The sequence below is a fragment of the Cotesia glomerata genome, linkage group LG4 (genome assembly GCF_020080835.1).
Source record: "Cotesia glomerata isolate CgM1 linkage group LG4, MPM_Cglom_v2.3, whole genome shotgun sequence".
Taxonomy (NCBI): domain Eukaryota; kingdom Metazoa; phylum Arthropoda; class Insecta; order Hymenoptera; family Braconidae; genus Cotesia; species Cotesia glomerata.
This window is the reverse complement of record NC_058161.1, coordinates 20346749-21181109: the sequence shown is the minus strand read 5'-3', so window position 1 is coordinate 21181109 and position 834361 is coordinate 20346749. Positions and strand designations below refer to the sequence as shown.

Below are 834361 nucleotides of genomic sequence, written 5' to 3'. Positions count from 1 at the left end.
TTAAGTGGTAATTCAATTTATAAAAATTATAAAAAAATCTAGGTATTTATTTTATAAATTTAGTGCGTCACGAAATTCTTAAGGAATTTGCGCGCTCAAAATGGACGCCGTTACTGCGTAGTTAGCTTGACCTCGGGTACTGATGCTTGACCAAATCGTGAGTTGCTGACTGAATATTTCTCGATGTTCAGAAATTATATTAATAATTTATTAATAAAAAATGAATTTATTAAAAGCCAATCAAGGTGTTAATTATTATTAACCAGCTGAATTAATATTTTAGATACTCACGACCTAAACCCTGGAGGTCTGGAACGTTCCTCGGGTGTAACAATCCCCTGGAGGAATTGTTCTCAAAGCTAGCAGATTAAACAATTAATTATTATTAACGAAATATAAAACGAATTGAATTACCATTAATTAATTAATGAGAAGTAGTTTGGAAATTGAGCCGGGTGTAAACCCCCCTTGGCTCATCAAGGAAATAAAAGTTAGAATACCTTAGCAAATTTTATTTCTCGCTGAAAGAAAACTCTGGATTGTGCGTGACTTCTCTCCTTGGTTGCTTCCTGCTCCTTGGCGAGGCCACTTAGTTGAACACCTAACTACTTCTGTTTTTCCGCTAGTACTTTACTAGCGAAGAAACCTAAAATTCCCCTCTCTCTTAACTCTAGTCGGGTCTAGTCGGGTCCCGAAGACCGAGACACCAGTGCTGTGTCGAATTATTACCGCGTGTGATCGATTTTATCGATCAAGGGCAAATCGCCCTGTTACAATATATGAAAATAAATCAAAAATACATATGGGTACTCAAATGAAAGCTCTTGATGAGTGTAACATCGGGATGAGCTTATATCTTTAAAATATGTATTATATATGGATATATGAAAAATGTCAATAGTTTACCAGATACAAGGTCATTTCTTCATTATGTATCTAGACACAGAGCATTTTCGAATGTAGCCTAAATTCTTATAATAAATTGACTATTGGTGAGAATGATATGAAACCTTGAAAAAGCACAACTCCAAGCGAAAACCCATTTTATCACATAAATACACTGGCCACAAAATTTTCCTTATTCCCTTTATAATATAGATTGTTATTATTATTATTATTATTATTATTATTATTATTATTATTTAATTATTATTGTTGTTGTTTAAACTATTATTGTCTACAACATGAAAATTATGTGGCTGCCCCAATTTTTTTTTTCCGTGTATATATTATAGGAATCATTTCGAACTCACTCCGCACGAAGATTTCATATTTATTTTATTTTGAGAATGATGCCCATAATGGTATAGAAATAATTCCTATAATATTCTAGGAATCCTTCCTATACCATGTAACGGGTACTTTTTGACGTATTGTTACCCCCGGCTCGATTTAAGCTCGCTGGAGTCCAGGATTCTAACGAGGGTAAATCTAAATTAATTAAACTCAAAAATTTAATTATAATTATCAAAAAAAAAAAGAACCTCTTTATTATAATAAACAAAACATTAAATTTATACGTTTTACAATAACGGCGATTAATTAAACAAAACCCATACATACACGGCGTTTACTAATATCATTACCGATTTCGGTAATATCATACTCCCGTTGTTTACAAAAACGCGTTGCTAATTGTTCGGTGAACAAGGCCCAGTAGCGATTAACTTTCGCTCTGGGGACACCCAAATTCAAGAGACGCACCTGTCCACTGCTAGTTCCCGCAAAAATCGAACCGCCAATAGAAAATCAGCCTCTCGATCACGTCATGAATCGACCGCTTTATTGGCTGATCGCTCCCACTAGACATGCGCAATAGCCTTCTTCCCCAACTCAACGAGGAAGAAGACGGACTATTGTTATTATCTTTCGCTTCTACGCTTTCGCTGCATCAAGTCGCCATTAGTATTTCTTTACTTTCGCTTTTTGTTAATAAACCGCATTTTGCTAATTTTATAATTTAAACCGCTTAAATTAACCGCTAATAATTCGCTTTAGTTTGTTATAGGTAATTTGTGTTAACAGTGCATTTATTTCACCGCTTTTTCAGTGCCGGCAAAGTGTTCAACCACGTGTCAACCGGCTTCGCTTTTGCAAACCACGCTGTAATTTACAAATCCGCTTTTATCTTAACAATCCGCTATTAAAAATATTAAATATTGAGTGTAATTAATGTAAATAAATTACTAGTGTTATTTTTGATAATAAATTACGCGTTTTAATTGAGATATCCAACACTAAACCTGATCCCCGCTTTTCCGCTCTTTCTGTAATTATTCACTAATCCCCTTCCGTCGGCCCTCTGAAGAATATATGGTGAGGCTTTCGCCTACCTTCAAAGAGGCCGTTTCCTGGGCTCAAAAGAGCTATACACGCACGTATATTTGTCCTACTCCCACCATAGCGAGAACACAGCCTAGTTCGCGGACAAGGAAAAACCGCCGTTCTCTTGTGCTTATACACATTCATTGAACAGCTGCAAGAGTTGCGTATAATTGTAAGTGTGTGCAACTCTCATCGACTCCTCTGGCAACTCATTCCCTGTAGGCACATCGAGATGTACCCACAGGATATGAGCAGTATCCAGCAGAGACCACGGGGAAGCGGAGTTTTATACTGTCCTCACAATTGTGTGGAGCATATCGCTTGTGCCTAGGCGCTCCGACTCTACCTAGGTGGATGTCTGTTGAGTCTCGTCCCTAGTCGCGTTTTCATTAGCTAGTGGATTTGGAGTTTGCAGCACATTACTACCTTACTGAAACCTTTTAAAAGCTTGAAGTTACTTTGGGATGTGGCAATCGCACGCGCAACGCTCGCCCACTCCGCGTTCCCACCCCATATGTCCTTGAGCACCTCACGTTGAGGCTCGTACTCATGGCATTCAAGCATTAAGTGCTCCACGTTGTCGACCCTTTCTCCTAACCCATTTTCCCTACACTCGTCGCAGAATCTACTATCCGTATGTTCGTACTTGTATTGGTATTCTCTAAAGCAACCGTGGCCGGTTAGGATTTGGGTCAACCAGAAGTTAGGGCTGATCCATTTGTTTGTTAGACGCTCTGCTACGTCTGGAAAGAAGACTTTAGTTTCGCGGCCGTTCTCTGATGTATCCCATTGTTCTTGCCACCGACGTATGGTTTCAGTTCTAAGGGTGACAAGGCTGTAACGGGTGTTTTAATTCCCGCTCATTTGACTCTAAGTAAAAATTTAACAACAACAATATATTCAACAATTGACTCTAAAATTTACCAGGGCGCCACCAGGATTATTTTCTCGGTTCCTGGAACCGGACACCAGAGCTGATTCTATTAATCTACAGGGAAGAGAGAATTGGGGGAAGGTGGTTCTGAAAATGAATAAATTTTTATTTAACAACGGTACCAAAATTTATTAACAAAAGAATTTAACAACTCGTGCGCTTGCACGTACACACACTCACTTACAACTAACTCACTTAATGCTACAACTTATTACTACTCTCCTCAACTCCACGCTACCGCTTTGTCACCCCGCAAAGAGACTAATCGTATGCAAAGGCTCGTTAACTCGGCTTCCGAAAGTAGTTGACCCAGTGACTAAACGTAGACCGATGTCCTCCCGTGAGCTTACAAAAAATTGCTTAATTCCACAGTACCCTCTTATGAAGCGACTATACCGTGGTTGCTACCTTACTACCGCTGTACCCCACTTGGCGTCTATACAACGGCTTCTACGCCAGCGAAACACCTCGCAAAAGAGACTAATCGTATGCGAAGGAACGCTGGTAGCACTCACCCACTCACAACCCACTCTTCTCCACACACACTGACTCTACTTTACTTTTGACTAATTAAAATTTTACAAAATTAACTCCAAAAATTTACAACGTTGACCCTCACTAAAAACTTATCAGTCATTAGCTTACAATAAAACTCATGAATTATCCTCACGATTAATAAATTTACATCTTAAAAATTTTCGGCTTAAAACCGACGCTTCTTTTATTCCAAATTTAACACGAGCTTAACTCTGCGCATTAACTTAAATTCTTTCGAAGAACATTCTTTATAAAATTAACTAAATTTTTACTCGGACGTAATCCACACTGACAAATAGTTTTTATAAATAATTCCAATAAAATAATAATTTTAGTCTTCGATAGTTCAATGTATTAATGACCACGTGGAATTTTCGATTTATAAATAATTAATAAAACAATTTGTCTCAATATAAAATAAATTCACGAAAAATTATCCACGGTTAATTCGATCTCAATTGCGTCGAAACTCAGTAGCCAATACTCAATAAATTATTTTAAATAAATAATACTTTTTTGTAACAAATAATATTATTAAATGATAATTCAATTGTTATAATTTATAATAATAGTCCAGTTGTTAATATTGTAAAATTTACTGCGTCACAAAAATTCTCAAGGAATTTGCGCGCTCAAAATGGACTCCGTTGTTCGTTACAGCGTACTAAGCTCGACCTCGGGTACCGAAGCTTGACCAGTCGTGAGTTGCTGATTGGAATAATTCTCGATGTTCAGAAATTAATTAAATTTGATTAATCAAAAGATGAATTTAATTTAGCCAATCTTAAGATGTTAATAAGTATTAACCAGCTGAATTAACAATTTAGATACTCACGACCCTAAACCCAGGAGGTCTAGAACATTCCTCGGGTGTAAAATCCCCAGGAGGAATTGTTCACAAGCTAACAAATTAAATTGATTAAAATAATTAATTATTATTAAGCAAAATTATTAAACAATTGAATTATCCAAACTTGAATAAATAAAATGAGAAGTAGTGTGTTTGATGAGCCGGGTATATGGCCCCAAGGCTCATCATTACCAAAGTCCAATACCTGGTGTAAATTTGGTTGAAGAAACTCTATGGTTGATACTCGCTTCCTTCTTTGGACTTCTTGATGTTACTCGTTCCAACACTTTACTATTTCTCCGGACACCACGCATGGCTCGTCTATATAACGACCCCAAAAATACCCCCTCCTGCTCTCTCTCTAGGCCCGAAGATCGATGCGCTCAAATGCTAGTCGAAAAGTTATCGATCTCTGGCGACTTATCGATTAAGGGTAATTTACCCTGTTATAAGGCGATCCGTCGGCCCTCTGGTGCCCGATTCCTGACGGGTGACTAGTGCCGCCCCGCAGGCCCTACTTCGCGATTCCCAAGGGGAGAGTGAATAAAATCCACCTCGCCCCACCTAATCGGCTGTGGTTGCCACCTTTTGGCTGAAGTCCTCCAGGTGGAGAGTCGCCTTTTCTCGTAGGAGATCAAGTTCACTTACCTGTGGTAGTCCGCACCAGGTAGAGTGGACCCTCTTCTAATTCCTCGGCCAGAAGTATCTAGACGAAAAATTAACCCCAGAAAAGGTTGCTCAACGGCGGATAATTTTCGGGCTTTATCAACCCGAAAATTATTACTAACAGCGAAAATTATTGGCGAATTATCGCCACCTATCGCTCGCTGTCGAACTTCGGAAAATCCCCGAAAGTTTCTAAGTTTTTATTTAAATTTCCGAATTTAAATATTTAATTCATTCAATTAATTTAACAGATTTCATAAATTCCAATCAAAATACATTTCCATATAAATTTATCCACGACACTTAGAAAATAATCTTCATACAAAATAAATAATTTTCGTAAAATTATTTTCCCATACTAAATAGTCACTGGGACTTAGAAATTAATTATTAATTGGATATTTCGAATTTATTCGAAATATTTTAATCAATTATTAATTTCAGATAAAGTCAATTTTTGTTCTTTGAAAGAACAAAATTATCACGACTGCGGTTTCGCTTATATTAGCTCGGCGATTTTACTGCGAGCGAACAAACGGTCGAGGTGACCGCTGTCGTAATTGCTAAGGGATTGACGTGAGATGGACTATGTTTGTCTCTGAGGTACGAGTAGACGGCGCTGTGAATGGTCTCCGGTTCCAGAGGTGATCAGGATCTCTTCTAACAGGCGTGCTTCTTCTTCCACCATTTTTGTCGGTGGCTGTTGCTTCCTCGGCTGAGTCCATACGAAACCAGGGGTTGGTTGGATCTTACGGCTCGGGGGCTGGTACTATCCGGATCTTTCCGGGCAGCATTCGGTTTTCTACGATTGAGATCTTTGGTCGTCGAAGTCTCTTCGTCTTGGATTCTTGTCTGGTTCTTTCACTTGGTTTGTCGAGGCCCTTCCACTGACGTGGACCTGGATCGGCTGAGTCGAATAGCTCCAATATTTTCTTGCAGCGTTGTCGAGCGAGTCGAACTCGTCGAACGTCGTGACTTGCGATTATGGTAGCGGTGGGGACGTGGGGGTCGTTCTTCAGAACTTCCTCGAGACGTCGAACTTCTTCTTGAAATTCGCTGATCTTCAACGGCTCCATCGTCTACGAGTTCGTCGAAAAAATGTCTTACAGCTATAGGTATTCAACATACTTTATCATACCCGCGTTATTAAAATAAAGAGGTTTAATGAATCTAGGAACTTACTATTTTAATTGACCTTTTTACTCTTTTCGTCGCGTTCGGCTAATTTCAAATCGGAGCCCACGACTCTACAACTAATTTCGCTAATCCGCGCTTTGTTCTCGACCGAGTTACGCGAGCATTCTCGTCGGGTTCTTCGGTCGTCTCGATTGGCTCAATAACCTGGGGTTCTTGGTGATCTTTGACCTGCAGACTACCCTCATGGCAAGGTTTTAGATCCTTAATGTGCACTGTATACGTTTTTCCGTTTTTTTCTAGTTCGTACACCGACGGTCCTACTACTTTTGAAACCACGAAGGGGAAAACTTATTGGCCAGCTTGGCTGAAAAGTTGTCTCCTGCGAAAGACAGGTGGTGTTCTCTTCGACTTACCAAGTCTCCGACTTCAGGTTGCCACGATCCTCGTTTCTTATCGTAGTATTTAGCCTGTCGCTCATATGCCTGTGCTAGGTTAACATTTACTAATTCCATCATTTCTTTTAAGGATTTCGCTGCCTTATGCGGGTCATGCTGCGTGTTTGTTCCTTTGTCGCTCAATGCCCTTACTGATAAAGGTGGCATGATCTCGCGTCCGTAATTTAAATACGCCGGTGAGAACTGCGTTGCGTCATGTTTCGCCGTATTATACGCGAACATTAATTCCGGTAGCAGTTTATCCCACGTTTTCTGACTTTTTTCGACGAATTGGGCAATCATTGTCCCAATTACGCGATTCGTGCGTTCTACAGGGTTGCACTGGGGTGAGTATGGTGGGGTTTTTACGTGTTGGATATGGTATCCTTGTAATAGCGAAGTGAACTCTTTGGTTACGAATGGGGTTCCATTATCCGTGATGACCGTATCGACTTGTCCAAAGCGCAGTAAAACTTTATCTTTTAAGACTTTACTAATCGCGTCAGCCTTTTGATGGCGTAACGGGTGTGCCTCGACCAATTTCGTGTATTTGTCTTGAAATACCACGATATACGCCATTCTGCTGGACGACCTAGGTTTTGGGCCGATGATATCCGCTGATACCACCGCCCGGGGTTTAGTAGCCGGTATAGTACCCATCGGTGCAGACTGGGGTTGCTGTGACGGCTTAAATTCTTGACATTTGATACATTGACGGACGTACTCAGTAATCTCGGCGCGCATTTTTGGCCAATAATAACTACGTAAGATCCTCGCGATGGTCTTTTGCAATACATCCGTGTCCACCGGTCGGAGCGTCGTGATTCTCGTGCAGAACTTGTCATCTGCCTGCATCCGGGATGCATAACTTCCAAACGTCTCCTCGATCCGTGTAATCCAGACTGTGATACGCGTGTTGGTACAAAAGACCATTCTTTAAACAGTATTCTGGATACTTCTGTGGGTCATTTTCAACGCCCTTTTAACGCGTTCGTACCACGAATCTCCTAGTATTAAAAGCGTCGATCGCGAGCTCGGCTTCATGATCATCGGCTTCTTCGATGACGGCATTTTCTGGTTGGCTACGTGACAAGGCGTCGGCCACCTTGTTCCATTTTCCTTTCCGATATACGACGTTAAAATCGTATTGTTGCAAATACATATTCCACCTAGCTACTCTACCGCTCGGGCTCTCCATCGTCTGCACGACTGGTGATCAGTGATTACCGTAAACTCCATAACCCTCGAGATACGGCCTCATTTTCTGAATCGCCCACACGACGGCTAGGCACTCTTTCTCAGTCACGGAGTAATTTCGCTCCGCTTTATTCATCCCTCGGCTAGCGTACGCGATAACTTGTTCTTTACCGTTGTCTTCCTGCGTCAACACCGCGCCAAGTCCTTCGTTACTCGCGTTGGTTTGCAGCGTAAATTTCTTATTAAAATCCGGGGAAGTTAGCACCAGCGTGGATTTTAAATGATTTTTCAAAGTTTCGAAAGCCGTTTGCTCTACTTCTGTCCATCTCCATCGTTTATTTTTCTGGAGTAAAGAAGTGAGTGACTTAGTTCGGTCTGCACAGTTCGGGATGAATCGTCAGTACCATGAGACCATTCCCAAAAACTGGCGTAATTCTTTCGTCGTTCGTGGTGGAGCAATCTCGCTTATTGCTTTCACCTTTTCTGGGTCCGTGTGAATCCTATGTTCATCGATAACGTGCCCGAGATAGACAACCGACGTTTCTAGGAAGCGACTTTTTTCGTGATTAATCTTCAAATTCGCGGCTCTGAGGCGTTCTAGCACCTTTTGTAATATCTCCATGTGGTGCTCGAGAGTTTCACCGAGTACAATTATATCATCTAAATACACTACGACGTACGGTTCTAGTTCGGTTTCTAAGGCTTCTTGCATGGCTCGTTGAAGTGTCGCGGGTGCTAAATGTAACCCGAAAGGCATCACGCGGAATTGGAATAAGCTACGTCCGGGAATTGTGAAGGCAGTAATTGGTTTACTCTCTTTGTCCACTGGTATTTGCCAATACCCGCTCTTTAAGTCGATTACGCTCTTATACTTAGATCCTCGCAATTTGTCTAGTGAAGCATTAACCTGAGGAATCAGGAATGCATCTTTCTCGGAGACGTTATTTACGTGTCGTAGGTCAACGCAAAAACGATATTATTGGTCCTTTTTCCGTACTATCACTATCGGCGAGCTCCAAGGACTGCTAGACGGTTCTATTATGTCGTCTTCGAGCATTTTGTCTACTTCGTCGTTCATAATCTTTTTGCATTTTCGGATTTTTCGGATAATATCGTGATTTAATCGGTTGTGGGCCGGGTTTCAACTTAATTCTATGAGTCGCACAACGAGTTGGACCTTTTACTCCCTTCATCGAGCTTGAGTAAGGCTTTGATTTCTCGGCGGGCGGTCTCAAGATTGTATTGTACGTCGAGGGTATAACACTCGAACGTATCCTGCTTTCGTAGTAACCGATAACCCATTTTGCTCAGGTTATCGACCCCCAAGAGCATATCATTTCTATACGAAGGAATAATATGAAACGGTAACGTGTAAACTCGACTTAACTCTATTATCACGATTCACGCGGTACCGGTAGTTTGCACCACGTGGCTTCCTAAGATTGATCCTTGTTTCGGCGTTGGATCATACTTTTTAAATAGCCCGTTATTTTGTACGAAAGTCCATGAGGCTGGTGAAATTATGGACGCCGTCGCGCCAGTATCCATTAACGCGTGGATATTTCTTCCGCCAAGCTCGATTTTGGCGAAAAGACGTTTATCTCCTACTCTTACTGCTGAGGGGTTGTACTGCTGCTGGGTTCCGACGCGTTCGTTGTCACGGCGTTGTCCCTTTGATTCGTCTGAGGCTTGGCTCTCGATATTTGTGAGTCTTGACGGTCTCCGGGTCGACTCTGGGAGCTGGTGTCGACCCTCGCGGCGTTTCCCCGCCACGGGCAGCAATCGTAGGTCCACGAGCCCATTTTACCGCACCGTGAACAGAATTTAACTCGTTGGTTTGTGCATTGGGGTTATCGGTGACCTTTCTGCCGACAGCGCCAACAATGCTCTCGCCAATCGTACTATAAAATCTCTAACGACGCGGCTGGTTTCATCGTTTTTACTGTAGCCGGCTTCCCGGTGTTAGTTTTCCCAACTGCAGACTTATTAGTAGTCTGCGGTTGCGCGTTTTCCTGAGTCACGAGTTGCTCAAACTCGCCTGTCAGACGCAACAGCTCCGGAACGTTGGTGAACTCGGTTCGCTTAATATACCGACGGTATTAGGGTCTCAAATTTTGATACAATCGCGCTAACTTGGCCTGCGGAGTCATTTGACCGTGTCGGCGCATAAGTGTCTGTAGACTTGTCGCATACTCTTTTGCTACCTCGGTCTCCTTCTACACCCGGTTCCTAATTTATTCTTCGAGTTCGATCTCCCGGCCCGGTGGCAGGAAGAAAGATTTTAAATCTGACGTGAAGTCTTCCCGCGACACCCAGTCTCTCTTGTTGTTTCGGTACCAGTGTATGGCTTTCTCGCGGAGAAGCATGGGAATGCAGTGGACTAGCTTGTCCTTCTGGAACCCGTAACTCTCGGTTAGCTCGTCGATACGCTCGATGAAGTCTAAGACGTCGCGTTCACCGTTGAAAGTAACGCCCCACTTGCGCACTAAGTCTCTCGTTCGGAATTCGTCGTTCTCTCTCGGCAATGCCGCGGGTACAATCATGCCCGGGTTTTGTGCTACCAGATTGGCTTGCCTGTCTAATTCTATTTCACGTCGTACTTATTCTGTGATTTCTCGTCTCAAACGTACTCGAGTTTCAAGCTCCTCCTGTTCTCTTTGCTCACGTTCGCGTCGTTCTCGTTCTCGTCTCGCCTGTACCTCTTGTTCTGTCTCCGGTCCCGCGATCTCCAGGTCGGGTACCCTTCTCGCCTCTATTTCTCGTCTTACTTGTTCCGTAATCTCGCGTCTTAATCGTTCTCGCAGTTCTCGTTCCTCCCTCTCGCGTGTTTTGCGCTCCACTCTTTCTCTTCCTTCGCGTTCCTCACGTTCGCGTTTCTCTCGCTCTTCCCGCTCTTTTTTTTCTCGATCCTGGGCCTCAGGTTTCTCTCTTTCTTTTTCTCGAACCTCTTGTTCTCGTTTTCTCTTTTCCTCGAGTTCCCGTTGTTCGCGCTCGACTCAACGCTTTTCGCGGTTCTCTCACTCTATCTTCTCCCTTTCCTTCTTTTCCAACTCCTCTCGAACTTCGCTCTCAAGTTCCCGACGTAACTCAGCTTCTCTATCTTCTTGTTCCCGGGTTGCCTTCGATTGAGCGTCTCCTTGAGTAGGATCGTCGTCTAGCGGCCGTATTTCTTTGTCTGAATCGCTTTCCCCCTCATTTTCCTCTACTTCTAGCTCGGACCGATCAAGATCGTCCAACAATAGGTCGTATTTGCCTTCTCGACCCGCATTCGCGATCTTTTTTTTATTTAACTGGGCTCTCAGCAAGATTCGTAACTCTGTTAGAGTCGCCCTCGATTCGAATGATACGTTGTACTTTTCCAACTTCTCGATAACGTCGGCATTTTGTAACGACCAAAGCCACGTTTGGGAACCCGCCGCCGCTCCCGAAGCCATCTTAAAAAAAATAAATTTTCCAAAACTTATAATTTGAAAGAAATTCTACTCAAACTCCGTTTGAAAATAGCCGTTCGCATTGCGGTTACTAAACTCGTACCCCGTTACCAGAAAAACAAAACCTGTCCCTGTTCGAGCGCCATAAAAATTTGTAACGGGTACTTTTTGACGTATATTTACCCCCGGCTCGATTTAAGCTCGCCGGAGTCCAGGATTCTAACGAGGGTAAATCTAAATTAATTAAACTCAAGAATTTAATTATAATTATCAAAAAAAAAAAAAAAAGAACCTCTTTATTATAATAAACAAAACATTAAATTTATACGTTTTACAATACTAAATAAATAAATAATTTATTATTACCTGAAATACAGATATTTGAAAAAATACATAATAAGTGTACAATACAAAAATATCGGCGATTAATTAAACAAAACCCATACATACACGGCGTTTACTAATATCATTACCGATTTCGGTAATATCATACTCCCGTTGTTTACAAAAACGCGTTGCAAATCCCCTTCCGTCGGCCCTCTGGTGCCCGATTCCTGACGGGTGACTAGTGCCGCCCCGCAGGCCCTACTTCGCGATTCCCAAGGGGAGAGTGAATAAAATCCACCTCGCCCCACCGAATTAGCTGTGGTTGCCACCTTTTGGCTGAAGTCCTCCAGGTGGAGAGTCGCCTTTTCTCGGAGGAAATCAAGTCCACTTACCTGTGGTAGTCCGCACCAGGTAGAGTGGACCCTCTTCTAATTCCTCGGCCAGAAGTCTCTAAACGAGAAATTAACCCCAGAGAAAAAGTGCCCAACGGCGGATAATTTTCGGGCTATATCAACCCGAAAATTATTACTAACAGCGAAAATTATTGGCGAATTATCGCCACCTATCGCTCGCCGTCGAACTTCAGGAAATCCCCGAAAGTTTCTAAGTTTTTATTTAAATTTCTGAAATTAAATATTTAATTCATTCAATTAATTTAACAGATTTCATAAATTCCAATCAAAATACATTTCCATACAAATTTATCCACGACACTTAAAAAATAATCTTCATACAAAATAAATAATTTTCTTAAAATTATTTTCCCATACTAAATAGTCGCTGGGACTTAGAAATTAATTATTAATTAGATATTTCGAATTTATTCGAAATATTTTAATCAATTATTAATTTCAGATAAAGTCAATTTTTGTTCTTTGAAAGAACAAAAATTATCACGACGCGGTTTCGCTTATATTAGCTCGGCGATTTTTACTGCGAGCAAACAAGCGACGCCATCTATCGCGGCGATGGCAAACTAACAAATTCTTTTTTTACTTTTCAACGTCGTTTCCAATGATTATTAATAATTAATTAATAACAAATAAAAATAATAATAACCAATAATAATTAATAATTAACAAAATAATTCAACTCATAAACAAAACTAAAACTAAATACATAAATGCCGTAGCACGGGCAGTCGACGCGGTCGCGGTAGCGGTAGCTTGCTCGATCCGTCGATGAGGCCCGCGGTGCCGTCGCTCGTCACACCCCTCCGCCTCCCCGCTTATAATACCTTATTCACAACCATTATGGGAATAGTTCCCATAATGATATAGGAACCATTACTATATCATTATGGGAACATTTTCCATAATATTATGGGAATGGTTCCTATAATTGTATAGGAATCATTCCTATAATTATAGTTACCATTCCTATACCATTATGGGAACCATTCCCATCATTATGGGAAATTTTCCCATAATTCTGAGAAAATTTCTTATAATTATGGGAACAGTTCTCATAATTCATGGAAACAGTTCCTATAATTGCCTGGGAACTGTTCCCATGAAACTATGAGAATAGTTCCCATATTTTTCTTTCCGTGTAAGACAGTTATTTTTCTTGGTATACATTAGATATGAATTCAGATTCACTAGATACTTTATGATCCATGCAGAATGTCCTAATCAATTTCTTTATAAAAATGGGTTCATTAAAAACAATTGAGGTCTTGGTCAATTTTTGTTCTATTTGGATTATTTCTTAAGTTGTTCACTTTAATAAGTAATAACCATTTCTTTTAGTTTATTAATCGTGGTTTTTTAAGTTACTCTTCTACAATCGGCAATAGATACAGTAATAATTAGCTTCTAGAGTTACACTATTGGAAAGGAAGAAGAGATTTTCATGCATGGAATTGATAGCATATACGTGCCTCGATTTTATTGATTATTGTTTACTTTATTTTTTCATATAAATAGAGAAAACATTTATTTTAATAAAAATTGGAAAATATCTGTCTTAATGTAACTTTTTTATTTTTAAAATTTTATTAAGTATGGATATGGATTCATCCATTGGTCGGTTGTCTATGAAGTTTTTTGTTTTTTACCGCGTCCCTTTTTATGTTTGTTTTTGATCCTGCAATTGAATCTCAACTGTTTGCTTTATTAACACGTCCAAAATCTTATACCATCGAGAGTCTTAAAGATTTGCACGATCATCAGTACCATGTTTATTTTTATAAAGGAATTAAGGTTGTTCGGACACTAATGCACTTGTAAAAATCAAAAGCTAATTTTTTGATATGTTATAAATTGCTATTTTATACGTCTAAATTAATTTTTTGGAATAGATCTGAAGAAGGGTTATCGTTTAATAAATTATTAAAAAATTGAAATTTAACATGTAGCCTATACCCAGGGAAAAAGGTTTAGATCTGATAAGATATAATTATATCTGGTCAGATCTATTTATATCTGATCAGCTATGGGATTGGAGACATAATCAGATCTAGTCATATCTGATCAGATCTAAACAGATATAACTACACGGGAAAAAATTTCTGGGAAAATTTACGATATAACTATTGTAAAGCTGGACTATACTTTTATTACTATTAATTGTCAAATATTTTAGAAGAAAAAATACTATTTATTAATGAAAAAAATACGATATTACTATTGTAAAAAGTAAGAGATGAAAATTTCCAGTGCTGCCTCTGTATCTATCCAATAAAACTATAGCAAATTTTACAATAGTTGAATTGGAATGTTTCTCAATTAGTGTGAGTGATGGCCGGGCACGGCGCTAGACTCCGAGTTTATGTAAATGTTAAAGAATATGGGTCTTAGTTTACCTCGGATAGCGTAGAGGGAGAGTCTCTGGCTGCCAACACAGAGTTCTGGGTTTGATTCCCAGATAGCATGAAAAAGTCGGTTTCTTTTTTCGATTACTGTACAGGTACCAATTAGTCCAACCTTCTATCTCTCTCCCTCCCTAATATTTCTTTTAAAAAAACCAACTGTGAATTTTTACAATAGTTGAATTGTAAAGTTCACAAACACATATTGTATAATTTGCTCTATAGTATTCGACTTTTTAAGACTCTTGCTAGTCTTATTTTTTGGATAAAATTTACAATAGTAGATCGTAAAAATTACTAAATGAGAAGTATAGTCCACTGTTACTATTTTATTTAGTAAAAATTACAATAGTAAAATAGTAAAAACTCCTTCAATTTTCTTTTCATGTACATCGGAGTTGAAAAATACATCAGACATGAACAGATCTAGTCATATCTGATCAAATCTAAATAGATATAACTATATCTGAGTTGATAAATACATCCCTGAATAAAAAAAAGTATTGAGACAAAGAAAAAAACATTGAAAAGTATTGGATTGACTAGAAAACCAATACCTTCCAATAATTTTTTCTTTGTCTCAATACTTTTTTTTTATCAGGGATTAGACGTGATCAGATCTAGTCATATCTGATCAGATCTAAACAGATATAACTATATTTGAGTGGAAAAATACATCAAACATGATCAGATCTAGTCATATCTGATCAGATCTAAACATATATAACTCTATCTGGGTTGAAAAATACATCAGACTTAGAAAGATTTTATTATATCTGGCCAGATATAACTACATTTGTTAACTATTAATAAATACTTATAATCAATTTTAATAAATATACTTTCTTCCCACATAAATATTTATTGAATGTTAAAAAATATTTATTAGAATTCAATAAATTAAATAATTGTCTTCGAATAAATTAATTTGTTAATAGTTAATAAATCTTTCTACCAGCGTATATTGATAATTAATAATTTGCAAATTTGATAAAAAACTTTGTTCATTATGCATCGACCATGGACACGATTCACATTACTTGTAGTTATTATAAACTCTACTCTTCAAGTAAGCCTCGTAGGTAAACAGGTAATGAATTAGTCTTTCAAGCGTCAGGTCCCAGGTTCGGTTCCCGCGCGCGTCGACTTTTTTTTATGAAAATAATTCTATATAATTATATAGGTCCATTTTTCGTATATAATTATGTATGAGTATATATAATTATATATAATCTTTTTTACCCGGGCAATTTAAAGATCTGACCAGATCTGATTATATCTGGCCAGATCTCGTCAGATAGAGACAATTTAAAGATCTGGCCAAATCTGTTTATATATGGCCAGATCTAATCCGTTTTTCCCGGGTAGAGATTATTGGCGGATTGCACATATATCGATTTATGTGACTAAGGTAAAAGCCCCAATATATGATCATATACTGGTACATGATCATATATTGGGCCTTTTACCTTACCTCATAGGAAGATTAAAAAACAAAAAACTTCTATTTCAGTCAATCAACTTTCGTAGAATACGTCAAAAATAAAATGAAAATTTTCTGACGAAGGCTTTTAAAGATATTTTAATGCAAAAGATGAGAAATTCACGAAAATTTCAATCCGACATATTTAAAAATAAATAAACCATACGATTCAGCGCAGTGTGGCAACGTTGCACAGAATATAACGCGCGAATTTTGAATTGTAATAATTCCTATGTATTTTTACGGGTTATGTTTTTCAACTTAACACTACACGGTGGGATAAATATAAACAGCTGTTAAGCGCAGTGTTGCCAGGTCCACGTTTTGTGAAAAAATACTTGAGTCAAATGTTGACTATTTATTGTTTCTGTTAATTCAATTATTTAATTTTTTTTATTAATAATAATGTTATGTAACGGTTAAATTATTGTAATGAACTTTCGTATTCAAACTTTTAATAGGTTGGCAATAGCCTAGTCGGCTCGGTGCCCGCTTTTCGAAAGAGTGGGACCCGGGTTCGATCCCGGCACGCACCAATATTTTTCAGTGATTATAGATAAAAATATGTGCGTTACGTTGCCAGCCTCTGAACGTGGCAGAGATAGCCGGGCAGCACACGTCTGACTTGAGCGATCACCCATTTTAAGCAACAACTTGAATGAGTGACCGCTCTAGTCAGCGTTGGCTAGCGCGAGGGATCTCTGTACACTAGGAGATGGGCCTAATGCTTCAGTGGTCGATAAAGAAGAGTTTTCTTATCAATCACTGTAGACTTAGCCCAGCTCCGACTGTACTATCATGGGTTTTCTCTGTGGTTTCCCCATGATTCTGTTCCAACAGCCTGAGAGGCAAGGTGCAGGGTAAATACGGTACAGAAAGCACAAGTCGGACCACAGCCGCAAAAATAAAAGCAGGGAATTCGATAATAAAAAATAAAGCAGGAAAATACAGGTTGAGGATATAAACAATTGTAAAATGTAACAGAGTTATTAATATAACTGTACATCTTGAAAAAAAAAAAAAAAAAAAAAAAAAAAAACTTTTAATTTTAATGAAAAAAAAATTTAGATTCTATTATGACTTACGGAGTACTGTCCGTGCAACCTTAAGAACGTGTAGGATAGAGAATATTCAAATTTTGGACAAAATACTGAAACACTTTTTGACCAAGTAATTTTTGAACAAAAAATCATTAAACTTGGCAGAAATATGTTAATAATAGTCCTTCATAAATTGATTCTTCTATTTTTAAATTTGATCATTGAAAAAAAATAATAAAATGATAAATAAATAGGAAGAGTTCGCGCGTAAAACTGCCTTATCTCCGGGCCCATCACGTATTCAAGTAAATAAACTTTACTATAAAGAAATTACTCATACACTTACAACCAATATAATCTTTGAGATTGATTTAATTTTTTTGGTTAATCTTTACTTTAGTTTAGATTACTTATAAGACAGAATTATCAAAATGCAGCTAGGTTTGGATAGAAAACTAATTATCAACAAAAAATTTCATTTACTATAGTAAATAAACTAGAATTTAATTTTTTTGAACAGTGTTGGGAGTATTGACAATCTGCCTGATAATTTTCAGTGCATTTTATGTGTTTCAAATAAACAATCCGATGTATTCAATTGGCATTTGTTATCACTAGTCCAAACTGAATTACCGACAACAGACTGTATTACATGCTCTTAAGCAAAATTTTATAAACGAGCAATTGTGGACGCAACCGTTGAGGATATGAAATATCTTCACCTGTTAAAGGAATACAATCCCGATGATTGTCTGGAGCTAGCTAGTAAAAATAAGACTGTAGCCTGCGTATTTCAATCTAGTCATACTTTAAATAAAGCTGTAAATAAAAATCTACATGTCTCCAGCAAGTTTAGCGTAACAAATGATTTTGTTTGGTCCCGGAGAGACTGGGCTTTGAACGATCGAGTCTATGAAAGAATGTTAAATAAGGTCGAATCTGGTTTTGAAGATTAAATTCTAAGAGATGAAGAACGTAATGTATTAAAGACAATTAAAGCCAATTAAAGACAATATTGTCACCAATACATAAAAATTTTCATAAATATAACAGGTAACAATATTAAAATTAATCTTATAAAAGTCAAAATTAAATAAATATTTATTAATTAAATAATGTGAATTTATAATTTAAATACATAAATTAATCTAGTTTTGGCACATGGTCCAGATAAATTATTTCTCTGTTTCGTATTTCTTGAGTAAGAAGCTTAGTTTCCGGACAATTGATCGGATGAAGTTGCAAATTGTAACAAACTCGAATTTCCTTCAAGTAATTCTCATTTTTAGCCTGTAATAAACAAAATACATAAATGAAGTTAATTATTCAATTTTTAATTTGTTTCTAATTAAATTAAATTTTCAATTTATTTATATTTTTTTTTTTTTAATAAATACAATATATTAATGATAATTATTCAATCCTTAACCCTCTAACAATAATAAAATCTTCCAAATAATATCTTAAAATTTCGTCTGTTAATTCAACTATAAAAATTTGAATTTCGCGCCTTACAATTATCCGAAATGACGTCACTGCCTCTAGCGCCATTTCTCGGATTTCTCGAGTACTTACTTGTAAAATTTTCTTTATCAACCGAATTTATAATAACTTACCAAAAGTAAAAAGAAGAAATATTTCAAAAAATAAATAAATAAAAAACTAACCTTATTTTCAAAAACTTCAACTCTAGCCCTAATTCCAATGGTATCATTGACAATATCAACAATTTCTCCATAAGTCAATTTATCTCCAACTTTGAATCCGCTGTTTATAAAAATCCCCGCCACGTTGACTCTGTCCATCATATTAACCGCCATTTTGAAGTACCCAAGATCGGAAGAAATGAGACTAGAGCGCGAAGCACAGGTGCCATGTTTAGAGAACTCGCGGTCCCAGAAATTGGTCATAGAACAGCCGTGCTGCTTATAAGAACAAATATTGAACCACTTGTTCTCCAAACTGGTCCTGAGTCCTTTTTCTCGCTGGAATCGGTGCTGGTTGAAAGAGACAGATTTCCGCTTCTTGCAATTTTCGGGAACAGCTCCGGTGTAAGAACTGGGCCACAATCCGTGGATCGACCACTTTAGCCGGTTTATGTTATCATTTACCGGCTTGTTCTTGGACAGGTACTGATAGCCTAGAGCCGGGGGCCAAAAAATGCTGAAGGTGAAGAAATTGAAGCATTGCTCTGCTGGTGAGCTGTCTTCCTTGCAAGTCTGGTCATTGACGGCGACTGATGCATCTGGTATCAGAGGAAGATCACTCAGCTTTCTGGTTCGACCTAGACCTGGACTGGACAAGCTGGAATTCATGGAACTGAAGGAACCGCTGGGACTTTGGCTTAGACTTGGACTTCTTCCGAGGCCTGAAGAGCTAGTTAATGAAGACCATGAAGTTCCTGGGCTGGATCTGGGGCTCAGGTTTGAGCCGACGCTTCCTCCGCGGATGAAGTGGGGAGTTTTGTGTTTGGGGATTCGCAGACTGATGGAACGCTCCATTGGTGGGGGGAAGAAACTTTGCAGTGGGCTTTTGCTGCTACGGAGTGCAGGATATTCTTCTAGAAATTATTATTAATATTATTACTATTATTTTAATAATTAATAAAAAAATAATTGTTAATTTGTAATAGCGCCTCAATAATTACTACAATACTATCGTAGTACGTAGTTTGGGTGGGGAGAATAAAAAGAAGGGAAAAGTAAGTAAAGTATCGAGAGTATAAGAATGGACTGAGAAAGGTGGATGGTGGAAGGGGCCCGGTAGCTTAACTGGTAGAGCTCCTGACATGTTATCAGGGAGATCCAGGTTCGATTCCTGGCTTGGTAACCTACCCCATTTATTTTTTCAAAGTTTATCTTTGCTCTCATGAAGTTTCTTTCATTTTCTTTCATTTGTTTAACATCTTTACAACTCGAACAGATACCACAAAACTTCCAGCTTTACTAGTATTCAAGTTCGATGGACCCCATAGAACTAATGCAAAGAGAGAATGTCTTTCGACCAATAGTGCAGATGGAATGTCCATCGCTTGGCTTGAATAAGATTCACTAGTCACTTGACCAGTAGGCATGAAAAAAACTTTAATTGTAATTAATGTTATTATTACCATTATTAAAAGTAGCAGAACTGGATTTCTTCAAACTAAGACGCTCCCCAAAATTATTAATTGGACTAATGCTACTCCTCAATGCTGGATATTCTTCCTTAGAATTTTTTTCAGGAGGAGGTATTTTTACAGTAAGATGTTTTCCTAATTTTTTCAGCTGACTAATACTGTGCTGTTGAACAGGAACATTATCTACTGGCTTATCTCCAGTTTCACCAGCTTCGATATTTATTCTAGGTCTGCTGGGCAATCTCGCAAAACGATTCTTCTGTAAAATAGAATCTATTGGAGCAGAAGAAGAAGAAGAGGAAGATGAAGATGGTTCAGGTGAATTTTTCTGTACCGCTGCTGCTGATTGTTGGGAGCTTTGACCCCAGGATAACGTTGATATTTTGTAAGATTCAGTAGATCTGAAAAATTATAAAAAATTAGGAAAATGGTTGACCCTGAAGGCCATCCCTGCAACTTCCCGCTAATTCCATACCTAGGCGCTTAAAATTGCAATTATGATGTTTTTGAGCTCTTCGAGCTCAAACGAACAATTTATGTGTTGTTTTGAGCTCTCCGAGCTCAGAGAGATAGCTATTTAATGCTTTTAAGCTCTTCGAGCTTAAAAGTCTGATGACATTTTCATAGAACACAATTTTTTGATTTTTCAAACCGCAATAACTTTTGAATGAATCAACTTATTTTTTCGCGGTTTACAATATTCAACGCAATTTTTCTAGTTCTTTTAAAAATCTTAAAGTGCAAACTGGTCAGACTAAAAATTTCATAAAAATTTTGAAAAAAACACTTTTTTCGGTTTTCTTTAGTTTGAGATACCTCTCGGACGAATTTATCAATTTAGATCAGACCGGTGGCGATCAACGTGGTTTTTTGAGGTTAAGAGTTGATCAGTTTTTTGGCAACGATCCGTAAAACCGTTAAAAAGTTATTAAAAAAAAAAAAACAGTTTTTCAAATCTTTGATTTTTGAGATTTCTCAAAATCTACTGGTCCGAATTGGTTCAAATTTTCAGGAAATTCAAGCTTGGCGAAACCCTTCAGAATACCGTTTAGTTTATTCCAATCGGTCAAGCCCTTCAAAAGTTATAAGAGGGTCACATACATGCATATAATACAAAAAACACTATTTTTTGAATTTTCAAACCGTAATAACTTTTGAATGAATAAACCGATTTTCACGCAATTGGCAGCATTCGACACAGTTTTTCAAGCCTCATAAAGAATCTTTATGTTTAAATTGATCGAACTGAAAATTTCGAAGTAATTCCAAAAAAACACTTTTTTTTGGTTTTCTGTCGACAATGATAACTCACGAACGAATCAACCGATTTTGACCGGCGTGGTGGCGATCGACGTGGTTTTTCGATGTTAGGAGCTGATTAGTTTTTGGAATCGATCGGTAAAGCCGTTTAAAAATTATTCCAAAAAACAAATTTGGAAAAATTTTTTTTTGCAGTTTTTTTGAGATTTCTTAAAATCTACTTGTTTGAATCGGTCCAAATTGTATTCAAAATCTAAGTTCAGTCAAGCCCTTTCAAATGAGGCCAACCACGATGAAATCGGTAGAGCCGTTCAAAAGTTATGAGAGGTTCACGTACTCTCACAATACACACACATACACACACATCGCGACCCAAATGCCAAAAGGGCGTATACCAATTTATACGCCCTTTTGGCTTTGCAGTGCCAAAAGAACGTATAGATTTTTTTTTTACTAATCGCTTCATTAACACTTTCTAAGTCTAAAAATAAAAAAATAAATTTCCAAAGCCAAAAGGGCGTATGTTTTAACTTATACGACCTTTTAGCTTTAGAGCATTGAAAATTTAGTGACCTAAAGCCAAAAGGGCGCATAATTTTTTTTGCCAATTGCTTTGAATTGCGATTTATGTTACTAATTTTGCTGCAGGATTGAAAATATATATTGATTATTAAATTACCAATGGGTATTTTCAAAGGTTATTAAGGTAAAAGACCCAGTTATTGACACTTGCAATTTTATTTTAATTAAAAAAAAAACAAATCAACTCTAATAAATTAATAAATATAATTTTTAATTATAAATTTTAAGAAAAATGGTTTTTTGAGAATATTTGATTTTTTTAATTAGAATAAAATTGCAAGTGTCAAACAACTAGGTCTGTTATCTTGTTACAATTTTAATACGAATTCTCTTTATAATTTTAATTAAAAAAAAAAAAAGGGTTGCGATATTCAACATGTCTGCTGGGTCAGAGGTGCGAAATTCAACAATATTAAATGATCTGGATTTATTTTTTGGAGTTAAATTTTATATTTCAGAGCAAAATTGAAAGTTTTTTTATACGCCCTTTTGGCTTGAGGCTAAACTTTTTCTAAAGCTAAAAGGGCGTATGTCTTGAGATATGACCTTTTGGCATTAGTACATTGAAAAATTTTTTTTGACAAATCTTTACGTTTTGAGCAGTTCTAAGTTGAATGGCGAAAAAAAAATTTTTTATACGCCCTTTTGGCATAAAAAACTATCCGGCTGCTGTAATACGCCCTTTTGGCATTTGGGTCGCGACATACATTCAGACATAGTGACAACATCGTGGGAATAGTCAGCGAAACTTCCTGTGACCTTAAAGGTAGTTTGGTAGTTTGGTCGTCGTAATCCGAGGTCAAACTAATAGATATTTTTTTTTCTTTTTTGCAAGTAATCACTCGAAAAATAGCATAAAATATAAAATTATTTCTAATCAGAATTTAATTGAATATTCAATTCATAATTATGGTCAAATAAATAAATAAATATAATAATATAACTATTAAAATATCAACTGACAAGTACTGGGCTATCACAAAACAATAACAACTGTTATAGGTTATGTAAGGTCGGTACCCGAGAAAAAATATTTATATATAATTATATATATTTATATATAAATTGGTTATATATGATTATAAATGAAAAATGGCCAAATATAATCATATATAATTATATATAACAATATTTAATTATATATTTATTACATCTAATTAATTATTGAGTTAATTTTATGGATATAGTATTTAATATGGTCCTACGCAATTCTCTGTAACCAATTATAATGCAAAAAAAAATATCTAGCTATAATTTTACGGCTATAACACCAGCGGTCACCCATCCAACTATTAACCCTGCTCAATGCTGCTTAACTTTAGTGATCTCCGTGCGTCTTGAAGTTTCTGTCTGCTGTGCTGCTGTCTTAGATGACAATGATTCTATGATCTACATAATGTATCATATGAGTTTATCATAAATATAATATAAAAATTGATTTTATAATATATTTGAATAGTCATAATTCATAATTTATTTATTTGACCGAATCTCATTATAATATAAGACTTATTTAAATAATAAAATAAATAATGATTTTACTATTAGGTCGTAACAGAGCAGACCAAAACATCTCATAGGAAATGTAACAAATTTTGTATTTAAGAATTATTTAAACGTAATTATAAACATCATTTTACACTTTTCGTGATTACCAAAAAAAAATTTTTTTTCAAAGAAAAAATTTTTATATATGTTAATTATATATGGGATTATATATAATCTTGGATGGTTGTATATTGCTCCATATATAGTCATTTATAATTATATATGATTATATATGACCTCATATACAATTCCATATATAATCATGTATGGTTATATATAATTATATATGGATCTATATAATCTTGCTTGGTTTTATCTTGCTCCATATATAGTCATACATAATTATATATGATTATATATAACCTCATATACAATTCGGTATATAATCATGTATGATTATATATAATTATATATACTTATATATAATTGTATATGGAACTATATATAATCCTGCATGGCTGTATATTGCTCCATATATAGTCATATATAATTATATATAATCTTATATACAATTCCATATATAATCATGTATGATTATATATAATTATATATGATGATTATATATAATTATATATGTGATTCCATATATAATCATATATAGTCATATATGATTATATACAATTATATATGATTATATATCTATTGGAAAGTTTTTTTTATGGGGTCAAGCTCGCCGATTTTTTATAAATCCCCCATTTCCGGAGTTATTGAACAAGGACACTCATAAGAGATCGTTTATTTTTGCAAAACTTTAATTGATTATATCTCTTAAACGGTGTAGTAAAAAAATCTGATTTTTTTTCTGTAGATGTATTAAGTCATAATCTTTCGAATGAATATAAAGAAATATGGGGTCAAGTTGAAGTCATTTGGCACCCAAACTACCTTAAAACGTCTAGATCTGACGAAAACTCGATTTTCGAAAAACGGGGTGAAACCAATAACTTTCCAACTGTTGAAAATTTTCAATTTTCTAAGCGGGAAATTAAAAATATCAATAATATATTCTTCTAAAAAATTTTATTTAAAAAAAATATACTTACTTTTTATTAGAGAAAAATTTTTTCCCTCCCGCATTTAAAAATTCAGGAGAGATAATTAATATTAACAAAAATTGAAATTTGAGATACATTTTTGTTAATAGTAATATTTCCTCTTTTGTTTATATTTTTTAAAATTCTTCTTCGTTGTCGCAGTCAAAAAACTTTACTAGATCAATAAACTTAAGCTTACCTCTTTATATATTTTTTTGTTCTATATAAATTTTATGTCACTGTATTTGTTAATTAAAAAATAATTCAAATTATTAATAAACCGAATGATGATTGATATTTTTTTTCTTTTTTTGAGTTAATGGAGGTAATACGCAATACTTGATAATAAAAGTAATTGTTTTTAATAAAAATAGATAACTCAAAATTAAAAAAAAAATTTTTTTTCAATATTTTTAATTTTCTTATAATTTTATTTGAATTTTAATTTTAGAATTTTTTAACAAAACAAATTCAAAAATTTTATTAAAAAACATAAATTTTTTATTTTTAATAAACTGAAAATTAAAGAAGAAATAAAAATGACAATTTATTTTTTTTTTTAATTAATTGAGTCATAATAAAAATTTTTTCAAGATAATTAGAAAATTTTTACGTAATAATTTTAAATGTCAAGCAATTAAAATTGTTTTTGTTAAATTAATTGTATTTAATTAGCCGCTGATTAAACTTTTTTTTTCTTTAATTTTATAAAATCAGATAAGAAATTATTTAATTTTTAATTGTCGACTATTGCGATGTACCAATAATAGGTTTATGTTATATAATTCTATTACAAAAATAATTTGGAAATTCCTGGTAATTAATTTGATAAAAAAAGTAATTTAATTTTAAATCACAGGAGAAATATTTACGAAATCCAGATTGACCAAGATCTAATTAGATCAATATATTAATATATTATTATCCTCGATATATTTTTCCATCTGTGTCTTCACAAGTTGTTCTAAAATTTGTTCAAGGATTGGAAGTGTATTAATTGGCCTAAAGTGTTCAACGTTATGCGGTTGTGGCTATTCACACCGTTGTTGCGCGCGCAACTTGTATGTTAAATTCTATACCACACTATATTACCTCAATTTTGAAAAAATCTGTATGGTATAGTGTGGTATAGAATTGAACATGCAAGTTGCGCGTGCATCAATGGTGTGAATAGCCTTAGCCCAACATTATTGCTATTTTTAGTAGATTTCATAGAAATCTAACTATTGCATTGGTACTCATGCCGGAATTTTTGAAAAATTATGCTATATATCAATTCAGCTTGTCAAGCGGATTTAGAAAATACGTATGGTTCAAAAGCTTATATATGTATGTATTTATCGCGTTTCCGATGCCATAAGGGCGTTTAATAGCCCAAAAAAACGTTAAAAACCCATAAGAGCGTATAATAAATTTTTAACTTCCCCCTAAGAAAATCGAAGATTTAAAAAAATCAAGAAGTTATTGGTTTTACCACGGCGCCAACCGATTTCATCGCGGTTGGCGCCATTCGAAAGGGATTGACCAAACTTAGATTTTGAATACAATTTGGACTGACTCGGACTAGTAGATTTTGAAAAATCTCAAAAAATTTTACTAGTATAAAAATCTCGAGATTTTACTAGAATCAAAAAATTAGGAAAACGGTTGACCCTAAAGGCCATCCCTGCAACTTCCCGCTACCTTCATACCTTAGCGCTCAACAATTAACTTATTTTTTGAGCTCTTCGAGCTCAAAAGGCTGATAGAAGTTTCATAGAACACTATTTTTGGAATTTTCAAACCGCAATAACTTTTGAATGAATTAACCGATTTTTTCGCAGTTTACGGCATTCAACGCAGGTTTTTTTAGTTCTTTACAGAATCTTTAAGCACAAATTGGTCAGACTAAAAATTTCATAAAAATTCTAAAAAAAAACATTTTTTTCAATTTTTTTCGACAACGATATCTCACGAACTAATCAACCGATTTTGACCGGGCTGGTGGCGATCGATGTGGTTTTTTGAGGTCAAGAGCTGATTAGTTTTTGAAATCGATCGGTTAAGCCGTTTAAAAGATATTTCAAAAAAACGAATTTTTGGAAATTTTGTTTTTGAGATTTCTCAAAATTCATCGACTCAAATTCTGTAAACTAGTATTAGAATTCTAAAGGCAAAGGAACTCTTTGGAACGCCGCTTATTTTGATCGAATCGGATGATGCGTTCAAAAGTTATGAAAGATTTACATACATACATACACTCACACACACACACACACACACACACTCACACACACACACACACCAGATGGAAGGGTGGAACGAAGAAGTATTGCCTGGTGGCGACCCTAGACATCAGAAATGCCTTCAACTCCGCCAATTGGGAATGCATCATGCAGGCCCTCCAAGAGAAGAATGTACCAGAATACCTTCTTAAGATCGTAGCAAGCTACTTTGAAAACAGGGTCCTGAAGTATGACACGAAGAACGGTCCAAGGGAGTATGCTATTTCTGGAGGTGTACCACAAGGTTCAGTTCTAGGCCCGCTCCTGTGGAATATTATGTATGACGGCCTATTAAGACTAACTCTGCCAAGAAACGTCAAACTCGTAGCATATGCAGACGACGTAGCCGTAGTGATCGTTGCCAAACATCTTGACGAGATAAACCATGTGTTCGATCTCACTTTCGAGCGCGTTAACCGGTGGATGGACGCAGTGAACCTGCAACTGGCGCAACATAAAACTGAGGCAGTGCTTATTACCAGCAGGAAAGTGGTAGAGACAATTAAGCTGAAAGTCGCCGAACAAGAAATCACATCACAACCTTATATTCGATATTTAGGAGTGATGCTTGATGCCCGACTCAACTTTAAGCAGCAGGTAGAACACGTCAGTGTCAAGGCGTCAGCAGTGGGAACAAGTCTAGCACGACTGATGCCGAACATCGGAGGCAAGCAGAGCAGAAGGGTACTGTTATCATCTGTAGTCACATCGGTGCTTACATATGGTATATCTATTTGGACCAACGCTCTCGAGATGCAAGAATCATGGAGGAAGGCTGGACCAGTATACCGACGGTGTGCCTTAAGAGTCGCCAGCGCCTTCCGCACAATATCCGAGGAAGCAGTGCGTTATTTCCGAACTCTGCCTCTCACAGTCCTCTCTGAGGAAAGACGGAACCTTTATCATCGTAAAAGGTCAACTACACTAAGCGCTGAAGAGCTGAGAACTGAAGAACGGCAAAACAGCTCGCACCGATGGCAGCTCCAGTGGGACGCTGCAGAAAAAGGAAGATGGACGTATCGTCTTATACCGAGGATCGACGACTGGCTGAACCGGAGTCATGGAGAGGTTAACTACTACCTTACGCAGATGTTGTCAGGACACGGCTGCTTCCGAGCCTATCTTCACCGCTTTAAGCACGACGATTCTCCGGAGTGCCCATCCTGCCCAGGTGTCGCTGAAGACGTGGAGCACGTGATCTTTGCATGTCCTCGTTTTAACCAACAGCGCGATGAATTAGAGAAGATTCTGAAAGAGGGTATTCGAGCGGAGACACTAGTAGAAGAAATGGTGTCATCAGAAGCTGTCGCGAACGACACGAGCACCTTTGCCACTGAAGTGCTTACAGGTTGTTGATACGGTCCATCGAGAGCAAAAGAGCAGAAAAACAGAAACTAGAAGGGAGATAGAAATAAAAAACATCTTAGCCACCAGAAGGAAGAGCGGCAGCTAATTTCACTCCCCTGCGAAGAAATGCCTACGGCGGTACCATGGGGATCAGAGGATAGAAGAGAAAGGGGTTTAGGGCTTGGTGGTAGGGGCGTTAGTGTCGAGTTAGTATGACGCTGCGTCGAGTCGCCACATATCAAAACACACACACACACACACACACACACACACACACACACACACACACACACACAACCAGATGGAAAGGTGGAACGAAGAAGTATTGCCTGGTGGCGACACTAGACATCAGAAACGCCTTCAACTCCGCCAATTGGAAATGCATCATGCAGGCCCTCCAAGAGAAGAATGTACCAGAATACCTTCTTAAAATCGTAGCAAGCTACTTTGAAAACAGGGTCCTGAAGTATGACACGAAAAACGGTCCGAGGGAGTATGATATTACTGGAGGGGTACCACAAGGTTCAGTTCTAGGCCCGCTCCTGTGGAACATTATGTATGACGGTCTATTAAGACTAACTCTGCCAAGAAACGTCAAACTCGTAGCATATGCAGATGACGTAGCCGTAGTGATCGTTGCCAAACACCTTGACGAGATAAATCATATGTTCGATCTCACTTTTGAGCACGTTAACCGGTGGATGGACGCAGTGAACCTGCAACTGGCGCAACACAAGACTGAGGCAGTACTTATTACCAGCAGAAAAGTGGTAGAGACCATTAAGCTGAAAGTCGGCGAACAAGAAATCACATCACAACCTTATATCCGATATTTGGGAGTGATGCTTGATGCCCGACTCAACTTTAAGCAGCAAGTGGAACATGTCAGTGCCAAAGCGTCAGTAGTGAGGGCTAGTCTCGCACGACTGATGCCGAACGTCGGAGGCCCAAAACAGAGCAGGAGGCTATTATTGTCATCAGTAGTCATATCGGTGCTCACTTACGGAATATCCATTTAGGCCAACGCATTAAAGACACAAGAATCATGGAGAAAGGCTGGACCAGTATATCGACTGAGTGCCCTACGAGTAGCTAGTGCCTTCCGCACTATATCAGAAGAAGCAGTGTGCGTCATTGCTGGAACCCTACCTCTTAGAGTTCTAGCAGAGGAAAGACGGGCCCTTTACCAACGAAAAGGGTCAACTGCACTGATCCCTGAAGAACTTAGAATTGAAGAACGGCAGAAGAGCATAGGCCGATGGCAACTACAATGGGATGCTGCAGAGAAGGGTAGGTGGACGCACCGTCTCATACCTCGGATCGACATTTGGCTTAACCGGAATCACGGTGAGGTCAATTACTATCTTACGCAGATGTTGTCAGGACATGGGTGTTTTCGAGAGTATCTACACCGCTTTAAGCACGATGACTCTTCGGAGTGCCCGTCCTGCCCAGGAGCTGCTGAAGACGCGGAGCACGTCTTCTTTGTATGTCCTCGTTTCGATCCACAGCGTGAAGAACTGGAGAGGATCCTGAACCAGAGAATGCAACCAGATTCACTAGTAGAAGCAATGTTGTCATCAGAAGCTGCCTGAAACGCTACCAACACGTTTGCAACAGAAGTCCTTAAAGACTTGCGTTCCACCGAAAGAAAAAGAGCAAATAGCAGAAGATAGAAGGAAGGTAGTTAACACCTTAGCCACCAGAAGGAAGAGCAGTAGCTAGATCCTCCCTTCACGAAGTAATGCCTGACGGCGGTTTCCATGAGGGATTAGAGGAAAGAAGGAAAAGGGGTTTAGGGTTTAGTGGGTAGGGGCGTTAGTGTCGAGTTTTAGTATGACGCTGCGTCGAGTCGCCACATATCCAGGCCAAACAGCTATGCCTAGAATCCGTAAAAAGGATTCCCCCCCCCCCCTTATAACAAAAAAAAAAAAACATACACACACACATACACACTAGAGTAGGTCAAAAAAATCGATTATTTTTTTTTAACTTCTAACATTTAAAAGTTGGTTCTCAGGCACCTCTAGAAAATTCTCACCAAATTTGAGCTCTTAACATTGATAGGAAGCTTATCCGCATCACAGTTTTATATTTTTTGTTAGTCTCTTATAAAAAAGACCATATCTCACTATTGATCAATTTTTTAATGAAATCTTTATACATGTTTTTGTAGAAAATTTAATGGTCTACAAAAAAGACTTGATATGTGTAAGCGATTACACTAACCATTTCAAAGATATCCGAGGTCAAAGTTCAAAAAATTTATCAAAAAAAAATTTTTTTTTTTAAATTTCCTACCACATTGGAAAATAATAGTTGTCAAATAAATATGCCATATTTTTGTAGGAAATTTAACGCTCTACAAAATAGGTCTGATATGTTAAATTGATTACTGCAACCGTTTAAAAGATATTCGTAACCGAACCCCAATGCTTTCTGATTTCAATAATTTTCTAATAACTTTTTCAAATATATCCATTAAATTCATGAATTATAGATATTTTCATAAAAATTTTAGCTCATATTGCTAGAATGATAGTTTTTAACTATTTTTTACCCTATTCATGAATGTAAGGAAGCTTTACTTTTGGACAAAGAGAATGATATACGTCCGTTTTTATTGCTTACAAGGAAAGGTTCCCAGGTTTCCAGCTCCGTAATTTCACAGTGAATATTACCTCCATCTCCAAATGCGAAACTCACAGGATTTTGCGTTTGAATTTGAATTTATTTGGTTTTGTCTCAACGTAACTTTTGAACCAAGAATATTGAAATTTCATTGAAATTATTGAAATTTTATTATTTTAATCGATTATAAAAATAACATATTTCAATGGCATCAAAATCGGAGCTGGAAACCTGGGAAACTTTCCTTGTTAGTAATAAAAACGGACGTATTATTCTCTTTGTCCAAAAGTAAAGCTTCCTTACATTTGTGAATAGGGTAAAAAATAGTTAAAAACTATCATTCTAGCAATATGAGCTAAAATTTTTATGAAAATATCTACAATTCATGAATTTAATGGATATATTTGAAAAAGTTATTAGAAAATTATTGAAATCAGAAAGCATTGGGGTTCGGTTACGAATATCTCTTAAACGGTTGCAGTAATCAATTTAACATATTCAATGTTTTTTGTAGAGCGTTGAATTTCCTACAAATATATGGCATATTCATTTGAAAACTATTATTTTCCAATGTGGTAGGAAATTTAAAAAAAAAAATTTTTTTTTGATAAATTTTTTGAACTTTGACCTCGGATATCTTTGAAATGGTTAATGTAATCGCTTACACATATCAAATCTTTTTTATAGATCATTAAATTTTCTATAAAAACATGTATAAAGATTTGATTAAAAAATTGATCAACAGTGACATATGATCTTTTTTATAAGAGACTAACAAAAAATATAAAACTGTGATGCGGATAAGCTTCCTATCAATATTAAGAGCTCAAATTTGGTGAGAATTTTCTAGAGGTGCCTGAGAACCAACTTTTCAATGTTAGAAGTTAAAAAAAAATAATCGATTTTTTTGACCCACCCTAACACACACATACATACTGTGACGTTATTTTTTCGACCGGGGTCTATTTAAAATGAACGTCACTAGCGCCAACGGATTTTTTGTGATTCTAAGTCGATATTCCAAGGCCAAAATTTTATAGAAAATAATTGAGAGGATTAAAAGTGAGTCTTTAGCGAACCTTCAGTGAGTTCTTAGCGAGTCTTTAGTGAGTAGAGTCCGAGTGTAGATGCCGAGTAACGAGGAGCTACAGTTTTAGTGTGAATTTAGAGTTACAGTTACAGTTGAGATTTTGAGAATTTTGAGATTAGAGTCAGTTTTAGAGTAAAGTTTTGGAAAATATTGAGGTTGAGTCATTTAAGGTTTTTATTGAGTTATTTTGAGTTTTGAGTTTCGAATTTTAAGTTTTGGGTTTTGAGGTTGCAAAGTATGTGGGTAAATCAGCGTTACCGTGGAGCGGGACTATAAGTCACCCGGTTTCGTTTGATGTGAGACGTTGGTCTAACCCTTTGAGACTTCCGGGTGGAATGCCTAGGTCTGGTTGAGCCGCCAGCGCTCCAATGTAGAGGAACATGACGAAAGCATATGGGATCAGTTTGAGTTACGTTTACGTTTACGTTTTTCGTTAAGTTTTTGTTACGTTTAAGTTACGTTTTTGATATTTTAATTTTGAGTTTAAGTTACGTTTTGAGTTACGTTTTTGGTTTCGATCCCAGCAGTAGTCAGTTCCCGGAGAGCATCCACTAAAGGAATATCCGTACTCCGAGCCTCAATTGTTTGATTTAGAGATTAAAATGTTTATGGGGATTAATTGAATATAGAAAATTTAGTTGAGTTTGAGATGTCGTTAAGAACAGTCGAGTTTTAGATTTCGGTAAGAAGAGTTGAGTCTTAGACCTCGTAGAGGACAGTCGAGTTGGAGAGTCGCCTCTGATCACTTCAAGTGATCGGATGTGCGTATTATTGCAGCTACAGGTTAAGAGTTTAGTCTCTTGCATTTTAGTTTACGTTACAGAAATGAATATAGTTATGAGGTTTATTTAAGTTAGTATGAAAAGTTACTCAGCATCGGCATTGTTTATATCAGGTATGATTTTAGTTTATTTATTGTAATTTGAGCGTTAATAATTTAGTTTTTGGTCTTGAGATCTCGGATAGTCTCGTTTATAGTAAACTTTTGTATTATAAAGAATTTAGAGTTTTGTTGATAGATTTAATTGAGATTGTTATTCGAGTCATTAAGATTTATTTATTTATTCGTTTTATTTCATAAGAATAAGGTACTGTAACTTGGCTATAGCGTTGATATTGTTAGCTATATCGTTCTAGTAATTTTATATAGATTTGAGATTGAGTTTGTTAATTAAGTTTACGGTTTACTGAATAAATACCGATTTTGTTTTAATGATAAATTTTTAGTGTTGCGTATAAAATTATAATAATTATTACAATTATGGATCCTCTCTAACCGAACCACCCCCTCTCTCTACAAACCAGCACACTGAGCGACCCCGAGGTATTCCGTTGTCCTTCTGATTTTTGGTCTTTATTTTGTTAAGTTTTCTGTATTTTCGATTCAGTTTACGTTTTAGCTAGTTTGATAATTTCTAGCGAATGAAAATTATCTAATTACGTTTGAGTTTAAGTTTGAGTTCTGATATTGTTTGAGTTTGCGTTTAAGTTTAGCTAGTTTGAGAATTCCTAGCGAATAAAAATTCTTTACGTTCCGTGTTCACTAGTTTGGTAATTCTAGTGATTAAAAATTACCTGGCGTCCTATTTTATCGAGACTAGAGACCAAGAATCGGAAAGATAACGAAGTATAATCCAGATTTTATTTTTAGAATTAAGTTTAGTTAAGTTCCCGTATACCCCCCTTGAAAATTTGGTTATAATACATACATACAGACACGGTGAGATCATTGCGGGAATAGCCGGGGAAGCTTCCTAGGACCTTAAAACGTCGAGATCTGATGAAAACTCGATTTTTGAAAAACGGGGTGAAAACAATATCTTCCCAATTTTTAAAAATTTTCAATTTTTTTAGCGGGAAGTTAAACATTAGGAAAACGATTGACCCTGAAGGCCATTTCTGCAACTTCCCGCCAATTCTATACCTAAACGCTTGAAATTGCACTTATGACGTTTTTGAGCTCTTCGAGCTCAAAAGTTTAATAAAACCCTATTTTTTGAATTTTCAAATCGCAATAACTTTTGAATGAATAAACCGATTTCACGCGGTTGGTGGCATTCGACGCAGTTTTTTAAGCTTCATAAAGAATCTAAAAGTTTTAATTGATAGAACAAGAAATTTCGGAGTAATTCCGAAAAAATACTTTTTTCGGATGTCTTTCGTCAACGATAACTCACAAACGAATCAACCGATTTTGACCGGACCGGCGGCGATCAATGTCGTTTTTTTATGTTAAGAGCTGATTAGTTTTTGGAATTGATCGGTAAAGCCGTTGAATAGTTATTCCAAAAAACCTCACGTGAAAAAATTTTTTTTTGTAATTTTTTTGAGATTTCTCAAAATCTACCGGTTAGAATCGTTCCAAAGTATATTAAAAATCTAAGTTCAGTCAAACCCTTTTAAATGGCACCAACACGATTAAATCGGTCAAGCCGTTCAAAAGTTATAAGAGGTTTACATACATCCACACACACACACACACACACACACACACACACACACACACACACACACACACACACACACACACACACACACACACACACACACACACACACACACACACTTGGGGCAGAGGAGAAACTGCTACCAGGCGCGTCTCCCCGTAGCGGATGGGAGAACGCTCGCTGTACCTGGTACAAAGGGTAGGAGCCAAATAAAATACGTTCCCGTGGACAAAACTCCCCTTTAATGGGTTGGTCACACTAACTGACCTAACAAGACGATCGTTCCCTGCTGTGACCCACTGGGAGTGACCGGAACCTCGTGTCGTAGTTTCCGACGATGCAGGCCACGGCTGATGTGAGCTTGCTCTGCCGAGGTGTAAGTTGCAGCAGTGGATCAGGAGCCAGCCACTTCGGGCCTTGATCAGGAAGTACGCAGTGAGTGTTAGAGATCGGAATCTTCACCGCTCCGAGCGAGTCTAGTCCGTCCGTGTATTCCGGGACTGGCTAAGTGTCGGCTAGGCTTCAGGGAACTGGGGTAGGAGTACTATCTCCGAGGGTACACCCGTTCCTAGTTATGACAACCCGCTCCACTCCGTACGATGCGCTGGTGAATTTAAAAGTATGAGTAAAATTCAGGAAAACAACAATAGTGAAAACGGGCCTCATGCCCAACAAGCAGTGATTGAAGCAAGCGCTGAAATGAAGCGGTCGCAAGCGTTTGAACGCCTTGAAAAGCTGACCAGTGAGCTAAATGACTTCATCCAATCTAAGGTCAATATCCACAAGGAGATTAAGACCAAGACGACCAGCGTAGCCAATGCCCTCCAGAGATTCAAGAAACTTGATGAAGAATGGTGTTTAACAGTACGACGCACTTCTCGCACTACACCGGAGAGAAGCATTCAAGCAACTATCGTGAATGAAGAAGCAATGGACACTGGAGCCGAAGGTGACGGTGAATCAGTCGCGGAAGACAGAATCAGAACTAGCAGCAAGTCAACTAAGAGAAAAGATCGATCTTCTCCCGACCCAACGATCTGCCAAGTTGTGAAGAAAAAGGACCTGAAACCAAGCCCTCCGAAAAACACGGCAGTACAGAACGCCGGAAAAAAAGAGGTGACTGAATGGCAGAAGGTCCAATCCAAGAAGGAGAAGAAGGAGCAAGCGAGAGAGCGGTTACCAAAACAACCGGTGAACAAATCTCGGCCAGAGCCTAAGCGGGAAAAACCGCGAAAATTCACCAAACCAGATGCCTTAATTATTCGACCCGTTGAGAAGGCAAAATATGCCGAGATACTGCGTCGGATTAAAAAAGATGTCCCACCAGATCAGACCCGTGACGTCGTTGACAAGGTTCAAAAGACGAATGATGGGAATATGCTCATTACGCTTTCCAGAAAGACCGCAGACAAAGGACAAGCTTTGCTGAAGACCATCAAGAGCATCCTTAAAGAAGAAGCGCAAGTCATCTGTATAGGCCCAGAGGAACAGCTTGAAATCCGGGACATTGACGACGAAATAACTAAAGACGATGTCCGGAAGGCCTTACAAGAGGCAGCTGGAAATGACTACGAAATACCTGAAGATGTCATTAAAATTCGTCCGGCCTACAGAGGTACTCAAACTGCTTCGGTACGATTGCCAGCAGCAATAGTGCAGAAGATACTTGGAAAGACAGGCAAAATAAGGATTGGCTGGGTAAATTGCCGTGTCAGAGCAATTAAGACACCACTACGATGCTATAAGTGCTGGCACTTTGGGCACACTACTGCCCAATGTAAAAGCGAAGTCGACCGATCTGGGCTTTGCATCAAATGTGGGCAAACAGGTCATCAAGCTGCTCAATGCCAAAATAAAGTGAAATGTGCGTTATGTGCGGAAAAACCTGGCTCTCAGGACACTGCTCACCGGTCTGGTTCTGGCCGATGTCCAGTCTTCCAAGAAGCACTCCAGAAGCTGACAAATAAACGAACATGAGGATACTGCAGCTTAACATCAATCACTGCGAAGCTGCGCATGACCTGCTTATGCAGACAGTAAGGGAATTAAAGCTCGACGTTGTGCTTTTATCGGAGCCATATAAACATTTAGCTGGACAACCTTGGGAGACGGATATCACCACGAAAGCTGTGATCTGGGCTTGTGGTAAGCTCCCTTTCCAGAGTGTAGCTACCAATGGCAGCGCTGGCTTTGTAGCAGCATCAGTAGATGGCATCCGTTTTTACAGCTGCTACGCACCACCTAGCCTCTCAATTGCTGAGTTTACTGACTTCTTGGATCGACTGACCGAGGACGCGAAGCAACATCATCCAGTGGCGATAGCCGGGGACTCTAACGCCTGGGCAGTGGACTGGGGCAGTAAGCAGACTAATGCACGAGGAAGAGAGCTGCTAGAAGCTCTTTCTACACTAGATGTAGTCTTGCTCAACAGTGGTGATACGCCGACCTACACCAAAGGTGACGCAAGCTCGATTGTAGACGTCACTTTTGTCAGTACCAGCCTTGCTAAAGGTAACACTAACTGGAAGGTACTGGACATCTACACTGCCAGTGACCATCATGCGATACTCTGGGAAACGTCAAACGACCAGAACCTCCGGGGGCCTATCAAGCAATTTAACACCGTCGGTTGGAAGGTGAAAACTCTTGACCCAGAAGTATTGCTAACAGCCCTCGATAGTGATCCGATAGAGACTGGATGTGCAGAAGAACATACTAAGGCTCTGATGATGCGAGTAACACAAGCTTGTGATGCCACTATGCCTCGCAAACGTGTTATGAATTCAAGACCTGCGGTACACTGGTGGAATGATCATATCAGCAACCTCCGTAAAGAGTGTCATCGAAAGAGAAGAATATCACAGCGTGGCTATCAACGACCTTACTCTGCAGTGCTGATCGCAGAGTACAAAAAAGCTCGTCGTGAACTTAATAAGGCCATAAAAGAGAGCAAAGGAAGATGCTGGAAAGAGCTCATATACGAGGTCGACAAAGACGTGTGGGGTCGGCCGTATAAGGTGGTCATGACGCACCTGAAGAAACAACAAATGCCGTCACCTACGTGTCCCCAACTCCTTCAGAAAATCGTCACTGCGCTGTTTCTACAGCAACACAGTCTCAATTATCAGTCAACGCAAGATGAACTGGACGACATTCCACCTGTCACTGAAGAAGAATTGTTGGAGGCCTGTTATCGGGTAGGAAATAATAAAGCGCCGGGATTGGACGGAATCCCTAATATAGCCTTGAAAACCATCATAAAGGCAGCACCAACATTATTTCTAGACGCTTACAAAGCATGCCTCAAGGAGGGGACTTTTCCTCGTAAGTGGAAACAGCAACGGTTAGTACTTTTACCTAAAGGAAAGAAACCGCCAGAAGAACCGTCATCTTACCGACCACTCTGCATGCTAGATACGGCGGGTAAGATATTTGAGCGTATCATCCATCAGCAAATAGATGCAGTAGTCGACCCACTCTTGGCAGACAACCAGTATGGATTCCGGAAAGGACGATCAACCTCCTGGTTGTTAATACGGCCAAAGAGGCAATCGCAGGAACTAGATGGAAGGGTGGAACGAAGAAGTACTGCCTGGTGGCTGCCTTGGACATCAAAAATGCTTTCAATTCCGCTAATTGGGACTGCATCATGCAAGCTCTCGACGAGAAGAACGTGCCAACATATCTTCGCAGACTAGTGATTAGCTATTTTACAGATAGAGTGCTGAAATACGATACAAAGAATGGTCCGAAAGAGTATGATATAACCGGTGGTGTGCCACAGGGCTCTGTTCTTGGTCCACTTCTGTGGAATATCATGTATGACGGGCTCCTGAGACTGAAGCTTCCAAGATGCTTCAAACTGGTAGCGTATGCGGATGATGTTGCCGCAGTGATCGTCGCCAAACACCTCGACGAGATTCAACATCTGTTTGACATCACCTGTACTATATCACTGTGTACTTTCATCATAATAAACCTCCGTGTTGTATCTGTAAACCTAAAAATGTCTGATACGATAAACAAAAATCATCTGGTTTACCGTCTGGAGTGAAATGTCGCGGCTGCTCCCAAGGAGTCGCAAAAGAGTATGTACAATGCACTGGCTGTCAAGCCTACTATCATCCAAGCTGCGCTGAACGTGCTGGATCTCTGCCCAATGGGCTTATTCAACGTTGCTGTGGCCGACGTGGGTCTTCCTCCACAGAAGATATTCGTGACATTATTAAGCAAGAAATAAGTGCTCTGCGTAACAGCTTTAAAAATGATGTTACGTTACTGCGTAATGATATCAAGACGGATGTCAATAATGATGTCACATCACTACGTAATGACATCAAAAATGATGTCAAAAATGAGGTAGAACCTGTCATCTCTAGTGTAAATGACCTTAAATCACAGGTAAAACAGTTTACAGAGCAATTTCAAAATAGAATCTGTGCTGTGGAAGAAAAACTTATGAATAATGAAGTGCGCATAACGGCCAATGCTAAGATTATAACCTCCAATGTTCAGAAAATTGCGGATCTCCACAACTTAGTTACTGACATACATACTCAGGCTGATAATAGTGTTATTCTGCGTGAAGTAGACGATCGTCTGGCCAGAAGAAACAATGCCCTTTTTTTAGGCATTGTTGAATCTCAAAAATCTACTCCTATTGAGCGTCAAGAGGATGACCTCTCCAGAGTCCAAGGTATTTGCTATACTCTTGCAAATAATGTCTCAATCTCCTCCTGTACAAGACTGGGTAAATATTCGTCAAACTCACTCCATCCTAGGCCAATTAAGGTTACTTTCGTTAACCATGTCTCTGTTGATCAGATCATAACCGGATTGATAAGAGCAAAGAAAGCCAAGGACTCTCTCCTGTCAGTGGAGAATCTTTCGATAGTCCACGACAAAACAAATCTCCAGAGGAACGAACAAAAGATATTACGTCAACAACTCCAGGAACGGACAGCAGCAGGGGAACGGAATTTGAGGATTGTAACTCGTGCTGGTCAACCGAGGATAATCAAGGACCATCGGAATATTTTAGCCTCGACTCCCAAAAACTCAGCTTCTTAAACTCCACCTCATCCTGTCTGACATTATATTATCAGAATGTCAGGGGACTAAATACCAAATTAGATAGTATATTTTATAAAACTAGTATGGCTGAGTATGATTTTTATGCTTTTTCTGAAACCTGGCTCAAAACAGGTGTATTTAATAATGAAATTTTTAGTAATGAATATTCTGTTTTTAGGTGCGACAGACGTTAGGAGTTCAGGAGGTCGGGTGGAGGTGTGCTGATTGCATGCAGGAGTACACTTAATGCAATACCCATAAAATTTGATGATATACTATTGCTCTTTCCTCAGATTGAAATTGTGGGTGTATTTTTTATCAATCTGGGTATAAAAACTCATCTAATTAACATCTATATTCCTCCTGACCTGCATGCACACATTTACTCTGACCTCCTTGACCAACTCTCGTCTCACTCGGCCATGGATGCTGGTGCATTGGTATTGCTGGGCGATTTCAACTCGCCGCATTTTGTTAACTCCCCTGCTGGGGGCTTGGACATTAAGGCGGATCAGTTAATTAACTTCTCTATACTTAACATTACCCAATATAATGAAGTTCTCAACACACATGGTAAGATACTTGATCTAGTTTTTTCGTCAATTAATTGTTTGGTTGATGAAGATAATTCTCCATTGGTTAAAATTGATACCTATCATCCTGCACTGAGGATTACAGCTGAAATGAATTTAATAAGACCAAAACTAACTATAAAAAAACCGCTGGGTAACTATAATTTTCACAAACTTGATAAATCACGACATATTGCCGAGCTTGGACTTATAAGTTGGGAACCGCTGTATGGCTTTGAGTCTCCTGATGACATGTGCAACTACCTATATACCCAACTTGACCTGGCATTTGCTAAATCGATACCTAAAACTAAATCAAGTTCTTATAAACCCTCTAAATATCCACCATGGTTTACCTCAGAAATAATATATGACTGTAAGATTAAAGAATCTCTTCGCCGGAAGTATAAAGAAAGCATGGGAAAGTCATCTTACATCCTGAGTCAAAATTTAAAGCGTATTTCAAGCGTCTCAGGCGTTTAAAACGTATCTCAAGCGTCTCAGGCGTTTAAAGCGTATCTCAGGCGTCTCAGGCGTTTAAAACGTATCTCAGGCGTCTCAGGCGTTTAAAACGTATTTCAAGCGTCTCAGGCGTTGTAAGCGTGATTAAAACGTTTTAGGCATTAGAAACGCGGATAAAACAAAATTATCTTGTTGGAATTGACGTATTTCTTCCTAATACATGCAAAAATTAATAAATCTGTAAAGGTTGACCTTGCAGGCTGTTTTTAAAACTTCTCGTTGTGTATGAGCTCAAAATGCTCGAAAAATTTTCTATTTAAAAGTTTTGAGCTCTTCATTGCGAAAAGGTAAAAAAAAATATTTTGTCTAAATGAAATTTTTTTTGGACTTGAAAAAAAATTAAATATTTTTGGAGTTACACACGATCTCCGACGATGCTAAAAAAAAAGGTCTTCCACTGCTGCAATGATTCAGGCCTTCTCCGTGGATAAAACCAAAAAAAAAATTCTCGTTGAACTAGAAAATATTTTCCGTACAATGACCTACGGCCGAAAAAAAATGACAAAAATTGAGAAAATGGCGGCGTTTAAAAAAAAAAAAGTTGAATTTTACCTCAAATTTTGGTCGTTTTTGGCCTGCCAAAATTCGATTTTTGATCAGATCAAAAAATTGATAGATCATTGTATGGAGAACTATATACAAAACTTGCAGAAAAAAATTTGATAGAGATTGGATCATTAATCTCCGAGTAATCGCTGCAGCAAATTCGAAAAATGCTGTTTCGGGAAAAACGCGTTTAAAGATAAAATGATCTCATTCTAACTGCCGAGTGGCTACTTTTCAAGTGGCTGTAACTTGAAAACTATTTGAGATATCGATTAAAAATTTTAGTATGTTATTTTCAAAGGTTTTTAAAGTTTTATCTTTGCTTCCCTAGGGAAGAAACTGATCTGTGATTAGTTTCTCCCTACAGGCATTTACATAGACTTCAAATCGTCTTGGTTGGGCTAACTAAACAGGTAATGCAACTTCAAGTCTCTCACTCGCAACCGACAGATTACAAGCGGTGACAGTACAAAAACAAATAAAAATAGAAAATTACAGTTTCTGTAGTAAATAGCGTCGCTTCGAAAATAAAACTGAAAAAATTATAGGTTGAAAAAACTTTTTTATGAATTCAATTTTGAATGTCAAGTTTTACATAGTTTCAAATGTAATTTAAAATTCTTAGAAGTGTAATTCTTACAGAATTTGTAAAAATAACACGGAAAAAAATAACCTATCGAAATATGAAACAAAAAAAAAATAGATTTTTTTTAATTTCACATTCGGTGTGCCCCTCAAACACGCTCTTAACGCTTGAGACGTTTTAAACGTGCTTTCATCGCCTGAGACGCCTGAGAAACGTTTTAAACGCCTGAGACGCTTGAGATACGTTTTAACCGCCTGAGGCGCCTGAGATACGTTTTAAACGCCTGAGACGCCTGAGATACGCTTTAAACGCCTGAGACGCCTGAGATACGTTTTAAACGCCTGAGACGCTTGAGATACGCTTTAAATTTCGACTCGGGATTTTAGATCAATACAAGCATCATAGAAAAGCTCTTAAAGCTAAGATAAAAATTGCATATAATAACTACATTAAGATGACTGAAAATAAACTCTTTACTGATCCTAAATCTTTTTGGAGTCATGTTAAGTCAGAAAAAGGAAATAATCAATTTCCTAGCAGCTTTCTAATCTCAGGCAAATATACTGATGACTCTCAATTAATTTCTAATACTTTTGCAAGACATTTCAGTAATGTTTTTGAACAACTTGACGACAATGTATTCTCTCATCTTACAGTCTGTAATAATGAGCACTTAGGGGGTATTGAACTTCCATCTGATCTAGACATTTTGAGATGCATCAAGAAATTACCCAACAAAATGTCAGCTGGCATTGATGGTATTCCTTGTAAAATAATTAAAGAATGCTCTGATCAACTTTTACTACCGTTAAAAATAATTTTTCATAAATGCCTAAATAAAGATGTCTTCCTCACAATTTGGAAGACTGCTAAAATCTGTCCAATACACAAGTCAGGCGATAATACTATTATTGTAAACTATAGACCCATCTCAATCATACCTGCATTTGCTAGAATATTTGAGATGTTAATTTATGATATATTACTGCTTTACTTTGCTCCAAACATCACCTCATCTCAACATGGCTTTTTAAAGAAAAGATCAGTTGTCACCAATCTGTTGCCATACACACAATATATTGCTGACAATATATCTTGTGGGAAACAGACTGATGTCATCCATACAGACTTCTCAAAAGCTTTTGACAAAGTAGACATTGCAATACTCGTTGACAAAATAATAAATTTAGGCATACCCGAACTATTAGCTAACCTGATGATTTCTTACCTAACAAATAGAAAAAAAATTGTATTTTATAATGGTTTTCTATCTCCAGTCTTTTACTCAACATCAGGAGTACCTCAAGGATCCAATCTTGGACCACTATTATTTATTATCTATGTCAACGATGTTGGATTGTTACTATCAGTGCACTTGGATTTATTTGCTGATGACGCAAAATTATATCACTCTATAAATAGTGCATGTGACTGTACTGTTCTGCAGGATAACCTGGTTACATTTGCGGAATGGTGCAGTAGCAATAAACTGTTATTAAATCGAACTAAGTGCAAGATAATAACGTTTCACAAGTCTAAAAACCCTATCATATACGACTATTCCATAGATGGGACGATTCTGGACAGAGTCTCCATAGTAAATGATCTTGGAATAACATTTGACTCTCAACTTACGTTCACTGATCACTATACTAACATTATAAGATCGTCTATGAGAACACTGGGTTTTATCATACGTACTACTAAAAAATTTAAGAACTATAATGTTGTCAAAGCCCTGTATGTTGCACTTGTTAGGCCTAAACTCGAGTACTCATCAGTAGTATGGTCACCAACATATAAGATCCATACTAACAACATTGAGAAAATACAGCGTAAATTCCTTAAATATTTCTCATTTAAAAAGTTTGGCATATACCCGGACCGTGGATATGATTATCTTACCATGTGTGTGGATGCGAACTTACTGACTCTTGAAGAGCGCAGAATTTGTGCATCAATATTATTAGTATCCGGACTACTATCCAATGAAATTGATTGTCCCAGATTTCTGGAACGGATTCCAATATTAGTACCGCAAAGATGCTTAAGATCTGATCAGCCTTTCTATCCACCTCGGCAGAGGAGCAACTTCATCCTTAAATCACCTATTAATAGACTGATTAACGCCTGTAATTATATAGTTCAACAGAATAGTGATATTGACCTGCTTGGCTATCAAACGCGCTGCAGCGCCAATGTTCTAGCATCCATCATAATTAACTCTAGACAATTAAATTAGCAAAAGCATATGATCATGCTCCACTGCCTTAATAATAATTATATTTATTGTATTGAGCTTATATATACTATTTTATTGTAATAATAAGTATAAATATGCGAATATTTTATTATATAAATCAAATTTAAACACCTGTACTTTTAGTTAATAGTTTTAAAAATATGTTTCTTTTATAATTGCTCATTGCAACATGTGTAATATACCTTCTAAAATACATTAATGTATCTTTTTGTATCCTCATAATTGGCCATACAGGCTGTCAGGATTTATTAATAAAGAAAATAAATAAAATAAATAAATAAATCACTTTTGAGAAGATCAACCAGTGGATGGATACAGTGAACCTACAACTGGCCAAGCAGAAGACCGAAGCAGTGCTTATTACCAGCCGAAAAGAAGTTGAAACAATTAAGATAAATGTTGGTGACCGAGAAATCACATCACAACCTCATATACGATATCTGGGAGTGATGCTTGATGCCCGACTCAACTTCAAGCAGCAAGTGGAACACGTCTGCACGAAAGCGTCAGTAGTGAGAGCTAGTCTCGCACGATTGATGCCGAACGTCGGAGGCCCAAAGCAGAGCAGGAGGCTACTATTGTCATCAGTAGTCACATCGGTGCTCACCTACGGAATATCAATTTGGGCTGACGCACTAGAGGTGCAAGATTCATGGAGAAAAACTGGACCAATATATCGTATGAGTGCCCTACGAGTTGCAAGCGCCTTTCGAACAATATCAGAGGAAGCAGTGTGTGTCATTTCCGGAACTTTGCCGCTCAGAGTCCTAGTTGAGGAAAGACGGAACCTTTACCAACGAAAGAGGACAACCACACAAAGTGCCGAGGAACTCAGAGCTGAAGAACGGCAGAACAGCATCGCACGATGGCAATCGCAGTGGGACGCCGCGACAACAGGGAGATGGACACACCGTCTCATACCGAAGATCGACGTTTGGCTAAACCGAAGTCATGGCGAGGTCAATTACTATCTGACGCAGTTGTTGTCAGGACATGGATGTTTTCGGACGTATCTTTACCGCTTCAAGCATGATGATTCACCGGAGTTCCCGTCCTGCCCAGGAATCAATGAAGACGCGGAGCACGTTTTCTTTGAGTGCCCACGATTTTACCCACAGCGAGATGAGCTGGAGATGATCCTAAAGAAGAAAATCCAACCAGAGACAATAGTAGAAGCAATGTTGTCATCAAGAGCCTCCTGGAACGCCATCAGCACATTTGCAACAGAAGTCCTTATAGACTTGCGTTCCATCGAAAGAAGAAGAGCAAATGACAACAACTAGAAGAAAGGTAAAATAACACCTTAGCTACAAGAAGAAAGAGCAGTAGCTAGATCCTCCCCTCACGAAGTAATGCCTAACGGCGGTTTCCATGAGGGATTAGGGGAAAGAGGAAAAGGGGTTTAGGGTTTAGTGGGTAGGGGCACTAGCGTCGAGTTTTAGTATGACACTGCGTCGAGTCGCCACATATCCAGGCCAAACAACTATGCCTAGAATCCGTAAAAAGGATTCCCCCCCCCCTTATAACAAAAAAAAAAAAACATACACACACACATACGTACATACATACAGACATATAGACACCATCGCAAGAATAGTCAGGGAAGCTTCCTACACTGATAGAAGGATTTAGTACAGAGTACTAAATTGATTTAGTAACAAAATTTTTATTCATTTATTTGAGAGAAACAAATATTTTGTACACATTAATATTATTTGTTACAGCTTAATAAATGATCACTTTATATGAACAAAGCCTTATTACATGGAAATAAATATTTAGTTCCACCAAATAATATTTAGTTACAGGTACTAAATATTTCTTTGGCAAGTATTGCCGGTAGATGGCTATGCTTTAATTCCAATGTTTATGTGATACATAACCTATTCACTAACTTAGATTATTTTATTCAGCTCGATTTTGGGAGATTTATTTAACCTTTAAAAACACACATACTTCCAATAAATATCTTCTATTTATGTCTTTTCTCAGTGGACCGGGGTCAAAAAATTTAGTCTGTTTTATGATTAATAAAAATTTTTAATATTTTTCATTCAATTTAATTTCATTATGTGTATCTATTTTATATAAGAATTTAATCTGTTTTTGCCCGTACTATTCCCAATTCAGACCAATTTCAGATTATTTTTAATGTCATAATAAAATTGTTTTCTATTGTTTCAAGACCAAAATCGGGAATATGTCATTGTCCCAGCTGAGCAATGTCCCAGTTGATCAATGTCCCATTTTTTACTGTCCCAGTCAGCGAAAACCAAACTAGCGGCCTCTGGTAATTAAAAAAATAACTATAAAAATTTAATTTTCGTTATCGGAGAAATTTTTTTTACAGATGGCGCTGATTTGCGGAAAAATGAAAATATTGAAATAAATATATCTGAGTGATTTTCTTCATAGCTTTTGACTTTTAATACTGGTGCTTGAAACTTTTGGAGGTATCCACATTACACTGGTACTTTGGACGAACTTCGAATTTTTATTCCAGTTCTTTTTCTCCATAGGTTTTATTGTGATTACTACCAGTGGATTTTTTAATCAACCCTAAATGCACCGACGACCTTTTCGAATTGATACCTCTACACCAGGTCCTTGCCTCCATGGGTTTTTGTTTTAAATACTACCGGTGGATTTCTTAATCAACCCTAAATGTACCAACGACCTTACCGAGTTAATACGTTAACTCGAGGTGCTTACCTTCATAGGTTTTTATTTTAAATACTACTAGTGGCTTTCTTAATCAACCCCAAATGTACCAACGACCTTACTGAATTGATACCTCCACTCCAGATCTTTGCCTCCATAGGTTTTTATTATAAATACTACAGGTGGATTTCTTAATCAACCCTAAATGTACCAACGACCTTACCGAATTGATATCTCCATTCCAGGTCTTTGCCTCCATAGGTTTTTATTTTAAATACTACAGGTGGATTTTTTAATCAACCCTAAATCTACCAATGATCTTACCAAATTGATACCTCCACTCCAGGTCTTTGTCTCCATAGGTTTTTATTTTTAATACTACAGGTGGATTTCTTAATCAACCCTAAATGTACCAATGACCTTACCGAATTGATACCTCCATTCCAGGTCTTTGCCTCCATAGGTTTTTATTTTAAATACTACAGGTGGATTTTTTAATCAACCCTAAATCTACCAATGACCTTACTAAATTGATACCTCCACTCCAGGTCTTTGTCTCCATAGGTTTTGATTTTTAATACTACAGGTGGATTTCTTAATCAACCCTAAATGTACCAATGACCTTACCGAATTGATACCTCCATTCCAGGTCTTTGCCTCCATAGGTTTTATTTTAAATACTACAGGTGGATTTCTCAATCAACCCTAAATCTACCAGTGACCTGACCAACTTGATACCTCCACTCCAGGTCTTTGCCTCCATAGGTTTTTATTTTAAATACTACAGGTGGATTTCTTAATCAACCCTAAATCTACCAATGACCTTACCTAATTGATACCTTCACTCCAGGTCTTAGTCGCCATAGGTTTTATTTTAAATACTACTGGTGGTTTTCTTAATCGACCCTCATATATATATATATATATATATATATATATATATATATATATATATATATATATATATATATATATATATATATATTTATTTATTTATTTACCGAAGTCAAGTTTGAAGATACTATATTTATCATATGTGTCGTCTTAAAATTATTTAGATATGCCAATATTCGAAAAGTTTCAAAATTATAAAAACTTATATTTCTCACTTTCTAACTCTAATAACTTTGGAATGGTAAAACTTATTGAATCTCTGATAGTTGAATCTTAAAGCTCTTTAAATAAGCTTCAATTTGAGTACCATATCATATGTGTAGTCTTAAAAGTAAGTCCTATTCCGCTATGCTAAATATGAAATTTGCTGTTGCACTCATTTTTATTTATAATGAAATCTACTTCCATTTCGGCTGTCGAATGGCACTTTTTAAATACTACCGGTGATTTTGTTAACCAACCGTAAATGCACTAATGAAACTGATACGTTTACTCCATGTGTCTATTTTGATAGGTTCCCATTTTAAATAATATAGATTAATTTCTTAATGAACTCCAAATATATTGACGACTTGACCGAGTTCATACGTCTACTTCAAGTGTTTCTGATACTTCATCCTATTAATTATTATGTTTATAGTAAGTTTTAGTTTAAATTTATTGAAGTTAAGATGTTGAAAATTCAGGATTACATTACGTATATTGTTTTCATTTTGTTTTTCCCTGCAGGTTTATATTTGGAGTTTTACTTTTATGTAAGTGGCAGAGTTAGCCGAGCGGCACACGTTTGATTTAGGCGATCACCCAGGTAAGCAGCATTAAGCGTGGTTATTACTTGGATGTGCGACATAGGTTTTTATTTTAAATACTACTGGTGGCTTTCTTAATCAACCCCAAATGTACCAACGACCTTACTGAATTGATACCTCTACTCCAGATCTTTGCCTCCATAGGTTTTATTATAAATACTACAGTTGGATTTATTAATCAACCCTAAATGTACCAATGACCTTACCGAATTGATACCTCCATTCCAGGTCTTTGCCTCCATAGGTTTTATTTTAAATACTACAGGTGGATTTTTAATCAACCCTAAATCTACCAATGCCCTTACTAAATTGATACCTCCACCCCAGGTCTTTGTCTCCATGGTTTTTTATTTTTAATACTACAGGTGGATTTCTTAATCAACCTAAATGTACCAATGACCTTACCGAATTGATACCTCCATTCCAGGTCTTTGCCTCCATAGGTTTTTATTTTAAATACTACAGGTGGATTTTTTAATCAACATAAATCTACCAATGACCTTACTAAATTGATACCTCCACTCCAGGTCTTTGTCGCCATAGATTTTTATTTCTAATACTACAGGTGGATTTCTTAATCAACCCTAAATGTACCAACGACCTTACCGAGCTAATACGTTAACTCCAGGTGCTTACCTTCATAGGTTTTTATTTTAAATACTACTAGTGGCTTTCTTAATCAACCCCAAATGTACCAACGACCTTACTGAATTGATACCTCCACTCCAGATCTTTGCCTCCATAGGTTTTATTATAAATACTACAGGTGGATTTATTAATCAACCCTAAATGTACCAACGACCTTACCGAATTGATATCTCCATTCCAGGTCTTTGCCTCCATAGGTTTTATTTTAAATACTACAGGTAGATTTTTTTAATCAACCCTAAATCTACCAATGATCTTACCAAATTGATACCTCCACTCCAGGTCTTTGTCTCCATAGGTTTTATTATTAATACTACAGGTGGATTTCTTAATCAACCCTAAATGTACCAATGACCTTACCGAATTGATACCTCCATTCCAGGTCTTTGCCTCCATAGGTTTTTATTTTAAATACTACAGGTGGATTTTTAATCAACCCTAAATCTACCAATGACCTTACTAAATTGATACCTCCACTCCAGGTCTTTGTCTCCATAGGTTTTGATTTTTAATACTACAGGTGGATTTCTTAATCAACCCTAAATGTACCAATGACCTTACCGAATTGATACCTCCATTCCAGGTCTTTGCCTCCATAGGTTTTTATTTTAAATACTACAGGTGGATTTCTCAATCAACCCTAAATCTACCAGTGACCTTACCAAATTGATACCTCCACTCCAGGTCTTTGCCTCCATAGGTTTTATTTTAAATACTACAGGTGGATTTCTTAATCAACCCTAAATCTACCAATGACCTTACCTAATTGATACCTTTACTCCAGGTCTTAGTCGCCATAGGTTTTATTTTTAAATTGTGACAGGGAATTTGAATTCCCGCGGGACTTAATTTTGATTATCGTGCCGCGGTGGTAGGGCTTCTCTTTACCTTCGGAGCGCGATGAAGTAGTTGTACGACTCGTCACCGGGTCGTATGTATCGCGGAGTCCCCACCGCTGTCCCCGGAAAATGAAGCGCGGGAGCGAAGTTGGAGAGCACGAGCAGAGGTTATAAAACGCCGGGTGTTGTGTCAAGACTCTCTTTCTTCCTGCAATTTTTGCGAGTACGTTAACGAACTGTGTTCCAGCGTGGGATAATTTTCTAAGACAAGATAAATTGATCGAGGATAAGATCGGGAGTTGGGTGTAATTTGGAGATACGAGTTTCTGGAGCCTTGGAAGTCAGTAAGCACAGTGAAGCCGATTCCGTCATTTTCTTTCTACTGGGAAAAGATTTCATCGCTGGAGTACCGGGTTCAGTTGTCAGGTATTCTAAGTTATTTTAGGCCAAACTAATTAATAATCTAATTAAGAGGCCAAAATAATTAAATTTAATTTCTTGAGCGGTCATCTTAGTATTAGCAAGTTTTGTACTTTAGAAATTCATGCGCCAAGGTCATTTAGCTAGTTTTTGTTATTGGACATTTATTCTAAAAGAATGAGATTAATAGTTATTTGTGAATTTACTGTAGATAAATTAATCAGTAATTTATTATAGGCCTGCTGGCTATAATAAGTTAATTTAGTTAATAATTTTCGAGATATAAAGAAAAAGTAAATTGGAATAAGAAATAAAATGCGTAATTAAGTCAGTGAAGGTCATTCTAGAGAGTTCTATGGCTGAGAAATTTTGTTAAGACGCTTAGGATTATAACAGTTGATATTTAGAATTTTTTGGGAAATTAAAGTAGTTAATTTAGCGAATGAATTTATTAAGAAATCTATTGAGTTTAAGAATAATTGATTAGAGAAATTAGCTAAGAAGAATTGATGAATCTAGTAAATTTAGAAGATGAGTAATGAACTTTGTCAATAAAAGTATTTAGTGGATTTTGTAAAGATTATTAGTGGAGATTGAGAAAAATAAATTAGTGAGTTTAGTAGAATAAATTGATTGATAATTTTAGTTGGAAATTTAGTTAAGTAAGTTAAAAATGAATTTAGTTAAGTAAGATGGATTAATGAATTTAATGAATTAAAATTGAAGGTCGGAATTTTGTATTAAGAAATTGTTGGCAGTAATTTTGGTAAATTTGGAGAATACGAAGTTTGGGATATAGTTTTATTGGTAATTAAGATGTATGAATAATAAGAGAATTTTAAGAAATGAAGTTAACGTCCGGTGAATGATTTTATATGAAATTTAGTAAGATTATATGGTATTCCGTCAGTTGGACGAGGGTTAAGGAATTAATAATCTAGATGCGTAATGGTCTATGATTAATTTTAGAAATTAAGTAAGAAGATAGATGCGTAATGATCTATAGTTGAAAGAATTTTAAGATATTTAGTTGTAAGTTTTGGCAAGTGCCTGCGTAGGTGAGAGGTCCTCACAATTAAGTAATTGATAAGTTAACTTTAAGGGTAATATTATTAAGGAATTTTGTTAAAATTAAATTGGTTAAATTAAATAAATAATTGAATTGTAATCGTTTCTCAGTATTAGTTTTTCAGCCTTTCTCAACTTCTCACGACCCGATCTTTCCTTCTCATGCTCCCCGGTTTCTGGGACACCAGTAGAAAATCCCAGTGGCGCCCTTTTCAAAGAGGAAAGGGGTGACCAATTGGACAGGGCTAACCACCCCGTTACAAAATACTACTGGTGGTTTTCTTAATCGACCCCTCATATATATATATATATATATATATATATATATATATATATATATATATATATATATATATATATATTTATTTATTTATTTATTTACCGAAGTCAAGTTTGAAGATACTATATTTATCATATGTGTCGTCTTAAAATTATTTAGATATGCCAATATTCGAAAAGTTTCAAAATTATAAAAACTTATATTTCTCACTTTCTAACTCAAATAACTTTGGAATGGTAAAACTTATTGAATCTCTGATAGTTGAATCTTAAACATCTTTAAATAAGTTTCAATTGGAGTACCATATCATATGTGTAGTCTTAAAAGTAAGTCTATTCCGCTATGCTAAATATGAAATTTGCTGTTGCACTCATTTTTATTTATAATGAAATCTACTTCCATTTCGGCTGTCGAATGGCACTTTTTAAATACTACCGGTGATTTTGTTAACCAACCGTAAATGCACTAATGAAACTGATACGTTTACTCCATGTGTCTATTTTGATAGGTTCCCATTTTAAATAATATAGATTAATTTCTTAATGAACTCCAAATATATTGACGACTTGACCGAGTTCATACGTCTACTTCAAGTGTTTCTGATACTTCATCCTATTAATTATTATGTTTATAGTAAGTTTTAGTTTAAATTTATTGAAGTTAAGATGTTGAAAATTCAGGATTACATTACGTATATTGTTTTCATTTTGTTTTCCCTGCAGGTTTATATTTGGAATTTTACTTTTATGTAAGTGGCAGAGTTAGCCGAGCGGCACACGTTTGATTTGGGCGATCACCCAGGTAAGCAGCATTGAGCGTGGTCGCACATCCAAGTAATAACCACGCTTAATGCTGCTTACCTGGGTGTTCGCCCAAATCAAACGTGTGCCGCTCGGCTGACTCTGCCAGTTACATAAACGTAAGATTGCTACTATAATCCTGCAGGGAAAAACCAATATATGTAAATTTTCAGCATCTTAACTTCAATAAACTAAAACTTACTATAAACATAATAATTAATAGGATGAAGTATCAGCGCAGAAATCAGCTCGGAGTTCGTCATTAAGCATCAAATGAACCAAATAGACACATAGTAAACGTATCAGTTTCTCGGTGATAAATCACCGGTAGTAAAAGTGCCATTCGAAATGGAAGTAGCATAAATAAAAATGAGTGCAACTGGCAGCTGCTGTTCGCTACACATATGATATGGCAAATTGAAGCTTATTTAAAGACTAACTATCAGAAGATTCAATAAGATTTACCATCACAAAGTTATCAGAGTCAGAAAGTGAGAAATACAAGTTTCTATAATTTTGAAACTTTTCGAATATTGGCATATCTAAATAATTTTAAGACGACACATATGATAAATATAGTATCTTCAAACTTGACTTCGGTAAATAAATAAATATATATATATATATATATATATATATATATATATATATATATATATATATATGAGGGTCGATTAAGAAAACCACCAGTAGTATTTAAAATAAAAACCTATGGCGACTAAGACCTGGAGTGAAGGTATCAATTAGGTAAGGTCATTGGTAGATTTAGGGTTGATTAAGAAATCCACCTGTAGTATTTAAAATAAAAACCTATGGAGGCAAAGACCTGGAGTGGAGGTATCAATTTGGTAAGGTCACTGGTAGATTTAGGGTTGATTGAGAAATCCACCTGTAGTATTTAAAATAAAAACCTATGGAGGCAAAGACCTGGAATGGAGGTATCAATTCGGTAAGGTCATTGGTACATTTAGGGTTGATTAAGAAATCCACCTGTAGTATTAAAAATCAAAACCTATGGAGACAAAGACCTGGAGTGGAGGTATCAATTTAGTAAGGTCATTGGTAGATTTAGGGTTGATTAAAAAATCCACCTGTAGTATTTAAAATAAAAACCTATGGAGGCAAAGACCTGGAATGGAGGTATCAATTCGGTAAGGTCATTGGTACATTTAGGGTTGATTAAGAAATCCACCTGTAGTATTAATAATAAAAACCTATGGAGACAAAGACCTGGAGTGGAGGTATCAATTTGGTAAGATCATTGGTAGATTTAGGGTTGATTAAAAAATCTACCTGTAGTATTTAAAATAAAAACCTATGGAGGCAAAGACCTGGAATGGAGATATCAATTCGGTAAGGTCGTTGGTACATTTAGGGTTGATTAATAAATCCACCTGTAGTATTTATAATAAAAACCTATGGAGGCAAAGATCTGGAGTGGAGGTATCAATTCAGTAAGGTCGTTGGTACATTTGGGGTTGATTAAGAAAGCCACTAGTAGTATTTAAAATAAAAACCTATGAAGGTAAGCACCTGGAGTTAACGTATTAACTCGGTAAGGTCGTTGGTACATTTAGGGTTGATTAAGAAATCCACCTGTAGTATTAAAAATAAAAATCTATGGAGACAAAGACCTGGAGTGGAGGTATCAATTTAGTAAGGTCATTGGTAGATTTAGGGTTGATTAAAAAATCCACCTGTAGTATTTAAAATAAAAACCTATGGAGGCAAAGACCTGGAATGGAGGTATCAATTCGGTAAGGTCATTGGTACATTTAGGGTTGATTAAGAAATCCACCTGTAGTATTAAAAATAAAAATCTATGGAGACAAAGACCTGGAGTGGAGGTATCAATTTAGTAAGGTCATTGGTAGATTTAGGGTTGATTAAAAATCCACCTGTAGTATTTAAAAATAAAACCTATGGAGGCAAAGACCTGGAATGGAGGTATCAATTCGGTAAGGTCATTGGTACATTTAGGGTTGATTAAGAAATCCACCTGTAGTATTAATAATAAAAACCTATGGAAACAAAGACCTGGAGTGGAGGTATCAATTTGGTAAGATCATTGGTAGATTTAGGGTTGATTAAAAAATCTACCTGTAGTATTTAAAATAAAAACCTATGGAGGCAAAGACCTGGAATGGAGATATCAATTCGGTAAGGTCGTTGGTACATTTGGGGTTGATTAAGAAAGCCACTAGTAGTATTTAAAATAAAAACCTATGAAGGTAAGCACCTCGAGTTAACGTATTAACTCGTTAAGGTCGTTGGTACATTTAGGGTTGATTAAGAAATCCACCGGTAGTATTTAAAACAAAACACCATGGAGGCAAGGACCTGGTGTAGAGGTATAAATGCGAAAAGGTCGTTGGTGCATTTAGGGTTGATTAAAAAATCCACTGGTAGTAATTACAATAAAAACCTATGGAGGGAAAGACCTGGAATAAACATTCGAAGTTCGTCCAAAGTACCAGTGTACTGTGGATACCTCTAAAAGTTTCAAGCACCAGTATTAAAAGTCAAAAGCTATGAAGAAAATCACTCAGATATATTTATTTCAATATTTTCATTTTTCCGCAAATCAGCGCCATCTGTAAAAATTTCTCCGGTAACGAAAATTAAATTTTTATAGTTATTTTTTAATTACTAGAGACCGCTAGTTTGATTTTCGCTGACTGGGACAATAAAAATGGGGCATTGATCAATTGGGACATTGCTCAGCTGGGACAATGACATATTCCCCAAAATCAGTCTTTTTTGTCCCAATAATTTAACTGGTTTTGATCGCATAAAGGTCAAAAACAGACCAAAACGTTGCATAATTTTTAGTCAGTTTTTAATCGCCTGTAGATCAAAAACAGACCTTTTTACGAATTAGATAATAATAATAATAATAATATATTTATTTATTTATTATTATTTTATTCATTTCCTCGAAGATCCTTTACAGGGCACAGATTTTCATTCTCTGAAACTGAAATAGTGAAAAGCACAACCTCACGCGCTTCGCGCTATGAGGCGTGCAATATGGGGTCTGGTTGAATTTATCTGACACTAACTACCTTGAAATATTTAAATTATTTCGAAAATTTTTCTTTAATAGTTTCGAAGTAAATTACAACCTTACTATTATTTTTTAAATTCAATAAATTTAATTTTCAAAAATTCATTTAAAAAATTTTTTTGGAAAAAAAAAATTTTTAATAAAATAATTAAAAATTTTTACGTAATAAATAATAATCATATATTTTTTAACAATTAAAAGAGTTATTATCTAATTTAATTGATAATAGCAAAGTCATTATACAATTAATTATATAATTATTTTCAAAGAGTTCGTTGGCATGAAATAAAAAAAAAGGTAATTTGGAAATTTCCAATAATTAATATTGTTAAAAATTTTTTAATAAAAACTAAATTCTAAAAATAACAAACTAAAAAATTATTTATTATTATCATCAATCTTTATTAACCAATCTTATAATCAGTTACATCATAATAGTCTCAATAAAAAAAATATTCGTTTACAAAAATTATCGTCTACTTTAATGCTGTTATCATAAATATTTTTTTTTTATAAAAAGTAAAAAAAAGTAATAGATTACAGATTATTTCTAGCTTATCTTTTGTCTTATTATTAACTAATACAAATTTCCCTCGTTTAAAAAAAAAAAAATTTTTTTTTTTTTTAATAAAGCAAAAAGATTTTTTATTAAAATAAATTATTTTAAATAAAAAAATTTTTTTCAATAAAAAAATTTTTTTTAGTAAAAAAATTTTTTTATAATAATACAAAATAAATTTTGTAGAAAAAAAAATTATTTTTTTATATTTAATAAAATTAAGTAAAATAACGAGGGTAGTATCAAAATAATTGAAAATAAATATTTATCAAAAAGAATAAGAGTTAATGTAATAAATAATAATTAGTGGGAAGAAAAAAAATTATTATTATTAAATAAGGCCTGCTTTCTTGAGCTCAGCTGTTACTTCAGGGAGCTCAATCGTCCACTCGTCGTCTTCGTACATGACAATGCGGATGTCGAATGATTGGTTGGGTATTAAAAGCTCCTTGAGTCGGGCCAATAATTGCGGTGATGGGTTTGAATTCTGAGGCGCGATGTCTGAAATTAATTAAAATTATATTGTTAATTAGTTAATAGAGTAAATTTATTGTAAATAGAATTTAATATAAAATAATTTATTTATATAAATTATCATTACTTTAAATTTATAAGTAAGATAAAAGCACTTGAAATTATTAATTATAAGTATTTAGGCTGCATTTGAAAATCATCTCTAGATACATAATTAAGAAATGACCTTGTATCTTGTGAACTATTGACATTTTTAAAGATATAAGCTCATCCCGATGTTACACTCATTGAGACCTTTCATTTGAGTACCCACATCAATTTTTCATATATTTTATATATTTATATATATTATACTAGCTGTTACCCGCCCGCTCCGCTGGGCACTTCATAGAATTGTATTTTTAGAGATCTAAACTTGAAATTTAATGGGAGTATTGTTTAGATTTGTACAGATTTCAAATTTCATCAGATTGGCCCGTACCTTTTATCCCTGTGATTATTCTAGCTAATATTCATTGTAAATTTTAATGTGCAATCACTATGACATTCCAGTGGTTTTTTTCCAAAAATGAATAATGACTGAAACGAAGAAAAAAATTTGAAATGATCATTGAAAGTTTCAGTTAAAGTGATTGCGCGTCTCATAAGTGAAGTTGAAATTTGGCTAGCTTAAAGCGTGACGAATTTTGCCGTTAATTTAAATTTCCTCCGTGACATCAATTTTTCATAGAAACTTATTTGTACATGTTTTTAACGAATTCTCTTAGAATAAATAGCCAAATTCCTTTTTCACATCTCAAGTGCTTAGAAAATGCATTCATTTCAATCTGTTACGTTCCCGCGATCCGGTAATAAGAACAATTCATGGGTTATGTGATCAGCAAAAATAAAATGTATGTAAAATTCTTAGTCCGTTGAGTGAATAGCTATATGTAAAGTTAAATTTTGGAAACCTTACAATGACTTTTTTTGCCGCTGCCAAAGAGACGATTGTTGTGAGAAAATATAATTATTAAAAAAGGAAAATATTTAAATCCGTTGGCCTTGGAGGCCATTCCCGTAAGTTCCTGTTTCTTTTGCGATTCTATCAAATTCTATATCTGTAGGAACTGTATTTGAAAAGTATACATTTTTTGACAATTATCACTCCCACACTCTTATATGGGAGAGGAATTTCATAAGATCCTATTCGAGAAAATTTATACATTATAAACAAAAGGTTTCAACAAAACTTCAAGTCCATAGAAACTTCTGTTTGGAAATGATAGATTTTCATTTTTAACACCCCCCGCAATCCCTTCTAAATCCATTCTTAGCTGAACTTGACATCATACACGAAGATTCTCACTAAATTTAGAGTCTGTAGAAGTTACAGTTTGGAAATTAAAATTTTAGATTTTAGCACCCATCCCCGCAATTCCTATCGGAAATAGTCTTTATTGAAGTTCATTGTGAGATGATCTCTACATGAGAAATAAAAGATTTTTACCAAATTTAGAGTTTTTAGAAGCTATATTTTGGAAATCCTCATTTAGATCACTTCTACATCACACATAGAAGACTCTCACCGAATTTGGAGTCTGTAGAAGCTATAGCTCGGAAATTTAAAATTGTAATTGTTAACACCCAGCCCCGAAATCCATATTTGGAGTAGGTTATCATTAAATACGCTCTTAGATCATTTCTACCTCAAATATAGCAGATTCTTACCAAATTTAGAGCCTATGGGAGCTTTAGCTTAGAAATTTAAAATTTTCATTGTTAGCACCCACCCCCGCAATCCATATTTGGAAGAGGTTGTTATAAAATCCACTATTAGATCATTTCTGGATCACATATAAATGATTCCTACCAAATTTGAAACCTATAGGAGCTATAGTTTAGAAATTTTTTATTTTCATTGTTAACCCCTACCCCGCAATCTTTATTGGGGATGAATTATCATAAAATCCGCTCATAGATAATTTCTACATCACATATAGGAGATTCCTACTAAATTTGGAGTAGATAGGAGCTATAGTTTAAAAATGGGAATTTTCCATTGTCAACGCCCCCGCAACCCCCTTGTGAGTGGAATTTCGTAAAATCCGTTCTTAGCTGACCTCTACTCGGCGAAAGGAATATTCCTACAAAATTTCAAATCTCTACGCCTTATGGTTCCAGAGATATCGTGATGAGTCAATATATAGGTGGAAATCTCATATATATATATAGATAGATAGATAGATTTATTGGCACCAGATGTACAGCTTGTCTAACAAACTCTGATACATCTTTCGCTTAAATCTACTTTTCTTACACTAATTTTATAATTTATTATTTTATTTTAGTATTCCAACTTGATAGTTAATCTATATTTCAATCTATAACGCTAGTAATTACTTTCTTCGACTTTGGGTCGTTTCCTTAGTTTCAGTTTATCGCAAATAGCAGATTCTTTTTCAAATTTGGAGCTTATAGGAGCTACAGCTCGAAAATTTAAAATTTTAATTGTTAAAACCCACCCCCGCACCCCCCTGTGGGGAGGGATATCGTAAAATTTGTTCATAAATTATTTTTACATTACTTACAGAAAATTCATACAAAATTATGAGTCTGTCAGAGCTGTAGCTCGGAAATTTAAAATTTTCATTGTTAACGCCCACCCCCGCAATCCATATTGGGGGTAGGCTGTCATTAAATCCGCTCTTGAATCATTTCTACATCCCATAGAACAGATTCTTACCAAATTTGGAGCCTATAGGAGCTACAGCTCGGAAATTTAAAATTTTCATTGTTAAGACCCACCCCCGCACTCCTCTGTGGAGTGGGATATCGTAAAATTCGTTCATAAATTATTTTTACATCACTTACACAAAATTCATACAAAATTGGGAGTCTGTAGGAGCTAAAAGTCGAAAATTTTTAATTTTCATTGTTAACGTCCACCCCCGCAATTCATATTGGGAGAAGATTGTCATAAAATCGACTCTTAGATCATTTCTACCTCGCATATAGCAGATTCTTTTCAAATTTGGAGCTTATAGGAGCTACAGCTCGAAAATTTAAAATTTTAATTGTTAAAACCCACCCCCGCACCCCCCTGTGGGGAGGGATATCGTAAAATTTGTTCATAAATTATTTTTACATTACTTACAGAAAATTCATACAAAATTAGGAGTCTGTAGGAGCTAGAAGTCGGAAATTTTTAATTTTCATTGTTAACGTCCACTCCCGCAATCCATATTGGGAGTAGATTGTCGTAAAATCCGCTCATAGATCATTTCTACATCACATATAGGAGATTCCTACTAAATTTGAAGTCGATAGGAGCTATAGGTAAAAAATGGGAATTTTCTATTGTTAACGCCCCCGCAACCCCCCTTGTGGGTGGAATTTCGTAAAATCCGTTCTTAGCTGACCTCTACTCGGCGAAAGGAATATTCCTACAAAATTTCAAATCTCTACGCCTTATGGTTCCAGAGATATCGTGATGAGTCAATATATAGGTGGGAATCTCTTATATATATATAGATATATGTATATATGAAAAATATATCAAAAATGCATGTGGGTATTCAAATGAAAGCTCTTGACGAGTGTAACATCAGGATAAGCTTATATCTTGAAAAATATCAACAGTTAAGAAAGTACTGAGTATTTTAATAAATATCTTGTGAACTATTGACCTTTTTAAATATATCAGCTCATTCCGATGTTACACTCATCGAGACCTTTCATTTGAGTACCCACATCAATTTTTCATATATTTATATATATGTATATATGAAAAATATATCAAAAATGTATGTGGGTACTCAAATGAAAGCTCTTGATGAGTATAACATCAAAATGAGTTTATATCTTAAAAAATGTCAATAATTAAGAAATGACCTTGTATCTTGTAAACTATTGACATTTTTAAGGATATATCTTATAAGCTTATAAGCTCATTCCGATGTTACACTCATCGAGACCTTTCATTTGAGTACCCACATTAATTTTTTATATATTTCATATATTTATATATTATATATATGAATATATGAAAAATATATCAAAAATGCATGTGGGTACTCAAATGAAAGCTCTTGAAGAGTATAACACCAGGATGAGCTTATATCTTAAAAAACATCAATATTTAAGAAAGTAAAGTTCAATTTTAGAAAAGAATAAAACTTACCAACAACATTGCAAATGCACCCAAGCGCGCAAGGCTTCATAAACTCCTCTGGCATTTTCCTCAGATCCTCATGTTTAACCGGCGCAATATTTCCATAATCCATAAAATAAATCTCCGCTGTACCTTCCTTCGCCGTAGGATTAAAGCAGCACCCACGACACCACTCCCCTTCAAAAAGCGCAACGCAGAGTTCATTGAACCTCGGAATATAATACTCAGTTTTCTCAGCATACTCCATCAGCTGAGCAGGCATGACCGTCGACAGATGAGCGATCAGCTCTCTGTCCATCGGTGCAAAAATATATTTATACCCCGGCTCAAGGACTCCAAGACACAACGCAGTAGTATTAGCCCCAACACTGCCCAATTTTCCCATCTCAATATCAGTGAGCTTAAAAATCTCTTCTTGCTCCTCAAACTTCGGCTTCAAAAATTTATTTATCTTATCATTGACCCTAACGCCATCTCTCGCGGTCAAGACAACTTCATCCTGAACTTTGGAGTCATAACTCAGAATAAAAGGCGTGTCCTGGTCAGCAATTGTCCCTAGATACGCTGATGCTTCCGGAGTCAGTGGCAATTTTTCAATTCCCTTCAACACAACTTTAACACAGCCGTCTTCTTGCTGCTTCAAAACCTCCGGCATCTCCTTAAGCCTTTCTATCTCCGTCACTTCCTGGTTACCGAAGTCTAAGTACGCGACTTTAACCTCCTGACCGTTCACATCGACAACAATTGCACGGTAGTAATTATCATCAAGTTTAAATTGCGCCAAAACTTTGTCTCCAATAGATACTTTAGAAACTTTTGCCGCTGTTTGAGCCAGTCTTGCTGCTTCCTGGACAACATTTAAATATCTTTCAACCTCTTTAGTCTCTAAAGATCTAACAAATACAATAGACGCGTCTCTAAAAGCTTGAATCGCAACAGAAGAATTATTTTTAATTATTTGTTGAATTTCTTTAAATTCATTTTGAATTTTCCCGCCAATTTCATTTTTGGCGCCAATTTCAAATTTCCCGCCAATTTCAATTTTGGCGCCACTTTCTCCTAAGCGGCCATTTTGATGTTCCCCTCCGCCATTTTGGGCCTTAAAACTTTCAATCGATAAAATCCAAGGTTTAAGTTCGAATTTTAACTTCGTTTCAACGAATTCACCTTCTAGAGACCCATTAGCTTGATTAATAACCAGAATATAAGCAGTAGAGTGAATTTGAAGGGGAAAATCATCAGAAGTTAGTATCAAACAAGCGAAAATAGGTATGTCAGCGTATTTAGAAACCATCGGGATGGTTTTTACAACTTCGCAGATGATCCCTTCGTCTAAAGAAGCGACCTTGAGCTTGGGAGTGACTGCTAAGACACGTCCTCTGACCCAGAAGCCGTCTTCCTTAAGCCCACAGACGACCTCGTTGACCTTAGGGGTGAAGGTATTAAACTCTGGAGCAGTTTTATCGCAGTCTTCCTTAAGGGGCATCAGGAGCTTGTCGTAGGACTCCAGGAGGTCTTCGGTAAGGACGACGCAGATCGCGGAGGTTCCGTCGATCACGTGGGTAACTTCTACGGTGGCCAGGGCGCCGTTGGGGAGGCGGGTTATCACACTAGGAAGCTCTGGCGCTGGAGAAGGTCCGGTAGGTTCCTTGGAAGCGATTTTAGGAGGGCGCATTTTAGAAACTGACTCCACGCTTGGAGTTTTGCGAGGCTGAGGGAGACTTTTGGGCTCCTTGGGCTCCTTTTCGAAGACCTGGACGTTGATGATGCCCTCCGGGTCATGGGTGACCATCTTCACGAGCATCTTCCGCTCCGGGCCGAGGGTGGAGTACTCAGGGCTGCTGGGGAGCACTGTGGGAACTCGGATTAAGCAAGCAAACCGAGGAACCTCGGAGAGGGCGCCGATGTCGCGCAATTCAAGGTCCAGGGTCGCGTCCACGATGGTCCCGTAGTCCACGTAATCTAATTTAGGCTTGGATCCGAGGATCAGCTTGACTCGGTGCCAGATTCCGTCGAAGAGGGCGCCGTAGAATTTTTCTGAGATTATTTCAGAGACTTTCGGGCACTTGGTGATGTTCTCGTTTAAATCCTTCATCAGCTCGGTTAACTTTGGCAGGTCTGAGGTCTTTTGCACGCTGAAGATGCTTGGAGCGTGGACGTCTACGATCTGGACCTCGGTGAAGCCTCCGGAGGATAGGAAAGGTTTTTGGAAGGCAAAGTCCTGGTCGAGGTTCAGGTTTGGAAGGCGGCTCTTTTCAAGGCGAGCGTTTAGGTCCAGTTTCTTCTCCGGGGCGGATGACTGACGGGAAAAGTCCTGGCGGCGGTGCTCCTCTGGGTGAGACTTTGAACGCTTAAGGGCGTCTCGAGGATCCTCGGGAGCCTTTTGATGAGAAGGGAGCTTTTCTGGGATTGGGCTAGATTTAGCTGCTGGAATTTCGGGGGTGGAAATTACTGGGGATTTTTTCGGAGGATCAGCGGTGACGTTAGCTAGGTCAGGATTTATTATAGGTTTTGAAATCGGGCTCTTTAATTTTGGAGATGCAACAGTTGAATCTGGAAGTAAAAAATTTTGTTAATTATGATCTTGGTTAAATATTTTTTTTTCAGGATTTTTAAAAATTAATTTTGGAAAATTTGAGAGATGTTTAGTAATTAAATTGATTAAGAAATATAATTTTTGTTAAAAAAATTGAGTTTTTTAAAATACTTTGAAAAAAAATATTTAAAAAATTGTTAATTTTTAATTTTATTTTGTAAATAAATCTGGACTAGATAAATTAATTTAGGAAATTTTTTATTCATAGTTTTTTGTTATTTTTGTAGTGTTATTATTTTAATTTGTATAATTTTATGATTTTTTTTTTGAGAAAAAAAATGACAAAATTGCTGATTTTAGAAAATTGTTTTTTTTTTTTTTTTTTTTTTTTCAAGTAAAATTTTAAGTCACAATTCAAAATATTAGTAGTAATTTATTTAAAAAAAAAAAAAAAAAAAAATCATCAATTTTGGTAAGATTTTTTCTACTAAAATTAGTAATTTTAGCCAAGACCAGTGATTGCAGTTTCAATCGGCTTAGCGAAACGAATGGAAATTTTGAAAAAATTTTTTTAGAGATAATAGATAATTTAATCAACTATTTCACCACAAAGCGTTTTTTTTTCAAAAATTTCATTCGTTTCGTGAAACCAATCGAAACTGCAATTGCTCTGCTGTTGGGAGTGCGACAGAGATAGTTCCGTTGAATTCCGTGAGAGCAAAGCGAGAAAAAGATGGTCTCGCCTGTTAAAAAACGAAGTAATTTGTAAAAATTAATTAGTATAACTGATTTTTTCAAGCGATATTAGCAATTACTTGGTTGTAAAAAAAAAAAACCAGATTTTGGGATTGATCTTTACTGAATTTTTAGTTTTTATAAAAATTTTCTCAATTTAATCGCTGGAATTTTTTAGTACTGAGTGATTTATATTTAAATTAATCAAGTAATTTATTTTTTATTTAAATATAATAAGGTAAAAGCCCCAATAGATGATCACGTACCAGTATATGATCACTCCATGTATTTGTATATCTATATTCACAAATATAGGTATACAAATACATGGAGTGATCATATACTGGTACATGATCATATATTGGGGCTTTTACCTTACTACCAATGACATTTGAAAATAAAAAAATTAGAAAAACAGTAGACCCTGGCCATCCGTGCAACTTCCCGCTAATTCCATACCTAGGTGCATAAAACTGCACAAATGACGCTTTTGAGCTCTTCGAGCTCAAAAATACAATTTTTGTGTTATTTTGAGCTCTTCGAGCTCAAAAGTCTGATAGGAGTATCATAGAACAATATTTTTTAAATTTTCAAACCTCACTAACTTTTAAATGAATCAACCAATTTTCACGCGGTTGGCAGTACTTGACGCAATTTTTTTAGTTTCATGAAGAATCTTCAAGTTTGAAATGATAAAACTAGGAAATTTGGAGTGATTCCAAAAAAACACTTTTTTTGGTTTTCTTTCGTTCATGATATTTCTTGAACGAATTGACCAATTTTGACCGGCTTGACGGAGATCGACGTAATTTTTTCATGATAATAGCTGATTAGTTTTTTAAATTGATCATTGTATCCGTTTAAAAGTTATTCCAAAAAATGTCAGAGTTATGTTAAAAAAACACTTGTTTCCAAATATTTTATCGAGGATGATACAATCTCTCGAACCAATCAACCGATTTCCAGGTTTTTGGCGACGATCGACGCGGTTTTTTAAGCTCTGAAATTATTCTATATCATCAAAAACGATCCGAGAAGAAATTACGAAGTTATGTCAAAAAAAACACTTTTTTCGGTTTTCTTTCATTCACGATATCTCTCGAACGAATGAACCGATTTTGACCGGATTAGCGACGATCGGCGTGATTTTTCAAGCTTAAGGGCAGATTAGTTTTAAAAGTTGATCGATAGAGCCGTTGAAAAGATATTCCAAAAAAACCACTTTCAAAAATGATTTTTTCTGATCTGATGAAAACTCGATTTTTGCAAAACGGGGTGAAAACAATAACTTCCCGATTTATGAAAATCTTCGATTTTCTTAGCGGGAAGTTAAAAATAGTTTACTTATTTCTAAAGAAAAAAAAATCCTCAAGTATTTTTTATTTTATTAAATAGATTCAACTATCAAATTACATTCAAAAAAATTTTTCTTTATAGTTTAATCATTTTGAATTGTAATTTTTTTTTTCATGATTTTTTATGAGATCAAAATGAAGTTACTTGACAATTTTTGGATTTTTAACTTCCCGCTAAGAAAATTGAAAATTTTCAAAAATCGAGAAGTTATTGGTTTTACCCCGTTTTTCGAAAAGCGAGTTTTCATCAGATCTTGACGTTTTGAGGTCCTAGGAAGCTTTCCTGACTATTCCCGCGAGGGTGTCGCTATGTGAGTGAGTGAGTGAGTGAGTGAGTGTGTGTGTGTGTGTGTGTGTGTAAACCTCTTATAACTTTTGAACGGTTGAACCGATTTCATCGCGGTTGGTGCCATTCGAAAGGGCTTCGTCAAACTTAGATTTTCCGAGGAATTGAATCGATTCGGACCGATAGATTTTGAGAAATTTGGAGAAATCTCAAAAAAAATAGGAAAAAAAATTCTTTCAGAAGTGGTTTTTTTGGGATAATTTTTAAACGGCTTTACCGATCGATTCCAAAAACTAATTAGCTCTCAACCTTGAAAAACTTCGTCGATCGCTACCAATCCGGTCAAAATCGGTTGATTCGTTCGAGAGATATCGTAAACGAAAGAAAACCGAAAAGTGTTTTTTCGAAGTTACTTCGAAATTTCTAGTTTGACCAATTAAAACTTAGAAATTCTTCATAAGGCTTAAAAAACTGCGTAGAATGCCGCCAACCGCATAAAAATCGGTTCATTTATTCAAAAGTTATTGCGATTTGAAAATTCAAAAAATAGTGTTCTATGAAACTTCTATCAGACTTTTGAGCTCAAAGAGCTCAAAAGCATAGAAAAGGTATCTTTTTGAGCTCGGAGAGCTCAAAACAACACACAGATTGTAAAAAAGCGGCCGGGATTAACGGAATTAGCGGGAAATTGCAGAGATTGCCTTTAGGGTCAACCGTTTTCCTAATTTTTTTTTAATAATAAATTAGATCCAGAAAATTATTAAAAAACAAATTGTATTTATGATTTTTTAGAGCTTCTAAAAATGAAATCAATTTTACTATCTGTAATTTTTTTGTTAAAAAATTTATAAAAAATTGATTTGTAACTTTTGAGATCTACTAAAAATAGAAGAAATGTTACTAGCTATGATTTTTTTGTGAAAAAATTTATAAGAATTGGATTTATAATTATTTACAGCTTCTAAAAATGAAATAAATTTATCTAGCTATAATTTTTTTGTTAAAAAATTTATAAAAATTCTAAAAAATTCCATTTATAATTTTTCAAAGCTTCTAAAAATGAAAAAAAATTTTCTAGCTATTATTTTTGTGTTAAAAAATTTTTTTAAATTTAATTTTTAAAAATTTATAAAAATTGCATTTATAAGTTTTTAGAGCGTTTAAAAATGAAATAAATTTGTCTAAGCTATAATTTTTTGTTAAAAAATTGATAAGCATTTTTTAAAAATTGCATTTGATTTTTTAGTTTCTAAAAATTAGAAATAAATTTTTCTAGCTATAATTTTTTTGTTAAAAAATTGCATTTATAATTTTTGAGAGCTTCTAAAAATCATATAAATTTGTCTACCTAAAATTTTTATGTTAAAAAATTTATAAAAATTGCATTTATAATTTTTTAGAATTCCTAAAAATGGAATAAATTTTTTTGTTAAAAAATTTACAAAAATTCTAAAAAATTGCATTTATAATTTTTTAGAGCTCCTAAAAATGAAATGAATTTATCTAGCTATATTTTGTATTAAAAATTTTTTAAAATTGCACTTATGATTTTTTTACATCTTCTAAAAATGAGATAAATTTTTCTAGCTATAATTTTTTTGTTAAAAAATTGCAATTATAATTTTTTAGAACTTTTGAAAATGAAATAAATTTTTCTAGCTATCATTTTTGTGTTAAAAATTTTTTTTAAATTAAATTTATAATTTTTTCGAGCTTCTAAAAATGAAATAAATTATTTTGTTAAAAAATTTATAAAAACTTAGAAACATTTTTATTTAATTCCTAAAATTCATCAAACACAGTTAATAACAGTATCAAAAAAATAAAAAACCTCAAAAATAAACTTACCATTATCGTGAACTCCATTAGCGACCTTGAACTTCTCCACCAACGGCGGAACATTGGAGCACTCATTCTTATGCCTGGGCCAGTCCCGAAACTGGCATTCGCGACTGCAGTAACTAGAAGCGCAATTAGCGCAGCAGTGAACAGCATCCCTATGACAAGCGATGCACTTGTCAACGAGATGACCAAGCTGATCCGCACCTACAGCAAACCGCCCCGGACTTCTCATCTCCAGAACCTTGTTAGCCCGCGAAACAGTGGCAAGATTCGGGTCAGGGATCGCGTAGTAGACGTAGCCTCGTCCCCCAGAGACTTTCCTCTGCCCTAAAGTGTCCAGAGTGAGCTGTCCTCTGGTCCAGAGCGAGCTGGACTCCGGGTACTCTAGCTCGTCGAAGTACTTGTACAGCTCGGGGTTGATCGGGTAGTGGCGAGCGTTCATCTCGTAGCGGGTCGCTGACATAGGAGCTGGAGGCAAGGTCAGAGGAGTTCTTCCGTGGTAAGGAAGCCCTGACTCATTAAAGCGGTAGTCTCGCTCTCCAATTGGAGTCGCTGGTGATCCAGGTAGCTTTGATCCTGGAGTCACTGGAGTCAGAAGTCCCTCCGGGATCATCTTTGAGTTCGCTGACCTGCTGCTGAACTTCACTCGCATGAACATCGGCTTCTGCTGGTTTAAATTCGCGATCGCTGACTCTGCCTCCGCGTAGGTCTTGTAGGAGACGAATGCAAACTTGTTGTCCGGTGCTACCAAGGATGTTACTATTCCGTACTGACGGAACACTCTTTCCAATCCATCCTGGAAAAAAAATTTGTTAGAATTTTTTTATAATATAAAATTATTTTTATTGGGAAAAATTTGATAATTTATATTGTTTTGTGGCTAGTGTATTTTTTAAATACAAAATTAAGGAATGACCTTATATTATGTGAACTATTGACATCTTTAAAGATATAAGCTCATCCCGATGTTACACTCATACAGACCTTTCATTTGAGTACCCACATCAATTTTTTATATATTTATATACATCATATATATGTATATATGAAAAATATATCAAAAATTCATGTGGATACTCAAATGAAAGCTCTTGATGAGTGTGACTTCGGGATGAACTTATGTCTTTAAAAATGACAATAATTAAGAAATAATTTTGTATCTGGTCAACTGTAGATATTTTTAAAGTTATAAGCTCATTGTGATATTACACTCATCAAGACCTTTCATTTGAGTACCCACATCAATTTTTCATATATTTTATATATTTATATATATCATATATATGTACATATGAAAAATATATCAAAAATGCATACATTTTTAAAGCTTATAACTTTAAAAATGTCTACAGTTGACAAGATACAAAATTATTTCTTAATTATTGACATTTTTAAAGATATAAGCTCATCCCGAAGTCACACTCATCAAGAGCTTTCATTTGAGTATCCACATGAATTTTTGATATATATATATATATATATATATATATATATATATATATATATATATATATATATATATATATATAAAGATATAAATATATGAAAAATTGATGTGGGTACTCAAATGAAAGGTCTCGATTAGTGTAACATCGGGATGAGCTTATATCTTCAAAAATGTCAATAGTTCACAAGATATAAGGTCATTTCTTAATTAATGAAAATTAATTTAGCATACATTCAATAATTTTAGAAAATTTATGCCAAACAAATGTTTAAAAATGAAAAAATGCAATTTTTTTAAATAATTTTTTTTTTTTTAATTTAATAACATTAAATATTGATATATTTTTAATATATCCATATATATAATACATATTTTAAAGATATAAGCTCATTTTGATATTACACTCATCGAGACCTTTCATTTGAATACCCACATCAATTTTTCATATATATGATATATATATATTTATACATGATAAATATATCAAAAATGCATGTGGGTACTCAAATGAAAGCTCTTGATGAGTGTAACATAAGCAAAATTTTAAACATTTATAGTTTACAAATCACGGCAGTCACATAGTGACTGCAAGGTTACTAGTATAAAATTAATTAACGAAATTTTCAAGTTGAGTAATAAAAATTTTTTATTGAACTTTTATAAAGAAAAATTTGATAATTTATATTAAAAAAAAAAAAAAATCATGATAAAAAAATTTTTGAACAAGTATAATTTTTTTAATTAGATAATTTGGACATTTAAAATTATTTTTGAATTTAAAAATGGAATTTTTCGAGTTTTGTTGAATTTTTTTGGGTGAAATTTAATTAAAAAAAAAAAAAAAAAAAAAAAAAAAAAAAAAAAATTATGTAAGGTAAAATATAGTATCTATATTCATAAATATAGGTATACAAATACATGGAGTGATTATATACTGGTACATGATCATCTATTGGGGCTTGGACTTTAAGAACTTTTTTATTTTTGTTTATTTATTTAAATTTCTTTAATGCCAAGGCAATGGCCGAATGTCAAACATATATAATGATAGTTTATCTAAATTACACGTAAAAGATTTTGTATTTAATTTTGAAAAATAATTTTTTTCTAATTAGAAAATTTGAACATTAAAAATTATTTTAAATTTTAAAAAGGAATTTCTTGATTCTTTGAAGAAACTTTTAAAGATTAATTTTTTTTTAACTTTTCTTAATTGGAAAATTTGGACTTCACAAACTATTTTGAATTTTAAAAAAGAATTTTTTAATTTTTGTCAAATTTTTTTAGATTTAAATTTGATCATTTTTGTTTAAATAACAAAAATTATAATTTAAAAAATTTTAGAAAGGAATAATTTGATTTTTATTTTTTTAATCAAAAAATTTGGACATTAAAAATTATTTTTGAATTTAAAATAGAATTTTTTGATTTTTGTTAAATTTTTTTGGAATGAAATTTAATAATTTTTCAAATAAAAAATAATTTTATGTAAGAACTATTGAAGAATAATTTTTTTAATTAGATAATTTGGAGATTAAAAATTAGTTGGAATTTTAAAAAGGAATTTATAGATTTTTGTTCATTTTTTTGGTTTAAATTTGATCATTTTTGTTTGAATAAAAAAAATTATAATGTAAAAAATTTTAAAAAGGAATAATTTGATTTTTATTTTTTTAATTGAAAAATTTGAACATTAAAAATTATTTCTAATTTCAAAAATGAATTTCTTTATTTTTTTTGAATTTTTTTGACTGTAATTTCATTATTTAGACTGATGGGTCTATTATAAGAAGAAATAATTAATTAAAAGGGTGTAAAAATCAATAAAACAAAAGTAAAATAAATGAAAAATGAAATTCTAAAAAAAAATAATTAATTAAAAATGTAGCTTTTTTTAAAATTATAGATTCAAATAAATTGATTGAAAAAATATTAAATTTAAAATTGAATACAAATTATTGAATACAAAAACAAATGATTTAAAATTTTAATAGAGTATAAGTATACATACTGCGTCTAATTCTTCAGGAATGTTGCTCACGTGAAGAACAAACTCATCGAGATCACTGAAAAATTACAATAATTGTTAATTAATTATCAATACATAAAATATAAAATATTATCTGTAAATTTATTGTTAAGCTTAGTCTTTTTCTTTATTTTAATAAGGATTATTTTAAATTTTTAACTGCAAAATATTATTTATATATTTATATTTTTATATTTATATTTATATTTATATATTTGTCAAAATTATAAACAAAATATATTTATAAATTTAAATTTGTAAAAATTAAAAATGAAGATATATTTATATAAATAAATGGTTTAAATTGTAATATTAAATTTATTTTGTAAAAATTTGAAATTTAAAGATAAAAAATGAATTTTAATATTTAAAAAAAAAATAAACAAATTTTACCATGAATTTGTAAAAAATTTTGAATGTTTATTTAAATAAATGAACTTTCTTTAAAGTTAATGGTATAAAATAATTTGTATAAATGTGTAAATTTAAAATTTAAAAAAGTATTTTTTTTTTATTTCAAGAATGTAATGCAAACATTAATAAATTTTTATTTTTTATTTTAAAATATTTAATATTTTAAAATTAAAAATTAATAAAAAAAAAAAAAAACAACGTGTGCAAAAATCCTTTGAGAAAAAAAAAAAAATTTTTTTCAGGACTCTTTACAATAAAAATCATAAAATTAAAATTATAAAACCCTTAACCAGGTCAAAAATAAACCCACCAGCTTAACCTTAAGAGGTCATAAACAACATTATCATCTTCTACCCTGCTAACTATTGTCTGGTCATACTCATCTGTTCATTTTTTTTCAAGTAATAAAATTAAAGAAAAAAAAAAGTAGAATAGTATAAAATATAGTTTAAATCGGTCATAAAATTAAAATTCGGCTTACTGATGCTGATTTTAATCCTTGCATTGAGTAAAAAGGTCTAAGAAAAACCCAGGAAATTTTTACTAGTAGAAAATTTTCTCGGGGAACTTTAACAAAACAAAAAAAAACCCGACCACGTGCTTCGATAATAAAACTAAAAATTGTTATGAATACTTGAAATTTTGAAGTGAAAAAAAAATTTTTTGACAATAGAAACAAAAAAAAAGCCTACTATATCTAAAACTATAATTAAGAAATGACCTTGTATCTTGTAAACTATTGACATTTTTAAAGATATAAACTCATCCCGATGTAACACTCATCGAGACCTTTCATTTAAGTACCCACATCATTTTTTCATATATACATATATATATATATATATATATATATATATATATATATATATATATATATATATATATATATATATATATATATATATATGTGTGTATATGAAAAATATGTAAAGAATGCATGTGGGTACTCTAATGAAAGCTCTTGATGAGTGTAACATCGGGACGAGCTTAGATCTTTAAAAACATCAATATTTAAGAAAGTACGGTGCAATTTAACAAATATGTTGTGAACTATTGAAATTTTTAAAGATATGAGCTCATCCCGATGTTACACTCATCGACACCTATCATTTGAGTACCCACATCAATTTTTCATATATTTATATATATTATATATATGTGTATATGAAAAATATATAAAGAATGCATGTGAGTACTCTAATGAAAGCTCTTGATGAGTGTAACATCGGGACGAGCTTAGATCTTTAAAAACATCAATATTTAAGAAAGTACAGTGGAATTTAAAAAGTCATTATTTAATAAAGGAAAATTTTATATATATATATATATATATATATATATATACATATATATATATATAGTTCACAAGCCACATAGTGACTGCAAAGTTGCTAGTTGAAAATTAATTAAAAAAGTTTAAAAATTACCTTGAACTCTTTAGATCAGACATTCTGATTTTTAAAATAAAAAATCCGGTAGTATTTAGTACTCAGTAACTTGTAAGTAATCTCAAAGGTTTTCAAGTACTTGACCTCAGATATTTAATGTCCAATTTACTTCCTAGAAACAGAAAAATATTTATTAGTACTTTATTACACATAAAAAAAAAAATAAAAATAAACATATCAATTTAATCAAGTGTAATAGAATCTTTTCTTAATCTCTATTATGTAAATGTTTACAAACTTGATTTTATAATAAAGAAAAAATAAGAAGTTTAAAAATTTTGATGAAAATAAATTTAGCAGATATTTAATAATTTTTAGAATTTTTTTTTTAATCAAATTATGTCAAAAAAAAATTGACATGTAGAAATTTAAAAAAATAAAAAATCCAATTTTTGAAAAGTAATTTTTTTGAACAAATTTGTTTGTTAAAAAAAATTATAAATTATCTAGTGACTGCTAACTTTATTTTCATAAATTTTGTTGAAAATTCATTTTCAATTTTATTATTTAAAAATTTTTCAACAAAAAAGAAATTTTTTTACACTAAATAAAAGCAGTAGTTATAACTTAATAATATCTTTTATAAATTTTACGATATTAAAATTAAGCATCTGACAATTTTATTAAAAGTAGCCGACATTTTTAATTTTTTAATTATTAAATTAGAACTAAAAATTTTCACGTATTTTTTTTTCAAGTTTTTTACAAATGAAAATTATTTTTTTTTTTTGCAATCATTTTTTCAGTAAAAAAAAAATTCTAAAAATTTTAATATGTCGGCTAACTTAATTTTGACGACAATTTATTGAAATTATATCAAATAATTTTTTTTTTTAATTTAAATATTTTAATTTATGAAAAAAATAATTTACTTAAAAATTGACTTTAATTTAAAAAATTGGAATTTTTTTAAAATTCAATGAAAAAATTAAATTTTACATATTAAAAATGAATTTTTAGGTAAGAAAATAATAATAAGTACCGGGTGTTAAAAATAAAAACAATAATACAAAGGAATTATTGACTTAATGCCGATAGAGCGACAGCCGAAACTCAATTGTTACATTATAGCATTACCCGTAAGCCGAAGAGAGACACTAAGACACTATGCGAGGCCACGCGACTCTGGACTTACAACCCACAAACAAAAGAGCGAGGAATTTTACTGTAAACAAATTTCTTTCTTTCTTTTTATTTTAGGTTTGTAATTTGTAATGGCGGCGATGCATTAAATTAATACTAGCCGGTATATATTTTATTATTTTATGACTTTGAAATTAGAATTTTAATTAAAATAATATAATAAATTAATTACAATTATAAAAAAAAAAAAAAATATTTTTTTCCAATTAATTTAAACTTGTAATTTTTTATCTTAAAATTTCTCACGTGGAATTTTTTTAGTTAATTATTTTTTTTATAATAATTTACTGTAAAAATCTCTCTTAATTTTTCAATACTTTTGTTTTAATATTGTTATTAAAAAATATTAACTAATAAATTATCTTAAAAAAATTTTTTTAGTAAATTTAATTAGAGAAAAAGTTTTTTGTTTTAATTAATTTAAACTTGTAATTTTTTTTCTTAAAATTTCTCACGTGGAATTTTTTCAGTATATTTTTTTTTTTATAATAATTTATTGTAAAAATCTCTCTTAATTTTTAAATATATTTTAAAAAATATTAACTAATAAATTATCTTCAAAAAAAATTTTTTTAGTAAATTTAATTAGAAAAAAATAATTAAAAATTTTATAAAAAAAAAAAATAAAAACTTGTACTTCTTAAAAAAACTAAGAGATTTTTTTAATATTAAAATAAGTAATAATTATTTGTTAAAATAAATAAATTATAAAAAAAAATTACATCGATAATTTTTCTAAGTTTTGTAATTAAAAAGAAAATTTTTTTAAGATTTTAGTTGTAAAAATTTAAAATATATTTAAAAAAAAGAATTTTTATAATTGTACTTACAATTTAACAGATTTTTAAACAAATCTTTGAAGATTGGAGACGATAAATAATTAAAAAATTATTATATGGAGTTTTAATTAAAGAAAATGAATTTTTGGGACGATTGTAAAAAAACATGAACTATCTACTTGCGCGTCACGCGGCTCAACTGTAAGCTTAACTGAAAAAGTAAAAACTGAAACCAAATTACCAAATAGTGCTTTCGAGAAATTTTATCGAGCATCGAGATCGAGCTATCGAGTTTAAATTGCAAGTAGTGGAAACAAAATGGAGGATCTAAAAAACTTGAGAGTGGGGAAAGTTAAAAAGTAGTAACGCGCATGTGCGGTAATTATTTTTTAGAAAACTTGGAAGAAAGTAATTTAATATTAAAGTATTATTTAATAAAATGATAAAAATAAAGTTAGCTGACATATAAAAATTTTTATTATTTTTTTTATTAAAAAATTATTACAAAAAAATAAAAAAAATTTTTTCATTTGTTAAAAACTTCAAAAACTATAAGTGCAATTTTTTAAAAATATTTTTTAGTTATATAATTTAATAAATTAAGCAAAATAAAAAAATCAAAAATGTCGGCTAACTTTATTATTATAATAAAATGACATTAAAGTTAGCAGTCACTAGAAAATTTTTTAATTTTTTTAAATAAATAAATTTGTTCAAATAAATTACTTTTAAAAAATTGCATTTTTTATGTTTCTTAAAATTTCTACGTCAATTTTTTTTTCTATAATTAATTGAAAAAAAAAACCTAAAATTGATTAAATATCTTTTAAATTTATTATCATTTTATTAAATTATTAATAATAAAAATATGATGCTAAAATTAGAGCAGACACTTGATAGCTTTCCGGATAATTTTTTATTTTTCTTGCAATTACAATTTAATTAGATGTAAAGAAAATTATTTTTAAAAAATTAAATTTATTATTATTATAAGTTTTAAAAAAAAATTTTTTTTGCTAAATTTATTATTTGTTAAAATAATTCTAAAAATTATTAGATGTTTGTTAGTTTAAGTATCATTAAAAATTTATTAATTTAATTAAAACTAGAAAAATATTTTTATTTGCAATTTTTAAATCTTGATGTAAAATTTTTATTCTAATTTTTTTAATAATACATCGATAATAAAATTCATAAAAAATATCAAATCTTTGGTATAATTTAATTTTGATAAAAATTTTATCTTTAAATCAGCAAAAATTATAAAAAACTTGTCAATTTAAAAATTTTTCTTGCAATTGCAATTTAATTAGATGTAAAGAAATTTATTAGAAAAAAAAATTGGATCTATTATTATTTGTAAATTTTTGGAAATAAAATTTTTTTGCTAAATTTAATTGTTAAAATAATTCTAAAAATTATCAGATGTTTTTTAGTTTCAGTATCATTAAAAATTTATGAATATTTTTCATTTATTTAATCAAAACTAGAAAAATATTTTTAAAAAAATTTTAATTTGCAATTTTTAAATCTTGATGTAAAATATTTATTCTAATTTTTTCAATTATAAAATTCATAAAGAATATCAAATGTTTGGTATAAAATTTTGATAAAAATTTTAAACTTAACTATAGCAAACGCTTACAAAACTTAGGAATTTTTTTATTTATTAAATTAAAATAAGAAAAATATTTTTTTAAAATTGTAATTACAATTTTTTAAATCTGCTACATGTAGAATTTTTAATTTAATTTTTTTATAATGATTTTTTCAATTGATAAAATTTCAGATTGCTAATTTAATTTTGATAAAATTTTATCTTTAAATCAGCGAACGTTTAAAAATTTTAAGAATTTCTTTTATTTATTAAATTATAAAATGAGAAAAATAATTTTAAAAAAATTCTACTTATTGTTTTTTAAATCTGCTACATGTAGAATTTTTAATTTAATTTTTTTATAATAATTTTTTCAATTGATAAAATGTCAGATTTCTGCTTATTTTATTTATACAAAAATTTTATATTGAAATTGAGACACCTGATATTATTTTAATAAATAAATTATAACAAAAAAAATTTATTAAAAAAATTCCATCTGTAGATCTAAAAATTTATAACAATTTTTTGATAAAAATTTTTTAAATCTAAACTATTTTTCAAGAAGAATCAAAAAATTGTCAAACGTCTGCTAATTCAATTTTCATAAACATTAAAAAAAATTTATGTTTAATTTTAAAAATTTTTCTTGCAATAAATTGAGATTTATTAAAAAATTTTAATTCATTAGCTGTTACTTTCTCACATTATATTATTTTTATTATTTTATAATTACAAACATAAAATATTAAAAAATAATAAGCTTTTCAATTTTTAAAAAAGAAAAAATTAAATTTTACAAATTTTCAACTTTTAAAACTAAATTTCTAAATTATTAAAAAATCTTCTATTAATTTATTAATAATCAATTGATTAATTAAATTAATCAAATTAACACCTAATTAATCGCATAAATAAAAAAAACCAATGAAAAAAATTTTAATAAAAAATCTCTAATTTTTAAAGAAGAAAAAATTAAATTCTACAAATTTTCAACTTTTAACACTAAATTTCTAAATTATTAAAAAATTTTCTATTAATGTATTAATAATTAATTAATTAAATTAATCTAATTAACGCCTGATTAATCGCATTAATAAAAAAAACCAATTAAAAAAATTTTAATAAAAAATCTCTAATTTCTAAAGAAGAAAAAATTAAATTCTACAAATTTTCAACTTTTGAAACAAAATTTCTAAATTATTAAAAAATCTTCTATTAATTTATTAATAATTAATTAATTAATCAATTAAATTAATCAAATTAACGCTTAATTAATCGCAATAATAAAAAAAAACCAATTAAAAAAAATTTAATAAAAAATCTTTAATTTTAAAATTTTAAATTTCGCGCTTTTTATAAATTTCAAATTTTTCGCGGCAAAATTTAAAAAATAAATAAAAAAAGGATTAATTAAACAAAAATAATAATTAAATTAATAAAAAAAAATCTAAATTTTACAATTTTTAATCCAAAAAAATAAAAAACTAAAAAAAACCAACTTCCTGTTGAAACTACACTCGCGCATGCGCAGTAGCGCAAAAGTTCCCTTCGCGCATGCGCAGTAGTTTAAAACTGTAGCAAAATAGATAGTGTACAAAATGTATATTTAAATAAAAGTAATCGTGCCACGTCCGCCGTGACTTTAAAATATCAGCTGCGCAAACTCTGCAATGTTCTCTGGTTAGGAAGTCGATGCTTCTCTTAGTCATTAAAACACCTAAGCGTTGTCCCAACTACGTCCTAAGCTTCTTGTTTCTCTTTTTTAACACCTTTCGAGGAGTTGTGTTTATCAGTACGTGCTGCAGAGTAAGTTTTTAAATAAATCTACAATAATAATAAAAATAATAATTGTTATTTTATTAAAATTTATTTAATTAAAAAAATTTTTAAGATTTTAACTTTTTTGTAAGAAAAACTCGAAGCTGCCGGGTGAAAAAATAATGAACAATAGTCTCGGTGAAAAAAAGTTTAACTAGGTTTTGAGATCGGCCATCGTGGCCTTTCTTAACCTCAGAGACCTAAAATAGTAATATTTTGTACAGCGCACAAAATTATCTTAAGCTTTTGTTTATTTATTTGTTTTATAAGTTTTATGTATTAATTATTTTACAAGGATTTTTTTCATTACCAAATATTATTTTAAAGTCGGTTTATGATTCAAGCTACGCAAGGTCAGATGTCATGAACGCGTGCCTTCGCGGTTTTTTTAATAATATTTTTTATTATTTTATTTTATTTAATATTTATTTTTCACTTTTTTTTATTAATACGAATGTTTTTTTATTTTTCAGACGGTTGTTGTATGAGTCAAAAAATAGAAAAGCCAGTGCTATCAGGTCAACGCATAAAGACCCGAAAAAGAGGTAATTTTTTTTTTGGTATTTTGGTAATATTTATAGAAAAAATTTTTTTAGTTCAAAAAAAATTTTTTTTTGTATTTTTAAAAAATTAATTGTCATTTTTTAATAATTTTTACTAGCAACTTTGGAGTTACTACGTGAGTGCAATTACTTGTGAGCTGAAAAATTAAAATGAGCTTAAAAATTAAAAATTGCACTGTACTTTCTTAAATATTGACGATTTTAAAGATATAAGCTCATCTTAATGTTACACTCATCAAGAGCTTTCATTTGAGTACCCACATGCATTTTTATATATATTTTTTATATATACATATATATGATATATATAAATATATAAAATATATATGATATATATAAATATATGAAAAATTGATGTGGGTACTCAAACAAAAGGTCTTGATGAGTGTAATATCGGGGTGAGCTTATATCTTTAAAAATGTCAATAGTTTACGTATCTTAATTTGAAATAAGTATTAAAAAAATGAAATTCTAATTTTTGTTAAATTGTACTGTATTTTTTTAAATATTGACGTTTTTAAAGATATAAGCTCATCTTAATGTTACACTCATTAAGATCTTTCATTCAAGTACCCACATGCATTTTTATATATATTTTTCATATATACATATATATAATATATAGAAATATATAAAATATATGAAAAATTGATGTGGGTACTTAAATGAAAGGTCTCGATGAGTGTAACATTAAGATGGGCTTATATCTTTAAAAATGTTAATAGTTCACAAGATACCAGGTCATTACTAAATTATTGACATTTTTTAAGATATAAACTCATCTTGATGTTATACTCATCAAGAGCTTTCGTTTGAGTACCCACATGCATTTTTGATATATTTTTCAGATATAAATATATATTATTTATATAATATATATAAATATATGAAAAATTGATGTTGGTACTCAAATGAAAGGTCTCGATGAGTGTAACATCGGGATGAGTTTATATCTTTAAAAATGTTGATAGTTCACAAGATACCAGGTCATTTATTAATTATTGACATTTTTTAAGATATAAACTCATTTTGATGTTATACTCATCAAGAGCTTTCGTTTGAGTACCCACATGCATTTTTGATATATTTTTCATAGATACATTTATATGATATATATAAATATGAAAAATTGATGTGGGTACTCAAATGAAAGGTCTCGATGAGTGTAAGATCATGAAGAGCTTATATCTTTAAAAATGTCAATAATTTTGAAATTATATTCTATTTTTCAACTTATGATATTTTTAAAGATATAAACTCATCATGATGTTAACTCATCATTATATCATATATAATATATATAAATATATGAAAAATTGATGTGGGTACTCAAATGAAAGGTCTTAACGAGTGTAACGTCGGGGTGGGATAAGGTCTTTAAAAATGTTAATATTTCACAAAATAAAAGGTAATTTCTTAATTAATGAAAATTAATTTAGCATATATTTAATAGTTTCAAAAGATTTATAACAAAAAAATAATGACAAAAAAATCTTTTAGAATAAAAAAATGCAATTTTTTTTATAAATATTTTTTTTTTTATTTAATAACATTAAGTTTTGATATATTTTTCATATATACATATAGATAATATATATTTTAAAGATATAAGCTCATCATGATGTTACACTCATCAAGAGCTTTTCATTTAAGTACCCACATGTATTTTTATATATTTTTAATATATACATATGTATAAATATATAAAAAATTGATGTGGGTACTCAAATGAAAGGTCTCGATGAGTGTAATATCATGATGAGCTTATATTTTAAAAAATGTCAAAATTTCACAATATAAAAGGTCATTTATTAATTAGGTACCTAGAGATAGAGCATTTTCGAATGCAACCAAAATACTTTTAATAAATATCAGTGAGAATGAAATAAAACCTGGAAAGAGCACAAAGTCAAGTCAAGACCTTTGCGATGACAGTAAATTTCACTAAAAAAAACCGATTTTATTACGTGACTATCCTGGAAAGAAAATTTTTCTTATTCTCTTAATAGATTAATCAAAATTGATTAAAAAAATTCATATTCAATTATGATTTTAAAATAGCGCACTCAAATTTTTTTTTCTTTTTTAATTTGAGGAACTTACTCAAAGAAAATTTAAATTGTCAAAATACTATTGCTTACTTTATTATTTTTTCAAATTTTTCTATTTTAATATAAAATTTGATAGAATTTTTATATTTAGAAGTTTTTTGATATTAATTTTTTTTATTTAATTATGACACTTAAATTATTTTAATTTTTTGTATTATTTTAAAAATATTTACAAAAAAAATTTTTTGGATGCTGAAAATAGCAGGCACTTGAAAAAAAATTTTTTTTTTTATTTTTAAAAAATCAATTAAAAAAATTTTCATTCTAAAATTGACAATTCTTAATTTGCTATTTTTTTCTAATTTTTTTTCATCTATTTTTATGAAAAACTACTAGAATTTTTAGTTCTAAATCTGAAAAGTTTAAATTTGATAAAAAAAAAATCATATTTCATTCTTATACTGAAAAATTTTTCTGTGTAAATTTTTTTAAATTGTGATATTGAAATAATTTATTTTTAGTTTTGAATTAAATAATTAAAAAAATAATAATCATTAAAAAAATATCATGATTAATTTTTATTATTTTTTGACTTCTTGATAATTTATTTTTCAAGGCTGTGATGAATTGCTACATTATAATCACAATTATCGCCTTCAAAAAACAATAATAAATAATTCATAACCAATACAATTAAAGAAAATTTAAATTGCAAAATAAACAAACTAAAAATATAAAAAATTGTCTGCAATGTAAAACAAACATATTAAAATGATTAATTTATAATAAAAATTCTAAGAAATTTGTCCAAATTTTACAAATTTTATAAATTTAGCCACAGTTAAATTTGTATATACCTACTCAATCCTCGTGGGTTTTAATAAAAAATAACTTGAATTATTAAGTTAACATCAATATGTGCAATGACCTTTTTCGTGTATAGTAGTAATACCACACCGAATTCTCTTAACTCAAGCGCTTAAACTTGTTCTCATATTTTTTATATATGAGTTTTATTATTAAATTATTTCTGGAATTATTTTTAAATTCTAGAATTGATCTCTAATTGTTAAATTTAATTTAAATTAATTTTATTTAAAATAAATTGAATTAATTAGAATTATTTCTGGATTTTAAAGTTGACAATGTATTTAAAAATTAATTATCTATTGAATTTAAATATCAAACTTTTAGTTGCTTAATTAAATTATTAAATCTACTTGAATTTTATTAAAAACTTTTTAAAAAATTATTTAATTTTTTATTAATTGTATTAATTTTTCCAAATAATCAAACTTTAATAATTGATTAATTTTTTTATTTATTTTAAATAATTAAAATTTATTTATTTATCAAGAATATTTAAATTTTTTTAGAAAACTATTTTTTTATATCGCGTTACAGATAAGGGCGTATAAAATTAGATAAACAATAACTAAGGTAATATATAAAGGCACCAATTAGTGACAGGGATCCAATTATTGACACCCTATTTTATTTTAAATCTTATTTATTTACAATATTAATAACAATTTTTTTTATACACTAAGAATTAAAAAAAAATTAATGAGAAAAATATATTCATTAATTAAAATAATAAAGTTCAGTATTCTGAAACTTGTAAAATAAACTATTTTGAAGTAAGCACTAAAATTTCCAGATTTTTAATTATTTTTTAAACTAATCAAATTAAACATTTTTTTTAATAAATAAATTAAGTATTAAAAATTAACAATATCGGATTTTACATTCAACTGAATGGTTATTAATTATAAAATAATTGGTGTCAATAATTGGTACACAAAATATATAGATCTGATATTGACAGGTGAGTTTATACCAAGCTGTAACCTCTCCAATCTGACTTTACTTATTGTATTTAGATCAGATTAATGGTGACAAGTAAGCATTAAGGGAGTCAATAATTGGTGCAACGGTATGTCACTAGTTGGATCAATCGATTTATCAGCCTGTCAATAATTGGTGCATCCGGATGATTGACTTTGTCGATTTAAATTAATTATTAAACTTGAGAAAATATTATTAAAAAGCATTAATTTTGTTTCTCAAAAGATTAATTAATATAAAGTAAAACAAAAAATTGGACAATCAATTTAAAATATCTTTAAAAAAATGTCATCCTAATTTTTGTTAAATTGCACGTTACTTTCTTAACTATTGACATTTTTAAAGATATAAGCTCATCCCGATGTTACACTCAGCAAAAGCTTTCATATGAGTACCCACATGCATTTTTGATATATTTTTCATATATACATATATATAAACATATAAAATATATGAAAAATTGATGTGGGTACTCAAATGAAAGGTCTCGATGTGTATAATGTCAGGGTGAACGTATATCTTTACAAATGTCAATAATTCACAAGATATATGGTCATTTTTTAATTAATAAAAATTAATTTAGCATATATTTAATAATTTTAAAAAATTTATAACGAAAAAATTCTTAAAAAAGAAAAAATGCAATTTTTTAAAAATAACTTTTTTTTAAATTTAATAACATTAAATTTTGATATATTTTTCATGTATACTTATTTATAATATATATTTTAAAGAAATAAGTTGATCCCGATGTTACACTCATCAAGAGCTTTCATTTGAGTACCCTCATGCATTTTTGATATATTTTTCATATATACATATATATAATATATATAAATATATGAAAAATTGATGTGAGAACTCAAATGAAAGGTCTCGATGAGTGTGATATCAGGGTAAGCTTATATGTTTAAAATCGTCAATAGTTTAACCTTGATAATTAAAAATTTACAGATGAAAAAGAGAAGTACGATCCTACCGGATTCCGAGATGCAGTGTTACTGGGTCTGGAGAAGGCTGACAACGACTTAGACGCAGTATCGAAGTACCTCGACACCGCAGGCTCTAAACTGGACTACCGCCGGTATGGCGAGGCTCTATTCGACATCCTGATCGCCGGCGGGCTTCTCGTCCCCGGAGGATCCGTCGCCCAGGATGGAGACAAGCTCTGCAAAACAAAGGCCTGCGTGTTTGAGCAGCCGATGGACATGGAGTCGCTGAAGAACTTCGAGCAGGTGTTCATAAAATTGATGCGCCGGTACAAGTACCTGGAGAAAATGTTCGAGGAGGAGATGAAGAAGGTACGTGTAAATTAAAATAAAATTAAAAAAAAAAAAAAAAAGTTTTATAAAATAAAATTAATTAAAAAAAATTTCATAATATAAAATTAATTAAAAAAAAAAAAAAAAAAAAAAAAAAATAATAAAAAAAATCAATTTAAAAAAAAAATTTCATAAAATAAATTTAATTTAAAAAAAAAAACAAAAATTTCACAAAATAAAATTAATTAAAAACAAATAACAAAAATATAATAAAATAAAATTAATTAAAAAAAAAAATTTATAAAATAAAATTAATTAAAAAAAAAAAAAATTCATAAAATAATTAATTTATAAACAAAAAATTTCATATAATAAAATTAATTAAAAAAAAAAAATTCATATAAGGTAAAAGCCCCAATATATGATCATGTACCAGTATATGATCATATACTGGGGCTTTTACCTTAATAAAATTAATTTTAATAAAAAATCTCTTAAACAAATTAAAAAAAATTTTTTTTTTTTTTTCTAGGTACTCGTTTTTATAAAGGGGTTCACGACCCAGGAGCGCATCAAGCTCGCCAGGATGACGGCCCTCTGGATCTCGAACGGTGCCGTGCCCCCTACGGTCCTCGGCGTCCTGATCAACGAACATCTCGTCAAAGACAATCTGGCTCTTGACTTCCTTCTTGAGGTCTTCGTCACCTGGAAGAATGAAAAGGGCCTGCCGAGTCTTATGACCGCTCTCAAGCGTGGTGGCATCGAGGGACGGCTCATGGAGTTCGTGCCCCCGAACAAGCGCACCGAGGAGTACTTCCGCTCCGTCTTCGAGTCTGTTGGGCTGACTGACATCGTTAAGCTCCACAAGAACCAGGCCAGTCAGGAGGCCAAGCGTGATCTCCAGCAACTCCTTGTTGAGGACCTCGCCGACAATCGCGCCATTAAGGACATTGTGCTTGATGTCAAGGAAATGGCTTTGAAGTGTGCTATTCCTGAGCATGAAGTCATTGGACTGGTATGAATTATTTTTTTTTATAATTATTTTATTTAATTTAATTTAAAAAAATTTTTTTAAAGATTTAGAATTTAATTTTATAAACTTTTTATTTAATTTTAATATCTAAATTTGATTAATTTACTAGAATTTTATTTTGAGATTTAAAATTACTAAAATTACAATTTTTTATGTCATCAAATATTATATAATTTTTTTTTTTTAACTTTTGAAATTGTATAATTATTTTAAAATTGATGAATTTTCTAAAAATTTAATTTAAATTTATTAAATTTATTAGAGCTCTATTTTCAAATTTAAATTTACTAAAGTTGAATTTTTTTTATATCATCAAATTTTATAAAAATTTTTTTTTACTTTTAAAATTGATGAATTTTGAAAAAATTTTGACTTAATTTAATTTAAAATTCATATATTTACTAGAACTTAATTTTCAGACTTGAATTTAGTAAAATTGAATTTTTTTATATCAAATTTTATAAAATTGTTTAAATTTTAAGATTGTTTAATTATTTTGAATTTTATGTATTTTTTATATATATTGTTATTGAATTTTAATCTCTAAAATTAATAAATTTATTAGAATTTTACTTTCAGAATTGAATTTGCTAAAATTAAATTTTTTGATATCAAATTTTATAAAATTTTTTTTACTTTTAAAATTTTACAATTATTTTTGAATTGGTAAATTTTGAGATTATTTAATTTACTTAATTTAATTTAAATTCACTAGAACTCTATTTTTAAAGTTGAATTTTTTTTTTTATCAAATTTTATAAAATTTTTCTTACTTTTAAAATTGATGAATTTTGAGAAAGTTTTGACTTGATTTAATTAAAAATTTTTAAATTTACTAGAACTTTGTTTTCAAACTTCAATTTACTAAAATTAAATTTTGTTTATACCATCAAATTTTACAAATTTTTTTTTTATTTTAAAAATTGATGAATTTTGAGAAAATATTGACTTAATTTAGTTCAAAATTCTTAAATTTATTAGAACTTAATTTTCAGATTTGAATTAACTAAAATTGAATTATTTGATATCAAATTTTATAAAATTTCTTTTTACTTTTAAAATTGTATAATTATTTTAAATTTTATGAATTTTGATATTTATTTTTATTGAATTTTATTATCTAAAATTTACTAGAATTTTATTTTCAGACTTGAATTTACTAAAATCAAAATTTTCTATGTTATAATTTTCTTGTCAAATTTTATATCATTTTTTTTTACTTTCAAAATTGTTTAATTATTTTAAAATGGATGAACTTTGAAATAATTTTTATTTAATTAAATTTAAAATTCTAAAATTTACTAGAACTTAATTTTCAGACTTTAATTTACTAAAACTAAATTTTTTTATCAAAATTTTTTTTTTTACTTTTAAAATTGTATAATTATTTTTGAATTGTCGGATTTTAAGATAATTTAATTTACTTAATTTGATTTAAATTTCTTGATTTTACTAGAACTTATTTTTTTGACTTAAATTTACTAAAATTAAATTTTTTTATATCGTCGAATTTTATAAAATTTTTTTTTCTTTTAAAATTGTATAATTATTTTTTAATTGATAAATTTTGAAATAATTTTTACTTAATTCAGTTTAAAACTCTTAAATTTACTAGAACTTTATTGTCAATCTTGAATTTAATAAAATAAAATTTTTTTTGTCATCGAATTTTATAAAATTTTCATTTACATATTTTTAATGAATTTTAATATCTAAAATTAGTAAATTTTCTAGAATTTTAATTTCAGACTTAAATTTGCTAAAATTAAATTTTTTGTTATCAAATTTTGTAAAAATTTTGTTTTTACTTAAAAATTGTGTAATTATATTTAAATTCTTAAATTTACTAAAACTTTATTTTTAAACTGAAACTTGCTACAACTTTTTTTTTATCATGTTATTTAATTTGATAAAATTATTATTGAAATTTTAGAATTCAATTATTTAAAAATTGATGAATTTTAAGAAAATTATTATTAAATTTGAAAATTTTGAATTAATCTCGAATCATTAAAATTACCAGAACTTAACTTTCATACTTAAATTTTCTAGAATTTAATTTTTTTGTTATTAAATTAAAAAATTTTGTTTTCTAGTCTTATTGTTAGAATTAAATAATTATTTCAAAATTTATAAATTTTTATTAAATTTTAGTATTTAAAATTATTCTAAAATTTTCTACTATTTTTTACAATTTTTCTAGGCTTATTTCTTAGCTACAAATTAATAATAATTATTTTCAAATGAATGAATTTTTTCTAATAATTGAAAGCTTAAATATTACATTTTTTTTTTTTTAATTTAATTTTTTTAATCAAAATTTCTAGAATTTTTTTTATAGCTTATAAATTAAAAAATCATTTAAAAACTTAAAAATTTTCTAAAATTTGTGTAAAAATAAATATTTAAAACTCATTTTAATTAATAGAAATGAAATAAAATTTTTTTTATAATTTTTTCTTAATTCAAAACGATAAAATTTATTTTTAAAATAACTTAAGAACTAAAAATATTTTCTATAAGTTAATATTTTTTTTTTTAATTTAAGATCTGGACTGTTGTAATGGGACTCGCTGAATGGAATAAAAAAGAAGAACTAGTTGCCGAACAAGCATTGAAACATTTAAAAATATACACACCATTGTTTGGGGCATTTACTACCACTGCCAAATCAGAACTCGCTCTAATTTTAAAAGTCCAAGAGTTCTGTTATGAAAATATGAATTTTATGAAAGTCTTCCAGAAAATCGTCTTACTATTTTACAAAAGTAAGCAACAATAAATTTTATCATTATCAATCTTATCTACAAATAAAAATTAATAATTTTTTTTATTCAACAGCGGACGTAATTTCTGAGGAGGTTATATTAAAATGGTACAAGGAGGGCCATTCGCTCAAAGGTAAAATTCTTTTCTTGGACCAAATGAAAAAGTTTATTGAATGGCTGCAAAATGCTGAGGAAGAATCTGAATCAGGAGAAGAGGAGGATTAAATTTAATTATAACCAATAATCCGTTTATTGAAACTCAACACTAAATTACAAAGAAAATAATATTATCAATTTAATCTCTGACAAAAAAAAAAAAACATTTTTTCCGATTTATTGAACCTACAAAAGTTACAACAATAATTGAAATTATAAGTCTGTCCAAATTTTTACTCTATTTATTTTTTTATGCTCATTTATTAATTTTTAGGTTTAATTTTTTGTTTAGAAAATTTTACCATGATTTACAAAAATATTTTTACGGTGTCGGTGACAAAATTTCAATGTTAATGATAAAGAGATCAATTTTGTTGAAATTAATAATTTCATTGTGCTGCATGGTAAAAATAATAATTTTATTGTACTGCATGGTAAAAATGTAACCATCGTTGTGTCAAGGTTAAATTGTGAAAAGTTTTATAAATAATAAAAATTTTTACAGTGCATCTGACAAAAAAAATTGTTTCCATGATTTTTTGTTAAAATATGGAAAAAATTTTTGTGGAGTGTATGTACGGTAAAAATTTTTTTAGAATAATTTATTAAGCTAGAGATTAATTTTGCCATGTAAGCATAGAAATTTTTTCCATGCAATTTTTTTTATATAAAAATCTAAAAATATTCTTATGCACATAGAATTTTTTTTGCATTTGATAATAAAAATTTTACCATACAGCTAATTAAAAATGTTTACATTTATACAATAAAAAAATTTTACCTTGCAAAAAAAATTTTTCCATGTGCAAAAAATTTTACCGTGCAAAAAAATTTTTTTTTCAAAAAATTAAAAAAAATTTTAACGTACAGAAAATTTTTTTATGCATTATAAAAATTTTTTATCGATGCAGCTAATTAAAAATGTCAAAATTTTTAAAAAATTAAGAAAATTCTAATATAAAAAAAATTATTGCATTATAAAAAAATTTTTTCCATGCTGCTGAAAAAAAAATTAAAATTTTTTAATAAAATAAATTGAGCATAAAAAAATAAACCCAAACTATAAATTTAAAAAATTGACTAAACTGAGATCAACTGATGTATGTATGGGTGACGGGTGAATAAAATAATTGTGCGTATGAAAAACTACCAGCAAAATAAAAATCAATTAACTAGAAGCCAATTAAAATTAGACCGTGTACACTGGAGTAATAATATTAAAAAAATAAAACAAAAATTAAAGAATTAAACAAAAAATATGAAATTTATTTTTTTTTATTACAAATATCTTCCTTTAATTTTTTGTTACAACTTTACACCGTTTAATTCAATTGAAGGACGATTTTTTAAAAATTTACATTTTATTTTTTATTTGTTTACCGTAGGCTTTTGATAATAAAATTTTTGAGATATTTGTAATTAAAAAAAATGAATTTTAAAATTAAAAAAAAAAAAAGTATTGAAATCAGAACTGTTGATTGTAAATTTATAAAATTGTATGAGTTAATTTAAGAATAAAAAAATATTTTGTTCTACAATTTTTTATCCGTAGATCAATAAACATTAACAGTATAGTAATTAATGATAATTATAATAATACTATTAATAATAATGATGGTGAATATAATAATGAGGATTGAGTAATTAATGGACATAATTTGTTGAATAGAAATAATTGTAAACTAAAAAGAAGTGATTTATTCTCCTGTGTACGTACGACTTTCGGATACCCCATCTTATTTTGTACGATAATTAAATTTAAAAGTGGAAACAATTGTAATTCATTTATAGAAAACAAATACAAATATATTATATATACTACGGAAATCTTTTTTGATAACAAAATAATCATTTTTTATTAAGAATATTTTTTTTACCTGTTTTGTATTTTAAATTATAAAACTTGACAAATGCTTTTGTTAAATTGCACTGTATTTTTTTAACTATTGATGTTTTTAAAGATATAAACTTATTTTGATGTTATACTCATCAAGAGCTTTCATTTGAGTACCCACATGCATTTTTGATATGTTTGTCATATATATATATATATATATATATATATATATATATATATATATATATATATATATATATAAATATATGAAAAATTGATGTTGGTACTCAAATGAAAGGTCTCGATGAGTGTAACATCGGGATGAGCTGATATATTTAAAAATGTCAATAGTTCGGAAGATATTTATTAAAATACCCTGTACTTTCTTAACTATTGTCGTTTTTAAAGATATAAGCTCATTTTTATGTTACACTAATCAAGAGCTTTCATTTGAGTACCCACATGCATTTTTGATATATTTTTCATATAAAAATATATTTTGATATATTTTTCATAATAGTATATATAAAAATATGAAAAATTGATGTGGGTACTCAAATGAAAGGTCTCGATGAGTGTAACGTCAGGGTGAGCTTATATCTTTAAAAATGTCAATAGTTAACAAGTTAAAAGATCATTTCTTAATTATGTATCTAGAGATAGAGAATTTTCGAATGCAGCCTGAATACTTATAAAAATAAATTGACTGTCGGTAAGAGTGATATGAAATTTGAAAAAGGCACAAATCCAAATTAAGACCTTTGCAATGACACTAAATTTCACTTAAAAAAAACCGATTTTATATGACTATCCTGGAGGCAAAATTTATCTTATTCTCTTAATAATATAGATTATATAAAATATGTAATTGTATGTCTTAACTATTCAATTTCTTCTCTTTTTTTAATCTTAGGGCTCGTTTTTGTCATAATAAAACAATTTTCTATCTATATAATTAAGATAATAATATAAAAAAATTTTGTCTTTAAAATTTTAATATGACAAAATAAGTTTTTTAATTAAATTTAGTATCATTACAAAGGTTTTGACCTTAATAATTTATCCAGGTTAAGTTTTTAATTATAAATCATTTTTTAAATTTGAATTTTGGCGGGAACGTGACGTAGTCTGTATCCGGTGCGCAACGCCATCTTACAGAAAAGTTGAAGAATTTTGCCAAGCCCGGGAACTTTTAAATGTTTAATTTAATTTAATATGAAATTTAAATATAATTTTTTATGCAAAATTCAATATTATCTTTAAAAATACAAAAAAATACAAAATATGACCATATAAAATTTATTATAACATATATATTTTTATACAATTTAAAAAACTTTGTTAATTCTGGGAACTCTTAATAGTTTAATTTAATTTAATAAGCTGTTTTTATAAATTTGAAAAATTTAAATGATAAAAATATTATCAGAGCAATTTTTAATTTTATTTAACAAATTATTTTTTAATAATTACATTAATAATTATTTTTTTAATTCCTGCATGTATAATTTTTTATTTCAAAGTTTTCTTATGTTATAATTCATTTAAAAAAAAAAACTTCCAGAATATCTCTTAAATTAATTATTCTATTATTATTAATTTAATTACTCCAAATTTTTAATAAAAAATTTCTGCACAATTTACTACAAATATTACCTCTAAATTTTATTAATATTTTTCATACATAAAAAACAATTAACAAAGAGTCAATTATCTGCTTTTAAACTTGTAAGTCCTCATCTCTCCGACATTTTGTGTCTCAATAATTTTTTTTCCGTTCATAAACGGCACCAGAACTTCAGGAACTTCAATGTTTCCATTATTTAATTGATGAGTCTCGCAGATGGCAATGAGAGTTCTTGGAACCGCGCAAGCGGTTCCATTGAGAGTATGCACGTACTTAGCTTCATTATTATTATTATTATCTTTGTATTTAATATTCAGACGCCGGGATTGGAAGTCTGTACAATTGCTGCAACTGGATAATTCACCGTAAGCGTTTTTTCCAGGTAACCAGCCTTCAATATCAATTTTCCTGATTTTTTAATAAAATATATATTAATATTTGAATGGAAAATTGTAATAGATGACTATCAATCGACTAATTGTCAGTAATTACCTGTAAGCTGGTGCTCCTAATTCGTGAGAAGGCATATCAATAATTTTGAATCCAAGACCTAGGTCCTGGAAGATATTTTCTTGGATCTCCAGCAATTCTTCAAGGAATTTTGAAGATTTATCTTCTGATGTACAAGCAAACATTTCTACTTTTGTAAATTGATGAACTCTGAAAAAAATATTCTGGATTTTTAACTCGAAAAGCTCAAAAATCAGTCAACTAGAAAATTAGGAGCGTTTTTCAAAAAAGGCGGGAAATTTCAAAAAAGGTCGGAAGAGTGACCGTTTTCTTGATCCGAACAAAAACAGTTTCACTGTAAAAAACCGCGCCAAGTCCACGTTCATAAGACTTTGAAAAAAAATAATCGCTTTTTACAAAAAAATATGAAACCAAGAAACTCCAAGTACTGTTTATAACCTTATTAAAAATATGAAAAAAAGTTAGTAGCAAGTTTAAAACTTAATGAAAATCTTTTAATGTACTTGGCGTGTGTCTTTGGGTACCTCAAATTTTTAGAACTTAAGACATTAACGTTTTCTATATGTTTGTGCACATGAAATTAAATATCGCTCACGAAAAAATTTGGGGTACTCAATGACGTACGCCAAGTACATTAAAAAAGATTTTCATTAAGTTTTAAACTTGCTACTAACTTTTTTTCATATTTTTAATGAGGTTATAAACAGTACTTGGAGTTTTTTTGATTTCATATTTTTTTGTAAAAAAAGATTATTTTTTTTCGAAGTCTTATGAACGTGGACTTGGCGCAGTTTTTTACAGTGAAACTGTTTTTGTTCGGATTTCACATCTTTTTGTAAAGTGCCAATGTTATTCAAATGAGTCTTATGAATGTGGACACATCCTTAAATTATTATTATAAATATATTTTTTATGAAATATAATAATTTTAATCTTGTATAGAAAAATCTGGCCCTTAATGACCGAAACAGATAATCCCATAGTTACGTCTGGCATTCTAAAACTTGGTGCCGAAAGTTTACTTATCCAGTTACTACAGTGTATGTAAAATTTCTCTCGTCGCACTCTAGTGTGTAGAAATAGAAACTGTTAAAACTTAATTTTAGAATGGAGTTTCCGGTCTACCTATGAAATTACTGCACATAAGCATTTTTTATAGTCTATGAATGTCAGATTTTGCACCGAAAAAAGTTTTAAAACTAAAAATTTACGTTGCTATAGTTTGTGCTGCTTAAATTTATTAATTAACAATAGAATTCATTAAAAAGTATGTAAAAAGTAAATGATTAACAGTTTATTAAGATGTAGTCTATTATTAAAAAACATAACTTTTATTATAATTATTATAATAAATATATGAAATTTTCTAACCCTAAAATCAGGCTCTGCTTACGGTATAGTACTCGGTAGGCTGGCGTTTGAACGGTACTTGGCGCCAGACTTCTACCGAGTCTGTAGATTTTTTATTTATTTCTTTACCTACTTAAGGAAGTCCTTTCGCTCCAGTTGAGTCATAACAACTGTAGTAGTAAATTTTAAATAAATTAAAATACAAAACCCATAAAAATTCCTAAAATTAAAAAATAAATAGTATATGAGGCATTAATCGTTGAAATTTTGAAAATTAAAAAAAAAATAGTTAAATACAAAAATTAATTTGACTGTTGTAAATCAGCTGTTAGTAACCTGTCCGTGATTTGGCAACGCTTTATTTCGGTTGTTTGCATTTTTATTTGCACAATATAACCTTAACCGTGTTTAACTTTTTGCAGTCAGTGTAAATAAATAAATTAATTAAAAATGTTTAGTCACAAAACCATAACATTCTAATGTCTCATGGCCGGAATGCTAGTATTTTTTAATTATTGTTTTATTTTTCAATTATGAATTATGAAAATTTGTTAACAATAAATTAACTAATAAGTATGCATGAAAAACATAAGCGCATTAAAGTTTAGTTTGAATTTATTGAATGGTCTGAAGCTCGCGCGCTACGCAACGTTGCCAAATCTTTTGACTCCATTTTATTGTAGGTAACTTGAGAATTTTTTGTGATTTTTAAATATTAATTTCTCAATAAATATCTCGGTAACTGATATATTTTATTGCAAAAAAAGAAACCTGAATATTTCGAAAATCTGATTTTTAGTTTTTTTTTACTTCATCTAATCCATGACTGATAGTATAATTCGAAAAATACTGCAAACGTCTGATTTTCTCGTAAGACTCTGAACAAATACTAGCATTTAAAAATTTTATTTTTTCAAAAATTTGTCCGGTAAAGTATAATTTAAACCTCACTATAAGATAAATAAGGACCTTAACTATTAGAAAAAAATTAAATTTACTCATAATCTAATATTTTTTATTTTACATTGGCGGCGAAAGGACCTCCTTAAGGTAGTTTGGTCGTCGCAATCCGAGGTCAAATTAATAGATATTTTTTTTCTATTTTGCAAGTGATCACTCGAAAAATAGCATAAAATATAAAATTATTTCTAATCAGAATTTAATTGAATAAATTCAATTCATAATTATGGTTAAATAATTATAATAATATAACTATTAAAATATCAACTGACAAGTACTGGGCTGTCACAAAACAATAACAACTGTTATAGGTTATGTAAGGTCGGTACTTAAAACAGTTGCTCACGGTATTCATTTATTGTTTAAATTTGTAAATATCACTTCAATATGTTAAATCTGCTATAATTTACGTGAACTTTTAATGTATGTTTAATAACAATTTATTTTAATGCAAAAAAACTTTATGATTATATTTCAATTTCAAATTTGCCGCGCATCGAGAAGTCGCCATTTTTCCCCTGATAAAGATGGGGGAGTAATGTCTCCGACAAACAACAAAGATAGAAACCAATTTTTGATATTAAAAAATTAATTAAATTAAAACTATGTGGTAAATCGTTATCAAATTTTGATAGAATATGTATGAAACATTGTTCTATCTATTGAGAAGTTTTTTTTAATGGGGTCAAGTTGGCCGATTTTTTATAAATCCTCCATTTCCGGAGTTATTGAACAAGGACACTCATAAGAGATCGTGTATTTTTGCAAAACTTTAATTAACTATATTACCTATATCTCTTAAACGGTGTGGTAAAAAAATCTGATTTTTTCTCTATAGATGTATTGAATCATAGTCTTTCGAAGGAATATAAAAAAATATGGGGTCAAGTTGAAGTCATTTCGCACTCAAACTATCTTAATAAATCGACACGTTGGTTGCACCAAATAAAAATACCTGACGGTCAAGTTAGTAATGTATGATATTATTTGCTTACTGATGGAAGATTAGTGAAACGAAAGAGCCAAGGCACAGCTCCCGGGCAATTTTTGATCGATAGTTTCTACAGCACCAGTAGTTCTTGTGGAGGCTACAGCCAGTTTTATGGTAGCAATAAAACTTCCTTTTTCCAGAACCAAGTATTAGATGACCTAGTTGACGTGTCTTTTCCACGAAGCTCCGCACTAACTTTGACGATGTTTTACTACATTGTGAGCTGCAGTTGTCATTAGCAACAATTCGATACAAAGTCACACATATTGCAAAGCATTAAGTCGGCAACTTTACTTTAAACTGCTCAGTCTCTAGCTCGTCAGACGAATCGTCGTCGCTTTTTTAAATACGTCAAAGACTTTTAAAGTTTCAAAACATTTCCGATTAATTCTGAAGGATTCATTTTCTAAATTAATCATCAACAGATAAATAATACGGCTGATTAGAATTATTTTATGCTGCCTTTGCGTATTTACTGGTCACTTTTCAAATGGAAGCAATATTCGCAGTTCAGAAATCAAATCACAACTTATCAATCATACGGTAAGTTGATTATTTTGCACGCCTTGAGCTCGAGCGTGACCAAAAATTTTTCTTAAATTTAAATAACAGTTGATTGTTATTACAATCACTTATTTTTCTTGCAGATGGAATTGATTGATAGAGGTTTTGCAAATAATTCTAACCCACTGGTAATATCTTCTGACTTAGTTGATGATCAAGTGGCAAGCGGGAGTATTGATAATGGAAGTCCGCTGATTGTCATAAATGGTGATCAGAAATGGAAGCAAGTCGGAGGGTTTCTTCCTAGCTATCCTACGTACATCCTCAAATTTGAATCTCCGCAGAAACTTGAACCACTCATCTTTGGGTTCATGGGCTCAACAATTTGGAACATTAAGTCGCCAATTTTTATTCTCGAAATTTCTGAAAGGACGCATGATATAAAAGCTAGTAGAGCTCTTGCATTCCTTGGAAGTTTCGATATTTTAATATCATACTATGTGTGTTATGATGACAAAAAAGATTCAACCATGGTCTACACTCTGAACTCTTACACGCAATACGCTCCGTCACCTTGGAATCAAGTTAAATTTGGAAATGCCAATGGCAATAGTAAAACAAAAGTGACACTATACAGTCTGCAATATCCGAAAGGTAATCATCAAATTTAACAATATCATTTACGTTAAAAATTCAATGCATCGCTGATCTAATTACAGTGAACTCTCTCAAAAGTTGCTCACTCTGAAGGTTCTTGTTTTCCAAAGATTGCAGGATAGATTAGTGAAATATGCGTACTTATTCTTCCACCCTGTTTCTGAAATGGTGTATTAGAATTGAGAGGCAGAGCATACTTTTAAAATGTATGTCGAAGCTTGTATTATTATCGCGCATTCAGAATGCGAGTCGGGGAATAAGTATACGCATAGTGCAGATCAGGAGAAAGAGCACCTTTAGAGGGATTATATGCGGAAAAAAAATTTCCTTGCATCAAGTGAATAATTTTGAAGAACTTTATCTTCTTGATTTGAGTAGAAAAATTCTCAACTTAAAAATTTTTTCTGGGTTTAGATAAATTTAACTTGATTCAAGTTAATTTTTATTCACAATACGGCAATCCTTTAAGAGAAAAAAAATCGAGTAAGATCTATAAGGTATAAGCTTATTTAATTTTGTCAATTGATTTTCAGATTTGAATAACAACTATAAAAATATCTATTTCGACAAAACTGAGCACTTAGATGGTCATGAAATGAAATTAATGGTCTCCATCATTGACAAAAATTTACCCGAACAATACAACCAGAGACGTAGTGTTGAGTACATGAAATCTTTTGAAAAGTATAAAGATCAGGTATTGTATTCATTACCTGATTATATGAAAGTAACAACGTCACTTCAAATTCTCGAAATAAATTCCGGTTTAAAAATGATAAAATACGGTTTCGATGAAAGACTTTACAGTGGTCAGTATGATGCAATTAACGCCATGGACCAATTAGCTGATACAAATTTTAAATTTACTGATTTTGTGACGCAGTATCGTGAAATGCACTATTCAATTTTGACAAAGAAAACAGATTATCTGACGACACTTACCAAAATTGACATAAATTTTCAGTTCATCTTCACCACACTCTTGGTGTTGTTCTTGATTACAGTAATCATTATCATGAATAATAAATTTAACGTAAGCAGAGAAATCATGGACATTTTGAGCTTGTCACTGAACATGGGGGGTAATATCTCCAATGGGACGTCTCTCGATGAACATCATTTATTTTTTCGGATTTTTATTTATTTTCGTAGTGATACCCGAATTCCAAGGACAAATTTCGGCCATTTTATCCCAACCTGCAAGACGCAATGTCGAAACCCTGAAGGACTTATTTGACAACAAATGCCACGTGTTTTACGATACTTTATTGTGAAAAGACATGATTAATACAAAATTGTGGGTGACCGAAGAGGACCAGAAATACTTGCATCCATCGAGTCGTCGGGAACTGATCAAATGTGCTCAAGAAGCTCAACAAAATTCGACCATCGCTTGCATCGACTTTACTATGAACCATTTGAACCACGCCTTAAATCTTCAAAATCTCCATGTATCAAAAGAAATCACGTTCAAGAAATATTTTGTGTTTTGGACAAAGAAGAACTGGGCGCTGAAGGACAAAATTGATAAAGTTCGTTCGATACTAGTGGAAACAGGATTAATTTACCATTACGATGGAGAGATAACGAAAAACCTATGGAGAAAAATAGAGAAAATGAAGAAAATTAAAGAAGCTGAAAACTATGAACGAATCGACTTTGATAACTTGGTGTTTTATTTAATTGTCTTTGCGGCTACTTTGATGTGGAGCTTGGTCATTTTTGGAATTGAACTTATTATCTACCGCATTCACTCTAAATATCTAAAACAGGAAAAGGAGCGACGACAGTTCATTGAGAGATTAAGAGCACAACCACGGATTATTTTACCCTGGGTCGAATAGTTCTGTTAAATACTCATGAGTGATTCAAATGGAGGAAAAGTCAACCATCTAATTAGCAGATAAGTTTTGTTTTGCAATTTTAATACTGATTATTGTGATTGATCTGTGAACGTTTTGTCTTTAGCGTGTGATTTTATATTTTCTACACAGAAATAAAAGATTTCACGCCCCGAGAAATTTTTTTTCGGCTTTAAAAAATGTTGTGCATTTTGGATCGGAAACGGAAATTTTAGCGGGGCAAGAAAATAATCTTTGAGAATTTTATTACTTAGTCTTGAAATTTTCAATTAATACACCAACAACATTTCATACTGTTGTTGAGATCATTTTATCTCATCTTAATAATATAGTTTATTGAACTAAGAGATGTTTTCCGTCTATTAAGATTCTTAAATTTTAGCTAAAACAATTATTTAATCTCGAGCCATAATTATTTCTGTTCTAAGAAAATAGCAGTATGCTATAGGGAGAGAGCTACAAATTTTCTCGGCTCAAGTGAGTAGATACTAGATAGTACTTGATAGTACGCCTGAGCAGTGTCTAGTTAACCATAAAAGTATTTTGAATTGAAATATAATTGATGTGTTATGTTTTATGGAAATTACTTTGAGTTTACAAGCTTTAATATGTAAAAAGTGTAAATTAGTTAGTATTTTAAATCAAGTCATAATGTATGCTATTTTGTGGTATTAAATAAATCGATTGCAAAATATTATTGCATATTTGTTATAAAATATATAAGGTAAAGTACCCAGTAGTTGAACAGGTTTCAAAGTTAAACGTATTTGATCCTACTTTTAATATATAAAGATGTAATTATTAGTTCAAATTAGTGATTTTCACGAAAATATAAACGATCTTAAATTGATTGAAGCGCAAAATAACAAAGATAATTGAATATATTTATTTTTTGAAAACGTTTTTAAGATAGACTATCAAAAGAGTACACAGTAAAAAATTTTTCGTCAAATTTAACATAAAAATTTGTGTTGATGACTTTTTTTACACAATCTGTGTTGAATCAACACTCTATTGTGTTGAATCAACACACTAAATTGTTAAATTCTACACAAACATTTTTACACTTTACACAATGACGAAAAATTTATTACTGTGTAGTAGTTGAACAATCAATTCCGCAAACCGCAGTAGTTGAACACTCCGGGAGCAGTATTTGAACTAATAAAATAAATGGCAATAGGCACACCAAAAATTTTCAACTTTTTATTGAAATATCTAAAGCATTAAGGTAAAGCCCCAATATATGATCATGTACCAGTATATGATCACTCCATGTATTTGTATACCTATATCCGAACAAAAACAGTTTCACTGTAAAAAAATCGCGCCAAGTCCACGTTCATAAGACTATTAGGAAAAAAAAAAATTTTTTTTTCTTTACAAAAAGATACAAAATAAAAAAATTAAAAAATCTAAGTAACCGATATGATTGTTTATGATTTTCGAAAATTAAAAAAAATCTTATTGTAAATTTAAAAATTAAATAAAAATTTTAGAACGTATTTAGTGTGCGTGGTTGCAAAATATTTTACTTTTAATGAAATTCGTAAAATCTATTTATTAGGACTTAAAAAAAATTGAAATGCACAATGACGCACACCAATTACGTTCTAAAATTTTTTTTTTTAATTTTTAAATTTACAATAAGATTTTTTTTAATTTCCGAAAATCATAAACAATCATATCGGTTACTTAGATTTTTAATTTTTATTTTGTATCTTTTGTAAAGAAAAAAATTTTTTTTTCCTAATAGTCTTATGAACGTGGACTTGGCGCGATTTTTTACAGTGAAACTGTTTTTGTTCGGATTTTAGTATTTTTGTAATTATAATGAAAATTTACAATTGGTACCAACTTAAATCTCGCGTTGGCAGCATTTTTACTGCAAACTATCCCCTTGAAGCTACAGCTTATCTAGATATAATTTCAGTGCACCCTGGCGGCCGTAAATGTAAGCTGTGAATTACTTTTTAACTATAGTTGCGTATCTATAGGAGGATTACTACACATTTTTATTTTATCTAGTCTGTGGCGCTGACCTTTCTCCATCAAAAAGTCTGGATCGAAATTTCTGAGCGAGCTATAGTATGTGATGATAAAATTTAATAATTTCAAGTAAATAAATTGTTATAAGTGAATATAATTAATTAATACGGTTAAATAAATTATGAATCACTGTTATGATAAACGAATTGGGTAAAAAAAAGTACCGTAGAATTAAATAAAATTTCGCAACCTCAAAAAACCGTTCTGCTTACAGTAAACATAGTCGGTAGTCTGGCGCTCCGTTTACAACGGATTTGAACGGAACTTGGCGCCAGATTCTACCGAATCTGTGCATTTGTGAATATAGATATACAAATACATGGAGTGATCATATACTGGTACGTGATCATCTATTGGGGCTTTTACCTTATAACATATTATTGATTAATATTAAAAATAATATTATCAATATTTAATATGTTCATTTAAAATGAGAAATATTTGTATTTAATTTTTAATTACATTTTTTATGAACGACAAAGCAAATTTTCAATTATAAATAAAAAACTCAATTCAAAACGTTCAATAATTTTTAGCTACACTAATTTTTAGCTATAAAACTTATTTAATTTGCAGTAATTAATACAAATGATAATTCTGATCACTAGTCTATAAACCTAATAGAGATTATAGTACTGTTAAAATTATACGGGCCCAGCTTATTCAAGTTCCGGTACCGCTTTTAAAATTTTGAGGTATAGTTAGACGCTAAAATTTAATATCAAAATTATAGTTTATATTTTTGCAAAAATATGTATTATTTAGAAAAGACTATTTCATTGGGTGGTACAATTTTTAACTTCCCGCTAAGAAAATCGAAGATTTTCAAAAATCGGGAAGTTATTGTTTTTACCCCGTTTTACAAAAATCGAGTTTTTATCAGATTTCGACATTTGAAGGTCATAGGAAGCTTCCTGACTATCCTCGCGAGGTTGTCACTGTGTGTGTGTGTGCGTGTTTGTGTGTGTGTGTGTGTGTGTGTGTGTGTGTGTGTGTGTGTGTGTGTGTGTGTGTGTGTGTGTGTGTGTGTGTGTGTGTGTCCTCCTCTCGTTTCCCTATATATGTTACAGGGAAGACTGGATCAGGACCGCGTTAGCATTACTTCAATCCAGTCCATGTTGTGCCTCGCGACACCTACTTCTTGTTATAACTGGTTTCTAATCCCTTTCTGCGATTTTTTCTTTCAAGAGACGCTGCGCGTAGGCTACTACAGCTGTCCAGTTTTCTTCTTTTTTGATCATGCAGGTTACCAAGCTCTCAGGGGAGAGCGCGCTGCCCATTGTTTCTTCGGTGCAGATTCTATCGTCCTTCCATCGATCACACTCGAAAAACGTGTGCTCGGCGTTGTCAATTTTGTCTGGACAGTATTTGCACGTTGGTGTGCTGTGCAAACCCATCTTGAATAGATAGGCATTGAACTGCCCATGTCCCGTCAGTAGCTGGGTCAGAAAGAAGTCCGTGTCCCCGTGCTTCCGAGAAAGCCAGACGTTGATGTTTGGGATCAGTCGCGCTGTCCATCTGCCTGTCTCTCCCGACGTCCATCGGTCCTGCCACTCTTGCTGCGTTTCCGTTTTTATCCTCGTTCTTGCCTCCTTCATGTTTCGCCACCGATTTTAGCGTCGTAGAGTCTTGCTCTCTCGAACGCTAATAGGTCGATGGGCGCAGCGCCCACAATGACCGTGTGTGTGTGTGTGTGTGTGTGTGTGTGTGTGTGTGTGTGTGTGTGTGTGTGTGTAAGTATATGAACCGCTTATAACTTTTGAACGGCTCATCCGATTTTATTGCGGTTGGTCTCGATTTTATCGAGATTATTTAATCTCGAGCCATAATTATTTCTGTTCTAAGAAAATAGCAGTATGCTATTTGAAAGGGCTTGGCCAAACTTAGATTTTGAGTATAATTTGGACCGATTCGGATCAGTAGATTTTGAGAAATCTTAAAAACTAAGAAAAAAATTTTTCAAATGTGGTTTTTGGATAACTTAAACGGCTCCACCGATCGATTCCAAAAACTAATCAGCTCTAGACAGTAAAAAACCACGTCGATCGCCACCAAGCTGGTCGAAATCGGTTAATTCGTTCTAGAGATGTCGTGAACGAAAGAAAACCGAAAAAAAGGTGTTTTTTCGAAATTACTCGGAAACTTTTGGTTCGATCAATTAAAACCCGAAAATTCTTTATGAGGCTGATAAAACTGCGTCGAATGCCGCCAACCGCGTGAAAATCGGTTGATCTATTCAAAAGTTATTGCGGTTTGAAAATTCCAAAAGTAGTGTTCTATGAAACTTCTATCAGACTTTTGAGCTCGAAGAGCTCAAATGCATAGAAATACTATCTCTTTGAGCTCAGCGAGCTCAAAATATCACATAAATTATATTTTGAGCTCAAAAATTTCATAAACGTCATTAGTACAATTTTAAGCGCCCAGGTATGGAATTAGCGGGAAGTTGCAGGGATGGCCTTTAGGGTGAACCGTTTTACTAATTTTTTTTACTTAAAATGATATACCGTTTTTTTATTGATTTTTCAGTTTACGGTTTAGTACCTTTTTCATGAAAAAAATGGCGTTTATCGGCTATTCTCGACATGTCAACTTTTACGTTAACAAAAATATAATTGTTTTGATTTATAATTGAAAAAACTTACAGAAATCAATTACTGTATCATTGAATAATTATAACATGCGCATATTACTCATAATAAATATACGGATTTTGTATTACAACAATTCAAAAAGTATGTTCAAGTACTGGTCCCATTTTTATAAGTATTCAAGTATTGGGTACTTTATTTTATTTCAAAATTTTTCCTTAAAAAAAAGTACAAACCTATAAATCCCAGCTTCTTCAACATTATTAGAAGCTTCTGCTCTGAAGCACCGACTAACCGCTGCCAATTTAACCGGCAAGCTATCACCATCTATCACCTTGTTCATCATTTTCATCGCCAGCGCCATTTCCGCCGTTCCCGAAAGACAAACATCTCCATAAGCTTTATTAAGGGTGTAAATAAGATGGTGTTCTCCATCCATCACCATTCCACACCTTTCAATCACCGTCGTAGGTAAAATATCAGGGACACTGACCAACTTGAACCCTTGCTTCAGCAGCTTCCTCACCGAAAACTGAACCAGTGCTTCTTCCATCTGGGCAAGGTCGCCCAATAAAATGTAACTTTTGGGGCCAGACACTGGCCCTAAATTCTCGATCCTGATCAACTTTAGGTTCTTCACCAGGTCCATAAAACTCTTGGGTTTAAAGTTGTAAGACCTGGTGCTGGTTTCTTTCAGAACCTTACCCTGGTCACCGTATTCTAGTACTCGCGGGTCAGTTCTGTTGGGAATTTTTGATAATTCTTTTAGGAATTCATCTTGTTTTGATGGATCTGAAGATAATTTTAGAACTTTGTCAATATCTCCGACTCCTTTTCGGTGGGATATGTTATTGGCTATTGACAGACGGTTTTTTGGATCACATATGTATGATGTGTCTAAGTCTGGGGCGGGAATTTTTATACTTGATATTGATCTTAAGTGATTAATCTGAAAAAAAAATTTGAATAATAAAAATAATAACTACGACGGTCTAATTAGCAATTGGTCTAACTCCTTATTTTTTAGGTGATTTTTTAACATTTTGATGCAGTAATAGTTCAATTATAAATTATTTAAATGATCTAAACTAAAACATTGTACCTCTATTAGATATTAAGTGGTTTTTTAAAGTGATAATAAATTTTGAACTAATATGAAGTTATACAATTTGCTAATTAGAACGTCAACTAGCAACCTTGCAGTCATTATGTGACTGCAGTGAATTGTGACCTATAAGTAAGTAAAATTTTGCTTTATTAAATAATGACTTTTGTTAAATTGCACTGTAGGGGAGAAGGGGGTCAATTAAACGACGGGGCAATTGAACCACTCGACTTAAAAAATCGAAAAAATTGAAAAAACGCTTCTTGCTCTTAGAATTAGATTCTAATGTGTTAAACTCAGATATGATCAAAATTTGAAATCATTGCAATTAATAAATTTTGAAAAATTGAGATTTTCTTATTTTTAGGCATGTAAACTTTTTTCGGCTGGTGACAAATTGTTTAATATTATTTCAATTTTTGAATTAATTGATAAAATTTGAATTGTAGTAGTTGTATATACTTATACTTTATAATCCTCAACTTTGTTCATAGTGATATAATAGTTTATTTATTTATTATTTACTATTAATTGTAATATTATATGGGGTCAATTTAGTGATGTGAAGCAAAGCATGTGCTCGTCAAATGCTCGTCAATTGCTCGTCATTTGACGTCAATTGACCAACTAAAAAAAATGACCGCCGGTTATTTTTCGAATTAAATGACGATACAATTTAAAAGCTATAAATTAAAAAAATTTTAAAACTTGACCAAAAAATGACCGCAAAATTTTTGACGGTCATTTTCCATCTAAGTAGTTGAGCAAGCCAAATTTGTTTATTACCGTCAGAATTTTCAGACAAATTTCGTTTTAAATATTTAAAATATTGAGGTTCCATATGGAATAGATTGGTTTGATTTTTTTTTTAGGGGAATTTTAGTAAAAAGAAAAAAAAATGCTCATGAATTTTTGTGACTGACCAAAAAAAAAATGACGTCAATTGACGAGCATTTGCTCGTGATTTAACCAAAGTTGAAAATGACCGTCATTTCGCATCACTAGGTCAATTGAACCAGCAGTCCCGAGGACGATTGAACCGTACGGAGAAGCATGAGACATGCGCTTGCATCTTGATTCTACGTGAAAAATACTCAGGGAAATAACCTAACAATTTGATGAACTAAATTTATAATGAAAATTATTTTTTAATTTATTTAATATATCTGTGCATTAAAAATGTGCAACAGTAATATTAGCAAGTAACAATTAGTATATTATTTATTAAAAATTCGGGTTTGAGTTTTAAATATTATTGGTTCAATTGACCCCAAGCAGTGGTTCAATTGCCCCCGAGCGGGGGGTCAATTGAACCATTCGACGCGTTTGGATAAATTAATAATTTTTAAAAATTCACGTTGTTTATTGACTAATTTATGTGTTGATAATGATAGTAGACTTAATAAGCTACCATTCCAAGAAAAAAAAAAATTATTTTTTAGTCTTAATTCGAATAGTAAAAAATTACTAAACTTTTTTTGATTCAATTGACCCCCTTCTCCCCTAATTTCTTAACTATTGATGTTTTTAAAGATATAAGCTCATCTTGATGTTGCACTCATCAAGAGCTTTCATTTGAGTACCCACATGCATTTTTAATATATTTTTCATATATACATATTATAACCCAAATTTTCAAGGGGGGTATACGGGAACTTAACTAAACTTAATTCTAAAAATAAAATCTGGATTATACTTCGTTATCTTTCCGATTCTTGGTCTCTAGTCTCGATAAAATAGGGCGCCAGGTAATTTTTAATCACTAGAATTACCCAACTAGTGAACACGGAACGTAAAGAATTTTTATTCGCTAGGAATTCTCAAACTAGCTAAACTTAAACGCAAACTCAAACAATATCAGAACTCAAACTTAAACTCAAACGTAATTAGATAATTTTCATTCGCTAGAAATTATCAAACTAGCTAAAACGTAAACTAAATCGAAAATACAGAAAACTTAACAAAATAAAGACCAAAAATCAGAAAGACAACGGAATACCTCGGGGTCGCTCAGTGTGCTGGTTTGTGGAGAGAGGGGGTGGTTCAGGTAGAGAGGATCCATAATTGTAATAATTTTACACGCAACACTAAAAATTTATCATTAAAACAAAATCGGTATTTATTCAATAAACCGTAAACTTAATTAACAAACTTAATCTCAAATCCATATAAAATTACTAGAACGATATAGCTAACAATATCAACGCTATATAATAGCCAAGTTACAGTACCTTATTCTTATAAAATAAAACAAATAAATAAATAAATCTTAATGTGGGTGAGCTTATATCTTTAAAAATGTCAATAGTTTACAAGATATAAGGTAATTTTTTAATTAATGAAAATTAATTTAACATATAGTTAATAATTTAAAAAAATTAAAAAATTTTAATATTAAAAAATTTATAACAAATAAATAATGGCAAAAAAAATTTTTACAAATGAAAAAATGCAATTTTTTTTAAACATTTTTTTTTTAATTTAATAACATATTAAATTTTGATATATTTTCCATATATAATATATATTTTGAAGATATAAGCTCATCCTGATGTTACACTCATTAAGAGCTTTCATTAGAGTACCCACATGCATTTTTGATATATTTTTCATGTATACATATAATAATACAAAAAGTTTGCCGACATTTTAAATTATTTAATTTCTTTTTAATCATATAATTAAAACTAATAAATATTTTTTTTTATTTACATGTGTAGTCTTTAAAATTTTTTGCAAATTAAAATTTTTTCAATAAAAAAAAATTCTTAAAATTTTTAGATGTCAACTAACTTAATTTTCATTTTTTTCGCCACAATTTGTGAAAAAAATTTTTTTAATTATCAAATATCTGCTAAATTAATTTTCATACAAAATTTTAATATCACTTAAGCATCTAATATTTCTTTATTTTTTATTTTTAAACATAAATTATAAAATAAATTTTTGCATGCAGAAATTATAAAAAATTATAAAATATTTTTTAGTCAATTTATCTTTAAAAAAAAAAAAATTAAAATTTTTTAAGAGTCAGCTGATTTTAATATAAAATTTTAATAACAATAAATTTTTAAAATTTTTAATTATCATCAAACATATTTTTAAATATGTTAAAATAATAATAATGTATAATTTTTCACATTTATTATTAACGACATTTCTTTAAAATAAGTACAATAATAATAATAAATTTCAAGAGATTATTGTTTTTATTATTATTAAATTTATGAGAATCAATTTAGCAGATAATTAACAATTTTTAGAATTTTTTTAACAAATAAATTATGGCAAAAAAAATGAGAACATAAAATTGACATAGAGAAATTTTAAGAAATTATAAATGCAATTTTTAAAAAATAATTTTTTGGGGCAAATTTATTTAGTACAAAAAATTAAAAAATTATCAAGTGACAACTGAGTTTAATGTCATACTAGAAATTTGAATAGCGCGCTACGCGCGCCCCTAAATTTCAACCAATAATGAATCGTGGCCCGTTTTTTGCGAGTTTCGACCTTTGACTAACTTCAAGACTTTCATCTATTTTATAATATAGGATTAAATTTATGAAAATTAAATTAGCCGACATTAAAAAACTTTTGGATTTTTTTTATTGAAAAAATTGTTACAAAAAAAAGAAAATAAAAAATTTCATCTGTAAAAAACTTTAAAAACTATAAGTGCAATTTAAAAAAAATATTTTTTAGTTCTTATTTAATAAATGAAAAAAAAATTAAAAACGTCGGCTAACTTTAGTATTATATTAAATTTAAATACTTACAAATAATTTATTAAAAATTCTAACCCCACTTTTAAATTTATTTAATTTCATCATAAAAAAATTTTTTTTCACTCTAAAATTTCTCACTTTAAACCTTCAAAATTATTTACAAAAACAAAATAACTTTTAAATTTCCATAAATTATAAAACAAATCAAATTACTTATTAATAAATCATCTCAAAATGTCAAATAAAAAAAGTAAACAAACATTCTACTACTGTGCATATATTTCAAAACTTAAAACTTCTGCGCAGTTGCAGCGCGCAGAAATCTCACGCATGCGCAAAGCCATTTTTTACGAAATCACGTGACAAATCGCGCGATCAGTCACGCGCATGTCAATTACCTTTTTATATTTATTGTATATAAATATATAATATATCAAATGTAATGTAATGTGTACACACACTCCGTTTGATACATAAGTAGTGATGATATATAATAATATGTAATAAAAATAGATAAAAATAATCTTAATTATTTACATCCTAAAATATAACAGTGTTACGTCATCTGAGTTTTTTAAAATCTCTTCTATTCATATGTCACGTAATTGACCTTTTTTATTTTTTTTATTACCGTTAAACAATATTTAGGTATTTATTTTTTTTTTTTTACTTATTATTATTGTTAATAACAACAATAATATAATTTAAATAATTTATTTTTTGAAAATTAAAAAAAAATTGATTTAAATTCACTCCAAAATTTGGAGGTTATTAATTAACTGTCTAAATAATTTATTAATTATTGGTGATCATGACGTGTGAAAAGTAATTGTTAAAAAAAAAATGAAGTTTTAATTTTATTAATGTTTTCAGGGTTTCATCATGACAGGTACTTTATTTATTTATTTTATTTTAATTTTTTAGTTATTATTTATAAATAAGAATTTTTTTTTTTTCACGGTCAAGTTTTTTTAGATCAAGAATTTAAAAACGAGTTTGTTTTTAATTTAAAAATTTATTTTATTTTTAATAAGTAAGCTTTTTAATTTTTAGTGTTTTAAATAATTGTAAATTTTTTTTTTATTTTTAAAAATTGTCTATTAAAATTTTTTAAAAATTCACTTAAACTTTGTTTTTAATTAATAAATTCATTTTTTTAACGTAAAATTTGTTTTTATTTTTAAAAATTGTCTATTAAAATTATTTAGACAAATTTTTTAAAAATTTATTTAAATTTTGAATTATTTTATGTCAATTTAATTTTTTTAATTTATTGGTTGAGAATTTTTAAATTTATTTAATTAATAATTTTTTTTTTTTTAATATTTTAATATGAAAATAAAGTTAGCTGACATTTAAAAATTTTTATGATTTTTTTTATTAAAAAATAAAAAAAAAAATTTTTTCATTTTTAAAAACTTCAAAACTATAAGTGCAATTTTTTAAAAATATTTTTTAGTTTTAATTTAATCGATTAAACAAAATAAAAAAATAGAAAATGTCGGCTAACTTTATTATTATTATTTTAATGCTTAAATTTTTTTTTAATTTATTTAAATTTTGAATTATTTTTATATGTCAACTTTTTTTTAATTTATTGGTTCAGAATTGTTAAATTTATTTAATTAATAATTTTTTATTTTTTTTAATTTAATATTTTAATGAGGAAACAATATTCTCCTATTTAATGATTCAAACTTTTATCTTCCGACCTGACAAACTTATATTATCTTTTTTTATCAGTATCATCCGATTTAAAGAAAGGGAAATCGAAAAATATTCTACCTAGAATAATTTTTTTTAGTTTTATTTATATTATTAAAACACAAAAATAGTTTTTATTAAAAAGTAAGCATTTTTTTTTTCAATATTAATACTGTTGCAAAAAAAAATTACTTTAATTCAAGAGAAAAATTCTTGAACATTAAAAATTTTTCTTTTGAGTTAATTTCATTTTTTTTTAATTAAAACAAAAAAATTTTTTTACTATAAAAAATTTTATTTTAATTTTTTAACTGTTTGTCAAAATTTTATTAATTTAATTTAAAATTCTAAAATAATAATTTTTCTAAATTTTAAATATTTATAATCAAAAGTTGAAAATTTTTTCTAAGCAGAAAATTAAAAAACAATTATTTTTCTTAAATCAAAAAAATTTTTTTTTTTCAAGTTTTTTGTAAGTTTTTACACTTTTAAAATTCCTAAATTTATTTTAGCAAAATAAAAATTTTTCATTCGCTTTTTTTGATCTAAAATAGAAAAATTTTTTAACCAAAAAAGAAAATGAGTGTTAAATTGTTTCAAATTTAAACAATTGAAATTTATTAATTAAAAAAATTATCATAAAACTCTTCAAAAAAATTTTTTATTCAAGGATTTGTTTCTTGGATGGAGTTGTAAAGGGTGGATTTATCCTCCTGTTTGTTTATTTATAAATCAATTATAGATTCATGAAATCGATGGGCCAACTTATCCACGATAATGCAATTAAATATCAAATTCATCGGACATCCGCTATCGAGTCAGCTCAGTTTGAATTTTTTCACCAGTTAATTTTTTTTTAATTATTTTATAATACATTTTTTTCAAAACAAAATTTTCTAAATTTAATTTTTTATAAAATTGTTATTTAAAAATTATTGAATTTTCCAAAAAAATTAAAAAACTCAATTTTAACAAATTGATATTATTTTTTTTTAATTGAAAATTTTTATTAAAAAAATTTTGATAATTTTTCTTTTGCTTGGTTTGAATTTTTTCACCAGTTAATATTTTTTAATTATTTTAGAATAATTTTTTTCAAAACAAAATTTTCCAAATTTAATTTTTTATAAAATTTTAATTTATAAAAATATTAAATTTTCCAAAAAAATTAAAAAACTCAATTTTAACAAATTAATATTATTATTTTTTAATTGAAAACTTTTATTAAAAAAATTTTAATAATTTTTCTTTGGATGGTTTGAATTTTTTCACCAGTTAATTTTTTTTAATTATTTTATAATACATTCTTTCCAAAATAAAATTTTCCAAATTTAATTTCTTATAAAATTGTAATTTAAAATTTATTAAATTTTCCAAAAAAATTAAAAAACTCAATTTTAATAAATTGATATTGTTATTTTTTAATTAAAAATTTTGATTAAAAAAATTTTCAAATAATTTTGATAGTTTTTCTTTTGCTCGGTTTGAACTTTTTCACCAGTTAATTTTTTAATTATTTTATAATACATTTTTTCCAAAACAAAATTTTCCAAATTTAATTTTTTATAAAATTTTAATTTAGAAAATTTTTAAATTTCCCAAAAAATTAAAAAACTCAATTTTAACAAATTGATATTATTTTTTTTTTTTTAATTGAAGATTTTTATTAAAAAAATTTTGATAATTTATTTTTGCTTGGTTTGAATTTTTTCACCAGTTAATTTTTTTTAATTATTTTAGAATAATTTTTTTCAAAAGAAAATTTTCCAAATTCAATTTTTTATAAAATTTTAATTTAAAATTTATTAAATTTTCCAAAAAAATTAAAAAACTCAATTTTAACAAATTGATATTATTTTTTAATTAAAAATTTTTATTAAAATAATTTTGACAATTTCTCTTTTAAAAAATTCCCAAAAACTTTTTTCTTATTATTAATAATGTATTTTTTATTAAAAATGCAGATTTTAATAAAAATAATTCAATAAAAAAATAAATAATAAAAAATAAAAATATAAATCAATAAATAATAATAAAAATTTTTTTAATTGCTCTAAACAATAAAAATATTATTAAAAAAATATTTTTTTAATTCTCAGCTGACATTCACGTGTTTTATAACTTCCTGTTGATTGTTATGAATAATTCATTATTAACAGTGATCTTTGACACTCAGTTGTATTTATATTTATAAAATCTTCTTTATTATTAAATATTGTTTTTTAAAATAACTCTGCACGAGTTTTAAACTTTTTAGACGCAACAAATTATCTAATCGTCTGTTTAATTCTTATACATCACATATAACAACATCTATCATTTGACAAACAATTTTTTGTTGCCTCAATACAATAAAAAACAATTTTTTTCTTCTTCTATTAAATTTGCAGTGATAATAATTTAATGTAAGATTATAAAATCATTCTTGATAATAACTTTGTTTACTTTAATATAATATTAACTAAAAATTTCAATAAATTTTTTTATCTGTTTAATTGTAATTAATGTTGCAAATAAAATAATTTTTATTTCCCAAGTAGGTGGGAAGGAAATAAAAGAGATAAATTGAATGATGAGTCCAAATAAATACAAAAATAATACAAACTCATCAATGGCGTCTAACGGATACTCAGCGACTTCCAAGCAAACCAAGGGCTTCAATCCACCACCTTGTGAGTCGGTGAACTGTATGTGTGTCTAGATTAGTTTTTTTTTATTATTTTATTTATTAATTTAAATATTTTTAGTAGACTTTATTTTTTGAATCATTAATAAGGGATCCGATGATTAATGATTTTTTTACACAGAAACTATTATAGATATTAATATAAAATTCAGCTCAACAAATAGACTCTTGAATAACACTGAAAATATCTAAATTTATTTTTTTAATATTTTTTATATGAACAAACAACGGGAGAACGGAGCTCTGACAAAACGTTGGTATAAAGCTCACGTACATGATAACTTGATAACGTCTCATCTAAAACACTAAAACCAAAATTATTTACCTTCAATATATAAGTAGTTATTGCACTAGCTACGGAGATTAATATTTATTGATAAATAACAAAGTGGCGGACAATTTAAAAAAAAAACTGAAAACTGAGGCTTTTTTTCACAGTTTTTAGTCCTAAAAAAATAGTAAAAATAAAAATTTTGATTTGGTTGTAGCTGATGCAATAGCTACTACTATGCAGAATATGTCGTTTAAATTTCATTAAGATCGGGTCAGTGGTTCCGGAGATATCATGTACGTCAACCAGAAAAACATACTTCTGAGATAAACGCGCTTAAAGTTTTTTTAATTAAAAAAAACAAAATCTTACCTAAAGTCAATCAGCGACGCCGGGACCATTCAAAATTCCCTTCAGCCTTTTCAAAAATTTGAATTTCTTCCACTCGAACGTCCAAATAAACATCGTTAAATAATCTAGATACAGTGGTCCGATCACTTAGAAATTTTAACACAATACTTTTAGATTTATGTACTTTCGAAAAATGTAAGACAAAATTTTTTTTGAAAGTTACAAATCAGAATAATCCTTTAAGTTCTTCGAAAGTATAATATGTTCTTAGACGATTTTTTCATCCTTCTTTAATCGCCTAAAAAATAATATTTTTAAGCAAAAAATATTTTATCAAAACAAACCCGAAAATTTTTATAACTGGACCCATAACCTTTTAAAAAAATTCAAATGTTTCAAAAAGTTTGGAAAATCCAAAAGTGCACGACTCATAATGCTCATTTAATTATGAAATATAAAAAAAAAAAAAAAAAAAACTTAAGTCGTTCAAAATTAATTGCCGAAAAAACAGCTGTAGTAGGAAGGTATTGCACAAGCGCCCCTGGTGGAATAAAATGTACATAATATCTATAGATATTGATATATCACCATCCATGTTAATTTTACATGGATATATATATAGATATACAGTCTTGTAGTTTTCGTTTTTTATTAATTGTAATTAAACGACACTGAATTAATTAACCATTCGCATTCAGTGGCCTACAATCGTCGATTAGAATTAAAAAAAAAAAAAATTTAACTCAAATAATTGATTTTTTCACAAGCTACAGTGTTTCCGGGGTTTCATACATGACGGACAGGAAAATTTTTTGACCTATTTTGATGTTTTTTTCCGTTTCTATCGCAGTAAATCAATTTTTAGAAAGTATGGAATTAATCTCCATTAAATTATCTCGACAATAGTATGCAAAATATCTTGATTCCGTGAACTTACAAGGCTATAATACTAAAAATAGTTGCTAAAATGAGGCGAAAAAAATTTTTCGATCGTAAAGCACTCTCTGATGCTTCGTATCATGAGTCGTGCAATTTTTAAGTTTAAAATTTTTCTCAAGCTTTTTAGTAATGCTTTCAGTTTGGTTTCAATTTTTATCAGAGAATTATAATTTCCTATGTAAATTATTTCCTGCATTAGAAAAAAATTTTTTTCCAAAGTTACAAACCAGAATGATCCCTTAACTCAAAAGTTTTTATATCTATGTATTTATATTTCTTATAACCGGGTTTTCTACTAAAACTCACACGATTCTTATCGGATCTCCGTACTTGTTTTCTGAAAGATTTCCAAGGCTTGAATGCGCATGCTAATTTTTAAATAAAAAATCATTTGTTCGCTTAGCTGTAGAATAATTAATAAATAGATTAATTGATTATTTGATTGAGAATTTTTGTTGTTTAGCGATGCCATGGTTCGGTATGGACATCGGTGGTACCCTTTGCAAACTGGTGTACTTTGAGCCAAAAGATATCACGAGGGACGAAGCCGATGCAGAAGTTGAAACTTTGAAAAATATTAGGAGATATTTGACGAAAAATTCAGCCTACGGGAAAACTGGACATCGAGATACTCATCTTCAGGTAAATATTTTTTTTTATAATTTAATACAATTATATCGCGTAATAAATTCCAAAACGTCATAAAAAAAATTTTACTATTATAACCGAAAAGAGCCAAAAGAGTGAAAAGGAAAGAAATCAAATAGTTAAGGCATATAATTACATATTCTACAAAATTATATTTCAATTTCATATGAAAAGCTTATGAAACATTGAAAAGGCACTAATTTAGATCTCGACCTATTCAATAATACTCAATTTAATTTTAAAAAACTTTTTTCGTCATATTAATACGCAAAAGATAAAATTTTCCTTATTCTCTTAATTATATAGATAATCTGAAATAAATAAAAATTTTTAAACACTTATTAAATTAAATTGAACATTAAAATTTTTCCCGGTTTTATGAAAGTTTTTCAAATTTTCTGTAAGATGGTGTTGCGCACCGGATACAGAACTACGTCACTCTCCCGCCAAAATTCAAATTTAAAAATTAGTTTTTAATTAAAAACTTACCTGGACCAATTAATAAGGTCAAAAGCTTTTTAATGATACTAAATTTAACTAAAAAAACTTATTTTATCATATTAATACTTTGGGGGCAAAGTTTTCTTTATTATCTTAATTATATAGATATTCTAAAATAAATAAAAATTTTAAACACTTATTAAATTAAATTAAACATTTAAACTTTCCCGGTTTTATGAAAGTTTTTCAAATTCTCTGTAAGATGACGTTACGTAACGGATAAGGTACTACGTCACTCTCCCGCCAAAATTCAAATTTAAAAAATAATTTCTAATTAAAAACTTACCTGGACCAATTAATAAGGTCAAAAGCTTTTTAATGATACTAAATTTAATTCAAAAACTTATTTTATCATATTAATACTTTGGAGATAGAATTTTCCTTATAATCTATTTAAATTTGTATTTGAATAACGCGCTTACAAGTTTGTAACTGTACTATATAAGTTTTTAGAGTAAAACACAGTATTTTATTTTGTATATATGTAGCAGCATTGGGACTACCCAATGGCCACCTTTTTGTTATTTTTTTCCAATTAAAAAAAAAAAAAATATAGAGTAAAAGACCCCATAAGTGGTGGGGATCCTATTAATGACATTTTCTTTGATTTTATTTATTTATTAGGTACAAACGCCAATCGGCAATATACAACATTATACATTTTAACAGTATAAGTTTAACAGCCGAGACCAGTGATTGCAGTTTCAATCGGCTTAGCGAAACGAATGGAAATTTTGAAAAAACGTTTTTAGTGATAATAGATAGTTTAATAAACTATTTCACCACAAAGCGTTTTTTTCAAAAATTTCATTCGTTTCGTGAAACCAATCGAAACTGCAATTGCTCTGCTGTTGAAAGTGCGACAGAGATAGTTCCGTTGAACTCCGTGAGAGCAAAGCGAGAAAAAGATGGTCTCGCCTGTTAAGTGTAAGAGATAATCCGAACAAAAACAGTTTCACTGTAAAAAAATCGCGCCAAGTCCACGTTCATAAGACTATTAAGGTAGTTGTTGCATGATAAGCATTTCAACAGAAAATTATGAAATTTTTTTTATTGAAAGATAAATATATCAATAAGTTACTACCAAAATTTCAGATCAATTGACCGCACCGTTTTTGAGTAATTAATTTTCGAAATCGCATCTTTTACACGCAAAGGTATAGAGAGATGGTAAAGTTAGTATGAAATCTTCCGTACCACTCGAGTAGGCCAAATAATTTCAGAAAAAAATTTTGGAACGTATTTAGTGTGCGTGGTTGCAAAATATTTTACTTTTAATGAAATTCGTAAAATCTATTTACTAGGACTTTAAAAAAATTGAAATAGACAATGACGCACACCAAGTACGTTCTAAAATTTTTTTTTTAATTTTTAAATTTACAATAAAATTTTTTTTAATTTCCGAAAATCAAAAACAATCATATCGGTTACTTGGATTTTTTAATTTTTTAATTTTGTATCTTTTTTTAAAGAAAAAAAAAAAATTTTTTTTTCCTAATAGTCTTATGAACGTGGACTTGGCGCGACTTTTTTACAGTGAAACTGTTTTTGTTCGGATTTTAGTATTTTTTGTAATTATAATGAAAATTTACAATCGGTACCAACTTAAATCTCGTGTTGACTGCATTTTTTACTGCAAACTATCCCCTTGAAGCTACAGTTTATGTAGATGTAATTCCAGTGCACTCTGGCGGCCGTAAATGTAAGCTGTGAATTACTTTTTTTAACTGTAGTTGCTTATCTATAGGAGGATTACTACACATTTTTATTTTATCTAGTCTGTGGCGCTGACCTTTCTCCATAAAAAAAAGTCAGGATCGAAATTTGTGAGCGAGCTATAGTATGTGCTGATAAAATTTAATAATTTCAAGTAAATAAATTGTTATAAGTGAATATAATTAATTAATACGGTGAAGTAAATTATGAATTACTGTTATGATAAACAAATTGGATAAAAAAAGTACCGCAGAATTAAATAAAATTTCGCAGCCTCAAAAAACCGTTCTGCTTACAGTAAACACAGTCGGTAGTCTGGCGCTCCGTTTACAACGGATTTGAACGGAACTTGGCGCCAGATTCTACCGAATCTGTGGATAGAGGTTTAGGTATTAATTTATTTAAATATAATTGAAATTCAGTTAAATTTGTTATACGCATAAAGAAAGATAAAAAAGAAAATGAAAAACAAGATTTTTGATGTTTAACATGGAGAATACTCAGCAATAAGTAAATAGCACATTCTTGATAGTTGTTATCCGAACAAAAACAGTTTCACTGTAAAAAAATCGCGCCAAGCCCACGTTCATAAGACTATTAAGTAAAAAAAATTTTATTTCTTTACAAAAAGATATAAAATAAAAAATTAAAAAATCCAAGTAACCGATATGGTTGTATATGATTTTCGGAAATTAAAAAAAATTTTGTTGTAAATTTAAAAATTAAAAGAAACAATTTTGGAACGTACTTGGTGTGCGTCATTGTGTACTTCAATTTTTTTTTAAAGTCCTAGTACAGTGCGCGTCATTGATTCGTACCGGTTGAAAAATTTTAAGGTAAAATAGAAAAATCAAAATTTCGACATCTGTAAATAAAGAAATCAATAAAAAGAAAATCTTTATAAGCATCAATTTGAACGAAATTGAAAAAATAATTTACTGAAAATAAATAACTCAAAATATCAATCACGATTAAAATATAAATTAAAAATATTAGTAATTAAAATAATCACACACTTTATAAAATAAATAAAAGTAAAATTATAACATTAAAAAAAAAGACAACGATATAATTAGATAATTTTAAAATTTATCAAATATAAATATAGGCATTGGATAAAATAAAATGAACTAAATTCAGAGAAGTCAGTAAAAAGACATTTGAATATTTATATTTATAAAAATATTGATAGTTATCTATATATATATAAGAGATTTCCACCTATATATTGATTCATCACGATATCTCTGGAAACATAAGGCGTAGAGATTTGAAATTTTGTAGGAATATTCCTTTCGCCGAGTAGAGGTCAGCTAAGAACGGATTTTACAAAATTCCACCCACAAGGGGGGTTGCGGGGGCGTTGACAATGGAAAATTCCCATTTTTAAACTATAGCTCCTATCGACTCCAAATTTAGTAGAGGTCTTCTATATGTGATATAAAAATGATCTAATAATGGATTTTACAACGAATCAACTCCAATAATGATCGTGGGGGTGAGTGTTAACCATAAAAAATCTTAATTTCCAAAATATAGCTTCTAAAAACTCTAAATTTGGTATAAATTTTTTATCTCTTATGTAGAGATCACCTCAAAATGGATTTCAATAAAGTCTACTTCCGATAGGAATTGCGGAGGTGGGTGTTAAAATCTAAAATTTTCATTTCCAAACTGTAACTTCTACAGACTCCAAATTCGGTGAGAATCTTCGTGTATGATGTCTATTTCAGTTAAGGGATTGCGGGGGCATTGATAATGAAAATTTCCCGTTTGTAAAATATAGTAAAATGACGATTTCACTGGTGGAATCAGTGTATTTCCACTGATTTAACCAGTGGACATAAAAGCGCGTATGCGCGCAGATATTTTGTTCACTGATTCAACCAGTGAACTTCACTGATTCACCAGTGAAATTGCATTCACTGGTTGGAATCAGTGAAGTTCCACTGGTGAACGAGTGAAATTCCACTGATTTCTTTTAAGAGAGTAGGTTATTATTCGGAGCGCGGGGAATCTTACCGCTGCCTGATCCGCAACCTCCTGGAGAACGAATCCGTAAACCTCCATGAATAGCTAACTCTGATAAATACGACACTTGCTATTTTAAAAATGTCTAGGTTATTTTTTTGGAGCGCGGGGAATCCCGCCGCTGCCTAATCCGCAACCTCCTAGAGAACCGACTCCGTAAACATTCAAGGGTTGTGGTCTAGTGCTCTAGAGCCTCATAGAAATTCTATTTCAATTTTTTATTAGCTCGTAAATTGCAAGCAATTATATATTTAATTGTATTTTTATTTGAATTTATGAATTAATATAAATAAAAATTTACAGATGTCTAAAATCACGGGTTTCTAAATTGTCTAGTCTATATTTATAGATGTCTATTGTTTAAGAATTTATATATTAATAACTATCAATATTTTTATAAATATAAACATTCAAATGTCTTTTTACTGACTTCTCTGAATTTAGTTCATTTTATTTTATCCAATGCCTATATTTATATTTGATAAATTTTAAAATTATCTAATTATATCGTTGTCTTTTTTTTTAATGTTATAATTTTACTTTTATTTATTTTATAAAGTGTGTGATTATTTTAATTACTAATATTTTTAATTTATATTTTAATCGTGATTGATATTTTGAGTTATTTATTTTCAGTAAATTATTTTTTCAATTTCGTTCAAATTGATGCTTATAAAGATTTTCTTTTTATTGATTTCTTTACTTACAGATGTCGAAATTTTGATTTTTCTATTTTACCTTAAAATTTTTCAACCGGTACGAATCAATGACGCGCACTGTACTAGGACTTTAAAAAAAAATTGAAGTACACAATGACGCACACCAAGTACGTTCCAAAATTGTTGCTTTTAATTTTTAAATTTACAACAAAATTTTTTTTAATTTCCGAAAATCATATACAACCATATCAGTTACTTGGATTTTTTAATTTTTTATTTTATATCTTTTTGTAAAGAAATAAAATTTTTTTTACTTAATAGTCTTATGAACGTGGGCTTGGCGTGATTTTTTTACAGTGAAACTGTTTTTGTTCGGATTCCAGTATTTTTTGTAATTATAATAAAAATTGACAATTTTAATTTAATACATTTCCGGTGGCAAACTATCCCCTTTAAGTTATAGTTCATGTAAAAATTATTCTTGCGCCGCCTGGCGTGTGTAATTGCAAGCTGTCAAATATCTTTTTTTCACTGTAGTTTCCCATCTATTATAAGATTAGCATGCATCCTTACATTATTTAGTCTCTGGCCGTCCGCTTTTTACATAAGAAAAAAGTTAAAATATAAAAATCTGTGTCGCTATAGTTTGTGCTGATTATTTTTAATAATTTTAAATAAAAATTATAAAGATAATTGATAATAATCAAGTAATACGCGTAATAAAAAGCATGAACTACTATTATAAAATATCATATAAAAAAAAAATCAAAATAAATTTGAAAATAAATTTGTAACCTCAAAAAATCGTTCTGCTTACGGTATATACACACTCGGTAGTCAAGCGACATAATGGCTGAGCGGACTAAGTCATTATCCCAATAATAGTTCGTTCGTGCGTCATGTCGTAAGGCGAGGGTTCGAGCCCCGACGGTTGTTCAAATAGTTTCAACACCCATCGTCGGGGGTCGCTCCGGTAGCCGAACTGTACTGGCATGGGTTTTCTCTGTGGTTTCCCCATCGCCACTATTCCAACAACCGATAGAAAGGGGTGAGGAATAGGGTAAATGCAGTACAGAAAGCACAAGTCGGTCCACAGCCGCATTGGAATAAAATTATATGTACGAAAATTATATGTTGATTATAAAAAGTGGAGAACATGTTGATAATAAAAAGTGAAGAACATGTTGAGTATAAAAAAGAGTGGAGAATATGTTGATAATAAAAAAGGGTTGAAAAACTGAGTTGATAATATAGAGCGGAAAGTAACCTTGTAAAAACCAGAAAACGGTATACAAGTAAAACTAATAATAATAATAATAATAATAATAATAATAATACACACTCGGTAGTCTGGCTTGAGAACGGAACTTGGCGCCAAACTCTATCGAGTCTGTTGAAAAAGTTATCGAAGGTTCCACTGTAGAAGTCCACTCAATTTTGGTACTTATTCAATTAATGAAATCATTAATTTCTACTATGAATATATTATTTCTAATCTTTGAGAGCTTTAGATCAAAAAAATTTTGAATTTTTATTCCAAGTAGAACATTTTTTCATTGAAAGAAAGTGTGCCACTAATAGGTCTTAGAGGTGTCACTGATGGGGTCTTTTACCTTACAATTATTTTTCTAGATGGACAACGTTGAAATTCGCGGCAGAAGAGGAACCCTTCACTTCATAAGATTTCCCACCAGTGAAATGGGAAACTTCCTAGCACTGGCGAAGTCCAAGGGTATGGCGAACTTAGTAACAACAGTCTGCGCGACAGGAGGAGGTGCTTTCAAATTCGAGGAAAATTTCAAGCGAGAGGTGAACATGAGTCTCGCTAAATTCGACGAATTGCACAGTTTAATCCGCGGGATGCTCTATATCGAGACGACGAATCCTCACGAGTGCTACTACTGGGCAAATCCTACTGATGACACACTTTGCCATAAAGTTCCTTTTGATTTTTCTGAGCCTTATCCGTTTATAGTGAGTTTCTCTGTAATTAATTCAATAATCAATTAAATCAATTATTAACGCTTCTGAAAAACTTCCAGCTGGTAAATATTGGATCCGGAGTCAGCATACTAGCGGTGTACGGCCCAGACAACTTCAAAAGAATATCCGGCACCAGTTTAGGAGGTGGTACATTTCTGGGACTCTGTTGTTTGCTAACTGGCTGCAATACTTTCGAAGAAGCCATTGAATTGGCGACAGGAGGCGACAACACTCGGGTGGATAAGTTGGTTAAGGATATTTACGGTGGCGATTATGGTCCTTTCTGTCTTCCGGGTGATCTGGTCGCGAGCAGGTATTTTTTCTTTATTTTGCTCTCTTGGAATTTATTGCTTTTTTTTTTAGGAGACGAAGTTCAAGTTTAAATAATTGTTAAGACACTGAAAAACAAAAAAAAATTATAAATTATACTCTACCGATTGAACTACTCAAGATTTAGTATTTAAGTTTATAAATTAAGTGTAGGTAACTAAGTATGAATTAAAAAAATTTTTTTTTTAATTTTCGAATTTTTTTTTTGTCATTTTTTTTATATAAATTTACTGATAAGCCGATGCAAAATTGAAAGCAAAACCAAAAAAAAAAAATAAATTTTTAATTTTCATGAAGATTATGCCACAATAATGGATAAAATCTTATTCCTTTAATTTTTTCAAAATTTTGGATACTTGGGGCGGGGAAACTGCTCAATGGATCGATCTGAAAATTTACAGGGTTTTTAGGGCTACATTGAGGTGTAAAAATTCCTGCATGTCTAGCTTCACCGTCGATATTTATTAAGATACAGTCGATTAACCAAAATAAGAGAAAAAGTCACTTTTTCAATTTTTTCAAGCTGGTATCGTACATCGATAAGATTTTTTCTGGAATTGTTTTATAGGATTTTATTGAGAATTTCTTCCAATTTCCAAAACTGTCCTTTTTTTTTGCTGTACAATTATTGGTTGCAAAGATATTGACGGTTCAAGACATAAGCGGCTTTTTTTTTTTAATCTCGAATATTTCCGCGACAAATGGTCGTATCAAGCTAAATAAAAAATGAAATTGAAGCTGAATAAATAGGCTATCTGTTCCATAAGATCGCTTTGTCTGAAAAAATTTTTCCAAGTCCGTAGAGCGAAAAAAAAAGATCAAAAATTTTGAAAATTTTTTTTTCGCTCTATTTCTTCGGATCATGTTAAAAACGTAATTCCTAAAAAATTTTGACCTTAGGGGCATTCCATAGTGACTGGTGGGACATTTGACTTTGAGATTCCATGAATTGTAAGCTATAATTATGTGACTGAAACTTAGTTACGGCTTAAAAGTTAGTTACTAGGAGAGAAAATTCGATTTCCCTATTGATTAAATAAAATTTTCTTTACAAATTCGTAAAATATAAACTTTTAATAGGGCATTCTATAGTGACTGGTGGGACATTCGACTCTGGAATTACATTAATTAGAAAATTATGTGACTAAAACTTATACTATAGTAAAATTTATCTTATAATATAGAAGAATAACTAATTAACAACATCCCTTTGTCAAAAACCTCGAATACTTTTTAAGTTTCTCGAAATTATCATTTGACTGAGAGTGACTGGTGGGACTAAGAAAAATCCTTCTCTCTTACCCAAGGTATACTTAAAGTCCAATTTCAGTTCGACCACTAAACTTTTAAAAAATACTTCCCTCTCAATACAAAATTTATTCTACAAATATTCAATATTATGAAGAATTAGACTGATTACCTACGTAGAAACAATTAAAAAAATTTTTTTTATTGTGACTGGTGGGACAGGCATTTGCTACTGATGGGACAAGTACAAAATGTCTACATAAAGCTGTTTATTAAAAAGACTTTTATATTATTTCAACGTTAGAAACATTATTGTTTATATATTTAACTATAAATTATTTAGGATAATTAAAAAAAACTAAAAAATACAAATAAAGGATTTAGCATGCTGACAACACGATCTTGATAAACTTAGGTGTTAATTAATAACGAACATAAAAAAATTTGTTCTAAAAACTATAATAATAAATATGTTAGTTAATAACAAACATAAAATGAATTTGTTCTAAAAACTACTAAAACATTTGACTCGAATACAAGTTAGTTCGGCTGAAAAGTTATTAGGAGAGAAAAATGGGTTTTCTTATTGATTAAAAAAAATTTTCTTTACAAATTGGTAAATTATAAACTTTTAATAATAAATTAGGACTAAATTAGAATGAATTAGAGAAATTTTTAAATTTTAGTCTTTTTCCCATTTCGCATGGAATGCCCCCCTTAAGATCTAAAAACTAGAGTCTTAGAGCTTTAAAATGAATTTTTTATTTTTGAAATAAAATTTGAATTTTTTTTTTATTCCCTTAATTTTTGTAAGTAGTGTAAATAAATTATAAATTTTTTTTCAGTGTAAACTTATTTAAATTGAACAAGTCTTTATTTTATTTCTATTTATAAATAAATTCCTTCACACTTCTGTTATAAATTCTCTCACAAATAAAATTATAAAAAAAAAACGGTGTATGTCTAAGTTTCCTACAATTGTGCAGTTTCGGCCAAATGAACTCTAAAGACCGGAGGCAAGCTGTTAATAAAGAGGACTTAGCACGCGCGACACTCGTTACCATTACCAACAACATAGGGTCCATTGCACGGATGTGTGCCGTTAATGAAAAAATTGAGCGGGTAAGTTTTCAAAAATTCATCAAATTAATTACAAAATTATTCTAGAATAAAAAATCAATATTCTAAAAAAAAAAAAAAAAAATCAGTCACCAAGATTCGAACCCTGAATTTTCCGAGTAGCTCAGTTTTGACTTTGTTTCTTCGCCAATGCTAAAATTTTCATATTCACCAAATTGAAAATTTTTTTTTATTTTCTAAACTTTAAACAAAAATAAATCAAATTAGACTAAAAATTATTTAATAATAAATTTTTTTTTTATAAAAAAATTACAGGTAGTATTTGCTGGTAATTTTTTGCGGGTGAATCCAATTTCCATGAAATTGTTGGCCTATGCTATGGATTATTGGTCTAAGGGAACACTAAAGGCTCTATTTTTAGAGCACGAGGTAATTAGTTAATTAATTAATTAATTTATTTATAAATGATAAATTTTTAATAATTTAATTTCTTTTTTTTTTTTTTTTTTTTAGGGTTACTTTGGTGCAGTGGGATGCCTATTGCAATTCAACGGAGAAACAATTTAGATAATTTTAATAAAATAGGAAAAAATTAAATTAATTAGCATTCCAATTAAATTATTGTTTTATAATTTAAGGGAATTTTTTTCATTCCTTATTTATTTATTATAATTATTTTTTAAAAGGGTTTGATTTATATTTAAAAGATTTTAATTTTAAATTTTGAAAAAAAAAATAATTTTTATTTAAAATAATTTAATTTAGCGGGGTAAATTATTATCAAAAAAATAAATATGAAAAAAAAATTTTTTAATTATTAAAAATGCACAAGAAAGTAAAAACACAAAAAAAAATTGTTTTTTAATTGTTAATTTGTTTTTTTTATGCACACTATGGTTTATTAATTAATTTTATGGGAGAAAGCTATTAAATTTATAAATTAGAATATCTAATTAATAAGCATAATAATTGAATGAATTGAATAATTAAATTGACTGTAATTATTAATTATAAATTATATTTTTGTATCATTTCCTACGATCAAATTATATTTGCAAAAAAAAAATTATGTCTACAAATTATGTTAAAAATAGAATAAATAAATAATTGTAATTAATGTATTAATTATTATGCATTTGTTTATAACTTTTATTATTTAGTATTAAAAATATTGAGGGATTTTATTGAAAAATTATTTAATTAACAAATAGACATAAATGAAAATGTGAATTGATAAATAATAAATTTTTTTAATTGTTATAAATAATTTTATTATTTTTTCCCTGACATTTCAAAAATTAATTAAAATTTTTCTATCTATATATTGCAAGTGTATGAAGTGTGTTCATTAACGTTGCCTAGCAACCGAATCAAAACATTATCGGACATATGTGTTTTATTTTAGTCTTATATTTTTATTCTAGTGATGTTCCTTAAAAAATTCAATAAAACAATTAAAATAAATTTTTGTAGTTAATTAAGTTGAAAAAAAAAATTTTTTGTGAATCTAGTGTTATCTTATTTATTTATTTAAAAAAAAAAAAAAATTTTAACTACAAAATAAAATGGTAATTAATTTTTTAATTATTTTACAAGTAATTAAATTTAATTTTTTAAAATAATTCTATTTAATAAATATAAAAAAAGTCAATTTAAAAGTTTTTAGTAGCAAGAAAAATTTTAAAGTGTCAATATTTTAATTAATAATTAATAAATTGACTTTATTCTTTTTTTAATTTGTAAAAGAAGGTAAAAAGAAGGTCCTTACAAAAAATTGGGGCTCAAAATTATTTTATTTGAGAGTAATTAACAAAAAACTCTTAAAACTAGGTATAAAACAGCTGTTTAGACAAATCTCCGCCATGTTAATTTAATTTTGAATTTTGAAAGGCCTTTGGCGCGAAATTTGAAATTTTGTTTTTTTAAGGGGCCGAAAAAAGCAAAAGCGAAAACTTCAGACACTGTAGACGGAGTAGATACTTCAAAAATGTCAAGGGAACAATTGGAGTTGTACAGTCACAAAATTTTGGAAGAAATGGAGCGCGAGCGGGAAGAAAGAAATTTTTTTCAGCTAGAGCGTGATAAATTGAGGACTTTTTGGGAGATTACCAGGAACCAATTGGACGAGGCGAGAGCTACTATTAGGTAAGAGGAAAATTAAAAAAGTTTGGAAAATTCAAAAGTGCACGCCTCATAACGCTCATTCATTTCTTAAGAAAAAAATAAATTGTGTAATTGATTTAAAAAAAAAAAAAATCGTAATTAAGGTAGTTTGGGTGTCAAATACCTTCAACTTGACCCCATACTTTTTTATATTTATTCGAAAGATTATGATTTAATACGTCTATAGAAAAAAAATCAGATTTTTTTACTACACCGTTTAAGAGATATAATTAATTAAAGTTTTGTAAAAATACACGATCTCTTATGAGTGTCCTTGTTCAACAACTCCGGAAATGGAGGATTTATAAAAAGTCGGCCAACTTGACACCATAAAAAAAACTTTCCAATAGATAGAACAATGTTTCATACATATTCTATCAAAATTTGATAACGATTTACCACATAGTTTTAATTTAATTAATTTTTTAATATCAAAAATTGGTTTCTATCTTTGTTGTTTGTCGGAGACATTATTCCTCCATCTTTATCAGGGGAAAAATGGCGACTTCTCGGTGCGCGGCAAATTTGAAATTGAAATATAATCATAAAGTTTTTTTGCATTAAAATAAATTGTTATTAATCATACATTAAAAGTCCACGTAAATTATAGCAGATTTAACATATTGAAGTGATATTTGCAAATTGAAACAATAAATGAACACCGTGAGCAACTGTTTTAAGTACCGACCTTACATAATCTATAACAGTTGTTATTGTTTTGTGACAGCCCAGTACTTGTCAGTTGATATTATAATAGTTATATTATTATAATTATTTAACCATAATTATAAATTGAATTTATTCAATTGAATTTTGATTAGAAATAATTTTATATTTTATGCAATTTTTCGAGTGATCACTTGCAAAAAAAAAATATCTATTAATTTGACTTCGGATTGCGACGACCAAACTACCTTAAGCGTGGAATTTTTGTAGGAACAAGGAACGAGAAAAGGAAGAATTGGCGGAGAAACATGATGAAGAAATAAAATTGTACAAGCAGAAGGTTAAGCACTTGATGTATGAGCACCATACTAATTTGTCCGAAACGAAAGCTGAGCATATGGTGGCCCTGAAGCTTGCTCAAGATGATCATAATGATCAGGAAAATGAGCTGATAAAGGATAAGAAAGAGCTGAGGAAAATTCAAAAGGAAAATGAACTCGCGCATATTAATGAAATTCGATTGCTAAAATTGGTAAGTTGATTTTTATAATTTTTGGGAATTGGAATTTCTAGTTATGTAAAATTATATGTCGCAGAAAATCATATATATAATTTTAGAATAATTAATTTTTTTAATAATCATTTAATAAGGAGAAGTCATATAATTTTACTTCTTCTAAAAATTCATATTTTTTATATAATTTTATAAATTATGAAAGATTTACGTGAAGCTGTATAAAATTATATGAAGTTGTATTGGATTATGTAAAGTTTTGTAAAATTATAAAAAGTTGTTGAGAAACTCTATAAAATTGTGGAAAATTTTATGAAGTTATAGAAAAATATATGAAGTTGTATAAAATTATACGAAGTTATGTAAACTTATATGAAGTTTTGTAATTTGACATGAAGTTGCTTGACATTCTATAAATTTATTTTAAAATTCTAAAAGTTGTTTAAAGGTATATAAAATTTGAAATTATATGAAGCTTTATGAAATTCTATGAAGTTATATATAATTTATGATATAATTATATGAAGTGGCACGTAAGTATATGAAGTTGTATAATATCTCATGAAGTTATCTAGAATTATATAAAATTACATGGAGTTTTATAAAATTATATGAAGTTGAGGAAAAAATATATGAAGTTGTATAAAATTATATTAGGTTGGATGAAGTTATGTAGATTTATACATGAGATTATAAAAAACTATTCGAAATAATATGAACTTAGGTTGAATTATATGTAGTTATATACAATAATTTAGGAAGTGGTATAAAATTATATGAAGCATGAAGTAATATCAACTTATATGATTATATGAAGACATATGAAGTCATTAAAAGTTATGTAGAATTATATGAAGTTGAATGAAAATATAATTAGTTTTATGCAACAATACATGAAGTTGTATGAAATTATATGAAGTGTGAAATTATATTAACTCATTTAAAATTATATGAAGTTATGGAAGACATTATGAAGTTGTATAAAATTATATAAAGACATATGAAGTCATATAAAGTTATATAAAATTATATCAAGTTGTATAAAATTATATGAAGTTTTCTAGAACATTACATAAAGCTATATAAAAATATATGAAGTATGAAATTCATCGAGAATATAAAAAATTATGTAATATTATATGAAATTATTGCAAATTATGTGAAGTTAAAATTATATGTAAATGTAATTTATTTTTTTACAGAAAAATGCTGAAGAAATGAGTGATATGATTAAAAAATTTGAGTCCGAGGCCATGGAAATGGAGCAGAAATACGAGCAAAAATTAACTAGTCAATACGAATCGTTGAATTTGAAACACAGAATGGAAATTTCCGAGATTGAAGAAAGGAAAAATATGCAGATCGCTAACTTGATAAAAAATCACGAAAAAGCTTTTCTTGACATGAAGAACTATTACAATGATATTACGATAAACAATTTGTCGCTTATACAAAGTCTCAAGGTAAATTTAACCTAAATTATTTTATACTTTTCAATCAAGTCCAATGATTAATATTTACTTGATTAATGTTTCAAAGGAACAAATGGAAGTAATGAAAAGCAGTGAAGAAAGAACGAAGAAACAAGCCCGAGAGTCGATAACTGAAAACAAGAAGCTGACAACTGACTTGAAGTCATCGACGGAACAAGTTGGTGAATTGACCCGGCAGTTAACCAATTATGAAAAGGACAAGCTTTGTCTTTCAGTAATTAGTAATTTTATTTTTTCTTAAGACTAATTAAACAGAAGAAAGTAATTAATTGGAAATCTTTTAGAATACAAAGAAAAAATTGGCGGCCGTTTCGAAAGACTACGACAATTTAAAATGGGAGAACGAAGTTCTTGAAATGAGGTTCGAAAAGTGCCAAAAGGAACGAGACGAACTGCACTCGAGATTCGTATCCTCCATTTTGGAACTGCAGCAAAAAACTGGACTGAAGAACGTTTTGCTGGAGAAGAAATTGGATAAGCTTTCTGAAATCTTGGAACAAAGAGAAGCGCAGATTGGAGAAGTTTTAGCGGCTGCACAGTTGGATCCTGCTACAACAGGGCAAATTAATCAGAAATTTGAGGTTAAAAAATTTTTTATTAAATTTATGCTATAAAATGTAACATAGTAAAATGAATTAAGGTAAAGGCACCAATTAATGACAGGGATCCAATTACCCAGGTAACATGTGCTTGAGCAAGATTTAGGTGCCAGTGTCTTGAGCAAAACCCCTAGCTGCTAGTGTCTTTTTCTACATATGGGTCTTGTTCAAGTTCATGTAGAAAGAACTGGTTCAAGATTTATGTATAACTAGCTCAAGACATTTTGTACAAGAATATGAGACAAGTCTAATGTAAGGTGCATCGAAAAACTTTCTGACGGATTTTTTGAATCAGAAACTCTCAACAGACCCTAACCCATGACTTGTTCAAGATTTGCTCAAGATCCGTAATTTTCAGTAATTTGTTCATTTCTAAAGCATTTGTCAACCAAAAACTAACAGCAAATGTTGAAGCGTGACTTGTTCAAGATTTGCTCAAGATGCATCATGTATTATATATTTTATAGCACTTTTTCCCCTCCACTATTTGAAAATGTGTTGATTCAGTGGTGCTCATTTTAAAATAATTCTGTCTTGATCGATAAAACAGTAGGTTTATACTCTAAAAGGTTAAGCTGAATGAGATCCACTGATCCTATAGTAAATATAGAAGGGGTAGAATGATGCGAACGTTCATTTGAAAACATTTGATCTTGAGCAAGTCTTGCACAAGTATATTCAGCATGCTTCTGGTGTCGGTCGTTCTCAAGAATTGACATAGTTACCCAGGTAACTTGTGCTTGAGCAAGATTTAGGTGCCAGTGTCTTAAGCAAAACCTCTAGTTGCTAGTGTCTTTTTTTACATACGGGTCTTGCTCAAGTTTATGTAGAAAGAACTGGTTCAAGATTTAAATATAACTAGCTCAACACATTTTGTGCAAGAATGTGAGACAAGTCTAATGTAAGGTGCATCGAAAAACTTTCTGACGCATTTTTTGAATCAGAAACTCACAATAGACACTTACCCATGACTTGCTCAAGATTAGCTCAAGATCCGTAATTCTCAGTAATTTTTTCATTTCTAATGCATTTGCCAATCAATAACTAACAGCAAATGTTGAAGCCTGACTTGCTCAAGATTTTCTCAAAATGCATCATATATTATATATTTTATAGCACTTTTTCCCCTCCACTACTTGAAGATATGTTGATTCAGTGGTACTCATTTTAAAATAATTCTGTCTTGATCGATAAAACAGTAAGTCTATACTCTAAAAGGTTAAGCTGAATGAGATTTACTGATCCTATAGTAAATATAGGAGGGGTAGAAGTCAGTCTTTCTCAAGAATTGATATAGTTAGTTTATCGATAAGCATCTTCAGATTTTCTCAATTTTCTTACACAATTCTTGAGCTATAATCTGGCCCAAAGTTCTTGTGCAAGGCTTGTTCAAGACCAGTTAATTGAATTTGGTACAAGTATCTGGAGCAAGACCCATAGGTAAAAAAAGACACTAACAACTATCGAAATTGAGACCAGATTTGCTTAAGCCTTGAAAAAGATTGCTATATGGGATAGAATTCACAAATTTATTATATAGACCCTTGTAAATTTTTCAGTCTAAATTAAACTTTTCTTGACTTTCTTAGTAATAGTGGACAGTTCCATTGTAATCTAGGAATATAATGCACCCATCGTAAAATTAAATGGAAATTTTATTTCTTCAGGATATTTTGAACCGGAAAAACACGGCAATACAAGATTTACAATACGATCTAGCCAAAGCTTGCAAAGCGCACGACGATCTTCTTATGAACTACGAAAACAAACTTCAGGAGTACGGAATTGCGGATTCGCCTTTAGGACAACCTCTAAGGTCGATAAGGAAGAAAAGGAACAATCGAACGGATAAAATTCTTTCAAACTTATAGTTTAATTTATTTTTTTTGTTTATATATTTATATTTGTATGACAAATGAGTTACAGTTTATTGAAAAGGCAAAATAATTAAATTTTTAAAAAATAATATACAGACCAAACTTTCTCTTCATTTTTTTTTTCATTCATAATTTAATTTTTATCACAGAGATACAATAGACAGTATTTTATAAATTTCTTTTTTTAGTACCTGAAATTTTTGTGGTTTATTCAAAGTCTTACTTTCCATTTGTTTTATACAATAAAATTTTAAAAAATAAAAATTATTTTATTTAAAAAAAATTAAATTGAAAAAAATTCATGTAAATTTGGCTTATTTTGATTATCTTAAAAAGTTAAAAAAAAAATAACACTGAATTTATGTTTAAATATGACATTAATCTAAACTACATAATATCAATTCAAATATATATATTTTTTATAAATATGATCAGGTCACAAGGCTTCCATTTTTGTTAATTATCTTTGAACATCAAAACAATTGTGAAGTCTACATAATATATAATATTATATTTTTTATATTTATATATGAAGATATATTAATAAATAGGTATATTTATTTATTTTTTCATAATGCAACTTTCCATTGATTCCAATTAAAGCAACAACTTTTACTGGCAAATTAGATAAATAATTAGTTTTCTGTGAAATTTTTAGTTATTTTTCGTATTAACAATCTTGTAAACGCTTTTTGAATTCTGGGGGAGGAGCAAATCCCCACAAAGTCAATTTTGAGCCGACTAGGCGTGGTTAATCCCCACTACGAGGCTGTTTTTTAGCCAAGTGGAAGGAGCTTATCCCCGCTTCGTAATTATTTTGAGTAATATAGGCAAAATTTTGACTTCAAAAATTGAATTTTTTTTTTTATTAATGACACTAATTTAAGTCGGATGGGTGGAGCAAATCCCCACCAAGTCAATTTTAAGCCGAGCAGGCGTGGCTAAACCCCACTAGGAGATTGTTTTGAACCAAATGGGCGGAGCTTATCCCCCCTCCGCAGTTATTTTGAATAAAATAGTTAAACTTTATAGTTTTGTGATCCCAATTTGAGTCAGAATAGCCGATTCTATATTTCTTACCATCAATTTTGACACAAAAAAGTAAACTTCATCATTAATGACACTAATTTGAGTCATAAGGGCGGAGTTTATCTCCACTCCGTGTTTATTTTGAATCAAATAGGCAAACTTTATAGCTTTGGAATAACAATCTGAGTAATAATAGCCGATTTTATATCTTTTATCATCAATTTTGACTGAAAAAGTCAGCAAATCCCTATCAAATCATTTTTTGTTTACTTTCACTCTGTAGTTATTTTGAGTAAAATTGGCCAATTTTATAGCTTTGTACTGTTGATTTGAAACAAAATAGCCGATTTTATATTCTCAATAATCAATTTTTAGAGCCTGACAAGATTACTTAATTCAAAAAATTTAATTTTTTTCATTAGTGACACTAATTTAAGTCATAAAGGCGGAGCAAATTCCCACCAACTCAATTTTTAACCAATTAGGCGTGTTTTATTCCCACTACGAGAGATTGTTTTGAATCAAATGGGCGGAGCTTATCCCCTCTCTACAGTTAATTTTTGTAAAGAAGGCAAATTTTGTAGCTTTGTAATGTTAATTTGTAACAAAATAGCCGATTCTATATTTCCTATCATCAATTTTCAGAGTCTGATAAGATTCTTTAGCTCAAAAAATTATATTTCTTTTATTAGTGGCACTAATTTAGTCAAAGGGGCGGAGCAAATCCCTACTAGACCCAACTTTGAGCCAAGTGGGCGGAGTTTATCCCCACTTTTACCCTTTCCACTCAAAAAGACGTCCTCTAACTCTTTTTTAACCCTATTTTGAGTCAAAATAGCCGAACACATTTCTTCTATATCAACTTCAAAAGTTTGATAAGACTATTGAAATTGAATTTGTAAACTTTAATTTTGTTTTTCACAAAAATTAGAGTCAAGGGGCGGAGCGAATCTTTATTCATCTTAATTTGGAGCCAATTAGTAGGAGTTTATCCCTATTTAACTCAAATTTGAATCAAACTGACGCAATATTTTCTTTTTTGACTACCAAGTGTTGCTATTCAGTAAATTTGGAACAAATTTACTATTTATTTACAAGATTGTTAATAAAAAACGTAACTTTCATAAAACTTCATGTTCAATAAATATTTTTGATTCTAGATATACAAGATAAATATTGAAAATTTATATTTTTTTGGCACAATAAGAAAGAGAATCACAGATTAAATCATTGTACACGAGTATATATAATATTCCGATTGTTATATTTCTTAACAAGAAAAGTCCACTTTTAAATCTCAAACTTCCCGCGGAAAAAATTGCGCGCGCATGGGCGCCATTTTGTCAACTGACGTCCATTTTGTCAAGCTATCCAGAAAAAAGAGAACTTTTGCGATTTCCTTTGAAATAAAGGGACTTTTTTCGGAAAAAAAAAATAGTTTCATCAATAAAACATTTCAGTGGACCTTTATGGTTAATAATAGAAGTTTTTTGTCAGGTAATTAATGAATTAATCGATAAAATAACTGAAACTAACTCATCACCTGCCAATTTGGCAAAACCTCAGCAATCATAGTAGAAAAATAGGCGGTGACATTATAAACAATGGTCTCACCGGCAGACAGAAGAGCCGCGAATGATCCGTAAGTACCGTAATCGATAATACTGTGATTACACGATGATAATACCGCTAAATCTTTACCGGGGGCGTGAGCGTCGCGGTCAGAAATAAATGCAATTCTGTATTTCTGATTGTTGAGGTGGTTTTTGCACCATGAAATACTGTCGCTGGCGACGACAAACACGACGTTCTTGTACTTGTTGGAAAAGTAGTTCATCGCCGAGAGGTAGTACCGCGCAGGTGCGGGTTTAACCTTCAATTTCTGCCATAAATAGTCTACGTAGTCGGTTCTGCGAACATGGATTCCGACGTAAGTTGGTTCCCGGATGTTGAAGCGCACTGACAGATTTCTTAGCAACATTGAAGCGTATTGTTTGAGAAATGGCTTGAATGTAAACTCACGGCGGACGTCGTCTGGCCAAATTAGGATCAGGCTCCAGTAGGCTGCGTGTCTGAAATATTTTTTAATAGATTAGATTCAAATTTTAAAATTAGGTGAATTTTTTTTAGGTTGGATCAATCCCTCACAAGATTTAGGTGCCAGTGTCTTGAGCAAAACCCCTAGTTGCTAGTGTCTTTTTCTATATATGGGTCTTGCTCAAGTTCATGTAGAAAGAATTGGTTCAAGATTTATATATAACTAGCTCAAGATATCTTGTAAAAAAATATGAGACAAGTCTAATGCGAGGTGCATATTGAAAAACTTTCTGACGCATTTTTTGAATCAGAAACTCACAACAGACACTTACCCATGCCTTGCTCAAGATTTGCTCAAGATCCGTAATTCTCAGTAATTTGTTCATTTCTAAAGCATTTGTCAACAAAAAACTAACATCAAATGTTAAAGCGTGACTTGCTCAAGATTTGCTCAAGATGCATCATGCATTATATATTTTATAGCACTTTTTCCCCTCCACTAATTGAAGATGTATTGATTCAGTGGTGCTCATTTTAAAATAAGTATGTCTTGATCGATAAAACAGTAGGTCTATCTATACTCTATAAGGTTAAGCTGAATCCTATAGTAAATATAGGAGGGGTAGAATGATGCGAACGGTCATTCGAAAACATTTGATCTTGAGCAGATCTTGAGCAAGTCTTGCACAAATATGTTCAGCGTGCTTCTGGTGTCAGTCTTTCTCAAGAATTGATATAGTTAGTTTATCGATAAGCATCTTCAGATTTTCTCAATTTTCTTACACAATTCTTGAGCTATAATCTGGCTAAAAGTTCTTGTACAAGGCTTGTTCAAGACTTGACAATTGAATTTGCTACAAGTATCTGGAGTAAGACCCATAGGTAGAAAAAAACATTAACAACTATCGAAATTGAGACCAGAATTGCTCAAGCCTTGAAAAAGATTGCTATATCGAATCTTTGCGGCATTTCCAAAACTTGGATTGGATCCTAAAATTGGATCCTAATCACGTAATAATTACCGTAACTCCTATTCTTTCCCGCTTCACAGCATTATTTATATTTGTAAAAATGCTTGCCGTAAGATGGACGGTGTGGCTTAATGTATATAGAATAAGCGAATGGAAATTTAGTATAGACCGGATAGCTCAAATGGTAGAGTAGCCGACATGTCTTCGGAAGGTTCTGCGTTCGAATCCCAGTCCGAGCTATCTAATAATTTTTTCTCGCATATTCTATAAACTCACATTAAGATGATCCTCTCCACATTCCTTTCTCAATCCTTTCCTACCTATATCCTGTTACGTGAATGTGGAACGCTTCACGTAATAATTACCGTAACTCCTATTCTTTCCCGCATCACAGCATTATTTATATTTTGTATAAAATATAGTCACCATATAGCCATAATTTATAGCTAAATTTGTCATTAAAGACAAATTTGGGAACTGGGGAAATAAAGGATAAAGGGGGGAGGAGAGACCTTACTCAGTAGGAATTTTTCGGTAACCGAAAAAATAATTCAGACAGCCCAGACCGGGACTCGAACCCGGATCATTTGGTTACGCGCCAAAGGCTCGTAAAAATAAAAACTCTAAAGAATCCAGTCCTAAAAATTAAATAAAATTGAATATTACTCGCCTGGGAATAATAATAGTTTGCTGGGTACTATTCCACTGCCCCAAAGAATTGACAACTTGACCAGCATCTAGCGTACATCTTCCAATATAACTCAACGGCGGGATGCTCAAATTATCAAAATGTTCCTGAAGAGTCTTCAGAATACACCTGGGCATAAAGGGGTCCAACCCAGTTCGTCTAGCAGTTGCCCAAACAGAAGCATACTCCCAGATCTGGTTCCCCAATCTTCCACCCTGGGCTGCTGATACGATTCCATACCTGGGACAGGAGTTTCTGGACCAGCCGTCATCTTCCTCATAACCATCCTCGCTCCGGTGCCTCTGCATCTTAAAACTGGTCTTTTTAAAGCTGGTGCGACACAAAGCTTGCTCGTAAGCCAGGACCTTGGTCAATCTTAGCTGCGGAGTTGGCGTGTACATCGGGAACAGGAAGACATGGATTCCGCAGACCACCAACAAGGCCAGGACTATTGCGCTAGCTAGCACGTGTTGTTGTGCGTGGCTCATTTTTATTAATAGTTTCTTTGGTTCAATTTTTATCTAGGTTCTAGTTTTTGGGTTCTCTTCTAGATCATTTAATTTAATTGATTGCTTAATCGGGCATTCTTGAACTTCCGTGACCCGTCCTTGGTCTTTTAATCATCTAGAAATTTAAAAAATTAGCTATAATTATTTTAGGCGTTTAATTGATTCCGAGACATTACTATTCTACAAATATTTTATGAACAATTAAATTATATTTAAATAGAAGAATAATTATCAAGTAACATCAATCTAACCTTCATAAAATTAAAATTCAGTTGGATAATTAATAAAATAATTTTAAATTTGTAAAATTATTTTTTATAGTACTTAATAACGATTTAGAAAATTTAATAAATTTTTTAAAACATATTTTAAGTTCTTGTAATTCAAGTACAATTAATTTCCCAATAAATATTTTTATCATTATTATTAATTTCTTCAATGGAGCATTCAGGTTATAATTACAATTATTAATTTTATATTACATGAAAGATACTAAATTGTTAAATTTATTAATTCGGAAAGCTGAATCAACAAATTAGTAACCTAAAAAAATAAAAAGATTTCTGTGAGAGACACAATTGCGCAAACTCCGCGATCTTCCAGCCGATTACGATCCATCGTATAGCCAATTTAGCTATACAGATCCTCGCGTTGACTAAACAGTTGCCTCTACTAAGAAAATTGCGTATGCTTACGAGAGCTATTTGTTGTATAAGGTAGAGTACCCAGTACTTGAACACTTATAAAAATAGGACCAGTATTTGAACAGACTTTTCGAATTGTTGTAATATAAAATGCGTATATTTATTATGAGTAATATGCGCAGATGTTATAATTATTCAATGATACAGTAATTGATTTCTGTAAGTTTTTTCAATTATAAATCAAAACAATTTTCTTGCTCCACCCGCCGAATGTACGCTCTTTCTGGCCGCATTTTACGCCAGAATGAGCGACTTTTCATGGCCTGCTCGAGCTGCAGCGCGCTTTTACAGGCTACGAGATTTTCTGGCCGCTACCATAGAAATTGTTTTTGTTAATATAGCAATAGTATATTACATACCTAGGCCAGTAAAATAAGAAAAGTCTCAGATCACATGTAATTGTTGGCCGAGGCGAAGCCGAGGTTGACAAACATGTGATCTGAGGCTTTCTTATTTACTGGCCAAGGATTGTATACTATTTTTCTGCTCGACGTAGCCGGAATGTGGCAACTTTGTTTAGCGCAGCGGCCAGAAAGTTGCCACTTTCCGGCCAGAGAGCAGAAATAGTCATTGTTTACAATAACACAACCACAAAAGTCATTATGACAGAACTGTTAAACGTTAAACTACGATTATTTTCGTGTAATAATAATATCCTAAAATTATAATAAATTAAATAGCAAAAATTTCATAATAAATTTATAATAAGTGCTTAATAAGTTTAATATAAAGTTCAACACTATTTCAAACATTTATTAGTTAAAATAAATTAAAATAAAATTAACTCCAAAAAATAAATACAAAAAAATGGACTCTTCGTCTGAAGGCTCCACTGATGAAGAAGAAGTGCTGCGATTATTTGATAAAGAAGCTAAAGTTATTGTGCAGAGTGAAACGTTACCAAAGAAATCAGCTGATCGATACATGCAAAATTATAATGCCTACAAAAACTGGAAGGAAAAAAATAAAAATTCCCTCTCGACGTCAGAAGAAAACAATTTAATTGTTTATTTTAAAGATTTAAAAAAAAGGTTAAGTCCATTAACTCTATGGAGCGTGTGGAGTATGCTAAAAAAGACATTAAATACCAATGATGATATACAGATAAATAATTTCTTAAATTTAAAAAGTATGATTAAACGAAATGCTAAAGGACACAGACCGAAGAAATCTTTTATTTTAACATGGGAACAAATTAAAAAATTTATTGATGAAGCTCCTGACTCAGAATATTTAGCAGTGAAGGTAACAAAAGATTATTTCCGCACTTAATTATTACTATTTAATTACATTTGTCATATTTAATCATAATTTTTACAGGTTGTATTAATATTTGGAATATGTGGCTGCTTACGATGTTTAGAATTAACAAACATGAAAGTTGGAGACGTAGAAGATTTGAATGGGAGGTACTTAATATCTATCAATGACAATAAAAATGATTGCCCTGGCCAATTTATTATTGGGAATCTCTTCTACGCTAAAGTTAAAACTTATATTTCCAAGAGACCATCTGGTAATTTCAATGACAGGTTTTTCATCCAATACACGAAAGACAGATGTACTCGAACTCCTATAGGACGTCATACTATAGGAGGAATGCCGAAAAAAATTGCGACTTATTTGGATCTGCCTAACATCAATAATTATACCGGCCACTGCTTTAGAAGATCATCTGCAACGCTTCTCTCGAACTCCGGCGCGAACATGCAGATGATCAAACAGCTAGGGAGATGGCGTTCAGATGTGATCGCCCAGGGCTACGTTGAAAATTCCTTACACAACAGGCAGATGATTTTCAATGAAATAATCCAGAATGAGACCAAGGTAATTCCTGAACCCCGACCATCAACCAGCACAGCAGAACCCGACATTTTATACCCTCAATCCGTAATTAATAATGCTCAAGACGCAACCATTGATTCCCAAGAAGAAACCATCAACGCTCATGAAGAAACTGTTAACCCCGAAAATTCAACGATTAATCCCGAAGAAGCGAATGTTAACACCGAACAAGAAACCCACGAGTTTGAATCAGCACTTATCGATTTAAATTGGTCAGATTTTGAGGATGATTTTACTGAAACGGACCCTAAACAAACTTCAAGTAAAAATGACAATACTTGTTTAACAAAATACGTTTATATCCCAATTTCAAATTCACGTTTTATTTTTCAGTTCCAACCGTCGTACCCACTGGTTTTACTACAGCGAATCAAAAGCCACTTTTTGTGCCACAGAAGACTCAAAACCAACTAATAATGAATAATAATACTAATACTAATAATAATAATAATAATAATAATAATAATAATAATAATAATAATAATAATAATAATAATAATAATAATAATAATAACAATAAAAATAATAAGTATAAATTACCATTCACGACTAAATCAGGGATTAAATTATCTTTTTTAAATCATCAGACAACGAGCAAACCTCCGCCAATCAAGAGAAAAAGACATACTGAGAATTTAAATAACCAAAATAATAACAATCTAGATTTAACAACGAAAGATCATGCCTTTAAATTTGAAAACTGTACGTTCAATAATTGCGTTTTTAATTTGACAAAATGTGATTGTGATAAAGAAAATATTTCTTAAAGTATTATTTTCCCAATTGGAATACTATATGATTTATTGAGTTTAACTATTCTATTTTTAAAATTAAATTATGTTGAAGTTACTGACAATTTATGTTACTACTTTTGGTTACTGAAATAAAGTGGTATTTAAAGTGTAAATTTCCTAAATTTCCTACTTTTAATTGTGTTATTGACCTTCGTTACAATCGTTTAATTTCAATTTTCATATATTTTTGATACGCGCCCCGACCAGCAAAACCTCGGCTTCGCCTCGGTTTTGCAAAATACACGTGCTGTGATGATCAGTTCTTGTGATAATATTGAGACGAATGGTCAGAAGCTAATAGTAATCTTTATTATTATTATTGTTAAACGTAATTTCGGCGGGGGAGCAAGAAAAATAGTATACGACCTACGGCCAAAATGTTGGATGCTCTGGCGTATGTGATATGATGGCCTCGGCTTCGCCTCGGCCATCATATCACATACGCCAGGAAATCCAACTTTCTGGCCTAGGGACGTAATATACTATATATTTTTATTAACTGAAAAGTTGACATGTCGAGAAAAGCCAATAGATGCTATTTTTTTCATGAAGAAGGCACTAATCCGTTAACCGAACAATCAGTAAAAAAAAACGGTTCATCATTTTAAGTAAAAAAAATTGTACCACCCAATGAAATAGTCTTTTCTGAATAATACATATTTTTTGCAAAGACGTAAACTATAATTTTTATATTAAATTTTAGCGTCTAACTATACCTCGAAATTTTAAAAGCGGTACCCAGAACTTGAACAAGCTGGGGCCGTATAATTTTAACAGCACTCTAATCTCTAATAGGTTTATATACAAGTGATCAAAATTATGATTTGTATTAATTACTGCAAATTAAATAAGTTTCATAGCTAAAAATTAGTGTAGTTAAAAATTATTGACCGTTTTGAATTAAGTTTTTTTGATTTATAATTGAAAATTTGCTTTATTATTCATAAAAAATGTAATTAAAAAATTAAATACAAAAATATTTTTCATTTTTAAATGAACATTAAATATTGATGGTATTATTTTTAATATTAATTAATAATATGTTATTTTTCTTTAGATATTTCAATGAACCGTTAAAAATTGTTGGTGTGCCTATTGGCATATATTTTATTAGTTCAACTACTGCTCCCGGAGTGTTCAACTACTAAGGCTTGTCAGAATTGATTGATCAACTACTACTCCTTTGATAGTCTACCTTAAAAACGTCAAAATATAAATATTCAATTATCTTTATTATTTTCTAATCAATTGAAAATTGTTCATATTTTCATGAAAATTACTAATTTGAACTAATAATTACATCTATATACATTAAAAGTAGGGTCAAAAAGTTTGGAAAATCCAAAAGTGCACGCCTCATAATGCTCATTCATTTTTTAAGAAAAAAATTAATTGTGTAATTGATTAAAAAAAAAAAAAATTTCGATTCTTGAAATTTAAAAAAATTTGGAGCAACCTTATAAAAATTTTTTTTTGAGCCGTTCTTTGGAGAGGGCTCTAAAAACATAAAAAACTGACATTTTTTCACTCGAGACTCAAAAAAAAAAAATTAGGAAAACGGTTGACCCTGAGGCCATCCCTGCAACTTCCCGCTAATTCCATACCTGGGCGCTTAAAATTGCATTTACGACGTTTTTGAGCTCTTCAAAAGCTCTTCAAAAGCTCAAAAATACAATTTATATGTTGTTTTAAGCTCTTCGAGCTCAAAAAGATAACTTTTCTATGTTTTTGAGCTTTTCAAGCTCAAAAGTTTGATAGAAGATTGATAAAACACTATTTTTTGAGTTTTCAAACCGCAGTAACTTTTGAATGAATGAACCGATTTTTACGCGGTTGGCGGCATTCGACGTAGTTTTTTAAGTCTTATAAAAAATTTGTAAGTTTATTTATCAAACTAGAAATTTCGGAGTAATTCCGAAAAAACACTTTTTTGGGTTTTCTTTCCTGCACGATATCTCTCGAACGAATTTACCGATTTTGACCGGATTAGCGGCGATCGACGTGGTTTTTCAAGGTTAAGAGCTGATTAGTTTTTGGAGTTGATCTATAGAGCCGTTCAAAAGTTATTCCAAAAAAACCACTTTTGAAAAAATTTTTTTTTGTAGTTTTTTTTAGATTTTTCGAAATCTATCGGTCCGAATCGATCCAAATTGTATCCAAAACCTAAGTTTGGACAAGCCCTTTCGAATGGCGTCAACCGCGATCGAATCGGTGAAGCCATTCAATAGTTATGAGAGGTTTACATACTTACACACACACACACACACACACACACACACACGCGCGCGCGCGCGCGCACACACATACATACAGACATAGTGACACCCTCACGGGGATAGTCAGGGAAGCTTCCTGTGACCCTGAAACGTCGAGATCTGATGAAAACTCGATTTTTGTAAAACAGGGTAAAACCAATAACTTCCCGATTTTTGAAAATCTGAAATTTTCTTAGCGGGAAGTTAAAAATTATAATTAAGTAATTTCTTACAGAGTATTTTTTATTTTTTTTTAAATATCGGCGCTCTTTTTTATTGTCATATGGCACGCAGTCTGAAAAAAACTAGCTTGATCAAGTGGCGCCATAGTTTTCACGTGACAAATAAGAAAAGTTCGTTTGGCTTTATACGGTTGTATTGTAGTGAATTTTAATAAGAATTCAATTTTTAAAAAAATACGTAAACTAGGCCACTGATATGAAATACGGACCCAGTTCATCGAATTCTTAAACTAATAAAAAAGGTCCGGTCTTGAAATATCAATTTGTTCAGGAGTAATCGTTAGTACATCAAAAATGGGGTGACATCCAGACGTCCACGTAAAATTTTTTTCAAAACGTTTTTTTTTTTTTTTTTTTTCAAAATAGCAACATGAAATGATTTTAGAAAGTAAAAGATGGTTTAATTTAAGTGTTTTTTTGGTGTACATCTACTTATATTATTGTATAAGTGTAATATGGTTGTGATAGAGGCATTTAAAGATCACACAATTGCTTGACCTTGACGAGTCGAGTATAAAGCACAACCTCACGCGCTTCGCGCTATTAGGCGTGCAATAAGTTTTACTTTGAAACCTGTTTAACTACTGGGTACTTTACCTTAGTTACCCTAACAAAAATTTTCTTTTTTGTAAAAACATCTACAACTTATAAAATTTTACTGCGCATGCGCTGGAACAGGTCTCGCGCATGCGCGAGACCTGTTCCAGCGCATGCGCATTGAAACTTCAATTATAATTTTTAATAATAAACTACCCTTTTATTAAAATAATATGTTTGTCACTCTTTTAAAGACTAATAAATTTTTTCTTTAAATGTTAATAAACTGCGCAATAATAAAAAACACTAGTACTAATAATAATAATATTTTATAAAAACTTACCTTGTCCACTAAAGTTAAGTTTCGATTGTTCATATTGCCTCCATTTTGTTCTAAAAATTAAAAATTTTATTAATAAAACACGATAAAAAATATTAAAGATAAAATAAAGTAAGAAAAATTGAAGGTTAAATTACTATAGTCACTGTTATTGTTTTAGAATCATTAAATAATTAGAAAAATAATTGATTACTTAGCGTACATATTATAAAAAATAAAAAAATAACAGAAATAAATGTAATATTTACCAAATAGTTAAAACAAATAGAACTTGTTGTGGAATGACGTCATATTGTGACGGCTGATCACTGACTGGCTGATGCACGTTCACGTTGTATGGATTTTTTAGCGGAAAATATACAACTGTAGATTCGTAGATGTGTGTTGTATATATGTGTATAAAGAGTAATAATAATAACAAGAATAAGAATAATAATAAGGATAACAAACAAGTGACGCACAATTCAATGAACTGTTCGCGCGTGTCTAGATGATAGTTATCGTTTTTTGTTTACATTGCTTAAAATTCTAGGGAGAGGGAAGCTTATCGATCCGGTGTATCTGAGACTAGCGCGCGCAATTTAAAATATGTCAGAATAAACAATAAATTTATGAGAAAGATGATCAGATCTGGATAAATGTAATTAGACGATCTAGTAGATGTATTTAAATCTTTAAATAGTTTTTGAAAAACAAAATTTACTTGGATATGTTAAATTTGATCAGATCTATCTGATTTGTTAGATCTGATCTGATATAATCGATATTATCAGATTTTTTATATCCAATCTTATGAGATTAGATTTTATATATCTGATCTTATTAGATTAGATCTTATATATCCGATCTAAGTAGATCAGAACTTATATCCCGATTTTATCAAATCCGATCTGACACAGTTGATCTCATAATATCAGATCTGATACAATTGATCTTATCATAATTGATCTGATTAATAAAACTTAGTCAGATCTAATATGGTAGATCCGATCTTAACAGATCTTACATTTCCGATCTGATCGAATCTTAACCATCAGCTCTTATCACATTTTATACATCAGATCTTGTCAGATTTTATCTGATACATCAGATCTTGTCAGATTTGATCTGATACATCAGATCTTGTCAGATCTGATCTTATTTATCAGATCTTGTTAGATTTGATCTTTTATATGAGATCTCAGATCTGATGTTTTATATCAAATCTGATCTGATATAGTCGATCTTGTCAGATCAGATATATATTCGATCTTATTAAATTTACCAGTTATACCAAATCTGATCAAACATAATCTTTTTCTCTTGATAAATAAATGATTACTCCTTAAAAATAATATTTACATAACTTTATTACAATAATCATACAATTTTCTTAAAATATCTACTCTCTATCCGGAAACAATTCGTCATAAGTAAAGTGTTTAGTTATTTGATTAGAAATTTCAAGAATCTTTGCAGATATAACTTTTTCAATATGTGGAGTTATAGTATCTATTATTTCCTGCCGATTTCCGTTTAACACAGCATTTATCGCTTCAGACAAAGCAGCAGTCGTATTATTTGGCACAAATTTCACCGTATAATCACCAATTTTGAGTTTGCTCTTAGCACTGGTGAAAAATAACTGCTGGCCTTTCTTTGTGTTCAGTAATTTAAACTGTACTGTTGAGTTTGATTCAATATTCACTGAAATAAATCAAAATTATTTATAAATCTTCAGATTTTTGAACCAAAAAATTTAAAATTACTTACTTCCGACGCTTTCAATCGGCCCAGAAGCTTCAATTGGAACGAGAATTTTCACTTTAACGTCATAGTCGTTTTCGAACCTCATTTTTTTGAAGAAGAGATTGATATCAACTTTCTGATTTTTCATATCAGCATTGAATTTTTTTACTTCAAAGTCCAGCGAATCGTAAACTTTGATGTTCGACGCTGCAACTTTGAAGTCCGCAGTGTCCGAAATAGTGACGCGTTCATTTATAAGAAGAGGATCCACTGGTGGAACATCAAACTCGGGAATTCCTTCGCGTAATTTCGGTCGCAATTGGGCGACGCTTTTGATGATACAATCGTTTAAGTTCGGGTCTCGTCGGCCGCATATTGGGATGTATGATGCTGAAATTATTAATATATCACTGTTAAAATTTTTTGTTAAATTACAATTATATAACAAAACAAATAATAAGTAAAATTACAAATCAGTGTTTAGCAATGTGATATAAAATACAATTCATGTAATTTTCCAACACCTGTGAGGATATCTACTAAGATGTATTGTAATTTTACAATCTTCATGTATAAACCTAACACACATTGTAATATTATAGAACTGTTGGTCAATTTTTAAGAAAAAGCTTTTTAATTTTGCAAACATTATTTGTGATCTGACTCGGCATAATTGTATGTAAAATCACAAAAAAATATTGTAATTTATAATACAATAATCTCATAAAAAATTTAAAAAGCTTTTTTTTATTTTTACAATTTTCATTGTAAAATTACAAAGTGCAATGTAATGTTACCAGACAATTTTAATTATATTACACGAATTGTAATTCTACTTCACTGTTTTCCAATTTTAAAAACAATACTTTTCAGTTTTACAACAATGAGACTAATGTATCAAAAAACAACAATGTCCTTCATATTTATTTTTACTAATTTTTAGTCTATGGTTGTTTATTTGTAATAATAAATTCGAGGCATCACTTATCTTTTATAAATTTTAATATTACGCTCAAACGATCATTTCGAAATCGATATATTTGAATGAGTATATGGTAGACTTTAATTTTTATAATATTCAATGAATTATAAATAATGTAAAAGTTAGTTATTTTCCATCAATAAACAGTATCAAATAACACAAATAATGTAAATAATAAATAATAAGCCGTAAAGCTCAATCACCACATAGGATTAGCTTATAAGAATAATAAGATGTTACATCACCTATCGGTCATACGGCGTAGGACGTTAGGTATCGGTCTGGCAAGCGCGCGGCTCGCGTTCGATTCTTAGTTAGGTTAAATATTATTTTCACTTTATATCATCAGAGTTGTAAAAATTAGGTATACGTGAGATGTAAAATCTAGTCAACGCTTCATAAAAATAAAATGACCACAACTATTAAATCAAATCTTTCTTGTTTATTATTTCAATTAAAGTAAAATTCAAGGAAAGTATTGTAATTTTACAAACTTAGCTAATCTAAAAATATTTATAAAATTACAAAACCTTGTAAAATCAGTAACCTCACATCTATAGATGTTTTGTAATATTACTATACCCTATTGTAATTTTAAATAAATGTTTTGCCTATTAGCTTCCAATACATTTCTTGTAAAATTACAATAGAAATTTTTACCAGTGCACCATAAATAAACTATTTGTTTTACGCGATTAAATCACTCAAATATATTTTATATTTACCAAAAATAAATATTTATTTGGCCATAACCAAATATCATATCTTTGGCACAAATAAATCTTATTTCGATCAAATATTTCATTTTTAATTGAACAAAATTATTTTAATTAATACAAAATTACTATTGTTAGGACAACGGATTAATTTATTAACGTAACGAACTAGTTTGTTATTACAACTTGACTAATTTTTTTGGTATCTAATAAATTAGCAATAAGAATACTAATTTATTACTACAACATATTTTCCAATCACATCTTTTGTTATTTAATCAAAATTTTTTTTTGCATATACTATTAATGACAACTTACGAACTTCAGCAGATGCAAATAACACGAAACTCAACACAAAACACAATAAAAGTAATCTTATCATGGTACTAATCTAATACATGCAAAACAACGTTTCGATAGATCGTTTAAAAAACAACTGGAGGAACTTGATCGACAAAAATTAATTTATATCCTTGCAATAGTCCTACAATTGATGCTGAATCATAGAATAATTAATTCAAAATTGCAATCTATCCAGATTCTCGTCTCTTCTCGCCATGAATAATTAATCTTGAGTACGCGGAAAAACATCGCCGTTTTTTCAGTCATCGGAATGATAGCAATTCGTTATTTACAAGTTTTTTTATGCAGTACTACTAGGTCTTACATTCGTTATCGGTCTGCGTGTGCTCTAAGTGGTATTGAATAAATTAATGCTGACCTTCGTTGCGTAAAAGTCAGTGCGAAGATTCTAGGTTGATCAAAAGTGAACATATAATGGGTTTAACCTTCACGGGAAAAATTTATATCGCGTTACTAATGCCAGAAGGGCGCATCTCAACATCTACGCCCTTTTGGCTTTACAGAGCCAAAAGGGCGTATAAAAAAAATTTTTTTCACTCCAACTAACCTAAAAATGTTTATAACATTTAGATCTGTAAGAAAAGTGAATAAAAATTTTTTTTTGTATGCGCCCTTTTGGCTCTAAGACAAAAAAATTCTAAAGCCATAAGGGCGTATCATTTTTTTTCAATCATAATTGATTATTAGCCTTAAAAAAAAAAAAAGAAAAGTTATAACACTGGTAAAAGAAACAAAAATATCAATTTAGCTCGGCACGACTCCGATGCCGTCTCCATTATCATTATCTTCTGCTTCTGAAAGTAAAAAATAATAAATATGGGGCATTCCATGCCAAATTGACCACTTTTGAACCCGAACCTTTTCGATTTTTCTGAAATTTTGGTATCTTTCTCCACCCTATTGAAAACAATTTTCAAAATTTTTTTTAAATTTTTTTACCCAATCAAAAAAAAGTTACGAGTTATTTAAAACAAACAGCTTTTTTTTTTGTTAAATAACCATAACTTTTTTGAAAATTAACTTATTGGGATGATTTTTTTTTTAATTTCTGTTTTTAAATGTACTTTTTAGAAAAGAAAATAAAAATAATAATTCGCATTCATATTCAACGTTTTTTTTTTTTAAATTTTGGGAAAAAACGAAAATTTCGGGATGATTGACATTTTTGAATTTTGATTTTTTTTTTCATTTTTCGATTTTCGATTTTTCTTCAAACAGAATGTTACTGTTTTTTTGGTTTTTTTAAAATTCAAATCCATATTTTTTTTTTGAATAAAATGAGTTGAAAAGTTATTATTTTTACCGGTGTTATAACTTTGTTTTTTTTTTTTTAAGGCTTATAATTAACTAGCCGTTACCCGCCCGCTTCGCGTGGCATAAAATACATGCCAAGTGAAAGAAATATTAAATTATGTTATCTAGCTGCCTAATTATTTATCATGAACGGATTTTACGAAATTAAGACACCCTTAACTACTTAGGGTCTTATCGATTTATATGAGTTAAAATAATAAATAACACGGCTTTCCACATCACCATGGAGGTACTGTGTCGTACGATGCTTTCCCATTATTTTACATGGCGGGATCCCCAGTAGGCCTACACCATGGATCGACGTGAGTGTCAATGCCATCAAGTTTAGAATTTGTTACACATATCAAATCTATATAAATATAGATTGGATATAAACAACTTAAACCTAGGCATCAATACTCTGTCGTGCTAAATAAAAAGACAGTAATTTAACTTATATCTTTTTTATTAACTAATTCTAAATGAACAATGGTTATAAATTTAAAACTATGAACTTTTTACCATATTGCTATCATTTTCTATTTTATCATTGTTCTTATTTTTATACTGTTATTATTTTCATAGTTTTAAAATTTTTTTGATCACTAATTTTGTATATTAGAAACGTAAATTAAAATCCAAAAAACACATTGTTCATAGTTTTAGCTTTACAATAAACCTGAAAACTATTAAAATATATTATTTATTATATCTATTCGTTTTCAATCTATAAATGTATCCAATCAATTAACACTAAACAAAATTGAAAGGTTGATAAACATTTGTTTTGTAACAGTAAAAAGAAATTATTATATAGATAAAATATTTAAAATAATTGAATTAAAACCATTCTAGCGGTAGATCCAAAAATATTTTTAAATTTTAATATTTATTGATTGGATTACTGTTTATTTTCTGATTCTATCGATCTAATTTAAAGAAATTATTAATATAGTCAAAAATAGAAAATTAAATACTTAAAACTTCTTTATATACAACATTCTTTCGTTTTTCCTATTGGTTGAAGAATGACCAAGCTGTCAGGTGAACTTACTCTTGAGCATGCCACGTATAGTTGGCCATGAGAGAAACAGTCATTTCTTAAATCAATACCAGTCATCTTTAAACTCTGCCCTTGTGCCTTGTTAATCGTCATGGCATAACAAACTTTGACAGGAAATTGCAGACGTTTAAATTCGAAGTGGTAATCTGATGGAATCAGAGGGATCCTTGGAATGAATACAGTTTCTCCTTCATATTTTCCGGTGAAAATCATGGCTTCAATGACATTTTTGTGTAAGACCTTGACTTGAAGCCTGGTACCATTACATAATTTTGGCGGATATGGTTGGGGGAGCAACATTATTGGAGTGCCAATCTTGAGTTGAAGAACATGAGGTGGTATCCCTGGTGGATTGAGTGTGTGTAAGAATTCAACAGGATAGTGGACAGCTTCTTCATCCTCCAGTACTTTGTCCACCGATTCATATCTTACTTGCTCAGTTGGCAGTTTCTCCAGCAAAAGTTGTTAATACAATTGACTTGTTCATTGGTTGGTGTGAGGATGGCTCTCTCCTTTAACCATGAACTACAATTATCGCCAGCTTTGTCAATATTCGGGTATATTTTGTCAGTCAAGGTGATTAAATCTGGGACAGTTTCACAATTAATATAGGACACGTTTATTCTTCCGTCTTCTTCCGGAATTTGGCCATCACCTATATCAATCAGTATTTTTGAAAACTCTTCTGCTTTCGAATTTGGCTGAAGATGAACACGCATATTGATAGTCAAAGATAAAACTTTGACCGAAGGCCATAAAATTGATGACTTAATACAGGCTTTAACTTCATCTGCACGTGTTCCTCGTGGCACAACAGGCAAAGTTTGTCTAAAATCACCGGCCAAGAGAACAATTACTCCTCCCATAATTCGGTCGCAACCTCTAATATCTTTGAGCAATCTGTTTAGAGCTTCAATACCATTTTTGTGAGCCATAGTGCATTCGTCCCAGATAATAATTTTTGTTTCTCGCAGCACATGAGCCATATCACTCTGTTTAGAGATGTTACAAAGTGGAGACTCAGAATAACCTAAATTGAGAGGTAATTTAAAGGCAGAGTGAGCTGTTTTACCTCCGTCTATCAAAGTCGCAGCAATTCCTGAAGAAGCAACGGCTATAGCGATGTTTTTTTCACTCCTGATTTTCGCAAGCAGTAAATTGATTAAAAACGTTTTTCCAGTACCACCTGAGCATCAAGAAAATACAACTGCCCAGAATCAGATATAATCGAATTTAAAATTTCATTGTAAACTTTTCTCTGTTCTAGATTTAATTTAGGAACATTTTCAGCTACAACTTTAGTTAAATAGACGGTGTCGTAAGCCAATTCACGCAAATATTGACGATTAGTGACAATAAACCTTTCATCTCGGGTTGGAGAGTGGAGGCCGAACTGAAGAAGTGTTTTTCCAGACATTGATATAACAATATCTTCAAGTAGTATGAGACATTTGTTGTAAATAACGTCAAGTAACAGCTCAACATTTCCACCGTCTCGTTCTACCTCTCTTTTAATATCTTCTGAAAAATAATCTCGATATTTCTCCCATAATTTCGATGGGTCGTCAACATGACAAAAAACTAACATAATGGCAAACAGCTCACGGATCTTGTAGGGCGAATCAGAGATGCAAGCTTCATCCAGAGTGCGATACCAATTAGCGTCATCTTCTAGAAGACCAAGTGCTCTACATGCTGCTTGAAATGTTGGATGAATCACTCCATCAACAGTTTTCAAAGCAGAAAATGATGTAGGACCTCGAATCTCATGTAGGAGAAGACGCAGGTGATAACATTCAGTATTTCCGGGATGCACGGTATAAACTCTACCTAAAACTTGATCTTTCTTGACTCCTAAATAACCTGAAACAACCTTACCTTTTTTTCTTCTATCAAAGCGGTTATTTTTCCATACGTAATAAGCTGGAACTTCAACATACAAAAGAGTTTTTGCAAAGTCATCAACTTGGCAAAGCTCAAAAAAAGCCATTAGTGTTGTTTTTTTTGGATTAATTACTTTGTCAATCACATCTTGCTCAGTAAAATAAATTCTTTGACCATTTTCAAGATGTACAGCAAGATGCATCACCGAAGGAAACCTGTCATGAATAGGAAAACGAAATATTCGCCAGACTGCTTCAGAGCTACTGATGTAACGTCCCGCCTGGTACTTCGTCACCTCATCAAAATCCTGAACGGTAAACGATGCTTGGTCAGATCCTTTATTTAAATAATTACAGATGTATTTTATGGCTTTTACGGAGTTACAACTCTCAACATTAACATGAGTCCCGAAGGTATGGGATAGAACGGGATTGTACGGCACTATCCATCGGTTGTCGATTTCAACTCCGTTAAGTTTGAAAGTTTTTCCTCCGTCTGCTGGTGATCGTCTACGATACTTGGGATATCCGTCATCTCCTGTTTGAGTTTCTTTTAAAAATTCCTTTGGTAAATGTTGTGTGCACTTACCATCAACCATACAGGGTGATTTTAAGTTGAAAGATCCACATGGACCGTGAACCATGGTTGTCTTGATAATTTGATAAAGATCTGGATTTATGTCTGGATCAGGTAACTCAGCGCAGATAATTTGGTCAATAGACTCTGGTCTCATTTTCTCTTCTAACCATAATAGAATATGAACATGAGGGAGTCCACGTTTTTGCCATTCTATGGTGTACATGTGACACCTTGTGTCACCAAAGATACGACCTACTGTAAGAAGTTTTATCATATGTTTCACTTTCACATTGAAAACCCTCGCTACGATGTCATGTCTATCATAAGACTGTTGACCTTCACTCAAAAGCTGCGTTATTTCCGGCCACTTAGGATTGCAGGTGAATGTTATAAATAAATCTGGCCGTCCATAATGACGTACATAGGTCATTGCATCTTGAGTTCGCTCATGCATGTAACGGGGTCCTCCAGTAAAAGAAGAAGGCAACACAACCATTTTTCCCATTGTTGATAATTGTTCATCATTTTTTGACAAAGCATCTTTCAAGTGAACGTATTCCTCACTTCTCAGTTTTTTTTGGTTGTTACGAATATAGTTAAGTCTTTCAGTCTCAATTTTTGCGTACATGTCAACTAAAAATTGATTTAAAAGATTGCGGAATCGCAATAAATAGCACACTTCATTCTCACGCTCCATAATCCTAAAGCTGTAAAATTCTGAAGCAGATACTGTCTTATCGAGAGGCAGTTTAGTCGTCTCGTCACGCTTAGATATATTGATGTGATAGCCATCTTCTCCATAACAGAACATCAAAGGATATTGTAAAGCATCATATGAGCGGTGTGTTTCACTAATTCGCATCAACTTATTGTCTCTACTGTGAAGAACAATGTCTCTTTTTTCGAAATCCTGTCCGACAATGAGAACTGCAACTTCTTTTGCCTGAGGAGCATTAAAACGGCCCTTATGTTCTCCAGCCGGTTTTCTGTCAGCATTAATTATTACTTTGAAGTCTTTTTGATCTTTAGGAATTGAATCTATTGCAGCCTTAAAATCCTTAAGATATTTGTTATGCTGATATAACAACTTCTGCAATTGATGAACTAATTCCGGATAAACGCCAGGATAAATTCCACAACGGATGTCTCTTTCATGACATTCATCACCAACAAAGTATATTTGAAGAAAAGAAGGCTTTTGGTTAGGTTCAGACATCAAGCTGCCTATTCTGTGATAAACCTGCCCTTGAACTTTGAAAGTTGGCATAAAATTTCCTTCTCTTACCTCTTTGGCTCCAAAAGATGTCATTTGGAAACATCCATTATACTTACGGGTATTTTTAGAAAATGTTCTGACAATGGATCCTGATGAGTCAATAAGCTGTGTAAAGGTTCAGGATGGAGGCCAAGCTTAGAAAGTTGAACTTTACCACTACTGCAGCACATTCCTTGAGTCTCATCTTTCCATTTCAAAGCATTACACCATTGGCAAGGAGAACGGGGACCAAGATTGACAATTTTGTCATTGGAATAATCAATTTGACAATTGTATTTAAAACCAGATAAACACTTAGAAGTCCAGGGCAATAATTTAGTCCTTGTTGTTTTTTTATGGTATTTAGCTGTAGCTGCTTTATTAACATGCGGATTTCTAGTCTGATAATCTTTTTGAGCTTTATTAATAACTTCAGGATGATTATTAACATACGTTTGAACTGCTTTTTTTTGGATCTCAGGATGATTTTTTTTTGTATTTTTAACAGCCTTTCTCTGAACTTCTTTATGATTTACCGCATATTTTGAAGCAGCTTTTCTAAGTTGTTTAGACCTAATTGTACCTGAAAATCTTTTTCGCCGTTTTTGTCCTCTCCTTGATGAAAGTGATGGTTGAGTGAAAGATGCTTGAACGTTATCAATACTTTCCGATTGAGAAACACCGTTATTGATGGGTTCAGTCAATGGAAGTAAAACGTCAAAGTGACCTTTATTAAAATTCCCAGTAAACCTTAATCTTTTAATTCCATTTGTTGCTTCTCCAAACGCAACTATTAGATGACCATGTTGGTACACTTGAAACTCATATGTAAATAATTCTGCCGCCGCTTTGATTTCACAAAGAGTTCCATACGTGTTGGGCCTCGACATGTCATCAAAGTACGAATGTTTATTACTATAAGGTTCTCCATTTAACTGATTGGTAAAGCATTGGAATCTCTGCCAGTTTTTAAACACGTAAAGCACAATTTCACTTCTTATTTGATCACTAAAGGACACTGTGTTATACAATAAAACGATAATGAAGAAAAAAGACACGCGCCGTCGCCGGGAATTTCAATAATTTCGAAAGAAATGCTCGATTCCATTAGTGTGCAGTAAAAATTTGTATGGGTAAAAGAAATTGTGAAAAGTAAATTATGATATGTAACCGGTAAGTATAAAATATTAATAGAATAATTAATTTAAACTAAATTATGATCATTATCCAAATAATATCAATCAATCAATAATAACCTATTAAATATGATGAAGAGATTGTGAAAAGTAAATAATGTAATACAATTAGTAAGAATTGAATGATAACAGAATAATTAATTCAAAATAAAGTATTATAATAAACAAAATAATATCAATCAATGAATTAATAATCGATTAAATACCGAAAGAAAATTCATGCAACTGGAAAATTTTAAATGATTATAACAGAATAATTCATTCAAATTAAAATATCATCATAAATAAAATAATATTAATCAAATCAAATAATAACTTACTAAATATTAAAAAAACCTTTCAAGAAATGACCTTTGATCAATGAGTTTAGTATTATCTAATTATTATATTCAAATAAAAATTGGATGAACGCTATATCAACTAATAAATTTTTTTTTATTTATGATAATAAATTAATTTCTGGAAAATCCCAAGCAGCAATGAAAATATTTAAATATTCAAGAAAATATTAATTAATGAAAAACTTATCATTCGATGATCATTTCACATGATGTATCGATAGTCCAGATGTTGATTAAAGTCACTAAATTATTCGTGATGATAATTTCACTGAACAATTTTAATCAATTTTAGTAAATGATCATTTCACATGATAATATTAATTAATTTCACTTTAACTATCAATTAAATCACTTTTAGAAAATAATTCGTTTGACAGCTATCTGTTTTCTCTTTAAAACTTTGACACATTAAAAAAATATTAATGAAGTTAAATAATTCATTTGTTTTGGAGATAACTTCAAGGCTATTTCAAAAATAAATAAATAAAATAGAAATATAAATAAAAAACATAAATATATATCAAAAATAAATATTAAATCAACAAAATCAATAAAAAATAAATATTTAATCTATAAATCATTACACAACGATAAAAATTATAAAAAATAATGAATCTTGATAATTTAAATTTAGAAACATTAATTATACATGGAGACATGGCTTTTACGAATGATAATTGGTCGCACGAACTCAAGAAGCAGATAATTGGTAAGTCAAAATTAAAATGTATACACTTCTCAGATAATTTTTAATTAAAATTTTGAATAAGAAAAAAGTTCTTAGTTAAATTAAAAAAGAAATTGCTTTAAAAAATCAAAAATTGAAAATTATATTAAATAATTTTTTGTTTTATCACAGACTACGTTGAAGAAGTCAATGGAACATACATTGTTGGTTGTACAACCGTTGTAAAGGTTTTCTTGAGAGATGGGCGGACTCATGAAGCTATGTCATTCAAAGAATCTCGTAGCGAATCAATTGGCGCAGCTTATGATGAAGCACGAAATGTAATTATTTACAATATTATTTACATGTATTTTTTACATTATTATTTACAGTATTATTTATAATTCATTTTAATAACTTAATCTATTTTTTTTATTTTATGACAGAAATCTTTCCATCGAGCCTTGTATGACGCCTTTACGTTTTTTTGGGAATTTATGAAGATAATGGAGAAGCTGAGTAATGAAAAGGTGCAAAGAATGGTCAAGCAGCAACAGTTAAAAGCCGAATGGAATAATAAAAATATTGTAAAAAATTAATTAGTCATATTATTTTAAAGTCAAAATTAAAATTTACCTTTTTATTAAAAAAAAAAAAAAAACACTAACGTATAAATTTATAAGTATTTATTCTTGGTTGTTTAACAGGACGAAATAAAAAATCGTTTCAAGTTTTGATCTATTGCAGCTATTAATTAAATATTTTGACTTTTTTTTTATTTTTATTTTACACCATGCATTTTTTCTAAGGGCATTATTCCCGAACTCTATTCCAGCCTAGTTTCAGAGTTCTAAAAGCTATAGATTGGAATACACATTTTTTTTTTAATTTTTAACGCCCTCGCACAACCCTCTTGGAGTTGAATATCATAAAATTAATTCTTGATAAACTCAAACATGCCAAAAAAAATATTTTGGCCAAGTTTTAAAGTTCTTAAAGCAATAGATTGGAAGATACAAATTTTTAATATTTTTAACGCCCTCGCACAACCCCCTTAGGGTTTAATATCATAAAATTAGTTCTTAGTAAATTCAAACATGCCAAAAGAAATATTCTGGCCAAGTTCCAGAGTTTCAAAAGCTATAGATTGGAAAAAACAATTTTTTTAATTTTTAACGCCCCCGCACTCCCTCTAGGGGTGAAATATCATAAAATTAGTTGTTAGTAAACTCAAAGATGCTAAAAAAAATTTTTTGGTCAAGTTTCAGAGTTCTAAAAGCTATAGATTGGAAGATAAAAATTTTTTTTTAATTTTCAACGCCCCCGCATTCCCTTCTGGGGGTGGAATATCATAAAATTAGTTCTTAGTAAATTCAAACATGCCAAAAAGAATATCCTGACTAAGTTTAATACCTATAAGAGCTGTATTTTTCAAATGTGAATTTTTTTCAATTAACACCCCCGCAACCCCTCTTGGGGGTGGAATTTCGTAAAATCCGTTCTTAGCTGACCTCTACTCGGTGAAAAGAATATTCCTACCAAATTTCAAGTCTTTAGCTCTAATGGTTCCAGAGATATCGTGATGAGTGACTATATAGGTGGAAATCTCTTATATATATATAGATTATGATTAAAAAAAATTATACGCCCTTTTGGCTTTAAAATTTTTTTGTCTTAGAGTGATTTAAAATGATAGAAAAAGAATTGTAAAATATCGAGATTTTTTACTTTTCGCATTAAGTAGACAAGCAAGCACACAAAATCTTTATATTATTTTTACTTCATTAATTTTTGCAAAAAGTGTGATTTTCAGTAAAGTTTGGTTAAAAGTTTTTGGATGCTGCGGTCAAAAAGCAGTATAAAAAAAATCACAGGAAAAAAGATTTGCGATTTTTATGTTTTTTTACTTCATGATCTTTCAAGAATATATCGAGCTATGAACATTTTTAAAAGTACGATGTTTTAATAATTTACAGATCCACCATTCCGTTCATACTGAATACAAGCCATATCCACCACAGGTATAGATCTCTAACACTCAAAATGGTTTGCCACTGTATACCATATACAGAAAACTTGTGTACCACCATAGTATCCAACTATGTACACCTTAAGCCCCCGCCACATTGTCAACCACGTATGACACATGTAGTGCAGCTTACAACATCTCTGGCCCCCGCCATCTCACCAGCTGGCCTTCGCGCCCTGACAATTTTGATAAACAAAATTGATTCAAACTACCCTGAGTTTAGAGTTGCGACTACAGACTGGCGCAGATAGTGCGGTCAACAGATTTTTTTTGTCCCCGCCACTTCACCAACTGGCCTGTCATATCCTAGCCAAATCACTCTAGATTTGCTTGTACGACCTACAGCTTGGAGCAAATGGTGCGACCTCACATCTACCATTAGTGCTGAGTCTCTCCCCTGGTGGTTTCTGACTCTGTCTCAGAGTCTTCATTGATCTCCTGATCAACAACTTCTTGATCATCAGAGGCATCCAACTCACTAGGAATATGGGACTCAGGCATTTTTCTCAGGTTTTCGTGACAGTATTTATATGTTCTATTACCCATTAAAGACTTTAAAGTATAACAATTACCGTCGAGAATTTTGATCACCACGAATGGACCTCTGAACTTCGGATCAAGCTTTGTTTGGTGTCTTTCTTCATTTTTAATTAATACAAATCTCCTACTTTAAATGAAACTATCTTTGCTTTATTCTTATCAAATCTAAACTTATCATATTTTTCATTAACTTCTATGTTATCAATCGCTTTTTGTCGTACGTCAGAGATATCAATTTCTTTATCGTCTTGATCAACTATCATACCAAAAGGTCTAACTACTCTGTCAATTAGCAATTCTAACGGACTAGCTTTAGTAACTCGATTAGTAGTAAAATTAATTGCTAATTGAATTTCGTTTACAACTGCTTGCCAAGAGTTTACACTCGTTTCGGCTGCAGTAAACATACTTTTTAGGGTACTCATTACGCATTCTACCTGGCCATTAGCCTGACTTGAACCCGTAGCTACAAGATGTAATTTTGAGTTTTATGAGGTACAATACTCTTGAAATTCTTTACTTGTGAAACATCTACCTTGATCTGCAGTTATACGGGTCGGTGGGCCAAACAATGATATAGCATTTTTCAGAGACTTAATAGTATTGAAACTATCTATTTTTCGAGTATGACATAATAAAACAAATTTGGTAAATGCATCTATCAAAATAATAACGTATTCTTTGAAATTGTTTTTACCCGTTAATTTACCTGTAATATCTATGTGCACAGTATGTCAAGGGATGCTGGTCTTAGGAATAGGATGCTCTGCTTGTACTTTGCCTTGAGCTTGACTTGGAAACTTTACAGTTATCAATGAATTTACGAACATACTTCGTAATTCCTTCAAACTAATAATACTCGCAAACCTTGTCAAGTGTTTTCTCCCATCCTAAGTGCATAATTGACTCGTGCACATGATTTATTACCGACCACCTAAAAGCACATGGAACAATAGGTAAACATAATGTTTTACCTCGCCTATGGATTTTTCGGTGGAATAATCCCTGCCGTACTTCATAGGTTTTAACAAGATCGGACGCGATTTCATCATATTATAAATCAATTATTATCTTACTAATTTCTGGGTCGCGCCGCTGCTCAACAAGGAGCCAATGATTGGAAATTTCCGTCAAATTTATGCGTTCCTGTAAAATTTTATCTGAATTGCTACGCAATTGTTCCGTAATAGAATTACGCGAAAAGAAATCAGCGTGAGCCATTCGTTTACCTTCTCTATACACGATATCAAATTTAAAAATCTGTAAGAAATCCCACCAACGGTGAACCCTTGGTGTTAAGTCAGCCTTTTTCTGAGAAGCTTTTAACGAATTACAATCCGTAATTACTAGGAACAGTCGGCCATGCAAATAATAGCGGAAAACTTTACTCCGTTAAATACAACTAGAGTCTCTATTCATATGAATAATATCGCGACTCAGCTGAACTAGTAGCTTTGCTATAATACTCGATAACTCTATTTGAACCATTAAATTTTTGCATTAATATAACCCCATAGCCTTCAGAGCTAGCATCTGTATGCAACTCTATAGGAAAGTTCGGATTGAAGATCAATAGTACAGGCTCACTAGTCAATACAGAGATTACCTTCTGACGGATATTTTCATGTACCTCAGTCCATTCAATATTTCTTTTGCTACCTGAGGTCAGAGGGTATAAGGGTTTCGTTACCTGTGGGTTTTGAGAAACGAGTATTTCGAAAAATTATAAGAGAATACGGATTTAATGAAAATAACAACTAATTTTTGAAGTCTGTCTAACGCTTCCTCGATAGTTGAAGCTATAATCATAATACCATCCATATACACAATGACGTATGTATACGCAAATTATCCGAGGGATCTTACAACAGCGCGTTAAAAGATAGACGGTGCGTTCTTTAAGCCAAATGACATGGTCAAATATTCATATTTTCTATCAGACGTTACGAACACCGTTTGTTCAATCGATTTTGTCTCAACAGGGACTTGGTGGAATCTGCTAGCTATGTCTCAGCACGTGAAATATTTTACATTAGAATTTCGAGCTATCTGATCGGCAATAAGGGGTAATAAAAGTTTATCGTTAATTGTATTATCATTTAATAGTTTACTTTTAATTAAGCATACACGAACAATGACGGCAGAAAAATCTATAGTATATCGAGAATTTGTATGGTTTAATGAACTACCGAAAATGATAAAAGAACAAAAATCAATTAATGTATTTAAGAGATTATTGAAAAATCAAGCTAAAACAATGTATTTATAAAAAATATATCCTTAAACTTTTGTACCAAAGAAATAGAGAATTATAATTGTAAAGAATGTAGCAAATGCTAAATAAACAACTCATTATTATTATTATTTAATGAATGATAATCAACATATAGATGATCCAAAACATTTTTCTTTTTAACCAATAATATAGGGCTTGCAAAAGATGAACGATTGGTACTTATAACATTTGCTTTCAATAGTTCATCTACTCTTTCTTTTACTACCTGCCTTTCCTCAATACTAAGACAATACGGTCGCCCTTGTACAGTTACATTAGGGTCAACTAAACGTATTTTAAGTACCCCAGTATTAACCCCTGAATAAATTAATCTGTATATTCTTTTAAGATCAAAATAAGTTTCTCTTTATCATCTCTAATTACGTCAGTATCAATATCATTAACATGTATTTTACTAATAGATTCGAGTTTATTACACGCATTAACCTGATTACTTTTAGATAAGTTAAATTATTTGAAGTTATATTTACATCAAATCCTTGCCCAAGAATTTTACGACTAATAAATATGTCACATTTTAAATAATCATGTGCAATAGTATGAAAAAGTATCTTTAACTTATGGCTTTTAATAGCTATGTCAAACAAAATTTGTATAGTACAGTTCACGCTAACATTTCCAATACCCTTCAGAATTGTTAAATTATTTTTCCTTTTTCCTGCGATCCTAGTCGCAATACTTTCTTTAACCAATGAGCATTCCGCTCCTGAATTTTACCAAAATGAAAACGACTCACCACGATGTATTACAAAACCTGGCAGAGTTGTCACGGTGCGGGAATTGATTCGCCACTCAATAGATCCCTTGAAAAGCGTCGATTGCTGCAATAATTAATGAACTGTCTCCCAGAAGACATTCCACCAAACACACATTCACTGTCGCACACCAAGTAAACGAATCGCCCGACTAGAAATTTTAATGTAAGACCTATTGGGCCCTCGTTGGGTTTCCTAATAGGGACCCCACATGGGGATGTCACGCAAAGTCCTATGCGTCCCTCATTGGGCAATCCCTCTCAGGTCCCAATGGGGAAATCCCCATCAGAGCCTAATCTAAATTTTGAAAGAAAAAATATTGTGATTTTCGAAAAGATTAAAAATAATTTAGAACCATATACTCATATTACATTATGATCTAGTTAGTAATTTTAATTTGAATTGAAATGAAATCGTTGATAGAAAAAATCCTTGTCGTGAGTTGGGCTCGAACTTGCGTCCTTTGGGTCCTCAGTCCTTGACGTTACCGCTGGTCCAAGCAGGAGTGCTGATGAGAAAATTTCCTATCTCGTATACATGAACTTTACCGGTTGACTGAGACATTATTAATGCTATGTTCAAGCTTTAAGAAACTGTTTTTTTTTTTTTATTCATCCACTTTACTGACGTGAAAATAAAATTTTTGTAGAAATTAAATAAAAAATTTAAAAATAAAAAAAAAAACGACTGAAAAATGTAAAAAAATTGAAAAAATAAAAAATAAAATTCCTTAAAAATGTCCGATTAAATTTGGAATCCCCCTTATACTAACACAAAATTTTTTTGAAATGCAAGTTATTTTTTAAAATTTTATTGTATGGATAAAAATTTAATTATGAAAAAGTTTAATTTTTTTTACAATATAAATTCTTTTGCAAATGTGAATCCTCAAAAGTTGGATATTTTTCAAAAATCGAATTTCTACATACTAATAATAAAAATTATCTTTATATAAAATTTTTTTTATACTGAGAAGAAAAAATTCGGAGTATGAATCTTGTTTCAGCAACATCAAAATGTATTTCAGTCTAAAAACTCACACAGAAAGAGAAATTTCTTGACTGGAGAACAAAATTCCTGGCTCAAGAAAATTTTCGGGTGCCTGAAGGAAGACCGAAGTTGTGTTGGCCGAAGTAAAAATTTTTCTTGAAATTCTATTCTCGGTGGAAGTAATTTTTTCTTAATTCAAATTATTATAAGTACTTGATACAATAAATTTTTATATTTGATCAAGATTTTTAGGTACTTTAGAGAAGCAGCGCTACCTACTTCAGCTGAGAAAAAAATTTTCTCTTGAATATTTGACACCCATTTTATATTATTTTAGCGTGCAATTATACATATTAAATGAAAAAAAAAAGATTCAATATTATATGATCTTCCCATTTGACATGTTGATCAATAAAAATATTAATGAAAATTTACTTCTATCGAGATATTTAATTTTTTGGAGCAAGAGAGAAATTTTCTCAAGGTAAGAAAATTTACTTCTATCAAGAACTAAATTTTTTGGAGCAAGAGACTAAATTTTTTCAAAACAACAAGATTTTCTTAACTTAAATAAATTTTCTTGGATCAAGATACTTATTTCTTTAATAAGCAAGAAAATTAATTTTATTGGAATAAGTGAAATTTCTTGTGCCAAAAAAATTTTTTTTTTCGCTCAAGAAAATAATTAGAAAGAAAAATATTTTCTTGGCTTAAGTGAACCTTTTTTTCTGTGGAGTACTTGAATTTAATCTTGAATTGATCCCAAATTAATCTGGAATAACTCCGCTAAAAAAACTTCGGATTCACTCTATACGCGAATCGTTTAATTACTTTACTCCAAAACTCCGAGTAATGGGATTAAATTTTAATTTGGATTAAAATTTACTCCAAATTCATCCCGATTTTTTAGAATGTATTTTTAATCTCGTAAAATTAAATTTTTCAAAATGTAAAATTTGATAAATCTAAATTTTGTAGTTTTTATTTAACAATGTTGGATGAATTTTTTTCCTAATTATTTTCTATACTTAACGGCTAATTTTTATTTTTATTTCTAATTAATTTACAATGAATATATGCTAAGAATATAAGCTCACCAGATCTTTGAGTGATTGATTTTTTATATAAATAAACGATTGTCTAAATTTAAAGATTATTTATTCATGTATCTACTCTCAGGTTGGGTTATTCCAATTGGATCCTACTACGAGCCCAGTTAGGAAAACCCATCGATGCCTTATTTACATTACGTTGGGAAAATCGTCTCCGGTCCAACACCGATCCCACTTAGGAAAACTTAGCAATTTTATTTTTATTTTTCGTTGGGTTATCCCTCTTAGGTCCCACACAGTTCCCACTGGGGAAAATTTAGAAATTTTATTTTTTTTTCCGTTGGGTTATCCCTCTTAGGTCCCACACAGGACCCTATTGAGAAAAACTGAATAAAAATTTTTAATTTTACGTTGGGATTTCCCATTTAGGTCCCACACAGGGCCCTATTGGGAAAAACTGAATGAAGCTACTCATTTTGCATTGGGATTTCCATTTGGGTCCCACGCAGGGGCCCTATCGGGAAAAACTGAATAAAATTTTTACTTTACGTTGGGATTGCCCAATTGGGGGCATTCAGGCCCTTATAAGGGATTTCCCAATTGGGCGTGCCTCTTCGGGACCCAATCAGGTCCAGATGTATACGCTGGGTAATTCAAAAGTAGTTTCTAGTCGGGTCCGCGTTTGAATTTCCCGGGTTAAATTTCGGTAGTGAAATACTACGATTCAGTGATGCCGGTTTCGTGATAGCCTTCATTAACTTCACAAGACTTTTGCTTTGCATTTCCAAAAACAGTTTTAAATTGCTCAGAGGAGAATGCAGCAAATGATTCTGATCTCACTTTTGATGTCGGAAAAGCATTATTAGGGGCGATAGTACAGTCCATTGGATTCGTTTGTTCAATTATTTATTAATTTAGAATAATTAAAATATACGCTAACTTGTATAAACAATACTACGATTAATTATCCAAATATAATTAATATACAAGGCAAAAGCGCTGGGGAATGAGACCGAGAACGAATCCGGGGTCAGCAGGATGTATGCGATCTTTACTTGATCAATGCTCAACGAGAACTATTCGTCTCAGTACCCTTAGTACTTCTTCTCTCAAAAAATATTTCGACAGCCCTCATTGTCTGTCGATATCTTTAACTGTATACTTTTTACTTCTATCCTGTGACCTCGGCTACGTTTGGTGACCATTGTCACTCCGGACTCAAGCCCATCGCCATAACCATAAAAATTATAATCGGCTTAAGTTATAAATAATTATTAAATATTCTATGCTTTACAATTTTGCTTAAAACTAACAGACAAACTAAAATATTGGGAATTTTCCTATCTCTAGGAAAACCCAGCTCGATATTATCTCCGACATATATATACATATTATATATATGAATATATGAAAAATATATAAAAAATGCATGTGGGTATTCAAATGAAAGCTCTTGATGAGTGTAATGTCAAAATGAGCTTATCTCTTTAAAAATGTCAGTAATTAAGAGATGACCTTGTATCTTGTGAACTATTGACATTTTTAAAGATATAAGCTCACCCTGATGATATACTCATTGAGACCTTTCATTTGAGTACCCACATCAATTTTTCATATATTTTATATTTTATATCTATCTTCTAATATATAAAATTCTCGTGTCACAGTTTTCGTTGCCATACTCCTCCGAAACGGCTTGACCGATTTTGATGAAATTTTTTGTGCTTATCCGGTATCTATGAGAATCGGCCAACATCTATTTTTCATCCCCCTAAATGTTAGGGGTAGTCCACCCCTAAATTTTTTTTTTTATTTTTTAGACAAAATTTTTAATTTCTATTTTTTTATGATACAACATACAAAAATACATACAATCCTCAATTTTCACCCTTCTACGATCAACCCTTATTTTTTAATAGCCATTTTAGTAATTTAATCATTTTTCCTCTCCGGTCGAAAACTGATCAATCGACATTTAATTAGTTATCCCCGCCAGATGTCTACAGGTGTCACTTCTGACCCAGTAAACAGCACGGAGTAGGGATGAGAACGAAGCCGGTCTCCATTCTTTCTCACTCCCTACACAGTTGTCGGCCATCATTATTGTTTATGCATCAAGTGTAGTAGTAACGTTGACAATTATTATTTTGCTATCTCAGTGTAACTCTCATATTAACTTTTAATCATTCCTATTTTATCAATAATAATTAAATTATCAATTTTGAGTGTATTTTGCACGATTAGTAAATCAAGTGATTTTATAACCTCAAAAGTACTCAACACGTGACACGAGCTTCCAATAACAACGGATTTTGTGTTGTAAGTATACTTTTTTTTATTTATATCGAAAATGTTGTTGATCTTATAAAAATGTAATTTTAATTTAATTTTATTAAAAATGTAATTGAACAATTAAGATTTTCATAGTTTCCAAAAATCAATCATTATGAATCTTTATTTTGAAATGTCAATGGAAATATTGGTTGTATGAAAAATTATAAGAGACAATGTTTTCATAAAATTTAATTTTTACTTTTGTTTGAAAAATTTTTCCATAAAACTTATATTTTTGTTATAATTTCATAAATTAAAACTAATCATTTCAAAACTGCGGCAAAAATCCTGGCCCTAATTATACTTTTAACATTTTTCATCATTAAATAATTTCATTAATTCTATTTATGTATGTTTTGTACAGTGAGCAATGCCAAGAAAACGCAAAGGGGCTGATTTGAGCCGCAGTACAAGTAAAGCTCGAAACTTGCGAAATAGCAGATCCGAAAGAACAGAAGAACAAATCCAGCAACAAAATACTGATGCACGTGTCAGAATGGCGCAATTGCATCAAGAAGAGCCAGAAGATACACGAGTTGAACGCAATGAAGTCAGAAGATTAGAACAACGACAATCACGCCGTTTCACAGTCAATAGACGAAGAACAAATGACCAACAACGACAACAGGTACATCGAGCATTTATATCTGATTCATTCCTGCGACATGTACGCGAAGATTGAGAGCGAACGACTACGATACTTACGATATAATCAACAAAAGCTGCGCGCGGAAGAGTACATTCATTTGCGAGACGCTATCAACAACAACGCCGACGTCGCCGAAATTGGTAACCATGTCATTTTACCATCATCGTACGTAGGCAGTCCACGTCATATGCAAGAATATATACAGGATGCTCTGACTTTCGTGCGCGAATATGGACGACCATGTTTATTTATCACGTTCACATGTAATCCAAAATGGCCAGAGATTACATCTTTGCTACTGCCTGGCCAAAATGCAATACATCGCCATGACATTACAGCACGTGTGTTCAGACAAAAGTTGAAGTCTTTAATAAGTTTCATTACTAAATCACATGTATTTGGTCCCACACGTTGCTGGATGTATTCGGTTGAGTGGCAAAAGCGAGGATTACCTCATGCACACATTTTGGTTTGGTTCATCGACAAAATCCGTCCTGAAGAAATCGATAGTATCATTTCTGCGGAAATTCCAGATCCATCCACTGACCAACTGCTGTTTGATATTGTTACAACAAAAATGATTCATGGTCCATGTGGTACTCTTAATAGTTCATCGTCTTGCATGGCTGATGGAAAATGTACTAAAAATTTCCCTAAAGATTTTACCAATGATACGGTCACAAATGTCGACGGATACCCAATATATCGTCGAAGAAATCCTGAAAATGGCGGACAATCATTTATTAAAAATATCATCAACACAGACATTGATATTGACAATCGTTGGGTGGTGCCATATTCGCCTCTGCTGAGCAAGACATATAATGCTCATATGAATGTTGAGTTCTGCAGTTCTGTGAAGAGCATCAAATACATTTGCAAGTATGTCCATAAAGGCAGTGATATGGCTGTGTTTAGAGTGGAAAATACTAATGTGAATGCTCCTCCAGTGAATAAAAACGATGAAATAACGCTCTACCAAATTGGTCGGTACATCAGCTCCAATGAAGCTGCTTGGCGTATCTTTGGTTTTCCAATTCATGAACGGGATCCAGCAGTTGTTCAGTTAGCCATCCATCTTGAAAACGGTCAGCGTGTATTTTTCACGAACGAGACAGCGATTGATCGTGCAATAAATCCACCTAAAACTACACTCACTGCATTTTTTGAATTGTGTAATCGTGCGGATGATTTTGGTGCCTTTGCACGAAAATTACTCTATTCACAATTACCACGCTATTTCACATGGACTCAAACAAAAACATGGATGCCCCGCAAGCAAGGCTCACCAGTTGCTGCATGTCTCAATTTATTTAAATCAAACGCCTTGGGGCGATTATTTACAGTCAATCCAAGACACACGGAGTGCTTTTATCTTCGACTGTTGTTGGTTAATGTTACTGGCCCATTATCATTTCAAGATATACGTAAAATGAATGGGCAACAATATCCAACGTATAAAGATGCATGCCTTGCACTCGGCTTGCTGGAAGACGACAACCAGTGGGAATGCATGCTTGCTGAAGCTGCATTGAACTGTACAGCAATACAAATTCGTCTACTATTCGCTATAGTGTTGACTACATGTTTCCCAGCCCGAGCACAGATATTATGGGAAAATCACAAAGATTCAATGACTGATGATATATTGCATCAACATCGTATACGGTGCCACGATCTAACCATAACATTCAGCGACGAAATGTACAATGAAGCATTGATTGCTATTGAGGATCTTTGCATTGTCATTGCCAACTTACCACTTAGTAATTTCGGTATGAATTCACCAAATCGAACTGCATCTGATTTAATGAATACTGAAATGAATCGTGAACTGCAGTACAGTACTGTAGAAATGGAAGCGATTGTTGCCCGCAATATCCCACTAATGAATGAGGAACAAAAAACCATTTATGATCGCGTTATGCTCGCAGTTTCAGCTGGACAAGGTGGGTTCTTCTTTTTGGATGCACCGGGTGGAACTGGCAAAACATTCGTTATTTCGCTAATTCTTGCTGAAATACGATCAAATAATGGCATCGCATTGGCCGTTGCATCATCGGGCATTGCAGCAACTTTATTGGATGGAGGTAGAACAGCTCATTCAGTATTTAAGCTGCCACTAAATATTCAGAATAACCCTGACGCAGTATGCAACATTAAGAAACAATCGTCCATGGCCACTGTGCTGAAACGGTGTAAAATTATAATTTGGGATGAATGTACTATGGCACTCAAACATTCACTTGAGGCGTTGAACAGGACATTGAAAGATATTAAAAACAGTGACAAACTATTTGGCGGAACTCTGTTGGTCCTTTAAGGTGATTTCAGACAAACACTTCCAGTCATTCCATGTTCAACATACGCTGATGAGATCAACGCTTGCTTAAAATCATCTCCATTGTGACGTAATGTTGAAAAATTACAGCTAAAAATAAATATACGCGTTCAAATGCTTCATGATCCATCCGCTGAAACATTTTCAAAACAACTCTTAGATATCGGTGATGGAAAAGTTGCTATAGATGAAACTGGATACGTAAAATTACCGACCGATTTGTGCACAATCGCTGATTCGCAAGATACTCTCATTGAACAAATATTTCCCGATGTACACACACAGTACATAAATCATGAGTGGCTTGCAGAAAGAGCAATTTTAGCGGCAAAAAATGTAGACGTTGACAATTTAAATCTGAAGATACAAATGTTGTTGCCAGGGAACTTGGTATCATATAAATCTATTGATACAGTTTGCGACGACAGTGAAGCAGTAAATTTTCCCACAGAGTTTTTGAACTCACTGGATTTGCCAGGCATGCCACCGCATAATTTACAATTAAAGGTTGGATCTCCAATTATCTTGCTTCGTAATTTGAATCCGCCCCGGCTGTGCAACGGTACGCGATTAGTCATTCAAAAATTAATGAAAAACGTGATCGAAGCCAGGATTTTAAATGGCAAGTTCAGAGGTGAAAATATACTCATACCACGGATTCCTATTATACCTACAGATGTGCCAATTCAATTCAAACGTATTCAGTTTCCGATTAGATTGGCATTTGCAATGACTATCAACAAATCCCAAGGTCAAACGATGTCTGTTTGTGGATTAGATTTGAGAACACCATGTTTTTCACACGGACAATTATACATGGCATGCTCTCGAGTAGGTAAACCATCCAGTTTGTTTGTGTTAGCTAAAGATGGACTAACAAAAAATATTGTTCACGCTATAGCATTAAGAGATTGATATTGTTTAATAGTGTTACTGTCGTAATTGTTTAATTAATGATATATAATTTTAAGGAATAAATTATAATAACTTAAAAATAATGTTTGCATTTTGTTATTTTTATATTCCCTCATCGTTCACAGCGCTCCATGCTTATTTCACGCATATACCACATTCTTACATACATACAATATACACATTCTAACATACATACATACTTACAATAAGTAAGCTATTTTTTGTCTACACTAGAAATTACTAGGAAATTATTTATATGGCAAAACAACGTTTGCCGGGTCAGCTAGTTTATATATATTATATATATAAATATATGAAAAATATATAATAAAGGCATTTGGGTACTCAAATGAAAGCTCTTGATGAGTTTAACATCGGGATGACCTTATATTTTTAAAAATGTCAGTAATTTAGAAATGACCTTGTATTTCGTAAACTATTGACATTTTTAAAGATATAAGCTCACTCTGTCATTACACTCATCGAGACCTTTCATTTGAGTACCCACATCAATTTTTCATAAATTTATATATATATATACATACTAGCTGTTACCCACCCGCTCCGCTGGGCACTTCATAGAATTGTATTTTTAGAGATCTAGACTTGAAATTTAATGGGAGTATTGCTTAGATTTGTACAGATTTCAAATTTCTTCAGATTGGCCCGTACCTTTTATCCCTGTGATTATTCTAGCTAATATTCATTATAAATTTTAATGTGCAATCACTATGACATTCCAGTGGTTTTTTTCCAAAAATGAATAATGACTGAAACGAAGAAAAAAATTTGAAATGATCATTGAAAGTTTCAGTTAAAGTAATTGCGCGTCTCATAAGTGAAGTTGAAATTTGGCTAGCTTAAAGCGTGACGAATTTTGCCGTTAATTTAAATTTCCTCCGTGACATCAATTTTTCATAGAAACTTATTTGTACATGTTTTTAACGAATTCTCTTAAAATAAATAGCCAAATTCCTTTTTCACATCTCAAGTGCTTAGAAAATGCATTCATTTCAATCTGTTACGTTCCCGCGATCCGGTAATAAGAACAATTCATGGGTTATGTGATCAGCAAAAATAAAATGTATGTGAAATTCTTAGTCCGTTGAGTGAATAGCTACATGTAAAGTTAAATTTTGGAAACCTTACAATTACTTTTTTTGCCGCTGCCAAAGAGACGATTGTTGTGAGAAAATATAATTATTAAAAAAGGAAAATATTTAAATCCGTTGGCCTTGGAGGCCATTCCCGTAAGTTCCTGTTTCTCTTGAGATTCTATCAAATTCTATATCTGTAGGAACTGTATTTGAAAAGTATACATTTTTTGACAATTATCACTCCCACACTCTTATATGGGAGAGGAATTTCATAAGATCCTATTCGAGAAAATTTCTACATTATAAACAAAAGGTTTCAACAAAACTTCAAGTCCATAGAAACTTTTGTTTGGAAATGAGAGATTTTCATTGTTAACACCCCCGCAATCCCTTCTAGGGTTAGAATTCGAGAAAATTCATTCTTAGCTGAACTTGACATCATACACGAAGATTCTCACCAAATTTAGAGACTGTAGAAGTTACAGTTTGGAAATTAAAATTTTAGATTTTAGCACCCATCTCCGCAATTCCTATCGGAAATAGTCTTTATTGAAGTTCATTGTGAGATGATCTCTACATGAGAAATAAAAGATTTTTACCAAATTTAGAGTTTTTAGAAGCTATATTTTGGAAATTAAGATTTTTTATTGTTAACACCCACCCCCGCGATCCTTATTGGAGGTAATTCGTTGTAAAGTCCGTTCTTAAATAATTTCTATATTATATGTAGAAGACTCTTACTAAATTTGGGGTCTGTAGAAGCTATAGCTTGGAAAATAAAAATTTTATTTGTTAACAACTACCCCCACAAACCCCTGTGAGGTGAACCATCGTGAAATTCGTTCGTATATTATTTCTACATTTCTTACAGAAAATTCTTACCCAATTTGGAATATATGGGAGCTGTAGTTTACAAACGGGAATTTTTTATTGTTAACGCCCCCGCAATTCTCTTTGAGGTAGAATATCGTAGAATTCATTCATAAATTATTTTTCCATCACTTACAGAAAGTTCCTAAAAAATTTGGAGTCTGTAAGAGGTACAACTTTAAAATTCAAAATTTTCATTGTTTATACCCATCCCCGCAACCCCTGTGGGGTGAGATATCGTAAAATTCGTTTATAGATTATTTCTATATCTCTTACAGAAGATTCCTACCAAATTTGGAGTCGATAGGAACTATAGTTTAAGAACGGGAATTTTTCATTGTTAACGCCGTCGCAAACCCCTTTGGGGGAGGAATTTAATAAAATCCATTCTTAGCTGAACTTGACAGGAAAATTATACCGGAAGATTTCTATCAAATTTAGAGTCTATAAAAGTTACAATTTGGAAATTGAAATTGAAAATTCTAACACTCACCCCCGCAATCGCTATTGAAGGTAGAATTTATTGAAATCCTCATTTAGATCACTTCTACATCACACATAGAAGACTCTCACCGAATTTGGAGTCTGTAGGAGCTATAGCTCGGAAATTTAAAATTGTAATTGTTAACACCCACCCCCGAAATCCATATTTGGAGTACGTTATCATTAAATACGCTCTTAGATCATTTATACCTCAAATATAGCAGATTCTTACCAAATTTAGAGCCTATGGGAGCTTTAGCTTAGAAATTTAAAATTTTCATTGTTAGCACCCACCCCCGCAATCCATATTTGGAGGAGGTTGTTATAAAATCCACTATTAGATCATTTCTGGATCACATATAAATGATTCCTACCAAATTTGAAACCTATAGGAACTATAGTTTAGAAATTTTTTATTTTCATTGTTAACCCCTACCCCGCAATCTTTATTGGGGATGAGTTATCATAAAATCCGCTCATAGATCATTTCTACATCACATATAGGAGATTCCTACTAAATTTGGAGTAGATAGGAGCTATAGTTTAAAAATGGGAATTTCCCATTTTCAACGGCCCCGCAACCCCCCTTGTGAGTGGAATTTCGTAAAATCCGTTCTTAGCTGACCTCTACTCGGCGAAAGGAATATTCCTACAAAATTTCAAATCTCTACGCCTTATGGTTCCAGAGATATCGTGATGAGTCAATATATAGGTGGAAATCTCATATATATATATATATATATATATATAGATTCTTTTCAAATTTGGAGCTTATAGGAGCTACAGCTCGAAAATTTAAAATTTTAATTGTTAAAACCCACCCCCGCACCCCCCTGTGGGGAGGGATATCGTAAAATTCGTTCATAAATTATTTTTACATTACTTACAGAAAATTCATACAAAATTATGAGTCTGTCGGAGCTGTAGCTCGGAAATTTAAAATTTTCATTGTTAACGCCCACCCCCGCAATCCATATTGGGGGTAGGCTGCCATTAAATCCGCTCTTGAATCATTTCTACATCCCATAGAACAGATTCTTACCAAATTTGGAGCCTATAGGAGCTACAGCTCGGAAATTTAAAATTTTCATTGTTAAGACCCACCCCCGCACTCCTCTGTGGAGTGGGATATCGTAAAATTCGTTCATAAATTATTTTTACATCACTTACAAAAAATTCATACAAAATTAGGAGTCTGTAAGAGCTAAAAGTCGAAAATTTTTAATTTTCATTGTTAACGTCCACCCCCGCAATCCATATTGGGAGTAGATTGTCATAAAATCCACTCTTAGATCATTTCTACCTCGCATATAGCAGATATTTATCAAATTTTGAGCCTTTAGGAGCTACAGCTAAAAAATTTAAAATTTTCATTGTTAAGACCCACCCCCGCATTCTTCTGTGGAGTGGGATATCGTAAAATTCGTTCATAAATTATTTTTACATCACTTACACAAAATTCATACAAAATTAGGAGTCTGTAGGAGCTAGAAGTCGGAAATTTTTAATTTTCATTGTTAACGTCCACCCCCGCAATCCATATTGGGAGTAGATTGTCGTAAAATCCGCTCTTAGATCATTTCTACATCACATATAGGAGATTCCTACCAAATTTGAAGTCGATAGGAGCTATAGGTTAAAAATGGGAATTTTCTATTGTTAACGCCCCCGCAACCCCCCTTGTGGGTGGAATTTCGTAAAATCCGTTCTTAGCTGACCTCTACTCGGCGAAAGGAATATTCCTACCAAATTTCAAGTCAATCGGCCTTATAGCTTCAGAGATATCGTGATCAGTGAGTTCAAAAATTTGATCTCTTATATATATATATATATATATAGATAAGCGAAATACCACTGACTCATCACCAGATCTCCGAAACTATTGGACCGATTCATTTAAAATTTGGCATAGGTATTTCTTTTTCATCGTAGACGAGAGATAAGAAGGGATTTTGCGCAATTCCTAGCCAAAATGAATTTTTCGATAACCGTCACGCATGCTATCTCCTCCCCTCCCTCTAATTCTTCCCCTCCCCTCCCGTGCCTTCTTGCCCCTTCCCTATCTCTCTCTCTTTTGGGGAGAAATTTTTTGGGGGAAAAATATCATATTACTTCTCCAATCTAAGAAACCATCAGTGACACCTATCAATTATAGAACTCAACCCCACTCTACCCTCCCCCACAACCGTTTTAATGGTTACCGTTGCCATGGTTACTGTTGCCATGGTTACCGTTGCTATGGTTACCGTAGCCATGGTTACCGTTGCCGTGGTTACCGTTGCCGTGGTTACCGTTGCCGTGGTTACCGTTGCCATGGTTACCGTTGCCATAGTTACCGTTGCCATAGTTACCGTTGCTATGGTTACCATTGCCATGGTTACCATTGCCATGGTTACCGTTGCCATGATTACCGTTACTATGGTTACCGTTACTATGGTTACCGTTACCATGGTTACCGTTGCTATAATAACTGTCAGAATAAATAAACTGTAATTATAAATTCGATTGTCAAATAAATTCAGAGGAATCATTAGAATAAAAGTAGAAAGTTAGGAAGGATCAGTTACGAACGATTGTACCATATTCTACTCAAAAAATGATTGTGCGCGGCAACAATAAAAAATTTACATTTTCGAATTAGTGTTTCAACTGACCTAAAAATTAGATTTTTAATTTCTGTCAAATTTTTCTGTTGTTTAAATAAATAAAATCATTAAGTGTACGCAAATACATAACCATTAAAATTTTTTAACATTAATGAATTAAGTAAATCTATATAAGTAAAGGAGATTCCCATCTATATAGTCACTCATCACGACATCTTGGATACTATAGGACCTAGTTTAGTTAAAGTCATTGCAAGTCTCATAAGTAAAGTTGAAATCTGTCTAGCTTCAATTGCGAAGAATTTTTTTGTTATTTAAAATTTTCTCAGTGACATCAATATTTTATAGAAAATAAATTTAACATGTTTTTTACGAATTCTATTTAAATAAGTAGCCAAATTTATTTTTCACACACCCAGTGTTTGGAAAATGCATTCATTTTATTCAGATACATTCCCGCGATCCTGCAATAAGAACAATTTATAAGTTATGTAATCACCAAAAATAACATGTATATAAAATTCTTAATCTGTTGACCGAATTACTACATGTAATGTTAAGTTTTGGAAACCTAGCAATTACTTTTTTCCCGCTGCTAAAGAGACGTTTGCTGTAAGGAAATTTTTAGTAAATGTTATTAAATCTCAATAGATATGGTTGAAATTTCATGTTTCAAAAAGTTCTAGTTTATAAACAACAACATTTTCAGTAGATTTCATAGATATCTAACTATTTTATTTCATGAAACTAATTAATTTTCAGATAATGATCATAACCAAACATACGATCAGCATATAAACATAAATTTTCGACACTTAGTTCACCAAAAATAATTAGCTTCTTTTTAAATCAATCAAATATCAAGGTTATGTAATAAAAACAAAAAATAATCGTATTAAAAACAAATGAATAAAAAATGAGAGTCTTTTGTTTTTCTTAGCAGAAAAAAATGTATGTAAAAGTAAATCGTAAAAAAAATGAGAAATGGTTGATAAAATCCAAAAAATAAGTAGCCCATAGCCATCTACGGAAAATTCTGCGTCGAATGGTAGCAGTCCCATCCCGATAGCTTCAGTAGTTTCGACGGCAACTTTAGTCATAGAAACCCTATTTCGCTTATATATATTACACCCACGCATCCGCCCACGCATTCACCCACGCGTTGGTAGATGGAACTAAATTATCAAAAAAAAACGTAATACCCTTCATGCCTAAATGAAATAATTAGTGAAATTTTCCACCCACGCATCCGCCCTTACATCTGCCTACGCATCCACCCACGCGATGGTAGATGGAACTAACTTCTCAAAAAAAAAAAAAAAAAAAACGTAATACCCTTCATGCCGATAAAAAAAACAAATAAATTGAAGAAAAATGCTTGTCTTTTGTTTTTATCGGCGGGAAAAAATGTTTATCAAAGTTAAATAGAAATAAAATGGTGAAGGAATGATGGAATTAAAAAAATAAGTAGCTTATAACCATCTACAATTCATTCCGCGTCGAATGGTCTCAGTCCCATGTCAATACGTTCAGTAGTTTTTGCGTGATTGACGGTCTACGAAACCCACTTTCCCTATATATATATAGATATATATTTATATATATATAAATACATACATATATAAACTTTTGAACTATATATATTTTCTGACTCAGCTCGACAAACAGAGTCAGAAAATGACTAAATTTTTTAAAAGTTGCGCCATGAGGACGGCTGTAATAGTTAGATTTTTATGAAATCTACTAAAAGTCATTATTTAATAAAGAAAAATTTTGTTTATTTATGATTCACAAGTTACGGCAATCACATAGTGACTGCAAGGTTGCTAGTTAATTATAAATCTTAATTTATTAAATTACAGTGACAATATTAGTAGTATAAAAAAATCATAAGACAATTTTTCTATACAATAAAATTTTGAACTCTTGTTCTAAAAATTATTTTCATTGCCCAATATTTTTGCCGTAATATAAAAAATTAACTCAATTTTTAAAAAATCTTGGCCTTATTGACGGTAAATAATTAAACAGCTGATAATTTTTTATCTAAAACAGTAATATATATTTATTCTTAACAGGATATTGTACAAATTAGGCCTTTAAATGGGCTGATCTAAACGGTATAAATATCGAAAATTAAAAATAATTAAAACTACACCTAAAGTATCACTTAGCAATAACAACAATCCTAGGAATAATTTTTTTATTACAGTTAAAAACCAAAGCCGGTTGTTAAATCAGCGTGTCCTCGTCTTGGGGCTGGAAGACCATCAAAAGAGAGTGTTGAGAAGCGGTGCGCTGTCTAGAACTCAGAAGAGCTGCCTTCTCACCTCCTGGATTGTTGCCGTTGAGAGAGTCGTCGGGAGAGCTGCCGTCGAAGGCCATGTTGGTGGTGGTGCTGCTGGTGGAGGGCTCATTCAAGTCCGGAGAAGCTAGAGTAGGTGGGTGGGCCTCCCGGCCCTCCATCGTCACCAGCTGGATGCTGTAGGACTCGCGGTAGCCCGACGTGCTCGAGGTGTCCTCGTCGTAAGACACGTCCGAAGCTGGGTGCAGAAGATTTACTGGCGCGGGCGATAGGTTCATTGTTGGGAGACGTTCCAGGTCTCCGGGGCGCACGGAATAGCTCCTGCGCGTGCGCACTGGCTCTGTTACTGATAAAGTGACGCTACCGTCTGATGTCGCTGCTGACGCTGGCGGCGTTTGGGAGGTTGGCACTACTGGTTGAGGCTCTTGTTCTAGTTTTAAGTGAGGGATCTAGAAATATTTATAAATATATAAATTAAAGATTGAGATTTTAGTTCCTGGTTTAAAGATATTTTAAAGAAGTTTAAGATATTTTTAAAGGTTTTAAGAAGTTTTAAGTTACTCAATTTTTATAGAGAAAATTAATTAATTTAGAAATTTTAAAATTGCACTGTACTTTCTTAAGTATTGAAGTTTTTAAAGATATAAGTTCATCTTGATGTTACACTCATCGAGAGCTTTCATTTGAGTACCCACATGCATTTTTGATATATTTTTCATATATATATATATATATATATATATATATATATATATATAAAATATATGAAAAATTGATGTGGGTATTCAAATTAAAGATCTTGATGAATGTAACATCGAGATAAGCTTATATCTTTAAAAATGTCAGTAATTAAGGAATGATCTTGTATCTTGAGAACTATTGACATTTTTAAAGATATAAGCTCATTTTGATGTTACACTCATCGAGACCTTTCATTTGAATACCCACATCAATTTTTCATATATTTATATATATGTATTAGGGTGGCCCAAAAAAACCGACTATTTTTTTTTCTTAGTCTCGAGTGAAAAAATGTTAGTTTTTGATGTTTTAAGAGCCCTCACCAAAGGATAGCTTAAAAAAAAATTTTTAAGGTCACTCCAAATTTTTTAAAATTTCAAAAATCGTCAAAAATCGAATTTTTTTTTTTTTTAATTTTTTTTTCTCGTTACGGTATAATTTTATAGACCAAAAAAAATAAGTTTCTGATAATTTCAGTTCAAAATTTAAATTTTGAAAGGTCGCTCATAATTTTTTTTTTTTTTCTTTAATTAGTCATATCGCTGACTTTAACTGTTGGAAGTGGTACGTTGGGGTCTTTTTGGTTTGTAAAAATCTTAACCTACGCGGCAAGGTCAAATCTCAACCAAGCTGGTTTCTAAGACCAGCTTGGGATTCGAACCCACGCCTGGCAGTTGATTAAATAAAATTATTAAATTAAAAAAAAATTATATTTTCTATGTTGTGCTTGATTTTTAGTTCATCTCGTGATGTATTTTTATCGATTATGGTAATAAATAAAAAAAAAAAAAATGCATGGAATTTTAATTTGAATAGTAAAACGTCGCTCGAAAAAATCTAAACTAATGCACTAATAAATTGAAAAAAATTATGAGCAACCTTTTAAAATTTTAACTTTGAACTGAAATTTTCAGAAAATTATTTTTTTTTTAGTTTATAAAATTATACCGTAACGAGAAAAAAAATTAGAAAAACGGTTGACCCTGAAGGCCATCCCTGCAACTTCCCGCTAATTCCATACTTAGGCGCTTAAAATTGCACCAATGACGTTTTTGAGCTCTTCGAGCTCAAAATATACAATTTATGGGTTATTTTGAGCTCTCCAAGCTCAAAGAGATTGCTTTCCTATGCTTTTGAGCTCTTCGAGCTCAAAAGTCTGATAGGGATTTGATGACACTATTTTTTGAATTTTTAAACCGCAATAACTTTTGAATGAATAAACCGATTTTCACGCGGTTGGCAGCATTCAACGCAGTTTTTCAAGCCTCACAAAGAATCTTAAATTTTGAATTGATCGCGCTAGGAATTTTGGAGTTATTCCGAAATAACACTTTTTTCGGTTTTCTTTCGTTCACGATATCTCTCGAACGAACCAACCGATTTTGACCGGACTGGTGGCGATCGACGTGGTTTTTTGAGGTTAAGAGCTGATTAGTTTTTGGAATTGAACCATCAAGCCGTTTAAAAGTTATTCCAAAAAAACCACATTTGAAAAAAATTTTTTTTTCAGTTTTTTGAAGATTTCTCAAAATCTATTGAACTGAATCGGTCCAAATAGTTTTCAAAATCTAAGTTTGGTCAAGCCCTTTCGAATGGCACCAACCGAGATGAAGTCGGTCAAGCCGTTCAAAAGTTATAAGCGGTTCACATACTTTCACACACACACACACACATACACACACACACACACACACAGGGCGGACGCACTAGAAAAGCAAAAATCATGGAGAAAGGCTGGGCCAGTCTACCGTCTGAGTGCCTTAAGAGTAGCAAGTGCCTTCCGCACAATATCTATGGAAGCAGTGTGTGTCATCTCCGGAACTTTGCCTCTCAGAGTCTTAGCTGAGGAAAGACGGATCCTTTACCAACGAAAGAAGTCGACCACACTAAGCGCTGAGGAGCTTGGAACAGAAGAGCGGCAGAGGAGCATAAGTAGATGGCAACTACAGTGGGATGCCACAGTGAAGGGTAGGTGGACGCATCGTCTCATACCAAGGATCAACGTTTGGCTGAACCGGAGTCACGGTGAGGTCAACTATTATCTTACACAGATGTTATCAGGACACGGCTGTTTCCGGGCGTATCTCCACCGCTTCAAGCATGATGATTCCCCGGAGTGCCCGTCCTGCTCAGGAGTCAATGAAGATGCAGAGCACGTTTTCTTTGAGTGCCCACGTTTTTACCCACAGCGAGATGAGCTGGAGAATATCCTGAAGAGGAAAATCCAACCAGAGACAATAGTAGCAGCAATGCTGTCATCAGAAGCTGTCTGGAACGCTACCAACACGTTTGCAACAGAAGTCCTTAAAGACTTGCGTTCCACCGAAAGAAAAAGAGCAAATAGCAGAAGATAGAAGGAAGGTAGTTAACACCTTAGCCACCAGAAGGAAGAGCAGTAGCTAGATCCTCCCTTCACGAAGTAATGCCTGACGGCGGTTTCCATGAGGGATTAGAGGAAAGAAGGAAAAGGGGTTTAGGGTTTAGTGGGTAGGGGCGTTAGTGTCGAGTTTTAGTATGACGCTGCGTCGAGTCGCCACATATCCAGGCCAAACAGCTATGCCTAGAATCCGTAAAAAGGATTCCCCCACCCTAAAAACACACACACACACACACACACACACACACACACACACACACACACACACACACACACACACACACACATACAGATACCGTGACAACCTCGCGGGGATAGTCAGGGAAGCTTCCTGTGACCTTCAAACGTCGAGATCTGATGAAAACTCGGTTTTTGCAAAACGGGGTGAAAATAACTTCCCGATTTTTGAAAATCTTCGATTTTCGTAGCGGGAAGTTAAAAATTAAAAAAAAAAAGTTCGATTTTTAAAGATTTTTGAAATTTTAAAAAATTTGGAGTGACCTCTTAAAAATTTTTTTTTGAACTGTCTTCTGGAGAGGGCTCTTAAAACATCAAAAACTAACATTTTTTCACTCGAGACTCAAAAAAAAAAAATAGTCAGTTTTTTTGGGCCACCCTAATATGTATATATGAAAATGCATGTGGGTACTCGAGTGAAAGGTCTCGATGAGTGTAATGTCAAAATGAGCTTATATCTTTAAAAATATCAATAATTAATAAATGAACTTGTATCTTGAGAATTATTGACATTTTTAAAGATATAAGCTCATCCTGATGATATACTTATCGAGACCTTTCATTTGAGTACCCACATCAATTTTTCATATATTTTATATATATATATATATATATATATATATATATATATATATATATATATATATATATATATATATATATATATATATATATCAAAAAGGCATGTGGGTACTCAAATGAAAGCTCTTGATGAGTGTGACATCGAGATGAGCTTATAACTTCAAAATCGTCAATGTTTAAAAAAGTACGGTTACAATTATTTCTATAACTTTCATTGAACTTAAAAAAAAATTAAATAACTTGCAAGTTCTCTATTAATAATAAAAAATTAAACTAACTTCAATATGAGTCCGTCGACTTTTTCTTAACCGAAAAGTCTTTTTGCTTTGGCCCATCGAACGCTGCAATCGTGGCTTGTCTTGTCGGGATTCCCCGGAACTGTCTTCTATCGGGCTGTTTGGGCTCAGTTGACTCGTCACCGTTTCTCCTGGTCGTTTAAATAAAATTACACAAATTAATAATTACTTTTTATAAGTTACAATCTAATTACTGGACTACCGAAGCTTATTTTTAGTTTAGTATATTAAAAATGAAAAAGTTACCTCTCAACACAGACCATGCTGACATTTAACGATCAAAGCAAAAATATAATAAAAATAACAATAACAATAGTAACAATAGTGGTGATAATAATGTGGATGATAAATGTTGACAAATGAAAATTACCTGAAGCGCGTCTAAATTCTACAGAAGGTATTGCAAAGCTCAGTCGTTTGGCTTTTTGATGAGTAAACAACGGATGAAGCAGATGATGCTTACGTTCATCAATTTTATCTGAAACATGCGACAATCACAGCAAATATCTAGAGAAGCACACAAATTCATTACAACACATCTAAAGTGAAGGTAACTGACATTTAAAATTATTATCAAAATAATTGACAGCTATCAGCTGACTTCAGTATTATTAAATATTAAGACACTGAAGTTAACTTACATTAAAAATTGCTTATTAATTTTATAAAAAATAAATTTTTATTATAAAAAATTCAATAAAAAAATTTAGCACGTAATAATTATATAAGAATTATTAGTGAAAATATTTTTAAAGAATTTATTTTAAAAATTAAAATAATTGACAGCTATCAGCTGACTTCAGTATCATTAAATATGAAGACACTGAAGTTAGCTGAAAAATGTTTTTTAATAATTTTATAACAATTAAATTATTACTAAAAAAAAATCAAGTGAAAATTAAAAAAAAAAAAACAATTTTTAAAATGACTGTTTTTATTTTGATAAAATTAAAAAAAAAATGGCGTCAGTCAACTGACTTCAGTATCATTAAATAAAGACACTAAATTCAGTTAACTTAAGTTAACTAAAAAAAAATTTTTTTTAATTTTAAAAAATTGAATTATGATTAAAAACTTTAATTAAAAAATTCAACAAGTGAAAATTAAAAAAAGAATTTTAAAAAATACTTTGTTTTATTTTTATAATATAAAACCATAATGGCGACTGTCAGCTGATTTCAGTATAGTTAAATAAAGACACAAGTTAATTGAGAAAAATTTTTTTTTCTAATTTTATAAGAATTATATTTTTATTTAAAAAATTTAAGTGAAAATTAAAGAAACAATTTTTAAAATGACTTTTTTTATTTTTGTAAAATAAAAAAAAAATGGCGGTTGTCAGCTGACTTCAGTATAATTAAATAAAGTCACTGAAGTTAATTGAAAAAAAAATTTTTTTTAATTTAATAATAATTAAATTATTATTAAAAAAATTTAATAAAAAAATTCAACAACTGAATATTAAAAAAAACAATTTTTAAAATGACTTTTTTTATTTTTATAAAATAAAAACAAAATGGCGACTGTCAGCTGACTTCAGTATCGTTAAATAAAAACAAAGAAGTTAATTAAAAAAATTTTTTTTTAATTTTATAAAAATTAAATTATTAAAAAAATTCAACAAGTGAAAATTAAAAAAAAACAATTTTTGAAATTACTTTTTTTATTTTTATAAAATAAAAAAAAATGGCGGCTGTCAGCTAACTTCAGTATCATTAAATAAAAACAAAGAAGTTAATTAAAAAAAATTTTTTTTTTAATTTATAACGATTAAATTATTATTAAAAAAATTTAATAAAAAAATTCAACAAGTGAAAATTAGAATAAATAATTTTTAAAATAACTTTTTTTATTTTTATAAAAAAAAAAATGGCGATTGTCAGCTGACTTCAGTATCATCATCATTAAATAAAGACACTAAAGTTAATTGACAAAACTTTTTTAATAATTTTTTAACAATTAAATTATTATTAAAAAATTTAACAAGTGAAAATTAAAAAAACATTTTTTTTTATTTTTATAAAATAAAAAAAAAATAATTTTTAAAATTACTTTTTTTATTTTTATAAAATAAAAACAAAATGGCGATTGTCAGCTGACTTCAGTACCATTAAATAAAAACAAAGAAGTTAATTAAAAAAAATTTTTTTTTAATTTTATAACAATTAAATTATTATTAAAAAAATTCAACAAGTGAAAATTAATAAAAGAAAATTACATTATTATTTTTATTAAATTAAAAAAAAAACAATTTTTAAAATTACTTTTTTTATTTTTATAAAATAAAAACAAAATGGGGATTGTCAGCTGACTTCAGTATCATTAAATAAAGACACTAAAATTAAATGAAAATTAAGTTAGCCGACATTTTTAATTTTTTGATTTTTTTTTAATAATTAATTACAAAAAAATAAAAAAAAATTTTCACTTGTGAAAAACTTCAAAAACTGTAAGTGTAATTTTTTTTAAATATTTTTTTGTTTTAATTTAATTATTAAAAACAAATCAAAAAATTAAAAATGTCGGCTAACTTTAGTATTATTAAAATTAATTGACAAAAATTTTCTTAATAATTTTTTAACAATGAAATTATTATTTAAAAAATTAAAAAACAATTTTTAACAATACTTTTTTCTATTTTTATAAAATAAAAAAAAATGGCGGTTGTCAGTTACTTCAGTACAATAAAAAGTGAGGTTATGAACATGAGTATGCACAAAAATTGATCAGCTGTCAAAATAATAGCGCTGTAAAAATTAACAAGTGCTGAAAAAAAGCATCAAAATATTATCATTAAAAATAAAAATAGAAACAGAAAGACAATAAGCAATTACACAGTTAACAGTTATGTAGTATGTGCGTATTGAGTCTATGCAACAAGAGAAAGTAGGGGTACCAACTGTTGGACATTACCATTGTCTAAAATACTGCTAGTACGAATAACTCGTTGGTGTTCATTTTAATACTCTTAAATAAATAAATAAATGTGATATATAATAAATGTCACAAATAATTGTGGTAATTGACAGATTAATAGACAGGTGTTTTTATTTATATTTAAGTAGTAATAATAATTAAAAATAAATAAAAAAATATTTATGAAGAAAAGGAGTGAATGGAAGATAGTGGAGAAGGCTCGTTGCTTAACCAGTTAAAATAAGCTGAGGACACACAAGGAACACAGATTAAGTAAGTTTATTAATAATTAAATAAATTAGTATTAAAAAATAATTTTAATAAAAATAATTCTGATTTTATCGAGCTGCTTACCTTTGGTCCCTAGCTAGCATTGGAAGCAATTCAATTATCAGTTGATTTTAATTTTATTTATCAGTATAAATCATTTATTTTATTAATTAAAGGCAGTGCTCTTGACAATGGCTCGTTCCAACTGTGGTAAATTCTTTTATTTTTTATTCTTATTTATTAATTAAACGAAGATTTGACAGTTTCTTTAGAATTGTTAATCTCAAAATGGCTTTCACACTTTTTGATTGTTTGTTAGAGGCAGGTATGAAAATAAAATTAGCGACATTTGGAGATTTTTGATTTTTTTACTACTCGATGAGTGTAACATCGAAATGAGTTTATATCTTAAAAAAATTTCATTAATTAAGAAATGACATTGTATATTTTGTCAACTAATGATATTTTTAAAGAGATATGTTAACCCTGTCATTACACTCATCGAGACCTTTCATTTGAGTACCCACATCAATTTTTCATATATTTCATATATTTATATATATATATGTATATATAAAAAATATATAAAAAATGCATGTGGGTACTCAAATGGAAGCTCTCGATAAAGTATAACATCATGATGAGCTTATATCTTTCAAATCGTCAATATTCTAGAAAATACAGTGCAATGTAACAAGAATCATTCTTTAATAACGCAAAATTTTATTAAATTAAAAAAATGTAAAAATTTTTTGATGTCAGCTAATTAAATTTTCATCCGGCTATTTTTATTACCTCAAATTTTTACCAAAAAAAAAATAAATAAAAAACTTATCTGAATATTTTCTAAAAAAATAACACACATACTTGTCATTAAAACAAATGGTGGGCAAAAAAACCAGCACTTAACATTTAAAAACCATCATCAATTATAAATAACCAGATCATTGTATAAAACAATAATCTTAACTTATTTAAAAAAAATAAAATAAAATAAAATAAATAAATACCTGTCGGCTCGTTGGGTAGATTTTCGTCAGACTTAACCTGATTAGCATTATCAGGAGCATGAGTGTCCTTAAGAGTAGAGGACCCACCACTGGAGACCGATCCTAGGACCGACAATTTGAGATACGGAGCAGTCAAGGTGACAACCCCATCAATGTTTCTTCTCATGGCTTTGTTTTTTGTGTAAATGATAATGAAAGTAAAAAAAGGGTGGCTAATGACAGCGAATGCCTTGGAGTGGGCAAAGTGATTCGTGGATGTGTTGTTCATGATTCATTTTATTTATTTTATTAATTAAATAATTAATAATGATTTTACCTCTGGTGGCGCCGTTCGGAGCGGAGCCTTGGCTGGGCATTGAAGACCGAGCGCTTCCGGAGTTAAGCGACTGCTGGATCGAGTGGAGAGTTGTTGAATGGGAACCTGGAGTTTCTGCAGGAGTTCTATTGATGTGGGCTTTGGAAGCTAGGTCGCCGCTCCACAGGTCGTTAAGGAGAGACGGGCGCTGGGTTCGCGGCTGACCGTCGGCATTTGGAGCTCCTGGGTGCATGTCTACCACGCTTCTCTTTGGCTCTGGTTGCATTTCGTCTGTTTAAATAACAAATTAATTAATTAATTAGTTAATTAATTAGTTAGTTAGTTAATTAATTAATTAATTAGTTAATTAAATACTTAGTTAATTAAATAATTAGTTAATTAGTTAATTAAATAATTAATTAATTAGTTAATTAAATAATTAATTAATTAGTTAGTTAATTAATTAATTTATGGAAAAGATTGTTGCATTTTCGAAATATATAAATAATTAATATTGGGCTTAAAAAAAAAGTTTTGAAACAAAAGTTCAAAATTTAATTTTATAAAAAAAAATTCATGATTTTTTTACAACTAATTAAATATTTTCACTAGAATTTTAAGAATTGAAATTCATAATTAATAATTTAATTTTTTGGTAATTATCAAAATTTTAATTTTGAAATTAAGGCTTTTTGATTGGTCCTAAAAGAAAATTATAAGACATTTTTTTTTTTTAATTAAATTTTGAACATTTTTTTTTCTCTAAATATTTTTTTATACGATCAATATTTTTGCCGTAATATCAAAAGTTAAGGTTCATAATTAATAATTCAATTTTTTGGTAATTAAATGAATTTTAATTTTGAAATTATGGCTTTCTTATTGGTCCTAGGAGAAGATTGTAAAAGACATTTTTTTTAAAAAAATTTAATTTTGAACAACTTTTCTTATGATTTTTCTATACTATACAATATAATATTTTCACTGTAATTAAAAAAAAAATAAAGATTCACCATAAATAATTCAAGTTTTTCGGTAATTATTTTGGAAAATTTTAATTTTGAAATTATAGCTTTCTGATTAGTCCTAAGAAAAAATCATAAGAGATATTTTTTTTATAAAATTTAATTTTGAACAACTTTAGTTTCAAATAATTTTTTATACGACCAATAATTTTGCCCTATTGTCAAAAATTAAGATTCATAAAAAATAATTTAATTTTTTGGTGAAAAAAGGACTTACCAAATTTACGATCTTCAATTTCTTCCTTCATATCTCGTAACTCGTGAAGTAAGTCTCCAAGAAGTGTTCCCCGGGATTTAGGATAGGCTAGAGTATCACCGTTGATTTTTCCACGAATTATTGTTTGCATATTGCGCTCATGCTCTGAAATTGGAGGCTGGCCAATTTTGTGGACGATGAACGGGAGCATTTGGATGTAGAGAGCCGTTCGGTGGGTCACTACAAACTCAAGGAAATTCCAGAGGTGGATTGACGCTTCGTTTCTTTTGTTAAGTAGTCTCATTGTTCGGAGGATTTTTGTCCATTCGGTTTTTAATTCAGTCTCAAAGCAGATTATCATTATTTTTAGTGCTGAAATTATTAATTAGCTTTTAGAAAATTATAGAGCTTAAAGCTAGAAAAACGCATAAAAATAATTTAATTTTTGTCCACTTTTTTTGAGTTTTTCGAATTTTTTAAAAATCGTAAATATTTAAATTTGGAGATAAGGATAGCTTATGCGATAGAGAAGCTTATAAAAGAAGATTTACACCAAATTTCAAGTAATTAGGTTCAGTAGAACTTGAGAAAACGTGGGTATCATTTAAAAAAGAAAAAATTTCAAGAAAAATGCGTTTAAGGACGTTCCAAGAAAAAACCGTTTTTTGAAATTTTTAATACTTATACTCATAAGTATCTTCTATCCGCAGAAATTTTTTTAAATAGTCTTTGCGGCATTAAATTTTGAAATATTAGAATTTAAAATTTGAACACTGAAAAAAAAAAAATCAACTTGATTCGAGAGAAAAATTCTTTAATCAAGTAAAATTTCCTTCAATCAAGAAAAATTAATTAGTTTAAAAATTTTTCTACTCAAATCAAGAAGATTAAGTATTTTTTATCAAAAATAACATAAAAGCGCGATATTCATTTTTAATACAATAATTTTATAAAAAAAGTTACGAAAAAAAAAACCGTCTAGTAGACAAATTTAATTTATTATAAAAAGGATATTTATAATAAATTAAAATTAATTAATAAAAACTGTATGCAAAAAAAAAATGACGAATCAAGTCAATAATTTTAAAGAATTTCATTTTCTCGATTTGAGTAGAAAAATTTTTAAACTAATAAATTTTCCATACTCTGAGTAAATTTTACTTGATTCAAGAATTTTTGGTTATGATTCAAGATAATAAAACTCTTAAAAATTATTTTTTTGGTTCAGAATTTTTTCTCTTGATTCAAGTTAATTTTTTTTTCCAGTGTATAAAAAATATCAAAAGTAAAATACTTACCCAAAAAAGCAACTTGATATAAAGACATGGACAATTTAGTAGAAATTTTAGTATCTCTTGCAGCAAAAGTAAGACTTCCTGCCCTCATATCAGTAGTAGCTTTCAAATTCTGCATAGCCATGGGCATAGTTTTAGTCCCGGTGGGCCACAAAGTGTTCAAAACAGCAATCAAAGCGAAGCTAAGATCCGCCGGGCGTAATTTCGGAACATCTTTGCGGCCGGTTCCAACCCTCAAAAAAAGAGGAATCAAAAGATTGAGTAACATATTCTCCGTGCGTGTTTGAGAAGCAAACATAGTCGAGCCTCCACAGACATTTTCTAAAGAGTATCCATCCCCTAGAGAGATGACGTGCAAGGCGATCAGCCTCAGAACCGTCGAGCAAAAGTGCTGAGGCGGAATCTTGCTCATCAGAGCCGCTGAGGCTCCGGATGTCACTTCTACTAGGCCGGTGTCGCCGACTATCAGAGCTTGACAGGTGCTCAGCAGGGTTTTAAAATATTGAAAGTGCGCGATGTAAGGGTACCGAGATAGAGTCTCGTAAATTCCTTTCAATAAATCGCTGGCAGCTTCCCAGTCTGTGTTGCGACGGACTGAAGCCTTTTTGTAGATTTTGCTGAAGGTTTTGTCAAGTCGGCGCAGAATTATTGTTAAAGCAGGACGCATGTCGTCGTTTGACCACTCTGTTGATGGGAGAACGTCGTTCATGTACCTTCTTAGCCCTCGGCAGCCCATCGTTTCGGGGTCATATGGCGCTACCTTCAGCAAACTGTGTGCTACATCTGCTAAGCGCTGGGGAAATAATAATTTTAGTTATTATTAATTAGGCACTAGAAATATTATTATCTTGTGAACTATTGACATTTTTAAAGATATAAGCTCATCTTGATGTTACACTCATCAAAAGCTTTCATTTGAGTACCCACATTAATTTCTCATATATTTATATAGATTATATATATGTATATATGAAAAGTATATCAAAAATGCATGTGAGTACTCAAATGAAAGCGCTTGATGAGTGTAACATCAGGATGAGCTTATGTCTTTAAAATGTCAGTAATTAAGAAATGACCTCGTGTCTTGAGAACTATTGACATTTTTAAAGATATAAGCTCACTCCGACGTTACTCTCATCGAGACCTTTCATTTGAGTACCCACATCAATTTTTCATATATTTTATATATTTATGTATATTATATATATGTATATATGAAAAATATATCAAAAAGGCATGTGGGTACTTAAATTCAAGCGCTTCATGAGTGTAACATCAAGATGAGCTTATTATCTTATTATCTATATTATCTTCAAAAAGGTTAAAATTTAAAGAAATACAGTGCAATTTAATAAAAGTCATTATTTAATAAAGCAAAATTTTATTAATTTATAGTTCACAAGTCACAGCAGTCACATAGTGACTGCAAGGTTGCTAGTATTAATTATTTTAAATCTAGTAAAAAGTAATTTTTTACTTATTTTTTTTAATTTTACCAAAAAGATTAAAAATATTAAAAAACTTCTTATCAATATCTTTGCTGTGATATCAAAAATTAAGAACAAAAATTTTTAATTAATTCTTTTTTATTAAAAATATCATTTTAAATAATGAAAGAAATTTTTTAATAATTAATTTATGTTAATGTTAATTGTAAATAAATTAATAGAAAAAGACTCTTACAAATTTTCTTAAATTAATAATGAAATGAAAAAACTCACCACATGACACTTGGAGTCCAACAACTCGATAGTTTTCCCATCCTGAGACTTTTTATTAAGCTCAGCGAGTCTAACAGAAGTTCTGGCGACAAAATCCCCGACAATGTTGAGCAAAGTGTCTCTGGGTCGCCTGAATTCATTCTTATGAGAACTCTCAGCGTCATCATTGTCCCGCTCGTAGAAAGTTCTCACTTTTGTGTGTTCTAGATACTTTGTCGTGTGAGTTTCGTCCTCGTACTCGAATCCGGGGGAGTAAGGTCCCTTGCCGTAGTTCCTCTGACTGGAGCCTTTGTGCTCCGGACTGGACTTTTGCGGGCCGTTGTAGTACTTTGTCAAAGCCTCGGAATTATTGACAAGAGTTTTAACAGCAATTGCAAGCTGGTTTATTATCTCCTTCTCGGTTTTTCCTTCACGGTTGTAAGTCGGGAGTTGAATTTGCTGGACGTAGCAAGGCAAAATGGCTTCCAGGATAGTCTAGAATTTTTTTATAATTATATTTATTTAATATGATAATCATATCCAGGACTTTTGAATTAATTTTAGAAATATTAATAATTAATAGTGTTCAATTTTTGATATTACGGCGAATATATTAGTTGTAAAAAAATTTTTTTAAATAAAAGTTGTTCAAAATTTAATTGTATAAAAAAATATGTCTTATAACTTTCTCCTAAGACCAATCAGAAAGCCGTGAATTCAAAATAAAGATTTTTATCATTATCAAAAAATTGAATTATTTATATTACTAAAAGAATAAGAAAAATTTTGTCTCCAGGATACATAATTAAAAAATGACCTTGTATCTTGTGAACTATAGATATTTTTAAAAGTATAAGCTCATCCCGATGTTATACTCATCAAGACCTTTCATTTGAGTACCCACATCAATTTTTCATATATTTTATATATTTATATATATTATACATATGTATATATGAAAAATATATCAAAAATGCATGTGGGTACTCAAATGAAAGCTCTTGATGAGTGTAACGTCAAGATGAGCTTACATCTTTAAAAATATTAATAATTAAGAAATGACCTTGTATCTTGTGAACTATTGACGTTTTTCAAGAAATAAGCTCATCCCGACATAACACTCATCGAGACCTTTCATTTGAGTACCCACATCAATTTTTCATGTATTTTATATATTTATATATATGTATATATGAAAAATGCATGTGGGTACTCAAATGAAAGCTCTTGATAAGTGTAATATCGGAATGAGCTTATCTTAAAAATGTCAATAATTAAGAAATGACCTTGTATCTTGAGAATTATTGACATTTTTAAAGATATAAGCTCATCTTGATGATATACTCATTAAGACCTTTCATTTGAGTACCCACATCAATTTTTCATGTATTTTATATATTTATATATATGTATATATGAAAAATGCATGTGGGTACTCAAATGAAAGCTCTTGATAAGTGTAATATCGGAATGAGCTTATATTTTTAAGAAAGTACAGTGCAATTTAACAAAAGTTATTATTTATTTTTGTATAAAAAAATAAGAGACATTTTTTTTTCTAAAATAAAATTTTAAACTTTTGTTCCTAAAATGTTTTTTCTAAGCCTAATATTTCCTCCGTAATATCAAAAATTAATTAATATCTAAAAAGCAAAATTTCTTGCCTTAATTTTTAATTAACTAATAATTTAATTATTATTCATTTCTTACCAACATTTGCTGTCCGCGGATAGAATCAGCTGCATAAGCAATCACCATAACACATAGCGAGATGCAATCTAGCACAGAAACCATTTCAGTTTCATCATGATAGCAAAAATCAATAGCCTTGAGAGGTTTTTCCTCCTTGACAAGCTCGCCGATGTTGAGCGGGTCAGGCGAGGGTGTCTCTAAGCTCATCAGGAGGTTGAAGAGGCATATCGAAGGGACTTTGTGAGCTTCTCCGTGAGTGCTGGTCTCGTCAGTGTCCAAAATAGTGGAAACGCTGCCGAACATCTGGAGGATGAACGGCTTGCGGTTCATCAGGTAGAACTGCTTCACTGCGTACTCGACGGTCGTGGTGACCAGCTTGTTGGTCTGGTGAGTCGAGTACAGTTGCAACAGAGTCGGCATTATTAGCAAGTACCCGTTTGTCGAGAATATATTCTTGAAATTGTGGGCCGCGTTTATGTAAGTCGCTACTACGTAGCGCAAGATGCAGGAATCTTCACTATGGAGGATGATCGCTCCGTTCAGGACGTTCAGGAATAGGTGGATGTCTCCGGAGTAGGCGAAGTTCCCTGCCATCGCTTCAAACATTCGAGCTATTAGTCTCACCCACATGAATTTGTGCATTACGTCCAAGCCCAGCAATTCCTTTAAAGAATTTTAATGAAAATTAATTTAGCAGATATTTTATTATTTTAAAAATTTTTTGGACAATTAAATTATGTCAAAGAAAATTAGAAAAAAAAAAATGACATTTAGAAAATTAAATAAATAAAAAATGCAATTTTTTTTTTTAGAAATAATTTTTCGGAGCAAATTTATTTATTAAATGAAATTAAAAAATTATCAAGTGACTGTTAACTTTAATTTCATTGAATTTTAATATTAATAGATAATTTTGATTAATTTTTTATTTTAAAAAATTTATTTGGAGTTTTTTTTTAATTAATTAAAGATTTAGTTTAAAAAAAAAAAAAACATGAATTATTAATTTTATTGTAAAAATTAAAAAAATTAATGTTCAAATATCAGAACCAAAATTTTATAATTATTATCTAAAAATTTTAAAGCTATCAAAAATAATAAACTTTTTTTTCTTATAGAAAATTTTTGGAGGCTTAAGAATTTTTGAAATTAAGTAAATTTTCAATATTATTAATTGAAACTATTTAAATTAACTAAAAAAATAAAAAAGTTCGGAAAATCCAAAAATGCACACGCTCATTCATTTTTGATTAATTAAAAAAAAAAAATTATAATTAAGTAATTTCTTATTTTTTTTTTTTTTTTAAATATCGGTGCCTCATTTTCTTGTCATATGCGTATACAGTATAAAAAATCTAGCTTGATCAAGTGGCACCATAGTTTTCACGTGACAAATAAGAAAAGTTCGTTTGTCTTTTTACGGTTGTATGGTTGTATCGTAGTGAATTTTAATAAAAATTTAATTTAAAAAAAAAAAATACGTAAACTAGGCTACTGATATTAAATACAGACCCAGTTTATTGAATTCTTGAACTAATAAAAACAGTCCGGTATTGAAATATCAATTTGTTCGGGAGTAATCGTTGGTACATCCAAAATATTTTATTTTAGAAAGTAAAATATGGTTTAATTTAAGTGTTTTTTCAGTGTACATCTACTTATATCGCATGCTTAAAGGTAAAAGGACTTATAGCTAAGGGTTAATAGGGATTTGTGCTGAAAGGGCGTATAAAAACATTTTTTTTTGCCATTCGGTTTGAAATTGTCTGAAACGTAAAAATCTGTGAAAAAAAAAAAGTTGGTATCCTAAAGCTGAAAGGGCGTATCTCAAGACATACTTCCTTTCACCTTTAAGAAAAGTACTACTTAAAGATAAAAGAGCGTGTAAAAAAAAATTGTATTTTGTATACCAAATGGTCAATAATAGTTTCACAAGACAAGTTATACTCAAATACCAGCCTCGTATACAAAGTTTGATATAAACAAATAGAAAATAAATCAATCAAAAACAAATTACGTAAAAATTAAGTAATAAAAAAAATCACAATGACAGAGAACATTCAAATATTTTGAAGTTTCCTGCTTTAATCGTCGTATTGAATATACCCAAGCGGCACAAATTTTTTTTCTTCCCTCCGAGCGGAAAGCGTCAATTTCCCTCCCGCTGCGCTAAACGAAAATGCCGCTTTCCGCCTCCGTTGAGGAGAAAAATAGTTTTTGTTAATGTTTTGTTGAATTTAAGTTGACGATTATTAATTTTTCAACTTCTTGTTGAGTGAAATCTATCAAAAAGTCAACATTTTTTTTGTGACGCTTGGGTAACTACTGGTGCCGTTCACACAACAGTTGTTTCATCATGATCAACAATCCAGGATCCAAATTTTATAATAACTATTTCTTAAAATAAAAAGCGAGAAAATAATCACGCGTAATTTATTGTTTTTTTGGATATATTTTCTTTTTTAACTTTAAAAAGTTGTATAGTTGAGGTTTTACGCCGCTACTACAACAGAAAGTTTTTTTTTTCACATTTTTAAACTACAAATATGTTCTTTTGTAAACTGGCCGAAAAAAAAATTATACACCCTTTCACCTTTAGATCTCCAAAATTTCAAATTTTCAAAAGTAAAAGGGCGTATAATTAAAGACATACGCCCTTTTACGTTTGTAATTTTTTTTTCAATTTTAAGCGCAGAATGTGTCTACTACTCGATTGGCAATAAAAAAAAAATATGCGCCCTTTTACCTTTGAAAAGGTAAAAGGGCGCATAAATTGTTATAAGTCCTTTTACCTTTAGGCACGCGATATTATTGTAGCGCTTCGCGCTATGAGGCGTGCAATTTTAAGATATCAGTATAAAATTTTTAGATAATTAAATACGGTCAAATTTTACTAGATTTAAAAATCTAAATTTTAGAAAAATCCCCTGAAAAAATCACTTGTTCCCTTCTATTACATTTATCTTAGTAACTTTCATAATTACCCTGCCGATTTCTCCGCCTTTGTAAAGATCCAAGTCCGCCTCGAGAGCCTTTCGCGGAAACGCCGGGAGTTTCATCAATTCTTCATGAAGAAAAACAACCCTTTGAACCACCATATCGACGTTCTTCAAAATCGCCCAGGTTAGCAGGACTTTACCAATTTCCACAAACTTGTGAACAAGTTCCTGCCGCTGTAGAGCATTAAAGGCATCCTCTGGCTTCATATGGATCAGCTCCAGCTGAGGGTACTGCGACCTTTTGAAGAAATAGTAGTCTCTGACGTAGGATGAGGGGTTGTGGATCTGGTCTGCAATTTTTTTTATAATTATTTATTTATTTAGCAACCTAGAGTTTCATTTTTTAAAGTGGATGAAAATAGTTACGGGAAGTGGATAAAAATACTTACGGGTCTTGTAGTCTACCAGGAAGTACTCTTTGTGCTTATGTTCCTCGATCCCGAAGAAATCCAATGACTCCCGTAGAATCTGACAAAACTGAGTGTCTTCCTGGACAGGAAACTGCGAAGGAATACCTCCAGCGTCAGGGTCTTGAGGACCATGTACGATAATCTTCTTCGCGGAGGGAACATTAGCTGTTAGTAATATTGACGCGTCACACTGCTCTTTTCGTAATATTTGCTTTAAGTCTTTGAACATTATTCCGTGGACACTATGGACAACCTGGACAAAAAATTACTTTATTTTTAAAAAATGTATTTTTTTAAATTTAAAGAATTTTTAAGTCAATTTTTTTTGCTATAATTTATTTATTAAATAATTTTTTAAATGATAAAACATCTAAATTACACGGAAAAAAGGAAACTGTAATAAATAACAGTTGATTTATAGTAAGTAATGATCAACTGCTAAAGATTACCATTTCAAACAGTAATATCGTGATTTTACTATTCACTTTATAATATTTACCATTTAAACGTTACAATTTACACTTTTCATGAAAGAAAATACTATTTCAAACAGTAATATTCGCTATGTAAATGTCTAAAATGTTTAAGTATAATAATTAACAATTCAGACTTTGATATTTATCATTTCGTACCTAAAAAATGATCGCAATGATATGTAAAAAGTATAAAATAAAGTTAGTAAATTTCTAATACAAGCAACGTCAATATTTACAAAGTAAAATGGTAAATTTTAAACGTAACTCTAAAAATCAAACTGTAATTATTGACTTGCTTGAACTGGTAAAATGTATGTTTTAAAAGTATAATTTTTACTGTTTAAAATGTTAAATTCTCCCAGAGTGAGACCCCCTTCTCTTTCATCTGAGTTCCGCTTCTCTTCATAATATCGACTATATATTGAAATGGCAATTTTTAATGTTTGAAACTGTAATTTTTTAATTAAGATGAAAAAGTCGTTATTTACTATAGTGACAGCTACTAATCCCTTATTTTGGATATTAAATTATAAATTGTGGGTTTTATACTTTCTACATTAAGTTCTGTAATATTTATATTTTTGGCACCCCGATGTCCGCTTTACTGTTTGAAACTATAAAAATTAACCGTAATTCGAGTGAATATCCACAGATTCGGTAGAATCTGGCGCCAAGTTCCGTTCAAATCCGTTGTAAACGGAGCGCCAGACTACCGATCCACAGATTCGGTAGAATCTGGCACCAAGTTCCGTTCAAATCCGTTGTAAACGGAGCGCCAGATTACCGACTGTGTTTACTGTAAGCAGGACGGTTTTTTGAGGTTGCGAAATTTTATTTAATTATACGGTACTTTTTTTACCCAATTTGTTTATCATAACAGTAATTCATAATTTATTTCACCGTATTAATTAATTATATTCACTTATAACAATTTATTTACTTGAAATTATTAAATTTTATCAGCACATACTATAGCTCGCTCACAAATTTCGATCCTGACTTTTTTTTTTATGGAGAAAGGTCAGCGCCACAGACTAGATAAAATAAAAATGTGTAGTAATCCTCCTATAGATACGCAACTACAGTTAAAAAAAGTAATTCACAGCTTACATTTACGGCCGCCAGGGTGCACTGGAATTATATCTATATAAACTGTAGCTTCAAGGGGATAGTTTGTAGTAAAAAATGCTGCCAACGCGAGATTTAAGTTGGTACCAATTGTAAATTTTCATTATAATTACAAAAAATACTAAAATCCGAACAAAAACAGTTTCACTGTAAAAAAATCACGCCAAGTCCACGTTCACTTGGTGTGCGTCATTGTGTATTTCAATTTTTTTAAAGTCTTAGTAAATAGATTTTACGAATTTAATTAAAAGTAAAATATTTTGCAACCACGCACACTAAATACGTTCTAAAATTTTTTTTTTAATTTTTAAATTTACAATAAGATTTTTTTTAATTTCCGAAAATCATAAACAATCATATCGGTTACTTGGATTTTTTAATTTTTTTATTTTGTATCTTTTTGCAAAGAAAAAAAAAATTTTTTTTTTCCTAATAGTCTTATGAACGTGGACTTGGCGTGATTTTTATACAGTAAAACTGTTTTTGTTCGGATTACAGTTTACTTTTTTCCGTATAATTTTTAAAAAATTGGAATTGACAAATAACGCCATCTGTTGGAAAAAAATTAACTATTTGTAAATAGAGGGGGGGGGAAGTCAGCTGAAACTGTTGGCGCAACGAGCAAAGAGTGTGTGATTACACACGAGTATCAAAAGTTTTATTAATTATTTTTAAATAAAAATAAAATTATCTTTAATAATTATTAAATTTAAATGATTTTCAATAATTACTATTTTATTAATTACTTTTAAATAAAAATAATTAATAAGAATAAAACTGTTTCTAATAAATATTGAATTTGAATTATTTTCAATAATAATTATTTTATTAATTATTCTTAAATAGAATTATTTGATAAACGCTTTTAAAATGATTTTTATAATAAAAATTGTAATATAAATTAATAAAAAAAAAAATCTTACCATCCAAAGAATGGACAAAGCAGTTCCAATATGTTTCTGTCCTTCTTCATGTGGCGACCTCACGTAGAACATAACATAACCTATGATGTAATTATACAATGCAAAAGCGGCTTGCTGAGGAAGCTTGGGTACAAATCTGATGAGATGCCTTAAAATCTTGAACATGAGCTCCTGTTTCTCACGAGTGAGCCGCTCGAGGACGTACCGAAGAAAGAGGGCGCTGTCTTCAACCAGGCAGCTCCAGATGACCTGGTAGGCAACCTCGTAGACGGCGTTGCCGTCGTCGGAGACGGCGGCGTCGTCGAGGAGGTTGATGATCTGGACGATCGCGGAGCAGAGTGAGGAGGGAAAGAGCGAGAGCGCGGACTGTCCGTGATGAGTCGTGTTCCTCGGCTGGGTCTCACCGCCCTCGTCATCGGCATTGCCTTCGTCGTGGTCGTCCCCCACGGGACTCGGCTCGTACGCAGCCTGGACTGTGATCGGTATTGTTGTTATCAAAAAATTCTCTCGCTCCTCGCGCTTCTTATCATCCTGTGCCTGTAATGCCTTCTTTATCAACTCTGTTTGTTGTTTTTTTCTAGTCTTAGTAGCTGTCACTAATGATCGCTAGTAAAACAAAATCAATCAGAAACAATAATTTTTCTCGAAGCGTTCTAGTTACTACGTTCTAATTATTTATTGGCTTACGCTAAGTGCTTTAACGGGCAAGCAAGGAATTATTTTATTTAAAATTTTAGAACTAGTGACGTCATTAGAATTGTAGAGTAGCGCCACCACACGACGAAATTTTCAAATATTTATGTTGGCGTTGTCAGTTTTAAAAACAAAAATATACAGACGTTTTACTAAATTTAGGTTGTAATTAATCCTCCATCAGACATATTATAATTATTTAAATGTCTATTCATTTTAAAATACCTATATAATAAATAATAATTAGTTTTTACTCCCAGATAATGCTTATTTTTGAGGTTAGCTATTAAACTGAGGTTGTTATTTAAGGTGGCGCTGTCTACAGAAAATACAACGTCTATAACGTCATTTTAATTGGCTCTCACCTTCAAAATATATTATTACGTCACAACCAATCATGTCCTTTTTTTACACGGCAAAATTATCGAGTTTTTATAAAATAAATTTGTAAAAAAATAAAATTTTCCAGAACAAAAATAAAAAAACCCAACAAATGTTTTCTATAATTTAAAAAATTAATTTTTAGTGATATTAAATTAATCCAAGTTCTCTAAATTAAAGCCATATTTTTATTATTTTTAAAAAAAATTTTAATTATGTAAAATTTAATAATGAAACTTAATTTTATTTTTTTAGTTAATTTAAATAGTTTTCAATAATATTGAAAATTAATTAAATTTTTATAAATTTCTAAACCTCTAAAAATTTTTTTAGAAAAATTAATTAATTATTTTTGATAGCTTCAAAATTTATAGAGAATATTTATGAAATTTTTATTTTAATATTTAACCATTAATTTATTTTTAATTCAACCTTTCAAACAAAATAATCCCTTTAATCAAACTACTATCTAATAAACCAATAATTAAATATATAAATATATTTAATTATCACTTTAATTAATTATTAAAAAATCTCTAAGATAAAATTCTACTAGTATAATAAAAACATTCCAGTCTAATTAACTTACATGACGCTCTTGATTAATAGTTACTTCCTCAACTTTAGTCTTAACCTGCGGCATCCATGGCGGGTCGACCACTGGAAGAGATTCGATCCCAATTTTAGGAGAGGGCAGCGTGAACTCAATCCCCGGGGGAGGAACTTTAAAGGTGACGTGAGCAGCCTCTTCCATCCTGGGCCAGACCTGGTACCTCAACTTCCAGAGCACTTGAAATTTCAGGATCGCGTTTATACGAAAGGCGACGCTGGAGTGCTGGAGCCCGTGATGCATCAGCTCGCTGGCCTGGTTCGGAGCTCGGACTGCTGCGATTATGAACAGAGAAGCTGCTGAAGCCGCGACTTCTTGGTTCGCCTCGAGAAGCAGCTCCCACGCGATTGGTAAAACGTCGACGAACAGCTCCTCGGACATCACCACTGCGCCTTTCACCAGGGTTGCTATCGGGGCGTGGAACGCTTCTTTCACTTGGGTCTTTATGTACTTCAAGATCACTGGAGGCTCTTTTTCTTCCTCGGTGTCTTCCTCGGGAAATTTACGGGAGGATAGACCTCCACGCTCGGAATCTTGGTCGGCTAGGTCCTTTGAGGAGTCTCTTATTAAGCCTGTTAGACGGCCTGATTGCGATCCGTCGGAACTTTTGTCAATTCTAGAGAAAATATTTTTAGAATAATTGTTTAATTGTGCTGTACTTTCTTAAATATTGACTTTTTTAAAGATATAAGCTCATCCTGATGTTACACTCATCAAGAGCTTTCATTTGAGTACCCACATACATTTTTGGTATATTTTTCATATATATATATATATATATATATATATATATATATATATATATATATATATATATATATATATATATAAATATATAAAATATATGAAAAGTTGATGTGGGTACTTAAATGAAAGCTCTTGATGAGTGTAGTGTTGGAGTAAGCTTATATCTTCAAAAATCTCAGTAGTTCTCAAGATATAAGGTTATTTCTTAATTACTGACATTTTTAAAGATATAAGCTCATCCCGATGTTACTCTCATCAAGAGTTTTCATTTGAGTACCCACTTCCATTTTTCATATATTTTATATATTTATATATATTATATATATTACATATATGTATATATGAAAAATATATCAAAAATGCATGTGGGTACTCAAATAAAAAGTCTCGATGAGTGTAACATCGGGGAGAGCTTGTATCTTTAAAAATGTTAATGGTTCTCAAGATATAAGGTCATTTCTAAATTACTAACATTTTTGAAGATATAAGCTCATCCCGATGTTACACTCATCAAGACTTTTCATTTGAGTACCCACATCAATTTTTCATATATTTCATATATTTATATATACTATATATATGTATATATGAAAAATATATCAAAAATTGATGTGGGTACTCAAATTAAAGATCTTGTTAAAGAACAATAGCTGGAGAGTCAGTTTTATAGGTTAATTTTATTGACAATTATTACAAAATTAAGAATAAGTTTAAGTTAGAGAACACACAGTCTTTTAGATCACAGTTTCGGTTTTTGAAATCAATGAAAGTCACTTAAATGGTTAAACTAGTGGTTAGACACCGTAAACTCAAAGGAGAAGAGGTGCTGGATCTGTTGATTAGAAATAGACTTCTAGAAGGTGTTCAAGGGAGCCTGCAGGTGCACCTTACAAGGTGATGACCAGCCGGGCCTTGGGTACGATGATTTTCTCTGAGGTGTACCACAAGGAAGCTTGTAGGTCACCTAACAGGGTGAAAAGAAGTACCGAGCCTTGAACACGATGATTTTCTTGTCTAGAAGTCGCCAAAGAAGATGCTTTCTCGTTTAGGTTATAAACACGCTGACTTAGATGATTTTCTCACACTCAGAATAACAAGATTTTACTTGTAGACAAGCTCGTTGCAGTGAAAGACTTTTATTTTAGCTTGATATCACGATGTGAATAGTAAGCGTTTGAATTGAAGACTGACTGACAGCGCCGGACGGACTGGCTTATATACTTGACTGGCGGGATTCTCGAATTTTCAGCTGAAATTCTCTCGATTGAGTTCGAGAGAATTCTTTTAGATAAATTCACTTTCTAGATTAACAAAATGAATGATTTTGATACAAAAATGAATTTTTACTTTATTTTAACTCTTTTGATTATTAATTAATCGATTTTTAATTAATATTTAGCCAAATTAAGAATTTTGATCTAGACTTTTCTTTTACGAGATGTTTCTAGGCGCAGACGCGAGTAAGGCGCAGGCGCGAGCTAAGCGAAAGCGTTAATGTTGTTGTTTAGAGTACTCATAACGATCAATAGGTGGCGCCACATATTTAATAATTTTGAATCATAACCAACAATTTTGAATTATATCTTTATTTTATTCTATTTTTAAACATTTTCCGCCCGCCTTTGTTAAATTGATTTAACAAACTATTGTTAATGAATTGGTCAGATTCTTAATTTAGTGACAGGTCTTTCAAAGGTACTCGTAGCCGTTTTTACAGTAACTACTCGAACGTGGCCATCCTTACCGGGGTGAACCTTGATGATACGTCCTAGAGGCCATTTTGTTGATGGATATCTTTCATCCGTAATGATAATTAGTGACCCTGGTTTGATTTCAGGCATTGGTTGATTCCATTTGTAAATCGGTTGATACTTTTGAAGATATTCTTTAGACCACTTAGTCCAAAAATCATCAGTCATGCGTCACAGAAGCTGCCATCGAGAAAGACGAGATATTTGAATATCTTCTAAAGAAGGTTCAGGTACAATATTTAGTGGTCCTCCTATAAGAAAATGACCAGGAGTTAGCACGGAAAGATCATCAGGATCTTCAGTGAGCGAACAAAGAGGCCTTGAGTTCAAAACAGCTTCAACTTGAGTCAGGAAGGTACTCATTTCTTCGTAAGTTAGTTGTTGTTCTCCTATTACTCTACGAAGATGGTGTTTTGTTGATCTCACTCCAGATTCCCACTTTCCACCGAAATGAGGAGCAGAAGGAGGATTAAACAACCATTGAGTACCGTCATTGGCGAGGAGTGAAGCTAGTTTACCAAGCTGTTTTGATGTTGAAGAAAAGAGGTTTCGAAGTTCCGAGTCCGCTCCTTTGAGATTGGTTCCACAATCGCTTCTCAATGTTGCACAAATCCCACGTCTGGCAGTAAACCGTTTATAAGCTGCTATGAAGGCATTAGTTGTATAATCGGTGACAAGTTCTAGATGAATAGCTGACGTAGATTCACAGACAAATAAGGCAATGTATGCTTTATATTCACGAGCATTGCGTCCTCTCCAAGTTTTTAGCATGAATGGTCCAGCATAGTCAACACCGGTATGCAAAAAGGGACGAGAAGGAGTAACTCGATGAATTGGTAATTGACCCATTAGTTGTTGGCTCTTGATTTGTCGGAATCTTGCACATCTTACACAGTTCCAGATTGCTGATTTGACTGAAGTTCTTCCTCCAATAATCCAGAATTCATCTAGAATGAAGGATAAAGTCTTTTGGATTCCTCCATGAAGAGTTTTTTGATGAGCTTTATCAATGATCATCTTAGTCAGTGGAGAATTTCGTGGAAGAATAGCTGGATGTTTGGCACCAAATGGCAAGTGAGATGACTCTAATCTTCCTCCTACTCGAAGAATCCCTTGTGAATCGATAAAAGGTGTTAATCTTACTAGAGGATTAGAGTTGGACAGATGTTCTCCTCTGGATAGTTGTTTGATTTCTTGATTGAAGGCATGTTGTTGCGTTATCTTGACCCAGTAGAATTTAGCGTCGTTTAATTCTTGTACAGTGATTGGCTCAGTCTTAAGATTTGCTGCTTTCTTCCGTAATCTTAGAATGAATCTTCTACAAAGGGCAGTGATACGAAGTAGTCGAGTTAAATTATGATAAATGCGATTTAGTTGATCAAATGATTTCGGTGTTGTTCTCCGAAGAAACTCTTCAATTGACATAGGTATAAGTTTGGTTGTCATTACTTTAATTGGACGTTCTTCCAGATTATCGTTGATCGTTGGAATTGTTGAACCATTAGGCCATGATGATGATGACTGCTTTAACCATTCAGGACCAAACCACCAAATAGAATGCTTGGATAACTGAGTTGGAGTTAATCCACGTGTAGCGCAGTCAGCAGGATTTTCTTTACCTCGTACAAAATGCCATTTTGCTGCGGGAAGAGTTTCTTGGATAAAGCAAACTCTGTTATGAATAAATTCTTTCCAACGAGATGGATGATTATTTATCCAAGTATGTGTGATTGCGGAATCTGTCCAAAGATGAACTTGAGGTTTCTTTATTTCAAACTTTTGAAGAACGTGATAAACTAATTTTGTTAGTAGTACAGCAGCTGATAGTTCTAATCGAGGGATCGTTAGCCTCTTGATAGGAGCTACCTTGGTCTTCGAGCACAATAACACAGTCTGAGTTTTTTCATTTGGATCTTTTGATAAGACGTAAATGACAGCAGCGAGAGCTTGCTGAGATGCATCACAAAATCCATGAATTTCACAAGGATTACTGCGTGATGTTTGAAGCCAGCGAGGAATTCACATCTGGTTCATCTCTTGGAAACTCTGAATCAAATCTTTCCATTGATTTGAGAGAACTGCAGATAGTGGATCATCCCAGCTCAGCTGATCCGTCCAGAGTTGTTGAATAAAGATCTTTGCCGTGATTACTACCGGAGCCAGAAGTCCAAGTGGGTCGAAGAATCTAGTAATAGTTGATAGGATTGTCCGTTTTGTAATTTTTGAATAAGCATGAATATTCCATGTGAACTGGAACTTATCAGTAATCGGACTCCAATTCATGCCAAGAGCATGTACAACTGTACTTTTATCAATTGTTACTGAAGAAGCCAGAAGTTGATCTGCAGATGAGATTGATTGAAGAGTTGAAGGTTCATTGCTTATCCATTTCTTGAGAGGGAAACCGCCCGCCATGCAGAGATTGTTTACTTGTTTCACCGTTTCTTGTGCTTCTTGAATGGAATCTTCACCACCGAAGACATCGTCAACGTATCGGCCTTTTGTTAGAGTTGATATAGCCAGAGGGTACTTTGGTCCTTCATCTTCAACTAGTTGCTGCATAACTCGCAAAGCTAGAAAGGGAGCACAAGCCATCCCATAAGTGACAGTCATTAGTTGATAAATAATTAATTCATCCTTTTCGTTTTTCCACAAAATTCTTTGGAGATCCCAATCATTTGGATGGACCATGATTTGTCTGTACATCTTCTCAATATCCGAGACGAAGACATATTTAAAGAACCGGAATCGTAAGAGTACATCGATTAGTTCAGTTTGTAGCTTAGGTCCAGTGTGAAGAATGTCATTTAAAGATAACCCACTTGAAGTCTTACAAGATGCATTGAAGACCACTCGCAATTTAGTTGTTAGACTTTGTTCTCGTATTACTCCGTGATGAGGTAAGTAATAGCTGTGCTTAGGCTCAGCAGTAGACTTAGATACCAATCTAATATGTTGTAGTCGTTGATATTCATCCATGAATCCATGATAAGCTGTCCGCAATGATGAGTCTTTCAGGAATCGCTTAGATAAAGTAAATAACATACGATGTGCTGCACTCTTTGATTCTCCAAGAGATTCGACCGGCTTTTTAAATGGTAATCTGACGATATAGCGGCCAGTATTATCTCGAGAATGTGTTTCCTTGAAATGATCTTCACATTCTTGGTCATTTGGGGATAAAGAAGATTTATTGCTTACAGGAATATCATCAAGCTTCCAAAATCTTTGTATAAGTTCGTAGAGTTCTTCATCAACAGAAGTGTGAAAACACTGTATTGAAGAAGTAGAAGGATTTCCAGTGGGACCGAAAAGGATCCATCTGAAGATCGTTGATTGAGCCGTAGGAGTGTTAGTTGGTCCCTTTCGTAGTCCTTCAAGACAAATTTGACCATAATAATCTGCTCCAATGATAACATCAATTTTACCAGGTTGATTGTAGCCAGGGTCGGCTAGTTGAAGTTGTTGAAAATGACTCCAATTTGCAGATGACGTAGCTTGAATCCTTGCTGTTAACTTAGGAAGAACATGAGCTTGAATATTTACTTGTTGAGATGACTTGAAGTGAGGTCGTAATGCAACTGATACCAAACCTTGAGTTCTTCCAGCATTTACCGCGCCGATTCCATGTAATTCGAATATTACTGGTTTCCTTTTAAGATGAAGCTGCTGAACTAATCTTTTAGTTATAAAAGATACTTGAGACCCAGGATCAATTAATGCTCTTGCTTGGACTTGATATCCTTGTTCCGAAACGACTGCGACTTGAGCAGTGGCGAGCAGAGTTTGATTAGCTGTTGAAGTTGAATAAGATGTTAAATTGGCTTGAACATTTGGTGTTGAATCTGCTTCATCTCTATGGATAGCTGTATGATGTCTTTTTCCGCAATTCATACACCTTCTTGTCGAAGTACACTTGTTGACTAGATGATTTCTCAAGCAATTATAACATAACTTCTTGTCTTTGATAATTGCCAATTTTTTCTCAAGTGGTTTATTAGCAAACTCTGGACATTTAGCTGTATAATGATCTGCGGAGCAAATAGAACATTTCTTGAAATTACTTGGATCTCCAGATGCATGATGAACCGTAGTTACTCTTGGATTATGTTAAGACCCAGGCTTTCTTGATTTTTCGACTGCTTGGAGAGTTAGTAATCGACTCATCAGAAACTCTATGAACTGTTTCCAAGTTGGAGGATCTTTGGTAGAACCTAGATGGAGTTCCCATGCCTTGACAGATTCTGAATCCAGACGTTGAACCGTAATAAAGACCAAGAAATCATCCCAAGTGTTAACTGGTCGTCCAAGTGTCTCTAAAGTTCGATAGATATGTGTAATTGTAGAATAGAGACCTTCCATTTCCACAGCTGATTCTTTTGTCATCCTCTTCATGGTAATTAATGATTGAAGCGCTGAATTTACCAACAACCGCTTATTTTCGTAGAATGAAACTAGCGCATCCCATGCTTTTTGAAAATTATCAGTTGTTAAGGCTGTATTCTTTAAAAAATCCGCTGCTGGACCAGTAAGACTCTGCTTGAGATAATGAAGCTTCCATATGATGGATAAAGAATTATTGTTGAGAACCATGGAGGTGAACAGATCCTTGAATTGCAGCCATTCAGATGGATTACCATTAAACTTTGGTAGATCAAGATTTGGTAGACGAGGACCGAAATGATGAACCGGTAATTCCGTATTCGTGACTGACGATGCTCTGCCCTCAGCCTGTCGTAGCTGATAATACAAGGTGTTCATCTTTTCCAATGCTTCTAGGTATGCATCATAGGTAATTCGGTAGAGATTGTCCTGGAGATAAGGGAGTCTTAATACCTTTCGCTTCTTATGATCACTTAACTTTCTCATAGCAATTTTAATTGCATCATGAGTAGCTGAGAATTTGTTCCAGGTATCACGCAAAGCAGTTTTCCTAGCCTCCACACGTTGAAGCGAAATATTTTCTTCCCCGACACGAGTTAAGTTTGTGATGGCCTCGTTGATGATTTTGATGAGCTCCATCTGCTCATCAATATGATTCTTGATATGACTGACTCTCATCTTGACACTGTTTCACTTATAACCATGCTCTGCTACCAAAAAATGTTAAAGAACAATAGCTGGAGAGTCAGTTTTATAGGCTAATTTTATTGACAATTATTACAAAATTAAGAATAAGTTTAAGTTAGAGAACACACAGTCTTTTAGATCACAGTTTCGGTTTTTGAAATCAATGAAAGTCACTTAAATGGTTAAACTAGTGGTTAGACACCGTAAACTCAAAGGAGAAGAGGTGCTGGATCTGTTGATTAGAAATAGACTTCTAGAAGGTGTTCAAGGGAGCCTGCAGGTGCACCTTACAAGGTGATGACCAGCCGGGCCTTGGGTACGATGATTTTCTCTGAGGTGTACCACAAGGAAGCTTGTAGGTCACCTAACAGGGTGAAAAGAAGTACCGAGCCTTGAACACGATGATTTTCTTGTCTAGAAGTCGCCAAAGAAGATGCTTTCTCGTTTAGGTTATAAACACGCTGACTTAGATGATTTTCTCACACTCAGAATAACAAGATTTTACTTGTAGACAAGCTCGTTGCAGTGAAAGACTTTTATTTTAGCTTGATATCACGATGTAAATAGTAAGCGTTTGAATTGAAGACTGACTGACAGCGCCGGACGGACTGGCTTATATACTTGACTGGCGGGATTCTCGAATTTTCAGCTGAAATTCTCTCGATTGAGTTCGAGAGAATTCTTTTAGATAAATTCACTTTCTAGATTAACAAAATGAATGATTTTGATACAAAAATGAATTTTTACTTTATTTTAACTCTTTTGATTATTAATTAATCGATTTTTAATTAATATTTAGCCAAATTAAGAATTTTGATCTAGACTTTTCTTTTACGAGATGTTTCTAGGCGCAGACGCGAGTAAGGCGCAGGCGCGAGCTAAGCGAAAGCGCCAATGTTGTTGTTTAGAGTACTCATAACGATCAATAGGTGGCGCCACATATTTAATAATTTTGAATTATAACCAACAATTTTGAATTATATCTTTATTTTATTCTATTTTTAAACAGATCTCGATGAGTGTAACATCAGGATGAGCTTATATCTTTAAAGTTGTCAATAGTTCACAAGATACAACGTCTTTTCTTAATTATGTATCTGGAGATATAGAATTTTCAAATGCAGCTTAATTAATTATTATAAATTAATAAATTAATGTTATTTCTTTAAAAAGCAACAATTAAAATAAAACATTATTAAAAAAAATATTTCTAATTTTTTATTAAAATTCTTAATCAATAAAAAATTACTATTTTTCGAAATTACTCACTTAAATTTACGACCAACGCTATCCTTCCTCCTGACAGGCGAAACCTGAGCGCTAGTTTGATCAGATACCTTCCTGACCCTTTTATCCTTCTTTCCATCTCCGTCCTTCTTACAATCTCCATCAAAGTCAAATGTGGAAGCGCCATTAATAATTCCAAACTCTTCACCGTAGACTTTTCTCACTGACTTAATAAGCCTGGCACAAGCGCGCATCTGCCGCCGGTGACAATACGGGTGGCAAAAGTTCTGGTGAGAGCAGAAGAAATTAGAGGTCGCGGTAAACTGGACCAGGACCTTCATCCAGGGGAAGTTCTTGTTGGTGTCATCGGTATCGTTGGAGTCACTAGGACTCTCTGGAGGCTGATCGTCACTGAGAATTCCTGGAGACTCCTCGCCGCTGACTTCTCCAGCGTATTGCTCGGAAGTGTCGCTTCGGTCTGATAGCGAGCTGACCTTCCGCTTGGACTGGATGGAGTCTGCTCGTCTCACTGCATCTATCGATCGAACAACTCGATAGGATAGAAAATAAAATATTATTTTGGGGCTACTTCTACAGGAGTCTATTTTTTGAATTTTTTAATTTTTAATCAAAATTATTAACTAATTTTTGACAAAATTGTTTTTTTGAATTTTTATTAAATACTAATTATGTCTATACTGAAAAAAAAATTAATTGATCCAAGAAAAATAGTTAATTTTGTGTTGAAGTATTTAATTAATTCGAAAAAAATTTATGATTTAATCATAAACATTATTTAAAGTTATTAAATATTGAATTTTGTTAAATATCACTGTACTTTCTTAAATATTGACGTTTTTAAAGATATAAGCTCATTATGATGTAACACTCATCGAGAGCTTTCATTTGAGTACCCACATCAATTTTTGATATATTTTTCATATATACATATATATAATATATATTTTAAAAATGAAAGCTCATCTCGATGTTATGCTCTTCAAGAGCTTTTATTTGAGTACCCACATGCATTTTTGGTATATTTTTCATATATACATATATATATATATATATATATATATATATATATATATATATATATATATATATGAAATATATGAAAAATTGATGTGGGTACTTAAATGAAAGGTCTCGATTAATGTAATGTCGGGATGAGCTTATATCTTTAAAAATGTCAATAATTCTCAAGATACTAGGTCATTTCTTAATTATATAATGTATATAATACACATTTTAAAGATATAAGCTCATCCCAATGTTACACTTATTGAGAGCTTTCATTTGAGTACTCACATGAATTTTTCATATATTTTTCATATATACATATATGTAATATATATAAATATATGAAATATATGAAAAATTGATGTGGGTACTCAAATGAAAGGTCTCGATGAGTGTATCTTCAAAATGAGCTTATATCTTTAAAAATGTCAATAGTTCACAAAATACAAGGTAATTTCATAATTACTGACATTTTTAAAGATATAAGCTTATCCCGAGATTACACTCATCAAAAGCTTTCATTTGAGTACCCACATGCATTTTTGATATATTTTTCATATATGCATATATATAATATATACAAATATATAAAAAATATGAAAAATTGATGTGGGTACTCAAATGAAAGGTCTCAATGAGTGTAACATCAGGATGAGCTTAAATCTATAAAAATATCAATATTTCTCAAGATACAAGGTAATTTCTTGGACCAAAAATAATTACTAAGGAATTAATAAAATAGATTAATAATATAATTATCTCTAAATTATTCTATATAAAAAAAGAATAATTAATTAAATATTAAAATCTAAGTGATGAAATGAAGTGGGGTATGAATGCACTTGATGCTGAATGGAATGACTATCGGTAATTTTCAAAAAAGGGTGCAGTTAATAGCAATCAACATTCAGGTAGACTAAAAAATGTCAATATTATTAATTAAAAAAAAAAAAGAAAAAAGTAATTGTTGACTTTGACCAGTCCTAGGCTGAATGTGGAACCAGGAACTTACAAGCCTCGCACTCCATGTCTTTTCCCTCTTTAGTATTACGTCTTAATTTAAGACTACGTCGCTTGAATGATCCAGTATTGCCGGCAGTACCGCGTCGAAGTAAGAAAGGTCTACCGCTGGGCGTCGCAGAGACGCGTTTCTTGTCACTCGTCCGACTGAGGACCGCGTCATTAATCAGCTGCTGTTGGTGGGTCATGGTATCGTCGGGTTGTATTGTGACGGTCGACTTACTGCTACCCTCGGACTCGTTGTCTGGCTCGTGGAGGACAAAGCTGATTTTTCGCTCTGATCGAAAGTCGAGGGCGATTGAGTCAGATGGTTGATGATATATATTGGTGATGGGATTAGCGTAGCTCCATGAGCCCCGTTCGATCAACTCCCTCAACTCACCAGCAGTCTCGCGGTCCCCGGCTATAGACTGCAGACTCTGGGCTGACGTCTGGGAGTGACCCATTGAGGACAACGCCATGCTCCACCGGCGGTTCGCTTCTCGGCTGTACATCCTCTCCCAAGGTGCTGGACGCTCTTTCGTTGACAGTCGCGATGACTTTGGAAGCGTTTGGTAGGTTTCTCGCAGGAAGGCCGTTATTTCGAGTAGAAGGATGCACGCTACCATCCTCAATGCTACTGGGCACTGCGAGCCGTATGAATTTATGCTAGCTGAAAATTGTTTTATTCGAGGTTATTTTTTTGGTAGAAAAATTTAATTGAAAAATTCAATAAAACATTTTATAAAATGATGACTTTTGTTAAATTGCACTGTACTTTCTTAAATATTGACATTTTTAAAGATATAAGCTCATCCTGATGTTATACTCATCAAGAGCTTTCATTTGAGTACCTACATGCATTTTTGATATATTTTTCATATGTTCATATATATAAATATATAAAATGTATGAAAAATTGATGTGGGTACTCAAATGAAAGGTCTCGATGAGTGTAACATCGGGATGAGCTTATATCTTAAAAAATGTCAATATTTCACAAAATACGATAATATTCTCTTAGTTATATAGATCAATAAAATAAAAATTAACAAAGAACTTTTTTACAAAATTAATGAAAAAAAAAATTAATGAAGAAAATAAAATGTGTATACCTTCATCAAGAAAATCTTCTTCCTCATCTTCAATCACCAGCTCCCTCTGCTTCGACTCGTCATTAACCAAAGCAATAATCTGATCAACATTTTTCTTGTCTTCATTCATGAATTCTTCTAGCCGCGCACTGATAGCTTCAGCCCACTGGTAAAAAAGTTTCCCAGCAGCTCGTTGGAGAACATGAGTCCGTCTTAAGCCACTGGGAGCATTTCTAGTGCTCATAGCAATCGATGGTCGGAATATCGGGAGGTTGATCTTCATCCAGGTTGGCCAGTGGCCTTTGTTACACTGGTGGACCAAATGGGCACACTCTAGCAGCAATGATGCTCTGGCTACTACTGGAGCGTGAGGCTACAATAATCATTTTAATTTTATCTCAATATTATATTGATTATTATTAATTATTAGTATCAAAAAATAAAATTACCAGGTCAAGAATTGCTGATATTAAATGATGGTCTGGTACTGAACCTGGTTGGCAAGTTTCTAGTAAAAATGAAAAACGTTTCATCCCTTCGAATACTGCTTCGCGAGGTACCAGCCGTCTTTCTTTTAAAACTACAAATTCTGATTCCCGAGATGCATCTCCAAGGTCCATTGAATTTCTTCTGCTAAAATCTAATTAAAAATAAATAAAAAATAATATAATTTATTTATTTATTTATTTATTTAAAAAATAAATAAAAAATAAAAATTAAAATTAAATAAATAAAAATAAAAAATATAATTTATTATTATTAAATTAATTAATTAAAAAAACAAAACTTACAATTATGCGGAGCTTCTTCAAGACTTTCTTTCTTCTTTCCTTTTCTAAAGCCTATTTTATTTAGTTTACTTTCCATCCGACGCTTAGCACGCTGCAGGGTCTGTCCAACTCTAATAAAATTAATTAATTAATTTACTTGAGTAAGTAGATTAAGCTTGACTTACCCGCGACCTGGACGAGTGACTCGGTAATGACCCCTGTGAAAACTGGCCTGTCTAATGAAATTTCCCTCGCTGGGCGATTCGCTGCTGTCATGGCTGTCGGTTGAATCAGTTCTTCCGTACTCGCGTCTGAACCAATTTACTATTCCTCCAAGCTGGAACCGCGTTGATTTTCGTGCTTTTCTTGAAACACAGGTCTCACCGATTCCGAGGTTTCGTTCGCTTTGTCGTGGTGTTAAGAGATGCTTTTTTCTTAAATTTCCTAGGGGACTTTGACTTATTTTTGTATTTTCTTCACCTAATTCTGTTTCTAGTAAACTCTGCAACTGTAATTTAAAAAAAAAATTTAACAATAATTATAATAATAATATTTTTGGAAATTTTATTTTTATTATTATGAAAAAAAAAAAATTTTGTCTCCAGGATACATAATTAAGAAATGACCTTGTATCTTGAGAACAATTGACATTTTTAATGATATAAGCTCATCTTGATATTACACTCATCGAGACCTTTCATTTGAGTACCCACATCAATTTTTTTATATATTTCATATATTTATATATATTATGTATATGTATATATATGAAAAATATATAAAAAATGCATGTGGGTACTCAAATTAAAGCTCTTGATGAGAGCAACATCAGGATGAGCTTATATTTTAAAAAATGTCAGTAATTAAGAAATTACCTTGTATCTTGAGAACTATTGACATTTTTATAGATATAAGCTCATCTTAATGTTACAATCATTGAGACCTTTCATTTGAGTACCCACATCAATTTTTATATATATTTTATATATTTATATATATTATATATATAAATATATGAAAAATATATCAAAAATGCATGTTGGTACTCAAATGAAAGCTCTTGATGAGTGTAACATCGGGATGAGCTTATATCTTTATAAATATCAATAGTTAAGAAATTACAGTACACTTTAACAAAAGTCATTGTATAATTAATCAAAATTTCATTTATTATAGTTGGTCATTCTCGGCAGTCATATAGTGACTGCAGGTTACTAATTATTATTATTATTACTAAAAACTTGAAATTTTTCATCAATGATAATAATAATAACAACAACACTAATGATAATAATAATAATAATAATAATAATAATAATAATAATAATAATAATAATAATAATAATAATAATAATAATAATAATAATAATAAAATGAATTACCGCTCCTGTAGAAGAAGTACTCCGTTTTTTGAAAGCTTTCCTAATACCCCGATCATCAATATAATGACAATCATTTCCAAGGTCATCATCATAATCCGACTGATGAATATGCCGAATAACTCGAGTAGTTATAATACTCGAATTACATCGTTTATTAGGCTTGTCTGAAGAGTCTAAAATTCCACTAAGTGCTACTCGTCGAAAGACACCACCATGGTTTTCTTTTACATAAGTTATAAATTGTTTAATATCACAATACACAGAAATATTTTCCTGGGACTTGAACTCCTGAGAGCTTGAAACAAATCTAGTAACAAGGGTCTTGAAAATACACCCAAGTATTTGGCTTTCTATTGTACGCGATGCGTATTTCAGACCTCCGTAAGTCGCAGTAGCTGAGGCTGCTGTTGCTGAAGCCAATGCTGATGCAGTCGCTGCTACCTAATTATAAATTATCTATATTATGAAGAGAATAAGAAAAATTTTGTATACAAGATACATAATTAAGAAATTACCTTGTATCTTGTAAACTATTGACATTTTCAAAGATATAAGCTCATCTTGATGTTACACTCATTAAGACCTTTCATTTGAGTACCCACATCAATTTTTCATATATTTCATACATTTATATATGTCGGAGAGTAAAGTACAGTGGAGTATTTCTCTGGCAATCTGATGGGAATATTCTTTAGAATAGTAATATTTTTGTAATCCTCAATAATTAAAGAATGTACCCTTACTTCGAGTATGGTTGTAAAAATAAGTTTAACTAAATTGTTTTATTGCGGTAGGCTTAGACCTGGGTCGACACATAGTTGTCAACGTAGTCGTGGTCACAGGACGATAGGGGTATCATAAATTACCAAGGGAAAAGGAAATATGCAGTTGTCATATTTTTTGAGAATCTTTGAGAAGACAGTCTTATTCTGGAATCGAGATCGTACAGGCGTCCTGGTGATCACGAATTCGTTATCCTCCTAAGTCTGAGTGTATTGCAAAGCAATTTAACATCGTATCGTATTTTGTGTATTGTTGTGTTAGTGATAAGTGATAATTAATGATTGTGTTTATTCGTGCAATACGAATCTATTTTACTCATTTTTATTAATTGACATATTGTAACTCCGCATATTAATTTGATTGTAATAACAAAAATGAACGTACACGATAATTCTGATACTCCAACAATTATTCCTGAGTTACCGACATATATATTATATATATTTATTTATAAAAAATATATTAAAAATACATGTGGGTACTCAAATGAAAGCTCTTGATGAGTGTAACATCAGGATGAGCTTATATCTTTAAAAATGTCAATATTTAAGAAAGTACAGTGCAATTTAACAAAATTCACTATTTAATAAAGCAAAATTTTATTTATTTAATTTTATTTAATTATACTCACTGAAGCGTTTGCGTTGGATAAAATTCCAGTCCCTAGACCAAAATTTGTTGCGTAACTGGTTTGATTTGCAGTTTCTGGAGATTTGTTCACGTTTCTTTTTTGATCTGGATAAAAAATAATTATCAATATTTTTTCATTTTTTCTCTATTTTAATTAATTACAATTGCTTAAAAAGAAATTACTCAAAGGAGACAGCAAAGAGCTAGGTTCCACGCAGAAACCAACATAAGAATGGAAAAGCTCGAGGATCTCCGAGATAGGCTGGTTGCGAACCATCAACCTCAGAGTCCTGGAGAACTGCCTGGAGCTACTTTGGAAGAGCTTGCTCAGCAAGTTGGAGACTTGAGACCTGCAGAAATCCGCTTGGGGGCCCCGGATTCCATCCGCGCAGCCGTGAGGACACCCCAAGTGTTTTATTACTCGGAAGACACAATTCAGCATCAAAGCGTGGGCGGTCCAGTTTCGACCTTCCAGGTCATTTCTGGGGTCTTGGTCATTTACAGGAGAGTCATGCTTGCGCTCTTGCTTTTCGTTGTCTTGTCCTGATCCTTTAATTAATTTTTTTATAAATTTATTTTTCTAAAAATTTAACAAATGTTAAATTAAATAAAAAAAATTTTTTTTAATTAATTATTTTTATGTTATTAATTAAATATTATTATGTTATTAACTAAAAAATTAAACAAAAAAATTTTGTTGTTAAAATTATTAATTAAAAAAATTATATAAAAAGATTTTAATCATTAAAAATTAATTAAAAAATTTAATTAAATAAAATTCAATAAAAAAATAATCTCGTTAAAAAAAATTTTGTTTTTAATTAATTAAAAAAATTTGATTAATAAATTATATAAAAAAAAATCAATAAATAAATTTAATAAAAAAAAATTAATAAATAAATTAAATAAAAAAATTAAATTAATAAATTAAATAAAAAAATTAAATTAATAAATTTAATAAATAAATTAAATTAATAAATAAATTAAATAAAAAAATTAAATTAATAAATTTAATAAAAAAAATTCAATAAACAAATAAAATCAATTACCAGCATTACTAGCTTCATCTCCAAGGCACTGTGTTAAGACACCCATCTCCATCAACAGCTCTACCAAATTAAGAATACTCTCGCAGACCCGAAGGGTGCAATATATACCATCTCTTAAAGCAACTGAATGAACAGCCTAAATTTCATCAGATCAAATATATTTAATTAGATCTACTAAATAAATATTCGAAATATAAGAGGTTTTGATTTCATAATTTTAATTATATACCTTGAGGACAATTTGGTAGTCAATATCGCCTTCCTTAGTAATGTAATAAGCAGAGCCAGGTGCCTCTGGAATTTCATCCCCTAGATAAGTGATATTAGAGTCAGTTTGAGACCGAGTCAAACTTGGTTTCCTTTCTGAGCTCAGTCTGCTTCCGTGGATGCTGATTGAGTCCAGCTGGCTGTCCATTGATCCCTTTAATTATAAAAATTATTAATCAGGGTTTATAAAAATTTTTTGAAGGTTTAATTAAAAAATAGAATAAATACCTGACGTTTTAAATAATCAGGCGATGGAGTCGGCGTATGTTCAGTGACAGTGATAATAGGATTTGGTGCTGCGCAAGATTGACTGTAAAATCTGCTCTGCTTCCTCTCGACTTTAGTGTCACCGACGTATCTGTTAATTTATATTGTTTTTTTATTATTATTAATAATTATTTTCATTTGGCTCATGCTCTAAGCCCGATATTTAAATTAATAGTAGATAATTATTAATAATTAATTAATTAATAATTAGTCATTATTAATAATTAATTAATTAATTAATAGTTAGTAATCATTGATAATTACTTAATAATTAGTCATTATTAATAATCAATTAATAATTAGTCATTATTAATTAGTTAATAATTAGCAATTATTAATCATTAACTAATAGTTAGTAATCATTAATAATGACTTAATAATTAGTCATTATTAATAATTCATTAATAATTAGCCATTATTAATAATTCATTAATAATTAGCCATTATTAATAATTCATTAATAATTAGCCATTATTAATAATTAATTAATAATTAGCCATTATTGATAATTAGTCATGATTAATTAGTTAATAAATAGTCATTATTAATTAGTTAATAATTAGTTATTATTAATTAGTTAATAATTAGACATTATTAATAATTAATTAATAGTTAGTAATCATTAATAATGAATTAATAATTAGGCATATTTAATAATCAATTAATAATTAGTCATTATTAATTAGTTATTGATTAGTCATTATTAATAATCAATTAATAATTAGTCATATTAATAATCAATTAATAATTAGTCATTATTATTTAGTTAATAATTAGTCATTATTAATTAGTTAATAATTAGTCATTATTAATTAGTTAATAATTAGTCATTATTAATTAGTTAATAATTTGTCATTATTAATCATTAATTAATAGTTAGTAATCATTAATAATGACTTAATAATTATTCATTATTAATAATTAATTAATAATTAGTCATTATTAATAATTCATTAATAATTAGCCATTGTTAATAATTAATTAATAGCTAGCCATTATTAATAATTAATTAATAATTATCCATTATTAATAATTAGTTATTATTAATAATTAATTAATAATTAGTCATTATTAATAATTAATTAATAATTAGTCATTATTAATAATTAATTAATTATTAGTCATTATTAATAATAATTAATAATTAACTAGTGCTAGCTATACTTTGTTTATTAATTAGTTGCTAGACTATTTAGATCGTAAAAGTGCAAGAGCTTGTCCATGCAAAGCGGAAAATAATAGTAAGATAATTTTTAAGAGAATAGAATGAAAATCAAGCGGAAAATTTCGAGGTTGACTTACCCACCCGCAGTGAGCTCGTTAATCAAGCAGCTGAGTTTTATTCAAGAAAGGAAGCAAAGAGTAGAAAAAGATACGGAAGAACATACGTATGTATTTAAATATATTTTTTTATTTACTTTTTAATAGAGTGTATTAAAAAAATTCAAAATATTGATTTTTAAAAATATAAAAAGAAATATTTTTATATTTTCTTTCCTAAGCCAGCTACCTAAAAATTTTGTTCATATTTTCATAGGAAATTGATCACTCTACAAGAATGGTATCTTATGATTTTTGATAAATTGAATTTTTTAAAAATATTGAAAGTTTAAGTTGAATATATCGCAAATTATTAATTTTTTGGCGAAATTACTTTTGAAAAATTAAAATAACTTTTGTAAAAATTAATTATCAAAAAATTATAAGAGACCTTTTTTCTAGAGCGTTCAATTTTCTACAAAGATATATACAAAATTTGTTGGTAAGTCGCTTAGGAAAGGGGATACAGTAATATCTCGTCCTTTAATTAAAAAAAAAATTTTAAGTTACAAATTTTGACATTTTATACTATTATTTTTATTTTAAATAATTAAATATTTTTAATACACCCTTCTTTTTATTAAACTAATAAATTTCACTGTCAACTGTCTTAAAATATCAGACACAATTAAAAATAATCTAATATTTATTTTTTAATTGACAATGACACTAAATAAAATTTTAAAATACTTTTTATAACTAATAAATAAATAAATAAATATTAATAATTAATAAATTATCAATATTTCTATTAATATAAACTATAAACTCAATTACAAATTACAAAGTAAAAATTAAATTTAAAAATTCTAAAAAATTAAAATTAAAATTACCTCAAGCTAGGCATGCTCTTGCCTTTGATTAAATTCGATGGATAGAGCATCTGATCAATATCTCGATGATCAAAAATCCTCGAAGAAGTCGAAGTGGGTCTTGTTAGATGATCATCGCCGGTATCAAGGCTCCTATGGCACTCCTGGTCCTAAAAAAAAATTATAAAAAATTTTTTTCTTCAAAAAAAAATGATAAAATACAAAAAATAATTTTTACTTTCGCCAGTTCATGCTTGGATTCGTCTTGCCCGATCTTCTCGAGGTTTTTCTCCGACTTGGACAGCAGCTTGGTCTCGACGAAGGCTTTCAGGTCGGCCATCTTCATCCTCTTCTTAGTTTTTTCGCTGGCGCGCCGCACGTGGCTGCCTTCTTCGCCGGGTTTGTTAGTAGCGTTGTAAGGCAAGTCTGCGATTGTGGCGAGGTCTGACATCGTAGAGGGTTCTCTGGCTTCTAAGGGCATGTCGATTGCCTCCTTGTCTTCTTTCTTTTTGCTCTCCGGGCTCTGGTAGATTGACACTTCGATCTTAGGGATTGGCAAAGAATTACTGCGGCGACGAGGTAATTGTTGCAGCGATGTTTCTTCGTTTATTTTCGACAACCTACAAATTTATTGTAAATCGTAATTTTTTATTATAATTATTATTAGTATAATAATTATATTATTCAGCCGTCAGCCATCAGCCGTCCTTATGGCGCAACTTTTAAAAAATTTAGCCATTTTTTGACTCAGCTCGACAAACTGAGTCTGAAAATATAGTTCGTTATAAATATTGACTTCTTCAATTAAAATTTCATCCAATTTCAAAATTCGGATATCTTGAAAACTGTCGTTCTTTAGCAATCACTTAAAATTTAGACATTTATAAATAAAATCTCGTAATCTTAAAAATTGTTTGATAAATATTTAAGAAAGTTTTTACTTTACAAGATAATTTTTTTTAACAAAATTAGTTCTAAATAGGGTAAATACCCCAATAGATGGACAGATATTATTTCTAGAAGCAATTACATTAGTTTTAAGAACAAAAATCTTAAGTCGTTATTTTTTTTTTATGTCTACAAGTAGTTCTGAGAGCGAAAAGTAATTTTTTTTTAACTTTTTATTTAAAATAATAGTTTATAAAAATTATTTAAATTGGACGTCTCGAGGTTTTGCTCCGAGAGCGCCACCACTAGTAAGTATGTGACAGATAGCTGGTGGACGTTATTTGTTATTATTATTAAAAATAATAAAAAAAAGTAAGATTTGTACATATGATTACGCTTATATTTCACTAATAAAGCTAGAAATATAATATTTTAATGATAAAATCGAAAAGAAATAATAGAATTTAGTGTCCATCTATTGGTGACACTTTTCTGATCTTTATCCAATAGATGGACATTGAGTTTATATGATGAATTTTCTTACTTTTTTTTTTTTTAATTTTATTGGTGGATCAATGTGAGAATAAGAGTAAAGATTGTAGCAAACAGACATGTACTGAAAATGAAAGTATTATTATGATTATTGAAGAAATTGAAGAGAAAAAAGAAAACGCTGAATAAAAGTGAAAATTGAGAGAAGGAAATTTAAAAGCAAAAGAGAACAGACCTATTAAAAGGAAGAAAAAGATAACATAAAATGTTTTTAACGTTGTGTTTTATAAATTTATATTGATAATTTATTAATTATTAGTATTCTTTATATTAATATATTTTATATGTTACTTTACATGAGAAAGCATCACGTGTTCAAAATTAATAAAATTACTTTATGATGTATTTTGAAAATTACCATCCGATTTATCACCTTTTCTCTTTAATTTTATCAAGCTTTATTTTTTAGTAGAAAAAATTGATAAATTAATTATTTCTGATATAAATAGTGAATCGAAAATATCGCTTGTAAGTAGTGTCCATCTATTGGTATTGACTGTCCATCTACTGGGGTTTTGGACTTTTTCTTACATTTTTCTTTTTTATTAATTACTACAACGTTTTACGAAGTTTTACTTATTTTTTCCTGGTTAATTATATATTTTTACATAAATATAATTTACTTTATCCCAACTTATCTATATATTACTATATTGTTTTTTTAATAGAACTCGAGAGTTTGCTTAACCGTCCATCTATTGGGGTATTTACCCTAGTTTTAAGTTTGTTATCGAAATTTTTTTCAATTAATGAATTAAGTTATTTGTTATAATTGTTAATATTATTTCATAAAAAAAAAATTTTCTTTGTTTGAGAAATCTACCTCCATTTCGGCTGTCGAATGGCCTTTATTATTATAAAAAATAATTTTACCTATTGTATAAAAATTGCAAAGCCCAATAAATTCCTTCCTCCTGCCACTGAGAAATAAAAAGACATCTTAAAACCGCGACATCCATAAAAGTAGCAGCGCGAATATCGACGATGCCTCCTCCAGTAGTACGATTTGGCTGGCTTGTATCATTTTGTTCAGGTTCAAATTCTTGAGTTACTGGAGGTGGTTTTTGTTTAACACTTTCCTGGTTTTTTTCATTCTTATCAGCTTTTGGCTTGCTTTTTATCCTGTAAATTTTTGTTTTTAAAATTAAACGATAATTTATTTTCATTGTAAGTAATAATTTTATTTTTTACTTAATTTTGATTTATTTTACCCAAATTGCAATGTAGTTAATGTTTTCTCGTCTGATCTATCGAATCCAACTCGCTCGATAGTTAATGTTGACTCCAAGGACTTACTTGAGCGACCCATGGCTACGTGAAGAATACTTGCTTCAGCCTATGAGTTTTATAAATTATAGATTTTTATATATTTATTTAAATTTTTTTTTTTTTTTTTTTTAATACTTACAGAAAATATTGTAAAAACTTTTTTAACTCCATCAGAATTTTTATCATGATCAGGAAAAGGCATTCTATATATTACCTGTAAATTTATTAAAAAAAATCATATATTAATAATAATAATAATAAAATTTTTCATTTATAAGAACTTACATTTTCATCTTCAGTACTTGAACTTTCTTCAGGAATTGTTTCAGGAAAAACAGTATCCTTTGGTGAAGAAACCCAATTGTTCTAAAAATAAAATTTCAAATAAATTATAAAGAATAAAATTTTTTTTTTTTGCAAAAAAAAAAAGTAAATAAATCTTACTTCATCTTCTTGTTTGTTTGCAGGTAAATTCTGTTCAGTAAAACACATACTGATAGTCTGGCTCGGCGGAGTTTCATCATCCTCATTTTTCTTCTTCACCCCGACAAAAATATCAGTACTCTGCTTACCGAGCCTCGAATACTTCCACCAGAGAGAGCGAGGCTTAGGTCGACAGTGAGCTGTGAAACAAGGATTTTCCGGGTGCCGGTACTCGTTCATCGGCTCCCAAATTTTAACTCCGTTCTCAAGCCTCAGGTTGCTCTTGAAGTCTATGTCTTTGAGGTGGTTGCTCAGAGGCGCGAATAAGTACACAAATAGCTAAAAAATTTATAATTTATAATTTAAAAAAAATTGGAAATTTATAATTTTAATTTGAAAGAAAATTTTTATAGAAAATAAAGTAATAATTACTGTAATTGTAGGAATGGAGTAAAGATAATGAAATGGATTGTTTTGTATTCCTAGGTCAGAATCTGTTTCAGCGCATTCTTCAGCGGCGTCTAATAAAAACCAGTGGAGGATGTACAGCAAGGTTGTTTCCATTGGTCCAATGTTTAGTAAATCTTTCCTGAAAAATATTTAAAATTGTTTTAATAACAAAATTAGAAATCAAATAATGACTTTTGTTAAATTGCACGGTACTTTGTTAACTATTGACATTTATAAAGGAATAAGCTCATCCCGATGTTACACTCATCAAGAGCTTTCATTTGAGTACCCACATGCCTTTTTGATATATTTTTCATATATTCATATATATACATATATATATATATATATATATATATAATATATATAAATATATAAAATATATGAAAAATTGATGTGGGTACTCAATTGAAAGGTCTCAATGAGTGTAATGTCGGCATGAGCTTATATCTTTGAAAATGTCAATAGTTCACAAGATAAAATGTAATTTCTTAATTACTGACATTTTTAAAGATATAAGCTCATCCCGATGTTACAATCATCAAGAGCTTTCATTTGAGTACCCGCATGCATTTTTGATATATTTTTCATATACACACACACACACACACACACATATATACGTGTGTATATATATACGTGTATATATATACGTGTATATATATACGTGTGTATATATGTATATATATATATTATATATATATAAATATATTATATATATAAATATATAAAATATATGAAAAATTGATGTGGGTACTCAAATGAAAGGTCTTGATGAGTGTAATGTCAGGATGAGCTTATATCTTTGAAAATATCAATAGAAAATTTTTTTTCAATTTTCTAAAGTATAAAAATCAATATTAAATATTAAAAAATACTTGTTGTGTAATAAATTAGCCGCTGAATGTAGAACATAAGGCAAAGCTGTTTGTATCAGCCGCCACCTTGGAACAGTGCTTAGGATTTCCGTCAGCGAAGGCGTCAATTCGTTGTGTAAACTCTGGACTAAAACTTTCTCAAAGGACTGAAATCAAACACGCTCACTTAAATATTTCAAAATTTTATTAAAATTTTAGTAAATAATTTTTATTAAAATAATTTTTACCGTGCTAGCTTCCTTCATTTCCTGCAAAAAAAAAAACAGTAATTATAATTAATAATTTAAAAAAATCTTAATTAATAAATAAAATAAATAAATAAATTCTTACATGATGGCCTGGCGCATTTTGACAAAACTGAAAATAAAAATAGTGATAAATATCAAGGTAACATTTAACGCTTTAAAGATCTGAACTTACTGTGCATGATGCCTCGTGTAATTTTCCAAGCTTGGCCCGCGTAAATGGCCTGGAAAAAAAAAATAATTTATTAAATAAAAATTATATTAAAAAAAATTATTAAATAAAAATTAAATTAAAAAAAAAAAAAAAAAAAAAAGTATTTACCGCAATTGACGCCAAAGATAAAGTTGAACTGGGATGGGCAGAGCTTGTTCCATCAATCCGCTATCGAAAGATCTCCGGTTGTCCATTTTGTCACACTTTATATTATTAAAAAATTTTCAAAAGCAGAAATCGCAATTAAAATGTTGATAAAAATTAGTTATTTTTATTTTTAAGGGTTGAATTTTTTGGAGAGAGCGCAGAAGAAAAATTATGGGAATCACGTGCGGCTCTCGGCCTACTGACACACTTTTGAGGGCGGGTTGGGGGGCGAGAAAATTCACCGGAACAGATTCCAGGCGCACTCGAGTTCCCGATGGGATCTGCCATTCGACGTCCGCGAGGAGAGAAATCTCCAGTGCGCTTGCGGGAATCCCCAGTGTTTTTCCAGGCGACGATTCTCAGTGCGCCGAAGTTGATCGATCTTTGGGTGAGTCTGCTCTCTGGACCAACCTGGAATGTAGCGTGGATGCTGCGTGCGCATTTTCGGGGGGGTTATTGTCTGTTTTTGGGTCAATGGGATAATTTTTTTGATTTTTTAAGAAACAAAAAGAGTTATTTTTATTTTTTTTGATAGTCGGTTTATGATGATAAATATTTAGGCTGCATTTTAAAAAATATCTCTAGATGCATAATTAAGAAATGACCTTGTATTTCGTGAACTATTGACATTTTTTAAGATATAAGCTCATCCTGGTGTTACACTCATCGAGACCTTTCATTTGAGTACCCACATCAATATTTCATATATTTTATATATTTATATATATAATATATATAAAAAATGCATGTGGGTGCTCAAATGAAAACTCTTAATGAGTGTAACACTGGGATGAGCTTATATCTTTAATTATATCAGTAATTGCGAAATTACCTTGTATCTCGTGAACTATTGACATTTTTAAAGATATAAGCTCATCCCGATGGTACGCTTATCAAGAGTTTTCATTTGAGTACCCACATCAATTTTTCATATATTTCATATATATATATATATATATATATATATATATATATATGCTATATATATATATATATATATATATATATATATATATATATATATGCTATATATATATATAAACATATATATATATATATATATATATATATGGGTCATTCCACTAAATAAGAGCATTTTTACGGGGCGACCCTCGCGGATTATGTTTAAAATTTATGGAGGTGTTCTCTATAATAAGAAATAAATTCCCTACAAGTTTCAGCCCTTAATATGCAGCGGTTCTGGAGTTATGATTTTTTGAAATTTTGAAAAAAAATTTTTTTTAACTTTTTTATTAATTTTTCTGATGAAGAAAACTTTTTTATTAAAATCCACTAAAAATCTTATCTTGTGGGAAAAATGCTCAGCTTTTGAATGAAAATATCCATTTTATTATAAACATATCAGAAGACCCTTTGAAATCCAACTAAAGTGGAAAAATTGATTTTTCTCGGTGTGCGGTGCAAGGTACATCCAATTTGACTTTTTTTTCTGAAAGATCAGAGTTTTTTTACACAAAATATATGGTTTTCACGATGTGCATATTTTTTGTTCAATCACAATTAAATTAAACGTAAAATCTTTATAATTAAAATACTTTTATTTTTGAACTTTTTTCAGATGTTGATACAGTTTTAATAAGAGCATATCCAATTTCATCATTTATCGGTAAAAGTGTGCAATGTCTGTATACCCTTTACCGTTTTTGATAAAGAATATCGTACGTCTAACACATTTTTTTATGTCTAAATAATCATCATTCGTTATGAAAGTAAAATCAACGCCTGTAAAATTCTTGATTGCCCAGGAATGCAAATCTTGTGGTGTCAGTATATGTTTTTTATTTTCCATTTGTAATGAAGCTCTAGCAGCATGTCGTTTTACTGGACCTGCAAGCCCATCGCATGGTCCTTTTCCATGGGCAGTCGCAAAAAAATACCAGTCAACGATGATTCTAAAGTCAGCATAATGATAACATAAATTAGTAAATGTTTTTTTATTTCTAAATTGCTGAGGTGCTCCATCTGAGAAGTAAAAAATCCTTTCAATAACAGCAAATTTTTCTCTTAAAAAAGAAATCAACTGTTCTTGAAATAAATAAATCAAAACTGTGTCATGTTTAAGGCAATCTGAGATACTAACTAAGCCTAAATGCTTAATAGTATCATTTTCGTTTTAGTAAACCACCATTTGAAATATAGTAGCTTGGTCATTATTCCAATGATAGCCTTGAGCAGCTTCCTGCACAACAAACGCAATTTTCTACCAAGTTAAAAACTACCGCTAATTCACCACTCTTCAAATTTAATTTCGCATTAGGGAAAAACCGACTTTGTATTTTTACTATAAAGTCATGTTTTAAAAGTTTCTCAAGTTGCGTCGCTAAGTTATCAATAAAGTTATCGGAATCCGAAATAACGTTTACAATAGTACATCGATCGGTTGATGTCCACATTTTAAATTCGATTTCATTTACATCAAATTCTTTAAACTATGGATGAAAGTAATTAATGATTTCTTCATTGTTTGGACATCTATTACAACTTCTGAAGAAGCACGATTCCGTTGGATTATTACAAATCAATTTATTCAATAAATTTTTATAAATTGATTAAGTTTCCATAATCCAATCAGCATTTCTTGCAAATTTCGGAAAATTACATCCTAAATAAGAAAATGGAATCGTAGTTGTGAGCGCCATCTGCATCGTATAAACTCAATTTTTTAACGAGCAGTTTGAAATTTTAAATATTTAACAGAAAATTATTTTACTATCCCGAATAATCGTATAACACTTAGCGGATATAACGTTTAATTTAATTGTGATTGAACAAAAAATATGCACATCGTGAAAACCATATATTTTGTGTAAAAAACTCTGATCTTTCAGAAAAAAAAATCAAATTGGATGTACCTTGCACCGTACACCGAGAAAAATCAATTTTTCCACTTTAATTGGATTTCAAAGGGTCTTCTGATGTGTTTATGATAAAATGGATATTTTCATTCAAAAGCTGAGAATTTTTCCCACAAGATAAGATTTTCAGCGGATTTTAATAAAAAAGTTTTCCTCATCAGAAAAATTAATAAAAAAGTTAAGAAAAATTTTTTTTCAAAATTTCAAAAAATCATAACTCCAAAACCGCTGCATATTAAGGGCTGAAACTTGTAGGGAATTTATTTCTTATTATAGAGAACACCTCCATAAATTTTAAACATAATCCGCGAGGGTCGCCCCGTAAAAATGTTCTTATTTGGTGGAATGACCCATATATATATATATTAGATATATATATATATATATATATATATATATATATGTATATATGAAAAATATATCAAAAATGCATGTGGGTACTCAAATGAAAGCTCTTGACGAGTGTAACATCGGGATGAGCTTATATCTTTAAAAATGTCAATAGTTAAAAAAGTACAGTGCAATTTAATAAAAGTCATTATTTAATAAACCAAAATTTTATTTAATTTTAGTTTACAAATCACGACAGTCACATAGTGACTGCAACGTTGCTAGTTATTAATATTTCTTTTTAAATAAAAACAAATATTAAAAAACAAAAAAATGAATATTTTTATTTAAAACTGCAAACTTCAGATCTTATCAATCTGTCACAAAAATAAATCAATAAAATTAACAAAATAAATTGACAAGCGATGTCTGAAAATCCCGATTCTGTTGCCAAAGATCTTGTAGAAGTTATTATGATCAACGTTGATAATTCAATACCTTCTCCAGGTAATTAATAATAATAAATTAAAATAATTAAAAATCTGCAAAATAAAATAAGTGTATTAATTAAATTTAAACTACAATAAGAAACAGACGAAACATTGAGTGCCCGAAATTCAAACACGAGCATCTCCGAGATCCTTCAGAAGGTCGCGGAAATGGCGGAGGGTCTCTGCACTGATCTGGAGGGCGTACAGATCGGAGATTACGTGGTCTCGATGTACAAGTCCCCTTTGGAGATCCAGGTGAAGCAAGCTATCGAGAACTTTAAGACAGAGGCCGCTAAAGGGGTCATCAAGGGCCAAGGAGATGGAGTGGAGAACATTCCGCTGCCCGCGGAAAATTTACCGACTCCAGCGAGTCCAATTGCTCCAGAAGGCCCAAGTGCAGTTGAGGGCGACATGAGTACCCTTAAAAGGAAGAAAAATTTGTCCCTCGCTCGGAGAGTTTGGAGGAGCTTGCGGTTCACTTTCAGCCGGCGTAAAAATTAAATTACATTTAATTGTATTTTTTTCAGTTGGGTTTAATAAATTAAATCACGTTTTATTTTTATTTTTATTTATTTATTTATTAAACTAATTATACATTTATAATTTTTGGAAAATTTTATTTCAGCAACACTTAAATTAGTTTCTTCCTAAAACTAATAATTCATGAGATATGGGTGATTTTCTGTAAGGACGTCTTAAATCTGTACAAAATTGTCCGACCAAATTATTTTTGATTTTATTAGAAAAACAAATTAACAAGGGCTACAAAACTATCATCTTAATCATAATAAATAAACAGCCAAATTAATTTTTGCGTTTTCGATATTTGTGTATCTTCTGCCATATAACATCACAGGGGACTGTTTGCCAGGGGACTGTTTTTTTTTTTTATCAAATTGAGAAAAATCAAGCAAACTATTTCAATGCATTCAACTTTTCAAGTTCTCAATGAATGTTTACATTAATTAGAATAATATTAAGACTTATGGATCGAATTTTATAAATAAATTATAAATAAAAATAGTTGCCAGGGGACTGAGTTTTGAAGTGGCAAAGACACATATTTCCAGCACAAACTGTGCTTTGACACTAAATAAAATGCCGATAAAGCGCTAACAGCCCTATGGTTATTAACTCAAGGCTAGTTAGGTCCTTATAAACCTTTCAAAAGGTAAAATAACACGCTGGATTTTTTTTTTGGCTTTGAACTTCTGGCAGGGGACTGTTCTTAAAATGCCTGGAACAAACTTTGGTTTAATGAATTTAATGAAACAAATTAATTTTCGGTACTTTTTATTGAAGAAGATTGTTAGTTAACTAATTAAGTTTATAAATATTATGGACCAAATTATATATTATGGACGAATAACTTAAAATTTAATCTTAAAGTTTTAATTTTGGGAATGTGACAGCCCAGGGACTGTTATTTTGGTGGTTTACCAATTTATAGCAAAAAAACCAAAATTTATTTCATTTTAGTTTTCAATGCTCCAAATAGAAATGTTTTTTTACGTTCATAATAAATTTTTTTCAGTAACAAAATAACAATTTTTCTAATAAAAAAATGCCTGGGACAGCAAAAAACATCCTTACAGAGAATCACCTATATAATCTTTATAATTTTAAATAGCTGTATCTCCTAAAATATTCGGCTGCTCAATTTTAAAACACAGTAACTGCAAAAATTTTATACCTGATTTTTCTTTAGTATTGCTGCATTTTTTATAACTTTTAGACCTTAATTTCAAGAATTTTTCTTAAAAATATTTATATTTAAGTATTTTCTGTTTATAAATCAAATTTATCATCAATTTGGCGGGCAAAATTTTTTTTAATAAGAAAAATTGAAAAAAATTTTTAAATGGTAGTTACTGTGTTTTGAAATTGGGCAGCCGTATTGATCCTATGACAATTTTGATCTTATCAATATTGTTAAAAATTAAATTTCTACACGTATAAAAGTAAACTGTAATATTCACTCAGATTCCGGTTAATTTTTATAGTTTCAAACAGTAAAGCGGACATCGAGGTGGCAAAAATATAAATAATACAGAACTTAATGTAGAAAGTATAAAAGCCACAATTTATAATTTAATATCCAAAATAAGTAATTAGTAGCTGTCACTATATTAAATAACGACTCTTTTATCTTAAAAAATTACAGTTTCAAACAGTAAAAATTGCCATTTCAATATATAGTCGATATTATGAGGAGAAGGGGAACTCAGATGAAAGAGAAGGGGGTCTCACTCTGAGAGAATTTAACATTTGAAACAGTAAAAATTATACTTTTAAAATATACATTTTACCAGTCTAAGAAAGTCAATAATTACAGTTTAATTTTTAGCGTTGCGTTTAAAATTTACCATTTTACTTTGTAAATATTGACGTTGCTTGTATTAGAAATTTACTAACTTTATTTTATACTTTTTACATATCATTGCGATCATTTTTTAGGTACCAAATGATAAATATCAAAGTCTGAATTGTTAATTATTATACTTAAACATTTTAGACAATTACATAGCGAATATTACTGTTTAAAATAGTATTTTCTTCCATGTAAAGAGTAAATTGTAACGTTTAAATGGTAAATATTATCAAGTGAATAGTAAAATCACGATTTTACTGTTTGAAATGGTAATTTTTAGCAGTTGATCATTACTTATTATAAATCGACTGTTATTTATTACAGTTTACTTTTTTCCGAGTGTCAATAACTCGGCCTTTTACCTTATTATTAGATGAAGAAATTAATCTAAACTAAAATTAATTTAAACTCGGCATTTAAAAAAAATCCTTTTGTAATCAAAGTTGTTAAAAAATTAAACGTTCGTAAGCTGGTTTGATGAACCGGTGTTAACTTTATTTTTTTTTTTTAATAATTAATATTTAATATTTTGAACTGACAGTATTTTTTTTCAATTTTTTAATTAATTAGAATTCAATAAAAATTGATATAATAGTTATTCTTATTACAGATGATTAAATAAATTTAAAAATAATTTAGGGTGTCAATATTTAGACCTCTGTCAATAATTCGGGCTTTTACCTTATATACCTTTAAAATTTATTATTCAATTTTTTCTTTTATAAGCTATGACAATTTTGATAAAACCCAAATTTGTTAAAAATTAAATTTCTAACATTTTTTGTTCAAAAATTTCCTTTAGAACTCATTTAAATCCCCGATTTTTCAAAACAACATCCCCTAAAACGCAAAAAGCAAATTCTCCGGCCTCAAAACAAGTTCAATGGATGCAATTAGGATCAATGATCAATCAAAGCGCCTGTGTCGCAACAGTAGTCGGTCATTGGCCGTGTTAGCCCAAAAAAGACTTATAAAATTCACCTAGAATAACCGCGATTATAAAAATAGTGATCGTTTTTCATCAATTTGTCCCTAAATAGTCAGCATCTTAGAATTAACCTCAAGCTCGGTTAAATTTTACATTAAACCAGTAGTACAGAATGTAAAAATAATAATATGTTCTCTCGAAAAAATGTTATTTAGTATTTAACGACTAACAAACGACTAAAAGCCTTGGCATCGTCGTGCATCGTCTTCATGATTTAACCAAGCCTAAAAATAGTAAATTGCTGAATCAGGGATAGAAATACGGTCGGCATCTTAAATAGATTTCTTAGTTTAAACTCCGGAAGTCTCAGATATAATAGAGTCGCGTTAAATACTAATTTCCAAATTTTTCATCCGGATAAATAATAATAAATAAAATTTTCTCCTGGCTGATGAAAGTTTGACTTGGTCCGGGCAACCCTGACACTAAAATAAAACCAAAGCCATTTATCGTAAGGTGGGTTGTCTTCTTGCGAAGGTCCTCGGGCTGTTTTTGGAACGCAATGTTCCTTCTTGTTCTCGGTTCTCCCTCCCACGGCCCGGTTCTCATCTCGGGTGTCGTCTTCTGCCGCGGACGCCCTCTGTCAAGTTAAAATTAATGTCCCTGGTGCCAGAGCCTCGCATTTCTGGTTCTTACTTCGTTCAGTTAACGTCCAGAAGCCGACACATTTCTTACAGCAATGGTGAGTTTTTTAATTCCTCTTTCTTCTCTTCATTTTTTATTTTTTTAATTATTAATTGTTTCATTTTTTTGCTTTTCAGTCGAGCCTTAACCCCCGAGAAATCGAAAGTGAGTAAATTGTGGATTACACTTACGTCAAAAAGCGTTATCAGTGAAGAAATATTTTTTTAAGCGGTTTAATTAACTTTTTTTTCAATCCAATTTTAAGAAGTGATTTGTGAAGCATTTTTAAATAAAAAATGGAAGAAAATATTTTTTTTCACCCTTAAAATTTGGATTTTTTTCAATCTTTAATTTATTAAATTTACTTTTTTTTTTACAAGTAAATTTTAACAAGTGATTTTTGTGAAGCATTTTTTATTTAAAAATTGAAGAAAATATTTTTTTTACCCTTAAAATTTGGATTTTTTTCAATTTTTAATTTACTAAATTTAAAAAACTAGATTTACTTTTTTTTTAAATGTAAATTTCGTAAAATTATAAGTGCAATTTTTTTTAATAGAAAAAAAGATATTTTTTTTTAGTAAAAATTATTAAATTGTTAAGAAGTGATTTGTGAAGGATTTTAACTTAAAAAATTGAAGAAAATAATTTCTTTTTCACCTTTAAAATTTGGATTTTTTTCAATCTTTAATTTATTTTATTTAAAATATTAAATTTACGTTTTTTTTACAAGTAAATTTTAAGAAGTGATTTGTGAAGCATTTTATATTAAACTTTTTATAAAAGGTTGAAGAAAATTATTAAATTTAAAAAACTAGATTTACTTTTTTTTTTTTTTTAATGTAAATTTTGTAAAGTTATAAGTGTAATTTTTTAATAGAAAAAAATATTTTTTTTTTTAGTAAAAATTATTAAAAAAAAAAATTATGTAAGATAAATTTTGTCAGTTTTTGTGATGTGAATTTTTGGAAAATTAAAAAATTGAAAAAAATTTGTTTACCTTCTTAGAAAAAAAATTGTTTAAGGAAAGCTTGTAAAGATATTATTGCGTAAGAGAGAAATTCCAAAAGTGAGTTGCGGTTGGTGTCAAAAATAGTATTTGTGGTGTGTTCTTATATGGCAAGGATTGCTCGGGTAGGGGTAATATGACCCAGTAGACGTTTAAATACAAAATAAACGGTGGGAGTCAATTACTAAAATAGATCTGATATATTTTGGTATCTGTTGTATAGAATAAAAATTTCCTGATATAGCTTTCTGATCTTCGGATTAAGTTTCTTCTAAATACATATTTTTAAAAAAAATAAGAAGAGAAAAAAATTTTTTTTGATGAAAATAGACAAAACATTTGTCTTAATTAAAAATTAACTTTTATAAATAATTTTTTTGATAAAAAAAAATTTATTCTTATTTTTGAATAATATAATTATTAAAATTAATTTTTGTCTCTTAAATTTTTTATGAAAAAAATTTTTATTAAACAAAATTTATGAAATTTTTATATAAAAAATTTGTCTTAATTAAAAAGTAACTTTTATATATAATTTTTTTGATAGAAAAAAATTTAATTCTTATGTTTAAAAGATTTAATTATTAAAATTTATTTTTTATCTTAAATTTATGAAATTTTTATATAAAAAATTTGTCTGAATTAAAAATTAACTTTTATAAATGTTTTTGATAAAAAAAAAATTTTATTCCTATTTTTAAAAGATCTAGTTATTAAAATTAAATTTTTTATCAAAAAAAAAAATAGAATTTAATTTGATGCAAAAATTAATTTTCTTTATTTTTAAATAATTAAAATAATTTTTTATATTAAATTAATCAAAAAAATTATTTTTTTTAATTAATAAACTAAAGATTTAATTAATAAATTAAAATTTTAATTAATAAATGAAAAAATGATTTTTTTACTTAGGGGCCGAGTTTTGTTTCTCGATCTACGACGCAGACGGTACCAACGTAATCGACGCAGTCGATCTAGGAAATGTATTACGAGCGCTAAATTTAAACCCGACAAACGCATCGATCGAGCGACTTGGAGGAACCACCAAACGAGGAGAGAAGACAATCTCCGTCGAGGAATTTTTACCGATTTTCGAACAAGCCAAAAATGACAAAGACCAGGGAGGTTACGAGGACTTTCTCGAGTGTCTTAAATTGTACGACAAGCAAGAAAATGGCACCATGCTTGGAGTTGAGCTTTCTAACATGCTTTTGACTGTTGGTAAGTTTTTTTCTTCTTTATAATTAATTATCAATATCATTAAAAAATTTTTACAATTTTTTTTATTAAAAAAATTTTTTTTTATTAAAAAAAAAGTTTTTTTTTTTTTGTTATATTTTGATGAATAATTATTTTTATTTATTTTTTTAGGTGAAAAATTAGAAGACGCTCAAGCAGAAGAAGTTTTAGGTGAATGTATGGATCCAGAAGACGAAGACGGATTTATTCCCTATGCACGTAAGTATCCGACTAATTAATTAGACAGGTAGTTCGTAATTAATGTGAAAAATTTACCAGTAATTAAATAGAATTGTAATTATATTGGACCTAGCACGAATCCGTTAAGTAAAAGTAAGCCCCCTTGAGGAAAAGTAAAGTAGTAACTCCCGTTTGTTACCCCCAATTTTGTTAATTTTTTACAGCGTTCCTCAAGAAAATGATGGTCTTACTGTAAGAGATTGGAGTCTATGTAAAAAAAAATATCATCGTGAGTAACCCCTTTCCTACCTCCTTGTATTTGATCTGCTTAATTAAAACCTTTCTTATTCTTATTTTCATTAAAAATGTTTTACGTTTCTTTGTCTTAACTAAAAATTTCATTTAATATCACTTCTTTTCTTTAGATTTAAGTTTCTTCGTTAAATGTTACCTTTCTTCCTATCTATACTTATTTTATTTTTTAATTTCTTGACAAAAGAATATTAATCTATGATTTTTTTTAAGGAGAAGTAATTTAAATTAATTTTGAGCTATATTGACACTCAAAATTAATACAATAATTTTTTAATGTTTCAATTTTTATAAAATTTTATTAATTCATAATGATAATTATTTAGGCTGCATTTGAAAATATCTTTAGATGCATAATTAAGAAATTACCGTATATCTTGTGAACTATTGACATTTTTAAAGATATAAACTCATCCTGATGATATACTCATCGAGACCTGTCATTTGAGTACCCACATCAATTTTTTATATATTTCATATATTTATATATATTATATATATGTATATATGAAAAATATATCAAAAATGTATGTGGATACTCAAATGAAAGCTCTCAATGAGTGTCACATCGGAATGAGCTTATATCTTCAAAAATGTCAGTAATTTAGAAATGGCCTTGCATCTTGTGAACTATTGACATTTTTAAAGATCTAAGCTCATCCTGATGTTACATTAATCGAGACCTTTTATTTGAGTTCCCACATCAATTTTTCATATATTTATTTATATTATATATATATATATATATATATATATATATATATATATATATATATATATATGTGTGTGTGTGTATATGAAAAATATATCAAAAATGCATGTGGGTACTCAAATGAAAAGTCTCAATGAGTGTAATGTCAAGATGAGCTTATATCTTTAAAAATGTCACTAATTAAGAAATGACCTTGTATCTTGTGAACTATTGATATCTTTAAAGATTTAAGCTCACTCTGACATTGCACTCATCGAGACCTTTCATTTGAGTACCCACATCAATTTTTCATATATTTTATATATTTATATGTATTATATATATGTATATATGAAAAATATATCAAAAATGCATGTGGGTACTCAAATGAAAGCTCTTAATGAGTATAACATCGGGATGAGTTTATATTTTTAAAATATATATTACATGATTAAGAAATGACCTTGTATCTTGTGAACTATTGACAATTTTAAAGATATCAGCTCTCCATGACATTAGATTCATCGAGACCTTTCATTTGAGTACCCACATCAATTTTTTATATATTTTATATATTTATATATATATTATATATTTGTATATATGAAAAATATATCAAAAATGCATGTGGGTACTCAAATGAAAGCTCTTGATGAATGTAACACCGGAATAAGCTTATATCTTTAAAAAGATCAATATTTAAGGAAGTATAGTGCAATTTAACTAAAATCATTATTTAATAGCACAATTTTATTTATTTATAGTTCACAAGTCACAGCAGTCACGTAGTGACTGCAAGGTTACTAGTTATTATAATTATTAATAATAATAATACTAATAATAAATATTCTTATGTCAAGAAAAACTTCTAAATAAAACCCTTTCTTTTTATTGTAAATAATATCTAAATTTTCTCTTTAATTTATGACCTAAATGTCAAAAAATCATATATATTTCTATCTGACATAGTATACTTTAAAAAAAAAACAAATTAAACCTCTAACTCTAAATATAACAATCCTAAAAGTCCCCAAAAATCTGAGTTTATCATAAATATTTTTTATATAATAAACCAGCTATCAATAACTACTTCACCCACAAAATAAGAAAAATAATTAACAAGCTTATTCCATCCTATATGTTTAAATAATAGGACCAAGTTTCAGAGTTGCAGCTCAACTGAGAACAATCAACTCTATCAGACAGATGATTACAAACTCTTAAAAAACAACAACTTTCTTTATTTATTAATAAATTAATAAATAAATTTTATTTCTTTATCTATTTCTTAAAAAACTTTCTGCTGTGGCTTCTTATCACACAGCTTATCTAACCATAACCCGCCTCTTTAATAATCCTCCAGATTTCTAATATAAAATAATTATATTTTACAGCTTTTCTTCGTCGATTGTGTGATCGGGCCGCTGCTGAAGCAGAGTAAATTTATTTAACAACTTCAACTTTCATCCGAGATATCACGAAGATATTTTAAAATTAAATTATTTATTAATAATGATAATTTATAATAATTTATAATAATAATAATAATAATAATAATAATAATAATAATAATAATAATAATAATAATGATAAACATTAACCATCACAAAATAAAAATTGGTTCCTCGTCTTAAAAAAATATTTTCATCTAATTTCACAAAAAAACCTCAGCGTCGTTATTTTATTTAATTTACAACAATGTTAATTAATTAGTTAAAAAAAAATTAAATAATTGTAAAAAAAAATTGTCTATTAAAAAAAATAAATATTTAAAAAACATTGTACTGGAATAAATAAAATAACATATTTTAATTACAATCTGTTATATTTAAATAAAAATATAAAATAAATGCCAAAAAATATAAAAAAAATTAATTTAGTTATTTTTATTACCTAAACCCGCTAATTGCACGTTTAAAATTGTCGTAAGCGTAAAATATGACGTCACTTAGCTTCGTAGATCCTCGGATCCACTCGGATGCAGACCGGGTGTGGGTTGTGTTTTCTCTCAGACCCGGCAGTTGATGAATCGGTTTCAAACGAGACGAAACTGAGCTCCCGGTTTAACTAGTTTGTAATTATTATTGTTGTTATTATTGTTATTGTTTGGAGATTTGAAAATTAAGTGGAGATTTTTGTTAGAAGTGGGTTGTGGTTTTTTTAATTTTTTTAATTAAAAATGACCGACGTCCAGGCCAAGGGCGAAGACTTCACTAGGCTCCAAAGTTCATCACCCAGACCAGGTAATTTTGGGAGTTTAATGATTTGTTTGGGTTTCCCGCGCAAGCGCTTTTTTTTTTGGGTTTGGGGGTTTTATATTATTTGGGAAAGAGAATCGAACAGGTTGTATTGCTAAATCTCGGGTTAAGTTGGAGATAGATGATACTGACTTTACTTCCTGGATGGAGAATAGTATGAGAGGCGGTCTAACGGGGCCATGGGAATTTTGCCACTTCTGGTTGATAATTAATAAATTAGAAGGTTTTTTGTTGGGATTTATTAATTTTTTAGAATTTTGGAATTTTTGGAGGAATTTAAGTATAATTTAGAATTTTGTGAGGAATTATGAAAAATTAAATAGATTTTTAAATAATCTATAATATTAAGAGAAAGAAAAATTTTGTGTCCAGGATACATGAGAACTAATGACATTTTTAAATATCTAAGCTCATCCTGATGATATGCTCATCGAGATCTTTCATTTGAGTACCCACATCAATTTTTCATATATTTTATATATTTATATATATGTATATATGAAAAATATATCAAAAATGCATGTGGGTACTCGAATGAAAGCTCTTGATGAGTGTAATATCAGGATGAACTTATATCTTTAAAAATGTTAATAATTAAGAAATGACTTTGTATCTTGAGAACTAATGATATTTTTAAAGATATAAATTCATCATGACATTACACTCATCGGGAGCTTTCTTTTGATTACCTACATCAATTTTTCATATATTTTATATATTTATATATATATATATATATATATATATATATATATATATATATATATATATATATATATATAAATATATGAAAAATATATAAAAATGCATGTGGGTACTCAAATGAAAGCTCTTGAAGAGTGTAACATCAGGATGAGCTTATATCTTTAAAATATATATATGTATATATGAAAAAAATATCAAAAATGCATGTGGGTATTCAAATGAAAGCTTTTGATGAGTGTAATATCAGGATGAGTTTATATCTTTAAAAACGTCAATTTTTAAGTAAGTGCAGTGCAATTTAACAAAAATCATTATTTAATAAGGCAAAATTTTATTTATTTATAGTTAACAAGTCACGGCAGTCACGTAGTGACTGCAAAGTTGCTACTAAAACAAAATGTTAAATTTTGAATTTTTAGAGTAATTTTAAAAATTTAATTGATTTTTAAAAAATTAGATTTTTTTTTTAATTAATAGAAAAAATTGTTAAATTTAATAAAATTCAGAATATTCTTGAATAAATTGAAGAATTAAATTGATTTTTTTTTAAATTAGTTAAAAAATTGTTAAATTGTGTAAAATTAAAAATTTTTCACAAAATTTGATGTTTTTTAATTAATAAAAAAATTTTTTTAACACAAGAAAAATATACATTTTACTATAAATAAATAATGTATGTTTATCAAGAATCCAGCAATTAATTAAAAGAAATTTTATCTATTTAAGGTTCTCTAAATTTCTCTCACAAGAAAGTTATTTAAATAAGAACACTCCTTACATTAAATATCATTTCAAACGATTTAATTATTAAGCGGTGAGTCACCGCGATCTTTCGTCTATTACACTTAAGTGTTATCGAGAACAAAGTGGAGTACATTGTTGCAAATAATGCGAGAAGACCATAAAGGGACACTCTATAGATGACCGGAAGCTAAAAAAAAATTTCCAAGTCAGCAATGCGCAAATTGCAATAATTTAATCACCCGAAAACTTATCAATTTGTTATAATTGAGAATTGCACGCGACACAGAAAGCAGAAGGGTGATGCTCACTAGATTGATTGATTTGAATTAATCACGAAGGTCGCGTGACCTAACTCTCACATCCTAGAGCAATAAAAATTACCCGTTTACCTCCAAATAACTCTAGCTATTTAGCATTAATATTTTTATAGCGAAATTTTAATAAAAATAGTGATTATTATTAAGCAAGCCCACGCTCTAAGCTCCTAATTAATCTTAATTATGCTAGTGAGTTATTTCCTTCGTCTAATCTTAAATCTGTCTGGAAATTGGTCAGATCATTGCCCTATAAATATAAATTTATATAGTTTCATAAATATTTATTGCTTTGGCTAATTGAACTATGACCTTCCAAAAATTACTCACGTGCTTTATTTATTTATTTATTTATTGAGCTTCTTTATTTGGTATTGCTCGGATGACTTAAATTACTTTTTTTTTTTTTTTATTAATTAACAAGATGCTTTCATTAATGTTCATCAACAGTTGGTTGGTTATTTTTAGAAGTTTTTTAATGCAAGTTTGTTTTTATGGTAAGATGTTTTATTGCGAGTTGCTTTTTTTTTGTTGGGAAAAATTTTGTGATGGAGATTTTATTTTTATAATATAAAAATGATTTTTGGAAGAAATGTGTCTTGAAATTTTGAAAAAATTTAATTTCGAAGAAAAATGTCTTGAAATTTTGATAAAAAATTTAATTTAAAAAAAAATGTGTCTTAAAATTTGTTAAAAAATTTATTTTTTGAGAAAAATGTCTTGAATTTTGATAAAAAATTAAAATTCGGATAAATATATCTTGAAATGTTGTTAAGAAATGAATTTTTGAGAGAAATTTCAAGAAATCTTGTTAAAAATTGAATTTTGGAGAAAATTGTCTTAATATGTTTATAAAAGTTTTATTTTTGAGAAAAATGTCTTGGAATTTTAATAAAAAATTGAATTTTTGAGAAAAATATCCGTAAATTTTTATAAGAAATTTAATTTTTTGAGAAAAACATCTTGAAATTTTGGTAAAAAATTGAATTTTTGAAAAAAAATGTCTTGAAATTTTGTTTAGTAATTGAATTCTTGGTCAAAATGTCACTTTTGATTATTAATTTTATATTTTTAATTAAATTATGGATGATTTTTATGAATTTGAATAAATTTTTCGAATAATTTAAAATTATTTTGTCAAAAAAATTAATTTTAATAATAATTGATCAAAAATTAAACTAAAATTTGAATTAGAAGATGTTCAATTATAAAAATGTCATTAAAAATCGAATTTTTGATAAAAAAATTCACGTTTTTTAATTAAATAATAATTTTTTATGAAATAATTAATGATTTTTATAAATTTGAACAATTTTTTAAATAAAATTTTAGATATTTTATTAAAAAAAAAATTTTTTATTATTATTATTATTGACCAAAAATAAATTTAAATTGATTTTTTAAACAATTTTTTTAACAAAATTTAAATTATTTTGTTAAAAAAAATTACTTACAATTTACAATTGACAAAAATTAAATCTAAAATGATTTTTTAACTCAAAAATTCTGTAAAAAAAATTAATTTTTCAAATTTAAAGCCTATTTATTAAAAGAACAATTTTCAAAACCTAATTTTTTATTAAAAGTCACTTTTTCTCTTCAATTAAACATTCTTAATTAAAGCTAAAAATTTATTACGATTACAATTGCTCAAAAATGAACTTTTTGCCCTAAAAATCCCATAAAAAAACGAATTCTTTAAATTTAGAGCTTTTTAATTAAAAAAAAACATTATTAAAACTTTTTCATCAATTACACATTTTTAATTATAAAAAAAAAAAATTATTACAATTATAATTGCTCAAAAATGAACTTTTCACTCAAAAATTCTATAAAAAATACTAATTCTTTAAATTTAAACCTTATTTATTCGAAAAACATTATTAAAAATCTAATTTTTTATCAAAAGTCACTTTTTTTGAACCAAAAAAATTTATTATAATAATAATTTCTCAAAAATTAAACAAGAATGACTTTATAAACCCCGAAATTCTCTAAAAATAATTTTCAGCAATCAAAAAAAAAATATTTAACTATTTAAACATCAATTAATCCTACTAGGTACATTCTTACTGCCTATTTAATAATTTTCAGTAATATAAAAAATATAACAGTTAATATTTTATATAAAATATCAATACTCAAATTTTCAGACACTTTTATCACTAAAAAATAAATAAAAATACCGATTAATAAGCCTTGACTAAAGAAAAAAAAAAACAAGCAATAAATTCCTAAAAAATAGCTTTTAAGAATTGTAAAATTCAAGCAAACTTTTAATTCTCAAAGCAGCGGTTCTTTAAACTTGGTTAGAATAATAATAAATAAATAAATAAAACAGCAAGTACAAGTTCATCGTACTGTAATTAATAATAAAAAAGTTTGTAATAAATTCGGAGAGGAAACTTAAATGCTGATTAAAATATACTTTAGCTGGTAATGATTCTATTCTAGTATTTTCACATCACGGTAACGTGATTATGCAATTGTCTCTTTATTTTCTTTACCGCTGACCTGACTCAACTCGTTGAGTCGGCCTTGAGCAATCTGTTCATTTGAATAATCCTTTTTTATTTTAATTTTTATCGCGATATCGCGGGCCAGTAATTAGAACAGCAATTATTAGCCGTAAGATCGATAATAAAAATAATAAAAAAATTAGTTATTAAATTGTTGGTTGTAAAATTACTAAGTTGTGTTATGTCGCCGTCATAATAATGAAAGATGATGTCATACATTTTAAATGAGATATATATAGCGTGCGTGTTTACTATTTATATATGATATCTTGTATGTTGACGTTGAATTATTTTTAAGGAGTGTCAAATAAATTATCTTTGAATTATTATCATTTGTCTTAATAATATTTCATTTTTTATTTATTTATTTATTTATTATTTGTTATACTTTTACGGAAGCTGATGAATGGCAAGTAATAGTTAGTGTTTGTGAGTGAAGAGCATCTTGGAAATGAAAGCAGACACAAAGGATAGGGGTTGTTTCTACAGAAAATCGATACTTTCCTACTCACGCGCAGCATCCCTAGCTCTGTTTATTTTTTTCTCCTTTACCGCGGTCATTGATTTCAGTTATTTAAATGGAGCATTTGTGGCATAACTCCAGTAGAAAAATATTACTGGTTATTGTAAACAGTTTATAAGTTTTTTAATAATTATTAAAATTTTTTAATAAATAGTTAAAGTTGGATTTGTTGCTAGGAAATGGTTGCTAAGGGGCGGAGCTAGTTGCTGAGGGCGTTAAAAGTTGCTAAGTAACGGTTGCTAAGGGGCGGAGTTTAGGTTACTAAGGTTGCTAGGCAACTGTTGCTAAGAGGCGGGACTAAAGAAAAAATTAATATTTTGTATCATAAATGATTATTAAATTGTACTTATTATAAATATTCATGCTGATTTTGTAATAAATAAATCAGAAGCAAACTCTCGAGATTTTATTTCTAGGAGGCGGAGCTAGAATTACTAAGGTTGCTAAGCAACGGTTGCTAAGGGGGCGGAGCTTAAGTTACTTAGGTTGCTAGGCAACTGTTGCTCAGAGGTGGGGATAAAGTTACTAGGAGGCGGAGCTTAAAAAAATTAATATTTTGTATCATAAAGAATTATTAAATTAAATTTTTCTATAAATGTACAAGCGGATTTTATAAAAATAAATTAGAAGGGAATTTACTAAACCTTTGTTGTTAGGAGGCGGGGTTAGGGGGGACGGAGTTAGTTGCTAAGGAATTTTGACGTTGCTAAGAAATAGTTGCTAAGGGGCGGAGCTAGAGTTACTAAGGTTGCTAAGAAACGGTTGCTAGAGGGCGGAGCTTAAGAAAAATGTAATATTTTGTACTCTTAATAATTATTAAATTATATTATTTATAAATATACATGCTGATTTTCTAAAAGATAAACCAGAAAATAACTTATTGAGCCTTTGTTGCTAAGAGGCGGAGCTTAAGTTACTAGAAGGCAGAGCTAAATAAATATGTAATATATTGTGTTAGAAATAATAATTCAATTAAATTTTTTATAAAACAACGTCCTGATTGTTTAATAATTAATTCATTTGGGAATTTATTAAGTTTTTGTTGCTAGGAGAAGGAGCTAGAGTCACTAAGGTTGTTAAGAGGTGGGGCTAAAGTTACTAGGAGGCGGAGCTAAAGAAAAATTAAATATCTTGTATTATTAATAATTATTGAATCATATTTTTTGTAAATGTACCGATTAAAAAAATTAATTAGAAAGAGATGGTTGCTAAGGGGCGGAGTTAGTTACTAAGGGCGTTAAAAGTTACTAGGAAACTGTTGCTAAGAGACGGGGCTAAAGATAAATTAAATATTTTGCACTGTAAATAATTATTAAATTATATTTCTTGTAAATATACTTATTAAAATAAATTAATTAAAAAGGAATTGTTGCTAAAAGGCGGAGCTAGTTACTAAGGGCGTTAAAGGTTGCTAGGCAACGGTTGCTAAGAAGCGTGGCTAAAGTTTCTAAGAGGCGGAGCTAAAGAAAAATGAAATATTTTGTATTTATAAATAATAATTAAATTGAATTTTTCTATAAATATACAAGCTGATAAAATTATATAATTTATGAAACGTGCTAAGCATTAAAATAAAAAAAAAGGAGGGCCAAAAACAAGATCTAGATATGTAATCTCGACACGCCTTAAAGTAAATTTTTATATTAACTTATTGTCGTGATACCCAAGCGTAACAAATTGTCTACAATAGAACAAGTATCATATTACTGATTATTTAAAACCGAGACAGTTCTCGTAGTTAATGGTGCTTGACGTCGTTAAAAACAAATAAAAAAACTGCATTAAGATGGCAGACATTTGTCGAATAAAAATTACTATTTCATTTGCTGTACTTTTTTTCGTCTCAGTATTAATCGAAGAAGAGCAGCCAGAAGGCTACGGATGTGGTAATCGATCCAAGCATGAGTAGCCAAGGGGAATTTTTTTACGGCTTCCTCTTTGGATTAGCCTTTCGTTTACCGCGGGATTCCCAAGCGAGCCTTGTAAGATTCATTACAGAGGCCTCCACCGCTCATTAGGGTAACAACCCTCTAATCACCTGTCGGTACGGCAGAATTCCAAGTTACTGGATTCCCCTAAATTCCTTCAATATTCATTTTTTCTTCTGTATTGATACTAATTCTTTAATAAATTTATGTTCCAGGTAATCTATCTATTCCATCAGCGCTTCCACAGACATTTTTTATCAGATTAACAAAAAAAAATAATGAATGAGCTGCCTGTAAGTAAACTGGAGCTCAAAAGAGGCGTTTGTAATGTAAGAAGATAGCAAAAAGCACTGCCAGAAGTCCCTTAGCTTGTAAAGGCTCCGTTGTGAGCATTAATGTCAGATTGGTAAGAGTATTAATTAAGCAGATGGATTTAAAAACAGGGCTTGGTATTTACTATTTAAATTAATGGAAGCCTTTAATTCTTACACAGAAAAAAAGGTTGACTTAATTATTTTTTTTAGTAAAAAAATGTTTTTTTGACAAGAAATTTCACAAGTATAATAATTAAGAATTCAGACTTTGATATTTATTATTTTGTACCTAAAAAATGAACTTATGATATGTAAAAAGTATAAAATAAAGTTAGTAAATTTCTAATACAACCAACGTCAATATTTACAAAGTAAAATGGTAAATTTTAAACGCAACGCTAAAAATCAAACTGTAATTATTGACTTGCTTAGACTGGTAAAATGTATATTTTAAAAGTATAATTTTTACTGTTTGAAATGTTAAATTCTCTCAGAGTGAGACCCCCTTTTATTTCATCTGAGTTCCCCTTCTTCTCATAATATGGACTATATATTGAAATGGCAATTTTTACTGTTTGAAACTGTAATTTTTAACACGCTTTTTTTTTTTTTTTTATTAGCTTCACCTGTATGTTTGTTTGTAACCGACCCTTTTGGGCTCGATTTTGCCCTACTTTGAACGATCAGATTTGATTCAAACTTTGCACACCTCTCAAAGGTCGATGACAATGCAATAATCCGATCAAAATATCCGATTATCCTAATTAGATTCGCCAGGATTAATTAATTTTTTTCCGCATCCTTTGCATGCGAGTAAGAGAGAGAGAGCGCGAACTACGCATGCGTGCAGTTCTAGACTTACTCTTTCGGGCACTCAGTTCAGCACAATCTTATAGAGACTAATATGGTAGTTGCGTCTTGTTCCTTATACTTACATATATGTTCCGACAAATCTAATACGCATTCTATTATCATTTTATAATATCCAAAATATGTTTATAACCGTGATTTACCAAAAAACACTTCGTATTCACAACAAAACAAAATATTCAGGACAGAAATATCAATTTATTTATGTTGCGGAATAAAATTTGGTAACCAGCATGACCTTGGATCTGCAGTCGATAAGGTCACCAACTGTTAATAAGATGAAATTTTCGGAGAGGGAGCCTGAGAAACGGCTACCGCATCCAAGGAAGGCAGCAGGCACCCAATTTCCCCATTTGTCTGATTAGTTACTGTCTTAGAATAAACATCAGTGATTTTCTGATTTTTTTGAAAATCATTGATTTTTATGGCACGATACTGAAATTATTGAGTACTATAGTTCTTCAAGACGCTTTATTAAATATATAATCTAAAAGTAGCCAACATTTACTCAATCTCACTTTAGTAGTAAATTGATTTAATGATAAAAAATGAACAATAAATAATAATTTAAAAAAACTAAAAAAACACGCTTTTATAGAAAATCAAACTAAAAAACAGAAAATAAAATTTAATAAATTTGGATTAAGAATAGTGTAAATAAGAAATAAATGTACATTATTGTAAAAAAGCGTGGGGTGCATAGTGTCAATAGTTATAAACATTTTATTGACAAATGTGTAGAAGAATCATCACTTTGATAATGTCATAAAACGCACTTTAAATGCACACTGATAGAAGGATTTGTTTATAGTTAAAAATATTTGTTAATATTTAACAAATCATTTATTAGAGACCACTTTTTAGTCCTTAACAAATATTTCTTAGTATTTAAAAAGATTTATTAATATTTAATAAATGAATATCAGATTTATTAAATACAAACAAATCATTTTAAATACTAAGAAATATTTGTTTGATACTAAAAAATGGTCTCTAATAAATGATTTGTTAACTATTAACAAATATTTTTTTAATACAAATAAATCCTTCTATCAGTGCACCCCACGCTTTTTTACAATAATGTACATTTATTTCTTATTTACACTATTCTTAATCCAAATTTATTAAATTTTATTTTCTGTTTTTTAGTTTGATTTTCTATAAAAGCGTGTTTTTTTAGTTTTTTAAAACTATTATTTATTTAAGATAAAAGAGTCGTTATTTACTATAGTGACAGCTACTAATCACTTATTTTGGATCTTAAATTATAAATTGTGGCTTTTATACTTTCTACATTAAGTTCTGTAATATTTATATTTTTGCCACCCCGATGTCCGCTTTACTGTTTGAAACTATAAAAATTAACCGGAATTCGAGTGAATATTACAGTTTACTTTTTTCCGTGCAGGCACCCGATAAATTTTCTTACCAAAAATTTTGTTCTTCAGTCAACAAATTTTTCTTTCAATGTAAACTCCAATGGCCAAGGTGGCATTCATTAATAATAAATCTATAAAACGCTCTACACTAATTCAAATTCCGAGGTCACGGCTTGATTTTTACTCGGTCTGGAGGTGAAAGGTCGTAAGCCGATGTTAATATTTGAAGGGGAAAGTGACTAAAATTTGCCTCATATCTTATGCATCAATCTAGAAGTTGTTGTGTGAGTTACTTTACTTTATTGTAGTAGGTGTGTTGATTGAGGGGATATTAAAAACGTAGGTGTGCTACGCTTAGGCATGAAGGTCTGTAGGGTTGGGTTAGATGGCTCTAGAATCGGACTACGCGCAGGAGCAGACCCAGGACATTGCTGGCAGTCTGTCGGAAAGGACTAAACTTCTCAGTTCATCGTCAGCTCTTTTTTACTCCACGTAAGTTCCTTCACACTCATTATTCATTAGTAATTATTCATTAATAGCCACTTTACTCAATATTCTTCAAATTAGTACTTTAAAATCAGCAATTATAATTAAAATTAGCATTCACTAATGCACCCTTCAATGAATTATGTATCAGTCAGGCTGATTAGACATTTTAAGTAGGTTAACGTCCACCTGATACAGATAACACTATCAGGAGCATCGTAATGCACTCGCATGTTATTATTTAGATCAATAGCCGGCATCTTCTTCCTACAATTCCAATTCTGATCATTTTTTTCTTCAGTTAATTATTATATTAATACATCAATTCAATTTACCGCTGATTCAATTTAAGGAAACCCTTCAACTTAAAATTATTCGAGCGTACCGTGTAAATTGAATTAGCTTCGATTTTTACGTCACTTACAAGCCGACAAATCGATCTCGCACTTTTCTAAATTCAGTCAAAGGGTAAATAAATCCAAAGTTATAAGCATGTAGTTTTTAGTTTAGTGTGATTATCAAGTGTGCGTGCTAACCTGATGGTACCACGCACGAAATAGCCGGTGATAATATATCATCCTTGATCTAATGGTGTCTCCATTTTAATTCAACGTGAGTTTCTTTTTTATCATAATTGATACATCAGAAAATAAATAATATATTTTTCGACAGTTCCTTTGATACGCTGATGGATCAATACTCAGCCAAGTTAATCGTATATTTGTATTTGTATTTGTATTTCCGGTGAATTTTTTAGAACAAATTGTCAGACGTCATTTTTACGGGAAAGTTTAGTTTGATTTAAAGTATGTTATTTTATAGGGAATTTATATAGGAAAGTATGGATTCTTATGGTGAATTTATATAAGTGGAATAAACATAGGCTTTGTAGAAACGTGACGTAGGCCAGTGAGTAGCGTAGAAGACTGTCAACCATGAGATACCGGGTTCAAGTCCATCAGACGCCAACAGTTTTTTCATTAGATAAAATTACAAAATCCGTTTTTCAGAATTAATTTCAATTAATACTTAATTAATAGCAATTGCTTCATAATTATTTTTAATTTTTTAAATAAATTTTTTTTCGCCTGATTAATATGGGAATCTATGTAGGATCCTACCCTGGATTTCTATATAGGAAACCATATTGGAATCTATCCGAAAACGCCATGTGGAAATCCAGGCTGGTTTCCCATGTGGACTTTTTTGATAGAGCACCTTATTCATCTTAAGCACCTTATATGGGAATCCACATAGGAAAGTATGGATTCGTATAGGAACCCATAGGAATCCACATAGGAAGTATGGATTCCTATAGTGAATTTATATAAGTGGAATAAACACAGACCTTGTTAGAACGTGACTTAGGCCAGTGAGCAGCATAGAAGACTGTCATCCATGAGGTACCGGGTTCAAGTCCATCAGACGCCAGCAGTTTTTTCATTAGATAAAATTACAAAATCCGTTTTTCAGAATTTATTTCAATTTATACTTAATTAATAGCAATTACTTCATAATTATTTTTAATTTTTTAAATAAATTTTTTTTCGCCTGACTTATATGGGTGATTCTCTGTAAGGATGTTTTTTGCTGTCCCAGGCATTTTTTTATTAGAAAAATTGTTATTTTGTTACTGAAAAAATTTTATTATGAACGTAAAAAAACATCTCTATTTGGAGCATTGAAAACTAAAATGAAATAAATTTTGGTTTTTTTGCTATAAATTGGTAAACCACCAAAATAACAGTCCCTGGGCTGTTACATTCCCAAAATTAAAACTTTAAGATTAAATTTTAAGTTATTCGTCCATAATATATAATTTGGTCCATAATATTTATAAACTTAATTAGTTAACTAACAATCTTCTTCAATAAAAAGTACCGAAAATTAATTTGTTTCATTAAATTCATTAAACCAAAGTTTGTTCCAGGCATTTTAAGAACAGTCCCCTGCCAGAAGTTCAAAGCCAAAAAAAAAATCCAGCGTGTTATTTTACCTTTTGAAAAGTTTATAAGGACCTAACTAGCCTTGAGTTAATAACCATAGGGCTGTTAGCGCTTTATCGGCATTTTATTTAGTGTCAAAGCACAGTTTGTGCTGGAAATATGTGTCTTTGCCACTTCAAAACTCAGTCCCCTGGCAACTATTTTTATTTATAATTTATTTATAAAATTCGATCCATAAGTCTTAATATTATTCTAATTAATGTAAACATTCATTGAGAACTTGAAAAGTTGAATGCATTGAAATAGTTTGCTTGATTTTTCTCAATTTGATAAAAAAAAAAAACAGTCCCCTGGCAAACAGTCCCCTGTGATGTTATATGGCAAAAGATACACAAATATCGAAAAAGCAAAAATTAATTTGGCTGTTTATTTATTATGATTAAGATGATAGTTTTGTAGCCCTTGTTAATTTGTTTTTCTAATAAAATCAAAAATAATTTGGTCGGACAATTTTGTACAGATTTAAGACTTCCTTACAGAGAATCACCCATATGGGAATCTATGTAGGATCCTACATAGATTTTTTTGATAGGGTAATCTTTAAAATTTGTGTATTCATGATCGGAAACTAATCAATAACGTGATTGCATTTAAGAACTCAATTGTGGATAAATCACTCCGGAGAATGTGTATATGGATTTAGGAGTCTAAAAACACGCGCGATGTTACGTTAACCCCGAGATTGCATATTGCACACAACAGTTGCGACAGACATGCCGTGATCTGGATAAATTTGTCTAAAATTATCTTTGTTGTTTACAAAACATTTTTATATAAAACTTCCTGGATTTTTTTATCTACAATTCAATCTTTAAAGCATACTATGCTTTCAATTTCTAATTCTTGTCATTGATTCTTGGACTAAAACTTCTTCCATATTTTTGGATATTAATGCTTGGAGAAAGTAATCAAAGGGAAATATAAATAGGTGATGAATAAAGACATTTATTTGTGGCAAACACGAATGAAGGTATGTGTTAGAGGTAGAGTCAAGGCTAATTCGTTGTTGGAAGGAAATTTTGTTGCTCAGTCATAGATAGACATGACTATCTAGTACATTAAAACTCCATACGAAGGATAAACCAAGTTAGCTTTGTAATCGCGTGTCTCGGGGAGTTTATGTACGTGCCTTCAGTCAGCACCCTCCTCTTTCATTGGGTGCTCTCTATTCCCGATTCTAACATGATCAAACCCCCTAACACACAATATCACGAATAGCACATTCGTGACTGTCGATTTTTTGTTTTTATCGTATCGGTACTAGAAAAATCGAGAGCCAATAGTCATTCAGGTCACAGTTGCTAAGAGTTTACTCTACATTGATAGAAGGATTTAGTTTTATTTAATAAGATTTAGTAACAAACCTTTCATTACTAAATATTTAGTAGTATTTTACAAATGATTTATTGGTAATAAAGAAAATCATTTTTTAAATAATTTTACCGTATAATCTAACTTTTTTACTCAAAACTAGCAACCCTGCAGTCGCTATATGACTGCTGTAAGTTGTAAGCTATAAATAAATAAAATTTTAGTTTGTTAAATAATGAATTTTGTTAAATTGCACTGTACTTTTTTAAATATTGACGTTTTCAAAGATATAAGCTCATCCTGATGTCACACTCATCAAAAGCTTTCTATTGAGTACCCACTTGCATTTTTGATATATTTTTCATATATACAAATATATAATATATATAAGTATATAAAATATATGAAAAATTGATATGGGTACTCAAATGAAAGGTCTCGATAAGTGTAACATCAGGATGAGCTTATATCTTTAAAAATGTCAATATTTCACAAGATAAAAGATAATTTCTTTAATATGTAATATATATGATATATATTTTAGAGATATAAGCTCATCTCGATATTACACTCATGAAGAGCTTTCATTTGAGTACCCATATGCATTTTTGATATATTTTTCATATATACATATATATAATATATATAAATATATAAAATATATGAAAAATTGATGTGGGTACTCAAATGAAAGGTCTCGATAAGTGTAACATCAGGATGAGCTTATATCTTTAAAAATGTCAATAATTTATGTCAATAAATTATATAGTATTTTGTCAAATTATTATATTTTTAAAGATATAAAGTCATCATAATGTTATACTCTTCAAGAGCTTTCATCTGAGTACCCACATGCATTTTTGATATATTTTTTTCATGCATACAAATATATGATATATATAAATATATAAAATATATGAAAAATTGATGTGGGTACTCAATTGAAAGATCTTGATAAGTATAATGCCAGGGTGAGTTTATATCTTTAAAAATGTCAATAATTTAGAAATTAGATAGTATTTTGTCAGTTTACTATATTTTTAAAGATATAAAGTCATCATGATGTTACACTCATCAAGAGCTTTCATCTGAGTACCCACATAAATTTTTGATATATACAAATATATAATATATATAAATATATAAAATATATGAAAAATTGATGTGGGTACTCAAATGAAAGGTCTCGATGAGTATAATCCCAGGGTGAGCTTATATCTTTAAAAATGTTAATAGTTAACAAGATACAAGGTAAATATTTTTTTTTCCCAAATAAATGACTAAAAATTTAGTTTTTAACATAGTTTATTCAATCCTTCTATCAGTACTCTATCTACAAATCTATTTTGGTCAATTATTTATGTAAAAACGCACAAAGTATTTTAAAAGTAATCACGGCAATAGACCAAATGTACCACTATCTACACCTATGACGACTAGGAGGTGCATTCCATGATTAATTAGGTCGTTAAAGTAAGCTTAATTAGAAACCAAAATTGGAGTAATCACGCATTGGACACAATCGTTGAATTTGGATTTATAATTCGTGGTAGTAAAGGTTGAAGAAAGCTAATGCCTTTGGTACGTAACAGGTCAATGCCGGGCAAGTCAAGTCAGCGGTCAAGGAAAATCAATTTATAAGTTTGTAGTAAAGTTCTTGTTGGTAAATTATGGACGATCAGCCGGCCAGGGGACCACCGGTAAGCTTTACTAATCCGAATAACAAATAGGGTACTACTGTTTAGGGATTAGAATGTTGCTAGGTGATTTTAGGAATTGATTTTTTCTCGTGGCAGGTACCGTCTTTCACGATAATCGATCTATGCCTAAAACTATAAACATCCTTACAAATATAAACTCGAGTGTTTTCTCTAAATAATTCCAATTAGATAATAAGCACAAAATTTTTTCAATAAAATAAATTTTTTAGCTTCAAAATCAACAAAGACCAGCGTCACTTTCACCGCGATTCCCGTCAAACGAAAGCGGACCTCGTCTAGGCCAGCCTCCACCGAGTCTCCACAGACTAGACAGCCGCAGTTCTTTATCACCACAATTTCCACCTCGACAATTTCCACCACGGCCTCAAAATCCGCCTAGTAATTTTCCACGTCCTCCTCCCGGAGTTCCAGGCCGATTTCTTCCTCCAGGTTCCATCAGACCCTATCCAGCTCAGCGAGCTCCTTTCAATCCTCAAGTACAAGCTTCGAGCCAAATCCGCCAGAGGCCGCCACTAGAATCTTCCAACTTGCGCTTCGCTCCGCCACGAATAGTGACCAATAATGAAGGCTTAAAGACACCGAGAGACAAAATGGAGGACGATAAGAGACCTATGTCTCGCGCTGAAGAGGATGACGATGACGATGACGTCGTTATGGACGATAAGGAGTCTGTTGGGTCTGCTAAGGACAATTTGAGCCTATCGGAATCTTTTGTCTCCAAAAATGAAGGTCTTAATCCTGGAACTAAGCCTTCAACTCCTGTTCCAAGCCCTAGTCCTAAAGCTTTAAGCCCTGTTCCAAATCCTAGTTCAATTCAAAAGACTCCAACATCAACAGCAAGTCCTAGTCCAGCTCCTAAGACTCCTACACCAACAGCAAGTCCAAAAACTGAACCTCCAAGTCCAAAAATAGGAACTCCAGTACAGAGTTCTAGTCCAAAAGCTACTACTCCGGTTAAAACTCCAAGTCCTAAGGCTACTACACCGGTACCTCCTAGTCCTAAAGCTGCAACTCCAGTTCCTAAAGCTCCAACACCTGTTCCAAGTCCTAGTCCTAAAGCTGAGACTCCAATACAGAGCCCAGGTCCAAAAAATCCAATAGCAAGTCCAAAAGATTCAATAGCAAGTCCAAAAATAGGTACTCCAGTACAGAGTCCTAGTCCTAGTCCAAAAGCTATTACTCCTGTTCCAAATCCTAGCCCTAGTCCTAAAGCTACTACACCAGTACCTCCTAGTCCAAAAGCAGTGACTCCTGATCTAAAAACTCCAACACCAGTAGCAACTCCTGGTCCAAAAACTCCTTCAGCACCAAGTCCTAGTCCAAAATCAATAACTCCAAGTCCTAGTCCAATTCCAGGATCAGAAGACTTGAAAAGCGATCAAGAAGAGCAATCTAGAGCTTCGTCTAGGTTGACTAAATCTCCTACCAAGTCTCCAAACTTATTAGAGCCAGGATCTAGGTCTGTTACTCCAAGCCCTGAGATCAAAGGATTTGACAACGGAAAGCCTAGACCACTTACTCCTTCAGTTTCTGCTAGTCCTTCACCAAAACCTCCAGAGTCTCCGGTTCTATCGTCACCTGGTTCTAAGACACCTAATACTCCTGTGGCGGCTTCTCCGAAGCCGCCAGCTACACCGAAAACTCCCGGAACTCCTAAAGAGGAAAAGAAAAAGACTACTTTTGCGGAAGATACTATAGATGATGAAGAAAATAGTGGAAAGGCTACGAGAGCTGGAACTCCAGCTGTTGTCGACAAGCCTGATCCTCCTGATGCTAAATCTATGAAGCGGTCTGCTTCTGGACGGTCTATCAAATCAGGTTCTTGATAATACTTTTTAGAGAAATTTTGTTTTTTTGATAGTTTAATTAATGTCTGTGGAAATTTAGTAGCTTGATGGTGGTAATTTTGAAGGAATTTTATTTATTGGGGTATTTTTTTTCTAGAAGCTGCAAGCGAAAATGGAGCTACGGGAAATGGAGTAAGTATTTTTAATGGTGTAATTTGTTGGGGAGGTGCTATTTTTTGGTTCTGATGTTGAAGCAACCGTCGACGAATGGAGTAGCAGTCTCGCCGACGAAAAAAGCACCGACAAAACCAAAAACTGTTGGCTCGCCTATTAAATCACCGAGTAAATCTATCAAGTCGCTACCGAGGACTCCGGAAGCTGGACCTCCGTCGACTACCGAGAAAAAAAGTAAGTTTGGAATTTATGTCAATTTAAGGAGATCCAAGTACCCTTCTAGTGTAAAGAATGTCTATAAAAAAATAATACGTACACGGGAAAAAATTTCTAGGAAAATTTACGATACAACTATTGTAAAGCTGGACTATACTTTTATTACTATTAATTTTCAAATATTTTAGAAGAAAATTTACTATTTATTCACGAAATTTTACTACTTACTATTGTAAAAAGTAAGAGATTAAAATTTCCAGTGCTGCCTTTGTATCTTTCCAATAGAACTATAACAAATTTTACAATAGTTGAATTAGAATGTTTCTCAATTAGTGTGAGCGATGGCCATGCACAGCGCTAGACTCCGAGTTTATCTAAATGTGAAAGGAACTGGGTACTAGTTTACCTCGGATAGCGTAGAGAGAGAGTCTCTGACTGCCAACAAAGAGTTCTGGGTTCGATTCCCGGATAGGACGAAAATTCCGATCTTTTTTTCGGTTACTGTATAAGTACCAATTAGTCCAACCTCCTATCTCTCTCCCTCTCTAAAATTTCTTTTAAAAAAACCGTCTGTCAATTTTTACAATAGTTGAATTGTAAAGTTTACAAACACAAAATGTATAATTTGCTCTATATTATTCGACTTTTTAAGTTTCTTGCTAGCCTTGTTTGTTGGATAAAATTTACAATATTAGATCGTCAAAATTACTAAATGAGAAGTATAGTCCACCGTTACTATTTAATTTAATAAAAATTACAATAGTGAAATAGTAAAAATTCCTTCAATTTTTTTTCCGTGTAGAAATACTTTTGCTATCGTAAAATTAATTTTTAAATTAATTAATAACATTTTTGAGGAAGTTTCCGAAAAATTTACTCATTAAATAATTATTACACTTGTATACACTTGACAACATCGCAAGAGTGTCCCGAACCTTAAAATTTATTTATGTTTACTGTCTAACTAAAATGACTAAGATCTTCTAGCACTTAAAAAACCGCGGTTACTTATGCTTTGGGTAACTAAGCAAGCGGTGTTGCCAAGTCAAATACAAGACTTTAAAGAACGCAAATTCCGAGTGATTTTTCATAAAAAATATAAAATTTCTCAGGTTGGCAATAGCCTAATCGGCTCGGTACCTGCATTTCGAAAGAGTGGGACCAGGGTTCGATTCCGGCGCGCACCAATATTTTTCAATGATTATAAACTAAGAATATGTGCGTTTCATTGCCAGCCTCTGTACCGGTCGGGTTTTCTGTGGTTTTCCCATATAGTTATGGAGGTAAAATGTCATTATAGAAAGTACCTCCATACTATTTAAGACCGTAATGCAAATGCAGGTACTGATTATAACGCGTAAGTCGGCTACAGTCGCAGCACATGTGTGTCGGGCATGAAAGAAAAAATCCTGACATGCAGGGGGGTGGGGACGAAAAAGTGGTTGAGATTTATAATGACGGGGTTGAGAGATTATATTGCGGAGAAAAAAGTGGAGAGACAATAATTCCCCACCCTCCCTTGTAAAACACTCTACAGTAATACAAGTAAAACCATCCTCAATTATAACCTCAATTATAAAATTTCTCCGTAATACGTTCGGAAAGCTACTTTTTTATTGTTTTAATCGAAAGCTTATTATTTTTTCAATCAAGTTCAATGAAAATAAAATTTTTTTTAAATCGTTATTCGCATTAAATTTTTAACCAAATACACGGCTGGTGGAATCTCTATTCACATGTAAAAATTACAATTTTTAAACCTAATTATTTGATTAAATATCCCGAAAATCTACTGTTTTTTAATTTTTTTATTAATTACTCTCTGTAGATTGAATTTACAAATTTTCAGGAAGTTTTAAAAATTTGACTACTTCTCGTGGATATAATGGAATCATTTTCTTTTCAGAAGTACCGATGAACAAAGTTCAAGTCGGCGCAGCACCCTCGCCAAACCTGAAAACAGTTCGTTCAAAAATAGGGTCTCTGGATAACGCGAGCTACAGACCTGGAGGAGGTAAAATAAAAATTGAGAACAGAAAGTTGGACTTTAGCAACGCCCAGCCGAAAATTGCCGCTAAAAATGATAAATATATGCCGAGTGGAGGCGACAAAAAGGTGAAGAATATAAATAACATAATATCGTGTTTTTTATTTCTTTATCGATGCTCTATTTTTTGTAATGTTTCTTTAACAACGTTGCCAGCTAAGTGGATTACGATTGATAAGATTACTCGGAATTTTTTAACTTGATTCCAGATAACTCAAGTGAAACTACAGTGGAACGCTAAACCAAAAGTCGGATCACTCGATAACGCGACTTACAAGCCCGGCGGCGGTGATAAGAAAATAGAAACTATCAAAGTTGACTTCAAAGACAAAGCCAAGCCGAAAGTCGGCTCCAAAGATAACGCTAAGCACGTTCCAGGTGGCGGGACTGTCAAGGTATAATTTTATTCACGAGGTCTGAATTTTTGAGATGAAAATTTGGAAATTTTGTTATAGCATGACAGTTTTTGTTAACGAAACCGCTGCCTTTTTAAGAATTTAAGGCTAAAATTTAAATAGAGAACTTGCAAGGGGGATTTTTCTAAAATTTAGTGACGTCATTAGATTTGTAGAGTAGCGCCACCATATGGCGGAATTTTAAAATATTTATGTTGGCGTTGTCAGTTTTAAAAAGAAAAATATACAGACGTTTCAGTAAATTTAGGTTGTAATTAATCCTTCATCAGACATATTATAATTATTTAAATGTCTATTCATTTTAAAATAACTATATAATAGATAATAATTAGTTTTTACTCCCAGATAATAGTTATTTTTTAGGTTAGCTGTTAAACTGAGGTTGTTATTTAAGGTGGCGCTGTCTACAGAAAATACAACGTCTATAACGACATTTTTATTGGCTCTCACCTTCAAAATATATTATTACGTTACGACCAATCATAAGTCTTTTTTTTACACGGCAAAATGATCGAGTTTTTATAAAATAAATTTGTAAAAAAATATAAATTTTCTAGAACAAAAATAAAAAAACTCCCAATAAATGTTTTCTATAATTAAATTAATTTTTATTAATATTAAATTAATCCAAGTTCTCTAAATTAAAGCCATATTTTAATTATTTTTTTAAAAAATTTTAATTATGTAAAATTTAATAATGAAACCTAAAAATTTAATTTCTTTGGTTAATTTAAATAGTTTTCAATAATATTTAAAATTAATTAAATTTTTATAAATTTCTAAACCTCTAAAAATTAATTAATTATTTTTAATAGCTTTAAAATTTATAGATAATATTTATAATATTTTTGTTCTGATATTAAAATATTAATTTTTACAATTAAAAAATATTAATTCTGTTAATTTTTATAATTAAAAAATAATAATTCACTGTTATTTTTTAATTAAATCTTTAATTATTAATTAATCGTGTAAAATTGATTAATTAAAAAAAAAACTTCCGAAAAAAATATTTTCTATAACTAAAAAATTATTTTTTATTGATATTAAATTAATGCAAGTTCTCTATTAAAATTAATCAGATCGATTTTCTCGAGCGAGCTAAATGATTATATTACCAGTATAAGTAATTGGCGGAAGTAATTACCAAGTCCGACTAAAATTACAATAAATTATAAAGAGAAAAAAAAAAGGACCAAGCGGTTTCTTGGAACAGTAATAGATAGATTTTACTCGTAAAAAATGACATGTTTCGATATATTATAATAATTCTAGTAGTTATTTTTTGTGAGTCAGCGTTAACAAGGTCTCTCTCTCCTAATTAGTCTCATTACATGTATCGAGTGTTTGTAAATAGACGCGTAGGAGAGCGAAACTTTGCATGTGGAATGACATTTTCGCGCCCTAGAATTTATTTTTATGTATGTCGATAAAAGTACCAAGAGAGCGGTCAGTTACAAACATACAAAACTAATTTTAATTAATATTTAATTTAAATTTTGTTAATTTTTATTAATAATCAGTTAGCATGATTATCATAATTTTTATCATTATCATTTTAATTTTCTCACACCAGTCGGGTGCGACGACGCCCAAGACACCCCAGGAGTTTTCCGACAATGTAAGTCGACGCTGATATAATTTGGCGAGGTTTTGTTATTTTTTACAAACAAGTGCACATATGACCTTCTTGATTAATGCTTGCTTTCACTTTTTGCATGCGTTACTTTTTTTTTATAATTAAATAATTATTGTCTATCTTCATTTTTCTTATATAATTGATTTAACTATGTCACGCTTGTTAATGGGGATGATTTTCTAAGAGAACATTTGCATAATTGAATGGTAGATCGAGACACAGAAGATCGATATCAAAGCGGAGAGCAAAATCGGCTCGATGGATAATATGAAACATAAACCAGGAGGCGGTGATAAGAAAATCTTCGATGACAAAGATTACTTACGGCAAATGGGGGGTGCTTCTAATGCACAGAGTGTCAACGGTAGTGGTACTCAGGTAACTAAGACCTGTACCTAAACTTTTTTTTTAAAAAACTATTTTTCTACTGATAAAAAATTGAATTTATTTAAGAGAATAAATTTTGAAGATTATTTTGAAGTTTTTTAGATAAAGAATTTATTTTAAAAAATTTAAAATATATATTATGAAAAGAATAAGAAAAATTTTATGTATTCATGTGAAAATGCTCTATCTCTAGATACATAATTAAGAAATGACCTTGTATATTGTGAAATATTGACATTTTTAAAGATATAAGCTCATCCTGATGTCACGCTCATCGAGACCTTTCATTTGAGTACCCACATCAATTTTTCATATATTTCATATATTTATATATATTATATATATGTATATATGAAAAATATATCAAAAATGCATGTGGGTACTCAAATGAAAGCTCTTGATGAGTGTAAAATCATGATGAGCTTATATATTTAAAAATACCATGAGTTTGATAAAATACAATGTAATTTCTTAATTAATGACATTTTTAAAGATATAAGCTCACCCTGGCATTACATTCATTAAGACCTTTCATTTGAGTACCCACATCAATTTTTTCATATATTTTATATATTTATATATATCATATATATGTATGTATGAAAAATATATAAAAATGCATGTGGGTACTTAAATGAAAGCTCTTGAAAAATGTAACATCAGGATGAGCTTATATTTTTAAAAACATCAATAATGAAAAAGTACAGTGCAATTTAACAAAAGTCATCACTTGTTTATCTTATTTATTAAATAAAAAAAATTTTTTTATTAAAAATTCTTCATTTAATTAATAAAATAAATTTTTTAAGTCAAGAATTTTTGATTAAAAAATAAAATAAATTTTCTAAATAAATAATTTTTCTATCAGTATCCTTTCATACTATAAATTTCAATTTTCACAAAACTATACTAAACATTATTCTAAAATTTCAACTGCATCACATGCACGCTAATCACACTATTGGCTGCCGAGAAGGTCTAGAAAAAAAAAAAAAAAAAAAAAAATCCCGCGATCTACTAACATAAAAACCAGAAAAAAAAAATTCTGTTATATGTCACAGAGTCCTGTACCATCATTCTGTACCAGCGATGGGAACAATGGTCTGCCCACCTCGGACGAGAATCTCAACCAGGAATACTAGAGCTTTTAAATCACTTTTGACACTTTAATTCACGCATTAATTAATTTAATTACTTAAATAAAAAAATCAAAATATTGAGCGACTACGAAGAAAAAACATTAAAAGATCTTTCAGACGATCCTGCCGCGCATATCGCGCTTTTTTACAAACAAAATCGCCATCGTCATCTAACGCACCAAGATATCGAGAGAGATAATTGCTTGTTAATTTGTTAGAAGAAAAAACAAAAAAAAAGAAATAAAAACTGAAAATTGTTATCTGAATTAAAATGATTTTTTTTGTCATGTATATAGAATATTTGTAATTTATCGTCACTTTAAACACTATGTAATGATTGTAATAAAATATACACAGTTAGATATCACTTGTATCGCTTGATAATAAAATTATTAATATTAATATTAATATTGATAATAAAAATATACATTTTTAAAGTAATTGTAATTTTAATAATCGTTGATACGATTTATGGAGACTAATAATTATTGAATATTATTAATTATTATATATTATATATTAATATTGAATATAATTATTAATTATTATTATTATTATTATTATTATTATTATTATTATTATTATTATTATTATTATTATAGAGATGTCACGACTGTATGCTATTTAAAAATTTGAATTGAATTTAATTGAGAGATTTATTGTATCTGTATCTTGAAGATAAAAAAAAAATTCGTAGAAATAATATTTTTGTTTTTAAATTATATTGACGCACTTTATTTAGTTGCACCTATCCTTTATTTTCCTTTTGTTTATACACTGATAGAAGGATTTATTTACTATTAATAATTTAATTTATTTTAAGACAATTATTTAATTTTAAATTGCTTATAAATAAAAATCATCTTTATAAATTATCTATAATATTAAGAAAATAAGAAAAATTTTGTGTCCAGGATGCATAATTAAGAAATGACCTTGTATCTTGTGAAATATTGATATTTTTCAAGATATAAGCTCATCTTGATGTTATACTCATCAAGACCTTTCATTTGAGTACCCACATCAATATTTCATATATTTATATATATTATATATATAAATATATGAAAAATATATCAAAAAGGTGAGTGGGTACTCAAATGAAAGCTCTTGATGAGTGTAAAATCGGGATGAGCTTATATCTTTAAAAATGTCAGTAATTAAAATATGATCTTGTATCTTGAGAACTATTGACATTTTTAAAGATATAAGCTCATCCTGATGTTACACTCATCAAAACCTGTCATTTGAGTACCCACATCAATTTTTCATATATTTTATTTATTTATATATATTATATATATAAATATATGAAAAATATATCAAAATGCATGTGGGTACTCAAATGAAAGCTCTTTATGAGTGTAATATCAGGATGAGCTTATATCTTTAAAAATGTCAATAGTTAATAAAATTCAGTGCAATTTAACAAAAGTCATTATTAAATCCTATGATGTTAAAAATCTATTTATTAACAGTTAATAAAGCTTATTAAATATAAACAAATCCTTCTACCAGTGTATAAATAATATTTATTAAATTAAAATTAACAGACATTTTTTAACTTTAAAATTTTTTTTTCAACTTTAAATGTCTACTAATTTTAATTTTATAAATTATATATCAACTTATCAAAGCTAAATTTTAATTTTTACAGACAATCTTAAAAACTACGCACGATTTTCGTCACTTTCACAAATTAACTCCTTAATTATAATAATTAAAAAACTAAAAAAAAAAATTTTTCAAAGGAAAAAGATCCGAATCCACCGCCATCAACGCCAACAAGAATTCGTCCAACGTCAATAACCCCAATGACACCTGAAGCCTTACGAACAAGTCTGATCGCCAAGACACCAGAAACATCTACTGAGCCTCCAACAGTCCGCGCGTTGACGGCGACTTTATCTAAACCAGCGATCCAGACTCCACGAATGGCTCCAAAGTCGCCTAAATCACGGCCTCCAAGCTTAGACTTGTCCAACTCCAGCTCTAGCAGCTCACGAAAATCATCTCCGACTGTCCATTTTCCTTCTATAGCTCAAGCCTTGCCAGATGTCCTGCCGGAGCAGCGAGAGCCTGTCAAGTTTCCTAAGCTAGAACCTCACACTCTTACCAATCGTGCGAGACTTGCTTAATTGCTAAATAAATAATAATAATTTATTGTTAAGGCCACGATTTTTGGCTTTTAGGAATTATACTGGTTTAAATTTTAATATTGCGGCGGAAATATTTGGTTTAAAAAAAAAATTTTTAATTAAAGTTGTTCAAAATTTAATTTTCTAAAAAAAATGTCATGATTTTTTTATACGACCAATATTTTCGCCGTAATTAAAAAAATTAAGATTCATTATTAATAATTCAATTTTTAGATAATTAAAAAAAAATCTTAATTTTGAAATTACGGCTTTCTGATTGGTCCTAAGAAAAAAATTATAAGAAACATTTTTTTTAGAAAGTTAAATTTTGTCTCTTATAATTTTGTTCTAGAACTAATCAGAAAGCCCGTTATTTCAAAATTAAAATTTTTATAATTATCAAAAAATTGAGTTATTAATTATGAATCTTAATTAAAATTTATTTTAATTAAAAATCAAAAATCCTGTATATCGACGTCCTAAGAAAATAGTCTAACTCTATTTTAGAGAATCGTCCATGTTTACGATGAAACAATTATTTAAAAATTTATTATCACTTTAAAACACCATTTGATATCTATTAGAGGTATAATATTTTGGTTTGGATCATTCAAATAATTTATTTTTCACCCTTTACAAAATAAGGAGTTAGACTATTTGCTTATTAGACCGTCGATATAGTTATTGCTATTATTGTTAACTTACTTTTAAACTTAATGAATAAAGAATAATAAGGATGCACATAAAGAGGATTAGAAAATTTATATATAAAAAAAAAAAATATAAAAACATACGCTCCCCGAAAAATGTCATTCAGACTTTATTTCTTTCTTCACTATCAACGGACTTATCAGCTTAACATCATCAAAAAACGGGTGGCTCAACGCGTTCATTGCTGTTACTCTCTTGCTTGGGTCGTAGGTCAATAATTTCTGGAATAATTATTACAAATTAATTAAATAGAAAAATAGAAAAAAATAAAAATAATTTTATTTAATCACATTATTAAATTAGAAAATTAAATAAAATTAGAAAATTAGAAAATTAAATTAAAAAATTACTTAATTTTTACTTAAAAAAAAAAAATAATTTTATTTAATCATATTATTAAATTAAAGAATTAAATTAAATTATTAAATTAAATTATTAAATTAAAAAATTAAATTAAAAAAATTACTTAATTTTTACTTTAAAAAAAAAAAAAAATAATTTTATTTAATCATATTATTAAATTAAAGAACTAAATTAAATTATTAAATTAAAAAATTATTTAATTTTTACTTAAAAAAAAAAAAAAAAAATAATTTTATTTAATCATATTATTATTAAATTAAAGAATTAAATGAAATTTTTTAATTAAAAAATTAAATTAAATCGTTAAATTAAAAAAATTAAATAAAATTATTAAATCAAAAAAATTAAATAAAATTATTAAATCAAAAAAATTAAATAAAATTATTAAATTAAAAAAATTATTAAATTAAAAAAATAAATTAAATTATTAAATTAAAAAATTACATAATTTTTAATTAAAAAAAAAAAAAAGTGACTAATTACCATAAATAAATCTCTGGCATTGGTATCAAAGTTAGGAACGACATCATCCAAGTCTCTAGAGTCCCATTTAGGAAACATCGACTTATAATCCGGTAACTGAGATACTCCGGGCCAAATAGTCTCATCTGGAGTCCCTAAAGTCCGGAAAATCTTAAACAACTGATCTATTTCCGAGTCCCCGGGAAACAAAGCTCGTCTGGTTGCCATTTCAGCGAAGATACAACCAAGACTCCAGATGTCGACGGCGTAAGAGTACAGTTTGGTGCCAAGTAATATTTCGGGAGCTCGGTACCACAGAGTTACTACTTCGTGGGTGTACATTCGCATTGGCAAGCCGAATGATCGAGCTAGACCGAAGTCTGCTAGCTTGATGTGGCCTTCGTCGTCGATTAGTAAATTCTGGGGCTTCAAGTCGCGATGAAGGATCAGGTTCTTGTGGCAGAATGATATGGCCTTTAGTAATTGGTGCAAATAACTCTGAAAATTATTTTTAATAAATTAAATATATTTTATAAAAAATTAAATTTATATTATTAAGAGAATAAGAAAAATTTTGTCTCCAGGATATATAATTAAGAAGTTACCTTGTATCTTGAGAACTATTGACATTTTCAAAGATATAAGCTTATCTCGATGTTACACTCATCGAGACCTTTCATTTGAGTACCCACATCAATTTTTCATATATTTTATATATATATATATATATATAGATAGATAAAAAATTTATTTGGCTCTGGAACCTAAGCGCCCTCAAAGCCATCAATATTTAAATTACATTGGTTTACATAGGTTACAAGATTACTTAACTAAATAAAGGTTTACAGTTAGATTTAATTTCAAATGTTATAAAATCCAAATAGATTATTTAATACAAACAAATAACTTAATTTAAAGTCATAATAATCCTACAAGAAAAAATATTTAAATAAGATCCAAAATAAAGATTGCAATTGTTAATTGCCATGTTCAAAAAAGTGATTGAAGCAAGCATTTTTAAATTCAACCAAATTATCTACAGCCACAGTCTCAGCTGGCAGTGCATTCCAGATACGTATGCCATGAATTAAGAATGAATTATCATACATGACATAATTAGCCTGCGGTATACGAAGATAGTCTTGTCGGACATCACCTCTACGCAGTGCTACAGGCAAAAAATCTAGTTTTGAGCCGAATAGCTGCCGATAATTTAGTCGAATTTCCTTATAAAACAGACAAGCAATGAAATAGTCTTTTCTCGCTGTAAGCTTTAGCCAACCTAACTTTTTGAAATATGGAGTAACATGTTCATATTTTGGTACTTTATAGATAAATCGAACACATGAATTCAATTTACGCTGCATCTTTAATAATAATTTGTTTGACATATTCGTATACGCCGCACAACAATAATCAAAGAGAGGAATTATTAAAGTAGATACTAGCTTAATACGTAAACTTTTACTAAATATTTCATTGTTTATTTTTAGTTGTGCTAGAATACTCATAGCGCGATTGCACAAATTTGTTACTTGATTCTCCCATGAGAGAGTACTATCTATAGTCACCCCAAGGTATTTTACAGTGCTACTATAAGGAATAGCACACCCCTCCACAAAGATTGTGTCGGCTAGTCTGCACTCATCACTACTAATTTTTGCTCTACTATATATATGAAAAATATTTAAAAAATGCATGTGGGTACTCAAATGAAAGCTCTTGATGAGTATAATATCAAGATGGGCTTATATTTTTAAAAATGTCAGTAATTAATAAATTACCTTGTATCTTGAGAAATATCGACATTTTTAAAGATATAAGCTCATACTGATGTTACACTCATCGAGACCTTTCATTTGAATACCCACATCAATTTTTCATATATTTCATATATTTATATATATTATATATATGTATATATGAAAAATATATCAAAAATGCATGTGGGTACTCAAATGAAAGCTCTTGATGAGTGTAATATCAAGATGAGCTTATATCTTTAAAAACGTCAATATTTAAGAAAATACAGTGCAATTTAACAAAAGTCATTAATTAATAAAGCAAAATTTCATTTATTTATAGTTCACAAGTCACGGCAGTCACGTAGTGACTGCAAGGTTGCTTGTTATTAAAAAAATTTCTTACAAAAAATTACCTTGACTAACATACTCCAGTGCATCGCATTGATGCTAGTGACCTTCATAGAGTCCAAGAATTTTTTTAAATCTTGCTGCAAGTACTCGAACACCAGGTACAGATCCTTGTTGACATCGCCGATGACTACGTCAAATAATTGGACAATATTCGGGTGTGTCAAATCTTTTAGCAGAGAAATTTCTCTGATAGCTGTTGATGGTACGCCTTCAGTTTCTCTAGTTAATTAATTATTGAAATAAAATTTAAAAAAAATTAATTTTTACCTTAATTTTAAAATAACAATTAATAGTGTTTTATTTTTGATATTACTGCGAAAATATTAATCGTATAAAAAAATCATGACATTGTTTTTAGAAAATTAAATTAAATTCCACAACATTTATCTAAGCCCAATATTTTCGCCGTAATATCAAAATTTAATTATAAAAATAAATTTAGCAGATATTGAATAATTTTTTTTAACAAATAAATTATGGCAAAAAAATTGACATTTAAAATTTTTAAAAAATAAAAAATGCAAGTTTTTTGGAACAGTTTTGTTTATTAAAAATAATTAAAAAATTATCTAATGACTGCTAATTTTAATGTCATAGTTTAATTGATTTTTTCAAAAGGCAAAAATCTCGCTCTTAATTAATAAAATAAAATAAAATAATTATAAAAATTAAAACAAAGGCGAGGGCGCAATAAAATAAGCTGAATGATGTGGTGCTATGACCAAAAACAAAGCATAACTCCACGAGATTCAACTTAGCTTAATGCGTTTTATTAGTTAGCGTCACCGCAAGCAACAATACTTCTCTTGTTATAACAGCTGATAAGCAAAAAAAAATAATTATTAAATATTGTTAATAACAATTGTTAAAATTGACAAACAACTTGCGGCAAACTTACGTCGCCAGTCTTATTCTTTTCAAGGCCACCATCTTGCCAGTTATTTTATCCCGCGCTTTGTAGACAATTCCATAAGTACCTTCTCCTATTTTTTCTATTTTATGAAAATTATCCATAATTACTTTTTTTAATTAATTAATTATTTTATTATTTTTATTCCGCGAGTTTACTTGCACGCGATCCGGCTTTTTAGTAAACAAACATCAACGAAATTCTTATAGTGCTGCGCTCTGGTGGCGAAAAGAACAGATTTAAACCGTCAAATTAAAAAATATTATTTTTTTACTACAAATTAAATTATTTTATTAACAAATTTTACTTAAAAATTAAAAAAAATCATTTAATAATTATTAATTAATTTTTTAAATAAATATTTATTGAGTATTTTAATAAAAAAATTGAATTAAAATGATAAATATCAAGCGCAGATTTGAATTTTCTCCCAACGAGCCCTCAGACCAATGAGAGGCGCGCAAGTCTTCGGACCAATAGGGGACGCCGCCGGAGCTATAAATTAAGCAGCACCACGCAGAGGCGCCGACTCTGCTGCCGATTTTCGATAAAGACGGAACCTTCTATAAGCCGCGCTAAAAATCAGTTCTTTATTTTTTTTTTTAATGACAGATTTATTTATTTTAATTGAAGTGAAGCGTGAATAATAATAATGTTATAATATTAATAATAATAATAAATAGTAAAAAATTAAATTAAATTATTAAGAATGTGGTATTAATAATTAAAAGTTTTTTTGAATAAAAAAAATTTTTTTTGCCCTCCGGGCGGAAAGTGGCAACTTTCGTCCCGCTGCGCTAAACAAAGTTGCCGCTTTCCGCCTTCGTCGAGCAAAAAAATAGTATACACTCCACGGGAAGTAAATAAGAAAGCCTCAGATCACATGTTTGTCAACCTCGGCTTCGCCTCGGCCGACAATTACATGTGATCTGAGACATTTCTTACTTTACTTCCCTAGGTGTGTAATATACTATTTTTAAATTGCAAGTCACGCATGCGCAGTTGTAAAGTTTAGTGTTCGGTTAACGGTTGAAGTTAAATGAAGTGTTTTTTGTGAAATTTAAGTATTTAAATAAATTTTGAGTGATATTAAAGTTATTTATCAGCTGTTAATTTTATAAGTTTTTTTAAAAAATCAGTTACAATAAAAAAAATTCTTTTTTAGTTGTCAGTCGCGCATATGCGCAGTTATAAAGTTTTGTGTTCGGTTAACGGTTGGGAAATGTGAAGTGTTGTTTTTTAAATAAAATTTAAGATGATACTAAAGTTAGCCGACGTTTTTAATTTTTTGATTTTTTTTTTAATAATTAAATTAAAACAAAAAAAAATTTTTTTTTAATTTCACTTACAGTTTTTGAAGTTTTTTACAAGTGAAAATTTTGTAAAAATTTTTTTGTAATAATTTTTTCAATAAAAAAAATTCTAAAAATTTTTAAACGTCGGCTAACTTAATTTTCATAATTTAAGTGGTAGTTTTTTTTGGTGAAAAGTGTTTAAATAAATCTAGATAACACTGAAGTTAGTTAGCTGTCAATTTAAAAAGATTTTATAAAAAATTTATTTATTTTTTTAATTGTTTAAGAGTCACGCATGCGCAGTTATAAAGTTAAGTGTTCGGTTAACAGTTTAAGTTGAATGTGAAAGTGTTAATTGTTTTTTAAATAAAGTTTAAGTGTCAGTTTTTTTTTCTTTTTTTTTTTTATGAAAGTTAAGTGTTTAAATAAAATTTTAGTGATAAATTTTAACTTAGTGGATATTTGACAGTTTTCAAGTTAAAAATGAAGTTCAAATAATTAAATAATTTATTTTATTTAATTTAATTAAACAACAGTGGAGGTTGAAAAATGAAACTCGGTAAGTTTATACATACATTTTATTTACAAATATTTCAATCTTACATAGGAAATTTCTAGACATTTATAATTATTTACACGACATAATCCACTGAAATCAGAAGAAATTTGACAGTTTTATAATTTTTATTACAACTAAATTATAAAAAAATTGTATAACGTTAAATGACATTAAATTTAGCTGTCACTTGACAATTTTTTAATTTTCTTTAACAAACAAATTTTTTCCAAAGAATAATTAAAAAAAAAAATGCATTTTTAATTTTTCAAAATTTCTACATATCAATTTTTTTTATAATTTTTTTTTGTCATAATTTATTTGTTACAAAAATTTTTAAAATTATCAAATATCTGCTAAATTAATTATCATAACATTAAAGTTAGCTGTCACTTGACCAATTATTAATTTTACTTAACAATTAAGTTAATTCTAAAAAATTATTTTTAAAAAGTTGCATTTTTTATTTTTTTAAATTTCTACATGTCAATTTTCTTGCCATAATTTATTTTTTAACAAAAGTTCTAAAAATTATTAAATATCTGCTTAATTAATTTTTATAAAAATTGTCTGTTTAATTTAATTAGTAACTTTTTTAATGAAAATTAAGTTAGCCGAGATCTAAAATTTTTTAGAATTTGTTTTATTAAAAAAAAAATATCTAATTTTGAAAAACTTTAAAAACTATGAGTGCAATTTTTAAAAAATATTATTTAGTTCCAATTTAATAATTAAAAAATAACTCAAAAAATTAACAATATCGGCTAACTTTTATATTATATTGTTTATAATACTAAAATTAGCCGACGTTTTTAATTTTTTTTTTTAATAATTAAATTAGAACAAAAAAATATTTTTTAAAAATTGCACCCACAGTTTTTGAAGTTTTTTACAAGTGAAAAATTTTTTTTTATTTTTTTGTAATCATTTCTTCAATAAAAAAAATTCTAAAAATTTTTTAATGTCGGCTAACTTAATTTTCATATACTTTTTTAATAATTCAGTTGTAAAAATAAAAGAAACTGTTAAAATTCTTATAATTTCAGTATCATTAAATGACAATCAAAGCTATTTTATTTTCGACAAATATATTTACAGTCCCTGAGGCTTAGCCTAACAATTAAAAATATATATTAATTTAATAATCAGATCACAATACATAAATTTTAAATTTCTTAAATTAATCATCCACAACAACACTCACAAATACACCAGAACTTTACATGCGTTCTTAAAAGAGTTCTTTAAAAAAAAAATGATTTATACAAATGTACAGAAGCGTATTTAAAATTAGAAACAAAAACAATATTAATAAATAAATAAATAAATGCAGTAAATATATTTACATAGCGTGAGAAATATGAGCAGCTATAGAACGGAGACTATAATGTGAATGCGGTGTATAAGTTGACAGCGGCTTATCATATTTTATTATTTATGTATCTATTGCGGTAGATCATGTCGGAATCGAGAGTATTGACACTGATGAGCGTGTGATATACATTTGCGTCTATATTGTACCAAGTTCGATGCTAATCTTAACCCTAAAATGTCCATAGCTGCTCTATCCCTCGACTTATTCTTTACATCATCATTTAACTCTATATTATAATTAATCATTTATATAGATGTATAAATTTATATTACAAATCGCTCTATCGAACGTTATATCTAGCACAAAATAATCTCTTTAATAACCGTCAGCCCTTTTATTATTAATCCGTTTTTATTTTTAAATCAACACGCGTCATTCTTTTAACGAAAAAGGTTTTTTAATTGAAAAAGCAAACGAGCAAAAATGGAACCATTAATTAGCTAACAATATTTTTTTTTTAAACTCATATTCTTTTTATAAACTATTAAATTTTATATAAGATAATTGAATTAAAAGTATTGAGATTTAATAGAATCCAGCCTTTAAATAAAAACATCGCGGATGTTATTTATAATTGAATAGAAATTTTATTATTCAAGAATGTAAGCTGAAAGCTTGCGTTTTATAAATAACGAGGGAAAAAATTTTCAAACATGTAAAGTTTTAGTTTTTATTAAGCGGTTGGAAGACAGGGTATTTTTTTTTTCTATAAATAAAAAAATATTTTTTTAAAAATAAAGTTAAATAATATTTTAATTTTTTTATTAAAAAAATTAAATACGCTGATAGAAGGATTTAGTTCTATTGAGTAAGATTCAATAATAGTTACTAAATCGTTTATTTAAGATTATTTATTTCCACCAAATAAATATTTAGTAGTAATTAACAAATTATTTATTGCTACTTAATAATTAGTTTATTGGTATTAAAGAAATTCATTTTTTAACTAATTTTAACGTAGTCTTTTTGACTCAAAACTAACAACCCGGCAGTCACTATGTGACTTGTAAATTATAAATAAATAAAACTTTGCTTTATTAAATAATGATTTTTATTAAATTGCACTGTACTTTCTTAAATATTGACGTTTTTAAAGATATCAGCTCATCCCGATGCTACACTGATTAAGACCTTTTATTTGAGTACCCACATGCATTTTTGATATATTTTTCATATATACATATATATAAATATATGAAAAATTGATGTGGGTATTCAAATGAAAGGTCTCGATGAGTGTAACATCGGGGTAAGTTTATATCTTTAAAAATTTCAATATTTCTCCAGATACAAGGTAATTTCTTAATTATTGACATTTTTAAGGATATAAACTCATCCCGATGTTTCACTCGTCAAGAGCTTTCATTTGAGTACCCACATGCATTTTTGATATATTTTTCATATTTACATATCTATATCTATATATCTATATATATATATATAAGCGAAATACCACTCACTCACTCATCACGAGATCTCCGAAACTATTCGCCCGATTGACTTGAAATTTAGCATAGTTACTCCATTCGTGATGTAGACGCTCACTAAGAACGGATTTTACGCAATTCCTAGCCAAAATGGATTTTTCGTCTACCATCACGTATGCTACCCCCTCCCCCCCTCTCAACCCCCGTGCCTTCTTCCCCCTTCCATATATCTCTCTCTTTTTTTTTTTTTAGAAAATGTCATTTTGATTCGCCAATCTAAGAAACCATCAAGTGGCACCCATCAATTATAGAACTCACCCCCCCCCCCCCGCAACCATCAATGCTAATCAACCATTGCCATGGTTACCGTTGCAATGGTTACCGTTGCAATGGTTACCGTTGCAATGGTTACCGTTGTCATGGTTACCGTTGCCATGGTTATCGTTGCCATGGTTGCCGTTGCCATGGTTGCCGTTACCATGGTTGCCGTTGCCATGGTTACCGTTGCCATAGCTAGAATAATCACATAGATAAAAGGTACAGGCCAATCCGATGGAATTTGGAATCTGTGCAAGTCAAAACAATACTCGAATTTAATTTCAAGTCTAGATCTAAAAATGCAATTCTATTAAATTCTAAATACAATGCTAAGTGCCCAGCGGAGCGGGCGGGTAACAGCTAGTATATAATATATACAAATATATAAGATATATGAAAAATTGATATGGGTATTCAAATGAACGGGCTCGATGAGTGCAATGTCAGGATGAGATTATATCTTTAAAAATGTTAATAGTTCTCAAGATACAAGGTAGTTTCTTAATTATTGACATTATTAAGGATATAAACTCATCCCGATGTTACACTCATCAAAAGCTTTCATTTAAGTACCCACATGCATTTTTGATATATTTTTCATATATCCAAATATATAATATATATATAAATATATAAAATATATGAAAAATTGATGTGGGTACTCAAATGAAAGGTCTTGATGAGTGTAACGTCGAGGTGAGCTTATATTTTTAAAAATGTCAATAGTTCTCAAGATACAAGGTAGTTTCTTAATTATTGACATTTTTAAGAATATGAATTCATCCCGATGTTACACTCATCAAGAGCTTTTATTCGAGTACCCATATGCATGTTTTATATATTTTTCATATTTACCTATATATAATATATATATAAATATATAAAATATATAAAAAATTGATGTGGGTATTCAAATGAAAGCTCTTGATGAGTGTAACATCGGGATGAGCTTATATCTTTAAAAATGTCAATAGCTAACAAGATACAAGCTCATTTCTTAATTATGTGTCTAGCATAGCCACCTATTGACAATACTTACCAAAAAAATATTTAGTAACTACTTCCAAATATTATTTGGTGGAAAAAATTATTTATTTGATATAACAAGGCTTTGCTTATATTAATATAATTTATTTATAATAAAAAAATAATTTATTAAACTGTAACAAATAATATTGAGGGGTAAAAATAAATTTTAAATCCTTGTATCAATGTATAATAATTTTCCGATAAAAAATAAAATTAACTAAATCAAAATATTATTTTTCACAATCCTGAATTAGAAACAGTTGATATTTTTCTTCAACAAGATTGTTGTCATTTTATTTAGCTGTTGACAAACAGTCGCTAGCGAAAGACGTTAAAGTTTAATTAAACCTTGGCTCCGATGACAACAGTGGTATTGGCATTAACTCACACCGAGTACCAGTGAAATGACGTCTGAATTGAGAATGTATGTGAACACCGAACGGGGTGGAAATAGTATGAGAATAGAAAGACTGATTGTAGTATCTGGATTCCAGACAGCAGACAAACCGTCAACCTACGACAACGTAGTTGTTGTAAATCTTGGGAAAACATTTAAAAGCATGACGATGAGAGTAAGCGCATCAAGATAACCACAAGCTGATGTTGACGATTTTGAATTTTCTTCGTTTCCTTCCTCTTCGAGCTCTTCCATCATTTCCTTTAGAATTAATTCGTCTTTACTACTCTTTTTATTGTGATCGATGCTCCATTTTTTCGAGTCCCGACGTGAGTTTGTGTTACGTGACGTCGACGGTTTTCCTATTTCTGAAAATAATTTTTTTTTTTTTTTTATCTTAACAAATTAATTATGCAAGCATCTTTTTACATTACTCGCCTTTTTTATTCTGATCTTTTATTTTTAAGATCTAATTTTATTATTAAATTAATTTCTAGAAGAATTTATTTTAATTTATCGAGAAAAATTTTATTACAATTAATTTTTATTTTTAATATTATAGTTAATGGAAGAATCGTGTAATTAATTATTTTTTTTCTTTCATTTTATAATTCATCATCCCTGTTTAGACTGACATATTGATGTCAGTGTTAAATTGATAAAAGACAATTAACATGGACCTGACAGCACGCCGCTCTTTATGGACTATTTCACTAGAGTAATGGATTTATGTGCGAGGAAAAGACAAAGACATAAATGACAAAGGTGGAATTCATTTTCCATTGTAATAGTTTTAGAGGTTTTAACGTACTCCTACGAAAATAATAATGAGATCCGTTGAGAAAAACATTTTAATTAAACTATTATAATCTTGCTTTATTAAATAATGACTCTTGTTAAATTGTAGTGTACTTTCTTAAATATTGGCGATTTTAAAGATATAAGCTCATATATATAATATATGAAATATATGAAAAATTGATGTGGGTACTCAAATGAAAGGTCTCGATGAGTGTAACATCGGGGTGAGCTTATATCTTTAAAAATGTCAATAGTTAACAAGATACAATGGCATTTCTTAATTACTGCCATTTTTAAAGATATAAGCTCATCCTGATTTTACACTCATCAAAAGCTTTCATTTGAGTACCCATTTGCATTTTTGATATATTTTTCATGTATACATATATATAATAATATACATAAATATATAAAATATATAAAAAATTGATGTGGGTACTCGAATGAAAGGTCTTGATGAGTGTAATCTCAAGGTGAGCTTACATCCTTAAAAGTGTCAATAGTTCTCAAGATACAATGGCATTTCTTAATTAATGACATTTTTAAAGATATAAGCTCATCCTCATGTTACACTCATCAAGAGCTTTCAGTTGAGTACCCACTTGCATTTTTGATATATTTTTTATATATATTTATATATACAACATATATAAATATATGAAGTATATGAAAAATTGATGTGTATATTCAAATGAAAGGTCTTGATGAGTGTAATGTCGTGGTGAGCTTATATCTTTGAAAATGTCAATAGTTCAGAAAATACAATGTCATTTTTTAATTAATGACATTTTTTAAAGTATAAGCTCATCCTGATGTTACATTCATTAAGAGCTTTCATTTGAGTACCCACATGCATTTTTGATATATTTTTCATATATACATATCTATAATATATGTAAATAAATGAAATATATGAAAAATTGATATGAGTACTCAAATGAAAGCTCTCGATGAGTGTAACATCGGAATGAGCTTATAACTTTAAAAATGCCAGTAGTTCACAGGATACAAGGTAATTTCCTAATTATGTACCCTGATGACAAAATTTTTATTTGTCCTTTAATAATATAGATTATCAATTTTTTTATTAGAGTTTACTAAAAGACAAAACAAGTCGCAATTGTTTGACCGTTCAAAAAATATCAATAAAAAAAATGTAACAAAATTTATATCGATTTACATAGCTGTCACCGGACACAAGTCTTGCTCGTTTTATCAGGCATCGATTCGCTCTATATGTATATCATCTGGTAAAATATCCTCGAAATTAAATGACCCTTCCAATATAACAGAGTAAACAGTTTTAATCTCAGAATATTGAACGTTTTATTTTTACAACTATAAAATAATTATGTCAATTATCGTCGAAAAGTTTAATGAATTTATTTTTTATCTAGGAAAAATATTTAAAAAACTATTTACTATAAACTTTAATCCATCCGTCGTTTTCTCCGAGTGAATTAGTGGCAATGCACCGAAACGATCCGAAATCCTGGAGCCGTACATTTTTAATCATCAGCCTCATAGTAGTCTCATAGCCTTCGGCGGTAACTTCCGACTTGTAGTTGTTATCTGGAAGAATTTTTTAAAAATAATTGGATAATTTTATACTCAACTTTATTTTTTATTTAAATGCTCAGAAATTAGATGAATTTCACGCCTATATAATTTAACCGCAATTACACTAGAGCTTAACATCATCTTAAGTGTCTAGGTAGGACTTTAAAAAAAATATTAAGGAGATCCACCGAAGTATTCAAATTTTTAAAACTTCCTGAAAATTTGTAAATTCAATCTACGTAGCCTAATAATTAATAGAAAAATAAAAAAACAGTAATTTTCTGGGATATTTAATCAAATAATTGGCTTTGAAAATTGTAATTTTTACATGTAAAATGGAGATTCCACCAGCTGTGTATTTGGTTAAGAATTTAATGCAATTAACGATTTAAAAAAAATTTTATTTTCATTGAATTTGATTGAAAAAATAATAAGCTTTCGATTAAAATAATAAAAAAAGTAGCTTTCCGAACGTATTACGGAGATATTTTATATTTTTTATGAAAAATCACTCGGAACTTGCGTTCTTTAAAGACTTGTATTTGACTTGGCAACACCGCTTGCGCAGTTACTCAAAGCATAAGTAACCGCGGTTTTTTAAATGCTACACGGAAAAAAGTAAACTGTAATAAATAACAGTCGATTTATAATAAGTAATGATCAACTGCTAAAAATTACCATTTTAAACAGTAAAATCGTGATTTTACTATTCACTTGATAATATTTACCATTTAAACGTTACAATTTACTCTTTACATGGAAGAAAATACTATTTTAAACAGTAATATTCGCTATGTAAATGTCTAAAATGTTGTAGTATAATAATTAAGAATTCAGACTTTGATATTTATTATTTTGTACCTAAAAAATGAACTTATGATATGTAAAAAGTATAAAATAAAGTTAGTAAATTTCTAATACAAGCAACTTCAATATTTACAAAGTAAAATAGTAAATTTTAAACGCAACGCTAAAAATCAAACTGTAATTATTGACTTTCTTAGACTGGTAAAATGTATATTTTAAAAGTACAATTTTTACTGTTTGAAATGTTAAATTCTCCCAGAGTGAGACCCCCTTCTCTTTCATCTGAGTTCCCCTTCTCCTCACAATATCGACTATATATTGAAATGACAATTTTTACTGTTTGAAACTGTATGTTTTAAGATGAAATAGTCATTATTCACTATAGTGACAGCTACTAATCACTTATTTTGGATATTAAATTATAAATTTAATATAATATATACTTTTATACTTTCTACATTAAGTTCTGTAATATTTATATTTTTACCACCCCGATGTCTGCTTTACTGTTGGAAACTATAAAAATTAACCGGAATCCGAGTGAATATTACAATTCACTTTTTTCCGTGTAGAAGATCTTAGTCATTGTAGTTAGACAGTAAACATAAATAAATTTTAAGGATAGGGAACTCTTTTTGTGTTGTCAAGTGTATACCGGTAATTTAGAGTGCTATATTTTTTATTAGTCAATTAAATGTTAATAATTATTTAATGAGTAAATTTATCGGAAATTTCCTCAAAAATTTTATTAATTAATTTAAAAATTAATTTTAAAATCACACGGAAAAAAGTAAACTGTAATGTTCATTCGGATTCCGCTTAATTTTATAGTTTCAAACAGTAAAGCGGACATCGGGGTGGCAAAAATATAAATAATACAGAAGTTAATCTAGAAAGTATAAAAGTCACAATTTGTAATTTAATATCCAAAATAAGTGATTAGTTGCTGTTACTATAGTAAATAACGACTCTTTCATCTTAAAAAATTACAGTTTTAAACAGTAAAAATTGCCATTTCAATATATAGTCCATATTATGAGGAGAAGGGGAACTTAGATGAAAGAGAAGGGGGTCTCACTCTGGGAGAATTTAACATTTGAAACAGTAAAAATTATACTTTTAAAATATACATTTTACCAGTCCAAGCAAGTCAATAATTACAGTTTGATTTTTAGCATTGCGCTTAAAATTTACCATTTGACTTTGTAAATATTGACGTTGCTTGTATTAGAAATTTACTAACTTTATTTTATACTTTTTACATATCATAAGATCATTTTTTAGCTACGAAATGATAAATATCAAAGTCTGAATTCTTAATTGCTATACTTTAACATTTTAGACATTTACATAGCGAATATTACTGTTTAAAATAGTATTTTCTTCCATGTAAAGAGTAAATTGTAACGTTTAAATGGTAAATATTATAAAGTGAATAGTAAAATCACGATTTTACTGTTTGAAATGGTAATTTTTAGCAGTTGATCATTACTTATTATAAATCGACTGTTATTTATTACAGTTTACTTTTTTTCCGTGCACAAAAGTATTTCTACGTATTATTTTTTTATAGACATTCTTTAAATTAGGCGGGTACTTGGATCTCCTTAAGGAATAAATACAAATGCATTAAAAAATAAAGGTAATGTATAACAATAAAGTGATAATTAAAATAAAGCAACGTTAGGAATAAATGAAAAAAAAATGAAAAGGCCATTTAAGAGAACGGTACAGCGTAATAAAGATAAAATAAAAAGTTGTTGATGATAAATGTCTTTTTTAGAAACTTCATAAACTACTTCATTAAACGTCGGTTACTGGAAGTTTATTCCCAGATATTACCAGCTTCTGGGTTCGAGTTACCCGTCGGCAATGCGCAATGTGAGCATAAGGAAAATTATTCATTTTACTTTACACAAACCAAAAGCTCAAGCTTGACAACTCGACATCTACATCCTATCCCGCTACACACTTAACAAATAGCCCGCCCAACTAATAAACCGGCTTACCAACTTATATACCGACTTAATTACAAATGAAAGTATTTATTAAACGTCTACGTCGAGAACATTGTCAAACTTTGGTTAATTCGAGCAACTACTCACCGTTAACAATTGTTTCGTTGTTTGGTCGCGTCCAGTAGACAATGGGCCGGGGGTAAGCCTCACTGTGGCACTCCAGTACTAATGTTTGCCCCTCGTAAGCTCCTATCAGCTGGTTTTCGATCCAAATCATCGGTGCGACTGTTTTATTAATATTTTAAAAATTAACTTTTAGAATTTTTATCATTGTTAATTATTCATGTTTATTTTAATTATACAATAGCTTAAATATTAAACACTCCAGCGGAATAATTAATATTTAAATACCAAGCTAAGTGGTCTCTATTTTATTCTTGTACTTTTTTTATGAACAATAGACTCACAAGAGGTTTCAAGATAATTAAAGTCACTTTTTGTAAGGGATGTGAATTATTTATTTGTGTTTTTTATTAACTATTTTATTTTTTCAATGGATATTTTTATTAAATATTAATTTAATTAAAAATAAAAAAATAATAGTGACGTGTTAACTATAAGTAAATCAAATTTTGCTTTATTAAATAATGACTCTTGTTAAATTGCACCGTACTTTTTTAAATATTGACGATTTTAAAGATATAAGCTCATCCCGATGTTACACTCATCAAGAGCTTTCATTTGAGTACCCACATACATTTTCGATATATTTTTCATATATACATATATATAATATATATAAATATATGAAAAATTAATGTGGGTACTCAAATGAAAGGTCTTCATGAGTGTAATGTCGGAGTGAGCTTATATCTCTGAAAATATCAATAGTTCAATAGATACAAGGTCGTTTCCTCATTATGTAATATATATTTTGAAGATATAAGCTCATCCTGATGTTACACTCATCAAGAGCTTTCATTTGAGTACCTACATGCATTTTTGATATATTTTTCATATATACATTTATATATAATATATATAAATATATGAAATATATGAAAAATTGATGTGGGTACTCGAATGAAACGTCTTAATGAGTGTCACATCAGGATGACCTTAAATCTTTAAAAATGTCTATAGTTCTCAAGATGCAAGATAATTTCTTAATTACTGACATTTTTAAAGATATAAGCTCATCCCGATATTATACTCATCAAGAGCTTTCATTTGAGTACCCACATGCATTTTTGATATATTTTTCATATATACATATATATAATATACATAAATATATGAAATATATAAAAAATTGATGTAGGTACTCAAATGAAAGGTCTTGATGAGTGTAACATCGGGATGAGCTTATATCTTTAAAAATGTCAATAGTTCTCAAGATACAAGATCATTTCTTAATTACTGACATTTTTAAAGATATGAGCTCACCCTGATGGTACACTCATCAAGAGCTTTCATTTGAGTACCTACTCGCATTTTTGATATATTTTTCATATATATATGAAAAATTGATGTGGGTACTCAAATAAAAGGTCTCGATGAATGTAACATTAGGATGAGCTTATATCTTTAAAAATGTCAATAGTCCACAAGATACAAGGTCATTTTTTAATTATGTATCCAGAGATAGAGAATTTTCGAATGCAGCCTAAATACTTATTGTTAGAAATTGACTATCGGTGAGAATGAAATGAAACTTTGAAAAGCCACAAATTCAAGAACTTTACAATGACACTAAATTTCACTAAAAAAACCGATTTTATCATATAACTATCCTGAACACAAAACTTTTCTTATTCTCTTAATGGTATAGATTTATCAAATTAAATTTTCTTCACAACTCTGATTTTTTAAAAATTGTTCTAATTTATTATTAAAAATGACCGCAATTTTGTAAATCAATCAACTGTTAAATTGATAAAAATTTTTCAAACCGAGAATAAATCATTAAAAGAAAAAAATAAAATTTCGAAACAAATGGGCGCAAGTTCTCGTAGCAATTTATAGACTTACAATGAACGATGAGGACTATTCGTTTACTAACAGTTGGTGGTACGCCGTTAGAAGCAATACAGAGGTAGGGACCCATGTGCAGACGAGTGACTCGCGTCAATATTAGCTCGGGACCCTCTAGAACAGGAACTGTAATTTTTATACCCGTATATATTTTAAATAAATAATTTCCATTAAAGTGAGCAAAAGCTCCGGAGTTTTAGTAAGAAAGTAAAATAAGTACCTTCGTGCCAATTGGAAAGTGTGATCATCCCTCCGGCTTCCCTCCGCCAGGTGACAGTCGGCTCGGGAGTTCCTGTAGCAGCGCATCTTAACGTGACATTGCTTCCCTCCCGAACTACCATGTCCGTGCTAGTAGGGTAGTCCAGTATGTCCGGAGGTACTAAAACCCAGTGGTAATTATAAAAAATTACAATTACACTAATAGATGTGGCCGTTGGTTTTAATATTTATGGTTCCATCAACAGCTCAGATAAATCCATGGGATATTTTGTAGTTTTGGTTATTCATAATCACTCATAACTGTAAAGGATTTAACTGGTAATCAAAATGGCTTACGGGTAAATGTTTGAGTGTATTGATGTATCGATGATTCGTGAATGAGTAGACATAAAACAATTTGAATTTCATGCTAACACGATTCCCAGTAATAAATAGTCGATAACACGGATTTTTATTGTTGGTTTTATTTTATGTCTGTTTGAAATCCTGTCAATCCCCCGCGAGCCCGATAGACAGACAAAGATACTGATAGTATTATATACGCCTGGAGCAATTAATTTTCTATGATATACCGAGTGTAAACACTTTTCATTTTCGACTGTTATTGAATATTCAATCGATACTCAATAAACTTCATTGAAATCGGCTACCAGGCTTACTATTTTTAATCCAAAGTTTATATTTCGATGATTACGCTACATTTTCAATTATTTTTCTGTTTGATTATTCAAATACAGAGCTTTTTAAATCAACTCAGTGTAAAATTTTGTTATTAAAATGGTTTTATTACAATTTACACGTATTCTAACTGCTTACACGCCCACTAGGCCTCTTAGCCCGCCCCTTAGCAACAGTTGCCTAGAAACTGGGACTTAACTCCACCCCTTAGCAACCGCAGCTTAGCTTCGCCTACTTTCGAAAAAACATTATAAATCCCGCTGGAACTTTTTATTTAGATAAAAAAGTCCATTTTTGTAACCTACTTCCATTATTACACTGTATTAAATATGTAATTGATTAAAGCTAAAAGCTTTAGCCGGCATAAAGGTAATTGAAATGCATAAAGTAAAATATTCAATTTTATAAATGGAGCACTTGCAAAAAAATAATTTTTGATGGACAAAAAATAAATTTACACGTATTCTAACCGTCTACATCCCTACTATGCATCTTAGCTCCGCCCCTTGGCAACAGTTGCCTAGAAACTGGGACTTAGCTCCGCCCCTTAGCAACAGTTGCCTAGCAACCATAGCTTAGCTCCGCCTACTTTCGAAAAAACATCATAAATCCCGCTGGAACTTTTTATTTAGATAAAAAAGTCCATTTTTGTAACCTACTTCCATTATTACACTGCATGAAATATGTAATTGATCAAAGCTAAAAATTTTAACCGATATAAAGGTAATTAAAATGCATAAAATAAAATATTTAATTTCATAAATGGAGCACTTGGAAAAAAGTAATTTTTGTCGGACAAAAAAAAAATAAAATAAACCGAAAGTGAGTAAAGAATAATGAAGAATGGCCGCAGTGTGTATGAAAAGTTATCACGATTGCAATTCGATTTTGTTAGGTAATACACTCTTATGTATATGGATATCACAATACCCAGAGTGACAGTGTGCGTTATCGCATGGGTGCCATTCATTCATCTCGAATTGGACCATGTCACACCGGCTTTAATGTCAACTATGATAAAAAAAGTAATTGTCTTTTGTGTTGCGTTTTTTTGGATTAATCGCGAACCACATTGAAAACACTCGTACCGTTATTTGTTACACGTTATTGAGACAGTTTTTTTCTTTTATTATTTTTAAAATTAGACACTTTATTATTAAGTACGAGGTCCGTTATACGGAGGTCGTTTAATGGCTCTGAAAGTGTGCAATCGGCCAATAGAGCTCTATCATATACTTTGCATACATTTGCATCAAATACTGGCCTGTAAGTGAGGGTGGTTTTCTATATAACGCACGTCTCTATCTACCAGTTACCGTTAAACGCAAGATCTTTCCTCAACGATAAGCCCCTACCCAGCTATCGGGGTGAAGAAGGAGGACTTTAGTCGTATTAGTTACACTTGATATTTTTAATAATTATTTCCTGGTATTCGAGGTAAAATCTTTCGTTTAATCTTTTAAATTTTTTTTTGTTGAAAAATTCTTTGAATAAAAATTTTAATACGTTTTTAACCAATTGATTTAAAACATAAATTTTATTTAACTTATAACATAAATTTTAACACTTAAAACATTTATTTTATTTTAAAAATTGTATTAAATGCTGTCAAAAAAATTCAAACCGAATCATGAATTAAAAAAAGGTAAAATTGGTTAATTTTTAAGAAAAATAATTTATCTTGAGTCAAAAAAATATTTATAAAGAATAATTATAGAGCTTTCTTATAAATTTTTTTACTTCAATAAAATCTCTTTGTTCTTTTTTAAAGAGCATTAAATACTAAAGACATAAAAATGTGTTAAAATAACAGATTTAACTTGAAATTTATTTATTAAATTTTTTTTATTAAAAAATTTTTAAAATAGAAATTGGAAGAAAATTTTGACAACTTTTTTTGAGATATAACTTTTGAAGTTTTTAACCAATTTTGATTTAAAATCTTGTAAACACTTATTGTATTTTAAAAATTGCATTAAATTCTGCTAAAAAAATTCAAATCGAATTACAAGTTAAAAAAAAAATTGAAGTTTAAATATTTCTTTCAAATTTTTAATCAAAAAAATTTATATTAAGCAAAAAAAATATTTATAAAGAATAATTAGAGCTTTATTAAAAATTTTTAAACTTCAATAAAATCTTTTTGTTCTTTTTTGAAGAAAATTACATACTAAAGACAAAAGTGTGTTAAAATAACAGATTAAACTTGAAATTTACTTATTAAATGTTTTTTTTTTAATGTTCAAAATAGAAATTGTAAAGAAATTATTACATTTTAAAAATTGCATTAAATGCTGGCAAAAAAATTAAAATCAAAAAATTTGATCCAAAAAAATGTAATCTGAGGTCAAAAAAATATTTATAAAAAGTAATTAAAGCTCTCTTAAAAATTTTAAAACTTCAATAAAATTTCTTTGTTCTTTTTTAAAGAGCATTAAATACTAAAGACATAAAAGTGTGTTAAAATAACAGATTAAACTTGAAAGCAATTACTTATTAAATGTTTTTTGTTGAGGAAAGGGAGGAAGATAGTTAATGTAACAGAGGATTATTTGTCCGGCTTTCAGAATGATTAATATGAATAATAGATCAGCCGTGGACTGCCGGAGTAAGACATTAGAGAGTATAGAGTGTAGAGTACAGAATATAGCCCCGGTGTGCATGGTGTTGACCTGATTACCAGACAAAGTAATAAGAGCATAAGGGTTTAATTAAATTAAAAAGGTGTCAAGTGTGTCAGATAAGACTTGGGTATTAAAAATTCATGAACAAAGTAATGAAGTAATGACAATTATTATAAACTTACCGACAACTTCTAAAAACCCGGTGTTGCTGGACATCGGGTCGGTGTTAACCTGGCACATGTACCACCCCCGGTCGGTCTCGCGTGTCTCTCTTATGTGGAGGGACCACGTGCGGTGACCACTGTGCGTTACGGCAATACGGTGATTCTTGGTGATAACGTGACTGGCAATCGTTAAGATGGTCTGCGTGTCCACGCGAAGCCACGCCACCTGCAAAAGTCCCAGACAGATTTTATTATTTATATATTTATATACATATATACATATATATAAAAGGATAAAACGTTTTGCCGAATAAAATGCTCACACATTTTCATATTATCCGAACAATTTACTCCTCCGGAAACCGAAACCGAAAGTACTTTTTTTTTCTTTAAAAGCTTTTGAATTGCTAAAAAAATTTTTTATAATAAAATTTAGATTTTTTGATAAAAAATAAAAAAAATAATGTTAGTTAAAATTTATTAAAAATAAATTGATTAAAACAGTTGTTAGGTCGTTTGATAAATTATAATTCGGGTGGTTAATTTTGACAGGGAACTTTTCAAATGGCAGAACTTTGAGATAATCGAAATTGCTTATCAGTAGTCTATGATAACACTAGGAATTAACTTGACTTCTGCTCAACTCTGAGCGGGTATAGTATGTATTTGCGGGCTGGCTCTAGTTGTTCTATCAATTAGAAAATAGTTCAACCTAGTAATCAAAATATGTATTTTGAATTTCTATAATACTTTTGCGGAAGAAAAAAAATCATATTTAAAATTGACATTTTTGATTGACACTTTTCAGAGCACAAATTACTAGCAACCTTGCAGTCACTGTGTGACTTCCGTGACTTGTGAAGTATGAATAAATAAAATTTTGCTTTATTAAATAATGACTTTTGTTAAATTGCACTGTAGTTTCTTAAATATTGACGTTTTTAAAGATATAAGCTTATCTTGGTGTTACATTCATCAAGAGCTTTCATTTGAGTGCCCACATGCATTTTTGATATATATTTCATACATACATATATAATATATATATATATATATATATATATATATATATATATATATATATATATATATATATATGAATAATTGATGTGGGTACTCAAATAAAAGCTCTCGATGAGTATAACATCGGGATGAGTTTATAAAATTATTTATCTTTATAATATAGTTCTTTAAAAATGTCAATAGTTCTCAAGATACAAGGTCATTCCTTAATTACTGACATTTTTAAAGCTATAAGCTCATCCCGATATTACATTCATCAAGAGCTTTCATTTGAATACCCACATGCATTTTTTATATATTTTTCATATATACATGTATATAATGTATACAAATATATAAGATATATGAAAAATTGATGTGGGTACTCAAATGAAAGGTCTCGATGAGCGTAACATCAGGATGAGCTTATATCTTTAAAAATGTAAATATTTAACAAGATACAAGGTCATTTCTTAATTACTGATATTTTTAAAGATATAAGCTCATCCCGATGTTACACTCATCAAGAGCTTTTATTTGAGTACCCACATGCATTTTTTATATATTTTTCATATATACATATATAATATATATAAATATATAAAATGTATGAAAAATTGATGTGGGTACTCAAATGAAAGGTCTTGATAAATGTAATGTCGGGGTGAGCTTATATCTTTAAAAATTTCAATAGTTTTCAAAATACAAGGTCAATTCTTAATTATGTATCTAGAGATAGAGAATTTTTGAATGCAGCCTAAATACTTATCATAATAAATTGACTATCGGTGAGAATGATATGAAACTTTGAAAAGGCACAAATTCAAGTCAAGACCTTTGCAATGAAACTAAATTTCACTACAAAAAAAAGATTTTGTCATATGACTATCATGGAGACAAAATTTTCCTTATTTTCTTAATAATATAGATATACTTGACAATTTTCTTTAAAAAGTAAAATTTTAAATTAAACAGAGTGCCTTTTTAAAATTGTAAATTATTAATTAAAATATCAATCAATGGTATCTTGTATTAAATAACGAAATTTACTCGAAAACTATTTAATTACAGTAAAAAGTATAAAAAAACTTTAGAATAGCAGATCTGTAAGCTGAAACTCCGGGAAGGTGGTTTCGTATTCGGCAATGACTGAATAATTACTCAACGCAATTCATGTTAAACCACAAAGAAACACGACTCTGCACCCCTTTGGAGAATGTTTTCCTCGTTGCGCAACCCTGGGTATGCAAGCAAACAATTTAACACCTCCTTTCTCCTTTCTCTCCTCGGCCCTCATCGCACACTATTATTTCCACGTTCTCAATTTTCTCTTGTTCCATTTGCTATTTATTTTCCTGGGCATTTACATCCTCACAATATTTTTATAAATTTTCCCGCATTAATATCTCCGGGTCTTTAGATCCAGCGCCAGCGTTCTCATTTCGGGTTTAAAAAAAGCTGTCTCAGTCTTTACTTGCCCAGCCAACGGACTTGCTTTCTTTCTTCTTTTTTTTAGTTTTTCCTCTCGAAGAGACTCGGCCACAACTTTTCCGCGTAACAAGCTGCGCAAGACGACAGCCAAACAATTACTTTTATTTACTTTTTCTTTTTTTACTCCTTTTTATAAAATAGCGGGAGGGTTGTGACAATTGTCGGACGTGAAGAATTGAACTTTTGTTGAAATTACGTGGTCGCACGCGCAACTGACATAAACAGATATATACCGGCTATTATTGTTGTTACTTTTATTGTTATATTTTCCAACCGAGTATTTTCTTTTTTTTTTTTAAACATCCTGGGAATTCGTCACGAGTTTTTTTGTTATGTTTAATTTAAAACGTGTAATATTCAATTCCCAAAACTTCAAAAAAATCCTAATTAATTAAATGTATCAAAAATTCTAGGCTTTTTTTTTTTATCTCTGATAGAAGGATTTAGTTCTATTTAATGAGATTTAGTAATAGTTACTAAAAAAAAAAAATAATCAACAGTTTGGCTTCAGAACATTTTGGGGGATGCAAAAAAAATCGATTGGTATATAATAATCATAAAAAAAAAATTTATCGAGAGTTTTAAAGCCAATTTTATCACGTTGTGTCATATTTTGTCATATTTGGGGGCGGCCATGTATCGAGAGTTCTTAAGACTACTGCGTGGGAGCACCCCCTACGCTCCTCGATACGGAATCGCGAGATGAAATTATGAAAAATCTAAATTAAGGTAGTACCTCCGCGACAATCCAGATAAAAAATTTTGAATCACTATCCATGTTATACGTATCGACAGAGCTAAGGTTGTAGGTTAAGATTTTTTAACGTTACTGCACTGATAGAAAATTTATGTTGACTCAAGAGATATTTTCTTGATCTAAGAATTTATTTTGGAAGACAAATGATTATTTTGCTTTAAGAATTTCTTGTCTTCATTTAGATTTTATTGGCTTAAGAGCTATATTATGTTCAATCGATACATTTAAGTTTTTCAATCAAAATAACATTGTCGTTTAAAAAACTTAAAATAATTCATCAAAGTATATTTCAAAAACTAAATAGTCTTTAATTGTTATACCAAATAAAAATTATTTCTTGGAAATAAGTAAATTAATGAATGACTCAAAAAAAAAAAAGCCATTCTTAACACAAGTCGGTAACATCTTGAATCAATGTTATCGCCTATCTTGAACCAAGAGACGAAAATTCTTGAAAGAAATATATCTATATCTAGTTTCAAAAGTTCAAGTTTTGAAGAAAAAAAGTTTCTTGAATCAAGATTATTTTTCTATCAGTGTGTACTCGTCGACTACTATATTCTCTATACATATACACACACTACGGTATAAGTGACTAGCGGCTGTTTTTCGTACCCCCTATCCTAAAAATAATCCTCTAAAAGTGAAATTTATTATAATTAATCTCGAAAACTACGCGGTAAATAATTTTCATTTCTTTTTTAATTGTTCGAAATATTATATTCTTCAATCTACTAGTTTTTCGATAAAGTCGTGAAATTCCTTTGATGGGAAAAATTAAAAATACTGTCATTTTCCCACGCTTCACATATGTTACATGTACAAAAATGTCATTTTCAATTGCAATTATTTTAAGTTAGGTACACGGAAAGAAAATTGAAGGAGTTTTTACTGTTTAACTATTGTAATTTTTACTAAATAAAATAGTAACGGTGGGCTATACTTCTCATTTAGTAATTTTTACGATCTACTATTGTAAATTTTATCCACCAAATAAGACTAGCAAGAGTCTTAAAAAGTCGAATACTATAGAGCAAATTATACAATATGTGTTTGTGAACTTTACAATTCAACTATTGTAAAAATTCACAGTTGGTTTTTTTAAAACAAATATTACGGAGGGAGAGAGATAGAAGGTTGGACTAATTGGTACCTGTACAGTAATCGAAAAAAGAAACCGACATTTTCGTGCTATCTGGGAATCGAACCCAGAACTCTGTGTTGGCAGCCAGAGACTCTCCCTCTACGCTATCTGAGGTAAACTAAGACACATACCCTTTAACATTTACATAAACTCGGAGTCTAGCGCTGTGCACGGCCATCACTCACACTAATTGAGAAACATTCCAATTCAACTATTGTAAAATTTGCTATAGTTCTATTGGAAAGATACAGAGGCAGCACTGGAAATTTTCATCTCTTACTTTTTACAATAGTAATATCGTATTTTTTCATGAATAAATAGTATTTTTTCTTCTAAAATATTTGACAATTAATAGTAATAAAAGTATAGTCCAGCTTTACAATAGTTGTATCGTAAATTTTCCTAGAAATTTTTTCCCGTGTACGGTAAATCGTCTTCAAATTTTAACAGTATATGTATTATGTATTTAGTGACTTATATTCAAAGTTTCGAGGATTTCTTAAAATATTGCTTTCATAACCGTACTACCTTAAGAAAATAAATAATCAACGGTTTGGCTTCAGAACCTTTTAGAGGATGCAAAAAGAAAACACATACATACAGACATACTATCATCATCGCGAAAACATTCACGGAAGCTACCTACCCATGCAGGAAACCCCCAGAGTTGACAAAGGGGCCAGGTTTGGGCCAGTCCCGAGTCGAAATTTGAGTTCTGTTTTGACGGCACTTTTTTCCAACTTAACTTTCAGATAATTTTACCATCAAACCAGACGTTACATCATTGAGTGCTTTATGAGCGTACGTCTGGTTTAACGGTAATTTGTGGAGTTTTTTCCCATTCTGACGTGTTTACCATTAAACCAGACGTTAAATAATTATAATGATGACCATAATAATAATGGTAATATTTAAAAATGGCTAGCGATTTGGGATCGAATCCCACTCGGATCCTTTTTTTTTTTAATTTTTAATGAAATAATAATAATACTTGATATTTTCTATAAATAAACAAATAAATAACTAAACGAATAGAGAATCTGAACATTATTATTAAGATAATTATAATTATTATTAAATTATTAATATATAAGGCGACGATTAAATGTGACTCCAATACAAAAATTGTACTGATGTGGAGCTTTTTTTTTTCTTATGTTGTTGAGAGTCATGAAGGCAGCATTCGTGATAGTTATTGTAAGTACTCGTCGAACACATCTTAATTAACTAACTTAAGAATCCCTTAGATATAAATAATAATCGAAAAACCGCAACGCCCGGGTTCCGAACCTAGACCTAACGCTCGCCAGTCTTATACACTATCCGCAATACTACGCAACCGACTTCCATCCAAAGACTTGAGTGAGTTCATATAAACTATACAGTCTAGTCGAGAAGTGAGTTTTCTACGAAGAATCGTTACAATGCTCTTAAAAATATGGCGATTGGTGCGTTGGATTCAGAATTTAATTCTGAGAAAGTGGTATTTTTTAATTTATCCGCCATTAAAAATTTTATTTGTTATAAACAAAAAACGAAGAGAAAAAAAGGGAGTCTTTGTTTTGTAGCTATTACTTCAAAAATATTGAAGTTATCTGAAATTTGAAAAAAGATCCTAAAAGAGTAGAAAATTTTAGTAAAATAAGTCTCAACTCCCGGAGTTGTAGCTCCATTATTTATAATTTTAATTTAACGTTGAAATTTGGGCTTCGCGCGGCCGTTTCAGGGCCTAGGCGTCGCCACCAAGCAAAGTATGCAACACAAAATAATTTTTTCATAACATTCAATATTAATTTAAAAATCTGATTAAATTATAGTGTCATCTAGACACTTGAAGGAATGTAGCCCCGCAAAAAAAAATTTTTAGCTTGATTTTTGTTTAAGTTATTTAATTGTTATTTAACAAATTTTTCATAGACTTGAGTTTTCACAAAATCTCTCATAAAAATTAAAAAAATGTGTCTATAACTCTTTTTTTTTTTTTTAGGAGTTCTTGTTATATAAATAATGAACAAGATTCCGTTGTAAAAGCTTATAAAAGTTTTTTCATTTGTTTATAATGATTTTTTAAAGTTATCAAAAATTGAAATATCCGGCTAATGTTATAAAAAAAAATTTTTTCCGAAATCTTTCATTCCGGTTGTTTTTGTATTAACATATTGCATTTAGTAGCTTGGCTAATGAATTTTTAATATTAATTGTTTAAAAATTTGTTATAAACAAATAGAAAAGTTGAATATTTTTGAAAATTTTTTTCTTCGTCATTTCATTGTCTTAGTAGAATAATGATTAAAAAAAAAAAATTCTTAGAAAAATTTTATAATTGTTTTTTTCATTTATCAACCATTTAAATTATTTATTAAGAAATCATTTTTTTTTAAATCATCAATTACAATTCTAAAAATAATTATGAAAGAATTTTGTTTTTACTTGAATTTTTTATTGTTTATTTTATAACCCATGCAGGAAACCCCCAGAGTTGACAAAGGGGCCAGGCTTGGGCCAGTTCTGGGAAACCTAGCTTCGGCGTACCTGTATTGGCCCATGCGTGGGCCAGGCTGTTTAACCCAGCCACGGCCATGCCAATGATTACCCAACCTTGGGCCAAGACTGGCTAACTCAGCCTTGGCCATTCATTGGCGACCCAAGCGTGGGCCAAGACTGGTTAACCCAGCCTCGGCCATGCCAATAATTATCCAAGCTTGGGCCAAGACTGGGCAACCACGCCTTAGTCGGCCCAATTATTACCCGAGCCTGGGCCAGAACTGGGTCACCCAGTCACGGCCACAATGATTACCCAAGGGTTAGCCAAGATTGGGAAACCTACACTGAAAAAAAAAAATTAACTTAATTCAAGAGAAAAATTCTTGAACCAAGAAAATAACTTTGAAGAGTTTAATTGTCTTCAATCAAAACGAAAAATTCTTTAATTAAATAAAATTTACTTAAATCAAAAAAAATTGCTTAGTTTAAAAATTTTTTTACTCAAATCAAGAAGATGAAATTCTTAAAAATTATTTACTTGATTTAAGTAAATTTTTTTTTCTTTGTAGCCATGGGCGTTGAATGGCAACCAAGACTTGAGCCAGAATTGGGTAACCTAGCCTTAGCCATTCAATGGGAAATTCAAACTTAATAAATCATTAAGTAATAGAATTTTAAACAGTAAACATTTATTGTTTAACGAATATTTGCTAACAAATTCTAAAATTTAAAATTTATTATTTAACCAAGACAATTGCATATCGTCAAAATTGATGTAGTCTTAAAAAAATTAAAATATAATAATTTACAGTTGAATTTTTAATATTGATAATTTTAAACATGAAAATTTATCATAAGATATTAAAAATATACAGAACGATGTACAAAGTTTAAAGTAATATAAGAACTTGACTCTTGCATTTTTTTAACTATAATAAACATTTGTAAAAAATAGTTAATTTTCATCGAAACACAATATTAAATAACATAAATTATATAAATAATAAACCGCTACACTTCGTCACCACATAGATTTAGCTTATCAGAATAATGAGATGTGCATCAACTTATCGGTCGTACGGTGTAAGAGTTAGTTATCAGTCTGGCAAGCGCGCGGCTCGGGTTCGAATCTCGGTTAAAACGGATACGATTTTCACTTTATTTCTATAATTAGCAACAGTTAGGTTCGAATTTACTTTACTTACAAAATAAAATAAAAAAATAACATCCCAATAATTCTTTTTTATCATTTTTTATCAAATGGCATGGGCCAGACTTGAAAATTAACTATGGCTCAGCCCTGGTAACCAGGCATGGGCCAGTCCTGGTAATCAGGCGTGGGCCAGTCTTGGTAACCAGGCTTGGCCCATCGTTATCATCCCAGACTTCAACCAAGACTGAGTCAAGCCTGGCTTACAAGCTTGGCCCAGACTTTTACATAGTTAGGCCCCGTGGTACTTTCCTCTATGGGTAGGACCTCAAACCGTCAAAATCTGATGAGAACTCGATTTTCGAAAAACGGGGTAAAAACAATAACTTCCTGATTTTTGAAAATTTTCAATTTTCTTAGCGGGAAGTTAGAAATAATTTATTAAACTGTAACAAATAATATTGATAGGTAGAAAATATTTTTTTCTCCCAAATAAATGACTAAAAATTTTATTATTAAATTAGATTATTACTTCTATTATTTGATTTTAGTGTTGAAAATTTTCACCCCCTCTAATAAAAATAAAAAAAAATTATATAAATATTTAAATAATAAATGGAGAAGCAAACAAACAATCGAATAATAAATCAACAAAATAATGCAGTAGCTATAAAAATAAAAATAAAAAAAAAAATTCCAGCGAAATAAAATACTTGGTATTAATTCTGAGCTTTCGCACACCATGGCCACTGCTATCTCTTTTTCTAGATACAAAGCTATGGTAATTATATCGTGCATCGTTAAAACGAGCTTTTCCGTCAGTCGTTCCTTACTTTGGCACACACACAAGCTTTCCATCGCACAAGCGCTTCGCTCCGGAGCAGAACCAACCGAATCTAATAGAACAGAGCGAACCGTTAGTCTTTACTTTGTCTTTCTTTGTTTCTGAATGCGTGGAAGAGTTGAAGCTGAAGAATAAAAGGGCTGTCATGTGTACGCTTGTCGAGGATAGATGGCACAGAAGTAGATTAACAACCACCCTTTTTATTATTCATTTTAAATATTTAAAAACTCTTTCGATAATCTAATGAATTTAATGAACCGCCGAGGCGACTCTTATCTTTAATCTTCTACCTTCATTTTTATTTCCAGTGGCTAAATTAATTTGTTATATTTAAATTTCTACATTTAAATTATTTATTTTATCATTCAGCTTGAGGATTTTCGAGATATGGACGAAAATACTCCAGCGTGGAGAATTATTAGCTTATCTCAGATCAATATCTATTTGCTTGAATAATTAAGTAATTTTTTAATCAAATTATTGTACGAAAGTTTGTTTGTTAATAATAAATTTATAACTCGGTTAGAATATTTCATTAAAATTTAACCCGGTGATATTTTGCGCGACGGTAATTTTTTATTAGCTTTCTGAATTAAATGTCACTGTACTGACATTTGGAGGAATTTATTTTTAGCAAATTGGGTTTTTTTTTTCATTTCTTTTTTTAGTAGATTTTATAGAAATCTATTGCATTGGTCCTCATGACGAAACTTTTGAAAAATTTTGCTATTTTTCGACTCAGCTCGTCAAGCGGATTCAGAAAATGCATATGGTTCAAAAGTTTATATATCTATGTGGATATATCCACAGATTCGGTAGAATCTGGCGCCAAGTTCCGTTCAAATCTGCTGTAAACGGAGCGCCAGACTACCGACTGTGTTTACTGTAAGCAGAACGGTATTTTGAAGTTGCAAAATTTTATTTAATTCTACCGTACTTTTTTTTCCTAAATTGTATATTATAACAGTAATTCATACTTTATTTGACTGTTATTAATTAATTATATTCACTTATAACAATTAATCTACTTGAAATTATTAAATTTAATCAGCACAAACTATAGCAACGCAAAAATTTCGATCCTGACTTTTTTTCGATGGGCAAAGTGATCTGCCACAGACTAAATAATTCGAGAATGCATAGTAATCCTTCATTAGATGGGAAACTACAGTTAAAAAAATATATTTCACAGCTTGCATCTACACCCGCCAGGGTGCGCTAGAATTATTTTTACATAAACTGTAGTTTCAAGGGGATAGTTTGCTATAAAAAATGCAACCAACGCGAGACTTAAGTTGGTACCAATTGTAAATTTTTATTATAAATACAAAAAATACTAAAATCCGAACAAAAACAGTTTCACTGTAAAAAAATCGCGACAAATCCACGTTCATAAGACTATTAAGAAAAAAAATTTGTTTTTTTCTTTACACAAATATATAAAATAAAAAAATTAAAAAATCCAAGTAACCGATATGATTACTTATGATTTTCGGAAATTAAAAAAAATTTTGTTATAAATTTAAAAATTAAGAAAAAAATTTTGGAACGTACTTGGTGTGCGTCATTGTGTATTTCAATTTTTTTAAAGTCCTAGTAAATAGATTTTACGAATTTCATTAAAAGTAAAATATTTTGCAACCGCGCACACTAAATACGTTCCAAATTTTTTTTTTTAATTTTTAAATTTGTAACAAAATTTTTTTTAATTTCCGAAAGTCATAAACAATCATATCGGTTACTTGGATTTTTTAATTTTTTTATTTTATATATTTTTGTAAAGAAAAAAACAAATTTTTTTTTCTTAATAGTCTTATGAACGTGGATTTGGCGCGATTTTTTTACAGTGAAACTGTTTTTGTTCGGATACGATATAACCGGCCTTGTCTCTTCTCTAACTCCCGCAATTCTATACGGATCTCAATAAAACGTAACATACTCATTCTTAGGACGATTTTCGAGGTTAAGTTCAAAGATCAGCCAAATCGGTCGATTAGTTTAGAAATGAGAGCAAAAAATTTTCAAAACTCATTAAAATTTTCACTTTTACCGTATTTCCGTGCAATAACTATTAAACGCGATATCATATTTAATTTATGTAAATTGCATCTGAAAGCTTATTTAATAAGCTTTAATTTGCATACTTATCTATTTTTCTAAATTAAATAGTTTAGGAATGACAGCAATTCAAAAATTTTTGAAAATCATTACAATTTTGACTTTTACCGTATTTCTGTGCAATAACAATTAAACGCGATATCATATTTAATTTTTGTAAATTGCATTTAAAAGCTTATTAAATAAGCTTTAATTTGCATACTTTATTTGCATAAATTATTTTTTTAAATTAAATATTTTAGGAATGACAGAAATTCAAAAATTTTTGAAAATCACAAAAATTTTCACTTTTACCGTATTTCAGTGCAATAACGATTGAACGTGACATCTCATCAAATTTCTGTAAATTTCATCTGAAAGCTTATTAAGTAAGCTTTAATTTGCATACTTATATATTTTTCTTAATTAAACAGTTTAGGAATGACAGAAATTTGAATTCTTAAACATCCTCAAAATTTGGAACTTTGACTGTTTTTTGCAAAATAACTATTGAATGCGATAACTTGTAAAATTTTTGTAAATTGCATCTAAAAGCTTATTAAGTAAGCTTTAATTTGCATACCTCACCATCAGTCTAGATCAAAAATTACCTACTCTCTCAGACAGATCTAATGAAATTTTACTCTTGCATTCGTTTTGATGTCATTTTTTTATTGTAATAGAAGTTATATATTGCACAGAAAAAAAGGTTCACTTGAGCCAAGAAAATATTATTCTTCCTAATTATTTTCTTGAGCGAAAAAAAATTTTTTTTTGACACAAGAAATTTCACTTATTCCAACAAAATTAATTCTTTTAAAGAAATACGTATCTTGATCCAAGAAAATTTATTTAAGTCAAGAAAATCTTGTTGTTTTGAGAAAATTCAGCCTCGAGCTCCAAAAAATTAAGTTCTTGATAGAAGTTAATATTCTAGTCTTGAGAAAATTTCTCTCTTGCTCCAAAAAATTAAATATAAAGATAGAAGTTAATTTTCATTAATATTTTTATTGATTAACATGTCAAATGGGAAGATCAAATAATATTTCATCATTTTTTTCCATTCAATATGTATAATTGCACGGTAAAATAATGTAAAATGGGTATCAAATATTCTCGCAAAAAATTTTCTCAAGGTGAGAAAATTTTTTTCTCAGCTGAAGTAGGTGGCGCTGTTTCCCTAAAGTATCTAAAAATCTTGATCAAATATAAAAATTTATTGTATCAAGTATTTAGGATAATAAGAAAAAAATTTTAACTTCGGCCAACACAACTTCGGTCTTCCTTCAGAAACCCGACAAATTTTCTTGAGCCAAGAATTTCGTTCTCCAGTCAAGAAATTTTTCTTTCTGTGTAGAAATTATTTTCTTGAAAAAAAAAAAAAAAAAAAAGTATTAAAATGTAAGGAAATGTTTTCATCAAGACATTTGTATACTTCCATCATCGTAAGGAAATAATATAATTTTATTAAAGCACCGAAATTAGTTTGCGCGTACGGAAGAGCTAAGGGAGACGAAAAAAAAATAAAAGTTTGTATTTTTTTTTCGTTCAAATAAAACCTAATTGAAATGATAAAATCTCAAAGTTTATTTTTTCTTTTATTTTTATGACTTCCGCGGCTACAATTTAGGGAACCACGGCAATTACCGGAGGATAATTATATAAAAAATCAAAACTTGATAATTATAAATTTTTAAATACAATCTTGGAAAAGTTTTAAATACTTTTGGGTAAAAAAAATTAACAGCTATCGCGGAAACTGTTTGGAAGATAGCAAATACTAGAGTTGTACCAGCGAGAGTTTGTGTTTCTCAAGAAATTCTAATTACTTTAAACTGTTTCCCATTTACGAGAAGTTTTAAAATTATGTAGTTAAAGTAAGACAAAATATCTAAAGGAGTTTGTTTGGTAATATCCGCCGGTTAATTTAATTTTGAATTGACGGAATTTGGAAAAAAAAGAGATACCAGATGCTAGATATTCTAGATATACTAGGTTAAGTATTTGTTAGTCGGCATAATGGGCTTACTGGATAATTGTTATTTAGTGGGAGGTTGATAATAAAATGAAGAAATATCGCGTTAATATTTAAAGTAACCGAGAGTAAGTAGCCCGCTCATTAAATATTTATGAAATGCTAAAGCTTTCATGCTATTTGTACTTGGAAAAATATATTAATAAAATATTTTTTCTCGTGTTTTTTATTATTTTTATCGTTCTCTCCCAACTCGGTGCCAGAAATTATAAAAGTCAGACAGATATTTATTTTTATGCTGCTAAGATGGACTTGGTAAATATTTACAGGTTGTAAGACTATTTAAACTGACTTTTGACTGGTAAAGTTTATTTATAATTAAGTTTAATTTATGATATTATGATTTTTATAAAAGTAAAAATCTAATTCAGTGTAATTTATTAATTAAACTTGAAATTGATGGCAGATAAGCTCTTTAGGAGAGTTTAAAAATTATATTTTTCTTTAATTTATAATCTATGAAATTTAACTCTCTTGTTGCGAGATAATTTAGCGATCATGAGCCATCTATCGGGGATCCATGAAGCTTAATAATAATAATAATAATAATAGTAACTAGAAAACTTGCAGTCATTATGTGACTGCCGTGACTTGTGAACTATAAATAAATAAAATTTTGCTTTATTAAATAATAACGTTTATTAAATTGCACTGTACTTTCTTAACTATTGACATTTTCAAAGATATCAGCTCATCCTGATATTACCTTCATCAAGAGCTTTCATTTGAGTACCCACATGAATTTTTGATATATTTTCCATATATACATATATAATATATATAAATATATAAAATATATGAAAAATTGATGTGGGTACTCAAATGAAAGGTATCGATGAGTGTAACATCGGGATGAGCTTATATCTTTAAAAATGTCATTAGTTCACAAGATAAAAGGTCATTTCTTAATTATTGACATTTTTGAAGATATAAGCTCATCCCGATGTTACACTCATCAAGAGCTTTCATTTGAGTACCCACATGCATTTTGATATATTTTTCATATCTACATATATATATATATATATATATATATATATATATATATATATATATATATATATATATAATATATAAATATATGAAAAATTGATATGGGTACTCAAATGGAAGGTCTCGATGAGTGTAACATCGGGATGAGCTTATATCTTTAAAAATGTCAATAGTTTTCAAAATACAAGGTCATTTCTTAATTATGTATCTATAGAGATAGAGAATTTTTGAATGCCGCCTAAATACTTATTATAATAAATTGACTATTGGTGAGAATGATATGAAACTTTGAAACGGCACAAACTCAAATTAAGACCTTTGCAATTACACTAAATTCTACTAAAACGAGCGATTTTATCATATGACTATTCTGGACACAAAATTTTTCTTATTCTCTTAATAATATAGATAATTTAATCATAATCCTGCGAAATAAAATTACAGAACAAAAATATAAAAGTTATAAAAAATTAAAAGACCAAATATCAATCTACAAATTCCAAACTTACATAAATATAAAGTAGAAAAATAAAAAATTAGCTACCCCAATTAACGTCCGACAGTTGGAGGTTAGTAAAATAATTATTTCCCGTAAAACAAACTGTAAAAAGGATGTGTAGTACAACAATAATTTTCTAATGATAATTATACAAGTGTATTAAATTAAAATTTGATTGGAGTGGAGCATATGAGGTTGATGTACAAGAGATCGATTTCCAATGAACCTCTACCGTTATTAAAGCCATATAAGTGTGTACTCTCGAGAGCGAGAGGATGAAATATTATTCCGGGGTATCTAGTGGCCGAGTGAGTGAGTAACTACAGTTAAAAGTACATTTATCGGCATCACGATAATAATTACCTCTTTCTGCTCTCTTCCCCTTCGAAAAACACACATACACACATACACACAACACACACTCACACATAAATTTTATCGCCCTCTCGTTACATATGCAGCCCTCATTCCTGAAACCAAGTTACCCATCACAGAATATCGACGGACTGCAATTGCTGTCAGGAAATATTCCAATGACAATATTAAACCGCTCAAGATTATTCATTTTATTCATAACTACATACAACAATACAACATATTATATAGACAGACAAATTTATTATCGATTAATTAACTATTTATATAAAAAGCCTTTTTTTATTTGTATCCCAATTCACCGGCACTTTAAACGTCTGTTTGGCAATTAAATTGGTTGTTTATCAGTGTAATGCGAGGCTCGATGCTAATTTTCTCTGTTTGTTATTCTCCAATTTTAATTAAATATTTACTCTGTAGGATAATTTAATTACCGTGCGACTTATTAATTAATTTACTGTTGAAACTCAATTGTTAGTCAATCACTGTAATTAATTTTGATAAATTACTCGGTGTTATTCATCAGAAATATTCAAGGCAAAAAGTCCAAAATTTATAAAAAAAAAAAACGTATTTTTTATAAAATGACATTATTAATCATAATACCCATGTAGGAGTCCCCATGTAGGAGGCTTGGCGTCCCAGAGTTGGGCCAAGACTGGGGAACTCAGCCTTGGCCGTTTCTTCGGTAAACCAGACTTGGGACAAGGGTGGGTTAACTAGCCTCGGCCGTCCAATGGTGCGCCAGTCTTGGGTCAAGACTGGCTCACCTAGCTCTGGCCATTTGATGGTACCCCAGACTTGGGCCAAGGATGGGTTACCTAGTCTTGGCCATTCAATGGAAAATCTAAAGTTAAATAATCATTAAGTAATATAATTTTTAACAGTAAATATTCTTTGTTTAACGAATATTTATTAGCTAATGGTACAATCGAAAATTTATTATTTAACAAAAACAATTACATATCATCAAGATTGATATGGTATTAAAAAAATTAAAATATAATAATTTACAGTTGAATTTTTAATGTTGATAATTTTAAATATTAAAATTTATAATAAAATATTAAAAATGTACAGAACGATTTAGAAAATCTAAAGTAATATAAGAAATTGACTCTTGCATTTTTTTACCTAATAAACATTTGTAAAAAATAGTTAATTTTCATCAAAACATAATATTAAATATCATCTTATATAAATAAACCGTCACCTTATAGATTTAGTTTATGAGAATGATGAGATGTATATCAACATATCGGTCGTACGGTGTAGGGGTTAGTTATCGGTCTGGCAAGCGCGCGGCTCGGGTTCAAATCTCGGTTAGGACGGATGCGAATTTCACTTTATTTCTTTACTTTGCGAAAATTAGGTTTAAATTAAGAGTTAAGCGGTTTAAATTGGCGTTAGCTCTACATCAGAAATAAAATTTAAAAAATTTTTGAAAATTAACTATGGCTCAGCCCTGGCAACCAAGCTTGGCCCAGCCATGGCAACCAAGCTTGGCCCAGTCATGGCAACCAGCCGTGGCCCCATGTTATCATTCCAGACTTCCACCAAGGCTGGGCCAACTCTGGCTTACAAGCTTGGGCCAGAGTTTCACAGAGTTGGGCCAAGCCTTGGGCCCGTTGTTCTTTTCTATATGGGATATACGGAAAGAAAAATTTCTTTACTGGAGAACAAAATTCTTGGCTAAAAAAAATTTGTCGGGTGCCTGAAGGAAGACCAAAGTTGTGTTGGCTGAAGTTAAACTTTTTCTTTCAATTCTAATCTTGGTGCAAGTCATTTTTTCTTATCATAAATACTTGATACAATAAATTTTTATATTTGATCAAGATTTTTAGATACTTTAGGGAAGCAGCGCCACCTACTTCAGCTGAGAAAAAAATTTTTTCACCTTGAGAAAATTTTTCTCGAGAATATTTGATATCTTTTTTATATTATTTTACCGTGCAATTATACATATTGAATGGAAAAAAATATTATTTGATCTTCCCATTTGACATGTTAATCATTAAAAATATTAATGAAATTTGGAAAATCCAAAAGTGCACGACTCATAATGCTCATTTAATTATGAAATATAAAAAAAAAAAAAAAAAAAACTTAAGTCGTTCAAAATTAATTGCCGAAAAAACAGCTGTAGTAGGAAGGTACTGCACAAGCGCCCCTGGTGGAATAAAATGTACATAATATCTATAGATAGAGATATATCACCATCCATGTTAATTTTACATGGATATATATAGATATACAGTCTTGTAGTTTTCGTTTTTTATTAATTGTAATTAAACGACACTGAATTAATTAACCATTCGCATTCAGTGACCTACAATCGTCGATTAGAATTTTAAAAAAAAAAATTTAACTCAAATAATTGATATTTTCACAAGTTACAGTGTTTCCGGGGTTTCATACATGACGGACAGGAAAATTTTTTGACCTATTTTGATGTTTTTTTCCGTTTCTATTGCAGTAAATCAATTTTTAGAAAGTATGGAATTAATCTCCATTAAATTATCTCGACAATAGTATGCAAAATATCTTGATTCCGTGAACTAACAAGGCTATAATACTAAAAATAGTTGCTAAAATGAGGCGAAAAAAATTTTTCGATCGTAAAGCACTCTCTGATGCTTCACATCATGAGTCGTGCAAAAATTAACTTCTATCTTTATATTTAATTTTTTGGAGCAAAAGAGAAATTTTCTCAAGACAAGAAAATTAACTTCTATCAAGAACTTAATTTTTTGGAGCTCGAGGCTGAATTTTCTCAAAAAAACAAGATTTTCTTGACTTAAATAAATTTTTTTGGATCAAGATACGTATTTCTTGAAGCAAGAGAATGAATTTTGTTGGAATAGGTGAAATTTCTTGTGAAAAAAAAATTTTTTTTCGCTCAAGAAAATAATTAGGAAGAAAAATATTTTCTTGGCTCAAGTAAACCTTTTTTTCTGTGTAAAAAATTACAGAATTTTAATAAAAGTATTGATTATAAAATTGTTAAATTAAAATACCTTGTAAGGACCTAGATTCTCGACGATGCAAGTAAAAATAGCCTCGCGGCCGACTGAAATGGTGAGATTGTTGAGTGGTTTTCCAAACCTCGGTAAATCTGAAATTATAATTATAATTTATGATTTATAATTAAAAATGAGAAAATGCTGTTAATTATTGGTTTAAAGTTTTTCTTTTCTAGAGGAAGTACAAGTGTAGAACAAAACCAAAAAGTTTCCGAAATAGCGGATACATATATATATATATATATATATATATACAACTGAGCAACTCGGTGAATTTACGGGGGTTTGGGTAAGCGGGTCGGGCTAGGATTATGCCAGCTCTTCATTTACCAGCGCTAAAACCGACTTCGAATTTCTTTTTTATGTGTGTTTTGATACTCTGCGTGCATTTAATATCAAACGGTTCGGACTTTACAGTAAAAAATAGAAAAATTCCCTCAATTCTGCTAGCTTTAGGGAGTCAAAGTCGTTAAAGAGTTTGAAGTTCAAAAGAATACTTCTAAAATTCTATATTCTTAAGAGAATAAGAAAAATTTTGTTTCTAGGATACATAATTAAGAAATGACCTTGTATCTTGTGATTTATTGACATTTTTTAATGATATAAGCTCATCCCGATGTTACACTCATCATGAGCTTTTATTCGAGTACCCACATCAATTTTTCATATATTTTATATATTTATATATAATATATATATGTATATATGAAAAATATATAAAAAATGCGAGTGGGTACTCAAATGAAAGGTCTTGATGAGTGTAACATCAGGATGAGCTTATATCTTTAAAAATGTCAATAGTTCTCAAAATCCAAGGTCATTTCTTAATTACTAAGTTATTTTAAGTTAAGTTATCTTAATTTTTAAAGATATACACGGAAAAAAAAATATCGCTCTCAGAGCCATATTATAATGCTACTATAGCTATCTCCACTTTACTAACTGTTAGATTCTTACTAGAGCCATCTAGTAGATCACTCTGACGTATACCTATACGTTAGTTAGCTAAAATAGCTAAACCGTATTGCTGGAAGAGCCAAACGGGATTGCTGAGAGCAGTAAACACCTTGCTGTAGTCTCAGATTTCGCGCGCAGTCTTGTATGTTGACATATTTCATAACCTCAAAAACATTTGTTTTGTTTATCGTGAATTCAATGATGACCACCAAATAATATATCATTTATGGATTGATGCAAATTTATTTATTATATCGAGTAATAAATTAATTTTATAGTAATGGATAACTCATAAATTAGTGCATAGCTTATGTTTTTTTTTTTTTATTTTTAAACAAATTTAAACTTAGTTAAAATAAAAAAATTATATTGAAAGTTTTTTTTCTAATTTTTAGACATTTTTTTTTAATTGTTATTTTCGTATATTTATTTATTATTTTTTTTAAATTGTCAAACTTCTGATTATAATATTATTTAATGACGTTAAAGTTAACAGTCACTTTATAATTTTTTAATTTTATTTAACAAATAAATTTTTTTCTGAAAAATTATTTTTAAAAAATTGCATTTATGATTTTTTAAAATTTCTACATGTCATTTTTTTTTAATTTTTTTTACCATAATTTATTCGTTAAAAAAATTCTAAAAATTATTAAATATCTGCTAAATTAATTTTCAATTATATTTATTAGTGATAAATAATATGGAACCATGTTTTTATTTAAATTATAATTTATTATAATTATCAAAATTTTTTATTGACCTTTTTATGTCAGTTAATTTAATTTTTTTATTCAATTAAAATTAAATAAATCATTTCAAATTCATCAATTAATAAATATAATTTTTGAAATTATTGTTTATAAATATTATTATGCATTGAAATCATTATTTATAAATATTGTTATTCAGTTAATAGATATTGGTACGTGTGTATGTGTTATGTTAGATGGCGCCGTTGAAAAATGTAGTTAGCGATTCTAGCTAACTAAAGTATTCCTACCGGAGCCATACCGTATTGCTACTGTAGAAAAACGTTTTGCAGTCGTAGCGCTCTACGAGTAGCTCTCTAGTAGATGGGTCCAGTAGCAATATTTTTTTTTTCCGTGTAAGCTCATCTTGATGTTACACTCATCAAGAGCTTTCATTTAAGTACCCACATGCATTTTTGATATATTTTTCATATATACAAAACGTCTGTAAATTTTTGTTTTTAAAACTGACAATGCCAACAAATATTTTAAAATTTCGCCGTGCGGTAGCGCTACTCAACAATTCTAATGGCATCACGAGGTTCTGAAAACTGTATTTTAGAAAAATTCCCCGGGAAAATTCATTCTTAAAAAAATTATTTTTTTCAGTAACTTTTATTAAGCTAAAAAAAAAAAAAAAAAAAAAAACAAATCACAGAACATTCAAGTTTTCCGTTTAAGGTACATTAAAGAATTACATTATTGCTTGAAACAAATTGAAGATGAATATTTAATTTGATATAACTAATGAAAGCTGATCTAAGAAGTACGCAGAAAAATTTGTCGATTACAGAGAATTGATAGGGTTTATTTGTTAGAGAAGGTACGGGTTGAAATGGAAGCTAGAAGGTTGTATAAAGTAGCAGAGGGGCGCCCCGGAGGTTGTATCGAGGAATGGGTAATATGCGAACGTGCCCAGCCTTGTGATTCGTTCTATTTTGCTCAGCAGGATCTTGAACAACTCGCAGTATGATCAACTCAAGTGGAACTAAGTTAAGAGTCTCATCTCTTTTCAGTGCTCTTGTCCTCTCAAAATAAAAGGACAGACAACTGAATCTACATCATCCGTAAAAAGGACGGATATTTCATGCACATTATGTCACCGATGTCAAAGAATCTCGATCTGGAATAAATCTCGTTCAATATTTGTTCACTCGATTCGATACAAGTTATCAAAAATCTATAAAATGTCTCTGGGAAAACCGCCCAGTCAATTGTTCAAAGTTTTTTAACCTTTTTTTCACTTCTTCGTCATTGATTTTAACATACCGTTTTTTTGTCACCCCAGCTACCGTAATTGCGGTCGAACTAGCGGACCGTGAATACCAGATTTTTTTTTTCAGGTGTCAAAGGTCATCACGAGAGGGCTATGTTTTAAATTTACGGAGGAAAAAGCGCAAAAGGAAACGGTCAATTTCTAAACGAACTGTTCGAGGTTTCTTTTTGATTGGGACAGAAAAAAAAAAACGTTTTTACGTTTTTGTAAGCTAATCATTTGTAAGAGTAATTGATATGAAAATTTTTTTGAGCTTTTTACAATTTTTCTGACAGGTTCAGAGATAAAAATTTATATTTTTTGTATTTTTTAAAAGCTAATTTTTTTTTATCAATTAAAATCAAAATTTTGCTAAATTATATAATGACTTTCGTTAAAGTGTACTGTACTTTCTTAACCATTGACATTTATGAAGATATAAGCTCATCCTAATGTTACGCTCATCAAGAGCTTTCATTTAAGTAACCACATGCATTTTTGTTATATATTTCATATATAAAAATCAATTTTTATTGACATTGAGTTAATGCAAGTTCTCTAACGTCATAAAAATAACCAACTCTAAAACATACACAGAAACAAAAATTTCTTGACGGGAGAACAAAATTCTTGGCTCAAGAAAATTTGTCGGGTGTCTGAAGGAAGACCGAAGTTGTGTTTGCCGAAGTTAAAATTTTTCTTTAAATTCTATTCTTGGTGCCAGTCATTTTTTCTTATTATCATAAATCGCGTGCCTAAAGGTAAAAGGGCTTATAATAATTTATGCGTCCTTTTACCTTTGCAAAGGTAAAAGGGCGCATATTTTTTTTTTATTACCAATCGAGTAGTAGACACATTCTGAGCTTAAAATTGAAAAAAAAAATTATAAAGGTAAAAGGGCGTATGTCTTTAATTATACGCCCTTTTACTTTTAAGAATTCGAAATTTTGGTGGTCTAAAGGTGAAAGGGCGTATAATTTTTTTTTCGACCAGTTTACAAAAGAACATAATCGTAGTTTAAAAATATGAAAAAAAGCTTTCTATGGTAGTAGCGGCGTAAAACCTCAACAATACAATTTTTTTTAAGTTAAAAAAAAAAATATATCCAAAAAACGCCATTCGGCCAAACCCGAAATGGAAGGTAGATTTCACTAATTGATATTCTTGATCAAATAACGTACATAAGTCAGTTGTACTACACATTGCCTGAAAATAGTTCAATTGCAATTTTAACTTAAAAAAAATAACTAAAAATGGTCAAAATGTCAATGTTATAAACGTTAAATTATTTATTTTAAGAAATAGTTTTTATAAAATTTGCATTCTGGATGCTTGATCATGCCGAAACAACTGTTCTGTCAACGGCACCAGTAGTAATATTCAATAGGGCGATTAAAACGGGAAATTTCAAAATATTTCAATGTTATCAGTCATTGTGATTTTTTTTTATTACTTAATTTTTACGTAATTTGTTTTTGATTGGTTTCTTTTCTATTTGTTTATATCAAGCTTTGTATATGAAGCTCTTATTTGAGTATAACTTGTCTTGTGAAACTATTATTTAACATTTGGTACAAAAAATACAATTTTTTTTTATGCGCCCTTTTACTTTTAAGTAGTACTTTTCTTAAAGGTGAAAGGGCGTATGTCTTGAGATGCGCCCTTTCAGCTTTAGGATACCAACTTTTTTTTTTCACAGATGTTTACGTTTCAGACAATTTCAAACCGAATGGTAAAAAAAAATTTTTTTATACGCCCTTTCAGCACAAATCCCTATTAACCCTTAGCTATAAGTCCTTTTACCTTTAAGCACGCGAAATACTTGATACAATAAATTTTTATATTTGATCAAGATTTTTAGATACTTTAGGGGAGCAGCGTCACCTACTTCAGCTGAGAAAAAAATTTTCTCACCTTGAGAAAATTTTTCGCGAGAATATACCCATTTTACTTTATTTTACCGTGCAATTGTACATATTGAATGAAAAAAAATGATGAAATATTATTTGATCTTGTCATTTGACATGTTAATCAAAAAAAATATTAATGAAAATTAACTTCTATCTTTATATTTAATTTTTTGGAGCAAGAGAGAAATTTTCTCAAGACAAGAAAATTAACTTCTATCAAGAACTTAATTTTTTGGAGCTCGAGGCTGAATTTTCTCAAAAAAACAAGATTTTCTTGACTTAAATAAATTTTCTTGGATCAAGATACATATTTCTAAAGCAAGAGAATTAATTTTGTTGGAATAAGTGAAATTTCTTGTCAAAAAAAAATTTTTTTTGCTCAAGAAAATAATTAGGAAGAAAAATATTTTCTTGGCTCTAAACCTTTTTTTCTGTGTAATAGAAAATTAACGTTCTCTTGACGATAATAATAAATCACGGTTAAACGGATCATCTTAAGTTATTCAGATGATTCTCGTAAATAGAGCAGCTAAAGGAAGACATTATCTCTTGAACGGAATAAGACGAAGACGGTAATACTGATTCGGATATGAATTGTAAATCCGTGGTGTATGGACGGCGGTTCTGGTGGATTATTCAGTGCAATAACAGTGTTTTGTAGTGGTAGAATGGGTCGCCGAAACTACTCTGTAATAACGTCCAGCTATGCTGTGTAGTAGAGCTGTAGTGTCCCGAGATTATACACACGATCAATATCAACCGATTGAGACTGGACTCGGAGTTAACTTGTATGGCAATTCAAGTCGGCTTGAGACATGATTTGATCGGTGAGCCATCACCCAAACGCGATTATCCTTGCTTGTTCCCTTCCTGAGATCTGCGATGAGCCATGACTTGCCAACATCAAAGCCATACCTAGTCCTCTTCGGTATCTCGATTATCAGACCTAACCCGCCATTTGTAATAGTCTTAAGTTTATTGCCTCTATGTCTTTAAATTTGCAAAAAGGGGGAATTTGTTATCTATCTTCTGACTATTTTAGTGGTATCAAGGTATCAAGGGCGTTATAATTTTAATTCTCCGGGACCTTAAATCACTGATTAATCTGTCATGTGTCGGGGAGCCGGGTAGATTACTGGTTAGCACGCATCTAAACTTGTCGTCGCCTGGACTCATCAATTTTAGGCGATAACTAAACAGGCAATCGGATGCTCCAGTCACTAGACATCAACTATTTATGTTTATATCCGCTAGGCAGACGCTTTTTAATTAATTACATCTTCCCAATTGATAGGCTAGGTGTTGACTTTTGATGAATAAGAAAAATTTTGTGTCCAGTGGATTTATATCGAAAATACTCTATCTCTAGATGCATAATTATGAAATGACCTTATATCTCGTGAACTATTGACATTTTTTAAGAAATAAGCTCATTCTGATGTTACACTCATCAAGACCTTTCATTTGAGTACCCACATCAATTATTCATTCATTTTATATATTTATATATATGTATATATGAAAAATATATCAAAAATGCATGTGGGTACTCAAATGAAAGCTCTTGATGAGTGTAACATCGAGATGAGCTTATAACTTTAGAAATGTCAGTAATTAAGAAATGACCGTCAATCTTGTGAACTATTGACATTTTTAAAGATATAAGCTCACCATAACATTATACTCATCGAGACCTTTTATTTGAGTACCCACATCAATTTTTCATATATTTTATATATTTATATTTATTATATATATGTATATATGAGAAATATATCAAAAATGCATGTGGGTACTCAAATGAAAGCTCTTGATGAGAGTAACGTCAGGATGAGCTTATATCTTTGAAAACGTCAATAGTTAAAAAAGTGCAGAGCAATTTAACACAAGTCATTATTTTATAACTTGTGACTGCAAGGTTACTAGTATATTAATTACTCATCAAATACTCCGAATAATCTCTCATTACTCTTGATCACAGATCAATGTTTATTGCGGTTATCAAATTTCAAATTAATAGCTAATTGGATTGTGTAAACATTTAATGTAGTACTTTTAATTAATACCATTAATAAATGATTTAGCCGGTGGAATAATCAGGGGAAAAAAATTAAATATTGACAGTTTAATTTTTCCTTTGCTACTGAAAATCCTTTCTGAAGAGTGATTTTGTGGACTGAACACGAGTAAATATAAATGGGCGGCCACTCATGACCCAATTTAAACTATTTCTCGTTACGCTAACCGTCGAGAGCTCCACACTGGTACAACCCAAAGTACAAGTACAACTACGATGACTAATACTAATTTAAATACTGCAAATTATAATGTTTTAAAGTTGTTAGTACGGTATGAGCGTGGATTTCATCTTTTTTAATTAACTTCCAACTATTTATATGACTAAATTCAATCAAATATTTTTATACAATTATCCTTTGGGCTTTTTGTAAGTACTATCTTGTTTAATCACCTTTAAAACTACAAAATAATAATTAAATTTAAATAAAACTTTAAATTATTATTATCAATATTATTAAAAGAATCAGCATAATTTTGTGGCCAGTCTATTTATATGATAAAATGGGTTTTTATGGTGAAATTTGGTATTGTTTCCACCAATAGTCAATGTATGATAATAAGTATTGCGGTTGCTTCCGAAAATGCTCTATCTCTAGATACATAATTAAGAAATAACCAGAAATAATAAGAGATTGTATCTCGTGAACTATTGATATTTTTAAAGATATCAACTCATCCCGATGTTACACTCATCAAGACCTTTCATTTGAGTACCTACATCAATTTTTCATATATTTTATATATTATATATATGTATATATGAAAAATATATCAGAAATGCATGTGGGTACTCAAATGAAAGCTTTTGATGAGCGTAACATCAAAATGAGCTTATATCTTTAAAAACGTCAATAATTAAGTAATGACCTTGTATCTCATGAATTGTTGACATTTTTAAAGATATAAACTCATCCGATGTTACACTCATCAAGTCCTTTCATTTGAGTACCCACATCAATTTTTCATATATTTTATATATTATATATATGTATATATAAAAAATATATCAAAAATGCATGTGGGTACTCAAATGAAAGCTTTTGATAAGCGTAACATCAAAGTGAGCTTATATCTTTAAAAACGTCAATAATTAAGAAATTACCTTGTATCTCGTGAACTATTGACATTTTTTAGGATATAAGCTCATCCCGATGTTACACTCATCAAGACCTTTCATTTGATTACCCACATCAGTATTTCTAAATATTTCATATATTTATGTATATCATATATATATGTATATATGACAAATATATGAAAAATGCATGTGGGTACTCAAATGAAAGCTCTTAATAAGTGTAACATCAAAATGAGTTTATATATTCAGAAACGTCAATAGTTAAGAAAGTACATTGCAATTTAACAAAAGTCATTATTTAATAAATCAAAATTTTATTTATTTATAGTTCACAAATCTCGGCTGTCACAAAGTGACTGCAAAGTTGCTAATTATTATTAATATCGGAGAAATTTTGCGGTTTTAATAATAATAATAATATTCTTCATATTGACACATGTCAATACCAATAATAACAACCATAATTTTATAATTATTACTATTAAAATTTTAGTAACAAGAATAATGATAATAATAACAATTATTCAGAAGGTCAAAGTATCTCGTGTCGTATTAAATTAACCGTTGAAATACCCGAGTGACTTAATAATAAATTCTCTTTGCTTTTGAGTTTAGATTTAATATTTTTTCCGCGCTCAAAGTGTCATACACGGTCATGATATATGTATTAAATTTTATTTAACACTTATGTCGATCCCAAAGGACGTGATTAAATTTTTTTTTTTTTTTTTTTTGTCAGCTAAACGAATTTGATACAAGATGAAGAGTAATTTGATAGATGGGGACACAGGTGTGTTGTTATTGGGTTAAGTAAAAAATATATTCCAGGGATGACACTCTCAGAATTGATTAGATATCTTTTTATATCTGTCTCCGACGGTGTAATGATAACAAATCGTTTGGATTAACTGGATCTCATCTAAAATTATTTTATTGACTTTTATTTAAAGGGACATTCCATGCAAAATGGAAAAATGGCTAAAATTAAAAAATTTTTCTAATTCATTCTAATTTAATTTAAATTTATTACGAAACGTTTATATTTTACTAATTTGTAAAGATAATTTTTTTTATATAATAAGAAAATCGATTTTTTTCTCCTAGTAACTTTTCATTCGATGGGCGAAGAAAAAATGTTTTTTTGAGAAGCAATTTCACTTATTCCAACAAAATTAATTCTCTTACTTTAAGAAATACATATCTTGATCCAAGATAATTTATTTAAGTCACGAAAATCTTGTTGTTTTGAGAAAATTCAGCCTCGAGCTCCAAAAAATTAAGTTCTTGATAGAAGTAATTTTCTTGTCTTGAGAAAATTTCTGTCTTGCTCCAAAAAATTAAATATAAAGATAGAAGTTAATTTTAATTAATATTTTTATTGATTAACATGTGAAATGGCAAGATCAAATAATATTTCATCATCTTTTTTCATTCAATATGTATAATTGCACGGTAAAATAATATAAAATGGGTATCAAATATTCTCGAGAAAAATTTTCTCAAGGTGAGAAAATTTTTTTCTCAGCTGAAGTAGGTGGCGCTGCTTCTCTTAAGTATCCAAAAATCTTGATCCAATATAAAAATTTATTGTATCAAGTATTTATGATAAGAAAAAATGACTTCCACCAAAAATAGAATTTAGAAAAATTTTAACTTCGGCCAACACAACTTCGGTCTTCCTTCAGACACCCGACAAATTTTCTTGAGCCAAGAATTTTGTTCTCCAGTCAAGAAATTTTTCTTTCTGTGTATGGAAGCCCCTTAACTAAAATTGAAAAAAAACTTTTTTTTTTTATATATACTACTCTTTATTTTATTTGCATCCGAGGTAGTGATAGGGATTTAACATGGATGAAAAAATAGGATAGAATATTGGATTTGCGGTTTTAAATCTCATGATAGTTAATATAACCCTCCCGTACTTTTTCCTCTTTTAAACTCTTACACCAGCGTGTCAAGGGGCTTATATAGGCTTGCCAGCAAGCACTAAACCCGTACCCCGGCGAAAAGAGTGCAACGTCCTCGTAAATCCTCCTGGCATTGGACCACTCTCGTCGTCAAATTATAAAACACCAATAAATCTAATTGCACGGCGGACTATTAGTAATTGCCTGAATAGGAGCAAAAAAAACTTTAAATAAAAGTTACAAAAAAAAAAATTCCAGCAATCCAGTCAGAGCTTTTACTCTTGCAGTGGGTTAGGCTCAAAAATAAAATAAAAAAACGATTGTATCGTTTCACATGCTCCGACAACATATTTTACATTCCACCTTCCACTTTTGCTTCCACCTGTGTAATGTATCGTAAGTTGCGTGCATTGCTTTAATTTATTTTCTCGACAATTAACACTGATGGGTCAATTTGAGACAAACTGTTACTTTTTTTCCATAAATCTTGGCAATATCTGACCAATTGATACTGATGTTGATACAATACATAATTTAATAATTATAAACAATAATTATATTGAAGTTAATTTAATTTTGAAATAGGGAATAGAGAATTAATAACTGGTGACTAGTTATAGAAACATGAAAAGGTAATCCTCTTACTCAGAAGATAAATAAAGTTCAGATAGATTGAATGTGTCAAGATAGTTGTCGCTTAAGCAACTCTGAAACTAGATTTCGACTTGGTATATACAGATTAGATATTGCCGGTAGAGTCGGAGGGAACCAAGTGAGCGTGGCCTGGCGAAACAGAAGGGTTCACGATTGAGACAAAGTGCCGTGAGGGTGGATTTAAATTACCAAGTAACCTTTAATGAGCTAGATAATAGATCTGTTATAAATATTTATTCACTGCTGCTTTTATATTATTATAATAATTATTAATGGAAAAATTTTAAGTTTATAGTTAAGAAATAATAATTAGAAACCTTGCAGTCACTATGTGACTGCCGTGACTTGTGTGCTATAAATAAATAAAATTTTGCTTTATTGAATAATGAATTTTATTAAATTGCATTGTACTTTTTTAACTATTGACGTTTTTAAAAATATAAGCTCATCCTGATGTTACACTCTTCAAGAGCTTTCATTTGAGTACCCACATCAATTTTTCATATATTTCATATATTTATATATATCATATATATGTATATATGAAAAATATATCAAAAATGCAAGTGGGTACTCAAATGAAAGCTCTTGATGAGTGTAATGTCGGGGTGAGCTTATATCTTTAAAAATGCCGATAGTTCACAAGATATTTGTTAAAGTGTATTGTACATTTTTAACTATTGACATTTTTAAAGATATAAGCCCATCCGGATGTTACCTCATCGAGAGCTTTCATTTGAGTATCCAGATGTATTTTTGAAATTTTTTTCATATATACATATATATGATATATATAAATATATGAAATATATGAAACCTTAAAAAGGCACAACTCCAGGTCAAGACCTTTCCAATGATGTCAAATTTAACCGTAAAAACCCATTTTATCATACAAATAAATTGGCCAAAAAATTTTTCTTATTCTTTTAATATTATAGATAATAATTATAATAATATCCAGATTTTAAAAAATTTCATTATGATTATTACTATATAAATTTTATAAATTATCAAAGCTTTTACCCTAAATGCTGATTAAATAAACTGAAGATTAAAAAAGCGCATCACCGTGATAAACCACGTCCAATATCTAATTGTCTATCCAAATCTAATTTATTGCAGATTGAAAGTTGTTTTATAGCTATCAGAAGCAATTTTCCGAGCTAATTACATCAAGATGAATTTTTTTTTTTTTTTTTTTCATTACCTCACTAATAGCCTCTTGTAATAACGTCTTGACAAAGGGCTTGATAAATTTGATTTGAGCCTCGGTCAGTCCTCGTGATACCGAGCCAGAGACTCTTAGTTGAAGCACATAAAAATATCGAATAGCTAAAGCGGAATATGGACAGTCAGCAGGATGTTATATTGCATTTATACAGTCCAGATGCAACCATCAAAAATCCACTTAAAGGGGTTCAATATTGGAGCTCATTCTTTGCATTTGGTTTGCAAACAAATGGTCCACCGTTTTTTTTAATTAATAAATTATTAAAATTTTCTCGAGCGTGAAATTTCTTTTGAACAAAATTAAAAAATAGAAAAAAAGTTTAAAGAATTAAAGTTTTTCATTACTGAGTCCTATTCTGCAACAAAAGCCGCGTCCAAACTCATTTAATTTAGTTCATTCCCACAAACCGTCTTCAATAACTTTTAAAAGCAAAATACGGTGGCTCGCGTGACGGCAAGAGTAAGTTTATAACAAGAATCTTATCTAAAATATTTACATCCCAGTGAAAATAAAATAAGAAAAAAAATTTCTACGTTTATTTTTTAATTTCCTTGTCGTTAAAACTCGGAAATATATATATCGGGTAGTTATTCACGTCGATGACGGCATTTAATCTTCCTCCGTGATATAATCACCCGTTTATTTTTACTTCCATATCCGGAGACTCGAGAACGTGTCGAATAAACCGAGACCAAAATGAATTAAACAGCACTTTGTATCGTGTAACAATTCTTTAAATAAATTTATCGTATTTGTGGAAAAAGCATTAACTTTTGATTTGAATTTTTGATAAAAATGCAACAATTCCATTTAACGCTGAACGATCTTTTTTTCTCGTATCTGCACAGAAAAAAATCTGGAAAACGGTTGACCCTAAAGGCCATCCCTGCAACTTCCCGCCAATTCCATACCTAAACGCTTGAAATTGCACTTATGACGTTTCTGAGCTCTTCGAGCTCAAAAATATTATTTGTGTGTTATTTTGAGCTCTCCGAGCTCAAAGAAATAGCTTTTATATGCTTTTGAGCTCTTCGAGCTCAAAAGTCTGATAGAAGTTTAATAGAACAGTATTTTTTAACTGCAATAATTTCTAAATGAATGAATCGATTTTCATGCGGTTGGCAGAATTCCACGCAGTTTTTTTGAAATCTATGATATACTTTTGAACACAAACTGATCGAACTGAAAATCTTAGAGAAATTAAAAAAATTCTCTTTTTCCGAATTTTTTCGACAACGATAACTCACGAACCAATCAACCAATTTCCACGTTCTTGGTGGCGATCGACGTGATTTTTTGAGCTCTAATTATTATTTTATTTTGTTAAAAACGATCCGAAAAGAAATCTCGAAGTTATGTGAAAAAAAAACACTTTTTTCGAAATTTTTCGTTTTCGATAACTCTCGAACTAATCAACCGATTTTGATGGGACTGGTGGCAATCGACGTGATTTTTCAAGTTCACGAGCTGATTAGTTTTTAGAATTGATTGGTGAAGCCGTTTAGTTAGAAGTTATTCCAAAAAAACGATTTTTTGAAAATTTTATTTTTGAGATTTCTCAAAATCTAGCTAACCGAATCGATTCAAATTTTCACGAAATTTAATGGCAAGGATACTCTTTGGATCGCCACCTATTTCGATCCGATCGGCCGAGCCGTTCAAAAGTTATAAGAGGTTTACACACACACACACACACACACACACACACACACACACACACACACACACACACACACAGCCGCACGGACACCATCGCGGGAATAGTCAGAGAAGCTTCCTGTGGCCTTAAAACGTCGAGATCTGATGAAAACTCGATTTTCGCAAAACGGGGTAAAAGCAATAACTTCCCGATTTTTGAAAATTTTCAATTTTCTTAGCGGGAAGTTAAAAAGGTTTAGAGCCAAGAAAATATTTTTCTTCCTAATTATTTCGAAGGAAAAAAAATTTTTTTTTGACAACAAATTTCACTTATTCCGACAAAATTAATTCTCTTGAAGAAATACGTATCTTGATCCAAGAAAATTTATTTAAGTCAAGAAAATCTTGTTGTTTTGAGAAAATTCAGCCTCGAGCTCCAAAAAATTAAGTTCTTGATAGAAGTTAATTTTCTTGTCTTGAGAAAATTTCTCTCTTGCTCCAAAAAATTAAATATAAAGATCAAATAATATTTCATCGTTTTTTTAAATTCAATATGTATAATTGCACGGTAAAATAATATAAAATGGGTATCAAATATTCTCGAGAAAAATTTTCTCAAGGTGAGAAAATTTTTTTCTCAGCTGAAGAAGGTGGCGCTGTTTCCCTAAAGTATCTAAAAATCTTGATCAAATATAAAAATTTATTGTATCAAGTATTTATGATAAGAAAAAATGACGCACCAAGAATAGAATTTGAAGAAAAATTTTAACTTCGGCCAACACAACTTCGGTCTTCCTTCAGAAATCCGACAAATTTTCTTGAGCCAAGAATTTTGTTCTCTAGTCAAGAAATTTTCCTTTCTATGTGGAAAAAATCAACTTTTCATTTGAATATTTGATAAAAATGCAACACTCAATTTCATTTAAAGCTGAACGATCTTTTTTTACCTCGTATGGGTTCTGATCTGGTTGAATATCAGTACATTGCACACTCACACTGATGTGAAGGAAAGGTAGAGCAAAGAACGAGTTGTTATAAATCGATAGTTGGCTCACTTGCCAATCGAGCTAAATATTTAAAATGTCGTTCGAATAAGCCTTAAGCTAATTTATATCTACATTTAAATTTAAATTCAATCAACTTTACTTTTTTTATGAATTAATAATACGATGAATTTATTATTTTAGTTTTTTACTTGAAATAATGAAACTTATACCGTAAATAGAGGGTTAGAATTTCAAATGTTTTACATCTGATAAATCAAAATATATGGGGCAGATTGGGGAGGTTTAAACAAATATGATGCATGAAACTAAAATAGAATGCGTTATTTGGTCGAGTTACACCCGGATTAAACATTTGTTGGGACATTTCGTGCTCAACTCGCGATCATCGTGAACTATAACTCCCGGTGAAACGAAAACAAGAGACCTGTCGTACCTCGCACCAACCACCAGGGAAAATACCGCGGTTTATTGCTCCGGGGACTATAAAAAGACAATATACTCTTTAATACTGCTTTTATGGCTCGCTTTTCTTATTTCAATCATTTATTTTTTAGTGGGCTTTTCGAAACTGGGCCAAGTGTTTGTTGTACCTTGTATTGACGTGATAATTATTTCCGGATTAAATATTTATTGGATTAAATGTGAGAATTAAGACATTTAAGATTTTTTGATAATCATTTTTTTAATAATTAATTTTTAGCGTCAATACGTCTCGAAAGGTTATATTTAACATTATTATTAAAATTTTATTATTATTTATATTATTAAGAGAATAAAAAAAATTTAGTGTCATTGTAAAGGTCTTGACTTAAATTTGTGCTTTTTCAAGGTTTCATATTATTCTCACCGATAGTCAATTTATAATGATAAGTATTCAAGCTACATTTAAAAATTCTCTACCTCTAGATACATAATTAAGAAATGACCTTGTATCTCGTGAACTATTGAAATTTTTAAAGATATAAGCTCATCCCGATGTTACACTCATCAAGACCTTTCATTTGAGTACCCACATCAATTTTTCATATTTTTCATATATTTATGTATATTATATATATATATATATATATATATATATATATATATATATATATATATATATATATATGTAAATATGAAAAATATATCAAAAATACATGTTGGTACTCAAATGAAAGCTCTTAATGAGTGTAACATCGGTATGAGCTTATGTCTGTAAGATATATATCAAAATTATTAAGAAATGACTTTGTTTTTTGTGAACTATTGACATTTTTAGTAGATTTCAGAAAAATCTAACTATTGCATTTGTTCTCTTGACGCAACTTTTCAAAAATTTTGCTATACTCCGACTTTACTCGACGAGCTGAGTCAGAAAATACATATAGTTCAAAAGTTTATATATGTATGTATATATATAAATATATATACGATATAACGCGGGGCTTGTCAGCACGATAGCTCCTACAATTCTTTAGGGATTTCAATGAAACTCAACATACTTATTCTATGAACGATTATGAAGGTCGAGTTCAAATTTGAGCCAAATCGTTTGATTAGTTTAGAAATTACATCGTTTTAAAATTTTTAAAATTCAAAAATTCCATATTTTTACCGCTTTTCCTTCAAATAACTTTTGAACGCGTCGAGATATTTGAATTCTGTAAAATGCATCTTAAGCTCAGAAAATAAACTTTAATTTACATGTTTACATATATTTCTAGACCAAAAAATATCTATTCTGGGTCCCTTTCAATGAAATTTTACTCTTGCAGTCGTTTTATTTAGTTTAATGGTTGTAATTTAATATTAAATAGAAACATTTTCAATAAGTTGATATTAGAATTTTACTTACTGAATTCACACTATTGTTGTACTAAAACCAGCAAATGTTTATTTTGAACAAAATTAGTTCTAAATAGTTTAAAATTAATTATTTAATTTTTTTTAATTCATGAATTATATGACATATTATCATTAATTTTATTTTATAAAAAACAATTTTATTTTTATTTGAGAAATCTACTTCCATTTCGGCTGCCGAATGGCCTTTTATTAAAGATATAAGCTCATCCTGATGTTACACTCATCGAGACCTTCCATTTGAGTACCTACATAAATTTTTCATATATTTATATATTTTATATATATATATATATACATATATGTATATATGAAAAATATACCAAAAATGCATGTGAGTACTCAAATGAAAGCTCTTGATGAGTGTAACATCGGGATGAGTTTATATGTTTAAAAATATCAATAATTAAGAAATGACCTTGTATCTTTTGAACTATTGACATTTTTAAAGATATAAGCTCACCTTGAGATTACACTCATCGAGACCTTTCATTTGAGTACCCACATCAATTTTTCATATATTTCATATATTTTAACTTCTACTAATTTTTCCGACCGTGATAATATAATTCTTTTTTAACCCGTTCCTGCCTTTACGGTCATTTTTTTTTTTGCTAGTATAAATCTAACCCATCGACCTAACTCTCCAGGGACGATCTGTCCCAAATTGTTAGTGAAGATGGAATATTACCATCCACTTGAATTAGATTTATACTAGCAAAAAAAAAAAAAAAAAATGACCGTAAAGGCAGGAACGGGTTAAAAAAGAATTATATTTCATATATTTATATATATTATATATACATGTATATATGAAAAATAAATCAAAAATGCATGTGGGTACTTAAATGAAAGCTCTTGATTAGTATAACATAGGTATGAGCCTATATCTTTAAAATATATGTTATATATATGTATATATGAAAAATATATCAAAAATGCATGTGGGTACTCAAATAAAAGCTCTTGATGAGTGTAACATCAGGATGAGCTTATATCTTTAAAATCGTTAATATTTAAAAAAGTACAGTGTAATTTAACAAAAGTCATTATTTAATAGCAAAATTTTATTTATTTACAGTTTACAAGTCACGGCAGTCCCATCGTGACTGCAAGGTTGCTAGTTATTATTATTTTGCTACGACAATGTTTAGTTTAGAATTAAGTATAAAATTTTTCATGATCCACCATAATAGAATATCTCATTCGTCTCTATTCTCTAAAAATGAGAAACTAAGCTCCCTATAACGATAACAATGATAATATTAAATACATAAAAATAATGAACAATCAAATTTATAATCAGGCGTTAAACAAACATAAAAAGTGTTATGAGATGGCGTTGAAGTTTATTTATAATATCGCTTGTAGCCGGAGGAGCTCGTAGCCGTCTCAGTCTCTGCATACACACACGCGACTTGGATAATAATCGGGTCTTTGAAAAGATCCTCGGAAGTTTGAGAATGCAATTGAGCCAGGTGTCGCACGCCATGAGAGAGAACCCCGATAGACTAGACAACACTCCAAAAAGATAGTAAGAGAGAGAGAGAGAGAGACAAGCAGAAGACATTGCTGGAGAGTATAAAGTAGTTTGCAACGTCAATAGCCAAGCGTGAAAACTGCACCGGTAGAGATAACGCCCCCTCTTCTTCCCTACACTACTCAGTTAAATTATTTTCTCCGGAAAAGACAATCTACCCTTGCCGGAGGGATTCTAAAGAAAATCAAAGGACGTTTAAGACACCAGGATAAGATATAAGGATTTTAAAGGCTAATCCATTATTCTACTATTCTTTGGAATAACTATTGACTTTTACTGCTATTGTTAAAACTCCTATTATTATCACAAAAGCTCTGTAAAAATATTTTCATTCTGGACTTTAAGGAGATCCAAGTACCCTAGTGTAAAAAATGTCTATAACAAATAATACGTAGAAATACTTTTGTTGTCTTAAAATTAATTTTTAAATTAATTAATAACATTTTTGAGGAAATTTCCGATAAATTTTTTCATTAAATAATTATTAACATTTAATTGACTAATAAAAAATATAGCACTCTGAATTACCGGTATACACTTGACAACACAAAAAAAATCCCTACACGGAGAAAAATTAATTATACTACCTACTATACAAAAATAGTAACTCCTACTATCTAAAATGGTAATAAAATTAATTAGTAACAAAATAATAGGTGGTATCATTGACAACTGTAATAGTTACTATTAATAATGGTAACGATTACTATCGAAAATAATAATTGTAATTATTATAAATTATAACTGTTACAATCGAAGATGGTAACTGTAACCATTTCAGATTGTAAAAATTTTGAAAGAAAAAATAATATGTTTACTTAATTAAATCCTTTATTTACATCCATATTTTAGCTAATGTACATTTTTTTCTTTGAAATATTAAAATATTTTGAATTTCCTTCAAATTTTGTTTTTGAAAATTTGATTTTTTTGAAGATTGAAAATTTTTTTTTTTTAATTTGAATTTTATTGAAAATTTTGATTTTTTTGGAAATTTCAAATTTTTTTTTGAAAAATTTGGCGTTGAAACTTGTTTTAGACAAATAAAAATTTAAATATAAATTCAATCAGAATTTAATCCCGATTTTTTGTGCACTACACTGCACTACAGCTGCTTTTAGTTTATTCAGAAATGCATCCACGGTAACGCAGATTCTTAATTTTTTACTAGCTTAGATAGTAGTTATTATTGTTACTGATGGTAACTGCAACCATCAGGTTATATCAGGAATTACGATTTTGATATTAGTAGTAACTAATTAAAATAATAACAGTTATTATTACTGATTACCATTATAATAGTAGTAGTTACCATCAGGATAGTAAATACTACAATTCAGATGGTTTACTTAATTATTTAAATAATATTTACTACTATTGAATTCAGTTAATAGATTTTAACATAACTAGATAATAAACTCTACTATAAAATTTTCTCCGTGTAACCTTAAAATTTATTTATGTTTACTGTCTAACTAACATGACTAAGATCTTCTAGCATTAAAAAAACCGCGGTTACTTATGCGCAAGGATAATTGCGCAAGCGGTGTTGCCAAGTCAAATACAAGACTTTAAAGAACGCAAGTTCCGAGTGATTTTTCACAAAAAATATAAAATATCTCCGTAATACATTCGGAAAGCTACTTTTTTTATTGTTCTAATCAAAAGGTTATTATTTTTTCAATCAAATTTAATGAAAATAAAATTTTTTCAAAATCGTTAATTGCATTAAATTCTTAACCAAATACACGGCTGGTGGAATCTCCATTTACATGTAAAAATTAGAATTTTAAACCTAATTATTTGATTAAATATCCCGGATGCTTACTGTTTTTTAATTTTTTTATTAATTATTCTACGTAGATTAAATTTATGAATTTTTAGGAAGTTTTAAAAATTTGACTGCTTCGCGTGGAACTCTTTATATTAAGCCGGATTCTATTAAAGAATATTTATTAATTTTTATCACATGTATTATTGTCCGTGACCCGTGAGGTGACCAATTTCCTGTTGTTTCTTTATTATACAAGCTTATATAAGAAATTGATACAATTATAATTATTTTCTGTATTAATTTAAACTAAACTGATATTAATTCGCAATCGACTTTTAGCACAAAAGCTTCTAAGTGAAAATAAAATTCAACAGGCAGTTTTCTATCACGCTTTTCACTACGATTAAAATAATCCCTAGGCCATTTTATCGAGGGATTTAAGAATAAGATTTAAGAATTAAACCGGCGAAAGTATATTTAACAAAAGATAAAAATAATATTAGGAGTTATTTTTAAGATTGTTTGACTTGGAATTAGCGATCGCGAGCGCTAATGCTTCGCCGATTACTCGGGTGTATATAAAGCGGATAAAAATCGATTTCTAGGCTAGTGTTATGTTATACATGTATGCATATATAAGTATAGCTTGCATCGTACACCGGATACGAGTAATTTCTGACACGCGATCTTTTAGAAATGAAAATTTTATGTCATCACATTTTGTTGTTTAGGAAATCGTTTTTGATTTTTTTTTTTATCACTTGTAAATTTTATGTTTGATTTATTTCTCTGCAAAAAATTACTATATTTTTTTTTAAATAATAATAATAAATCAAACTTATATTATTTTGTGAAACGTCACACTTCCCACTGAGAGCGCACATCGCCCCGAGGTCTAATAAAAATTCCAAAGATTGTAATATCAAATTTTTACACAATTAGAAGACTTGTAATAAAAAATTGAGATTTTATTGAATAAATTCAATAAAAACTAGCAACCTTGCAGTCACTATGAGACTGCCGTGACTTGTGAACTACACGGAAATAAAATTGAAGGAGTTTTTACTAATTTACTATTGTAATTTTTACTAAATAAAAGAGTAACGGTGGACTATACATCTTATTTAGTAATTTTTACGATCTACTATTGTAAATTTTACCCAACAAATAAGACAAGCAAGAGTCTTAAAAAGTCGAATACTATAGAGCAAATTATACAATATGTGTTTGTGAACTTTACAATTCAACTATTGTAAAAATTCACAGTTGGTTTTTTTAAAACAAATATTAGGGAGGGAGAGAGATAGAAGGTTGGACTAATTGGTACCTGTACAGTAATCGAAAAAAGAAACCGACATTTTCGTGCTATCTAGGAATCGAACCCAGAACTCTGTGTTGGCAGCCAGAGACTCTCCCTCTACGCTATCTGAGGTAAACTAAGACACATATCCTTTAACATTTACATAAACTCGGAGTCTAGCGCTGTGCACGGCCATCACTCACACTAATTGAGAAACATTCCAATTCAACTATTGTAAAATTTGCTATAGTTCTATTGGAAAGATACAGAGGCAGCACTGGAAATTTTCATCTCTTACTTTTTACAATAGTAATATCGTATTTTTTCATGAATAAATAGTATTTTTTCTTTTAAAATATTTGAAAATTAATAGTAATCAAAGTATAGTCCAGCTTTACAATAGTTGTATCGTAAATTTTCCCAGAAATTTTTTCCCGTGTATGAATAAATAAAATTTTGCTTTACTAAATAATCAGTTTTGTTAAATTGCACTGTATTTTTTTAAATATTGACGTTTTTAAAAATGTAAGCTCATCCCGATGTTACACTCTTCAAGAGCTTTTATTTGAATACCCACATACATTTTTAATATATTCTATACATATATATATATATAACATATTTGAAAGATATAAGCTCATATTGACATTACACACATCCAGAACTTTCATTTGAGTACCCACATGCATTTTTGATATATTTTTTATATATACATATATATAATAGGGTGAGCCAAAAAAACTAACCTATCGAAATTATGTGTTAAAATGAACCTATTTATCAAAAAAAAAATTTCCCCGCAAGGCAGGATTTTTAGCTCAATTTTGAAAGGTTTCGGTGAGCATTCAAAGTTTCCCATTTAAATAACACGTAAAAAAATCTTTTTTTATTAAAAATAATACAACTTTTGAACCGCTTAAGATAAAAATTGATGGCGGATTCTTGAAGGGCATTAAATTTCCTATAGAATCATGCCTGGTTCCATTTTTTAAAGTCAAAAATTCATATATTTACTGGTCATGAAAATTGAGCAAAAAATCAAAAGAAGCAATTTTAGGCATTTATTGTTAGAAATTTTTATATTTGAGGAAATAAATGACTTTAAAACGAGATAAGTAGGGGGGGGGGGAGATACAAGTATTATTTGTGTAAAAGCGTGGTTTAAAGCTCCTTGTCCGATAAGCGCTCCAGCTCAAGACTTAGATTTCTTAAAAAAGTTAATTAATTATAAAAATATTAATAGAAAAATTTCGAATGCTACTGTATCATTTTTGCGACATTTATGGTATCTGACAGAAAAACTTGCTGCTATGTCATTTTTCGAGTTTATTATTAGTTTAGAAGTTAAAAAACAATTGTAAACACGATTAAAAAGGAAAAGAATAAAATTTGTGATAAAATCACTGATGTATTTGGAAGAAATCATGTCAAGTTAATTTTTAGGTAATATTATTCTTTCTTCATTAATTGTGTTCTCTTCCTTTTTAATCGCGTTTACAATTTTTTTTTTTAACTTCTAAACTAATACTAAACTCGAGTAAACTCGAATAATGACATAGCAGCAAGTTTTTCCGTCAGATACCATAAATGTCGCAAAAATGTTGATACAGTAGCATTCGAAATTTTTCTATTTATATTTTTATAACTAATTAACTTTTTTAAGAAATCTAAGTCTTGAGCTGGAGCGCTTATCGGACAAGGAGCTTTAAACCACGCTTTTACACAAATAATACTTGTATCTCCCCCCCCCCCTACTTATCTCGTTTTAAAGTCATTTATTTCCTCAAATATAAAAATTTCTAACAATAAATGCCTAAAATTGCTTATTTTGATTTTTTGCTCAATTTTCATGACCAGTAAATATATGAATTTTTGACTTTAAAAAATGGAACCAGGCATGATTCTGTAGGAAATTTAATGTTCTTCAAGAATCCGCCATCAAAAAATTTTTATCTCAAGCGGTTCAAAAGTTATATTATTTTTAATGAAAAAAGATTTTTTTACGTGTTATTTAAATGGGAAACTTTGAATGATCACCGACACCTTTCAAAATTGAGCTAAAAATCCTGCCTTGCAGGGAAATTTTTTTTTCGATAAATAGGTTCATTTTAACACATAAATTCGATAGGTTAGTTTTTTTGGCTCACCCTAATATATAATATATATAAATATATGAAAAATTGATGTGGGTACTCAAATGAAAGCTCTCGATCAGTGTAATGTAGGGGTGAGCTTATATCTTTAAAAATGTCAATAGTTCACGAGATACAAGGTCGTTTCTTAATTAATGACATTTTTTACGATATAAGCTCATCCTGATGTTACACTCATCGAGAGCTTTCATTTGAATACCTACATGGATTTTTGATATATTTTTCATACATACATATATATAATATATATAAATATATAAAATATATGAAAAATTGATGTGGGTACTCAAATGAAAGGTCTCGATGAGTGTAATATCGGGATGACCTTATATCATTAAAAATCTCAATAGTTCATTAGATACAAGGTTATTTCTCAATTCTGTATTTCGAGACAGAGCATTTTTGCAAATTTAACCATAAAAACCCATTTTATCATATACAAATACACTGGCCACAAAATTTTGCTTATTCTCTTAATAATAATAAGTACATTTAAATCTTAAAAATTCTAACCTAAATTTAAAGGTGTGAAAGCATTTCTTGTGAATTTTTCATGCAAATTACCGGCTATTAAAATAAAAACGTAGCAATTTAAAAAATAAATGTAAAATTTAATTATTTAAAAAAACTAAAAGAAAAAAGTTGAAAGGTGGTCGGTGTTGGTATTTATTGCGGTATATTTTTTGCAACGGTCATTAAAAGAAAGCAATAAATAACAAGGGGTCTTTTAAAGAAAATAAACCGGGAGTAATAGAACGGCAGCATTATAGAGGGTGATCGCCGACCGATAGCATTAGAATTGTTCCTTTTCGGGTGCGATAATAAACAAATAGATAAAATAAAGTGAAATAAACGTAAACAAAGGAAATAGCATAGCAGTGAAGGAAGTAAAACTAAAACAGACAAGTGGGTATTAAATTGACGTACTTGTTCGGGACTCGGGACTCGAGACTCGGGACACTTCTGGGAGCGGGTTGATGTTTAGGTTAAGAACAGCTTGGAGCATCTATCTTTAAAACAACCCGCGTCTGTGGCTCCCCGGGCGCTTCCGGCTCGGCTGGACCAACATCAGTTAAGCCGGCCGGGGCACGGGGAAAATGAATGAGATGTAAACAACCTTTTCCGCAGCACAATCGCCCACTATCGCAACACATTTTTAAACTTTTTTCCCGCGTTGTTTATTCGAGCTTTTGTGTTGTCCCCTTTGTGTGTGCGTGCAATTTGCAATCTAGTCTCTCCTACATATCCTTTTTTTCTCCCACGCCTTCTTTCTTTTCTAAGTACAAACTCGCGAGTACAATCCACGGAATGCTTAACTTTCAAATTTATTACTATGCTTTTAAATTTTTAAAAATAGAGAGCTTGCATGCTCTGTGATTTTTTAATTTTTAAAGTTCAGTGAAAGTTACAGAGAGAAATTTTTTTTAATTTAGTTTTTAGAATCTAGTGACGTCATTAGAATTGTTGAGTAGCGCCACCGCGCGGCGGAATTTTAAAATATTTATGTTGGCGTTGTCAGTTTTAAAAAGAAAATATACAGACGTTTTACTAAATTTAGGTTGTAATTAATCCTTTATTCCATATTATAATTATTTAAATGTCTATTAATTTTAAAATAACCATGCAATAAATAATAATTAGTTTTTACTCCCAGATAGTAGTTATTTTTTAGGTTAGCCGTTAAACTGAGGTTGTTATTTAAGGTGGCGCTGTCTACAGAAAATACAACGTCTATGACGTCATTTTAATTGGCTCCCACCTTCAAAATATATTATTACGTCACAACCAATCATTCCTTTTTTTAGAATCAAGTCCTTTTTGTACACGGCAAAATTATCGAGTTTTTATAAAAAAAATTAGTAAAAAAATCTAAATTTTCAGAACAAAAATAAAAATAACCCAATGAATGTTTTCTATAATTTCAAAATTAATTTTTAGTGATATTAAATTAATCCAAGCTTTCTATTAACTTTTTAGGGTAATTTTTCAATGATAGTGACGTCATTAGATTTGTAGAGTAGCGCCACCGCACGGCGGAATTTAAAAATATCTATGTTGGCGTTGTCAGTTTTAAAAACGAAAATATACAGACGTTTTAGTAAATTTAGGTTGTAATTAATCCGTCATCAGACATATTATAATTATTTAAATGTCTATTCATTTTAAAATAACTATAAAATAAATAATAATTAGTTTTTACTCCCAGATAATAGTTACTTTTTAGGTTAGCTGTTAAAATGAGGTTGTTATTTAAGGTGGCGCTGTCTACAGAAAATACAACGTTTATAACGTCATTTTAATTGGCTCTTTTCTTTAAAATATATTATTACGTCACAACCAATCATAAATCCTATTTTTACACGGCAAAATTATCGAGTTTTTATAAAATAAATTAGTAAAAAAATCTAAATTTTCAGAACAAAAATAAAAAAAATCCAATAAATGTATTCTATAATATGAACATAAATTTTTCATGATATTAAATAATTGCAAGGTCTCGAATTATTTCCCATTAACTGCCCGTAAATCGTGAAAATAAAACTCTACAGTTTAAATTGAACAAACACTGCGACTTTTATATTCCAAACCAATAAAAACTCCTGAATTTTCCGGATAAACTGGGCATTAGAGTCCTTTCGAGCAATTAACGCACTCTGATAATCGATATTGCACTCCTCACGCGGTCGTCAAAAAGGGAGCACTTGATAAAAAAAAAAAAAAAAAAAAGTAATTCAGGATGAATGAATAAAGGCATGTTTTTCCACACGTCAATCACTCGAGCAGTACTCGACTAAAGATCGATAGGTGCCAGAGAAAGCGTGTTTGAAATATAAAATTTTTCCAGTCTCTTCCTATTTCTATACACGACAATGTTTTCTCTTTCCCCAAACCGGGACATTCATTTAGTTTTTTTCACTAGCGTACCATTTTTTATTATTTTTATTCACATTTTAATTCTTCGTCGCTTTATAACCGGGCGCTGAGATTAAATATCACAATTCTCTTCTTTATATTTTAACGGAGGTGAGAAATGAGCGCAATTGATAATTTTATTTGCATAATTAATTCCTCGGTATAATTTTTAAAAATTACAAAACAAAGTAAACATTAATGTGTCGATATATACGACGTAGAAATCATTTTTAGTTGTTAAAATTCTCTGTTTGCTTTTGGTAGTTAATAATTGGAGTACTCGGGGCGTAATACCGCTGGTCGATGTGTAGTTGAGTTTTTGGTTCGCGGATAAATGCGTGAGGATATGGGAAATAAACGTGTGAAATTATCCTTAAATATTCGGTTGGTTAGCATGATTGTGTTGAGTTTAGTTGAGGCTCTGCGATATAGGTTTAAACCGATTTACTATATAAACATACCACCGAGTGTTGTCCAAGGACCGGTGGCTCGTGTTTGCGAATTAGACCCAGTCAGACGTTAAATCACTCACAAACAATCGAAAGATAGTAATTAATTGAAGCCTACGTGTCTGCTTCCTATTCAATTGTTTTGTTCTATGCAATGCCACTCATTGGAACTTAAATAATATTGACAACTCTTCAATTCAGCTAATTGAGCTGTTTATCCAGTATAATTTTGAATTAAAATTTTTTTTATGGCCAATTTTTAGAGCAACTTTCATTTTAGTCTAAAACTTATCTTATAACATTTTTTTATTAAAATTAGTTTTAAAAATATCCGACAGGTGGCGCATAGTCGCTACTTTTTCTCGCTAGAGGAAAGTTAACTTTTAAATTAAGGATATCCACGCAAAGTAGTCAAATTTTAAAAACTTCCTGAAAATTTATAAATTCAATCTATGTAGAATAATTAATAAAAAAATTAAAAGACAGGGTTTTGGAATTTTTGATAAAATAATTAGGTTTAAAATTGTAATTTTTACATGTGAATGGAGATTCCACCAGCCGTGTATTTAGATAAGAATTTAATGCAATTAACGATTTTAAAATAATTTTATTTTCATTGAATTTGATTGAAAAAATAATAAGCTAAAGATTAAAACAATAAAAAAAGCAGCTTTCCGAACGTATTACGGAGATATTTTATATTTTTTATGAAAAATCACTCGGAACTTGCGTTCTTTAAAGTCTTGTATTTGACTAGGCAACACCACTTGCGCAGTTACCCAAAGCATAAGTAACCGCGGTTTTTTAAATGCTAGAAGATCTTAGTCATTTAAGTTAGACAATAAACATAAATAAATTTGAAGGTTAGGGAACTCTTTTGGTGTTGTCAAGTGTATACCGGTAATTCAGAGTGCTATATTTTTTATTAGTCAATTAAATGTTAATAATTATTTAATGAGTAAATTTATCGGAAGTTTCCTCAAAAATGTTATTAATTAATTTAAAAATTAATTTTAAGAAGTATTTTTATGTATTATTTTTTTATAGACATTCTTTACACTAGAAGGGTACTTGGATCTCCTTAAATATTAAGTTATTGAAAATAATTTTTATTCTTTTATTAAAAGCTCTATATAACTAAATTAATTTCTAGTAGTAAGAATTCAATAATTAAGCTTGTTAAATTTAGTTTTGAAAATCTCCGACAGGTGGTGCATGATCGCTAATTTTTCTCGGTAGAGAAAAATTAAATTTTTAGTGTTAAGTTTTTTGGAATAAAAATTATTTTTATTCTTTTTTTAAAAGCTTATCTGCATTTATTTTTGAATTATTTAAATTTTTCGTAGAAAAATTTAATAATTAAGCTTCATCTGCAATCGCTGTTGGCGAAGTGAGACTACTCTTGGATAAGAGCGCGGTCCGAACGGGGTTCGAGTCCACTCTCGGGTAAAATCATTACTTAAACTTAAAATCAGCTTAAATGTATGTACAAAAAATATACAATCCTGTTGTTTTAAATAATAATAACAATAATTACGAAAATTGGTATTCCCATTTCGGTAATGAATAAACAATGTCCACCGAAGTTGTTGTCTTTGAATTAAAAATTAACTCGTGAATAAATAAACTTGGTAGTATACGGGCGCAATAATGTGATTGTTTTTGTAAAGAAGTACACAGCAAATAATACAAAATATATGATGTTTCATAAACATCACTAAGTTCGTGTTTCTCATTATATTAAAAATGTAACGACAAGAATCACAAAGCTCTTGATACTCTTTATACCAAGTATAAAGTAATATTATATAGTATATAGTATGTAGTAGAGACAAAGGAAGTAAGATAAATTATTTACCAAATTATTTAATGTAAATGTTGTTATATAATTTATCACAATTAGGCAAATGATGTTATTCGTTTGGAAATTCGTCTTTGACGTTAAAGACGGCAAGCCTGATATCTGTCTAAAGCGTTTCAATGTCACCGTCACCGTAATGAGGATGAAAGCTTCTGATAGTAATTTAATCTAATTTCTATCACCACTCAATTATATTTTTTTTCATTATTATTTAATTATTGGTGGAAATTAATGAAATTTAATTTTTTTAATTGCTCATTTTAAATTGCATTATTTTATATGTTAGAAATTTTTTTAAGCTTTTGAAATTATTAATAATAATAATAATAATAATAATAATAATAATAATAAAAACAAAAATAAATAGCATATTTAAATAAAACGATCGTCACAAATTCCGACAGAATAATTACTCTTGTCATTCCAATAATTTCCGTGACAGAAATCAAAGCAAAAATATAACAAACATAATAAAACAATTTTTCATAATTTTTCATATTTATTTGTCTGCTCTTGAAGTCTCATCATATCTCGTACAATAACTTGTATCACAAAACATGTGGCCAGTGTATTTATATGATAAAATGGGTTTTTATGGTTAAATTTGGTATTTTTGGAAAGGTCTTGACCTGGAGTTGTGCTTTTTCAAGGTTTCATATCATTCTAACCAATAGTCAATTTATAATGATAAGTATTTACAATGCATTCGAAAATGCTCTGTCTTTAGATACATAATTAATAAATGACCTTGTATCTTGAGAACTATTGACATTTTTAAAAATATAAGCTCATCTTGATGTTACAATCATCGAGATCTTTCATTTGAGTACCCACATCAATTTTTCATATATTTATATATATTATATATATGAATATATGAAAAATATATCAAAAATGCATGTGGGTACTTGAATGAAAGATCTCGATAAGTGTAACATCGAAATGAGCTGATATCTTAAAAAATGTCATTAATTAAGAAATGGCATTGCATCTTGTGAATTTTTGACATTTTTTAAAATATAAGCTCATCCTGATGTTACACTCATCAAGACCTTTCATTTGAGTACCCACATCAATTTTTCATATATTTCATATATTTATATATAGATATGTATATGAAAAATATATCAAAAATGCATGTGGGTATTCAAATGAAAGCTCTTGATGAGTGTAACATCGGGATAAGCTTATATCTTCAAAAATAAATATTGGATATTGCATAATTAAGAAATGACCTTGTTTCTTATGAACTATTGACATTTCTAAAGATATAAGCTCATCTTTACATTACACTCATCGAGACCTTTCATTTGAATACCCACATCAATTTTTCATATATTTCTTATATTTATATATATATATATATATATATATATATATATATATATATATATATATGTATATGAAAAATATATCAAAAATGCATGTGGGTACTCAAATGAAAGCTCTTGATGAGTGTAACATCAGGATGAGCTTATATATTTAAAAATGTCAATATTTAAAAAAATACAGTGCAATTTAACAAAAGTCATAATTTAATAAAGCAAAGTTTTATTTATTTATATCCCACACAAGGCAGTCACGTAGTGACTGCAAGGTTGCTAGTTTAATTATATTACAAAAATAAAAAAATTAACTCAATAGAAATCACCTAAATTCCTTCGTTCTCATCAGAGCTGAAGTAATTACTTCACTTGCAAGTACATCGTCAGTGTTTAACTAAAAAGAGAAAAAAGGAATAATAGATAAAAGATTGGAAATTAAGGGGGAAATGAAGCCTGTTAAATCGGATCGAAAGAGTACTTGGCGTGAACAGGGACTATTATCTTAGAGATTGGTGACTGCACTCGTCGGCAGGCATACACGGGTCTTGAACCACTCTGCAAAGTGAATTTATCGCCGGCAGAAACTCCCGAGCTGGAACACTCACTCACTCACTCCCTCACTCCCTCCCTCCCCAGAGAGCACACAGTCAGGGGTTAAATTTCCGCAGGTAATATGTCTATGAATATTTCTTTTTTTTTTTTGTGTAAAACTTTCCAAGCGTTCGTTAGTCCGGTAAAAATACGTAGCCGTAACCTCTGAGATTTTTTATTTTATTTTTCTACAATAGCTAAACCAAAAACAAAAATTTTTTAAATTTGAATAAAGCGGATGCTTCGCAGTGGGTGGTTCTGTGTTAAGTTATCACGCTAAGGTTCATCGTACCGATTTTTTTTTTTTTTTATAAATAATTAATTAACTCGGGTTATAAACAATAGATCAGCTTTTCGATACGTTTGTATTTTATCTAGCCTCAAGCGGGTCCTTTTTACCCCTATATTTAGTTTGTTTATGGAGTAACTCACTCCGCGACAAGTGAGTAATAGACTAGCCGCCCCGAGTGCCCAATGATGCTTATCAACTTCTTAGATTCTCATTTATTTTTACTAATTAACTCGCTTAATTTTTTTTCACTCATTTAAATATATTTGTAAAACAAATGCTAATTTTATTACTTACATTATCATTTTTTAAACCTTTTTTTTTACAATTGAATAAATGAAGGTGTTTTAGAGAGAATGAAAGATATTTTTATTTATTCAATTAAATGAAAAAAAAAAGAAGTGTTTTTTATAAAGTAATATTATTAATAATATATTACTTCTGTTGCAATAAAATAATGACAACAAAAGTAAAATTCCATTAGAGTGGGTAATTTTTGATCTAGACTGATGGTAAGGTTTGCAAATTAAAGTTTATTTAATAGGCATTCTGATGCAATTTACAAAAATTTTACAAGTTATCGCATTCACTATTTATTTTGCAAAGAAACAAAGTTCTAAATTTTGAGGATTTTTAAGAATTTAAATTTCTGTCATTCTTAAACTATTTAATTTAGAAAAATAGATAAGTATGCAAATTAAAGCTTACTTAATAATCTTTCAGATGGAATTTACAGAAATTTGATAAGATATCGCGTTCAATTGTTATTGCACTGAAATAAGGTAAAAGTGAAAATTTTTGTAATTTTCAAAAATTTTTAAATTGCTGTCATTCCTAAACTATTTAATTTATAAAAGTAGATAAATGTGCTAATTAAAGGTTATTAAATAAGCTTTCAGATGCAATTTACAGAAATTAAATTTGGTATCGCATTTAATTGTTATTGCACGGAAATACGGTAAAAGTGAAAATTTTAATGAATTTTGAAAATTTTTGAATTCCTTTCATTCTTAAACTACTTGATTTAGAAAAATAGATAATGATGCAAATTAAAGCGTATTTAATAAGCTTTTAGATGCAATCTACAAAAATTTTACAAGTTATTGCATTCAATAGTTATTTTGCTTAGAGACAGTCAAAGTTCCAAATTTTGAGGATTTTTAAGAATTTAAATTTCTGACATTTCTAAACTATTTAATTAAGAAAAATAAACAAGCATGCAAATTAAAGTTTACTTAATAAGCTTTCAGATGTAATTTAGAGAAAATTGATAGGATATCGCGTTCAATTGTTATTGCACGGAAATACGGTAAAAGTGAAACTTTGTGTGATGTTAAAAAATTTTTAAACTGATGTCATTCCTAAACTATTTAATTTAAAAAAATATCTGAGTATGCAAATTAAAGCTTATTAAATGAGCTTTTAGATGCAATTTACAGAAATTAAATATGATATCGCGTTTAATTGTTATTGCAATGAAATACGGTAAAAGTGAAAACTCTAACGATTTTTGAAAATTTTTTGCTCTCATTTCTAAACTAATCGACTGATTTGGCTGATCTTTGAACTTAACCTCGAAAATCGTCCTAAGAATGAATATGTTACATTTTATTGAGATCCGTATAGAATTGCGAGAGTTAGAGAAGAGACAAGGCCGGTTATATCGTATATATCCACATAGATATATAAACTTTTGAACCATATGCATTTTCTGAATCCGCTTGACGAGCTGAGTCAAAATATTGCAAAAGTTTTCAAAAGTTCCGTCATGAGGACCATTGCAATAGTTAGATTTCTTTGAAATCTACTAAAAAAATAATTGCTATTAAAAATAAGATTTCTTCTAAAAATTGAAAAAAAAATTATTTCATACTCATTAAAATCAAAATTAACTAGCTTAAATTAAGCCTGAAATAATTGAGTGACTTCTCAAGTCCAAGTAAATAACGAAGCTTAATTAAAAGTTTATAAATAAACTAAAAATAGTAAATAAATGGAAATAGGAAAGAAGCACCGGATAGTAATAATTAGAAGTAAACAACAAATGAATAATAAAAAGCTCACCTGCGGCTGGATCAGTAAAAGCGTTTACAGAAGCAAGCACACAGACAATAAACACAAGTAGGAACATTGTAACGTCACAGGTTGACGCGCGAACATCAACTGAGTCCTGATATCGTCCCGAGTTTAGAGCTAACGTTCTCCCGCCAAACAGAGCGACTGCGCACGAAATCACCCCTCAACTGGGGGACTAATAACTTTTTAATTATTTAAAATATTTTATCGAAACTATACTTAGCTCAAAGTTAGTTATAATTCCTTCCTGGTCTATAATTTAGGAATATAAATAATCTTTCTGATATCATTTTATTTAAATAAGTTAAAGTATATTGATAGAATGATTTAGTATGGGGTAATAATCTGATTTAGAAACAAAATTTTTTAGTCATTTCTTTGGGAGAAAAAACTATTTTTTACCCATCAATATTATTTGTTACAGTTAAATGAATTATTTTTTTACTTTAAATAAATTACACTCATCAAGAGCTTTCATTTGAATACCTACATGCATTTTTGATATATTTTATATATATATATATATATATATATATATATAAGAGATTCCCACCTATATATTGACTCATCACGATATCTCTGGAAACATAAGGCGTAGCGACATGAAATTTGGTAGGAATATTCCTTTCGCCGAGTAAAGGTCAGCTAAGAACGGATTTTACGAAATTCCACCCACAAGGGGAGTTGCGGGGGCGTTAACAATAGAAAATTCCCATTTTTAACCTATAGCTCCTATCGACTTCAAATTTGGTAGGAATCTCCTATATGTGATGTAGAAATGATCTAAGAGCGGATTTTACGACAATCTACTCCCAATATGGATTGCGGGGGTGGACGTTAACAATGAAAATTAAAAATTTCCGACTTCTAGCTCCTACAGATTCCTAATTTTGTATGAATTTTGTGTAAGTGATGTAAAAATAATTTATGAACGAATTTTACGATATCCCACTCCATAGAGGAGTGCGGGGGTGGGTCATAACAATGAAAATTTTAAATTTCCGAGCTGTAGCTCCTATAGGCTCTAAATTTGGTAAGAATCTGTTCTATGGGATGTAGAAATGATTCAAGAGCGGATTTAATGACAGCCTACACCCAATATGGATTGCGGGGGTGGGCGTTAACAATGAAAATTTTAAATTTCCGAGCTACAGCTCCAACAGACTCATAATTTTATATGAATTTTCTGTAAGTAATGTCAAAATAATTTATGAACGAATTTTACGATATCCCTCCCAACAGGGGGTGCGGGGGTGGGTTTTAACAATTAAAATTTTAAATTTTTGAGCTGTAGCTCCTATAAGCTCCAAATTTGAAAAGAATCTGCTATATGCGATAAACTGAAACTAAGGAAACGACCCAAAGTCGAAAAAAGTATTTACTAGCGTTATAGATTGAAATATAGATTAACTATCAAGTTGGAATACTAAAATAAAATAATAAATTATAAAATTAGTGTAAGAAAAGTAGATTTAAGCGAAAGATGTATCAGAGTTTGTTAGACAAGCTTTACATCTGGTGCCAATAAATAATAAATAAAATTCTCTTATGAGTATTAAAATCAATAATAAAATTTAATGAATCATAAATAATTATGAATTATTTTTTTTTCTCCATTCAAATTTTAATCGTTCTTGATTGGCCAATCTTTTTAATTTTTGTTCGGTTAAAGAGAATAAATTGTCGCGGAATTCCTCAAAAAACAAGAAGGTGTCATAAAGAGCCCTGATGAATGATCCCTATTAAAAATAAAAAGAAATTATTATTGTTAATTATTAAGCAAAATTAATTATTAACTCTAATACTAATCAAGGAAATTTAATGTTTTACATTTCGTGCTTGATCATATGCAATTCCATAAGAATCACTTCGTGATTCTTTAAAAGCCATTGCCTCATGAATGCGAACATCTCTCAAAAAAATTTTCACAATAGTAGTACATCCAACGACATAAATCCCACCAATCTGGTCGACAAAACCTATTTAAGAACAAAAAAAATTCTTAATGATTTTTGTGAAATTAATTGATCTTATACTCAAAGAAAAATTTAATTCTCAATGAAAAAAGTATTCAGAAAGACATAAGTTGTTTTAGAGCAAGAAAAAATTTTCTACAGTCAAGAAAATATTCTTCACTAAAGAAAGTGTTACATAAGTAACTAAAATATTCGATAACTAAAATAATTAAAGCTATCCAATATATTTTCTTGAGTCAAAAAAAATTGATCAATGATGTATGGATTTGTATCAAACATGATAAACAAATAATGACTATTATTGACTTACCAATTATTTGTTTTTTAATTTCATGAGACCAATCGTGAGGTCCAAATGTTTATCTCCATTTACTATTAATTGTTCTAAATCCAAATTATTTAAATCCAATTCGAAAAAAAAAATTGGAAAAAAATTTTTTTTTAATTTGTTATTTTATATTTGGTTATTTTATTTTTTTATTTATTGAACTTTAGATTTTATTTTTATTTACATTAGTTAATTATTTTGTAAATATACTTATCTATATATCTATACATATATATATATATATAGGAGATCCCATTTTTGAACTCACTCATCACGAAATCTCAGAAACTATTAGGTCGATTGACTTGAAATTTGGTAGGAATATTCCTTTTGCCGAGTAGAGGTCAGCTAAGAACGGATTTTACGAAATTCCACCCACAAGGGGTCTTGCGGGGGAGTTAACAATAGAAAATTCCCATTTTTTTAATTAATTTATGTGTGTAGTCATTTGTTTTTTGTTTCCGTCAATAAAACAAAAGACGATCGTTTTTTCATCATTCTTTTTTTTTTCTAGCTTATAAAGAAGTCGAAAAAATGTATAACATCAACTCTACGCTTTCAATGCTTCTCCATCCACACCATCCCACGCACTCCCACACATCCACCCACGCACTCTCACGCATCCATCCATGCACTCCTACGCATCCACCCACGCATCCATCCACGCACTCTCACGCATCCATCCATGCATCCACCCACGCACTCTCACGCATCCATCCATGCACTCCTACGCATCCATCCATGCACTCACCCACATCTATATATATATATGAGATTTCCACGTATATAGTCACTCATCACGATATCTCTGGAACCATAAGACCTAGAGACTTGAAATTTGGTAGGAATATTCTTTTTACCGAGTAGAAGTCAGCTATGAACGGATTTAACGAAATTCCACTCACAAAGGGGGTTACGGGGGCGTTAACAATCAAAAATCCCCATTTTTAAACTATAGCTCGCCTATCGACTCCAAATTTAGTAAGAATCTTCTGTAAGAGATCTAGAAATAATCTATGAACGAACTTTACGATATTACACCCCACAGAGGGTTGCGGGGGTGGGTATTAACAATGAAAATTTGTAATTTCCAAGATATAGCTCCTACAGATTCCAAATTTTATAGGAAATTTCTGTACGTGATGTAAAAATAATTTATGAACGAATTTTACGATATACTACCCCAAAGAGGATTGCGGGGGCGTTAACAATAAAAAATTCCCGTTTTCAAACTATAGCTCCAATAGACTCCAAACTGGGTAGGAATTTTCTGTAAGAGATGTAGAAATAATATAGGAACGAATTTTACGATAGCTCACCCCACAGGCTTCACTTCAAATTTGATAGGAGTCTTCTATATGTGATATAGAAATGATCTAAGAAAGGATTTTACAACGAATCAACTCCAATAAGGATCGCGGGGTGGGTGTTGACAATAAAAAATCTTCATTTCCAAAATATAGCTTCTGAAAACTCTAAATTTGGTAGAAATCTGTTATTTCTCCTGTAGAGATCATCTCAAAATGGATTTCAATAAAGTTTACTTCCGATAGGAATTGCGGGGGTGGGTGTTAAAATCTAAAATTTTAATTTCCAAACTGTAACTTCGACAGACTTCAAATTTGGTGGGAGTCTTCATGTATCATGTCAAGTTCAGCTAAGAATGGATTTTATCAAATTCCAATCCCAAAGGGACTGCGGAGGCGTTAACAATGAAAATCTTTCTTTTCAAAACAATAGTTTCTATGGACTCGAAGTTTTGTTGGAATATTTTATTTTTAATGTAAAAATCATCTCGAATAGGATCTTACGAAATTTCTCTCTCACATAAGAGTGCGGGAGTGATAGTTGTCAAAAAATTCATATTCTTCAAATATATTTCCTAGAGATATAAAATTTGATAGAATTTTAAGAGAAACAGGTAATTACAGGGATGGCCTCCAAGGTCAACGGATTAAAATATTTTCCTTTTTTAATAATTATATTTTCTTACCACAATCGTCTCTTTGGCAGCGGCGAAAAAGTCATTGTAAGGTTTCTAAAATTTAACTTTACATGTAGCTATATAGTCAACGGACTAAGTATTTTGCATACATTTTATTTTTGCTGATCACATAACCAATGAATTGTTCTTATTACGGGATCGCGGGAATGTAACAGATTAAAATGAAAACATTTTCTAAACACTTGAGATGTGGAAAAGAAATTTGGCTATTCATTTTAAGAGATTTCGTAAAATCAAAAATTAAAATCGTAAATCCAAAAATGATTATTCATTTTTGGAGAAAGCCACGGGAATGTTATAGTGATTGCACATTGAAAGTTACAATGGATATTCGCTAGAATTATGACATGGATAAAAGGTACAGGCCAATCCGATAGAATTTTGAATCTGTGCAAGTCAGAACAATACTCCAATTGAATTTCAAGTCTAGATCTCAAAATACAATTCTATAAAGTGCCCAGCGGAGCGGGCGGGTAACAGCTAGTATATATATATATGAAAAATTGATGAGGGTACTCAAATGAAAAGTCTCGATGAGTGTAATGTCGGGCCGAGCTTATATTTTTAAAAATTTCAATAATTCACAAGATAAAATGCCATTTCTTAATTAATGACATTTTTAAAGATATAAGCTCATTTCGATTTTACACTCATCGAGATCTTTGATTTAAGTACCCACATGGCATTTTTTATATATTTTATATAAGGTAAAAGCCCCAATTTATGATCATGTACTAGTATATGATCACTCCATGTATTTGTATACCTATATTTGTGAATATAGATATACAAATACATGGAGTGATCATATACTGGTACGTGATCACCTATTGGGGCTTTTACCTTATATGGTATTTGTGAAATATATAAATATATAAAATATATGAAAAATTGATTTGGGTACTCAAATGAAAGGTCTTGATGAGTGTGACATCGGGATGAGCTTATATCTTTAAAATGTCAATAGTTCACGAAATACAAGGTCGTTTTTTAATTATCTATCTAGAGATAGAGTATTTTCGAATGCAGTTCAAATATTTATCATCATAAATTATCGGTGAGAATGATATGAAACCTTGAAAAGGTTTCATATCAAGACCTTTTCAATGACACTAAATACTACTAAATATTTATTTGGTGGAAATGAATAATTTAGTAATTATTACTAAGTATTTGGTAATGAAAGATTTGTTTCTAAATTATTTATTAACTATTACCAAATCTTAATAAATAGAACTAAATCTTTCTATCAAAGTTTTATCAGGTGTAATCAATCACTTGAGATGTCATAGATCATTTCTATAATTAAATTAAATTGAGAGATGAGATTATTATAGGGAATACCTGACGTGGTCCATTGTTCGAGGGTGACTGATGTCATCTGTCTTTCAATCACTCATTTATTCTTGCTGATTTATTTATATAAATATATATATATTTTTTTTTTTTACGATTATTGAAAGCTGCGTCATAAAAAAATTGACAATTGTCGATCAAGATTGAATAATAATTATTTCTTTAATCCAAAAGTAAATGTAGTACAAAAGTTTATAAATAAATCAACTCGATTACTTTTAAAGGAAACGGAAGAAAGACTATAAAAGTTTGTCACAGCTTTACTCGATACGTGGCACTTTTGTTAAAGTCTAAGAACAAATCAAAAATATAAATTATTTAAAGCAACAGCTCAATTAAATAAAGCTCAATCTTGGCCTCTACTCGCGACCTGACCTATATATTTTATATATATAAGTATATTAATAAAAATAGAATTATAATATAAATCAAAAATAACAGATCGAAAATTTAAAAGATATGAACTTTTGATAAATCGACCGGTGTGATAATACCAGTTCAGTTCCCGTTTAAATTTTGATCATCGCAGTACCGCTAACATCATTCTTTGCTGGTTTATTTCAATGTTGAGCATGTTGCGGTTCTAACCAGAATTATCGATTAGATTCACGAGAGTGTTGAGCGATTTTTAAGGTTCAATATCTTTTTTGTACACTGTAAAAAAAAATTGAGTTGAATCTAAAAATTCTAGAGAATAATTTTTAAGAATTTGATAATCTTAAATGAAGCGGAAAAATTTATGAAAATTAATTTGATAGTTTTAGAATTTTTTTAACGAATAAACTAGTAATTTTGCAGTCACTATGTGACTTGTGAACTATGATTATATTTTGCTTCATTACACAATGAATTTTGTTAAATTGCATTGTATTTTTTTAAATATAGATGTTTTTGAATGTATAAGCTCATCCCGACGTTACACTCATCAAGAGCTTTCATTTGAGTACCTACATGCATGTTTGATATATTTTTCAGATATACATATATATATATATATATATATATATATATATATATATATATATATATATATATATATATACAGGGTGTCCCAGATGTAACGGACGCCATTGTAGCATCTGATGAAAAAAATAATTCTGAGATGAAAAGTCCTTAGCCATTTTTTAATTAACCTCATAGATAATGAATTATTAATTAAAAATAACGTCTCTTTATTTGTTAGAGAAAGAGCGCCAGTGTCCAGTAAAGTACGTGCCAAACAAAGACACAACTAACTGTATGACTAACTAGCTTCTATAGCTAACGTAGTTACACATATTTGCTTACACATTCACACGTACAATCGTCTTCGTTTTGAACGCACTGGACTGGACACTAGTGCTCTCACTCTAACGCATAAAAAGACGTTATTTTAATTAATAATTAATTATCTATGCGTCTGATTGAAAAATAGCTAAGGACTTTTCGTCTCAGAATTATTTTGTTTATCAGATGCTACAATGGCGTCTGTTACTTCTGGGACACCCTATATATATATATATATATATATATATATATATATATATATATATATATATATATATATATATATAAATATATAAAATATATAAAAAAATTGATGTGAGTACTCAAATGAAAGGTCTTGATGAGTGTAACATCATGGTGAGCTTATATCTTTGAAGATGTCAATAGTTCACAAGATGCAATGTCATTTCTTACTTAATGACATTTTTAAAGATATAAGCTCATCCAGATCTTACACTTATCAAGAGCTTTCATTTAAGTACCCAAATGGCATTTTTGATATATTTCATATATATGGTATTTATGAAATATATAAATATATAAAATATATGAAAAATGTATGTGGGTACTCAAATAAAAGGTCTTGATGAGTGTAACATCGGGATGAGCTTATATCTTTAAAAATGTCAATATTTCACGAAATACAAGGTCATATTTTAATTACTGACATTTTTTAAGATATAAACTCATTTCGATGTTATACTCATCGAGATCTTTCATTCAAGTACCCTCATGGCATTATTTATATATTTTATATATATGGTATTTATGAAATATATAAAATATATGAAAAATTGATGTGGGTACTCAAATGAAAGGTCTTGCTGAGTGTAACATCGGAATGAGCTTGTATCTTTAAAAATGTCAGTAGATCACGAAATACAAGGTCTTTTCTTAATTATGTATCTAGAGATAGAGTATTTTCGAATGCAGCCTAAATACTTCTCATCATATAAATTCAATGGCCGCAAAATTTAGCTTATTCTCTTAATGATATAGATTATGGCAAAAAAAAATAAACACTTAAAAATTTTATAAATTAAAAAATACAATTTTTTAAAATTTATTTTCTGGAAGATATTTATTTGCTAAAATTTTTAAATCGTCAATTCACTGCTAACTTTAATGTCATGAAATATTCTTAAATCAAGTTAAATTTCTTAGCTTAAGAATTTCTCTACTCAAATTGAGAAAAATTAAATTTTTCAAAATTATTTACTTAATTTTTTTTTAATATTTAATTATAATAATAAAATTTATCTTAAACATAAATTTCAAGGGCACTTTTAAGAGATCAAAAAAAAGTTTAAGATAAATTTTAAAGAGCAAATTTAACTATAAAAAAAAGTATTTGTAATTTAAAATTTCGGGTGTGTATAACTGCACTAACATTAAATAATCAATGTGAATTTGTAGTTGATTTACAAAAGGGTTTCGTTAACGTATCGCGGAGCTAACGAGCTTTCTGAAGTCATAGCCATAGACACAGTAGAGCAAACGAGTTTACATAAGAGTAGGGATACATGACGATAAATTTCCTTCACTCTTCACTCTTCACTGGTGCCTCGTTCCTCTTTCCTCCTCTCTTTACTTTGGCTCCTCCTCCGCTCTCTTTTGGGCACCTCAATCTATCTATTTTCACGCTTTAACACACTCCTAACTCAACTTAAACTTACATCATCCCCTCGTGCCTATTAAGCCCCCACTATCATTTAATTTGCTCGATCAGGTGTAAGGCAAAAATAAAACTTTTCTGGCCAACTATTTTAATTAATAAACTTTGAATAATCAAATAGAGGGTTAATTAATTAATTTTGTGATTTTTATCCCTTCTGTTTTTCAATTTAGCTTTTATTTTTATTTTTATTTTTTTTTTTAGATAAATAGATTTACAAAGTCAATTCGATAAAAAAAATATTCCAATTTTCATAAAATTTATTTTTAATCTTCATAATTATTTATTCTTGTAATTCCTTGTCCAGTCGTTGTATTAAGGAGTGAGAACAGAGTACCGGCCGACAAGAAAGACGTGACACTCATCGCAGACTCGGACTGGCTTCGCTGAATTCGGCAAAGCGATCGTGTTGTCGCTGCAAGCGTTACAGAATATTTTTCCACAGTTTCTGCAGTGGTGCTACAAAAATAAGATTAAATTGATGATTAATTACATGAAAAATATTTTAAGTGCAGTCAGAGTTGTAATTAATTCACTGCAATTTCGAATTAATCAGTTATATTAATAAGAGAATAAGCAAAATTTTGTATCCAGATTTTGATGAGCTTATATCTTTAAAAATGTCAATAATTAAGAAATGACCTTGTATCTTGTGAACTATTGACATTTTTAAAGATATAAGCTCATCCTGATGTTACACTCATCAAGACCTTTTATTTGAGTACCCACATCAATTTTTCATATATTTCATATATTTATATATATCATATATATGTAGACATGAAAAATATATCAAAAATACCATGTGGGTACTTAAATGAAAGCTCTTGATAAGTAAAACATCGATATGAGCTTATATCTTAAAAAATGTCATTAATTAAGAAATGAAATTGTATCTTGTCAACTAATCACATTTTTAAAAATATAAGCTCATCCTGATTTTACACTCATCAAGACCTTTCATTTGAATACCCACATCAATTTTTCATATATTTATATATTTCACAAATATCATCATATATATGAAATATATAAAAAATGCCATGTGGGTACTTAAATGAAAGCTCTTGATGAGTAAAACATCGAGATGAGCTTATATCTTAAAAAATGTCATTAATTAAGAAATGACATTGTATCTTTTTCAACTAATGATATTTTTAAAGTTACAAGCTCATCTTGATGTTATACTCATCAAGACCTTTCATTTGAGTACCCACATCAATTTTTCATATATTTTATATATTTATATAATTCACAAATACCATATATATAAAATATATAAAAAATGCCATGTGGGTACTTAAATGAAAGCTCTTGATGAGTAAAACATCAAGATGGGCTTATTTCTTAAAAAATGTCATTAATTATGAGATGAGATTGTATTTTGTCAACTAATGATATTTTTAAAGATATAAGCTCATCCCGATGTTATACTCATTAAGAGCTTTCATTTAAGTACCCTCATGCATTTTTGATATATTTTTCACATATACATATATATAATATATATAAATATATGAAAAATTGATGTGGGTACTCAAATGAAAGGTCTTAATGAGTGTATTGTCGGGGTGAGCTTATATCTTTGAAAGGGTCAATATTTCACAAGATACACGGTCATTTCTTAATTATGGGTCTAGCATAGCCATCTACCGACAATAATTACCAAATAAATATTTAGTAACTACTACTAAATATTATTTGGTGGAAAAAATATTTATTTTGAGATAATAAGGCTTTGTTTATATTAATATAATTTATTTATAATAAAAAGAAAATTTATTAAACTGTAACAAATAATATTGATGGGTAAAAAAATTTTTTTTCTCCTAAATAAAAAACTAAAAATTTTATTACTAAATCCTGCTATCCGTGTAACTGATATTAAAATAGTATAATTATAAATGATTTTAATTGAAAAAATATATTTCTATTCTTGAATCTTCGATTCAATAATTCAAATAAAAAATGATCAATAGTCGGCTTTATATAATAAAATGTCAAAGTAAAATAGTAATTTAAAAATGAGATAAATGTACGTGGTAGAAAGTATCCTTGGAAGGTGATAAGACATAAAAGTAAACTCCTTTAAAAAAGGCTAAGCGGTTGAATGTGTGGTCTAGTCCCGCATCTGGCGGTACTCCAAATTCTCTCAAGGGTTCACAACATTCAGATCGTAAGTCACCAGCAACGGACGGTTTAATAATTAACTTTGCGGAATCGGTTATCGGTAAGGAAAGTTTATTCCAGAACGGGAACAAGGACGATATGGGTAATAGTGTCGAATGAAAAGTCTCCGGTAAGAGAAACCCCGAGCTTATTTATAAGATTCAATTTGGATGTACTCGTTTTATTTAAAAATAATAATAAAAATAGAATTAAAAGTATTTCGGGAATAATGCTTTCAGTTCCGGAGCGTTAAGCTCTATACCGTCTTTATACATAATGGGCATGCTCTTCCGCAAAACTGTGAAAAGGGGAAAATCCGTAATCGCTACAATTTATGGTTTCTTTTCTTCGCTTGCTTGTACGACCACCATTATTATTATTATGATTATTATTACTCTGCCAGTACGAGGGATATTACACTGTTTTTTTTATTTTTTTTAACTGAACCCGCATTTTTTCACTTTAACATCAACTTAATCATTATTTTATTACTTCCAGTGTAGGGAAATTTTTAATGGAAAAACAATGCATTAATAGAATTTTTTTTTATAATTAAAATAATTATTTAAAAAATTAATAAAATTTTTTTTTTCTCAAAAAGTTGAATTAATGACTTAAAAAAAAAAAAACGTCCATTGGAAAATTAGATCAAACTAGAAACCTTGCAGTCACTATGTGACTGCCGTGACTTGTGAACTATAAATAAATAAAATTTCTTTACAAATTAGTAAAATATAAACTTTTAATAATAAATTGAATCGTTTATTTGAGAAACCCCGTAAGTCAAAAATACTAAATTTTTCAGGAGAAGCAAAAAATATTTTTCTCGGTTAAGTTTGCATTAACATCATGAACCAATGATGAATAATAATAATGTTAGTATCCTGAAAAAATATTCGAGCATGAAAAAATTTAATTGTTAATTACTACTATTCATAATAATGATTTGAAGTTGATTGACTTATGAGGTTTCTCATCAAAACGAACAAAATAGTAATAAAATCATTAATTTATTTATTTTTCTCCGTCAATCATTTATTATTTTTATAAAATAAAGTACAAAATATGTATTGGAACTACAATTAACGAAAATTATAATAAATCATCTATTTTTAATTTCAAATTAGTGAACTGAGAGTCAACAATAAAACAACATTTTAATTTATCACAATCTAACTTTATAAAAGTAAAATTGCAAAAATTATTAAAATCAAAGTATTTAACAGTAAATATAATATATTTTTATTTGGTTATCATTAATTTCAGAATTTAAATCAGTTAAGTCAACTATAAAACAACATATTTTTAATTTTTATCCATCAAGCGAATATTGTAAAACTCATTAAAATTCAAGTATTTAACAGTAAATTTACTTTCTAATTATCTAATAATCAATCATTTTTAAATTAAAGTCAGTGAAATCACATCAAACAATGAAACAATAATTTAATTTAATTTTTTCAAACCCATCCTGCAAAAATGATTAAAATTTAAGTATTTTGCATTGAAATGAATTTTTCTACTCAGAAGAAGTTTTTTTGAAAAAGAAAAAACAAAAAGAAATTTATTTTTTGAATTTTGAAATTGATAGTTTATTCGAAAAACCCGATAAGTCACTGACTTATGGGGTTTCGCAACTAAACGAGATTTATATCGACCGATTGGTTAGGTCTTGAACACGGATTTAATATTTTTTGGTGCTTGTATAAGTGAGGGGAAATTCAAAGAACCAAAAAATGCAATAAACCCGATTTCGAAAAAAATATGACTGATGGGGTTTTTCAAATAAACGATTCAATTAGAATGATTTAGAGAAACTTTTAAATTTTAGTCATTTTTCCATTTCGCATAGAATGTCCCTAAAACTATCGTTGTAAAATTAAGTAATTTATTTTTAAAAATAATATCTCTCACTCTTGTAATGATATTGATGGAATATATGGTAATACTGACATGAACATACATATTCACAAGCTCCGTCTGGCCCGTCAATGTGTTATGTGATAATAAAGACGTTGAGAATTAGAATCCGGAACTTTAAAATAGAGTTTTTTTAGAAGCCAACAGTGGCGCCCCTGATCTCATGCGTTCCAACGCCTCGGACAACCCACTCTCGAGTTATTGCATAATAACACGTTCACGTCGTTACCCTTTTTTCCTTTTTATTTTATTTTATTCACACTATTTTTAAACTTTTTTACTCCACACCCTATATTACCATACTCGATGTGTTAAATATGCCAGTCCTGTTAAATAGGGGCTTTTGCTGTACCGACAGGAAGCTACAACACAAAAAGACACAACCCTTTTTTTTTTACCGCCGCACTTTTTACAGATTTTGTGTCTAAATAACTGACAAAAGATATTGAAACATTTTTTATCAACCCTTCAAGTCGCCAGAGGGCTTTTCTTAAGATGAAATTTGTGAAAATATTTCAAGGAAAAATATTCTATCAAGTTTATTCAATAAAATTTTTAATTCTTACTTTTACACTAATTGGAGGATTTAGTTTCATTTAATAAGATTTAGTAATAGTTACTAAATCATTTATTAAAGCTCATTTATTTCCACTAAATAAATATTTAGTAGTATTTAACAAATTATTTATTGCTACTCAATAAATCATTTATTGCTATTAAAGAAATTCATTTTTTAACAAATTTTACCTTATAATTTAACTTTTTTCACTCAAAACTGGCAACCTTGAAGTCACTATGTGACTTGTAAACTATTAAATAGAATTTTGCTTCATTAAATAATGACTTATACTAAATTTCACTGTACTTTCTTAACTATTGACGTTTTTGAAGTTATAAGCTCATTTTAATGTAACACTCATCGAGATCTTTCATTTGAGTACTCACACGCATTTTTGATATATTTTTTATATATTTATATATATAATATATATAAATATATAAAATATATGAAAAATTGATGTGGGTACTTAAATAAAAGCTCTCGATGAGCTTAATGTCAGGGTGAGCTTATAACTTTAAAAATATCATTCGTTGACAAGATACAATGTCATTTCTTAATTAATGATATTTTTTAAGATATAAGCTCATTTCAATGTTACACTCATCGAGATCTTTCATTTGAGTACGCACACGCATTTTTGATATATTTTTTATATATTTATATATATATATATATATCATTATATATAATAAAACTAAGTTGATAAAATGTGCGTGCCGATAAAACTTAAAAAGGAGTTCCGGCACGATAAAGGGACTTATATAGTGTGATAGCCCTTTATCCCCCCTCGAACAAGAAAGTTCCCGTTCTAACCTAAAGGGCGTGTTTTTAGAGATAAAAGGGCTTTTCCAACTCTTCAACTTGGCAATTAAGTGTAGTGTCACCATCTTTTGTCGAGTATTTGAACTTCTAATTAAGTAATTAGTTAACTTTAAAAATGTGAGACTGTCATTGGTCTAAAATGGTCTAGATTATTCCATAAATTTCTGGAATGATCTAGAAAGCTTTAATATGTATACCAATGTTCGAATCGGTTAAGAATGTTCTAAAAAATTCTAGAATATTCCAAAAAGTTCTAGAAAGATCTGGTAAGATCTGAAATTTACTTTTAGATTCTGATCAAATGAGAATGTTCTAAAAAATTCTAAAATGATCTGAGAAGTTCTTAAATCTACGTTTGGATACTGATTGAATGGGAATGGTCTAGAAAATTCTAGAATGATATAGGAAGTTATGATATCTACGTTTAGATTCTGATCGAATGAAAATGTTCTAGAAAATTCTCGATTGAACCAGAAATGTCTAGAATGATCTGAGAAATTCTAAAATGATATGGGGAGTTCTGAGATCTACGTTAAGATTCTAATCGACTGAGAATGTTCTAGGAAATTCTAGAATGATCTAGAAATTTCTAAAAAGATCTGGGAAGTTCTAAAATCTACGTTTAGATTCTGATTAAATGAGAATGTTCTAGAAAATTCTAAAATGATCTAAAAAATTCTAGAATGATCTAGAAATTTCTAGAGTCATCTAGAAATTTCTAGAAAGATCCGGTAAGATCTAAAATCTACGTTTAGATTCTGATCGAATGAGAATGTTCTAAAAAATTCGAAACTGATCTAAAAACTTCTAGAATGATCTGGGAAGTTCTAATCGGACGTTTAGATTTTAAACCAATGAGAATGTTTTGTAAATTTTTCGAATGGTCTGGAAAGTTCTAAAATCTACGTTTAAATTCTGATATACGTAAAAAAAAAATTGGGGCTGCCACATGATTTTCATGTGGCAAGCCCAATTTTTTGTTTTGCGTGTAATGATTGCACATTGAAAGTTACAATGAACATTAGCTAGAATAATTACATGGATAAAAAGTTCGTGCCAATTCGACAGAATTTGGAATCTGTGCAAGTTAAAACAATACTCTAATTAAATTTCAAGTCTAGATCTAAAAATGCAATTCTATAAAGCGACCAGCGGAGCGGGTGAGTAACAGCTAGTATATAATATATATAAATATATAAAATATATCAAAAATGCAAGTGGGTACTCAAATGAAAGCTCTAGATGAGTGTAACATCAGGATGAGCTTATATCTTTAAAAATGTCAATATTTCACGAGATACAAGGTCATTTTTGAATTATGTATCTGGAAATAGAGCATTTTCGAATGCTGCCTAAATACTTATAATAAATTGACTATTGGTAAAAATAATATAAAACCTTGAAAAGATACAAATTCAGATCAAGACCTTTGCAATGATCTAACTTTTTACTCCAAATAAATCAAATAATTAAAATAAAAAATTTTAATCTAAAAATTTCGGGTTTAATATCAGCGTTGGAAAATGAATCAAAGTAAAACTTTAGATAAAAAAAAAAAAGTAAAATAGTAATTAAGAAGTTTGATTACCTTACGACGAGTTAAGTTGAACTCTCGATTACAACCTTTGCAATTAGTAACAAGTCGATCGTTAGCCCATGTTGGAGTACCATTAGTTCCTTCATTATTAGCTGCTTGATATTGCGCATTGTCTACGGCTTCACGTAATTCGCAGGCCGCTAATTTCGCTAAGCTTAATTGCCCGCCGAGTTCTTCCAGCGTGCGTTCTTGTTCTGTGCAGATTTCACGTAACGCGTAGTGCTCTTCTTGGAGGGTCAGATATTTCTAAAGAAATCACAAATTATAAATGTTTATATATAAATATTTTTTAAAAAATAACTTAAAAAAGTAAATAAAAGGGGGATTAGATTTATCACCTCGTGAACGCTCTTCAGCTGGTCAATTTCTTGCAATAGCTGGGAAATCTTTTCAGTGTTTGAAACAGAAGCTTCTTGAAGTGAAGTACGCCACTCGCGTTCCACTTTTAATTCTCTCTCCACTCCATTGGCTCGTGCCTCACGTTCGGCTACTTTGGCATCCAGCAACCGTGCTCGTTCCTCACTTCCCGACCTCACATTGTCTATTTCTTTGCACCTTTAAATCATACATAAAAACATTATCTCGTATATTGCTTTTAGTTTATTTATGACCCGTTAAAAAGTACAACTAAAATATTTTTTTTCTCATGCAATATTTACATTAATTTTTATTTAATTGATTAATAAAATGACACAGTTTTGCATTTTTTACCATCAAAATTTAATAGTGAAATTAAGATAATTACTTGAGTTAATATTTTGATTCTTAATGGTCATATTCATTTTATTAAGGTAAAATATTAATTAAAATAATTTTTTAAAAGCTAATAATAATAACTAGCAACCGTGCAGTCACTATATGACTTCCATGACTTGTGAACTATGAATAAATAAAATTTTGCTTGATTAAATAATGACTTTGGTTAAATTGCACTGTCCTTTCTTGAATATTGACGTTTTTAAAAATATAAGCTCATCCCGATGTTACACTCATCAAGAGCTTTCATTTGAGTACCCGCATGCATTTTTCATATATTTCTCATATATACATTTATATAGCATATATGCTATATATATAGCAAATATATATATTTTAAGGATATAAGCTCATCCCGATGTTACACTCATCAAGAGCTTTCACTTGAGTATCCACATTCATTTTTGATATATTTTTCATATATACATATATATATACAAATATGTGAAATATATGAAAATTTGATGTGGGTGTTCAAATGAAAGGTCTTGATGAGTGTATGGTCGGGATGAGCTTATATCTTAAAAAATGTCAATAGTTCACAAGATACAACGTAATATCTTAATTAATGACATTTTTTAGGAAATAAGCTCATCCTGATGTTACACGCATAAAGAGCTTTCATTTGAGTACTCACTTGCATTTTTGATATATTTTTCATATACAGGGTGTCCCAGAAGTAACGGACGCCATTGTACCATCTGATGAAAAAAATAATTCTGAGACGAAAAGTCCTTAGCCATTTTTTAATTAGACGCATAGATAATTAATTATTAATTAGAGTAACGTCGCTTTATGTGTTAGAGAAAGAGCGTCAGTGTCCAGTAAAGTATGTGGCAAACAAAGACACAACTAACTGTATGACTAACTAGCTACTATAGTACGGAAGCCGGGTTGGCTCATTGGTGACTGGTAGACTAGTGGCACCGCACACGGGCACTTCCAACATGTGCACGCGTGCATATGTGTCCGTGTGCGGGATAAATGCAGATTTCTACCTTATCCCGGAATGGTCATTAAGCTATGTATACTTTTCATCTCTGTCTTTTAATTGTCAAATTCTGTGAGCAGCGTTACTTTGCGCATTAAAGTTAGGCGTAGCTGAAGTTTTGTTTATAGCGAAATGAGAAAGTAATAAAAGAATTTCAAAGTAAAAATTAGAAATGAGTTTCGTTAAAATTAAAAATGAAAATGTTCATCACAGGTAATTTTACGGTAACATTTTCATTTTTAATTTTAACGAAACTCATTTTTAATTTTTACTTTGAAATTCTTTTATTACTTTCTCATTTCGCTGTAAACAAAACTTCAGCTACACCTAACCTTAATGCATAAAGTAACGCTGCTCACAGAATTTGACAATTCAAAGACAGAGATGAAAAGTATACGTAGCTTAATGACCATTCCGGGATAAGGTAGAAATCTGCATTTATCCCGCACACGGACACATATGCACGCGTGCACATGTTGGAAGTGCCCGTGTGCGGTGCCACTAGTCTACCAGTCACCAATGAGCCAACCCGGCTACCGTACTATAGCTAACGTAGTCACACACATTTACTTACTCATTCAAACGTGCAAGCGTCTTCGTTTGGAACGCACTTGACTGGACACTGGTGCTCTCTCTCTAATGCATAAAAGGACATTATTTTAATTAATAATTAATTATCTATGCGTCTGATTAAAAAATGGCAAACGACTTTTCGTCTCAGAATTATTTTTTTTATCAAATGCTACAATGGCGTCCGTTACTTCTGGGACACTCTGTATACATATATATAATATATATAAATATATGAAAAATTGATTTTGGTATTCAAATAAAAGGTCTCGATGAGCGTAATGCCATGGTGAGCTTATATCTTTAAAAATCTCAATAATTCTCAAAATACAAGGTAATTTCGTAATTATTGACATTTTTAAAGATATAATAATAAGATATAATAATAAGCTCATCCTGATGTTACATTTAACAAAAGCTTTCATTTGAGTACCCACATGCATTTTTAATATATTTTTCATACATACATACATATATATATATATATATATATATATATATATATATATATATATATATATATATATATATATATATATATATATATATATAATATATATAAATATATGAAATATATTAAAAGTTGATGTGGGTATTCAAATGAAAGGTCTCGATGAGTGTTATGTAAGGATGAGCTTATATCTTTAAAAATGTCAATAGTCCACGAGATACATGGTCATTTCTTAATTACAGTCATTTTTAAAGATATAAGCTCACCCCGATGTTACACTCATCAAGAGCTTTCATTTGAGTACCCACATGACATTTTTTATATATTTTATATATATGGTGTATATGGAATATATAAATATAAAAAATATATGAAAAATTAATGTGGGTACTCAAATGAAAGGTCTTGATGAGTGTAACGTCGCCATGAGCTTATAAATATTGACATAAATATCGTTAAAAATGTCAATAGTTCTCTAGATACAAGGTAATTTCTCAATTATGTATCTAGAAATACAGCATTTTCGAATTCACCCTAAATACTTATCATCATAAATTGACTATTAGTGAGAATGATATAAATCCATGAAAAGGCACAACTCCAGGTCAAGACTTTCCCAACGATACCAAATTCAACCATTAAAACCCATTTTATCATATAAATACACTGGTCACAAAATTTACCATAATAATATCAAGATAATTAAAAAATTGATTATTGTTATTATTATTTTTTCATTACTAAAAACTACAAATGTTTCTATTAATAATTATAATAATAAAAATTTTTTTTATAAGAATAAATTTAATATTCTTAAATATTTCCTTACCCTTAAAATTTAAAATTAAAACTATTGATTTCAGTACTTAATTAAAAAGTACTTATTTAAATAATGTAAAAAGAAAAAAATCAATGGCAAGAATTAACTGGGTCATTTTGTTTCAATTCAAATATTTATTTAGGAATAAAAAATTAAATTCCCTTTTTTCATGCAACCACTAACTTAGTAATCATTTTGTCTAGAACTTTAGAATGAGAAATTAAAAAATAAGCTTATTCATGCAAAGTCATGAAACAGTAATTAAAAAAAATGTTTTTTTTTTCTGCTATTTTATTTCAATTCAGCGGGAAAAAATCATGCATTGCGCTATTAAAGAATGTCCGAACAATGAAAATTATTTTTACCAAACAAAGAATATTATTTACGGAAATAATGAGCGTATGGATCATGTAATTTGGAGAGAAATTTAATTATAACTTTCAATAAAGTACGCTGTTTGATTGTCTACTCGAACAATGTTAATTTTAAATATTTTAATTACTATCAAAAATATGACCTTAATAAAAAAAAAAAAAAAACCAACATTTAAATTTAACTAATCTCTCAAGTCCAATTGACTTATCTCTTAATTTATTCTTCTATTTAAAAAGTCTATTAATCAAAGATAATTACTAAAAAAAAATTCAAGATCTTGTGATTAAAAACTTTGATACAAAATTAATGCTCGGAGCTTAAAAAAATTTTATGTAAATAAAAATTCATTAGGAAGTAATTAAGACACAGTTTATTTATTTACGTATTTATTATCAATAATAATAATAATATTTATACAACGATACTTATTAGTGGGAGCGGGTAGAGTATTAATTTGTTAAATATTTCGAATAACTGTAACATTAATTAAGCCGAAGATTAGTGAAAATTTGAAAATTGTCCCAAGTTAAAATTTAAATTGTAGATTTTACGTATTGGTCGTTAAAATCGTTATTTGAACGTATTAAACGTTAAAAATGTTAGTTAAACCGATTCAAACCGATAAGGAGTGAAAAAAAGTAATATCAAAACTATTCAGATTGACATTTTTAAATATATAAGCTCATCCCGATGTTACATTCATCAAGATCTTTCATTTGAGTACCCACATGCATTTTTGATATATTTTTCATATATACATATACATAATATGTATAAATATATAAAATATATGAAAAATTGATGTGGGTACTTAAATTAAAGGCCTCGATGAGTGTAATGTCAGGGTGAGCTTATATCTTTAAAAATGTCAATAGTTCACAAGATACAAGTTCATTTCTTAATTATTGATATTCTTTAAGAAATAAACTCATTTTGATGTTACACTAATCGAGACATTTCATTTAAGTACCCACATGGCATTTTATATATATATATATATATATATATATATATGGTATTTGTAAAATATATAAATATATAAAATATATGAAAAATTGATGTGGGTACTCGAATGAAAGGTCTCGATGAGTGTAACATCGGAATGAGCTTATATCTTTAAACATGACAATAGTTGACGAGATATAAGGTCATTTCTTAATTATTGATATTTTTGAAGATATAAGCTCATCCCGATGCTACACTCATCGAAACCTTTCATTTGAGTACCCACATCAATTTTTCATATATTTTATATATATATATATATATATATATATATATATATATCAAAAATGCAAGCGGGTACTCAAATGAAAGCTCTTGATGAGTGTAACATCGGGATGAGTTTATATCTTTAAAAATGTCAATAGTTCTCAATATTCAAGGTAATTTTTTAATCATTGACATTTTTGAAGATATGAACACATGTCGATATTACACTCATCAAGAGCTTTTATTTGAGTACCCACTTGCATTTTTGATATATTTTTCATATGTACATTATATTATATATAAAATATATGAAAAATTGATGTGGGTACTCAAATGAAAGGTCTCGATGAGTGTAGCATCGGGATGAGCTTATATCTTTAAAAATGGCAATATTTTACAAGGTAAAAGATAATTTCTTAATAACTGACATTTTTAAAGGTGTAAACTCATCCTGATGTTACACTCATCAAGAGCTTTAATTTGAGTACCCACATGCATTTTTGATATATTTTCTATATATACATATATAAAATATATGAAAAATTGATGTGGGTATTCAAATGAAAGGTCTTAATGAGTGTAACATCGGGATGAGCTTATATCTTTAAAAATGTCAATATTTCACACGATAAAAGGTAATATCTTAATTATTGATACGTCTTGAGTAAGTCAAATTTATGGTTTGAACATTCAATACGTTGAATCTACGACTTAAATTTCGACTCGGAGTGTTATTTAATATTGTATTGCTAATTAAAACACATCAACAGTCTCATAAATTTACGTCGTGCTTAATTCGAGATAAAAAATAAAAAAATAAAACAAATGATAAACGTACTTTTGATCCATTTTTTGAATGGTCTCAGACATAGACAATGTCTGAGCTTCCAATTTGACAATAACTTCAGTTTTGTGCTTAAGCGAACTCTCGCAGTCCTGAAATGAATTTTTACAGCAAATAGTTTTTTATTTGGCCTTATCAATTGATACAAATTTAAATTCGAATAATAGCAATGACAGTTAAAATAGTAATTGTTAGATAATGATCGATTGGTTTTAGCTTAAGCCTAAGACAACAGAATAAATGATTTGTAACATTAAAACAAAGTTTAATTGCGAATCTCAGCGTCTTTGTCATCAACTTCTACTTTAGCGGCTTTCTCCGCTCTGAAATCTCTGTCCCGGAAAGTTCCAAGCTCAGCAGAAGGCGGTGACTTTGGAGAAAGCGGGCTTATTTTAACAAAACTTTTTGTTGAACTAGGCGTTGTTGGCGTTCTCCCATCGCTGTCTTTCATTAAGTGGTTATACTTTTCAAGATTGTTTAAGATTTTACCGATTTGGTTCGTTTTTGCGTGAAGACGGCTCACCATCTCACCTTTTTGCGTCAATTCCACCTCGCATTCCTACAAGTTTAATTATTTATACATCCTAACAATTATTTTCAACTGATTAATCAATAAAACCCTGCTAAATAAAAGGTTAAGTCGCTTAAGGAATTTTTATTATTGTAACAGATTCTGTGAAAAAATTTTTTGATACAGCCAATTTTCATATCAGGCCTTATAGGGTTTAATCTGGTCATGAATTATCATATATATGGCTATATAAATTTATATGAGGTCATATCAAAACCTATTAAATTTTATATATTGAAATTTTAGACCATATAAAGCTATATAAATTTTTTCACAATATAAAATCAATAAAAAAATAATCCACCTGTAATTTTTTGTACATCTCCAAATTAATCAATTTTATATCCTCCAATTGTCTTCTTAAGGAAATAATAGTGTCCTGTTTTTCATGGATATCTTTCTCCAAAAGTTTCATCGCAACTTCCATCTCAGATTTCATACTAACCTGATTAAAAAATAATATTTATTTCTTTATTTCTTAACTTCAGAGGGCCTTTTGGTTTTACGCCCTGATTTTTGGGCATTTTTTTGTAAAGACCAATAAAGAGATAGAACTTTGAATTTTTTACCATTTATTTATGGATATTTCAATAGTATACAGTTAAATTTTTAATTCAAAATATTCAGTAGAATTAAAGTTATAGGACAATTGGATTTTTGACAAACTTTGTAACAAAAAAGTACGTTTTTTTGTCTACTTTTTGATACGAAAAAAAAAAAAAAAAAAAAAAAAAAAAAAAAAAAAAAATTTCAAAATTTTTTTTAAAACTCGGTGTACTTAAGTATCAAAATTAAAACACCACCGAGTTTTTTTGTTTCAGATAAGACAATCAGCTGATATCATGGAAAAAGTGAGCGTCAATTTTTTTCAAATCGGGGTCTTCAGACCACTATAACTTTAATTCTACTGAATGTTTTTAGCCAAAAATTGAACTGTATACTCTTGAAATATGTATAAATAAATGGTAAAAAGTTCAAAGTTCTCTCTTCAGTGGTCTTTACAAAAAAATCCCAAAAAAATGCTCAAAAATCAGAAGACCTTCTTAATACTTTTATAAAACAAAAAAAAAAAAAAAGAAAAACCTGTAAAGCCAATTCCTTTTCGACGTCAGATCTCAATTTTTTTTCACTCTCAAGCCTGCTTCTCAATTCCTCAATTTCTGAAGTAGTTTCGGTGATTTTAATCGGGGTTTTTCCGGTCTAAAATTAAATCCAAAAATCAAAGATTGTTTTAATTTTAAAATAACCAATTTCTCATCAGTATTACCTCAACAGTGTCTTTAACTTCAATTCCAAGTTCTTTTTTAAGCTGTCGATTTTCTTCTTGTATCGAAAGAATATTATTGCGCGCTATTGATAGATCTTCTTTCATCAAAGCGTTTGTCGTGGTCAGAGATTCAACTTTTGCTTGTAAATTTTTAACTGTAGCGCTAAAAATGAAACCTCAAATTTACACTCTTATTTCTTTTTGCTTTAATTAATCACAATATTAGATAAATTGGTATCAGGCGTGTTGATCCTGCGACAAAATATAAAAAAATAAAATATCCCCAAGACTAAATATCAGACACAATCTATGATAAAAGAGCACAACACTGTAAATTTGTGCTACAAATATTTGAGAAGTTGAGTTTCAAAAGGGTATTTTTTTATTTTTAATTGATTGAGACAAAAAACTAGTTATCTTCAATTATAAATATTTTTATTGAACTTTTTTTAATTTAGCTATAAAGTGTTATCAGTTATGAAATCTACAATTCGATTGTCATTTAGAAATCTTTATAATTCTCAAAGTAATTAAAATTTAAAAGTTCAAAAAACTGCTCTATTATATAATACGAAAAGATACCCTTTTGAAAATCACCTCCTCATTTGTTAAAATACCATGAATAATTGTTGAAATAAAATTGATAATTTTTGTTCAAATTTATTGTTTCAAATGGTTTTATTAAAAAATTTAACTGTTTAAGATATCGGCTGCCCAATTTCAAAACACAGTAACTAACATTTAAAAATTTTTTTCAATTTTTCTTATTAAAAAAAAATTAAGAAAACGGTTGACCCTAAAGGCCATCCTTGCAACTTCCCGCTACCTCCATACCTAAGTGCTCAACAATTCACTTATTTTTTAAGCTCTTCGAGCTCAAAAATATAATTTATGTGTAATTTTGAGCTCTCTGAGCTCAAATAAACCGCTGTTCTGTACTTTTGAGCTCTTCGAGCTCAAAAGGCTAATGGAAGTTTTATAGAACACTATTTTTTGAATTTTCAAACCGCAATAACTTTTGAATGAATTAACCGATTTTCTCGCAGTTTACGGCATTCAACGCAGTTTTTTGAGTTCTTTGGAAAATCTTTAAGCGTAAACTGGTCAGACTAAAAATTTCATAGAAATTCTGAAAAAAACATTTTTTTCAATTTTTTTCGACAACGATATCTCACGAACAAATTAACCGATTTTGACGGGGCTGGTGGCAATCGACGTGGTTTTTTGAGGTTGAGAACTGATTAGTTTTTGGAATTGATCGATTCAGCCGTTTAAAAGATATTTCAAAAAAACGAATTTTTGGAAATTTTATTTTTGAGATTTCTCAAAATTGATCGACTCAAATTCTGTAAATTAGTATCAGAATTTTAGGGGCAAAGGAACTCTTCAAAACGCCGCCTATTTCGATTGAATCGGATGATCCGTTCAAAAGTTATGAGAGATTTACACACACACACACACACACACACACACACACACACACACACACACACACACACACACACACACACACACACACACACACACATACAGACAGGCACGGTGACATAACCGCGGAAATAGTCAGGAAAGCTTCCTAGGACCTCAAAACGTCGAGATCTGATGAAAACTCGATTTTCGAAAAACGGGGTGAAAACAGTAACTTCCCGATTTTTTTAAATTTTCAATTTTCTTAGCGGGAAGTTAAAAATTTTCCCGCCAAGTTGATGAAAAATTTGATTTGTGAATAGAAAATATTTGAATATAAATATTTTTAAGAAAAAATACTTGAAATTAAGGTTTAAAAATTATACAAAATGCAGCAATACTAGAAAAAATCAGGTATAAAAATTTTGCAGTTACTGTATTTTAAAATTGGGCAGCCGATATTTCGTCCGGGGATATTTTGTCGAAGGATCAAAAATCATGAAACTGATAAATTACTTCAAATGACGATTCAACTCCTCAATATAATTCTTCTGATCAAGCACAGTGGTCATATTGTCGTTCTCCAGCTCTTCATCCGGAGAGTCACCGGGTATGTGATTGCTGTTACGTAAATACAGCGAAAAATCGATGACCCCTTGCTGGCAGTCAAGATCTTCTTCCTAAATGACCAATCACAATTGAACAATTACTTTATTAAGGAATGTTGTGCAAAACTCGGTTATTTTTTACCTTGACACAAAAATTGCAATCAATAACATTGAGACCAACAAGCAAGCCCATGATAACAATAGCTTCTTCGCTCATCATCAGAGCGTCGGGTTCAAAGTATTCTGATAGCAAATCATCGCGGTGGTCGATAAGAATTTTTAAGTAGTCCGCTAATTTCTTTTGCATCAATGCCATTCGTAGCCAAGCCCGAGCTCTACCCATCGCCGTTCTATAATTATGTAATTATTAAGCATTGAAGGTTTGATTAAATTGATTCAATCAATTTAAGTGACCCCGTACCTCACAGTAGGCAAGTCGCGGATGCTAGAGGTGATATCTTGCGCTTCTGGACAGTATTTTTCGACTAATTGCAAAATATCCCAAAGCTCCTTTTTTGGACCAAGAAGACCCTGCAATGATTGATATGATAATGATGGTGATACACGGAAAAAAGAAGGAGGAAAAAATTACATTACATAATGTAATGTGGCGCTTCATACAAATAATGAAAAAATTACAGATTCAGATTGTAATTATTACAGATTTTGTAAAAGTTACATTGTAAAATGTAAATATTACATTGAAAGCTCTGAAAATTAACATTCAAAGTTTGAATTTAGAAAAATTTTATTTTGAACTGCAATTTTTCTAGTTTTTTATATAAAGCGACGCTTATTATGATTTATGATACATCTAATTTTTACATTTTTCTTTTTTGCGTGTATAAATGAAATTTATAATTTTGGGTCTACCTTTTTGGGTCTGAGACCGTGCCGCAAAACGTGCTCGAGGACGATGAAGAAATGCTGCAATGGCATGTGGTCCGAATCGAGCATTCTTCCGTATTTTAAAGATGTTTCTATCAGTTCTTTTACGATTAGTTTTGATATATTTACTAAGTTACTTCGCTCGATTATTACTGGATCACGCGCTGGAATTTGAAAAATTTTTACGCCTTATTTTTGGGTTGATTTATATTTTTTAAAATTTAAAAATTTTTTTATGGATATTTTTTAGAAAATTTAGTAACTTTTTATTAAATTAATATCTAACTAGCAATCTTGCAGTCACTATGTGACTTCCGTGACTTGTGAACTATAAATAAATAAAATTTTGCTTTATTAAACAATGACTTTTGTTAAATTGCACTGTATTTTCTTAAATATTGACGTTTTTAAAGATATAAGCTCATCCTGATGTTACACTCATCAAAAGCTTTCATTTGAGTACCCACATGCATTTTTGATATATTTTTCATATATACATGTATATAATATATATAAATATATAAAATATATGAAAAATTAATGTGGGTACTCAAATGAAAGGTCTCAATGAGTGTAATCTTGGAGTGAGCTTATATCTTTAAAAATGTCAATAGCTCACAAGATACAAGGCCATTTCTTAATTATGTAATATATATAATGTATATTTTAAATATATAAGCTCATCCCGATGTAAGACTCATCAAGAGCTTTTATTTGAGTACCCACATGCATTTTTGATATATTTGTCATACATACATATATACAATATATATAAATATATAAAATATATGAAAAATTGATGAGGGTACTCAAATGAAAGGTCTCGATAAGTGTAATCTCGGAGTGAGCTTATATCTTTAAAAATGTCAATATTACACAAGATACAAGGTCATTTCTTAATTACTAACATTTTTAAAGATATAAGCTCACCCTGATGTTACACTCATCAAGAACTTTCATTTGAGTACCCACATGCATTTTTTATATATTTTTTTATATATACATATATATAATATATTTAAATATATAAAATATATGAAAAATTGATGTGGCTACTCAAATGAAAGGTCTCGATGAGTGTAATCTCGGAGTAAGCTTATATCTTAAAAAATGTCAATAGTTCACAAAATACAAGGTCATTTCTTAATTGTGTATCTAGAGATAGAAGACTATCGGTGAGAATGATATAAAACCTTGAAAAGGTATAAATTCAAATCACGACCTTTGGACTAATAAAATACAATTATTGATTGTTAAATTTTCAATAAAAATATTTAATTTATTTTGCTAATAAAATTACTAAAATATTATTAGTTTAATAAAAAATTACATAATAAAAATAAAAATCATTTTTGCCAGCACTGAGATTCAATCTCTGTCTAATTTAATAAAAAAAATTGAATATTGAGCTTTCACTTTTGACCTTGAAAAACTTTAACAACCTAGACAATGATTGTACTCGAAAAAATCACATAAAATAATGAAAAAAAAATCGAATAAATAGAACAAAAAAATGAAAAATGAGAGTATGAAGAAGCAGCACCAGACAAGTGCAAGTACAAGTAACAAGTAGCTGAACAAATACAAACACAAGCTGAAGTGGTGAATTTGCGGTGGGCTTAGAATGTCGCAAAGCTCATTCTTAAGATCAGACTGCGAGCGCAATTGCCGTTGTTGATTTAATCTCAAACACGAGTCATTATGACGGTGATGAGTTTTTTCAATACCGCTGATAGCCAGAGGCGGCGAGGGGGACCTCTGCATCGAGTCCTGCATCGAGAACTCGACGTCCTGGAGCTCCTTGAGACAGAGCCACTCTCCGTCGACGGAGACCCGGAAATTGCACAAGTAAATTGTGTCCTGGGCACCGGCCATGTCCTGGTCAATCATCGCGCCTCCGTGCTGAATGTCACCCGGCGGACGAATTTTTGTGTTTTTTTCTTGCCTCATTAATCTTTCTCGTTAATTATTTTTAACAATTGTTACTTTATTTTCTTGCTGACTCTTACTTGCAAGCTCAGTTAATTTTCACAACACTTTTTTTTATTAATTATTGGAGATTTAACAATTAAACGCTCTGTGTTTTGTAACTAAATTTTGATATTGATTCCACTGAGCGCACTAGTGTCCTCTGTTTTAATCAATATTCGAGGAATTCCATGATTTTATTATTATTTATTGCTGCTGCCCTCTATCTTATTTTTAAAATTTAAAATTTTGTTTAAAAAATTATTTTTTATACTCACTTTTATTTTTTTTAGCTTTTTAAAAAATTAATTAATAATTTTATAAAAAATTATATAATAAAAATAAAAATAATTTTTGCACTATTGAAAGATTAAATTTTGGATTTTCTTTCAAATTTAATTACTTAGACTACTAAGCCTTGCGGATAATATAAAAAAGCTCATCTTCTAAGCCTCTAAAAAATATGAAAATAAAGTTAGCCGACATCTAAAATTTTTTATAATTTTTTTTTATTAAGAAAATTATTACAAAAAAATTAAAAAAAATTTTTCAATTGTAAAAAAGTTCAAAAATTATAAGTGCAATTTTTTAAAAATATTTTTTAGTTCTAATTTAATAAATTAAGCAAAATCAAAAAATCAAAAATGTCGGTTAACTTTATTATAATCTAAAAAATGGGATTCGCTGCTCTAATGGAATATTCCGCTTCCGTGATGAACAAATAAATGTTTTTATTTTAAAGAATTAGACAGAAATTCTCACGCGTGCAAAAAAATGTCTTAACACACCGGAAGGGTGTTTTTAATCATAAGAACTGGTAAAAAATTGAAAAATTAGAGACAAAATTTAAAAGTAAAATCAGCGTTATATTAAAATATCAAAATAAATTTCATAGTTACTGTTAAATTAAATGACACTGAAGTATACAGACATTAAAAATTTTTTTTTAATTTTATAATAATAAAATTATTATAAAAAAAATTTTATTGAAAAATTCCACATGTGAAAATTAATAAAAATTATAAGTGAAAATTTTTAGAAGCATTTTTTTTTGTTGTAATTGATTTGTTATTAAAATTTTTAAATAACTTTTCTTCTCTTTCTTTTAGATTTTCATTAACCTTTATTAAATAAATAAATTAAAAAAAAAATAATTTTTTTTCAATTTTAAAATATTTTTTAATTAGTAAAATATTTTTTACATGTTTACAAGGTGGTTAATTTTTAGAAGAATAATAATACATTTTTTTAAATTAATAAATTCTACTTATTAAAATTTTTAGTTAAAATTTAGTAAAGTTAACTAACAGCTGTCAATTATTAAAAATTCTTTTAAAAAATCAATTACAATAATAAATATTTTAAAAATTTCCATAAAAAATTCTTTTAAATTTTTCCATGAGAAATTTTTTTAATAAATTATTTTTTATAATAATTTTTTTGTTATAAAATTATAAAAAAAGTTTTTGTCAAATAAATTTGTTTAAAAATATTATTTAAATATTAAAAACATTTTTTTTTAATAATAAGTATGAATTTTTTTTTAAATTTCAAAATTTTGGCGGAAAAAATTAAAAAATGGCGACGAATAAAAGGTACCAACGTTCACCTCCAGCAAATTAAATGTAAATATAAAATAAAATAATAAACAACAAAACTTACGTCGAGGCGACCACCAGGCATCGAGTTTCCTAGGCCTAGAAACTACAAGATCCGGCCACTTGTCCTCGCGGATCGAGTAGGTCGAAGGTGATCTAGATACCCCCTCAATATCGTCTGACAGCATACTCCCAGACAAAGATTTATCTGACGGCGACACAGCACTTATATTTTCCGACATTTTTTTAATTTTTTCAAATTAATATTTTAATTATTTAACTAATTAAATCACTTTTAACACCCACTATTTAATTTATCTATCTATATATCTAATCACAAGTCATTTTATTCGCTATTATTTACAAACACGTCACAGTAGCACACCAGATTGTAAACACTAGTGACCACTAGCCAGACATCTGGGGTCCCTTTTTTTAAATGGCGCCTTTGCAATTTTTTAAATAAAAAAAAATTCTTCTTATAAAAATTCATCAATTTTATATTTTTTTATTTAAATTATTTATAAATTTTATTATAAATATTTTTTTTGTCTAAAAATATATAAAAATTCAAATTTATAAATTTTAAATTTCCGCGCGGAAATTTTATGCGCGCGCAGGTGCGCGCTGATTGGTCATTTCAAACTACTGACGCCATTTTACCATTTTTACTCTAGTCTTCCGTGCTTACACACGGAAAGTTAATCTCTGCACTATTTTATTAGTATTTGCAATAAAAAATTAATTTTTTAACTATTTTTTGCAATAATCATGTTTAAATACTTTTTGGGCAATTATTTAAATAATAATTTGAGTAAATTAAACTTTTAATAAATAAAAATAAATAAATTAATTTTTATTTAAACGATACTAAAGTTAGCCAACGTTTTTAATTGTTTGATTTTTTTTCATAATTAAATTAGAACAAAAAAATATATTTTGAACATTGCAATTACAATTTTTCAAGTTTTTAACAAATGACAATTTTTTTTTCTTTTTTTTTTGGAGGCATTTTTTCAATTAAAAAGATTTTTTTTAATTTTTAAATTTCGGCTAACTTAATTTTAATTTTATTTAAATAAATATTTTCATAAAAATTAATGAATTTTTTAAAAATAATATTTTATATAAGTGATAAATAAAAAAGTGATTTTTTAAAAGTAACAAATAAGTAATTTTTTTTTTCTTTTTTTTTTTCAAGAAATCGGATCAAAATTGATGACAGCTGATACCTGATAGAAAAACTTGGCTGCTTGGTGAGTCATTTTTTATTTTTTTAATTAAATAAATAATGATAAAAAATTGCACTTGTAGTTTTTTTTATGACATTAAAGTTAGAGCTGACAGATTTTTAAGTTTATTTAACAAATAAATTAATTCTAAAAATTTATTTTTAAAGAATTGCAATTTTAATATTTTTAAATTTTTACATGTCAATTTTTTTTTCTTATACTTTTTGCTATAATTTATTTGTTAACAAAATTTCTAAAAATTATTGAATATCTGCTAAATTAATTTTCATCATTAAAGCAGTCATTTAGTCTGTTTAAATTTTTTTTAGCAAACAAATTTTTCCCAAAAACTGTTTTTAAAAAATTGCATTTTTTATTTTTTACAATATCTACATGTCAATTATTTTTTCTTATTTTATTTTGCCAAAATTTATTTGTTAAAAAAAATCTTAAAATTGTCAAAAATCTGCTAAATTAATTTTCATAGTTTTTTTTTAATTTTTCTATGTGAAATTTTTGTTTAATAATTTCTTGAGTAAAAGAATTTTTTAATGTCAGCCGACTTAAATTTTAAATAAATTAAAAATAATTTATTTTTTAAAAAGACTTTGCTATAATTTCTGTCAGTATCAAAGAAAATATTTGAGCGCCATCTAGAGTAGATAAAAAAGTAAATTGCGTTGTAAAATTTATCAGTTGTTTATTTTTAGTAATAAGTAACATCGTAGATATTTATTATTAATTATTAATTAAATAACTAATTAAAAAAATCATAAAATGGAAACTCCACCGGATGTGGATTGGGTGCAATTACGAATTGACATGGGAAGCATGGACGAGGAGGATTTTTCAACAAAATTCAAGCGTAAAATTTTTGGCAATCCTCTGGTGCCGATAGGTAATATTTAACCTTAAATTATTAGTAATTATTTTTATTTAATTAAATTGTTGAACTGTTGAGTAGACAATAATGACAATTGTTGTAAGTAGGAGCGGCAGCAACGTCAATAGCTTTAATAACTGGTCTAGGATATCTGAGGGTTGGAAACAGCGCGATGCAGCAAATCATGATGAGGTCTAGGGTATCTGCTCAGGGTTTCACGGTCGCGGTCGCGCTTCTTGGTACTATGTCTAGTACTCTGTCCTCTCACTTTGAGGAAGCTGCTAATTTTGCTAAAAAGTACACTGGAATTGGTACTGTTTCGGATGATAATCCTGGCGAGCCAAAGGTCAGCCAGGTTGAGAGCAAAAAAGATGATAAAAAAAATGATAAATAAATTTTTATTTGTTTTGTATATTAGCAAGTATTTTTAGATTGGTTAATATTTGTATAAATTATTTTCGCTTATGTAATAAAATTTAATTATAAGTTATTTTATAGTTTTTATTTTTAGGTAATGTCGAAATTATGATATTGAGAGGTAGACTTTATTTTTTTAATTTATTAGAATATAATTATGAAAAAAATTTCTCATGTGGAAATTGGATGGAAAATAATTTAGCAGATATTTAATAATTTTAAGAATTTTTCTAATAAATAAATAACTGTATAAAAAAATGAGAAAAAAAAATGTGATTTAGAGAATTTAATAAATTAAAAATGCAATTTTTAGAACAAATTTTTTTGCTAAATGAAACTAACAACCTTGCAGTCACTATGTGACTGCCATGACTTGTGAACTATAGATAAATAAAAATTTTGCATTATTGAATAATGACTTTTGTTAAATTGAACTGTAATTTCTTAACTATTGACGTTTTTAAAGATATAAGCTCATCCTGATGTTAGACTCATCAAGAGCTTTCATTTGAGTACCCACATGAATTTTTGATATATTTTACACACATATATATATATATATATATATATATATATATATATATATATATATATATATATATATATATATATATATATATATATATATATTGTTGTATAGCCCCGAATTGGCTATAGTAAATTTATTGAGTTCTTTTAATTCGCCCGTTGGAACGCGGTAGGGCGTTCAACTCGCAGTAAATATATTAAGGCGAGAGAATAGATTTAAATTTGAATAATTTAAAATAAATTATATAAATATTTAATGAATTTAAATACGCTCAGATTATTTTAGTTTAATTTAGATTTGCCTTGCGCGCAAATCTATTATTTATTATTCGATAGGTTACAAAATAAAAAGTACCGACAATAATTTCGAAAAAGGAAAATTTGCGTAGTGTACTACAGTCTTGCTTTTTGATGTGTCTTCTTGTTCCTTGGTTTTCGACTCCGATGGTTGAGATGTTCGTACCTTTGGAGTGGGAGAGTCCCAGAGGGTATGGAGGGTAGAGATATCTCTACCCTCCATACCAGAGGGTAAGAGTAGTTGCGTGCGCCTCTGCGACTCGTGTCTTCGGCAAGCATCCCTTCTCGAGTTGGCAAAAATGGGACTATGCTGCGATGGCGTCACGGCGACTCGACATTCTCAGACTATATGCAACCCGCATGGATGCTTGGTTTTTATGACCTAGTCTTGAGTACTCGAGCAATCCCTTTTTTAAGCGAACGTTTTGGAAAATAAGTTACTTAGGGGATTATGATAATAAAAAGAGTAATAAATAAAGATCTCCGGGTTTTCCCAGCATTGTAAAGAGTATTTCCAAAACGTTCGGCATCTTATCCTAAGTGACCATAACAATTAACGTAGGTTTATTTTAACAAAGAAATTTTTTCTTAGCATGTCTAAACTAACTGGACAGTATTAAAAGTTTTTATAAGTTTTTCCTTGAGAATTTCCGGTAATTATAAATTCGTCTATACCCTAAAATTTATGATAGAAAATTTCCCATACTTAACAATAGAATTATAAATAGAAAGGTTTATAATTTTTTAAAGATTCTTATTTTTCTTACCGATACTATTACAAATAAAATACATATATTTTAAATCTTCCTGGGTTTTTCCCGCTGTCATTTATTGCAGCCATCTTTTTTATATGTAATTCTATATTAATATATAGAGAGCGTTGTGATCAATCTTTTCGGATTCACAACAATATATATTCATATATATATATATATGATATATATAAATATATGAAGTATATGAAAAATTGATGTGGGTAGTCAAATAAAAGGTCTCGATGAGTGTAACATCGGGGTGAGCTTATATCTTTAAAAATGTCAATAGTTCACAAGATACAAGGTCATTTCTTAATTACTGACAATTTTGATGACATAAGCTCATCTCGATGTTACACTCATCAAGAGCTTTCATTTGAGTATCCACATGCATTTTTGATATATTTTTCATATGTAAATACATATAGTATACATTAATATATGAAAAATTGATGTGGATACTCAAATGAAAGGTCTCGATGAGTGTAACATCGGGGTGAGCTTTTATCTTTAAAAGTGTCAATAGTTGACCAGATATAATGTCATTTCTAAATTATTGACATTTTTAAAGATATAAGCTCATCTCGATGTTACACTCACCAAGAGCTTTCATTTGAGTACCCACATGCATTTTTGATATATTTTTCATATATACATATATATAATATATATAAATATATAAAAAATTGATGTGGGTACTCACATGAAAGGTCTCGATGAGTGTACCGTCAGGATGAGCTTATATCTTCAAAAATGTCAATAGTTCACAAGATACATAGTCATTTCTTAATTATAAATCCTCAAGAAAAAATTTTTCTTACTCTCTGAATAATATAGATTAAAAAATGGTCAAATGACAGCTAACTTTACTATTATGAAAATTAAAAAAAAATTTTTAGTGAAAATGTTTTTTGATGCAATTAATTTGTTAGAAAATTAAATATTTTATTTTATAAATCAGTGACAATTATTTAAAAAAAATTACATTTTTTTTAGCGTTACTGAAAATTATCCTATATTTAATAAAATTATTTCACAAAAGATTTTTAAAATAAAATATATAAATATTTTCTCAGGAAAAAAAGAATTTTTTCATCTTAATTTAAACTGATTTTATTGCTATTAATATTCACTGAATACATAATATATAAACATATATCTTCTGTTTGTATGAAATAAAATCAATATTCTTTATACAGAAAATTCTACAAAAAAAAAAAACAATAATAGTAATAGTAAGATTGCATATACTTTCATTTTAAATACTTATTCGTTATATAAAGGAAAGTTATCTATCAAAAAAAAAAAAAAAAAAAAACAATTTCTTATAAATTCGGTATTAATTTTTCGTATGGTGGAAAAATACTTTTGATTTTAATTATCAAATTTATCCTCAGAGGCTATCAGTGGTAAAATTTAATTTAAAGCTATGTTAAACTAGCCGAGTAAAAATGGATCAGTCTCAAAAAAAAAGTAAAAAAATGCACGAGACTTTTTGAGTATTTAATCTATTTTTATATCTATAAAATTAATTAATTATTTTTACATCTAAAAAATAATTAATTATTTTTATTAGAAAATGGCCAATGAGATTTGAGAGTGCTGGCACTTAGTTTTGTTGTACCACTGGTGCTCAAAGAACGGGATCTTAAACTAGGGGGGCTGTTGCTGCTGCAGCTGCTCAAGCTAGTGCTAGGGGTCAGTCCGAATATTTGTTGTACTGTTGGTCGCGTTGAATAATCTGTTCTCACAGTTTCTGAAAAATAATTATTTTAAATATAATTATTATTATGTAAAAAAAAAATAAAACCAAGGTTACAAAAAAGTAATTTTTTTATTTTTTATTTAATTATTTATGACACTAAAGTATGAAAATAAAGTTAGCCGACATCTAAAAAACTTTATGATTTTTTATATTAAAGAATTATTACAAAAAAATTTTTTAAAAATTTTTTCACTTGTTAAAAACTTCAAAAACTATAAGTGCAATTTTTTAAAAAATATTTTTTAGTTATAATTTAATAAATTAAGCAAAATAAAAAAATTAAAAATGTCGGCTAAATTTAAAATAGTATCACTGAAGTTAGCATGTCTAAAAATTTTTGATTTTTTTTTTTATTAATTGAATTACAATAAAAAAGATATTTCTAAAAAAATTCACTTATAGTTTTTCAAGTTTTTTACATGTGAAATTTTTTTTTTTAATTGTTTGATTGAAATTTTTTCAATAAAAAATTTCTAAAAATTTTAAAATGTCGGCTAACTTCATTTTCATAATTATTTTTATAAAAAATTTAATGATTTTATTTTTTTTTATTAAATGCACAAATTCAATTTTTAAAAAAATTTATCAATTAAAAAAAAAAAATTATTATTCAATTTAATTAAAATAAGAAATTAATTTTTTTATTTAATTATTACCTTTAAAAAAATTTATTAATTTCATTTTTTTAAATGCATTAATTAAATTAAATTAAAATAAATGTTTTGTAACCCTAATAAATAAAATAAATAAAAAAAAAACCTACCAATAAGCGGAGTTTCATCATAAAGAGAGCCTTGCCTCTTGCTGATAAAAGAGTTCCTAGTGCTCTCGATATAAGGCACCTGCTGTACACTTTCCGCGGCGTGTTTCCACCTCAGGTGATCCTCAACGTGGTCAGTGAGGTGTCTGAGCCACTTCTGGGCTTCCTCCGTCGACTCGAGCTTTATACTGGTAGTTTTCTCGCAGCCGTCCACATTGTTACTCACCCTGATCTCTTTCCCCGAGCTCGAGGGCTTCTGTATCACGGTTTCGCGGTTTATCGGAACACTGTGGATCGGAGGCTGCTCGTCTTCCGCCAGTTTTCGAGACTCCCAGGCATTCAGCGTAAAGTTTCTCAGTCTTGCCCAGCATTTCTTGTTGTTTATGCTGATTGTGCCCGTGTGGACGTCCTTTGTCATGCAGTCTAATTGCGCCGCGAGTCGACAGCAAAAGTGACCGAATAATGGCAGCGCGTGGTGTTTGTTTTCTGTAATTAATTTTTTTTTCTCTTAATAATTTATTAGATGATTGCTATTATGTTATTAATTAAACTTTCACTAGCAAACCTAGGAAATAATGAATTATGTTAAATTGCTCTGTACTTTCTTAACTATTGACATTTTTAGAGATATAAGCTCATCCCGATGCTACACTCATCAAGACTTTTTATTTGAGTACCCACATGCATTTTTGATATATTTTTCATATATACATAGATATAATATACATAAATATATATAATATAAGAAAAGTTGATGTGGGTACTCAAATAAAAGGTCTTGATGAGTGTAATATCGGGATGAGCTTATATCTTTTAAAATAACAATAGTTGACAAGATATAAGGTAAATTCTTAATTAATGACATTTTTAAAGATATAAGCTCATCTCGATGTTAAACTCATCAAGACCTTTCATTTGAATACCCCCATGCATTTTTGATATATTTTTCATACATACATATATATAATATATATAAATATATAAAATATAAGAAAAGTTGATGTGGGTACTCAAATGAAAGGTCTTAATGAGTGTAATGTCATGGTGAGCTTATAACTGTAAAAATGTTAATAGTTGACAAAATACAAGGTCATTTCTTAATTAATGACATTTTCAAAGATATAAGCTCATCCTGATGTTACGAACATTAAAACCTTTTATTTGAGTACCCACTTGCATTTTTGATATATTTTTCATACATACATATATGTAATGTGTATATATATATATGAAAATATATGAAAAATTAATGTGGGTACTCAAATGAAAGGTCTCGATGAGTGTAATGTCATGTTGAGCTTATATCTTTAAAAATGTCGATAATTCACAAGAGTCATTTCTCAACTATGTATCTAGAAATAAAGATATTGTAAGATTAACTTACCCAAATTATTGATTATTAAATCATGAGTGTGGATGTTTTCTTCAGTATCGTCTACAGTTAATTTAGCAGACGCCATCAATTCAAATTGTGGTCCCCTAAAAAAATTAAATCCATTAATTTTGCTGACTTTTTGTCAACTTAATCATAGATAAATAAATTAATAATAATAGTAATGATTAAAAATCTGTAACTTACAATTTACCAGAATTTAATTCATCTTTCAACGAAGCGGCAAGTTTTTTCCCAACAGTTTTAGAAATCGAGGAATGAATAGTCCGTTTAATCCGACGAGGAGTACTCGCAATGCTTAAATCTTCTTGCAAAATATGGCTGTAGATTTCCAAAGTCAATTCGAAGTCTGCTGGCACGTTATTGCTAAAAAAAATAAGAAATAAATAAATTTATCGAAAGATAAATAAATAAAAGAAAAAAGAAATAAATTTATCGAAAGATTTAAAGCCTAAACTTATTTACCATAGTTTAAGATTACTTACAATAGTTACGCGGAAATGTAAAAATTCGAAAATTCCAAATTTCTAAAAAATTAATAAACTAATCAACTGTTTGGCCTTTTATCCTTGTAGAGGATGTGAATACGATTCGATTGGTACATAACAAAGAAATAAATAAATTTATCGAAAGATAAATAAATAAAAGAAAAAAGAAATAAATTTATCGCAAGATTAAAAACCTAATCTTATTTACTATAGTTTAAAATTACTTACAATAGTTACGCGGAAATGTCAAAATTTGAAAATTCCAAATATCGAAAAAATTTCAAGGCTTTCTTTCATATTCGTATTTATAAACATAAAATACTTACAAGAGCAACACGTCGGGGAAAGTAATGTCAGTTTGAGCGCGATCAACTGGACAAATAAGTGCAGTGTCGTGTATTTCAGTTCCAACTCTTGCCAAACAAAACACCGCGAATCTGCGGTAATCTCCGCGGTTCTTAAAATGGTCCGAGTCGCGCCACATCAGTGGAACGCGCAGTTCCGATAAAGAAACTCGCGCTGCGCTACCGGAGACACTAAAAAATATTTAAATTAAATTTTTTAATCATTTAAATTCATAGAAAAAAATATAAAATAATTACCTTGTTTTGTTGATATCTTTTTTACGTCGTTGCAATTCCGCCATATAAGCAGACATACGTTCATTGGACGTCAGAAGAGCACGTGCTGCTTCTAAACTTTGGGCTCTGTGTCTCGCGGCGGCTAAAAGTCGCGCCGAGCCTTCGCGCATTTTTATTTCCACCTCGATTTTTTGCTCCAAATCATATTCCTGCAACAACAAAAAAATAAATAAATAAATTAAAGTGATTAACAATAATTGAACAAAGATTAAAAACCACAAGACTTTAAACGAGTCTGGTCTTTAGAATATTGCGCAATCCATTATTGCTGTTCTTGTAATATAATTTAAGTGAATTAACTGGTGGAGCAGCCTTATTCGTTATTTCAATTGTACACCTGCACGACAAAGCCTTTACTGATTAATTGCATCGTTAATACGTCCTACGTTTCAGTTCGAGTTGTTTTTTTTAGTTTCGGCTTTTACTTTGTTGCCTTTTATTTTATTTGCTATTCATGCTTTCAAACGACATTTAAATTCTTTACTCCTACATCCTGGCTTGTAATGTGAATTTTAAACTTCAGTAATTATTAATAATAATAATAGTAACAATAACTAGCAACCTTGCAGTCACTATGTGACTGCCGTGACTTGTGAATTATAAATAAATTAAATTTTGATTTATTTAATAATGACTTTTGTTAAATTGCACTGTACTTCTTTAACTATTGATGATTTTAAAGATATCTCATCCTGATGTTACACCCATCAAGAGCTTTCATTTGAGTACCCACATGCCTTTTAGATATATTTTTCATATTTACATATATATAATATATATTTTAAAGATATAAGCTCATCCCGATGTTACACTCATCAAGAGCTTCCATTTGAGTACCAACATGCATTTTTGATATATTTTTCATGTATAGATATATATAATATATGTAAATATATGAAATATATGAAAAATTGATGTGGGTACTCAAATGAAAGGTCTCGATGACTAACATAAGGATGAGCTCATATCTTTAAAAATGTCTATAGTTAACAAGATATAATGTAATTACTTAATTAATGACATTTTTCAAGATATAAACTCATTTCAATGTTACACTCATCGAGACCTTTCATTCAAGTACCCACATGGCATTTTATATATATGGTATTTGTGAAATATATAAATATATAAAATATATGAAAAATTGATGTGGGTACTCAAATGAAAGGTCTTGATGAGTGTAACATCGGGATGAACTTATATTTTGAAAAATGTTAATAGTTAACAAGATACAAGGTCATTTCTTAATTATGTAATATATATTTTGACGATAAAAGCTCATTCCGATGTTACACTCATCAAGAGCTTATATTTGAGTACTCACTTGCATTTTTGATATATTTTTTATATATCCATAAATGTAATATATAAAATATATAAAAAATTGATGTGGGTACTCAAATGAAAGGTCGTGATGAGTGTGACATCGGGATGAGCTTATATCTTTAAAAATGTCAATAGTTCACGAGATACAAGGTCTTTTCTTAATTATATATTTAGAGATAGAGCATTTTACAATGCAGCCTAAATACTTATCATCATAAATTGCCTATTGGTGAGAATGATATGAAACCTTAAAAAGGCACAACTCCAGGTCAAGACTTTTTCCAACGATACCAGATTCAACCATAAAAATCCATTTTATTATATAAATACACTGGCCACAAAATTTTGTTTTTTTCTCTTAATAATTCAGATTTAAATTTAATCGGTAATAAAATTTAATAAATATTTTTTATTATTATTTATATAACAAGTGGTTGAGATTATGAAAACATAAATAGAGAAGGGAATAGCATAAACCGGGAATTGGCCGACAGCCATCAACAAAATTAACCGCGTGTGTTTAAACTTTCTTCTCTTACTTCAGCAACAAAAATAGTAACCTACTAAATTATTTTTCTCAAATAAAAAATTATTATTTAATTTTTTCGCGGATTCTAGATGTTAAATGCAAGATAGCCTTTTTGTTATAATCTGACCAAGTCAGAGAGGCTGCTGATGCTCGCGGGTATTTCGCGGCCACACAAGTTTAGTTATGTATATTATGGTTAATATTAAGAACGAGTCTTCATCTTCATCTTAATCTCCGGCGTATTATAGTTATACACAATATTCTTGTTCATGTTCTCGGTCTCGGTCTCAAACTTGTTGGCAAATAAAAGTTACGGGTGTATAGTAATAAAAAACTAAATTCAACCCTCGACACAAAGTTTATTTTATGTTCTCAAGTGTGATACCGGCTTAGCATAGATTTACAATTTTTATCGCTGATAAACCTCATTTTTTTTTATCTAATAACAAATTTATCAAACCTTGTACTTAAATTGTTTGAATTTTATTAAAAAGCAGTAAAAAGTCGGAATTTAAAAAATTGATTTAAATTAATTATTATATTTGCATAGTTAAGAAATGACCTTGTATCTTGTGAACTATTGACATTTTTAAAGATATAAGCTCATCATTACATTACACACATCGAGACCTTTCATTTGAGTACCTACATCAATTTTTCATATATTTATATATATTATATATAAATATATGAAAAATATATCAAAAATGCATGTGGGTACTCGAATGAAAGGTCTCGATGAGTGTAACATCAGGATGAGCTTACATCTTCAAAAATATCAATAGTTAAGAAATTACATTGTATCTTGTAAACTAATCACATTTTTGAATATATAAGCTCACCCTGACAATACACTCATCAAATCCTTTTATTTGAGTACCCACATCAATTTTTTTATATATTTATATATATTAGATATATGTATATATGAAAAATATATCAAAAATGCATGTGGGTACTCAAATGAAAGGTCTCGATGAATGTAACATCAGGATGAGCTTATATTTTGAAAAATATCATTAATTAAGTAATTACATTATATCTTGTTAACTATTGACATTTTTTAAGATATAAGCTCACTCCGAGATTACACTTATCGAGACCTTTCATTTGAGTACCCACATCAATTTTTCATATATTTATATATATTACATATATGTATATATGAAAAATATATCAAAAATGCAAGTACGTACTCAAATGAAAGCTCTCAATGTGTATATCATCAGGATGAGCTTATATTTTTAAAATATATGTTATATATATGTATATATGAAAAATATATCAAAAATGCATGTGGGTACTCAAATGAAAGCTCTTGATGAGTGTAACATCGAGATGAGCTTATATCTTTAAAAACGTCAATATTTAAGAAAATACATTGCAATTTAACAAAAGTCATTATTTAATAAACCAAAATTTCATTTATTTATAGTTCACAAGTCACGGCAGTCACATAGTGACTGCAAGGTTGCTAATATTAAATAAATACCTTGTGAGGCCTCGAAACAATCAACACCGGTGTCATATTTTATCACCGCGTAATTTTCTATAACACTCAAAATTTTGTAAATAAAAATTTTTCAAGGCGTATTGAAAGCGTGTTTCACCTAGAGGGTGTCTAACTGAGGAGTAGCCGGCGACAGGGGTTGTAGACAGCGAATATCGATCCCTAATCCCCCACTCAGGTTTTAATCCGCGTAAACACAATAACGATTCTGCGCTTACTCATATCACGGCAAGTAACGTAGGTCGTGTTCTCCATAGAAGCTCTATCGCGAGAAAAAAATTATTTATATCTCAAACGACCTTACTCTGTTAAATTAACAGCTCGAGTAAAATAATTCGAGGATAAAAAAATCGTCGAAAGTAATTAAGGAGTTTATTTATAAAAAAGAGGAGAGGTTAAGACACACTTGACCCGCAATGACCGAAGATAATCAGCTTTAATCAATCTACAAGATATACTGTGACACTTATTTTTTTTTTATTTGTTACAAGTATTTGTAGTTGTAAATTTACCAGCCGTCAGCGGTATTATTAGTACCGAGGGAGATATAATTGAGCTTCAATTTACGTACGATCGATCATGAGAATCAACTGCACTTGAATCTGTAATAAATTTAAATCGAGATTCAATTGCTTTTTTAATATGAGATAAATATTTTACATTTATATTCATTAGAAATATTTTTTTATACATTTAAATTTTATATTTTGTCATAGAAGCAACGTAGCAAAAAATTAACACTGATAGAAGAATTTATTAACTATTAATAAATTAATTTATTTGAAGACAATTATTTAATTCATTTAATTTTAATAATTATTTTTTAAAATTAAATAAATATTTATTTGGAAGGAAAGTACATTTATTAATAGTTACAAAATATTTATTAACAGTTCTCTATCTCTAAATACATAATATTAAGAAATGACGTATCTTGTGAACTATTGACATTTTTAAAGATATAAGCTCATCCCGATGTTATACTCATCAAAACTTTTCATTTGAGTAATACCCACATCAATTTTTCATATATTTACATATATTATATATATGCATATACGAAAAATATATCAAAAATGCGTGTGGGTATTCAAATGAAAGCTTTTGATGAGTGTAATGTCAAAATGAGCTTATATCTTTAAAAATGTCAGTAATTAAGAAATGACCTTGTTTCTTAAGAACAATTAACATTTTTAAAGATATAAGCTCACTATGAAATCACATTCATCGAGACCTTTCACTTGAGTACCCACATCAATTTTTCATATATTTTTTATATTTATATATTTATATAAATATATAAATATAAAAAATATATGAAAAATTGATGTGGGTACTCAAGTGAAAGGTCTCGATGAATGTGATTTCATAGTGAGCTTATATCTTTAAAAATGTTAATAGTTAAGAAAATACAGTGCAATTTAACAAAGTTCATTATTCAATGAAGCAAAAGATTTGTTTATTTATAGTTCACTAGTCACGACAATCACATAGTGACTGCAAAGTTGCTAGTTTTCATTAAATCTATTACATTTTAATAACGTTTATTGTAAAATACCAAATTTCATCACAGCTCATAATTATCTTTATATTTTTAAATATTAAAAATATATTTTGTGAATTGAATTATTATAATGTATTCCAGCTATAGGGTTATAAAAAGTAACAAAAGAAAATTGCTATTTTTGCTTTTCATTTTAAATAAATATTTGTTAACAATTAAAAAATATTTATTAAATCCGATGATTTTAAAAAATCATTTATTAACAATTAATAAAGATTATTAAATCTAAACAAATCCTTCTATCAGTGTAGCTTTAAGTAAAATACATCTTAAATTTATTCCCGACAAAATATTATTGCAAAAGAGGATTGTTCAACATTTGAATACGATTACGAGTGTAGTGTAGTTTAATTAGCCTTTGGGTAAACTTAAAGTTTGTTCAGGTTATTTACCGACCTAACACGTAAACGTTTAATCCTTCAACGAGTGAACCGAGTGTTATGTTGTAAGTGGTAGTGTATAACACAGATGATAATACATAATACATAACATAATATAATACATGTGGCCACGCATCCCGTTACGTAATTATATTTAATGCACGACCATACCTCACCTTCAACTAAAAAGTCAAGCCGTACCTTTCCATCTTCCATCCCATCCAATCTTATTCATTCTTTGCTTAGCTTAATATTACGTTATCAAGTTTTAACTCGCTAAAAACCGGCCTTTCTATTTTCGTATGTGTAATTTTGTATATTAATTTTATTTAATTCATATATCTTTCGGACATACGCTATATTTGGACAGGACAGACGTGTGTCATCGGACTTATAATCTAAGTGGTAGACGTAGGCGGAAAAAATATATTTTGTTTGTCGATAAAATATATCTTTTAGTCGTTTTACATGTATAATATACATATAAATTAGTGAAACACTTTTTGGGTCGACAGGAAGATTATTTCGGACGAGGGCACACGACCAAACCTCATCTATATATAATGAACCACTCCTCGAGCTTCACTTCCCAGTTATCTAGTTTTTACTTGAATTATATCTTTATTTAGATTTGTGTTCCTATTTATTGTCTATTTCTTTATTCGTTTTTTTTTTGTTTTTTTTTTTTTTTTTTAATTAATTAACTTATTGTCATTTTTAATTCATACCAAAAATTATTTTAAATTAATCAACTGATAATTTAATTAAAAAAATTAATAACTTGAATTAAAAAATATTATGATTATTATAATTGTTATTAGCATTAAAAATTTGCTTTATTAAATAATGATTTTTATTAAATTGCACTGTACTTTCTTAAATACTGACGTTTTTAAAGGTATAAGCTTATCCGGATGTTACACTCATCGAGACCTTTCATTTGAGTACCCACATCAATTTTTCATATATACATATATATATATATATATATATATATGTTATATATATATATATATATATATATATATATATATATATATATATATATATATATAACATATATTTTGAAGATATAAGCTCATCCCGATGTTACACTCATCAAAAGCTTTCATTTGAGTACCCACTTGTATTTTTGATATATTTTTCATACATACATATATATGATATATATAAATATGAAAAATTGATGTGGGTACTCAAATGAAAGGTTTCGATGAATGTAATGTCGGGGTGAACTTATATCTTTAAAAATGTCAATAGTTCACAAGATGCCAGGTCATTTCTTAATTATGTATCCTGGACACAAAATTTTTGTTATTCTCTTTATAATATAGATTATAAAAAAATGTAAAGATAAAAATTTTAAATTTTAATTTTAACCAAAAAATCTTATCCAAACTTCCGACATTATTAATATATATTATACATATATTAATTAAAAAATTATCATAACAAGATAAAAAAATCATATTATTAAAATAGAAATTACGTTGTCTAATAAATAAATTTTATCACCACTGACGACATTACTATAATCAATAGCCTTAACATAAATAACAAAGACAAATAAGAACTAAGAAAGAACTAAGAAAAAAATCTAGATTAATGATAATTAATAATATAAGATACTACAATATATATTAATATTAATGACAGAATATTCAAACGTGGGACATTACAAGCTATTGTTGATTGTGACTCACAATTTGTGGGACATTGGATTAATTGCCCGTATGTTTTACACTTGTATGTACCTAATTACAGGGAAAATAATACTATAATTATATATTTATATTTTACTTAAGCATTAGAATGTTATTTTAATAATTTAATAGTTCTTTTTAAGTAGGAGTGATCATTTTATAATTTATTTTAATTTTTATTGCCAATAGAAATTTCATTACCAAGGTCATAGAAAAATAATAATAAATAAAAAGTGATTGTTTAACCAAATTAACATTCAACGCGTGATCTATCGAGTTGAAAGCCATCAAACTTTATTAGTCACTGCAATAAAAATAATCTCTTACTTTCACAAAACTAACTTTTGAGTAACTATTTTTTTTTATCAAAGATTTTTATTTTAAATTTAAATTACGGCCCACACTTAAAAAATTTATCCGTAAATTTTTCATTTAATGTCTTTAATTTTTTATAATGTGGAATTTTTTTATTACTTTCGAATTATAAATAAAAAAAATTTTGCTTCATTAAATAATGAATTTTGTTAAATTGCACTATATTTTCTTAACAATCGACTTTTTTAAAGATATAAGCTCATCCCGATGTTACACTCATCAAGAGCTTTCATTTGAGTACCCACATGCATTTTTTATATATTTTTTATTTATACATATATATAACATATATAAATATATAAAATATATGAAAAATTGATGTGGGTATTTAAATGAAAGGTCTCGATGATTGTAACATCAGGATGAGCTTATATCTTTAAAAATGTCAATATTTCTCAAGATACAACGTAATTTCTTAATTACTGACATTTTAAAAGATATAAGCTCATTTTGATGTTACACTCATCAAGAGCTTTTATTTGAGTACCCACATGCATTTTTGATATATTTTTCATATATACATATATATAATATATAAATATATAAAATATATGAAAAATCGATGTGGGTACTCAAATGAAAGGTCTCGATGAGTCTAACATCAGGATGAGCTTATATCTTTAAAAATGTCAATAGTTCACAAGATACAAGCTCATTTCTTAATTATGTATCTAGAAAAGTATTTATGACCTAAAAACCGATTCTATCATATGACAATCCTGGAGACAAAATTTTCCTTATTCTCTTAATAATATTGATGATTTTTGTTTATAAGCAATCTTCATATGACATTGCAAGCTTAACAAAATATTTATTAACTATTAATAAATATTTTTCAACTATAAACAAACACTTATTAAGAATTAACAAATATATTTTCCCCAAATAAATATTTATTAAATTAAATAATTATCTTCAAATAATTCAAACGACTCCAAAAAAATTACCTTTAAATTATGAGCAATCTGTCTTATATAATACAAATCCAAATCCTGCAAGACTTGAAATTTCTCCTGACCCTCCGATTTATCCCCAAAAGAATTATTATCACTTAGTCTTTTTTTGCACTTTTTGGAGTCCCTTAGACTCAAAGACTTAAGAGGGGGAAAGCACGATTCCATTTTCACAAAAAACTCACAAAAAAACAAAACAACCTAATATAATTAAAGCGTCACATTATTCAATCACCGGCACTACGTACAAAAAAGATTTAAATCTTTACGTCAACTATACGTCCCAGAACTGAACAGAGCTGCTCAGTCTTTCATTTCATTCTCTCGATTCTCGACAAGGTGAATTAGAGATGACGTCACGTCTCCCCTCCACCCGGGACTTGTTTCTTTCTTAGCTTGCCGCACAATAATTCTGTCTGCGAGCCGACAATAACTTTAGAGATTATTTTCGCAATTAAATAAAAAATAAAATTAATTAACAAAATACGTAAAAATGGCGCCTGCTCTTTACTTCCCGCGAGCTCTTAAAAATTTTAATGCAAGTAATGCTTACATTGGCTAACTTAAACTAAACTAAACTAAACTCACTTGGCACAAGTCTTTTCCCTTTCCCTTTCTTATTCTCCCGTTTTATTTTATTCTCCTACACCGCATTATTTATTTATAGAATTAGATACATTTAATATATCATCTTTTATTATCTCGCAGTTTATTTTTTTTTTAATTATTATTTTTTATTAAAATAAAATTTTATTAAATTGCAAGGAAATAAATAAAAAAAAAAAAACTATTAGTGGTTTTAGAATCTTTTAAAAGAAGATGACTCATGGGAATTTTTAAACCTTTTCACTTATCGAGTTTAATTCACACCACAGTGATTATTCGCAGAGTTGCAGGAAAATGAAACTTTTTTTATTTGTTTTCATTTGCTCTGCAAGTTTCGGGTGAGACAAGACTATAGCTACTAACACCAAACATCAGTAATGTCGCGGAACGATTCTCATCCCCATCCCTGGGCTTAACAGCTGGAAGGGGAACCATTTCAGGGTCGGGTTCAAACCCATAGGGAACAAACGAAGAGAGGCTAAAGAAAAATGAGAATGAATTGAATTATACATAAGTGGAATGAATAAATTTTTGTGTTGGGTGCATTGGTGTTGTTATTATGCAGCACGTGCGATCTACTCGGTTGATATACACACGAAAAGGATTAGTTTTTTTTTGTGGTAGGAATTATTGGGGATAACGAATTGTGTTTGGAATTTTTAAATTTATTTTTTAATTTTGAAATAAATATATATTTTAATGATATTTAAGTTGACAATTTTTAAATTTTCTTCAACAAATTTATTTTTTGTTGCAAAAAACTGTATTTTTTATTTTTTTAAATTGTAAATTTTTTTTTGCTATGATCTGTTTATTGAAATAATTTTAAAATAGCTTTGATAATAAAAAAAAAGACAAATTTTTTAAACAAAATTTTTGTATCATTTTAAAGCTTTAAAATTAGAACTATAATTGAAAATTTTTTAAATTATCTATATTATTAAGAGAATAAGATAAGTATTTAGGTTGCATTTAAAAATGCTCTATCTCTAGATATATAATAAAGAAAAGACCTTGTATCTCGTGAACTATTGACATTTTTGAAGATATAAGCTCATCCCGATGTTACACTCATCAAGAGCTTTCATTTGAGTACCCATATCAATTTTTCATATATTTTATATATTATATATTTGTATATATGAAAAATATATTAAAAATGCCATGTGGGTACTTAAATGAAAGATTTCGATGAGTGTAACATCGAAATGAGCTTAAATCCCAAAAAATGTCATTAATTAAGAAATGACATTGGATCTTGTCAACTAATCAGTTTTTTAAAGATATAAGCTCATCTTAATGTAACACTCATCAAGACCTTTTATTTGAGTACCCACATCAACTTTTCATATATTTTATATATTAATATATATTATATACATGTATATATGAAAAATATATCAAAAATGTATGTGGGTATTCAAATAAAAGCTCTTCATAAATACAAAATCAGGATGAGCTTATATTTTCAAAATATATGTTATATATATGTATATATGAAAAATATATAAAAAATGCAAGTAGGTACTCAAATGAAAGCTGTCGATGAGTGTAACATCGAGATGAGCTTATATCTTTAAAAACCTCAATATTCAAGAAATTACAATGCAATTTAACAAAATTCGTTATTTAATACCACAAAATTTTATTTACTTATAGTTCACAAGTCATGGCAGTCGCATAATGACTGCAAAGTTGCTAGTACTATTATAAAAAATATATTAAAAAGAAATAACTATTTTTAACAAGAGTGAGAGATTAATAAAGCGGAAGATCCTTTTTTGTAACACGATCAGTTGACAGGATATCCCCCAAAACAGGATATCCCAAGGTTGCTCATCTTCTGTCAGTGTCCCTTTTTAAAGGATATATAGTTATACCGGAAACCACGATTGTGACGACTACAGGAAAACTAGAGCGGATAATTCATTACTCAAGTATTATGAAACAGAAAAAAAAAACAATTTTATCAATGACGTGGGCGTATTCTGTAACATGCGAGTTTATACTCTAGAAAGTCGAAATAAAGTTTATATTTTATCTAGCAGTTAAGTGTCCAGCCTACAGGATTAAAATATTTCCTAATGTCTGATAAAATATATGATTGATAAGTCTTATTAATTATAAAATAATTAATTATTGGCAAGACAATAAATGCGAGAGATAAAAAATTAAAAGGCGTTGAAAAAAATAGAGGCGTAAGCAGCTGAGGTAGGTGTAGTGTTTATGTAAAAAAAGTGTTAAAGATTTAAAAGCGTGTCTCAAGTGGCGTCTGGCACTTTGAAGAGATTTTTATTTTAACACGCTCTGGGATAATTACGCAGTCATACTGTCTAGCGCAAGAATAAATGAGACCTTGTGGTTTTTTTTTATTGCTGCATTTTCTGTGCAATAAATTTAAATTTAGAAGATTTATTTATCGACTCAGCGAATTTATAAATTTATTATATAGAATTTATAGGCGCAATAGGTAACGTAGGTGAGCTAGTTACCGATTGGAAGTCAAGAAAGTTCCGAATGGTATAAGAAAATTTACAGACACGAGTTTATAAATTGAAATTATAAATAATTACTTTGATTCAAGTCAATGTCATTTAACATTGAGTTTCTCTTTTTTGATACTTTTACTCAATTAAATTGAAATTACTCAAGTTTTTATGTTACATCATTTTTTTTTCATTCACTTGTAGCTTAACCTAGAGATATTTTTTTGCTTATGTTTTTAATTCTTGGAGGTCTTTAAAAATTTTTAAATTAATCAATTATTAAAAGAATAAGAATACTTTTGTCTCCAGGATACATAGTTAAGAAATAGCCTTGTATCTTGTGAATTGTTGACATTTTTAAAGATATAAGCTCATCCTGATGTTACACTCATCAAGACCTTTCATTTGAGTACCCACATTAATTTTTGATATATTTAATATATTTATATATATTATATATATGTATATATGAAAAATATATCAAAAATGCATGTGGGTACTCAAATGAAAGCTCTTGATGAGTATAACATCGGGATGAGCTTATATCTTTAAAATATATATTATATAATTAAGAAATGACCTTGTATCTTGTGAACTATTGACATTTTTAAAGATATACGCTCATTCTTACATTACACTCATCGAGACCTTTCATTTGAGTACCCACATCAACTTTTCATATATTTATATATATATCATATATATGTATGTATAAAAAATATATCAAAAATGCATGTGGGTATTCAAATGAAAGCTCTTGATGAGTGTAACATCGAGATGAGCTTATATCTTTAAAAACGTCTATATTTAAGAACGTCCAGTGCAATTTTACAAAAGTCATTATTTAATAAAGCAAAATTTCATTTATTTATAGTTCACAAGTCACGGCAGTCACATAGTGACTGCAAGGTTGCTGGTAATTATTATTCATTTTTATGTAAGAAAAATTAATTACAATTAATGATCGATAATTTAAATGAAAACAAATAAATTTTCATAAAGTGGAGCCTAAAATAACTTAGTACCAAAATCCTCTCGGAAATGACACTCGAAAATTCTTAAACTAACATAATTAACTAGAAACTTAAACAACAACTCTGGAATCAGGGTTCGGAAAGTGGAAATTAAATTTATAAAGTGACATTAAACCAAGTCTCGATATAAGTACGGAACAAGTACAAGTATAAGCACTTAATAAGTACTCAGCTGGTACTAGAGTTCAACTTTCGATTTAAATTAACGCCAGTAAAAGTATTTTCAATAAACGAGTTTCTATAACTCTAGTCAATTAAATATTTCCTTATTTATATTGATATAATGCCCTGTAATGAGATTGTTTAAATCAATAACTTTTATCAGAACCTCGAAAAAGTAAAGCAAAGAGCAGAGGAGCAAAAGCTCCTCAAGATAACGGTTAATGTCCTCTCGTAAACCTACTTAGCTCGGCAATGTAACTTTATCTTATTTTAACTATTTTTACAAGTGTATAAGCAATAATCGAGTTGTTAATCAGCAAACGGTAGCTAATGCAGTGTTTGCTCACGGGAAACAACTTTAACCCAGAAAGCGGTTTGTTAATCTAAGGAAATAAAATCCTCGTGGATGTGTATGACTTTTCACGAGCCACTGACCGTCCGACTTATTACTAATCACCCTTTAATATCTCTATTTTTAAAGTAATTACTGATTAGATATGCCTGACCTATTAATACACTTATTATTTATTTTGCACACTCATTTTGTCTCTTTACTTTTTTAACTTTCTAATTAATTTAATTTTAGTATTAGGGACACTAACTCCAATGTTATTATTGTGAACTATTAATAAATAAAATGTTGCTTTATTAAATAATAAATTTTTTAAATTGCACTGTATTTTCTCAAATATTGACGTTTTTAATGATATAAGCTCATCCCGATGTTACATTCGTCAAGAGCTTACATTTGAGTACCCACATGCATTTTTCATATGTTTTTCATATATACATATATATAATATATATAAATATATATAATATATATAAATATATATATAATATATATAAATATATATAAATATATATATAATATATATAAATATATATATAATATATATAAATATATATATAATATATATAAATATATATATATTTATTTTGGTTTATTTGAAATAAACTTATTTATTTCAAATAAACTATATAAAACTTTGGTTTCAAAGTGGTTCGATTGGCACTTAGAATTAGTGAATATTCATTTATTCCAGTGAATTTTCACTAATTCATGTTTAGAGAGTACACAGAAAAAAAAGTCATCTTGACTCAAGAAAATCATTTTCTTCAAAATTTACTTCTTGTTTCAAGTTATTATGCTATCTTAGTTGAAAAAATTGATTTTTGAACTAATAATGTCATATAAGCAAGATCACGTCAACTGGACCCCCTATTTTCCACTTGATTATGAAAATTAAGTTCATGTATTTTTTTTATAAGTATATATCAAGATAAAATGATCCCCGAAACGATTTTTAAAAATTTCGATTTTAACAATAATTTTTTTTACAATGAAAATTTTAGGTACTTTTAATTAAAAAATGGATTGTAAATCAACCGTTAAAGTCAAATTAATGGGACTTGAAGGATTTGTTTTTAAAATGTTTGTATTTTAATAAAATATTAATAACTAAAAATTATTTGTTTATTATCATATTGTTAATTAACTTTTAAGTTAACAAATGAAAATTTCACTGACTTCTCGGTGAAAAAATGAAGTTTTTTTTTATCGGTTACATGCGTTATTTATTAAAATTTAAGATTTCAGAAAAAAATTTCACTTAAAAAATATCATCCAAACATTTAAATAAAAAACTTTAAGATAAATTTAAAATTGAAGTATTAAAAAAAAATAAAAATAATACAGATTAATTATTTGATAAAAAAAATTTTTCTATTTTCCTCATAACTTCCGGCCAGTGTCCGCCTTATCGGTATAAACTGTTATACAACGGTCAAATAGGATACTTAAGAAGCTCATAACAAAAACAAACATTAGATAATAAATAAATAATTAATAAATTATTCAAATTTAAAAATTCTTCCGCGTAAATTAAAGCAAACACGTAATAGCAGTAACGGTTTAATAACGCGTTATCGTTAGAATTTAAAATATATAACTTTGTATATCAATCTTTATGATTGTGAATTGTATTTGACCGGTTAGGAGGCAGACCGTCTGGCTGGAAGATCCTCAGGCGTAAGAAAGCATCGCGACCGGTTTTGTCTTGAAAGTGAAAACGTCAGTCGATTTGGAAGGACCTGTTGCCTGTTGCGGTTACGATTTATAAAATCGCTAGTCTATTTTATTTGAGAAATTATTTTATTTAGTTTTTGTCGTTACTTTCACCTTATGATCGTTAAGAATGTGCTATTAATCACTCAGCACACCTGTTTATTTTATTTATTTTTTTTTGAATAAATTCTTTTGGACCGATTCTTCGAGTGTCAATGAACTTTTTATTTTTTTATTGAATAATATCGATTTTTTATAATTCTTCAATGGAAATTTATTTTATTTAAACGCGGAGCAATTTAAAGCCAATTGTTCTTTAAATTTATTTTATTATCATCCAATTATAAAATTCTTTTCTAACAAAGCTACTGTTTTAATTTTAGAAAAATATTTAAAGATTTTTGAAACTAAAATTGAAAACTTTGAGGTAAATTTCAAAATTACAACAAAAAAAAAATGAAAAAAATTGGGCTAAGATTATGTCGAGAAGAGTTGAGCAATAACCCAATGAAGGTCGGGAGTGTTAGTGACTCAATTGTTTGAAATAAAGTAGATATAAAAATGTAGAACACAGGTGGTCGAATGTGTAATTAATAATTAAATTACCATTGGAATTTATTATGAATATGAAAGTAAAGTTGCTAAATCTAAAAGTAAAGCTATCGATAGATTAAAAATGAATTTTCATGTTTACGTGACATTTCGTGTCGCAAGATTCACCTTGAGTGTAACCTCTTCATTTCATAATTAACAGCCGTTCAAATAAAACATTACATATTTTATCTAATTATAAAACAAATGAAATATTTGTTCAAGTTGGGAGTGGCAACCGGTATTGCATTAACAATAGCGAGGAAAGACAGTCATTAGAGCCAGGATTTTTGCCTTTATTTTAAAATATCAATTAATAATAAATGTTATCAAATTTTCGATATTATGGTGGAAAAATTGGTCGAATAAAATTTTTTTAAAATAAAACCTGCTCAAAATTTAATTTTCTACAACAGATTTCTCATAATTTTCTCTCAAGACCAATCACAAAGCCATAATTACAAAATAAAAATTTTCATAATTACTAAAAAATTGAATTATTAATTATGAATCTTAATTTTTGATATTATGACGAAAATATGGGAAAAATAAAAATTTTTTTTAAATACAAGTTCAAAATTTAATCTTCTACAAAAATGTCTTCTATAATTTTCTTCTAGGACCAATCAGAAAGCTTTGATTAAAAAAAAAAAAAGATTTTAATAATTACTAAAAAATTGAATTATTAATTATGCATATTAATTTTAAAATTACAGTGAAAATATTGATCATAAAAAAATTACAAGAGATATTTTTTGTATAAAATAAAAATTCCTACAAATTTTGTCTAAAAGTTATTTTACAAGCCTAATATTTCCCGCTAAAAACCCAGACTAGGATTCGAACCCCGCACTCCCGGGTTTTAAATAAATGACTTTTAAAAAAAAAGTTACCTTGTAACCATTGAGCTTATTTTTGTGTTTCACATCGATACTGACTACCTGATCGTCTTTGAGCTTGAGTTTTTTTGATTTGCGGTTTTTCGAGATAACATTTACACGTATGGCACCTGTCGTCGCCCGACGTGAATTTTTTCGTTGCATAATAGGGATTACATTATCGTCATCATCCTCGTTATTTTTATTGTTATTATTATTATCCTCAGACTCTTCTTCAGGTACCACGTACAGACGTATCTTGTACATTTTCACATTCACTTTTGTCCCACTATTTCGTATTTTGTTATTTATTATTTATTATATTTAATTGATAGTTTTCACAATAAATACTCGATAAAAATTTATATTTATTCATGGATAGTTATTATTCTTATTTTTTTGCCACATGTGATTATGGAATAATTTTCATCCTTCTTTTAGCTATATTAATTTAAAAATTATTTATTAATTCATTTAATTTAATTGAATTGTAGAAAAATTTCTTTAATTATAAAATTTTAATTTTTTAATAAATAATTTAATACACTGATAAAAGAATTTATTAACTATTAATAATTTTATTTATTTAAAGAAAATTATTTGATTTATTACATTTTGATAAATATTTTTTAATATTCAATAAATATTTATTTAAGAGGAAAGTACATTTATTAATAGTTAAAAAATATTTAGTAACAATTAATAAATATTTTGTTGAGTGAATTTGTTTCACTTGCACTACAATGTCAAATGATATGAAGATTGTTTATAAACAAAAATCATCTTTATAAATTATTTATATTATTAAGAGAATAAGAAAAATTTTGTGTCCAGGATACATAATTAAGAAATGACCTTGTATCTTGTAAAATATTGACATTTTTAAAGATATAAGCTCACTCCGACATTGAACTCATTGAGACCTTTCATTTGAATACCCACATCAATTTTTCATATATTTCATATATTTATATATATTATAAATATGTATGCATGAAAAATATATCAAAAATGCATATGGGTACTCATATGAAAGCTCTTGATGAGTGTAATATCGGGATAAAGTTATATCTTAAAAAATGTCATTAATTAAAAAACTACATTATATATTGTGAATTATTGACATTTGTAAAGATATAAGCTTACCATAACATTACACTCATTGAGACCTTTCATTTGAGTACCCACATCAATTTTTCATATATTTCATATATTTATATTTATTATAAATGTTTATAAATGAAAAATATATAAAAAATGCATGTGGGTACTCAAATGAAAGCTCTTGATGAGTGTAACATCGGGATCAATTTATATCTTTAAAAATGTCATTAATTAAGAAATGATCTTATATCTTGTCAACTATTGAAATTTCTAAAGATATAAGCTCACTCCGACATTACACTCATCGAGACTTTTCATTTGAGTCCCCACATCAATTTTTCATATATTTCATATATTTATATATATTATATATATGTTTATATGAAAAATATATCAAAAATGCATGTAGGTACTCAAATGAAAGCTCTTGATGTGTTTAACATCGGAATGAGCTTATATCTTAAAAAATGTCATTAATTAAGAAACTACATTATATATTGTGAACTATTGACATTTTTAAAGATATAAGCTCATTCTGATGTTACACTCATCGAGACCTTTTATTTGAGTCCCCACATCAATTTTCATCATATATATATATATATATATATATATATATATATATATATATATATATATATATATATATATATATATATATATATTATAAATATGTATATATGAAAAATATATCAAAAATGCATGTGGGTGCTCAAATGAAAGCTCTTGATGAGTGTAACATCGGGATGAGCTTATATCTTTAAAAATGTCAATAGTTAAGAAAATACAGTAAAATTTAACAAAAGTCTTTTTTTGCTTTTTATTCTAAATAAATATTTGTTAACAGTTAACAAATATTCATTAACCATCAATAAATTTTGTTAAATATAAACAAATCCTTTTATCAGTGTAAAAAAATAAATTTAATGCGATTTTTTTCCTAAAAAAAAAAAAGAAATTTTCAGCCCTGATAAATTGATACTCTTATTGATAAAAATAATCATACACGTCCGTATTAAAAAAAAAAAATTAAAATAATTCTGATCGATCTAAAAACTAAAAAAATAACCCTGTTAACCTAGTTAAACTCTGAATACTAATCATCACGTTGAAAAGACTTTCTTTTGCAATCGGTACTACCTTGGCGGATATCGGCTCTTTACTTCTTACTTCTTACTCTGTAATTTAAATTCCGCGACACTAATTTCCAGTTCCTAGTTTTGCCCCACTAATAAAATCAGTAAATCAAAAGCAACTGATCAAGAGCAACTGATCCAAAAGTTTAACCAGTAAAAATTCATCCAATTAAAATTCACGTACGAATAAATTTTTAAATTATACCCACTAATTTTATTTCATCGGAAATCGGAACTTTTTACCGGCTAACTTTGGGAGTGATAAAAAGAGTAAGTAATAAAATATTTTTATCGAGGAACACTCACTCACTGATAATGACGAACGGTTTGAGAGCTAACTCGGTACTCGTAACATTACTCGTTACTCGTTACTATATACTTAACTTTATACTATACTTGCAAGTCCAAGACACGATACGAGTTAAAAGTAATACGAGTGGAGAGTCGAGAGAGGAGGGCAACAGGCCAGGAGGGCTAGTGAAAGACTACTTTGTCAGAGAGGGACCGAGTACACGTGGGGGGACACCCGAATTGGTACACTTTTGTTTATAAAGAGAATGGTATGCACTTTTATCTCCATTCATTATTATTATTGTTATTATTATTATTATATAAATCGTAGTTCTTGTTTTATTTGTTATAAAATTTGTAATTTAAATTTTGGATAAACTTCTGAGGATATAATACGGAAAAATCATAAGAGATTTTTTTTGTAGAAAATTTTATCCTCTATTTAAAAAAGGTCATCAATTTTTTGACATCTCTTATAATTTAGTCATTTTTATATAAAAATTGAGTTTTTAGAGTGTTTGGTTAAATAATTAGATTAACAAAAATTAAAAATCAAATTTCTGGGTTAAATATTGAAGATATAAAAAAATTATGAGGCTTTTTTTTTTAGAAAATTTGATCCTCTATAAAAAAGGTCCTTATGAATTTTTTATAATTTAGTCAATTGAATTTTAAGTGCACAGAAAGAAAAATTTCTTGACTGAAGAACAAAATTCTTGGCTCAAGAAAATTTGTCGGGTGCCTAAAGGAAGACCGAAGTTGTGTTGGCCGAAGTTAAAATTTTTCTTTAAATTCTATTCTTGGTGCAAGTCATTTTTTCTTGTCATAAATACTTGATACAATAAATTTTTATATTTGATCAAGATTTTTAGATACTTTCGGGAAGCAGCGCCACCTACTTCAGCTGAGAAAAAAATTTTCTCACCTCAAGAAAATTTTTCTCGAGAATATTTGATACCCATTTTATATTATTTTACCGTGCAATTATACATATTGAATGAAAAAAAATGATGAAATATTATTTGTCTTCTCATTTGACATGTTAATCAATAAAAATATCAATGAACATTAACTTTTATCTTGGTATTTAATTTTTTGGAGCAAGAGAGAAATTTTCTCAAGACAAGAAAATTAACTTCTATCAAGAACTAAATTTTTTGGAGCTCGAGGCTGAATTTTCTCAAAACAACAAGATTTCCTTGACTTAAATAAATTTTCTTGGATCAAGATACGTGTTTCTTAAAGCAAGAGATTTAATTTTGTTGGAATAAGTGAAATTTCTTGTATCAAAAAAAATTTTTTGTTCGCTCAAGAAAATAATTAAGAAGAAAAATATTTTCTTGGCTAAAGTGAACCTTTTTCTGTATGTGTTTGATTAAATCATGTATTTACAAAATTAAAAATTAAAATTCTGGATTAAGTATTGAAGATATAAATAATTTAATTTATAAAAGACCTTCCATTGTAGGAAATTTAATTTTCTATAAAAAAAGTCCTTATCAATTTTATCTCCCGTTCATTGTAAATGATTAATGATTTTTCAATAATACTAAAATTAGAATTTAACCAATTATTTATTTTATTTATAAAATAAAAAAAAAATATTTATGGAAAAATCAGTTTTTTAAATTTGCTCCAAGTGAATGAAAAAAAAATTTTTTTTTCAACTATACAATATTTAAATTTGTTTTTTTTTTTTTTTTTAATAATAAACTATATCTAAAAAATTATTTATAAAAAATTGCGCTTAAAATTTTTTGGAGCTTCTAAAGATATAATTTTTTAAATAAATTTTTCTTGTTATAATTTATTAGTTAAAAAATTTCAAAAAAATATTTGTCTCTTAATTTCGGTGTCATTTTATGAAAATTAAGTAAGCCGACATCTAAAAATTTTCATAATTTTTTTTATTCAAAAAATTAATGCAAGAAAAATTTCCATTTGTAAAAAACTATAAGTGCAATTTTTAAAAAATATTATTTTCTATTCTTTCTAATTCAACAATTAAAAAAATTAAAAAACGTGGGCTAACTTTATTATTATTACAATTTTATGCAAATGAAATAGTAAACACCTGGTTTGACTGGGTAACAGAGACACTCTGCGTGAATGAGAAGCACTATACCCGGCGTAAAAATAATCCCGTTATAGCATCTTCAATTGAAACAAAATAACTTAAAAACTCCAATTTCAACTTCTTCAAAAATAAAACGACCAAAATATAATCTTTATAATTAAAAATAAAAAATTACAATAAAGAAGAATAAATTAAATTAATAAATATTCAATCAGAACTATAAAAATGAGCGTCAAAAATTTCTTATGAAGTAATTTTAAAATTATAAAAAAACTCACGGCTTTTATTCTAGTCCTTAAAGTCTCCCTGCGCCTAACTTTAGATTGATAATCACTTAAACACCTTAAATAATTATTTTCTCTGTTATTTTCTTTAATATCTTGGGCCAGCAGTCTCAAGCTTTTTCTCCGCGGCGCCATTTTGGTCAAACTGTCAGTTAAAATTGTCGGTACAGTAGCAAAAATTAAAAAAATATGATTAAAAATAATCATAAAAGAATTATAAATAAAACTTATAGTTACCTACACAAATTTAGCACCCCATCAAATAATACTAAAGTGAAAATTAAATTAGCCGACGTTTGAAAATTTTTAGAATTTTTTTTATTGAAAAAATTATTACAAAAAAATTATTAAAAAATTTTCACTTGTAAAAAACTTCAAAAACTGTAAGTGAAATTTTTTAAAAATATTCTTTTGTTCTAATTTAATTATTAAAAAAAAATCAAAAAATTAAAAACGTCGGCTAACTTTAGTATCATTAAAATTTTTCTATTTTTTTAAACAATTAAATTGCAAGTAAAAAATACTTTAAAAAATTGCACGTATAATTTTTCAAATTTTTTACATGTGAAACTTTTTCTTTTAATTTTATCATAACAATTTTTTAATAAATAATTTTTTAAATCTTGCAATAAAAAAATATAATAATAAAGTTAGCCGACATTTTTGATTTTTTTATTTTGCTTAATTTATTAAATTATAATTAAAAAATATTTTTAAAAAATTGCACTTTTAAATTGCAGTTTTTAAAGTTTTTAACAATTAAAAAATTTTTAAAAAATTTTTTTGTTATAATTTATTAATAAAAAAAATCATAAAACTTTTAAATAATTTAGATAAATTAATAAGAAATTTTCCCGCATTACCGACTGACAGTAGCACTGTGCAGTGATTGCAGTGACAGAAATCAGCTGGTCGACTGACGCGCCACTTTCTCTGCTCTTGTTTATTATCAAAATTATTATTATTATAATCATCATTGTCGTTGTTGTTATTACATATCACTCCAACCTGTAAACCCACGTTTCTTATTTAAACTCCGATTCACTTTAAATAAATTTAAAAAAAAAAAGAACAGAAATTTTTAATTAAAAATTCAGTGTTATTTTGTGAGCAAGTGATGACATTTTATTAATTATATAAATAACTGCTAATTGCCCTCCAATTGTCACGTGACAGGTGAAATTAAGTGAAAGTGTCTAAAAATAATAAAAAAGAGGTAATTTATTTTTTTAATTTAATTATTGTTTAATTATTTATTTGAAAATTTATTTTTTTAGAAATGGCGAGTATAGATCCTTTAATTAGAGGCGAGATTAAAGATTGGAGGAAAAATATTATCAATCAGCTGAGAAACAGAAATAAATCTCAAACTCGCTGTTTTGCTGATTTAATTTATTTGCGTAAGTATTTTTTTTTTATTAATTAATTCAAATTTTTAGAATTTTATTTATGATAGTTAAAAATTAAGTTGATAATTTTGGTGACAAAGAAATTAAAAATAATTTTTTTGAACAAATTTTTTTTGTTAAAAATAAATAAAAAATTGTCAAATGCTAATTTTAATATTTTTTAGTAAAATCAGCTGATAATTGTTAATTTTTTTAATTTTTATGACAAATTAATAATTAAAGTTTTTTTTAATTCCTAGATGCATTTTTTGATTAAAAATTTTTTATAATAATCTATTTGATTATGATAATAAGAAAAATTTTGTCTTGAGGATATGTAATTAAGAAATGACGTTGTAATTTGTAATTTAGGGATATTTTTAAAGATATAAGCTCATCGCGATGTTACACTCTTCGAGACCTTTCATTTGAGTACCCACATGAATTTTTCATATATTTATATGTATCATATATATGTATATATAAAAAATATATCAAAAATGCATGTGGGTATTAAAATAAAAGCTCTTGATAAGTGTGACATCGGGATGTGCTTATATCTTTAAAAATGTCAATATTTAAGAAATGACCTGATATCTTGTGAACTATTGACATTTTTAAAGATATAAGCTCATCCCGATGTTACACTCATCAAGAGCTTTTATTTGAATACCCACATCAATTTTTCATATATTTCATATATTTATATATATTATATATATTTATATATGAAAAATATATAAAAAATGCAAGTGGGTATTTAAATAAAAGCTCTTGATGAGTGTAACAATGGAATTAGCTTATATCTTTAAAAATGTCAATAATTAAGAAATGACCTTGTATCTTGTGGACTATTAACATTTTTAAATATATAAGCTCATCTTGATGTTACACTCATCGAGAGCTTTCATTTGAATACCCACATCAATTTTTCATATATAGATTTATATATATATCATATAAATCTATATATGAAAAATATATCAAAAATGCATGTGGGTACTCAAATTAAATCTCTTAATGAATGTAACATCAGGATGAGCTTATCTTAAATAAATAATAGTTTAAAAAAACTAAAAACACGCTTTTTATAGAAAACTAAACTAAAAAATAGAAAATAAATTTAAATTAAGAATAGTGTTAAAGAATTTCAATAAATATAAATTAATAATAGTGTAAATAAAAAAAATGTATTTTATTTTAAAAAAAGCGTGAGGTGCATGGTGTCAATAGTTATAAATATTTTATTGACAGATATGAGTAGAGTGATTATCATTTTGATAATATCTTAAAAAGCACCCCACGCTTTTTTTAAAATAAAATACATTTTTGTTATTTACACTATTATTAATTTATATTTATTGAAATTTTTAACACTATTCTTAATTTAAATTTATTTTCTATTTTTTAGTTTGGTTTTCTATAAAAAGCGTGTTTTTAGTTTTTTTAAACTATTATTTATTTTTTACTTTTTAGTTTGGTTTATTTATAAAAGCGTGATTTTTTAGTTTTTTTAAACTATTATTTGTTGATTATCAAAAATATTCAGGCGCGCAAATTACCCACGGAGAGTTACATACTGACATACTGACATACTGACATACAAGTGAAGCTAATAAAAAATAATTATTTATAAATATTATAAAAATACGGGGAATCAGAGTTCGATTTCGGAGAGCGAGCCTGAGAAACGGCTACCAGAACCAAGGAAGGCCGCAGGCGCGCAGATTACCCACGGAGAGTTACTGACATACTGACAAACTGACAAACAAACAAACTGACATACAAGTGAAGCTAATATAAAGCGTGTAAAAATGTCAATAATTAAGAAAGTACAGCGCAATTTAACACAAGCCATTATTTAATATAGCAAACTTTTATTTACTTATAATTCACAAGTTACAGCAGTCACATAGTGACTGCAAGGTTGCTAATTTAAATATAAAAATTTTTTAAATTCTCAGATGTTAATTTTCAGTATCATATTTATTTCTGTATGTTAAAAAAAAATGACTTATTTATTTAACTGTCTAGACAACCGTTTATTTGAGAGCACCAACACTCTAAGGGGTGAAAATTTGCAACTGACAGTTGCAATAGAGAAGCTAAAGTGTGAAGTTGTTGGCACCGGGACTGGAACTGGAGCAAATGCAGCTCTGGAGGCGAGATTATTGGCACAAGCCGAGGAACTTACGATGCTGCATCGGAGACGGGGGGAACATACTCAGCAGATCGTCGATTTGAATAACAAGATGCAGGATATGATGAAGGACCTTCAGAGCAAGGAGTCCAGGTATTTTTTTTAGGATAAAAAAAAATTAAATTGTATTTAAATTAATAGAATAGTCTAGTAGTATAGTTATATTTATGTTGGTAATGTTTATAATTATAAATAATTAATGATTGTTTGACAGCTTAGCAGAAAGTCTGGAACTAAACGCATCACTGAGAGCTGAATTGAATACATGTGTAAATAGAGAACGTGAGCTAGCAGAAGCAAATCAGATGCTGAGAGACGAATACCAAGCGCTGCAATTAGCTTTTGCTTCGCTGGAGGAAAAATTACGTAAAGCTCAGGTTTGAAAATTAATTATCATTAGTTATCGCTTTTAAATTAAATCAAGAGGATAGACAATGTCAATTTTTTTTTATGTTAAATTAGAGATGTAAAAATTTATTTTATTATCTATATTATTAAGAGAATAAGAAAAATGTTGTCTTCAGGATACATAATTAAGAAATTTTCTTGTATCTAGGGAAATATTGACATTTTTAAAGATATAAGCTCATCCCGATGTTATACTCATAGAGACCTTTTATTTGAGTACCCACATCAATTTTTTATATATTTTAAATATTTATATATTTTACAAATACCATATATATTAAATATATAAAAAATGCCATGTGGGTACTCAAATGAAAGGTCTCGATAATTGCAACATTAAAAAGAGTTTATATCTTAAAAAATGTCATTTGTTAAGAAATGACATTGTATCTTATAAATTATTGACATTTTTTAAGATATAAGCTCATCCTGACGTTACACTCATCGAGACCTTTAATTTGAGTACCCACATCAATTTTTCATATATTTCTTACATTTATATATATATATGTATATATGAAAAATATATCAAAAATGCAAGTGGGTACTCAAATGTAAGCTTTTGATGAGTATAACATCGGGATGAGCTTATATTTTTAAAAATGTCAGTAATTAAGAAATGACATTGTATCTTGTGAAATATTGACATTTTTAAAGATATAAGCTCATCTCGACATTAGACTCATTAAGACCTTTTATTTGAGTACCCACATCAATTTTTCATATATTTCATATATTTATATATTTTATATGTATGTTTTATATATTTATATATATATATATATATATATATATAATATATATATATATATATATATATATATATATATAGATGTATGTATGCAAAATATATCAAAAATACATAGTTGGTACTCAAATGGAAGCTCTTAATGAGTGTAACATCGGGATGAGTTTATATCTTTAAAAATGTCAGTAATTAAGAAATGACCTTGTATTTTGTGAACTATTAACATTTTTTAAGATATAAGCTCACCCTGATGTTACACTCTTCAAGAGCTTTCATTTGAGTACCCACATCAATTTTTCATATATTTGAATATGTAATATATATATATATATATATATATATATATATATATATATATATATATATATATATATATATATATATATATATATATATATATATATATATATATATATATATATATATATATATATATATATATTACATATATGTATATATGAAAAATATATCAAAAATGCAAGTGGGTACTCAAATGAAAGCTCTTGAAGAGTGTAACATCAGGATGAGTTTATATCTTTATAAATGTCAATAGTTAAGAAAGTAGAGTGCAATTTACCAAAAGTCATTATTTAATAAATGTAAAATTTTATTTCAGTTCGAAATTCTCGGCAGTCACGTAGTGACTGCAGGTTGCTAGTTGATAATTATTTAAAATAAAGAATTTTTATACTTTAATTTTTGAATTAAAAAAAATTAATTAAAAGAATTTAAAACTCTGTATTAAATAAAAAATATTCATTTCTAGGAGGAAAACCGACAATTAGTCGAGAGATTAATAAAATGCAAGACCAAAGACGCCGAAAAAATGAACGAGGAAAACGACAATTTTCTAAAGTGCGTAATAAAATAACTTTTCTACGTTTATTTTAATTTCTTAATTCCAGTCCTAGTTATAATAGTTGTAATAGTTGCTTTTTTTATTTAATTAATTTAAACGTTACAATGGAAGACTCGGGACTACTTTTTTTTTTTTTTTTACTACACACACGACGAAATTTATAATTTCAGCGAGGGATTTACCAGTCCGACGACATTTTTCATGCAAACACTATCGAAATTTGGGTAAGTAACGGACAAACAAAAAAAAAACAGAAAACAATTGTCGTGTTAACGCTTCTGTTACTTTAATTAATAAAATTGATTATTAATTATTTAATTATTTCCTTTTAAACTAATGCTTTTTGGGTACGTGAATGATCGATAGACCAGGTACTTATTTATGATAATTATTAATGGAATGTTTATTAACTTTTAATATACTCAATTAATATTTAATTGTTTAATTGAACTTTTAATTGAAAAATTTGCATAAATTATCCAATTATTTTTAATTATTTTATTCATCACCGTTAAATGCACACACAAAACTAATAATTAAAAGGCGAATGAAATTTTACAATAAAGCTTCTGAGAATTCATTTAATTTAAATAATAAATCATTAATTAAATAAACTAATTTTAAACATTATAGAGTCTTCCATACGTAACGTAACCCATTCATTTTTTAAATCATCAATAAACTAGCGACCGTGTAGTCACTCTTTGACTGCTGAGACATGTGAACTGTAAATAAATAAAATTTTGCTTTTTGAATAATGACTATTGTTAAATTGCACTGTACTTTCTTAAATATTCACGTTTTTAAAGATCTAATCATCAAGAGCTTTTATTTGAGTACCCACATGTATTTTTGATATATTTTTCATATATACATATGTATATGTATATATATATATATATATATATATATATATATATATATATATATATATATATATAAATATAAATATATATAACATATATTTCAAAGATATAAGCTCATCTTGATGTTACATTCATCAAGAGCTTTCATTTGAGTACCCACATATATTTTTGATATATTTTTCATATTTACATATATATGATATATATAAATATATAAAATATGTGAAAAATTGATGTAGGTACTCAAATGAAAGGTCTCGATGAGTGTAACATCAAGATGAGCTTATATCGTGTAAAATGTCAATAGTTCTCAAGATACAAGGTAATTTTTCAATTACTGACATTTTTTAAGATATAAACTCATTTCGATGTTACTTTCATCGAGAGCTTTCATTTAAGTACCGACTTGCCTTTTTGATATATTTTTCATATATACATGTATATGATATATATATGAAATATATGAAAAATGGATGTGGGTACTCAAATGAAAGGTCTCGATAAGTATATCTTCAGGATGAGTTTATATCTTCAAAAATGTCAATAGCTCACAAAATACAAGGTCATTTCTTAATTAATGACATTTTTACAGATATAAGCTCATTCCGATGTTACACTCGTCAAGACCTTTCATTTGACTACCTACTTGCATTTTTGATATATTTCTCATATATTTATATAAATAATATATATAAATATATAAAATATATGAAAAATTTATGTGGGTACTCTAATGAAAGGTCTCGATGAGTGTAATGCCAGGATGAGCTTATATCTTTTAAAATGTCAATAGTTCACAAGATACAAGGTCATTTCTTAATTAATGATATTTTTAAAGATATAAGCTCATTTCGATATTACTCTCACCGAGACCTTTTATTTAAGTCCCCACATGTCATTTTTTATATATTTTATATTTATGGTATTTGTGAAATATATAAATATATAAAATATATGAAAAATTGATGTAGGTACTCAAATGAAAGGTCTCGATGAGTGGAACATCAGGATGAGCTTATATCTTTAAAAATGTCAATAGTTTACATGTTACAAGGTCATTTCTTACTTATGTATCCTAGAGACAAAATTTCTCTTATTCTCTTAATATTATAGATAATTAATTTACTAATACAATTAAAATAATTGATTTCAGAAAGCGACAAGCAAAAGTACAAAAGGACCTGGAGGATGCAGCCCGGGATACCAGAGCAATAAGTCCAGAGCGGACTAGTGTCAAGGAGGGAATCCCGGGACTGCCTACTGCAGTACCGACAGACGTAGCCGTTAAATTTGTACGTTTTTTTAAATAAACTATTTTAACTACATCCCGGAAATTTATTTTTTAGAAAATTTAAACAAAAAGCATCAGCGTAGAATAATAACAAAGTTTTATGAGAGAAAATAAAAAAGTTCTGGATGACTGTTAACTCATTAAAAGTCTTTATGATAATAGAAAGCAGAAGTAGAGTTTAGTTTAGTATGAGGATCGATATTATTATTATTATTATTACAGAGTGCTCATGATGGTGAAGTTAGTGCTGTTAAATGGTCTCCAGTTGACAGGATATTGGCTACTGGTGGTGCTGATAGAAAAGTTAAACTTTGGGATATTTCAAAAGGTACCCATCTATTTTTATCTATTTTATACAACACTTTTTTAACTTTTTTCATTATGCAATTTAGATGGTTAAACTTTGTCAAAGGTGATCGATAGTTATTTTTTCACTTATACTTTTTTAAATTAATAAACTAAATTAAACCAGATACATTTTTGGTAATTACTTACTTATTTTTCAGATAATTAAATCTTAATTTTTTTGCCTTATTAAATAATGAATTTTGTTAAATTGCACTGTAACTTCTTAACTATTGAAATTTTTAAAGCCATAAGCTCACTTTGACATTACACTCATCAAGACCTTTCATTTGAGTACCCACATGCATTTTTGATATATTTTTCATATATACATATATATAATATATATTTATATATGAAATATGTGAAAAATTGATGTGGGTACTGAAATGAAAGGTCTCGATGAGTGTCACATCATGGTAAGTTTATTTCTTAAAAAATGTCAATAGTTCTCAAGATACAAGGTCATTTCTTAATTATGTAACATATATTATATATTTTGAAGATATAAGCTCATTCCGATGTTACTCTCATCAAGAGCTTTCATTTAAGTACCTACTTGCATTTTTGATATATTTTTCATATTTACTTATATATAATATATATAAATATATGAAATATATAAAAAATTAATGTGGTTATTCAAATAAAAGGTCTCGATGAGTATATCATCAGGATGAGCTTATATCTTTAAAAATGTCAATATTTCAGAAAATACAAGATTATTACTTAGTTACTGACATTTTTAAAGATACAAGCTCATCCCGATGTTACACTCATGAAAAGCTTTTATTTGAGTACCCACATGCATTTTTGATATATTTTTCATATATACATATATATGATATATATACATATATATATATAAATATATGAAAAGTTGATGTGGGTACTCAAATGAAAGGTCTCGATGAGTGTAATGTAAGAATGAGCGTATATCTTTAAAAATGTCAATATTTCACAAGATACAAAGTCATTTCTTAATTACATAGATTTTTTATTCAATCATAAAATATTCACTCTGGTTGATTAGTAATTTCTAATTAAACAAACCCTAAAAGAAAAAAACAAATTGATAAATTTCAGGAACATTCGAGAGCAAAGGAATGTTAATAGGAAGCAACGCTAGTGTAATGTCAGTGGATTTCGACTCGACAGGTACTTTAATCCTCGGAGCGTCGAACGACTTCGCCAGCCGAGTTTGGTCGGTGAATGATCTGCGTCTGAGGGTGAGTTTCTAAAAAATAATTAAAGAGATTTAGTTAATTAAAACAGGAACAACAAACAACGGCGCCCATTAGACATTTAGAAACAAAGTTTACTAATCCATTAGCTTAATTAGTTTAAATCTTGCGGTATTGAAGCTTTGACACACAACTCCAACGCGAACTTTACTGACAACTTTATGTAATTAATTAACTAGTTACTTTCAAGTGATAACTAATTTTTATTATCATCAAGAGTTTCTTAGCTAGTTGTGTTCTTTTTTTCTTTAAATCGTTGTAAGTGTGAGTGCAAAGAGTAGAGGGCGTTTAATTGGTCTTACTGAGACATCAGATAGGTATTTTGGCCGTGAAACAACACATTCAAATGTAACCACACTCTGGTACTGACGGTGTAATATATAAACCCTGTTATATGGAAATATATGCATGTTTTTACTCGGGGTTTCCTCACCCCACAGCAGTTGTTGCTGAGAGCAGTACCGGTATCAGTTGCAGTAGCAGTAATAGTAGCAGCTTTACTGCTCGTGAGTACCTAATGTATTTTCACGTGACGTGTTTGTGCTTTGGGAATTACACCAACTTGATTTGAATACCTCGTTAATGTTTTTTTACTTATATTATTTGTCATGTTTTCCTTTTATTTATTTTTAAGCTTGATAGATAAGCTTTTTAGACCAGACGCTTGAATTTAGGACCAAGAAAAAATTTGTTAAAAATTATTTTACCTGGAGAATTTTGAGTCAATTTTGAAATCAAGGAAAAAGGTCTACACGGAAAAAGGTCTACACGGAAAAAGGTCTACACGGAAAAAAGGAAACTGTAATAAATAACAGTCGATTTATAATAATTAATGATCAACTGCTAAAAATTACCATTTCAAACAGTAAAATCGTGATTTTACTATTCGCTTTATAATATTTACTATTTAAACGTTACAATTTACTCTTTACATGGAAGAAAATACTATTTCAAACAATAATATTCGTTATGTAAATTTCTAAAATGTTTAAGTATAATAATTAACAATTCAGACTTTGATATTTATCATTTTGTACCTAAAAAATGATCTTATGATATGTAAAAAGTATTAAATAAAGTTACGTGAATGTCGAACGCTTCACGTAATAATTACCGTAACTCCTATTCTTTCCCTGCTTCACAGCATTATTTTATGTTTGTAACTCGGATTCCGGTTAATTTTTATAGTTTCAAACAGTAAAGTGGACATCGGGGTGGCAAAAATATAAATATTACAGAACTTAATGTAGAAAGTATAAAAGCCACAATTTATAATTTAATATCCAAAATAAGTGATTAATAGCTGTCACTATAGTAAATGACGACTCTTTCATCTTAAAACATACAGTTTCAAACAGTAAAAATTACCATTTTAATATATAGTTGATATTATGAGGAGAAGGAGAACTCAGATGAAAGAAAAAGGGGTCTCACTCTGGGAGAATTTAACATTTCAAACAGTAAAAATTATACTTTTAAAATATACATTTTATCAGTTCAAGCAAGTCAATAATTACAGTTTGATTTTTAGAGTTGCGTTTAAAATTTATCATTTTACTTTGTAAGTATTGACGTTGCTTGTATTAGAAATTAACTAACTTTATTTTATACTTTTACATATCATAAGATCATTTTTTAGCAACGAAATGATAAATATCAAAGTCTGAATTCTTAATTATTATACTTTAACATTTTAAACATTTACATAGCGAATATTACTGTTTGAAATAGTATTTTCTTCCATGTAAAGAGTAAATTGTAACGTTTAAATGGTAAATATTATAAAGTGAATAGTAAAATCACGATTTTACTGTTTGAAATGGTAATTTTTAGCAGTTGATTATTACTTATTATAAATCGACTGTTATTTAGTACAGTTTACTTTTTTCCGTGTACCAATAAACGATTTATTGCGTAGCAATAAATCATTTGTTAAAGGCCGAATATTCATTTAGTGGCAATGGGCTTTAATAAATGATTTAGTAACTATTACTAAATCTTACAATAATTCTAAAGAAAGTTTGTGCTGATAAACAACAAAACACTAGATAAAAATGATTAAACTTAAAGGTAACGTGTGGATATGTATATATTAAATACATTGGGTGCCAATTAGTCTACGTGGTACGGAGACTAACGAAGGGCTTTAATAATATGAAGTTTCGGCTTAATTACCCTCTTGCAGCAACAGTAACTAACAAGTCTGCTTACCAAAGCCCGAACCCAGAAGCTACTCTTGTGCCTCCTGCCTTATTATTATTATAATTATCATTATTATAGTTATTGTTGGTATAAATAATGCACTCGAGTTACTTTTATAATCTGGGGTGCAGTGTCTAGTGTTGGGTGTCGTAAGAATGATTAATTGAGACACCCAATTACTATTATTACTTATACTACTGCGTTAGACTCGCGGTTCGGTGATTAAATTACGCGGTTAGTCAAATAATTAACCCGATGCAGGAGAAACCGTAGTTATCCTAAGATTGTATTGGTACGGAGCATGAGTAGAGACTTTACCGATCAACATGCAAAAAAAAGGTATTAGCCTAAAAAATTCGCGATAAAGGGGCGGAGCTCGGAGTCCAGTACCCTTCTGGCATAAAAATAAATCTCGTTTTTTTCACTGGGTCGAATATATATCTATATGTATTTATATATATAGCATCACGAGGTCCGAGCCAAACCGTTCTTTCCTCTTCTCAGGAAACTTAGTTCGCCCGTTGAATCGTGACGAGAATTTGAATTGCGGTATTATCTGCAGCGCGATCAGCACTCTTAAAGTACCTTTACTATCAAATATATATACATATAGAAGGGTACTGTGCCCAGGAGAAAATAATCTCGATTTAAGTACGATGATTTACTTTTTTTTTAATCACTTTTTTACGGGCAGTCTGTAAAGATAAATTTTTATTTTCTGCCCGCCAGAGGCTCATTTCAACCTTTTTATCATTCGATTATTTTTTAAGGCCTTTTCACGATTTATTTTATCGTATATTTGTTTATATTTCTTTTTAAGAGAAAGATTTTACTGTTGTATGTTGATTATTTTTAATTAAATTTATAAAAAATATGTATTGAGATGTTTAAAAATCTGTGTATTTTTAATTAATATTTATTAAAAATTAGGATTATTATTATTACGAGTAATTTATTTGCAGTCACTACGTGACTGCAGTGTAATCTATACGTAAAGAACATTTTGCTTTATTAAATAAAGAATTTTTTGAAATTGCACTGTATTTTCTTAACTTTTGGGGTTTTTAAAGATATAAGCTCCTCCTGATGTTAGCTCATCAACAGCTTTCATTTGAGTACCCACATGCATTTTTGATATATTTGTCATATATACATATATATATAATATATAATATATATAAATATATGAAAAATTGATGTGGGTATTCAAATAAAAGGTCTCGATGAGTGTAACGTCGGGATGAGCTTATATTTTTAAAAATGTCAATAATTCACAAGATACAAGGTCATTACTCAATTACTGACATTTTTAAAGATATAAGCTCATCCCGATATTATACTCATCGAGACCTTTCATTTGAGTACCCACTTGCATTTTTGATATATTTTTTATATATACCTATATAAAATATATATAAATATATAAATATATAAAATATAGGAAAAATTGATGTGGGTACTTAAATGAAAGGTCTCGATAAGTATAAAGTCATGGTGAGCTTATATCTTCAAAAATGTCAATATTTCTTAAGACACAAGGTAATTTCCTTATTAATGACATTTCTAAAGATATAAGCTCATTTCGACGTTACCTTCATCGAGCCCTTTCATTTGAGTACCCACTTGTATTTTTGACATATTTTTCAGATATACATATATATAATATATATAAATATATAAAATATATGAAAAATTGATGTGGGTACTCAAATGAAAGGTCTCGATGAGTGTAACATAAGAATTAGCTTATATCTTCAAAAATATCAATATTTCTCAAGATACAATGTAATTTCTAAAGATCTACTTATCTAGTAACTAAAAATAAATAGAATAAACAAGACAAATTAGTTATAAAAATGAGTTTATTTCTCTTTTTACCACACAATCTATGTACACTGGTACCGATAATGTTTAGCGTACAAGAGTTAAACTCAGTAGTGTCATATCAATTAAAAGAGCGATTCGGCGTTCATATTCAGCCACATTACAAAAAGTAATACATATCCAGCAATTTATTTTATCAATACATATCAATATTCAAGTAATTAATTACTCATTAATAATTATTACATATTTTAGCATTCTTTTAATAATAACGACGTAAAGTCTTAAGCGGACCACGGTGGTAGAGAGCGTTTAATTAACCTCTCTAACACTGATACTGATACAATAATTAAGTAATAATAATAATTATAATAAATAAGCAATTTTGGTGCGATACCAATCACTATTCAAACTAACTCTGTACGTGACTCGATTACATTTGATTTTATATTTACTAATTAATTAATTATTTTTGCATTTAAGTCAGAGTACAGAGCCAGTTTGTGTAAACAATTAGTATAGTATTAAACTTTAAAACGCACCTCAGGCTCCAGGACAAGTGACTTTTTGGCAATAAAAATTCAAAAAAAAAATTAACTGCCTTGTAAATCGTCCTCGAGCCCAATATTATCGATATAAATTTATTAAAATAATTCTAAAATAAAATACGTGAAATATTTAAGCTTAATTATAATGATAAATTGTATATTATTTATAATTATAATTGAAATAGTATTTAATAATAATTTTAGTCATTCAGACAGTTTCCATTGAGTTATATAAAATCACGGAACAGTAAGGTTAAGACGCGATTCAATTAACTCGATGGAAAGTGCTTTTTTTGTTGTACTCTGAAATGCTCTCAGCTATAAGATGGTGCGAGAGAACAGACAGAATTCCAATGTTATTTCTAGATTTTTATTTTTATTTTTCAATCTTTCTTTCTGTCTTTTCCAATTCGCGTGGAAAATACTTCTTTTTTTATTTTTTTTTGTCTTAATACAATCCTTTTTACAAATTATTATTATTGTTTCAAACAATTTTTTTTTTATTATTATTCAAATTACTGTAAAAAAATTACTGCAGTCGCTTTTCTATAAAGTTACATGACGCTTTCGTTAAAGTACTCTACAATTTTATTTAATTGAGTAAATTTTAATAAAAATGTTATTTTTAGTTTGAAAGTACGTTCTCTAGATACATAATTAAGAAATTACCTTTTATCTTGTGAACTATTGACATTTTTAAAGATATAGGCTCACTCTGATGTTACGTTCATCGAGTCCTTTCATTTGAGTACCCACATCAATTTTTCATATATTTCATATATTTATATAAATTATATATATTATATATATGAAAAATATATCAAAAATACATGTGGGTACTCAAATGACAGCTTTCTATGAGCATCACATCAAAATGAGTTCATATTTTAGAAAATGTCATTAATTAAAAAATGACCTTATATCTTGTCAACTATTGACATTTTTTAAGATATAAGCTCATCCTGCCATTACACTCATCGAGACCTTTCATTTAAGTACCCACATCAATTTTTCATATATTTATAAATATTATATATATGTATATATGAAAAATGCAAGTGGGTACTCAAACAAAAGCTCTTGATGAGTATAACATCGAGATGAGCTTATATTTTTAATATATATGTTATATATATATGTATATATATAAAAAATATATTAAAAATGCATGTGGGTACTTAAATGAAAGTTCTTCATAAGTGTAAGCTCGGGATGAGCTTATATCTTTAAAAATGTCAATAGTTAAGAAAATACAGTGCAATATAACAAAATTCATTATTTAATAAAGCAAAATTTCTGTTTATTTATAATTCAAAAATGCGACTGCAATAAAATAATTCTATTTATTCTAAAAAAATTTTTTTTTCTTATTAATTCTCAAATTAAATAAAAAAAAAAAAAAATTGCTAAGAAATTGAGCGAATTGGAGAATAATTGAGTTTCTACCCACGCACCAATAAGCAGCTTATACACTTCAGCTTCTACATAGTAATAATAATAAAAATAATGTTTAATAATAATGATAATGCTCGAGTACTTAGATCTAACAATGTTGATTATAAAAAATTTTATGGTGAGCCGCTGAGACTTGAACCGTATCAATATCAATGATCATTAAAATAATGATAATAACAACCGTGATGATGATGATGATGATGATGATGATGATAAAAATAATACCGACAAGATGGCCCCGTTTTAAAAGTTTAACATCAAAATGATGAGTTTATTTGGGGGCGCAGTGTGGATCTTTGAGCTAGCTCGGTTTTATTAATTAGCATTTATGCACTCAACTATTCTGAGGGTAGAATGGGAATGAAAGTAGGATAAAGGTGGAAGAGATGGAGATGGAATAGAAGGATGAGTAATTCATACGATCGACAAGGCAAACAACCGCAGCGAGTACCTCAGCCAAACGATAATCCAAGTGCCAGACTAGCGTATAATCTTATCTTTATAATATATATATATATATATATATATAGGTATATGTATATATTATATTATACATGTACTTCTATGTACTCCGGGCTAACTGTACTGCTATTTGCTAAGACGAATTTAGTTTTATTTTAAAACTTTGTCAATTAGATCATACAGAGTTGCAAGTAATTTATTATGTTTTTGGTAATGATTTAATTTAATTTTTTCAATAGAAAAATTATCTAATTTTTTTTTTTTTAATTAAAGAAGTTTATATTAATTAGATAATGACTGTGGTTAAATTGCACTGTACTTTCTTAACTATTGACGTTTTTAAAAATATAAGCTCATTCTGGTGGTACACTCATCAAGAGCTTTCATTTGAGTACCCACTTGCCTTTTTGATATATTTTTCATATCTACATATATATAATATACATAAATATATAAAATATATGAAAAATTGATGTGGGTACTCAAATGAAAGGTCTCGCTGAGTGCAATGTCATGGTGAGCTTATATCTTTAAAAATGTCAGTAGTTGACAAAATACAAGGTCATTTCTTAAGTAATGACTTTTTTTAAGATATAAACTCATCCCGACGTTACATTCATCATAAGCTTTCATTTAAGTACCAACATGCATTTTTGATATATTTTTCATATATACATATATATAATATTTATAAATATATAATACATACAAAAAAAATGATGTGGGTACTCAAATGAAAGGTCTTGATGAGTGTAACATCAGGATGAGCTTATATCTTCAAAAATGTCAATATTTCTTAAGATAGAAGGTAATTTCTTAATAATGTATCTAGAGATAAATAAAATTTATTATAAAAAAATTTTTCTCCAATTATTTGTGTAAATTAACTAAAAAAAAACGGTAATTGATAAGTCTGAATTCGACGGGAGTTAGCTCTAAAGAGAAAGAGAAAGAGAAGGGGTTTTTACGGGTCGGGAGATCTGGGGTTAGGTAACCGCAGAACGAAGCGTCGGTAGCAATAGAGGGTAGTCTATGCAAATATATAGGCAGCACAGTAGGCCAAAGAGGATGAGGGTGGAAAGGGAGGCGTTGTCCCGTGCCCCTTGTCGTAATCCGAACGAGCGACCCCTGGAGACGGTTGTACGTCCCAACGAGCTTAGAACCCGCGAGATGCCACAAGAGGCAATTAACCTTCCGGCGCCCATCCCCTATTCCCATCCTCATCCCCCGAGGATCCTTCGGGCCCTCTCTCTCTCTCTCTCTCTCTCTCTCTCTGACTTTCCATCTTCTCTCTTAGCAGCACTCGCGACACTCCTACAAAGTATCTACACAATGTCTCTGCACTACACAGCTGTGGTACTACACCAGTAAACCTCTCACCAATTTAACTCACTGCTATGTACTATGTACTTGGTAATTCCTCTTGTGAGTACAATCGAAAAGGCTCGTCATCGTTTTCATTGGATATACTTGACATTTACATAATCTCCTCCTTTCTGTCCCGTCTAATTAAATATTTAACTCTGCTTTACTTTATTCAATCAATTTTATTTTTATTATTTTTTTTTTTTTTTTAACAGTAATTAATATTAATTTTAATGAAAAAAATTATTTATTTTTATTTTTTATTAATTGATTTATTTAAATTAATTTTTTTTCAATTTTAATTTATCAAAAATTTTTGAATTAATTTATTAAATTTTTTATTTTTTAAAATAAGAAATTAAATTATTTAAATTTGGAATTCTTTTTACAAAATTTTAATAAATAAAAAATTTAATAAATTAATTCAAAAATTTTTGATATTAAAATTTTAAAAAATATTAAATTAATTATTAAGTTTGATTTTTAAAAAATTATAAATTTTTTATGAAAAAAAATTATTTTTGGAAAATTACAATAAAAATAACTCAGCTAAAAATTGAATGATTCAAATATTTAATAATTAATTTAAATATTTTTGATGTTTAAAAAAAATATTAATAAGAAAAAATTAATAAATAATCAAATTTGACTTTTAAAAAATGATATATTTATTAAAAAATTTTTTTTTGCAAAATTTTTATAAAAAATTGAATTAATTTATTCAAATATTTTTGATATTAAAATTTTAAAAAATGTTAATAAAAAAAATTAAATAAATTATCAGAAAACGATTGAATTTGACTTTTAAAATATTATTAATTTATAAAAAAAATTATTTTGCAAAATTTTAAGAAAAAATAACAATGAAAAAAATTGAATAAAATTAATTCAAATATTTTTAATATTTCAAAAAATATTAATAAGAAAGAATTAAATGAATTATTAAGTTTAAATTTTAAAAAATTAATTTTTTTTGAAAAAAATTTTTTTTTGGAAAATTCTAATAAAAAATGAAAAAAAAATTGAATAAAATTAATTCAAATATTTTTGATATTAAAAAAAATATTAATTAGAAAAAATTAAATAAATAATCAAATTTTACTTTTGGTAAATTCTAATTTTATAAAAAAAATTTTTTTTCACCAAATTTTGATAAAAAATTAAATAAAATTAATTTAAATATTTTTGATATTTAAAAAAAAATATTAGTAAGAAAAAATTCAATAAATAATTAAATTTTACTTTTGAAAAATTATAAATTATAAAAAATTTTTTTTTACCAAATTTTAATAAAAAATGACAAAGAAAAAAATAGAATAAATTAATTATAATATTTTTGATATTTAAAAAAAAATTAATTCAAATATTTTTGATATTTAAAAAAATATTAATAAGAAAAAATTAAATTAATTAAATTATTAATAAATAACCAAGACAAAATTTGAATAAATTAATTCAAATATTTTTGATATTTAAAAAAAATATTTATAAAGAAAAATTAAATAAATTATCACTAAATAATCAAGTTTTACTTTTGAAAACTTAAAAATTTTTTTTTTTTAATTTTAATAAAAAAATTAATCAATAAAAAATTAAATAAATTAATTCAAAAATTTTTAAAAGATAATTAATTGATAAAAAAGTTAATTTGATCAGAGTTAAAGTTGTAAGACAAATGATTTAAGTGTAAAATCTTTGAAAAGTTGAAACTTACGTATATAGCAACGCAATGCAATGCATAAGCTTGCAACGAGAGTAAGTGAGAGCTTTTGATAGTTTCGGTAGAGGTAATGGCCCGTTATCCCGTGCAGTAGTACTTTCCTTCTCGCTAATACCAAAGAACTCTCACCCGAAGAACTATGGAACCGTTTATCGCTTGTAAATCTTCCCGAAAGTACTATCGCCACACGTACTCGCGTTTTATATAAATGCCTCTCATTTATTCTTCCCATTATTTTTCTTATTTTCCGGTGCGATTCTTCCCCGTCAATTACTAAATAAAAATAACGACCTCATTATTTCGATCATCATCACTATTGTCACAATTTAATTCAATTGTTATTATCACCATTATTATTCAAGTCCGTTCTTATCTCACAAGTCATTTGTATTTTGTTTGATTTAATTTAAAAACTATTTTTACCTTTTTAAATTTCATTGAAATCAGAGACTAGCGCTGAAAAAAAAAAGTAAGCGAGTCTCATGACTCCTACGTATTTTTTTCTCATTTCTTTTTTTTTATTTATTCGATCGCCAGAAAACGACCGCGAAATCTCCTAGGCTGCAAAAAATCCTGAGTGGGATCAGGTCAAGCGGTTCGTCTATACTACTGTTGTAGTAGTAGTGTCGGATGATCCGGCTCAACCTGAAGCGACTCAAAAAAAAAAAAATAAAAAAGCGTAAAATAAAAAAATTTTTACTTAACCAATGCAGCAAGGCTATTGTACTTAATCTAATGAGTTAATTAGTGATGGTCAAAGCAATTATACGGAAAGTATTACAAACATCCGGGTGAAAAAAATGTTTTAAATACTGCAAAAAAAATTTTAGTTTAATTAAGAAGATCCATTTAAAAAAATAATACTTTTGTTATGCATTTTTAAGGGAATTTAAGAAAAATTTAGTCTCCATACATAATTAAGAAATTACCTTGTATCTTGTGAACTCTTGATATTTTTAAAGATATAAGCTCACTATGACATTACACTCATCGAGACCTTTCATTTGAGTACCCACATCAATTTTTCATATATTTTAGATATTTATATATATTACATATGTATATATGAAAAATATATCAAAAGTGCATGTGGGTACTCAAATGAAAGCTCGTGATGAGTGTAATATCAAAATGAGTTTATATCTTTAAAAATGTCATTAATTAAGAAATGATCTTGTATTTTGCAAACTATTGACATCTTTGAAGATATAAGCTCACCATTACATTGGACTTATTGAGACCTTTCATTTGAATACCTACATCAATTTTTTATATATTTCATATATTTATATATATTATATACATGTATATATGAAAAATATATCAAAAATGCATGTGAGTACTCAAATGAAAGCTCTCGATGAGTATAACATCGGGACGAGCTTATATCTTTAAAATATATGTTATATATATTACATAATTAAGAAATAATTATGTATCTTGAGAACTATTGACATTTTTAAAGATATAACCTCACCATGACATTGCACTCATCGAGACCTTTCATTTGAGTACCCACATCAATTTTTCATATATTTGTATATATTATATATATGTATATATGAAAAATATATCAAAAATGCATGTGGGTACTCAAATGAAAGCTCTTGATGAGTGTAACATCGGGATGAGCTTATATCTTTAAAAATGTCAATTTTTGAAAAAGTACAGTGCAATTTAACAAAAGTAATTATTTAATTAATTATTAGGTTACGTAGATAGAATTTACAAATTTTCAAGTGGATCTCCATTTTTCACAAAAAAAAATTCCAGACGTTTGATACTTTCACTATCACCAAAACTTTCACACAAATTCATGAAATAAAATTATTCAAAAATTTTAAATCATGATTCATTTCATTTCATTAAAATTCCCACCGTGAGTCCGCTTTTTGATATAAAATCCGCGACCCGATAATTTAAAAAAATTAAAAATCGAGCCTTTTCGGTTTCGGTTTCTGCTCAAAGAGCTGCTGAGCGGAAATCGAAATCGTAGTTAAATATTTTGACATCGTGCAGTCTCTTGTTCCTTATTAAATAAATTAAAGGAACAAAAAAGGGCGCGAGTGTTCAAAGATATTTTAATTATTAAAAATTAATTAGCGATTGTGGCGATAAATTTATGAGCTGATTAGAATCGACGGGAATAGCCGGCGTCGTAGAGCTTGCAAAGGCTGTCGGTGCGACTGGGAATCCCAGAGTGAATCCCGGGGACTGATACCGAGACAGAGAGCGCCTCTTGGTGCTTGAGAATTTGCTTGCGTCGCTGCCAGGTGAAGGTCCACGCGGCAATCACGACTATCTGAGCGATTATGAACACTGTGCCGGTAATTATCGCCTCGGCCATGTTGATACACAATCCGTGGACTCCGGGCATGTCTTGGGACTCGACGAATACCGTGTCGCGGGACTGGGACGTCAGGTTACCAAGAGGAGACTTTCCGTCGCGCTCGAACCCGAACTTGTCCGTGATCTGGATTGATTGGACCAGCAGTAGGTCCTCGCGGGAGAGAGATGATGCTGAACGACGTCTACGTCTTCGTCCGTAGCTGATTACTGATCTCAGTTCGCCGGTTGACTCTTCCTGGTCGCACTGTACTGGCTCGCAGCTTGGCATGCATGGAGTTACTAAAGCACGGAATTGGACTACTTCCGAGCTCGGGAACTTGAAGGCGTCGAAGTGAGACAGAAGAATCTGAAAATACAACAATTTTATTTTATAGACACATAATTAAGAAATGACCTTGTATCTTGAGAACTATTGACATTTTTAAAGAGATAAGCTCATCCTGGCATTACACTCATTGAGACCTTTCATTTGAATACCCACATCAATTTTTCATATATTTCATATATTTGTATATATTATATATATGTATATATGAAAAATATATCAAAAATGAAAGTGGGTACTCAAATGAAAGCTCTCGATGAGTATAACATCGAAATGAGGTTATATTTTAAATTATGTCATTAATTAAGAAATGTTATTGTATCTTGTCAAATATTGACATTTCTTAAGATATAAGCGCATTCTGATTTTACACTCATTGAGACCTTTCATTTGAGTACCCACATCAATTTATCATATAATTTATATATTTATATATTTCACAAATATCATATATATAAAATAAATAAAAAATGTCATGTGGGTACTTAAATGAAAGGTCTCGATGAGTGTAAAATCGGGATGAGCTTATATCTTTAAAAACGTCAATAGTTAAGAAAGTACAGTGTAATTGAACAAGAGTCATTATTTAATTTAACTGAAATTTTTCAATTATTAATTTTCTAAAAAATCTACAAACTAAATTTTGTTTTAAAATATTTATAAAAATTGCATTAAACATTTTAAAAAACCGATTAATAATCCTGAAAAATTGAATAATATATCAAACAGAATTTTTTCAACGCAGTTGAAAAAAAAAAAAATAATTTGATAGGGGAATAATAAAAGCAAAGAATTAGTGGATAGTGTCAGGGGCAAATAGGCCGTAAAAATATGAGATTTAAATGTGTAAATAGTTAGATGTCGAATAAGTATTTTATTGTAACGTGTAATCCGGTATCTGTATTTGTATTTGTTCGTTTATTATCTTTTTGTGTTAAATTTTATAGCTCGGGAGAAATATAAATGGCAGCAAACGTTGGAGCAAATGAAAACGGGAGCCTTTCATCAGTTAGAATACCAAAATGACAAAGTATGCACACGGGAACGAAAGCGTTGATAGGGGATGGGGATGGGGTGTGCTTTTGCTGAAGGGGGACGCGGATAGAGACAATCAAAAGCAGACAAAGAGTAAAACAAACCCAATAGAGACAGAAAAATAAAGGGTATTTTTCAGAATACAGAACGATAAAATGTTATGCGTATTAACGGGAACAGGAAGAACATATGCAACTATTCTTGACATCGATAAAATACACGTTAGTGTCCTCTGGTTGCGGGCGGAGGTCACTAGCGTATAGTAAGGCTGTTAAAAATAACGAGCTAAGTTGTTTTTATTAGCGGATACTTTATAAAAACTACCAGTCTCTCTTTTCCCCATTTCGGGACACTAAAATAAATATTATTAAAAGAATAAGCAATATTTTGTGGCCAGTGGCCAAAAAATGTCATTCATTAAGAAATGACATCGTATCTTGTCAACTATTGACATTTTTAAAGATATAAGCTCATCCCGATATTACACTCATCAATACCTTTAGTTTGAGTACCCACATCAATTTTTCATATATTTTACATATTTATATATTTCATAAATACCATATATATATATATATATAAAATATATAAAAAATGCCATGTGGGTACTTAAATAAAGGCTCTTGATTAGTGTAACATTGAAATGAGTTTATATCTTAAAAAATGTCATTAATTAAGAAATGACATTGTATCTTGTGAATAATTGACATTTTTAAGGATATTAGCTCACCATGACAATACAATCATCGAGACCTTTCATTTGAGTACCCACATCAATTTTTCATATATTTTATATATTTATACATATTATATATGTGTATATATGAAAAATATATCAAAAATGCAAGTGGGTACTCAAATGAAAGCTCTTGATGAGTGTAACATTGAAATGAGCTTATATCTTTAAAATATATATTATATATATGTATATATCAAAAATGCATGTGGGTACTTAAATGAAAGCTCTTGATGAGTGTAACATCGGGATGAGCTTATATCTTTAAAAACGTCAATAGTTAAAAAAGTACGGTGCAATTTAACAAAATTCATTATTTAATAGAGCAAAATTTTATTTATCTATAGTTCACAAGTCACGGCAGTCACATAGTAACTTTAAGATGGCTAGTAAATATAAATAAACAAAATAATGGTCATCTATTACCAAGGCTCTATTTTTCCCGACTCGAGTTTCATTAATAGAGGGTATGTCCGTCACGTACCGGACCCAAAGCTCGGCAATACGTATAAAGAAAACGAACCAGATGAAAACGTCTAATAAAATTGCAATCATTTTTCAAACTAAGACTTCTGCCTAAAACTTTTTAAATAAATCACATTTTTCATTTAAGCTCGGGATTTTAGATTTTATATATTAGATATATCTTATGTGTTATATCTTTTACCAAGAATTGAATTAATCGTTAATTTATACCGGGATGGCTTTTAACATGAGTAATATAATCTCGTTAAAAGCTTCGATAAAATTTTCACCGACATTATAATCCACCTAGGAATCGGCTCAAGATGATTGATTGCTCGCCACGTGGAACTCTGTTGTGCATGGGAAGATCATTTATCATTCGGTTCAATGCGCCCTTTAGTTTCACTCTATCCTTATAAGTTTTATTTATTTATTTATTCATATCCTACGTTATTTTTTTATTTTACTTTTAAATTATTTTAAAAATTACCTATAATTTTTTAAATATTGATTAAGGAAAAATTATAAGACTAAAGTTGTAGCTTAGAAAATTTCCTATAAAAAAAATAAAATATCCTGATTTTACTATAAAATTGGCAGTTACTTCTAAAATATTGATTTTAACAAAAAAAAGATCATTCGGCAGCCGAAAAAGAAGTAGATTTCATAGTGAATTCAACAACTACTAAAATAATAATTTCTAAAATGAATGAAAAAGTAAAATTAGATCTGTCTAAGAGAGTGGGTAATTTTTTATCTAGACTGATGGTAAGGTATGCAAATTAAAGTTTATTTAATAAGCATTCAGATGCAATTTACAAAAATTTTACAAGTTATCACATTCAATAGTTATTTTGAAAAGAAACAGTCAAAGTTACAAATTTTGAGGATTTTTAAGAATTTGAATTTCTGTCATTTTTGAACTATTTAATTAAGAAAAATATATAAGTATGCAAATTAAAGCTTACTTAATAAGCTTTCAGATGGAATTTAGAGAAATTTGATAAGATATCGCGTTCAATTGTTATTGCATTGAAATACGGTAAAAGTGAAAATTTTTGTGATTTTCAAAAATTTTTGAATTGTTGTCATTCCTAAACTATTTCATTTAGAAAAATAGATAAGTATGCAAATTAAAGCTTGTTAAATAAGCTTTCAGATGCAATTTACAGAAATTAAATTTGATATCGCGTTTAATTGTTATTGCACGGAAATACGGTAAAAGTGAAAATTTTAACGATTTTTGAAAATTTTTTCCTCTATTTCTAAACTAATCGACCGATTTGGCTGATCTTTGAACTTAACCTCGAAAATCATCCTAAGAATGAGTATGTTACGTTTTATTGAGATCCGTATAGAATTGCGGGAGTTAGAGAAGAGACAAGGCCGGTTATGTCGTATATATACACATAGATTTATAAACTTTTGAACCATGTGCATTTTCTGAATCCGCTTGACGAGCTGAGTCGAAATATAGCAAAATTTTTCAAAAGTTCCGTCACGAGGACCAATGCAGTTAGATTTCTATGAAATCTACACAGAAAAACGTAAACTGTAATATTCACTCGGATTCCGGTTAATTTTTATAGTTTCAAACTGTAAAGCGGACATCGGGCTCGCAAAAATACAAATATTACAGAACTTAATGTAAAAAGTATAAAAGCCACAATTTCTAATTTAATATCCAAAATAAGTGATTAGTAGCTGTCACTATAGTAAATAACGACTCTTTCATCTTAAAAAATTACAGTTTCAAACAGTAAAAATTGCCATTTCAAAATATAGTCGATATTATGAGGAGAAGGGGAACTTAGATGAAAGAGAAGGGGGTCTTACTCTGGGACAATTTAACATTTGAAACAGTAAAAATTATACTTTTAAAATATACATTTTACCAGTCCAAGCAAGTCAATAATTACAGTTTGATTTTTAGCGTTGCATTTAAAATTTACCATTTTACTTTGTAAATATTGACGTTGTTTGTATTAGAAATTTACTAACTTTATTTTATACTTTTTACATATCATAAGATCATTTTTTAGATACCAAATGATAAATATCAAAGTCTGAATTGTTAATTATTATACTTTAACATTTCAAACATTTACATAGCGAATATTACTGTTTGAAATAGTATTTTCTGCCATGTAAAGAGTAAATTGTAACGTTTAAATGGTAAATATTATAAAGTGAATAGTAAAATCACGATTTTACTGTTTGAAGTGATAATTTTTAGCAGTTGATCATTACTTATTACAAATCGACTGTTATTTATTACAGTTTACTTTTTTCCGTGTATAACTTGTAAAGTATCCAGATGTACGATTTAAAATTCCACGGATAATTTTCAATAAATAATCACGGATTAAATATCTAAATTAAACTTATGTATCCTTCAGTGACAACCTTAATCAAAGAGGAATTTAAAAAATAATCAACTGCGGGATAAATTTAAATAGCGCAGTTAAAACGGTGCTGTGAAATGTTAATGCTGTAAACACAGGATGAAATAAAGATTAACAACAATAATAACAGTAATAGAAATAATAAAAATGATAGGACAGTGAGCAAATGATTGTCAGATCAGACAAGTTGTTGACTGTCATAATTTATCTGGCATGCGCGGATAATAAGTGTAATATAACTCGGGTTGATGGGAGATAAATATGCAGATGGACTGACAAAGGAAGGAAGAGCATCAGCTGTTCAGAGAGTGCTGGTTAAGATGATGACGGGTAAGAAAATATAAAAAAAGTGAAGTTTGAAGACTGACCTTGCCGTTGGTGGTGGCCTTATAAAGCGGGCCCATGATGACGTGGTCTGTGGGGCAGCCCCTGGCGTCAATCAGGACGATCTCGCTGGAGTCGACGCCGTCCATCGCGACCAGCTCGCGAACGAAGATCTCATAGGGGCTGTTGGGGTCCAGGATCTCGAATTTAAGGGCCAGAGGGTCTCCGACTTCCGCAGATGGCATGCCGTCGTTTCCGTTCCGGTCGGTAATCTTCATCGCGACGTTCGGGGAGTCAACAATGACCTCCTCGTACAGAGCAGGGGTGATGTCTCCCTGGACACCCAAGTCGACTTCGTTGGAGACCGTCTTGTTCGTCAAGTCGTACTGGCAAGTCACCGCCAGTCCCAAGTCCGAGCTGGTCACGATTGTGTCGTGGTGCTGGATCACCACGTCGTTTAAGTACCGGCCCAGCCCTTGGGACCGCACGTTGCACTCCAAATCGTCGTACGCCATTCGCAATTCAAATTCCAACGCCCCCTTTATGTCCTTCACGCAGGAATTTGGTGAGCCTTTAGCGTAGACCTTGCCGTTGAACAGCTTGCTCGTTTGGATTCGCGCTACCATGTCACCGGCTCGGCAGTCTATTGTCACGTTGTAGCAAGAGCTCAATTCGTAGGTTGAAGCTTCTGGGACGTCTAAGTACGGCTCCTGAAATTTTAGTTTAATTTTAATAAAACTTTTAAATTAGATTTATTGATTTTTGAGAAAAATTATAGATATTAGAAATTTTTTTGTGATCTTACAGTAATTGAATTATTATGAAAAAGACTTGTGAAATATAAATAAATAAAATTTTGGATTATTAAGTAATGACTTTTGTTAAATTGTACTGTACTTTTTTAACTATTGACGTTTTTGAAGATATAAACTCATCTTGATGTTAGTCTCATCAAGAGCTTTCATTTGAGTACCCACATGCATTTTTGATATATTTTTCATATATGCATATATATGATATATATATATATATATATATATATATATATATATATATATATATATATATATATAAATATGAAAAATATATGAAAAATTGATGTGGGTTCTTAAATGAAAGATCTTGATGAGTGTAATGTCATAGTGAGCTAGTATCTTTAAAAATGTCAATATTTCACAAGATACGAGGTGATTTCTTCATTATGTAATATATATAATATATATTTTAAAGATATAAGCTCATCCCGATGTTTCACTCATCAAAAGCTTCCATTTGAGTACCCACATATATTTTTTATATATACACATATATATATATATAAATATATATATATATATATATATATATATACATATATATATATATATATATATATATATATATATATGTATATATATATATATATATATATATGTCGGATTAGCGTTGGGTTGAGAAGGGCGCATACTATTATTATTATCTTGAGACATTTTATTATTTAATCACAATATCTAGATGACACAAATATCGTACAACTTTATTAATACACAATTATAGTTTCTTGTAACAATGTTTTACTTAAGCGTAGCACACACACACACACATACACACACAATGTTATCTAGTCACTACACTAAAAGTATAATTTAATATTATTATCTAATTATTAACAATTATAATTTATTTAATACACTGAACTAGCAATATGAACAATATTAACAAATAAGATATCGTTAATGTTAAACGTTAGAAATAATAAAATGACGACAGACTTGGATAAGAGAACGAATCCACGGTCAGAAGGACAGCAATCAGTTATCGCTCACTGTTCAGAGAGAACTGACTCTTCTCAAAACTTATTTTTCAATCCGTAGCTCCTTCAGGTAATTATTCTGAAAAAAATGTACAAGCTACGTTTTGCAATTGTACATTCCGAAGATGTACACTTGGGTATTGCTGTCCCTTGACCGTGGCTACGTTAGACCCGCAGATGTGATCTTTCGAACCCGAGCCTACCGTCATAAAAGACTTAAGGAAAGTTTAACTAAAATTTCCTTAGCGGATTAAGTCGTAAAAATTAAAATTCTAAGTTTTATTTTCTAGCTATAAACTAAAAGTGCTTAGGATTTTCCCATCCCTTGGGAAGAACCCAGCTATTCTCATCTCCGACACGGCCATCCTGACGATCACACGTCCTCGGGTGCATCTAAAATTTGGTTTTTGCTTAACGTTAGATTTAAATTAACAACTTCAAATAATGAATGATCTACTTTGAATAATCTGCCGATTCAGGGATCCAACCGAACAACGAAGAATAGTAGAGTTTATAAAATATTTTAAAGAACTTTAAATTGTGTAATCGCTAATGCCAGTTGTGTTTCGCAAGCTGTAGATTCTCTTTAAATTTTATTCTTTGCAAATGACAGGATAAACACATCTAAATTACTTTAGACTCCACTGCCACACTGGGCAAGTGGTGTAAAGGAATCACATCTAAATTGCTTTAGACTCCACTGTCACACTGGACAAGTGGTGTAAAGGAAACACATCTAAATTGCTTTAGACTCCACTGCCACACTGGGCAAGTGGTGTAAAGGAAACACATCTAAATTGCTTTAGACTCCACTGTCATACTGGACAAGTGGTGTAAAGGAAACACATCTAAATTGCTTTAGACTCCACTGTCATACTGGACAAGTGGTGTAAAGGAAACACATCTAAATTGCTTTAGACTCCACTGTCATACTGGACAAGTGGTGTAAAGGAAACACATCTAAATTGCTTTAGACTCCACTGCCACACTGGACAAGTGGTGTAAAGGAAACACATCTAAATTGCTTTAGACTCCACTGTCATACTGGACAAGTGGTATAGGTTTATTTGGTTCAAATTACTGTCCATGTTCTTCAGAGCTTTCTACATTTATTGAGTCATTTTCGTCCTCAGGATCACTAAGATCCAACTCGCTAGGAACACAACTCTGCGGCATTTTTCTTAATTTATCGTGACTGTATTTATACGTTCTTTTGCCTTTAACTGAATTTAAAATATATCTGTCTCCTTCTGAAACCTTCGCTATTACAAATGGACCCCTAAATTTCGGATCTAACTTAGTCTGATTTCTTTCTTCGTTTTTCAATAATACGAAATCACCAATGCTAAACTTAACTACTTTAGCCTTAGTTTTATCAAATCTATTTTTATCATAGAGAGCATTACTTTCGATATTACTTATAGCTTGTTGCCTTACATTGGAGATATCTACTTCTCTAACTTCGGTATTTTCATGCGCTAAAAATCCGTAAGGTCTTGCCACCTTACCAATTAATAATTCTAAGGGACTTGATTTGGTGACACGATTGGTAGTGCAATTCAGAGCCAACTGTATTTCGCCTATTGCTTCTTGCCATGACCGTCCGGTAGTTTCTACTGCAGTGAACATGTTCTTTAAAGTACCCATAACGCGCTCTACCTGACCATTTGCTCTACAAGATCCCGTAGCTATTAAATGTAATTTAATATCTTGACTTTTACAATAATTTTGGAAATCCTTACCGGTAAAGCATCTCCCTTGGTCAGCGATTACTCGACAAGGACTACCAAAAATAAATATAGCTGATTTAAGTGCTTTGATTGTACTAAGAGAATCTATATTACGGGTATGGTACAGGTATACGTATTTTGTAAATGCGTCAATGAGTACAATAACGTACTCTTTTGAGTCATTCTTACCACTTAGCTTGCCCGTAATATCCATATGAACAGTATGCCAGGGTATACTGGTTTTAGGTATTGGATGTAATTCGGCTTGTACCTTGCCTGAATTGGATTTAGAAACTTGACAAGTATGACAGTTTTCTACAAATTTCCGAACGTATTTCGCCATCCCTTCAAACCAATAATATTCGTACAGTTTTTCAAGAGTTTTATCCCAACCTAAATGCATGATCGATTGATGTACGTGATTAATAACAGACCATCGAAAACCTCGAGGAATAATGGGTAGACAAAGGGTTTTCCCATTTCTTTGAATTTTCCGATAAAGGGTACCGGATCTTAATTCGTACGTCTTTAAAATGTCTTCCGCGATTTCATCGTCTTGTAATTTAGAAACGATTTCTGAAATTTGAGGATCACGACGTTGCTCTGCTAGTAACCAATCTTCCGATATTTCCGTAAAATTAATTACCTTCTCTTCAATTTTATCAAAAGGTTTACGAGTGATGTCAATTGGGTTACGAGAAAAGAAGTCAACATGTGACATTCGTTTCCCTTCTCTGTAAACAATTTCAAAAGTGAAGGATTGTAGAAAAGCCCACCATCTATGAACCCGGTCATTTAAATTGATTTTATTTTGAGACGCTTTTAAAGAATTGCAGTCAGTAACAACTGTAAATTCTCGACCATGTAAATAATGCCGAAAGTGCTTAATTGAGTTTACTACGGCTAAGGTTTCCAGCTCGTACGAATGATACCTGGATTCGGCTGAGCTAGTCCTTTTACTATAGTATTCTACAACTCTATTGTTACCTTCTACTTTTAACATTAATATAGCCCCGTAACCGTCAGAGCTAGCATCGGTGTGTAGTTCAATCGGATAATTAGGGTCGAAGATTATCAACACTGGCTCATTTGTTAAGATGGTAATTATTTTTTGTCGTAGGGTTTCGTGTTTATCTTGCCAATCTATGTTTTTGTTTCCTGAGGTAAGAGAGTATAAAGGTTTCATAATTTGAGAAAACTTTGGGATGAATTTACGGAAATAAGAAGCTAAACCGATAAATTGTCTTAATTGTGTAACAGTAGTTGGTGCAGGTAAAGAATTTAAAGCTTGTATTTTACGCGGATTGGGTCTTATGTTACCATTAGTGACTTCATAACCCAGGTAAGAGATTGATGTTTTAAGGAATGAACATTTAGCAAAGTTAAATGAAAATCCAGTTTTAACCAGAACGTTTAGAAGGGTTTCCAACCGTTCCAACGCCTGCTCTATCGAACTCGCAATAATAAGCACATCATCTAAGTAAACTACAACCCAAGAGTAAGCTAAATCACCCAGAGCTTTGAGAATTTCTCTTTGAAAAACAGACGGTGCATTTTTCAATCCAAATGGCATTTTTAGATATTCATATTGACCATCGGGAGTAACAAAAGCAGTGAATTCAGTAGAATTTGGGTGGATACCGATTTGGTGAAAGCCGCTAGCCATATCTAAGCTTATAAAATATTTAGCATCCCGTAATCTCGCGATCTGATCTGAAATTAAGGGTAAAAGGAAATCTATCTGCAACGGTATTTTTATTTAACTCTCGGTAATCTACACAAAGTCTATCTGAACCATCTTTCTTCTTAACGAGTAATATAGGGCTAGAAAACGGTGAATTACTAGGTTTTATAATTTTTGCTTTAAGTAATTCTTCGATTCTTTCACGGACAATTTCCCGCTCTTCAACGCTAAGTCGATACGGTCTTCTCTGAACGGTAATATTAGGGTCTATGAGACGTATTTCTAATTGACCTGTAGTAACTTCGGTTCGGGGAAAACCCGTGATAAAAGAATCTTTAAAATTTTCTAAAACGGAAATTAATCTAGTTTTATCATTACCCGTGACGTCAGTGTCTACTTTGTTGAAGTTAATCTCACTAGGAACTGTTTCGCATGTATTGACTACTTTAGCCTTGCAAATGGTAAAATGATTTTTGCGTAATATTTACTTCGAAACCCTGACCTAGAATTTCACGACCAATCATTATATTATGTTTTAAATAATTATCGGGAATTACATGAAAGACTATCTCCAATGTAAAGTTATTTATACGAACAGTAGATAAAATTTGTAATGTACATTTTACACAATTATCTCCGATACCTCTCATTAAAACTATATCATTGATATGTTTTCCAGAAAATTTATTGGCAACCGATTCTTTAATTAGTGAGCACTCAGCTCCTGAATCAAAGCAAAATGGAAACGACTCACCCATATGGGTCATTGTACCCACTGGAACATCCACGGTGCAAAAGTCCACTCGGCGTTCGGTGCTCGAGTGCTGATTTCCACTGTTGTTGCAGCTGTTGCTGTTGTTCTTCCTTGACGGACAGTTTGGTGCAATATGACCCTCTTTATGGCACTTAAAGCAGGTTACTTTTATCGCGGTGGATGGTCGACTTCCTTCTGGACTATGAGAATTTTTCCTCTTGTCCAGAAATGACTTCTTGCGACATTCAGATATTTTGTGACCAGAAATACCGCAGAAAAGACATTTAATCCGTGTCTCCGTTGGCTTGAAGCGTTTCGGGTCTGAACTTGACGAGTTCTCGGACGATTGCAACGGTCGCTTCTTTGCGTACGAGTAAGCCCTCATTTCATTAAGAAATTGGTCTTCCGTTTTTACCTCACTCGTAAGCGCTGTGCGTTCGACCCGGTGATCTTGCGATGTTAATCGATAGAGAACAGCGCCGTTGATAATCTCCGCCATACTCAAATTTTCCCACCTCGCCTTGAGAAGAGAGCGTAAACGAATCCCAAAAGCTCCAGTTGTCTCGTCTTTTAACGGTTGTTCGTTAAAAATCTTCATAAGGGCAGAAGCTGCGGTTTCTCTTCCACCAAAACGGGAAATAAAAAGTTCCTTGAATCGAGACCAAGTAATAGTTCCTCCAACCATAATTTGAGTCAACCACTGTGCAGCGGAACCCTCTAAAGCGCTACTAAGCGCGGAAAATAGTGCACTGCCTTGCAATGGATTTTCTTCCATCATAATGCTAACAGCTGAACTCCATGCAGCCGGATCAGAGCCAGAGGTTTGTAAAATAGCCATATGCTCTTGCATTGATATACTCGGCGTCGATCCCACTTCTGATGTCGGATTAGCGTTGGGTTGAGAAGGGCGCATACTATTATTATTATCTTGAGACATTTTATTATTTAATCACAATATCTAGATGACACAAATATCGTACAACTTTATTAATACACAATTATAGTTTCTTGTAACAATGTTTTACTTAAGCGTAGCACACACACACACACATACACACACAATGTTATCTAGTCACTACACTAAAAGTATAATTTAATATTATTATCTAATTATTAACAATTATAATTTATTTAATACACTGAACTAGCAATATGAACAATATTAACAAATAAGATATCGTTAATGTTAAACGTTAGAAATAATAAAATGACGACAGACTTGGATAAGAGAACGAATCCACGGTCAGAAGGACAGCAATCAGTTATCGCTCACTGTTCAGAGAGAACTGACTCTTCTCAAAACTTATTTTTCAATCCGTAGCTCCTTCAGGTAATTATTCTGAAAAAAATGTACAAGCTACGTTTTGCAATTGTACATTCCGAAGATGTACACTTGGGTATTGCTGTCCCTTGACCGTGGCTACGTTAGACCCGCAGATGTGATCTTTCGAACCCGAGCCTACCGTCATAAAAGACTTAAGGAAAGTTTAACTAAAATTTCCTTAGCGGATTAAGTCGTAAAAATTAAAATTCTAAGTTTTATTTTCTAGCTATAAACTAAAAGTGCTTAGGATTTTCCCATCCCTTGGGAAGAACCCAGCTATTCTCATCTCCGACATATATATATATATATATACATAAGAATAAAAAATACGTGAAAAATTGATGTGAGTACTCGAATGAAATGTCTTGATGAGTGTAACATCGGGATGAGCTTATATGTTTACAAATGTTAATAATTCACAAGATACGAGGTCATTTCTTAAACAATGACATTTTTTAAGATACGGGCTCATTTTGATGTTATATTCATCAAGAGCTTTCATTTGAGTACCTACATGCATTTTTGATATATTTTTCATATATATATATGTAATATATATAAATATACAAAATATATGAAAAATTGATGTGGGTATTCAAATGAAAGGTCTTGATGAGTGTAACATCAGAATGAGCTTATATCTTTAAAAATGTCAATAGTTGACCAGATAAAATGTTAATTTTCTATAAATTACTTTTTTTGAGATATAAACTCATTTCGATGTTACACTCATCGAGAACTTTCATTTGAGTACCCACATGCATTTTTGATATATTTTTCATCTATACAAATATATTATATATATATAAATATATAAAATATATGAAAAATTGATGTGGGTACTCAAATAAAAGGTCTCGATGAGTGTAATGTCAGAGTAAGCTTATATTTTTAAAAATGTCAATAGTTCTTAAGATACAAGGTCATTTCTCAATTATGTATCCTACAGACAAAATTTTTGATATTCTATTAATAATTTAGATTAAAAAAAGAAGTGAAAGTTGTAAGCTAATTTTAGTATCATAAAATTAGCCATAATTTTAGATGCAAAAATTTCAATTAGATATTTTAAAATTATTAATATTTTCAAGAAAATAATTTTTTTAATCATTTCAAACAACAGAAATAGAATAAAAGAAACTTTTTAGAACTTTTTATTAAAAAACTTAAAAATTTTATTAAATTATAAAAGTTATCTTTTTAAATGTTATTTTTAACAATGATACTTTAAAAAAATTTTATTAAAAATATTTTTTTGTTAAAAAATTAATTAAATAATAAATTTGATAAAAAAAAAAATTTATTTTAATTTTTTGCTAAAAAAAATTAAAAATAATTTAAAAAAAAAAATAAAAACTAACCTGAATATCAGAAAGAGTAGCTCTGGCATGATGACTGAGTCTGCACACCATATCACCAGTGTCACCGTAATCATAAGAGTGACAACGGAAGGGAGAATTAAGACACAATTCACGGCACTCATCCGAAGTAGCAATGTCCTGATGAACTGAATCAACAGTCTTTAAAATCCTTCCAGTAAGTTTCTTGAACTCGCAAAGCTTAACAGGCTCATCGACACAGTGGTTCTCGAGATAATCGAAGCCCTTGGAAGTCTGGAATGCGCTGGAGCCGGCAATCGTCAGACGATCCATGTCCGATAGCTCACATACTTTTGTTGCGTTGGCATAATTCGCAGATCTAAACAACAAAACAAAATAAGAGATTAATTAGCTAGGAATGTGTTAGCCTGAAAAATAAGATAGTCGTAAAGTCACGAGACGATCGCGTGTTGACTGGAAATCTCCTATCCCGTATTTTCTTCTCGCGTCGCGTGCCAACTCGCGATATATATACAATCTTTATTTTATATTTTATTCTTTATAGCCAAAGCGTGGTCTGTTCTTTCTCTCAACAGAGAGTAAAGTAGAGAGCTGAGAGGCGAAGTAAAGCTTAATAAGAAAAATCGATCATGGCCCGACTATCGAGAGGAATCGCTTCTATATTATACCCAACAAAACTTCCCATCTGGATTCGGATTGGATGTGTACGGCAAAGCAAATCACGTAATCATTTTTTTTAAGGATCATGCAGCTTAAAGATGAGAACTTTGATCTTTAGTCAATACGGATATCCTATTTATATATCATCTCTCTTACACTCCTCTTTAATTTAATTATTTAAGGAGATCCAAGTAACCTCATAGTGTAAAAAATGTCTATAAAAAAATAATACGTAAAAATACTTTTGTTATTTTAAAATTAATTTTAAAATTATTAATAACATAAGCCAAAAATACTAAATTTTTCAGGAGAAGCAAAAAACATTTTTCTCGGTTAAGTTTGCATTAACATCATGAACCAATGATGAATAATAATAATGTTAGTATCCCGAAAAAATATTCGAGCATGAAAAAATTTAATTGTTAATTACTACTATTCATAATAATGATTTGAAGTTGATTGACTTATGGGGTTTCTCATCAAAACGAACAAAATAGTAATAAAATCATTAATTTATTCATTTTTCTCCGTCAATTATTTATTATATTTATAAAATATAGTACAAAATATGTATTGGAACTACAACTAACGAAAATTATAATAAATCATCTATTTTTACTTTTAAATTAGTCAACTGAGAGTCAACAATAAAACAACATTTTAATTTATCACAATCTACCTTTATAAAAGTAAAATTGCAAAAATTATTAAAATCAAATTATTTAACAGTGAATATAATATATTTTTATTTGGTTATCATTAATTTCAGAATTTAAATCAGTTATATCAGAGTCAACAATAAAACAACATATTTTTAATTTTAATCCATCAAGCGAATATTGTAAAACTCATTAAAATTCAAGTATTTAACAGTAAATTTAGTTTCTAATTATCTAATAATCAATCATTTTTAAATTAAAGTCAGTGAAATCACATCAAACAATAAAACAATAATTTAATTTAATTCTTTCAAACCCATACTGCAGAAATGATTAAAATTTAAGTATTTTGCATTGAAATGAATTTTTTTACTCAGAAGAAGTTTTTTTGAAAAAGACAAAACAAAAAGAAATTTATTTTTTGAATTTTTAAATTGAATGTTTATTCGAAAAACCCTATAAGTCACTGACTTATGGGATTTCTCAACTAAATGAGATTTATATCGACCGATTGGTTAGGTTTTGAACACGGATTTAATATTTTTTGGTGCTGGTATAAGTGAGGGGAAATTCAAAGAACCGAAAAATGCAACAAATCCAATTTCGAAAAAAATATGACTTATGGGGTTTCTAAAATAAACGATTCAAATATACAGTTTACTTTTTTCCGTGCATTTTACATGTAAAAATTATAATTTTTAAACCTAATTATTTGATTAAATATCCCGGAAACCTACTGTTTTTTAATTTTTTTATTAATTAGGCTACGTAGATTGAATTTACAAATTTTCAGGAAGTTTTAAAAATTTGACTACTTCGCGTGGATCTTCTTAAGGATCATGCAGCTTAAAGATGAGAATTTTGATCTTTAGTCGGTACGGATATCCTATTTATACATCATATCATCTCTCTTTCTCTCTCTCTCTCTCTCTCTCTCTCTCTCTCTCTCTCTCTCTCTCTTTCTTACACTCCCCTTTAATTTAATTATTTAATGCCATTGATATTAAACACAAGATATATATATATATATATATATATATATATATATATATATATATATATATATATATATATATATATATATATTCAAGAGTGAATATCGTCTATTTCCTTGTGAGTAATCAATCTTAATGTTAATTTATCATTGAACGCAAGTTTCTTGTAGACTTATAAGCGTGTATATTATATCAAAGTCTCTTGTTAGTTCTATAGATATATATTTCCCTTTACTGTTGGTTAATGTGTGTGAGCTCACAGCTAGAAGGTAGATATACTCTTGAGGAGCTTGTGTATCATCCACTCAGACGCAATAAACTTTCCAAACTTCTGTGACTGATTAACAACCAATGTATGAACCTACAATGCGGGTAATAACTTATATTGCGGATTTAATACTATTTGTTTTAAACTTCGGTCTTGTGCAATACTTATTTTATACTATTTATTTAACACTCATTAACTCTTTTATTTTACTATCTATTTTAAATGAATAAAATTTTGCTTTATTAGATAATGACTTTTGTTGAATTGCACTGTATTTTCTTAAACATGGACGTTTTTAAAGATATAAGCTCATTCCGACGTTATACTCATCGAGAGCTTTCATTTGAGTACCTACATGCATTTTTGATATATTTTTCATATATACATATATATAACATATATTTTAAAAATATAAGCTCATCTTGATGTTACACAATTAAGAGCTTTTATTTGAGTACCCACTTGCATTTTTTTATATATTTTTCATATATACATATATATAATATATATAAATATATAAAATATATCAAAAATACATGTGGGTACTTAAATGAAAGGTCTCGATGAGTATAACATTGAGATCTGCTTATCTCATTAAAAATGTCAATAGTTGACAAGATACAATGTCATTTTTCAATTAATGACATTTGTTAAGATATAAACTCATTTCAATGTTAGACTCATCAAGAGCTTTAATTTGAGTACCTACTTGCATTTTTGATATATTTTTCATATATACATATATATAATATACATAAATATATAAAATATATGAAAAATTGATGTGGGTACTCAAATGAAAGGTCTAGATGAGTGTAACATCAGAATGGGCTTATATCTTTAAAAATATCAATAGTTCACAAAATACAAGGTAATTTCTTAATTAATGACATTTTTTATAATATAAACTCATTTCAATGTTACACTTATCAAGAGCTTTCATTTAAGTACCCACATGGTATTTTTTATATATTTCATATATATGATATTTGTGAAATATATAAATATAAAAAATATATGAAAAATTGATATGGGTACTCAAATGAAAGATGTCGATGAGTGTAACCAGAATGAGCTTATATCTTTAAAAATATCAATAATTCACGAGATACAAGGTCATTTCTTAATTATGTAACATATATTTGCCAAAAAATTCCGAGTTCGAGTCCAGGCTGGGACACTAAAAATTTTTTTCTTTATAAAATTGATTTATAAACTGAAAGAAAATTATTTACTAGATTTTCTATCATTTTTTCTATTAAAAAAAAAAAAAATCCATAAACCATTAATAATAAATTTTTTATTTGGCTGTCAACAATATTGTCCGGACAATTGACGTCCATCAAGCACCCACATACACGATAAATGACCATTAAAACGTAGTATTCTCCTGTCATTTGTTTTTAATGTCACAATATTCCGCGTGATAAATTTTACATTTATTGACACTATTTTAATTAACTTAGTAAAAATATATATAACCGCGTGTTAATAAAATCCATTGTAACTGTCAATTAAATAAAAGTTAACAAGCTTGGTCATTAAAAAAAAAAAAAAAAAAAAAAAAAAAAAAAAAATAAGCATCGACGGTATAAATAATAAAAGAAAAAAATATTAATTAATATTTGAGGTAAAAAATTTTCCGATCGAGCGATAATTGGCAATTTGCTAATGGATTGCGGGAAATAACCAATGAATAATAAAAGCCTGTGTATTAGCAGCGTTTCTTTCATTGGAGGGTTTGCTGGCTGGCATTTCTCAGTCTAGAACCTGCACAGCTCGAGCTACTAAACTCTCAAGTCGAGGGAAATAAAATAAAAGTACGATACAACTCCTCTCTGCTCGGTGATTCCTCTCCCAGCAGATATCAGGACAACAGTTTTTCCCTCTTATAACTTTGTATAAATCTCAAGGGAAATTTTAACCGTACTACCAGATGTTAAAAGACCAACTTGGACTCTCTGACTTTTATTGTTTTTCTTTTATCTCTTTATAGTTGTTTCCTTTAAAACTTTTTTTTTCTTATCATTAAATTAACTTATAAACAATACAATATAATTCAATCAAATTGGTAGTAAAAAAATTTTATTCCGACAATTTTTATTGATTTTTTTACTCTTGATATTCAATAGCTTAATCTCAGGTTTAATTATTAATAATACCTTTGGGATTTTTTTTTATCGTTAAACTTTTACCAAATGGGACTGCTTGACTTATTTATTTTATTTATGAATCATGAACTTACACAGATTTTTATTGAATTTAAATTATTTTTATTCTGTTAAAAAAAATGAAAAATTTTACCTGAGAAGAATTTAGTTCTATTTAGTAAAATTTAGTAACAAACGTTTTATTACTCAATATTTAGTAATAGTTACTAAATAATTTATTGAAGCCCATTTATTTCCACCAAAGAAATATTAAGTAGTATTTAACAATATGATTTATTGCTACGCAATAAATCGTTTATTGGTATTAAACAAATTCATTTTTTTAACTAATTTTAATGTATAAACTAACTTTTTTACTAAAAACTAGCAACCTTGCAGTCACTATGTGACTTCCGTGGTTTGTGAACTATAAATTAATAAATTTTGCTTTATTGAATAATGAATTTTGTTAAATTGCACTGTAATTTTTTAAGTATTGATGTTTTTAAGGATATAAGCTCATCCCGATGTTACACTCATTAAGAGCTTTCATTTGGGTACCCACATGTATTTTTGATATATTTTTCATATATACATATATATAATAAATACACATATATATGAAATATATGAAAAATTGATGTGGCTATTCAAATGAAAGGTCTCGATGAGTGTAACATCAGAATGAGCTTACATCTTTAAAAATGTCATTAGTTGACAACATAGCAATGTCAGTTCTTAATTATTGACATTTTTTAAAATATAAACTCATCCCGATGTTACACGCATTAAAAGCTTTCATTTGAATACCCACTTGCATTTTCGATATATTTTTCATATATAGATATATATATATATATAATATATACATATATATAAAATATATGAAAAATTGATGTGGGTACTCAAATGAAAGGTCTCGATGAGTGCAACACCAGAATGAGCTTATATCTTTAAAAATGTCAATAGTTAACAAGATACAAGCTTATTTCTTAATTATACAAACAATAAACTGTAATAAATAATATTGATGGGTAAAAAATATTTTTTTTTCCAAATGACTAAAAATTTTGTTACTAAATCAGTTTATTATTGAATTTAAAAAATTATTTTTATTATATTAAAAAAAAAATTTAGCCTGGACTCGAACTCGGAACCTCGATTTTCTTTAAAAATACTTCCATTTTAGCTACCGGCCGGCCATTTTGTCGCGAATCATAACTAACAAGGAACTTTTAAATAAAACAAGCTTGAAATTGAATTAAAAAAAGCTAACTTTTAATAAATGCCATAAATGGAATAAAAATATTTATTTTAATAAATCAAAGAAGTAGTTTTAATTATAATAGTAATAAAGTTAAGTGTATTATGAAAACACTTGGGCCTTGAGAAAACTTTGTAGGATCGTTTAGTTGGTATTAATGTTGGTGTACCTAGTTTAGTTAAGTTGGCGTACTGGGTGTTAGTAAACCAAGATCTTGAGCCTGAGGAATAGAAGCAGTTGCTCGTCCTGCTGAAAGAGAGAAGAGGCAAGAGGCAAAGTAAAGTGGTTGTTGAGGTTAAAGCTTGCCCTGAAGAGAAACAGAGAGAGGGAGAGAAGGAGCCTATCCGGTCGCTCTCAGAAATGTGACCATTAAAATATATATACTGACCGTACCCATTCTCGCATGCCGTCGCGCGACACGACTCCAGGAATTACGACAAAGATAACAGGGAGATAGATACAACTTTATCGCTCGATGCGCTACCGTGCTGCACACCATCGGCAACACCACCACATTCTCTCGTAGTGAATAAAATAAAATAAAATGAAATAAATAAAAACAAATACTCATACAAGTGAAGAACAACTTGGTGAATAGAAAAGGAAGGAGAGAACAGACTGTACTTCTTAACTGACCACCACTTCCTTCGAATACTTAGTCAATGTCACACCAAATTAATACCTTTTAAAACTTTTATTACGTGTTTATTATCCTCCATTCCATCTTTAACTAGCTCTTCTGCTTAATACGTTAGATAAACACGATCGAGCTTTTATTTATTAAATAATTCTTTGTTTAATCTTTTTTTATTTTTTTTATCTTCAATATTAATTAAAATTTCATTTATTTTAATATTGATGATTTTTTTACAGTCACGATTTTAATTAAAAAAAAATATTTTTTTTTGGTACTTCAATAAATTATTAAAAAATAGCATGAGTATAAAATATAAAAAATTATATTTTTTCCGTATAACTGGACGAAAATTTTGTTCAATTGCACTGTATTTTCTCAACTATTGACGTTTTTAATGATATAAGCTCATCCCGATGATACACTTATCAAGAGCTTCATATATATATATATATATATATATATATATATATATATATATATATATATATATATATATATATATATATATATATATATATATATATATATTTTAAAAATATAAGTTCATTTTTACATTACACTCATCAAGAACTTTCATTTGAGTACCCACATGCATTTTTGATATATTTTTCATATATAAATATATGAAATATATGAAAAATTAATGTGGGTATTCAAATGAAAGGTCTCGATGAGTGCAATGTTATGGTGAGCTTATATCTTTAAAAATGTCAATAGTTGACAAGATACAAGGTCATTTCTTAATTACTGACATTTTTAAAGATATAAACTCATCCCGAAGTTACACTCATCAAGAGCTTTCATTTCAGTATCCACATGCATTTTTGATATATTTTTCATACATACATATGTATAATATATATAAATATATAAAATAAATGAAAAATTGATGTGGCTACTCAAATGAAAGGTCTCGATGAGTCTATTATCAGAATGAGCTTATATCTTTAAAAATGTCGATAGTTCACAAGATACAAGGTCATTTCTTAATTATGTATCTTGAAAACAAAATTTTTCTTATTCTCTTTATAATATAGATAATAATAGTAACTCCTCATAAAATTCTCACTAAATAATAGCCTCAATTACCAAAAAAAAAAGGAACATTTTAATATCCATAAATTCATCAAAAGGATTCTCAAAAAAATAGGATTAATGAACAGAAAATAACTCTTAGGCTAAAACAATATTTATCTACCGATAATACATCGTATATATTCATAATAAATAAATTAATATTCATAGGCTGTCAATAATTCTAAAAAAGTCCTCTCCTACTATAATAATAAATAATAAATAATAAATAATAAATGGTGTAAGAATTTTAGCCTACACCACCTCGTCAAAACCCTCACTCTCCCTCTCTAGAACATCAGAGCCAAGCTTGAGCTCTAAAGCACTCAACTCCTGTGCTCTAAATTTGCATATGCAGATTACACGATACAAGTAATTAATTCCCAATCAGCTACCGTTACTCAAAGATTAAGTATCCCGGTGAATTAACAATTTAATCGACATTATTTATTATTTATTATTTATCATGGTGTTATTTATTTGTCAGCCATCACTGTTTAAAATTACTATTGTAATTTTACAAAAAGTGTATTGGAAGCTAATAGGAAAAATATTTATTTAAAATTACAATCGGGTATAGTAATATTACAAAACATATATAGCTCTGTGAGGTTACTAATTTTACAAAACGGTTTTGTAATTTTACAAATATTTTTAGATTAGCTAAGTTTGTAAAATTACAATTCTTTTCTTGAATTTTACTTTAATTGAAATAATAAAAAAGAAAGATTTGATTTAATATTTGTTGTCATTTTATTTTTATGAAGCGCTGACAAGATTTTGCATCTGACGTCGACCTAATTTTTACAACTCAGATGATATAAAGTGAAAATAATATATACCCTAACTAAGAATCGAACGCGAGCCGCGCGCTTGACAGTCCGATACCTAACGCCCTACGCCGTACGACCAATAGGTGATGTAACATCTTATTATTCTAATAAGCTAATCCTATGTGGTGATTGAGCTTTACGGCTTATTATTTATTATTTACATTATTTGTGTTATTTGATGCTGTTTATTGATGGAAAATAACTAACTTTTACATTATTTATATTTCATTGAATATTATAAAAATTAAAGTCTAACATATACTCATTCAAATATATTGATTTTGAAATGATCGTTTGAGCGTATTATTAAAATTTATAAAAGATAAATAATGCCTCGAATTTATTATTGCAAATAAACAACCATAGACTAAAAATTAGTAAAAATAAATATGAAGGACATTGTTGTTTTTTGATACATCAGTCTCATTTTTGTAAAACTGAAAAGTATTGTTTTTAAAATTGGAAAACAGTCAAGTAGTATTACAATTCGTGTAATATAATTAAAATTGTCTGGTAACATAACATTGCGCTGGGTTATTTTACAATAAAAATTGTAAAAATAAAAAAAAGCTTTTTAAATTTTTCATGAGATTATTGTAATATAAATTACAATATTTTTTTGTGATTTTACATACAATTATATCGAATCAGATCACAAATAATGTTTGCAAAATTAAAAAGCTTTTTCTTAAAAATTGACCAACGGTTCTGTAATATTACAATGCGTGTTAGGTTTATACATGAAAATTGTGAAATTACAATACATCTTAGTAGGTTTCCTGACAGGTGTTGGAAAATTACATGAATTGTATTTTATTTCGCATTGCTATACACGGGAAAAAATTTCTGGGAAAATTTACGATACAACTATTGTAAAGCTAGACTATACTTTTATTACTATTAATTGTCAAATATTTTAGAAGAAAAAATACTATTTATTCATGAAAAAATACGATATTACTATTGTAAAAAGTAAGAGATGAAAATTTCCAGTGCTGCCTCTGTATCTTTCCAATAGAACTATAGCAAATTTTACAATAGTTGAATTGGAATGTTTCTCAATTAGTGTGAGTAATGGCCGTGCACAGTGCTAGACTCCGAGTTTATGTAAATGTTAAAAAATATGGATCTTAGTTTACCTCGGATAGCGTAGGGGGAGAGTCTCTGGCTGCCAACACAGAATTCTGGGTTCGATTCCCAGATAGCTCGAAAATTTCGGTTTCTTTTTTCGATTACTGTACAGGTAACAATTAGTCCTAATATTTCTTTTAAAAAAACCAACTGTGAATTTTTACAATAGTTGAATTGTAAAGTTCACAAACACATATTGTATAATTTGCTCTATAGTATTCGACTTTTTAAGACTCTTGCTAGTCTTATTTGTTGGATAAAATTTACAATAGTAGATCGTAAAAATTACTGAATGAGAAGTATAGTCCACCGTTACTATTTTATTTAGTAAAAATTACAATAGTAAAATAGTAAAAAACTCCTTCAATTTTCTTTCGGTGTACATTGATTTGTAATTTTACTTATTATTTATTTTGTAATATGATTGTAATTTTACAAAAATTTTAACAGTGCACGTGAAAACAATCGAGATAACCCGAATAAATTATTTAGAAATAATGCTTGCAATAAATTCCCACAAATGTCGGGTGTTCTTATCGCGTTGGCGTTTTAGCTCCAAGATTTCTGCCCGAGCTTAGATTCTATTCTCCTCACTACTAGCTTTATTCTATGTCGGGGCAATCCGTAGATGACGTAATTCCGAAAGTTAGTGGCACCTGTTACATCTGGGCGACCACCAGAAGCTCTAGCTCCCATTCTATCCCGTTTTAACTCGGACGAGAGAAGAGACTTTAGAGGAAAGGTATTTGCTATAGTTGGTTACCCTGACAACCGTACATTAACTTTATCGTATAATTACATCGTGGATACACACCCGCAGTGTACAGCGCCAACATATGTCGCTTTTACTCACACGTTTAAGTCTCACCAAGTGTGTATGTGTGTATATGTTTGCTTGGATAATATTGGTACCGGCATCAGTATCCCATCTATTTACAGGTTATTCGCGGTCGATCCGACATATTCGACGATATTATCCCGACCATTATTTTCTCATAAATATTTACAAGTGTTTTATGCATCTACTTGTTTATAAAACTCACGATATAGTGTGTAACTCGTCGGATCTTTTAACTAAACTTTTATATTTTTTATCGCTCGGGTATTTTAATAAAATCATACTTTGGATGGATAAATTGTTTTTTTATTTTTTTTATTCAATATTTGCTTACCATATTCTTAAAACTTTATTTTGTCAACAGAAATTATTCACAATTGAAATTTATTTTAGCTTGGCATATTTATTATTAATTTTTATCGGTCATTTTTACGGAAAAAAAATTATTTTTTTTGAATTAATACTCATGCTATTTTTTAATAATTTATTGAAGCATCAAACAAAAAATATTTTTTTGCGATAAATTATTTTTTAATTAAAATTGTGATACAAAAATTATCAATATTAAAATAAATGAAATTTTAATTGATATTGAAGGTAAAAAAAAAAATAGATATTAGAAGGATTTATTAACTAGAAATAATTTAATTTAGTTGAAGACAATTATTTGATTTATTAAATTTTAATGAATATTTTTTGCCATTCAATAAATATTTATTTGGAAGAAAAGAATATTTATTAATAGTTAAAAAATATTTATTAACAGTTAATAAATTGAATTGAGTATTGAAAAAAAATTCTTTTCGTATTAAAGACTACAATTTAGTAATAATTTGATTGAGTATAGAGTAAGTGATGAGTAAATAAAAAGTAGAATTTGTGGAAAGTTAAGTTAGTTATTAATTTGCATCTTTTGCTTACAGTATAGCGTGTAAAATAGTTGGTAGTAGTAGAAGTAGAAGTAGGTAGTCGAAGGTATGTGGATTGTATCTGGTACTACTGGTACTACTCGGTCGGTTCAGTAATGGGACGGGACGGGCATCCGGTCTAATAAATTCACAGCGTCATAAACTTTTATTCTATTTTATTATCATCATCTCATTCTGATTCCCGTACTCGTTTTCTCGAGAGAAGGAACGCCGGATCTGGGAAGATATTTAATCGAGAAGCATCTGAGCGATGAATGGCAAAGTATAGCGCAGGACAATGACAACCAGTACCAGTACTAGTACCAGGAGGTTTAATACTAGTAGACTTTACTGGGTAAGGTATAAGGTATAAGGTACGACAAGTAAAGGCAGAATTGTGAGGGAGGCTCAGCTCATCCACGGATGGGATCGCTGCTGAAGAGGATAGAGGATCGTAATAAGGAAAGTTTAAGCGCGGTCGACTCACTGTCCTCGGCGTGCCAGTGATGTCGTCGGGTTTTTGCTGACAAACGTTAATTGCGTTCCACTTGAGCGCATGGATTCGTCGAAAAAGAGTTGAGGGAGTTTTACTCAGGTTGCTCCCTCCTCCCCCCCGACGTTTTACTTGTAAGCGAGAGAACCGACCGAGTAGTCTATGGATCCTAGCAGAAAATTCATGGAAAAAACTCGCTAAAATTTAATTAGCGATCCGGGATGGATCTATACTCACATTTCTCTACCCCGGATGATGTACAAGTGCTTCTCATAGTCATCGTATTCATCCTCACTGGAAATACCGATCCGAATACCCAAATACTCCGAATTTCAATCTCACAGAGTTTAATCTGATAAGTTTTAACTTATATTAAGGGTTATTAAAATTGTTATTAATATCATTATATTATTATTATAATCCTATTTTCATGGTATATACTAACTTTTAAATAGTTTAATACTATTTCAATTTTAGTTTACTGTTTATACTGAGAATTGATACTTGTTTTTTGGTAATTAGTTAAAGAACAAATCCAAATTTTTTATCTCAATGCAGAGTAATTTAATTTTATAAGATTTTATTAATGACTCTTAAATCGCAATAATAATAACTAGTAACTTTGCAGTCACTACGTGACTGCGGTGGCTTGTGAACTATTAATAAGTTTTGCTTTATTAAATAATGACTTTTGTTAAATTGCACTGTACTTTCTTAAGTATTGATGTTTTTAGAGATATAAGCTCATCCTGATGTTACACTCATCAAAAGCTTTCATTTGAGTACCCACATGCATTTTTGATATATTTTTCGTATATTCATATTTATAATATATATTTTAAAGATATAAGCTCATCCTGATGTTATACTCATCAAAAGCTTTCATTTGAGTACCTACATGCATTTTTGGTATAGTTTTCATATATACATATATATAATATACATAAAAATATGAAATATATGAAAAATTGATGTGGGTACTCAAATGAAAGGTCTCGATGAGTGTAACATCAGGATGAGCTTATATCTTTAAAAATGGCAATAGTTGACAAAATACAGTGTTATTTTTTAATTAATGACATTTTCTGAAATATAAGCTCATTTCGATGTTACACTTATCAAGAGCTTCAATTTGAGTACCCACTTGTATTTTTGATATATTTTTCATTTATATATATATATATATATATATATATATATATATATATATATATATATATATAAACATATAAAATATATGAAAAATTGATGTGGGTACTCAAATAAAAGGTCTCGATGAGTGTAACATCGGGATGAGCTTATATCTGTAAAAATGTCAATAGTTGTCAAAATACAGGGCCATTTCTTAATTCCTGACATTTTTAAAGATATAAGCTCATCCCGATGTTATATTCATTAAGACCTTTTATTTGAGTACCCACTTGCATTTTTAATATATTTCTCATATATACATATTTGTAATATATATAAATATATAAAATATATGAAAAATTGATGTGGGTACTCAAATGAAAGGTCTCAATGAGTGTAACATCAGGATGAGCTTATATCTGTAAAAATGTCAATAATTGTCAAGATATGAGGTCATTCATTAATTACTGACATTTTTAAAGATATAAGCTCATCCTGATGTTACACTCATCAAGAGCTTCCATTTGAGTACCCACATGCCTTTTTCATATATTTTTCATATATACATATTTATAAATATATAAAATATATGAAAAATTGATGTGGGTACTCAAATGAAAGGTCTCGATGAGTATAACATCAGGATGAGCTTATATCATTAAAAAAGTCAATATTTCACAAGATACAAGGTAATTTATTAATTATGTATCTAGAGATGAGAGCATTTTCGAATGCAGCCTAAATAGTTATCGTTATAAATTGTCTGGAGACAAAATATTTCTTATTCTCTTGATAATAATAATTTTATATTCTCTTGATAATATTAATAATATTAATAATAATTCTTATTCTCTTGATAATAATAATTTTATAACCATTTAAAAAGATTTAACAATTTTTCTAATTGATTACTAATAAATCTAAAAAAGGAATTAAAATTAACCCAAACAATTTCTAAATCACGTAATCCAGAGTGGACACTCGGGGCAGGGAGACAAATTGCATCAAGAGAATAGCCATTAAGTCAGGTTGGACTTTGGTGCCCCTTGAACCACTGGCACTCTGGTAGTCCTCGTGTCCTGCACCCTTCACCCTTTATCCAACATCCTACATCCTACAGTGCTCTGTACTGGTTAGCTATCCGATTCCTCGCTCTCACAAGCCCGAGTGTTTGGTTAAATGTCGCTCGATTTACATTTCCGTGGTACTTGCGGTTCTCCTCCTCGAATATCTGTTAACGCAACCGGCTTTCCGAATATTCCTTTCAATTATCCGAAAAAAAAAATTTTTATCAAAAAAGTTCTTCTAATCTATTTTAACCAGAAATATTTTTTGCATAAAAACCGATATGACTTTTTCATAAATAGAAAAAGGAATTTATGGCTGATAGTTAAAACCTCGGAATTTTTATTTTATTTTTTATTATTTAAAACAAAAAAAATAATTCATCACTTGAAGTGAAATATTTTTAAGTGTAAAATAATCCGGGTATATATAAAATATATATACGAATGTGAATAGAGAACTGTTGGTTTTGGATCAAAGGATTAAAATCGAATTCGGCCTTTTCTGTTAACCGTAGCACGTAACACTGTAAACCACCAAAATCCGGCAATGCTGAACGCGTACGGCCCGGAGATCCGGCTTTTTCAGAGCATAGCAGTATCAACGCCATGCCGAGTACCACTACTAGGTCGAGACGGGCTTGAATTAACAACCAACACCCTCTATCCTCCACCCTCGTATTTATTTTTATTAAAAACATACCCGAGAAATATTTTTAAAATATTTTATAAAGATATTTAAATTTATCAAGTATTTTCAATTTTCTCTCAATAAATTTTATTGCCAGTTTTTACGATTTAATTAAAAGAAAAAAAAAAAAATTTATTTGTACTATTACAATGCCAGAAAATTTAATAAAATAAAATTATTGTTCAAAAACAATGGCGGAATTCCAAGCGTAACTTTGAATAGAAAAATAAATATTGCACTATTAGGAGAATAATTAATTTTTAACGGGTTAATTAGCTTTTATGACAGAAGTTCATATGCCAAGATTATAATAATAAGTAATTTGGATATTTTTCAAGGTAATATCTCATCTCTGATGACTTGACTCGAGGATATTGATTTAACTTTCCGTCTCTTTGTTTTCCGCATGTATTATTAATAATTTATAAGCTTTTTTGAATTATTCAAATTTGTTTAATGAATAAAAAAAATTATAGCGTTTTATAATATCAACGATAGAAGGATTTATTATTAATAATTATTAACTATTAATAAATTATTAACTATTAAATTATTAACTATTAATAATTTAATTTATTTGATGACAATTATTTAATTTAATAAATATTTTTTAATATTCAATAAATATTTATTAACAGTTAATACAAAAATTATCTTTATAAATTATCTATATTATTAAGAAAATAAGAAAAATTTTGTCTCCAGGATAGTCATATGATAAAATTGGTTTTTACTTAAAAAATACTCTTCTAGATACATAATTAAAAAATTACCCTATATCTTGTGAACTATTGACATTTTTAAAGATATAAGCTCACCATGACATTACACTCATCGAGACCATTTATTTGAGTACCCACATCAATTTTTCATATATTTATATATATATATATATATATATATATATATATATATATATATATATATATATATATATATATATATATATATATGAAAAATATATCAAAAATACATATGGGTACTCAAATGAAAGCTCTTGGGGAGCATAACATCGGGATGAGCTTATATCTTCAAAATAAATCTTATGTACATTATATAATTAAGAAATGATCTTGTATCTTGTGAACAATTGACATTTTTTAAAATATAAGCTCACCATAACATTACGCTCATCGAGACTTTTCATTTGAATACCTACATCAATTTTTCATATATTTCATATATTATATATGTATATATGAAAAATATATCAAAAATGTATGTGGGTACTCTAATGAAATCTCTTGAAGTGTGTAACATCGAGATGAGCTTATATCTTTAAAAACGTCAACAGTTAAGAAAATACAGTACAATTTAACAAAAGTCATTATTTAATTGAGCAAAATTTTAATTATTTATCTAAAATGCGATTATGAAAAAAAATCTAGAGCAAGTAAAAAAAGCACTAAGGTGTTCTCAAAGGAATTTTTTTACAGTATAGTTATAAAAATAGAAAAATATAAAAATATTGGTTACATATTTCCCGATATATATTTTTTTATTCTTTTGTATTTTTAGTCCCCTTTCCCGGGTTTCCAGTCCAGACTCTAGACTCTAGACTCCAGACTAGTCTTTCACCCCTTGCCCTTTTCTTGGAAAGTTCCGTCCTAGCGGAAAATATCCCTCAGAAAATACATATGTCGAGCGTTCGATCGGAAAATAAATGAAAAATGAAAAACGCGTCTGATTCCCCAGCCGCCTACTCCTGGGCAGAGTATATACTCATTCTATTTCTTATATATTTTTCTAGCCTCAGACGTCTATGCTATATAAACATATATAGCATATCTACGTTCACTCATTTCTTCGCGGACACTGAACCCAATCCTGTACTCTTTCAGACACTTTGAATAACAAAAACCATTTCTATGTCTCGTATGTATAAATTAAAAGTGTCACGTAGACTTTGTTCTGTCGATCTATATGAAACACTTTACCTTTTAAAGAGATCATCGGACTGATGACAAGTGCTGAATTTTTTCCATTTTTTCGTATTGTATTAATATAATTTTTTTAGAATAAAAAAATAATTTATTCAAACTAAATATAAGATTAAAGGACGCTGCACTGATGGAAGGATTTGGTTCTATTTATTAAGATTTAGTAATAGTTGCTAAATCATTTATTAAAGCCCATTGCCACCAAATAAATATTTAGTATATAACAAATGATTTATTGCTACGCAATAAATCGTTTATTGGTTTTGAACAAATTCATTTTTTAACTAATTTTACCGTATAACCTAACTTTTAACTCAAAATAAATCAAAATAATTAAAATAAATAATTTTAAGTAAAAATATAAGGTATTATAGAGAAAATAACCTCATTAAATTATAATTTTTTAGAGACATTTATAAAATTGAAAATTAAACAAGTTTTTAACATAATAATAGACTAATTGAAAAATTTAAACTAAACTCCACTGAGAAATGACATATGGGTGATTCTCTGTAAGGACGTCTTAAATCTGTACAAAATTGTCCGACCAAATTATTTTTGATTTTATTAGAAAAACAAATTAACAAGGGCTACAAAACTATCAGCTTAATCATAATAAATAAACAGCCGATTTAATTTTTGCTTTTTCGATATTTGTGTATCTTTTGCCATATAACATCTCAGGAGACTGTTTGCCAGGGAACTGTTTTTTTTTTACCAAATTGAGAAAAATCAAGCAAACTATTTCAATGCATTCAACTTTTCAAGTTCTCAATGAATGTTTACATTAATTAGAATAATATTAAGACTTATGGATCGAATTTTATAAATAAATTATAAATAAAAATAGTTGCCAGGGGACTGAGTTTTGAAGTGGCCTAGACACATATTTCCAGCACAAACGGTGCTTTGACACTAAATAAAATGCCGATAAAGCGCTAACAGGTTATTAAGTCAAGGCTAGTTAGGTCCTTATAAACCTTACAAAAGGTAAAATAACACGCTGGATTTTTTTTTTGGCTTTGAACTACTGGCAGGGGACTGTTCTTAAAATGGCTGGGACAAACTTTGGTTCAATGAATTTAATGAAACAAATTAATTTTTGGTACTTTTTATTGAAGAAGATTGTTAGTTAACTAATTAAGTTTATAAACATTATGGACCAAATTATATATTATGGATGAATAACTTAAAATGTAATCTTAAAGTTTTAATTTTGGGAATGGAACAGCCCAGGAGACTGTTATTTCGGTGGTTTACCAATTTATAGCCAAAAAACCAAAATTTATTTCATTTTAGTTTTCAATGCTCCAAATAGAAATATTTTTTTACTTTCGTTATGAATTTTTTTTTAGTAACAAAATAACAATTTTTCTTATAAAAAAATGCCTATACTTACCAAATAAATATTTAGTAACTACTACTAAATATTATTTAGTGGAAACAAATATTTATTTTGATATAATAAAACTTTGTTTATATAAATATAATTTATTGAGAATAAAAAAATAATTTATTAAACTGTAACAAATAATATTGCTGGGGTAAAAAATATTTTTTTCTTCCAAATAAATCAATAAAAATTTTTTTACTAATTCAATTTATTAAATCCTTCTATCAGTACAAAGAAAAAAACATTTTCCCGTTTTGGATAAAAATAGTACCGTCAAACGTAATAGCGCGTTATCTCGCCATTCATTAAATACACTTAATATTTAAACTAAACTGTCAGATCCGTCACGCAATATTGCAACGGTTTGCTGGATCTATTTTCGTATATACTGTACACTCGCCACTCTTTATATAAAAAGCACATCCGACTAAAGATCTAATGATAACTATTTAATAAAAGTTGTTTTTTTTTGTTCTAGGTAAGTGATATTTCTCTTGACAAAAAATACAATAAAATGATAAAGTGCGTCGTTTAAACAACCTGTCAACTATACAAGGTAATGTTACATCGTTATTACACAAACTTAAATGCTAATACAGTACGATAGTCCTCGGTAAAAAGCAAGTTATTATTTTGTTTATTATATACCTGCGTTACTACTACACGCTCGGGTGAGAATAACCGCAGGTAACCTATATATGTATGACGAAGATATAGTTTTATATGCTATAGGATTTTTTACGCGTGAAATATTTTATTTTTTGTTAAATAAAATTTTTATATGCTACTAAAAATTTTTTTTTCACGGATTTTAATCTATATTTTTAAGAGAATAAGCAAAATTTTGTTATGCCTTTTTAAGGTTTCATATCATTCGCACCAATAGTCAATTTATGATGATAAGTATTTAGGCTGCATTCGAAAATGCTCGATGTGTAGATACGTAATTAAAAAATGACCTTGTAATTTGTGAAATAATGAAATTTTTTAAAATATAAGCTCATCCTGATGTTACACTCATCAAGACCTTTCATTTGAGTACCACATCAATTTTTCATATATTTATATATATTATATATATGTATGTATGAAAAATATATCAAAAATGTAAGTGGGTACTCAAATGAAAGCTCTTGATGAGTGTAACATCGGGATGAGCTTATATCTTTAATATATACATTAGATAATTAAGAAATGACCTCGTATCTTGCGAACTATTGACATTTTTAAAGATATAAGCTCATCCCAATGTTTCACTTATCAATACCTTTCATTTGAGTACCCACATCAATTTTTCATATATTTCATATATTTATATATATTATATATGTATATATAAAAAATATATCAAAAATGCAAGTTGGTACTTAAATGAAAGCTCTTGATACATGTAACATCGGGATGAGCTTATATCTTTAATATATACATTAGATAATTAAGAAATGACCTCGTATCTTGCGAACTATTGACATTTTTAAAGATATAAGCTCATCCCAATGTTACACTTATCAAGACCTTTCATTTGAGTACCCACATCAATTTTTTCACATATTTTATATATATATATATATATATATATATATATATATATATATATATGTGTATATCATATATATGTATATGTATGAAAAATATATCAAAAATGCAAGTGAGTACTCAAATGAAAGCTCTTGATGAGTGTAACATCATTATGAGCTGATATCTCTAAAAACGTCAATATTTAAAAAAGTACAGTAGAATTTACCAAAAATCATTATTTAACAACCCAAAATTCTATTTATTATTGTTTACAAATCACGGAAGTCACACAGTGATTGCAAGATTGCTAATTCTAATTAAATAACTCGTAAAACTAAACCCAGGAAATAAAATTAGAGCCTCGAGGAGACAAATCGGTAATATTCTTAAAAATATATTATTTTTATCTGTGCTTAACTTAGCGCTTAATTCCACGACTAACGTTGGCAGTCTGCCCGCTAAATACTGTAGATTTTTGGTGACATAGTACTTGTTCATGGATGAAGTGGCGCCTGTTTAAATTTCTCAAGTATAATCTATTACCATTTTACTTGCTATGAAATTCATTTCAGCTATTCCATTTATTTTTACCAATAAAAATTCTTTTAATGAATTTACACTCGAGGATTTATGTCCTCTCGTTAAACCATTATACATTTTTTAACATTAAAAATTTTTACTCTCAACCTATCAAATACCATTAACACTTTTCGTCTTAAATTATTAAAAAATAACTCTATAATTCTGCACAAAAAAAAAATAAAAAATGCGACAAACTAATCGTGATAATTAACTCGGTCGTAATTTAAAAATATAAATGCGTTTTCAGACTATAGAAGTAGGTTAAAGCAATACAGTTTGTAGTAATGAGTAAAACGAAGGAGCAAACGAATCAGAAAGTTTTTAACCAGCAACCAGGTACTGCCCAATGACATTCTTCGTTGAGAGCTTCGTTGCAAGTAAACCTTCAGCGCAATATTCTTAGGACTAACTTTTCCAGAACGAGTTGGCAAACTCTTTCACCGTTCATTTCAGCTTCTGCGTTTTTTTTTTTTTTTTTTTTTTTTTCAGCCGCCATGTTACTCCTCGCAATGACCGCTATTCAAATTTACCCTCAAAAAAATAAATCCCGAGTTCGAGTGCTTTATATCAAATTCTGCTATATCTTGCATTACTTTATTTAGAAAATGTTCCAGAGCTAATTCGCGCGAAAGCATACTGGTACTCCCTTTCGGTTTTTTATTCATCATCCCCTGCGAGTTTTTGCAACCACCTTTCCGCGGTGGCGCTTTATCTCAATACTCCGCTCTGTGTTGTACATTCGTTAACCCAACTTGGATTTCCCGCTCGAGAAATATTCAAATATTCAGACAAACTACATTTTCTGTTTTATTTTATTTTTTTTCCGTGTTTTTTATCTTTCGAGACTTGGCTATGAAATCTTAATACCTTTTCACTCTTTATTTTATTTCTTCAGCTTTTATGTAACATGCACAAAAGATGAAGGAGCTGAATGTTCAAACCCCGGAACAAAGAAAAGTGTGTTAATGGGATTTTTTGTTTTAAAATCGTTCACCCTAGGTGAAAATCTATTTGCTGATACAAAGAGACTTGTTTTCCGTAAGGCTTTGATTTTTTTATTGAAATAGTTTTATACAGAAAGAAAAATTTCTTGGATTAAGAAAATTTGTCGGGTGCTTGAAGGAAGATAGAAGTTGTGTTGGCCGAAGTTAAAATTTTTCTAAATTCTATTGGTGGAAGTCATTTTTTCTTATCATAAATACTTGAGACAAATTTTTATATTTGATCAAGATTTTTTAGATACTTTAGGGAAGCAGTGCCACCTACTTAGAGCTGAGAAAAAAATTTTCTCACCTTGAGAAAATTTTTTTCGAGAATATTTGATACCTATTTTATATTATTTTACCGTGCAATTATATATATTGAATGAAAAAATATCATGAAATATTATTTGATCTTCCCATTTGACACGTTAATCGATAAAAATATTAATGAAAATTTAATTCTATCTTTATATTTAATTTTTTGGAGCAAGAGAGAAATTTTCTCAAGACAATAAAATTTATTTCTATCAAGAACTAAATTTTTTGGAGCTCGAGGTTGAATTTTTTCAAAACAACAAAATTTTCTTGACTTAAATAAATTTTACTTCACTAAATAATGACTTTTGTTAAATTGCACTGTATTTTCTTAACTATTGACGTTTTTAAAGATGTAAGCTCATCCCGATGTTACACTCATTAAGAGCTCTCATTTGAGTACCGACAACCATTTTTGATATATTTTCCATACATAGGTGATTTTCTGTAAGGATGTTTTTCGCTGTCCCAGGCATTTTTTTATTGGAAAAATTGTTATTTTGTTACCAAAAAAAATTTGTTACGAAAGTAAAAAAATATTTCTACTTCGAGCATTGAAAACTAGAATGAAATAAATTTTGGTTTTTTTGCTATAAATTGGTAAACCACCGAAATAGTCCCCTGGGCTGTCCCATTCCCAGAATTAAAACTTTAAGATTAAATTTTAAGTTATTCGTCCATAATATATAATTTGGTCCATAATGTTTATTAACTTAATTAGTTAACTAACAATTTTCTTCAATAAAAAGTACCGAAAATTAATTTGTTTCATTAAATTCATTAAACCAAAATTTGTCCCAGGCATTTTAAGAACAGTCCCCTGCCAGAAGTTCAAAGCCAAAAAAAAAAATCCAGCGTGTTATTTACCTTTTGTAAGGTTTATAAGGATCTAACTAACCTTAAGTTAATAACCATAGGGCTGTTAGCACTTTACCGGCATTTTATTTAGTGTCAAAGCACCGTTTGTGCTGGAAATATGTGTCTGGGCCACTTCAAAACTCAGTCCCCTGGCAACTATTTTTATTTATAATTTATTTATAAAATTCGATCCATAAGTCTTAATATTATTCTAATTAATGTAAACATTCATTGAGAACTTGAAAAGTTGAATGCATTGAAATAGTTTGCTTGATTTTTCTCAATTTGATAAAAAAACAGTCCCCTGGCAAACAGTCCCCTGAGATGTTATATGGCAAAAGATACACAAATATCGAAAAAGCAAAAATTAAATCGGCTGTTTATTTATTATGATTAAGCTGATAGTTTTGTAGCCCTTGTTAATTTTTTTTCTAATAAAATCAAAAATAATTTGGTCGGACAATTTTGTACAGATTTAAGACGTTCTTACAGAGAATTACCCATATATATTATATATTTATATATTTATAAATATATGAAATATATGAAAAATTGATGTGGATACTCAAATGAAAGGTCTCAATGATTGTAATATGGTGAGCTTATATCTTTAAAAATGTCAATAGTTCACAAGATACAAGGTCATTTTTTAATTATATATAATAAACAACAATTTAGTTGATATCTAAGCTCCTTATTAAGAATAAGGTCACCGATAACGTTATTTTATAAAAAATTAAACTAATCTGTTGATAAACATAATACCTGATTTTATTTATTTTATTTATAAGGCGATAGGAATAAGTTCAAAAAACGGTACTTGCACTGGTGAAGGCTCGGTACCAGGTGGGTAAGCATGCAGCGTGAGTGGAAGCAAGAGCAGACAGTATAATAGCTTCGGTAACATGTACGGGCAATTAGGTCGAATGAGACAACACACAACACACAATATACAACACGAAGAAACGTATCAGGTTAAAGAGCTAATGTGTCAGCATGTGTGTGAGTGTAACAAAGCTTTAAGTTATAGCTGACACCCGCGACATCATTACGAGCTGGCACATCGAATCAACGAGACTAATCCCGGCTGGTTCTTTTGGTCTTATCTTAAAACAAGGCACGGCTGTTATACAGCCAGGCAAAGTGTTGTTGAATCTAGGAAACTATCTGGGTATATATGCTTACCTATTTCACAGTGTTAACACCTACACTTTATAACTTTAGAGCAACAAGACGCTTACTAGTCTTATAAACAAACGATAGTGTGGCTCTATGCTCTGTTGTTGTTCCTCCGGAATAGGAGATCTCTGAACATGAGAAGTTCTTACTGAGTTTAACGTCTACTTCTAAGATAAATAATCTATGTATTTAGTAGTTTATTTCGTTAAAGTGTCAGCAAACACCAAATACTACATACTCAAGGCTCGGCTCAGACTAGAGATTGTAGACTAGACATTGTAGACAATGATTCATGAATAGTGTCGGTTATTGTTGATAGAGAGCGAGCTTGCCACTCGCGAATTGTTCCGAGATTATTCCGATTATTATGGTTATTATGGAGACGAGAATAGCGCTAGGGCTTGAGGACAATGCGCTACGGCATGAAGGCTATTTGGTGTATGCTCTATGGCATGCATACAGGCCAGCTCCCTCGCGAGGACAATAATCGGACGCCTAGTTCGCGGAGATGGACTTCAGCTGACCACTGGATTTAGGGTAAGTGCTCTGACTCCCACTCTCCTCACCCAACCCCATGCGCTGGTAAAAGCAGAATAATAAGGCGAGAGATGAATTAAATCCTCGGCTAATGCAGATTTTTAGGGCCGGAGCTAAAAGGCGCCCGCTAAAAGGTTTTTTAATGCAGAAGATTTTTTGAGGGGAGGTGTTATGTTCTTTTTTTGAAAAATCAGAAATTTATGAAAAATACATAACTAAGAAATGACCTTGTATCTTGTGAACTATTAACATTTTTAAAGATATAAGCTCACCATGACATTACACTCATTGAGACCTTTCATTTGAGTAGCCACATTAATTTTTCATATATTCATATATGATATATATATGTATATATGTATGTATGAAAAATATATCAAAAATTCATGTGGGTACTCAAATGAAAGGTCTTGCACTTGATGAGTGTAACATCGGGATGAGCTTATATCTTTAAAAACGTCAATAGTTAAGAAAATACAGTGCAATTTAACAAAAGTCATTATTTAGTGAAGTAAAATTTATTTAAGTCAAGAAAATTTTGTTATTTTGAGAAAATTCAGCCTCGAGCTCCAAAATATTTAGTTCTTGATAGAAGTAAATTTTATTGTCTTGAGAAAATTTCTCTCTTGCTCCAAAAAATTAAATATAAAGATAGAAGTAAATTTTCATTAATATTTTTATTGATTAACGTGTCAAATGGCAAGATCAAATAATATTTCATCATTTTTTTTTCATTAAATTTGTATAATTGCACGGTAAAATAATATAAAATGGGTATCAAATATTCTCGAGAAAAATTTTCTCAAGGTGAGAAAATCTTTTTCTCAGCTCTAAGTAGGTGGCGCTGCTTCCCTAAAGTATCTAAAAATCTTAATCAAGTACAAAAATTTATTGTATCAAGAATTTAGAAAAATTTTAACTTTGGCCAACACAACTTCTTCCTTCAAGCACCCGACAATTTTTCTCCAAGAATTTTCTTCTCCAGTCAAGAAATTGTGTAATTTTAACTAATAATTACATATTAAAAGTTTTACTTTGAAACCTGTTCAACTACTGGCTGCTTTACCTTATCAACTAATTCTTTATTGACGAAAAAAAATAATTAAAATTAACCAGTTTTAAGTGCGTAGGTTCGACCTTGTCAAATTACCAATTCATGGTATTGTTATCATTAAACCAGTATTCTCCTCAAGCATTGCCACTCCGGATCTCTGAGAATTGTGCGCGGGCGGTTTGCATGCGACCACTAAGTTCTAGGTTCTAGATTCTTGACCATCCTTCTGAGAATAATTTGACCAATCCAATAATTTCCACCAGAAAACCTGAATTTTATCTAAATAAATAGACAGCTTCTGGTAACTCATCACCATCATCATAATAATTTTCATGAAGATCAGGATAATGGTAATTCTAAGCAAGAATTAACAAGCTGAGCTTCGGATAAATAATCATCAGAAAAAGATGATTGTTGCTGGTGGTGGTATCTTCCTTACGTGCTGCTCGTTGGATCTCGAGTGTGTGTTACAAGCTGCACCTACTTAGGATCTCTGGTTCGTAGCGATATCGCTGAACCATGGTAATTTAGCGTGGTCGTTCTTGCGCTTTGCTCGGCAACCAACCAACCAACCGTATGTGCGCCTTAGAGCCTACCTGAGGATAGTTTTGCAGGGGGAATAATGCAAATAGTGCCCTTCTCAGTGGCTTTGAAACAAAGTTGAGTCACGTACGTTCATCACGGGATCTGATATAAACCGCGAGGACTCAGTACAGTGTTCTTGGTTGGTTATTTTATTTTATTTCCTCGTTGGCTCTGAATTCTCCTTTGCCTTGTTACACTCAAGTCTTTTATTTTCCATCGTAACCATTCGCTCTTTACTTAGCCCTTAAGTACGAGCTGGTTAAAATACTCGAACCGTTTACGCACCAACGTTCCTGAAGGCAAGGAAATGACGATAATCTGAAACCTCAAAACCTCTTTTTCTTATTTTCTCAACTCCCAGGCGTTGTAAATTCCTTGTGATCGTCTCTTGCTGGCTGGCTTATCTAAAACGCGCTTACATTTATCACATTACGTCTATACCAAAATGATAGTCTGCACTTATGGACAAAATACTTAACTTTCTCCTCCTCCTCCTCGCTCTTCTGTTGAAGGAATGTATTATATACCAGCAATCATAGAATTTTTGGCGCCTTGAGCGTTTTCATGACAAACTCTGGGTTAAAATATCTGGCAGCAGTTCAACGGGGGGTTCTGAGCGATGCCAACCACCCAACCAACGAATTTTAGGGTGAGAACACTATCCTAGTGCTCTAAGTAGTGTAGAGCACCAGAAACAATGAATTTCGTACTTATAATTGGATGTGCCGTTGTCGCGGACAGTGCTCTTAATGTTAAGTGCCCTAGAGTGTACAAGAGACCGGACAAGGAGCAACTGCGCAGTCTCACCCTCTAGATACCCAGTAAGAGCTCAGGCTTGAAATATGAGGGTCAGGATTGATTAACGCAACTCTCAAGCTTGAGAGAAAAAGGTCAACTTTTTACAATTCTTATTTTTTATTTTTCTACTATGTCTTCTTTATTATCTCAGTTGAAATTTAAATTGTAGATTGAACGTTCAATCGTAAGATTAGCGTTGAAAACGTAAGTTCAACGTATTGGACGTTAAAAACGTTAGTTTAACCGATTCAAGCCTATAAGGAGTGAAAATAAGTAATATCAAAACTTTTCAGATAACTAGATGCTTTTAAACGGAAGTATGATAATGTTTTTACAATTCTGCTGGGCAGAATTTCAGTTTTTTGGGTTAAATTCTACCATCCGATAAAAATACTTAGTTCGAATTTTTAACTTGTGGAATGGTTTCCATAATGTTTTTTTTTCGAAGGTATATGGCTGTTTAAGAAGACTACCAAGTGTTTAATTAAGAACCAGTGGTACTTGGAGTATCTTTGGATACTTTCACAGCTAGAAAATTTGGCCTTAGAAGCTATCAAGCTGATTTTTCTTTCAAAAAGAGTCTATCAGACGCCAAATGATCAACTACAAAGATAATTTTGAGTATGTGAATAACGATCTTTGTCCCTTTATATTTTTATTATATCTCATATTTTTTTTAAAACAGTTGAATTAATTCTTTTTTGAAAATTTTGAATCTATATTTTTTCCGTCCAATCCATTAAACCGTTTTAAACGTTCAAAACGTTGACAACAATTTGATTGTTACGTTCAACTAACGTTTTTTACGTTCAATACGTTGAATCTAAATTTCGACTCGGATAATTTTTTTTTTTCTTAAATATATCCTCTGGGGTATCTGCATGTAACAACCTATCCAAGTTATAGATGACTCGGATAATGTGCAATGCCTATAATGGCTCACGGGAAAGCGAAAACCGGGAACTAATGTAAGTAGTAAAATAATGAGAATCTCGGTATCGTGATTAAAATAGCAACATGTTTCTAAGTTGGCTAGTAAAGAGGTTTGTGGTAAGCCATTTTAAAGATGGATTCTCTGTACCACCAACTTGAATCAACTTTATTCTTGTTCTTATTATCTTTAACTCAACTTTCCTTGGCTTCGTTGTTCTCAGGTAGAAGAACAATCTGAATTCTTGGTAAGAATCTGAAAAAGCAAATGTTTTTGTTCTCTTCAAAAGAGTTTTGATAGGTTGCGCATTATCTATCTCACGGTTAAGGTAGAATTGAACCAAACTTCTTCACTTATAATTGATTATTTTTAATCCTAATGGCCATTAAACCTTGATCTTATTATAACGCAAAGGTAATTAATGCCAATAAAACTTGAAACAATAAACTCATTACTTCTTGGTTGGTTGACAACACCGGAATAAAGAGCGTGTACCAGAGCCTCCAGGTCTTGGGGTCACTCCAACATACTTCCTACTTTCCGTACCAGGTACCAGGTACCAACCAGCCACTCGATTTCCCACAGTGATGAGCCTGTAACCTCTTCTCTAAGAGAGTTACCCGTGTCCTAACTCTTCCACCTCCACCAGTATCACTTTTACAACCACTAGCACCAGCAGCATCAGTAGTACTAGTTGGTGATCCACAACTGGGTAAGGACATCGATAAATGCCAATGTAAGTAATACCGTCATCACGACACATCGTGTATACCAATCATCAATCCATCACTCAATTCAATTCTATTCAATCTCATTGGAGGAGCTTATTTATATATTTCCGAACTGCTATCCTTCACCTGGTTTATCCTATCCACAGATACTAAGACAGATACTAATCTACTCGATTTGAATTATCGACTGATGAAAAATATTTGTTAAGGATTAGAATTGGCTCTAACAAAACCTGCTGAGGCTTTCTTTCAATGGCTTTGATCTTGTGTTATAAATATACAAGCTGGTGGATGTGTATGGGCAAGCTGTAGGGCGTATGATCACTTTAAGCATCTCGTAGAGTAGATGTACATCTATAACGAGCGCTTTGTGGAAAAACGGTTAACGCAAAAGCTAAGCCTGGATGAACACGAGGATAGTGTATAGCAAGATGATGATGATGATGATGATGATGATGATGGTGGTGGTGATGGTGGTGGTAAAGCTGGATGGAAAGAGCGAGAGGCTTGTCAGCCGCGCACCTTGCACGGAAGAAATACCGTTCCCATAGAATGTTAATGCGATCGTCGGTCGGCGCAATCTTTAAGAGTTGTACACTCTCGGATACGAAGAATCGACTCCTGTTGCACGCGAGTCTTCCTTCCAATCCTTCTACTCATTGTTGCGTAATCCATTATATTGTTGGTTTTACTTTGGATTGTTTGCTATATCCATTCGATAAAGCAAAAAGTTTGGAAAATCCTTCATTTTTTAAGAAAATAATACGTTTTTTAATTGATGAAAAAAACTCTATAATTAAGTAATTTCTTATAGAGTATTTTTTATTTTTTTTTTTAAATATCAGCGTCCGTTTTTTCTTGTCATATCTAAGTGTTTTTTCAGTGTACCCCCCATAAAAAAAATATATGTCGAAATACATAATTAATAAATTAAAAATCTATAAAAAAAATATATAAATTATGTATAATAAATTTATTTTTAATAACTAACTTTTGGCCGATTTTTTTACATATTTTAGATATATTCAAAATATATTTTTTTATATTATTAGCTATGTATTTTTTATGTATTTTAAGATATATCTTGAATATATCTAAAATATATATGAAAATCGGCCAAAAGTTAGTTATTAAAAATATATTTACTATACATATTTTTTATATATTTATATGGGTGATTCTCTGTAAGGATGTTATTTGCTGTTCCAGGCATTTTTTTATTAGAAAAATTGTTATTTTGTTACTAAAAAAAATTTATTATGAAAGTAAAAAAACATTTCTATTTGGAGCATTGAAAACTAAAATGAAATAAATTTTGGTTTTTTTGCTATAAATTGGTAAACCACCGAAATAACGGTCGCCTGGGCTGTCCCATTCCCAAAATTAAAACTTTAAGATTAAATTTTAAGTTATTCGTCCATAATATATAATTTGGTCCATAATGTTTATAAACTTAATTAGTTAACCAACAATCTTCTTCAATAAAAAATACCGAAAATTAATTTGTTTCATTAAATTCATTAAACCAAAGTTTGTCCCAGGCATTTTAAGAACAGTCCCCTGCCAGAAGTTCAAAGCTAAAAAAAAATCCAGCGTGTTATTTTACCTTTCGTAAGGTTTATAAGGACCTAACTAGCCTTGAGTTAATAAACATAGGGCTGTTAGCGCTTTATCGGAATTTTATTTAGTGTCAAAGCACCGTTTGTGCTGGAAATATGTGTCTGGGCCACTTCAAAACTCAGTCCCCTGGCAACTATTTTTATTTATAATTTATTTATAAAATTGGATCCATAAGTCTTAATATTATTCTAATTAATGTAAACATTCATTGAGAACTTGAAAAGTTGAATGCATTGAAATAGTTTGCTTGATTTTTCTCAATTTGATAAAAAAAAAAAAAAACAGTCCCCTGGCAAACAGTCCCCTGTGATGTTATATGGCAAAAGACACACAAATATCGAAAAAGCAAAAATTAAATCGGCTGTTTATTTATTATGACTAAGCTGATAGTTTTGTAGCCCTTGTTAATTTTTTTTCTAATAAAATCAAAAATAATTTGGTCGGACAGTTTTGTACAGATTAAAAATAACTTCGAATTGGTCGTGATGACCGACTAGACCCATAACCTTTAACTAGACAGAAGAGAAAGGACTTCTAGGTTAATGTTGCGAATACAAATGCATTGAGGTTGCATCAACGAGACCTCAAATTCCGTCAGAGAAATGGGTTTGCTTAAACAGGAATAAAGATAGACCGAGTTATAGTCATGATAATTCGCGATTCGACTCGTGTTTCACTATATCGACACTCGTAAATCTTATCTTCAGAGCAACTACGTGCTCCATCGTAATATTCACCCGAATAGAAACCCAGAAAATATGAAACTTTTCTTACCATTCGATTATACGATTTAAAAATTCATATCTTTTATACATTTTAAATATTTTTATATTCTTGTTCTTGTTTCTTGCTCAGATTCTCATCCGATTAAATAGAATCCCCACAATGTAGAGATATCTTTTGGATTTTTTCGTTCAAGCACATGTGCCAGTTGAATTGAATGTAACCAAGTATGTGTACCGAGAATAAGGCAACTAATTGTAAATGATTACTCACCGGCACAAAAAGTCCCGCTCGCCCAGACACAACTCAAGGCAGTGCTGACGTGAAGACGCACTGGTGGTTCTTTTAGTGTGACCTTGCAGCCGATGACCTTGGACTCTGTCGATGCACCATGCACGCTCGCAAGGCTTTACCGCCAAACAGCTCTTCTGGGCGTAGATTGTAAACACTGGGAACTGGGATTGCGTCAGAGCACCTGTTATACAAAAATAAAATCATCCATTATTATTATTGTTATTATCTCTTTTTACCTGTTCTGAGAATTCAAATTAAATAAGAGGTCGTTGCCCGAATTCGCGTTCAAGGATAACACTGACACTAAATTTACGTAATTATGAATTAGCGGTTGATTTATTTTGAAGATAATATTTAAATAAAACTATATCTTTGTGAAAAATAGCCAGGGTTAATTTATTTAAATGCTTCCACCCGGCTCAAGCTCTAAAGTCATTTATTTTATTTTTACGATAATAAAATTATGACAAAAGGTCAGTTTTAGCGATTTAACTACGGTTAAACTGGAAAACTACCGTCCAAATAATCTCTCAGTTCCTTTTTTTAATGCCCGTTTTACATTTTAGATTTTTAAAGTGCCAAAGTAAATCTCTGGTTATCAATTCTCTCGCAGTTAAATTCTAAAAACATTATAAATCATATTTAACATTGAATTTAGTATAATTTTTTGATCTCAAACTGTTGGAAAAATATTTTGCACATAAAATAGCTAATAAATTACCTTATTAAAAAAATCCAAATAAGAAATATGAATTTTTATAGGAATCCACATAGAAACCTGTGGGTTCTGGATTCCTGTATGGGAAATCCACATCGGAAGTATGGATTCCTGTAGTGAATTTAAACAAGTGGAATAAACATAGACCTTGTAAGAACGTGACTTAGGCCAGTGAGTAGCGTAGAAGACTGTCAACCATGAGGTACCGGGTTCAAGTCCATCGGACGCGAGCAGTTTTTTCATTAGATAAAATTACAAAATCCGTTTTTCGGAATTAATTTCAATTAATACTTAATTAATAGCAATTACTTCATAATTATTTTTAATTTTTTAAATAAATTTTTTTTCGCCTGATTAATATGGGAATATATGTAGGATCCAACCCTGAATTCCTATATAGGAAACCATGTGAGAATCTATCCAAAAACGCCATGTAGGAATTCAAGCTGGTATCCCATTTGGATTCTTTTGATAGGGCATATTAAAAACAAATAACCAGTTATCAATCCTCAGAAGCACTTGAAATAAACGGAAATAAAGATAAACTTAGAGATTAGCAGAGGCGCTGAGCTAAACATCAAAGAGCAGTTGGATAGTTGGATAGTTGGGTTTATAATGCCACCGCATTACAAGGTAATAGAGCATTTTGATCCTAAGTAGATTGGTGATTCTACTGAGAATTTAATCGAATTTCCAACAGCGAATTTCTCATTACCATCACACCTAATGTCTAGACAACAGACATCAGACAACAGACTTGTGAATGCAGAATACAGAATACCAGAGACTAGACTCTATACTCTATAATAGAGAGCAGAGAAGCTGAGCGTAGTTGGTACTTAGGGCTCCACTCCAAGTAGTAGCAGTGGATGGTGCAGGTACACCACAAACTTTATCTTTAAACTAAACTCTCACTCACTAGTCATAGTCGAAGTCGGTCTATCTCTCACTTGTAATTCAACTTCAATGTGACAAACTTTTCGAGGCTGTATTATGTAACATACTTCTGTAGGCGCGCGTTAGTTCATAAAGGGAAAGGGTTATATTTTAGTTGGTTTATTATGTAACTTAAATGCGTTTCCATTTGAATTGTCGAAGGGTTGGAGATCGAGGTTACGATCCTCTCCTCTTTTGGTATAAATTATACCAAATGTTCTATAGTTATTCCATCACGGCTAAGTATATATTTATGTTGGTTAAAATGGTCCGTGCACTTGACAACCGCGGCGGTTGTTGTCTACGTGTGTTGTCCTTATCCACCGAGGCATAATTTAATAGTGGGTGGTCTTTTATAGTCGCTGGCTGGTGAACACATGCCATGTAAACTGCTGGTTGTTTTTCCGCCTGTCGGAAGTCAAGTGTCTTTGACCACGCTCTCTAAGACTAAATCTCATATTTAACGCTAGCTAATCACAGTCATGTATATGTGCTTTTAATAACCATATCTTAGTTATCTTTTAGTAATCTTTTACCAACAATCTCTACACTAAGTACGGAGTAATATATTTTTAGTCATTTTTTTACCCATCAATATTATTTTTTTATTCTAAATAAATTTTATTAACATAAATAAAGCCTTATTGTATCAAAATAAATATTTGTTTTGATCAAATAATATTTAGTAGTAGTTACTAAATATTTATTTGGTAAGTATTGTCGGTAGATGGATATGCTAGACACATAATTAAGAAATGACCTTGTATCTTGTTAACTATTGACATTTTTAAAGATACAAGCTCATCTTGATGTTACACTCATCAAAAGCTTTCATTTGAGTACCCACATTAATTTCTCATATATTTATATAGATTATATATATGTATATATGAAAAGTATATCAAAAATGCATGTGAGTACTCAAATAAAAGCTCTTGATGAGTATAACTTCGGGATGAGCTTATATCTTTAAAAATGTCAATAGTTCACGAGATACGAGGTCATTTCTCAACTATTAAAAAATATACTCATTCCGAGGTTACATTCATTAAGAGCTTTCATTTGAGTACCCACTTGCATTTTTTATATATACATATATATAATATATATAAATATATAAAATATATGAAAAATTGATGTGGGTACTCAAATGAAAGGTCTAGATGAGTGTAATGTCAGAGTGAGCTTATATCTTTAAAAATGTCAATAGTTCAAAAGATACCAGGTCATTTCTTAATTACTGACTTTTTTAAAGATATAAGCTCATCCCGATGTTACACTCAACAAGAGCTTTCATTTGAATACCCACATGCATTTTTGATATATTTTTCATATATACTCATATATAATATATATAAATATATGAAATATATGAAAAATTGATGTGGGTACTCAAATGAAAGGTTTTGATGAGTATAACATCGGGATGATCTTATATCTTTAAAAATGTCAATAGTTCACGAGATACAAGGTAATTTCTTAATTATGTATCTAGAGATAGAGCATATTCGAATGCAGCCTAAACTTAACCATAAAAACCCATTTTATCATATAAATACACTAGCCGCAAAATTTTGGTTATTCTTTCAAAGGGATGATTGCGGTTGATTTGACAGAGGGGCTTTGATCTTTGAGATAATTTATTAAAAATACCTCGTAAAAGTAGGTCGGGATGTAAATTTTTTCATTGGATTGCACAACTGCATAACTGGTATGAGTTTAAATCGGTCAGGAGGTTTAGAGCCAGGATGAAGAAGTCTTGTGGATATGGAGGACCATTCAAAAATTTACTGGCACCCGTTCAAGACTTATTGACTCGTAGTTTATCACGTAGTAAATATTAAGCCTATACTCTTCTATGGTACATAAGGGTGTGTCTAAAAATAATTCTAACTTTAATAGTTATAGTTATAGTTACTGCTACAGTTATTGTTATTGCTGTTGTTAATGCCGAGCTTAAAAGTTAACAAGTTTATGGTATTTGTATGGATTCAAGTCTCGGTGTCTGATGTATCCAATATTTAAAGTCACTTTGATGTTGCTCAGATAGAGTCTGGATGCTCTTATGGGAGTTTGAATAGCACGATTCAGCATCAAACGGACGTCGTTTTCACCGATCAACGTGCTCTGCAGGCTCTGTAGCAGTCTTCCGTAAGCAAAGAACCGAGCAAGGGTGACTTCATCTCGTCCTTCTCCTTCGTAAGCTATTGAGGATGCTTTTATACCGAGCATCTGAGAATAAGGTATAAGGTATATCTTGGAGGATTGTTACTAGCACATATAACCAGTTACGATTCATCTTTCATGAGCCAACGGCTCTTTAAACGTGCCTCGATTATACAACTCTCATATTAAATTATTATAAAGAGTTTTATCGTTTAGTTTTTGAGTTGATAAATATTTATTAATATAGAAATTTAATGTAGCAAGGCTTGTATGCTAATGGAAAAATTTTTTTAAATATCAGATTCAAAAACGCTGCACTGATTGAAGGATTTTGTTCTATTTAATAAAATTTAGTAATAGTTACTAAATCATTTATTCAAGCCAATTTATTTCTAACAAATAAATATTTAGTATCTAATTTTTTTATTCAAAATTAGCAACCTTGTAGTCACTATGTGATTTGTGAACTATAAATAGGTAAAATTTTGCTTTGTTGAATAATGACTTGTTAAATTGCACTGTACTTTTTTAACTAATGAAGTTTTTAAGGATATAAGCTCATCCGGATGTTACACTCATCGAGAGCTTTCATTTGAGTAATCACATGCATTTTTGATATATTTTTCATATATACATATATATAACATATATTTTGAAGATATAAGCTCATCCCGATGTTACCCTCATCTAGAGCTTTCATTTGAGTACCCGCATGTATTTTTGATATATTTTTCATATATACATATATATATATATATATATATATATATATATATATATATATATATATATATATATATATAATATACATAAATATATAAAATATGTGAAAAATTGATGTGGGTAGTCAAATGAAAGATCTTGATGAGTGTAACATCAGAATGAGCTTATATCTTTACGAACGTCAATAGCTGACAAAATACATTGTAATTTCTTAATTAATCCCATTATTCAAGATATAAACTCATTCTGATGTCACACTCATCGAGACCTTTTATTTAAATACCCACATGACATTTTTTATATATTTTATATATATGGTATTTGTAAAATATATAAAATATATGAAAAATTGTTGTGGGTACTCAAATGAAAGGTCAGGATGAGTATTACATCAGAATGAGCTTATATCTTGAAAAATATCAATAATTAACAAAATACAATGTAATTTCTTAAATAATGACTTTTTTAAAAATATAAACTCATTTCAATGTTACACTCATTAAGAGCTTTAATTTGAGTACCCACATGCATTTTTGATATATTTTTCATATATACATATATATAATATATATAAATATGTAAAATATGTGAAAAAAGCATGTGGGTACTCAAATGAAAGGTCTAGATGAGTGTAATATCAGGATGAGCTTATATCTTTAAAAATGTCAATAGTTCATAAGATACAAGGTCAATTCTTAATTATAAAATATATATTTTAAAGATATAAGCTCATCGCGATGTTACACTTATCGAGAGCTTTTATTTGAGTACCTACATCAATTTTTCATATATTTCATATATTTATATATATATATATATATATATATATATATATATATATATATATATATATAATATATATATGTATATATGAAAAATATATAAAAAATGCATGTAGGTACTCAAATGAAAGCTCTTGAAGAGTGTAACAACAGAATGAGCTTATATCTTGAAAAACGTCAACAGTTAAAAAAATACTGTGCAATTTAACAAAATTCATCATTTAATCATGCAAAATTTTATTTATTTATAGTTCATAAGTCCCGGAAGTCACATAGTGTCTTCAAGATTGCTATTAAATTATTACAAAAATTCTATACTACTCAAAAGGACTAGGACAATCGGTGATGAATCAGCAGCTCTCATCCTTGAATCAATAAAGACGACTCTTTAAACCTTATCTGAGATAATGAAAAATTATAATGCTCGGAATATTTAAACCGCTTAAATAAATATCTATTATTAAATTCTTATTAATAATTAATAAGCTGATTTATTATGCATTAAAAAATTCGTTTCATTATTATTCCATTCATTATTAATTCTTTTAAAGTTTATTACCGGGTTCTCTTCAGCATCACCCTCTTAGTCGTTGTCGTGAATAAGCTCCACAATTTTCCCGAGCAATTGCTGCCCGGTAGTGAATAATTTTAAACTTTTATCATTTTATAATCTTAAAAACGCAAAAAATTTTCAAAAGATAAATATTTTGATTTTAGATATTGTTATTGGTGGTCTCTTTTCGTGTCCTTATACGTGAATCGATTATCAACCGCCAACGTAAGCTGTGAGCCTTATTCAGCATCATCTTGTTGGGTGTATCGTTGGATTTAATATCCACGTCTTGTTTGTGCCAACGAACGTTAAAATACCTCCAACAGTTAAAGTTTAACAATCTGTATTTTATATTTATTTAGTATTCCAACGATGACGTGTACAGGAGTTATTCCCACGGTTATTTACCTCTCTACCAGTTAAAAAGTATCTTTATTTAGTATTCAAAGCCCATTTTAGCAGACAACGTTGATCCGATTCAGCGTTAATTTCCCGTCATATGATTGGCCTAGTTAATTTGAATTTAAAAACGATTAACCGGAGTAGTAACCAAGTCGACGCTCTTATATCTAGATGCTCGTGATGATCAGGAGGAAAAACACGCACGACATTCTCGTAGTCGCTCCTTGTAGCCCACTGTCAATAGGACAGTCACGTATCTCTGGTGAGTTAAAAGTCTTAAGTTGGTATCGAAAGGCGGTGCTTTCGACCCGTTATCTCGTCTCTCTCTCTATCTCATTCTTTAGCACAGGTATATAAACCTATATCGAGTCACGATTAAATGTGTATGACCGTCTTAGTTGTTTTTTCAGGAATTTCGTGTGATGCACTCACTAATGGGCTAATGGGAGCGTGTGACTAAATTTGCAGTTCATTTAATTAACGGTTTGATTAAGAAATTACCTTGTATCTCGTGAACTATTGAGATTTTTGAAGATATAAGCTCATCTTGATGTTACACTCTTCAAGAGCTTTCATTTGAGTACCCACATGCATTTTTGATATATTTTTCATATATACTTATATATAATATATATAAATATATGAAAAATTGATGTAGGTACTCAAATAAAAGGTTTTGACGAGTGTAATGTCAGGATGAGCTTATATCTTTAAAAATGTTTATAGTTCACAAGATCGATCATTTCTTAATTTTGTTATATATATATAATATATATTTTAAAGATATAAGCTCACTTTGATCTTACACTCATCAAGAGCTTTCATTTGAGTACCCACATGCATTTTTGATATATTTTTCATATATACATATATATAAATATATAAATATGTCAAAAATTGATGTGAGTACTCAAATGAAAGGTCTCGATGAGTGTAATGTCAGGATGAGTTTATATCTTTAAAAATGTCAATAGTTCATAGAATACAAGGTCATTTTTCAATAATGTAATATATATAACATATATTTTGAAGATATAAGCTCATCCCGATGTTACACTCATCAAGAGCTTTCATTTGAGTATCCACATGCATTTTTGATATATTTTTCATATATACATATATATAAATATATAAAATATATGAAAAATTGATGTGGGTACTCAAATGAAAGCTCTTGATGAGTGTAACATCAAGATGAGCGTATATCTTTAAAAATGTCAATAGTTCACAAGATAAAAGGTCATTTCTTAATTATGCATCTAGAAATAAAAAATTTTTGAATACAAGCTAAATAATTTGCAGTGACATTAAATTTAACACATAGCAATCATCTTATCCTTTGCTGGTGCAGTAGTAATAAGTATAATGTAAAATAAACACACATGACTATCAAGGGGGGTAGGATGGTGAAGATCTGGCAGGGCGATAGCAAATCTTGGAATACCGTCGAGTCAGCATAGTTATTTCAGAGAGCCCGGAGGAACAAAGACCGACCTTTCGTGACATGATATCGAGGACAATGAGGCCATGAAAAATTGCCAGCATCGCACAGAACACTCAACACTCTACACTTTGCACTCACTAGAAGCTGTATCTGCATCTACTTCTGGTTCTATCTTTATCCTCGGATATGCTGGTTCGCATTCGCGAGTGTTGATTCAAAGAGCTGTTGGCTGTTGGCTGTTGGCTGTTCGATGTTGGCCAGCTTTGCTCCGATCCTATTATATTGGAATTGACGAATTTCTGGGTTGAAAGACTCATTCATCCGAATGACCATTGTACTCTTTGCTTTTCTCTCAAAAGTTAGCACACAGGGAGTTATAACACATCGAGCCGATGGAACTATGGGTACAAAGATTTTATTGCGTTTTCACGTTCCAGTAATTTACCGTGTGAATATTGTTTTAGTGGCTAATTTAATATCATTTATATCCCATATTTCCTTTGTTTTTAGTTTCATCATTTCTACCCGCAGCATTTACAATCATAATTATTATTATTATTGCTTTACATTTACGATCGAGGTGTCATAAAATAAATTTAAGTGATCAACAGTTATTTTTAAATTTTTAGTATGGATTTCTATAGTAAATTTATATGAGTGGAATAAACGTAAACCTTGTAAGAGTGACTTAGGCCAGTGAGTAGCGTAGAAAACTGTCAACCATGAGGGACCGGGTTCAAGTCCATCAGACGCGAGCAGTTTTTTCATTAGATGAAATTACAAAATCCGTTTTTCAGAATTAATTTCAATTAATTCTTAATTAATAGCAATTACTTTATAATTATTTTTAATTTTTTAAATAAATTTTTTTCTGCCTAATATGGGAATCTATGTAGGATCCTACCCTGAATTCCTATATAGAAAACCATATGCGAATCTATTTAAAAACCCCAAGTGGAAATCCAGGATGGTTTCCCATATGGATTATTTACAAAGCGTCTTGTAATTGCAGCAGCTCTAAATAATCTCTTGAGGTATGCTGACAGTGTTTGGACGATATAAAGGTGTGTAATGCTCTCAAGCAGGAAGAGAAACACTTTGAATTGCGACACATACCTCTGCGACATACTGAAGGTGTGTTTGTGTATTGCTGGACAAGGAAGTCGGTGAAGAACGACTTACGAGCTACGAGGTAGGACTCTCAATAGAAATACAAGTTACACACAAGAAAGATATCTGGGCAGTTCTTTCTGTTGGAGAGTTGGGCCTCCGCTCGGTGATCCTATCGGTTCGTGGCAGCGAATAACGGGTTCGGCAAAAGTTTCGTGATCGTGACAACTCGTTGCCGTCGAATACTACCAAGTCCATCACGATTGTCCCAAGTTTAAATTCCGAGGGCCTCTTATGCTTTTTTTAGTTTTATTTTTAATCCACATCCGCGATACCGCTCGCTCAAATAACACCAATTAAAATCTCATTGACCGGTTAATATTGTTATTGAAGTAGTTTTGTCGCATCTAACAAGAACCGGTCCTGGCTATTGAAGTTGAATTGAAGAGTAAGTAATAAGTAGGACTGCTATAGATTATTCAGCTATCAATAACTGGGAATCGAGGGTCGTCTTTAATGTTGAGAGACTAAAAACTGACTGAAACTCTTGAGTTATAATTCATTTCCGATTTATAAGCTAGCCTCTAGCTCTTCAACAGACCGATCATCTTGTGCTAGTCAGTGTAGAGAAGAGACAAGAAAAAAAGGGAAGCAGCAACCTTCCTTTGGTTCGTGGAACTGGCAAAACTTGAATGGGACTCCCGCAGCGCTCTTCTCTTGATTTCCAGTTTTCCGAGTAAACCCGAGGTATTTTTACCAGGACAGCAATCGAGCTTAAAATTGTCCTTATTGCGATTGCATGCCGCGTAACGAGTATTGAAACTGAATTTTTTATCCCCTAATTTGATAATCAACGAAAATCACCGCAATTCTATAGATTTTGTCGGGCTCAACGACTAAATTAGCCATGTAAATGCCGTGATTTGAGACGGTTAATTGCTATTAAATTATTACGTTCCGGTTGGTTTTTACCGTTTTACATTAAATCGGATTCGCTATTTCTTCCTCAATCTCAGGCTCTAGACTCTAGACTCTAGACTGTAGACTCTAGGCCAGTTAATCTAAACGTCAAGTCTCAGAGTGTCATGTGTATCTATTTAATAGATTATTTATATATAAATATGTATGGCTTGTATTAGTCGTTCCTCGTGGTGAGGTCAGTGCTCAGGTGACGATGCTAACACGACTAACGGACCTTCGGGGGCGCTGGTAACGATCGTGATCGTGACTTTCTGTCACCTTTGTAGCTCATCGTGTGAATCCTGTTACTTTATAAGTGATATCTCCACCAAGATATAGATATAAATACCTGACCAATGATAATAAATATTTAACGTATTAAATAAAACTATCTTCAGTTTAATAATGATCAAACACGCGACTTTACAAAGTTATCTCACGCGTTCTTGTACCTAACTTATTATTATCTTTATTATTAAAAATTTTGTTTCAAAAATGCTTTATCTCTAGATACATAATTAAAAAATGACCTTTTATCTTGTAAAATATTGACATTTTTAAGGATATAAGCTCATCGCGATGTTATTCTTATCGAGATCTTTCATTTGAGTACCCACATCAATTTTTCATATATTTTACATAATTACATATATTATATATATGTACATAAGAAAAATATATCAAAAATACATGTAGGTACTCAAATGAAAGCTCTTGATGAGTGTAACATCAGGATGAGCTTAGATCTCAAAAAACGTCAATATTTAAGAAAGTACAGTTCAATTTAATAAAATTTATTATTAAATAAAGCTAAATTTTGATTTTTATAGTTATTTTGTGTAATATTAATATTTTTAAAGATATAAGCTCATCCCGATGTTATACTCATCGAGACCTTTCATTTGAGTACCTACATCAATTTTTCATATATTTATATATATTATATATATGTATGTATGAAAAATATATAAAAAATGCAAGTGGGTACTCAAATTAAAGCTCTTGGTGAGTATAACATCAAAATAAGCTTATATCTTAAAAAACGTCAATATTTAAAAAAGTACAGTGCAATTTAACCAAATTCATTATTTGATGAAGCAAAATTTTGATATTTATAGTTTTTATCTTGTGAAATATTGACATTTTTAAAGATATAAACTCATACCGACATTACACTCATCGAGACTTTTCATTTGAGTACCCACATCAATTTTTCATATATTTTATATATTTATATATATTATATATCTATAAATAAAAAATATATCAAAAATGCAAGTGGGTACTTGAATGATAGCTTTTGATGAGTATAACATTAGGATGAGCTTATATCTTTAAAATATCCATTATATATATGTATATATGAAAAATATATCAAAAATGCATGTGGGTACTCAAATGAAAGCTATTGATGAGTATAACATCGAAATGAGCTTATATTTTTAAAACTGTCAATATTTAAGAAAGTATAGTTCAATTTACTAAAAATCACTATTAAATAACTCAAAATTTTAATATTTTATAATTCACAAGTTATCAATATCACTTTAAGGACTCATAAAAATAACAATAATTAAATATTTTTAGGTATTATAAGTACGCGACTACAAAGTAATCTCACGCGTTCCTGTCCTTTTAAAATTATTATTGTAATAATAATTATTATTATTATTTCTTTAATAACAACAATAGATGAGATAGCTGTAGTTGTAGTTGGTATGGTAGTTATAAATATATATACATGCGGATGTGTTCTCTCGCGTTATTAATTACACCCCGGAAGATTCAATTAGTGCGTTTCTCATTACACTCACTTATATACCGGTATCCATTATTCACAGAGAATATTCCCTTGGCAGCCAGCGAGTCTACTCATTTTGTGTAGATAGATAGATAGATATTGGCCTCGGGCAACAATGCCTCAGTCACTTAAGCTCAGAACTGAGAAATTCATAATCACACAACACCCGGAAAAATATAATAATGAATCCCAAGGGATAAAAAATAATTATAAATAATCTTTAAAGCTATTACCAATTACTGCAAAAAAAAAATGATTGATAATTCCTTACCTGGATTGTTGTCAGCATTAGAACTAAATAGCACACAGAGTCCGGTTTCATAATTGACCGCCTGGCAGGAGTCGTTCGCCTGACAGGTTTCCAAGCAATCAGTGAGCATAAGTATACCGGGTATCGATTCAAGCATGTTGGTGGGCGCAGTATAAACGTATCCGGTGACAAGCTCGAAGCCAACCATCTCAGAATCGCACTCATCTGAGCCAGCTGATGGTCCGGTGTAATCAGGCCCTGATACGCCTGAAGGCTCTGAAACTGCTGGTGGCGTTGATGACAACGGAATCTGGGAAGAAGCGGTCTCACCCAGAGCCAACAGGGCCCAAACTTGGACCACTGTCGCTAGAATTGTTCTCCAGTGATGAGTAGTCATTGCAAATCGAGTTATCTGCTTCAAAGGAACCTGCCAACAAACAAAAGTAAACGAGGTGTAAGCATTAAATCTTGACGTTCGTTTCTAGTCTTTTCTACTTTAGCGCTGCCGGTTTTTATACCAAAGCTCGCTGTATATATTCATGGGCTTGTGTAAATATGTAGTTTGTTCACTTAAAAGAAAAGCATGTACTCCTTTTTACAGCAGCGCTAAACCATCTGACGTTAGTACGTTGGTTGAGATTAAACTTAACAATTTTTTTAGCTCACACAGCATCCACGTCCCAATCCCTTTTTCTCCTATCTCTTTTCTATTCTCGGTTGTTGCCTTTGTACCCTTCTAACTCTAACTCTAACTCTGGTTGGTGCTCAGTGTACACATCGTTATCTTGACACTCGGAAACGCGGAAAGACGTGGCTAGTTAAATATATGCGGGGCCGTTCCTCTATCTTTCAGGCTTTATATTTGGTTAGTTTATAAACACCAAGAGATGATGAAAAAAGAGTCGAAATTTAAATCGTAAATTCCAATGTGTGGATGGAAAAAATATAGATTCAAAATTAAAAAAGAGAATAAATTCAACTGTTTTAGAAAAAAAATATATGAGACATAGTAAAAATATAAAGGGACAAAGATCGTTATTCACATACTCGAAATTATCTTTCTAGTTGATCATTTGGCGTCTGATAGACTCTTTTTAAAAGAAAAATCAGCTTGATAGCTTCTAAGGCCAAATTTTCTAGTGAAAGTACCCAAAGATACTCCAAGTACCACTGGTTCTTAATTAAAAACTTGGTAGTCTTATTAAACAGCCATATACCTTCGTAATAAAACATTTTGGAAACTATTCCACAAGTTAAAAATTCGGACTAAGTATTTTTATCGGATGATAGAATTTAAACCAAAAAACTGAAATTCTGCTTAGCAGAATTGAAAAAACATTATCGTACTTCCATTTAAAAGCATCTAGTTATCTGAATAATTTTGATATTACTTATTTTCACTCCTTATAGGTTTGAACGTTTTTGACGTTCAAATAACAATTTTAACGTTGAATCTACGATTTAAATTTCAACTTAAGAAGACAGCAAAAAAATTGCGATTCTACCTGGCTGATTTTTTGTTTACTGATTATGATATGCAGCACGCAAGAATCATAGCGTTTTTTCCCTTGACCCGGGTCAAAAAGGTCAGAAGAGTCTTGGCTTTGAAATGTTATTGAAAATGAAACCAATTACCATTAACCGGACGAGCTTGGTGTACAAAGGACGGCAAAAAAGTACAACAGTATTAAGTTTTAGCTGCACGCACGAACCAACGGATGTTCCCCAACGATCCCAAGGCGTATATATATTTTTGTCCCGTTAGTGGTGATGATGCAAGACTGCCACGCGGCACGAAGGTTCTTGCAAGCTACCGGTTTGCAAAAAAATCCTATAAATTAAAATAAAATCTCTAAGAATTGAATTACCTTATCAATAACGTCGAAAGAGAATTCAAAAGGTAAAACCACTTAAGTCACACGCGAAATAAAATATAAAATATAAAACCGACACACACAATTGTTGAATAGGTTGGCGGTAGCTCGCACAATATCTACCTGTTGACTGTCGAGTGAGTTTAAGTACTAAAGTTGCGGATCGGCCTGTAAAGGATATGCACCTGGCCGCGTGGTTCTTTCTCGAGCGACCGACCGACCGCGTCTGAGGTTTCTGCGGAGGCCGTGAGGCCTAAGGAGGACACAAACGGTACGCACGACTCACGATCGCCAGGAGAAAGAAGAACAAGTACGACACCATTGAAAACCTGGCTTTTTCATCGCGCGAATACATCTTCTCCCCCCTTTTTACCTTCAGCTCATTTAAACTCTTTACCAGCTCTCCAACCATCCAACCATCCACCTCCACTTACAATCTTACAATCATTTTTTCCCGTAGCTGAGTTTCCCTTCTCCCATCCTGGTATCAGGTATGTTCAACATACTCGATCTTGGAGCTTTGAGTTAAACTCCTTCCCATTCCCATTCACCTCCCACTTTAATTGCTAGATTGCTTCCAGCCCCAGGTTAATATTCCATAACGCTCCTGCACATATTTTAAGAGTACCAACTTTCAGTTCCTTATTCGGATGCTCCCCCCCCCTTATACTCTATCACTTTTCCTGGGTAGAATTAAACGCTGGTCATTAATCCAACTAGGAGTTTTATTTTGCTTCCTTTTTAGTAGATTTCATAGAAATCTGATTATTGGACCTCATGACCAAGGACGTCTTAAATCTGTACAAAATTGTCCGACCAAATTATTTTTGATTTTATTAGAAAAAAAATTAACAAGGGCTACAAAACTATCAGCTTAATCATAATAAATAAACAGCCGATTTAATTTTTACTTTTTCGATATTTGTGTATCTTTTGCCATATAACATCACAGGGGACTGTTTTTCTTTTATCAAATTGAGAAAAATCAAGCAAACTATTTCAATGCATTCAACTTTTCGAGTTCTCAATGAACGTTTACATTAATTAGAATAATATTAAGACTTATAGATCGAATTTTATAAATAAATTATAAATCAAAATAGTTGCCAGGGGACTGAATTTTGAAGTGGCCCAGACACATATTTCCAGCACAAACGGTGCTTTGACACTAAATAAAATTCCGATAATGCGCTAACAGCCCTATGGTTATTAATTCAAGGCTAGTTAGGTCCTTATAAACCTTACAAAAGGTAAAATAACACGCTGGATTTTTTTTTGGCTTTGAACTTCTGGCAGGGGACTGTTCTTAAAATGCCTGGGACAAACTTTGGTTTAATGAATTTAATGAAACAAATTAACTTTCGGTACTTTTTATTGAAGAAGATTGTTAGTTAACTAATTAAGTTTATAAACATTATGGACCAAATTATATATTATGGACGAATAACTTAAAATTTAATCTTAAAGTTTTAATTTTGGGAATGGGACAGCCCAGGGGACTGTTGTTTTGGTGGTTTACCAATTTATAGCAAAAAAACCAAAATTTATTTCATTTTAGTTTTCAATGCTCCAAATAGAAATGTTTTTTAACTTTTGTAATAAATTTTTTTTTAGTAACAAAATAACAATTTTTCTAATAAAAAAATACCTGGGACAGCAAAAAACATCCTTACAGAGAATCACCTATATATGTATGGGATATAACGTGAGTCAGGACAATAGTGTCTACAATTAGCAACGGATCTCCTCCAAACTTAACATACTTATTCTACAGATAGATACCAAAGTCAAGTTCGAAGATGAACTTAATCGGTAAAGCAATTTAGAAATGCAAGGATTCAAAAATTTTCATTTTTTTTTTTTTCTTTCAATACTATCCTAGTAGTTTTTTTCAACTAATTATGAAATATACTTCCATTTCGGCTGCCGAATGGCCTTTTTTTGGTTCAAATTAATTACCTCAGGGGTTTTTTTTTCCAACACTACCCAATTAAGAAGAACCGCTTGCCGGATTAAAGTTATTACCAAAGACACAAGGAATAAACATACGAATTAAAAATGAATAATCCAAATAATAATAAAAATTTTTAACGGTAAGAATAATTTCAATGTAGTTATAGATCACACACAGTGAGATCTGTATTAAAAAAGCAGATCCTGATTATGATGATGATGATGATGATGATAATGATAATGATGTAGATGGTAGATGCTGGAAAGGAAAGATCTCGTGCAAGAATCTTTGCCGGAAAGATACGCGGAGAATGACAGTCCGTCATTACGCAGGCGTGCAAGTTATTGCGATGTTGGTGCGCATACAAAGATCGGATTCAAGGTAAAGCCAAGCATAGAGAGCTTTAAACCCAAAGGAGTGGATGATCCGACGCGGATAAATAATAATTACGGGCGTGCATTCCTATGGAGCACATTGCCACAGCTAGATGTTGGATGTCGCTGTGTTTATTAAGAATCTATCTACTATTCAACCAACACTTGGGATAAAAGTAAGAGCAGGACGAACCAGGATGGACACTGGATAGTGGATAGTAGTATAACCAGCATATCAACCAACGGGTATCTTTAATGTTGATGCTGCTATCATAAAAAGTGACGGATGAACGACGAGAGAAAATCCTTCTACGCTGTTTGCCATTCGGTTGGACATTTTAGATGAGACAGAGCGTGTCGCGAATCTCTTAAGAGCTAACCAGCTCAGATTATTATTATTATTGAATTTATGTGTAACATTTAAAATAATCTTGCATGTATAATAATCAAGCTGATATCTAGGCCGTTGAATGTTTAGGAATAGCAATTATTTACCTCATCTGGTATCGTTTATGGCATTCCTGAGAGCTCGCCAACGAGTCCAGTCGAGTTGGGTTAGTTTAATGCTGAGCAGAACGTTTAATACTCTGATAAGAGAACCAGGGTTATCTTCTGTGATAAAAGAATATAAGCAACTTATTTGCGTGTGAACAACGTGCCCTGTACTAAGTTCCTAAGCTCTTAGTTATTTTTATCAAGCGAATTGTTGAGATACTCTCTTTTTTTTTTTAAGATGTTAGTCTCGGAGATTAGTCAGGAGTTGTAATCGCCTCTTGTTTGTCACTTGCCATATTCTCACGCAATTTTATCTTATTGCTAAGGTTATTTAAATACAAACAGGTAATTACTGCTAGTGCCCTGGATTAATAAATTTATAGACAAAGTTATCAAAATGTCCTACTAAGTAACTGTTAATTCCTTCCGTGTAAATTAATTTATCATTTTAAATGTTCGGTGATAAAAAAGTGACCTAATTCAGGATCACTTATCTTTAACTGAAGATATTATTCAGAAAAATTTTTGAAAATATGATTCTTGTTCTTAATTTTTTTATCAGTAAACCTGAAAAGGTAAGTTCAACGTATTGGACGCTAAAATCGTTATTTGAACGTCAAAAACGTTCAAACCAATAAGGAGTGAAAATAAGTAATATCAAAACTATTCAGATAACTAGATACTTTTATATGAAAGATAGTTTTTTTAATTCTGCTGGGCAGAATTTCAGTTTTTTGGTTTAAATTCTACCATCTGATAAAAATACTTAGTCCGAATTTTTTATTTGTGGAATGGTTTCCAAAATGTTTTTTTTCGAAGGTATATGGCTGTTTAATAAGACTACCAAGTGTTTAATTAAGAATCAGTGGTACTTGGAGTATCTTTGGGTACTTTCACAGCTAGAAAATTTGGCCTTAGAAGCTGTCAAGCTCATTTTTCTTTTAAAAAAAGTCTATCAGACGCCAAATGATCAACTAGAAAGATAATTTTGAGTATGTGAATAACGATCTTTGTAACTTTTGATTTTTTACTATGGATCATATATTTTTTTTTAAAACAGTTGAATTTATTCTTTTTTGAAAATTTTGAATCTATATTTTTTACGTCCAATACATTAAACTGACGTTTTAAGCGTTCAAAACGATGAGTTTACAATTTGAACGTTTGTTACGTTCAACTAACGTTTTTTACGTTCAATACGTTGAATCTACGACTTAAATTTCGACTCGGGTAATCTTTAACTAAAGATATCGTTCAGAAAAACTCTTAAAAATATGATTCTTTTTAATTTTTTTATCAGTTAAAATTTTTATAAATAATTGCTTAAAGTTTTTTACATTCCATGAATTTTTATAAAATACTCGAGTGATTGGTTGCATTTATATCGAGTGACGAGGCAAAAGTTTATATAGAAACACTCATAAATCGTTGAGAGGTTTTTGACCTCAAGCGTTAGCCAAAACTCTCAAGGACGTCAGTTAATTCCGAGGATTTGTATGAATTTCTTATAAATCGCAAATTATACGTTACAAAATATTTTTATAGAGACGTAGACATTTTATATCGAATCATTGAAACTACTTAAGAATTATGAATTGAACATATTTTTTTTTTTTTTTTTTTTTTTTTTTTTGTAAGCGTACAGTCAACGCTCTCTGTATTTGACTCACCCGTACAGGACCATTCTCTGTATTTGACTCGTCCTTGTCCATAAGAGCTGTGTAAAATCGTCAAATACAGAGGAAGAATGTGGTCAAATACAGAGAGCGTCGACTGTAACAGCTACTTTCAGATAAAAAGGCTGTAACGTTGTCCAATTAACAAAAAAAAATATATTAAGTCACTCTCCTAATATAAACATCAATAAACACCGGTTACAAAGTAAAGGTAAGCCCCAAATTTGTCAGCAGGTAGTAATAACATGCTTACACCACTCAAGACCCTATTATGGTCCCTTGACAACAGGTACCTGTTTACATAGGATTCGATAGTAGTTTAGTATAGTACCGTAGAGCTCAGGTGGGTCGTCATTAATAAACAGAAAAAGAGGACCGACATTAGCTGGAAATTTAGAAAAGAATAATGTAAATGTTAATCTAGGTCATTTTTGATCTAGACTAATGGTAAGGTATGCAAATTAAAGTTTATTTAATAAGCGTTCAGATGGAATTTACAAAAATTTTACAAGTTATAGCATTCAATAGTTATTTTGCAAATAAACAGTCAAAGTTCCAAATTTTGAGGATTTTTAAGAATTTAAATTTCTGTCATTCCTAAACTATTTAATTAAGAAAAATATATAAGTATGCAAATTAAAGTTTAATTAATAAGCTTTCAGATGGAATTTACAGAAATTTGATAGGATATCGCGTTCAATTGTTATTGCACTGAAATACGGTAAAAGTGAAAATTTTTGTGATTTTCAAAAATTTTTGAATTTCTGTAATTCCTAAACTATTCAATTTAGAAAAATAGATAAGTATGCAAATTAAAGCTTATCAAATAAGCTTTCAGATGGAATTTACAAAAATTAAATATGATATCGCGTTTAATTGTTATTGCACGGAAATACGGTAAAAGTGAAAATTTTAACGATTTTTGAAAATTTTTGAATTGCTTTCATTCCTAAACTATTAAATTTAGAAATATAGATAATTATGTAAATTAAAGCTTATTAAATAAACATTCAGATGCTATTTACAAAAATTTTACAAGTTATTGCATTCAATAGTTATTTTGCAAAGAAACAGTCAGAGTTCCAAATGTTGGAAATTTTTGAAAATTTAAATTTCTGTCATTCCTAAATTATTTAATTAAGAAAAATATATAAGTATGCAAATTAAAGCTTACTTAATAAGCTTTCAGAAATTTGATAGGATATCGCGTTCAATTGTTATTGCACTAAAATACGGTAAAAGTGAAAATTTTTGTGATTTTCAAAAATTTTTGAATTTCTGTCATTCCTAAACTATTTAATTTAGAAAAATAGATAAGTATGCTAATTAAAGCTTGTTAAATAAGCTTTCAGATGCAATTTACAGAAATTAAATGTGATATCGCGTTTAATTAATATTGCACGGAAATACGGTAAAAGTGAAAATTTTTCCGATTTTTGAATATTTTTTGCTCTCATTTCTAAACTAATCGACCGATTTGGCTGATCTTTGAACTTAACCTCGAAAGTCGTCCTAAGAATGAGTATGTTACGTTTTATTGAGATCCGTATAGAATTGCGGGAGTTAGAGAAGAGACAAGGCCGGTTATATCGTAGATATACACATAGATATATAAAATTTTGAACCATATGCATTTTCTGAATCCGCTTGACTGAGTCTAAATATAGCAAAATTTTCCAAAAGTTCCGTGATGAGGACCAATGCAGTTAGATTTCTATGAAATCTACTAAATAAAGAACTGTAAATTAGCGTGAAATGTCAACCTTAAAAGATCAGATGAATAAGACAACCTTCACATTGACACCAGGTGCCTGGTTTTAAGATCCCGTCACCGAGGCTGCTACCAATAACGGTTACTGCATTTTCCATTCTGAATGGTCGGAGGTAAAATTTCCTTCTGGAATGGCCCTATCAGCGACACTAAATCCTAGAGACTGAGACTGAGTACTTGAGGAGTTAAATCTGTGTGCAAGTTACGTTGTAAAGTTCCCAGTGGTAGAAGAATTTAAAGAGTGAGGATTTACGACCGGCCGACATCTTAAATGCCATAGAGACCAGAGACCGAGGGCACTTGGACTGGCTGACCTCGTGTCGTTTAATCGCTAATTGAACGAATCGGCAGATTTGCCGTTAATCACCCAGGTCATATACACTCGGAACTTTCTTGGGTAAAAGTTGTTGTTGCTATTGTTGTTGTTGTTGTTGTTGTTGTTGTTGTTGGTGTTGGTGTTGGTGTTTTATTTAAAACAAAGATTGAGCTTATACTTTAATAATTGTTGGAAGACTTGAGGATGGAACCAACAGCAACATCACCAAAGACCTTATACTCAGTGGGTACACGGTGGCTGTCTTGTTCACGCGGTAATCTCCATAATTAATTTCACTTCGACGATAAATGTTTGTTTATGGTGATATCGCTCCGCTTCTCAGCCCTGGTTTACAGTACATTACGGTATTTCGTGCCACGCGACTCAATAAGAAGCTTAAATAAAATTAACCGGTTTTTAGAGCTCACTTATACTAGGGACTAAAATTTAAAAACTTTTCTAATTTATTAGTAAAACTTTATATTTTACTAATTTGTAAAGAAATTTTTTTTTAAATAAGAAAATCGATTTTTCTCTTCTAGTATTTTTTCAGCCGTACTAACTTGTATCCGGGTCAAATGATGTTTTAATAGTTTTAGAACAAATTCATTTTATGTTTGTAAATAACTGAATCGTTTATTTGAAAAACACCATAAATCAAAAATACTAAATTTTTCAGGAGCAAAAAATATTTTTCCCGGATAATAATAATGTTAGTATCCCGAAAAAATATTTGAGCATGAAAAAATTTAATTGTTAATTACTACTATTCATAATAATGATTTGAAGTTGATTGACTTATGGGGTTTCTCATCAAAACGAAAAAAATAGTGATAAAATCATTAATTTATTTATTTTTCTCCGTCAATTATTTATTATATTTATAAAATTATTGGAACTACAATTAACGAAAATTATAATAAATCATCTATTTTTAATTTCAAATTAGTCAACTGAGAGTCAACAATAAAACAAAATTTTAATTTATCACAATCTAACTTTATGAAAGTAAAATTGCAAAAATTATTAAAATCAAAATATTTATCAGTAAATATAATATATTTTTATTTGGTTATCATTAATTTCAGAATTTAAATCAGTTAAATCAGAGTCAACTATAAAATAACATATTTTTAATTTTAATCCATCAAGCGAGTATTGTAAAACTCATTAAAATTCAATTATTTAACAGTAAATTTAGTTTCTAATTATCTAATAATCAATTATTTTTAAATTAAAGTCAGTGAAATCACATCAAACAGTAAAACAATAATTTAATTTAATTTTTTCAAACCCATACTGCAAAAATGATTAAAATTGAAGTATTTTGCATTGAAATGAATTTTTCTACTCAGAAGAAATTTTTTTGAAAAAGAAAAAACAAAAAGAAATTTATTTTTTGAATTTTGAAATTGAATGTTTATTCGAAAAACCCTATAAGTCACTGACTTAAGGGGTTTCTCGAATAAATGATTCAAATTCACTATAAGAATCCATACTTCCGATGTAGATTCCTATAGAAATTCCTATAGAATACCTCATTAAAAGCTTATATTTTACTAATTTGTAAAGAAAATTTTTTTTAATCAATAAGAAAATCGATTTTTTTCTCCTAGTAACTTTTCAGCCGTACTAACTTGTATCCGGGTCAAATGTTGTTTCAATAGTTTTAAGAACGAATTCATTTTATGTTTGTTATTAACTAACATATTTATTATTATAGTTTTAAGAAATAATTTTGTTTATGTTCGTTATTAATTAACACCTAAGTTTATCAAGATCGTGTTGTCAGCATGCTAAATCCTTTAATTGTGTTTTTTAATTAGTTTTTTTCTAATTATCCTAAATAATTTATAGTTAAATAAATAAACAATAATGTTTCTGAGGTTGAAATAATATAAAAGTCTTTTTAATAAACAACTTTATGTAGACATTTTGTACTTATCCCACCAGTTACAAATTCCTGTCCCACCAGTCACAATAAAAACAAATTTTTTTAATTGTTTCTACGTAGGTAATCAGTCTAATTCTTCATAATATTAAATGTTTGTAGGATAAATTTTGTTATTGAGAGGGAAGTATTTTTTAAAAGTTTAATGGTCAAACTGAAATTGGACTTTAAGTATACATTGGTAAGAGAAAAGGATTTGTTCTTAGTCCCACCAGTCACATTCAGTCAAATGTTAATTACGTGAAATTTAAAAAGTAATCGAGGTTTTTGACAAAAAGACATTGTTAATTAGTTATTATTCTATATTATAAGATAAAATTTTACTATGGTATAAGTTTCAGTCACATAATTATTTATAATTAATGGAATTCCAGAGTCAAATGTCCCACCAATCACTATGGAATGCCCCTTTAGTGCTTTTTATTTTGTAAATTTATGCTCATACAAGGAGCAAGTTAGAAATGGAGAATTGAAGATTGAAGATGGAAATTGGAAATAAGAATAAGAAGAATTTCTGATGGAATCCTTGGGATTGTTGAGAATATGAGGTTGGTGATAAATCTTATGAAAATTGGGTAACTGGTAGCAACCAGCTAGCTGGTTGCTGGATGAGAAACAATCTTTTGTTGGATCGAATCGAATTTATGTCCAGTTGTATTTTCGCACGATGACCGCGTGTTCTGCTGCTACTGGTAGTAGATGTGCTTATCGCTTCATATAACGGTTGCGGCTCTTTTGGTTCGGCGTTTGTTTTCTCGGTCAACCGAGTCGAGCACAAATACGAGGCACCAACTATCTTGGTAGTTATGTGCTTACGATACTTTCAATGTTAATGTGTAAATGTGTAATGTTATAAGAGGATCACTGGAAGGATTACTCGAAGTAGAGACAAATAGTGCGTTAACGCATACAGAAACGTCTGAGAAAGAGCCAGAACCACTGACTCAAGCGATATTCAAGCGAATTCCGGTCATGTTGAATTATCACGTGCGACCTCAAATAACTATTTGAGGTCACGTCCTGTCACGTGTTCAGATACAATTTATACCTTATTATACGTGTCTGCAGGCCTTTTTGGTAAAGTTTACTTTTTTACTTTTTATTTTTGGCTATCAAACCGATTTACGGTTTTCATCGGTGTAATCTATGTTATTAAGAGAATAAGCTAAATTTTTTGGCCAGTGTATTTATATGATAAAATGGGTTTTTATGGTGAAATTTGGTATCGTTGGAAAATTCGAGATCTAAAGTTGTGTATTTTCATGGAAAATGCTCTATAATTAAGAAATGACCCTGTATCTCGTGAAGTATTGACATTTTTGAAGATATAAGCTCATCCCAATGTTACACTCATCGAGACCTTTCATTTGAGTACCCACATCAATTTTTCATATATTTTATATTTTTATATGTGTGATTCTCTGTACGGATGTTTTTTGCTGTCCCAGGCATTTTTTAATTAGAAAAATTTTTATTTTGTTACTAAAAAAAATTTATTACGAAAGTTAAAAAACATTTCTATTTGGAGCATTGAAAACTAAAATGAAATAAATTTTGGTTTTTTTGCTATAAATTGGTAAACTATCGAAATAGTCTCCTGGGCTGTCCCATTCCCAAAATTAAAACTTTAAGATTAAATTTTAAGTTATTCGTCCATAATATATAATTTGGTCCATAATGTTTATAAACTTAATTAGTTAACCAACAATTTTCTTCAATTAAAAGTACCGAAAGTTAATTTGTTTCATTAAATTCATTAAACCAAAGTTTGTCTCAGGCATTTTAAGAACAGTCCCCTGCCAGAAGTTTAGAGCCAAAAAAAAAAAATCTAGCGTGTTATTTTACCTTTTGTAAGGTTTATAAGGACCCAACTAGCCTTGAGTTAATAACCATAGGGCTGTTAGCGCTTTATCGGCATTTTATTTAGTGACAATGCACCGTTTGTGCTGGAAATATGTGTCTGGGCCACTTCAAAACTCAGTCCCCTGGCAGCTATTTTTATTTATAATTTATTTATAAAATTGGATCCATAAGTCTTAATATTATTCTAATCAATGTAAACATTCATTGAGAATTTGAAAAGTTGAATGAATTGAAATAGTTTGCTTGATTTTTCTCAATTTGATAAAAAAAAATATAGTCCCCTGGCAAACAGTCCCCTGTGACGTTATATGGCAAAAGATACATAAATATCGAAAAAGCAAAAATTAAATCGGCTGTTATTATGATTTAGTTTTGTAGCCCTTGTTAATTTTTTTCTAATAAAATCAAAAATAATTTGGTCGGACAATTTTGTACAGATTTAACACGTCTTTACAGAGAATCACTCATATATATTATATATATGTATGTATGAAAAATATATCAAAAATGCATGTGGTTACTCAAATGAAAGCTTTTGATGAGTATAACATCGAAATGAGCTTATATCTTTAAAAACGCCAATATTCAAGAAAGTACAGTGCAATTTTCCAAAAATGATTACTTAATAAAGCAAAATTCTATTTATTTTTAGTTGACAAATCACAGCAGTCACGTAGTGACTGCAAAGTTGCTCATGATTTTTAATTTAATAACTGACTTCTGTTCATGGCATCAAAATTAACCAAGTTTTCAATTACTTGGTTGTCGATTCAATATCTCGATCGAAATGATGCATAATCATGACAAAGAGAATCCATCTGGCAGACAAAATACAACCCAGCAGATGGCTCTCAGCTATAGTTTATATATTCGCCAGTTGGACCGTGGAATGCTTGTCGATTGATAAGCAAATCAAAGCGTTTTCACCATTGGCAAGCTGATATTGCGCCCAATAATACAACCCCCAGTAACAGCAGGACGAATTCTGGAATTCGAACAATTTGAATTATTGGAAACAGAGCACCCTTTCCATCACATCAACAATATACCCACTATTCATAGTAGATACTATATTCCCCTTTACATCATTGGACGAGAAGCATCAGCCTCTTCACACGGACCACCTTCAACATACATATATAGATACAACCTGTAATTATTTGACGTGCATCCTCTACCTGGTACATCATCACCTCCACGATGTCACCTTTAAAGTGGACTACCACCGCAGATAGAGGCCTGAGGGATGCTGAATATATATCTACGTATCTATGTATGTGAATGTGAATGTGGATATAGTTAAGAGGGGCAAGCTTTCACGTTCCACATCGATCGGGCCCTCGGCGGGCGCATCCATAGTAATATAGTGTATCCCTTCAGCAGCTTCTGCGCGAAAGCTTACAACTCTGCGCGACACTGGTAAAATACCATCACACTAATACTAACACTAACATGTATTACTTGTGTTCCAGCGTAGTTCCTTCTCAGAATTTCTCTCTAATCAGGAGCTTTGAATCATTCAATTGCTTGCAGAATCACTGAACACGTTAAAAGAAAAAGGAATAAGATAAATAATAAAAATAACATTGACGTTTCACCGAGTTTAAGCTACCAGCTAAACTAGATAAAGCTAAATAAGTAAACAGTTGGAACGTATTTACAGTTGTTATCATATAAAATAATATTTACCGGAGTAATTCACAAAACAGCGACTCAAAACCGTGTCTAATTACTTTACGACGCTTCAATTGCCATTGCCCATTCCTGTACTCATTAGATTTGAATTTTAAAATCTTCTTTCTTTGTTTTACATTATATGGAATAGAACCGGTAAAAATTGTAATTTTTATTAAAATTGTTAATTTAACGTCAAAAAGGTTAGTTGAACTAATTCAAGCCTATAAGGAGTGAAAATAAGTAATATGAAAATTATTTATCTAACTGGATGCTTTCAAACGGAAGTACGATGTTTTTTCAATTCTGCTGGGCAGAATTTCAGTTTTTTGGTTTAAATTCTACCATCTGATAAAAATACTTAGTCCGAATTTTTAACTAGTGGAATCGTTTCCAAAATATTTTTTTTTCGAAGATATATGGCTGTTTAAAAAGACTACCAAGTGTTTAATAAAGAACCAGTGGTACTTGGAATATCTTTGGGTACTTTAACAGCTAGAAAATTTGACCTTAGAAGCTATCAAGCTCATTTTTCTTTTAAAAAGAGTCTATCATCCGCCAAATGGTCAACTAGAAAGATAATTTTGAGTATGTGAATAACGATCTTTGTCCCTTTATATTTTTACTATGTCTCATATATTTTTTCTAAAACAGTTGAATTTATTCTTTTTTGAAAATTTTGAATTTCTATTTTTTCCACCCAATCCATTAAACTGACTTAAATTCCTACTCTAGTGAGAATATATATCTATTTATATGTATTAAGTCACTGTCGTAATGTGATGGATTCATAAACTCACCCAAGTAATGTAGTAATTAAAGTTTCGCTGTTATGGGGGCGGCGGGTACCTCGTCCGCAGTATCAACGCGAGATTGATGGTAAAGCCTGGTTGGGTCGCTAGCACTGGTGTGTTGCCTATTTTGCCTTACTCTATTTTACTTGTAACATTAAAGTGCCCTAGGTTTCCCGCATCTATTGCCGCTACCACTACAATCTAACAGCACCTCCTCTCTCTTTTAACCTGTATGTATATATGTTTTATCTCGCCAAGCAACATCACCACACTAGAAGATCCTTTATTTTTTTTATTTTATTTAATGCACAGACATAAAACACGACAACAATTGTGTTGTGTTACTGAATCTTATCAAGGAGCGCAACAAAACCCCGTGGTAAAGAGCCTTTGGCTCTTATATTCGTGAGACCCAAAGTAAAGTTCGATCGCGATTAAAGATCTTGTCAAAGATCCACGCCTATCTCTAACTTTGTATCTATGCCCTTTTTTATTTGTTTATTTATATGGATTTTGTTCTATAGAGGTGAGCAAACCTAAACAACAAATAAAAATATAAAAACATTTTGCTGGAAGGAAAAGGACGCGCTTGAGTTTATAAAATAGTTAATCGCACAAGAGCGAGCAGGTTGCCAGAATAACGGAATTTTATTCCAGTCCGACGGGAGAGACGAATGGTTGAGCTCAAAAGATAGAATAGAGAGTGGCATACCATATAAGCGGGGGAGAATAATATTATCAGTGTGTGAGTGTGCAAGTTAATCTATCTGCAAGGTCGTGAGAGACACAACACTGGATGGTATATAATGTTGGACTGAATGATGGTGAAGCCAACCAACAACCAGAAGCAGAATAAGAATAAGAACGGGCGATGGCTCTTTCAAGTCGTGTGACCCGCTACTCGCACCTGCACAATGCTCACTCAGTGATTGTCATTACCGTTTACTTCCGTAGGTAAGTAGCCGTCCTGAGAAAGGTTCAACCAGCTAGAATAACTTTTCTCCCACATCAGGATTGATAAAAAGCCAGCTGAAAATGGATCCAATTCACCAAAGTGGATCTAGTCTGACCAATTCAGTCGTTATCCAGTGCATCAAGCACCAACAAAGCTTACCTTGACAAGAAATGATGCAAGACCCGGAAAGCTGGACCAAGAGCCAGAGATATTGCACCTTACCTTGGAATCTCATTGTTTACCAGCCCAAAGTTGTTTCTCTTTCTGGCAAATGCGGGAAATTGTCACCGCAACCAAGCAATTCAGCAGCCAGCTTCTGGTCTGCTCCAACGGTACATGATTCTCATTACGACAATGACATTGCCAGAAAGGGAAAGACTCTTCAGAGTGGGAATTGTTATTGTCCCTCGACCAATTGAACAGCCTTCATGGTCATTAACGTGAATGTCACTGGGCGCCAAACGAAACATGCTACAGGTCGTTAACACGCTTCCCATATTATTTATAAATATTTCAAATTGCAGATAGTGGAAGCTTTCCGGGGTGATTGTTATTGCATCATACTTATACTCACAACTAATTATAATTATAAAACAATTAGAAGCACCAGCAGTGCATGTTTGATGTTTAATAATAAAAATATTAGTTGGCAATATAACGCAGTAATGAATATCTAATTAATGGAGTAGGAGCAAACTTGCCCGTTACTAGATGTTGGTTGTTGGTTGCTAGTTGCTAGTTGCTGGTTACAACTGGATGAGACTTACTCTTAGCTCTCATGAGCAGTAGTAGAAGCAGAAGCACACACTGAGAGACGAATGGCTCCCAGTGGTGAGCACTCGTATAATATCGCGTGCAGTTAAAGTCCTGGTGAGTTTTATGTCGAGTTGATGCACGTTTTATATTGTAACGAGTAATTTACTGCAGCCAAAGATGTCTGTTCCAAGTTATTCGATCGACCGGCGTAACACAGGGGGTACACACACTCTCTATCTCCCATTTAAACTCGTATTATTCCTTTAATATAAAACAAGTCTTGTGGCGCTCTTGGAAATAGTATAAAGACTGTGTAGTGTGATAGTGATACAAGGTCTAGTAACTTGCCGCCCAACTGGATTGTAATATTTTATATTCAACATTATTTTTGAACCTTGAACATCCCTTTAGTCGCGTAATATTCCGTGTCCTCCTTCTTCTTCTCTCTCTTCACCCTATAATGCCAACCCAACGAGTTTCATCGAGCATACGGTAATTCGTCACGGTCGATTAACCTGACGTATCCATCCAAGGAACCTACAACGTTGGAAACCTACAACCTACAACCTACGACTTGGTCGTCGTCTAGCAAAACTTGTTAATAACCATCGTGGGACGAGAAAAGCTAAAATTACCTCGAATAGTCTGATGATGATTACTTGGAGCAGTTCTCTTTGAGTTTCCAGGCGCGACACACTGACTGTTCTCTCACATCCAGTATATCATCATTATAGTTAATAGGATCCAACGGTGATGTTGATTTATTGTACTTTTGTTAAGTTATTAACAGTATGCATTAATGTCACCGTCACCACAATACTGCAACACAGCATATACCTTTTTCCATCCAGCAGCAGTAGTAGTAACAGCAGCATCAGTAGTCGCTCGGTTTCCTCTTCAACTAATTTGTTATTTTATAGTTTGTTTTATTCAGGTATTTAACCACCGCTGTAACGGTCACGGTAATGGGGTTCCGGCTGTATTTCTGTCCCCAAACACAGACCATTTAAATTTTCGTGTACATTTAAATGAGGGAGCTCGTTATAAGTGATATGGAGTGTGTATTTGTTTGTACAGATTAAAACTGTCCTCTTTCCTAACAAATGTAGAGGCCTTGGATATTTTATGGGAATGTTCCTCGTAAAGTCAATCCTTCAAACATGAACACTGTATTACTGCTGGTGCAAACCTTCTGGTAGAATGGGATAGTATGATAGGTGGTAAACGGGACGGAAAGCGGTTTGCATACCCTGACGCAACGAATTAGCGAGCCGGACCGATAGTGGGCTCATGTTGAAGGCTGCTTTATTAGCATTGTTAATATATTTCGTATGCTACTGTCCCATGGTGGACGGCTTTAACATATACCACCTCTCATCTTTTATATCTATAACAATAACACCAACAACAACAACAGCAACAACAACCACTGCAAGCGTTCACGCGTTCTCTTGGCTCATGTCCCGGTGCATTTATACAATCGATACATTGTCGAAATGAAAGCGGAATAATAAAAACTAAAAGGGAGCGAAAAAAAAAACAATGAAGAAAGAAGGAACATGCTATAGCAGTAGCGGGGAACAAAATAAAAAAGTTGAATGCGTTCACCTCTTGAATAACATTCCGACGCTATTGCAATATTGGAAAATTATTGAAGCGTCTCTTCAAGTGCATAATTTATTTGTTTTTTATCTTGAGGAATTTTTTTTTTTTTTTTTTTATTCAGATATATTTTTCTTTTGTTTTCCGTCTTCTATCGAAAGCAATCCTTCCTGCAGCTACTCAATTTTATTCGATAAAAGGACCAAGAATTTAACCCTCAAGCTTGTCTGATAACGGGAACGGGCTGAGGCAGAGGGAGCTAACTCTCTGACGGGCTCTTATAAACAACCACTTGAACCAACTTTTACTGCTTCCCCCCTTTTTAAAAGGAGTACCCTTTATCTCCGTCCTCGTCTGGTCTCGAGGGACGACTCAAAGCATCAGATGGAATAAAAATAAAAAAAAAAAAAAAAAGGATATTCGCAGCTCACAACTTCCAACTAGGCGATTTAAATATCCGCGGCAACGAGATTAGCGCTACCGGATTTAAAAACGGGCTACAAGTTAAAGGCAAATAAATAGTCTCGTTTATAAAGCAAGACCGGGAAAAGGGACGTGCTGTTAATCTGATTAATCAGATAGAGCTGGTGAGAGTTGAGAGTAAGCTTTATCCTTTTGAAAACAGCCTCTACCAGTAGTTAAATAATATTTAAGTGTATGGATGATGCTCTGATGTTCTTTGTATTTTTTTTTTTTTTTTTTTTCTCAAATAAAGTGAGAATACATGATATATTTTTGTATTCTTGTTCCGTGATTCGTATCCACGAGTCGATACCCAGGATTAGTGGCCACGCCTCGATCTCCATGGGATACCGGAAGGAATAAAGGATTTAATGCTCAGACTCAGATTCTGCTTGGGATATCAGAGCAGGGTGACGTTGCACTCAGCATCCTGTCTAACAATCAACCCACTGCAGCCCATCATTCATCGTAATTATTATTTTATCGCAACCAACTACCGCTTCTAGTTGGGAGTAGATAGGCGCTTAAACATCATACACATCAGCATCAGCATCAGCTTCAACATCAGACACATTCACATCCACATCTAGCCCTAGGTAACATGCTAACTGCGTTTGATGTGCCGTACTGTAATTCACATTGATTTCTTACAGCTCAGAACGTACAGCTGAGCCTTTCAATCTCAATCTCAATCCCAGACTCATCAAGCTCCTTGATTAAAAACTCTCACGATTGTCAGTTGGAGTAATTTGTCCCACGTGAAATCAACATTGACTTTTTTACTTCTTACTGTAATCATTATCAATATATAAATATATAAATAAATAAAGCTTGGCTTTAAATGAAGCTGTACTTTATCTTTTATACTTTGTACTTTATAATGCTACTCGGTTGTGCTGTCTAATGTCTTGATGAGCGCTAGTATGAGGATAACCCACTGATACCACGGGCAGCTTACCATAACCGTCAGTAATAACATTGTTATTGATGGCCGGTCTTCCGGCATTCCAACAGGAGGTTTATAGTTCTAGACTAGGACTTATAATAAGGAAGAAACTACAGACAATTTTTGATACCTTCAGTGATTTATTTGGTCGAGGAAAATATTTTGAAGGTGATGATTAAGATATAGTAAATTATAAAAAAAAAAACACTATAAAACGATGCAAAAGTAAAATTAGATCTGTCTGAGAAAGTGGGGAATTTTTTATCTAGACTGGTGGTGAGGTATGAAAATTAAAGGTTATTTAATAAGGAGATGCAATTTACAAAAATTTTACAAGTTATCGCATTTAATAGTTATTTTGCAAAGAAACAAAGTTCCAAATTTTGAGGATTTTTAAGAATTTAAATTTCTGTCATTCTTAAACTATTTAATTAAGAAAAATATATAAGTATGCAAATTAGAGGTTACTTAATAAGCTTTAAGATGGAATTTACAGAAATTTGATAGGGTATCGCGTTCAATTGTTATTGCACTGAAATACGGTAAAAGTAAAAATTCTTGTGATTTTCAAAAATTTTTGAATTTCTGTCATTCCTAAACTATTTAATTTAGAAAAATATATAAGTATGCAAATTAAAGCTTACTTAATAAGCTTTCAGATGGAATTTATAGAAATTTGATAGAATATCGCGTTCAATTGTTATTGTGCTGAAATACGGTAATAGTGAAAATTTTGACGATTTTTGAAAATTTTTGAATTGCTCTCAATCCTAAACTATTTAATTTAGAAAAATAGATAATTATGCAAATTAAAGCTTATTTAATAAGCTTTCAGATCCAATTTACAAAAATTTTACGTTATCGCATTCAATTGTTATTTTGAGATCCGTATAGAATTGCGGGAGTTAGAGAAGAGACAAGGCCGGTTATATCGTATATAAACACATACATATATAAACTTTTGAACCTTATGCATTTTCTGAATCTGCTTGACGTGAGTCGAAATATAGCAACATTTTTCAAAAGTTCCGTCATGAGGACCAATGCAATAGATTTCTATGAAATCTACTAATAAGAAGAAGAAAACGGTAAATTTATTATAAAAAAAAAAAATAAAGCAAAATGATGATGATGATTTAAAGTGTCCGCGCGGACTAACCTTTTATCCACTTTTCCAGGTCTTGTTAATTCTCGACGGAATTAAAACGGTTGGATTTAAATAGGAGGCTAAATTAAGAGAGACGGTTCTCATTTTCTCAGAGTTATCACCAGTCGAGCTTATTATTTTTTATTGTAGTTTATAAAGCCCGTCTCAGTTATACGTCTACGATTTTAAATACTGAATAATGATAACAGCAACTACCTTAGAAATAAATAAAGGAATTCACAATATAATAATAATAATAATAATGATTATGATGATGATGATAATAATGGGTATAGTATAAATATAAATGAAAATGAATAAGAGCTGAAAAGAGAATAAAAGTAATAACAAGATATTTAAGAGTAAAGCTGGCTCTGTACTGGTCGTATGCAATTTGTTGATGCCGATTAAACTTTAGTTAGTCTTAAGATCGTCGATCATACCCCGAAAGCCCTTACCTACTTCACTGTTGCTGAGATGAAAGAGCTAAATGCTAACTTTAAGTTATATTGCTTCGGTATATGTCAAGCGCGCGATTTGTTATCACGCTTCAGGGTTAAACGTTTTTCGCCGAAGGACGTTTCCATCCTGGATAATGGAGACTTGGGAATACATTAGTGCCCTCTGTTGGTGGCGTCCATGAACTAGAACCTTGAATGGTGTCTTTAACAGCGTAAAACGATCGGTCAAACTCATTTCAGGTGAAATTACTCATCTGGAATAGTTATCTCCTGCAAATCCGTCATTAAATCACCTTGCTGGAGTATTATTACAACCTCCTGGTAATTATTACAAGCAGAACTTGCTAGTCGATAAATGTATTTTGTTAATTGGATTCTCTATCTTGTTAACTCTTTTATAAAGAACCTTCAAAGTTCTTTTAAATCCAACTTAGAAGCAATAAGGGCTTTAAGAAGATCCTAGTGTAAAGAATGTCTATAAAAAAATGATACGTAGAAATACTTAAAATTAATTTTTAAATTAATTAATAACATTTTTGAGGAAATTTCCAATAAATTTACTCATTAAATAATTATTAACATTTAATTGACTAATAAAAAATATAGCCCTCTGAATTACCGTATACACTTGACAACACAAAAAGAGTGTCCCTAACCTTAAAATTTATTTATGTTTACTGTCTAACTAAAATTACCAAGATCCTCTAGCATTTAAAAAACCGTGGTTACTTATGCTTTGGGTAAATAAGCAAGCGGTGTTGCCAAGTCAAATACAAGACTTTAAACAACGCAAGTTCCGAGTGATTTTTCATAAAAAATATAAAATATCTCCGTAATACCTTCGGAAAGCTACTTTTTATTATTTTAATCGAAAGCTTATTATTTTTTCAATCAAATTCAATGAAAATAAAATTTTTTTAAAATCGTTAATTGCATTAAATTCTTAACCAAATACACGGCTGGTGGAATCTCCATTTACATGTAAAAATTAGAATTTTAAACCTAATTATTTGATTAAATATCCCGGAAACCTACTGTTTTTAGTAGATTTTATAGAAATCTAACTATTGCATTGGTCCTCATCACAGAACTTTTGAAAAATTTTGCTATATTTCGACTTAGCTCGTCGAGCGGATTCAGAAAATGCATATGGTTCAAAAGTTTATATATGTATATATATATATATATATATATATATATATGCTATATATATATATATATATATATATATATATATATATATGGGATATAACGCGACTTGTCAGGACGATAGTGTCTACAATTAGCTACGGATCTCCACCAAACTCAACACACTTACTCTACAGATAAATACCGAAGTCAAGTTCGAAGATGAGCTTAATTGGTCAAGTAATTTAGAAATGCCGTGATTTCAAAATTTTCAAAATCTTAAAAATTCATTTTTCTTCACTTTCTTACTTGAATAACTTTTGAATGGGATAACTTATTGAATCTCTGTAAATTGCATTTGAAAGCTCCTTAAATAAGCTTCAATTTGAGTACTATATCATATGTGTAGTCTCAAAATTATGTCCTATTCTGCTATGCCAATTATGAAATTTGCTGTTGCACTCTTTTTTTTTTTTTTTTATTTTTTTTTTTTTTGGATATAAGCCGAGTAGTTTTTTTTTTTATTCATTATGAAATCTACTTCCATTTCGGCTGCCGAATGGCCTTTTTTAATTGTTTTATTAATTATTACGTAGATTGAATTTACAAATTTTCCGAAAGTTTTAAAAATTTGACTACTTTATCTGAATCTCCTTAAGAACAAAAGGGCTTTAATGAACGAAATTAATGAAATGAACGAATTTAGCCGCGCCCAGATACCTTCGTATGGTAAATTGTTAAATGTAAAATCCCGTAGGTTAGCGGCGAGACTGCCGGAGAAATCCGGTGAAATAGAGGGCAAAGGTTGCTAGTAGGTACTCTACAGTAGTAGCGAAACTACTGTAGAGTAAACGTTAATTGAATTTACTGATTCACTCTCTAATCTACCGTAACCATATATTCACGGTGTAATTACTAAATACACTACACTAGTGCCTCTGCTGGTACTGTTAAGAGAGGGGGAGCTTACCAATATGTGTTTTATCAGTTATCCGAGCCCTTTCAATATCCTTAATTAATTAATTTAACTATAATAACACAACAAATCGATGGTAACAATAATCATAGTTAATCAACTCATTAAATGGATTAATATTATTTATTTGAATTTGAATTTAAATTTACGAGTCCATTCGTTTGGAATAAATATAAGAGTAACTGAGAATTTCCTGTTATAATTTAGTTTGTATAGATAAGGTCAAGAATAAAAAGTCGGGGGAAGAATGGTAGCGAGACGTGTGTATGCAATAAATGACGCAGATACGATCATTTCCTACGGGCAGAGCCTTTGCTTCGCTAAAGTCTTCGAACACACTACCTGTGTATGTGTGTTTGTGTTTCGTAACTGTGTAGAGGACCTAAACGTGCCTGTTGAATTTTATGACCGGGGTTGTACCTGATAACTACCGTGAAAGCACTTTGCCTTGGTTGTTGAGCTTAGAAACGCGTTAAATGTCATCTCTTCATCCGTCAAATTCATTTTTTGACAACCGGATTAATTTGTTAATAAAAGAAGAAATGGAAGTAGATTTTAAGAAAAAAAAAAAACGTGTTTTTTTATAAAATGATGTTATTAATAATATATAACTTCTGTTACAATAAAATAATGACATCAAAAGTAAAATTAGATCTGTCTGAGAGAGTAATTTTTGATCTAGACTAATGGTGAGGTAGGCAAATTAAAGTTTATTTAATATGCAGATGCAATTTACAAAAATTTTACAAGTTATCGCATTCAATAGTTATTTTGCAAAGAAGCAGTCAAAGTTCCAAATTTTGAGGATTTTTAAGAATTTAAATTTCTATCATTCCTAAACTATTTAATTTAGAAAAATATATGAGTATGCAAATTAAAGTATACTTAATAAGCTTTCAGATACAATTTACAGAAATTTGATAGGATATCGCGTTCAATTGTTATTGCACTGAAATACGGTAAAAGTGAAAATTTTTGTGATTTTCAAAAATTTTTGAATTTCTGTCATTCCTAAACTATTTCATTTAGAAAAATAGATAAGAATGCAAATTAAAGCTTATTAAATAAGCTTTTAGATGCAATTTACAGAAATTAAATATGATATCGCGTTTAATTGTTATTGCACGGAAATACGGTAAAAGTGAAAATTTTTCCGATTTTTGAATATTTTTTGCTTTCATTTCTAAACTAATCGACCGATTTGGCTGATCTTTAAACTTAACCTCGAAAATCGTCCTAAAAATGAGTATGTTATGTTTTATTGAGATCCGTATAGAATTGCGTGAATTAGAGAAGAGACAAGGCCGGTTATATTGTATCTATACACATCTACTAAAAAAAGGAAATAAAGTATCCAAGAAAATGAAGTAACGCAGATACCGGATATTAATATTCAAAGTGGATATCCTTGCGGAAACAAAGGGATTATTTAGATAAAAGGGCCGGATTAAGTTGTAGGTAATATAAAGATTGGCAGTTATAAGCTTGATAGGTTGAGATACCTGGCGCCCGACGTAATCGAGTCGACGCTAATTCAATTCGAGCCTCAGGTTTAATACAACTATTGCCTGCGGTGGCACGAGCTACTTTAAAACCTACAGCTTCATCCCAGATACTTGATTTTCTTTTCAGACTCACTCACTCACTCTTTTTACGCTACTACCACTCCCATTATAAATTTTTTTTTTATTTTTATTTTTTCTACCACTCTTTATTCAATTCTTTTTTTCTTCCATTTATTTCCACGCTTTTATCGCCGGGACTCCGTTCGCGGTGAAATAATAAAATTATGCTGGCCCGAGGGCGACACTACCACTGGTAACTTCAACTATCACCACTTCAACTACAGCCTTTATAGTAAAGTACGCTCCGGAAACTGCAACACCAAAAGATCTTCATCTATACTACCAATCCTTGCTTTCTTCTCACTTTTCTTTGGCTTAGACATCACTCTAGACGTTGATCAATGCCAGAAGTGACTGGTGATTGGATTGAAGGAAAAACATTAAGCCTGTACTTGGTTTGGTAGCTAGAGGTTTGCTTATATATATATATATATATATATATATATATATATATATATATATATATATTCATTGCATAACGTGAAACGTGTATAAAATAATATGAATACTCTTTTATGCATTGAATACCAGGGATGCCGTGTAACTGTCGGCGTAATTCTGTTGCGTAGATATTCATTCAAGTGCCCGTTATGTGGATTACTTCTGTAGTTTTGTATCAATGTATATAAGGTGCTAAATGGGATTATTGTTTATTGTTCCAATGTATTATATTGTATTGTATTGTATTGTATTGTATTATTCCGAGTGAATATCTAAGAAATTCATTTTAAGAAATGCAGTTACCACTCAACTCTATATTTGCCTACATTTTACAGGTGACTGAACTTTACTATCAATTTTACTGACCATTGATATTATTTCTTATTACTTCCATACATAGCTCCACTATAAAATCTAATACATACTCGTAAAAAACGTGCAATTATGCTTAATACAAAATATCTACTTTTTTTTCTTAAACCACGCCCCTAGTGACCTTGGTAACGCCCCTTAGCAACCGTTGCCTGGCAACGGTAGCGTTGCCTAGCAACCTTAGCTCCGCCCTAGCAACCACTGCCTAGCAACAAAACTCTACACGTCCTATTACAACTTTTTATCTAGGAAATCCTTCAAATAATTAATTGCAGACATTAATTCAATTAATTTAAAATCTTATTCGCTAAATTTAATCAATAAAAATATTTACTAACTTTCTATCTGTAGATAAATTTATCACCTCAATCTAATGGACAAATATATATTGTTTTTTTGGAACAAAAGTTGAGATTAAGAACCCTTGGAAGTTTTCTCATAAACCGACTAACTGACGATTAACAAAAAAAAAAAAAAAAAGAGTGAGATCGAGTTTATTCTCCGGAAGAATTAAAAAGTAAATAGATAATGCCAGCGTATCTCTATAAATTGTTTGCTAACGGATAAGGCCATAAGGTCAGGTCGCCTTCATTTTTCACAACTTTCTTCGCCACGCGACGCGGCTATTAACGCTCACTCGCTCGATTCTACGTTGTACCGTTTAGGTTTCTCCTATCCACACCAGGTTCACTTCTATCCCTACTACGTGCTGCTATGTGCTACAGCACATGGAATACCGGCGGTTAGACCCAGCAAGCAAGCTCTCAGATTACTTCTTCCGGCAATTTAATTTAATAGGGCAAACCACTGGTGACCATCTTTACTCTAAACACATAAACAAACATTTAATTTTATTAAATAACTTATAATTAATCCCCATTCGTATCTAATCATCTGTTTAACTTATTCATTGACAAATTATAAAAGTCTAGGTGTGAAGAAAAAAAATACGGTAATTTGTTCGTTTCTCTGAACGCTGAATAAGAAAAAGAAAAAGAGTCATCTCGTTGAGACAAATTAGTCTCATCCTTTAGCGCCATTTCCGCGGAATGGAACAAAACTGTTGCCGTCTACTGCTTGCAACAAGGCAAGCTAAGACATAACAGCTTTCTTCACTAGATTTTATTTCCGAGCTTTTTTATTTGAATATTCTGCAATGTTTTTCCTTGATAATTGTTTCTGAGTTGGAAAATTATAGTGTAGGGAGTAATTAATTTTTAGTCATTTATTTGGGAGAAAAAAATATTTTTTTACCCATTAATATTATTTGTTATAGTTTAATAAATTATAATAATATAAACAAAGCCTTCTTATATCAGAATGAATATTTATTTGAACCCAATAATATTTAGTAGTAGTTACTAAATATTTATTTGGTAAGTATTGGTAGACGGCTATGATAGATATATAATTAAGGAATGACCTTGTATCTTGTGAAATATTGACATTTTTAAAGATATAAGCTCATCCTGACATTATACTTATCGAGACCTTTCATTTGAATACCCACATCAATTTTTCATATATTTTATATATTTATATATATATTATATATATATTTATTTATAAGAAATATATCAAAAATGCATGTGGGTATTTAAATGAAAGCTCTTGATGAGTGTAACACCGGGATGAGCTTATATCTCTAAAATACATATTATAAATATTACATAATTAAGAAATGACTTTGTATTTTGTGAAATATTGACATTTTTAAAGGTATAAGCTCATCCTGACATTACACTCATCGAGACCGTTCATTTGAATACCTACATCAATTTTTCATATATTTATGTATATTATATATATGTATATATGAAAAATATATCAAAAATGCATGTGGGTATTCAAATGAAAGCTCTTAATGACTACAACATCGGAATGAGCTTATATCTTTAAAATATATGTTATATATATGTATATATGAAAAATATATCAAAAATGCATGTGGGTACTCAAATGAAAGCTCTTGATGAGTGTAACATCGGGATGAGCTTATATCTTTAAAAACGTCGATATTTAAGAAAGTACAGTGCAATTTAACAAAAGTTATTATTTAATAAAGCAAAATTTTATTTATTTATAGATTACAAGTCACGGCAGTCACATAGTAACTGCAAGATTGCTAGTTTTGAGTAAAAAAGTTAGATTATACGATAAAATTAGTTAAAAAAATGAATTTGTTTAATACCAATAAACGATTTATTGCGTAGCAATAAATAATTTGTTAAATACTACTGAATATTTGGTGGAAATAAATGAGCTTTAATAAATTATTAACTAACTATTACTAAATCTTATTAAATAGAACAAAATCTTTCCATCAGTCAGCGTCCTTTAATCTCATATTTAAAATAATAAATTATTTTTTTATTCTAAAAAAATTACATTAATATAAACAAAGCCTTATTATATCAAAATAAATATTTGTTTCCACCAAATAATATTGAGTAGTAGTTACTAAATATTTATTTGGTAAGTATTGTCGGTAGATGTCTATGCTTTAATTCCAATGTGATACATAACCTATTAACTGACTCAGATTATTTTATTCAGCTCGATTTTGGAAGATTTATCTTCCCTTTGAAAACACACATACTACCAAATGGCTTATATGTCATTTCTCAGTGGAGTTTAGTTTAAATTTTTCAATTTGTCTATTATTATGTTAAAAACTTGTTTAATTTTTAATTTTATAAATGTCTCTAAAAAATTATAATTTAATGAGATTATTTTCTTTATAATACCTTATTTTTTTACTTAAAATAATTTATATTAATTATTTTGATTTATTTTGAGTTAAAAGCTAGGTTATACGGTAAAATTAGTTAAAAAATGAATTTGTTTAATACCAATAACCGATTTATTGCGAAGCAATAAATCTTTTGTTAAATACAACTAAATATTTTTTTGGAAATAAATGATTAAAAAAAACATGACTTAAAAATGGTTACACCAATGTAATTCAAGAAACCCGGATATTTATCCCGGAAACAAACGACCCGTGACCAAATCGTTTGACAATGTTATTTTTAGGGCGTACTGGGCGTTATTTGTTTAATTACTCACTCGTTATTAATGAAATACGTCAACTGTATTGGAGCTGAAACATAGGTTGAGTGCATTACAGAGTGTGAGTAACTGGTTGGAGGCTAAAGGCATGCTATTTATTTATTTTAGTTTTTAATAACAAAAGGTAAACTTCTAGAACATGCATGTGCCAGCTGCGATGTGCGTTTAACATGCTCGTGAATCCAAATCAGATGATCCGTAGAAATAAAACTGAACAACGAATTTATTTACTCTTGATTCAGAGTTAGCAATCGGCATGATAAGCCTTAACGATCTAGTTTATTTTATTATTATTGTAGAAGAGCAAGAGTACATACTCCCACAAGTATCGACCAACCGTGACAAGACATAACGCCACTACCGATCTATATATGCTGATATACATTGGTTGTTAGTTAAACTCCAGTTGATTGCCGGGTTAATAAATTCTCTGATCTTTTATTATCACTATTATTTATGTATTATATCTCCCACTGATATATCAACGCGCAAGTAATTAAAGTTTCAGTAACTCATACAGACTTAACATTAAACCAATATACCAATATAAGTATAATACTGCAAGAGCAACCGGTTTAAGAATAAGAAGATAGTCAACAACATCCTCATCATGATCATGATCTTCAGTTCAGCTCACTTTGATCTTATATACAAGTCGTCATTTAAATCTGTTAAATCACGATTTACTGCTTTCGCTGTTTTTTGTTCTTCTCAACCAGCGAACATACCAATAATATATTATGCTTATTAATTTAAATTTTTTTACTGCACTGGATAATTTTAAATTCGCGGGTTTGAGGTTAGTCACCTCGTGTCGAATCCTTAATTACCTCTCGAGACATTAATGCAGGCTATTAAACCCTAGTTATACTTACAAGCCTTTTTTAATTTTTATTCTTACACAGAAAAAAAAAATTATTTTACCGAGCAATTATACATGAATTGTTTATTTAAGAAACCCTATAAGTCAAAAATACTAAATTTTTCAGGAGTAAAAAATATTTTTCTCGGTTAAGTTTGCATTAACATCATGAACCAATGATGAATAATAATAATGTTAGTATCCCGAAAAAATATTCGAGCATGAAAAAATTTAATTGTTAATTACTACTATTCATAATAATGATTTGAAGTTGATTGACTTATGGGGTTTCTCATCAAAACGAACAAAATAGTAATAAAATCAATAATTTATTAATTTTTCGCCGTCAATTATTTATTATATTTATAAAATATAGTACAAAATATGTATTGGAACTACAACTAACGAAAATTATAATAAATCATCTATTTTTAATTTCAAATTAGTCAACTGAGAGTCAACAATATAACATTTTAATTTATCACAATCTAACTTTATAAAAGTAAAATTGCAAAAATTATTAAAATCAAAGTATTTAACAGTAAATAAAATATATTTTTATTTGGTTATTATTAATTTCAGAATTTAAATCAGTTAAATCAGAGTCAACAATAAAACAACATATTTTTAATTTTAATCCATCAAGCGAATATTGTAAAATTCAAGTATTTAACAGTAAATTTAGTTTCTAATTATCTAATAATCAATCATTTGTAATTAAAGTCAGTGAAATCACATCAAACAATAAAACAATAATTTAATTTAATTTTTTCAAACCCATACTGCAAAAATGATTAAAATTGAAGTATTTTGCATTGAAATGAATTTTTCTACTCAGAAGAAATTTTTTTGAAAAAGAAAAAACAAAAAAAAATTTATTTTTTGAATTTTGAAATTGAATGTTTATTCGAAAAACCCTATAAGTCATTGACTTATAGGGTTTCTCAACTAAACGAGATTTATATCGACCGATTGGTTAGGTCTTGAACACGGATTTAATATTTTTTGGTGCTGGTATGAGGGGAAATTCAAAGAATTATTTGATCTTCCCAATTAACATGTTAATCAATAAAAATATTTATGAAAATTAACTTCTATCTTTATATTTAATTTTTTGGAACAAGAGAGAAATTTTCTCATGACAAGAAAATTAACTTCTATCAAGAACTAAATTTTTTGGAGCTTGAGGCTGAATTTTCTCAAAACAAGAAGATTTTCTTGACTTAAATAAATTTTCTTGGATCAAGCTACGTATTTCTTAAAGCAAGAGAATTAATTTTGGAATAGGTGAAATTTCTTGTGTCAATAAAAATTTTTTTTTCGCTCAAGAAAATAATTAGGAAGAAAATATTTTCTTGGCGCGTGAACCTTTTTTTCTATATCAGTGATTCTCGGTAAGGACGTCTTAAATCTGTACAAAATTGTCCGACCAAATTATTTTTGATTTTATTAGAAAAAAAATTAACAAGGGCTACAAAACTATCAGCTTAATCATAATAAATAAACAGCCGATTTAATTTTTGCTTTTTCGATATTTGTGTATCTTTTGCCATATAACATCACAGGGGACTGTTTTTCTTTTATCAAATTGAGAAAAATCAAGCAAACTATTTCAATGCATTCAACTTTTCGAGTTCTCAATGAACGTTTACATTAATTAGAATAATATTAAGACTTATAGATCGAATTTTATAAATAAATTATAAATCAAAATAGTTGCCAGGGGACTGAATTTTGAAGTGGCCCAGACACATATTTCCAGCACAAACGGTGCTTTGACACTAAATAAAATGCCGATAAAGCGCTAACAGCCCTATGGTTATTAACTCAAAGCTAGTTAGATCCTTATAAACCTTACAAAAGGTAAAATAACACGCTGGATTTTTTTTTGGCTTTGAACTTCTAGCAGGGGACTGTTCTTAAAATGCCTGGGACAAACTTTGGTTTAATGAATTTAATGAAACAAATTAATTTTCGGTACTTTTTATTGAAGAAGATTGTTAGTTAACTAATTAAGTTTATAAACATTATGGACCAAATTATATATTATGGACGAATAACTTAAAATTTAATCTTAAAGTTTTAATTTTGGGAATGGGACAGCCCAGGGGACTATTTCGGTGGTTTACCAATTTATAGCAAAAAAAAAACAAAATTTATTTCATTTTAGTTTTCAATGCTCGAAATAGAAATGTTTTTTAACTTTCGTAATAAATTTTTTTTAGTAACAAAATAACAATTACTCCAATAAAAAAATGCCTGGGACAGCAAAAAACATCCTTACAGAGAATCACCCATATACCATTGTTTTTTTTTTTTTTTTAATAATTAAGAATATTACTTTTTATTTTAACACAGATCGGAGACGTCCGTTACGCATCGGATTATTAATGCCGGCTAATGATATTAATTTTTATAAAAAAACATTACTTCGAGCTCGAGGTAATCAGCTTCAGGTTTATTCATAGTTACTACGGACGATTGATTATCGAGGTGAATTTGGACGAGGTTAAACTCAATTAACTACTGTTTTTTTTTTTTTTTTTTTTTTGGAATGCCTGAATTAGACTCTGGCGTGTCTAGAACACGGACGTAAAATTAATTTATGACAATTACGGTCATAAGTATCGGTAATAAAAATTCCACTTGGTGTTTAGTGAGAAATTAACTTTCTTTTTTAAATAATTAGCGGTTAAGGCTCTAAATTAATTTTTGCAAACTTTGATTTATGATAATTGGAGTGAGAATTGGTAATTAAAGTTTAATGCAGTCAAAAATCAATTTTTTTGTACATAAATGAGTGTAATTAGTGGTTTTTAAAAAAATTGTAATGAAGAGATATAAATGATGCGATAAATGTAAAGCGACGCTTAACCCGGATATCTAGATTTATAAAACATGACATATAAGAAACAAGTAAATAGAGCTTGATCATGAAGTGCACAGTGAAACGTGACTGAGCGTTCGAGCACGTCAACATTATCAAGACAACACATAACATAGATAGAAATGAGCAACTCGATGATTCGCTGTTATTAACCTTCATTCCTTTTATTTGTTATTTGTACATCTCGCCGACTTCTGTGATAATAAAACCGACTGAACAAGGTACCTCCTACGCCTTGCTCGAATCTTTATTTTGGATCCACTTGTAATCTTATAACCGGGTATGTTGCTATTTATACTAACAACTTTGCAGTCACTATGTGACTGCTGTGACTTGTGAACTATATGGGCGATTCTCTGTAAGGATGTTTTTTGCTGTCCCAGGCATTTTTTTATTAGAAAAATTGTTATTTTGTTACTAAAAAAAATTTATTACGAAAGTTAAAAAACATTTCTATTTGGAGCATTGAAAACTAAAATAAAATAAAATTTGGTTTTTTTGCTATAAATTGGTAAACCACCGAAATAGTCCCCTGGGCTGTCCCATTCCTAAAATTAAAACTTTAAGATTAAATTTTAAGTTATTCGTCCATAATATATAACTTTGTCCATAATGTTTATAAACTTAATTAGTTAACTAACAATCTTCTTCAATAAAAAGTAACGAAAATTAATTTGTTTCATTAAATTCATTAAACCAAAGTTTGTCCCAGGCATTTTAAGAACAGTCACCTGCCAGAAGTTCAAAGCCAAAAAAAAAATCCAGCGTGTTATTTTACCTTTTGTAAGGTTTATAAGGACATAACTAGCCTTGAGTTAATAACCATAGGACTGTTAGCGCTTTATCGGCATTGTATTTAGTGTCAAAGCACCGTTTGTGCTGGAAATATGTGTCTGGGCCACTTCAAAACTCAGTCCCCTGGCAACTATTTTTATTTATAATTTATTTATAAAATTGGATCCATAAGTCTTAATATTATTCTAATTAATGTAAACATTCATTGAGAACTTGAAAAGTTGAATGCATTGAAATAGTTTGCTTGATTTTTCTCAATTTGATAAAAAAAAAAACAGTTCCCTGGCAAACAGCCCCCTGTGATGTTATATGGCAAAAGATACACAAATATCGAAAAGCAAAAATTAAATCGGCTGTTTATTTATTATGATTAAGCTGATAGTTTTGTAGCCCTTGTTAATTCTTTTTCTAATAAAATCAAAAATATTTTGGTCGGACAATTTTGTACAGATTTAAGATGTCTTTACAGAGAATCACCTATATATGAATAAAATTTTGCTTTATTAAATAATGATTTTTGTTAAATTGTACTGTACTTTCTTAAATATTGACGTTTTTAAAGATGTAAGGTCATCCCGATATTACACTCATCAAGAGCTTTCATTTGAGTACCCACATGCATTTTTGATATATTTGTCATATACATATATATAATATATAAATATATGAAAAAATGATGTGGGTACTCAAATGAAAGGTCTTGATGAGTGTAACATCGGGATGAGCTTATATCTTTAAAAATGTCAATAGTTCACAAGATACAAGATAATTTCTTAATTATGTATCCTGAACACAAAATTTTTCTTATTCTCTAAATAATATAGATTACTGCGAAAAATGGAATTTTTTAAAACTTTATATTAAGACACTGAGTTTAAGAAAGAACGAAGAATGGTAAGAACAATTTGACGGTGTTTGAACCCTGGGGCGTTGCTGGTTGCTGGTTGCTGTTTTGCTGTTCTACGTTCTATGTACTAACTTAACAGTTTTTCCGGTATGCCAGTCTAGCTATAAAAGTAACGTACGTGCTTGATGTTACCTAGCACAGATTGACACTTTAAATTTACTGGTGTGTTACTCTGTTTGATGGGATTTGTTTCATCAACTTATTATAGTTTATGGTAAGCTGTAAATTAACTTAATAAAAACAACTTCATTTGAAGTTTCTTTCCAATCAGCTTTTAGTTTGTTTGTTTCTTATATCAAATTGACGATAATCTATATGATTAAATTTTTTAAAAATTTTAGTTATTGATAAAATCAGCTTAGTTCGAAAATACTCTATTTCTAAATACATAATTAAGAAATGACCTTGTATTTTGGGAACTATTGACATTTTTGAAGATATAAGCTCACCATGACATTACACTCATCGAGACCTTTCATTTGAGTAACCATATCAATTTTTCATATATTTTATATACATATTATATATATATATATATATATATATATATATATATATATATATATATATATGAAAAATATATCAAAAATGCATGTGGGTACTTAAACGAAAGCTCTTGATGAGTGTAACGTCGGGATAAGCTTATATATTGAAAAACGTCAATTGTTAAGAAAGTACAATGCAATTTAGCATAATTAAGAAATTACCTTGTATCTTGTTAACTATTGAAATTTTTAAAGATATAAGCTCATCCCGATGTTACACTCATCAACACCTTTCATTTGAGTACCCACATCAATTTTTCATATATTTTATATATTTATATATATGTTTATATGAAAAATATATAAAAAATTCATGTGGGTACTCAAATGAAAGCTCTTGATGAGTGTATCGTCAGGATGAGCTTATATCTTTAAAAACGTCAATTATTAAAAAAGTACAGTGCAATTTACCATAATTATAAATGACCTTGTATCTTGTGAACTATTGACATTTTTTAAAATATAAGCTCATTTCGATGTTATACTCGTCAATACCTTCCATATGAGTACCCACATCAATTTTTTATATATTCATATATATTATATATATGTATATATGAAAAATATATCAAAAATGCATGTGGGTACTCAAATGAAAGCTCTTGATAAGTGTAACATCGAGATGATCTTATATCTTTAAAATCGTCAATAGTTAAAAAAAGTACAGTGCAATTTTTGAAATTAAAGTCAACTCTGTTTAAAGGTTCTTCGTTAAAGGTGCGTAAGTGTAATTAGAAGGATAAAAATGGTTAAAGGAAGTCAAAGTAAATAATTAGACTTGAATATATTAATATAAAAACTCGTCGTATAAATATTTCCTGTATATGTTTTACTGCATTTAAAACTAGAGGTGGTAAACTGATAAAATAATTAAAAAAGAGGAAGGCAAATAGAGTTTGTTATAAAATAATAGATATAACGGTTTATTAAAAATACAGATATAAGTGGAGGTATCATATCATATCATAGATGGAGTGTGTTTCAGGATAATATAATATAGAGTGTAGATGTATTATTAACTTGTCCAAGTCACGTAACAGAGTTAACGTTTTATAGTGTGTACTGTGTATGCCTTATATAATATAAATATAAAATATGAATTATAAAATTTAAAATGTATAATGTATAATATAGTCGCGCGGGTGATTTGGCCAAGGAAATAAATGTTTTTAAACCGGTTGATGCGCTCAGCTCAGCTCGATTTTATCTAGATTATAAAACTAGTCTCAGCTTGGATCTTTTGCACATTGGACATTACATAGAGAAAACCCACGAGTTAAGTCTCTGGAGGATAGATAAACAAAAATAAGATTTAGATAAGAACGATGACCATACAATGACTCCACATGTTCTGCTCTCCTGTGGCGCCAGGACAACAAAATATAATCCTAAACAAATAACCTAACCAAATAAATAAATAAATAAAAATAAAAATAAAAATAAGGATAACTTAGATGAGAAAAGGAGAGCTTTTTTTAAGTTTGTTGGATCTTGAGGGCAAACACTTTTCCAGAATTGGATTTCGGGTCCATCATTCCTCCTCCTATCGAATCTAATTCGATTTCCCCTTTCATATCCTACCAAGTCTCTACTGACTTTGAGAGCGTCGCTTAGCTCTACAGATTATTGGCATTTGGACCAAACTCAACCTTTTTTTCCTTAGTTGCTTTTTAGTTTACTCCAGCAAGGGCGACGCAGCCACCGAATCAACGATCCGATGCAATTTATTCCATCTAACTCGTCGAGATTTTTTATTTACTTCTTATTTACCCAATCAATCAATCAATAATCTACGATCTTTGTCTGTTATTCACACTCTTAACCTTTAAGACATTTAATCGACAAAATTTTATCGATAAAATTTTTAGAATTTAGTTCTATTTTAATAAGATTTAGTAATATTTACACTAAATAAATATTTAGTAGTATTTAACAAATAATTTATTGCTTCGCAATAAATCGTTTATTGGTATTAAATAAATTCATTTTTTAACTAATTTTACCGTATAACCTAACCTTTAACTCAAAATAAATCAAAATAATTAAAATAAATAATTTTAAGTAAAAATATAAGGTATTATAGAGAAAATAATTTCATTAAATTATAATTTTTTAGAGACATTTATAAAATTAAAAATAAAACAAGTTTTTAACATGATAATAGACAAATTGAAAAATTTAAACTAAACTCCACTGAGAAATTACATTAAAGACATTTGGGAGTATGTGTGTTTTCAAAGGGAAGATAAATCTTCCAAAATCGAGCAGAATAAAATAATCTGAGTCAGTTAATAGGTTATGTATCACATTGGAATGAAAGCATCGCCATCTACCGACAATACTTACCAAACAAATATTTAGTAACTATTACTAAATATTATTTGGTGGAAACAAATATTTATTTGGATATAATAAGGCTTTGTTTATATTAATATAATTTTTTTAGAATAAAAAAAATAATTTATTAAACTGTAACAAATAATATAGATGGGTAAAAAATATTTTTTTCTCCCAAATAAATGACTAAAGGAGTATTCTATAGTGACTGGTGGGATATTTGACTCTGGAATTCCATCAATTATATATAATTATGTGACTGAAATTTATACCATAGTAAAATTTATCTTATAATATAGGAAAATAACTAATTAACATCCTTTTGTCAAAAACCTCCATTACTTTTTAAGTTTCTCGTAATTATCATTTGACTGAGTGTGACTGGTGGGATTAAGAACAAATCCTTCTCTCTTACCAAAGGTATACTTAAAGTCCAATTTCAGTTTGACCATTAAACTTTTAAAAAATACTTCCCTCTCAATAACAAAATTTATCCTACAAACATTCAATATTATGAAGAATTAGACTGATTACCTACGTAGAAACAATTAAAAAAATTTGTTTTTATTGTGACTGGTGGGACAAGTACAAAATGTCTACATAAAGTTGTTTATTAAAAAGACTTTTATATCATTTCAACCTTAGAAACATTATTGTTTATATATTAAACTATAAATTATTTAGGATAATTAGAAAAAAACTAATTAAAAAACATAAATAAAGGATTTAACATGCTGACAACACGATCTTGATATACTTAGGTGTTAATTAATAACGAACATAAACAAAATTTTTTCTTAAAACTATAATAATAAATATGTTAGTTAATAACAAATATAAAATGAATTTGTTCTTGAAACTATTAAAACACCATTTGACCTTGATACAAGTGAATCGTTTATTTGAGAAACCCTATAAGTGAAAAATACTAAATTTTTCAGGAGAAGCAAAAAATATTTTTCTCGATTAAGTTTGCATTAACATCATGAACCAATGATGAATAATAATAATTTTAGTATCTCGAAAAAATATTCGAGCATGAAAAAATTTAATTGTTAATTACTACTATTCATAATAATGATTTGAAGTTGATTGACTTATGGGGTTTCTCATCAAAACGAACAAAATAGTAATAAAATCATTAATTTATTAATTTTTCTCCGTCAATTATTTATTATATTTATAAAATATAGTAAAAAATATGTATTGGAACTACAACTAACGAAAATTATAATAAATCATCTATTTTTAATTTCAAATTAGTCAACTGAGAGTCAACAATATAACAACATTTTAATTTATCACAATCTAACTTTATAAAACTAAAATTGCAAAAATTAATAAAACAAAGTATTTAACAGTAAATAAAATATATTTTTATTTGGTTATTATTAATTTCAGAATTTAAATCAGTTAAATCAGAATCAACAATAAAACAACATATTTTTAATTTTAATCCATCAAGCGAATATTGTAAAACTCATTAAAATTCAAGTATTTAACAGTAAATATACTTTCTAATTATCTAATAATCAATCATTTTTAAATTAAAGTCAGTGAAATCACATCAAGCAATGAAACAGTAATTTAATTTAATTTTTTCAAACCCATCCTGCAAAAATGATTATAATTTAAGTATTTTGCATTGAAATGAATTTTTCTACTCAGAAGAAGTTTTTTTGAAAAAGAAAAAACAAAAAGAAATTTATTTTTTGAATTTTGAAATTGAATGTTTATTCGAAAAACCCTATAAGTCACTGACTTATAGGGTTTCTCAACTAAACGAGATTTATATCGACCGATTGGTTAGGTTTTGAACACGGATTTAATATTTTCTGGTGCTGGTATGAGGGGAAATTCAAAGAACCGAAAAATGCAATAAACCCGATTTAAAAAAAAAATATGACTTATGGGGTTTCTCAAATAAACGGCTGAAAAGTTACTAGGAGAGCAAAATTGCTTTCTTATTTAAAAAAAATTTTCTTACAAATGAGTAAAATATAGAATTTTAATAATAAATTCCCCTAAAAATCCTTTTATCAGCCCAAATTATACCTTAAAAAATTTTTGACAATGGTCAATAATAATTTAAAAAATTGTCTGGTCGTCCCGACAATAAAACGGAAACATAACTTTAATTTGGCTTATTGTCGGCACTGAATTTCGTGTATGCTCATGTAGGTACCAGGAAGAAGGGGGAGTTCCGCCTCTTGGCACGACATACTATATACGCGTTGTACGTGCATAGATGTGCTTATAGACCCTGGACATTGTCGACTTGCGCTCCCGACTGTAGAACACATAGACAGACAGACAGAGGAAAACTATTAGCGTATTCATAGGTATATTGTAGGTGGTTAGAAGCGTGTTTAGCGGGCGAACAGGACGTCGAATCGCTAACATGTGTTTCTGGTCAATCCAAGTGGACCGAATTTCAACACAATGACTCTCAGTAATAGTACTATACGCAATACCCAGAAATATACGCAGTACGCAAATAACCAGGCCATTGATTTTAACTGGCCATCATCGATATTACATCCTCTCTGTCCTCCTCTTCTATCTTTGCTCCTCAACTTCTATTCAGCGCTCGTTAAAACTAAATTTTATTTTTATTTTGTGGTAACGAACCGTTTGCGTCACACGCGTAATAGAAAATTCATTAGCGAACGTGTCTGGACTTTTACCGAGGTAATTGAAACCCCGGGGATGCTTTTTGATCCTCTATTTTATTTACTTTTTATTATATTATATTAGATATTTTATAAAATCTGATTTTGTTTGACATCCGACGCGCCAAAATAATAAAGCGGTGATATTGAAACGCTTCGCGAGATAGATTGAGAATTCCGAGGATATCCAAAGAGAATTTTATTTTGTAATTTTTTTTTTTTTTTTATTGTATTTTGTTTATCATTATTAGCTGGTAGATGGAAAAGCCCAGCTTCAATCCCATTATCCGTGTCCAATATTTTTCCATTACTTAACGCGATAAATCTCTTGATAAAATTTTCATACGGAAATGGAATTTTCAGACACAAACAAAATCCTTATGCGTTCAATAATTGAATTTTTTTATCGATTATTCTTTGTAGTAGACTTTCAGGATTTTAATTATAAAATAATCCGTGGGAAAAAAAAATTTTTTTTCCTTCTGAAATAATCGAAAAAATTTTATCTATATTATTAAAAGAATTAGCAGAATTTTGTAGCCAAGGTATTTATATCATTCTCACCAATAGTCAATTTATGATAATAAGTATTTAGGCTAAATTCGAAAATGCATCTCTAGTTACATAATTAAGAAATGACCTTGTATCTTGTGAACTATTGACATTTTTGAAGAAATAAACTCGTCCCAATGTTATACTCATTGAGAGCTTTCATTTGAGTACCCGCATCAATTTTTCATATATTTCATATATTTATATACATTACATATATAAATATATAAAAAATATATCAAGAATGTAAGTGGGTACTCAAATGAAAGCTCTTGATAAGTGTAACATCGAGATGAGCTTATATCTTTGAAATATATATTACATAATTAAGAAATAACCTTGTTTCTTGTAAGATAATAACATTTTTGTCATTAGTATATATGAAAAATATATCAAAAATGCATGTGGGTACTCGAATGAAAGCTCTTGATGACAGTAACATCGGGATGAGCTTATATCCTAAAAATCGTCAATATTTAAGAAATTAGCTTGTATTTCGTGAACTATTGACATTTTTAAAGATATAAACTCACCGTGACATTACACTCATTAAGACCTTTCATTTGAGTACCCACATCAATTTTTCATATATTTCATATATATATATATATATATATATATATATATATATATATATATATATATATATATATATATATATATATATATATATATACATAAAAAATATATCAAAAATGCAAGTGGGTACTCAAATGAAAGCTCTTAATGAGTATAACATCGGGATGAGCTTATAACTTTAAAAACATCAATATTTAAGGAAGTAAAGTACAATTTAACAATATTCATTATTTAATAAAGCAAAATTAAATTTATTTATATCCCACAAGTCACGGAAGTTTCATAGTGACTGGTTGCTAGTTTTTATGGTTGTCAAAAAATAAATATTATGTTGTCTGATAAAAATGAAAGATAACAAATAACAAATTTATAAATTAATAGATACGTCTTGTTTAGCAATTGGATTTAATCGGATTACCGGTAGGACGTGACATGCCAGAATGAGCATGCGTTCACCTGGTACATTGCCAGCCAGCCGACCAGCTCACAGGTATCCCACATCTATGTACACATATCCACATGAACATCAACAGGGAAAATCTGCAGTAGGTGATAGCGCCTATATCCTCCTACTCGGGATATACACACAACATATAAATAAACAGTGAAACGGCAATGCACTGGGATTTATTCCAGCAAGTTGGTGTTCTGTTGGTGTTCATTCCCTTGCGCATTTCCATTATATTGGGCGTCCACATCACACATATCCACACATACAGACAAAGCTACAGTGTATATAGTATTCTCTTTTGCTGTTTAAAACAAAACTCTAAAACTGAACTGGTCACTACATCGAAATAGAAATCAGGATCTGTAGTTGGAGGCTGTACTCTCTACTGTATGTTGGATGTATCTGAATCTGCATCTACATGGATTCTACACTCGCCTCAACGGGGAAGAGAAACAAACTCTGGAAAACAGTTGATTCTCTTTACGTTTTACTCCACACAACTACCAATAAAATAAACTACAGGATGATATACACAAACAGAAAACGTAACTACGATTCCGGTCTCGTTACGCGTTTCAACATTTACCGACAATTATCCATCCCCAGCGGCATATCTGCCGAGCTGTTAATCACCTAGACACCTTATACGGGATTATATACTGACTGCTTATATACTTCTACGTCTCATCCTAAGAAATAGACAACTTCTCTTTTGTAGACTATTTTTATATCCATTACATTTCTATTCGATTTCATTCTATTCTTTACCTATTTACGACTCCCTTTTTGTATCGACTATTTGCTATTGCGAGACAATTGTTGCTTGTTGAAAGAATTATTTACTTTAATGAGTTAGATTTTATTCAAAAAATCATTAATATAAACTAGAAACTTTGCAGTCACTATGTGACTGCCTTGACTTGTCAAATAGAAATAAATTAAATTTTATTAAATAGTGAATTTTGGAAAATTGCACTGTATTTTCTTAAATATTTACGATTTTAAAGATATAAGCTCATCCCGAGCTTACACTCGTCAAGAGCTTTCATTTGAGTACCCACATGCATTTTTGATATATTTTCCATCTATAATAATAAATGGAGAGTCGGTATTTTTGTTCGGTTATATTATGAAAACTACTGAACCGATCGGAATAATACTTATACCATAGAATGCAGTGTGTTTCCAAGAAGGTTTTAGTATATGATATGTTGGTAATTACTTATTCGGAATCTATGGATAATTAGATAGATTTGTTACATTGTTCAACAGTAAGAACTGCCTTTTACAATTTTTTTCATCACAGTATTACTGCCTCTCTCTATTTACTGCCTTCAAATTTATTTTTCATCACAGTATTGATCTGCCTTTTAACTTTTCTTTCAAATCGCACTGTTAATCTGCCTTTCAAAGCTTCTTTCAAAATTTTCTGCTTTATTATTATCAACCTGTATGCACATATCATCCGAAACCTATATTTTTTTGACTTAGAAATTATGAATTTTTGTTGAAAATAAATTATTTATTTGTTTAAAATAAATTTTTTAATTCGATTGGTTATGTTTATATACTAGGCAGATTTATTCACTTATGAGACCTGCAATTTCTTTAACTGAAACTTTCAATGCTCTTTAAAAAATTTTTTTTTTCATATTAATTATTATTCATTTTTATAAGAAAGACACGGAAATGGTATAATGATTGCAAATTTAAAGTTACAATGAATATTATAGCTAGAATTACATGAATAAAAGGTGCATGCCAATTTGACAGAATTGGGAATCTGTGTAAGTCAAAACAATACTCTAATTAAATTTCAAGTCTAGATCTAAAATGCAATTCTATAAAGCGCCCAGCAGAGTGGGTGAGTAACAGCTAGTATATACATATATATATATATAACGTATATTTTTAAAATATAAGCTCATCCCGAAGTAATACTCATTGAGAGCTTTTATTTGAGTACCTACATGCATTTCTGATATATTTCTCATATATTTATATATATAATATACATAAATATATAAAATATATGAAAAATTAATGTGGGTACTCAAATGAAAGGTCTCATTGAGAGTGAGATCGAGATGAGCTTATATCTTCAAAAATATCATTAGTTGACAAGATAGCAATGTCAGTTCTTAATTACTGACATTTTTAAAGAAATAAGTTCATCCCGATGTTACACTAATTAAAAGCTTTCATTTGAGTACCCACATGCATTTTTGATATATTTTTCATATATAGATACATGTAATATATATAAAATATATGAAAAATTGATGTGGGTACTCTAATCAAAGGTCTCGATGAGTGTAACATCGGGATGAGCTTATATCTTCAAAAATGTTTATAGTTCACGAGATACAATGTCATTTCTTAATTATGTAATATATATAATAAATATTTCAAAAATATAAGCTCATCCTGATATTACACTCTTCAAGAGATTTCATTTGAGTACCCACATACATTTTTGATATATTTTTCATATATACATATTAGGGTGTGCCAAAATGCAACTCCCGTGGAGAACCTTTTAAAATTGAAATTTCGAGTTCCGCTTTTAACAGAGGCTACGTTTGGGCATTTCCGGTGAAAATTCGAAATTTGGCCGGAAGTGTCCAATTACATCTCCTGTTAAAAATCCTATAAATAATCAAATGAATCCTCTCACCCCGAAGTATCTCAGGAAATGCCCAAACACAGCTGCTGTTAAAAATGGAACTCAAATTTTCAATTTTAAAAGGTTCTCCACGGAAGTTACATTTTGGAACACCCTAATACATATATATTAATAAATATAAATATATAAAATATATGAAAAATTGATGTGGGTACTCAAATGAAAGGTCTTGATGAGTGTATTCCCGGTAACATCGGGATGATCTTATATCTCCAAAAATGTCATTAGTTCATGAGATACAAGGTCATTTCTTAATTATGTATCTAGAAATAGAGAATTTCCAAATATTTATCATATAAATACACCGACCACAAAATTTTTTTTACTCTCTTAATAATATAGATTCAAAAGTAATAATTTAAAAAATTATCTCACGCCTCAACTCAAAAATTCTAACATATAATTACATATAATTATAGTTAGAAGCCTCCCACTTTTTCTAAAATTAGAATCCAATTAGTACCGGCCGAGAGCACCGGTAAATTTGTTTGAATTTATTGTAATAACTAATAAGTATTAGTATTTATTTAATCGAATGACTCACTTGTTTTGGAATTCGATTACTTACAATTGACAATTAGATAGGCGTCGAAGCGAAGCAAGGTATGTTGTAAGAATTTGTGCCGAATAATACCGTTCGTTAGAGCCAGAAACGGGTTCGGTTAGTAACATCCGGAAATAGCTTTATTAAGTTTATTTAAAGTTAATATTAACTTAATATAAACTAAAATAAAAATAATATTATTTTGCGGATATTAGTTACGCCATTAATATCTCTATTGGTATAAACTTTATTTATATTTATAGATAAATATAAATATAATTTAAAGTCGGCTCGATTGCTATTGACTCAAGTAATAGATTTGCGTTTTTTTGCTCTGTTCCATTTAAAATTGGTTTGATATTATGTTGTATTGTAAGAGCAGTCCAGAGCCGAGTACTGCCGATGACAGAAACAATTTAACCATGAAAGAAATCACCGAGTCATGTACGATAGATATCTAACTCTTAGTTCGTAATGCTATACTTTTTTTAAATTAAAATTAAAATTAAAATACTTCTGTTATTTTTTTTTATGGTTTTTAATTAATAATAAATAGTTTCATCATCGGTAATTGTCATTAAACTTCAAAGAAAAATTCAATTTAAATTTTTGAGTTTTAACTTACCGATAATTGTCCAAGTAATCGAGTGTGTATTTTAGACTTCAAAGCTTCCTCCGATGCTTCTATTAATAAGGAAGAATTCCTTTGATCTGTAAATAATTAAAAAGAAATAAATTTAATAATAATAACAGGCAACCTTGCAGTCATTATGTGACTTGGAAAATATAAATAAAGAACATTTTGTTTCATTAAATAATGATTTTTATTGAATTGCACTCTAATTTCTTAAATATTGACGATTTTAAAGATATAAGCTCATCCCGATGTTATACTCATTAAGAGCTTTCATTTGAGTACCCATTTGCATTTTTGATATATTTTTCATATATACATATATATAATATATATAAATATATAAAATATATGAAAAATTAATGCTGGTACTCAAATGAAAGGTCTCGATGAGTGTAACATCAGGATGAGCTTATATCTTTAAAAATGTCAATAGTTCACAAGATATGAGGTCATTTCTCAATTATGTAATGTATATTTCAAAAATATAAGCTCATCCTAATGTTACACTCATCAAGAGCTTTTATTTGAATACCTACATGCATATTTGATATATTTTTCATATATACATATATTTAATATACATAAATATATAAAATATATGAAAAATTGATGTGGGTAGTCAAATGAAAGGTCTCGATGAGTGTAACATCAATATGAGCTTATATCATTAAAATTGTCAATATTTCACAAGATACAAGGTAATTTCTTAATTATGTATTTGAAAATAGAGTATTTTTAACGATTTTATCACTATCTAAAGTAAAAAGTAAATAGAAACTCTTACATAACGATGAGCAGGGTGTAATAACAAAATGATTAAGCCCTGGCGTCCATAAACAACCGATACAGATCGTGAAAGAGTATATATAATGTAAAAAAAAGGTCCAAGCAAATCTAGGAATACCTTCCGGTCATAAAACCCGGTAGTCTAGTCCCGATATTCGATATTATCACTGAATCTGACTCTTATCTCCCATCTCCATCTGGAGCCTGATCCCAGTGGATCACCATACACTACTGTCATCCCTGGAGCATAAAAAAGCCCACCCTCACTCTCACTCCCAGAATAACCTTACCATCTAAGAATCTAACGAGAGACACGGGTTAGTACCGCTGCTTAGCATAAAATCCCTCCTGTTGGGGGCTGGACCGGAATTACTCGCCCTCGATATCAACACCAGGACATAAAGTACCAGATACCGGCGATGAATCAACCGGGAGAGAGCATCAGGTATATAAACTCGCTTCCCTCTATCGGGAGAAAGATATAAAACCTCAACTCGTAACAACCCCGCTAGTAGTTTTACTGTTTGTTCAGACTCTAACTCCTTTCTCATCTGTAATGTATTAAAGTTTATAGCTATCTTTGACACTGTTACCCAGGAGAAACACATTCTTATATAAACTAACTGGCTGAGCCGAGGACAGGATTATGGGCCTTAATTTACTCCTTATCGATCCTCGTAGTCATCGCTGCAGGAGTTTAACTTAAGGAGATCCACGCAGGCAAATTTTTAAAACTTCCTGAAAATTTGTAAATTCAATTTACGTAATAAATTATAAAAAAATTAAAAAACAGTAGGTTTCCGGGATATTTAATCACATAATTGAATCGTTTATTTGAGAAACCCCATAAGTCAAAAATACTAAATTTTTCAGGCGAAGCAAAAACCATTTTTCTCGGTCAAGTTTGCATTAACATCATGAACCAATGATGAATAATAATAATGTTAGTATCCCGAAAAAATATTCGAGCATGAAAAAATTTAATTGTTAATTACTACTATTCATAATAATGATTTGAAGTTGATTGACTTATGGGGTTTCTCATCAAAACGAACAAAATAGTAATAAAATCATTAATTTATTCATTTTTCTCCGTCAATTATTTATTATATTTATAAAATATAGTACAAAATATGTATTGGAACTACAACTAACGAAAATTATAATAAATCATCTATTTTTAATTTTAAATTAGTCAACTGAGAGTCAACAATAAAACAACATTTTAATTTATTACAATCTAACTTTATAAAAGTAAAATTGCAAAAATTATTCAAATCAAAATATTTAACAGTAAATATAATATATTTTTATTTGGCTATCATTAATTTAAAAATTTAAATCAGTTAAATCAGAGTCAACAATAAAATAACATATTTTTAATTTTTCATCCATCAAGCGAATATTGTAAAACTCATTAAAATTCAAGTATTTAACAGTAAATTTACTTTCTAATTATCTAATAATCAATTATTTTTAAATTAAAGTCAGTGAAATCACATCAAACAATAAAACAATAATTTAATTTAATTTTTTCAAACCCATACTGGAAAAATGATTAAAATTTAAGTATTTTGCATTGAAATTAATTTTTCTACTCAGAAGAAGTTTTTTTGAAAAAGAAAAAACAAAAAGAAATTCATTTTTTGAAATTTGAAATTGAATGTTTATTCGAAAAACCCTATGTCACTAACTTATAGGGTTTCTCAACTAAACGAGATTTATATCGACCGATTGGTTAGGTTTTGCATACGGATTTAATATTTTTTGGTGCTGGTATAAGTGAAGGGAAATTCAAAGAACCGAAAAATGCAATAAACCCTAATTCGAAAAAAATATGACTTATGGTGTTTCTCAAATAAACGATTCATATATTTTGAAGATATAAGCTCATCCCGATGTTATACTCATCAAGAGCTTTTATTTGAGTACCCACTCGCATTTTTGATATATTTTTCATATATACATATGTATAATATACATAAATATATAAAATATATGAAAAATTGATGTGGGTACTCAAATGAAAGCTCTCGATGAGTGTAACATCGGGATGAGCTTATATCTTAAAAAATGTCAATAGTTCACAAGATACAAGGTCGTTTCTTAATTATGTATCCTGACGACAAAATTTTTCTCAATTCCTTAATCAGATGAGTAAATTTATCGGAAATTTTCTCAAAAATGTTATTAATTAATTTAAAAATTACAAAAGTATTATTTTTTTATAGACATTCTTTACACTAGAAGGATACTTGGATCTCCTTAAAAAATAAAAATGACTAATGTTAATTAATGAAATGTTTATAAAAATAAAATTATAAAAGTTTAAGTTAAGTCTTGTATTAAATAATAAAATTAAAACGCTAAAAAGTTAATACAGTATCTAAATGAAACATTTAAAGAAGTTTAATTATAACTACCGAGAAACTCTTCTAAACTCACTTTAGTGTCATGATCCATCTTTGTCAACTTTGACCTATATACACTTTATGTAATTTACTTAAATTGTTTCTTACTTTTTTTTTTACCAGCCCCTCTTTTATCATCCTCTTATTTTCAATCATAATTATAATTTAATTAAATACCTAGCATAGAAGGAAGATAACAGAAAGAAAAAGTAAGTTTACTTTTATTGTATGTATGTACTCAAGGATTTAAAGCCGCCCGGGGCTTATATTCGTACTCTCTACTCTCCTATCTACTCCGTGGGACTTATATTAGCAGACGATCGTTGACTAGCCGACTGGTAACTCTAACGCTCGAGGAAATATCGAGGGCTCGGATATCGGATGTGTATTTGAGATACCGGGAATAACGGTATCAGGAATATTGTCTCTATATTGCTGTAGTCTCTAGACAACAGCCTCTATACTCTTTGTTGCAGCTATGGGTAATACAATAGTATGGGGTGAGACCAAGTAAGACCCGTAAGATAACTCTCTCTACTTTGATTGCTGATAAATTCAGTTCTTATTTTTATAAATAATATTTTATTTTTATTTTTAAATAAAAAATATTTTTTATTTGATGAAATTTTAATAACGGATAAATTCCATTTTAATTGCAGTTAATTTAATAAATCCATGGGTTTCATTAAACTTTGGCATTCTATTTAAAAAAAAGAAATTACCTTTGATCCGGAATAATTGAATTAAGAAATTAAGGATAACATTCCGATCTAAATTTTCTGCTTTGAGTACAAATTATTTAACAAAATTTAATTTTTAGTCTAGTATTTTATTTATTTCTAAAAAAATCTTTTGAGTAATTAAAACTAGCAACTATGTGACTGCCGTGACTTGTGAGCTATAAATTAATAAAATTTTGTTTTATTGAATAATGACATTTGTTAAATTGCACTGTAATTTGCTAAATATTGACGTTTTTAAAGATATAAGCTCATCTCGACGTTATATTCATCAAGAGCTTTTATTTGAGTACCCACTTACATTTTTGATATATTTTTCATATCTACATATATATAATATACATAATATATATAAATATATGAAAAATTGATGTGGATGCTCAAATGAAAGGTCTTGATGAGAGTAATGTTGGGATGAGCTTATATCTTTAAAAATGTCAATAGTTCACAAGATACAAGGTCACTTCTTAATTATATAATATATGTTTTAAAGATATAAGCTTATTCCGATGTTATACTCATCAAGAGCTTTCATTTTAGTACCCACTTGCATTTTTTATATATTTTTCATATATACATATATATATATATATATATATATATATATATATATATATATATATATATATATATATATATATATATATATAATATATATAAATATATGAAAAATTGATGTGGGTACTCAAATGAAAGGTCTCGATGAGTCTAACATCGGGATTAGTTTATATCTTTAAAAATGTCAATATTTCACAAGATACAAGGTCATTTCTTAATTATTTAATATATATAATATATATTTTGAAGATATAAGCTTATCCTAATGTAACACTCATCAAGAGCTTTCATTTGAGTACCTACTTGCATGTTTGATATATTTTTCATATATACATATATATATAATATATATAAATATATAAAATATATGAAAAATTGATGTGGGTACTCAAATTAAAGGTCTTGATGAGAGTAATGTCGGAGTGAGCTTATATCTTTAAAAACGTCAAGAATTCTCAAGATACAAGGTCATTCTTAATTATGTATATAGAAATCGAGTAATATTTTTTTCTAAACTACGCACGTTAAAAAAAAAAAAAAAAAACTCGCAATTAAAGAAAAAAAAAGGAAAGAACTCAAATTCCGGCAATAAAACCAGGTACTCTGTACAAAAGCAACACACGACTCGATTAAGCATTCGAGAAATGTTGGTACATGATCTTAACAGAGTCATAGTTGATTTCCCAGTGGTTATTGTGTGGTTGGCAACGACTTCTTACAAAGATGAGATACTCGGACGGAATAGAAACCGGGTACGAGTAGGCGACAGAGACAAAGCGCCCACACTCTTCGAGAACCTGAGTTGAGACCTGAGACTGTAGAATAGAGCCCCGACTTAAGTAGAGGACAAAAGACCCGGTACAAGGAATAGGAATAGAAATAGGAATAGAAAGAAGACTCTGCAAAGATAGGAGAATAAACTCACTTTAGCATCGCATACTTCCCGAACACGCGCTCTACCGGTCTCAGCACAATGAGAGGAATATGTCCTAAGGTTACCAAGATGAGCTCGTGACTTGGCAATACCAGTGTCGGTTAAATACAACTACATCCAGATGACTCCAGATATTACTTAAAAAGCGGTTACTGCTGATCCTCAGTCGACTTAAGTCATTCCTACCTTGCATATTAAACTCCTCCAGCGATCAGGACCATCATCATCATCATCATCATCATCATCACTGGACTATAAACAGAGGATCAAGTCACAGATAATTTTGAGGCTGTCTTAAAGGGCAGATTCCAAAAATGAGATCAATTGCTTTTGCTGCTAGAAGAAGGGATTTCTGATTCGAAATGAAGGGGCTTTGAATTTATTGGATCGTAAGGTTACCAAGATGAGCTCGTGACTCGGTAATACCAGTGTCGGTTCAGTCCAACCACATCCCAGATACTGGAGATGACTCCAGATATTACTTAAAAGACGATTAGTGTAGATGGTATGCTATGAAGTAAAAATTTTACATCTTAAGGAGATCCAAGTACCCTTCTAGTGTAAAGAATGTCTATAAAAAATAAAACGTAGACGAAACTTTTGAAAAATTTTGCTATATTTCGACTCAGTCAAGTGGATTCAGAAAATGCATATGGTTCAAAAAGTTATATATCTATGTGTATATATACGATATAACCGGCCTTGTCTCTCCTCTAACTCCCGCAATTCTATACGGATCTCAATAAAACGTAACATACTCATTCTTAGGACGATTTGAGAGGTTAAGTTCAAAGATCAGCTGAATCGGTCGATTAGTTTAGAAATAAGAGCAAAAATTTTCAAAAATCGGAAAAATTTTCACTTTTACCGTATTTCGGTGCAATAACAATTAAACGCGATATCATATTTAATTTTTGTAAATTGCATCAGAAAGCTTATTTAACAAGCTTTAATTTGCATACTTATCTATTTTTCTAAATTAAATAGTTTAGGAATGACGAAAATTCACAAATTTTTGAAAGTCACAAAAATTTTCACTTTTACCGTATTTCAGTACAATAACAATTGAACGCAATATCCTATCAAATTTCAGTAAATTGTATCTGAAAGCTTATTGAGTAAACTTTAATTTGCATACTTATATATTTTTCTTAATTAAATAGTTTAGGAATGACAGAAATTTAAATTCTTAAAAATCCTCAAAATTTGGAACTTTGATTGTTTCTTTGCAAAATAACTATTGAATGCGATAACTTGTAAAATTTTTGTAAATTCGATTTAAAAACTTATTTAATATGCTTTAATTTGCACATTCATCTATTTTTCTAAATTAAATAGGTTAGGAATGAAAGCGATTCATAAATTTTCAAAAATCGTTAAAATTTTCACTTTTACTATATTTCCGTGCAATAACAATTAAACGCGATATCATATTTAATTTCTGTAAATTGCATCTGAAAGCTTATTTAATAAGCTTTAATTCGCATTATTTTCTATTTTTCTTAATTAAATAGTTTAGAAATTAAAGAAATTTAAATTCTTAAAAATTCTCAAATTTTGGAACTTTGTTTCTTTGCCAAACAACTATTAAATACGATAACTTGTAAAATTATTGTAAATTGCATCTAAATGCTTATTTAATAAGCTTTAATTTGCAAACTTATCTATTTTTCTAAATTAAATAGCTTAGAAACGAGAGCAATTTAAAAAATTTTCAAAAATCTTTAAAATTTTCACTTTTGCCGTATTTCCGTGCAATAACAATTAAACGCGATATCATATTTAATTTCTATAAATTGCATCAGAAAGCTTATTTAACAAGCTTTAATTTGCATACTTATCTATTTTTCTAAATTAAATAGTTTAGGAATGACAGAAACTCAAAAATTTTTGAAAATCACAAAAATTTTCACTGTTACCGTATTTCAGTACAATAACAATTGAACGCGATATCCTATCAAATATCTGTAAATTGCATCTGAAAGCTTATTAAATAAACTTTAATTTGCATACCTCACCATCAGTCTAGATAAAAAATTACCCACTCTTTCAGACAGATCTAATTTTATTTTTGATGTCATTATTTTATTGACAAAAGTTATATATTATTATGAATATAATTTTATAAAAAACACGTTTTTTTTTTTTTCAATTTGTGAAATCTACTTTTTTTTTTTATATTCATTCTGAATAATATTTAGAGTAATGATATGCATTAAAAGCTCCCGGTAATCAAATGATAATTTTTGCCGACATGTTTTTTCCAACTTGGCGTCGGCTGTTCAAGTTATAACATCATAAAGAAAAAGAAAAAAAATATTTTTTCACCTATAAGAAAAAAAAAAAAATAATAATAAAATCAAATAAATTTTATTTAGAAAAAATAATATATTTTATATATTGTGATAAAAGCTTCGGGAAACAATTGTCGAGTATTTATTTATAATTAAATGTAAAACTATGAAAAATAAAAGATAAAGAAGACAAAGAGAAAGTACAAAAGAAACCGCGAGGATGAACCGAGTAAATGGAATAGAAGTAGGATGGATGGAAAGACCGAAAGGACAACCTCGGTCCGAGTACATATCTGTGTTCTCATATACATACATTCATATATATAGAAAGAGAGAAAGAGAAAGAGCCTTTGGGAGCAGAGGCTGTAAAGGGTGGATTGCCGTGGAAAGAGTACACTATAAAGTAAAGAGTGGGATGAGTAAGAAACACGCGGAAATGGTGACAGTTCGTGCCGTAGCCATAACAGCGCTGCGAGCAGCTATTTTCCTGCTATGCTCACTCTTTTAAAAGGTTGTCTCTTTGCTTTTCATTCTCTCTTCTATTTCATTCTATTCTTTTTAAGCTCTTTTACTGAGGTCTCTTTTACTTCCTCTTCGCCCGACTTTGTCCTTTCTATCAGCGCTCAACTCGCGACCACCCGAATTACTATCACCAACTAAACTACCGGGGCCCTTTTTACTTTTCTCCTCCACCCTCTGCATTCCTCTTTACTCCTTTTATGTACCAACGCTTTATGTGTACCGATCACCAGCCGAGATACACCAGCTGAATGAGCAGAAAAAGCTCCAATGAGATTCCACTGAAAAATAACCCCCGGAACTAAAAAACTTTAGATATAAACCCCATTAACGGAATCATCCCCCCGGCTTCTAACTTCTTTCTGATAATTGACCTCTGGAGAGTGACTGGGCATGAGTCTTGATAAGCGAGCAGAATTTAACAAACAAATAATGATAAAATGACACATGAGTTTATAGGGGAATCCATATAAGAAGTATGGATTCCTATAGTAAATTTATATAAGTGGAATAAACATAGACTTTTTAAGAGTGACTTAGGCCAGTGAGTAGTGTAGAAGACTGTCAACCACGAGGTACCGGGTTCAAGTCCATCAGACGTGAGCAGTTTTTTCATTAGATAAAATTACAAAATTCGATTTTCAGAATTAATTTCCATTAATACTTAATTAATAGCAATTACTTCATAATTATTTTTAATTTTTTAAATAAATTTTTTTTCGCCTTATTAATATGGGAATCTATGTAGAATCCTACCCTGGATTCCTGTATAGGAAACCATATGGGAATCTATCCGAAAACGCCATGTGGAAATCCAGGCTGGTTTCCCACATGGATTTTTTTGATAGGGCACCTTATCAAAAAAATCCACATGAGCTTATATAGGAATCCACATAAGAAAGTATGAATTCGTATAGGAACCCATAGGTATCCATATAGGAAGTATGGATTCCCATAGGAATCCACATGGGAATCTGTGGATACATGGATTCCTACATGGGAAATCCACATAGGAAATATGAATTTCTATAGGAATCCACATAGGAACCTGTGGGTTCATGGATTCCTGTATGGGAAATCCACATCGGAAGTATGGATTCCTATGTGGGTTTATATAAGTGGAATAAACATAGACCTTGTAAGAACGTGACTTAGGCCAGTGAGTAGCGTAGAAGACTGTCAATCATAAGGTACCGGGTTCAAGTCCATCAGACGCGAGCACTTTTTTCATTAGATAAAATTACATAATCTGTTTTTTCAGAATTAATTTCAATTAATATTTAATTAATAGAAATAACTTCATAATTATTTTTAATTTTTTAAATAAATTTTTCTTCGCCTAATATGGGAGTCCATGAAGGATCCTACCCTGGATTCCTGTATAGGAAACTATATGGGAATCTATCCAAAAACACCATGTGGAAATCCAGGCTAGTTTCCCATACGGATTCTTTTGATAGGGAACAAGTTTTAACAAACAAATAATGATAAACAAGCGAGAAAAGCTTAATGCCAGTGACTTTATGAGGATTCATTGGAGCCTGTCGTCAAAACACTTTTAACGGGCTTACACCTGTTTGGAACACGTTTCAATTAATCTCAATGTCAGCCGCAAAATGATGAAGATATATCGCGATGTATCCGCAAGCTGACCGGGCTATAATCGAACTGCTGTTACTCGTATTGCTTCAGCATGTACATATATGTACCACAAGCAACTACCAACCTCGGGGTCTCTCTCGTTGTGTTGTTCGTGTTATACTGACAGTGGTTTATAATCCGACGTGTAATATCACGTAGCCTTTGCCTTTGAGTTAGTTTGACTTGCGGTATTTACCGGGCTAAGGCTTCTTTTTTATGATACAGACCTGAACGACGAGTTTTAATTCGGATTTCTGGTTTATTTAAAACCTTTTTCGCGGGTAATTAACCGAGATACCCGGATAAAGAGTACTTTAAGGGGAATTATGTATGTTAAAAGTTTAACGGGATAGTCTCTATACTTCATTACGGTATTTAATTATTTTTAGGGAATAATTAATTTATATTTTGTTAATTATTAACACTGATTAAGAGTCAGAAGGTAATTACAAAGAGGTTTTTTTTTATAATTAAAACCTTGAAATAAGAATTAAAGTTTCATTTAAACTTTTTCCGAGCAATTATTGAAGAAGAATTGTTGGGAGGTAAAGAAAAAGATTTATATCTGTTCGACAGTCTTAATTATTTATCTGTAATTTAAAATTAAGAAGGCAGAAAAATAATTCAGTAAGCTTCTTTAATTAAAAGTTTCAATCCACTCAAGAAGGAGAAGGTTAGTCAGATTTACCACTAAAATGAATACGGGGAAATAAAAATAAAGGAGAAATGTTTACCGGTCGAAAACCGCTGACGCCATTAGCCGATTGCTAGTGATCGCGTAACTGAACGAAAAAGGGCCAAAAAGTACTTATAAAATAAACTAATGGTTAAAAGGCACTGAAATCTCCCTAAAATTCTCAAGCACTTTGAACTTTTAACTTTTGACCTGTCCATTGTAGTTGAACCGAATGTAAAGTGATTTGATAGGTCAGCGAGCACGTTTATATACCAGCAGATTGAAAGCGCCGTGGGCAGTTGATGAGTTAAAGTGAACAACTAGATCCATCCCAATCTGGTCTTTCGTCTCTCTAGCCTGGTCCACGGTGGTATGCTTTAGTGCCTATACCTAGTACCTGTACTGGTTCGAGCCACACACAACTGGTTGGTAACTCGGGAACTCCCAACTTGAGCCAACTAATGTGCATATGGCGCAAGGACAACCCCATTTGAAGACCGAAATTGCTGAGATTAGGAGGGTTACCTTCTGAATTTCCATTAAGTGTAACAGGAAATGGAGAGCCGGTCCTCATCCCATCTTCCAACCTGGTCCAACGTGATTCTATCTAGAGTATAGTTTGCCGTAGCTTCTGGGCCTCGAGGATTCTTGTTGTTGTTGTTAGTACAGCAAGCCTCCTTGCTGTCGGTTCGTTGTTTATATCTCCGAAAGGATTCAGCTACACAGTGTTCAGAGTCTCCTTTGCCGACTCGGTCTCTTACTATTACTGGTTGGCTCAATATCATGTACCACCACAAAACCGGAATGCACATGGATTACAAGTTGTATTAATTACGAGCAACATGTATACGTGTTGGTTAAGATTTCAAATCCAGGTACCCACTATAGCCAAGTCGTGATCAACTCCGGTGGGAAACTTGTACTCAGCTATACTACCACCACTAACAGCAGTAACCTCTTCTCTATTCGCTATTTCTGCTGTGAATCAATGGGTTTTTAAATACTCCTAATTATTGCAAGAACTTCTCACATTAACTTGGAGAAAAAAGTCCATATGGGAAACCAGCCTGGATTTCCACATAGTGTTTTTGGATAGAATCCCATATGGTTTCCTATAAAGGAATCCAGGGTAGGACCCTACATAGATTCCCATATTAATCAGGCGAAAAAATATTTATTTAAAAAATTAAAAATAATTATGAAGTAATTGCTATTAATTAAGTATTAATGGAAATTAATTCTGAAAATCGAATTTTGTAATTTTATCTAACGAAAAAACTGCTCACGTCTGATAGACTTGAACCCGGTACCTCATGGTTGACAGTCTTTTACGCTACTCACTGGCCTAAGTCACGTTTTTACAAGGTCTATGTTTATTCCACTTATATAAACCCACATAGGAATCCATACTTCCGATGTAGATTCCCATTTTTTCGATAGGGTCATCATTACAATAACAAACATCGTAAATTTGTCTACGGAAAGTTATATCAACAAGACGTCGGTTTTAATTGATTTAGCATGGGTGGTTACGGCGGACCAAATCCTGGCAAGCCCTCCAGGATTTTGTAAATTGCCGGAGGATGACAGGGCAAACTCGTTCACTCACTCGCTCCATCAGAAACCAAAGAGACCCCACTAAGAGGTAGGAGGTAGGAGGTGGGCGGTTAGAGGACCTTAATCAATAATCTATTCCCATCTCTATTCCCAAAGCGTCTTGACATTCACCGGCAGGTGGTGAAAAATGTTCTCCCTTTCTCCTTTTCGATCTCCGAATATAAAGGATCCATTTCAAAGCAACCGGAAAATTCTATCCGACTTAATAAAAAATGAATTATTTCATTCACCCTTTTCTTTTTTATACTATAAATTATAAATTATCTAAATCATCAGTCACTGTCCAAGACTTTCAAACAAAATCAGCACTTACACAACCATATTATTATTATTATTATTATTATTATTATTATTATTATTACTATTATATACTTTTTAGCTAATTTAACCAGATTTCCAATAACTAAACATAAAAATCTATATAATTTTTTTATCTTTCTGTTAGTTTGCTCCAGCTTTTGATTTATTTGTCTTTCAGAGCTCTTCTCGCGTCGTTTCACTTTATCTCGTAAATCAAGTCGTCTTTCCAGTAAGCTCCGTAGTCGCGAGCCCCCGTTGATTGCCGCTACCGGATGTTTGCAATATTATTCCCAGTGTCACATTTATTTTTACGCTTCGTTTCATTCTTTTCCGTCCCTTACTCCTTATTTTGACTTCCTTTCCGTCAGACTTACCCAGAAACCAGAAAAATTCCTTTATTCGATCTAATGAATGCCAACATTTCAAATAATACGTGATAAACTCTTGCAAAAGTCAATTAACACAAAATTTGGTTGTAAAAAAGTAAAACGAGTTTTAGACTGACGAAAGTTTCTTTAAGGGCTGAAGAAAACAATAAACAAAAATGACTGGACAAGCTGTTGGGTGTTTTTTTAGTGTGCAAGACATGTGTGTTACAATTTATTGTCACGACAGCTGCGTCACTGGCCAGCAAGCAGTATTCGGGTTTTATAAGAACTTGAGCAGTAACTTTGACAAAACGATACTCGGAATATAAAAGGAACCCTATAAGCTGAATTCTAGTGTAGAAGTTTTTAAGGTTGAAGGTTAAAGGTCCAACTGAGCCAGATTCTGGTTTAATTTTCAAGCTCAGAAATTGGTGGAGGTTTTGCGGAAGGAAAGTTTACGAAAAAGGATTCGATTTGTTGGTGAGTGTACTTTTGCTGTTGCGATGGAAATAAAATGAGGAAAAACCTTTCCTAGCTAAAGGACAGACGGACAGACATGCGGTAGAAAGATCGTGAGGACTTGGATTGTATGAGAAGGCGGAGCTTTGCTAGACGGCAGCTTGTGGGTCACGACCTGTGGTCATAGAACAGATACGGGTCCACCGAGAAACACCGGCTCTCCCACATACATTAGCAAGTTCCTTCTCTGAGCTGAACCAGAACAACTTTTAGAGCTCGGACCCTCCAACTACCGACGATAGAGTCAATAGTCGATACAACTATTACATTAATCAGTATAGTGTCCATTGGTCCATTGGATCGACGTTCCCTCGGGTAAAGTGTAAAGAACTCCAAGAGGAACGATGATGATGATGATGATCATTATTATGAAATAAGGATGATTGGTTGGATTGAGAAAAAGATGGGAATTCAGTCGAGGGATGAGATAAAACAGGTTGCAGCACGGATTGAGTTAAAATAAATAAAATGAGATGGGTAGTAATCTCTAACAGGTACCAGAGCTCCAGCTGGGGATAAATAACCCGAGGATGATAGAATGAGAGACGCGGAAGAGAGTCAAAGAACCCGAACAGGGTTCGGAGCTTCAGCTTTATGTCCGAAGAATAAGACCAATAAGATTAATCAGAACTAGTATGATAGTACCCTTCCATATCTGAATCGTTTATTTGAGAAACCCTATAAGTCAAAAATACTAAATTTTTCAGGAGCAAAAAACATTTTTCTCGGTTAAGTTTGCATTAATATCATGAACCAATGACGGATAATAATAATGTTAGTATCCCCAAAAAATATTCGAGCGTGGAAAAATTTAATTGTTAATTACTACTATTCATAATAATGATTTGAAGTTGATTGACTTATGGGGTTTCTCATCAAAACGAACAAAATGGTAATAAAATCATTAATTTATTAATTTTTCTCCGTCCATCATTTATTATATTTATAAAATAAAGTACGAAATATATATTGGAACTACAATTAACGAAAATTATAATAAATCATCTATTTTTAATTTCAAATTAGTGAACTGAGATTCAACAATAAAACAACATTTTAATTTATCACAATCTAACTTTATAAAACTAAAATTGGAAAAATTATTAAAATCAAAGTATTTAACAGTAAATATAATATATTTTTATTTGGTTATCATTAATTTCAGAATTTAAATCAGTTAAATCAGAGTCAACTATAAAACAACATATTTTTAATTTTAATCCATTAAGCGAATATTGTAAAACTCATTAAAATTCAAGTATTTAACAGTAAATTTAGTTTCTAATTATCTGATAATCAATCATTTTTAAATTAAAGTCAGTTACATAACATCAAACAATAAAACAATAATTTAATTTAATTTTTCAAACCCATACTGCAAAAATGATTAAAATTCAAGTATTTTGCATTGAAATGAATTTTTCTATTCAGAAGAAGTTTTTTTGAAACCGAAAAAACAAAAAGAAATTTATTTTTTGAATTTTGTAATTGAATGTTTATTTGAAAAACCCTATAAGTCACTGACTTATGGGGTTTCTCAACTAAACGAGATTTATATCGACCGATTGATTAGGTTTTGAACACGGATTTAATATTTTTTGGTGCTGGTATAAGTGAGGGGAAATTAAAAGAACCGAAAAATGCAATAAACCCGATTTCGAAAAAAATATGACTTGTGGGATTTCTCAAATAAACAATTCATCTACAATATTTTGTTCGATTACCATCAACTGAAGGGACAAATTCCATTTTAGCTGACTGGCTCTCTCTAAGTCTGGGATCTCCAACCAAAACAAAGTCTCGGTTATCCGAAGCACTATTCTCGTTAGTATGCTAATTTATTAATGCTTTATTTAATTACCTTTTCCACTATCCAGCGATTTCTGACGGCTGATGTGAATTTGCCACCTTCTATTTTCTCTCCTACCGCTGGACAGTAATTAACATTCAATTGAGAATGAAATAAAATAATAACTCGAGACATTGAAATGGAATGGAAAATGTCCTACTTGCTAAAAATCTAGATTAGCTGACTCGATTTCCCGCTATATAATTATCCGAGTTAATTTCGCGGTATTCCATTTAAATGAATTATTATTATAATTATAATATGGACAAGTTTGTTCCCACCGCCTTGAGTTTGACAATTACTCCAGTGAAATTGGCTTAGCTTTCATCCAACATTATCCAAACCGACGAAATGAAACCAAGGTGTGTGAATAGAGTCTCTCTCTTTATCTTTCATCAAAAATAAACCCAAAAAAAGAAGATAGAGAGAGAGAGGATAAAATAAAAAATGAAGCTGAATGTTTGTATAAGAGAAGTTAGATCACATGACGATACCTCGGGATTACGGTATCCATGAGGATAGTCCCTTTAATTGGATGCAAAGCGCTACCAATAATTCTCCGGTGTGAATCGAGGAAAGTTGTGGCGTTCGTTATTGCCATGCTGTTCGAACTCTCTGGGTTTGCTTTTAACTTTACTACCCTGGTTTATACCAACACGTTTTAATGCTAAGCATACCAACATACTCGAAGCTGTCTCTGTGTCTCTCTACAGCACACATCCACTTGTAAAGGAGATTACGAAATATACGCTTACATTCGGAACCCACAAAATTATTTTACTCGCTATTCAGAAACTTTTGACAGGGGTTCCGGCGCAACGGGTTTTGGTTTAGCTTGTATTCCAACTAGTAGCTGTATTGCTCTTTCACTCGGACGGGAATACAAGGGCGTAAAGGGGTGATGTGAATACCGATCATGCTTTAGCACGTCGAGCTTTATAGCCACATCCCGAGAACTGTGTTTTACTTGGGGTCTGCTATTATTTTACTAAAACTTTCACACGTCAGTGTTACTCGTCATTTTACGATTAAACTCTTCTTGCTATTCCCCGCCTCTATTTGCTTCAATTGCTGCCCCTACCAAAAAAATCTACATGAGTTTATGTGGAAATCCACATAGGAACCTGTGGATACATGAATTCCTATATGGGAAATCCACATGGGAAAGTATGGATTCCTATAGTGAATTTATATAAGTGGAATAAACATAGACCTTGTAAGAACGTGACTTAGGCCAATGAGTAGCGTAGAAGACTGTCATCCATGAGGTACCGGGTTCAAGTCCATCAGATGCCAGCAGTTTTTTCATTAGATAAAATTAAAAAATCTGTTTTTTAGAATTAATTTCAATTAATCTTTAATTAATAGCAATTACTTCATGATTATTTTTAATTTTTTATATAAATTTTTTTTCGCCTCATTTAGGAATCTATGTAGGATCCTACCCTGGATTCCTATATAGGAAACCATATGGGAATCTATCCTAAAACGCCATGTAGAAATCCAGACTGGGTTTCCATATGGATTTTTTTAATAGGGTGGATAACCTAATGTAGCCATAATTGAAAGTCAACCTTAAACTCGACGGGCGTTTTTTTGGCAATAAACTCTATTTCACCGGTGGAATGAATTCAATGCATAAATTAACGCTCGACGGTACAATAAACAGATAAATAACTTTTGGATAAACGAGCTTTGGAATAGTTAGCAGTAAATTTAAAATAAAAATGGCAGACTAAAAAAGGCTAAATCAGTTGTGAGTTGTGACGGCTTCCGCGTTATGGAGAGCCAGGCTGATATCTGTCGAGTTTAAGTAATATAACAGTATTCTGGGCGTTTGATACCGAGTTTCCTGCATATCTTGGTGAGCTGAGACGTGACTGGATCCTAAGGAGAGGAAGAAAAACCGATCTATAGTCTCTAGGAGAATAAAAATACTTTCCGAAGGTCAAAAAGTATGTTAAAGAATAAGGAAGAGATCCAGATGATGAAGAAGAGTAAAGGACAGTGAGTTAAATTGATCCGTTTCCCTTTTCTTGCGTTTATTCTTCTTTTGTTGGTCTTGTTATTCGGCGTGGTATTGCCGCGGCTGAGGATAGAAGACGTTGAGGAGATAGAGGAGAATGAGGAGATAGACATCAAAGATAGACAACAATAATACACCAAGAGTAACAACGAGTCACGTGCGTTTGCTGTAAAAAAGATTAAAAAAACCCACTGGCTTTATTATTTCTTGTGGCGAGTCGAGTGATCTCTCGAGAAAAGAGTCTGCAAAAAAGGAAGAGCTGGATGGAGAGGATCGGGGATCGGAGATGGGGAATGAGCACAACGGGGAAAAATAATAAAAAAGAATGACAAGAAGGACGTAATGGTGAAATGAAAAAGAGAGTGAAAAGTAGATGACTGAAGGCTCCAGCTCTGGCTTAGGTAATGCCTCAGTGAGGAAGAGAGAGAGAGGAAGAGGGAAAATACGATGAAGATGAGGTGGAGAACTAAACCTCGAGTGGCAGACTTGGCGAACCCGGCACAGCTATCCGCCTCTCTCGAGTAGATTGTAGAAAAATGAGACGCCGGATGAAAAGTAAATAAGGATTGGACGAAAGAGTGAACCAGCAACCAGCAACCAGCATCAACCAGCAACTAGCAACCAGCTGGGGTGGTTGGGTATATAAGGCTATAAGATCGAGCATTCTGCTTTCTAGCTCTGTCGTGCTTTTATTTTCCTCGTCGAGTTCTTCCGAGATCTTCTTATCTTCTTATCGCTCATTTTATAGGTACCGGTGCTTTGTTACATTTTGTACACGATTATTCTCATCCAGGGCCTTTAATAACCAGCTATTTACATTAGCTGGTTTTGGGTTGACACCCACAGTGCAAGAAGGGGACATTTGACTCTGGAATTCCATCAATTATATATAATTATGTGACTGAAAGTTATACTATAGTAAAATTTATCTTATAATATAGAAGAATAACTAATTAACAAGATCCCTCTGTCAAAAACCTCCATTACTTTTTAAGTTTCTCGTAATTATCATTTGACTGAGTGTGACTGGTGGGACTAAGAACAAATCCTTCTTTCTTACCAATGGTATACTTAAAATGCAATTTCAGTTTGACCATTAAACTTTTAAAAAATATTTCCCTCTCAATAAAAAATTTATCCTACAAAAATTCAATATTATGAAGAATTAGACTGATTACCTACGTAGAAACAATTAAAAAAAAATTTTTTTATTGTGACTGGTGGGACAGGCATTTGTGACTGGTGGGACAAGTACAAAATGTTTACATAAAGTTGTTTATTAAAAAGACTTTTATATTATTTCAACCTTAGAAACATTATTGTTTATATATTTAACTATAAATTATTTAGGATAATTAGAAAAAAACTAATTAAAAAACACAAATAAAGGATTTAGCATGCTGACAACACGATCTTGATAAACTTAGGTGTTAATTAATAACGAACATAAACAACATTTTTTCTTAAAACTATAATAATAAATATGCTAGTTAATAACAAACATAAAATGAATTTGTTCTTAAACTATTGAAACAACATTTGACCTGGATACAAGTTAGTACGGCTGAAAAGTTACCACAAGAGAAATAGTATATTACACATCTAGGGCAGTAAAATAAGAAATGTCTCAGATCACATGTAATTCTTGTCCGAGGTGAAGCCGAGGTCAATAAACATGTAATCTGAGGCTTTCTTATTTACTGCCCGTGGTGTGTATACTATTTTTCTCCTCGACGGAGGCGGAAAGCGGCATTTTCGTTTAGCGCAGCGGGACGAAAGTTGACGCTTTCCGCCCGGAGGTGAGTAAAATCGATTTTTTTATTGATTAAAAAAAATTGTCTTTACAAATTAGTAAAATATAAGCTTTTAATAATAAATTAGGACTACATTATAATGAATTAAAGAAATTTTAAAATTTTAGTCATTTTCCCATTTCGGATGGAATGCCCCATATTTGAAATATGCACGCAGAAACCAATTTTGTTAAGAAAACCTAAGATATGTTGTGGTAACAAATGAATTTGTTAACATAGAGATGACAAATTCAAAATTTAGGTTATAACAAGTTATTGATATGTTATAACAACAAAACAATTTTGTTACTATAGCAAAATTTTTAAGTTAATTCGGCAAAATACTTTAGTTAGTATAAGTAATTTTTTTGTTGAAACAGAAAAATTATACTATTAAAATAACAAAGAGAATTTTATGAAGTAACAAAGACAATTTTTTGAAGTAATAAAGATAATTTGTAAGAATAACAATTATAATTTGTTGGAATAACTTTGTTACAGTAAATTTTATAAGAATACATTTAAATATATGCTATAATCAGCTATAACTGATTTGGAAAATATTTTTGCAACAAATTAGTTTTGTTATTCTAACAAAATCATTTTGTGACAGCAACAAAATGATTTTGTTAGTACAAAATTTGAAACCTTTTTATTAATGAAACTAATTGATTTATTGCTATAACTACACTAATTTATTACCACAACATACTTTTCAGATCCCGTCTTTTGTTATTTCTCCAAAATCATTTTTATGCGTGCATAGTTCATTTATTTTAAGCTTATATTCTCAATATGAATAAACACTGATAGATGATTTTTCGACAAAGCCCTTTCTTATCTTTTACCTCAGGGAGTTTATATTTGTTATATAAAATTTAATGCTCCAGAAAAAATTAGCTTGTTCAGTGGAGCAGTTTCCAAGTTATCAAAATGTAAAAAAATAAAGCTTACAGGCACAAGCATAACAAAAGGGTTTACGGGCGGTATTTTCCCATAGCATTTAGCTTTCTCATATATAAAACTCAGAGATATAAAACTGTTTGAGTATTTTCCCAACAAGTTGATCTCTGAGAAGCGTAGTATGGAATCTCGTTAGGAATGGTCAGTGAGTATAAAGCAAGTAGCCAAGAAGTTATCCCTATCCAAGCTCACGGACAAATAAACTAATGAAGAAAGAAGAAGGGTAATCGGATGTGGTTACGCTACTCTGGCTATTGGTTATATCCATGGGTATTGGCTTGTATGTTGTGTGCCAGGATCTTCGACCAGAGTCAGCATAACCAAAAGAAGTACTCTCCCCAAGAATGAGCGAGAGATATTACACTCACTGGCAGTGTAACTTGGTAGGACGGTACGTAATTAACGCCTCATGTAGATCCTATCGTAGGCATCCCGGCAACTGGTACCAGCTTGGGTACATATATATACAAATATATATATATATATATATATATATATATATATATATATATATATATATATATATACAAATATATATATATATGTTGGATTGGTGGCAAAGGGACGAGCGTGACGAGCGAGTATGCTGTAGTACGACGGTTGATGTACGGCCTTGCGGCGAGTGTAATGGAATATTATTATCACCCTGCATATCGACTCCTACGTGTCGAATTAGCACGCAGCTCTGGCCTCTCTCTTATCTTATAGCATCTCACCATGGCTATTAACTACCAACAGGCCCTTACTCATAGTGATAGTCATACTAGCAGTAATAGTGACAGCAAAACTGGCTGAAGAATAAATAAAATCCATCCTAAGTTGCAAGTTCCAGGTCTTGGGTTCACAAGTATGACTTTTGTTAAATTCCACTGTACTTTTTTAAATATCGACATTTTTAAAGATATAAGCTCATTCTGATGTTACACTCATCAAGAGCTTTCATTTGAGTACCCACATGCATTTTTGATATATTTTTCATATATATATATATGAGAAATATATAAAAATTGCATGTGGGTACTCAAATGAAAGCTCTTGATGAGTGTAACATCGAAATGAGCTTATATCTTTAAAAATGTCAATATTTCACAAGATAAAAGGTAATTTCTTAATTAAGGTTGTTCGGACACTAATGCACTTGTGAATATCAAAAGCTAATTTTTTGATATGTTATGAACTGCAATCTCATACGTCTAAATTAATTTTTTGGATTAGATCTGACAAAAGGTTATCCTTTAATAAATTATTAAAAAATTGAAATTTAACATGTAGCCTATAGAGACTATTGGCGGATTTCACATATATCGATTTATTTGACTACCTCATAGGAAGATTAAAAAACAAAAAACTTGTATTTCAGTCGATCAACTTTCGTAGAATACGTTAAAAATAAAATGAAAATTTTCTGACAAAAGCTTTTAAAGATATTTTAATGCAAAAGATGAGAAATTCACGAAAATTTCAGGCCGACATATTTAAAAATAAATAAACCACGTGATTCAGCGCAGTCTGGCAACATTGCACAGAACAGAACGCGCGAATTTTGAATTTTAATAATTCCCGTGTATATTTATGGGTTATGTTTTTCAACTCAACACTACACAGCTAGATAAATATAAACAGCTGTTATGCGCGGTGTTGTCAGGTCTGAGTTTTGTGAAAAAATACTTGAGTCAAACGTTGACTATTTATTGTTTTTGTTAATGAAATTATTTAATTATTTTAATTAATAATAATGTAAGGTAACGGTTAAATTATAGTAATGAATTTTCGTATTCAAATTTTTAATTTTAATGAAAAAAAGTTTAGATTCTATTATGACTTACGGAGTACTGTCCGTGCAACCTTAAGTATCTAGAGATGGAAAATTTTCGAATGCAGCCTAAATACTTATCTTAATAAATTGACTATCGGTAAGAATGAAATGAAACAAATTCAAATCAAGACCTTAGCAATGACACTAAATTTCACTAAAAAAACCTATCATATGACTATCCTAAAAACAAAATTTTTGTGACAGCAAAACTGCCTGAAAAATAAATAAAATCCATCCAAACTTCCAGGTTCTAGGTTCCACGTCTTGGGTTCACAAGTGTAGGTATCCCTATGGATCTGTTGAGGAATGGGTGACTCTTTATACCCGGCACGACCTGACCATCCGCTATCTGGTATCCGCTATCCAACTCAGTTCACGTGTACCCAATGTTATAATGCCGCGGATAAACTCGTTGAGGTTAAATTAATGGCAGTGTGTTGGTTTAGGAACCGAAAGACATTGAGACAATACAAAGCCGACTAAAGGTTCCAAGGGACTAAAGGCCAGGACGATCACCTACCAGAGAATGTACTGATACTAGTAGTAGTAGTAGTAGTAGTAGTAGTAGTTGTAGTTGTAGCAGTAGTAGATGTTGTGTTGTTGTTGTTGATGCTGTAGAAGCTAGAAGAGATGACAGGGGTTGGAAAAACCCATTGTGTTACGACTCCCCGTGAGTTTGTCGTGACTTCTTAAAAAGTTACTAAAGAAGAGACCGGACAGAGACAGAAGACAGAAGGAGAAATATCCATCCTCTTCTCCTTCTTTTGATTCTGATCCGGGGGGGATCGCTCGGCAGTCAGCAGCCGGCAGGAGGACAGTATCTTCTTTTTTTTTTTTTTTATTTTTTTTTTCAGGGTTCTTGCAGCCATTTTCTTCCCTGTCAAGGATTGATATCGAGGACGTTTTTTCTAGTGGATCCGGAAGCTGACGTGTACGCGACACGCATTGCTTTTTAAAACAAAACCCCAACACTGCCAATGCCTGTCAGTTCCTTCAAATAGTTGGCAAAAAACTGCGGAATCATTTAGATACAATAAAGGACTAGTTTTTGCAGCTTGGATCCTTCGACGGGAATTAATTCCATTATAAGATGAGTGATCGCAAGCTTATCATTGAGTAACTCAATTACTCAGAAGCTGATACTGAGATACATGTCCGTCCAGGTTGGAATACATATATATTGATGTATGGTGGATATGTTTGTGCAAACGGGAGAAATCTTCAGTTGACTGAACCCCGGCGAGTCATTGCCTAATAATGAACCAATGCAGAAGGCAACTGGATACTCGATTGCAGAGTATCATTTCCCACGGCGGAGTTGGTCAAAGCTTAGCCTGCGAGTTAGGCGCCGGATCGTTATCCAGGTAGCTCAATAAACGTAATCGGGCATCCACTGTCGTCGGATATATTTACTTATATGCTTATGTATGTTTCCGTCTATCCATTAGCCAGGCAAATGCCTCGGGATGTGTAACCAGACGATAACGATATGAGAGAAACCCTCCAATCCGCTCCTAATCAAGAGCAAGACCCCCAACTCACGCATTTCTTTCATTCCAAACGGTACTATTTTTCCTTTGTTGCTCATGCTTGTATTGAATTTGTGCATACAGCCGAATTAAAATTTAAATCGTAGATTTAGTGTATTAAAAGTTAAAAACGTAAGTTCAACGTATTGGTTAAAATCGTTATTTGAACGTCAAAAACGTTAGTTTTACCAATTCAAACCGATAAGGAGTGAAAATAAGTAATATCAAAACTATTTAGATAACTACATGCTTTTAAACGGAAGTACGATAGTGTTTTTTCAATTTTGCTAGGCAGAATTTCAGTTTTTTGGTTTAAATTCTACCATCCGATAAAAATACTTAGTACGAATTTTTTACTTGTGAAATGGTTTCCAAAATGGTTTTTTTCGTAGGTATATGGCTGTTTAAGAAGACTACCAAGTGTTTAATTAAGAACCAGTGGTACTTGGAGTATCTTTGGGTACTTTCACAGCTAGGAAATTTCGCCTTAGAAGCTATCAAGCTCATTTTTCTTTTAAAAAGTGTCTATCAGACGCCAAATGATCAACTAGAAAGATAATTTTGAGTACATGAATAACGATTTTTGTAACTTTTGATTTTTATTATGGATTATATATTTTTTTTTTCAAACAGTTGAATTTATTCTTTTTTGAAAATATTGAATCTACATTTTTCACGTCCAATACATTAAACTGATGCTTGTATAAAATTAGTGCATACACTCCAAGATTCTTCAGATATGTGCTTTGTTGAAGCTTTCTCAGCAAGCGCTTCAATCTACAGTTTATAATGAAGGTTTATAAATAATAATAATGATGATGCTGATGCTGATGTCGATGGAATCAATAACGCCGGAGGTGGAAAGATGTCTGATCCTCGGGGTAACGATCGTCAACTTTGAGCTGGTCTACGGACCGGGATAATTTCTCCTGGGTAGATAGATAGCCGATCGTCGACCTCCATCAAAAGCTTAACTTGCTCACCCGTTTGAATGTACATTATATTGGTGTTTAGTTGGATCTAGACGAGGGTGTTATTAAATGGAAGAGCCAATTACCAAGTTTAACTACTCAAAAGTTTTAACATAACCTATGGATTAAAAAATGTATTGTTGGAAAATCAATCATCAACTGAATCGTTTATTTGAGAAACCCTATAAGTCAAAAATAGTAAATTTTTCAGGAGAAGCAAAAAACATTTTTCTCGGTTAAGTTTGCATTAACATCATGAACCAATGATGAATAATAATAATGTTAGTATCCCGAAAAAATATTCGAGCGTGGAAAAATTTAATTGTTAATTACTACTATTCATAATAATGATTTGAAGTTGATTGACTTATGGGGTTTCTCATCAAAACGAACAAAATGGTAATAAAATCATTAATTTATTAATTTTTCTCCGTCCATCATTTATTATATTTATAAAATAAAGTACGAAATATATATTGGAACTACAACTAACGAAAATTATAATAAATCATCTATTTTTAATTTCAAATTAGTCAACTGAGAGTCTACAATAAAACAACATTTTAATTTATTACAATCTAACTTTATAAAACTAAAATTGCAAAGATTATTAAAATCAAAGTATTTAACAGTAAATATAATATATTTTTATTTGGTTATCATTAATTTCAGAATTTAAATCAGTTAAATCAGAGTCAACTATAAAACAACATATTTTTAATTTTAATCCATCAAGCTAGTATTGTAACACTCATTAAAATTCAAGTATTTAACAGTAAATTTATTTTCTAATTATCTAATAATCAATCATTTTTAAATTAAAGTCAGTGAAATCACATCAAACAATAAAACAATAATTTAATTTAATTTTTCAAACCCATACTGCAAAAATGATTAAAATTTAAGTATTTTGCATTGAAATTAATTTTTCTACTCAGAAGAAGTTTTTTTGAAAAAGAAAACACAAAAAGAAATTCATTTTTTGAATTTTGAAATTGAATGTTTTTTCGAAAAACCCCATAAGTCACTGACTTATAGGGTTTCTCAACTAAACGAGATTTATATCGACCGATTGGTTAGGTCTTGAACACGGATTTAAGATTTTTTGGTGCTGGTATAAGTGAGGGGAAATTAAAAGAACCGAAAAATGCAATAAACCCGATTTCGAAAAAAATATGACTTGTGGGGTTTCTCAAATAAACGATTCAACTATCTGTTATTTTTTTTCCTCTAGGTAGAAAAATTATTTTCAGTTAAATATATTAAATTTTATAATAATCCTGGTTGTATAAATTGAAATGAACAATTTAATCGAGGGACAGTGTGAGCTGATTGGGGTTGATCCGATTGCTTTTTAGTTCCATTAGTTGTTTCACCCGAGCTGTCCTGGCACGTATTCGGGTCCGATACCTCCGGGGTATGGGCAAACAAATGAAACGTTCGATAGTCGCACAATATGGCGGGTATTGAGGCTATCCTCGTCACGTTATAGTAAAACCCACCGTAAATTCAACATCTGGCTGTCTTTCTTCAGCTTCAGGGTGAATCTGGCCCCCCTCAGCCTCAACCAAGAGCTTCTATTCCAGCACCCAGAGTTACAGAGTTTGAGATACTTCACTTCGAAAAGGGAAAGGGAGCCAGAGAGGACTCTGTCTGATCCATGACCAAACATATCCAGACGAATGAGAGAAATTCGTTGACCCGTGATATACTTATGCCAATATTTACACGGTACACTATAAAAATGAATATCCCCGGCGAAGAATTCTCGGCGAGCTTTTTCACTCTTTGGTATAGAATGAGGATATATTTACTCCAGTACTCTGAGAGAAAAGAAATATAAATATTTTCCGAGATAACTATTGCAATAAAAAGGATTGTTGATGTTTATTATTGATGAGAAGGTATATATCTGAATTTTAATAAAGATACTAAAGTGAGATTTAATGGAAGACTGCGGTTTGTCGGTATCTCTGGACGTTTGAGCACTTGGTGTTCTATTGGTATTGATATTGACCAGTTACCAGTCAGTGGCACACTTGGATAGATGAGTTGTCGAGTTAAATTGAAACTAAAGGCTATTGTGGATGATAGTGGCGAGAATGGTCACGAGGATGTCGAATATTGGGGAAGCTAACCTAAACAACGGTTTTACTGGCCCGCGGAAGTGTAACGGGGACAATAATTGAGAGCAACTGCCCGTAAATGTCACATTTTAACGGCATGTTCACGCGTGTTTATGTTTACACTCTCTTTTTTATACAAGGATATTTATTCATGTCTCAATCATGATTAACGGGCACAACCAGTGGAAATTTTCAAAAAATCGATTTTTTCATATTTCGATAGGTTATGGGGCATTCCACAGTGACTGGTGGGACATTTGACTCTGGAATTTCATCAATTGTATATAATTATGTGACCGAAACTTATACCATAGTGAAATTTATCTTATAATATAGAAGAATAACTAATTAACAACATCCCTTTGACAAAAACCTCGATTACTTTTTAAGTTTCTCGTAATTATCATTTGACTGAGTACGACTGGCGGGACTAAGAAAAATCCTTCTCTCTTACCAAAGGTATACTTAAAGTCCAATTTCAGTTTGACCATTAAACTTTTAAAAAATACTTCCCTCTCAATAAAAAATTAATCCTGCAAACATTCAATATTATGAAGAATTAGACTGATTACCTACGTAGAAACAAGTAAAAAAATTTGTTTTTATTGTGACTGGTGGGACAGGCATTTGTGACTGGTGGGACAAGTACAAAATGTCTACATAAAGTTGTTGATTAAAAAGACTTTTATATTATTTCAACCTTAGAAACATTAATGTTTATATATTTAACTATAAATTATTTAGAATAATTAGAAAAAAACTAATTAAAAAACACAAATAAAGGATTTAGCATGCTGACAACACGATCTTGATAAACTTAGGTGTTAATTAATAACGAATATAAACAAAATTTTTTCTTAAAACTATAATAATAAATATGTTAGTTAATAACAAACATAAAATGAATTTGTTCTTGAAACTATTGAAACAATATTTGACCCGGATACAAATTACTACGGCTGAAAAGTTACTAGGAGAGAAAAATCGATTTTCTTATTTAAAAAAAATTTTTAAATTTTAGTCACATGAAACACCCCTTATACCTTTAAAAATAACATATTAGAATTCCAAATCGATATCTCAAATAATTTTTGTTACAGCCATTTAGCTTTGTTTCTTCAAAAATTTTACTGTATATTCTTTAAATATCTATTAATATACCCTTAAAATAAAAATTCATACAGGAATTTTTTAAATTTTAATTTTCAAAAACCAACAATTTTTTTAGGCTGTTACACTGGTTGTGCTCTTTAATAAGAAAATAAACTAATAAAATTTGTTAAATCCAATCACATGATATTCTTCAGAACGGAACACGCTTGACTTTTTTTTTCATAAAGGCTGGGATATAAAATCGCGATGGATTTAATAATAAATAGAATAAAAAGTGTAACCGGGTAATGGGGTTAGCTGGCAGTAGATGAATTCTGGTTTAGCAGGAATGCACGTACATCCTATTTCAAAAGTAAGAATTTTTCTATAGACCCTCGAGAGGAATAAAATGATGAGTTTGGTGAGCAAGTCCAGTAGGAACGTCCGTTCAGGAGTCTAGACTCGAGTCTGGATTGTTGATGGGCTGCATCTATGAACTGGTACTCGTAGTGACCGCTGACCACTGTCCATTAGATCCTCCTAGAGTTGGCCGTTTTCCAAATATTGTTGGTTATAACTATAACATGAAAATTTTAGCGCTCAACTCTCCGGTAGTTGGATGATATTGATTTTTCCACGGTAACGACCAGTGAATAAATAACCACTACAAAACATAGAACATTTGGATTTGGGTGATGGTGCTACCGAGGAACTGAAGAACTGAATAACTGAACAAGTTTCTATATGTTATATGTATGTCCCTGTTGGTCGGTATGGCTGAGAAACGTACCGATAGCAAGTAGGGGGAGTAAGTAGATGCCAGTTGAGAGGCAATGGGATTCAGTGGTACGTGTTTAAAGGAGTGGAGCTGAGAGAGATGAAGGCGATCGTCCAGCTGGTCCGCGTGCACAAATTCCCACGAGAAAACCCAACCAGTGTCTCCTCTCTCTAGCACGGATCCTCGATGCTTGCTCGTTGCTACTAAAGAGGACCCGAGATATAGAGCGGCAGAACTCCATAATAGATCTCCTGCTCCCGTCGTTGTTTCTTCTTGCACCGATGATTGTCGACTCGCCGATGCATAAAGTGTTAGAATGCCAGATGCTAAATTTCTCAAGATATTCCAAAGGCTTGTTTAACCAGACCTATTTTTATTGTTTCATTATTCAGAGATAATTTCGTCAAATCGCTCGACAATATATACCTACAGTAGCGCTCAAAAGTATTTTGACAAATATATTTAATGGTTTAATTAAAAATAAATATGAAACACAATAATTATTTATTTATTTTTTTAACACCTTTTGAATAAACTACAGAATAGTGTCAAAGAGGTTCTTATTCGTAATAAAAGAAAGTTTAATTTTTAAAATATTAGGAAAATGGTGGCTCAAAAGTATTTTGACATTTTTGAAAAAAAAACTAATTTAACGCATAATTATAATTTACAGCAATAAATATATTAGTATTTAGTAGCATATCCCTTGGCCTTTATGACAGCCTTGCATCGCTCCGGCATTGAGTCGATTAATTTTTGTAATCGACTTATTGGAATTTGATCCCACTCATTTTTTAGAGTTTCAAACAAAGCGTTTTTGTTTGAATAATTTTGGGTTTTTACACTACGTTTCAATTCTTCCCAGAGATTTTCTATCGGATTCAAGTCGGGACTTTGACTTGGCTACTCAAGAACTTTAACTTTTTCACGATTTAATAAGTCACTAATATGCTTTGATCTGTGTTTGGGATCATTGTCTTGTTAAAAATACCACTTAGCTGGCATGTGATGTTTAGCATATGGTAACATCTGAGACTTTAATATATTTGCATACATGAACCGATCCATTTTTCCTTCTATTCGAACTAATGGTCCAACTCCAGACCGTGAAAAACATCCCCAAACTATCACACTACCACCTCTATGTTTAACTGTGGGTATTTGATACCGATAATCGTATTTTTTGTTTACTGGACGCCGAATGTACTTGATACCATCAGATGACATTAAATTAAATTTACTTTCGTCACTCCATAAAACTTTAGACCACTCTAAACTTGACCACGATATATGCCGTTTCGCGAACTCAAGACGAGACTTCCTGTTTTTTTTCGCTATTAAAGGTTTTTTAGCCGGTCTTCGGCCATATAACCCTAGGACCTTTAAGCGTCGTTTAACAGTAGAAACATGAATATCTACGTTATATTTTTCTTTTAATTCATTTTTTATCATTATAGCGGACATCCGTATATCATTTGCTGATAACTTTTTTATAATATGATCGATGTAAGAAGAAGTTTTTCTTGGGCGGCCTGTTCGAGGCTTACTTTCGACAGTTTTTCTTTTGTTATAGACTTTATTCCATAAGCTAACTAACTGTCGAGACACTTTAAACAAACGAGCAACTTCTGTTTGTTTCAATCCTTGTTTTAATGCATTAATAACGGCTTTTTTAAAATCACTAGAATATTCCTTGCACTTAGGCATATTGAAGTAACCACAACAAGTAAATATATGTAATAATAAAAACTAAGGAACAAGTAATCTGCGAGAGTTTTTCAAGTCAAATGCGTGTCAAAATACTTTTGAGCTCACGGTAAGTCAAGTACGTTCGGTGGCGCGGTGTGTAAACAAACAAATTGTAATTTGATACGCTTAAATAGTCGCAATTACACTACTCTACATTATACTCAATACATTTTCCGATAGGCTTTTATTTTAAAAAAATATTAAAAAATTTTATGTTGTCAAAATACTTTTGAGCGCTACTGTATTTATGGGACTAAAATTTAAAAATTTATCTAATTTATTATTAAATGTTTATATTTTACCAATTTGTAAAAAAAATTTTTTTTAATCAATAAGAAAATCGATTTTTCTCTCCTAGTAACTTTTCAGCCGTACTAACTTGTATCCGGGTCAAATGTTGTTTCAATAGTTTCAAGAGCAAATTCATTTTATGTTTGTTATTAACTAACATATTTATTATTATAGTTTTAAGAAAAAATTTTGTTTATGCTCGTTATTAATTAACACTTAAGTTTATCAAGATCGTGTTATCAGCATGCTAAATCCTTTATTTGTGTTTTTTAATTAGTCTTTTTCTAATTATCCTAAATAATTTATAGTTAAACATATAAACAATAATGTTTCTAAGGTTGAAATAATATAAAAGTCTTTTTAATAAACAACTTTATGTAGACATTTTGTACTTGTCCCACCAGTCACAAATGCCTGTCCCACCAGTCACAATAAAAACAAATTTTTTTAATTGTTTTTACGTAGGTAATCAGTCTAATTCTTCATTATATTGAATATTTGTAGGATAAATTTTATCTATATTAATATTGTTATCTATATTAATATTATAAAGAGGAAAAATTTGATTGTTTGTTTGTTTGTTTGCATCGAATAGGCTCCGAAATTACTGAACTGATTTGAAAAATTCTTTCACTGTTGGGAAGCTACACTATCCTCGGATGACATATGCTAGGTTATATTATGATTGATTTTGAAATTTTATCAAATATTAAGCAATCTATTAGTGTATTTTATGTTAATAATAAAATTTTATTTTTTTTCTGTTGCAGGTGAGTGAATTTTTTACAATTACTGTCCTTACAAATTTTAATGGTAAGAAATATTTTTATTTATATAAAAAAACACCTATAAGTTTAAGCCAATGCTATTAAAATGTTTTCGTAACACCTCCCCACTTGAAAAAATTCCCCCTACGACTTTTTGTTCTTCTATATTATAAGATACATTTTATTATAGTATAAGTTTCAGTTACATAATTATATATAATCGATAGAATTCTAGAGTCAAATGTCCTACCAGTAACTACGGAATGCCCCACATAAGCCTAAACCAAATGAACTATGACTTTAGATATCCGTTAGATCCTCCCCTATATAAAAAATCCATATAGAAAACCAGCCTGGATTTCCACATGGCGTTTTCGGATAGATTCTCATATGATTTCCTTTATAGGAATCCAGGGTAGGATCCTACATAGATTCCCATATTAATCAGGCGAAAAAAAATTTATTTAAAAAATTAAAAATAATTATGAAGTAATTGCTATTGATTAAGTATTCATTGAAATTAATTCTGAAAAACGAATTTTGTAATTTTATCTAATGAAAAAATTGCTCGCGTCTGATGGACTTGAACCCGGTACCTCATGGTTGACATTCTTCTACGCTACTTGCTGGCCTAAGTCACTCTTACGAGGTCTATGTTTATTCCATTTATATAAGACACTATAGGAATCCATATTTCCTTTGTGGATTCCCATATAAGTTCATGTGGATTTTTTTTTTATAGATTAACTAAATGAACTATGACTTTAGATATCCTTTAGATCCCCTGTACAATATCTATAAAATTTCCCACTCGTAAATCCTCAAAATGACATAAGAATCTTCCCCCTAATCCAAATTAGATCTCCCTAGAAAGTAACCTTGAGCTTAAAAGTTAGTATCTAACAATTATCAATTCAATATAAATTATGTGGATGCTCAATAATTCAGGTTTATCGGAATCAATGAAGATAAATCATAGTACCTCGTAGGACTTGCTCAGCATTTAATATATATGTGTAGGCATGTATTGTGCAGATGGTGCGTTAACCAGGAGTTAAAACTACCTCCCATACAAATGCTAATGAGTTAACAGATCTGTTAATGACTGGCAAAGTACCTGCTGGGTTTAATACGACCCTCGAGATCATTTTAACGTCTATTAAATTATTTTGGAGCACATACCAATTAACTCCCGATTACGCGTAGGTTTAATATAAACGATATATATTTATATTGTGTGTGTATGTGTGTATAGACGATAAACCTAAGGATAAATTATTGGTACTTACCCTATTGTTCTGTTCTCGGGCACCGCAAGTTTGAATCGTGGCTTTAATCTGTAACAAAAAGATATTTCATGTTTAATCGTCTATTCTATTCTCGGATCCACGCAGAACCCATTAAAATTCTTGGATAATAAGGGAATATTTTTTGTGTTAGTGTTATCGCGATTACGATTCTCCCCTCTGTTATATATTCTATTCTTGGATGGATTGTTATTAAAATATTAAATCTCAGGCAATTACTGGGTTTTATTTTTTTCGGGTTAATTTATTCTGTTGCGGTGGGAATAAGAAATACTAAACAAGTTAACTTAAGAAGAGTCTTAAATTTATCTGGTATCTTTTGTTGTATTGGTGGTGAGAGCGAAACTGAGGTTCAATTGCACCACAGTTTACCCACTCACAGAATCCACCGTGAAGAGTTAAGAGTAAAGAGTTTACTTGAATACCTTCACTGGGATTACGCGGGTTTACGGCGGAAAATAACCCCAACATCGTCCTCGTAAACTTCCAGACCAACAAACTATCATGCTAATTTTCTGACCAGTATAATATATATAATCATAATAATATTTATTGGCTTGGTTTATTTACCTTTTTAAATTACCCATAAATAAATAAATCTTTAATTGTTTTGAGTTTGTGGAGTAAACAGTGGGAAAAAAAAAATTTTTTCTTTTGGTAGATTTAGTGGATGGTAATCTATATTATTAAAAGGATAAGAAAAAATTTTTCATATATTTAGGCTGCATTCGAAAATATTTCTAGATACTTAATTAAGAAATGACATTGTGACTAGTGAAATATTGACATTTTTAAAGATATAAGCTCATTCTGACATTACACTCATCGAGACCTTTCATTTGAGTACCCACATCAATTTTTCATTTATTTTATTTATTTATTTATATATATATATGTATATATGAAAAATATATCAGAAATGCATGTGGGTACTTAAATGAAAGCTTTTGATGAGTGTAACATTGGGAAGAGCTTATATTTTTAAAAAATATATTATATGATTAAGAAATGACCTTGTATCTTGTAAAATATTGACATTTTTAAAGATATAAGCTCATCCGGATGTTATACTCATCGAGACCTTTCATTTGAGTACCCACATCAATTTTTCATATATTTTATATATTTATGTATATTATATATATTTATATATGAAAAAAATATCAAAAAGGTATGTGGGTACTCAAATGAAAGCTTTTGATAAGTGTAATATCGGGATGAGCTTATATCTTTAAAATACATATTGCATAATTAAGAAATGACCTTGTATCTTGTGAAATATTTTCAAAGATATAAGCTCATCCTGATGTTACAGGCATCAAGACCTTTCATTTGAATACCTACATCAATTTTTTATATATTTTATATATATTTATGTATATTATATATATAAATATATGAAAAATATATCAGAAATGCATGTGGGTACTCAAATGAAAGGTCTTGATGAGTCTAACATCGGGATGAGCTTATATCTTTAAAATACATTGCATAATTAAGAAATGACCTTGTATCTTGTGAAATATTGACATTTTCAAAGATATAAGCTCATCCTGATGTTACACACATCGAGACCTTTCATTTGAATACCCACATCAATTTTTCATATATTTTATATATTTATGTATATTATATATATGTATGTATATAAAATATATCAAAAATACCAGTGGGTACTTAAATTAAAGGTCTTGAATTCCTAATTTTTTAAAAATTAGCTATCTCTTTTCAATCAAAAATTATACCTCATCGAAGTCACCGAAAACGTGATTTTCACTGTTTTGATAATTTTAAATGGCCGCCATTTCTAAACTAATCGATCGATTTTGCTTATCTTCAAACTCATTCAAGGTAATTATCCAAAGAATATTTATACCAAGTTTCATTTAAATCCGTTGAGAATTCTAGACGCTATCGTGTTTACAAGCCGCATTGTATATATGCATAAATATATAAACTTTTGAACCAATGCTAATTTTGAGCCTTACTCAACTACATAAGAGATAAAATGACTAAATTTCTACAAAATCTACCTAATAAAAAGACGAACTAAAAAAATTACACGCTAGCTAAAATTAAACCCTAATTTTAAACGATCTCATTAAAACTTAAAAATACAAGAGCTGTAATTATTTTTAACTGTAATAATTTTATCGAGGAATTAAAAATTTAATAAATAATTATTTAAGATTAACCTTGACTTGTACTTGCGGTTGAGCACTTAAAGTTAATATTACACATACAGTGGCGCCATAACTAATTCTATGAATCCAGGAAGACACGCGACAAAAATTCCATGCATCTCCGAGCGTTGTGGTAATTTTCAAACCTCGCTACTCCACACTCGGGTTATGTTATATATATGCACATATAAACGTGCTCGCCGCTTTTAACTGACGTGCGATACATATATATTATACGGTACGTTCTTTTCTATATAGATATAGATATATATTTATATAAAATAGCAATAAGTCTCATAAAATATATCCATATTTACGTGTATAAATTACAAATTTTTTTATTTTACTCTAGAAAAACCTTTTTTATCGTCTCTCGGTCTCGTGTCAACGCGATATTAAATTTCAGATGTGAATTTGTATTAAAAGTAATGGCTCATGTTTTTTTTATTATGTTACTTTATATGAGGATTTATTTCGTTAAATTATTATTTCATTTTAAATCTCAGCACACATTTATATTTTATTTTCATTTAATTACTTCTTAAATTAAAATATACTAGCAACTTTGCCGTGAATTTTAAACCATAAATAATTGAAGTTTTGTTTTATTAAATAGTGGCTTTTGTTAAATTGTACTGTAATTTCTTAAATATTGACATTTTTAAAGATATAAGCTCATCTTGATGTTACTCTCATCAAGAGCTTTCATTTGAGTACCCATTTGCATTTTTTATATATTTTTCATATATACATATATATAATATATATAAGTATATAAAATATATGAAAAATTGATGTGAGTACTCAAATGAAATGTCTCGATGAATGTAATATCATACTGAGCTTATATCTTTAAAAATGTCAATAGTTCTCGAGATACAAGGTAATTTCTTAATTACGGACATTTTTAAAGATATAAACTCATCCCGATGTTACACTCATCAAGAGCTTTCATTTAAGTACCCACATGCATTTTCAATATATTTTTCATATTTACATATATATATAATAACATGAAATATATGAAAAATTGATGTGGGTACTCAAATAAAAGGTGTCGATGAGTGTAACATCAGGATGAGCTTATATATTTAAAAATGTCAATAGTTCACAAGATACACGGTCATTTCTTAACGATGTAATATGTATAATATATATTTTAAAGATATAAACTCATTCCGATGTTAAACTCATCAAGAGTTTATCATAAATATATAAAATATATGAAAAATTGATGTGGGTACTCAAATGAAAGGTTTTGATGAGTGTAACATCAGGATGAGCTTATATCTTTAAAAATGTCAATAGTTCACGGGATACAAGGTAATTTCATAATTATTAACATTTTTCAAGATATAAGCTCATCCTGATGTTACACTCATCAAGAGCTTTCATTTGAGTACCAACTTGTATTTTTGATATATTTTTCATATATACATATATATAATATATATATAAATATATGAAAAATTGATGTGGATACTCAAATGAAAGGTCTCGATGAGTGTAATGTCGGGGTGAGCTTATATCTTTTAAAATGTCAATAATTCACGAGATACAAGCTCATTTCTTAATTATTGATAATTTTAAAGATGTAAGCTCATCCTGGTGTTACATTCATCAAGAAAATTTGTCGGGTGCCTGAAGGAAGACCGAAGTTTTGTTGACCGAAGTTAAAATTTTTCTTTAAATTCTATTCTTGGTGCAAGTCATTTTTTCTTATCATAAATACTTGATACAATAAATTTTTATATTTGATAAAGATTTTTAGATACTTTAGGGAAGCAGCGCCACCTACTTCAGCTGAAAATAAAATTTTCTCACCTTGAGAAAATTTTTCTCGAGAATATTTGATACCCATTTTATATTATTTTACCGTGCAATTATACATATTGAATGAAAAAAAATGATGAAATATTATTTGACATGTTTATCAATAAAAATGTTAATGAAAATTAACTTCTATCTTTATATTTAATTTTTTGGAGCAAGAGAGGAATTTTCTCAAGACAAGAAAATTAACTTCTATCAAGAACTAAATTTTTTGGAGCTCTCGGCTGAATTTTCTCAAAACAACAAGATTTTCTTGAGTTAAATAAATTTTCTTGGATCAAGATACGTATTTCTTAAAGCAAGAGAATTCATTTTGTTGGAATAAGTGAAATTTCTTCAAAAAAAATTTTTTTCCGCTCAAGAAAATAATTAGGAAAAATATTTTCTTGGCTCAAGTGAACCTACTCTCATCTGAAAAAAGTAGTAGGTCAGTATTTGAGACTGGCATGCGTGTAAACTGACAATGAGAGGAGGATAAAAAGAATGGGGTGATTTTTTACGGGTTTGAGCAGTGAAATTGTTAATGATAGGTCACTAAGATCGCTGGAGAGTAAAGAACCGTAGCAAAGTGCCGAGAATTAACTTATGAAGCATCTCTTGTAGTACACGGAATATAAATAAATCCGACGAAAATAAAATAAAATAATAATAAATAACCTTTGGGCTTGAAATAAACCTAATGGAGGTAAATCTTTTAAGTGTAAATATTAACTTTTTAAATAAATAACCCCCAGAATGTCATTATTATTTATATGTTGTGCTATTACTTTATTCGAAAACTTAAGAGGGTCCTCGGAATTATTTATATTAATATTCTTAATGTTTTTCATTTTTTAACTTGTTTTATTGCCTTAGACAAGACAAAAATAATAAATATTTTTATTATTCGACTCTAAAGAGAAGCGTGTAGTAAATTTCCCGATGAAGGTTTGATAAAAAGTAATCACTGTAGACGGCGATATTTATTTAAAGCGGCGCGACGCAAATTGGTTATTTGACATGGCAACAAAAGTCGGACAATTATTTGACATGAATTTACCGAAACTCCGGTAAAATAAATCCACTCTATTGTTATTATAACTCTTTTATTTTGTTTTGTTTTGTTTTGTTATTGTTATTGTTGTTGTTATCGGCATCGAATTCGTCCTTGGTTAAACAACTGAAACGACATTCGAATAATCGATTAATGTCTATCCGGCCACTGCACAATGTCCATTCATTCAAACAATTTTTATTTATATAATTATTGTGTTTTAATCTTATTTGTAAATAAAACCTGGTAGTTGTTTGTCATAAGTTAAAAAAAAATGTTTTTTATAAAATGATATTATTAATAATATATAACTTGTGTTACAATAAAATAATGACATCAAAAGTAAAATTAGATCTGTATGAGAGAGTAATTTTTAATCTAGACTGGTGAGGTATGCAAATTAAAGTTTATTTAATAAGCATAAAGATGCAATTTAAAAAAATTTTACAAGTTATCGCATTCAATAGTTATTTTGCAAAGAAACAAAGTTCTAAATTTTGAGACTTTTTAAGAATTTAAATTTCTGTCATTCCTAAACTATTTAATTAAGAAAAATATATAAGTATGCAAATTAAAACTTACTTAATAAGCTTTCAGATGGAATTTACAGAAATTTGATAGGATATCGCGTTCAATTGTTATTGCACTGAAATACGGTAAAAGTGAAAATTTTTGTGATTTTTAAAAATTTTTGAATTTCTGTCATTCCTAAACTATTTAAATTAGAAAAATAGATAAGTATGTAAATTAAAGCTTATTAAATAAGCTTTTAGATGCAATTTACAGAAATTAAATATGATATCGCGTTTAATTGTTATTGCACGGAAATACGGTAAAAGTGAAAATTTTAACGATTTTTGAAAATTTTTTGCTCTCATTTCTAAACTAATCGACCGATTTGGCTGATCTTTGAACTTAACCTCGAAAATTGTCCTAAGAATGAGTATATTGGGTTTTATTGAGATCCGTATAGAATTGCGGGAGTTAGAGAAGAGACAAGGCCGGTTGTATCGTATCTATACACATAGATACATAAACTTTTGAACCATATGCATTTTCTGAATCTGCTTGACGAGCCGAGTCTAAATATAGCAAAACTTTTCAAAAGTTCCGTTATGAGGACCAATGCAATAGATTTCTATGAAATCTACTAATTATTGCTACGATTTGAACTCGGTTAAGAAATTTGAACTTGTATAACGCAGAAAAATTTTTTGCATGGCAAAATTACCTTTAAATATGAAAATGCTCGGAATTCTTTTGATATAACCAATAATAGAGACTTTAATAGAATAAAAAAAATGTAAATCAAAAAAACGAATAACAAGTATGTAAAGATAAATCCGAAATGCGATAAAATTCTTAAAGTTCCTTGGAGAGTGGACGAATTCCTAAAGCAAGAGAGTCGAGTTTGAATCGACCCAGATTCCTCGCCGGAAATTAACTAAACTAAAGAAAGAGGCTAAATCAAAAGAGAAAAGTCAGTAGTCAGAAGTCGGGAGTCGGCAGTATCTGGATAGTTTTCAGCAAAGTAAAGCGGACATAGAAAAGAGGACTCGACTCGGTGTAGACGAAACAAAAGCGATTACTAACGAATCCGTTTCGACTGGGGACGAGAGAAGCCCGGGAGGGGGCTGGTATGTTAAATCTTGTCTTGTTTTAGCTCCTTGTGACATCTCCTGGCTGGAGGTCTTTCTCTGGGCTTTATCTCTCCTCTTCGCCTCCATTCGGTTCTATTCGGTTGGAGCTAAAGGGAGCCGGGCGAGCTAGCCGCCGGCGAATTCCAGGGGTTGCACTGGGCGCATATTATTCACGAGCCGGACGGATCTCGCGCGAATTCATAAAGCGCCCTTTGTACGGTACCTACTTTGGGTATGTCGACGCTCTTTATGCAAATTTCACGGGCCGCTGCGACGCGACCCTATCATCACATACAATATATGTATTTTGCTCCGGGATACTGCCAACCACCAGGACGAGGTGATGCTGCTGCTACCCCTTTGCTCTTGTGCTTTTTATAAATTTACATTTTTCGCGCTCTTTGTCATTTATTTTCAAGTCTCATCTCGCCTTCTCATTATTTCAAACTAAAGATAAAAAATTAATTAACTGCACGGGAAAAAAATTAACTTGAATCAAGAAAAAAATTCTTGAACCAAAAAAATAATTTTTTTAAAGTTTGAATCAAAATAAATATTTTTAAACCAAGTAAAATTTACTTAAAATATATTTCTTAGTTTAAAGAGTTTCACGCAAAGTAGTCAAATTTTTGAAACTTCCTGAAAATTTGTAAATTTAATCTATGTAGAATAATTAGTTAAAAAAATTTAAAAACAGTAGACTTCCAAGGTATTTAAATAAATAATTAGGTTTAAAATTGTAATTTTTACATGTGAATGGAGATTCCACCAGCTGTGTATTTGGTTAAGAATTTAAGGCAATTAACAATTTAAAAAAAATTTAATTTTCATTGAATTTGATTGAAAAAATAATAAGCTAATGATTAAAACAATAAAAAAAGTAGCTTTCCGAACGTATTACGGAGATATTTTATATTTTTTATGAAAAATCACTCGGAACTTGCGTTGTTTAAAGTCTTGTATTTGACTTGGCAACACCGCTTGCGCAGTTACCCAAAGCATAAGTAACCGCGGTTTTTTAAATGCTACAAGATCTTAGTCATTTTAGTTAGACAGTAAACATAAATAAATTTTAAGGTTAGGGACACTCTTTTTGTGTTGTCAAGTGTATACCGATAATTCAGAGTGCTATATTTTTTATTAGTCAATTAAGTGTTAATAATTAATTAATGAGTACATTTATCGGAAATTTCCTCAAAAATGTTATTAATTAATTTGAAAATTAATTTTAAGAAGTATTTCTACGTATTATTCTTTACACTAGAAGAGTACTTGGATCTCCTTATAGGTAATTTTGCCATCTAAAAAATTTTTCTGCGTCGTAAGATACAAGATAGACGTTCAGATTTTTTCTTAACCAAAAAGTTCTGAGTTCGAATCCTAGCCATAAACTTTTTAATTCGAGTTAATTTTTTAATTAAAATGTAACATTTAAAATAAAAAAAAAAAAATGTAACTTATTTTTTTACGTCTTAGAAATTACAAAAAATGTTCTTATAAAATTTTCCGTTCACGTTCTACGAGTCTTTTCGGTAAAATTCTTCTCACAGCGCATCCCCAAATGCAATTACAACGATTAGCGCTCTCAGTGTCGCAATAGTATTCTTCCTAGCTTAATTTTAATTTTTATTATTATTTTTATTTTCTCTATCTAATTTTGGGCTTGCATTTAAAAGAACATATTTATATGACATTTAAATGCCAACTGTAATCTCTCTTATATTTCATATTACCGCAATTTCACTAACTTTATTTAGTTATTTCATTTAATATAAATAACACCCGCGATTGCCTTTTTTTCCCAGATATTTTATTTTTCTCCCGTTGATTTTATTCCATTAAATTTTCTTTTTTTTTTTTTTATTTTTTTACCGAGGTTTTTCCTTGAATCCGTACCGAGAAATTCATGAAATATTTTACTGTTTCATTTGACGTAGAAAAAATATAAAAAATAGTTAAGAGGAGGGAAAGCGGTACCAGCAGAGCAGGAGAATGTCAGATGGAAAGAATAAGTAAAGAAATGCTTGAGAGAATAATAAAAGAGTATTGGAAGCTTTACTGCGCTTCCCGGATAGGAACAGAAGCCCCAAGCTGGAACCTCGCGGACCGGGAAGCTTAATTTCCTCAATACATCACTCGGGACCAATTAGACTCGCTAAGATATTAAGACCGACTTTTAATCCTGACACTGACCCACCTCAGGTTTAACTCCAATTTCCGGGAGTTTGCTACTTTTTTCCAAAGACTCTGTCCTAATTAAAAGATGTTTATTAATAACCGATATCAGTTGTTAGCTATTCTTCCCTGGTTTTATTAATTTTTCACACTGATAGAAAGATTTAGTAACAAAATTATTAGTCATTTATTTGGGAGAAAAAAATATTTTTTACCCATCAATATTATTTGTTACAGTTTAATGAATCATTTTTTTAATCTAAATAAATTATATTAATAAAAACAAAACCTTGTTATATCAAAATAAATATTTGTTTCCACCAAATAATATTTGAATCGTTTATTTGAGAAACCCCATAAGTCAAAAATACTAAATTTTTCAGGAGAAGCAAAAAACATTTTTCTCGTTCAAGTTTGCATTAACATCATGAACCCATGATGAATAATAATAATGTTAGTATCCCGAAAAAATATTCAAGCATGAAAAAATTTAATTGTTAATTACTACTATTCATAATAATGATTTGAAGTTGATTAACTTATGGGGTTTCTCACCAAAACGAATAAAATAATAATAAAATCATTAATTTATTAATTTTTCTCCGTCAATCGTTTATTATATTTATAAAATAAAGTACAAAATATGTATTGGAACTACAATTAACGAAAATTATAATAAATAATCTATTTTTAATTTCAAATTAGTCAACTGAGAGTCAACAATAAAACAACATTTTAATTTATCACAATCTACCTTTATAAAAGTAAAATTGCAAAAATTATTGAAATCAAAGTATTTAACAGTAAATATAATATATTTTTATTTGGTTATCATTAATTTCAGAATTTAAATCAGTTAAATCAGAGTCAACTATAAAACAACATATTTTTAATTTTAATCCATCAAGCGAATATTGTAAAACTCATTAAAATTCAAGTATTTAACAGTAAATTTAGTTTCTAATTATCTAATAATTAATCATTTTTAAATTAAAGTCAGTTACATAACATCAAACAATAAAACAATAATTTAATTTAATTTTTTCAAACCCATACTGCAAAAATGATTAAAATTTAAGTATTTTGCATTGAAATGAATTTTTCTACTCAGAAGAAGTTTTTGTGAAACCGAAAAAACAAAAAGAAATTTATTTTTTGAATTTTGAAATTGAATGTTTATTCGAAAAACCCTATAAGTCACTGACTTATGGGGTTTCTCAGCTAAACGAAATTTATATCGAACGATTGTTTAGGTTTTGAACACGGATTTAATATTTTTTGGTGCTGGTATAAGTGGGAGGAATTCAAAGAACCGAAAAATGCAATAAACCCGATTTCGAAAAAAATATGACTTGAATGGGGTTTCTCAAATAAACGATTCAAATGATTTAGTAACTATTACTAAATCTTATTAAATAAGGGTGTTATGGTCAACTCAAGGACCTACAGAACATTTATTCAAATATTTAAATAATCGCGAAATAAAAAAAAAAAAAATAGATAAACCAGCAGAACCGTAAATATTTACCGAGATATTAAAAATGCTAATAAATAAAAATGTGACCTCACAGCAGAAGTTTAATTAAAATTGTTTTAATCAAACGTAGGTTAATAAATAAAGTGAAAAAAAGGCGAATAAATAAATAAATAACAGTTAAATGAAATTAAAATCAGTGAAGTGTTTTACTGTTGTTGTGTGCACGCCGGTGCGGGTATTGCCGTCTGTTGATGTTGATGTTGATGCTGTTGTGCGCTTAACGTTGATACTATTGCAACTGCTCACGTTATTCAATTATTTACAATGGAGCAATGAAATAATTATGCTTTGAAAACCCCCGTTACATCAATTGTGTGCTCTGTGCAGCATTAAATCCTAAATTCGACGCCGGGTATTCATGTTTCGAGATGAGAGATTTCGGGTTAATGCGGATGTTTTCTCCGCTTATTTTTTTTATTTATTTTACTCTTTATTTTTATTGTGTTTTTGTTTGGGGTAACTCGAGTCTGCAGTTCCGAGTCCAGAGTTCCGAGTACCGGGTAATGAGATAAAGTTGAGAAAATTATGAGGACTATTGGATTGAGCAGTGACCTAAGAATGGAGGAAATTATGCCGGGTTGTTGGTTGTTAGCGTCATTCTTGATGGCTTGTATTATAGTTTACTCAAGCGTTATAATTAGATGATTTTATAAAAGGAGGCTTAAGCCAGGAGATGAGGAGCTTCCAACTCGAGGTCCATCCACTCTACTGACAATCCCTACCCGGGATTACCTTCGGGATCAACAATCGAGACACAGTCTTTATAAGCCCGGAAGCAATTAATAAAATAAGCTTTATGTCTATCTATTCGATATCCCTTTTTTAGTAGATTTCATAGAAATCTATTGCACTGGTCCTCCTGACGGAACTTTTGAAAAATTTTGCTATATTTCGACTCAGCTCGTCAAGCGGATTCAGAAAATTCATATGGTTCAAAAGTTTATTTATGTATGTGTATATATACGATATAACCGGCCTTATCTCTTCTCTAACTCCTGCAATTCTATACGGATCTCAATAAAACGTAACATACTCATTCTTAGGACCATTTTCGAGGTTAAGTTCAAAGATTAGCCAAATTGGTCGATTAGTTTAGAAATGAGAGCAAAAAATTTTAAAAAATCGATAAAATTTTCACTGTTACCGTATTTCCGTGCAATAACAATTAAACGCGATATCATATTTAATTTCTGTAAATTGCATCTAAAAGCTTATTTAATAAGCTTTAATTTGCATACTTATCTATTTTTCTAAATTAAATAGTTTAGGAATGACAGAAATTCAAAAATTTTTAAAAATCACAAAAATTTTCACTTTTACCGTATTTCAGTGCAATAACAATTGAACGCGATATCCCATCAAATTTCTGTAATTGCATCTGTAAGCTTATTAGGTAAGCTTTAATTTGCATACTTATATATTTTTTCTTAATTAAATAGTTTAGGAATAACAGAAATTTAAATTCTTAAAAATTGCCAAAATTTGGAACTTTGTTTTTTTGCAAAATAACTATTGAATGCGATAACTTGTAAAATTTTTGTAAATTGCATCTGAAAGCTTATTTAATAAGCTTTAATTTGCATACTTATCTATTTTTCTAAATTAAATAGTTTAGGAATGACAGAAATTCAAAAATTTTTGAAAATCACAAAAATTTTCACTTTTACCGTATTTCAGTGCAATAACAATTGAACGCGATACCCTATCAAATTTCTGTAAATTCCATCTGAAAGCTTATTAAGTAAGCTTTAATTCACACACTTACATATTCTTCTTAATTAAAAAGTTTAGGAATGACGGAAATTCAAATTCTCAAAAATCCTCAAAATTTGGAAATTTGTTTCTTTGCAAAATAACTATTGAATGCGATAACTTGTAAAATTTTTGTAAATTGCATCAGAAAGCTTATTAAATAAACTTTAATTTGCATAGATCAAAATTTACCCACTCTTTCAGACAGATCTAATTTTACTTTTGATGTCATAATTTCATTGTAACAAAATTTATATATTTTTAATAACACCATTTTATAAAGCAAAACTTTTATCCATTTCGTTCCATTTTTTTTGGACAACATAAATAAAACACCAGAATAAATTTAAGAACAATAAAGTGCTAGAATTTTATAAATGCAAACAAATAAATGTAAAATATTGAAATACAACATATAAAATAGAGAGCTTGAAAGGCTCTGATCCAGAACAATATCCTTGAGAGTTTTGGATCTGTTGAAAAGAGAATAGCGAATTTAAGAATAGAAGTGAATATTTAACGTTTTTTTCCTTTTTTAAAGTTATTTTTTCTTTCATGTTAGTTGTTTTCTTTTTTCCATGAATTTGTTTGAGAGTGTCAGTGGTATCCTCTTTTACATGCTCCCGCATAGTTTTATATCGATATTCGAGTGGGCTGGTGAATCACAGATGATTCTGGTGTCGCATTTTCAAGACACAAGAGCTTCCCAGTTTTCAGTTTTAGTTAAAAATTCCTACTGGGTGGATGTGAGGATGATAGGAGAGTGAGATTTTTATATCAATTGTGAAGAGCAGGAGAAATAAAAGCAGGAGCTGAAGCAAGAGTTGAAGCTGGAGACCCCGATCGTGAAAAAGGAGAAAATTCTCAGTAAATATTGGTTTTGGTAGGTCGACTAGCATTTACTCGACTGTTTGGAATCGGCGCTCTAGCGGCGGCGTCGGGGAACTACATATAACCCCCGTCCCGAGTTCGGAGTCGTATGATGGAGAAGAAATAGTGCAATGGGTACGTGGCTCATTCGTGCTTTGGATTTTAGCGAGCTTCTATGTGTGTGTCAGTGTGTTTGAAGCTCGGAAGATGCATCCATGCATCGCAAACGCGTCTATCTAGCCTGCTCTGAACAGCGGAGGCCCCTGGAGCCCCTGGACCCCTCTCGCAGCTCGAAAGACAAATTTTCTCTCGAGCGTCGTGCTCTGAAGCGTGATCTACACTTGTGCAAGCTCGTTTGCAAGCGCGAATGCGAGAGCGACGACATTGAGTCTAGTGGCACTACCACCGCCCGTTTTCTCATTTGCCCACTTTTATCTAACGGCAGTCTCACGTTTTACCCAACTACGCTCTCGTTCTCATTCTCGGGCTCTCGGTTAAAGCTCCAAGTCAACTCACTCTCTCTGCGAAGCTTTTTTGCAATATTCATCCACCTATTTTATATTACTATTTCTATACCTATACTTATACATCTTTTATTATATATTAAGTAATGTTATAATAAAATGGAGCTCACTTTTTTATCGCGACATTCGATTCAAATTCCCGGTCTCTGATTGGTCGGATGGAGAAAGTGGTGACAACTTTTTTTAGGAAAATTCTTTTTATCAATCTTCTTTCAAATTGTCTCACTGACTATTGTTTCTTACAAGATCAATATTTGTGAATTTCAATGGTACAATTGGTATCGTTGTTGTTTTTATATATAGTTTTTTTATATGATCAAATGGGTTTTTATGGTTAAATTTGGTATTTATGATAAAGTATTTAGGCTGCATTAAAAAATCCTCTATTTCTAGATACATAATTGAGAAATTACCAGTATCTTGTGAAATATTGATATTTTTATAGATATAAGCTCACCCTGATGTTACACACATCAAGACCTTTTATTTGAGTACCCACATCAATTTTTCATATATTTTATATATTTATATATATTTATATATGAAAAATATATGAAAAATGCAAGTAAGTACTCAAATGAAAGCTCTTGATGAGTGTAACATCGGGATGAGCTTATATCTTTAAAATATGTATTATATATATTACATAATTAAGAAATGACCTTGTATCTTGTGAACTATTGATATTTTTAAGGATATAAGCTGACCCTGATGTTGCACACATCAAGACCTTTTATTTGAGTACCCACATCAATTTTTCATATATTTTATATATTTATATATATTATATATATTTATATATGAAAAATATATGAAAAATGCAAGTGAGTACTCAAATAAAAGCTCTTGATGAGTGTAACATCAAGATGAGCTTATATCTTTAAAAATGTCAACAGTTCACGAGATACAAGGTTATTTCGTAATTATGTTTCTAGAAATAGAGCATTTTCGAATGCAGCCTAAATACATCATAATTGATTGAATATCGGTAAAAATGATATGAAACCTTGAAACGGCACAAATTTAAATCAAGACACTAAATTTCATTAAAAAAACCGATTTTATCATATGACTATTTTGGACAAAAAATTTTTCTTATGCTTTTAATAATATATTTTTTTCACCGAGTTTTATAAACCAAAAAAAATCTCTGAGAAAGAAAAACGAGAGTTACGTCTTATTTCTTTCCCAGTATTTGTTTTAAATGTAAACCCTCGTAGAAGACAATTATCTGCAATAACGTTGGTGTAATAAACCTAATTTTATCTTGCCCTCGACCGTGAGAACCGTGAAATAATAATACAAATAAAAGGGCAACATTGCTGCTAATAAATATAAATAAAAATATAAACAAGCCCAAACAGAGGTTTTATTTAACCGCCGACTATTAAAACCACTGAAAATAAATAATAACAAATCCCCTAAAAAAAGTTTTGATAAAAATATTCGTTTGACGGCTTACCTTCTCAGCTCAATTACACAAAACATTAAACCAGAGTACAATAATTATGTTTTATATGACCTATGAATCTTGTAAAATGCCATATAATATATATATATATATATATATATATATATATATATATATATATATATACATATAATAGTTGAAAAAAAATAAAAATAAGAAGCCGACATTCATCAGCTCTCTTCTCCTGACACCGAGTCTGGCCATTACCGGATACACCGTATAGATGTGGAGCTGCATTTATGCTCTCTATGACCACAGTGTACTCGTTATCACATCTGAGCACTCGGTTCTCAAAGTAGATACAGAAGCCTCTAGTCTACAGTCTACAGTGGGGAGTTGAGGGTGTATACATCATCCCTCATCGTCAGAGAACCTAACCAACATCTATCTGACGATATATATAAACTAATGACATTGAAACCTAGTTCCTAGTCCCAGTCCCTGGTCTTGTATCACATCTCCAGGACACCGTGATACACTCGAGAGTAGCTGTACTCGAGTGTCATGTCGCATTTGTAATGTCCCAATTCTGGAGAGCTGGAGAGTGGTCGGAATAAGATAGCCTCTTATTCTTTATCGATTTACAAGAAAAACTATAAAAGTCCCATGAGAGGAAGTTTAATGGAAAAATAATAGTCTTAACTAGCACTATGTCTTTGACTTTCTTAAACATTAACATTTTTAAAGATATAAGCTCACCCTGATGTTACACTCATCAAAAGCTTTCATTTAAGTACCCACATACATTTTTGATATATTTTTCATACATATATATAATATATATTTTAAAGATATAAGTTCATTTTGATGTTACACTCATCAAGACCGTTCATTTGAGTACCCACATCAATTTTTCATATATTTCATATATTTATATATATTATATATATGTATATATACAAATTATATCAAAAATGCATGTGGGTATTCAAATGAAAGCTCTTAATGAGTGTAACATCAGGACGAGCTTCTATCTTTGAAATATATATTGTATATACTACATAATTAAGAAATGACTTTGTATTTCGTGAACTATTGACATTTTTAAAGATATAAACTCATCCCGATGTTATACTCATCGAAACCTTTCATTTGAGTACCCACATCAACTTTTCATATATTTTATATATTTATATCTATATATATATATATATATATATATATATATATATATATATATATATATATATATATATATATATATGAAAATATATGAAAAATGCAAGAGGGGACTCAAATGAAAGCACTTGATGAGTGTAACATCGGGATCAGCTTATATCTTTAAAATATACATTATATATATATATATATATATATATATATATATATATATATATATATATATATATATATATATATATATGTATATATGAAAAATATACATTAAATATGTTATTAAATTGAAAAAAAAAAAATTATTCAAAAAAATTGCATTTTTTCATTTAAAAAAATTTTGTTTCCCATCATTTATTTGTTATAAATTTTTCAAAATAATTAAATAGATGCAAAATTAATTTTCATTAATTAAGAAATGATCTTGTATCTTGTGAACTATTGACATTCTCAAAGATCTAAGCTCATCCTGATGTTACACTCATCGAGACCTTTTATTTGAGTACCCACATCGATTTTTTTATATTTTATATATATATATATATATATATATATATATATATATATATATATATATATATATATATATATATATATATTACATATATGTATATATGAAAAATATATCAAAAATGCAAGTGGGTACTCAAATGAAAGCTCTCGATGAGTGTAACATCGGGATGAGCTTATATCTTTAAAATATATATGTATATATGAAGACTATATCGAAATTAAATATGTTATTAAATTAAAAAAAATAAAAATTAATTTAAAAAAAAATTGCATTTATTAATTTTTGAAAATTTTATTCGTCATAATTTATTTGCTATAAATTTTTTAGAATTATTTAATATATGCTGAATTAATTTTCATTAATCAAGAAATTACCTTTTATCTTGTGAAATATTGACATTTGTAAAGATATAAGCTCACCATGACATTACAATCATCGAGTCCTTCCATTTGAGTACCCACATCAATTTTTCATATATTTATATATTTTATATATATATATATGTGTATATATATATATATATATATCTAATCTGATATATAAAATTCTCGTGTCACAATGTTCGTTCCCATACTCCTCCGAAACGGCTTGACCGATTCTCATGAAATTTTTTATACATATTCAGTAAGCCTGAGAATCAGCTACTATCTATTTTTCTAACCTCTAAGTGATAAGAGGTGTTCACCCCAAAAATTTTTTTTTTATTTCTTTGATAAATTTTTTTTTTTTTTTATTTTTTTATTATGTGACATCAAAAAATACATACAACTCTAAATTTGCACTTTTTTATTACCAACCCTTGCTTTTTAATAGTCATTTTCATAATTTTATTATTTTCTATCCCGCTCGATAACATCAATTATTATCACTTGGTAAGTTATCCCCTCCATGTGTTTACCGGTGTCACTTCTTACCCTGTAAACAGCACGGAGTAGGGATGTTACCTCTACAGTTTTCGGCTATTATTAGTGTTTATGCTTCAAGCGTAGTAGTTAAACATTTTTACTATCTCAGTGTAACTCTCATATCAAATATATTCTCGACTAACTTTATTATTTATGGATTAATGACTAATATTATTGAATATAATTATTTATTAATAACTAATAAAATTATTAATTTTGAGTGTAAATCGCACGATCAGTTAATTAAGTGACTTACATAACCTCTAAAATACTCAACACGTGTCACGAGTTCCCACAAACAACGGCTATTGAGTTGTAAGTATAAATTATTTTTTACGTTTATTATAAAATCAAAAATTATTCTTTCTTATTTATAACGAAAATATTGTTGGGCATGGTGAAAAACGAATTCGGTGAAAGTTAGATTTTTATTACAATTGGGAAATTTTTTTTTGTGTTTACTTATGAGAGCTCTAACTTCGACAGAATTTTTTTTTTCACTATTTCTAACAAAATGTATTTTCGATATAATTAAGAAACATAAAATTTTTCGCTTTCGTGAAACTATCTAATTTTCACATGTATATTTAATGTAATCAAAGATAAAATGAATTATTAATATAATAATTAAATAATTCAATCAGTTCTATTCATGTGTGTTTTGTATTGTACAGTGAACAATGCCAACAAAACGCAAAAGGGCCAATTTGAGCCGTGATACAAATAAATCTAGAAGCATTCGAAATAGAAGAGCCCAAAGAACCGAAGAACAAGTTAAGGAAGAAAATACTGGAGCGCGTGTGAGAATGGCGCAATTGCGTCAAGAACAATCAGACGATACACGAGCTGAACGCAATGAAGTCATGAGATTAGAACAACGACAATCACACCGTTCTACTGTCAATAGACGCAGAGCGAATTAATGTTAAGACGTTGTCGATGAGTGATCGAGAGTGATCGATGAGTGATCAAGTTTGTTTGTATTAGCTAAAGACGGGCTAACAAAAAATATTGTTCAGCCTGCAGCATTAAGAGATTAATATTATGTAATTAATTAATTAAATAAATAATTATTACTTTTAATAAATTAAAACAATTAATGTTTGGTGTTTTGTTATTTTTAAATAACATTCCCTCATCGTTCACAGCGCTCCAGGCCTTTTTCACTCATTTTCCACATCCTTATACACTTCCAATAAGTTAGTAATTTTTTTTCTACACTAGAAATTCTCTAGAAATTATTCACATGGCAAAACAACGTTTGCCGGGTCAGCTAGAATATATATATATTTATATATATATATATATATATATATATATATATATATATATATATATATATATATATATATATATATATATATATATATATAAAATATATATATATATAAAATATATATATATATATATATATATATATATATATATATATATATATATATATATATATATATATATATATATATATATATATAAAATGCATGTGGGTACTCAAATGAAAGCCCTTGATGAGTGTAACATCAAAATGAGCTTATATTTTTAAAATATATATTATGTATATGTATATATGAAAAATATATCAAAAATGCATGTGGGTACTCAAATGAAAGCTCTTAATGAGTGTAACATCAAGATGAGCTTATATTTTTAAAAACGTCAATATTTAAGAAAATACAGTGCAATTTATCAAAAATCATTATTTAATGAAGCAAAATTACTGTATTATCGACCGTAAATATCGAAGTAATAAAATAGTGATTATAAAATGAAAGAATTTCAATTATTTTTTTTTTTTTTCTATTTAATAAACCAGATTTAATATAGACGATGGATTATAAAAAAGTAGACTACATCAATCATATTGAATAATTAAAAAATAAAATCTGCTGACGAGTAAAAAAAAAGGGATAGCTGTAATGAATAACTAGAGATTTGAGCGTGTAAAGAGACTCGTAGTTAATTTTATAATGATAATAATAATCCAAGTATTTTTATTTATACTTAACAATCTATCTTGCCGACTTATAATTCTCGGTGCGCGTCATTAACGTCCGCGGTTCGTGCGATAAAAAATAACAAAAATAAAATGTAAAAAACAAGTCAAGGGACTGGAGATGAGCACTCAAAAAAAAGGAAAAAGGACAGAGTAACTAGTGAGTGCATGGAAGGAATAAGTGGAGGACTACTACATCAACAACAACAACAACAACAACAACTACAACTACAACTAGGATTAATGTTTAAGACGACGGAGAAAATAAGATACACGCATACTTCATGCTCACCCTTTTCTTTATAATGTAAGAGAAGACATACGCAGATAACACCGGACAGATGAATGCACGATCCTTTTACAACTAACCTGTGTATACAAGATTTAAAGACTACCACTAAAGGGATTCAAAATATAAATACCAATAATTATTATTATTTTAATAAATTATAAAGATATTTTTATGTGTCATCCAATTTTTTACAATTTCAAAGTTAAAACTTTGAACAAAAGTTCTTTACTCTCTTCTCTCTCCTCGAACTCTAGTTTGGACGAAAACAAAGATGTAGAAGGGCTCTAAATTTACCAGAATAGAAGAAACTCGGGAGTTCGAGTGAAAATAAATGTGGAGATAAGAATTTTAAAAAAGAACTCCGTTTCGAATTTAAGTTACCAGACTGGACGGTACTAAGGAGTTATTACGTGTTAGCAGATCGTAATAAATATTTTAAAGGAATAAGATTTACCAACTTTCAGGTGATTCTCTGTAATTTTATACTTACAGGTGATTCTCTGTAAGGACGTCTTAAATCTGTACAAAATTGTCCGACCAAATTATTTTTGATTTTATTAGAAATAAAATTAACAAGGGCTACAAAACTATCAGCTTAATCATAATAAATAAACAGCCGATTTAATTTTTGCTTTTTCGATATTTGTGTATCTTTTGCCATATAATATCACAGGGGACTGTTTGCCAGGGGACTGTTTTTTTTTATCAAATTGAGAAAAATCAAGCAAACTATTTCAATGCATTCAACTTTTCAAGTTCTCAATGAATGTTTACATCAATTAGAATAATATTAAGACTTATGGATCGAATTTTATAAATAAATTATAAATAAAAATAGTTGCCAGGGGACTGAGTTTTGAAGTGGCCCAGACACATATTTCCAGCACAAACGGTCCTTTGACACTAAATAAAATGCCGATAAAGCGCTAACAGCCCTATGGTTATTAACTCAAGGCTAGTTAGGTCCTTATAAACCTTACAAAAGGTAAAATAACACACTGGATTTTTTTTTGGCTTTGAACTTCTGGCAGGGGACTGTTCTTAAAATGCCTGGGACAAACTTTGGTTTAATGAATTTAATGAAACAAATTAATTTTCGTTACTTTTTATTGAAGAAGATTGTTAGTTAACTAATTAAGTTTATAAACATTATGGACCAAATTATATATTATTGACGAATAACTTAAAATTTAATCTTAAAGTTTTAATTTTGGGAATGGGACAGCCCAGGGGACCGTTATTTCGGTGGTTTATCAATTTATAGCAAAAAAACCAAAATTTATTTCATTTTAGTTTTCAATGCTCCAAATAGAAATGTTTGTTTACTTTCATAATAAATTTTTTAAGTAATAAAATAACAATTTTTCTAATAAAACAATGCCTGGGACAGCAAAAAACATCCTTACAGAGAATCACCCATAAATAGTTGATACAAGAAATTTTTATATTTGATCAAAATTTTTAGATACTTTAGGGAAGCAGCGCCACCTACTTTAGCTGAGAAAAAAATTTTCTCACCTTGAGAAAATTTTTCTCGAGAATATTTGATACCCATTTTATATTATTTCGCCGTGCAATTATACATATTGAATGAAAAAATAATGATGAAATATTATTTGATCTTGCCATTTGACATGTTAATCAATAAAAATATTAATGAAAATTAACTTCTATCTTTATATTTAGTTTTTTGGAGCCGGAGGGAAATTTTCTCAAGACAAGAAAATTAACTTCTATCAAGAACTAAATTTTTTGGAGCTCTCGGCTGAATTTTCTCAAAACAAGATTTTCTTGACTTAAATAAATTTTCTTGGATCGAGATACATATTTCTTAAACCAATAAAATTAATTTTGTTGGAATAAGTGAAATTTTGTGTCAAAAAAAAATTTTTGCTCAAGAAAATAATTAGCAAGAAAAATATTTTCTTGCCCCAAATCTTTTTTTCTGTGTATTGAACTTTAAAGTTTTATTCTGAAGAACTTTATCGAGTTATAACCGTTAAAAGCTCTAAAATATTCTCAATTACAGATAATAAATTCGAATTCCGCCCTTTTAGACGTTAAAATATATAAATGGGTATAAAAAGCATTTAAATCTTCATCCTGCAAAAGTATTTGCCGTGGAAGTGAAAACAATTTTAAAATGTTTTGATGTCGAATCACGTTTTCGCTTTGCTGAAAAACGTCAATTCCTCTGACATGATAAAATAATTGGATTACCTTAAAAAAAAAAAAAAAAAAAAAAAAAAAGGAATTAATAAAAACGCTTGCAAGGTCTAACTGCTTACGCTGCACTAGGAGAGCGAGATGCGTGTATATATATGGAGGAATTTAAATGTCGGCCAACCGTATAATCGATCCCACTCTACTCTGCGCATAACCTGAATATTGGGGAATAGATATCACACACAATGCGCTGACACGATAACCAAGACTAGAGCATATAGTACAAACCGGCAAGGTTTGCGTTTAGTCACTAGTCACTAGTCACTCGTTCCCGCCCTCGACCCTTCAACCCTTTTTCTGCAACTGGAGGATCAGATCCTAGAGATGGAGATCCTTCATGTTGAATATGCATGAATCCTTTTCCTGGTCTTCTATTTTGCGGGACATTGACCTGACAGGAAGGAATTACGAAATCTCGAGCATTTTCGATTATCATCCGACAACCCGCGAAATATTCCTCGATTACGTCCTCATAATATATGAATTATATAATATAAGTACAATCTTGGTGTTGAATTCCAAATCCGAAATTCAGATTCACGTAAACACTCTACGAAATTGAATGTGTCATCGCAAGGAATCTACAAAGTGAGTTGTCGTACTTATTCCTCCACTGGACAACTTTAAAGGCATATCCATTAATTCCAGTTGGATTTTATTCCCATATTCATTTATTATATGGATTATACTATAGTGTCACACTGCAGACCAGATATTGCATCAAATACCGCACTAAGCTTCATATTGTGAATGAGGCTCGAATTATTCTGTTAATTGACTGGATTCTTCAGATTGTTGGGTTGAAAAAAACCAGAAATAAATTTCATAATGAATAACGTGTTTTTTTGTAGAATGAGGTTATTAATAATATATAACTGTTACGATAAAATAATATCAAAACGAATGCAAAAGTAAAATTAGATCTGTTTAGAGTGGGTAAATTTTTATCTATGCAAATTAGTTTATTTGATAAACTTTCTGATGCAATTTACAAAAATTTTATGTTATTGTATACAATAGTTGTTTTGCAAAGAAAATAAGTTCTAAATTTTGAGGATTTTTAAGAATTTAAATTCCTGTTATTCTTAAACTATTTAATTAAGAGGAATATGTAAGTATGCGAATTAAAGATTATTTAATAAGCTTTCAGATGGAATTTACAGAAATTTGATAGAATATCGCGTTCAATTGTTATTGCACTGAAATACGGAAAAAGTGAAAATTTTTGTGATTTTCAAAAATTTTTGAATTCTTGTCATTCCTAAACTATTTAATTTAGAAAAATATATAAGTATGCAAATTAAAGCTAGTTAAATAAGCTTTCAGATGCAATTTACAGAAATTAAATATGATATCGCGTTTGATTGTTATAGCACGGAAATACGGTAAAAGTGAAAATTTTAACGATTTTTGAAAATTTTGAAATTGCTTTCATTTCTAAACCAATTAATTTAGAAAAATAGATAAGAGTTCAAATTAAAGCTTATTAAATAAGCTTTCAGATGCAATTTACAAAAATTTTACAAGTTATCGCATTCTAAAGGTATTTTGCAAAGAAACAAAGTTCCAAATTTCGAAAATTTTTAAGAATTGAAATTTCTGTCATTCCTAAACTATTTAATTTAGAAAAATAGATGTATGCAAATTAAAGCTTTTTAAATAAGCTTCAGATGCAATTTACAAAAATTTTACAAGTTATCGCATTCAAAAGTTATTTTGCAAAGAAACAAAGTTCCAAATTTTGAGGATTTTTAAGAATTTAAATTTCTGTCATTCCTAAACTATTTAATTAAGAAAAATATATAAGTATGCAAATTAAAGCTTACTTATTGAGCTTTCAGATGCAATTTACAGAAATTTGATAGGATATCACGTTCAATTGTTATTGCACTGGGATACGGTAAAAGTGAAAATTTTTGTGATTTTCAAAAATTTTTGAATTGCTTCCATTCCTAAACTATTTAATTTAGAAAAATAGATAAGTATGCAAGTTAAACCTTATTAAATATGCTTTCATATGCAATTTACAGAAATTGAATATTATATCGCGTTTAATTGTTATTGCACGGAAATACGGTAAAAGTGAAAATTTTAACGATTTTTGAAAATTTTTTGCTCTCATTTCTAAACTAATCGACCGATTTGGTTGATCTTTGAACTTAACCTCGAAAATCGTCCTGAGAATGAGTATGTTACGTTTTATTGAGATCCGTATAGAATTGCGGAAGTTAGAAAAGAGACAAGCCTGGTTATATCGTATATATTAGACATACATAGATATACACATAGATATATAAACTTTTGAACCATATGCATTTTCTGAATCTGCTTGACTGAGTCGAAATATAGCAAAATTTTTCAAAAGTTCCGTCATGAGGACCAATGCAGTTAGATTTCTATAAAATCTACTAAAATAATAACCAATTGTCCTGATAAGAAATGTACTAGAATTAATTAGTGAAACGAATACCCATTTAAAAAAAAAAAATGAAAAAAAAATCGGCGTTGAAATATAAACCGCTGAGTAATTTATACACATACGGCTGGAGAGCGAGGGTGTGTCAGGAACTTGAAACTCAATATCCAATTCCGGATTCCTAATTCAATTAACGAGCGTTCATGTGCATCTAACTTGTTCCTATCTCTATAGATAACCAGATATAAAATATATATGAGAGATATTGATTTCGGTGAGTAGTCAGCAGAATTTTATCGTCAACAACTAAACCTTCTATTCGTATTTGTAAGCTAAAGCTAAAGGATCTATCATAAAGCATAAAGCAAGTTGACTTCCCCTTTTACGTTTTCATCTTGATCAAAGTTAAATTTCTTCAAAATCAAAGAACGATCTCCCTTTATCTACATCTCCGTTCGCTAAATCGCTGATGAAGAATACACTAAAGTGGCTTTACATCTTTCCTTGATTTTCCTCGAATGTATATAAGTATAAAGTGTAGTGGAAGGAGAAAATACGAGGGAACAAGAGGAAAGGGAGGAGGAAAATCCTCAGTAACATTCATTTGAGGGTAGACGGAACGGGATAAAATCCGGTGGGTAATGAGCGTTCTTACCAGCCAGTGTGCCAATTATTTAATTGTACCTCTGGGAGCAGGACTAACTAGTGAACCGAGGAGCTCTCAACCCATGCCCTCGCCCCGACCCGGCCTCGGGAGACCAGCCAAGAGGACAGAGGACAGAGGATAGAGTATGGAGGATCGTTAGATCTGATTACCTTTACTACCATCCAGTCCCTTTACTTATTTATTAGTTGTAAGTTATTCATTTTTTGTTTTCAACTTTAAATGTCGATTTTATCCATGATTTATTGTAATCTTAAGGAAATGAGAGCTCTGTGCTTATAGAAGGTTTTAATAATATTTAGTAACAACCTTTCATTACTAAATATTTAGTAGTATTTAACAAAAGATTTATTGCTTCGCAATAAATTGCTTATTGGTATTAATTCATTTTTTAACTAATTTTACCGTATAACCTAACTTTTAACTCAAAATAATTAAAATAAATAATTTTAAGTAATATAAGGTATTATAAAGAAAATAATGTCATTAAATTATAATTTTTTAGAGACATTTATAAAATTAAAAATTAAACAAGTTTTTAACATGATAATAGACAGATCGAAAAATTTAAACTAAACTCCACTGATAAATTACATATAAGCCATTTGGGAGTATGTGTGTTTTCAAAGGGAAGATAAATCTCCCAAAATCGAGCAGAATAAAATAATCTGAGTCAGTTAATAGGTTATGTATCACATTGGAATTAAAGCATTGCCATCTACCGACAATACTTACTAATTAAATATTTAGTAACTACTACTAAATATTATTTAGTTGAAACAAATATTTATTTCGATATAATAAGGCTTCGTTTATATTAATATAATTTATTTAGAATAATAAAATAACTTATTAAACTAAATATGAGATTAAAGGACGCTGCATTGATGGAAGGATTTAGTTCTTTTTAATAAGACTTGGTAATAGTTACTAAATCATTCATTAAAGCCCATTGCCATCAAATAAATATTTAGTATTTAACAAATGATTTATTGCTTCGCAATAAATCGTTCATTGGTATTAAACAAATTCATTTTTTAACTAATTTTACCGTATAACCTAACTTTTAACTCAAAATAAATCAAAATAATTAAAATAAATAATTTTAAGTAATATAAGGTATTATTAAGAAAATAATCTCATTAAATTATAATTTTTTAGAGACATTTATAAAATTAAAAATTAAACAAGTTTTTAACATAATAAAAGACAAATTGAAAAATTTAAACTAAACTCTACTGAGAAATTACATATAAGCCATTTGAGAGTATGTGTGTTTTTTCAAAGGGAAGATAAATCTCCTCAAATCGAGCAGAATAAAATAATCTAAGTCAGTTAATAAGTTAATAAGTCTAAGTCAGTTAATAGGTTATGTATCACATTGGAATTAAGGCATTGCCATCTATCGACAATACTTACCAAAAAATATTTAGTAACTACTTCTAATTATTATTTGGTAGAAACAAATATTTATTTTTATATAAAAAGGCTTCGTTTATATTAATACAATTTATTTAAAATAAAAAAATAATTTATTAAACTGTAACAAATAATATTGATTGCACGGAGAAAAAAGTATTGCTATTATAGTGATCCAGTGGATCGTGAACGTAGTATTGTGATTAGCTCAAAACAGTATCGTCATTTTCACGATATTATAACCTGATATACTCTATACTTCGGATTCTTATACACTGTAAAAAAGCGGTGTTAAAATGAGTCCATTTCAACACCGCTATGTAACACCTGTGTATTAACACCGGTGTAGCGGTGCTCTTTTGCGGTGTTAAAAATCAGGTGTTAAACCGGTGTAATACCGGTGTAACAGTAGAATAATTTTACACCGTATCGGAGTATGAATATTACATGATCCACAAAACACAATTAATATTCAATATTTATCAAAATGAGACAAGTAACATTTATTTAAGAATTTTCAATTTATAAAATTACGCAGAAATCGATTTAATGAATGTTATACAACAAGTTAAATAGTATTTACAATATTAAATGTTTAGGAACAATATAATAATTATTTTTATCGTAACCATGATGTTTCTCTCAATATAATGGATGTTTTAAACATGACAAATCTACAGCTGTGCAAAAATAAATTATCTATATGAAAATCATTTAAAAAACGTTCAAAATTGTCGTAAAATTGTTCTAAAAATGTTTCAAATTTGTTGTAAAAACACTCTAAAACTGTCCAAAAAATGTTCCAAAATTGTCTCAAAAATATCCGAAAAATGTCTCAAAAGTATTCAAAATTTGTTCTCAAATAGTTAAAAAAATGTTTTTAGAATATTCAAAAAAGGCTCCACATAAGATTTAAGGACAAAATTTTAACTAAATTGCTTCAAATAAATTGCATTGATTCTAAAATTATCTTAGAAGTATTCCGAAAATCTTAAAAAAAATACTTAAAAGTTATGAAATAATTACTAAAATCCACTATTTTAGAATTTCCGATTATCTATATGATGTCCTAAAATTGTCCTTTAATAATGGTGTTAAAGTAACACGGATCGAAAATTTACACAGAGAGAATTTCACACCATTATTTCACACTACACGGCCATGTAAAGTGCTCTGGGTCCATTTTTACATCGAAATTTTTTACAGTGTATTTATTTTAATCAAAAACTTTTATCTACTTTATATTTTATTATTTTAAACTTTCTAAATTAAATATTAACTTTTTTTTTATTATTTATCTTTAATTATTAAACATAAAAAGTTTAATTATAAAGATTGTGTTACTTAAAATATTATCAATACCGGAAAATTTATAACACCGATTTAACACCGAAAAAAAATATTTACACCGCGACCGGTGTTACTGCTACACCGATTTCGGTGTTGAATTTAACACCGGAATTTTTAACACCGTACACCGCATGGACTCACACCGGTTTTTTTTTACAGTGTATGAACTTTCCATGGTATAGTGAATATGTCAAAACGTATTGCGATCATAAAGAAACGTTTCCTTACTACGGCGAAACGGATCGTGATTATCACGATCCACGACGCCTTCAGCGCCGCCACGCACAACCAAGTCTGAAACTCTTACGAGTAGATTTGTTTACAATTTTGGTGATGAAATAATGATAATTACATAAATTAGTTAATTAATATCAACAGCGATATGGATAACACCGGCACACAAAAAAAAAAAAGTTGTCTGTACTTGGGACGCGCCACATATATTCCCATGTAATTTGACCCGCTGAACCCGAATTTGAGGTCCGTTTGGCCCCTACACCCTAGGATTTTGAGAAAACTGTAAAAAACCGAAAAAACAGGAAAATTGGGGTTTTGGTGATTGAAAAATTTTTAGATTCTAACTATGCATGATTTTCATGTATTTCGATCTGCTTTATACTTATCTGAAGTGTACTCAGACCAGCAGCCATTAAAAGTCTAAGTAAATCCCGAAAAACCCATGAAAATTGCGAAAAAAAACAAAAAATTCCCAATATTGTGATAAAAAAAAATGTATTGAGCTAAATATATGATGATTTTCATGTAGGTTTATCGACGACATATAAATCTCCAACTTTTATAACTCAGACGTCTCGAAAACATCAAACAAATGTGCAAAAAACCCCGAAAATTGGAAAAAAATCAAATGTAATATAATAAAAATCGAGTTATTATTCAAAATAAATAAAAAAAATCATATCATTCGATCTGTGGTGCATAAAAAAAAAGTATTTCGTCTTAAGACTTAAAAAAAATTAATTTTTTCGGAAAATATCATCAAAACCCTTTGGATTTGAATTTTAATTCGTTCTCCGCTTATATCTCACCCTTTTATCTTCAAACGTCCTGCATAAAGGGTTTCTCTTTCGTTTCCTCTCTTCTTCGGGTAAATCTCTCTTCAGAGTCCAACAATGATCTACCATCATATTGACATCCACTCATGTTTTGATGGAATGTTTCTTCTCTTTCTTCACTGAAATTACCAAGATTTTCAGGAAAGTGTGAAAGATGAGATTGTAAATAGTGCAATTTTGTATTCACATTCCCTAAAAAATTTCGAGATACTTCCTTAAAACTTCCCCAAGCTGCTCTCTCAATCTTGTGCATCTCATACTCAAGATTAGCATCCTGGAATTGAGTCCGAATTTGGGGTACATAAAAAATTCCTTCTTTCAATTTATTGTCACTTATAGCTGGAAATTTTTCGTCCAAGTACTTAACACAGTTGCCATTTTTATCGAGAGCTTTGACAAAATGCTTCATAAGGTCAAGCTTGATATAAAGTGGTGGCAGCAAGTACTTGTAAGGATTAATGAGAGATTCTCGCATAACGTTGTGAGAACCATGATTCAAATTCTTTCTTGTTGGCCGTTCTTTTCTACTGTGAGAATTTTCCGATCGTGACTATCCTACAAACATACAAGAAGGGATATATTGTGAACCAGATTGTTGGCTTAACTAGTGTAGCAATTTTCAGATCACCACAAACTTTTCAATGATTTTTGGTCAAATGAGCTACTGGAGTCGGTGCTTTGAGACTTCGCTTAGACAAAGCAATGAAAAACTTTCACTCCTCGTCCTGAAAGTGTTCGGCTTTAACTCATCAATCAAACTTCTTACATCTGAACAGTCCACTAATGAATTTTCGCCGTTTTAAAAATGTTATCAGATTTTTTTTTCCCTATCACGATAAAAATAAGCTGTTGTATTTTTAGTTAATAAATTTTTTTCTTTAAGCTGATGTTTCAGGGTTTTCACTTCTAGGAACTTTTGGGCTCAGAATCGATTTCTTGCTTAAATGCTTGTGCCTGTAACCAGGGCACCTCCACGTGGTGACGGCGGGCAACAGGACCGTCTGGCATAGTCCCTGGGTTAACGGCTTGAATGCCGTCATGGCAGGCACAAGTAATAAGTGTTTTACGATGCAGGGACCCGGAATCCCAGTATCGGCGTCTGGTCAGAGTGAGAAAGCAGGCTCGCAGGCGTCGTCATCAAGTGACTGCAGCTCTTCATTAGTGGGTGACTTGGCTTCTGAAGCGTTTAATATGACAAGAAGTGTCTCTCACATATGTAACAAAAACTCCAATTGCTTCTGTTACATATGTGGAGAATTTGAAGTAACGAAAAGTGTAGATCTCGGTGGTCGCCGTATCATTAAAAAAGTCTACGAAACCTGCTTCGGTATCCAGATTACGAACTGGGAAGCAACTTGGGTACCACATTCACTTTGCAATCGGTGTCACACGATGCTTACTCGTTGGGAGCAGACGAAAAGTAAACAGTGCTTGAAATTTTCAAAACCTGTGATTTGGTCTGCACCAACGAGTCAAAAAAACTGCTATTTTTGCACGACGGAAGTTTCAGGTTTTTCTTCGACAACCAAACATAAAATTCAATATGCCAACGTAACATCAGTTGTGCCAGCAGAAAAAGTTTTGAATGTCGAAGAACCTGCAGCTCCTGAACCAGTGAATGAACATGAAGAGATGGAAGTTGAAGATAACTTTGAAGAAATCGATCCTGAACCCGAAGAGATCCATTCTGAGGATGAAGAATACATCCCGAGTGGTGTTCCTAGAAGTAAAGACCCTGAAGTCTTCGATCAACTTGAATTGAATGACCTTGTACGAGACTTAGGACTATCTAAGGTAAAAGCTGAACATTTAGCCTCAGCTTTAAGGAAAAAAAATTTATTAGCTAAAAATACAACAGCTTATTTTTATCGTGATAGGGAAAAAGAGTTCGGAAGTATTTTAACAAAGACAGCGAAAATTCATTTGTGTACTGTTCAGATGTAAAAGGACTGATCGATGAGTTGAAGCCAAACACTTACAAAGACGAAGAATGGAGGCTTTTTATTGACTCCTCTAGGCGAAGTCTTAAAGCTGTGCTTCTTCATAATGGAAACTTATTGGCACCGATTCCAGTAGCTCATTCGACTAAACTAAAGGAGACTTATGACAATTTACAGGTTGTATTAGATAAAATAAACTATTCAGAACATCAATGGAAGGTTTGTGGTGATCTGAAAATTGCAACAATATTGCTAGGCCAACAATCAGGGTTCACAAAGTACCCCTGCTTCTTATGTTTGTGGGATAGCCGAGACCGAAAGAATCATTACATTCAAAAGAATGGCCAACAAGAACAAATTTGAATCCTGGTTCTCACAATGTTACGCGACAATCTCTAATTGATCCTTCCAAGTACTTGCTGCCCCCACTTCATATCAAGCTTGGCCTTATGAAGCAATTTGTCAAAGCTCTGGATAAAGATGGAAACTGTTTTAAGTACTTGGGCGAAAAATTTCCAGCTATAAGTGACGCTAAATTAAAAGAAGGAATTTTGATGGACCCCAAATTCGGACTCTATTCCAGGATGCTAATCTTGAATATGAGATGAACGAGATTGAGAGAGCAGCTTGGGGAAGTTTTAAGGAAGTATCACAGCAATTTTTAGGGAATACGAAAAGTGATAACTACGCAACTTTAGTTGACGAGTTGTTATACAACTATAATACTTTAGGTTGCTTAATGAATACAAAATTGCACTATTTACATTCTCATCTTTCACACTTTCCTGAAAATCTTGGTGATTTTAGTGAAGAGCAAGGTGAGAGATTCCATCAAGACATTAGTGTGATGGAAAAACGATATCAAGGAACGTGGGATGTAAATATGATGGCAGATCATTGTTGGACTCTGAAGAGAGATTTACCCGAAGAAGAGAGGAAACGAAAGAGAAACCCTTTATGCAGGACGTTTGAAGATAAAAGGGTGAGATATAAGCGGAGAACAATTAAAATTCAAATCCAAAGGGTTTTGATGATATTTTCCGAAAAAATTAATTTTTAAGTCTTAGGACGAAATACTTTTTATGCACCACAGATCGAATGATATGATTTTTTATTTATTTTGAATAATAACTCGATTTTTATTATATTACATTTGATTTTTCCAATTTTCGGGGTTTTGCACATTTGTTTGATGTTTTCGAGACGTCTGAGTTATAAAAGTTGGAGATTTATATGTCGTCGATAAACCTACATGAAAATCATCATATATTTAGCTCAATACATTTTTTATCACAATATTGGGAATTTTTGTTTTTCGCAATTTTCATGGGTTTTCGGGATTTACTTAGACTTTTAATGGCTGCTGGTCTGAGTACACTTCAGATAAGTATAAAAGCAGATCGAAATACATGAAAATCATGCATAGTTAGAATCTAAAAAATTTTTCAATCACCAAAACCCCCAATTTTCCCGTTTTTCGGTTTTACAGTTTTCTCAAAATCCTAGGGTGTAGGGGCCAAACGGACCTCAAATTCGGGTTCAGCGGGTCAAATTACATGGGAATATATGTGGCGCGTCCCAAGTACAGACAACTTTTTTTTTTTTGTGTGCCGGTGTAATTGGGTTGTTGATAAATTACTCGAGTGGAATCTTGAAAAACTTGTGTCGATTTTTGAAGGCTATAGTAATGAAATAAATCTTCCTATGTTAACTGTGTTAATGTCGTGTCCGTGGTTATTGTATATAATTCTACTGCGTTGATAAGAAGAAACAATGTACATTATATATTGTATTAAATAAATAAAATTCTTGTTTTCATAAAAGTCTTTTTTAGCATAAATGATTTGTGGTAAAAAATATTTTTTTCTCCTAAATAAATGACTAAAAATTTTTTTACCAAATCAGTTTATTAAATCCTTCTACCAATGTGATTGTTGAGAAAGCTGGCTTGGTTTCCATAAAACGAGACTTCTGACCCTCAAAATAATAAAAAGTAACAAGTCGATCTAAATATGTAAATAGAGGTCACAAGAAAGTGCACCGAGTAATTGAATAACTTGAATGATACGTCTGACTCGTTATTCCCAGGGTAACTGTTTCAATAGAACAGAACAAAATGAAATGAAATGAAATAAAAGACAAGTATAGAAAGGTTGACCGGGTCTTAGTCGAACTAGAAATTTATAACCAAGTAGCTGGTTACCAGTAGTTGATACACGAGTCCGTGCCACTTTCAGGACTACTTTAGACTTGTATCAAGGAATTGAGGAGTTCATCTCAATCTCAATCTTTCTCTTTCTCTATCACGTTCTTAAAGTGTTTCAAGCACTCCAGCTCGTTATGTTACTAGCACAGACTTTTGATAGTGCTCGGAGTAGAGAAGAGCCGGAGAAGAGCTGGAGAACCCACGCTTTATTTCTCACGGCGGGAGGCTAAGGAATCCCAGTCTGAAGACGTACGAGCGCCAGTTGCCAGTTGCTACAGGACACCATGACCAACGCCGTAATTAACGACTCTCCATTAACGTTCATAACATCCCAATGATATCCGTTATACACTCTCTACTCTTTACTCTGTATAAGTGTAGAGTGCAGAGAGCTGAGTGAGAACTACAGAACCAGGTTCTATGTCTATCCACACCGGGCATGAGGAGCTGGAGAAGAGAACACGCGTCTCGTTTTCATCCTTTTGTCTCCTGGCTCCTTTGTGCTCCCCGGGGTTAATATGTTTGACTTGAGAGTAAGAAAAGAGTGCAATGTACTCATTTGTACTTCCAAATAAGAATAAAAAAACAAACGACCTTCTTATTTCTCTTTAAAGAATTTTTTTTAGTCTTTTTTTGGGTACTCAGAAATTACTCTTTAATTTTTGGGCTTTTTAACTTTTGACTCTTGGAAATAATTTTATTTACTTGTCTTGGTATTTATTAATAGTTGTGAACTATAAATAAATAAAATTTTGCTTTATTAAATGGTGAATTCTGTTAAATTGCACTGTATTTTTATAACTATTGACGATTTTCAAGATATAAGCTCATTCTGATGTTACACTCATCAAGAGCTTTCATTTAAATACCCACATGCATTTTTGATATATTTTTCATATATTAATATATATAATATATATAAATATATAAAATATATGAAAATTTGATGTGGGTATTAGAATAAAAGGTCTTGATGAGTGTAACATCAGGGTGAGCTTATATCTTAAAAAAATGTCACTAGCTCTCAAGATACTAGGTCAATTCTTAATTATTGATATTTTCAAAGACATAAGCTTATCCCGATGTTACACTCATCAAGAGCTTTGATTTGAGTATCCGCATGCAACTTTTATATATTTTTCTTATATATATATATATATATATATATATATATATATATATATATATATATATATATATAATATATACAAATATATAAAATATATGAAAAATTGATGTGGGTACTCAAATAATAGGTCTCGATGAGTGTAACATCGAGATGAGCTTATATCTTTAAAAATGTCAATAGTTCTCAAAATACAAGGTAATTTCTTAATAATGTATCTAGAAATAGAACATTTTCGAATGCAGCCTAAATACTTATCATAATAAATTGACTAACCTTGAAAAGGCACTAATTAAAGTCAAGACCTTTACAATGACACTAAAACAACCTTTTTATCATATGACTATCCTGGACACAAAATTTTCCTTATTCTCTTAATAATATAGATTATTAATTTATTTGATGTCAAAATATTATGAGTTAATCTAATGAATAAATTTTTATTTTTAAAATTAATTCCTGTAAATAGAGTAAAACTAATTAAATTTGGGTAAAATTACCCAAGTTTGAATAAAACATAGCACACTGTCGAGATTATAGAGGTAGAAGGTGTATTCTCTCACGGGACGCTCAAAACACTCGATATGCAGCGGCAATGCCAGCAATAATATTACCAGCGACGGCTCAACTCTCAAGTTTAATCTATCCGAGTAGAGATAAATCTGAGATTTATTATATATATATATATATATATATATATATATATATATATATATATATATATATATATATAGATCGATTGCTAAATCGCTGTCGGCTATGACAGACGTTACTAACATCGTTAACGAGATTTAATGAAATTTATCACCGGTACGGTCTTTTTAGTGCTCATCAAATAAATAAAAATAAATACACTGTATGATACTGAGGGAGATTATTTAGGTGAATTCCCAGTTTTAGTGATTATTTTGGAGGAACATAATGTTCGAAGGGCTGACGGAGACTAATAGCAGGAGAGTGAGGGAGTATAGAGCCTCGTAGATTGCCGATCAGCTCTAAAGCACTTCATGAGCTAGAGAAGGAAAGCACATACTGGTATCGGTATCAGCTTGGTTTATTTATTGCACTGTCCACAGTTTGACAGGAGCTAAGATAAATATTAAGAAACCCGGAAAAATAAATATAAGACAAATATCTGGCGAACGGAACGTCATTCACTGTCAAGAGAGTCGAGAGGGTCACGGAAGATAAACATACCGACTTTTAAAATATGTCACGATCCATCGGACGATAAAAAAAATACGCTGAGCTTTTATAGTTTTACTTTTCAGAAGTAGTTTCATTTAAAATATATCCTCGGTGGATATTTTCACCGCTGTTAGACAGGACTTCAGACTATCAATTGTTCTATTTTTTTAAATACATATTATTCAGAGAATAACTAAATTTTGTTTCCAGTGTATTTATATGATGAAATGGGTTTTTATGGTTAAATTTGGTATCATTGAAAAATTCTTGACTTAAATTTGTGCCTTTTCAAGGTTTTATATCATTCTCACCAATAGTCAATTTATGGTGATTTGTATTTAGGGTGCATTCGAAAATTCTCTATGCATAATTGAAAAATGACCTTGTATCTTGTGAAATATTGATATTTTTAAAGACATAAGCTCATCTTGATGATACACTCATTGAGAGCTTTCATTTGAGTACCCACATGCATTTTTGATATATTTTTCATATATACATATATATAAATATATAAAATATATGAAAAATTGATGTAGGTACTCAAATGAAAGATCTCGATGAGTGTAACATCGGGATGAGCTTATATCTTTAAAATATATATTATATACATTACATAATTAAGAAATGACCTTGTATCTTGTGAACTATTAACATTTTTAAAGATATAAGCTTATCCTGATGATAAACTCATCAAGACCTTTCATTTGAGTACCCACATCAATTTTTCATATATTTCATACATTTATATTTATATGTATATATGAAAAATATATCAAAAATGCAAGTGGGTACTCAAATAAAAGCTCATGATGAGAATAACATCGGGATGAGCTTATATCTTCAAAAATGTCACTAATTAAAAAATGTCCTTATATCTTGAAAACTACTGAAATTTTCAAAGATATATAAGCTCATTCTGATGTTACACTCATCAAGACCTTTTATTCGAATACCCACATCAATTTTTTTTTATATATCTTATATATTTATATATTTATATATATTTATATATATATATATATATATATATATATATATATGCTATATATATATATATATATATATATATATATATATATATATATCAAAAATATATCAAAAATGGAAGTGGCTACTCAAATGAAAGCTCTTGATGAGTGTACAATCGGGATGAGTTTATATTTTAGAAAATGTCATTAATTAAGAAATGACCTTGTATCTTGAGAACTATTGACGTTTTCAAATATATAAGCTCAATCCGTCATTATACTCATCAAGACCTTCCATTTGAGTAGCTACATCAATTTTTCATATATTTTATATATTTATATTCATATATATATATATATATATATATATATATATATATATATATATATATATATATATATATATATATATATATATATATATTAAAAATATATTGAAAGTGCATGTGAGTACTCAAATGAAAGCTCTTAATGAGTGTAACATCGTGATCAGCTTATATCTTTGAAAACTCCACTATTTAAGAAATTACAGTGCAATTTAACAAAAATCATTACTTAATAAAGCAAAATTGCATTTATTTATTGTTTACAAGTCACGGTTGCCAGTATAAATAAATTCCACTGATAGAAGGATTTAATAAACTGATTTAGTAACAAAATTTACTAAATATATAGTAATTAAAGGTTTGTTAATAAATCATTTAATAACTATTACTAAATCTTATTGACGGAAAAGCTTGAAGAAAAAAAATCTTGAATTTCTGAACAGCATTAAAAAAAAATAAATAATCCCGAAATTTAAAACTCTAAACCCTTTATCACCTGAGTCCTGGGGCATAAATCTCAATACTTTATTTTAAAACCGGAAATAAGAAGCCGGGTGGGCAAAAAGAGATAGATTGTGTTGTTACGGTGTTTGGAGACTTTTCCGGGTCCGCTGGTGTCCAAGAAAATAAATATATATTCGTATTCGCAACCAGGTCACCCGTTGATAATTTTTTTCGGTTATTTCAACTCGAGTAAAGAGTAGAGAGAGCTCTAAAACTCTAAAACTCTTCTCTTTTACTGTTCTGGTCATATATAGAGAGTCTAAGAGGATTTCAAATTCATCTTGGCTCTCTATCGCTTAAACTACAAACACAAAAAAACAAGCTCGCTATTTATATTCCGAATCAAATTTCGTTTTAAAATAATAATTGATAAAGAAAAATCGTTGTAAGAAAATTATTTTAGGAGTAATTTAATAAAAATTTATTACCAGGGAGAAAATAAAGGACCGTAACGGTCAATTTAGTTAATAAATGATCTCATTATACGTGATAAGTAAAAAAGTATCGTCAGTAGCAGTACGGTTGGCGAAATATCTTATATATCATTCTAACGTGAAATTGGATATTTATTGGTGACAGATGGGACACGCTGGCACTGTGGATCACGCGGTGCAATCAATCATACCGTAACACCAGCACTACTACTACCTTAACCGCGCAAACACCAACACCTCCGTACTCGGGATAATGAATCGACTCTGTCATATGATGGTAGGTCATTCCCATGTGGCTTCTATTCTATTCTATTCTATTTCTTTCATTCCACCACTAAACAATACCTAAATAACCCACGCGTCCTTTCTATAAAATTAAACAGAATTCAATATTCAAATTATTTTGAAAAATCCAATTTCAAAGTAAAACCTTCAATAATTTCATAATCGATCACTTATCGATTATTTCTTCTATCTTATCGATAGAAAATTTCCCAGCCATCTATTGATAAAAAAGATGCTGTAGAAGATTAGCATTTTGTTGGTGACATGCTTGGGGGGAGGTGTAACGTAACTGGCTTTAGATGTAATAGTGAATTTATATAAGTGGAATAAACATAAACCTTGTAAGAGTGTGACTTAGGCCAGTGAGTAGCGTAGAAGACTGTCAACCATGAGGTACCGGGTTCAAGTCCATCAGACGCGAGCAATTTTTTCAATAGATAAAATTACAAAATCCGTTTTTCAGAATTAATTTCAATTAATACTTAATTAATAGCAATTACTTCATAATTATTTTTAATTTTTTAAATAAATTATTTTTCGCCTGATAAATATGGGAATCTATGTAGGATCCTACTCTGGATTCCTATATAAGAAACCATATGGGAATCTATCCAAAAACGGCATGTGGAAATCTAGGTAGGTTTCCCATATAGATTTTTTTGATTACCTATATAATCCACGCGTCCTTTCTATAAAATTCTACAGAATCCAATATTCAAATTCCTCTAAAGAATCCTTCAATGTAAAACTTCCAATAACTTTATAATCGATCATTTATCCAAGAAAATTTCTCAGCGATCCTTTGATAAAGAAGCTGCTGTACAAGATTAGCATTTTGTTAGTGACATGCTCAGGGGGAGGGTGTAACGTAACAGGCTTCAGATGTAACCAAGCCTATTAGAATTCAAGTTACGCTTTGAAAGGTACACCAGCAATGTAAAATAAAGTCTTAAGGCTCTGAGCAGCCTCGTTTGCTTTAATTTTATCTCTTTCATTATTATGATTATGATTATGATTATGTTAATGGAAATCTGTTCCTTATCAGGAAGCATGTTACTCGTTACACACATGTGCTCGGTTTGTCAGTTAAGCCGCGGGTGAATGGAGGAAGGACCGCGATAACAACCAACAATTTAATGTCCTCTTTCACCTTTAGCTCATGAACTGTCGCTGTCATCACATCATGCACCTCGTTATTTATTAAACTCACTTTAAACTCGTTTACGTTCCGAGTTTTAAATGTATTTACTTTTTTACGGCTGGTCAAACCGGATTAAATCACTCGCACCAGGCCCATAACAACGCTAATCATCATCACTCACTGATACACATCTAATAAAAACGACACCTTCAATACAATTAACAATTTACAATCTACAATTGTCCAATCCTCAGCCTTGATAGATCAGTTAGAAACTTTCCATTTAATTTATGAAAAAGGAATACTGGCTGCAGGGATTTGGATAGCCCAGGAAATGTATGAAACCCAAACGCGTCCATTTGAAATCCATTGGTTAAAATAAAGGGATTGGGGAAACCCAGGAAAATTGTCCATTCACCGTGAGGCAAACCTTTAACCCTCCCTTTCAGCTTCCCAAACCTGAAAACACATCTATCCACACAATGGAATCGAAAATGACATAGAGTAGTCTTGGTTGTAAAGTTTCGACGAGTTTCCAAATGAAAATCAATATTTACACGTCATATTCCGCATGATGTAGGCCGGAAGTTTGTGATATCCCTCAAAATATCTCTCTATCCATTTCTACATTGAAATCCACATTGATTTAGCTCTATAGATCTATCTGCATTTAAATCTATCCCGTATTTACAATTGTAAAACCTGGAATATTAATTCAAATTCAAATATCACGGACGCGTAAAAAAACAATCAAAAGTTAAAATCACCCAATCCAAATATTTGCAGTTTGATGTTCTGCTGTTAGGATAAATTGATCTCACTGCTGTTATGGAGAGTCCTGACCGTAATTGTGAACATGGAAAGAAATCAGAGTTTTGCGCTTCAGAAACTGGGTATTAGATGAATCGTTTATTTGAGAAACCCTATAAGTCATATTTTTTTTTCAAAATCGGGTTTATTGCATTTTTCGGTTTTTTGAATTTCCTCTTACTCATACCAGTACCAAAAAATATTAAATCCGTGATCAAGACCTAACCAATCGGTCGATATAAATCTCGTTTAGTTGAGAAACCCCATAAGTCAATGACTTATGGGGTTTTTCGAAATAACATTCAATTTCAAAATTCAACAAATAAATTTCTTTTTGTTTTTTATTTTTCAAAAAAACTTCTTCTTAGTAGAAACAATTCATTTCAATGCAAAATACTTAAACTTTAATCATTTTTGCAGTATGGGTTTGAAAAAATTAAATTAAATTATTGTTTTATTGTTTGATGTGATTTCACTGACTTTTATTTAAAAATGATTGATTATTAGATAATTAGAAACTAAATTTACTGTTCAATACTTGAATTTTAATGAGTTTTACAATATTCGCTTGATGGATTAAAATTAAAAATATGTTGTTTTATTGTTGACTCTGATTTAACTGATTTAAATTCTGAAATTGATGATAACCAAATAAAAATATATTATATTTACTGTTAAATACTTTGATTTTAATAATCTTTGCCATTTTACTTTTATAAAGTTAGATTGTGATAAATTAAAATGCTTTTTTATTGTAGACCCTCAGTTCACTAATTTGAAATTAAAAATAGATGATTTATAATAATTTTCGTTAATTGTAGTTCCAATACATATTTTGTACTTTATTTTATAAATATAATAAATGATTGACGGAGAAAAATTAATAAATTAATGATTTTATTACTATTTTGTTCGTTTTGATGAGAAACCCCATAAGTCAATCAACTTCAAATCATTATTATGAATAGTAGTAATTAACAAATAAATTTTTTCATGCTCGAATATTTTTCCGGGATACGATTATTATTATTATTCGTCATTGGTTCATGATGTTAATGCAAACTTAACCGAGAAAAATGTTTTTTGCTTCTCCTGAAAAATTTAATATTTTTGACTTATGGGGTTTCTTAAATAAACTATTCAGATAATTGATGGAATTTAAACAACAGAAGAGGCTTTCGCGGATGAGGATCAGGATCAGGATAGGTATAGAAGTGGAAAGCAAGGAGGAGGAGAAAGAGGGTGGTGCAGATGAAAGTTTAACGTGGGTATGCGGTTCCTCGTACGCTGGTGCTCGTTTGCGACAAGTCGTTTGCCAGAAGCAAAGTAACTTATTGTTGTGTGTTTACTGAACGCAGTTACGCGGTGTAGCACGGCACTCTCTGGTGGTTACTTTAGTTAGGAAACCCCCTCGCAGCATTTGGAGTCATTCCGGGCTAGCTCCACAGCTTGCACCCTCCAGAGACTGGGAGCTTAACCAACCGCCAAGTTTGTCGCCAGCAGCATTGCCCAGCATCCTGGCTGTGGCCCAGTTTCTCCCTTATTTCTCCCTCTCTTTCCCTGTGTGATGTGTGCACTGTCCTGTGTACTCAACCAATATGTGCTCCGCTACTCCATGTGTCGAAGCAAACAGTCTATTTTGTCTCCGTGTTTAGTCCCCGACGTATTGTGGTGGGAAGACACCAACCCTAGGACACTCTGGCTAATCCTCTGCTTCCGAAAGTAACTTTCGTTTTACTTCTTCATGTTTCACATTGAAACTTTTTGGTGATTAATTATTCCGATATAATTTAGACAGCTGCGCTCACTTTACTGATAGAAGGGTTTAATTAACTGATTTGGGAGTAAAAAATATTGCCCATCAGATTAATAATTTATTTTTTTATTCTTAATAAATTATATTGATATAAGCAAAGCCTTGTTATATCAAAATAAATATTTGTTTCCACCAAATAATATTTAGTAGTAGTTACTAAATATTTATTTGGTAAGTATTGTTGGTAGATGGCAATGCTTTAATTCCATACATTGAATTAAATATAACATTGTTGGAATTAAATATAACAATAATTAAATATAAGTGATACATAACCTACTAACTAACTTAGATTATTTTATTCAGCTCGATTTTGGGAGATTTATCTTCCCTTTGAAAACACACATACTCCCAAATGGCTTTTATGTAATTTCTCAGTAGAGTTTAGTTTAAATTTTTCAATTTGTCTATTATTATGTTAAAAACTTGTTTAATTTTTAATTTTATAAATGTCTCTAAAAAATTATAATTTAATGAGATTATTTTCTTTATAGTACCTTATATTACTTAAAATTATTTATTTTAATTCTTTTGATTTATTTTGAGTTAAAAGTTAGGTTATACGGTAAAATTAGTTAAAAAATGAATTTTTTTTATAAAAATCAAATTTTTGGGTTAAATACTGAAAATACAAAAAAACCTTTTTTGAAGGAAATTAAATTTTCTACCATAAATTTTTCCATACCTAACACCGTTGGTGATAAAAATGCCAAGAAAATATAAAAAATAAAAAAATAAGACAAAATTAAAACGAAGAAAATTTGATAAGTGTGATTTATGAAAATAATGGCTCGTAAATGTATCGAAGGGTTCGATTCCCATAAATTAATAGTTTTGGGGAAATGCTGGTGGCATCTAACTATCCATCCTCTCTTAGCAAAGCTAGGCTCCATAATAACGTGTATCGGTGTATCAATGTGTAGTTTATACTATTTGGCAAAACATGGGTACTCTGAAATCGACAGTTTGATTATATATACCGTGAGGATCAATATAAACTGGAATACTCGAGCACACATACTAGAATCTCAAATGTACGGACACATCAGAGAGGGTAATGCTCAGTAGGAGTAGAAGCGTAGAGTACTGCATCACTTGGTATTGCTATTGCTGGTTGCTGATTATCAGGTGGACCAGCTCCGCACGATTTAACGGGAGTCAGTATGGGATTATAAACGCGTTGACAAGGTGACGGACAAGCCTGTCGTTTGCATCTGGTCAATACAATCTTGTTTCTACTCCCTCTCGCTATTGTATACAGTGTATATACTGTTAGTAACAACCGGCCAACATATACTCACACTCATCTCGATTTTATCATTTTGGTTGCTAGTTTTCCTGGTTCATTTGCCTGGCTGCTCCCTTTTTCCACCCACAGACGTCAATTATTTACACTCGAACGTCCAAATAATTATCACTCGATAATGCACAAACATTGTTGCTAATTTTCCGCAACATATTATTGACAGTAACGCAGATGTCCAGGCATTGGACATATTATTTAGGAATAATTAATCACTAAAAAGTTTCAGTGGAAAATGTGATTGAAGGATATAATAAAATTTAGTAATAGTTACTAAATCATTTATTTCCACCAAATAAATATTTAGTAGTATTTAACAAAAGATTTATTGCTTCGCAATAAATCGATTATTAGTATTAAACAAATTCATTTTTTAACTAATTTTGCCGTATAACCTAAATTTTAACTCAAAATAAATCAAAATAATTAAAATAAATAATTTTAAGTAAAAATATAAGGTATTATAAAGAAAATAATCTCATTAAATTATAATTTTTTAGAGACATTTATAAAATTAAAAATTAAACAAGTTTTTAACATAATAATAGACTAATTGAAAAATTTATACTAAACTCCACTGAGAAATGACATATAAGCCATTTGGGAGTATGTGTGTTTTCAAAGGGAAGATAAATCTCCCAAAATCGAGCTGAATAAAATAATCTGAGTCAGTTAATAGGTTATGTATCAAATTGGACTTAAAGCATAGCCATCTACCGACAATACTTATCAAATAAATATTTAGTAACTACTACTAAATATTATTTGGTGGAAACAAATATTTACTTTGACATAATAAGGCTTTGTTTATATTAATATAATTTATTTAGAATAAAAAATAATTCATTAAACTAAATATGAGATTAAAAAACGCTGCACTGATGGAAGGATTTGGTTATTTTTAATAAGATTTGGTAATAGTTACTAAATTATTTATCAAAGCCCATTTATTTCCACCAAATAAATATTTAGTAGTATATGATTCCAAGATGGACGACCCTGAGAATGCGTCTAATAATACGTGCAAAGTTTTTAAGTGTCATCCTATGTCTAAAGTACCTAAAATAGTTATCTGTTTGATATGTGAAAATGTGTATCATGAAGCTGACTTTAATAAATATACGAAAGGTCAATTTGTGAGTGAAATGCTTGTAATCTGTCCAAAACACCATCAGGACAACCTAACCGCAAAATTGGACTATGATTTGAACACATTAGATGAAAATGCTCGAAAAATAATTACGCAAGTAAAACTGTATGAAAAAGAGGATCTTAGAAGTGAATTATGTAATAACTTATCACTAAATCAATCTAAAAATTTATCTGATGTTAGTGCTCCAGATCTGGATGAGTTAGCTACCACGAAAATGGAACATGAGCTACTCAGACAGATCAACGTGGAGCTACAAGCTAGAAATAAATTATTAGAGGCTATTGTTAATAATGAACTAACTGTCAAAAAACCTGAAAGTGATTATGCATGTATTGTAAAAAATAATTTACAACCTAAACCTAAAATTCCGAAAATTCTTGTGAAATCTAAAATCAATAATAATCGTGAGACCATGGGAAAAGTTAAGAATAAAATCACAAATGATTTGGCGATTCCAATAAATAGTGTACGAGAAAATGTGGATGGACTGGTTACCATTACATGCAAAAATAATAATGATGTAGCACGAGCTAAGTCTGTTTTAAGTGATAAGCTGGGCGCTGATTACCATGTGGAACTTGAACATCTAAATTTACCTAAGGTTAAAATTATAAACGTAGATAATGACTTATCAAAGGTAGATCTATGTGAGGATATAAACAATAGAAATTTTCGTGAGTCTGATTGTGCTTTCAATATAATTGCCGATTATAAAAATATAACTGGTAAGAGAACACTAATTTTGGAGGTTACACCTAAAACGTACCTACTGTTGCTTAACACAGGTTTTAAAATTTACATTGGACATCAGCGATGTCGTGTTTTTGATTACTTTAATATTAACTTGTATCACAAGTGTGGTAGACTTAACCATAATCATAACAAGTGTAATAACTCTGTAAAGTGTATGATATGTGCCGGAGACCACCTTACTAAGTTATGTAAGGAGCAGCAGAAAAAGTGCTTAAACTGTGTTTTTTATAATGAAAAGTTTCACAAAAATAGATCTACTGATCACAGTGCTAATGACACGTGTTGTCCGTATCTTGTGTATAAATTTAATAAATTAATTAGTTCCACTGACTATCCTCTCCAACCTACTATACCGGTTCACCTAGGTAAAGTTGGTGTTACACCAAAGCAATAACCTAAACTATTGGACGTTTATCATTTTCGATGGATGATAATTATATGCAAATCGAAGAGATCTATAGTGATTTAGATAGTCTGAATGGCTCACTTCAGGAGGGAAAATTATTAATAGTGCATTTAAATGTGAGAAGTTTAAACTCTAACTTTACTAAACTTGAACTGTTTATAGAAAATTTAACTGTGAAACCGACATAATTATTTGCTCTAAAACATGGGTACTACCGTGTTATATGTTCTTTGCCATAGAAAATTATGATTGCTTCTATAATTACAGCTCCATAAATAGAGCTGATAGGGTGATAATATATGTAAAAAAATCATTAAAATATAGTTCTGTGACTGAAATTATTGATAACTTAAAAATAGTTTCAGTTCTTATTGAGTTAAAAAATAATAAAAATATAAAAGCGTCTGGGATTTACAGATGTCATGACATTAGTAAAGAAAATTTCATTAATTTAGTGTCTGATTATTTAGAAAATTATAAACATGGAAAGAATCACATCATAGCTGGTGATTTTAACTTTAACTTGCTTAACATGGATTCTGTAACTAATTCTTTTGTATCTACTTTTCTCGAAGTGGGGTATCAACCATACTTTAATGGAATGACGAGGCCAAGTGAATCTGGGGGCTCATGTATCGATAATATTTTTGTAAAATCAGCTTTCAGGGACATCAAATCTTTTACGTATACTAATATCTTTACTGACCACTTTCCTATTTTTATGACGATTGGGGTCTCTATTAAGAATAATAATACTTTTAAGCAAGAGTTTACTGTCTTAGATTATGAAAAGTTAGAAATTCTTAGTAAGACGGTTGATTGGGCAAGCTCATTGCAGATTAATAATCCGAATGAATTCTTTGATGTCTTTATTATTAAATTAAAACAATTAATAAAAGATGCGTCTAGAACTAAGAAAATGAAAAAAAATAATAACAAAGCACGTAGTAATTGGATTACTAAAGGCATAATGAATTCTTGTAAAACTAAGGAACTGTTATATAACATATACAAACGGGATAAAAACAACAATAAATTGAAAAATGATTATAATGAATACTGTAAAATATTGTATAAACTTATTAAGCGAGCAAAAAATAATTATGAATGTGAAAGGGCTAAAAAGTGTTGCAATAATAGTAAGAAATTATGGAGTTTTGTAAATAATAAGTTAGGCAAAAATGATACGACTAAGACTGAAATTAATTCTATAGTATGTAATGAGGAGGTGTTAACTAACAAAAAAGTCATTGCAAATACATTCAATGATTTTTTTGCTGATATAGGTGCTAATTTAGCTAGTAATATTAATGTTATTGATTGTAATATAGAGAAAAACATCCCACATGTAAATGATAGTCTCTTTCTACTACCGACAAACCAAAAAGAAATTGAAGCTACTATACGTGATATGAAAGATAAAGTAGGTGGTGTTGATGGGATTAACAGTAAAGTTCTTAAAACTATTTCTAAAGATATAAGTACTCCACTAGAACACATTTTTAATATTTGTATTAGCAATGGTATTTGGCCGAATGCTTTAAAAAGTGCAGATGTGGTACCTATCTATAAGTCTGGTGATAAACACTTAACTACTAACTATAGACCCATATCATTGATTTCAAACTTAGCTAAACTTTTTGAGACTCATTCATGTTAGATTACTTAATTTCTGCTTAAAAAACAAATTAATTTCAAATAAACAGTTTGGATTCATGAAAAACAGAGGTACAACTGATGCTGTAGCTTATACTTCTAACTAAATTTACTCTAACTTAGATAAAAATTTACCAACTGTTCTAGCTTTTCTAGATTTGGCCAAAGCTTTTGACACTGTCAATCATAAGATATTGATGGATAAACTATGGAGGTATGGAATCAGGAGTATACCACATCAACTCCTAAAATCCTATCTATATAATAGATCCCAAGTAGTTAAATTAAATAATACTATAAGTGATACCAGAATCGTTACTGCGGGCGTCCCCCAGGGGACTGTCTTGGGGCTCCTATTATTTATAATATATATCAATGATATTTTTAATGTTTTATCGAATGATACCATAGTTTCTTATGCTGACGATACAGCCATATTATGCTCAGGAAAAAGCTGGCTAATAGTTAAAAATAAATTAATTGAATGGTTAGATAAAATTGATTTATGGCTTAGAGAGAATCAACTCTCTCTCAATATAGATAAGTCTACATTTATAACTTTCGGCAGTTATAAAGATAGTTACCCAACTGATTTTGAAGTACATATTAATTATAAGCCGTTGAAAAGAGTTGAACATAGTAAATATCTTGGAGTATAATAAATTATAAAGCATAATATATGCATAAGCATAATAAATTATGGTATTATTGCCTGGGGAGGTGCATATGATAAGTCAATTAAAATCATCTCAAATATACAAAATAGATTACTAAGTAAATTGTGCGTAACTAATATCAACAACACTCCCCTTGGGATCAGAAAAACTTTCATTACCACTGCGTTATCTTTCTATTATCAAGATTGCATAAATCTCTATAATGATAAAATAACTTGTACAAGACATAAACAACTGTCACTACCAAAAATAAGTAAAACAATTTACACACAATGTGCTTATTATGTAGCTTTAAAATATTACAATAAATTACCAATAGAGATGAAAACTTTGAATGATGAGAAGAAACTAATAAACAAAAAACTGAGAGAATGGATAAAAATAGATAATTAGTTAAAAATCGCGATATAAATTTAAGTGTTGCAACAATATTACTTATAAAACTTATATAAATAACTAGCTTGCTAGGTTGATTTTCTTTTAGCTTGCACTGTATTAAGTATTACTATATTACTATCTTATATATTAAGAGATTGTTGATAATAGAATATATTTTTGTTAATAAGTACTCGTTCTATGCACAGGTGCTATACGCACCTCTATAGAATTTTTTTGTAACGAGATTAATAAATAAATAAAAATAAAATAAATTTAACAAGAAAATATTTTTCTTCCTAATTATTTTCTTGAGCGAAAAAAACAATTTTTTTCACAAGAAATTTCACTTATTCCAACAAAATTAATTCTCTTGAAGAAATACGTATCTTGATTCAAGAAAATTTATTTAAGTCAAGAATATCTTGTTGTTTTGAGAAAATTCAGCCTCGAGCTCCAAAAAATTTAGTTCTTGATAGAAATTAATTTTCTTGTTTTGAGAAAATTTCTCTCTTGCTCCAAAAAATTAAATATAAAGATAGAAGAAGTAAATTTTCATAAATATTATTTTTGATTAACTTGTCAAATGGCAAGATCAAATAATATTTCATCATTTTTTTTCATTCAATATGTATAATTGCACGGTAAAATAATATAAAACGGGTATCAAATATTCTCGAGAAAAATTTTCTCAAGGTGAGAAAATTTTTTTCTCACCTGAAGTAGGTGGCGCTGCTTCCCTAAAGTATCTAAATATCTTGATCAAATATAAAAATTTATTGTATCAAGTATTTATGATAAGAAAAAATAACTTGCACCAAGAATAGAATTTTTTGAAAAATTTTAACTGCGGCCAACACAACTTCGTTCTTCCTTCAGGCACCCAACAAATTTTCTTTCACCAAAAATTTTGTTCTCCAGTCAAGAAATTTTTCTATCTGTGTGGATTAAATAAAAAATGAAACTTATACTCAGAGTAAGGAATAAAATAAAATAAAGCGTCTATAAAAATCGTGAAATATTTATTGAAATAATAGAGTAAAAAAGCTTGACGCTGTCGCGGAGAAAATAGTAAGTTTAAAGGAAATACAGTGACACGTTTCGTCTATTCGTAATTCTGTCCTCGAGTGTGAGTGGAGTAGAAGCTTTCGCGGTGGGACAGGGATGAAGCGAAGCCAAGGGATGGTTGGGTGCATGGATGGAAAGGGTGACTTTAGTTGTGTCGGTTTGCGCTAGACAAGATGAATGCCCCTCTGTACACGCTCACAAACTGCGTGCTTCTGTACCACTTTGATAGTAGATTCTCCGTGGCATTAATAGAGGTTCTCCGAGTCTGTGTGTGCTTGGAGGTCTGAGGACTGAGGACTGAGGGCTGTGTGCTAGAGCGGAGATCCATTAGCGCACCCATTTGAATATTATTTGCAAACCGTGCAAGTGTAATAATAAAAATAGACGTTAATAAAAAATAGTTATATACTGACGTGTCACTTTCACTCTAGGCGACTCTAGTTTTAAAGCCCTCTCTCTTCTCTCCTATCTCGGCAAATGAGTCCGACGAACTTTTGAAAACGCAAACGTTTTTCTCTAATCTTGTTTACATCCTAACTGAAAAATCCATTTACCTCATTTGTTTTAATAAAAGTTATTTATTTTATTCCCACCGGACAAAGTGCCAGGGGAATTTTCAGCTTAAAATAAAATTATATTTATTTTTCTCTCTTTTAATTTATAAGATACATTAGCGATAAAAATAAACTAACTCCTGAGATAATAAATTTTTGGTTTAATAGTAAAAATACTAAAATTTTTTTATCAAAAGTAAAAGATATCTTTCTTCAAAAAAATAGAATTTTTTCATAAAAATCAAATTTTTGGGTCAAATATTGAAGACACTAAAAAAACATACACGGAAAAAAGTAAACTGTAATATTCACTCGGATTCCGGTTAATTTTTATAGTTTCAAACAGTAAAGCGGACATCGGGGTGGCAAAAATATAAATATTACAGAACTTAATGTAGAAAGTATAAAAGCCACAATTTATAATTTAATATCCAATATAAGTGATTAGTAGCTGTCACTATAGTAAATAACGACTCTTTCATCTTAAAAAATTACAATTTCAAACAGTAAAAATTGCCATTTCAATATATAGTCGATATTATGAAGAGAAGGGGAACTCAGATAAAAGAGAAGGGGGTCTCACTCTGGGAGAATTTAACATTTGAAACAGTAAAAATTATACTTTTAAAATATACATTTTACCAGTGCAAGCAAGTCAATAATTACAGTTTGATTTTTAGCATTGCATTTAAAATTTACCATTTTACTTTGTAAATATTGACGTTGCTTGTATTAGAAATTTACTAACTTTATTTTATACTTTTTACATCATAAGATCATTTTTTAGGTACGAAATGATAAATATCAAAGTCTGAATTCTTAATTATTATACTTTAACATTTTAGATATTTACATAGCGAATATTACTGTTTGAAATAGTATTTTTTTCCATGTAAAGAGTAAATTGTAACGTATAAATAGTAAATATTATAAATTGAATAGTAAAATCATGATTTTACTGTTTGAAATGGTAACTTTTAGCAGTTGATCATTAATTATTATAAATCGACTGTTATTTATTACAGTTTACTTTTTTCCGTGTAAGCAACAGAGGAAGAAAAATTTCTTGACTGGAAACAAAATTCTTGGCTCAAGAAAATTTTAGGGTGCCTGAAGGAAGACCGAAGTTGTGTTGGCCAAAGTTAAAATTTTTCTTTAAATTCTATTCTTGGTGGAAGTCAATTTTTTTTAATTTTATCATAAATGGGTGATGATTCTCTGTAAGGATATTTTTTGCTGTCCCAGGCATTTTTTTTTATTAGAAAAATTGTTATTTTGTTACTAAAAAAAATTTATTACGAAAGTAAAAAAACATTTCTATTTGGAGCATTGAAAACTAAAATGAAATAAATTTTGGTTTTTTTGCTATAAATTTGTAAACCACCAAAATAACAGTCCCCTGGGCTGTCCCATTCCCAAAATTAAAACTTTAAGATTAAATTTTAAGTTATTCGTCAATAATATATAATTTGGTCCATAATGTTTATAAACTTAATTAGTTAACTAACAATCTTCTTCAATAAAAAGTAACGAAAATTAATTTGTTTCATTAAATTCATTAAACCAAAGTTTGTCCCAGGCATTTTAAGAACAGTCCCTTGCCAGAAGTTCAAAGCCAAAAAAAAAAATCCAGCGTGTTATTTTACCTTTTGTAAGGTTTATAAGGACCTAACTAGCCTTGAGTTAATAACCATAGGGCTGTTAGCGCTTTATCGGCATTTTATTTAGTGTCAAAGCACCGTTTGTGCTGGAAATATGTGTCTGGGCCACTTCAAAACTCAGTCCCCTGGCAACTATTTTTATATATAATTTATTTATAAAATTCGATCCATAAGTCTTAATATTATTCTAATTAATGTAAACATTCATTGATAACTTGAAAAGTTGAATGCATTGGAATAGTTTGCTTGATTTTTCTCAATTTGATGAAAAAAAAGCAGTCCCCTGGCAAACAGTCCCCTGTGATGTTATATGGCAAAAGATACACAAATATCGAAAAAGCAAAAATTAAATCGGCTGTTTATTTATTATGATTAAGCTGATAGTTTTGTAGCCCTTGTTAATTATTTTTCTAATAAAATCAAAAATAATTTGGTCGGACGATTCTGTACAGATTTAAGACGTCCTTACAGAGAATCACCGATATAGTCCATAAATCACGGCAGTCACATAGTGACTGCATGGTTTGGCATCATGAGTCGTGCAAAAATAAAAAAAAAAACAAGTTTGAAAAATAAAAATGCAAATTGTGGATGATGTCATCGCATGACCAATACGTTAATAAGTAAACACCTTAAAAAGACTGTGCTAACGGTCTGGTCAATTGACATTTAAATATTATCACGTGTAAATATTTAAAGTAAACGTCTGCTGTCAGTTTATTGAATATAGATACTGTAATAACAATAATAATAATAATAAATAATAAATTATCAATACACGAGTGTACTTGAGTAATAATAACAGTACAATGGTAGAGAAAATTTAAGCATATGAGCATATGAGTTAGCGAAGGACAAAGTATGAAAGCTCGTACACAATCTAGAGCTTGAAGGGTGGAAAGGGGATGAATTGGGGGTGGGGCGTGTCCCTGGACGTTTGGCGATAACTCGAAATCACGATTTGCGTGGGAACAGGTCCGTAACGTTTTAATTCGGCGTTTCGATTCGCTGGATGATCATTGACCGCGACCGATCCTCGTGGGCCTGGTTAGTTTCACATTTTGCGAGACGGACACGCGAGTTTGCAATTTCGATGCCACTCAATTCTCCCAATACTTTTTGTTCCCTTTATTTATTCCTTTCTTCTTCTATTTTATCTGTGAATGGTTGTTTTATTTTATTTTATTTTTTTTTCACTTTTTATTTCAGTCCACGTAAATTCGATTTAACGCTCGGCCGCCCGCCCGATCATCTACATGTTTCTGAAATAATAAACGATCAAGACATTCTTCAAGAAAATTATCCGATCGGGGAGTAAAAATTTAAAGCAATTGATATTATTGATACCTTGCGCAGTAATTAGCTTAATTATATACCGTGTATATATTTATTATTATTATAATTATTATTATATTGATTATAATTGCCATTGTTAATGGCACGGGGTAATTAATTTTTATTCGCATGCCCGATAATTGCCGCTTATTGATATTTAAAATTGAATTTATTAATTATCGGAATTTTAATTGCATATTAAGGTCATTTTATTACTATGATAAAATTATTTATTTTATTTATACCGTTTTGACCAACTAATTTATATTATTGAAATTTAATTTAAAAGTTGTAAGAATTTTTTTTTGTCCATAAAAAAATAATACGTAGAAATACTTTTGCTGTCTTATAAGTAATTTTTGAATTAATTAATAATATTTCTGAAGAAATTTCCGAAAAATCTACTCATCTATATTATTAAGAAAATAAGAAAAATTTTGTCTCAAGGATACATAATTAAGAAATGACCTTGTATCTTATGAACTATTGACATTTTTAAAGATATAAGTTCACCCTGACATTACACTCATCGAGACCTTTCATTTGAGTACCCACATCAATTTTTTATATATTTTATATATTTATATATTTCACAAATTTCATATATATAAAATATATAAAAAATGCCATGTGGGTACTTGAATAAAAGGTCTCGATGAATGTAACATCGAAATGAGCTTATATCTTTAAAAAGGTCAATAATTAAGAACTGACATTGCTATCTTGTGAACTATTGACATTTTTAAAGATATAAGCTCACCCTGACATTACACTCGTCAAGACTCTTCATTTGAGTACCCACATCAATTTTTCATATATTTATATACATTATATATATGTATATATGAAAAATATATCAAAAATGCATGTGGGTACTCAAATGAAAGCTCATAATGAGTGTAACGTCTGGATGAGCTTATATCTTTATAAATGTCAATAGTTAAGAAGATACAGTGCATTTTAACAAAAGTAATTATTTAATAAAGAAAAATTTAATTTATTTATATTTTACAAGTCATGACAGTCACATAGTGACTGCAAGGTTGCTAGTTAAATAATTATCAACATTTAATTGACTAATAAAAAATATAGCACTCTGAATTACCGGTATACACTTGACAACACAAAAAGAGTGTCCCTAATCTTAAAATTTATTTACGTTTACTGGACTGATAGAAGGATTTAGTTCTATTTAATAAGATTTAATAATAGATACTAAATGATTTAATAACAAACCTTTTATTACCAAATATTTAGTAATAGGTACTAAATCATTTATTAAAGCTCATTTAGTTCCACCAAATAAATATTTAGTAGTGTTTGTTATTAAATATTAAATAATATTGTTATTAAATATTATTTGGTGGAACTAAATATTTATTTCCATGTAATCAGGCTTTGTTCATGTAAATAAATTTTTTATTAAACTGTAACAAATAATATTGATGGGTACAAAATATTTGTTACTCCCAAATAAATGAATAAAAATTTTGTTACTAAATCAATTTAGTACTCTGTACTAAATCCTTCTATCAGTGTGTCTAACTAAAATTACTAAGATCTAGCATTTAAAAAACCGCGGTTTCTTATGTTTTGGATAACTGCGCAAGCGGTGTTGCCAAGTCAAATACAAGACTTTAAAGAACGCAAGTTCCGAGTGATTTTTCATAAAAAATATAAAATATCTCCGTAATACCTTCGGAAAGCTACTTTTTATTATTTTAATCGAAAGCTTATTATTTCTTCAATCAAATTCAATGAAAATAAAATTCTTTTTGAATCGTTAATTGCATTAAATTCTTAACCAAACACACGGCCGGTGGAATCTCCATTTTACATGTAAAAATTACAATTTTAAACTTAATTATTTGATTAAATCTCCCGAAAACCTACTGTTTTTTGATTTTTTATTAATTAGGCTACGTAGATTAACTTTACAAATTTTCAGGAAGTTTTAAAAATTTGACTACTTTGCGTAGATCTCTTTAATATCAATTTTTCATTTCCATTAAACTAAATTTGAGAGTATGAGGCTTCGCCCAATAATATAATATGAGTTAAGTTTGTACTTGCTCGTCACGTAGCTGACGTTTATTTAGTTAGCAGTTTGGCCTCATGCAGACAATCTAACATACGGTGCCGGTGGAGAATCATCTCCACCTCCGACACTTTAACACTTTTTCGGGCATAAATCCTCTTATTCTTGTTCCTCTCTACCTCAGTCTCGATGCAATATCTCAAAAGTGCAATTAAGGAGGAGGAAATTTAAGAGGTGATTACCCACCCGAACGGAGATAAGAGTGAGATCGCGTGTAATGAAAAAGAAATAAAGAAATGTTTTGACAGGCTCGAGTAACACTACCGGCAATTATTCTCCGTAATAATACCTTAAAATCATTTGGATATGTTATCTTGTATTCGTATTCTTCTATTCGTGAATGTGTATTAACCTTTTTTAAGTATCTTCCACTGGGAGAAAATAAATGTGTGGGTATTACACGGGCAATTGGACGTGCGTGGGATTTTTTGCTCTCAGTAACCAGAACCTGAGGCTTACAGTTATCTTCAGAATGATATGACCACATGATTGTGTTATAAAGTGACGGACCGCAGGAATTTAACTGTTTTACTGTAAAAAAATAATTGTTATCCCGAGTATGGACCAGCCATTATTAATTATTTTTTTTCTATTTAAATTATTATTTTCATTATTAACGGGGAACTTTCGCGATTTTAATAATAATAATTTATATTATTATTATCTATATTGACATTTTTAAAGATATAAGCTCACCCCGATGTTACACTCATCGAGACTTTTCATTTGAGTACCCACATCAATTTTTCATATATTTCAGATATTTATATATATTATATATATAAATATATGAAAAATATATCAAAAATGCAAGTGGGTAGTCGAATGAAAGCTCTTGATGAGTGTAACATCAGGATGAGCTTATATCTCTAAAATATATATTACATAATTAAGAAATGACCTTGTATCTTGTGAAATATTGACATTTTTAAACATATAAGCACATTCTGACATTACATTTATCAAGACCTTTCATTTAAATACCCACATCAATTTTTCATATATTTCATATATTTATATATACATATATATGTGTATATGAAAAATATATCAAAAATGCATGTGGGTACTCAAATGTAAGCTCTTGATGAGTGTAACATCAGGATGAGCTTATATCTTTAAAATATATATTACATAATTAAGAAATGACTTTGTATCTTGTGAAATATTGACATTTTTAAAGATATAAGCTCATCCCGATGTTATACTCATCAAGAGCTTTTATTTGAATAGCCACATCAATTTTTCATATATTTATATATATTACATATATGTATCTATAAAAAATCTATCAAAAATGCAAGTGGGTACTCAAATGAAAGCTCTTGATGAGCGTTACATCGAGATGGACTTATATCTTTAAAATATATGTTATATATATTACATAATTAAAAAATGACCTTGTATTTTGTAAACTATTGATATTTTTAACGGTATAAGCTCATCCTGATATTACATTTATCAAGACCTTTCATTTGAGTACCCATATCAATTTTTCATATATTTCATATATTTATATATACTATATATATGTATATATGAAAAATATATCAAAAATGCAAGTGGATACTCAAATGAAAGCTCTCGATGAGTGTAACATCAGGATGAGCTTATATCTTTGAAATATATATTATGTATATTACATAATTAAGTAATGACCTTGTATCTTGTGAAATATTCACAATTTTAAAGATATAAGCTCATCTCGTGGGTACTCAAATGAAAGCTCTTGATGAGCGTAACATCGAGATGGACTTATATCTTTAAAATATATGTTATATATATATATATTGCATAATTAAAAAATGACCTTGTATTTTGTAAACTATTGATATTTTTAACGGTATAAGCTTATCCTGATATTACATTTATCAAGACCTTTCATTTGAATACCCACATCAATTTTTCATATATTTATATATATTATGTATATGTATATATGAAAAATATATCAAAAATTCAAGTAGATTCTCAAATGAAAGCTCTTGATGTGTGTAACATCGGGATGAGCTCATATTTTTAAAATATATATTATATATATGTATATATGAAAAATATATCAAAAATGCATGTGGGTACTCAAATGAAAGCTCTTGATGAGTGTAACATCGAAATGAGCTTATATCTTAAAAAATGTCAATGTTTGAGAACGTACAGTGCAATTTAACAAAAATCATCATTTAAAATTATTATAAAACCTCATTATTGTGATAATTATTATTATTTCTTTAAAAGAAAAAAAAAAATAAGCAAGCCTCAATATTTCATCGCCTAATTTTGGTCACAAACTCAAGAAAATTTATTAAATTTGTTTTCAGTCTCCGTAGATCTAAATCTTGAAACAATATCCATTAAAATTAATCACTTTAAAAAAATAATTGGCTGGTCCTGTAACAGGATTCCGCAAAATCAACCCATAAACCTTAAGGCCTTGTAAAAAAAAACTAAAGTGTCGAAGATTTTTTACAAGTTGGAAGCGTAAAATCCTCTAAAAAAAAATAAATTAAGAAGACTTAACTGCGGAGAAAAAATTCCTGGTTGCCTGAGGCTCATTGAAAGTCCGATGTAGGATGTACGATGTACGATGGAAGATGTACGGGACTTATTCAGGCACTTGCGATTACATATACAAGTGCGGTGTGAATAACCTTACGCGTATCTTTAGCTGAGGATGACGTAAATATTACAAGCTCGTTAAGCCGGAGTTTTATGCAGGTGCATCGCTAAATTACTTTTTTATCGGTTAGCTTTATGTTTTCATCCGTAATTTCAGTTACAATTTTAGTGTTTATTAATCGCTGCAAGGACAATTAATAATTCCCAGTGATCATTGATATCATCTGGATTACTATTCACGGATTATACGGGTTACTCTTGGTAATCCAATAGGAGATGAGACTGTCATTTGATCAGTTATTTCAATAAATCGTTATTCATTGTTTGCTTTCAATTTTACATTATTCACGTTTTATTCTGAACGAGGGATTTTGTAACTGTATTATTTTTTAAAAGAATCCTTGGTGTGATATTTAACTCCATATAATATCACAATTTTTAGTTTTTGACTAAAGAATTTAATTGTGTACACTGATAGAAGGATTTGTTTATATTTAATAAGCTTCATTAACTGTTAACAAATGATTTTTTAACATCATAGGATTTAATAAATATTTATTTGTTAAATTGCACTGTGTTTTCTTAACTATTGATGTTTTTAAAGATGAAAGCTCATCCTGATGTTACACTCATCAAGAGCTTTCATTTGAGTACTCACATGCATTTTTGATATATTTTTCATATATACATGTATAAAGTATATATTTTAAAGATGTAAGCTCATTCTGAAGTTACATTTATCAAGAGCTTTCATTTGAGTACCCACATTCAATTTTCGGTATATTTTTCATATATACATATATATAATATATCTAGATATATAAAATATATAAAAAATTGATGTGGGTACTCATATGAAAGGTCTTGATGATGGTAATGTCGAGGTGAGCTTATATCTTTAAAAATGTCAATATTTCACAAGATACGAGGTCATTTCTTAATCAAGTGTCTAGAGATACAGAATTTTCGAATGAAGTCTAAATACTTATCATAATAGACTATTGGTATTTTTGAGATACTTTTCATATATACATATGAGTCATTTATTTAAGAAACCCCATAAGTTAAAAATACAAAATTTTTCAGGAGAAGCAAAAAACATTTTTCTCGGTTAAGTTTGCATTAACATCATGAACCAATGATGAATAACAATAAAATTAGTATCACGAAAAAATATTCGAGCATGGAAAAAATTAATTGTTAATTACTACTATTCATAATAATGATTTGAAGTTGATTGACTTATGGGGTTTCTCATCAAAACGAACAAAATAGTAATAAAATCATTAATTTATTAATTTTTCTCCGTCAATCATTTATTATATTTATAAAATAAAGTACAAAATATGTATTGGAACTACAATTAACGAAAATTATAATAAATCATCTATTTTTAATTTTAAATTAGTCAACTGAGAGTCAACAATAAAACAACATTTTAATTTATCACAATCTACCTTTATAAAACTAAAATTGCAAAAATTAATAAAATCAAAGTATTTAACAGAAAATATAATATATTTTTATTTGGTTATCATTAATTTCAGAATTTAAATCAGTTAAATCAGAGTCAACTATAAAACAACATATTTTTAATTTTAATCCATCAAGCGAATATTGTAAAACTCATTAAAATTCAAGTTGTTATGTAAAGAATTTTTCTTTACATATTTATTAATTATAAAAAATTCGAGTATGATTTTATTGCATTTTTTAACGATTGTAAAATACAATTCGAGTGTGATCATTAAGTGTCTCGTTCGACTCCTGTAAGAGGCCCAGGGAATTTCCCGTAATTAGTTTGGGCCCAGATACATTTAAGAGATTAAATAGATAAATGGGAGTTTTGTTATACGTAAACAAACTCACTTATACTTAAAATAAAAAAATACTTAAGTAATGACAAAGAATATTAGATAAAAAGATTTATTTTAAACCAAAAGATTTTAGAGTAACTTAAGTACAGAATTTTGAGTGTTGAGACAAATGTCTAAATGAATTTTAATATTGCAAGTTTTAAATAATTTTTAGATAATCAAAATTAAATATTAAATGAGAAATGAACTTTACAAATATGAAACAGATAAAAAAAATAGAACTTGAAAGTTAAACAATTTAAAATAAACAAATATTAAATAATGAAATTCTAAAATAATGCAACAAATTTATAAAATGATAAAACAGAAGTATTTCTACAAATAAATAATTAAATTCAAAAAACGTAAGAGATGCTAGAATCAAGTACATATCTATTTATTCGATTTAAATAAATAAATTATTGTTAAACAGTACAAATGTACTTTATCTTTGCCTTTGTCTTTGTCTATACGTAAATGCGCTTACGTATACATAAACACATAGATTTTTAATAGAACATAAGAGTAAGTAAGAAAACTATATTGCACTCTGACCCAAGTAGAGGGGACTCTTGCGATATTTTTGAACAACTTAAGAGAGAGGGTAAGGGCCCAAGAAAATAGACAAATAATTGGACATTTGGTTCCCACAATGAGTGGAAATTAGTAACGCCCTAAAATTCGACACCTTACAATTTTCACAAGAAAATCTCTCTCGTTGTCCTGACGTCCTAGTGTTAACATCACCTAAAGTTTTAGTAAGTCTGAATAGACCACGTGTTAAATTTACCGAATGACGAATAAAAGATTGTAAAATTAAAAGTATAATTATGAAGTGAATCAAATCTAAAGAGTAAGTCAAATCAACAAAGTTCATCATTTTTATCAGGTACATTTTAAATAACTAATATTTGTGAATTTAATAATATCGTAAAATCGTTATATGAAAAAAAAAGTTAACTTTGAATCACTGTGTAATGATTGTAATTATTGTAATTTAACTAATGATATTAATTTTTGATTTAAACAATATATGTATTAAAATTATTCAACGTCCAATTTATTCAACAAACCTATCATTCTCAATAAATAGAAACTCGGAAGTTCCCGGTCTATTAGCCTAACACACTAGGACCGAATACTTAAACACCATAAATAATTTAAATGTAAAATCAATTAAGGTAAAAGCCCCTATATATGATCATGTACCAGTATATGATCACTCCATGTATTTGTATACCTATATTTGTGAGTATAGATATACAAATACATGGAGTGATCATATACTGGTACATGATCATATATTGGGGCTTTTACCTTAATTTCCCTAAATTAATAATTCTTACATAACAAAGTATTTAACAGTAAATTTACTTTCTAATTATCTAATAATCAATCATTTTTAAATTAAAGTCAGTGAAATCACATCAACTAATAAAACAATAATTTAATTTAATTTTTTCAAACCCATACTGCAAAAATGATTAAAATTTAAGTATTTTGCATTGAAATGAATTTTTCTACTCAGAAGAAGTTTTTTTGAAAAAGAAAAAACAAAAAGAAATTTATTTTTTGAATTTTGAAATTGAATGTTTATTCGAAAATCCCTATAAGTCACTGACTTATGGGGTTTCTCAACTAAACGAGATTTATATCAACCGATTGATTAGGTTTTGAACACGGATTTAATATTTTTTGGTGCTGGTATAAGTGAGGGGAAATTCAAAGAACCAAAAAATGCAATAAACCCTATTTCGAAAAAAGTATGACTTATAGGGTTTCTCAAATACACGACTCGGATCTCCTAAAGGGAACTTTATTCTTATTGTTAATTGATATCACAATTTTCAATTCTTGACTAGAAAATTTAATAGCGTAGTTAAATTCTAAAAAAAAAATTAAAAACTTCAATAAATGTCAGAACAAATTGATCGTTAATAAATAAAGTTTCAAACGACTCATAAGCCAACTTGATGACTGTATAAATAAATTTACTAGATACAAAGCTTGCTCTTTTACGATTGTAGCTAGTAAAAAGCCAGATTGCTGATAAGTGTTGTAATTAAAAATAAATAAATAAACTGAAAGGAAATTTAATGTTTTATGACATTGAATGTATGACATTTGTCGGTCAATAAATAATATAACCGTGGAAAATAAAAGTGAATGATATCTGGAGCTTAATGAACTCGTCAGAGCAAACTCTGGTCTGAATGGGCTCTCATATAACCTCGATAAGAATGGTGATAAGACCATAAGTAACTTCCGCTTGTGGACGATTGTTTGCAAACGGTTAATAGCCCCCTGGAGTACGCCGTGGAAGCTCTCATGAAAGAGCAAGTCCTTATTCTAGTGCCGGTGGTGGTTGTCTGTTCTTTACTGCTCACTCTTACCCACCAGATCCGTTGATTTTTTGTCCAACTCTAGCTCTCTCTTTCAGCGCAAGGTTTATCCTTTCTCACAAGACGAGTTACTTTTAAAATCATTTACTCTTCGGTTGGTTTCCGCGTAAAATTATGCCTGGCTTACATCCGTTTCACAATCGCTCCCACTTACGAGCGTGTGTACCAAATACAATGTCGAACTGTGAGTTTACACTCGAGGTGAGAGTAATTTAAACTTTTAAATCCACGTGCTCTTACGAAATTATACGCTCTTGATTATTGTTATCATTTTAAGTATATCCTATTTAGGTACATGCAAATCCTAATTGAAAATATTCTCAAACAAGAAACATTTTCTTGGAAAATCTTTATTACTGTTTTTTTCTTCAACAATAATAATTTAGTAGATTTCATAGAAATCTATTGCATAGATCCTCATGACGGAACTTTTGAAAAATTTTGCTATATTTCGACTCAGCTCGTCAAGCGGATTCAGAAAATCCATATGGCTCAAAAGTTTATATATCAATGTGGATATATACAATATAACCGGCTTTGTCTCTTCTCCAACTCCCGCGATTCTATACGGATCTTAATAAAACGTAACATACTCATTCTTAGGACGATTTTCGAGGTTCAGTTCAAAGATCAGCCAAATCGGTCGATTAGTTTAGAAATGAGAGCAAAAAATTTTCAAAAATCGTTAAAATTTTCACTTTTACCGTATTTCCGTGCAATAACAATAATCGCAATATCATATTTCATTTCTGTAAGTTGCATCTGAAAGCTTATTTAATAAGCTTTAATTTGCATACTTATCTATTTTTCTAAATTAAATAGTTTAGGAATGACAGAAATTCAAAAATTTTTGAAAATCACAAAAATTTTCACTTTTACCGTATTTCAGTGCAATAACAATTGAACGCGATATCCTATCAAATTTCTGTAAATTGCATCTGAAAGCTTATAAAATAAGCTTTAATTTGCATACTTATATATTTTGCTTAATTAAATAGTTTAAGAATGACAGTAATTTAAATTCTTAAAAATCCTCAAAATTTGGAACTTTGTTTCTTTGCAAAATAACTATTGAATGCGATAACTTGTAAAATTTTTGTAAATTGCATCTGAATGCTTATTAAATAAACTTTAATTTGCATACCTCACTAGTCTAGATAAAAAATTACCCATTCTTTCAGACAGATCTAATTTTACTTTTGATGTCATTATTTTATTGTAACAGAATTTATACATTATTAATAATATCATTTCATAAAAAACACTTTTTTTTATTTGTAAAATCTACTTCCATTTCGGCTGCCGAATTCTTTATTACGGAATCAAATTCCCTACAAAAAAAATCTCATCAATTTTTCCATATCTCAAAAACTAAGCCCAGAATTTTGATTCCAAAAAAACAAAATCCTAAACTCATAAAATAGATAAATTGATCCTTCCTCCGGCGACCAACGTGCGAAGACTGGCTAAAAAAGTAAATGGAGCAACTAATTACCAAGGTAAGAATCCAATGATCAGCGATACCAAAAGACCCCTGGGAAATTTGGTGACAGAAGCGAAATTATCGGCATTATCGCACCTCGGCAAAAAATCCATACTTTTCTTCTCGGTTCTATTCGACAGAGATGAATACCCTTTAAGAGGGGTTTCTGGCTTTTAATGCCCACAAATATGTTACTTTCTCACGCAGTTAATGACGACCCGGGTAATGACCAAGTCTAGCCTTGCAGATTACCTCGGGAATGATGTATTGGCAAAAAGGGTTCGTCCAAATGTCTATAATCACTTAAGATCCTTCAAATCGTAACCCGTGTGGTAAAGAACCATTAATTAAATTACTTGAGATTTAATTAAAAATAAAAAGAATAAAACGTATGATTTCTGAATAACGTCTATAAAAATATTGGATGACATGATCGCGACACTCGAGACTCCTCCCTGTGGTGAAGGTTTCGAATTGAAAATATGAATATTCATGCGCGACAGTTATTTAGCAGCAGCATCAGAAAACACGTCAAAATGTACACACCTCTGAAGGCGATGTACAGCGTACATACGACATATTACAAATTCCAGCGACTGCAGATGCGCTTACACCACCACAATCAAGCCCTACCCTTGTCAAGAAGATTTGCAATCTGAGTTTTACTTTTATGACGTTCAATATATCTCAACAAGAAAATTTCTTGACTGGAGAACAAAATTCTCGGCTCAAGAAAATTTGTCGGGTGCCTAGAAGACCGAAGTTGTGTTGGCCGAAGTTAAAATTTTTTGAAAAATTCTATTCTTGGTGGAAGTCATTTTTTCTCATCATAAATACTTGATACAATAAATTTTTATATTTGATCAAGATTTTTAGATACTTTAGGGAAGCACCGCCACCTACTTCAGCTGAGAAAAAAATTTTCTCACCTTGAGGAAATTTTTCAAGAATATTTGAATCGTTTATTTAAGAAACCTCATAAGTCAAAAATACTAAATTTTTCAGGAGAAACAAAAAACATTTTTCTCGGTTAAGTTTGCATTAACATCATGCACCAATGATAAATAATAATAATGTTAATATCCCGAAAAAATATTCGAGCATGAAAAAATTTAATTGTTAATTACTATTATTCATTGTAATGATTTGAAATTGATTGACTTATGGGGTTTCTCATCAAAACGAACAATATAGTAATAAAATCATTAATTTATTAATTTTTCTTCGTCAATCATTTATTATATTTATAAAATAAAGTACAAAATATGTATTGGAACTACAATTAACGAAAATTATAATAAATCATCTATTTTTAATTTCAAATTAGTCAACTGAAAGTCAACAATAAAACAACATTTTAATTTATCACAATCTACCTTTATAAAACTAAAATTGCAAAAATTAATAAAATCAAAGTATTTAACAGAAAATATAATATATTTTTATTTGGTTATCATTAATTTCAGAATTTAAATCAGTTAAATCAGAGTCAACTATAAAACAACATATTTTTAATTTTAATCCATAAAGCGAATATTGTAAAACTCATTAAAATTCAAGTATTTAACAGTAAATTTAGTTTCTAATTATCTAATAATCAATCATTTTTAAATTAAAGTCAGTGAAATCACATCAAACAATAAAACAATAATTTAATTTAATTTTTTTAAACCCATACTGCGAAAATTATGAAAATTAAAGTATTTTGCATTGAACTGAATTTTTCTTCTCAGAAGTTTTTTGAAAAAAAAAAAAAAAAATAAAAAAAAAAACAAAAAGAAATTTATTTTTCGAATTTTGAAATTGAATGTCTATTCGAAAAACCCTATAAGTCACTGACTTATGGGGTTTCTCAACTAAACCAGATTTATATCGACCGATTGGTTAGATTTTGAACACAGATTTAATATTTTTTGGTGCTGGTATCAGTGAGGGGAAATTCAGAGAACCGAAAAATGCAACAAATTCAATTTCGAAAAAAATATGACTTATGGAGTTTCTCAAATAAACGATTCATTTGATATCCATTATATATTATTTAAGCGTATAATTATACATATTGAATGAAAGAAAATGATGAAATATTATTTGATCTTGCCAATTGACCTATTAATCAATAAAAATATTAATTAAAATTAACTTCTATCTTTATATTTAATTTTTTGGAGCAAGAGAGAAATTTTCTTAAAACAACAAGATTTTCTTGACTTAAATGAATTTTCTTGGATCAAGCTACATATTTCTTCAAGAGAATTAATTTTGTTAGAATAACTGAAACTTGTCAAATAAAAATTTTTTTACTCAAAAAAATAATTGAACCTTTTTTTCCGGTGCAGACATGACGTATTGAATTAGACATTATTTTCACAAGCAAAGTGAAAACTACAACGACAACGTGAAATTGAGGTAACCTGATGGAGAAAAAAGGCGACAGATCCACTACTCACAACTCTTCGTTATTCAACATCTTGAATAAATCGATTTCAAGAGCTCTAAACCCGAGGCGTTATCAAATAAGCTACTTCCATCTCCATCGTAGCTGTTTTTCACTTAGCACTTTATTTTTATTCAATCCGTACTATAGGTGACATTAAATATGAATTACAGTATTACCATGTATATTTTCTTGTAATACTATTTTTTAATCTCATCCAGATTTCCTCCGACACAAGCAATGCTTCTATAAATTCAAATTTAGCGCTCGAAGTAGCAGTAAATAATTGTCACCTGTAAATAGGATGAATCGATCAAAATATTGTGTGCATCCTAGCCAGATATTCCTAGCGATAATTCATCGGCACATAACTTACTACCTAGAGATAGTTGACAGATATTTATCGTCTTAGCCGCTAATTGACACATTGATACCCGAGCCGACACCATTTCTCATTATCAAACGGGTTATGAGTGAACGAACGTTCCAACGTGAACCAAAAGGATCTAAAGAAGTACAGTAACTAAAAGAACCAGTACCAGCATCATCATCACCAGGCCAAACAAAGCTTAATTAGCTCATTCTTACAGCAGCCAGCATTTTGGTGAAAACCTCTTTCATTAAAGTTGGGCTTTATGAAAGCAACCCAGCTCGTCTTATCTTCCAATAGAAAGTTCCCAGATAACCAAGAAACCGCTTCTACTTGGTCCAGAGTTAGTGCGAGTAACGAGGCTTAAATTAACGCCCAAAAACTAAATAAACTTTGGTTGATCATGAATTTTTGAAGATATATGGGTGATTCTCTGTAAGGATGTTTTTTGCTGTCCCAGGCATTGTTTTATTAGAAAAATTGTTATTTTATTACTTAAAAAAATTTATTATGAAAGTAAACAAACATTTCTATTTGGAGCATTGAAAACTAAAATGAAATAAATTTTGGTTTTTTTGCTATAAATTGATAAACCACCGAAATAACAGTCCCCTGGGCTGTCCCATTCCCAAAATTAAAACTTTAAGATTAAATTTTAAGTTATTCGTCAATAATATATAATTTGGTCCACGCATTTTAAGAACAGTCCCCTGCCAGAAGTTCAAACCCAAAAAAAAATCCAGCGTGTTATTTTACCTTTTGTAAGGTTTATAAGGACCTAACTAGCCTTGAGTTAATAACCATAGGGCTGTTAGCGCTTTATCGGCATTTTATTTAGTGTCAAAGCACCGTTTGTGCTGGAAATATGTATCTGGGCCACTTCAAAACTCAGTCCCCTGGCAACTATTTTTATTTATAATTTATTTATAAAATTCGATCCATAAGTCTTAATATTATTCTAATTAATGTAAACATTCATTGAGAACTTGAAAAGTTGAATGCATTGAAATAGTTTGCTTGATTTTTCTCAATTTGATAAAAAAAACAGTCCCCTGTGATGTTATATGGCAAAAGATACACAAATATTGAAAAAGCAAAAATTAATTTTTATTTATTAAAAATTAATGGCTGTTTATTTATTATGATTAAGCTGATAGTTTTGTAGCCCTTGTTAATTTTATTTCTAATAAAATCAAAAATAATTTGGTCGGACAATTTTGTACAGATTTAAGACGTCCTTACAGAGAATCACCCATTTATGATTTGAAAGTGGCTACTGGGTTGCAGGAATAGAAATAGAAATCAATATAAGATTATAACGTCATTATTGGCCGGGCATTGTGCTTCCTGGTTAGGAAGAACCAGTAGGACTACGACCCCAGCTCTATTATCCGGACTAATTATTTCCAAGTTAACTTAACAGTTAGCCTTAATGTTATACGAAAGGAAACTGGCTTATTCCCCTTAGTTTGCCTCCATAATCTTGCTATAATAGTACTACTCCCCTTCATCCTTTATTTTCTTTCATTACATTAATTACAAGAACTGATTAAGTCTTTCAATGCCGTGTAATAACTTGGCTGCTCTTTGTTGAATTAACACACACTATCACCCACCCACTGACTTTAACTTACCAAGAGTTAAGAGTTAGGAGCTATAGTCCCTTCAATGAATCCCCTGTTTATAATAAACCGCCTTATCAAGAGGGGTATTAAGTTTTGAACACAACTCAGAAACAACAGAACAAAACAGAGAAGTTATAAGGATGAAACTTGATGTACTGAGATTTTAATCTGATTCAACAGGAACCTTTAACATAGTCCTTTAGTATCATCACTACCTTCTAAGTCTAAATATTTAAAATAACGGGTTGAGTTTGTAAGACGTACCTTGGCTGAGTAAACCACCTGGATCCTCGTGACCGGAGAATTGCGATCGGGCTTTAGAACACTTAGAACCGTATCAACGTTCACTGTTGGATTTAACAATGTAAGTTGTAAGTAGTGAGTGGTAAATTGTAAGTTGTAAGTTGTAAGTTGTGGTGTTGGTGTGTGTGTTGATTCGTAGCGATTGCCCTTGGACTTGAGAGCCCCGTTCACGGCCACAACCAACACAGAAATGCTCAACTGGAACCCGCGCGGGCACTTTTCCTTGCAGAACGAGCTAGTGCAGTGGGGGGCAATACCCAGTACCTAGTACCCGGTTGCTGGCAGGTGGAATTCTTAACATCACCGAGAGAACCCACCACATACGAATTATTATTGCCGATCCTACCCACTGGATTACGGGGGGGGGGGCGCCTTTCAACAAAGCCCCTGCTACAACTATCTTCACTTATTACTGCTCCCTTTCTGACCGCTGATAGGTCATTATGAGTTTAGGTGTGCTTTTGGTAATTTTCCGGCGAAATTTTCGAATTTTGGGCCATTAATAACCAATTTCTGAAGATCTAAAGATGTAGTTGACAATATTTGAGGTGTCCAGGTGCTAACAATCCACATATGAGCCTGTGGGTTCATGGATTCCTGAATGGGAAATCCACATCGGAAGTATGGATTCCTATAGTGAATTTATGTAAGTGGAATAAACATGGACCTTGTAAGAACTATGAGGTACCGGGTTCAAGTCCATCAGACGCGAGCAGTTTTTTTATTAGATAAAATTACAAAATCCGTTTTTCAGAATTAATTTCAATTAATACTTAATTAATAGCAATTACTTCATAATTATTTCTAATTTTTTAAATAAATTTTCTTTCGCCTAATATGGGAATTTATGTAGGATCCTAACCCTGGATTACTATATAGGAAACCTTATGGGAATCCATCCGAAAACACCATGTGGAAATCCAGGCTGGTTTCCTATATGGATTTTTTTGATAGGATGCTAATTAGCATGATACTAAAAAAATGATGGACAAACTTTGACATTAGCTGTTGAAGTGGGTTTATTTGTTCGATCGAATGTTTATTCGAGCATTTAATGAATCGTTTAATCAGCACTGGAAGAGTACATTAGTTTTGATGGTGATGCTGATGGGCATGAGGATGAGGATGAGGATGAGGGTAAATGGGTGAGTGGGCAGATATTTATATGTGTAACAGAAGAGTCTGTATGTTATTATCGGATCGCAATCAGCGTGGAGGTTGTTATTCGTTGGTTATTTTCCAGGGATTAACATATTCGCCGGGGGCACACTGTAAATTAAACTACTCTTTCGGGCAGGCTGCTCATGATCTGTTTAGCTGGAGTTTTCTGTTTGACGCGAGCTATTATTTGCCGGGTATTGTACAGGTCATTATATTTTGATCACTCGATCCTGAACTACTGCTGTTTTATTCCTCTGATATCAAACAAATCCCAATTATTTATCAGGACAAATTTTTAGTCACAAGTGTGCGTTGCTAAATTGGGATCTCCCATTCCGTGTCCAACGGGACAGCCAGCATTGATAATTGAGCTACTCTATCGAAATTTGTTTGGTAATTGGGAGTTTCTATCACACGTTGACAGCTTTTACATAGATCATTATATTCAACATTGTTTTTTTTTCTGCTTTTAAGGAGATCCATGCGAAGTAGTAAAATTTTTAAAACTTTCCAAAAATTTGTAAATTTAATCTACGTAGAATAATTAATAAAAAAATTAAAAAACAGTAGGTTTTCGGGAGATTTAATCAAACAATTAGGTTTAAAATTGTAATTTTTACATGTAAAATGGAGATTCCACCAGCCGTGTGTTTGGTTAAGAATTTAATGCAATTAACGATTTTAAAAAAATTTAATTTTCATTGAATTTAACTGAAAAAATAATAAGCTAAAGATTAAAACAATTAAAAAGTAGCTTTCCGAACGTATTACGGAGATATTTTATATTTTTTATGAAAAATTACTCGGAACTTGCGTTGTTTAAAGTCTTGTATTTGACTTGGCAACACCGCTTGCTTAGTTACCCAAAGCATAAGTACCCGCGGTTTTTTAAATGCTAGAAAATCTTAGTCATTTTAGTTAGACAGTAAACATAAATAAATTTTAAGGTTAGGGACACTCTTTTTGTGTTGTCAAGTGTATACCGGTAATTCAGAGTGCTATATTTTTTATTAGTCAATTAAATGTTAATAATTATTTAATGAGTAAATTTATCGGAAATTTCCTCATAAATCTTATAAATTAATTTTAAGAAGTATTTCTACGTATTATTTTTTTATAGACATTCTTTACACTAAGAATATATTTGGATTTCCTTAATTATTCGTTGAAACTAAAATGAAGACTCACCACTAGCGAGAATTGGTCTGGGCAATGACCAGGTCATTGAGATGTCCAGAGATGCTTTGAATGTAAAAACAAAAGCATTGTTGTTCATGACAAAGAACCAGCTATTAGCTGTTTTTATTTCACCATTTACATCTTTTAACAATCCGTAGGTTTTACCGTTGCCTAATTAAAATTCGCTGTTACGTAATATTTGGGTTAATGACGAATTTAGTGGCTCTGTTTTATTATTATCTGTCAGCAGTACGGTACTTAGACTATCAAAGCAAAAGCTAAAGCTAAAGCTAAAGGCCAGACAAAAGCCAAAGGCCAAGGATCTTAGTTCCTCGTCAGAATAAATCGGTTTTAATAAATAAACAAACCTGGATCATCAATACCTTAAACATTTTTTGGATTCTGCCAATTCACTTCAAGTCAATACTCTCTCTTTCTCTCTTTCTCTTTCTCTGGAAACCGGAAGCAAGTGGATACTGGTTGGTTTTAACCAGCGAGTACATTTATTACGGATTACACTTAACATGAATAGCTTGGATTTAAATTGAGATTCGGATTTACGTAACAACCGGCAAGGAAGCGAGGAAGCGGCTACCAGATTCCAGATTCCAGTCTTGGGGATGGATAATGAACTCTTGCAATAATCCGCGGTGTGTTTTTTTAACCTAACCAGAGACTGAGACCAAGTCTGGTTGGCAGAGGTGAGGCAAGGTCTTTTCAGCTTCTGGTGATAGTTGCGCCGACATAAGGCGCGTGAAAGGAATCTCGCGGATAATCTTTGAGTACCAGTACATTCTTATTCTCTTCCCGCATCAGGCTTCAATAGAATCGATTTATCATGTTGTCCGGCATCAGCTTGCTAGCTGGACATATTCCCGGGTTTCAAACACCTTTCATAGTTTTATTTCGCGGACGCCGTAATCCAAGACTGCATTTTTTTATCAACTTCAATTTTTTCGCCTATTGATTCCCCTTCCGGGTCTTGGTTGTTATAGGACAAGAGTATTTAGTATATTTCATAGAAATCTGTTGCATTGGTCCTCATGGCGGAACTTTTGTAAAATTTTGCAATATTTCGACTCAGCTCGTCGAGCGGATTCAGAAAATGCATATGGTTCAAAAGTTTATATATCTATGTGTATATATACGATATAACCAGCCTTGTCTCTTCTCTAACTCCCGCAATTCTATACGGATCTCAATAAAACGTAACATACTCATTCTGAGAACGATTTTCGAGGTTAAGTTCAAAGATCAGCCAAATCGGTCGATTAGTTAAGAAATGATTGATTGATTGATTGATAAATTTATTTATGCCAAGGCACAGGCCAAATGGCAATTTAAATACAAAATATTTACATCTTAAAAATAATAATATTAAATGTAAGTACGTAGTTCTTAACCTAAATTTTAGAATAATATTGCAAAAATAATATTTCAAATTTACTTTCTTTCGAAAAAAAAAAAAAAAAAAACTTTTAACCATTTTTAAACTTTTCTAAACTGATTCGACTATTATCTCAATTTAAATTTTTTAATTAGTATACAAGTACTGTAATCAACAAATTTAATCTATCAATTGTTCAATTTATCAACTGTCTAAATTTAACAAATAGTCAAAAACTTTATTTTTAAAGACTTCACTGCTACTTGAGTTTACGATTTCTGCTGGTAGTTCTTCCCACAGACGAATCACGGAGATCAAGAAGGAGTGTTCTATATAAGTGGTAGCAAAATGAGGTATCTTGAAGGAAGTATGTTTTTGAGTTGCTAGCCTATTGGAACGTCTAACATCAATGTCTTCAATGAATAGCTCTCGTAAGTACTTGGGCTTTTCAACTTGAAGTAACTTGTAAAAATAACAGCTCATGTAGTACATTCGGCGATACTTTACAGACAACCATCCCAACTCATGTCTGAAAGGTGTAATGTGCTCATCTTTTTTGAGATTAAAAATAAATCTGATAGAGCAGTTAATCGCACGTTGTAGTTTTAAATTGTTATCAGAAGTTGAGTCGACCAATACAACGGAACAATAGTCAACGAGTGGTAAGATGGTTGCTGATACTAGTAATTTCCTTATAGGAGTTGAAATGAGAGCAAAAAATTTTCAGAAATCGTTAAAATTTTCACTTTTACCGTATTTCCGTGCAATAACAATTAAACGCGATATCATATTTAATTTCTGTAAATTCCATCTAAAAGCTTATTTAACAAGCTTAAATTTGCATACTTATCTATTTTTCTAAATTAAATAGTTTAGGAATGAGAGAAATTCAAAAATTTTCAAAAATCGTTAAAATTTTTACTTTTACCGTATTTACGTGCAATAACAATTAAACGCGATATATTTAATTTCTGTAAATTGCATCTGAAAGCTTATTCAATAAGTTTTAATTTGCATATTTATCTATTTTTCTACAGTAAATAGTTTAGGAATGACAGAAATTCAAAAATTTTTTAAAATCACAAAAATTTTCACTTTTACCGTATTTCAGTGCAATAACAATTGAACCAATATCCTATCAAATTTCTATAAATTCTATCTGAATGCTTATTGAGTAAGTTTTAATTTGCATACTTATATATTTTTCTTAATTAAATAGGTTAGAAATGACAGAAATTTAAATTCCTAAAAATCCTCAAAATTTGGAACTTTGTTTCTTTGCAAAATAACTATTGAATGCGATAACTTGTAAAATTTTTGTAAATTGCATCTAAATGCTTATTTAATAAGCTTTAATTTGCACACTCATATATTTTTCTAAATTAAATAGTTTAGGAATGACAGCAATTCAAAAATTTTTGAAAATCACAAAAATTTTCACTTTTACCGTATTTCAGTACTATAGCAATTGAACGCAATATCCTATCAAATATCTGTAAATTGCATCTGAAAGCTTATTAAAGAAACTTTAATTTGCATACTTCACCATCAGTCTAGATAAAAAATTACTCTCTCAGACAGATCTAATTTTACTATTGCAATCGTTTTGATGTCATTATTTTATTGTAACAGAAATTATATATTATTAATAGCTTCATTTTATAAACAACACTTTTTTCTTTATTTATAAAATCGACTTCTATTTCAGCTGCCGAATGGTCTTTTTATTATTTTAATTCAAATTTTTGAATAACCATTATTAAAATTTTTTCTCTTGACTTAAAAAAATTTATTGTTTTCCTTATTAAAAAATTTTTTTCTCTTGAATCGAGCTAATTTTTCAGTGTATATTTACTGACCAGATTAGTTTAATTTATAAAAGGCTAAAAATATTAAAATTCCATTGAACTGAGGTACAATTGAAGAAAGGAATTATTCCATGGTCGAAAAAAAAAAGAAATAGAATCAATAGCCTACAATTGATAGGTTAAAGAATACATAATAGTAAAAATTATCATAAAAACTAAAAAGTCCTCCCACGTAAATATTTAAAAAGCAGATTACGACACAGGTTATTCATCAAGTAAGGTACAACTATAAGCGGGAATAGGAGGAACAGACAGTTTATCAGCCCCGGTAGTCCCTGGTAGTCATCACATATTCATTTAGACGTCTTGCGGAAAATTTGACATTCATAGCAAGACATCAGTGTGTCTCTTCAGTACAGGATGCATCATCTGAACCGAAAAATAACATTTTCCACCTCTGGGTCTGTTCTTCCCTTCAGCAAGACATATTGTCATTACTCTCATATGACTTTCTCATCTAGTCCCCACAAAATCACACACGTATTCAATGCGGTCTATTCACACCTGACACTTGTATTCTCGTCTTCACACCTCCACATTCTGACACTCTTACCGTCCCGCATTATATTAATACATCAGACTCCAACACTCTCGACACAACACTGTGTTACAACATGAATAATCTTTCGAGGCTTTAAGTGTCCGTAACAAGATTACCTTGAAGTGAATTAATTAACTCCAGCAAACATTCTGTTGGGATTTTTAAAATAAAATTTTCCAGGCTTTGTACAGTCACGCAATAGAATATACATCTCGTTCGCATTTATTGAGCCGGATGCGAGACTCACATTTAATTCAAATTTAACATAATAAAATATTCTACTCTCGATAGCACTAGTGATGATAATAAATATTACATACTACCAAGTTTATTGTCTGAATTGCTATCCGGTTGTATCTTTACTCATTAAAAGCCCCTAAAATTACATCTTACAATCCTTAAGAAGATCCACGCGAATTAGTCAAATTTTTAAAATAGAAAATTTGCAAATTCAATCTATATAATAATTAATAAAAAAATTTAAATACAGGTTTCCGGGATATTTAATTAAATAATTAGATTAATAATTGTAATTTTTATAAGTGAATAAATATTCCATCAGCTGGATTTGGTTGAGAATTTAATGCAATTAATGATTTTAAAAAAATTTTATTTTCATTGAATTTGATTGAAAAAATAATAAGATTTCGATTAAAATAATGAAAAAGTAGCTTTCCGAACGTATTACGTAGATATTTTATTTTTTTTATGAAAAATCACTCGGAACTTGCGTTCTTTAAAGTCTTGTATTTGACTTGGCAACACCGCTTCCGCAGTTACCCAAAGCATAAGTAACCGCGGTTTTTTAAATGCTAGAAGATCTTAGTAATTTTAGTTAGACAGTAAACATAAATAAATTTTAAGGTTAGGGAACTCTAGCGGTGTTGTCAAGTGTATACCGGTAATTCAGAGTGTTGTATTTTTTATTAGTCAATTAATTATTGATAATTATATAACTAGCAACCTTGCAGTCAATATGTGACTGCAATGACTTGTGAACTATAAATAAATTTAATTTTGCTTTATTTAATAATGACTTGTTAAATTGCACTGTATTTTCTTAAATATTGACATTTATAAAGATATAAGCTCATCCCGATGTTACACTCATCAAGAGCTTTCATTTGAGTACCTACATGCATTTTTGATATATTTTTCATATATACATATATATAAATATATAAATATATAAAATATATGAAAAATTGATGTGGGTACTCAAATGAAAGGTCTCGATGAGTGTAATGTCAGGATGAGCTTATATCTTTAAAAATGTTAATAGTTCACAAGATACAAGGTCATTTCTTAATTATGTATCCTGGAAACAAAATTTTTCTTATTTTCTTAATAATATAGGTGAGTAAATTTTTCGAAAATTTTCTCAAAATTCTTATTAATTAATTTTAAAATGTATAATAAAAGTATTTCTACGTATTATTTTTTTATAGACATCCTTTATACTAGGAGGGTACTTGGATCTCCTTAATTTCGACAATTAATAAGATTCTCTTCATGTAATATTAATAAATCTATTATAAAGATGAAAAAATGGATAATGCAAGACCGGAATATTAAATCGTTGATAATTACAAAGTTGTATTTATTTATTCTGATGACTTGTGGAATAACTATTTCGCTAATTGTAATTCAAACAAACTTTTATTAGAATTCCCGTTGTTTCAGTTGTTGTTGTTGGTTGCTGTTGTTGTTGGTTTGTACGCTCGTAGTTGGTCATGTTACAGCGGTGGCGGTTATAGGGATGAGGATAAGGATGAGAATGAGAACAGGAGAATAGCGTTATTAAGGGCACCGTCAAGAGATTTGCAATTAAACCGCGAGCTAACAATTGTTTAATATTTTATAAACTTTTGTTTGTCAAAAGGCTGAATCTAGATTTCAGATTCTCGGAAATTTGTTTATTCAACACGGCAGAAGGTAATTAAAATTTATCTTGCCACCGCTATCTCTATATTTCCATACCTTCCGCTCACAATTTGACTTTTCGGGCACCAAAGTTATTAGTTTATCATAGCTTTATTTTCTTACACTCTTAGATGCACTGCAAAACTTTTTACTTTAAATTGTGTTAGACCTTATTCATACAAAATCTATTTATTATTAAGAGAATAAGAAAAATTTTGTTTCCAGGGTGCACAATTAAGAAATGACCTTTTATCTTGTGAAATATTGATGTTTTTTAAGATATAAGCTCATCCCAATGTTACACTCAACAAGAGCTTTCATTTGAGTACCCACATGCATTTTTGATATATTTTTCATATATACATATGTATATAAATATATAAAATATATGAGAAATTCATGTGGGTACTCAAATGAAAGCTCTTGATGAGTGTAATATCGGGATGAGCTTATATCTTTAAAATATATATTATATACATTACATAATTAAGAAATTACCTTGTATCTTGTGAAATATTGACATTTTTAAAGATATAAGCTCACCCTGACATTCATTTGAGTACCCACTTGCATTTTTCATGTATGCATATATATGATATATATAAATATATAAAATATATGAAAAATTCATGCGGGTACTCAAATGAAAGGTCTCGATGAGTGTAATGCCAGGGTGAGCTTATATCTTTAAAAATGTCAATAGTTCCCAAGATACTAGGTCACTTCTTAATTAAAGAAAATCAATTAAGCATATGTTTAATAATTTTACAAAATTCATAACAAATAAATGATCGCAAAAGAAAAAATTTTTAAAATGAAAAAATGTAATTTGTTAAAAATAATTTTTTTTTTTTTAAATTTAATAACATTAAATTTTGATATATTTTTCATATATACATATATATAATGTATATATCAAAGATATAAGCTCATCTCGATGTTGCACTCAACAAGACCTTTCATTTTAGTACCCACATCAATTGTTCATATATTTTATATATTTATATATATCACAAATATGTATATATGAAAAATATATCAAAAATGCATGTGGGTACTCAAATGAAAGATCCGGATGAGTGTAACATCGAGATGAGCTTATATCTTTTATATATATATGTATATATGAAAAATATATCAAAATTTAATGTTATTAAATTTAAAAAAAAAAAATTATTTTTAACAAATTATATTTTTTCATTTTAAAAATTTTTTCTTTTGCCATCATTTATTTGTTATGAATTTTGTAAAATTATTAAACATATGCTTCATTGATTTTCATTAATTAAGAAGTGACCTAGTATCTTGGGAACTATTGACATTTTTAAAGATATAAGCTCACCCTGGCATTACACTCATCGAGACCTTTCATTTGAGTACCCGCATGAATTTTTCATATATTTTATATATTTATATATATCATATATATGCATACATGAAAAATGCAAGTGGGTACTCAAATGAAAGCTCTTGATGAGTGTAACATCGAGATGAGCTTATATCTTTAAAATATATGTTATATATATGTATATATGAAAAATATATCAAAAATGCATGTGGGTACTCAAATGAAAGCTCTTGATGAGTGTAACATCAGGATGAGCTTATATCTTTAAAAACGTCAATATTTAAGAAAATACAGTGCAATTTAATAATAGTCATTATTTAATTAAGCAAAATTTTCATTTTTTTATAGTTCACTTAGTGACTGCAAGGTTGCTAGTATTTATTAATTAAATAATAAATAAAATATCAGAAAAATGAATTCTTAATACTTGAGTCAGAATATCGAATTTACCTTCTAAAATATCCCGTATTTTACCGAGCATTAATAAATATCGGAGTAATAGCCTACTAAATTTACAACTTCGGAGGCTACAGAGTGAATGAATTTGTAATTTATCGACACTTTCTCCTCCCCGGTTCGGAACCGCGTGCGATGCCTCAGGAAACCAATGGCCCGAAAGCAGTGTATGCGAAACGTAAGCTCTTAAAAGCGGGCTCTTCTCCTCTCCTTGCATCAAAAAACTTCTGAAGATCGTTTATATCGACGACAAACTATTAAAAAGTTTAAAAAAAAAAAAGAAGAAGAAGAACCGATATAATATTTACAAAATAAATCCTAAAATCTGTTTTTATTTAAATATTTTGCACTCGATTGAGTCTCACCCTTGCGATAAATCACAATTGAGCTTGTTGGTGGGCAAAAAAAAAGTAGAATGATGATGAAGGATTTTACTTGGAACATAAGGGAGATAAAATATATTAAGTACGGGATGAGTTATATTATAATTTAATATTTAATATTTAATATCGATAGCCGGGAGACGCGTGGGTGATGATCTGTAACAGCTGAGAGCTTCGAGAGCTCAAGCAAGAGGATATCTTTGGCCTCAGGGGATGCTTTGTTAATACGCACAGGAAGCACGCTGCTGAGGAGAGGAATTGATTTGTCATTATTGCTCACTCATCTATTACTCGGCTATAACGCGATCATAATAATCAGAGACACTGGATCCATCACGTTTGTCGATAAAGCCCTTTTTTTAAGGTTATCAACTCCGTAGCTAATATACGAGACGATAATTTTCGCAGCGCCGCTGGGAATTGCCTTTTTGAGGTGATATTATTCGTGGCATTGATGCTTAAATAAATTATCACAATAAAATTGAAAGATCAAAAGATTAGCTTGACTTAAAAGTAAAAAATTTTTTTAATAATAAAGTTTTCAAGTCAAGAGAAAATATTCTTAAGCTAAGATAAAATTTTTCACTGATAGAAGAATTTATTCGATTTATTAACTATTAATAATTTAATTTATTTGAAGACAATTATTCAATTTATTGAATTTTAATAAATATTTTTTAACATTCAATAAATATTTATTTGCTAGGAAAGTACATTTATTAATAGTTAATACGTATTTATTAATAGATAAAAAATATTTATGAATAGTTAATAAATATTTTGTTGAGTGAATTTGTTTCGCTTGCAATGTCATATGATATAAAGATTGCTTATTAAGAAAAATCATCTTTATAAATTATCTATATTATTAAGAGAATAAGAAAAATTTTGTCTCCAGGATAAAATCCAGGACGTATGATAAAATCAGTTTTTAGTTTGAAAATACTCTATTTCTAGATACATAATTAAGAAATGACCTTGTATCTTGTGAACTACTGACATTTTTAAAAATATAAGCTCACCTTGACATTACACTCATCGAGACCTTTCATTTGAGTACCCACATCAATTTTTTATATATATAAATATATTATATAATATATATTTATATATTATATATATTTATATATATTATATGTATGTATTAGGGTGGCGCAAAAAAACCGACTATTTTTTTTTTGAGTCTCGAGTGAAAAAATGTTAGTTTTTGATGTTTCAAGAGCTCTCTCCAAAGGACAGCTTAAAAAAAAATTTTTAAGATGTCGCTCCAAATTTTTTTAAATTTCAAAAATCGTCAAAAATCGAATTTTTTTTTTTTTAATTTTTTTCTCGTTACGGTATAATTTTATAGATTAAAAAAAAATAAGTTTCTGAAAGTTTCAGTTCAAAATTTAAATTTTGAAAGGTCGCTCATAATTTTTTTTTTTTTCTTTAATTAGTCATATCGCCGACTTTAACTGTTGGGAGTGATACGTTGGGGTCTTTTTGGTTTGTAAAAATCTTAAACTACGCGGCAAGGTCAAATCTCAACCAAGCTGGTTTCTAAGACCAGCTTGGGATTTGAATTCACGCTTGGAAGTTTATTAAATAAACTTATTAAATTAAAAAAAATTATTTTTTCTGTATTGTGCTTGATTTTTAGTTCATCTCGTGCTGTATTTTTATCGATTATGGTACTAAATAAAAAAAAAAAATGCATGGAATTTTAATTTGAATAGTAAAAGGTCGCTCGAAAAAATTTAAACTAATGCACTAATAAATTGAAAAAAATTATGAGCGACCTTTCAAAATTCAAATTTTGAACTGAAATTTTCAGAAACTTAAAAAAATACAATGCAATTTAACAAAAGTTATTATTTAATGAAGCAAAATTTTTGTTTATTTATAGTTTACAAGTCACGGCAACCACATAGTGACTTCAAGGTTGCTAGTTTGCATGAATTATATTACATTTTAATAACGCTGATTGTAAAATTCCAAATTCTATCACAGTTCATAATTCTCTTTCATATTTTTAATTATTAAAAACGTTAATTTATTTAGTGAATTAAATTATTATCGTGTATTCCAGCTACAGGCTTACACAAAGTTTCAAAAGAAAATAGCTATTTTTGCTTTTTATTTTAAATAAACATTTGTTAACAGTTAACAAATATTCATTAATATTTAATAAATATTTATTAAATGATATTGATGTTAAAAAATCATTTATTCACCGTAAATAAAGCTTATTAAATATAAACAAATCTTTCTCTCAGTGTTGGTTTAAAAAAAAAATTTCTTGGCTTAAATTTTCCAATTTTTGTAAATGTCAAAATAAAAAAGTTTATTATTATTAAAGTGAATAGTTTATCAGGTGACCTGTAAGCGCAGTGTAATCCAAAACAAACTAATAAGAAAATAAAATAAATAGTTTATTAAAGCATTCTCGAGATCGCAATACCAACCGTATATACTTAATAACTTACCAAGGCAAACAGTTGTCGCTATAAAATAGTAATAACAGACTCTAAACAAAGAAATAACCAGTGCGTGCTCTTACGCTCGAGTAGGGAGCTTCAAATCCTGAATAAATATATTCTCTGCATGGATAAAAGTTATTTTCGCTTTTGAATTCAAATGTAGATCGAGTATTAAATTTAAATTTTCCCGGGATTAATTATATCGACCGCCATATTGTCGGCGTCTTCACCAACACGTAGCAAGTTTTAATTTAACGTTAAGCTGCTAAATAATTACCGGACTATTTATTAAAATAACAGAGTAAACTAAAAACTGAATGAAGCTGAGAGTAAAAGAGTCTCTGAGTCTCTGGCAGGTTGTCGCCGTCCGCAAGGTCGGATTCGAAGGTAAGAGCTCAGGATTTCCACCGTCCAACATCCAACTGAAGACTCTTCAGTTATATATGTATCTAAGTATCTTGTGTAGTGTTGCTGAGAGTACTTTGCAATGACGTGATTGCCCGAGGGGATGTTCAACAACGAGAAAGGCAAATTCATTTGCAACGACGTTGTGTTTAAAGGCGCGCTTTTTAAAACCTTTTTTTTTTTCTTCTTTCCGAGTTTTTATTGACTGAGACGTTTTGAAAGGAATTTTTGGTGATTTTTATTTCGATTGTTGGATGGATCTGGAGTACAATGTAGACCCGTACATTTAGTAACAACATTTTTAGTCATTTATGTGGGGAAAAAAATATTTTTTACCTATCAATATTATTTATAGTTTAATAAATTATTTCTTTATTCTAAATAAATTATATTAATATAAACAAAGCCTTATTATATCAAAATAAATATTTGTTTCCACCAAATAATATTTAGTAGTAGTTACTAAATATTTATTTGGTAAGTATTGTCGGTGGATGGCGATGCTTTAATTCCAATGTCATACATAACCTATTAACTGACATAGATTATTTTATTCAGCTCGATTTTGGGCGATTTATCTTCCCTTTTAAAACACACATACTCCCAAATGGCTTATATGTCATTTCTCAGTGGAGTTTAGTTTAAATTTTTCAATTTGTCTATTATTATGTTAAAAACTTGTTTAATTTTTAATTTTATAAATGTCTCTAAAAAATTATAATTTAATGAGATTATTTTCTTTATAATACCTTATATTACTTAAAATTATTTATTTTAATTATTTTGATTTATTTTGAGTTAGAAGTTAGATTATACGGTAAAATTAGTTAAAAAATGAATTTGTTCAATATCAATAAACGATTTATTGCGAAGCAATAAGTCTTTTGTTAAATACTAAATATTTATTTGGTGGCAATAGGCTTTAATAAATGATTTAGTATCTATTACTAAGTCTTATTAAATAGAACTAAATTCTTCCATCAGCACAGCGTCCTTTAATCTCATATTTAGTGTAATGAATTATTTTTTATTCTAAATAAATTATATTAATATAAACAAAGCCTTATTATATCAAAATAAATATTTGTTTGCACCAAATAATATTTAGAAGTAGTTACTAAATATTTTTTGGTAAGTAATGTCGGTAGATGGCCGAGCTTTAATTCCATTGTGATACATAACCTATTAACTGACTTAGATTATTTTATTCAGCTCGATTTTGGGAGATTTATCTTCCCTTTGAAAACACATACTCCCAAATGGCTTATATGTCATTTCTCAGTGGAGTTTATTTAAAATTTTTCAATTTGTCTATTATTATGTTAAAAACTTGTTTAATTTTTAATTTTATAAATGTCTCTAAAAAATTATAATTTAATGAGATTATTTTCTTTATAATACCTTATATTACTTAAAATTATTTATTTTAATTATTTTGACTTATTTTGAGTTAGAAGTTAGGTTATACGTTAAAATTAGTTAAAAAATGAATTTGTTTAATATTGCGAAGCAATAAATCTTTTGTTAAATACTACTAAATATTTTTTTTTGCTTAATCCTATAAGTGTATTAATGTGAATGGATCTAGAGTACAATGTATCCCCGTAAGACAACGAGGTGCCCAAGGTCAGAGCCCCCTTTAGAGTGCAAAAGTGTAAAAACACGAGTGTAGATTCTATTCGCTGTGTGAAGACGTTCGCGACATTCCTCGCATTATTCCACACACTCTATATACTTTGAGCCAGAGCAAGAGCAAGGAAAGGAGCAAAGAACTCGTATCCCCGTGCTCTTGTATATCCCGCGCACTTCCGACAGCTGTCGTCCCGTTAGGCCGCGCGTGATAAGCAAATTTCTCTCCCGTTGAGAGCCGAGATATTCGAGTACTGCCTCGGGTCTTATTTTCTATTTCAATGCCGCCACCTTTACCTTTGCCAACTTGACAACATATATTTACACACATATATGCTAACTGTGATATTCTTACCAAGTTAAACTCCAACACTGACACTCTAATAACTAAATAAATATATTATTCATATTTCCCGGCTATTTATCTTTTTAAAGTAAAAATACTCTACAATATTAACGACCCGGGTCGGCTTATCGGGAAATATTTTTTACTATCATTCATGCCTGTCTCTTGACACTCAATTAATTATCCAAAGAATTTTTTAATGGTTAATTGATGGATTCACCAATAAATCTGACGAATCTAATCAAAGTTGTCATTTTTTTTCTGTTTTAAATTATTTTAAAGTATTGATCGTGATATTAATTGTATAAATGAAAATTACTCGCGATCCATCAACTTTAGATAAATTTTCAAAGAGATCCAGGTTGTAGATAATTAAATTTCCTCTCTAATGACCTCTTTGATAGCTCTATTATCCTCAATTATCATTGAATTATCTCTAATTAAAAACACACCTAATTTGGAGGGAAAAATTATTTATTAATAAAATAATAATAACTAGCAACCTTGCAGTCACTACGTGACTGCCGTGTGAACTAAAAAAAATTAAAATTTTGCTTTATTAAATAATGAATTTTGTTAAATTGCACTGTACTTTTTTTAATATTGAGATTTTTAAAGATTTAAGCCAATTCTGATGTTACACTCATAAAGAGCTTTCATTTGAGTACCCACATGCATTTTTGATATATTTTTCATATATACATATATATAATATATATAAATATATGATAAATTGATGTGGGTACTCAAATAAAAGGTCTCGATGAGTGTAATGTCATAGTGAGCTTATATCTTCGAAAATGTCGATAGTTTACAAGATACAAGGTAATTTCTTAATTAATAATAATTATAATTATAATTTAGCATATATTTAATAATTTTAAAAAATATATAACAAATAAAAAATGGCTAAGAAAATGATTAAAAATGAAAAAATGCAATTTTTTGAGAACAGTTTTTATTTTTAATTCAATAATATATTAAATTTTGATATATTTTTCATTTATATATATATATATATATATATATATATATATATATATATATATATATATATAATATATATGATATATATTAATATATATAAAATATATATTATATGATATATATAATATATATAAATATATGAAAAATTGATGTAGGTACTCAAATGAAAGGTCTCGATGAGTTTAACATCAGGATGAGCTTATATCATTAAAAATGTCAATATTTCACAAGATACAAGGTCATTTATGAATTAATGATTATTAATGTACCATATATTTGATAATTAAAAAAAAATCTAATACAAATAAATGATGGCAAAAAAAGTTTTTGAAAATGAAAAAATGCAATTTTTTTAAAACGATTTTTTTCTTCAATTTAATAAAATATTAAATTTTTATATATTTTTTATACATACATATATAACATATTTTAAAAATATAAGCTCATCCTGATATTATACTCTTTAAGAGCTTTCATTTGAGTACCCACATGCATTTTTGATTTATTTTTCATATATACATATACATATATGTAATATAAATAAATATATGAAATATATCAAAAATGCATGTGGATACTCAAATGAAAGCTCTTAATGAGTGTAACATCGGGATGAGCTTATATCATTCAAAATGTCAATAATTCTCAAGATACAAGGTCATTTCTTAATTATGTATCTAGAGATAGAGCATTTTCGAATGCCACTTAACTATTTAACATAATAAATTGACTATTGGTGAGAATGAAATGAAACTTTGAAAAGGCACAAATTCAATTCAAGATTTTTGCAGTGACAATTTTTCTAAAAAAATTCGATTTTATCATATGACTATCTTGGAATCAAAATTTTCTTATTCTCTTAATAATATAGACAACAATAGGTATGATGATAATTATTGTTTATTAAAATTAATGAGGCCGGTAAAAATTTTGAGAGACTCGTCACTAGAGCTTTGAGGTTTTGAGACGAAAAAAGAAGTGAATAAATAATTCGAGTGTGTAATCGGGAGATAATGAGACATGCTCAGCTCGGAGCGGATCTTGCACACGTAACATGGCTCTCTGAAAAACCCGAGACCCGAGTAGAGAGTAAGTGTTGGGCTCTATTTGTGCTTGTACTTGTGGTCGTGCTCTCGAGTCGTCTCCTGCCCTTCCACCGGGACCTACAATACCTGGAGATACCGATGGAGGTGGAGGTGCCTCTTGTTGCAGGTACCAGTACCAATACAAAGTCTACAGAGTATACAGAGTTTACAGAGTATACAGAGAATAGAAGGGAGGAAGAAGCAGTTGTGCCAGCCGACTAGTTACACGTATGAAATAATCTATTATCTCCCAGCGAGGGGAAGAGGAAGAAGGGGCAGCTATCTGGTGCGGGCATTCAATCGCCAAGGCCGCGGAAGCGCGAGAGAAAAGTCCCACCGCGGTCAATGCTCTTGAGCTTCTGAAAAATGCGTGAGCTAGAACAATCTTGCCGAACTAAAATTGTATTATTATATATCGGGAAGTTAAATATCTAATTCTAAATCAAATATCTAGTCTCTGTACTTCTTTCATGAAGATCGGAACTTAACTAGAAAGGAAAAGCCTTTCAGGCGACTCGTGCAAGTCCCAAGTCTACAAACTTCCCTCTCTACAGGCTTACATTTCTGCAAGTCTTTGTAGAATAGGAAAGTTAGTAGTTGTAGAAAGAGAATTAGTCCTTTCTCCTAGATTTACTCTCTTCTGTTCACACTTTCTTTGCATTTAGTTCTGTTTAATAAAGATTTAGTAATAGTTTCAAGTAAATAAATATTTAGTAGTATTTAACAAAAGATTTATTGCTTCGCAATAAATCGATTATTAGTATTAAACAGATTCATTTTTTAACTAATTTTACCGTATAACCTAAGTTTTAACTCAAAATAAATCAAAATAATTAAAATAAATAATTTTAAGTAAAAATATAAGATATTATAAAGAAAATAATCTCATTAAATTATAATTTTTTAGAGACATTTATGAAATTAAAAATTAAACAAGTTTTTAACATAATAATAGATAAATTAAAAAATTTAAACTAAACTCCACTGAGAAATTACATATAAACCATTTGGGAGTATGTGTGTTTTCAAAGGGAAGATAAATCTCCCAAAATCGAGCGGAATAAAATAATCTAAGTCAGTTAATAGGTTATGTATCACATTGGAATTAAAGCATCGCCATCTGCCGACAATGCTTACCAAATAAATATTTAGTAACTACTACTAAATATTATTTGGTTAAAACAAATATTTATTTTGATATAATAAGGCTTTGTTTATATTAATATAATTTATTTAAAATAAAAAAATAAGTTATTAAACTAAATATGAGATTAAAGGATGCTGTACTGATGGAAATCCAAGTAACCGATATGGTTGTATATGATTTTCAGAAATTAAAAATAATTTTGTTGTAAATTTAAAAATTAAAAGAAACAATTTTGGAACGTATTTAGTGTGCGTGGTTACGAAAAATTTCACTTTTTATGAAATTCCTAAAATCTATCTACTAGGACTTTTAAAAAAAATTGAAGTACACAATGACTCACACTAAGTACGTTCCAAAATTGTTTCTTTTAATTTTTAAATTTACAACAAAATTTTTTTTAATTTCCGAAAATCATATACAACCATATCGGTTACTTGGATTTTTTAATTTTTAATTTTATATCTTTTTGTAAAGAAATAAAATTTTTTTTTCTTAATAGTCTTATGAATGTGGACTTGGCGTGATTTTTTTACAGTGAAACTGTTTTTGTTCCGATTTCAGTATTTTTTGTAATTATAATAAAAATTGACAATTTTAATTTAATACATTTCCGGTGGCAAACTATCCCCTTTAAGCTATAGTTCATGTAAAAGTTATTCTTGCGCCGCCTGGCGTGTGTAATTGCAAGCTGTCAAATATCTTTTTTTCACTGTAGTTTCCCATCTATTATAAGATTAGCATGCATTCTTATATTATTTAGTCTCTGGCCGTCCGCTTTTTACATAAGAAAAAAGTTAAAATCTAAAAATCTGGGTGGCTATAGTTTGTGCTGATTATTTTTAATAATTTTAAATAGAAATTATAAAGATAATTGATAATAATCAAGTAATACGCGTAATAAAAAGCATGAACTACTATTATAAAATATCATATAAAAAACAAATCAAAATAAAATTGAAAAATATTTGTAACCTCAAAAAACCGTTCTGCTTACGGTATATACATACTCGGTAGTCTGGCTTGAGAACGGAACTTGGCGCCAGACTCTATCGAGTCTGTTGATAAGATTTAGTTATAGTGACTAAATCATTTATTAAAGCCCATTGCCACCAAATAGATATTTAGTATTTAACAAAAGATTTATTGCTTCACAATAAATCGATTATTAGTATTAAACAGATTTATTTTTTAACTAATTATACCGTATAACCTAACTTTTAACTCAAAATAAATCAAAATAATTAAAATAAATAATTTTAAGTAAAAATATAAGGTATTATAAACAAAATAATCTCATTAAATTATAATTTTTTAGAGACATTTATAAAATTAAAAATTAAACAAGTTTTTAACATAATAATAGACAAATTGAAAAATTTAAACCAAACTCCACTGAGAAATGACATATAAGCCATTTGGGAGTATGTGTGTTTTCAAAGGGAAGATAAATCTCCCAAAATCGAGCTGAATAAAATAATCTAAGTCAGTTAATAGGTTATGTATCACATTGGAATTAAAGCTTGGCCATCTACCGAAAATACTTACCAAAAAATATTTAGTAACTACACGGGAAAAAATTTCTGGGAAAATTTTCGATACAACTATTGTAAAGCTGGACTATACTTTTATTACTATTAATTGTCAAATATTTTAGAAGAAAAAATACTATTTATTCATGAAAAAATACGATATTACTATTGTAAAAAGTAAGAGATGAAAATTTCCAGTGCTGCCTCTGTATCTTTCCAATAGAACTATAGCAAATTTTACAATAGTTAAATTGGAATGTTTCTCAATTAGTGTGAGTGATGGCCGTGCACAGCGCTAGACTCCGAGTTTATGTAAATGTTAAAGAATATGGGTCTAAGTTTACCTCGGATAGCGTAGAGGGAGAGTCTCTGGCTGCCAACACAGAGTTCTGGGTTCGATTCCCAGATAGCATGAAGATTGTCGGTTTCTTTTTTCGATTACTGTACAGGTACCAATTTGTCAACCTTCTATCTCTCTCCCTCCCTAATATTTCTTTCAAAAAAACCAACTGTCAATTTTTACAATAGTTGAATTGTAAAGTTCACAAACACATATTGTATAATTTGCTTTATATTATTCGACTTTTTAAGACTCTTGCTAGTCTTATTTGTTGGATAAATTTTACAATAGTAGATCGTAAAAATTACTAAATGAGAAGTATAGTCCACCGTTACTATTTTATTTAGTAAAAATTACAATAGTAAAATAGTAAAAACTCCTTCAATTTTCTTTCCGTGTACTTCTAAATATTATTTGGTGGAAACAAATATTTATTTTGATATAATAAGGCTTTGTTTATATTAATATAATTTATTTCGATTAATAAAATAATTTATTAAACTTTAACAAACAATATTGACGGGTAAAAAATATTTTTTTCTCCCAAATAAATGACTAAATATTTTATTACTTCGTACTTATAATTGATAAATTAATTTTATAAAATTCTTTTTTTTTTTAAGTCCAAATTTTTATTTATAAATTTTTCATTAAAAAAAGTATTAATTTCTTGAAAAATTATTCTTTAATATCAATGTGGGTGAATTCCTGAAGGGAAGCGATCCATGACGAAACGAAAGCGAAATATTAAAGAGAATAGATGTCTATACTATTGTATGGCGGGTTATTAAATCCAATTGCCTATTGTGTTGATACAGATTAATCATATTGTGTGAATGAAATAACAAAAATAAAATAAGTTAATTAAGACAGCTTTAATAACTTGTGTTATTATTTAAAGATTGTCACAATATTTATTTCTTTTATTATTATTATTATTATTATTATTATTATTATTATTATTATTATTATTATTATTATTATTATATAGACCAGCGTAAACCCACAACGATTTATCTTACTATTAATAATCTCGGAGAATAAAATATTTAATGAGAACGGGATATATGTATTTAATAATCATATATTGATTACACAGTTAATCTTTATTTATAAAGCTAATACCTTCCGGATTAACAAACGATCTGGTTGATGGCGCTAATGGTTATTATTTACGATTACAACATCTGTGTAATACGCACCCTGCTGTATATTAAATTAATATCCAAGATTATTAATTTTTTTTTTTTTTTTATATTCACGTGGTGTTCTCGATAGATTTATCCTCGACTCGCGGATGGGGTTATTCGATAATTTTTCATCTATATTTATAAATTTCATTGGCTAGAATGTACGAAGGAGGGTTTTAATAAATAAATTACCGATTAAGGAGATCCAAATATCCTAGTATAAAGAATGTTTATAAAAAAAAAAACAATACGTAGAAAAACTTTTGTTATACATCTTAAAATTAATTTTTAAGTTAATTAATAACATTTTTGAGAAAATTTCCGAAAAATTTACTCTTTAAATAATTATTATTAATTATTAGGCTACGTAGATTGAATTTACAAATTTTCAGAAAGTTTTAAAAATTTGACTACTTCGCGGGGATCTCCTTAAGGAGATCCTAGTACCTTCCTAGTGTAAAGAATGTCTATAAAAAAATAATACGTAGAAATACTTTTGTTGTCTTAAAAATAATTTTTAAATTAATTAATAACATTTTTGAGGAAATTTTCGATAAATTTACTCATTAAATAATCATTAACATTTAATTGACTACTAAAAAATGCAGCACTCTGAATTATCGGTATACACTTGACAATAAACTTATTATTTTTTCAATCAAATTCAATGAAAATAAAATTTTTTTAAACCGTTAATTGCATTAAATTCTCAACCAAATACACGGCTGGTAGAATCTCCATTCAAATGTAAAAATTACAATTTAAAACCTAATTATTTCATTAAATACACGGAAAAAAGTAAACTGTAATATTCACTCGGATTCCGGTTAATTTTTATAGTTTCAAACAGTAAAGCGGACATCGGGGTGGCAAAAATATAAATATTACAGAACTTAATGTAGAAAGTATAAAAGCCACAATTTATAATTTAATATCCAATATAAGTGATTAGTAGCTGTCACTATAGTAAATAACGACTCTTTCATCTTAAAAAATTACAATTTCAAACAGTAAAAATTGCCATTTCAATATATAGTCGATATTATGAGGAGAAGGGGAACTCAGATAAAAGAGAAGGGGGTCTCACTCTGGGAGAATTTAACATTTGAAACAGTAAAAATTATACTTTTAAAATATCCACAGATTCGGTAGAATCTGGCGCCAAGTTCCGTTCAAATCCGTTGTGAACGGAGCGCCAGACTACTGACTGTGTTTACTGTAAGCAGAACGGTTTTTTGAGGCTGCGAAATTTTATTTAATTCTACGGTACTTTTTTTATCCAATTTGTTTATCATAACAGTAATTCATAATTTACTTCACCGTATTAATTAATTATATTCACTTATAACAATTTATTTACTTGAAATTATTAAATTTTATCAGTACATACTATAGCTCGCTCACAAATTTCGATCCTGACTTTTTTTTTATGGAGAAAGGTCAGCGCCACAGACTAGATAAAATAAAAATGTGTAGTAATCCTCCTATAGATAAGCAACTACAGTTAAAAAAAGTAATTCACAGCTTACATTTACGGCCGCCAGAGTGCACTGGAATTACATCTACATAAACTGTAGCTTCAAGGGGATAGTTTGCAGTAAAAAATGCAGTCAACACGAGATTTAAGTTGGTACCGATTGTAAATTTTCATTATAATTACAAAAAATACTAAAATCCGAACAAAAACAGTTTCACTGTAAAAAAGTCGCGCCAAGTCCACGTTCATAAGACTATTAGGAAAAAAAAATTTTTTTTTTTCTTTAAAAAAAAATACAAAATAAAAAAATTAAAAAATCCAAGTAATCGATATGATTGTTTTTGATTTTCGGAAATTAAAAAAAATTTTATTGTAAATTTAAAAATTAAAAAAAAAATTTTAGAACGTACTTGGTGTGCGTCATTGTCTATTTCAATTTTTTTAAAGTCCTAGTAAATAGATTTTACGAATTTCATTAAAAGTAAAATATTTTGCAACCACGCACACTAAATACGTTCTAAAATTTTTTTTTTTAATTTTTAAATTTACAATAAAATTTTTTTTATTTTCGAAATTCATAAACAATCATATCGATTACTTGGATTTTTTAATTTTTTTATTTTGTATTTTTTTTTAAAGAAAAAAAAAAATTTTTTTTTCCTAATAGTCTTATGAACGTGGACTTGGCGCGACTTTTTTACAGTGAAACTGTTTTTGTTCGGATACATTTTACCAGTCCAAGCAAGTCAATAATTACAGTTTGATTTTTAGCGTTGCATTTAAAATTTACCATTTTACTTTGTAAATATTGACGTTGCTTGTATTAGAAATTTACTAACTTTATTTTATACTTTTTACATATCATAAGATCATTTTTTAGATACGAAATGATAAATTCCAAAGTCTGAATTGTTAATTATTATACTCTAACATTTTAGACATTTACATATCGAATATTACTGTTTGATATAGTATTTTCTTCCATGTAAAGAGTAAATTGTAACGTTTAAATGGTAAATATTATATAGTGAATAGTAAAATCATGATTTTACTGTTTGAAATGGTAATTTTTAGCAGTGAATCATTACTTATCATAAATCGAATGTTATTTATTACAGTTTCCTTTTTTCCGTGTATCCCGGAAACTTCCTGTTTTTTAATTTTTTTAATAATTATTACGTAGATTGAATTTACAAATTCTCAGGAAGTTTTAAAAATTTGACTACTTCACGTGAATCTCCTTAATTTTATAAATGAAAGCTTCAGTAGATTTATATTGCATCTTTGATATTCTTCAAAGTAAATATTATTTTTTTCAGTCAAGTAATCTCACGATTAATATAAGCCCTTAAAAAATGAAATAAAATAAAACTTTACTCTCTATGAAAAATATTTACACTAATTAAAAAATGACTAGGATTTACAGGATGTCCGTGGAGAGGGAAAGGGTAGAATCCAATCTCTTTAGCCAAGCGGTAAGGGAACTAGCGTACTTGATTTCGCCTTGAACTGAAAAGATGTAGCCGTAAAAAGGGTAAAAAAATTTTAAATAAAATAAAACCCCCGACCTCAGAGTAGTTACGGATGTTAGGTAAAGCACGGAAGAGTGTTTCTTCTTTTGAAAAACGTTCTAATGAAAATTAATGGCTGGAAACTTTTGCTAAGCCCCTCGGTCCCTCTTTCCTGAATGCTGGAAGCTTCTTCCCCCCGACACTCTCAACCCACAACGGCTGTTTCTACCCCTCGTAGTTTTATTTCACACCCAAGAACGAGACCGAGACACTACCTCATCATCCAGAGAGCATCTTAGTGATGCATAAGGACCAGACACCAGACGCCGAACCATATGGCCAATCTGCTTAATTCAACTTAACGTTACTCTGCTTTTACCTTTTGCTTGTAGCTTGTGCTAATAGATAACACAAGTACATCATTTATCAGTTATTGTCAGCTAACACTTATTATTATTATTATTATTATTATTATTATCATTATTATTAATAGGGAATTTCGTGATTTTAATAATAATAAAATTTAAAAAAACCTTATTTGTATTATTAAGAGAATTAGAAAAATTTTGTCTCCAGGATACATAATTAAGAAATGACCTTATATCTTGTAAACTATTGACATTTTTAAAGATATAAGCTCATCCCGAGGTTACATTCATCGAGACCTTTCATTTGAGTACCCACATCAATATTTCATATATTTATATATATTATATATATGTATTTTTGAAAAATATATAAAAAATGCAAGTGGGTACTCAAATGAAAGTTCTTGATGAGGTTAACCTCGAAATGAGCTTATATCTTTAAAATATATGTTATATATATATATATATATATATATATATATATATATATATATATATATATATATATATATATATATATATGTCTATATGAAAAATATGAAAAATATGTCAAGAATGTATGTGGGTACTTAAATGAAAGCTCTTGATAAGTGTAACATCAGGATGAGCTTATATCTTTAAAAATGTCAATTTTTGCGAAATTACAGTGCAATTTAACAAAATTTATTATTTAATAAAGCAAAACTTTAATTATACATTCGGTTTAATAAATTAATTTTAATTTTTTGATATTTAAAACAATAATAACAAATTTAAATTAAAATTTTAAAACCTTTATTATTAAGAGAATAAGAAAAATTTTGTCTCCAGGATACATAATTAAGAAATTACCTTGTATCTTGTGAACTGTTGACATTTTTAAAGATATAAGCTCATTATTACTTTACACTCATCGAGACTTTTTATTTGAGTACCCACATCAATTTTTCATATATTTTATATATTTATATATATTATTTATATGTATATATGAAAAATATATCAAAAATGCATGTGGATACTCAAATGAAAGCTCTTAATGAGTGTAACATCAGGATGAGCTTATATCATTAAAAATGTCAATTTTTGAGAAAGTACAGTGGAATTTAACAAAATTCATTATTCAATAAAGCAAAACTTAAATTATTCTTTTTATTAAATTAATTTTAATTTTTTGATATTTAAAACAATAATAAGAAATTTTCATTAAAATTTTAAAATCTTTATTATTAAGAGAATAAAACAAATTTTGTCTCCAGGATACATAATTAAGAAATGACCTTGTACCTTGAGAAATATTGACATTTTTAAAGATATAAGCTCATCCTGACGTTACGCTCATCGAGACCTTTCATTTAAGTACCCACATCAATTTTTCATATATTTATATATTATATATATGTATATATGAAAAATATACCAAAAATGCATGTAGGTACTCAAATGAAAGCTCTTTATGAGTGTAACATCGGAATGAGCTTATATCTTCAAAATATATGTTATATAGATGTATATATGAAAAATATACCAAAAATGCATGTGGGTACTCAAATGAAAGCTCTTGACGAGTGTAACACCAAGATGAGCTTATATCTTTAAAAACATCAATATTTAAGAAAATACAGTGTGATTTAACAAAATTCACTATTTAATAAAGCAAAATTTTATTTATTTATTATTATTATTTTATTAAAAAAAAAAGAAGCTAGATGGATCAGCGATATGGTATTGGCAACGCGCCATCTTGTACTATCTGTTGCTTGTCTCAGTTTATTCCGGTGGTTGAGATAAAAAATTTTTAAATTTAATCGGAAATCCGTGGTAGTATCCCACTTTAAAATGGCTTAAATTTTTTCCTACAATCATTGGTAACATAGTCGAGTGTAATTTTCCCCCTGATGGAGTTAGAAAGCCGTGACGTTAATTAAAGCTCGTTATTGTATTGTAGTGAGGAACATTAAAACGAATATAATCTCGGTGTATAGCCTCTTGTCGGGATGATAAATGGGTGTAAAGGTAGCCACTGGTGGTGGGCATCATCAGTTAGCATGAGCAGTAGTCGTAGTATCACTAGTAGAAGTTGTTGTTGTTGTAGTTGGTAGACTTCTATGTATATGTATATAAAACCGAACCAGAGAACCAGAAGTGGAGATGGAGGAATTAGAAAAGGTGATGCAAGCCACGATACCGACCTGCGGCGATTTTTCATCAGTTATTTTGTACACGTCGGCGAACCAGTGAGACAAGCTTGGATGGGAGATAAAACTTTTAACTGCATCCCGACTATAGTCTATAGACTAGCTAGCTCGGTTGCCAGAGTGTTGAGCCCGACCCACCCGAGCTGAGCACCAACTCCGTTTGTCAGTGCCCAGTAAAAGAGGAGAGGGTTCTACTCAAGTCCAAACTTTTTCCAAGCTAACGAATCGTGGCGAAAAGTTACCCACCAGGCATCATACCAATCCAAAAGATCTTCCAGCTCCGCATCAACCCTGATCATCCGAATATTCCCTTTTCCTCTTTAAAAAAAAGGGAAAATATAATTAGGTTTGATAACAATCTAGCAATCGACAACCTGTTGGATAATTTACTGGGTTTTGTGTTAACTTTAGCCATAGGTATTAAATTTTTCCGTCCATATTAGCCGGAAAAGGCTAGAAGCTGGTAGTATAAGCAGAAACAGGAGTTGAGAGTAGAGCACGTCAAGAGTTGTACCGCCTGGAATAAGTTCAATGAGCTCATAAAACTTTCCGTGGGCTCTCTGCTACTTGACGTAGTCAATTACAATTTACAGAGTTGCGCAATGCAGTTTTTATGCTTCTCACATAGCCATTATTTCGCTTCAACACTAACGAGTCCTCGCGGACCGAAAAGAGACCAGAGTTTTCTAAGAGTTTTACTTCAGATCCCGAGTTATTATTTTAGTGATTACTATTATCATCACCTAGGTTACTTTAACGATCCCTATCAAAAAAATCCATACGGCAAACCAGCCTGGATTTTCAAATGGTGTTTTTGGATAGATTCCCATATGGTTTCCTATATAGGAATCCAGGGTAGGATCCTACATAGATTCCCATATTAGGCAAAAAAAAATTTATTTAAAAAATTAAAAATAATTATGAAGTAATTGCTATTAATTAAGTATTAATTGAAATTAATTCTGAAAAACGGATTTTGTAATTTTATCTAATGAAAAAACTGCTCGCGTCTGATGGACTTGAACCCGGTACCTCATGGTTGATAGTCTTCTACGCTACTCACTGGCCTAAGTCACGTTCTACCAAGGTCTATGTTTATTCCACTTATATAAATTCACTATAGTAGTGCCTACTTCCGATGTGAGTTTCCCATATAAAATAAAAGTTTGTATTATTTTCTGTTCCAGCACACCTTAACAGGACACTGCGCTAAAGTCCTGGCAGCTAAATTTCTAGGAGAGCCTTCCAAAGTGGTCACTGGCAGCCACGATCGCACCCTAAAAATTTGGGACCTTCGAAGCCGTGCTTGTAAGTATTAATATTAATATTAAAATTGATAATAATTGCATGTAAAAATGAGTGACCCATTTCCTGGAATAGATTAACTTAGCTCGGAGCCAACGAACTTAAATTTATGGTCTTGCAAAGCGAGATAAACAAAAAAGTAAAGTGATAATTTATAGAGGATATTATGAAACGCATTATGTATAACGCATAATGTTATATAATTCATATCATAAACAATAAAATGGTAATTCTGTTATTACTATCAAAGGTCTTTTGAGTGTCGGTGTCGGTGCGAAGGTGGAATGAAAAACCCGTCGGGGTATTTCTTATTATGAATGACCGTCGGTATATCTCGAGTCGTCTCGTAAATCCAAACTCACTCGTTATAGGTATAGGATACAGGGTATATTACTAAATATTATGGCGCCGTGGTAATCACCTTTTCTATTACCTCTATTAGTCGGTGAATTTTATTAAACGCACTTACTCTCTACACTATATTACACAACGCTAGACACTGGACGGTTTTATGATAATAAAACAACCTACTAAGTATTTGCATAGTCATTCATATGTATACCACTACACTAGCACCTATACAACCATAGAACCTCCGGACTCTATAACGGTCTATAAACTATCGCCACCATGATCCTTAAGTGAAAAGTCTGGATGTTGATAATGCATGTGATAACGACTTTACCAGACTTTCAGGCTCCTTCATTCTATTCCTTTTCATCCCCCGGTTTATGTTTTCATCGTAGAGACAAAGGACACTGGCTAATGTTTTTTCCATTTATTTCTTAGATTAATTAAATACCAATTTAATTGTTTTTTCCTTAATAGCAATTTTTTGAGGCAAGACAATAGATTAGTTTATTATTTCTTTAGAAATTTTGAATTGTCATTGTTATATGCTCGAATGTTAAATTTAAGTCAGGGTAAGTTAGATTAAGGTTTAAAAGGTTCCATGATAAAAGATCCCGCGACATTATATTCCCGATCGTGTCGCTGACTTGTCTACACGACAAATTTAACTACAAATTAATATTTGTTATTTACCGTAAGATGGACGGTGGTGTTTACTTAAATCAGGTCTTAATAGGTGACTGAATAGTAGTTACAGACAGTGCCTCGGATAGCTTAACTGGTAGAGCCTTTGGCGCGTAACCGAACGATCCGGGTTCGAGTCCCGGTCCGGGCTGTCCAAATTATATTTTTTCAGTTACCAAAAAATTCGTATTAAGTAAAAAAGGTCCCCCCTTCCCCCTATATGCTTTATTCACCCAATTCCCAAATTTGTCGCGGACATTATGACGCTGACACAGCATCTCGGGATGTAATGTCCTGGGATCAGTTGTCATGTAACCGTTTAAAATTTTTTTCTAATAATTATTATATACCAATTGTTTTTACATCTTCTATAAGGTTTTTGGACCAAAAAATAAATTAGTTTAGTACTTTTTTAGAAATTGAGGATTTTTCTAATTTATACCACCGCCTTTTGATATTAGGTCTTTTTAAGCTTAAAACTCTTGATAAATATTTTTTCTCATGATTATTATGAATTAATTAAATTATTTTTGCATTCTTTACAAGGTTTTTAGATTAAAAAATTGGTTAGTTTATTATTTTTTAGAAATTGAGGATTTTCCAAAATTTATATCCCTGCGTTTTGATATTAGGTCTTCTAAAGCTTAAAATTCTTGAAAAATATATTTTTTTAATGATTATTATAACCTAATTCAATTATTTTTGCATCCTCTATAAGATTTTTAGACCAAAAAATTGATTAGTTTATTATTTTTTTAGAAATTGAGGATTTTCCAAATTTACATTTCCGCGTTTTGACATTAGAGGACATTAAGTCTTTTTAAGCTTAAAATTCTTGACAAATTTATTTCTTATGATCATTATATACCAATTGAGTTGTTCTTGCATCCTTTCTAAGGTTTTCGAACCAAAAAGTTAATTAGTTTATTATTTTTTTTAGAAATTTAGAATTTTAAAATTTACATCCCCGCGTTTAAAGATTAACAAAAAATAACTTACAATAGGCTCTAAAACTCTCGATAAATTTTTTTCTAATAATTGTTATATACCAATTCAATTGCTTTTGCATCCCCTACAAGCTCTTCAAATCAAAAAATTGATTACTTTATTATTTTTATAGAAATTTAGAATTTTCAAAATTACATCCTCGCGTTTTGATACATTAGATCTTTTTAGGCTTAAAACTCTTGACAAATTTATTTATAATGATTATTATATACCAATTGAATTATTTTTGCAACCTCTACAAGTTTTTTTAACCAAAAATTTGATTAGTTTATTATTTTTCTTTAATTTTAGAATTTTCAAATTTACATCCTCGCGTTTTTGTGCCGGGATATGTTCGGCTCTAAAACTCTAGATAAATTTCTTACTAATGATTATTAAATTATTATATACCAATTGAGTTATTTTTACATCCTCTACAAGGTTTCTAGACCAAAAATTTAATTAGTTACTTATTTTTCTTATAAATATTGAATTTTCAAAGTTACACCGCCACAACCACAAAATTATCTTGCTCAAAAATGATCTATAAATCGGATCGATTCCAAACCTGCCAACGCCGTAGCCTATTTGTCTTGTCAGCAAGGGGGTCTGCTCTTACAGTAGCTTTCGCCTTCTCTTTGTGTCAGCCTCCTGGCGATAGGTTAATTGCATCGACAAGAACATTGACACATGCACACATCTACACGCGTCCATTAGCCGGATCCATTCCATCGGCGTTCTCGTTCCCCGTGCATGCCGATCCGATAGCCAGTGACCTCCCCAACCCAATTTCCAGCTTCCAGTCCCCAGCATCAGCATTCCCATCGCCATCACCATCGCCCTAACAAACATCCACGTCACGATATACAATCGACAGCTAAATTTTTATTGGAACCTCTCGGGAGCCCGCTGGCAAACGGCTAAGCGAATGTCAAAAAGCACTTTGCGAATATATTTTACAATTACCTACCCCGAAAAAACAAACTCGGAACAAAGAACCAGAATTCAAGTAGAATAGAAGTAAGGGTGAGTTATCGCGATAGTTTATCGGCCATTTATCCAACCAACCAACCAACCAACCACCCACCCACCCAACCAACTTTGAGTCTTTTCGTGGCTTAATCTCAATATAAACAGCAGTACTGCTTTTACTGTCTCCCGCTTGCTATCCTCGAGGTATCGATTTTCTCTTGGACAACAGAACTGTGCAAAGACCAACGGATCTCCTCGAGAAGAGCCCAAGCTAGCTAGCTAGCTAGAAGAAGAAGAAGGGGAAGAAGAAGGAAGCTACCAACTTCTTGGAAGGAAGCTTTGGTACCCAGTACGTCTTGCTGGAGGAAAGCACCCGATAGGATAATAACGAGTAAGACCCAAGGTATTGACACAAGATACTGGTATACACCAGATTTGAGAACCCCAATGAGAATCCGGATTGTATTAATTTGCTGGTGTTCTCAAGAGCCTCCTTCTCTCATCCCTTTCGCGCTGATATCGATATAGAGCCAAGAGATGAAGGTGGTCTAGACCGGCGAATTTACCTTTCTCAGTTTGACTTGTTCTCCGGCGCTTTCATAAGTTACAGCGCATCTAATTTCCGTCTAAAGTGGTTAAATATACGGCGCAACGCTGGGAGAGATAAGGGCCGAGGGTAGGAACTACCACCCCAGAAAATAGTTTTAAAAAAGAGCAATCTCCCGGTGAGAGTATTACCGCATCTCTATCTCCTACATGGGCGCCAGGCGAGAAAAATTCATTTTATGGATCCCGTTATTCCTCGGATTATATTCGACGTCATAAATTTCATTTATCAACTATAATTACTTTTATATATCAATCACAAATTTAGATTTTTATAGAAATTGCATTGGTCCTCATGGTAGAACTTTTGGAAAATTTTGGTATATTTAGACTCTGTCAAGTGGATTCAGAAAATGCATATGGTTCAGAAGTTTATATATGTAGTAGGTGTATATATACGATATAACCGGCGTCTCTTCTCTAACTTCCGCAGATACGAATTTCAATAAAACGTGACATACTTATTCTTAAGACGATTTTCGAGGTTAAGTTCAATGATGAGCCAAATCGGTCGATTAGTTTAGAAATGAGAGGAAACATTTTCAAAAATCGTTAAAATTTTTCACTTTTACCGTATTTCCGTGCAATAACAATTAAACGCGATATCATATTTAATTTCTGTAAATTGCATCTGAAAGCTTATTTAATAAGCTTTAATTTGCATACTTATCTATTTTTCTAAATTAAATAGTTTAAGAATGACAGCAATTCAAAAATTTTTGAAAATCACAAAAATTTTCACTTTTACCGTATTTCCGTGCAATAACAGTAATCGCAATATCATATTTCATTTCTGTAAGTTGCATCTGAAAGCTTATTTAACAAGCTTTAATTTGCATACTTATCGATTTTTCTAAATTAAATAGTTTAGGAATGACAGAAATTTAAAAATTTTTGAAAATCACAAAAATTTTCACTTTTACCATATTTCAGTGCAATAACAATTGAACGCGATATCTCATCAAATTTCTGTATATTCCATCTAAAAGCTTATTAAGTGAGCTTTAATTTGCATACTTATATATTTTTCTTAATTAAATAGTTAAGGATTGACAGAAATTTAAATTCTCAAAAATCCTCAAAATTTGGAACTTTGTTTCTTTGCAAAATAACTATTAAATGCGATAACTTGTAAAATTTTTGTAAATTCCATCTAAAAGCTTCAATTTGCATGATTATCTGCTTTTCTAAATTAAACAGTTTAGGAATGACAGTAATTCAAAAATTTTTGAAAATCACAAAAATTTTCACTTTTACCGTATTTCAGTGCAATAACAATTGAACGCGATATCCCATCAAATTTTTGTAAATTCCATCTAAAAGCTTATTAAGTGAGCTTTAATTAGCATACTTATATATTTTTCTTAATTAAATAGTTTAGGAATGACAGAAATTTAAATTCTTAAAAATCCTCAAAATTTGGAACTTTGGCTTTTTCTTTGCAAAATAACTATTGAATGCGATAACTTGTAAAATTTTTGTAAATTCCTTTTGAAGGCTTATTTAACAATCTTTAATTTGCATGCTTATCTATTTTTATAAATTAAATAGTTTAAGAATGAAAGCAACTCAAAAATTTTCAAAAATCGTTAAAATTTTCACTTTTACCGTATTTCCGTGCAATAAGAATTAAACGCGATATCATATTTAATTTCTGTAAATTGCATCTGAAAGCTTATTCAATAAGCTTTAATTTGCACACATCTATTTTTCTAAATTAAATAGTTTAGGAATGACAGAAATTCAAAAATTTAAGAAAATCACATAAATTTTCACTTTTACCGTATTTCAGTGCAATACCAATTGAACGCGATATCCTATCAAATTTTCATAAATTCTATCTGAAAGCTTATTAAGTAAGCTTTAATTTGCATACTTATATATTTTTCTTAATTAAATAGTCTAAGAGTGACAGAAATTTAAATTCTTAAAAATCGTCAAAATTTGGAACTTTGTTTCTTTGCAAAATAACTATTGAATGCGATAACTTGTAAAATTTTTGTAAATTGCATTTGAAAGCTTATTAAGTAAGCTTTAATTTGCATACCTCACCATTAGTCTAGATCAAAAATTACTCTCTCAGACAGATCTAATTTTACTTTTTCTCGTTTAGATATCATTATTTCATTGTAACAGAAGTTATATATTATCAATAATATAATTTTTTAAAAAGCACCTTTTTTTTATTCATAAAATCTACTTCTGGCTGCCGAATGGTCTTTATTTTTAATAAATAAAATTGTCTTTTGGAATTTTTTGAGCAGTTCTAATATTCACAATTTTACTCACATTTTCCATTCCCTGGAGCCGGTGAACGCTTCTTCCGACAAAACGAATCTGGAAACACACAAAAAAAAAAAATAATTAGCCAATTTAGTTATTTGTATTATAAAAAAGTTTATATTTATATAATAAAATTTAGCTCGAGGGAGTTAAAAAATGGCCGAGTATCAGAATTAAGTTGCGAGCGTTATTTTCCCGGGTGGGATGAGAGCGTGCTGTTGCGTCCTCCGACTCTACTCAGTTATTTCATATTTTCCGCTATTCTTTCAACCCCCAAGGGCACAAAATCGCTTCATTCGGGCTCGGAACGTCGTTCGCGTTGTTATATAACATCGCGAGCTATCTACGCGATACTCATAGTTCTGTCATTAGATTTTGCTCGGTCTCAAAATAATAATGTTCATAGCATATATCCATCCGGCATTTATTTATCCTACCACACCTTTATTTGAATTTACACGCACTGATAAAAGGATTTGTTTATAGTTAAAAATATTTGTTAATATTTAACAAATCATTTATTAGAGACCACTTTTTAGTCCTTAACAAATATTTCTTAGTATTTAAAAAGATTTATTAATATTTAATAAATGAATATCAGATTTATTAAATACAAACAAATCATTTTAAATACTAAGAAATATTTGTTTGATACTAAAAAGTGGTCTCTAATAAATGATTTGTTAACTATTAACAAATATTTTTTTAATACAAATAAATCCTTCTATCAGTGCGGATTGTTGATTTAAAAAAAAAAAAAAAAAAAAGAAAAAATCGCAACTTTTGTTTTGTTTTTAAATTTTACTTCTACTGCGATTATTTACATGACTTGTTGATTAAATGCAAATTCACCATCAAATTTTATCTCATTTAATTTCGCTGGTGCTCTAGATAAAAATACATTTATATATTTTGTCGACTGACGTGGGTGGATTTTAAAGGGAAAAACAGATGGAATATTTTCCAATTGTATTATTTTTCTGTTTTAATTTGTGAGTAAATGCACTGACAGTCAATTTACAATTTTCATTTAATTCGACAGGTTGAATTATTCCCAAATGAATATTTTATTGTAATCGAATAAATTTTAACTGACAAATATTTTTTTGGTACAAAGCATATTTTAAATATTACATTTTTTTTTTATTTATGATTAAAATCTATCAACGATTATAAAATAACAATAAGTTTAATGTAGCTTTTTGGATAGTAAAAATTTTATACGGAAAGAATTTTTCTTTAGAAATTCAAAAATTATCTCACGTACTGAAGTTTTTCATTTTTTAAGAAGATTTCATAGAAATCTAACTATTGCATTGGTTCTAATGACGGAACTTTTGAAAAATTTTGCTATATTTCGACTCAGCTCATCAAGCGTATTCAGAAAATCCATATGGTTCAAAAGTTTATATATCTATGTGTATATAGACGATATAACCGGCCTTGTCTCTTCTCTAACTCCCGCAAATCTATACGGATCTCAATAAAACGTAACATACTCATTCTTAGAACGATTTTCGAGGTTAATTTCAAAGATCACCCAAATCGGTCGATTAGTTAAGAAATGAGAGCAAAAAATTTTCAAAAATCGTTAAAATTTTCACTTTTACCGTATTTCAGTGCAATAAAAATTGAACGCGATATCCTATCAAATTTCTGTAAATTCCATCTGAAAGCTTATTAAGTAAGCTTTAATTTGCATACTTATATATTATTCTTAATTATATAGTTTAGGAATGACAGAAATTTAAATTCTCAAAAGTCCTCAAAATTTGGAACTTTGACTGTTTCTTTGCAAAACAACTATTGAATGCGATAACTTGTAAAATTTTTGTAAATTGCATTTGAAAGCTTATTAAATAAACTCTAATTTTCATACTTATCTATTTTTCTAAATTAAATAGTTTAAGAATGAAAGCAATTCAAAAATTTTCAAAAATCGTTAAAATTTTCACTTTTACCGTATTTCAGTGCAATAACAATTGAACGCGATATCCCATAAAATTTCTGTAAATTCCATCTAAAAGCTTATTAAGTGAGCTTTAATTTGCATACTTATATATTTTTCTTAATTAAATAGTTGAGAAATAACATAAATTTAAATTCTCAAAAATCTCTAAAGTTTGGAACTTTGACTGTTTTTTTGCAAAATAACTAGTGAATGCAAAAACTTGTCAACTTTTTGAGAATTCCATCCGAAAAATTATTAAAAAAACTTTAATTTACTTACCTGACCATCTAAAGTCTAGGCCAAAAATTACTTACCATTTCTATCTATTTAATAAAATTTTACTTTTGGATTCATTTTAGAAGTGATTATTTTAGTAGTTGTTGAATTAACTGTAAAATCTACTGCCTTTTTTCAATAATTAAATTAGACCAAAAAAATACTTAAAAAGAAATTGCACTTGCAGTTCTTAAAGTTTTTTTTTAATTTTTTAATAAAACAAAATTCCAAATATTTTTAGATATTAGCTAACTTAATTTTCATGAATTAAACGGAAGTTTTCAAAGAAAATTTATTTTAGAGTACGAAACATTATTTACCATAGAACGAAAAGAGCAATAAATATAAATCTCAATTTCTGTACACTCGGAACAAACTTTCGGTAATATAAGTAAAGGTATGGATATAATGAAGGCGGGGTACTATAACGGGGGTAAGTTGGTAGTATCGTCAATTCCAGGGAATATATGGGATCGAATAAGAGGTTTAGAGTGAGTGAGAGATATATCCAGGACATTGTAGGTATAAGGCACAAGATATAAGATATAAGGTATAAGGTAAGGAAAATCGAAATTGGTGACTCGGGATGGCACGACTTTGTATAGAGTATACAGAAGGCAGGCAACCAGTCAGGCGGTGGGCGTAAGCTCAAACCTCATTATTTATCCACTTTATAGTCTCTCTCAGCCATATGTAAGCTACACATTTCCGCAGGCGTTGCGGTTTTCGAAGGCTCTGTCTACTTCTTGCCAATAACCTGATAACAGTTTAAAGTTCGTTGGCTTTCATTACTACCCAAGACTCCTTTTCAGTTTCCCGATCCTCATCCTTGTTCCCTGTTTGGTCCTTGCAGCTTACATACCAATAACCGTTCGACTAATGTCAAAGGCTCCGCTGTGAGCTTACTTGATAGACAAATAACCAAACTTTATTTGGGGTACTTGTGGGATTGCTACACAGGCATTGAAACCAAATTTGCCGGATCGAGTTGCAACGACCTTGTCACCTCTGATGGAGCTGGATCCACCATAATCAGCGGTCACTTTGACAAGAGAATCAGATTTTGGGATACCAGAGCCGAGTCTAGTTCCAATGACATCCTGTTGCAGGGAAAGGTCACGTCGCTTGATTTATCACGAGGTAACTTTTATTATTTTATTTTTAATTAAAAAAATATTTTTTACCCATCAATATTATTTATTACAGTTTAATAAAAATTTTTTTTTCTAAATAAATTATTTATGTTATTAAGAGAATAAGAAAAATTTTGTGTTCAAGATAGTCATAAGATAAAATCGGTTTTTTTAGTGAAATTTAGAGCCATTGCAAAGATATTGAATTGAATTTGTGACTTTTCAAAGTTTAATTTCATTCTCACCGATAGTTAATTTGTTATGATAAGTATTTAGGTTGCATTCAAAAATTATCTGTAGATACATAATTAAGAAATTACTTTGTATCTTGTAAACTATTGACATTTTTAAAGATATAAGCTCATCCTGATGTTACACTCATCGAGACCTTTCATTTGAATACCTTTATCAAGTTTAAATATATTTCATATATTTATATATTATATAGGTGTACATATGAAAAATATATCAAAAATGCATGTGGGTACTCAAATGAAAGCTCTTGATGAGTGTAACATCGGGATGAGCTTATATCTTTAAAAATGTCAATAGTTAAGAAATGACTTTGTATCTTGAGAGCTATTGATATTTTTAAAGATATAAGCTCATCCTGATGTTACAATAATTGAGACCTTTCATTTGAGTACCCACATAAATTTTTCATATATTTATATAGATTATATATATGTATATATGAAAAATATATCAAAAATGCATGTGGGTACTCAAATGAAAGCTCTTGATGAGTATAACATCAGGATGAGCTTATACCTTTAAAAACGTCGATACTTAAGAAAGTACAGTACAATTTAACAAAATTCATTATTTAATGCAGTAAAATTTTATTTACTTCTAGTTCACAAGTCACTATGTGACTGCCGTGACTAAAAATTTTTTTATTATATCAAAATAAATATTTGTTTCTACCAAATAATATTTAGTAGTAGTTACTAAATATTTATTTGGTAAGTATTGTCGGTAGATGGCTATGCTTTAATTCCAATGTGATACATAACCTATTAACTGACTTAGATTATTTTATTCAGCTCGATTTTGGGAGATTTATCTTCCCTTTTGAAAACACACATACTCCCAAATGGCTTATATGTCATTTCTTAGTGGAGTATAGTTTAAATTTTTCAATTAGTCTATTATTATGTTAAAAACTTGTTTAATTTTTAATTTTATAAATGTCTCTAAAAAATTATAATTTAATGAGATTATTTTCTTTATAATACCTTATATTTTTACTTAAAATTATTTATTTTAATTATTTTGATTTATTTTGAGTTAAAAGTCAGGTTATACGGTAAAATTAGTTAAAAAATGAATTTGTTTAATACCAATAATCGATTTATTGCGAAGCAATAAATCTTTTGTTAAATACTACTAAATATTTATTTGGTGGAAATAAATGATTTAGTAACTATTACTAAATCTTATAAAATAAAACCAAATCCTATAATAATATTCCTGTAAAAAATTAAATAGTAAATAACTAAAATTCTGCAACGGTTAATTTAAAAAGGTACTTCCTTATTGAATAAACAGTCTATTTTATTATCCCGAGCATGTGAGCATCGTCGGGCATTCCCTAAAGAATTTTATTTCCGGCTGAGGTAATTACCCGGTTATCGGATTCAAAGGAATACCCGTGAGTATGAATTGGTATCCTCTGCTCGGTTTCGATTGAGAAGAGCCGCCGAATCTCAACTCTTTAACCGTAAACACAAATTCGGATTCGGATTTGGCTCTCCGGTTGGGTTAATTTAATACATAAACACACACAACCACTAATTAATCCAATTCTTCTGTACAACAGAGTACAACAGAGTTTACGGTATCAATCAACAATGCTTGTAATTAAATAATATTGAAATAAAAAAAAATATATTTATTATAATTATGATAGATCACGGAACAGTTTTAGCTAAAATAACTCCGTAAGAAATAGTAGATTGGTTATTGACCCCCTACTCGGTGATCACGCTAGCTTACACCGGTATTCCAATTGGATTCCGATAAAGTACTAGCCAGAATATGTACCAGCTACTAATATAAGAGACTAACAGCAAGATACACTTGCTTACTTGTAATTAAAAATACTTAACGCCTAGTTTCGTTGTTATTATATTGATAATTATGTTCTTGTGTTAACAGACGCCAATTATTTATTGAGTTGCGTGCGAGACGATACGGTCAAGCTCCTTGATCTACGTATGAAACAAATTGTTGGATCATTCAGGTGAGTTTTTTTTTTTTTTTTTTTTTAATGTAACTGTACCTTCTCTCACATTGTTCAATATTAAATAACGTTTATTTCAGCGCGGACGGATTCAAGGTGGGCTGCGACTGGGCGAGAGCTACCTTCAGCCCGGATGGACAGTATATCGCGGTCGGATCAGCTGATGGGAGTGTTTTTATTTGGAATGTCATCACCAACAAAATTGAAACGATACTCAGAGATCATACGTGAGTACTTTTATTTCAATAACAGACTTTTTGATTGATTGATTGACTGTTTGATAATCATTTTTATTAAATGCCGGGATTGATCTTTAACATCTCGTTGGAATTTTTAGGCGAAATTTATATTATTTAAGGAGATTCAAGCGAGGTAAAAATTGTTGAAACTTACTGAAAATTTGTAAATTTTATCTACGGAGAATAATTAATAATAGAATTAAAAAATTTTAAAAAGTAGATTTTATAAATAAAAAAAAAAAAGGTGTTTTTTAAAAAATTATATTATTCCTATAATAAAATAGAGATGAAATATATGTGGCATCAAACTCAAACTATTCGTAATGTGATTGGTCGAATATATCATAAGCAAGAAAATATATGCAAAGTGTATAGTCAGACGCGCGCTTGCGCGCGCAAATTTAAATTTTTGTTAATAATATATAACTAATGTTGCAATAAAATAATGACATCAAAACGAATGCAAAAGTAAAATTAGATCTGTTTTAAAGAGTGGGTAATTTTTGATCTAGACTGATGGTGAGGTAGGCAAATTGAAGTTTATTTAATTAGCTTTCTGATGCAATTTACAAAAATTTTACAAGTTATCGCATTCAATAGTTATTTTGCAAAGAAACAAAGTTCCAAATTTTGAGGATTTTTAAAAATTTAAATTTCTGTCATTCCTAAACTATTTAATTAAGAAAAATATATAAGTATGCAAATTAAAGCTTACTTAATAAGCCTTCAGATGGAATTCACAGAAATTTGATAGAATATCGCGTTCAATTGTTATTGCACTGAAATACGGTAAAAGTGAAAATTTTTGTGATTTTCAAAAATTTTTTAATTTCTGTCAATCCTAAACTATTTAATTTAGAAAAATAGATAAGTATGCAAACTAAAGCTTATTAAATAAGCTTAAAGATGTAATTTACAAAAATTTTACAAGTTTTTGCATTCAATAGTTATTTTGCAAAGAAACAAAGTTCCAAATTTTGAGAATTTTTAAGAATTTAAATTTCTGTCATTCCTAAACTATTTAATTTAGAAAAATAGATAAGTATGCTAATTAAAACTTGTTAAATACACAGTAAAAAAATTTTCGTCATTGTGTAAAGTGTAAAAATGTTTGTGTAGAATTTAACATTTTAGTGTGTAGAATTTAACATTTTAGTATGTTGATTCAACACAAATTGTGTAAAAAAAATCATCAACACAAATTTTTGTGTTAAATTTGACGAAAAATTTTTTACTGTGTAAGCTTTCAGATGGAATTTACAGAAATTAAGTATGATATCGCGTTTAATTGTTATTGCACGGTAATACGGTAAAAGTGAAAATTTTAACAATATTTGAAAATCTTTTGCTCTCATTTCTTAACTAATCGACCGATTTGGCTGATCTTTAAACTTAACCTCGAAAATCGTACTAATAATAAGTATGTTACGTTTTATTGAGATCCGTACAGAATTGCGGGAGTTAGAGAAGAGACAAGACCGGTTATATCGTATATATACACATACATATATAAACTTTTGAACCATATGGATTTTCTGAATTCGCTTGACGAGCTGAGTCGAAATATAGCAAAATTTTTCAAAAGTTCCGTCATAAGGACCAATGCAACAGATTTCTATGAAATCTACTAAAAGCAGTACCCTGTTGAAAAGCTCCAATAAGATCCCATCAAAAGCGACAAAAGCCACTTAGAAACCAATAAAATTTATGGGTTTCTAAGTGGCTTTTGTCGCTTTTGATGGGATCCTATTGGAAATTTTAAACAGGGTAGGTTTTCGGGATATTTAATCAAATAATTAGGTCTTTAATTGTAATTTTTACATCTAAAATGGAGATTTCACCAGCCGTGTATTTAGTTAAGAATTGAATGCAATTAACGATTTAAAAAAAATTTTATTTTCATTGAATTTGATTGAAAAAAAAATAAGCTTTCGATTAAAATGATAAAAAAGTAGCTTTCCGAACGTATTACGGAGATATTTTATATTTTTTGTGAAAAATTACTCGGAACTTGCGTTCTTTAAAGTCTTGTATTTGACTTGGCAACACCGCTTGCTTAGTTACCCAAAGCATAAGTACCCGCGGTTTTTTAAATGCTAGAAGATCTTAGTCATTTTAGTTAGACAGTAAACATAAATAAGTTTTAAGGTTAGGGACACTCTTTTTGTGTTGTCAAGTGTATACCGGTAATTCAGAGTGCTATATTTTTTATTAGTCAATTAAATGTTAATAATTATTTAACGAGTAAATTTATCGGAAATTTACTCAAAAATGTTATTAATTAATTTAAAAGTTAATTTTAAGATAACAAAAGTATTTCTACGAATTATTTTTTATAGACATTCTTTACACTAGGCGGGTAATTGGATCTCCTTAAGGAGATCCACACGATGTCGTCAAATTTTGAAAACTTCCTGAAAATTTGTAAATTTAATCTACGTAGCCTAATAATTAATAATAATTATTTAAAGAGTAAATTTTTCGGAAATTTCCTCAATTTAAAAATTAATTCTAAGATATTTCTACGTAATATTTTTTTATAGACATTCTTAACAATTAAAAATTTTATCTTATTTTAATTAAAAATCTAAAATCACCTAAGCTAATTTTTCCATACCACTAATTAAAGCCATCAATATTAAATGCTCTGACAGGTAAATAATTAAATCCTTATGCAATCACCGAAATCCCCAATTATTTACTCACTAAATCCATATTGATAATTCCCGATCCACATAAATACATAAAATATAAACAGGATATTAATATTAAAATCTCGCGGAATATAGTCCCAGCTTATTCATGTTGGAGCTTACACAAAAAAAAGTACATGAATAAATAACAGAACTAAATGTAACAAATAAAAAGCTAAAAAAACGATAAGTGCAGCATTAAGTTTTTTTTTTTTTTTTTTTTTTTTTTTTTTTTTATTTTTATTTTGGTAAAGATAAAATCGATTAAAGCTCCAGTACAAGGATGAAAGGGAGGACGAACTACCTACCACTAGGTTCACAATGCACTGGAATTATCGGGGCATTAATACGGTAACACCAATTGGTGAAAGTTGTCGAGGGCGATCAAACTGAGCCACTCTCTCTCTCTCTCTCTCTGCTCTCCTGTTTCCGCTTTTCCCGGTTTATAACCTCATTTATTATCGAGGATGAATTATCCAGAGAATGGCGACGTCCTTGTCGATGTCGACGTTGATGTTGATGTTCACGTTGATGTCGAATATGTTTTAACGCTGATGGCCATTTCAGTATCGGGATGAAAGAATCGAGAGAAAGGGGATGAGTTATTTATACAACAAAAGGATTGTTGAATAAATATCAGCGGGTTGGCTCGTACAAAGTGGAGGGGAGGGGGAGGAGAGGGGGAAAAATGCCGGTACCGATATTCGTGAAAGCTCAGGAAGCAATGCAGCCATCATTCAAAATACTCGAGTTACCGAATCGGGTATGACTCGAATGGTGAATCTTGCCTCAAACTATAATAATAAGCGAGCGATACCATCATTTGGCAGTGTTGCCAATACTCGAGGGGTGTTTTGTCAACGAATCCAAAGCTCCGAGACGTTTACAAACAACTTCGGGAATTTGAGTGGCTTTTTGCGGTCAGTTACCGTCGGAAAAATCCTGTTATGCTCAATTATACTCTGATACTTTTTCTGCCTCAGGGTTTTTAGTTGGAATGATAATAATAATGGATTTTTTTAAATTTCATTATTATTAGCAACCTTGCAGTCACTAGATAAATATAAATATTTTGCTTTGTTAAATAGTAAATTTTAGTAAATTGCACTGTATTTTCGTAAATATTGATGTTTTTTAAAATATAAGCTTATTGGGTGTTAGACTCATCAAGAGCTTTCATTTGAGTACCCACTTGCATTTTTGATATATTTGTCATATATACATATACATATATATATATATATATATAAATATATATATATATATATATATAGCTATATATATATATATATATATATATATATATATTACATATTTTAAAGATATAAGCTCATCTTGATGTTACACTCATCGAGAACTTTTATTTGAGTACCCACAAGCATTTTTGATATATTTTTCATATATACATATATGTACTGATATAATATATATAAATATACAAAAAATTGATGTGGGTACTCAAATGAAAGGTCTCGATGAGTATAATGTCGAAATGCGTTTATATCTTTAAAAATGTCAATAGTTCACAAAATACAAGGTTATTTCTTAAATATTGACAATTTTAAAGATATAAGCTCATTTCGATATTACACTCATCAAGAGCTTTCATTTGAGTAGCCACTTGCATTTTTGATATATTTTTCATATATACATATAAATAATATATATAAATATATAAAATATATGCATAATGTCATAGTGAGCTCATATCTTTAAAAATGTCAATAGTTTACAAAATACAAGGTCATTTCAACCGATTTTATCATATGAATATCCTGGACACGAAATTTTTCTTATCTTTTTAATAATATAAATCATTTCTTAAATACTAAAAAATCCTTCTATTACAATTAACCTTTTAAAAATATTTATAGAATTACATTGAAGCAGTAAAAAAATTTTTTTCTCGTAAAGTTTAATAAAATAGATTTAAAAAGTATCTCCCACGTCGAAAAGTAAATAACAAGTGAAATGTGGGCAATACGGATTTGGATTTGCCGTTTTAGTAAAGTAAAAAAAAAAAGGGTTTAAAAAAGTGCGACAACGTATAGCACATTTATAGAGGTCTCAGGTTGGAGCACGTAATGTCACCATTGAGAGCATATCCCACTCGACAAAGTATAAACTGGTATCCGGGCGAGCTGGACAGCGCATGTACCTCTATACTACCTATACTGGACTTTACAGTACTGCTCTTTTCCTTTTCCTTTATTTTTATTGTTATTATTTCTGTTTTTCTTTCTCGATACTGTCGAGGGTAGACACCGCCGGTCTGGACTCTGGATATCAGTAAGCTATACCAGGAGATCTGAGATTAGGGTGAAATCAGTAGGAAATAAAAACAAAGAAAAGGATGAGGAAAAAAAAAATAAATATAAGACAGTTGAGGTTAAGGTGGACCAGTTCACAACAATGTTGTCGGGTTTTCTTAAAACTTTTTCGCGTCTTAATTTAACGTTTTAAGAGAAACAACAATGTCGATTCTTTTTCTATTGGACAAGAGAGTTTTTAAATCCAGAATTCAATAAAATAAAATAAAAGTTAAATTAAATGGGTAAAAAAGAAAAAAAAAAAAAGGTAATGACATTCTCGTTCAAAAGTTCTTCGAGTATTTAAGTAGGATTACTCATTGTTATTTCACCCAAGTAAATGCTTCTTGGTTTATTTAGATTTTTTTTATTGTTATCGGAGCATAAAAATACACTGAATAGTTTAAAACCGCGGACGAGTGGCCAGCGGAAAGGGGACCGAGAGCTTTCAATTGTTCAGTAATCACATTGTATTTATAACGATTTATATTCAAATGAATTAATTGAATGAGAAAATTATTTTTTTATTTTCATAAATTCACTCTGAAAATGGAATCTCTTGAATTTATTTATTGTTTACGGGGTAGTCATTTATGATAAAATTTATTGTGATAAGTATTTAGGCTGCATTCGAAAATACTCTATTTCTAGAAACATAATTAAGAAATGACCTTGTATCTTGTGAACCATTGACATTTTTGGACGTATCAGCTCATCTTGATGTTACACTCATCAAGACCTTTCATTTGAGTACCCACATCAATTTTTCATATATTTCATATATTTATATATATTATATATATATATATATATATATATATATATATATATATATATATATATATATATATATATATATATATATATATATCTAAATATGAAAAATATATCAAAAGTGCATGTAGGTACTCAAATGAAAGCTCTTAATGAGGGTAACTTCGGGATGAGCTTATATCTTTAAAATATGTATTATACATATTACATAATTAAAAAATTACCTTCTATCTTGTCAATTATTGATATTTTTATCGATATAAGCTCATCCCGATGTTACACTCATCGAGACCTTTCATTTGAGTACCCACATAAATTTTTTATATATATAATATATTTATATATATATATATATATATATATATATATATATATATATATATATATATATATATATATATATACAGGGTGTCCCAAAAGTCACGGACGCCATTGTAGCATCTGATGAAAAAAATAATTCTGAGACGAAAAGTCCTTAGCCATTTTTCAATTAACCGCATAGATAATTAATTATTAATTAAAAATAACGTCTCTTTATTTGTTAGAGAGAGAGCGCTAGTGTCCAGTAAAGTATGTGCCAAACAAAGACACAACTAACTGTATGACTACCTAGTTTCTATAGCTAACGTAGTCACACATATTTACTTACACATTCACACGTGCAAGCGTCTTCGTTGGAACGCACTTGACTTGACACTAGTGCTCTCTCTCTAACGCATAAAAGGACGTTATTTTAATTAATAATTAATTATCTATGCGTCTGATTAAAAAATGGCTAAGGACTTTTCGTCTCAGAATTATTTTGTTTATCAGATGCTACAATGGCGTCCGTTACTTCTGGGACACTCTGTATATATATATATGAAAAATATATCAAAAATGCAAGTGGGTACTCAAATGAAAGCTCTTGATGAGTGTAACATCAAGATGAGCTTATATTTTTGAAATATATATTATATATGTAATATATATCAATATTTCAAGTTTTTTTAATTAAATAAAAAAAATTGTTTTTAAAAATTGCATTTTATCATTTTTAACAATTTTTTTTTGCCATCAATTAATTGTTATAAATTTTTAAAAATTATTAAATACATGCTAAATTAATTTTCATTAATTAAAAAATGACCTTGTATCTTATGAACTATTGACATTTTTTAAGATATAAGCACACCATGACATTACACTCATCGAGACCTTTTATTTGAGTACCCACATCAATTTTTTATATCTTTATATATATTATATATATGTATATATATATATATATATATATATCAAAAATGCAAGTGGGTGCTCAAATGAAAGCTCTTGATGAATGTAACATCGGGATGAATTTATATCTTTAAAAACGTCAATATTTAAAAAAGTACAGTGCAATTTAACAAAAATTATTATTTAATGAAGCAAAATTTTATTTATTTACAGTCTACAAGTCACGGCAGTCACATAGTGACTGCAAGGTTGCTAGTTTTTTATTATTTAATAAATCATTTCTTAATATATAATAAGTATTTTTAATTGTTAATAAATATATATTAAGATTGAACATATATTTATTGAAATTTAATAAATCTATATTGAAAATATTTATTCAATATAAAGAAGTGACTTATTTTATCTTAATAAATCTTTTTAATTAATAAAAAATACATTTTGCTCTTGAAAATATTTTTTTTAAATTATTAATTAAAACATAAAATAAATTTTTTACTCTCAACCCTAAAGACTAAATTCCAGAATTTAATTAATCGGGATTTACGATATTATTTAAGGAGGTTGGGCCTTTCAATAAATAATAAAAAATAAATAATTAAATTCGAGGGTTAAAAACTAGCTCGGAGCCAGATAAGAAGAGCCTCTTAGGATTACCGAAGAATTGTTTATACCGATACAAGTATTATAAACATTATATGTATTACCGTCGACTATGATTGTTATTATTGAGGGCATTATATATGTTATATGTTTAAAGCGTACACGCATTCTTGTTCAGCGAAAGCGATAGACCGTGACTCGGACAAGAGGCGGGCAAACTGCTTATTAAGTTAGTCCCGGTATGGGTACATATAGGACGAGAATGGGGACGAGCCTGGAACCTGCAACCTAAGAATTACGATTCCTTGGCAACGTCCCCTTTACGAGCAGCTCCAGGTTTAAGTAATAACAGTCAGACACTTGATATCATGTCACATATATGCAAGAGGATCTCCATTGTACATGCGTACACGGGCATTAAGATAATACTAATATCGGGTCTGCACTCCCAGCTTTAAAATACACTCTCAGTCTCTGTCTCATTTTCACTTAAAAAACGCAATATTATGTTATGTTACATACATCGAGATTTTATTACAAGATAGCCCGCCCATTGAGACATTAAACCGTGACATTTACATTCTCAAGAACTGATACTTTATCGGTAAGTAGTTACACCATTAACCATCATCCCATCCCTAATGTCTTAATATAATAAAAAAAAACTAGCAACCTTGTGAACTATAAATAAATAAAATTTTGCTTTATTAAATAATGACTTTTGTTAAATTGCACTGTACTTTCTCAAATATTGACTTATTTAATAATATAAGCTCATCCCGATGTTACACTCATCAAGAGCTTTCATTTGAGTGCCCAAATGCATTTTTGATATATTTTTCATAAATGGGTGATTCTGTGTAAGGATGTTTTTTGCTGTCCCAGACATTTTTTTATTAGAAAAATTGTTATTTTGTTACTAAAAACAATTGATTACCAAAGTAAAAAAATATTTCTATTTGGAGCATTGAAAACTAAAATGAAATAAATTTTGGTTTTTTTGCTATAAATTGGTAAACCACCGAAATAACAGTCCCCTGGGCTTTCCCATTCCCAAAATTAAAACTTTAAGATTAAATTTTAAGTTATTCGTCCATAATATATAATTTGGTCCATAATGTTTATAAACATAATTAGTTAACTAACAATCTTCTTCAATAAAAAATACCGAAAATTAATTTGTTTCATTAAATTCATTAAACCAAAGTTTGTCCCAGGCATTTTAAGAACAGTCCCCTGCCAGAAGTTCAAAGCCAAAAAAAAAATCCAGCGTGTTATTTTACCTTTCGTAAGATTTATAAGGATCTAACCTAGCCTTGAGTTAATAACCATAGGGCTGTTAGCGCTTTATCGGCATTTTATTTAGTGTCAAAGCACCGTTTGTGCTGGAAATATGTGTCTGGGCCGCTTCAAAACTCAGTCCCCTGGCAACAATTTTTATTTATAATTTATTTATAAAATTCGATCTATAAGTGTTAATATTATTCTAATTAATGTAAACATTGATTGAGAACTTGAAAAGTTGAATGCATTGAAATAGTTTGCTTGATTTTTCTCAATTTGATAAAAAAAAAGCAGACTCCTGGCAAACAGTCCTCTGTGATGTTATATGGCAAAAGATACACAAATATTAAAAAAGCAAAAATTAAATCGGCTGTTTATTTATTATGATTAAGCTGATAGTTTTGAAGCTCTTATTAATTTTTTCTTTAATAAAATCAAAAATAATTTGGTCGGAAAATTTTGTACAAATTTAATAAGTACATATATAATACATATTTTAAAGATACAAGCTCATCCCGATGTTATACTCATTAAGAGCTTTCATTTGAATACCCACATGCATCTTGATATATTTTTCATACATAATATATATAAATATATGAAAAATTGATGTGGGTACTCAAATGCAAGGTCTCGATGAGTGTAACATCGAAGTGAGCTTATATCTTTAAAAATGTCAATATTTCACATAATACAAGGTCATTTTTTCATTATGTAACATATATAATATATATTTTAAAGATATAAGCTCATCCCGATGTTACACTCATCAAGAGCTTTCATTTGAATACCCACATGCATTTTTGATATATTTTTCATATATACATATATATAATATATATAAATATATGAAAAATTGATATGGGTACTCAAATGAAAGGCCTCGATGAGTGTAACATCGGGATTAGCTTATATCTTTAAAAATGTCAATAGTTCAAAAGATACAAGGTCATTTCTTAATTATGTAGCTAGAGATAGCGCATTTTTGAATGCAGCCTAAATACTTCACCTGAAGACAAAATTTTTCTTATTCTCTTAATAACATAGATTATTACTTTCATTTTTAATTTCAATTAACATTTCAGTTTCATTTTCAATTCGAACTTTTATTACCCTCATTCCGACGCGGCTGATTAATTTTCACCCTGTTTTTTTTTTTTTTTTTTCGATTAATATCCTAGTAATTGAAGAAATTCTCTGTAATTAGTAATTAAGCTGATCAACACAAGTTTTTAAAAAAATTTAGCTTTAATAACAAAAGTTAAAAAATTATGAAAAAATTGTGAATCTCAGGCCTGAGAAGAGGGTAGAAAAAAAAATGCCCTAAAACGTTAAATAAAAAAGTGACTTCCTTTCACCGACATTTGAAGCTGACAAATTTAAACAGCGGACTTTAAATCCGAGTTTATCGTTATCCTCTTTCTTTAAGCTTCGGGGTCCCTCAGTATCCTCAGAAGAAGAACCTACAATCGGGTCCGGCGTCCCTCTTAAGCTCAAGATAAAAAAAAAAATAGGGTAAAAATGTCTGAAGAGCCGACGAAGATAAATTACATAATATCGGCGAGTGGAATAAGAGCTTCACTTGAGAATAAAAAGGATACCTCTGATAGAATACAAGTGGAAAAGTGTCGATGGGTCACGTGTCCAAGATTGAGAATCGGACACCCCAATATCCCGGTTATTTTATACATATATTTATTAACTCCTCCTATTTTAATTTATTTTATTTAATTAAATTAAATCCTCGCTTCAGATAAATTCTTACTGCACTTATTTGATTCCTTTTATTTCAATCAGTCGTTAATACTTAAACGTCACACCTCCCGTCCTTGAGTTGTCACGCTCGCGCTGATTGATATTGTTCTCAGGAATTTAATTAACTGTACAACTCTGCATAAGCTTGGTCATTTATTTTATGAAATTTTATAAAATTAATTAATGTTTACTTTATTTATTTTTTTATTTTTTTATAGAATATAATAAATTAGTATTTCGATCTGATAGAGCTATTTTATTTTTTATTTCTTGTTAAGTAATACACTATTGATCTTACACGTAATACACCCGTAAAAAAGTAAATAGTTTTGGGTGTTATAATTTAGCCATAGAATGTCAGTAGCATAATATTAGATCGCGTTGGAAACTCTATACTGTACATAAAGTCAATACGTGACTCGCAATCCTGATGAACTTGCTAGTCGTGGATTAACTAGCCTTTATATTGTTGATACTCTATACTACCGCTGGGAAATCCCAATATATTTCATTTATTATTATTATTATTTTTTGGTCGTAAAATATTAGTTTAATTCGTTGGTTTTTAGCAGGAATAATAATAATAATATTTTGTAAAATTTTATTATTATTAAGAGAATAAGAAAAATTTTGCTTCCAGGATATTCATATGATAAAATCGGTTTATTTAGTGAAATTTAGTGTCATTGCAAAGGTCTTGATTTGAATTTGTGCCTTTTCAAGGTTTCATATCATTTTTACCTATGGTAAATTTATTGTAATAAGTATTTAAGCCACATTCGAAAATGCTCTATTTCTAGATACATAATTAAGAAATGACCTTGTATCTTGAGAACTATCGACATTTTTAAAGATATAAGTTCATCTTGATGTTACACTCATCGAAACCTTTCATTTAAGTACCCACATTAATTTTCGATATATTTATATATATATATATATATGTGTATATATGAAAAATATATCGAAAACGCATGTGGGTACTCAAATGAAAGCTCTTGATGAGTTAAACATCGGGACGAGCTTATATCTTTAAAATCGTCAATATTTAAGAAATTAAATTGCAATTTAATAAAAATCATTATTTATTAAAGCAAAATTTTATTTATTAATACATAGTTCACAAGTCACGGCAGCTACATAGCGGTTGCTAGTTTGCTAGTTTATTATTATTATTATTATTATTATTATTATTATTATTATTATTATTATTATTATGTTATTAAATGCTCAGGGGGGTTGTCCCCGAAGTCCGACTCTCCGAGGGCCCAGCCTGAGCTCCATCCATTATTATTATTATTATTATTATTATTATTATTATTATCATTAACATTTTTTATTTTCACTCTTAGAGTCATTCGAAATTTTTTTATTTTTCAGATCAAAATATGTTTGCAAAGTGATTGAAAAAAAAAATTTTATTGTCACTTGATATAATTTAATAACATAATCGAAATTAAAGCTATCCTGTGTTATCAATCTTTTAGTAGAGAGTTTACGAAACTTAAAAAGTTGTTAATATTTCAATAGTCTTTTAGCTGCTTTTTTACTCATATTTATTTTACGAAAGTGAACAATATATTTATATATATGTCAGTATATTACTGGAAGTGAAAAAGTACCGGCGATCTGTTATACTTGCCAAAGTGCTCTACAAAATAACCTATCTTTTTTCTTTTTTTATCTTCATACATACATAGAAACCATAGAAGATATATATCAATGGAAGTAAGAGGGAATAAAAGTATTATAGTCGGTTTTCGGTAGCAGTGACGTTCCTTGGAATTTGTTACGCGAGGGAATTTTCCACTTTACCAGTGACGAAAGGTCGAGGCGTGATGTAAACCCAAACTTAAATGGTACAGGCTTACGCTTACTATTTTCACACATCATGTTAAAGAATATTGTTAAACTAAGGAATTCTTGTTATTTTATGTAAGAGACTTCACAAGTAATACCCAAGGTAGTACCGCATGAATGCTAACTCAAAGACTGACGAGCGTCTATTGACAACCAATAAACTCAGACAGTTATAAATTTATAACCTCACAAGTCTACGTGCTGGAAAAATAATGTCAAGTATTCATATTACAGGTTACAACTGTTCCCATATATTGGGAAACTTTTTTTGGACATACTTCACTCTCAAAGTGATTTTTCACCCTCATTTATTTTTTAATTTTTCAGAATAAAATTAATAATCTATATTATTAAGAAAATAAGAAAAATTTTGTCTCCAGGATATTCATATGATAAAATCGGTTTTTTTTTTTTTTTGTGAAATTTAGTGTCATTACAAAGGTCTTGACTTGAATTTGTGCCTTTTCAAGGTTTCATTTCGATCTCACCAATAGTCAATTTATTATGATAAGTATTTAGGCTGCATTCGGAAATTCTCTATCTCTAGATACATAATTAAGAAATGACTTTGTATCTTGTGAAATATTGACATTTTTAAAGATATAAGCTCATCCTGATGTTACGCTCATCGAGACCTTTCATTTGAGAACCCACATCAATTTTTCATATATTTTATATATTTCATATATTTATATATATATATATATATATTATATATATATTATATTATTATATTATTATATGTATTATATATATATATATATTAGGGTGGCCCAAAAGAACCGACTATTTTTTTTTTTTTGAGTCTCGAGTGAAAAAATCTTATTTTTTGATGTTTTAAGAGCTCTCTCCAAAAGACAGCTTAAAAAAAAATTTTTAAGAGGTCACTCCAAATTTTTAAAATTTCAAAAATCGAACTTTTTTTTTTTTAATTTTTTTTTCTCGTTACGGTATAATTTTATAGACTAAAAAAAAATAAGTTTCTGAAAATACCAATTCAAAATTTAAAATTTGAAAGGTTGCTCATAATTTATTTCAATTTATTAGTGCATTAGTTTAGATTTTTTCGAGCGATCTTTTACAATTCGAATTAGAATTCCATGCATTTTTTTTTTATTTAGTACCATAATCGATAAAAATACAGCACGAGATAAACTAAAAATTAAGCACAATACAGAAAAAATAATTTTTTTTAATTTAATAAGTTTATTTAATAAACTTCCAAGCGTGAATTCGAATCCCAAGCTGGTCTTAGAAACCAGCTTGGTTGAGATTTGACCTTGCCGCGTAGTTTAAGATTTTTACAAACCAAAAAGACCCCAACGTACCACTCCCAACAGTTAAAGTCGGCGATATGACTAATTAAAGAAAAAAAAAAAATTATGAGCGACCTTTCAAAATTTAAATTTTGAACTGAAACTTTCAGAAACTTATTTTTTTTTGGTCTATAAAATTATACCGTAACGAAAAAAAAAATTAAAAAAAAAAAGTTCGATTTTTGAGGATTTTTGAAATTTTAAAAAATTTGGAGTGACCTCTTAAAAAATTTTTTTTAAGCTGTCTTTAGGAGAGGGCTCTTAAAACATCAAAAACTAACATTTTTTCACCCGAGACTAAAAAAAAAAAATAGTCGGTTTTTTTGAGCCACCCTAATATATTATAAATATATATAAGTATATGAACAATATATCAAAAATGCAAGTGGGTAGTCAAATAAAAGCTCTTGATGAGTATAACATCAGAATGAGCTTATATCTTTAAAATATACATTATATATATTACATAATTAAGAAATGACCTTGTATCTTATGAATTATTGACATTTTTGAAGATATAAGCTGATCTCGATGTTACACTTATCGAGACCTTTCATTTGACTACCCACATCAATTTTTCATATATTTATAGATATTATATATATATATATGTATATATGTATATATGAAAAATATATCAAAAATGCATGTAGGTACTCAAATGAAAGCTCTTGATGAGTGTAATATCAGGATGAGCTTATATCTTTAAAATATATATATATATACGTGTATACGAAAAATATATCAAAATTTATTATTTTATCAAATTAAAGAAAAAAATTGTTTTTAAAAAATTGCATTTATTCATTTTCAAAAATTTTTTTTGCCATCATTTATGTTTTTTTAATTTTTAAAAATTATTAAATATATGCTTAATTAATTATCAGTAATTAAGAAATGACCTTGTATCTTGTGAACTATTGTCATTTTTTAAGATATAAGCTCACTATGACATTATACTCATCGAGACCTTTCATTTGAGTACCCACATCAATTTTTCATATACTCGAATTTGAATTTGCGCGCGCAAGCGCGCGCCTGACTATAGCGTTTGCATATATTTTCATGCTTATGATATATTCGACCAATCACGTTACGAATAGTTTGATGCCACATACATTTCATCTCAATTTTATATTAGGATTTTATGTATTTATATATTTTATATATTTATATATATTCTATATTTATATATATGAAAAATATATTAAAAATGCAAGTGGGTACTCAAATGAAAGCTCTTAATGAGTGTAACATCAGGATGAGCTCATATTTTTAAAATATATATTATATATATGTATTTATAAAAAATATATCAAAAATGCATGTGGGTACTCAAATGAAAGCTCTTGACGAGTGTAACATCGGGATGAGCTTATATCTGTAAAACCGTTAATATTTAAGAAAGTACATTGCAATTTACCAAAATTCATAATTTAATAAATCAAAATTTTATTTATTTAGTGTTTACAAGTCACGACAGTCACAAAATGACTGCAAAGTTGCTAGTACCAGGTTGAAAAATAAAAAATGTTCCAACCGGCCGCTTATCTGGTTTACGTACCATGAAAGAGGCATAAATTCGTTATGTGTAAATAGTGTAGCGTTAGATGGCGTTGGAGCTAATTTTCCTCTCGATTGATCACTACGTGCCCGTTGTTTTAAAACCTCGTACCTCAGCCACCTTGATCGTAGAATACAGGTTTGATAACGCGTCACACCTTAAACTATCACTTAGAGCTCGGTTCTCGACCACCCGCATCGCTCCCTATCCAGGATCCAGCACCCAGCTCTAATCATTGTGTGCATTGTCCTTCTAGAGGTTCTCTGCGACTTACCAGGTTCCCTGGAGGCACGGAATATTGCCACGAGCCGGCACGTCATCAATGATCGGTCCATTAGACTTTGGTGTTTGCTGTCCGAGAGGAATTTCGCTTCTATTTCTGGGGAACCAGCATCTAGTCTGGTGCATCTAGCACAAGCTAGTGTCAATTTGCGTTTAGTTAGTCCTTTATCCTAGTGCAGACTCCGAGATCATTAAACCTTTGATTAAAACGTAACGTTGCTATGGTAATTGTTATTTTATTGTAATTAAAAAGAATTTCCGGGTTTTGTGTCTGAGCGTCAGGATGTTGCGTATTCTCATACATTCCTAGATAGTGTTACCGAGAGAGAAAGGTGAGGAGGAGGAGGAGGAGGAGGAAGAAGTACTTTATCTAATTACTCGCGGGAATTAACTTTGCGGGACTGAGGCCTGAGAATACCCACAAGAGATTGAGATTCGTACGTTCCAAGAGGTATTTGATGCTGATTAGCTGGAATTTATTATTTGGAAGGCAATTAAATCACGAATCAAGCACTTTAATATTTGAATCGTTTATTTGAGAAACCCTATAAGTCATATTTTTTTTCGAAATCGGGTTTATTGCATTTTTCGGTTCTTTGAATCTCCCCTCATACCAGCACCAAAAAAATATTAAATCCGTGTTCAAAACCTAAACAATCGGTCGATATAAATCTCGTTTAGTTGAGAAACCCTATGAGTCAGTGACTTATAGGGTTTTGTGAATAAACATTCAATTTCAAAATTCAGAAAATAAATTTCTTTTTGTTTTTTCTTTTTAAAAAAAACTTCTTCTGAGTAGAAACAATTCATTTTAATGCAAAATACTTAAATTTTAATCATTTTTGCAGTATGGGTTTGAAAAAATTAAATTAAATTATTGTTTCATTGTTTGATGTGATTTCAATGACTTTAATTTAAAAATAATTGATTATTAGATAATTATAAACTAAATTTACTGTTAAATACTTGAATTCTAATGAGTTTTACAATATTCGCTTGATGGATTAAAATTAGAAATATATTGTTTTATAGTTGACTCTGATTTAACTGATTTAAATTCTGAAATTAATAATAACCAAATAAAAATATATTATATTTACTGTTAAATACTTTGGTTTTGATAATTTTTGCAATTTTAGTTTTATAAAATTAGATTGTGATAAATTAAAATTGTTGTTTTATTGTTGACTCTCAGTTTGCTAATTTGAAATTAAAAATAGATTATTTATTATAATTTTCGTTAATTGTAGTTCCAATACATATTTTGTACTTTATTTTATAAATATAATAAATAATTGACGGAGAAAAATAAATAAATTAATGATTTTATTACTATTTTTTTCGTTTTGATGAGAAACCCCATAAGTCAATCAACTTCAAATCATTATTATGAATAGTAGTAATTAACAATTAAATTTTTTCATGATCGAATATTTTTTCGGGATACTAACATTATTATTATTCATCATTGGTTCATGATGTTCATGCAAACTGAACCAAGAAAAATATTTTTTGCTTCTCCTGAAAAATTTAGTATTTTTTTTTCACTTATGGGGTTTCTCAAATAAACGATTAATTTCATTTCGACGGTTTGTTATAAAATACTAATGAGATAATGTGTTTAGCCAAAATATTTATCACTAAATAATCAATAATTATTTAATATTTGGATTAAAGCTTACGATGAGGATTTAACTAAATAAAGGACTCCGATGACAAACGCGTGTGTGTCAAATAAAACCACGATATCATTCGCGTACCTCTTAATTAGTCCTCTCCCTAGTTGTTAGAGGTATATATATATATATATATATATATATATATATATATATATATATATATATATATATAGGGATTGTTTAAAACCGGTAGGCGTTAATAATTCGTTCAACACACTTGTCCAATTACTTGTGTAACCGCGAGGATTTAAACTCCAGCCAATTATAAAAAATATTTATAATCGTTGATAATTTAATCTTGAAAAGGACTTTATTTATTTATATTTAGATTGAAAAAAAAAAAAAATAATAACTAGCAACCTTGCAGTCACTACGTGACTGCCGTGACTTGTGTACTATGAATAAATAAAATTTTGCTTTATTAAATAATGAATTTTGTTAATTTGCACTGTACTTTCTTCAATATTGACGATTTTAAAAATATAAGCTCATCCTGATGTTACACTCATCAAGAGCTTTCATTTGGGTACCCACATGTATTTTTGATATATTTTTCATATATCCATATATATACCATATATTTTAAAGATATAAGCTCATCCCAATGTTACACTCATCAAGAGCTTTCATTTAAGTACCCACATGCTTTGATATATTTTTTATATATACATATATATATATATATATATATATATATATATATATATATATATATATATATATATATATATAAATATATGAAAAATTGATGTGGGTACTCAAATGAAAGGTCTCGATGAGTGGAACATCACCCGATAAGCTTATATCTTTAAAAATGTCAATAGTTCTCAAGATACAAGATCATTTCTTAATTATGTATCTAGAGATAAAGAATTTTCGAATGCAGCCTAAATACTTGTCATCATAAATTGACTATCGGTGAAAATGATATGAAATCTTGAAAAGGCACCAATTCAAATCAAGACCTTTGCAATGACACTAAATTTCACTAAAAAAACCGATTTTATCATATGACTATCCTGGACACAAAATTTTTCATATCCTCTTAATAATATAGATTATTAAACGGCTATTAGGCTACTAAAGCGCGAAATTTCAAAAGTTTTAAATATATTTAATCATCATAATAATTTTTTAAAAGAGTTAATTTTTTCTTAATCTGAATCTTACAAAATAGTTTAAAAAACAGTAAAGAGAAAAAAATTGGGTAATTTTCGAGAATTCCAAATAGAGTCAAATAAAACTGAAAAAAAAATTTTCCAATTTTAAAAAAATTCAAAAAAACTTTTTCGTTGCTCATTTTGCCCCTTATAGTTCAATTTTTTTTTATATTTCGCCTTTATTATGACATTGCTTGATCGATGCTGCATTATTTTTATGTTTTATGATAAAAAACATAATTATATCCGCCCTTATGGCTTTAAGAAAAATTTTCCTAAAGCCAAAGGTATACCTTTGAGATGCGCCCTTTTGGCGTTAGTAACTCAAAAATTTTATTTTTACTTGACGTTTTGTACACGGAGAAAAACATTTTGCTATAGGAACTCTATAGTAGTTAGTTAGTTGTAAAAAGTTCCAGTAGGTTAACGTATTCTTATAGTAACAATACCGTTTGGCTCCTGCAACTCTACATCGTTGAGCTCTGCACAGTAAAAAATTTTGCGTCATTGCGTCAAAAAATTATGTGTTAAAAATTTTTGTGTTAAATATTTAACACTTTTATGTGTAAATTTAACATTAATTGTGTTAAATTAACACAGAAAAATGTTAAATTAACACAAAAAAGTGTAAAATATTTAACATAAAAATTTTTAACACAAAATTTTTTGACGCAATGACGCAAAATTTTTTACTGTGTGAGAGCTAAACGTTATTTACCTCTCACAACTCTACAGGATCGTTCTGAGACTACATCAAATTTTTGGCAGTCTGCTTAGTAACTTTTTTTACGATTTAGCATTGATAATTTAATAAATAAATGCGGCAGAACGAATTTATATTACCAACAATAATTGTATATGACAAATAAGAATAGTATTATAATAGAAATAAAATAATAATAGAACTTATATTACAAATAAAAATTATTTGTAAAATAAAAATATGGTCGTCACAAAATTATCTTATTTTTTTAATTATATCAATAAATATTGGACATAAAATCACTACCGTATATGCGCAAGAAAAGATAAATAAACGAAAACAAATTTTATATTGTGTTAAATGGGGTCTTTTTAATGTATTCCGATAACTTATTACTTATCACAATATATTCAACTAATAAATTAAATTAACAGTCACTGCAAATGAACCTTGAAAAACCATAAATACAAAACTGTTCTAACGAAATTCAATTTCACAAAAAAAAAACCTATTTCCTTAAATAAATAAACTGGAAACTTAATTGTCCTCATATATTTTTAATAATAAGGTGAAAAACCCAATACCGGAACAAGACCCAATACCGGAACGATTTGAAAATTATTATTTTATATTTTATCTCGTACTCAATCGAATTATACAAACTTTTCTTTATTAGAAACCTCAATCTTTTTTTTACATAATAAAATATGAATGAAACTTTAAATTATATTGGAAATATTGAAAAAAAATGTTAATGATGTCAATAATAGTCTTACATTTCTGACTTATCAAGGTCTCTTAATGGTTTTGCTAAGAAATCACTCGATGATCTTAAGCTCATAAAAACCTAATGGAAATACTTTTCACTAAAATTTTTTTTTTATGTATTAATACAAATACTAAGAATTCGATGCAATTAATTGATAATACAAAATAGATCCTATTGTTATTTAAAATTTACTGTTCGTCTATTGGTACACCCGAAATGAGCTAATACCCAGTATCGGAACAGTCAGCCATATTGATATTATTTAGTGACATTTACGATATACTGTGTTGATTGTTTACATCAAGCACAACAACAAAAGTTTTTGTGAAATAACATTTAATACAGAAAGTAATTTTATTATAAAAATTGTTTCAAATATTCGTAAATTTTAACTTGAAGAACAAAAGCAAATTTCTGTTTTGAAATTTTCTTTTTTACATAAGTGTCGTCAAGTATAACCTCGAATCGTTTATTTTTTTTTTTTGGATTTTTAGTAAAAATTTATTTGATTTTTTAATATTAAATAATTATTGTTAGTTTCACTATGCATACATGTCTTTTGAGTTCTGAATTAACTGCTTAATTTTTTATAGTTAGTAGTAGGATGCCGAAAGTTAAGTCGAAGATAACATTTTATAAATTTAGAAAAATTCACATAAAGTATTATGATTTGTTAATTAATCATTTAATTAATCCAGCTTACGAAAAGCGGACTCTTTAGATTAAAAAAATTAGTTTTATTTATCGTTTCGGTATTGGGTTAACCATATTCCGGTATTGGGACTAGGCATTTAAGGTGTTCCGATACTGGGTCTTTTAGACTTTTTCAAAAAACATGTTTTTTTAATATTTAATTCGACAAAATTGATAAATTTAATTATTTTCGTGTAACTACATGTTTATTTTATATAATTGGATGAATTATTATTACTAATGAACCATTTGAATATTTTCTAAGTAATAAAAACCAGTCATGTACCCTTCGTCGTTCCGGTATTGGGTCTTTTACCTTATGGATGAGTAACAAAATAATTCTGTTTGTCATTTTAGAAGGTTATGAAATATGTCAGCGCACTCCACTACTGCGCAACGTAGGGCGCTCCCAACTATACCGTTTGGCTCTGAGAACAATCTCGTAGAGCTCTGAGAGCTCAACAACATTGAGTTATCAGACCTAAATAACATAATGTTACTGTAACTCTACAACGAATAGTAAACTGCGTATAGTTATGGTAACTCTACAGTTAAGTTACCAGAACGAAATTTTTTTTTCCGTGTACGATATTTGGCAAAAAAAAAATTTTTTTCCGCCCTTTTGGCGCAAAGCTCTATCTTACTGTAGGAGCACGCACTTTTGGCATTTGTCACGCGATATATTAATAAAAAAAAAAGTAAAACTTAAAATTACTCTGTTGGTTGAAAATTTTTTCTCTGTAATTTTTTTTATCAGTAAAAAATATGTCTTATTGGGATGATTATCTGGGAGGAATTGTACAATAACCGAAATAAGAAGCATGTCAGATTACCAGCAATTCAAAGTTGAGTTGATGGTGAAACGAGAAGCGAAGGAAGGTTCAGTGGAGTTTGAGTTGGAAAGATGATCCGACGGTTTCGGCGGTCGCTCGGTGGTCTCAGTAACTAGTCAGTGGTCACAGCAACCAATTTCGCGAGTCAATTACCTTGCGAACGGCTCGGAGGTAGACGTAGACATAATTGCGTGCTTCAATCGTTAAAAAGAGGTACTGTACTGAGCCAGCCAATTCAAAGACTTTTAAATATTATATATATATATATATATATATATATATATATATATATATATATCTATATATATATATATATATATATATATATATATATATATATATATAAGATAGTTATTATGGAGATTTATGAATGCGTGTGTATTATTACTTACTACTTATTGCGCTGAAAAAATTGAAAATTGAGTGTTTTCATACGCGACGTATAATTTTAATATGAGAAATAAAATATTAAATTACTTAAATAAAATCCATGGTGTTAATTTAGTACTAGCAACCTTGCAGTCACTATGTGACTGCCGTGACTTTTGAACTATAAATAAATAAAACTTTGCTTTATTAAATAATGAATTTTGTTGAATTAAACTGTTTTTTCGTAAATATTGACGTTTTTAGAGATATAAGCTCATCTTGATGTTACACTTATCAAGAGCTTTCATTTGAGTACACACATGCATTTTTCATATATATATATATATATATATATATATATATATATATATATATATATATATATATATATATATATATATATAATATGTTTAAATATATGAAAAATTGATGTGAGTACTCAAATGAAAGATCTCGATGAGTGTAATGTCATGGTGAGCTTACACTGATAGAAGGATTTGTTTATAGTTAAAAATATTTGTTAATATTTAAAAAATCATTTATTAGAGACCACTTTTTAGTCCTTAACAAATATTTCTTAGTATTTAAAAAGATTTATTAATATTTAATAAATGAATATCTGATTTATTAAATACAAACAAATCATTTTAAATACTAAGAAATATTTGTTTGATACTAAAAAATGGTCTCTAATAAATGATTTGTTAACTATTAACAAATATTTTTTTAATACAAATAAATCCTTCTATCAGTGTATATCTTTAAAAATGTCAATAGTTTACAAGATATAAGGTTATTTCTTAATTACTGATAATTAATTTAGCATATATTTAATAATTTTGAAAAATTTGTAACAAATAAATGATGGCAAAAAAAATTTTTAAAAAAGAAAAAATACAATTTTTTAAAAACAATTTTTTTTTTTAATTTAATAAAATACTCAATTCTGATATATTTTTCATATATATATATATATATATATATATATATATATATATATATAAATATATGAAAAATTGATGTGGGTACTCAAATGAAAGGTCTCGATGAGTGTAACATCGGGATGAGCTTATATCTTTAAAAAAGTCAATAGTTCACGACATACAAGATCATTTCTTAATTATGTAACATATATAATATATATTTTAAAGATATAAGCTCATCCCGATGTTACACTTATCAAGAGCTTTCATTTGAGTACCCACTTGCATTTTTGATATAATTTTCATTCATACATCTATGTAATATATATATATATATATATATATATATATATATATATATATATATATATATATATATATATATATAAATATATAAAATATATGAAAAATTGATGTGGGTACTCAAATGAAAGGTCTTGATGAGTACAATGTCAAGGTGAGCTTATATCGTTAAAAATATCAATAGTTCACAAAATACAAGGTAATTTCTTCATAAAGCCCATTTTATTATATAAATACACTGGCCTCAAAATTTTGCTTATTATCTTAATAATATAGATAAAGACAAGAATTAAAAAAAAAAAAAAAATATAATGAGGGCGTATTATTACTCAAAGTTAATATAAGTATCACGGTTACCCGGTCAGAGCTCTGGCGCTTCACTTAATTAAGTTTACCTGAAAATTTTATTGTAATAACTAGATGATAATAATAATAGTGATCGGTAATGTTTGAGCTTCTAGAGCTTCTGGGGGTTAATTAGCTGGAGTTAATTTAAATAAAAGTTAGCTCTTAAACATACACTCCTCGGAAACTATTTTCTTAATTTTTTTTTTTTTTCTAATATTAAAGCTCGCTTCAAGATGGCGACGTGAAACTTTTTAGCAAGTCCGGCGTTAACTTATGCGAGTTTTAAAGATATATCTTCTCTGGATTTACCTGCTTTGCAAACTCACATCCCAGATTCCCATTGTTTCGATCTCAGAACCCTCCTCTCAGTTTACAAAAAATAATACCATCTATTTTGCCTCGGGGTTACTATAAATAAAAATTTACTTAAGACTTTTTTTGTAATTCCATTCTCGAAACTTTCAAATCACCATTCTGGCTAAACGGTAAGAGATACAATAACATTGATAAGCACCTTTTTTAAAGAGGATAAAATTCTCTATAAAAAAAGGTTTCTTAAAATTTTTTAATATTTCTACACAGAAAGAAAAATTTCTTGACTGGAGAACAAAATTCTTGGCTCAAGAAAATTTGTCGGGTGCCTGAAGGAAGACCGAAGTTGTGTTGGCCGAAGTTAAAATTTTTCGAAAAATTCTATTCTTGGTGGAAATCATTTTTTCTTATCATAAATACTTGATACAATAAATTTTTATATTTGATCAAGATATTTAGATACTTTAGGGAAGCAGCGCCACCTACTTCAGCTGAGTCAAAAAAATTTTCTCACCTTGAGAAAATTTTTCTCGAGAATATTTGATACCCATTTTATATTATTTTACCGTGAAATTATACATATTGAATGAAAAAAAATCATGAAATATTATTTGATCTTGCCATTTAACTTGTTAATCAATGAAAATTAACTTCTATCTTTATATTTAATTTTTTGGAGCAAGAGAGAAATTTTCTAAAGACAAGAAAATTAACTTCTATCAAGAACTAAATTTTTTGGAGCTCGAGGCTGAATTTTCTCAAAACAACAAGATTTTCTTGACTTAAATAAATTTTCTTGGATCAAGATACGTATTTCTTAAAGCAAGAGAATTAATTTTTTTGGAGGAAGTGAAATTTCTTGTCGAAAAAAAATTTTTTTACTCAAGAAAATAATTAGGAAGAAAAATATTTTCTTAGCTCAAGTGAACCTTTTTTTCTGACTAAACGTTTAGAGATACAATAAAATTGATAAGAACTTTTTTCTAAAGAAGATAAAATTCTCTATATAAAAGGTTTCTTACAATTTTTTGATATTTCTAATACTACCGTAATTTGAAATTAAATGAAAACTTTTAATTAAATAGAAATATTTTTAGACTTTATTAGGGACATTCTATAGAGACTGGTGGGACATTTGACTCTGCAATTCCATCAATTATATATAATTATGAGACTGAAACTTATACCATAGTAAAATTTATCTTATAATATAGAAGAATAACTAATTAACAGCATCTCTTTGTCAAAAACCTCCATTACTTTTTAAGTTTCTCGTAATTATCATTTGACTGAGTGTGACTTGTGGGACCAAGAAAAATCCTTCTCTCTTACCAAAGGTATACTTAAAGTCCAATTTCAGTTTGACCATTAAACTTTTAAAAAATACTTCCCTCTCAATAACAAAATTTATCCTACAAACGTTCAATATTATGAAGAATTAGACTGATTACCTACGTAGAAACAATTAAAAAAATTTGTTTTTATTGTGACTGGTGGGACAGGCATTTGTAACTGATAGGACAAGTACAAAATGTCTACATAAATTTGTTTATTAAAAAGACTTTTATATTATTTCAACCTTAGAAACATTATTGTTTATATATTTAACTATAAATTATTTAGGATAATTAGAAAAAAACTAATTAAAAAACACAAATAAAGGATTTAGCATGCTGACAACACGATCTTGATAAACGTAGGTGTTAATTAATAACGAACATGAACAAAATTTTTTCTTAAAACTATAATAATAAATATGTTAGTTAATAACAAACATAAAATGAATTTGTTCTTAAAACTATTAAAACAACATTTGACCCGGATACAAGTTAGTACGGCTGAAAAGTTACTAGGAGAAAAAAATCGATTTTCTTATTGATTAAAAAAAATTTTCTTTACAAATTAGTAAAATATAAACTTTTAATAATAAATTAGGACTAAATTAGAATGAATTGAAGAAATTTTCAAATTTTAGTCATTTTTCCATCCGTTTGTTTTTATTTTATTCTGACTAAACGATTAGAGATACAATAAAATTGATAAGGATTTTTTTTTATGGGTGATTCTGTGTAAGGATGTTTTTTGCTGTCCCAGGCATTTTTTTATTAGAAAAATTGTTATTTTGTTACTGACAAAAATTTATTATAAAAGTAAAAAAACATTTCTATTTGGAGCAATGAAAACTAAAATGAAATAAATTTTGGTTTTTTGACTATAAATTGGTAAACCACCGAAATAACAGTCCCCTGGGCTATCCCACTCCCAAAATTAAAACTTTAAGATTAAATTTTAAGTTATTCGTCCATAATATATAATTTGGTCCATAATGTTTATAAACTTAATTAGTTAACTAACAATCTTCTTCAATGAAAAGTACCGAAAATTAATTTGTTTCATTAAAATCATTAAACCAAATTTTGTCCCAGGCATTTTAAGAACAGTCCCCTGCCAGAAGTTCGAAGTCAAAAAAAAAAAATCCAGCGTGTTATTTTACCTTTTGTAAGGTTTATAAGGACCTAACTAGCCTTGAGTTAATAACCATAGGGCTGTTAGCGCTTTATCGGCATTTTATTTAGTGTCAAAGCCCCGTTTGTGCTGGAAATATGTGTCTGGGTCACTTCAAAACTCAGTCCCCTGGCAACTATTTTTATTTATAATTTATTTATAAAATTCGATCAATAAGTCTTAATATTATTCTAATTAATGTAAACATTCATTGAGAACTTGAAAAGTTGAATGCATTGAAATAGTTTGCTTGATTTTTCTCAATTTGATAAAAAAAAACAGTCCCCTGGCAAACAGTCCCCTGTTATGTTATATGGCAAAAGATACACGAATATCGAAAAAGCAAAAATAAAATCCGCTGTTTATTTATTATGATTAAGCTGATAGTTTTGTAGCCCTTGTTAATTTTTTTTCTAATAAAATCAAAAATAATTTGGTCGGACAATTTTGTACAGATTTAAGACGTCCTTACAGAGAATCACCCTTATATATACTTTGTCCGTAATTTAAAATTAAATGAAAACTTTTAATTAAATAGAAATAATTTTTGTTTTTAAGAACCACAAATGGCTTTATTAAATGAAAAAACTAATTTATCGGTTTGTTTTTATTTCAGAATTGCGGTGACAGCAGTAGCTTGGCAACCCCATGGAACGTATCTAGCATCTGTGGACCGCGCTAAGATGGCAACTGTTTGGGGCAACCATGTCTGATACGAAGCTTGTAGACAAGACAAAACTGAACAAACCGCCCTTTTATTATTGTTTTACTCTTCCATTATATACAATAGACTTATTATTATTATTATTATTATTATTATTATTATTATTATTATTATTATTATTATTATTATTATTATTATTATTATTATTATTATTATTATTATTATTATTATTATTATTATTATTATTATTATTATTATTATTATTATTATTATTATTATTATTATTATTATTATCATAACTATTATTACTCTACAATTATCTACATATATATAAATAAATATATATATATTTTTATCGTGATTAATAATGTAAAATTATAAAATATTTTTTTGGTGACTGATAATTAAAACTTAACGGACAAAATAATTTACTCAGGTTGTTATTGGGTTACTAACAATTGATGATAATAATAATAATTACTATAATTTGTATGTAATTTATTTTTTAATTACGTACAAACGCTGATAATCTCATTAATTAATGTAGTTAAACGAATTTTATAACAAGATCAAATGATTAAAACTTTTTTACAGTAAAAGGAATATCTTGTCGTTTTAAAGCATTTACTTTGTCATTATATTCCTCGGTACTATATTATTCCTCAGATAATTTTAATTTATTGCTAAGAACCTAAGGATACAGATGTTTTGTTCCAGCGTTAATTTAAACTGAAATTATATCGCGTGACAAATGCCAAAAGGACGTACTCCTACAGTAAGATAGAGCTTTGTGCCAAAAGGGCGTAAAAAAATATTTTTTTGTTGCCAAATATCGTACAAAACGTCAAGTAAAAATAAAATTTTTGAGTTACTAACGTTGAAAGGGCGCATCTCAAAGGTATACCTTTGGCTTTAGGAAAATTTTTCATAAAGCCAAAAGGGCGGATATAATTATGTTTTTTATTATAAAACATGAAAATAATGCAGCATCGATCAAGCAATATCATAATAAAGGTGAAATATGAAAAATTGAACTATGAGGGGCAATATAAGCAACGGAAAAATTTTTTTTTGAATTTTTTTAAAATTGAAAATTTTTTTTTTCAATTTTATTTTACTCTATTTGGAATTCTCGAAAATTACCCAATTTTTTTCTCTTTACTGTTTTTTAAACTATTTTGTAAGATTCAGATTAAAAAAAAATTAACTCTTTTAAAAAATTATTATGATGGTTAAATATATTTAAAACTTTTGAAATGTCGCGTTTTAGTAGCCTAACAGCCATTTAATAATCTATATTATTAAAAGGATATGAAAAATTTTGTGTCCAGGATAGTCATATGATAAAATCGGTATTTTTAGTGAAATTTAGTGTCATTGCAAAGGTCTTGATTTGAATTGGTGCCTTTTCAAGATTTCATATCATTCTCACCGTTAGTCAATTTATGATGATAAGTAATTAGGCTGCATTCAAAAATTCTCTATCTTTAGATACATAATTAAGAAATGACCTTGTATCTTGAGAACTATTGACATTTTTAAAGATATAAGCTGATCCTGATGTTACACTCATCGAGACCTTTCATTTGAGTACCCACATCAATTTTTCATATATTTATATATATTATATATATGTATGTATGTATATATGTATGTATATTATATATATATATATGTATATATGAAAAATATATCAAAAATGCAAGTGGGTACTTAAATGAAAGCTCTTGATAAGTATAACATCGGGATGAGCTTATATCTTTAAAATATATATTACATAATTAAGAAATGACCTTGTATCTTGTTAACGGTTGGCATTTTTAAAAATATAAGCTCATCTTGACATTACACTCATCAAGAGCTTTCATTTGAGTACCCATATCAAGTTTTCATATATTTTGTATATTCATGTATTTATATATATGTATATATGAAAAATATATAAAAAATGCAAGTGGGTACTCAAATTAAAGCTCTTGAAGAAATTAACATCGGGATGAGCTTATATCTTTAAAAATGTCAATAATTAAGAAATGACCTTGTATCTTGTAAACTATTGACATTTTTAAATATATGAGCTCATCTTGACATTACACTCATCAACAGCTTTCATTTGAGTACCCACATCAATTTTTCATATATTTTATATATTTATATATATTATATATATGTTTATATGAAAAATATATCAAAAATGCATGTGGGTACTCAAATGAAAGCTCTTGATGAGTGTAACATCAGGATGACCTTATATCTTTAAAAACGTCAATAATTAAGAAAGTGCAGTGCAATTTAACAAAAATCATTACTTAATAAAGCCAAATTTTATTTATTCGTTGCTAAAGATAAGTTTGCCCAACTAGAAACCACTTGATTATCAACTTGGTGCGTATAGAATGTGCACAGATGAAACTCGAGAGTGAGCATATGTAGCTGATGATTGATATAATCGGGAGTGTTTTTGCATAATGCAGTGACGAGAGTAGAATCTGCCGTATAAGTTGACAGAAATGCATCAGAGTAATGAATAACTTGAGGATGAATGTGTGAGATTTGTATAGGAACAATAAATTCACCCGACGGCATCACACACATGTACATAATATGTATAGTTGTAATAGGACAGAGAATAGCATGAAGAGAGTGATTGAAACTGGGTGTCCTGTACTAACGATGTAAAAGTTTAGTTGGCTGCTGTCGAGCGTGACGCCACGTGTTTCACTTCCGTTCGACTTGGCGTGTTCACTCCTACTCGAGTAGTCACAACTATAACGAATCGATCTTTGGCAAGTTCGCGGTGAGACTTAAATTGTCTAACTAACAACAGAGACAGACATAACTCTCTTTCTTCTTCTTCTTGTTCTTGTTCCTGTTCCTTCTTAGCCAAGGATCTTATCCTCATACTTAAGTAAGGGGTGAGAAGGAATCGGGAGTCTCAAGATAAAGAGAGAACTTTAGATTTGGATGGCACCTTTTTGGGTTTGAGTGCACCGACACCGGCAAATTGCAATCACGATCACTGCTACAGATGTTTCAATTCAATGAAACCGAGATAGATAAAGTTTTAAATTAGAGCGCGAGGGACCGAGATACTCGTTAAATCAATCCGGGACTAATTTACACCGAATGAGAGACCCGATCCTAATTATTGTCCCATTCGTTAATAGATTCGGATGTTTTACGCGCTGGTTTGTTAATCAATAATCAATAACCCATTGTCGACAACATGATCCAGTTTTATGCGCCTGGATTTCTTTAATTGCCAGTTGACAGTATTTTGTGATAAAGAGGCAATATTTAAGATACAAATAAAAGAACATGTTGATATTACAAACACTGTAAAAATAAGTTATAATTCATTTAATAATATATAGTGTTTTCGGATAGATTCCCATATGGTTTCCTATATAGCTATGAAGTAATAACTATGAAGTAATTGCTATTAATTAAGTATTAATTGAAATTAATTTTGAAAAACGGATTTTGTAATTTTATCTAATGAAAAAACTGCTCGCGTCTGATGGACTTGAACCCGGTACCTCATGGTTGACAGTCTTCTACGCTACTCACTGGCCTAAGTCACGTTCTTATAAGGTCTATGTTTATTCCACATATAAATTCACTATAGGAATCCATACTTTCGATGTGGATTTCCCATACAGGAATCCATGTATCCACAGGTTTCCATGTGGATTCCTATAGGAATCCATACTTCCTATGTGGATTCCTATGGGTTCCTATACGAATCCATACTTTCCCATGTGGATTCCCATATAAACTCATGTGGATTTTTTTGATAAAGTGCCCTATCAAAAAAATCCATATGGGAAACCAGCCTGGATTTCTTCATGGCGTTTTCGGATAGATTCCCACATGGTTTCCTGTATAGGAATCCAGGGTAGGATCCTACATAGATTCCCATATTAGGCGAAAAAAAATTTATTTAAAAAATTAAAAATAACTATGAACTAATTGCTATTAATTAAGTATTAATTGAAATTAATTCTGAAAAACGGTTTTTGTAATTTTATCTAATGAAAAACCTGCTGGCGTCTGATGGACTTGAACCCGGTACCTCATGGTTGACAGTCTTCTACGCTACTCACTGGCCTAAGTCACGTTCTTACAAGGTCTATGTTTATTCCACATATAAATTCACTATGGGAATCCATACTTTCGATGTGGATTTCCCATACAGGAATCCATGAACCCCCAGATTCCTATGTGGATTCCTATAAAAATTCATATTTCCTACACAGTAAAAAATTTTTCGTCAAATTTACACAAAAAATTATGTTGATGACTTTTTTTACACAATTTGTGTTGAATCAACATACTATAATGTTAAATTCTACACACTAAAATGTTAAATTCTACACAAACATTTTTACACTTTACACAATGACGAAAAATTTTTTACTGTGTATGTGGATTTCCCATATAGAAATCCATGTATCCACAAGTTTCCATGTGGATTCCCATATAAATTCATGTGGATTTTTTGATAGGTAGGTAACTTCTAACTTTTCTAATATTTCTAAGTTTGGTACCATTAATAAGAACTAAATAACACTTATAAACGAAGTATAATTAAACATTTTGCTATAATTAATATCTCGAAGTTAATAATTAATATTCAATAAAATTAGCTAAAGTTGCAGATCTATAACAAGATTTTACTAATTAGATTTTAGATGTTTCCGATAAGTTCTGATATGCTTACATCCATTTAATTAATAATTCATCTAGATTTCTCTTAATTGCCAGTTGACAGTATTTAACGATAAATAGATAATAAATAGCAGAAACGTCTGAAATTAATCAACATCTGGAGATAAATGATCCGATTTGATACTCGAGGCCCCGGAGCTTCAAGCAAATCCTGTAAGGGATATCCCGCTGGACGTAGGGTCACCTCACTAACCGCATGCTCCCCGTAGGGAAATACCTCACACTATTCCTCTCTTACTCTAGTTTGCCTCTTTTGGCTATTATCCTCTTAGAAATAGATAATATAGATAGATGCATAGATATAGAAGTTGATTTTTTGGCTCTCTGATGAAAACTCAGCCTGGCGAACTAGAACGCGAATGGAAATGGAAATGAAAATCGGATACGTGAGATATCGATAGGTTAAAAAATATTCAATCAGTTGAAAAGTTGCTCTGGCAATCAATCACCGGACGATGGATCTCTAGTCTAAGCTTCTTTTCACCCCGTATCCCATACACTGAACAAAATATACATGTTGATAGTGTTCACCCCTTCTTACCACCTTGAGCCTTTCCACCTTTCACCCTTGGAACCCCAAACTTCCCTATAAAATGCATCCCCCTTCTTCCAACACATCTTGTCCCCAAACAGCCCCAATCTGAGTCGACGCAGTTAGAGCTTTTGCCCGCTTGCGAAAGAGCTTTCAGTGTTGCTCGGTGCGTCATATGTATTACATCTTCATGCTCTTCTCTTTGTAATTTTTTACCGATTTATCGGTAAAGTTTAAAAGTTAAAATAATAAAAATTACAATAATTTGTGGTTAAAAAAGTGAATTTGTGGTAAAGTTATGTTTGATATTTATTTTTGTTTTAATTATATTATTATTGTTATTATGTGATCGGTGAATTGGTTTACAAGTTACCAAAATGAAGAATAGATACTGGAACTTACTAAGAGATTTTTTCGTTCTTGCTGTTATTAATGGTAAGATTCTACGAGGATTGACTCTAAAAGTGTAAATTGTTTAGATCTTTTTTTTTTTTTTCATGAGTCAGGGGTGTTGTTACTAATGGAGGGTGGAGGGTTGAATGAAAAAGTAAATAAAAGAATAATAATACCGAAAAAAAAAAAAAAAAAAAAAAAAGTCGTGAAACCGAATGGATAAAGTTTGACTTTATCCGTGTAAGAATGGCATCGCCACACTGACACCCAAGTGGAAAAGGGAAGTTTGAAACCTTTTGAGAATTGAGAAAAGTTGGGCACACAGATGGGAGCAGAAAGCTATAGAGAAACATTCGCCAAATAGTATTTCCCGATGAAATTTTCCGAGCTGAGGCTTCTACTGCAAGGACTAGAAGACTAGAATAAAAGGAAACGGGTTTTCGAGTTATTTTTATTGGGTGGATATTTTAAGGAACTCGGAGAATTTCTAATTTCGTTTAATGATAATTAAGTTTAGATTATTTTTTGGAAATTTTTCTGAGAGAATAAGATGTTTACAAAATAGAGCTTGTTGTTTATGAGAAGGAATTTATAGTGTGGTTTTAATGGAAGCTTGGATTTAACGCTTTGAATTTTCGAGGAATTCCGGGGTGAGCGTTTGAATTTTGCTGATAAATTAAAGTGGGAAATTTTTGAAGGTCTATTTTTTTGGGTTGGAAATAAAATAATGGAGAGAGTGTAGAAGTGTATGTCAAGTCAATTATAAAATAATGTATCTGAAATCGGTACCGCGTAACTCAACACCGCAATTGAGTTTATCCGTCAAACGAATTTCCTCCTGTGCTCGGAAATAGAATTCGTTGTATATACTTTTTTTTTGGTAGATTTTACAGAAATCTATTGCATTGGTCCTCATGATGGGACTTTTGAAAAATTTTGCTATATTTAGACTCGGCTTGTTAAGCGGATTCAGAAAATGCATATGGTTCAAAAGTTTATTTATCTATGTATATATGTATGATATAATCGGCATGGTCTCTTCTCTAACTCCCGCGGATACGGATCTCAATAAAACGTAACATACTCATTCTTATGACGATTTTTGAGGTTGAGTTCAAAGATCAGCTAAATCGGTCGAGTAGTTTAGAAATGAGAGCAAAAATTTTCAAAAATCGTTAAAATTTTTACTTTTACCGTATTTCCGTGCAATAATAATTAAACGCGATATCATATTTAATTTTTGTAAATTCCATCTAAAAGCTTATAAAGTAAGCTTTCATTTGCATACTTATCTATTTTTCTAAATTAAATAGTTTAGGAATGACAGAAATTCAAAAATTTTTGAAAATCACAAAAATTTTCACTTTTACCGTATTTCAGTGCAATAAAAATTGAACGCGATATCCTATCAAATTTCTGTAAATTCCATCTAAAAGCTTATAAAGTAAGCTTTAATTTGAATACTTTTATATTTTTCTAAATTAAATAGTCGGCTGCCCAATTTCAAAACACAGTAACTAACATTTAAAAATTTTTTTCAATTTTTCTTATTAAAAAAAAATTTGCCCGCCAAATTGATAAAAAATTTGATTTGTGAATAGAAAATACTTGAATATAAAAATTTTTAAGAAAAAATACTTGATATTAAGGTCTAAAAGTTATAAAAAATGCAGCAATACTAGAAAAAATCAGGTATAAAAATTTTGCAGTTACTGTGTTTTAAAATTGGGCAGCCGTAGTTTAGGAATGACAGACATTTAAATTCTTAAAAATCCTCAAAATTTAGAACTTTGACTGTTTCTTTGCAAAATAACTATTGGATGCGATAACTTGTAAAATTTTTGTAAATTTCATCTGAAAGCTTATTCAATAAGCTTTAATTTGCACACTTATCTATATTTCTAAATTAAATAGTTTAAAAATGACAGCAATTCAAAAATTTTCAAAAATCGTTAAAATTTTCACTTTTGCCGTATTTCCGTGCAATAACAAATAACCACGATATCATATTTAATTTCTGTAAATTGCATCTGAAAGCTTATTTAAAAAGCTTTAATTTGTATACTTATCTATTTTCCTAAATTAAATAGTTTAGAAATGACAGAAATTCAAAAATTTTCAATAATCACAAAAATTTTCACTTTTACCGTATTTCAGTGCAATAGCAATTGAACGCGATATCCTATTAAATTTCTGTGAATTGCATCTGAAAGCTTATTAAGTAAGCTTTAATTTGCATACACATATTTTTCTTAATTAAATAGTTTAGGAATGACAGAAATTTAAATTCTTCAAAATCCTCAAAATTTGGAACTTTGTTTCTTTGCAAAATAACTAGTGAATGCGATAACTTGTAAAATTGTTGTAAATTCCATCTGCTTATTAAATAAACTTTAATTTGCATAACTCACCAGTCAAGATAAAAAATTACTCTCTCAGACCGATCTAATTTTATTTTTGATGTCTTTATTTTATTGTAACAGAAGTTACATATTATTAATAATATCATTTTATAAAAAAACGCTTTTTTTTATTTGTGAAATCTACTTCTATTGGTCTTTTTTTTATTTAATTAACTAAAATTGCCTCCTTCATCTCGAATTTTAATTTAACTTTGAGCGGTGTTCTACAGAGTGCGTTAATAATTAAATATCCGAGATTAGTGTGTGTAAGTAAATATAAATGTCAAGTGTAAATAGCATGTATGTCGGAAAAATAAAAAAAGGACACAAACTATTAACATCGAGTAGAGATCTCGGGTAATCTCCGCGTAAAAAATATTTACAAGTGCGCACTAAAGGAGCCAAGGGCCGTAAATCGGGAGGATTTTGGCCCGCATTTTCCAGTCTCTCATACACACATTTATATTAAATATATATAAAATAAAATAAAATAAATGTGTGTGTGTACAAAGCCGAGTGTCGAGATACAGAAATAGAGAAATTCCAAGGTACTATGCTATGAGGTACTGAGTACCGACTACCAGGGTATTTTCTTTGGTTACGGAAGTCAAGAGACCGGTATACTTATACTCCAAGAGAGACTAGTATTCTTATTCTTTTTAAAAGTTTTAAGCGGACTCATAACTTTATTCGTTACTATACTATGCTCGACTGTACCCTCTTTTCTTTCTGCCGCCGAGTACAAGTACTGACGACCGAGACCGAGACGTCAACATTATTCTCCGCGGTGTATTATAAGGAATGAAGAATAACTTTGCGTCCACTATACACTATCTTCTGGATAAAACTCCAGAATAACACTAGATCAACCTTTTTCCCTTATTTTATTTTATTTTATTTTTTCTAACGCTATTTCGAGAGAATTTTAAATCAAATTTTTTTCAAAAAAAAAATTTATAACCCAGTCAATCATTTAAAGTATTGAAAGCCTTTTTTTTTGGATAATTTAATAATCTAGTATTAATTATCCAGCATCTCTAATCCTGAAGCAAAAAAATGGGCTTGAAAATAAAAAATCTAGACAGAAAAAAAAATTAATTGAATCAAGTAAATAATTTTGAATTTTTCATCTTGATTCAATTTTTTTCAATGCACTAATAGAAGGATTTAATACATCAATATTATTTGTTACAGTTTAATAAATTATTTCTTTATTTTAAATAAATTATATTAATATAAATAAAGCCTTATTATATCACAATAAATATTTGTAACATCATTAAGAAAAGACCTTATATCTTGTTACCTAATGACATTTTTAATTATATAAGCTCATATCGATATAATACTCTTCGAGACCTTTCATTTAAGTACCCACATCAATTTTTCATATATTTTATATATTTATAAATATTATATATATATATATATATATATATATATATATATATATATATATATATATATATATATATGTATGAAAAATATATAAAAAATGCAACTGGGTACTCAAATGAAAGCTCTTGATAAGTGTAACATTAGAATGAGCTTATATCTTTAAAATCGTCAGTAATGAAGAAATTACCTTGTATCTTGTGAGTTATTGACATTTCTAAAGATACAAGCTCATCCTGACGTTACACTCATCAAGACCTTTCATTTGAGTACCCACATCAATTTTTCATATATATTATATATTTATATATATGTATATATGAAAAATATATCAAAAATGCATGTGGGTACTCAAACGAAAGCTCTTGATAAGTGTACCATCAAAATGAGCTTATATCTTAAAAAATTTGATTAATTGAGAACTGACATTGCTATCTTGTCAACTAATGACATTTTTAAAGATATAAGCTCACGCCGACATTACTCACATCGAGACCTTTCATTTAAGCACCCACATCAATTTTTCATATATTTTATATATCTATGTATATTATATATATATGTGTATATGAAAAATATATTAAAAATGTATGTGGGTACTCAAATGAAAGCTCTTGATGAGCGTAACATCAGGATGAGCTTATATCTTAAAAAACTTCAATATTTAAGAAAGTACAGTGCATTTTTTAATTTCATTTCCGTAGCAATAAATCTTTTGTTAACTACTACTAAATATTTATTTGGCGGAAATTAAATGAAATCTAATAAAAATTTTTCAAAAAGATTAGATAGCGGTCTAAGAATTTTCTCTGGTCCGTTGAATTAGCTCGCAAAGCAGGAAATAGTTACTGACTACCTTGAATGAGAACGGCAACAAGAACGGGAACACGACATGGAGCTGAGTCACTTGAGATTCTGGGGAGTGAGCATGATTCCGTCGGTACGGAAGTCCTCGAACGCGGAACAAAGGTCCCGTCCCGGTAGACGGACGGTACACGAGTATGAATCTGGGGTCTGGGCCGGGTCTGGGTCTCTTGAACCCAGAGATGAACTGTGAATGCTGATATTCCGTTGTTGTCTCTCTTCTCCTTTATTATACTTATTTATACATCATATATTTATACTTAAAATTTTCGTAGTGAAATTTAGCCAATGTAGAGTCACCAGACCAACACAAACATTGAGTTTGTTTGTTTGTGCTCGGTAATTTACATATAAATTTAAATTTATCTCGGTCATTTATCAGCGTTCTAATAAAAAATTCATGCATGACGTTTTATTTATTCCCCGTGCGGGCGAAACGGGAACGGGAACGAGAACGGGATCGGGATAAAAAGCTACAAAAAGGTGAATTAAATAAATGAGTAACACCACAATGAAATGGTTTGTTTAATTAGTTAATTTCTCACGAGCCAGTTTGTAAAATGCCAGCCAGTCATCCACTCGACCAGGGGAGGAAAATAGTTCCAAGTTTAACAAAGAACCCGCTGGCTATTGGTTGTTTTTTTTTTTAACTCTATTGCCCTTTTTTTTTTTTGGAAAAGTTGCCTCCGCGGCATCACTACACTGACACTTTAATTATAGTCAAATATAAATCTACCGAGAAAGGAGATAGGAAAAATAAAGAGGAAAAAATTTCTAGTCCCGCTGATTAATATCGGAGCGGGTGGATAAAAAAATATTTAACGCTGACGGTACCAAAATTCTAATGAATTCCGGCAAGAATAGAGGATTATATTTTTAATCGATGAGGTTTATTATTCGAGTGCGAATAAGGATTCCGGGGTGTTTATTTGTTTAGGATCGCTTTTTTATTCGCGAGGGTGCTTTTTCATTTTAGTTTACTAGTTATCTTGCAGTCACTAGGTGACTTCCGTGACTTTTGAACTATTAATAAATGGAATTTGGCTTTATTAAATAATGAATTTTGGTAAATTGAACTGTACTTTCTTAAATATTGACGTTTTTTAAGGTATAAGCTCATTTTGATGTTATACTCATCAAGAGCTTTCATTTGAGTACCCACATGCATTTTTGATATATTATTCATATATACATATATATAATATATATAAATATATAAAATATATGAAAAAATTGATGTGGGTACTCAAATAAAAGGTCTCGATGAGTGTAATGTCAGGGTGAGCTTATATCTTTAAAAATGTCATTAGTGGACGAGATAGCAATGTCAGTACTTAATTATTGACATTTTTAAAGATATAAGCTTATCCCGATGTTACATTTATCAAGATCTTTCATTTAAGTACCCACATCAATTTTTCATATATTTTATATATTTATATATATGAATATATGAAAATATATAAAAAATGCACGTGGGTATTTAAATAAAAGGTCTCGATGAATGTAATGTCAGAGTGAGCTTATATCTTAAAAAATATCATTAGTTGACAAGATATTAATGTCAGTTCTTAAATATTGATATTTTATAAGATATAAGCTTATCCCGATGTTATACTCATCAAGATCTTTCATTTAAGTACCCACATCAATTTTTCATTTATTTTATATATTTATATATATATATATATATATATATATATAAATATATGAAATATATGAAAAAATTGATGTGGTTACTCAAATGAAAGGTCTCGATGAGCGTAATGTCAGGGTGAGCTTATATCTTTAAAAATGTCATTAGTGGACAAGATAGCAATGTCAGTACTTAATTATTGACATTTTTAAAGATATAAGCTCATCCCGATGTTATATTTATCAAGATCTTTCATTTAAGTACCCACATCAATTTTTCATATATTTTATATATTTATATAAATATATGAAATATATGAAAAAATTGATGTGGGTACTCAAAGGAAAGGTATCGATGAGTGTAACATCGGGATGAGCTTATATTTTCAAAAATGTCAGTATTTCACAAGATACAAGGTAATTTCTTAATAATGTATCTAGAGATAATTTTCAAATGCAGTCTAAATACTTATAATAATAAAGACACAAAATTTTTCTTATTCTCTTAATAATATAGAGAAAGAAATTTGATCTTTTGGCTTTAACTAAAATTTTTTTATTTATAATCGTCTTAAATAAGCTTTAAAGAAAAAAGTTGTTGATTATTATTAAATTACAAACTTTAATACTCTTACAAAGTCTTAAAAATTAACATCAACTTAAAGCAGTAAAATTGTTTCTAAAGACCAGCAAATAAGAGTAAAATATTTAACAAAATATCCATCTTAGTCCCGTGATCTATTTTCTGTAAAATACTCCCCAATTGTAAGCTTAAACAAAATAAACGAGCGGTAAAAAAAAAAAGGTTGTGGTACTTAACAAATGTTAAATGTTTCTATATTTAAACCGCAGCCCTGAAAGTTATAGCACGCATTTTGGAGTAAAATTGCCAAGGATTAGCATTACTTCCGCTTGAAATGATTTCTCTTACTCTTACATTTTGCCAATACACCCTTACTCATACTTAACTCTCTCTCTCTCTTTCTTACTCTTCGTCTTTCCTGGTTCGGGTTCGCCTCTAATCTCTTACTTTTAGCTGCTTCACGATCCACGGCTCGGAGAAATGAGCTAGAGTAAGATTCAACGAGCATATATCTGTAATCCACTTCAATTTACCATAAACCATTATCCGGTAGGCAGAGAGGCAAAGTAAAAAAGTAAAAAATATAAAATATAAAATAAAAAACTATATATTTATCGATCCCGCGAGAGTCGCACGGGCGGGCCATTAAATAAACGCAACGAGTTTTCATATACATATCTGTATATTCTATCTGTGTACGCTGGATATAGGACGAGGAAGAGCATCCGAAGGGGTAAGAGGGGGAGGAAGAGGAGAGAAACTAACATACCCGTTTTATTTCGTTTGCCGATTTCATCTAGACGAGTTTCATTAATTATTTTATCAAATCCCGAGTGTTTGGTGATACAATCGTTTTTGTTGACGTTTCGTTATTTATCATCGCTTTTTCCACTGACGAACGAGTGAATAATAAAAAAATTTTTTTTTTTTTTTTCTTATTTTCTGACAAATAAAAACTAAAATAAATCAATTAATAGTTTATCGGTGTGAAAGAGCAATGATTGTCGAGTACTGGCCAAATGTTTACAATCTCTATTTATTTTTATTATTTATTTTTTAATTACTTTTGGTAAAAAAGTGAACATTTTTAAGAAAATTAAGATAACTTATTTTTTTATCGAAAAAAAAAATAAATTTATAAAAATAAATTAAGGATACTAATAGAAGAATTTAGTTTTATTTGGGAAGTTATTATTAAGAGAATCAGAAAAATTTGTATCCACGATAGTCGGTTTTTTTAGTAAAATTTAGTGTCTTGATTTGAATTTGTGCCTTTTAAAGATTTTATTTTTGCCGATATTTAATTTATGATGATAAGTATATTTAGGCGGTATTTGAAAATGCGTTTTCTAGATACGTTATTGAGAAATGACCTTGTATTTTGTGAACTATTGACATTTTTCAAGATATAAGCTCATTCTTACATTACACTTATAGCGAGCTTTCATTTGAGTACCCACATCAATTTTTCATATATTTATATATTTATATATATGTATATATGAAAAATATATCAAAAATGCAAGTGGGTACTCAAATGAAAGCTCTTGATGAGTGTAATATCGGGATGAGCTTATATCTTTAAAATATATATTATATACATTACATAATTCAAAAATGACCTTATATCTTGTGAACTATTGATATTATTAAAAATGTAAGCTCATTCTTACATTACACTTATTGAAAGCTTCCATTTGAGTACCCACATCAATTTTTCATATATTTTACATATTTATATATATATGTATATATGAAAAATATATCAAAAATGCATGTGGGTAATTAAATGAAAGCTCTTGATGAGTGTAAGATCGGGATGAGCTTATACCTTCAGAAATGTCAATATTTAAGATACTACGGTGCAATTGAACAAAAATCATTATTTAACAAACCTAAATTTTATCTATTTATACTTCAAAAGTCACGGAAGTCACATAGTTACTGCAAGGTTGCTAATAGTTACTAAATGATTTAGTAACTAACTTATCATTACCAAGTATTTAGTAATAGTTACTAAATTATTTATTAAAGCCCACTTATTTCCACCAAATAAATCTTAAATAGTATTTAACAAATTATTTATTGCTACTCAGTAAATCTTTTATTGGTAATAAACAAATTTCTTTTTTAACAAATTTTACCGTATAGCCTAAGTTTTTAACTCAAAATAAATAAAAATAACTAAAATAAATGATTTTAAGTAAAAATATAAGGTATTATAAAGAAAATAATCTCATTAAATTATAATTTTTTAGAGACATTTATAAAATTAAAAATTAAACAAGTTTTTAACATAATAATAGACAAATTGAAAAATTTAAACTAAACTCCACTGAAAAATGACATATAAGCCATTTGGGAGTATGTGTGTTTTCAAAGGGAAGATAAATCTCTCAAAATCGAGCTGAATAAAATAATCTTAGTCAGTTAATAGGTTATGTATCACATTGGAATTAAAGCATAGCCATCTACCGACAATACTTACCAAATAAATATTTAGTAACTACTAGCTGACCCGGCAAACGTTGTTTTGCCATGTGAATAATTTCTAGAGAATTTCTAGTGTCGAAAAAAAATTACTAACTTATTGGAAGTGTATAAGGATGTGGAATATGAGTGAAAAAGGCCTGGAGCGCTGTGAACGATGAGGGAATGTTGTTTAAAAATAACAAAACAACAAACATTAATTGTTTTAATTTATTAAAAGTAATAATTATTTATATAATTAATTAATTACATAATATTAATCTCTTAATGCTGCAGCGTGAACAATATTTTTTGTTAGCCCGTCTTTAGCTAATACACACAAACTTGATGGTGTGATTGTCGTTGTTCTAATCTCATGACTTCATTGCGTTCAGCTCGTGTATCGTCTGATTATTCTTGACGCAATTGCGCCATTCTCACACGCGCTCCAGTATTTTCTTCCTGAACTTGTTCTTCGGTTCTTTGGGCTCTTATATTTCGAATGCTTCTAGATTTATTTGTATCAAGGCTCAAATTGGCCCCTTTGCGTTTCGTTGGTATTGTTCACTGTACAATACAAAACACACATGAATAGAACTGATTGAATTATTTAATTATTATATTAATCATTTATTTTATCTTTGATTACATTAAATATACATGTAAAAATTAGGAAGTTTCACGAAAGCGAAAAATTTTATGTTTCTTAATTATATCGAAAATACATATTGTTAGAAATAGTGAAAAAAAAAATTCTGTCGAAGTTAGAGCTCTTATAAGTAAACACAAAAAAAAAATTTCCCAATTGTAATAAAAATCTAACTTTCACCGAATTCGTTTTTCACCATTCCCAACAATATTTTCGTTATAAATAAGAAAGAATAATTTTTGATTTTATAATAAATTTATAGTAAAAAATAATTTATACTTACAACTCAATAGCAGTTGTTTGCGGGAACTCGTGACACGTGTTGAGTATTTTAGAGGTTATGTAAGTCACTTAATTAACTGATCGTGCGATTTACACTCAAAATTAATAATTTTATTAGTTATTAATAATCTATAGATACAATAGATACTAATTATCTTATTTTCTTGAAAATATTGTGATTACTGATTATAAAAATAGTTTAATTGATAGTAAATATTATTTTAAATACTTAAATAAATGATTGGATTTCACTCGAGTTAAATCGAGTAATATTTTTTCCGAGTTGGCACATCACTATCACAGATTACCACAGATTTTTTTTATAAAGCCAATGTACTACCACAGATTACTAAATAGGTTATGCGAAGTTTGTATAATGCGTTATGAAATCAAACTCATATACTCATACCACACTTAGGTGCGCCTATCTATATTGCATGCCTTAAGCGCCTTTTAAATTGTTTATACGTAAAGAAATGATATAAAACACGCTTTGTTGCTAAGAAAAATGATTACTGAACAGTTTAAATAAGTTTTTATAATTATTTATAGCCATTAAATAACAATAATATAAAAAAACCTGATTTTTCATGGTATATGGGTGTCATTGTTTTAAGTTCGCATGGAGGGGTAAACCTTATAACTTTTGAGAAATTTCATTTTTTCACTCAATTTTTTTTTTAAACTGTTCATCAGACTTTTCCGGATAGCTAAGGATAAAAATCGAAGCGCAAAATTTTTTTACTTAATTAAAATTAATTTATTTCGGCTGGCAGTTTGATCCACTTTTTATGTTTTGGTCAGCCATATTAACTTTTTTTCTGAAATATAGGCTGAGTATGTAACTGTACTATAGCCGAAACTATATTCTGACTTGCTTCTTCTATCGGAGCGTGCTAGATGGCGTTAGCAAAGATTTCTTTCAATATAGTCTATGGCTGTGAATGACATTGACATTCGTTACGCGCGTTCTTTTAAATATGCAAAATTAAATGTATATTTTTCAATATTTCTGAGAGATTTTCTTAATATTTTTTTCCGTAAGAACCTTCTCCTAATAATAACAAATACAACAAAAAAAGAATTAGTGAAATCGGTCCAGCCATTCACGCGTGATGCCGTGACCAAGGAAAACGGGTTTCATTTTTATATATAAAGATTACTAAATATTATTTGGTGGGAACAAATATTTATTTTGATATAATAAGGCTTTGTTTATATCAATATAATTTATTTAGAATAAAAAAATAATTTATTAATTAACAAATAATATTGATGGGTAATATTTCTTGCTCCTAAATAAATCACTCAATCCTTTTATCAGTTAAAAAAAATTAAATTTTTCTAATAAGTAAAATAAAAATAAATAAAATCTCGCGATAAAATATGTTAACATTAGGTTGACGTTAAAAAAGTAGGGTATATAGAAGGGTATAGGTGAGGGGAATTACGATCGTTGGCGTTTTCTCAGCGAGTCGCTGGTATGGAGAATGGGGATCTTCATTATCCCTCACCGGGTTTTTGCTCACCCCAGCCTATACTACTTTAGCTGGTCGTTATCATCTTTCTTTATTCGAGAGTTGGCGATCGGTTGATCGAACTTCACCGGGAGCAAGCTCGATAATGGGAAAAAAAGTATGAGCTGTAGCAGCTAGGAGCTAGCAGCCTGGCGCCGGCATGGACGCGTTCGCATACACCCGGTTGAGTCTCGTGAATTTTCTTATTCCCCCGGGCGACGACGACAAGAGAAGAAAACCAGAGCACAAGAGAAGAAGAATAATAATAATAATAATAAGAACAAGAAAAAGTAAAAGAAGAAGAAGAAGAAGAAGAAGAAGAAGAAGAAGCTTTACTCTTTCATATTCTACGGCCCTCATCCTCTCTCTGCTTTTATTTCTTCCCTTAACTTAAGCTCAGTCGCCTCATGATAAAATTCATAATCTCAATTCGCATCCGCTGCTCGGATAAATTCGACGTCAATAAAAGTACAACGCGTTTATCGTTAACTCTACCTTCGATTTAGCTTTAGCTTTACTGCCTTTAGCTTTAGCGTTAGTTTTCCTCTCTCTAGTTTTAGTTTTAGCTTTAGTTTAGCACCAGTTTGCTCTCGCCATACAAATCAATAGGATGCCCATCTGCCGCAGTTATCAATTTGCCAAATTGCAAATCAATACTAGTGTCCCTAGTGCCCGCTCGAGGAAACTAATAAAATTTATACAACAAATATAAAAGAAGAGCTTTTTTTACGCTGATTATTCAACAACAGTTCGATACTTTTCTGGACACTGGCTAATAAAATCACTGAAGATTTACGAGTTCATTTTTACACGTCATTCTTTTCAAACTCCGAAATTTGAGATAAATTTTTTACTGATTGTTCAACAGTTTAAATTGATTTTTGAATTATCTTTATTCTAAAGAGAATAAGATAAATTTTGTGGCCAAGATAGTCACAATAAAATCGGTTTTTTTAGTGAAATTTAGAGTCTTGATTTTAATTTGTGCCTTAAGATTTCATTCGAGCCGATTGTAAATTTATAATGATATTTAGGCTACATTTGAAAAAATCTCTAGATACAAAATTAAGAAATGACCGTTCTTGTGAACTATTGACATTTTTAAAGATATAAGCTCATCACGATGTTATGCTTATCGAGACCTTTCATTTGAGTACCCACATCAATTTTTCAGATATTTTATATATTTATATATATTATAGATATGTATTTATGAAAAATATATCAAAAATGCAAGTGGGTACTTGAATGAAAGCTCTTGATGAGTGTACCATCAGGATGAGCTTATATTTTTAAAAATGTCAATAATTAAGCACTGAAATTGCTATTTTGTCAACTATTGACATTTTTAAAGATATAAGCTCATCCTTACATTACACTTGTTGAGACCTTTTATTTAGGTACCCACATCAATTTTTCATATATTTCATATATTTATATATATTATATATATGAATATATGAAAAATATATCAAAAATGCAAATGGGTACTCAAATAAAAGCTCTTGATAAGTGTAACATCGGAATGAGCTTATATATTTAAAATATATATTACATATTTAAGAAATGACCTTGTATCTTGTGAACTATTGACATTTTTTAAGATATAAGCTCATTCTGATGTTATACTCATTGAGACCTTTCATTCGAGTACCCACCAATTTTTCATATATTTCATATATATATATATATATATCAAAAATATATCAAAAATGCAAGTGGGTACTCAAATGAAAGCTCTTGATAAGTGTAACATCGGGATGAGCTTATATCTTCAAAAGATATATTACATAATTAAGAAGTGACCTTGTATTTGGTGAACTATTGACATTATTAAAGATGTAAGCTCATTCCGATGTTACACTCATTGAGACCTTTCATTTGAGTACCCACATCAGTTTTTATATATTTTTCATATATTCATATATATAAAAATTTATAAATATATAAGTTTTATGAAAAATTGATGTGGGTGCTTAAATGAAAGGTCTTAATGAGTGTAACAACAGGACGATCTTATATCTTTAAAAATGTCAATAATTAAGAAATGACATTGCTATTTTGTTAACTAATGATATTTTCAAAGATATAAGCTCACTTCATTATTACATTCATCAAGACCTTTCATTTGAGTACTCACATCAATTTTTCATAAATTTCATATATTTATATATATTACATATATGTGTATATGAAAAATATATCAAAAATGCATGTGGCTACTAAAATGAAAGCTCTCAATGAACATAACATCAGGACGAGTTTATATCTTTGAAAACATTAATAGTTAAGAAATTACAGTGTAATTTAACAAAGCAAAATTTTATTTATTTATATTTCACAACTCACGGCAGTCACACAGTGTCACAGCAAGGTTTCTAGTTATTAAATAATAAATGTAATTTGAAACATCAGTGACATAATTATTACATCAAAGAGCATGCAGAATAAAATTACAAAACATACGAGCATGATCAAATCCAACCATAAACATTATATCAAAAATTTACCGCCGCTTTGGTACATTATCATCAACTGTATTAATAAACAATTATTACGGCCTGATTATTTATCATTAAACTTTACTGAGTAATAATAATAATTTTATTTATCGATTAACCTAAAAAAAAAGATAAATTTTTTTTCCGCTAATTGGTGAATTACGAGGTGAAAAAAAGCTTAACAAGCTGTTGCTTTGGAAACTCGATAACTTTGTTGAGGATAAAATGTGAACTAAAAAATGTAAACAGCGATGGGGGAAACCACGTCGCCTCTTTTACCAAATACAAAGGCGTATCGCGGTTCCTGATCGTCACTCATCTTTTTTTAAATTTCGGGGAGAAAATAAGGTCGAGGTTACGGTCAGTTTGATCCCGGTGGTAATTGAGTCGCCTCGATATTTTACGCGGCACTAGTTGAGTTACTCGCGGGGTAAAAAGAGGGGTGATTTTTTGCGACACGCCCCGTACCGAACGGACGTCCGGGTTGAGACTTTACTCGGTAAGGGAATTTTTACTGTTTAACTTTCCCAATGGATAATATATATCTATAACTATATTCCTGAGATTGTAGAAATAGAAGAAGGAGCTAGAGAATGAGTGGAGGAGAACAGCCAGTGCACTGATCACAATTACATGGCCCATGGACTCTGACAATATGACCGAATTCTTGTGAGCTTTTTTATTTCCTTTACTTGTGGAGTTTAAATCGGTAAAAAGTAACCTGTGTTTGCTGCTCACTGGATCAGCCGGAATTTGAGGATTTTTCTGTCTTCAGCAAACTTGTTTATTCTTTTTTTTATTGGAAAAATTATCGAGTGAAAAATGCAAAAAGGGCGTACTCCTACATTAAGATAGGGCTTTGTGCCACAAGGGCGAAAAAAATTTTTTTTCTGCCAAATATCGTACAAAACGTCAAGTAAAAATAAAATTTTTGAGTTACTAACGCCAAAAGGGTGCATCTCAAAGGTATACCTTTGGCTCTAGGAAAATTTTTCTTGAAGCCAAAAGAGCGGATACTTGCTGTTCCAGGCATTTTTTTATTAGAAAAATTGTTATTTTGTTACTAAAAAAATTTATTACGAAAGTAAAAAAACATTTCTATTTGGAGCATTGAAAACTAAAATGAAATAAATTTTGGATTTTTGACTATAAATTGGTAAACCACCGAAATAACAGTCCCCTGGGCTGTCCCATTCCCAAAATTAAAACTTTAAGATTAAATTTTAAGTTATTCGTCCATAATATATAATTTGGTCCATAATGTTTATAAACTTAATTAGTTAACTAACAATCTTCTTCAATGAAAAGTATCGAAAATTTATTTGTTTCATTAAATTCATTACACCAAAGTGTGTCCCAGGCATTTTAAGAACAGTCCCCTGCTAGAAGTTCAAAGCCAAAAAAAAATCCAGCGTGTTATTTTACCTTTTGTAAGGTTTATAAGGACCTAACTAGCCTTGAGTTAATAACCATAGGGCTGTTAGCGCTTTATCGGCATTTTATTTAGTGTCAAAGCCCCGTTTGTGCTGGAAATATGTGTCTGGGCCACTTCAAAACTCAGTCCCCTGGCAACTATTTTTATTTATAATTTATTTATAAAATTCGATCCATAAGTCTTAATATTATTCTAATTGATGTAAACATTCATTGAGAACTTGAAAAGTTGAATGCATTGAAATAGTTTGCTTGATTTTTCTCAATTTGATAAAAAAAAAACAGTCCCCTGGCAAACAGTCCCATTTGATGTTATATGGAAAAAGATACACGAATATCGAAAAAGCAAAAATAAAATCCGCTGTTTATTTATTATGATTAAGCTGATAGTTTTGTAGCCCTTGTTAATTTTTTTTCTAAAATCAAAAATAATTTGGTCGGACAATTTTGTACAGATTTAAGACGTCCTTACAGAGAATCACCCATAAAACATGAAAATAATGCAGCATCGATCAAGCAATATCATAATAAAGATGTAATATTAAAAATTCAACTATAAGGGGGGCAAAATGAGCAACGAAAAAATTTTTTTTTCAGTTTTATTTGACTCTCTTTGGAATTCTCGAAAATTACCCAATTTTTTTCTCTTTACTGTTTTTTAAACTATTTTGTAAGATTCAGATTAAGAAAAAATTAACTCTTTTAAAAAATTGTTATGATGATTAAATATATTTATAACTTTTGAAATTTCGCGTTTTAGTAGCCTAACAGCCATTTAATAATCTATATTATTAAGAGGATATGAAAAATTTTGTGTCCAGGATAGTTATATGATGAAATCGGTTTTTTTAGTGAAATTTAGTGTCATTGCAAAGGTCTTGATTTGAATTTGTACCTTTTCAAGATTTCATATTATTCTCACCGATAGTCAATTTATGATAAGTATTTAGGCTGCATTCGAAAATTCTCTATCTCTAGATACATAATTAAGAAATGACCTTGTATCTTGCAAACTATTGAAATTTTCAAAGATATAAGCTCATCCTGATGTTACACTCATCGAGACCTTTCATTTGAGTACCCACATCAATTTTTCATATATTCATATATATTATATATATATATATGTATATATGAAAAATATATCAAAAATGCATGTGGGTACTCAAATGAAAGCTCTTGATGAATGTAACATCAGGATGAGCTTATATTTTTAAAAATGTCAATAATTAGGAACTGACATTACTATCTTGTCAACTACTGACATTTTTAATGATATAAGCTCATCCTTACATTACACTCATCGAGACCTTTCATTAGAGTACCCACATCAATTTTTATATATATTTTATATATTTATATATATTATATATATATTTATATATGAAAAATATATCAAAAATGCAAGTGGGTACTCAAATGAAAGCTCTTGATGAGTGTAACATCGGGATGAGCTTATATCTTTAAAAACCTCAATATTTAAGAAAGTACAGTGCAATATAACAAAAATCATTATTCAATAAAGCCAAATTTTATTTATTTATAGTTCACAAATCACAGCAGTCACGTAGTGACTGCAAAGTCTCTCGTAAAAATTTTATTAATATTTTTTATTTTTACTTTTAGAATCATTTAAATATATAATTAGAGAAATAAATTTGTGACTTAAAATTTTTTTATTTTTCAGATCAAAATATTTTTGTAAATTGAAAAAAAAAAAAAAATTTTATACGCCCTTTTGGCATTTATCACGCGTTATATCAAACTAATTTTATAAAAAAGTCTTTCAAATTTCAATTATCAATTTTTACAAAATACTTAATAAAAAAAAAAAACTTTTAATTCAAGCAAACTCTCCAACAACATGCTTGAAAAGTAACAATAAGAAATCACGGTGGTAATAAACGTCTTTCGAGTTTCCATTAATCTTTGAAATTAAAAATAAACTTTTAAAAGTTTTACCGTCTGAGTATTGATTGGCCGAGTGTGTGAAATTAATGTCTTAATTTCAAAAAATTTGTTAAAACTTTCTGTAAAAACCGGAAATAGTAAGTTTACGTTCCGAGCAAGCGCAGTTTATTTAAAAGAAAAAAATAATAAAGTTTTAAAGTGTAAAAAAAAAAAACATTTAAATAATTTTTTTTTAATTAAAAGTTTGTTGACGGGTGTACAGAAGCGATAAAAAATTATTAAAAAATAAAAAAAATAAATTTTCGAGAAAATAATAGGACGATAACGTTTATCGGATAACGAATAGAAGCACCTTGTGGTCGGAATCTATCCTCAGGCATAGTTTCCATTACCGCGAACACACGTGCCGCTCTGGGAATCGCTTTCTCTCTTTCCTCAATCCCTTCAACCCATTTCACTTCTCTGTAGCCGTCGAGAGTGTCGGAAATAAACAAACAGTGATAATTGCTCTGGTTTTTAATTAAAACACAAACTAAAAAATTTTAACACCTTTTAGTAAAAACCGCGGGTCGATTACAAGTAATTTTAGTACTTGCAATAGTATATTTTAAATAAAAAATAAAAATATAGCAACCACGGGGTGTAACTGTATATATTTATTAAAGCGTTAACAGTGGTGGGGCATTAATTCTCGGTTATAGTCTTGTTTATTTGATTTTATATTTTATATTTACAATTAAACCGTAGGAGACTTTTATTCTATTACTATATTTATATTTTATAACTTAAGTTATTTATTTTAAAAAGTTGTGTACCGTAGATATGCCCGGGACGCCGGTGTTCCCACAGCGTACACATTATTTATCGTCACTTTACAAAGCAATAAGCGTTTCTTCGTGCACTGCCCGGCACACAACTTTAGCAATACCGTCCAAAGGTACTACTACTTACTTACTGTATATATTTGCACTCCACTGAGTACACACTGCCTTTAATACTATACACAACACATTTAATTTTACCTCTTCTTATAAATACTTACAACTATTTTACTTTTACTGTTATGCTTGTTCTTTTTTGGTTATTTTTATTTTTAGCTCTCATTGTCATTAAAATAATATGACTCTTAAATTCCACATATCTGACAAATTTTGAACAGTTTTTATATGATATTAAATTTTTACAAATGCCAAAAGGGCGTATAGAAATTCTTTTTTTTTTCTAATCGATAAAATTTGGCTTTATTGAATAGTGATTTTTGTTAAATTGCACTGTACTTCATTAAATATTGACGTTTTTAAAACTATAAGCTCATCCCGATGTTACACTCATCAAAAGCTTTCATTTGAGTACCCACATGCATGTTTTATATATTTTTCATATATACATATATATAATATAGATAAATATATAAAATATATATAAAAATTGATGTGGGTACTCAAATGAAAGGTCTCGATAAGTGTAATGTCAAGATGAGCTTATATCTTTAAAAATGTCAATCATTCACAAGATAGGAGGTCATTTCTTAATTATTGACATTTTCAAAGATATAAGCTCATCTTGATGTTGCACTCATCAAGAGCTTTCGTTTGAGTACCCACATGCATTTTTTATATATTTTTTATATATACATATACATATATAAATATAATATATATATAAATATATGAAAAATTGATGTGGGTACTCAAATAAAAGGTCTCGATGAGTGTAACATTGGGATGAGCTTATATCTTTAAAAATGTCAATAGTTCTCAAGATACAAGGTCATTTCTTAATTATGTATCTAAAGATAGAGAATTTTTGAATGCAGCCTAAATACTTATCATCATAAATTGACTATCGGTGAGAATGATATAAAATCTTGAGAAGGCGCAAATTCAAATCAAGACCTTTGCAATGACACTAAATTTCACTAAAAAATACCGATTTTATCATATGACTATCCTGGACACAAAATTTTTCATATCCTCATAATAATATAGATTATTAAATGGCTGTCAGGCTACTAAAGCGCGAAATTTCAAAAGTTTTAAATATATTTAATCATCATACTAATTTTTTCTTAATCTGAATCTTACAAAATAGTTTAAAAAACAGTAAAGAGAAAAAAATTGGGTAATTTTCGAGAATTCCAAATAGAGTCAAATAAAACTGAAAAAAAAAATTTCCAATTTTAAAAAAATTCAAAAAAAATTTTTTCGTTGCTCATTTTGCCCATTATAGTTCAATTTCTCATATTTCACCTTTATTATGATATTGCTTGATCGATGCTGCATTATTTCCATATTTTATTAAAAAAAACATAATTTCATCCGCCCTTTTGGCTTTAAGAAAAATTTTCCTAAAGCCAAAGGTATACCTTTGAGATGCGCCCTTTTGGCGTTAGTAACTCAAAAATTTTATTTTTACTTGACATTTTGTACGATATTTGGCAGAAAAAAAATTTTTTTCGCCCTTTTGGCACAAAGCTCTATCTTACTATAGGAGTACGCTCTTTTTGCTTTTGTCCCGTGATATATTTAAACAAAATTATTGTAAAAAATTCCATCGCACATTTTAAAATTCTAAAATAGTCGTCAGCGAATAAAACCTAAATTTAATAATCTCAATACTGCGAGTTAGGGCTTAATAAAATAAAATAAAACGGGGGATTAAATTTATGGTTGGTGACAGTGCAATAGCGGTATTGAATAGTAAACTAAGTGAAATACGTGCTTACACTTAATGTATCGCGGATAATAAAGTGGTTAGTATCGGTAAGAGAAGAGAAAAACGAGCGTACGAACGGGTGAAACTGTAAAAACCCATTTTTTTGTCCTCATCGTTTACACTTCATTATTTCATAAGGTTCTCCATTTTCTCTCAACTACATTTTCAACTCTACTAATACGATACAAGTGTATATATATATAGAATATAACACAGTATAGGTATTATATCTGCAGTCTAGAGCGTTCTCAAGACGCGAAACACTCTCTTGCATACGCAGCCCCTATTAACCCCACTGAGATACGCGACACGGGACAACAGACTCTGTATATTCTGCACTTACGTCAGCTACATTTTAACTAGCTTATATTATCATTATTATTGTTTTTTTCTTTTTTCCAAAGAAATTATTTTCATATATTAATAAAAGTAAAATTAAAAGACCATTCGGCAGCCGAAATGGAAGTAGATTTTACAAATAAAAAAAGTGTTTTTGATAAAATGATATTAATAATATATAACTTCTGTTACAATGAAATAATGACATCAAAAGTAAAATTAGATCTGTCTGAGAGATTAATTTTTGATCTAGACTGATGGTGAGTTATGCAAATTAAAGTTTATTTAATAAGCAGATGGAATTTACAAAAATTTTACAAGTTATCGCATTCAATAGTTGTTTTGCAAAGAAACAAAGTTCCAAATTTTAAGGATTTTTAAGAATTTAAATTTCCGTCATTCCTAAACTATTTAATTAAGAAAAATATATAAGTATGCAAATTGAAGATTACTTAACAAGTTTTCAGATGGAATTTACAGAAATTTGATAGGATATCACGTTCAATTGTTATAGCGCTGAAATACGGTAAAAGTGAAAATTTTTGTGATTTCCAAAAATTTTTGAATTTCTGTCATTCCTAAACTATTTAATTTAGAAAAATAGATAAGTATGCAAATGAAAGCTTGTTAAACAAGCTTTCAGATACAATTTACAGAAATTAAATGTGATATCACGTTTATTTGTTATTGCAAGGAAATATGGTAAAAGTGAAAATTTTTACGATTTTTGAAAATTTTGGAATTGTTCTCATTCCTAAACTATTTAATTCAGAAAAATAGATAAGTATGCAAATTAAAGTTTATTTAATAAGCTTTCAGATAAAATTTACAAAAATTTTTCAAATTATCGCATTCAATAGTTATTTTGCAAAGAAACAAAGTTCCAAATTTTAAGGATTTTTAAGAATTGAAATTTCTGTCATTCCTAAATTATTTAATTAAGAAAAATATATGAAGATGCAAATTAAAGCTTACTTAATAAGCTTTCAGATGGAATTTACAGAAATTTGATAGGATATCGCGTTCAATTGCTATTGCACTGAAATACGGTAAAAGTGAAAATTTTTGTGATTTTCAAAAATTTTTGAATTTCTGTCATTTCTTAACTATTTAATTTAGAAAAATAGATAAGTATGCAAATAAAATCTTGTTAAACAAGCTTTGAGATGCAATTGACAGAAATTAAATATAATATCGCGTTTAATTGTTATTGCACGGAAATACGATAAAAGTGAAAATTTTAACGATTTTTGAAAATTTTTTGCTCTCATTTCTAAACTAATCGACCGATTTGGCTGATCTTTGAACTTCACCTCGAAAATCGTCCTAAGAATGAGTATGTTACGTTTTATTGAGATCTGTATAGAATTTCGGGAGGTAGAGAAGAGACAAGGCCGGTTATATCGTATATATACACATACATATATAAAGTTTTGAACCATATGCATTTTCTGAATCCACTTGACGAGCTGAGTCGAAATATAGAAAAATTTTTCAAAAGTTCCGTCATGAGGACCAATGCAATAGATTTTTATGAAATCTATTAAAAATATAATAAAATTGCGTATGACCCGTCGAATCGCGTAATCTTCAGGACCCGCCCAATAGTCGATACTTAGCGGAAGTAGAGCGGGGGTGAATATAAAGACCGTGGGGGCAAAGAAAGTTGATCGTGCATCACAAAAGCTCTCTTGTTATTTTCTCTTTTTTTCTTCTTCTTATTATGTTTATTTATATATACATATATATGTTCATATATATAGATGTATAGACATGTAGAAATGGACAATACAGTCCACGTAAAATAGATTGCAACCACACGCGGATACTGAAAAAAATGTGATTTATTTACGCCCACGTGAGGGTGGTAATAAAAAAAAAAAATAAAAGTTCTGGACACTCGGCAATTTTCTGCGTGCCAATTAAATTTCAAGCTTGACCTACTACCATTCATACGCACATATATATTATTATTATTATTGTAAAACAAAATCTTGGGATTTTAATTGCCAGTCTTTTGTTAGTTTTCAAACAATTTTTTCATTCAACCCAATAATTATCGACATTGCTGACACGGAAAATTTATTTATAAAATAAAAATTGATTTTCCGAAGGTTATAACGAGTGAAATGACTACTCACACGTGGATATTGATTGAATTGCACAGAAAAAAAGGTACACTTGAGCCAAGAAAATATTTTTCTTCCTAATTATTTTCTCAAGCGAATAAAAAAATTTTTTTTGACACAAGAAATTTCACTTATTCCAACAAAATTAATTCTCTTGCTTTAAGAAATACGTATCTTGATCCAAGAAAATTTATTTAAGTCAAGAAAATCTTGTTGTGAAGAGAAAATTTAGCCTCGAGCTCCAAAAAATTTAGTTCTTGATAGAAATTAATTTTCTTGTCTTGAGAAAATTTCTCTCTTGCTCGAAAAAATTAAATATAAAGATAGAAGTTAATTTTCATTAATATTTTTGTTGATTAAAATGTCAAATGGCAAGATCAAATAATATTTCATCATTTTTTTTTCATTCAATATGTATAATTGCACGGTAAAATAATATAAAATGGGTATCAAATATTCTCGAGAAAAATTGTCTCAAGGTGAGAAAATTTTTTTCTCAGCTGAAGTAGGTGGTGCTGCTTCCCTAAAGTATCTAAAAATCTTGATCAAATATAAAAATTTATTGTATCAAGTATTTATGATAGAATTAAGAAAAAATGACTTGCACCAAAAATAGAATTTAAAGAAAAATTTTAACTTCAGCCAACACAACTTCGGTCTTCCTTCAGGCACCCGACAAATTTTCTTGAGCCAAGAATTTTGTTCTCCAGGCAAGAAATTGTTCTTTCTGTGTAATTAATTTATTATAAAAAAATAATTTATTAAACTGTAACAAATAATATTGATGGTTAAAAAATATTTTTTTCTCCCAAATAAATGACTAAAAATTTTGTTACTAAATCCTTTTATCATGCAATGCAGAGTTATGAAAAAAAAATATTTAAAAAATTTCATCGACCTTGAGTAATTTAAATTCAGAGCTCTGAAGCATTAAATACATATATTTCTCGGTACACATTAGATGCCTTTTTTATTCACCTTATTACTCGTAATTTTTTACGATTCTTACAGTTTTATCAGAGCTCGTTCCTTCCGGCCCATGCGTGCCGACACGGTCTTATATTCTCAGTCATATTATTTCACCCGGACCCCGTAATGCCTTAAGTTTTTTCTCAACATATATTACCTTTTTTTAAGCACCTGAATGATCACCGACTTATGAGCTAACGGTAGTCGAGAAACGTGTAGTGTGTGCATCCACATTATATCCAGGGTATTTATAACACACGCTCGGCTACTTTACATTTTTTACACTCCTTTTTACTGCAATTCAACGCTAATAATGCCCGGCAATTGTTTTATTATAAATTATAATACTATTGTCTGTTATTTATTTCAAGGGGTACAACGACCAGATTTATTGCTGGGGTTCGTAAAAAAATCAAGCTTATTTCACAACAAATTTTGCTATCAATTATATCTTCAGAATATTTTAGGACACTGTAAATAACAATTTCAATTTTGAATTATTGCACAGAAAGAAAAATTCTTGACTGGAGAACAAAATTCTTGGCTCAAGAAAAATTCGGGTGTCTGGAGGAAGGCCGAAGTTGTGTTGGCCGAAGTTAAAATTTTTCGAAAAATTCTATTCTTGGTGGAAGTCATTTTTTCTTATCATAAATACTTGATACAATAAATTTTTATATTTGATCAAGATTTTTAGATACTTTAGGGAAGCAGCGCCTCTTACTTCAGCTGAGAAAAAAATTTTCTCACCTTGAAAAAGTTTTTCTCTTGAATATTTGATACCCATTTTATATTATTTTACCGTGCAATTATACATATTGAATGAAAAAAAATGATGAAATATTATTTGATCTTCCCATTTGACATGTTAATAAATAAAAATATTAATGAAAATTTACTTCTATCTTTATATTTAATTTTTTGGAGCAAGAGAGAAATTTTCTCAAAACAACAAGATTTTCTTGACTTAAATAAATTTTCTTGGATCAAGATACGTATTTCTTAAAGCAAGAGAATTAATTTTGTTGGAATAAGTGAAATTTCTTGTGTCAAAAAAAATTATTTATTTTAATTATTTTGATTTATTTTGAGTTAAAAGTTAGGTTACACGGTAAAATTCGTTAAAAAATGAATTTGTTTAATACCCATAATCGATTTATCGCATAGCAATAAATCTTTTGTTAAATACTACTAAATATTTTGTGGAAATAAATGATTTAGTAACTATTACAAAATCTTATTAAATAAAATTAAATCTTTCTATCAGTGATAACAATAACTTCACTCTCAGCCTGAGAATTGCATAAAATATTTATATATTTATTATATATTAGATGAGATTCAATGGCTTAAGTCATACGCGATGTTAGTGAGAGTAAGCCGCGGAAGAACAACAAAAGAGTATTATAGGAAATGTATTTCTATATATATATATATATTAAGGATTATGTGGTGGAACGCGGAAATGGTGAGATATCTGAGTGAGCTTACCTTAGGCGGGAAAAATAAGATATGGTTAGTAGTGGAACCCGGTGTTAGCGGTGACCTAGGATGGAACGTGAAACGGAACTGCCTCTGATTGATATCTCCTCTATACTACTTATATCTTTGTACTGGTATTGGTATAGTCGGTAAGGACGGTAACCAATGTAATGCATAAATATCTACACATTCACACATATGCACTAGTAAGTTAAATTACTTTATCGTATAAATTCCGGTCGTTGTTTCAGACGATTAAGTTATAGTGCAATGAATAATATTTTCTACGGAAGCGGGCCCTTCCTCCCGCTTACCCAGACAATTGATTTATCGCTTTAACAATACTATTTTTACCGCATTCTTTTAATACTTTTGTTTCATATGTATTTTTTTTTATTTATACCTTTAGTTCGTTTGAATTATTGTTATCAATTTTATCTTCAATTTAATTAATTGTTTTTTTTAAATGACATGTGAAATATAAATAAATATAATTTTGCTTTAGCAAATAAGAAATTTTGTTGAATTGCACTGTACTTCCTTAAATATTGACGTTTTTAAAGATATAGCTCATTCTGACGTTACACTCATCAAGAGCTTTCATTTAAGTACACACATGCATTTTTGATATATTTTTCATTTATACATATATATATATATATATATATATATATATATATATATATATATATATATATATATATATATATATATATATATATATATATATATATATATATATATATATATATATGAAAAATTGATGTGGGTACTCAAATGAAAGGTCTTAATGAGTATAACATGGGAATGAGCTTATATCTTTAAAAATGTCAATAGTTCACAAGATAAATGTTCACTTCTTAATTTTGATATATTTTTCATATATACATATATATAATATATATAAATATATAAAATATATGAAAAATTGATGTGGGTACTCAAATGAAAGGTCTTGATGAGTATAACATCAGGATAAGCTTATATCTTTATAAAAATGTCAATAGTTCTCAAGATACAAGGTCATTTTTTAATTATCTATCTAGAGATAGAATATTTTAAATTTAGCCTAAATACTTATCATCATAAATTGACCATTGATAAAAATAATATGAAACCTTGAAAAGGCACAAATTCAAGTCAAGACTTTTTCAACCCATTTTATCATATAAATAAACTGGCCACAAAATTTAATTATTCTCTCAATAATATACATTTTATCAAGTTGTTTTTATTTTATAAAAACAATGTATGCATTGTAAAGATCAAATTAATGTTTTATTTCAACAAATATGCAAGTGTAAATTTTATTGCAACATTTCAATTTTATTTGAGTATAAATACGGCCCTTTATTTACCTCAAACGTGAGAGCAAACATATGTAAAATTAAAAACACGGCTTATATATTTGTTAATTTTATACGAACAATATTAAATATATATTTTTTGATGTAATTATTATTGAGTTTATTTTATTTCAATTATAAAATAAATTTAATATAAAACTTATTTAAAATTAATAAAAACGGAAGTAGAATTAAAATTAATAATGTAGGCTCTTTATTTAAAAATGTTGAAAAGAGTTGAATATAATAACAATGATTACAATAAAGTCTATTGAATTTTTAACGATGAGGACGCCGATTAAAATTTTATTTACCGAATATTAAATCCTGAGACACTCTAAGGTGCCGAGTTGGAATATTAAATGCCCGACGTGATTCTACTGAAAGTTATGCTTCGCTCGGGCTCCATTGGAACTCCTAAAAACGAGCGACTACAACACCACTTCTATTATAATATATATATATATATATATATATATATAGCATATATATATATATATATATATATATATATATATAGATGTAGATGTATAAAGTATAAGGTATATAATCTAACTACTAACTCGTTCCGTTCTCGCGGAAAGCTCAAGTCGACGGACCCGGGTACGAGAGGACGCTTACCGAACTTTTATACGATTCTCGTAAAAGCTTTACGAGGGGCTCCCGATACCCAGAAGTACTTTAACAAAAGTCAGAAACCCAAAAGTATAACTGCTGCTACAGACCATAGACTACTTATACTCTACGTCTATTTCTGCTCAACGTTATATTATACATATACCCAGACTTCATAAGGACCTTCATTATCACAAGATGACGGCCGAAATCGAAGATCTTGTACAAAAATATCATTTTATTTTATTTCTGTTCTTATTCTTATTCTGGACAATATTAAATTGAGTCGATATTGCAAAAGATTTTTATAGGGACATTAATAGAAATATTTTTTAGGATTTAAGAAATGATTTTTTATTTAATAATCATAAATATTTAGGCTGCGTTCAAAAATTATCTCTAGATACATAATTAAGAAATGACCTTTTATCTTGAAAAATATTGACATTTTTAAAGATATAAGCTCATCCCGATGTTACACTCATTGAGACCTTTCATTTGAGTAGCTCCATCACTTTTTCATACATTTATATATTTTACAAATACCATATATATGAAATATATAAAAAGGCCATGTAGGTACTTAAATGAAAGCTTCGATGAGTGTAACATCGAAATGAGCTTATATCTTAAAAAATGTCATTAATGAAAGCAATAACATTGTATCTTGTCAACTAATGATATTTTTAAAGTTATAAACTCACGCTGACATTACACTCATCAAGACCTTTTATTTGAGTACCCACACTAATTTTTCGTATATTTCATATATTATATATATGTATATATGAAAAATATATCAAAAATGCATGTGGGTACTCGAATGAAAGCTCCTGATGAATGTAACATCAAGATGAGCTTATATCTTTAAAATATATATTATATATATGTATATATGAAAAATATATCAAAAATGCATGTGGGTCCTCAAATGAAAGCTCTTGATGAGTGTAACATCGGAATGAGCTTATATTCTTAAAAATGTCAATAGTTAAGAAAGTACAGTGCAATTTAACAAAATTCATTATTTAATAAAGCAAAATTTCATTTATTTATATCTCACAAGTCACAGTAGTCACATAGTGACTGCGAGGTTGCTAGTTTTTTATTATTTAACAAATTATTTCTTCAGAAATAACAATTGTTATTTAATAAATCAATTCTGAATATGTAATGAGTATTTTTAATTGTTAATAAATATTTATTAAGATTGAACATATATTTATTGACATATCCAAAAATTTTAATGATTAATTAACATATTACTATGTGCCTATATGCCAAGTTCCATCAAATTCTGAACATCAATTCTAAAACTGGTAGCACTATCTTAATAGTAAGAAATATTTCTTTTTATAAAAAAAACGCTTTTTTAGCATTAAAAATATTTATTTAATACAAAAAAAGTGACTTATTTAATTTTAATAAATCTTTTTAATTAATAAAAAATATATTTTGCTCCCAAAAAAAAATTTTAAGAAATCCTTCTAGTTTAAAAATTTTTTATTAATTCAGTATACCCAAAATTAATGATTAAATTTTAAATATTTATCAAAAACTGTACGGACATATTCCTGAATAAAGAATCCGACCTCTTTCTTATTATTCATAATACACTATTTATTTAGATCCTGCTTCAATCAGAGAAGCAATCGGATTCCCCAGCGAATATAATAATAACAAAGACATTCTCCAGAATCAGAATAAAAATATTTCTTCTGTTATAATAATAAAACTATCGTATCCGTGTTTCTGAAAAACAAAACTCGGAGAATATTTGCCATGGAAGAAAAATATAAAGTAGTGCGAGGTCACTCACTTGGAAGACAACAGTAACAACTATCAACACTTTTGCAATGTGAAATATGTACTCAGGATTTTTCCTCAAATCCTCTCTTTTCTATTTTTTATCATTATTATTCTAAACTCTGCTATATATATGAATATTATATATGATATCTGCACAGCATTCGCGTGCTTCCGGCTCCGAATGCAAAATCCTTTTCTTAGCTGCGGCATACTATTTTAGAGTAATCTTTTTAGAATAGGAAACGTCTCGGTCACGTATCACCGTCTCGGATCCAGATAACATTTTCGAGAGGAAGCGACGTGTTTGCGATGTCTAGAAATCTTTCCAGGAGCATTTGGCAGATAATTGACGAAGCGGAAAAAGGATAAAATAAAGTAAGCCGCCCCTTATTCTCCCTGTCCAAGTCCCAAGTCCGTCGATTTTTTCGCAACGTCCAACTACCTTCCACCGCCGCCTTACCCACAAACTTCTAAATTTATTCTTAAAACGTATACATTTTCATTTTAAAGAAGGTTTCTTCATCTTCTTTTCCTTCCTTAGCTGGATTTACCTTTTTTGTGTCTCCGATTGTCATTTTACCCATTTCATTTCACGTTTAAATGAACACGCGTCTGGACCATCAAAAAGATGCTCTGCTCTAACGGTAATCAGTTCTTCTCTTATCTTCTTTTCTTTCTATTATTTTTTTTTCTAAAGAAAAAAAAAGAATAGAACATGGTCGGAATTTTCAGTTATTTTGCCAGTGAAACTGGACAAGCTTGGAGAGACATTTCTTGACTGGAGAACAAAATTCTTGGTTAAAGAAAATTTGTCGGGTGCCTGAAGGAAGAACGAAGTTGTGTTGGCTGAAGTAAAAATTTTTCTAAATTCTATTCTTGGTGCAAATCATTTTTTCTTATCATAAATACTTGATACGATAAGATTTTATATTTGATCAAGATTTTTAGATACTTTAGGGAAGCAGCGCTACCTACTTCAGCTGAGAAAAAAATTTTCTCACCTTGAGAAAATTTTTCTTGAGAATATTTGATACCCATTTTATATTATTTTACCGTGCAATTATACATATTGAATGAAATAATATTTGATCTTGCCAATTGACATGTTAATCAATAAAAATATTAATGAAAATTAACTTCTATCTTTATATTTAATTTTTTGGAGCAAGAGAGAAATTTTCTCAAGACAAGAAAATTAACTTCTATCAAAAACTAAATTTTTTGGAGCAAGAGGATGAATTTTCTCAAAACAACAAGATTTTCTTGACTTAAATAAATTTTCTTGGATCAAGATACGTATTTCTTAAAGCAAGAGAATTAATTTCGTTGGAATAAGTGAAATTTCTTGTCAAAAAAAAATTTTTTTCGCTCAAGAAAATAATTAGGAAGAAAAATTTTCTATGTAGAACATGGTCGGAATTTTCAGTTATTCCACCAGTGAAACTGGACAAGCTTGGAGATCTTAGTTTGAGGAAGGTGGAGGGTGGAAACCTCAACCCTTACAACTTGGCACTAAAACCCACTCACTGGGGGGGCTTAACTTTAAAAGTACGCGGGAGTGTTCCGCTGATTTAGTTGCGCCTTGAGACACTAAGGAGGTACATCGGTATTTCACCATTCAGGACAATTCCCGTGGTGTAACTGCTGGTACCAGTTACTATACGGTTTTACGTAAAACGGAATAGCAAATAAAAGGAATTTTAGTTTTTTGGTTTTGGTTTACGAGCACGCTTGGGAGTCCGACTGTTATTGATGGCACCGGAGGGCATTTAAAAATACGCAACCGGAATTTTGTTTTTAACTTTATTCGGAAACACCTACGGAAAACCACTCTGTTTCCGATTGGGAACTACTACTTTTAGAGGGATCCTCCCTGAGGGCATTTATCCTAAACAGCATTTGATTAATCGATTTACGAATTACCAATTTACAAACAAATTCATTTTTAACTAATTTTACCGTACACTGATAGAAGGCTTTATTTGTATTAAAAAAATATTTGTTAATAGTTAACAAATCATTTATTAGAGACCATTTTTTAGTATCAAACAAATATTTCTTAGTATTTAAAATGATTTGTTTGTATTTAATAAATCAGATATTCATTTATTAAATATTAATAAATCTTTTTAAATACTAAGAAATATTTGTTAAGGACTAAAAAGTGGTCTCTAATAAATGATTTGTTAAATATTAACAAATATTTTTAACTATAAACAAATCCTTCTATCAGTGTATAATCTAACGTTTTTACTCAAAACTAGCAACTTTGCAGTCACTATGTGACTGCCGTAACTTGTAAACTGCAAATAAATAAAATATTGCTTTATTAAATAAAGACTTTTGTTAAATTGCACTATACTTTTTTAACTATTGACATTTTTAAAGATATAAGCTCATCTCAATAATACTATTATCAAGAGCTTTCATTTGAGTACCCACATCCATTTTTGATATATTTTTCATATATGGGTGATTTTCTCTAAGGATGTTTTTTGCTGTCCCAGGCATTTTTTTATTAGAAAAATTGTTATTTTGTTATTAAAACAAATTTATTACGAAAGTAAAAAAACATTTCTATTTGGAGCATTGAAAACTAAAATGAAATAAATTTTGATTTTTTTGCTATAAATTGGTAAACCACACGGAAAAAAAAATTTCGTTCTGGTAACGTAACTGTAGAGTTACCACAATTATACACAGTTTACTATTCGTTGTAGAGTTACAGTAACATAATGTTATTTAGTTCTGATAACTCAATGTTGTTGAGCTCTCAGAGCTCTACGGGATTGTTCTCAGAGCCAAACGGTATAGTTAGGAGCGCTCTACGTTGCGCAGTAGTGGAGTGCGCTGACATATTTCATAACCTTCTAAAATGCCAAACATAATTATTTTGTTACTAATCTATATTATTAAAAATATATGAGGACAATTAAGTTCCCAATTTATTTATTTAAAAAAATAAGTTTTTTTTGTCAAATTGAATTTCGTTAGAACAGTTTTGTATTTATGGTTTTTCAAGGTTCATTTGCAGTGACTGTTAATTTAATTTATTAGTCGAATATATTGTGATAAGTGATAAGTTATCGGAATACATTAAAAAGACCCCATTTAACACAAAATAAAATTTGTTTTCGTTTATTTATCTTTTCTTGTGCATATACGGTACCCTGTTTCAAATTTCCAATAGGATCCCATCAAAAGCGACAAAAGCCACTTAGAAACCCATAAATTTTATTAGTTTCTAAGTGGCTTTTGTCGCTTTTGATGGGATCTTATTGGAGATTTTCAACAGGGTAGTGATTTTATGTCCAATATTTATTGATATAATTAAGAAAATAAGATAATTTTGTGACGACCATATTTTTATTTTACAAATAATTTTTGTTTGTAATATAAGTTCTATTATTATTTTATTTCTATTATAATACTATTCTTATTTGCCATATACAATTATTGTTGGCAATATAAATTCATTCTGCCGCATGTATTTATTAAATTATCAACGCTAAATCGTAAAAAAAAATTATTAAGCAGACTTCCAAAAATTTGTTATAGTCTTAGAACGATCCTGTAGAGTTGTGAGAGGTAAATAACGTTTAGCTCTCAGAGCTCAACGATGTAGAGTTGCAGGAGCTAAACGGTATTGTTACTATAAGAATACGTTAACCTACTGGAACTTTTTACAACTAACTAACTACTATAGAGTTCCTGTAGCAAAATTTTTTTCTCCGTGCACTGAAATAACAGTCCCCTGGGCTGTCCCATTCTCAAAATTAAAACTTTAAAATTAAATTTTAAGTTATTCGTCCATAATATATAATTTGGTCCATAATGTTTATAAACTTAATTAGTTAACTAACAATCTTCTTCAATAAAAAGTATCGAAAATTTATTTGTTTCATTAAATTCATTAAACCAAAGTTTGTCCCAGGCATTTTAAGAACAGTCCCCTGCCAGAAGTTCAAAGCAAAAAAAAAATCCAGCGTGTTATTTTACCTTTTGGAAGGTTTATAAGGACCTAACTAGCCTTGAGTTAATAACCATAGGGCTGTTAGCGCTTTATCGGCATTTTATTTAGTGTCAAAGCACCGTTTGTGCTGGAAATATGTGTCTGGGCCACTTCAAAACTCAGTCCCCTGGCAAGAATTTTTATTTATAATTTATTTATAAAATTCGACCCATAAGTCTTAATATTATTCTAATTAATGTAAACATTCATTGAGAACTTGAAAAGTTGAATGCATTGAAATAGTTTGCTTGATTTTACTCAATTTGATAACAAAAAAGCAGTCCCCTAGCAAACAGTCCCCTGTGATGTTATATGGCAAAAGATACACAAATATCGAAAAAGCAAAAATTAAATCCGCTGTTTATTTATTATGATTAAGCTGATAGTTTTGTAGCCCTTGTTAATTTTTTTTTCTGATAAAATCAAAAATAATTTGGTCGGAGAATTTTGTACAGATTTAAGACGTCCTTACAGAGAATCACCTATGTATATATGAAAAATATATCAATAATGCATGTGGGTACTCAAATGAAAGGTCTTGATTATAACATTGGGATGAGCTAATATCTAAAAATGTCAATAGTTCACGAGATACAAGGTCATTTCTCAATTATGTGTCTAGCATAGCCATCTACCGACAATACTTACCAAATAAATATTTAGTAACTCCTAAATATTATTTGATGGTAACAAATATTTATTTTGATATAAAAACGCTTAGTTTATATCAATACACTGATAAAAAATTTAACTTGACTCAAGAGCTAAAATCTTGAACCAAGAATACCATTTTGAAGAAAATGATTTTCTTGAATCAAGAGAATAAATTCTTGAGTCAAGAAATTATTCTTGATTTAAGTAAATTTTTCTTGTCTCAAGAATTTATTCTTTTGACTCAAGAAAATCATTTTCTTCAAAATGGTATTCTTGGTTGAAGATTTTGGCTCTTGAGTCAAGTTAATTTTTTTATCAGTGTATAATTTATTTAAATTAAAAAAATAATATATTAAATTGTAACAAATAATATTGATTCATAAAAAATCTTTTTTATTCCCAAATAAACAAAAATTCCGTCACCGTACAAGGTAATAATTTCAAACGATAAAAAATATCGACGCATAATTAGTCACCTCTGAAAAGGCGTCTAATCAACTAAACAAAATTATCAGGTAAATCTGATAATTACAGATCGATAAATTTCCATCATCCAGTCCAGCAATACACGTCAGTCTTAATTTAGTGATTGTACTCAACACACTAGACTACTCATCTGCTATCCGGTATCCGCTATATCCAGTATCCACTAGCATACACTCAGCTCACTAGAGTTGAAGGCTTTAATTCAATTTACTGGTTAATTGGACTAGATATGAGCCCAGCAGCCAGCCCTTTCAATTTAAATGCGCTAGAACTAGCTCCTGTTCCTAGCCAAAACCTCTAATTAAAAAGTAATTTTTTCGTTCAAATTTAATCCTTTAAGTGAGCGACCAGTTCTAGTTTTAGTTCCGTTCCTCGACAGCAGAATGGACAGATCATTTAATTATCGGAAAGCTGATCGACTGGCTGCAAGCTTTACTTCTGGAGCTTTTGTGTCACTCCCCAGGTTCTTAGTAAAAAGTAAAGACGCCGACAAGAGGAAAAAGGCTTTGGATCCAGTTCGTTTGAGCGAGTGTAGACGTAGACGTAGACATAGACGTCGGGACCGTTTTCGAGTGTTTTTTTATTTAACTCAAGATGTTAGAGTCAGGGAATAGGTAGGATCCTAGAGATAAGACCAGAGTAAGCGACGCTTGACGCTCGTTCACCCGAATTACCCAGCTATCCAATGTCTGATCCACGTCCGAAGCTTATACCAGCTACATCAGCTTCCCCAGGGCTCCTATCCAGCTCGCCCGTTTTTATTTAGATGCTACTCTCTACTTCACTTGGAAAATTCACCAGCTACTCCTTCTAATACTCGTCCTGATGTTTCTTACTTGCGCTGGCCCTTCAAGCCAGTTCAACAAACTGCAACAGCAATATTCAAGTATAACTTAAACTACTATACTCGATTCCTTTTAGCTCGATTGTTTCCCTTTTAGCAGCTACATATTTATATTATTTTTCCGCTTCAACGACTTCAGGTTATTTTTCTTTGCGACACTCCTAATGCAGTCGGAGAATGCAGAAATAAAATAAACTGTATTATTGTATTTTGTATTCTAGTTTTTTTTAGTTTTTATTTTTAATATAAAATATAAAATATTGTACCTGGTTATTTTCACCAGAAAGAATTGTTTATTGTAGCGAATTCGCTGGATATTCCCGGCAGCTGTCGCCATACGGGTCAAACCACTCTGGTTTTTTGCTAATTACGTCACCAGGATAATTTGTAATTAAGAGAAAAAATTAAAGGATATTTATGGGTGAATACATATTTTTAATCTAGATGGAGGAAAATTTAGGATTGATTTCGAAATTTTAGTCAATACTGAAACATTTATTATTTAGAAAAATGTTTTTTTTAGAGTAATTAATAATCTATATATTATTAAGAGAATAAGAAAAATTTTATGTCCAGGATATTCATGATAAAATCGGTTTTTTAGCAAAATTTAGTGTCTTAATTTGAATTTGTGCCTTTTCAAGGTTTCATACACGGAAAAAAGTAAACTGTAATGTTCACTCGGATTCCGATTAATTTTTATAGTTTCAAACAGTAACGCGGACATCGGGGTGGTTAAAATATAAATATTACAGAACTTAATGTAGAAAGTATAAAATTATAAAAGCCACAATTTATAATTTAATATCCAAAATAAGTGATTAGTAGCTGTCACTATAGTAAATAACGACTCTTTCATCTTAAAAAATTACAGTTTTAAACAGTAAAAATTGCCATTTCAGTATATAGTCCATAGTATGAGGAGAAGGGGAACTTAGATGAAAGAGAAGGGGGCCTCACTTTGGGAGAATTTAACATTTCAAACAGTAAAAATTATACTTTTAAAATATACACGGGAGAAAATTTCTGGGAAAATTTACGATACAACTATTGTAAAGCTGGATCATACTTTTATTACTATTAATTGTCAAATATTTTAGAAGAAAAAATACTATTTATTCATGAAAAAATACGATATTACTATTGTAAAAAGTAAGAGATGAAAATTTCCAGTGCTGCCTCTGTATCTTTCCAATAGAACTATAGCAAATTTTACAATAGTTGAATTGGAATGTTTCTCAATTAGTGTGAGTGATGGCCGTGCACGGCGCTAGACTCCGAGTTTATGTAAATGTTAAAGGATAGGGGTCTTAGTTTACCTCGGATAGCGTAGAGGGAGAGTCTCTGGCTGCCAACACAGAGTTCTGAGTTCGATTCCCAGATAGCACGAAAATGTCGGTTTCTTTTTTCGATTACTGTACAGGTACCAATTAGTCCAACCTTCTATCTCTCTCCCTCCCTAATATTTATTTTAAAAAAACCAACTGTGAATTTTTACAATATTTACAATACTTGAATTATAAAGTTCACAAACACATATTGTATAATTTGCTCTATAGTATTCGACTTTTTAAGTCTCTTGCTAATCTTATTTGTTGGATAAAATTTACAACAGTAGATTGTAAAAATTACTAAATGAGAAGTATAGTCCACCGTTACTATTTTATTTAGTAAAAATTACAATAGTAAAATAGTAAAAACTCGTTTAATTTTCTTTCCGTGTACATTTTACCAGTTCAAGCAAGTCAATAATTACAGTTTGATTTTTAGCGTTGCGTTTAAAATTTACCATTTTACTTTGTAAATATTGACGTTGCTTGTATTAGAAATTTACTAACTTTATTTTATACTTTTTACATATCATAAGATCATTTTTTAGGTACGAAATGATAAATATCAAAGTCTGAATTGTCAATTATTATACTTTAACATTTTAAACATTTACATAGCGAATATTACTGTATAAAATAGTTTTTTCTTCCATGTAAAAAGTAAATTGTAACGTTTAAATGGTAAATATTATAAAGTGAATAGTAAAATCACGATTTTACTGTCTGAAATGGTAATTTTTAGCAGTTGATCATTACTTATTATAAATCGACTGTTATTTATTACAGTTTACTTTTTTCCGTGCACCGATAGTCAAGTTATTATGATATCTATTTAGTCTGTATTTGAAAATACTCTACATATGGAGAACAAAATTCTTGGCTCAAGAAAATTTGTCAGGTGACTAAAGGAAGACCGAAGTTGTCTTGGCCGAAGTTAAAATTTTTCGAAAAATTCTATTCTTGGTGGAAGTCATTTTTTCTTATCATAAATACTTGATACGATAAATTTTTATATTTGATCAAGATTTTTAGATACTTTAGGGAAGCAGCGCCACCTACTTCAGCTGAGAAAAAAATTTTCTCATCTTGAGAAAATTTTTCTCGAGAATATTTGATACCCATTTTATATTATTTTACCGTGCAATTATACATATTGAATGAAAAAAAATCATGAAATATTATTTGATCTTCTCATTTGACATGCTAATCAATAAAAATATTAATGAAAATTTAATTCTTTCTTTATATTTAATTTTTTGGAGCAAGAGAGAAATTTTCTCAAGACAAGAAAATTAACTTCTATCAAGAACTAAATTTTTTCGAGCTCGAGGCTGAATTTTCTCAAAATAACAAGATTTTCTTGACCTAAATAAATTTTCTTAGATCAAGATACGTATTTCCTTAAAGCAAAAGAATTAATTTTGAAATAAGTGAAATTTCATGTCAAAAAAAAATTTTTCCGCTCAAGAAAATAATTCTTCATAATTATTTATTTAATTAAAGTTAATTTTTTTTCCTGTGTAGAGTTAATTAATAATTGAAGAGAGGAAAAAAAAACCGATTTATGGATGAATGAATTTTTAATACACAAAGTAATTAAATTATTTTCCCTTTTGAGATAGAAATTACGATCGATGTATCGGAATTCGATGAGGTAGAAAACAATATTCATGCTTATTACTGTCATACTATTTTTTTTACAAAAATATTAATCATAAAGTATTTTATTAAAATTTTAAAAAATCAAACAAATTTGTCCTTCGTTTAAGCTTAAATAATCCTTCTTTTTTCTCGATATTAGCAAAGCGGTTGATTTGATGAAAATAAAAGTAAAAAATAAAAGATAAAATATTATTTTTTAATTCCGCTGACTCTTGTTCTGATGTCGGGGTGCATTCACCAGTGGAAATAGAAAATACAAAAATTTTTCACTTCTCATTCTGGGTGTTCAACTCGGTTCTGCCCGTTTCGACTGATGAAACCGAATATTCATGTGGAGGTGAACAAAAAAGCCCAGAGTAAATACGATAGTTTTTTTTTTTTTTTTTTTTAATTTTTTCTTTTTTGCGAACAATAAGAGAATGGGGAGCGAGGAAAAAAATAAAAAAAAAGTTGGAAAAGCCGTTAATTCTGTTGGTAGTGACATGAGAGTAGAAAGAAATGAAACACCGGGTTCGTTTTTATGTCTGTATATGTGTTATTCGAGGGAAAAAGAATTGGGAGCGTGTATGTGTGTATATATATTTGTTCTACGTTGTGTTAGGTGACTAATTGTGCCATTGAATAATCATTGGTGCGGTGACACCTACCATAAATACTGTTCAGGGGCAAGGGGACCTACACACCAGAGGAAACCATTGGAAATCGATTGATATAATGTTTTACTTCGGGGAATAATCATAATCTACTGAAAGCAAATGGGATATTTATTCGATGCTTTTTCCAATCGATATTTAATGTTTCCGTCATTTTTATTGCTATTTACCTTATAAATTTATTTGTTTTTCAACGTTAAAATACATTAATTTCATTTATGATTAACTGATTATCGAAGTACCGAAAATATGAGCTTCGATTTATTTTTACTGTTGATGTAATAATTAAAATTGCCAGGGGTAAAATTTTCAATTTAAAATTAATTTAAATATTGACTCAGTACACTGATAGAAGGATTTAGTTCGGAGTAATAAACTGATTTAGTAACAAAATTTTTGGTCATTTATTTGGGAGAAAAAAATATTTTTTAACCATCAATATTATTTTTTATAGTTTAAAAAATTATTTTTTTATTCTAAATAAATTATACTAATATAAACCAAGCCTTGTTATATAAAAATAAATATTTGTTTTCACCAAATAATATTTAGTAGTAGTTACTAAATATTTATTTGGTACAGTCAACGCTCTCTGTATTTGACTCGCCCGTACAGGACCATTCTCTGTATTTGACTCGTCCTTATCCATAAAAGCTGTGTAAAATCGTCAAATACAGAGAGCGGTCAAATACAGAGAGGTCCAATACAGAGAGCGTCGACTGTAAGTATTGTCGGTAGATGGCTATGCTTTAATTCCAATGTGATACATAACCTATTAACTGACTTAGATTATTTTATTCAGCTCGATTTTGGGAGATTTATCTTCCCTTTGAAAACACACATACTCCCAAATGGCTTATATGTAATTTCTCAGTGGAGTTTAGTTTAAATTTTTCAATTTGTCTATTATTATGTTAAAAACTTGTTTAATTTTTAATTTTATAAATGTCTAAAAAATTATAATTTAATGAGATTATTATCTTTATAATACCTTATATTTTTACTTAAAATTATTTATTTTAATTATTTTGATTTATTTTGAGTTAAAAGTTAGGTTATACGGTAAAATTAGTTAAAAAAATGAATTTGTTTAAAACACAGAAAAAAAGAATCACTTGAGCCAAGAAAATATTTTTCTTCCTAATTATTTTTTTGAGCGAAAAAAAAATTTTTTTTGACAAAAAATTTCAGTTATTCCAACAAAATTAATTCTTTTGCTTTAAGGAAATACGTATCTTGATCCAAGAAAATTTATTTAGGTCAAGAAAATCTTGTTATTTTGAGAAAATTCAGCCTCGAGCTCCAAAAAACTTAGTTCTTGATAGAAGTTAATTTTCTTGTCTTGAGAAAATTTCTCTCTTGCTCCAAAAAATTAAATTAAAGATAGAATTAAATTTTCATTAATATTTTTATTGATTAACATGTCAAATGAGAAGATCAAATAATATTTCATGATTTTTTTTCATTCAATATGTATAATTGCACGGTAAAATAATATAAAATGGGTATCAAATATTCTCGAGAAAAATTTTCTCAAGGTGAGAAAATTTTTTTCTCAGCTGAAGTAGGCGGCGCTGCTTCTCTAAAGTATCTAAAAATCTTGATCAAATATAAAAATTTATCGTATCAAGTATTTATGATAAGAAAAAATGACTTCCACCAAGAATAGAATTTTTCGAAAAATTTTAACTCCGGCCAAGACAACTTCGGTCTTCCTTCAGGCACCCGACAAATTTTCTTGAGCCAAGAATTTTGTTCTGCCGTCAAGAAATTATTCTTTCTGTGTACCAATTAACGATTTATTGCGAAGCAATAAATCTGTTGTTAAATACTACTAAATATTTATTTAGTGGAAATAAATTATTTAGTAACTATTACTAAATCTTATTAAATAAATCAAATTAATTACAAGGACAAAAACCAGGATGAAGACAATGAATATGAAAGAGACATTGAAAATAATGAAAAAAGGATGTTTGAAAAAGTAAACATAGTACGGAGGGTGTAATTCCTCATCCACATTTATTTTTCAGTGTATAAAAAAATGTAGATTGTAGCGTCTACTCGGGAATCGGAAAATAGAATGAAAACCTACTTTCGAGTAGGTTTTTTCATGCGATTCACTCGCCCAAGCCCCTTTCATTCTCAATGCAATGCTATGGAACTAAACCGAGTAGAGAGTAGAGAGAGTAAAGAGAGAAAGAGAGATGTTGCGATGTTGCAACAACCTTTTCCACTAACTTTACTATAATACAACGTTAACGTCTCTGTACATTCGGCAAAAGTAATATATCTGTATATCTGTATACACATTGAGCTCTCTTGCCAGAACCGACACTTGTCTGAGTCTGGAAAACAATAAAAGCTTGAAAGCTTTCAACTCAGGTGATGCCGGCCTTACTATACCCCACAACTACCGAGTTGCGGATATTATATACGCTTTTTTCATTTACTTCCTTTCTTTCTAAGCAGAGTTTACGGAGTTTACCGAGTAGGGAAAGAAGGCCCGCGATCTCATTTTGGTCCGTGCAATACTTCTTCTTTTCGATTTATTTTCGGGCAACTCTTTACTGACTTTTATCTCCAGTTAAAAAGGTTATTTTATGAATGCCCCTTTTGTTTTTATCTTTATTTTTTTTTTTCCAAAGGTAGAAAAAGGGCGAAGGGGAGGAGGAGGAAGAGGAGAGAATGATTCATTTGGATTAAAAAGTATTGTGACAGCTAAAGAGGGTGGAAATTTTTTTTAATGGTCCTGGGTTTGTTTCTTAGGGCGAGAGTTTGCTTGTCTTTATTTTCCAGAGGTAATTAAAGGGGTAATTAGTTTAATTTTTTCGGTCGGTGACTTTTTTTTCCGAGTCTTGTTTATTTACTTAACTTTATATCTTTCTATTGAGATTTTATTACAATAGAAATTTTTAATTAACGAGGTAAAATAGGGTAATTTATAATTTTTTTTTTCTTTACGGTTAAATTAACTTGTTTCATATAAAGTTTAATTTTTAATTAGGAAGCTTGATGTGTAAACAGTGATTAAAAATTGTTAGATTGAATATTGAATTTATATTAATATAATTGTAAGGCATTAATATTATACTAGCGACCAAGCGGTCACTTTGTGACTTCAGTGACTTGTTAAGTATAAATAAATAAAATTTAGATTTTTAAAATTATTTAAAAATATTTAAAATTAAATAATGAATTTTGTTAAATTACACTGTGCTTTGGTAAATATTGAGGTTTTTAAAAATATAAGCTCATCCTGATGTTACAATCATCAAGAGCTTTTATTCGAGTACCCGCATACATTTTTTATGTATTTTTAACTTCCCGCTACGAAAATCGAAGATTTTCAAAAATCGGGAAGTTATTGTTTTCACCCCGTTTTGCAAAAACCGAGTTTTCATCAGATCTCGACGTTTGAAGGTCACAGGAAGCTTCCCTGACTATCTCCGCGAGGTTGTCACGGTGTCTGTATGTATGTATGTATGTGTGTGTGTGTGTGTGTGTGTGTGTGTGTGTGTGTGTGTGTGTGTGTGTGTGTGTGTGTGTGTGTATGAAAGTATGTGAACCGCTTATAACCTTTGAACGGCTTGACCGATTTCATCGCGGTTGGTGTCATTCGAAAGGGCTTAACCAAACTTAAATTTTGAAAACTATTTGGACAAATTCAGATCAAAAGATTTTAAGAAATCATCAAAAAACTGAAAAAAAAAATTTTTTCAAATGTGGTTTTTTTGGAATAACTTTTAAACGGCTTGATGGTTCAATTCCAAAAACTAATCAGCTCTTAACCTCAAAAAACCACGTCAATCGCCATCAGTCCGGTCAAAATCGGTTGATTCGTTCGAGAGATATCGTGAACGAAAGAAAACCGAAAAAAGTGTTTTTTCGAAATAACTCCGAAATTTCTAGCGCGATTAATTCAAAATTTGAGATTCTTTGTGAAGCTGGAAAAACTGCGTCGAATGCTGCCAACCGCATGAAAATCAGTTTATTAATTCAAAAGTTATTGCGGTTTAAAAATTCAAAAAATAGTGTCATCAAACCCTCATCAGACTTTTGAGCTCGAAGAGCTCAAAAGCATAGGAAAGCAATCTCTTTGAGCTTGGAGAGCTCAAAATAACCCATAAATTGTATTTTTGAGCTCGAAGAGCACAAAAACGTCATTGGTGCAATTTTAAGCGCCTAAGTACACAGAAAAAAAAATTTCTTGACTGGAGAATAAAATTCTTGGCTCAAGTAAATTTCCGGGTACCCGAAGGAAGACCGAAGTTGTCTTGGCCGAAGTAAAAATTTTTCTTGAAATTCTATTCTTGGTGGAAGTAATTTTTCTTAATTCAAATTATCATAAATACTTGATACAATCAATTTTTATATTGGATCAAGATTTTTAGATACTTCAGGGAAGCAGCGCCACCTACTTCAGCTGAAAAAAAAATTTTCTCACCTTGAGAAAATTTTGCTCTTGAATATTTGATACCCATTTTAGATTATATTAGCACGCAATTATACATATTGAATGAAAGAAAATAGTTCAATATTATTTGATCTTCCCATTTGACATGTTTGTCAATAAAAATATTAATGAAAATTTATTATCGAGATATTTAATTTTTTGGAGCAAGAGAAAAATTTTCTCAAGACAAGAAAATTTACTTCTATCAAGAACTTAATTTTTTGGAGCAAGAGAAAAATTTTCTTAAAACAAGAAAATGTTCTTGATTCAAATAAATTGTCTTGGATCAAGATACGTATTTCTTGAAGCAAGAGAATTAATTTTGTTGAGATAAGTGAAATTTCTTGTGTCAAAAAAAAATTTTTTTTTCGCCCAAGAAAATAATTAGCAAGAAAAATATTTTCTTGGTTCAAGTGAACCATTCTTTCTGTGTATGGAATAAGCGGGAAGTTGCAGGGATGGCCTTCAGGGTCAACCGTTTTCCTAATTTTTTATATATACATACATATAATATATATAAATATATGAAAAATTAAAGTGGGTACTCGAATGAAAGGTCTTTATGAGTGTAACATCGAAATGAGCTTCTATCTTTAATAAATAATAGTTTTAAAAAACTAAAAACACGCTTTTTATAGAAAACCAAACTAAAAAATAGAAAATAAATTTAAATTAAGAATAGTGTTAAAAATTTCAATAAATATAAATTAATAATAGTGTAAATAAAAAAAATGTATTTTATTTTAAAAAAAGCGTGGGGTGCATGGTGTCAATAGTTATAAATATTTTATTGACAGATATGAGTAGAGTGATTATCATTTTGATAATATCTTAAAAAGCACCCCACGCTTTTTAAAATAAAATACATTTTTTTATTTACACTATTATTAATTTATATTTATTGAAATTTTTAACACTATTCTTAATTTAATTATATTTTCTATATTTGAGTTTGGTCTTCTATAAAAATCGTGTTTTTAGTTTTTTTAAACTATTATTTATTTTTTACTTTTTAGTTTGGTTTATTTATAAAAGCGTGATTTTTTAGTTTTTTTAAACTATTATTTGTTGATTATCAAAAATATTCAGGCGCGCAAATTACCCACGGAGAGTTACTGACATACTGACAAACTGACATACAAACTGACATACTAACTGACATACAAACTGACATACAAACTGACATACAAATGAAGCTAATATAAAGCGTGTAAATAATAAATATTATAAATACGGGGAATCAGAGTTCGATTTCGGAGAGGGAGCCTGAGAAACGGCTACCAGAACCAAGGAAGGCCGCAGGCGCGCAGATTACCCACGGAGAGTTACTGACATACTGACAAACTGACAAACAAACAAACTGACATACAAGTGAAGCTAATATAAAGCGTGTAAAAATGACAATAGTTCAAAAGATACAAAGTCATTTCTTAATTATGTAATATGAATAATATATATTTTAAAGATATAAGCTCATCCTGATGTTACACTCATCAAGAGCTTTCATTTGAGTACTCATATGCATTTTTGATATATTTTTCAAATACACATATATATATAATATATATAAATATATGAAAAATTGATGTGGGTACTCAAATGAAAGGTCTCGATGAATTTAATGTCAGGGTGAGCTTATAACTTTAAAAATATCATAAGTTGACAAGATACAATGTAATTTCTTAATTAATGACATTTTTTAAGATATAAACTCATTTCGACGTTACACTCATCGAGACCTTTCAATTAAGTACCCACATGGCATTTTTCATATATTTCATATGTATAGTATTTAAGAAATATATAAATATATGAAAAATTGATGTGGGTACTCAAATGAAAGGTCTCGATGAGTGTAACATCGAGATAAGCTTATATCCTTAAAAATGTCAATAGTTCTCGAGATACTAGGTCATTTCTTAATTATGTATCTAGAGATAGAGAATTTTCGAATGCAGCCTAAATATCATCATAAATTGACTAGCAATAATAATGATATGAAATAAAAATTTCTGACGAAAGTAAATTTAATTTACTATCAAAATTTCTAGCTTCTATTAAATTAAACGAGCTCACATAAGACTTTTTAATTAAAAATTAAACAACAAATGAAATTAAAACAGAGCGTCCAATTAAGAAAATAAAAATAACCAAAAAAAAGTACCGAGGAATGACCATGAATGATGATGATGATAATGAAAAAAGAAAAAATCTAAACAAATGTAGGATTATAAATATAAAACTAATTAGTAATTGCAGGTGGTAGTTAGACCGTGTAACCTCTTGGCAGTTATCCTGGTAATCGTGTCATCGACCTCTCATCCATCACTCTCGCCATAACAGCAGCCCCAGACAACTGACTCAAGCATCACCCTTTCTCTCTCATCCTTCTCCTTTCATACTGAGTTTTATTAGAATTACAATTACAATTACAATTACTAACAGAGTTGCTTACGCTCTTAATAATTGCTCGGCGCCTCGAATCATGCCAATTATAATTATGTAGCCTGATTAGAGACTAAGAGAGTGAATGGTGCATGGGAGCCTGCCACAGCTCAACACGCTAGAATAAAAAAGCGAAGAGCTGTAACTTAATAACACCAGAATAACAGAAACCAGAAAACATAAAACATAAAGCTCATATTATGTAATATAATGCTAACTCTTGTAAGCTATTCTCATTTGTTCCCTTCGAGCTACCTCGAGATACAATCCACGGGAATGCGTTTGTTTAGGCAAAATATAAACAGTAAACTTTTAACTGTAACCGAGTGTTGTTTGCTTTAAGTCCTCGGGTAGGGTTTTATACTACTCTGAATTTTTAGGGGGTGAATAATTAAAAAATATCAAGAGATAAATGCCAAAACATACTACGTGACTGCAGTGAATTGTGAACTATACATAGATAAAATTTGGATTGATGAAATAATGAATTTTGTTAAATTGCACTGTACTTTCTTAATTATTGATGATTTTAAAGATATAAGCTCATTCCGATATTAAGCTCATTAAAAGCTTTCATTTGAGTACTCACATGCATTTTTTATATATTTTTCATATATACATATATATAATATATATGAATATATGAAATATATGAAAAATTGATTTGAATCCGCAAATGAAAGGTTTTAATGAGTGTAATCTCGAGATGAGCTAATATCTTTAAAAATGTGAATAGTTCACGAGATACAAGGTAATTTCTTAATTGTGTAATATATATAATATGTATCTTAAAGATATAAGCTCATCTTAATGTTACACTCGTCAAGAGCTTTCATTTGAGTACCCACATGCATTTTTTATATATTTTATATATATAGTATTTGTGAAATATATGAATATATAAAATATATGAAAAATTGATGTGGGTACTCAAATGAAAGGTCTCGATGAATGTCATGTCAGAATGAGCTTATATCTTTAAAAACGTCAATAGGTCATTTCTGACTTATCTATCTAGAGATTTTTTGCATTTAACCTAAATACTTATCATAAATCTAAACTATACTCAGTCTAAAAATTTTTGAAAAATTATTGACTAGAATTTCAATTAAAAAACTTTGCTTTATTTATTACAAGAATGTAAGGGGGGTAAAAAATGAAGTTAGTTTGTACCATTATCGGGCTGACTAATTAACCAGCCCTGTAGTGTAGTTATTCAGTAGCAGCAGGGGTAGGTAAGGGAAAGGAGAGGGAGAGGTAATGTGTCAAAGTTGTGAATTAAATCGTAGCGAATTCATAAACTCCTGGGGCTGTTACCGAGTTTCCAAGTGGAAGTTACAAGTTGGGGTGTCGGTAGCGGTAGCGGTGTTGCTGTTGCTGTTATTGTTGCGCTCGGTTCCGGTGGGTTGTTTAGAGGTGGTAATGGGAAATATGTTCCAGGTGTCAGCGGGCTAAAGGATGTTAAGGTGGAAATACCCGAGGCGGTCGCAGTCGGGTCTCAAGTGACGCTCACATGCCGGTACGACCTCCAGAACGACGTTCTCTACGCGGTCAAATGGTACAAGGGCAAGGACGAATTTTACAGGTTTGTGCCCAAGGAACTGCCCCCGCTTCTCGTATTTGGGAACTTATTTGCTCATAATATTGATGTAAGTACTTTACTTTTTATTATTTTTTAAATCTTTGGCTCAAATTTTCTGAATTTTGGTTTTTTCTTTAAACTATTGATGGTAAAAAAAATTTTCTAATGGACTAATTGTATACCCCAGGCTCCAAGTTTAAATATAAAAAAAAAAAAAAAAAAGTTTGACTCGTATAAAAGGGCATGGAATTTCCTACCTTTTTATAACTTACTAACAAAAAATAGCTTTTATATATCTGTATGAATATATTCATGAATCTAACAAAGGGTTTTTAATTTCGAAATAAAACTTTAAGCATTAATGAATTTTTTTTCATTTTCCGAACATACTTTTTTATATAAAACTTATTTTATATTTATTGTAAAGTATTTATTGTAAAGTATTTTATATTTATTGTAAAGTAATTCCACCATTGATAAAAAACAAAGTTAATTTTTTTTAAGACCTTTGCACTTAAAAGGTAAAACTTTTTTAGTTTAAGAATTTTTCTACTCAAATTAAAAACATGCAATTCTTTAAAATTATTTATTTGATTTAAGTTAATTTTTTTGTGTGTGCATTATGGAAAATCTGCATAGGTAATATGAATTTCTATAGGAATCCACATAAGAACCTGTGGGTTCATGAATTCCTGTATGGGAAATCCACACCGGAAGTATGGATTCCTATAGTGAATTTATATAAGTGGAATAAACATAGCCCTTGTAAGAACGTGCCTTAGGCCAATGAGTAGCGTAGAAGACTGTCAACCATGAGGTACCGGGTTCAAATCCATCAGATGCGAGCAGTTTTTTCATGAGATAAAAATACAAAATCCGTTTTTTAGAATTAATTTCATTTAATACTTAATTAATGGCAATTACTTCATAATTATTGTTAATTTTTTAAATAAATTTTTTTTCGCCTGATTAATATGGGAATCTATGTAGGACCCTACCCTGAATTCCTATATAGGAAACTATATGGGAATCTATCCGAAAACGCCATGTGGAAATCCAAACTGGTTTCCCATACGGATTTTTTTTAATGGGATCGCTCTTATATTACGCTCATTAGCGATTGATATACATGTACTGTGTCGGGGCAATAAGTCCTGCGGATCACGTACTGTGTATAAAACGTGTGTGGATATATTATGCTGGTAATTATATTGAGGTTATGTTATTGGCATATTCATTGTGGAGCGAGAGAGAAATCCGGATGCTCTTTGACTTGTCGTCATATAAAGCAAGTGATATTGCAACATCAAGTACACCGATAGGACCTGCTTGTGTACCTATATCGTGTGTGTTTCCTCTATGTGGGAATTCCCAAGTGAACTCTGCACTTAAATTAAGTAGTACAAACGCGTTATAGGTACACATGATCGAGTTTCAATTATGCGGACTATAATAGTCTATTATTATTATTATTGTAGTATCTATTTTTTACAACGTTATAATCAACTTCTTGTTTCTTTAAGTACCTACATTCCAATAAGTATTAAAAATGAAATTTTTTTTTACATTTTCTACACTGATAGAAGGATTTGTTTATATTTAATATAAGCTTTATTAAATATTTATTAACATTTAATAAATTATTTATTAAATACGATTTATTATGAAGTTATTGCTATTAATTAATTATTAATTGAAATTAATTCTGAAAAACGGATTTTGTAATTTTATCTAATGAAAAAACTGCTCGCGTCTGATGGACCCGGTCTGAACCCGGTACCTCATGGTTGACAGTTTTCTACGTTACTCACTGGCCTAAGTCACGTTCTAACAAGGTCTATGTTTATTCCATTTATATAACTTCACTATAGGAATCCATACTTCCGATGTGGATTCCTATGGAAATTCATATTTTCTATGTGGATTTTCCATATAGGAATCCATGTATCCGCAGGTTCCCATGTGGATTCCTATGGGAATCCATACTTCCTATGTGGATTCCTATGGGTTCCTATACGATTCCAAACTTTCCTATGTGGATTCCCATATAAACTCATGTGGATTTTTTTGATAAGGTGCCCCTATCAAAAAAATCCATATGGGAAACCAGCCTGGATTTCCACATGACGTTTTCGGATAGATTCCCATATGGTTTCCTATATAGGAATCCAGGGTAGGATCCTACATAGATTCCCATATTAATCAGGCGAAAAAAAATTTATCTAAAAAATTAAAAATAATTATGAAGTAATTGCTATTAATTAAGTATTAATTGAAATTAATTCTGAAAAACGGATTTTGTAATTTTATCTTATGGAAAAACTGCTCGCGTCTGATGAACTTGAACCCGGTACCTCATGGTTGACAGTCTTCTACGCTACTCACTGGCCTAAGTCACGTTCTTACAAGGTCTATGTTTATTCCACTTGTATAAATTCACTATAGGAATCCATACTTCCTATATTTTTTATATGGACCATAAAAAGCCCGTGATCATTTATTACCCGATACGTTTATTACCCGAAAAAAGCAATAAAATAATTTTTCCTTTGTTAAAAAACGGAAACATGTATGACGGGCGTGGGTAAAAAGGGTGGAGGATGCTTTTCGGCAATTTACAGCACGGCGCCCCTGGTCAACCACTGCGCGTAAATTGTGCTCGTACTATTCTGAACGAACAAGAGGTGGATTGTTGAGGGGAGGTGTTACTATTACTATTGAACAAAATTTCAATGCGCGTGCCAGTTACATACCGGGAAACCCGACTAAATTGATTGTAGATGATTTACATCCTGCAACGGGTATTATATATGTATTAATTTAATGAATTTCATAAATTTTGTTATTATATATGCTCATCGTAATAACAGTCCTGCACTACGGTAGTATGTTACGAATATATGGGTAATAGTTCAAAGCCAAAGAGAAATTTTCAATAGACAAACTAACCACTGGGATAAACCTTATTAATAACAATGATAATAATAATAATAATAATAATAATAATAATAATCAATCATTGGTACTATATTATGATTAATTCATTACTTTAATTGATTTCATTTGTTACAAGGGATTAGATTTTCTGAGTGTGGATTTAATTTTAAATTCCTCGAACAGTACACGGAAAATGAATTATCCAGAGCTTGGAGCCGTAATTAACGAAATTCTATTCTATGACAATTTGAGCCGCTAAATTATATTATTATAATTATAAAATTGTTCAAATGGACGTAAATAAATTTTTTTATATAATAAGCAGTGATAGGATTTGTTTATATTTAATATAAGCTTTATTAACTGTTAATAAACATTTATTAACGGTTAATAAATATTTGTTAACTGTTAATAAATATTTATTTGAAATAAAAAACATAAATAACTATTTTATTTTGACACTTTTTGTAACCCTATAGCTGAAATATATGATAATAATTCAATTCACTAAATAAATTAACGTTTTTAATATTTAAAAATATGAAAGATATTTATAAGCTAAGATAGAATTTGGTATTTTACAATAAACAGTATAAAAATGTAATATAATTAATGCAAACTAGCAACCTTGCAGTCACTATGTATGATTGCCGTGACTTGTGAACTATAAATAAACAAAAATTTTGCTTCATTAAATAATGAATTTTGTTGAATTGCACTGTATTTTTTTAACTATTGACGTTTTTAAAGATATAAACTCATCCCGATGTTGTACTCATCAAGAGCTTTCACTTGAGTACCCACTTGCATTTTTGATATATTTTTCATATATACATATATTTAATATACATAAATATATAAAATATATAAAAAATTGGTGTGGGTACTCAAATGAAAGGTCTCAATGAGTGTAATGTCATGGTGAGCTTATATTTTTAAAAATATCATTAGTTGACAAAATACGTCATTTCTTAATTAATGACATTTTTTAAGATATAAGCTCACCAAGACATTACACTCATCAAGATCGTTCATTTGAATACCCACATGCATTTATGATCGCATATTTTTCATCACATCTATATAATATAGATAAATATATGAAAAATCGATGTGGGTACTCAAATAAAAGGTCTTGATGAGTGTTACATCAAGATGAGCTTAATTTTCAAAAATGACATTAGTTGACGAGATAGCGATGTAAGTTCTAAATTATTGACATTATTAAAGATATAAGCTCGTCCTGACATTCTACTCATCAAGAGCTTTCATTTGAGTACTCACATGCATTTTTGATATATTTGTCATATATACATATATATAAATATAAATTATATGAAAAATTGATGTGAGTACTCAAATGAAAGGTCTCGATGAGTATAATGTCATGGTGAGCTTATATCTTTGAAAATGTCAATAGTTCTCAAGATACTGGGTCATTTCTTCTTAATTACTGACATTTTTAAAGATATAAGCTCATCCTTATATTACATTCATCAAGAGCTTTCATTTGAGTACCTACATGCATTTTTGATATATTTTTCATATATACCCATATATAATATATATAAATATATAAAAAATTGATGTGGGTACTCAAATGAAAGGTCTCGATGAGTGTAACATCAAGATGAGCTTATATCATTAAAAATGTCAATAGTTCACAAGATACAAGGTTATTTCTTAATTATGTATCTAGAGATAGAGTATTTTCGAACAAATAACCGATTTTATCATATGACTATCCTAGAGAAAAAATTAATCTTATTCTGTTAATAAATATTTTTCAACTATTTATAAATATTTATTAAAATTTAATAAATTAAATAGTTGTCTTCAAATAAATTAAATTATTAATAATTAATAAATCTTTCTATCAGTGTAGAAAGCTAAAAATAAGTGAGAATTATATTTAAAAAAATCTTTTGAATGAATTCTTGTATAGTAAACGTAAATTGTTTAACCGACAATAAATAAGAGTAATAAAAATTGATTACAGAGGACCACAAGTGATGCTCACCAAGTAACGATAACGAACGTAACAAACGAAATGGAGGGAAAATATCGCTGTGAAGTAACGAACGACATACCGGACTTTCATACACTGCGAAAAGTTGGATACATGCACGTAGTCAGTGAGTAGTCGGCTCGGCTCGGCACAGTAGAGTAATAATAATAATAATAAGGAAAAAAATAATTAAAAAATGCTTTAGAGAACAATAAAATATAATGTTAGTTTAAATTGAGTGTAGAATAGTTGAGTTAATATTAAAGGTACATAAGGTTTATAAGTTGGAAATGGTTGAATCGTCGACGTAGACGTTACGCGCCATTTCAGATCCTCTGTTGGAGCAAAGTACCTTATACACCTTTACTTATATACCTTATAGTAGTAACAGTGTAAGAGTACCTCCAGTTTTTCCCAGTGGAACATTCTCAACAGATGGGGCAATATATTTCCAGGTCTACCTCAAGGTAGTCCCGAGGTGCTCGTTGAGAAGCAGAGATACGCGATTGGGGAGACAGTCAAAGCCAACTGTACCACTCCACCCAGTAATCCAGCCACTAATGTCACTTGGACTGTCAACGGAATTCCGGTAATACTCTCCCTTTTTTTTCTGTCTATACTCTTTCTTCTTTCCTCTATATTACTATTGCTCTTGCTATTACTATTATACTGTTCCTACTCCCGTTCGTTATATTACTTCTCAAATAAAAACTAATGATAATTAGATCTTCTGGATCAAATCGACCCGCTAACTTTCTTTTCTATTATTACTCTATTTTTTAATTACTTCTTTTTGATAAGTTTATTTGGTGTTTTACTTAAAGTTTGCTGACTAGCAAGTGGGTTTCAATTAAGTCAATTATAATTTAAATAGAAAATTTTTAAAAGACCGAGAGATTTTTTATTATTTAATAAATCATGTTTTTAAAGATATAATCTCATCCCGATGTCAGGCTCATCAAGAGCTTTCATTTGAGTACCCACATGCATTTTGGATATATTCTTCATATATACATATATATATATATATATAATATATGAAAAATTGATGTGGGTACTCAAATGAAAGGTCTCAATGAGTGTAACATAGGGATGAGCTTATATCTTTAAAAATGTCAACAATTCACAAGATACAAGGTAATTTCTTAATTAATGACATTTTTTAAAATGTAAGCTCATCCCGATATTACACTTATCAAGAGCTTTCATTTAAGTACCTACATGCATTTTTGATATATTTTTCATATATACATATATATATAAATATAAAATATATAAAAAATTGATGTGGGTACTCAAATGGAAGGTCTCGATGAGGGTAATGTCATGGTGAGCTTATATCTTTATAAATGTCAATAGTTTACAAAATAGAAGCTCGTTCCTTAATTACTGACATTTTTAAAGATATCAGCTCATCCTGATATTACACTCATCAAGAGCTTTTATTTGAGTACCCGCATACATTTTTATATATTTTTCATATATACATATATATATATATATATATATATATATATATATATATATATATATATATATATATATACATATATATAATATATATAAATATATGAAAAATCGATGTGGGTACTCAAATGAAAGATCTCGATGAGTGTAATGTCATAGTGAGCTTATAACTTTAAAAATATTATAAGTTCACAAAATACAATGTAATTTCTTAATTAATGACATTTTTAAAGATATAAGCTCATCCTGATGTTACACTCATTAAGACCTTTCATTTGAGTACCCACATGCATTTTTGATATATTTTTCATTTATCCATATATGTAATATATATAAATATATAAAATATATGAAAAATTGGTGTGGGTACTCAAATGAAAGGTCTCGATGAATGTAACATCAAGATGAGCTTATATCTTTAAAAATGTCAATAGTTCTCAACATACAAGATAATTTCTCAATTATATATCTATAGAGACTTCGAATGCAGCTTCAATAATCATAATAAATTAACTATTGATAAGACTGATATAAATATAAAACCCTTAAAAAGGCTCAGGTTCAAGTTACGGCCTTTTCAATAAATTTTTCGAGGACAAATGCGATAAAATTTACAAAAAACTTACCCAACGGTGAAAAAAACAAAGCCCTCTAATTAACAAGCCGTAAACTCTGATCCGTGGAGTGCCGCCCCCCTAGCTCTGAAAAATATAATGTTAGACATATTTATAACTCATCTAAGTTTATTACATTACCCCGGTGCGATGAAATTTAGTAATAACCTAGGAAATATATTAACGTAAATGTTATGTTATAGTCCCACACTGATGCAGCAAAAGCTTAAAGCATGAGAATATTACAGTACTAGTTGTGTTGTGTTGGGTCGCTAGTCGCGGTTGCATAACAAGATGCCATTTCACGAATTACTGAGCCACTACTACCTTGGGAAATATATATATATACATACATTTACTGATTTTATATCCACCTTTATCACCTTCTTCATCATCTCAACAGACTTCCGGTTTCTTTGAGGTTTTATAATCATGTAATATCTGTACTTGACCAGTAAACCAGCAAACTATCTACCTTAGGACCACCGACACTACTAAAAATTATTATAATAATGAATTTAAATTTTTTTATTAACGAGGTGCCTGAGAATTTATAAGCGCGCTTGTATTATTATTATTTTTATTTTTAAACTAGCTTCTATATATTAATTTTCATTCTCTCTACAACTCAATGGGCTACGGGGTAAGGCAATAATAATAATAATGATAATAATAATAATAATAATAATAATAATAATAATAATAATAATAATAATAATAATAATAATAATAATAATAATAATCTAGACGTGTGGTGTGTTGTATATTGCTAGTACAAGAGTGCACTACCTTAGGTAGAATCTGTTGCAGGAAGTGACAAGATCCCTACCCGTGAGTAGGCTATAAAATGACTGAGGGAAAAACTCAAGGAGACTATCTCACCTTTTTGAGTTAATTAGTTCTTTACACGACGTTGTTACCTTGTAATAATCTTAAAGGGCTTATTTAATGGGCACATGCATCACGTTAATAAAAACCCGCGACAGACTTACGTAATTGCTCGATTTTTATCCGTGGAATTTCTTAATGTGAGAATACGCCTTTGAGATTTTCATCACCGAGTTCTCTTTGTTTTGTTATTTATTTATTTATTTATTTATTTATCTAAACGACTATCGGCGATATTTACTAGAATAAAAATTGTAAATGTGATTTACTAGCAACCGTTCAGTCACTATGAGACTTCCGTGACTTGTGAAACTAGAAATAAATAAAATTTTGCGTTATTAAATAATAATTTTTGGTACATTCCACTGTACTTTCTTAAATATATAAAATATATGAAAAATTGATGTAGGTATTCAAATGAAAGGTCTCGATGAGTGTAATGTAGGGGTGAGCTTATAACTTTAAAAATATCAATAGTTCACGAGATACAAGGTCATTTCTTAATTATTGACATTTTTAGAAATCTAAGCTCATCTTGATGTTACACTCATCAAGAGCTTTCATTTGAGTACCCACATCAATTTTTCATATATCTATATACCTTACATATATGTATATATGAAAAATATATCAAACATGCATGTGGGTACTCAAATGAAAACTCTTGATAAGTGTAACTTCAAGATGAGCTTATATCTTTAAAAATGTCAGTAGTTGACAATATACAATGTAATTTCTTAATTGATGACATTTTTCAAGATATAAACTCATTTCGATGTTACACTCAAGAGCTTTCATTTGAGTACCCACTTGCATTTTTGATATATTTTTCATATATACAAATATATAAATATATAAAATATATGAAAAATTGATGTGGGTATTCAAATGAAAGATCTCGATGAGTGTGACATCGGGATGAGCTTATATCTTTAAAAATATCAAGATTTCACAAGATACAAGGTCATTTCTTAATTATGTATCTAAAGATAGAGTTCTTAAAAATTATTTACTAAAAGAAAAATTTAAAATTTGGTTAAATCATTCTTAAAACATTTTAATTGAAGATATGATTTAATTATTTTAATATATTTTAATTGAACCCTTTATATTAATAAAATTTTTAATTATTTTTATAATTGTTTTTTTTTTAAGGTAAATTCAAGCTATCACCGCAGCATACCACTGGGAAGCGACAATCAAACTCGAGCTTACGCGGAGCTTGATTTTGAAATAACGCAAGACAGCTTCACAAGCGGAAAACTAAAGATCATTTGTCATGTTAATATTTTCAAACTTTACAAGAGGGAGGCTATTGCGACGGTTGAAGAAGAACGCCCGAGACTGGCCTCTGTACTTGGGACAAGAGATTCACCTCACACTAGTACTATTTTCAATTATAACTTCTAACCAATTTTAATTTATAATTTATAATTTCGTTGTTTATATTCTCAGTAAGTTTATTAAATTAAATCACTAAAAAAAAAATAATATAAAATTTATCGAGATTTAATTTTTTTTTAATTTTAGTTTTCCCAATATTCGTCAAAATTCTTTATTTTAATTTAATATAATTTAAATAATTTAATAATTGATGGTTTTTACTTATTTAATAAAATAAAGTAATAAAATGACTTTGGTATTTATTACTTGCCGGAATAAATAAACAGATTTGGCAATAGCAAGCTTGATTATACCCATAACCTGAGACGTGGATAAGTGTGTGAGTTAAACATTTCTCTCTGTAACTATATTTCTATCCTTTTGTTTTTTCTCAGCTGTTGACGCGATGTTGTCAAATCTTTATTCGAATAAATGGCTGACGATAAAACAGTCACAAACATAAAATTTGACTTTAAATATTCCAAAAATTATATCGGTAATGTATTATTATTAAATTGTTTTAATATTTTGCAATAATCCAAGTTTCTTGTGTATAGTATTTTGTCCGTTAAAGTTGGGAGGATAATATTGAAAAAAATAATTAAAGTCTCGACAAAACGTTTGTCCGCCATAAGAGCCCGTGTATAAGGAGATAAAATATGTGATTTTTAAAATTTAATATCTAAGTAACTAAACCGTTAATTTTTTTTTAAATTTTGGGATTAGATAAATTACGTATTTATTTATACGTATACTTAATTTCAAAGCTCAAAGTTGGAAATTATTTTTTTAATTAAATTCGCTCGCACCTCCTTAAAGCCTAGTTACCCGGAATTGGCTATTAAAGCAAATTAACTTCTCACCTATCCATTAAATAATAAAAAATATTTTTCCTATCTGACTATTTCCTTAATTTAAAATTATTGGAGCATTAAATTTGCTTTATAAAAAAATAATTGATTATTTTGATGGTATCAGCATCACAAATTATAAATTATAAATTACAAATAATTTAAAATAAATAAATAAATACCAATAATAATAATAAATAATAATATCAATATACTATTACAGATGTAGGATCAAAACACACCGCAGAATGGGTGTTGTGCGTGGTAACAGCCGCTAATTTGGTGCTTCGCGGTCTCAGATAACACCGATGAGCCAGCACAATTTACTCTTCGCCAACAAGTTACCCAGGAGATAAATAAACCGCCGCATCCCTACGCTGGAGCCTACGTCCACTTAAATCAAACAAGTGATCGAACAAGTGAATCAAATTAATGATAATAAAAGTTAATTAATAAATTAATAAATTAAAAATTTAATAAAAAAATAATGAAATAAAATGGATTGCGTTATTCGTGTAAATAGAATAATTTACGATTAGCGAATATCTTAATAACAAACATTTAAAAAAATCGCCTATTATATTAAATTAAATTCAATTAATATAATAGCGAATTTATTTAGTCGCACTGTCACCTGCGACTGTCTAAATAATTGTGTTAGATCACCAATTACCCCGACCCCTATCGATATTTATTATTAACTAATTATATATGTATTATAATAAATAAAATGAAACAAAAATTAAAATAATATTAATATAAATATGTAATGGTGTTTTCTATCCTGACACATGATTATTTTGATACCTCCGATAAAATGACAATTTTAATAATTAATGTAGCTTACACGATACGTCCTTCTAGTTATTGTTTTATTATTTATATTTATTATTGTAATTATTATTATGATTATTATTATTATTATATGGATGCTGTTATGAATATTGTTTATAAATATTTATTTGGATATATAAAATAAACTATTGATTCTTCGTTAAGTTGTGGATTATTTTTAACCAAAAATTTTAAATAATTTTTATTTGAGCTGGGAAGTTTTTTAATTTTTTATGAATTGAGTAAATAAAGATAGTTAGATTTATTTTTATGAAAAAAATATTAAATTTTAAATATTTAAATCTATAATTTAAATTCTGGATTGAATATTAAAAAATTTGAAATTAAATTTAAAATAGATTATTTGAATATTTTTTGAATTTTGAATTATAAAAAACTTAGAATATTATTTTAATTGGAAAAAAAAAAATAAATTAATAAATACTACACGGAGAAAAAAATATTGTTAGAATAAGCATACGTATCGTTATTCTGACTATACGCCGTATAGTCATTTTTCTTAGAGATATACGCTGTATAGCCAATTCAGCTATACAGCGGATAATCAAAATGACGATCCATATCATTATTTTAGCGTTACATTTAGTTAATTCAACTATACAGATCCTCACGTTAATGAAACAGTTGCCTGTTTTGACGAAACTACATATATTTACAAGAGCTATTCTCTGTATGCTTTTAAGTGAAACAAATGAATCCCTAAATCAGAAATCCGGATTGTTATTTTAAGGAAACGTCATTTGAGGATACGTTGGATAGTCATTTTAACAATATTTTTTTTTCCGTGTAGCAGTCACTATGTGACCACCGTGAATTCTGAAGTATAAATGAATAGAATTTTGGTTTATTAAATAATGAATTTTGTTAAATTGCACCGTACTTTTGTAAATATTGACGGTTTTAAAGATATAAGGTCATCCTGATGTTACACTCATCAAGAGCTTTCATTTGAGTACCCACATGCATTTTTGATATATTTTTCATATGTACATATATGTAATATATACAAATATATAAAATATATGAAAAATTGATGTGGGTACTCAAATGAAAGGTCTCGATGAGTGTAACATCAGGATGAGCTTATATCTTTAAAAACGTCAATAGTTCACAAGATACATGGTCATTTCTTAAATATTGACATTTTTAAAAATATAAGCTCATCCCGATGTTAAACAAATATAAATAATGCTGTGAAGCGGGAAAGAATAGGAGTCACGGTAATTATTACGTGAAGCGTTCCACATTCACGTAACAGGATATTGGTAGGAAAGGATTGAAAAAGGAATGTGAAGAGGATCATCTTAATGTGAGTTTATAGACACTCATCAAGAGCTTTCATTTAAGTACCCACATTAATTTTTCATATATTTATATATATTACATATATACGTATATGAAAAATATATCGAAAATGCATGTGGGTACTCAAATGAAAGGTCTCGACGAGTGTAACATCAAAATGTGCTTATATCTTTAAAAATGTCAATAATTCACAAGATACAAGGTAATTTCTCAATTATGTATCTAGAGATAGTGCATTTTCGAATTCAGCCTAAATACTTATCATACTAAATTAACTATCGGTGCGAATGATATAAACCTTGAAAAGGCACAAATTCAAATTATGACCTTTGCAATGACACTAAAGCTCACTATAAAATCCAATTTTATCGTATAACTATCCTGAAGACAAATATTTTCTTATTCTCTTAATAATATAGATAACTTCTGAATTATAAATTTCAAGAAAATTGATTTTTTAAATACATTTCATTTTTTCAATTAGGTAAAAATTGAAAGTTTTCAATTTCTTTATTTTTATTAATTAAATTAGAACCAAAAAATACTTTTTTAAAAATTGCACTTACAATTTTTCAACGAAAGAAAATTCTAAAAATGTTTACTTTAAATGTCGGCAAACTTCGCATAAAAAAAAACTCGAGATTTAAATTAAAGATCAATTATTTATTGATTAAAAGAAATGCGTAAATCTATCAATAAAATAAAATCTCAATATAAAATTAAGCAGCCTCTTTCTGCATTTGTCCTTGAATCTTCATGCTCATAACATCAATGGTGGCATCACGGATCTTGCTTTTTTCAAGCCCCAGCACCTGGATCTTCTCCATCTGCTCTGTTACATAAGCAACGCGTCTTGAAAAGTAATTTTTCGCATCTTCGACGTTTTTCTCGACAAAATATCCAGTCCCAATGTCCACTAGCACGTTCTCGGTGTCGGACATCCTTCCTGGTACGTACATAGACTCGGTAAGCGGCACGAGGATCTCTTTACCTTAATAATTAATTAAAATTAGAAATTTTGTTCAAAAAAAAAAAATTGGAGTAATTTTTTAATCAATTTAAATTTATAAAAAAAAATAAACAATAAATTTTGGCAAAAAAAAATTGATTTTTAAAAATAAAAAATTTAATTTTTTTTTAAATAACTTTTTAGAAAAAAATTTTTTTTTAAATAAAATAAAAAAATAATCAAGCTTGCTAAATTTAATGTCATGAATAAATGTACTTACTGTTAATAGATAAAATAATAATAATAATAAATTTAACAGATATTTAATAAATTTTAGAATTTTTTTTTTTTTTTCAATAAATTATGGCAAAAAAAAATTATAAAAAAAATTGACATAGAAATTTTAAAAAACAAAAAATTTTTTTAAAATAATTTATTTTTACAAATTTTTTTGTTAAAAAAAATAAAAAAATTCTTTATGAAAATTAAATTAGCCATTTAAAAATTTTTAGATTTTTTTTTTATTGAAAAAATTATTAAAAAAAAATAAAAAAAAATGTCACTTGTAAAAAACTTGAAAAACTGTTAGTGAAATTTTTAAAAAATATTTTTTTGCTTTAATTTAATTATTTAAAAAAAATCAAATAATTAAAAACGTCGGCTAACTTTAGTATCATAAATTCTTTAGTGACTAAAAATTTTTGACTCTAATTTTAAAAATGATTAAATATATGCTAAATTAATTTTCATATAATAAATAAATAAAAAATTACCTTTGGCTTCAGGTGTGACTTTGTCTAAACAAAAACCAGACTCTTGAAATTTACTCTGAGCTATTTTCAAAGTTTGAAGTGAATCTTGAAATACATTGAGCTCCTTGTCGAGTTGCTGCTTCAGTAAGGTTAATTGTTGCAAACTTAATTTGGTAAGATCGATTTGCTGGAGATGGGGAGCTTCAGACGCGGATATTGTTGACATTATACCGACTTAATCTAATTTAATTAAATCCAATTAACTTGACAATTAACAATCAACCAAACTATTGACTGACAAACAGTCACTAATTCTGATTACTGATTACGGATTACTGACTATTCTAATTCTAACCATAAATAGACAACAGATCAACAGTATACAGCACCTCTCTCTTGTTTCCTCTACGAAACCTATACCAGCGCCGATTATCCGTTAGTAACGACCGTTGGTAACATCAAATTTAAATTAATTATGATAATAAAGTCAGCTAACATTTATAATAATTTTTAGAATTTTTTTTGAATATTCTCTTAGTTCTTATTTATTTTCTCTAAACGTCAAAAAAATATAAAAATAAAATTCACAAACATCTGACGATTTTTAGGATTTATCTTATAAATAAAATTAATAAAAAGAAAAATTTTAAGAACTATAAGTGCAACTTTAAATTAATACTTAAATATTTCTAATTTTAAAAAAATGAAAGAAAAAATTTTTAATGTCAGCTGATTAAAAAATGAAAGATGTCTGTTAATTTCACTTTCATGATTTTTTATTTAATATTTATGTTTACATTACCTGTCAATTATCCAATTACTGCAATCCATTTTGACATTTTTATCCACTTAAAATTATTAAAATTATTTTTTTAATCACTTTAAATAATTATGAAAATTAATAATTAAGTTAGCCGACATCTAAAAATTTTATAATTTTTTTTTCATTAAAAAAATTATTACGAGTCAATAAAAAAAAATTTTATTTGTAGAAAAAAATTAAAAAAATTTCATTGAAAATTAAAGTTAGCAGTCACTTGAAAATTTTTTAATTTTATTAAACAAAAAAATTTGTTCCAAAAAATTATTTTAAAAAAATTGCATTTTTTGTTTTTTTAATTTCTTCATATCAAATTTTTTTTTTGTCAAAGTTTATTTGCTATAAAATTCTTAAAATTATTAAATATATGATAAATTAATTTTCATAAATTTCATTTGTAAAAAAATTGAAAAACTATAAGTGCAATTTTTTAAAAGTATTTTTTAGTTCTAAATAAATAAATGAAAAATAATCAAAAAATTATAAACGTCGGCTAAATTTAGTGTCATTAAATAATTCACTTCACTTTATTTAATTATTCACTTAATTTATTTAATTACTTTATTTATTTATTTATTCAATTCACTTTATTAATTTTTTCACTTCACTTTATTTATTCATTTCATTCATATATTCACTTCACTTTATTTATTTATTCACAAAACAATTTTATAAATGCACTATCACTAAAAATTTTTACTACTTAACTAAATAATAAAATTTAAACACTACTAACAATTACACAATGCATTAAAATATAATTAAAAATTAAAAAATTAAAACGCGCAAACTTATAATTGTCTATTTTAAATAATAACTGACTAAAAAAATCTGACACTTGTAATTAAGAATTAACTTTAAGCGCCCCGGTAAAAAGAAATCCTTTTTTATCGAAGATCGGCAGCAGAGTCGGCGCCTCTGCGTGATGTTGCTTAATTTATAGCCCCGGGGAGCGGAGTGGGGGGAGCTTTGAAGCTTCCTATTGGTCGGAGGCTCCGAAGCTTCCTATTGGTCCGGGTTTTCCCGCGCTTCTGCGCGGTAAATTTTAAATTACAAATTCCAAAAATGACATTGAAAATTTTTTTTTTAATTTTATAATAATAAAATTATTAAAAAAATTTAATTAAACAATTTTTGAATTATATTTTTTTATTAAAATTAATTTATTATAAAATTAAAAAAAATAACAGCTGTTAGTTTTTAATAAATAACCACGAGGTGTCTCTAGTATAAAATTTCTGTCATTATTTTATAACCTAGCAGAATAATAAAATGTTTATATATTTTATATATTTTTTTGTTACTTTTGTTGTTGTTAATTGGTAATAATTATTAAATTAACACTGTAAGTGTTTATTATATTAAAATCATGTGTATTTTTTTTTAATTAAAAATTTCGATAATTGAAAGTATGAAATAAATCAACCAAATAGTAAATAATAAATTAATAAGTCACATAAGAGTGATAAATTTATTTACAATAAAAAATTTCTTATAAATAAAATGAATCCGAGAAGAAATATTTTGATAGGAGATCCTCAGGCGAGGATTAAGCAGGCTGTTGACAGTGCAGCAGCAGTTGAAGTTAAATTTGCTGTGGAACCTATGAGGTACTTATCAATGACTATTAATTTATTGTATTGGAATGAAGTTCCTTATTTTATTAATTGGATTCATTTAATTACAGATATTATCGCTCGGGAATTGAAATGATTAGACAAGCTACTATTTATCGAGTTGAAGGTGATATAGAAGCTGCTTTCCATTTATATTTAAAATTTTTAACGTAAGTTTATTTTAATTAATTAGCAGACACTTGAGAATTTATGAAAATATAGTTAGCCGACATCTAAAATTTTTTATAATTTTTTTTATTAAAAAAGTTATTACAAAAAAATTTTAAAAAAATTTTTCAATTGTAAAAAAGTTCAAAAACTATAAATGCAATTTTTTAAAAATATTTTTTAGTTCTAATTTAATAAATTAAGCAAAATCAAAAAATCTAAAATGTCGGCTAACTTTATTATAATTGAGAATTTCTTAATTTTTCTAGAAAATTATTTTTAAAAAATTGCATTGATAATTTTTCATTATATTAAAGTTAGCAGTCACTTGACAATTTTTTAATTTTATTTATTCTAAAAAATTGAATTTTTAATTTCTAAATTTAAAATTTTTTTGCCATAATTTATTTGTTTAAAAAATTCTTAAAATTATTAAATATCTGCCAAATTAATTTTTTAGTTTCTAAAGATGGGATTTTTTAAATAAATTTATCTTGCAATAATTTAAAAAAATTATAAAATGTCTCAATTTTATTATAACTAATTTTTAATTTCTTTCAGAATATTTATAGAAAAAATAGACAAGCACCCGCAGTATAACACAATCAACAAGGGCCCGGTAAAAACAGAAATAAAAGAACTCCTCCGTGAAACTCTGCCAATCGTAGAAAGTCTAAAGCAACAGTTGCTTGAAAAATATAATTCAGATGCGAAAAAATATCATGAAGAAAAAGAACGACTGGAAACTGTTGCTGAGAAACCTGTTGAGGAAAAAATAAGGTTTTGGTTAATTTTTAATTTAATACTACTGTGTTATTTTATTTTATTTTTTTTTTTTTTTAAATAAATAATTCTCAATTTTCAAGCGTTAAATAAATTTATTTTAAAAATTTTTAAGTGTTCAAATACCAGACGACTCAGAAAAAGACAAAAAGGGTCTTAGAGACATTATTGTCCCTACGAAAATCATCAAAGAATTTTTGACTCTAGCTTACGTTAATACTGCCAGCAATAAAGAGACTTGTGGAATTTTAGCTGGAAGATTGCAGCTAAATAGACTTACTATTACTCATTTGCTAATTCCAAAGCAAAGTGGCTCCTCTGATTCCTGTTCTACCCAAAGTGAGGAAAAAATCTTTGAGTATCAGGACCAACATGACCTTATTACTCTCGGGTGGATACATGTAAATATTTTATGACATTAAAGTTAACAATTAGTTGATCATTTTTTAATTTTATTTATCAAAAAAATTATTTTTTAAAAATTGAATTTTTAATTTTTTTTCCATTTCTAAATTTCAATTTTTTTTCCTAATTTTTTTTGCCTCAATTTATGTGTTAAAAAAATTTTTTAAATTATTTATAAAAAATTGAATTATTAATTTTTAACAAATTTCTAAATTTCAATTTTTTTCCCTAACTTTCTTTGCCATAATTTATTTGTTAAAAAAATTTTTTAAATTATTTATAAAAAATTGAATTTTTAACTTTTTAAAAATTTCAAAATTTCAATTTTTTTTGCCATAATTTATTTATTAAAAAAATTTTTTTAATTATTTATAAAAAATTGAATTATTAATTTTTAACAAATTTCTAAATTTCAATTTTTTTTGCCATAATTTATTTGTTAAAAAAATTTTTTTAATTTTTTATAAAAAATTGAACTATCAATTTTTAAAAAATTTCTAAATTTCAATTTTTTTTCTTAATTTTTTTCGCCATAATTTATTTGTTAAGAAAATTCTTAAAATTATTTATAAAAAATTGCATTTTTAATTTTTTTTAAATTTCTAAATTTCAATTTTTTTTTTGCCTTAATTTATTTGTTAAAAAAATTTTTGAATTATTTATAAAAAATTGCATTTTTAATTTTTTAAAATTACTACTTGTCAATTTTTTTTTTTTAATTATTTCTCACCAAAATTCTTGAAATTATTAAATAAGGTAAAAGCCCCAATATATGATCATGTACCAGTATATGATGACTCCATGTATTTGTATACCTATATTTGTGAATATAGATATACAAATACATGGAGTGAACATATACTGGTACATGACCATTTATTGGGGCTTTTACCTTATCTGCTGAATTAATTTTCAAAAGTATTTTTTGAATTTATAAAATCTGACTACGTCAGATTATTTATTTATGCAACAAATTGTATTAATAATTATTACACAATATATAAGTTATATTATTTCCACTAATCAAAGACCAAGATTTTACGCCATTGAAGTTGTATGATTATGTGTACTTGTTATTTGTTTTGAAGCATATTATAAGATTGGCTGCTACTTCGCAGTTGTTAGCTCCCTTTTCAGCTGAAATTTTATTATAATTTATTATTTTTTTATTATAAATTGAAAATAATTATCACTTACCTTCCGGAGCGCAATCACTCACTACGCCGTAAAGTTTGTCACCAATATCTTTTGGTTTTTTATACTCATCTACGAAAACGTCGATAGCTTCTTTGGCCTTTGTTAGGTCAATCTTATTGTCTTTGATCTAAAAATTTATTATTAAATGACATTAAATTACATAATTAAGAAATTATCTTGTATCTTGTGAGCTATTGACACTTTAAAGATATAAGCTCATGCCGATGTTACACTCATCCAAACCTTTCATTTGAGTACCCACATCAATTTTACATATATTTCATATATTTATATATTCCACAAATATCATATATATAAAATATATAAAAAATACCATGTGGGTATTTAAATGAAAGGTATCGATGAGTGTAACATCAAGATGAGTTTATATCTTGAAAAATGTTATTAATTAAGAGATGACATTGTATTTTGTGAACTATTGACATTTTTAAAGATATAAGCTCATCCCGATGTTACACTCATTGAGACCTTTCATTTGAGTACCCACATCAATTTTTCATATATTTTATATATTTATATATTCCACAAATACCATAGATATAAAATATATGAAAAATGCCATGTGGGTACTTAAATGAAAGGTCTTGATGAGTGTAATATCAAAATGAGTTTATATCTTAAAACATGTCATTAATTAAGAAATGACATTGTATCTTGTCAACTGATGATATTTTTAAAGATATAAGCTCATCCCGATGTTACACTCATCAAGACCTGTCATTTGAGTACCCACATCAATTTTCTCATATATTTTATATATTTCACAAATACCGTATATATAAAATATATCAAAAATGCATGTGGGTACTCAAATGAAAGCTCTTGATGAGCCTAACATCGAGATGAGCTTATATCTTGAAAAATATCATTACTTAAGAAATGACATTGTATCTTGTGAACTATTGACATTTTTAAAGATATAAGCTCATCCTGATATTACACTTATCAAGACCTTTCATTTGAAATTTCATCTTTGAGATTTCATCCACATCAATTTTTTATATATATTTCATATATTTATATATATATATATATATATATATATATATATATATATATATATATATATATATATATATATATATATATATATATATATATATATATATATATATATTATATATATGTATATATGAAAAATATATCAAAAATGCATGTGGGTACTCAAATGAAAGCTCTTGATGAGCCTAACATCGGGATGAGCTTATGTCTTAAAAAACGTCATTAGTTAAGAAAGTACAGTGCAATTCAACAAAAATCATTATCAAAGTTATATTTTATTAATTTACTTACAAAACCGGAGTTTTCAAAGACACATCCTACGAAACACTTGATTTCATCATTGTCCATATTACCTTGCATCATCCGACCCATGTTTTCTGTAATTTAATTTTCACATTAATACTGACAACTTTTTTATTTTTTTTTAAATTAAACATCCAGACCTACAAACCTTCAGAAATTTTATCCATGCATTTAGGCGCATTGGCGTCAAAGTATTTCTTGAAAGGACATTCTCGTTTTTGAATTGATTTAGCGTCCGCCTAAGTAAAAAAAAAAATCACGAAAATAATTTTCAAATTAATTTTTTAATTAATAAAATAAATAAAGTCTTACAAAAGCGAGCACTGCGAGCAAAACTCCAAAAGAGATAATCGTATAGCTGTTCATTTTAAAAATAAAATTCTACTGGTACTGATAAGTTACGTTAGCTCTTGTATTTATATTGCAGAAATTGATAATAAATTACAGTCAGTAGTTACAATGACGTACAAAGGAAGTCTATTCATTTTGATCTTAATAATGATCAACTATTAATTTAATTACACTGTTATGTATCCATTTTTATTTGCTGCATTGTCATGCTTGTAATAATTTAAGAATTACGTCAAATATTCAATGGGTACATTGAGTTCTAACGAGTTTTAAATTGCTCACTATATTTATTAATTGATTAATTAATTAATTGACAAATTTATTTTACAGACTCATCCGACTCAAACAGCATTTTTGTCCAGTGTAGATCTTCACACGCATTGCGCCTATCAATTTATGATGTCTGAAGCGATTGCAATTGTTTGCGCGCCTAAATGTGAAGAGTAAGTCTTGGTTAATTTATTTATTTACTAAAATTCATCGGGACCTTTCATTTGAGTACCTACATCAATTTTTCATATATATATATATATATATATATATATATATATATATATATATATATATATATATATATATATAAATTTTATAAATATGTATATATAAAAAATATATAAAAAGTGCATGTGGGTACTCGAATGAAAGCTCTTGATGAGTGTAACATCAAAATGAGTTTATATCTTAAAAAATGTCATTAATTAAGAAATTACATTGTATCTTGTGGGCTATTAACATTTTTAAAGATATAAGCTCATCTTGATGTTACACTCATCGAGACCTTCCATTTAAGTACCCAAATCAATTTTTCATATATTTCTTATATTATATATGAATATATGAAAAATATATAAAAAATGCATGTAGGTACTCAAAAGAAAGCTCTTGATAAGTGTAACATTAAAATGAGTTTATATTTAAAAAAATTTCATTAATTAAGAAATTATATTGTATCTTGTCAACTATTGACATTTTTTAAGATATACGCTTATCCCGATGTTACACTGATCGAGACCTTTCATTTGAGTACCCACATCAATTTTTCATATATTTTATATATTTATATATATTATATATATGTATATATGAAAAATATATAAAGAGTGCATGTGGGTACTCAAATAAAACCTCTTGATGAGTGTAATATCGAAGTGAGTTTATATCTTAAAAAATGTCATTAATTAAGAAATTTCATTGTATTTTGTGAACTATTGACATTTTTGAAGATATAAGCTCATCTTGATGTTACACTCATCGAGACCTTTCATTTGAGTACCCACATCAATTTTTCATATATTTTATATATTTATAAATATTATATATATGTATAAATGAAAAATATATCAAAAATGCATGTGGGTACTCAAATGAAAGCTCTTGATGATCGGAACATCGAGATGAGCTTTTATCTTCAAAATTGTCAATAATTAAGAATTGACATAGCTATCTTATCAACTAATGATATTTTTAAAGATATAAGCTCACCCTGACACTACACTCATCGAGACCTTTCATTTGAGTACTCACATCAATTTTTCATATATTTTATATATTTATATATACTATATATATGTATATATTCTAGCACAATTAAAAATAAATAATGAAATATTCAATGAACGTCTGCGTATTAAACTTGTAACTACATTAATAACTTCAATCTTTGACTATTGTTGCGCGGCGTTTACGAATATTTCGAATAAATTGCAATCAAAGTTACAGAGGAAGTTGAATTCATGTATTAGATTTATCTACAAAATTCCGAAGTACGAACATGTAACTCCTTACGTCAAAAAATTAGGTTGGCTAATGCTTGGAGCAAGACGAGACTATTTCATTGCCTGTTTGTTTTATAAAGAAATTCGACTAAATTATCGACAGCTATTTGGCTCAAAATTAAATTTTTTACCGGTGGCATTGCGTAGAGGTGATGTCAGAGAGGACTATCTCCGCCTACCACAGGCGAATTGTGTCATGTATGACAATTCATTTTTAGTTCATGGCATACGAATTTGGAATGCTCTGCCAGCTGAGACTGTGGCTGTGGATAATTTGGTTGAATTTAAAAATGCTTGCTTCAATCATTTCTTTCAATGTGATACTTAAATTTGAATTAAATTTGAATTAAAATAAATTATATTTAAATTCGATTTTCACTTTCAATTTTAATTGGAATTTTTCGAATGCCTATGCGTCTTAGATTTATTTGTAATTATTTTAATTATCACTCTGAATTATTGCTTTAAATTGATATTAAATTAAATTATATTTTACAATTATAAGATCTTTCTGTCTATCACTAAAAAGCTGTATGTGAACGTTTCATTAATTAATAATTAATTTGTACTTAGTTTTACTATAATACGTAAAAATGTAAATCAATGTATTATTATTGCTGATGGTCCTGAGGGAGCTTAGGCTCTAGGAACAATAAAATTTATTATCTATCTTAGGGTGTTTAAAAAAAAAAAAAAAATTTTTTTTTTTTAATGGTGTTGAAAAGTTGAAAGTACATCTAAAAACAAAAATTTTGGCGCCTATTAGAGCCCTTAATATTAATATTAAGGTTTGCCTCAATTCATTTGTAATTTTTCTATTTAAATAGCACGAGAAAACTTTTTTTTTATTTTTGAATTTTAATTACTTCGGAATGGCTTGTTTACGCAATATTCCAGAGAAAGGTCTTATAGGAAATTTCACGCTCTACAAAAAACGTTTAAAGGTCAAAGTTCCTCAGATCAACCGTTTCAAAGATATTTGCAATCAAAAATAACACCAATCAAAAATTTCAAATATTTTCCAATAAAATTGCAAAAAAAAATCATACTTTATATTGATATTGTTTTTTTTTGTAAAATCAATTGAATTCTGTTAATTTGAGATTTTAATTTTTTTTTTGCTTATTTACTCCATACGTAACTCACAAAAAGTACAAATACATAAATATAAAGATTAAAATTATCAAACAAATTATTTTTGGGTCTCTTTTATAACAAATTAATTTTATATTTCATAAAGTTTATAAATTTTTGTAAGATGAAAATGTAAAGTTCCTGATCACACTAACTAAACAAACACTCATCATTGTATTTTATTAAAAATGTTAAAAAAATTATAAGTATATTAAATCAATTCAATCAAGGTTGGCAATAGCCTAATCGGTTCGGTACCTGCATTTCGAAAGAGTGGGACCAGGGTTCGATTCCGGCGCGCACCAATATTTTTCAATGATTATAAACTAAGAATATGTGCGTTTCATTGCCAGCCTCTGTACCGGTCGGGTTTTCTGTGGTTTTCCCATATAGTTATGGAGGTAAAATGTCATTATAGAAGTACCTCCATACTATTTAAGACCGTAATGCAAATGCAGGTACTGATTATAACGCGTAAGTCGGCCACAGTCGCAGCACATGTGTGTCGGGCATGAAAGAAAAAATCCCGACATGCAGGGGGGTGGGGACGAAAAAGTGGTTGAGAGTTATAATGACAGGGTTGAGAGATTATATTACGGAGAAAAAAGTGGAGAGACAATAATTCCCCACCCTCCCTTGTAAAACACTCTACAGTGATACAAGTAAAACCATCCTCAATTATAACCTCAATTATAAATCAATTCAATCAACTATAAAATTTGATTAATTTTTTTCATTTAAAAAATATTGAATGAGCTTTATTCAGCTCCGTCGATAAAAGTAGTATATTCGTTTGATTTGAGTAATGTAGTTAGTAAGCTCTGTGTTGGTAAGCTTGGTCGTTCAGTACCAATTTCTCTTTGTTGCTCTGCTTTCAATGCTTTGTTCTATCTTCTCGTCATTGTCTTTCTTTATTGATACTGATTGTTATTTAAATTCGTTATATTATTAATTTAATTTGCTTATAATTAAAATATATAAGTTATAAATTTTATGATTACAATGGTGAAAACAGTGTACTTGATTGGTGATGTATTAAGTGAATTTGGTGGAAAAAAATTACCTTCATTGAAAGAGGTTATGTCACTTTTATTTTATTATCTCAAAACGAAAAATTTTTCAGTGAAAGAAAGCATATCAACCACTGTCGACAAAGTTTTCGAAATTTGGTGTGTGGCACAAATCCCGACAAGAGAGAAAAGATCTGCTTTTTTAAAACTAACCTCAAATCACAATCGATGGAGGAATTTACAAAAAAACTGTAAGTGGAAAAAGTCAAAATCTCAAAAAAAAAAAAATGAATCCCTTTTTCGGGACGAATTAAATAAACTATTTGATATAGCTCATGCTGATGTGCTAAATTTACTGGATAAAGTAAAAAGATTATTTTATTTGGGACAAAAATCTTCCAGTCGACGTGGTTTTATTTCATATAATTCTCAACCAATTCCAGAAGATGTTGAAGATATGGATGTTGATGTAAGCGATGAAAATAATAACTACAGTAATAGTGATAACAATAATGAAGAGAACATTGATATCAATTATAATAACAATAATGATAGTGGTACATTTGATGTCGGAGAGTTCGGTAATGACAATGTTGACTATTCTTGTACAGTTGAGACTGATAATGTTGTTAATCATGAAATATCAAGTCAAACATCTAAGTTATCCCAGAAATCTTTGGAAAGTAATACTTCTCGTATAATCTCTGATTATGAAGATGAAATTCCAAAACAACAAGTTCCTAAAATTGATCTAATGACACCAGAACTTGCTGCGGCTTTGGATAGAGCTAATGTGAGTAGTAGGTCGGCGACTTACATTTTTGCTGTTTTATTATCTAGCCTAAATATTGATTGTGCAAGCGTAAACTTCAGTCATTTGACTATTCACCAAGCACGGGAAAAATTTCGCAAAGAAGCGGCGTTAAATCTGAAAACTAATTTGGAAACTGATAATTATGTGCTACATTTTGATGGAAAACTGTTGTCAGATATTACAGGCATAGAACAAGTTGACCGGCTTCCTATTATTTTATCATTATCAGGTAAATTTCAACTGTTAGGAGTCCTCAAACTAGAATCTGGAACTGGACAAAATCAAGCTTCAGCTATTATTACAACAGTAAAACAATGGAATATCAATACTGATAACATCAAAGCATTGTGTTCTGATACTACAGCGTCAAATACGATGTAGTATTTTGGAAGTTATAACACCAATCAAAGATGAAATTTTGAAATTCGTTAATAATCAAATAGAAGTAAAATTCTTTAATCCAGCGCTAAAGAATTATCAACTGATGTTACAATGAAACATGAAAATTTATGAAGTTCCGTATAATCATCCATTTTACACTTAATAATTAACCCCGTTGTAAATAAAAATATTGGAAATCAATTTCACATGATTATTACACTCTTAATCATCATTAACAATTACAATTGCATTTGTAAAATATTTTGTAACTTTTACTTCACATCAGTTGATAATAATTAATGTTCTTTACTTTGAGGTTGCAATGTAATTAATTTTATTTTGACTTTGAACTTTTTTTGTAGATGGATCATTATCGTGACGATTACCGTGAACTCCTGCAATTATCATCGATATTTTTGAGTGCTACTACCACAAATATTACATTTAAGCGTCCTGGAGCCGTCCATCATGCAAGGTGGATGGCTAAAGCAATATATAGTTTAAAAATTTTTTTATTTAGAAATGAATTTCATCTTACTAAATCAGAAATAGCTGGATTACGAGAACTTAGTTTATTTATCATAATATTCTATTTAAAAGCTTGGTATACTGGCGCAGTATGCGCTATAGCAGCACCTAATAATGATTTAACTTTAATTAAAGAATTAATTTCATATAAAAAATTTAATAATACTATTTCACGGGCATGCTCAGAAAAATTAGCCGATCACTTGTGGTATTAAAATAACGAGTTGTCTGTTTTATTTCTCTTTGACGAAACTGTTTCAGTTGAAACAAAAAGAAGAATAGTTCATGATTTAAAAAACTGTGAAACCAATGAAACTACAACGAGTCGTTTTATAATCGATAAGAAAAATTTAGTCATTATTAAATAAAGATCTTAGTTAATTTGTATCTATGAGATCGATAAATCTGTTTAAATCGTTTGATTTGTCGTATGATTTCATTGATGAGGATGTAACGTTGTGGCCTCAGAATCTACTAATTACAAAAGAAACTTGGAGTGTTTGAGAAACTTCAAGTTGTCAATGATGTAGCAGAACGCGGCGTGGCATTGATAGAGCAGTATAATCGATGCTTAACGAAAAATGAAGAACAGCTTCAGTATTTATTGCAAGTAGTGACAGAACACAGAAAACGATATCCTAATTGCAATAAAAATAATTTTATAAAAATGTAATATTTTCAAGTTAGAAAAAATTTTATGAATTGTTGTTAAATATTGTTTTTTGTTATAAAGAATTGATTAGTATTTGGTAGAAAATAAAATAAGTTTGTTATAAAAGAGACCCAAAAATCATTTGTTTGATAATTTTAACCTTTATATTTATGTATTTGTACTTTTTGTGAGTTACGTATGGAGTAAATAAGCAAAAAAAAAAAATTAAAATCTCAAATTAACAGAATTCAATTGATTTTACAAAAAAAAACAATATCAATATAAAGTATGATTTTTTTTGCAATTTTATTGGAAAATATTTGAAATTTTTGATTAGTGTTATTTTTGATTGCAAATATCTTTGAAACGGTTGATCTGAGGAACTTTGACCTTCAAATGTTTTTTGTAGAGCGTGAAATTTCCTATAAGACTTTTCTCTGGGATATTGCGTAAACAAGCCATTCCGAAGTAATTAAAATTCAAAAATAAAAAAAAAGTCTTCTCGTGTTATTTAAATAGAAAAATTACAAATGAATTGAGGCAAACCTTAATATTAATATTAAGGGCTCTAATAGGCGCCAAAATTTTTGTTTTTAGATGTACTTTCAACTTTTCAACACCATTAAAAAAAAAAAATTTTTTTTTTTTTTTTGAAACACCCTAATCTATCTATCTATACATGAAAAATATATAAAATGCATGTGGGTATTCAAATGAAAGCTCTTGATGAGTATAACATCGAGATGAGCTTATATCTTCAAAAATGTCAATATTTAAGAAAGTACAGAGCAATTTAACAAAAGTTATTATTTTATAAAGCAAAATTTTATTTATTTATTTTTCTATCAATTAATTTATTTTTATTTAATTAACAGGACTGGATATTTTACTCTGACCGAGCACGGATTAAATTTCATATCGCGGTGTCGCGAGTCTGGATTTCATCCTCATCCTAACGAAAAATCTCTTTATACGGTAATTATTATTTGATAAAAAAATTTTATTTTTTTTTTTTTTAATTAATTTTAATTATTTTTACTTACAGCACGCACAGCATTGTAAATTTGAATCAACGGCTGACGTTAAAGTCATTGATCTACGCGCTAAATAATCAATTAATTATATTAATATTAATATAAGGGTCATTCCACCAAATAAGAACATTTTTACGGGGCGACCCTCGCGGATTATGTTTAAAATTTATGGAGGTGTTCTCTATAATAAGAAATAAATTCCCCACAAGTTTCAGCCCTTAATATGCAGCGGTTCTGGAGTTATGATTTTTTGAAATTTTGAAAAAAAATTTTTTTTAACTTTTTTATTAATTTTTCTGATGAGGAAAACTTTTTTATTAAAATCCACGAAAAATCTTATCTTGTCGGAAAAATTCTCAGCTTTTGAATGAAAATATACATTTTATCATAAACATATCAGAAGACCCTTTGAAATCCAATTAAAGTGGAAAAATTGATTTTTCTCGGTGTGTGGTGCAAGGTACATCCAATTTGACTTTTTTTTCTGAAAGATCAGAGTTTTTTACACAAAATATATGGTTTTCACAATGTGCATATTTTTTGTTCAATCACAATTAAATTAAACGTTATATCGGCTAAGCGTTATACGATTATTCGGGATAGTAAAATAATTTTCTGTTAAATATTTAAAATTTCAAACTGCTCGTTAAAAAATTGAGTTTATACAATGCAGATGGCGTTCACAACTACGATTCCATTTTCTTATTTAGGATGTAATTTTCCAAAATTTGCGAGAAATACTGATTGGATTATGGAAACTTAATCAATTTATAAAAATTTATTGAATAAATTGATTTGTAATAATCCAACGGAATCGTGCTTCTTCAGAAGTTGTAATAGATGTCCAAACAATGAAGAAATCATTAATTACTTTCATGAATAGTTTAAAGAATTTGATGTAAATGAAATCGAATTTAAAATGTGGACATCAACCGATCGATGTACCATTGTAAACGTTATTTCGGATTCCGATGACTTTATTGATACCTTAGCGACGCAACTTGAGAAACTTTTAAAACATGACTTTATAGTAAAAATACAAAGTCGGTTTTTCCCTAATGCGATATTAAATTTGAAGAGTGGTGAATTAGCGGTAGTTTTTAACTTGGTAGAAAATTGCGTTTGTTGTGCAGGAAGTTGTGTGTAAAAAACTCTGATTTTTCAGAAAAAAAAGTCAAATTGGATGTACCTTGCACCGCACACCGAGAAAAATCAATTTTTCCACTTTAATTGGATTTCAAAGGGTCTTCTGATGTGTTTATAATAAAATGGATATTTTCATTCAAAAGCTGAGCATTTTGCCCACAAGATAATATTTTTCGTGGATTTTAATAAAAAAGCTTCCTTCTTCAGAAAAATTAATAAAAAAGTTATAAAAAATTTTTTTTCTAAATTTCAAAAAATCATAACTCCAGAACCGCTGCATGTTAAGGGCTGAAACTTGTAGGGAATTTATTTCTTATTATAGAGTACACCTCCATAAATTTTAAACATAATCCGCGAGGGTCGCCCCGTAAAAATGTTCTTATTTGGTGGAATGACCCATAAATAGAAATCCAAAGCTTTAACATTTTTATTTTCATTCCACGGTAGATTATTATTATTATTAATTATTATATATATATTTATGCATATATGTGGGACTATTGCGAATCAAATGCGAGAGTAATTTTTTAATTAGAAAAAAAAATTTGGAAATATTATTTCAATGCAAAATGTTTGATTTTTTCCAAAAAATTTGGAAAAAAAAAAGAATAAGTAGCTTAAACAATTTTTTTGTATTTTTTTTTTCAAAAAGTGCATTTTACAACAAAAAAACAAAAAAGTTTCAATAAGTCAAATTTTGATAAAATTATTTGAAAAATGAAAAACTAATTTTTTTCAAAAATTTATAACTTTTTTTTGGTTGGGTAAAAAAATTTGAAAAAATTCTGAAAAAAAGATTTTTATATTGTTTAAAAAAAAAAAATTAGAAAAACGGTAGACCCTGAAGGCCATCCGTGCAACTTCCCGCTAATTCCATACCTAGGTGCATAAAACTGCACTAATGACGTTTTTGAGCTCTTCGAGCTCAAAAATACAATTTGTGTGTTATTTTGAGCTCTTCGAGCTTAAAAGTCTGATAGAAGTATCATAGAACAATATTTTTTAAATTTTCAAATCGCACTAACTTTTAAATGAATCAATCGATTTTTACGTGGTTGGCAGTATTTGACGCAATTTAAAAAAATGAAACTAAAAAGTTTCATGACGAATCTTCAAGTTTGAATTGATTAAACTAGGAAATTTGGAGTAATTCCAAAAAAACACTTTTTTTGGTTTTCTTTCGTTCATGAAATTTCTTGAACGAATTGACCAATTTTGACCGGCTTGACGGCGATTGACATAATTTTTTCATGCTAATAGCTGATTAGTTTTTTAAATCGATCAGTGCAGCCGTTTAAAAGTTATTCCAAAAAATGTCGGAGTTATGTTAAAAAAACACTTGTTTCCAAATATTTTATCGAGGATATATCTCGAACCAATCAACCGATTTCCACGTTTTTGGCGGCCATCGACGCGGTTTTTTAAGCTCTGAAATTATTTTATATCATCAAAAACGATCCGAGAAGAAATGACGAAGTTATGTCAAAAAAACACTTTTTTCGGTTTTCTTTCGTTCACGATATCTCTCGAACGAATCAACCGATTTTAACCGGATTAGCGACGATCGGCGTGGTTTTTCAAGCTTAAGGGCGGATTAGTTTTTGAAGTTGATCGATAGAGCCGTTTAAAAGATATTCCAAAAAAACCACTTTCAAAAATGATTTTTTTCTTATTTTTTTTAGATTTTTCAAAATTTCTCAAAATCTATCGGTCCGAATTGGTTCAAATTCTCAGGAAATATAAGATTGAAAGAACTCTTTAGAACGCCGTTTAGTACGTTCCGATCGGTTCAGTCGTTCAAAAGTTATAAGCGAGTCACATAGTCACACACACACACATACATACATACAGACATCGTGACAACCTCGTGGGGATAGTCAGAGAAGCTTCCTGTGGCCTTCAAACGTCGAGATCTGATGAAAACTCGATTTTTGTAAAACGGGGTGAAAACAATAACTTCCCGATTTTTGAAAATCTTTGATTTTCTTAGCGGGAAGTTAAAAATTTTTTTAATCTTTTCAAATCATTTGACACATTTAAAATTTTTTTTTTTAATCAGGGAAAAAATATTTTACGCAACATATTGAAGCAAAGGGTACTACATATATATAAATATATAGATACATCACAGCATAAAAAGCAAAAAAAAAAATGCCTTGAAATTTATTTTATTATAATGTATTATAATGTAAACGTGTGTTAATAAAAAAACTTTATAAATTTTATTTTTTATAAAAAATACAAACCAATTTATATACATTATATTTTTGGATCTGCTTGTAAATATATAAAAATATTAAGACAGTAAATTTACAAACTAGGAGCAGCCCAGTTTAAAACTTTAATGGCAAGTTCGAAGCCTAAAAAGCAGGCAGCGTTGGCTGGAAATGCACGAAGCATAACCGGAGTAACTCCTTTGTAAAGTCCGCGGATGCCTTCTGTTGAAATAAGCTCTTTGAAGACATCTTTGGCGCCTTTGTACATACCTTCGGGTGCTGGAATAAAATTATAATTAATAAAAAAAATCTCTAATATATAATAATAAAAATTGTCAAGGCTTATTACCAGTTTGAAGACGACTTTTGACAACGTCGGGAGGCATCCCGACGATCCAATTGGCAATTCCGGCGCATCCACCGGCGAAAATAGTCGACAAAAGAGACAGTTTCTTGTCATCTTGGGCCAGCAGCCGTTGAATCAAGTCGTAAGTCATGAAATACATCCCACTAGCTGGGACATCTGCAAGAATTTTTTTCAATTAGATTTTCAGGTCCTAGTACATCAAAACAATATTACTTTATTTTGCTAATAAAATAATAAATTTTGCTTTATTAAATAATGACTTTTGTTAAATTGCACTGTATTTTTTTAAATATTGACGTTTTTTAAGATATAAGCTCATCCCGATGTTACACTTATCAAGAGCTTTCATTTGAGTATCCATATGCATTTTTGATATATTTTTCATATATACATATATATAATATATATAAATATATAAAATATATGAAAAATTAATGTGGGTATTCAAATGAAAGGTCTCAATGAGTGTAACATCAAGATGAGCTTATATCTTAAATAATGTCATTATTTAAGAAATGAAATTGTATCTTGTCAACTATTGACATTTTTAAAAATATAAGCTCATCCCGATGTTATACTCATCAAGACCTTTAATTTAAGTACACACATCAACTTTTCATATATTTATATATATTACATATATGTATATATGAAAAATATATCAAAAATGCATGTGGGTACCACTCAAATGAAAGCTCTTGAAGAGTGTAACATCGGGATAAGCTTATATCTTGAAAAACGTCACTATTTAAGAAAGTACAATGAAATTTTACGATACTCATCACGGCAGTCACATAGTGACTGCGAGGTTGCTAGTATTTTATTTTATCACCAACCTCTCATTAAAGTAGCAGCAGTGCCTTTATAAATACTCCTGATTCCGCCTTGTCTGTACAGCTGTTTGATGCAATCTACTGGACCATTGTACTTTACATTGTCCATTCCATGCTGGACTTGCAGCAGACACTTGATTCTCTCGCCCGGGGCCATTATAATCGTCGTGCAAATTCCACTGAAAGCCCCGGCGTTAAACAATTGGATTGCTGTTAGCTCGTGATCAGGACCCGTCTGCTGGAGTCGCTTTCCTAAGCCAAATCCCAGAAAACTTATTGCGAAAATTGGAGCTACTCCGCACAGTGGTGCTCCCATACCTAAAATAAATATTTATTTTTACTTTATTAAATAATGCATTTGTTAAATTGCATTGTACTTTCTTAATTATTGACATTTTTAAAGATATAAGCTCATCCTGATGTTACACTCATCAAGAGCTTTCATTTGAGTACCCACATGCATTTTTGATATATTTTATATTTATGGTATTTGTGAAATATATAAATATATGAAATATATGAAAAATTGATGTGGGTACTCAAATGAAAGGACTTGATGAGTGTTACATCGGGATAAGCTTATATCTTTAAAAATGTCACTAGTTGACTAGATACAATGTCATTTCTTAATTAATGACATTTTTTAAGATATAAACTCATTCCGATGTTACTCTCATCGAGACATCTCATATGAGTACCCACATGCATTTTTGATATATTTTTCATATATACATATATATAATATATATAAATATATAAAATATATGAAATATATAAAAAATTGATGTGGGTACTCAAATGAAAGGTCTTAATGAGTGTAATGTCATGGTGAGCTTATATCTTTAAAAATGTCAATATTTCACAAGATACAAGGTCATTTCTTAATTAATGACATTTTTTAAGATATAAACTCATCCCGATGTTACTCTCATCGAGACCTTTCATTTGAGTACCCACATCAATTTTTCATATATTTACATATATTATATATATGTATATATGAAAAATATATCGAAAATGCATGTGGGTACTCAAATGAAAGGTCTCGATGAGTGTAACATCGAGATGAGCTTATATCTTTAAAAATGTCAATAGTTCATAAGATACAAGGTCATTTCTTAATTATGTATCTAGAGAGCAATGCAGCCCATATACTTATCATAGTAAATTGACTATTAGTAAGGATGATATGAAACCTTGAAAAGGTCATAAATTCAATGTCATAAATCTTTACCCTTGTAAAATCCGCGAAATCCTTCATTGCGAGCTATTTTTTTAGCGCAATCCCATGTTCCGGTATATAAAACTCCATTTGCTCCAGAAGAAGTTTGAAGTCTCACCTATCAAATGTTTGTTATTATTGTTGGTTATTATTATTTTCATTGTTGGTTATTATTATTGGTTCAATTTTTTTTACCTTTATGGTATCTAAAGGATGACCAGTAATTACAGTAAAAATTCCTCCGACTCCTCCACTGAGAAAATATTTAATAGGACTCGGATTCTCTGCCATTATATTTTATCTATCTATTTATTTATTTATTAAACATACAAATTACACTATTAACAATTAATTAACTCTTATCAACAATTAACTCTTATCTACTTTATCAGATATAATAGAATAATAATAATTGACGTGATTGTACTATTTTTGCAACATAACCTGCAAAAATTTTTCTGTCAATTTCCAAAAATATTCACTGTTCTTTTTTTTTTTTTTTTTTATTTTAATTATAGAAATCAGCTGTTATTACTTTTTAATAAAATTATTTTTTTTTATAAATCATTTATGTCACGTAATTAGCATTAAAATATTTTTTATAATTTTACAACAATAAAATTAATATAAATAAAATTCTATTAAAAAATTCCACAAATAAAAATTTTTAAAAAATTACAAGTGAAAATTTTTTAAAACATTTTTTTTATTGTAAATAATATATTTAAGATTTAAAAAAAAAAAAATTGACAGCTGTTAGCTAACTTCAGTAATATGAAAATAGAAAAAAATAATTAGTAAAAATTTTTTATTGTTTTTTTATTATAAAAAATTTTTTATACAATTAAAATAAAAATTGTTAAATTAAAAAAAAAAAAAAAAAAGAATTAATTAGAATTTTTTAAAGCATACTTTTATTGTAAATAATTTTTTTATTAAATTAAAAAAAAAACAGCTGTTAGCTAATTTCAATTTTATAATTTAAATAAATAAAATAATTTAAAATTTAGCGGAAAACTTTACCGTCAAAATGAAAGTTCACTTTACCGACACAATTTATTTTATTTACAGTTATAAAAAATATGTAACCTCAATAATTAGTTCAATAAATAAGTTTAACAATATATAAGCACAGTAATAATAAAAATAAAAAATTTATCAACAATAATTACCTCAAAATAATAACAATTTTAAATTATAATTTTCGAGAGTTTAAAGTACAGAGTTCGTTGACTTAAAGAACTTTAATAAAATGAAATAAAAAAATAAAATTTATATGTAGAGACTGTATGTGATATTGTTACAAAAAAAGTGACAGCTGTAAGCGACCTTTGGAACAAGTAATAAGTAACAAGTCACAATTATTAATTACTTGTATTTTTATTATTAGTTAACTAAAAATGATTTCTAACACCGGGTAAGAATTTTAAAATAAAATTTCACTTTTTTATATAAAAAAAAAGATATTAATTTAAATAATATTTTTTAGAAAACTTGCTGGACGTACATTGTTCATAACGGGAGCTTCCAGAGGAATTGGAAAAAGTATTGCGTTAAAGGCTGCTAAGGATGGTGCGAATGTTGTTATTTGTGCAAAGACTGCAGAACCACATCCTAAATTACCTGGCACTATTTACACAGCTGCTAAAGAAGGTAATTTATTTGTTTATTTATAATTTAATTACATGAAAATTTATTCAAAAGATATTTGATAATTTTAGGAATTTTTTCAGTAAATAAATTACGGCAAAAAAATTAACAAGTAGAAATTAAAAAAAAATTAATAATGCAATTTTTTTTAAATAATTTTTTTATTAAATAATGACTTTTGTTAAATTGCACTGTACTTTCTTAAATAATAGCGTTTTTAAAGATATAAGCTCATCCCGATGTTACACTCATCAAGGGCTTTCATTTAAGTACCTACTTGCATTTTTGATATATTTTCCATATTTACTTATATATAATATATATAAATATATGAAATATATGAAAAATTGATGTGGGTACTCAAATGAAAGGTCTCGATGAGTGTAACATCGGGATAAGCTTATATCTTTAAAAATATCATTAGTCGACAAGATAGCAATGTCAGTTCTTAATTACTGACATTTTTAAAGATATAAGCTCATTCCGATGTTAGGCTCATCAAGAGCTTTCATTTGAGTACCCACTTGCATTTTTGATATATTTTTCATATATACATAAATATAATATACATAAATATGAAATATATGAAAAATTGATGTGGGTACTCAAATGAAAGGTCTTGATAAGTGTAATGTTAGGATGAGCCTATATCTTTAAAAATGTCAATAGTTCACAAGATATAAAGTAGTTTCTTAATTACTGACATTTTTAAAGATATAAGCTCATTTCGATGTTAGGCTCATCAAGAGCTTTCATTTGAGCACTCACATGCATTTTTGATATATTTTTCATATATATATATGTAATAAATATAAATATATAAAATATATGAAAAATTGATGTGGGTACTCAAATGAAAGGTCTTGATGAATGTAATATCGTGATGAGCTTATATCTTTAAAAATAGCAATATTTCACAACATATAAGGTCATTTCTTAATTATGTATCCTGGAGACAATATTTTTCTTATTTTTTTAATGATTATAGATCATTCAATTACATTAGAAATTAATTTAGAAGATATTTAATAATCTTAATAAATTTTTATTAAGCAAAATTAAAAAATGGTCAAGTGATTAGTAAATTTAATTATGATCTTATATTAATTGTCAAATTAATTTAATTATAGTGGAAGAAGCTGGAGGAAAAGCTCTACCATGCATGGTCGACGTTCGGGACGAATCCCAGGTTCTCGCGGCCGTAAATGAAGCTGTCAGCAAGTTCGGGGGCATTGACATTGTGGTGAACAATGCGAGCGCTATTTCGCTGACACCCACGCTTGATACCGACATGAAAAGATACGACTTGATGAATAACATCAATACACGTGGTACATTTTTGGTGTAAGTTTTTTCTTTAATTTTCAACAATTTACATTTAGCTAAGGCTGATTATTTGATAAAATTTTAACTATAGGTCGAAGGCTTGCATACCTTTTTTGAAAAAAAGCTCGAATCCTCATATCCTGAACCTAAGCCCACCGTTGAGCATGAAACCCAAGTGGTTCCAAAGTAACTTGGCTTACACCTTATCCAAGTATGGAATGTCAATGTGCGCCATGGGAATGGCTGAAGAATTTAAAAAAGATGGGATTGCTGTTAACGCTCTTTGGCCTAAGACTGGTAAGTTTATTTTTATCATGAATTGCCATCCAATATTTCCATTTTAATATCAAAAATTTGATATCAGTAATATTTAATTGTTGTTTTGAAGGCAAAAATTCTAGCCCTAGTCATCAATTATTGATTGATTTTAATAATTTTTCTTTCAGCTATTCATACGGCAGCTATTGAAATGCTGACAGGTGGAGAAGGATTCAATGTGAGCCGTAAAGCCGACATAATGGCTGATGCAGCGTATGTTATTTTTTGCAAGGATAGCAAATCACTTACCGGAAGGTTTTGTATCGACGAAACAATCCTTAGAGAAGAAGGAATCACTGATTTTACTCCCTATGCTTGTAATCCTGGTAAATTATCATTTTATTTTTATTTTGATCGTATTTATTATTGTGGAATATAAATAGATAAAATATTGCTTTATTAAATAATGACTTTTGTTGAATTGCACTGTAATTCTTTAACTATTGACGTTTTTCAAGATATAAGCTCATCCTGATGTTACACTCATCAAGAGCTTTCATTTGAGTACCCACATGCATTTTCGATATATTTTTCATATATACATATATATAATATATATAAATATATAATAAATTGATGTGGGTACTCAAATGAAAGGTCTTTATGAGTGCAACATCGGGATGAGCTTATATCTTTAAAAATGTCAATAGTTGACAAGATATAAGGTAATTTCTTAACTATTGACATTTTTAAAGATATAAGCTCATCCCGATGTTACACTCGTCAAGAGCTTTCATTTGAGTACCCACATCAATTTTTCATATATTTATATATATCATATATATGTATATCTGAAAAATATATCAAAAATGTATGTGGCTACTCAAATGAAAGCTCTCGATGAGTGTAACATCAGGATGAGCTTATATCTTTAAAAATGTCAATAGTTGACAAGATACAAGATTATTTCTTAACTATTGACATTTTTAAAGATATAAGCTCATCCTGATGTTACACTTATCAAGAGCTTTTATTTGAATACCCACGCGTAATTTTTATATATTTGTCATATATACATATATATAATATATATAAATATATGAAAAATTAATGTGGGTACTCAAATAAAAGGTCTCGATGAGTGTAACATCGGGATGAGCTTATATCTTTAAAAATAGCAATATTTCACAAGATACAAAGTCATTTCTTAAATATGTATCCTGGAGACAGGATTTTTCTTAATAATATAGACAATTTAATTACAATGAAAATTAATTTTTCAGAGTGGAAAGACAAGTTAATGTTGGACTTTTTCTTGGACGAAGAAGACTTCCAATCAAATAGCCACACCGTTTTTGATCCTACAAAAAAACCAGCTCAAAATTCCAAAGACTTAAACGTCATTTTCTCCGCAATAAGAGCCAACTTATCAGCAGATCTCGTGAGAAGAACAACCGCGATTTATCAATTCAATATAACAGGAGACAATCCAGGAACGTGGTTCCTGGATTTGAAGACTGGAAACGGAGCTCTAGAAAAAGGAAAGCCGTCTCAAGCTGCCGACGCTATTCTGACCATGGAGGCCGATAATTTCTTTGATATGTTCTCGGGAAAATTGAAACCCGCGTCCGCGTTCATGATGGGAAAGCTCAAGATCGATGGAAATTTGCAAGTCGCTATGAAATTAGAAAAATTAATGAGCAGCTTGAAATCAAAGCTTTAAAATTTATTTTATATTAAAATATATATTTTGTAAAGGGTATTGTAAATTTTTATAATCAATTTTATACTTTGTTATATCAATAAAAGTATATTTAATTTTATTCTGAAGATTTTTATTAATTATAAATTTATAATAAATTTGTTGAAATTATTGTAGTATAAATTAAAAAAATAAGTAGCTAATTAGTGGAAGTAACTATAATTAAAATAAAATTATCCTTTATTAAATAATGAATTTTGTTAAATTGTACTGTACTTTCTAAACTATTGACGTTTTTAAAGATATAAGCTCATCCCGATGTTAAACTCATCAAGAGCTTTCATTTGAGTACCCACATGCATTATTGATATATTTTTCATATATACATAGGTGATTCTCTGTAAGGACGTCTTAAATCTGTACAAAATTCTCCGACCAAATTATTTTTGATTTTATTAGAAAAAAAATTAACAAGGGCTACAAAACTATAAGCTTAATCATAATAAATAAACAGCCGAATTAATTTTTGCTTTTTCGATATTTGTGTATCTTTTGCCATATAACATCACAGGGGACTGTTTGCCAGGGGACTGTTTTTTTGTTATCAAATTGAGAAAAATCAAGCAAACTATTTCAATGCATTCAACTTTTCAAGTTCTCAATGAATGTTTACATTAATTAGAATAATATTAAGACTTATGGATCGAATTTTATAAATAAATTATAAATAAAAATAGTTGCCAGGGGACTGAGTTTTGAAGTGGCCCAGACACATAATTCCAGCACAAACGGTGCTTTGACACTAAATAAAATGCCGATAAAGCGCTAACAGCCCTATGGTTATTAACTCAAGGCTAGTTAGGTCCTTATAAACCTTACAAAAGGTAAAATAACACGCTGGATTTTTTTTTTGGCTTTGAACTTCTGGCAGGGGACTGTTCTTAAAATGCCTGGGACAAACTTTGGTTTAATGAATTTAATGAAACAAATTAATTTTCGGTACTCTTTATTGAAGAAGATTGTTAGTTAACTAATTAAGTTTATAAACATTATGGACCAAATTATATATTATCGACGAATAACTTAAAATTTAATCTTAAAGTATTAATTTTGGGAATGGGACAGCCCAGGGGACTGTTATTTCGGTGGTTTACCAATTTATAGCAAAAAAACCAAAATTTATTTCATTTTAGTTTTCATATTGCTCAAAATAGAAATGTTTTTTTACTTTCGTAATAAATTTTTTTTAATAATAAAATAACAATTTTTCTAATAAAAAAATGCCTGGGACAGCAGAAAACATCCTTACAGAAAATCACCCATATATATAATATATATAAATATATAAAAAATTGATGTGGGTACTCAAATGAAAGCTCTTGATGAGTGCAATTTCAGGATGAACTTATATCTTTAAAAATATCATTAGTTGACAAAATACAATGTCATTTCATAATTATTGATATTTTCAAAGATATAAGCTCACATCAATTTTTCATATATTTTTCATATGAACATTTATACATATAATATATATATATATATATATATATATATAAAAATTAATTTGGCTGTTTATTTGTTATCATTAAGCTGATAGTTTTGTAGCCCTTAATTTTTTTTCTACACGGAAAAAAGTAAACTGTAATATTCACTCGGATCCCAGTTAATTTTTATAGTTTCAAACAGTAAAGTGGACATCGGGGTGGCAAAAATATAAATATTACAGAACTTAATGTAGAAAGTATAAAAGCCACAATTTATAATTTAATATCCAAAATAAGTGATTAGTAGCTGTCACTATAGTAAATAACAACTCTTTCATCTTAAAAAATTACAGTTTCAAACAGTAAAAATTGCCATTTCAATATATAGTCGATATTATGAGGAGAAGAGGAACTCAGATGAAAGAGAAGGGGGTCTCACTCTGGGAGAATTTAACATTTGAAACAGTAAAAATTATACTTTTAAAATATAGATTTTACCAGTCCAAGCAAGTCAATAATTACAGTTTGATTTTTAGCATTGCGTTTAAAATTTACCATTTTACTTTGTAAATATTGACGTTGCTTGTATTAGAAATTTACTAGCTTTATTTTATACTTTTTACATATCATAAGATCATTTTTTAGGTACGAAATGATAAATATCAAAGTCTGAATTGTTAATTATTATACTTAAACATTTTAGACATTTACATAGCGAATATTACTGTTTGAAATAGTATTTTCTTCCATGTAAAGAGTAAATTGTAACGTTTAAATGGTAAATATTATAATAAAGTGAAAAGTAAAATCACGATTTTACTGTTTGAAATGGTAATTTTTAGCAGTTGATAATTAATTATTATGAATCGACTGTTATTTATTACAGTTTACTTTTTTTCGTGTAAATATATGAAAAATTCATGTGGGTACTCAAATGAAAGGTCTCGATGAGTGTAACATCAGGATGAACTGATATCAATTAAAATGTCAATAGTTCACAAGATACATGCAAGTTGTTATGAAATTAGAAAAATTGATATTACATATTATTGAAAAATTGTATATTAAATATATATTTTGTAAAGGGTATTGTAAATTTTTATACTTTGTTATATTAATAAAACAAGAAAAGTACATTTAATTTTATCCTTAAAATTTTTATTAATTATAAATCGATAGTGGAATTTTTGAAATTATTGTAGTATAAATAAGCGGCTAATTGGTGGGAGTAACTTAGGAGGCCATTGGTTTTATTTTTCCGCTTTTAAAATTAAAATTACTCCAGTCACTCACCGACATCTCGAAAGCTCTGTCGCAATTTCTATTAAATTTTTATAATTTATTTTTTCACCTCGCTTGGTGATTAATTAAAAAAACTATTTTTTTTAATTAAAAATTAAAAAAAAGTTATTTAAGTAAGAAAATTATTAAAATAAATTTTAAAAAATATTAAAGTGAAAAAAAAAAGTTTCATTTTTTTTTTTTATTAACTTAATTAATTATTTATTGTAAAAAAAATAAAAATGTTTAAACGTTAATTATAAAGGCGGTTGTGTATCAATTTAAGACGTGAGTTTACTTTTGCCGGAGAATAACGGGGGTGTGCTGATCTACTTTTAGACTCGAGATTTAAACATACGTCAAACCCAATATAACACACGGCTTTTATGCTTTTAAAATCTTTATAACACTGTATTACCATTATATATGACGTTTGATATCTTAACTTTTATTTTTTTATAATTATTATCATTTTTTTTCCAATTATTAATCATAAAATATTTTTTTTGAAAAAAAAAAAATTAATTTTAATCTAGAAAAAAATTCTTGACCTAAAGAAAATTTAATTTTTGAAAAATGTGAAATTTAATTAAAGAAAGAAAAATTTTTTAGTTTAATAATTTTTTTACTCAAAAAAAAAAATGAAATTCTTCAAAATAATTTTTTTTCTGTGAAATTTTTATAATTTTAGAGAAAAAATTTTTTAATAATTTAATTTTTGAAAAAAATGAAATTAAATTAAAGAAAGAAAAATTTTTTAGTTTAAAAATTTTTTTAATAAAAAAAAAAATATAATTTTTAACAGATTAATTTTTGAAAAAAGTGAAATTAAATTTAAGTAAAAACAATTTTTTAGTTTAAGAATTTTTTTTACTAAAATTAAAAAAATAAAATTCTTCAAAATAATTTTTTTTCTGTATAAAATTTTTATTTCATTTTAGTTAAAAAACTATGAAGTTTTTATTAAATATAATAAATTTTTTTGAAAAAAAAAAAAATAATTTTATTTAAAAGAAAAATTTTTGACCCAAAAAAATAATTTTTAAAAAAAGTGAAATTAAATTAAAGAGAAATTTTTTAGGGGAAAATTTTTATTTCAGTATGGAATTTTTATAATTTTAGTAAAAAAATTGAAAATTTTTTTATTAAATATAATAAAAAAATTTTTTGAAATTTTTATTAAATATTAATTTAATTTTTCTAGATAATTAAAAATAATAATTCTAAAAAATGGAACGCAATTACCCAATGACAACAAGATCCCGTTCGGAGAACGATAGAATTGTATTTTACGACAACAGAAATTACTACAGCGAGCGACTACCAGACTTCCGCGACGAGCTTATATCCCAGGGGCTGTATCCACCAAGTCCCCAGTTGCAAAACAACCGGGCTAGAAGATCGAACTCTGTTTGTACGCAATCTGACCGACCTAAGCGGTTCCGATCGGGTGAAACTGGAAATCGACGACGAAACAGTATTCACGGAAGAATTACTCACGGTCCTACACCTTTAGGTAAAAAATTTGAATTTACCGCTTTTATTTAAGCATGCCGACATTTTGATATACCACCCGCCATCTTGTCGGGCGGAGAAAATTTATGAAATTCTGCATGGAAAGAAGCAATAGAGGAAAATTACAGTGTAAAAAGGAATAATTGTTGTTTAGAATTTAATTAGGCGGAATTAGAAAATTTTTATAATTTTTAACTTCCCGCTAAGAAAATCGAAGATTTTCAAAAATCGAAGATTTTCAAAAATCGGGAAGTTATTGTTTTCACCCCGTTTTGCAAAAATCGAGTTTTCATCAGATCTCGACGTTTGAAGGTCACAGGAAGCTTCCCTGACTATCCCCGTGAGGTTGTCACGGTGTCTGTATGTCTGTGTGTGTGTGTGTGTGTGTGTGTGTGTGTGTGTGTGTGTGTGTGTGTGTGTGTGTGAAAGTATGTGAACCGCTCATAACTTTTGAACGGCTTGACCGATTTCATTGTGGTTGGTGCCATTCGAAAGGGCTTGACCAAACTTAGATTTTGAAAACTATTTGGACCGATTCAGATCAATAGATTTTGAGAAATCTTCAAAAAACTGAAAAATAATTTTTTTCAAATGTGGTTTTTTGGAATAACTTTTAAACGGCTTTATGGTTAAATTCCAAAAACTAATCAGCTCCTAATCTCGAAAAACCACGCCGATCGCCACCAGTCCGGTCAAAATCGGTTGATTCGTTCGAGAGATATCGTGAACGAAAGAAAACCGAAAAAAGTGTTTTTTCGGAATAACTCCGAAATTCCTAGCGCGATCAATTCAAAATTCAAGATTCTTTGTAAGGCTTAAAAAACTGCGTCGAATGCTGCCAACCGCGTGAAAATCGGTTTATTCATTCAAAAGTTATTGCGGTTTAAAAATTCAAAAAATAGTGTCTTATCAAATCTCTATCAGACTTTTGAGCTCGAAGAGCTCAAAAGCATAGGAAAGCAATCTCTTTGAGCTCGGAGAGCTCAAAATAACCCATAAATTGTATTTTTAAGCTCGAAGAGTTCAAAAACATCATTGGTGCAATTTTAAGTGCCTAAGTATGGAATTAGCGGGAAGTTGCAGGGATGGCCTTCAGGGTCAACCGTTTTCCTAATTTTTTTTCATTGAAAAAAATTTAAAAAAAATACAATTTTACGTTAACAAAATTTTAAAAATTCTTCAGTGCAATTTTTTAATAATATTTTTTTGAACTTATAATTTTTATTGATTTAAAAAATCAAAAATTTATTATATGCTAATTTAACTATCATTTAATTAATTAAAATTAAATTAGACGTCAGAAAATTTTTATAATTTTTTTTATTGAAGAAAATTAATTTAAAAAAATTGAAAGAAAAAATTTAACATGTAGAAAATTTGAAAAATTTTGTGCAATTTTTTTAACTTATAATTTTTATAGATTAAAAAAATTAAAAATTGTTAAATGTCTTTTTGTTTTAGCATTATTAATTGATGAAAATTAAATTTTTAGGGGACGGAAGAAGAGCCAGTGTGAAGAGAAAAGTATCTGCAAGACGTTCGAACAGTATTAACCGAAAAAGCTCCACCCGACTGTCCAATACCAGCAAAACTTATCATTATCCTCCGGAAGAAATGATAAACGACGATCACAAGATAAAAGTCGTCGAAAAGTCGCTGATGGAATTGGAGCAAGCGCGAAAGCAACGACAAATAGTCATTATTATTTTGGGAATTTTTGTTATTTTAGTGGTTACTTCAGTGTTAATTGTTATTATTACACTTACTCGCAGGTCATTTCGCACATCTATCGCCACTCCTTTGTCTTTGCATCATAATTATTCTGGTAAGAAGACTACACTTAAAAAAAATGAAGATTTTTGTGACAAAAAATTAATTTCTGGGAAATTTTAAACAATTTCATTTCTCACAGTAATTTTTTTGTTAAAAAAATTATTATTTCTTCAGCTAAGAAATAAAATTCTCACCAAATTAATTTCTTATAACAAAAATGTCCATCATTTTTAAAAATAAATTTCTTCTCTCAGTACCGAGTTCCTTATTTTTATTTTTTTTTTTTTTTTTTTTTTTTTTTCTACGGCTTTAATCAATTTTTGTTTATATTTTTCAGCACGGCAAAATGAGCTGAAGTGGCACAATGCTTCTCAATCGATGACCAACACTTCAATACCACCTTAAATTAATAAAAAAATTATTTTGAATGTTGTTAAGTTATTAAATGTGATCACGAGTTAATGAGAATCTTGTGATAGTTTTTAATTTTGGTCCGAATATTTTTTCAATATTTATGAAGATTAATTTTTTTTAAGTATAAGTTAGTTATTGCATTTAGGACGATAGTTTTAGTAGGTGGGGATTAATTATTAATAGCGACTGAAAAAAGTGTTAATTATAACAATTTAAGAAAAAAACTCTGTAAAATTTATAGAAAATATTGGGATGAGGTTATATCTTTAAAATATATATTATATACATGACATAATTAAGAAATGTCCTTTTATCTTGTGAACTATTTACATTTTTAAAGATATAAGCCCACCCCGACATTACACTTATTAAGACCTTTCATTTTAGTACCCACATGAATTTTTCATATATTTTATATATTTATAAATATTATATATGTATATATGAAAAATATATCAAAAATGCATGTGGGGGCTCAAATGAAAGCTCTTGATGAAAGTAACATCGGGTTGAGCTTATATCATTAAAAATGTCAATATTTCAGAAATGACCTTGTATCTTGAGAACTATTGACATTTTTAAAGATATAAGCTTATCTTGATATTACACTTGTTAAGACCTTTTATTTGAGTACCCACATCAATTTTTTATATATTTCATATATTTATAAGTATTATATATATTTATATATGAAAAATATATCAAAAATGCATGTGTGTACTCAAATGAAAGCTTTTGATGATTGTAACATCGAGATGAGCTTATATCTTTGAAATATATATTATATACATGATATAAATAAGAAATGACCTTTTATCTTTTGAAATATTGACATTTTCAATGATATAAGCTCATCCCGATGTTACATTCATCGAGATCTTTCATTTGAGTACCCACATCAATTATATATATATTTATAAATATTATATATATTAATATATGAAAAATATATCAAAAATGCATGTGACTACTCAAATGAAAGCTCTTGATGACTATAACATTAGGATGAGCTTATATCTTTAAAAATGTCAATAGTTAAGAAAGTACAGTGCAATTTAACAAAAGTCATTATTTAATATAGCAAAATTTTATTTATTTTTTCACAGTAAAAAATCCGAAAAATTCAAATTTACAAAAAAAATTTTCACATGTGATATAAATTAATTATGCTGAATCAAGTAATGCTTTTTAATTAATTACGATACATATTTAGTAATAATTAGACTCAAAAATTACAAATTAAAAATAAAGTAAATTTTACAAACTTTTCTATAAATTTTACAAAACAATTTTCTTTAAATTTTTTTACACCTGCAAAATAGCGTCTACCTAAAACAAATTTATTTAATGTTTGTATATTGTATTATATTAAATAATAAAAACAATATTAATTCACATATATATATATATATATATATATATATATATATATATATATATATATATATATATATATAAAAATATTTATTAAAATAAAATTATACAAGAAACTTTCTACATATAAAGATTTTTACAGATAAAAAAATCACACCCTGCTTAAAAGGGACCGTAGAGAGTTACAAAAAAATCATAAAAAATTCTTATCACTTATAATAACAATAATAATAATAAGTAATTGATTTTGCATCAACCAGGGTTATGTTTAAACGCATAACAATCATAATCGTTTAAGATTTATTAATCAGTCGATTGCACCCTGCCTCAAAGGGAAGTATTTTTTTTTTTTTTTTTTTTCAGTAGATGAATAAATAAATATAAAAACTTAACGATTAGAAAAAGTAATAATAATTGTTAAATTATCAATATCGATATCGATTCAGTCTCAAAGTAGTTACACCCTGCTTAAAAGGGATGAGATATGGTGGTCATGCTTGCTCAGCACTCCTTGTTTTAAAGGAACCCCCGCTGATTGTATTTTTTTTTTTTTTTTTTTTTTTAATAGATAATAATTATATCATTTTATATTAGTTGTTTTTTTTTGACAGTACAAGGTGACTCTATTAATTCTTATCAAGTCGGTACTTTATCAAGTTGATATAGTTGTGTGGAAATAATATAATAATTCTATTATAGGCAGTAAGTAAACAGCCTAGGAAATTTCTCGAGGTTAAATTGCTCTGAATTAACATAAATAAATAAATTTTAAAGACTTAATCTTTGAATTTTACTGTGTTGATGTTTAAAGGTCAATTTTTGTTGGTTTAATTTAGAACGTAAAATTTAATTGTTTATTATTTTTTGTAGGCTCGAGAATTTTTTTTTCAGTGGAATTTTTCTCATTGGATTTTTAATTTATTTGTTAGACGAAATAAAAGAAAAAATTAAGGCATTTTTTATGAAAAATTACAGTTTAAAATTGTAATTTTCACTTATTTTGTAAAAATAAAATTGTGAAATTTAAATATTAAATTTAAAGATGGAAAAATTAATATTTAAAGTTTGAATTTTTAATTTTTTAAACTATAATTTTTGATTATGTTAAAATTAGCCGAAATTTAAAAATTTTAGATTTCTTTAATTAATAAAAATTGTAAGTTAAAGATAAAATTAAAAAAAAAACTTTAACAGAATTTCGCAAATTTTCTAAATGGGTGATTTTCTGTAAGGATGTTTTTCGCTGTCCCAGGCATTTTTTTATTAGAAAAATTGAAAGTAAAAAAACATTTCTATTTGAAGCATTGAAAACTAAAATGAAATAAATTTTGGTTTTTTTGCTATAAATTGGTAAACCACCGAAATAACAGTCCCCTGGACTGTCCCATTCCCAAAATTAATACTTTAAGATTAAATTTTAAGTTATTCGTCGATAATATATAATTTGGTCCATAATGTTTATAAACTTAATTAGTTAACTAACAATCTTCTTCAATAAAAAGTACCGAAAATTAATTTGTTTCATTGAATTCATTAAACCAAAGTTTGTCCCAGGCATTTTAAGAACAGTCCCTTGCCAGAAGTTCAAAGCCAAAAAAAAAAATCCAGCGTGTTATTTTACCTTTTGTAAGGTTTATAAGGACCTAACTAGCCTTGAGTTAATAACCATAGGGCTGTTAGCGCTTTATCGACATTTTATTTAGTGTCAAAGCACCGTTTGTGCTGGAAATATGTGTCTGGGCCACTTCAAAACTCAGTCCCCTGGCAACTATTTTTATTTATAATTTATTTATAAAATTCGATCCATAAGTCTTAATATTATTCTAATTAATGTAAACATTCATTGAGAACTTGAAAAGTTGAATGCATTGAAATAATTTGCTTGATTTTTCTCAATTTGATAAAAAAAAAAAAAAAACAGTCCCCTGGCAAACAGTCCCCCCCTGTGATGTTGTATGGCAAAAGACACACAAATATCGGAAAAATAAAAATTAATTTGGCTGTTTATTTGTTATCATTAAGCTGATAGTTTTGTAGCCCTTAATTTTTTTTCTACACGGAAAAAAGTAAACTGTAATATTCACTCGGATTCTGGTTAATTTTTATAGTTTCAAACAGTAAAGCGGACATCGGGGTGGCAAAAACATAAATATTACAGAACTTAATGTAGAAAGTATAAAAGCCACAATTTATAATTTAATATCCAAAATAAGTGATTAGTAGCTGTCACTATAGTAAATAACGACTCTTTCATCTTAAAAAATTACAGTTTCAAACAGTAAAAATTGCCATTTCAATATATAGTCGATATTATGAGGAGAAGAGGAATTCAGATGAAAGAGAAGGAGGTCTCACTCTGGGAGAATTTAACATTTGAAACAGTAAAAATTATACTTTTAAAATATAGATTTTACCAGTCCAAGCAAGTCAATAATTACAGTTTGATTTTTAGCGTTGCGTTTAAAATTTACCATTTTACTTTGTAAATATTGACGTTGTTTTTATTAGAAATTTACTAACTTTATTTTATACTTTTTACATATCATAAGATCATTTTTTAGGTACGTAATGATAAGTATCAAAGTCTGAATTGTTAATTATTATACTTAAACATTTTAGACATTTACATAGCGAATACTACTGTTTGAAATAGTATTTTCTTCCATGTAAATAGTAAATTGTAACGTTTAAATGGTAAATATTATAAAGTGAATTGTAAAATCACGATTTTACTATTTGAAATGGTAGTTTATAGCAGTTGATCATTACTTATTATAAATCGACTGTTATTTATTACAGTTTACTTTTTTCCGTGTAAAAAAATCAAATATAATTTGGTCGGACAATTTTGGACAGATTTAAGACGTCTTTACAGAGAATCACCCATTTATATTTTTAATAAAAAATTAGATCATAGCCGAAAAAATTGTTAATAATTTCCTAAAAAATCCAATAGAGAAAAATTCCAGAAAATTTACCTAAAAATCAATCGTCTTAATATAAACCTCCTGATTAATAGTCTTAACCTTCTTCCTGCAATTAAGTTCGTCTTGAATTTCCCCGAGAGACTTGCCCTTGGTCTCGGGAACGAACCACTGAATGAAAACCAGACCAAGCACACAAGAAGCAGCGAACCAAGCGAAGCTGGCGTACATTCCACAAGTGTCTGTTACCACTTGGAACATTTTAGCGACGAAGAATGCGAGCATGGAGCCCCAAATATTGGCCATAGAGACAGCAACTCCTTTGACATTTGTCGGAAAGAGCTCGCCGAGCATCATATAAGGCAGAGGGTTCAGTCCTAAAGCGATTATGAACTCATAGAGGATCACGGAAGAGTCTAGTATCCAACCGAGGCCTTTTAGAGGCCACCCGAGTTCTATTTTAAGGATATAGAAGGCGCTGCTGACCATAAGAACCACAGCTGCGCACAAGGTAGTGCTCAATAGCAAAGGTCTTCTTCCGAGCTTGTCCACCAGGACAGCAGCGCCCAGCCCTGCTACCAGTTGGCAGACGCTCAGGATAATTACTGAGATTCCTGGAGCTAGGCCTGACTCGCTTGGAGCTACTATTTCTTGAGTGTACGATTCAATCGCCGCGATTCCACTGAATTGGAGGATTAGTTGGAGACCAAAGCAAATTGTTAATCCTTTGCGGTTACCCTCGGTCATGAAAATATCGCGGAAGCCAGCTCGGCTCTTCATGTCCATTAACACTGCTTTGGTCATCTGGTCCATGTCTTCCTGGAGGCCGTTTTTGGTACTGTACCTGGTGAGAATTTTATATAATTAAGAAATGACCTTGTATCTTGTGAAATATTGACATTTTTAAAGATATAAGCTCATCTTGACATTACACTCATCGAGACCTTTCATTTGAGTACCCACATCATTTTTTCATATATTTTATATATTTATATATCGCGTGACTAATGCAAAAAGGGCGTATGGCAAAGTATGCGCCCTTTTAGCTTTAGGAATTTGAAAATTTTATGACCTAAAGCTAAAAGGGCTTATAAATTTTTTTTCTAAATAATTCATTAAAATGCTCATTTTTAGCCTAAAAATTAAAAAAAAAAACGGTAGATTCATACGAAAGAGGCGTATTCTAACTCAACATACACTCTTTTAAAATTACAATTAAAAATATTTTTAAAAAATTGCAAGATATGCGTGATTGTATTAATTTATTTTTTATTTGAAAATTATTTCAATCCCATTAGTTTTCGATTAATTTAATTATCCATTGCTTGTATAAAAATAGTTAAAAATTATTATTTTTTCAATATTGTTCAAGTACTTAAAAACAGCCGATCCCCTCTTTTTCTCGCGTCACACTCACTGCAAGAAACGGTACTATCCTCGGTGCATTCATGATTATGAAGCTATTGAAGTTTTATGTTTTTCTTTTAAACAAATGACAATTTTGAAAAAAACACCCTGCTATACGAAATAGATAATTAAAAAATCTATTACGTAGCAGAGCGTTTTTTTCAAAATTCTTCTTTGTCTAGAAGAGAAATATGAAGCTGCAATCGTACGCGAAAAGAACAAAATGACACTGGATATCATCCCGGATTATACTGAGTAAAAAAAAAATTTCAGATAGTAGTTAGTATAATCCAGATTACAATGAGTATAATCCAGATATCACGCAGTATAATCTGGATTTTTCTAGCTACTATCTGAAATTTTTTTTCACCACAGATAATACTGAGTATAATCTAGGATGATACCCAGTGTCATCTTATTCTTTCCGTGTAGGGACCGGCTGTTAAGAAATTTTTTTTTATTCATAAAACTTTTTTATTTTATGTCTTGTGAAGCTATTTATCAAAATTTTTATAAAAACTTAAATTTTTTTTATGTGCCCTTTTAGCTTTAAGAACTACTTTTCTAAAAACTAAAAGGGCGCATGTCTTGAGTTCGCCCATTTAGCTTTAGGATACTCGAATTTTTTTTTTACAGATCTTTGCGTTTGGAGCGATTTCAAGAAGAATGGCAAAAAAAATTTTTTTATGCGCCCTTTTAGCATGGATCCCTACTAACCTGTAGCTATGCGAACTTTTTGCATTAGTCACGCGATATATATATATATATATGAAAAATATATCAAAAATGCATGTGGGTACTCAAATGAAAGCTCTTGATAAGTGTAGCATCGGGACGAGCTTATATCTTTAAAAAAGTCAATAGTTAAGAAGGTACAGTGCAATTTAACAAAATTAACTATTTACAATTACCTCTTGAGTGTCTTGAGAGAATCTTCTGCCTCTTGGTGTTTACCCTTCATCACTAGATAGTACGGCGATTCAGGCATCCATATAAAAGTCATAAAAAAAACGAGCGGAATCAATAAACACGCGCAGGTCAGTTCGTGAAATCCCGTAAAGGGTCCAACAGCGTGGGAGTAAAGCTCCCCGAAGGTGACCATCAATTTAATAAAGGTCCCCAAAGCACCTCTAATCTTCTTATCCGCGATTTCGCCGATATACATCGGGCAAACTACGTAGACTATGCCCATCCCGAACCCGCTGATGAACCTCGAAGCGTAGAGGTAGTAAGCATTGCGCGCGAAGATTATCAGCAGCCAGCCCAAAGTCAAGGGAACGCCTGCTAATAGGAGGCTGAGCTTCCTTCCAATCGTGTCGACGATGAACGCAGCCAGGAGGTTTCCTGGCACTGATCCTAAAAGGAAGAACGAGGCAATCCACGAACTGTCGTCGTTGCTCATCGGCAAGTGAGAAATTTCTGATTTTAGGTAAGGAAGACTCGGTGATGTCCATCCGATGTGCGAGCCTGCGATTCCCATTGATAGTGTTGCTAAAAATAATTTTATTTAATTTTTTAGTCTTTATTTTAAATGTCTTAAGGGGATATTTTGGTGAAGAAATTTGAAAAAACTGTTTTTTTTTTTTTTTTTATATTTTCAAAAATTATCCCTTTAAGAATATGTCTTTAAGAGGATTTTAGAAAATTCAAATTATTTTTAGAGATATAGCTGTTTTATTGACACGGCATTTAAACCAGCTTGGCCGGAACTAGACTGCGAAAAACTTTAAAGAAGTTTTTCTTGAAACTGTCTTTTTTAAAACGATAACCACGATTTTTTAGGTTCTACACAGAAAAAAAAAATTTATTTTTAAATCAAGTAAATAATTTTGAAGAATTTCATCAATATTATTAAGAGAATAAGGAAAATTTTGTGTCTAGGATACATAATTAAGAAATGACCTTGTATCTTGTTAACTATTGACATTTTTAAAGATATAAGCTCACCCTGACATTACACTCATCAAGACCTTTCATTTGAGTACCCACATCAATTTTTCATATATTTGTATATATTATATATATAAATATATGAAAAATATATTAAAACGCATGTGGGTACTCAAATGAAAGCTCTTGATGAGTGTAACATTGGAATGAGCTTATATCTTTAAAAATGTCAATATTTCAGAAATGACTTTGTATCTTGAGAACTATTGACATTTTTAAAGATATAAGCTCACCCCAACATTACACTCATCAAGACCTTTCATTTGAGTATCCACATCAATTTTTCATATATTATATATATGTATATATTAAAAATATATAAAAAATGCAAGTGGGAACTTAAATTAAAGCTCTTGATGAGTGAAACATCGGGATGAGCTTATATCTTTAAAAATTTCAATGATGAAGAAACTGCCTTGTATCTTATGAACTATTGACATTTCTAAAGATACAAGCTCATCCCGATGTTACACTCATCGAGACGTTCCATCTGAGTACCTACATCAATTTTTCATATTTTTCAAATACTTATATATATAAATATATGAAAAATATATCAAAAATGCATGTGGGTACTCAAATGAAAGCCCTTGACGAGTATAATATCAAAATGAGCTTATATATTTAAAAACATCAATATTTAAGAAAATACAGTGCAATTTAAAAAAGTCATTATTTAATAAATCAAAACTTTATTTATTCATAATTCACAAGTCACGGAAGTCACATAGTGACTGCAAGGTTGCTAGTCTCCTTAATCTGACTAGAAAAATTCTTAAACTAAGAAACTATCCGTTCAAATATATTTTACTCAATTCAAGAATTTTTCCCCCTAATCCAAGAAATTGAAACTCTTTAAAATTATTTTCTTGGTCCCAAAATTTTTCTCTTGATTCAAATTAATTTTTTTTCAACTCCTACTGAACCAAATTGCTTGCAATTTGGTCTAAGTCTTCTTTATAGACTTCTCTATCTTAAGAACTATCCTTATCCCCAAATTAAAATATTTACAATTTTAAAAAAGTTCAGAAAACTCAAAAAGAGCTTTACAAAAATTAATTAACTTTTCAGGCAGTTATTTCATGGAATAACAATTTTTTTTTCCAGATTTTTAAAAGGATTGTCAATTTTTTACTAATTTTTTTTTGTATTTTTCAAATATTAATAAATACCTTAAAAAAAAAAATTGTCTTTTTTTTTACGGCTCCTCAAAAATTACTTTCAATTCATTTTTCTAGCTCATAATACCCCTTAATAACTATAGTACTACTCCCAGAACTTTCTCTACTAATTTATCTGCAAAGATTAAGTTTAATACATAGTACAGTACATTAGAAAAATAATTACCTGTAATAGCAGCCAAGTACTGAGGCCATTGCTTAGTTTCTTGCACGTCCATCATAATTTCACTCACAAATATTAAAAAAAAAAAATTAAAATAAAAAAAAAATAATTAAAATAAAAAAAATAATTCGGCGACAAACTATCCAGACGCGTTCTATGACTACTTATTATTAAAAGGTAATTAACCATCAGCGCATGGTTTTATACCGAGGAATCACGAGGTCCTCCCACCAACAAAAATTTCGAGCTCTTTGAATTTCAGTAAAGCAATTATAAGTTAATGAGAATAGACATTAAATAAATATTATGGAGCGATTTACTGGCGCCCAATAGTCGCTTAATATTTTTCAATAAATTTGTACATTATAAATATAATATAGTTATTTTTTTATGTCTTGTCTTGGGTGTCTATTGTAGTACCATCTATTTTAATAACACTTGTAATCTTTAAATTTGTACATCTTTTTTTTGTTTAATTATTTTTATATAAAACATGGCTTTTTGTCTATTTGCATTCTGATTAGCTAATTATCAGCGCACTTGTCCAAACAGGTTTTATTTAGTGACGCAATTTTTTAAATAGACTAACTACAGAATTATAAGCCTATTATTTTTATTAGATATTAATTTAATGTTATTTTGTAAGATTGCAATTATTTTTATTAGTTATAGGTAATATTTTATTTTATTAAATTACTTTGGTGCTTAAATTTTTAACCTTTTCATTTTAAATCAATTATTACTTGATAATTCATTCAATGATAAACATTTATTGAGCCAAGAAAATTTTTTTTTGACAAGAGATTTCACTTATTCCAACAAAATTAATTTTATTGGTTTGAGAAATATGTAGCTTGATCCAAGAAAATTTATTTAAGTCAAGAAAATCTTGTTTTGAGAAAATTCAGCCTCGAGCTCCAAAAAATTTAGTTCTTGATAGAAGTTAATTTTCTTGTCTTGAGAAAATTTCTCTCTTGCTCCAAAAAATTAAATATAAAGATAGAAGTTAATTTTCAATAATATTTTTATTGATTAAAATACCAAATGGGATGATCAAATAATATTTCATCATTTTTTTTCATTCAATATGTATAATTGCACAGTAAAATAATATAAAAAGGCTATCAAATATTCTCGAGAAAAATTTTCTCAAGGTGAGAAAATTTTTTTCTCAGCTGAAGTAGGCAGCGCTGCTTCCCTAAAGTATCTAATAATCTTGATCAAATATAAAAATTTATTATATCAAGTATTTATGATAAGAAAAAATGACTTGCACCAAGAATAGAATTGAAAGAAAAATTTTAACTTCGGCCAACACAACTTCGTTCTTCCTTCAGGCACCCAACAAATTTTCTTGAGCCAAGAATTTTGTTCTTCAGTCAAGAAATTTTTCTTTCTGTGTAAAATAAAATTAAATCATTGAAAAAAAGTAAAGAAAGAATAATTATATTTAACAAATATTTTCTATTTCTATTTTAAACCGCGGAAGTACAAGTAATATTTAATACCCGGGTTCGTTATCAGCCAGATAATAAGATTTAAGTTGTAAGGTGTGATATTGTTTATTATTTATAGTTTTGTTTAATTTTCATTCCATCCAATTTAACTTGATTGAAACTAAAAGAGTCTGAATTAATAAACAAAGATTATTTAATTTTATTACCCAAGTGACATAGCGACGACTGACGTACTGGTAAACAAAGATAATATTTATCGCAAATATACATATTTTTAAAACGTAAATATTTAGCCGCTCTAATTGTAATTAAGACGCTGAATAAATTTAAATTATATTTTTTTTTTTGACATTATTATCGCTACCTTGATTCAAGTCATAGTTCCGTGTAGCGCCAATAGATGGCGCTACTTGTTTATCTTTTCGCAAGTAGAGTTTTGCGGTTGGCAATATAAAGTGCAAATTAAAATTTTAGCCACAGTGTTCACTGTCGCGGAAAATTATAAAGAACTTTTTTTAAAAAATTTTACAGCGAACATTTTTTAACAAATAATTTTTTTTTATCTTTAATATTTTACCCATAAATTACCAATTTTTTAAATTACTTTTTCTTTTAAGTAATTTATAAATTTAAATAAAAATTTTTAAAATTAAAAAACAATTTAGCTTGCAAACTGTCCTAGCAAAGAGTTATTTACATAAACCAGTGAACCGAAAAATAGGCTTGATGCTGACAAAACCGCACCCAAGAGTATTACGTACTTAAACTTCCTGTTAACTGCAACGTATATTTTAAATTCAAATTCCGCGAGTAAATCAATAACTAAATCAGAACTACGCTTCTACATCTGTATCACTATCATCAAAAAAGTAAGCTACAATAATAATAATAATAATAAACGGGACGCAATATATAATAATAATAATTTTTTTCCCAACAAATGTCCCTTTTCCTAACAACTGCCAAGACCCACTTTCAGCCGAACAAAGATCTTTTGAAAAACCCGTCTCAAACTGTAACGCCGGTTACTTAAATCTGCTGCAACTTAATACCCCCTCAGGTCCGTTTTTTTCACAATATACCTATATGCTTTTTTTATTTTATTTTTAAATATATATATTATATATACAGATATAAACGCCCTTTAAATTTACTAGACACTCGCTATTTAAAAGTAACGTACCGATCACAAAGAAAATATTATTGTAAACAATTTTATTAATTTTTAAACAACTTATTTTGACTTTTATGGGCTTATTGAGATGTCCTTAAATAAAATTTTATGGTCATGTTTGAGATTATTTTCACCGAATTTTTTTTGTGTTGATTTAACAGGATAAATGTTAAATAATTAAATTTACACATAAAAGTGTTAAATATTTAGTTTTAAATAAAAAAATTTCTTTACTGGAGAGCAAAATTCTTGCACGAAAAAAAGTAGACTGTAATATTTACTCGGATTCCGGTTAGTTTTTATAGTTTCAAACAATAAAGCGGACATCGGGGTGGCAAAAATATAAATATTACATACAGAACTTAATGTAGAAAGTATAAAAGCCACAATTTATAATTTAATAACCAAAATAAGTGATTAGTAGCTGTCACTATAGTAAATAACGACTCTTTCATCTTAAAAAATTACAGTTTCAAACAGTAAAAATTGCCATTTCAATATATAGTCGATATAATGAGGAGAAGGGGAACTCAGATGAAAGAGAAGGGGGTCTCACTCTGGGAGAATTTAACATTTGAAACAGTAAAAATTATACTTTTAAAATATACATTTTACCAGTCCAACCAAGTCAATAATGACAGTTTGATTTTTAGCGTTGCGTTTAAAACTTACCATTTTACTTTGTAAATATTGACGTTGCTTGTATTAGAAATTTACTAACTTTATTTTATACTTTTTACATATCATAAGATCATTTTTTAGGTACGAAATGATAAATATCAAAGTCTGAATTGTCAATTATTATACTTAAACATTTTAAACATTTACATAGCGAATATTACTGTTTGAAATAGTATTTTCTTCCATGTAAAGAGTAAATTGTAACGTTTAAATGGTAAATATTATAAAGTGAATAGTAAAATCACGATTTTACTGTTTGAAATGGTAATTTTTAGCAGTTGATCATTACTTACTATAAATCGACTGTTATTTATTACAGTTTACTTTTTTCCGTGTATTCTTGGTGGAAGTTATTTTTTCTTAATTCTATCATAAATACTTGATACAATAAATTTTTATATTTGATCAAAATTTTTAGATACTTTAGGGAAGCAGCGCCACTTACTTAAGCTGAGAAAAAAATTTTCTCACCTTGAGAAAATTTTTCTCGACAATATTTGATACCCATTTAATATTATTTTATCGTGCAATTATACATATTGAATGAAAAAAAATGATGAAATATTATTTGATTTTGCCTTTTGACATGTTAATCAATAAAAATATTAATGAAAATTAACTTCTATCTTTATATTTAATTTTTTGGAGCAAGAGAGAAATTTTCTCAAGACAAGAAAATTAACTTCTATCAAGAACTTAATTTTTTGGAGCTCGAGGCTGAATTTTCTCAAAATAACAAGATTTTTTTGACTTAAATAAATTTTCTTGGATCAAGATACGTATTTTCTAAAGCAAGAGAATTAATTTTGTTGGAATAAGTGAAATTTCTTGTCAAAAAAATATTTTCTTGGCTCAAGTGAACCTTTTTTTCTGTGTAACAAAAGTATTCCTTCGTATTATTTTTTTATAGACATTCTTTATGTACTTATTGAGATGTTATTAAATAAATATTTTTTTTTTTTTAGTGGAAATAAAATTTTATGGTCGTTAGAGATTATTTTCACCGAAAAATAGGTATATTGTTTTATAGTTACATCATTGGTATGTTAGTGGACGGAAATTCGAAATTTAAGTAATGAAGAAATAAAAAAATAAAAACGGGTTATTGCAATGGAATATAATAAGTGATGTGATGAGTAAGTTAAGTTAGGGAATAAAAAAACAAAGGAGCCTATATTGATAACAACAAACTGGTTGTACTCATCAAAGTGCCAAAGTATACAAGTATAAAGTACATTAAGGGAACTGAACGTTTAAAAAATAAAAGTGTCCGATGGGCCCAGATGGCAAGCGATCCTCTTTGTTCTTTCTACCTTTAAATTTAAACAACCCAATAAGTATTAAATACTTAATAAGAGCACAAGCAACTACCAGGGACTAACACCTGCCCATCACTTATCAATATGTCCGGAAAATCTAATATAAATATTTTTACTATTTTATACACCTACTTAAGATTACATCTAAGGTAATGAAAAAAATTGGTAGGATTTTCTGCTACTTTCTTAAAAATATTATATTAGTTAGCCGACGTTTTTTTATTTTTTAAATTAGAATTAAAAAATATTTTTTTAAAAATTGCACTTATAGTTTTTTTACAAAAAAAAAAATTTTTTTACAAAAAAAAATTTTTTTTTAATAAAAACAATATTTTTTTATTTTTAAATCTCGGCTAACTTAATTTTTTTTTTTATTTATAATGCTAAAGTTACCCGAAATTTTTAATTTTTTTTTAATTTTTCAAATTAGAACTGAAAAATATTTTTTAAAAATTACATTTATAGTTTTTGAAGATTTTTTGATTTATTTTCATTAATTAAATTAGAACAAAAAATATATTTTTTAAAAATTGCACTTATAGTTTTTTACGAATAATTTTTTTTTAATAAAAAAAAATCTAAAAATTTTTAGATGTCGGCTGACTTAATTTTCATCTATATAATGCTAAAGTTAGCCGAGATTTTTAATTTTTTAAATTACAACTAAAAAATTGCATTTATAGTTCTTCAAGTTTTCTATAAATTTTTTGGTTTATTTATATTAATTAAATTAGAACTAAAAAATATTTGTTAAAAATTGCACTTGTAGTTTTTTACAAATAAAAATTTTAAAAAAATTTTTTTGTCAATTTTTTTAATGAAAAAAAAATTTTTTTAGATGTCGCTTAATTTAATTTTCATTTATTCATAATGCTAAAATTAGCCGACATTATTAATTTTTTAAATTAGAACTAAAAAATATTTTTAAAAAATTGCATTTATAGTTTTTAAAGTTTTTTATAAATTTTTTTAATTTTCACTAATTAAATTAGAACAAAAAAATATTTTTTAAAAATTGCACTTAAAGTTTTTTGTAAATAAATTTTTTTTTTTATTTTTTCAATGAAAAAAAATTTTAGATGTCTAACTTAATTTTTTCAAAAAAAATGGTTTGAATAAATTAATTAAAATTTTTTTGTAAATTACTATGTATGATTTTAAGAATATTCTGTAAAATTTTGATGCAAAAATAAATAAAATAAAAAAATATCTTCCCAATTTTACGAAAAATTTCGCCAATTTTTTAGTGAAAAACACTTTAAATAATAAAATCTTCGATTTTCTTAGCGGGAAGTTAAAAAAAAAAACTATTTTAAAATTGTATTAAACACAGGCTTTTTTTTTACTCTACCCTTGACCTTGAAAGGTTCGAAAGTAGCCCTTGAATTAAAAAAAACTTTCATTGAAAATCCTGAGTCATAAATTTGACAAATTACAGCCATCAATCAAAAGTTCAAATTTTATTTTTTTCTGTCATTTTTTTGTTAAAAATATTAAAAAAATTTTTAAGTTATAAATTAAGATTTTTTAAAATTATAAAATAGTTTAAAAAATTATAACTTAGACGTGTTCCCTGATATCAGTAAATAACAACTCGGACTCATTAAAAAATTTCACCTGTCCTTGCCCAGGTGTCAAGCGAAGATCCGAGTGGTCAGTAAAAATCTAAATAGCGGGTGGCTTTTCCCAGCAGGTCTCCTCCCAAAAACTAACTAACAATGTCTACGGGTAGTAAAATAATAATACTAAGTAAAGCCGTAGCCAGTTTTAACAAAACCCGAACCTGGCGTGGAGGATGAAATCTGCATAGACAAACTTTAAATCCAAGTTTAGTCTTATTGCTAAATTTTAAACAGAACAAGGAAAGGAACCTTACTCTGAAAAGTATATAATAAAATAAAAACCTGGTCCATGTAGATGGGGAAAATAATTCTGGGGCTACACGCTCTTCCGGGAACTTAGTTAAAACCCTCGACCAATGAGCTAGAGAAAATCCGATGACAATGGGACAAAGAATTTTTTTTTCTCCACCGTCTGTTATTCCCAATAGCATCTACCCCGAGTTGCTGATGGCCAAAATTTTGGAAAATACTATTTAAATATTATCAAAGGTAAAAATTATTTTTTTTTTTATTATTGTTTAAATATTTACCAACTACTTATTGGTATATAATGTAGGTTCATGTTGAAAATTCTAGATCAAGTTCCTGATTCTGGAAACGGAAGCGAACCAGATCCAGATCCAAATCCAGATTCGGGAAAATAGTTATAACATAGATAATGTAAGTATAAATAATAATGATGATAATAATAATGTGTGTGTAGAGGACATGAGAGATCGGTGTAAGCAAAGAGCACACGCGTGGACTAAACCGACAGCAGATGCGCAGCTAAAGAGAAACGCAGCTGTCCGAAGAACAAGTGGTTCTCAATTCGAACCTTTTTTATTTTTTCCCCAAATAAAATCCAAAGGCCCCATATACTACTGTCTAATACTCTACTCTGTACTTGAATTTTATGTTATGTTCATATTATATGGACATACACATATGTACACTACGCTTAACTTCTCTTTACTTCCTTTGTTCCTTTATAAACTATTGATTATTTGTTTTAAATGCTTTATCATAAATTTTAACAATTATACTTGTAATTGCTTGATTTTAAATTATTCATTATTCATTATTCATTATTATAATTATAATAATAATAACAATAATAATAATAATAATAATAATAATTATTATTATTATTATTATTATTATTATCATCATCATCATCATCATCATAAATTTGAACTTTTTGATTAATTATAATAATACTAATATTTAAGGTGTTTTTAATATATCTATATGTATATATTAAGGTGATCCAAAAAAAAAAAAAAAAAATTTTTTTCTTCCAAACAGGCTTAAAAGTTTCTTTTAGGTGTAAAAAAATTACTGTGAAAAGATGAGCCCTTAATATTAATATTAAGATTGTCCTCATCGTATTTTTTTAATTTCCATAAGAATAACACAGGAAAAATTTTTTTTGCTTCTTCTGATTTTTGTACCGTTTAAACGATTAATTGACTCATGAATAATTGTTCTTATCTTTATAGAGAATTGAACGCTCTACAAAAAAAGTCTGATAAAATTTTTTTTTTTGATTTGTCCACGCGTTCAAAAGTTATTCAAGATCAAAGTTCAATTTTTCAAAAATTTGATCGAATTTTATAAATTATACCGAAACTGTTGGTTTCAGTGCTAAAATAAGGATCCAATTTTTCTTCAAACATACATTGGACTTCTGATAAACGTTGACCAATGATTTTTTTTTATTTAATCAAATAATTATGATACTTTTAAGGAATTTTTTCGCAATAAACCAAAAAATAAACAATTTTATTCTATTATTATGTTCACTTTCATATTATTAATAAATTTTTCTCAAAAAATTGCTTATTTATTTATATTTAATATTTATCTTTGGGGTGATTTTTTATTACAATTCGAAAAACGTTGTCGATGGCCACGAACAACCTATAATAAATACTGCAACTGTTTTTCATCTTTGGTTAGGCAGCAGTTCTATTCTTCAATTAATGCAATACCCCGTTCAGCAATGTCGTTCGTTACTTTTAAAGTTTTAAAAAATTTCAGACAAATTTTGAAACTGTAATCATTGGGCCATGTAGAAATATCTTCTTCTATAATATCGGAGGGTAATTTAAATTTTTTAAATAGCTCCAATGAGTTTTTTGGAACAAAGTCGCTCAAATCGTTATCTATATAATAACAATTTTAAATTTAGCACCAGGACGCTTGAAAGTGTACGTATAGGTTGGACAACTACCAAGAAAAACTAAAGATAATAACAAAAGCTTTTGATAATGATCTCGAGGATGAGACATCTAAAAAACCAAATTAATAAACATAACTTGAAAGTATTAGTTTTGATTGTATTAAGGAAATATAATAAACAATTTTTACCTGTAAGCAATCATTGATGAAATTAATAATTTTTATCTTACCTTCATTCAAAGCGCTTGCCACAGTTTCATTCTCTATCCCACTTTTATATTTAGTTTGATCAATGTTATCCCATCCTTTTTTAGAACGAAGAAAAATCGGCAAGTTTGGACCAGATATAGTGTTCCAAAGAACTTCAAAAACTCTTCGTAAAATAATTTTTAATACATGATGGCGACAAAGAAGCCGCACCAATTTGGACACAAAAAGGAAGCTTCAAATTTGTCTGAAATTTTTTAAAACTTTAAAAGTAACGAACGACCTTGCTGAACGGGGTATTGCACTAATTGAATAATATAACTGCTGCCTAACTAAAAATGAAGAACAGTTGCAGTATTTACTACAGGTTGTTCGTGGCCATCGACAACGTTTTCCAAATTGTAATAAAAAATCACATCAAAGATGAATATTTATTATAAATAAATAAGCAATTTTTTGAGAAAAATTTATTAATAATATGAAAATGAATATAATAATAGAATAAAATTGTTTATTTTTTGGTTTATTGTAAAAAAATTTCTTAAAAGTATCATATTTACTTGATTGAATAAAAAAAAATCATTGGTCAACATTTATCAGAAGTCTAATGTATGTTTGACAAAAAATTTGATCCTTATTTTGACACTGAAACCAACACTTTCGGTGTAATTTATAAAATTCGATCAAATTCTTGAAAAATTGAACTTTGATCTTGAATAGCTTTTGAACGCGTGGACAAATCAAAAAATTTTATCAGACTTTTTTTGTAGAGCGTTCAATTCTCTATAAAGATAAGAACAATTATTCATGAGTCAATTAATCGTTTAAACGGTACAAAAATCAGAAGAAGCAAAAAAAAATTTTTCCTGTGTTATTCTTATGGAAATTAAAAAAATGCGATGAGGACAATCTTAATATTAATATTAAGAGCTCATCTTTTCACAGTAATTTTTTTACACCCAAAAGAAACTTTTAAGCCTGTTTGGAAAAAAAGAAATTTTTTTTTTTTTTTGGATCACCCTAGTATATATATACATATAATAATAATAATAATAATAATAATAATAATAATAATAATAATAATAATAATAATAATAATAATAATAATAATAATAATAATGAAATTTCAAAAAAATTTGGCATTAATATTGTTACGTTTTTTGATGGGTTTTTTTCCCTGATGACTGGTTTTAATTTATTTATAGTTTGGTTTATATTGGCAATCCAGTCTAACACACTATTATTTAATTATTACTTTGCGATTTTTCGCCTGTTCTTCTTGCAGGCATCATCAGACATTTATTCAATTAATATTTCATACAATTATTTTACATATATCCAACGTCCATTGATAATTGTAAAATAATTGTATGAAATATTAATTGAATAAATGTCTGATGATGCCTGTAAGGATAACAGGCGAAATGTCGCAAAGTAATAATTAAATAATAGTGTGTTAGACTGGATTGCCAATATAAACCAAACTATAAATTAATATTGTTATTAATTATTATTATCATCATTATTATTATTGTTATTATTACTAAACCTTGAAATTTTCCATCAATGATAATGATAATAATAGCAAAATTTCAAAAAATCTTGGCATTGTTATCATTATTATTATTACTAAATCTTGAAATTTTTCATCCATAATAATAATAATAATAATAATAATAATAATAATAATAATAATAATAATAATAATAATAATAATAATAATAATAATAATAATAATAATAATAATAATCCGAACAAAAACAGTTTCACTGTAAAAAAGTCGCGCCAAGTCCACGTTCATAAGACTATTAGGAAAAAAAATTTTTTTTTTTCTTTACAAAAAGATACAAAATAAAAAAATTAAAAAATCCGAGTAACCGATATGATTGTTTATGATTTTCGGAAATTAAAAAAGATTTTATTGTAAATTTAAAAATTAAAAAAATTTTAGAACGTATTTAGTGTGCGCGGTTACAAAATATTTTACTTTTAATGAAATTCGTAAAATTTATTTACTAGGACTTTAAAAATTGAAATACACAATGACGCACACCAAGTACGTTCTAAAATTTTTTTAATTTTTAAATTTACAATAAAATTTTTTAATTTCCGAAAATCATGAACAATCATATCGGTTACTCGGATTTTTTAATTTTTTTATTTTGTATCTTTTTGTAAAGAAAAAAAAAAAATTTTTTTTCCTAATAGTCTTATGAACGTGGACTTGGCGCGACTTTTTTACAGTGAAACTGTTTTTGTTCGGATTTTAGTATTTTTTGTAATTATAATGAAAATTTACAATTGATAACAACTTAAATCTCGTGTTGACTGCATTTTTTACTGCAAACTATCCCCTTGAAGCTACAGTTTATGTAGATGTAATTCTAGTGCACCCTGGCGGCCATAGATGCAAGCTATGAATCACTTTTTTTTACTGTAGTTGCGTGTCTATAGGAAGGATTGCTACACATTTTTATTTTATCTAGTCTGTGGCGCTGATATTCCCCATCGAAAAAAAGTCAGGATCGAAATTTCTGGGCTTACTATAGTTTGTGCTGATAAAATTTAATAATTTTAAGTGAATTAAGTGGTATAATTGATTATAATTAATTAATATCAGTAAAATAAAGTATAAATTAATTTTATAATATATCATTTTGGAAAAAGGAGAACCATATAATTAAATAAAATTTTGCAACCTCGAAATACCGTTCTGCTTACAGTAAACACAGTCGGTAGTCTGGCGCTCCGTTTACAACGGATTTGAACGGAACTTGGCGCCAGATTCTACCGAATCTGTGGATAATAATAATAATAATGAAATTTTTTAAAAATTTGACATTATTATTATTATTATTATTATTACTACTAAATCTTGAAATTTTTCATCAATGATAATGATAATAATAAAATTTGAAAAAAATCTTGGTATTATTGTTATTATTATTATTATTACTACTAAAAACTTGAACTTTTTGATTAATGATAATAATAATAATAATAATAACAAAATTTCAAAAAAATCTAGACATTGTTATTATTATTATAATTTTTTACTAAAAATTTAAAATTTTTCATCAATGATAATTATAATAATAAAATTTTTAAAATATCTTGGCATTATTGTTATTATTATTATTATTATTATTATTATTATTATTATTACTAAAATCTTGAACTTTTTGATAAATGATAATAATAACAAAATTAAAAAAAAATCTTGGCATTGTTATTATTATTATTATTATTATTATAATGATAATTTTTACAAAAAATATGAAATTTTTCATCAATAATAAGAATAATAATAAAATTTCAAAAAAATCGTGGCATTGTTATTATTATAATAATTTTTTACTAAAAATTTGAAATTATTCATTAATGATAATAATAATAATAATAATAAAATTTCAAAAAAATTTTGACATTATTATTATTATTAAAAACTTGAAATTTTTCATCAATGTTAATAATAAAATAATAATAAAATTTTTTTAAAATCTTGATATTATTATTGTTATAAATAATTTTTTTATCTTTAAATAATTTTTTTAAAAAATAAAAAATAATAATTTAACTCTAGAAAAGGTTTTCTTTGTCAATCCCCGATAAAAGAAAAATCATTGAAAGCTTTACAAGAAATTTGAATGCCTATAAAACAAATTTCAGTTAAGTTTTTTCGTAATCTCAGAATTTCTTTGTAATTTTCTATTGAAACCAACCATTAAATTTCAGTATACAATAAATCCTTATTATTCTGATTTCTTTAAATTCAACCAGCAAGAATCAATACGGAAATTATTATATTTCGAGTTTAAATAAACAATATATTAAATATTCATAGAAAATTTTTGATTTCCTGGTTTATTATTAAATTATAAATAGTTATTTTAATAGAAGAAGCTAAATAATTTTATTCAATGAAATAAATCTCGAAAAAATGATCAGCAACAAACACCGGGTTCCTTTTTCCGAAAATCTACTGGAACTTTCTTTGTCTCTTTGTCCATACCGGAAACAAAAAGATACCCGAATTCTCTTTCGAGATTTATTGCGCAATAAATAAAATTAGATTTACACTTTCTTTATTTTTTTTCTCATCTATATATCTATATATTTTTTTTTATATTGAAAATAGCCAGACATCTGACTGTTCTTATATTTGTAAAGTGATATAATAATGAAGATAAAATTTTTTCAATTTACTATCAATCTGAAGAATATTTATCAAACTAAATTTTTATATCAGAAAAAAGATTATATAATATTCTTCATAAAAAAAAATATATATGACACTTAAATTACAAGAAAGACAATTTTTTTTCTTAACATTAAATTAGCTCTAAAAAAATATTTTAAAAAAATATAAATTTTTTAAAACTTCTGATGAAAGTTTTAAAATAAATTTTTCTTGTTTATAATGCTTAAGTTAAAATGAAATTGCACTTAAAGTTTTTTTATAAATGAAAATTTTTAATTAAAATTAGCAGACACTGGACTATTTTTTAATGTATATTATTAAGAGAATAAGAAAAATTTTGTGTCTAGGATAAAATAGTCATATGATAAAATCGGGTTTTTTTTTAGTGAAATTTAGTGTCATAGCAAAGGTCTCTATTTAAATAAGTGCCTTTTCAAGGTTTTATATCATTCTCACTGATAGTCAATTTATTATGATAAGTATTTAGGCTGCATTAGAAAATATCTCTAGATACATAATTAAGAAATGACCTTGTATCTTGTGAAATATTGACATTTTTAAATATATAAGCTCATCTCGATGTTACACTCATCGAAACCTTTCATTTGAGTACCCACATCAATTTTTCATATATTTTATATATTTATATATATTGTATATATGTATTAGGGTGGGTCAAAAAAATCGATTATTCTTTTTTTAACTTCTAATATTGAAAAGTTGGTTCTCAGGCACCTCTAGAAAATGCTCACTAAATTTGAGCTCTTAATATTGATAGGAAGCTTATCCTTACAGTTTTATATGTTTTGTTAGTCTCTTATAAAAAAAATCATATCTCACTATTGATCAATTTTTTAATCAAATCCTAATACATGTTTTTGTAGAAAATTGAATGATCTACAAAAAAGATCTGATATGTGTAAGCGATTACATTAGCTATTTCAAAGATATCCGAGATCAAAGTTTAAAAAATGTAATGTGGTAGGAAATTAAAAAAAAAAAATTTTTTTTTGATCAATTTTTTAAACTTTGATCTCGGATATCTTTGAAATGGTTAATGTAATCGCTTACACATATCAGATCTTTTTTGTAGATCATTCAATTTTCTACAAAAACATGTATAAGGATTTGATTAAAAAATTGATCAATAGTGAGATATGATTTTTTTTATAAGAGACTAACAAAACATATAAAACTGTAAGGATAAGCTTCCTATCAATATTAAGAGCTCAAATTTGGTGAGCATTTTCTAGAGGTGCCTGAGAACCAACTTTTCAATATTAGAAGTTAAAAAAAAATAATCGATTTTTTTGACCCACCCTAATATGTATATATGAAAAATATATCAAAAATACAAGTGGGTACTCAAATGAAAGCTCTTGATGAGTATAACATCGAAATGAGTTTATATCTCTAAAAATGTCAGTAATTAAGAATTGACCTTGTATCTCGTGAACTATTGAAATTTTCAAAAATATAAGCTCATTCTTACATTACACTCATCAAGAGCTTTCATTTGAGTACCCACATCAATTTTTCATATATTTATATATATTGTATATATCTATATATGAAAAATATATCAAAAATGCATGTGGGTACTCAAATGAAAACTCTTGAGGAGTATAACATCAAGATGAGCTTATATCTTTATAATATATATAACATAATAAAGAAATGACCTTGTATCTCGTGAACTATTGATATTTTTAATGATATAAGCTCATCCTTACATAACACTCATCAAAACCTTCCATTTGAGTACCCACATCAATTTTTCATATATTTATATATATTATATATATGTATATATGAAAAATATATCAAAAATACAAGTGGGTACTTAAATGAAAGCTCTTGAGGAGTGTAACATCAGGATGAGCTTATTTCTTTAAAAACTTCAATATTTAAGAAAATACAGTGTAATTTGTCAAAGCAAAATTTCATTAATTTCCCTAAAAATTATATTTTTTTTTTTTAAATCTCAATTTTTTCTTATTTTTTTCCATAATGATAATAATATTAATTAATTAATATAATATTACAAAAATTATTAAGTTAATTAAAAAAAATTTTTTTAATTTTTAAAGATCAGCAATCTTGTAATGATTTCAATTAATTATTCACAAAATTTCAAGTTGAGCAAGAAGAAGATCTATACTTACTTACTCGCTTAAAAAACCAACGGATCTTTCTTTCATTGTCACCTATACAGTATAAGTCTTTATCTTTTTTTTATTAACTTTTAATCCAGCATTGAGCATGAAATGAAGCACCCAGAGAGAATCTAAAATTAAATCCAGTATCCAGTATCCAGCATTGATCTAACCCCCACAAGTACCAAGTACCTGGCAATGGCAACCTGGAGCAGCCTGTATATGTACACGGGTGAATAAAATAAATAACGAGGGATTAAATGATGACTACTATAACAATAATACATAACATAAAACATATATAATAATATAATAACACTACATACCTAGTTATATACCGGGACAGCTGATGGGAGGATTTCGCGGGCTTTTTCCTCGAGGGACGCATAAATATATATATATATAGTACGACCGCACGAGTCTTCAGCATCTTTCTCCTTTCTTCCTCTTCTCTACTTAACTGGGATTGTGTGAGTTGTGAGTGTGGAGGGGTAAGTGAATCGGGGATGAATTTTACTAGTTAGTACAAAGAACCAACGAACGTTACAAATCCGGACGTGCAATCGTCACTATATGTATAGTATTATGGTGGGGGACTAAACAACTCCGTTGTATTTAAGCCCATGGTGAACACTGACGCGTTTTAGTTCACTCATCACCAGTTTCGGGTTTAGTTCGTAGTTTTATTTTTTTTTTCGGGCTTCTGGCAATTTTTTTTTTTTTGTTTTTTTTTTAATAGTTAACTTGTAAACACACTAGAGCTGTACTAGGATAAGTAACGCGATAAATTTTGCCGGCTTTGTGTTTTAGGAGTGAATTGTGATAAAAATTTTAAGTTAGCCGACATTTAAAAATTTTTAGAATTTTTTTTTTTATTAAAAAAAAATTTTTAGAATTTTTTTTTTATTAAGATAAATTTTTTTAATTGTTAAAAATTTCAAAAATTATAAGTGCTATTTTTTAAAAATATTTTTTTGTTATTATTTAATAAATTAAAAATGGCGGCTAATTTTATTATTTTTGAAAATTAAGTTAGCCGACATTTAAAAATTAAAAAAAAATTTTTTTTATTAAAGAAAACTTGAAAAATTATAAGTACGATTTTTTGAAAATATTTTTTAGTTCTAATTTAATAAATTAAAAATGGCGGCTAATTCTTGAAAATTATGTTAGCCGACATATAAAAATTTTTAGAAATTTTTTTTTATTAAAAAAACATTTTTTTCTTTTGTTAAAAATCTTAAAAATTTTAAGTGCAATTTTTTAGTTATAATTTAATAAATTAAAAAATTAAAAATGGCGGCTAATTTTATTATTTTTGAAAATTAAGTTAGCCGACATTTAAAAACTTTTTTTATTGAAAAAAATATTTTTATTTGTATAAAACTTTAAAAACTATAAGTGCAATTCTTTAAAAAATTTTTTAAAATTATAATTTAATTAACTAAAAAATTAAAAACGTCGGCTAACTTTAATAGCATTGAAATGTGTTGTGATTTGTGATTTTTTATAATACTAATAAAATTAGCAGACATTTAGACAATTTTTTGTTTTTTTAATCTATTAAAATTTTTTAATGTCAGCTAATTTAATTAACATTTTTTGGCACGATCATAATTATTGATCGTATATTTTTTTTTAAAATAAAGTTAGCCGACATTTTTCATTTTTTTTTGTTAATTTATTAAATTAAAAAAAAATGTTTTGTTTTTTAAATTGCATTTATAATTTTTCAAATTTTCAATAAAAAAAAAAATGATTAAAATTTTTAAATATCAGCTAACTTAATCTTCATTTTTTTTTTTTTAAACTTGCGGTAATTTATGTATAATTACATACATGATATTAAAAATTGAGTTAGACATCTTACAATTATTATTGAAAAAATTTTCTCTGTAATTTAATGAAACATGTTTTTAGTTATTATTTTATAGATGAGAAAAAATTAAAAAAATTGATGAATATCTGATAATTTCATAATGAAATTTAATAGACATATTAAAATTTTTAAATTGTTAAATTATTAAAAAACAAAAATTCTACATGAAGAAATTTATTCAAAAATTATAAGTGCAAATTTTTATAAACATTTTTTTATTATTTACTGGCTATAAAATTTTCATGTCTAAAAATTTAATTACAAATTTTTTTTTTTAAATTGAAATTTTGTATTTTATTTTATTAAATTTTAAGAAATTCAAAATAGCAGTGTAAAATTTTTTAAATAAAATCTGCTATTTTTAAAAAATTATTATTTTTGGTCGGGAAAAATTGTAAATTGAAATTTTTGAAAATTTTAATTAATAAGTGTTTTTTAAAAATTTCAATAATAATATTATTTATTTTGTACATTTTAAACTAAACTAATTTTGTTAAATTATTCAAAAATAATTTAAAATTAGATAAATTTAAAATTTAAATAATTGAATTAGAAAATAAAATATTTGACCTCGAAATAAAACTAAAAGATAATTTAAAGATTCAAGTAAGCAAGATTAGGTCTTTGATTTAAAATTTTTAGCTTAGTTTAGACTGACCAAGGTCACGCTGAGGCCACCACTTATTCCCCAATCGCTTTCTAACCACGTGGTTATAATATTTTTTTATGTTATTTATTTTTACTGTTTGCGCTAGACTAGTCCCTTTAGGGTCCGCTGTTATGTATACTAGACTCGCTTTGTAATATTATATTTTTTATAAATTTTAATTGCATGGAAGACAGGTCGAGATATGTGACAATGTTTGTTTTTTATTTTTAATATTGCACTTGTCCCGGCCTATCCTGATGCATACTTTACAACAATTATTTATTTATTAAAAATTTTAATTTTTATATTTATTTAAGTTAAGTTTATTGAAGAAATTGATGGCAGGTGGTGATGAGTGCATTATTTGTAATTTTAAGTATCAAATTGCACTCGTCCCGGCCTGCTTTTATTTTCTAAATTCATCAATTATTTTTATTAGTTTTTTTAAATGAGATGAAATTATTGTTTTGTCAGCTCATTAAAAAATTTTGTTATTTTTTTTCTAAGACTTGGTCAGTAAAAAAATTTAAAAAATTCATTTTTTTCAAGACTTGGTCAGTAAAAAAATTAATTAATTATTTTTAAGACTTGGTCAGTAAATTAATTAATTTTTTTTAAGACTTGGTCAGTAAATTAATTGAAAAAAAAAAATTTTTTTTTTTTTCAAGACTAAAAAAATTAATTAATTAATTTTAAGACTTGGTCAGTAACTTGATTAATTTTTTTTTAAACTTAGTAAAAAAATTAATTAATTATTTTTAAGACTTTGTCAGTAAATTAATTAATTTTTTTTAAGACTTGGAAATAAGAAAATGATTAAAAAATGTTTTTTTTTTAAGACTTGGTTAGTAAAAAAAATTGTTTTTTTAAGACTTGGTCAGTAAAAAAATCAATATATTTTCTTTAAGACTAAGTTAGAAAAAAAATTTTTAGAATTAATTTTTTTTAAGACGATCAGTAAAAAAATTATTTTTTAAGATTTGGTCAGTAAAAAAAAAAATTTATTTATAAATTGCAAAATAATTAAAATTAAAAAATTTATTTTAAATACTGTAAGTAAAATATTTTTTGTATTGAAAAAAAAAAAAAAAAAATAATAAAAAAATTTTTTAACAATCGAACAAGTTTTATTTGTTAGAAAAAAAAGGTACCTTTTTATTTAAAAAAAATAGTCCCACGGTTTTAAAAACACCTGGTATGGTACATTTATTATTTTATATTTTTCTTACTCCCTTATTCCTATATCCTATGCTTCTCTTTACTATACTCCCTTTTACTTAACTTATTAGTCTTTTCTTTGTTATTTCTATCAAGCGGTAGAGGATGGGAGTAAATATATAAAGCAGAGCAAGAGGACAGATTTTAAATAAAAATAAAAAGGTAAACCCGGGTACGAGTACGAGTCTGAATGAATTAAATCCTCGTCTTTAATATACATATTTATTCCTTTATGATCAAAAAGGGTCACCTTTTTTTACTTTTTTATTATTATTATTTCCTACCCTTTCATATCAATTCATGTGCTAAACAATATACTCTAAGAAAATCGGTGTCTTGAACAGCTGTCTGAAGGTAATTATTATTTTAATAAAAAAATCCTACATTTTTTATAACGATAATTTTTATAAGGTCTGTCTCGAGATACATAATTAAGAAATGACCTTTTATCTTGTGAAATATTGACATCTTTAATAATATAAGCTCATGAAGATGTTACACTCATCGAGACCTTTCATTTGAGTACCCACATCAATTTTTCATATATTTTATATATTTAATAAATATATAAATATTATTTATATATATTATATATATGTATATCTGAAAAATATATCAAAAATGCATGTGGGTACTCAAATGGAAGCTCTTGATGAGTGTAACATTAGCATGAGCTTATATCTTTAAAAATGTCAATATTTAAGAAAATACAGTGCAATTTAACAAAAGTCCGTAAAAATTAATATAGCAGATATTTAATAATATTAAAATTAAGAAATGACCTTATATCTTGTGAAATATTGACATTTTTAATATTATATAATAATTTTATAATATTAAAATTTTTTTAACAAACAAATTTATTTCAAAAATTTAATTTAAAAATTGCATTTTTTATTTTTTAAAATTTCTACGTCAATTTTTTTTTGCTATAATTTACTACGAAAATAAAAAAATATCTGATAAATTAATTTTTATTAATAAATGATATTAAAAAACAATTTTTGATTGTTTGAATCAAAAATTATAAGTAAAAAAATTTTCCGATCAGCTGATTTAATTTTCATAAATAATAAAAAAATTTTTTTTTTTACAAAAAACACCTTTAAAATCGCTCCAGATGTTTTTCTATCTCAAGTGCAGAGCTCTTGATTCCGACAAAAGAAGTACAGCCGGTGAGTTCCAAAAATCAGATCGCCAGCTGCTTGTCAAATAATTATTTAATGTAAAATATTAAAAAAAAAAAAAAGTAGGTGTTGTTAACTTTAAATAAAAAAACTAACCTGTTATAATAATAAATGACAAAGCGTTAAATAAAAGCAAGTTCCCAGCAAGACACAATAAAATTTACTATTTACTATTATAATTATTTCTTTGTTATTGCGTGCGCCGGGTTGTGTAATAAAATTTATAGGATTTAATATAATAATAATAACATAGACTGATGCGTAGTATACGACCCTTTTTTTCTTTGTTAAGTAGTAGTGAGCGGTGACAAAATTTCTTCTTTCCCCTATTGAAATAAAACGACGCACGCTGTATATATAAGTATACTGACAGAATTTGACCTGCTTAACGATTTTGTAAGGGCAGGTGATGATCCACCGCGAGCAACAAAACCCATCACGTGTTTTGCTTCGTTTTTTTCTTTGTTCCCTGTTTTTTAAATGTGTGTCTATAATAATAATTATTATTATGTAATAATAATAAGAATTTTTATCTTTGTTATTTATTTTTGAGGCTTAGGAAGTTCTATACTGAAAAATTAAATAACACTGAAGTTGACAAACATTAGAATTGTTTTAGAATTTTATAACAATTAAATTGTTATGAAAAAAATTTAATAAAAAAATTCCACATGTAAAAATTTAAGTTAGCAGTCACTTAACAATTTTTTTATTTTATTTATCAAAAAAATTTGTTCCAAAAAATTATATGAAAATAAATTTAGCAGATATAATAATAAAGTTAGCCGACATTTTTTATTTTTTTATTTTGCTTAATTTATTAAATTATAACTAAAAAAATATTTTTAAAAAATTGCACTTATAGTTTCTGACGTTTTTAACAAATGAAAAAATAAAAAAAAATTTTTTTTCTAATAATTCTTTAATAAAAAAATCAAAAAAATTTCATAATAATAAAGTTAGCCGACGTTTTTAATTTTTTGATTTTTTTTTATGGATAAAATTAGAACAAAAAAATATTTTTTACAAATTTCACTTCCAGTTTTTTACAAATGTAATTTTCTTTTTGATTTTTTTGTAATGATTTTTTCAATAAAAAACAATTATAAAAATTTTTAGATGGCTAACGTTATTTTTATCAGATATTTGATAATTTTAAGAATTTTTTTAAACAAATAAATTGTGGCAAAAAAAAGTAGAAAAAAAATTAACTTGTAGAAATTAAAGAAAAATAAAAATTCAATTTTTTAAAAATAATTTTTTGGAAAAAATATATTTGTTAAGAAAAATTAAAAAATTGTTAAGTGGCTGCTAAACTTTAATGTAATTTTTTTATTTTTTAAAATTTCTACATGTCAATTTTTTTTGCCATAATTTATTTGCTTTAAATTTTTAAAAATTATCAAATATATGAATTAATTTTTATAAATTAAAGAAAATTATCAGTGAAAATTTTTAGAAGCACTTTTAGTATTGTAATTAATTTGTAAAAGAATTTAAAAAATTGACAGCTGTCAGCTAACTTCAGTATCATGAAATTACTTTTTTCTTGGTGCCTCCATTTTCTTTATTAGGTTAACTTTTTGAATTTTGTTTTTGTCGCGCAGCGACAATAGCGGTAAATAAAAAAAACTTAAATATTTTGAATTGTTATTATTAACGGTTTAAATTATAATACTGAAGTTAGCAGTCAGCTGTCATTTTTATAAATTTTTATAACAAATCAATTGCATTAAAAAAATTCTTTAAAAATTTTGACTTAACATTTTTTTTTAATTTTTATGATAAATTAATTACAATAATAAAAATAGTTTTAAAAATTTTTACTTCATAATTTTGTTTTTTAATTTTTACATATAGAATTTTTTAAATCAATTTTTTTAATAATAGTTTTATAGTTTTTAAATTAAAAAAAAATTTTTGTCAATTATCTTCAGTGTCTTAAAAGTACAATACTGAAGTTAGCTGTCAGCTGTCATTTTTATAAATTTTGATAAAAAATCAATTAGAATAAAAAATTTTGTTAAATTTTTAATTGTGGAATTTTTATATTAAATTATTTTCATTATAATTTTATCACTACAAAATTATAAAAAAATTTGTAATGTCAGTCAACTTCAGTGTCTTGTTAAAATAACACTAATTTTTAATGATACTGAAGTTGACAGACATTAGAAATTTTTTTTTTTAATTTTATAACAATAATAAATTTTTGAAATTGACAACTGTCAGCAGACTTCAGTATTATAATTTATAATAAATAAATTAGATTTATAAAAAATCAATCGTAAAATTCAATGCCGTTTGTAATAATAAAAATTAATATAATAATCCTTACATTAATAAAATAAAAAAATATATACATACAACAAATATAAGTGCATAATAAAAAAATATAATTACTCGGTTAAGTGATAACCTTTATGATCGTGCTGACTGTAACCTGGCCAATGACTCGCTCTACTTATTTCGGAATAAATTGAATAAAATACAAAGTAAGTATAATGACAAATTATAAACACTCCTTAATAAAATAAACATATATTCATCTTTTAAAATCAATTTGACAATAAACAAGTCAATTTTTTAAATTATTATAACAAATTAATTAAAAAAAAAAATTTCCAAAAATTTTTTTTAATTTTTATAACATTAAGCTGTCACTTCAAAATTTTTAAATTTTCTTTAACAAAAAAATTATTTCCAAATAATTATTTTTAAAAAATTGAATTTTTTTTAATTTCTACGTCAATTTTTTTTTTTAATTTGCTTTTTAAAAAAATATCTACTGATTTAATTTTGATTTAATTTTTCACAAGTAAAATTATTTTATTTTATTTTTTTAATAAAAATTTAATTGCTATAAAATAAAATTAATCAATTAAATTGTCAGTGATTTTATTAAAGCTTAAAAATATAATTAAAATTTCGATGAAGATTATTAAACTAAAATTAGCCGACGGCGAAAAAATTTAATTATTTTTTTTATTAATTGAATGAGAAATAAAAAAATATTTTTAAAAAATTGCACGTAAATTTTTTGCATGTGGAATTTTTTCTTTTAATTTTTTTGTAATAATTTTATTAATAAAAAAAATTCTGAAAATAATTACCTGTCGGCTAATTTTATTTTTATATGAAGATTAAGTTAGCCGACATCTAAAAAGTTTTAAAATTTATTTTTATTGAAAAAATTATTACAAAAAAATAAAAAAAAAAAATTTCATTTGTAAAAAACTTTAAAAAATATAAGTGCAATTTTTTAAAAATATTTTTTAGTTATTTAAAAAATTAAAAATGGCGGCTAATTTTATTATTTTTTAAAATTAAGTTAGCCGACATTGAAAAATTTTTAGAATTTTTTTTTATTAAAAAAAATTTCAAAAATTATAAGTGCAATTTTTTAAAAATATTTTTTAGTTATAATTTAATAAATTAGAAAATTAAAAATGGCGGCTAATTTGATTATTTTTGAAAATTAAGTTAGCCGACATTTAAAATTTTTTTTTTATTAAAAAAAATATTACAAAAAAATAAAAAAATATTTTTGTATGTAAAAAACTTTAAAAACTATAAGTGCAATTTTTAAAATATATTTTTTTGTTCTAATTTAATTAATTTAAAAAAAATTAAAAATATCGGCTAACTTTAGTATTATAAAATTGTATTTAACAATTTTTAAATCTGACCCAATAGTACTTTTTTTATTGGATTAATTTACAATAATAATATCAAAAGAAATTTAAATCTTAAATTTCGTAAGAAACTTTAAATTTCCATTATTCGAAGGCTCTAATTTAAATCACACAAAATTTAACTATTGATAACAGATCGTGAAAGCGATACCGATCCTCCAAGGCCAGTAGCTCAATGTCAAAATAAAAAAATAATTTCATACACTGTGAGTACATTCAACTTATACATTTATTATTATATATCATATAATATATCAGACACATATAATTAATTCTAATAATTAATATCAGATACAATACATAATTATTGAACACTAATTCAAAAAATTTTACAAATAAAATTACATTTTAAAAAAATAGAAATAAAATCCCATTAATATTACGAGCATTAATTATTTGATTATATATCTTAATAATAAACTTATTATTTAATTATTTAAAATTAAAAAAAAAAATTTACCCAAATAATTACACCATTTTCTTAGAATAAACTTTCTACTTTTCCTAATTATTATTACACATTAACAAGTATATTTATATATGTAGATTGATAAATGCTACCTCCAAACTTTAATTACTCATTGTCAGTCATAAAAAAAGTCTCAGATATTTCTCTACTCTAGATAAAATTTGAATACTTTTTGATAATTAATAAAATAACATAAATTGTTATTTTTTTATTTTATGCGGCTAGAATTTTTGCCTTGATTTTGAAATAATCTATATTATTAAAAGAATAAGAACAAATTTTGTATCCAGGATAGTCATATGATAAAATTGGTTTTTTTAGTAAAATTTAGTCATTGAAAAAGTTTTGATATGAATTTGTGTCTTTTTAAAGTTTTAACATCATTCACACCGATAGTCAATTTATTATGATGTATTTAGGCTGCATTCGAAAGTGCTCTATCTCTAGATACATAATTAAGGAATGGACTTGTATCTTGTGAACTATTGACATTTTTAAAGATATAAGCTCATCCTGATGTTACACTCATCGAGACCTTTCATTTGAATACCCACATTAATTTTTCATATATTTCATATATTTCTATATATTATATATATGTATATATGAAAAATATATCAAAAATGCATGGGTGTATTCAAATAAAAGCTCTTGATGAGTGAATAATCAGAATGAGCTTATATCTTTAAAATGGTCAATATTTAAGGAATGACCTTGTATCTTGTGAACTATTGACATTTTTAAAGATATAAGCTCATCTTGATGTTACACTCATCGAGACTTTTCATTTGAGTACCCATATCAATTTTTTATATATTTCATATATTTATATATATAATATATATGTACATATGAAAAATATATCATAAATGCATATAGGTACTCAAATGAAAGCTCTTGATGAGTTTAACATCGGAATGAGCTTATATCTTTAAAATATATATTATACATATTACATAGTTAAGGAATGACCGTGTATCTTGTGAACTATTGACATTTTTAAAGATATAAGCACATCCTGATGTTACACTCATCGACACCTTTCATTTGAGTACCCACATCAATTTTTCATATATTTCTATATATTATATATATGTATGTATAAAAAATATATCAAAAATTCATGTGAGTACTCAAATGAAAGCTCTTGACAAATGTAACATCAAGACGAGCTTATATCTTTAAAAAAGTGAATAGTTAAGAAACTACAGTTGCATTTTATCAAATTATCTAAAAAAAATATCTTTTATAATTTTTTTCTATTACCAATCACAAAGCCGTAATTTTAACATTCAAATTTTAAATTACTAAAAATTTAAATCATTAATTATGAATCTTAATTTTGAAACTACGGTTTTCTGATTGGACCTAACAAAAATCATAAAAGAAATTTTTTTTTTAGATTATTAAATTTTGAACAACTTATAGTTCAAAATATTTTTATACGACCAATATTTTCGCTTTAATATAAAAAATTTGATAATATTAATTTCAAAATTTAGGCAAAAATCTTGGCCCTAATTATATATATTTACTACATAAATAATTAAGCAGTATTCTTGAAGACAGTAGTAATTAGTCGATAGTAAATGTAGTAAAATATTACATATTTTCAATATAATAATTTTAATCTGTTTAATTAATTAATCCGACCTCTACGATCTACTAAAGGCGCATTGAGGCTTATCATCTTTTATTATTTATTTATTTATTAATTAATTAATTAATAAACTAAATTTGATAAAAGTTGAAGGTATTGGTGGCTGACTAGAGCACACACTAAACTATTTTAAATGAGTAATTAATTAATTTATAATAATCTCCAATTGATATTAAATTTACGTAATTAAAAAAAATGTTTAAAGCGATGATTTTATTACTAATTCAGTAGAGATAATTATGACGGGGAAATACAGCTCTCGCAGCCTTTTCGTGCGGGTCCAGTTGATTGCGATAATGGCGAGCTAGAAACGCTGCAATTACCTGTATTTACAAAAAATAAGGAGTCATTACTTAAATAATTTGAAATAATAAATAGATGTTTGTAATAAAAAATAATAAATTGTTATTTTTTTGTGTGATTGAGAGACTAATGACTTGGAATTAAAAATTACGTAATTAAGAAATGACCTTGTATCTTGAGAACTATTGACATTTTTAAAGATATAAGCTCACTATGACATTACACTCATTGAGACCTTTCATTTGAATACTCACATCAATTTTTCATATATTTATATATATTCTATATATGTATATATGAAAAAAATATCAAAAATGTATGTGGGTATTCAAATGAAAGCTCATGATGAGTGTAACATCAGTATGAGCTCATATCTTAAAAAATGTCATTAATTAAGAAATTACATTGTATTTTGTGAAATATTGACATTTTTAAAGATATAAGCTCATCGCGATGTTACACTCATCGAGACCTTTCATTTGAGTACCCACTTGCGTTATTGGTATATCTTTCATATATGCATATATATATATATATATATATATATATATATATATATATATATATATATATATATATATATATATATATATATATATATATATATATATATATAGAAATGATGTGGGTACTCAAATGAAAGCTCTTAATGAGTGTAACATCGGGATGAGCTTATATCTTTAAAAATATCAATAATTAAGAAATGACCTTGTATCTTGTGAAATATTGACATCTTTAAAGATATAAGCTCATCCCGATGTTACACTCATCAAGACCTTTCAATTGAGTACCCACATCAATTTTTAATATATTTCATATATTTATCTATATTATATATATGTATATATAAAAAATATATCAAAAATGCAAGTGGGTACTCAAATGAAAGCTCTTGATGAGTGTAACAACGGGATGCGCTTATATCTTTCAAATATGTATTATATATATTACATAATTAAGAAATGACCTTGTATATTGTAAAATATTGACATTTTTAAAGATAAAAGCTCATTCCGATGTTACACTCATCGAGACCTTTCATTTGAGTACCCACATCAATTTTTTATATATTTCATATATTTATATATATTATATATATAAATATGAAAAATATATCAAAAATGCAGGTGGGTACTCAAATGAAAGCTCTTGACGAGTGTAACATCAGGATGAGCTTATATTATTAAAAATGTCAATAGTTAAGAAAGTGCAATTATTATTCGCTAATTTAATTTGAATTTATTAATTATACTAATATTAGCAGACATTTGACAATTTTTTTAATTAATAAAAATTACGATAAAATAAATATTTAAAACAATTAAATTTAGAATTTTTTAAATTTTTTTCTCTTAATATTTTTTAATTAAGAAGAAAAACAAACAAGTTATCAGTCTCAGTGTTACGTGGAGCGAATAATGTATTAATAAATGAGTGTTAAGTATAATGTTAAGAAAACTAGGTATATAAAATAGTACAATGAGTGTAATAAGCACCCACCATCTATTAAATATTTGGTGCGAGGTGACAGGGGACATTGTAATGGTATTAGACTAGAGAAAAGCACTGGGATTAGCTCTTGGATCTTTTTGATTCCTGTATCTGACCGTCAACCAAACACCAACAAACTATAATCAATTATTAATTATCAATATTGTTAATAAAACCACAACCAGTTGTCAACAATCGTCAATAAATGAACAAACAGACAATTTTGGGTAATTAGTTATTGAATCATCCTACCTCTGTGAAGCTGAAAAATAGCCCAATACCCCCGCAGAGTTTGAACGCGTGGTCGATTGTTGACTGAAGTTTTTCCATACAAGGCTCGCATTTACAATCTTGTGGATGGTCCGTCCAATTTGTGGTAGTAGAACAGCAAAATTTCTGGTAAAATTAATTTTAATTTAATATAAATATAATGTCGTTTTATTTAATAATGAATTTTATTTAATTGCACTGTACTTTCTTAACTATTGACACTTTTAAAGATATAAGCTCATCCGATGTTACACTCATCAAGAGCTTTTATTTGAGTACCCACATGAATTTTTGATATATTTTTCATATTTACATATATGTAATAAATACAAATATATAAAATATATGAAAAATTGATGTGGGTTCTCAAGTGAAAGGTCTCGATGAGTGTAACATCAGGATGAGCTTATATCTTTAAAAATATCATTATTTGACAAGCTAGCAATGTCAGTTCTTAATTATTGACATTTTAAAGATATAAGCTCATCCCGATGTTACACTCATCAAGAGCTTTCATTTAAGTACCATCATGCATTTTTGATATATTTTTCATATGTACATATATATAATATATATAAATATATGAAATATATAAAAAATTGATGTGGGTACTCAAATGAAAGGTCTCGATGCGTGTAACATCAGGGTGAGCTTATATCTTTAAAAATGTCAATAGTTGACAAGATACAATGTCATTTTTTAAATAATGACATTTTTTAAGATATAAACTCATTTCTATGTTACACTCATCAAGAGCTTTCATTTGAGTACCCACTTACATTTATGATATATTTTTCATATCTACATATATATAATACTAGCTGTTACCCGCCCGCTTCGCTGGGCGCTTTATAGAATTGCATTTTTAGATCTAGACTTGAAATTTAATTAGAGTATTGTTTTGACTTGCACAGATTCCAAATGAGCATTGAAAGTTTTAGTTAATGTCATTGCAAGTCTCATAAGTAAAGTTGAAGTCTGTCTAGCTTCAAGTGCGAAGAATTTTTTTGTCATTTAAAATTTTCTCAGCGACATCAATTTTTCATAGAAAATAAACTTAACATGTTTTTTACATACCCAGTGTTTGGAAAATGCATTTATTTTAATCAGTAACATTCCCTCGATCCCGTAATAAGAACAATTTATAAGTTATGTAATCAGCAAAAATAACATGTATGTAAAATTCTAAGTTCGTTGACCGAATTACTACATATAATGTTAAGTTTTGGAAACCTTACAATGACTTTTTTCCCGCTGGTAAAGAGACGTTTGTTGCAAGGAAATTTTTAGCAAATGTTATTGAAACTCAATAGACAGGGTCTAAATTTTATGTTTCAAAAAGTTCTAGTTGATAAACAACAACATTTTCAGTAGATTTCATAGATATCTAACTATTTTAATTCTTGAAACCAATTTTACCATAACCAAACATACGATCAGCATATAAATATAAATTTTTAACACTTAGTTCACCAGACATAATTAGCTTCTTTCTTTAACTTTTTTTTTAAATGACGTGAAATCAATCAAATATTAAGGTTATATAATAAAAACAAAAGAAAATCGTATTAAAAACAAATGAATGAAAAATGAGTCTTTTGTTTTTATTAGCGGGAAAAAATGTATATAAAAATTAATCGTAAAAAAAATGAGAAAGGGTTGATAAAATCCAAAAATAAGTAGCCTATAACCATATATGAAAAATTCTGCGTCGAAAGGTAGCAGTCCCATCCCGATAGCTTCAGTAGTTTTGACGTCAACTTTTATCAAAGGAACCCTATTTCGTTATATATGTATATTTTCCACCCACGCATTCGCCCACGCGTAGGTATATATGGAACTAAATTCTCAAAAAAGTAACGTAATAAAAATTATTTCCTTTTATGCCGATAAAAAAAACAAATAAATTAAAGAAAAATGCTCGTCTTTTGTTTTTATGGGCGGGAAAAATGTTTATCTAAGTTAAATAGAAATAAAATGGTGAAGGATTGATGGAATTCGAAATAAGTAGCCTATAACCATCTACAATTCATTCCGCGTCGAATGGTCCTAGTCCCATGTCAATATGTTCAGTAGTTTTTGCGTGATTGACGGTCTACGAAACCCACTTTCCCTATATATATATATATATATATATATATATATATAGATATATAAATATATGAAATATATAAAAAATTGATGTGGATACTCAAATGAAAGGTCTCGATGAGTATAATCTCGGGGTGAACTTATATTGTTAAAAATGTCATAAGTTGACAAGATAGCAATGTTAGTTCTTAATTATTGACATTTTCAAAGATATAAGCTCGTCCTGATACGTGTCAAGTAGATTTACAAGCATGATTTCACAACAATCACATGCTTGTAAAGGTGGACCATTTCGTGAACTCTGCCGTCCATCTTACATTTGTCAAGAGCTTTCATTTGAGTACCCACATGCATTTTTGATATATTTTTCATATATACATATATGTAATATATATAAATATATGAAAAATTGATGTGGGTACTCAAATGAAAGGTCTCGATGACTGTAACATCAGGATGAGCTTATATCATTAATAATGTCAATATTTCACAAGATAAAAGGTTATTTCTTAATTATGTAATATATATAATATATATTTTAAAGATATAAGCTCACCATGACGTTACACTCATCGAGACCTTTCATTTGAGTACCCACATGCATTTTTGATATATTTTTCATACATACGTATATGAAATATATATATAAATCTATAAAATATATGAAAAATTGATGTGGGTACTCAAATGAAAGGTCTCGTTGAGCGCAAAGTCGGGGTGAGCTTATATTTTTAAAAATGTCATTAGTTGCCAAGATAGCAATGTCAGTTTTTGATTATTGACATTTTCACAGACATAAGATCATCCCGATGTTACACTCATCAAGATCTTTCATTTGAGTACCCACATGCATTTTTGATATATTTTTCATATATACATATATATAATATATATAAATATATAAAATATATGAAAAATTAATGTGGGTACTCAAATGAAAGGTCTCGATGAGTGTAACATCGGGATGAGCTTATATCGTTAAAAATGTCAATAGTTCACAAGATACAAGGTAATTTCTTAATTATTGACATTTTTAAAGATATACTCTCATTTTGATGTTACACTCATCAAGAGCTTTCATTTGCGTACCTACATGCATTTTTGATATATTTTTCATATATATATATATATATATATATATATATATATATATATATATATATATATATATATGAAAAATTAATGTGGGTACTCAAATGAAAGGTCTCGATGAGTGTAACATTAGGATGAGCTTATATCTTTAAAAATGTCAATAGTTCTCAAGATACAAGGTAATTTCTCACCTATGTATCTAGAGATAGAGAATTTTCGAATGCAGCCTATCAAAATATATTGACTATATATAGATTAAATTAAATGACTGAAAAATTTTCAATTGAAAAAAATTATTCTTAAAAATTCTAAATTTCATTTATAAAAAACAGAATAAATTGGAAAAAATACTTACTGTCACAGCTTCACAAGAAGGATGATCCATTTTTGGGTCAATATTGATAATATCAGTTCCATTAAATCCACAGCAATTGAAATTAGTCTGTACTTTGCTCTTCAGTTCCATTCCAACTCGTTTCCATCCCTATAATAAAGCAAAAATAAATAAATAAATGATTAAAATAAACATAAGATTAAAAATTTATTAAATAAATAAAATACCTGTTCTGCTAATTGCTCTTGTTGTTTGGCATTTACGGCAAGACACGCGCAAGCGATGCTGAATTGTACCAAAAACAGCAAGAATAAAATGAGCATGTACTGTTAAAAAAATAATAATAATTATTTAAGGAAAAATTTTAAGCTATAAATTTGTCAGATAATTATGAATGTAAGTATAAAATATGACTGATATGAGTCTTAGCGGCTTAGACGAGGTTTTATCAAAGGATACAAAGAAGAGAAGAACTTGGTGGTGCTTGACAGCTCCAATCAGACCCAATATTGATATAAGGATTAAAATTACTCCACAGGCTAGGATTCCGCCGATTATTGGGAGGTTTGTTACCAATGCTGATGCTCGGCCGTACACTGCTACTCCAATTAGTATGAATGCTACTACCTGTAAATTAAAAATAATTTTTTTCAATAACAATAATAAAAAAATATCTTTTAAAAATTTCATTTAGAATTTTTAAAATTTTCTAAATGTCACAATTTGTTAAAAATAATATTTTTTTAAAAATAAAAAAAAATTATAAATACAATCTTTTATAACATTAAAAATTAACACACTTGAAAATTATTTTATTTTTATTAAAAAATAAATTAGGTCTGAAAAATTATTTTTAAAAAATTGCATTTATAATTTTTGACAGCTTTTGAAGATAATTTTTTTACTATAATCTATATTATTAAAAGAATAAGAAAAATTTTTTATCTATAGATACATAATTAAGAAATGATCATGTATCTTGAGAACTATTGACATTTTTAAAGATATAAGCTCATCCTGATGTTATATTCATCAAGACCTTTCATTTGAGTACTCACATAAATTTTTCATATATTTTATATATTTATATATATTATAAATATGTATATATGAAAAATATATCAAAAATGCATGTGGGTTCTCAAATGAAAGTTCTTCATAAGTGTCACATCGGGATAAGCTTATATCTTTAAAAATGTTAGTAATTAAGAAATGACCTTGTATTTTGAGAACTATTGACATTTTTAAAGATATAAACTCATCTCGATGTTACATTCATCAAGACCTTTCATTTGAGTACTTACATGCATTTTCGATATATTTTTTATATATACATATATATATAATATATATAAATATATGAAAAGTTGATGTGGGTACTCAAATGAAAGCTCTTGATGAGTGTAACATCGGGATGAGCTTATATCTCGAAAATGTCAATAATTAAGAATTGACATTGCTATCTTGTCAACTAATGATATTTTCAAAGATATAAGATTACTTTGATATTACACTTATCGAGACCTTTTATTTGAGTACCCACATCAATTTTTCATATATTTTATATATTTATATATATTATGTATATGTAAATATGACATATATATAAAAAATGCATGTGGGTACTCAAATGAAAGCTCTTGATAAGTGTAACATCAGAATGAGCTTATATCTTCAAAAATGTCAATAATTTAAAACTGACATTGCTATCTTGTCAACTAATGACATTTTTAAAGATATAAGCTCACCCTGACATTACACTCATCGAGACCTTTCATTTGAGTACTCACATCAATTTTTAATATATTTTATATATTTATATATATTATCTATATGAATATATGAAAAATATATCAAAAATGCATGTGGGTACTCAAATGAAAGCTCTCAATGAGTGTAACATTAGGATGAGCTTATACCTTTAAAAATGTCAATATTTAAAAAAGTACAGTGCAATTTAACAAAAGTCATTATTTAATAAAGCAAAATTTTCTTTATTTATAGTTCACATAGTGACTAGTTACTAGTTTATTTATTTAGTAAATTTTAAAAATAATCACGTCTGAATAATTTAAAAAAAATATTTTTTTTTTTATTATAAAAAATTATTGTCATCAGCTGGATATCTAAATTGAGTCTATTGAACTAAGACACAATTTAGCTGTACCGTTATCTTCATAGCTAATATGATAATTTATATAAATAAAATATGTAGATCAATTTAATCTCCAAGTGCAGATTTTCCAATTAAAATTTATGAGATATATATATTTTTATATACTTACAATGTACAAAATATTCAATGCCGTGAGAGCATTTTTTGAGCACGTAAAACCCCCACACATTTTATTTTTTTGATGAAAAAGTTAATTTTTATTTCCTCAGTAATTGCCTCAATAGTCTTCTAATGTCAAAATTATTGACGTTTGGAGCTGCGGATAAAATTTAAAGATAAGTTATTAAATAAAATAAGACTACTTGCTATTATTATTATTTTTATTTTTATTTACGGCTTATTATTTTTGTTATTATTTACTTTTTAATTTTTTTTTTATTTACGCACTGAGTAAATGTAATTAATAGTTTTTTAATGTAAAATAATAAAGTTAACACGACGAACGCTGACGAACGCCAAGTTTCAACTGAAACTGGCAACTAGCTGACCTAGGAAAAAGAAAAATCGATTTGTTAATCTCGATTTGCGATCGCGAGATTTTAGCGGCCATCTTGCCCCGCGAAATTTTAATTCATGTTTTTTTTTACTCATAACTTGGAAATAAATTTATATAAATTTTTCGCCATACTACGTTTCAAAAATATAATAATAAAATCCGCTGACATTTTATAATATTTTGATTTTTTTATAATTAAAAACATTTTTAAAAAAATCAAATTTAAAGTTTTTCTTAATTTCTAAGTGTCCACATTTTTTTTTTAATTTTTTCAATTTTTTACTAATTTAATTAAAAATAAATTATTGTTTTTATTAATTATTTACTTAAAATTTTTTTATTTTTTATTATTATATTTATTAAAAAATAAAAACACCCGTCATTATCAGCTGTTACTTAATCACTGATAAAAAAGTTATGAAATGTCACGTCAAATAGTTTAATTTATTTCTGAAAGGTGACGCTACTGGTAAATTTAAAACTTCCGTTAAAAAAAATCACGGAATTTCCGCGGGAAAAATTCAAATTTAAAAATTCAATTAAATTATTAAAACATTTTTTAAAATTGTTTATTTATTCAAATTTATCAATTTTTAAGAGAGAATAATGCTATTGTTTACTTCAGCGCATTTTTAAATTTAATATCATTTATAAATTCTCACAATTATTTGCAATTCAAATTCCAGTAGTATGAATTAATTTTAGTCAGACGTGACATTTACAAATAATTTTTTTTTTGTTTTAATTTTCCTTCTTAATATTAATTTATTTTTTCTTTTGTTTCAAAAAAAAAGTTACAATTTAATTTAATTTAACAAAGAAAGAGTTGAAAAATTAATAAAGAGAAAAAAATTATTTTTCAATAAAAAAATTTAATTATTGTCTTTTGTGCTTTAAATTTTGAAAAATTATAAAGATTATCGATAAGAAAAATTGCAAGTTGTAGCAATAATTTTCTTCGAAAAATTATTTGAAAAATTAATAAATTATTTTATCACAAAAATGAAATAATTTTTTTTTTCGGATTTATTTTAAAAATTACTGCTCTAGCTAATATATCATTCATATCTGCCGCTGATAATCATTATTTAGTAAACTATAATACTAATTTTAATACTTTCATACTATAATCACAACGATTTGATAAGCTTACGGTAAAATGTAAGTACGACCTTATTAGCTTCTGTCAAACAGTCACTATACTGTTATTTGTAATGGAGTAGTTATGATGTTAATTAAAAATTGGCTGTTTTTTACAATTAATACTGTCATTCTTATACACTGCGGTAAGATCTCATTACTTTCGAATTATATAATACAAAAAAGTTTCCTTACATGGAAAGAAAAAGGAAAAAATTACACTATAAATAGTAAAAAGTGTCGCTTAAAATTAAAAACGATAAAAATTGCAGTTAGAAAGAAATATTTATGAAATTCAAACTTTAAATGTTAATTTTTACAGCTTTAAAGGTGATATTTAGATTTTACAATGTAATTTTTACATTCTCACAAAATCTGTAAGAATCACAATTTGAAACTGTAATTTTTCCAATTTTTTATATGAAGTGCTATGGTACATTACACTGATAAAAAAATTAACTTAACTCAAGAGCCAAAATCTTTAACCAAGAATACCATTTTGAAGAAAATGATTTTTTGAGTCAAGAGAATAAATTCTTGAGAAGAAAAATTTACTTAAATCAAGAATAATATCTTGACTCAAGAATTTATTTTCTTGACTCAACAAAATCATTTTCTTCAAAATACTGTTCTTGGTTTAAGATTTTGGCTTTTGAGTCAAGTTAATTTTTTTATCAGTGGATATAATGTAATTTTTCCCTTTTTCTATTTTCTGCGTAAACTAAATTTTTCTGCGTAAACTTAATTTTTTCTGCTAAAAATAATTTAGTTAAATAGAAAAAGTTATCGAGGCTTTATTGTTGTTCGGAAAAATCGTATATAACTTTAATTAAAATTTATTAATTCATTATTAATATTGCAGTTAAAATTTCGGCATCATTAGGGCGTATTGTTGGGGGTGTTATAACTTCTGCTGAAGAACATCCGTATATGGTGTCTCTTAGATTTCGTGATAAACATATTTGTGGGGGTACTATTGTATCCAATCGTTACATTCTTTCTGCTGCACATTGTCTTGTTAGGTAAAATTAAAGCAAAATTTTGCATATAATAATAAAAAGCAAATTAATAATTATAATAATTCATTTCAAAGAATTTCGCCATTTTTATTCACCATCATAGCTGGAACAAGTTCTCAACACGAAATAGGTGACGTTTATTTCGTTCACTTTCCAATAGTCCATTCATTTAAAATAAATGATGGCTCTAATGATATAGCTCTTCTTAGAACAACATCCAATATTAGATTCCATGATAAAGTTCAGCCGATTGAACTTACTGATGTAGACATTAATGAAGATAAGTATCCAGTGACCATGATTGGTTGGGGTCGGCTTACGGTAAATAACTTCATGGCTTAAGATAGCTTAATAATTACTAGTAACCTTGCAGTCACTATGTGACTGCGTGTGAACTATAAATAAATGAAATTTTGCTTGATTAAATAATGACTTGTTAAAATGTACTGTACTTTCTTAACTATTGCCATTTTTAAAGATATAAGCTCATCCCGATGTTACACTCATCAAGAGCTTTCATTTCAGTACCCACATGCATTTTCGATATATTTTTTATATATACATATATATAAATATATGAAAAGTTGATGTGGGTACTCAAATGAAAGGTCTTGATGAGTGTAACATCGGGATGAGCTTATATCTTTAAAAATGTCAATAATTTACAAGATACATAGTCATTTCTTAATTATGTATCTAGAGATAGATTATTTTTGAATGCAGCCTAAATACTTATCATAATAAATTGACTATCGGTGAGAATGATATGAAACCTTGAAAAGGCACAAATTCAAATCAAGAAAATGACACAAATTTAAATCAAGACAATGACACTAAATTTTACTAAAAAAAACTGATTTTATTATATGACTATCCTGGAAACAAAATTTATCTTATTCTCTTAATAATATAGATTAGTATAATTATTAAAATCAACTTAAGATTAATTAGATATAGCTTAAATAAATAAAAAACATGTTTTAGTATATTGGGCCGACTTCAACGTACTTACAAAAAATAAATTTGAATATTATTGATAACATAACTTGCAAGCGAGAATGGAATTTTATTAATGAAGGACACATTTGTGTGGCAACTACTTTGAAGCAAGGAAGTTGTTTAGTAGGTCAAATTATTAAAAATCTACTATAATTATAATTACAATAACATATACTTTGATATAATTAATTATTTCTTAATCAGGGCGATTCAGGTGGTCCAATAGTTGCTAACGATCGGCAAATCGGAATAATATCCTTTGGAAAAATGTGTGCTGCAGGAAAACCTGATGTTGCAACCAGAATTTATCATTATTTTAATTGGGTTCGCAGCTATGTTTTATTTTAAATTGTATAATCAATATATAAAGATACTTTTTCTATTTGTTAGCACCTATTAAAATCATAAAAATAAATCTGTTATTTAAATACTACCTAATATTTATTTTACACAAATAAATTTATTTGCGACAAAGATATGGTTTCAGTCTATTTATTTTAATTAAATAGTTATTTGTTTATAGTTAAAAAATCTTTCTTTAATACTTTAAAATCATATGTTTCAGTAAAATCACATTTTTTAACTATTAACAAATGTGATATTTTAATTTTGGTAAAGAAATCATGCTTTGTAATATAGTAAATAATATCTGAGATATTTTTAGGGTCATCAAAGCAATCAGGATCACTTTATTCATAAAATTTCTATTAGGGTAATTTATAATAAACTAAAATAATTAGCCAACAGTTGGATTTTTATAGTTTTTTTCCATCATTAAATCCATTTTAAATTTATCTATGCATATTAAATTAGTGAATTATGTTAGGCTTTGGATAAAGGCATTAAAATTAGGATAACTCAAATAGCAAAAGTACCCACTCAAACGTCTTATCATTTATTTCAAAGGAGATTTGTTAACTATTAAAAAATGTTATTTTAATTAAATAAACAGGCGAATTAAATGAAATAAACCAAAACAAAATAGATTTGGTTAAAAGTAATCCATATTTAAATAAACCAAATTTTTTAATATTAAATCCGTATTTTTAAGCTATTTTAAATAAATCTACGATTTTAAATCAAACAGTGGCAGTAATTCTAAATGTCTCTAATACATAGTTTGATAAACTAGTCAATTCTTTCAAGCATTTATTACTTTCATATCAAACATTGTATAGCGTGAATCGTTATACTGATAAGCAAAAGTACTTTTGTAGTGCATTATACTGAGTTTAAATTAAAGCATGCAGATATGAGTCAGAATATAATTAATTTTACTTCAAGAATAATTAATTTTTTAAATTTCCAATTAAATAATTCGGCACGATAATAACTCTACTCTTTACTTCTCTATTAATAAATATCTCTATTCCTAAATAATAACTATTTCTAAATAACTCTTTTCGTAAAAATCTCTATTCTTAAGGAAGTTCGAGCGTAACTAATGAGTCAAAATAATGTTAAAATTTTTTTTTCTTGCTCTCCTACCCGAAAGTACGCTCTTTCTGGACGCATTTTACTCCAGAAAGAGCAACATTTGTGGCTTGTTTTGGCGCATGCACGCTACGCATATTTTCTGGCCGGGCAGCACAGAACCTCGCTTTTTTTCATATTTTCGTGGCACGAGTTTCAACTGTCTAACAGTCACAACATCGTCTGTATGTAACATGTCAGCGCATAAACTAACCAGAAAATGTCAAAGAAATAAAAAATAATTTATAACTAGATTATTATTAATGAACTATTTAATAATAACACTACACAAATGATTCATATAAAAAGTTTATACAAAATAAAATATAAAAGTTTTGTGGACTTTATTTGCTTTCTTTTATATTTTGACAGCTAGTCAAGCAATGTTTATAAAACAATAGGTACATGACTCTACAAGCTTCTAATAATTTAATTTCAATCTTTCTTAGCCGTCGATTACTAACTAAAAATTAATTTTTAATCAACTCAGAAATAAATTCTATTATTAGAACGAGTTTAAATATTTGTGCCAAGTTCTGTGCATTTTATCACTCTAAATTAGAACAGTTGTTAGTAAACTTTAAAATAACTAATTTTTTTTTTTTTTTCAATTTATTAATTTTTACTTCTTTTTTTGTGTCCGCCCCGACCAGCAAAGCCTCGGCTTTGCAAAAGTCGGGCAGCGCCCCCCTCGCGCCCGGCAAAACCCCTTCCACAGAGTTACGTACTTTCGGGTGGAGAGCAAGAAAAATAGTATACAACCCACGACCAGAATGTTGGATGCCCTGACGTATGTCAGGAAATCCAACTTTATGGCCTAGGGTTGTAATATACTATTTAAATTTTAGTCTTCCCAATATTCGTAAAAATTCTTTATTTTAATTTAAAATAATTAAAACAATTTAATAATTGATGATTTTTACTTATTTAATAAAGTAAAGTAATAAAATGACTTTGGTATTTATTACTTGCCGGAATAAATAAACAGATTTGGCAATAGCAAGCTTGATTATAACCATAACCTGAGACGTGGATGAGTGTGTGAGTTAAACATTTCTCTCTCTGTAACTATATTTCTATCCTTTTGTTTTTTCTCAGCTGTTGACGCGATGTTGTCAAATCTTTATTCGAATAAATGGCTGACGATAAACCAGTTACAAACATAAAATTTGACTTTAAATATTTCAAAAATTATATCGGTAATGTATTATTATTAAATTGTTTTTATATTTTGCAATAATCCAAGTTTCTTGTGTATAGTTTTTTATCCGTTAAAGTTGGGAGGTTAATATTGAAAAAAATAATTAAAGTCTCGACAAAACGTTTGTCTTCCATAAGAGCCCGTGTATAAGGAGATAAAATATGTGATTTTTAAAATTTAATATCCAAGTAACTAAAACGGTGAATCTTTTTTAAATTTTGGGATTAGATAAATTACGTATTTATTTATACGTATACTTAATTTCAAAGCTCAAAGTTGGAAATTATTTTTTACATTAAATTCGCTCGAACTTCCTTAAGAATAGAGATATTTAGAAATAGTGTTATTTAGAAATTTAACTATTTAATATAGAGATATTTATGAATAGAGAAGTAAAGAATAGAGTTATTATCTTCCCAATAATTGTAATCTTTGATTCGCTAAATTCGATTTTATTAGTCTTCTTTAGAACGATGTGAATTTTGAATATAATCCCACAAATAAACTTTGTCCAATAATGACACTTGTGAATTAAGAAACACTGTTCTATTCGTTGTTGCCGCTATTCTTTGTCGGTATAGCCAAAAGCGTTCGGCGTAATAACTGTAAATATGGAATAAAATAAAAGATACCACAGCAATCATAAATAGAAACTCGCAAAGAGCTATCATAAATTGAATGCTTATGTATGTTATTTTTTTCATTTTATTGGTTAATTGATATTTAATAATCAATAGCAGTTTTATAATGATGTAAATCTATATCTTTTTATTGTACTAATTAAAACTATATTGTTTTTAAAAAAATTATTTTTAGTACAAAGATGAAATAATTTAGATATGTCTAAAAAAATTATTAGTAACCCGAATTACTCCTCGAAATAATTAATTTTTGACTGATTGAAAATAAAAAATAATAACTAGATGAGTAAAACAAGATAAGCACACAGAAAGAAAATTTCTTGACTGGAGAACAAAATTCTTGGCTCAAGAAAATTTGTCGGTGCCTGAAAGAAGATCGAAGTTGTGTTGGCCGAAGTTAAAATTTTTCTTTAAATTCTATTTTTGGTGCAAGTTATTTTTTCTTTATCATAAATACTTGATACAATAAATTTTTATATTTGATTAAGATTTTTAGATACTTTAGGGAAGCAGCGCCACCTACTTCAGCTGAGAAAAAAATTTTCTCACCTTGAGAAAATTTTTCTCGAGAATATTTGATACCCATTTTATATTATTTTACCGTGCAATTATACATATTGAATGAGAAAATGATTAAATATTATTTGATCTTGCCAATTGACATGTTAATCAATAAAAATATTAATGAAAATTAACTTCTATCTTTATATTTAATTTTTTGGAGTAAGAGAGAAATTTCCTCAAGACAAGAAAATTAACTTCTATCAAGAGCTAAATTTTTTGGAGCTTCGAGGCTGAATTTTCTCAAAAAAACAAGATTTTCTTGACAAACAAATTTTCTTCGATCAAGATACGTATTTATTAAAGCAAGAAAATTAATTTTGTTGGAATAAGTGCAATTTCTTGTGTCAAAAAAAATTTTTTTTCGCTCAAGAAAATAATTAAGAAGAAAAATATTTTCTTGGCTCAAGTGAACCTTTTTTTCTGTGCAGGTAGTTAAATATTCAATAATTTTTTTTTGCATCACATTAATCAATTAATTAAGTAAATAATTGGAATTATATAAAATTAAAAATTTAAAAATCATTTAATGTTTCGCAATAATAATGTCAAATATTTATTAAATTAGTACGATTGGTTACATTCGCAATTATTTTTAAAATTAACATTTGCTCATTTATTTTCGGTCAATAATTACATTTTTTAAGATGTTTGAACAGTTAACACAAAAAACTGAAGTAAAATTATATGGATTTATTATTTTTCAATCGATGAAGAGAAATCAATAAAATTTTAACCGTTGTGAATAAAGCTCAACGCTAAAAATTATTATTTAAGAGTTTGTGTTTTAAAAATGTTCTCTTCTTTGATTATTTCTTATTTAATGATTAGTATTCTTGCCAAGCAATCACTTGGAAGTGCAGCATCTTCATCATCATCATCATCATCTTCTTCTTCTTCTTCATCAACGAATACTGATTTTGCGTCGTTATCCAACGGCCCTTGTCCAAAAATTGTTGTGGATCAAGTTGATTTTGATAAAGTAAGAATATTTTAAATAAATTATAAATATTTAACTACCAGAGCTTACACAAGTTATGCGCAAGTACATTAAACATGCTTACTGCATAAAATTTCTGATAAAATCTAAAATGACCTTGTATCTTGTGAACTATTGACATTTTTAAAGATATAAGCTCATCTTGATGTTATACTCATTGAGACCTTTCATTTGAGTACCCACATCAATTTTTCATATATTTTATATATTTATATATATCCACAGATTCGGTAGAATCTGGCGCCAAGTTCCGTTCAAATCCGTTGTAAACGGAGCGCCAGACTATCGAGTATGTTTACTGTAAGCAGAACGGTATTTCGAGGTTGCAAAATTTTATTTAATTCTACGGTACTTTTTGTTCCTAAATTTTATATTATAACAGTAATTCATACTTTATATTATTAGTTCATTATATTCAATTATAACAATTAATCTACTTAAAATTACTAAATTTAGTCAGCACAAACTATAGCAACGCAAAAATTTCGATCCTGACTTTTTTTTCGATGTAAAAAGTGACATGCCACAGACTAAATAATTTGAGATTGCATGGTAATCCTCCAATAGATGGGAAACTACAGTTAAAAAAATACATTTCACAGCTTGCTTCTATACCCGCCAGGGTGCGCTGGAATTATTTTTACATAAACTGTAGCTTCAAGGGGATAGTTTGCTATAAAAAATGCAGCCAACGCGAGATTTAAGTTGGTACCAAATGTAAATTTTTATTATAACTACAAAAAATACTAAAATCTGAACAAAAACAGTTTAACTATAAAAAAAATCGCGCCAAGTCCACGTTCATAAGACTATTAAGAAAAAAGAAATTTTTTTTTTCTTTACAAAAAGATATAAAATAAAAAAATAAAAAAATCAAAGTAACCGATATGATTGTATAAGATTATCGAAAATTAAAAAAAATTTTGTTGTAAATTTAAAAATTAAAAAAAAAATTTTGGAACGTACTTGGTGTGCGTCATTGTGTATTTCAATTTTATTAAAGTACTAGTAAATAGACTACGAATTTCATTAAAAGTAAAATATTTTGCAACGACGCACACTAAATACGTTCCAAAATTTTTTTTTTAATTTTTAAATTTACAACAAAATTTTTTTTAATTTCCGAAAATCTTATACAATCATATCAGTTACTTTGATTTTTTAATTTTTTAATTTTATATCTTTTTGTAAAGAAAAAAAAAAATTTCTTTTTTCTTAATAGTCTTATGAACGTGGACTTGGCGCGATTTTTTTTACAGTGAAACTGTTTTCGTTCAGATTATATATATATGTATACATGAGAAATATATAAAAAATGCATGTGGGTACTCAAATGAAAGCTCTTGATTAGTGTAATATCAGAATGAGCTTATATCTTTAAAATCTTCAATATTTAAGAAATGACCTTGTATTTTGTGAACTATTGACATTTTTAAAGACATAAGCTCATCCCGATGTTACACTCATCAAAACCTCTCATTTGAGTACCCCCATCAATTTTTCATATATTTTATATATTTATATATATTATACTAGCTGACCCGGCAAACGTCAACGTTGTTTTGCCATATAAATAATTTCCTAGTAATTTCTAGTGTAGACAAAAAATAGCTTACTTATTGTAAGTATGTATGTATGTTAGAATGTGTATATTGTATGTATGTAAGAATGTGGTATATGCGTGAAATAAGCAT

At 29.4% G+C, this 834361-nt stretch overlaps 35 protein-coding genes and 3 long non-coding RNA genes across 88 annotated transcripts; 18 read left to right on the top strand and 20 right to left on the bottom strand.

Moving 5' to 3' along the window:
- Positions 1-18316: 18316 nt before the first annotated feature.
- LOC123263958 (ribonuclease Oy-like) lies at positions 18317-19674 on the bottom strand. The gene is made up of 2 exons (XM_044727004.1): positions 18841-19674; positions 18317-18463 (listed from the first exon to the last, which is right to left on the bottom strand). The coding sequence occupies exons 1-2, from the start codon at positions 19672-19674 to the stop codon at positions 18317-18319; spliced, it is 981 nt and encodes a 326-aa protein (XP_044582939.1).
- A 2896-nt stretch (positions 19675-22570) lies between these two features.
- On the bottom strand, positions 22571-22829 carry LOC123263328. Its single transcript, XR_006509149.1, has 2 exons — positions 22680-22829; positions 22571-22619 (listed from the first exon to the last, which is right to left on the bottom strand). It is a non-coding gene; the product is annotated as an uncharacterized LOC123263328 (long non-coding RNA).
- Positions 22830-38523: 15694 nt separating this feature from the next.
- LOC123263957 lies at positions 38524-39761 on the top strand. Its single transcript, XM_044727003.1, has 2 exons — positions 38524-39244; positions 39319-39761. Exons 1-2 carry the CDS (start codon positions 38953-38955, stop codon positions 39759-39761), a joined length of 735 nt encoding a protein of 244 aa, XP_044582938.1. The 5' UTR covers positions 38524-38952.
- A 16441-nt stretch (positions 39762-56202) lies between these two features.
- Positions 56203-74832, bottom strand: LOC123263118. Of its 2 annotated transcripts, none has more exons than XM_044725654.1 (6): positions 74794-74832; positions 72800-72932; positions 70941-70995; positions 67489-68278; positions 60738-63281; positions 56203-56602 (listed from the first exon to the last, which is right to left on the bottom strand). In XM_044725654.1, the coding sequence occupies exons 2-6, from the start codon at positions 72820-72822 to the stop codon at positions 56433-56435; spliced, it is 3582 nt and encodes a 1193-aa protein (XP_044581589.1). In that variant the 5' UTR covers positions 72823-72932; positions 74794-74832; the 3' UTR covers positions 56203-56432. The 2 variants fall into 2 exon arrangements, with proteins under 2 accessions (XP_044581589.1, XP_044581588.1); XM_044725653.1 differs by lacking the exon at positions 74794-74832 and adding an exon at positions 73803-73891.
- A 3160-nt stretch (positions 74833-77992) lies between these two features.
- LOC123263067 (protein krasavietz) lies at positions 77993-88074 on the top strand. The gene is made up of 6 exons (XM_044725604.1): positions 77993-78148; positions 78634-78705; positions 83577-83923; positions 84417-84899; positions 87466-87685; positions 87759-88074. Exons 2-6 carry the CDS (start codon positions 78645-78647, stop codon positions 87908-87910), a joined length of 1263 nt encoding a protein of 420 aa, XP_044581539.1. The 5' UTR covers positions 77993-78148; positions 78634-78644; the 3' UTR covers positions 87911-88074.
- Positions 88075-91317: 3243 nt separating this feature from the next.
- On the bottom strand, positions 91318-107666 carry LOC123262743 (serine--tRNA ligase, mitochondrial; the record flags this gene model as incomplete). Its single annotated transcript, XM_044725120.1, has 4 exons — positions 91318-91713; positions 91798-91965; positions 102977-103689; positions 107625-107666. Coding segments are annotated over 4 exons (1248 nt in total), but the record flags the coding sequence as incomplete, so codon positions are not given.
- Positions 95011-98184, top strand: LOC123262742. The gene is made up of 3 exons (XM_044725119.1): positions 95011-95620; positions 95725-96235; positions 96772-98184. The coding sequence occupies exons 2-3, from the start codon at positions 95725-95727 to the stop codon at positions 97473-97475; spliced, it is 1215 nt and encodes a 404-aa protein (XP_044581054.1). The 5' UTR covers positions 95011-95620; the 3' UTR covers positions 97476-98184.
- Positions 107667-108036: 370 nt separating the features above from the next.
- Positions 108037-124305, top strand: LOC123262740 (pantothenate kinase 3). Of its 5 annotated transcripts, none has more exons than XM_044725116.1 (9): positions 108037-108174; positions 108447-108462; positions 111818-111964; positions 113988-114166; positions 120712-121053; positions 121122-121375; positions 123609-123762; positions 124036-124149; positions 124234-124305. In XM_044725116.1, exons 3-9 carry the CDS (start codon positions 111847-111849, stop codon positions 124285-124287), a joined length of 1215 nt encoding a protein of 404 aa, XP_044581051.1. In that variant the 5' UTR covers positions 108037-108174; positions 108447-108462; positions 111818-111846; the 3' UTR covers positions 124288-124305. The 5 variants fall into 5 exon arrangements, with proteins under 5 accessions (XP_044581051.1, XP_044581050.1, XP_044581052.1 ...); XM_044725115.1 differs by having other exon boundaries at positions 111815-111964; XM_044725117.1 differs by lacking the exon at positions 108037-108174 and having other exon boundaries at positions 108302-108462; positions 111814-111949.
- Positions 124306-125254: 949 nt separating this feature from the next.
- Positions 125255-131122, top strand: LOC123263833 (dynein regulatory complex subunit 4). The gene is made up of 7 exons (XM_044726862.1): positions 125255-125288; positions 125648-125865; positions 126820-127081; positions 128266-128526; positions 128603-128770; positions 128841-129137; positions 130823-131122. Exons 1-7 carry the CDS (start codon positions 125286-125288, stop codon positions 131024-131026), a joined length of 1413 nt encoding a protein of 470 aa, XP_044582797.1. The 5' UTR covers positions 125255-125285; the 3' UTR covers positions 131027-131122.
- Positions 131123-132092: 970 nt separating this feature from the next.
- Positions 132093-143547, bottom strand: LOC123263839 (galactoside alpha-(1,2)-fucosyltransferase 2-like). The gene is made up of 4 exons (XM_044726871.1): positions 143232-143547; positions 142987-143036; positions 135740-136381; positions 132093-134133 (listed from the first exon to the last, which is right to left on the bottom strand). Exons 3-4 carry the CDS (start codon positions 136243-136245, stop codon positions 133593-133595), a joined length of 1047 nt encoding a protein of 348 aa, XP_044582806.1. The 5' UTR covers positions 136246-136381; positions 142987-143036; positions 143232-143547; the 3' UTR covers positions 132093-133592.
- Positions 143548-144314: 767 nt separating this feature from the next.
- LOC123263857 lies at positions 144315-146877 on the bottom strand. Its single transcript, XM_044726892.1, has 3 exons — positions 146728-146877; positions 144736-145101; positions 144315-144669 (listed from the first exon to the last, which is right to left on the bottom strand). Exons 1-3 carry the CDS (start codon positions 146789-146791, stop codon positions 144365-144367), a joined length of 735 nt encoding a protein of 244 aa, XP_044582827.1. The 5' UTR covers positions 146792-146877; the 3' UTR covers positions 144315-144364.
- A 2679-nt stretch (positions 146878-149556) lies between these two features.
- Positions 149557-152900, bottom strand: LOC123263956. The gene is made up of 2 exons (XM_044727002.1): positions 150334-152900; positions 149557-150265 (listed from the first exon to the last, which is right to left on the bottom strand). The coding sequence occupies exons 1-2, from the start codon at positions 152898-152900 to the stop codon at positions 149557-149559; spliced, it is 3276 nt and encodes a 1091-aa protein (XP_044582937.1).
- Positions 152901-153886: 986 nt separating this feature from the next.
- LOC123263869 (DNA repair and recombination protein RAD52-like) lies at positions 153887-155681 on the top strand. 2 transcript variants are annotated; one of them, XM_044726907.1, is made up of 4 exons: positions 153887-154019; positions 155018-155092; positions 155243-155391; positions 155497-155681. In XM_044726907.1, exons 2-4 carry the CDS (start codon positions 155041-155043, stop codon positions 155647-155649), a joined length of 354 nt encoding a protein of 117 aa, XP_044582842.1. In that variant the 5' UTR covers positions 153887-154019; positions 155018-155040; the 3' UTR covers positions 155650-155681. The 2 variants fall into 2 exon arrangements, with proteins under 2 accessions (XP_044582842.1, XP_044582841.1); XM_044726906.1 differs by lacking the exon at positions 153887-154019 and having other exon boundaries at positions 154953-155092.
- A 9973-nt stretch (positions 155682-165654) lies between these two features.
- On the top strand, positions 165655-168018 carry LOC123263955. The gene has a single exon (XM_044727001.1). The coding sequence runs from the start codon at positions 165655-165657 to the stop codon at positions 168016-168018; it is 2364 nt and encodes a 787-aa protein (XP_044582936.1).
- An 8037-nt stretch (positions 168019-176055) lies between these two features.
- Positions 176056-223133, bottom strand: LOC123263822 (protein unc-80 homolog). 21 transcript variants are annotated; one of them, XM_044726820.1, is made up of 41 exons: positions 222786-223131; positions 222639-222687; positions 222549-222575; positions 222446-222466; positions 222219-222364; positions 221323-221479; positions 220912-221229; positions 220753-220833; positions 220607-220681; positions 220410-220534; positions 220072-220320; positions 217997-218378; positions 217780-217928; positions 216929-216958; positions 215588-215717; positions 215322-215513; positions 215093-215228; positions 214227-214592; positions 214045-214148; positions 212631-213071; positions 211434-211756; positions 211270-211379; positions 210928-211118; positions 210500-210851; positions 209788-210057; positions 209398-209682; positions 207402-207909; positions 198544-199180; positions 196881-197486; positions 194333-194606; positions 193929-194233; positions 190963-191607; positions 189274-189747; positions 187556-188345; positions 186279-186629; positions 185058-185327; positions 184742-184909; positions 180916-181023; positions 180792-180809; positions 180528-180676; positions 176056-176761 (listed from the first exon to the last, which is right to left on the bottom strand). In XM_044726820.1, the coding sequence occupies exons 1-41, from the start codon at positions 222869-222871 to the stop codon at positions 176240-176242; spliced, it is 10620 nt and encodes a 3539-aa protein (XP_044582755.1). In that variant the 5' UTR covers positions 222872-223131; the 3' UTR covers positions 176056-176239. The 21 variants fall into 21 exon arrangements, with proteins under 21 accessions (XP_044582755.1, XP_044582756.1, XP_044582749.1 ...); XM_044726821.1 differs by having other exon boundaries at positions 207402-207894; XM_044726814.1 differs by having other exon boundaries at positions 209398-210057; positions 222786-223132.
- Positions 192217-193757, bottom strand: LOC123263873. The gene is made up of 3 exons (XR_006509244.1): positions 193737-193757; positions 193608-193690; positions 192217-192229 (listed from the first exon to the last, which is right to left on the bottom strand). It is a non-coding gene; the product is annotated as an uncharacterized LOC123263873 (long non-coding RNA).
- Positions 223134-226397: 3264 nt separating the features above from the next.
- LOC123263863 lies at positions 226398-227022 on the top strand. Its single transcript, XM_044726900.1, has 2 exons — positions 226398-226537; positions 226625-227022. The coding sequence occupies exons 1-2, from the start codon at positions 226456-226458 to the stop codon at positions 227020-227022; spliced, it is 480 nt and encodes a 159-aa protein (XP_044582835.1). The 5' UTR covers positions 226398-226455.
- Positions 227023-230429: 3407 nt separating this feature from the next.
- LOC123263865 (myosin light chain 1) lies at positions 230430-235523 on the top strand. 2 transcript variants are annotated; one of them, XM_044726902.1, is made up of 5 exons: positions 230430-230562; positions 230642-230669; positions 232426-232734; positions 232885-232971; positions 235330-235523. In XM_044726902.1, the coding sequence occupies exons 1-5, from the start codon at positions 230560-230562 to the stop codon at positions 235374-235376; spliced, it is 474 nt and encodes a 157-aa protein (XP_044582837.1). In that variant the 5' UTR covers positions 230430-230559; the 3' UTR covers positions 235377-235523. The 2 variants fall into 2 exon arrangements, with proteins under 2 accessions (XP_044582837.1, XP_044582838.1); XM_044726903.1 differs by lacking the exon at positions 235330-235523 and adding an exon at positions 233157-233204.
- A 15361-nt stretch (positions 235524-250884) lies between these two features.
- Positions 250885-261022, top strand: LOC123263824 (nascent polypeptide-associated complex subunit alpha, muscle-specific form-like). 6 transcript variants are annotated; one of them, XM_044726836.1, is made up of 9 exons: positions 250885-250992; positions 251223-252831; positions 252958-252992; positions 253055-253208; positions 255097-255305; positions 255447-255632; positions 257230-257274; positions 257503-257670; positions 260570-261021. In XM_044726836.1, the coding sequence occupies exons 1-9, from the start codon at positions 250963-250965 to the stop codon at positions 260954-260956; spliced, it is 2823 nt and encodes a 940-aa protein (XP_044582771.1). In that variant the 5' UTR covers positions 250885-250962; the 3' UTR covers positions 260957-261021. The 6 variants fall into 6 exon arrangements, with proteins under 6 accessions (XP_044582771.1, XP_044582773.1, XP_044582772.1 ...); XM_044726840.1 differs by lacking the exon at positions 260570-261021 and adding an exon at positions 258741-259086 and having other exon boundaries at positions 250886-250992; XM_044726838.1 differs by lacking the exon at positions 257503-257670 and having other exon boundaries at positions 260570-261022.
- A 730-nt stretch (positions 261023-261752) lies between these two features.
- LOC123263844 (cyclin-dependent kinase 2-like) lies at positions 261753-265759 on the bottom strand. Its single transcript, XM_044726877.1, has 4 exons — positions 265547-265759; positions 264651-264867; positions 262514-262990; positions 261753-261888 (listed from the first exon to the last, which is right to left on the bottom strand). The coding sequence occupies exons 1-4, from the start codon at positions 265660-265662 to the stop codon at positions 261766-261768; spliced, it is 933 nt and encodes a 310-aa protein (XP_044582812.1). The 5' UTR covers positions 265663-265759; the 3' UTR covers positions 261753-261765.
- Positions 265760-271736: 5977 nt separating this feature from the next.
- Positions 271737-333381, bottom strand: LOC123263837 (lachesin-like). Of its 2 annotated transcripts, none has more exons than XM_044726868.1 (8): positions 333264-333381; positions 300689-300786; positions 282819-283026; positions 279336-279494; positions 279113-279241; positions 277229-277366; positions 274179-274328; positions 271737-272323 (listed from the first exon to the last, which is right to left on the bottom strand). In XM_044726868.1, exons 1-8 carry the CDS (start codon positions 333328-333330, stop codon positions 272073-272075), a joined length of 1200 nt encoding a protein of 399 aa, XP_044582803.1. In that variant the 5' UTR covers positions 333331-333381; the 3' UTR covers positions 271737-272072. The 2 variants fall into 2 exon arrangements, with proteins under 2 accessions (XP_044582803.1, XP_044582804.1); XM_044726869.1 differs by having other exon boundaries at positions 279113-279229.
- On the top strand, positions 320393-325849 carry LOC123263875. Its single transcript, XR_006509246.1, has 2 exons — positions 320393-320431; positions 325768-325849. It is a non-coding gene; the product is annotated as an uncharacterized LOC123263875 (long non-coding RNA).
- Positions 333382-342140: 8759 nt separating the features above from the next.
- On the bottom strand, positions 342141-363687 carry LOC123263827 (RUN and FYVE domain-containing protein 2). 4 transcript variants are annotated; one of them, XM_044726851.1, is made up of 12 exons: positions 363342-363687; positions 359697-359875; positions 359245-359354; positions 358966-359173; positions 358732-358895; positions 356809-356971; positions 356625-356741; positions 355846-355986; positions 354965-355062; positions 349290-349506; positions 348943-349197; positions 342141-342340 (listed from the first exon to the last, which is right to left on the bottom strand). In XM_044726851.1, the coding sequence occupies exons 1-12, from the start codon at positions 363517-363519 to the stop codon at positions 342197-342199; spliced, it is 1974 nt and encodes a 657-aa protein (XP_044582786.1). In that variant the 5' UTR covers positions 363520-363687; the 3' UTR covers positions 342141-342196. The 4 variants fall into 4 exon arrangements, with proteins under 4 accessions (XP_044582786.1, XP_044582784.1, XP_044582785.1 ...); XM_044726849.1 differs by lacking the exon at positions 363342-363687 and adding an exon at positions 361301-361836; XM_044726850.1 differs by lacking the exon at positions 363342-363687 and adding an exon at positions 361439-361836.
- A 1511-nt stretch (positions 363688-365198) lies between these two features.
- On the top strand, positions 365199-365882 carry LOC123263867 (HIG1 domain family member 2A, mitochondrial). The gene is made up of 2 exons (XM_044726905.1): positions 365199-365407; positions 365500-365882. The coding sequence occupies exons 1-2, from the start codon at positions 365287-365289 to the stop codon at positions 365784-365786; spliced, it is 408 nt and encodes a 135-aa protein (XP_044582840.1). The 5' UTR covers positions 365199-365286; the 3' UTR covers positions 365787-365882.
- A 2806-nt stretch (positions 365883-368688) lies between these two features.
- LOC123263829 (rhotekin-like) lies at positions 368689-393643 on the bottom strand. Of its 4 annotated transcripts, none has more exons than XM_044726857.1 (7): positions 393488-393643; positions 372398-372585; positions 372122-372331; positions 371494-371673; positions 371299-371393; positions 369918-370400; positions 368689-369145 (listed from the first exon to the last, which is right to left on the bottom strand). In XM_044726857.1, exons 1-7 carry the CDS (start codon positions 393626-393628, stop codon positions 368949-368951), a joined length of 1494 nt encoding a protein of 497 aa, XP_044582792.1. In that variant the 5' UTR covers positions 393629-393643; the 3' UTR covers positions 368689-368948. The 4 variants fall into 4 exon arrangements, with proteins under 4 accessions (XP_044582792.1, XP_044582790.1, XP_044582791.1 ...); XM_044726855.1 differs by lacking the exon at positions 393488-393643 and adding an exon at positions 388617-388889; XM_044726856.1 differs by lacking the exon at positions 393488-393643 and adding an exon at positions 380771-381496.
- Positions 393644-394445: 802 nt separating this feature from the next.
- LOC123263828 (autophagy-related protein 16-1) lies at positions 394446-683974 on the top strand. 3 transcript variants are annotated; one of them, XR_006509237.1, is made up of 15 exons: positions 394446-394709; positions 394771-394893; positions 396916-397174; positions 397296-397458; positions 399004-399092; positions 399267-399320; positions 401116-401254; positions 401476-401581; positions 402685-402827; positions 644867-644987; positions 654055-654234; positions 656388-656472; positions 656553-656699; positions 683580-683755; positions 683894-683974. XR_006509237.1 is itself a non-coding variant. In XM_044726854.1 (14 exons), the coding sequence occupies exons 2-14, from the start codon at positions 394773-394775 to the stop codon at positions 683674-683676; spliced, it is 1704 nt and encodes a 567-aa protein (XP_044582789.1). In that variant the 5' UTR covers positions 394446-394709; positions 394771-394772; the 3' UTR covers positions 683677-683783. The 3 variants fall into 3 exon arrangements, 1 of the variants encoding a protein (XP_044582789.1); XM_044726854.1 differs by lacking the exon at positions 683894-683974 and having other exon boundaries at positions 683580-683783; XR_006509238.1 differs by lacking the exon at positions 399267-399320 and having other exon boundaries at positions 394450-394709; positions 683894-683972.
- LOC123263825 lies at positions 414134-714659 on the bottom strand. 6 transcript variants are annotated; one of them, XM_044726843.1, is made up of 8 exons: positions 714566-714659; positions 650874-650921; positions 548905-548952; positions 471385-471790; positions 459498-459699; positions 428703-429039; positions 420102-420767; positions 414135-415113 (listed from the first exon to the last, which is right to left on the bottom strand). In XM_044726843.1, exons 2-8 carry the CDS (start codon positions 650880-650882, stop codon positions 414550-414552), a joined length of 2232 nt encoding a protein of 743 aa, XP_044582778.1. In that variant the 5' UTR covers positions 650883-650921; positions 714566-714659; the 3' UTR covers positions 414135-414549. The 6 variants fall into 6 exon arrangements, with proteins under 6 accessions (XP_044582781.1, XP_044582778.1, XP_044582783.1 ...); XM_044726845.1 differs by lacking the exons at positions 650874-650921; positions 714566-714659 and adding exons at positions 516491-516576; positions 616742-616933 and having other exon boundaries at positions 414137-415113; XM_044726846.1 differs by lacking the exons at positions 650874-650921; positions 714566-714659 and adding an exon at positions 616742-616947 and having other exon boundaries at positions 414134-415113.
- On the bottom strand, positions 421510-426822 carry LOC123263854. Its single transcript, XM_044726888.1, has 2 exons — positions 426018-426822; positions 421510-422242 (listed from the first exon to the last, which is right to left on the bottom strand). Exons 1-2 carry the CDS (start codon positions 426793-426795, stop codon positions 422223-422225), a joined length of 798 nt encoding a protein of 265 aa, XP_044582823.1. The 5' UTR covers positions 426796-426822; the 3' UTR covers positions 421510-422222.
- Positions 689051-747529, top strand: LOC123263851. Its single transcript, XM_044726886.1, has 6 exons — positions 689051-689325; positions 736310-736518; positions 741388-741523; positions 741852-741985; positions 745521-745749; positions 746823-747529. Exons 1-6 carry the CDS (start codon positions 689268-689270, stop codon positions 746900-746902), a joined length of 846 nt encoding a protein of 281 aa, XP_044582821.1. The 5' UTR covers positions 689051-689267; the 3' UTR covers positions 746903-747529.
- A 1872-nt stretch (positions 747530-749401) lies between these two features.
- On the bottom strand, positions 749402-750830 carry LOC123263864 (prefoldin subunit 5). The gene is made up of 2 exons (XM_044726901.1): positions 750482-750830; positions 749402-749750 (listed from the first exon to the last, which is right to left on the bottom strand). The coding sequence occupies exons 1-2, from the start codon at positions 750684-750686 to the stop codon at positions 749479-749481; spliced, it is 477 nt and encodes a 158-aa protein (XP_044582836.1). The 5' UTR covers positions 750687-750830; the 3' UTR covers positions 749402-749478.
- A 1875-nt stretch (positions 750831-752705) lies between these two features.
- On the top strand, positions 752706-766126 carry LOC123263841 (STAM-binding protein-like A). 2 transcript variants are annotated; one of them, XM_044726875.1, is made up of 8 exons: positions 752706-752890; positions 752968-753066; positions 753626-753844; positions 753963-754248; positions 757457-757569; positions 764296-764395; positions 764466-764541; positions 766000-766126. In XM_044726875.1, exons 1-7 carry the CDS (start codon positions 752784-752786, stop codon positions 764529-764531), a joined length of 990 nt encoding a protein of 329 aa, XP_044582810.1. In that variant the 5' UTR covers positions 752706-752783; the 3' UTR covers positions 764532-764541; positions 766000-766126. The 2 variants fall into 2 exon arrangements, with proteins under 2 accessions (XP_044582810.1, XP_044582809.1); XM_044726874.1 differs by having other exon boundaries at positions 764466-764560; positions 766004-766126.
- Positions 755299-757198, bottom strand: LOC123263866. Its single transcript, XM_044726904.1, has 5 exons — positions 757088-757198; positions 756924-757014; positions 756764-756849; positions 755450-755576; positions 755299-755389 (listed from the first exon to the last, which is right to left on the bottom strand). Exons 1-5 carry the CDS (start codon positions 757139-757141, stop codon positions 755313-755315), a joined length of 435 nt encoding a protein of 144 aa, XP_044582839.1. The 5' UTR covers positions 757142-757198; the 3' UTR covers positions 755299-755312.
- Positions 766127-767806: 1680 nt separating the features above from the next.
- LOC123263850 (mitochondrial carnitine/acylcarnitine carrier protein) lies at positions 767807-770680 on the bottom strand. Its single transcript, XM_044726885.1, has 5 exons — positions 770434-770680; positions 770251-770356; positions 769020-769334; positions 768166-768339; positions 767807-768095 (listed from the first exon to the last, which is right to left on the bottom strand). The coding sequence occupies exons 1-5, from the start codon at positions 770527-770529 to the stop codon at positions 767911-767913; spliced, it is 876 nt and encodes a 291-aa protein (XP_044582820.1). The 5' UTR covers positions 770530-770680; the 3' UTR covers positions 767807-767910.
- A 694-nt stretch (positions 770681-771374) lies between these two features.
- On the top strand, positions 771375-775249 carry LOC123263835 (hydroxysteroid dehydrogenase-like protein 2). Its single transcript, XM_044726864.1, has 6 exons — positions 771375-771655; positions 771728-771891; positions 773019-773232; positions 773306-773511; positions 773661-773858; positions 774756-775249. The coding sequence occupies exons 1-6, from the start codon at positions 771639-771641 to the stop codon at positions 775193-775195; spliced, it is 1239 nt and encodes a 412-aa protein (XP_044582799.1). The 5' UTR covers positions 771375-771638; the 3' UTR covers positions 775196-775249.
- A 2848-nt stretch (positions 775250-778097) lies between these two features.
- On the top strand, positions 778098-781743 carry LOC123263860. 2 transcript variants are annotated; one of them, XM_044726895.1, is made up of 4 exons: positions 778098-778230; positions 779147-779458; positions 780950-781282; positions 781568-781743. In XM_044726895.1, exons 2-4 carry the CDS (start codon positions 779173-779175, stop codon positions 781633-781635), a joined length of 687 nt encoding a protein of 228 aa, XP_044582830.1. In that variant the 5' UTR covers positions 778098-778230; positions 779147-779172; the 3' UTR covers positions 781636-781743. The 2 variants fall into 2 exon arrangements, with proteins under 2 accessions (XP_044582830.1, XP_044582831.1); XM_044726896.1 differs by lacking the exon at positions 778098-778230 and having other exon boundaries at positions 779131-779458.
- Positions 781744-785940: 4197 nt separating this feature from the next.
- On the bottom strand, positions 785941-806407 carry LOC123263831 (facilitated trehalose transporter Tret1-like). 2 transcript variants are annotated; one of them, XM_044726861.1, is made up of 4 exons: positions 805950-806407; positions 805633-805839; positions 788261-788840; positions 785941-786786 (listed from the first exon to the last, which is right to left on the bottom strand). In XM_044726861.1, the coding sequence occupies exons 3-4, from the start codon at positions 788827-788829 to the stop codon at positions 785997-785999; spliced, it is 1359 nt and encodes a 452-aa protein (XP_044582796.1). In that variant the 5' UTR covers positions 788830-788840; positions 805633-805839; positions 805950-806407; the 3' UTR covers positions 785941-785996. The 2 variants fall into 2 exon arrangements, with proteins under 2 accessions (XP_044582796.1, XP_044582795.1); XM_044726860.1 differs by lacking the exons at positions 805633-805839; positions 805950-806407 and adding an exon at positions 790647-790945.
- Positions 806408-816216: 9809 nt separating this feature from the next.
- On the bottom strand, positions 816217-824618 carry LOC123263859 (tetraspanin-13). Of its 2 annotated transcripts, XR_006509240.1 has the most exons (8): positions 824498-824618; positions 824247-824393; positions 822421-822588; positions 822189-822287; positions 821983-822111; positions 818427-818570; positions 818184-818311; positions 816217-816703 (listed from the first exon to the last, which is right to left on the bottom strand). XR_006509240.1 is itself a non-coding variant. In XM_044726894.1 (7 exons), the coding sequence occupies exons 2-7, from the start codon at positions 824304-824306 to the stop codon at positions 816605-816607; spliced, it is 699 nt and encodes a 232-aa protein (XP_044582829.1). In that variant the 5' UTR covers positions 824307-824393; positions 824498-824618; the 3' UTR covers positions 816217-816604. The 2 variants fall into 2 exon arrangements, 1 of the variants encoding a protein (XP_044582829.1); XM_044726894.1 differs by lacking the exon at positions 818184-818311.
- A 2004-nt stretch (positions 824619-826622) lies between these two features.
- On the top strand, positions 826623-828214 carry LOC123263954 (chymotrypsin-2-like; the record flags this gene model as incomplete). Its single annotated transcript, XM_044727000.1, has 4 exons — positions 826623-826795; positions 826867-827128; positions 827777-827914; positions 827996-828214. Coding segments are annotated over 4 exons (717 nt in total), but the record flags the coding sequence as incomplete, so codon positions are not given.
- Positions 828215-834361: the final 6147 nt, after the last annotated feature.

What these genes read in the sequence shown, in the direction of transcription:
- LOC123263958 (XM_044727004.1), bottom strand. Translation starts at nt 19,674, where the DNA reads ATGGAGCGTTCCATCAGTCTGCGAATCCCCAAACACAAAACTCCCCAC. An exon ending in TTGAAGTTTTTGAAAATAAG is followed by an intron (nt 18,464 to 18,840) that starts GTTAGTTTTTTA and finishes TGTTTATTACAG; the next exon opens with GCTAAAAATGAGAATTACTT.
- LOC123263957 (XM_044727003.1), top strand. Translation starts at nt 38,953, where the DNA reads ATGAATAATGAAGTGCGCATAACGGCCAATGCTAAGATTATAACCTCC. An exon ending in CTCCTCCTGTACAAGACTGG is followed by an intron (nt 39,245 to 39,318) that starts GTAAATATTCGT and finishes TCTGTTGATCAG; the next exon opens with ATCATAACCGGATTGATAAG.
- LOC123263118 (XM_044725654.1), bottom strand. Translation starts at nt 72,822, where the DNA reads ATGTCTGATCTAAAGAGTTCAAG. An exon ending in TCTGATCTAAAGAGTTCAAG is followed by an intron (nt 70,996 to 72,799) that starts GTAATTTTTAAA and finishes GTAATTTTTCAG; the next exon opens with TGATCTCGATGAGTTTGTTC. An exon ending in TAATGGAGTTCACGATAATG is followed by an intron (nt 63,282 to 67,488) that starts GTAAGTTTATTT and finishes TTTTACTTCCAG; the next exon opens with ATTCAACTGTTGCATCTCCA.
- LOC123263067 (XM_044725604.1), top strand. Translation starts at nt 78,645, where the DNA reads ATGAGTCAAAAAATAGAAAAGCCAGTGCTATCAGGTCAACGCATAAAG. An exon ending in AGCATGAAGTCATTGGACTG is followed by an intron (nt 84,900 to 87,465) that starts GTATGAATTATT and finishes TTTTAATTTAAG; the next exon opens with ATCTGGACTGTTGTAATGGG. An exon ending in CGTCTTACTATTTTACAAAA is followed by an intron (nt 87,686 to 87,758) that starts GTAAGCAACAAT and finishes TTTATTCAACAG; the next exon opens with CGGACGTAATTTCTGAGGAG.
- LOC123262742 (XM_044725119.1), top strand. Translation starts at nt 95,725, where the DNA reads ATGGAATTGATTGATAGAGGTTTTGCAAATAATTCTAACCCACTGGTA. An exon ending in CAGTCTGCAATATCCGAAAG is followed by an intron (nt 96,236 to 96,771) that starts GTAATCATCAAA and finishes ATTGATTTTCAG; the next exon opens with ATTTGAATAACAACTATAAA.
- LOC123262740 (XM_044725116.1), top strand. Translation starts at nt 111,847, where the DNA reads ATGATGAGTCCAAATAAATACAAAAATAATACAAACTCATCAATGGCG. An exon ending in ATCGAGATACTCATCTTCAG is followed by an intron (nt 114,167 to 120,711) that starts GTAAATATTTTT and finishes TTATTTTTCTAG; the next exon opens with ATGGACAACGTTGAAATTCG. An exon ending in TTAATGAAAAAATTGAGCGG is followed by an intron (nt 123,763 to 124,035) that starts GTAAGTTTTCAA and finishes AAAAAATTACAG; the next exon opens with GTAGTATTTGCTGGTAATTT.
- LOC123263833 (XM_044726862.1), top strand. An exon ending in AGGACAAGCTTTGTCTTTCA is followed by an intron (nt 128,771 to 128,840) that starts GTAATTAGTAAT and finishes GAAATCTTTTAG; the next exon opens with AATACAAAGAAAAAATTGGC. An exon ending in AAATTAATCAGAAATTTGAG is followed by an intron (nt 129,138 to 130,822) that starts GTTAAAAAATTT and finishes TTATTTCTTCAG; the next exon opens with GATATTTTGAACCGGAAAAA.
- LOC123263839 (XM_044726871.1), bottom strand. Translation starts at nt 136,245, where the DNA reads ATGAGCCACGCACAACAACACGTGCTAGCTAGCGCAATAGTCCTGGCC. An exon ending in CAAACTATTATTATTCCCAG is followed by an intron (nt 134,134 to 135,739) that starts GCGAGTAATATT and finishes AAAATATTTCAG; the next exon opens with ACACGCAGCCTACTGGAGCC.
- LOC123263857 (XM_044726892.1), bottom strand. Translation starts at nt 146,791, where the DNA reads ATGATAAGATTACTTTTATTGTGTTTTGTGTTGAGTTTCGTGTTATTT. An exon ending in ATTTGCATCTGCTGAAGTTC is followed by an intron (nt 145,102 to 146,727) that starts GTAAGTTGTCAT and finishes TAATAATTTCAG; the next exon opens with CATCATACATCCCAATATGC. An exon ending in GCCGATTGAAAGCGTCGGAA is followed by an intron (nt 144,670 to 144,735) that starts GTAAGTAATTTT and finishes GATTTATTTCAG; the next exon opens with TGAATATTGAATCAAACTCA.
- LOC123263956 (XM_044727002.1), bottom strand. Translation starts at nt 152,900, where the DNA reads ATGACATCTTTTGGAGCCAAAGAGGTAAGAGAAGGAAATTTTATGCCA. An exon ending in ATATCTGATTCTGGGCAGTT is followed by an intron (nt 150,266 to 150,333) that starts GTATTTTCTTGA and finishes TGCGAAAATCAG; the next exon opens with GAGTGAAAAAAACATCGCTA.
- LOC123263869 (XM_044726906.1), top strand. Translation starts at nt 154,993, where the DNA reads ATGAATCTTGATAATTTAAATTTAGAAACATTAATTATACATGGAGAC. An exon ending in ACTCAAGAAGCAGATAATTG is followed by an intron (nt 155,093 to 155,242) that starts GTAAGTCAAAAT and finishes GTTTTATCACAG; the next exon opens with ACTACGTTGAAGAAGTCAAT. An exon ending in CTTATGATGAAGCACGAAAT is followed by an intron (nt 155,392 to 155,496) that starts GTAATTATTTAC and finishes ATTTTATGACAG; the next exon opens with AAATCTTTCCATCGAGCCTT.
- LOC123263955 (XM_044727001.1), top strand. Translation starts at nt 165,655, where the DNA reads ATGACCAACAACGACAACAGGTACATCGAGCATTTATATCTGATTCAT.
- LOC123263822 (XM_044726814.1), bottom strand. Translation starts at nt 222,871, where the DNA reads ATGGACAACCGGAGATCTTTCGATAGCGGATTGATGGAACAAGCTCTG. An exon ending in CAAACAAACAAGAAGATGAA is followed by an intron (nt 220,834 to 220,911) that starts GTAAGATTTATT and finishes TTTTATTTTTAG; the next exon opens with AACAATTGGGTTTCTTCACC. An exon ending in AAGTTTTTACAATATTTTCT is followed by an intron (nt 220,535 to 220,606) that starts GTAAGTATTAAA and finishes TAAAACTCATAG; the next exon opens with GCTGAAGCAAGTATTCTTCA.
- LOC123263863 (XM_044726900.1), top strand. Translation starts at nt 226,456, where the DNA reads ATGTCTGAAAATCCCGATTCTGTTGCCAAAGATCTTGTAGAAGTTATT. An exon ending in TAATTCAATACCTTCTCCAG is followed by an intron (nt 226,538 to 226,624) that starts GTAATTAATAAT and finishes AATAAGAAACAG; the next exon opens with ACGAAACATTGAGTGCCCGA.
- LOC123263865 (XM_044726902.1), top strand. An exon ending in TAACCCCCGAGAAATCGAAA is followed by an intron (nt 230,670 to 232,425) that starts GTGAGTAAATTG and finishes TTTTTTACTTAG; the next exon opens with GGGCCGAGTTTTGTTTCTCG. An exon ending in TAACATGCTTTTGACTGTTG is followed by an intron (nt 232,735 to 232,884) that starts GTAAGTTTTTTT and finishes TTATTTTTTTAG; the next exon opens with GTGAAAAATTAGAAGACGCT.
- LOC123263824 (XM_044726836.1), top strand. Translation starts at nt 250,963, where the DNA reads ATGGACGATCAGCCGGCCAGGGGACCACCG. An exon ending in TGGACGGTCTATCAAATCAG is followed by an intron (nt 252,832 to 252,957) that starts GTTCTTGATAAT and finishes TTTTTTTTCTAG; the next exon opens with AAGCTGCAAGCGAAAATGGA. An exon ending in ATGGAGCTACGGGAAATGGA is followed by an intron (nt 252,993 to 253,054) that starts GTAAGTATTTTT and finishes CTGATGTTGAAG; the next exon opens with CAACCGTCGACGAATGGAGT.
- LOC123263844 (XM_044726877.1), bottom strand. Translation starts at nt 265,662, where the DNA reads ATGGATAATTTTCATAAAATAGAAAAAATAGGAGAAGGTACTTATGGA. An exon ending in ACTGGAGTATGTTAGTCAAG is followed by an intron (nt 262,991 to 264,650) that starts GTAATTTTTTGT and finishes AATAATTTTCAG; the next exon opens with AGTTATTTGCACCAATTACT. An exon ending in ATGCCAGAGATTTATTTATG is followed by an intron (nt 261,889 to 262,513) that starts GTAATTAGTCAC and finishes TAATTATTCCAG; the next exon opens with AAATTATTGACCTACGACCC.
- LOC123263837 (XM_044726868.1), bottom strand. Translation starts at nt 333,330, where the DNA reads ATGTTCCTACTTGTGTTTATTGTCTGTGTGCTTGCTTCTGTAAACGCT. An exon ending in AATAGTCCTCATCGTTCATT is followed by an intron (nt 277,367 to 279,112) that starts GTAAGTCTATAA and finishes TTAATAAAACAG; the next exon opens with TCGCACCGATGATTTGGATC. An exon ending in CAACGAAACAATTGTTAACG is followed by an intron (nt 274,329 to 277,228) that starts GTGAGTAGTTGC and finishes AAATTCTTCCAG; the next exon opens with ATAACAACTACAAGTCGGAA.
- LOC123263827 (XM_044726849.1), bottom strand. Translation starts at nt 361,661, where the DNA reads ATGAGGCAAGAAAAAAACACAAAAATTCGTCCGCCGGGTGACATTCAG. An exon ending in ACGGTCTCAGACCCAAAAAG is followed by an intron (nt 359,355 to 359,696) that starts GTAGACCCAAAA and finishes CAATCATTGCAG; the next exon opens with GGTCTTCTTGGTCCAAAAAA. An exon ending in ATTGCAATTTTTGTGTCAAG is followed by an intron (nt 358,896 to 358,965) that starts GTAAAAAATAAC and finishes TTGGTCATTTAG; the next exon opens with GAAGAAGATCTTGACTGCCA.
- LOC123263867 (XM_044726905.1), top strand. Translation starts at nt 365,287, where the DNA reads ATGGAAACTCCACCGGATGTGGATTGGGTGCAATTACGAATTGACATG. An exon ending in CAATCCTCTGGTGCCGATAG is followed by an intron (nt 365,408 to 365,499) that starts GTAATATTTAAC and finishes TGTTGTAAGTAG; the next exon opens with GAGCGGCAGCAACGTCAATA.
- LOC123263829 (XM_044726855.1), bottom strand. Translation starts at nt 388,868, where the DNA reads ATGTACAAGATACGTCTGTACGTGGTACCTGAAGAAGAGTCTGAGGAT. An exon ending in TTCCCCGACGTGTTGCTCTT is followed by an intron (nt 371,674 to 372,121) that starts GTAAGTATTTTA and finishes TATTTTTTTTAG; the next exon opens with CAATAACGTGCCAGCAGACT. An exon ending in GAATTAAATTCTGGTAAATT is followed by an intron (nt 371,394 to 371,493) that starts GTAAGTTACAGA and finishes TAATTTTTTTAG; the next exon opens with GGGACCACAATTTGAATTGA.
- LOC123263828 (XM_044726854.1), top strand. Translation starts at nt 394,773, where the DNA reads ATGGCGAGTATAGATCCTTTAATTAGAGGCGAGATTAAAGATTGGAGG. An exon ending in CTTCAGAGCAAGGAGTCCAG is followed by an intron (nt 397,175 to 397,295) that starts GTATTTTTTTTA and finishes ATTGTTTGACAG; the next exon opens with CTTAGCAGAAAGTCTGGAAC. An exon ending in ACGATACTCAGAGATCATAC is followed by an intron (nt 656,700 to 683,579) that starts GTGAGTACTTTT and finishes TTTTTATTTCAG; the next exon opens with AATTGCGGTGACAGCAGTAG.
- LOC123263854 (XM_044726888.1), bottom strand. Translation starts at nt 426,795, where the DNA reads ATGATGGAAGAAAATCCATTGCAAGGCAGTGCACTATTTTCCGCGCTT. An exon ending in GGGTACAATGACCCATATGG is followed by an intron (nt 422,243 to 426,017) that starts GTGAGTCGTTTC and finishes ACCAAATTTTAG; the next exon opens with ATGCACCCGAGGACGTGTGA.
- LOC123263825 (XM_044726843.1), bottom strand. An exon ending in CCCGAGAACAGAACAATAGG is followed by an intron (nt 471,791 to 548,904) that starts GTAAGTACCAAT and finishes GTTTGTTGGCAG; the next exon opens with GTTCCTTTGAAGCAGATAAC. An exon ending in CTACTCTTTCTGATATTCAG is followed by an intron (nt 420,768 to 428,702) that starts GTTAGTTTTTAT and finishes CTAAAATTTCAG; the next exon opens with GAGCCGTACTTAGACGTCCC.
- LOC123263851 (XM_044726886.1), top strand. Translation starts at nt 689,268, where the DNA reads ATGAAGAATAGATACTGGAACTTACTAAGAGATTTTTTCGTTCTTGCT. An exon ending in TATTTGCTCATAATATTGAT is followed by an intron (nt 736,519 to 741,387) that starts GTAAGTACTTTA and finishes AATTGATTACAG; the next exon opens with AGGACCACAAGTGATGCTCA. An exon ending in GGACTGTCAACGGAATTCCG is followed by an intron (nt 741,986 to 745,520) that starts GTAATACTCTCC and finishes TTTTTTTTTAAG; the next exon opens with GTAAATTCAAGCTATCACCG.
- LOC123263864 (XM_044726901.1), bottom strand. Translation starts at nt 750,686, where the DNA reads ATGTCAACAATATCCGCGTCTGAAGCTCCCCATCTCCAGCAAATCGAT. An exon ending in AGTCACACCTGAAGCCAAAG is followed by an intron (nt 749,751 to 750,481) that starts GTAATTTTTTAT and finishes TTAATTATTAAG; the next exon opens with GTAAAGAGATCCTCGTGCCG.
- LOC123263841 (XM_044726875.1), top strand. Translation starts at nt 752,784, where the DNA reads ATGAATCCGAGAAGAAATATTTTGATAGGAGATCCTCAGGCGAGGATT. An exon ending in TTATATTTAAAATTTTTAAC is followed by an intron (nt 753,067 to 753,625) that starts GTAAGTTTATTT and finishes AATTTCTTTCAG; the next exon opens with AATATTTATAGAAAAAATAG. An exon ending in ACGAAAAATCTCTTTATACG is followed by an intron (nt 764,396 to 764,465) that starts GTAATTATTATT and finishes TTTTACTTACAG; the next exon opens with CACGCACAGCATTGTAAATT.
- LOC123263866 (XM_044726904.1), bottom strand. Translation starts at nt 757,141, where the DNA reads ATGAACAGCTATACGATTATCTCTTTTGGAGTTTTGCTCGCAGTGCTC. An exon ending in TGCTCGCAGTGCTCGCTTTT is followed by an intron (nt 757,015 to 757,087) that starts GTAAGACTTTAT and finishes TTTTTTACTTAG; the next exon opens with GCGGACGCTAAATCAATTCA. An exon ending in TCTTTGAAAACTCCGGTTTT is followed by an intron (nt 755,577 to 756,763) that starts GTAAGTAAATTA and finishes ATAAATTTTTAG; the next exon opens with ATCAAAGACAATAAGATTGA.
- LOC123263850 (XM_044726885.1), bottom strand. Translation starts at nt 770,529, where the DNA reads ATGGCAGAGAATCCGAGTCCTATTAAATATTTTCTCAGTGGAGGAGTC. An exon ending in ATCCTTTAGATACCATAAAG is followed by an intron (nt 770,357 to 770,433) that starts GTAAAAAAAATT and finishes AACATTTGATAG; the next exon opens with GTGAGACTTCAAACTTCTTC. An exon ending in ATTTCGCGGATTTTACAAGG is followed by an intron (nt 769,335 to 770,250) that starts GTAAAGATTTAT and finishes TATTTATTTTAG; the next exon opens with GTATGGGAGCACCACTGTGC.
- LOC123263835 (XM_044726864.1), top strand. An exon ending in ACACGTGGTACATTTTTGGT is followed by an intron (nt 773,233 to 773,305) that starts GTAAGTTTTTTC and finishes TTTTAACTATAG; the next exon opens with GTCGAAGGCTTGCATACCTT. An exon ending in TCCCTATGCTTGTAATCCTG is followed by an intron (nt 773,859 to 774,755) that starts GTAAATTATCAT and finishes TTAATTTTTCAG; the next exon opens with AGTGGAAAGACAAGTTAATG.
- LOC123263860 (XM_044726895.1), top strand. Translation starts at nt 779,173, where the DNA reads ATGGAACGCAATTACCCAATGACAACAAGATCCCGTTCGGAGAACGAT. An exon ending in TCACGGTCCTACACCTTTAG is followed by an intron (nt 779,459 to 780,949) that starts GTAAAAAATTTG and finishes TTAAATTTTTAG; the next exon opens with GGGACGGAAGAAGAGCCAGT. An exon ending in TTTGCATCATAATTATTCTG is followed by an intron (nt 781,283 to 781,567) that starts GTAAGAAGACTA and finishes TATATTTTTCAG; the next exon opens with CACGGCAAAATGAGCTGAAG.
- LOC123263831 (XM_044726860.1), bottom strand. Translation starts at nt 790,701, where the DNA reads ATGATGGACGTGCAAGAAACTAAGCAATGGCCTCAGTACTTGGCTGCT. An exon ending in GTACTTGGCTGCTATTACAG is followed by an intron (nt 788,841 to 790,646) that starts GTAATTATTTTT and finishes AATTATTTTTAG; the next exon opens with CAACACTATCAATGGGAATC. An exon ending in TCTCTCAAGACACTCAAGAG is followed by an intron (nt 786,787 to 788,260) that starts GTAATTGTAAAT and finishes AATTCTCACCAG; the next exon opens with GTACAGTACCAAAAACGGCC.
- LOC123263859 (XM_044726894.1), bottom strand. Translation starts at nt 824,306, where the DNA reads ATGTGTGGGGGTTTTACGTGCTCAAAAAATGCTCTCACGGCATTGAAT. An exon ending in AAGAGCAATTAGCAGAACAG is followed by an intron (nt 822,112 to 822,188) that starts GTATTTTATTTA and finishes GCTTTATTATAG; the next exon opens with GGATGGAAACGAGTTGGAAT. An exon ending in TATTTTTCAGCTTCACAGAG is followed by an intron (nt 816,704 to 818,426) that starts GTAGGATGATTC and finishes TTGTAAATACAG; the next exon opens with GTAATTGCAGCGTTTCTAGC.